Here is a 1,153,433-nt window from a genome sequence, read left to right as displayed (position 1 = left end):
AGGCAGCAAATGTGTAAATTCCAATGCTTGATTTAATCATAAAAATCACTTCCATTTGTCTAGCATTTTGCAGGCTTCAAATTACATTGCCCTCTCTTCTCTCACACAAGCTTGTGGGGTAGGTGGAGATTTACCCCATGTCACAGATGAGAAAACTGAATCAGAGACGTCAAAGCCTCTGCCCAAGTTCACTCAGCTTGTAGGAGGCCAACCAGGGATTCCAACAGCGGTCTCCTGACTTCTAGTGCAGTGTGCTTTTCCCAAAGAGAGTGGGTGAAATCGCTAATTAGGAAGGCAAAACTGAACACTAATCATTAAAGGTAATGGAGATTTTGTTATGGAACTTTCTGTCAAGTGGAAGCGAGCTGCTGCCTTCTGCTCTTTGCCCGTACCTGTACCTTTCTGCCTTACTGTCAGCAGGATTTCTTTGGGGACATTTCTCACTGCGCACTGGAGCATTGTGAGACATTTCCCAATATTTGCCAAAAATGATCTGCATGTGATTTCTGACAGCAGTTGCTCTTATTTGCTTGTGGTGACTTTTAGTTCTTGGCTCTTGCCATAAAATTTTTTGACATGCATTCTTACAAAATTAAGACTGGAATGTAGAGAAACTGGGGGAGCAAGAGAGAACAATCATGGCTTTGGTCACCAGGCTATTAAGAGCAGTTCAATATCTGGTAGCCCCATATGATTGGTCATTTTCTTTTCAGCACTGGGAGTCCACTAACCTGTTCTAGACTCTGCAGTGGCACTTGGGGTAAATAACGGTGAAAGAACCATTACTACCTTGGTTATAGAGACAGGCACAGCTGGGTTGGTTATCAAGGGACAGATTTGTCTCTCTTTGTTGTAATTGAGCCTTATAACCTGGGGAAACTTCCTCATATTTTTCTCATTCCTTGTGAAATCCTCCTCAAACTTTCTGCCCCCACTTCACATTATCTAGGAGACCTGCTCAGATTACTCAGTCCTTGCTTGAGCCAACTGGGACATTACATTACCTAGATTCAGCACTTCATGATAGATGGAGCCCTTTTTTCAGGCCACAGAATCTCACCTGGGTCTGATCATAGCCCTGTGAGGTAAGCGGAGCTATTCCTTTCACATGCATTGTACAGTCAAGGATCCTGAGAGCCAGAGAGGTTATATGCTTTCTTTAAGGTCACACAGACAGTATAACTGGTAGAATTGAAATATCTAGTCTCTGTAGCCCATTCCCTGCTTTGATCACAACCCATGTTCTGCTTATCATATAAGAGGACCTGTGAGTGTTCATTGCTGTGTCCTTGAATGTTGGATGAGTAATTGTCTCTCTCAGGGCCTCTCTCTTCAAGTGTTCTCTTGTTATTCAGTAGTTTAGGCTAAGCTTCCTTACACAATGGTGAGTGTTTCAAAAGTGAAAACAGAAGCTTCCAAGGCTTCTATTTTAAATTTATTTTTATTATTTTTTTTCATTTTTTAATTATACTTTCAGTTCTAGGGTACATGTGCACAACGTGCAGGTTTGTTACATATGTATACACGTGCCATGTTAGTGTGCTGCACCCATTAACTCGTCATTTACATTAGGTATATCTCCTAATGCTGTCCCTCCCCTGTCCCCCTACCCCAAGGCAGGTCCTGGTGTGTGATGTTCCCCACCCTGTGTCCAAGTGTTCTCATTGTTCAATTCCCACCTATGAATGAGAACCTGTGGTGTTTGGTTTTCTGTCCTTGCAATAGTTTGCTCAGAATGATGGTTTCCAGCTTCATCCATGTCTTACAAAGCTTCCAAGACTTCTCAAGGTTTAAGCTTAGAAGTCACAGTGTCACTTCTGTCACATTCTATTGGTCAAAGGAAGTCACAGGGCTATGTATTCCAGAGTCAAGGGGAGAGAAAATAAACTCGACTTGATGGGAGGAGCATTGTGTGTATATAGGAAGGGAAGAGATTGCTGGTGACCACTTTTGTAGGTAATCTACCACAGAAGGTATTTAAGTAATGCCAGTGGTCCCTTTTTCTAGATACAAGGGTTGGGAGAAGCAGAGGAAGAGAAATAATGAATTAGTTGATGAATGAGCCAGAGGGTGGTATTACTTGGCACATGACAGAAGAGAAGAGTTGAGTTAAAGAGGTGGGTTGGGTCAAATCAGGTGGGCCTAGTGGGCCCCCCTTAAGAGCTTGAGATTTATTCTGAAGAGAGTAGACAGTTTATAAAGGATTTCAAGGACATAATAAGGTGTGCATTTTATTTTTGAGAGAGTTAGGTTTTAGCAAGATCTCCCTAATGGTAGAGTTGGAAGGAGAGTGACAGAGGGCAGACAGACCAGGTAAGAGGCTGGTATAGTGACAAGGAGAGAAGTTGTGAGGGTTTGAATCATGGGAGTAGCATAGTAAATGGAGAGATCACCCATTTGGAGGATATTATGAAGGTAGTAGTACTTTTAAAACATTTTTGTAAACTTAGACTTGCTACAAAACCAGACTGGCTAGCCCAAAATCAAACTGGATAATCCATGAGGGAGGACTGAGTAGGAGTTGGGAGATAAATAGAAATTTGGTCTCTTTACCTGACTCCCTTTTCATACTACTGTAAAGAACTGCCTGAGACTGGGTAATTTATAAAGGAAAGAAATTTAATTGACTCACAGTTCTGCATGGCTGGGGAGGTCCCAGGAAAGTTTGGAAGGCAAAGGGGAAGCAAGACATCTTTTTCACAAAGCAGCAGGAAGAAGTGCTGAGTGAAGGGGGAAAAGCCCCTTATAAAACCATCAGATCTCGTGAGAACTCACTATCACGAGAACAGTATAGGGGAAACCTTTCCCATGATTCAGTCACCTCCACCTATCTCTCCCTTGACATGTGGGGATTATGGAGATTACAATTCAAGATGAGATTTGGGTGGGGACCCAAAGCCTAACCATATTATCTTATGTGCTGTTACTACCTGCCACAGTTCACTCAATTATTTAAAATCTCATCAGAGAGGAAGGTATTTTTATGGCCATTGAAGACAGTATAATCCAGTTACCACCTTGCCTATATTTTTAGTGTGCTCTCTGCACTAACATTCAGAGCACAAAACCTTGTTTATAAGTCTCATAAGTCTGTAAAATATTTCACTTCTTGTTTAACGTATTTCTTCATTGGTTCATTTTAAATGGAAAAACAAGTGAGTTTTACAAGAGCAGTGGGCAACAGTGACTCAGTGTTTGCCCCTCCTTGAGCCTGTAGCCCTGAGAGCAATTATTCACAGTTCTGCTGGCCAGAAGTGTATCCAGCAGTGGGGCTGAGACAAATTACCCACTTCCCCACTGTCAGCACAAAAGGGCTTATTGGAAGCCATTTTATCCAATCCACTTATTTTAAGGTGAGTATGGTGTGTGTGTGTGTGTGTGTGTGTGTGTGTGTGTGTGTTGAGGGGTGTCAGATGGGAAACCAGGAGAGAAGAGCTGCATGAGCAATTCATGGAGGCCCCAGAGTCACAATTGAGTTGTCTTCTATGCCTTGGAACATGGCAACCAATAAACAAGAACAAGTATGAAAAACAATTGAAAGTACTCAGGACCAAGGTTTTCCTTGCTAGGAGGCAGGTAGAAGAAACTGCATCCTCCTAAGCAATGAAAAGTTGTACATCCCCCGTCTATATAACTCTAAGACTTGCACCAGGCCAGTGTATTCAGACATTGATAGAATTGCAAAGCAAGTCAAGTATGGTAGAAAATCCCTGTCCAGATGGATGATGGTCTCTCAGGTGACCTGGCCTTATGTAGACTCTCACTCTAGAGAATGACACCTTCACAGAAATTCTGTGGAACAAGCTCTGATGACTCGTGGAAGGAAAGCAGAAAAGTAGGCAAGAAAAATATTTGCATCTGCTCCATTTGTCACACAAATTATGGGCCCATTATGTCTAAAGGGAGATCAGAACCATGTTTATAGAATGACTGTCAAGGAATGGAATGATTTAAGCACGTAGGCATCTGGTTTATTTTATGTTTGGTATTTTTCTGTAAGATTTGTAGTCATTGGGAATGATGAGTGTGCAAAAGCCTGGGAAAAGAAAAGAAAGCCCCTGGATTGCGAGTGAGTATGTAAAGGTAGCTGTCAGAGGGTGGACAGCTGGGAGGACCCTACTCCTTGCCACTGGCCAGGCTCCATCTGGAGTGGTTAGTGGGAGTGATGATGATGCTCATTGTCATTGCCATTATAAGCACCTACTGTGTGCCAGGCTCTGTGGTAAGCACTTTACATGCATAATCTCCCTTAATTAACTTCACAGCCCAGTGAGGCGTTGTTGTTAGCTTCCCCTTATTACAGATAAAGAAATTGAGGTAGAGACAGTTGAAATAATTTCCCTCAGGATGCGCAAGTAGTAAGAAGTGCAGCTGGAATTCAAAACTGTGAGTCTGGGCCAAGTGTGGTGGCTCACGCCTGTAATCCCAGCACTTTGGGATGCCGAGGTGGGTGGATCACGAGGTCAGGAGATCGAGATCATCCTGGCTAACACGGTGAAACCCCGTCTCTACTAAAAATACAAAAAAGTTAGCCGGGCGTGATGGCGGGCGCCCATAGTCCTAGCCACTCTGGAGGCTGAGGCAGGAGAATGGCGTGAACCCGAAGGTGGAGCTTGCAGTGAGCCAAGATCGCGCCACTGCACTCCAGCCTGGGCCACAGAGCGAGACTCCATCTCAAATTAATAATAATAATAATAATAATAATAATTGTGAGTCTGAAAGGGATTTGATGCATCTGTATACCTAGGCAATGTTTCACTAACATGACTCCATTGACCGTGTGAAAGAATGGGAATATGAGATCTAGTTCTATTAAATAGAAGCTGTGTGATGTTGAACAGGTGGCTTAACCTTTCTGAGTCTCAGGCTCTTCACCTATAAACTGGAGTTAAAAATCCCTGCCCTTCCCCTTCGCAAGATGAGTGTAAGGCTATAATGAAGCAAATTAAAAGCTTTGGGACTGGCCAAGTGCCATATTCATGGCAAGTAGGAGACTCAGTTACAGACCCAGGATTCATAAAACCCTCAGAAGGAGAGTCCAGGCAGGAGCCTATGACCCTTACCTGGCAAGGTTGGTGCAGATCAGGGTCTGCCAGATGTAGGAGGGGTCCTTAGAGATCATGTGGTCTCAACTCTCATTGTACAGATGAGGCCACAGAGGCCCAGAGAGGAAGGGCGTTGCTTAAGGTCACACAGCAGGCAATTTCTCATTTACCTTTCTGAACATGAAGCATTTCATTTCATTTCAGTGCAGCATTGCACAGTTCCCATCTCAATGAACTGCATACTTGCATGATAATCAGTTCAGAAAATTATTACAATACAAACTGAAAGATAAATGATCATGGCATTTGTTAATACTGTAAACACCATTTGTTGACAAATGATAAGCTTTATTGATACCCCTAATGTATGTATTAGCAAGAACAATGCACCACAAAATGTTAACATCTGCCAATGCAGTGCAAACAATTCAATTATAAGTAAATTTTTTAATGCAGAAATTATGCAATAACAAAGGGTATGGCTGCAAATTAATGTGACACAGAGCAAGGTTTATATATTTAGAGGCACAAACAATAAATTTATACAGAAAGCAAGCAAAAGTTCTTTTAATCATCACTTTGTCAAAATGACTCTCTGACACCAAATACAGGAGAAAGTCAGGGAATTGAGATGGTTATTAAATCTGACCTTGATCAGATTTTTATTATGTCAGAAAAAAATGGTTCTTAAGAGAGAGAGAGTTGTCATGGGATTAGAGTCCATCTACAGCGAGATGTTTCCATGGCAACAAATCAAACACCATTTCCTCTGACTCCAGTCTCCTGCTTCAGAAGTATGAACTTAGCATTGAATAATTAGAGTGAGACACAGTAATGTTGTGTAAAGACAAAAAACAGAAGAATCAATCTGGAGGCAGTGAATTATTTTAAAATGGCAATTAACCCCATCAACGTGACTGTCTGCAGCTCATGCTGGCCATGACAGGTCTCACGTAGGTATTTGCTTTTACAAATTGAAAGCATGATTTTTTTGTCACACACAACCTTAATAAAAAGCCAAAGCCAAATCATAATTCTACCGAAATTAATGAAGTCTGAAAGTTATAAATAAGGCCATAATAGAAATTCAGAGCTGTGTCCGAGTCTGCAGTAGGTGGTAACGTGCAATACTCTACCTGAATTCTCCTCATGTTTGAGGGATCTAAAAACATACTTGATACTGGCATGTGGTTAGTGTCCCACAACCAATGAGCTATCTAAATTCATAGGCTCCAATGTCACACTCCTAAAATCTTGGTGGAAAGTTAAACTGGTGCACACAAAAACCACTTAGAACTTAGGGAGATACCTAAACCTTTTAGCTTCTTGGTTGGCTTGCAGTATTGTCATCTAATTGCATTAAGGGTGTATTCTTCTTCCTCAGGAAATGTATCTCAGGAGCTAATCTGGTGGATGGCATCTGATGTTCACTGCTGTGTTGTATTTTTCCCCAGATGTTTCCCATTTCTTTCAGAAATGTTTTCTACCCACAGGGAGAGAAGAGAATCCAAGATTGGCATTTGTGCCAGGAGAACATGTTGTCTCACCCATGTCGCCCAAGTTATAATGGGTGAACTCATCAACACAGCAAATCTGTTCCAAACAAGTTTGTTTCTATAAAGGGTCTCGGGGCTGGAGAAACACACTGCTCCCGAAAACACCCTGTTTCATTCCTAAAACTCTTTCATCTCATTTGGGTCTCACCCAGCTCACTGTCAGAGACCCCCTTTTTGCAGCACCCCCTTCATAATAATGAATAATAATCTCATTTATTTATTCAGTAAATACAAATGGTATTCTCCCAGATACAAGTCATCTCAAGGTGCTAATCCAGAGAAGAGGATAACTTATGGAGTTAGGCTGCCCAAGTAGGGCATGTGAGCCCCTAATTGGAAGGTGATGTAGACTCGTGCTCATAAATAAATATTCCTACTTTCTATGTCTCATTGGAAGAAAATGTTTGATTGGCTTGTCAATCTTCTCCCTCATCTTCTACAAAGGGGGAACAAACCTTGGCCAAGTGATTCCCCACCATAGTCTATGCAGAGCCACATGGCTACTATTGGTTGATTATTGAACAGATATTAGCAAAAAAGAAGAAATACCTCAGTTCAAATTCTGGCTCTACCTCTTATTAGTTGTGTGACTTGGAGAAAGTTATTTCAATTCTCTGGACCTCAGTTTCCCCAGCTATAAAATGGTGTTAATATCTGCCACACTGGGTTGTTGCCAAGAGCACAGGAGATAAAATATATGGTACACAGTATAGGACCTGCCATATAGCCTGACACACATTAATAAGAATGCTGATGACTTGGATGTCAACTATATTTTCTGGTTAGACTTTAAAATAAGAATGATTCTGAGGGATTTTTGATGATGAATCTAAAAAGCATTATTTAACAGACAGTACAAAATGGGTAGCTTATAAAATTCATTGGGCTGGTATGACATTTCAGTTCTGTACTACATTTTGTGACTTAGAAAGGTAAGATAAATATTATTCCCACCTTCATTTTTCAATTCATTTCATTGTATGAAATCTCTTACATGCAAATTATTAGATATTTAAAAAATAAAACAGTCACTCACTTGGGTTCTTGACCTCTTACATTTGAACAGTCTCACAATTTCTTTTATTCCAGGACAACTTAAAAGCCATCTTTATGTTAATGGTGAAATAGTTACTCTAGGTCTATTCTAATGCCTTTAATAATAGCTGGCAGTTAGAAAGGTGACAAATGCAAGTGTCCCCAGACAAATTTTGTGTCGTGGGTCTTGCTGAGGAAACATTTAGAAGAACTGCCTTTTAGTCAAATGGCTAATTGACAAGCATCTTGGCACAGGGTCAATGACTTCACCAAAGAAGAGGCCATGTTTCTGGAGAACATGTCATCCTTTGAGACCGTTAGTGAGATCCAAATGTCTGAGTACCCCTTCTGTTGAGTAACAAGCAGCTGCCAGTACTCTGCTGTACTCCAGGCTTTCAGCACCCTAGAACCTGAGCTTGGACATTTTGTTTTCTATATCCTTCCTTACTCACCATCTAAGATCTCAAACCTGGCTACCCTTTCATCTGTTTGATATTCAATCAAGAATGAGAAAAAGTCAAACCCCTCCTACCACCTCAGCAGCCGGTGTAGTTGCAATAAAGTCCATGTGCACGTGGACTTCATTCAGAAATCTTTCTCACAGCCTTCACATAGTAAGTCATTACTTGCCATTGATTCCTAGGCCTACCAGCAGAGCAGAAGCAGCACTGAGATTTGAGGCAATATGTTTCCAAGGGTGGGCTGCCAAAGAGTAGGAAGTTACAACTGACAGGGAAGGTGGAGACACACAACTAGTACAAAGTTCATATTTCGATGCTGGAAATGCACGCCACCCCCGCCCCCATACACACACACACACACCACCACAAACTGTCCCTTCTTTGGAGCAAGACGATATTTCTAAGAGGTCCCTGTTGACTATCTTTAGGGTCCATATATGGTGGGAAAACCTGTTACTAACTTTCCACTGCGGTAAGCAACGTGGCATACTAGAAGGAGGGTAGCACAGAAAAAACAACATTGAGCTTGGGCATTCCCATGATCTTATAGTTCTTACAAGAAGGTGGAAACTGGGGACTGAGTTCCAAGTTTGTCTCTAACTCACTGTGTGACCTTGGGTAAGTCCCTTCTCTCTGGGCCATTTGCTCTCCAAATAGGATTGCATAAAACCAGCAATTGAGTTTAAAACACATTCAACTGCTATTATTCGGTGTATATCTCTGAAGCTATAGAAGCTGAGAGCTACAAGTCCTGCCAGTCCATTGAAGGACAATTGGCTTATTCTATTGTAAAAGGAAAGCACTTTGTGAAGTTTAGTACCTTTGAAGTGGTTTCTAGTTTGAAGTTCCTGGCCATGCCATTATGCCTGTTGGTGAGTACATGCACAGGGAAGATGGAGAAGGAGGGGGACAATAGGAGCATTGTTATCACTGGTGTTTCAGTAACTCTAGCCACATGTGCTTGCCTATGAGGGAAAAGCATTTCTTCTTATCTCCTCCCCAATGACCCAGAGAGGCAGAGACTGAGAAAATAAGGGGCAGAGCTGCCTTGCCTATCCCCTTTCCAGCACCCTTCTCACTCAGAAAGCCCTTTGGGCTTTTGCGACCTGGCTATTTATTTCTGACCTCTGGCCTCTAATTATACTTACCATTAGGCATTGAATTTTTTCCATAGCCCTGCTATGGTTTGAAATTTTGTCTCCTCCAAACCTCATGTTGGAACAACCCCAATTTGGCAGTATTGAGAGATGGGGCCTTTGAGAGGTGATTGGGTCATGAAGACTCTGCCGTCATGAATGGAATAATTCTTTTGTGTCTTTTTTTGAGACGGAGTCTCACTCTGTTGCCCAGGCTGGAGTACAGTGGCACAATCTTGGCTCACTGCAACTGCCGCCTCCTGGGTTCAAGCAATTCTCTTACCTCAGCCTCCCAAGTAACTGGAATTACAGGTGCCAACGACCACACCTGGCTAATTTTTGTATTTTTAGTAGAGACAGGGCTTCACCATGTTGGCCAGGTGGTCTTGCACTCCTGACTTCAAACGATCTGCCTGCCTCAGCCTCCAAAAGTGCTGGGATTACAGGCATGAGTTACCGTTACTGGCCAATTAATTCATTTATAGATTGATAAGGTTAATGGATTAATGGGTTACATGGAATTGGGACTGGTGGCTTTATAGAAAGAGAAAGAGAGAGTTTAGCCTCCACAACTGTAAGCAATAAATTTATTTTCTTTATAAATTACCCGGTTTCAGATATTCTGTTGTAAGCAACAGAAAACAGACTAAGACAACCCCTAAATTCATATGTTAAAGTCCTAAACTCCAGTATCTCAGAATGTAATCTTATTTAGATGAAAATCATCTTTTAAGATGTCATCAAGTTAAGATGAGGTAATTGGGATGGGCCCTAGCCTAATGACCTGTGTCCTTATTAAAAGGGTACATTTGGACATAGAGATGGATATGCACACAAGAACACCATGTGAGAATGAAGGCAGAGATCGGGGTGATGCTTCTATAAGTCAAGGAACCAGCCCTGCAAACACCTTGATCTTAGATTTCCGGCCTCCAAACCTGTGAAAAAATACATTCCTGTTGTTTAAGCCACCCAGTTGGTGGCATTTTGTTACAGTAGCCTCAACAAGCTAAGACATTTGCTTTCTTACTTCTGCCACTCAACAGGTCACATGAGCTCATAACCTCTAGCAGAGCTCTCAGGGGATGAAATAGGTTTGTGTCAATGTGCTTGAATAGTATGGTGTCTTAGTCAGTTTAGGCAGCCATAGCAGAATAACCATAGACTGGACTGGATAGCTTAAACAATAAACATTTATTTCTCATATTTCTGGAGGTTGGAAAGTCCAAGATCAAAGTGCTGATAGATTGTCTAGTGAGGGCTCTTGTCCTGGTTTGCAGATGATCATCTTTTAGCTGTATCCTCATGTGGTCAAGAAAGAGATCATCTCTCTTGTGTCTCTTCTTATAAAAGCACTAATCCCATTCATGAGGGCTTTACCTTTATAACTTAATTACCTCCCAAAGGCCTCACCTCCTAATTACATCCTATTGGGGATTGGGCTTCAACATATAAATTTGAGAGGTAGGTACACATTCAGTCCATACCATATGGTTCAGGAAGAATACATTCTAGTCTGTGCTTTGCCATAAAGAATCTGACTATGAGACTACGGGAAAGGCCCTTTCTTTTCTGGACCTGTTCCCTTTCTGTAAATGAGTTGTTACTTTTAATTGATAAAATGTTTACTCTTGTTTTCAGGGACTGATATTTTCCTTTTTCAAAATCTTTTTTTTTTTTTTGTGGAATCCAAATAGATTAAAAAAAAAGTGGAGGCAGAGATTCCAATGTTCCTGCCATGTCTAAAAGTCAGAGATGTTCTTGAGGGCAGGCCTGGGTATACACTGCTGCTGCCTTCTATCCTACAGGACTCAGGTCATGTTCATTGGTCTAAGGTGTTGAATTCAGTGGCATTCTGGTCACTTCCCAGGGGTTTTCAAGTTTGGCAGGTGTATCTGGTATGACAATGTGCATTGATGTCACATATCCTGGGAACAGAGGTGAGTTCAGAGCCTTACTCTCATGGAGTTGCCAGGGTCTAGGTCAGGAATGAGGTGCTCATGTCATTGTTGCCACTTGGCTATCTTTGGTGGAGCCTGAAGAAGACCCCAGTCTGCTTTTCCCAGCAGTTGGAGCTTGTAGGATATCTCTGGAAGTTCCTGCTTGTCCCTGGAGGATTCAGCTCTTCTTAGCTGAGACTGCCTCTCTGGCTCCATTAGAGCCATGGGCCTTGCTGTAGGGAAGCTGGGCCAGAATTGTTCACTAGGTATAGGGGAAGTAAAGCTGGAGTAAACCTCAGTGCCTCATGTATTTGGAGCAAATCCTCCAAGGGCTAGTAAAAGAACAGATGAAAATGAAATCTGTCTGCAGACCCTGTCTCCGTGGAATGATACTCCCTGTGGAAGCCATGCTGTTCCTCAAAGGAAGAAGGCCTGGACTTTGGAGTCAGCCACTCCCTAAGTTTGTCTCTGTTGACTCAAAGGGTGTTTTTCTGAGAGACCGCACTAGGCTGGGCCTCTGAGGGGGTGGTGGGTATCATGCACTAACGATGCAGCAGGATACAAAGGAAGGAGTGAGCCGAGTGTGGTGGTGCACACCAGTAGTCCCACCTACTCAGAAGGCTGAGGTAGGATGATTACTTGAGCCCAGGAATTCAAGACTACAGTGAGCAATAATCATACCACTGCACTCTAGTCTGGGTGACATAGTGAGATCCTGACCTCCCCCACTAAAAAGAAGGGAATAGTCACAGCTCCTGGCACACAACAGATGTTGAGTTTATGATGGCTCTTACTAATTCCTTCCTCCCACAACCTACAACTTGAGCCAACGCTTTCTAAAATCTTATGTCTTGAAAGCTTCATCAGGAACAGGAAAGGCATATTTACATAGGGTCCAGATGCTACCTCAGACTCCTTCCCAACACAGCACTCCAGACAGCCACTCCCATTCATTGAAAATTAGAAGGTGAGATCAATCGTTTTTGCTATACCTGATCCAGTTTGCAGGCAGGCTAGCCTAAAGGAGTTATGGCTCCTGGCTGGTGATGTTCCAGGATGTCAGGCCAAATAGCCTCTGGCCCTTTCTCAGATACCTGAGATCATCTGTGGGCCCCTTTTCCAACCTACGGAGGTGGGATTTGTGGGGCATGTGCCTAAGGAGCAGGCCTAGGAAAGAGTGAGATGAAGCAAGCTGGTCCCCATTGCCCACCCCTCCCACCTCAAGAGCCAACCAGAAAGATTAATTCATCAAATAAAAGAGAAAAATGATTCCTACATTACTCTTAAATGGGTGTTTATATGATTTTGGGTAATGAAAGCAATAATGATTATATTGCTCAAATAATAAAAATGGAGAAGTGTTGTGCATCTGAGCTGACCATGTGGGAAGCATCAGGCCTAGCAGCAGGGGCACTGAGCAAAGAGCTGCTGGTGACCTCTGGCCACTGCTGCATGGGGAGAACAGCCATGGTGGAGAAACCTCATTTTCCTTGGGGACCAACCCAATTCTGCCCTCTCTTCAGAGACCTGGTTATTTCACTTATGTCTTCTTAAAACAAACAGAACAAGATAAGGGCTCCTGATGACAATAGCCTGATGTACATTTGTTTTGACACAACACTCTGGGACTGGCTTTGGAGTCTCTGACTACACTAGGGGGAGGGAAAGCTAAAGGTAAAGGAAGTCCTGGTCAACAGTTGGCCCTGTTGTGGGCACAAGCCTCAAACAAGACCTGTTTTGATCTGTTGCTTGTCCAGCCACAGTGGACTCCTGCCAAGAAGGAGTCTACTGATGGCCTGGGAAGATCCTTCTGTGAATCCTATGCTTTGGTCAAACCACATTCTTCATTGCTATGCAAGCACACCCATGCTTTCTTGCCTCTAGACCTTTGCGCATAGTTTTTTTTTTTTTTTTTTTTTTTTTTTTTTTTTTTTTTCTGACAGCTACCCTATCCTGTGCCCTTTTGATTGCTTTCTATCAATGTCCAACTCACCTAAAAGACCTATCACAAGTGACATTTCCTTAGGAAGCCATTGCTGGCACCATCTCTCCCTACTTCCCTTCTTTATCTAAATTAATTTTTTTTCTCTCTCTCTTTCTCTCTCTCTCTCTCTCTCTCTCTGTGTGTGTGTGTGCGCGCACGCACACACACACACACACTTGAACTCTCTTTAAGAACCCAGGAATTTGTGCTCTTATTTTTGACATTTGTAACCCTGTTATGGGCCCATCTCCTCCACTAGACTGGGAGTTCCTTGGGGACAAACTCCAGACTTGCCTTGTCCCTGGAGTTCTCCAGGGGCTGGCCTGACTTGAAGTGGGCAGGAAAGTGTGCTGAATTGTATTTTGAGCTCAGTAACTCAATCCCAGGCTAGTTTAAGTAGGCTAAGGTATGGTCCTTAATGGCATTGCACTTCCCACCCTGCTGCCTGGCATGAAGGCATGTGTTTTCTAGTAGCATATGGCAGTGCCAAACCCTTGTTGGCTAGGCCAGACGTCTGCTAACCCTCCATGGAGATTGATTGCTGGAACTGTACCCTGGTTCCTGGGTTGACAACAGACTTTCACTTAGCTTGTACCATCCTCTCTCCTATATAAATAGATGACAGTGTAGACCCATTAAGGCCTTAGCTTGGAGTGGTCGGTCTAGGAAGAGGATGTCCTTGAGGGTTTTCTTACCCCTAGTGATCCCTGAAAAGTCCAAGACTCTGTGTGATCTTATGAACTCATAGATCTCCAGTGTTAGAAGGACCTCAGAAAGTATGTACTATAACCCCTTCAGCTTAAAAGTACGGTAACAGAGGGGGCGTATGAATTGTCTAGGGTCGCAGAGCAAATCTGTGGAAGGGATGGGAAGAAAATCTAGGTCTTCTGACTTCTGGCCAGTTATTCATTAAGTACATCCTCCTTTCTCTATTTCCTGGTCACTCAGTTAACAAGCCACGGTAAAGGATGTATGTAAACTGGTGAGGGGCTTGAACATTTCTGGGTTTCAAGTATATAATTTTTAGAAAGCAATTTATCATGATTTGTAATTGATTAATATAGAATGCCCTTTCAATATGCAGAGTAAAATTGTCATTAATAATTCACTGGATTCTACATTTGAGTGACTATATAAATTGTTAAAGCAGTTGGAACTCCAAAATCCCAGAGCAGAGTGTCAAAAGTCTCGTGGTGAAAATTCTGTAAATGATTATTGTCAATGTTGATGAGATTGCGATAAGATTGGCACCCTGGGATGTTTTAGGGACTGTGCAAATTGGAGCAGGCCCTTGGGGTTGCATTGCGTGTCATCCACTAACAACAGACTCGCTCATTCACTCTCATTTGTCTAGTCATCCACTACAAATGTGCCACGCCACTCTGTCCTTTGGAACCTCACTTCCCCTAAGCTATGTTATGGAGTGGCATTTGGTCCCCAGTTTCCTGTAAGTAATGCCTGGGAAAGACAAAGTTCTATACTTAAGGGTGGCCACTGCAGCATTCTTTATAAAAAGGATATATACAAGTTACTTAGAGGAGACTGCTGAATTTACTCAGGATCCATCACTGACAGATGATGTAGAACTTGAGACAGCTGGCTATGAAGACAATGTAGAAGCACATAAGATGCTTATGGTCAGTGAAACAAATGCCTTCTGAAAAGCAGGACTGCCTGAAACACTATTATGTCCATGTAAAAATGTGAATGATGTAAACAGGAGCTGGAAAGAGTTGATTCAAAATGAAAGTGTTAGCTTTGTTGTGGAGGTATGGTTGTAAGTCCTTCTTCTGTTTTCCTAATTCTAGTTTGCTTGATTGTTTTTACCTATTCACTTAAAAGGAAACAAAGCCTGATGTCTACGGTCAATGCAATATGGTGTAGTTTTGGTCTTCTGCCAGCAGGTGGAGATGCCCCGCTTTTTGTTTCCTGACCGTCAAGCTACCAGAAAAAAAAAGCCTTGGTCTCAGTTGGAAAGTCCTGTAAATTCTCTGCATTTTTATTTAAATATCTAACCATGAATTATCCAGCACCCAATGAGCCCTGAAAGTTATTTCTGATCAGACTATGTGGCTTCAAGGGAACAGATCCAAGTTTTATAGGGCCTGAAGCTTACATAATTTGGGAGGCCTTTTTGAGAAAAATAATTCAAAATTACAAAATCAAGTGCAGAGCCTTGTAAGGGGTCCCTGCAAATATGACCCATTTAGCTGAGTCTTCGTGAGCTTCCCAATAAATCTACTTGAGACTGCTGTTTTTCACAGTCCATCTGGCCTAGGGAGGAAGGGCATTGCCACAGGAAGACCACAAGCTCTTTGAGGCATGGGTCATGTCTTTATCCCCATCAGGCATTGGTAAAAGGTTATTGACTTCCCTGTTCTTTTCAGTTTAATGCCGAGTGTTTAGTAGGTACTCAATGACTGGGTATTAAATCAGAGGAAGCAGAAACGGGGGCTAGGAAGAAGTCTGGAACCCAAACTCACCTTGTATGGCAGAGGAAGCTTGAAAGTCATGCCTCTTCATCTCATTCTTCTGAGAGCACCAGCTAGCTGGATGGCAATGACCAGAGGTGCTGCTTTGTGGGCTTCCCATCCATCAGCTATCTCACGCAATTCATCTCTGGATTCCGGAGGGTCTGGACTGTGCAGTCTTATTTATATAGAGAGAGTTTGACAACTTGAAAGACCTCTTCAGCATGAAATAGGTAAGGGAAGATTTTCCTTTAAATTATCCTTAAATTAAGTTTAAATTTAAATTCAAATTAATATGCACAAATAGTTGTGTCTGCAATTCATCTTAATTGCCCTGCCCCGTTTTCTTCCTGTACTTTATATACAGGTAGTCACAATCCTCCTTAATATAAGCATTCTGGTGACTGGCTACTTTCTTTGACCCTTCTGTTTATAGGAACGGTTAATCTCTCTCTCTCACAACCATGGCATCTCCTTCTGGAATCATACCACTTGCTTATTCTGGTCTATAATGGATCAACCAGCAGTGGTGGCTGATCCTTATAATTTTTATAACTTGTTCCTAAGAATAACTCCATACTGAATAGGTTTCTTCCTTGTCCTGCCTCCCTCACTATATCATTTGGGTTGGACTAGGCTGTAACAGCAAACAAACCCATACATCTAATGGCTTAACAGAAAAGAACTTTACTCTTTGTGCATGTAACAATCCAGAATGGCCCAAGAGTGCCAAGGGCCTCTGTTCCACACAGTCATTCAGGAGCCCAAGCAGAAGGAGGCTTTGCCTTCTTCAGCACATGACTTTCAGCATCACTGTGATTATCTCCAACCCAATTAAGCAGAAAGAGAAAAACACACAGGTGCCCATGTTAGGGTTTTTAATGGGCTAGCCCTAGAATTTACACACCTTGCTTCTTCTTAAACTTCACCCACTAAATCTTAATCACATGGTCACATGTAATTGCAAGGGAGACTAGGAAATGTAGTCTTATTGTGCATCCAAGGAAAATAAACAGATTCTGGTGGACTGGTAGCAGTCTCTGCCATATCACATACAGCATGGCATATACTAATGAGCAGTTTAGGTTCCTCCCACTCATTAATTTTAAGATGTTAGAGTTAGAGTGTTTTTACTTTTCCCTTGGAAACAAAATTGGGGAAAAATCAATGAGAAACAAAAACAAAGACATTATTTTTGTTGAAACTAGGAAACTCCTATAGTTAGGAACCACACAAATAAGATGGGATGTTACCTGCAGTGAACTTTGGACTGGAGTGATGGGGCTCCAATAGAAAATAACTGCTTTTCCAAATCTTGAGGAGAGCTGGCAGAGCACAAAATTCTACAAAATAGGTGACCTACTCACAGGGCAAATCTAATAATCTTTTGTTTGGAACAATAAGATCTGAGTGCCTGTTTAGCTGCGGGAATCTCCCCAACTTCCTTGGATACTTTAAAATGGCAGGTGATGTAGGAATGAGTGAGAAAACTCACAGATACTCCATCTTTGTAAATGTGCAGCATGTAGAAGAAAAACTGTGGGTGTTAAGCAGCTCTGTAGCAGCCATTCTTTGTGAGCTAAGAAGAAAGGTTAAACCACCTCTCAGTCACTCTCTATTGCACACGAAGCACATTCACAAAACCCACTTCACAACCTTCTCCCACAAGACCATGAATCATAAAGGATTTTACTAAGAATTAGGGGATTTTCTACTAATGCAGAACACAGCCCCGGCCCCTCTTCCACACTACTTCTTTCAAATACCTGCTCTAGGAAGATTTCTGCTCACTCAAGGATGACTAATAATAAAAAAGGAACAAGGAGATCCATACAAAAATATCACAAAATGGTGGAAAATGGCAGGACAAAAAAGGCAAACAGTCTACACAGTATGAACATTTTGATGTGGAGTAGATGAAAATCATGACCAAATATTTGTTTAAGAACTCAGTAACTTAACAATTGAAGCAATTTGTGAATTAAGAGCTTAATGTGAAGGTATAAGGAATCAAGAAAAGCAACAAAAATTAAAATTGAACTGCCTGTATCTAGGACACGAAGTAGAAGAGAAAACTAAAATCATCAGAGAGATTATGGTTAGCTTGTAAATAGTGGTAATTGGTGACACAATATTATCATACTAGCTGATGTAAGAGTACAGATTGTTGACAACAGAAAAATAGATAGCAGCTTTGAGGCAACTGAGCAAAATGAAATGGAAATTATAAAAAGTGATTAGAAGAAAATTGTAGATATGGAAGACAGGCAAAGGAGTGACAACACTAGAATTAATGTTTTCTTCTTTAAGAAGAAAAAACGAGAAAAATATAAAATATCCAAAGATGTAATTTTAAAAACTTTACTGATATTAAAAAAGATTTGAATCTAAAGATCTAAAGGGCATGGTGTTTGTTAAGGAAAAAAATGTCTAGTCAGCACTGAACCATAGTCTAGTAAGGTTTCCTGAGATAAAGACAAAGAAAAATAATCCTATGGGGTATCCAGGCAAAAATGATCAAACTGCTATAACAGCAAAATTAAAAAAAAAAAAAAAACCACACACAAGTTGGCTTTAGGCTAACCTATATACAACATTACATGACAGTAGAGAAGTGCTTAAAAAATTACCAAAAAAGATGATGTGAGCCAGTAAATTTGACCTAGCTAAATTGTCATTCAGATGTAATGCTGACAGATAAATATTTTCAAATATGCAATAATGTTTCATGGGCTATAGTGTCCAAGAACACTTTTTTGAAGACTCTACTAGAAGATAAAGTTGAACCAAAAGGTGAATGGGAAAACCTGTGGCAAAAATAAATACAGAACTATGGTTAAAGGTTATAACAATTATGGGAACTACCGCTGCAATATACATGTAAACGTAATTAACCATGATGATGAAGAAATATTAAAATACCCAGTGAAAATTAGGGAATATAAGGGGAGAGAAAGTGAGATTGTGCATGTAACATAGCATACTTATTTTTTATAATGGGTGGGGTCAAAATATTTTGAAAGGTGGCCATTGAAGTTTAAAAAGTATAAACCTATTTAAATGTATAAAATTAACGACTAGAAAAACTAAGGCCAGTAGTATACCCCACAAAATTAAAAGGTGGAGGACAAGGGGAGTTAGAAGTAGGGGCATTTACTACTGTTATTGAAGAGTCAATAGATACTAGCTAAATAAATAGAAGATTAAGTACAGCCTATAAAATTATTTTTACAAAGGCAAACATTAAAAACAAAATGACACTATACACCTTCAAAATAATCGGAGACCCCAAATAAAACAAAGCAGAGAAATCAAAGCGTTTTAAAAAATTGTAACACTCATACTACACATATCTACCCTATCAATACACAGGAAAAGAGACACTCATATTCAGTGACAAAGAAAAACCCAATTAAGTACTGACTGTAATATACTCATCTAGAATGAAATGACTCAGAAAAAATTGAAAGCAAATGAGTAGGCAAAAGCATATTAGAAAAATGGAAATAAGAAGAAAGCAGACAGATGAAAATTAATATCAGACAAGGCTGAATTCAAGGAAAAGTGAAACAAAGAAGGGCAGGGTACAACACATAATGAAGGTCTAACAGCAGTGAGTATCTATGAGCCAAGTAAAATATCAAAATTTATAAAGCAAATCCAGGCATGGTGCCTTTCACCTATAATCCCAGCTACTCAGGAGGCTGAGGTGGGAGGATTGCTTGAGGCCAGGAGCTCAAGACCACTCTGAGCATCATAGCATGACTCCATCACTAAAAATAAAAGTAAGAAAAAAATTAGCAGAGTATGATGGTGCACACTTGTAGTCCCATCTACTTGAGAAGCTGAGGCAGAAGGATTGCTTGAGTCCAGGAGTTCGAGGCTACAGTGAGCTATGATCATGCCACTGCACTCTGGCCTGGGCAACACAGCAAGATCCTGTATCTAAGAAAGAAAACAATTATAAAGCAAAATGTAGAGAATACAGAGAGAACTAGAAATACGTATACAGTAGTTCTTTATTTAGCTACATCTTTCCACGACAAATAGTCAAAAAGTAAGTAGTTGTGGAGGACTTAACCAAATTAATAAGGTAATTTAAACATCTATTTTATTAATATCTAATCAATAAGTTAAATCAATTACATATTCTTAAATCAGAGAATACATATTCTTTTTAAGCACCCATGGAATAATCATAAGAAATATTTAGAGCACCAAGAAATTACTTAAGCCTTAAAAAGGGTGCTAAATTTTCTGTTGTCAACTTGGTATTATCCCCACCCCTTCGGAGAAAATACGGACTACATTTCCCAGAATTACCTGCCATGTAAGTCTTCTGGGTTAGACTTAAACAAATAAGAGGAAATCTTAAGAGATTTAGGAGACAGAAGAAAAGCAGAGGCCATTTGTCTTTGGACATAGTGCAATGAGACATATGAGCCATCTTGGTGATGGCTTGAGTACCACCACTTTATTGCCACAGAATGGGAGATTTCTCAGAGGTTCTTGAGAATTCCAGATGTTTCCCAGTAAGTATTGAAGGATCCTGACTTCTATGCTTCATGCTTAAGTCTTTAGTGTCTGCTTCACTAACCTTCCAGATGTAACTTTCCTGGTCTCCTGCAGTGACTCTGCTGGCCTGTTTCATCAGCTTTCCCAAAATTCAAATAAGCCCTCATTTCTATATTAAACCTTCCACTCCTGGTATACTTAAGTGGTTTCGTTTTCCTGAGTGAACACAGGTTGATAAACACAAAAGAAAATTAAAGACAACTTCTCATGTGAGTATAGATATAAAAATGCTAAAGGAAATATTAGCAAATAGATTTATTAATATTTACAGATGTTATACCTGGAAAAACTAAAAGAAATACTGTAAACTATTAAGTAACAAAAACAGTAAGGTAGCTGGGTAAAAAATTAATGTACAAGCATCAATAGCTTTCTTTGTCTTTGAATAACAACTAGATCAAAAATATGAAGCAGAGGTTGGCAAACTTTTTTTGTAAATGGCCAGATAGTAAATATATTTGGCTTTCCAGGCCATATGGTCTCTGTTATGACCACTTCATTCTGCCATTTCAGTCTGAAAGCAGCCATACTCAACATGTAAACAAATGGGTGTGACTCATTTAAACTTTATTACAAAACTTTATTTACAAAAACAGGCCATAGTTTGCCAATCTTTGATAAAGAGCAAAGGGAGAAAAGATATATTTAAGACATCCAAAATGGAGATTAGAAAAATAAACTTAATAAGAAATATGCAATATTTATATGAAGGAAACTGTTGAGGGAGATAAAAGAAGATTTGAATATATGGAAAGACATAGCCTAATTTGGGATAAAATGACTTAAATTACAATGATGTCAATTTGCCCCACAATAGCATAGAAATTCAATGCAACTCTTGATGCACAAAATAAACTTAAATATATAATAAATTTAATATGTAATATTGTTTTGGGAAAAAGTAGACACAAGCAAAAAGTAATCTGAAAAACACAGGCTTCTGCCAAAAAACAAAACCAAAAATATAAAAGCAGAAAAAAAAAGACAAGTTGGCTAAACACCAGCTGCCACGAGCAAGATAAAATGGAGTGGCAGCATCTAGCTCTTCATAAGATCATAGAAATACCATCAAAGAAAGACTGCTCAGGCACATAAAGGATCATCTAATATGTTAAGCCATACCCCAAATTAAAATGACATAATAGAAGGAGCTGGAGCCATTTGCTTACTGTGGTCCCAGAAGAGGTGACACTGTGAATCCAGTCCAAGGGAGATAATAATACCCATAACTCAATAGCACTTATTCAGATCTTGTGGCCAGCCTTCAGCAGTTTACATAATTTCCTCATTTAACTCCTCATAAGAACTCTATGAAGTGACTAATATTATTACACATTGGGTGGAAAGTGGTGGGAGTAAGAAAAAGGGTTAAAGGAAAGAGGTAAATATATTTTGTATATATAGGTAAAGTTCACCTTGAGGACTTGAGAACTTCTTGGGTACTGTTGATTTGTTGCTTCTCCCTCTGACTTGAGTCTAGGTGATGTAAATAATAAATTGTGAAGTTGCCCATTTGTATTTCCATATGAAGGAAGTATGGGGTGGAGAAAGGCAGAGACTTAGTCCTCTGAACATTCCTGTGACAGGTAGGCATAGGGTAATTTTGGAAGCCTTCAATATGGCTGCATGTCCTGTTTAGAAGAGAAGATGTTATTGATAGCCAACAGCTGGGCTCTTGGAGTGGCTGAGGTCTCATTCCTGCCCAAATCTGTCACTATGGTGGGGAGAGCAGGTGCTACGTGTTGTAATGTTTGGCTGGAGTTATAAAAAGTGATTAGAAGAAAACTGTAGATATGGAAGACAGGCAATGTTTGGCTGGAGTTATTTCCAGCAAGCTTTAGTCTCCCAGGCCCTGCACAGTGTGAGGGGAGAGGGCTGGATCCCAAATGAAAATTCAGGCCTATTACTAGATAAAGCAAAAATTAATTATAGGTAGGCCAACAATAGCTAGCTATTAATTATGCAAAGAATTTATCAATTTAACCAAGTACATATTAAGGTTTACATAGAAAAAATTATAAGCAAAGTGTAGAAATAGAAATGACAAATGGGGAACAACAAATTCCAAAATATATGACTGATGAAGAAGTAATTTCCTAAATATAGAAAGAGCTCCTACAAATAAACCAAATTGTTCCTTATCTGCTGAAGCTCCTTCAAATCCCTCCTTATCTCACTGAGAGTCAAAGCCAAAGTCTTTCCAGTAGCCCACAAGGCCCTACTGAGCTGTAGTCTCCCTCACTCATTCCCTACCACTCCCTTCCACTTGCTCACTCTGTTCCAGCCACACTGGCCTCCTTGAAATTCCTCCAACAGCTCTTGCTTTGGGGGCCTTGCTTTTCCTCACTGTGTAATGCTTGTCTCCCAGATGTCTGTGTGACTCACATTTTCACCTCCTTTAAGTCTTTACTCAAATGTCACCTTCTTGGTAAAACTGTCCATGTCCACCCTATTAAAATTGTAACCCTTCAATCCCACACTCCACATCTTTCTTACCCTGTTTTATTTCTCCCCATGGCACTTATCACGATCAAATTTTGTGTGTAGCTACTTGTGTTCATCAGAGGTCTCCAGAGAGACAGAACCAATAAGAGATATATAGCTATATAGAAAGAGATTTAGTATGAGGGATTATCTCACACTATCATGTAGTCTGAGAAGCATCATGATCTGCCGTCTACAAGTTGGAGACCCAGGAGAGCCAGTGGTGTGGTTCCAGTCCAAACCAGAAGCCCTGAGAACCAGGTGAGCCAATGGTGTAAGTCCTAATCTGAGTTCAAAGGTCTGAGAACCAGGAACACCGAAGTCCCAGGACAGGAGAAGACAGATCTCCCAGATCAAGAAAAAAGAGAGAATTTTGCCTTCTTTGACCTTTTTGTTCCATTTGAGCCCTCAATGGATTAGATGATGGCCACTCACATTGGTCAGGGTGGATATTCTTTACTCAGTCTACTGACTCAAATGCTAATTTCTTCTGGAAACGCCCTCACAGACACATCCGGAAATAGTATTTTAGCAGCTATCTGAGCATCCCTTAGCTCAGCCAAGTTGACACATACAATTAACCATCACACTAATTACTTGTTTATTGTCTGCTTTCTCCCACTAGATATCACTGCTGTATCCTCAGTGCCTAGAAGAGTGCCTGCACACAAGCACATCTAAATGAATATTTATTGGATGAAAAGATGTGAACATTTGGTTAACAGGAAAATATATAAAAATTAATTTTATTTCAATTTAAAATGTTATGTCTACTTAACAGGGCATAAAGATTGTTCAAAATAAGTATGTATAGAGCTATTACATTCTTTTTAATGGTGCCGTGGATTTCCACTGGATAAATATACTGGAATTTATTTAACTGGTCCCCATTGATGAACATTTACATTGTTTACAATAGTGTGCTATTGCAAATACCACTGCATTTGTGGAGAAAGAATCAACTCAAATGCCCATCAGTGACAGATTTGATGAAGAAAATGTGGCACATGCACACCATGGAATACTATGCAGCTGTAACAAGGAATGAGAACATTTCCTTTGCAGGGACATGGATGGAGCTGGAAGAATAATCTTTTCAATAAATGATGCTGGAACAATTGAGTATTCAAATGCAAAAAAAAAAGAACCTTGACCACTACCTCACCATAATCAGAAATTAATTTGAAATAGATCACAGACCTAAATGTAAAACCTAAAACTGTAAAACTTTCAGAAGAAAATCTGTGACTTTGGGTTAGGCAAAGATTTCTTAGCTATGACTCCAAAAGCACAATCCATAAAAGAGCCAAATGATAAACTGGACAAAATAAAAAAATTCATCTCCTTTACAGGACACTGATAAAATAATAAAAAGACAAGGCACAGAAAATATTTGCAAAGCAAATACCTGACAAAGACTTATATTTAGATTTATACAGAGGACTTTCAAAAGTGAATCATAAGAAAAAAAACAGCCCTCTCTAGGCAGCCCAGTACCTTAAGGGGCTGCAGCTTGTGCTCTCCCAAAGATGTGTTGCAGTTATGTCATTCATTCATGCAACAAATATTTGTTGAGTATCTACTCTGAGCCAGACATTATTTAGGCACTAATGCTGCAACTGTGCATAAAATTATCATGAAGCATCCATTCTTTTTCTTTCTTTCTTTCTTTCTTTCTTTCTTTCTTTCTTTCTTTCTTTCTTTCTTTCTTTCTTTCTTTCTTTCTTTCTTTCTTTCTCTTTCTTTCTTTCCTTTTTTTTGAGAAGCCAGGATCCCAAGGCACCAAGTGAAAGACTGGTTGGCAAAAATCCATTTGAACTGTGATGTGAGTGAAAAACATATGCTTGTTGAATTAAGTAATGATCTGTCCTATGCTCTGTTTTTACTCATAGCAGCTTCTGTTGTGCCTTTTATTAATACTTCTGGGTTGTTTCTTTTTGATCTCAGGGCTAAAATATCCCATTTGAAAAGCTACCCATTTTTTTCCCAGACTTCTGCTTTGTCAAGTTATAGCATAGCAAGTTTTATTCTTTTTTTTTATTATTATTATGCTTTAAGTTCTGGGGTACATGTGCAGAACGTGCAGTTTTCTTACATAGGAATGTGCCATGGTGGTTTGCTGCACCCATCAACCCAGGAGGAGATGGACCAAAACAAATGCACAGATTGATATATAATAGTAATCTACATAGGCTAAGTCTTCTAGATAATTCCATCTTAAATTACCATTTTCTCTGGTCACTAAGAAGGGACAGGAACCTCAATAGCATGATATATCCTTTCAAGTTGGTAGACATCCACGGGCATATGAAGGCAATCTTTCCTCTGTCCTCCTTTATGGGAACTATTTGATAATGCCCACATCTTGAGTCTAGTCCTTAGAACCAGTGGCTGCCAAACAAAGCAAAGTTCAAGCTTCTTGAACTTGGTGTATAACACATTAGTGTACTTTAGTGTATTTAAAAATTTGTGTAAAATGGCCCATGCACATCCATATTCTTCTACATACTACAATCAAGGATGCATAGGGGACCAGAGGACTTGGGGTTTAAATTCTTAATTTGGAATTCTTCAATGTAACCTCAGTTATCCCTGATGTTAGACAATGCCATCTTCTGGACCACTCTCAAACCATTCAGTTCTAGCCTCTTATTCACCTTGAGCCCAACCCATGTCTCATTCATGGAAGCAGAAACATAACTTTTGACTTGCATTTCCTTTTTATGTGTCCTGCCACTCATCAGAAGTCAGGGAATCCCCAAATTAAAGCTCTTGAGCTTTCCTTTGGGGAGTCAAGTTGGTGCTAGCCCAAGGGAAAAAGTAGGTGGTAATGGCCTCTGTCTTTTTTGTAGGCATGAGCACATGGTACTTGACTAGGAAAGCTATTTGGATGTATAAAATATGTAGTTCCAGTAGCACCAAGGTAGCACTTTAAAAATGCAACATTTATTTCAACTGCTACTAACACTGCATGCATGCCTCATGAGTCTGGGTATCCAAGAGTAGGAATATTCTCCTTCCTGCTGACTTCTACTATGTCTATGCTGCACATGGAACTACCTGAAGTTAAAATACCATTTCCTCTCATCACTTCTGTTCCTGTATTCTCATTTATGTTTTATAATACTTCTCACCAGCTGACATATTGTTTGGTTTGTTCATTTGTTTACTTATGGTTCTCTCCCCTCACTAGAATCCTAGCTGCTTAGGAGAAGGAACTTTTATTTGTTCACTATTGTTCCTCCACTACTTAGCATAGTATCTGGCACATAGTAGATGCTCAAAAAATATTCTGGAAGAGAGAAAGGATGGGATAAAAGGAATGAGAAAGGGAAGGAGGAAGGGAGAGAGAGGAATATAAAGGAAGGAAGAAAGAAGACATTCTGTTAACTGAGAGGGCTCTCTTACCTTTTCACTTGTGACTGATCAGATTTGGTAGACCAAAGGCCAGAATTTGGTCCACAGAGTTGCCAAATTCCTGCTTGAACCAACTGCATTCCATTTGTCTTTCCCCAGGGGCACTGAAGCCTACTCTCTCTGAAGCTCCTCCTCTTGATGCCAGACTGTTGCAAGGTATTTCTGCTTCATTGTGCAGATGAGAAAAACAGATGTTATATCATAAAAGAAGACCTCACTCCTTCTTGAAGTTTCTGTGAGTGACTCCCCAGTGACTGTGAAGGCAAGAATGCCCATCTTTCTGGAAAACTCTTTCTATTCCTGCATTTTCTTTTCCCTTATTCACTCTCCAATGCTCTGAGTTAGGGCTACCCCCACTGAGAGCTCTCAGAAGATGTTGACTGACTAACTAAATTATGCTATTGATGAGGCTTAATTAATACTAATGACTTATCATGAGAATTACAGATATGTACCCATGTCTAGGAAATGTCAGTGACAAGAGAATTAAGGTGTCAGTTCTCATAAAACATGAGCAAAAATCTCCTCAGGGTAGTTGGAGACAGTTACCTCCTCTCCCGGTAAAAATGCCCTTGAATTATATCAGAACCTGCTTGTGAATAATGTATCTGTAGTCTTCTTAGGTTTGGAATGAGTGTGGTAATATTTAAATTACACATTCCACATCAACCATGCAGTTCTCAGTAAGATGATAACAAGAAGAATGGGGATGCAGGTGATAAGAGTACATTGAACAGTGTTGTGCAACGGCTGGCAGCACAACCGGGCATCCATGGGTAACATATCCAGGCAGATGAATATATAGATTAGTATCCTGGGGATAATTTCACTTTGCAGATAATTAACATGTCCTTATTTTGGAAATAAATGCCTCTGCAGTTAAAATAAATGTATTAATTAGTAGAGGCATTTAGTTCTGAGGTGGAAAGTAAATGTGCTAATGGAATAAATGGTTGTACACACCTTTTATATTTCAAACCTAAGTTAAATGCATCTTCTTCAAGCCATACATATAGGGGTGGATTTTAGATTGTGAGAACCTGTTGCTGGGAGGCAGCATGGCATGTGCCTTGTGCCAAGTTGCAGGCCAAGATTGTCGAATTTGTCTGAGCCTGTGTTCTGGATCAGTGACATAGTACTGGCCTGGCTTGTGGGTTGAGTCATCTCATGCTGTCAAATTCAGGTTGCTTTTTCCAGTGCTGACCTCTCTTCCCAACTGCCTGCTGGGCATTTACACTAGGCTCACTGCTGAGACCTCCAGTTTAACTGGTCAAGACGGGCCTCTGCACTCCTGTTGTCCCCAAAGCCCTCCAACCACAGCAACACTCCGCTGAGGACCTTTTGTTTATCTTTTCTGTTCCTGGCTCTTTGTAAAGCTTGAGTCACCTCTGACTCAACTCTTGCCTCCTTCCTTTAAACTTTCCTTCAACTCCAGTCCATCTTCCACGATTTCCCATCATCTCTTTGAAATCTAGTCCTGCTCTACATTCCCTTGCCACTGTCCTGGTTCTGTTAAGTCTATCCTTTAAGCAACTCTTGATGATCCACTTTTCCCATGTCCCCTCCATATATATGGTGCCAGTGAAACCTCCGCAGTCTCTTCTTTGTTCCTCTGTACCTAAATCTTGCTTCCATCCAGTCTGTTCTCCACATTGCCACCAGAGTGACTGCAGATCGAAAGCTGATTATGTCACTTCCCTGCCTAAACTCTTTCATGGATTACACCCCCTACTCCTCAAACTGCCTTCAGGATAAAGCCCAAACCTTTTAAAAAGACATTCAAGGAACACCACGGTCTGGGACCTACCATCCAGTTCAGCCTGTTCTTTTTTTCTATTTTTATTTTTTATTATACTTTAAGTTCTAGGGTACATGTGCACAACATGCAGGTTTGTTACATATGCATACATGTGCCATGTTGGTGTGCTGCACCCATTAACTCGTCATTTACATTAGGTGTATCTCCTAATGCTATTCCTCCCCCCTTCCCCCACCCCACAACAGGCCGCACTATCGCAAGAACAGAAAACCAAACACCGCATGTTCTCACTCACAGGTGGGAATTGAACAATGAGAACACTTGGACACAGGAAGGGGAACAGCCTGTTCTTTATGTACCCTCGAGACACATATCAGAGCTCCTCACTAGCCTGTGGAAATTTCTGTACTTGTCATCATCAGTGCGTTTGCTTAGGCTATTGCTTTGTTGTAGTGTGATGAATTCCTTGGGCCTCTAACTTTGATTTATGGCAGAAACTACAGGGGAGTGTGGCCATTGTCCCAAGAAGGAATCACTCTTCGCTACTCTATTCCTTGCTACCCCCAAGGGGACCCCTCTTGTAGATGGGGCTAGAAGCATGGGGGGAGATCCTCTTCTGATAAAGCCTTCTTAGGGATTTGGCTTGAGGATTGGGCTTCTCTTCCTCTATATACCTGTACCTGGACTCCAGGGTTCCTAAAGGCAACTCAGGGTAAATATCTCACAGTTAGATCTATCTCCTGAGTTTTCTTGGAGCTAAAGGTTCCTCTCCATACCCTGGATTCTGACCTGGTGCCAATAGGAGAGTGAGGCAACTCTGCCAACCCTCACCTCAGTACAAGAATATCAGTTTTCTCTGTTGCTGCTAAGAATAACCCCTGAGCTCTGCTCCTTCTTTCTGTGATAGAAATATTCTTGAGCCTCCCCACTGGGAATCTTACTTCACACTCACTCATGCCATTTGCATGCACACAGCTGCACATAGACACGTGGGCACATGCACACACACACAAACGCATAGTCATTCATCACCACAGGTTTGGGCTGGAAATAAGTGACACTAGCTGAGGTGAGGACTTCAGAAAGATTCCAAGGGAGAAGGATCTTGCATCATGATTTGGATAGTACAGGAGAACAAGCAGAAAGCAGAAGTCTTTGAGACCCAGCAAGGTGAGAGGTTTGGGTTGCTTAAGGGTCTAGTCCTCTGGGTCAGGGACAAGGCCTAGGCTGGAGATCCCTGAATCCAGTGCAATTAATTTATTTTATAAATATTTATTCAGCACCAACTATGCACTAGGCACTATTCAATCTAGGCAATTGGGAGAAAACCACGAACAAGACAAACATGACCTTTCACAGTGCTTATTATGTTCTTGTGGAAATAAGAAACACTCCCTCAAGTTAATTGCCACATCTTGGCAGTTCTACCTCATAAATAGCTCTGAAGTTTACCAAGTCACTCCTCTTCCACTGCTGATCCTCCTGTCCAGGCTTTCATTATCTTCATTCATTTATTCATTCATCCATCCATCATGTCTAATTTTTTTTTGAGACAGAGTCTCATTCTGTTGCCCAGACTGGAGTGCAGTAGTACAATCGTGGCTCACTGTAGCCTTGACCTCCCTGGCTCAAAGGATCCTCCTGCCTCAGTCCCCCAGGTAGCTGGGCTATAGGTGCACACCACCACACCTGGCTATTTATTTATTTTTTTTGTATTGTCTTTTTTTATTTTTTATTTTTTTTATTTTTTTTAATTTTTTAATTTTTTATTTTTTTAATTCTTTTTTTTTAAAATTTATTTATTATTATTATACTTTAAGTTGTAGGGTACATGTGCATAACGTGCAGGTTTGTTACATATGTATACTTGTGCCATGTTGGTGTGCTGCACCCATCAACTCGTCATTTACATCAGGTATAACTCCCAATGCAATCCCTCCCCCCTCCCCCCTCCCCATGATAGGCCCCTGTGTGTGATGCTCCCCTTCCTGAGTCCAAGTGATCTCATTGATCAGTTCCCACCTATGAGTGAGAACATGCGGTGTTTGGTTTTCTGTTCTTGTGATAGTTTGCTAAGAATGATGGTTTGCAGATGAAATTTTTTTTTTTTTAAATGGAGTCTCGCTGTGTTGCCCAGGTTGGAGTGCAGTGGCACCATCTTGGCTCACTGCAACCTCCGTCTCCTGGATTCAAGTGATTCTCCTGCCTCAGCCTCCTGAGTAGTTGAGACTAGAGGCACGTGCCACCACACCCAGCTAGTTTTTGAATTTTTAGTAGAGATCAGGTGGCACTATGTTGTGCAGGCTTTTCTCAAACTCCTGACCTCAGGTGATCTGTGGCCTCAGCCTCCCAAAGTGCTGGGATTACAGGCGTGAGCCACCGCACCTGGCCATTTTTTTTTTTTTTTTTTTTTTTTTTTGTATTTTCTATAGAGATGGAGTTTCGCCATGTTGCCCAGGCTGGCCTCAAACTGCTGATCTCAAGGGATCCTCCCACCTCTGCCTCCCAAAGTGCTAAGATTGCAGGCATGAACCACCACACCTGGTATCAGAATATTTATTGGGTTCCTGCAGTATTCCAGCAGTGAGCAAAACAGACAAGTCTTATTTTCCTGAACTTAGAGTCTTGTTTGGGGAGACAGATATCAATATATCACTTAACATTTTAGACACTCTCAGATAGAAGTCTGTTCAGGGCACCTTGAGGACACAAAGGAGAGCAGGGTCACTTCTGCCACGTCATTTGTTGGCAGGAAAGATTTGCTATGAGCTGAGTCTTTACAGATGAGGAAGTATCCTTCAGGTCAATAGGGAAATGTACTTGCCAGGTCCAGGGAGCAGGATGGGCAAAGGCACAGAGACAGGATACAGTCTGAGGTATTCAGGGAACTGCCAACCCTTACATATGGCTGAAAGTTAAGTTGGATGATGAATTTGACTGCATCCACGAAAAAAAAAAAAAAAAAAAAAAAAAGCTAGAGCTTTACCAGTTTACCTAGAAAGATTTCTGGGAGAGATTTCTGAGTGAGGAAAGTAATGTGCAAAAATTGTACACATTGTGATCTCAGATTTCTAAAGTGACCATCTGCCCCAAATGTATTTGAGCATATAGAAAAATATTGAAAGATATCATCGAGGTTGTTGACATATGCTATGGAGAATGAGACAGAAGTGAAAGGAGATGAAATAATGGGGGAGGGTAGTGATGCAAAAAGGAAAAGAAGTGTCAAGTGAATAAATAATGCATTTATTTATGAATGAATGCATGCATAAATGAGTGGAGATTGTAATGTCAGGAATTAATATGTGTCTGGCTTCCTGAGTCCAGAAGGTAAGCTTGAGTCCAGCCTGCAGTGGGAGTGTCATGGTAACAATAGTCTAGTCATAAACCTGAAGCCCTTGCCAGAGCCTAGGGTCCTGGGGTTAGAGATGAGCTCAGGCTCCTCCCACAAGATTGAGGAAAGCCCAGGTTTATGAGCACTTCTGCTATGGTTTGGCCATGTCCCCACCAAAATCTCATCTTTAATTGTAGCTCCAACATGTGTTGTGGGAGGGAGCCAGAGGGAGATAATTGAATAATGGGGGGCAGTTTCTCCTATACTTTTCTCATGGTAGTCAATAAGTCTCACAAGAAAATACATTAACATCATTAAAGACAGTGCCTGGCATATAGTAAGCACTCCATAAATGTTAGCTAACAACAGCAATAGCAATAATAACTATTTCAGAGTTGAGATTCTGCCAACTCTGAGGAATAATTAGAACTTTACTTTGGATTTAGATTTAGAAGAAAGGAAAGGACAACAGCATTTAACCAATGCCTACCATGTGCCAGGTTGTAGTAATACTTTTCCTCAGTTGATACGTCTACTACATATCAACTCAGTGAAGCTCAGTGAGGCTCAGGGAGGCTCAGTGAAGTAACTCGGCCAGGATTATACAGCCGGCAAATGGCAGAGCTGCAATTGAATTCCAGTTTATCTGATTCCAAGACCTCTCTTGATTGACTTAGTCTACATACAAATGGTGCCTCAAATTTTTAAGTACAGCTTTTAAAAATCATGTTAGCCTTTTACAGTGATTTATTGAGCTTGGAATAAATGCCCAATGGATGCTGGGTGCCCTCTTGAAGGATTTACCTTTAATAGTCTCTTTTGGGTGTTGGCCGTGAGTTGAAGCTATGACCACCTTCTCCAGAAAAATCCACCCAGGCACATACACACAATGTTGTTTGAGAGGAGTCTGCAGCTCTCTTGAACCCTCTCCACTGCCCCCAGTCTAAGAACTGCTGCTTGAAGAGGAAAGGAAAGCCTCATGGCTGTAGAGGTGGCTTTCACCCTGTCTCCTTGTTGCTTTCTTTTTTCCACAGTATTCAGAGAAACATACTGTGGAAAGTCAATCCCCTTAGTTGATGGATGCAGAAACCGAGGCCCAGAGATGGGAAATTCCTTATGCTGGTGCTACAACTGAACTGCCGCCTGAGAGGAGGGTGAGAAGAGCTCCTGTTTAGCATCGTTTGGAGGTCTGTGGTTTTACCTGTACCAGCTCATTTAATCCTCATGATAATCTGAGTTACAATCCAGCTCTGCCAATTTACTAGCTATATTGGAAAATTGCCAAATATTTCTAGGCCTCAATTTCTTCAACTGGAATTGGAGGATAAATCACAGGGTCTTTGCGAGGATTGAGATCTTATACCTGGGCCTGGAACATGTGGGGGTCTAGAGGGGTGATTTCCTGCTCTCTTTACCGCATTTCCCATGTCACAGGGCAGTATGTGGCCACCAACAGAGGTAACACATCCTAGCCTACAGTGGAGGGAGGCTCTGAGCATCCAATATTTTCCCAGCAACAGAGATACACACATTTCCAAACATCCATAATTTGAAGGGTCTTGGGCAAGGTGCATGCATGACACAGAAGCCCTGCCTTCTAGAGCTATATCCTGACTGAGAAGTGTACAGCATTAGTGATATAGAGGCACAGAGGTGTAGGTCTTTGAAAAGCTCAGGGAAAAGACTGTGAGACTCCACAGGAAGGACCTAAGCAGTGAAACCTGACAGCCCAGGAAATCAGGTTTCAGCTAATCCCTACATGAAACACAGTGAATAATGGGAAAATCCCAGGCAGAATCAACAGCTCTATGCTTCAGATGGCAAGCTTGGGCTTCCCTGAAGATGCTTTCCACCACTGGCTCAACCTTTATTGAGCCACAAAGGAGACTTCAAGAACCACAAAGGAGACTTTAAGTGTCCTAATCATCTCTGTTTGACTCAGCCCTGTATTGCTTGGCTGTTTATTAGCCTCCTGCCTCATGACCAGGATGGAAAGAGCACAGAACAATGGATTGTGAGATTGTGGCCTAGCCAATCTCTTTGTTGAGTTATTGTCTGTGGTGGCTGCTGGCATGTCAGTGGCCCCCGTGTGTCTACAGCACAATGGTAAATGAAGTGGTTGGGATAGGGGTGAAGTGGCTCCATCCTTCCCTTGGCTAAGCTGTTGCAGAGATGAAGACACCTGGAGTTAAGGAGTTGACATCAGCTCATGAAAAAGGCAGCGCCTCCCCTCACATCTACCACTAACTCTTTGGGCCCCACACACAGTTCTCTGCCAGTGCTCACTGTTGCCTCAGCAGGGCTGCCGAATCAACCTTCCTGGTCCTCCCCCTCTCATATCCAGCACTGAAGTGAAAGCTCTCTGGGAAACTAAGCTCCAAGCTAGAGGAGGTCATTTTAAAATAACCTACGGAAGTTCTTTGAAGACACTGCTGTCATGGCAGATAAAGGAAACTCAGGGGCTACAGTGTGCTTAGATTTTTAAAAGCATTTGACAATGTTCAGCATCTGAGATGAATGGGTGAGGTAGAGGGTAATGAGAGAGGTTGTTAGATGGCATGGTGGTTGAATTAAAAATAGCACTTGGCTCTTTTGTAAGTATGTCTTTGAAGGGTCTCTCCTATGAAATGCCATTGGCTACGCCCAGTTTCTCTGAAACCAGAATCATCCATGAGCCCAATTATTGCCAAGAGGGTATCTGCCTCCTCATCCCAGCTGCTCGCTGGGTAGAATATTTTGGACTTCCAGCTAGGATGTCCCCCTACACAGGGCTCACTTTACAGGGGTGTCCTTTGCCTTTGCTGTTTAATACAGTAGTCCTAGCAGGGTTGTGATATGGCATCAAGTCCTGGTTTCTTCCCCAACACCCTCCTGGCACATAATTAACACAAACAAATGTTCACTATGACAAGGATTCTCAAGGGCCACTATATGGGATGGGGGGCATTGAATAAAGCCCTCAGGTGACTCTCTCCCCAAGTCTCTTCCCATTGGAGAAATATTGATGTACTTGAATGAATACTGAGCTGGTAGACAGGAAGCCAGGGTTTGAGTCGTGGCTTTCATTTGTTAGTTGTGTGGCCTGCAACAAGCCACTTTCCTCCTCCAGACCCAGTTTACTCATCTGTGGAATGATTACTTTTATAGTTCCTTTTCACTCTGGGTCTCTGGGTTTAGTGTTTCTCTCTGGACATACCTGCCTGAGAACCGTCAGGATAAAAACCTACAGATTTCTGGGCCCCTACCCAGATTACTGAATTAGAATCTCAGGAGGTAGGGATTGAGGACCTACCTTCCTAACAAGATACCCAGGGGATTCTTAAGCATTACAGAATCAGAGAACCACTTTTCTCACATGTCAGTAATGCACATTCATACGTATCCACCACTCACCCATACTTTCACACCCACACATACATAGATAAACCCTAGCTCATACATAGGTAACTCTAGTATTTATATACTTACACAAATACCCTCACACAGAGACACATAGGCTCATAGACGCTTCCTCACTCATGCTGTCTCTCGTACATGTGGGTACCTAAACACACACATGTTTATATATATATGCTTCTCACCTATTTTATCTCACACACATGGATCCCTATACACAACATACCTACACAGAGGTGCATATACACTCCCTCACCCACTCTCTGTCTCAGCCACACAGATACCTAAACACCTCCCTCACCCATACATACATACACACACACACACACACACACACACACACTGTTTTACACATTTGAGTTCTTACTATGTGTCAGCAATTTCCAGACCCTTTAAAACTCAGTCATGTCCTACTAAGTATTTGTGAGACCCAAGTTAAGATGCTCTGTGTTAAGCAGGCATTGAGAAATAGGAATGCCCTCCCTCTCTTCCTCCTCCCCGGAAAGCATGGGGAAATATTTCTTCTGGCATTCTGAGCTGCTGGGGGATGACTGTGCACCCTTTACCAGTTTGGGCAGGCTTGTGCTCTCACCCTGCTCCCCCATGCCCATCCTTTTACCTCCACTTAGAGATTGCAGAGAATCACAGTTTCCCCTTCCATTGCCCAGCATGCCAGAAGGGAGTCAGTGACTTTTCCTGTTCTTCCATTTCTATTTTTAATTACAACTAACTGGGGATCAGAGTGAAACATTTTCGCAATTTAATCTTAGTGTAAAATGGTGTATTTTCACTTCATTAGCTAAAAGGGAAATCAAATGGCTTATCAAAGGTTGAGCTTCACATTTGCATGTGGGTCTGGGATTCATGAAGCAGAATTTGTAGCAGCTATAAAAGCCCTACAAGTGTCTCTGGAGACCACTGGCTTTATCATTTCAACTGCAGCATTATAAAATGACATTTGAACATGAAGTAGGATGGGTGTGCTTGAGTCACAGTGAGGCATGTGGAAATTTCAGCTGTGTATTAGCTGTCTATTGCTGCATAACAAACAAAATCACGCCAAAACTTAGTGGCTTAAAACAACCAACAATTATTATCTCAGAGTTTGTATGGGTCAGAAATCTGGGTGCAGCTTAGCTAGAGGCCAATAGCTCAAAGTATGTCATGCAGTCATGATGACAGTTGGAGCTGCAGTCACCTCAAGGGTCAACTGTGGGGGAATGGGTCCAAGCTCATGCACATGGATCCCTCCAAATGATGGCATAGCAGCTGGATTCACCTAGGAGGAGCAATCTAAGAGAGAGCAAGAGAGTACAAGCAAGAGAAAGACACTAAGATGGAAACTGGAGTTTTTTTAATAACCTAATTTCAGATGTCATATCCCATCATTTCTGCCATATTTGGTTTTAAGTAAGTCATTAGGTCCAGCCCAAACCTAAGAGGAGAGAGTGACACAGGGCATTGATACCGAGAGATGGGGCCATTGGGTGTCATCTTAGAGGCCACTTGAGAGACAGCATACTACAAGTTGCAAGGAGGACTTGGAAGAGAAAATGTCATCAAAGATGAAGGAGCAGTACGGGCTTCCGGCCCCCTCGTCAGGTCTTCCTTCCCATTCTTAGGTTTTCTTCTTTCTGGGCCTTTTTTTCTTTCTATACCTTTAGAAGGCCCTCACAGAGTGTCTCGTCAATTTATGGTGGGAAAAAAATTATTATTTTTTTCCTTGGCCTCTCTAGGTACTCTGTTGTGCAGATAGTGCCTGGGAATGTAGCCATGGAAACCAAGAGAAGGGTTCAATGGCTCAATATGAGAAAGTGTGCAGCAATACTTCAAATCCAAACAAAATCCCAGGAGAGGGCCAGATTGAGGATGGAGCACCATCAAGGCCAAATGAGAGCTGCTTTTTGACATTAGGGGAGAAGGGAGAGAAAGAGATGGAATAAGTAGGTGCCACAAAGAGTGGGTTTGGGATAGAGAATTGGAAGAGAACGTAGAGAATATTTTGCTCCATGTTGTAGGATGTACTTTTGTCCTCACCTCTCCATACACTCTCCAACCTTCTCAAGGGTTATTGAGTGAAGTCCTCCCTTATTCTTCAAATCATTCTGGAGTTGGGTGTGTGGTTCTCTTGCAGAAACACTGATCTTAGATTGGTTTCAGGGCGGTCTAGTTTCATTCCAGTTAAGATTGCTTTGCTTTTATGGTATGCCTTTAAGAAAAGACCCAGATCCTAGTGATCACTCTAATTCCATGGTTTGGCCCAGTGTTGGCATAGAGTAAGTGTCGTTGAATGGAGAATGATTCTGGGATCAGGCCATTCACTTATATCCAAACATTTCTTTGTTTTTTTTTTTTTTTTTTTTTTTTCTGAGACGGAGTCTCGCTGTGTCTCCCAGACTGGAGTGCAGTGGCACGATCTCGGCTCACTGCAAGCTCCACCTCCCAGGTTCACGCCATCGTCCTGCCTCAGCCTCCCGAGTAGCTGGGACTACAGGCGCCCGCCACCACGCCCGGCTAATTTTTTGTATTTTTAGTAGAGACAGAGTTTCACCGTGTTAGCCAGGATGGTCTCGATCTCCTGACCTCGTGATCCACCCGCCTCGGCCTCCCAAAGTGCTGGGATTACATGCGTGAGCCACCACGCCCAGCCATATCCAAACATTTCTATGAAACATCTGTCATGTGACAGAAACTGTGCTAAGCCCTTTAGAGAAGAAACAAAACACAAAAATAGCTCTTGTCCTCTAGGAATGCAAGACAGTGGAGAGAAGAGCTAAGACATAGGCCAAAACAAGAAAAGAACGATATTATGGCATGTACCAAAAAGGGTTAGGAGGCACGGTGAGAGTTGAGCCAGAGGCAAAATCACTTAGGGCTATGTGAGTGGAAAGCAAAAAATATTTCCTGGAGGCAGTGGTTGTCAAACTGGACTTAAGGATGCCAAGAGAGGTGAGATTCAAGGTCAATGGAGTGACAGAAGCAAATGAAAGTGGGAAACTGGGGTCCTCAGTGTGACTGAGGCTTATAATCCACACTCAACTGTGGTAGGAGTGGGGAGAGGAGGTGGCATTGTCAAGTTGGACCCCAATCAAAAAGCTCTGAAGGCCACACTAAGAAGCTTAGGGAGCCTTTAGCAAGTTTTGAATAGATGAATGTCCTGTGCTTTGGTCAGAAAATGTCTGCCAATCATCTGTTGAATGCAGCAACTAGAAGAACTTTGGTCATGATCTGGATGACAGGTAATAGGCTTCTGGATCAGAGTAGTGCTTAGGGAAGTGGGAAGGAAGGGCCAGATGAGAGAACCAAAGCTAATGCTGACTGTCTGGGGCTTGGGGACAGATTAAGCAGGTGAAGTAAGGAGGATGGAGAAGGCATGGCTGGTAAGCTTCAAGCCAGGGTCAGTAAAAGAAAGTGGCATTAGGCAGGCATGGCTATGAGTGGAGTAGAGATGGTCAGGCCAGGTGGTTGGCCAGCCTTGTTAAGATAGTGCTGAGTATGGCATTGGCTGATTTAGCAAATACAAAACAGAATATCCAATTAAATTTACATTTCAGATAAACATCAAATAAATGTTTAGTACATATAAGTATTTTCCATGCAATATTTGAGATAAGCATAACTATGGGACATACTTATACAAAAAACTTATTGTTTATCTGAAATTCAAATTTGACTGAACCTCCATATTTTTTTCTGCATCCCTAAATAACTCTGTCATGAAACAGCCATGCATCTTTCTGGAGAGGCAGTGTAGAACAGCAGTGGTTAACTGCATGGAACCTGGTAACAGATCAGCTGAGTTCAAATCCAGTTTCTACTGCTTATTAGTTATGTGACCTTGAAAAGGTGACTCAACATCCCTGAAAGCTCATCTAGGAATGGAAAGAATGACTTCTGTCTTGACCACCTACCAAGGTGATTGTGGATCCCAGATGAAGCAGTGGTGTGCAGTAGTGCTTTGAAACCCACAGGACATCGTGAGACACTGTAATGATCCCTGAAGAAGATGAATACATTGGCCTCATTAAGAAGCCTGCTGGCAGGTGTGGGATTTGGGGCTCTAATTAATTCAAAATATCAAATACTAAGCTGCAGTTTTTTCTTTCTTCTTTCTAGAAGCTTGGGGGAGGAGGGGGAAGTAACAGGCAGGCGCTGTCCACGCATCCCCACCTCTGGGATTTCATGATGTCCTAAGGAGAACTATTCACCAAACAGCTTGCACTTAATTTCCCTGAAGCCATCATGCAGCTGAGACCAGAGCTTTTGGTTCTCCTAGGTACCTGTGTAATTGTCACACTGGCATTCCCAAAACTCATTTCTGCTCAGCAGCTGCTGAGTGCTGGCTGGGGGAGGAGTGGGGAGACTGAGTTCTGAGCACATTTCTCTGAAGGGGCAGGGCTTTTTATGCAGGAAGGGCAGTCATATAACACAGGGACAAGACAGGCACCGGAATCAATCACAGACTGGCATTTGAGTAGAATTCCAGGGAAAGGGCATATTTATCAGAAAACAAATAGAGGGGTGGCAGGTATCAGCACAGAAAGTGTGTGTATAACTGTGATTTTTCTCAAAAGCTTGACAACCAAGTCAGGGCACTGTGAGTGACAGAGAGAAGGCGAATTATTGCAATTCAAATCCCTTTTATTGCTTTAGATGTGCAGCAGCCATGGAAAAACCACAAAACAGTGCCACAAAGCACAAAACTCCTCTACAGCCACTAGACAGATGCAAAAAATTCCCTAAATCAAAGTGCTCTGAATCTAAAGCTGCCAAAACATGGGTAGACATGTATGTATGTTGAGGGAAGGGGCATTTATTTCTTGCAATGAATTCATAGGGGAATTTTTCTTTTCTTGCAGTACTCTTTAGATTACCTTGGGAGTTTGTAAGGGGCTGAATCGTGTGCCCCTCAAATTCATATATTGAAGTCCTAACCTCCTATGCTTCAGATTGTAACTGTATTTAGAGATAGGCCTTTAAAGAGATAAAATAAGGTCATATGGGTAAGCCCTAATCCAATCCAAGTGATGTCCTGAAAATAAGAACAGATTAGGACACAGACACACACACAGGAAAGGCTATGTGAGGACATAGGGAGAAGGTGGCCATCTGCAAGCCAAGGAGAGAAGCCTTAAGAGGAACCAACCTTGCTGACATCTTGATCTCAGATTTCCAGTCTCCAGGACTATGAGGAAATAAATGTCTATTGATTAAGCCACCAGCCTGTGGTACTTTGTCAGGGCAGCCCAAGCAAACTAAGACAGGATCCAAGGCAGTTAGGAGCATATCTGCTGGGCTCTTTCTAGTAGAGTCAGTTTAACACTACTTTTCTAAGGGCTTCAAGGTCTGTGCTGCTTAAACCTTTGTTCTCATGCCAGACAGCATTCTAAAACCTGAATAATGGCAGGGCATCTTCCTTGAACAATCACTGTGTTTAGAAATTTCTAGGGAGACAGTTTAAATTTAAATACCCATAAGTGTATTTTGGAGCAGAACGAAAAATTTCATGTGAATATTTGTTTGTTTGTTTATTTATTTATGAGACAGTTTCACTCTGTTGTCCAGGCTGGAGTGCAATAGAGCAATCTTGGCTCACTGCAACTTCTGCCTCCTGATTTCAAGGGAGTCTCCTGCCTCAGCCTCCCAAGTAGCTGGGATTACTGTCATGTGCCAACACGCTCGGCTATGGTTTTTTTTTTTTTTTTTTTTTGTATTTAGTAGAGATGGGGTTTCACCATGCTGGTCAAGTTCATCTTGAACTCCTGATGTCAGGTGATCCACTTGCCTCGGCCTCCCAAAGTCCTGGGATTACAGGTGTGAGCCACCACACCCAGTCACATTAATATTTAAGATAAAACAAGTAACCTTAAACAAATCTTCTGCTTGCTTCTGGAAAGGTATTAAGAACCAAAGCATGGAAAACCTTGTATGTCTGTGACACGTGATGAGAAGCTATTAGAGGGTTTTGGTGAGGGAGCTGACCTGTGTTGGTTATGTTTTTCAGATTTTTAGGTATCTACTTGCTTCTTAAACAATATTTAACCAACACACCATTGATTTAAAGCCCTCAACTCTAATTGGGATTGAGGATGGCTAAGGTAAGGTATAAGAGTAGGGAGAGAAAGTGAGCACAATATTTTGGGGTTTGTTGATTTCTTATTGGTATTCATTATTGTAAAAAGTGGAAAGCTATGGAAGAGCATGTGGCAAAGATGGACTGGATATTCACCAATCCTGTTTTCTCTTCCTGGGTACACAGAAAGACTACATTTTTTAGCCCTGCTTATGGTCGGGTTGGATGGAGTGTGAGCACAAGTGAGAGTGTGCCATTTCTAAGCCTGGCTATAGAATCCCTTACACCACTGTCCATGCTCTCTTGTTCCCTTCTTTAGAGATTGTGCACACTATATAGCTATCCCTCAGTATTCACAGGGATGGATTCCAGGACCTCTGCAGATACCAAAATTCATGGATGCTCAAGTCTGTGACATAGAATGGTATAGTATTTGCATATAACCTACACACATCCTCCCCAATACTTCAAATCATATTGAGATTGCTTTTAATACTTAATACAATGTGAATGCTGTGTAAATAGTTGTTATACTGTGTTGTTTTCTTCTATTTGTATTTTTACTGTTGTATTGTTATTTCTCATTTGTTTTTCTTCTGAATATTTTCTGTCTGTGGTTGGTTGAATCTGTGAATGCAGAACCTACCTTTACAGAGGGCTCACTCTATGTTGAAGACTGTAGCATCACTAGATGGAAGAAATCTGGATCCCTAGATAATCGCGTGGAAATTAGCCTCCACTGAGAGCTGTCCAATCTATGTTATATTTTGATGTGAATGAGAAATAAATCTTTACTGTGTTAATCCACTGAGATTCTGGGACTGTATGCCAGAGCAGCTAGAGCTACCTGTTCAGATACAAGAACAGAGCTAGCTTGATGACTCATCAAATACTTATTGAATGATTACTATATTCCAAGTATTGTGCCAGGTGCTAGGGATATAATGATGAGTGAATTAGACATGGTCCCACTACTCAGATCTTCTAGTTTGGTGGGAGATGTATACATTTCAGTGAATGATCTCACAAATTTAAACAAAATTGCAACTGTGGTAAGTGCGCCAGCAGAAAGGTAGATGGCATGGCAAGAATTTAGAGTAAGGGGATTTGACTTATTCTGCTGGGAGAGGGGATTTAAAATGACAGTGACAATTGAGCTGAGATCTAAAGAATGTGTAGGCATTAGCTAATGGAAGGGGTGGGGAAGAGGCTTCCAGGCAGAAGAAGCAAACAGCATGTGCACCAAACTGAAAGGAGGCCAGGGAGTTAATTCTTCAGTAATTCTTAGCTATAGTAACCTGCTCATTAGTCAAAAACTTGCTCATTTGCTTCTTTTAATAACATCCCTTCCTCATCATTAGGACCAAGCTGCAAAAGTGACTTCACCCAGATTTCTTATTTAATGGAGATCCTAAGACAGGAAGAAACACAAATGTGGTGGAAAGGAACTTTCTGAAAGGTATTCCTTGGCATAATCAGAGTTCCATTTTAATAATAAACAGGAATTGATCATTTAGAGTTACTGTGGTTAATCATATCAGAGCCTACTCAAGGATTATTGACACTAAAAGCCTCAACAATGTGCCACAGTCTGTTTGGGGACTCTTTAATCTATGGTCGATTGACGCCATCAACCATAACGACTTCTTCTGAGGGGAAATAAAATAACTGCATGATATTGCTGCAGCACAATAAAAATGGAAGTTGTAAACTTGACAATGTGAATTAGTTTATTTTCTTCTTTTTATATAACAGATTTTGTTTGACCTAGAAGAAGAAATAATACTATAGAAATTGTGATCAGTCTGAAGGAAAAATTAAAGATGTCTAAAGATAAAATACAAATAGCAGCTGCTTGAATTGTCTTTCTAATATATCGGAACTGATAGATTTTTCTTTTTCAATTGAGTTGGGATTTTCAAGGAGGCATTTGGATAGGAAGGTAGTTTCAGGAGGGTACTCATGTTGTGTGGTACATGACTTTTTCCAGCGCCAGGAGGCCTCACTGTCTCACAACATCTCTGTGAGTCTGACACTAAATCCTGGGACCAAAAGCAATGGCAGATCTGTGGATCAGGGGCTCTCAGCAGCCCAAATCTTTTGCCATGGCATGACCTGCATGCTTTTGCTTCTCTTCCCTCCTGTCCACTGATTCTGAGGACATGCTGACACACAGATTTTAATTTTTGCACATGGACTCCATTCTCTACAACAACCTTATTTCTTCTTCTCAGCAAAAAAATAAAAATAAATAAAAAATTAAAAAACAACTGTAGATGCAGAAGATGTAATTATCAAACTGCCCGAGGGATTGAGAGCAGAATATGGCACTGGATTGGATCATATTAACTAGTGAAGAGCCACAATAGCTTGAGCACTATGCAAAGACCTTCCAGTTCATGATTTTCTTCACCTGAACCTTGCCATTAGCTACAAAAAAAATGCTATTCCTGTATCGTGTGCTTACTACGTATCAGATGCTATGCTAAGCACCTTACCTACCTTATGTCTTTTCAGGTCTCATGGTGAATAAAAGACAGATGCAAAGTTGTTGGCATTCCTTCCATCAAGAGGAATCTATGTCTACACGATCTTTGACTGCTTTGACCATTAGAATACAATGGCAGTGATGCGTACCAATTTTCTGAATCTTGGGACACCTCTCTGGGAGCTCTGGGATGATGTGGATGAACTTTAACTACCCTGAAGCCATGTGTGAGCATTCTGGTCAATAATCCCCCGAGTGGAAAACTTCCAACCATCCCCAGAAGTTGGGGCACCAGACATGTGGCTGAAGCCATCCTAAATCTTGCAAATTAGCCCACCTGTCAGCTGACACCACCAAGTGACCCCAGCTGATGCCATGTGGAGCAGGATCTGCCAACTGAGCCCATCCAGAATCCCTACCCCATACAATGATGACTGAAGCTACTGATGCATATAAACTTTGGGCCCTGGCTTGCTTCTGTTTTTGAGATTTTCTTGAATGGAATAGACAGCATGAGAGCAGCATGGTGAGATTTTATGTTAGATCCTATTTCTTAGCTATCAGGAGCTAACTATTCCTTGAGGACCCAGTTCTTGACCGTCTCAATCTCCCATCAGTTAGATCCTGCTCCTCAATGGTTACCCAGACAATAGCTTCCCTGGCAGAAAGATGGCCTGTTCTTTGGGGTCCTACTCCTGGCTTTTGCCTCCTTGGACCTCTTGGTAGCAGCAATTCTTTGACTCATATCTAAACTTGCTTTCCCTTCTAGACACTGTCTCCAGTCTCTCACTTAAGCCTTGGGGAATGGAAACACCAGCCCTGTTTCTTTTCCTACATGTGCCATTGAATATAACTCTGAAAATACCTCTTGAATCTGTCTACTCTTCATCATCCCTACTGTCTCCACCTAAGTTCAGGCAACCATCGTCTTCTGGACTATTTAAACCATCTTTCATATGGATAGTCTATCCTCCTTCAACTTTTCACTCTACAGCCAGAGAGGGATTTCCAGAATTGAAAACTAACCAGCTACTTTATCAATTGCAACCTTTCAATAGCTCCATTACTGCAATAGTAATGCAAACGTCTTAATATAGTTTCATTACCAGGCGCCTGCCTATTTCTCCAGTCTCATATCTTGCTTCTTTGCCATTAGCCAGACAGACAAAACTGGGTTCTTTAACCAGCTTAAGTTTCTTTAGGTCCCCATAATGTATCCTGTTTTATTATTATTATTATTATTATTATACTTTAAGTTCTAGGGTACATGTGCGTAACGTGCAGGTTTGTTACATATGTATACTTGTGCCATGTTGGGGTGCTGCACCCATCAACTCCTCAGCACCCATCAACTCGTCATTTACAAAGGTATAACTCCCAATGCAATCCCTCCCCCCTCCCCGCTCCCCGTGATAGGCCCCGGTGTGTGATGTTCCCCTTCCCGAGTCCAAGTGATCTCATTGTTCAGTTCCCACCTATGAGTGAGAACATGCAGTGTTTGGTTTTCTGTTCTGGTGATAGTTTGCTGAGAATGATAGTTTCCAGCTGCATCCAAGTCCCTACAAAGGACACAAACTCATCCTTTTTTATGGCTGCATAGTATTCCATGGTGTATATGTGCCACATTTTCTTAATCCAGTCTGTCACTGATGGACATTTGGGTTGATTCCAAGTCTTTGCTATTGTGAACAGTGCCACAATAAACATACGAGTGCATGTGTCTTTGTAGCAGCGTGATTTATAATCCTTTGGGTATATCCCCAGTAATGGGATGGCTGGGTCATATGGTACTTCTAGTTCTAGATCCTTGAGGAATCACCATACTGTTTTCCATAATGGTTGAACTAGTTTACAATCCCACCAACAGTGTAAAAGTGTTCCTGTTTCTCCACATCCTCTCCAGCACCTGTTGTTTCCTGACTTTTTAATGATTGCCATTCTAACTGGTGTGAGATGGTATCTCATTGTGGTTTTGATTTGCATTTCTCTGATGGCCAGTGATGATGAGCATTTTTTCATGTGTCTGTTGGCTGTATGAATGTCTTCTTTTGAGAAATGTCTGTTCATATCCTTTGCCCACTTTTTGATGGGGTTGTTTGTTTTTTTCTTGTAAATTTGTTTGAGTTCTTTGTAGGTTCTGGATATTAGCCCTTTGTCAGATGAGTAGATTGCAAAAATTTTCTCCCATTCTGTAGGTTGCCTGTTCACTCTGGTGGTAGTTTCTTTTGCTGTGCAGAAGCTCTTTAGTTTAATGAGATCCCATTTGTCAATTTTGGCTTTTGTTGCTGTTGCTTTTGGTGTTTTAGACATGAAGTCCTTGCCCATGCCTATGTCCTGAATGGTATTACATAGGTTTTCTTCTAGGGATTTTATGGTTTTAGGTCTAACATTTAAGTCTCTAATCCATCTTGAATTAATTTTCATATAAGGAATAAGGAAAGGATTCAGTTTCAGCTTTCTACTTATGGCTAGCCAATTTTCCCAGCACCATTTATTAAATAGGGAATCCTTTCCCCATTTCTTGTTTTTGTCAGGTTTGTCCAAGATCAGATGGCTGTAGATGTGTGGTATTATTTCTGAGGGCTCTGTTCTGTTCCATTGTTCTCTATCTCTGTTTTGGTACCAGTACCATGCTGTTTTGGTTACTGTAGGCTTGTAGTATAGTTTGAAGTCAGGTAGCTTGATGCCTCCAGCTTTGTTCTTTTGGCTTAGGATTGTCTTGGCAATGTGGGGTCTTTTTTGGTTCCATATGAACTTTAAAGCAGTTTTTTCCAATTCTGTGAAGAAAGTCCTTGGTAGCTTAATGGTGATGGCATTGAATCTGTAAATTACCTTGGGCAGTATGGCCACTTTCACAATATTGATTCTCTTCCTATCCATGAGCATGGTGTGTTCTTCCATTTGTTTGTGTCCTCTTTCATTTCACTGAGCAGTGGTTTGTGGTTCTCCTTGAAGAGGTCCTTTACATCCCTTGTAAGTTGGATTCCTAGGTATTTCATTCTCTTTGAAGCAATTGTGAATGGAAGTTCTTTCATGATTTGGCTCTCTGTTTGTCTGTTACTGGTGTATAAGAATGCTTGTGATTTTTGCACATTAATTTTGTATCCTGAGACTTTGCTGAAGTTGCTTATCAGCTTAAGGAGATTTTGGGCTGAGACAATGGGGTTTTCTAAATATACAATCATGTCATCTGCAAACAGGGACAATTTGACTTCTTCTTTTCCTAAGTGAATACCCTATATTTCTTTCTCTTGCCTGATTGCCCTAGCCAGAACTTCCCAACACTGTGTTGAAGAGGAGTGGTGAGAGAGGGCATCCCTGTCTTGTGCCAGTTTTCAAAGGGATTTTTTCCAGTTTTTGCCCATTCAGTATGATATTGGCTGTGGGTTTGTCATAAATAGCTCTTATTATTTTGAGATACGTTCCATCAATACTGAATTTATTGAGCGTTTTTAGCATGAAGAGCTGTTGAATTTTGTCAAAGGCCTTTTCTGCATCTATTGAGATAATCATGTGGTTTTTGTCTTTGGTTCTGTTTATATGCTGGATTACATTTATTGATTTGCGTATGTTGAACCAGCCTTGCATCCCAGGGATGAAACCCACTTGGTCATGGTGGATAAGCTTTTTGATGTGCTGCTGGATCCGGTTTGCCAGTATTTTATTGAGGATTTTTGCATCAATGTTCATCAGGGATATTGGTCTAAAATTCTCTTTTTTGTGTGTGTCTCTGCCAGGCTTTGGTATCAGGATGATGTTGGCCTCATAAAATGAGTTAGGGAGGATTCCCTCTTTTTCTATTGATTGGAATAGTTTCAGAAGGAATGCTACCAGCTCCTCCTTGTACCTCTGGTAGAATTCAGCTGTGAATCCATCTGGTCCTGGACTTTTTTTGGTTGGTAGGCTATTAATTATTGCCTCAATTTCAGAGCCTGCTATTGGTCTATTCAGGGATTCAACTTCTTCCTGGTTTAGTCTTGGAAGAGTGTTAGTGTCCAGAAAATTATCCATTTCTTCTAGATTTTCTAGTTTATTTGCGTAGAGGTGTTTATAGTATTCTCTGATGGTAGTTTGTATTTCTGTGGGGTCGGTGGTGATATCCCCTTTATCATTTTTTATTGCGTCTATTTGATTCTTCTCTCTTTTCTTCTTTATTAGTCTTGCTAGCGGTCTATCAATTTTGTTGATCTTTTCAAAAAACCAACTCCTGGTTTCATTGATTTTTTCGAGGGTTTTTTGTGTCTCTATCTCCTTCAGTTCTGCTCTGATCTTAGTTATTTCTTGCCTTCTGCTAGCTTTTGAATGTGTTTGCTCTTGCTTCTCTAGTTCTTTTAATTGTGATATTAGAGTGTCAATTTTAGATCTTTCCAGCTTTTTTTGTGGGCATTTAGTGCTATCAATTTCCCTCTATACACTACTTTAAATGTGTCCCAGAGATTCTGGTATGTTGTATCTTTGTTCTCATTGGTTTCAAAGAACATCTTTATTTCTGCCTTCATTTCATTATGTACCCAGTAGTCATTCAGGAGCAGGTTATTCAGTTTCCATATAGTTGAGCAGTTTTGATTGAGTTTCTTAGTCCTGCGTTCTAGTTTGATTGCACTGTGGTCTGAGAGACAGTTTGTTATAATTTCTGTTCTTGTACATTTGCTGAGGAGTGGTTTACTTCCAATTATGTGGTCAATATTGGAATAAGTGTGATGTGGTGCTGAGAAGAATGTATATTCTGTTGATTTGGGGTGGAGAGTTCTGTAGATGTTTATTAGGTCTGCTTGCTGCAGAGATGAGTTCAATTCCTGGATGTCCTTGTTAACTTTCTGTCTCAGTAATCTGTCTAATGTTGACAGTGGGGTGTTGAAGTCTCCCATTATTATTGTATGGGAGTCTAAGTCTCTTTGTAAGTCTTTAAGCACTTGCTTTATGAATCAGGGTGCTCCTGTATTGGGTGCATATATATTTAGGATAGTTAGCTCTTCCTGTTGGATTGATCCCTTTACCATTATGTAATGGCCTTCTTTGTCTCTTTTGATCTTTGATGGTTTAAAGTCTGTTTTATCAGAGACTAGTATTGCAACCCCTGCTTTTTTTGTTCTCCATTTACTTGGTAGATCTTCCTCCATCCCTTTATTTTGAGCCTATGTATGTCTCTGCATGTGAGATGGGTCTCCTGAATACATCAGACTGATGGGTCTTGACTCTTTATCCAGTTTGCCAGTCTGTGTCTTTTAATTGGAGCATTTAGTCCAGTTACATTTAAGGTTAATATTGTTATGTGTGAACTTGATCCTGCCATTATGATATTAACTGGTTATTTTGCTCGTTAGTTGATGCAGTTTCTTCCTAGCATCAATGGACTTTACATTTTGGCATGTTTTTGCAATGGCTGGTACCAGTTGTTCCTTTCCATGTTTAGTGCTTCCTTCAGGGTGTCTTGTAAGGCAGGCCTGGTGGTGACAAAATCTCTAAGCATTTGCTTATCTGTAAAGGATTTTATTTCTCCTTCACTTATGAAACTTAGTTTGGCTGGATATGAAATTCTGGGTTGAAAATTCTTTTCTTTAAGAATGTTGAATATTGGCCCCCACTCTCTTCTGGCTTGTGGAGTTTCTGCTGAGAGATCTTCTGTTAGTCTGATGGGCTTCCCTTTGTGGGTAACCCGACCTTTCTCTCTGGTTGCCCTTAGGATTTTTTCCTTCATTTCACCTTTGGTGAATCTGGCAATTATGTGTCTTGGAGTTGCTCTTCTCGAGGAGTATCTTTGTGGCATTCTCTGTATTTCCTGAATTTGAATGTTGGCCTGCCCTACTAGGTTGGGGAAATTCTCCTGGATGATATCCTGAAGAGTGTTTTCCAACTTGGTTCCATTTTCCCCCTCACTTTCAGGCACCCCAATCAGACGTAGATTTGGTCTTTTTACATAATCCCATACTTCTTGCAGGCTTTGTTCATTTCGTTTTCTTCTTTTTTCTTTAGATTTCTCTTCTCACTTCATTTCATTCATTTGATCCTCAATCGCTGATACTCTTTCTTCCAGTTGATCGAGTTGGTTACTGAAGCTTGTGCATTTGTCCCGTATTTCTTGTGTCATGGTTCTCATCTCTGTCAGTTCGTTTATGGCCTTCTCTGCATTAATTATTCTAGGTATCAATTCTTCTACTCTTTTTTCAAGATTTTTGGTTTCTTTGCACTGGGTACATAATTCCTCCTTTAGCTCTGAGAAGTTTGATGGACTGAAGCCTTCTTCTCTCATCTTGTCAAAGTCATTCTCCGTCCAGCTTTGATCCGTTGCTGGCAATGAGCTGCGCTCCTTTGCAGGGGGAGAATCGCTCTTATTTTTTGAATTTCCAGCTTTTCTGCCCTGCTTTTTCCCCGTCTTTGTGGTTTTATCTGCCTCTGGTCTTTCACGACCAGAGGCAGATAGTAGGCTTTGTTTACCTACTTAAGCCTCAGCAATGGCGGGTGCCACTCCCTCAGCCTCACTGCTGCCTTGCCATTAGATCATAGACTGCTGTGCTAGCAATGAGGGAGGCTCTGTGGGCGTGGGACCCTCCCGGCCAGGTGTGGGATATAATCTCCTGGTGTGCCCATTTGCTAAGACCGTTGGTAAAGCGCAGTATTGGGGTGGGATTTACCCGATTTTCCAGGTGTTGTGTGTCTCAGTTCCCCTGGCTAGGAAAAGGGATTCCCTTCCCCCTTGTGCTTCCCAGGTGAGGCGATGCCTCGCCCTGCTTCAGCTCTCGCTGGTCAGGCTGCAGCAGCTGACCAGCACCGATTGTTTGGCACTCCCTAGTGAGATGAGCCCAGTACCTCCGTTGAAAATGCAGAAATCACCTGTCTTCTGTGTTGCTCGCGCTGGGAGCTGGAGACTGGAGCTGTTCCTATTTGGCCAATTTGCTCCGTCCCTCTATCCTGTTCTTATTTATCTCCAAGCCTTTGGCCTTGTACTTCCCTTTGTCTGTGTAGGGTACTGTAGTACTCCCTGCTGTGTTCCTGATCAAGGAACACAGATTGTCTTGACCTCTCTGCTACCTGGCCGGCTACATGATTTTCCCTGCAGGCTTGAACACAAGCCAGGGTCTTGAATATTCCCAAACACTGATAAACTTGTTTAGGCTATTGTCCAAAACACTAAGAAATCAAACATATTACTACAAACAAAAAATAGCCCCTCCCCCTGAGCTAGATACTTAAAGTCTCACATAAACTCCATAGCCCAACCCCCTTGTTGCTGACTACCTAGGTGGAAATTCTCCTTCTGCTCACTGTCCATTCTGAGGACTGCTACAGAACTCTGTATGTAAATTCTCTTAATAAATGCTTTGGATGGATCACCATGGCATTTAGTCCTTCTTTCTTTGGAATCCCAACTGGCCCTGTCTGGGGCAATCTCTTGCAGAAACACCGCTGCTACCACTTTTGGGGCCACTCTAACCACAGGTTAAGCCTGATGGAATAGCCTGCAACACCCTTCTGCCTTTATCAGGCTTAGTGCTGTTCAATTCTATGATATCTTAGATGTCACTTCATTCAGGAAACCTTGCACCATTTCTGGAGACTAGGGGTTTTCTCTATGTAATAGCATAGCACCTGTGCCTAACTTTATCACCATACTGGTCATAATTCATTTTAATTGGGTTAGTTATCTGTCTCCTTGCTATCTTGTTATCTCCTTGAGGGCCAGGGCCACATCTCTTTCCATCCTGAATTCATGATCATTTACAGCAACAAAAAACCAAGACATGGTCTCTTACTGAGAGATCACAGGGTCACCTGTCACTGTGGGTATAGCAAATATTTGTTACATAAATGGAGAAATGACAAATGGGGAGCAAGTTCAAGGCTTGGCAATTGGATGCTCCACTCCTGCTAGTGGCCATTGCCCTTGTTCTTCTTTTCCCTTTCTGAGCATGATAAAGCTGGTCTACAGGTGGGCCCTGAATTGCAGAAATTAGGAGATCTGGTTGCTTTGCCGTTAGTGAAAGGTGCAGGAATTCTTTTGAAAGTGTATCCTCTTAGGCTTATATTCCCACTAAAAAGTCCTGACAAGCAGCCCAAGCTGTAAGGTATTTGACAGTGAAGAAGATGGGCAAGGCATTTTTAGATATCAGAGAGGCTGAAATTCAGATTGTTGCAGAACAGAACCCATCCATTTTTATTTTATACAAATGTGCTGAACTCCATTCCTTTCTCCAAGCTGCCCTGTCACGGAGGGATTCATGATGTGCACTAGCCATTTATTTGTCCCTGGCCTCACTGTTCGCAGAGGGAGGCATGTCCATTGGATTGATGGCATGATCTCTGCAAAAGGACACTATTTTGAAGTAATATCAGAAGGCCTGTGTATTCTGTGGCTCAGTTAATCCAGAGAGAAGGAGCTTTGGTCTAAGAAGGAAGGAAGCATTGGTGATTGTCAAGCAGACACTGAGTAACTCTGCAACTTCCTACTAGGCTGGAGAGCTGAGATTGAAACAAGGCTGGAAGGTGACTCTTTGTCAGACTGTCCACTTTGATGCCACGTATATTAGCTGAGTACATACTCTGTGCCAGTATAGTTAGAGGTGATGTCTCTGGTGCACTCCCTGTTCTCAAGGAGCCTGCTAGTCTTTACAATATTCCTTTTCTCCTCATCTCTCTCTCTCTCCAAAAGGAAGGCCTATATCCTCTTCTCTGTGCCTCTAGGGAGCAGGAAACCAGCAGACTCTCCTAAGCAATCTACAACATGGGTTAATCATAGTAGGCTACCTAGGGTACTTGGAACCCAGAGATATTGATGAGAAGGTGGCACTGCCAGCTGCCTGGAAACTTGTTAGGGGGAGAGCAGCACACCCTTTCTATGGCTGCTGGAAATCAAATGCTCCCTCTATGCTAGGCAAGTCCACAGCCAGGGGTCTTGACTCCAGGTGGGGCTCATCTGAGGACTCTGCATGAGCTTCCTGACAGAATCTTACAGCTGCTTTGGCCCAGATAATAAGGGACCTTAATAATTTGTGCCCGTGTCTGTGACTTGGTGGGGTTCTAGCAATTATGTATTTTGGCAGAAATTCTTGTTCTTAATGGGGGTTCCTCAAATTCTATGAGGTTTAGACACAAGACCTGGATCTCCTCCTAGAAGAATGGTTTGATTATTTATTCTGTGTCTCTTTTTACTATATTTTATCTTATTTATTTTTACCAATGCTCTATATTTTTAATCTTTTACCCCTTAAAAGAGATTAATTTCAAGGTCAGACTATATAAAGGAAGGAAGCTAAGTTTCCTGTTAATTCATTCACAAATATTTGCTGAGCACCTTCTATGTGCCAGACACTGGCACAGAGGTGAAAAGAGGGTCAGGGTCCCTACTCTCAAGGAGCTTGAAGTCTTATGGGGGAAACAATCAGTTCAGTTGTCATACTAATACATGTAAAATTATAATAACAAGTGCTCCAAAGGGAAGGTTAAGGGACCCTCAACAGCCTATAAAGAAAGGGTTTGTCCTGGCCTGAAAGTCAGGAAGGGCTTTCTGAGAAAGTACGTTCTTCTCTAAATCTTCTAGGCTTTCAAGATCTTTCTCTGTGAAGTCAGGGATCTTAAACTTGGCCTTAAAGGAAATTCCATAGAAACAGAGATCAATTTTATAAAAAGTACACTTGTCCCTGGAAAGCCAGGGGAATAGCTACATGGAAAGAATACAGAGCAACTTAGTGAAGTTGCACCTTACTTATGCATTCCCTATTGTACATTTCATCTGATAATAACTTGAACAAAACCTATGGAAGTGCTTATTCCCTGTGGGAATGTGGGCCCATCTGTGGTGATCACTTCCAGCCTCAACTGGTAGCAACTTTCCTATATCTTCTTTATTCTGATTTAGCAAGCTTTCAGCTTGACCCCACCATAGGAGGCCACCTGATGTAGAAAAACTTTTTTTAAACTTAGACAGACCTGGATTTAGATTATGGTTCATGACATGGTTTGGCTATGTCCTCACCCAAATCTCATCTTGAATTATAGCTCCCATAATTCCCACATGTTGTGGGAGGAAACCAGTGGATGATAACTGAATCATGGGGGTGGTTTCCCCCATACTGTTCTCATGGTAGTGAGTAAGTCTCATGAGATCTGATGGTTTTATAAGGGGTTTCCCCTTTTGCTTGGCTCTCATTCTCTCTTGCCTATTGCCGTGTAAGATGTGCCTTTCACCTTCTGCCATGGTTGTGAGGCCTCCCCAGCCATGTGGAACTGTAAGTTCATTAAACCTCTTTTTCTTTATAAATTGCCCAGTCTCAGGTATATCTTTGCTGGCAGTGTGAAAATGGATTAATACAGTTCTGCTACTTCCAAGTGTAATCTCATGCCTCTGATCCTCAGTTTTCTTATGTATTTTTAAGTGTACAATTCAATGATTTCTCTTAAGTTTACTGAGTTTTACAACTATCAGTATAATTCAATTTTAAAGCATTTTTATCATAAATTTCTATCTATTAAAGCAGAATGATACCCACATTAAAGGGCTATTGTAAGGATGAAATGAGGTCATTATAAAGACAGATATTTCTGTGTCTGTAACACAGAAAATGCTCAAAAATGATATAAAATGTGAACTCAGTGAAATGCTAGAATAAGGAACTCCAAAAATCTGCCCCACAAAAAAATCAATTTAAAAGACTTGCAAAAATTATCAGAGTCAACTTTTTTGTAACTCTGAAAGTTAACCAAGGCTTGCAGCAACCCATGGGGGCACTTATTCAAAAAATGCACCGCTGAATCTCAATAAGAACAGCAAGCTTTACAGTGTTTTCATTTACTGTAGTATTATTCCTCACTAACCAGCTCAGAGTTAGCCTTAAATATAACAGCCCATATTACTGCTTCTGGAGGGAGTAGAGAAGATTTCATTTGCAAAGAATTGTCATTATTTTATCTAGTGGTTTCCTGGAAGATCCAACCAGAAGCCCTCTCTTTATTTCATATGACTCAGAACTCTCCTACTGCTCATTTTGCTACCCTGGGGGCATTTGTCAAAAACACTTATAGACAAAAGTTTTAGTCTTTGCTGCTTGAGGCAATGCATAATAATCAGGGCAAACAATAGATTAACCAAAAAGCCTTGGAAGAAAAGCTGGGGAATGCATGTCCACAAGTGCTTTGTAAAGTTTCAACAAGTGAAATTACCCTGTTTTAGAAATAGAAAAATGAGTGAAGGAAAAAGAGCAGGCCATCTGAGACCTGTGAGACACCATCAAGTGTACTAACATAAGTATAATGGAAGTTCCAGAATGAGAGAGACAAAAGTGGCAAAAGAAATATTGGAGAAAATAATGGCTGAAAATTACCAAATTTTATTTAAAAAAATGATTAATCTGTAATCCAATAAGTTTAATGAACTATAAGAAGGATAAACTCAAAGAGATCCACACCTAGACGCATCATAACCATACAAGTGGGAAAAAAGAACACCAGTAGAGGTAACTACATAAGTAAATATAAAAGACAGCATAAATTTTTAATTTGTAACTCCTCTTTTTCTAGTTATTTGAAAAGACAACCGCACACAGCAATAATTGTAAATTTATGTTTATGAGAACTCAATGTATACAGAGTAACTTGTGACAATAACAGCAGGAAGTAGGAGTTTGAAACTGCAGGTACAAAGCTTTTACATACTATGGAAGTTAAATTAGTATTAATTTAAATAAGATTATTCTAAATTAAGGTGTTATTTTTAACCCCCAGGGCAAACACCAAGAAAATAACTGAAAAACATATAGTAAACAAAGTGTCAAGGGAATTAAAATGGTACACTAAAAAATATCTATTTACCACAAATTTCCTCTAGTAATAGAGGAAACTAAGAACAAATGGTATGACATATATAAAAGATGTAGCAAAATGGCACAAATGTGTTCTTCGCTATCTGTAGTTACATTAAATGTAAATAAAGCTCTACAATTAAGAGATTGACATAATGGATAAAAATGTGATCCAACTATATCATGTCTACAGAAGACTCATGTTGAATTCAAAAATACAAATAGGATGAAAAATAAAAGGATGAAAAGAGATATACCATGGAAATGATAAAAAGAGAGAGTTGGAATGGCTATAATAATATCAGAGACAACAGACTTTAACAAAAATAAATTATTACTAAAGATAAAGAGAACATTTTATAATGATAAAGGTAAATCCATGAAGAAGATATTGGCAATGTATGTTCACAATTAGATAGCCTAGTGAAATTGACAATAAAAATAAGACCTAAAGAAATAGAAAGACAGCCTGTGTTCATGGATTGGAATGCTTAATATGGTTTAGATGACAATACTCTCCATATCAGTATACTAGTTTGATGCAATTCCTATCAAGCTGCCGTCTTTTGCAGAAATGGACAAGCTCATTCCAAAATTTTTATAGAAATGTAAGGGAACCTTAATAGCCAAAACAATCTTGAGAAAGAAAAACAAAATTGAAGGACTCACACGTTCTAATTTCAAAACTTACTACAACTTTCCAGAAACCAAGACAATGTGATACTGTGTTTTGAGAGCCTCCAGCTAAATTACGGTTCCAGTACCAGAGCAAATAGTAATGCTGCCCTAATGAAAAATGAAGAGAAGCCAGGCATTAGAGTTTAGATTGTGCCTTTTATGAGATAATATTTTTTTACCTAGTGAATGACCTAATACATACTTGTTCAACATGCAAGCAATGGGTTCCTCAAATGAGAAACTTGTTTATACTGGCAGATGCCCTTGCAGCTCTTGTCTGACTCGTGTCCAGTTTATGCCTGTATGACCATCACTCTGGAGCTGGGAGCCTGACCTTTTGTTCTCTCTGGCATTCTGGGGAAAATTTGACCTGGGGCAGCCGCTGATTCATCAGAGATGGAAGGCACAAATTCAATATACCACCACAAAAGGAAGTAAGTTCAAAGATTTTTTTTTTTTCTTACAGCTTCTGGACAGGGAGAGTACAATGAGTCAGGAGGACAATGCTTCATTCCCACATCACAGGAGACAGGATGAAGAATCAGGCAGAGAGAGAGAGAGCGAGCATGGCAACTAGAAGCATATAAATGTGACTCTTGAACAACATGGATTCGAACTTCAAGATTCCACTTATACACAGATTTTCTTCCACTTATGCCACCCCTGAGACAGCAAGATCAAGTCCCTCTTCCTCCTCCTCAGCCTACTCAACATGAAGCTAGGATGAAGACCTTTATGATAATCCACTTCCACTTAAAGACTAGTAAATGTTTTTCTCCTTATAATTTTCTTAATAATGCTTTCTTTAGCTTACTTTCAAAGAATAAAGTATATGATATATATAATATACAAAATATGTGTTAATTTACTGTTAATATTTGTTATCTGTAAGGCTTCTGGTCAACAGTAGGCTATTAGCTTTAAGTTTTGGGGGATTCTAACTTCAACAAATGGTTCTAGGACAACTAAATATCTCAGGCAAACAAATGAATGTGTACCTTTACTTCATACCATATGCAAATATTAACTCAAAATTGACCAAACATCTAAATGCAAGAGCTAAAGCTATAGAATTTTTAGAAGAAAATACAAGGAGAAGTGTTTGTGACCTTGCACTAGGCAATGATTTCTTAGCTATGACACCAAAAGCATATGCATCCAAATAAAAAATGGATAAATTGGGCTTCATCAAAAGCAAAACTTTCACAATTCAAAGTATACTGTCAAGAAAGTGAAGAGCAAAGCTCAGAGGAGATCAAGCAAGATGGGCAAATAGAAGCCTCCAGTGACTGTCCCTTCACATAGGAACACCAAGTTGAATGACTATCTACACAGAAAAAGCACCTTCATAAGGACTAAAAGTCAAGTGAGTGATCACAATACCTGGTTTTAGCTGCATGTCACTGAAAGAGGCACGGAAGAAGATAGGAACGATAGTCTTGAATTGCCTATACCACTCCTCCTGCATCCCCTGGCAGGGTCCACATGGTGCAGAGAATCTGTGTGCCTGGGGGAGGGAAAGTGTGGCACCTGTGGGACATTGCATTGGAACTCGGTGCTGCTCTGTCACAGTGGAAAACAATAAAGGCACAACTCGGCCAGCACCCATGGAGAGAGCTTTTAGACCAGCCCTACCCAGAGGCAAATCATCCATCCCAGTGATTGGGACCTGGATTCCAGCAAGCTCCTCCAACATAGGCTAAAGTTCTCCGGAGTCTTAAATAAACTTGAAAGGCAGTCTAGGCCACAAGGACTGCAATTTCTGGGCAAGTCTTGGTGCTATGCTGGGCTTAGAGCGAGTGGACTTGGGGTGCACATGACTTCATGGGACACCAGCTAGCGAGGCCAAGGGAGTACTTGTGTCACTCCTCCCCTAACCCCAGGCAGTGCAGTTCACAGGTCTAGGAGAGACTACTTCCCTCTGCTTGAGGAGAGGAGAGGTGAGAATAAAGAGGGCTTTGACTTGCAACTTGGATACCGGCTCAGCCAGAATAGAATATGATGCCAGGGCGAGTACTGAGGCTGCCATTCCAGGGCCTAGCTCTGGGATTACATTTCTAAACAAATTCTGGGCCAGAAGGGAACCTGCTGCCTTGAAGGGAAGGACCCAGTCCTAGCAGAATCCATCATCTGCTAACTAAAGAGCCCCTGGGCCCTGAATAATCAACAGTAATACCAGGCAGTATTCACCATGGACATCGGATGAGACTCAGAGCTGTGCTGGATTCAGGTGTGACCCAGCACATTTCCAGCTGTGGTGGGGGTGATATACCTTCTGCCTGAGAAAAAGAGGAGGGAAGAGTAAAGGAGACTGTGTTTTGCAGCTTGGGTACCAGCTCGGCCACAGTGGGGTAGAGTGCCAAGTGGACTCCTGGGGTCACCAATTCCAGGACTTGGCTCCTTGATGGCATTTCTGGACCTTCCCTGGGCCAGAGGGGAGCCCACTGCCCTGAATGGGGACAGTCAGGTCTGGCAGCATTCACTGCAAGCTAGCTAAAGTGCTCTTGGGCTTTAAGTGAACATCAGTGGTAACCAGGCAGTACTCGCATTGGGCCTGAGGCAGTGGTGGCCCGGGAACAGACTCCTCTGCTTGAAGAAAATGGAGGGGAGAGTGCAAAAGACTTTGTCTTCTGGCTTGGGTGCCAGCTTAGCTGCAGTAGAATACAGCATCAGGTAGATTCCAAAGGCGCCCGACTCCAAGTTCTGGCTCCAGGACAGCATATCTGGACCCAACCGGGGCTGGGGGAACTCGCTGCCCTGAAGGGAAGGACACAAGCCTGGATGGATTTGCCACCTTCTGATTGTAGAGTCCTTAGGCCTTGAGTGAACATAGCCAGTAGCCAGGCAGTGGTCACGGCGGGCTTTAGGTGAGATCCTGGGCTATTCTGGTTCAGGTCTGACCCAGCATACTACCAGAGGTGGTAGCCATGGGGATGATTGTGTCATCCCTCTCCCAGCTCCAGGAAGCTCAGCAGAAACAGACTCCATTTGTTTGGGGAAAAGTAAGGGAAGAGAACAAGTGTCTTTTCATGGTAATCCAAGAAATGATCCCAGATCTTATCCAAGACCACCAAGGCAGTACCTCTATAAGTCTGCAAGAGCCACAGGATTACTGGGCTTGCGGTGTTCCCTAAAGCAGACATGACTGCAATTAACATAGACTTAGATCACCACACCCAAGTCACTACAAATACCTGGAAAGCTTTCTCAAAAAATACTGGTACAAACAAGCCCAGACAGAAAAAGGTACAATAAATACCTAACTCTTCAACGCCCAGACACTGACAAATATCTACAAGCATCAAGACCATCCAGAAAGACATGACCTCACCAAAAAAACTAAATAAGGCACCAGTGATCAGTCTCAGAGAGACGGAGATATGTGACCTTTTGGATATGTAATTCAAAATAGTTATTTGAGGAAGCTCAACAAAACCCAAGATAACACAGAGAAGAAACTCAGAATCCTATAATAAATCTACCAAATTGATTAAATAATTAAAAAGAATTGAGCAGAAATTCTGGAGCTGAGAAATGGGATTGACGTACTGAAGAATGTACCAGAATCTCTTAACAGCAGAATTGAAAAAGAAGAAAGAATTAGTGAACTTGGAGAAAGACTATTTGAAAATACAAAGTCAGAGGAAACAAAAGAAAGAAGAATATGAACCTATGAAGTATGCCTACAAGATCTGCAAAATAGCCTCAAAAGGGCAAGTCTAAGAGTTATTGGTTTTAAAGAGGAAGTGGAGCGAGAAAGATTAGGGTATGAAGTTTATCCAGAGGAATAATAACAGCTTTGCAAACCTATAGTAGATATCAATATTCAGGTAGAAGAAGGTTATGGAACATCAAGCAGATTTAACCCAAAGAAAACTACCTGAGAGTGATTAAATAATCGAACTCCCAAAGATCAAGAATAGTAATAAAAAAAGCCTTTCCTCGTAGATCTGGAACATGACAAGGAGGTCCATTTTCACCACTGTTATTCAATATATTGCTGGAAGTTCTAGTTAAAGTAATCAGGCAAGAGAAAGCAATAAAGCACATACAAATTGAAAAGGAAGAAGTCAAATTACCCTTCTTTGCAGATGTTATTATCTTTATTTGGAAAACCTAAAGACTCCACCAAAAAACTATTAGGATTGATAAACAAATTCAGTAACGTTGCAGCATACAAAAAAAACTTACAAAATTGGTAGCATATCTATATGCCAACAGCAAACAATCTGAAAAAGAAATCAGGAAAGTAATGGTATTTATAATAGCCACATATAAAATACAATACCTAGGAATAAACTTAACCACAAGATGCAAAAACTTCTCTACAATGGGCCAGGCATGGTGGCTCGCGCCTGTAGTCCCAGCACTTTGGGAGGCTGAAGTGGGTGGATCACAAGGTCAGGAGATTGAGAATATCTTGGCCAAAATGGTGAAACCCCGTCTCTACTAAAAATACAGTAATTAACCAGGCATGGTGGAGGGCACCTGTAGTCCCAGCTACTCTGGAGGATGAGGCAGGAGAATTGCTTGAACCCGGGAGGTGGAGGTTGCAGTGAGCCGAGATCACACCACTGCAGTCCAGCCTGGGTGACAAGAGTGAAATTCCATCTAAAAAAAAAATCTCTACAGAGAAAACTATAAAACATGGATGCAAGAAATTGAAGAGGACACCAAAAAATGGAATGATATTTCACGTTCATAGATTGGAAGAGTTAATATTGTCAAAATGTTCATACATCCAAAACAGTCTACAGATTCAATGCAATCTCTATCAGAATACCAATGACATTCTTCCAAGAAAGAGAAAAATAATCCTAAAATTTATATCAAACCACAAAATCCCTGAACAGCCAAAGTCGTACTGAGCAAAAATAACAAAACTAAAAGCATCACATTACCTGAATTCAAATAATGCTACAGAAGTATAGTAACCAAAACAGCATGGTACTGTCATAAAAACAGACGCATAGACCAACGAAATGTAATAGAGAACCCAGAAATAAATATGTACGTCTATAGTGACCTCTTTTTGACAAAGGTGCAAACACACATTGGGGAAAAGACAGTCTCTTCATTAAATGATGCTGAGGAAACTGGATAGCCATATGCAAAAGAATGGGATTAAACTCCCATCTCTCACCATATTCCACAATGAAATCAAGATGGACTACATGCTTAAATCTAAAACTTTAAACTATGAAACTGCTACAAGAAAACATAGAGGACACTCTCCAGGACATGTGGAATGATCAAAGACTTCTTGACTAATACCCCAAAAGCACAGGGAACCAAAGCAAAAAATGGACAAATGGGATGATATCAAGCTAAAAACTTTCTGCACAGCAAAAGAAATAATTAGCGAAGTGAAAAGACAGCACACAGAATGAGAGAAAATATTTACAAGCTACCCCCACCTGACAAGGGATTAATAACTAGAATATATTAACTAAATCAGAAAAAAAAACTAATAATCTGGTTTAAAAATGAACAAAAGATCTAAATAGACATTACTCAAAAGAAGACATACAAATGTCCTATGCCTGTTTCCTATGCAAAGAGGCACAGGAAAAGGTACTCAACATCATTGATCATCAGAGAAATGCAAATCAAAACTACATCGAGCTATCATCTTGCCCCAGTTAGAACAGTTTTATCCAAAATACACGCAATAATGAACGCTGGCAAGAATATGGAGGAAAGCCGGGCGCGGTGGCTCACGCCTGTAATCCCAGCACTTTGGGAGGCCGAGGCGGGCGGATCACAAGGTCAGGAGATCGAGACCACGGTGAAACCCCGTCTCTACTAAAAATACAAAAAATTAGCTGGGCGCGGTTGTGGGCGCCTGTAGTCCCAGCTACTCGGGAGGCTGAGGCAGGAGAATGGCGTGAACCCGGGAGGCGGAGCTTGCAGTGAGCTGAGATCGCGCCACTGCACTCCAGCCTGGGCGACAGAGCGAGACTCCGTCTCAAAAAAAAAAAAAAGAATATGGAGGAAAGTGAGCCCTCCTACACTGTTGGTGGGTATGTAAATTAATGCAACTGCTATGGAGAACAGTTTGGAGGTTCCTCAAAAAACTATAAAACTACCATATGATCTGGCAATTCCACTGCTAGGTATATACCCAAAAGAAAGGAAATCAGTATATTGAAGAGATATCTGCACTCCCATGTTTATTGCTGCACTATTCACAATAACCAAGATTTAGAAGCAACCTAAGTGTCCATCAACAGGCAAATGGACGAAGAAAATGTGGTACATATACACAATGGAGTACTATTCAGCCATGGAAAAGAATGAGATCTTGTAATTTGCAGCAATATGGACACAGCTGAAGGTGATTATGTTAAATGAAATAAGCCAGGCACAGAAATACAAACTTTGCATGTTCTCACTTATTCATCATTGTTAAAAATATTAAGACAATGTAACTCATGGAGACAGAGAGTAAATGATGGTTACCAGAGGACGGGAAGGGTAGTATTAGGGGGAGGGGGAATGGGGATGATTAATAGGTACAAAATTATTGTTAGATAGAATGAATAAGATCTATTACTTAATAGCACAACATGGTGACTACAGCCAACAGTAATTCATTGTACCTTTTAAAATAACTAAAATTGGATTGTTTGTAACACAAAGAAAGGGTAAATTTTTGATGTGATACTTATACCATTTACCCTGATGTAATTATTACACACTGTATTCCTGTATTAAAATATCTCATGTACCCCATTAATATATACCTACTATGTACCACCAAAAATTAAAAATAAAAAGTGAATCTCCAGTCTTTAAAAATAAAAGGCAACTTTCCAATCTTAAAAAAATAAGAAAGTGAAAAGACAACCCACAAAATGGAGGAAATAAGGTGTTATAAATGTTAAATAAATTAATAGAAGTATTTAATACCTGGTAATATATGTTAGCTATTATTATAAATTTATTACCAGGCTTACTCATGTTGTCCCAAATGACAGGATTTTCTTCTTTTAAAAGGCATAATAGTATTCTATTTTATATTTGTGCTGTGTATTACATTTTCTGTATTCATTCATTCATTCATTCATTCATTGATGGATACTTAGGTTGACTCCATATCTTGACTATTGTGAATCATGCTACAATGAACATGAGAATACAAGCTATCTCTTCAACATACTGATTTAATTTCCTTTGGGTATATACTCAGAAGAAGGATTGCTGGATCATGGTAGTTCTAGTTTTGGTTTTCTGATGAAGCTCTGTACTATATTACATAATGTCTTTACATTCCCACCAACGGTGTACCAGGATTCCATTTCCTCCACATCCTCACCAACAATTCTTATCTTTTGTATTTCAATAGTAGTCATTTTAATAGGTATGTGGTGATATCTCCTTGTTGCTAAATTAGTATTTCCCTCATGATTAATGATGTTGAGCATTTTTGCATATATCTGTTGGTCATTTGTATGTATTCTTTTGAGAAATGTTTATTTGGGTCCTTTGCCCATTTTTTAATCTGGTTATTTACTTTCTTACTATTGAGTTGTTTGAGTTCCTTATATATTTTGGATGTTAATTCTGTATCAGATGCATGGTTTGCTAATATTTTCTCCCATTCTGTAGGTTGTCTCTTCAGTCTGTTGATTATTTCCTTTGTTGTGTAGAAACTTTTTATTTTAACTTGATGTAAATTCATTAGCCAGTTTTTGTTTTGGTTGTCTGTGCTTTTCAAGTCTTAGCCATAAAATCATTGCCCAGAACAATGTCATGAAGCTTTTCCCTATGTTTTCTTCTAGTAGTTTTACAGTTTCATATCTTATGTTTAAGTCTTTAATACATTTTGAGTTTAATTTTGTATATGGTATAGGATGAGAATCTAATTTTGTTCTTCAGCATGTGAATATCCAGTTTTTCCAGCACTCTTTATTGAAGAGCCTGTCCTTTCTCTATTGTGTGTTCTTGGCATCCTCATGAAAATCAATTGACCATAAATGGGTTGATTTATTTCTGGGTTCTCTAGTCTGTTCCCTTGGTCTATGTTTCTATTCTTATACCAGTAGCATGCTGTTTTGGTTCTTATAGCTTGGTAGCAGATTTTGAAATCAGGCAGTCTGATGGCTTTGTTCTTTCTTCTCAAGAATGCTTTGGTTATTTGGGATCTTTTGTGCTACCATATAAATTTTAGGACGTTTTTTATTTCTGTGAAAAATGTAACTAGAATTTTGATAGGGATTGCACTGAATCTGTAGATTATTTTTGACAGTATGGACATTTGAACAATAGTAATTATTCCCATTTGTGAACATGGGATATATCTTTATGTTTTATTATAGTGTATTTTACATGCTTCTAAGGTACGTTCATGTTAGTAAATTAAGGTCATTTAAAGAGACTGGGACAAAATATCAGTTGACTTTTCAGCCTTGGTGTGGTACAGTACTTGTTCTGTAAGGCTCCTTAAGGACACCATTTTGATAATACAGCTTAGAGGAAGACTTTCATGCCCTTGCCACTCTTATCAGTAGGCATAGCGAACTTATGTCATAGCTCAGAGCTACCCAAACATCTGTAGTGAAGGAAGTAAAACTATCCCTAAGAAGATGTACAACTTGGGGGACTGACTGTAAAGAGAGCCCGGGAGCTGACATTTGACTGCAAATTTTTCTTCCTCAATAGTTCTACCAATAGAGATTCCTTTGGAAGGACAAAATACTCCCAGGTGAAAATTCATTTTTTACCAAATCGTTTTGGTATATGAATATTACAAATGAAATTAGAGTTGTGGCAAGGTCCACGATGACTGTATGGGAGTGTGTCTGTAACTTTGGTTGATCCAAAGAAGCACTTCTCAACTATGGCAGCACATTGGAAACACCTGGAAAGTTTTTACTACATCAATGCCCAGTCTCACCTCCAGAGATTCAAAGCTAACTGTTCTGGTGTAAATTCTGGCCATGGATGTGTTTAAAAAGCTCCTCAAGTAATTCTAATGTGCAGCTCCCACTGAGAACTACCAAACTAAGGATACCTGCAAAGCAACAGCAGTTGACCTACACGAAGCTGACAAACAACCTGAGAGTTTCTGTAGTTTCTGTTTATTTAAATTCACTAATTTTATCATTTGGCATGCAGAATATTGTCCCTGAGTGGTGACCCAGCCAGCTTGGATGCATGTACAGACAGACACTACAAAGCTTCAGACACACATGAGCCTCTGACCATAGACTGGATGTGAAAGTGTGGGATTTCCATGTGAAATACATGCAGCAGAGAGTATGAGCTTTGATAGGTGCTTCCATGGAGACAGTGGTTTGCAGGATTAGCTATCTGCATGGGTAAATAATAAATGTGTATTGTTAATTTGCAAAAGGATTTGTTTTTGCTGAATTCATTTATTTCGTGTGATTTGCCTTAAGAATATTTGAATGTGTTTATAACAGACAAGACTAGAATCAGGGCCTATTTTAATTTATTAGGCATATAATTTGTTTGGATGGTTGAATGAAATTTGATTGGCCAATATGGAATAATATGACTATATCTGATTACCACAGTCTCCACAAATGTTGATGGGATATACGGGTGTAACCATCAGCTACCAACCTTATAAACATGAGCAAATGGACAACTGCTGTATTCTGGCCTTGAAACTACAAAAGCATAAAACATACCAACTTCTAAGCCAATTAAAAAAAAAACATGACTTGCCAAGACTCACAAAATTGACACTCTGTGACTTCTATAAAATTATGCTAAGGATTTGGCCTGAAATTGTCAGAATCTGAGATGATGAAAGACCCATCTGAAAATTTTCATTGGCAGCTCTTAAAAAAAAAATACCTGCAGCATAATTGAAGATACCTTGCCAATTTACCATAAATTTCCCAGCTAAGGAGACTGATGAACAAGTGAAAGTCCCCCTCACCATCTGAGCAAGAACTTAGCTCATCAAGATTTGGAATTACTTAGACCAAGGCTAATTATGTGATGGCCTATCCTTTAGCTTGGCTGTTGGGCCCAGCAGTTATAATGAGGGAGAACTGAGAGTGATTATTCTTATGGAAGATATGTTGGAATAGTTGCTATTTCTGAGTATTGGTAGATGGAGGAGTACAGATATGAAAGGCCATGACTTGGATTCTATTTCTGAATTTGCCCACCTGTATCTCCATATGTGAAATTTCAAAGTCAGCATTCTTCCATCCAGCAACCTTTAGAGACAGTCTACTATGTGCAAGGTATTGGGGGTTCAAAGGTGAATGTGATATGGCTGTTTCCTTTGAGACACTCATAGTTCAACACTAAGTACAGACACGTAGATCAATGTAACAGAATAGGAGTCTAGAATTTTGCACACATATATCGTTCTTCACCATTACAGTTTTACCTTTTGGAGATTGTTATATAAACGGATAATATAGAATACCACTTGAGACTAGCCTATGGACTCAGCATAATGCCTGTTAGATTCATCCAAGTTGATACCTATGACAATTTTTTTTTTAATTGCAGAGTAGTATTCCACTGTATACATGAATCATAGTTTGTTGATCTATTCTATTGAGGGACATTTGAGTTGTTTCCAATACGGGGCTATTGTAAATAAAGCTGCTCTGAACAGAGATACATATGTTTTTGTGTGGACATAAGTTTTAATATCTCTGGGGAAAATGCCCAAGAGTGCTATAGGTGGAATATATGGTTAGTGCATGTTTAACTTTATAGCAAAATAACCTGTTTTCCGGAGTGGCTGTACCGTTTTGAATTCCTACCAACAATGTATATGATTTCCACTTGCTCACTGATGCTTTGTCAGTATTTTTTATTTTAGCCATTCTCATAGGTGTGTAGTGATATATCCTTGTGGTTTTAATTTGCATTTCCCTGATAGCTAGCGATGCTGAACATGTTTTCATATGCAATTTCATCTTTCATATATCCTCTTTAGTAAAGTGTCTCTTCAGGTCTGTAACCCATTTTCTTTTTTTTTTTTTTTTTAAATTTATTTATTATTATTATACTTTAAGTTGTAGGGTACATGTGCATAACGTGCAGGTTTGTTACATATATAAACTTGTGCCATGTTGGTGTGCTGCACCCATCAACTCGTCATTTACATCAGGTATAACTCCCAATGCAATCCCTCCCCCCTCCCCCCTCCCCATGACAGGTCCCTGTGTGTGATGTTCCCCTTCCTGAGTCCAAGTGATCTCATTGTTCAGTTCCCACCTATGAGTGAGAACATGCGGTGTTTGGTTTTCTGTTCTTGTGATAGATTGCTAAGAATGATGGTTTCCAGCTGCATCCATGTGCCTACAAAGGACACAAACTCATCCTTTTTGATGGCTGCATAGTATTCCATGGTGTATATGTGCCACATTTTCTTAATCCAATCTGTCACTGATGGACATTTGGGTTGATTCCAAGTCTTTGCTATTGTGAATAGTGCTGCAATAAACATACGAGTGCATGTGTCTTTATAGCAGCATAATTTATAATCATTTGGGTATATACCCAGTAATGGGATGGCTGGGTCATATGGTACATCTAGTTCTAGATCCTTGAGGAATCGCCATACTGTTTTCCATAATGGTTGAACTAGTTTACAATCCCACCAACAGTGTAAAAGTGTTCCTATTTCTCCACATCCTCTCCAGCACCTGTTGTTTCCTGACTTTTTAATGATCGCCATTCTAACTGGTGTGAGATGGTATCTCATTGTGGTTTTGATTTGCATTTCTCTGATGGCCAGTGATGATGAGCATTTTTTCATGTGTCTGTTGGCTGTATGAATGTCTTCTTTTGAGAAATGTCTGTTCATATCCTTTGCCCACTTTTTGATGGGGTTGTTTGTTTTTTTCTTGTCAATTTGTTTGAGTTCCTTGTAGGTTCTGGATATTAGCCCTTTGTCAGATGAGTAGATTGCAAAAATTTTCTCCCATTCTGTAGGTTGCCTGTTCACTCTGATGGTAGTTTCTTTTGCTGTGCAGAAGCTCTTTAGTTTAATGAGATCCCATTTGTCAATTTTGGCTTTTGCTGCCGTTGCTTTTGGTGTTTTAGACATGAAGTCTTTGCCCATGCCTATGTCCTGAATGGTACTACCTAGGTTTTCCTCTAGGATTTTTATGGTATTAGGTCTAACATTTAAGTCTCTAATCCATCTTGAATTAATTTGTGTATAAGGAGTAAGGAAAGGATCCAGTTTCAGCTTTCTACTTATGGCTAGCCAATTTTCCCAGCACCATTTATTAAATAGGGAATCCTTTCCCCATTTCTTGTTTCTCTCAGGTTTGTCAAAGATCAGATGGCTGTACATGTGTGGTATTATTTCTGAGGACTCTGTTCCGTTCCATTGGTCTATATCTCTGTTTTGGTACCAGTACCATGCTGTTTTGGTTACTGTAGCCTTGTAGTATAGTTTGAAGTCAGGTAGCGTGATGCCTCCAGCTTTGTTCTTTTGACTTAGGATTGTCTTGGAGATGCGGGCTCTTTTTTGGTTTCATATGAACTTTAAAGCAGTTTTTTCCAATTCTGTGAAGAAACTCATTGGTAGCTTGATGGGGATGGCATTGAATCTATAAATTACCTTGGGCAGTATTGCCATTTTCACGATATTGATTCTTCCTATCCATGAGCATGGTATGTTCTTCCATTTGTTTGTGTCCTCTTTTATTTCACTGAGCAGTGGTTTGTAGTTCTCCTTGAAGAGGTCCTTTACATCCCTTGTAAGTTGGATTCCTAGGTATTTGATTCTCTTTGAAGCAATTGTGAATGGAAGTTCATTCCTGATTTGGCTCTCTGTTTGTCTGTTACTGGTGTATAAGAATGCTTGTGATTTTTGCACATTAATTTTGTATCCTGAGACTTTGCTGAAGTTGCTTATCAGCTTAAGGAGATTTTGGGCTGAGACAATGGGGTTTTCTAAATATACAATCATGTCATCTGCAAACAGGGACAGTTTGACTTCTTCTTTTCCTAACTGAATACCCTTGATTTCTTTCTCTTGCCTAATTGCCCTAGCCAGAACTTCCAACAAGGCTAGAAATAACTAAGATCAGAGCAGAACTGAAGGAGATAGAGACACAAAAAACTCTCCAAAAAATCCATGAATCCAGGAGTTGGTTTTTTGAAAAGATCAACAAAATTGACAGACCACTAGCAAGACTAATAAAGAAGAAAAGAGAGAAGAATCAAATCGACGCAATTAAAAATGATAAAGGGGATATCACCACCGACCCCATAGAAATACAAACTACCATCAGAGAATACTATAAACACCTCTATGCAAATAAACTGGAAAATCTAGAAGAAATGGATAATTTCCTGGACACTTTCACTCTTCCTAGACTAAACCAGGAAGAAGTTGAATCCCTGAATAGACCAATAGCAGGCTCTGAAATTGAGGCAATAATTAATAGCCTACCAACCAAAAAAAGTCCAGGACCAGATGGATTCACAGCTGAATTCTACCAGAGGTACAAGGAGGAGTTGGTACAATTCCTTCTGAAACTATTCCAATCAATAGAAAAAGAGGGAATCCTCCCTAACTCATTTTATGAGGCCAACATCATCCTGATACCAAAGCCTGGCAGAGACACAACAAAAAAAGAGAATTTTAGACCAATATCCCTGATGAACATCGATGCAAAAATCCTCAATAAAATACTGGCAAACCGGATTCAGCAACACATCAAAAAGCTTATCCACCATGATCAAGTGGGCTTCATCCCTGGGATGCAAGGCTGGTTCAACATTCGCAAATCAATAAACATAATCCAGCATATAAACAGAACCAAAGACAAGAACCACATGATTATCTCAATAGATGCAGAAAAGGCTTTTGACAAAATTCAACAGCCCTTCATGCTAAAAATGCTCAATAAATTCGGTATTGATGGAACGTACCTCAAAATAATAAGAGCTATTTATGACAAACCCACAGCCAATATCATACTGAATGGGCAAAAACTGGAAAAATTCCCTTTGAAAACTGGCACAAGACAGGGATGCCCTCTCTCACCACTCCTATGTAACCCATTTTCTAATTGCATTGTTTTCTTATTGTTGAACTATTGTTGAGTCTCTTTATGTTCAGTACAAGTCCTTTATCAGATATATAACTTGAAACATATTTTCACAAGTCTTTAGATTGTACTGGTTCCTTTTCATTTTCTTATAGTGTATTGCACAGCAAAATTTTTCATTTTGCTGAAGTCCAATTTATCAATTTTTCTTATATGCATCAGTCCATTGGTCATGTCTAAGAACTCATTGCATAACTTAAGCTTACAGAATTTTTCTCCTGTGCTTTCTTGTGACTCTTTCACAATATCATGTTTTACATTTAGATTGATGATCCATTTAATTTTTATAAGGTGTGAAGTTAGGTAAAATAAGATGTTTGTTTTTCCCATACATGTTCAAATTTTGTAAAACCACTTTTTGAAGACTATCTTTCCTCTGTCAAAAATCAATTGAACTTATTTGTGTGGATCATTTTCTGGACATAATTCGGCTCCATTGATCTATATGTCTACCAATATCACACTGTATTTATTACTGTAACTATATACAGATAATAGGTTGTAAAACTGCACTGTATGCGTCTTTCAACATTATTCTTTCAAATTGTTTTCACTATTCTGGTTCCTTTGCTTTTCCACATAAATTTTAGTGCTACCTTGTCTATATCTATTAATCCCGCTGGGATTTTAGTTAGAATTTTATTAAATATATAAAACAATTTTGGGAAATATTGTTAATATGTTGAGTCTTTCAATCTGCAAACATAGTTTGTCTCTCCATTTCTTTCGGTTGTCTTGTTTTCCATCAATGTTTTGTAATTTTAAGCATACACATTCTATACATGTTTTGCTACATTTATACCTGCATATTTTTTACCTATTGTAAATGGCATTTAAAAAAATTGTGGTCTCCAAGTCTTCATTGCTAGTATTTAGAAATATGTTGGATTTTTGTGTATTGATATTCTATCCTGTGACTTTGATTAACTCACTTATTAGTTCTAGGAGATTTTTGTAGATACCTTAGGATGTTCTACATAAGCAATCATGCCAAATAAAATAGGAACGATATTATTTCTTCCTTCCCAATCTGTATGGCTCTTAGTTTTTTTTTCCTTCTTTATTGCACTAAGACTTTCAGTAAGATACTGAATGGGAGTGGTGAAAGTAGACATTCTAGCCTTGTTTTAAATCTTAAGGGGAAATCATATAGTCTTTCACCATTAAACATTATGCTAGCTGTAGGCTTTTTGATAGATGCCCTTATCAATTGAGGAAGTATTTCTTGTAAATGTATATTACATTATGTCAAATGTTTCTTTTGCTTCTGTTGTTAAGATTACGTTTTCTTCTTTATACTGCTAATATGATGGATTACATTCATTGATTGAATATGGAACCAATGTTATAATTTATTATTATTCCTTTCACATATAATTCTTTTTGCATATTGCTGAATTTTATTTGCTAATATTTTGTTGAAGAACTTTGCATTCACGAGGAGTATTGATCTGCACTTTTCTTATAATTATTTTGTCTGACTTTGGTATCGCAAACGGCCTCATAAAGTAAATCAGGAAGTGTTTCCTCCTCTTCTAATTTTGGAAAGAGATTACGTAAAATGGGTGTTATATCTTCTAGGAGTGCTTAATAGAATTTGCTAATAAATTGTTCATTTGTTTTTTGAAAGTTTTAAAACTCAAATTCAATTTCTTTATTAACTATAGTACTATATAGATTTATGCATTTCTCATTTAATAAGTTTTGTTAGCTTGTGGTTTTCAAGGAACTGGTCCATTTAATCTAAATTGCCAAATGTATATAAATAGAGTTGTTCATAGGATTTCCTTACTTCCCTTTTATAGTTTGTAGGGTTTCTAGGGATATTCCCTCTTTTATTTCTGATATTAATTTGTATCTTCTCTCTTTTTTTATAAGTCTTGCTGTGGGTGATATCAATTTTATTGATCTTTGTTAAGTTTTTTATTTCGTTGTTTTTTTCTATTGTTAGTTTTAAATTTCATTGATTTCTGCTGTTATTTTTACTATCCTCTTTCTTCTGCTTGCTTTTTCTTTTTTCATATCTTTTTAAAATTTTATTTTATTTTAATTTCTAGGATACATGTGCAGGGCATGCAGGATTGTTATATAGATAAACGTATGCCATGGTGGTTTGCTGCACCTATCAACCCATCACCTAAGTATTAAGCCCTGCATGCATTAGGTATTTATCCTGGTGCTCAGTCCTCCCACTGCACTCCCACCCCAACAGGTCCCAGTGTGTGTTGTTCCTTTCTCTGTATCCATGTGTTCTTATTGCTAGGCTCCCACTTGTAAATGAGAACATGCAGTGTTTGGTTTTCTGTTCCTGCGTTAGTTTGTTGAGGATAATGGCTTCTAGCACCATCTATGTCCTTGCAAAGGGCATGATCTCATTCTTCTTTATGGCTGCATAGTATTCCATGGTATATATGTATAATATTTTCTTCCTCCAGTCTATCATTGATGGACATTTGGGTTGATTCCATGTCTTAGTTATTGCGAATAGTGCTGTGAGGTACGTATCTTTAGAGTAGAATACTTTATATTCCTTTGGGTGTATACCCAGTAATGGGATTGCATGGTCAAATGGTATTTCTGGTTCTAGATCTTTGAGGAATCACCACACTGTCTTCCACAATGGTTGAACTAATTTACATTCCCACCAACAGTGTAAAAGTGTTCCTATTTCTCCAGAGCCTCGCCAGCATCTGTTGTTTCTTGACTTTTTAATAATACTGTCTGGCGTGAGATGGTATCTCATTGTGGTTTTGATTTGCATTTCTCTGATAATCAGTGATGTTGAGCTTTTTTTCATATGTTTGTTGGCCACATTTGTATCTTGAAGTGCAACTTATTTAAGATCTTTCTTATTTTCTAAAATAAACAGCGCTGTATACTTTATGTGCACCTTTGGCTGCATCTCACAGATTTTTATATGTTGTATTTGTATTTTTATTCAGTTAAATATATTTTTAACACTTTACTGAGACTTCTTTGGCTTATGGAATATTTTAAATTGTATTTTTTTCGAAATTTGTATATTTTCCTGATGTCTTTGTATTACTGATTTCTTGTTTAATTCCCCACCCTCTTGGGACCAAAGCTGCTCCAAATGGGGAAGATTTACCTCCCTCAGAGTTCTAGGTGCTTTTGGGTCTCTGCTGCAGTGACTATAATTTGCCACTTGGATTCAAGCACAGCAGCTGGATTTGGAACCAGTTCTTTCCAATTCCAACATTTCAAAGCATCCTTGACTTCTGTTTTTTGTGTGTGTGTGTGTGTGTTTATATATTTTTATTTTATTATTATTATTTTTTTCTTAAGATTTTTTTTTATTATACTTTAAGTTCTAGGGTACATGTGGATAATATGCAGGTTTGTTACATATGTATACTTGTGCCATGTTGGCATGCTGCACCCATCAACTCATCAGCACCCATCAACTCGTCATTTACATCAGGTATAACTCCCAATGCAATCCCCCCCCTCTCCCTTCCCTGTGATAGGCCCTGGTGTGTGATGTTCCCCTTCCCGAGTCCAAGTGATCTTATTGTTCAGTTCCCATCTATGAGTGAGAACATGCAGTGTTTGGTTTTCTGTTCTTGCGATAGTTTGCTGAGAATGATGGTTTCCAGCTGCATCCATGTCCCTACAAAGGACACAAACTCATCCCTTTTTATGGCTGCATAGTATTCCATGGTGTATATGTGCCACATTTTCTTAATCCAGTCTGTCACTGATGGACATTTGGATTGATTCCCTATTTAATAAATGGTGCTAGGAAAATTGGCTAGCCATAAGTAGAAAGCTGAAACTGAATCCTTTCCTTACTCCTTATATGAAAATTAATTCAAGATGGATTAGAGACTTAAATGTTAGACCTAATACCATAAAAACCCTAGAAGAAAACCTATGTAATACCATTCAGGACATAGGCATGGGCAAGGACTTCATGTCTAAAACACCAAAAGCAACGGCAACAAAAGCCAGAATTGACAAATGGGATCTCATTAAACTAAAGAGCTTCTGCACAGCAAAAGAAACTACCATCAGAGTGAACAGGCAACCTACAGAATGGGAGAAAATTTTTGCAATCTACTCATCTGACAAAGGGCTAATATCCAGAACCTACAAAGAACTCAAACAAATTTACAAGAGAAAACAAACAACCCCATCAAAAAGTGGGCAAAGGATATGAACAGACATTTCTCAAAAGAAGACATTCATACAGCCAACAGACACATGAAAAAATGCTCATCATCACTGGCCATCAGAGAAATGCAAATCAAAACCACAATGAGATACCATCTCACACCAGTTAGAATGGCAATCATTAAAAAGTCAGGAAACAACAGGTGCTGGAGAGGATGTGGAGAAATAGGAACACTTTTACACTGTTGTTGGGATTGTAAACTAGTTCAACCATTATGGAAAACAGTATGGCGATTCCTCAAGGATCTAGAACTAGATGTACCATATGACCCAGCCATCCCATTACTGGGTCTATACCCAAAGGATTATAAATCATGCTGCTATAAAGACACATGCACTCGTATGTTTATTGCAGCACTATTCACAATAGCAAAGACTTTTTTTTTTTTTTTTTAAGTTTTTTTACTATAAATTCTGGGATACATGTGCAGAATGTGCATGTTAGGTTTGTTACATAGGTATACGTGAGCCATGGTAGTTTGCTGCACCTATCAATCTGTCACCTAGGTTTTAATCCCTGAATACATTAGCTCTTTGTCCTGCTTTCCCTCCCCTAACCACCCCCTACAGGTCCTGGTATGTGTTGTTCCCCTCCCTGTCCTTCTGTTTTCATTGTTCAACTCCCACTTATGAGTGAGCACATGCAGTGTTTAGTTTTCTGTTCCTGTGTTAGTTTGCTGAGGATCATGGATTCCAGTTTCATCCATGTCCCTGCAAAAGATACGATCTCGTTCCTTTTTGTGGCTGCATAGTAGTCCATGGTCTATATGTACCACATTTTCTTTATTCAGTCAATTATTGATGGGCATTTTGGTTGGTTCCATGTCTTTGCTATTATGAATAGTGCTGCAATAAACATACATGTGCAGGTATCTTTATAATAGAATGATTTATATTTCTCTGGATATACATCCAGCAATGAGATTGCTGGGTCAAATGATATTTCTGGTTCTAGATCCTTGAAGAATCACTACACTGTCTTCCAAAATAGTTGAATTAATTTACATTCCCACCAAAAATGTAAAAGTGTTCCCTAATTCTCCACAGTCTTGCTAGCATCTGTTGTTCTTTGACTTTTTAATAATAGCCATTCTGACTGGCACGAGATGGTATCTCACTGTGGTTTTGATTTGCATTCCTCTAATGATCAGTGATGTTGAGCTTTTTTCCATGTTTATTGGCTGCATAAATGCCTTCTTTTGAGAAGTGTCTGTCCATATCCTTTGCCCACTTTGTGATTTTTTTTTCTTGTAAATTTGTTTAAGTTCCTTGTAAATTCTAGTTATTAGACCTTTGTGAGATGGATAGATTGCAGAAGTCTTCTCCCATCTGTAGGTTGCCTGTTCATTCTGATGATAGTTTCTTTTGCTGTGCAGAAGCTCTTTAATAAGATCCCGTTAATTTTAGCTTTTGTTGCAACTGCTTTTGGTGATTTCATCATAAAATTTTTGCCCATGCCTATGTATTGAGATGGTATTGCCTAGGTTTTCTTCTAGGGTTTTTATGGTTTTGGGTTTTACATTTAAGCCTTTAATCCATCTTGAGTTAATTTTTGTATAAGGTGTAAGCAAGGGGTCCAGTTTCAGTTTTCTGCACATGGCTAGCCAGTTTTCCAGCACCAGTTATTAAATAGGGAATCCTTTCCCCATTGCTTGTTTTTGTCAGGTTTGTCAAAAATCAGATGGTTGTAGATGTGTGGTCTTATTTCTGAGTTATCTGTTATGTTCCATTTGTCTATATGTCTGTTTTGGTACCAGTGCCATGCTGTTTTCATTACTGTAGCCTTGTAGTATCATTTAAAGTCAGGTAGCGTGATGCCTCCAGCTTTGTCTTTTTTGCTTAGGATTGTCTTGGCTGTGTGGGATTTTTTTTGATTCCATATGAAGTTTAAAGCAGTTTTTTCTAATTATGTGAAGAACGTCAATGGTAGTTTGATGGGAATAGCATAGCTCATAGACTACAATCCTGTACAGTATGTTACTGTACTCAATACTGTAGGCAACTATAACACTATGGTACGTATTTGTATGTCTAAATGTATCCAAATATAGAAAAGGTACAGTAAAAGTATGCTATTATAACCTTATAAAACCACTGTATTATATGTGGTCCAATGTTAACCAAAATATTATGTGACACATGACTGCAGTTTTTTTAAACACAAAGTTAGCTGAACACAATTCATCAGTAGGCATCGTTTGCACCCCAGATTATGACTCCTGGTGCAGAAAAAGAGAAACTGTTAAAGATAAGCAACGATTTAACCCTGAAGTTCCTAAAAGACAAGGCAAAGATGGACAAATCATGGCCTAGAGGATCTTCAGCAGCTTACAAAAGCAAGTAGACTAGCCTAAAAAGAGAGACAACTTGTTTTTTAAATTTCAGAACTCTAAGAAACATTTGCTGCCTAAGTCTTTGCTTAAGGGAACTTGTATGACACAATGGACAGTATACCTAATGAGAGTTTTACCTAAGAAATGTACTTATGTTTCACATATGGTATCTATTATGTGGGCCCTCAGGAAAATCCAAATGCATAATGTTAAGCTACAGTTTTGTAAAGGCAATTCCACTGGGAGCAGAGTGATAGAGACCAGGTCTGTAGCTTCCTGGTGCGCTGGTATGAAAGGAAGATAAAGCTTTGAAAATTTGGAGGAATTCCATAAAACTGGCACTCTCAAATATCAACAGCTTCCTCTGGGTTTTTTGACAGAACTGTAAGGCAGATAATTAAAACTCATGGTCCCAAGAGAGGGCTAGAAAGAATGAGAGGTGCTCTTCAATGTTGACAGAAAGAGGATCTATATCCAACTCAGCATGGAGTAACCAGAATGTCACCTGTAGGCTGGGACTATGCTCATCTCAAAGGAAAGCTTCATTTATACATTTGGGATGTATTATTTCTTTCCCCAGTCAACCTTTGCTGCAATACATCTGTGCATACCACAGACACACGAGGAGCCATGATTACATCCATTCTCATGGCTTTAAATACCAACTTTATGCTCATGACTTCCAAACTGGTATTTCTAGTCTACACTTTTCTCCCTGAGCTGCAGACTGGCACAGTCAGTTGTTTTCTTTACATTTCCCCTTTTATGTCTCATAAGCATCCTAAATCCTGCATGGCCAAAATGTAACTCTTCATTAAATTTTTTTTTTTTTTATTTTCAACTTTTATTTTAAGTTCAGGGGTACATGTGTAGGTTTGTTACATACGTAAATGTGGGCCTGAGCCTTGAAGTCCGGTGCTTGGGTGTGACTCCTAGGGCAATTTTTAACCAGTTGTGTGACATTGACTAAGTCATTCAAAACCTCTATGACTCAGTTTTCTCATTTGCAAAATTGGAATAATAATAACACTTTAGGAGTATTAAATGAGAGACAGTATAATAAACTCTTAGAATGAGAGCCAGCACTTAGTAGTGCATGTTCAATAAATGTTCGCTGTTATTATCCTCCCTCCTACCTTGTATTCTGTCTATTAGCAGTTTTATTCCTCTGTGAAATATACATAATACAGTTTATATTGCAGGAATATTTGGATGATTAAATGAGATAAAGTACATATAGCACCTGAGTGTCAGACCCTCAATAAATAGCAACATTTACTGATAATTATTATTTTTGCTGAGGCATCAAGGAACAGTAAAAAGAATTTATTCATCCATTATGATTCAACAAATATTTTTTAAGCATCTACTAAATGTCAGGCATTATGATAGACACTAGGAATGAAGTGATGATATAAGCCAAGATTCCTATATCTTTGCCCTTGTAAGAGTTTATTTTCCAATGCCCAATGTAGGATTGGATTGTCCTCCATGTAGGCAGATAATCAATCAATAATTGAAGTAAATAAGCCACTTATATAGTATGTTAGCTGGTAAAATGTGCTACTGGGAATAATAATGCCAGGAAGGAAAATTAGGAGTTTAAGAGAGGGGAGGATGATACTTTTAAACAGGATGGCCAGGGAAGGACTCCCTGAGAAAATAATATTTGAGTAAAAACATAACAGAAGGGAGGAGAAAACCCCATGAATATCAGAGGAAAGATAATTGTAGGCAGAGTGAAAATCACTTGCTGAGGCCCTAAGTAAGTCACACGGCCAGCTTGTTTGAGGAACAGCAGAGGGGAGTGAGGAGAGTGGTAGCAAATGAAGTCAGATAGGCAACAAGGGACGAGAGCATGGAGGGCATTCTAGACCCTTGTAAAGACTGACTTTTAGTCTGAATGAGATGAAGAGCCTGTGGAAAGTGTCAATGATGGAAAAAACATGATACATTTTGAAAGATGCATTCTGCCTGCTATACTGAGACTATACTGAAGTGGGTCGGGGGAAGAATGGAAATAGTCTAGTTAGGAGGCTATTGCAAAAAGTGAACCAGAGAAGATGGCAGCTTGGGCCTGAGTGGTTTCAACAGAGGGAAAGGGAATGGTTCAGTTTCTGAATATATTTTGAAGGTAGAGCTCACATGGTTTTGCTGACTGGCTATAAGTATTAAGAAAAACAGGAGTTGGGGGAGTGGGGCCAAGATAGCCAACCAGAAGCAACAGTGATCAGAGGCTCCAATCGAACAAATCCAAAACAGGATCTGAATCCTGCACTGGCAACCAAGGTATCCAGGTTCTGTCATTAGGACTGACTAGGCAGCTGATGTGACCCACAGAGTGGAAGAAAGAGCAGTGTCCTGCAGCCGCCCACTTGAGAACCACAGAGGGCAGCAGAGGCCCCACCCCCAACCAAGGGAGGTGGTGAGTGAGCATGCTACCCATACTGGAAAATCGTGCTTTTTCCGTGGAACTGTGCAACCCACAGATCGGAAGATTCCACTCAGGATCCCAGGCTACTGGGGCCTTGTATCTTAACCATGGAGCTGCACAGATTCTCAACAGCCACTGGCCTAGAATTGGCCTGAGCCTTCCAAGTTCCCCAAGGAAGGGGTGACCATCAACACTGCTGTGGCTGCCTGCGATCTAAGCTGTCCGAGCTCCTTGGGGGAGGGGCAGCAGCCAACACCAGGGCTGCAGGGCCTCCTTGCAGGAACTACAACTCCACCCAGGGGCTCAGGGACAAATTCTGATCTCCCTGGGCCTGGTTCCCTAGAGGGAGGGGTGGCCGTAGTCTCCAAGGATCAGCAGACTTAGTCTTTCCTTCTGCTAGCTCTGAGGAATCCAGGCACACAGATGCGTGGGTTTCCCCCCAGTGCACCATACCCCCTCCACCAAAGGAGAGCCAAATTGCCACATTAAATGGGTCCTGCTTCCTGAGCCACCCAACTGTGTGAGAAACCCCAACAGAGGCTGTCAGACATCTTATACAGGAGCGTTCCTACTGGCATCAATTTGGTGCCCAGCGAGGTCAGAGATTCCAGAGGAAGGAACAGACACCCATCTTTGCTGTTTGTTCTCCAGCCTCCTCAAGTGACATCTCCAGGCATGGGAGCAAACCAGATGAATAGGGCCTGAAGTGGACCCCAGCAAACTACAGCAGCCCTACAGAAAAGGGACCTGAATTGGAAGAAAAACAAATAAACAAAGCAACAACAACAGCATCAACAAAAAGTAGTCCCCACAAAAACCTCATCCAAGGGTCAGCAGCCTCAAAGATCGAAAGCAGACAACCTCATGAAGATGAGAATCAACAACAACAACAACAACAAACACTGAAAACACAAAAGGCCAGAGTGCCTCTTCTCCTCCAAATGATTGCAACACCTCTCCAGCAAGGGTGCAGAGCTGGATGGAGGATGAGATGGATGAATTGATAGAAGTACGCTTCAGAAGGTGGGTAATAACAAACTTCACTGAGGTAAAGGAGCATTTTCTAACCCAATGCAAAGAAGCCAAGAACCTTGATAAAAGGTTAGAGGAACTACTAACTAGAATAACCAGTATAGAGAGAAACAAATAACTTGATGGAGCTGAAAAACATAGCACAAGAACTTGGTGAAGCATACACAAGTATCAATAGACAAATTGATCAAGCAGAAGAAACAATATCAGAGATGGAAGACTATCTTGCTGAAATAAGGCAGGCAGGCAAGATTAGAGAAAAAAAGAAATAAAAGGCATAAACAAAACCTCCAAGAAATATGGGACTATGTAAAAAGACTCAACATATGACTGATTGGAATACTTAAAAGAGATGGACAGAATGGAACCAAGTTGAAAAACACACTTCAGGATATTATCCAGGATAACTTCCCCAACCTAGCAAGACAGGGCAACATTCAAATTCAGGAAACACAGAGAACCCCACTAATATACTCCACAAGAAGATCAATCCCAACACACACAATCATCAGGTTCTCCAAGAATGAAATGAAGGAAAAAATGTTAAGGGCAGCCAGAGAGAAAAGCCAAGCCACCTACAAAGGGAAGCCCATTAGACTAACAGCAGATCTCTCAGCAGAAACCCTACAAACCAGAAGAGAGTGCAGGCCAATATTCAACATTCTTAAAGAAAAGAATTTTCAAACCCAAATTTCATATCTGGCCAAACTAAGCTTCATAAGGGAAGGAGAAATGAAATCCTTTTTAGACAAGCAAATGCTGAGGGAATTCGTCACCACCAGCCCTGCCTTGCAAGAGTTCCAGAAGTAAGTACTAAATATAAAAAGGAAACACGGGTATCAGCCACTGAAAAACAGAAGAAAATATAAAGACTAATGACACTGTGAAGAGACAGCATCAACTAGTGTGCCAGATTACCAGCTAACATCATGATGACAGGATCAAATTCACACATAACAATATTAGCCTTAATGTAAATAGGATAAATGACCCAATTAATAGACACAGGCTTGCAAATTGGAAGAAGAGTCAAGACCCATTAGTGTGCTTTATTCAAGAGACCTATCTCACATGCAAAGATACACATAGCTTCAAAATAAAGGGATGGAGGAAAATTAACCAAGCAAATATAAAGCAGAAAAAAGCAGGGGTTGCAATCTTAGTCTGTGACAAAACAGATTTTAAACCAAAAAATAACAAAAAAGACAAAGACACAATGGTAAAGGGATCAATTCAACAAGAACAGCTAACTACCCTAAATATATATGCATGCAATACAGGAGCACCCAGATTCATAAAACAAGTTCTTAGAGATCTACAAAGAGACTTAGACTCCCACACAATAACAGTGGGAGACTTTAATACCCCATTGTCAATATTAGACAGATGAACGAGACAGAACATTAACAAGGATATTTAGGACTTGAACTCAGCTCTGGATCAAGTGGATCTAATAGATGTCTACAGAACCCACCACCCCAGATCAACAGAATATACATTCTTCTCAGTGCCACATGGCACTTACTCTAAAATTGACCACATAATTGGAAGTAAAACACTCCTCTGCAAATGCAAAAGAACTGAAATCATAACAAACAGTCTGTCGGACCGCAGTGCAATCAAATTAGAACTCAGGATTAAGAAACTCACTCAAAATCACACTATATAGAAATTGAACAACCTGCTCCTGAATGACTCCTGGATAAATAATGAAATTAATGCATAAATCAAGAAGTTCTTTGAAACAAACCAATGAGAACAAAGAGACAATGTACCAGAATCTCTGGGATGCAGCTAAAGCAGTGTTAAGAGGGAAATTTATAGCACTAAATACCCACATCAGAAAGCTAGAAAGATCTCAAATTGACACCCTAACATCACAATTAAAAGAACTGGAGAAGCAAGAGCAAACATATCCAAAAGCTAGCAGAAGACAAGAGATAACTAAGATCAGAGCAGAACTGAAGGACATAGAGACACAAAAAACCATTCGAAACATCAATGAATCCAGGAGGCATGTTTTTTTTTTAATTAATAAAATAGATAGACCTCTAGCTAGACTACTAAAGAAGAAGGGAGAGAAAAATCAAATAGACACAAGTAAAAATGATAAATGGGATATCACCACTGACCCCACAGAAATAAAAACTATGATCAGAGAATACTATAAACACCGCTATGTAAATAAACTAGAAAATCTAGAAGAAATGGATAAATTCCTGGACCCATACACCCTCCCAAGACTAAACGAGGGAGAAGTCGAATCCCTGAATAGATCAATAGCAAGTTCTGAAATCGAGGCAGTAATAAACAGCCTACCAACCAACAAAAGCCCAGGACCAGATGGATTCACAGACAAATTCCACCAGAGGTACAGAGATGGTATCATTTCCTCAGAAACTATTCTAAACAATTGAAAAGGAGGGGCTCCTCCCTAACTCATTTTATGAGACCAACATCATCCTGATACCAAAACTTGGGATAGACACAACAAATAAAGAAAACTTCAGGGCAATATCCCTGATGAACATTGATGCAAAAATCCTCAATAAAATACTGGCAAACCAAATCCAGCAGCACATCAAAAAGCTTATCCATCACAATAAAGTCAGCTTCATTCTCGGGATGCAAGACTGGTTCAACATATGCAAATCAATAAACATAATCCATCACATAAACAGAACCGATGACAAAAAACACATAATTATCTCAATAGATGCAGAAAAGGCCTTTGATAAAATTCAACATCGCCTCATGTTAAAAACGATCAATAAACTTGTTATTGATGGAACATATCTCAAAATAATAAGAGCTATTTATAACAAGCCTGTAGCCAATATCATACTACGTTGGCAAAAGCTGGAAGAATTCCCTTTGAAAACTGGCACAAGACAAGGATGTCCTCTCTCACCAATCCTATTCAACATAGTATTGGAAGTTCTGGTCAAGTCAATCAGGCAAGAAAAAGAAATAAAGCATATTCAAATAGAAAGAGAGGAAGTCAAATGGTCTCTGTTTGCAGACGACATGATCCTATACTTAGAAAACCCCATCATCTCAGCCCCCAAACTCCTTAAGCTGATAAGCAACTTCAGCAAAGCCTCAGGATACAAAATCAATGTGCAAAAATCACGAGCAGTCCTATTACACCAACAATAGACAAGCAGAGAGCCAAATCATGAATGAACTCCCACTCACAATTGCTACAAAGAGAATAAAATACCTAGGAATACAGCTAACCAGGGACAGGAAAAACCTCTTCAAGGAGACCTACAAACTACTGCTCAGGGAAATAAGAGAGGACACAAATGAATGGAAACACATTCCATCCTCATGAATAGGAAAAATAAATATCATGAAAATGGCCTTACTGCCCAAAGTAATTTATAGATTCAATGCTATTCCCTAGTCTAGGAGCAATAGGCTATATAATATAGCCTAGATATGTAGTAGGCTATACCATCTACTTACACCTAAGTTTGTGTAAGTAGACTCTATGATGTTTGCACAATGATAAAAATTTCTTGATGAAATGTTTCTCAGAACATATCTCCATCGTTAAGTGATTCCAGTACATATCCTTGTTGTTAAGTGACTCATGAACACACATAGCTTTCGAGCATATATATATTCATCAATTCCACAGGTCCTACTTCTCCCAATTGTCTCAAACCTGGCCCCATGCATTTGTTTTACTTGCCTGGCCCCTTTAGGCATCTGCATTTGGAGTCTCTGACCCAGATCTTCCCATATAATCCTTTTTTTCTCCCCTTAACTCCTTAATACTTGGCCCTTCTATTTTTTTATTCTTGTTTAATAATTTTGTTTTATTGTATTGGTGCTAAGGTATCATACTTAGGCTGCCTAAAATCCTTCTGGAGAAATAGATGGGGTATAAAGATATTACACACTGATTGTCTCTCCACATATACTTGTATTCCCAAAGTTAATTATTTAAGAGTGTCTGCTTTGATCATATTACCAAATGACATTGTGTTAAAATGCACATCAAGGCTCAGCCAGTAAGCATGTTCAGAGTTCACAGAGTCAAGGTTTGCCAGAGATTGGATGGAAATGTTGAAGCCTAATTCCTTGGGAGGATGACCAGATGGTGGGGTGGGTGTAGTTTAGAGTTAAAGGTACTCTTCTTAAGGATCGTATTATGTAGCTTGAGAACAAAGATTAAAATTTATGAGCTTGAGTAAGATACCGTGCCTTCTGGAAAATGGTCAATTGATGAATATATTGACAGCTACTGTGTCATGGTGGGCCACCTTATTTTTTCCCCTGGACCTTTCTGCAAACTGTTCTCCATGTTAAGCTGCACATGCCATCTGTTCCCCTTTTCTTCTATGGATATTTTTCTACATTATTTTAAAGCGTAAGAAAACAGGAGCCTGCTGTCAAATTAGGGAACTTTGTGAAGTGGATAGTGAATAGCCTCTGGATTAAGAGGCTAAAAGAAGGATTTAGAATGATTTGTGAGTCATCGATCTCCCTTTTTTCTAGTTACTGGGGATCAATGAGGGATTTATTTACAACATGTACCCCACCCACATCACACATGCTTTAGAGGTGGCTAAGTCCAACGGCTCAGTGTTGGTAGGCATGTTAGAGGTCATATGCTCCAACCTGTACATAATATCTGAATATCTGTCAATTGTTATCCAGCTTCTGTTTGAACGTCTCAAATGATAGTGAATTCATTACCTCATGAAGCATGAGTCCTATTCTGGCATATCTCTAAATGTTCAGTGTTTCTTATGTCAAATTAAGATCTGTGTGAAGTAGTGGATATGGTGCAGGACAGAACTAATGCCATGATTCAGTCTTCCTTCATTTGACTCTGGGGAAGCCACTTTGTTTCTCTGAGTCTGTTTACCAACTGTAAAAGAAGAATAATGCCTTGTTTTGCAGATCAGACCCTACTTCATGGGCGGTCTGAGGATTACATGAGACCATGTATGAAAACCATAGGTCCCTTGTATGGCACCTGAAAGGAGCTCAGCAATGTTTGGTTAAAAATGCTTTAAATGTAGCTTTAGCTATTCCTTTGGTAGTCTAGAGACTATGCACAATCTCCTCTCCTCATGATGTCTTCACTAAAATAACTGAAAATACCAACTGTATTCATCTGGAGCCATTGCCTCACCAACAAAAAGCCTGGCCATCTCTAGAGGTTTTCCCATGCTGTGAGTTCAGACCCTTCCCTCTGATTGCCATTCTCTGTACATGCTTTACTTTGTTAGAGCAACTCTGAAAGTGTGGGGCCCAACCAGGGTCCTCATGCTTCATGCAGAAAAGCCTACTCATTAACCAGCATCCCTCTGCCCCAGCCTCAGCCCTAGCTTATGAGGCAACCCCTCTACAGAGCCCCCATTGCTTTGTTGAAAAGCTCTTCAGTCGTATTATGGCCTGTAGCAAGGAAGACGGCCTGTATTCTCAAAGGACAAACCACTTGCCAGAATATCTTTAATTTTAATATTTCAATTATACTCTAGTGTCTCTTTATGGTCACCATCACTTTGTGCTAATTTCTTGATTATTCTACCCAGGCAATAGTAGAAACTGATCTTCTCCTGTGTTCTCAGTTTTCATATTTCTTAAATGTAATTAGCCTTTATCAGACTCTGGATGATTCTCATCATAATCCAGTTTTTAAATTGCAGACCTATTGGAAAATGGAGGGGCCATGGTCCTAAGCAGCCCAGGATATGGAGGTCCTATGGAAATGAGCTATTTACCAGTAGAAAGCTGGCTAAATTTGCATGAGTCAGTTCATAAAAAGGGCATGAAACTGGTGAAAAACCTGAGATCAGAGGATAGGCCACTTTCCTCTGTGCTTGGCTGACTGGGTCACCTTAGGTGAGATTTTCTCTTTCTATGCAGGTGAAGATTAACAACCACCTTACTTGCCTAAAATGTTTTCGTGTGAAGGCAAACATGAATTTATTGATGAAGATATGCTTTGAAAAGCACAAGTTCTGTATTTATGCCAGGCTTGTATGACACTAATAATCACCATTCTAGCACCGGATGGGCTGGTTGTAAGTGGGACTACAATCTTTGTGCATAAAAATTGACCATTGGTCATGAGACTGGGGCTTCAAGTGATTTGGGTTAGCCCCAAAATGTTGTTATGGGTCTGCAGTCCCAGACGTGGACTCTTTGACAGCAGTTTGCTCTTTTTAGTCTTCTCTTTGCCAGGCCTGCCTCACTAGCATGTTTGCGGTAATAACCTGTGCTCTAATCCTTACTGTAACACAAAATCATTAACCTGCCACTGGCCCCAGCCAAGGCAAAGCCACACTTACTGTATCTAGAACCTGAGCCCAGATGTTCCCCTCCCACTGCCAAGGCCCATTCCTCTGGCTGCTTCATCAGTGTGGAGCACCTTCTCTCTGCTTTCCTCTGTCCTGGTTCATGCTGCACCCAACACACCTCTCCAGTTTCATGATGTGGCCCAACTGGAATAAACTGTACAATTTCAGAACTTCCATGTGACATCTCTATATCATGTGGTACTTTATACTCTACCTAGTGTTTTTATTTATGATATTTCAAGTGTGAAACAATATCTAGCAGTCTTCAGAACTAGGCATACATAATGCTAACTTCTAGAAAAAGCTTTTAGTAATGCAAGTGTCAAATTCCCTTTGCCTTTTGATATGCTAAGCAGACCCCACTAGCAGGTTTCCATAAGACCAACAAATATTGTGCTGAAGATTTTGGTAGGCAGAAGCAGGATTGCTCCCAGAGATGTTTGTTACACTCACCTCAAATCAGACTGAAGACAAATTAACTGGAATTTTATGACCAACTCAGGGCCTCTGGGTTTCAGGAGAGCTTTTCTAGCTGTTCCCAATGAGCAGAGAGTATTACACTAGTAAACGGACTACAACACTCAGGTCTGTGTTGCACTTTTCCTCTCTAAGTCTTTGTTTCAATACCATATGCAACTGGTTTTGCTGGAGCCATGTTTATTTTCTTTGTCCCAAATCTAGCTATTGTAAAATTCTCTGAGGTTAAAAAAATGCAACACAGTAAAACCTTAGGGGGAAAATATGGGCCACTGGCTCAGAGAATGTATGTGTGGGAGGCATTCTAGGGCCTCAGCTACTCTGAGTCACACAACTTGACCTTTGGCACAGTGTCCCTGGGTGGAGAGGTATTATCTTCCACATAGGTCCCTACCGAGACTGTGGATTATTTCTTAATCCAGAGTCTGGGTTGGGGCAAGTTATGGGCCTATGATGCCCATACCTCAGTTGAGAAGGTTGAGGTGTGTGTCAAGTTTCCATGGCAGCACTTTGAGCTTGGAGAGCTTGTAAGCCATATTTATAGTGGCAAGGCCTTTGCCTGAACCCAGGGATTCATAAGCCCCAGAGGAGTTTTCAGACTTCCAGGTAATTTTGAGCATTCTTTGATGCTGAAAAGTAATGCATGTTACACATTCTACCCCAGGACCTATTATTTATGCAAAATGCAATTCTTGGTACAGCAGAGTGAGTGTTATCATACAATGAGATTTTTCTGTGGCCCTTTCATGTCTGGTAACATAAAATTTTTCCTTAAATTCAGATTCAAGCTCTAACTTCATTTACACATTATTGAAAGCATTACAAAGCATAAATCAGTTCAATTTTTAAAGTTCCTGTATGATATTTTGAGAGCAGTCAAATTCCCCTGCTTGTCTGGACTCTTTCCCACTGCCTGCCACAGCTCGTGGCAGGCGAAATAACTGTGGAGAAAAAGCAGGTTTTCAGCGGCAGCTCAGATTACTCTGTCACCCTTCCTATGTGGCAGACAGGCCCCTGCTGACATGGAGAATGAAGACAAGAAAATTACTTCATTACAGTGTGTCCTGATCAATTACAAACGTCTAGAAGTCAGGTCTGTCCATCTGCTGCTCTGGCCTGGCCCTGGACATAACTCTGGGTTATGAAAACAACGATTTTGTTGTCTTAGGCCCCAGGAATTAGCAAGTGAGAGGTTTTCAAATCCCCAACCAGAGTTGTTCTTCTGCTGTATGTTCCTATTGGAGTCAATGTGTTCCAGCTGGACGGCCTTTGGAAATCATCTAATTTACTCGTTCATGATCCAAAGGTCCAGAGAGGGTGAGTCACTTACTCAAGCTCACAATGTAAGTTGATAGCAGAGTCAAGCCTAGATTTGAAAGAACATGTCAGGTGTCAAACATTGGGACCCTAAGTGATGGCAGTGAGATTTAGCTTTATCAGCAAATGTTTCCCTTCACTCTCTTCCAGCAACCAGTGTCACCAGATTCTCTAGAGCTCACCTCTTTGATGATGGCTGATATATCCTAAGGTGTAGGAGCCAGGTTTATGTCAGTTGTCCCCAGATTATTATTCTTAACATCAAGCACTTTCTAAGTACTTTATGTTTATTCCCTCACTCAATTTTTATAGCCCTATGAACTAGGTTCCACTATTTTTATCAGGGCTTAGAGAGGTAAAGTAACTAACCAGAGGCCACACAGCTCTTAGATGGTGAAGCTGAGACAAGAGGCAGGAGGTCTGGCTTCTGAGCCCACCTTTTAAATCACTATACTCTACATGTCCACTATCCCTTGCCTGAAACTCTTGGAGCCAGGTGTGGTTCAGAGTTTTACAAATTTCAAATTTTAAAAAGGCAATAAAGTGCATATATTGTGTACTACATACTACTAAGGCAGCAACTCCTAATCAAACAAATTATGTTTCTGCAGTAATAGGTAGGATTATTCATATTATGAAGAATAAACAAAGACTATAAATACCACCCCTCCCCTAGTTCTAGTCAGGTTTTGCCACAAAATGAGTTAAGAGGAAATGTTCCATGCTCAAAACCATTTGAATTTTGACAATGTGGGCAGTGGACTGAGGACCTGTATTGCGATTCTCATAGTAGTTCTCATATTGCTTCTCTCCTGTTCATTCCTATAGCTGGCTGCCTGAATTGGGGGCCACCATTACCTCTCACCTGAGTATTGTAATATCCTATACTTGGAAACAAAGCTGACAATAAGGGGACATTCTTGAAGGTAGGAGACAGGCTGACATTGCAAAAGGCTTTCTGGCCTTTGGCTACATTGAATTGGTCACCTATATCTAGGTTTCCCAGGTCCTGCAATTTTCCTTTAGAGAATCATTTTTTCTGTATCCCAGAGTATCACTTGCTAAGCATGTGTTTCATCATTGGATAAAAGGTAATACCATCTGATTCAGTTTGCTTTTGAGCCATTGCATCACCATTCACCTGCTTCAAGTGAGATGGGTCTCAAAATTGGCTAGAAGGCAAAGGAGGCTGGGTCACATGCGTCTGGTTTGATCAGTCATCAAATGTATTAAAAGCCCCAGGCTCTGACCAAATAAAACCCCTGCAGAATCTGGCACCTGCCTTCTGAGAGGGGTGTACATCACTCTGGGTTTAGCAGCATGGTGATGTATTTCTTGATACCGCCATCTTTGGTCTTCCAAAATTGAAAGTTTGATTTATCTTGCCAAAAGTATGAGTGGCATGGATAAAAATGATTACTCACATGTGGATAGAGGACAAAGACCGTCCCTTCATGGCTGCATGTAATTCTCACAACAGCCTTGAGATGGACATAGGCCCCCAGCAACCTCAGTGCACCTTGGCTGGAGAACTTTTGGCTTTGGGGGATACTCTGAAATATTATGTTATTCGTAGAACCAAGAACAAGTAAATTTAAACAGCTAAATTCCTACATTTTGGGGATGCATGCTTAGTGGTTTATTACTTAAATTATTTCCTAAAGAATATCTACTAAACTCAGGAAATTCAGTGTGTAGTTGAATTTTTCCATTTTTAAATCAGAGAATAAACTATGTGGATATTAAAAGATTACAAATAGATCTGAAAAATATTGTTACAGAGATGACAAAATAAAAACAGCAGTAAACAGATGAAGAAAAAAAGATTGCAAAATATACTTCTATTTTACTCAAACTGGAGTAAAAAGCTAATGAAAAACTAAATACGATGTAGACAACTGCAAATAACAAAGTATTCCTGAGCAGACTACAAATGAAGAATCATGTCTTTAGTGAAGAAATTCATATAGAAAGGTGACGTACGTGAAGCAGATATAAAAGTAATGCAACCCTTAAAGCATTTCTGTCTACTCAAAACTAAAGGTATAGTTTTAAAAATCCAGTTTGTGATACATCATTACAGTCTAATTATAACACATGAAAAGAAAATGCTAGATATGCTCATCCAAAGAGGCTGTCTCTATGGGCTTTTTGGTAAGAGGGGCCATATGAGTAGGAGCAGTGAACGTGACACTCTAGCCTTCAACATATCCCAAGAGATCCTCAAACATGAGACACCTACCACTTATACATGACATCATCTGCAATCCATGGCAATTTAGCTCTCAGAAAATTTTTTCTGAGGACATAGGAGTGCAAGGTTGAAATCACTATTTTTACAAAGTTAACAACCAATGCCTTGCACATATTTGAGACTGAATAGTAGTCAAACTAGGCTCTTCTGTTCTCCTACCCAGAAAGTCCTTAAAGCAATGGAATAATTTTCCAAGATCATGAGGCCAGCCCATGCAGAATTGAGACATACCTTTAATGTCTTCTCCAGTCCAAGCCTCATTACTACAGGACCAGGCATCTATGTTATGGTTTTACTTTTGTCAACATTCTCACCTGTTATTTCTACTTTTAACACAGTATTGGCCCTGTGAGATATAAGACAAGCGTTATTATTCCCATGCTGCAGATTAGGAAATCAAGATCTAGAGAAGTTAAAGCACTTACCTAAAATCCAAGCAGTAAATCTCTAATGTAAATCTTAGCCTGAAGCTCTTTGCACTCTACTATATTCTTTTGATTTGCACTTTAGACATCTGTGTCTGATCTCCTAAGGGTAGAGCAAGACTAGGACTCTGGTGAATAGATCCATGGAAATGGCATCTCGCCACAGACTTTTAGGGCCATAGGTCTACTGCAGTGCCTTCCTTGCATATTGTCTGTGCTCAACAACTACTTTTCATTTTCCCTTTTCTTTGAAGGAGAGTTCAAATGTTTCAATGCTTGCTCATTAAAACCATTCATCTTTTACCTTATAAAATAACAAACTATTCTAACAGGGTTATATCTTTCTTGCCTTTAGGCTTAACCATGTAACTGGAAAAATTTTAATTTTTTTTTCCTGATCACTTCATAATAGTGTTGGTCCTTCAAAATGTCTTCATTGTCTGTTCAAGCTGACACCTCCAAATTTACCACTTATACAGTCCAGCTGTCATTTGCTTTTGATAAAATGACTTAACTACAAAAATTAAAAAAGATTGTTGGCCGGGCGCGGTGGCTCAAGCCTGTAATCCCAGCACTTTGGGAGGCCGAGACGGGTGGATCACGAGGTCAGGAGATCGAGACCATCCTGGCTAACACGGTGAAACCCCGTCTCTACTAAAAAATACAAAAAACTAGCCGGGCGAGGTGGCGGGCGCCTGTAGTCCCAGCTACTCGGGAGGCTAAGGCAGGAGAATGGCGTCAACCCGGGAGGTGGAGCTTCCAGTGAGCTGAGATCCGGCCACTGCACTCCAGCCTGGGCAACAGAGCGAGACTCCGCCTCAAAAAAAAAAAAAAAAAAAAAAAAAAAAAAGATTGTTACATATTTTGATTGAAATCTGAAGAAATGGATTCCTTTTGTACTAGTTGGGACTTTCCAGAGAAATAGAATCAATGGGATGTATTTAGAAATATAGAAAGAGATTTATTATGCAGAATTTGCTAGTGTAATTATGGGGTCCGAGAAGTCCCACTATCAGCTGTCTGCAAGCTGGAGACTATAGAAAGCCATGGTATAGTTACAATTGAAGCCCAAAGGCCTGAGAACCAGGGAGCCAATGGTGTGAGTCCTATTCCAATTCCAAAGACCTAAGAATGGGGAGTGGGTGCAAATCCTACTCCAAATCCAAAGGCCTAAGAACTGAGGAACAATAGTGTAAGACCTGGTACAAGTCCAAAGGCTGGAAAATAAAAAGCATCCATGTCCAAGGGCAGGAGAATATGGATGTCTTTGCATAAGCGCAGAGACTCAATTTGCTCTTCCTCTGCCTTTTTGCTCTATCTAGGCTGTCTATAGATTGGATGATGCTCACCTACAATGCTGAAGAAAATATTTTTACTAGGTCTAGCAATTCAAATGCTAATCTTTTCTAAAAACACCCTCACACTGTATTAGCTCCTTTTCACATCACTAATAAGGACATACTCAGTACTGGGTAATTTATAAAGAAAAGAAGGTTTAATGGACTCATAGTTCTACATGGCTGGGGAGGCCTCACAATCATGGCAGAAGGGAATGGAGGAGCAAAGGCATGTCTTACATGGCAGCAGGCAAGAGTGTGTGTGCAGGGAAACTGCCCTTTATAAAACAATCAGATATTGTGAGACTTATTCACTATCACAAGAAGAGCATGGGAAAAACCTGCCCCCATATTTCAATTACCTCCTACTGGATTCCTCCCAGGACACGTAGGGATTATGGGAACTACAGGTCAAGATGATATTTGAGTGGGGACACAGCCAAACCATATCAGTTTACCCCTGGATGCTCCCAAATCTCATATCCTCACATTTCAAAACCAACCATGCCTTCCTAACAGTACCCCAAAGTTTTAATTCATTTCAGCATTAACTCAAAAGTCCAAGTCCAAAGCCTCATCTAAGACAAGGCAAGTCCCTTCCAGCTATGAACCTGCAAAATAGAAAGCAAATTAGTTACCTCCTAGATACAATGGGGGTACAGGCATTGGGTAAATGTTCCCAGTCCAAACAGGATAAATTGACCAAAACAAAGGGGCTACAAGGCCCCATGCAAGTCTGAAATCCAGGAGGGGCAGTCAAACCTTAAAGCTCCAAAATGATCTCTTTTGACTCCATGACTCACATCCAGGTCATGCTGATTCAAGAGGTGGGCTCCCATGGCCTTGGATAGCTCTGCCCCTGTGGTTTTGCAGGATACAACTCTCCTCCCAGCCGCTTTCATGGGCTGGTGTCAAGTGTCTGTGGCTTTTCCAGGTGCATGGTACAAGCTGTTGGTGGCTCTAACATTCTGGGGTCTGGAGGACAGTGGCCCTCTTCTCACAACTCCACTAGGCAGTGCCCCAGTGGGGACTCTGTGTGGGGGCTCCTACCCTACGTTTCCCTTCTGCACTGCCCTAGCAGAGGTTCTCCATGAGGACTCCACCCCTGCAGCAAACTTCTGCCTGGACATCCAGGCATTTCCATACATCTTCTGAAATCTAGGTGGAGGTTGCCAAACCTCAATTCATGACTTCTGTATACCCACAGGCTCAACACTATGTGGAAGCTGCCAAGGCTTGGGGATTCAACCCTCTGAAGCCACAGCCTAAGCTGTACCCTGGCTTCTTTTAGCCATGACTGCAGTGGCTGGGATGCAGGGCACTAAGTCCCTAAACTGCACACAGCAGGGGAGTCCTGGGCCTGGCCCATGAAACCATTTTTCCCTCCTAGGTTTCTGGGCCTGTGACGGGAGGGGCTGCCATAAAGCTCTCTGACATGCCCTGGAGACATTTTCCCATTGTCTTGGTGATTAACATTTGTCTCCTTGTTACTTATGCAAATTTCTGCAGCCACTTGAATTTCTCCCTAGAAAATGGGTTTTTCTTTTCTACTGCATAGCCAGGCTGCCACTTTTCCAAACTTTTATGCTCTGTCACCTCTTGAACGCTTTGCTGCTTAGCAATTTCTTCCACTAGATACCCTAAATCATCTCTCTGAAGTTCAAATTTCCACAGATATCTAGGGCAGGGGCAAAATGTCACGTCTCTTTGCATAGCAAGAGTGACCTTTACTCCTGTTCTCAACAAGTTCCTCATCTCCATCTGAGACCACCTCAGTCTGAATTTCATTGTCCATATCACTATTAGCATTTTTGTCAAAGTCATTCAACAAGTCTCTAGGAATTTCTAAAATTTCCCACATCTTCCTGTATTCTGAGCCCTCCAAGTCTCTAGGGAGTTCCAAAGTTTCCCACATTTTCTTATCTTCTTCTGAGCCCTCCTAACTGTTCCAGCCTCTGCCCGTTACCCAGTTCCAAAGTCACTTCCACATTTTCAGGTATCTTTACGGCAGCACCCCACTCTACTGGTACCAATTTACTGTATTAGTCTGTTCTCATGCTGCTAATAAATACATACACAAGACTGGGTAATTTATAAAGAAAAAGAGGTTTAATGGACTCGCAGCTCCACATGGCTGGGAAGGCCTCACAATCATGGTGGAATGCAAAAGAGGAGGAAAAGCGTGTCTTACATGGGGTCAGAAAAGAGAGTGTGTGCAGGTGAGCTGCCCTTAATAAAACCACCAGATTTCATGAGACTTATTCACTGTCACAAGAGCAGCACAGGAAAAATCTGTCCCCATGATTCAATTACCTCCTACTGGGTCCTTTCCATGACATGTGCGGAATATCGGAACTATAATTTAAGATGAAATTTGGGTGGGGACACAGCCAAACAATATCACATATGCACACCTAGAAATAATGTTTAAACAGTTATCTGGGCATCTGTTAGTCCAGTCAGCTTGACACATATAATTAGCTATCTTAGTTGCTTGTGCTTTTGTTGTCATATCTTAGAAAATGTTGGGTCAAATGGTAGGTGAGTTTTACATTGCCATGGATAGTGCCAAATCAATCTCCAGAAAGATGGTCTCTATTTATAGTCTCACTAACAGGGTAAAAGAGGTCCATTCCTTACTCCCTCTCTTATCCACTCCAAGTATAATACAGCATAGTGTGTTGCCAATGTGATAAGCAGAAAAATGGTATTGCATTGCTTTGATGTACATTTCTGTATTTTGGGGTAAGACTGAGCATATATTCTTATGCCCACTTTAAGAGAACCATCCATTTTGGTACTGTGGTTGTTAGGTGGGGTTAGTTTGGATTTGGATAAGTGTGGGTGATTCCAGGCAAAGATGGCCCTTGGATCATTGCATTAGCTGTGCATAGGAACTCCAAGGGCCTGAGATAACTGTTTGTCACCTCAGTTGGCCTAAGCATGTTGATGTCCTGTCACAACACCACAGCATGTGCCCATTCTCCTGCCTCTGGTCGCAAGTGTCAGTATTCAGCTAAGAGATGAAATAAATGACCTGAATTTCCAACTTTGCCATTTACTTACCATGAGACTGTGGGCCAGTCACCCACACTTTTCTAACCAACTCACAAATTTATTTTTTGGTGGGGACAAGAAGGGATTAGGACTTCTCATTTTGGCATCCCATTACAATTAGAGTAACCAGATAAAATACAGAATACACAGTTGAATTTGAATTTCAAATAAATAATGAATAATATTTTAGTACAGCTATGCACCTTGTAATATGCTAAATTATTTTTTACTAAGTTTGGCAACACTGGCTACAGTGCCAATTCTAGACATATGATATACTTTTTCATTATCATTTCAGTCTCTCTAAGCCTCAGTATTTTCCTCCAGAATATGGGACTAATAACATCAGCCTTGAAATCCTCATAAGGCTGTTGTAGGGATCAAACAGGATAAAGCATATGACATCATTAAGCAAATTATAAAATGCTTTTCAAATGTTAGATGGCAGCATGAGTGCTTATAGTATACATAAAACTGGCATTATGGAGAGGCTTCCCAAATGAGAAGCCCTCTTTTGGGAAGCCTCTTTCTCTCGTTGTCCCTACCAAAATATGTTGAGAGGTTGTTTTGGAAAATGTGGATTGCATCTCAGAGACTGTGGTGTCATAGAATGAGTCACCATTATCTTCTCCAATGCAAACATAACAATGTTTCATATTTTGTACTAAGTAAGCACTTGGGTTTAAATATAACTCTTTCTGTTAAATAGATATTTTAAAAAATGTCTGCATGGGGTAATTATTTTTCCTAAAGAGTGCCAGGAATACATTGCAGCCTCCTTCCTGCTTAACAGTGTGTAGTAATAAAAGGTCTATCACCCTCAGAATGCTTATTACGGTGGCAAATCACTTGGAGAAGGGGGAAATGATTTAGTACCTGCTCAATTCCATTTATTCAGATTCTGCACATTCCAAATCTGAGGCATGCAGCCCTGTGTGGAGGGCAAGCAGGAAGCAATGGTTTAGGGGAAAGGTACTGGGTCAGTTTTCCACCTGGATATTGTTTCCAAATTGTAGCCAAGCAATTAAATTTTTTATTACTGAAGTTTGATCGTCTCCCTCTTGCCACCATCTCTCCCCAAATAGCAATTCTCTTGTCTTTCCATCGAAGTGAGCCCTGCTATAACTTTAAGAGGATGAAAGAAAACATTGGGAGGAGGTCAGTGTGCAGGGCACCCAGCAGGTTTGATGTGTCAGTGGATAAATTATGGGATCACATCTGGAACAGTTTGGTGAATAAATAAAATGTGAAACCTCATATATCACTGCCCACCTTCCAATCTGTAAGGGAAAGAGCAAATAAATTCTCTAATGACCTTGTAAAGCACATAAAAGATATTGAATAAACTCTAGAAATTTTGTGGCAAAAAGTATCCATATTAAATAACAAATTTTAGAGTGAGAAAATACTTGAAATACAGGATGAGTCCTCCTCATAAAGTGCCATTTTATTTTATGTGTTATTGGTCCACACTTACATAGCTCCAAATGACATAATTTAGATTATAACTCAGTTTTACAGAAATACTTTTCCTTCAGATAAATTCCTAGAGGAGTTTTATATTTATACCTAGAAAATAGTTGTTCTCTGTTTTTATGGCTTTGCCTGCCACAAGATTCTGCCATCTCCAGCCATCATTAATTTATGCATTTTTTTCTGTGCCATTCACTTTAGGCAATTTTGGGGACAACACAGGTACAGGGAATTCTATCTGCCAGATGTTAATCAGAATTGGGGTGCAACTCAGTGCTCCCTGGGACAGGTTTAGGAGGAAGAGGAGACCAGAAGTGACTTGTCTTGGCTCCGTCAAGGTTCTATCACACATATTATTTACTTTCAGGCGTCATCTATGTGCATTTCATATTAAGGAGCAATTGACAAGAAGGTGGTATCCTGGCCACTGACCCTGGAGGACTGGATTCTTGTCTCAGTTCTCTCCCTAACTTTCTGTGTGACCTCAAACAAGCCTCTTCTCTCCCTCTACTTCCTCATCTGAAAAAACATGAGGAGTGGGCCTTCATGCGCTCGAAAGGCCCTCCCACCTCTGGCATTTCTCGAGTCTCTGATTTGTCAGGTTGAACAGGAAGCAGCTGTCTGACCAACAGGTGAGTTTCATCATGGTACTGAGAGACACAGTCAAGTGAAACCCTTCTCCAGTTCCTTTGATGATTATAAAAGAGAAGAGAAGCTTTTTATAGCCAAATCTTGAGCTTTGCAGTTGTTTTTTTAAAAAGTCACATCTTCAGTCAGCTCTGTGGGCAGATGTAGCAATTCAGAGCAATGGCCACAGTTTGATCCATCTGATGCATCATTAATGAAGGCAGGGTTGCTTTGGGGGCTCTGACCAAACTTTACAAGTGTTCAACCAGTATTGTATCATGCCAGGTCTGAAAATAGGGGAGCCAGCTGCCATCCCTGTCTCATCCCTCATGTGAGGCCTTGGGGCCAATTCTCTTGCAGTTAAATTAGCCTGATTGAGGCTGACCATTCCAGAAGCCTGGTTCAGGCCCTTGGAGAATAACATAGTTTGTTCACTTTTCCTATCTTATTTCATTCCTCTCTGTCCAACCAGGATGACTGATCCACAGGAAAGCTGCTGGTTTCTGGGTCTCCTCACTGTTGCTGTAGAAGGATTTCATATTGCGATAATGAGGCTCACAGTCATAGCTCTTAGTGACCTTCTCTTTTGTATGTATTGACAATATCTGCAAATACTTAGTTAAGGATGCAATTAGGCAGTTGTTTCCCCAAATGAGAGATGGTCAGCTAGCTCTCATAATTGCACCAACAATTGAGTATTTACAGGTATATTTTGGCCATCTCTAGCATCAGCCTGCCTTGGGAATCACAGTTAACTCCAGAGAGAAAGTTTAACAGGGACCTTTTAATGATATGTCCCTTAATTTCTTTGTTGCTCATTTTATGGGCTCCTAAGTGAGAAATTCTTAGAATTACTTCAGCCTATTTTTCCCTTCTGTGAAATTGAAAAATTTCAGTGATCCCAGCAATTGTGTGTTCCAGAACTTTTGGAGTGAGGACATACACTCTGTTGCTAGTTGGTGAGGTTGTGATCTGAGTATGAAAAGCCAGCTCTATGCCTTCCAAAAGTATTTGTAGCTGGGGCAAGATCTTTCTTTGTCCCTCAGCTGTTCTTGGCTCATTACAATCTTTCTACTGTGTTTAGTTAGGCAAGGGGGTAAAGTTGAAATCCAATCATGGGAAGAACTGATTTCAGGTCCATTTTGGGGCATGTCATTAGACACGCATTTAGAAATTTAGAAGAGAATGTCATTTATTGGTGAGACAGGATTTTGCTGTTGTCCTCCCACCTAGAGGTTAACCTTGTCTGAATGAGAGCACTGTTTACTATGTGGCAGGTAGTCTTAACCTATATTGGTACCCTGGCCCCCTTGGTGGTCTGGTGAATCCTATAGGCCCATAATCAGAAAATGGTATTTAAATGAATATAATAAAATAAATAAGGTTACAAAAGACACAAATAATATTGAAATATAGTTATAAAATGTTTTTACAAACACATTTGTAGTACAGTCACATACGTACTCCTTGTTATGAACAAGTAGTGTAACTTTAGAGTAGTGAGTATAAACGACAGTTTGAGATATGTTCAACAACTCTAATCTAGGTATAGATTTGCAAATATCTATAATTTCTCTTGATAACATGTCAAAAGTACTGCTAATACTGCTGTGGTTTATTTCCTATATTCATTAATTAGGGGAAATTCCAAATCTACTTAGAAGTTGGTGAAATTAACAACATAACTTTTTTCCAATCCAAGTTCACAGTTTGCAGGTCAAGAACCCTTGCTAGAAGAGGGCAGGCCCTGAGCCAGGTGGCAGGAGCCTAGGCTGCTAGTTCCCTCTTTTTTTTCTTCTGAGCAGTGCGGTCTTATGGAGGAGAGTTGCTCCCCCAGGGAACATTCCTCCTGTACCTGCAAACTTTCATTCTTGTTCCAGCTCTGCCAATCATTTTCTATGTGACTGAGGTCAAATCACTTATTCAATCTAAACTTCAATTGTCTCAATTGTGGAAAGAGATGGGTGGGTTAGGTAATTTCTTGAGATCCCTTCCAGTTGTAATATTTCTGATTCTATGACACCATTGAAAAATTTCAGTCATACCAATTCTGGGAAAAGCAGATAATCTGGCATACCATGGTTTCGGGTTAAAAGCACAGCTTTTCTAGTTACTAACTTGTGATCTTGGGCCAATTACTTGAACTGCCTCAGCCTTAGTTTCCTTATCCATAAATTGGGTAAAATAATAATATCTACTTCATGGAGTTAATGTGAAGAAGCATCAACCAGAGAAGATTTTAATTGGTTTATGTGTTTCTCATCTGGTCCATAAAGGACTTGAGAGGGCTTGATCATGCATACCCAGTCCAGTATGTGACTCATAGTAGGTCCTCAAAAAATGACTGGGGTGATCGTTAGACAGTGATGCCCCATTTTTTGTTTTAATTAGTTCCTTCAGAGCTGGTGTCATGAATCAGGCCGCCACTGAGAAGAGGTACCATACATTGGTTATAATCACCACCATCCACCTGTGTTAACAGCCTTGTTCTTACAAGTGAAAAACTGAGGTTCCAAAGTTCAAAGATTCACCTCTCTCTCCTTCTCTCTCTCTTCATCTCTCCTTCTCACCAGAATAGGCACTCGCATTTTCCTATAGTATCTTAACTTCGTGATAAAATGTCAAAGTTAATTTTATTCTCTTCATTTCTGTCAAAGGCATCACAAAGAGTTAATGTTTTGGAAAAGCAAAAAATGTAGGGTAGCAGACAGCAAAATTTTGAGCGTCCTCATGGCTTCCTTTTTCAGGTAAAATGTGGAAATAGCTATCAAATGAGATAAGTGGTGGCTTGATTCATGAAATTATTATTGAAGACATCACTAAAATTTAGCAATTTTTTTTTAATTAAAAAATGATCTCTAAGATCATGATAGTTGTTAATGTGCTTCCTCATTTCCAGATCCTGGTGTCAGGAGTGCCAATTTGTTTTGTTTTGCTTTGTTTTGTACAGCATAAAAATTTGAAGAAAATACAAATACCCAATGAGGAAATTTGGATTCAGCTAATGCAATGCCTACCTAGGAAGACCAAAAACCTAAATGGGGTGTGTGATTTTCATATCTTGTTGGTTTTTAAAATCCTCAGGAGTACCCCTTCCATTGCAGAATGGGCTGATTACTAGAGACCCATGGCTAGCCTAGCATTGGGACCCCTGGGCCAGATTGCACATTGCCTATCTTCCTAAGTAGATTGCTAAAGTTCACACATTATAAGTCCTCCTTCACACCCCCTCAGCCCAGGAGAAAGACCCCTCTGACATTAGACCTTAGGATGACTGTCACCATCACCATTATTGACCATTGCTGGACCATTAGCTGGACCATCCCCATCCTGTCTAAGTCCTTCTTTCTCCTAGAAGCATGTAAGTTTACTATTTGGCAGAAAAAAATGGCATCTTCTGGGGCTTCTGGGAGAACACAAGAGGAATGTGTTTCACACATACGGCAGCAGGAGAGATTGATAGAAATATGACCTATCACATAAAGTCTGTTTCACTCTTTTAAAAAAATATGGCTAGGGCAGGAGAAGGATTCTGCTCACGAGAACCTTCCCTGTTATGTTCTATTACAGTGGAAACATTGTCTTGGTCAGAGGCCTGTTTCTAAAACATTCCCAGGATTTTACGTTTTGAAACCAAAAAAAAGGAAAGAAAGTTTTCTGTTATAGTCTGCCAAGGCAAATACACGACCAGTCCCTCAGAAACTAGAAAACACAAGATCATGCAGACGGTCTCAAGGGGGTCATCACAGGCCCTGAATGGAAAATGATTGTTCATGCAGAATGTGAGAATATGAAAAGCAAATGTGGTACCTTCCCCCAATGCCTGCCGACCTTGATTGGGATGATTTATTAAAGCATCAGGCAGAGAAAGACAAAATTGTCTTTAAGGACTGGCTAATTTCATGTTTTAGTTGCTGGTAAATAAGTCAGTCCTAGATAAATGTACTCATCGCGTGCTACAAAGTTTTCTTCTGTGGAGGAAGAAACACCAATCCTTCAAAGTATTCAGTAGACTTACATGCCAAGTCCACTGTTGCTCTCTGTATCTGGGTGTCTGAAGTATCTGAGAAAGTCCCCACAGTGTAGGGCTCCTTTTGAAATGATTTTGAGAAAATCTTGCTTGAGAGGACATGCTCATGTAGCTGTCATTATCTACATAGGGGCCAGCCAGAAAGGCATGCCTTTTCTGCCACCCAAAGCAATTGGGCTATTCAACTAATCCTCATGACCCCAGCCCCACATCCGCTTGTAAGTCTCTGGCTAAAGTCATTTTCAGAAAGTTTTGCATGGTGGATGGAGAAGGGATGACTGCAGGACTGCCACCATCGCCCTGTTGATGGGTGTCATTGTTATTCTTGCTTATCACAGGCTTTTTATAATCTACTTTGCCCACCTCAAAAGGCACATTCTTTCTTAACTGTTCTGAAACAGCAATATATGTCTCACTGGGCCAGCCCAATTACTTTGTCAGCCTCTCTTTTTGGACACAAGTACTGTATGAGTCTAGGGTTGCCAGACAATTATGTAGGTTGTGCACTGTATATCCCTAGGGGATACCCCTCACTTAGTAGATGCAAAAGATTGGTATATTTCTTAGAGAAGTTGTCTAATTAAAGTAAGTAAAGTGTCTAGAGGGAGGGGCACTTCTTCTTTTATTTTCACAAAGGCTAACAGCAGCCTTGGGATGGGACATCTTCCGAAATTAAACTGTGTACTCTGAGATTCCCATCTGACTATACAACATTAGAATGAAAAGGGTTTAACAGAGAAAACAGAGGCCCAAGGGGAATAAGGAACTTGCTTAAGGTTGCACAGCAAGCCAGAGGCAGAGCTGGAGTTAGAACACTAACCTGTCTTCCTGTCCTTCATCCATTTTTTTTACCTCTCACCTGTGCTATATTGCAGCCCTTCTGTTTGGTTGGTATATGCCAGGTAAATGCATATCATTAGGTTTGGCCCCAAATGAGCCCATTTCATTTGAATATTCCAGGATTCAGCCAACATTCTTTCTACATCCTCTGTAATTTGATAAACATTTATACAGTTTTATACTATAAACTATGAAATGCAGATTTTTCTTAGAAAATTTTATCCCAGGCTTGGTGCTTACAAAATGAGGATTCCCCATTTTAGAAGGCTGTTGTCCTCTGGCAGTTCTCCCGTCAACCACAGAACAGCTCTTCTCCTGTGACTTCCGTGCTCAAACATGATATATATATCTCCCCATTGACTATGGGCTAAAGTTCATTTTCTTCAGCTTGGCAAATACGACCCTCTGTGATCTGGTCACTGTCTACCTTCCATTCTCATCTCACAGCCCAAGTACGTGTCTCTGACAGTGGCCGCTCAGCCTGCCCGCTGTCCACCGAACATCTTCCATTCTTTCCTGGTTCCACGGCTTTGCGGTAGCTACTCTATTTGCCAGAAACACACTTCCTCATCCTTCTTTGTCTGCTAAAGCATTACTGGACCTCCAAGGCCAAACTCGAATCCTTTCCTCTCCATGGAGTCTTCCTCTTTCTTCCTCTTTGGCATGACCACTTGCCCCATTCACTAAGAGCACTCTGCATCTCTCTTGGATTATTAATTATGTCTGGATTGTTTGTGTGCCTGTCTATGCTCCCAGTAGACTAGACAGTGGGCTCAAACAGGGACGGGGACTATGCTGTCTTGTTAACTACTTTTAGAACAAAGCTTTCCACAGACTACACACTCAGTAAATGGTGAATGAACTAAAAGTAATTGGCTCACTTGCTTGCTTCTATTTATTATTTTATTCAAAATACTTATCAAGTACCTACTCTGTGCCAGACACTAGGGAGTTAGTGATGACCAAGAAAGGTGTAGCACCTGGTTCATTTGAGCTTACAGATTATGCAAAGACAGGAAAGTAAGCAGTTACTGAAGAGTGTGGCTAGTGTCACTACAGAATATACACAGAACGCCAAGGAGTGCATAAACATATACTTTCAGGAAACAGTGACATTTAAATTGAGACCCTAATGATGAATAGGAATTAGCTAGGTGAGGAAAGTGGGAAGGGAGAGTGTTGCAAGCAGAAGGAACAGTATGTAAGAAGGTTTGAAAGTGAAAGAAAGCAAAACTCATTCAAAGAACTGAGAGGGCAAGCTTTGAACCAGAACAACAGGCAGTGAGAAGACATGAAGCTGACAAGGTCGGGAGGGGTCAGAAGATTCAGGGCCTTGTAAGCCATATCATGGAATCAGATTTTGTCCTAAAAGCAAAGGGGAACCTTTGAAGGGTCTTAAGCAAGGAAATGACACTGTCAAATTAGTCTGTGATTGCATCCACTCCCCATCACCTCTTCCATGTGTCACCATGGGGGGAGTCTGGCTTTTCCCTGGGTTTATATGATGGTTAGCATCTGTGTCCTCTGGGGCCACTTCATGTTCCTGAAGCCAGTCACCTTCTTTTTTTTTTTTTTTTTCCATTAAAAGGAGAGGCCATTTCTCTCCACTCCACCTGGTCTTTCCTAATGAGGTAGCTTTGAAGAAGCTTCTTCCCCAGGGTTAGATTCTGATTTCTCTTGCTTTACCTAACTGCCTCTGCTCTCCTAGTCTTTCCTTCCACCTAAGTGGTGTTTGGCTTTGGCCTCTTTTCCTTCTGATCATTTTTCCAACTCTGACCTGCCCCAGACCTGCCTCCTAGCAAGACCTCTGATGGCATTAATTTCATGTCCAGACTTTTTGTGACTGGAAACCTGGATGGCTTTGCTCTTTGTTCCCACATCAAATTAGACTATTTTAAATAATAACCTCTTTGGGCAAGAACTTTTGCTTGTGGTGCTTGAAAGTTGTGTTTACATCTATTCCGATTCCTAAATAATTGCTCCCAGCAAAATGCATAGTAACTCGCACAGTCACACTGAAAAATCATTGCCTAGGCCCTGCTCTGTCTTTGTTTCCTGTCTTTGCAGGGGCACAAGCACAATTTATGAGCCCTTCAGTACTGTCTTTGTGACAGAACAGCTCTGGCTCATGAAGGCCTTACTGGGAGCAAGCCTGATGTTGACCATTTACGCACTCAGAAGAAAAACTTCTTAAGCCCTTAGAGACTTTGAGTTTAAATGTCCTGTTGATGTTCAAAAACTTACAAACCATTAAAAGATGCTCATTTTTTGTTATCTATATAGTAAAGTTTCACCAACAGATACACTACTCAACAGTGGGGGAAATGATTTAATGCATTTTGGTGCATCCATTTAACATAGCCTACAACCTTAAAAATGATGATAGTGGTGATATAGCAAAAAGCAAGCAAGTCCATGATAAGAGCAAAGGGCAAGTTACGAATTTCTGTGTAAAACAATTGCAGCTGGGAAAGGTCTATATGCTTATGGACAAGAGTGGGAAGCGAATATAAAAGACAAAAGTAATTATAACCAAAGTACCCAGTAAATTACAGTTATGAGGTACTTTTATGTACATTATTTCATTTAATGCTTACAAAAACCCTGGGTGGTTGGCATTATTGTCATGCTCATTCTGCAGAATGAGCGTGAAGCTTAGTGAAGCTGAGCAGCTTCAGACCACATTGCTAGGGAGTGGCAAAATCAGGACTCAAAAACTGGTTGTCTCTGATTATGAGATCCTGTCTGATTCATATATCTAGTGGGACTGCAGGTACATTAGTCTGTTTTTGATTTCTATTAATGTTATAATGTTATTATAAAAAGTAATGAATGATAAATGTATAAAAATAACTGGAATAATGGAGATTCAAGATACCCTTTAGCAAGGAAGTTAATGACTGTAATTCAGCAAGAGTGGTTGTGAGAACATCTCGTAATCTTTGTTTTCCCCATATTTTTTTCCTGATATTTTTCTGTAGTGATTAGAAGGATAGGAGAAAGAAAGTAAGAAGGAAAGAAAGAAAGAAAGAAAGAAAGAAAAAGAAAGAAAGAAAGGGAAAGAAAGAAAAAAAGAAAGAAAGAAAAAAGAAAGAAAGAAAAAGAAAAAGAAAGAGAGAAAGAAACAAGACACAGAGGAAAAAAAGAAATATGCAAGAACTTGTAGTGATTCCTGTCCTTATTCACATGTCCCCTTTCCAGATTCACCAGTTTAGCAAGTAGGGATAGCTCTCCCACCAGTCCTCTGGTCCTGTCTTTCAGGTATTCGGCCCATTCTGCATTTTTCCTTTTTCCTAAGACTTATTCTACCCCAATAGCTGTGAGGACTCCACCATCCTCTGTAATCTTAACACCGCTACAGCCATGAAAACACTTTAAGAGTTGGGCCATGTAAGTTCTGCAGGTGACTATTTCCAACTTTGGAGTATCTACATTTTTTGATACAGGGCTTTTAAGTGCCAGGCCACATGCTATAGTATGACATTAAGTGTTGCAAAGCTTAATTTCACATGGCTCCTGTCCTGTAGAGGAGCATTAGGGCTGAGAAGCCATAGGCTCAAATCCGAGGTCAACACTTCCTGGCAATGTGACTTGCTTCAGCTTATAAGGTGAGACAGTGATAGAGCTAGGCTTAAAAGCACCTCTCATATAAGTGATTTTTTAAAAACTAAAGCTTATCCTTTTTAAAATTTTAACAGTATATATTTACATATAAAATATGTATTTTAATGTAAACCATTCTAAAATTATCTATATGTTAATTTTCTTGAGTAAATACAATACCAAGTAGAAAAGAAGACTTTTTCCCATTTGACTCAGTGACATAGTCCTTTTCGCTCCTGCACTGAATGGCCTCAGATTGTATGGTTCTTCATCATCTCCTTGACTTCCAGCTGAGTATGGGGTACAGATACTAACTAAGCAGAGTCTATGATTCAGATCGTCTTTCATTCAGAACTTAGTTCTGCAACATTATCACTGTGTATCTTTGGGAATTTGATCTAATCTCTGTTAGCCTCAAACTGCTCATCCCTTAAAAAGTGCAAGTGCAAAATAGAAGAGAAAGAGAAAGGGGAGGAGAGCATCTTTGAAGAAATGAGAGCTGAAAACTTTCTAAATCTGAAGAAGCAAATGGACATCCAAATCCGAGGTCCAAGGACTGCAACTATGATGAACCCAAAGAGATCCACACTGAGACACAATATAATCAAACCGTCAAAAGACAATGACAAAGAAAGAATCTCTAGAGCAGCAAAAGAAAAGCAACTTGTCATGTGCAAAGAAGCACCCATAAGATTGTCAGCAGATTTCTCAGCAGAAATGTTACAGGCCAGAAGGGATTGGGATAATATATTTAAGCTACAGAAAAAAAAAAAAAAAACCTTGCCAACCAAAAATACTAAATCTGACAAAAGTATTCCTCAAAAATGAGGGAGAAAAAAATCCTTTTCAGCTAAACAAAAGCTGAGGGAGGTTCACCATCAGACCTGCCTTATAAGAAATGTTAAAGGGAGCTGTACAAATTGAAATAAGAGGACACTAAACATCAACAAAAAAGCATGCAAAAATATAAAATTCTGTGAAGATAAATAAATAGATCAGTACAGAATTTTATAATATTGTAATGATGGTACATAAATCACTGTTAGTCCAGGTATATAATTTTAAAATATAAGAACATAAACAATAAGTATAATTATGAAACTATGTTAATGAATACAAAATATAAAAAGATATAATTTATAACATTGATAATATAAAATGGAGGGGTAAGGGTAAAAGAATAGAGTTTTATATGTAGTTGAAGTTAAATTGTTATCAGTTTAGAATAGATTATTATAATTGTAATATATTTTATGTAATCCCCATGTTAACCAAAAATAAAATATCTACAGGAGCTCGGTTGTCTATACTTATATCAGACAAAATAGACTAAGTAAAAAATTGTAATAAGAAACAAAGAAAGACATTACTATAATGATAAAAGTGTAAATTCACCAGGAAGATATAAGAATCACAAATTTGTACACACCTAACAGCAGAGTAGCCAAATATAAGAAACAAAGATTGGCAGAACTGATGAGAGAAATAGTAGTAATATAATAGTACTAGGAGATTTCAATAGCCCATTTTCAATAACAGGTAGAACAAACACACAGAAGATCAATTAGTAAATAGAGGACTTGAACAACACTATAGACCAATTGGACCTAACAGACATATACAAGATGTTCTACTAAACAACAGCAGAATGCACATGATTTTCAAGCAAACATAGAGCATCATTTAGAAGAGATCACATGTTAGGCCACAAAACAAGTTTTAACAAATGTAACAAAATTAAAATTATACCAAGGATGTTTTCTGACCACAATGGAATAAAAGTAGTAATCAACAGAAAAAGGAAAAAAAATTGGAAAATTCAAAAATATGTGGAAACTAAACAATACACTATTGAACAACCAATGGGTCAAAGAAGATATCACAAGGAAAATTTAACCTTATCTAGTGCTGAAATGGATTTAGGGAGCTGAACGATATATCAAAGATGAAGAGGGTAATTATATAATGACAAAAGGATTAGTCTAACAGGAAAATATCACAATCCTAAATATATATGCATCTAACACTGGAGTTCCAAAATTTATAAAACCATTACTACTACACCTAAGAAATGAGATAGATGACAACACAATTATAGTGGGGGACTTCAGTAATCCACTGACAGCACCAGACAGGTCATCAAAACAGAAAGTCAACAAATAAACTATGGACTTAAACTATACCCTAGAACAAATGGACTTAACAGATATTTACAGAACATTCAACCCAACAACTGCAGAATATACATTATTTTCATCAGTACATGGAACATTCTCTAAGCGAGACCATATGATAGACCACAAATCAAGTTTCAGTAAATTTAAGAAAAACGAAATTAAATCAAATACTCTCTCAGACCACAGTGGAGTACAACTGGAAATTAACTCTAAAAGGGACCCTCAAAACTATACAAATACATGGAAATTAAATAACCTGCTCCTGAATAATCTTAGGGTAAACAATGAAATCAAGATGGAAATTTAAAAATTCCTTGAGCTGAATGATAATAGTGACACAACCTATCAAAACCTTTGTGATACAGCAAAAGCAATACTAAAAGGAAAGTTCACAGCATTAAATGCCTGAAAGAAGTCTGAAAGAATACAAATAGACAATCTAAGGCCGCACCTCAAGGAAGTAGAGATAAAAGAACAAACCAATCCCAAACCCAACAGAGGAAAATAAATAACAAAGATGAGACCAGGCAGATTCACAGCTGAATTCTGTCAGACATTCAAAACAGAATTGGTTCCAACACTACTGAAACTATTACAGAAGATAGAGAGAGACTCCTCCCTAAATCATTCTATGAAACTAGTATTAGCCTAATACCCAAACCAGGAAAAGACATAACAACAACAAAAGAAAACTATAGACCAATATCCCTGATTAACATAGACGCAAAAATCCTCAAAAAAAAAAATACTAACTGAATCCAACAGCATATCAAAAAGATTATCCACCATCACCAAGTGGGTTTCATACCAGGGATGCAGGGATGGTTTAACGCATGCATGTCAACAAATGTGACACACCACGTAAACAGAATTAAAAACAAAAATCAAGGGGTCAAGATGACCTCCTAGAAACAGCTGTCATCGGAGGCTCCCATAAAGAGAAGAACAAAATGGCAAGCGAATCCTGCATCATCAACAGAGGTATCCAGGTTCCCTCATTTGGACTGACTAGGTGGTTGGTGTGACTCATGAAGAATGAGGAAAAGTAGAGTGGTGTGATGGCCCACCTGGGAGCCACATGCGGCAAGCGGAACTCCCACCCCCAGCCAAGGGAGGCAGTGATTGATCATGCTACACTGACTGGGAAACCACACTTTTTCCACAGATCTGTGCAACCTATGGATCAGTAGATCCCCCTTGTGAGCCCATGCCACCACCCTCTGATCTCCCTGGGACTGAGCCCCTGAGAGGAGGAGCAGCCACATTCTCTGTGTGTCAGCAGACTTAATCTTTCCACCTGCTGGCTCTGAGGAATCCAGGCAGTCCAGATGAGTGAGATTCCCCCCAGTACAGTGGTCCCCCTCTGCCAAGGAGTAACCAGAGTGCTTTGTTAAGCAGGTCCTAGATCCTGTGCCTCCTGACTGGGTGAGATCTCCCAACAGGGGTCACCAGACACCTTATATGTAGCAGCGTTCCTGCTGGCATCAGGTTGGTGCCCCTCAGTGACAGAGATTCCGGAGGAAGGAGCAGGCAGCCATTGTTGCTGTTCTGCAGCCTCCACTGGTGACACCTCCAGGTGCAGGAGGGACCCGGGAAAATAGGGTCTGGAGTGGAATCCCAGCAAACGGCAACAGATCTATGGAAGAGTGGCCTGACTGTTAAAAGGAAAACAAACAAACAGAAAGCAACAACAACAACAGCATGAACAAAAAAGTTCCCACGAAAACCCCATCCAAAGGTCAGCAGCCTCAAAGATCAAAGCTAGATAAACTCACAAAGATGATAAAGAATCAATGAAAAAACCCTGAAAACTTAAAAAGCCAGAGTGCCTCAACTCCTCCAAAAGATCACAACACCTCTCCAGCAAGGGCACAGAACTGGGCAGAGGCTGACGTGGATGAGTTGATAGATGTAGGCTTCAGAAGGTGAGTAATAATGAACTTTGCTGAACTAAAGGAGCATGTTCTAACCCAATGCAAAGAAGCTAAGAACCATGATAAAACATTGCAGGAACAAGAATAACCAGTTAAGAAAGGAAGATAATGGCCTGATGGAGCTGAAAAATGCAAGACAAGAACTTCACAATGCAACCACAAGTATCAATAACTGAATAGACGAAGCAGAGGAAAGAATTTGAGAGCTTGAAGACTATCTTGCTGAAATAAGACAGGTAGACAAGATTAGAGAAAAAAGAATTAAAAGGAGTGAACAAAACCTCCAAGAACTATGGGATTATGTAAAGAAAACTGAACCTGCAACTGACTGAGTACCTGAAAGAGATGGGGAGAATGGAACCAAGTTGGAAAATATACTTCAGGATATCATCCAGGACAAATTCCCCAACCTAACAAGACAGGTCAACATTCAAATTCAGGAAATTCAGAGAACTACAGTTCTCTGAAAGATACTCCATGAGAAGATGAACCCTGAGGCACATAATCATCAAATTCTCCAAAGTCGAAATGAAGGAAAAAATTGTGAAGGGCAGCCAGAAAGGCCAGGTCACCTACAACAGGAAGCCCATCAGACTAACAGTGGACCTCTCAGCAGAAACCCTGCAAGCAAGAATAGATTGGATGCCAGTATTCAACATTCTTAAACAAAAGGATTTCCAACCCAGAATTTCATATCTGACCAAACTAAGCTTCATAAGTGAAGAAGTAAAATCCTTTTCAGACAAGCAAATGCTGAGGGAATTTGTAACCACCAGGCCTGCCATGCAAGAACTCCTGAAGGAGGCACTAAATATGGAAAGGAAAAACCATTAGCAGCCACTAAAAAAACACACTGAAGTACAAAGACCAATGACACTATGAAGCAACTACATTGACAAGTCTGAAAAATAACCAGCTAGCATCATGATGACAGCATCAAATTCACACTTAACAATATTAAACTTAAATGTAAATGTAAGTGTGCTAAATGCCCCAATTAAAAGACACAGAATGGCAACCTGGATAAAGAAGCACAATCCAATGGTATGCTTTCTTCAAGAGACCCATCTCACGTGCAAAGACGCACGTAGGCTCAAAATAAAGAGATAGAGGAAAATTTACCAAGCAAATGGAAAGAAAAAAGCAGGGGTCGCAATCCTAGTTTCTGACAAAACAGACTTTAAACCAACAAAGATAAAAAAAGACAAAGAAGGGCATTACATAATGGGAAAAGGTTCAATTCCACAAGAAGACCTAACTATCCCAAATATATATGCACTATCCCAAATATATATTGATGGAACATACCTCAAAATAATATGAGCCATTTATGACAAATGCACAGTCAATGTCACACTGAATGGGTAAAAGCCAGAAGCATTGCCCTTGAAAACCAGCATAAGATAAGGATGCCCTCTCTCACCACTCCTATTCAACATAGTATTGGAAGTTCTGGCCAGGGCAATCATGCAAGTGAAAGAAATAAAGAATATTCAAATAGGAAGAGAGAAAGTCAAACAACCTCTATTTGCAGATGACATAATCCTTTTTTTTGTTATGTGTTTTATTATTATTATTATTATTACACTTTAAGTTCTAGGGTACATGTGCACAATGTGCAGGTTTGTTACATATGTATACATGTGCCATGTTGGTGTGCTGCACCCATTAACTCATCATTTACATTAAGTATTTCTCTTAATGCTATCCCTCCCTGCTTCCCACACCCCATGATAGGCCCTGGTGTGTGATGTTCCTCGCCCTGTGTCCAAGAGTTTTTATTGTTCAATTCCCACCTATGAGTGAGAACACACGGTGTTTGGTTTCCTGACCTTGCGATAGTTTGCTCAGAATGATGGTTTCTGGCTTCATCCATGTCCCTGCAAAGGACATGAACTCATCCTTTTTTATGGCTGCATAGTATTCTATGGTATATATGTGCCACATTTTCTTAATCCAGTCTATCATTGATGGACATTTGGGTTGGTTCCAAGTCTTTGCTATTGTGAATAGTGCCGCAATAAACATGTGTGCACGTGTCTTTATAGTAGCATGACTTATAACCCTTTGGGTATATACCCAGTAATGGGATGGCTGGGTCAAATGGTATTTCTACTTCTAGATCCTTGAGGAATCGCCACACTGTCTTCAACAATGGTTGAACTAGTTTACACTCCCACCAGCAGTGTAAAAGCATTCCTATTTCTCCACATCCTCTCCAGCACCTGTTGTTTCCTGACTTTTTAATGATCACCATTCTAACTGGTATCTCATTGTGGTTTTGATTTGCATTTCTCTGATGGCCAGTGATGATGAGCATTTTTTCATGTGTCTGTTGGCTGCATAAATGTCTTCTTTTGAGAAGTGTCTGTTCATATCCTTTGCCCACTTTTTGATGGAGTTCTTTGATTTTTTTCTTGTAAACATGCTTCAGTACTTTGTAGATTCTGGATATTAGCCCTTTGTCAGATGGGTAGATTGCAAAAATTCTCTCCCATTCTGTAGGTTGCTGGTTCACTCTGATGGTAGTTTCTTTTGCTGTGCAGAAGCTCTTTGGTTTAATTAAATCCCATTTGTCTGTTCTGGCTTTTGTTGCCATTGCTTTTGGTGTTTTAGTTATGAAGTCCTTGCCCATGCTTATGTCCTGAATGGTAGTGCCTAAGTTTTCTTCTAGGGTTTTTATGGTTTTATATCTAACATTTAAGTCTTTAATCCACCTGGAATTATTTTTTGTATAAGGTGTAAGGAAGGGATCCAGTTTGAGCTTTCTACATATGGCTATCCAGTTTTCCCAGCGCCATTTATTAAATAGGGAATCCTTTCCCCATTTCTTGCTTTTGTCAAGTTTGTCAAAGATCAGATGGTTGTAGATGTGTGGTGTTTCTTCTGAGGCCTCTGTTCTGTTCCATTGGTCTATATCTCTCTTTTGGTACCAATACCATGCTGTTTTGGTTACTGTAGCCTTGTAGTATAGTTTGAAGTCAGGCAGAGTGATGCCTCCAGCTTTGTTCTTTTTGCTTAGGATTGTCTTGGAAATGCAGGCTCTTTTTTTGGTTCCATATGAGCTTTAAAGTAGATTTTTTCAATTCTGTGAAGAAAGTCATTGGTAGCTTAATGGGGATGGCATTGAATCTATAAATTACCTTGAGCAATATGGCCTTTTTCACGATATTGATTCTTCCTATCCGTGAGCATGGAATGTTCTTCCATTTGTTTGTGTCCTCTTTTATTTCGTTGAGCAGTGGTTTGTAGTTCTCCTTGAAGAGGTCCTTCACATTCCTATTAAGTTGGATTCCTAGGTATTTTATTCTCTTTGAAGCAATTGTGAATGGAAGTTCATTCATGATTTGGCTCTCTGTTTGTCTTTTATTGGTGTATAGGAATGCTTGTGATTTTTGCACATTAATTTTGTATCCTGAGACTTTGCTGAAGTTGCTTATCAGCTTAAGGAGATTTAGGGCTGAGATGATGGGGTTTTCTAAATATACAATCATGTCATCTGCAAACAAGGACAGTTTGACTTCCTCTTTTCCTAATTGAATATCCTTTATTTCTTTCTCTTGCCTGATTGCCCTGGCCAGAACTTCCAGCACTATGTTGAATAGGAGTGGTGAGAGAGGGCATCACTGTCTTGTGCCAGTTTTCAAAGGGAATTTTTCCAGTTTTTGCCCATTCAGTATGATATTGGCTGTGAGTTTGTCATAAATAGCTCTTATTATTTTGAGATACGTTCCATCAATACCTAGTTTATTGAGGGTTTTTAGCGTGCAAAGCTGTTGAATTTTGTCAAAGGCCTTTTCTGCATGCATTAAGATAATCATGTGGTTTTGTCTTTGGTTCTGTTTATGTGCTGGATTACATTTATTGATTTGTGTATGTTGAACCAGCTTGCATCCCAGGGATGAAGCAAACTTGATCGTGGTGGATAAACTTTTTGATGTGCTGCTGGATTTGGTTTGCCAGTATTTTATTGAGGATTTTTGCATTGATGTTCATCAGGGATATTGGTCTAAAATTCTCTTTTTTTTGTTGTGTCTCTGCCAGGCTTTGGTATCAAGATGATGCTGGCCTCATAAAATGAGTTAGGGAGGATTCCCTCTTTTTATATTGATTGGAATAGTTTCAGGATTGGTACCAGCTCCTCTTTATACCTCTGGTAGGATTTGGCTGTGAATCTGTCTAGTCCTGGACTTCTTTTGGTTGGTAGGCTATTAATTATTGCCTCAATTTCAGAGTCTGTTATTGGTCTATTCAGGGATTCAACTTCTTCCTGGTTTAGTCTTGGGAGAGTGTATGTGTCCAGGAATTTATCCGTTTCTTCTAGATTGTCTAGTTTATTTGCGTAGAGGTGTTTATAGTATTTTCTGATGGTAGTTTGTATTTCTGTGGGATTGGTGGTGATATCCCCTTTATCATTTTTTTATTGCATCTATTTGATTCTTCTCTTTTATTCTTTGTTAGTCTTGCTAGTCGTCTATCAATTTTGTTGATCTTTTCAAAAAACCAGCTCCTAGATTCATTAATTTTTTGAAGGATTTTTTGTATATCTATCTCCTTCAGTTCTGCTCTGATCTTAGTTATTTCTTGCCTTCTGCTATCTTTTGAATGTGTTTGCTCTTGCTTCTCTAGTTCTTTTAATTGTGATGTTAGGGTGTTGATTTTAGATCTTTCCAGCTTTCTCTTGTGGGCATTTAGTGCTATAAATTTCCCTCTACACACTACTTTAAATGTGTCCCAGATATTCTGATATGTTGTGTCTTTGTTCTCATTGGTTTCAAAGAACATCATTATACCTGCCTTCATTTCGTTATGTACCCAGTAGTCATTCAGGAGCAGGTTGTTCAGTTTCCATGTAGTTGAGCGGTTTTGATTGAGTTTCTTAGTCCTGAGTTCTAGTTTGATTGCACTGTGGTCTGAGAGACAGTTTGTTGTGATTTCTGTTCTTTTACATTTGCTGAGGAGTGCTTTACTTCCAACTATGTGGTCAATTTTGGAATAAATGAGATGTGGTGCTGAGAAGAATGTATATTCTATTGATTTGAGGTGGAGAGTTGTGTAGATGCCTATTAGGTCCACTTCATCCAGAGCTGAGTTCAAGTCCTGGATATCCATGTTAACCTTCCGTCTCACTGATCTGTCTAATATTGACAGTGGGGTGTTAAAGTCTCCCATTATTATTGTGTGGGAGTCTAAGTCTCTTTGTAGGTCTCTAAGGACTTGCCTTATGAATCAGGGTGCTCCTGTATTGGGTGCATATATATTTAGGATAGTTAGCTCTTATTGTTGAATTGATCCCTTTACCATTATGTAATGGCCTTCCTTGTCTCTTTTTATCTTTGTTGGTTTAAAGTCTGTTTTATCAGAGACTGGGATTGCAACCCTTGCTTTTTTTGTTTTCCATTTGCTTGGTAGATCTTCCTCCATCCCTTTATTTGAGCCCATGTGTGTCTCTGCACATGAAATGGGTCTCCTGAATACAGCACACTGATGGGTCTTGACTCTTTATCCAATTTGCCAGTCTGTGTCTTCTAATTGGAGCATTTAGCCTATTTACATTTAAGGTTTATATTGTTATGTGTGAATTTGATCCTGTCATTATGATGTTAGCTGGTATTTTGCTCATTGGTTGATGCACTTTCTTCCTAGCATTGATGGTCTTTACAATTTGGGATGTTTTTGCAGTGGCTGGTACCGGTTGTATCTTTCCATGTTTAGCGCTTCATTCAGGAGCTATTGTGAGGCAGACTGGATGCACAAATTTCAGTAGCTGATTTGATCAAGTGGAAGAAAGGATATCAGTGATTGAAGATCAAATGAATGAAATGAAACAAGAAGAGAAGTTTAGAGAAAAAAGAGTAAAAAGAAATGAACAAAGCCTCAAGAAATATGGTACTATGTGAAAAGATCAAATCTACATCTGATTGGTGTTTGTGAAAGTGACGGGGAGAATGGAACCAAGTTGGAAAATACTCTGCAGGATATTATCCAGGAGAACCTCTCCAACCTAGCAAGGCATGCCAACATTCAAATCCAGGAAATGCAGAGAACACCACAAAGATACTCCTTGAGAAGAGCAACCCCAAGACACATAATTGTCAGATTCACCGAGGTTGAAATGAAGGAAAAAATAGTAAGGGCAATCAGAGAGAAAGGTAGGGTTACCCACAAAGGGAAGCTCATCAGACTAACAGCGGATCTTCCAGCAGAAACTCTGCAAGACATAATCCTGTATCTAGAAAACCCTGTTGTCTCAGCCCAAAAGCTTCCTAAGCTGATAAGCAACTTGAGCTGTCTCCGGATACAAAAATCAATGTGCAAAATTCAAAAGCATTCCTATATACCAACAACAGACAAGCAGAGAGCCAAATCATGAATGAACTCCTATTCACAATTGCTGCAAAGAGAATAAAATACCTAGGAATATAGCTAACAAGGGATGCGAAGGACCTCTTCACGAACGACAAACAACTGCTCAAGGAAATAAGAGAGGACACAAACAAAAGGAAAAACATTCCATGCTCATGGAGAAGAAGAGTCAATATCATGAAAATGGCCATACTGCCCAAAGTAAATTATAGATTCGATGCTGTACTCATTAAACTACCATTAACATACTTCACATAACTAGAGAAAAGTACTTTAAAATTCTATGGAACCTAAGAAGAGCCTGCATAGCCAAGACAATCCTAAGCAAAAAGAACAAAGCTGGAATTATCATGCTATCTGACTTCAAACTATACTACAAGGCTACAGTAATCAAAACAACATAATACTGGTACAAAAACAGACACATAGAACAATGGAACGGGATAGAGATCTCAGAAATAACACCACACATATACAGCTATCTGATTTTTTACAAACCTGACAAAAACAAGCAATGGGGAAAGAATTCCCAGTTTATTAAATGGTGCTGGAAAAACTGGCTAGCCATATGCAAAAAATTTAAACTGGACTCCTTCCTTATACCTTATACAAAAATTAACTGAACATGAATTAAAGACTTAAATGTAAAAGCCAAAACTATAAAAACCCCAGAAGAAAATCTAGGCAATACCATTCAGGACACAGGGACAAGTCAAGATTTCATAACAAAAATGTCAAAAGCAATTGCAACGAAAGCGAAAATTGACAAATGAAATCTAATTAAACTAAAGAACTAAAGAAACTATCATCAGAGTGGACATACAACCTATAGAATGGGAGGAATTTTTTGTTATCTATCTATCTATCTATCTATCTATCTATCTATCTATCTATCTATCTATCTGTCTGTCTGTCTGTCTGTCTGTCTATCTATCTATCTATCTATCTATCTATCTATCTATCTATCTATCTGACAGAGGTCTGATATCCAGAATCTACACAAGGAACTTAAACAAATTTACAAGAACGAAACAAACAACCCCATTAAAAAGTGGGCCAATGATATGAACAGACACTTACTTCTCAAAAGAAAACATACAGGCACCCAATAAACATATGATAAAAAGCTCAACATCACTGATCATCAGAGGAATGCAAATCAAAACCACAATGAGACACCATCTTACACCAGTTAGAAAGGCAATTATTAAAAAGTCGAGAAACAACAGATGCTGGTGAGGCTGTGGAGAAATAGGAATGCTTTTTCATGGTTGGTGGGTATGTAAATTAGTTCAGCCATTGTAGAAGATGGTGTGGTGATTCCTCAAAGATCTAGAACCAGAAATACCATTTGACCCAAAATCACATTACTGGGTATATACTCAAAGGAACATAAATCATTCTATGACAAAAATACATGCACACATATGTTTATTGCAGCACTATTCACAATAGCAAAGACATGGAATTAACCCAAATGCCCATCAATGATAGACTGGATAAAGAAAATGTGGTACATATACACCATGGAATACTATGCAGCCATAAAAAGGAATGAGATCATGTCCTTTGCACGGACATGGATGGAACTGGAAGCCATGATCCTCAGAAAACTAACACAGGAATAGAAAACCAAACACTGCATATTCTCACTTGTAAGTGGGAGCTGAACAGTGAGAACACATGGACACAGGGAGGGGAGAACACATGTTGGGGCCCATCAGGGGGGCCAGGGGAGGGAGAGCATCAGGATAAAGAGCTAATGCATGCAAGGCTTAATACCTATGTGATGGGTTAATAGGTGCAGCAAACCACTATGGCACTCATTTACTTATGTAACAAACCTGCACGTCCTGCACACGTGTCCAGGAATCTAAAATTAAAATAATTTTTTTTAAAAAGAAAGGAAAATATTTGCAAGCATATATCTGATATGAGGTTAATATCCAGAATATATCAAGTATTCCTCAACTCAACAACAAAAACCAAATAATTCAATCAATAATGGGAAAAGGACTTGAATAGACATTTCTCCAAAGATGATATATAAATGGCCAACAAGTATATGCAAAAATGCTCAGCATCACTAATCATCAGGGAAATGCAAGTGAAAACTACCATGTGATATCACTTCATGTCCATTAGTATGGCCACTATTCAAAAATGGAAAGTAAGTGTTGAGAAAAATGTGCAAGAATTGGAATCCTTTTGCATTGTTGGTGAGAAAGTAAAATGATGCAGTCACTATGGAAAACAGTGCAAAAGTTCTTCAAAACATTAAAGATAGAATTACCATATGATCCAGCAATTCCACTGTTGGATTTATATCTGAAAGAATTGAAAAGAGGATATCAAAGAGATATATGCACAGCCATGATCATTGCAGTATTATTCACAGTAGCCAAGAAGTGGAAGCAACCTAAATGTCCACTGATTGATAAATGGATAAAGAAAATGTGGTACATACATACAATCAAATATTACTCAGCCTTGAAGAAGAAGAAAATTCTGTCATATGGTACAACTTCCAAGTTCACCCAAGTTGTACCACATGAAGTATTGTGCTAAGGATATATTATTGAGGACATTATGCTAAGTGAAATAAGCCAACCACAGAAAGGCAAATACTGCATTAATCCACTTTTATGAGGTATCCAAAGTAGTCAAATTCATAGAAGAAGAAAGCAGAATACTGGTTTAAGGGGCTAAAGAGAGAGGTAAATAGGAGTTGTTCAATGGGTACAGAGTTTGAGTTTCAGTTTTGCAAGATTCAAACGTTATAGAGATCTGTTGTACAACAATGTTCATATAGTTAAAACTATTGTACCGTGCACTTAAAAAATGGTTTAGATGGAGGTTTTTGTGTTGTATGTTTTTACACAATAGTAAAACGTATGGAGATAATAATATTTAACACTACTTTACTTGATTGCATAGAATTAAATAAGTCGTCGTGTACAGAGTACTTATCATGGTACCTGGCATTCAGTAAGTGATAGTTATCATCCTTGTGTGTATTATCTCATTAAATGTATCTATTTGGCTTTAACTAGCTGAAACCCATGAACCAAGGACTAAGAACAGAAGTTAAGTGTTAAAAGAGAAAAGCAGTCTCTGACATCTGAAAGCTGGTTGCACATTCACAACTAGACCTTGACGTTCTCTGGTTAAGCATAAACAATTACACAGAGCATCAACATCAGATAACGCCATTCTGTGACTTTGATGGATCAAGACTACTTGTAAACAAGTCTGAGCACAGGCATAAACAAAAACATTGTCCAAAGCACAAAACCTACCAAATATTCCACTATCCTGGCTAATATGGTTACTGCTACTTTTTAACCAGTTATAGACTTATTTTCATTTTGTTTCTCCCATCTTCAAGATAAAAATTAAGATACTCAAATCATAGAATTACCCCCACTCCTCACAGCATCCAATCCATAACAGAGTCCTACTTCGTTGAAACTTCCCCTAAACCACTTAATGCAATCCCAGATCCTGTGATAATCTTATAAGTGCTTTCTATCCTCCTCTTCTTGTGGCACCATACAATTCCCCATGATGTGAGGTCACTCTCATTGCAACAAATCAATAATTCTGATTTGTTGAACTACAGTATGCTCCTGATGGTTTCTGGCTGGAGGAAATTGACAGTGCTGACCCTGCCAAGTGTAGCCTGGTATCTACTGATACAGTGCAGTAGTACAGATGCTCCCCTGTAATGACAATATATTTCAATGAAGCCTACCTCCTCCTCAAAGTCTTCACAGATTTACTCAGTTCGAAACAGTCTTTCCCTTTCCTTCCCTCCCATAACACTTGCAGTGTACCCCATTACCACCCTAGTCTCTCCCTGGAGCAGTCTGGGAAACAGCAAAACCTAATGGGTGAAGGCACCAGCTTCAGAGTCACAGCCTTGTGTTTGAATCCCCAAACTTCCCCATTACAACTGTGTGCCTTAGGCAATGCACTACATCTGTAAAACCTGTATTACTTCTATTGTGAAGTGAAGAAAATGATATTTTCTTTCTTAACCCAACTTGTTTGTGTTGTGAGGATTAATGGAATAATCTACAGAAAGCATTTAGTCCAGTGTCTGGCACACAGCAAATATTAAATGTGTTTTACTGCTATTATTATATTTATTACACAAAATTCTTCATCCCTAAAGAAATTTAGACCTTATGAAAAAAAAGGATTAAGGGGACTGAGGTTATGAATCATGTTCAAGGCCCCTCTAGGTTGATCTAAGGCTGTGGAGACTTCTAAGGCTCTGGATCCTTTCTCTGTTGAACAACATTTATTTGCCTTAAACTCTACAGTGGTAGAGGGGTTACCCATGCTTCCACCTTAATATACTGTCCTAATGTCTGGACTACTGCACTATATCAGTAGATACCAGGCTACACTTGACAGGTTCAGCCACTGTCTTTGTTGGCCTTGGTTCTGCATGGGGAAAACAGCAAGACCAAGTGTATTGATCTTGGCCTTGTTTAACCTTTCCTTACCTTCTTTTTTTTTTCCTCCTCAGGTTTCACTGCAAGACTCTCAACTCCTTCTTTGCATTTCCCTTTACTTCCCTTTTCATTTCTCTACCTCTTATTCCCTCTTTTTTTCCTTCAAATTATTACCAGTAGGAATGACTCCTAATTCCTGTGCACTGAGACTAAAACTAACACTGATGCTAAAAAGGCCAAAAGTGAATTTGCATTGCCTAGAATGTTATTATAAGTATTATAATTGGGAGATATAGTTGTGCCATATACAATGCTGCATGAACTCACTACTTAAAGGTGGTTGAAGCAAAATGCCATAGGAACTCGGGAAAGGAGAATAGGGTGTGGGGATACATGGAGGCTACATAGAGAAGGCAGTCAATGGACAATGTAATGGATGAACAAAGGAGGCCAGAGACAGGGAGCGGAGAGACCCTTCAAAAGGCTCTTCAAATAATCAAGTAGAAAAGTACTGAGAGACTGAGAGAAGTGAGTGTAGGTGGGAATCGAAAAGAGGGATGGATAAGAGAGACTTGGGTCTCACAGTCCGCAGAACATGGAAAGTGACATGCTGCAGGGGACAGAGACTGTGAATGAGCTCTGTGATCCAATGCTAGGAGACCTATACCACTCATAAGCTGAGTGCCCTTGGGCATGTAACTTCTCTTCTTGTGCCTCAGTTTTCTCACCTGTAAAATGGGGATGATAAGTATCTGCTTCATGAGGTTGTTGTCAAAATTACATATGTTGAAACATCATTATGTTTTCTTATCTTTTGATGAGATAATTCTGCAAATACCTTCTTGGTATTATTACAGGGAAAATGGAGTTAACAGGAGATCCTGTGACTACAGCAGCTGGGGCCATTGGACTGCTTGAAACTATGTATTCCATATCTTCAGGATTACTCTGGACCATTCTCATTCAATGGTGGGGCATTCCTGTCCCTGACGGAGACCTTCCTGGAGCATCTTCACCCCAGAGCAGTGGGAATGTTAAAGGGCTTGTTTTGAAGCTCCTACATCTGGCCATAGCCAGAGTGAGGCCCAATGGTTGGTTAAGAAGCACTTCCACCTACACACACTGTGTCTGTGAAAATGAAGGAAGAAGGAAGAGGTTGTTTCTGCTGGCCTTGTCTTGTGAAGGAGCTCCCTCACAAACTCACCTCCTCAAATTCTCTGACTCTGAAAGGGAAGCATTCACACATGATATTTCTATAAAATTACCTTTATAGCCACTTAAACACAGGCCTGCTTTATTTTGTGTTTCTTTTGCTGCATGACTAATTGGGACTTGAGGGAAGCATCCAGCAGCACACCTGTTTTATCTGTTGTTACTATCTCTGCTCTCCAGAGAACATGTTCACTGTGTAAAGAGGAGAAATATGAACACCGTCATTAGCAACGGCTTATTGTTTCCTTTCCCCAAATCAAGTTTAGCACATCGACCTAGTAAGGCATATGCTGAAAGTTATTGGAGTTGCTTTTAAGAAGAGATAAGCCAAAAGGTTGCTTTAAATTGTTACGGCATGGAGGTGCCAACCCCTTCAAAATATTGTGAAGTATATCATGCACACAAAATAATACTGCTAATAACAGTTAATACAAAATCACCCACCACCCACCTTAAAAAATATTACCAGTAATTTAGAAGCCCCCTCTATGCCCTGTCCCTCCTTCCTTGCCCAAGTTGTAACCTTTCTCCAGCATTTGTATTGATGGCTCCTTTGCTCTTTGTTTTTCCCATTTTCTGGATAAAAATTAAGATACCCAAGTCATAGAATTACCCCTACTCCTCCCTGAGTTTTTGTGCTTATACATACATTCCTGAGCAGTGTATTGTCTAGTTTTGTCTGGTTTCGGGTTTTGAGTGAAATCATACTCTAGGGAATTTTCTGTTGTTTGCTTCTTTTATTCACTTTGTCCTTTTTGAGGTTTTCCAGGTCGATGCATCTATCTAGTGGGTTCTTAACCTGTGTGAATGCCCCCTTCCCTGGAGTTCTGCCATAAACAGAGTAGCCCAGGCTGTAAAGTAATCATTGTGTGAGTAAACCACAATTCACTTACATATTCTGCCAGTGATCAATAATTGAACTTACTTCCAGGTTTTGGCTATTTGGTGCAATGCTGCTACGAAGATTCTTGTACATTTCTCATGGTATAAATTTTTCTAGGCCATACTTAAGAGTAACGTCGCTGGATTATAAAACACACCAGGTTCAACCTTACCAGGTAATGTAAAGATATTTTCCAAAGAGCTTGAGTCACTTTGTGTATTAAGAAGCATCTGCCAGAATGGAATTTGATATTCAAGAGATTTATTGGGGAAATGTGTGAAGGATAATGGGGAGAGAGAGGTGTAGCAAAGAGAAGCTTCAAACTTCAATACAGATCTGGACCTGTGAAAAGAGAGGCGGATGAGCAGTACATGTCTATGATGCCACAGTAGCTACATCAATTCACACGCCCACCAGCAGCACCCAATTCCTGTTTCTCTGCATCCTTGCTGACACTTAGTTTTGTCAGACCGCTTAATAGTTGCCAGTGTTTTGTGTGTAAAATGATATGTCATTGTGATTTCAACTTGCATTCCCCTGGTTACTAATGAGAATGGGCATCTATCCATAGTGTATGGGTCATTTGTATTTCATCTTCTGGGAAATGCCTATTCAGTTTTTGTGCTATATATATTTTTTTCCGTTGGGCTATGTGTATTTTTGTAAATGATTTATAAGAGTCATTTATATATTTTGTATGCTAATTATTTATAGGTGATACATGTTACAAATATTTTTAGCCAGCTTGTAGCTTGTTTTTCTATTCCCTTCATTGTGTTTTTGATGAACCAAAGTTCTTAATTTTGATGTATTTGAATTTATTAGTCATTCCCTTTATAATTCGTGCCTTTTGTGACCTGTTTTAAAATTTTCCCACTCTAAGGTTATATAGTAAATGTATTATTTTTGTAAAAGTTTGAATACTTTCACAGTTCACATTCAAGTCTTTACTCCACTTAGAATTGAATTTTTAATATGCTATGAGATAGGGATTCAATTTTGTATTTTTCTTTATGTGACTAGCCAATTGTCTCAGTACTATATTTTGAATGGTGTTTCTACCCATGGTCTGCAATGTTATTCTGTCATATAGCATTTCCATATATGTGTGGGTTGTTTTCTGGGCTCTTTAAGCTGTTACACTAATCTGTTTATCCCAGGGAAAATATTGCACTGTCTTATTTACTGTAGCTTAAAATTATGTCTTGATATAAAGTAGGGTAATTCTCCCTACTTTGTTATTTTTTAGGAGTGTATTGACTGTTTCAAGACATTTACTCTTTCCATGTAAAATGTAGAATAAGTGTAACTTCTCCTGGGAAAAAAATTGCAATTTTTATTGAAATTGCTTTGAATCTATAAATCAATTTAGAGAGAATTACATCTTTACAATACTAAGTCTTCTTACCTGAGAACATCACCCATTTCTCCATTTATTTAGTTTCCTTTAATGTCTTTAAAGTTTTATAAGTTTCTACAGAAAGTGCTTAAACATCCATTGCCAAAGCAGTGTTTTCAAATGATGTAGGTTTAGGAACTTTTTGCACCCTTAAAAATTATTTAAAAACTCAAAGATTTTTTGTTTATATGGTTTATAACTCTCAATATGTACCATATTCAAAATTAAAATTGATTTAATTTTTACATATTTATTAATTTTAGAACAATAAGAAAGTATTTGCTATAATTAAAACATTATTTTATGAAATATATTTTCTGAAACAAAACAGTTTAGTCAGGAGAGTTCCACTGTTTTAATATTTTTTAAATCTCTGTAATGCTTCCTTTAATAAAAGGTAGTTGGATTCTCATATTTGCTTTTGTATTCAATCTGTTGCATTATATAATTTTGGTTAAAGGAAATATGACCTCACACAGATACATAGTAAGATAAGTGAGGTTTCTATTCACCTTTTTATATAATTGTGGATATTCTTCTTTGATATTACATCAAACCCCCAAAAGTTAGCTTTCTAAAAGTTAAAATCTGAATTCTGAAATAATATCAATGAATCTTTTATACTCAGTTGTATCAAAATCCATTGGTCTTGCTTACACTTTGAATTAATCTTTTACTCAAGCATAACTTTTAGTGTTCTACATTAGGATTTTTTTGGTAAAATACTGTTTCACTTAGTTTTGCAGATCTTCCAAATGTTCACATATTTCAATATGAAACATCAGGAATTCACATTCATTAATGTTCCCCCCAACTCATAAAAATCCTTAAGTACTAGAAAGCTGTCAAATTCTAGGTGGCAGATTCAAATTTTCCTAAATTCTAATTTTCACTTTAATGACGGAATTTATCATAGGCAACAAATACCGTCCGTTGTTTTTCTCCTTTTTCTTTTTGCTTTCCTTTTCTTTTCTTTTCTTTTTTTTTTGAGACAGAATCTTGCTGTGTCTGCCAGGCTAGAGTGCACTATCTCAGCTCACTGTAACCTTTGCCTCCTGGGTTCAAGCAATTCTCCTGCCTCAGCCTCCCGAGTAGCTGGGATTACAGGGGCACACCACCACGCCCAGCTAATTTTTGTGTTTTTAGTAGAGACGGGGTTTCACCATGTTGACCAGGCTGGTCTCGAACTCCTGACCTCACGTGATCTTCCCACCTCGGCCTCCCAAAGTGCTGCGATTACAGGCATGAGCTGCCGCACCCGGCCTGTCAGTTGTTTTTCTTGAAGTTGTAGTCTGATTTTGTTCATTTTCAAGGAAATGTCTGCTAAATACCCAAATTTGAATAGTTGTAGTTTGTCTCTGAGTTGTTCTTTAAAGTAAGTGTAATGCCATGAGAAAAGCAGATAATTCAGCTTGCAGCTCCAATCTGAGACAATCACTGGACTTTGGTACATGGCAGAAGTGTTCTCATATGAACTTCCCATTTTGTCACATGGAATATTAAAAAGACATGCTCAAGGGTCAAGATTTAACATAATTAATAATTTTTAATGATTCATAAAGGGCATTCTTATGTGAAATTGACTTTTTTTTATTACAAGCATGAGACAGTGAATAAAATAATGGCAACTAACATGTTTATTTGTTAGGTATTTATTTTTGTTAGTAGGTATTGTTTTTTGTTAGTAGGTATTGTTACGCTAGGTAGTGTAAATTCTAACCTTAGTTATCTAGATTTCTGGAAAGCTTTATATTTGGCCTCATTTGTTTAGCTTGCTGTAGAGACGCCCTAATTGAGTTGTGCTTTATTGTTATGCCCTTGGCCACAAAGAAAATGACAAAATATTTTCTAAATCAATGGATGGATAAATTAACTGCTGCATTTACTACAAAACTATCATGTAAGATATTGTCCATTATGTTTTTCACAGTCTCTGGTATAAAAACCACACCACCAAGAGAAAGTTTAATTTTCTTGAAGAATTGTTAGACTTCCTTCTGTCAGAAAATGCTTCTATAGCCCTTTTTCTATAGTTGCTTGGAAAATCTGAGTGAAGTTTAATGCTCAATCACTATAACTCTCAGGGCTTAATGTTAGCTTATTTTCCCTTTGCATTTGCATATAGTTAATCTTCCAGTTTTATCCTACTGATTTCAATGTATGTCTGTATAATGACAATAACAGCAAACATTTATTGAGTTCTTACTACTTTCCAGATAATGATCTAGGAGCTTTGATTAAATTATGTCATTGTACGCTGCTGCAAAACTTTTTGAAAAAGTATAGGGATATAAATCAATAAAGGCGTACATACATGTCAGTGTGAACTGATCATTATTTGAGAATGAGATTTTATGGTGATAATAAGATTACATTCAACATGGGGCCACTCTTACATTAATGTGTCAGTTGATTACTTTTATTTAAAGAGGAGTTAGGGAACTTCAGTTTCCAATAGTATTATGTCTTAGATATCCTGAACAACACTCTTGATGAATATAACTAAAATACGAGATAGCACATATCTATCCCTAATTTAATGGCTTTAATTTGCTCCTGAAAACCCTGCTGCTGAGTGAAAAGCTGCTAAATGAAAAAAAAAAATCCCATTAATTTTAACAGGCAAAATTAATATGCATCCATCTCAATTCAAGATACATAAGCAATTATCACTGATACTGAACAATAAAATTGAATAATTAAACAATGAAAACAAGTATATGCATGTAATAAACAACAATGTGAAAATAAATATCGTCTGAACATAAGGTTTAAAGTAATCAAGATTTATTATGCTTTATTTTTCTGTATATATCATAATCTTGATCTATTTTTCTTTGTTGGAGTGGGGGGACTCATGATTATCTTGTATTGATGCTGCATCTAAAAATAAAATTATAGAACAGAAAATCAACTTTAGAGGAAAACAAAGAAAAATCACTAGACTGTGTTGAAATATGTGAAATAGCTCATGTGCACAACAGAATGAAGCTACCTCTTCATTCCTCTTACTTGGTATGTATGCCAGGCAAAATGTTTGGATTCATTTAGACTTAATGCACAATTCAACTTTGTTCCACTATACATATATATATGTGTGTGTGTGTGTGTGTGTGTGTGTGTATATGTGTGTGTATATATATATATAAATATATATAAAATATATATATATATATAAACTAAAAACTGTTGTGCTGATTAAATTCAGGAGGATGTTTCTGTCTGAAATTTTAATTTTGAAATATCACTTTTTATAGCATATTTATTTACCATGATTTTAGTGAATCAATACAGTGGCAAAAAAACATGTTAGTAGCCATTGCTTTATTCACTGTCACATGCTTGTAGTAAAAAAAAAAAAAAAAGCCAATTTCACATAAGAATGTCCTTGATGAATCATTAAAAATTATTAATTATATTAAATCTTGACCCTTGAGCACATGTCGTTTTAATATTCCATGTGACAAAATAGGAAGTTCATATAAAAGCACTTCTGCCATGTACCAAAGTCCAATGATTGTCTCAATTTGGAGTTATGAGCTAAATTATCTGCTTTTCTCATGGAATAATACTTTCACTTTAAAGAACAACTCAGACACAAGCTATAGCATCTATAAATAGCATGTTTGATATCAACTTCTTTAATTTTTATACCTCTCTGCTAGAGTTTTGCTAGTTTTATGACATCCACTTCAAAATTTTGGTACTCTGTTTAACATATCTGGTAACCTGGTTAGTCAGTTAAGCTAAGATTAATATAATTTAGCAAATAGACAAGTTGGTGATGCTATTAAAGTTAACTACAGTGACCAATATGTTCACCCAGATAAAAGTTTATCTTGTAGACAGAATTTCTCTCAAAATGCAGTTCTTCACCAATTTAAATATTACTTTTTATTTAACAGACACCAAATATTTCCCATGTACCTGACACTGCTCCAAGTGCTTTACAAAGATTAATTCATTTAATCATCATCCTATGGGGTAAGTACTATAACTTCTCCCCCTTCCTGTTTTACAGATAAGGAAAATATAGCACAGATATCTTTTAAAAATACTTACATAAGGGAACACAGCCAGTAAGCAGCAGTCAGGAGTTGAACTCAGGCAATGTGGCTTCAAGATTCATGCTTTTACTACAATGATATGCTACCTCTTGTACAGGTACTTCACTGACATCCTGGAGTTCCACAACTTATGAGAAGTAACCTTGGAACTGGGTAACAGGAAGATGTTGGAACAGTTTGGAGGGCTCAGAAGAAGATAGGAAGATGTGGGAAAGTTTGGAACTTCCTAGAGACTTGTTGAATGGTTTTAACCAAAATGCAGATAATAATGTGGATAATGAAGTCCAGGCTGAGGTGGTCTCAGAGGGAGATGAGGAACTTATTGGGAACTGGAGCAAAGGTGACTCTTGCTATGCCATGGCAAAGAGAATGGAGGATCCCAAAAGAAGACATTTATGCAGCCAACAGACACATGAAAAAATGCTCATCATCACTGGCCATCAGAGAAATGCAAATCAAAACCACAATGAGATACCATCTCACACCAGTTAGAATGCTGATCTTTAAAAAGTCAGGAAACAAGAGGTACTGGAGAGGATGTGGAGAAATAGGAACACTTTTACACTGTTGGTGGGACTATAAACTAGTTCAATCATTGTGGAAGACAGTGTGGCAATTCCTCAAGAATCTAGAACTAGAAATGCCATTTGACCCAGCCATCCCATTACTGGGTATATACCCAAAGGATTATAAATCATGCTGCTATAAAGACACATGCACATGTATGTTTATTGTGGCACTATTCACAATAGCAAAGACCTGGAACCAACCCAAATGTCCATCAATGGTAGACTGGATTAAGAAAATGTGGCACATATACACCATGGAATAATATGCAGCCATAAAAAAGGATGAGTTCATGTCCTTTGCAGGGACATGGATGAAACTGGAAACCATCATTTTGAGCAAATTATCGCAAGGTCAGAAAACCAAACACCGCATGTTCTCACTCATAGGTAAGAATTGAACAATGAGAACACGTGGACACAGGGTGGGGAACATCACACACTAGGGCCTGTCGTGAGATCGCGGGGAGGGGGGAAGCATTAGGAGATATGCCTAATGTAAATGACGAGTTAATGGGTACAGCACACCAACATGGCACATGTATACATATGTAACAAACCTGCATGTTGTGCACATGTACCCTAGAACTTAAAGTATAATAAAAAAAAAGAGAGAGAGAGAGAATGGAGGTATTTCATCCCTGCCTTAGAGATCTGTGGAAATTTGATCTTGAGAGAGATAATTAGGGAATCTGGCAAAAGACATTTCTAAGCAGCACAGCATTCAGGAGGTCACCTGGTTGATTCTGAAAGTGTTCAGTTGTGTATGCTCACAGAGAGATGGTTTGAAATTGTAACTTATATTTAAAGGGGAAGCAACGTGTAACAGTTTGGAAAATTTGTAGCATAACCAAGTGGTAGAAAAGAAAAACCTATTTTCTGGGGAGGAATTCAAGCTGGCTGCAGAAATTTGCATAAGTAATTAAGAGCTGATTGTTAATAGACAAGGCAATGAGGAAAATGTCTCCAGTGCATGTCAGAGACCTTCACAACAGCCACTCCCATTACAGACCCAGAAGTCTAGGAGGGAAAAATGGTTTTCTGGGTCAGGCCCAAAGCACCTCTGCTCCATGCAAAAGCAGACCACGGTCTTGGTGCCCTGTGTCCCAACCACTCCAGCTCCAGCTGTGGCTAAAAGGGATCAAGGTACAGATAGCTCCAGCCATTGTTTCAGGGTGTCCAAGCCCCAAGTCTTGGCAGCTTCCATGTGTTGTTAGGCCTGCAGGTGCACATAAGTAAAGAACTGATGTTTGGAAACGTTCACTTAGATTTCAGAGGATGTATGGAAACGCCTGGATGCCCAGGCAGAGGTTTGCTTCAGGAGTGGAGCCTTCATGAAGAACCTCTGCTAGAGTAGTGTGGAAGGGAAATGTGGGGTTGGAGTCTTCACACACAGTCCCCACTGGGGCACTGCCTAATGGAGCTGTGAGAAGACAGTCACTGACCTCCAGACCCCAGAATGACAGATTCACTGACAGCTTGCACCATGTGCCTGGAAAAGCCACAGGCACTGAACACCAGCTAGTGAAGGAACTGCCCAAGGTTCTGGGAGCCCACCCTTTGCATTAGCATGCCCTGGATGTGAGACATGGTGTCAAAGGAGATCATTTCAGAATTTTAAGATGTAATGACTGCCCCACTGGGTTTCGGATTTGCATGGAGCCTGTGACCCTTTGTTTTGCCCAATTTCTCCTATTTGGAATGGGATCATTTACCCAATGTCTGTACACCACTGTATCTTGGAAGTAACTAACTTGCTTTTGATTTTACATGCTCATAGGCTGAAGGGATTTGCCTTGTCTCTCAAATGAAACTTGGGACTTGAACTTTTGAGTTAATGCTAGAATGAGTTAAGATTTTGGGGGACTGTTGGGAAGGCATGATTGGTTTTTAAATGTGAGGACATGATATTTGGGAAGAGCCAGGAGTGGAATGATATGGTTTGGTTCTGTGTTCCCACTCAAATCTCATCTTGAATTGTAATCCCCATGTGGCAAGTGAGGAACCTGATGGGAAATGATTATATATTGGATCATGGGGGCGGTCTCATGATAGTGAGGGAGATCTCGTGAGATCCGATGGTTTTATAAGCGTCTGGCATTTCCCTTGTTGGCACTCTTCTCTCACCTGCTTCCATGTAAGACATGCCTGACTCCCCTTCTGCCTTGATTGTAAGTTTCCTGAGACCTCCTAGCCATTCTTCCTGTTAAGCCTGCAGAACTGTGAGTCAATTAAACTTCCTTCCTTTGTAATTACTGAGCTTCAGATAGTATGCTTTATAGCAGTGTGAGAATGTGCTAATACACTTGATCTAGAAGAATTTCAAAATGGGTGTTACTCCCTTCAACCATAGAAAACACTCATTCACACTCCTCTGAAGGTCTGATTCTATATGAGGCTGCCAAGATGAGTTGTCTGCCAAATGTGCCCTGGAATAACTGACCAAGTTTGCCTGCTGAGTGTTATTATTTATAGTGTAGTGAGTGTTTACAAGGTCTACAAAGACAACTTTAGTTTTGACCAGGGCCAATTACTTCTGAAAGCCTCTCAAATTTAAAAAGGTACTAAAATATAGCCCTCTATTTTATCTCTGGAAATTATTTTCTTTTATATCAGGGGAACATTTATGCCTACACTGATTCTTGTAGTGATACAATACACACATTTTGCAAAGACATTTATAATCAGTATTATATGGCAATCTCATGTATTTTGCTTTATTGATAGATTCTATCTGCATAATTGTGGGCAGTAAAAAATAATAAAGCCAATATTTTCATCTGTGCTACGTATCCCATCCCTGCCCAATTTTACAAAATCATACAGCAATGATAATTTCTTTCTTTCTTATGTGTATTCACCATTTTCCTTTTTACACTGTATCTTCTCCAATAATGTTTAAACATGCTCCAATCATTTATCTCTTTTAAAGATGCTCTTTGGTCTCTATTTCCTCTTCCTACCCTTGTCCTGACCAGTTGCCACCTCATCTCATCTGCTACCACTCAGTGAATTGGTGTCTTTGTCTGTTTCTATGCTGCTATAAAGGAATACTTGAGGGTGGGTAATTTATAAAGAAAAGAGGTTTATTTGGCTCATGGTTCTGCAGACTGTACAAGAAATATGAATCTGGCATTTGCATCTGGCGAGGGCTTCAAGCTTCTTCTACTTATGTTGGAAGGTGAAGGGAAGCCAGTGTGTGCAGAGATCACATGCAGAGAGAGGAGGCAAGACAGAGGGGAGGAGGTGTGAGGCTCTTTAACAACCAGCTCCTGTGGAAACTCATAGAGCAAGAACTAGCTCACTACCATGAAGATGGCACCAAGTCATTTATGAGAAATCCACCCCCATGACCCAAATACCTTCCACTAGGTCCCACCTTCAGCTTTCAAATTTCAGCAAGAGATTTGGAGGGCTCAAATATCCAAACCATATCAGTTGGCTTTTGTCAAGATTATTAATGATCTTGAATACTGAGGACCAAATGTAGCCATTGGAATCAGTGTGATCTATTATGTGAAGCTGAAGTTGGGTGGTCTCGGTGGTCACTAGCTTCTCCTAAATTCGGGTTGTCCAAAACTAAACACATCTCTGTTCTAAGTTTGCCTTCCTCTTAAATGCTGGCCATTTCAACAAATGTGATTTGTCATTCATCCTGTTAACCATGTCAGAGAGTCAGTTTAAAATTATGTTTTCAGTTGTGAATATGTTGAATTTGAGCTATTCATGGTCAAGAGGAGATATTAGGCTAGATTTGTTCCAGTATGTATTTATGATCACCATCCTTAAATGGATCATTAGTAAGGCTTGACCTTCCTTGTATGTTTTTCTGGTCAAACAATTTTCCTCTTTCTACAACTTTTCATAAAACTACATGTGTCTCTTAAAATGTCTCTAACCTTTACCACCTTCATTCTCAGCAGATGTATTTTCCTTCTATTTAATAGAAAAATAAAGCCCATTAAATAGAAAATCCTGCCACACATACACCCATCCTATTCTCCATCCCTCCCATTATAACACAGGATTTGCTCTTCCTCACATATAAAGTCAGTTTTCCACCTGCATTCTAGATTCCATCCACATCCGACTTCTCAACAACTGAGCACCACTGATTGCCTCCTTTTTAAATATTAAACCACCCCTTCTTAATGATAACCTTCCTCTGCCTTAAAACATGCTCAAGCCTCTTCCATTAAAATAAACTATTGAAGACTTTGCTTCTAAGTAAATTGAAATCACAGGGACTAGTTTTTCCCCCCCAGATGAAATAACATACAAAGGCAAACTCTATGAAACAATTCTCAAAACATTGAAGATTAGACAATGAAGAACTGTGATCCTAGAGGGACAGGAAACAAATATAGCCTACAGTTGGTTTGGCTTACTATTTAGAGAAATTCTCCAAGCTAGGTAGTAGGTAGGGCTATTTCTCTAATTTGAGAAGAAGGAATTAGGAGTCCATGTAGGCTGTGGCAGCTGGAGATCCCAGGGTAAAATACCAGAGAAGATAAGCTATGTAGAGAAAGAACTCTAGAGATCTGCACAGAGTCCCCCATGAGTATTCAACCAAGTACTGATAAATGCATACATGTGAGGAAAGCACCCACGGTCATGAAAAGAATCACCTAAAAAGAATAGATGGAACTATCCGTGGGGTCCATACATTTCCTGGAATAGTGCTTGTTCTCAAGAGCCATAGTGGAAAATCTCATAACTCGTTGGACATTAAGTTGAATATATAGATGAGGTTTACCTCAGTCATAGTGTAAAATTAACCCTAAAGTAAATGCTGCTCTGGTCCCCCTTAAGAAAGCTAGAAAGTAAGACCTAAAAGGAAAACACTATTTCCAAGTAATTTAGGTGAATTTACAAATAAACCTTGAGACTATAGGAATACAGAAATCTACAACATACATCAATTTAAAAGATAGAATGTCTACACCCAATAAAAAGTATCAGTCATGCAGAGAAACAGAAAAAAATAAAATTTATCAATAAAAACAGATTCAGAAATGATACAGATGATAGAATTAATAGGCAATAATATTAAATGATTATTATAGCTATATTCTGTATGTTCAAGAAGCCAAGGGAAATATTAAAAATATTAGGTAGAGATACAAAATGTATGGAAAAAACCCAAGCCTATCATCTAGAAATAAAATCATAATGTCTGACAATAACAATCCAATGGATGCTATTCTATTAACAACAGATTAGACATTGCAGAATAAAAGATTAGTGAACTTATGGAGACATAGTAGGTGTATATATTTATTAGGGGTACATGAGATTTTTTAAAATAACTTTTATTTTAAGTTCAGAGGTACATGTTCAAGTTTGCTATATAGGTAAACTCATGTTACAGACCTTTGTTTTACAGATTATTTCATCACCCAAGTACTAAGCCTACTACCCAAATAGTTATTTTTTCTGATCCGATCCCTCCTCCCAACCTCCACACTCAGAGAGGTCCCAGTGTCTGTTAGTCCCTTCTTTGTTTCCATGCCTTCTCACCATTAAGCTGCTCACTTATAACTGATAACATATGGTATTTGGTTTTGTGTCCTGTGTTACTTTGCCAAGGATAATGGCCTTCAGCTCCACCCATGTTTTTGTAAAGAACATGATCTCATTATTTTTTATGGCTGCATAGTATTCCATTGTGTATATGTACCACATTTGTCTTTATCCAGTTTGATTTCATGTCTTTTCTATTGTGAATAGTGCTGCAATGAACATATACATGCACATGTCTTTATGATAGAACAATTATATTCCTTTGGTATATACTCAGTAATGGGATTGATGGGTTGAATGGTAGTTCTGGTTTTAGCTCTTTGAGGAATCACCACAGTGCTTTTCACAATGGTTGAACTGATTTACACACCCACTAGCAGTTCTGTAAGTGTTCTCTTTTCTCTACAACCTTACCAGCATATGTTATTTTTGTGACTTTTTAGTAATGGCCATTTTGTCTGGTGTCAGATGATATCTCATTGTAGTTTTGATTTGCATTTCTCTAATAATCAGTGATACTGAGCTTTTTTTCATATGCTTATTGGTTCCATGGTATGTCTTCTTTTGAAAAGTGTTCATGTCCTTTGCCCCCTTTTTAATGGGTTTTTTTCTTGTAAATTTAAGTTCCTTATAGATGAAAAATATTAGACCTTTGTCAGATGCATAGTTTGTAAACAGTTTCTCCCAATATTTAGGTTGTCTGTTTAGTCTGTTGATAGTATCTTTTGCTGTACAGAAACTCTAGAGTTTAATTAGATCCCAGTTGTCAATATTTGCTTTGGTTGCAATCGCTTTTGGTGTCTTCATCATGAAACTTTTGCCTGTGCCTATGTCCTGAATGGTATTGCCTAGATTTTCTTCTAGGGTTTTTATAGCTTTTGAGTTTTAAGTCTTTAATTCATCTTAAGTTGATTTTTTAGTATAGTTTAAAGAAGGGGTTCAGTTTCAATCTCCTGCTTAAGGTTAGCCAGTTATCCCAGCGCCATTTCTTAAAAATGGAGTCCTTTCCCCATTGCTTGCTTTTGCTAGCATTGTTGAAGATCAGATAGATAGTTGTAGGTGTGCAGTCTTATTTCTAGGCTCTCTACTCTGTTCCATTGGTCTGTGTGTCTAGCTTTGCACCAGTGCCATGGTGTTTTGATTACTGTAACCCTGTAGTATTATTTGAAGTCTGGTAATGTAATGTGATGCCTCTAGCTTGTTCTTTTGCGTAGGATTCCTTTAAGCAGTGTTTTGTAATTATCTTTGTAGATATCTTTCATCTCCTTGAATAGCTGGATTTCTAGGTATTTTATTCTTTTTGTAGCAATTGTGAATGTGATTTCATTGTTGATTTCACTCTTGGCTTGGCTGTTGTTGGTGTATAGTAATGCTAGTGATTTTTGTATGTTGATTTTGTATCCTGAAACTTTGCTGAAGTTGTTTAGCAGCTTAGGGAGTTTTCGGGCTCATACTATGTGGTTTTCTAGATATAGAATCATGTTGTCTGCAACCAGGAATAGTTATACTTCCTCTCTTCATATTTGGATGCATTTTATTTCTTTCTCTTGCCCAATTCCTCTGGCCAGGACTTCCAATGCTATATTGAATAGGAGTGGTGAGAAGGCATCCTTTCTTATACCATTTTCAAGGGGAATGCTTACAGCTTTTGCCCATTTAGGATTATGTTGGCTTTGAGTTTGCCATGGATGGCTCTTATTACTCTGAGTTATGTTCCATTCATACCTGGTTTACTGAGAGTTTTTAATATAAAGCAATATTGAATCTTATTGAAAGCCTTTTTGCATCTATTGAGATAATCATGTAGTTTTTGTCTTTAGTTCTGTCTATGTGATGAATTACATTTATTGATTTGTGTGTGTTGAACCTACCCCGCATCCCAGGAATAAAGCCTACTTGATCGTAGTAGGCTAGCTTTCTGATGTGCTGCTGGATTCAGTTTGCTAGTATTTTGTTGACAATTTTTGCTTCTATTTTCATCAAGGATATTGGCCTGAAGTTTTCTTTTCTGGTTGTATGTTTGCCAGGTTTTGATATCAGGTGACGCTGGCCTCATAGAATGAGTTGGGAATGAGTCCCTCCTCCTCAATTTTTTGGAATTGTTTCAGTAGGAAAAGTACCAGTTCTTCTTTATACATCTGGTACAATTTGGCTGTAAATCCATGTGGTCCTGTGCTTTTTTTGGTTGGTAGGCTATTTATTACTGATTCAGTTTTGGAGCTTGTTATTGGTCTGTTCAGTAATTCAATCTCTTCCTGCTTCAGTCTTGGGAGGGTGTATGTGTCTAGGAATTTATCCCCTTCTTCCAGATTTTCTGGTTTGTGTGCATAGAGGTGTTCATTGTAGTCTCTGAGGGTTATTTGTATTTCTGTGGTGTCAGTGGTAACATCCCCTTTGTTGTTTCTAAGTGTGTTTATTTGGATTTTCTCTTTTTTCTTCTTTATTAATCTAGCCAGTGGTTTATGCATCTTATTAACTTTTTTTTAAAAGACCCAGCTCCTGGATTGTTGATTTTTTGAATGTTTGTTCAGGTTTCTTTCACAGAGTTCAGTTCTGATTTTGATTATTTCTTGTCTTCTGCTAGCTTTAGGATTGGTTTGCACTTGCTTTTCTAGTTGTTTTAGTTGTGATGTTAGATTGTTAATTTGAGATCTTTCTAACTTTTTGATGTGAGTGTTTAGTGCGATAAATTTCCCTCTTAACACTTCCTTAGGTATGTCCCAGAGATCCTGGTATGTTGTAGTTTTGTTCCCATTAGTTTTAAAGAACTTTTTATTTCTGCCTTAATTTCATTATCTACCCAAAAGTCATTTAGGAGCAAATTTTTTAATTTCCATGTAATTGTATGGTTTTGAATGACTTTCTCAGTCTTGATTTCTGTTTTTATTGCACCGTGTACTGAGTGAGTGGTTGTTATTATTTAAGTTCTTTTTGCATTTGCTGAGGATTATTTTATGTCAAATTGTGTGGTTGATTTTAGAATATGTGTCATGTGGCCATGAGAAGAATGTATATTCTGTTGTTTTGGGGTGGAGAGTTCTATAGATGTCTATCAGGTCAATTTGGTCCAGTGTGGAGTTCAGGTCCTGAATATCTTTGCTAATTTTCTGCCTTGATGATCTGTCTAATATCGTCAATGGGGTGAAGTCTCCCACCATTATTGTGTGGGAGTCTAAATCTCTTTGAAGGTCTCTAAGAACTTGCTTTATGAACCTGGGTTGGGTGCATATATATTTGGGATAGTTAGGTCTTCTTGTTGAATTGAACCCTTTACCATTATGTAATGCCCTTCTTTGTCTTTTGTGATCATTGTTGGTTTAAAGTCTGTTTTGCCTTAAATTAGGCTCACAATCCCCATTTTTTCTGTTTTCCATTTGCTTGATAGGTTTTCCTCCATGCCTTTATTTCGAGCATGTGAGTGTCACTGCATGTGAGATTGGTCTCTTGAAGAGAGCATACCATTGGGTCTTGCTTCTTTATCCAACTTTCCACTCTGTATCTTTTAATTGGGGCATTTAGTTCATTTACATTCAATATTAGTGTTGGTATCTGTGGATTTGATCCTGTCATCAAAGTATTATTATTACACAGACTTCTTTGTATGGTTGCTTTATAGTGTGACTGTTTCTTGTACGTAAGTGTGTTTTTGTAGTGACTGGTAATGATCTTTCCTTTCCATATTTAGTGCTTCTTTCAGGAACTCTTGTAAGGCAGATCTGGTAGTTATAAATTCCCTCAACATTTGCTTATCTGAAAAGAATTTTATTTGATTGGGAAGTGTAGTTTGGCTGGATATGAAATTCTTGATTGGAATTTCTTTCCTTTAAGAATGTTGAGTATTGGTCCCCAATCTCTTCTGGCTTGTAGGGTTTTTGCTGAGAGGTCTATTGTTAGCCCAATGGGCTTCCCTTGGTAGGTGACTTGTCCTTTGTCTCTAGCTGCCTTTAACATTTTTTCTTTCATTTCAACCTTGGAGAATCTGATGATTATGTGCTTGGTGATGATCTTCTTGTGAAGTATCTTGTGGAGATTCTCTGCATTTCTTGAGTTTGAACATTGGCCTCTCTAGCTACGTTGGGGAAGTTCTCATGGGTATTCTGAAATATGTTTTCCAAGTTGCTTTCTTTCTCCCCATATCTTTCAGGGACTGACTGTCTTATTTCAGAAAGCAAATCTTCAAGCTCTGAGATTCTTTCCTCAGCTTGGTCTATTCTGCTGTTAACAATTGCTATTGCATCATGAAATTCTTCTAGTGTGTTTTTCAGTTCTATCAGGTCACTTACATTATTTTTCTATACTGGCTATTTTGTCGGTCAGCTCTTGTATCATTTTATTGTGATTTTAGCTTCCTTAGCTTGAGTTTCAACATTCTCCTAAATCTTGATGATCTTCGTTACTATTCATAGTCGGAATTCTATTTCTGTCATTTCAGCCATTTCAGCCTGGTTAAAAACCCTCGCTGGAGAATTAGTGCAGTTGTTGGAAGAAAGAAGACATTCTGACTTTTTGAGTTGTCAGAGTTCTTGCGCTGGTTCAATCTCAACTCTATAGGCTGATGTTCCATCAATCATTGAAATTGCTGTCCTTAGGAAATTTTTTATTTCCTTTGCCCTATTTGATGACCTTGAAGGTTTGATTATGATATAAGGTGGGTTCAGTCAACTGGTTTTGTTTCTGGAACATTTTAGGGAGCCAGGGTTCAACACAAGAATCTTGGCAGTATGATGGAGGAGGGGCAGGGGTGGACTCATGTTGGCAGCAGTGGCACCACAGGGTGCACACACACATGTGCACTGGTAGGGAAGGAGAGGCAAAGTTCCCCTGTGCAAACATGCACTGGCAAAGTGATATTGAAGGTGACTGTGGGTGAGTGTATTCAGGCAAAGTGACATGGGGGAGGCCGCAGTAGGGGGAGGGCATGGGCAGGCTGGTGCATGTCCACAGGGGCCACTCTGGAGAAGCTCTCTGCTGGTCAGGCATAATCTGCCAGTTCAGGAGCTATGATGCAGGCCCCCAGAGGGTATGCCCCTGGGCACCAGAGGCTGCTGTGCAAGCAAGCATGGCCAGGCTGAGTCCCAGGAGAGGCCAGCAGAATGACAGGTGCTCAGGTTGGACTGGACCTCTCTTATGGGCAGGACTACCCTGCCGAGTTCAGGTACCATAGTTCCCCTACAGCTAAAGTCTTCTATAGGAGCAAGTCGAGCCTAGACAGATGGGCTTCCCTGACTGTGCTCCACTACAGATTCTCCCACACTAAACTCTCTGGGCTCTGCGCCAGCTAGAGTTCCACCCCTAACACTTCTCTAAGCAACTTTCCCTGCCAATTCAAGTGTCCATTGTGACCACAGAGTCTCCTCCTGCTGGGATTCCAGAGGCCTGTGGTGAGAGTGGGTTGTTCTTCACCTGTTTAACTTACCCATTCCCCAGGAGTCATTGGGGGCCAGGAATGAGTCCCAGTGTCTTTTATCACTATTCAGGGTTCCTAGCTGCCTCCTCATTCATTCCAGCATCTGTATCTTTCCTCCATCCACTCTCAATGCCTTCTCTCTGATGATCTGCTAGTAGTGTGCCAATCTTCCTGATGTCCCAGTCTCTTGGTGGCAGATGTTCTTCCTGGCTGTCTTCAGTAGACCATCTTGCCCCTCAATTGACATGAGATGTTTTAATACAGGCATACAAAGCATGATAATCATATCATGGAGAATAGGACAGCCATCCCTTCAAGCATTTATCCTTGTGGTACAAATAATCCAATTGCACTCTTTTTTAAAAACGTGCAATTGTGAAATGTATAAATAAGTTATTGTTGACTATAATCACCTTGTTGTGCTATCAAATAATAGGTCTTATTTTTTTTCTGTTTTTTTTGGTACACATTAATAATCTCTACACCTCCACCCCCCACTATTGGGTGCCCACAAAAATTAAAAATCGAAAATGGTTAGTGAACTTGATGACCAGCAATAGCAACTATCCAAAATAAAAATGTAGACTAAAGATAAAGAAAAATGGACAAAACATCAGTGAGCTCCGTGACAATTTTGAGCACTCTACTATATATGTAATTAGATTCCTGGAAGAAGAGAGGGTGGGGTAGAGAAGAAAGCAGAAAATATATTTGAAGTAATAATGAATGAAACTTTTTGCAAATTTGATATAAGCTATAAACCAACTGATATGGTTTGGCTGTGTCCCCACGCAAACTTCATTCTGAATTATAGCTCCCATAATCCCCATATGCTGTGGAAGAGACCCAGTGGGAGGTAATTGAGTCATGGGGGTGGTTACCTCCATGCTGGTGTTCTCTGGATAGCGAGTGACCTGATGGTTTTATAAGGGGCTTTTTCCACTTTTGCTGGTGACTTCTCCCTGCTACAACCACTGGAAGAAGGAAATGTTTGCTTCTCCCTCTGCCATGATTGCAAGTTTCCTGAGGCCTCCCCAGCCATCCAGAACTGTGAGTCACTTAAATCTCTTTCCTTTATACATTACCCAGTATTGGGTATGTCATTATCAGCAGCATCAGAATGGACTAATACAGTAAATTGGTACCGGGTAGTGGAATGCTGCTATCAAGATACCTGAAAATGTGGAAGTGACTTTGGAATTTGGTAACAGGCAGAGGTTGGAACAGTTTGGAGGGCTCAGAAGAAGATAAAAAAATGAGGGAAAGTTTGGAACTTCGTAGAGACTTGGAGGGCTCAGAAGACAAGATGTGGGAAACTTTGGAACTTCTTAGAGACTTATTGAATGTCTTTGACCAGAATGCTGATAGTGATATGGACAATAAAGTCCAGGCTGAGGTGGTCTCAGATGGAAATGAGGAACTTGTTGGGAACTGGAGTAAAGATCACTCTTGTTATACAGGGAGACTGGCAGCATTTTGCCTCTGCGCTAGAGATTTGTGGAACTTTAAACTTGAGAGAGTTGATTTAGGGTATCTGGCAGAAGAAATTTCTAAGTGGAAAAGTGTTGAAGAGGAAGCAGAACATAAAAATGTGGAAAATTTGCAGCCTGACTTTGTGATAAAGAAGAAAACCCCATTTTCTGGGGAGAAATTCAAGCTTGCTGCAGAAATTTGCATGAGTGACTAGATGCAAAATGTTAATCACCAAGACAATGGGGAAAATGTCTCCAGGGCAGGTCAGAGTCCTTCACGGCAGCCCCATCTCAGGCCTGGAAGCCTAGGAGGGAAAAATGGTTTCATGGGCCAGGCCCAGGGCACCCCCTGCTCTATGCAGCCTTGGGACATTGTGCCCATCATCCCAGCTGCTTCAGCTCCAGCTGTAGCTAAAAGGGGCCAACTCAAACTGTTGCTTCAGAGGGTGCCAGCTCCAAGCCTTGGTGGCTTACACATGATGTTGGGCCTGCTGGTGCACAGAAGTCAAGAATTGAAGTTTGAGAACTTCCACCTAGATTTCAGAGGATGTATGGAAACGCCTGGATGTATAACCTCTGCTAGGGCAGTGTGAAAGGGAAATGTGGGGTGAGAGCCCCCACACAGAGACCCCACTGGGGCACTGCCTAGTGGAGCTGTGAGAAGAGGGCCACCGTCCTCCAAACCCCAGAATGGTAGATCCACAGCTTGCACTGTGCACCTGGAAAAGCCATAGACACTTAATGCTATCTCATGAAATCAGCCGGTAGGGAGGCTGTACCTTACAAAGCCACAGGGGTGGAGGTGCCCAAGACCATGGGAACCTACCTTGTGCGTCAGTGTGACCTGGATGTGAGACGTGGAGTCAAAGGAGATCATTTTGGAACTTTAAAGTTTAATGACAACCCTATTGGATTTCAGGCTTGCATGGCGCCTGTAGCCCCTTTGTTTTGGCCAATTTCTCCCATTTGGAATGGTTGTATTTAACCAATTCCTGTACTCCACTGTATCTAGGAAGTAACCAACTTGCTTTTGATTTTACAGGCTCATAGGTGGAAGGAACTTGTCTTGTCTCTGATGAGACTTTTCAGTTTGACTTTGAGTTAATGCTGGAATGAATTTAGACTGTAGGGGACTGTTGAGAAGGCATGATTGGTTTTGAAATGTGAGGACGTAAGATTTGGAAGGGGCCGGGACAGAATGGTATGGTTTGGCTGTGTCCCCACCCAAATCTCATCTTGAATTCTAGCTTCCATGTATTGTTTGAGGGACCCAGTACGAGGTAATTGAATCATGGGGTCAGTTACCTCATGCTGCTGTTCTTGCTATAGTGAGTGATTTGATGGTTTTATAAGGGGCTTTTCCCCCTTTTACTAAGCAATTCTCCTTGCTGCTGTCATGTGAAGAAAGACGTGTTTGCTTCCCTTTCTGCCACGATTTTAAGTTTCCTAGGCCTCCCAGTCATGCAAAACTGTGAGTCAATAAAATGTCTTTCCTTTATAAATTGCTCAGTGTCAGTATGTCTTTATTAGCAGCGTGAGAATGAACTAACACACCTACAAATTCATGAAACTCAAACATATCCAAGAATAAGAAACATGAAGTAAATACCAAGATACATGATAATCAAATTACTTAAAACTAGTAATAAACAAAAAAAAAAAAATCTTAAAAGCAGACAAAAAAGAATATACGTAGAAGAGTAAAAATAAGGAGGTCAGCACATTTCTCATCAGAAAAAATGCAAATGAGAAAAGAGTGGAGTAACTTCTTTAAAATGCTGAAAGAAAAAAATCCTGTGACCTAGAATTTTTATCCAGTGTACCAATCAGCGTTCTTAGGAAAACTGGGCCAGTAGGAGAGAGGGGTAGTGGGGGAGTTGCTAGTTATTTTAAGGAATTGGCTTATGCAGTTTTGGTGAATGGCAGTCCTCAAATCCATAGAACAGAGTTGTAGGCTGGGAATTCTCAGGTAGGAGCTGATGCTGCATTCTTGAAGCAGAATATTTTCCTCCTCAAGGAAACCTGTTTTGTTCTTAAGACCATTGAAGTAATCGGATAAGGCCCATCCAGATTATTGAAGATAATCTCCTTTACTTAAATTTCAACCAATTGTGGATGTTATCTACATCTAAAAAATATTTTAACAGCAGAAAATAGATTCGTCTTTAATTGAATAATGTGGTAGTATATAGCCTAGCCAAGTTAACATATAAACTGGCCATCAAATCCAGCTAAAATATCTTTCAACAATGAAGATGAAATAAAAATGTTTTCAGACATACAAAAGCTGAAATTATGCATTACCCACAGAATTGCATGACAGTAAATTTTTAATGAATTTCTTTTAGCAGAAGGAATATCATATCAGATGTAAATCTGGATCTATAAAGAATGAACAATATGGGAAATTTATTGGCATGAGTAAGTATGATTGACATTTTTTTCTTAACCTTTGTAAAAGATACTTGACCATTTAAAGCAAAAGTAATAACAATGTATTGTGGGGTTTATAATATATGTAAAAGTAGTATAGAATGTAATGTGGACAAAGAGGTTCTTATACGATACATGAAGTGGTAATAACATCACTTGAAAGCATGTCATGACAAGTTAAAGACGTATACTATAAATCTATCCTAAAGCAACCACTAAAGAAACATAACAAATAGTTATAATGAATAAGAAAACAAAGGATATAAAATGAAAGTATAAAAATTACTCGATTAGCCAAGTTAGGAAAAGAGGGGGAAAAGGAACGAAGAACTAATGGGAAAAATAGAAAACAAATATCAAAAGAATAAATTTAAACACAATCATATCAATAATAAGATTAAATGTAAATGGTTTCAAAATACCAATTAAAGAACAGATTGTCAGATTCAATAAAAAAAAAAGCATGAGCCAATTATATGCTCCCTAGGAGGAAACAACTTTAAACATAAAGGCACAAATAGTCTAAAAGCAAACAGAGAGAAAATGAAATATCTTGCAAATACTAATGAAAGAAAAGCTGAAGTGGCCTTATTAATATTAGACAAAGTAGATTTCAGAACAAAAATATTACCGGGGTAAAGAGTAATTTTATAATGATAAAGGGGTCAATTCATCAAGAGGACATAAGAATCTTAAATGTTCATAAACCTTAAAACGGAGCTTCAAAACTCAAAAAACAAAAACTAATAGAATTTCAAAGAGAAATAGACAAATTCACAATTACAGATTTCAACACCCCTCTATCAATAATGGACAGAGCAAGTAGACAGAAAATCAATTAGATTATTGGAGATTTGAACAACAGTCTCAGCCAAGCTAATCTAATTGACATTTATAAAAATTCCACTCAACAACAGTAAAATACAAATTATTTTTAGTGTACACAGAACATTTAACAAAACAAATCATATTCTAGAACATGAATTTAAGAATACAACTTATGTTCTTTGACAACATGGAGTTACATTAGAAATCAATGCTAGAAATATAACCGGAAAAATCCTCAACTATTTGCAAGTAAACAACACACTTTCAAATAACCAAAGGGTTGATAAAATCAACCAAAAGAGAAATTATAAGGTATCTAAAAATAACTAGAAATAAAAATACAACATGTGAAAATTTGTAGAATGCAGCTTAACTAGTCATTAGAGGGAAATTTATAAGTATCAAAAAGTTTATATTAGAAATATTGGGTGCACATGGACATAAAGGTGGCAACAATAGACACTGGGGACTACAAGAGAGGAGTTAGAGCTAGGGGAGTAAGGGTCATAAAACTACCTATTGGGTACTATGCTCACTACCTGGGTTGTGGGATCATCCATACCCAAAACTTTAGCATCACACAATATATCCATGTAACAAACCTGCACATGTACCCCCTGAATCTAAAATAAAAGTTGAAATTATTTTTAAAAATTTAAATATGTTTTGAATTTAGATGCAAGATATTCTAATTGGTGAATTTGATTGTAGTTTTTGCAGGATATCACATTTTAAATAATATTTTGTCTTATGCTCTGTGGAAGGTTGTAACTCGTACAAAATGTAAAACTGGGGTAACAAGAATAACTGCTTACACAAACAATTTAAATGCTTATACCTTAGTAGTAATGAAACTTACTGAAAAAGAATAAATAGCTATATTTTTGTCTGTTAAAAAATGCTTATATTGGAAATGAAGAAAGGTTTCAAATCAATTACATCAGCACTAATATTTAAAAATTAAATTAAGAAAGGAAAATTAAACATAAATTAAGCAGGAAAAAGAAAATAATAAAAATCAGAGAAGAAATCAATGAAATAAACTACAGCAGAATATTTTTTTAAATCAATGAATGGATAGTTCTTTAAGAAGATCAGTAAAATTGATAAGCTTCTAGCCAGACTAGTAAGAAAACATAGAGATGATACAAAGTACTAACATCAGTAGTGACAGAGGTGGCATCTATTCAGATATATTAGATGGTAAAAAAAACAATGAGGGACTATTACCAATAATGTTTTGTCAATAATATTACTAAGTTAGATATAGTGGTAAAATTCTGTGAAAGACGGAAAGTATCAAATCTCACTGGAAAAGCTATAGATAATCTGAATAAGCTATATCTATTACAGAAATTGAATTTGTAGTTAATCACCTTCCTACAAAGACAACTCTGGAGCCATGTAGATTCACTGGTGAATCCTACTAAACATTAGAAAAAGAAATAATAGCAACTTGCAAACCCTTCCAGAAAACTGAATAGGAGATACTTCCCCACTCATTCTATGAGGCCAATATTATCTTGACAACAAAATCCAACACATATTACAAAAAAAATTTAAAAGAGCAGTAAACCACAGAATAGCTACCTTGAGCAGAGATGCAAAAAAAATTGGCCAAAATTCACCAAATTGGATTGCACAATATATAAAATAATAATATATCATGACAGAGTGAGGTTTAGTCTAGCAATGCAAGGTTAGCTTAGCATTTGAAAATCAATGTAATTTACCATATTAATGGACTACAAAAGAAAAAGTATATAATCAACTCAATAGATGCATAGAAAACTTTTGACAAAATCCAACATGCATTCCTGATAAAAACGCTTAGTAAACTAAGAATAGAAGGATTCTTTAGTCTGCTAAAGACCACTGCTTCAACATTGTAGTGAAGGTTTTCACCAGTGTAAATAAGAAGAGTGAAGGAAATAAAAAGCATCTAGATTTAAAACAAAAATTAAATTATCTTTATTTGCAGATGACATGATTAGGTAGAAAATCTGATTGAATCTGCAAGAAAATTATTTGAACTAATAATTGAATTTAGCAGATACAAGATCAATGTACAACAGATAATTGTTGAACTGGTATATTAATTATTCATAGTAGGATAGGCATAGAGCAAGTAAGCCTTTAAGTAGACCATACTTTATGGCTGCTAAAATAACCCCCACCTTAAATCACTCGAATATGATACCCAAGATACTTTCAAGGAACAGGAACACAGTTGAACTACACAATAGCCTCAGGTTATATATAACAGCTGTCACAAGCTGTAGCCTTAGAATTTACTTGTCTAACTTGTGGGGGCTTTTAGAGTTTTCTGTCACATTTTGAGTAAAATCTTGAGTCCTGAGTAGAGAAAAATCACTTCTATCACATACATTTTTTGTCAAATGTGAGCTTTTGATTACATTTTACTTTGCCATCTTAAAAAATAAGAAGCATTCCACAACAGTTTCTGAGCTCATGATACACCACACATCACAGTGTATCCTTCTGTTAGAGCACTCAGGTTCCATTGGGGAAATATGAAATCTGCCCAAACAGTAGTTGAGTGGAATGCAAAAGGCACTGTCTTTAGAACACACAGACCTGGGTTCAAGTTCTAGCTCCTCCCCTCATTAAATGGAGGGAGAACCAGGACAAGGTTTTTAAAATGTTCTGAGCCTCAAATTCTTTATTTATAAGAGGGATAAAATAGTGTCCACTTTTAGTTGGGAGGATTAAAATAGGTAAATACATACAGTTATCAGGAGCAGGTACATACTTGGTCCTTAGAAAATTTTAGCCATTATTGTTATTGTTATGTTGTTATCATTATAGTTTGAGCACGAAGATGAAAAAGATTGCTTCCAACTGGAAGGAAGATCTGGAAAGACTTCTTGAAGAATTGGAAAATGGCTTTTGAAGATAGGTAGGATTAGAATATGTAATGACTAGGGGGAAGCAAGAGGGAGCTGGCCTTCAAAACAGAGGAATATATGTTCACATAAGCCTAGAGAAAGGCTTGAATGGAGAGGCACCAGACTTTTTACATTGATTACCTCAAAAACGGGAAAACGGGGAGATTATAAGCATTTTTAGTGTATCATCATTGGATGGTTTTGTCACAGGATTCTTAGGGTGTCGATTCACCAGCCAGAGACTGTGGCTGGTGGCATCTCTGAGTTTTGCTCACATCCACTGGGTTTGTTCCACCCGCTAGGCCTGGCAGGCTGTGCTCAGCTTGTGCTACTGGCTTGGATTCCATGCCTGCCAAGGGCAAGTCAGGCGTGGAGCAGAAAGGGGTGTGTGAGAGAGCAAGCATGGGGTCTGGCCACTGCTCACAGCCAGGCACACTAGCCCAGCTCCATGTGAGACTGCAGCTGGAACAGACGTACTGCAAGCTGCTTTCATTGCCAACACCAACATCCAAATAGGACAACATGGTGACACCTGAAAGCTCAGAGATGTCAGGAATCATAGAGCCCCAAAGAGGGTGTTAGAGCATGTCACAACCCTGGCTCAGGCATACCTGAGGTCTGAGCTTCCAGAAGGGCCACAGCTCTTCTCTTCTTCTTGTGGTCCTCAGCATGGTGAGTGGAGCGGGAGGGAGGTTTGTTTTGGAAGGGTGTATTTCAGCCCATTTTCTTACAGCTGTTTCAGTCCTACCACCTCACTCCAGCTGGTGGCTGCTGGGCTGGCCTGGCTCTGCTGCTGCTTCCTGTCGTGTGGGGTGGCTGCCCGGCACTGACAGAGGACAGGAGGGCTATAGTGTTACAGCAGCTCTGGCTTGAGGAATCCCAAGGTTTGGGCCCCCAGAAGGGTTGCCAGTCTTCAATCCCACAGTCCAGGAGCTTGTTACCACCCAAATCTCAGAGAGCCAGTCAGGAATATGTTATAGCTCCCTTTATTCCTGCCATTTGGTAGGTCCCTGTGTTCTTGTCCCATGTCCAGGAAGAATGAAGTTATGTGAACAACTGGAAGGTGAGCAAGGTGGAAAGGAGCTTTATTGAGTGACAGAACAGCTCTCAAGAGACTCGAAGTGCGCAGCTCCTTTCCACAGGCAGGTTGTCTAGATGAGTGTCTATATCTAGCTGAGTCTGGGGGTTTTTATGTGCTCAGAATGGAGGGAGTGCATGCTGATTAGTCCATGAGTGGCCATGGGTGGGCCTTAAAAAGCACCATTCAATTGTCTGAAGGGCATCAATGAAATTCTGACTCCATGTGGTGGACTCCACCTGAACTGGCAGCCTGGCCCTGGGCCCCAGGCTTCAGGCCTGGCTTGAAGGTGAGGTTTCACTGGGGACCCACCCCTTCCCCCAGGAATCTGTCTGCCTCTGCTGCCATCAGCATGCCACCCATGGTACCCAGGCTTTCCCTGCTAAGAAGTGCCTGCAGACCCATGCCAAGCCACCCTCAGCCCCCCAGCATCTCTCCTGTGCTTGTCGGTGCCCAAAGTCCAGAGGGGGCTGAGGCAGCAGATGGTTTGCCTGTCAACGCCACCCAAAGCATGTGCACACCCAACCGTGTTCACAACTCTGTTCCACACTAGAGCAGACACCAGGAGCAGGGAGAGGCCAGGGAACAGGAGCAGGCACTCCCTGGGCTCCTAAGAGTGCAGGGATGCCTGGGTCTAGAGCCATGGCAGGGTGGCTATAGCTGCACCCCGGAGCAGGGGCTCCTGCCATGCCAACTTGGTGGGGTTCCCACTCAGATCACCTGTCTACAACAATCAATGGCTCCACAGAGCACATAGCCCTTGCCATGCCTTCCCCACTGCTGCTGGCGTCTTCAAAGCAGCCACTCTAGATAGTCTGCTGCCACCACCAGTTTTATTTATTTTCACTAGCTTGTATAATTTTTATAATAAAAATTATTTAAAAATTATTTTTAAAACCCCACAAGACAGGGGAAACAGTATAGCAGTGAGAAAACATAGGGGCGGAACGAAACCTTGGCCAGAGGAGATAAGGTTATAAGGTAGAATGGAGCCAACTTTTGTAAAGTGACAATTGAAGTTTGAATTGTTTTGTTTAAGTTGCTGGGGATCTGTGGAAAGGTTTTTTTGTTTTTTGTTTTTGTTTTTGTTTTTAAATAGGGCAATGGCATAAGAAGACCTGGCCTTCTTTTTTTTGGATTGAAGACATTTTCATCCAGGGATTTTTAGTTGAACAGCATCCCAGGTGCTTTCTGGTGATTTTCCAGGTCTCTCTTGGCTTTGCCTTTGGCTTTTGAATGACCTGTTTGCATGTCTGCTACCACCATGAGACTGCAAGCTCTGAGAAGGCATGGATTATGACATCTTCAACCCTGCTGCCTCTCCAACTTCCCACTCCCACCCTAGGGCCTAACCCCAAGGGAGCTGTCAATGAATGTTTGCTGCATGGAATGAATGGGGACTGACTTTTGCTGTGGCAGTTTCTTTGGCACATCTGACATAAGACACCTCCCTTCCTTAGGCACATAAATTTAGGAAGAAGGCAGAGTTTTCATAGCTATGAATTACTTCCTAACTAGTAAAACTGCAGGAAAACCCACAAAATTGCCTGTAAAGCAACAGCCTCATTAGTTGTAACTATAATAAAGAGTAATGACTCAGCAGACCACAACTCACACCCACAGGCACACAGGCCTTCTAGCAGGGCTCCTCAGGAGGCAGATCTGGCTCTTGGACACACAGGGAAGATCCATGTCTGTCTTAGTGTATTCTTTTGCTAGACCTCAGCTTTAACCAACTGCATGTGACCCTCCCGACCTGTTCTATTTTATACAACAAAGTCAGGGGGGTACAGAAGATAGAGTAGGCAAGCCTTAATTTTCAAAGTGTGCCTGTTTCAGAACTTCATGCCAGTCAGTATAAGAAAATGCTTATCTGTTGCCATCTCAATTCTCAAAGTGTGCATGTAATTTACTGTGGACAATACTCTTACTGGAGTCCATCCTATTTCTGGTCAACATGTTTGAAAGCTCCATTAAGTCACTGACATGAATCTGGATCTCTCCAAACACTCTCTGGGAGGAATTAAACACTGATGGTCTCTAAGCTGTGGACTTTTTGTTCCATTGTACCGGTTGTGATATTTCACAGATTGTAGGGTCAAAAAAATCTGTTTATCAGTTAATATGTAATGATCTTGCAGGCACTTGCACTGCTAAGTATAAGAAAACTGTGTGTGATGATGTTGATAATTATTGTTTTGAAGATATTGTAGGAGCACTACACTACAAAACTTGCCCTTTGATAAGTTAGCAAAGATCAGAAGGCTGAGATAGCCACATGGTGGTAGCATCCTCCCAAGTGCCTGGGTGCTCCTCTGGAGATTTAGAGCTTTTCTGGGAGCAGATTGGAGATCACGGCTTAAGTATCAGTAGTTTACACCTTTGTTGGACAGATTAAAAAGAAGAAAATGGTAAGTTACTGTACTCCAATTACATGCCATTTGCAAGGCTAGGCCTTTTACATGCGTTAGTCAGTTTAGGCCTTAAAATGACAATGCAAGGTAGATATTATTCTTTCTGCTTATTTACTGCTCTTAAAATAATAAATGATAATCCATTACATCAACACACTAAAAATGAAAAATCACAGAATCATATGAACAGGTACAGAAAAAGAATTTGACAAAATTTAACACCCATTTGTTATACAACCTATCAGCAAACTAGAAATATAACAGCTTTATTTATAATTGCAAAAACTTGGAAGCAACCAAGATGTTCTTCAGTCAGTGAATGGATAAACACACGGATATATCAAGACAATGGAATATTATTCAGCACTAAAAATAAATAAACTACTGTCAAGCCATGAAAAGACATGGAGGAAACCTAAATGCATGTTACTAAGTGAAAGAACCCAGTATGAAAACTTTACTAACTATATGGTTTCAGCTATATGACATTTTTCAAAAGGTAAAACTATGAAGACATTAAAAAATCCTGATTTTTTAAATGGAATGAATAGGTAGTGGATTTTTAGGGCAGTGAGACTACTCTGTATAATATTATAATGGGGATGGATGTCATCATACATTTGTTGAAACTCAAAGAATGTACAACACCAAGTATGAACCATCACATAAGCTATGGACTTTGGGTAAGAATGAAGTGTCAATGTAGGTTCATCAGTTGCAAGAAATGTACCATTATGGTGGGGGATATCAATAATAAGGAAGGTTGTGCATGTGTGAGGTAATGGGATGTATAGAAGCTCTATACTTTGCATTATTTTCCCATTAGCCTAAAACTGCTCTAAAACTAAAGTCTATTTTTAAAAAGATTATAATAAAACAATAAATGAGAAAGCAGGGTAGTAGGTAAGGAATTTCAGAAGCCTGTCCATGATTACATAGTAAGTGTTGTTTGGAAGTTGATCTACTGGTAAAGAGAATACAACAGTCTTAATCTGAAGGTTCTTAGCCTGCTAGTACATGATCGGTGGGCGGGGGAAGGTCTGTAAATTCCTCATGACTGTATGAAAAATTGTGTAAAGAAAGTCTCTTCTGGAGAGACTTTCCCTAGCTTTCATGGAAACTCCAACAAGATTAAGAACCACATTGGACACATGGTATTGGAAATAGCTCCATGATAAAAGCAGATAGTCAATGTTGGAATTATGTACATTCTATTTGAAAGTAATGGTCACAACATGTTCCAATATACCTAGGTTAGGATTGGTCAGAAGTACCCCATTTCTATTTGTGACACAGTCAGCACACCCTATATCATGTGGGCTTCCTGAGGCTGATTTTCTGAGGTGAATTATATTCTGTGAGTACTTAAGAGACTCTTATTAATGCTACTCTGAGAAGTCTAAGTTACATTTGATGTCTTTTTTCTTTCAGAAGTTCTTAGATGGTAAATTTGATTTTTTGAATTATCTTCATTGAATGGTAAACTTATTTAAGACCACCAGGATTTCAACTATATTATGTTTCTGTGACAGAACAAGAAATACGTAAGCATCTGATAATAAACACCGTTACACGCTGTTAGAGCAAAAATGAACCCTAAAATTCCATCTCTCTCAGTGTATGTCAGGATTATTGATTCTGAGAGAGGAGGAGGGCTTGCCCATGGTCACTCAGCAAGTTAGGGGTTAAGTAATGAGCGATCCCATCTATAGTCTCCCAGGCCAGTACTCTTTTCGGAGGGATGACTCCTCAAACTTTTCAACTTGTGATATTCACATGCTTACTGGACAGCTCTACTTGTTATATTTACATGCTTACTGGACAGCTCTACTTGTTTACCTCTCTCAGGCAGCTCAAACACCACATATTTAAAACCAAACTCATTATTTTTCTTCTGCTTTTCTCTAAACTCCTCTTTTACCCACCACCTCCACTCTCTATTGTCCCCACAACCCCTCAAGCCAATGACCGATTTCTCTGCCTTGCAAGGGGTAAATGGTGAGTTGACAGTCATTTTGATCTCTATTTTTCATGAGAACTTTGGTCTTAGAATGTTAGTGTATTAGTACTGTTGCTAGAAATTTTAAAAATGCAAGGATCACTGGAATCTAGGTGGAATGTATATCTAAATTATCTCTCCAAATCTTTCTGAAGTTAGAGAATAGCAACCACTGGATAGCAAAGGTGACTTAGTAATCCACTATACCACTGACTGACACTGATTTTTCAGAGATATTAAAATCCCTGTTAATAAGATTATTTTGTTAAGTAGTATTGATTTTCTGCCTTTCTTGCTCCCAAACTCTTAATATATGCCCCACCATAAAATAACAGGAACAACCACTCTTCTGCCTTAATTTTTTTTGCTGGCTACAATACCAGGCTGAAACAGATTGGTTGATCCAAGCAAATGAGTACACAAACCACACCAGGGCCAATTTAAGTAAGGAAATAGTATTTCTCAAAGTGCAGGCTTCAGTCTTCAGAACACCAATATAGATCTCTGATGGGATATTAAGTGATTCCAAAAGCGTTTCATTGTTTCAGTGGAAAAGGCAATGAAATTAATTTATCCACATATGTTCCCTAGATTTGAAATGTAAGATTAATTATGATTGTCACAGAAATGTCTTAATGTTCTTAATAATCATTATAGTCTTAAAATCGCACATCCACTATAAGGACTTAGTTGATTAACTTCTCTTGCCTAATATTAATTATAAGATAGTTCTTCATTTTCATATTTTTATGTCATTTGTATATTATTGCTTTTGGGTGTTGTACAGTATTTTTTGTTGTTCCTTTTTTTTATTGTGTTTGATTTTAAGCTCAATTCAAAGATAGATTAGTGACTTAAAATTGTTTAATGAAGTATATAAAAAACTTATGAAAATGGTAACCAAAACACTGTAACTCAGAGTAAAGTGGTAAATTTAAATGGTGAGCAGGACTCAAGTACAAATATAGACCATGTATCTGTATGTTCTAGGACAAGTGAATGTGTGATTGCAATGATTTCATATAAGCAGGCAAAAAAGAAGGAAGAAAGGAAGGCGGAAAAGAAGGAAGGAAGGGAGAAAGAGAAAAGGAAAAGTGTGATGAGAAAATATGCTTAAGACTGTTCAAAATATTAAGAATTGTTAAATGGTTGCATAAAGGCATCACAGCTTTCATGTCCTTTTCTAACAAAACACATGGCATTAAATATTTGTTATGCAAGTGAACAATTAAGTTTTCCAGTAATTAATTGAACACAAGGAACAGGTTCAAATTACAAGAGCATTATTTAAGGATTTGCTGCTTGTAGAAATATCAAGAAGTGACAGGTTTCTAGAGGTCACCCATATCTGTGCTCCACTTTTTTGCAGAAAGAAAAGCTCTGACATTTTAGTTGGGCATGTGGACACTCAGAACAAATGTGTAATTGCTCAGCTTCTTTGCAGCTATGTGTGGCCAAGTGATGAATTCTGGCCAATGAATATAAAGGTAAGTGACACATGAGACTTGAGTATGTCCTTAAAGGAAAGAGACATTGTGCCTTCTCCCCTTTCTCTCCCATCTGCTGCCTGCATTGTGGATGTGGTAGTGAGCTATCTTGAACCACATCGGTGAGGGCAGCACTTAAAAGAAGGAGAAGCAACAAGCTAGAAGGAACCTAGATCTCCGGATGATTTCCTGGAGCAGAGCCTACGTGCCATTCCTGAATCTTCTAACTCCAGGCTGTTATAAACGATAGAAGCCTCTGCTAATTTTGGTCTGTTTCATGCAAGCAAACACATACTCAGACTTCATTACAGGTATGAAGCCACTTGATTGCCAAGAAGTTGGTGATAGCATTGCAAATTTAGTAATAAATATACTACTCAGAGAGAAAGAATAAAAAGGTGTTAGATGACACTGTTGAATGTTACAGAACATCAATAACAAACAAAAGAAAGAGCAATTACTATCATGTGTGCATGGTGCATGAAAGCAGATACTTTGCAAAACAAAATCACTCATGTATAGAGTATAAATCAGCTCTTGGCATATGTGTGGGACATATATGATTGTTGAATTCAATTACTTTTATTATTGTTATATTTATCACTGACAACTAATAGTACAGAAGGGGAGGGGGCTTTCTTAATTTACTTAATAATTATTTCATGAGTGATTGCTTAAACTGGGGAAAACAGTGCATCTGGATTAGTACTGATGGAGAATCTGCAATGTGTATATCAAGGAAGGGTGTTGCCAAACGAAACATTAGAGGTTATGCCTGAATGTCCAAGCATACATAGATTTATTTATAGAAAATAACCAGTGTTCAACAACTGGTCTCCTGATCTTGTCTCAGTTTTGAAAGGAATAATGACAATTACTAATATGATCAAAATATGTGCTCAATTCCATTTCTTTTCAGATTGCCATGAGAAGAATCAAGCAATGAATCTAAGACTCTGCTTTTCTACAATGAGGTATGCTGACCGTCAAGGGGAAAGATGCTGCATGTGATTTTGAAAAGAAGGATAAGATTTCCTCACTGCATTGAAACAATGCCAGTAAAGACCATTCTGATTTTGGAGACTTGCTCAAATGGGGCATTTCAGTGAAGGATCTGAATTGACCCCTTCAGGGTTAAGCTGGCATGATGTTTTATGTGGAGGATTAGATGTAGAAATTTATTAAAAACAAAATGGGTCAGGTGGTTTGATCTTCAAGAGTTGGACTCCTTCCCACCACTTGCTAATTATCTTCACCTGAAGAAGAAGTCAACTGATGACATGTTATTGCATGTGGTGGGATGATACACATCTTAGTTCTGGATGCTATAACCAATGACCACACACTGAGTAGTTTAAACAACAAACATCTATTTCTCATAGTTCTGGAGGCTTAAAGTTTAAGATTGGTGTGCCATTATGGTCAAGTTCTGATGAGGCCACCCTTCTGGGTTGCAGACTATCGTCTTCTTGCTGTGTCTTCATATGACAGAAAGAGGGTGTGTGAGCTCTCTAAAGTCTCTTTTATAAGAACACTAATCTTATTCATGAGGTTCCAACCTCATCACCTAATCACCTTCCAAATGCCTCAACTGATAATAACATTGCATTAGGAGGGTAGGATTCCAACATATAAATTTTGAGGGAACATAAGCATGCATTCCACTGAAATACATGAAATAATAACATGTCACATCTTTTCTATCCCTACTATCCATTTATTTACCACATCACCGTTATACACTCAAACTAGACTTTGGCCAACACAGTCTCCAGGAAATAATGTGATAGCTGAATTGGAAACACAAAAGAATTTAACTCCAGGTAACACATCTATGTTCCACACAAGAGACTGAATGAATATATAAGTCAGGGTCCTGGCAAGAAACAGATGAGTTAACTGATCAAATTTAATGGATGGACTTTTTACAATTATATGGGCAGAGGGAAATAAAAAAAAAGGATGGTAAGAAACCCAGGAGTTAGCAACAATAGGGAGCCATTACCACTCCTTGGCTTGAAGGGGAAAGGGATAGGAACGGTTATAGTAATGCAAAAAGAGCTGCAGCTATGGTTGTCAGAGAGGGTTGCCTGATCAGAGCTGTGGCCTTTGGTAGAGATAAGAAGCCACTGTCAACTTGTGACTCAACCGGGAGAGAGCCCAGGGAATAAAGATCTTGATTTCTCTGCCCATCCAGCATCACTCTCCTACCAGTGCCTCTCATTGGCCAAAGCCAAACAAGAAGCCAGAGGACAAGGACATTGATGAGATCCATACAGGTTGGCCTGGGGCCGCACAGCAGAGTGGAAAAGGGTAGAGCAATTCTGGAGGAAGAAATGCACAGTATTCATTACAGGGGAGAGAGAAGGTAAAAGAGATTAGGCTACCTGCATGTACCTATTTTAAGGACTTTCATGGAATTCCCACCCAGTAATTCTACTTACATCTCATTTTCCAGCACTGAGTTAGCTACAAGATCACATATATCTACAGGCAGGATTGGAAATTTTGTTCTTTTCTTTTTTTTTTTTTCTTTTTCTTTTCATCTGGCCACATTTTCCTACTAAATAAAATGAAGATTCTACTGGAAAGAAAGAACAGGAAAGTGGATAATGGATAGGCAACTGGCAGTCTTTGCCACAGCCTACTTGATCAACTGCTGCAATTGATTGCCAATATTTGACTTAGGATTTTAGATCTATTTTCAGAGAAGAGATTGGTTATAGGTTTTCCTTTGGTGCTAAACTTATCTTTTTTAAATATAAAGGTAGTGTAGCCTTGTATAACTTGAAAGCAAACTGTCAATGTCCTTAAACGCTGTGAAACAATTTACATCATGTGGAAGCTTTCTTGACTGTCAAAATTATCAGAATAAGCTTATAAGTCCTCTAATCCTCTTGTAATTTACAAAATCTTAATAGCTATATGTAGTTATATTCCTTTTCTCATTTCTACTTGGTTTAGATGTGTCTTCTTTCTTCTTCTTCTCTTGAAGAAGAGTCCAGCAATACCTCTATTCCAAAGCAAGAAAAGAAAGTTAGAAGGAAAGTTCAGTATCCCTGAAGAACATAGATGCAAAAGTCATCAACAAAATACTAACAAACTGAATCCCACAGCACATGCCAAGGACCTTACACCATGATTACCTGGGATTTATCTCTGAAATCCAAGGATGACTGAACATACAGAAATAAATAAGTATGATACACTATGTTAACAGAATGAAGGATTATAATCATGTGATCTTCTCAATAGATGCAGAAAAAATATTTGACACCATTTACCATTGTTTCATGACAAAATCTCCCAACAAATACACTATGGAAGGGAGGTATCTCAACATAATAGAGGCTATGTATGGCAAGCCCATAACTAAACTCATACTCAAAGGTGACAAGCTGAAAGCTTTTCCCCTAAGATCAGGAACACAAGTATGCCCACCCACTCTCATCACACTTCTGTTTAATATAGTACTAGAAATAAACCTACACATATGCAGTCAACAAATCTTTGACAAAGGCATCAAGAATACACCATAGGAAAAGGATAGTCTCTTCAGTAAATAGTTTTGGGGAAATCGAATATCCACTTGCAGAATGATAAATTGGACCTTTATCTGATACCATACAAAAAAATCATCTTAAAAAGGATTAAGGATTTAAATGTAAAACTTGAAACTATAAAAGTCCTAGAATAAAACATAGGGAGAAAACTCCTTGACGGTCACCTTGCCAATCATTTTTTTGGATATAATACCAAAGCACAGGCAACAAATGTAAGTAAAAATAAACAAATGAAACTATATCAATCTAAAAGGTTTCTGCACAGCAAGGAAACAATCAACAAAATGAAAAGGCCACCTATAGAATGGGAGAAAATATTTGCAAACCATTTGTGTGGTAAGGATTCAAATAACTCAATAGCGAGAAAAGAAAAACAACACACACACACACGCACAATTTTAAAATGGGCAAAGGAATTCAATAGGCATTTTTTTCCAAAAAAAAATTACACAAATGGCCAACAGGTATATGAAAAGGTGCTCAACATTACTAATCATCAGAGACACGTAAATTAAAACCACAATGAGATATCACCTCATACACATTAGTATGGCTATTATAAAAAAAGTCAGATTGTAAATGTTGGTAAAGATGTAGAGAAAAGAGAACCCTTATACACTGTTGATGGGATAGTTCATTGGTACCGCCGTTATGGAAAAATAGTATGAAAAATTCTCAAAAAAAGAAAAGTAGAACTACTATATGATCCAGCAATTCCACTCCTGGGCACATATCCAAAGGAAATGAAATCAGTATGTCAAAGAGGTATGTGTACTCCCATGTTCATTGTAGCACTATTCACAATAGCCAAGATACGAAAACAACCTAAGCATTCACTGATAAACATATATCTCACATTTTCTATATATATATGGAATAGATATCTACACACACACATATATATGGAATATATATACATATATACACATATTCCATTGTGTATGTATATGTATACATATATTCCGTCATTAAAAAAGAAGGAAATCCTGCCATTTGTGGCAAGTAGGATGAACCTGGAGGATATTATGTTAAGTGAAATAAGCCAGACACAGAAAGACAAATATTGCATGATCTCAATTATAGGTGGAATCTAAAAAACATTGAACTCTTAGAAACAAAAAATAAAATGATGGTTGCCAGGGTCTGGGGCGTGGTTGTTTGTCAAAGTATACAAACTTAAGATGAGCAAGTTCTGGAAAGCTAACATATAGCATGGTGACTATAATTAATAATGCATTGTATACTTGAACTTTTCTAAGAGTAGATATTAATTATTCTTACCATTTTCCCCTCCATTCTCTCTTTTGTTTGTCTAGAATTCTTCTTGGAAGCAGTTCCTAAATTAATTACCTTAACTGTTAACCCTGGAGCCCCTCTGGCTACTTGATTCTATTGATTGTGAGCTTGAAGAGATCTTCTATGTGTACATTGGTCTCAGTTTCAGTCCAATCTGTTTTCTATCTTCCAGGGATTCCTTAACATTTCTGGTCTCCCAATGACAGTCTTTCTTGTTTATCAGCACTTCTTTACATTTATTACTTCCCTATAAAACATATTTTTCTGTATTTTCTAATAATATGAGGAAGGACGGGCTTAATCTGCTATGTTGATGGGAGCCTCCACACTTATTTTTGTCTTATTGTGGAGAATATCATTTATGTTGTGTCACAACCTTTGTGGAACTAGGCAGATTAAAAATATCAAACACAAAAACATAAATAAAAATCATGGAAGTTATCAAACCTGTTCATTTTCACACAAATATTTACTGCAAATCTTGAAATTCTGAAAGCAGTCGGTCATGTGTTATTTTGGAGACAGTTTGATAACCTGTGTCTCAGCCACGGGGACTCCAGAGGAAGAAATATGGGAGTCTCCACATGGTGACGAAAAGCCATTCCAGATCCCTCAGGGCCACAAATGTGAGCACAGGGTAGACTGTAAGCTCTACTCATTCAAGGACCACAGTGATTTATATAACTGTTCTATTCTTTGTGCCTGAGCCATACTTGTTGCTCAATATATAAATAAAATAGGAAGAACTTGCTGTGCAGAAAGAAGATGCCAATTATAAAGTTATGTCCTCATTCTTGTCTTTTTCTATTCTTATGTGGAGACTAGGTTACATTTTGACCAGTGGTAACTTGTGGGTACAATCTCAAAGGCAGTCATATGTGTGAAATCTTCCACCAATGGTCTAGAATACTTTATGTATCAGCAAAAGCAAGAGCTAACATTCAGTTAGTGCTTACACTGTATCGTTCTTCTAAGTGCTTAACATGTGTAATCTCCTTTTATTTTTACAACACAACCCTCTCAAGTAGGCACTATGCTGATGCCCAGTTTACAGATGTGGAAAGTGAAGCTCAGAGACATTAACATAACCATATTCACATAGCTAGTGGTAGTAGAGTCAGGATTTGAATCCAGACAGTTGGATACACTGCCTCCACGTCTTGCCTTTTTTGGTGGCCTGACTCTACCTTATCTTTAAAAAATGCCTTGAAGCCTTTGTCTGGAGCACTGCAGCTTGATTCCAGAGTCTTTTGGGACATGGTGTATGAATGCTCATTCTGGTCTTTTAACAACCAATCCCATGAAGGCAAGATGCTGAGTCAGATCTGGGCCAATCCAATGTTCCCTCCAACAAAATTGCCTTGCATAATATATTATATGGATCTGGTTGTAAATCCTCTTCATAAAAATCAGATAGAAACAATTTTTGAAGTTGATATCATTAGTAAAGAAACAGTCATTTAACCAATGCTATACTGTCATTTAGAAATGATATGACTGTAGTTGTTCATTTGTGGACCATATATTTGAGCATAAACTATTTCCTAACTCTGTAACATACCTCATAAAATCAACAGGATCAATTCACAAATAATGTAACAGCTCTCTCTCCTCTCAGAGAGGCCTTCTCCTTCCTACCTGACAGACACAGTGCTGTAAACCTTTCAGTCAATCACTTATGCATTCATTTTTGGCTGTAGTCATTTTTGCCTATGATCATTTTTTTCCAGGTTGTATTCACAGCTTTTAGCCATGTTTATAAGGAGCAAAGTATTATATTAACCTCTGGATTCATGCAGTGTTTAGAATAAAAGCATTCCATTTTTGACTCAATTTTACCATGTTTTGGCAAAGTATACGCATGTTTGTGGAAAGTAATTTAGATTTTCCTTTGCTGCCTGACGATTGTCCACTAATTTGTTTTTCCTTTGGGTTTTGTATGGTTCACTTCTGTCTGGACATTTTTAACTCTTGCGAATTGGAATAATATATACTCTAAGGAACAGTGAATCATTGCACAGATGAGTCAGGTTGTCTTATTTAAGGACAAAAATCCATTAAGAGTTAGTAGTGTATGTAGTGGGAGTGGTGGAGGAGTACTGAATCTTATAAATAAGCGTACTATCTTGGTCAGTATTTAATAGAAGAATAACTAACTTTATATTTTAATGATCTGGAAAGGGCCGTTCCTGTTCACCTCTCATATTTATGCATTGGAAACTGGAGAGGGAAATGTGACTTGCCTGGAAAAGGTTACAATAGATTTGTAACCAAAGGGTTATGTCTGAGGGGGCTTTTTTCCCATTTGAGACTTAAATAAACTAAAAGACCTGCCCTTCACTTAGATGGATTGAGTCCAGGTTTTCTCTTGAAAAAAAGAAATTGGAGACCTTCACCTAAAAAACCAAAGGTCTCTTACAGTGAGCCCTATGTAGGTAGGATCAGGTTTCTCTACTTGCAAACAGGATTGCACTGGAAACCAGCCTAAACAGATCTCCCATCCCCATCTCAGCCCCAACCCCAACCTGGAATTCAACCCAGGAAATAATTTCAAAGTCTCAAATCCTAAGTGCAACCAAGATACAATAACTTTCCTCCTACTAAAAAAAAGTGGGATATTTCTAATACTCTTTAAAATTTGAGGTAGCTAAAACTGGCTTGGATCTATATTTGCTAAATCTAAAAATATGGAGAATAACGTCAGCTACAACTCAAAGGAAACTTTTCCATGTGAGCTCCTTTGGGTGTTTGACTTTTATCTATATTGAGCTGATTAAAAACAGTTGCTATTTTGAAACAAGTAGCAAATTTTATTCAGCGGGATTCGGGAAGGGCAGGCCTATTCTAAAGAGAATCTATACATCTGTGTGTGTGTGTGTGTGTGTGTGTGTGTGTGTGTGTGTGTGTTTTAAGGGTAATGCTATATGCAGGAATAGGAAAGTATGATTTATGTTAAATCTCTTGCAATGGTGTTCAAGTTGACAACAAGATAGCATGTCACTTAGCCTTTAATTTTAGCAGAAGCTAATTATACAGTGGATTGTCTAAGGGCTACTCTGTCTTACCATCTTTATTCCGCAAACTCTGCATTTTAAAACCTTTCCAACCGACACAAAGACTGCACCTATCCAGTCATCATTGCCATGGCAAAAATGACTGCCATGAGAAATTTCCTGAGGGTCACCCTTTGCCCTCACGGTAGACATCATAGATACTGTTTCATGTTGTCAGCATCTGGAAACCTTGCAAATTTTCCAAGATGAAACAAACCTTGGAATTGGGGTGCAATAAGTGAATTGCTAAGTGGATTCCTTTGTTCAACCCAAGTGACTAAGATGTAGATGCAATAAATACATTTGTCTGTCAAGTGGGACTCTGGCCTCCAATATCCATTGCTCTTGGTGACATCAGGGTGGTTATGTGTGTTCTTGAGAACATAAATCTGTTGTTGTTTCTGATTTTTATTAATCTGCCTTCAAAATACTTGATTTTTTAAACAGGGGCTAGGAGTCTTAATAAGAGAAGTACAAAAGGCAGTGGAAATAGAAATGCATGCTTCCACTGTACAGAACAAAAGGATTCAGGTTGAAAATGAGCAAAAATTGAATCCCATTTGAAAGCAGAATTTGCAATACTAGGCAGCAGCTGTCTGCAAATGTCTGTGGGGAATTTTTTTTTTTTCAAGTTACAAATTAAAAGGGGTTCCTTGGGTAAAGAACGGTTTGAGAGAAAACAAACTCAAACTGCCATAAATCTGAGACAAAAATATTCTGAGTGGTAATGAGAGACATTTGGAAGTAATAGCATTGTATGCCTCCTGAGTGATTGCTTGATTTTAAGGAAGTAATCTTTGTTTTTTTTTTTTTTTTCTCCTCAAGGAAAACCTTTTGAACTTTCAGAACTCCATTCATTTGTGTTGATTCAGTTTTTCAAGGCTAAAAAGGCTGTCTGGGTGAAATTGACACTCGTTTCTAGGCATACATTACATGTCATAACCAGATTACTGTTTTCCTGATCCCTTTCCACCTTTCTTCTTCACTGATGAGTCATTACATTGTGAGTTGACACCTCAGGTCACCCGAGAAGGTCTCCATACATCATCACGGCTAGAATCTGTCACTTTTGACTGGCCCTTGTTTTGAAGCTTGCGATCTGGCGTTAGGATAGTCAGCACCCTTTGACCTTTCTGATGTAACTCCTCACATAGACTGCTTGTTTAGCTTTTAGAGCCTTTAGGTTGATTAGACAGAGTGATTAAATCTCCCGGATATGTTCACTTACATTTAATGTTCTTGGACATTAATTTTAATGCTCAATAAATGACTTAGTTTGATAAGGTGTTAAGTGACCTAAATGGATAGAAAACAGCTCAGAGACCTCAACCAGGCTTTCCTTCCAACTTGGATGGGAAGGACAAGTCATCAGTACATTCTCTGTTTTTTCTTATTATCAAGAGACTCCTGACTGCTTGGTTTATGAGAAGCTTGTGAATGAGCAGTGGCACAATGGAAAAGGGCCAACTGATTGCCAAATGTGCAAGCATCATTCACAGGGTATCCCTCAGAAAATATTGAGAGAAAGAGTTCATTTTGGAAAATAAATCTGGTTTAACTACTAAAATACAAAAGCAATTCCCCCAAAGCAAAGCAATTCCATACATGGTGATTTCTTTTCGTAGCCAACCCCACAGAAAGCAATAGATCATTTTTAATCTCCAAAAATTGCATGGTTTCTGTGACTTGCCTTTCAGAATCAAGTATTTCACATTCAGCTCATGACTCTGAGCCAGTTGTACCTGAAAATCACATCTCAGGATGAAAATGGCAATTGACCCTCAATAACTGGCATTAGGGAAAAATGATTTCTGATCTGTGGTAACTCTGCTGCCTGTAGTCCTCATTAGAGTTCCATCAATACATATTAAAATGCATGTTCAAATAAAGATTATCGGGAAATATTTTAATTCCTATTTAATGACAGTTGAATCATTGTCACATATGATCAAGTAATGAGGGCTGTGTGATCCAACTAAGACATCTTTACTAATTTGAGAAATCTTACAAAAGGATTCCTAGTTAATTATGATGAAGTTGCTTTCTTCTGATAAGTAAAACTGTTTCCAGGAAAAGTTAATAGAGAAATCCTGTTTTCAAATTATAATTTGTTTGATTTTATCTAAGCACATTTTAAGGTTTTTAAATTCTATGTTAAATAAAATGACATTTGAGGGACAGATTATGAATCCTTTGGGCACTCACTTGGGGCAGGTATGATAGATACCAACATGGAGAATGCACAGGATTATGAAGACTAGGCAGGAACCAGACAGGCTCACAAGTAATAATATTGTAAGATACAAAGGATAAAGGATAATTGTGACCAGACAAGTGCATACAAAGAATTATGGAAGCATAGAGAAGGAGGCAACTTATTTTATAGTGGAGATGACATTAGAGTTGAATGTGAACCTCAGTAAGATGGCAGTAGGCCAGAAGGGGAGGGAAGGACATTGTAGGAGTGACCAGTTTGAATGAAAGTGTTGTATTAAGCCATTCTTGCATTACCATAAATAAACACCTGAGACTGGGTAATTTATAAAGAAAGGAGATTGAATTGGCTCATGGTTCTGCAAGCATCATCTTGGCTTCTAGGAAGGGCTCAGGAAGCTTAAAATCATGGCAGAAGGCAAAGGGGGAGCAGGTGTCTCACATGGTGAAAGCAGGAGCAAGACGGAGGGGTGGTGCCACATACTTTTAAATGAGCAGATTTTGTGTAAACTCAGAGTAAGCACTCACTTATCATCAGCCCAAGCCATTCATGAAGGATCCGCCCCCAGTGTTCCAAACACCTCCTACAAGGCTCCACCTCCAACAATGGAGATTACATTCCAACAAAACCAACCTTCAGGTGTGAAGGCATGAAAGGTGATTGTATATGTAACAAAAACAGGAGTAGTCTAGTGTGACCCAAACTCCAAAGGGATGCTGTGATGTAAGACTTAAAAAGCAGTTTGGGGGCCAATTGTAGGAAAAATTTTAAATACTTGGCTACAGAGGGAGTTGAATGTTACTCTTCAAGCCCCCAAAATTTATATTCAAATATTGAAACCTAAGGTTGAGGGATGTGATGGGCCTAGAAGACCTGAATATCCACTGGGGAATCTGAAAAGAAAGGCGAAAGTAAACTTGCCAAGAGACAAGGCAGCCTGGGCAAAATAACTTGGTTTGTTATTATTTAATACAAGGAGATATGTCACTAAAACAAATTTCTACTTTAGATTGAATGTAAGAAAGATTGAAGTTATTATTACTTTATTATCACTCTATAGGAAAAATGTAGATAAAAAGAGCAGGTAATTTATAGATTCAATGCCATACCCATTAAGCTACCAATGACTTTCTTCACAGAATTGGAAAAAGCTGCTTTAAAGTTCATATGGAACCAAAAAAGACTCCGCATTGCCAAGACAATCCTAAGCCAAAAGAACAAAGCTGGAGGCATCCCCCTACCTGACTTCAAACTATACTACAAGGCTACAGTAACCAAATCATCATGGTACTGGTACCAAAACAGAGATAGAGACCAATGGAACAGAACAGAGCCCTCAGAAATAATACCACACATCTATAGCCATCTGATCTTTGACAAATCTGACAAAAACAAGAAAAGGATTCCTTATTTAATAAATGGTACTGGGAAAATTGGCTAGCCATAAGTAGAAAGCTGAAACTGGATCCCTTCCTTACTCCTTATACGAAAATTAATTCAAGATGCATTAGAGACTTAAATGTTAGACCTAATACCATAAAAACCCTAGAAGAAAACCTAGGTAATACCATTCAGGACATAGGCATGGGCAAGGATTTCATGTCTAAAACACCAAAAGCAATGGCAACAAAAGCCAAAATTGACAAATGGGGTCTAATTAAACTAAAGAGCTTCTGCACAGCAAAAGAAACTACCACCAGAGTGAACAGGCAACCTACAGAATGGGAGAAAATTTTTGCAATCTACTCACCAGACAAAGGGCTAATATCCAGAACCTACAAAGAACTCAATCAAATTTACAAGAAGAAAAAAACCAACCCCATCAAAAAGTGGGCAAAGGATATGAACAGACACTTATCAAAAGAAGACATTCATACAGCCAACAGACACATGAAAAAATGCTCATCATCACTGGCCGTCAGAGAAATGCAAATCAAAACCACAATGAGATACCATCTCACACCAGTTAGAATAGCAATCATTAAAAAATCAGGAAACAACAGGTGCTGGAGAGAATGTGGAGAAATAGGAACACTTTTACACTGTTGGTGGGGCTGTAAACTAGTTCAACCATTGTGGAAAACAGTGTCGTGATTCCTCAAGGATCTAGAACTAGAAATACCATTTGACCTAGCCATCCCATTACTGGGTATATACCCAAAGGATTATAAGTCATGCTGCTATAAAGACACATGTACACGTATGTTTATTGTGGCACTATTCACAATAGCAAAGACTTGGAATCAACCCAAATGTCCATCAGTGACAGACTGGATTAAGAAAATGTGGCACATATACACCATGGAATACTATGCAGTCATAAAAAAGGATGAGTTCGTGTCCTTTGTGGAGACATGGATGCAGCTGGAAACCATCATTCTCAGGAAACTATCGCAGAACAGAAAACCAAATACCGCATGTTCTCACTCATAGGTGGGAATTGAACAATGAGATCACTTGGACACAGGAAGGGGAGCATCACACACCGGTCCTATTGTGGGGAGGAGGTGAGGGGGAGGGATAGCATTAGGAGATATACCTAATGTAAATGGCGAGTTAATGGGTGCAGCACACCAACATGGCACATGTATACATATGTAACAAACCTGCACGTTGTGCACATGTACCCTAGAACTTAAAGTATATATATTAAAAAAAGAGCTGGCAATTGACTTTTTCATAGTGTATGATCAGCACAAACATTTATTCATCAATCTGGGAGATTACTGCTTACCCTTATGTGCCAGGAACTGAGCTAAAAGCTGAAGATATAGGGAAGAATAAGGAAATTGCTCTTAGCACTCAGGGAGATCAGAATGTGAGACAAATAAATGAACAATACATTCAATGCAGATAAATCTATGCTGAGCTCCAGATACCTACAAGAGTGGCAACAAGGAGGGGAGAAACCAAGTCTGCTTGGGTGCATTCAGGAAAGCTTCCCAAGATGGGAGAAGCATAAGCTGGACCTAGTCTCTTTAAAGAGCAGTGGTTTTCTCAGGATACCAGAGTTTCTAAAGAGAAGTCTTCGAGCAATCATGGCTGAAAAGCCCAAGCTGAGTGTCCATCCCTACAGAGTAAGAATCCTAGACAGTAGGAAGAAGACAGGGGCTGATGCCTGCAGGCATCAGATGGGTCCCAAAATAAGATGAAATTCAATGGGAGGATGATCAGGCATTGTAAAAAGGAAGCCCAAAAAGCAAAGACCATAGCTTTACTTTCTCCTGAGGGCAAGAAACATCCTACCAGATATTACCAAGTGCTTTTTTTCCTTTGAGTGTTTTGAGGCAAAGGATCATGGAAGCCATGATTATTGACATAATTTTTAGAAGTAGGCTTAACCAATCGCCATCCCCACCTACTGCTAATTGTTCTTTAGAAGAACAGAAAAGGTAACCCATTTCTCAACTCATCAGAATACACACAACTAAAAAGAGATGACTGTAACAAGATCATAGCAACTCACAAAAAATGGTTTGAGGACATTCTGAACACATCGCCCTATTTTTTCTCAGGTTACCCATTACAGCCACAGCCCTCAGACTCTCTACGTTCTATTCTCCAATTCTGCTCCTGCAGTCCTTCCCTTGGGGAACTGCTGCTGGGCTCTGTTCAGCATTTGCCAGTAGTTCAAACTAGTTACAGGTGGCAGGGCTGAGATTGGGCCTGACTGCCCAGAAACACATCAGTTATTTGATGAAGCAGGTAGAATGAACTCTTGGGCATCCACAGCCTGGTCCTCAGCAAGGTTTGTAGAAACAGGTCTTGTATCTGTTGGTGAGAGCAGCCACAGGCTACATCTCTTGCAACAGCTGCTATTGAGATACAATAAAGTGTAGATGGCACCGTGCACATGCCTTGAGTTTGGGTTTACTCTGCATCATCCATCATCCAAATTCATCAATGATACTGATGGCAAAATAACAGCACCTATTCATTGAGCACCTATTAAGTTTATACAGATGCTCCTTGCTCCTTGACTTACAGTGAGGTTATGTCCTGATAAATCATAAATTCAAAATACCAAAATACCATCATAATTTCAAAATACCATAAGTGGAAAAAGGACTTAATACACCTAACCTATGTAACATCATACCTTGGCCCAACTTACCTTAAACATGTTCAGAACAATTACGTTAGCCCACAGTTGGGCAAAATCATCTGGAAATATAGTACACTGTAGAGTATGGGTCCTTTACCTTTGTGATGTCATGGCTAACTGGGAGCTGCAGCTCATTGCTGCTGCCCAGTATCACAAGAGACTACCACACCTCATATCAGTAGCATAGGAAAAGATCAAAGTTCAAAATACCATTTCCACTAAATGCATATCACTTTTGAACCATCGTTGTAAAGTTGAAAAATTGTAAGTCAAAACATCATATGTCAGGAGCTGTTTGTACAGCTATGCATGACTTCATTTAATTACCACAACGGCCTTCCAAGGTAAGCATTATCTTTTTGATACTACAATGGGGAAAAATCAGAAAGTCAAAGTGAAGTAACTTGTCTTCCATACTGGTTGCCTTCCAGAAGTTTCACCTCCTCTGGATCTGGTTTTCTGACAAAATTCATACCCTTTGGAGAAGAGAATAGTGCTTGGAAGTGATCATGAGGAAGACTTCTGGGATCCAGGTAATGTTCTATTTCTTGACCTCGGTGGAGTTGTATGAGTGCATTCACTTTGAAAAATGATTGATTTTTTATATATTTCTTTATGTTTACTTAGTTTTTTTTTTAGTTCCTACCATTTACCTCTGTTTTCATTTCTGTCTCTATTATTTAATTCCACTTTGAATCAATCACTCAGTTTCCCAATAATTGTCAAAGAGGAAAGGCCTATGACAAATTGCCTGGAGGAATGAATGGGACAGCATGCTACCGGGTCAAGCAGTCCACATGTGGATCAATCTAGAACCCTTGGCCTGTGAGCACTATGCTCTAGCCAATTGAGTTAAATTAGTCCAGTCACCACAAAGTGGCCTTATCACAAATTAGTCTTTTGCATCAAATAGTGGTTATTTTGACCTCCAAATGATTGATTCCCAACCTTGGGTGTGCTCTGGGTAGAGCTATGAGCAGACCAGTATCCAGGGGATAAATGCCTTACCATTTGTCTGAAGTTATTTTTGAAAAAGAAAACTGACTTTTCAGGATACTGCTGAGCACATCTCACTTAGAAAAGATCAGAAAACAATCTGTTGCATTGATTTATCCTAGGACAGGAGTCAGGTAAAAGTTGCTGGCAGGGGTAGGAGTATTTATCTCCGTGCTCCCTATTTCCCAAAGTGGGTGGGGAACTGTGTTAAGTAGCCCAGGGAGCACCCAGAGCACATAAGTAAAGGGGTGGTGATGACCAATCCTCTGGCAAATACATTATCCTCTTAATTCTGACTAGGTAATGCTAAAGTTAATGGGAGGCCATTGCTTTGGACTACTCTCCTATATTAGGCCCCAACAAACCAGACCAAACAAAAATGGAGTCACTTATGCCAAGTTCCAAACAATCAGACTGAAACTTTATGGAAGCAGGTAGATCCCCAAATAGACTACTTTTTTTCCTGAAAACAGGAAATTCACAGCAACCAATCAGAAAGAGCCCAACCTCCCTGAATCAGTGTAATAAGGAAATCCCCTTTTCTTTAACCCTTACAAGAAGAGTGACTGGTAATAACCTGATGTAAAGCAATCTGCTTTTTTTATTGTTCTGTTTGCTTTTTCCCACCCTACAGAAATGAATTGTTCTGTCATGCCCAGAGACAGTCATTCTATTTTATGAAATGAAGTGTTGACAAATTCCCAGATTGCAAATAAAAACCAATTAGATCTTAAACTAAATGTGTTGTAATTTTGTTTTTTGACGGTAAGCACAATTATGTCCATGTCACAGATCAGGAAAGTGAAGACCAAATTAGGAAAGTGATTTGCCAAAAACATATAAGCCAAAGGTGGCAAATCACAGTTTCAAACTTATCCTTCCCACTGTCCTATGGCATCCACATATCCAAATCAGAGGAGGATGATAAGTGGATGAATTGAATCAAATAACTAATTATTATTCTAATTAAAATCTGATTCCTCCAAAAAAAAGACCAAAAAAACAAAAAACTTCAACCACATTTTTTCCTCATATTGACAAGCAGAAGTTATAAACTCAGAATTGGAGGAACAAACTTGGGTTCAACTCCTGAATCTGCCACAAACTGTAGGTCCTTGGATAACTCATTTCATCGTTCTCAGTCTCAGTTTCTTCATCTGTAAAATTAGGATAATAATGCCTACCTATGTGATAGAGTTGTGAATAAGATTATAAAGAGTCTTAGTTCAGGATGCCATAACAAAATACCATAGAATGGATGGCTTGTAAGCAAGAGAGATTTATTTCTCACAGTTCTGGAGGCTGGGAAGATCAAATCAAGGCACTGGCAGAACTGGTATCTGATAAGAGCCCATTTCCTGGTTCATAGGTAGCATTTTCTCTTTGTGTCCTCACAGAGAGACACAGAAGTAGAAGAGGTGACCTAGGTCCATTGGGCCTCTTTTATGAGGGCGTTAATTCCATTTCTGAGGGCTCCACCTTTATGACCTAATCACCTCCCAAAGGCCTTGCCTCCTAATGCCATCATCCTGAGAGGTAGGATTTTAACATATGAATTTTGGGCTGACACAAACATTCAGCCCATAGTACTAAGATATATAGCAATTTTATAAAATAAAAACTGCTATTACATGTATCAGGAGGAATTATTCAAATATAGGCTAGAGAGTGACAAAGCACAACAGAGGCAGAAATCAAGTACTCTGAGTGGGGGTCCGAAGAGGAAACAATCACTTACGGCTGTGGGAAACAGAAGACTTTATGGGGGAATTGACCTTTGAACTGTATCTTGAAGGATGGAGAAGAGTTGGATATGTAGGCATGGGATGGGAACAAAGGGTAAAATATGGAAGAAATGTTTATTAGGTGTATGCAGAACAAGTATTTTAGTTGTCTGGAGGAGGGGATTACATGAAGGGTTGTAGTAGCAAAATATTGGCATGGAAATATGGTATGAATAGGGTTTCTGGATTCTCATGGAACATGTCTTTATTTATTTTTTATTTTCAATTTTTTTATTATTATACTTTAAGTTCTAGGGTACATGTGCACAACGTGCAGGTTTGTTACATATGTATACATGTGCCATGTTGGTGTGCTGCACCCGTTAACTTGTCATTTACATTAGGTATATCTCCTAATGCTATCCCTCCCCCCTCCCCCAACCTCACGACAGGCCTTGGTGTGTGATATTCCCAACCCTGTGTCCAAGTGTTCTCATTGGAACGTGTCTTTAAATGCCAGTACAAGGCAACAGGACTTTCTTATGCAAGCAAATTGAAGTATTTTAAGGTTTTGTGTTGGGAGTGATGAGCAAGGAGGCAAGTGATCAGAGCCGAATTTCAGGATAGAAACTGCCATGGTGCCTTGGGTGGAACAACACAGGTATGCAGACCCTTGGAGATATTATTACAATATCCCAACAAGAGATGATGAGGTGCTAAGCAAGAGCAGCCCCAGAGAGGCTGAAGCAGGTAGAAGACTCTATAAGACAGAGAAACAATGGGGCATAATAGCATCTGATGAGAGGCAGAGAACGGGTCCAAATATGGTTCAAAGCCTGGAACTAGAGGAAATGGCAGGATGATGATGGGGTGGAATGGGTTGGCCTTTCATAAACAAGAGACTAGACCCACTGCTAGTGTCTGGCACATTGAACCTCTCAAGTTTGGGCACCTGGGTAAATCTGCTTCCACTACTACACAGAAGCAAGCAGGCAAAAGCCATTCAAGCTTGGTTTCAATAAAACCACTGGTGAGAGATAGCTTTTCCATTTTGTTGTTACTAATAATATAGTCTCAACTACATCTCTGTACAAACTTCCAGTAATATATTTGCCACTTTACAAAGCCCAAGTTGCTTCAGCACCAGTAATATTGTACATAGCATGAACAACAGCCCACTGCTCTCTGGGGTTTAATATGCTGTGAACACATTTCTGCATCTTTAAATGAACATAAAGTATTTACCCAGACCTTTGGCATTGTCTTGGTCCCATTGTTAATATGATAGACCCAGCCAAATGCTATCAGAGAAGAATGATTTATACATGAAAGATATTGTCAGAAATGGTTGAGAGAAAACGTATGAAGGAGAGGGGCATTTCATTTGTCTTCATGTAACTCTTTAAAACCAGTGAGAGTAGCAAGATGACTGCATTCTTCAATAAACCTTTGATAAGGCATTAAGGAAGCTGACATGGTATCTCTTGATGGGCCATTACTACCTGCTTTGGATGCCAAGTACTTTCATCCACTCCAGAAGTATATTAATGAGGCAGGAAAGGCGTATCTGGGAAATAAAATCATCATCTAAGCATGGCTTTTCTTCTTTGTTAATCATCTCCTCTTTCTTTTGTTCTCTTTTACATTTCAAAAGTTGGTCTGGGTAAAGTGAAGCCTGCTGGGGTTTTAAGAATAAGAAACACATGCTATTGGCTCCCACTGGTTTTCACTGATTTTTTTTTTTTTTCTAACACATGCAGGGTGTAGGCATTTTGATGTTTGCTCTTGGGCGGCTTTTCCCAGGTGCTTTCCTCCCTCCAATTTCCCCCTTTTTGCTGGGCTTCAAAGGGGTAAATGAGGAGTCAGTGGCCACATTTAGCAGTTGAAATGGAAACAATGGCTTTTCAAAGGGGTGCCACAGAGGCTGAGGTTTGGAAGATGGCTCAAGTGGCATTTCTGGGAGCAAAGAGAGTTCAGCAGTGCGTGGCAACTTGCTTCGTTCAACAGAGCTTTGCTAGCATTCAGGAAACCTTCAACTCCAAGCCTCTGTATTTATTTTATTTTAAAGGGGGCGAGAAAAGAAATCAGGAGCATTCTTCAGATGCGAGTCACTAGGAGCCCTGCCTGTCTTCTGCATGGAAGCCTGTGTTAATCCGTAAAAAATTGATTTATGTCACTGCCAGTTATGTGCTCATGTGGAGACGAGAGCAGCCCCATGGAGATGAAGGGCTGCTCTTCACGCTGTCTTCATAGGAAGAACTTAGCAACGGAATTGCCCTGGTCTTCTCCCTGCTTTCTTTCTGGGAAAGACGGGTTGCAGGTGTGTTAAAGAACAGTGTTTGCTTAATGATGCACTTAATGAAAGTCTTTGATCAATGATAATTTGTGAGCTTCAAGTAGGGGAGGCTTGAAAAGCACAATCATTTAGCGAGTAACTATTTTCTCAGGCAGAAAGGGGGAAAATTGATGCATCAGGTCTAGTAATCTGCAAAAATATGACAGAAAGATATGAATGGCTAAATGCTAGATAGGCAAAAGCTATGGATGAGGCTGAGAGAGGGGGTGTACACCAAAGTGCTAATTGGCAAAGTGGAAATAAAAAACAGTGAGAAGGAGTGACCCAGGTAGAGACAGGTTAGGTGAAATGAGAGATGAAATCAAGGGAGGAATGGGCAGCAAGGGCATGCTTGCTGAAATCAGGAGGTTAGGAGACCAAAAGGGAAGAAGCACAACATGGAGATCAAAACCAAGATTAAATTATCTACAAAGGAAGACAGTGAAACAAGGTAAATGACTGTTAAATAACACACTTGGCTTGTAGCAGGCAGTAATTCAATCAGTAGCTCCATCAGAAAGGGGAGCTGCTGTGGCCATGAGAGAGTGCTGCAGCAAAAGCCTCCTCCCCACAAGACAGACAGTAACCTGGAGGAAGGAAGAGGGAGTGACATCCAGCAGGCAACCCACCAGAAACTCTTAAGGGTGGCCACAGGGTCTGTGATGCCAGCCCCCTGCAAGCTAAGCAGCGCATTTTCTAATTCTTAAAACCTATGGACACTTTAAGTCAAAGGATATTATGCTATTCCTCCCACCCCAAATTAACTATAAAAATTGCACTTATGTTCTCTGTTCTCATGAGTCTAGAGGGCTACCGTAAGTTTGCATTTGACAGTTTCAATAAAAAAAGATGGCTTTTTCTCACTTTTTAAAATGCACAATTATAATATTAAAAGCATTTTTAAAAATTCCACACACTCTGAGATTCTGACACCCCCAACTTGGGGAATGTAGTCCTCACTCACCACTAGGAGTCACTGGTCTTTGAATAGATAGTAAAAGCCAATTACTATGAGTCTTTAAAGGCAGATTCTTAGAGCTGTACATACCCCTAGTCTAATGCCTCTCTTTACAGATGGAAAAACAGGCTCAGAGAGAAAAATGAAGTTGTCTAAGGTCATACTTGGAGTGAAAGAGTGAGTAAGGTTTGTTACCTAATGTCTCTTGAGTTCCAATTTAGTGTTGTTTCTGTCTCCTTTCATTAATTCCTAATTCAACTTGGGTTGAGCTGAAATACACCTGGGTTTAATCTAGAAATAAAAAAGACAGCTAAGCAAAAGAATTTTATTATCCAAATTCTAAAGGAAGGTGTCTTATCTGTATACTTCAGAAGTCTGAAAGTAATATAGGATCAAGGCCTAGCACCTAACACAGAAATTCACACAGCCTAAGAGTGCAGAAGATATTTCTTGAGTAAATAAATGAATGAGTAAATTTTTTAAAAAACATGGAAAAGCTGCCTAGTTTAGCACGTGGCCCATGGTGTCCTTTTTTTGGGTGAGTCTCAGTTTCCCAATCTGTTCAAGAAGGGTAATTTTGCTCCCTGTCTTAAGACGTTCTCGCAAGCATCAAATGTATATCAAAGTGATTTGTAAACAGGAAATGCAAATATTATACAGAAGAGCCCTGTGAATTGGTTTGATAAGAAGCCAAGAGAACAGAGATAAAGTCCCCAAATTAAAAATGGAATTATACAAATCCTTTCCCCACTGTGAGTTCCCCTCAAGCAAAATTCTAGTGTATAAAGCTTTATCTCTGTATACTTTACCAGAAACAAATCTTTGTTTAAGTATATGTGAGTCGATTCCCAGTTCCAAGATGGCCGAATAGGAATAGCTCCAGCCTCCAGCTCCCAGCGTGAGTGATGCAGAAGATGGGTGATTTCTGCATTTCCAACTTAGGTACCAGGTTCATCTCACTGAGACATGTCGGACAGTGGGTGCAGGACAGTGGGTGCAGCCCAACAAGTGAGAGCTGAAGCAGGGTGAGGCATCGCCTCACCCAGGAAGCACCAGGGGGAAGGGAATTCCTTTTCTTAGCCAAGGGAAACTGTGACACAAAACACCTGGAAAATCGGGTCACTCCCACCCTAATACTGCACTTTACCAAGGGTCTTAGTAAACGGCAGACCAGGAGATTATATCCTGTGCCTGGCTTGGAGGTCCCATGCCCACGGAGCCTCCCTTGTTGCTAGCACAGCAGTCTGAGATCTAACTGCAAGGTGGCAGCGAGGCTGGGGGAGAGGCACCCACCATTGCTGAGGCTTAAGTAGGTAAAGAAAGTACCAGGAAGCTCGAACTTGGTGGAGCCCACCGCAGCTCAAGGAGGCCTGCCTGCTTCTGTAGACTCCACCTCCGGGGACAGGGCATAGCCAAACAAAAGGCAGCAGAAACCTCTGCAGATTTAAATGTCCCTGTCTGACAGTTTTGAGAGAGCAGTGGTTCTCCCAGCACAGAGTTTGAGATATGAGAATGGACAGACTGCCTGCTCAAGTGGGTCTCTGATCCCCAAGTAGCCTAACTGGGAGACGTCCCCCACTAGGGGCAGACTGACACCTCACACCTCGCATGGCAGGGTACCCCTCTGAGACGAAGCTTCCAGAGGAACCATCAGGCAGCAACATTTGCTGTTTAGTAATATTCACTCTTCTGCAGCCCCTGCTGCTGATACCCAGGCAAACAGGGTATGGAGTGGACCTCCAGCAAACTCCAACAGACCTGCAGCAGAAGGTCCTGACTTTTAGAAGGAAAACTAACAAACAGAAAGGACATCCACACCAAAACCCCACCTGTACGTCACCATCATCAAAGACCAAAGGTAGATAAAAACCACAAAGATGGGGGAAAAAACAGTGCAGAAAAGCTGAAAATTCTAAAAATCAGAGCACCTCTCCCCCTCCAAAGGAGCGCAGGTCCTCACCAGCAATGGAACAAAGCTGGATGGAGAATGACTTTGACGAGTTGAGAGAAGAAGGCTTCAGATGATCAAATTTCTCCGAACTAAAGGAGGAAGTTTGAACCCATCGCAAAGAAGCTGAAAACCTTGAAAAATTATTTGACGAATGGCTAACTAGAATAACCAAATAGAGAAGTCCTTAAATGACCTGGTAGAGAGGAGAAGCATGACACGAGAACCACGTGACAAATGCACAAGCTTCAGTAACTGACTTGATCAACTGGAAGAAAGGGTATCAGCGATTGAAGATCAAATGAATGGAATGAAGCAAGAAGAGAAGTTTAGAGAAAAAAGAGTAAAAAGAAATGAACAAAGCCTCAAAGAAATATGGTACTGTGTGAAAAGACCATATCTACATCTGATTGGTGTACCTGAAAGTGATGGTGAGAATGGAACCAAGTTGGAAAACATTCTGCAGGATATTATCCAGGAGAACTTCCCCAACCTAGCAAGGTAGGCCAACATTCATACACAGGAAATACAGAGAACGCTACAAAGATTCTCCTCGATAAGAGCAACTGCAAGACACATAATTGTCAGATTCACCAAAGTTGAAATGAAGGAAAAAATGTTAAGGGCAGCCAGAGAGAAAGGTCGGGTTACCCTCAAAGGGAAGCCCATCAGACTAACATCGGATCTCTCAGCAGAAACTCGACAAGCCAGAAGAGAGTGGGGGCCAATATTCAACATTCTTAAAGAAAAAAATTTTCAAACCAGAATTTCATATCCAGCCAAACTAAGCTTCATAAGTGAAGGAGAAATAAAATCCTTTATAGACAAACAAATGTTGAGAGATTTTGTCACCACCAGGACTGCCCAAGAAGAGCTCCTGAAGGAAGCACTAAACATGGAAAGGAACAACGGGTACTAGCCACTGCAAAAACATGCCAAAATGTAAAGACCACCGACGCTAGGAAGAAACTGCATCAACTAATGAGCAAAATAACCAGCTAACATCATAATGACAAGATCAAGTTCACACATAACAATATTACCCTTAAATGTAAATGGGCTAAATGCTCCAATTAAATGACACAGACTGGCTAATTGGATAAAGAGTCAAGACCCATCAGTGTGCTGTATTCAGGAGACCCATCTCACATGCAGAGACACACATAGGCTCAAAATAAAGGGATGCAGGAAGATCTACCAAGCAAATAGAAAACCAAAAAAAAGGCAGGGGTTGCAATCCTAGTCTCTGAAAAAACAGACTTTAAACCATCAAAGATCAAAAGAGAAAAAGAAGGCCATTACATAATGGTAAAGGGATCAATTCAACAAGAAGAGCTAAGTATCCTAAATATATACGGACCCAATAAAGGAGCACCTAGATTCATAAAGCAAGTCCTTAGAGACTTACAAAGAGACTTAGACTCCCACACAATAATAATGGGAGACTTTAACATCCCACTGTCAACATTAGACAGATCAACGTGAGAGAAAGTTAACAAGGATATCCAGGAATTGAACTCAGCTCTGCACCAAGCGGACATAATAAACATCTACAGAACTCTCCACCCCAAATCAACAGAATGTATATTCTTCTTAGCACCACATCGCACTTATTCCAAAATTGACCACATATTTGGAAGTAAAGCACTCCTCAGCAAATGTACAAGAACAGAAATTATAACAAACTGTCTCTCAGACCACAGTGCAATCAAACTAGAACTCAGGATTAAGAAACTCAATCAAAACCACTCAACTACATGGAAACTGAACAACCTGCTCCTGAATGACTATGGGGTACATAACAAAATAAAGACAGAAAAAAAGATGTTTGTTGAAACCAATGAGAACAAAGACACAACATACCAGAATTTCTGGGACACATTTAGAGCAATGTGTAGAGGGAAACTTATAGCACTAAATGCCCACAAGAGAAAGCAGGAAAGATCTAAAATTGACACCCAAACATCACAATTAAAAAAACTAGAGAAGTAAGAGCAAATACATTCAAAAGTTAGCAGAAGGCAAGAAATAACTAAGATCAGAGCAGAACTGAAGGAGACAGAGACACGATAAAAACCCTTCAAAAATCAATGAATCCAGGATCTGGTCTTTTGAAAAGATCAACAAAATTGATAGACTGCTACTAAGACTAATAAAGAAGAAAAGAGAGTAGAATCAAATAGACACAATAAAAAATGATAAAGGGGATATCACCACCGACCCCACAGAAATACAAACTACCATCAGAGAATACTATAAACACCTCTATGCAAATAAACTAGAAAACCTAGAAGAAGTGGATAAATTCCTGGACACATACACTCTCCCAAGACTAAACCAGGAAGAAGTTGAATCCCTGAATAGACCAATAGCAGGCTCTGAAATTGAGGCAATAATTAATAGCCTACCAACCCAAAAAAAAGTCCAGGACCAGACGGATTCACAGTCAAATTCTACCAGAGGTACAAGGAGGAGCTGATACCAATCTTTCTGAAACTATTCCAATCAATGGAAAAAGAGAGAATCCTCCCTAACTCATTTTATGAGGCCAACATCATCCTGATACCAAAGCCTGGCAGAGACACAACAAAAAAAGAGAATTTTAGACCAATATCCCTGATGAACATCGATGCAAAAATCCTCAATAAAATACTGACAAACCGAATCCAGCAGCACGTCAAAAAGCTTATTCATCAAGATCACATGGGCTTCATCCCTGGGATGCAAGGCTTGTTCAATATACACAAATCAATAAACATAATACAGTATATAAACAGAACCAAAGACAAAAACCACATGATTATCTCAATAGATGCAGAAAAGACCTTTGACAAAATTCAACAGCCCATCATGCTAAAAACTCTCAAAAATTTGGTATTGATGAAACGTATCTCAAAATAATAACTATTTATGAAAAACCCACAATGAATATCACACTGAATGGGCAAAAACTGGAAACATTCCCCTTGAAAACTGGCACAAGACAGGGATGCCCTCTCTCAACACTCGTATTCATCATAGTGTTGGAAGTTCTGGCCAGGGCTATCAGGCAAGATAAAGAAATAAAAGGTATTCAGTTAGGAAAAGAGGAAGTCAAATTGTTCCTGTTTGCAGATGACATGATTGTATATTTAGGAAATTCCATTGTCTTAGCCCCAAATCTCCTTAAACTCATAAGCAACTTCAGCAAAGTCTCAGGATACAAAATCAATGTGCAAAAATCACAAGCATTCTTATACACCAATAACAGACAATCAGAGAGCCAAATCATGAATGAACTCCCATTCACAATTGCTTCAAAGAGAATAAAATATCTAGGAATCCAACCTACAAGGGATGTGAAGGACCTCTTCAAGGAGAACTACAAACTACAGCTCAACTAAATAAAAGAGGACACAAACAAATTGAAGAACATTCCACGCTCATGGTTAGGAAGGATCAATATCGTGTAAAAGGCCATACTGCCCAAGGTAATTTATACATTCAATGCCATCCCCATTAAGCTACCAATGACTTTCTTCACAGAATTGGAAAAAATTACTTTAAAGTTCATATGGAACCAAAAAAGACACATATTGCCAAGAAAATCCTAAGCAAAAGAACAAAGCTGGAGGCATCACGCTACCTGTCCTCAAACTATACTACAAGGCTACAGTAACCAAAACAGCATGGTACTGGTACCAAAACAGAGATATAGACTAATGGAACAGAACAGAGCCCTCAGAAATAATACCACACATCTACAATCATCTGATCTTTGACAAACTTGACAAAAACAAGAAATGGGGAGAGGATTCCCTATTTAATAAATGGTGCTGGGAAAACTGGCTAGCCATAAGTAGAAAGCTGAAACTGGATCCTTTCCTTACACTTTATACAAAAATTAATTCAATATGGATTAGAGACTTAAATGTTAGATGTAAAACCATAAAACCCTAGAAGAAAACCTAGGCAATACCATTCAGGACATAGGCATGCGCAAGGACTTCATGTCTAAAACACCAAAAGCAACGGCAACAAAAGCCAAAATTGATAAATGGGATTTAATTAAACTAAAGAGCTTCTGCACAGCAAAAGAAACTACCATCAGAGTGAACAGGCAACCTACAGAATGGGAGAAAATTTTTGCAATCTACTCATCTGACAAAGGACTAATATCCAGAAACTACAAAGAACTCTAACAAATTTACAAGAAAAAAACAAACAACCCCATCAAAGAGTGGGCAAAGGATATGAACAGACAATTCTCAAAAGAGGACATTTATGCAGCCAACAGACACATGAAAAAATGCTCATTATCACTAGCCATCAGAGAAATGCAAATCAAAATCACAATGAGATACCATCTCACACCAATTAGAATGGTGATCATTAAAAAATCAGAAAACAACAGGTCCTGGAGAGCATGTGGAGAAATACGAATGCTTTTACACTGTTGGTGGGACTGTAAACTACTTCAACCATTGTGGAATACAGTGTGGTGATTCCTGAAGGATCTAGAACTAGAAATACCATTTGACCCAGCCATCCCATTACTGGGTATATACCCAAAGGATTATAAATCGTGCTGCTATAAAGACACATGCACATGTATGTTTATTGTGGCACTATTCACAATAGCAAAGACTTGGAACCAACCCAAATGTCCACCAGTGACAGACTGGATTAAGATAATGTGGCACATATACACCATGGAATACTATGCAGCCATAAAAAATGATGAGTTCATGTCCTTTGCAGGGACATGGATGCAGTTGGAAACCATCATTGTCAGCAAACTACCGCAAGAACAGAAAGCCAAACACCACGTGTTCTCACTCATAGGTGGGAATTGAACAATGAGAACACTTGGACACAGGAAGTGGAACATCACACACCAGGGCCTGTTGTGGGGTGGGGAGAGGGGGGAGGGATAGCATTAGGAGATATACCTAATGTAAATGACAAGTTAATGGGTGCAGCACACCAACATGGCACATGTTTACGTATGTAGCAAACCTATACGTCGTGCACATGTACCCGAGAACATAAAGTATAATAAAAAATAAATAAATAAATAAATAAATAAATAAATAAGTATATGTGAGTCAAACCTGATAGAGGTAATTAGAGAAAGGGGTATTTGAGATAGGAAATGGAAAGAAGAGTGGAGTAGATGGTCAAGCAGAAGTGGAGACTTTTGGGTAGTGAAAAGAAGCTGGAGAAACAAAGGAAACTGCAATATGACAAACTACATCAAATATTTCTAAAACACAATGTAAAATTTTAAAGACACAGATTCTAAAATCACAATGCCTTACATTTTGATTATACCATGCATAACATATTCACATGATACTTTTAAAGACATTAATGTCAGTCTTGTTGAAAATATAAAGCAAAAATGGGAGAAGACCCTTTGAGATATTAGGCAAAATTCTTTAAAAAGCAGACAAGTCATACAGCCTGTAAATAAATTGGATTAAAGGCACATGGGTTATTTTTCTTCCTTTAGCTCAGACATATTTATTTGACCACACACATACCTATATTAACACACTAGTGTGTGGCATTTACAAGTTCAAGCATCCAATAATTATGGTTTGGTTCTCTACAGAACAGGTGATACTTTTGTACTTATGAAAACAAGGAACATTGGTTTAAAGAAAAAGCGTACAGAAGATAAGTGTTTTGAGATGGGTATTTGGGAGCTTGAGAGAGACTCAGAAGATGGGAGCTAACCACATGACTCTAATGTAGGAAAGTTCTTGAACATAGAAGTGGATATAGAAAAATAAAATTGTCTTCTGTGTATCATGTGTAACAAAGCAAAACAAATTGAAAACTTCTCATTGACAATGCTAGGATGGTGAGATCCAGGGAACTTTCTAGTCCATAAAGGTTGGCAGGTGTAAATAAATTGGGTAATTTTCATGTCTCTCATTTGTAATATATAAACTCTTGTTAAGATCTTTAATGATTTGTCTAAACTATTTTTGTGAAAGTAGAGGAACTGATAAGGGTTTTCAATTGCTAAATTGGTCCCACAAGAATATTTTTGGATAGGTCTGTCAATTGCTGACTTCCACAAACACACCCACACACACAAACACACACACACACACACACACACACACACGCACACACACCTATGATGGTTAATTGCATGTGTCAAACTGGGTAGGCTAAGGGATGCCCAGATAGCTGGCAAAACATTATTTCTGGGTGTGTCTGTGAGGGTGTTTCAGGAAGAGATTAGCATTTGAATTGGTAGACTGAATTGGTCTATCAATTGGTAAAGAAGATCCACCCTCACCAATGTGGGTGGGCATCATCCAATCCATCGAATAGAGGAAAAAGGTAGATGAAGGGAGAATTTCCTATCTGCTTGAGTGGAGACATCTGTCTTCTCCTACCCTCAGACATCAGAGCCAGTTCTTAGGCCTTTGGACTCAGGCCAGGACTTACACCATTAGTCTTCCAGTTCTTAAGCCTTCAAGTTTGGACTGAGATTACACCATCAACTTCCCTTGGTCTCCAAATTTTAGACAGCAGATTATGGCACTTAGCCTCCATAATCAGGCAAGTCAATTCCTTGTTTCACACACACACACACACACACGTATATAACTGGTACACACAAATATATATATGTACACACACATATATACATACACATACATATATATACACACACACACATACACATATGTATATATAATGGTGTGTGTACCAGTTAGGGTTCTCCAGAAAAAGAGAATATACACACACACACACACATACATATACACACACACATATTATACATATTATGATACACACACCATAATAATGTTTTGATTGATCAATCTAAGTCCATTTATCTCATTCTGCAGTAAGAGATATCAGTATTTGCCTGTCTTAGTAATGTCTAGGAAGGGGTAGTCAATAGTAAGATATGCATAAGATTTTGGGGGTCTGATTTAGAATAGATTATTTAACGCTGGAGCATGATTAGGATTGGAAAAATTTGTGATATTTCAATCATTTGGAACTGACGAACACAGTGAGGTAAGGGTTTTGAAGCAAGCCTTGAAGAGTAACAGTAACAAAAAAAGTGCACTGAATGACTTGCCAATTTGAGAAGGGACCCATCGCTCTGATGAGAATTAGATGAGTGTTCTTTCGTTCAAATATTTGAATTTTTAGGAAGTCCCTGAAGCAACCAAAAATTATATACAATTTCATCTTCCCAGATAAGAATTTCCTGGGTTAGTAAGATCATGTTCTTAATGCAATTATGCTGTGTAACCACTGATAGTTTCCATTCTCAGGTGACAAAATTGAGGCTGAGAAAGTCCTGGATTCAAGAGTTGGGATGGAGTAACCATACTCTCCCTTGTTTTTCTTAGTGCATACAGTTATAAAATTTAAACAGATTACATGGAGCAGCTAAGTGAGAGCTTTGAAAAGTAAATGGTAGTGGGAAGATTGAAGAGGAAGGTGAGAATTTGAAGTACCAACCAATTGTTGGTGAGTTTCCCATTTTTTCCCTCCAGTATCTCCAGTCCTGAGTCCAAGGTAGGAACCTAGACAGAACTGCAGGAAAAACATACTTCTGGTTTAAGAAGCGGGAAAGTGCATAGCTAATATTCAGAGGCAGTAGGATTCATTTTACTTTTTTTTTTCTTCTTTTCCTTCTCAGCCCCCAGACAGTTCCACAGTGGTAGTGGTGATAATAACAGTGATGGCAGCAAGGCTCCAGGTGCTGAAAGCTGTGAGAAAGTGTATTACCCGATGGGTTCTTCCTTCCCACTGCATGGACAAAACCAATTCACTGAGACTGGTTTTGCAGTAGAGAAATAACCTATGTATTTATTTTTTAAATTCAATTTTTATTTTTTATACAGTGGGTGCATGTGCAGTTGTGTTACATGGGTATATCACATCTAGGTAGTGAGCATAGTACCAATAGGTAGTTTTTGTTTTGTTTTGTTTTGTTGACAAGGAGTCTCGCTCTGTCGCCTAGGCTGGAGTGCAGTGGCCTGATCTCGGCTCACTGCAAGCTCCACCTTCACGCCATTCTCCTGCCTCAGCCTCCCGAGTAGCTGGGACTACAGGTGCCTGCCACCACTCCCAGCTAATTTTTTGTATTTTTAGTAGAGACAGAGTTTCACCGTGTTAGCCAGGATGGTCTCTATCTCCTGACCTCGTGATCCACCCGCCTCGGCCTCCCAAAGTGCTGGGATTACAGGCATGAGCCACCGCGCCTGGTCCCACCAATAGGTAGATTTTTAGCCCTTGCCCTCCTCCATTCCTCCCCCATCTAGTAATCCGTAGTGTCTGTTGTTCCCATGTTTATGTCCGTGGTGCTCAATGTTTAGCTCCCACTTAGAAGTGAGACATGTGCGATTTGGTTTTTTGTTCCTGTGTTAATTTACCTAGGATTATGGACTCTAGCTCCATCTATGTTGCTGCAAAGGACAGTATTTCATTCTTTTCTATGGCTGCATGGTATTCCATGGTGTACATGTATTACATTTTCTGTATAGGATCCACCATTGATGGGCACATTAGGTTAATTCCATGTCTTTGCTATCATGAATAGCACAGCAATGAACATACAAGTGTATATGTTTTTGGTATAATTATCTATTTTCCTTTGGGTATATACCCCGTAATGGGATTGTTGAATCGAATGGTAGCTCTGTTTTGAGTTCTTTGAGATATTTCCAAATTGCTTTCCACAGTGACTGAGCTAATTTACATTCCCACCAACAGTATGTAAGTATTCCCTTTTCTCCACAGCCTTGTCAGCATCTGTTTGTTGGTTGTTGTTGTTTTTTGACTTTTTAATAATAGGCATTCTGACTGGTGTGAGATGGTATCTCCTCGTGGTTTTGATTTGCATTTCTCTGATGATTAGTGATATTGAGCATTTTTTCATGTTTCTTGGCTGCTTGCATGTCTTCTTTTGAGAAGTGTCTGTTTGTGTCCTTCACCCATTTTTTCATGGGGTTATTTGTTTTTTGCTTGTTGGTTTAAGTTCCTTGTAGATTCTGGATACTAGATCATTTTTGGGTACTTAATTTGCAAATATTTTCTCCCATTCTGTAGATTATCTGTGTACTCTGTTGATAGTTTCTTTTGCCATGCAAAAGTTATTTAGTTTAATTAGGTCCCACATGTCAATTTCTGATTTTGTTGCTATTGGATTTGGGGACTTAGCCAAAGATTCTTTGCCAAAGCTGATGTTGAGAAGGTTTTCTTCTAGGATTTTTATAGTTTGAGGTCTTACATTTAAATCTTTAATTCACGTTGAGTTAATTTTTGTATATGGTTAAAGGTAACAGTCCAGTTTCTTTCTTCTGTGTATGGCTAGCCAATTATTCCAACACCATTTATTGAGTAGGGAGTCCTTTCCCCATTGCTTGTTTTGTCAGCCTTGTCAAAGATAAGATGGTTGTGGGTGTGTGTCTTTATTTTTGACGTTTCTATTCTGTTCTTTTAGTCTTTGTGTCTGTTTTTGTACCAATACCTTGCCATTTTGGTTACTGTAATCTTACAGTACAGTTTGAAATTGGGTAGTGTGATGCCTCCAGCTTTGTTCTTCTTGCTTAGGATTGTTTTGGCTATTCAGGCTCTTTTTTGGCTCCATATGAATTTTAGAATAGTTTTTCTAAATCTGTGAAGAATGACCTCAGTATTTTGATGGGAACAGCAGTGAATCTCTAAATTGCTTTGAGCAGTATAGCCATTTTAACAATATTGATTTTTCCAATCCATGCACCTAGAATGTCTTTCTGTTTATTTGTGTTATATCTGAGTTCTTTCAGCAGTGTTTTGTAGTTATTGTAGAGATCTTCCACCTCCTCGGTTAGCTATATTCCTAGATATTTTTGTGTGTGTGTGACTATTGTAAATGGGGTCGTGCTCCTGATTGGACTCTCAGCCTGGATGCTATTGGTGTATAAAAATGCTACTGATTTTTGTACATTGATTTTGTGTCCTAAAACATTGCTAAAATTATTTTTCAATTCTAGTAGCTTTTAGTCAGAGTCTTAGCAGGTTTCTAGGCATGAAATCATGTCTTCAGCAAAGACAAATAGTTTGACTTCATTTCTTATTTGTATGTTTTTTATTTCATTCTCTTCCCTGATTGTTCTGGCTAGGACTTTTGGTACTACGTTGAATAGGGGTGGTGAAAGTGGGCATCCTTTTCTAGTTCCAGTTCTCAAGTGGAATGGTTCTAACTTTTGCCCATTCAGTATGATGTTGGCTATGGGTTTGTCATAGATAGCTCATTATTTTGAAGTATGTTCCTTTGATGCCTAGTTTTTAAAGGGTTTTTATCATGAAATGATGCTGGATTTTATCTAAAGCTTCTTCTGCATTTATTGAGATGATAATATGTTTTTTGTTTTAATTCTGTTTATGTGGTAAATCACATCTCTTGATGAGCATATGTCAAACCGGCCTTGCGTCTCAGGAACAAGGCGTACTTGATCATCGTGTATTAACTTTTGGTTGTGCTGCCGGATTCGATTTGCTAATATTTTGTTGAGGATTTTTACATCTATGTTCATCAGAGATATTGGCCTGAAGTTTCCTTTTTTGTTGTGTCACTGCCAGATTTTTGCAGTATTAAGCTGATGTTGGCCTCATAGAATGAGTTAGGTAGTTCTTTCTCCTCAATTTTTTGGAATAGTTGCAGTAGGATAGGTACTAGTTCTTCTTTATGCATCTGGTAGAACTTGGGCGTGAATCTATCTGATCCAGGCATTTTGTGATTGGTAGGTTTGTTTTTTCTGATTCAATTTCATAGATCAATATTGGTCTGCTCAGGGTTTTAACGTCTTCCTGATTCCATCTTGGGAGATTATGTGTTTCCAGGAATTTATCCATTTCCTCTGGGGGTTCTAGTTTGTGTGCACAGAATTGTTCATGGTATTCTCTGAGGATCTTTTGTATTTCTGTGGGATCAGTTGCAATGTCATTTTTGTCATTTCTGATTGTATTTATTTAGATCTTCTCTCTTTTTTTAACTTTGTTAGTCTTTTTTTTTCCCCTTCATTTCTTCTAAAAAAATGGGATACATGTGCAGAATGTGCAGGTTTGTTACATAGGTAACATACATAGTGTGCCATGGTGGTTTGCTGTACCTATTGACTCGCCCTCTAAGTTCTCTCCCCTCACCCACTACCTGCTAACAGGCCCTGGTGTGTGTCATTCCCCTCTCTGCATCCATGTGTTCTCAATGTTTAACTCTGAATTACGAGTGAGAGCATGTGACATTTGGTTTTTTGTTCCCGTATTAGTTTGCGGGGATCATGGCTTCCAGCTTCATCCATGTCCCTGCAAAGGATATGATCTTTGCATAGTATTCCATGGGGTATATGTAACACATTTTCTTTATCCAGTCTATCATTGATGGGCATTTGGGTTGGTTCCATGTCTTTGCTATTGTAAATAGTGCTGCAATAAACATACTGTGCATATGTCTTTATAGTAGAATGATTTATATTTCTTTAGGTATATACCCAGTAATGGGATTGCTGAGTCATATGATATTTCTGGTTCTAGATCCTTAAGGAATTGCCATACTGTCTTCCACAATGGTTGAACTAATTTACATTCCCACCAACAGTGTAAAAGCGTTCCTACTTCTCTGTAGCCTTACCAGCATCTATTGTTTCCTAACTTAATAATCGCCATTCTGACTGCTGTGAGATGGTATCTCATTGTGGTTTTGATTTGCATTTCTATGATCATCAGTGACGTTGAGCTTTTTTTCATATCTTTGTTGGCCATGTAAATGCCTTCTTTTGAGGAGTGACTCTTCATATCATTTGCCCACTTTTTGATGGGGTTGTTTGTTTTTTTCTGGTAAACATATTTAAGTTCCTTGTAAATTCTGGATATCAGACCTTTATCAGATGGGTAGATTGCAAAAATTTTCTCCCATTCTGTAGGTTGCCTGTTCACTCTGATGATAGTTTCTTTTGCTGTGCCCAGAAGCTCTAGTTTAATTAGATCTCATTTGTCAATTTTGGCTTTTGTTGCAATTGCTTTTGGTGATTTCATCATAAAATTTTTGTCCATGCCTATGTCTTGAATAGTATTGCCTGAAATTTTCTTTCTTTGTCGTGTCTCTGCCAGATTTTAGTATCAGGATGGTGTTGGCCTCATAAAATGAGTTAGGGAAGAGTTCCTCTTTTTCTATTGTTTGGAATAGTTTCAGAAGTAATGGTACCAGCTCCTCTTTGTATTTCTGGTAGAATTCAGCTCTGAATCCATCTGGTTCTGGGCCTTTTTTGGTTAGTAGGCTATTAATTACTGCCTCAATTTCAGAGCATGTTATTGGTCTATTCAAGGATTTGACTTCTTCCTGGTTTAGTCTTGGGAGGCTGTATGTGTCCAGGGATTTATCCATTTCTTTTAGATTTCCTAGTTTATTTGTGTACAGGTGTTTATAGTATTCTCTGATGGTAGTTTGTATTTCTGTGGGTTCAATGGTTATATCCCCTTTATCATTTTTTATTGGGTCTATTTGATTCTTCTTCTCTTCTTCTTTAGTAGTCTAGCTAGTGGTCTATGTATTTTGTTATTTTTTCAAAAAGCCAACTCCTGGATTTGTTGATTTTTTTGCAGGGTTTTTCATGTATCTGTGTCCTTCAATACTTCCCTGACCTTAGGTATTTCTTGTCTTCTTCTAGCTTTTGGATTAGTTTGGTCTTGCCTCTCTAGCTATTTTGACTGTGATGTTGAGCTCTTTCTAACTTTCTGATGTGGGCATTTAGTGCTATCAATTTCCTTCTTAACGCTGCTTTAGCTGCATCCCAGAAATTCTGGTATGTTGTCTCTTCGTACTCATTGGCTTTAAAGAACTTATTGATTTCTGCCTTAACTTCGGTATTTACCCAGGAGTCATTCAGGAGCAGGTTGTTCAATTTCCATGAAATTGTATGGTTTTGAGTGAGTTTCTTGATCCTGAATTCTAATTTGATTGCATTACAGTCTGAGAGAATGTTTGTTATGATTTCAGTTCTTTTGCATTTGCTAAGGTGTGTTTTGATTCCAATTATGTGGTCGATTTTAGAGTAAGTGCCATGTGGCACTGAGAAGAATGTATATTGTGTTGATTTGGGGTAGAGAGTTCTGTAGTTGTCTACCGGGTCCACTTGATCCAGGGCTGAGTTCAAGTCCGAATATCCTTGTTAATTTTCTGTCTCATTGATTTGTCTAATACTGACAATGGGGTGTTAAAGTCTCCCACTATTATTGTGTGGGAGTCTAAGTCTCTGTGTAGGTCTCTAAGAACTTGTTTTATGAATCTGGGTGCTCCTGTATTGGGTGCATATATTTTCAGAATAGTTAGCTATTCTTGTTGAATTGTTTCCTTTACCATTATGTAATGCACTTCTTTGTATTTTTTGATCTTTGTTGGTTTAAAGTCTGTTTTGTCAGAGACTAGGATTGCAATGCCTGCTTTTTTCTTTCAAACTCTAATATCCTTTTTCTCCATTTGCACTGTGTTCTGAGAGTGTGTTTGGTACAATGCCAATGTTTTTGAATTTATTGAGACTTGCTTCATGACTGGGCATGTGGTTGATCTAGCATATGTTCCATGTGCAGATCAGAAGTATATGCTGTGGTTTTTGGGTGGAGTGTTCTGTAGCTGTCTATTAGGTCCAATTGGTCAAGTGTCGAGTTTAAGTCTGAAGCTTCTTTATTAGTTTTCTGCCTTGATGATCTGTCTAAAGCTTTCAGTGGAGATGTTGAAGGCTCTCACTATTATTGCATGGTTGTCTATGTCTTTTCATAGGCCAAGAAGAACTTGCTTTATGAATCTGGGTGCTCTAATGCTAGGTGCATATATAATTAAGATACTTATGTCTTCTTGTTTATCTTTATCCTTGTTTACCCTTTATCATTATGTGATGCCCTTCATTGTCTTTAATTTTTATTGTTTTAAAGACTTTTATCTGATATAAGAGTAGAAACTCCTGCTCAAGAAAGAGTTTAATTAACACAAGGCCACCAAGAGGCAATCCTGGCGTTGTCACCCAAATAAATCTCTATGAAAGTTCAGAGGTTAGGGTTTTTCAAGGATAGTTTGGTAGGCAAGGGGCTAGGGAATGGGTGCTGTTGCTTGGTTGGAGATGCAGTCATGGGGTGTGGAAAATGGTCTTCATGCAATGAGTCCACCTCTGGGTAGAGGCCATAGGACTAGTTGAGTCTTGTGTCTGGGTGGGGTAAGTCAGTTGCCAGAATGCAAAAGTCTAAAAAAAAAAAAAATCTCAAAAGACCAATCTGAGGTTCTACAATAGTGATGTTATATATAGAAGCAATTGAGGAAGGAAGTCAAAAATCTTATAATGTCTGACCATATTGACTCTTGAGCAGTAAGAGCCTGTAGAAAAATGCCTATATTTTAGCAGAATTTAGGTCCTTCCCATAATCTAATCTTTTGTTCTTTCATTAGTTTTATGAAGATTGTTTCAGCCCCCAAACATAGAGGGGATTAGTTTTAGGAAGGGACTATTATAATCCTTTCTTCCAAGTTAAACCATAAACTAAATTCCTTGCATAGTTAGCTTGGCCAATGCCCAGGAATGAGTGAAGACTGCCAGCCTGTGAGGCTAGAACCAAGAAGGAGCTAGCCATGTTGGATTTCTCTCACTGTCATAGACTTTTCAAAGGTGGTTTCAAAAGGGAAATCTACTTTTCTGATAAGAGGGGTTGAAGTTATAGGAGTCCCACAAATAGAGCATAACGAATGTGATGCAGGTAAAATTTGAAGAAATAATGGCTGAAAAATGCCCACGTTTGATAAAAGACACAAACCTACAGATCCAGGAAGCTTAGTGAAATCTAAACAAGTTAAGTCTAAAAAAATCGAGGCCCAAGCATATCATATTAAAACTTCTGAAAACTAAAAATAAAGAAATAATTATCAACTGCAGCCAAATATAATACATGAGTTATAAGGAAGCAATGACTTGCCTGTCTGTGGATTTCTTATCACAGTGGAACAGCTCTACCATGGTACTCTGGCCATCTTGCACATTTCCACATAGGTTCCACAGGCAAGGCTAAACCATACCTTCACCTAATCCTGTGATCTTTCTGAAACATGGTTTGATAGGCAGCATATTAGGAGCGATTGCAAGTTTCTCACTTGCCTCCCTAGTTTTTGAGAGGCTGCCATGAGCAAAGTCCTCATTCTACCTCCCTGGTTCTGGTGAAGTGTAGGGCTATTCACCTTGCCTCCTCCCCTTTAACTAAAGTCTAGAGTTGGCTGTTCCATGACAGAGCAACCCTCTGCTTATACTGTTAATCATCTGGTCCACTCAGTTCAGTGTCATCCTGTGGGAACAGGGATGCAGATAGTTGACACCATGCTGATCTTGCTTATGCTATCAGTGTGAGTACAACTGTCTAACTGCATTTGGACTTGCTGTCTCCTTACTAGCTGAATCTATGGAACTGTAAGAAGCCAACATAACAGTTGCTACAATGTTGCTGCTCAGGAAATGCTTGACACTCATCAGAAACCATTTAGGCTAGAATGAAAGTACAAAACATTTTTTTTAATTCTAAAAGAAAAAAGCTGCCATTCCAGAATTCTAGGTGGAAATATACTTCAGGAAAAACAAAGAAAAAATAGATATTCTCAAATGAAGGAAAAGTAAGAGAATTAATTGCCAGTATAACTGCTCTAAAGATTTGCTCAAAGTTCTTTACTCTGAGAGGGATATGATACCAGAAGGAAATATGAAACACCTGGAATAATGAAAGAAGTGCAACATAAATGATAATTAGGCTATGCTTATCTTGATTCTTAAAATATATTCAAGAGTTGAAATCAAGAGTTGCTGAGAACAGTGGCTCACACCCATAATCCCAGCACTTTGGGTGGCTGATTCGGGAGGATCACTTGAGCCTAAGAGTTCAAGTCGAGCCTGGGCAACATAGTGAGATGCTGTCTCTACAAAATTAAAAATTTTCCTGGGCATGATGGCGTGTTCCTGCAGTCCCAACTATTCGGAAGGGTGAGGTGGGAGGATCACTTGAGCTCAGGAGTTCGAGGTGGCAGTCACTTGTGATCATGCCACTGCACTCCAGCCTGGGCAACAGAGTGAGACTAAATCTAAAAAAAAAAAAAAAAATCAAAACTTATAACACCAATTGGGGTTTAATGTGCAAAGGCGTAATACAGAACTCAACTGTTAATATAATATAAGATGGGGTAGGGTAAAAGGACCAATATGATGATGAGAGCCCTATATTCCTTTGAAGTGGCAATTGATTAGTTCTAAGTAGACTATAAAAAGTTAAACATGTATATTGTAATTACGAGAGCAACAAATTGAAAGAGTCACAGATGTGTAATCAAAAACACAGTAGATAAATTGACATGCATATCTTATGTTCAAATAAACCTAAAGAAGACAGAAGAGTGAAAACAAATGGATGAAAAATAAAGAAAACAAATAACAAATGATGAATTCAAATCCAAACCTATCAGCCATTACATTTAATACAAATGGTTTAAACATACATATTAAAAGATAGAGATTGTCAGAATAAACTTGAAAAGCTATAAGACCCAACTATATACAGGAATTTAAATTTATAATATAATTATTTTTTCATAAATTTACCGAGTTGTGTAGTTTTAGAACATTTTCATTACCTCTGTAAAATTCTTTATGCCAGTTTACATTTAATTACCATTCCTTCCTTCAGCCCTAGGCAATCACTAATCTACTTTATTTAGTTTTAGATTTGTCTTTTCTGGACGTTCCATATAAGCAGAATCATACAATATGTGGTCTTTGAGGCTTAGCTTTTTCTATGTTATACTTAAAATAGTATGTTAAACTACTATTGAACACCCACCTTATTACAGGCATTATAAACTAGGCTTCTTGTGACCAAAAAGAGACATGAATCTTATAGTCTAGTGAGGAAAACAGACTCTAACCATGTACTCATACAAATAAGTGTAAACTCATACAAATGACAGGCAAGTAATTGTTTCCTAGATTTCCTGATGCTCTGGGAATGTGACTAGGAGTTGAGAAAAGCCCTCACTGAGGAAGTAACATTTGATTCATACTGAAGAATAGGAGAGGCAAAGGATAAAGCATTCCAGCTAGATGGAAGAGGATGTGCCTACCAGCAGGAGGGAGCATGTTTATTATAAGTGACTGAGAAAATATTGTTTGGCTAGAGATCAGAGAGGAAAGAAGAGTGTAAGATAAGGCTGGAGAGAAGGGTAGAGGCCAGATCATGCTGTCATATTAAGCTATGTGTATGATTTTGCTCTATTTTAAGACCAATGGGAAGCCATTGAAATGTCTTAAATTGGGTTGGTGGGGGAAAGTAGGTAACTCGACAGATTTGTTTAAAAAGACCCACACTAGCTGCAGTGTGAATAAGAAATTGAAAGAGAATCAATGTGGGTGCAGGGAGGTGAATTAGGTGACTGTTGTGGTAGGTGGTTCTCTCTGGTGCCTCAACTGGCATGCAAGATGCATCTCATCAGGGTGATCCGCTGTCATACATAGCCCTTCAGGGTAAACTTCAGTCACAAAATGTAGGTTAAGGGATAGGCTTTATTGAGAAAAATTTGTGACATTTTTGAAAAGACAAAATTATAGTGATAGAGAACAGATCACTGGTTGCTAAGGAGGGGTGGGAGAGAGTGCCCCTATAAAGGGGTGGGAGAGTTGTCGTTATAAAGGAATAGCAGCGGGAAGTTTTATGGGGTGATGGATTTATTCTATATCTTTATTGTGTTGGTAGTTACACAAATTTACACGTGTGATAGTTCATAGGACTATACACCCCCAAAAGTCAATTTTACTTTATGTTAACTTTAAAAATAAAATCAAAAATCAAGTTTGTGAATAAGCAGTGATAGCTGGAGTTCTCACAATTCAACTAATAAAACAATTTAATATTTATATGATAATTATTACCAGAATAAATGATTATGTTCATTGCTTTATTTTTTTAACAAGCAGTTTCCAAATTCATAGTTTTAAAAATAACAATCAAGACCTTTGGGATATTTTTAATAAAGCCTGGAAAGATTTTGCAGAAAAAAAAAAGTAATTGAATCTGACTGGCTCAGGGTTACATGATAAAAAATAATTGCCCGTTTAGAACTTGAATAGCGATTTGTGACTCTAACTTCCACTTTCCTTTCTAGCATCTTTAAACGGGCATTTGTTGCTGCCCCCTGTGGCATCAATATCTGCCCAGTAGCTATGAGAATCACGCACCAGTTTTAAGGCAGAAACTCAGCTGATTGGGATATATGGACCAAGCTTTCCTGCACAGGCAGCACCCTACCCCATCATTCCCCCTGAGAAACTCACTACCTTCCTCCTATTTACAGCCCTGACTGAATGCATCTCTCTCAACCATCCAGTAAACACAGTTTTATGATAGGGATTACTTGCTGCTCAAAGAAGAAAAAAGAATCACTTACAGTTAATTTTAGAGCAAATTAATAATATCAACAATAACAATTACTAATATGCATTGCTATCCTTTTAAGTCAAATTATATGTTGCTATAAACCAGACCAAAAATATGACTTTCTCTACTAGTGAAAGTCTTAATTAAAATGATACATTTTAATATACTTTTGCTACATAATATAAATTATCTCTCCCTACATCTATTTTTGTATTCTTCCCTTTAATAATGTTTACTGTGTAGTGTTAAAGAGGAAGAAAATTGGTGATTAATAAAGGAAAGAACAGGTGGCTACATTGCTTCTAAAAGATCAGTAGTGTCATAATTTCTTAATTATTATTATGCTCTGTAAGGATTTTTAAATACACGATGATATATTTCCTTCTTCTACGTCTGGCATACTATAGCTAGTGGCATTACATTTCATTTCGAATAATAATTAATGAGAAATGAGGTATCTCTGTACATTTTAGTCCTCCTGTTTTAGTCTCTTAAGTAACCATTCTGTCACATTTGTTATGCAAATGCTGCAGCACTGCGTGTAATTTCAGCAATATGGGAGACCACATCTCAGAATGCCTTGAAGTACTTTTGTGGAATTAATAACTTTTTCCTGAAAGCAGAATTTTCCATATGCCTTTCAAAGAAGCAGATGAAAGCTGCGTAATTGCTCTGTTTTCATCAAGGTGAACGAACCAATGAAACATTGAAAGTATCAGACAATAGAGGGAAAAAATAAGCTTGTCTTTCCTCTGGCGCATTGGTGTATGTGAAAGAGTGCTAAATGTACAATTAGATACAGAGTACCTGCCATCTCCTTAATAACCACCCACTTAGTCGGATAAGTGTCCTGCCTGTCCAGATAAGGCATGTGTTTGATTAAGGGAAATCATTCAGTGTAAATGCTCGTCTATGTCGCCAATCAAAGACAGAGTCAGCTTGTCTATTATGGATCTGTCAATCTCGTCTGTTTGCTTATTAAAGTTTCTTTAGCAAACCCAGTGGCCTCCCTTTGGTATGCTAAGCAGGCCCAAACTTTGCTAACATCTTGGAGTGAAGTCACCAGCCTTTGAATGACTCTGGGAGAGTCTACAGGCCTTCTCCAATTTAGCAAAGCGTTTTGTTCCAAAAGTTTGTTTGTAAGTCAGTTGTTTGGAACTTGAGAAGCATTTTTCCCATGGAAACAATGTTACAAATGGTGAGAAGGTTCCCAGGCCATTCCACAAAGGCCTATTTAACCAAGAATATGGCTGGACTATAGGGCCCATAGCACTAGAAAGCCAGCCGCCATTAAGATTATTGTTTCTATGGGAAAATGTGCTCCCGGGGCTAATTGTGGATGCCAGCAGCAATTCCATAGCCCTGTCTAGCCTCTGGCAGCTGGAGCCTGGAGTACCCCAGTCTCCTCTTTCCTTCAGGCTTGCGAGGTGGAAAGGTGAAAAGTCCCAGGGGAATCAAAGAGAAAGAGCGTGGGAGGTCCAGGGGCTTCAGCAGGAGAGATCTAGAGGGACAGGGTGGCCAGATTAGAAACTAAAAATATTGGATGCTTAAAGTTGACATTCAGAAAAACAATGAATACTTTAAAATATATATCTCATGCAATATTTGGGACATGTCCTTTAAAAAATATTTATCTGGAATTCCAATTTAACCAGAGTCCATATTTTATGTGGTAACCCTAGGTAGGATTCATAGGCTTGGTGGATTGCCATGGTTGCAAGCACTCTGGAGCAAAAATGCAGGGGTTTAATAAGGAAGGACAGAATCTTCACAGGTCAGGGAAGACTTCTTCAGGAAAGCAGCAGAATGCTGCTCTTCTGTATAAAGAAATATTTGAGAAAACTGAAGTTTATAGTTTATAGTCTTCAGCTCAATAACACTTTTGATTTGAGCTCTTTCAGTTGGAAATCTTTCTAAGCCATTGTACTTGCTTCGTTTACTTCTTAAGAGTAAACATAAGTTCATCTTGATGATATGAGAGTGACATTTTTGGCTACAGAAGACTGTAACTTCTGTCTTGCTAGCATTATTTTGTCCTCTTGCTGACTCACTCTGAAGGGAGCCAGTTGCCATGTTGCAAACTGTCCTGTAGAGAAGCCTGTGTGACAAAGAACCAAGAAAGCCCTGGCCAACATTCTGCAAGGTATTGAACCCTGTCAACAACCTCTTGAACTTAGAAATGGATCTGCCAAAGTCAGGCTTTAAAATGACTGCAGCAGCAGTGACACCTTGATTGCAGCCTTATGAGAGACAGAGCCACAAGATACAGCTAAACTATACTCAGATTTCTGACCCACAGAAATTTTGAGGTGATGAAGGTTTTCTGTTTGAAAGCACTAACTTTTGGAATTATTTGTTACACAGCTATAGATATAATATACCTCCATATGCCCATATTCTACAATTAACCTTTTACTACACTTACTTTATCACCATGCTTGCTATATCTACCTATCTATTCATTCTTCTATATATCCACCAATCTATTTTATTTGTTGATTTTGTTGTTGTTTATGGCTACATATTTTTTACTTCTATACTGATTACTATGTTAGAGATGCCTGAGGATGTGAGAACACTTACCTTTAAATAATTAAATTAATAGTGTTTGATCCTTCCTAAATTATGGATCAAATATGAACAATCCTATAACCCAGGGACATTGTCTAATAATTTATCCTTGAAAGATGAGACTATTTCCTCCAAACTATCATTCCCACCCTGCTTTGTAATCGTTTTACAATGCATTTATTTATTTATTTATCTTTTAAAATTCTGTATTTAAGATGTTGCCACTTTTCAGTGCTTCAGCCAAAATTTTCATTTCATCATCTTTTTTCAATTATTATTGCTGCACAACAAACTACTCTGAACTTAGTGTCAAAACCAACAACCATTGATTTATTATGCTCAAGGATTCTTGAGTCAAGAATTTGGACAGAACACTGTGGGGGTTGTTCCATGTGTTGTGGAGCCTCAGCTGAGAACACATATGACCGGGATAATTTGAATAGCTGAAGGCTGGAATTACTTGGAGGGTCCTTCCCTCATTTATCTAATGCCTAGGCTACAATGTCTTGAAGGCTGGACTCAGCTGAAATTGTTGATGAGAGTACCTACATGTAGCCTACCATATGACTGGGGTCTCTTATAATATGACAGCTGTCTTCTGAAAGAGAGTATCCTGAGATGACGCTTTCAAAGAGAGTAAATGTTCCAAGAGAACTAGGAAGGATTGGCCTAAGCTTTCATAAACTGGTCTTGGAAGTCACACAATATCACTTCTGACGTATTCTAATTATCAAAGAAGTCACAGCCCACTCAGATTCAAACGGAGGGGGCATGGACGCCATCACTCAATGAGAAGAGTGTCAAATAACTTGCAGCCATGTTTTACAACCACCAGACATTTTAATTTCTCTTAATTGTTTCCTATGTCTACTAAAGAGGTAGAATATATTGGAAGATGCTGCCAAAATTATTCACACTTTCAGACAACCGCAAGATATAATAGTTAACTCAGTAAACAATGTAATTTCCAAAATACAGCTGTTATATGATACTTGAAAAAACTTGACAGAAATAACTGATGACTCATTTGCAAATTTTGGAATAAAAAGTAGTTGACATTACAGAGCATGTTACTATCTCAGTATTACAACTGCAAAGAAAGTCACAACTGAAATATAGAAAACTTCTCCCTCAAATCGTATTTCTGTGGGTCCTTAAAGTGTATTTGTATGTAAGAATCTCACCATACCCTTGTGTTTCTCTTTTCATTCATAAGTGTGATCACTCAATGGCTTAACCCACCATCTACTTACCCAAATAGTCTCTTCAAAAATACTTGTTGAATATATGATTGAATCAATGAGCGGATAGAAAAATGACTAATCCTTTGCCTACCAGAAAGGATATTTGGTGAAATAAAATTATTGGATTTGGAGTCTGGAAATGGAGACTTTTTGCCAAATGTAAAAAGCAAATTCTGAATTGTTCAGTCATTCGTCCCTCTATCCATTCATGTTCAACACATTTTTGGAACCTAGGTCTAATAGGGCATAAATTCAGTGGACAAATAAAATATCAGATTTATATAATGAAAATACATTATAAGTGCCATGAAAAAAAAAGCAAGGGTGTTCTAAGGCATAATAATGTAGAATTGGACTTCATAATAGTTGGTCAAAGACAGTTTTTTTTAAGGAGGAGACATTTAGGCTGATACCTGAAGAATTTGAAGGAAAGAAGGATTTGAGGAGTAGAAGAAAGACAGTATGTGTGAATTTCCAGAGATAGGAAAGGAATTTGGAGTGTAGCTGAATTATAATGGACAAGGGAGAGTAATACTAGACCAAGTGTTGGCTAGGGTAAAAAGTTTGGAAAGCTGTAAGTGAGGAGTAATGGGATCTGATTTATATTTTTAATAAACACTGTATCTACTATATGCATAGTGAAGTATAAAAAGCAAAGAAGAAAGCATTCCTTGCCTTTTCTCTCTTTAATGAAGTCTTTGGATAAAAATTAGTTATTTAATGTACTCCAACTTACTAATATTTTCGTTTATTGCTTATTGATTTTAGTGTCCTATTTACTATTTCGTTTCTATCCTCAGGTTATAAATATACTCTCCTATATTAATTTTTAAAAGGTTTAGTGTTTTGTCATTCATGTTTAGCTCTACAAGATACAATTAATTTATTTTCATGTATAGAATGAGGAACAGGCCCAATTTCATCTTTTTTGCAAATATACATCCTATTGAGTCAACGTCATGTATTGGAAAGGCTATTCTTTCTCCAGTGCTGTATAATGTCACCTTTACATAAAAAAGAGTCCATATGTGTGTTGGTCTATTTCTAGGCTTTCTATTCTGATCACTTTGTCTATTTATTTCTCTGTGTATTCATGCTATGCTGTCTCAATTACTGTAGTTTTATAACAAGTGTTGATATCCAATATACCAAATCCTCTCATAATCTATAGATTGGCTTTGAGAAAATTAATATATTACAATGTAGAGTCTTCTATTTCGTCAACATAGTACATCTCCTCATTTATTTCAGTATTCTTCCCTCCTTTCTTTTCTTCCTCATTCCTTCTCTCCTTCTTGCCTTCCTTTCTTTCTTTTTCTTCCAACCCTCTTCCACTTATTCCAGTAGTCTCTGTATTTTTTACAGTCCTTTTTGCATTTTCCATATTTTGTCTATTTTTAGAAGGCCTATTTATCTTTTAAAACATCTGCTTTTCTATGGTTTCCTATTTCCTGTATGTATTTTCAAACTTGCACTTTTAGGCACATAAAATATAGCTGATTTATAGCCTCGTTCTATAATTCTAATATCTAATGTCTTTCAGGTCTGTTTCTACTGTTTGCTTTTACTATTTAATCATTCTCATTGTTCCTTATTTCTTTAGTTTTTAAAGTTGTGTTCTAAATTCTTGTCCTTTAAAAATTGTTTATAGAAATTGTTTAATGTCTATGGCAGTGAAGCTTTTCTCAAGAGTAGAATTGCATTTGCTTCTGCCAGGCACCAGGGTCACTAGCAGCCTGGAACCACTTTAATTTAAATTCATGACTTTTGGTGTTTGGGATCATGCAGGCCTTGGCCAGTTGGGCTTTGAATCTTTATGAATATTAGTTTATGATTACTACTTCTGAGAGTGAATTCCCCCTCAGTACTAAGGTAACTTTCTTTACAGTGATCTGGGAGTTAAGTGGTAGGTTTACACATGGTTCACCTTTACACTGAGGAGGCAGCCCTTTGAAACCCAAGTTTAAAGTAAAAAGATTATTCTGTCTGATGTCTCCCACTTTGGGTGGAGCCTATGTTTTGACCTTTGGCCTCCTCAGAAAACCCAAGTTAAAAATAGAGAAGATTGGCATATGGCTTTAGCAAAAGTGATCTCAGTTTAACTCTTTATAAACTTGTGTACTTCTTTTTCCCTTTAGATTTTGACCTTGTAATTCTTTACTCTGTTATCACATCTTCAAAAAACTAAAAAATATTTGTTATTAGTCTTTTGTTGTTTAGTGTGGGAAGGTTGTTTGAATAATCTAGTATGTCATAAAGGGAAATTGAAGTGTCTGGGCCATTCTTCATCTATTGAACTTTCCTTCATACTTTTAGTGTTGAATTTACTGAAAATGTATGTTCAGGTGTAAAAAGGTGTGAGTGTGTGTTGGTATGCATGACAATGGCACTGTGAGGTCACTGTATTTTCTGAAGTCCAATATAGATGGAATATTTTCTTCCAATGTGCTACCTCTGCTGCTTTTGGCAGAGCTAAAGGCATTGGAGTCTCTGCTCTGGATCAGCCTGTGGTCTCTGGTTAGCAAGTGCCTTGCTCTTTTCCTGAGAGTGGAATTGACTACTTGGGTCTTTTTTTCATTGCTTGAAAGGGTCTTGAAGTAGTTTTCTTACTCTCTCTGCATTTACATGCTTCATTTCAATAATACATGAAGAAAATATTCTTTTTTATTTATGCTTTCACAGTTGAGAACTGTGAAAATGCTGGAGCTAGCTCATCCAATTTTTATAACATTTCCCAGGTCACAGAGAGTGACATACCAAATTTAACTTTTTGAGAAAAAGTGACAATTATGTGTATCTGTTTTAGTCATTTAGTTTTTATTAAACATTTCATAGAAATTAATCTTTGATGAGTAGAACTTTTAGGTAGAATGTTCAAATATATTTATTTATAAATTGATAGATAATATACTGCTGAAATAAACTTCGCAGTGCAGATATTTTTCTTGAATAATATGATGTTTTGAAATATATATATTGTGGAATGGTTAAATCTAGTTAATTAACATACTGTCTCACATAGTTATTTTGTGATAAGAATACTTATCCACTCTTTTAGCATTTTTTTTTTTTTTTTTGAGACAGAGTTTCTCTCTTGTCACCCAGGTTGAAGTGCAACGGCGTGATCTTGGTTCACTGCAACCTCTGCCTCCCAGGTTCAAGCAATTCTCCTGCCTCACCCTCCTGAGTAGCTGGGATTACAGGCATGCACCAACACGCTTGGCAAATTTTGTATTTTTAGTAGAGACAGGGTTTCACCATGTTGGTCAAGCTGGTCTCGAACTGCCGACCTCAAGAGATCCACCCACCTTGGCCTTCCAAAGTGCTGGGATTACAGGCATGATCCACAGCACCCGGCATCTTTTAGCATTTTTCAAGAATAGAACTACTCAACTTCAAAATACACTATAAGGCTACAGTAACCACAACAGCATAGTACTAGTACAATAACAGACACATAGACAAATGGAACAGAATAGAAAGCTCAGAAATAAAGACACACACCTACAACCATCAGATCTTCCACAAGGCCAACAAAACCAAGCAATAGGGAAAGGACTTGCTATTGAAAAAATGGTGCTGGGATAACTAACTAGCCATGTGCATAAGAATGAAACTGGACCTTTACCTTTCATCATATGCAAAATTAACTCAAGATGGATTAAAGATTTAAAGGTAATGCCTCAAACTATAAAAACCACAGAAGACAACCTAGGACATATTCTTCCCAACAGCAGCCCTGGCAAAGAATTTTTGGCTAAGTCCCAAAAAGCAATCACAACAGTAGCAAAAATTGATAAGTGGGACCTAATTAAACTAAGGAGCTTCTGCTTAGCAAAAGAAAGTATCAACAGAGTTAACAGATGACCTACAGAATGGGAGAAAATACTCACAAACCATGCATCTGACAATGGGCTGGTATTCAGAATCTATAAGAAACTTAAACAAATCAACAATCAAAATCAAATAACCTCATGAAAAAAAAATGGGCAAAGACCAAAGACAGACACTTCTTAAAAGAAGACATAGAAGTGGCCAACAAATATATGAAAAAGTACTCAATATCAATAATCATCAGAGAAATGCAAATCAAAACCACAAGGAGATACCATCTCACTCCAGTCAGAATTGCTAGTTAAAAAGTCAGCAGAATAGATGCTGGTGTAGCTGTGGAGAAAGTGGGACACTTACACAATGTTGGCAGGAATGTAAATTAGTTCAGTACCTGTGGAAAGCAATTTGGAGATTTCTCAAAGAACTTAAAAGAGAGCTACTATTTGACTCAACAATCCCATTACTGGGTATAAACCCAAAGGAAAATAGATCATTATACTGAAAAGACACATGACATATGTGTTCATTGTTATTCATGGGAGCAAAAACATGGAATCAACCCAGGTGCCCATCAATGGTGTATTGTACAAAGAAAATGTGGTACATATACATGATGAAATACTACCCAGCCATATAAAAGAATGAAATCATGTCCTTTGTAGCAATATGGATGCAGCTGGAGGACATAATCTTAAGCAAATTAATGCACAAACAGAAAACCGAATACTGCATGTTCTAATGTACACGTGGGGGCTAGACATTGAGCACCCATGGACATAAGCATGGGAACAATAGACACTACAGACTACTGGAGTTGGGAGGAAATTAGGGAGGGGGAGCATGAGTTGAAAAAATTACCTACTGGGTGATATGCTCACTGCCATGTAAGAAACCTGCACATCTGCCCCCATATCTAAAACAAAAGTAAAAAAAAAAAAAAAAGAATACATCATCTTTAAATATAGTCACCATGCTGAAAGTAGATCTGTTGAATCTATTTCTCCTATCTAACTGTAATTTTGTATCCTTTGGCCAACCTCTCCCCATCCCTTCCAATCAGCACAGCCTCTGGTGACCATCATTCTACTCTCTATTTCTATGAGATCAGCTTATTTAGATTCCACATATGTGTGAGATCATGCAGTATATGTCTTTCTGTGCCTAATTTCACTTAACATGATGTCCTCCAGGTTCTTCCATATTATTGCAAATGATAGAATTTTCTTCTTATGACAAAATATTATTTCATTGTATATATATACCACATTGTTTTTATCCATTAATCTGTTGATGGACACTCAGGATGATTCCATATCTTAGCTATTGTGAATAATGCTGCAATGAACACAAGAGTACAGACATCTCTGATATACTGATTTCTTTTCCTTTGGATATATACCCAGTAGTGAGATTGCTGGATCATATGGTAGTTCCATTTTTATTTTTAGGAACCTCTGTAAATTTTTCCACAGTGATTGTACTAATTTACATTCCCACCAACAGTGTACGAGGATTGCCTCTTCTCCACATCCTCACCAGCATCTATTATTGCCGGCCTTTTTTATAAAAGCCTTTATAACAGGAGAGAGATAAAGAGATAATATTTCATTGTGATTTTGATTTGCACTTCTCTGATGGTTAGTGATGTTGAGCATTTTTTCATATACCCTGCATTAGTCTGTTTAGTGTTGCTATAACAGAACACCTGAGATTGAGTAGTTTATACAAAAAAGTGTCTATTTAGCTCATGGTTATATCAACCGAGAAGTTCAAGAAGCGAGGTGCTGGCATCTGCTTGGCTTCTAGTTAGGGCTTTTTGTGCTGCATCATAACATGTCAGAGAAAGTCAAAGAGGAAGTGGACACACGGGAGGAGGCAAAACCTGAAGGGCATTTTAGTTTTAAAACAACGTACTTTCAAGGAAATGAATCCATTGCCACAAGAACGAATTCTGTCCTGTCAGAGTGAAAACTTAATCGCTACTGTGAGAATGGCACTAAGCCATTCATGAGAGATCTGCCCCCATGATGCAAACACCTCCCACTAGGCCCCACCTCCCAACACTGCCATACTGAAGATCAAATTTCAACATAAGTTTTGGTAGGGACAAACAAACCTTAACCAAACCATAGTTCAGTGAAGAATGAGGGTCATATGGTATGGAACACAGCCACATCTATTAAATGAAGGGGAGCAAGGTGTTCAGGGACACCTTTTGGAGTCAGACAAAACTGAATTCAAATACCACCTCCACCATTTACTATATCTATGTGTCCTTGGGTGAATCATTTAAACTAAGTCTTATCTGCAAAATATGAGAATCAGAATTTACTACACAGACTGCTTATGTGGATTAAATGAAATAATGTGTAAACTACACCTAGCATAATGAATGACACTGAACACATAATAAGTCATCAGTAAATTTTAATCATAATAATCATCCCTGAGTGGAAAGATGTGTGTGTGCATGAAATGGGCACCTGTATACATATATAGGTGTATATACCTGTATTTTTATATATATATGGTATATACATATGTGATATGTGTATATCAGATCTTCTGGAATTCTTTGAATGATATGAATTTATGTTGGAGGAGGTATATTATAGATCCAGTTATCTGGGAATAATGTGATAAGCTTAGAGTATGTAGTTAAGCCTTTTCAATGTAAAAGTGAGACCAAGAGTCCCAGTGAGGAAGAATATGGCCAAGAATCCGGCTATTGCTTGAAAACAATCCATCCAGAAGAATTTTAAAATGGGTTCACATTTGGATATCTTGTTCATTTCTTGAGAGGTATGTGCATAATTTGCTCTGCACAGTGCCAGGCATATAACATGTACTCGATAAATTTATTTACTGAATATTTCATATAACAACTGACTGACTATACAGTAGGTGGTAGCTGATACCCTCTAAGAAGGAGTCTAAGGGTGCATTTGCCATATTCACTTTTGGCCTATCTAGGATTCATATTCATTAGCCTATAATAACTGCAAGAGGTATACAAGTCCAATATGAAGCTCATATACATTAGAAAATGTTCCCAAAGTGTAAAATTAGTTTATTGGGAAGTGGGTGTCAGGACTAAGCATTGTTTCTTTTCTACCACAAAAACTGAAATTTGTACCCAGTGAGAGAGTTATAATGGTTATAATGTAAGGAGTACTTGGAGTTTCACCTTTGAAATTTACTGATTTAACTTCCTTAGATAATTTCTTGTAACTGGAATAGCAATGACATCAGTAAAATAATTTACATTGATTTTCAGCAGATAATCAAAGAAAGGCAAACAAGGATGAGGCCACGAAAGATATTGGAGGCTAGAATAAAGAAAGAGAGTATTACAGTCTCCCTCTGATGGGTTTGGTGACTCCAACTTTCTCACCCATGAACAAGAAAGGGGCTTGTAAGCCTAGGGTCCTAGGACTCTCCAGCCACTATTCCCAGACTAGCCTATGGCTGTCCAGAAAAAAAGCTAAGTAGTGACATTATTTTTGAACTTTAGAAAAGAAACATTGTGGGGGATTTTAGCCATTATTCTCTGGACATCTGTTCCTCTCCAACTTTACTTTCCTCAACATAGAATTTCCCATAAACCTATCTCTCCATAAAATCTCACATCGCAGAAATCCTCATCTTCATGTGTATTCACTAGAATTCTAGAGCAAAGAGAGAGTATATGCAAAAGGCTTTAACTGGAAATAATTTAATGAAGGAACTATGTATAAAAGTATGGAGAGGGCTAAGGGAACTCACACTCTTCAGTGCCTGAGTAGTGGGGCACTCAGAGGCTAGCAACAGTGAGAAGCTGTTACATCTCTAAGGCCTAAAGAGGAAAGAGTAAGAACATCATTACTGCAGCTCAGTGACAGTTAAAGTCATAGAACAGGGGCTACCCTATTGGGCCATGGGTACAGGAAAGCAGCCCCTGAAAATCCATGGCACTGTGGGGACTAGGTGAGGAGACAGCCAGTATCCCAACGTCTTTCCTCTCACCCTCTTGTCTCTCACTGTTGCTCAAATTGTCCAAACCCAACCAGAAGCTAGGGAGTCCATGTGAGGCAGTCTCATGGGGGTACAGAGAAGAACAGAGAAGGGTGGATGATGGATTTTGGTGTGGGAAAATTGGAAATAAGCCCTACAGGCCCACTTTGCGTTGAAGCACCTAGTCTCATCTTTTGCCTAGATGAAGAGACTCCTATCCTCAAAACAAAGTCCCATTAGCCAATGTATCACAAGTTCATATCTGTTTATTCATACTCCCGCCTAAAACACACTTTGCGAAGTTAGAAATATTAAGAGGACCTGATACTCTTCCTGTAATGAACCAGGATGAAGGGAGGAAAATAATTCATACAAAACACATGGCGACCACAGTTCCCTTTTGTGTAGCTGATCATTAGGCCTCTATCGATAAATCGTATCTGTCTTATTTACATACATTCCATCTTCTTTCTACTCTCTGATATCTGCAAAGATTTTTACATGGCATGATGACCCAAAACTTCATTCCCACAGGATCTAAGTTCTTATTGGTCCATTCTTATTGAATTGCCTCAGTCTTATGTTAACTTTTGTTAATGACAATGGGAATGCTAGAAGGACCTCAGTGAATCACCTGGGTCCATTTGCAGTCCTCCTGGCTGCTGGTGTGTAATGGTAACTCAATTTTATCTTGTCAATCAGGATCAATCACCCCACCCTTATGATCACCTATTCTCCACCTCTTGGTTCAGCATATTGGGGAATCTGAAATGACCAGTACGCAGTGTCAACTTCTAATTCATCAGCTCCTGCTTAAAAACCTACATGTGATATATCAGGCCTGACCATAGGCGATTACAAAGACTTTACTCGGCAGATAAAAATCTTCCCTGTTCACACTAGACTTGGTGCACAGAAACAGAATTGGAGTCAAGGCCTTAGATCCTTCTAGCCAGTCATGATCTTTATGTATTTATTTTCCTAGCCTGAACATCTTAACACCTGGTCTGTTTATCTGAGGCCTTGGGCAGAGGCCTGTCTCAGGTGTCTCTGCTGAGACCTTCTTATGGGAGGAGGAGGGGAAAACCTTGAAGACACTTCACACTCTGACTGAGGACCTAGTGTTTTTGCACCCTGAGCTCTCTTCTTTCTCCCATTCCCCATTCCAGGGCCCATAAAACTACTGGAGCCTTTTATTTAGGGCTCCTTCAATAGTGAGATGACTCCCACATCCACACTGATCCACTGGGCCCTCAACTTGTGTGCCATTCCATAGGAGGAAATAAAACAAGGACTTGGCACTCTGGTTTAGATGCTTGCTAATACCATCTTAGTAAGTGAGTACAGGCTTAACTCATTTGTAACTTGTTACTTTAATTGGCTACAATGACACCTGGCAGCTCTGCTGGCTCCCCCGGCTCAGCTAAGCTCCTTACAATGAGAACAATTACCACTATTCTCTGGTGGAAATATTCTTCCCTTGGGTACCAGCACTTCCAAAACCATCAACCTGAAGGCTTGAGAGACAGGAAGCACACTTATGTAATGTGTAATAGTGATTGAGGTAATTTTTATTTCTTCCCTTTGGTTCCCAGACCTGTGTATTCTGGCTATGGAAAATCACCATATCTTGGCTACTGTTTTGAAACCTATACTGCATCCTATAGATCAGCACCTCAATTTTGCAGAGTGTTATCACCCTGCTGGCATTATCACTGAGTCTCCACTAGGCCATCCCGTCTTCTATTAGGCCTCCGAGTGAGGGGACACATGTTAACACTAGTGAATTCCACAGGAAAAATACAATGATTCCACTTTTGCTGCAAAATTAGTTCTCTGGTCAAAAGAGGCAATGCTGTGAGTGATAACAAGATGAAGCATAAAATAGTTCTTAAATCCATAAAAGGTGAGGGTGGAAGAAGTGCTGTGGATTTGAAAGGCAAATCAGTGCTCAGAAAAATATTTGTTCCCACAAATTTCTGCTTCCTTTATGATGGTACAGAACAAACCTGACATTAGGTGGTTAGCTCGGTGAGAGGTGAAGCCAGCTAGCAGGACATCTGGGTCATGTGGAGACCTGGAGAACTTTCTGTATTACAAGAGGATTGTAAAATGCACCAATTAGCACTCTGTGGCTAGCTAGAGGTTTGTAAAATGGGCCAATCAGTGTTCTGTAAAAACGCACCAATCAGTGCTCAGTGGCTAGCTAGAGGTTTGTAAAATGGACCAATCAGTGCTCTGTAAAATGGACCAATCAGCACTTTGTTGAATGGACCAATCAGCACTCTGTAAAATGGGCCAATCAGCAGGACGTGGGCAGGGACAAATAAGGGAATAAAAGCTGACAACCTGCTCAGGTCCCCTTCCAGGCTGTGGAAGCTTTGTTCTTTTGCTCTTCACAATAAATCTTGCTGCTGCTCACTCTTTGGGTCTGTGCCACCTTTAAGAGCTATAACACTCATCACAAAGGCCTGTGACTTCATTCTTGAAGTCAGCAAGACCAAGAACCCACCAGAAGGAACCAACTCCAGACACATCGGCATTCCAAGGGAGAGGTACCATGTTGGAGATAAGCATTGGCCTCCTCTGTTGACAGGCTTGTCACCCTGTAGTGACAGTATCCAAGTCAAGCCCAGTGGGCAGAAGGCCATGTTATGGAGCCCATTCATAGCCTTCATCCATGCCACTGTGGCCACTTTGTACACAGACCTCTTGAGCAAGTATTGATATAGCTGGGGAAAGTCTCATCTTGCCTACCAGGTTATCAGGGGCCTCCTCTGGAGGGGCAAGTCTTTTTGGCAAGAACACATATAAGACATATATATATATATAATTTCAATAGGTTTTTGGGGAACAAGTGATGTTTGGTTACATGTATAAGTTCTTTAGTGCTGATTTGTGAGATTTTGGTGCACCCATCACCCGAGCAGTGTGCACTGCACCCAAAGTGTGGTCTTTTATCTCTCACCTCCTTCCCACCCTTCCCTTGGAGTGCCCAAGGTCCATTGTATCATTCTTTTGCCTTTGCATCATTATAGCTTAGCTCCCACTTACAAGTGAGAACATACAATGTTTAGTTTTCCATTCCTGAGTTACTTCACTTAGAATAATGGTCTCCAACTCCATCCAGGTTGCTGTGAATACCATAATTTCATTCCTTTTTAAGTCTGAGTAGTATTCCACGATATATATATATACCAACAGTTCTTCATCCACTCGTTGATTGGTGGGCATTTGGGCTGCTTCTATATTTTTGCAATTGCGAATTGTGCTGCTATAAACATCCATGTTCATGTATCCTTTTTGTATAATGACTTATTTTTCTCTGGGTAGATACCCAGGAGTGGGATTGCTGGATCAAATGGTAGATCTACTTTTAGTTCTTTAAGGAATCTCCACACTGTTTTCCATAGTGATTGTACCAGTTTACATTTCCACCAGCAGTGTAAAAGTGTTCCCTTTTCATGACATCTCCACCAACATCTTATTTTTTTATTTGTTTTTTATTATAGCCTTTCTTGTAGGAAAAAGGTGTCATCATATTGTGGTTTTGATTTGCATTTCCCTGATCATTAGTGATGTTGAGCATTTTTTCATATGTTTTTCCATATGTTTGTTGGCCATTTGTATATCTTTTGGGAAGTGTCTATTCTTCCTTATCCCAATTTTGATAGGATTGTTTGGTTTTGTTTCTTGCTGATTTGTTTGAGTTCCTTGTAGATTCTGAGTATTATTAGCGCTTTGTCAGATGCATAGTTTGCAAAGATTTACTCCTACTCTGCTAGTTGTCTGTTAACTCTGCTGATTATTTCTTTTGCTGTGCAAAGGCTTTTGAGTTTAATTAAGTCCCATCTACTTATCTTTGTTTCTGTTGCATTTGGTTTTGGGTTCTTGGTCATGAAGTCTTTGCCTAAGCCAATGGCTAGAAGAGCTTTTTCTGATGTTATCTTCTAGAATCTTTAGGGTTTCAGGTCTTAGATTTAAGTATTTGATCCATCTTGAGTTGATTTTTGTATAAGGTGGAGATGAGGATCCAGTTTCATTCTTCTCCATGTGGTTTGCTAATTATTCCAGCACCATTTGTTAAATTGGGTGTCCTTTCCCTATATCACATTTTTGTTTGCTTTGTCAAAGATGAGTTGGCTGTAAGTATTTGACTTTATTTCAGGGTTTTCTATTCTGTTCCATTGGTCTATGTGCCTATTTTTATGCTGTTTTTGTGACTATGGCCTTGTGGTATGGTTTAAAGTCAGGTAATGTGATGCCTCCAGATTTGTTCTTTTTACTTACTCTTGCTTTGGCTATGTAGGCATTTTTTTATATGAATTTCAGGGTTGCTTTTTTCTAGTTCTGAGAATGGTAATGGTATTTTGATGGGAACTGGGTTGAATTTGTAGAGTGCTTTTGGCAGTATGGTCATTTTCACAATATTGATTCTACCCATCCATTAAAATTGGAAGTGTTTCCATTTGTTTGTGTCATCTATTGTCTCTTTCAGCAGTGTTTTGTAGTTTTCCTTGTAAAGGTCTTTCACCTCTTTGGTTAGGTATATTCCCAAGTATTTTATAGTTTTTGCAGCTATTGTAAAAGAGATTGAGTTCTTAATTTGATTCTCAGCTGGGTCACTGTAGGTGTGTATAGCAGTGCTTCTGATTTGTGTATATCGATTTTGTATCCGGAAATGTTACTGAATTCATTGATCAGTTCTAGGAGCTTTTTTAGATGAGTCTTTAGCATATTCTAGGTATTTGATCATATCATCGGTGAACAGCAATTGTTTGGTTTCTTCTTTACTAATTTGGATGCCCTTTGTTTCTTTTTCTTGTCTGATTGTACTGGCTATGACTTCCAGAAGTATGTTGAATAGAAGTGGTGAAAGTGGGCAGCCTTGTCCTGTTCCAGTTCTCAGGGGCAATGCTTTCAACTTTTCCCCATTCAGTATAATTTTGGCTGTGAGTTTTCCATAGATGACTTTTATTACCATAAGGTATGTCCCTTCTATGCCGATTTTGCTGAGGGTTTTAATCATAAAGGGATGCTGGATTTTGTCAAATGCTTTTTCTGCATCTGTTGAGATGATCATGTGATTTTTGTTTTTAATTCTGTTTATGTGGTGTATCACATTTATTGACTTGTGTATGTTAAACCATCACTGTATCCCTGGTATAAAATCCACTTGGTCATGGTATATTATCTTTTTGGTATGCTGTTGGATTCAGTTAACTAGTATTTTGTTGAGGATTTTTGCATCAATGTTCATCAGGGACACTGGTCTGTAGTTTTCTTTTTTTGTTATGTCCTTTCCTGGTTTGGGTATTAGGGTAATACTGGCTTCGTAGAATAATTAAGGGAGGATTCCCTCTTTCTCTATCTTTTGGAATAGTGTCAACAGGATTGGTAACAATTCTTCTTTGAATGTCTGATAGAATTCAGGTGTGAATCCATCTGATTATGAACTTTTTTTGTTGGCAATTTTTCAATTTCCATTTTAATCTTGCTGCTTGTTATTTGTCTGTTCAGAGTTTCTATGGCTTCCTGTTTTAATCTAGAAGAGCTGTATATTTCCAGGAATTTACCCATTTCCTCTAACTTTTCTAGTTTGTGTGCATAAACTTGTTCATAGTAGCCTTGAATTATCTTTTTTATTTCTGTGGTAGCAGTTGTAATATCTCCCATTTTGTTTCTAATTGAGTTTATTTGGATTTTCTCTCTTATTGATTAATCTTGCTAATGGTCTATCAATTTTGTTTATCTATTCAAATAACTAACTTTTGTTTCATTTATCTTTTGGTATTTTTTTGTTTCAATTTCATTCACTTCTGCTCTGGTCTGTGGTCTGACAGAGTACTTGATATAATTTCATTTTTTTAATGTGTTGAGACTTCTTTTGTGGCCTATCATATGGTCTATTTTGAAGAATGTTCTATGTACTGATGAAAAGAATGTATATACTGCAGTTGTTGGGTAGAATGATCTGTACATATATGTTAAGTCCATTTGTTCTAGGATACAGTTTATATTCTTTTTTTGTTGACTTTCTGTCTTGATGACCTGTCTAGGCTGTCAGTGGAGTATTAAAGTTCCCCACTATTACCATGTTGCTGTTTATCTTATTTATTAGGTCTAGTAGTAATTGTTTATACATTTGGGAGCTCCAGTGTTAGGTGCATAGATATGTAGGATTGTGATATTTTCCTGATGGACTAATCCTTTTATCATTATATAATGTACCTCTTTGTATTTTTAACTGTTGTTGCTTTAAAGTCTGTTTTGTTCAATACATGTATAGCTACTCTTACTAGCTTGTGGTGCCCATTTGCATGGAATATCTTTTTCCACCTCTTTATTTTATGTGAGTGCTTATGTATTAGGTGAGTCTCTTGAAGACAGCAGACACTTGGTTGGTGAATTCTTATCCATTCTGCCATTCTGTATCTTTTAAGTGGCGCATTTAGGTCATTTGCATTCAGCATTAGTATTGAGATGTGAGGCACTATTCAACTCATCATGCTAATTGTTGCCTGAATACTTTTTTTTTTTTTAATTGTGTTATTGTTTTATAGTTTGTGTAACATTTATGCTCTAAGAATGTTCTGTATTTGTGAATTTCAAGGTTTTGTTTCAAGAATTAGAGCTCCTTTTAGCAGTTCTTATAGTTCTGGCTTGGTAGTGGCAAATTCTCCTAGCATTTGCTTGCCTGGAAAAGACTCTATTTTTCTTTCATTTATGAAGCTTAGTTTTGCTGGATACAGAATTCTTGGCTGATGATTGTTTTGTTTAAGGAGGCTAAAAATAGGACCCCAATCCCTTCTAGCTTGTAGGGCTTCTGCTGTTAAGTCTGCTGTTAATCTGATAGATTTTCCTTTATAGCTTACCTGATGCTTTTGCGTCACAGCTCTTAAGATTCTTTCCTTTGTCTTGACTTTAGATAACCTGGGTACTCTTTGAGCTTCTTGTATTTGGATGTCTAGATCCTAGCAAGGCCACGGAAGTTCTCCTAAATTATTCCCTAAAGTAAGTTTTCCAAACTTTTAGATTTCTCTTCTTCCTCGAGAACAACAATTAATCTTAGGTTTGGTCACTTAACATAATCCCAAACTTCTTGGAGGCTTTGTTCATTTTTTTTAATTCTTTTTTTTTTTTTGTCATTTTCATATTGGGTTAATTTGAAAGCCTTGTCTTTGAGCTCTGAAGTATTTTTTTCCTACTTGTTCAATTCTATTGTCAAGACTTTTCAGTGTATATTGCATTTATCTAAGTGTGTTCTTTATTTCTGGAAGTTGTGTTTTTTTAAAAAATTTATTTATGCTCTCTATTTCTCTGGAGATTTCTCCAACCATATCATGTAATATTTTTTAAATGTGTTTAAGTTGGTATTCACCTTTCTCCAGTGCCTCTGTGAGTAGCTTAATAATCGACCTTCTGAATTCTTTTTCTGGCAATTCAGATATTTCTTCTTGGTTTGTATCCATTGCTGGTGAGCTAGTGTGATCTTTGGGGAGTGTTAAATAACCCTGTTTTGTCATAATATGGAATTATTTTTCTGGTTTCTTCTCATTTGGGTACACTATGTCAGAGGAAAGATCTGAGGTTCAAGTGCTGCTGTTCAGATTCTTTTATCCCAAGGGTGCTCACTTCACATAGTGCTCTCCCCACTTCCCCTAGGGATGGGGCTTCCAGAGAGCCAGACGGCAGTGACTGTTATTTGTCTTCTGGGTCTAGCCACCCAGTGGAGCTACTGCGCCCCAGGTTGGTACTGGGGAGTGTCTGCAAAGACTCCTGTGATGTGATCCACCTTCAGTCTCTCAGCTGTGGATACCAGCACCTGCTCCAGTGGAGGTGGCAGGGGAGTGAAGTGGACTCTGTGTGGGACATTAGTTGTAGTTTTGTTTAGTGTGCTGGTTTTCTCAAATGCTGGTTGTGCTGGCAGTAAAGTTGTCATGTGGACAGACTCAGGACCTCTGGCTAGCCAGGGTGTTACAGGTGGTGAGGTTAGCTGGTTTTTTTTCCTTTCTTGGGGCTGGGTTGTTGTTTTATGAGCTGCTGAAATGGTTAGTGTTGGTTGGCCTCCAGCCAGGAGGTGGCAATTTCAAGAGAGTATCAGCTATGATAGTATAGGGAAGATACAAGCTTGCCCTAGGGTCTCCTGGATAAATACTGGGTTTCTCAGGCAGTAGGTGGGGCCAGAGAGCTTATGTCTTTGAGATTATGTCTTTTGTCTTTGGCTACCAGGGTTGGTAGAGAAAGATCATCAGGTAGTGGCAGGGTGTGACCTGTCTGAGCTCAGAGTCTCCTTAGGCAGGGCTTTCTGTGGGTGCTGTGGGGGATGGGATGTGTTTCTCAGGCTAATAAAATTACATTCCCAGGGGGATTATGACTGCCTCTGCTGCCTCATACAGGCCACCAAGTAAGGTGAGGGAAAGCTAGCAGTGACAGGCCTCATCCAGCTTCCATACAGCCAGAAAGGCCAGTGTCACTTCTGTGGTGCTACTCCAACAGCACTGAGTTTCTATCCAGGTAGCTGGTGAGCAGGGCTGGGAATTTGCCCCAGGCTATAAGCCTCCCCACAGGACTTTCAGGCTTCACCTGCTCCATGCCATGGCTTACGTGCTCATACCTGCACTTCCCATTTGCCCTACACCCCCGGATTCTGCTCTGGAAAATTCACACCCAGTCAAAATTATTATAAAGTTCAACTGGAAGTTTCCTTCTCCCTGTGGTCTTTCCCCAATTCCACTGGCAACCTCCCAAAGGATCCCTGTGAGATAAAGTCAGAAATGGGTTTCATTGGCTTCCTTGGGGTCTGGGAGTGCCTACAGGGCTCTTCCTGCTGCTTCTTCTACTTTTATATTTCTCTCAGCTCTCTAAATTTGTTTCAGCTCTAGTTAAGGTTAAATCCTTCTCCCGTGATCTGGATTTTCAGGCTCCTCAGGGAGGACGTGTGTTCAGAGGTGGGCTTTCCCTGTTTCACACTTTGGACACTCAGTTTTTTGGCTCTCTCTTGGATTTTGCCTAAGACACATTCATTTTAACACCCTGTGCCCATTCTGAAATGTCCTTTTACATACCTCTTCAAACCTTGTCATAAAAATGCCAATATTGTTCTCTCCAATTACATAACTAGCCACCCATCCATTAGCCGTAATCAAGGAACCTGGGTCTGAAGCTCAGAGGTCAGTTTTCTGGAGTGGAGTATAGATGGAGATGTGGCTAATGGCTAGTAACCAGCACACAGGCTGTTCCAGGTTTCCTGCTCTTCAAGGGACTTGGATACCTTCCTCCATTCCTGAGGCCTAATTTTAAGTCATAAACTCTGACTTTGTTCTGCTCACAGTGCTGGTAGAAGTGGGTGGAGGAAGCTATCAGTTTCTATTAAGCCTGGCTGGTACTCCCCTTTTTCCATCACACATCTGTCATTTCCTTAGCCAAATCAATGCTAAGGAGCCCCTAGAAACAAGCAAGAGACATACCTCAGACCTCTAAAATAGTGTTGTCTTTCATCATTCATATGTTCATTTATTCTTTTAAAAAGTATTGAGGAGCTATATTGACAGGTTTGAGCCCCAGCTGAGGTCCAAAGGGAGTGGGTGGAGGGGGAACAGGGAGCTAGAAGAACACTCAAGAGACAGCAGGTAGATGGGACATGGCTTTATTCAGCAGCTCTTTCACAGTGTCACTCCAGCATTTATACACCTCACAGACAATATTTATACACTTCACAGAAAAATAGTGGCTCAGAGCCAGGTGATGAGCCTTCCCATGTTACAGCTACATAGCTGTGGTTATACAATGCATGGAACTGTGCACCTGCACTCCAATCCCACTGAGTCATGCAGGATGTTTACCTTAGCCTATGCCTGCCTGGCTGCAGTGCAGCCATGTTCCTTACACTCCATCCCCTAGGCTGAGGGAGTCCTCTTAGTGGGGACCTGTGCACATATGACAGCACCCTGAACCCATAGGCCACAGCAACAATACAGGGAGCAACAACCTATCACTAATATTTCTGCTATAACTACCCATTATTATTAGGCCCCAATGTAGGTTAGAGCCCAGAGACACCCACCATCTCTGTAGGAGGTCATCAATAAGGTGCTCAATCACCTTAATCTCCTGTAACCCCCCTTGTAAAGATGCTGTTATGTTCTGGTGGTTGTCAGGGATATATATACAACATTGTGACCCTATAAGGGCACAGGTGCCACCTTGGTCAGCTGTTCTGATGTCTAAGGCCATCCAGTTTTGCAGCACTACCTTCCTGGTTTGATCAGCCTCATCAATTAACGAAGGAGGACAACTCAGGTGTAATTCAGGGCCTTAACTGTGTGTTCTGCAAGGGCTATAATCTGCATTTCTACAGTGATGAAACCTGCTCCAAGGAGAGTTATTGCTAAGGGGTAGAGCCACCAGGGGACCCACCACACTCGCAAAAACCAGGAATGTAGCAACTCTTAGTTGTGCAGGCACTGAGGCAATGAGGGAAGTATGGTGGCAAGCACATAAGGGCATCGCCAAGTAAAACATCCAGTCCAATTGGCTGGCACATATGGTCATCCCGTGCCCCCTCAGACTTGTAAACTCCCAGGGACACAAAGTCCATCAGGGCTCAGCCTCGGTAAGGCTGCTTGTTCCACCACAGCCTTGGTGTAGTGACATGTGTTATGTTTTTACAGACCACAGTGGGCAACCATCCCACAGTGACTTTATCCCAGTGTTGATCTATATATTATGGTACTTGCAATAGGGGCACCACGTGTTCTCCCATTAGCCAGCCCCATTCATCATGAATGCTATGGGTCAGCCAGGGGGCAGGCATTTTTTGCAATGCAGGTTTTACAATGCTCCCTATCCAAAGTTCGCCATGTTGCATCCCAACCATTGTCCATGGGACCCTAAGTCTCTAGCCACATCCAGTTTTTCACAGAAGCTGAATGTACATGCCAGGGCAAGCCATCTACAGCTACTGCTGGAAGGACAGTGCAGATCCAACATTTGGAGACGTTGGTCACTTTGCCATAGGTGTGGGTCCTGTCCAAAATGCTGTTGGAGCATGCCAACCTATGACTGAAACGACAAACCAGGCACAGGTAATAAAAGGGGTAAATCACATCCCTCAGGCAAAATACAGGCCAACTTTTTATCTCTGGATAACAATGCTGCCACCAAGGGCTGCTGCCCTGGGCAATGGTACCACACCTTCTCAGCTCCCCGTGGTTCTTTTGGGTTCTGTACCCATGCCAGTGTCGCAGGGGAGCTCATGATAGGCCACACAGACAGCACATATGTCCCCCAGAGGAGCGTCCCTTCCCTGGCCATTCCCCTAAGAATAACATGTAAGTCATACTGCAGGCCCTCCCCACAGTGGGCTGCGATAGCCTACCAACTGCAATTAGGGGCTTGGAGGGTACGTGGCCAACATCAGGTTTTCTCTCCCTCTGCCTTCAGGGGCATTGGGGCAGGCAACAACAGATTACCATTTGTCCCCATACCTGATTGAAACTGGCCATCTTTGGTGTGTATCTGTAGCTGGATAGGGGCACCAGCCTGATGTAACAGTGCCTCCACTGGAGCTGGGCCACCTTTCCGTGGCTGCCCATTCAAGATTTGGAGCACCAGGTCCAGCCTGGAACTTCAGGACTGCAAAGACAGGGGAGGAACATGCAAATGTAACCTGTTCTTCAGGAGTCTGTTATATCACTCAATCATGCCAGCGGTTTATGACTTATAAGGAACAGGAAACCCCAAGTGTATGTCCATCTGCTGTGCCCACTGTTTGTGCCTGCTGTCCAGTGAAATGTGTTCCCCTATCACTTTCAATGGCCAGGGAATGGCTGTATAAGGCACATAAGTGTTGCAGGGCTTGAATGGTGTGTTGCTGGTTGGCCACCCTGCAAGGGAAGGTGAACAACAGGCTGGTGGCCATGTCTACAGCAGTCGGTGAATGTGTGTAACCCTGTGATGTTGGCAGTGGCCCAGTGTAATCTATTTGCCATCTGGTCAAGGGCATCCACCCTACTGTCCGCTTGTTGTGTTACACTAGGCAGTTGTCTCTGTCTAAGGTATGCCTGATCACACACTGGGCACTTCTGGCAGGCCTTGCAAATGTCCCGCAGGGGCAAAGACAGATCCCAGCACCAACTGACCTGTTGCATCAGCTTATCCCCAACATGTCCCAGTTTCCTTTGTAGCCACAAGTCCACATCTCATGCCGACTTTAACCATCGGACCTTGGCCAAGGCATTTGCCTCATCATTTCTGGGGGTGGCCAAAGGTATATGGCCTGACACATGATAGATAGTTACATCTTTCTGGTGACCTGTTTCCCAAAGGTCTTGCCACATGGTTTGGCGCCAAATGGGCTGATGGCCTACAAGCCAGTTCTGTAACTTCCAGGTAGTCAACCATAACTTAAGCCTCAATAGACTGCTCACCTATTGGTGCAGATTACCATAGAGGTCTCCTCTTTGGTGATCACCATCCACACTGCTCTGAGTTCAGCCCATTGACTGCTTTGTCCAGACCCAGTATGAAACTATATAGTGTCAGGACTAGGCTGGACTGTAATAGCAGTCCAGGCAGCAGTATCACCCTGGCTGGACTCATCTGTGTACCTTGCACCATCAGGAATAGGGGGAGTGTGCCCTTCCATAAACAGTGATGGCTCAGGGTCTAGGGTGCCTCAGGCCCCATGGCCTTATCTTGCATTAGGATTATAGGCCCCAAAACCTCTTATAACTGCTACTAAGGGACTTGTACTCAGTGTAATTCACTGTTCTGAGTAGGCACCTCACTTTGCTAAAGTGGATGTTTGTGGCATCCCAGTGTGGAGGGTCGTTACTTAGGAGCATACTCACCCTGCTATTGAGTAAGCCATCCATATGACAACTGTAGCCTGTCCCATCATGCTCTCACAGGCCTGAAGGGCAGCATATGCAGCAGCTAATTGCCTCTCTATCAATGAATACTGGAGCTCTGCTCCCTTCCAAAGTTGGGACCAAAAGCCTATTGGCATACTAAAATGCTTCGTGTGCTGCCATAAGCCCTGGTCAAAACCATCTGTAGTCACATGTATTTCAAGTTCAAATGGGCACCCCTGATCTATCACTTGTAAGCCCTGTGCTTGCTGAATAGCCCACTTGGAGGCCAGAAAGACTGTCTCAGCCTCATCATCCCAATCCCAGGTAGCCCCTCTTTTTGTTAACCAGTACAATGGTTTTATCATTTGAGCCAAATGGGGCACAAATGCCTGCCAATACCCCCAAGAAGCCCACAAAAGTCTGCAGCTGCCTCACCGTGGTGGGTTGGGGGTATGCCTGGATTTTATCAATGACAGCTTCTGGTATGGCCTTTGTCTTACCTGACCAAATAACTCCCAAGAATTTGGTAGACAATCCAGGCCTTTGGACCTTGGATTCAATGACAGCCCAACCACATGCTGCCAAATGTTGCCACAAGAAGGGTGCCACTACTTCTAAATCTCCAAGAGAATCAGAGGTTAACATAATATCATCAATATAATGGAACAAGTGGACCCCTTTTGGCTATTTCTAGGCAGCTAAATCCGGCAACAATACCATGACAAATGGTGGGGCTATGCACATAGCCCTGTGGCAGGATGGTGAAAGTCCATTGTTCTTTCCATGGGAAGGCAAATTGCTCCTGGCTCTCTGGAGCAATGTCAATGGAGAAGAATGCATTAGCCAAGTCTACAACATAGTGGTACTGTCCCAGTTCCATTGTCAAGCAGTCCATCAAATCCATGATGGAAGGCACAGCTGCATGCAGAGGGGGTGTTACTTTATTCAGTTTCCAATAATCCACTGTCATCTGTCAAGTCCCATCAGGCTTTCTGACTGGCCATACCAGGGAACTGTAGGGACTATGGGTGCCATGCACTATTTGTACCTCCTTTAACTTCTTAATAGTCTCAGTTATCTCCATATACCCCCCTGGCAAATGGTATTGATGAGTGGAAGTAACCTGTCAGAGTTGTGGCAGAACTTGGGGCCGGTGATGTATATGTCCACACAGTACCGGCTTTACTACACAGACTTGGACTCTGAATTCTCCAGCTGTGGGTATAAATTCAGACCATGCAAAATGTCCATCCCCAAAATATATTCAGGTATGGGAGAGACATACGTAATGTATAGGTGGGGAGCCAAGCGACCAATGTCAAGATGCAGAGACACAGGTTTCAGCTTCACTGACTGGCCCCCATAACTGTTAATAAATGCAGCTCTGCCTGGAAACTTATCCAGGTTCCCATAAACAAGACTGCAGTCTGCACCGGTATCTACCTATGCTAGGACCCACTGTACATTTGTGGGAGACCAGTGGATTGCCAGCTCTACATATGGCCTTCGGTCATCTGGTGTCCCCCCAAGCCGGGCACCTTGGTCAGTTCCAAATCAAACAGCAAAGTCTCTATATCTTCACCCGCCTGCAAATAGTCCTTGAGTTGAAGTGTCCTGGTGGGATTAGGTTGAGCAACACTGTTTTGCCCCCTCTTGAGTATTTTCTGGAATTGTTTCTCTGGGGACAATTGCCTCCACAGAGCAAACAGCATTCTATTGGGTTGCCTGCTAATTTTCTCTTGAGCAACCACAGCTGAAATTAAATCAATCCACATCTGCATGCAAGTTACCCGCTGAGGCCCCTTTTTATCTTGTGGGGTGGTTACCTGTGGAGGGAGCATCTTCCCCTTTTTTATGGCACAACTCCCCAGTTCTAGCAATGGCCTTCTGCCTCCCCGAGGGCTGCCATAGTCACTTCATGTAAGCGACACCCCACATACAGGGTGAGGACAGTGGCCAGAGAGCCAAAAGCACTCGGGGGTGCTGAGCCCAGCACAAGATCCCTTATTTGGGAGATAAAGCATTCATCATCTGGCCCTCAGGTACTCAGATCAACCATGGCCTGCCACATACCCATCTCCTGGAGTATATGCACCATATCTGTATGTGATTGCCATTTACTCAGTTTCTGGTATTTCTCCAGCATTGTTTCACACAGTTTGTATGGCTGCCATCAGCCACTCAATCAGAGTGTGGTCACTTTGCCTTTTGCTAACTGTTGGCTCCGCTGCAGCCACTGACAAAGGGAGGGGTTAGTTGTAATAGAAGCCAGCTTCTCCATCTCAGAGGCAGAGCAGGAAATGTTGTCAGCACCTTCGTCCCAAAGGCAGAGTAACCAAGCAGGGAGGGGCTCCCCCGGACGCTGCCGACATTGCTTGCCTAACTCCTGCAGCTCAGTGGAGGTATAGGCACTATAGGAAGTCTGTTCCACCACGGTAGGGGGTCCCTGAGCCCGACCCTGAGGCCCTATCAGCTGCTCATGTTCTACCTTCTGATGGATCACGAAGTGAGCCTGCAGCGAAGGAGTCTCCTCCTCCTCAGCATCAGACTAAACAGGAGTTTCTGGCCAGGAGGACGGGCTCAAGGTTGCACTGACAGCAGTCTCTAACTCCTGTTCCAGGCCATTTATCTGGGCCTCTAAGTGCCCTGTTTGTGCCTGGATGTCCCTTACCCCCAGGTTTTTCTCCAGGCTATGTATTTGGGCCCCCAGGCATGTGGCTTGTGCTTGAAGGTCTCTTACCTGTGCAGCATCCCACAGGGACTGAACATGTACTTGCCACAATTCAGTCAGAAACACCCATCTGACTCTGCCAGTGAAGGTGCATTCCTTCTCAGTGCTATGTGCTTCTGGCTCCTTCAGCGCTTTCTTCACACTCATGAAAGACTCCTCCACTACCTCCTATGTTTCCTTTGGGGCCCATCCTAGCAGCACCGTTGCCACTGGGTACCACAGCCCATTCTGCAGCCACATAGCTGACCCGGGAGCCTCAGGGGCTTAAGGTCCACTCACCTTATCCTGCCGACTATGTCAAATGTCAGGTTCAAGCCCCAGCTGAGATCTGAGAGGAGAGGGTGGACGGAGGGCAGGAAGCTGGAAGAGCACTCGAGAGACAGCAGATAGATGGGACATGGCTTTATTCAGCAACTCTTTCACAGTGTCAGTGCTGCATTTATACACCTCACAGACAATAGTGGCTCAGAGCCAGGTGATGAGCCTTGCCATGTTATGGCTACATGGCTGTGGTTGTATAATGCACAGAATTGTGTGCCTGCACTCCAATATCACTGAGTCATGCAGGATGTTTACCTCGGCCTATGCCTGCCTGTCTGCAGCGCAACTATGTTCCTTACATGTATGTACAAAAGAGGGACTAAGGATACAGCCAGTCATGGTGAATAAACAATGCACGGTCCTTGCTCTTGTGGCATTAAAGTTTAGGAGAAGAAACAGATAATAAGCAACCAAAAAATGCATAGGAAAAGTTTACGTATTGTAACTCTAGTGGAGCAATTAAATGGTCATATAATACAGAATTACTACAACGGTGTGTGTGTGTGTGTTTTGCACGTTGGATTTTCCACAAAGCTGACTGTGAGACAAAGATTAGTATACAGGAAATGTACTAGAGAGCTACCTCAGGATCAACAACTGTGGAAGGGTGGAGAAGAAAGGGAAGAAAGATTGGCAGAGGGAAAAGTTGAACTGTAACACTGTTCAACAAATACCTGACTCCAACGGGGGTGCAAGCTGAGACAATCCTTCAGAGTTGTACCACATTGTGGCAAAAAGATGAAGCATTTTTACACTCACATTTATCAGTCATTGGGTGCAAATTCCCTTAGGAAGGGTGATATAAACTTGGGAGAGGTTCAGCTAAAGGCAATTGCCAAAGAGAGCTGACAGCTGAAAACAATAAACCCAGTAGCTCCTGTGGAAGCTAGGGAAATAAATCCTTCAGTCCTGAAGGCAGATTTGGGTTGTACATTTTTTAACAACCACTAGAGTCCATCTCTTCTGCCACTTGGACCCTCTTCTTTGTAGAAATTCTGGGAGCATCAACTCCAGAACTCTGGTGAGTTTCTTTTCCTGGGGAAAAAATTGTAAGAGGATTTATGAGACAAATTATAGCCCTTGTTGCAACTAGTTTTGAAGCCACACCTGACACTCAATATCCCTATCTAGTCTCCTTTCCAAATTCTTCTTTTCCTCAGTTAGTACTTTGACTGGTCTTGATGGCTTACATGGTGGCATGACTGAGATCTTATCTCTAAAGTGCCTGAATCCCTGTTTACCTTTTCAGTCCATGTTTGCTAATCTTGTCTATTCACCATCAGGATTAGGCAACTGACTGGGTCACCTATGTTCCACACATATTCTTTCCTAGTTCTATTCTACAATAGCATCTCTCCCTCCTGTGCCCCTAGTAGAAGTGTTTTCCCTTTAGGAACTATAAGCTCTAAACGCAGAGCCCAGAGTTGCAAAGACAGGAAACACAAATTCTCTGAAAGATCACTGAGTGAAAACAGTAAACACCAATCCTATAAGAGGGGCCATTCCTGCCTTTACTCTTTGAATTGAGATTCAACGTATTTTTTTACCCACTGGGGACACAAAACCATATAAAGGTCTTGATTTATAGTGTACACTGTATCCTGGAGGGTAACTCCCTTTGAACTGTCACTTCTGCTGTGCCTTCATCAGGCTGTACTTTGTCTTGATTGCAGCTTCTAAGTAGTATAGGTGTGCTATAACCAGTAGATCCCATGGTCATGTACTCTTTTCAGCACCTCTTTGTCTGTAAATTACATTCCTTGGTTTGATGTTATGTTATATGTAATCCTATGCCAGTAGGTAAATCGAATATTCTTGTGCTGTCTGAGGTGATTTCTAGAACATAGTTTTATTCTTGTCAAAATGAAGCACTTGTCAAATGAATCACTCTTCTCAGGTGGAAGAGTTCCCATGTTGTCAGCTTGCCACAAAGTGTCTGGTCATTTCCTCAAACCAGGAATATATCCTATATTGAGGATTAGGACTAAGTGTTGGTCTCTGTTGCTGGCAAGTTGGACATTCTGCTATGACAGTAACTAGAACAGCCGTGGTGAGTGGGAACTCATGCAAGTGGGCCCATGCATAGCTGCTATCTCTGCCATATGGTTGCTCTTTTCATGTGTCCATTGTGCAAGCACTGGGGTAACACTGACATCATTTGGTCTAGTCATTTTGTCTACCTTGTGATTTTGGTGCCTCTTATATAGCAGATATTCTCTCATGGATTTTTATCATGAAATATACAAAGATCTTTACATTTCATATTCAATTCTGCAAGTTCATACATATCTCAGACTACCTTGTCCTCAATCTTATATTTCTATCTGCAGGCCTCTGACCGACCAATCTATTGGTGATTCCCTGTGATTCCTTACATATTATAACCTCAGGATATCTCTTTCAAATAAAGTGAATGAACAACTGCACCACCCAAAGCTCTGCCCATTGGGAGGATTTACCTTCACTGCTTCTTTTAAGGTCACCCCTCAGTGGGCTATAATGCAGCTATGGCCTGTCTTCAGCTTGCTTCCTGTTTCTTCAGCCAGTCTGAGAAAGAAACTCTGTGTTTTCCCTCCTCCATCAACTGGTCTTACAAGGAATTGCTGCTGAGTACACTTAACCTTATGAGTTAGTGGGTCTAGAATCACCCAGCTCACATAGAGCAGCTCTGGCTCCATGGTCATTTAATGACTCATGATCAGATGCTTTATCTCTATCAGGGCCTGGTAGCATGCCAGAGATTGTTTTATTAAAGTTATATAATTCTCCACCATAGATGGCATGACCTTGCTGTTCTTCAACCCTAGAAGTCTTTGTTGTGATTCTCCTATTTTGGATTGCCATAAACCCAAGTGACACAAGGGGCTTCATTTGGCCTGCTCCACTATTATACTTCATATCTCTCAGGCCAAGAAACTAATTCAGGTCATGTGTCACCTGCCAAGTATGTCAATTCCAATTGTACGTTTGAAAACTAGAAGAACCAGTGATTATCATTTGGGTCTGTGGATCCTGAGGACACATTGTTGAGCCAGATCTGGGCCAGGACTACATTGGTTACCTGGTCCTCACATGCCCCTACTGTAATTGAGAGTCATTATGATGTTTCAAGTCCTTGGTTATCAGTAGAAACTTGGATGTTATGAAATGTTTGGATAGTCTCTTTTCACAACTATACAGTTATCCAAGTAAATGACCATTTGCCCCTTTTGAGAACATGTAAAGGAATCATTGCCATATATACTTGCCTGGTGTAGTAGGATCCTTCCTCCCAGGGACCCAGCCTCCATTCAGTGGATTCCAGATCTGAAAATTTGCTCAGGTTTAGAAACTAAACAAGGAATTTTGACTTTTTGTCAGTGTGACTGCCCACAACCTCTTGCTCACCCGTCCTTGATTTCCTCTGACTGTATAGATTGAATGCTACACTTGCTGGCTGCCCATCTAGCTTGTCCCTAGGGATACTGTGTTTTTTTTTTAACTATCTCCATAGCTCTCTATGGGTCAGGTCCTCATGGCAATTCTGATTTTGCTGCTCATTACAGTAATTATACTCATTGCTTCTGATGGTAAAATATTATCATCTGTCCTCTATTGCTATTTTTATTGCTATCAGTAAATTCATCTCTATGATCTCATCTACTACCATCTGCCCTGTCCTACAGGGAAGATCTACCACTGACCTTAGTGATGCTGGTGTTCCTCTCTCCTGTGTTTTCCCAATGGCCTTGGGAAATGATATATCCTCCATGCCCTCCTGTACAACATATTCATCCAGTAGGAATTCCAGACATCCATGGGATAGCTACTGTAGCATGCCCACTTCCCAGGGCCTTTAATTCCTTTTACTACTGCCTGTATCAACAATTCTGGCATTTCTACCTTAATTGGTTCATACTACTGTTTTTTCCATATTTCTAAGCATCATCTTAGGCACCTTTTTCATATCATCTTCCAGGGTCCTTGTCAGAGTGTTAAATCTTGTGTCTGTTGGTGCTCCCGTATAAACACTTTTTATCCAGTTTAATGTTCTGACTTCCTTTTGGTCCAGTGCTGTCTGAATTCAGTCCCATGCACATTCTCCTGACTCCCGCTGGTTGGTTCAGGTTGACTAGGTCCAGCAGCTTCTTTGAGGTCAAGTTTCTTTCTTGCCTTAGCAGGCCCATCATTTCCCCCAGCCAGGTTATGTTGTGACATAACCTCCCCATTGGACTATCTGCCAGAAGTAGAGGCAGAGGCAGACCCTGAGAATGCATGTGTCATTTTCAAGGGAGAGGCCTCTGCATCATCGTCAGGAAATGAAACAGCATTTCTAGGAAAGAGTAGGCCACTTCTGCATATGCAGAAGGTTTGGGGGAAATCCTGAGGATTCCAGATTGCTGGTATATCAACCCAGGTGTCCCCACACTATGATTTGGGGTCCATTCTTTCCCAATCAGGGCCCTGGCTTTGGTCTAACAGGCCTGTGGTTGGGAGTTTAAACTTCTTTGGAGCTTTGTTACTTTGATGATTCATTTTTAAACCTGGGTCTTAGCTTTCTCTGCTCTCTGGATGCAAGACATGAGACCTTCTTTACCTTCTACAATAATCACTTGTAGCCTTTTATTACCTTTCTCCAAAGCATTAATTATGCTTAACACAGGCCAACCAATTCTACTCTTGCTAGTGAATTTCTTTCCACAAGCATCACATCCCAGTTCCCACAGGTAAAATTGTTAACAATTAAATTGTTGCCTTGTGCTAGAGCTATTTCTGTGTCACCTATCTCCAGTGAAGGGGTCCACGGTGCCAACTGTCTGGCAGGTGGTCCAGCTCCAGAATGCCATCTTAGTGTTTCGTTTCTCAGATTACTCCTGGCAGCAACCTTTGCAGTTTTAGTTACCTTGGACTCTGAGATGGAAATCAGTGTACAATAATATCCTTGAGAAATGCTCTTGGGATCAACAGCTATGGAAGGGGAAGAAGCAGAATTGGACAAGGGAGAATTTGGGCTGTGATGTATTCTCAGCCAAGGCTTCTGTCACCTGTTGTGGAGTGCTGAGGCTGGGATGGACCTTCACAGTTGTCCCATATTACAGCAAGGTGTCTGTGTCCACTAACTTTACCAGTGGCAAGTCACCTGATGCAGGCTGCACCTGAAAAGATGCAGTCTTTGCAGCCAAAGTCAAGTGCTGACAACTTTCTCAGCAGCTGTGGCAAGTTCTTCAGTACCTGAAGGGGAATCTTGGTGGCACATCACAGCATTTACATAAAAGTTGTCTGTGTACAAAATTATCTAGAGGAATCAGGGAAAGAATCTTAGGGGAGGTGATATTTGGGATGAGGTCTAAATAACAAGAAGGGTTAGGGTTAGGAATAGTATTCCAATGCTGAGATACTAGGGCTCTGAGGCAGGACAAGCTCAGCATCTTTGAGGAACAAAAAGAGATCAGTTAAAGCACAGTAAGTGGAGGAGGAATGCACTCAGATAACAACGGGGAGATGGCCTTATAGGTCACATGAAAAAGGTGGACTTTAAGTGCAATAGGTAATCACTGGAGGGTTTTAAGCGGGGGAGAAATGTATGATTAGACTTTGTTTTTAAAGAAACTCTAGGAGGAGCACTGTTGAAAATAAGGCAGAGATTCCTAAATTTTGTTGCACAATGGAATCACATGGGGATTGTTACAAAATGCTGATGCCTAACTCCTACCCACGGGTCTTCTGATTTCATTTAAGTGTATGACGTGGGAATGGGAAATTTTAACAGCTCCCCAATGAGGCATGAGTGAGAACGTTTTTGGGTGGGCCCTAAAATCCTGGGATCTGATGTCAGTGAAGTTGTCTTAAAGGGCCCACGAGTCACAGTCTTGCTTGCCCATGAACTTCCCACCCAGAGCCTATAACCTCTTCACCACCCCTATCTGTACATTAAGGATGGGGTTCTGAATTCCAGCAGGAGAGATGCCCAGTCATGCTTTGCTCTGTCATTGCCTTATTATCTCAGTGGACACTAGCCCATAATGCCCATGACACCTTGATCTCAAAGAAGGGGGATTTGCGTAGTAGACGTAGCCCCTACACCTGTAGGAGCCCCTACCCCTGGAGGGGGAGGAAGGAGCTAAATAGAGCAAGCTGAAACCATGACAGTGGTTAGCCATACTCCCTGCACATGCATGTAAAAATCTAACCATAGTATCTGCACATTACATGCTGGCAGTAAGTATTAGTTAGTCAGTTATAATAGCTAAGCCACTTGTCCACCTATGTGGTTTCTTCAGCTGATTGACTGTCCTAAACTACATGATTATTGAAGGCACACTCTAGCACAGTGTTTCTCAGTCTCTTTTTTCATTATTGCCCATACACCCTCCACTCAAGGAGCCTTTCAAACTTTGAAAAATTCCAATTTGCCTTCCCCATGAGATGTTAATACCACAGATATGCTGTACATCTATTTGTGATGGTTAGTTTTATGTGTTAAAGTGGTTGGGCCATAAGGTTTCCAGATATTTTGGTCAAACATTATTTTGGGTGCCTCTGTGAGGTGTTTTTGGATAGGTTTAACATTTAAAATCGGTGAACTTTGAGTAAATCAGATTACCCTTTATGATGTGGGTAGATTTCATCAAATCAGTTCAAAGGATGAATAAAACAAAAGGACCAGCCTACCCCAAGCAAGAGAGAATTCCCCAGCAAATTGCCTTTAGACTTGATTTGCAACATCAGTGCTTTCTGGGTCTATAGCAGACAGCTTTCAGATTTGAATTGGAACATTGACTCTCCCAGATTTCCAGCCTGCCAGCCCACCCTGACGATTTTGGACTTGCCAGTCTCCATAATCACATGAGCCAATTCCTTATAATAACTATATCTTTGTATAAATATATACACATATATATGTGTATATATTAGTTCTGTTTCTCTGGAGAAACTTGACTAATATACTATTAGGTACTGTATGTATATTAAGGTACTGTATGTATATTTGGGTCTTATCTATAAGAGTAATAATTTTTCATCCTGCAAAAAATAAATTAGTGTCCCCTTGGTAGTGATATGAACTCTCTTGAAAATGAATGCTCTAGAGCCAGATTACATGGGTTCAAATACCAAACTCACCACCTACTAGCTGTGCGAACATAGGTAAACAGTGTAACATCTCTGAGCCTCAGTTTCCTCATCCTTATCACAGGTTAAAAGTAAAACTGACCTCATAGGATTGCCACGAAGATTGAACAAGTTAATATCTGTAAGATAGTGAGCTAACAACACGTAGTAGGTGCTATGTAATTGTGATCTATTTAACATCTTTACTTTGCAGGTAGGCAGTAAACTATAATAGCTATGGTGGAGGAGGCTCAGGAATTAACTGAATAGTTTCAAATTCTGATTTTTCCACTACTAGCCTTTGGAATGCTTTGCCACTTGTGAACAGGCATTATTCAAAAACATGAATTAGCAATAAATAAATAAAACTCCCCCGGTGATTCCAATGCACAGCAAAATTTGGGAACTGGTACATTAGACTGAAGGAGATCACGAGCAGAACCTGGGAAATCAGTTAAGTAGGCTATATTGGAATCCAGGCAAGATATGGTGGTGACTTAGACCATGGTGGTAGTGACAGAGGTGGCTAGAAGTGGTCATATCTTGACTACCATTGTGACCTCTTCTCCTGCACTTTTTCTTACTCACAAACTCCGTGCTGCTCTTCATGCTACTCCTGGGCTCACCAAGCTCATTCATGCCTCAAAGCCTTTGCACTTGCTTTGCCATCTGACTGAGACACTTTCCCCAGATCCTCACAAGGCTTCCTCCCTTACCACATACTCCCCTCTGTTCAAAGCTACCTCCCCAGAGACAGTTTCCTTCACCCCTCTATCTTAAAAGAGCACCTTTACCCCCAGCCTCAAATATGTCAGTCATGGACCTCTTGCCCTGATTCAGTTTACTTCATAGTGCTTAGTACCACCTGATGTTATATATTCGTATGTTTGTTATCTGTCCCTCTACTAGACTATAAGCTCCATGAGGGAAGGGTCATTATCCAACTTGTTCATTTCTGTATCCTCTATGCCAGGTTGGGGGATATGTAACCTTTTTCCAGGAAGCTCATAGCACATGTCATCCTGATCCCTGATGTGGTAGGGATTTATCATCATTACTGCAGTGTTCTTCATGCATAGACTCTAATGCCATGTAAACCACAGGGATGAAATTACAAATGAGTGTTACATGATTGGGGTTAATTGATGTTCCTGGTCTGCCTCCATCCATCCTCCTATCCTTCATCCTAGAATTCAGAGCCATGCTCCTTCTCTCTTTGCCCTTTCAGGCTGGATGTTTATCTAAAGGATATTGATATAGAGTAGAAATCCTAAGGAGCCATATTCATAACTAAATGTTGATACCCAACCGATTAAGTTCTGAGCCACTGAGCATTTCTATGTTAGAGTCTCTCCTAACCAGTGTTTGTGTGCTGGATTCTTTTCCATAAAGGGCGGCAGCAGCCTACAGCCAGGATATGCTTTATGGGATCTCATTTTTATATGATCCCCAACCCGTGCTTGAATAGAGCTGGGTACATTTCACCTCTGTGACTATCATGAAACCAAATATAATTTCTCATATTTAAAGGATTAGGCAGGTTATGCAGCCATTTCTCAACTGTCGTATCATGAGTTAGAAAGAAAATATACATTTCTTGGGCATAGTTTCTGTGCCAGGCACTGTGCTAGATGATTTTACATGTATTACTTCTCTAATTTTCAAAATGAACTGGAAGTTACATGTTGACTTTACAGGTTAAAAATGATATTTAGGCAGATGAAATAATTTGTTGCAGGGTTTGCAGGTAAAAGGTAGTATTTCTTTTTTTTATTATTATTATACTTTAAGTTCTAGGGTACATGTGCATAACGTGCAGGTTTGTTACATATGTATACTTGTGCCATGTTGCTGTGCTGCACCCATCAACTCGTCAGCACCCAACTACTCATCATTTACATCAGGTATAACTCCCAATGCAATCCCTCCCCCCTCCCCCCTCCCCATAATAGGCCCCGGTGTGTGATGTCCCCCTTCCCGAGTCCAAGTGATCTCATTGTTCAGTTCCCACCTATGAGTGAGAACATGCGGTGTTTGGTTTTCTGTTCTTGTGATAGTTTGCTAAGAATGATGGTTTCCAGCTGCATCCATGTCCCTACAAAGGACACAAACTCATCCTTTTTTATGGCTGCATAGTATTCCATGGTGTATATGTGCCACATTTTCTTAATCCAGTCTGTCACTGATGGACATTTGAGTTGATTCCAAGTCTTTGCTATTGTGAATAGTGCCGCAATGAACATACGTGTGCATGTGTCTTTATAGCAGCATGATTTATAATCCTTTGGGTATATCCCCAGTAATGGGATGGCTGGGTCATATGGTACTTCTAGTTCTAGATCCTTGAGGAATCGCCATACTGTTTTCCATAATGGTTGAACTAGTTTACAATCCCACCAACAGTGTAAAAGTGTTCCTATTTCTCCACATCCTCTCCAGCACCTGTTGTTTCCTGACTTTTTAATGATTGCCATTCTCACTGGTGTGAGATGGTATCTCATTGTGGTTTTGATTTGCATTTCTCTGATGGCCAGTGATGATGAGCATTTTTTCATGTGTCTGTTGGCTGTATGAATGTCTTCTTTTGAGAAATGTCTGTTCATATCCTTTGCCCACTTTTTGATGGGGTTGTTTGTTTTTTTCTTGTCAATTTGTTTGAGTTCTTTGTAGGTTCTGGATATTAGCCCTTTGTCAGATGAGTAGATTGCAAAAATTTTCTCCCATTCTGTAGGTTGCCTGTTCACTCTGATGGTAGTTTCTTTTGCTGTGCAGAAGCTTTTTAGTTTAATGAGATCCCATTTGTCAATTTTGGCTTTTGCTGCCGTTGCTTTTGGTGTTTTAGACATGAAGTCTTTGCCCATGCCTATGTCCTGAATGGTACTACCTAGGTTTTCCTCTAGGGTTTTTATGGTATTAGGTCTAATATTTAAGTCTCTAATCCATCTTGAATTAATTTTCGTATAAGGAGTAAGGAAAGGATACAGTTTCAGCTTTCTCCTTATGGCTAGCCAATTTTCCCAGCACCATTTATTAAATAGGGAATCCTTTCCCCATTTCTTGTTTCTCTCAGGTTTGTCAAAGATCAGATGGCTGTAGATGTGTGGTATTATTTCTGAGGACTCTGTTCTGTTCCATTGGTCTATATCTCTGTTTTGGTACCAGTACCATGCTGTTTTGGTTACTGTAGCCTTGTAGTATAGTTTGAAGTCAGGTAGTGTGATGCCTCCAGCTTTGTTCTTTTGACTTAGGATTGTCTTGGAGATGCAGGCTCTTTTTTGGTTCCATATGAACTTTAAAGCAGTTTTTTCCAATTCTGTGAAGAAACTCATTGGTAGCTTGATGGGGATGGCATTGAATCTATAAATTACCTTGGGCAGTATGGCCATTTTCACGATATTGATTCTTCCTATCCATGAGCATGGTATGTTCTTCCATTTGTTTGTGTCCTCTTTGATTTCACTGAGCAGTGGTTTGTAGTTCTCCTTGAAGAGGTCCTTTACATCCCTTGTAAGTTGGATTCCTAGGTATTTGATTCTCTTTGAAGCAATTGTGAATGGAAGTTCATTCATGATTTGGCTCTCTGTTTGTCTGTTACTGGTGTATAAGAATGCTTGTGATTTTTGCACATTAATTTTGTATCCTGAGACTTTGCTGAAGTTGCTTATCAGCTTAAGGAGATTTTGGGCTGAGATAATGGGGTTTTCTAAATATACAATCATGTCATCTGCAAACAGGGACAATTTGACTTCTTCTTTTCCTAACTGAATACCCTTGATTTCTTTCTCTTGCCTGATTGCCCTAGCCAGAACTTCCAACGCTATGTTGAATAGGAGTGGTGAGAGAGGGCATCCCTGTCTTGTGCCAGTTTTCAAAGGGAATTTTTCCAGTTTTTGCCCATTCAGTATGATATTGGCTGTGGGTTTGTCATAAATAGCTCTTATTATTTTGAGGTACGTTCCATCAATACCGAATTTATTGAGCGTTTTTAGCATGAAGGGCTGTTGAATTTTGTCAAAAGCCTTTTCTGCATCTATTGAGATAATCATGTGGTTCTTGTCTTTGGTTCTGTTTATATGCTGGATTATGTTTATTGATTTGTGAATGTTGAACCAGCCTTGCATCCCAGGGATGAAGCCCACTTGATCATGGTGGATAAGCTTTTTGATGTGCTGCTGAATCCGGTTTGCCAGTATTGTATTGAGGATTTTTGCATCGATGTTCATCAGGGATATTGGTCTAAAATTCTCTTTTTTTGTTGTGACTCTGCCAGGTTTTGGTATCAGGATGATGTTGGCCTCATAAAATGAGTTAGGGAGGATTCCCTCTTTTTCTATTGATTGGAATAGTTTCAGAAGGAATGGTACCAGCTCCTCCTTGTACCTCTGGTAGAATTCAGCTGTGAATCCATCTGGTCCTGGACTTTTTTTGGTTGGTAGGCTATTAATTATTGCCTCAATTTCAGAGCCTGCTATTGGTCTATTCAGGGATTCAACTTCTTCCTGGTTTAGTCTTGGAAGAGTGTAAGTGTCCAGGAAATTATCCATTTCTTCTAGATTTTCTAGTTTATTTGCGTAGAGGTGTTTATAGTATTCTCTGATGGTAGTTTGTATTTCTGTGGGGTCGGTGGTGATATCCTCTTTATCATTTTTAATTGCGTCTATTTGATTCTTCTCTCTTTTCTTCTTTATTAGTCTTGCTAGTGGTCTGTCAATTTTGTTGATCTTTCAAAAACCAACTCCTGGATTCATTGATTTTTTGGAGGGTTTTTTGTGTCTCTATCTCCTTCAGTTCTGCTCTGATCTTAGTTACTTCTTGCCTTCTGCTAGCTTTCAAATGTGTTTGCTCTTGCTTCTCTAGTTCTTTTAATTGTGATGTTAGAGTGTCAATTTTAGATCTTTCCTGCTTTCTCTTGTGGGCATTTAGTGCTATAAATTTCCCTCTACACACTGCTTTAAATGTGTCCCAGAGATTCTGGTATGTAGTATCTTTGTTCTCATTGGTTTCAAAGAACATCTTTATTTCTGCCTTCATTTCGTTATGTACCCAGTAGTCATTCAGGAGCAGGTTGTTCAGTTTCCATGTAGTTGAGCGGTTTTGATTGAGTTTCTTAGTCCTGAGTTCTAGTTTGATTGCACTGTGGTCTGAGAGACAGTTTGTTATAATTTCTGTTCTTGTACATTTGCTGAGGAGTGCTTTACTTCCAATTATGTGGTCAATTTTGGAATAAGTGCAATGTGGTGCTGAGAAGAATGTATATTCTGTTGATTTGGGGTGGAGAGTTCTATAGATGTCTATTAGGTCTGCTTGCTGCAGAGATGAGTTCAATTCCTGGATATCCTTGTTAACTTTCTGTCTCGTTGATCTGTCTAATGTTGACAGTGGAGTGTTGAAGTCTCCCATTATTATTGTATGGGAGTCTAAGTCTCTTTGTAAGTCTCTAAGGACTTGCTTTATGAATCTGGGTGCTCCTGTATTGGGTGCATATATATTTAGGATAGTTAGTTCTTCCTGTTGAATTGATCCCTTTAGCATTATGTAATGGCCTTCTTTGTCTCTTTTGATCTTTGATGGTTTAAAGTCTGTTTTATCAGAGACTAGTATTGCAACCCCTGCTTTCTTTTGGTCTTCATTTGCTTGGTAAATCTTCCTCCATCCCTTTATTTTGAGCCTATGTATGTCTCTGCATATGAGATGGGTCTCCTGAATACAGCAGACTGATGGGTCTTGACTCTTTATCCAGTTTGCCAGTCTGTGTCTTTTAATTGGAGCATTTAGTCCATTTACATTTAAGGTTAAGATTGTTATGTGTGAACTTGATCCTGTCATTATGATATTAACTGGTTATTTTGCTCGTTAGTTGATGCAGTTTCTTCCTAGCCTCGATGGTCTTTACATTTTGGCATGTTTTTGCAATGGCTGGTACCGGTTGTTCCTTTCCATGTTTAGTGCTTCCTTCAGGGTCTCTTGTAAGGCAGGCCTAGTGGTGACAAAATCTCTAAGCATTTGCTTATCTGTAAAGGATTTTATTTCTCCTTCACTGATGAAACTTAGTTTGGCTGGATATGAAATTCTGGGTTTAAAATTCTTTTCTTTAAGAATGTTGAATATTGGCCCCCACTCTCTTCTGGCTTGGAGAGTTTCTGCCGAGAGATCTGCTGTTAGTCTGATGGGCTTCCCTTTGTGGGTAACCCGACCTTTCTCTCTGGCTGCCCTTAAGATTTTTTCCTTCATTTCAACTTTGGTGAATCTGGCAATTATGTGTCTTGGAGTTGCTCTTCTCGAGGAGTATCTTTGTGGCGTTCTCTGTATTTCCTGGATTTGAATGTTGGCCTGCCCTACTAGGTTGGGGAAGTTCTCCTGGATGATATCCTGAAGAGTGTTTTCCAACTTGGTTCCATTTTCCCCCTCACTTTCAGGCACCCCAATCAGACGTACATTTGGTCTTTTTACATAATCCCATACTTCTTGCAGGCTTTGTTCATTTCTTTTTCTTCTTATTTCTTTAGATTTCTCTTCTCACTTCATTTCATTCATTTGATCCTCAATCGCTGATACTCTTTCTTCCAGTTGATTGAGTCGGTTACTGAAGCTTGTGCATTTGTCACGTATTTCTCGTGTCATGGTTTTCATCTCTTTCATTTCGTTTATGACCTTCTCTGCATTAATTACTCTAGCCATCAATTCTTCCACTTTTTTTTCAAGATTTTTAGTTTCTTTGCACTGGGTATGTAATTCCTCCTTTAGCTCTGAGAAGTTTGATGGACTGAAGCCTTCTTCTCTCATCTCATCAAAGTCATTCTCCGTCAAGCTTTGATCCGTTGCTGGCGATGAGCTGCGCTCCTTTGCCGGGGGAGATGCACTCTTATTTTTTGAATTTCCAGCTTTTCTGCCCTGCTTTTTCCCCATCTTTGTGGTTTTATCTGCCTCTGGTCTTTGATGATGGTGACGTACTGATGGGGTTTTGGTGTAGGTGTCCTTCCTGTTTGATAGTTTTCCTTCTAACAGTCAGGACCCTCAGCTGTAGGTCTGTTGGAGATTGCTTGAGGTCCACTCCAGACCCTGTTTGCCTGGGTGTCAGCAGCAGAGGCTGCAGAAGATAGAATATTGCTGAACAGCGAGTGTACCTGTCTGATTCTTGCTTTGGAGGCTTACTCTCAGGGGTGTACTCCACCCTGTGAGGTGTGGGGTGTCACACTGCCCCTAGTGGGGGATGTCTCCCAGTTAGGCTACTCAGGGGTCAGGGACCCACTTGAGCAGGCAGTCTGTCCCTTCTCAGATCTCAGCCTCCGTGTTGGGAGATCCACTGCTCTCTTCATAGCTGTCAGACAGAGTCCTTTGCGTCTGCAGAGGTTTCTGCTGCTTTTGTTGTTATCTGTGCCCTGTCCCCAGAGGTGGAGTCTACAGAGACAGGCAGGTTTCCTTGAGCTGCTGTGAGCTCCACCCAGTTCGAGCTTCCCAGCGGCTTTGTTTACCTACTGAAGCCTCAGCAATGGTGGGCGCCCCTCCCCCAGCCTCGCTGCTGCCTTGCCGCGATATCGCAGACTGCTGTGCTAACAATGAGGGAGGCTCCGTGGGCGTGGGACCCTCCCCGCCAGGTGTGGGATATTATCTCCAGGTGTGCCTGTTTGCTTAAAGCGCAGTATTGGGGTGGGAGTTACCCGATTTTCCAGGTGTTGTGTGTCTCAGTTCCCCTGGCTAGAAAAAGGGATTCCCTTTCCCCTTGCGCTTCCCAGGTGAGGGGATGCCTCGCCCTGCTTCAGCTCTGGCTGGTCAGGCTGCAGCAGCGGACCAGCACCGATTGTCAGGCACTCCCTAGTGAGATGAACCCAGTACCTCAGTTGAAAATGCAGAAATCACCGGTCTTCTGTGTCGCTCGCGCTGGGAGTTGAAGACTGGAGCTGTTCCTATTCGGCCATCTTCTGAAGTAAAAGGTAGTATTTCACCCTGGGCCTTGTATAATTAGTTTCTTAATAAATGTTTTTGAATGCTTGACAGAGCAGAGCTGGAATGAGAAACTGGACCTAGCCAGTCCCTAATCTTAGACTCTGTGTATGTAAGGAAATGGCTGGAAAGCACCAGAATCACGGGGCAATGGCATCAAGGAGGTTTGTGCCATCTTTTGTTTCATACATACAAATAAATCATAATATCCTCTCTTGAAAATATTTATGCTTCTTGGCATCAGTTGACTGAGAAAATGCAGAATAACCATAAGCTACATTAGGTTATATTACAAAACAAATTTATATTTAATTTATTATAATGGCATCTAGAGACATTTGAAAAAATGTGGCACACATGTAATAATAATCAAATATTTATATGCTTCACATATGCTAACACTTGGGTAAATGTTATTATTTATTTCAATTATATAGATGAGGAAACAGGGGCATGACAAAATGAAGAAACTACCCACATATCAGAACTGGGATTTGAACCCAAGCAGTTTGGCTCTGGGGCCCCAGCTGTTGACTACTATGCTATAGTACCTCTATGAATCAGCTATACTATTTATTCAGTCCAGAGTTGCCGCTTGCTTTCCATGCTGAACCTTCTTCATTAACTCCAAAGCCCCTCAAAAATCTGTGTTTTTATGGGTAGAGAAGTATTGGTCTAGAGCCCAGGTCAAAAGATTTTCTCTTGTACTCCTCTGGCCACCTTTCTCTACTATTCCCTCTGGGCCTGACACAGTGTCAGACACACAGAAGGCATGAAAATGTGTGTGTTATGAATGACTGAGCAAGTGCATGAGGGGACAGTATCATTGATAGGGTTTGGCTCTGTGTCCCCACCCAAATCTCATGTTGAATTGTAATCCCTACGTATTGAAGGAGGAGCCTGAAAGGAGGTGATTGAATCATGAGAGTGTACTTTCCCCTTGCTCTTCTTGTGATAGAGTTCTCACGAGATCTGGTTGTTTTGAAAGTGTGTAGCAGTTCCGCCTTAGCACTCTCTCTCCTGCTCCGCCATGGTAAGATGTGCTTGCTTCTCATTCACCTTCTGCCATGATTGTAACTTTCCTGAGGCCTTCCCAGCCATGCTTTCTGTATAGCCTGTGTAACTGCGAGTCAATTAAACCTCTTTTCTTTATAAATTACCCAGTCTCAGGTAGTTGTTTATGGTAGTGTGAGAATGGACTAATACAATCATGAATGGCACATAAATAAAATCAGTCAAGTGTGCTGTCCTGGCTCTGAAATGCTGGGACTCTCCTTATTAAACATTATCAATTGCAGCTAGAAGCCATCCTGAGAATCACTGGCCCCAGACTCAGCGGAATCGATGACCTATGAGGCTCACTGGTGAAGCTCAAAGCCCCGTGCTGCTGACTGAATGTTTGTGCCCCCACAAAATTTATATGGTGCTATCTCTACCCTCAATTTGATAGTATTTAAAGATGGAGCCTGTGGGAGTCATGTGATTATGTCATAAGGGTAAAGCCCTCCTGAATCGGATTAGTGCCCTTATAAAAGAGGCCACAGAGAGCTTGCTTGCTATCTTTCTGCCATGTGAGGAAACAAGAAGACAGCATTCCATGACCAAGAAGAGGGTCCTCACCAGAATTCAACCATGCTGGCACCCTGATCTCAGACTGCCAGACTCTGGAACTATGAGAAATCAATTTCTATTGCTTATGGTATTATGTTATAACTACTTCAATAGACTAAGACATCTGGCTTCCTGCTTCATCCCCAGTCTTTATCTTGCCAGTTCCACTCTTCATGGCCTGTCAGAGCCCATGTTATACTTGAGCTGTGTTTAAAGACATAGGTGATTTAAGTGGCCTTTCAAGATGTTGCTAGACATATAGTCTTATTTTTCTCATTTAAGAAGAGGAGTGATATAGCCTAACAGATAATGAAAAAATGGGTGAAGTTGGAAGGGTAGTAAGATTGGTGCCTAGAGTGGCCCTGGGTCCCCTATGTCCCTTGGGTTTGATTCAGAGTTGGAAAGCATCATTTGGGCCCACCACAAGCCCACTGCAGCCAACCACTTGCAGCTACTGTTGATGCTTCTGCAAATAAATTACTTTTTTATACTTTGGTTAAAAAGAATACACATAACATCAAATATATTCTCCTAATAAATTTGAAATGTACAGTACAGTATAGATAACTATATGCACATTGTTACATGGCAGATTTATAGAATTTATTTTCATCTTGCACAACCAAAACTGTTTACCCATTGATCAGCAACCTCCCTTTTCTCCCTAACCCCAGCCCCTGGCAACCACCATTTTACTTTGTGTTTCTATGGGTTGACTACTTTAAATACTTCATATATGTATATTCATGCAATATTTGCCGTTCTGTGATTGTCTTATTTCACTTAATCTAATGTGCTCAGGTTTCATTCATATTGTAGCATGATAGGACTTCTGTTTTTTAAAAAAAGGGTGAATGTTGCATTGTATGAATATAACACATTTCCTTTATTCATTCATTTGTTGAACATTTACATTATTTTCCCCTCTTGGCTATTGTAAATAATACCGAAATGAATGTGGGAGTGTTAATATCTCTCCAGTATACTGATTTTATATTCTTTGGATAAATATCCAGTAGTAGGATTGCTGAATCATGGGTAGTTCTATTTTTAGCTTTTGAGGAACCTCCATATTGTTGTTCATAGTGACTGTATCAATTTATCTTCCCACCAGCAGTGCACGGGTTTTCCCTTTGCTCTTCATCCTTGCCAACACTTGTTATTTTCTCTTTTGTTTTGTTTTGCTTTAATGGGTTTGATTTGGATTATAATTTAAAATTTTTTTTGCATATTGCATTTTTTATATACAGCAATTTTGCACATTACAGAAGTAGTGTAAGATCTTTAAAGACACCAGTGTGGAACCACACAATTTGGAGGCTTTGTTTGTCTTTGGAAGGGAATTGTGTTTACCTTTCTGCCTTCTCAGTTTGAAGCATTTTTATTTGTTAAGAGGAAATATGTTTACTTATTTCTGATTAGAATCTGTTTCACTTCAGGGAGTTGTATACTTCTGGATACTGATCTCTCCAATGAGAGAAAGCTGGGATGAGGATTGGGAACTGCTACTGGTGCAGCCTGTGTCAGAGATCATTGCATGATAATCGGTGTTTAGCAGTCTTTTCAAAATAAGGGGTCTACTTCTATTGGTGAAAAATCAGGACATTAGTGGCTCACGAATCAGGTAACCACCAAATTATATCATAGGGGCCTAAAGAGTTAAAGCACCCCAAAAGTGATTGCTTCCATTGTTTCACATGGCAGACCAGCCAGTACTCCATTCACCAAGCATACTTAGATCTTTGTGACCTGTGAATGAGCCTCTATCACTACATGTCACAAATAAAGGCCTGGGAGATTGATTCAGCTAGCTGTCCCAAGAACACTGTCACAGGTCAGAATTGAAGTGTCTTGGCAGGGGTAGGTACCTATCCCACAACTGCCAAGCCCATTTGTCCTAATGCTTCATCTCTAAACACACAGAATGAGTACAATCAATCTCCCTCCAAATTTCAGCAATTCCTGGTCATCCCATTTAAAAAAATTGCCTAAATGTAAGGGGACATGGGAAGGCTGGTATGGTTTGGAGCTGTCATGCCACAAGACACATGAGAAGTGGGACCCTCATGCTCATCTTCAGCCCTGGAAGAAGCTGAGCAGAAGAGGCAATACAGAAAGGAACACCTTTAGGCAATTCCTAAAAGGTACAAAAGTGCCCTTTCGCTGTACTTGGGTCACTATCAACTTGAAACATCTATGAAAGACATAGATGACATGGCTTTTATGGCAGGCAAGAACTCTTTTAGCTAACAGGTTAGAAAACAAAGGTATGAAAAAAGCTGCCCTGAATGTATCATTCTCCAGAGTATGTGGTCACTAGTGTTTGAAAGCTGCTTTCTCAGATTTCCATGACTGTTGGACCAGATGGTAAAAATCCAGGTTTCCAAACAGATAAAGCACTTCCATTTGGCTTGATCCATACCTGGGAAAGAAAAGTGAGGTTTCATCTGGAGTCATCTATACTCTGCTGCTTTTGACATCTGACCAACATATTTTGCTCATCACCTTTTCCTCATGGTAGAATTTGTGAGTGCTTGAGACAAAATCTCATCCAAATCTTGCTGAATCCTTTACAATTATAAAAAGGTCATAAGGGCCTTTTGATGTCCTAACAACCTACAAAGTCTTTGCCAGTTCCTTTCTTCTGACTCAGAGGCAAAGGATACCACAATACTCCAGCAGATCATGGCCTCATTTCAGAACTTAGAAGTGAAGAGTATTCAAGGATTTCAACTCCAGGAGTCAGTCCATATTGCCTACTTGCCGGGCTGCCTGTGGTTTCAAGGTATAAGTTTAACTGGAAAGTGAAAGAACAAGTTCCATATGAGTTTTCCTGATGCAGACAGGAGACTCCAACAGCTGGTGTCTTGGTTTTGCATGCATGCCAGATTGGAAGTCACAGCAGGCCAGCATGAGGACCTGCCGGCGAGAGTATCCTGAGGAACATATTTATTTTCTGTCTATATCTTTATGTGTTTCCCACGTGAAATAGGAGGAGAGAGTCACAGAATTGTTTGCAGCTGGGAAGTAGTAGAGCAATGAGACTGAAGCCTTTTTACTTCTAGGTCTAGCACTCACCACAGAAATCCTGATTCTAGAAGGCTGAGGGTGGGGAAGAAACCAATTGCATAATTTTCAAGGCAAGTGTAAAATGAAAATATGACTCCTGTTCAAAAACTGTTACAAAATTCAGGACTCCTCAGTAATTAAACCAAGTACACAGAGCCCTTGTAAGCTTCAGGCCCTGTGTGAGTGTGTAAGTTGCATGCTTACGAAGTTGGCTGTGGTTATAACAAGCTTCCAGCTTCCTGAAGGAGACACTGTGTGATCAAGTCCTGTCCATGTAGCCCCCCAAGTAGAGGATCTCTTATTCGGGTTTATGGACCTGGAGGAAAGGCATGGTGGGGTTTACCCCAGGCCTTAGGTTCCTAATTGACTAGCAAATTGAGCCAGTTTGTGGTCCTCACCTGAGTACACACCTATTTGGCATAGTGGGGCTTCCCAGGGTGTCCTGTGACGCACTTACTTCCTGGTGTCCACTGATTGCCTACTCATTCAAAATGCATTACATTTCTCAAAATTTTAGAAGGAAAAACAAAACACAACATGAAATAAATCAGAAGACAACTGACAAATTGGGGAAACATTATAATGTAGAGGGCTACAAATATGTGTAGCTTACAGGGCTAATATCCCTAATATGTAAAAACTGACAAATTTTTGGACAGTGGACCCAAATCTAATAGAAAAATATGAAAAAGACATGAGCAGGCAATTCATAAGTAGGTGTAGAAATAGTCCTTAACCATATTTAAAGCTGGTTAACCTCACTAAGTTAAGTGCACTGAATATGTGTGTCCCCCTAAAATTCATAAGTTGAAATCTTAACACCTAAGGTGATGATATTAGGAAGTGGAGCATTTGGGAGGTGTTAGGTCCTGAGAGTGGAGCCATTATGAATGGGATTAGTGTTTTTATAAAAGAGGTCCGAGAGAGAGACCCTCCTTGCTCTTTCTACCATTTGAAATCACATCAAGAAGATAGTTGACTATGAATCAGGGAGCAGGCCCTCAACAGACACCAAATCTGCTGTTGCCTTGAAATTTGATTTCTCAGCCTCTAGACCTGTGAGAAATAACTATCCATCTTTATAAGCCATCTAATTTATGGCATTTTCTTATAGTAGCCTTAGAAGACTAATACTAATTTAAAATGAAAAGAAAAATTGAATTTAAATTTTAAAAAACTATCCTGAGAAATGGAAACTATCTCCAAACTGACAGATTTTGGACTTAGACAAAGACATTAAAATGGTTATTAAAACTGAATTCTATATGTTCAAGCAGTATAGTAGAATTACGGGAGACATAAATATCACTTAGCTTGTACTTATAGAAATAAAAATTAACATTTGTGATGAGAAATACATTTGATAATATTAACAGTAAATTAGACATAGCAGAAGGAAAGGTTTGTGTACCTTGAAGACATAGCAGTAGAGGCCACCTAGAATGAAACAGAGTTCATCCATACATAAAATGGATAATACACCATGATCAAGTGAAGCTTTTCCCAGGAATGCAGGGTTGCTTAAGCATTTGAAAACCAGTCAATATAATTTACCTTATTAACAGACTAAAAAAGAAAACAATACATGCAGAATGAACATTTAACAAAATCCAACAATCGTTCCTTATAGAAACTCTTAGTAAAGTAGGAATTGAAGGGAAAGGTCTCAGCAAAAATACAAAATAAAGCCTGGACACTACAGGTGAATTAAAAAAGGTTTTGGCAAAAAAAGTCTCCCACAAGTGGCATACATAATATATTCCATACCAGAAACTATTTTTTAAAAAACTCCCTCCTTAATTGAACAAATTTTCAGTAATATAAGGAAAATAACAATAATGCTTCAAATATATACATTTTTAAAAACTTATTTTATTGACTTTTATTTATAATTATGGCAGTAAAAATATTTTAAGGCAACCAAAACATCTGCAAAGGGTACAATGTAAGTAACCACAACTAATATAATGCTGTATTTTCTTGCTTTGTTCTACAGTCTTAAAATAAGTAACTGACAATTAAAGAATAATAAATTCCACTTTATTTTTATTTTTTTATTTTTGAAAAATGAATACATTTTTCAAAATAAGTATCAAATATTTTATGCTCGAATACAGGAAAATTTTGGACTTCTCAAGCAAAACTTTGCACCTCAGAGTTCATACTGTTTTGCTGATTTAAACATAAATAAAAACAAGTTAATGCAGTAGTGTAAACCTTTACAACCTTTGTGCTATCATTGTTTGTTTATAACCAACATAAGATATATGTATTCCACACATCAACACAGGAATTGAAGACTGGGATTGCACTGAAAGTGACCTAAAGCAATTTCAAACTATTAGAAATTTGCTACAAAAAGGAGCAATGGTAACTGTCAGCCAGGGTTAGGGGCCAACCTGTATAACAGGGAGCTCTCCAAATTAACTCCCTTGAAGAATACACCAGTTTTTAAGGGATAAGTGCTAAGAATGTGGTAACATGAAATAATTTCATTCATATATATACACAAACAAACACACATACACATACGCATATACATACAACATAAATCACATCAAACTTCTAGAACTTAGACCAACAAAAGACTTTGTGGGGAGTGGAGAGTATTTCATCACTGACATCTGACATTATTCAAAAATTTTGGAGTATGAAGGTGATAATTAAAAACAGGAATAACTTTTTGGGGGTTTATGTTTATAGAAACAAAACAAAACAAAAACCTCTGCAGATAATGCTTTACTTTTTTGCCTGCGTGGAATGCAGACCACTACCCCCAACTGCTACTCCCTTGTTCATCCACTACTCTGCCCCGTTTCTTAGGAAGAAAGTTGCATAATCAGTGTTGTGTATGAGATCTCCAGAAACAACACTATTTTAATTCTTTGGACTAACTTTTAGAAGAGTAAGATGTTTGGGGTTTTTTGAAGGCTTTTAGGTGCTTACATCATAGGGTAGAGTGCAACAAGCACCATTATCAGGTAGGTGGCCTGCAGTTGATTTTGTTGTCTGCCTTTTTTCAGGGAGTGTCATTGTCACCCCACACATCACATCTCATCTGGGTCTGCCCCCCAACCCCACAGGCAAAGATACCAAGTTCTTTTCTACCTTACCCATTGGTGAAAGTGTTCAGTACGCAATTTGTCTTCAGTGTTCAGGACTTACCTAATCATTATCCTCCATGTCTGGTTAACTGCGGACCTGTCGGTCTGACCCCAACCCCACAGAATCCACTTCCCTCCCTTCCCACACACCACCTCTTCCCTCCTTCTGCCCTCTCCACCATCCTAGAACATGTAGACACACAAATCATTTTACAAACGGTTTATTTTATTTTCATACACCTTGGGGTGTAGAATGTACTCTAGACCCTGTTGGCTATTTCTCTGGGGTCAGACCTCTGGAGACTTTTCAGATAGATCTGAGGTCTCTGGCCTTGTCCTGAAATTACTAACTGTCCAGGGAGATGCTGCAGATGGTGGAGGTCTCCTCACATTTTTGGTCCTGCTGTGGCTCATTTTAACTGAGCTCCTCATTCAGCTGGTCACAGTGGTCAGATAGTGTTGACCTGCTCTCTTTCTCACATTTTCTTAAAAAGGTGGTCTTTTAGGGAGTGGCCTTTTTCTTGGAACTCCCTCAAAGTGTTCCGTTTTCCTTCAGGTAGTCTTGGGAACCTGGAAGGACAACAGGGAGATCACAGAAGGGCATCTGTGTCAAGGAAGTGGATGGAGGAGGGGTAGAAATAGGGGCTTCATGAGAAGTGGTAGAGTCTGGGGTGGGGGTTGTGTCAGGCAAGAACAGGGTAGGAGTGTTGAGAGGGAGGAGTCAAGGGGAAGACGAGGAGGAGCTTGGGTGGGTTTCTTACCTTGATAGGACTTTTGGGCTTTGGTTGAGAAGGGGCCACCCTCTTCCTTGGCTCTTTGGTGTCAGCAGGTGGTTGTTCCACAACTGGGCTGGAAGCTCATGGTGTCATAGTCATCTTTACCATGTCAGTGACTCTCAATGGTCTACCTCAGCCCACCTGCTCTTCCTATATATACCCCTCCCAGGACAGTGATGAGTCTCACCCCTGAGCTTTGATTGGTCAGTAAGCCACCACCCAGCCAAGCCAATGGTAGTCCTGGGTTTTCAGGGGAGAGAGGTTTAGAGATCAAATGCACTATCCTGACAGCTTATTACAGGAAGGGGTAGTGTGGAAGGGGTAGTGTGAAGGAAGTCATAATGTTCTAGTTGGAGAAAGGGAGCACTTCTTTCGCACCCCCAAAAGAGCTTCCAGACTTACGTGTCACCGTCCTTATCTTCCAATGTTATTTCTGGTGGACCACATAGCAAGGAGAGGATGTCTCTTCCAAGCCTTTCTCCACAGTCACCCCATTCAGTGTTACATTCTGTTTTCTACCATTCTTCACCATTACCTAGTTTTTGTACGTCTTACTTACAATCCACCCATGGTGATGTGGCCATATTTGTTTGTGGAGACATAAATCATCCACTTTCTTACTAAAAATTTATCTTATGCATATGGAAGACTTCTCACTTCGTGGCTACTACCAGAAAACTTTTCCATCCCATCTCCTTTTCCCAGCATCCATGCAACTCTCCTCAGTTTTTCATAATCCATTCTAAAATCACTGCCCTTAGTCTGTGTTCAGTAAACAGACTTGCTTCACTGGGTATCCTTATCTCATCACAAACCTTGGGGTCATGGTCATCTCAGCAGATGTAGTACTGGACTTGGGTTTCAACAGTATAGGAGAGATGAGGCAGATATTAATATGCTAGAAGTTATGTTGGGAGACTGCATGCAGAAAACTCCCACCTAAGACTGATGAGTATTCCCATGGAGGAGTTTGCCTTAGCATAGGTGTGTGACCTTTAGGTGCAAAGGTCTTCTCAAAATGTGTCCTCACAAGCCGGATGCTTTTCTTGCCTTGTTTTATTGCTGTCACTGTTAGCATCCTACCTTCCTGGGATCTTGCCTCACAGTTGATACACTGGTGGAATTCATTTTTATGAATAGCTCTAACAAGCTTCCAGTTTCTTGGATGGGGCACTGTGTGATTAATTTATATCCATGTAGCTCCCTGGTTAGAGGGTATCCAACTCAAATTTTTGGCCCTAAAGGAAAGGGAAAAGAGATTGTGAAGTTCTCCATAGGTCTTATATTTCTGGTCAACTAGTGGATTCAGCCTGCCTGAAGTCCCCTGAGCACACAACCTTGGGGTTAGTGGGGCTTCCCATGATTTCCTATGCAGCACTTCCTTTCTGGTGTCTACTGGTTGTATACTCACCCAAGATGCATCACACTGCTTAAAATTTTAAAAAGCAGAACAAAACCACCATAAAAAATTCAAAAGGCAACTGAAAAACTGGAGAAAATTTATAACCTAGATAATTAATATCACTAACATGTAAAAACTTTAAAAATTGTTGAAACAAAATACTGTAAACCGACAGAAAAATGTGAACAAAGACATGAGCAGACAATTTGCAAAAGAGATATAGAACCAGTCTTAACCATATTAAAAGATGGTTAACCTCACTAAGTTAAGAAAAATCAAATGAAAATTACCTTGAGAAATCAAATCTGACCCAGAACTAGCACAGATTTCAGAATTATCAGACGGGGCATTAAAATACTTGTAATAACTGTATTTCATATATCCAAAAATTAGGTAGAGACATAGAAATCATAGACTCCAAATGATCTTATGGAGATGAAAACTATAGTGTCTGAGGTGACAAACACAGTGGTTGGAATTAACAGCAGATTAGGCATGGCAGAAGGAGAAATTTGTGTTCTTGATGACATATAGAAAATACCTAGAATGAAGTACAGAGTCCATCAATACATAAAAAATCAATGCACCATGAGCAAGTGAGACCAGAAGGGTTGGTTAAACATTTAAAAATCAATGTAATTCATATTATTAAAAAACTAAAAATGAAAATCTATGTGTACATCTCAATAAATGCAGAGGAATAATTTGATTAGCTGCAATACGTATTCTTTACTTTAAAAATACTCTCATCAAATTAGAGATAGAAGGAAAATTTCCTCAAACTGATGAAGAGCATCTATAAAAACCCAGCAGATAACATCATACTTTATGGTAGAAGACTGAATGTTTTACTTCTAATGTAAGATCAAGAAAAAGATGTTGACTTCCATTTTACTGAAGTTCAGACCATGAAATCAGACTGTAAAAGGATATCAGAAGCATCAAGTTTGGAAAAGAACTAAAACTGTTTTTATTTGCAGATGGCTTAATCATTTATGTAGAATATCCAATGATATCTACAAAAAACTACTAAAACTATTAAATGATTTTAGCAAGGTTGCAAAATAAAAGTCAATATATAAATTCATTTTTAATATACTAGGACAAATAATCAAAATATTTTTAAAAAGTAAAGTCATTCCCACTAGCATTAAAGTATGAAATACTTAGGGATAAATCTCACAAAATACGTGGGAGACAACAACATAAAAAATAGACAACAGATTTGTACAGTAAATTCATTGAAAAAGATATAGGAATGTAAGTAAGCACTACACACCTGCATAGATGGCTATGATGAAGAAACAGAAAGCATCAAGTGTGACAAGGACATTGAGAAATTGAAACTTTCATACATTGCTGGTGGGAAAGTAAAATGGTGCAATCTCTGTGGAAAATATTTTGGAGTTTCCTTAGGAAGTTAACATAGGGATATTGTATGATCCAGAAATTCCACTCCTAGGCGTCTACCAAAGAAAATTGAAAACATATGTGTACACGAAGAGTTGAACACAAATGTTCATAGCAGCATTATTTCTAATAACCAAAAAGTAAAAGCAACCCAAAGGCCCATCAACTGAATAAACAAAACTTGGTATATCCATACAATAAAATATTATCTGGCCATAAAAGGACTGGAGTTTTGATGCATGCTACAACATGCTACAGTTCTGAAATAATTATGTTGATTTAAAGAGACGGACACAAAAAGCTATATATTGCATGAATACACTCAAATGAAATATCCATACTAGGCAATTCTATAGAGACAGAAAATACATTCGTGGATGCCAGGGCCTGGGACAGGGGGAGGTGGAAGGAAGGTGACTGTTAACCAGTAGTCTTACTGTGTTTCTTTATAAGGTAATGAAAGTATTCTAGAATTAGGCAGTGATGATGGTTTCAAAAGCTATGCATATACTAAAAACCACTAAATTGTACACTTTAAATGATGAATTTTCTTCCAATTCACCAACATAGAATTCTATGTTCAGGTACCAGTACCATGCTGTTTTGGTTACTGTAGCCTTGTAGTATAGTTTGAAGTCAGGTAGCGTGATGCCTCCAGCTTTGTTCTTTTGACTTAGCAGAGTCATCAGAAATAATACCACACATCTACAGCCATCTGATCTTTGACAAACCTGAGAGAAACAAGAAATGGGGAAAGGATTCCCTATTTAATAAATGGTGCTGGGAAAATTGGCTAGCCATAAGTAGAAAGCTGAAACTGGATCCCTTCCTTACTCCTTATATGAAAATTAATTCAAGATGGATTAGAGACTTAAATGTTAGACCTAATACCATAATAACCCTAGAGGAAAACCTAGGTAGTACCATTAAGGACATAGGCATGGGCAAGGACTTCATGTCTAAAACACCAAAAGCAACGGCAGCAAAAGCCAAAATTGACAAATGGGATCTCATTAAACTAAAAAGCTTCTGCACAGCAAAAGAAACTACCATCAGAGTGAACAGGCAACCTACAGAATGGGAGAAAATTTTTGCAATCTACTCATCTGAAAAATGGCTAATATCCAGAACCTACAAAGAACTCAAACAAATTGACAAGAAAAAAACAAACAACCCCATCAAAAAGTGGGCAAAGGATATGAACAGACATTTCTCAAAAGAAGACATTCATACAGCCAACAGACACATGAAAAAATGCTCATCATCACTGGCCATCAGAGAAATGCAAATCAAAACCACAATGAGATACCATCTCACACCAGTGAGAATGGCAATCATTAAAAAGTCAGGAAACAACAGGTGCTGGAGAGGATGTGGAGAAATAGGAACACTTTTACACTGTTGTTGGGATTGTAAACTAGTTCAACCATTATGGAAAACAGTATGGCGATTCCTCAAGGATCTAGAACTAGAAGTACCATATGACCCAGCCATCCCATTACTGGGGATATACCCAAAGGATTATAAATCATGCTGCTATAAAGACACATGCACACGTATGTTCATTGCGGCACTATTCACAATAGCAAAGACTTGGAATCAACTCAAATGTCCATCAGTGACAGACTGGATTAAGAAAATGTGGCACATATACACCATGGAATACTATGCAGCCATAAAAAAGGATGAGTTTGTGTCCTTTGTAGGGACATGGATGCAGCTGGAAACCATCATTCTTAGCAAACTATCACAAGAACAGAAAACCAAACACTGCATGTTCTCACTCATAGGTGGGAACTGAACAATGAGATCACTTGGACTCGGGAAGGGGAACATCACACACCGGGGCCTATCATGGGGAAGGGGGAGGGGGGAGGGATTGCATTGGGAGTTATACCTGATGTAAATGACGAGTTGATGGGTGCTGACAAGTTGATGGGTGCAGCACAGCAACATGGCACAAGTATACATATGTAACAAACCTGCATGTTATGCACATGTACCCTAGAACTTAAAGTATAATAATAATAAAAAGAAAAAAAAAGAATTCCATGTTCAGCAAAATTATCCTTAAACAATGAAAAAGAAATAGACATTCTTATATAAACAAAAATTCAGGGAATTCACTCTTGGCAGACCTGTTATGCAAGAAATATTAAAAGTTATTCATACAGAAGCCAAATGATATTGGATAGAATCTAGATTTTACATAAAGGAAGGAAGAGTGTCATAAAATGAATACATGAAGGTAAAATAAAATATTTTATTTTCCTTATTTTTTGTTATGAATTGATAATTTGTAATTGTATGTATTTATGGGATACAAAGTGATATTATAATTTATTTTTAAAATGTGGCATAATTAAATCAAGCTAATTAACCTATCAGTCACCTCAAGTACTTATTTTTTATAGTGAGAATATTTTAGATTTACTTTTAGCAATTTCGAAATGTAAAATACACTATTATTAACTATATTCACCACGCTGTGCAGTAGATCTCAAAAAATACCTTATTCTTCTCTGAGATTTTGTACTCTTGGCTATCATCTCCCAATTCTCCCTACCAGTCTCTGCAACCACTATTTTACTCTCTAATTCTGTAAGCTTGTTTTAGATTCCACATATAAGTGAGAACATGTGTATTTTGTTTTTCTGTGCCTGGCTTATTTCACTTAGTATAATGTTCTCCAGTTTTATCCATGTTGTCACAAATGACAGAATTTCCTTCTTTTTAAGGCTGAATAGTATTCCATTGCATATATGTACCTCATTTTCTTTATCCTTTCATCTGTTGGTGGGCACTTTGGTCGATTCTGTAATTTAGTATTGTGAATAGTGCTGCAATAAACAAGGGAATGCAGATATTTCTTTGATATACCATTTGAATATATACCCAGCAGTGGAGTTGCTGGATCATATAGAAGTTTTATTTTCAGTTTATTGAGGAACCTCCATACAGTCTTCCATAATGGGTATACTAATTTACATTCCCATCAACAATGTACAGAGTTCCCTTTTTTACATCCTTGCCAACACTTGTTATCTTTTGTCTTTTTGATAATTGCCGTCTGACAGGTGTAAGATAATATTTCATTGTGCTTTTAATTTGCATATTCCTAATATTAGTGATGTTGAGCATTTAAAAAAATATCTGTTGGTCATTGTATGTCGTCTTCTTTTCTATTTTAAGTTCCAGGGTAAATGTGCAGGATATGCAGGTTTTTTATGTAGGTAAACATGTGCCATGGTGGTTTGCTGCACAGATCAACCCCTCACCTGGTGTTAAGCCCTGCATCCATTAGCCATTCTTTCTGATGCTCTCCTTTCCCCCACCTTCTGGACAGGCCCCACTGTGTGTTGTACCCCACCATGTGTCCATGTATTTTCATTGTTCAGCTCTCACTTATAAGTGAGAACATGGTGTTTGGTTTTCTGTTCCTACATTAGTTTGCTGAGGAGCATGGCTTCCAGTTCCATCCATGTCCCAGCAAAGGACATGATCTCATTCCTTTTTATGGATGCATACTATTCCTTGGTGTAAATGTACCACATTTTCTTTATCCAGTCTATCACTGATGGACATTTGAGTTGATTCCATGTCTTCACTATTTTGATAGTGCTGCAATAAAAATACATGTGCACATATCTTTACACTAGAATGATTTGTATTCTTTTGGGTATATACCCAGTAATGGGCTTGCTGGGTCAAATGGTATTTCTGCTTCTAGATCTTTGGGGAATCACCACATTCACACTGTCTTCCACATTGGTTGAACTAATTCACAATTCTACCAACAGTGTAAAAGCGTTCCTTTTTCTCCACAACCTCTTTGGCATCTGTTGTTTCTTTGTATGTCTTCTTTTGAGAAATGTCTATTCAAGTCTCTTGCTCATTTTTTAATTGGATTTTTTGTATTCTTGCTATTCAGTTGTTGGAGTTTCTCATACAACTTCTTATCAGATGTATGGCTTGCAAATATGTTCTCCCAATTCATAGGCTGTCTCTTCTCATTGCTAATTGTTTCCTTTGCAGAAGCTTTTAGCATATATATATATATATATATATATATATATATATATATATATATATATATTTGAGACAGGGTCTCACTCTGTTGCCCAGGTTGGAGTGCAGTAGTGTGATTATGGCTCACTGCAGCCTTGACTTCTTGGGCTCAAGCAATCATTTTGCCTCAGCCTCTCAAGTAGCTGGGACTACAGTCATGCACAACCATGACCGGCTAATTTTTAAATTTTTTGCAGAGACAGGGTCTCACTATGTTGCCTAGACTGATCTCAAAGTTCTGGCCTTAAGCAATCCTCCCACCTTGGCTTCCCAAAGTGCTGGGATAATGTGCATGAGACACCGTGTCCAGCAATTTGATGTGATTCTGTTTGTCTATTTTTGCTTTTATTGCTTCAACTTGGGGGATCAAATATAAAAAATAGCTTCCCAGACCAATGTCATGTAGTTTTTTTAATGTTTTCTTCTAGTAGATTTACTGTTTCTTGTCTTATGCTTAAGTATTTAATCAATTTTCAGTTGATTTTTGTATAGCGTGAGATGAGTGTCTAATTTCATTCTTTTGCATGTGGTTATCCAGTTTTCCCAACACCATTTATTGAAGAGACTATCCTTTTCTCATTGCAATATCTTTCTTATTCTTAATTGGTAAAAGATGAATGCTTGCTTAAAGCAATAATAACAATTTATTGGATGTTTATAGCAAATGGATAAGTTAAATGAATTACTGCAATGTCATAAGAGACAGAACAAAGAACATGAGACTTCTCTGCTATAAAATACCTGTATTTTATGTGAACTGGTATAGTGTTGTTTGAGGGCATATATTATTTATTTAATAATGTATATTGTAAACCATAGAACAAAACTAAAGTTTTTTACAAATCATGTATAAATTATATGCAAATAAAATGAATAAATTGGAATCTTATAAAATACTCACCTAAAACCAGAGAAAACAGAAAGAGAGGGAGAAAAAGAAACAAAGAAACAAAAAGAAAATAGTTGCAAAAATGGTAGATCAATAACCATTCCCAATATGAATTCTCTGGATATGCCAGTTAAGGGCAGACGTTTTCAGAATAAATTTTAAATAGAAGGGTAAAGTGCATATTGTTTATAAAAACCCTTTAATTATGAAGATTCAAATAGGTTAAAAGTAAAGATGAAGAAAGTTACCTTATGCCAACACTAATCAAAAGAAAGCTGGAGTAGCTCTCTTAATTTTAGACAAGCAAACTTCAGAACAATGAAGATTAACAGGGATTAAGAGGAACATTACATAATGTTGAAAGGTAAATTTTCCAAAGACACATAACAATTCCTAACACATATGCACCTAGTAACAGAGTATCAAAGTACGTGAGGCAAAATCTGATGGACCTAAAAGGAGAACTAGATAATCAGTCTACCATCACAATTAGAGACTTCAACACCTCTCTGTCATTAATTGCAAGATCTAGGAAGCAGAAAATCAATAATAATATATATGACCCGAACAGTACTATCAATCAATCAACTTGATCTAAATAACATTTATAGCAGAATCCATCAGATAAAAGAATACACATTCTTCTGAAGTATACATGAAACATTCATCAAGATAGATAACATTATTGGTCATAAAGCACACATTAACAAATCTAAATAAATAGAAATTATATAAAATATGTCCTCTGACAAAAATGTAACTAAATTAGAAAGTAACAACAAAAAGACAGCTGGAAAAGTCTGAAGTGTTTGGTAAACTACACATTTCTAAATAAATCATCAGTCAAAAAAGAAGTGTCAGGAGAAAGTTAAAGATTTATTAAACTGAATGGAAATGAAAATATATCTTATCAAATTTGCATGATACAGCTAAAACAGTGCTTACAGAGATATTTATAGAATTACTTGCAAATATTAGAAAATAAAAATGATCTAAAATTAATAATCCCAAGATCCTACTATAGAAAATAGAGAATGAATTAAAAAATAAACTAAAGTAAGCAGAAGAAAGAAAATAATAAATATCAAGCCAGAAACCAATGAAATAAAAAACAGACAAACAACAGAGAAAATCAGTAAAACCAAAAGGTGATTCTTTGAAAAGATCAGTAAAATTGACAAGCCTCTAACTAGGCCAATGAAGACAAAAGAGAGAAGACACAAATTACCAATATCAAGAAGGAAAGAAGTTTCATCACTAATGATATTATGAATATTAAATAAGATAATATGAGAACACTATGAACAACTCTATGTCCACATAAAGCTGATAACTTAGATAAAATGAACCAATCTTTTGGAACACACAAACCAAGAATATCACTCAGTGAGAAGTGGATAACCTGGAAGTGTTGAAAATAAATTGAATTAGTAGTTTAAAACATTCCAAAGCAAACAAGTAAACCATCTAGCCCAGATGTCTTTTTTCATGAATGCAACGAAAAACTTAAGGAAGACTTAATATCAATTTGACAGAATCTCTTCCAGAAAATAGCAGAAGGAACACTTCCCAACTCATCTTCTGAGGCCAGAATTACTCTAATATGAAAATTATGCAGAGCCATTTTAGGAAAAGAAAATTACATACTATTTCTCCTGAACACAGATGCAAAAAATTCTAAACAAAATACTAGCAAATAAAATCCAGCAATATATAAAAAGGATAATGCATTATAAACAAGTGGGGTTCATTCCAGAAATACATGCTAGTTCAACATTAATAAATCAGTCAATGCAATTCAACATATTAACAGCATTAATAGGAAAAACAATGAAGATGTAACTATAGATGCAGACAAAGCATCTGACAAAGTTCTATACATATTCATAATAAAAACTCTCAAAAGCTAGGAAAAGAAGGGAACTTCCTTATGCTAATAAGGAGTATATATGAAAAACCTGCAGCTAACATCATAATAGAGAGAGACTGAATACTTTCTTCTTAAGATAAGAAACAAGGCAACGGTATCCTTTTTCACCACTCCAATTCAACATAGGAATAGGAAATCCTAAGACAACTGGAAGTCCTAGCTAGTGCAATAAGATAAGTAAAAGGAATAAAATGTGTACAGATTGGAAAGGAAAGTGTCTTTCTTTGAAGATACATGATTTTTTATGTAAAAAACCCAAACAAATTAAAAAATATTCCTGGAACTATGTGAGTATATCAAGATTGCAGGGTACAAGTCTATATACAAAAGTCAAATGCTTTCCTATATATCAGCAATGGACAACTGGAATTTGAATTTTAAAATATATTACTTATAATAACAGCAAAAATGAAATACTAAGGTATTAATTTAACAAAATGTGCTTGATATCTAAGCTCAGGAAACTACAAAACACTGATGAAATAAGTCAAATATACAAAGAAATTGAGAGATAATGAATAGAAGACTCACTATTGTAAAGTTATCAGTTCTTCCCTATTAGATTTGCAAATTCAACACAATCCCATTTAAACTTTTAGAAGGGCTTCTTTTTCTAAAACAAAACAAAACAAAAAACTGTATTGGCAAACTGATTATAAAACCTATACGTACAGCAAATGACCTATAATAACCATCACAATTTTGAAAAAGAAAAACATAAATGGATGACTCATATTACCCAATTTCAAAACTTTCTACGGAACAACTTTAATCAAGGCAGTGCAGTGTGGTATTGGTGTAAAATAGGCATATGGATCCATAAAGCCAAATATAGAGATCAGAAATAGAACCACACAATTATAGTCAACTGATTTTTTTCCAAAGCACAAAGGTAGTTTGATAGAGAAAGAATACAAATGGAGAAAGAATACAGATCATGGATGAATTTTAAATATATCTTTCTAAGTAAAAGAAGCCGGTTTAAAAGAATACAAGTGGAGCTGGGACAACTTGGGATTAATAAGCAAAAAGGAAAAAAGAACTTGGACACAGATCTTACACCCTAAATTTAAAAAAATTAAATTAAAATGGATCAAGGACATAAATGTGAAATGCAAAATATTTTAAAAATGAGAAGGTAAGTTCATAATGCAAAACCTTTAAGCTTCTAGAAGAATATAGGAGAAAATCAGCATGGCCTTGGGTTTGGTGACAATTTTTTCATATAACACCAAAAACATGGTCTATGAAATAAAACATGCATTAGTTAGACTTTACTGAAATTTTAAAAATTTACTCCATAAAAGACACTGTTAGGGGAATCAAAAGACAAGTCACTGACTGATAAAGGACTTGTATACAAAATACATGAAGAACACTTAAAATTCAACAATAAGAAATCAAACCACCCAACTTAAAAATGTAGGAAGCATCTGAACAAATATCTCACCAAAGACGATGTACGCATAACAAGCATGTGAAAGGAGGTTCAACATCTTTTGTCATTAGGGAATTGCCAATTACAACAACAATGAAATACCACTACATGCATATTAGAAGGCCCAAATCCAAAAAACAGATATTACCAATTTCTGGTGAGGATGTGGAGCGACATATACTCTCATTCATTGATGGTAGGAAAGCAAACTGGTACAGCCACGTTGATAGGCTGCTTCGCAGTTTCTTACAGAGCTGAATATAGTCTTACCATAAAATCTAATTATGCTTCTAGGTATTTACCCAACTGACTTGAAAAGTTATGTTTATGTAGAAAACCTGCACATGAATATTTATAGCAATTTTAACCATAATCACCAAAAACTGGGAGCAGCCAATATATCTTCAATTAGCAAATGAATTAACAAACTGTGGTACATCCGTATAATAGAATACTATACAGTCATGAAAAGGAATGAGCTATCAGGCCACACAAAATCATAGATGAATCTTAAATACATCTTGCTCAGTAAAAGAAGCCAGTTTAAAGTGAATATGCAGAATATGGTTCCATTTATATGACATTCTGGAAAAGACAAAATAAAGTAAGAAAACAGGTCAGTAGTTGCCAGAGGTTTGGGATGGGGGTAAGATTGAATAGGTGAAGCCTATGGGATTTCTTAGGGTGGTGCAACTACTCTGTATTATATTGTAGTGGTGGGTACATGACACTGTATTTGTCAATAACCACACAAGCACAAAGTATGAATCTTAATGTATGTATATTTAGAAAATCATCTGGGAGATTATGAACCCAAATTGGCAGACTGTGACAAAATAATCTAGCTGTGTTAGAAATGTGTGACATAACCACACTAAAAGGGGTAGGGGAAAATTTGCTGACTTAAGTAACTTTGGAAATAAGCAGAGATGTTAGGTCTAAAGACAAAAAGAACTGTACTGGCGAAGTTGTTTTTTACTGTATGGATGAAAAATTCTGAAACCACTGTACATGTAGAATGGGATTGAAAAAAATAAGTAAATGGATGGCAGATGGTGATATCATGTTCCTTTGAGATGATGTAATGAAAATGGCACTTTACGTCTATGGCTTTCCTCCCCAAAACCCATAATACCAATCTAATTATGACAAAAATCAGACAATTCCTAGTTTATGGTCATTCGACAAAATACCTGACCAATACAGATGCTCCTCAATTTATGATGGGGTTATATTCCAATAAACCCATCATAAGTTGAAAATATTAAGTTGAAAATGTATTTAATACACGTAACCTATGGAACATCATAGCTTATCCTAGCCAACAGTTAGGTAAAATCATATAATGCAAGGCCTGTTTTATAACAAAGTGTCAAATAACTCACATAATTTATTGAATACTGTACTAAAGTACAGTTTCTATTGACTCTATATCATTTTTGCACCATCATAAATTCAAAAAATCTTAAGTCAAACCATTGTAATGGGGACAATCTGTATTCCATAAAACCATCAAGGTCATCAAAAATAAGTCAGGCCTGAGACACTGCCACAGCCAAGAGGAAACTAAGGAGACATGACAATGAAATGTAACCCTGGATGGGATCCTGGTACAGAAAAATAACATTAGGTAAAAACTAAGACTTGGGAGGCTGAGACAGGAGAATTGCTTGAACCCGGGGGGTGGAGGTTACGGTGAGCCAAGATTGCGCCACTGTACTCCAGCCTGGGTGTCAGAGTGAGACTCCATCTCAAAAACAAAACAAAACAAACAAACAGAAAAAACTAAGACAATTAATATGGACCTTAGTAATAATAATGTATTGATATTAGCTCAATAGTTGTACAAATATATCATACTAGTGTAAGATGTTAACAATAGGGAAAAATTGATGTGGAGTACATGATTACTCTTTTTACTATCTTTTTTAAATTTAACTTTTATTATTTATTTATTTATTATTATTATACTTCAAGTTATAGGGTACATGTGCACAATGTGCAGGTTTGGTATATATGTATACATGTGCCATGTTGGTGTGCTGCACCCATTAACTCATCACTTACATTAGGTATATCTCCCAATGCTATCCCTCCTCCCTCCCCCCACCCTACAACAGTCCCCAGTGTGTGACATTCCCCACCCTGTGTCCAAGTGTTCTCATTGTTCACTTCCCACCTATGAGTGAGAATATGCAGTGTTTGGTTTTCTGTCCTTGCAATAGTTTGCTCAGAATGATGGTTTCTAGCTTCATCCATGTCCCCACAAAGGACATGAACTCATTCGTTTTTATGGCTGCGTAGTATTCCATGGTGTATATGTGCCACATTTTCTTAATCCAGTCTATCATTGATGGACATTAGGGTGGATTCCAAGCCTTTCCTATTGTGAATAGTGCCGCAATAAACATAACATGTGCATGTGTCTTTTTTTTTATTATTATACTTTAAGTTCTAGGGTACATGTGCATAACGTGCAGGTTTGTTACATATGTATACTTGTGCCATGTTGGTGTGCTGCACCCATCAACTCGTCAGCACCCATCAACTCGTCATTTACATCAGGTATAACTCCCAATGCAATCCCTCCCCCCTCCCCCCTCCCCCCTCCCCATGATAGGCCCCGGTGTGTGATGTTCCCCTTTATAGCAGCATGATTTATAATCCTTTGGGTATATGCTCAGTAATGGGATGGATGGGTCAAATGGTATTTCTAGTTCTAGATTCTTGAGGAATCACCACACTGTCTTCCACAATGGTTGAACTAGTTTACAGTCCCACCAACAGTGTAAAAGCGTTCCTATTTCTTCACATCCTCTCCTGCACCTGTTTCCTGATTTTTTTGGTGATCACCATTCTAACTGGTGTGAGATGGCATCCCATTGTGGTTTTGATTTGAATTTCTCTGATGGCCAGTGATGATGAGCATGTTTTCTTGTGTCTGTTGGCTGCATAAATGTCTTCTTTTGAGAAGTGTCTGTTCGTATCCTTTGCCCATTTTTTGATGGGATTGTTTGATTTTTTTCTTGTAAATTTGTTTAAGTTCTTTGTAGATCCTGGATATTAGCCCTTTGTCAGATGGGTAGATTGTAAAAATTTTCTCCCATTCTGTAGGTTACCTGCTCACTCTAATGGTAGTTTCTTTTGCTGTGCAGAAGCTCTTTAGTTTAATTAGATCCCATTTATCAATTTTGGCTTTTGTTGCCATTGCTTTTTGCGTTTTAGACATGAAGTCCTTGCCCATGCCTATGTCCTGAATGGTATTGCCTAGGTTTTCTTCTAGGGTTTTATGGTTTTAGGTCTAATATTTAAGTCTTTAATCTAACTTGAATTAATTTTGGTATAAGGTGTAAGAAAGAGATCCAGTTTCAGCTTTCTACATATGGCTAGCCAGTTTTCCAAGCACCATTTATTAAATAGGGAATCCTTTCCCCATTTCTTGTTTTTGTCAGGTTTGTCAAAGATCGGATGGTTGTAGATGTGTGGTATTATTTCTGAGGGCTCTGTTCTGTTCCATTGGTCTATATCTCTGTTTTGGTACCAGTACCATGCTGTTTTGGTTACTGTAGCCTTGTAGTATAGTTTGAAGTCAGGTAGCGTGATGCCTCCAGCTTTGTTCTTTTGGCTTAGGATTGTCTTGGCAATGCGGGCTCTTTTTTGGTGCCACATGACCTTTAAAGTAGTTTTTTCCAATTCTGTGAAGAAAGTCATTAGTAGCTTAATGGGTATGGCGTTGAATCTATAAATTACCTTGTGCAGTATGGCCATGTTCATGATATTGATTCTTCCTATCCATGAGCATGGAATGTTCTCCCATTTGTTTATGTCCTCTTTTATTTTGTTGGGCAGTGGTTTGTAGTTCTCCTTGAAGAGGTCCTTCACATCCCTTGTAAGTTGGATTCCTAGGTATTTTATTCTCTTTGAAGCAATTGTGAATGGGAGTTCACTCATGATTTGGCTCTCTGTTTGTCTATTACTGGTGTATAAGAATGCTTGTGATTTTTGCACCTTGATTTTGTATCCTGAGAGTTTGATGAAGTTGCTTATGAGCTTAAGGAGATTTTGGGATGAGACAATGGGGTTTTCTAAATAGACAATCATGTCATATGGAAACTGGGGCAATTTGACTTCCTCTTTTCCTAATTGAATACCCTTTGTTTCTTTCTCTTGCCTGATTGCCTGGTCAAAACTTCCAACACTATCTTGAAAGGGCATCCCTGTCTTGTGCCAGTTTTCAAAGGGAATGCTTCCAGTTTTTGCCCATTCCGTATGATATTGGCTGTGGATTTGTCATAAATAGTACTTATTATTTTGAGATACATCCCATCAATACCTAATTTATTGAGAGTTTTTAGCATGAAGCGCTGTTGAATTTTGTCAAAAGCCTTTTCTGCATCTGTTGAGATAGTCATGTGTTTTTTGTCTTTGGTTCTGTTTATATGCTGGATTACATTTATTGATTTGCATATGTTGAACCAGCCTTGCATCCCGGGGATGAAGCCAACTTGATCATGGTGGATAAGCTTTTTGATGTACTGCTGGATTCGATGATTTGCCAGTATTTTATTGAGGATTTTTGCATTGATGTTCATCAGGGATATTGGTCTAAAATTTTTTTTTTTTTTTTTTTTTTTTTTTTTTTTTTTTTTTTGCATCTCTGCCAGGCTTTGGTATCAGGATGATGTTTGCCTCACAAAATGAATTAGGGAGGATTCCCTCTTTTTCTATTGATCGGAATAGTTTCAGAAGGAATGGTACCAGCTCCTCTTTGTACCCCTGGTAGAATTTGGTTGTGAATCCATCTGGTCCTGGAATTTTTTTTTGGTTGATAAGCTATTAATTATTGCCTCAATTTCAGTACCTGTTATTGGTCTATTCAGGGATTCAACTTCTTCCTGGTTTTAGTCTTAGGAGGGTGTATGTATTCAGGAATTTATCCATTTCTTCTAGATTTTCTAGGTTATTTGTGTAGAGGTGTTTATAGCATTCTCTGATGGTAATTGGTGTTTCTGTGGGATGGGTGGTGATATCCCCTTTATATTTTTTTATTGCATCTATTTGATTTTTCTCCCTTTTCTTTATTGGTCTTGCTAGCAGTATATCAATTTTGTTGATCTTTTCAAAAAAACAGCTCCTGGATTCATTGATTTTTTGAGGGTTTTTTTTGTGTCTCTATCTCCTTCAGTTCTGCTCTGATCTTAGTTATTTCTTGCCTTCTGCTAGCTTTTGAACGTGTTTGCTCTTGCTTCTCTAGTTCTTTTAATTGTGATATTAGGGTGTCAGTTTTAGATCTTTCCTGATTTCTCTTGTGGGTATTTAGTGCTATAAATTTCCCTCTACACACTGCTTTAAATGTGTCCCAGAGGTTCTGGTATGTTGTGTCTTTGTTCTCATTGGTTTCAAAGAACATCTTTATATCTACCTTCATTTTGTTATGTACCCAGTAGTCATTCAGGAACAGGTTATTCAGTTTCCATGTAGTTGAGTGGTTTTGAGTGATTTTCTTAATCCTGAGTTCTAGTTTGATTGCACTGTGGTCTGAGAGACAGTTTGTTATAATTTCTGTTCTTTTACATTTGCTGAGGAGGGCTTTACTTCCAACTATGTGGTCAATTTTGGAATAAGTGCAATGTGGTGCTGAGAAGAATGTATATTCTGTTGATTTGGGGTGGAGAGTTCTGTAGATGTCTATTAGGTCCACTTGGTGCAGAGCTGAGTTCAATTCCTGGATATCCTTGTTAACTTTCTGTCTCGTTGATCTGTCTAATGTTGACAGTGGGGTGTTAAAGTCTCCTATTATTATTGTGTGGGAGTCTAAGTCTCTTTGTAGTTCTCTAAGGACTTGCTCTGTGAATCTGAGTGCTCCTGTATTGGGTGCATATATATTTAGGTTAGTTAGCTCTTCTTGTTGAAGTGATCCCTTTACCATTATGTAATGACCTTCTTTGTCTCTTTTGGTCTTTGTTGGTTTAAAGTCTGTTTTATCAGAGACTAGGATTGCAACCCCTGCCTTTTTTTGTTTTCCATTTGCTTGGTGGATCTTCCTCCATCCCTTTATTTTGAGTTTATGTGTGTCTCTGCATATGAGATGGGTCTCCTGAATACAGTACACTGGTGAGTCTTGATTCTTTATCCCATTTGCCAGTCTCTGTTTTTTAATTGGAGCATTTAGCCCATTTACATTTAAGGTTAATATTGTTACGTGTGAATCTGACCTTGTCATTATGATGTTAGCTGGTTATTTTGCTTGTTATTTGATGCAGTTTCTTCCTAGCATCAATGGTCTTTACAATTTGGTATGTTTTTGCAGTGGCTGGTACCAGTTGTTCCTTTCCATGTTTAGTGTTTCCTTCAGGAGCTTTTGTAAAGCAGGCCTGGTGGTGACAAAATCTCTCAGCATTTGTTTGTCTGTAAAGGATTTTATTTCTCCTTCACTTATGAAGCTTAGTTTGGCTAGATATGAAATTCTGGCTTGAAAATTCTTTTCTTTAAGAATGTTGAATATTGTCTCCCACTCTCTTCTGGCTTGAAGAGTTTCTGCTGAGAGATCCGATGTTAGTCTGATGGGCTTCCCTTTGTGGGTAACCCGACCTTTCTCTCTGGCTGCCCTTAGCATTTTTTCCTTCATTTCAACTTTGGTAAATCTGACAATTACGTGTCTTGGAGTTGCTCTTCTCAAGGAGAATCTCTGTGGAGTTCTCTGTATTTCCTGAATTTGAATGTTGGTCTGCCTTGCTAGGTTGTGGAAGTTCTCCTGGATGATATCCTGAAGAGTGTTTTCCAACTCGGTTCTATTCTCCCCATCACTTTCAGGTACACCAATCAGACGTAGATTTGGTCTTTTCACATAGTCCTATATTTCTTAGAGGCTTTGTTCATTTCTTTTTACTCTTTTTTCTCTACACTTCTCTTCTCACTTCATTTCGTTCATTTGATCTTCAATCACTGATACTCTTTGTTCCAGTTGATCGAATCAGCTACTGAAGCTTGTGCATGCATCATGTAGTTCTCATGCCATGGTTTTCAGCTCCATCTGGTCATTTAAGGACTTATCTACACTGTTTATTCTAGTTAGCCATTTGTCTAATCTTTTTTCAAGGTTTTTAGCTTCTTTGCGATGGATTCCAACATCCTCCTTTAGCTTGGAGAAGTTCGTTCTTACAGATCATCTGAAGCGTTCTTCCCTCAACTCGTCAAAGTCATTCTCCCTCCAGCTTTGTTCTGTTGCTGGCAAGGAGCTGTGTTCCTTTGGAGGGGGAGATGCACTCTGATACTCTGATTTTTAGAATTTTCAGCCTTTCTGCTCTGGTTTCTCCCCATCTTTGTGGTTTTATTTGATGATGGTGATGTACAGATGGTGTTTTGGTGTGGATGTCCTTTCTGTTTGTTAGTTTTCCTTCTAACAGTCAGGACCCTCAGCTGCAGGTCTGTTGGAGTTTGCTGGAGGTACACTGCAGTCCCTGTTTGCCTGGTTATCACCTGTGGAGGCTGCAGAACAGCAAATATTGTGGAATGGCAGATGCTGCTTCCTGATCCTTACTCTGGAAGCTTCGTCTCAGAGGGGCACCCAGCTGTATGAGGTGTCAGTTGGCCCCTACTTGGAGGTGTCTCCCAGTTAGGCTACTTGGGGGTGAGGGACCCACTTGAGGAGGCAGTCTGCCCATTCTCAGATCTCAAACTCCATGCTGGGAGAACCATCACTCTCTTCAAACTGTCAGACAGGGACATTTAAGTCTGCAGAAGTTTCTGCTGCCTTTTGTTCAGCTATGCCCTGCCCACAGAGGTGGAGTCTACAGAGGCAGGCAGGTCTCCTTGAGCTGTGGTGGACTCCACCCAGTTTCAGCTTCCTGGCTGCTTTGTTTACCTACTCAAGCCTCAGCAATGGTGGCGCCCCTCCCCCAGCCTCGCTGCCACCTTGCAGTTGGATCTCAGACTGCTGTGCTAGCAGTGAGTGAGGCTCTGTGGGCATGGGACCCTCTAAGCCAGGCGTGGGATATAATCTTCTGGTGTGCCATTTGCTAAAGCCATTGGAAAAGCACAGTATTAGGATGGGAGTGTCCCGATTTTCCAGGTACTATCTGTCACAGCTTCCCTTTGCTAGGAAAGGGATTTCCCTGACCCCTTGTGCTTCCCTGGTGAGGCAATGCCCACCTCCGTGGGCTGTACCCACTGTCTGACAAGCCCCAGTGAGATGAACCTGATACCTCAGTTGGAAATGCAGAAATCACCCGTCTTCTGCGTCGCTCACTCCGGGAGCTGCAGACTGGAGCTGTTCTTATTTGGCCATTTTGGGTCTGCCTCTTTTTACTATCTTTATAATTTTTCTCTAAATCTAAAGCTATTCTAAGAATGCTTATTTTAAAAACACAAAAATAGCTGTTATAACAGTTTCATATGTTTAAAAGTGACTAAGACCCCTGTAATCCTCATTCCCATTGTAAAAGTAAGTCGACCAAGACTTTGAAAGGTAAAGTGAGTAGCCCGTATTATAAAGGCTTGTACATGAAGAACTAGAACTTCAAACCACATCTCACTGATTCCATAGCCTATGATTTTCCTGCCTCTATTTGAACACCTAACCCACTAATCTAAAAGGAATCCAGGTAGTAGAGAAATGCTTCTGGATTACAAACCATGTTTTGTTTGCATGTTTAAATTAGAAAAATTATGGTTGTGCTTCTGGTTCCACTGATCCCTTGATACAGGTTCCTTCTCCCAGAAGAGAGGACGAAGCACAAAAGGCAACTTGACCTCTCTCGGAACTGTTCACCATTGTGTGTTCTAGAGATGTATTATATCCTCCCCCTCCCTCTTCTCTCATCTAAGCCCTCAACTGAGTGAGTTGAGATGAGATAGAGAAGTGAGGGGTGGAGAAACGCACAAGCAGAGATTCTTTGAGGCAGGCAACTCCCCAGTCTCACCCCATTTTCCTCCTTCTTCCCTCAGGAGACACAGCAGAGTCACCATCATCACATTCCCATCATCATCTTCAGTCATGCTCCCTAGAGCACTTATTATAGTGTGCCTTCAAATCTTCCCTATTTACAGATGAGCAAACTGAGGCTTACAGAGGTAAAATGGCTTGTTCAAGTTCATACAACTAATAGGAGGGAGACAAGTAAGAATGGTCCTAGACAATACTTTAGCAGATGGGAAGAGGTCATTAAATTGAGATGAATTCATGCCCCTTGGCTTCAATTTCCTTGATGAAGTAGGATCACAGGAGGGAATCGGTGTTGTCTCTGGTTTTAAGGCTGGGAGTCACTGGGTGAATAGGAGAGTTCACTGTATAAAATAGCAGACATTCAGGAATGTCCTTGTCAGCATCTTCCATAGCTCAAGTGTGTATGCAATGAACCCCTCAGGCATGTTAACATTTTCTCTTCAATTCAAAATGGAGAGGAGTAAGGAAATCATTTAAACCAGGTATTTGACAAAGCCAACAGTTGATTGCCTGATATTTTTCACTTTTCAGATGGTATTACTGGCAGTTCTGTAAACTGCCTGAGGCCAGGCCTACAGCCCTGTAATTATCCAGGCGACTAAGTCAGTATTTTCCTTAATTACACAGGAAGTGAAGGGGAGAAAGGGATTGTTTATTTTTTCAAGCTGAATTGTACATTCTGAACTGCCCAAATTTATAAGACATTGCTAATGCTCTAGACTTGGCAACCTGGATTTGTCTGTGTGAGTTGTAGCGCCTGAATCAACTCCCACACCAAACCTCACCGGAAATTACTGCCTCCCCTACCTCACCAGTCAATTTGCATTGTGAAATATTTTATTACTTAAACACCTTTTGAGGGGGGCAAATACATTACTTCCCTGTGCTGAAAAATGCAATTGATCTTCTCAGCATCAGCCGCCTACATTTGTTTTAACTGCCATGGAATCATGATTCAATGAAAGCCTAGCAATTTGACTTAAAAGGTGATTATGGCATCTCAGCTAAGTTTTCCATTACCTTCAGTGTACAATTATATTGCTGTATAGTAGGCATTTAAATAAAAATATATATCAAGTGAAAGCAAAAGCATGGTATGTGCTAATTTGGCAAAAGAAAATGTGGTTTTTATGTTAAAAGTATACATACTTTATATATCTGTGAACAGACAACTGTAAAAGTACAATTTTATGGATGTCGAAAATTTCCACCTCTGCAGAAACAATTTCTTATTTCAGGAAGAAAGAGCTATTAAGTAGCCAGGTTGTATCATGGACTCCAAACACCAGAGGGCCTGAGTGTGCAGGTTCATCTGAGCCAACTAGATGAGTTTCTCATTTTGCTGATAGGCTGTAGACAGTGAGCATCTCAATGACCACCATGATGGCTGAAACACTGGAGGCTCTTTCTTTAGTTTCTTAGATTGAATAAAGTCTTGTTTTCTTCAGATCCAATGGAAGTAGGTAGGTTCTCCTACTATTACCACTACCACAAGGAAAAATAAATGATGGAGCTCTGCAGAAGGCAGAGTAATGGCCCCCACAGATATCTATGTTGTAAATCCAGAACCTATTACCTTACATGGTTAAGTTAACTTTGCAAATGGGATTAAAGTGAATGACCTTGAAATGGGAAGATTGTACTGGATTATCCAGGTGGACCCTCATTTTAATCACATGAGTCTTTAAAAGTGGATTAACTTTCCTGACCATAATCAGAAAACAATGTCACAATGGAAGAAAGGTAAGAGAAAGGTGACACTATTGACTTTGAAGATGGAAAAAAGGACCATGAGTCAAGGAATGTCTCTAGAAGCCAGAAATGGTAAGGAAGCAGATTCTTCCTCCAGAAAGGAAACAGCGCTGCTAACACATTGACTTTAGACTTATTATACCCATGTCTCACTTTTGATCCCCACAACTGTAAGACAATAAATTTCTGTTGTTTTAAGCCTCTAAGTTTGTAGTAGTTTGTTATGCAACAATATAAAACATATACAAGCTCAGATATTGATCAACAAGTGCCTGGTCAGGAAGGTTATTTTCTCTATTAGAGGACAACAATGACAGCCTGAAGGGCTATATTGTGTGCCACTATAACCAGTGGGAATAAATTCTAGAATGAGTAAAGTGGAGGTAAGTGTAGCAACCAGGATTTTGTAGTTGGAGTAATGCCAAAATTGTGCTCTGGATAAACTGGCCCACATTCAGTGGTCTGTTTTTGGCGACCAACATAACTTTCCAAGGTTCACTGGCCCCTTGCCCATGCAGCTTTTAAGGCAGTTGCACTTACATAAAAAAGAAAGGAAAATTCAGGGAGAGCTGGAGAGGGAGAGGAAGCAGGAGTAACAGCATGCTGCCAGATGTTTTTGGCTAAACTCAAGAACATTTGAACTTGAATCCCCCTTTAAACATCAACCTTAGACTTTTAATGGCTAGTCTTAAAGAATAGTCTCATACATCATTTATTCTCCTTTAGAATGTTATCTAATGCCTAAGTTTCAAATTGCTGTTCAAAGTGGTGGGTACATATACACAAACATGCACGCGTGCACACACACACACACATTCACGTGCACCTACAAGCCAAATTGGGTAAATGTGATCTTTGGCTTCCTTCTGAAAAGAACAGAATAGAAATGTGAGAAGTCACCTAGAACATGGGTTTAATGGCTTCTGTCATTTTCTCAAATTTTGCCCAAATGAGGTTTCCTTTAAAAAAGTTAGAAGTTCTTTCATAAGATGTTTATATGTATGGGTGGACTATTCATTCTTTATTCACAGAACCATTCTAATATAATATGTAACAAGAGTCTAAAAGCTAATCAATAATGGAACATAGATCTGCCTATGGAAGTATCTGTGCCTCCTCAGAGAGGAAGCTGCACAAGAGAGTGAGCCTCCAAGGGCAGTTCCAACTTTATATTTATTTTATAATGATTCAACTCTATGTGTAATTCTTTGTATTGTCACTTTCAATTATTTTCGGAACAAAAACGCCAGGGAAATGAGTTACTCATTTCAAAAAGCGCATTCATATTTGATAAATAGCTTACAGATTAGAGAGAAGATGTTTACTGAAACCAGGATTCAAAGCTCTTTCCTGGGAATCAGACTAAACCACTAGATTAAGGATGATAAATCTGCATTGCCCAGATCATCTGAAGCTAATAGTGCAGGGTTGGGCTGAGTTGCCTGTAAAGGTACTTCCCTGGGGAATAGCACTAAGACAAGGCTTTCAGTGGGTTTCTGGCCAGATGCAAGACCCTGGGAGGGCTGCAGTCATTTCATAACTTCATGTTCAATGACCCAGTGGGGAAGAAAGAGTCTGCAAGGTCCTCTTCTGGTTTGACAGACAAAAGCCAATTTCCACCTTTATTGCATTGAGTACACACTACCCAATGGCCCAAAGCATCATGCTTCCCTGTTCCTGAGTTCTCTGTTCTTCTCCCACTTCCATTTCAGGGCATAGCAGAGGTTCGGAAAACAAGATAATTATTTCTCTGTTTCCTGAGCTCTGGGTCCCACAAAATGGAAGTGAAAAGTCTCTTCTTACCTATGTGCTTTTTTGTTTGTTTGTTTACGTATTGGTCATTTAACATAAATCTTTGCTGAAAAATCATTAATATGATTTATTCATTTATTAATCTACTCCACACATATTTTCTCAGTATTATAGTGCCAGTGCTGAAACTCCAAATCATTTCCATTACTCACTTCAAAAGTAACACTTCTGGCCGAGCGCGGTGGCTCACACCTGTAATCCCAGCACTTTGGGAGGCTGAGGCAGGCAGATCACGAGGTCAGGAGATCGAGACCATCCTGGCTAACATGGTTAAACCCCGCCTCTACTAAAAATACAAAGAGTTAGCCGGACGTGGTGGCACGCTCCTGTAGTCCCAGTTACTAGGGAGGCTGAGGCAGGAGAATTGCGTGAACCTGGGAGGTGGAGGTTGCAGTAAGCCAAGATAGCACCACTGCACTCCAGCCTGGGCAACAGAGCGAGACTCCATCTCAAAAACAAAACAAAACAAAACAAAACAAACAAAAAAAAAACACTTCTGATTCCTTTTTTGTACCTTAACCTTATTTGCCCTCAGTTCACAGGTAGACAGCAGTTTGTTTGGATAGGGAATATGGCTTTACACCAGAATCTCCTATATAGTATAATTTGAGTCTTTGAGGGACTGCTATGGTTTGAATGCTTGTCCTAAGACTCATGTTGAGATTTAATTGCCATTGTAACAGTATTAAGAAGTGAAATCTTTAAGAGGTGGATTAGGCCATGAGGACTCCACCCTTATGAATGGATTAATGCCATTATTGCAGGAGTGGGTTTGTTATAAAAGGACAAGTTTGGCCCTTTTTTCTCTCTTTCTCTTGCCCTTCTGCCTTCTGCCATGGGGTGATACAGCAGCAAGGTTCTCACCAGATGCTGGTGCCTTGATCTTGGACATGCCAGCCTCTAGAGCTGTGAGGAAATAAATTTCTGTTCCTTATAAATTACCCAATCTCAGGTATTTGGTTGTTGCAGCACGAAATGAACTGAGATGGACACTAAGCAGCTGCAGGAGCCTCATTCCAGCTGAGGTCTATGGAAAGTAGCCAGAAGACTTGACCTCTTTGAGCATCTACTTCATAAGGTTCTTGTGAGCATTAAATAAGTGAATACATGTAAAGTGTTTAGAACCATGTCTAAGCATGTGATAAATACTCTCAGAATGAGATATTCTATTTAAAATTATTAGAAATAATTAACACTTGGTCTACACCAGGTGCAGCCTGGAGCCTATGTTAGCTAGTGGGTGTGCTGATTGGCAACGTCCTTCATTTACAGGCCCTTAAACAACCACCTAACTGGTATGGGGAAACTCTAGTAATTCTTTGAGGAGAGACTAATCTCTATGAGGTAAGGGAGGCATCTCTGGTGGTCAGGCCATTCAAGGCTGATCAAGAAATACCTGCACTAGCTCTAGGAGGAAGATTTGGGGTTTCAGGTTTTTCTACTACTGGCTCTGAGCCAAGCTACTTGGCAAATGCTGTGTTGGTGATAGGGAAGTGTAGTGGTTGAGGGCTCTGCTGACACAGCAGAAATCTCTGAAGTGAGCCATGGCAGTGCATGCTCTGACATCTCCTTGCAGCCACATTTATTGAAGCTACTAAATGCACAGCCATATAGATAATGAGAAGACCAAGGTAAAGATTCAGCAGTGTTCCAGGACAATACTATGCTATAGCCCCTTGAGTCCTCTGGGGTTACTTGTTAACTGACTGAACCGTGTTCCAATGTAGCAGTTACTGAAGATATTCACCTTTCTGTTTTCCAGGAACTCTAAGTCACAGAAATACTTCAGGAAGGTCATTAGACACTCCGTTTTTTGAGCAAAATATTAAAATAACAATGGTAACAATAGCAATAATGTATTATGGAATTATTAATAATAATTCCAAGTACTGTTGTGCTTTACATGTGTTATCCCACTAATCCTCACAACAACTCTATGAGCCCAATACTGTTATTATTCTTATTTTACAGAAGAAACTGAAACTCAGAGGAAAACAAGTTTTTTAATCACACTACTGCTAAGTGGAAGAGCTACAATTTGAATCCAGGATTTTTGGACTCAAAAACTGCATGTTATATCTTCCCCAGTGGGACTAAACAGTTCTTAAAAATGAGCTCAATCAGAGATTCTCTCAGGGACCCACCCAAGTGAGTACATGGTGACTGAAAAACTTGTCAAATGGAAGGATTAGATAAAGCCTGCCTTTGCTGAGTGAGTGCTGCAGAAGCCTCCTGGGCTCTATTTATCCCAAAGACCCCTTGACCAGACATTGGTGGAGAACAAGACTTGCTGTAGCCAGGCACTGAGGTATCCCAGTCTTTACTGCACTGAGCCATTAATTGCCTTTCATGGGCTTTTATTGTTTAATACGCAGCACAGATTGTGGATTCCTCTTTTCAGTTTAAATGGGAATACAATAGCTTCCATGTTAGGGCCCTGTTACAAGACTCTGATGGTCTTTATCCCTTGCAGAATAAATACTGTTATGGTTGTTGAACACATTGATCATTACGCCGTGGCTATGTCTTCTCAATTAGGCAGTTGGCATGTTATGTTGCTAATAGAAAAAAAGGGCAAAGTGGATTTCATTTGTGGATTCCAGGTGCATCTGGCTGCCATTTCATGTTATGCTTAGAAATCGAGGTTGCATCAGAGTGAACAAAGATCCGTACGAGTCAGCAATAGTTTGGGCATCACCACAAAATTATGCCTTTATATTTGATCAGGATTATAGCACAACTGCTATGATTTGTGTTTATGCTTTTTTAAAATCTGTGGTAAAATACACATACCATGAAATTTATCATCTTAACCACTTATACGTGTATAGTTCAGTAGTGTTAACTCTGTTCACATTGTTTGCAACCAATCTCCAGAACATTTTCATCTTGTAAAGCTGAAACTCTATACCCATTAAACAATAATCCCCATTTCTCCCTCCCCACAATGCCTGGAAACCATCATTCTACTATCTGTCTCTATGACTTTGACTATGCTAGGGACTTTATATAAGTGGAATCATGCAATATTGGTCTTTTGTGACTGGCTTATTTCACTAAGCATGATATCCTCAAAGTTGATTCATGCTGTGGCATATGACATAATTTCCTTCTTTTTGAAGGCTAAATAATATTACACTGTATGTATGAACCATGTTTTGTTTATCAATTCTTCCGTTGATAGACATTTGGGTTGCTTCCACCTCTTAGCTATTGTGAATAATGCTGCTATGAACATGGATATGCGAATATCTCTTTGAGATCTTGCTTTCAATTCTTTTGGATATATTCCCAGAATTGAAACTGCTGGATCATATGGTAGTTCTATTTTTAATTTTTTGAGGAACTGCCATACTGTCATCTACAGCAGCTGTGCCATTTTACATTCTCACCAACAGTGCCGAGAGATTCCAATTTCTCCACACCTAACACTTACTATTTTCTGTTATATTGATAGTAGCCATCCTAATGGATGAGAAGACATTTATATATTCTAAAATTCTGCTTTGCTCTGTAATAATTTCTTACAACTTTACATATCAAGTGTGGCCTACCAAAACAATGAGGAGCAACAAACTCTCTGTATTCATAGAAGCAGTACACTCTGAGAGACTTGGCAAGCTTGCCCTGGAAGAAGGACCTAGTAGTTGCTTCTTTCATACTTTATACCGAACTCAAGAGAAGAGAAGACAGTAACTGTCCTCTTTGTGTGCATGGCATTATATCATTATTTGTCTGTGTGCCTGTCTCTCTCCTCTAGCTTGTCAACAGTTTGAGGCAATTCCTTACGTACTTATTCAAAAGATGGTCATTTATCTAACACCTACTAGACCTGAGCACATTGCTTAATGTTGAGAACTGTTCTCTCCAATTCATTTCAGGGCTCGCTTAGTCCTAGGCTGTTTCTGGATGTATCTCACACATAATGCATCAGTTAAACATGGGGACTCTGGAGTCAGACTGCCTGGGCTGGATTCCCAACTCTGCTGGAATTTGCTTTGTGGCCTTGAGCAGGTTATTTCTCCTCTATGGCCCTCAGTTTCCTCATCTGTTAATGAGGATAATAGTATCAACCTCATAACCTTGTTGTAAGAAGTAAATTAGCCCATATAAAGTGCTTAGAACGGTGCCTGAATAGACACTCAAACATGTTAGTTCTTGGTGCAGCTGTAAGAATTGCTATTACTATGTTATATTTCAATCAAGTTCAAGTTGTCTGGGTAGTCCATGGTAGTGCTCTCTTCTGACTCCAAGAGTCTATAATTAAAGAAGGTGGATTCTTAGACAACTACAACTAGGTAGGTGGCCTTGAGGAAGCCAGGAGAGAGGAAGGGGACCTGAATTCTCTTTAAACTGATATTTTGCAGTCTACTATTTAGGGAGTACAGATCTCTGAGCTAGTACCTCTGGGTGCTTGCCAAGATTGCCTTTGCTGAGCTTCTAGGTAGATTGTGAACTAGAATGGAAAAAGAACTAGGGCCTCCCTAGAGAGTAAAACTAAGCTTGCAAGACAGATTATGTAGATTCTTAGCTCACTTGGTTAATTTTCTAGTCGTTTTTCTCAAGCCTTTAGTAAAGTCTTACTTAAATGCTCCAGCCATGTCTCCGTTAAGCTGTGAAGCAGTAAAGTGCAAAGTCCTACGTCCACACTCTAGCCAGAATGATGAGTAACCAGGTGGGGCTACCTCCACCACCATACCCTCTCTCTACTTCCAATAATGTCAGTGCATGAGCCACATCTGGAATCAGAGAGGTCATACAACGAACGAGGTTGGTTTTAGGTAAGGGTGCAAGATACAGCTTACAAAGTTGACCTTCTCACTTCAAGAATCTCCATCTGGCATGAGATCGCTAGCCTTGAAGTATGTAAACTTTATCTTACTTAGGAAGGTAGTAATTTTCTTCCAGTAGACAGAGCCATCAATATAAATTGTGAATAAAATTTCATTTAGCACTATTTAATACTAGAGTGGTAGAACTGGCCTGTAAGACCATCTGGCTGGTCTACCCCTCATTTTCTAGCCAGGGAAAACAATGTCCAGAGAAGATTAGCCTCATTCTCAGGCCTAGAACTAGAGACTAGCAGACCTGGGATGAAGACAAAGGACACTTTTGTGTTTTCTTCGCTACCCAGTCCTGGCCCAGGCCCCTCAAAGAAGCTAGAGTGGGAAGTTAATTGACATGATCTTGGTATGCTGTTCCTGTTGTGGGAGACATGGACTTCAGTGGTTCTGGATTCCTAGAATTATTGTGAGGACTCCATCAGTTCACAAGGACATTTATATTTGAGTATAGACTAAATAAAAAAGACATTTAAGACATTTAGTTAAAATCATAATTTTTTACATGGAACTAATCTACCCCTTTTCTCACTAATTCTGTTACTTCTATCACTCTTCAGGTAACCTATAACCCCACCTCCAGATGAGCTAATTTGAGTAGTGATTTTAGCATTGAAGTAGGTGAACAGACCACCTAATTTGTACAAAGCAACTAACATAATGCCCAACAGATAGTAATAATGTTACAGATAACATTTTTTGAGGCCTTCCAATGTGCCAAGCATATAGAATTTTATGTAGATTAATTAACTCATTTCATTTTCACAAGAATCCTATGTGGGAGGTGAGTCTTATTATCATCTTCATTTTGCAAATGAGGAAACAGAGGCACAAAGAGTTTAAGTAACTTGCCCTAAGTTCACTTAGCTACTAAGTGGCATTGCACATAATAGATTCTTAATAATAGGTACTATTATTATGTAATTGCCATTAATATTATCATCACTAAGTTTTTTAAGTAGGGTGTTGAAACTGAAGACTTCTTTAGAGATTGCATCCAAACCTTTATTTTCCTGGTGATGAAACCAAAAGCCAAAAGCAAGAATGGCTGAGGCAAGTATCCCTGGGGGTGAGTGACAAAGCCAGGTCATGAACTGAGGGCTCCTAACTCTCAGATGGTGCTGCGAGCTTTACAACCTCTGGGACTATCTCCTGTGGAAGGACAGGATTGAATGTGAAGCATTTCCAGGTCACTTTACCTACCTTCTCCTCTCACTGGTCAGGAGCAGTGTTGTCTTAAGCCTGGGCTGGGGTTAAAAAACGCTTCTCAAAATTCCTCAGAAAGACTGCTGGAATGACTTTGTCAGGAAATTCTTGGACATGAGTGTGGAAGAGACGTTTTTGTTCACTCTTCAGTGAGTAAGAGAAATGGGAACCATTACTAAGGTCTTACTTCCCAGGAAGATTTAGTAACACATTCATTTTCAAAGGACCTTTCATTTTTTAAACATTATTAATTTCAGGACTTTTTCCCCACTGGCCCCTGACTATTGGCTTTCTGATTTAAATAGAATCCACTTTGTTAGGCCTGGGATCCTTAGGGAAGAACTGCCTCTGTGCCTTCCCAGGCAATGCTGACCTTGTGTGGGCTCTGAAGAAAGCACCGTGGGACTCTAACGGAGAGCAGTGGTGCTTCTGGGACCAGCAAGCAATTGGAAGTGACAGAGATGAAGAAGCCAAGAGCAGTTTACCCTTCACAAATATGGATAATTACACAGAACGTAAAGCTGTGGAGAGATTAAGAAAGTTCAGCAGGAGTCTTGGGAGCTTTCCGAACTTTTGAGGATTTATCCAAAATGAACCTTTACCCTTTTACAGTTCATCTTCAGCTAATAAAAATAAATCAATTGCAGTTATAATCCTGATGAGTCCTCCAAGAAAGAAGACATCAGAAAGGACAAATCTTGAGACGTGTCTGTCCTTGGAAAACTGGATTTAAATACAAGAAAGCACTCATGCTCTTTAGACAATACCTTGCTGGCAAGCTGCCCTCTTACTGTCAACGCACATATATGCACTGCGTTTTCAGGTTGAGGAAATTTCTCTCATTTTAGAGATGGAGAAAAAGCAATGCTACTAAGGACTTTGACAGTGTTAAGGGTGGATTCACAGAGACCTGTCAGGGCTGCCGCTCAGGGCACACTTCCTTGGGCCAAGATTGTACCAAGATGGGAGGAGCCTAGTGCTTTCTCCAAATACTCATGGAAGCAGGGCAATTCGGCTCAAGCAGTGAAGGCCTGAGTTCCCATCTCAGACTTATCTGTTTCTGGCGGTGTCACCCAACTTTTAGGAGCCCCTGTTTCCTTATGTATCAAAAGAAGAATCATGTACTACTAAAAATATCATTACTGTTAATAAAAGTCGACTACAGTTACCATTAGTTGATAATTATGGGCTGGGCACTTTTCTCAATACTTTTATGTTATGTCATTATATCTTCCCTGCACTCCTAGGAGGAATTGAATCATACACAATTGCCAATATTTAACCATTTCTAATGTACGAAATGACAATATCATGTAGTTTAACCTATTATGGCCCATTTTACAGATGAGAAAATTGAGGCACATAAAAGATGATTAACATGCCTATGAACACAATCTCTTAAGTGATGGAAGTAGTAAGAAACTGACTTGCCTCATAAGGCTGTCATAGGGATTAGATGAAATGATGCATGCAAACCTAGCATAGTGCCTAGTCAGAACAATTGCCCAATATAAAATACTTATTATTAATAATGAGTCTTTATTGAAGACTAGTTGGCTACACAATTTTCAGGACTCAGTACAAAATTAAAATATGGCTCCCTTGTTCAAAATTCAGGGGAAATGCTGTTAAAGTTACAAAAATATAAAACTTTCTTTTCTTTCTTCTACCTTCTCTCTCTGGACCTGTCCTGGTGATTTTTGTTTGCTATTTAATGTTACATTCAGTTGGGCACAGAGATACTTGCAAGGAGAGTACAAACCTCAGAGATACCCAGGGGACCCCACGAGGTCCACCAGCAGCCAGATTCTCCCTCCTGCCTGCTCCTAGATATATACACACACAGCCCTGGCTGAGTGCTTGAGAGCAGAGAAGCCAAGCCAAGCATTTCTCCTTCCCATTGGATGGCCACCTCAACCCACAGCATACAGGAGACTGCTGGAGATTGCAACCTCTCCTCCAGGACATCTACAGTACCCGAGTCAGGGGTAGATGCAGGGCTCATCCCTGCCTAATTATTGAATGTGCTGTGAAGCCATGACTCACCCTGACACTCCACAGTGCCTGTGTGCCTGATTTCCATGCTCAGGCCCTTGCCAGGGGCAGAGGGCAACTATAGTCTCTGGGAGGTGATGTGGAAGGAGAAGACTGGTGGTCCCTAGAATACTGGGGTCAGGGGAGCAGGTAGCCAAGAACCTATTTCAGAGAGGTAGGGGGTTGGTGGGAGGTGAACGGAGGCCTTATTGTCTCACCAGATTTCATTTATAAAACACAAATTCAAATAAAATTATTAAGAATTTCAAGACAGTGACCACTGAGCATTAAGCGAAGCACAAAACCCTTATGAGCTCTGAGCTTGGAACCCTGGGGAGCTACCCTGACTGCATGCCCATGAAGCTGACCCTGATCGGGCACCTCTTCTGTGCCAGATTTTGTACTCATTGCTGAGAGAGCACAGAGAGGAATCAGGCCTAACTCTGCCCCAGAGGAGCAAACAGTCAAGCAATGGAGGGAGCATAGTTCCAGGCTATGGTAAGTGCCATGTGGCATCAGAGGCCTGGGGAATTGATTTGCCACAGAAAAGGACGCTGAGAGACAGAAGCATGAGAGAGGAGAACTGCACATCCATCCCCCTCCCTGGTATGTCTCAGGCCATTAGGCTGTCAGGCCAAATTTACCCACTCCCTTTCTCCACCCCCTCCCCATTTCTCCCTACCTGGCTACTCCAGGCTTCTCACATTTCCTCAGACACTTTTCCTCAGGCACATACCAAAAGTCATCTGTGAATTCTGATTTGATGTAAATTCTTCTTTCTTATGTCATTCCTAAGACAGATAATAAAACTCTGTACCCTGGATTTCCAAACCATAGCAAAGAGAAATGCCCTTCAACAGACCTCCCTTGTGGTTATAGTGGTTCCCCATCTGAAAGGTGGGAGAGACAGATGCTCACAGAGAGAATGTTGTGGAATTTAGCTAGTTAATATAGTTAAAACACTTTGAGGATAAAATGTGCTACATTAATTCCACATTCCATTATTACTAATAAAGGCTCAACCTTCGTGCATTGGAATATCCAGAAAGGGATATTTGATTCATGATGAGTCAAGAGTGATTTAAAATATTGACCCTAGCTTTAAGCATAGCCAGAGTTTTATGTGCATCATATAATGCAATAATTGCTATAGTAACCACTCATTTATATTAATTAGAGGAGTAAATAGAGTTCTGTAATATATATTCCAGACTAATGCTGAGAGCATAAGTAACATCTTTCCATTGAAAGCTTTAATTGATGCACTTGCCTTGCAGGAAAATTTGCTTTTTCGCTTCATAGGTATATTTAGCCCATTTAAAGCAATTTTCTTTTATTCTCCCTCTCCCCTCTGCCTTGCACTGCCTCTGGGATTCCAAGGCAGTTAGCCATTTGTGTGAAGAAAAGAAGGCCATAATGGACAGGAATCCTGAGATTTTTTTCTGAGTGAGTACTAGAGACGTTTCATGAGTAAATAATAGGAATAGATCCTTCTGAAGTCCTGGCTATTGGAGCAAATCTTCTAAGCATAAAGTGTTAAAGGTGAAGTCATCAGGTGACTTCAAGCTTATCATTTGGAAGACATTGTGGGAGGCCTGTACTGGGTCCATTGTGTTCTAAAATCGGTCAGTAGAAAAAATGAGAAGCCCTAACAATACAATATCACATAGACAGATATTTCGAGACTAACCAGGGCTCAATCATAGACTAGAGATGTACCAGTCAAATGAGAACCACACATGCCTTTCCTCTTTCTTCTATAATGTTTTAAAAACTTGAATTTTACTCCTTTAGGCAGGGCATGTGCTCACATAAGTTCCTACCACTGCCTACTGCAGTAGGCTCAGTTGAAGCACATAACCTATTTGTGTTATCTGCCTAGTTCCAGAAGGCACTTGAGTGTTATAGCCCAGAGGCCACCCAATACATTCATCTTACAAATGGGGAGATAGAGAAGCCAAGGGACTTGCCCAAGGTTACACTGTGACTCAGTGGCAAATCTGAGACTATAGCCTTGGTCTCCTAGTTGCTGAGTCAATACTCTTTGTGTTATTCCAAGAAGCTTCCATTGTCAACACTGGGAAGATCCATGTCACTTTTCTCTGGTGCAGGCACTGGCCCTGTACCTCCATGAAGAAATGGCTGCTTGATTTATGCTCCCTCATCTCTGTCCCCCTCACCTCATGTAGGTTGTTATTGCCACATGCCATTTTCTACATTTTATCTTCTATAGGTCATTTTGATGGATTTCAGCCACTTTAGTTCCCAAGTTAATTTGTTTAGGAGAATGCTGGTTTCAACTGACATCTGGCCTATGATATGATATGGTTTGGCCTTGTGTCTCCACCCAAATCTCATGTTGAATTATAATTCCCAGTGTTGGAGGTGGGGCCTGGTTGGGGGTGACTGGATCATGGGGGTGGTTTATAATGGTTTAGCAACATCCCCCTAGTGCTGTCTCATAATAGATTTCTCATGAGATCTGGTTGTTTAAAAGTGTGTAGCACCCACGTCTCATTGCTCTCTTCCTCCTGCTCTGGCTATGTGAAGGCCTTCACCTCTTGTCATGATTGTAAGTTTTTTGAGGCCTCCTGAACCATGTTTCCTGTAGAGCTTGTAGAACCATGAGTCAATTAAACCTCTTTTCCTTATAAATTACCCAGTTTCAGGTAGTTCTTTTTTTTGAGACGGGGTCTCACTCTGTTGCCCAGGCTGGAGTGCAGTGGCGTGATCACAGCTCACTGCAACCTGCACCTCTTGGGTTTAAGCAATTCTGCTGTCTCAGCCTCCTGAGTAGCTGGTACTACAGGCGTGCGCCACCACACCTGGCTGACTTTTGTATTTTTAGTAGAGATGGGGTTTCCCCATGTTGGCCAATGTTGGCCAGGCTGGTCTTGAATTCCTGGCCTCAAGTGAGCCACCCACCTCGGCCTCCCAAAGTGCTGGGATTACAGGCATGAACCACTGTGCCTGGCCCTAAGTAGTTATTTATAGCTCTGCAAGAACAGATTAATACAGATAGAAGGCTAAATCCTGAGCCACAGATTGTGGGGAAGGGGGTTAATATCTTTCTCCTTTGTTGATTGCACGATGGCTATCCTATGAGAAATACCTAAGAATAATTGTTAAGGTTTAGGTTTCATAGACTGTTCTAAGATAAGCATGATTAATTTTGCAGAAGGTGCTCAGTAATAGAGCTGTGAGAGGTACACGCCTGACTTTTAATATGATTCTCTCAGACCCCAAAGGAAAATATATCAGCAAGGATAGACTAGAAGGTGCTGCAGTAACAAACAACTCTCAAATCTGAGTGGAGTAACAACAAAGGTCTGTTTCTCACTCGTGCTACATATCCAATATGAGTCAGTGGAGGGGCTCTGCTCATTGCAGCCATTCAGAAACCCAAACTTCTGGAGGCTCCCCCTCAGTATGTGAGCTCATGATTACCTCAGAAAGTGGAATACTATGCAGCAAATTACATCCAGAAGTGACAGTGTAACTTGTACTCATATTTTATGGGCAAATCAAGTCACATGTCCCAACCTAACTTCAAAGAAGAGTGAGGAGGTATAATCCTACCATGTGCCTAGAAGACAGAGAGCCAGAAATATTGGGTAATTAGCACTAATGACTCTCACAAGAAGTTATATGCAATTTGGTGCAATACTTAACTGACGCTGGTGGAGGGCTGGGATGAGACACGTTTACAATATTTCCCTGTACCATGTTCAACTCCTCCATCTCTAACATGCTGTGAAAAACCCTCAGGACACAGAAAATATAAAAATATTTTTATGAAACTTATTTTTCATTCATTTTTGAAGAGGCACTATTATTATTATTATAAATACATGTTATAGTAGTAAGTTACAAAAATGCATAAAAAAGAAAGAAAATTAAAAGCACCAATACAGTAGTCCCCATATCCAGTGGGTAACTGAAACCAGCCTCTCCTCATCCATGGTTTCAGTTACCCATAGTAAACCACAGTTCAAAAATATTAAATAGAAAACTCCAGAAATACACGATTCATACATTTTAAATTGTGCACCTTTCTGAATAGTGTTACGAAATCTCGCATTGTCTGGCTCCATTCTGTCTGGAAGGCGAATCCTCTTTGTCCAGTGTCTCCACACTATAGACACTACCTGTAGCCCATCAGTCATTTAGCAGCCATCTTGGTGATCAGATTCACTATTTTGGAATTGCAGTCCTTGCGTTTAACTAACCCTTATTTTACTTCATAATGACCACAAAGTGCAAGAGTACTGTGCCTAATTTATAAATTAAACTTTACCATATGTACATGTGTGTAAGAAAAAACCATAGTATATGTTGGGTTCAGTACGATATGCGGTTTCAGGCATCTGTTGGCAGTCTTGGAACATATCCCTCCATAAGAGGGGACTACTATACTTCCATATATGTATTTCCCAGACATGATCATTGTAAACATTTGAAAGTATAGCTTTACAATCTTATCTTATTTTGTTTTGCCCTATTTTTTATAAGTTTTCCTAAGTCTAAAAATATATTATCTTGAATGGGAATCTGAGAGTCCCTTCTTTCTGGCCGCCTTCTTTACTTGCACCCCTCAGATTTTTCCTTCTGGTAGCTCCATAGGCCTCTCACACTCAGAAAATGTTGATTCCTTTCTGTTTTCATTTTGGAGCAAGAAGGGAAGCTCATAGTAAAATATTTATAGGTCAAGAAAAAGGGTCTCTGGCTGAAATTCCATCTTTTATGGAAAAATTTCAGTAATATTTTATATAAATGGTCTCCAACTGTTTCCTAGGACTTACCCAAAGGTCTTTTTGGGAGGGGCCTGTGGAAGGGTGAAGCTCTATCTTGCATCATGTACTGGTCATGTAACCTACCAAGGGCTTTGATTTCCTTCCTTGGTAAGTTGACATGGAAATTGCTGCCCAAGGTGCTGGATCAAATTTATGATTCTCCTCGGTCTCAAAAAAGTCATCTCTTTGTAACTACATTTAGACTTTCTTTTCACCCTGATGTAACAGGTTTTAGTTCCTATCATTTCTGCTGATTCTTGGATCCCACTATTTCCTTCTTCCATCATTTTTCTTCATTCTGCTGAAACATATCCCTTGTAGCTGTGGGAAATTCTCTTATGTTTTGTATGAAAAAATAATCTTTTCTTTTACATTTATTATTGAATTCTATACCAAATTAATCTTGACATAGAATCCTGGGTATGTTGAATGATTGTGCTTACTCCAGAGTTATTCTCTTTTTTAAAAATACTTTTATTTTTAAAAAATCGACTCTTGAAGAAACATCTCTTTTATTATACCTAATTTAGCTTGGAATAAAATTTTAGGTTGGTTGCTATTTTCCTTCAGCACTTTGAAGATATTCTCTCATTATCTTAGAATCGTTAGAATCCATTATTGCTGTTGAAAAATCTGCTGTGAGTCTAATTTTTACTTCTTCATCTGCCAGTAGTAGGCAACATCTAAAATGAATGATGCCTAAGAATCTCAACTTGCTGGTATGTGTGTCCTTGTGTATTCCCCCTGCCCATGAGTATGGGCTGAGCCTAGTGACTTTCTTCTAATGAATAGAATATGACAACAATGATGAGATGTCACTTCCAAGATTAAATTAGAGAAAATCTTAGATGCCCTCTGCTCCTCCCCGACTTTGTTGTTCCGAGGACGTCAGCTGCCTTGTTGTGAACTTTTTCTGGAGAGTTACATGTAGCAAGAAACTGAAGGGGACCTTTAGCCAACAGCTAGAAAAAAGCTGAGACCCTCAATCCAATAACCAGTGAGAAACTGAATATTGCTAAGCTCACATAAATAAATATGGAAACAAAGTCTCTCATAGTTCAGCCTTCAGATGCCACTGCTGCCCCATTTAACATCTTGATTGCAGTCTTATATGAGATCTTAAGGCTGAGTCAACTAGGTAAGCTTCACCCAGATTTCTGGCCCACCAAAACTGTGAGATAATAAATGTTTGTTATTTTAAGCCCCTAAGCTTTGGGATAATCTATTATGCAGCAATAACTAACTAATACACTGCCTTTACAATAGTGTTTAAGATTTTTTCTTTTTCCTTCATATCAGAACATGAAGTTTATTATGATGTGTCTAGATGTAGATGGTGAGGGTTTCATTTTATTTATACTGCTTGGAATTTTAAACACACTTTAAAAAACTTTTATTACAGAATATTTCACAACTGAAATGATGATTAATTCCTTAATATTATCAAATATTCAGTAATAGTACAAATTTATTTTCAAGTTTTCTTAATATTTTACACTTAGTTAATTCAAATCAGAGTTCAAGTACATATTTAATTTATAATAATACTTTTTTTTATTAAAGTTCTAGGGTACTAAATCAAAATCAGGTTCATAAACTTTATAGTCAGTTTCTTTGATTTTATGTTTCTATTTCTTTTTTTGTGGAGAGGAAAACCTCATTGTTAAAGACATGATTAACCTAATTCCTTAATTAGGTTAATTATATATTTATAATCATATATAAAAATTATACATATGTAATTGTTTCAAAGAACAATAATAATTTTTATTACCAATGTTACTGAAAACTGTTTATTTTTTCCAGTTCTCTTTTCCTTGTTTGTTTCATTTTGTTGTTGTGGGGTTTTGAGTTTGCTTTGGTTGATTTTTTGTCATTGTTCGATAGGCATTTTTTTTTGTCCTAAGATATATCCTGCTAGGGATGAATGGTCCAATTAGTGACAATTGAAATAATCTCTTTGTGTGTGGCTCTGCCACAAACTCAATACGCAATTTCATTCATTTAATTTTGTTTCCAGTTTATACGAGTGGATTTGTTCTCATTTTCATTCAATTATCCTTGAAAATTATGTAAAACATTCATATCATTCTAAAGTATAATATACAATACAAGTATCCCCAGGAGACATGGCTTTCATCTCTATACTCCCATCTTGTGACTTACTTTTTCCTGTAAGCTGACATTTTAAAAATATTATGGCTATCCTTCCATGCTTTTTGCAGGGAGGGAGCAGGGGTATAGCAAAGACACACAGATGTGTGTGTGTGTATGTATGTTTGTGCACATTCGCTTCCTCCCCTTTTTAGATAAATGAGAATATATAAATATTTTTTTTCTATTCTGACTTTTTCACTTAGCAATTTTAGATGTCTTTTGTCCATTATAAATTTTCTACACACGTAAAAGTCCATACATTATAAGGGTATGGTTTGAAAAATTTTCACCAAGTGAATACATCTATGTCAGTACCATTTAGATCAAGAAATACATTACTAACATCCAGAAGCCCTTCTCTTGTACCCTCCCAATCATTTTCCACACCCACCTCTTCAAAACTAACCATGATTTTTAACTTCTATTGCCTTAGATTAATGTGCCTGTTTTTCAAAGTTTAAACACATAGATTCATACATTTTCTACCAATTTGCATCTGGATGCCTCTATTCACCTGTTTGTGAAATTCATCCGTGTTGTTTCACGTAGAAGTAGACCATTCATTCTTATTGCTGCATAGTAGTCTATCATACAATTACAGCATAATTTATTTATCTGTATTGTTAATACACATTTGGGTTTTTTTCCAGTTTAGGGATTTCAAAAACAGTGCTGCTTCTTTGGAATAGTTTGAGTAGGGCTGATATTAGTTCTTTAAATATTTACTAGAATTCAGTGGTGAAGCCATCAGGTCCTGGGCTTTTCTTTGATTGGAGACCTTTTATTATGGCTTCTATCTTGGTACTTGTTATTGGTGTATTCAGGTTTTGGATTTTTTCATGGTTCAGTCTTGGTAGGTTGTACATGTCTAGGAATATATCCATTTCTTCTAGGTTTTCCAGTTTATTGGCAAAAGACCCAGAGTAGCCAAAGCAATCCTGAGCAAAAAGAACAAAGCTGGAGGAATCACATTACCTGACTTCAAAGTATACTACAGAGCTATAGTAATCAAAACAGCATGGTCCTGGCATAAAAACAGACATATAGATCAATGGAACAGGAAAGAGGACACAGAAATAAATCCACACATTTATAGTCAACTCATTTTTGACAAAGGCACCAAAAATATGCTGCAGGGAAAGGACAGTTTCTTCAAAAAATGGTGCTGGGAACACTGAACAATTATATACAGATTAATGTACCTAGACCCTCATCTCTAACCATACAAAAAAATCAAATCAAAATGGATTAAACACTTAAATTTAAGGCCTGAAATGATGAAACTTCTAGAAGAAAACATTGAGGAAAATCTCCAGAACATTGATCTGGGCAAAAATTTCTTGAGTATGACCTCAAAAGCACAGATGACCAAAGCAAAAATGGACAAATGGGATTGCATCAAGCTAAAAAGTTTCTGCACAGCAAATGAAACAATCTTGGCTGCTTGTATATCTTCTTTTGAGAAGTGTCTCTTCATGTCCCTTACCCTTTTCTCATAGGGTTATTTGTTGTTTGCTTGTTGATTTAAGTTATTTGTAGGTACTGGATACTAGACCATTTTTTGATACATAGCTTGCAAATACTTTCTACCATTTGTACATTGTCTATTTACTCTTCTGACAGCTTATTTGGCTGTGCAGAAGCTGTTTAATTAGGTCCTATTTGTTGATTTTTGGTTTTGCTGCAATTGCTTTTGGCATCTGTGTTATGAAATCCTTGCCACGTCCTATGTCCAGAATAATATTTCCTAGGTTATTTTCCACGGTTTTTATAGTTTTTGAGCTTACATTTAAGTCTTTGATGCATCTTGAGCTTATTTTAGTATATGGTGTAAAGAAGGCATCCAGTTTCAATCTTCTGCATATGCCTAGCCAGTTATTTCATAACCTTTCTATTATAACCATAACCATTCTATTATAACCATAACCATAACTATTTCATGTCCATTTATTGAATAAGGAGTCTTTTCTCCATGGCTTGTTTTTGTCAATTTTGTTAAAGATCAAATGGTTTTACATGTGCAACATTATTTCTGGACTATCTATTCTGTTCCATTGGTCTATCTGTCTGTTTCTAAACCAGTACCATGCTGTTTCGATTACTGTAGCTCTGTAGTATAGTTTAAAGTCGGGTTATGTGATGCCCCCAGTCTTGTTCTTTTAGTTTAGGATCGCCTTGGCAATTTGGGCTCTCTTATTTGTTCCATGTGTATTTTAAGATAGTTTTTTCTAATTCCATAAAGAATGTCAGCAGTATTTTGAGAGGAATAGCATTGAATCTATAAGTAACTTTGGGCAGTATGTCCATTTTAACAACATTGATTCTTCCTATACATGTTCATGGAGTGTTTTTCCATTTGCTTGTGTCATCTCTGATTTATTTGAGCAGTGTTTTGTAGTTCTTCTTATAGATATCTTTCACTTCTTTATCCTTAGCGATCCATATTTCTATGTATTTTTATTCTTTTTGTGGCTACTGTGAATGGGATTGCATTCTTGATTTGGCTCTCAGCTTAAATGTCTTGAGTGGAGCACCATCCCAAGTCCTTATTTCAAGCAACAAGCCTTGCATCCTTTTCCATGTTGTGTAGTGTATTTCTGTGCCTCATTAAACATCAGAAACTTCTGTACACTTCTGGTTGTTTTTAAAACCGTGCCCTGTACACCATCCTGGACACTTCATCCTATGTGCTACTTTGTTTTTCTGTATTAAGGGTTATCATTCTGTCTTGGAGTGTGGCTGTTTTCTTTTAAAATTTTCTCTGTACCTTTTATCTAACAGTGATGTATGTCTAAAGAATGGGAAGGGAAGAGGTAGGGAGAAAGAGTGATATGGTAGGACATGGTTCAGAATATGAACTGAGAATACCATCTTAATTAGAAATCTCCAATTTTTTCTTTGCAAAAATATGCTTACATTATTATTATAACACTGTTTCAGTGTTATACAAAAATAATGATGATTATCTATTATTATTTAGATAAGATTATTATATAAATTATTATTTAAATAAGATACTGTTATCTCTCTTTTTGTAGTCGACTATATTTTGAACACTCTTCACACCATTAAATATTCTACAACAGTACATTTCTGTTTGTGCTGATCAAATTAGATTGTGGTAATCTACTAGATGTGGTTTGTCTCTGCTGTTGTATATGAAACTGAAGGCCTAAGGTTAAGCCTTGTTTATCTCTTTCTGCATCCCGATGACTCAGCACAGAGTAGGCTTCAAGAAATATACATATAATGAGTAAATAAGTCAATAGATAAGTGACCTTTGATTCCTACTATGTGCACATTGTTGAATTGGACTTACTGTGTGATTGCTTGGAATAATTTACAAAGATGGGTAGCTGACAATGTTTCAATCCTCAAGGGACTAGTGATGTATTTAGAAGCTGACAACCAGTTGATGATGGAGATGTTGCTTTTCACGCTGTTTTTATCTCTCTGTCTCGCTCATATAACTCTATCACTTAGCTATGCAGCGTTTCTTGGGCTTTGATAGCAGGGTAACCACAAAAGACGAGATCATACTTGCTAAAAACTCTCAGGTTTGGAGTAAACCCAAGACATTTCCTATCGGGATGAGTTCTTGTATTAAAACAGTTAAAAATGAACTATGATTTCTATTGTTTTCTAAGGCATGATTGCTGTGACTGGAAATCCCAGAGTGAATACTTAAGACCCTCTTGACAGGTACTTTCTGACTAAAACTTTACAGTTCTTAAAGATTTCCAATTTAATTTAGGATTCCTAATGATCTTCATTGTCGTTTTTTTCTATTATAAAGCTGTAGCCTGTAAATCTGGAAGCTGTTCAGCATGCACTAAAAATGTCAATATGCTTCAAATAAGTACTGTTGCATCTCATAAAAATCTCTTCCTCATGAAAATCCCCCATTAAATCAATATCATCTATTATTAGTGTTCTATATGCTATATTTCAAAGTAAAATGAAGACTATGAAGGGCCATGAAATCAGGTAGTCAATCAAAGCTCTGCCTAATAAATTCAGGGAGCACAAATCAACCTCGTTACCTTTCTATACATTTTTTTTTTTTTTTTTTTTTTTTTGAGGTGGAGTTTCACTCTTGTTGCTCAGGCCAGAGTGCAATGGCATGATCTCGGCTCACCGTAACCTCCGCCTCCTGGGTTCAAGTGATTCTCCTGCCTCAGCCTCCTGAGTGGCTGGGATCACAGGCATGCACCACCACGCCCAGCTAATCTTGTATTTTTAGTAGAGACGGGGTTTCTCCATATTGGTCAGGCTGGTCTCGAACTCCCGACCTCCAGTGATCCGCCCACCTGGGCCTCCCAAAGTGCTGGAATTACAGGTGTGAGCCCCAGTGCCCAGCCCGTTTCTATACTTTTTTAGCTCCAGGGTTAGCCACCATTGTCCTAGATCCCTTATGTCTACAAGGGCTCCTGGACATTGGAGAATATTTGTGGAGAGCTCAGACACAGTTGTCTGAACCTGCAAGAGTCAGTTTTGCAGAGTGCAGCTAGAAATGCAAAACACAAAAAAGACAGACCCATCCCTTTTGCTAATCCTTGTCTCCTGAGCTGTGACCTCCAGGCATTTTGTATCTTCAGCTGCTACAGTCCCATCGAATCTCAAGCTATGTCAGACTTAATGAGGTTGCTGGCAATCAGAAGGCTAGAAGACACATTTGGAGAGCTTTAAGACTGTATCATGCCCACTCTTAATGTAAACCCCATGTAAACTTGAACTTTACATTTTGAATAACACTTGGTTCTCTAACAAATAAACCTCCCAAATGTCAGTAGCTTAACACAATAGAAGTTTATTTCTCATTCAGGTGGCAGTGCATTATGGAAATTGCTGGTTGGCAGCCTTTCCTCCACATAAGATCTAGGGACGTTGGGTCCTTCCACCTTGTGGGTGTGCCACAACTAGGGCCTCAGAGAACTCTGCTACCAGCTGGCAGAAGTGAAAATGAGGCCGGGCGCGGTGGCTCAAGCCTGTAATCCCAGCACTTTGGGAGGCCGAGACGGGCGGATCACGAGGTCAGGAAATCGAGACCATCCTGGCTAACACAATGAAACCCCGTCTCCACTAAAAATACAAAAAAATTAGCCGGGCGTGGTGGCGGCGCCTGTAGTCCCAGCTACTCGGGAGGCTGAGGCAGGAGAATGGCGGGAACCCGGGAGGCGGAGCTTGCAGTGAGCCGAGATCGCGCCACTGCACTCCAGCCTGGGCGACAGAACGAGACTCCGCCTCAAAAAAAAAGAAGTGAAAATGAAAGGTGGATAAATCATTTCTTGTTTTATTATTAGTTTGGCCTGGAAGGAGTACACATTAATTCCACTCACATTCCATTGTGAAAACTAGTCTTATAACTCTACCTAGATTCAAGGAGAGCTCAGAAATACAGTCTGTAGCTGCAATACCACCCTCAGACCTGAGCAAACATATCCTCTCGTCCAGTCGCTATTCCTCAGGAGGTCCGCTGCTTTGGAATGCTTTCCAAAATTTTCTAAGACCCCATCTGGTACCTGTGACTAGACAGGGCCAGTAGTATCATCCAGGCAGGGTGTTGCCAGTCTGGATTGGGTCCTTTGTAGGTCCTGATCACCGGAAAATCCTTCCTTGAAAGTTTCTAAGTCCCCTTCCAGTGAGAGGGACCAGTCAGACTGGCAGTACCAGTTGAACAGGGCACCCTGAGCCCAAACAGGGACCCACATAAGTTCCAGTCTCCATTTCTTCTCTCTGTGTACTCTCCACCTATTCCCCTGTGGTGCCCTCACAGGGAACAGGTGATCATGGGACCAACTAGATCCCCTTTGGAGCTCCTAGACTCATATCTACAAGTTGTTCCAGTGTGTTGTATGGCATTTCTTTTGGGAAATTGTGCAAGATTGGGCTGCTAGAATAATGCTGGCATGCTGACTTGACTGACATAGGATAGGTTCAGAGCTCCAGGATCTTGTTAGTACACCAGCACCAGTTGGGCTTGAATTGCATGTGTGGGCCCATGCATGAGTCTTTGCCCATCTGTGTGCCCACCTCTAGTCTATAGCACCAGAGGTGGAGGTTGTGGCAGGCGTTTTTTACCTGATATGACCCCTTCCACTGACATCCAGGACACCAGTCTCTCTATGGGCTCTGTGGCACTTGTCAAACAGTCATATAGAGTTAACTATTTCTATCTCCTCTGTGAGCTTCTGACATTGTTGTCTCATTTTTCCAATGGGCCTTTCTGATAAATTTCCTCTTTTGCTTTCAATCATGTGATGGTATCATGATCATCCCTTACGTGAATGTGATCACTTTTCATGCTCTGTCAATGGGCCTCCCGCCCCCCTACTCATCCTCCCTGCTTGTGGTGGCATGTGTATAATGCAAGGGTGCAGTTAACATGGACAGACATCTGGTCCTAGGAATGTGATGATTATGACCTCCAGGGTTCAAGAGAGGCTATGGTTGGAAGACGTGTCATTCTACATGTATGCTATAAAGTGCCAAATGGTACATTGAACATGACCATAAAGTGACATATTGTTCACATTTTCCTGCACACTCTGGAGAAGTTGTACCTTTGTGCTCATCATAAACAAAGCACAGTAACAATGTCTGAGAGTCCACAGGGAGCTGATCTTCACGGGCAGCCTGGTGGATAATGGTAGCGTCATGGGTCTTGGTGTAGCCAGCATGAACTTAAGGGTATCAGGGGCCTGTAGAGGTAAGAAGATCTAGACTGTTTCAGTACAAGTAGGTGCTCAAGAGCCATGGCATTCTGAGCAACAAGAGCGATGCTCCCTTTTCCTCTCAGTGGGAGATATCACCTTAGTCATGTGTGGTTCATTAGACAATTAGGAACATAAAGACATGCTTGCTGAGCGCGAGCAAGAAGATGTGGAACCTGAACCCTATGGGGAAACTTCACAAGCACTAATAGCACAGTAAACAAACAGCTAAGTACCTCCTCTCCCCCTAAAATGCTCAATCTTCATCAACAAATCACTATACCTCATGTGAGCCCATGAATTTTGCAATACATGTTTTCATTAAATTGTTTGTATAGAGAAGAACCCACAAAAATATTTGCCTAGGACCCTGCACATCCCAGGGGCAGCCCTGCCTTTCTGGACAGCATCTTCTCCAGCATTATTCTAAACTATAGAATGGGGAGAAAAAAATCTTGTGTGTGCTCCTAGCTAAGGTCAACTCTTCCATGGCAAGTGGAGTCAGGGCCTGAGAAAGACAGTGTCTTCATAGGGGGTTGGCCTGGTACGGAGACTCACAGGTTGAATAGGGTGAGGTTAATGTCGACAAAGAATAGCATTTCAGCCTGTGGAAACCAGAACCAAAGCAGGTGAGGTGGATGTCTGTAAAGAGGAGTAGCCTGTTGTAGTAAAATGTGCTCTTTGAATTATACAGTTCTCAGCATTCATTCATTAATTCATTCATTGATTAATTCAATCGAGCTCCTACTATTGGCCAGGCGATGTCCTAGGCCACAGTGAACAAGACAGAAGGGTTTCCCACAGTCATGACTGCTGCACTCATTCACACACAACTCAAAACGGGAGAAAACTTCCCTGAGGGTTGCTGTCTCTCTTGCACATAGCTCCCGCTTCTTCTGTGGTATCTGTGAGCTACCTTTTAAATGTGGGATTTGTTTTCAAATGTGGCTCTCATGTCTAAGGCTCTCTGTAGAGTGGCTCAGAAGACCAATTTTATGTGCCTCATTGTGGTTTACTCCAATCTGCCCTTTAGGTGCAGCCTTCTCTTGCTGAGGGCCCTCCTGATTCCATCTCCTCTGTCAATAGACCCCATTAGGCCAGCATCATCAGTATCTTAAAATGGAAAATGAAATAGCCTTTGCGAGAAAAGGAGTGGAATTTCCATTTTTCTCACTAAGCTCCCTTTGAGTGAGCAATTTTAGGACTTCTGCAAACACTCCCTGCAGAGAAGGCTCTGTAAATGTAGCTTTTCCTCATCTCTGAAAGCACTACTCTTCCATGAGAGGTATAGTCCATTCTTACATACACAGAAATCAGAAAGGTGGAGAAATAAATTAGAGAGCAGAGTAGTCACCTCCTGGTGAACCTTTCACAGTACCCTATATTCAGCTTCAATCTCAAGCAATTAATTCGTTCATTCATTCATTTTTTCATTCAACAAATATTAAAGGAGGGCCTGCCACATATCAGACCCTGTGCCTGATGACATGAATACAGCAATGAGCAGAACCCCATCCTCAAAATGTTTGCAGACTGGATGGGGTTTATGCATAGAGGCAGACTCAATGGCACAGGTCCCAGAGTCTGGTAAATCTAGGCACCTATTTTAAAGGGAGTGGCATGAAAATTAAACAGAACAATGATTCTTGAAGTGTGATCCATAGACTCGTGGGCACCCAGAGACTCTTTTGGAGATTCTGTGAAGTAAAAACTATTTTCATTATTTGCCTTTTTCTCTGGCTTGACATCTGCACTGTTGGTGCTACTACTGTACTAGTAGTTTTTGGCTTCTTCACTGCCACACTTGCAGTTAAAAAAAGTTTCACTTAAGAATGTCCTTGAAGAAGTAGAAAAAGTTATTAATTTTATGAAAGATCAAGCCTTGAGTGCAGGTCTTTTTAATATTCTGTGTGACAAAATGGGAACCACATATAAAGCATTTGTTATACGCTATAATACAATTATTGACTCAAAGAAAACCACTTATGCAATTGAGTTGTGAGATGAACTGGCTGGTTTTTTTTTTTTTTCATAGAACCCCATTTTGACTTGAAAATATGTGGGACAATCTATGGTGACTTAGCAAGTATTTAATAAACATCTTCTCAAAAGTGAACACAGTGAGCCTGCCACTTCAAAAACAAAAAAACTAATTTCTTTCCAATGACAAAATTTGAGCTTTCAAGCAAAAATTAGAATTTTGGGAAACATAGATTCACCACTGTGAGCTTGACAGCTTCCCAATAGCCAAAGACATTTTCCATCAGATCAGTGGTGATATAAACAAATGTGGCTTTGGGGTATTACATAATGAAAGGTATCATCATTTAAAAGATAGACACAACTCAGGGCACCAGTGTTTTCCGGATGACCAATGCACAGTGTTACAAAAGCATGACTGCTTAAAAACCCATTCAAAGTGATAGAGAGATCAATGGATTTTAATACAGCAGAGTACAAACATTCATTGATATGGTTTTAGATCTTTATTGTTACTAAACATTTTTTTTAAAAGTCCCTTTTGTTGAGATTTTTCATGTTGCGTCAATGAAGAATATTCAAAATTATCTGGTCTATTAAAATAGTTTTATTTTCTCTAAATGCATATCTATGTGCATTTTCTTCATATACTTCAAACAGAGCAACATACTGCAAACAGATTCAACGCAGAAGTGGAAGAATCCATCTATCTTTCATTAAGGCGAAGATTAGGCATTTGAAATACTGTGAAACAATGCATCTCTTCTAACTAAATAATTTTTGTTTTGAAAAAATATACTTTTCATAAACATGTGCTGTTTATAACACCATGTACTGGATTGATTTTTTATTTTATAGTTATTTAACAAATTAATATTTTTAATATCTTAGTCTTAACTTCTAATATGGTAGGTAGTGATAGACATAATCTATGTAAATACAAGTTGTTTCGGGTCCTTGATAGTTATTAAGAATATAAAGCTTGACATCTGCTGACGCAGAGAAAGGGGCATGTGGCTATGTACTCATCACTACCCACAGGTCCCTCAGCACAGGTTTTGTGGGGGCCTCTTGTCTCCCCTTGAGGGGGGGAGCCTGTCGCATTCATTTTTGTATTCTTAAGGACCAGCAAAAGTGCTTGGCACATAGTGAGTGTCCAGTGACTGTTGAGCTCATGAGCATATGAGTAAATAAAACATTGGATAGCTTCACAGAAGATGGGGGCTGGAACGTAGGTGGAGCAGCTCAAATCAATATGAAGCCAGACCCAGGTGGAGATAATGAGATGATCTCTGAAGACCCAGTTTAGTTTCTTCCAATGTTCTATTTTGCTGTTGAATCAGAGGTTGGGGCTTATGCCACTGGCTTCTCTCATCCTGATCCAGTTGGCCACGCTAAGACACAGGTACCCTGGGGAAGGACTACTATAAGTAGACAAAACCTCAAGTGATGTGTTTTGCTTGGCTCCATAGCAATGACCAGATTCAGTGGAAAATGTACTTTATCCTGGCTGCTGCCAGCACACCAGCCAGGCTCGTGAAGGTGATAGCAAATCAGCAAAGTGTTCACGGACACATGCCTGTGAGTTGAACCCATTCAGCAACAGAAACGGCTTTATATTCTACCCACTGTAGTTTATCTAAACCCTTCTGGCCTGAATTTACATGTGTCATGCTTAGATTTTAATGGTCACTGTAGTGCACGCCAGGCCAAATTCATTGGTAAATCCCCTGCATAGACAAGCCAAGAAAACTGGCCATTCCTTCTATACAGGTGCAGATAGACCATTACATTGGAAAGGTTCTTAGTGGTTCTGTCAGGCTGGAAGCCTCGAACCCCTGACAATGGGAATTTTCTAATTAGAGAGACTTGAATGTCCCAGTGGACTTTAAAATGTTAATGCGGAGTCATAAAGGCTTTGGTGCATTTGAACTTCTGGCAGGTGTTTGATGGGGTAGGAATAGAAGTATGCCTGATGTCCATAGAAATGTGATCAATTGAGAAATATGCCCCCAGCTTTCTACACCAGAGAGCACTGCCAGATCTGCTCCATTCCTGTACATTCTTCCAAATGACTGTTTCCAAATTAGCACAAATGTGTGCTTTTTAATATCCTCCCTACCATGAACTTCCTGCTTTATAATCTTAACGTCTTCCATATGAGGGAGACCTTCATTTTTCCACCCATTACCTTGGACTAACTGGGTCCTAACAAGCTCATAGAAATCTTCACAAGGGATCAACTTTCTGCCTTGCCCTTCTTTGGTCCCCAAACCACTCTCTTGGCAAGAACTAGCCCTTTATTGGCCATTGTCTTCTTTGCTTGGGGAAGGACCTTGATTGCTTTCACATGCCCCCTTGTAGTAACTTGGGAACAAGTGGAAAGAGTCAAAGACTCAAACCAGAAGTGCTGGTTTGAGCTGAGTCTTCACTCTCAGGATTTGTAGAGGGGAGGGGGCAGAGCAACTCTGAGCTTCCCATTCTTCACATAGGGCTTCCTCTTAGGGATATCTGGGGCACTGGGGACCAGAGGCCTTAAGATATCCTTTTGTGTCCAAATGGGACATGACAGCCTCTTGGCCTGGAAAGTCTTGTGGTGAGGCTTTAGTTTTCTCCTTTGAAAAGTAATAACAATGGTGTCGCTGTGGGAAGGTGAAGGGTTAAGTAAGCAAAGAGTAAGCTAGAACAATTCAAGTTACCATTTTCGGAGCATCAACTCCAGGCAAGACCTTGTGCTAATTGCTAAAGAGATAAGGGATACAAAAACAAGTCTGATTTTGCCAGACAAAGAAGAGGGGAATCTGCACTTCAAGTAAAGAGGGCAGTGTGGGTAAATTCACTAGGTATTTTGGGGGAAATGGAAAGTAGCTGGGTGCTGCTGGAGTGGAGAGGTATATGAGTATGTTGGAGGGGTGGATGAAGGGGTTAGTGCTGGCAAGAGCTAAGATATAGTGAAAAACTCAGCTGGAGCAAGAAGTTTCTTGAGTTAGGCAATTATCCTCTAGGTAGAATTTCCTGCACAGTTTCCTGGAACACTGGAACATTTCATTCTCAGATGTGTGTGCCAATGTCCACTGCATGCCCTTCTGTCACAATGGATGAACTGTCTGTACTCCTATGGAGAGCCAACCCTCTGCGTTTTCATTTGAATCCCTCCCAGTCATCCTCTCGTCCCAGTTGAGCAGCACTTATTACCTGGTGTTCTAGAGTTTATTTTGTGTATTGCCTTTCTTCCTCACTAGACTGTAAGCTCTGTAAGAGCAGAGAATTAGTCTTTCTTTTTTCAATGATATATTCTCAACACCTAGACAATTTATAGCATAAAGCCCTCAAAAAATAGTTGCTGAGTGAATGTTAACAGTTGTTCAAAAAAGGTCATTGTCAAATATGTTTGGAAACTTGAGGGTTAACTATAGTTCAAGAGCTTTCCTTTTCCAGGAGACTTTTAAGACTCTTTAATATGCTACTGAACAAATGACAGATAATGGTGGCTTGAACCAGCGTGGAGGCAGTGGAGATGGAGGAAAGAGATGGTTTATGAATTTGTTTTAGAAGTTGAGTTGCCAGGACGTCTTGATGGATTGGTTATAAGTGATTATGGAAAGGAGAAAATCAAGGAGAACTCTGTGTGTTTGTGTGTGTGTGTGTGTGCATGCTTATGTGTGCACACATACAGGTACGCATGCACATACGCATGCACGTGCTTCATTTGAGCACCGGGGTTCATCGCTGGCCCATTCAATGAAGCTCTAGAGGAATTGGTAATTGGTTGGAAGAGGACAGCTGGAGAGCAAGGCAGGAGCCAGGACATCCAGGTCTTGTCACATTGCACCAAGGCTTCTGAACTTTATCCTGGGAGTGATGAGGAGTCTTTTAAGGATTGTAAATGGAGAATTGGCATCATCAGACTTGCATATTTAAAAGGTGCCTCTGGCCACAGTTAGAGTATATTAGAGGGGGCAAGAATGGAAGCAGAAAGAAGCAGAAAGGACAGATATGAGGCTGTTGTTACAGTGCAAAGATGGAACACCCCAAACCTTAGTTTGCTGGGCAGAGGCCAGTCAGGACACCTGAGCCAGGTTTGGTATGATCCCCTCAATGCTCACATAGCCTCTTGTTCTTCACACTCCCTCCTGTGTAGGACCCTAGTTAGAATGGCCTCTTTCCACATCTGGGTGGGTTATGTGAATATGCACACACACAGACCCAGTGCCTAGCAACCAGTCCTGGCACTGACCCTCAGAAACATTGCCACAGACACTCCCACAACAGATTAGTTTCCACCCAGCCATTGGCTACAGCAGGGAAGCATGTCTACACAGTCAGCTGTGCTCACCACTTCATTTTAGTTCAAATTTCCATTGCTTCCTCTTTAGTCAAAGTCTAATTTCACTTTGTTGTAGTTCTGCAAATCACAAGCTATGAACTATGCAAAGCCTACTCCATTGGAAGAGAATATGTAGCCATGAAACAGTGAGTCTGGGCCATTGGCACACGTGCATATAGAGTTCATGAAGTCTAGTGGTTCATGGGGAGAATGGTTCAGTTGTGTTAATGGCCAGGTGGTGGGAGTAAGACTGCTAGATATGCACATGTCCTTATAATCACAGCCTGTCAGAGGTGGGTGAGCACGTAGTGAGCATCTATTCCAACCCCCTTTATCTATAAACAGAAACTGAAGTAAAGAGAGGGATGAGTCTTCCAAGCTAATGTGCACTTGGACTATACTGCAGTGAGTAATGTGAACAGGGCAGTATAGGTAGTACAAAAACGAGATGATTTGCCCTGAGCATCGGAAGACCTACTTTTAGGAGCTCTACTCCTAACTCTCTGGGCTTCAGTTTCACCATCTGAGCATTGAGGAGGCTGGGGCTTGATTTAAATATAGCACATATTAATAGCTCTTGGCTCCTTGTTCAGATTCATTTGAAAAGCTTGAAGCTCCCCTTCCCATCCCAGGTTGTCATCCTTCTCCACTATGGGCAAGGATTAAGTTTCAAGGGCAACAATTTCAAACTGGTTCCTGCATAGTCCTGCATCACACAAAGAACATCTGAGAAAATCAGCCAGACCCTGGTCGCTGGAATTCAATAAGGTGGAAAAAAAAATCTATATCTATTCCAAAAGTTTACACCTGAGCAAAAATAAAATTTTATCCAAATAGCAGACCTGCTAGGCTGCAAGTTTAATAAGCTATTAAACGGCACCATCTGAAACCTGCAATCAAAGCAAAAACACTGTAAAATAAATCGAGAGAGATAAGAAAAGATTTCACATTGTTAAAAGTTTATGCTATTTCTGACTTCCTGAAATGTTACCATTAACCTGGGAGTTAATCAGAGTTTTTCATGTACCCGTGGTTCGAAGCCATATGAGCACTTTAACAGGGTAAATAAAAAGATCTAAAGAAGCAATAAACACGAATGTCACAAGTGGCAATCATCTACCTTGTGAGGCTCATACCATACAAAGCGTCGCACAGCTGGAAACGAATGATTCCACAGAACACTGTAAATAACCTCCAAGCCCATTCCTAATTAAACTGAAGCCCCACTTTCTCATGGGCATTGAATATATGAACCAATTAAGGAAATATCATTTCTTTCCTGAAAGGGCTGTGCTCTCTTGTTCATTCTCTTTCTCTCTCCCTTCCCTGTCCCTCCCTCTTCCCCTCTCTCTCTCTCTCTTTCTCTTTGTGTGTCTCACTCTCTCCTCTATAGAATTTCCACCAAAGAGCTGGCCCCCAATGTTCCTGAGCTGCAATAATGAGACATTCCAGCTTTAAGCAAATTTTGCACCTGTAACCTGCAGAAATATAGCCGTAGCATTTGAAAAATTACCTCCATGCTGCACAGTGCCATGAAAATTTATCTTTGAGATGATTTTATTGCATGGTTACCCTAGGCAATTAAATCAATAAATCTTAACTGTCAGGAAGGTTGGCCCTGTGCCAGAAATAAATGAAATGCGCGAAATCAGTAAATAAAAGGTTCCTGACAAGTCATTCCAGCAATTATTTAGCAGTTGGGGTTGTGGGGGGTTTTGTGTTTCACTCCCCAGCCTTTATTGACATTCTTTCTGCGAAATGATTATGCTAACAAACACAATGACTCCACTACAAAGAAGTCATAGTTTGCCAAGCCATAAATTACAGTCCCTGAAAATCAGGAAGGAAATATAGCTAAATGGCCAGAAGTGGTAGGCCAGGACCAGTTGGGGTTGGAGACAGGTCTAGGGAGCAGCTCCCTTGGCCCTGCCTCCTCTCCTTGACTACTACGTCTCCATCCCACTGGCCTTTGGCCTGATTGGAGGTGACCTCTCCTCATGGGGCCCAACCTGCTTGACTTGCTTTCTCATACCCTACCACCTGTATTCTGCTAAGGTGTCTAGGGAAGGTTAATCTTATGGGTATGGTGTGTCTACCACTCCCCATTTCCAGAAACAATCCCAATGCCATGTGTGAATGTAGAGGAGTAGAGTATGGGTAGAATTGCTAAGTTAATAGTAGTGGTTATTGAGTATTTCTCCTGTGCTATATATACCCTTTATATGGGGTTAAAATTGGGAGGCACTTTATTGTCTCCATTTTACAGATGAGAAAAATGAAACTCAGAAAGGTTAAATGATAAGTTGACCAGAAAGTGGCAGAGTGACTATACCAGCCAAGGCCAGCCTTCTCATGACTCCATCATGTGACACCTGTGCTGCCTTTGGTGCATATGTCATGGACTGGGGCAGAAAACTGAAGCCAGTGTTTGGGCAAGTCTGTTCTTGCATTAGTTCCCAGGCCGCCTTCTCATCGGAATTCTTCCTCCCTTAGTGATGGGTATCCTCCATTGAGGGTCCTTTGGGGATGCCCTCACAGAGCTGACAATGGCTAATGGCACTCACGCATGGGCTATAAGGGTGACAGCATGCTTGAAAGCCATCTGAGAGTCTGAGTGGGGGCCTGCAGCAGGTCCTAGCATAGGGCCTTTGTACCTAGTATGCCCTAGGCCTGAACTGCTCTTCCCTCTCTTCCTTGTCTACTTGAGGCTTACATAGCTTTCAGGTTTCAGATCAAGTGACACCTCCTCAGTGAAGCCTTCCTTGACTTGCCACCCACCTCCCATTATGCACTAGGCTTTAACAGTAGCAGGCAATTTTTCTTCACAGTATTCATCTTAGTTGCAATTTCCCATTTATTCGTGTAAATACCTGCTGGATGGCTCTTTCTCCCTTTGGACCATATGATCCATGAGGGTGGGGGAGCATCTGGTTTTGCCCCCCCATGAGGTCCCAGAACCTCATACTATGCACATAATGACTACTTATCAAATAAAGGGATGAGTGCTATATTAATTTGCTAGGACTGCCATAACAAAGTACCACACACTTGGTTGCTTAAACAATGTAAAGTAAGGCCAGGCATGGTGGCTCATGCCTGTAATCCCAGCACTTTGAGAGGCTGAGGTGGGCGGATCACCTGAGGTCAAGGAGTTCAAGACCAGCCTGGCCTACATGGTGAAACCCCATCTCTACTAAAGATACAAAAAATTAGCTGGGCATGGTGGCAGGTGCCTGTAATCCCAGCTACTCAGGAGGCTAAGGCAGGAGAATCGCTTGAACCCAGGAGGCAGAGGTTGCAGTGAGCTGATATTGTGCCATTGTACTCCAGCCTGGGTGGCAGAGCAAGACTCCATCTCAAATATATACATATAAAGTATATGTGTCACAGATTTTAGAGGCTGGAAGTCTAAAATCAAAGCATCAGCGGGTTGGTTCCTTCTGAGAGCTGTAAAAGAAGGATGTGTTCTGGACCTCTCTCCTTAGCTTATAGATGGCCATCTTCACATTTACATGGCCTTCTTCCTCTATGTGAGTCTGTCTCCAAATATCCCCTTTGTCTAAGAACATCAGCCATGTTGGATTAGCACTGAACTTAACAACTGTATTTTAACTTGATTACTTCTGAAAGACTCTTTCTCCAAATAAGGTCATATTCTGAAATACTACGAGTTAGGACTCTGACATGAATTCAACCCATAACTAGGCACAACTGACCCAAGGGCAGAAATTCTTCAGACTTCTTCATGGCAAACAGTTAGAACTTTTTTCCAGCTCAGAGCTAAGGAGAATGGCAGATCTATTCCCAGCTGGCTCTACAACTCTGCACATTCAAATCTTGTCAGCCTGTCCCTGGCAGGGTTACAGCTGAGCTGTACAGCTCTGACACCAATGGCTACATGGAAGTCTCCTGGAGCTAGTGGAGGGCGGATGACCTCAAGAGTGTGGAGCAGCTGGGTTCCAGCCTTTTGTCAGTACAGCGAGTGAGAGGTACTGCACCAGCTAGGGATGAGCACAAACGAAAGGCCTCAGACTTGGGTATTTCTAGGTCAAGTCCTGCTTTCCTCTCCCTTCCCACCCACTCAATCCTCTCTCTACCCATCAGCTCCTACAGCAGGACAGAGAGGCAGAGGCTGGGCTAAGCCTTGGGAAGTGCTCCTAAGGAGGATGGATTTAAGAGAACCCTCTAGGGCTGGAGACAGGCTATCTTTTCCTGAAAAGATAAAGGATCTGCCTGTAGATCAGAGATTCCCCCATGACCAACAAGGGCAGGGTCGCTTGCAAGGAAACAGCTCAGGAGAATATGCACACCTCAAGGGGAAGTGATGGAATTAGGCAGGGACTATAGATGAAGGCCGAGAGAAATAAAGCTTGGCCCCATCAAGAGTCTGATGCTATGTGGGGAGCAGGGCTTAGGTCTTCCAGGAGTGCTTGGAAAGCAGGGTCCAGAAAAGGAAGTTGTCCTTGGCAAGCCCCCTGAGCAGGAAACCTTACATCATCTTAGGGCAGCTGCAGCTATAGTCAAAAGGAAAGAGGAGTCAGTCTGCACCTTGCCAATCAGGACATTGGGGCTCCTTGGGATGTGAGAGATGTCAGAAGCCATTCTGCAATCCCTAGAGGGTAAGAGAAGCAATCAGTGGGAATATATTCTTCCTTCTTCCTCATTGGCTCTCCTCTTTGAGCTTCAGCTAATGCAATCTTTTTTTTTTTTTTTTTAAATAGTTCTTGCTGGCAAGTTCCCGGGGCAGATAATTCCTCATCAGCACATCATGAGCACCAAGGTGGTTATTTCCAAATTAATGGTTTGAAGCAAAATATGAACATTGTTAGTGAACTGGGGGCTGATAGATGGCAAAGACACAGTGTCTAATAGCTAAGTGCAAATTTTGTGATGACAGCCACAAGATTTCAAAATAACAATAATTTGCATTTCTATAGCACCTTTCATCTGACTAATGAGCTTAACACAATTAATTCATTAATTTATAACACTTCCTTAAGCAGCACAGAAGTAAGGGTTGTTTGAATAATGTTCTGCTTGGAGAAACTAAGGGACAGAGAAAAGGATAGTATTGGTGGCAAGGCCATAGTTGAAGTAGCTCCAGGTCCATTGCTCCGGGGATAATAGGAAAGCAGAAGAGTCTTCTGTGCAGGATGTGAAGTCTTCTTGCACCTAAGGGGAATGGTGTAGACATAAATCTACGATGGCCCAAAAGATTCAGGCCCCCTGGTATACACACTCTGCATAAGCCCCCTTGAGTGTGGGCAGGACCTGTGAAGATGATGAATGTCACTTGTGTGACTAGGTTGCATTATATGGCAAAGGTGAAGGGATTTTGCAGAAGTACTTAAGGCCCCTCATCAGTTTAATTTGAGTTCATTAACACAGAGATTATTCTGGGTGGGTCTGAATTAGGGAAGATTTTGAAAGAGGGTCTAGAGGACAGGCCCCATCTTCTGTTGGTCTTGAGGAAGCAAGATAACCTGAGTTTCATGGCTGCAAAAAGATGAACTCTGCCAACAACCCGAGGAAGTGTAAAAGGAGACCCAGAGCTGCAGCTGATCACAGCTCTGACAAATACCTTGATTGCACCCTTGTGCGAACCTGAGTAGAGGACCCAGTTAAGCTGTGCCCAGACTCCTGACCTACCGAAACTGAGAGGTCATAAACAGGTACATTGTTTTAAGCCTCTGAGTTTGTGATACTTTGTTACCCAACAACAGAAGCTAACATAAGACATCACCTGTACCTTGCAGATGATGTGTTTTGTGTTCTGAGCTGATTAAAAGACTGTGGATTCAACTGGATAGTCAAATATAAATCTGAAATCCCAAATGGAAGAAACTTTTTTCTCGGTCATCTTGTATCCAGATGTGCCCTAAACAATGCTGTCTCTCTTAAAGAGCCTTTATTTCACTCAAAGACGTGATGGAATCATGGGACACGAGTGCATGTCTCCCTAGAGCTTAGATGCAAATCTAGGCCTCCTGTCTGCCCCAAACTAAGGGTTATAATCTGAGAAGGCACTGGCATGGCTTAGTTCATAAGGGACTACAATTCACACTTGACAGTTTAGTTAGCAAAGATTATGATTATTTTGTGGGTGGCTATTTCTATTAGTAACCAATTCCACAGGGATTTTAAGGATATTCTGGGATCCTAAGTGTACACCATGAGTTTTGAATATGAGTTCCCAAGCCCAAATGTCCAATGGCTTTTGAATGACCTTTGATTATCTACCAAAGATAAGCTATGGGCCCAGAAATTCAGCCATATTCAAAGATCCCGTCCACCACTGCCAGACATTGGTGGGGGTGGGGGGTAAGGTGTACAGCCCTGGATGAAGGAGCTTTGGCTAGAAAGTGGATTCTTAGTTCTGACTGCTGATGAGAATCACTTGGAAAACCTTACAAACTACCCATTTATGGAAGTTGAGGGTTAGAGGTAGACAGTAGTATCCAAATCAACTAGATCAGAATTTCTGGGATGGGCTCCCAGAATTAGTAAGATTTGAAGCTCAGCCAAGGTGAAGGTGCTCTGTGCCAGAGTGTGAGAGATGAGCTGGGCCTAAAGTCCAGAGCAAGGCACACCAACAGGGCACTGGAGGTGTTTGGGCCACACTTTGAAGGAGATGGCTCTTTCTCAGTGAGGGCAATGCTTCCGGATGTGTTTGGTGTCTATCATGGAACTTATTCAGTGATTCTTGGCCAAGACTTAGTCAGTTTAGGGGGGTGGCCAAGATGCTTTGGAGCTTCCAAGAGGAGACCCCAAATAAAGCTTGCCTCTTCCCCCTGTCAGTTGACCTTTCGAGGTCCTTTTTTGATTCCTGATGTGGTAAGTTTGAGGAAATTTGGGGACTGATCAAAGAAAAGGATGTCACCGTGAGGTGGCAGTAACATACAACAAGCTTTATTTGGATGACACTGACAGGTTTGTATGTGGAGGGGTGAGAGAAAGTCCTTCACAGAATCAGATCTTCTAGATGCCAGGGTCCAGAGGCCATCACTAGGAAGGGGAGGAGAGCTAGGGACATGGTAGTGGGAAGAGAGAAGGGAAAGAGTGGGCTTCTACATCTAGCTGATATAACTCAACAACTCAGTGGGGAGTCTCTGGGTCAGACAGCTCTGAAGGGCAGCCATGGTCTTTATATCCCCCTGGGTTATCTGATCTATGCCTAAGAGATGTTGGGCACAGTTTCATGAGGTATGCAAAACAAGCAGGCTCTAAACTGCTAAAAATCTGCTTATTTGGGCTATATTTAAAACAGATTTGATGTGTAAAATTTTGATTTTGTCCCCAGGGCTTTTGAGCTAAACAGTCCTGGCCTGCTATGAAAATGTAAACAACATAGGAACCCATACAAAGAGACCATTGATAACACTAGGGTAAACTCAGGAAGCTTTGCTCCCACTGATTCGTTTGTAGTGTTTGTTTGTTTGTTTGTTTTGTCCTACAAATGCTTTTTCCCAGCAAGGTTGTAAGGAGGGGCTTTTAAAATGAACCTCTATGAGAGAAGGTTCCTTCTGGATCCTTTCTGGTCATTCACTGCTGTGTCTTCAGAGTTGAGAATTGTGGGAGAAACTCAGATCCACAATATAATCCTCTGCCCAGGTCCAGCCATGCTGAAGAGAATTGTTTCCAGAAAGGTACATTCTTCCTCATGAGTTTCCTCTTACATCTCTAGCCTGCTGCAGGGCTTATTGTATTTTGGAAATGAGAATATGTTCAAGTGCATTGTGGTTTGAGCTAACTGGAAAATTCCTGGAAAGTTATAAAAGCGTTAAAGGAAATTCCTTCCTTGGAGAAGAATACTCAGAGCTTGGATTCCTGTGGGATGTTTTTTCCTAGAGCACTAGAAGCACCATTATCTCCTGTTCCTGCAGGAAGGTGGGTGGGATAAATGGGTAACTGGGCCTTTTCTCTGATAAGCCTAGAACTGTGGTTCTTCATCCTGGTTTCACATAAGAATCAACAAGGAAGCCTTAAAAGATAAAGATATCAGAGACCTTTGACACACACATATGGAATCAGTCTCTGAGGTGGAAGCCTGACATTTGCATTTTCAAAAGTCCCCCAGTATTTCTTTAAGGTGGAGAGTCCCAGAGCTAGAAAGACAGAGATTGAAAGTCATTTCCTGCCTGTCACTGAACTCCTGAACTCACACACTAGTTTGTGTAACTGTCAATCCCAGGAGACCTCCAGCTCATGACCTGCATAATTGCAAAGGGCTTTGATAACATGAGTCAATTTCAAATGCCTATACGTGAAATGTATTGGCCTAATCTCCCTTAACAAATTGTGTAGATTCCCTCTCATATCACAGCTAACGTTTTTACTATTTTATTCCCTTTTCTTAAAAGGGGGATGAAACAAAATCTCCCACCTAAGCTGCAGTGTGTTTCCTGGAGAAACACACAAAACTAAACATATTCTTTCCCCAAAGCATGAGCCTCAGTGCATTCCTAGCCCTTTGTGTGATACACTCTGCCACAGCCTACCCACTTGTGGCATATCCCCTGCTAGACATGCAACCTAGAAGTTGCCTCACTACTCTTACACCCTCAAAATATTAAGTCTCTTGGCCTTGGTAATGACAGTGTGTCAGAAGAAATTATTTGGAAAACCTCAGGGTTTCCAAGAGAGAATGTAGGATGAGAAACACCAGTCTAGATGACATCTTGCTTATCTCTGGGTAGCAGGGAGAAGGTGGATATGACCAACTTCATTTTGCAGAGGAAGAAAGTGGGGCTTTCTTCCTCTTACATGTCTCACTTAATTCAGGCAGTGAGAACCTCATTTAAAATCCTGCCAAAAGCCCAGGGGACTCACTCGCCTGGGATGTTCTACTTCCCTTCTGAACAAGTGTCTGCATCTCAGAGGCAAGGAGTAGGAGTTAGAGTGGGGCTGGACCTGTCTTAAAGTGAACTGATTTTAAAACTCTACCGATTGGCTGGGCACAGTGGTCATGCCTGTAATCCCAGCACTTCGGGAGGCCGAGATGAATGGATCGCTTGAGCGCAGGAGTTAGAGACCAGCTTGGGCAACATAGTGAAATCCTATCTTTACTAAAAATACAAAAGTAAGCTGAACATGATGCCTTGCACCTATAGTCCCAGCTACTTTGGAAGCTGAGGTGGGAGTGTTAGTGGAAAGGTGTCCTGATCCAGACTCCAAGAGAGGGTTCTTGGATATCATGCAAGAAAGAATTCAGGCAAATCCATAGAATAAAGTGAAAGCAAATTTATTAAGAGAGTAAAGGAATAAAAGAATGGCTACTCCATAGGCAGAGCAGTAGCACGAGCTGCTGGATGGCCACTTTTATGGTTATTTCTTGATTATATGCTAAACAAGGGGTAGATTATTCATGAGTTTTCTGGGAAAGGGGTGGGCACTTCCTGGAACTGAGGGTTCTTCCCCTTTTAAGACCATATAGGGTAACTTCCAGATGTTGCCATTGCATTTGTAAACTATCATGGTGCTGGTGGGAATGTCTTTTAGCATGCTAGTGCATTATAATTAGCATATAATGAGAAGTCAGGACCACCAGAGGTCACTTTGGTTGCCATCTTGGCTTTGCAGGATTTGGCCGGCTTCTTTACTGCAAACTCTTTTATCAGCAAGGTCTTTGTGATCTGTATCTTTTGCTGACCTGCTGTCTCATCCTGTGAATAAGAAAGCCCTATCCTCCTGGGAATGCAACCCAGTAGGTCTCAGCCTTATTTCACCTAGGCCCTATTCAAGATGGAGCCGCTCTAGTTCAAACACCTCTGACAGGAAGATCACTTGATCCCAGGAGGTGGAGGTTGTAGTGAGCTGTTATTATGCCACTGCACTCCAGCTTGGGCAACAGAATGAGACCCTGTCTTAAATAAATAAACAAACAGCTCTGCCAATCCAAGGCCTGATCTTTATCTCAGCTAGAGTGACAGCCAGGAAGGTGGTGCCATCTCTTCTTCTATTTGTTACTTCCAAGACTAAGAGGCTCCACGTCAGCAAACTTTTTCTGAGTTGCTGACTCCTCCTGTGCCCTGGTCTGTCTTTATAGGAAAAGGTGTTTCTGGAAGATTGGCCCAATGCCTTTCCTTTAGTGACCTCTGGAAAGACTGAGAGGAAATCACTTCGTGAGGGCCTGTGGTCCTTCTTTACTTTTGTTTCTAAAATGAAAATAATATATGTTATAGAATCAATAGCATTATTAATAATAACAAGTAGTAGAGGGTAGTAGTTAAGATTAAAGCCTTTGGGGCCACATTGGGGTCACACACCTGGCTGTGTGACTTCAGGAAAGTTGTTTTCCTGAAGACCTCTTTGTGTCTCCATGTCGTCATCTATACAACAGAGATATGCTAGTACCCATCTCACAGGGCTTTTAAAAGAATTACATGCATTAATATATAAGAAAGTGCTAAAACAGTGCCTGGCCAATAGTGCCTTACTGGTTGTAAATGTCACAAAAACTAATCAATTAGCATAATCCCAGCACTCCTAATTTTTAAAAATGTCATTCTGCATATTTCCTCTAAGTTCTTCTCTGCATGTGTGCATACTTTTACCTAGGCATGGTCATCATTTATGGTATCTGTTTGTTTTGAGAGAAGCAGAAAACAACTTGGTTGCTTGAGAACACATTTATAATCCATTTAGTTCTATTTACTCAGCTCAAATATTTCCCCATCATCTCACAATAAAAATGTTCATATTTACAGATATTGTGGCCTTTCCATTTTGTAAAGGATTTGGAATTCTTAGTGGTGGTATTTTAACTATCAGTTTTAATCACATTTAGCTATATTCGTGCTCACACTTGGACTATGATAATGATTATGATTATGATTATGCAGAGTCAAAATATCTGGTCAAGCCAAGTGTAGTTCATTTTTTTCACAGGAAATACAGCCAAGTTGTTAATGTTGCGTTTACTGACAGGTGTTTTGTGCCGTGTAGTCTTAGCATTGCAATTCCTCACTTTACATGGCCAGAGAATACATTTCATGTAAATGAAATTTCTAGATACCTGAAACCTACCCTTTAACTGTCCAGAAAATCTTTAACATCTTGAAGGAAACAGTTCCTAAATATATGACATGAGTTTCTGTGTTAGTTAAGGTATATTTAACCTTTTCCTGATGACTTTCAGACATTACTGTGACCCAAAATTATTGCTTGTGCTGTCCTCCCAGGGCTACTGGCAGCATACCCCTGCAGTAAATGGCCATTGCCAGCTGTGTTTTTAAGTTTTCAGTCTAGTTTTGTAATTCTCTCTCTTTTGTCAGCATCTACTAGTTATAACTTTATACTTTGCAAGCTTTTTGTGCTGTGTACTGGGAATCCAGATAACTAAATATTTTATAATTTTCTCTTAAATGGGCTTTGAATGATGGTCCAAGGGTCTCTCTTATAAAATGAATTGGCTTTGTGAGAGTTATTTTCTTTATGGCTGTCAGTTTTATGGCTGTTGATGTAAGCGGGAGCACCGGCTATGTACTGTAATGTGGAAGAGTTGATAACAAGGTACTATGGCTTCGAAAGTCTCTAAGCAGAATGATCTACATGTCTAAAATGAGATTTTCATAAAAATTTTATTTTGCATTTTTAAATAATTCAATGCATTGGCAGTATAGTTAATGCCTCTATGAGAGAAACCAACGCACCAGCTCAGCCAATATCATTTTTACAGAGACATCTTGTTGGAAAACAACAAAACCACATTGAAATGTTTGTACACAGAGTTACTGTACTGAGAACAAAGCACCAACAAAATGCTTGTGCGCCACACATTTGAAATGCAAAGCCACACAGGCAGATATAGTTTTATACACATAAAGCACATGAAACCAGCTTTTAAAAACCAGATAACATTTCATTAATTGATTGATGTTAGAAGAGTTTACCCTGGTCTGTACAGGAAATTGGAACTTACTGAAATTCTGACAAGACGAGCATGCTTGTTAAGAAAATGTGGCACATATACACCATGGAATACTATGCAGCCATCAAAAAGGATGAGTTTGTGTCCTTTGTAGGGACATGGATGCAGCTGGAAACCATCATTCTTAGCAAACTATCACAAGAACAGAAAACCAAACACCGCATGTTCTCACTCATAGGTGGGAACTGAACAATGAGATCACTCGGACTCAGGAAGGGGAACATCACACACCGGGGCCTATCATGGGGAGGGGGGAGGGGGGAGGGGGGAGGGATTGCATTGGGAGTTATACCTGATGTAAATGACGAGTTGATGGGTGCAGCACACCAACAAGGCACAAGTATACATATGTAACAAACCTGCACGTTATGCACATGTACCCTACAACTTAAAGTATAATAATAATAAATAAATTAAAAAAAAAAAAAAAAGAACAGTGACAGTTGGTGGATCTGCAATGAGCATGAATATTGGAAATCTGCACCCAAGAAAAGGTGGTTCAGAAGACTAATTGGATTCTCATAAAGCCAAGGGGGCACTTTCTGAATGGTCATCACAATTTACTGGCCACCTGGGGTGCCCCTGGGGAAAGGGTCTTCCTTTGGGGACAGGACGTCAGGAAGTTTTCTTCTTAGGAGCCAGGCAGGCTGTTCCTGATGGTTCTGCTCCTCTACTTACTTGGGAAGGAGCATAGGCCAGGCATGGGCCCAAGGGTTTTGGACTGCAGCTTGGAGCAAGTCAACTTCAACACTGAGGGCTCAACTCAGCTCATGTTGCTGCAGCTGAGGTGGCCTTCATCTTCCCTCTCATGCATCTTGACCTACAATTTCCTCTTGGAAACTCAACTGGATTTGAACAGCGCTTTTTCCATCACAAAGGCCGGTGGAATCCGTTTAATTGAACCATGATATTATGACCAAAGCTTCCAAGAGGAAAGGAATTTTCATTTCAAATCACTGCCTTCATATAGTAACGTAACCAGGGCTTCCTGGAACTGTAAAGTAATGTTTTTCAAGAAGGGAAAGCTAAAATCCCATGAAGGACAGCAAGCTAGACATGTTGCACATGCAGGGACACACACACACACACACACACTGATGATGTGTACTCTTTGTGCAGTTAGGCTTGCCACAATGGTCCAGCGGCATGGTGTTGGTGAGCATCCCCACACACAAAGCATATGATGACAATTAAATTCCCATTTGTATCCCAGTTACTCAATAAATATTTTCCATGACACTTAAATATACAAAATTTCTGTTTAAAATACGCATGAAAATGTCTTTTTTTTTTTTCCAGGAAGAAGAGAAAGGTTATAGAGTCACATCTTCATTTACAACATGTTGGGATTATCTTTCTGATTCTTATATACAGGCTAATGGGAATGTTAGGAAATACTTCATATGAGCACATGAGACGTGAATGTGTCTGTTAGATACAAAGCAAACACACACACTATAGACCAGGCAGAAGACACCCCTGACAACTCGCAGGGGTATTTTGCAAGTCTCGGTCAAATTACTTACTGGAAAAACAGGTGGAGTCATTTGTTAAACTGCATTAGGTCTCAGAGGATATTATCAAAGTGCCCTTTTGCAAAAACTCTCTATCCTTTTCATTTATCACTGTGGGGTGTGAAAGGGCCCAATGAACGTGGAGCATTCTTTGAAAACCCATCGACGTTTGCCCAGATTTCATTCCTAGCATATAGCCTGGTCTAATGCAGATTTATCAAAGACTCCAGATTTCAATATTTTAATGAGGGGTGATGGATAGAGGGAAGGAGGAAAGAAAAGAGAGAAAGAGAGAGAGAGAGAGAGAGAGAGGGAGAGACCATTGCAATCAAAATATTTCTTCAGTCCAATGATAACAAACCCCCATCCAAAAATAATGGAAAAAGAAAAGGAGAAATGAAAAAAAAAGATGAACCTAAAAAGTCTTGACTGAAGTACTCTGGGAAATTTTTTGAAGAGGGATTTTTCATATTTATAATGGTTACAGAAACATCTGCAGATGTTTGCCATTGCCAGGCCTCCAACTAAAGTTCATTGAAAAATCCTGATATAACACTGTCTCGTCTGCCTGCAACCACTCCAGTTGCTCCAAAATTATGTAGCAAAGGTCAAAACACTGCTCCACAAAGTTATACAATTGGACAAATGAATTAAACAGACTAATATTTATACTGCCATGTAATAATGCAGTTATATTATCACGATTTCATAATACAGCATGCCTTTCCAGGGGGCATGTTTTAAATCAGGACACATCTATTTTTATTAATCTGTTATGTTTTAAAAGCATGAACAAGTACAATTCAGAAGCTCACATTTAATTTCACTATTTGTTTGGAAAGAGAAAGAACACTAGCAGGAAAGCAAAAGCCAGAGCCAGAGAGAGAAAGACAAGTAACAACAACCATCACAGCCACAGATACAACCACTACCACCACCAGAAAAGAAAAGAAACCAGTCTCTTCTTTGCAGGATCCAAAGAATAGGTCACTCATCTAACAAAGTGGGCAAAGGGGGAGAATTTTAGGTATCTCCTGATCCCAAAGAGGATTTCTGAGCATGGTATCTCTAAAAGGCTCACCACTGACATTCATTTTATCAAAGACAACACTACAGCAAACAATCTTCAGAAACACTACTCAGAGTAGGAATAGAAACAGCAATTTGTAATATTGAGTAAATGTGAGGGATTTTATCTCAGACATTTTTCTTTCTAAAATATCCAGTAAGTAGAATCATCCAGGAAGAAAATTAAGTATTTGACAAATTGTCTTGAGACGGAATCAATCTCATTTGTAAAATTTATGGGTGAATATGATAGATTAGTGAGGGTGGTGTTAAAGTAGGGGATGCACTGGATGATGTTAAACACATTTCTAGCTCTTTGTAGCTGTGAAAACTAGTCCACTGTCTGGTGTGGTGAAGGGGGTGCTCAGAGTCCCTGTGTAAGTGTAATGCCAATTAAACCAGACCCAGATGTTACCATTTCCCAGTAAGGACAAATGTTGTAGCAATACCATGAAAGAATAGACCTCCAGTCCCTGTTATTGTGCCAGCTACAAAAAGAATTGCAGAGGCAAAAGACGAAGGGCCAGAAAGCGCGAGTAAGACATGAATCTCCTCCAGGGCTAACATTCAACCATGGATACAGGCCCAGACAGAAAATGGAAATGTTTAAAAAAAAGATTTTAGAACAAGTTCTTCAGTCTTTCCAGATACAAACCTCTTATTAACTGCAGAAGATGCACAGGACCAGGAGAATTAATTCTTTGAGATTTTCTAAACTACTTTCAAGATGATTTATGTGTGGAGACCTAATTTAAAAAGTGTATGTGTGAGTGTGTGTGTGTGTGTGTGTGTGTGTGTGTATTTAATGAAAGTCTCATTATATACTTTAGTTTATGCCTTCTTGTTACTGAGCTTAGTTTTCTTCGTACTGGGTGGAAAAGAGAATTATTTTGGTTTGGATGATTGTTTCTGACTATTAGTCATGTAATTGATACAGAGATATTCTGGTTTGAATTCAGAGCTAAAACGGTAAGTAGATACTTTTAACTAAAAGAAAATGTTAACAAAAAACTTAGATTCCCTAATAACTAAAGTAAAAAATCTTATGAACAACAATGTGAAGATAGGAGAATTACTGAGTTTCCATGTCACATAAAAGAAAAACACAGTAAATTCTGGATTGGGCTATTCTCCATAGAGTTCCCGTAAATACTTTATCCTAGTTACATGTGAAAGTTACAAATAGCACTTGTAAATCAAAATAATGATGATAATAATAAAAAAATAAAAAAAGCACTCACTTATCTTTTTAAAAAATCAATCATGAGGGTTTTCTAAGTGCCCGTTTTAACTATGAGATATGGAAGGAGATGATGAAACCATCTCCGTTGATCCATCTCTCCTTTCAGCTCAGGAGGGCTTCATTCTTCTCAGCTATTCTCCTGCTTAAAACCTAGGCTTCCAGGGCAGCCCATACCTCTAGGGCCTTATCATGAGCTTTCTACATTCACACATTGACTCATATCTTAAAACTATGTAATTGTTTTAGTCATTGAAGTGTGTGTGTAAGGGTGAGTTTGTGTGTGTGTCTGTGTGTGTCCACATGAACACATATATGAAATATGAACCCTCTTTGACTGGCTGCATCCAGTAGTGTGTTGAGGCATTTTTGCCCAGGCTTGCAAGAGTCAACTGTGTGCATCTCTTTCCAACCATGTGTTCGGTGACATCACAGTTGGTAGCTTAAAATCATCTAAAGTGGTAGTATTTATGCCACAGAAATTGGCAAATGGTGCAAACCAGGTGCTTTCTATTCTCAGTGAGCTGGTTGTTAAATATTTTACCACCACACTACTGGTTGCATGCTAGGCTGACCAAATGAGAAGCTAGCTCTTGGTCTGGGCAACACAGCATTAACTTAGCCTTGTTGGAGTGTCTCCAATTTTGCTTACTGTCTAGGGTCTCCTTTCCCCAAAATTTCATAAACACTGCAGAACCACAAGAGGGCATGAGTATCTGGGGTGCATTTGACTACCCATTGTCACTACATTGGGCTCTATTCTCAGAGACACATCTATTTCATAGCCACATGAGTGATGCAGGGCAAAACCAAAAAGGTAAAGCATCTGAAATTCCCTCCGGATATGACAGCTGGCTTCCTGCTGCAGAGACTGGAGAACAATGAGTTCCCCAATAGGAACAAGCTATTCCCAGCTGAAAGCATCAGCTGGGGCATTCTTCAGGAGGCTTCCCACAGCTGGTCTGCATGCTGCTGCTCACCAGCCAACTGCTGGCAGGCAGGCGAGCTTGACCTTGCCACTGCAGCATCCTGTCAGGGGCCTGGAAGCGGGCTTCCTTCACTTCCCCCTTCCCTCCTCAAAGTCTGATACAAATCAAAGAGCCAACAAAATTGAGGTCACTGGCAAAAGAGTTTGAAATTTTGAATGATTTTTATTAAACACCATTAGTCTACACTGCACAGTTAATGAAACAGCAAAGCTCCAATCTCTTAGAAGAATGATGACTGATTATGGATCTAAAAAGCAGTTCAGTGTCCCCTAACGCAATGTGAGCACTATGAATAATTCTTTAACATCTCATGTCAGAAGCAAAAAGGGGCAAGAACTGCAATCTGGCTTTGTGGGGCTTCCCCACCCTCCACCCCCACCCCCACCCCCTTTCCGCCCTCCCCACAATGCAATTTTCTTTTAGCTGGTAGATTACAGAGTAAAATGTGATGATTGGTAAAGAGGGCTTCTATATTTCTGAGGAGGAGGATGGAAAGAGAATTAATACTTTTTCCTTCACCAAAAATATCAGACGGTAGGATTAATGTCTGACACTGGCCTATCTGATTAGTCTCCTGCCAGGGTAAATGCTGATTATCAATACACAGATGCCACTTCTGTTGTTGGAGTCTACTAACACTAAAGAGAAAATGAATCAGATTTTAATTATGAGAATAAGGCTGTGCGAGTGAAAATGATAAACAACAACAATAACAACAATGATGAAGAATTTAGTCTGCCAGTCGTGTAACAGAACACTGACAACTGGCTCAATATTTTTTCCCCACAGAATTAAATTTGGGGGCCCTGAATTGACCCATTCATTTGATACTGTGTAGCTGTATCATCTTGCCACACATTTTTCTCAATGGGGATAGTGATGCTTCTCTAAGCAAGCAGTTCATTGCTTTACTGAGTAGTCTTACCCAGTGATCCAGTTTGGTTTTCCCACCTGCCAACTCATGCAGGTGAATTTTATCATGTCTGTTGAGAAGTATGTGAGGGCCTCACCCTCACAACTCAATTGATTCTGCCTTCAAAAATACTTTCCAACCTCAAACTCCAACTTCAACCTCCGGGATGCAAATTTGCATAAAACAGAATCTAAATTAGATATCTTTGGGAAAGATATGCTAGAAGTATCTTTCCAATGCAGACAAAATCTAATGCATTTAGTGATGTAATGTCCAAATTAAAATTCATCCATTTGGAAACTCAACAAAACATATTTTAGGCAATGGTTTCTAATTTTGCAACTTGCTTATTGCCTGAAGATTTTGATCTTTTCATTTCCTTACATGGAAAAAAAAAGGCATCCCGACCTTAAGTCTTTTAAAAGTAGTAGCAGCTAATCTGCTTTTCCAATTATGTCATCCAAATATAAAACTACTAGTATTTTCCCAATGAGATTATTAAGTAATTAACAGTCTACAGGCTGGCTAACAACATGCTTACAGCTAAATTCTACCCGGAGGACCACACTAGTAAACCCTTTTCAAAGTAATCCTACCTACCAAACTCAGACAGTTATATGACAAAACCACTAAAAATCCAAAGTTAATTAAAAATACAAAGCCAAGTCAACATCATAACACAAGCTTGTCAAACTCTCTGTGGTTGGAGCTTGGGTGACAAGTGAAGGCGTAGTGGTGGCCCTACCTGGGTCAAGTTGCAGGGCTGAGATCTTTTGGTGTCCTTGCTCAGATGGAGCTTCCTTTTACTCTGCCCTCTACTCTAACCTCCATGTGCTTATTTAAGTGTGTCTCACTAAGCCTCCATCAAGATCTAGAGGCACAATCTCTCACTACCATCCACATGTCTCATATCCCTCCCACAAACTGGTATGCTGAAGAGATTCATTTGACGGAATATCTCCATCCCTTAGTCCCTCAAATAGCTGCGCACCTACGACACGCATCACCATTTACACTGTGATGAATAGAGCAACTATAAAACAGCAACAATCCTTAATCATGAAACCGAAAGATGTCTTATCTCAAGGGATAGGAAGGTAATTCATCCTCCATGTTTAATTAGTTCCTAAACTGCTTTATAAATGAGTCTACTACATAATCAAGTGGTGATCCAGAGCTCGATTGTCAGATTTGGTCACTGTGCTGTCAAGTTGGCACATATTTTACACTCAGTCACCAGAGATGACAGAGAATCCTCTTGCCTCCCTGTTGTATGTAAGTAGATATAACAAGTCACTGAAACTAGAACTACAAGTCTTTCATCCATGAGGCAATATGCTTGTTTCTCTGGGAAACTGCCCCAACATTCTAACGTCTAGTTTCTGGATGTGGGATTTCAAGAATCTACTCCTGAATCCATAATGGTCTAGGATTGTGGTTTAGGTTGAACTTACAAGTCAAGCCAGTGGGCTTCCTTATATAGTAATAGCCAAGCACTCTACCTGGTAAACCATGATAAAGAGAGAACTTGAGTCACTGCAAAGTCATCAGCTTAATTTTTATATGTGACACCAACCTTGGATGTTCAGAGTCTTTAATGTTATCATTTTCCTCTTTTAAGAGGCTCAGAAAAGATTCTTTCAGGTTTCATTTTTTTTGTGTGTGCATGCATAGGTGTTGTTGCTGAGACTGTAAACATAAAACTCGACCACAGTGGGAGCATAAAAAGTGCTGGGTTCAGCTGCTGGGATGCTCCCATCAGCCATATTAACAATATGGCTTCAGCCGTTGGAGTACAACTTCCACAGCCTTATACAACAAAGGGCCTTAAACTCAAAGATGACCAGAGCACAGCTCAAGTATGGCTGTTTTGCAACTGGGGATATATCTAATCTTGACAATGAGAGTGCAGAGTCATCACCTGCTGTTTCTATCATGGACCTGCATGGCTTACTTTAATAATCATACAAGTTTGCATCTTTCATGTGCATATCTATTATTTATCTGGTCATAACTCAGTGAACAGAATTTGATAACCCAGCATATTAAAGGCTACATGGAATTATATACCAGCAGGTAATTACCAGTAAGTAATGCATTGGATAGTGTTTACCACAAGTGTAAGAATCTTCTGGTGAGCTGGAATGTCAAAAATGATATTTACATTGTGATGTTTAGGGACATAAAATGAATGTAAAGTATCATGAGGGTGTAGTCACAACCAGTGAGAAATATCTCCAAATTAGGTGAATGGTTCCCAATGTTTAGGGCTCTTTCAAAGCATCTCAGGGTGAAGCTGATTTTGAAACTACCCCAAGACTCATTTAAAAAAAATAAAAGCTAACCACTATTTAGAGAGTTTGGAGTTTTCTTAGGAATTTTCATGGAAATTATTCATGATAATATGGACTTTAATAAAATCAGTAATTGTAATTCAGTCAAAAGTTAATGAGCCAAACAAAGGAAAAGGAAACACAGATAAGAGAAAAAAGAAAGTAGAAAACGGAAACCCTATAAGAGAGAAAATGCAAATAATAATTGAGGAAGTCCAGATTTTCAAGCCACTAGGAAGAAAACTGTATATTATTACTTCTAGGTAGTGATAACTTGATTTTGATTTTTGTTTCCATAGATTTGAGCAAAATACAATTTAAAAATCCTGCCAGTTATGGACCCACTTACCAACTGTGTAAATGTTGTTGTTGTAAAGGAGGCAGAGGTGTGAATTCCTTATTGGACACTTTCCAGACCTCTCTTAACTCCCAACTCTAAGTCTAGAGTGTAGCATTTTGGCTACTAAAGCATGCATCAACCAAACTGTTCCTCAAAAGGAGAGCTTTGCACACAGAGAATCCCAGGTGAGGATTTACACTTCAAATAATAGAGTTGAAAAATACTGATGCCAGCTGATGCCTAAAACTTGTCAAAATAAATGTCACCCTTTCTTCTTATCATTAAAATTAACAACATAGGGAATAAGGAAAGGGATGCTAGCAAGAAAGTCCTCTGGTTGTGTGGCATAGCATCTTTTTAAGAGTAGCATTGCTATGCTCATTTATTTTCTCGATACTCTTGATTTCATGATGTTGCTACATCTAACCAGTGGGTTTTGACAACGAAAATTCTCACCTGAAGATTGAATCTGTGGGATACACAAAAGTTTAATGATAGATTCTGAAATATGTTTTTTTCTGGGTACAAGAGTATAGTTTGGGGGATGGTCCCTTGTGTCTAAGTTCTCATGTATATGTAAGACCACTTGTTGCATTTCTCAGGAGCCTGTCTTTATCACAAGTGCTTCCCATTCTTTGTTTTGGGTAGTGTGGGCTTAAAACAATATTGTAGGGACTGTCATTCCATGAAGCACAAAAAGATGGTGGAATCTGAGGATTGCATATCAAATGCTAAAAAAAATGACTAATAAAACATACACTGCCCTTAAGTTGTAGTGTCAACTTACAATGACTTCTGTTTTTCACAGATAACAAAAGAAGCATAAAAACAAACATAACCAAAGAGAACTTTCCCCAATGAGTGGAGTTCCACCAGTGACCATCAGTGCGCTGGTAGAGGTAGAGTGATGGGTCGTGATGCTAGAGATAGGAGAACACCCACTACAACAAGTGGGCATCAATGCGCAGCCAACACAGTCCTTGGCGAACGTAGCGGACAAGATTGGTCATGCTGCTGTGCTGGGTCAGAGGCCCCATCAGGGTGTCCAGATCACCAAAGAATTCTGAAAGGCAGAGCAGTCCTCAGTTAGGCCTTCATAGGATATCATGAAAATATGCACCACATTGAGAAGCTGCTTTCACACAACACCACAACCACATGGACAATGGAAATGTGATTCATTTGTCCCTTCATTCATTCGACAAACATTTATAGAGTGTCTACTAGGAGACCAAAACTCCACAAGTTTATCAAGCCCCATTATTTTAATCTTTAGTGAGCTCCAAAAACTCTGCAGCATGTAATAAATTTATGTTTTCATTGATTATACATTTATATTTAGAAAAGGGTATTTCTACACAAAATTGTAGGGAGCCATGGTCTATCTAATGTCAAGCTGTTTGTCATTCATTGTGTTACTGAATTGAAAATATCCTCTTTTCCTTTTGTCTAAATGAACCGAGTTTACTGAGTTTTCTTGGCATGGTCTAGACAAGGCCCATGAATCTGGGCATTAATAGCAGCCATCAGCCTCCACAGATAAATAAACATCAAGGAGGAATTTGATTTTGTAAGTCTTCTTACCAATTTCATTGGGGATGGAAAATGGCCTGCAAGTATCTTGTCACTTAACAACTTTTCCTGCCCCTGACCTAGGACATGAGTGGTAAGAATGCCCAGCTGATTTTCCCTTGGTTCTCTTAGGGAAGGGGGCAGCCCTGAGGCTACACTACTAACTAGCGTGACTGGAGTTTTGGAATGTCTGCCTTACGGGATAGAAGTACTATGTGGGAAAAACTATATGATCTCTAAAAACTTGCTAGGTGTTCCCTTTTCATGTATGAATTCATTTGCCTGGCACTTGGTTATGAGAGAGCTCTCTGGCAAAGGAAGCAGCCTCATCTATGTGCTGGCTGGCAGCAAGGAATCTGTGTCAGGGGGTGGGGTGTGGGGATGGGACTGGAGACTGCCCTAACATGGGATGCTCTCCTGTCTTCTTGGAAAGTGATTTCCATGCATGGGTTACATGTGCTTGATTACTCAGGAGATGGAATTTCATCAAACAATGCATTTATTCTTTATGTTATATATAACATATGGGATCCTTCTCTAGGTGTCAACCTCATTTGATTATATGATACTTTTTAACCTGTACTATGCAATAAAAATAATTTCTTCTGATAAAAGAGTAAATTATTTCTGGCATCTAAAATATTTTCCTATGTAATACAGTATTAAGGAAAATATTTAAGGACCTAGTCATTGTTGAATGAATGTGAGCCTCATATGAGCCAGGATGTTCCCTCGGTATTCTGTACAAAGCTCTCTGGCTTTCTTAATTAGACACCATTTTAATAACTGCTCCAAATGAACAGTATAAGCAGCTGGGCAGGTAAGCTTCTAGACCAAAGGCCAGGGGGCAGCATAAGTGCCATTGGCTCATTTCAGCACCAGAACCTTCTACAATAAGTCATCTGCAGCTGCATGGTGGGCAGTATGAGGCAGGAGTGGAGACCTTTCACTGGGAGAACCAACTTCACCCATCTCCACTGGGTAAAACACGTGCAAATACATGGTTGTCTCCAGTGCGATGCAGAGCTGCAACCAAAAGGGAAGCTCCGCAGTTATCTCACTTCTATACAGACAAGGTAGATGTGAATAGAATTCCCAGAGCTAAGTAGATCAGAAATGACAAGGTATGAAACTCAAGGCTTTGAGCAGAAGATTTCACACTAGTCCTCTCCCCCGTCCACTGAAAACCCCAATGACAACATTAACAGGACATATTTTCTCTCTGCTCTCTCATAACCAAATGCAAGAATGACGGGGTTGTTTTCATTCAAAACGACACAGAGAATTTAGAAACTCTTTGACACACTGTGCTAATGACAAGATTAACACCAGTTCACTCTAACCTCAGCACAGCCACCACATTGCTCCTGGAAAGTTCTGAAGTTAATTTAGAGGGAAATAACCAGATTTTGAAAATGGATGCAATGATAAAGGAAATCCATAAATATTGAACTGCCCTCCAGTTACTGAAACAAAATAAGAGAGAAATAGTGGAGGCAGACATGCTAGACAAATCTTAAGATGTGTCCATCTTCACTTGTAATTCTAGAACCCCTGGATGACTCTGGTTGTATAGGCCAGTTGTCTCTGAATTTCCAGAGGTGTAGAAAAGTAGACAATTTAATAATTATCCATTGCTCAGATAACTGGTTTGGGATTTCACCAAAGGTCTCTGAGGACCTGTCATTAATTTTGTTCTCTAGATGTGCAGTGTAGCCTATTAAGAGATGAGAATCTGGAATCAGATACTTCTAGATTCCTGCTTCTAACGAGCAAGAGCTGTGATAACATGGGTGAGTTTCTTAATCTCATAGAGCTTCAGTTTCCTCATGTATGAAATAAGGACAAATGAGACAACAAATGATAAAGCAATAGTGCAGTTCCTGGCATATAGAAATTGCTGCACAAACCTGTGGAACCAATACATGCAGATACTCCCAGGAGTCAGTGTAAGCTTATAGATGCATTGAGGGGTGAGGTCTCAAACTACGGAATGTGCTTTGTGAGCCACAAAATCTTTGAGTTATATAGATACATAATATTACGTAGTAAGGAAAGATAATAAATCTTTGTAGAATTTCTACCTTGGACTCAGAATTTTATACTAGGTACTTTACACCTATTATTTAATGCAACCCATCTCTATCATCCCTCTGGAAAGTTTCACCATCATCATCACTGTTATGTCCATTATAGAGATGGAAGCTAGGAAGTAGCTCACAGATTTAATTAACTTGCCTAGGTTGCCCAGGTAATGCATGACCCAGGTAGGATTCAAACTTAAATGATTGGGTTGCAAAATCTGCATCCTTCCTATTCCAATGAGATAGTTTCCCCATGCTCAGCGATACAATAATAATGGGTAGCCCACATTTGTCCCCACCTTGACTGGTGCGGAGCAGTCTGTGATTGCGGGGCCAGAATCAGCCAAGTCAAATGAACAGCTGGGACAAATGTGCAGTTTGATTTTACTTCCCACCTTCATTAGGATAGTGAGGCTTTGTTGTGATCCTCAATGACAGCTAAGGTCACAGATGTCAGCATGAGTCACCAAAGACCACGGATTCACTCTGGTAAAGCAGGGTCCTCTTTGCATTTGTTTTGTAACAAAGTTCAAGTGTCATCATGAACAGCACCCTGATTCTTCATCCCAGTCATCAGTGTGTGAAAAGTACTAGCTGAACTTTGGCCCTTGCTTCCAAATGCAAGCTGCGTTATTGTGTACTCAACTGGAGCTAGTAATTATAATGAAGGTTGAAGGCCTTAGTTCAACCTCACCTCTCAAAATAATAATAGTAATAATAATAATAATAATAACAGGAGCCAACAGGATCATAATTAATTTGTAAATCATTATTTTTGTCTTTGCCTCTGTTTCTCTGTGTTGATCCTTGTCAGTGAGTGAAATTCAAAACACATCACAGTTCAAATTAGTTTAAGATTTAAAGGAGGACAAAATTTCAGGGCTTTTTCACTCTTTCAGGAATAACAGGTCACTGTGTCAGCCCTGAGCAAACTCTGTCTTCCCTTATCTAAGTCCTGGAAATCAGAGATACAGAAAGATATAAGGCCACCAAGTGCAACTCAAGTCCTTTAAAGTGAAGTTAACTCCATCGTGGTCTGTGAGCTATACAGGTAGAACAGATGAGCATACCTTTGTTTTCTCTTGTCAGTTTGTCGGCCATATCCCAGTGTTCATAGCCCCGTAACACATTGCTAGTGATGTTGACGTGGCTGGCAGCCATGTGGTGAATGCGCTGGGGAATGGTGACTGGGCCGTTGTTACAGTTCCCCATTGCGTTGATGGGGGAGACGTTGTTGAGAGACACTGGGGATGGAGTGTTCCTGGGGAATGGAAAGAGACAGGCCTTGTTAGGCTGGTAGGAAAGAGTGACAGTGGGGTTCTAGGCCTCCCCCATCACGCTGGGATCTCATCAGAATGTCATTTGCCGGAGTGAAGTTTAGCATAGTGTACATATGTGAAGCCCCATCAGAGTGGAGCTTGTTCTTACATCCCACTGACTCTTCTCACAGTACATCTATAGCTTTTGTCAATGCAATAGCTTTTGTCAACACAATAGCTTTTTCCAGAGGCTCTAGTGGATACAGAGATTATTACCACCCCATACCTGCCTCATCTGACCAAGCCACCCAGAGCTACAGTGCCAGGCTATAGAATGAGGCCCACTCTTCTTCCTTTCTAACATTAAACACCAAAGTCTCCACTGCCTTTGACAACCACCGAGGACTCCATGCACACCACTGCTTTTGTCTTCAAATACCAGAGAGGACTGAGTGGATATTTCTCCAGCATTAATTCTACCCATAAATATAGCTCTTCCTTTGAATACATATAACAAGTGTTGTGATGTTTCAGAGAAAGAAACAGCTCAGAGCTATGATGATTTCTCTACCTGCTGCTGGAATGGCTATCAGCAGTTAGAAAACACTTGATGTCCAATATTGGTCTATTATCAAAGTGTTTCGTGGAAACCACAATGTCAGTTTGCTCCAAATACAGGTACCACAATAAGCAAAGTGCAATTCTTACAGCCCCCCAAGGAGCAGTATTTGGGAAGCTGGGAAAAAGTAGTATTCTCTCTCTTTAGGATTCTTTAAGACATGCTACAGAGATGGGCTGTTAATTGCTGACTATTTACCTGCATGCTGATTTATAAAAAGAAGTCTTCAGAGTTTCCACTTCAGAGAGTACTAGTGTTTAGACACACATTTTCATTACATTCTTTAATACTTGCAACAAGGAGTCACCTGCTGGCTGCATACAGCATAGGGGTCGTTTTTCCTCCAGGGCCCAGGGTTAGATCTGGCTACCTAAGGAACCTGAAAGCTTGCCCAGGAACAGTCACTAAAGCATGGGTGGCTTCCTGTGTGCAGGAGCAAGGTCTGTGTGCCCCTCTGCTTCTCTATCCCCCTCCAGTCACACTTTGAACATCTGCCCAGGCAAACGCATCAATTTATCAGGACAGAACATAATGAGTGAGTAAAAGAAATGGAGGGAAGATGTCTTCAGGACTCCATGAATCTGCATGTTTGAAAGAATCTCTTCCTTATTCCTCTGAACACACCTTATCACACAATCAAGTAACTCTGTCTCCTGCCCCACCCCCACCCCCTTACCAGTTGGTATTGTTGGCAACTCTAGTTTTCCAGGGTGGCTCCCAGAACAGGTGTGCACCCTGATGGGCAGCACATACAGATGATTTGGGGAAACAGCAATCACAGCGTACCAAAATGCTGAAATGCTGCTGACTAGATCTGGGAACAATTACAACTGCAATGCTCTTGAGACTCACAGGCTGTGCCTACAGCTATAGGAGAGAGTTGGACCATTTCTGCAAACAGAGTCTATTTTCTGGTATGTTCTGGTCTGGTCTGAGGGAGCAAATTCGTCCTCACACTTGCTCTGTGCTTGTCTGGTGTGAGTGGGTTCAAGAGTGTTCCTGCTATGTTTATAATTTCTGAGCTACTTCATTACTTCTTGACAGAAAGATTTATTCTTAAGGTAGAAGTGGGATGAGGAGATGTCCAAGCTAAGGGGTCTAGGCACAGAAGACAGTGAAATGACAAAAAGGCAGTGAAAGCTGGGTTTCTTTGTTGTGGTAGGTTGCAAAAGCTATTTCCTAGTGTTTTTCCCCAGTGGTAGTCATTAACTCTTAAATGTCAATTCATGGCAAGAAAGAAATACTTTCTCATTTGTAATTCTTAAAGAAAATGACAAAGCTGTCATGTGCCACAAATGTTGAAGGAAGTTAGAAAGACATGTGGCGTGTGCCTCTAGTTGCAGCTACTCGGGAGGCTGAAGCAAGAGGATCGCTTGAGCCCAGGAGATTGAGGCTACAGTGAGCCAAGATCGCACAACTGTGATCCAGCCTGGGAGTCAGAGCAAGGCTGTGTCAAAAAAAAAAAAAAAAAAAAAAAAAGCCAGGCACAGTGGCTCATGCCTGTAATCCCAGTACTTTGGGAGGCCAAGTGGGGCGGATCACCTGAGGTCAGGAGTTCGAAAACCAGCCTAGCCAACATGGTGAAACCCTGTCTCTACTAAAAATACAAAAATTAGCTGGGTTTGGTGGCACACGCCTGTAGTCTGAGCTACTTGGGAGGCTGAAGCAGGGGAATCGCTTGATCTGAGGAGGCAGAGGTTGCAGCCGAGACACTGCACTGCAGCCTGGGTGACAGAGTGACACTCCATCTCCAAAAAAAAAAAAAAAAAAAAAAAAAAGGGAAAGAGACCACATGGTTCAGGGAAAGAGGTACTGGAATCCAAGGAGATCTGGAGTCTAGCCCTGGCCCTGCCATAAAATTGCTGTGTGCCCCTGAGCATATCCCTTCTCCTTGCTCGGCCTTACTTTTCTTGACTGCAAGAAAAGGCAATGATCTCCAATCATGTCCAAGAGTCACAAGAGAAACCAAATCATCTCTCTTTATCACATACATCTTGAAAAGCCCTTTTTACTTTATCACACTGAAAGGTTATTGGGGACTTTTCCCCCTACTATTCTCTAATTTATTTATTTTAAATACTCAGTGGTGGAGGCAAGAAGAGCTAGGATAAGTGTCTGTTTTCAATTGTTACTGTTCTTACACTAGGCTCTAAGGTCTGACATATTCTGATGAGCATGTCTGCACACTACATTGTGCTCATTAAATGAAAAGCTGCCTAAGAAGTTGTGGCTGTGGCTACAAGAGGGCTGATGCAGGGCCCACTCACTTCAGTATGCTCTCCAACTCTGACTTAGTTTTTATCACTGCGTAGGGTTTCCCTTCCTGTTCTTTGTGTCTATCTACTCGCAGATCTCACCCTTTTCTACATATTTCCATGACACATGCAAGTGAGCATGTGCACAGAAGCACATGCTTCCCACCACTTCTGCCACTACCACCCTGGTCCAACCCACCATCCTCTCACCTATAAGCCATACCCAGCCCTGCTGTTCCTTGAACTTGTCAGGCATGCTCCCTCCTGCTTCAGAGGCAGCTGCCATCCCTCTGCTTGGAAGAAATTCCTCCAGTATTGTTACGGCTTGCTCTACCATCATCCTTCTCTAACGTCCCTACTCAAGATTCAGCATGGTACCACTGCTCCCTCCCCTATCCTCAGCAGCCCTTTTTGCCTGCCTTCCTTGTTTCAGTTTTCTCCATGACACTTCCCATCACCTAGTATGCCACATGTTTGTTGTTATCTTTTTCCTTTAACAGAATGTGACCTTGGTGAGGGCAGTTTTGTTTTGTTTTGTTTTGTTTTGTTTTGTGTATCTCACTCTGTGCCATACTTCAGTATCTAGAACAGTGTCTGGCATATATGTTCTCAATGAACACCAGTTGAATAAATGAATGACTTGCTTCTATTCTTTATTTAGTATCTACTACATATAAAGTGCTCCGGAAGGTAGAAGGAGAAAAGCATATATAGCATGAGGATAGGGAGTATATCTACAAGAGGCTTGGCAGAGTGTCTCACACAAGGTAGGAACTCAATAAATACTTGGGGAATGATAGGGTGGATGGCTACTTATTGCAAAAGAGCAAAGAGTCTAATAGAGGAGCAAAATACATTCTTTTCTGGAAATCTAGGGTAAGTGCCAAAACTGTGGTGCTAACCAAGTGCTGTGGGAATTCTAGAGGCGGGATCATTATCCCTTCTAACTTAAATAGGTAACAATTACAACAATAATCATGGCAACAGTAGCTGCAGCAGCCATCATTTGTTGCACAGTCTCTGTGTGCCAAGCATAGTTCAGGGCTTCACCAATATTCTGTCTAAGCCTCACCATAACTCTGCAGGGAAAGTTCTGCTGCCGCTGTTTCTGGCCTCAGAGAAGTTCAGCTCCGTCCTGAGGGCCACAGAGCCTAAAGAGCTGAAAAGCCAGGATCTAATAGCAGGTCCATTTTCCTCCAAAGCCCATTCTTTTCATTCTCTTTCCATTCCACCAGGTCACTTCAAAGTACTGCCATCCATGTTTGCCCGGCTTCTTTCTTTTTAATATCTCTCTGTGACATTCGAAATTGTTGCTTAGCCTTTTTAGACTCTGCACAATGTGGATTCCAGAACCCTGTATCAAGAGTCAGCAAATCTGGCCCATCTTGTGTTTCTGTACAGCCTGTGAGATCCGAATAGTTTGCAAAAGATGAACATTTGCAATCAATTTGTTGAGAGGGGACACTAACTTTGAACACCAATTAAGCAAAATGTTATGAAAAAATTTTATATTCTTCGTTCTTCTTACCAATAGACTTGTATTTCAAAAATTATACATAATTGGTATTATATTTTGAATCTTATCAGTAACAATTTTGTGAAAATTTGTGTTCTCTCATATTTTTCTTCACAGTAGCCTTGGTTTCACCTCTTGACACAAAGCCCAAAATATATAGTGTCTGATGCTTTAAATAAAAAGTTTCCTGGCCCCTGCTGTAAACTCAGCAGATTTTTCTGCTTCTTCTTCCAATTGCTTCTTTGCACTTCTTTTCCCCAGCTTCCATGGAAGCAGTTCCTGAATGTCTGTTCTCAACCCTCTGCTCATCTCTCCATATAATTTCCTGCAGAGCCCTTAACCACTTCTGGGCAACTGACTTCCCCAATTGCTAGCCAGCCTAGGAGGGTTTGAAGTCAGAGGGTGCTGCTCCTGGAAGGTGCTGTGAGAGTCCTCCATGGGGGACACCACCCTCATTCACAGGGAAACAAGCCATAATCTTGCTTGCAGACAAGAAGCCCTTCCTGGTTATGCAGGGAGCCCTAAGCTCCTTCTCCTAGGCTTCCATAGCACCTTGTTCATACCTGTCACCTCCTTCCACTGGACTGTGTGCTTCTGGAGTGCAGGGACCATATCAAATTCAGCTTTCTATCCCCAGCCCATCGTGCTGCAGATGCATGCAAAGCATTTGCTGAATGAATGAGACATAACCCCTGAGTGACTGTTTTGAGTTGCCTCACTCAAAAGCTCTGTGACCTACCAAAGGGAATGTGCTTTCTTCATGAAAAATCTGCTTAAAAATCATTTCAGGAGGCTTTTCATGCAACTTCACAAGCTTAGGTTGTGTTTGAGTTCTTTCATTTCAGAATTAAAACAACAACAAGAACAACAACAACAAAAAAAAACAAACAAAAAAAATGCATTTTTTTCCCAGTGATCCTTTAATAGCTGCTTACCTGCCCTTGCCCTTACTTTACTCTGTGCTCAGAGAAAACAGTTTTCTCTGGGCCTTTCTCTGGTTATTTTTATTTTCTGAACTTATTTTTTCTCTTAAGAGACAAGCACTCTTTCCCTTTTGTTCGTCAATATAAGAGTAAGACCCAATTCAACATTTTAAACAGTGCTTCCTTTCAATGCAGTAATTGAGTTAATGTGTAGTTTTCAATGGATCTGTTCCCTCGCACTGAATGTTTTTATGATTTCAAAATAGAGTTCATTGTCACATTGCTTTTGGAGTGTGTTTTCTAGATATTTATAAAGTGGCAGTAGAGACTGTTTTATTCTTGAAGAAATTATTTTGATCAGAGATGCAGGAATTTTGAAATGATGAAAAACTGAAAAAGCAGCTTGGAGTTATAAAATGGTCTATGTCCACAGTCATCTAGTTTCTCTTCCCATCACTGAGGGGTGTGGGCTTGGGCTGGTGAGGGGTGTTTGGGAATCAGAGGAGAAACTGATGCTCAGGCAAGTTTAGCTAACTTCACGTCTGACACAGAACTGGGATTCAAACTCACTCTCTATAAGAGACATCTCTTCAGTGGGCCTTCGAGGACATTGGGTCCAACCTCTTCATTTTAGCGATAAAGAACAAGCCCAGAGAGAGGAAGGGGCCCTCTTAGCTTACCCTGTAAGCCAAGGGCAGCTTCAGCACCAGGTCAACGGTTTTTGGGCCCCTACTCCACTGCTGCTAAGACTGAGCTGTCCCAAGCAGATAGAACTCTAAATAAGGCCGCAGGCACAGGTGAGTTCCCTGAGTCTCTGATCAGCATTATAGTGGATGCTTTTCTATCTTAGATTAGGGCATTTTAGTATTAATATAAAAATTATCATGAAGGCTTGGATAATTGGCTGACCAAGTGGCTTCACATTTTCAGCACTATTATGCCTTTGGTTTTATTAAACAGCACTTACCATATATCAATGAATATTTCATTGGTCTTTCATTATTGAATGAATCATTGAAAAATCACTACAGTGGAGTTAACTTTATCCTGCCTCCCTAAAATGGCATGGTGCTTGCCATCTTATTAGCAGATACTTTTATGGCTATAATTTGGCTTAAAGATCAAATAGTTAAATAACTCTGAACCACATCTTTTTAAACTTTTCTGTCTTGCCATTAGCCAAAGCCTGGCTAGAATTTTGTATGCACAAAAATGACTGTAGTTCTAGAATTGACCTTCACTCCTGACTTGTCACTGCAAAATATTTGGGGTCTGTTGAATCACTCATCTTCATGAAAAAGCAATTTTCACAAAATACTTACTTTCCATTGCCAACCCATGGAGATGGGATCTGTGCGACTTTTGAAGCATTTTGCTAAAAGAGAGAGAGAGAGAAAGGGAAATAAGGACATCTATTTTGTGTTTTATTAATTCAGAAACAGATGGAAGTGTGATTTAGAGTACATTAATATTGATTGCAGCATTTCGGGATGCAGAGCTGGGATGTATGTGCACGTCAGCACACCACGACGCACACTCGATGAAAATAGCTGGTTAGGATAATTAGTGGGCTCCAATCAGGACCATGAAAGTCACTTGATGAAAGATCTTATACACTAAAAGGCCCAGTGAAATCAGACTCGGTTCTCCAAGAAGTGGTTTAATTATCCTCATCTGAAATTTATTCTGCAAAACAAGCTCTTCAGAGTACAAGTAAGCTTTTCACCTTTAGCTCCAGTTGGAAACTTTTTCCCTGGGATGCAGAGTGAGCTGTCATTTCTAATAATCCACGAATGTGTCAAAGCCAAGCAGTATTTTCATTTGTTTGTTTGTTTTCAGGAATCACCTTGATTTGCTATATTTACATGGAAACCCTCATGGCTAAAGAGCTTCCCTATTTAACAAAGTGACTGGTCCAGGGCTGCATTGCAATCGAATACTAAACATGCCTTTGTTCCTCTGATGGAACTGGGCTGGTTTAAAGGATGGGCTTCCTTGTATTTTCAAGACCACACACTTGTGGATCAGAGGGAAAACTGACATTCAGCATTACCACTACAGGACAAGTATCAGGCTCATTGTAATGGCCTAGCCAGGTGGAAGGTCAAGCAGCACAGATGGCCACAACTCTTGTGGCACTGTGCCTGACTCAGACCTGCTCTCGGAAGTTATATCCCCAGTGATGCTCATCTTCTGCCTCTTTGCTGCCAGCCCAGCCCCCTTTACAAAAGGAGGGTCAGGGAAAGAGTCAGCATTTTTGGGAGTCCAATGAGAGTGGAACACTTCTCTGGAACTTTGTAGACCCACACCTAAGGTGCATTCCGCAGACTCCAGTTTTTAATCTCAAGAAAGCTCAACACACTCCTAGATGAATGAATTATTTAATATTTGTTTGGAGTTTTGCAATACCCTGTAAACTATATAGGGCAGGCCAAAGAGGGCAAATATTACATCAGTGGGTCTCAAAGTGTGATCACAAGAACAGCAGCAGCAGCATCACCAGGGAACTGATTAGCAATACAAATTCTTGGGCCATGCCTCAGACCTACAGAATCAGACACCTGGGGACTGGGGCAGAACACTCTTGTTTCAAAAGTCCTCTGGGGGATTCTGATGCCCACTGAAGTTCAAGAAAGAACTTTCTAAAGCAGAAGTTAAGAGTGTAGACATATGAAGAGAAGAGGGCCTGTTGTACGTGACTCCCTTTTACCCACATGAATACTAGCCTTATGGCATTATGGCCACACCACATAATAGCTGGGGAACTTGCTCCTTTTCCCAACTGTGCCACAGCGTCTTCATAAAGCTGTGCACTTCCACTCACTGTATGTTTCATGTAAGGCCATAATTTTGCTCATTTCAAACAACTACTTTGGTATGATTTAGCCAAGAAGTCTCAGGCACTTGACAAAAAAAGAAAAAAATCATGTCCTTTTCTTTTTAGACCTGCCCAACAGAAGGAGCATTGAGTCTCCCCAACTCTAAATCATGACTGGTGTTGGAGAGTATAGTGATCAGGCCTAGTATGAAGCTGCTGTTTGCAATTTTTACCTGGGCTCATTCTCAAATTTTGGCTTTGCATTTTGAGATTGCCTTTTTTGTGCTTGCAAGTTAAAAGCCCCAGTTCCCAACAATATGGCCTTGTTTGTTTGTTTTGATAGCCAAAGCAATCAGTTGTTTTTAATTACAGCTACTGAACTCCAAGACTCCCCATGGCCAAAGGTTTTCCAGGGGTGTGGATGTGCACATAGAGCCAGGGTGGCCACAGTGACTTCTCTCACTTCTGAGAGATTCCTGGGCTGACCTATCATTTAACAAAAGACTGGCCATACCTATAGCCACAAGTTGTGCCCACCTCACAGAGCAGCAAAAAGGTGACATACTCCTCACTGCAACCAGGAGGTTGTCAAGGGTCATTTGTGAGTCTGGAAAAAAGTCAGGGGATTGCACTATCGTGCCTTCTCTCCCTGGAATCAAATCAGACATAAACTCCTTGCTGAGCCCTTAAGGAGGGATAGGACGGCCATGGCCAGCAGGGAGGAGAGAGGTTAAGCCTTTGGCAGCATTTGACATTCAATAACATGCATGTCATGTCTTATTAGTGATTTTATCATCATGTACCTATAAATTATACAAAATAAGGATTACCTTAAAATATTCCATCAGTGATCTGGAGTACTTCATAGCATGGTCCTTCTTCAGCTTAAACATTCTCAAATAGAGGAGTGATAAACATCGGTAGCTGTGGTGATAAGGAAAGGCTTCTGTTAATGTCAGTGCTTAGTGAAACTTATAAACTGTTAAGAAGAATGCTGATTCACAATTTGCAGTTACTCTCCTATGGTTAGATTGAGAAACATAAGTAAATAAAGAAATTCTAAAGAGGGAAGGGGCAAGCGTTAAAATTCCATTTTGATAAGGGTATAAATTAGGAGAGTAAATGTTTAGTCAGCGACTGAAGAAATCCATTAGTTATCCTTTAATAGTTTAATGGAAAACAAGAGTAATGATCTGGGGTAAGCAGCTTGAGTTGATCTAGAGTTTTCAAATCCTTCTATGACATTTCAGCAATTTTCTTGTGGCCTCCATGGGACTCACCATAGTACTGCTAGCTTTTTGTCCCCATCCGAAGCCAAGGGACTTGCAAAGTTCTTCAGCCTCATTGCATACCTTTGAAGAGAAAGAAAAAGCTAAAGTGGAATCTGTATTACCCTTCAGAAATGCCCAAAATCATTGGTAGTCTGATTGCCTGTATGAGTTATTCCCACATTTGCTCTGGGCAGGAGGACTGACTGGTGCATGTGGGCAAAAGCATGCTTCCCCGAAAACACACACAAAATCGGGATCAAAGCGTCATAAGAGGACTCATGTGAAATACAGAGTTCAACTCTGAAGAAGGCAGTGAAATCATGAGCCTTAGGACAATGCTATGGAATTACTGTGAGTGTGTGTGTGTGTGTGTGTGTGTGTGTGTGTGTGTGTGTGTGCATGTGTGTGTCTAAATGCTGGTAAAATACTGTTTCTAGGCACACTGTAGCTAAACGACATGATTGGTTTTCAATGAGAGGTGGACAAGAATGTCAGTTTCAGTTCAGTTTATGACAGATTAGGTAAATAACATACAACTATGTCTGACATGAGCAATCAATCACACAGTTAAAAGGTCTTTTCTAATGGCTCAGGTTTTGAATATATTCCTATTGAAAGTGTTTTTTTTTTGTTTTTGTTTTTAAATGAAGGTCGATTTCACAGCATTTTAAGGTCTAAGCACCCTTAATTTATGATGCTTGTATATTTTGTCTTTCTATTCTCCTTAATTGTTACTGTTCTGCACTGGGGTGATAAAAGGTTGAGTAGTTCCCTTTTTTTTTTCTTCTAGTCAAGTACATTCCATTCAGGGCATTTAGACTCTTGAAAATCGATTCATTGCATAAAATCATTGTCTGAGCTTTAATGCAATTTCACAGGTATTTGTGGTAGAATAAGTAATGGAGTTCTGTGTGGCAGAAGGAAGTTGAAAATTCTCATTTATAAGAAGGCTATGGAAAGCCTGCAGGACCACTGAGCTGGCATGCCTGACTCCTCACTTTCAGCAGCCTTCGCCCACAGAACACTGGGGAGCCTAGGCTCACCCCCTGAGACTTGGCCTCCGCAGCATTCTAGCCGCCTTGCTCTCCTGGTTATTGCTCTAGTTGTGTTGAGTGAACATTTTCCAGGAAAGGCACTTGTACATTTAATGTGGGCCCCTTCTTTTGTTGCAATATTAAGCAAAGGAATTTTTTATTATGTAATAAATCTAGCTTTCTTTGACAGTTGGATCACTGAAATGTCAAGTCATTGTGATGCCCCACTTGTTTTCACAAATACATTTCTATTGCAGATTCCCAGAGCTCAGAGCAACTATAATTACTTGAATGAAGAAAATGGGGCTCTCTCTCTGTAGCCAGCATACTGTCGGGGAGAGAGTAATAAAAATTTCTTCAACATAATATTGCAGTACTAAAAACTATGTTCATATTACACTCACCCTCTAATTGCAACCAGATTTGAAGTGACTTGATAGTGGAGTTTCAATTGCTTAAATGGACCAGAAGACCTAGTTGCTTTAACTCATTTTATTCCCAACTGAAATTCCTCTCATTAAAAAATATTATACACACATGTAATTTACAGAAACTATAAAAAAAAAGTAAAAAATAGAGAAGACATAAACGGGTACATGCAAAAATGGTGAAGTTGGAAACAAAACAAAACAAAACTAGTTGAATCTGAATGAAGTCTTTGGAGCGTATCAATGTCAACATTCAGGCTGTGATACTGTAATATAGTTAAGCAAGATGTTCCCATTGGGGCAGACTAGGTGAAGGGTACACAGGAACTCTCTGTATTAGTTCTTACAACTGCATGTGCATCTACAATTACCTCAAAATAAAGTTTAAAAGCATTGACTTTAAAGTGAATGCTTGTAAATTCTCCACTGACTTTCAGGTTTCATTGAAATAAACTTCTATGGGAAGTAAAATAGCATATAATAAAACATAAATCATGCTTTTTCCCTAAATAACTTTTTTCAAATAATTAAAAGAAAATTACTTAATGATTCACATCGCACTTTTACCACAAAATGAAATTTGTATTTTACTTTCATATTTTTAAGACAGCATGTGTTTTCTTAAAAGAAAATAAGAAAGAAGAATATGCAGAGAGGGAAAACACCCATAACCTCACTCACTTATTACAGCTATGATTTCATTTCCTTTCCAGTTTGGTTCAGATGCATATACAAACTTTTCATGATCATAATTGTAGTGTGCATGTTATTCTGCAGCTTGATTTTATTTTAACATCATATTATAAATATATTTTGTGTGGCTTCATAGTCTCTGTCATTGTTGTATTTCAATCGCTGCAAAGTATTATGTTGAGTGTCTACTATGTAATTACTTTTCTATTATTATTTGGTGTGCTTCCAATTGTGTGCTATTATATATAATGTCAAATTGAACATCATACCGATTACTTGTTCTAGTCTTTACAATTGTTTTCTTCAGGAGAGAAAACTCAGATTTCCACAGTTAAAGTACTGGATCAAAAGATATGAATACTCATTTGTATGGCTTTTCCTACACAATGCCAAATTGCCCTCAATTTACAATAATCAGTTTCCATTCCCATCAGCTGCATAGGACAGGTCTCGTTCACTGCTAGGCCTTCTTTTGCTGTAGTTTTAAATGCTAGATATTAACATTGTTACGTTTTCTTGTTAATTTAAAAAGTGACTTTTTAAATTTGCATTTTTGAATGAATAGAGAGCATGAATTGTCCCTGTGTTTGTTCACTAATGTTTCCCTTCAGTTTTGAATCCTTATAATTTTTGCCAGTATGTTCATCTTGTGTATCTTTGAAAATCACAGGTAGTTTTGACTAGACACTGAGCAATCAATTTCTTCTTGAAAGCTACAGAATGGTGGTGGTGCCTTTCACAGTATATAAAGTAAGTCAAGGAGAAGTACTTGACACTTTTCTCGGTGCCTACATTTCAGAGCAGTGCAAAGAGAAAGAAGGCTGATTGGCTCAGCAGGCAAGGCTAGAGCTGCCCTTATAATCACTCTACTTTTGTGGCTCTAACTAAACTTCTGATTCTATGTCAGCAGAGTTGCTTTTATTTAAAAAAAAAAAAAAAAGTTCTTTTTATCTTTTGGAATGTGTCACTGGGAAAATATTCACACTAAATCTGTCCAATGTTTGTGTGAAGATTTAGGTACAAATATCCTCAGATTTGTAACAGTTAATGCAGATACAAGCAAGATACTATAAACCAGTCCTGGCATGATTGATTAATCAAGCCAGATGGAACTGGACATAAGGACTTTTCAGGTAAAAAACTGCTTACTTAATCAATCAAAAGTGATTATTTAGTCCATCTAGTGAACGATGGTGCTTATTCACTATTCAGGGGTGGATTAAATTATTGTACAAATATCTGCAAATCACTGGATAACACCAGAATGGATTATTTCTTCTTCTACCTCTTCTTCCTCTTCTTCTATGAATTTTTTGATAACCCAGAATTTCTACACCACCAAGACCAACAGCCAGAAAATTTCATTTAAAATATAAATGGGCCGGGCGCAGTGGCTCAAGCCTGTAACCCCAGCACTTTGGGAGGCCGAGACGGGCGGATCACGAGGTCAGGAGATCAAGACCATCCTGGCTAACACGGTGAAACCCCATCTCTACTAAAAAATACAAAAAAACTAGCCGGGCGAGGTGGCGGGTGCCTGTAGTCCCAGCTACTCGGGAGGCTGAGGCAGGAGAATGGCGTAAACCCGGGAGGCGGAGCTTGCAGTGAGCTGAGATCCGGCCACTGCACTCCAGCCTGGGCGACAGAGCCAGACTCCCTCTCAAAAAAAAAAAAAAATAAAATAAAATAAAATAAAATAAAATATAAATGAAACCAATAATGTGTGCAGTTAATATCCCCTCTCCTATTCTCATCCTCTCATCTGTACTGCCAGCCCCTACTACCACCTCATCTATTTCCCTAATTCCAGACGCATAGAAAGTCTACTCCACACCTGCAGCCTTAAACAACAACTCCAAGTTGGAACAGGGCCCCTCCCTTTTTAATAACCAAGATAAAAATTCTTAGAAAACATGGTTTGTAATAGAAATCCTGAGAGCACCATTTTTTTGAATTATAAAACTGCACCTTTGAAAAGACAAGTCAATGCTAAATGGTAAAATGATTATACTTATTTCTACCCACTACATTTCCATTTTAATGTTACGAATATTGAAAATTATAACACTCACATTATAACTTCTGGAGGAGATAATTTATAAAATCAGTGTCCATCAATTATAAATTTTCCATGATATTAATAAAATAGCAAGAACTAATTATGATGACTTCTAAGAGGATGGCTTGGCCAAATTATTAATAAGTGGAAATGATAAATTTTTAAAAACATAGCTTCTAATTCTAGCTGAAATGAGTGTAGGAAGATGATTGCAGAAAGGCCATTCACCTGAGGAGCTCCACAGTCTCAGAGTACATGGTGTACGGGGACTTTGCTTCCAGAGGGTCGCGTTCCATGGCATTGCCACATTCAGTGAAGGACAGGGCGGCATCAGCATAATTCACAGCTTTGCCAAATTTCTCGAACTGAAACAGGAAGATGACTCGTCAAGATGATACTCTCTGTTTTCTCCTTCATATAAAAGAGTGGTTTGAAACGGGGGTAGTTTTGCCCCCTTCCCACAAGGAACATTTGGCAATGTCTGGAGACACTTTCAGTTGTCACCCCTGGGGAGAGGGGGCATCTGGCGAATAGGGACCAGGAATGCTTATAAACTTCTGCAATGCCCAAAACAGCTCCCACAATAGAGAATGAGCTGGCCCAAAATGTCAGCAGTGCCCAGGCTAAGAAACCCTGATACAGAAGACAATGTATGAATTGGTCTTAACAATGAAGTTACCGGCTTAAGGTTCTATCGTCATGACACCAAAGCTAGCTGAGAAGAGAAAAATGCAGGCAGGGTGTCATATGTAGTTTCTGGCATTGTTGTTGCTGTTATTGTTATCTTTTTGCTGGACCTGATCCAAATCATTGCCTCAACTAGTTTCTATTCATGAAATTTACTAAACTATCCAGTCATTGTAGTGTCCTATAGACAGTACTTGCAACTAAGGGCTGCTTTTTATAAGTCTCATGGACAATGAACACATACATTTTTGCTTTAGAACTCTTTGTGAGCACATCAACTTCACTCTCAGGAGAAGAATAACAAATTGATGCTATTGTCATGAAAAATGGGAAGCTGTAGTATGACTGTTGACAATAATCACATCACTTTCATTGTAAATGATAGTTTGAAATAGTGTGTCAAAAAGCCAAAAAATATAGTACTACTAAATATTTTAGTTTAGTAAAATTTTATTGCAAAGGTTTTAGCCCTGATAATGGTCATGATTAAACTGACTTAGACATACTGATTTCTTTTTTATGTGTAATGAATATTATATATGACACTTTTATAGTGAGTATTTTATAACAGGATTTAACATTTTCAATTTTTGATAGCAGGATGTAAGAATTCCACTAATATGGTATTTTATGTAAAAGAAGGAATATAATGCAGATTTAGCTATTTTAATTTTCTTGTATACCTTTTATCAAAATATTTTCTCTGCAACTGTGAAAGTTTCAATTTTCAAAATGGCAGAGTAGCTGTCTCTAGTAAAGGATTAAGTACAACCATAAAATGATTAGCTACAAGTCCTGCAGAATCTCTTATTGTAAATGACTTTTTACAATAAATGTTCTTCAGCTTTTATGAGCTGCAGGAATTCTGTGGTTTTCTTTCTGTAAGTTACTGTGGAGAAATACCGGTTTCAATAAAATTCAAGCTGATTTCGTGAAAACTTGTATACATATATGCAAACCAGGTCCTTTCTCTTTTGCCTTACAAGATAATTTCCTTAGGTCATCTGGCTCCACTGGCTCTTCCATTTGGAAATTGTTCTTAGATCCTGATTTCTGAAAGTGACTTTTCATTCATAACCCAATAGCTGGAGAGATCTGTGAAGATCACCTAGCCTAAAGCCCTTCCTCCCTAGGAGTAGCTGATGTCCAGACAGAAAATTACATGACCATAGTGCCAATTAATAGCCAAGTTATGCCCCACCCCTGGGACTGTTTCCCCATCCATAAAATGAGTGGCTTAAACTATAAGGGTGCTTCCCAGGCTAATATACACATAAGGCTAGCAAAAATATCATTCCTCTAAGTGTTCCTCAACCTTTTTTTTCAATATCACCCCCCTACCACCAAGAAATTTTTAAGATACCATCAGCCCTCTTTATCTGTGGGTTCTGCATCCATGGATTTAACCAATCTTAAATCAAAAATATTCCGAAAAAAATGAATGGCTCCATTTGCACTGAACATATACAGACTTTTTCTTGTCATCATTCCCTAAATAACTCATTATAACAACTCTTAACATAGCATTGCATTGTATTAGATACTATAAATAATCTAGAGATGATTTACTGTATATTAGAGGACGTGAACGGATTATATGCAAATTGCCATTTTATATCAGAGACTTGAGCATCTGAAGATTTTGGTGTCCGAGGGGGTCCTGGAACCAATCCTCTATAGATACAGAGGGATCACTGTATTTTTTCACGTACCCCCAATGAAATTTTAATACAAAAAATATACTTATTCTCTCTTTATGCCCTGTGGCCCCTTGGAGGGTCACACCCCATTGCAATAACTAAAACTTTTTCACCCCATCTCCAAAACCAATTTTTGCCCCCATAGGGGCAGTGTCTCCCCAATTGGGAATGCACATTCTAAATGGATTACGCCAAATGTGATCCCTTGAAAGACATATATATAAACACAACCTTGGAATGTAGAGTGTTATTAGTTCATAATTATATGTGTATATGTCTGCAGCACTGATTTTTCTCAGTTCCTCAAACATTTCATTTACATGGTCTCCTGTGTACATCCCAGTCTTCATCAGCTCATGTAACAGCTTGTCAAAGGAACATGTGTATGCTCCCTAACCCCAATTTCGACAGATGGCAAACCCTAGGAGCACTTGAGTGCTCTGTAGTGCCATAGAGTTGAGGACATTTAGAGAAAACCTCTGGTCTTTGAGGCAGCAGCATTGCCATCCAGTGCCTTTCAAATCTCTCATCACCTATACAATGGTCACAGGTACAGTTTGTCCTGGCATCTCCAATGGAGTTAGCACCCAGCCTGCCTTGTCATTTTTGTCTGCAGGAGCAGGGAAAATTGTTTCTAAGGAACAATTTACACCACAGAAAGGTTACCTGCAGACACTAAGCAATTTGTACCACAGCAGGGAAATGACAGAAAGTAGGGAAAAGGCAGATGTAAGGACCATGGACAGTTGATGTTGGCCACATACTAGTCATGGTATTTCATCACAGCATTCCCAATATAAAACACTACTGGGACAACTAAGTCCTAGCGGGACACAATGCAATGTTTGAGGATGCTATTTTTTAACCCAATGGGGTTTAGTCAAAGTGAGAAGCCTGAATTTAGGGCCTTCCCTAGGACAGTGGTTCTCAAATATCTGCACTTGGGAATCTCCTGGGGAGCTTTAATACTTATTCCTGGGTCCCAGTCCCAGAAATTCTTATTTCATTGGTCCGGGATATGGGGTAGGCATCAGAGTTATTCTAAAGCTTCCCATGTGATGTGTGGTTGAGACCCACTGTTAGGAGCCTCAACCAAATCAAACAACTCAAAATGTTGAGCTTATCACTGATCTAGGTGGCTAAAACATTTGGAGGCAGCTGGGTAAAATATCTTGAGAAATCCAGATGACAGCATTTCTTTTCTCTGCTTGGGACCCCAGCCTAATTGAGGGGCTCACTCTGAAAACATGTCATCAAATGCAGCAAGGAGCTGAGTTTTTCCTCAGGCCTAGTTTTCCCAAAGCCAATTTTTGAGGCCATTTAGACAGCTCTAAACAACTCTCACATTCTCACATGACTTCTGGCTTACTGGACCCAAAAAGCGCATCATTTCCAGGGAAGTTTCATAAGTCATTTCAAATTCACTTGAAAGATAATGACTATGGTATATGCCATTGAGCTTCTGAAGTTGGGGCAAAGGGAAGAATAGTGGGAAAACAAATGACATGATAACCAAGCCCTGAGAACTTTGGGAATTACAGAGCTAAGTAATTTACCAGCTCAAATTTCCCCGTGTCAGGGCAGCAATGTGTTGACAGGCAGGTGTGGGCTGTGCTACTGAAAATTTGTTTGGAAACGTGCTTTCTTTATTTGCTTTTGAAACATAAATCCTTAATGGGAACAAAGCAATGAGAAAAAGGGAACCTACCAGTGCATCAGCTTTGTGCTTCAGCTTCTTAGCTTCTTGCATGTAATAATCAGCATTGTGAACCCTAAATAAACAAAACAAGCTCTTTCAGAAACCAATGCTTCATCTTTTCATTAAAAGACTGAATCATCAAACCTTTTCTGCTATAAATTTATTCCCATATAATGCCTTGAAAAAGGCAGACTAATGCTGTCATTCATATCATAACCAACCTTGAAATAATACTGTAAATGAAATCTGAAGTACATAATGGCCCATTAGGATAAATAACCACATCCTCCAACCCCAACCATTACAGTTGTCCAAACAGATCAAACAAAACCTGGCTATAAATCTGTGTGTTGGTTATATGTGAGGACATGGATAGGAAAGGACAAAACAACCTGCCTTTGCACCTGCCTTTGGAACAGTAACAATGCTGCATAATTAAAATGGGACAAAAACATTTCTTGGTGGGGACAGAGTGGTGAGTGTGTATGCAGCGGGTGGGGTGTACTTTTAAGGGTATAGGATTTGATGCTGAGGTCTTATTTGGGGTGACACATGCATAGCACTAGAAAAGCCATGCTACCCCCATCCCCCATTCACTACTCCAAACTGTCCATGATAATCAGGAACAACATACGAGTCATCAAAAGTGAGCTTGGGTCTCCGGACATTAGTGCTGCTGCTGGATAGAAGGGGCAGAGCTGCCCAGGATGTCATCTCCAGGTGACTGCTATCCATGAGGCCAGTAGTGATGGTAGAGGTGATGGTGGAAATGGTAGTGGTAGTAGTTGTGGTGGTGGCCGTGGCGGTGGCAGTAGCTGTGACAGTGGTGGTGACAATGGCAGTAGCAGTGACAGTAGCAGTGGCAATAGCAGTATTGGTGACAGTGACGGTGGCAGAGGATGCCTTTTTTGGAGTGTCTCCCTCCTGGGAAAAAGGAGTACAAATAGTTTCCATTAGGTCCAGCTTTTTAAAACATCTTGTCATAAATGCTTTGAATGTCAAGCACGTTAAGAAAGAAGGTAAAAAAAAAAAAAAAAGAAAAAAAGAAAAAGAAAAAGACAAAGACAAAGAAACCAATGCACACAGCTCGGATAAATAGGTGACCCTGGATATTTTATGAACACCATGAATCACCAGCTTTTATTCTATGATGACACCAAACATCAAGATAATCGGGTGCTGCGATTACATAGCTCCACCATCCCATTAAGACAGCCACGGCAAAGGTCTAAATCCAGTGGTAAATGTGAGGGAGAAGGGAAGGAAGAATATAGAGAGGAGAGAGGAGGAGGGAGGGAGAAAGGAAGAGATGCATGGACAAAGAGAGGGAGAGATAGAGATATTAAATAAATCCCTTGACCCCGATGTGGGTATTTTTGATAAGGGAACCAACCCAGAAGCTTTCTCTAGGGTAAGTAACGTCCTCAGGTCACTCTGCAAAATACCAGATACAGTCCAGCAAAATACCAGGAAATTGTACTCTAATCATCCCTGCCCTGGCTAAACTGAGGTTGAATCAGCCCTTTTGTTCATGTGAGGCGCTTGATTGGTTTCTAGCTAAGTGAAATGTGAGTGTGTCTCTATTTTGTTTTGAAATCTTGGGATGGTGAAGCCTCATTTCTACCAGGTCCAAAATCAAATGGGTAAAATACTTACAAGGGCTTTGCTTTGAACTGTCATTGCTATAGAGAGGATGGAGAAAGGAGGTGGTAAGATTTGTAATTATGTGACAGTGTAGTATCACAAGACCACCTGCTGTGTTCAAGTGGCCTCCCGCCCCCAGCAACTGTAGGACTCTCCTGACTGTTCTCTCTCTGACCATACTTCCCACGGTGCCTCCTCTTCCTTCTGCTCTTCTGAATTGGTATCTCTCTAAGGTTGGTGTTCCCCAAAGTTCACTCTGCAGATCTCTTCTTTCTTGATATGATCTGTCAATCTTGTGTGTTATTGGCACAGATTCAACAATAAGTAGGTAACACCCAAATGGAAACCTCAATCTTACCCAATCTCCAAAGCTCCAGCCTACAGTGATCATCTTAGGACAATTCCACCAACATGGCCATTAGCACCTCAAATTTTTGGCAAACCAAATCACTAATCAAACCAGTTTTCTGTTTCTGTTAATGGCAGGATGGTCTTCCCTGTCATCAAAGCTGAATTTCTCGATGTCAATAGAGTTTCCAAACTGAGTTTGGCACAATTACACAGGGAACTGCAGTAGTATCTGGGCTAGGGACACTGAAACTGGCAAGGTAGAGACTCCCCACCTTTCCTTGCATCTGAGCTGCTCTGCTTTAATCAGCTTTATATATTGAAGTTCCATAAATTATTCCATTTTGAACAATGATAATGCTCCTAAAACTTTTTGAAAACCACTGCTCTATTTCATCTTTAATTAACAGTTAATTGTAGTTAATTACTCCTATTAATTGTATCTCCCCAATATCTCTCGAATTTGTCCCTTTCTCCCTCAAAGCCTCAAAATGCAGGCCCTCACGGCTTCTCACTGAGACTAACAAAGAGTCTCCTGGCTGGACTCCCAGCCCTTGAGTTAGCTTCTGCCTCCACCCTCATTCTGCTGTCTGCTAGCTTGAGCTTCCTGAACAAATTTTCTAGCATCTCCCTGCCCTGCACTCAAATACAAACTCAAGGCTGAAGCTCCTTTGCTGGCACTCAAGGCCCTACCTGATTTGGCTGCAGCTTTCTGTCCAATCTGCGACTGTTCCCTTCCATGAACCTTAGTTTCAACCGAACTGAACATGCCCTTGCTTTTTTCACTTTCCTGATTTGATACATGTGAAGTTTTGGATTTCAAAAAGCCTTCCATTCATTTCTCTCTCTCTTTTTTTTTTTTTTTTTACCACCTTGTGATAATTTATTCAACTTACTATTTTCATTGCATTTTGAAAATTTTAAAATTGTGGTAAAATACACATATAATAAAATTTATCATCTTAACCATTCTTAAGTGTACAGTTCAGTCATGTTAAGTATATTCACACTGTTGTGCAACCAATCTCCAGAACTCTTTCCATCTTGCAAAACTGAAACTCTGTACCCATTAAACAGTATCTCCTCATTTACCCTTTGCCTTAGACCCTTGCAACCCCCATTCTACTTTCTGTCTCTATGAATTTAACTACTCTGCAGAACTCGTGTCAATGGAATCATATGGTCTTGGCCTTTGGTGTCTGGCTTATTTCACTTAGCATAATGTCTTCAAGGTTCATCCATGTTGTAGCATATGACAGGATTTCCTTCCTTTTCCATTTTTGTGGATAGACCACATTTTCTTCATCCACTTCCCTTCATTTTTAAACCCTACTCATCTATTAAGGACCAACTCAGGAAATGCCTCCTCCACCAGGAAAACTGCCTTATGCCTACAGCCAGAAGTGCTTTAATCGTCCTTGGACCATTCAGAGACCTGTCTCTATCCCTGCCCTAAGACACCAATCACCAGCTATTTTACATTCTAGTCCTTTGAGCCCATGTCTCATTGCTCACTTTAGACTGAGAGCTCTTTGAACACTGGAGCCATCTCTGATTTATGATACTGTCCCTCCACCCCACAGCCCAGTGCCCTCAGCGTTTGCTGGGTGCATGCATGCACGTATGCACAGATGTTTCCCATAGTCAACAGGGTCACTTTAAAGACAAAAGCCAAATGTGAAATGTATTTCTTATATTTATGTGGATCTTTTACAGTTGATCCTGGACCTTCTGAATATGAAATAATTATTACCACCTAGATCTCACTGATATAAATGTGCTGAGAACCTATGCATCTGCAAATTGCTATGATGGATACGAAGAAAACAAATATTTTTTACAAACTAAACATTTTAAAGGAAACAGAGCCATAAAAAACTTGTAAGCCAGCTCCATGTCTCCACTGCCACAGTCAGATTGGCCTAGACCAAACAGTTAGGCCAGCCCAAGACAGTGTCATTTGTCTCTATGGCCAAGATGTGTGGCAAGAACCCTGAAACATTATATCCACCACACGTGGCATTTATGTGAGTCCTGGCACATCTGACTGGAAATGGCTGAATTCAGCCATGATCATGTAAGTTATATAGAAATGTCATCTCTCCGTACTTACTCACCCGTTGAGTCAATAAACAGGACTTCATGCCTAAATGGAATAGAGAAGACTCTGCGAGCACAAAATTGCAAACGTTTTTGGAGCTAGAAGAAGCTTTATAGATCATCTAGTCAAATCCACTCATGTTATTATCTCAGAGATGTTTCCTGATTGGCCCAGAGTCATAGAGCAAATTTGTTGCAGTGCTAGCACTATGCAAGTTGAGAGTTAAGTGTCTTAACTCACAGGGTAAGGCAAAAATTATACCACAAAGTCTTCCAGATTTCAAATCATTAATAGAAAGAAAGAATGGCCCAAGAAGAGGCACTGGTTGCTCACTGCTATCAGAGAAGCCTAATGATTTCCCTAAGAAGGATGATATATTTCTAGGAGCAAATATTAATATATTTATCATGTTTACCCAGTAGATTTTAGCCCTTGTGGAAATGACTTTGCAGATTCTTTTAAGCATTATCAGTGTCATAATAACATCTGTAGCATTTATAATACCTAATTATTTGTGACAATATACTAGGCACTATACAAAGAGAAATAATGGAGAGTTTGTGTGTTTGTATACACAGGCCTCTCATACTTTTTCTCTGCATCTTCCTCCCTTCCTCCTGCAACATCCCCAAATGATCAAGTTAGATGAGCTGAGTTAACTTGTTTCTATCCGACAATTACAGTATTTCTTCCAAGATGCTTACATTTACCGATATCCCTTTGAAAGTAGCACAGAATTTGCCTTCAGTTCTCTTAGGTTTGGTAGATGTGATTTGTCCAGTCACAGAGATGCTTTTGTCTTGACTAAAGGGACCATTATTGCCACTGACATTTCTGCGGCGTGGAGGGTCCTCTGGCAGTGGGGAAAGTGGAGGAGGAAATAGTTTCTCTTCCTTTCTTCTATTTGCTCTCCTGGATGAATTATTTCTGTGGAAAACAAAAAGTATAGGGTGTCATAAAGTCTTCTTTTTCTTTATTCTGATTTTCCCCATGATGCTAGTACTGTCAGCTGAAGTCATATTTTAATTGCTATCCCTCTAACTACAGTGAAGAGTATATATAAAAATGCATATAGACATGGATATAGATATCTATATAAATACAGATATCTCTCTATATAAATATAGATATATGTATACATATGTATCCAAGAATAAATTCATGTCTTTGCAGCAGAACTCCATGACAAATGTAAATGTCTAATGGAGTGTGCTACAGTAGGATATTTTCAACTTTTCAAGATTACTGTTAATTAGATTTTTATGGAAAATACAATGAAGACTTTAATCCCATCATTTTCCAGGATGGTTCCTACTTATTTTGCCCTAGGACTTAACTGCACAATCATGCAATAAATGGCACAATAAACAATCAGTGGAAGAATATTTTCTTAAGAAACATTATGCTTATGCATTACTTAGAAATAAATAATGCACTAAATAGTTTTGTGACATGCAATGCAAATTGTATATACAGAATGTTCTACTCCAACACCAAGCATAATGAGCCTCTGACCTTAAATTGTTATACTGAAGTACTGATGTACTCCACTTTACAAAACTCCATTTAAAAATATTATTCCGTCATATTCACATTAGACATCTGCAATTTTAAAAGTACTCCCGTGCTTTCAAACTGATTTATCTGCCCATTAAATGGGCACCATCAAATAGTCTGAGACTTCAAATAAAACAGAACAAGTGAAACCTTATGCTAGCTGCTTAACATGGTAATTGGGTCATGGATTTTCATTTTAGTTACTGTCTTAGACTAATCAATGAAGATTACTTGAATTTTAATCTTTTCTTAGACAACTAATATTGTACTGTGCAGCTATTTACTTTTCATGATTATTGACTACATTTTCAATAGCAAATTAAGTCAACAAGAATTTATGTTTTCCTCTTGGTCAATTTCAGTCAGTGTCTAGAAATATAGATTTACAATATCTCAAAACAACAAATCAAAGATGAACAAGCATTCAAGTGGTCTGATTCCCTGAAATAGAAGTCAATGCAGACCCCTTGGCCCACTTCCACTGTGTTGCACAAATTTGCCAGTTGTAATATGTGTCATCTTCTCCATCTTTTGTTTCATAAATGTGGCCCTATGTTAATTTTTATTGTGTAGTGAAACTGAAAAAACACAACTGTTTCTGTCATTACCTCAATTGATTAAAATTAATTAAAAATAATTTCCAATGGATTTTAAAAATTGCTTTGACATGTATAACCATTTTAAAATACTAGTGATGCCTGATTAAAATGATGGTGAATATATGGATCAAGATTCTTGTCCATGAGGAAGCTCCACAAATAGCAGATCACATTAAGTGTAATAATTACAAAGGCACCAGGCCTTTGGGAATTTATATGTGTGGATGTCAAGCATGGCTGTGGCATCTACAGGAGGTGAATGGTGGCTCATTAGCTGTAACTACTCCCCCACTACTTGAGCTGCCTGAGAAGAAACTGGGGGCTGCAAGGGAAAGAGCTACTTCTGAGAGGCAGTTACTTTGCCATTGGCAACTACAGTCATGTAATGCCTGCCTGTCTGCCACTAAACCAACCAGTGGGAATTCATTGCATTCTGTACAGTGAGCACCCGTGACCTGGCCCTTTTACATCTGCCTGGTCATGATCTGGAACCATGGGGTCTTTAAAGACTTCTTTGGTGAAAGACACCCAGAGAGCATTTTCTAGAGACCACTCAGTCATTGTTACGACTTCCAATTACAAAAACAGCTTTTACGTCTTTGGGTACCTCTTCCAATAGGCCAGAGGAGAACAGTAGAGAAAAGAAGAGCATCACCACCTGCACTCAATTCTTAGAGGGTCTGCTGAAGGTACCAGCTCTAAAAAAGAAGGGGAGGTCCAGGAGAGTCCTTCTGTTGAAGTATGGAGAACTATAGCTGTCATAGTCTGGTGTGGAATCTTTGTTAGGTTTAGAATAGTCATTTAGAAAAGTGAATGTTGTCTCCCATTTTGTTTGAAAGGTTAATAAGGCACAAAGGAGCAAAGCTTGAGGAGAGGATTCCCAGGAGGAGACCGCTAAGAGGTCAGTCATTGCTTTATTCTTCCTCAACTCCAGAAAGTTTTCCAGAGAAAACTCATCTGTTTGATGGGCATAAGAAACTGATTGAGGCTCTTTCTGAACAATAAATGCTACAAGGGAAACACTGCTTTCCTACCTACTAGAAAAGCAGAGACATTGTAAAGATAGTGGATTAAAGACACCATTTGGTGTAAGGAACATGGCTGTGCTACAGTCAAGCAGGCATAGGGCAGCAGGCATAGGCTGAAGTAAACAGCCTAGATGACTCAGTGGATTGGGGCACAAGCACACAGTCCCACGTCTTATATAATCATAGCCATGAAGACGTAACATAGAGAAGCTCACCACCTGGCTCTCAGCCACTATTGTTTGTGTAATGTATAAATGTAACACTCACCCTGTGGAGGAGCTGCTGAATAAAGCTATGTCTCATTTACCTGCTGTCTCTTTGAGTGTTCTTCCAGCTCCCTGCCCCACATCCACACACTCGCCTCAGACCTCAGCTGGGGCTGGACCCCAACCCTGAGCATGACATTCGGTAAGAACCAACTCAAATGACTAGATCTTTATGTAATACTTGGTCATCTCTCTTTTATAAGATGGGGAAAGTGACAGGCCACTGGGTCACCTAGAGAATGTAGCAGTGGGGACTGAAGGTTGTGGCAAGGCTGGATGGCCCAAATTGGTCCAAGCCTGGAAACTGAGGAAGCAGTGCCACCACAGCTATGCCATTTTAGTACTTCTTCCTTGCAAACAGTGGAGGAGGGCTCTGGAATGACCATGCCTGACCATCAGGGGAGCATGTCTCCTCACATGCCTGGTCTACCCTGAGGTGAAGGGGTCAGGTTGCTCCACTGGAAGGGTCTCTAGTTCTGAGAACTTCAAGTATGTATGTGAAGGGATGTTTCAGAGCAAAGTTATATCAGAGAATACAGACGCACCTCACCAATAACTACTGATCCTCAGGGAGAGAGCAGCCCAGGACCCAAATCTCCTTATTAGTTAAACCAGATCTAGTGGTAATTGATCTTTTCTTTCCTTTCATCTCAAAACAACAAAGATCCAGACAAATGTAAGCTGATAACTTATTTCCGACATCTTATCTGTAGCAGATTGATGCCATATCACTGATGTTAAACTGTAATCTGTGAAATCAATTGTTAGCAGCAGTTAGCCAGATTGCCTCTCTGCTCTGGGCTGCTAATAAGCTCCAAAACTGGGCTTTGATGGAAGTAATCTCTAACGTTGAATGAATTTATGGCAATAATTACTCAGACAGAATGGTTCAAGTAGCTGACATGATTGTTAGTTAAGTGATATTTATAAGACAGAAATAACTTGGTCACAATGCTTGGCAGAAACAGAAGGCAGGACTTCTCTGAAGAAGACTCAAGCTGTTTGAGTGAGGAGGTGCCAGGAGGCCTCCTGATGGACTCTGGAATCTTCCACACAGAGAGAGAAGGAAAAAGGGGTGCCAGATCCTTGGAATGACATGTTTGGGGAGGCCAGAGAGATGAGCTCTCTGGGAGTGGCCCTCGTCCTGGGACGGCTCTGTGTCAGGAAAAGCCGGCATTTTATGTTTTCATTCCCTTGGCTTCTGTGGAATTCCGGACATAGCTACTGGTCCTCAAGATTCATATCAATGTTAAGTAATGACATCAAAGAGGAAGCAGCTGCCTCATTCTGTCAAGATCAAAGAGTTGCTTTTCCAGGGAAATTGGCTAATCACCATCAGAACTGAACGTTGGGTAGAAGCAAGTGATCTGGTGAAAGTGATAGGGCTTCTCTTGACGCTTCTTGTTAATTTATTTACTTCCTTTTACCCTTCACTGAGTGCTAAAAGTTCATTTTGACTAATTTTAGTGATAAATCTGAATTACAGTAAAGAAATGTTGCTAAAAGCTCATGGAGTCACCCCAATTCTGGCAGCCTATGTTCTACTCCTCATCACACCCTTGTTAGACCAGTGGCCAGGGACAGCTGTCAGGCCTTGACTGAGAGACTCCTGTTTTTTACCTTAAAGTATTCTGGGGTAGGATCCCCCAAACAGGTTCAATCAGGATTTCTTAGGAGTCTGAACAATCATACCAAGCCATCATATAGAGACAGGGCAAACTCACTCTCTAGTGTTGGGAGGCTTGTGGGGTGGGGCTGGTGAGATGCAAGGGGGGAGCAAGCAGATAGTTGTGGCCTCCTCCAGGCGCTGCTTCTTCTCAGGGATCTTCTCTGCAACTTCTGTTGGCTTTGACAAGGAAAAAATACACAGAGCTTGAAATGCATGGCACCATTCAGACAACCATATTTTATACACTAAAAACATGAGCAAGATACATAGTTCGCTTTTATTTTAACTTCTAGATTAGGTAGGAGAGTTAAATGTGCACCTTTGATCAGACAGAAAAGCAATCAACTTACCTAGCCTAGTCCTACCAAGAAGTTGGCATTTGGGAGAGTGGAACTGTGTGATCTGAACCTCTGTGTAAAGACTGACTGGCATGAGAATCTCACGACAAAAGTAAAGAGAATCTATTAAATTTTGGACACTTCTCCCATCAACAATGCCCCCACAAATGAGTAGTTTGGAAACTAATATTGTAACTTGAATGTAACATAAATCCTGTCCAAGCAGCATGGGGATCATGGCTGACATGTAAAGACTGCTTACACAATGAGCACCATGCAAGGAAATGAACCACATTCAAAGCACACCTTTGGACTTTTGCATGTGCTGTTTTGAAGGTACATTGTCAGCTGTCAATCATCACTAAGTGTGGAGAATCAGTGGTAGGGCAAAGATCTTTGACTTCTTGGTCCCTATTTTGGAATATAGGTTGAGTAGCCATTATCCAGAATAGTTGGGACCAGAAGTGTTTCAGATTTTGAATATTTTTGAATTTTGGAATATTTGCATTAAACTTACCAGTTGAGCATCTCAAATTCAAAAATCCAAAATCTGAAAATGCTCCAATGAACATTTATTTTTCCTGAGTGTCATGTCAGTGCTCAAAATGTTTCAGATTTGGAGCATTTTGGATTTTGGATTTTCAGATTTGGGATGCTCAAACTGTACTCTCATTAGGTATGTTGGTATGCAACTCAGAGAGAATACCCTCTGTTTTGGAACTTGTAAAGTCAATCTGAATGATGACTGCAATCATTCTTGCAGCATCCTAGTCAGTAGGATGGCCTGGCCACAGTGGGGGCTGCAGCTCAATGAGGAATCTTAAGTCTTTCCTGGAAAGGGACAGAATAAATGAAGAAAGGACTGAGAACCAACCTCCTTTCTAGCCACTGTGACAGCACTGGGACAGAAATAAGATTACCTGAATATCATCATGAGATAACATCACTCTTAAAAAATCCTACCCTGAGATGTGGAGATACAACAGAATGAGCGTATTGGATACCAAACCATTTCTCTAGACGTAGTTCAAATGAAAAGGGCCACTCTGGATTTCACCTTATGAGTATACTTTATAGCCTTGGAATTCAGCTCTAAACTCCTGCAGGTAAGATTTTCCCAAGTCAAGCCTACCACATAGGTCAGTGATCCCAGCAGGCTGGGCAGAACATGTGGTTGGTAGGACCCAGGAGGCTCAGAGTATAACTAGGCTGTGGAGATGCTAATGTTTGTCCAGAGAAATGAAGAAGCCCCAGAAGATGCATTTGGACATTGAGGGCACTTGCGTATTTTTCTTTCCTATGCATCCTAAGTCCTCATATGCCATAATGGACACTCTTGCCACTGGCTACAGATCATTCCTAGTTTTTCCTCTCTAGTCATGTCAAATACTGCATTTCCCACAGAAAGCATCATCACCTTTACCAAAATCTGCAATGCATTGCCATTGGCTTCCTTGAAAATGAGGCTCAAGATCAAGTTAGACAACAAACAGACACTGCTCACAAGCACTTGGCAGGCCACTTTGGACCGCTTACCTTGTGCTTACGCTTGCCCTTAGGGGCTGGTTTCTCCACAGCTGTGACAGCTGTCTGACGCTTGGGTTTTGTGGCAGTCTCCTTGTGGTCTGGCTTGGCAGGTGCTGCATGGAGTGAGTTGTGGCCAGGTACTCTAGAGAGTAAGTCAAGGTCAATCTTCACCCAGAGGTTTTTCAGGTTCTCATGATCTCGCAGAGGGGACAGCATTTCAGTTTGCATGACAGGAATGGGTGAAAATGTTGGCTCTTCATTACTGATGGATAAGTTGTTGTTGCTGCCACTGCTACTCATTAAGGTGCTGAGGGTCAGACTGGCACCACAAATTTCCTTGGATTTGGCAGTATTACCTCCAGAAATAATGCACGGAGGCAGGACTTTGATTTGCAGGGTCTCTTCCTGATCTGTGTTGGAGTCAGATGTAGATGAATCTGTTTCAATGAATTCCCGAGACTTTGGCACAATCTTGCCAGGCCCTCGGTACTTCTTCTTCTCGGTAGCCAAGGGCATGTTAGGTCTTGGTTCTTTCCTAGGGGCTGGTTTGTGGGCAGTGGCTTTGCTGCGGCCTCTTGGTGGGTCAGGAAGCTCCACGCTTTCTTTTTCTTTGGGAGTGCTGCTGGTAATGTTTGGTTTGGGCCAGGTAAACTCGTCAATGCTGGTGTTCTTCTCAACCTTTTTGGGCTGTTTTTTCCCAATTGTCCTTTGAGCCACTGTCTCACTAGTTGTTGACAACTTATGCTTCAAAGCCTTTGTTTCTGGAATTTTCTGAGTGGGCCGTGGACGGACTTTCTCCCTAATGAGGCTGAGGAGAGGCCTTTCTTTGGGTTCAGCTGGGACCTGACTGGCATTCGTCTTCACTTTCATCTGGACTTCCATTGGTTGGATGATTGGAGGAGGCAGAGAAATAGTCTCCATGGGTGTTTCATTTTGGCTACAAATAAAAGACTTGTTCTGGGATGTCACTTTGTTAAGCCATTTATCCAGTTGCCACTTGTTGGTTGAGGGTGGTTCAGGCTGCAGATTGAGAAACAGCAGCAAGAATGATTTTTACACTTGGGAAGGATTCAAGAGAACCCTCAGTACAGAGACTACTACTAAAAGCCTTGGATGTCAAGTGACTGTTCACACATATACAAATACACACACTCATACACACACACCTGCACACACCCACTATCCATAATATTCAAATGACCTAAATAGCCAGATACAAACCAGCTGCAGTCTAGTTATTTAAACTCATTTCTACTCCTTCTCTGAAAATATTCTCTACTTTGGCCAGAAAGAAAAGAATTATTCACAGAGAGATGTTCTAGTCGGTTGGCAGGGATGCCAATGAGGGAAACCTATTTCCAAAATCCTTTATGGGAATCATCAGTCAACCTCTCACCAGGAGGCAGAGGTAATAGTCTCCGATCCTGAAAGGAACATAAGCGCACCTCAGGTATAATTCAAAAGGAAACGCTTTCCAGCTGCCAAAGTGCCAGTGCCTTCTACGTGATGCTGTCATTCCCTGCAAACAGATTAGGCCTTTTGTATTTTTACTGAAGGACAAAAAGAGTTTACTTCCAAAAAATAGAAACCACTGAGCTTTCTTTGGTGTATGGGCAATAACCAATTTATAGGGACATGCATGCAGACATTAGCATCCACTAAACCATGGCAACGATGTGTACTATTCGGGTCCTTGATTCCTAACTCTGAGTTCTGCCAGCTGAAAAAAGAGTCATCATTTTTATTACAAGAGCTCTTCTTTTGAAAGCCATCAGCTGAGGCTTATGGTACCAGCCAATAGAGGGTGACAGAATTAAAAACACTTGAGTAGTTGTGATAGCAACCTGCACAAGACAATGGCAGGCAAGGGTTGTGGAAGTTGTATCGGCTGCCATTGTGGGCAGCAGAGTTCTCGGGTTGAGAACATCAGCTCTGGATACACATAGACTGGGGTTTTCAGTCCTGGCTCTACCACTGTCTATCTGTGAGATCTTGGGAAAGTTCTTTTTAACCTCCTAGAACTTTATTCTCTCATCTATAAAACAAAGATAATAATAAGTACTCTGTAAGGTTGTCATGAGGATGATATGAGACAATGCAAGTCAAGAGCTCAGCACAGTACCTGACACACGCATGGTCCATGTTCAACAGGTATTTCTATTATTAATAGCAATAATTCATTATTGTCTCCTATTTTTCTTTTCTGATTATTGAAAAACAAGTGTATGGAGATCCGGGGGTTGAGGGTGGAATTTACTTGCTGTAACCAAATGCAGGCTCAGGGAAATTGAGTAGCTATCCTGGACTCAGAGTGGATGTGAAGCAAATTCTTTTATTTCAAAATTATTATTTTCGTATTTCATGGAGCTGTGTTAAATGTCTTGGTGAATTATTATCAAACACACTTGAAGGATACATATTAAAATAAAGAACATATAACATTTAAATAATCATTTTACCTTTAAGGAAAGCCATACTTCTTGAGTCTTACTTGCCAAGTGGCAATTCACACTTTAATCACTTTAATCTAGAGTAAGGGTTAGTGTCCCCAAGGCCAGAATTGGATCTTGACTGGCTTCATTGGTTCTCTCAGAAGACAAGCTGCTAGTCTATTCATTACTATGCTAGTTTTACTATGCTAAGAGTAGCTAAGTGAGTCACACAGCAAATCAGTCACACAGCAAAACATGTATGCATGTTAGGACTATGTGAATATATGGTTTTTAAGAATGCTGTTAAACATCTGGATACTTTTCTGAAGTGGTTATTGTGCTGAATTAATTATTGTGCTGAAAGTGTGAGAGTGTGTGTGTGTGTGTGTGTGTGTGTGTGTGTGTGTGTGTTGAGGGTGCTGCCTCCAGGACAGGCAGATCATGGTTAGGGCTCTGGCACCTTTACTCACCTCTGGAGTGGCCACACGAGGTGCCTCATTAGATTCGCTGTCAGTGGTGCTACTTTCAGTGTCTGAATCTGACTCAGAGCTGCTCTCCGATTCACTGGAGCTGCCAGAACCCCCACTGGTTTGCACTGCAGGTGGGGGCTGGGGAGTGGCCAAGGGTGGGCTGAAAGAAAAACAACATAATTCATTGCCTCATTTACTCTCAAATCAGATGGAAAACAGCCCAGTTCAGCAGAAGGGCCTATGATCCATGAATTACCGGCAGAGTGGGGTTTACCATCCCCATTTTACAGATAGGAAATGTGAGGCTTAGGAGGTCCAGTGACTGGCCCAAGTTGAAAAGTTTGAAGAGAACCAGGCCTATGTGTATCCAAGTTCCTTGGCTTTCCATCACACTGCCTTGTCTTCCAGAAAACCTTGCCACCCTCACTCAACATAAAAACCTTAAGCCAAGTTTGCATGCCTTCTGGATGCGGATATAGATGTAGTGCCTTAGATGTTGAACTGTCCCTTTTTTTTCAGGTAAGATAATTTTTCATTTTTTGTTGCCCCCTTGTTCAATACCCCACAGGTTCATCAAGAGGCTCTGATCTTAGTGAAACATATGGTATATAGTTCTATTACCAAGAAGGAGTGAGTTCAATTTTAATTAGAGGAAACTGAGGTTCAGAAAGAGGGTGGAGCTGGTCTCTGCCTCCCAGCTAGTTGGAGAGCCAAGACTAGCACCTAGCACCCTGGCCCCCCAGCTGCCTCAAAGGACACTAGTTGTGCTGAGCGTATTCATTGCTGAGGGCCTGGTGCTCAGCCTCAAAGTGACTAGAGTTGGTCCTCAATTTCTGTCTGTTGGGTGTATGAATAAGGGAATGTGACAACACACTCCTAGGCCTCCTCCACCATAAGTTTTATAACCTCCTTGTAACTCTTACAAGGAGGTGTGATCATAAGAGACCAATCAGCTGTAATGATTAATTTTAAGTTTGTAAAGCTGACCAAGCAAAGCGTTTGGAAAGTGACACCATTTGCTACTCTGCCTTTATTGATAATCAATACTCCTCCTTACCAATCGTTTGCTCTCTGTGTCCTATAACAAACCAGCCTCAGCTTCATCTGGGCACACTGGGGTATGCCATCACCTTTCTTTTTCTCATTGTTGCTTTGGACTGAATTTTCCTTTCTCTCAGAAATGGGTCTCTAAATTTGGGGGAAGGTTCTAATCTCCCTCTGTCTCTTCAGCCTAACCCCTCTTTGGAGATCAGTTTAGCTCATGGGGAGGGGGGTGCTCAGGGCCTGTTTGTCTGTTTGCCATCTACTGGGCCTTCACAGCCCCTTGCATGCAGCAGCAACTTGACTTGCTCTCTCCCTCGCATTCCCCAAATCTGAAGGAGCAGCTTAGTCAAGAGAGCCCAGTCTGGTCCTGGAGATCACCTGGTCCTGTGGCCCCATGTTTAAATGTGACAAAGAGGATCCGCAAGGATTCCCCAGCCCCCAACTCAAGGAGCACAGACATTTATTCATTGCCTGAACCCAAACGAGTTCATGCCCCCACCCCATGCCCTTACTACAGCCTCTTCTCCAACATTACAACTCTCTCGCTGAGCTGGAGCCATACTGAGTTGCTGCTTGGGAAGGAACAGGATCCCTTCAAAGCCAGCATGGGCTCCTCATCAGTCACTACTCAGTGCAGAGAGCCTTTCCACTTCCTGTGCCATGTGTCCTTAAAGACTGGCCCTTTAATCTCCCAGGTAGACATTTTCTTTCATATAGTGAAAGCTCATTTTAAACTGCTATCTGCTAAGTAAATGCGAACTACAAGTACATTCCTCTGTCAAGTACATCAAGAGATTAGGGAAAGTACAAGAAATAAGGAGACTACTGTATCTCCTGAGAACTGTGTGTCTTCCCCCAGCAGTAGGGGGAAAGGGAGGAGACCTATATAACAGGGCTCTTATTTCTCTGTATTCTTTTGTAGATCTCTCTTTAGTGTCAGTAATGATACCCTATTTAGGCAAAGTTATCTTTAAATCTAATCAATTGTTTTTGACCTTGGTTACTAAATAAAGATTGAGAGAACAGAAATCTAAGTGAGACTTATCCAGAGATTAGGCTAACTTGGCCTCAATTCCTCCCAAGTGAAGTTTTAAATATAACACAGAGCATTTGCAACACTGAGAATACTGGGTGGTGGATCGAGGGATAAAATCTAATTTGTATCCACATTTGTGATTCTCAAGTGAAAAGGCTGTTTTCTAGTATCATTTCACATTTATGCACTCATTTATTTTAATAAGAAGCTGGTCATCCTGCTATTACTAAGCTAAAATAGACTCTAGGTTGATTTTGGAATATTTCTGGATAGAGTTCCACTTACTAGATATTTTTTTTAGCAACTTCTGTAGGAAACAAAAAATCCCTGGGATTACTTCCTCAAAACCAAACACATTAAGGTGATACACATGAAGTACAGATGATTTATCGACCAAAATCAACTTATTCCTCAGCTAAATCAAAGTTTCATGGATTTAGTAGAAAAATGTGTGTGTGTGTGTGTGCGCGCATGTGTGTGTGTTTTGTATGTATCTTTCTTATCTAAAGCCCTTCTGAGAACAGATGTATTTTAGCATTCAGATGTTTCTAATTTTAAAAAGTAATATGCTGAATATACCATATATAATATTCTCAATGGGATCTGGATAAGCACCCCTTAATAAAACTTGTTACTATTGCTGCAGTAACATTCACAGTAAGAGGAATACATAAATGTTTTAAATAAATATCTTTACAGCAGTTTAGGTCAGGTTTTATCATCAAATGAGTTTGTCTCGAGGTTAGAAAAAAATATTGGTTCTCAGAACTTGTTGAATTTCAGAATTGTAAGAAATTATGGATGTGAATAGAAACCATATATGAAAATCTGACAATACTTGTAAGTAGATATAAATAAATACATGAAATTAAAATTGTTTTAAACATAAGGGCAACCTTGACTGAGACCCAATGAAATGATACCTGAAATTATGTATCCTAAGAATTTTTGTAGCTAAATCTGTTTCTGCGTTCTCAGGTGGGACCCCACGCACAGTCAATTTTGCCAATGAACACTTAGAGAAAATTAGTATAGGAAGAACAAGAAGAAGTACATCAGCTTTTTATACTTAGACATACAGATGTGGGGATAAGAAGGAGGGTGGACTTTAATTCAGGGGGGACACCATGAGAACTCAAACTAGGGGTGAAGGACTTCAGTGTGTTAGTGAAAAGAAATTGCTTTCTCTGGGAAGTTGCACAGTTGGAAATGGAGAACCAGCATTTGTGGAAAGGAATAACGGTTGCTTAAATGGAGGCAAGACTGCTCTCACCAGCACCTTTCCAGTGCCTCTACTCTCCATCTTCTGCTCATGGGCTTGCTGGAGACTGTAGATGCAGCCAGTCTGCTAAAGAATGTAAGCTCTACATCTGAGTCTGGGCCTCATTTCCTGTGGGCCTACCTTGCGCCCAGTTGGGACTGCTCCCAGGGACAAAAAGTGAGTACAAAACTGAAACATTGTCTTTAAAAGCAGGACAAACATCAATATATGAATAGTTGGCCTAAGGCCACATTCTTGTCTGGAATATACCATGGAACTTTCAAGTTGGCAAAGCATCATAATATGTCACTTTCAGTTCTTCACTGAAATCTGTTAGCTGTTCAGCTAGTTAAATTTCCACTTCTGCTACATTTATTTTCATACATTACTAATTTATTTTCCAGATGTATATTAAAGTGGCTATGAGTAAAGCTAGCCCATGTAATACTTGATTCTGCCTAGGAGATGAAAAACTAATGCACAGTTTATATATTCTTCATTCACTAAGACTGTATTAATGTTATTTTTCACACATCATTTACTTTCATATTTCAATAAACTGCTTTTAAAAAGAATGCTAGTGGTTACAACAAACATAATGTCTGATACGAAAAATAATTAACATTTGCTATATTAAACCATCCACTCTATAGTCTGTAAATATTAAAAGTATACTCAGTAACTTCACTACAATGTAATAAAACTTCTCAAAGGACCCACATTTGTAATGACTTCAAAGTCAACTGCTCAACCTTTTCAAAGATCAGATTTTGCTATCTTATTCATCAGAGTGAGCCATCTTTACCAAGTAGAACTAAGCTTCATTTTAATCCCAAACCCATTTGTTAGGTCTTCATGGTCGTAGGCCAGACTGGGGGCAGAGAAGATGGCTTAGCAAGTCAGTGACCCTAGCAGGGGAATCCAAAGCTGGGGAAGGTGATCAAAGAGTAGGCCAGTAGGAGAGACGCTGGGGAGGCGTTTAAGATGCCTTCTCCAGACAGGGTTGGCCCTGGTGGAAAGCTTGAGAGTGCCAGGGGGAAAAGATGGGCTTTAAGAGATAGTCCGGGCATGCTAGACTCTATATGTGATAGTCTTTCTATGCTTACACCACCCAGACTCTTCTGCAATAAAGGGATTAATGTGTAGCACCATAATTAATGAATAGATGCAGAAAAGATGATGAGGCCAAAGGCCACGTTGAAGAAACCGACTATTCTGCCTGAATAAGACTCTGGGTTGGGGATGGGGGGAGGGGCACATATACTGAAAATTTTCAAACAATGTACAGGTCTGCCCTGGCAGCAGGGAAAGAGTGGGCTTGTTCTGAACTTCCATGGTAAATACAAAACCAATGAGTTGGAGATCTAGTCAGGAAGATTTTACCTCGACATCAGGAAATACTTTTAAAAACTTACAGCTGACCACAGAAAGAATGCACTACCTTGCATGCCAGTGAACCCTGCACTTTAGGTGAGCAGATAGCCAGCGGCTATAAAGAATGTGGAAGAAGAATCCTTATTGTGGGTCTGAAGTGGGGTTGGGTGATCTTTAATATGGAGTCCTGATAAGTAAGCAACAATGAGGAAGGGGCCCCAGGTGTGGGAGGGCCCAGGTGGGGAAGAACAATGAACAGTTGTTCTGAGAGATGGCTAATCCCAAACAATGACCTCATTCCACGGGTACAATGACCCTGCTTCTTGGGCAAAATGACCTCTTCTGTACATAGCCCCCTCCAGCACAACCCTATAAAACTTCCCTCCAGCCCCTGCCTCTTTGCAGACAGCCCCTTCTCTGATGTTGCAACCTTGCAACACATTTTCATACTTTAATAAATCTTCCTTTCTTTTCCTATAACTGTATTGGTAAATTCCTTTACCGCTTGCACCACTGGCCCCACTACCCACAAAATTTAAGGTGTCTTCCAACTCAAAGATTATAATCCTTATGAACCTAATGTGTATTGGGGATTTTAAGTGAGGCTGTGTATGGACTTCATGAGAAAACATGTGAAGAGACATTGTGCAATCCAATCTGCTCCTTAAGGCAAGTCTAGGAATGTCCTGCTCTCTACAATACTTTATCAGTCACAGGGTTATTTTATAAACCTTACAGGATTAAAACTGCACTTCTGTAAGGCTATTTTATAAGTCAGACTTTTTACTAATTCAGATTAACAGCCTCCAGAAAGCCAAACACCAGAACCAGTGCTGTTTGAGTCTAATTCTAATTTAACTATAAATCCCTTTCTCTGCAGATAAACAGAGATGATGAATTGGTCATTCTGCTCCATCAAGCTGTGTGGGCATCCAGACTATGTATAGGAAATGTACATGGGAGGATTCTGTAAGCAAGTCCACAGGGTATTGATCTTGGCAACACATTTCACAAGGCCCAGAACTTGCCAAAGACATGGAGCATGAGATGTTTAATGGGAGAGTCCTATATGAAACTCTCCTCTTCAGTTAAGACTTGAATGAATTTCATCAACTTGACTGTGTTCTGGTTTTACTGGGATCAAATGTCTGTCTACTAGATAATTTAGAACGGTTTCATATTTGATTTCATCATAAGCTGTAATGAGATGAACTTCGGGCAAAGGAATCAACATCCGCAGCTGATCTTATCTCCCTTCCTCCCTCATTTTTGTCTCTGAATTCTGGGTTCCAGAACTGGAGCACTATGCCTGCCTCATCACATTAGGCCACCAGAGGCAGATGCTCTGAACCCTGAACCTGTTCTAGCCAGAGAGTGGGAAGAATCCATTTTGTCTGTGTCAGCAGTTTTGAAATCTTTCCCCCATCTCCCCTGCCCCCTGAAAATCCACTTAGCCCATTTCTGCAACAAATAGTATACGCAGAAATAGAAAGCAATGGAAAGTGTACACAGAAGAATAATATATAAAACTGATAAAAGCAGAATTGCTGTAGTGGAAACAAGAAACAAGGGATGTGGAGAGTGGAGGGAGCCTATGTCCCCAGCAGCTTCCCCACCTCCTTGGGATGCCCCCCAAGCACAATTTGAAAATAAAATAATTCATATCCCAATATCATCACAAGCAAGTAATAATCAAATATATTTTCTGCTAATTCTCTGATGCTATTGATGAGCAGACAGTCGATTATGGTCCAGTTGTGATCTGGGCCAAATCCTGATGTAACTTCAGAAAAAGATTATCTTTGCCTAACTTGTATACACTAAGATGTTTGTCCTGTTATCTCATCTGATGTTTGAAATAGAGCCTCCTCAATTTATCTGCAAAGAGTAATAAGGAGGTCAACACCTATTCATTCCTATTCATTTTCTCAGACAAGTTACTATACATGACATTGCTAAAGCCCTGAATGACTGAAGTGATCTGTGGTTGATGGAGTAATGACTGACCCAAAGATGTCCGTATCCTGATCCATAGAACTTGTGAATATGTTACCTTATATAGCCAAGGAGATTTCACACATGTGAATATTAAGGATCTTGAGATGGGGAGATTATCGTGGATTATCCAAGTGGGCCCAATGTAATCACAGGGATCCTTGCGAGTGAAAGAGGGAGGCAGAAGAGGAGGCCAGAGTGATGCCATGTGAGAAAAACTTGACCTGCTATGCTGGCTTTTGAAGATGGACAAAGGAGGCCAAAAGTCAAGGAATGTGGCAGCCTCTAGAAGCTGGAACTGGCCCTCAGTTAACAGCCAGCAAGACAATGGAGAGTTCTGTCCTGTAACCATAAGGAATTGAATTCTGCCAATAACTCACATGAGTAGGAAACAGTTTGTTCCTTAGAGCCTTCATAAAGGAATGCAGCCATTACTGACACCTTGATTTTAACCATGTGAGACCCACATCTGACTTCTGACCTCCAGAACTCTAGGATGACAAATGTGTATTGCTTTAAATCACTAAGTTTGAGGTAATTTGTTACAGCAGCAATAGGAAACTAATACAAGAGCCAAATAATTAAAATTCTGAGTGCACCCTCTTACACCTGAACAGATTTTCTTCTGTTTGTAAAATTTAGTTTCCCTTCAGAGAAGTCCAAACATATAAGCCCACCCTGGGAAGGGAAGCTAGAGGGCTAAATGACGTGCTGTGAAGCAGATCTCTGAGTAAAAAGATGCTAGTAGATTAATGCCACATCAATGGTGCAATGAGAGGTTACATCTTCCAGAGAGGCTGCAAACAGACTGTTTTGAACTTTTATGATAACTATAAGTGACTGGCTTTTTACATTTTTCGATCACCAGCTTTTAGTTCCTATTTTTTCTAACTTACTCAACGCCTACTTCCTTTCTGAGAAGATAATTATGAGTGATTTTGGCAATGGCTTTTCAGCACCATGTTTGACTCACAACTAATCAGGGCTTGGTTGTCCTTTCTGTAGACTGACCAGACTCAGGCACTTGGCCTCTTCTTTTCCTACCTGTGCCCTGTCTCCCATTTTCAATCCACTGCCACATATCTAGATAGCTGCATTTTCTTTACTGGTTTTAAAGAGTCAGTTTTAGTACACTGGGAAGAGCATAGGGTTGGCAGTTAGATGATCTGCTTTTGAGTGTCACCTTGGATACTTCATCATTGCATGACCTTAGGCTAGGCACTTAACATAAGGGTCTCAGTTTCCTTACTTGTAAAATGGGGATAATATATCACATAGGTTTTTAAGAGGGCTGGATGAGGTAATTTAGGTGAGAAAACTCACAAACCCATGCTTCTCCAAATTTAATGTGCATAGGAATCACCTGGAGATCTTATTAACCTGCAGATTCTAATTAGGTAGGCTTGGGGCAAGGTCTGAGTTCTGCAATTCCAATATAATCACAGGTGATGCAGATAACTCCCAGGGGACCATACGGAGCGTGGCAAGGCTAATATCTACATGGGGCTATTCAGATGGGAGCCACTGGGAGAAAAGGAAGTGGTTTGAAACTAAAGGCTAAAACCCAATTTTGAGGTAAACTGTGAATTTCACTTTTTCATAATTATTCTGTCCTCCTTTAGCAACAGAGAAAGTTGACTACCTTGTATCATTTTTAATCTGACTTGGTGAAATTTAAGCTTTCTTTAGGCAATTGTTCCTGAACAATTTCTATCAGATTCCTTCTGATAAGCTGGGATATCAGTTTACCACTTTCCTGAGCCTACTTGCCCACACCAGCAGTTCACTTAATGTATGTTTCTTTCCTGTGAACATGTCCTATGGATGACTAATGACGTTCAAAGGTGGCTTGCCACTGCCCAAGCACAGGGTCATAGCAGGCTATATCCATGGCCATAGTGGGGATCCAGGGCATAATTCATCCTGGTAGTGCTAGTGTTCATTATATGCCAGGAACTGGGCTGCTGAGCACTTTCCCTGCAGTTTCTCTTAATCTGCACCACAATACTATAAATTAGATACTCTTACTACTTCCAGTTTACAGCTGAGAATGCTGAGATGCATCACCAAACCATATCAAGTTGAAAAATAGTTTTAAGGATACTATGAGATTAACTTCAATATGCAATTTCAAAGGAGTGAAAAAAAGGCACTTGGATTCAACCTCACCATGGAGGATGTCAGCATGTTCCCAGTAAGACTGGCCGATGTTGGCTAATGGACCATTATGTCTTGAAAGCATTGCAATTTGTATGTGGGAGAATAAACTGATATTTCGGTTTCTATGGAAATAATTTTAAAAATCATACTGACTTTTCTGGCATGAGACAGAGCTGTTTCAATCAAACAGCCAAACAGGCAGGAAAAAGAATAATATAAAGCCAAGTATTTTTGTACCTTTTGCCTTTAAAGCCCATTTTTTAAAAATGGGAGCAAAGGAGAGAAGAAAGGCAAGCAAGTGGATGTGAACACTGACTCCCGTGAGCTCTGGCCTCTGCAAAGCTGAGAATGAATGATTGAGTGGCAGCTTGCATTCACAAGAAACCCAGAAAGGGCCAGGAGTCTATAACAAGGTCAAGACCTTCCCATAAAGAATCACATCCGTCACAAATCGTAGGTGGAGCAGGCTATGTACTTCCACTGGGAAGTACATAGTGTCTTAAACCCAGAAACTGCTTCCATGGAGGAATCTCCTCTACTGTGTTCCAAAAACTGGCCCAGAGATGGGGCCCAACTGCTTGTCAGGAGAACCCAGGCAGTTGGTGGGCTGAATTCCCTAGGAAAGTACAAAGCATGCTTAGACAGGCACAGGTCTTCCTGAAGATAGTCTCACAGTGGCTTAGCATAAGCCTCTGCCTTTTTGCCTGCTTTATGTCTTCTTTCCTATTACTCAGTATACTTAGACCTGCTGCTCAATTTGGGAAGTGGGCATTGCTCTTCCAATCTCTCCTTAGACTACATCTCTTTTGTGATGTTGGTCAATGCTATTCTCCTTATCAGTATTGTCTGCTTCCCTTGATGTCTGATCTGTTACCTGATATATCACAGACACTTGATTTGGAAGGTAAGTTTCTGAGACCAGAGTCTTTATCAACCACATATTCTGTAAAGTGCTTAATGTGCTTAATACACCCTAGAGTAAAGCCATAAAGAATTCTTCTCTATAAATCTCAGGGAGTATTGTCCACAGACACATCCTCTGCCTTTGGGTAGGCACTTAACATCCCTATTGCTCTGTGACTCTATGGCTTCAAGAGGATATCATCATCATCAGATCAGTAAGATCAGAATACTTTTAAGTGCAGAGCACTTGATAGTTTTCAAGCAAGTTAACTCCCATGATTTGATTGCCACAAGAACACTAGAAGGTAGAAAGAACAGGTATCAAAGGATTACCTATTCACTAGGCTACTGTGACCATTGACTAAACACTGTCAAGTTTGAGGCTATGAGAACAATCAAAACCCACTACAAAACTCATCTTTCTAATCATATCAGAAAGCAATAAGACTCAGAATTAATCCAAAAAGTTTTCTTCAAGTGACCTAATGAAGCCGGTTGTAAGAATTTTGTGTTGAAAACACTGAAGGAGACCAACACTGTGTGCTAGGAAAACCTTGTTGCAGTCGGCCCATTCAAAGTCACATACGCAATTTCTAAAATAAAAGTCATATAGTTTCCTTACAGAATGAATCGTACTTCATAACTGTATTGTAAACATGATCATTAGAAATCTAAGTGAATGGCAAAAACCATAACTCGCAAAATTGCTGTGTCTAACCCTCACAAGGCAGCAACACAACATATTGCCAAGAGAAGTGGATGCTGTACAGACAGTCCTTCTGGGTGGTCACCCAGACTAGCCCATACATTCTTAATCAGGAAAAAGTCACTGACTGTCTTCCGTCATGAAAACGTCTTAAAGATGTGGTCAAAGTCAACACTTACTGATTCCACTTCCTCACCACTAGTAATTAGGCTTTGAAACTCTTTTGGCTACTAAAACTACCTCTTAACTACCAGCAACAACACTTCTCTTCCCGACTCATCATTGCAAATCCAATGTTCTTTCCTTCTCTTTTTTTTTTTTTTTTTCTGAGATGGAGTCTCACACTCTTGCCTGGGCTGGAGTGCAGTGGCACAATCACGGCTCACTGCAACCTCCGCCTCCTGGGTTCAAGCGATTCTCCTGCCTCAGCCTCCCGAGTAGCTGGGACCACAGGTGTGTGCCACCATGCCCGGCTAATTTTTTGTATTTTTAGTAGAGATGGGGTTTCACCATGTTGGCGAGGCTGGTCTCAAACTCCTGACCTCGTGATTCACCCACCTTGGCCTCCCAAAGTGCTGGGACTATAGGCGTGAGCTACTGCGCCTGGCCACAAATCCAATGTTCTTTTCTTAGTCGCCTTGACCTCATTCCCTGGTGAACTAAAAGATTTGCTCTTTTGTACTCACCCTCTGTGACAATATGTTGTATCATGAGATCTCTTGATTTCAGAATTCACAGTGACTTTTTGGCAGATATGTACACCCTTTGCTATAAGGTTTTTGGAGCTAGATCTCCATCAGCACCTACCTTAGTGTTAGTTTTATTTCTGATTGTTATTCACAACACAAATGCAACTTTTGTCTCCTCTCTGCTCCCACATTGCCTCCATGCCTTTGCTTATCCTGTTTGCTCTATCTACAGTGACACTTTTCCCCTCTTTTCTGCTTGGTTAAATCTTTATCTTTCAAGCTCAAATTCAAATAATATGAGGTCATCGCTAATGACTTTTTAATTCTTATAGATACCTCCCTGTTTCGCATCATAGTTTATCACTTCATTATTCTCAGATGATTTTATTTCATTGTGCTAACCTGCACCACTAAATTGTACATTCCCTGATGGCAGGGACCAGACTGTAAAGTCATTGTGCATATCCCAGGGTGACTGGCATGATGAATTGTATATAATTTTCTTGTTATAAGAAAATACTTCAAATGGCCTTATAATATATAGTAATAAAGTGCAAATTAAGTCACCCAGTAAAGAACAATACTTAACTGTGAAATGTCCATGTGTTACTGGTTATCAACAGAAGCCAATACTTAGGCCAGCCTATGGAACACAAAAACATCCTGAAGCATAAGTTAATTTGATGAAAATAATCAGGCAAATAGGTTGCATGATGATGGATTTGTAACCTTTCAACTGCTTCTATGAATGCTGGCCTTATGACACAGTGCCCAACTCCTTCTTCAGCTTCAGTTCCATTGACAAAATGCAAAGTATCTGGATGGATATTTTTAACGTAATTGGTATTTGGAGCAACAGCCTTTGATGGGTCGCAGAGTGTACAAACATGCATGAACATGAAAAACAAATGGTGTGGCTCTTACTGAAAATGAATGCTACATACAAACAGACCTTCCTGTTTTTAATTAGAATGATGACTCCATTATTCCAATTTGTCTAAGATGTGAGTTACTCTAATCATGTCATTTTGATACATTAGCTAACCCAGCCTACATTGTGCCTGTTATCAACTCCCTCTCTAGTTGATGATTTTTCCAGTGGCATAATTAATTTCCTCAAAGAAGAAAAAATATTCAATCAGTTTGGGATTAAATACGAGGTTGAAGGACTTTCAGAAAAGACAGAACTAAATCTCCTGGCCCACATGCATTGCTAATTATGACACACTCACATTAAGAACAAGAAGGTGCTCCCTTCTCATGATAAATGGGCCTGGAAATCCTCCCCAGCATTTACTATAAATCACAAAGACTGTTAATAAACAGTCAGAAAAAAAGGCAGTTTCTACAAAAATTCACTCCCATTCTTCGCCAAAGACTATCAATGTCATATTTAAAGCTGACATCTTAAATCTTCTACACAAAAGCCCTCTAGTCAAAAAGCCCAGCTATTTTAAACAGAAGTTCATAAGCCTGTTATTTTGAATGACAGAATAGGAAATACTAGATCTTTAGTCTGCCTGAAAATCTTACCTTCTAGCTAGTAGTCTTCCTTCTCATCAATGCTAAATTGAAGGAAGCCAAGTGCAAATGGGAGAAGAAAAGAGGACCACAATTTCCTCATGCTAGGGGAACTCATTTGATATTGTATCCAATTTACCTTTGACATCAAGAGGAAGTCTGTACACGGCCACCAGTGATAAGATAGCTAAGTACAGGCAGCCTTACTCAACACTGACTCCTGTATGTGGAATGGTATGGCTTACAACTAGATCAATAGCAAGAGGAATGACAATCCTGTGTCACAAATGAACACAGAGTCTATTAAATGCTGACATAGAAAGAAATGGAAACAAACTTAAGCATTTCACCAAGAACTGGCAGGACCTGTGATGGTGACAGGCTGGTAGTAATAAGGTCAGGGTGTTTGGTTTTGTTATTAAAAGGAATTTAGGAAATTTAGCAATTTCAAAGAAGGCAGAATTTAGAATAAAATGGATTTAAAACAGGGAATTAAAATACCTTCTGGGGTTAAGCAAATTACATTTGTGGTCAACCACTTCATTAGAAAAATCTAGAAATCTGAATATTCTGAAGGTTACATCATATGCCCTTCTAGTCTGTCAACAGCAAATCACAATGCTACAGAGTCCCTACCAACTAAATTCAAACAAATACACATCTTAGGGATTATGGTGTAGACAAGGCTTTGACAACTTGGGGGGTGGGGTTTAAATGTCCAAAACAAACAAACAAACAAAATATTCTCACTTGCAAAGCATGGGAGACATGTACTTTTAGTGAGATAAGAGTAATTTCTAGTCTGATGGTATCAACATCTCAAAATCCAGTGCAGTTTCTGTGAGTCCCATACTACTATGCCAGTTAGAAACTTGGGCGAAACACTGACAGAGAGATATTTTCCAGAAAGATTATATGCCAAAATGTTCCCTTTCACTAAAATTATATTTCAATACGCATTTCAGATAACTATGCCTAAATTCAAGGTGTTTAAATAAGAGATAATATGTGTGTACATGTGTATGTGTACCTGTGCCTTGTGAATGGATGAATGTGTGTGTATGTATGTATGAGTGCATGTGTGCAAGTCTGCATTTCAGTGAGTGTATATGTAAGTGTGTGTACACCTGTTTGTTAAAATCCAAGATGGCTAATACCAAGAAAGTAAAATCATTTCAGCATTAATCGAGATGGCTGGCTAAGAAGTAAAAACATTGGGAGAAGTGTCATCCTTCAAATGGTGTGCATAACATTAATTTAAAAATAATGTTGCTATTAGCTGGCTAAGGACAGAAATGATGACTTCTGCAGCACATGTTGGCCATTAGTCATTTATTAAAAATGATACTGCTGCCAGTCAATGTTTACAACAACCCACATTTGGGTTCTAGCCATGATTACTAGCATACACATATGTACATTCATATGTATGAGAATCAAATGTAACGTTTTCATCATATACACAAAGATTAGTGTTAAAATAAGAATATATAAAGGCAAAAAGTCTGAAATAATTGAAATGGTAGTTATTTTTCTCTTTTGGGCATGACCCGTTTAATATCCAAAGAAAATGTCAACACTTTCAGTTAGCCATGGAACTCATGAAAACTGATAGGCTTCCAGTGGCTTGGTACAACAATGAGGAAGTGATTTACTCTTCAAGTAGTATAGATAATTTATACAGATCTAGTATAAATGATATCTTTGATATATTCAGTATATTTCAATCTTGTCAAGGGAAAAAAAAAGCACAGAATTACTTTTCTTTCCTCCTTCCTCTTTCTTGTCTTCCTCCTCCTTCTGCTCCTCCTCTTCCTTCTTTCTCATCTTCTTTGTGGTATCCTACTTGTAAATATCTCGTTATTCAACATAATTCTGTACATTTTTAATGGTACTTTATAATATGTCTGAATTATAAAATGACTGGGAAGTCCATTTTTAGAGATGTTTCCAGTATATGCTCTTTTTGAATTATTTGAGTCATAAAAGGAGAAGATTTTTTTTCTCCAAATCCCCTCTAAATATCTTGCATGCCTATAACAGGATAAAGCTACAAAAATAACATGGTAAGTCAAATATTTAAAAGTTTTTAATATTTGTATTTGAAATAGTTCTTATTTAACTCCATTCTAGAATGAACAAGGAGAAAGAACCTAACCTCCTCTGATTTGCATGTTACTAATGTTGTTACAGAAGGGCAAGAAAGGGCATGACATCAACTGAAACATAAAGATATTTTAATCAATGCTTTTCTTGCTGTGCTCTTTCTTTAGTGATTGCATCTTTGGGAGGCCATCCTGTGTTAATTGTGTTTCCAAATTGTACATGGATCTGCAAGAGGAGACCAAATCAACTTTTGCAGTGTGGTTTTACTTTCCTTTAATATGATGGTTTATACACTGTGGCTTATTCATTTATTGGTCTGATGGTTTTTATTGTGATTCAACATAGATTCTTTTTTAGTATCGTACTTTATAAAGATATGGAGAATGTAATATAAGTCTGATACAATTATGGTTATGTGCCACACAAGACAATACTGTAAATATAAGGAGAGTCTGAAAAGCTGCTTAGCAAAATGATCTTAATATACAAGGCAGTGTGAAAATGTAAGAGGAATCTATAATGACAACGAAGATTAGCCATTTGCTCTCTAACCTTATTTACAGAAGCAATCAGAGGTATTCAGGTCGAGTTAATGACCATGTCTCCAATTAATTCAATTGTCTACAAACAACACTGGTGCAGTGGCTGTCTCAAAGTCTGCCACACAGTCTCAGAGGGAATACATAAGACTCCATTAAAAGTGACAATCATAATGCATTTATTACTGAAACACTATTGTATTATAAATACATTCCTCATGTTAAATTATGCTCCATGCTTTAACAGAAATTCAATTACTGAAATAATGAAAAGACGGTGTATTTGCCAAGTGCTTGGACTATAATTTGGCTGCTTAGTTACCAGCGGTTGGCTGTTTTGCAATTTTTTCTTCATAGACTATTTCTTTTGAATAAATGCCAGACTTTTTCCATACAAATTTTATGAACAAGTTGCAAAATGAAATTTTGAGCTTTTGAATCCAATTATAAAAGACATAACTAAATCTATTATTGAAAAACAATTCTAGTGAGCCCTTTCTGCTGCTGTTGAGAACTGTCTGGTAATTGAGGTAAGCACAGGTGCTGCTCATTATGGACCATTGTGTACCATCTGAATCCTGGGAACTGTGGAATTCACATGGTTTACACTCTGTTTGTGTGAATAACAAACAGGCCTGATTCTGCGCTTGTTTGTACAAGCTTGTACACAGCTCATTTGGGACTTTGAAGACACCTGCTTACCCTTTTGAAGCCAAAACAGTATCATTTATGTTCTGGCTATCCTTTCGATGACAATTTTGCAAAGGCAATATATTTTGCGCTCTCCCTTCATTCCCACTATCTCCTCCACCATGCAAAAATTCCAACACATCTTTGTCTTTGGCAACAGAAAAATTAGTTGTGTAAAGCTACTACAATTATCTAATGACCAGAGATGACCCAAAGCTGTAAGACATATGTGGGGGGAAAAGGAATCAACTCTTCTCATGCAAAGTTTTTTTAAACAAACCAGAGGTCTAAGGTGGACTGGGGATATGATTTAGTTGTGTTTAGGGCTAAAAGATTTTCTTTATTTCCTTTTCTTTTCTCCTTTCTTCTGGGTTCTCATATTTGTCTTTCTGATGTCTAGTCTCATAGTTTTTAAATTGATCATTTGGAAGCAGAGAACCTTATAATCACAGACTTTTTTCCTGCCTTTATAATGCAAAGGAAAAACTATTCTTAACTATGGTCTCCTCTCCTATCCCATAGGACTACCAGCCTAGCCGGGAGCCATCAATTGAGCTGGTTTGTAGGAGAAGACTGGAGCCTGCACTGCATTTCTGAGCCTCTGAGTAGTGTCACATATTAACCTGAGTATTTCAGCCCTGCTGTAGCTTCTCATTGCTCCTACTCACTTTATTCAATGACTTTGCGTTTTCCCTTAATATACTGAAGGTCTTACCTGCTGAAAAGATCACACCTACAAGATATGTAGTAATGAAGTGGTAGTTCTGCTGCAGAGCATAACCCAAATCTGGATTACTCCTATCCTCAACTCCAACTTTGGATCCCCTCAACTGTAGCCCCTTTCCCACAGGGACTAACCATAAAATGTGACATTCCAAAAACCTACATTTGTGAATCCTATGGTGGGAGTTTGATTTCATATGAATGCAGAAAAAATAGTTGGAAGCATAGGGAATGATAAATAAAAGCAACAGAAGAAATTACGGATGCAAGAGTATATGCTTGAAAGTCTATGAGGAGACATTCCAGTTCACCACAGTTGGAATGTAATCTTCCAATTTAGCAAACATGTTCACTCCAAAGTCCTAGAGAAGTGTCATGGTGAAGCAGAGTAGTGAAGCTATGTCCCTTTGCAAACGCATAATGGAATATTACCGAGTGCACTGCTAACTTGACACTTGATTACACTTCTATGTACCTTGTCCATCAGGCAAAGTTGCAGCCTTGACAATGTCTAATAAAGCCAATCAAAGTGGGTATCAGCCAAAGTAAATTCCTGCATGTCAGATATTAAATAGGACTAATACGGTTTGACAGTGCTCCACAGAAGGCATATTGGAATCTTACCTTTTCCCTTATCATCATCACAGAGAATTCAAGGTACATTTCTGCAGGAATATAAATAATTTGGAAACCCTCATAAACAATATTCTACTGTGTGTCTCATTTGCACTTAAAAAAAAAAGCTGCTCTACAGACCTTATGTACTTTTAAGATTTATCTGAAAGATCCACGAAGACTTCCAGCCAAAAAAAAAAAAAAAAAGTACATATTTAATGGAATTAGATCTCTAGGCAAGAAAATGTCAAAAGAAAAGGCAAAATATTAAAGTGAATGCGAGGTGCTCTTTTCCACAGCTTTCCTGCTTTGATAAATATCTTCTAGGATGTCATTTGCTAGAAAGTCACGATTTTACAAAAAAAAAAAAAAAAAAAAAAAAAAAACTAGAGTATAAAATATACTCCCTCTATTGCTGAACTAAGTCACTATTTTCACATTTCTCTCCAAATTCTGCTTTTGTCAGCCAGAAGTCTTCTTGATATTTGCCTTTATATCTGACTTTTTATCATTCTTATCAAAAACACAGCAATTCTTGTGAAACACCGAAATTGCCAAGGCAGGAGCAGAGCTGGAGAACCGTGCTTATTCCAAGTCCTGATTTCCCGTCTGGCCTTAGGAGGAGGCAATTTCACATGAAACCAAGTATCACGAAGTTGAGTGTCTGCTGAGAGCTTCAGGAAGGTCTGGTATGTGTTGATTTGGACTTAATTTGTCCATGAGAGTGAAGAGCACCAATAACATTACCTCTGAAAATGAGCTACTGATATAGAAAAGGATGATAGGAATATGAAATTTGGGCATAGAATTGTATAAGAATGCACAGACTTATATATATATAAGTATGTGTGTGTGTGTGTGTGTGTGTGTAGTTTCAAATGACACAAGTTTAAGCTTATTGTTAGCCTATCAACAATCTGTAGCTTATAAAGAGAAAGTCTTATATAAACCTAATTTCAAAATATGTTATGTTCCTCTCTCTCCTGAGTCTGATGCTTGAGTGAGTGTAAGACCTAACAAAGTTATTAGGACATCATGCATATAAATATTTTTTGTCCAACATGGTTCTTTCACCACCATTATGTGTGTGTGTGTGCCTCTGTGTGTGTGTGTGTGTGTGTGTGTGTGTATATATATATGTAAAATAACGATAATACCAATAAAACTCTGTTTGTTGAGTTCTTAATATGTGCCATGACTTTGTCCAAGGTCTCACTGCCAGTAAATGGCTAGAAAAAAAAAGTATGCTTTTTGGTTGTTTTTGTTTTGTCTAAACACACTTTGAAAAATTATGCTCTATTTCAACCAATAACCCATCCATATGTGTATATTCAGACAAACCTATTGGAGAGCTAGTCCTAAAATCTTTAAACATATGCTTTCATAAAATTATTTGCAGCCTTCTCTACACCTTTCAATGACAATTGAAAATGCATGTTTATCAATTATTCTTCAGTTAATAGAAATGATGATGATGATGATGATGGTGATAGTAATAGAGACATACTGTGTGTCAGGTAATGTGCTAACTACTTTTCATGAAACCTCACTTCATCCTTATTATAGGAGTATGGTGCACATGCTGTTATTACCTTCACTTTACAGGTGAGCAACTGAAGTGTAGAGGCGTTAAGCAACTTGAATCAAGGTTTGAACGACAGTCTTTCCAATCACAAAGGCTGTATGATCTTTTACTACTATGCTATGTTGAATTGACTTGGAATTAATTCTTACATGAAATTTAAATAAGATATCTGTCATCATCATTTAGGTTTCTAGTTTTTTGAATACCCAAGTTTAAGGGGTAAATGGTCTTCTAATAACAATTTCATAGCAACATAGCAGAATTGCAGTATCATAGAATCATATGGGTGTAGACGACCTTGGAGATTTACTAATCCAGCTCTTGAAACTGTTAAAAGAGGAATGGAGGCCAAACAAAACTGTGTTCAGGGAACTAAAGGTCACGTGAGTGAGTCCATCAACTGCCTAAACCCCCATCTGGATAAGATCGGTTATGGCCATTTCACTTTGGTGGTGGACAGAAGCTGATGAGTACAGACAACCTGGACAGAAAAAATGTTTTCTTTAAAACACCGAGCTATTTTATTTTGAAAGCTGACTAGTGATCAACCACAAACCAGGTATTTGATTGATTCAGTCGTGTAAAAATTGTGACAACTTGATGTGTGTGAATGCTGTGTGTTTATGCTTCAGCAGTCAGATTCCATGGATGTGAGAGGGTGATCTCATACCTGGATTTCTTAATAAGCTCCATAATTGATTTCCAAGTTTGAGAACCACTGATTTGGGGCAAGTAATTGCAACCTGGACTTAGGAAACTCAATCAAAGGAATGACCAGGGGAGAAGGAAATGGAGAAGCACTGGTCAGTGTAAGCAGAAACGATCTCACATATTTTGGACACTTCCCCTCAATATTGTTAATAGATAACAAGCAGCTAACATTCTCCCAATCTGTTTATTGAAAAATAATTATTCAAATATGTCCATATGGTTTTATTGTTATCATGCTACCTGTAAATAATAATTATGGTAAATGACTCAGCTAACAGCAAATAGCACCTTTCCAAGTGCTCAGGCTGAAACTCATGGAATTGTTTTTGACTTTTCTTTTTTGTCTGTATCCCTATTCAATTACTCCATTAGCAAATCTTATCTGTTCTCCTTTCAAAATACATCACTAATCCATCCACTCTTCACTGCTCCTCACCACTACCCTGATACAAGCCACCATCCTTCTCATTTGGCTTATGGTAATAGCTTCCTTACTGTTCTGTTTTTACCCCTGCTCCCTTCCCATAGTCCTTTGTTAATAGGTATAGTGTGATCCCTTATAACATAATTCAGATCATATCTCTCTTCTGCTTGAAATTCTCTCGCAGCTCCCAATTCACTCAATCTAGGCCAAGTCTTTCCAGTGGCCTACCAACTCTTGTCCAGTCTAATTCCCAGTGCAAGTTCTGATCTCCTTCCCCAACATTCTTACCCTTGTTTACTCTGCTTCGGCTAAACTATCTTCTTTACTGTTTCTAAGACACACCAGGTATACTCTTGCCTTAAGGCCTTTGCATGTGCTATTCCTTTTCCTGAAACGTTCTTCCCTGCAATCTCTGCAAGGCTCACTCCCTTACTTCCTTTTGGTCTTTGCTCGATGCAGCTCTCAGAAAAGCCTTCCCTGATAACCCCATTTAAAACTACAGCTCTACCTCATCCATCTCTAGCACAATCCCCTGATTTATTTCTGTCTATACTATTTATCACCTTCCGATATATTTTATCATTATACTTTCATATTGTTTATTGTCTGTCTCCACCCAAGAGAATATAAACTCCACTAGGGCAGAGCTTTGGACTGTTTTGTTTTTTGCTGTATCTCTAGTTCCTAGAACAGTCCCTGACAACTAGTAGGCATTTAATGAATATTTAATACACAAATGAATGAATGCAAATGATGTAAAAGTGTGTGTTTTCAAAATTATGGTAAGCTTGATGGTTTCAATGACTGACAAAGTGAACCCCTAATAACAGATAATAGGAACAAAAGTGCTCATTTATTGAGCAACTACTCGGTGGTAGGGGTTGAACACTTCACACAAGTCTCAATCTTCACAGACATTCTTTGAAGAGATAGGAATAATGCTGGAACCCAGTTAACCCAACAGGAGAGAGACTGTGTTCATGAGTTTGATGTTGGAAGGTAGGCAAGAAAGGCTTCTTAATGTGTAGCTGGTTCGCAGACACTGAGGCTGAGGTAGCTTAAGTAAGTTTGCCAATGATCACAAGCTATAATTGGAAGAGCTAGCAGTCTTATCTAGGTCTACCTCACTCCAAAGCTTTTCCTATTATGCAAAAGGGAACAACAAATAGAGTGGTAGATGACCAAGAAAATCATCCTTTTCAAACCCACAGAGGAGCAGTAGCCTCTCAGCAGGCCTATAGCTTCTTGTGAATCCCCAGGAAATCCAGAATAACTCTCGCTTGTTTCCAATCTGAGAAATTCTCAGAAGATTAAGTTGCACAGGCTATACCTGATCTCAACCTAAGCGATACCTTCAGTTCCATGATTCATCATGGCAAGCAGATCCAAATTTATAAAATTTCCCATCCAACTTTTTAGAGCTGAACTTGGAGAATGTCTCTTCTATTCCTCCACTCAATAGGAGCATAAATTGATGCCCGGAGAGGAAAGGGAATTGACAACAGTGAAATCCTGAGTTGGAGGCAGATTTGGTGGGAGAGTACTAGTCTCTTGGCTCCCAGTGGAGTCTACTACATATCTGCCATAGTGAGGATGACGTTAGCCTAAGACATGTTTCCTGATATCAGCAGTAGCAGCAAAGGCAACAAAGAAAATATAAAATCCCAATTGCAAGTAAGTAGCAAATGAACAGTCCAAATTGTTAGATTTAAGGCCGAACAGACTGTAATCATCACTCTTTTCTTTCTGGAGTGGATTCTTCCCATAATGGTGTTCTGAACTAGTTCTCTAGCACTCACCCAGTCAAAACCAGAATTTCCCAATGCATTTTCTGAAAGAGAACCCCACTCCTTTCCAAATATGACATAATACTTACGGCAGAATAAAAGCATACATTTCAGCCTTCATCTTATTAACAGTTACAAGATAAAACAAGATAATTTGCTTTCATCTTTCTGAGTAACATTAACAAATCTATTTCAACAATGTAAGTCATTATAGATGATAAAATTGTGTAAAACATGCAAATAAGAAGATGCTAGTTGGTGTGATTTGTGTTTATATAATGACTACAGTTACAAATTAATTGGAGCCATATAATTTATAACTGTACCACTCTAATAAATGGGTATTAATGGCTATAATAATCATCACATTTTAAAATTTTTACTCTAAGAAGCAGATATATTACTTAAAATATCAATGCACTGCACTGGGCAGGTACTGTGAAATAACTCAGTGTTGACAATGCAAATCACAAACAAGGCTTGTATATGTTTTTCATTTTTTTTTTTTTTTTTTGAGACAGAGTCTCACTCTGTCACCCAGGCTGGAGTGCAGTGGTGTGATCTTGGCTCAGTGCAACCTTCGTCTCCCAGGTTCAAGTGATTCTCCTGCCTCAGCCTCCTGAGTAGCTGGAACTACAGGTGTGTGCCACCACGCCTGGATAATTTTTTGCATTTTTAATAGAGACGGGGTTTCACCGTGTTACCCAGGATGGTCTTGATCTCCTGACCTCAGTGATCCGCCCACCTCGGCCTCCCAAAGTGCTGGGATTACAGGCGTGAGCCACCATGCCCGGCTGCGTATGAATTCTTAAATGTCTACTTAGCACAACCAGTTGTAAAATGTGGTATTTGATGAAATGAATGAAACCATTACTCAGAGGCATTTGCAGTTCGCAAAAATATCACTCATCCCAAGACTCTATCTGAAGTCAGCCAGCAGAAGCTGCTGAAATAGCACTGCCTTAGTGGCCATGGGATCAGGAGCACTGTGTTATTTAAACCCTCATCAGCTTCAGGTCAGTGATTAGCAAGGTGATAGACATCTTTCCAGGTTGAGTAGCCAGAGGCCTCAAAGAGTCCTTGCTTTATTTGTGATACACATACATGGTTTGGGACCAATGCAATTGAAATTCGACATTTAGAATGCCAGTAGTGAATGGGGATGGAGAACAGAGCGTTTGGAGATGTAGTGGCTTGCAGGCAAGGTTCTGCTGCTAATTGGCCCTGGCTATTTGAGGTGATCACTAGTTTCTATGCCAGGGAGGTAATGTTGGGACAGTGGTCATTTCACAATGGCCTAGGCTGGCTCAGAAACATAGAGGGCTTCTGCTATCCCCTGAGTAATTCCATTCCAGAGTAGAAATGGCAAGTGTCCTGCACAACTTCATCCCCCACCAGGGCTTCCCCTTTGGCCTTTGCTTCCCCTTTAATGAAGGAAGCTGGTATAGTTCAGTGTGAAACATTTTCCAGATTCATAGGATATTTTCTAATGTTTACTGTAGGCCAGGGCATGTTGAGACCTGATGTTTTACCTACCTCTTTGGATACTGTATGATGAGAATAATCTCACGTTCATTTATAGCCTCTTATCATTTATACGTAATTTGGACAAAGAACATCCTCTCTTTGTTCCTTGAAGTGACCTTGTGAGGGAGCCAGTGCAGAGGTTGTAACCTCCATTTACTTATTCCCATTTGCCAATAAAAATCATGATGCTCTTGAAGGAAACTAGACTAGTTTGAGGCCACAGAGCTAGAACACAGCAGTGTCAGAATGGCTCCGGTCTGTCTCATCTCCAGCTTCTTGTGTCACAGTTCTGCCTCAGGCTATGATGCTGCAGGATACACTCAGGCAAAGTGTTTTGACTTTCTGTCCATAAATTTAGCAAGTAGTAGATGCCCACTGACTTCCATGTACTAGAGTGTAACTCATTTTGTAGGATCTTTCAGAGCTGGCTTTGAGCCCTGGGGACTTCCAGAACTCTTCTGGACAACTTGAATCTGGGTTTCCTCTCATCTTTGGATTTTATAAGCCAAGAAAGGGGATAATACCTACTGGATTCCAGACTCTTAGCTAAGCTAACACTAGTGAGTAATCTGCTGAGAGTGCTCTACAGGCATGAATTCTTGGGGTGAGTGAAGATTCTGCAAAATACAGAAATAGATATTTTTGTCTGGTCTCAGAAAGATTACGTAGACAGATGACAAGAACACCAGTGTAATCTGTTTTGCCATTTGAGGAAAGAACTTCAGTGATGCACAAGTGGCACAAAAATACTAGGACTCTTGCCTCAGTTATACTACAACCTAAAGATAATTATGAGATGTCAGGCCTCCTAATGATATTAAAAGAGGCAGTATTACTTTTCATTTGTTTGCAGAAATCAGATTGAGTAGAGCAGCAACAAAATTTCATTTCATATGTCTTCATTAATGGAATGCTGCTCTTTAAAGAGAAATGTTAACTGAAGGGAACCCAGAAACTACTTTTATTGCTCAGATGGAAATAAAGATCTGGATAGACTGGCTGTGCATCAGCTCATAATCAACAGTGAATCATAAAGATTCATGCTAAAAGACTTGCAATTGTAATCTAATTAGTTTTCTTACTGTTTGGGAGAGATTAATTTAAAGCTAGAGCAAGAAATACAGAATTACATATAGCCAGGAGATCTGTCAGCTCCTGCCTCCAGTCTAAAAGGACATGAAGATTAAGTCTCAATTTGGTAATGTCAATGTGACTCAAGTAGAAAAATGTGTGTGGTGTGGCTCTGGCCATCAACTGACTCATCAAGTGAAGGAGGAACCTGGCAAGATCACAGGTGAGGTAACCAAGCAACCTTGGGTTCCATTCTCAACTACTATTAATTAACTTTTCTCAGCCTCAGTTTCCTCATCTATAAGAAGAGAATAAGGCCTTGCAGAGCTGACGAACTGATTAGAGATGATGCATACAGAAACTGTGGTGCCCAGCAGGCCCTCAGTATAGACAGCAATTATTACTGCAATTGCTTTGAGAAAGCTAGCTGGGTCTGCAGAGCCTGAAATGATGGACATGGTAGGTTGTCTGACAGCATTAAATACCAAACAGGGCCTGCTTCTGAGTGCCATCTTGGAGCCCTCTATAGGCTCCCCAAAGCAGGGCCACTCTTTCTTCTACTCAACTTCAAACTATTCATCCTTCAATTGCAAAACCATTTTGAAAGATGTAAATGAAGTATCCTGGGATGACTCCCAAATTTGTTGCTGACAAATGGTCTTGGGTGGCATCTTCTCATTCTGTGGCTTAATAAACCCAAGAAGCACTAATTGCTTTGAAGTTAATAAAGATTTTATTGGCTTCAAATAATTGGTGTTTGTTTGGCTACTGTGATTATGGTTATCACAGTCTCTCTACATAATGTGAGCTGGCAGAAGTTTCTACCTTTTACAAGTTTTAAATCCCAGTAGAATTGACAGAAAAAGCTATAACCACAAATTGGTTTGCAATTTTCCTCTTTCTTTCCAGTCCTTTATGGTTATATTATGAACCTTGCTTCACACAAACTGCTTGTGACTTTTATGGCCCTTTTGTGATCTAAATGGCTATCTCATAAGATATTCCATTGCAGCTTCTTTTTCAATTGCTTTTACTGTGAAATGCCCTTGTAGAGTTCTGGGGAACATTTCACACTCTTATGGTATTGATTTGCTAAACCTGATGATAGGTTTATATTTAAGATACACTACTTCATATGAACAGAGTGGGAACCTTATGAAAAACAGAGCCAAAGCCTTCATTGAGGAGATGTTGGATACCATCTGTATCTTCAGGAATACAGTGAAAATCCCTGATCATCTTTGCATTCATTTCAGAAACTCAGCACACGGAAATACCGCCTGAAAGATGACACTTTGATATACTTAATAATTCCTTCCCCAATGTTGTTCCATTTAAATAAAGTACAATTCAATGTGAACGTGTAAAAATATTGTAACATCGTTTATTCCATCTCCAAATATAGGGAGTTTGGCAGGGCTTTGGTAATAAACATTGTTCATGACACTCCATGAAAGAAATCACCATCTCAGTAGAATGCAGGATGCCACATCCCTCTTGCCTGTGAGTGAACTGCTGTTTAGTATTCAAAATAATAACCGAGCACAAGAGAATAGCTGGAGGACCCTTCCCTTTAATCTAACCTCCAGGTATCTTTACTTTCCTTCTATAAACTACAGTCCAATAAGACTATAGTGAAGTTTGAGCCCTGGTGGGTAGAGTGTGAGAATGTACGACAGAAAAAAAGGAAAGGAAAAAAAAAGAGAAGACTGTGAGGAAATAGGAAAGAGAAGAAGAGACAGACATGCAGCAAGAAAAGAAAAACAAGATAAAACAGAGAAAGGGAGAGAAGAAAACAGGGAGGAATGATGTACAGTAAAAGTGTTATTTGTTTAAATAAGAAAAGAAGATTATTAAGCTTATGTAGTCTGGCTGCTACAAGGTTTCTGTCAACACATTATCTGCCTTGAACCCTGCCTCAGCCATACTCCCTCCCTCTCTCTAATTCAATAGTCATAGCATTAGTAGTTATTGATAAATGTCCATGCTCAAGGTCCCAATTTCTCTTTTTTCCAAAATGTATTAGCTCTCTGGATAAATTGTAAAGTTTAAGTCTCAGAAAAAATATCATAAGAAAAAATCCTATCATTACTCAGAGTGGCACCAAAAGGTAAACCGATGATGAGAATTCATAAAAAACCTCAAATACAATCACTAGAGAATGTGACACCTTAGGTCTCAGGTTTGGAGAATCTGAAAATATCTGGGAAAAAGTAGAACTGTGAGGTGGGCACCTGCTAAATACTTTGTATATCTCTCAATTAGAGCATCAGAGCAGAATTCATAAGCTGTTCTTTCCATGTGACACTGAGGCTTTTATTTTAAGAGGTCACCCAGATAGATCCACAAATAAGCTTTCATTTGATTGACGAAAATCAATAAATATGGACTGAAGTGGTGTGCAAGGTTCAATCACTGGGAAAATGGCCAGGAGCTTATTGCAATTTGGCAATGCTTTAATGTGGGCAGGAGTGGATTGCTGTGAACACCAGCAAGACGGACTTGACCGACAACATATCCTCTGTAATTATGAGCTATAAATTCCACTCTGTGTTCTCCATATGCTGTGTCTTCATTTAGAAACTATGGAATTCATGGCTACTTCCATTCCTGCTCTGCAATAAAATTGATTTCCCACAGATCCCCAACAAGAGTAATGACTGGGGTGGAGAGAGAATCTCCCTCCTAAACTATACCATCAGTCGGCCACTGTCAGTGGTGGAGAGGGAGCTCATGCAACCAGTGTGATGTGGAGTGCGAGAATTTCCATTCACCCCTTTTCATCTCAGAAGAGACCAAATAAACAGAACTGTCAGGCTTTGATGTGTTTAGGTTGCTCTTGGCAAAAGATACCAACCAACACATACTTTGTTATTTTCTTTTATGACATAGCAAGCCTCGGCCTAAAATGGAACTTCCAGTACAGCCTTGATGCTTCCCCACCTCTGGACTTACCCTCTACGTAATGCACAGTATATGGGAAGCAGTAGAGCTGCAAGATAAGGCAAGAAAAATACCAGGAATATCAGATCAGCTTAAGCGTGGCTGGGTGTGAGGGCCATTGCTCTAAGGACCCTCATCCAGCAGACTCAGAAGATACTTATCCAGCACTTAACATATTCCAGGGATTTTTGTACACATGGAATCTCATTTAATTCTCTTTTTTAATCCTCACATCAATTACAGGAAGCATTATTTCATTTTAGAAACAAGGAAACTAAGGCTAAGAGAAGTTAAAGAAATTGCCCAAAGCCACAAAGCTAACCAGATTTCAAATCCAGGTCTTCTTACACCAGGTATGGAACTCTTGCCATTGAACCCAGCTGGTAGGCTATCCAATATGGGAATGAACATCATACCAAAGGCTTGCATAACTATACTATTCCAGGTGCCTTACACATATCAACTAATTTAATCTCCATCACAACGCTATAAGGCACATTCTATCATTATCCCCATTACACAGATGAGGGAAAGGAAACAAAGAAAGCTAAAGCAACTTGCCCAAAACTACCCAGTGAGGAAGTGACAGAGGTGGAATTTGAACCCAAACACTGTGCCCCTCACTACTCCAGCCTATGCCTCTTGTAACCTAGGTTCTTTGAAAGCCTTACAGGAGGCCTGGACTTCCAAGGCCAGAGCCATCGGCCAGCATTCTGTTATGGAGGTAACTGTTTGGAACACCAAAGTGCTGACTTCTTAGCATCCCTTTGGACAAGTGTGCCTGTAACACACTGTGGAAATGTTGTCCTATAGGCTGAGGTTTTCTTTAATATTTCTTGCATTCAATCATTTAAACAAATATTAAATACCTACTGTGTTCTAGGCATTAACTCTATAAGCTGGTTAAAAAGTTCAAATTATTTTCTAGTCTTTAAAATTTTCTCTAAAAATAAAGATGATAGCATCTCATTGGTATGATGGTATAACACCGCTGAATATTCTTAAGTTTATCCCTATGGCTATCTACTGACAGGAAGCTACGTATTAGCAGATAAGGATTCACAGATTAGACAGGATTAGAACTGTGTGGAGCCATAGTGCTCATGCATTCCCCACTTCTTTTGATTCAAGAGGGGATGTATGCAAACTGGACAGCTGCTCTTAAAAGGAAATCATTAAAATAATCTGATCTAATATCATGCAGATTTACTTTTTATGACTGTTTTGATGGAATGATTAGATTTAGATGTGTGTGCAAGTGTCTTGTTATATGCATTCACTTATTGAGTACATCTGGCTGGGCTGTCTGCTGATATTCAGCCTACAAAGAACCTTCTGGCAGAATGTGAGATAAAGTGTGTAGATATTAGAACTCAACAGAAGCAGTGTAAGCCTATATTACCCAAAGATTGTTGAAACCAGAAGGATTTGTGGGGAATTTTGGCCTGACTCTAACATTTTAAAAATTATTCTGTGTCATACTTGGGTTGGCATCTATCTGGAAGTAGAAGGAGCCGTGTGTCTGAATTCCTCCTTTCCCTGCTCCCACCCCACTTAACCTCTAATGCATCTACAGGCAGGTGTTGGCTTCCTCATTTTGGCATTCCCTACTGTGTCTAGCAGAGTAGAGGCTCAACACATTTCCATTCACATGCGTCAAATTAAGGAGAATGTTTTCCTTGGAAGAGGTACTAATTGTCCAAGTTATCTCCATTTTTCATAATCTCATAACATCTATCATTGTTCATCTACATGGAAGGCATAGGCTTCAGGTAAGAACCCTGAATTTAGGCAGATTTGCCTCCAATGAAAGAAAACTGATGTTTGCTAAAAGTGTATACAAACACCCACACACACATGCACACCCATGCATATATATGATGGGCTTTCTACAAATTTCACTATCTCATTGTTGTCTTTTCATTAGCTGGTAGGTTTAAGCATTATCTTTGGTGGTTAACTCTTTCCCTAAAGAAAATCAAAGTCCACATAGTAAAAAGGTTTTACATTTTGATTTCCTATAGTTGCTCTTCCACTCTAAGAAGAGTTGAGGCTCATCCAAAGTATATGAAGCTGACATTCAATTCTTTTTTTTTTTTTTTTTGAGATGGAGTCTCACCCTGTCGCCCAGGCTGGAGTGCAGTGGCACGATCTGGGCTCACTGCAAGCTCTGCCTCCTGGGTTCATGCCATTCTCCTGCCTCAGCCTCCTGAGTAGCTGGGACTTCAGGTGCCTGCCACCACGCCTGGTTAATTTTTTGTATTTTTAGTAGAGGCGGGGCTTCACTGTGTTAGTCAGGATGGTCTCGATCTCCTGACCTCGTGATTCACCCGCACTGGCCTCCCAAAGTGCTGGAATTACAGGTGTGAACCACCGCGCCCAGCCTCAATTCACTTTTTATAGAAAAATTAAAAATCTGGTGGTCATTTCCACTGTTATTATTGATGTAACTAGAGCTAAAGTCCTAAATATAATTAGGCCTCATTTATTTGCTGGGAACTGCCAGAGTTTAAGCTGTGGCTCTATTTTGACATATTCTACTTTTTCACAAAAGATAAACAGCTCCAGAGAAACCTCCAAAACTTCCTTCTTCTGTAACAAATATACTGAAACAGTCTTCCTTCTTCAAGGGCCTGGACACTCACCAGCCTCATAAACACATGCAATCAGAGAAGCTTTTGGTTGGATTTAGAAAGTGATTTGTGATCCTGCAAGAGGGAATATTTGGTACACTGTGGATTCCCTCACAGAGAATAAAACTCTTCTAGGCAAAGACTATATACATCCTACAAAGCAAACAATTGAGTGTTTTCTTAGAAGTTGAAGTATTTTTCTATTCTCTGTGCTGTATCTGTGGGACCCAGTTCAACTCTGCTAATATACATCATGTTTTTTTTTTTTTTAAACACATTCCCATATTTTATCTATCAAACACACTTTGGTTTTTACTTACTAGTGAGCTAAATATGGTTTGGTATCTTTCTGTTTCAAAATTTTTGCAAACAGTATTAGAGTTTAATGTTTATACTCTAGACCTCACATCATAAAGCTGACCTTAGAAGCAATATTAAGGAAGCTACCTTTTGACAAGACTTTTTTGGCTTTCAGAGACAAAACCTCTTGTCCCAAGCATATGAGGTTCAAAAGCAAATCATTTTAATCTCCAAATCTACAAAGTCTGATAAATGCAATCTAACTGTATCAAAATATAATTTAATCAGTTACATATGCATCATTCATATGTATACATACTATACATACACATCATAGTATAGATTGCTCCCATCTCAAATTTGTCATGGAGGCATAAGCTCCCTGTAGTTTTTAGTATGTGAATGACATTATTGGTTTTATGATCTTAGAAATGTACATGTACTTTATAAGGAGCACCTGTGTAACAATGAGCACAGCAGGAACCAAAGGACATTCATGCCTGAAGAGTGTCAGCCAACTGCTTGCTCCAGCTTCAAAATCTGTCAGTTAAATCTGGCAGAGTCATGTGCTTCCTCTAATGAACGTGTTCCTCCACCCATGGCTGTTGAACTCCCAGAAGCCAATAAGCTGTTCTGAATTTGAAGTAAGAGAATATATCTTGGCAAAGTGGAAACATTGCAATGAATAATGAATAGTTATCTCCTCTTTGCTGCCTGGGAGGGAGAGGAATGGGAGTCACCTTCTTCATAGGTGATTGACTTCGAATATCAGGCAGAGGGTTGGAGAAAAGGGACGGTAAGTGAAAAACAGAATCAAGTGTTGGTGTTTTGCTGAGAACATCCCGATAACTAGGAAGAGATCAGGGATGTATGAGTGACCATTAATAAATAAATAGCACTGAGGTATCTAAATCCCCTTGGCAAAGTTATTCCAAATTTCCAAAGGGACAAATGTAGGGAAAATAAAGTCCTTAGATTAGAACTACTTTCCAGTTTTTCTTCTTTTAACAGAGAATATAAGAGAGAAAGATGAAACAGTCATTGAATTTCCCAAAATCAAAACCATATTCCATGAAGACCAAATGGTGCTGCATTTGAATTATTCTTTAGCCACAAATTAGCACCTCTCAAGAGCTTCATGTTTTTGAGTCATTGATTTTTGATAAATCCTGATTGGCAAATGTGAGAACAGATGTAGGTGTGCCAGACGGTTTTTCCAGACTTACTCAGGTCTAACTGCCAGACTTTGGACCACCTAAAGCTGAGAAAATTAAAGAAATAATTTATTCTCCTTCCCCTGACTCTAGGGATGGTACTCTCTGTGTTCACTAGTTCATGCATTGTGTGTGACATCATCCATTTGGAAGAGAATCACTTCTAGGCCAAAAGAAATATACCAGGAGAGGAAAAACACAAAATAGTTACAAAAAACTAAAATATGCTGAAAAACAGGGAAAACAACAATTATCAGTTTTCCAAGATTTTATGAGAAAATGCTCAAATCCTTTGTGCCAATGGTGTTTATGGTTGCGGCAATGAAAATTCTAATTTTGTGCTCTAATGAACACAAAACGATCCATACTCAACCTTGGCAAAACTTAACAATGACTGTGTAATTGAAATGAGTTTGCTGTATTAAAATATTTCATAAAATTATAGGAAATGGCCAGATGTAAGAATATGAATTGGGAAGCCATAGATATGTGATACAATAGCCACACCACCTCCTTGTTTTGCAAGTAGGATGAATAGTTTACAGAATTGAAGAACACCATTCATACTTAACACCAGCTTACTAAAAACTAATCCACAAGATGTTCAATGCTTTTGAGAAGGATCCACATAATAGAGTCATTTCATCTTAAGCATCAGAATGCATCAAGTTATAATTTACTTTTGTTTCAATATCTCTCAATGTTCTTAAAATGCCATCAAATTCCTTCTCCCTATACATTTGGAATGTAGAAAAGGGAAGACCATTCTTTTTTTCCTAGTAACATTCCCTAGTTAGAGTCAGCTAGTGGTTCTAACCCATGCTAAAACATGGATGAACTTTGAGAACATACTAAGTGAAAGAAACAAACACAAAAGGTCACAAACTGTATAATTCCATTTTTATGAAATATCCAGAATAAGTGAATCCATAGAGACAGAAAGTAGTTTACTGGTCAAGGCTTACTGGAGGGAGAAATGAGAAGTGACTGCGTAATGGGTCCAGGGCTTCCTTGGGGGGTGAGAGAAATGTTCTAAAATTGATTGTGGTGATTGTTACAAAAATCTGTGAATATACAAGCCAATGAATTTTATAAATCAGTGAACTGTATGGTATGTGAATTATATCTCAATAAAGCTGTTAAAAATTGTGTTATGATCTCAAAATCCCCACTTTATATGTCTACCATGGAGAAAGTTTTAAGAGAGGAATAGACATTACTAAGGATGCTGACCTAGCCAATATGAATATTCATAATCATCTAATTAGTTGAACCATAAATCTCCAATTTTTTAGTTCAATTTACCTGCTTGCAATAAGGCTGTGGCTTAAAGACTGCTTAGGACCATTGTCCAGCTTAGTGATCCCATTGGTAGGCTGGTGAACCTTCTAGAATTTGCTGCAGTGGCTCCATATGCCAGAAACACCTTGTCTAAAGACATTTTTGCTTCTGGCTCAGTTAGGGGTAGCCTCACATGACAATGACTTTCCTTAACCCACTGATGGGTTGAAATCACCAACACAACTCAACTTTACTCATTCCAGCATGTCTCAAAGTTGATTCTGATATTCCATAGGCAAAAAGCTTCTAGGGTCAAATAAGCTATGGAAGCACAACAAGAAACTATGTCCCCCATCTTAGAGGTGCACAATGTAATATTAGGGGCTCAAAATTCAACTTAGAAGAAAAATTTTAAAACTCAGCATTTCCCATACTTATTTAACCACTCTCCACCAAATACACACACACACACACACACACACACACACACACACACACACACACACACTCTCTTACACTCACACACACCCCAAAGACACACACATTTGTTTTGTGTCCTTCACAATACCTATTAACATCCCTCAAAACACCATTCATGGACAATACTTTAAGAAATGCTGATTTAGCCCATCAAATTGGCTGAAGGAAGAGAGAACCACGACTTTAAAGCTTTTACCTCTGAGTGCTTTACCTTGCTTTATAGAATTTTAATTCTGAAAAAACGAACACGGATATGCAACACCTAAATCCCTAGGATAGTAATTCCTAATCTTTTACAAATCTTGGTCCACAAAGGAAAGAATTGGAATAGTATACCAGGATAAACTAACATGATGGTTTGCAGTCAAGAGGCTTCAGGGCTCCTACCCCTTGTCATTCCAGGGGTTACAAGGAATATGTCTGGATTTCAGTCATCTATACTACTAAAAAGCCTTGGGGGAGTTCTACTCTCAATAATCTATAGAAAAACTACCCCAATTCAACTATCTTCATGTTGGGAAAGTAGGAGACAAAATGTCTAGTCAATACTTGACTTAACCTGGACACTAGAATTTGTGCAGACACTACCACATTTTTTTTTACATCACTGTGTGACTGACTATAGTTTTGTTGAGGTGGTAGAAAGCCACATAGAGCAAAGGCATGATTTAACACCAAACTACCAAATCCAAGAACATAATTTGATATTCTGGAAAATGAGACTGAGAATGATTGTGTCCAAGCACCTAGAACTTTTGAGTAACCAGAATTTCTGTGCAAATGGCACAATGAGAATTATTCACAGTGATAGTCTTATATGGTCTTTCTGAATTAGAAAAGATTATATTATGGATCACATCGTTTCTTATTAAGGGTATATAGCCTTCTAATTCCTTGAAAATCATTCTCTCTATATGTGGTAGCTCTATTAACCAAATTATTTGGATTAACCAGAGCACTTCTTCCCCCAGACTTGTCAAATATGAAAAGTGAACCTATAACTTTTTTAAAATGTCATAATTTTGTTTTTATTATTCATTTTCTATATTATTCTTGCTTGGGGAATTTGAAATAAATAAATTATATATATATATGTAAAAATTTTGTAGCAGTAAAAATTATTTCAAGGATCAGCTTTCAAGAAGGCTTCCCGATATGCTTTCACTTGAGAGACAAATCCAATTCGACATGAGGTTTCATTATGAAGAAACTGTTACAAGTGATGACACTGGTTATTGAAAATTGAAATGAAGTGAGAGGAAGCTAACACAAATGTGTATGAGATTCTTTATTCTTTGAATGACACAAAGAACTCAATATATCTAGTCATCTCTTATGCCCACTGGGAACTGAGCTACGGTGATATTGCACAGGGTTGCTTTTTGATTGCTGAAAACCCAAGTATTAAGCCATATACCACTTATATCAGTAGTTAAAAAGCTTTGTGTCAGTGCTGAATCTTGGGAATTGTTTTACTTTCCCTCTCTCAGTTCGAGTAAAGAAGAGTAATCTGGACACAAAATTCATAAAGGGAAGGTACCAACCAGTCAGCATAGACAGTCATTTTGGCTTTTTACATTAATGTCTGAATTATTACAAATCTAGAAGTAGACATTAGGTACATTGTCTCTGAACAAGTTTTCTTGTGCTTTGGTGAGTGGCCCAGGCAGAGAGATTTTTAAAAGGAATACAACAGGGGGTTCGTTTCTCTCCTTCTTATTGTAAGTTTTGCCTAAGAAGCTCAAGGATCAGATGCAGTCTGTACTTTGATAAAATATATGCTGTTTCCCTCTCTTGTTCATAAAACTATCCTTTCTGGATTTTTCTCCAACTATCCCACCTTGAATCAAATCAGCTTTTGAGTATCTGCCCTCTAGCCTCTAGAATTAATGTCATCCCAAGGTGACCAGCGTCCTCTGATGTGTGGCTTCTCTATCAATTTCCTCCTCCCTTTCCTTCCTCCTGGAGGCTTAATGTGTTCCATTTATAATATTCTCCATTTCCACTTGGTGAAGTTTGGAAGCTGGGGTGTATTTCCGAATTTGTGTCTCCCGGTGAATTGTGTTACACTGTGCTGTCAAGATAACTATGGATTCTTTTTATAATTAAAAAAACCAACTAACAGGAAATGCCTGTTCGATAAGCCATGCCTGCAGAGGTAACATGAGATCTTCATTGCTCAGTATTATCATACCCTCTCCTATCATCCTACCCTCCATAATTCTTCCCAGTTAGTCAGGATCCTTGAGTGTCCTATATTATGTAAAAGAGCTATCTGTTAAGCATTTGAAATAAAAACTATCGCGAGTCTCACCACTACTAGTAAAACATTCAATGAGCATGTTAAGAGCTACAATTTGAATACTGGCCTGCTAGCCAATAAGTCTTGAAAACAATTTAAAGTAAATTCCCTGATATGTCTACTTATTCTACCATGTTTTAAGGGTTAATGAATGCTAATGAATGTGCTGCCTGAATGAATAGAAAGATTGGGAACTCAAACAGTGCCAACCTGGATAACATGCCACTGTCACCAGAAACCAGTTTGTCCCATGCAAAATCTCCTCTGGAGTATGTTCTTCATCTAGAGGTGATTTTCCAATAAAAATCAGCCTTGGTTATTGCAAGCACTGGAGCAACCCCCGAGGGAGGAGATCAGGCAATTCAATTCTAGGAAATGCTGTATGAGGCAAAATTAACCTTGTAGCAATGTTATTTCCTGTAACACGGTCTTGGATTTTGTTTGTTTGTTTGTTTCTTTTGTACACTTCAGTATTAAGTGAGGGATATTTTTACCCCATCACTGAGATGTGACCAAAGAATTTAATGACTTACATATTCATGAGAAGAATATAAAATTAAAGAAAGCTTGTTTAGTTTAACCACTTTGCAGAGATATTGCCTAGACCTTGTGGCTATAAATGTCTGTGACAGTAAGTCAAGCCTTGCTTAAGGGCAGCTCCCTTAGAGCTTTGGAACCATCCAACTTCTGCAACTATTGGCCAATGGGAAAAGCTGCTGAGTGTTTTTTAGTGCTGTGATAGTGGAGTATTGCAGGAAGGACAAAAGGGAAGTATCAGATGCATCTCACACTCCATAACTCCAAAGAAGAGGACAAGTATGTGAGTTCTGAAATTGGCTGCGTTGTGCCTAATCCTGCTGATTTCTGAGGATCAAGATGCCTTTCAAAAATAGAAAATTGCACGTGTTTTCAACTGTTGACTTAATGATGTTTTTGTTTCCTCGTCCCATATTATGAAAATTTGACTTCTGTCATTCTTGAAAATGCCTAATGACATACATCAACTATAACTACCCATGCATTAACCCCCATTCATAGGGAGGCTGATATCTTCACTCCTGTGCCTCCTCTTTTCAATTCGTAGAGGGAATGCATCAAAAGTATGAAGGTGGATATACACCAGAAGAATCACTTGGAGGGTCAAATTCTAGCTCTATTAATAACAGTAAAACTAGCTTTATGACGGCTCAGAGTAAAGCTAATATGGAATATAGATTATTATAAAATAAAACTCTATTCCTTTCCAAAAAAAGCAAATAATTTACCCTATGGTTAATAATTAATTCAGTATGATTTCCAAAGGGCAGCACAAAATCATACTTATTCTAAGACTAAACGCATACTCAAACTAAACTAGGATGGTTTAACTTTAAAGTCATATCCTTAGATGCTTGCACTTACTCATTCAAGATACTGAGCTGTTGTTACATGACAGCTACTATTTGAGATGCTAGGGTTACAGCAGTGACTAAAACAACATTCTCACTTGTATGAACCTTATATTCTTGTGGGAGGTGACACTTCAAAACATGGAGAGAGAGAGAAAGGGACAGAGTGACAGAGAGAGAGAATGATGATTACTTAAGAGAAAAAATAAAGTCGGGTAAAGAGAGTGAGAGTGTATATGTCATATGCTATTTTGTATACAGCGGTGGTCCAATATTGTTATTCCTGCTCAAAGCCTTGCAAAATTCCTCTTCAAGGCATTCACTGTGTGTAAGAGGAAATCATTCTTATTTTGAACCACATTAACTGCTTTGATTTACAACTGCTTTTCAACATCCATGGCTCCGAATCACCATCTTAGATTAGTTTTTAAAAGTGAAAACCACATTCAAAAGTCTATCACCTATCACTAAGACCAGGAGAAGAACCTCATGCATGGTTTGACTGCACTCTCCAAGGGGATCTCCCAACGGGCTGTGCACCACAACAGCATCATTGCAGGAAGGGCACAGCTGTGCTCTGCTCTGTCATTGTAGGGCGGCCCTCATTTGGGTGTTGATTTTAAAAACACATAGCTTTTTCTAGTTCCATCACATATGTAAACAGATGTTTCTGTAGTGTTTGGAAATAGGTTCTTCTGGGTTTTTTTTAAACATTCTCCTCTACAATCTTGTTTCAATTATGTTACATCCCTGTTTGGAAATAGGTGAAGCTTGAATTATATGTGAGTGTACAATGTGTATGTAGAAAGTGTATATACACATCCACATATATATTTAAAACAAGTTTTCTAACATGTCTAATTTGCTATTCAACCCTTGCAACATGGTTTGAGTCAAGTTAAACTTTCACCTAGCCAGTGTTGGAAGTTACACACATCTCCAGTTTGTGAGAGAGATGAATAAGTTGTAATTTTAGATGTAGATGCTATTCTTAGCAGATCCCCAGCAACCACACTGCAGCCTTTGATAACGCAAACATGAATGAGTACGAATGAGCTCTCTGGCTGCCCTGAGCTCCCTTTGCCAGGCTTCCACGGAGGAATATAAGCCACAACAGTTTTCTGAAACACTTTCCCTAAGTACTTGGGACCCACTTGTTGTGACAGTATGGTGCTGAGAGGTGCAGAAGGCAGTAAACAAATTGGAAAAGGAATGAGAATTGAGAGAAAGATTCGAGACCTTCTTTTATTTATGGCTGCCTCTGCCTGCCCCAACAAGGGGAACAATTCTGTCTTGGATTTAAATTACCATGGTGCATGAAGGTATGCTGATATAGAGTATATAAACACATGTGCATATAAAAACTGGATTATAATGACATATAACATACCCCTATGCTGTAAATTCTACAAATAAAAACACTTTCCTGTGGAAGAATGATATACTTTTTTTTCCCCCCCAATGATGGCTCTCTAGTTAATTCCTGTTGATTTAGGCAAAAGCTTTCAGAAAGCAGATACTATTTGTTTCCTATTTGAGTCCCTGGCCAAAATGAGTCATTTCTATAGTTCTCAGTCCCCCCAAACTAGTAGTCAACTGAATAATAACTTATTACCTCGGGCTCTTGACTCTGAACACATTCTGTGGTCGACAGAGGACTGATTTACTGTTTGGAGCCCTGTATATAGTCACCATGGGGGCATGCATCATTTCCCTACAAATAAAAATAGCCCTACTGTGCTTATGTTTTGGGCTGACAAAAACACATTCAGAAAGAAATTTTATGTCTGTGAAGTGAATTCAGAAACTGAAGCTAAAATAATAGTGTTTTGTGTCATGCCTAAAATACTATATCTTAGTGTAGCCTAGACATTTGAGTAATGTGAAAGGAACTGTATGAAACAAACATTTTGAAAAATGCAAGAAATAATCAAGGGTTCATGAAGCTACAAGGGAACAGCTGAATGCTTATAGGAACTCTATATGAGCTGAGATTTACATAAAAGTCCACAGAGAAAGATTAGCTAGATATAATCAGAATTTGATATGTCTGTTTCTTTGCAAACAGTTTAAAAAGAGCACCTTATAATCTCTCCCTAACTCTAACCTTTAACTTTCTAGAATAAAAGAATCCTTTCCAGCACTTTGTTACTTTCACCCACACTGCATTGCTCTCCTCCTAATACCAAAAATAGGGCCCAAGTATTAATATTTGGCAGTGTGATGTTTTAGGTATACTGGCACATGCAACAACCCTTTCCTTTCTTTTCTATTCTGCAACTCACACACTTGGTATTTTCTGCTACTGTGAAAAATACCCCCCTGCCCCAAGCTGCCTCTAAGTACCAGACATTGCTCACAACACAGCATCTGCTTTCTTCTCTTAGTGCCTTTTGAAAGTGTTGTTCTGCTCTCTTGAATGGCCTCTCCCCACTGTTCACTGGGGGACTCCTGCTGAGACAGGGAGAGCTCACTCTCAGCAGTTGCTCCCTCCTTCATCTCTGCCCTACACAATGCTGCACATGCTTCAATCATACAAAAATGACCTATTCTGTAGTGTAATGGCTTTGTCTTTCCCTACCAGTGTGTGGGGACTCTCACAGTAGAGATCTTACTTAACTAATCTCTCTATCACTGTGTCTGGCACATAGTAGGGACATCATTATTGTTAGTTAAAAGAGCAAATGTGTGGCTTGCTTGAATTCTAGCAGGTTAGCTATGTGACTCTAAATTTTTGACTACTGAAAGATCACTACATGGCAATATTGAAGTAAAATTCTAGGTGTAACTCTTATGTACCCAAAACTGAGCTGATTTGTGTGGGCAGATTAAACAGCGTTGTCCCTTCTTGTCTAAACAGCAAACACTAAGAAGGACAGAATTAGAAACTAACACATGGACCAGGCAGTATTTTATGAATGTTGATACTAAAAGTAACATGGTTTAGTTCCCTTTTAAATGGTTTAATTCCACATTTGCCAGCTTAGTCGAGGTCCATCAGATTCACCAATAAATGAGTGCTTTCTATTTTATCCCTGTGGTTATTAGGGTATTAATTTAACACCTAAAGAGAAAAGGTTCTCATAAAACTTTTGGAATGACGAGTGATGGTAATTTGGCAACTAATGTGTTTGAAGTTTTGAAGAAACTTATCCTTACAGATATAAATTTTATATAATTGAAGTTGGCATAATTGTTAAAGAGCCCGCAAATATGATGATTCATTAATTTTTGACACATTTGGTGTCATGTTCTAAGAAAATAAATTGTTAAATAAAGTTATATAATACAACTGAAAAAACCAATAACACATTTCTAGGCATTGAAAGTGGACATGTGTGTCCTGAGAGGGAGTTGGTAAAAACTGAAGAGTTCCTGGAAACTTGAGGTTCTGGGCAGTTTGCTCTTTGGGTCTCAGTTTTCTCTTCTGAGATTGCCTAGATGGTACAAATGCAAATACCAATGAAAAGAAAGGTGTCCAGAAATTTGTGCAAATTTCATTAGCTGTGAGAATGATTGCTGGAACCTGTTGCATCCAATTGTGTCTATCTGAACAACAGAAAGAGCCCAATTTATTTTATGCAGCTGTTTAGAGAGAGATGTTATTGGTATCTTTCCATTAATTGTCCTTAAATTGCCTAGAGCCAGTTAGAGATTGACTAGAGGTCTGGGGAGGACGTAGGAAGCACATTGTTGAGGGTGCTTCATTATCCTGAAATGAGTGGACTGGGCATTTTGCCCACTGATCTGAGGAAGTTCACTGGGGACTACTTAGCTCCATGTATCTCACTCAGTGGAACCCACCCCAAAATTTCCTATACCCTCATCGAGGACTGTGTCTCAGGGCATTTACAATTCATAAAAATAACTTACAGTAACACACTGTGAAAGAGACATAGGAGCCACACAGAAGAATGACAGAATAGAGAACCCAGAAATAAATCTAAGCATTTACAGTCAATTCATTTTCTTTTTTTAGAAAACTTTTATTTTAGGTTCAGGGGTACATGTGCAGGTTTGTTATATAGGTAAACTGCATGTAATGGGGGTTGGATTTACAGATTATTTCATCACTCAGGTAATAAGCATAGTATCTGGTAGGTATTTTTTTCTAATCCTCTCCCTCCTCCCACCCTCCAACCTGAAATAGGCCCAGGTGTCTGTTGTTCCTTTCGTATTGTCCATTGTTCTCGTTGTTTAGCTCCCACTAAAAATATGCAGTATTCATGTTCTCACTCATAAGTGGGAGTTGAACAATGAGAACACATGGACACAGGGAGGGGAACACATACACCAGGGCCTGATGGGGGTGGAGGGCTAGGGGAGGGAACCTAGAGGATGAGTCAATATGTGCAGCAAATGACCATGGCATACGTACACCTATGTAACAAACCTGCACGTTCTGCACATGTATCCCAGAACTTGAAGTAAAATTTTAAAAAATTATGCAGTATTTGGTTTTCTGTTCCTGCATTACTTTGCTTAGGATAATGGCCTCCAGCTCCATCCATGTTGTTGGAAACTACATAATTTCATTCATTTTTATGGCTGCATAGTATTCCATGGTGTATATACACCATATTTTCTTTACCCAGTCTTCCATGGATGGGGATTTAGGTTGATTCCATGTATTTGCTATTGTCAATAGTGCTGCGATGAACATACATGCGCATATGTCTCTATGGTAGAATGATTTATATTCCTTTGGTTATATACCCAAAAATGGGATTGTTGGGTCGAATAGTAATTCTGTTTTAAGTTCTTTGAGGATTTGCCACATTACTTTCCACAATAGCTGAACTAATTTACACTCCCACCAGCAGTGTATGTGTTCCCTTTTCTCTGTGATCTTGCCAACAAATGTAGAATCGAACATTTTTAAATGGAATGAAGCCACTTTACTGTTAGCAACAACACTCAATTCTGTGTTTCATGAAACATTTGCCCTGCCAGACAAAGATATCCTCTGGTCAAACACATTTGGGAATCCTTAGGTAAGACAAAGCTAAACAGAACTCCTTCTCTGAGCCTACATTATGTGAATGTGCACAGTGATGCTCCAGGAAAGGGATATGATAGAAGATGCCAAAACTTCTTGGTGCTGGAGCCTTTTGTCTAAAGGAGACAATCCCACAAAATTTGTTTGGCAGAACACAAATCAGATTCCACTGCCTTATCATTCAGAATGGTGACTTAATTGACTGACATTCTGCATGTCTGTGATGTGCATATATACAAGAACAACATAAGAGATATGGACTCCAAATGCAAAATTACCTTTGATCCGAGGGGGCCATTTCAAAGGCTTTGCCCAGTGTCTTTGGAGCCACACTTATTTTCTACCTAAGATAAACTCTAATGATGTGGCTTCTTGTCCTTTATTCCACAAATGTAAAAGGTGAAAATGGTGGGGAAAGGCATTATGTGTTTGTGCACGTGTGTGTTTGTGGAGTTAAATATAGATGCATTATACACACACACACACACACACACAAATATATATATAATTTATGTGCATGCATGAATCTACATCAAACTAACAGGGCTAATATTGTTCTAAAATGAGTATAATCATAAAACAGACTTCCAGGCTTTGGCTTTTTTAAAGAAGTGGAATGTCCATATAAATAATCTAGCTGAGGCCTATAACAAGGAGGTGACACATGCAATTTCATACTACAAACTAATATCAGATTTAAGACTAGAACCCCGGTCTATCAACTCTTTGTGTTTAATAATTAGGGGACTGGTTGATAATTCACATTCAGTACCAAGTGAAGAGCTCTTTAATGCCATTTGACTCTACCATGTGAATCTCTTTCATTTCGATGAGCTCTGAGGGGCCCTAAGCTACCATTTCTACTCAGCCTTGGTTTCCAACCTGGTCTTTCACTGCCTGCACCCCATCAGGCATCCTGGGCTCCTTGCTTTCCCTTGCCAGCACCAGTGTTGCAAACCAGCAGTCCTTAAAATCCTGGTGCAAATGCTTTCTCCTTCCCCATTGTCTCTTCCATCTTTGATGGTGTTAACTAGAAACATTTTTTGTTCTTAGAGCCTCCCTGTAATTTATCTGTTCCCCATTTAACAAACATTTCTCTCCCTATATATCTTGTGCTTAATTTTTTACAAACCGATTTTATCTTTTCTGCTGGACTCTAAACTCCTCAAGGGTAGGACCTATCTCAGATTTACTTTTAATTCCCTCAGCATATATCACAGTTCCCAGAATGTTGTAGAACCTAAATAAATATTCATCAGGTGAATAAGTGAATAATGTGCAAATATCATAGTCAGGAAAATTTTTGTGGCTATTTGTCATTTTCACTAATGAAAGCAACATATCTATAATGAACCAGGTCCTAAAAAAACTGTAATTTCCTACACAGAGTGGATTCTGATCCTGAATTGTGAAAGACAACCATCACATTGTTTAATGTTGTTAAAGTGTAAAAGCAGGGAAGAATTTTATGGTTGACAACAGTGTGTGCATGCTCTCTCTGTTTCTTTCTCTCTCTCTTTTGGTAACAGATGTCAACATTGGTTAGATTCAACTCAACTTATTAGTGCATGGATTTTAGCCAAAAGCAATTCACATTTTCAGAAATGTACTATCACATATGTCTTAATAACAGAAATGTGTTTTTGAAAAAATATATATGTGATAAGTCACATATGGTGGAAGAAATCTGTAGATCTCTCAGGCCTTACTGTCACAATGAAATCTTGGAGATGACTGCTGCAGAGCATTAAAATACAAGTGAAAGTCTTTCTGACACATTAAGGAGCTATAATTTGAACATACTAATCAAACTCTGATACCAGTAAGGTTCCACTATAGTGAGAAATACACCAGATTTCTCTTGTCCTGATCACTGATCTTAAGAACACTCATGTTTGAGTCTTACCTTCAGAGGTAGTATTTAATGTTTCAAGGAAATGGCATTAGTGTATCCAGGTACATTATGTGCTTACATTGACTAGGCATATATTTAATTTCCTTTTTAAATGGAGCATAATTACTGTATATCAGAGTCTCCCTATAGCAATGAAAGAAGCAGCTTACAACCATGAAAATATTAAAAATAAATTGAATAAGTGGTTAAGAAATAGGGGGAGGGAGGCGAAACTTTTAGAAACTTATTAGCCATGTACTAATGAGTTTATTTACCATCACCATAACTGAAAGCTAATTTGACCTTAGTTAGATGTGGAAGTGACAGAATTTTAGAAAATTCATATGATCTTTTCTATAAATCCATCTACACACAGTTTGGAAGACTAGCAGTATGCTCTAGATATGTGTTCTATATGTTCATTGGTTTCTGAGGCATCAATGCCCTGTCAATGGATCTCATGTCCATATGATTTTCAAAGGTAGTGAGTGAAGAGCGAGTCTGTTTGCTCTGAATGAGAATTAAGTGGCATATCAACCCTGGAAAGTCCTAAACACACAATAAGGGCTCAGTAAATATCTACTTATTGTTTTAAAGGCCAAAGGAGAAAGGATTGATAGTTTAACCTTCAGCATCACAAAAAAGCTTAATGCTTTTTTCTACCTCACCAACTAGAACAGGAGTCCACAAACTTTCTATAAGGGACCAGATGGTAAAAGTGTACAGCTTTGTAGGCTACATACATTTTATGTCACAACTACTCAACTCTGCCATTGTAACACAAAAGCAGTCACAGACAATATGGAAATGAATGAGTGTGGCTGTGTTCCAATAAAACTTTATTTATACTACTGAAATTTGAATTTCATATAATTTGCACATGTCAAGAAATGTTCTTCTTTTGATTTTTTTTCAACCATTTGCCAAACTCCACACCAAAGGGCTATATGAAACCACACCCAATTTGTGTTCATACTTGAATTGTAAATGATGCCGTTGGGCCTCTGTTTTCCAGTAAAACTGTACACAATTTTCATTGTATTCTCAAAAAGACAATCAAATGTTACTTCTTGATATGAGATGAAACAAGGAACTGGTCAGAAACAAAACAGCTAGAAATAACCAGAGCAATGGAGGAACATTTTTCCATGTGCCATGAGTCAAGAATAACAGGGACTGGACCACTTGGTTAGGTACCATACATATTATGTACTGTATTTTGACATGATGGTGACACTCTACTAGAAGAGCGCCACCAGCCTTATCAAGCCTGCAGGCTAGGTTCCTGAAATAAACCTATTTTCCTGGAAGAATCCCTGTTTTCTGGGATATGTCCAATTTGTTTACTTATTCATTCAGAAAACATGTATTGAACATTTACTCTATTTGGGGTTCCAGTGCATTGTGTGTAACTGAAATTCTCTAGTGTTACCGGGGGGGCTTTGTTCCTCGAGCTCCCAAGATAGTGGTGGCCACTCCCAAGATAGGGCAGGCCTTTTGTTCTCTGACCTGGGGTTCTTGGCCTCATGGATTCCAAGGAATGGAATCTTGGGCCATGTGGTGAGTGCAATAGCTCTATTAGAAGCTGTGGGTCATGGAAGAGAACCATGGAACCCAGCAACTGGTGTTCAACTTGATTAGGACGAACCCAGGCACTTAACTGTGCAGGAACAATGGCAAGCCTTTAGCCCAATCAGGAGTGGCAATGGGCGCCTCGCTGAATCAGGAGCGCAGTAGACACCCTGCCAGATCCGGAGGGGTGGAAGTCAAGGGCGGGTCTGCATTGGCAGCATTCAGCAGTGGTGGATGGTGAGCAAAAGCTCAGCTCAAGCCGGAACAAACACGGACCAGAAGAGTGTGCAGTTGCAAGATTTTATGGAGTGAAAATAGAGCTCCCATACAATGGGAGGGGACCCAAAGGGGGGTTGCCTGATCCGGCTCGAATGCCTGGGTTTATATCCTGATCATTGTGCCTCCCCCTGTGCTCTCAGGCGATAGATGATTTGATTATTTCTTTACCTCCTGTTTTTAGCCTAATTGGTATTTTAGTGAGCTCTCTTTACTACCTGATTGGTCAGGTGTGAGCTGAGTTAGAAGCCCCATGTTTAAAGGAGGGTGTGGTCACCTTCCCCAACTAGGTTTAGGAATTCTTAATTGGCCTAGGAAATCCAGCTAGTCCTGTCTCTCAGTCCCCCCTCTCAACAGGAAAACCCAAGTGCTGTTGGGGAGGTTGGCCGACGACTGCTCTAACTGCTTCCTGCTGAATTGGGGCATAGTAGGGTTGTGCAGTTGAGATTTCCTCGGGAGGGGTGCCTTTGATGTCATCAGAAATGGCAAAAGGACTATTATATATAAAACTTTTTAAAAACTTTGACTGCGTTTTCCTGTCAGGCAGAGCAACTGAACCTTGCTGTGGAGTTTTTGTTTCTGAGCTGAGGTCTTGAGGAAGTCTCCTTCTTCAAGTGCTGAGTTTGGTATCATGAACCCAAACTCATCCTGAGAACAGTATCTTATTTAATTAGAAGACAATTCTAAACACCTACCAGTTGGTTGTGACTTAGGTTTATTACTAAGCGGATTTTCAAATATATTTAAAGCACAAAACTCAATAATCCTGTGACTTCTAGTTTCCCTTCCTTCTTTTTATAACATTCCTCAGAAAGCTAGACATTAGATAGAGTCTGCACTGTGAATTAATACGAACTCATAAAAATACAATTACTGTAGGGTCAAATTCTCACAAGTAGCAAAGAGAAAACAGGTTCCCGCTTCTAGGCCATTAGAATAGAATTAAATGCAACCCCAAACACTGCCGATGGGCTATTCTATGCATGCAAAAATGCAGCTTGGGAATCACTTCCTATTGGGAGGGCTGGAGCTTGGACACATTTGCCATTGAGGGCCTCGATTTACATTCCTCCAGCCCTAGCCCCATGCCTTGTGACCTGGGGCACATATCTGCATGCAGGTGGACTGGAGGGAGGAGTGCAGTTGAACTGCAGGAAAGAAGATCACTAATCGCCCACCCAGGGACACAAGCCCTGACCCTGGCCTCATTAGCACCACCTCTAATTCTCCGAGCTTGCCAGCCACAGGCTCACAGTGGAGGAGCCTTTAGGGCATTCAGATGGAAAAGAAATCAGTCTGCAGAGAAGATTTCAACCCCAACTGCACAATTTGACAAAACCTGAGCTACTACAAATACTTCCACAGGACTACAACATAATATATCTCCAGACTACGGATATCCCTCTAGACGTTACAGAGCCTGATAGGAAATATTCTTTGGCCTAAGAAAAATGAAACTTAAAAGCAAAGTACACAACACCTTTTGGAAAAACGTACTAGGGCTTGGATTTAATGGTATGCTAAATGCTACCCTGGTGCCCTGGAAAAGTTAGTTATTTTATTATACAAAACATAAGCAGGCTTCTTGTCATTGGCATTAGCTGATCCATTCTCCCAGAAACTTAAAAATCAATGTACTCTCCATTTCTGTATTTGGTATCAATATAATGGAAGTCAGCCGAAATAAATTAACACATAGTTCCTCGAGATGTGATACTACCAGACCTATAATAACCCAGCAAATAGAGAAAGTCCTCCCTCAGCCACAGAGCTGGCAGGGCTAGCATGCATTGTAACACTGCAATCAGATGTTACAAACCCAAATGACACGACAGTCATCCTTCTTAATTTGAAAGTCTCCCTTCTGGAAGAGACAGGGATGTCTAAGACGTACTATATTTAAAGGAGGTCTGTGTAGCTTGTTTATGATTTAAGAGTATCTCATAAAATGCCTTGGGAGTTGCTTTCTGTTAGCTAAAACAAAAAAAGAAAAGCCTTCGGTTACGTATATTTTATGAGCTTTTCATTAACTGAGTATTGAGGCCTTGATGCCAAGGTGCCAAACTTCCCCACGTGGCTGGAAATCACTTGGCACACTTTCAGTCATTTATGTCTCTGTCATAGGTCCAAGGTTTGCAATTAAAAATGTAATCTTTTTAGCATGTGCAAAACCCAAAGGCTTGAAGTACTATGTATTGAATATGATTATAATAGAATTTGGCAGCTATTCATGGATTGCACATATTAATTTATGTAAACTGGGTACAACTTGGAGCATTTCTTCATCAGGAACACAGGAAAAAATATAAGCTGGTCCCTGCTCATTGGAGGATTTTTTTTGGCTTGTTTTGTTTTTGTCTTTAAATTGTCATGAATAGAGATTAACTCAAAATCCAAGGTCTCTTTTATGACCTTATTTTTTCACATGCATCGAGTCCATTAAAATTAACATTTGCAACTAATAAAAATAATAACTTACTTCACAGGATTATTCCTAGGTTTTGCCTTTTCAACAGCCTGTAAAGAGAAGAAAAAATGCAATTAGACAATATTAGCAGGCATAATCATTGCAACTAGCTACCAAAACAATAAGCAATATAAAATGCTCTTCAGAAACATAAGGAGCTAATCGAAACAGGGTGCTGTAGATAAGCAGACTGGAGACTCAGAAAGCAATTTTCTTCTCCTGGGAAACACAGTTACCTGTCCAAGTGCAGCTTTCCAATACAGGCAGGCCTTGTGAAGGCTGCCTAGAAAGTTCATCAGGGACCATAAAAGTGGACTTCTGGGTGCACAACTAGGGTCCTTCTCTTCCCACCTTTCACTCTAATCTTACCCTGTTTGGACCTGATTGTGTTGTAATGACAGGTTGGGGAAACAGATGCAGACGGAATGGTCGTGGGCATATCTTGGATTTTTAGATTTGTGGTAGGGAACTGCTCACCCTAGCACTGCTGCTGACACCTGGCCACACTTCCACCATGATAGAAAGTCAAGTGTCCATTTCCAAAATCATTTTTATTAGCCTACACCACAAAAGGACAAGGAATGACTGAATACTGAGATCAATCTCCTCCCGTGGATCATTAAGAAAATACACACCAAATCATAGAAATGAGGAAATCCCCGGGCCTCTCGGCCTGCATTGCCTTAGACATGGAGCCTGGTTCCAGTTTAGCACTGAACCCATTGATCTGTGTACAGTCCATTTATCATTCATGAAAAGAGCTAGTGATCTTCACAGTATATTAGAAGAAACAACTCAGATCATCTGTCAACAGCCCTCTTATTTCTGTTTCCTTCTCCACAGGGATTTCATCTCCTTCGATTCTTTTGGAATTAAAATGTTGCTAAGCAACACAGCTGGGGGTGCTGATGGCAGAGTGGCTACAGTCTATCAAACTGTTTAAGCACCTGGAGGGTATCAGTGATGGTTTTTTTTCATATTTCTGTAGCATAATTATGTAATCAGAACCAAACTTGTACTCTCGTAGACTTTTTCAGGCTACAGACGCTACGTTTGATAAAAAGAGCATTGAAGCAGCCATTTGACAACCTCAGGGTTGTTCAGATCCTTTACAAAAGTATCTGTTTGGGGACCTTTATATTTGTGAATCTTGGAGGTGGGTAAGGGCTACAGAGAAGAGAGAAGAGAATACTGCTGTAAATTAGAATACAGAGGCAACCACTTTTAGCAGAGACAACATGTAATCTAACTCTGGACTTGACATTCTGGGTGACAAGTGATATTCGACACACTGAAACCCTCTATGCATAACAACTGAATAAAACACTTCCAAAGTTTAGATGTTAGTGCTGGAAATCCATGCTTCCATTTATTAAGTCTCAGGTTCTGTTTCTAGATAAATAACCATTAATATTTGGGCACTTTCTTTGGCTTGGTAGGCAAAAATCATTTTCTCACCGTCTGTGCCTGAGGTTGAATTTTGGCAAGTGCTAGAATAGGAAAAAAGCTAAGGAATGAGGTAAGAGGTGAAAATGAGAAAACAAGAAATATGTGTCTGGCTGGCCCAACTCATCTGTCACATGTATCTTGGATATGAAAACCTGTTCATTTGCAGTCCATGTACAGAGGATGCGAACCTCACTCATCCTGCAGATTCTCCCATGTCAGAAGAACAAAGAGAGAGAAGGTGCTGGCAAGAAGTGGGGACTGGCACACACCTTTCCTACAGCAGCAGGACCCAGTCTGCACACACATGCACACTCACATCTGCCTTTTTTTAAAAACACCCTTTTGTCTCCCAAGTCTGGCTGGTTTGTAATAAGATATAGCAGTAGGCTGAAGACATGTCACTGTGGAAATCACATGAATCCACTTTTTTCAATCCCTTAGACTCCAGATAAGTCTGTTCTAGAAGACTTAGGTTATCACAAAGTATTGGGTGCTGTGTTCAAGTGGTTTCCTTTTAAAGCATGCTGGATGTGATAGGATGAGCCTGCCACTGGCAGGAGACAGGAAGAGGGAAAAATCAAAGTGACATTGCTTAACCTCCCTTTGATTCGGAGGCATGTTTTGTGAAAATATCCTTTCTGCTCTATGCTTTGGAATTGCCAATTAGACCCAGTTATTTTTCTCTGATCAGGAGGAAGATGATCATGTTTGAGGCCAGTTTCTTTGAAACATTCATATTTTTATAGAGCCAACATAGGAAAATAACTTCCTTTAAATTATTTTTTCTGGGTTGCCTGGCTATTGATCGAAAATGTCTATGTTGAAAGATTCTCCTTTCTTTGGAAATTAACTTGCTATTATTCTGATGTCCCAACAGCTCTAGTCAGATATCCTCATGTCATCCTCTTGTGTGCTCATCACCTTGAATCTCTCAAGTAAATGATGGCAAGTAAATGACGGTGGAGTAAATGATGGCAGAGAACCTCGCCATATGAGAAAAAGCTCGCAATTTGTTACTTTGCTTTCACTGTAATTTGATGTTGTTTTAGGCATGCTATGAGGAATTATTATATTAAGAGACTTTGAGGAAAAAAATTTAAGTGAATTATTTATGTGCAAATGATATGTGAATTATTCTACAAGATACACAAAGAGATAATTTCTCTTTTGAAATGATGGGACATAAGAAGACAATCGCAAGTTCTGGATACACATGCCAGAATGTGAGACACACTGCAAAAGGAGGAAAATTAAAAGGAAATGACATAGCACAATTCACCAAACATCAAGACAGTTACATATTGGGATTGCAGCTAATTTTAAGTTTAAAAACATACATTAAAGTAATTTAAACTGATTGGAAAATGGAGGCTGGAGAGTTAACAGTTATGTTGCTTTAATTTATAACGTCTATATGCTTTTAAAAACCTATATTCTCCTTATTTTTTTTTGCCATGGTTCCCTATCATGATACTTATCTCACAATTGAGGAAGCTCTAGTATAAGAAAAAACCATAAAAGAAATTAAAATGTTAGAGAATGTACTCCAGTATGGTGTGATGTGAGGTAATAGGCTAGCGTGGAGAGAGTGCTGTGCCAGAAATGTTAAAAACCTGGATTCTAGTCCCAGCTTTGCCACTTACCCTATTGGCAAGTACTAAACACCTTTGAGCATCAGTTTCTTCATTTTAAAAATGAAGATAATAATTTCTGCCTTTTCTACAGCAAGGGTGGTTGTGAGTAGCCAACGTCGACAACAGTGCTCTGGAAGTTGCAATATGATATGTAAATGCAGTGCATCTTGATTGTGACTTCTTTCTACACAGGTGTTCATGCGTAGATTTTTACAGCCAGACAGTTTATGGGCTTACTGAGTAGAGGCCATGTTGCGGTATGAAACCTATGTAGTTATTCCAATGAGGATTATAGGAACCACTATCTTCTACTCTCCACATCAGTAGTGGTTCTGGAGTGAATAGAATGCTTCTGTCTGGAAAGTGCTATTCACAGAAGACTTTGATATGTTTAGATTCTACAGACCTCTCTTTTTCTCTATTTGTCTTTCTCTCTTTTCTCTCTCTCTGTGTTTCCAAGGAAGCCTAGGATGATTCCGTATTTTCCAGTTGATCTCTCCTTCAGTAGCCCCTCCTTCCACACTTCACTCCATCAAAGAGGCTCTTTACTTCTTTATTAACGTTGGACCCTGAGGATGGGGAAGCCCTGAAGCTCCTATTCTACATGGGCCACCTCTGTCATGGGGTATCTTGAGAAATTAAATGCAAGGAAGAAGGAACTTCTCTGATTCCAAGGAGGATTTCTGAGATGACTCCTTTCTCATTATCAGCAAATTTATTTCCTTTGGAGGGATGATGTGGCTACAGATAGGCTCAGAGTTGCTCACTCACTGAACCTATGTTCCTGAAAATAAGAACCCCGTCTTTCTTTTATATAGATAATCCTTGTGCGGCACTAAAGCTCAGGTAACCCAGGAACCATATTGAATTACATAAACCATATAACATAGCGCTATTACAAAAAAATAGGTAGAAAGAATGAAGGAAGGAAAGACTGTTGCTATCTCTTGAGTCCCATCCACATGGCATACACGATATCATATTTCCTTAGGGATAAAATGTGACATAAAAGATGCTTAGAAAACTTGCCAGCTGTTTGCTATATAATGATAACACTTCTTCAAAATTCTTTAGCAAGGTAATTCTGTCCCAGAGATTATACTCCATTAATTGTTATTCTAGTCCAATAGACATGTATACTATATTTATAGAAAATGTAGAGAATATTTTGGGGGTTATAAGAAGCATGCTTTGAACAGTTACAGTCAAACTTATGACATTATCCCCCTCCTTTTACAGAAAACAAATCTAATGCAATATGTTTCCTGTATGTTGAGACTGTCAAAGCGAACATTTGGATGGCCTAGAGATATTGTGGCAGTGGACTCAGGTATTGGTTTTTTCCATAATCAATAATAATACTGTCAGTCAAGCATAAAGTGTGATTTTATTAGTATTGTTCTATATTCCTTTTGCATTTATATTTCATATGCATTTTCCTTACTTTCTACTAGCAGATACATCCAAACTGGGTTTTTACATTTCTTAATCAAAAGGGAAAAGCCAATTGTTCAGATAATTTCAAATAACTGGGTATTCAACAATATGGAAAAAGACAGAAAAACAATTAATTGCATTGATTTTGTGTTTCTTTGTTTTGTTTTGGATTTAATTTTTTTTCACATGATTGTTCTGTGAGACACAGCCATACTCTAACTTAGCAGCATGTATTGGTAAATTGCATCGATTGCCTAAGTTCAGTAGAGAAACTCTTCTATTAACAAATGAACTCATCATTAGGGTATTCAGATGGTCTAAAGTCAATACCAACAGAACTGGCTAAAACAATTGAAGAGACATATACTGACAGCACTTGCTTAAATATAAAAATGAATTGCTTAATTACAGCATTTAAATAGATTTCACTGGAATGAGTAAAATAGCAAAAGACAATGTATCCTGTAGGCTGGGGTTTCAGCTGGCATTAAGCACACACAGCCAAGGGTGGCAGATTAAGAGGACAAAATGTCACTCAAGATTTTACAACACCTGGGTGCCTGAATTTCTGACTTGTCATACAGGGATTGTAATCTTTAGGAAAACACTAACCATTATTATGCATGCCTGAAAACGTGCATGAAAATATCCTGTATTTGAACTTTGAACCACTAGGAAGCAAAAACATGTTACCTATCTTTAGATCACTAGGCTTTCCACATTTTAACTTCATTCATTCTTTTCTGATAATCAACGAAATAGGTCTTTGCTATACATAACAAGGGCAGGAATATACTTTTGACAGACAGAGGTTGGGGAAAATTTGTTCTAAGTGGATAGAACTATGTCTTGCACTTAATAGTCACTTGAACATTGATGAGATAAATGAATGAGGAATGACTAGGCAAACTCATAGGCCTGGACATTATGCTCTGGGCATGAAAATGTGCCAGATGACACTAAGCTCTGTATGGAGGGAAAAAATAAGCCTCTGGAGGAAGAGCTGAGCTCCAGGCTGATGTGCATCTAAATTCATCCAGCAACTGAATGTAAGGCTCTTGTTTACACTCCAAAGAGGAGGGAGTATGGAGCAGCATTCACAGGGTGAATTTCCCATCCCACTTTCTGGAAGAAAGCTTGTAGCTACCTGTGCCTTCCTCACTCTTCCTGCAACTACTGCTAACTTGATTTGTATTGCCTCTCACCAGGACTGTGGCCACTGCCACCTCACTTCTCTACTGGTCTCCCTATTCTAAATCCATTTTATGTTCTACTGCAAGATGAATCTTCCTAAGGCTCCACTTTGATCACATTGCTCTCATTGTCATAATCCTTCATGGCTTCCCATTGCTTATTGAGTAAGTATCAATTTCACTCACATTGCCATTCAAGACCCTGCCACAGCCAGTTAAACAGCCACTGAATAGCAGGTACTACTTGTACCTGCATGCACATTTCACTAACTTGGCAGCCAGAGTTTTGTGAGCATCCAGCCCAAAGATGATGTGATAACAGCATTCAGCAGTGCCTGCATTCCATAAAGAATTGCTCCCTTCACTCTGGCTATGTTGCTGGATAGAAAATCCTTTAGCAAGATCCATTTGTCAGTTGGAAATTTCCTTTATAACTAAGGTTTGGTTTATTGTAACTTAATGAAAAATGTACTGTCTTTGGTGAAGAAGCATGTTTCACCCACAAAAGTCATCTGTTGACACTAATCATTCTCTAAGTGGAGTAAAAATGGAGATGCCAGGCAAGCACTTCAGTATTGCTTTGAGGTGTTTATTTTTCCCCAGTCAGGAGGCCCAATGTAAGTGGCACTTGGTCACTCTGTTCCCCTGGGGTTTGTGGGTTTGAAAATTCAATTTTCTTTCCCCTAACCAATCTGAGCCCTCTTGCCTCTGATGCTAAGGGGGCACACCTCGCAAAATGACATGTGTCTTTTAGTGAGAGACAATCAATGCCTAATAGAGGTTTTCTCCCTACCATGCATAACCAGAAGAAATGGGAAGTGTATTATTAGTATATAGTAGGTGCTCAATTATGTATTCAAAAACCTAATTGGCAGGAAATACTGATAATACACCTTTATCTTTAACCTACTAGTGTGATCAGGCTTCTTGTCCCTTTGGAACACATTATACTCTGGGTGATGAGACTGCATTCATTTTTATTTATATACTAAATACTAACTGACTGTTAGTATCTCAGTTTTCTTATTGAGAAAATGAGAAGGCTGGAGTAAAAACTCTCTATGGTCATTTTAAGGTCTGGTATTCTATATTTTAATACACACACAGGAGTATTTCACATATATCTAAAAGGATTACCTCCATATGTATATATAAATATATATATTTATATATGGATATATAATATATAAAATAATATATATAATATATATGGATATGTATTTTTTTCTCATTTTTTCTCTCATATATATATATATATATATATAAATACATGAAGTGGACTAAGGCTTCATATTTAGCCCTGAATCATATATATATATGTGTGATTGAATATTGAGTGAAGGACTTTGGCAACAATGTTCTTGGCAACAATGGTGTTTGCCCTTTATTACATAAAGTCTGTAGTATACAATGGAGAATGTAGGGTTCAAGGGAAGGAATTTTAAACAGAAATTGGATAGAGTCTGACTTGATTTGGGAAGATAAATGTGGATACAATAAGGAAGATGGACACAATGAGGGAGAACCAGGAAGTTAGGGAGTTACTTTCTTGTTAATCAAAAGAGAAATAATGAACACAAGAACATGGCAGATCAAACCAGTATGTCTCTTCGACCACAGACAGCATTGCTATTTCTGTGCTAACAACTCAAAATAGTCTGGACTAGGAGGCAAAAAATAGCAACTAATTGTCTAATGTACTCAATTTTCCCTCAGTCTATTTCTAACTATAGTCAGGAAAACCAGGTTCTGTAGCATGTCCTGGTAGTATTATCAGGTCTATCCTATCATCATTCAGGAAGGGAGCCTCTCAGGAAACACTACTTCTGCTCTGGCTGGAAGGGACAATATGTTTTATCAGAAAAAATGTGGAATTTTCTTCACTTTCTGCCAAAAAAGCTGAAACACATGGAAGCCTCTCTCCAAATACTGTATCTGTTCACCATTAGTTATAGACTGAGAAGGAGAATCTTGCTGGGTTGGAAGATAGCTGCTGCCATTATCTGCAGGCATGCACACTGCCAATAAAGAGTTGTGCCACAGAGTCTAATTTGTCTACTTGAGATGTCTTCTCCTTCATCTTTTGAAGCCTCAATTGTAACAGTTGTGAAACTACATCAGGATTTACACAAATATATTAAAACAGAAAAGTTGCTGAGGACAGTTTCATGGTCACACTGTGAAGACTTAATGGTACAAAATCAGTGTTTTCACGGCTCCTGAGGGAAGCTGAATTAACATCATCTCCCAAACAGATTGTTCTCTTTTCAGGATAGTTTCCTTCCCCCTCATTTCATAACACATCTGCTCCTCTGAGCTAAGGAGTTATACCTAGCATGGTGTTTCTCGGCAGATGCAGTAAAGAGGAATAGAGACTTACTAAGACTTAATGACCCTCGAGTCCATGCTTATGCCCAGAGGATTCTGAAGGCTAGACTCGGGGATTCTGGGACATGCCTGGTCATAGGGATGCTCTCACCCACTATAAAGTTTTCTCCACGTTACCAGGCAGGCTCGTGGCTCAGAGGCTCGAAGGGGAACCTAATCGCTGTCTTTAAGAACCTGGGCTCATGCTGTGATTCTGCTCCAAGTGAGAGCTGGGAGAAGAAATATTAGGTAAGAATGGTTGGGCAGGAGAGGTGAGAAGATACAGAGGGGAGAAGAAGAGGGCAAATGAGGATATAAGAGGCCAGGTTCTTCCACTTTTCTGAGGAATTATCACAAGCACCATTGCACTACTTTCTTCACAGAGGAACATAACAGAGCATATGGAATTGGAACAGACATCCATAGGTGAGGGCAGTGGTGTGCCAATTAGTAATGCACAGAATTTCCATTCGTCTTGGTATCTCTGTATCTCTCTCTCTCCCCCCTCCCCCTCCCTGTCTTACACACACACACACACACACACACACACACACACTCACAGAGTACACTGTTCACAGCCAGAACACCACAAATACAGTCATATAGTAGCATGGCCATACTTGTCAATAAGACAAAAGGATGTTATTGCAGACTTCATTTATATGTGTGTGTTTAAGGTGGTGGGTGGGTGTCACTTATGTCAATATTCAAATAAAATTACATGGGTATTAACACATTTGGTCTGTACACTATCTCTTGCCCTCATTGTCTGCGTGAATTTAATGTTGCCAATTGTAAGTTGGTTCCCTGTATCCCTACTACTTTATGGAACCATACCCAAGCCATTTTTATTGTAAGCACAGTACCCCTGCTAGCAAAATACAGGGGTAGAGGAAGGGTAGAGGAAGCAGTGGGAAAAGCCCTGTGAGCTTGCTGGGCCCCCCAGTAAGCAATTTCCACCTTGCCTCACAGGGGTCCTTTAGGAGGGCTGCCAGAGGCACTCGGAAAAGGCTACAGCGAGAAGGAAACCTCCAGCTGAACTTTGTAACAATTTGAACCCATTGAGAAATCTGGCCAGAACTCAGGGAAGGGCATGAATCCAGAGTGCAGACTCCACAGGAGGGGGACGAACTAAAGCCCTACTTGCTTTTGCAGCAATGTTGCCAGAAATGACAGGATTTTATGCTCTTTTATGGCTAAATAATAATCAATTTTGTGTATATGTGTGTGTGTGTGTGTGTGTATATATATATGCATATATATACATATATATCACATTTTACACAATGTGTGTATATACATATATATCACAGTTTACACAATGTGTATATATATCACATTTTAACCATTTATCTGTTGATGAACATTTAGATTGATTCCATATCTTAGCTATTGTGACTTATGCAGCAATAAACATGGTGGTGCAAGTATTCCTTTAATATACTGATTTTCTTTACTTTGGAAAACTACCCAGTAGTGAGACTGTTGGATCATATAGTAGTTTTATTTTTAGTTTTTTTGAGAAAGACACACACATATATATATGATTCAGGGCTAAATATGAAGCCTTAGTCGGCCTCCATTAACAAGAAATCAGCTTTAGCAAGTTTATACATTTTTAGTAAAATGTTCTAAAGACTCCTATGAAATTTTTGCTGTGTGAAATATAAGTTATGTGGCCCCATACATTTTGGAAAGTTTTGTTTCTTTTTTCTGCCCACCCACCTGTATTTTGAATGGTTAATGTTGGATTGGTTTATCTCAAATTTAACAATGCTTACGCTCTTTGCTCTTGATAAATAAACATAAAAGTAAATATAGCTGCTTAAGAAAATATCAATTCAGTTTTCCATGCAGAGCAAGGTCCTTGGTGTTTGCAGCCTGCCTGGTGACTTTTTTAGCAGATGGCAGATATCTGGCGGGGATGGGGCAGAGTTAAGCATTCTTGAGCCCTAAACCGAAGCCCCAGTAAATTTTTCAAGTAAGAATATAAATTTCAAAATCTTACTTTTTCAAAGTGGCCAAGTGTTTCATTATATAACTTTTGCTTGAGATGTGCATGCTGTTCTAGGTATATTCCAGAACCCTGGTTAAACTCAAGGCTTGGAAACTACCAATGAAGTTAGGCACACATGTTGCATTTTCTGGGACTTACTTACGAATGACTCCAGAGTGAAACTTCCAGGTTGCAAGAATGGATTAGGACCCTAATTAGGGTGATGAAGAGACTTAAGAAAAAGAACGTGCTGGGACCAAACAGGGGGTGGGGTTTGAGTGAAGAAAGGACCAATGATGTCTAGCCACTTCCTCCAGCCCAGAAAGGGCAACATGATGACGACTGTTTCTCCAGGCACTTCAACTGAAATCTGTGCTTAGTGGTCCCCAGCTTTCCAGAGGTGGCTGATACTCTCACTGCCACACTCTTTACAGAACCATATATGTGCTGTGTGCTCTTTGTGGGTGAAAAGGCTGTGGTCATCCCTGTCATACATGAACATTATATATTTTGAAATGACAGATCATATCCATTTTAGTTTCTGTTTGGATATTGGGGCAAGCAACATATCCTCACCAGTGTTTGACTTAAGGTCATTGTGGAAAAGTGCTAAGCTAAGCAAAACAGCTATTGGCTTTGCAACTGAAATGCTCATAGTTGGATAATTCATAAAGTGTATTAGACATTAACCAGCATTTGGTCATTACTGACCATGTGATAAGCACAATACGTAAAAACATTACACTTCTGTGCATCTCTGTATGCTCAAAGCATTCTATTATATATAGATTTACAAGTCAAAAAAATTGGTACTAAAGGAGAAGACGTAATTGTAATAAAAAAAATTCAGCACACAGGTTTCTAAACAGTCACAGACTTGTCTCAAGCATTTTAAAAACCACATCATATAAGCCCTAAGCAGTTTCTTATTAATCTAGTCTCTGTGCTAACATAGCCAAATGGGAAATACAATCTTGGGAATATGAAGGCCAATGTTATTCTATTAACCTTATATGTAACCCTGTTTACTTTCCTGTCTTTAATGAATAAATTAAAATGTCCTCTCATTCTCTAATTGGTGGACAGTTTGAGTATGACAATGTATAGATTTTATTCAGCTACATTCTGTAACCTTAACGGGCCAAATGCTATCATTCTGTGATGGATTTCAATGAAAGGCAATGACAGATAAACTGTTTACATTAAAAGACTCTATCAAAGTTATTTTGCACCCAGTTTCATCCTAATCCATCTGCTCTTTCTAGAGCTCTGACAGGCTGACCTCTCTTGCTGTGTGTGTCGTATCGATGTCATTACCAAAGAGGCTTTCCCCAGCCTTTCTGCTGATAACAAAGTAAATGGAAATGCAGAGAAACCTCGGGGAGGTAACAACTTGTTCAGTATGATGAGGGAGAACTGTGGCTACAAAATAGGACTGATTACAGCAGGGAAGAGTATCTGTTGTCACAACTAATATATTCTCTACAGCACACCAACTTCAAAAGAGCCAGATGATAGCAGGGGTAAAATTTATTGCATCTTTTTCATTAGCAAACTTAAAACATAAATGCAGATTTTCAATTTAATGTGGCTACTAGGTTCTGAAAGTTCAGTGGTGTGCATCACAGGTATCAGGAACACATCCCAAAGCTGCCAGAATGTTCAGGTCTTCAGTGGCTATGTAATAATTTCATTTGAAATTCTCAAATAGCAACCAGGCCAGTAAGCTCGCTCAACAAGAACAACCACCATAACCATAACCACCACCAAACAACAAACAAATCAAAATGGACCAAATATAAGACCAAAATCAAGAAACTAGATTAAAAGTAACTTTTTTTGTGTTAGGTAATTAGTAATCTGAAGATTAAAAAACAAAAAACAAAAAACAAACAAACAAAAACTATGAAGTGGAGAGGAAGATCTAAGAAGATCATTGTTTTCTGTAAATGCTCATATGCTTAAGGTGCAACTCTACGACTAGTGTCTAGTTGGAAAGTCCATACATCTCCAGTAATTAATATGCTTTCAATTAAGTGAATATTTCACAGAATACCAGGATACTTCTTTGGCAGAAAAAAAAATAAGATGAGGTTAAATAAAATTGGGTACACGGGAGCTACTCATGATCATGTGCCCAGACACAACACATTAGAATGTTTTGTGTTCAAATAAAATTTTAATGGTTCAGTTCTGTTTTTAAAGCACTAGCATACTACTCCAAGCTTTATGTAGAGTCTTTCAGTGAACCTGGTCACTAATTGAACATTTTCAGTCATATCAAACGTTTTCTGAACTTACTAACTGTGCTAAATGAAGTCATCTAATATTTCAATCTAATTCATATTAATAAGATGTTATTAATGTTATAATGCCCTAAAGGAAATTTCTAACAAGACCCATCTCTTTTATGGCTTTTAGATTTCTAAAGTCTGCTGTTTCTAATGCCAATGTGAGATAACTGCAGCATGAGACAGCCAGGCCCAGATCTAACTAGGTTTCAGAACCCAGGCATCACAAGCCATCCTGCTACCTGTGGACACCAGACTACATGTTTAGGGCTGTGGAAATCAGACATCATAATATCGCTCAATTAAATATTAAGCAGATGTTTACCTGGCTCTAAGAGCATGTGCTGGAGGGAGCTTTGGAGTTTGCCTGCCACACATTCTAGAAGCCTTTGGAATAAGTCAAATTGCCGATAGTTTAAAACTTTAAAGACAGCGATTTTAATAAACCTGTCGATACAATTTCTTTGTTAAAAAAAATTTGAGACTGATTAGGCTACTTATATTGAAAGAGAAGCACAAGGTCTATATCTTTAGATCTTTTATTGAACTGCAAGCAGAGCATCAATAACTGCTTCTCAGCTGTAAATGAAAATTGATTCCAGGTTTAACTCCTAATTTTCAGGGGTTCCTTTAACCCCGAGAAAAATGAAAAGAAAAACTGACAAAAAAGAAAAACCAGAGGTTTAGTGGTATGAGGCAGGGGCATACAGAGATACAGAGAACATAACATATTCCCACTCCCAAAACGTCTGTCCTCCTGGGTCAGGCCACTCCCTAGCCAAACCCCAGTGGCCATCTCTGCCTGCCCTGGAGGACTGACTTGAAAATGGCAATTCAATAAGTGTTTCATGGGGAAGGCCAGGGCTGGATTTTATATCTATGATGCCACTATGATGGCAGCTGAGAAGTAAAAAATGCAGTCAGTCGGGTAATGGACACCATGTGGCCCCCAAATTTCAACCATGCCATTGATATCAAATTTAAAAAATACATTGCACCACATATGTTTATTCAGACACTAAGTACATAGCACTACGTCTAATTCCAACACTGTTCTGGATGTTTGCAAAGTTCAATGTCAACTTCAAATAGTTATTTATCTCCCATTCAGGGATAGCTCCTGAGAGAGAGCCAAGATGAGTACAGCATCCTAGAAGAGCCTTCAAGCCTTTCTCTAGGGCATAACATGAGCTCAGAAAGAGACGGTAAGAACTGCAATAGAAGGGTATGAATCAACTCTCCACCCATGCCAATCATTGGAAGAAAAACTCTTTTAGAGACACATAATTTCCTGGAGGACTTGGTGCAGATCATTGGCAACCTAACCTTTCGTCCTGGGATCTCTATCAGGGCTTAGAGGAAAGTTAAGGTCATTCATATCCAATGGCTGCCTTTGGGGGCCAGTTAAGACATGCAACGCAGTTCCTAGCAGATCCCTATGGATACCTAGGCCAAAATGAAGGGCTGTGTCTATTTCCTTATGGATCCTAAAGAGAGGGCTGCCAGTTAATGTTTAAAAGGACCACAAGGAAGAGTAACCACCTATTGTGTAATTCAAAGCATTTTCTTATACACTGTCTTCACTTGATCCTTACAATACTCCTATGAGTCAGACAAGGCTGGTTTATTCCAGTTTACTGGTAAGAGATATGAGACTTAGAGATGTTAAACAACTTTCCCAATGCAATATAGCTAGTATTTGAGGCCTGGGATTAAACCCCAGGCTTCTTTATTCCAAAAGCTATGTTCTTAATATCTACAGTTAAAATTACTCATGGCCAGGCACACAGCTAATCAACTTTAGGATGACAGAACATTTTCATTCAAGTTTGCCATATACAGGATAGATAACCCAACAGCTGTCTTTAACATCCCATTCCTTACAAGAAAAGGGAAAGTAAATATATGTAGCATCTCAAAGAATATGAAGCTTTATAGATCATTAGTAGCACTCATAATTATGATAATTATTATCACTTAAAGTGGTGAGTAATTACCATGTGCTAAGCATAGTGTCAGGTGCTTTTGCCTGTATTGATTCACCTAATCGTTGAATCCCCAGTATGACCCAATGAAGAACGTCCTATTTTTACCTCTATTTTGTAGGTACTTAGATCTTTGCCCAAGGTCAACCAGTTTGAGAGTGGCAGAGCTAGAATTCAAAGCCATGTCTGTGTGACTATATAGCTATAATCTCACATATTCTCCTACACTGTCCCAGCATTGTCCCACCACCTTAGAACACAGCATGGATATGTCTGCTGTCCAAATAGTCCCAACCAAGAAAGTCAAATGCAGTAGAGGACTGGAGAGAAAATACAAAGTTTTAACAGGTATTTTCAGGCTGCAATCACTATTGCTTCTTCATTGAAGCCATGCACATGTATGATTATATATCTCTTACTTTAAAGAGTCATTCGAAGGTAAAATCTTCTGTTAAAAATGTTTTCTTATGATCATGAGTCTCTATGGCTGACCATTTGGCATCTTTAATTTATATATTATAATTCCCCCATTCTGGACTCATGTTCCATTTTCCCATTTGAGGGAATAATATTTAGCATTTGAACATACTCTACTTGCTCTGCTTGTGTTTATGCACACAACCTGTCACCTGGCTCAGCATGGCTAATACTGCTGTGGAAGGTGGAAGTGGCAAAAAAGGGGAGGCTGTTCTGATTGTAAGATACTCGGTACCCAAATGCCAGTTTAGAAGCCGACACAACTTGATCCTGTATTTCATTTTCATACATGTATTTGAAACGTATTCTCTTGGGGATGTTTATGCTCTAAGCCCACAGTATAAGCTCTTAGACACTGTTTGAAAAAGATTGCTGTATACTCACTACACCTGGATAATCTGAGTTTCGTCAAATGAGTCAAGGTGTGATGATTATGGATGAGATGATTTGGGGACGTCTCCAGAAAGTAAATGGCTTTTTTATTGGACTATGTCTGCATGAATGCAGCCACTGGGTTCTGAGCCATTTCTATTATGTCAGCTGAAACCAGCAGTGTTGTCTGGGCCCTTGAGCACAGTTTTATAGACCAGTGCATTAGTCTGTATGCTTTCTCCCCAATCATTCTGCCACAAATGGAGTGACTCTGCAATTCTTTTGCTCAGCTAAGAGGCCCGACCCTACTGCTAAGGTTTGCTGTAAGGTTCAAGTGAGACACCACACCTAGTTTGTGCCTGGCACAGAGCAAGAGTGGTTCTAAAAATGGTAATCTCAATACTCCTCCTTATGATGGTGCTGGAGGTATGACTGTCCCAATTCAAAGACGAGTGAACCGTACTATGTTATCTACATGGCACTATATTATCTAAAAATTATTTTGATGATTCCTCTATAAGTTAACTGTAGAATTACCGTGTGACTCATCAATTCCACTTCTAGGTACACACCAGAAAGAAAACATGTCTATATGAAACTTGCACACAAATCTTCACAATAGCACTACTCACAGTAGCCAAAAGTTGGAAACAATAAAAATGTCCATCTAATGATGAGTAGATAAAGAAAATGTGGTTTATTCATACAATGGAATGCTACTTAGCCATAAAATAAAATGAAGTACTGATACATGACATTGAAGAATCAAGAAAACATTATGGTGAGTGAAAGAAGCCAGACAAAAAAGGTCACATGTTATAGGATTCCAGTTACATGAAACAGACAAATTCATAGAGTCAAAAAGTAGATTAGCAGTTGTAAGGGGTTAGGGGGAGGGGGAAATGGGGAGTAACTGTTTAACGGGTATGGAGTTTCCACTTGGAGTGATGAAAAATTCTGGAACTGGGATGGATGCACAACCTTGTGAATGTATTGTCACAGAATTGAACACTTTAAAATGGTTAATTTTACATTAAGTGAATTTTGCCACAAAAAAGAGAAAATTATGTCAACCCATTTACTTTTGCAAAAGGACATTATGCATCCTAAAGGCAGAGCTCTGCAAACATTGCTAGTATTACTGCTGCCACTACTGCACAAGCATTCTCTTTTGGTCTATAGCCTTCCAGGTCTTGTAACTAATCTTCAGACTCTAGAAGGAGGGTTCATTTGCAAATGTTTATAACCTTGTGCCTACATCTTGCTCCTAGGACTCAGTTAGAGGGAATAAGTTGTCATTTTGCCTCACCTTAGAGCCCCCAGTTCAATCTCCCCATCCAATTTTCACTGAGAATCTAAGCCTTTTTGAGGAAGACATCATGACTAGGGGCAGCATGTCATAAAAAGGTTCCAACCCACCAATCCTGATCATCTGAGAGTCTCAGCACTTACAAAAAGTCAGTGAATATACCCTAAAACCCAGATGATTCAGGTCAACAGACCCTTTGTCAATTTTAAGATAAATACAGAAAATAACTTTATAAGTTAAAAAGCAGATTACATTCATATAATTACATGAAGAGGAAGTCAATGTGCAAAATCTACTTTCAATTATTATTGAATTCTACTTCAAACATTTCGATTAAAAAGCAACTTTTTATCTGTCAAAATCAATGATCTGGAATGTTTTCGTTTTTGCTTCTGTTTTACTTACAAATATGATGCTCCTGTCACTGGCGTATTAAATGTGTGAGGCAGAAATGACAATTTTTGGAAATTAAGTGTGCATTTTACATTTGCTATGAAGCCCAACTCAAGTAGGAGGGAGACAGCTTGCATTCAGCAAATGTACAGCAAGCCCCTGGGAAAGAGTTGTGAAATTGGCTTAGGCCAGCACTGTGTAGTCTACACTTACCCTGTGGTTGTTCTTGGTAAAGCACTAAACTTGCAAAGATGCAATTATTTTTTACATATTATTAAAATTCAAGCACAAGAAAGTGGAGAAAGTAACGTAGATGAAAGTTTTGGCCACATAACTTTGAAGATGGATTTGATTTTTAAAGTATACCAGAATGGTAGGAGTTCTAGTGTGGTAAACAACTGTAGATGAGAATAGAGTAGCTGAACCTTGATAATTTTTCCTAAGCTTTTCTTTGCAGGCTCTTCCTCATGAAATGTTTAATCAACATGGAATTCCATATTTGTTAACTCTCTTGAAATATCAGTGCATAAGCATTCCTTTAAACAGTCTGTTTTATAATGTAGCAGACTTCACTGTAGGAAGATCTTCATCAGGTACTGGATTTAAAGAAAGGCAATCCTTCTGCATTCCTCATTTGAGGTGATAAGCACACCCAGAAGGACCTCACATTCGAGACAGTTCTCCCTCAAAGAGAAAATGTGCAAGCATCATTGACACCACACACTAGGTTGCCATTCTCATGAGTCATAAATGATACTTGGCCTTTTCAAATCATAAAGTCCAGTCTCATTGAAATGCTGAAAACACGCATTTCTGCCATCTCATTTGGTGGTAAAGTACTGTAAATGCTTAAAGTGTGGAATAGAAGGAGACAAGGGCAGCAGCAAGTTTTTGCCAAATGTCTTTTGCCTAAAGGTTCATTTAAGTGGCAAGATGTTGCATATTGATTCTCAGCCGCATTCTGAAATGGTGCATCTGGGAAAGGTGAATGAAGCATCACATTTATATCTAAATTAATGAGTATGGGCTCCAAGCCTCACACCAGAGTCACCAAACGAAAGTTATACCTCACCCAGGACAATAAATAGTCCAAGAGAGAGTAAGACAATCTCTATTGCTTACTACTGACCAGCATTTGTGTATGGAACAGAGAGAGAGATTGGAGGCGGTTGAAAGCAGTTTTAAAGAGCTCTACATCTCCTTACTATAGCTTTAATGAAAATTTGAGCTGATTTGACTTGTTCCAGAACACTATGCTCATCTTTGCTTCTTTCCCTCTCTCCAAAGCCCAGAGATAAAGCATGGGGAAGTTTGTGCATGTCAAAGCATGTCAAAGCCATTCCAGTTCCTCCTGCTCCCCACTTAGTCCCAAAACAAAGCCCTAAGCTCTTCTTACCTGGTAGAGCTCAGTGGCAGTGCACTGAGTGGTCAAGGTCTTCACAGGCTCAAGGTCATCTTCATCACTGCTCAACTTCAGGTCATCCTCAAGCATCCTACAAAGAGATCAGGGTGGTGTTTGAGTTAGAAAACATATTTTCTAAATCATCCTCAGATACATCTTGCAATGAGAATAAAGTATTGGAGCTACAATCTGACAGCTGCAAATCCTTCAAATGTGTAGAGGGAACTAAGATTGTTTCACCTAATTAGATATTTGAGCTCTTATATTTATGCCATACTTTGCACACATCTTTCCTCTCTACCTTCCCCTAAATCAAGGGGAAAATACTATTTCAGGATCTCCAGAGATGACTGGATTCTATACATTTTTACTACTAAAAGTGCAATAAATGTACTGATCAATCACTGTGTATGTGGGATGTGGCATTGGATCTCTACAGGACAAAGTGCTCGAAGTCTCCCATGAAAGAAGAGGGGCATGATAACAGTCCCTAGCTCTAGAGGCTGTTGTCAAAGCCTGCTGGGTCTCTCTGGATGACGGAGGTAAAAGGCACAGTGAACCTGGACTCTCTTTCAGTGCCCTCTGCTGCTGGGTAGCTAGGTGGCCACAAAAGAGCTGGGAGAGAAATGGCTAGTCATTAACCTTCTGATATATGACCGATCTCTTCCTGTAAAATTTGATCTGAGAGATGTAAGCCCATGATGTGGATAAGAAATCTTTCTCTCCTAAGGCAAGGCACCTGAAAAATGAGTGGCCTGGATTTTGGTGATGAACTAGCACTTTCAAAATTGTTTATGGAGTCACAGAGCCTTTTGTTTCCATAGGGATATTAATTCCAGTGGCATCCTCTCTATCTCCAAGTGTGAGCTACAGCAGGAAGAATAGCTTATTATCTTAAAATTCCAGCTACACTGTCTTTAAAGACCTATTGGTGTTCATATTTTTATTTACGAAATACAACTTTATACCTCATCCTTAGGCTTCAAGAGGGGACAGTCTCAGCCTCTCTGGACCAATGACCATTTCCTATGCATATATTGCTTTTTCTTGCATCTAGGCTCTGCATCAGGCTCAGTTCCAGGGCTAGAAATCTCTTTCTCAACTCTGGAAATCCCATTTATCCTTTGTAGCCCAGTGATCCCACTTCCTCTACAAAAGCTTTCTAGAAAGAACTCCCATCTCAGGAAGAATATTTTTTCCTCTGCCCAACCCTCAGCTCCATCTGGATCACAGCACAGCTTTCCACTGAATCTCTCCCCACTAGTCCGTAATTCTCCTGAGGGCAGGGGGTGCAGCATTTTCACCTCACTGTGCTTCACAGCATCTTCCCACAAATGATAGAGTCTACTGGGATCATTTTGCAGACAAGGAAGGAAAGATTCAGAGAGGTTAATTGCTTTGCTCAAGCTCACACAGCTATTAATAGTTAGTGCTAGAGCCACTCTAAAATTTCCATCTCTGTAATCCCACTTGGGTGTTTTCCCGGGAAGAGAAGCCAGAAGGGAAAAGGAAGCTTCTAATTTGATAAATAGGGGGAAAGTTACTTCAGAGGTTATGTTCAAATATTGAAAAGAGAGTCAGGGCAGAGTGGATATCCAATAACTCTCCAAGAAAAGCACAGCTCCTCCACTTTCATGCTCAGTCACATAACACTAGAATGTTTACACTGAGGTCTGCAAACCAAAGACTGATATAAAGGATGACTGGTGGGAAAGACAACTGTTAGAGTAGCTTTCGGATAAACTAAATTTGCAGGATTTATGACTGTCCTTCAAGAGACTAATGGATGTTTTGAAGATCTTAGAGAAGGAGAAAAAGTGTATCTTGGTATTTCTTTTGCAGTTGCAGGCTTATAACTCTGAACAAATAATTCTTTACAACACATTGTGGGAGATGAAGACTGTATCATTCTCATAAGCTATAGAACTTAAATATTTAAAAACTACCTATGCTTGTTATTATAAATGGCTTTACTTCCCGTGTGTGTGTGTGTGTGTGTGTGTGTGTGTGTGTATCTCGATACAGCTAGGGAATGTCTATGTGTTAATTTATATTCAAGTAGTCAGCAAAAGAAATGGTAAATAATTCCTGCATTTAGAGGGTCAATTTTCAGAGACAGAGGAAGTCCTAAGTATTTGACCAGCAGCATGGAACTTGGTCCTCACAATACTTCAATGAAGGAGATGGTGTTACAGCTGCATTTTTCAGATGGAGACTCTGAGGTTTAGAGAGATTAATGGGCTTGCTTGTGAACAGACAGCTAGAAATCAAGGAGGCAAACATGGAACCTAGATCATCTCCAGCCAGAATTGGGAGTATACAAGGTTTTCCTAGAGGGTACAACTTATAAAAGATGGTATATTCAATAAAATTGACAGCAACAACAAAAACCTCACAAAACATATTAGCATGGAGTCAAAACATTGGGATTCAATTGCTGGCTAATCATAAACCCCAATATCTGGGGTAATTTACCAGCTCTGAGGTTCATCTGTGTCCCTCATCTCTTCAATGGGATAATACTTTGGTTCCATCACAGGAGGGTGGTGGTGAGCATAACAGGAGCTAATGCATGTGAAAGTGCTTTATGAAAGCACAAAACTAATAATGCGGGGCACCATTAGTTTGGAAAGATATCTCAGTTGGAAATAATGAACTTCATTAATACTATTAACAAGTAATCAGAAGCAGAAGTTTCTGTATGCCTTTGCTCCTCTCCTTTTAATTTTCTGAACAGTCCGAAGGTAATCCATGATGACTTGGGAAATGTCTAAGGGCATCTCAAGACCAGATGTAGAAATATGCTTGTGGTCTTCAGGTTTCTCTCCTTCAGGTAGAAGTAGCACATCCAGAGTCATAGCACAGAGTTCTGAACTCAGCAGTTATTTTACTCTCCAATCAACATTATATTACTTTTAACATGGAGATGAAATGCACTCCAACGTACAATTCTGGAAATAGGCAGCCAATCTACACAGTGATTGACATTAAACAACCTCCCTCTACCCCACCCCCACCATGCAACAAGCTTGGTATGGATTTGGTTGTTAATAAGGGAAAATCTGATGCATATATTTAAGTCCCAGTAAACATAAGTCAAAGAAGTAACTAGGAAGGCAAATTGCTATTAGTTATCTCTGGAGGCACTAGGCATTCATTTCATTCCACTTCTTCCCTGACCTATTAAGCTTTATTATTGAATATACATGTACTTGTTTGCATTTTCATCCTTGGCTAATGCTGAACATTACTCTAGGGAAAGTGTAGGATTAAGAAAGATTTTAGATTTAATTATTATAGCAGCACCATTCACACCCAATGCAGTTAAAGTCGTCTCAGCAGAAAAATGGTGATCTCTTTTCATGAGGTTATAATTCCATAGACAATTCATCACACATTGGCTATCACAAAAATGTGAAAAAAAATTGCTCATATAAATGTACGCCTGTGTGTGTGATCTTAAAAACAAAACAAAACAAAAAAACGGACATTGTTCTTCAACTTTTCAATTAGGTGAAAACAGAACCAATTAGACTTCCTTAGTGAAGTCTGTTGTTTGTTCAGGGTCTAGTCAACCACAGTGTTCATCTTGGTGTAAAAATGCTGTTTTTATTTTTACTATGATCTATAATTTGTAGTATTAAGACATAGAATAATCTATAAAACTGAACAAAAACCCAAGTTCTTGCCCTGAGGAGATGATCCTATAAAAGTTCAAATAGTGAAATTTGGATGAGATGGAATGGACCAAAAGAGGATCTTTGTCCTTGGTTTTCTGAGCTTCAAGCTGAGCTTAGTGGCCTCCAAGGGCTCTTTGCACTGAAACATTCTAGTGCACTATGACATGACAAGTCCCATGTGAATCATAACCATAAAATCATAAGATCACACTCCAAAAACTTTGACAATTTACATAGTGGAATGCTTAGGTGATTTTGAAGAGGTTAAAATAGAGGGCTTGAAACATTATTATAGAAGGTTGTAGGAAGAAGCCCTTGGTTGAGTCAGCATGAACTTATGAGCAAGGTCTTGAGAAACAAACAGACCTAAGTTCAAATACAGGAATTCCTATTGGATTTTTTTTTTATCCAGTAATTAAGACCCTTTAAATCTCAATTTTCTATATGTTAAAATGGGTAATAATAATACCCACTCTGGACAATTTTTAGAATTTGAAAATAAAGATTATACAAATTGCCAGGAGCCAATATAGCTACCAGTTATCATTTTCATCTTAGTTACTATTGATATTGTTATTATTATTGTCAGAGGAATTTTGTTGTACAATAATTTTTAAAAGCTGTGGTGGCAACCCAAAGGCTGGCAGAGGTATCAGGCCCCATACATCATTGGAAACTCTTGACCAAATAAGGAGAGATTCAAAGACTATTAAGGAGTTTGGAAAGTTTCGGAGCTTTGGTTTACTCATCTAGAAATGGCCTAAACTCATCAGGTCTGTCTTGGGTTTTCTTAGATCCCCTTGGAGTGCTTAAGATATCCCAGAAATTTGAAAGTCAGTCGCAAGAGGAAACATCCAGACAGTACCAAGTGAGAGTTCCGAAAAAAATGAGTGGCCCCAATGTTCTGACCCTCATACCTGGGAATCTACCTGCTGATCCAGAGAAATGAACCAAGGGTGACCCCCCCACTGGAAGTTGTGCTCACCTTGAGCACAGTGTCTTTAGGCCTGTCACTCTCAGGAGGCTGTTCTGACACACATCTGGCTCTGAAGTTTGTGTGTAAGACTGCGCATAATAGGCTCGTAGTTGATCCAGAATCCTTGCTCAGAAACAACCGTTAGCACATTGAGTTGTTCTTAGAACTTGCAAGCCTACACGGTGCCTTTTTGTGAACTACAAAATGATGTTCCTCTTGGCAGACAGCAGCACTCAATACTGGGTAGATTCCAGCTTCAAGGTATCTATAGTGCTAGCTGCAATGCTGGTGACTGATTCTCAGATGTACTCTTCCAATTGGAAGTACTTGAGAGTGCTATCTCTTTCACCATGTCACTGTGTCACCTAGTGGAGAAAACGGCAACATCCCTAACATATGGTCATACATGTTTTCTCTGATAGGTAGCTAACAAAACCTTTCTATTGTTCAGTACCTTTAACCGTGAGAATGATCTGCCAGTTAGGAGTTGCTGTGAGCTTTCCTGTACCTTCTACCTTGCAGCTGGAGTCTTGTTCTCCATAGTCCACACTCAGAGACTAGACTTGTAATGGTGTTGGAGACAGAACCAGTGTTGCTACCTCTGTCATACAGGAGAGGGAGGAGGCTATTATGCTCAGATTTTAAGCTATTAACTAAAACATAGAGCTATAACTTCTGGCCCAATGAGTTTGGGGTCCTCTGGTTACTGGTTTAAATTATTATTGTCTTTCTAAATACCCCAGAGTTCATGGCAATCAGAGTAAGTTTCTGATGGCCCAAATGAATGACACAGTTGACTTTGAGGATAATAACACAGTCTAGAGAGGGCTTGCATGTCCTCATTAGGCAGAATCTTACTGTGGTCCCTCTTCTGGAATAGTAACTTAGCCCTCTTGACTCCTTAAAGGGCATTTCCTCTTCATAAAGTAAGCTAAAAGAAATAAAACATGACTGGTTTAGAATTACTCAGGGAATTATATATTTTCCTATCTAGTGCTTTGTAGTCTCTTCAGCATTAAATCATTTGTTGGTAGGAAGGCAGGTGATAAGGAAGAGGAGGTGACATTTTTCAGGGAATTCATTCTGTTTCCGTGCAGTAAAGGTGCTCAGGCTATTTTTTCCCCTTTAGGAAGAGATACATTTAATTTTCCCAAGGTTTTAACTTAAAATTTTCTGATTCAATGGCCACCACCTCACTGGGAATCCTACAGAATCCCGGCCTGAGGGCTGTGGCAGTGACAAGCCATTTGAAAATCTGTATTATACTGTATAGGAACAAATCTCCAAGATCTATCAGGTGGGGACCCATAGCCCAGTGCCAACCACTGTGCCCACAGGCAGGGTCTAAACATGAACTCTGCCATAGGCATGTGGGCCTGATAAAGATTGTCTTCTGTAGCTGATGGCCTTCCAGGGGGTTGAGAAAATAGGTATTTCATGAGATTAATTGGGCTCCTTAGTGTGAGAACTAGGAGTTCCCTTAGGGGACATCTAGTCCAGGGACTGGCCAACTGAAGGCCTCAGCCCAAAGCAGCCTTCCTTCTGTTTCTATACTGCTTCTGATTTTAGAATAGTTTTTTTTTTTTCTTTTTTTCTTGTTTTCTTTTTTTAAAAAAATACTTTAAGTTCTAGGGTACATGCGCACAATGTGCAGGTTTGTTACATACGTATACATGTGCCATGTTGGTGTACTGCACCCATTAACTAGTCATTTACATTAGGTATATCTCCTAATGCTATCCCTCCCCCATCTTCCACCCACAACAGTCCCTGGTGTGTGATGTTCCCCTTCCTGTGTCCAAGTGTTCTCATTGTTCAATTCCCACCTATGAATGAGAACATGTGGTGTTTGGTTTTTTGTCCTTGCGACAGTTTACTGAGAATGATGGTTTCTAGCTTCACCCATGTCCCTACAAAGGACATGACTCATACTTTTTTATGGCTGCATAGTATTCCATGGTGCCTATGTGTCACATTTTCTTAATCTAGTGAATCATTGATAGACATTTGGGTTGGTTCCAAGTCTTTGCTATTGTGAATAGTGCCTCAATCAATATACATGTGCACGTGTCTTTATAGCAGCATGATTTATAATCCTTTGGGTATATACCCAGCATTGGGATGGCTAGGTCAAAGGGTATTTCTAGTTCTAGATTCTTGAGGAATCACCACACTGTCTTCCACAATGGTTGAACTAGTTTACAGTCCCACCAACAGTGTAAAAGTTTTCCTATTTCTCCACAACCTCTCCAGCACCTATTGTTTCCTGACTTTTTAATGATCGCCATTCTAACTGGTGTGAGATGGTATCTCATTGTGGTTTTGATTTGCATTTCTCTGATGGCCAGTGATGATGAGCATTTTTTCATGTGTTTGTTGGCTGCATAAATGTCTTATTTTGAGATGTGTCTGTTCATATCCTTCACCCACTTTTTGATGGGGTTGTTTGGTTTTTTTCTTGTAAATTTGTTTGAGTTCTTTGTAGATTCTGGATATTAGCCCATTGTCAGATGATTAGATTGCAAAAACTTTTTCCCATTCTGTAGGTTGCCTGTTCACTCTGATGGTAGTTTATTTTGCTGTGCAGAAGCTCTTTAGTTTAATTAGATCCCATTTGTCAATTTTGGCTTTTGTTACTATTGATTTGGTGTTCTAGACATGAAGTCGGTCCCCATGCCTATGTCCTGAATGGTATTGCCTAGGTTTTCTTCTAGGGTTTTTATGGTTTTAGGTCTAATATTTAAGTCTTTCATCCATTTTGAATTAATTTTTGTATAAGGTGTAAGAAAGGGATCAAGTTTCAGCTTTCTACATATGGCTAGCCAGTTTTCCCAGCACCATTTATTAAATAGGGAATCCTTTCCCCATTTCTTGTTTTCATCAGGTTTGTCAAATATCAGATGGTTGCAGATGTGTGGTATTATTTCTGAGGGCTCTGTTCTGTTCTATTAGGCTATATCTCTGTTTTGGTACCAGTACCATGCTGTTTTGGTTACTGTAGCCTTGTAGTATAGTTTGAAGTCAGGTAGCGTGATGCCTCCAGCTTTGTTCTTTTGGCTTAGGATTGACTTGGCAATGTGGGCTCTTTTTTGGTTCCATATGAACTTTAAAGTAGTTTTTTCCAATTCTGTGAAGAAAGTCATTGGTAGCTTGATGGGGATGGCATTGAATCTATAAATTACCTTGTGCAATATGGCCATGTTCACGATATTGATTCTTCCTATCCATGAGCATGGAATGTTCTTCCATTTGTTTGTGTCCTCTTTCATTTAGTTGAGCTGTGGTTTGTAGTTTTCCTTGAAGAAGTCCTTTACATCCCTTGTAAGTTGGATTCCTAGGTATTTTATTCTCTTTGAAGCAATTGTGAATGGGAGTTCACTCATGATTTGGCTCTCTGTTTCTCTGTTATTGGTGTATAAGAATGCTTGTGATTTTTGCACGTTGATTTTGTATCCTGAGACTTTGCTGAAGTTGCTTATCAGCTTAAGGAGATTTTGGGCGGAGATGATGGGGTTTTCTAAATATACAATCATGTCATCTGCAAACAGGGACAATTTGACTTCTTCTTTTCCTAAGTGAATACCCTTTATTTCTTTCTCTTGCCTGATGGCCCTGGCCAGAACTTCCAACACTATGTTGAATAGGAGTGGTGAGAGAGGGCATCCCTGTCTTGTGCCAGTTTTCAAAGGGAATTTTTCCAGTTTTTGCCCATTCAGTATGATATTGGCTGTGGGTTTGTCATAAATAGCTCTTATTATTTTGAGATACGTCCCATTAATACCTAATTTATTGAGAGTTTTTAGCATGAAGGGCTGTTGAATTTTGTCAAAGGCATTTTCTGCATCTGTTGAGATAATCATGTAGTTTTTGTCTTTGGTTCTGTTTATATGCTGCATTAGGTTTATTGATTTGCGAATGTTGAACCAGCCTTGCATCCCAGGGATGAATCCCACTTGATCATGGTGGATAAGCTTTTTGATGTGCTGCTGGATATGGTTTGCCAGTATTTTATTGAGGATTTTTGCATTGATGTTCATCAGGGATATTGGTCTAAAATTCTCTTTTTTGTTGTGTGTCTGTCAGGCTTTGGTATCAGGATGATGTTGGCCTCATAAAATGAGTTAGGGAGGATTCTGTCTTTTCCTATTGACTGGAATAGTTTCAGAAGGAATGGTACCAGCTCCTCCTTGTACCTCTGGTAGAATTCAGCTGTGAATCCATCTGGTCCTGGACATCTTTTGGTTGGTAAGCTATTAATTATTGCCTCGATTTCAGAGCCTGTTATTGGCCTATTCAGATATTCAACTTCTTCCTGGTTTAGTCTTGGGAAGGTGTATGTGTCCAGGAATTTATCCATTTCTTCTAGATTTCATAGTTTACTTGTGTAGAGGTGTTTATAGTATTCTCTGATGGTAGTTTGTATTTCTGTGGGATCAGTGGTGATATCCCCTTTATCATTTTTCTTTCATCTCTTTGATTCTTCTCTCTTTTCTTCTTTATTAGTCTTGCTAGCGGTCTATCAATTTTGTTGATCTTTTCAAAAAACCAGCTCCTGGATTCATTGATTTTTGAAGGGTTTTTTGTGTCTCTGTCTCCTTCAGTTCTGCTCTAATCTTAGTTATTTCTTGCCTTCTGCTAGCCTTTGCGTATGTTTGCTCTTGCTTCTCTAGTTCTTTTAATTGTGATGTTAGGGTGTCAATTTCAGATGTTTCCTGCTTTCTCTTGTGGGCATTTAGTGCTATAAATTTCCCTCTACACACTGCTTTAAATGCGTCCCAGAGATTCTGGTATGTTGTGTCTTTGTCATCACTGGTTTCAAAGAACATCTTTATTTCTGCCTTCATTTCATTATGTACCCAGTAGTCATTCAGAAGCAGGTTGTTCAGTTTCCATGTAGGTGAGTGGTTTTGAGTGAGTTTCTTAATCCCAAGTTCCAGTTTGATTGCACTGTGGTCTGAGAGACAGTTTGTTTTATTTTTCTATTCTCTTACATTTGCTGAGGAGTGCTTTACTTCCAACTATGTGGTCAATTTTGGAATAAGTACAATGTGGTGCTGAGAACAATGTATATTCTGTTGATTGGGGGTGGGCAGTTCTGTAGATGTCTATTAGGTCTGCTTGGTGCAGAGATGAGTTCAATTCCTGGATGTCCTTGTTAACTTTCTGTCTCATTGATCTGTCTAATATTGACAGTGGGGTGTTAAAGTCTCCCATTATTATTGTGTGGGAGTCTAAGTCTCTTTGTAGGTCTCTATGGACTTGCTTTATGAATCTGGGTGCTCCTGTATTGGGTGCATATATATTTAGGAGAGTTAGCTCTTCCTGTTGAATTGATCCCTTTACCATTATGTAATGGTCTTCTTTGTCTCTTTTGATCTTTGTTGGATTAAAGTCTGTTTTATCAGAGACTAGGATGGAAACCCTGCCTTTTTTTGTTTTCCATTTGGTTGGTAGATTTTCCTCCATCCCTTTATTTTGAGCCTATGTGTGTCTCTGCACGTGAGATGGGTCTCCTGAATACAGCACACTGATGGGTCTTGATTCTTTATCCAATTTGCCAGTCTGTGTCTTTTAATTGGAACATTTAGCCCATTTACATTTAAGGTTAATATTGTTATGTGTGAACTTGATCCTGTCATTATGATGTTAGCTGGTTATTTTGTTCATTAGTTGATGCATTTTCTTCCTAGCATCGATGGTCTTTACAATTTGGCATGTTTTGCAGTGGCTGGTAGCACATTTCCATGTTTAGTGCTTCCTTCAGGAGCTCTGGTAGGGCAGGTCTGGTGGTGACAAAATCTCTCAGCATTTGCTTGTCTGTAAAGGATTTTATTTCTCCTTCACTTACGAAGCTTTGTTTGGCTGGATATGAAATTCTGGCTTGAAAATTCTTTTCTTTAAGAATGTTGAATATTGGCCCCCACTCTCTTCTGGCTTGTAGAGTTTCTGCCAAGAGATCCGCTGTTAGTCTGATGGGTTTCCCTTTGTGGTTAACACAACCTTTCTCTCTGGCTGCCCTTAACATTTTTTCCTTCATTTCAACTTTGGTGAATCTGACAATTATGTGTATTGGAGTTGCTCTTCTTGAGGAATATCTTTGTGGCATTCTCTGTATTTCCTGAATTTGAATGTTGTTGTGTCTTGCTAGGTTGGGGAAGTTCTCCTGGATAGTATCCTGAAGAGTGTTTTCCAACTTGGTTCCATTCTCCCCATCACTTTCAGGTACACCAATCAGACGCAGATTTGGTCTTTTCATATAGTCCTATGTTTCTTGGAGGCTTTGTTTGTCTTTTTTTACTCTTTTTTCTCTAAAATTCTCTTCTCGCTTCATTTCATTCATTTGATTTTCAATCACTGATACCCTTTGTTCCAGTTGATATAGTCAGCTACTGAAGCTTGTGCATTCATCACGTAGTTCTCGTGCCATGGTTTTCAGCTCCATCAGGTCATTTAAGGACTTCTCGACACTGGTTATTCTAGTTAGCCATTTGTCTAATCTTTTTTCCAAGGCTTTTAGCTTCTTTGCAATGGGTTTGAACTTCCTCCTTTAGCTCGGAGAAGTTTGATCATCTGAAGCCTTCTACTCTCAACTTGTCAAAGTCATTCTCCATCCAGCTTTGTTCCATTGCTGGTGAGGAGCTGCGTTCCTTTGGAGGGAGAGAGGTTCTCTGATTTTTAGAATTATCAGCTTTTCTGCTCTGTTTTTTCCCCCATCTTTGTGGTTTTATCTACCTTTGTTCTTTGATGATGGTGACGTACAGATGGGGCTCTGGTGTGGATGTCCTTTCTGTTTGTTAGTTTTCCTTCTAACAATCAGGACCCTCAGCTGCAGGTCTGTTGTAGTTTGCTGGAGGTCCACTCCAGACCCTGTTTGCCTGGGTATCAGCAGCGGAGGCTGCAGAATAGTGGATATTGCTGAACAGAAAATGTTGCTGCCTGATCGTTCCCCTGGAAGTTTCGTTTCAGAGGGGTACCCAGCCGTATGAGGAGTCAGTCTGCCCCTACTGGGGGGTGCCTCCTAGTTAGGCTACTTGGGGTCAGGGATCCACTTGAGGAGGCATTCTGTCTGTTCTCAGATCTCAAACTCCATGCTGGAAGAACCACTACTCTCTTCAAATCTGTCAGACAGGGACATTTAAGTCTGCAGAGGTTTCTGATGCCCTTTGTTTGGCTATGCCCTATCCCCAGAGGTGGAGTCTACAGAGGCTGGCAGGCCTCCTTGAGCTGCAGTGGACTCCACCCAGTTGGAGCTTCATGGCTGCTTTGTTTACCTACTCAAGCCTCAGCAATGGTGGGTGCCCCTCCCCCAGCCTCGCTGCTGACTTGCAGTTCGATCTTAGACTGCTGTGCTAGCAATGAGCGAGGCTCCGTGGGTGTGGGACCCTCTGAGTCAGGCGTGGGATATAATCTCCTTTTGTGCCATTTGCTAAAACCATTGGAAAAGTGCAGTATTAGGGTGGGAATGACCCAATTTTCCAGGTGCCATCTGTTACATCTTCGCTTGGCTAGGAAAGGGAATTCCCTGACCCCTTGCACTTCCCGGGTGAGGCGATGCTTCTCCCTGCTTTGGCTCATGCTCAGTGCGCTGCACCCACTGTCCTGCACCCACTGTCCGACAAGCCCCAGTAAGATGAAACCAGTACCTCAGTTGGAAATGCAGAAATCACCTGTCTTCTGCCTCACTCACGCTGGGAGCTGTAGACTGGAGCTTTCCTATTTGGCCATCTTGGAACCGCCCCCAAACAGTTTTTTTTTTTTTTTCATTTTTAAATGTGTAAAAAAATCAAAAGAAGAATAATATTTCACAACACATAAAAATTTATATGGAACTTAGATTTCATTATCCATAAATAAAGTGTTATTGGACTACAGCCACTCCCATTGATTATATATCATCCATGGCTGCTTTTGAGCTACAATGGCCAGGTTGAGTAGGTGCTACCAAATGAAGGCTTAAAATATTTACTATCTAGGTCTTTATCAAAATAAAATTTGCTGACCCTTGCTTTAAGCCAATGATTTTCAAACTCTTAAACTCAAAACATTTTTTCTTGTGTAGCCAAATGAAACCTTACGAGAAACCTCAAATAAGATTAAAGTAGTTAAGTTTTGTTAACTCCCAGGGATTTGCAGGAACAAAGCCTAAAAACAACTCATCTAGTTAAGATTCCTCATTTTATGGAGATGGTTGTGGCTCCATGGATATTGCATAAGATTTCATAAGAGAACCTGAGCTTAATTTTCTTACCCTCTCTGATCCTCAGTTTTCTCTTCCATGCAATGGGAATAAAAATAATATGTATCTCAGAGATTCAGAAAGTGCCACATAGTCTGACAGCCTAGAGAGCTGAGTTCTCAAACAACAGTAGGAGAAGAGTAGAGTAACTATCATTTTGTCTGGGCACATATGTGGTACATATGAATTTATATCTATATTGTATACATAAGCCAAAGCTAATAGTGTGAACACTGATGTATATGACTATTGACTTGAATCAAACCATCACCTCTTCAACCTTGGAATTCCTTAGAATTGGTCACATAAATTCAGCACAATACCAATTTTCTGCTCTACTGTCATTATTTTAGATTTGATTTTCATTTTCTTAGTATATTTCTCTGGGTTATATAATGTCCTCCCAATGTGGGAACTCAAGTTATCATGCAAATGACAAAGTGCCTAACAGAATTCGGATGGCTTTCAAGAAAATGTTACACACAACAAAACAGTCTTGTGTTATTTTTTAGAAGTGTGTGTGTTAAAACATCTAAGAGTGAATTTCCCCAGAGAAGACCATAACTCAGTAGATCAACCTGGGCCTGAAAACAAATGTGGGAATAATTCCAAAGGAGAACACAGAATCTTTTATCTTTAAAAAAATTTCAAGCATGGACCCCGATAGCTGATATTCTGCTCTTTGTAGGGTGGTACAAGTCATCTTGAAAGAATTTCCTTTGAGTCATACTAGGTGATATGGAAAGTCATCCAAGCAGAGCAATAGGAATTCATTCAAGACCATATAGTAGGCTTGGTATTTGTGGATGAGATTTCAGGAAGGAAAGAATATAGATTAACTGAAAGAAGGAGGCAGCAAGGAAACCAGTTAGACTGCCATCGTAGTACTCCAGGTAACACAGGTTGGTGGCATGGGTCAGGGCACAGACAGTAAAAATAGTGAAGACTAGATTCTAGAGACATTTCAGAATTGGAGTCAACTGAATTTGGACACTGATGATCCTAACATTCAAGGTTGTCTGAGAACACTGAATTTAAATCAGGAATTCCACCAGACATCAAAGCCTTCCCTCACACTAGGCTGCCTTTCTATCGAATGTCTCTATATTTTGATAAGGCTCAGATGCCGAGTGAAGACCTATGCTAGGACCTTTGTCTATCAGGCAGAAGAGTGTCTCTAGTACTCAGCATTTCTCTTTGGAGACAAACCCAGTCACTGGTTAGCTTCCATTCTCAAGTGATGAGGAAAGGCAGAATTCCTTTTGGAGTTGTCCCTCTCAGTCTCCCTTCAGCTTCTTGGAACAACTACAGCAGATTAGATATAAAAAACTCCTGTGGTTACCTCCAAAGTATAATCACAAAGGGTACTTCATTACTCATCTCTTCACATCAGCTCCTAACTGTCAAGTGATTAAGGAAATAACTCCTTTATGGAGTTCGTCCATTAATATCTATCTAAGGAAACTGTCCAAAACAACCAAAATATTAAGTTGCTGTTAAGTGCACTACAACTCATACCTGCAGACAGTCATTGCGTCTTACATTAAACTCAATGGGGGAAAGGACCAATTCTTAGTTCTATGTGATGCATGGCAAATTTTCAGCTGCTGATAACAGAACACTTTAGCTTGGAGTGCTTTAAATCATTTCTCAAACCCATTTCCAGAGAAAGGTTGTCAACAAGGCCTGTTTACCTGAATTGACACAGCAGATAAGATTTCCCTTATGTTGATGCATAAAGAATTCACAGTTTATTTCAAATTATTTAAGCAAAATATTCAGGCCTGACAATGTAGGCCCAACTACAATGTTGACAGCATTTTTGCTCAGTTATTTATAAAAATCCCACCTGATTTGTATGCTCAGCTCTTTTGGCTGCATCAAAATCACTCTCCACACTCCATTTTAGGGGAAGAGGTAGATTGCTTTCTAATCCGTATTGACAGTATTTTAACTCTGCAGAGCTGGATATACCTTCTTGGGCACATGTAGCCCAGGACCCCTGTGAGCATTCTAGCAGATGAGTATGAGTACCACCTGTTACATACACATACAGACAGGGCAAGGTCAAGGCCAAGGCCTGGCTAATTCAACCAATAAAGATACAGGTCCACTTTTAGATACAGATAGTTTAGTACTTACTAAACTAGGCTTGAAATAAAATAAAAGAAGAATTACTGAAGGTGCCAGCTGACCCCCGACTCTTGTCCCACACACCAAAAAGGAGGATACCAAACAAAGGAGGCCAGATGATTGAAAACCAAGTTATAGGACACACTGTAGCTGAGGAGTCAATTTTAGACTTCAGCTTAGCAGTTGTATAGGCTAGAGTTCTATTATGTGGAGGGCAGGACAGAAAACCCCTCAACAGAACCTGGTAGGTGATGGGAAACTGTCTCATAACAGCATTCCAAAGGAGATAGGGAGGTGAATGGGAGATGGGCTTGAAGTACATCTCACAATCTTCTTGTCCTCTCTTCTTCTGGGAGGATCACTGGGTGTTCCACCAAGGCTCACATTAGCTGTGGTTCAAACCTCTGCTTATGTGGCCTATTTGGATACCTGTAGGTTCTCCAGGGTGCCATGGTAAAACTGCTCCCCTACACCACCAGACATCCTTGTAAGTTGATAACTACTCCTTAGAAGATCTGAGTTTCAGATCCTGATGACCTGATGAACATAGTAACTCTCATTTACTAATGTCTCATTGTGAATGTGCTGTCCACATTTAAATTCTAACAAAGGCTGGTAGTATCATTACCATAAACAGAACAATAGCTAATGGACTTGTTTCTCTGCTAAGGGTGATGCATGTAAGCTAAGCTAGCCAGAGCTCATCATGTAACATGTTGGGTCCAAGGGCACACACATCCATAAGAACTAGCCAATATTCAGAGTCCTCAGAGACCAGTAACTTTCCACTTTGCAAAGCTAATTGACTTGTGTGTGGCTACTGAGTACACTGAAGAGCTCAGTGTAGCAATAGAGCCTGCACTGCAGTCAGATAGACCCAAGTTCAAACTCTCACTACCTGTGTCACCTCAGATCAAATCCCTTAAACTTCTGAGTGTCTTACAGAATTGCTGTAACTATTAAATGCAATATCTCACTTCAAACCCCTAGCACATAGGAATCACCCAATCTTTATCATCTGTGATTATTGGCTCAAGATAGTTCAGCTTGAATTTTCCTGACATATCAGATGTCATTTTATTTGGAAACAAGGCAAACTAGAGAAATGTGTTCTCATGTTAAAGTAAAAATTGAAAGAAGGAAAATAACTATATTTGCCACAAATAGCTTTTGCATGCCAGAAACAGAAGTAGATCATGTTTTTAATAATGAGAACCTTTTTAATATTACTATATCAACTTTTTCAAATCTTGAAAATTCAAATCTACCTAAAATGCAACTGAACTATACATCATGAAATATTAATCTAGTATCATTCCAGGAGTGCTAAAACATTTTGATAATGAAATGTCTGTTCATGGAACATAGCACATCATCAACAAATAAAATGATGAAAACCAGATGGTCACCTCAACAGAGGCCAAAAGTATACTTGATAAAATTTTATATCCATTCCTTATCCAAACTGTTCAACAGCTAAGTAGAGAAAGATACTCCCTTTTCGCATAAGGAATATGTAACTGCAAGCTCTCAATCTAAGGAATGTTTTAGTATGTATGGAAGGTTAGATCTATTTTTAAACATATACTTTAAAACAAAAAAGAAATAACAGATGACCATGTTTCAAATGTTTTTAAAAATATGTATTAATGTTGATTCATTGGGTAGACAGAAGGAACACAAACAGACTAATATCATCCAATGACACCATTTGTTCTGATAATTACTCCAATTTAAACAGTTTTAAAGCATCACATATGGCTTCCACAAGGCATTCTTTCCACGTAGGTAGACAAAATTAGAAAATGATATAAAAAGCCTCAGTTTCCATTTCCATGGTTCATAAATTATTAATCCTTTAAAAACACATCACCTTTTTATTGGTATTCACAATTGTCTGCAAGCTTTAGAAATGCAGAGATGCTTTATAACCTGATTGAAAATTTGATCTTATTGTTTTAACAAAATGAGAATTGTTTTAGAAGGGGCTCCACAATGTCTGGGCATATATTTTCCCTAAGTAACAGTATGAGGCATGCATTTCCTTCTGAGAATTCAACATTTATGTTGATGCACTTGGCTGTAGAGCCAAAACTGCACTGGCTCTAATGTAGAGGAATTTTCTGAACATTTTGAGTAATGGGACTGAAATAATTTAATGGCTCCTTCTGTGCATATTAAATGAGTTGCACGATATATTTAGCTTTTGCAGGAAACTTGTTTACACTATAAATTATAGCACACGGCACAATTACATTGAGGTGGAAAGCCAACCATGTTGAGTCATTTTGGCCATCTCTCTCCAAATTTCAGCTTACGGCAAATGAATTCTCTGTAGCTCACCAATATACCATGAGTGTTTCTTAATCCCGTGACCCTGCTGAACACATGTAAGGCCATGATTTTAGCACTGCCATTGACTTATAAAGAAAAACTGAACCAGAGAGGAAGATTCTCAGGAAAAAGGAGGGCCACTGTCAACAAATGACATACTTATCTAAACTGTTCTGTATTACCCTATATTAATGAATTAGAAAGGATTGGCTTTCTAATTCTGAAATACAGAAATAACTCAGTTGTCTAACAATCAAGGGCTCTGTAATTCAATTTCCTTAGGGGTAACAATATGTAAAGAAAATAGCAAAGAGTTGGGAGCTGAACAGACTACAGGTCCAGTCTGTGTTCTTGCCTTTACTAACAGTACAAATCTGGGCAAACTAATTGACCTCTCTGAGTTGCCATTTTTTTTTCTCTCTAAAACAAGACTACTTATAACAACTTTGGACAGCTGTTGCAAAGATTAGTTGAAATAATATGTGAAAAGAGTTCATCCTGAGTTCTTGATAAATGCCACTGCTTCCACTATTACTGATATTAAGGCAAACTGGAGCCTGGTTCTTATATCAATGTATTTAAAAGCAGCCTTAAAAGAATCACTGTAGAGGAAATCACCAGGTCTCTGGTTGAAGAAAGTAGTTTAAGCAACAACAGAGAGACAAGGGGGTAGGTTTTACATATAGTGGATGAACATCTTATGAAATTGGAGCTCTATTCTTTCCTGATTTGGCTTCAGGTAAGAGGGTGCCAATTCTGAATACTTGCCCCAGAACTTGGCTATTTCTATCTTGTTATTCATAGACTCACATTCTTGATAAATAGGTAACTAACTGTCTGGATAGAATCAGAAAGAACTATAAATATAGATACGTGGAGAATAGCAGACCCAATACTGGCCAAGACTTAGCATTTAATATCTAGAACTAGGAAATCTATTCAGAATAAAAGTGTAGTCCCTCAAATAAAATTGCTCTAATCATTCTAGGAAAAACATGTTAGTTTAATCAAAGCACTTTGAACCTTTCACATCACACCTGTCAGATGTACAATTATGACTTGAGAGCTTACACCTTGCCTCTGTCTCACAATAAATCCAAGTAAACCAATACTAGCTAATAATAACTAAGACTTATTGAGGTAAGCTTAATGTGTGCCAGATATTCACTTCTCTAAGTGCTCTAATGGATCACTTCATTGACTCTTTCCACGAAATTTGGGAAGTTGTACTTGTATTTTCTCTGTTCAAGTGAGGAAGTTCAGGCTTTAAAAAGTTAAGAAGAAAACACACAGAATGGGGGAAAATATTTGTGGGCCATATATCTGATAAGGATCTAGTATCCAGAATTTATAAGGAACCCTGGAAACTCAGCAATAAAATAAGTAACCCAATTAAAGAGTGAGCAAAGGATCTGAATAGACATTTTTCCACAGAAGATACCACTATGGACTGAATGTTTCTGTGTCCCCCTCCCTCAAAGTCATATAGAGTTGAAACTAATCCCCAATGTGATGGTATTAGGAGGTGGAGTGTTTGGGAGGTGACTGGGTCATAACGGTTGAATACTCATGATGGGATTAGTGACCTTCTAAGAAGGGACCCAAGAGAGCTTGCTTCCTTTCATTCTCTTTCTACCATGTGAGGATATCAGGATGAGGGTTTTTACCAGAACCCAACCATACTGGCACCCTGATCATGGACTTCCCAACTGCCACTTATGTGAGAAACAAATGTTTGTTGTTTAAGCCACCCAGCCTATGGGATTCTTGTTATAGCAGCCCAGACTGACAGACACAGAAAAACAAATGGCCAATAAGCAGATTAAAAGATGCTCAACATCATTAACTATAAGGGAATAGACATAAAGTAGAAACAGCACAAATGTCAATGAACTGATGGAATGGATAAACATGATGTGATAGATCCATGAAATGAATGATTATTCAGCTATAAAAAGGAAGAAAATACTGACACATGGTACAACATGAATAAGCCTTGAAAATATTATGCCAAGTGCAATAAACCAGTCACCAAAGGCCACATATCACATGATTCCTTTCATATGAAATGTCTAAAACAGGCAAATCTGTAGAGACAGAAAGAGACTGGTTGCCAGGGCTTGGGAGGATGGTGCAAGGGGAGTGACTGCTAATGTTGTGGAGATTCTTTCAGGGTGATGAAAATATTCTAGAATTAGGTAGTGGTGATGGTTTCACAACTCTGTGAATATACTAGAAAACACTGAATTGTATACTTTACAATGGTAAATTTTATGTCATATGTATCTAAATAGAGCTGTCATTTTTTTTTTTTTAAGTCTCACAGCTGGACAAGAGAAGAAGGGAGAGCTGGTCTGGCAATCCACAGTGGCCTGATTCCAAAACCCATGTCCCTAACCACTCTGCTTACTGTCCTGCATAACAAAGTATGGCAGAAGGTCTCCACTGCATTCCTAGACATATCTGCCAAGAAAAACACAGAGAAGAAGAGCTATTTTTTCCTGCCTAATCTCTTTCTCATTGTATTTTTCCCTACATTAAAATTGCAATTGATACGACCAGCAGAAGCCTCACCAAGGGAAAAGGGTTTTGTCTTTTTCAGGAGAGACAAAGCATTATATTAAAGAGACAGCTGTCTGGATGGGGTGGAGACCAAGCCAAGGTCCTGTGGGCAAAGACTCTTCTCCTCCTCCCTGACTTTGGAATTTCTAAACCTGAGGGTAGTAAAGAAGGAATCTGTCTATACAACGTCCCTCTCAACAGTACAAATCACCTGCCCCCATTCCCAATAAAACTCACAGGCAGGCATGTGGTTAATGTGGGCTGCAAATTTGGATGAGTTGCTCTAATACAATGTGAGGGCTGATGGAAGGAGGCTCACATTTTAGTGATTACAGAAGAAGCTGGGGTAAGGATCATGTTATATATGAATTCATTAAGCACAGGTAAAATGGGACTGAATCCATTTCAACGTAAAAAAAAAGTCGTCCATTCTTGCTGGTCAGAGGTGCAGACTGCCTGGGTTGCAGCAGTTTCTCCTCTGCTGAGTTTACGCAAGGCCCAGTCCTTCACTGGCTAATTGATTTTCCAAACCATGACATGAGGGGTTAGGTAGCCGGGCTCCTATCAGGGCCCTGTACTGGTGTGTAACTCCTACAGTAAGGCAAATGTTAACTCATTAATCCAATTTAATTTGGGGCTCCCTTAAGCTGAGAGATAATTTCCCTTTAATTCTCTTCTGGTTGTCTGTCGTCTAACCTTCACAGTCTTGGATATAACAGTGTAAAACTGTCCACACTGCTCTTTCTCATGCAGAGGGCATCATCACTGCCTCCACCCTCCCGCCCCCCACAGGCACACACACAGCACACACACTGTCCTCACCAGTGACACTGTTTCCAATCATGATCAGCATTCAGAACTCTTTGGCCACCTTGAACTTGATAGAGACCTTGTTGCTGTCTCCCCAATGCCATCTTCCATTCCCAGACCTGGCTAAAGGAAAACACCCAGGGAGGGAGGATGGCCTGTCCCTGTGAGATTATGGAGGCCACACTAACTGCAGGCTAGGTCCAAGTGTGAAATATTCAGTTGCCCCCTTAGTTTTGAGACCAGGAAGTAAAAAGGGTGTTCCTATCTCATTCTTCTTGGCTTTTGTTATTTTTAATAGCCCACCTATCAGGGCCAAATTGCCTTGTAACTGTCTGCAGAGCTTGAATCTGACAGAGATAGCTGCTATTGTTAATAGAAGCCTTCACTTCAGCCCATTTAACAGCTAGTTTGACAGCTTCACAATAGCCACCTTCCCTTGAAAGAAAACTGTGATTTAGTGGAAAGAAAATGTGGAACAACAGCCTGATCTGTCTCTTGGTCTTGAGCGAGTTTTCTTGGCATAATGTCCCACCACAAAACCAGAGAATGAACTACCATAGGAAAACAAGATGGTCACAAGCCAGGCTTGGTCAAAGATGCTGAGAAAATCCACAGAGCAGAGCTGCTTACAAAGAATGTGAGAGCTGCTTCCTAGAAACATTTTGTCTTCACATAAAAAAGTAAATCTGTTTGTTTTTTTCATTACCTTATTAATTGCCCAAGTAGTGGTTGAGTAGGCTTTTCTCAACTTGGTAATTGCAATAACAATGTTATTTGAAAATGACTGCATGCAGATGACTCTTGAGTCAGTTCCCTAAGTCCATGTTATTCTGAGAGAGTGCAGAAGAATGGATGGAAGCTCTGGAGTGGTTTTTGGGGAAAGTACTCCCAAATTCCCACTACCTAGGATGGGACAGAACTGTGTAGCTGATTACTACTGCAACTGGAGGATCGTTACAATTGCTGCCATTCAGAAAAGGGAAATTCAGGAAATGGATTGTTAGGGAGTGAATTGCATTCCTACCTAAAACTCATATGTTGAAGCCCTAACCCCCAATATTTCAGAATGTGGTCTTATTTGGAGATAAAGTCTTGAGGTCCTTAGGGTGATCCCTAATCCGATATGACTGGTGTCCTTATAAAAAGGGGAAATTTGGATACAGTCACCCATAGAAGGATGAGTATGTGAAGAGACTCAGGGAGAGAGAAGACAGATGTCTACAAGCCAAGGAGGGAGGCCTGAAACAGATCCTTCTCTTACAACCCTAAGAAGGAACCAACTCCTTGTTATTGGACTTCTAACATCTGGAAGTTAGGAAGACAGGACATTCCTTTTGCTTAAAGCCTTCCAACTTATGGTACTCTGTTACAGCAGCCCCAGGAAACTAATATAGGGCTTTGCCCCAGTTCCTACTTTCCCAGCTCCCCAAAATGGGTGGGCTGAGGCAATGTATTTATAGCCCTGACAGCTATAACACTCTTTTGAGCTCCTGGCACCTAAATCCAGTTCTGCCACAATGTTCCACAAATGCCTCAAGCCTAAGAAAGTTAAAACTGAGCTCACCATCTCTTGCATGTCCCTCCTACTGGTTTAAGTATGTATGTATGCATTCCTTCGTTTATTTTGTTTTATTTTTAATCTATCTACTTATTTTGTAATAAAATACATATAAAATTTATCATTTTAAAATGGACTATTCTATGCTTTTTAGTATCTTTGCAGTGTTGTGCAGCCATCACCATTATCTAGTTCAGGAACATTTTCACCACTTCAGAATGAAACCCTGTAACTTTTAACTATCATTCTCCCAATCCCTCTATCCCCTCCACCCTCCATCCCTGGACAACCTCTAATCTGCTTTCTGTCTCTATTGATTTGCCTATTCTAGATATTTCATATGAAGGGACTCATATAATATGTGGCTTTAGCATATTATATTTCACTTAGCATAATGTTTTTGAGTTTAATCCATGTTGTAGCATGTGTCAGAAGTTAATTCTTCTGCTTTACTTTTGCATCTGCCATGGTTTGCATGTTTGTGTCTCCCCCAAAATTCATGTTGAAACCTAATCCCCAGTGTAACAGCATTAAAAGGTGGACCCTTTAGGAGGTGACTAGGCCATGAGGGCTCTGCCCTCATATATGGGATTAGTGCCTTATAAAAGGCTGGAGGGAACTTGTTAAGCCGTTTTTGCCATTTTGTTCTAACTACCATGCGAGGACACAGCATTCATCCCTCCTAGGGAAGCAGCAACAAGGCATTATCTTGGAAGCAGATAATGGGTGCTCACTAGACAACTGAACCTGCTGGTGTCTTAGTCTTAGACTTCTAGCCTCCAGAACTGTGAAGAAATAAATTTCTCTTCTTTATAAACTACCCGGTCTTAGGTATTTTGTTATAGCAGTACAAATTGACTAAGATATCTCTATTGTATTACCACCTACCCAAATTTTCAAGCAAGCAAGCTTGATCCTTTTAAAACTTCTATCCTCTTTCTCACTTCACACATCTTGTCAGTTACTCAAATCCGTTGTTGGGAACACAGATATCATACCCTTCTCCAGTCTGTCCTCTCTTCTCTATCACTACCTTATTTTAAGCCTTCAGGATCTCTCACTATGGCCTCAGTAATCATTCTAAAGCATAACTTCGGCCAGGCAATTCCCCTAATTAGAATCCTTCAAGGGCAACAGAAGCCACAGTCTCTGAAAATCACTACTGGGATGCATGGAGTCTGCAGATTTCTGTGGCCTTGAGGGAAGAAGAGCTGGGGGCATATGGAGGGGGTTGTTCTAAGAGTATGTAAAAGGGGTGGTTGGCATTGTGATGTACCAGCACAGTGTATGGCTCTTGGATGGGATCCAGTGTCAGAATCAGAGAATGCTGATGAGGAAGGGATACCAGGCATCCATGGTGAGGAGGTAAGAGAAACCTGGTAGGGCTGCTTGGGACTGACTGTACCTTCTTCAATTGTAGTAGGTGCTTGGTGACAAGGAAAATGCCTTCGGGGGCAAAGAATGTGAGTGAACTGAGAGGAGCCTAGGCTTTAGGTTCCAGGGTATGGACAGGAAATCTAAGCTATGAGAGATGGCCTTGAGGAAGTACTGGAAATCCCTTTGTCTTTGGAACTTGGAGTATTTACATAGCCTCTATAGTGACTTCTTCATTTGGGTGGACCTGTGTTCTAGGAAATCTTCCCCTAGGAATTTATGCTGGTGTGCAATCTTGAGAAATGACTAGAAGACAAGGATTCCAGAGTACCACAGGCAGAGGCATGACACAGGAGGCATATGCAAGTATGGACAGGTATGAATGAGAATGTTTTGCTTGAGGAACTGGGAATTCTACTTCCACAGTATCTGAACACATAAGAAGCCAAATTAACATCTGTGTTGTCTTCTTATACTTCAAGAAGGACTGTTCACATCAAAGAAAATATTGCTTAGCTCATCTATGTGCATACTGTTGCTAATTATCAAAGGATACTTTTTAAAAATTTCACTATCTAAGGATGGGCTTTATTCTGCTCAGTCAACACCGTGCTCTTCTGAAAGTTGCTCAGGAAACAAAAGGCCTTGCTTAGATAGGAAGCTACCTGGCTCTACCAACCTTAGCCTTGTAGTGAAGGCTGGTAGCATGGCCCTTCCCTCATCTCTTTTACCAGACTGGTGCACAGATGCTCTAGCTATTGTGGGTCCTTCTCCAGGGACCTCCAGGTGGGCCCTTCTCCAGATACTTGCCCTTGGCAGAAGGAAAGTCACTTTGCTCTTGGATGGGAAACCCCTATCCAAGTGACAGGAATGTGTTCAGCCAGTATCCAGCCAAATGACTGACCCCATCTTGCCTCAATGTGGGACAACTCTGTGATTTGGTTCATGCTCTAGGATTCCTCATGGGATCAAGCTGCAGCCAAGCCCATCATCTCACTTGTTCTCTTCACTTCCTACAGTTTTCTTTTTCTTTAAAGTTCATTCATAGGAATGCCTATGTCAGGCTCCGCTTCTCAGGAACCTGCCATCCAGCTGCCCCACCCCCACACATGATTTCTACCACATGTGGGTCTTCTTGATGAGCATTCTTTGAATCTAGTTCTGGATATCTAATCTCTCGGTCTTCCTAGAAAAATAAATGGGCTTAGTCTAGATTTAAGAGCCTCTCCAGCTCTTCAGCAATGTACACCATCATGCTACAATATACAAAAATCTGTCAAGTTACTAAAAATGACTTTAATCCATTCTTTGAATTCCTTATTAGCACTAAATTGAATAAATGCAAAATAACTACTTTTGCATAATTCTCAAGTTTGCAATTATAGAGAGAGAAGCATTTGCAGAAACTTAAAGCATACTACCATATAGCTCTGCTTAATGTATATTAGAATGCAGCCACAGCTTCTTCATCATGCTACTCATTTTAGAGATAGCTCATAAGACATCTTTATGCCCCAGGACATGCAGGTTCTTTACAGACTTTAGCCCTCTCAGGAGGCTGGTGGCATTTTCCCATTTTACAGATGAAGGTGATTATAAACAAAGCATTGAAAAGATGTGTTGCACAGCAGGTTGCAGGAATTTGTGCCAGTATAAAATACCTTCTATGTTCTCTACTAGTGTTAACATCTATAATGTGCTTAGATTGTTTTTCTCATCCTTAATACAGCTTCTTTCTTTTTTTCTTTTTGCTTCTGCTTCTTTAAGCAGGGACAAACAAACCAACATAAAACTGCTTGTCACTCTACCGTATTGATTGTTTCCTACTAATTACACTTTATTTAATTAAAAATAAAAGCCAATGTATATCCTAGGCAAAGAATCTTACTAAGTTGACAGCTTAGAAATGCGAAGACTGTCTTTGTTTGGGGGCACAAATAATCCTTGAAGGCTAAGAGCATAAGTTTACCTACATTGGTCTCCCCTTATACTGGAAAGAACAGCTATGGGAGTCAGCGGGGGAAGTGCCATAGAAATAACCTTGTCAATCTCTCCCTGCCAACAAGGGTGTTAATTAGTGCCAATTAAGAGCCTCCTTTTTTGTCTGTGGAACATCTGTCCATAGGCATTGAACTCAAATCCCCAACTCATTTTATCGAGGCCAGAATTATCAGACAGCAATTCATTTTGGTCCCTGCTAATGGAACTTCATTTTAAACTCAAGTGAAGTTCTGAATCATGCTCTTCCTAGTCAGGGTCAGCTACAAGATTCCTGCCTACTCTAACCGTCATTCATATTTACCTTATTTTGACAAAGATATGCTTTCATGATGCCTACAGTGCACTGGCTAAGAAAAGAAGTGGCAAAGATAAAACCATGGCAGACCCATGCCTCTTGCCTACCCTATGTTCTACACTCTGCCTCATTTTTTAAAGTAATGTATTGTTACCCAGATAAATGGTCTTTGTTTTGTCTTTAGAAAAAAAAATCCTGGTGGGGTAAAGGCCAATGTAAAACGGCTTCTTTTTAATTGAACCTATTCTGTGTACACAGTGTGTCCATAAAAGCGCCTCCATCATTAGGGTTTGGTGATGCAAATGAGGGTGCCCCCGCTGTTTCTTTCTCCCTTTATAAAGTGCCCTTTCAATCAATGTTTGGGACAGGACAAGAACCTTGTGACTTGCAGCTTGTTTTATTCTGTGTGGCCACAAGAGGACTTTCATTCATTCCAGGGCAGCTTTATAAGACATATTATCACAGACAGTACCTAGGCTATTCTTTCTACTGCAAAATACATGGTAGGTTTTCTGAATTCACCACAGACTAGGAAAGCCATTTTATCTGGCAATGATGCCTTTAATTCAGGCATTTTTCTGAATTCCATTATGAAGCCTTTGTCCTTTCACTTCAAAGTAAACAAACATACTCATTAATCTTTAGAGGGCTATCAAATTTTACTGTAAAGCACATTATTGCCATATCATTTTCTTCAGTTCTCTTATACAGTTATTTCACATTATTCAATTTGTGACCTGCCTTGTACAGTGAAATGTCATGAGTCTTCTTAGAGTGACTTAGAGTCTCACAAGAAGTAGAAAAATAAATTTATTTAAAACATGATGGAGTTCTGGCTGCTAACACATTATAAATTGCTCGATTTTAAATGTCTGAACTGGGCATGCTTAAAATACAAGGGCATATTTCATCAACGTTTATACAATTTTTCAGTCGACTTTTCCCAGCATTTCACTCACCATCAGGTGAGAGAGAGCTTGTCAGGAAAAATTACAGTTAATGGTAGTTAATGGCAGCTAAATTCAATGTTCTTGTTTTTATTTTGTTTTACATTTGCTGGAAATAATGAAAGTATTACATGAACAACCCTTATGCTGCTTGCAAAAACACGTCCAGTTCCAATGGTAGGTAACATAAAGCTTTATCTGACTTATAAAACAATCTACGTAAATGTATTTTTATGTTTTATTTCATTCCAGCCATTAGCTAGCCTGAGCTAGGAGGTAATTCTATGATATATCTCACAGCAGCAATTTGCTGTACTATGCCAAATTAATCTGCATACATCTACCTGTTTCTAGGACACTAGAATGGAGTTTGTGGGAAAAAGAAAAAAATCTGTTTATATTGTTGTGTTTGTGGAATTTGGGGGAAAGTCAAGCCATTGGGCTTCACCTCAAATAGTAAGGCTCTCCTCCCCAAAAGAAATGCCTGTGATCTATATTAACCATACCACCAACAAAACTCCTAGTTATCTATTGCTAAAACAGAAGTTAGAGAGGCAGAGAAGCCTTTCCACCTTTCAGCTAATCTCAAGTCACTAAGTTGGATCTCCAACCAGTTGGAGGAGAATATTCTGTTGAAAATTGTGTCAGTTAACCATTTGAAGCCAATACACTCTGGGCTTTCAGGGTAAGTCAGCTGGCAGAGTCAAATTCAATGATTATGCCACTTCTCTTTGAGTTAAATATCTCTCATCAGCCATGCACTAAATGATGACGACTTGCTCACAGTACACTGGGGCTTACCAATGAACACACAGTGCCGCATCAGGGCATCTTTGAGCCCTGGTTTGACACTGGTTAATTGATTTTTCTTTTGGCTTTCATCAGAATTTGGGGAGAAAAGCAAATTAAGGACCTTCCTCCCCAAAGCCAGGTCCCCCTGAGGTGGATTTGTCAGCAGAATTTTATTTTACAGCAAACATAAGAATCTTCTGACTTCTAATAATTTAATTTATCTTCTCTTTGTACATGAAAATATACATTTCTTCACACACTGCTACCTGGATTCTTAGCATTGTTCCCACCCTACCTGTTTTCTCCCTGTGGACAAATAAAATTGCAACAGCAAGAGAAGGCTCAACTAACAGTGAAAAGCATCCCTGCGAAATGATTACCTCAACTTTACAAGATAAGCTAGGTAGTTCTATTTACTCTTGGTATTTCCTCAAAGAATAACCATAAATCTAAACTTAGAATACCCACCGGAAGTTTACTAGTATTCCTTTAAATGTCCTTAAAAAAGTACATGTTGCTACTGCCTAGATAATGTTTAAATCCGAGGTTCCCCAAACCTCAGTGAGTAGGCAATCAATCAGCCAGATTTTGCAAACATTAAATAAAGTTGAAAGGCCACTTCATAGTGCAGGTAACCAAGATAACAGAAAGAGAGTTTAGCTAGATGAGGTGTGAGACCATCAGTCACTTTTCTCCAGCAACTTCCAACCTCAAGGAGAGTACAGTCTTGTAAATTGTACTTTTGTACCAGCCTCTCAGCATTTTGCATTTTCATCTTTGGTATTTTCTGTAGATAGTTCTTCTATTGTCAAGTTTCTAAATTTAACCCTACCCAGTTTGCTGAGAAAAAATATTTTCAAAAACATGTCTCTAACACCATACATAAAATAAACAAAAGTAATGATTAATGAGAAACTCTAAAGTAAAATGTTAATTCTAGATATAAAAATTCAATATTTGTCTTCATAGATATTATAAGGTAGCTGTTACAATATAGTTCAAATACAATCACTGAACCATCTCCCTCTGTATAAATTCCAAATATGCATATTATAAATATTGAGTATATACCAGAAACAAATATAAAAAAATAATATGTAATTGGTGAGGGAAGAAAGAGTCAACTAATTGGAGCTCATCTCTGCTACCCAATAATATTTTGGGTGTTTTCATATTCAATCAACTAATTATCTGCTATCAAGCTTCAGATAATGTGAATGAGATAAGAAATAATGAAAATAATAAATTGCTTATATATTCATTATTGTAAAATGTGTTCAATACTAATGTTTAAGTCAATAAAGTAATTAAAATGATAATTAAATGAAGTACTGTGTTCACAGAAACATCTTTGCTCTAAGTGTGTAGCTCAGAAAACCAGAAATTCTAGTTCTTGCCAGTTTAACTATGTAGTAAATACTTCTCATAATAGATCAGTTATCAAGAAAGTGCTTAAATAAAGGACACATTCTTGGCCTTGTTGAAAATATAATTTGGCTGTTTAGGAGGGACTACATCAGCTCTGGACTACTGGTGTTAATAGAGCCAAGCAGTGCACAGAAAATGAGGGCAAAACGGGAAGTCCTTTCCTTTAGATTCTGGATTGTGTATAATGCATCACCTCCTCCCGTCATTTTTTAAAAAAATATCTTCTTAATTGCATTTTTTCTCAGTCTAATGTTATGCGTGTTTGCATTCTCAAAACACATTCCCACAGAGGGTAGGGGAAGGCGGCCCAGAGCTGGGCTGAGTGGCCTCAGCAAGCCAGCTAGGGAAGACACAGTCTGAAGTGGACGATCCACATGCTTAGATCTGAGAGTTGACTTCATTACTGCATTTTCAATAACACCAGCATTCAGAATGGTCTCAAAAGTCACTCAGATAATAGGACTATTATCTCTCTTGGCAATATTTATTAAAAAGCTCTTAAGCACATCCAGTCTCCAGTTTTATAAAACATGGTAGCAAATTATCTCTCAAGAATGTTCAGTGAGTATGCAGTGTTTTTGTCTCTATTCAGCCAGCTTTTCTCTTCACAGTGAAGGAAGATGATCCCAGTCAGCCACCCCGGAGACAACTTACAGTTGCAGGTGGTCTGAGGGTGGGGGGGTGGGGTGGGGAACAGACAAAAGGCTCCTCACAAAAGAAATCTGGGTGAAAGTTGGTGGAATTTCAGAACACTCTCCATGTTATCAGTACAAAAATAAAGCCCCCATAATTTTGAAACACAAATTATCTGTAATTTCACTAAGCTGCCTATAAGGGATATTTTTGCTTTAAAATGTATTTTCAGATGTAGCGGGGCAACTGGAGTAAAGGTGGAGTGAAGATGGCAAGATAAAAGATAATGAGCATCCACACTCCAGGTAGATATTGAAGCTGAGTCTACATATGCACAAAGAACTCTATAATGGAGTAGTTATCTAGACTGGAGTGTCCCAAATTATTCCACATCATGTTGGTAGAGATTCTGGGAAAAAAAAAAATTCTATGGCCAAGTTAGTTTGAAAAACACTTCATATTCTACACCCCTCTTGTAGAAACACAGTGAGCATTTGCATATTAAAGGCTCAAAGAATTCCTACAATGAAAAGACTTGTTAGTTTTTTTTAACCCACTGTTTCCCAAATATGTTGGATCATATAATTCCCTTTTTTGCTGAATACCAATTAATATTTCATAGTAACTATTTCATGATAAAGGATTTATAAAAAGAGAATCTAAATATTTCATACTTAAAATAATTTTGCCTCACACATACACATAATTGATAGAAAAGTGGTTATTTTCTTTTCCTCTGATTTTATTTGCCTCAAGTATTCACATCATTTGCATGGCATAAATAAAACCGTATAGCCCAAAGCTTCCAAGGAAAGTTGTCCGATATTAATAAAACTTTTTAAAAAGCACAGCAGCAACCCAATTTTCAATTAGAAGATGAGAGTCAGTATACTCAATTTCTCAAAATAATCACTCAGTGACACATACAGGATTCTCCCACTGACCTGCTTGGTGGCCACAAATAAACAGAATTAGATCCTTTCTTTTTAAATCTTAGAAGCTCAATTTGTTCTCAGAAATTATTTGAGACAATCACATTTTTTAAAAAGTCTGAGATTAATGCTTTATAAATAAAAGACCCAGGATTAACTCTATAGAACCATTTCAGAATTACCTTATGTAAAACCTTCAAAGTTGAATTCCACAGAAAAGTTAAAAAAATGTGTTTACTCAAACTATTGGGGGTGAAGCCTTAACTGCTTAGATATATTTTAAGGGGCTGCTATTTTTATGCAGAAAAAAAGTGACTTTCCCTAATAAAGTTTCTTAGGAGAGCAGAAAATCCATATAATGTCAATTTACATATTGCTGTAAATGTTCCTGTGTGGTTTCACCCTCTCCCTGACAAACATTAAACGCATTTATTTTAAAAAGCTAAGCCAGCCAGAACACTATTTAAAATATTACAGTGAAAGCAGGGAGGTGCGTCTTCTATATTCAAGATGTGCTTATAGTTTCTGGATGCACAGATCTCAAATGATGCTGCACAGCTCAGCCCTAGCCTCTTTTCCAACGGCATTTTGCTCTATTCAAAATGATGATTCCAGGTAACATTTTCACATGGGTTGCCAGGGTTCTTTAGAGAATTCATGTTCTGTGAGGTACTACACTACACTTCCAGTTACTGATCTGTCCATTCCACCTTGACTGTGAAAATTGTGCAAACAAAGGTTACATTCCTTTTCAAATGTTATGCAAACTGATCTAATTTTCTCATTAATTTATTGTTAGATTTTCAGCTTATGGAATGTGTCTGTGAACCAGACAAATTTAAGGAGAAAGAAGGGACTCAAGGATTAGATTCCCATGAGAACAAGAACAAGGTCGTGTTTGATCGACTGCTGCTGAAATACGGCATTTTGATAATCAAGAATGAGCATTGCAGAACTAGCTTTCAGGCAGCTCAACTTGTGTTAGCAAAATCTGCTGGACTATAAATAGTTAATATTAAAGACAAGCAACTATAAACCATCGACTCACATTTTTAGAAATATACTTCTGCTTTTTTATCCTGTACAAGTAAGCATCACTTGGCACAATAGATTTGTTACTGGAAAGTGCATGGGATAGCATTAGGAGAAATACCTAACGTAAATGATGAGTTGATGGGTGCAGCAAACCAACATGGCACATGTATACCTATGTATGAAACCTGCATGTTGTGCACATGTACCCTAGAATTTAAAATATAGTAAAAAAAATCAATTAATTTAAAAAAAATAAACGATGTAATACAGATAAAGAGCTTAGAATACTGCTTGGGATGTCAGATGTACTATATAGTGTTGTTAATCTTTAAATATTTAAATTTTTAATTATACATTTTAATATTTTTTAAACAAATATTTTTCTACATTTGTTTTTCTGCTTTTATTTTATTCTTCATACAAGCTTAATTTTTATTCATACAAACTTTCATTTCATTGTGTGTAGGAAAATCCCATTTGTATATAGAAACGTGGCATCTTTTTCAATAAAAATGTTATATTTCAGTTGTTTATAGTTATTCATCTTTTAGAACTTCTGGATTTCTGACTGAATTAAGAAGGGTCCTCTCCCCTAGATTGTAGAAATAGAGTTCCAAGAATTTTTACTAAAGGTATTTTCGTTATTGTTGTTTTATATTTTATATTTGTATCTTTTTTAACTTTTGTTTTAATTTCAAGAGTACAAGTGCAGGTTTGTTACATAGGTAAATTCCTGTCATGGGGGTTTACTGCAGAGATTATTTAATCATCCAGATAGTAAGCCCAGTAACCATTAGTTATTTTTTTCTCATCCTCTTCCTACATTAATATATTTAAATGTGATAGGAAACTACCTTTATTTTCTTCTAAATGGAAATCTAGTAGTGCCAGTATCATCATTACATATCAATTTTTTTCTCTTTGAATCAATGTAATGCTATTGTTATATATTACATACATATATAGGGACACAAATTGAATTGTCTTTTCTGTTGATCTAGTATCTATTTTCATGCTAATAATGTATTGATTTTATTAAAGTGGATTATAGTTTTTTCATATATCTAGTAATGAAAATCTTTTCTACTGTTCTTTCTTTTCATTTACTATGGTTGAGCATTTACCCTTTTAGTGTATGAACTATAAAATAATTTGTCTCATGCCAAAAAGAATCATTTTGAGGAATTCTAATTGGAATTGCATTATAAATTAATTTTGGGAGAAATAACACAATAACACTTCTGCTATGAGAACATATATATCTTTCTAGTTCTTTCAAACCTTGTTTATATACTTCAGTGTTATTTTATAATTTTTTAACGTAAATCCCTGTAACTGTTGTCAATGAAATGGGATCTTCTTGCATCTCCATTTCCAAGTACTTATTAGTTTGAACAAAATGTACTGATACTTGTATATTGTACACTATAATATTGTGTATTAATCAGAAAAAAACACTTTTGCTTTTTTATCCTATACGAGTAAGCATCACATGGCACAATAGATTTGTTACTGGAAAGTGCATGTAAACTGATGTTTTGAAAATCAAACCATATTGTAAATGTATGAGATGAGCTTACTATTTAAAGGGAACCTGCGGTGAATCATTTTCAAAGTGAAGGATTCTTTTTAAGGGTGAAAAACTACCTTTTCATCTGTTTGGAAATATATTCTAGAATTTTTGTGACAGGTTTACTTCAAGTGGGAAAACATCTATATATGATTTTCTTTTTGTCTCCCATGTAAAATTGTGTATTATAATCATTCAGTAATAACCATCATGCAGCCAAACTACACCATAATAGAGTGGGCATGTGAATGAGCATTTTCTCTGTTTTCTCATTATGGGGGACTGTCATGATTCATCCACTTTACCCCTTGCTTTCCTTTTAAAAGGCAAAGCTATTGAAATTCTATTTATAAGAAACGTTACTTTGAAATCTTTCCACATGTATCTCATTTACATTGTTGGAATTAGACTAAAAAAAGTGTTTTATACCACAGGTTCAAATTTGGGAAATTATTTAATGGCTTTAAACCAGAAATGTTTTGAAATGCTTTGATGTGCATAATGAACTGCCTTATCATCTCCCCCCCTTCTCATAATAATCTCATCAAACTTTTTAATATGGAATTAAAAGATGGAGACAGGAAGGGGAACATCATATATCAGGGACTGTTGTGGGGTTGGGGGAGGGGGGAGGGATAGCATTAGGAGATATACCTAAAGTAAATGACGAGTTAATGGGTGCAGCACATCAACATGGCACATGTATATATATGTAACAAACCTGCACGTTGTGCACATGTACCTTAGAACTTAAAGTATAATAAAAAAGAAAAATAAATAAAAATTAAAAAAAAAGACAACAAACCTGAATTGAAACATAATTTGAAAAGTCAAGTTACTTTAGTTGAGGTCTAAAATTTAAGCAAGAGCATTGGAAGGTTGAAAGCTTAGGAACGCCTCCTATTATTCTATAATTTTCATACAGGTTTCTAGGAGTTTTGAGTAAAACCTTATGTAAAGAATGGTCTTCAAGAGAGTTGCTCTTCCACAGAGGTAGTCTCTTAATTTGGATAAATCATGTTGTTCAGAGAAAGATCTCTCTCTGAAAAACAAATCAGATTACTTATATCCACATAAGCACTCATTTGACCTGCAGTTTCAGGCTTTTATAATAAAAGTGCCAGTAGCGAATACAATGAGTATGAAATGCTAAATTATATGAAAAATTGGAAAGCTGTAACTGAACTTCTTTTAATTCTATTTTATAAAGTTGATTTATGTCACATTCAGAATCAAATTGCTAAAGATATTTCTTTGCTCAGAATTGTTATCTTCTACAAATATTTTAGACCCTCACTTAATATACCACTTAGTTAAATTCCTTATAGTGTACTTTTTTAGCAAGGGAAGAAAAAATGATTAGTCTATTGGGCCTGAAGAAAGTATTCTTTAAAAAACACACAAATATTTTTAAACAGTGCATATGTACTTTATGGCATTACTCTCTTAACTCAGTGCTTAGGAGTATGGGAAATAGTACCTTGGTGAATTATTTTTCATAGTTCACTCAGCAATATGTTTACTAAGCCACTGTTACAACTATGCACTTATATATTTTGATATATAGTGTATTCTACATTAGTGTGTCTTCTGAGATTCCATTCCTATTTTTAAAACCAATTTAAATGTTATTTTACCTTCCCTCCCAGCAAAAATAAGCTTTATTCTCAAGAGTTAATAGTAAAGCCTTATCATAATTAAAGGCAGAATCTGAAGTGTCTTTTTAGACCAAGAAAACAGAAGTAGATATGCAGCAACAGGAACAATTTGCCCAGGCAAGGGAATGGAATGTTTATTTCACAGAATGGCAGAGGCTATTCCGTGAAATTTTATTGACATGTTTTCTTATTCAGACGAATTCCTTTATGCATGCAAAAACTGGGAATAAAGAAAATAATTTGTTTCACCTGATTAGAAAATTGACAACATGCTTGTTATATATTTCAAAAGTAGTTTTTCATATATATGTGAACCACAGAATTAAAAAGTATGACTCAGCAAATTATTCCAGTGGTGATTTTACAAAATGTGAGAGGCTGTTTTGGGACTCAGGAGCAGAGAATATCTCTGGTCAAATTCCTGTCCTCCATTGTTTCCTCTCTCTTGTATTCTTGTATTTGCTCCGCTACCTCTGAGGAGGTGCTGTCATTTCCCAAGACAATCAAGTCCAGGTGGACTCTGAGACTGGAGAGTCCATGGGTAGGCAGGAGGGCCAGGGTTAAGGGGTCTCTTACTGGAGTCAACCAGACATAAGTTCAAGTAATGAATCCATCGTTACTGGCTATAAAAATTTAGCTTCAAGTCATGAAATTCAGTTCTTCATTTATAAAATGTGGGTAATGGCAGTGCCTACATCTCACTGGGTTGTAAATAGTCAATTAGCTAGTGGATATAAAACACTCAGCATAGTGTTTGGCACTTAAGTCCTAGCTTTTATTTTTAGAAATAACTACAAATTCAGAGTACAATTGTGACTGTGATAAGATGCTGTGATGAGCTCCAAGAACAAGAAGACTCTGCCTAGTACCAAATATGTATACATTTAAGACATTCTAGCCATTCTTTGTTTTTATCCTCTGGGACTGGGGTAGGCAGGTGAGCCAAGGAAATGTTCAATGTAGTCCAGGTTTGCTCATTCTGGAGAGGTCTTTCTCCAACTGGAGGCCTCTGGGACAAGTCAGGGAATAGAGTGAAAGGCTTCCCAAGTGACTGAAGATTGGAATGTAGTACAAACAGCACTCACTCAAAAGACTCAGTGATGATGACCGCAATAATCATGAGCATGACTAATAAAAGTATTTATCAAAAAATTCCTATGGACCAGGCACTGTGATAAGCACTTCAATCATTTAATCATATCATGTAGGTGCTATTACTACCCACCATTTTACAGATGAGGAAACTGAGTGATAGAGAGGTTAAGTAACTTGACCAAGATCACATGGCTAAAAGATGGTGGAGCTGGGACTTGAACCCAGCCATTCCAGCTACAGAGCCTGTCCACTTCAAGTTCTGCATTGTATTTGCTTTCCAGCCACATACATATGCACACATGCATGCATTTATATTTCTCCTTACGATACTACTTTTAAAATATGGATTAACAAATATAAGAGTAAAATATATCAAAAAATAGTATTACTTCAGAGCAAGTGACATCTTCTGGATCTTTCTTTCACTTTACACTCAATAATATTTTCTGGTTATCTGTTGTGTAGTAGGTTCTTCCTGTACCGACTGCTGAAGAAATAGGGGAGTGGATACCACCACTTCCACTCAGGTAAATAGATTTGTGAAACTATTATGCCAGGAGAGTCAGACATCCTGCTACCTGTGGTTCCACAGTCCTCAAAGGTAGAAGACTGGTGATATTTGTTTGTAGGGCTTTCATGGGCATTCCTTGGGTTTAGAGGTATATCAGTATATCACAATTCAATCATCACTATCACAGTCCCCTTAGTACCCATGCTGACCAAACCAAAATGAAAAGACTCTTAAATGAAGTGAGAGGCAATTCTACCTGAAGTCTTCAGATAGAACTACCCCTCAAGGTACTCTCCCACCACTAGGTGGTGAGAATTCCTATGGCTCCACATCCCTCAGTCCCAACTACTTGATATTGTCCAACAGGTTTAATATTTGATATCTGTTGTGTGCAAAATAGTATACCAATATTCTCAGAGTGAGAACATCACTTCTTGTCTGAAATTTTGCCCTTCAGAGAGTTAAAGAGTCATTTTCTATGTGTGGTGTTAGAAGTACAAATCAAAATCCTTTTATGAGATTGTTGAAAAAAAAAATAAAGAAAATAAAAAGGCCCAATAACAACAACAACAACAATCCTGTTATAGAACCACAGATACAGCCACTACTAATTATAAAGTCAGACACCCCGTGATGTGCTTGCCTTGGGAAAGACATGCACAAAGGAATTCCTGAAATTGCAAGTGCCATTCACCCTCATGTTCCTGAAAGCCAAGAGACCCTATGTTGCTTGCTTCATTTCCCTGGCTCTGGGAGCATCAATATGATTTCAGCTTTTATGCCACTAAGCAAATCAGTGACTGCTGGCCCTCTTGATCTGAAAGTCTGTCATGCGGCTGCTCTGCATTCCCCAACTTCCCAGAGGCCTGGGCACAGAAATCTGTGGTTTAAAAGAGGTTGTTATTTGGACCCTGGGGCCACTGGGGTTTTTCTGGGATAGATCCCCAGCAGTATCTTCTCTCAGTATCGTTATATCTTTACTGTGCATCTTGGCTTCTTGCCACTGTGAATACTGAGTATCACAGTTCTTTCTGAATAGCATAAATTGAGCTGAAGTTGATTTAAATTTCATGCAGAAAACAGCTTTGCTTCGAACTACAGCCATTTTTGTGTTAAAAATCCATCAAGATATAATCTTTTTGTCCCTCCTCCCCAAGACACACAAACTCTTTCTAGCAGACGGGAAAGGCAGATTATTTCAATTAAGAGGCTGTCGCTGACAATTGTATGCAACCTTTCTTCAAAGTTCATGGCAGCAGTGCACTTTTACATTTCTTAGTGACTCTGTCAGGATCTAATTTTCAAGGTACGGTTACCATAGTAGCAACCTGAAATTTTAATCCAGTAGTAAAGGGCAACACAGGTCACCAGTTTCAGGCCCTCTTCAATATCAAAATTTTAAAGAGCTGCATAAAAGCATGAAGATAAAGGGTAGACCTAGTCCCAAATCCCAATCTCTAAGACAGTGAGATTATAAAACGTATGAGATTTTTCTAAAGTTTTCAAATTCTTCTATAAGCACTAAAACTATTACTAAATTGAACAATGTTTCCTTGGGTATAATTGAGTGGAAAAATGCAGTCACTCTTCTAAGCAGTGTGAAACATCCAGAAACATGCTGGGGATATCTAATTAGGAGAGGAGTGGCATACATAGTTATTGATTTTAAGTCTATTGCTGTCTGACAGCACTGGCAGTTGATCTTTTGATTCAAACTGCATTGACAAAACACTTTTGAAAAATAACGGCCCAGATTAGCAAAAATAGCACTCAACTAGGAGTCAAGAAACAGGACTGAGCTTTGGCAACACTATTACCTGTGTGAGCTGGGACGCCTCACTTAGGTCACCTGGGCATGACTTTCCTCACTTCTAACATGGAAAGAGAACCAATGAGAGTAGGTGAGTGCAAAGCTCATTCATGAGCTCATCTGTTGACGACACAGTTCACTACAGAGTCTGAGTAATATATCATCTCTGTTTTATTATATGAAGAAACAAAGGCTCAGAAAAGCACCAAATAAATTCATCAAGTCACATGACAGGGGAGTGAGAGCTCTGGAATTTAAGCCACTCGGAAATAGATGCCCCACATCTGTGACCTCTCTAGGACAACACTGGCTCCCTCACCTGTCTCCTTGCTCCAGAAATTGAGTAAAGACCAAATCTAAAAGATTTAACAATATAACAATATACATTATGTGTTATATAACAGTATGTGTAGAAAACACTAATGCCAAAGAACTAGAAAGTAGTAGCATTATTAAGATTATTTTGTTATTTTTCCTTTGTATTTAACAATTAATAACAGTTCAATTGAAACCTTATGTGGGTGAGGCAAATAGGGTATTAAAAAAGGTAAAAAAGATTTGAATTTTGTAATCCAAGAATCCTGGAGTGAAACTTCACCTCCCTCAACAACTAGCTGTGTGATCTTGAGCAAGTCATTTAACTGTTCTGGGATGAAATTTCCTTCTCCATAAAATCAGTTTAATCTTATCAATTTCTCAGAGACATTATGAGGCTAGAAGGTGATTAAACAGGTGAACCAGTGAAATTGCACAGTGGAAAGAGCACCAGGCAGTCCTGACTTCTAATGTGACTACTGGCATTGGCTGTGCAGCCACAGGTGTTTGGCATTGTCTTTGAGCCCTTGAAAGGACAATCCTGGAAGTGATGATAGTGGTGACGATGGCAATGGAGATAGCGATATCCATCTCACAAGGTTGCTGTGAGCATGAAATAGCTGATGCTTATAAAATATTTGCCATGGTGCCAGGTATATAGTAGGTGCCAAAAGTGGTGGTTGCAATTACCCGAGAATACTGCTCACATCTAGATTGTTTTCTTCCTTTCTTTCTATACCATATGGTATACGAAAATTATTCTGGAGAAACCTAGAATGACCCTTTCAATTTTTAGATGGCCTAGACAATTTCCAGATATTATGAGCAATAGGTACTTTAAAAGATTTTTCTTTTGAAAAATATAAAAATGTACTCACACCAGTTAGAATGGCTATTATTAAAAAGTCAAAAAAAAAAAAAACAGCTGCTGGTGAGGTTATGGAGAAAAGGGAACACTTATACACTGCTGGTGGGAGTGTAAGTTAGTTCAACCATTGTGGAAAGCAGTATGGCGATTCCTCAAAGAGCTGAAAGCGGAACTACCATTCGACCCAGCAATCTCATTACCGGTTATATACCCAGAGGAATATAAATCATTGTACCATAAAGACACATGCACACATATGTTCATTGCAGCACTATTCACAATACCAAAGTCATGGAATCAACCTAAATGCCCATCAAAGACAGATTGTATAAAGAAAATGTGGCACATATATCCCATGGAATGCTATGCAGCCATATAAAAGAATGAGATCATGTCTTCTGCAGAAACATGGATGGAGCTGGAGGCTATTATCCTTAGCAAACTAGCGCAGGAACAGAAAACCAAATACTGCATGTTCTCACTTACAATTGGAAGCTAAATGTTAAGAACTTACGAACACACAGAATGAAGCAGCAGATACTGGGGTCTACTTGAGCGGAAAGGGTGTGAGGAGGGAGGGGAGCAGAAAATATAACTATTGAGTACTGGGCTTTATAACTTATTGATGAAACAATATGTATAACAAATCCCCGCGTCACATGTACCCCCAAACCTAAAAGTTAAAAGAAAAAAAGAAAAAAAAAGAGAAATATTCTATGTAGTTACAAAATTGAGATCTCCATCTGGAATTTTTATGAAGTGGGCTTCTTATGCCAAAACAAGTAACTCCAGAAATTAGGCAATGGAGCTGTCAGAGTTATAGGTTGCTAAATCGTTAGCTTCTACTTTTCTCTGGATACTTTTCTCTCACTTATTGCTCTCTCAGGGACCCTAGAACCTTTGACAAGGACAAGGCAGTGTACTATGGGGTCGTACTGTAGATCTTCAGTGTCAAAAACCCACAGGGTAGCAAAGAAAATAAATTTTATTCTTTTGGTTTTCAGAAGACCTACCCCGACCCCATCTACTCCATCCCACCTACCCTGTCCCAGTCTTGGCAGCATATTTGTAGATGTCAATCAAATAGCTTTGAGACTTTTTCCTTTTTTGGTCTTCATTGTTAAAGGGGGTGGATGAACCACAAATAAAGGCATTTGTCAGATTCTTCAACTGATTTTACAGCTGTAACTGTGCGTGCATCTGTGGTATTCTGCCAACACTGCTCCCTACTCATCAGTGTAAAATGGAAGGCTTTTAGCAACTCTGAGAAGGTGTCAAGAGCAGACCATTTAAACCTAACATTCCCAATAATGCAATTGTGATAAAGGATCTGGCTGTTTGTGAGATGCTTGATAGGATGGAAAAACAAAATGAATAGTTCAGAAGCAGATATTTCTTCTCCTCTACTGCAGTCTCAGTTGGATTTTGTTTGTTTGTTTATAAATTCTAAGAATGATCCATGGAGCTTGTCTACACTGTTGTTGTATGTTCTTCATCTGGGCCTGGAAGACTTGTCAGGGCTCTGATGAGTTCTGGCCCTGCAGCCGTCTGGGGAATCTGGGGACAAGGCAGCATATTCTGAGAATGCAGAATCCTGGCTTCTAGTCCCAGCCCTACCACTACCTCTCCCTAGGTGGAGGATTTTAGGAAAATCTCTTCCCCTCCCTATGCCTGGTTTCTTTTCAATTGGCTGTCTAACAGGAATGCTGTGCCACTCACATGGGCTAATGTATTGTGTCAAAGTGTGTTAAAATTATCATTCACTGTGCACATGAAAAATATCTCTGGCCGAGCGTGGTGGCTCACGCCTGTAATCCCAGCCCTTTGGGAGGCTGAGGCGGGTGGATCACGAGGTCAGGAGATCGAGACCTCCTGGCTAACATGGTGAAACCCTGTCTCTACTAAAAAATACAAAAAATTAGCTGGGTGAGGTGGCGGATGCCTGCAGTCCCAGCTACTTGAGAGGCTGAGGCAGGAGAATGGCATAAACCCAGGAGGCGGAGCTTGCAGTGAGCCGAGATGGCGCCAGCCATTGTACTCCAGCCTGGGTGACTGAGGGAAACTCCATCTCAAAAAAAAAAAGAAAAATATCTGTGATCATAGCACTTTACAATGTAAAAACTGAAAAAAGAGTGTGCATGTGTGTATGTGTGCATCTCATTAGATCAAACAACATTAGAGTGACCTACTGTTCTGGGATACAGAGCATATGTATGCATGTGTGTGTGCATGGGTGTGTTATCACAACATTACATTCAATTATATAACTGAATTTTTTTTAACTTTGGTCCCTTGCTTATTAATTTCAGTGCCTTCCACCAGCATTATTTGCTTCACTCCCAGTTACTGTTTAAAAATGCTGAGAAGAATTTGGAAATATGCCACTGTGGTTGATAACAGATGGGGATATTTTTGAAAATTATTTCACCATGAGGATAGAAAGCCACTTTCTAATTATCAAACAAGTTGGTAAGCATGAAAGGCGATGGATGAGTCTCTTATAAAAATAGACCCAAATATCAGTTTTCTCTTCTCTTTAATGTGGCATGATGGACATTTCTGAAGGGATATGCCACCAACATCAATCTTACATGAATTTCATTTTTGTGATGGTCTAAGTTCCTTGCAGGAATAGATCCTTCAGCCTCGCTGAAGGGAACATTCTAGAGTCCTGGTGACACAATCTGGATGCAGGCCCTGAGTTGAGGACAGATCTGTCTTCAGTGCCCATGTCAGCATGTGTAGTATATGCAAAACCTAACTCAGTTATAATATTTAGATCTAATACTTACCCTGTTTTAAAGCAAGACGGCATTGCCATTTTGGCTTGCATTGTGGTTAGTCGATTTTGTCCTAATGCCTGGGCAAGATCACACCTGACTGAAAATCAGTAAGGCCACCTCCAAATGACTCATAGGATGGCTTTAATGTTAAGTTAAGAGCATATGTTCTGGAGTCAGTCCTGTTCTGTCTCCCTCTTTGTTACTGTGCCACTTTGAGCAACTCACTCAATGTCTCTGAGCTGCGTTTCTACTTCTGTACAGTATAATGATGATGAACCCCATGGGATTGCTTGTAAGGAGAAAAATTGCAAGGGAAGTGCCTGGCACATAGTAGGCACTCAATTAGTACGAGTTCGTTGGGTTGCTGGCATTGTCGGTGCAAGTCTTATCTTCACTAGACCATGAGTTCCTTGAGACAATGATGTGCAGTGTTTCACCTTGAGTTACCAGTGTATAGCCCAGAGCCTTACATATAGTAGGTACTGAATGCATATTTGTTGAAAAAAAAATGAAATCTAGTAGAAAGGAAGAGATGTTTGCCTTTACCTAGAGAGAAAGAGAGAGAGGGGCAGAGGGTGGGGGAGAGGGAGAGAGAGAGACATTTGCTTTCAATTACAGAGGTGTCTCAAAAGCTGAGATATACAAATCCTATGATAGACTTAGGTCCATGAACACCACCACAAAAATCAGATCTAATCTTTCAACTATGACGGCTGAGCCAATCCATCTTTGTTTCCAGATTTTGTGATAGAAATGTAAATCTACAGCTCTCTTTGAAGGGAGCCCCCATTTTAGATCTTGGTACCCATTAAGCCTCGGCAGCTTCAGTGCTTCTTGATGCAAACATTCCAAATGCCAATATTGCTTGTTGTCACATTAGCCAATATACAGTCCTCAACATAAAATCCTCTTGATGTCTGATTACTCTTCTCAAGGACCTCACACTGATTCATTTCAAACTGTGAATTACCTTTAATTCACAGCTTGAACAGGCTGCCAAATTTTGTTTTCTCTGCTCCCAGGTGGTTGCCCCTGATGCAGTGGAGAACTTCCAAAAATATATTAAGTCCTTAGGAAAAGTTGGCAAGCTCAGAGATGCAGGCCGTACAAGACAAGTTAAAAGCAAGAGTTGCTATACTTCTGGATTTAAAAACCAGAATGTCTGCAACTAGTAAAGTTACCAAGATTACCAGATTATCAGGAGAGTTAGTTTGGCTACTATGAGTCTCAAACTGATTAGCAGTACTTTTTTTGTTTTTTTTTTTTTGAGACGGAGTCTCCTTCTGTCGCCCAGGCTGGAGTGCAGTGGTGTGATGTCGGCTCACTGCAATCTCCGCTTCCCGGGTTCATGCCATTCTCCTGCCTCAGCCTCCTGAGTAGCAGGGAGTACAGGCTCCCGCCACCATGCCCAGCTAATTTTTTGTATTTTTTATAGAGACGGTTTCACCGTGTTAACCAGGATGATCTCGATCTCCTGACCTCGTGATCTGCCGACCTTGGCCTCTCAAGGTGCTGGGATTACAGGCGTGAGCCACCATGCCCAGCTGCAGTATTTTTAAATTCTAAGTACCAAATCATGTATTCTGATTAAGAATTAATCTGGTTAATAAAATAACAGTCATTTCTTCCTTGCCCCATTACACAGTCACTTTGCTACCAAAATTGCATACAAGTAGCAGATCAAACATCTACATGGGGAAGAATATATGAAATTGCTAGAAAGTGGGTTATTGCTCTGCAATAATGCATTGCAGTTCTTAAATTTCAAATTAAAATCTCGAAGGAAACATTTTCAATGATGAAAGCTTTGGTAAAAGGATGGCCAGGGTTGTAATGAATATCAATTAATTTTTAGTAAAAATATTTTCAAAATTGATCTAAAAATAATGTAATTCCTGTATTGGTTATAGCAATCTGGAAAACATTTTCACAGTCTTCCTATTCTCTTTGGTAATGAAATTTTCATAGCACTTACAGAAAACTTTAGAAATAATGACATTTTAGTTACATAAAACAGTTTTGACCCAGTTTTGTGTCATCAAAAACAGAGCAGTATAATTTCTTGTGGGACTACATCCCACCAGGTTGTAGGAATGTTGTGTCCAGGTACAAAAGGAAAACTTTGGCATACTAAATCCCTGAACTTATCAAATCCTGTGAGGAAGGGCAACTTAGCAGGATGAGAGGGAGCTTTGAACTCACTGGGCCCTTGGCTTGCATTCAAACTTTCTTACTTAGGAGCATTGTGACTCAGAGGGCTCTTCTATATGTTTGTAGCCAAAATATCCATTCAGAATAAGTGGGCATGACCAGTCTGTCTTCCTACTGGACTGTGTACACCTCAGGAGGAAGGACTATTATTCTAGCTTTGCTTTGCTCATCTGTAAGATGGGAATAATTTGGAGCACCTCCACGATGCCTGGCAAGTTTAATAAGGCAATGTACATAAAAGCACCTGACACTTGTTCTCAACAGCACAATAATTATTGTTTGTGTCTGTCATTCCTGTGATAGTGTAGTGCCCTTTCTTCCTAACTAGTGCTACAATCAAGGATGTCTTCATGTGACATGCATAACAACCACCCACATGTAAACTCAAGCTGGCCTCAACCAATCTGTCTCCATAAGACCTTCCATCAACTCTCTGACTCCAGAGTTGGGATGTTTTAAAACATATAGTTAATACCATAAGTTGGCAAACTGGTTTTATAAAAAAAAACAACCCAGCATTATGGCTATATTAAGATTTTATGGAAACTATCCAGGCATTCTCGACAGCATGGTTTAAAACACAGGAGCTGCTCAGTTAAATGGGGGTCTGGATGGTTTTCACCTGGACATAGTCCAAATGCTAACAACCAAGTTTTACAAAGGAGCTTGATATTTGGAGCTGCCATCTCCTCAACAGTACTCACAAACAAGTTAAGAACTAACTGGATGTACACCCTTGAGTTCATAGAACCTGCCTGAAAATCCTTTTCGGGGCAACTTAATGCATCTTATCTGTTCCTATCTATGATGGCCCATAAAAGACCAACAGGGTCATGCATTTGGGAAGGCCATTGAACTGACAGGTAAATGGCAAGATGTTATAATCCACTGGATGAATCAATCCAACTGAACAAAGAAAATCCAAGTTCTTCGGTTTGGTTATGTTTTCTTCCTCATTGCTCTTTAATAACTTCATTAAGAAACTACAGGTGGTAGGCACCTGTAGTCCCAGCTACTCAGGAGGCTGAGGCAGGAGAATGGCATGAACCCGGGAGGCGGAGCTTGCAGTGAGCTGAGATTGTGCCACTGCACTCCAGCCTGGGGGACAGAGCGAGACTCTATCTCGGGGAGCAACGGGGGAGGGGAGGGGGCGGGGGAGCGGGGGGTGGGGGAAGAAAAAGAAAAACTACAAAGTAACACAATGTCTGGTGAGTCCATTCAGAGCCTGAATCCTGTCATTGAAATAAACAGATCTCTTTGAGACAAAATAGACAGACATGCTATTACTGTGTAAACATACAATTCCACAGCCGTGAAAATCACAATTTCACCTTCTTATGCCCATGCTTCACCCTGTTTTTTGGGACAGAGACATTTTTGAGGGAGATTAGAAACACCGTTTGATTTAGAAGACCTAGGTGGGCCCTGTTCCAAGACTGTAACATAGCTCAGAATCATAGAGGCTGAGGGGTGGGAGACCAACTTTTCTCCTCCAGAAAGTATTGATGATTAAAGTTAAATGTATTTTTATGTTGCTAGATTTAATTACTAAAAAGTATAACTGCTTAAATTTGAACACTGACAAGTGTTTGTTGGTGTAGCTGCATGTGTAGACACATATACTCATTAATTTGTTTAATTCCCTTTAACAGACTCTGTCTGTATAGTTTAAAATAAAAATAAATTCTCCTGTGATTTAACCTCATATCTTCTGTATACTAGGTCAGTGCTTTTCCCCACAATACCACAACTGACAGAAAGGAGGGGATTAAACCTAGGTCTCCAAATTTCCCCAATTCAGTACTCTTGCCTCGTAAGCATTCAGAGTTCCAGCTGAAGCAGGTAGGATGTCATGGCATGAATGGACACTGATAAAAAGCACTGTATGCCAATGGAGTACACTGAGAAGAAAAATACCCAGTTTTCCAAAAAGCCAGTCATATTGTTGGGGTCAGGGTCAGAGACAGCAGTAATTGTCAAAAAGAAAGAGGGAGACTGGCTAGTTCCAAGTTTATACTCAGGCACACTGTGGCCAATGTTTTCAGACCTGGTGCCCATGTGTATAATCCTTATAAACAATGCATACTCCAATGGAAGATCTGCGTTTTGTCAACCAGGGAAAACAGGCCAAGATGAGGAAAAGTAATGAAGTGTCCCAGTAATTAAGGGATTCTGTTTTACAAGACTCTAATCTCTCTTTACTGCACTGTCAGGAGTGTGCTTAGGACACTTTCTGGCCTTGGGTCTTTCCTGCATCACGGCTGACTTACAGGCTGCTTCTCACCAAGGTGCAGACATTAGCAGTCTGTTTACACTCAGAACAATCTTAATCACCTGGAGGATTACCCTGCCAAATGGAAAATCCTAGGAGGTGGCTTAAAAAGCACACCGTAGCTCAATGTGGGAGAATGATAGTAATGGCTAAGCCAATAATTTGGAAGCTAAAAATAAAAATAACTTTATTACAATTCTGATCTGTCCTATGTTAAACCCATACCCTACCGTAAGAAGGAAACTTATTCTAGCTAAAATCTGATGGACAGTGCTTGGACTTCAGATTAAACAGACAAAAAGAGAGGAGCTCATTCATAAAATGAACTCAGTGTCTTCTAGTTTTACTGATGCTTCCTATAGAGTATTTTAGTTGTATTGACTACACTATATATTACTGTGCTGCGAAGTGCTGTTCTCTGGAAATGCAGCCTCTAACTATAAACCACAATTGACAAGTTTATTTCTGTTAGTTACAAACTACTGAAACATTGCATTCTACGGTATATATAGCAAGCAGCATATTTCACAGTGGGAGCCTAATACTCTTCCTTTAGGAGTAAGTAATTTTACACAGGAAAATATATTTTTATATATTTTCCAAGTTTAGAAACTTGTGTTGATTTTCTAAGCGCATGTGAGTGTGTGTGTGTGTGTGTGTGTGTGTGAATCTTACTGACTTTAATGGGGATGAAGTGAGACAAGTGTGAAGGCAGGGAGGATTAGATCTATTATTTCCTAGAATAACAAGGGGGAGGGCAGTTCAAAACGTGATTAATGGAAAAGCTAAAATATACAGCATCAAAGATGACTTTGATTTTTGTGTTTTCATATAATTTGGTCCTTAAATCGGGATTATGGTTTTATTATCCCCTTCTCTTGTTTCTTCTTGCTTCTTAAAATTGAGAATTCTTGGTTGTTGAAATTGAACTTTGAATTAGAAGGCCCAGATCAGTCTAGAAAAGCAAATAAATGAACCAGTGATGGGGTCAGGCCTTTGGGGCTTTGCTACTGCCCTGCACCAAGAATGTAGAAATGCTACTTACTTTCTCAAATCCTCAGTCTATTTGGGAGTCATTCCCAGTTGTTTTATGCAATTATTCATGATCTTCCAAAAGGTGAGCAATTCACTTCAAGGGTGCCATTAGGCCACTTGAATGTCATAAATTATTTCATTTTGAAATAGTCTAAGTGTGTGCCTATTACACAAAAAATTGACTTCCATTTTCTATTATTAGGTACAAAAGAAGTTGTGAGAGAAATAATACTCCCTTGATACTCTCTTGGACAAATGGATATTAGAAAATCTACAATAGTTAATCTGAGGAAATTGGTTTCTCCAAACTCCTCCTTCAGTTAGCATTAATAAAAAATGAAGACAGTGCTGAGTGAATTGCAGGGCCCTGGCTTCTGAACTTCAACCTACCGTCATGTAATATCTTATTCCAGCTCTTCCTGGATGCCCTTGTTTGTCTTTAATATACAGGCGCCTGATGACCTGCAAATAGTGAGGTTTTGGGCTGACTGGCCATAGCAATCCACTCAACATTTCAAGTCCAATCATGGCTGCTTAGATTCCCTCGTCCATCCCAGTCAGTGGTGACTGAATATTGTGTACAATAATGTCTTTAGCTGATATTATGCAGCGTTTGAACAACTAGTTAAAATGTGAGAAACAAGCCATCTAGAGTTTTCCTTTTTCACTGAAATCACAGTTGTTTTCATATCCCAGGTATTGACCTGGTCTGTATTTACAAACTTAGAGAGCCTAATGGTGATCTCATTAACTTTTACTGTTACTTACTTATTATGGGTCCTATAATCTGTTTGTATCACTCCAAAATTAATATGCTAAAATCCTCACCCCCAAAGTGATAGTATTAGGACATGGGTATTTGGGGAGGGGATCATGACATGAGAATTGAGCCCTCATGAATGGGATTAGTGCCCTTATAAGAAGAGGTCTGAGAGAGACCCCTCACCCCTTCTACCATGTGGGATTAGAGTAAGAAAACAGCTTTCTATGAGGAAATGGTCCCTCACAAGATGCCCTTTATGCTGTGTATTGATCTCGAACTTCTGAGGCTCCCAAACTATGGGAAACAAATTTCTGTTGTTTACAAGCCATGTTGGTTATAGTATTTGTTATAGCAGCCCAAGCAGACTAAGACAATGGGAAATCTGATTCTCCCCCCACCCCAACCAAACTACATATTATTATGAGTCAAGGTTCATAATTTCAAGGAGCAGAGGAGAGAACATGATTAGAACAGCATTGAGGCACTGTTTCCTTGCCAGATATCCCCAAAAAGGCCTAATTTGGAAATCCAACTACTCACGATTTGAAAGATACTGACTTTGTAGAAGCTCTGGTGGTTGGGTCATTCCACTCTGAAAAGAAAATATATAAACAATTACTGTTCATGTTTCTACTGTCAAATGATTATTCTGAATTAAATTGATCTCCAAACATGCAGTCCCCCAAGTTACCTTCTTGGGATAAGTAACAGATTTAAAAAAAAAAAAAAAAAAAAAAAAAAGAAGGAACCAATTAGATATATCATGGGACTGGAAGTCATTATGTTAAGTGAGAAAGGCCAGGTACAGAAAGACAAACTTTGCATCTTCTCACTTATTTCTGAGAGCTAAAACTTAACAATTAAAAAAACTTTTTGTTATTGTTCTTCTTTCACGTTTTAATGATTTTAAGTAGGAAAAAGGAAAAAATGAGGGAACAGAGAACATGGATGTTTGGACTAAGAAGGATTTTTCAAAACCACTTACTTTGTAAGGTGAATCCTGGGGTCAGATGCTGCGATTCCTACAAGGAAGAATGTATATGACACAAACATTAGTTAGATGACACAAGGAGAATAAGAGGCATGTTAATTATTGCTGAAGATGTAGTAGACTAATGTTTGCAAATAGGAAACTGCTGTTAACAATTCCATTAATTAGGCTTTTGTCTATAGCTCTATTTGAAGGATAAACATTTGCCAGCCAAACCTGCTGCAACATGATTATAACTGCCATTTAATCAAAATTATAAGTAAGACTGGTATCTATTTGGAAATGTGTGTAACATGAGAACAAATGACCCATATGTGTGAAATTGAAGTGTATAATTTCTCACTTAGCTGGAAAATGATGCCTCTAAAAGAATAAAGAGGAGTTGGTTCAAACAGATGATCATGTTTTTTTGTAAAACTGTAAACAAGATCATCATTAATAGATCTGCTTGGTTTTTCCCTTTTATAGAAACAGATCCAACTTTCTATGACACATGTGCACAGATGTACCTCATTTTGTATATAAGAAGTGTTCTTAAAACTGCATTGCAAGTCTGTCGAAGTATAGGAAGCAATGTGAAATGTTAGTGGACTGTGTTATTTAAAGGAATTTAAATTTGACTTGAAAGTCACTTTATACACAATTCATTCACTGTTTTGAGAAATTCAGATTTGCACATGCTGCCTTGCTGGGAGTGTGGCACACCTGTGTGGATACTGACAAAACATGAAGGCAAAATCAGGGCACACATGGCACTGTGTGGATGGAAGATAAATGGTACAAACCGCAATACAGGCATTCCAAAAGTGGAGACAATGAATTCAAGTAAATACAAGAATTAGTTATATCAATTATTGTTTCAAGTAATCTATTTATTAAGCCTAATATTGACCCTCTGTAGATGAAAACTAGGCTCACAGCATTCTTTATCTTGTATAAAAAGTAAGCAAAAATTTTAACACTTTGCTTTAATCAAAAGTGAAATTTCCAATGTATTTAGTATGATTCTGTTGCTCCAGAGATTTATCTTCTGGCAAGATCACCACTCCAGAAGACTACCACAAACTCAACAAGAGGCAGAAAAGGCCTCTTAGAGAAAGAACTGTCTGTTGCAAAGCCCATATCGTTTGCTGCTCAGAGGCTTCTGTGCTCTCCCTGATAGAGAACTGTCTTTTGACAAAGGACTCAAATGATTCCCACTCATTTTCAAATCACAGATGGCAAGGAAGGGGAAATATTTCTAGAGGCATAGGCACTGAGAAAATTGACAGGTGAAAACCAATAGCAAAGGAGCCCACAAAAATGACACAGAAAAGTCTGAACTTAAAAAGCACAAGAATCTACAGTCATTTAATATAGAGGCAAGCATTCCCATCTGTCTTAATAGACTCCGAGAACATAATTGCAGCATAGTATAATATTACACATACTACAATAATTTACGCTCACAATAATATATAAGTTATCAAGAAAGACTAAAGCATGCTTGACATAATCTTTAAAAGAAGTCAGGAAAATATTAATTACACTTCAAAATAATTTATATTGCATGATTCCTATAGAATAATAACTTTCAGTTATCCAATAATTTTAATTATCCAGAACATCTCATTTTCCAGAGTGTCAAATAAATGACTTGTTAACCATTTATATCTCTGTAACTATATACAAGTATTTTTATCTGTTACTATTTAAGGGATTTCATTACAAAGGTACAGGATGAGTTTGGGCTTGTATACCTCCAGGAAATTAAATGTCAAGTTCCAAAGTCAATTAAGCCAAATATCTGATCAGAGAGTAAAACATGTAGTCAGTCTTTGTACTGGTCTTATGCCTGAATTTTTAACCTTCATCCAAATATTTTGGACTTTACACCTAAACAATCAGTTCTTCCAGAGCATCAGTGCAACAATGTATACAGCAAACTGGAACATTATGTTATTCACCGAATTGGAGTAACTGATATATATTCTGGATGCATTTTTTAACGTTAAACTGAATTTCACATTTCTTTTTACTTTATTTTTTAATTTTTACTTTTTTTGGTACACAGTAGATGTATATGTTTATGAGGTACATATGATGTTTTGATTATTATGCATTGGATTTCACATTTCTTAAACTAGAAATCAAATCAAAACAAATGAAACACCTTTGTATATCACCAAAGTTACTTTACATACATATCCAACCCCAATTGGAAATAGCTTGGTTGTAGAAATAATCTGCAGAGTTCTCACAGTAATTGTTAATGCACAACAAACAATACAAATTTATTTTAAATGCCTGATTTTGCTTTATGAATTTCTTTCATAGACATGTCATATACGTAATTTTTGCAGTAGAATATACTGATGCCAAATTGTTTTCACAAACTTATGAGGTTCTTTTAAGCAATAGCCTTGACAATAATCCTAAAATCAGAAGTTCCTAAAGGATCTAGATTCTAGAGCAACGGTCAGCTAACTTTTCCTGCAAAGGGCCAGAGAGTAGATGCTTGAGGCATTGGGAGACATACCATCTCTGTCATAATTACTAGACTCTGCCATTGTAGTGTGAAAGCAGTCATGGACAATGCGTAAATAAGTGGGTGTGACTGGATTCCAAGAAAGCTTGATTTATAGACACTGACATTTGAATTCCACACTCATGCGAATATTATTCATAATAATATATTAATTTTCTTTTGAAAATGTTAACCCTTTAAAGACGTAAAAACCTATGGGCCATAGTTTGCCCACCACTGTTCTAGAGGATGTTTACCTCCAGGAAAACTTTATTAAACTTCTCCTGAGGATATTATTACTCTCTCAAATCTACTTGGCATGCACTTAACTCCCTTCCTTGTGAAGTTTTTCATCGTCTATGAGAAAACATGGTATTTTCAATTTGAAATTGATAAATAAGTTAAGTTGAAAATTTTCAACTGTATTTGTTTTAGTAAGCTTACAGAATCATCAACTATTTGAACTAAAAAAATCCATTGGAATTATATAGTGTACACACACACACACACACACACACACACACCCCACGCCCCAATACAGATGGGGAAACAGAGACTTAGAGGAACTTGAACAGGACCACACAGCAAGCAAATGGCAGTGCCAGGATTAAAAACAGCTGGGAATGCAGCTCTTAAGACAGCACTCTTTCCTCTGGGCAAGCTCTGTCATGGATGTAAGAAACTGATGCTTTCTGAAAGGATGCTGCCACCTAGTTCTAGTGGAAGCACTGAGGAAAGGGAAATCACCTTTGTTGCATATAGGGATGGCCATGTTTTGGAAGACACAATTTGAACTGGGGCATCAGTAAGCCTGTGTGATAAAAGACATACAGAGAGACAGTATGACCGCTGGTGCCAGAAACACCTGGATCTAAATACTGGTTCCCTCATTCATTAACTGGATAATCCTGAGCACATTACTTAACTACCAGGTTTCTTCCTCTGTAAATTGGGGTAGTAAAATTAACAATCTCTTTGGGTTGTAGTGGGGATTAAATTCTTTACTATATATTAAGTGCTTAGAATGACGTGAGGCACATGGTGCCATTGTACGTGTTGGTTGTTATTTAAAATGTACTTTTCTTTCAAACCAACATTTTGGCAGGAATCAAATGAAACAGGAGTGGGTGTGTAGACTTCTTGCTTTCACCATTTTAGCCCACTCACTTCTACCTTTGTCATGGGGTTGATGGTAGCACAGATAATGGGCAGAAAATGCAAACTGTGCCTGATTCCAAATTGTGCACTTACTACAAAAGCCCATTTAAACAACAGTTCTATTGTATACACTTGCAAATGTCAAAATTGCTACTTGCACAAATTATCTCCAAAATTGGAGAACTCAGCTGAAAACACTGCAATTGCTGTACAAGTGTTCGACCTGAACTGGATGGATAACTCCCTTTGCTGGAGATGCCAGGGGGAAGGATAACAGGAGCCTAAAGAGGGTAGGTGAGAATGCAAAAATGAATAGCACACACCCATACTGGGACAGTGAGGTTAGCTGTTCATTTAGTTCTGACCTCTTTCATAAGTTAAGGAAGATCATTAAGCAAAGTTTAGACCAGTATTACTGTCAAAATCATGACCCTAAAATCTAGGGGTTTCTCCTTTGGGTCTTTCTCCTTCTACAAATAAAATCCAAACTCTTTGAGGTGGTATCTGAGGCATTTTCCAAAGATGCACCTATTTGCCCAGGTTTCCTCTCTTTCCACTCCCCATCACACAAACTTTAATCCTGCCACTTAAGACCTTATATCACCCACCATGCATTACAGCATGATCCCTCATCTCTCATGACCTTGCTCACGCTAGTCTTCTACATGCGGTATTCTTCTCTTGGCCCCTTCTTCACCCGTCAGAGTTTTAATCATCCTCTAAATGTTGCCACCTCAGTGGTGAGCACTTCTTCAACTCCCCACGGGAGTGTCTTGTCTTCTCTATGAAGACATTTACTACATTGTTTTGTGATCTACGTGATAGCATGTAGACGGTTTTTCTTCACCCCTAACTTTAAGCCCACTGTACCTTCTCAGTAAACAATTTCTGAATAAATGGATGGAAGGAAGAAAGGAATGGAGGAAGAAAGGAAGACATTATATATTTTTTTAAAGCATGTTAGAATATCCATGTCTAGGCATTTTAAAAACTGATGGCAATAAAGCAAATCTTACTGGGAGAAGGTAAATAAAAATAATATTAAACATTTGACAATAGAACTGCAGAAGGAAAAGCTCTGTCATTGTGATGTGGTGTTTTGTAAAGATCTGTCTTCTTGTGAGCAAGAACTGAGGTGATAAAAATGAAAATCAGTTCATTAAAGAGTATAGGTTTTGTAACTTAAAAATCTTGAACGTTGCTGTTCCATCATCTATTTGATATTTCTTAAGGGATTGAATATTTCTTATTCAATCTCTGTCTCATCTGTTCTAGACACAGTGACTTGGACAGTGGCAACACCCTATGGAGTAAGATATGCATGCCAATATCTGTGTGTATTTTGTCTTAAAGACTCACTTTCAATAAAAATTATTTTTATATTGCTATTCTGAGGGGCAAGAGAGAGAGAGTTGAGATTTTATGGCACTAGACGACCAAGGCCATTTTTGTCACTGAGAATCCAACTGGAAGATTGGTATAATTAAAATAAGACAAAGAAAAATGCAGGAAGGAAGAGAACTGACCTGTCCTGGGATGGAAAATGTGTTCTGCTCAGAGTGTCCAGCAGTATGCATGGAAGTGAGAGGAGTAGGCCAGGAATGGGTCATCTCCTAATGAGGAAAAATAAAGCAACTTTATTTCAGGGCACATAAAAAATCAAGCCCTTTTTTGGCACTAAACAGGGTAGGTCCTTTATAAATACTAACTTAATTGACCTAATATTTAAGGTGAATTTAAAATCATTTGGATCATCCAGCAGATGCTTGCACACTGCCAGTGACAGGGAGCTTGCTAAAAGCAGTCTGCTCCATGTTGAGACAGCCTGATCAGGTTATTTTTCCTTCTTTTGTGAGTTAAAAACTTGTTCCTCAGGAAGTTCTACCTATATATTGTATTTTGGAGCTGCACAGAATGCATCTCCTTCTTCTTTTGAATGACAAGCCTTCAGCTGTTGGAAGATAGTAATCCTATCCCCCAGCATTGTCTCTTCTCCAGGTTGAGACATTCTCAGCTTGTTCATTCATTTATTGGGAACCTTCAACTTTTCTTCTAATGCTCAATTTCTGTACTCTATCACTATCTTTGGTGCTTCCAGGAGGAACTCCAGATTGCCTGGGGCTCTTCTAACTCATGGTATCCTGTTCCAGGTGTGATCTGTCAGCTCAAGGGAGGACAGTACTGTCACCGCCTTCTGATGCTCATCTTCTCTTGATACAGCCCAACAGGTAGTGACCCGTGATGCACATACTGTGGGTTTTTCCATGCAAAGATGAAGCCGCTGAGGGGAATTCTTCCTCATTCATAGAGGTTACTATGTGATTGGTAGCCCAGTTCCACACAGCCATACACATAGACAGTGTATTTGTGAGTTCAAGTCTCAAAACAGGAAAAGCCCCTTAGGCTCCCATCCTCTGCTATCAGCAGGAGCACCCTCTCAGCTCTTTCAAATACTCAGTTTGAAAGAAGTGCTGCTCAAATCTTACTTGAGTCTTAGGGCATGTGGCCAACATGCTTTACGCTAAGAGCAAGGATAATTGAATCACATGCTCAAAACCCCAGCAACAGAAAGATGATAAGTTTTGTGAAGCAGGAGGGAGTCACTATGTGTTGGAGTCGTCATTTTCTTATGTAAACATTAAGCATTAAAAAAGTCATGATAGAAATAAAGTAGGGATTTGGGGAGGGATGGAGGAGATCGAAATTTATGAAAGTCTTTTTTAATAAGTTACATAATACCTGTTTTTTTTTTCCAGTTTTTATAAGTAACATAATTAGTCATTTCAAAGGTAATATTAATAAGAACTCTCAGGTAGCACTAAAACAAGGTTTTTTTCCTTCTATAATTACTCAGTTCAAAAAGAGTCTTTGATGTATGAAGAGCTGTAATGCAAAGAGATACTTCAAAGATTCATTCGCAGTGGCACTGCTGAAGCAGAATTTGTAAGTATTATTCAGACAAGGATTGAATTTTACCTAGCACTATTTAAAAAGGAGGAGGTAAGTACATTAAAAATGCATACACAATTTAGAGGAGATACTTAACCTACTTAAGAGATAGACTACTTCCAAGTGTTTTTGAGTTGTGCATTTGTATCCAGTTGATAAAATTCATGACAAATCCTACTCATGTATTCATCAAAACTGGCCGCAAAGTAAATATATGTGACAACAGTTTAAAGTTGAATTCTAATTACTCTGAGTTTTAAAAATACTCAATGATCTCTTTTACAATTTAGATGGTTTTTCCTGATTAAGGCTGGTCTCCAAAACAGTCAGATCATTTAAAATATATAGCTTGGGATGGGGGAGATGTTGGTATAAGGTTACAAAGTTTCAGTTTGAAGGAGCAACTTCTGAAGATCAGTTGCATAACATGGTGACTACAGTTATTTATAGTAATAATGTACTGTATACTTGAAAATTGCTAAGCCAGAGTTTAAATTGTTCTCACCATAAAAAAAGTATCTGAGGTGGACTGGGTGCAGAGGCTCACGCCTGTAATTCCAACACTTTGGGAGGCTGAGGTGGGCAGATCACGAGGTCAAGAGATCAAGACCATCCTGGCCAACATGGTGAAACCCCGTGTCTACTAAAAATACAAAAATTAGTTGGGCGTGGTGGCATGTGCCTATAGTCTCAGCTACTTGGGAGGCTGAGGCAGGAGAATTGCTTGAACCTGGGAGGCGGAGGTTGCTGTGTACCGAGATTGTGCCACTGCACTCCATCCTGGTGACAGAGCGAGACTCTGTCTCAAAAAAAAAAAAAAAAAAAAGTATGTGAGGTGATGGATATGTAAATTAACTTGATGTAATCATTCCACGATGTATATACATATCAAAACATCATGTTTTACCCCATAAGTATATACAATTTTTGTCAATTACAATAATTTTTTTCAAAATAAATAAAATATAGTTCATATTTAGCCAGAGTCAATAAAACAGCAGTAAGTCTCTTCCAGGAAAAGGAGTGTTGTCTGTTTTCAGCAACTACTGGGTATAACTAAATTGATTAGAGGCTTGGTTTTATCCCCTTTCACCACTGATTTTAGAGGTGTGTCTCTGGGTTTATTGAAAAGTGTTTCAGACGCTGGGAAGAATCAAGTCACTTCTCAAAGGTGTACCATTTCCCCCAGGTTTTCTGTGTTTACTCGGAGGCAGAATCTGATTATCTTGAACTACCAGTGGAGTGCACCACCCTGTTAGCAATCCACATGAAACTGCACAAACTTCTGCATTTACAATTACAACTGATTTCAAACTGTATTTGAAAATGTGAAATTTCATGAAACAGCACACTGAGTCCATGTTACCGCTGATGCATTTGATTACAGTAGGCAGGATGTAGTTGAAAGGAATATAATTTCCTGAAAGAATATCTTCTGCAAAGGACTCTGGAGCAAGCAAGCTCTTTCACTTCTCAAAATGAGTTAGACTTGTAAAGTGTGGCATGCTCATGGCAGATATTCCATTGTTATCCTTTTTATTAACACTTGAAGGATATTAATCTATTTTATGTTCTTGCTATTCCTAAGATAAGACACCTATGCATTCTTACCCAACTTTACTAATTCTTCACCCAGTCATGAAGTAGGGATGAACCCCTGCTCCCAAAATGTTGCCACAGCTTTTATAACAAGATCCAATGATGAGTACCTGTATACAACACCAAGAATCACTTCTGTTTTAAGAAAAATAAGTCACACACACACACACACAAACACACACACACACACATCTGAGACTGGTCTGAACTTCCACAAAGAAGCACGGATTTATGTTTGGGATCCTTTGATAATTTGAGAGAGAGAGAGACAGAGAGAGAGAGAGAAAGCAAGTAGGGATTCATATTCTCAATGGGCAACTGAGGTAATGGGGGTTCCAAGAGGTGAGGTCACTTATACACAGCCTTACATTTAGTAGCAAGTGAAGGTTGATTACTGGTACAAGAGTGCACACTTTCCACTATAACAAATATGTGTCCCTTTGTAAGATTGACTAACATGGATAATGAAGAAAAGACTAAGGAATACTGTTTTATCTTTTAGTATTTAGCAAAGAATAGATTTCATAAGTGATAGAGCATTCTACATAACTTCTAATAATAGGAAGACACTTATATTAATGTGATATGAAGACTCCAAAGTCAAACCCCACAAAATCACAAAAGGCTCAATTTTCCACCATATTATCCATACAATAGGTCATGGCTAGGAGTCAAAACAAATCCAAAACCACTTGCAGGTATCCTTGCTTTGCCCAATTTAGACAAAAAAGCTGGGTATGCCACAGGCTGAAGGGCAAAAGACAGTCTATGTTCCAGGCTTTGCTAATCTCAAATGGATCCTGTACTCATCTAACACACAGCTTACCTGAATAGCTGTTATCTCAAGTAACTAGTATGTTGTCACAAGCTTTACCTTATTCACCTTTGTATCTCTCCTGCCTAGTGTGTAATAAGTAATTGGTTGGTCTTTTTGTACCAGAAATGAAACAGGCAGGGATTAGCCTCACACTCTTTTCACAGACAAGAAATCGAAGCACAAAGAGGTAAAGTGACTTGTCCAAGGTCGCACAGCAAATGGCAGATCTGTTTGGTGGATTCTTTGCATTTGTTCTACTAATTTTTTTTTTTTTTTTTTTTTTTTGAGATGGAGTCTCGCTTTGTCGCCCAGGTTGGAGGGCAGTGGCGCCATCTTGGCTCACTGCAACCTGCGCCTCCCATGTTCCAGCGATTCTCCTGCCTCAGCCTCCCAAGTAGCTGGGACTACAGGTACGTGCCACCCTGCTTGGCTGATTTTTGTATTTTTTAGTAGACACAGGGTTTCACCATGTTGGCCAGGCTAGTCTCAAACTCCTGACTTTGTGATCTGTCTGCCTCGGCCTCCCAAAGTGCTGGGATTACAGGCGTGTGTAGCCATTATAAGCCAGTCACTGGGACATGGAAAGGATAAAGTCAAGGACCTCTTTTTGAAGTGTTCACTGCCTGACATGTGAATCACCTTAAGAGGGGAATGAGCAAAGGTGCAGAGAACAAGGTGGTGGGGAAAGTCACTGTTCTAGGCATTTGGAAAAGGCTTCAATAATTGAAGTGAGAGGAGCAGTGTTTGTGAGCACACATGTGTGTTATGTGTGTGTGAGTGTGTGTGTATTCCTTTTACAGGCTATCATTATACCTGGCACATAGTAGCTGTTCAAATGGTGTGTTTAGGTTAAGCATAAATATTAAGATACTTACTGCAAAAGAGCTCAAACTGAAGAGATGATTAGGGTGATTTTTCAAATGACCACCTTAATGAATGCTAATGATGATGATAGTTCACATATTTCATTGTTGTTGTGATACTCAGAGAGAGCCCCAAAAGCAACTTGGACTAAGTATTAAGATAGGGAGAACTTAACTCAAGCCTAGCTCTGCCAAAAGCTATGTGGGTGGCCCTGGTCAAGTTGCTTGTCCATTCTGGGCCTCAGCTTTCCTGCTTATAACATGTGGGCTTTGACTCGGATGGCCTCTAGTTCTCTCAGTTAGCAATACTGTTCATCTCTGATTCTACCTATTCTGCCTACCTCACAGGCTTGACATAAGGGAAAGCAAATGAATAAGTGTGTAAGGGCTTTGGAAACCATATAGTGTTGTACACATTCAAACTTCATTGCTACCAGCCCCACAGGTGTGGCTATGGCATTGTCAGTATGAGCCTACATGCCTTGGCTTAGCAACCAGGCAGCTTGGGATCTGCCCAAGACTCAAGATGGAGCTTGCATACACCTTTCTCCCTTCCCTCTACTAAAATACCAAGAAAGTAATAAATTCAATTTTGGAAGTATTCACAAATTCTCATGATTAAGAATAAGCGTGAACAGCTGAGTGGCTCAAATAAAAATATGGTTGAATAGAAGAATACATCTGCAAAATCGGGTTCAAGTGTATCAATATTTTCACAGGAAATCAGAAGTAAAGGACAAACGAGTCATGGTAACTAACCTTGGTGTCTGACTTACATTGGAGGGGCCCTCCCTTCCTTGCTTCCTTCCTTCTTCCCTCCTTCCTTCAGTTTTTCTTTTCTTTCCTTCTTTTATTTTTTAGTTTTGCTTTACAGATTGCGTACTCCCAAAAGGTACCCTGCTGAGTAGCTTTACAAGCCACGACAGACTAAGGATGAAGAAACATCAGCATCTTTCCTTCTCCAAAACTAAATTAAACCTGAAAACATTTATGTGAGTGAGGTCTTCTTATTACACTGCTGAATCTGTTTATTTATCTAAAGGTCCTTATGCATTTACAAAAACATATATGTGTGTGCGTGTGTGGAGGAGGTATTAATGACTTACCAGAAAGACCTAATTTGTTTGAATGAATGATTTAGACCCTTTGCATCCATGATTCTTGACAGTTCTGTGAGGAGCCAGAAATGAGGGAATGAAGCAGCTAAGCACCAGGTTGCAAGGGAATAAGGCACAAGGGCCCTTAGGATGCCTAGAAAGGGCTTCCCTGGGGCTAGGGTTCAGGAGAGCAGCAAACAAATCATTCCTTGGCCCTCAATCTGCTATCAATTGCTAACTGGCCTGTAGGATGCTCTGCTCCTCCCTGATAGGAGAGCAGAGCCAGGCAGGGGCATTAGCACCCTTATCTGCAGCAGCAGTGGGGCTGTTAATAGGAAATGGACAACAATAGCAGGAGTAGGGTTAAGATGGGTCCATGGAGGGAGCCACACAGCCATTTGTAAAAGGATCCAGGGAGCTGGATGTGATCTGCACAGGCTGCTGCTCCCAGTGTGGTGCGCCAGAATGTAGCCAGGCTGCTGTGCAGCCTCTACAGACACAGGAACTTGCCTGCTTCTCCTACTAGAGCCCCTCAGGCAGGCTTCAGAAGGACAGGGGCCCTTTGCTGAGGATCAGGGAGCTTGGCTATTCCAAATGAAATTCCCCCTGGAGGGAAGTAGGGCATGTGGGAAGAGTTACTGATCTTTTTCCTCTCAGGGTCCTCTCAGAGAGCTCTCCTGGATGTTCCATCTCAGTGGGGGCATGGGAATACTGCAGTATCTCTAAGGGACAGCTACCAGAAGGGTAAGAGCTTGGAAAGCTCATCTCATGTATACATACACATTAAAGAAACAGGGAAAGTTTAGTCCACAGAAAAGGGAGAGTGAGGAGTGTCTTTAAATCCATGAAAGTCTTTCATATGAAAGACATTTGAGACCTGCTTTGTGAAACAAGAGGTTAGGACTGGCTGTATGGGTAAAGTTATCAGAGGACCAATTTTTGCTCAAACTAAGAAAATTTCCAATCATGTGAGCTTTCCGATCATGGAGCCTACTGCCTTAGAAGGCAGTGAGCAGTTCATCTCTGAAGGGGAAATGTCCTCTGCCTAGAGAAGTGAAAAGGGATTCCTAAAAGGTGGCAGAGTGGGTGTTTGGTGGAGTGGGTGTTGTGAACCAACTGTACTGCTTTACCTAACCAGATAATCATACATTTCACTTCTGCAAAGTCAAAGATATATATGAGAAGATGCAAAACTGAATCTGGAGCAGTTGTTTTACATGACATGTAAACACGGCTGACTAAACTGGCTAAGGAAATTTATCATTCTCTCAGGGATGGGGTGGGGGGAACACGCTGAGGGGGAGCCTATTGTCTCACAGTGAGACAGCTAACAGCCCAATTTGTCTGATTGTTTGCTGAGCTCTTAGAAAATCTAACAACAGTGGAACCATAGAGTTTCCTGGGCTTGATCACTAACCATTCCTGCCAAGCTTCTCTAGTGGTCAAAACTCTGTTCCATTCAATTGAATGAATATTCTTCTGTTTGGAATGCTGTTAAGACAGTCTCCTGAGATTGCTCCTCTGATTTCCATGCAAGTGCTCATAGAGATGAGGTGTAAAATCAACTGTTACATTAAACATAACTTCTCGGCCATGGCATAACAATGGGTCAACGCAAAATGCAATTCTTTTAAAAGTTTCTAACATTAACTTATGATTTCAATGGCATGGTATAAAAACCCTAGCGATGTTTCTTCAAATAAATAATTGAATTCTTTATTCAAACTCTTTAGTGCTGGCATTTGTTTAAGGGAATCTGTAAATATTCTCCTTCGGACCCAGGACTGTACATGCAAAAAGTTCAGCTCACATTGGCTGCCTTCATCCTGGCAGACCCAACCAAGGGTTCCATTGAAAAAGAGCCCTAATTATAATGTACAATTGGGAAGTATAGTGATCAGTATTCTGAATCTCCACTGTGTACTCAATCAGGAAATCAATCAAGCCCTCTTCTTGCCTTTGCCAGATGCAATCAATTCCATTTCACCCACTGAATATGACAGGAACATATATGACCATGTGCAGGGCCTATTCATGCAACTTTTTTTGGCCCCATTACTCCTCGGGCATTCTACATTCAGGCACTGCAAAGAAAGGTCTCCAAAGGTAAATACGAGGGAACAGAGCACTATAGTGATATACTGGGCAGAATTCAACCAGACCTTTTTAGTTCAGTAAAAGGTTTCAGCAGCAGCAACCTGAGGCCACAACTATCTAACTAATAGTATTTGACTCCCTAAACACGATTGCCTTGTAAATTTTAATCTTTATTAAGACCTTCGTCTTTGTCTAAATTAGGTTGAACCAGTCAGAATAGAAGACTGAACACCCCACTAGGAAATGTTATCAGATTGAACAACATTGAATTGTTTGCCTTGTTTGGTATAGGCAGAATTAACACAATTTCAAAGGTTAGAAATGTAAGAACTGGCCACTGAGAAACTGTTCTGCAAAGAGCAGTAGCAAAAAGGGAATCAAGGTAGAGGGCTTTTGTTAAGTGGTCCAGTTCAAGTATCTGAGGATTCTGGGGTTTCTTGAGGGTCAGTTCTTAACATTTCTAGCCCTTGAAATTGTTTCTTACATTCTTAAGCTAATTTTGACATCAGATCATTGTAACTCTTTTCAAAGGTGATTTTTAACTGCATTGTTGAATTTCCAGCTCTTCTGTTTCAAATTATTTTCCCATCAATTACATCCAATGACTATCACTTAAAATATACTGATTTGAGATAATTCGCCTGGCTTTCATAACACTACAGCCATGTGTTTTTTTTTTTCTTTCAGAGTCACTTCACAAGATGGAATGAGATGCTATATCCTCACAGCATGAGATGTTTCTTAATGGTTACCTTCCAATTTGCTCCTTTAGCACAAACTCAGGCAAACCAACTTGATAAAACTCATACACTTTCATTGGCTTCTTCTCCAGCACCATTTCTAATAATCTATATCTAATTTCATTCATTCAGAAAACATTTATTGAGCATCTACTCCTTGCAAGGTATCTAACAGCCACGAAGCTAGACTAGGTCCCGGTACAGGGTCTGGTGTTACTCTGGGTAGGTAGAGTATTGATAACTGGAATGAGAGTAAGGTAATAACAATTACCAGTTACCATTCGAAGTAGAAATAAAATAAGCCCATCAAAGTTAATTTTTTTAAGAGAATAATGCACAATTTGTTATATGTTTCAGAAATTGCCAAAGGGATTTGTTGATTTCACATTGTTGGAGAGATACAGTGTCAATGCAGCAACACAGCAGTCCTTTAGAAAACCAGCTTATGCTATAAGTGAAAGGTACTAGAGAATGACAACTCTAGGCAAAGGGGGACAGAAGGATACATTTCACACAATCCTCAGTCTAAGCCTTTTCAAAGAATTACACAAGGCATGTTAGTATTCCATTTCTAAGGGCTGCTGTAGCTTTTCAAACATGATAGCTTTCTTGTAGTTTATACTTATCACATTAAGAAAAATGGTAATGAGGAGTTCATGACAACTGCTTTTAGAAGGGACAAAGGCTCAATTGCTGGGGAATAAAGAAGTAATATCTATTTTCATGGAAAGAAGCCTCCAGTGAAGAACTTGGCTATAGCTTTGGTCTCTCATTATTCCTGAGCTCAGTAAAAATAAGGTACCAGGCCGCTAATATAGCTGAAACTCCATCCAATATGATTTGCATGGAATTGTCTTTCCTCTGAAACAACTATTTCAATCTTAGAATCACAGTGCCAGGGGGATGAAAGAGAACTGGTTTGTCCCATTCACATGAAATTAACTAACAAATCTATCACAAGATGACAGTCTAACTACTGAACACCAGGCCCTCTCTCCCGTCCCCCACCCACAGACACCCCTCAATAAAAATAAAAATAAACCAACAGAGGTATCAAATTCCTTGCAGTAGCCTGAATTTAACAACATCAAAACCACTACTAAGTCACAGTGAAACTGATTCAGAAAGCCCCCTCCAAGTATTCCAAGCCCCTAATAGGTTGAGTATTTCTGAATGCCTGGACAGTCACTCCTCTCCCCAGATTCGTTTTTCTCTACAATTCCCCCAAATAACGGAAAATAAATAGCATCTGTATTCCATATTAACAGTGGCAAAAACACAGCACAAGTGAGAGGCATATTTTTTTTCTAAAAGGATATTTGACTGATGAAAAAGGAGAACTTTCTAAACTCTGTATGAACACTGGGGGCCAGTGGTATGTACAAAAATGTGGCCCCAAAGGCATGCTATAAAGCTTCAATCCTGTGTTAAACCCAGGAAAGCAGGTCCCTCTCTGCCTTGGTATAAACAGCAACTTGCCAGTGTAAGCTACAAGTAGCTAGTGATTCATACCTGATATTTTATACTAAGCATTTGTTAAAAATCAATCAAATCTGATTATTGGATTTCACCACCAAGTCTTTTTCTTTAATTAAAAGGTAACAATCACACAGGGAGACTATTATAAAAGTTTATTTTATTAATAGTTTCCCATTGACATTTTTTAGGGATCCACATTTGTACTTCAAAACATTTACTCACCATAAGGAAGGGGTGCATTCCAACTACCCCCACCCCCTGCCCCTTGCAAGCTTTCTAATAACCATCTGAGAATCCACTGCCCATGGATGTCTCTAAATCCTCTTTAAACCTCTATCGTTTTTTGGCCTAAAACATCTTTTGGGGTAACCAGATCAATACTTTTACTCCTGGCTATAAATTTATCAAAGCACCAAATAGAAGATTCAAAGGGAACAATGTCAAACCCTTATACCCAGGAAGGTTTTGGTGCAAATGAAACGTTGGTCTTGAAGTAAATAAATACCTCAAGGAGAACTCTACCCCACCTGCAACACACACATAAACCTGGATGTCTCAGGCCTGGGATTCCAACTGTTACTTGTAATCAATTTGTAACTCTTGTCCAAAAGCCAGTTGCCAACCAGTGCCGCAACACATTGCCCTCCTACTCCCACCCCCACCACTGCCTCCTGCTCATCTAGTCTCTCCTTCATTCATATTAAAGAAGGAAAGAAATGTGCAAAATGATTTAAAAAACCCCCAAAACCCTGGTCAGAGATTTGCAAGCCACCCACAGAGACTGCTATACAGCTGACAAAAATCAACCTGGCAGGGTCTCTGGGCTAATTAAACAAATTTGACAATTTGAAAAGCTGCAACGTGCCTTATGAACTATGGAGTGGTCAAAAATGAAAAAAAAAAAAAGCCACTCTATTAAAGACATGAAAGGAGCTTACTTATTTAATATTCAAGAAAATCACAGGGGCAATCGAAGCCTCTTGGCCAAATCAGATAGAGAGTCTGTGAAGGGTTGAAATATGAAATTCAAAGTTACACTTTGAAAATATTTGGAATTTCTGAATAACAAGAAGAGTCATAATAACAATCCAATAGGAGCTTGTATGTATTTGGGGGTTAGAATTCACTGTTTCATTTATGTTACCAAATTTAATCCACTCAATAATACAGAGAAGTAGTTTTTCTTGTTCTCATTTCATAGGTCAGATAACTGAGTTTTGGAGACAATGTCATGCAGCTCAAGAACCTCTGCCCAAGTGTCTGGCTTTGAGCTCTAGGCTTTGGCCACCATGCTCCATAGGACAGGTTTTCTAAAAGGGAACACTCCAATCGTGTAGCAGGAACAAGGCTCCCTCACCTTTCTGGATGTCCATTATAATTTGGTCGTTATAAGAAGTACATTATCATCATTTTGTGTGTGTGTGTGTGTGTGTGTGTGTGTGTGTGTAAGTGGGTATGTGTGTGGTTTTAGAGATGAGGTCTCACTCTGTCACCTCAGAGTGAGTGCTGTGCAATGGTGTGATCATGGCTCACTGCAGCCTCCAACTCCTGGGCTCAAGCAATCCTCCTACCTCAGCCTCCCCATGTAGCTGAGACTACAGGTGTGCACCAACACACCTAGCTAATTAATTTATTTTTATAGACATATGGGTCTCGTTTTGTTGCCCCAGGATGGTCTTGAACTCCTGTTCTCAAGCAATCCTCTCACCTCAGCCTCCCAAAGTGCTGGGATTACATGCATGACCCACAGAACCCAATTTATAATTGTTTTCAAACCACTGCCCTTACTCATGCCACATACAAACAAATGGCAAGTATGACGGTCACAAAACCCAAATGGCAAGTCAGTAAAAATAAGCCGATCTCTAAGGAGAGGCACAAATTTATTAAATTTCCCTTGTCACCAGAATGCATTCTAATTAATAGCTTTTTATTCTCCAGCTTTATGGAGGTATAACTGACAAAAGAAATTATTAATATATATTTATGGTATACAACATGAGGTTTTGTTGTATACATACATTGTAACATGATTGCCACAATGAAGCTAATTAATATATCCACAAACTCACATAGCTACCTTTATTTGTTGCTTAAATGTTATGAGAACATTTAAGATCTACTCTTTCAGTAAATTTTGAGTATATAAGACAGTACATCTTCAGAACTTATTTACCCTACATAACTGAAAGTTTGTACAATGAATGGCTTTTCTCAGGACTCAGTCCATTTTAACATTAATAATCCAGATCTCAAGCCCCTGCACTACAGCAAGGTATAGGTAAGCAACTTCCCTTTATGAGGAAATGGGACAATTAAAGTCACTGGAGTTGTCCAAGTGCTGCTGTGGTACTTTCTTTAATGATGCACCTTAGGTGGATGTCTAAAGAGATGGAAACGTTGAAGAGTGCAGGAAAGAGAGAGTGAGAGAGGAAGAGAGAGAGACAGAGAGAGGAAGCAAATATGAATCAAGTCCTGGGTTTTTATAGTACCATTTCTCTCCTAAAAGGGCCATTCAAGGGCCTGTGGTACCCTCTTATTTCCAGAGCCTAGGGATGAAAGCATTATTAATCTTATCAAACACAGGGAAAGACACTTTGCCTGAGGCCTGAATTAGGAGTACATGGGTCCCTGCATTGCCCAACAAACCAGGTGTATGCCTGAAACTTCTCTCGTTTTCTCTCTTTTGTGGGAATACTTGCTTTATCTCTTTCTATCTACTCAGCCTTATTTTTTGTTCTGTCTTATATAGTAGGGGCACTGCTCAGAACTAGAGTCGAATTTGATTAATGTATTGTATATAAGACTCAGGAGGAAATAAATTAGTCAGACATACTCTAAACACAGTCTAGAATACACAGTCCAGAAGGTAAAACAATATTTGGTTTTATTTGACAGTAAAACTCAGAATAAAAACCTAGAGCAAATCTGAAGAGATATCTGGGGCAGTTCTGTTCACTGTATCTTTCTACAGTGATGGAAATGTTGAGTTTTGTGTTGTCTAATATGGCAAACGCTGGCCACATGTCGCTAACGAGAACTTGAAATGGATGACGAACTGAACTTTTATTTTATTAAAATTTAATTAATTTAAATTCAAATAACCAGCCACATGTGGTTGGTGTTTCTGTACTGGAGAGTGGAAAAAATTCAACACTTTACAGATGGAGAACCTGAAGCACACAATGGTTAAGAGACTAGCCAAGGGTCACAGAATAAGGTAGTGGCAGGGTCAGAACTAGCTCTGAGGTCCTTTGATGTCCAGTCCAATGTCACTGGCACATTGTTTTCATCTTAATCCCAGTTCTTTCAAAGGCCAATGCTGCATGGTCTCCACTCTGTAACACAGGACAGAAGCAGACCAGGCTCTAACAATATCGGGGTGGATTCTCCAGGTGTCAGACCTGCCATTCACTTTTGCATCAAAAGCACTAGGGGTGTGAGGATGTGCTGGGGGCTCCAGGATTAAAGAGCAGCGAGGAGGCTGCAAAGTTGGAGTATGGACTAGTTTTTCAGGTGTCCTCTAAACCCAACAGGTCCTGAGAAGTAGTAAGGGAGTTGAATAGAAAATAATCAGAGGCCCAGACAGCCAGGATGCTGTTTTTACACCTTAGCTTTAGATTGGCCTTAGTTATTTATTTTATGATTCTGCAATTTCCAGTTAACATGTTGCCGAGAAAAGAGCAGGATGAGTCTGTTCGTGTTAGTGTGTTCATTCCAATAATGAAGGGGCTTTGGGGAAAGGAGTGTTTAATGGAAGCAACATACAGGTTATCAGCCACACATACACACACACACACACACACACACACACACACACACACACACACCCTGGAGGAATCACTCTAGAGAAGAAAACACATCTTGTGGAAGCTCTTTTCTTGTGATCACAGTGATAATAAGCACAGTGAATGGTGCCAAAACATTATTTGACCGATTTGAAAATCTCTCCCATTGTAGTAGCATATGGGGCCCTGCCTTTATTCAGTACCTTGTTTAAATTGATAATGCCAGCATTATTGTATTTTGAGGAACAATATTAAAAATAGACTCTCTCTCTATATATATTAAATAATAATTGTCAATTGAGGATGTGATGACTATCTGGATGCGACATCTGTTACCCCACTGAACGTCAGGATTGATTCAATTGATCTGGCTGGTTAGATGGGTGTCATTTCTTCCTCCTACCACTGCTTCTCTATAGAGAAGAACCCTTCTTAGGTCAAAGGTATAGGAGCAGCTGGGCTTCCCTGCTACAACCTCCAAGGAAGCTCTCAAGGTCCATTTGTAGGAGAACACAGGGTAGTCAAGTTTCCAAGAATCCAGATACATCTAAATGATTGGAGTTGCATTTGGCAGTTTGCCCTTCTTAAAAAGAAATTGGCAATGGAAAAAGCACACAATGGTGATAATATATCATTTGGAGAAATAAGAAATGGAGTCATTAAAATGCCTAATATTTGTATAATTATTCTACTCAGTAAGCACTATTATCTGCTTATTAACTTGTAATATTTTCATGGAAAATCAAATCATTATTATACCTTGGGTGGAAATAACACTATGAGGTCATTTTCTCTAACCACTCCTCTACAAATTTAAGTCATTTAATAAACACACTGCATTTAATCTATGCACTTTTTATGTACCTACACTTGTCACCTTTGTGTGCATGTATGTGGGGGTGTTTTCTGTAATTGGCCAAAGAGACAGAGTAAGGATTTTCACACAGACTATGCCCTAATGGACCTCACATTCTGCCACAAGAGGCAACTCCCCAACATACACACATACAAAGGCAAGTGTAGGTATATAAAAATTGCTATGGGGACCTCGAAGACAGATAGAGAAATTAATTCATTAATATCTATGGTCTCTGTGGTGGATCTTACATGGTGTAAATAGGAGGTCACCAGACAAAGACAGGAGTGGATGAGATCGCAGGCAGAGGGAGGAGGCAACACACAGAGGCAGAGGAGGAGATGGCACATTTGATAAAGGGGGAGAAGTCTGCAATGGATGTGGAAAAGGGCACACAGTTGGAAGAACTGGCAATTCGTGAGGTAGGCATGGGTGGTGACATAAAGGAAGGACTCTGACTGCCAAGATCTGGGTTTGGAAGTTTATCCTCTAGGTACTGGGGGAGCACAGTGCCTCTATTTGAACACTTTCAGTGACAAAGACCTCACCTCCTTCTATCCTTGGACAGATCTACCAATTAGAACAGGGGAGAAAGGAAGGATCTAATTGAGTGCTCCAAGCACTATTCTAGAGGTTTCATATGCATCATGTAATTTAATTGTCCCTATAATTCTGAGAATTAGGACATATTATCACACTTTTGTAAATGAGGTACAAAAATGTTAATTTACCCAAAAACATTCAGCAAGTGAGAAGAGTCGAGCTCTACTCTCTTAACCATGATGCCCTAAACCCCAGAACATTCTTGCTTTTATTGCCCTGATACTTATCCCTCTATAAGTGCCCCTCAAAAGTTGGATTCCACCATTTGAGGCCTTCTATCCCAAATGCACCCTCTGAGCCTCTTTCTTCCACAGGATAGTCTCTCAGGCAGCCACAGCTTGCTCCCTCTTCTAGTTCAATTTTCTACTGCTTATCTCTTTAGACATTCTAGTTTGGAAACTACCCACTATCCTGGATACTCTTTGCTAAGTGCATTTTAGTTCAGCAATATACCTCTTAAATTGTTTTTTCATTTTTATTTAAGTTCAGGGAGTAAACATGCATGTTTGTTACATGAGTAAATTGCTTCTTAAATATTTTTATGAAAGTAATATAAATTATAAAAATTGAGAAAATATAAAAAAGAAGAAACTCACCCATAATTCTAACTCTAACAAAATAAGAACTATCATTTCAAAATATTTTCCTTCAGTTTCTTTTTAGTCATATTTTTATAGAGATATAATACTTAAGAACATAAAATATTATATTCTGGTTATTTCACTTAACATTATCTCATAGTTTTTCCTCATGTTGTACATCATCAGCAAAGCCATCTTTTTAATGGTTGATTATGATTTTGAATGTATAAATTTGAGTTTGCTTAACTATTCTCCTATTGTTAGATATATAGTAGCATTTTTTGCTATTACAAAGAATCATGTAATGAATAATTTTGTTCACATAGTTTTTCTAGGAGCTTGGATTTTTCTCATAGCATGAATTCTCTAAAGTGGAATTACAGATTACCAGTGTCCCCCTAAAAATAGAGTAGCCAACCTAAATAAATGGAGAGGCACATTGACCAATCCATGAGATGAAAGATGCAACACAGTAAAGATGTTAATTCCCTCAAAATTGATTTATAGATGTAAGGCAATACTAACCAACATTCAAGCAGAATTCTTTATAAACATAAATGATATATCCAAAATTCATATGGAAAGGAAAAGGAACTAGAATAGCTAAACTGTTTTAGGAAAAGAACAAAGTTGGAAGACTCACATTATGTTATTTTCAGACTTACAGTATCTACAGAAATTAAGACATTATCGTATTGGTGAAAGGTCAAGGACATAGACAAGTAGAAGAGACTGGAGAGTCCAGAAATAGACCCACACAAATATGGTCAATTGACTTTTTACAAAAATGCAAAAGCAATTCAATGGAGAAAGATTAAATACAATCTTTTCAATAAATGGTGCTGGAACACAATGAACAATGTAAATCTCAACCTATACCTCACATCACATATCAAAATTAATCCAAAATGAAGACTTAAATAAAACTCTTAGAATAAAACATGGGATATAATGTTTTTGACCTTGAATTAACCCAAAAGTTCTTAGACTTGACAACAAAATAATAATCCATAACATGAAACAAAGATAAATTGGATTTCATCAAAATTAAGAAATTTTGTTCCTAGAAGGATATCACCAAGAGAATGAAAAGACAAGCCACAGCCCGAGAGAAAATATTTGCAAATCACATATCTGACAAATGACTTATGTCCAGAAATAATAAAAACTCTCGAGATTCACTTATGAGGTAACAGACAACTTGATTTAGTAAATGAGTAAATGATTTGAACAGACACTTCATCAAAAAAGATATACAAATGGGAAGTAAGTACATGCTGAGTAAGTGGTCTTTCATACTTGGCTGGTGTCAATGCAAAATGGTACAGCCACTCTAAAAGCAATTTAATATGGTTTTTATAAATTTAAACATACTCTAAGAGTATGACTCCACAATCCTTCTCCTAGGTATATTCCAAAGATAAATGAAAACATGTGTTCATGCAAAAATCTGTACACAATTACACAATTATTAATACCCACATTATTCATAATCACCAAAAACTGCCTGGTTTGAAATTTTGGCTCTGCCACTGGTTAGCTGTCGAACTTAGAAAGTCACTTAAGCTCAGAGTACTTCCACGTCATTATCTAACAAGGGGATGATAATAGTACGTCCTTCTTGGCATTGATACAGTGATTATATGAGTTGCTATATGTGAAATTCTTCTAACAGTACCAGGTACAAAAAAATGCTAGGTAAGTGGTAACACTATTAGTGTGTACTTTGGATTCAGGCCAACATGAGTTCCAATTCTGTGTCAACTGCTTCATAACCATATGAATATATGATTTGGGGCAATTTTCAACTTCTCTAAGGCCTCCAGGCTGTCATCGACCCATTAGCCAGTGGTCTCTGGGTAATGAAATAAGCACTGCTGGAGGAAATTATACAATCTACAGATTGGAACCTGTATAAATATAATATCTTCAATATTACCTGGAGCCTTGATGTTGCCTCATAATCTTAACTATACTCCATTAGAGTGAGAGACTTCTCTCTCTTTCAATTACTCTTTCATTCTCCAATCTCCTCTAACCTCTGAACTTTCCCCCGACTGCTTCTTATCCCCGCCATCTAATTCTGAGACTTGACCCGATAATGAAAAGTGAATTAAAATCTCCCATATACATCTCTAACATTTTATGTTTTTGTTTTTAATCTTTAATACATCTAGAAATAATGTTTTTGTATGGCTTGAGGTAAGGATCCAAGATTAACTTAGGGATAACATAAACGTCTGTGATATTGTCTTCCTATTCAGGAATTGTGTGCCTTTCTATTTAAGTATTCTTTGGCATCTCTCATAGTGACTCAGTTTGTTTATATAGCTCTGACACATTTCTTGTTACATCAATTCATAAGGTGTAAATGGATTTTTTTTTGCCCATTACATCTTATAGTTGGTTGCTTTATATGTAAAGACTATTTATTGCCATACATTTATTTTGCACACAGCAGCTTTGCTGAATTTGTGTATTATTCATAATAGTGTTTTTAGTTAATTTGCTTCTGGTTTCCAGGAAAACAATATATGTATAATGTACAAATAATAACCATTTTAAGCATTATCTCTCACTTTAATGCCTCTTATTCTTTACATATTTAATTGTCTTGGCTAACCTCCAGAAAAATATAAAATGATAGTGGTATAAAGAACATCTAGCCTTTTTCTTGACTATAATAAGAATGCTTTGAGAGTTTCTCCATGAAATGTGATACTAGCCTTTGGGTTAAGGTGGATATATGTTATCACATTAAAGATGTTTCCACTTATTTCTATTTTATCAAGAATGTGTGTTCAGTTTTGTCAAGTGTCTTTTATCATCTATATGAAGATGACTGTGTAATTTTTCTTTTTTTATTCTATTAGCAAAAGGCATTATACAAATGGATTTTGTAATACTGAACCAGTTTCATACTCCTGGAATAAAACCCACTTGGTGATGTTGTATATCCTTTAAAGTGCTGTCTGATTCTGTTTGTTGGTATTTCATTAAGGGGCTTTGCAACAATAATCATAAATGATATTATTATGTAATTTTCTTTTTTGTGTTCTATTTTTGTCAGATTTTAGTATCAAAACAAGAGCTAGGTTGGCTTTTCTAAAAAGTACTTTGCAATTTTTTCTTTTTGTTCTATGTTGTGTAAAAGTTATACTGTGATATTTTGTGAAAGTTTAGTTTAATTTCCTCATGAAATCCCATCTGGGAGTGACGCTTTTGTTAAGGGGTGGGGAGAGTCTTCATTTTATTGATGGCGATAAGCCTGTTTAGATTTTCTGTCTTTTCTGGAGTTAATCTCTGCCAATTACATTTCACTAGAAAAACCATCCATTTCATCCACCTGTTTATATTTATTTGTACAGAGCTGAGAAAATTGCTACTCATTATTCTCTTAGTTTCCTCTGTATCTGAGATTATTTCTGTTTAATAGTTCTTGTTTTATGTATTGGTGTTTTCCTTTTCTTCTTGATGATGTTAAGTAATCAAGTATCTATTTTATTGTAGTATTGTTTTATTTGGGAAAAGGATCTTGAATTAATTAATTATAATGATTTTCTGTTCATAATTCATTAATTCACACCTCTTGATTTATCTACTTTTTAATAGCATCTTTAAGTTAAACAGCATCTTTAATAGTATCACTGATTTTGTTCTTATCTTTTGAGATAAAATTGCTTCATGGTTTTTACAAATTCATGCCACTATGTTGGTCACAGCTTTGATTTTTCCATAACAATGTGTTTTTCTGGTACACTTTTCTCACATGCTTTTTGTGTATTTCTTTTTTACATAGATCTTGTGGTGATTCTTTTTTTATTACTTTTTTTTTTTTTTTTTCATGTCAAGAGTTCTTCCAGGACCAGTCAGGGCTGTGGCTGAATTCCAGACCAGCAGGAATTCTCTTTGGAATATAAGGCTGTGTGCCCAAATGTGTTCAGCCTTTACTTCTCTGTTATCAACAGACATCAGCCCTGCAGGCTACTAGAAAAGCAGCATCTCATTTATCCACCTTGCCTCACTAACAAAGTGCCTTCTACAAATATGGATCATTTATGTAATTTCTCATTCAGTCCTGCCTTCCCTACTTCTCAAGACTGTGTCCCAAACTTGGTCCATGGAAGCTCTAATCTCCAACTTTAATATCCATTCTTATTATTCTAATATTGTTTTTGCTTTTCACCATGTTCCACTTATTCTGAAAATCAGTGTTTCTTTCATCAGCCATGCCAAAAATCCAAGACCATGGGAATCACTTATTGGCTTCTTCCCTGTTTGACCTTCACAAAATAAATTGTGAGTCAGGCTTATGGATACCCTTTGTTTACATCAATTATGGAGTTTAAATTTATTTTTCTCATTCTCCTGAATGCTTCTGGTGACAAATCAGAGAAGGGACCAGCCTTGTTTTATTCTTTCCTTCTTTCTTTCATTTCAAAACTGGGAGATGCCTACCAAATTGATTCCAAGAGGCTACTTCCCCAAGGTGTTTTGCAGAGACATGAGTTTCACCTTTACACAGATGCAGGTGGAATGGTTAACTTCCTTGCATTACTTCTCCTTCCCCCAGCCCAATCCCACTAGCAAAGCTAGGACAAAAATTCTCGTTCTCAGACAACAGTTGGAAGCTATTACTTCTTTCAGAGAAGCTTAGAATGCTTTTTGGCAAACCAATGCGTTGTTTCATTACTCTCTCCATACACCCAAGATACAGAAAGCAGGTGTAAATTCTACATATGGCCTAAATTCTCACCTGCTTTCATCCAATTCAATAGAAAATCATAAATCACCATATTCCCAAAAAGAAACAGGTTGACAGAGAACAGACTTATTTTTATAGCATACCTAAGATATATAGGAACTGATATATTTACTCAGCTATTTTAAAGGGGCTACTCTTGCTCATTCTCTGGACAGCTAAATGCTGGTTGCTAAGTTACTGCTATTTGACATCATCTCTTCCCTGACATCTCCCCATGTTTGACAGGTTCCCATGATTCACTGGCCCAGTCACCTCATTACTCATATTACTCACTTTCCCAATGACGTCTGTAAAATCATTTAAAATTCACCTCATATGCTAGCTGCAAACCCCTAGATTCCACATAAAAATATTTAAACTGCTTGACAGGTTCTAAGTGCATTTGGAAGCACACTGGATGGCTTACCTGCATTGTTCACATAACAGATGTTATAATTAAAGTAAGCATCTTTCTTCTGGGTTGGTTTGTGTTTGACAAAAGAGGAAATGATTATTAGGAGGCATATAATGGATAATATCTCTTATGAGCTAATTTGGTTCCATGAATAGCTCACCTCACATATGCATGCTACATATTAAGTCCATTAGTGCTTTGAATTAGCTTCAGAAAAGGTAATACTGCACATTATTTACCCAGTCAAGGGCATTTTCACCTGCTGACAAATTTACATATTTCCCAGTGCCATTAGGTAAGAACTAGTCATCAGACTAGCAAAGGGCACAATCATTAGTTCATTTATTTGACTCCATCAATGTTAACATTAATTATAGTCTAAATTATATTTAGGAATTATCTTTCCTGGGTGGAACACTATATTACTATTTCAAGAAATTGTAATTTTAAAAGTCCACATCCAAATAAGATACATGTTTTCTGAAATATTCCAGAATGATTCTTATTTAAGACAGCTATATAGAAAATCGTTTGCATGAATCCTAGTTGAACATTATTTATACATTAATGTATTGACAGGATATAAAATCAATTGCCTAATTATTGGTTAAATTTATAAAAGAAATTCTACTGAAAAGTGCTTGATTATGCTGCATAGCCATGACAATATAATCAAATTTCCTTTCAGACATAATTGTCTGTCCAGTTTTGTTCCCTGATCCATTTTTTTCTTACTTGCAAGATGGGTTTTTTCATTTATTTCCCTGTTAAAAAATAAAAATAAAATAACAAGCACTGCCCTGTAAATATTTGGTAAATTTTTCCATGCTAAAACTTTTAACTAAAACACAAGCCTAATAAGTAGAATTGCCATAATTTAGAATGCTGTAAACACAGATCATACTGTACTCAAAAAGAGGTGGCCAAGTAGGTGTCTACCAACCTGATCCCTATGGCAGGAAGAAATCTGTAAGAAGATACAGTTTATCAAATCAAGTTCCCTAAATCCTAGCTAGCAAATTCAGCATCCCTCATAAACACTGAATTACCCTTACAGATGTTTGCCTATGAAATTATCAACTACAGAAGGTACTTTGCTAGGAGAGACAATCTGTTCAGCATCAAATCTAAAAGAAATGCTCTATCTGCATTTTTGATTCCAGAAAGGATTTGATAGTTTGTTGATTTTTTAAAGTAAATTCTTTCTATGAACAAATAAATCATACTACTGCAGAACAAATAATCATTGAGCATCCATCCTTAGCTAGTAGTATTTAGAGCATGCTGCTCTCCTTGGCTTAACTCTTCCAGAAATGATTACTCTAGGATCCATAAAACCCCACAGAGCTCAGAAAAGAAGCTGCTGCTGGTGCCCATATTACTACAGATGAGCTGCCTAGGAATCCCTCACATGATCGATGAATGTTACTGCAAAATGCCATCACTGTGGCCAGAGTTGTTATTATTTTTTATTTCCATTTACACATGAGAGTAGCTTGACTCTAAAGAGTAAATAGCATGCTGATGGAAGCAAGTGTAAAAGCTGGGATGCATTGCACAGATTGCTGCTTTTAAGTTTCTGATTTGTAAAATTCATAATAAGCAATAATATGCTTGAAAAGGAGCAAAGACATCTGAATTTGTACAGCTCATTTCGTGGGAGAAGATCAGTTTGGTGTAAAGGTGTTGTAGGCCAATGAATTCTAGTTTGTTCAAGAAACTACTTAAATTATTCTGGCATAACTGAATTTGTACAAATTGAGGAAACAACAGAAGCTGAAATGAATTGCTGGTTGAATCCACTATAATGTTAATCATAAAGCAGACTGGAGGCTGCTAAGTAAGAATGGATTCAGATAAGCCAACAGGACCCGAAGAACATATAGCATGACTCTTGTCAGAGATTTGGAGAACTGTGACCTGAGGCAAATTACTTCACCTCTCTGACTTTCACTCTTTACCATTCTGTAAAGCATGACTAATAACAGTTTTTGAGGGTTGTTGTGAAGGTTCAAAGACATAATGTGCTTACGAACTGTGCCTGGCATGCAATAGACCACACATTACTATTATCAGTTCTTTTATTATTAGAAGCAAATTTGCTATTGTTTTATTATTATTTGAAATTAGATTAAAAAATATTAAAGAATGACAAAAAGGCAGAATTAATTTCTAAGATCTGTTCAAATTATATTGGTTTGCTGGTATTCTTAAAGTTGCTGGAAATGTCAGCTACTGTCTAAAGCAATTTTGTTTAATATTCAGAGATTCTCACTCTAGATTTGTGACAGGGTGATTGAGAGTTGGGTGTAGTGCAAAGATCACTAGATTTAGAAAACAAAGGCCAGATACTATTTTACTTCCGCCACATACCAGCCCCACCCTGGATTGCAGGTCATTTAACCTCTCTGGACCTCAATTTCATGAAATAATAAGAAACTACCTTATTCCTTATGACCAAATAAGACAATGAGATTCAAGTGCTTTGAAAAGCCATCACCTGCTATAGGAAAATAAGGTTGACACATCAGGTCAAGTTAGCCTGTTGTAATCTGATTGCATCTGCAAGGGCATGAGGGCAAGAAGAAAATTGCTGGAAGACGAGACAAGGTGGGCTCCGGCATATTATAGCACTTTGCCCAGGGGGGCAAAGAAAGAAAAGTGGACCCGCTGGTCTGAAGGGGTGCTGAGAACATTGTCAGACGAATGGTGAGAGGGGCTTTCAAGAGAAACCAACTGGCTTGAATTTGGACAGCATTTTGACAAAGGGGGCCATAACAAAACACATAAGGTGAAAGCATTTCCATAGCCTGGAGGACTGAGGGGCTGAGAGTGGGGAAAGGCTGGTTGTGTTGCATTTGGTTAATAAAAGAAGTCTGTCTCCATGTGAGATGAAGTGGGTTTGCATATGTTTGCTTGCCAGGTGGTGGAGGGAAAAAAGGGGGATCAGGGAAGTGGGAAAGATGGGAGAGCAAATGGACTCAGATTTTCATGGTGCAGATGCAAACAATGTGCATAATTTAAATTTTCCTTCATTGGAGGTGAGTAGAGAGATGGAGGGGGTAATAACTAGCTCATGCTTCTAGATGAAGACACTGAAAAGCAACACAGCTAGGAAATAAGGGAATCTCATGAGCAACCGGAAGCCAGCTCCTCCACTCTGGGGCTGGTGCTCCTTCCTCTGCATAGCTCCCCTCAGTGAGGAGAGATGACCTTGTTTGGGCCTCTGCTTAGTTTGAAAAGCAGTGAACATGGCCAGGAGAGGTAGGGAGAAAGAGAAAATGTACTTTTCCCTAAGAAGGGGGTTTATGGGGAATGAGGTGACAAATTTACTGTGGAACCCGCCACAGGCCTCTAAGGCCCTCAAACCAAAAGGAACACGAATGTGTAATTAAGACAAAAAGCCCAACAAGCATGCTCTATTGTGACAAGCAAGGTGGTCTATAAAAATTTAACAATTAGTCATAAAATTGGGGACGCAAATTTCAGAAACCTTATTTTTATTTGAAGCATGGGGAATGAAACATTCATTCTTTAATAAAAGAAAGCCCACTCATTAACAGCGTTGTTGGAAAAAAAAAAAAGAATTCTATACAATCTATAGCCCTTCAAAAAAAGAGACATTTCTCTAGATTCTCTTTCAAGAATAACAGAAGGACTTTTGTAACTTTCTCAAAGCATGTTATCTTTTGTGAGCCTATTAAGGAAACCTGCTTCTTTTCTTTCCATGTGTAAGTGAAATTCTGTTGTTTCTCTAAGTGGCTCCTTTAGGAGACTGGTGTTGCCAGCCTCTGCCAGGTGTTCACCCTCCTTCCTGCATTTAGTCACATAACCAACCACCTAGGCACCAGGGCCGGGTTGCTTTCAAGTAGGTAATTTCAATTGTGACAAATTAGGTAGAGATTTTGAGGTATGTCTGGCATTCCTTTGGGAGTTAAGAAAAAGGCCACTGAGTTTATTTATGCTTGTGACTCAGAGAAGAAAGGAATAACAAGGTTACTATGTAGAGCAGAGTAAGACATTTCTTTCAATGTTACTACCTTCTGTTAAGGAAGGCTGTTGACGTGAGCAAGGATTGAATGTATTTTCCCAATGGGAAAGGAGCAAGCAGCTGAATTCCCAGTGTGCATTCCTTTTGTGGCACTCATAACAGCTGCCTCGTCTCCACCCAAAACGTCGGGCCCCTGAGATAGATGACTGAGACAGATGACTGAGGGGTTGCTGGGTTCTTATCTTACCAAAGTAGTCAGCATAGCCCTAATCCAGCAGTCCCTAGCATTTTTAGCACCAGGCACTGGTTTCATGGAAGACAATTTTTCCACAGATGAGGGGGTAGGGAGTGGGAGTAGGGGTGGGGAGATGGTTTTGGATGAAACTGTTCCACCTGAGATCATCAAGGCATTACATTCTCATGAGGAACACATGGTACCAGTCCATTGCCTTGGGATTGGGAACCCCTGCCCTAATCCATATAGTCTTATCACTGATCAAAGTGATATGACTGACTCATCTCTTTAATAGTCAAGAACAATGTTCTTGGGCTGAAACAGGTGCACGAATGTGCACATCAGGTATACTCTGGGTGGCAAGCCAATTCAATGGTAAACAGCTTTTGGCTCTTGACTATTCCTTTGGCTGCATTTTCTCAGGGCTTGCTTCAAACACTGGGCTGCTGAGAAGGCATTTACTGGGAGAGGGGGATGAAGAGGGAGTTGGAGTGACTTTGGTAACTGAGGAAAGGGAATGCAGAATTTTCACTGGCACACAGATTATTTTCTTTCCCAGATAGAAAGCCTTCATGGTTTTTATATGACTACACTGGTCATCATTTATTACAATAACAAGGATTTATATACCACTTGGTAGCCTATAAGGGAGTTAGGGCAGGTATTATTGTCCTCTTTTACAGACAAGGAAAGGAAATTCAGAGAGATAAAGTAATCTGTCCAAGGTCATAGAAGTGACAAATGGTAGAGCCGGTACAGCAGCTCATTACCATGATTCCATACTGCCTTCTGATGCCAATGGCCAGAGACAGTAGACAGATATGTTTTTCTCACTTAAATTTGGTTTCTTCTTTTGGTTTAATTGTTTACTTCAGGAGAGATTATAGCCACTCTTTCAACTTTGTTCTGCCCCCAAGGCATTCACACACATACACTCACTTCCATAAGTAACACTTCCCACAACATGCCATCATTTTCAAGTCTCTCATCTTCTCCTCCTCTCCCACTCCCACATCTCTTCCCCTCATTATAGGCCACAATCAATGTTGATAACCATGTTCCACGTAGTGGGCGGCAGCAGTGAGATTGAGTTGAGGTCCCAGAAAGGTAAAAGGCAAAGGTTTAGGGTATGGTGCTTGAACAGGGAAAGTTTCCTAAAGAAGGTGGTGAGTGTCTGAGAAGGATGTAGGAATGGATAGGGCAGAAGCTTAGTGATATTAGAAAACTAGCTTGATTACAAAATGGAAAGAAGACAGGTAAGAAATGAGGCCACTGGAATAAGCAGAAGGGTCTTGAAGTAGAATGTCAGGATTCCCCATTATGAAACTCCTTGAAACAGAACAGTAATTACTTTAAACAGCTTAAGCAGATAGATTGCTTCATTATTAAAAGGCACAAAAATAAAGGTTTAAACTCACCCGCAAGATTTCTTCAACACAGCTTGGATCACTGGGAAGACTTACCTGAAATAAAATAAATAGAAAACATTAGGCACAATCTATTTATTCTTCTTGTACAATAGTTTACTCTGTAGGACAAACTGTAAAGCAAGAAAATCTAGCTATCAATTTTTTCCTATTAAATACAAAAGAATATCTCTGCAAATGACTAATTTTGTTTTACTTTAATGAAGTGGTAAGATCGCAGTGCATGGTGCAGAAAGAAAGTGACTCCTTGTTCTGTCACTGATTTCCTTTTAGGCACTGACCCCTCCCCCACCCCCTCGGGCTTCTCTTTGCTCATCTATCCAAAGAGAGCTTGATCTCATGATCTTTAAGGCATCTTTGACCCTCTGACATACTTTTGTATATTATTCATTAAAAATATGAGGCCTATATAAAACACTTTGTGATTAAATTGAGTTCTTTTTGAACTTGGGAGTCCAACTAGGTGCTTACAAAACACTAAGGATAACGGCCTGCGTAAATTGCATGCTTGCCTTGGCAGTTACAAGAAGTCTAAGAAGTATACTCAGTGAATCCCATGATCCATTTTTCCCAGTGTGACACCTTCCTAATGAATCAAGATTCAAGTCACTAGCAGAAAGGTACTGAGGGTTTATTCCATGTCAGGCCCATAGCCCTTTCCTGCAGGTGCTTCATAATCAGTGAAAGCAAGAAGTGAGATAATAAAATAAGATACCAGTTGCAAGACAGTGCACCATCAGGAACTTGAGAGTCGGGCAACCATCTAGAAAAATGTCTGCTGATCACCACGTCATCTGTGCAGGTTTTAGGCATCCCCCAAACATTCCTATTTCCCCTTCACACCTTAACCCTCTCCAGGATTGCAGTCTGATCACATTTGCTTCCTGCCTGCTCTGGTAAGAACAGTGGGTCTCTCATTCACTGCCTTGAAAGATGAACGCCCAGTCCTGCTAAGAGAGCACTGCCATTACATCTACATTGCCCAGGCCTCTTGCAAGGACAATTATTAACTCCCCAACAGACTGAAATATGGACTCAACTATACTTGGGGAAATGAAGAATAGAATATGGCACTAGATTTCCTCACCTGACAAAACTACAAGTTAAACAATACAGCAAATCTTCAAACAGAATTATAGTCACTTCTGTACATGCATTCATTACAACCAGTATTTATTGAAGACCTTCTACATGTAAAAGTCCCCACTCCAAGAGGCCTAAAATCCCAAACAGGAGAGACAGCCTGAGACAGTCACCAATAATGAAGGGCTATCAATTCTAGATGGCCCAGTACAACCCCAGGTTACACTTGTTATCTGTGTAATTATTGATAGTATTCCCTTTCTCTCTCAAAAATGTCCTCCAGTTTGGATGACAAATTTATACAGCCATCCTCCCAATAACAATAATACTCTAATACTAGGTAGAAGAAATAGGAGAAGAAAAGACTTAAGTTGGCTGGGCATACCTTGTAAAGAATCTAAAATACAGGTTTCAGATAGAGAACCACTGGTGATTTGGTGTAGCACAATTCATTCATTCATTCAACAAACAATTTTGGAGAGTTAAGGACTGTGCCACTTGGTGCCAGGCAGAGTTACAATGGAAAGCAAAAGGAGACACAATTTCCTCACTCATGGAGTTTACAGGCTCAATAGGAAGGTGAATATGAAGAATCACATAGTTAATGCACAACTATAAGCTGTGGGGAAGTACTAAAAAGATGACCATCCCATGGACAGTAGTTAGGCAAAATAAAAGGTTTTGTGTCCAAAGAAGTATGGGAAATGTTGCAACCCATATTGTATCCCTCTTTGGAGATCCATGATGCAAATAAAAAGGTGTGAGACACCTGTCTAAAATTTTTAATAAAGTACATTCCCAACTTCCCTGGCCCTTAAGTCTTGGGTTTTTAGTTTTAGTTGTTTTTTTTTTGTTTGTTTGCTTTATTTTTCAATTAATAACTACTGCTATTTCACAAAATGAATGTTTGCAGAATATACACTGGAAGATGCTAGTCTAACATGTTTATATGATTATACAGCTAAACTGGCAGTTCTCAACTGCAAATACAACCTCATTCCATTGCTCAGTGCTCCAGCAACTGTATTTTCCAAGAGAGTTCTTGAACTTCTAACAAACACATTCCCCAAATACAAAGGTCAAAGGATTATAAGAAAGGCTTAAATCTTCAATATCATTGTTGCATTGTATTAGAGTGTGCAGCCTAGGCTAAAAATGTATGGCCCAGTCTCATGAAAAGGTCTTTGTTCCCCTTTTCCCACACAAACACATCAGCGTTAATTTTTAAATCAAAGTGAAAATATATGAGTGATATGCAGACACAGCAAGAGCACCTGCTGATGAGTCAAAAGGGTTGGGAGGGAGTCCTGGCCCTACCACTTGGGAACAGGACTTAATAACTGTACCTTTCTGAGTTCCAGTTTTTCCAAATGTAAAAGAAAAGGAAAGAATAATAGTAATACCAATTCTTTTTAAATCTCACAGGGCTCCTGTGAGCCTCCTGTGAAATAAGTGATGTGACTGTGCTTTGTAATCCGCAAAGCCCAATACAATGAATTAAGTTATTACCCCTTGTCCTGTTGTTCTCCTTACTTTTCTTAAGTCCTGTCTTCTCATCTTTTCAAACTAAGATTTGACTCACTCTTGCCAACTGAAAATATCATCTCCCCTCTTCGAAATATAAATATCCACTTCTTTATGGGAGGAAATGCTGTCAAAAGAGAAAAAGTTGTGGACTCTGAAGCTTTGCAGCACATTTAATAATGACTGACTATTGGAGTCGGCAGCACTCAGGACAGACAGAGAAGAACTCTAAAGGCAAGAGCAGTCAAATAAATATGCATTCACACTCAGTGTTTAGATATTTTTCTTTAGAAAACACTAAAATCCAACATTCTCATAAAGTCACTAGTTCTACAAATTCATCTAGCCCAGGCCCACAGCTGTTTTCTCCATAAGACAACCACGTTTGAACCGCAAGTGCTTTTCCTTCCTGCAAGTGTTTTTTAATTAACCAGCAAATATTTCTTACGTGCCTAGTACAGTGCAAAACATGGAGAGTTGGTAATACAAATCACTCTGAGTCTCGGGTTCTTTCTCTCAGAGTTAAATGTCTAGATGGGATAGGAAAACAAACAATTAGAAACCCACTGGGACATACATTGTAAGGTAGTCATGACAAGGGTAATAGGATCGCATTCATTCGCCTGTCCGCCTATTCATCAGCTCTCCCATTTATTTCTTTAGACAACAAATCCTGATTGAGCTCACACTGTGCTCAGGATGGTGCCAAGAGGGAGGATTTAAAGACACTGAAGACAACACCATTTCTGCCTTCAAGACTCCACGCAAATTGAGGAAACAACATTTACAGGGAAACAGACAAGACCAAACAGTAGGTCTGATTTAAGTGCCAGGGAAAGGGTACCTACCGGGTTCACCGACACTGCCATGTCAGACAGAAGCTCCCAGCCGTTGAGGTCCCCACTGTAGTCCTCGCTCCATATGGGAGTGAGAGGCCAAGGATTCGACATGGCTGAGAAGTGATGGGGCCACCTGAGGCCACTTCAGTCACTGAGTCCCCTGCGGAGATGCACCAGGGTCACTCTGCACACTGGAAGAAAGCTGAGCTAAGGCTGGCGCTCAGCCCCAAATTCTATTCTCTTGCACTCTCTTTCTCTTTCTCACAGACACCCACACGTCTTTGCAGTAATTCTGGAGGAGTTACTCGGACAGGTGTGAAAGACAGAGACTGAGGAAGAGAACTAGTGGTGGCACTGGGATTAGAACTGCTGCCCGTTGAGTTGCCAAGCTGCTGCTTAATTCCGGAGGCACCTTCTCCTCTCTTTAAATCCACTCTTGAGTATTCAGATAGTCCACAAAGCGCCAAGTTAGCCACTCAGAGCTGCAGCGTCCTTTCTCATTCCCCCTCTCCGCCCCCTCCTCCTGGAGCAGAAAGCAAGCTGCACGACACACAGGGGAGGCTGTGCTCTCACTCCTGGCCCCAGACGACCCTCTTGTGCTGGGCACGGATGTGGTCCTCTGAGGGCCAGGGAAGGGAGGTGCACATCGGGCAGGTGGTGAGTTCACCGAGAACCCTCACAAGTGCCTACCCTCTCTGCATCTAACAGTGCAGGCTGCCACTCCATGTAGCCACAGAGATCACGCACAAATTATCTGCCTGGTGATAAATACATATCTTATGAAATAATCAGAGTTCCTTTAAATCATCAAATATTCAATTAACTGCAGCAACAATAAATGAATTGCATAGGATGGTTTAATCGGAGCATACTTCTTAGCGGTTAGGGTAATACAAGATATCAAAAACATGCTGATTGTGGCATTGAGAGACATAAGCAGCAGCCATCACTAATAGAAAACATGGAGATTAATGTAAAACATTAATAGAATAATGATCATCACATGGTTAATCCAGAGGAGCTCAATGCATACCTCTGAGTATATTATTACTAAGGGATTGTGAGAGAAGAGAAGTCATTTTTTTCCCATAAAATCATCCTGAGGGTGGTCCCATAATACCTGGCAATCATAATCCACTAGTCTAGGTATATTCCACCTAGACAAACACTTTCTCAAAGTAAAACTTAAAAACCGAAAATTTAATTGCAAATTAAATAACTGGGCCCAGTTAACCAATATCCACAACAGACACTGATGGCGACTTCCAAACTAATTCCATTTGTACTTTCATTAACAAACTTCCCCATTTATCCCCATGATTGATTTGTGGTACACAGAAGTCCCCTGACACAGAATTACTAATAAAATAAAAACCCAGGTTATGATATTGTACTACCAAATGAGTTTTTGAGCTTTTTAAAATTTGTAATTCCCATCATTGGTAATTTGTAAAAACACAGGACAGCAGCCTCTGAAGTTCCTATTTGCATGCATTATGAAATCCCCTATGTCTCTATCCAGGGAGTCCCAGTTTTCCAAAATGAATTTGGAAAACTACAAACTCAGTTCACATTAGGATCTGTCTGTCCCTTGCTTCCTGCCTCACCTTAACCGTCCCTATTCTAGTTTGTATTCATGAGTCTATGATTAAACGGGAACAGTTAATATTGCATAAGCTGTAGATAGAAGTCCTCGGGTAATATAACTTTAATCAAAACAAAAACGATTTCACAACAGTTACATGGTCCAGCTAACCAGCTCATCTTCCAATTTCATTTTAATACAGCAAAAATCCTGGGCATCCAAAGAGCTGGTGTTTGCTTTAAAATACTGCTTCTGGCCAATTTTTAAGTAAGTCTCCTGGTCAAAATACTTCATGTAAAACAAGCTAATATGCACCAACAAAGTACAAAAAGAACAAAAAATAGAGCATGAAGATCAAAATAATTTAACATATGTCTTTTTAAGCCAAATACAGGAAATGACCCATTGTTTGGAATCATACATGAACATAAAACCAAAAGATAACCATGAACTGTTATTTCTTTGAGAATGAGATAATTTACTGTATTTTCTAGGGGCTCCAAGGGGGCAGTGGAAAGAGCCTGGTCTTTGAGGCTCCATAGAACTGGATTTCAATCCTAGCTCTGAAGTTCAGCTTGCTTTACGACCTTGGGCAAGCCACTTGAACTTCTTTGAGCCTCTGTATCCCTATCTATGTAAGAGAAAGTTTTAAAAATCCACTTCTAGGATTTTTGTGAGGTTAAGATGAAGTGAGGTATATAAAAGTACCTTAGCCTAGTAGGGGGTGCATGTTAAGTCTCCATCAGCACTTTGTATGCTAAGTTCTCTCAAAAGTCTTTAGAAAGGTGTCAGCACTCTGAGCCTTGGAACCACTGAGGAGATAGTTTGGTCGTCTTGTAAACCGGCTCCCACGACATCTTATGAATGTTGCTAATTACTAAATCCTATTCAGGGTCCCAGTGCGTAAAGAGTCTCAGGCTGCTTCTCCATCTGCTGGCTCTCATTAAAGGTGAAAAAGGAGACTGGAGATGGGACTTGAGTGGATATGACAAGAGAGATAAGGGAGAGTGGGGATGAGAAGGGTGGAGGAGGGTTGGGTGACATGCTTCATTATGAGGACACCTCTTCAGTGATTACATTAGGTATGGGCAATGGTGGAATGCATATGCAGAAAGGCCCATCATCAGCTGAGAGTACCTAATGGCAGATGGAATTTCAAGTGAAGAGTACTTAATTCAGTTGGCTCTGAATAGCCATTAGCTCACTGTTCATTTATTTGCTCTAATAACTAGTTTCTATAGAAGAGTGAGCTATAAAAGGAGATGGGGGAATGAGGGTATATTACAGTCTTAGAGAAAAACAAGGTAAACATCTAGAAATATTACTGTTAGAAATCAAGAACCTATCTGGAAGCACCTTGCTGCCTGCCTCACATTCCCTCAAGGATGCTCTGTCTCAAGTCCCCTGGGCTAGTCAGTGAGGCCATTCTGGTTACTACTGCTGCAGCTACCCAGACTCATACCCTGGCTGAGTAGGGTCTTCCAGCCCAGTTCCACAGGGACAGATCTCCAACTTAGAGTCTCAAGGATTCTTGCTATGATTCCATCATTCTGGGATCAGACTCGAGCTATCTCCTACTTCTCTTTGCCAGTCTCCATGATTCTGACCCCACTTGCTTGCCCTCTCTTGCCTATGCTCTTCCTGACCTTCTTTCTTCTTTTGGTGCTTGCCCTACAATCCACGGATCTTCCAGCCCTAGTCCTTTCCTTTTGAAATTCCTAGGTAAGCAGCCAACTCCTCAGGGCCTGCAGGATACTCACTTCTGTCCCAAAGTCCTAGTACTGCAACCAAAGACCATTTAGGATCAAAATCTAGATTCCACTTAATCCCTACTTAGTGTGCTCCCATTAATGGTAATGACTGTCTGTGTGCAGGCCCATAATAATCTCTCATAATAAAAGAGAAGACTGTAAAACTAGAGATGTACAAAATGGAGTGAACTAATACATTATCTAAATATATTAAAAAGATATATCAGGAGGCAAGTTCACCTTTGAATTCTGTCAATTAAAGAGTAAATGTTAGCGTTTTAAAAGTTGTAGTATGCTCTTAATACTATAAGCTCATAATATAGAGAAAGTAAACAATTGCAAAGCGGCGATCTCACTTTCATATAACAAATCTTATAAAGTAGTGAAAAAACCTGACAGGAAGCAGTAGTTATGTGTCCAAGCTCTACCACTAATTAGCTGTGTAATTTGGGACAATCCGCTTCTTCACTCACCAGCCTGCAGCCTAAGCAGCCTATACAGTAAAGGCATGGGAATATATTACAAGTACCCAGTGTTTTGTATTTCACATAACAGTACACAAATAATGAGGAATACATATAAGATTACTAACTTTTTATTTTATCAATAAGAGCATTATAAAACAAAATTAACCACTGGCACTATTATTTTGTAAAAGAACATTACAACTTTCAAAAGGTTAATAAGGCATAATCTCTGAATACAGGCCAGTTTGTTCAAAATACAGAACAGTTAAATTTATGCTAATATCAAACATGCTGGCACACACACACACACACACATTATTATCTTACATTTCCTATGTTGCCACAGAATAACAAACAACACCTTCACTTTGGGCTGGTCACCAGGTTACGGGATCTTTCACACATCTTTTAGATTCTACGATTTTATTAACACTCTGCTTTATTCTTTCCTATTTTATGTATTTTGCTATATGCAGTAGTCCCTTTGCCAGGAGGCCACACTGCACATAGCATGGTATATTATCTATCACATGTCATGTATTCCAAAGCCAAAAATGAATTCTTAAAGTGTGTATGGAAGCAAGCATGGGGTCCCAATAGCCTAGAAGAAAAAGTGCTTCCAGGAAAAAGTGGTCATTAATAAGTTTGAGGCTGCAGAACAGGCTTTAGCAATATCTAGGTCATTTGTATCCTTGGTCATAGCTGTTTCAGCATCTTGGTGGGGATGTAAACCTGATTGTGTATTGAGGAGAGAGTGGAAGGGGCAGAAGTGGAGAGAGTGAATAAACAATTCCTACTGTGAAAGGGGGTAGAGAAATGGAATAATAGGAAGTGGTGATGTGGAGTCAAGGTTTTCGTTTGGTTTTGTATTTATAAGAGGGATGATATTAAGACATATTTATATACTTGATGCATAGAACTCAGTGAAGAGGGAAAAAGTGTGGCAAAGCGAAAGTGGATGATTGTAAAAGCAAAATCCTTGAGAAGGAGTGAGTGGATCAAGACACAACTGAAGAGGTTGGCTTGAAATAGGAACATGGACACTTCTGTACACTTCTTCCATTGTAACAGGTTGGAAGGCAGAGTGCCCAGGTACATAAGCAGCTGGGTTGGAGAAATTAAAGATAAGAAGATGAGATGGTACTTGTCTGGTTGTATCTTATTTTTCTTTATGAAGTATGCGGCAAGATCATCAGCTAAGAGTGGGGTGTGTTTATTGGAAATTGGAAGAAAAAGGAAAGGTTGGAATAGTTGTCTTGGAAAACAGAAACATGGATCATAGACTTGCTAGGGAAGAATAATAGAAGGGATAGGGAGGCGGGGAGAAAGAAGGGAGTTGGAAGCCAAGTAGCTCTGACGATTTGGATGAAGGTGACACTGCTCCTCATCGTTAGCTTCTGCTTTTTCCAACACTGATTAATTAACCACAGTTCACAGTTCTCCAACTGTTCTAATCTAGAAGAGGTTTCATTCTGACTGCAATAAGTAGAAAGCACAGGAGTAGGACTAATGACCAGGACTCCACAGTAGTGACTCCTGTAACAGTATCCAGAAGGCTAGATGAAATTAAACCCAGGGCTGAATATAAGCCCCAAGGCTTGAGGATCTCCTCTGGGCCTAACTGAATGCTACTCTGTCTCTTTGGGAGCACAAAGAACTCTATTAACTCATATCCTCCTGAGAGAAATCATTCCTTTAGAACATTAGAAGGAGTTTCTGAATTGTTTAAAGAAGATCTATTTTTAATCATTGAAACATTTTGTATTCAAGCAAGCATTTTACACATTTAATATATGATTGCTATCATGCAGTATTTTAAAATACGATTATCTTTTATATGTCTTGGATTGACAAGTTCTTCAACTCATTTACAGTGTCTAAGATACAAGGACTTCCTCATGGGAAAAAAAAAAGTGGGAGTTCAGGTTTTTATGGTAATTTCTGAAGGCATTGCCACAGGTATATTATGGGGTCTTAAATTAAGTTCCATAACCCCATTTACAAAAAAATCTTTTAAATATGTACCTTTGGCTCTATTTTTTGAAAATCTTTTAGAAAAAAAAAGTCTTACCTTGACATTCACAATCCCTCACCTTAAAGAGACTACAATGGTCTTCTTACAAATAAATAGCTAATGATTTAACCGTCTGTTTCAAAACAAAAAACTCAGTTATCAGTTTTTCCTTTAACTAAATTCCCCTTAAAGCAATGTAAATGGAATAGACTTTATAAATTGTACCCACAGATGCCCTCAATAAAAGTGACAACAGAATACACTTGATAGAAAGTGGCTCCACTTTCATACTAACCTCTAACAAACCTTATTGACTCTCTATACTCCGCACTTAGGATTGTCTTAATTGCCAGTGGATGACACTGAAATTCCACAGAAACAGAGTTACAATTGCTCTTCTTTGACAGTGATGATCCTAAAGAACAAGCCATGTGCATGGGAACTGAATCCTCGCCAGCTCCCCTATTATTTATGACTCTAATTAAAACACTTTTATCTATTAATGCCAAGTGACACAGCTAAATATATTCAGGGAAGTTCACATTTTTTCTGTACTTCTGAAATCTCTTAGATCTGCGCCTACTTACATGTGGTTTAACTGCTCACTAAAATGAAACGATAGCTAAGAATAACTCACTTTCATTAGATTTATAAATCTCATTAATTAAATCTATATCTCCAATGGTATAGAGAGCAAACTCAAATGCAAGATCTAATTAAAGAGAAATAAAAAAAAGTTAAGAAACAACACTGAGATTGAAACACAGAAGTAACTGTTTAGCCTCAAATTAATGAGGCGCTGTGCTAAGCAAGCATGTCCATTAATCCCTAATGAGGATTTTAAACACATTAAAACTTTCTAATACAAAATGTTTGCCTTCCTTTTATCCAATAACAAATAAGCCAATAATTTTCTGGCTCTAAATGACACTATTAACTGTCACGGCATGTTTTATTTGACAAACCCTCCATTCAAATACTGTAAAACCAATTAATTTGCCTGCTGTGAAATGTGTTTCTTGATAGCTTTTATGTGATTTTCTTTTCTTCTCAAAGAAATGTAAATAGGAGGTCAATGTAGGTGCTGATTTTGCTTTAAAAATATGCCACAGTAGGTATAGGTTGTCTACTCGGTTTGCATTTCAAATGAATTGAAAGACAACCTCCATTTTCAGGTCATCAATCTCAGATTGGTCTCCTGGTAAGTAAACTGTGTCAGAGTAATAGTTTGATTACCATGATGATGGTCTTATGTTTGAGAAGGGAGTGTTGGCAAAATTACCATTTCGTTTGATTATAAATAATGATTTGCAACCGTGGCCCTTATCTTTCCTGCTTTGTTAAGTGACCTGGCTTTGTTACCTGTCTCTGGCTATATCCAGCCTCTTCCAAAATGCACCTGCATGTGTGTCCAGGAAACCACTCAATAAAATGGGAGCTTATTCCTGATGCTTTTTATTTGGAAACATCACAATTTGTTACACTTCTTGTTGGTAGGAAAATCAATAGAACAAACACAGGAAGTTTGTTTCTTAAACTTCCCCTGGACCTTACTTAGTATCTTCTGTTAGTTGGAGAGAGGCCCCAAAGTCCAGTCTGTCCACCATTTATGAGACATTCTGAAATTCTTGGCTCATGGAAGGGCATGGCACTTTTCCAGAAAATCACTCTGCAAAAACCCCTGAAATAGACATAGTGTGTGTCATAAAGGGTCTGTGACATTAAGTGTGGGCCAGCTCTGTGGAGCGTCTCAAGCCCATTGAATTTTATGCTGAAGAACAAAGAAGGAGTGATACATGGTGTACCATGGTTTATGAAGCCTAAAGGTCTATGCCAATTAACGTGGACAGCATATACCCAGCACCAGTGATCCTAACTTGTCTCGCATCCACAAGAAAACAAAGTATTGATTATTTCTGAGTTGTGGAAGTATGCAGGATACAGATACCTGGCAGGCATTTATAATTTCAGGTACAAGCACACCACATTACTGATAAAATAAACTCTTAATGAACTAACCAGACCTACTCTTGACCAGAATCAATGTGTTGCAGTACTTCTAAATTTGGGGTTTGGAAAATCTGTTCATGTAAAAGAAATAATCCCAAATGACAAATATGCATTGCACCCTCAGTATGCACAGTGCACTAAGCTAAGCATTATGTGAAATGCAGTACATGATAAACAATGGCTGTCCACAGGGAGTGCTATGGCTTGAATGTTTGTCCTTTCAAAACCTCATGTTGAAATTTAATTGCCATTGTAACAGTATTCAGAGGTGGGGCCCTTACGGTTGATTAGGCTATGGGGGCTCTTCCCTCATGAATAAATTAATGTCATTATCATGGGAGTAGGCTCCTGATAAAATGACAAGTTTGGCACTCTTTTGTTTCTGCTTCTCTCTCTCGCTCCGTCTCTCCCCAACCTCCAACTTCTTCCATGTGATGCCTTCCACCATGTTATAATGCAGACAGAAGGCCTGTGGCAGATACTGACATCTTGACATTGGACTTCTCAATTTTTAAAACTGTGAGCCAATAAATTTCTGTTCATTATAAATTACCCAGTCTCAGATATTCTGTTATAGAAGCACAAGACACACTAAGACAGGGAGCGTATACTATAGATGAGTAGACAAGACCTGCATATCTAAAGTAAGGAATTACAGTGCATGTTAGCAGATATCTTTTATTGATCCCTAAATGAGGCACATTGGCAGAAAAAAATTTTCTTTCAGTGGGTACCAAAGGCAGCTTGCATTACGTGATTTACATGACCAAATATGGAAATTTCTAGAATATCAATTTATGGGGAGAATGAATTGAAATCAGGGCTATCCTGGAAATCCCAGTTTATGTGGTGATCCTATTTTAAAAAGCCAGATGCATGACTCTGACAATAACTTCAACAGAAAGTCATGAAAGCAAAAACTGTCCATGGATCTGGGTCGTCAAGCAAGGGAGCAAGACAGGACCTTAGCTTTGAATAAGAGAAAACAATCAGATAGAGAGTGACTTTAGCATTTGAAAAAGACAGAAAGTAGTTTCCTGAAAGTACCTTATTTTTGGCATAGTCAAATGTAATTGGCTGAGAACAGAAAATGTGGTAGATGAATCTGAATAGAGTTTCTCTGAGTATGGTGGACATCTATATGTAACACTTTGTCCCCGCCCTCAGGACTCTTTTAGTACTTCATGAGATACTGCTTAATATACTTGAACTGACTGTATTGAAGAAACTCTATTGGTTCAGTGACAAACTGTATGACTTTGGGCAAGTCACAGTTTTCCCAGATGTAAAACAAGTGGGTTGGCTTAGAATCCAGTCTTTAAGGTGACTCGTGTCTGTTAAGTCTATCAATCTGTGGTCCAAAAGCAGATTAATTAGAAAGATCCAACTTGTGTTAATCTCTAGTTAGTAGATGTCTCTAATCTAAAATTAAAACCTACACATTTCACAGGTACATGATCTACAGAAGTAAAAATGCTAAGCCATTCCTGCAAGTATTTTCATAATGAAAACAGATGACAGGCAATGTGCTCTAGAGTTAAAGTGGAAGCATTAAAATGTAGATAGTTCAGTTTTTAATATTAAAGATATTACAATGACAATTAGATGTCATTTTCAAAAATAACGTGTTGGCCCCAAGGCCAAAGTATCTCAACTATGTGAGAGCTTCATGTTAAGTATGATGTTATTGCTAAATGGTAGTGAAAATACAATCTATACTTGGCTAAGTCAATAAACTTAAAGCCAAAACATGTAGAAATGGCTCTGTTTGAAAAGATTATTTTGAAAAAAAAAATAAAACATAATTATTCCAAAGTCTTCCATTTTAATCAAGATTTGGCAATACACTGAGACCATCAGACATCAAGTGTTCTTGCAACCTTTTCAACTGTCAGGCCAGACAGATTTTTATCTTATGTGAACGAACCCACAGCCTCAAAGGTGCAGTGCCAGAGCATGAATCCATTTCGCTAGACAGTCATTGAAATTATAATTCAAAGTTCAACTTACTTTCGCATTTTCTACTGCAATACTTTGGGCAGCCCAGGGCAGAAAGTCGAAGCCTGGTTTCCAATGGAGATTACTTCTAGTGGTTTCTAAATGTTGGCAGCCCGAATTCCTTCTTGTCAAATAGATCAGCAGATGCAGGGTTTCATTAATTTAATTTCAGTGACTGCTGCTCCCTCTTAGGAAGATTTTCTTTACCTAAGGATGTTGACGTGCTGTAGGACCCCATCAGAAACAGATAGGAAGAGACACTGATATATTAGGAGACTGGGAAATCTCCCTCCAGTGGCCTTCACAGACTCCACAACTTCCATTTATTCTCACTCATGCCATGAGCACAAAAAAACAAGATTTGTGGTGAAGACATATAGCTGGAATCTGTAAAAGCTCCCAACTCAAGATAAATAAACTCACCAACATATACTACACTATGACGTGTTATTTGAAGATCCTTAGAATCAGTTTTAAGATCTTTCTTCATGAAAATGCATTATCATGAAGAAGAGGGACCTTCTAAACCTAAAATAATATGCCTATTTAAATAATGCAATTATTAATACTTAGTGTGCTTTTAATTGGTTATCTGAGAAGCTCTAGGCTGAGAGTATTTGGTAAACAAAAATTTATTATGATCACACTAATCTTGAAATTATCTAGTCTGACACTTAGGTGTATATATGTGTGTGTGTGTGTATGCACATATATATATATATATTTGTTTGTTTGTTTTTGAGACAGAGTCTCACTCTGTCGCCCAGGTTGGAGTGCAATGGTGCAATCTTGGCTCACTGCAACCTCCACCTCCCGGGTTCAAGCGGTTCTCCTGCCTCAGCTTCCCGAGTGCTGGGACTACAGGTGGGTGCCACCACACCTGGCTAATTTTTTTATATCATTAATAGAGTCAGGATTTCAACATGTTAGCCAGGATGGTCTTGATCTCCTGACCTCTTGATCAGCTAGCCTCAGCCTCCCAAAGTGCTGGGATTACCTGGCTCATGGCCAGGTATAATTTTTATAAATATGCTTTATTAATTTCTAAATGTTTTACCCTTCATTTTGCAATCTATGCTGAAAAGGAAAGCATGACACCTTATCAGGATGCTACAAAGTTTCAGGGCAGCATCTGACATCTACTCTGTAATGATAAGCTTTACAATTAGCGTTTTCAAGATCCTCAGTTTCAGTTCTTTATAAATGATAATCTAACCCCATGAGAGAGATCTCCTAAATCCTGAAAGTAAAGATATTTACCCCTTAATTCAAAACTTTAAGAACAGCATCCTGGTGGCATATGAAAACAAAGGGGAATGAGGGAATTTATATATGAGGATGACATTAAGAATATCTTCTACTATTACTGCTACTAAGACCATTGCTAATAGAAATAATTCATTGGAAATTTAGAGTCCTTGCCAGGTTACAAAATCCTTTCACATCCTCTACATCTATTATCCCCCTCCTGGTATCATTTGTTGCTTACAACAATCTTCTGAAGTAGGCAAATAAGATAAAATTACTTTCATTTTTTAAGATGAAAAAGAAGCGAGACTTTAAAAGGTTGCATGATTTGTCTGAAATTTTATGGCTAGTCAGAGGTGGTGGAGACTAGCCCCTGGGTTTTTGGCTAAACAATCCAGTGTGTCTTCCACTATTTTATGCTGCTGTTGTTTAACATAGATTTGTCCATGTAGTTCCCACTAGAGCCATAGCAATCCAGGAGACAATTTGATAAATTGCCATGAACCCCCCGCCCCCACCTCTGCAAGATGAAAGATTATTTATCCCTGTTATACGGTTATTAATGTTATTACAAATTCCAAGCTGACCATCAACATCAAAAGCAAAATACTGATAGTCTAAAAAGGAACCTACAAAATGGCACGTTGAAAACTTGAAAGTGAAAAAGATCATCTTGAGAGAATGTTACCTGTACAATAATGACTCAGACAGTCTGTACCTTGGAAAGCACCTGCTGTTACCACAAACAGACCAAGTCTTTCCTCCATCCAGGACTTCAAAGTTGCTAAGCACTAAGGACTCAGGTTTAACACTGAGTTCAGCACCTTGATGCTGTAGTCCTTGACTCCTCCTTTAGCTTTTGTTTCTTGATCATTTTTCACCTAACTGAAGGGAATTCCTATGGGTTCATTGGTACTTCAGATGTGCCCTCAAAATTGTCCTCCCCCCAACATTCACAGTCAATATTGATTTTAGGAGTCATAAATTTGTGATGAAATGAGCTTACTGGAGCCATGACAAGGCTGGAATGAAGGCAGACACTTACTTATTCAACATGGGATACCCTCTCCCTTTCATTGCTCCTTTCAAGAAAGAGAGAAACAGTGAAATAGAGTTGGCAGGGGCAACCTTTCCATCTTTAGAAATTCTGGTTACTTACAGTAAGATAGGGACTTTGAAAAAGGGCTGCCTCTGGCAGACAGTTACTACAGGTGCAGCAGAGGCTGAAAGCATTAAAACTGACTGAGATCTACTATATCTGTTGGAAGACAGGGAGGGGAAGGACAAGTAATACATGAAATAAATCTGATAATAAATGTGCCATCATTCACATGCAAAGCTAATGCTGCTTGTTCATTCTCAATGGAATACTTGTGAGTTGCCTGTCCAGTAATGAGTGGATACACTCATCGCCTATACAGGCTCCTGACAGAGAAAAGGCCCCAGGGATTATACACTCCAGCCTGCTACCTTCTGCCCAATTTTAAAGATGAGGACAAATGCAGTGCACAGAGGTGAAATGACTTGCCCAAGGTCACATAACCATGTGAATGGAAGGTATGGGGTTAACCTTAAACCATCTGATCAAGCCAAGTCCTGTCATCATACCATACAAGTACCGCTGACATGATTCTCATGACAGGGGATTCATTACTTCATGATTCCATTTGGTTCTATTGAATTGATTGCAATTTAATTCAGCAACTCAAGGAGCTCTAATCGAGCTTCTTCTATTGGAAGTCCTACAAAGTCTCTTCTGTATTCTGTTGGGAAGCAGCAGGGGTGGAGGAGAGGAGAAGAGTTGTGCCCCACCTTACTTCTGAAAACAGTATTCAAACACAGTATCTCATCAAAAAATTCTAAATACTGTGATGATGAGGTAATTGTTAAAGCTGTGACAAAAAGATATCTGAAAAAGCAGTGTGAAAGCAGGAATAGAAGTTACATAAAAGGGAGGCAAAGTCTGTGGGCACCTTTTTGATGCACTTGCTCTCCAGTTACCCAGCAGTGTAGGCCCTGCCCTCCCCCACCCACGCTGCTAAAGACTGGACCATCAGGAAGTCAGAATACAGCTTTGCCTAGTGCCTGGTAAGTTATGTTAGGCAAAGGGCTGCAGCTCCTCCTTAGAATCTTTGGCTGTAAAAGTGAGGTTAGCTAGTGTGTAGGAGGTCACAGTCATGTTCAAAACAAGGAGATGAGAAAATATAATGCTAGCAATTTGGAAGTATTGATAAGAGAAAGTTGAATGAATAAACCTATTTTGTAAGTTATTATTTAAGTGCAGAAAATAACAGTACTTGTTAATTTCTGGGGAGATATACATTAGAGCAGCTGCAAATGCCCCACTCTTGTAAAGGATTCAGCCTCCGTTTCTAAGGGTGTCTATGAGCTGTGTTTCAGAAAGTGTAGGAAATTTCCTGTCTTCTTTATTTTTTTGTCTAGTTTCATTAATGTAACCATAACATTCAACCCTTAAATGGAAGGGCCACACCAAAGAGAAAACGATCACTTTCAATGGGGCTCCCTAATTAGGCATTGGGGTATATGACATCAGCCAAATCATAGCCTAACAGTAACCTTCAGGCTTAGTCCATCCTAGACATTATCACAAATGCCTCCAGGGCACACAGAATTCTATATAAAGACCCTCTTAGCACTGCCATTTTACATAATTATTTTCCCAACAGAATGATTAATAGTATGCTGAGTTAAAGGTAAGGTATAAAAATGAAAATAACTGTGTCAGCAAGGTCCTTTGTTATCACTTTTGTGTTAAAACAGTCATAAGAATGGTTATATCTAATTTTTATTTTTTGGAGATGAAGTCTTGTTCTTATCGCCCAGGCTGGAGTGCAGTGGCAGCTCTCGGCTCACTGCAATCTCCGCCTCCTGAGTTCAAGCAATTCTCCTGCCTCAGCCTCCCGAATAGCTGGGATTACAGGCACGTGCCACCATGCCTGGCTAATTTTTGGATATAAATGGTTATTTTTATAGGACATGCTTTTTGAGCATTTAGGTGTACCAGGCCTATCCTTTATCTTGCTTATTCTACATGACAACTCTAAGCTAAAGGCATTATTATCTCCATGGTGTAAATGATGAAAGTGAGGTTCATAGAGGCTCAGTAATTTTCCCAAGGTTCCACAGTTAATACGTGATAAAGCCAAGAAACAAAATCACGTCCGTAAGACTTCAAACCCATGTTCTCAATCACTGTACAAAAAAACTGGTTCCTAACTATATTATCAAATAGGAGTTTATATTTATCTGTATATATAAATCTAGTAGCCACTACTAAAATATAAGTTGTTTCAATATTTTTATTTTGCAAAATTCCTTTGATGTACCAATATAATACAATGGAATGAACATGAAAATGTAAGTTGCAGTTCAATGAGTCCAATTTGTCCATTGCTCTGATAAGCATAAAGTTATATATATCCAGCTCAGTAACATAAATTAGATAAGATTATTATTTCCTTGCATTCATAACTACTATGGCCAATACAATCATTTCAAATTAATCATACAAAAAATACAATGTGGAGCTCAATTGGCTATTTTATAAAATTTCAACAAGCAACTGATTAAAACAGCCATAAGAGGACTTGGTGCCATATTTTGCATAACAAATTAAATCAAATGAGGAGCTAAGATTATCTTGAGGCTGTTGAATAAAGACAAGTAATTCAAGAGAGAAAGTTTTAAAACAATTAATTGACCTGCTATGGATTTCTGAATTTGCAACTGATACGGTTTGGTTGTGTGCTCACCCACATCTCTTCTTGAATTGTAGCTCCCATAATTCCCACATGTCATGGGAGGGACCTGGTAGGAGGTAATTGAATCATTGGGGGGCAGGTCTTTTCTGTGCTGTTCCCATGACAGTGAATAAGTCTCATGAGATCTGATGGTTTTATAAAGGGGAGTTCCCCTGTACATGCTCTTGCCTGCTGCCATGTCAGATGTGACTTTGTTCCTCATTCACCTTCCACCATGATTGTGAGGCCTCTCCAGCCATGTGGAGCTGTCAGTCAATTAAACCTCTTTCCTTTATAAACTACCCAGTTTTGGATATGTCTTTATTAGCAGCATGAGAACAGACTAATATAGCAACTTTAGTGTTTCTCTTTGCATATGTGAAAGTCTATGTGAGAGTGTACATAGAATAAGTATATATTGACCTGCAATTGACAATTTAATGGTAAAATGGGTCCTCCTTATGGGAATTTTAAAGCTTAATTTTTCAAAAGCTGCATTTCTCACAAGTTCTGTCTAATGGACTCGCTACTGGTTGGTTGGTTCCATTTAGCTCTAATGAGAGAAAACCTGCTCTTTCCAGTATTATCATCCAAAGTTTTCAAAGTGCACTTGCAATTTGGTCTCGTTTGAAATGTTCCTTCAATCTTTTTTTTAATTTTAACTTTTATTTTAAGTTTTGGGGTACATGTTCAGGATGTGCAGGTTTGTTACATAGGTAAATATGCGCCATGGTGATTTTTTGCATCTATCAACCCATCACCTAAGTATTAAGCTCAGCATGCATTAACTATTTTTCCTAATGGTGGTCTCCCTCCCCCCACCCCACTCCCAACAGGCCCCAGTGAGTGTTGTTCCCCTCCCTGTGTCCATATGTGCTCATTGTTCAGCTCCCATTTATAAGTAATAACATGCGGTGTTTGGTTTTCTGTTCCTGTGTTACTTTGCAGAGGACAATGGCTTCCAGCTCCATCCATGTCCCTGCGAAGGACATTATCTCGTTTCTTTTTATGGCTACATAGTGTTCCATGGTGTATATGTACCACATTTTCTTTATCCAGTCTATCATTGATGAGCATTTGGGTTGGTTCTATGTCTTTGCTATTGTGAATAGTGCTGCAATGAACATACGTGTGCATGTATCTTTGTAATAGAATAATTTATATTCATTTGGGTATATACCCAGTAATGGAATTGCTGGATCAAATGGTATTTCTTGTTCTAGATCTTTGAGGAATCACCACACTGTCTGTCTTCTACAATGGTTGAAAAAATACACATTCCCAACAACAGTATTAAACAGTATTAAAGCGTTCCAATTTCTCCACAACCTGACCAGCATCTGTTGTTTCTTGACTTTTTAATAATTGCCATTCTGACCAGCATAGCCAAGGTAACCGTTTGAAAACCAGTACCACTGTTTGGGCAATTCAAAATATCAATGGACTTATTCTTACAGCTCTCTGTTTTCAGAGTGCTAAGATGGACAATAAATAAATCTCATAATGGGCCAGTTTTTAAATGGGCGGTTCACTGTGAAAGAAGAGGGATGAACCATAATAAAGAGCTCAGCAGCTGAGGTCAGAATATCCTGGTTATACCACCCCCTCTTTAGATCTCCGTCAAGTTCTTCACCTATGAATTGAAGAGGCTGGAAAAGCAGGTATTCCAGGTTTTGCACACCTCCCAGAAGTGTAAGACTGTAAATTGAGATTAAATATATTGATTATACCAATTAACAATGCCAAGAGAAAGCCATTTTATAATACTCTACATTTGATGATTCCTTTCAGGGGAACATGGTATTCCTACATTAAGAACACTTGGTAAATGTTGGCCTGTCAGACGTTCTCCATTTTGTCAAGGCGACCTGTGACAGCTTCAAAATATATCACAGGGACCATCCCTCTCTATTTATTCTGGCAGTTAGGGTCCATTTTTTAAATCAAGTTTCATTTACCTAGCTGTGTGTCTTTGGTGAATCACCCATGCTCTCTGAGCTAAAGTCTCCTCACTATGAAATGAAGGGGCCTGATTCCCTTTCTAGTCTATTTGGTCTATTCTGGCTTCTATGTTATATGAGTTTACAAGTGTGATTCATAAGATCTCACAGAGATTTTCAGCGAAATCATTACCTTTGGTAATAGCCAGTATTTCTGTCCACATTCAGGAGACATAGATTTTGTTGGAATCGTGGTATAATCAGCTAGTGGGAAAACAAACTCGATACTGTCATCCTTTTACTGTATTAAATTCTCATAATTTCCTAGGGTCTAGATAAGAATTGCAGGACTAGATGCTTAATTAGCTGAGATAAGGCAAGGGCACATATTTTATAAAACTGACAGACTATATCTCTGTGGAGGAAACATGTTCTTTGGATGCAATTTAAAGCAATTTAAAACCAAATAATAATGATTTTGAGAGAAGACAGAAAATAATATTCTTCAGCAGTTCTGGTGAGAAATACACTATCACAGTTAATACATTCGTAAATAAATTAATGTCATCTAGGAGTGTCATTTCTTTCTTTAGAACATGCTCAAGTGAGTGTCGGTAACTTGGTTCAGCCTCTTTTGAAAATATGCAGTAAGTTGTATACATGGGCACAGTTATCTGGACAAACATAACCACCCAAGGCTTGCAGCTGATGCTCATAAATTGTTTTCATGCATTAAAAATCCAGAGTAAACATAACAGCTTAAAACCTGAAACTGATTTAAATCTGTTTTTGAAAACCCAACCAAGTAATAAGCAAGTTGTTTTCCCTGAGAGACCCTCCACACACTAACATCACAGCACTAGCCCTCAGACTGCAGGAACTGATGGGAGTTACTGAGAACAGTGCAGCAGCTGAAACAAAGAGGGCCTCATTACCATGCGAAGCACAACATCCTTCAGATGTGATGAGAAACGTGACTGCATGATAAACTGGTCCTGGGGAAATTTCAAAATATGACCACCCAAGCGTAAAGAAGAGAGTGGTGAGAACAGAGGCAGGATAGTGCGAAGGTGCACAGACTTGGCACACAGAATATTGGCTTAGGCCCCAATATAAATAGCGATGGCCCCTCTGACCTGCAATAATGCAGTTTTTTATTAATGGAGGCCCACACGGACACATGTTCTTGATACATGGCTCTGTGTAACTGCTGAAAAGAGAAAACTTAAAGTACAGTGTTCTTGCTTCATTTTTATTGCATTAAGTTGTTTAGTATGCATTTTTACTCACAATTCTATACTGCTTTATAGAATTAGTATGAAACCAATTGCAGCCAGTGGATAATTCTGAATGAAAATAAACAGTCTCTATAGCTCCCTCTCTCCTCCAAATGATTTTTCCAGGATGCCTAACCCAGTTAGGATATGCGGTCAAATGCACCGAAGCTGAGCTTAGTAGGGAGATATAAACTTTTAGATAACATGAATGACAATGTAGCCATCCACTGAGAAGGTCCACATTAGGATCTGGAAGCTGAAAATAAAAAAAGTGCTCTGAACTAAAATATGAACCTTCTTCCACAAAATGCGCTACTATATCTTTTACAGTTCTGGAAGGGCAAGATACTGAGAAAGAGAGTTTGCAAATTCCTATGCTCAGATCAGTATAACTCCCTTGCTCTAGAGTTTCTTTATTGATGACAATCTATTTCATTGTAGTGATTACAGATTCAAAATCTTTTAATCACCTTCAACATGACAAATACACGTATCTATATCTCTGTGATTTGCTGCAATTGACACGGTGTGAAAAAATCAGTGATTATGAGGTTGACTTTTTGATGTTACTGATAGTCCCATCTATGTCAACCAAGTAGCAAATAATGCACATTAAGCCACTGCTGCAATGTTGAGATGAGCAGGCAAAAGGAAATTGGATTTGATTTTGACACTCTTGTGTTACTGAACTGAAACTACAATGAAGAACAATATCAATGTGAACTTTGAATTTTCCTCCTTTCTGGACAAGTGCCTATTTTCTGCTTCCTAATTACTGGATATGATGGCCTTAGATATAGTGCTGTCATTGGGAATATTTTCTTACAAAGTTACATACATTTCTGAAATTTAACAGACAAATTTTAATTTGAAGTGATAAACTGGCTTTTCCTATTCACAAATTAAATATCACACCTAAAAAGGCAACTTGGACTGCCCAAATAAACTTATGTATACACACACACACACAGCCACAATGTTGATTGTTCTTCACAAAATTGGTTCAGAAAGTTGGCTGGCTGCTCACATCATTCCAAACCAGTGTATTAATTTCTTTCCATTATACATGGACTAGGTAAAAAACCATGAAAGGAAATGAAAAAGAGCCCAACTTAAGAAAGATGTTAAAAACTTAATTCTGGCCAACAGTTGTGACTAGATATGTAGGTTTCGATCACCCCTACAGACACTATTTGTTAGTTTACTCAGCAAAAATTTGAGTAATAACTAACTTTATTGAGCATCTAATATGTGCAGGTACTTTGTATGTATATAATCGTTAGTGCTTATTACTCCCATTAAGGTAGGAATGAGGAGCCTCGCATTTAGACAGAGAATTAGACTCAGACTGGCTAACTGGTCCATGGGTGGGGAGAAAAGAGATTAGAACCCAGGCCTGTTGACTTCAACCACATCAGGCCCATTGCTTCTTCAAATATAGTCCAGGCACTGAACTGGACATCATTGTAGGAGTTTCAAACACAAATAAAATGCACACTATATTGTTAATGGTGACTGTTATGCGTTCAGTTGAGTTCCCCCAAAATTCATGTTGAAGTCGTAACCCCCAGTACCTCACAGCGTGACCTTCTTTAGTTACAGGGCCTTTACTGAGGTAATAAAATTAAAATGATTTCACTAGGCTGGGACCTAATCCAATAAAACTGGTGGCCTTATAAAATGTAGAAATTCATACAAACATATGCATAGAAGGAAGAGGGTATGCAGACACAAGAATGGATAAGATGGCGATCTATAAGCCAACGAGAGATCTGGATCTGATTTTCTCTCACAGTCCTCTGAAGATATTAACACTGCCAAAAGCTTGACCTTGGAATTCTAGCCTTCAGGCTGTGAGGCAATGAAATTCTGTTGTTTAAGCCACCCAAGTTGTGGTACTTTGTTATGGCAGCCCTAGCAAATTAATTCAGTCATATAGCCTAGTTAGTGGGTGAAGACAAATACATGAATGCCTGTACTACAAGGCAGTCTATAGAAAATGACAAGAGGAAGGCATGAACAATACTCAATGGCAGGAGGGCAGAGTTAATGACTGGCCAGGGTGGGGTGGGGAGGCAACAGCAGTGCAGGGTTAATTTCCCATATTTATAGAGTAAAAGGACAACAGTTGAAATAATTACAGCAATAACAATAATGATAGTAATGATACAGTCACATTTACTAAATACTTAATGTGGGCTAGGCATGGTGCTAAGTGCCCGACAAAGATCATCTCATTTAACATTCACAAAGATCCTGTGATGTGAGTTCTACATTATCCCTATGTTTCACTGGGCACCTTGCTGGGACAGAGACCTGGGTATGAAGTGAGTCAGTTCCGTTCCCTGTGCAACAGTGATGCAGAGTGAATTGCTTCTACCAGTACGAGGCCAATTTGCATGGATTCCCTTACCCCTAACTTTAGTGCTCCCTCAAAAGATTCTCCTTTTTTAGTCACAGACTGATTTGTCTTAAGTGTGGCTTATTTTCGTTTTGGCATTGAGCTTCCAAGCCAGTGCTAATTAATTTTTTTACAGCTGACCTGCCTTCCTTATAGCAGTGAGGGTATTCTTATGAGACAGCCAGTTCCTCAGAGCTAGGTTTACAGAGGACAAAGTCAAAACAATAAGTACGTGTGGATGGCTGCTAGAAGGGCCCGAGGTGCAATGTGCATGTGCAGCCTGGGAGCCCCACGTCCTGTGTAGAACAGGGTCTATGGTTACAGAAGTCTGTATACTTCTACCCTGCACCCCTCCCCCAATTTTTCCTCTCTTTCCTTCCTTCCCTCTCTCCCTCCTAATTACACACTTTACAGATCATCAAATGCATACTTGGCTACAAATACTAATTACGTTTACCAACTGTGTTGTGAAACTAATAGTTGTGACAATAATAAAAACCTATAGCTGTATTGACCATATCTTTCCTAACAAAATGTAGGATTTATCATCTCAAAGTTCTTTGTGCATGTGTGTGTGACTTGTGTATATTTGCATTGTAATTTTTACCAACTTCATTCAGTTATCACATACCTCAAATGAGAATGCCTTCATATAATTTATTTCATTCCATCAAACCACTTCTATGAACCATGCACTTTGTTAAGTGCTGAAATATTGAGGGTTTCTGGAAGGGGATGATAAACTGAGATCCAGGAATCAGCTTCAGGGAGTCTGAAATAATACGGAAAACATGTGTGCCTATGTGCATTTTATGGATCAAAATATCAAAATACCTCATGATCCATCAAAAGGTAAAACTTCTGGTTTGTGAGACAACTGGGCAGAATATGTGATATGAAGTCAGTCTTAAAACTTTGGGAACATACCTATAGCATACCTTCCACAGCATGAGATATGCAACCAGCCCCTGACCCACAGACACAGAAGAGCTATTTCACCACTTATCAGACATGTCTTGTAGCCAGGAAGGCTATTACTAAAGCTGTGCACCAAGCCACAAAATGAGGTGAAGAGATGAGGAAATAGGTAAAGTATGAATGTGGCAGCAGTCCCTATTCTGGTCCCATTGACATAAGCCATAAGAATGTCCCAGAAATCACCTAAATTTCACCTCCCAGGCTGCATCTCTTACCCTGAAAATGGCATAAATATCCTGATACCCGGTACAGATAAATTTGATTCCTGAAACCATATGGATGATAGAGAAAGATAGTAATAAAATCCCAGACTAAAAGCTAATCTCATCAGCCAAGGGAACTATCAGCAAAAAGGTGACTAGAGAGAGCCCTACAAACTAGTTTCTGTGTGACCCTGTGTACACGCGCATGCACATGCGTGCACACATACTCACACGAGCTCAGGAGCTGGGTGCCCCAAGCCTCTCACAGCCTTGGGGGCAGGGGGAACAAGAGAAGCAAAAGCAAAAACAGCTGAATTCAGTCAAAGACCTGATTGTTCCCCAAATGTATATGCGGCTCCCAAGTGAAAGCCTTGCCAGATGGACCCCCACTGATGGCCTATGGCTTTGTTTGTGTCACCCACTTATGTCTGTCTCCGAGAGGGGCAGCCCGTGCATGGAGACAGTGGGTCGTTTGGGAGCTGCTCCTGCATGTGTAATTAGTCACGGTGCACCTGTACCTAACTGCATTAACAATTAACACAATTACACACACAATTGTGGAATTGCCCCCACTATTTGAATAATTAGTGAGCTAACAACATGATTTGCAGGTGCAATTGAGCAATTATGTACAGTTCCAAAGTGGAATATGCATATTTAGAGCTTGGATGAGGCCCATTACTAAATTTTGTTCCAAATGGTCAAATTAATTTTATTATTATAAGGAACAGTACTCAGTGAGAACTATCCCATCCTTAATGCACCGTAGCATTAGGTACTGGGGAACGGTTCACCTCATCAAGGTATTCAGCTCCGGGGTTTTACCAACACAGGCACCCCTGCCATAATGTTGCCAGCCTGTACACTCTCCTTTGGCCTTTCTGACTCTAGAGTATCCCCAACTTCCTCTTGTCTCTCCTTCAAAATGCTGCTGACACGTTGATGGCTCCCTGCAGCTTTTCCTAATTAAGTCCCATTTTTCTTGAGTCTTGGGTTCAGAAACCCAAGAGCTCAGTAATAGGGGCTGAACAAAGACATTACCTCAGCTGCCTCCTGCAAGGAAGAGACCCAAAAAGGCAGTGGTAGTAACCAGGTGGTACAGCCTGTCTGCTTAGGGTGGCAGCATTGTTGGACACAGCAATGGCTGGCACACCTTTCAAGCTCTCTGGCATTAGGGAAGTTTTCTTAATCTACTCTGAACTCCTGTCACCCCCTAGCCATGTTGGTATCTCCTCAGCCACTGGAGAGGAAATTCACTGAAGGCTTGAGTTTCTAACTTGCAAAATGGCAAAACCAACTGGGCTGTGGGACATTTGCTCCCAGAACTATAGAAAGCTAGGGAGGAGAGGCAGCAGCTCAATTGTGCTGCAAACACATGGAGAGACCCAGGGCTACTGCTAATACTGTGTGATGCCCCCTTAGTTCAAAAGGCCTGTGGAATCTGATGCTTGGTTCACCTGTACTCTCACAGGTCCCCTTAAGAGAAGCATTCTATCTCTGTCAAATCTGTCTATACTTCTGCAAATCTGCCCTCATTTGTTAGCTATCTGAAAGCAAACTGCAGAAAAAGCCACCTATGGGTCTAATTAGGATTATTGCAGATCCACCTCCCCTCAAGACCCAGGCAATGCTTCCTTCTAGAGACAAGCTAAAAAAAATCATATATTGGGATGGTTATTAAGTCCTAGAATGAGCTCCAGTAGTGTTACAGCAACCATTTAGTTGTCTATGGGAGATGTGTGGAACTGACAGAGTTAACATAAATGAGAGGAACAAGTGGGCAAGGAAGGATCCCCTGAAAGACAGTCTCCGCTTATTTTCCCAATCTGTAAAAACTAACTAAAATACAAATCAGGAAAAAGGAGATTGACACTTTTAAGTGTACCAGAATCTTTACAAATAAACCTTGTCCCAACCTTCATTTCTGATTTGCTATGTTACGTAACAAATAACATTAAATTTTTTTTTTAAAAAATGGTTGTTTCCCATCTTTGATCTTTATGTCTTCATAAAACCTCACCTAAACCTCTTGGTGGTTCATGGTGGTTAAAACAGAGTCTGAGAAAATGGCTCAGGCTGCACATTGGCAATGTGTTTTGTTTTTGTGTATGTGTTTTCTGAACATGAATTGGCTTTTTTCTTTATACCACCGAGGGGGAAATATCAATAGCATCATACTTCCATCACCTAACCAACAAAATCCAAAAAGGAAGACATAAAGATCAAGGATAGAAAACAGCCTCTTTTTCTTTTTCAATGTTATTTGCTCCCTAACACAGTGAATCAGAAATGAAGGCCGGAACAAGAATCGTCTATAAAGATTCCAGTATCCTTATAAGCATCAGTCCCCTTTTCCTGATTTATACTTTGGCTAATTTTTACAGATTTGGAAAATGAGTAGAGATTGAAGACAAGCTCTGTGTGCCTTTCTAACAAGACTTCAGGAAAACTATTATTTTGGAGTATTGCATTTTTCAGCCACCTAAATGCCATTTTTACTGTTCAGTTGCATGAAAAATTACCTAAGTTGCTGAAATAAATTTCTTGACCCACGTATAGCTACATTAAATGGTGTAATTTAATGCAATCTAACTAAATTAGCACCGATTAGGCTAAATTAAAGGGCATGTCACTAATAAATTTTATGCTAAACATATTACTGATAATAAGCTCACTAAAATGCATAATAAAGTATTCTCTTTAGCTTCGTTTAATCCAAATAATATTCAGAAGTCTTTAAAATAAAATATACCAAGAAAAATCCTTAATTCCTTATAGAGAAATGGGAAAAACCATCCTGCTCTATTAACTGTGAATCTGATTTGTTTTTATGTTTGTTATATTATTTCTTAACCAAATATCAAAACATCTCCCCTCTTGGGGACTCAGTTCCTAACTTCTGAAAAGTAGACATAACATTGACTGGTCTCCAAATTTATTCTAGAGCAGAGATGGGGTAGTTTGCTACAGGATTAGAAGAACACAGGCTTGGCTATCAAGATACCTAAAGTTCAGTCAGTCTTAGCTCTGTCACTTATTGGTTGGATATTCTTTGTAGAAAACCAGAAAATGGTTCCCAAAAGATATGTCCATGTCAAATCCCTGGAATCTGTGAACATTAACTTATATTACTTTATATGGAAAAACTGTGATTAAGGATCTTAAAGATTCCTGGGCAAGATGGCCAAATAGGAACAGCTCTGGTCTGTAGCTCCTAGAGAGACCAATGCAGAAGGCAGGTGATTTCTGCATTTCCAACTGAGGTACCCAGTTCATCTCATTGGGACTGGTTAGACAGTGGGTGCAACCCAAGGAGGGCAAGCAGAAGCAGGATGGGGCATTCCCTCACCCTGGAAGTGCAAGGGGTCAGGGAACTCCCTCCCCTAATGAAAAGAAGCTGTGAGGGGCCCTGCTATTCAACCCAGATATTACACTTTTCCCACGGTCTTCACAACCCACAGACCAGGAGATTCCCTTGGGTGCCTACACCACAAGGGACCTGGGTTTTAAGCACAAAACTGGGTGGCCGTCTGGGTAGACACCAAGCTAGCTGCAGGAGCTTTTTCTTCATATCCCAGTGGCACCTGGAATGCCAGCGAGACAGAACCTTTCACTCCCCTGGAAAGAAGGCTGAAGCCAGGGAGCCAAGTGGTCTTGCTCAGTGGATCCACCCCCATGGAGTTCAGCAAGCTAAGATCCACTGGCTTGAAATTCTCACTGCCCCAACACAGCAGTCTGAAGTCGACCTGGGATGCTGGAGCTTGATGGGGGAAGGGGCATCTGCCATTACTGAGGATTGAGTAGGCAGTTTTCCTTTCACAGTGTAAACAAAGCCACCACAAAGATTGGACTGGGCGGAGCCCAACATGGCGCCACAAAGCCGTTATAGTCAGACTGCCTATCTACATTCCTCCTCTCTGGGCAGGGGATCTCTAAAAGAAAGGCAACAGTCCCAGTAAGGGGTTTATATATAAAACTCCCATCTCCCTGGGACAGAGCAACTGGGGGAAGGGGCAGCTGTGGGCGCAGCTTCAGCAGACTTAAATGTTTCTGCCTGCAGGTTCTGAAGAGAGCAGTGGATCTCCCAGCACAGCGTTCAAACTCTGCTAAGGGACAGACTGTCTCCTCAAGTGGGTCCCTGACCCCCATGCCTCCTGACTGGGAGACACCTCCCAGCAGGAGTTGACAGACAGCTCATACAGGAGAGCTCCAGCTGGAATCTGGTGGGTGCCCTGCTGGGACGAAGCTTCCAGAGAAAGGAACAGGCAGCAATCTTTGCTGTTCTGAAGCCCTCGCTGGTGATACCCAAGCAAACAGGGTCTGGGGGAAACCCCCAGCAAATGCCAGCTGACCTGCAGAAGAGACTGTTAGAAGAAAACTAACAAACAGAAAACAATAGCATCAACATCAACAAAAAGGATGACCATGCAAAAACTCCATCCGAAGGTCACCAACAGCAAAGACTAAAGATAGATAAATCCACGAAGATGAGGAAAAACCAGTGCAAAAAGGCTGAAAATTCCAAAAACCAGAATGCCTCTTCTCCTCCAATGGATCACAACTCCTCACCAGCAAGGGAACAAAACTGGACAAAGAATGAGTTTGACGAATTGACAGAAGTAGGCTTCAGAAGCTAGTAATAACAAACTCCTCCAAGTTCTAACCTAATGCAAGGAAGCTAAGAACCTTGAAAAAAGGTTAGAGGAATTGCTGACTGGAATAACTAGTTTAGAGAAGAACATATATGACCTTATGGAGCTGAAAAACACAGCAAGAGAACTTCGTGAAGCATTCACAAGTATCAACAGCCAAATTGATCAAGAGACTGAAGATCAACTTAATGAAATAAAGCATGAAGACGAGATTACAGAAAAAATAATGAAAAGTAATGAACAAAGCCTCCAAGAAATATGGAACTATGTGAAAAGACCAAACCTATGTTTGATTGATGTACCTGAAAGTGAAGGAGAGAATGGAACCAAGTTGGAAAACACACTTGGATATTAATATCCCCAAGGATATTATCCAGGAGAACCTCCCCAACCTAGAAAGACAGGCCCACATTCAAATTCAGGAAATACAGAGAACACCACTAAGATACTCCTTGAGAGAGCAACCCCAAGATACATAATAATCAGATTCACCAAGTTTGAAATGAAGGAAAAAATGTTAAGGGCAGCCAGAGATAAAGGTTGGGTTACCCATAAAGGAAAGCTTATTAGATTAACACCACATCTCTCTGCAGAAACCCTAAAAGCCAGAAGACAGTGGGGGCCAATATTCAACATTCCTAAAGAAAAGGATTTTCAACCCAGAATTCCATATCCAGCCAAACTAAGCTTCATAAGTGAAGGAGAAATAACATCCTTTACAGACAAGCAAATGCTGAGGGATTTTGTGACCACCAGGCCTGCCTTACAAGAGCTCCTGAAGGAAGCACTAAATATGGAAAGGAAAAACCAGCCACTGCAAAAACAACCAAAATATAAGGACCATAAACATTATGAAGAAACTGCACCAACCAATGGGCAAAATAACCAGCTGGCATCATAATGACAGGATCAAATTCACATATAACAATATTAACCTTAAATGTAAATAGGCTAAATGCCCCAATTAAAAGACAAAGACTGACAAACTGGATAAAGAGTCAAGACGCATTGGTGTGCTGTATTCAGGAGGCCCATCTCACATGCAAAGACACATAGGCTCAAAATAAAGGGATGAAGGAATATTTACCAAGCAAATGGAAAGCAAAAAAAAAAAAAAAATATGCAACAAGAAGAGCTATCTATCCTAAATATATATGCGCCCAATATAGGAGCACCCAGATTCATACAGCAAGTTCTTAGAGACCTACAAAGAGACTGAGACTCCCACACAGTAACAGTGGGACACTTTAACACCCCACTGTCAATATTAGACAGATCAATGAGAGACAATTAACAAGGATATTCAGGACTTAAACTCAACTCTGGACCCAGTGGACCTAATAGACATCTACAGAACTTTCTACCTCAAATCAACAGAATATACATTTTTGTCAGCACCACACAGCACTTATTCTAAAATCGACCACATAACTAGAAGTAAAACACTCCTCAGCAAATGCAAAAGAATGAAAATCATAACAGACTCTCAGAGCACAGTGCAATCAAATTAGAACTCAGGATTAAGAAACTCACTCAAAACCGCACAACTACATGGAAACTGAACAATGTGCTCCTGGATGATGACTGGGTAAATAACAAAATTAAAGCAGAAATAAGTAAGTTTTTCAAAACCAATGAGAACAAAGACACAATGTACCAGAATCTCTGGGACACAGCTAAAGCAGCGTTTAGAGGGAAATTTATAGCATTAAATGCCCACAGGAGAAAGTGGGGAAGATCTAAAATTGACATCACAATTAAAAAAACTAGAGAAGCAAGAACAAACAAATTCAAAAGCTAGCAGAAGAGAAGAAATGACTATGATCAGAGCAGAACTGAAAAAGATAGAGACAGAAAAAACCCTTCGAAAAAATAAATGAATCCAGGAGCTGTTTTTTTGAAAAGATTAACAAAATAGATATATCACTAGCCAGACTAATAAAGAAAAAAAGAGAGAAGAATCAAATAGACACAATATAAAATGATAAAGGGGAGATCACCACTGATCCCACTGAAACACAGACTATCATCAGAGAATACTATAAAACCCTCTATGCAAATAAACTAGAAAATCTAGAAGAAACGGATAAATTCCTGGATACATAAACCAGGAAGAAATTGAATCCCTGAACAGACCAATAACAAGTTCTGAAATTGAGGCAGTAACTAATAAAAACCAACAACAACAACAAAAAAACTACAAACCAAGAAAAAAAAAAAAAAAAAAAAAGCCCAGGACCTGACAGATTCACAGCCCAATTCTACCAGAGGTACAAAGAGGAGCTGGTATGATTCCTTCTGAAATCATTCCAAACAACAGAAAAAAAAAAGACTCCTCCCTAACTCATTCTATGTCACCGTCATCATCCTGATACAAAAACCTGGCAGAGACACAACAAAAAAAGAAAATTTCAGGCCAATATCCCTGATGAACATCTATGCAAAAATCCTCAATAAAATACTGGCAACCCAAATCCAGCAGCGTATCAAAAAGCTTATCCACCATGATCAAGTCGTCTTCATCCCTGGGATGCAAGGCTAGTTCAACACACTCAAATCAATAAACGTGATCCATCACATAAACAGAACCAATGACAAAAACCACATGATTATCTCCATAGATGCAGAAAAGGCCTTCGATAAAATCAACACCGCTTCATGCTAAAAACACTCAATAAACTAGGTATTAATGGAACATATCTCAAGATAATAAGAGCTGTTTATGGCAAAACCACAGCCAATATCATACTGAATGGGAAAAAGCATTCCTTTTGAAAATGGAAGCACTCCTTTTGAAAATCAGCACAAGATAAGGATGCCCTCTCTCACCACTCCTATTCAACATAGTATTGGAAGTTCTGGCCAGGGCAATCAGGCAAGAGAAAGAAATAAAGTCTATCCAAATAGGAAAAGAGGAAGTCAAATTATCTCTGTTCGCAAATGACACGATTTCATATTTAGAAAACCCTATCATCTCAGCCCAAAATCTTCTTAAGCTGATAAGCAACTTCAGCAAAGTCTCAGTATACAAAATCAATATGCAAAAATCACAAGCATTTCTATACATCAATAATAGACAGAGAGCCAAATCATGAGTGACCTGTTCACAATTGCTACAAAGAGAATAAAATACCTAGGAATACAACTTACAAGGGATGTGAAGGACATCCTCAAGGAGAACTATAAACCACTGCTCAAGGAAATAAGAGAGGACACAAACAAATGGAAAAATATTCCATGCTCATGGATAGGAAGAATCAATATCCTGAAAATGGCCATACTGCTCAAAGCAATTTATAGACTCAATGCTATTCCCATCAAGCTACCATTGACTTTCTTCACGTAATTAGAAAAAACTACTTTAAATTTCATAAATTTCATATGGAACCAAAAAAGAGCCCGTATAGCCAAGAAAATCCTAACCAAAAGGAACAAAACTGGAGGCATCACACTACCTGACTTCAAACTATACTACAAGGTTACAGTAACTAAAACAGCCTGGTACTGGTACCAAAACAGATATATAGACCAATGGAATGGAAAGGTCTCAGAAATACCACCACACATCTACAACCATCTGATCTTTGACAAACCTAAGAAAAACAAGCAATGGGGAAAGGATTCCCTATTTAATAAATGGTGTTGGGAAAACTGGCTAGCCATATGCAGAAAGCTGAAATTGGACCCCCTTCCTTATACTGTACACAAAAATCAACTCAAGATGGGTTAAAGATTTAAATGTAAGACCTAAAACCATAAAAACCCTAGAAGAAAACCTAGGCAATACCATTCAGGACATACGCATGGGCAAAAACCTCATGACTAAAACACCAAAAGCAATGGCAACAGAAGCCACGATTGACAAATTTGATCTAATTCAACTAAAAAGCTTCTGCACAGCACAAGAAACTATCATCAGAGTGAACAGGCAACCTACAGAATGGGAAAAATATTTTACAATCTATCCATCTGGCAAAGGGCTAATATCCAGAATCTACAAGGAACTTAAACAAGTTTCGAGAAAAAAACAACCCCATCAAAAAGTGGGTAAAGTATATGAACAGACACTTTTCAAAAGAAGACATTTATGCAGCCAACAAACATGAAAAAAAGCTAATCATCACTGGTCATTAGAGAAATACAAATCAAAACCACAATGAGATACCATCTCACGCCAGTTAGAATGGCAATCATTAAAAAGTCAGGAAACAACAGATGCTGGAGAGAGTGTGGAGAAATAGGAATGCTTTTACACTGTTGGTGGGAGTGTAAATTAGTTCAACCATTGTGGAAGACAGTGTGGCGATTCCTCAAGGATCTAGAACCGGAAATACCATTTGACTCAGCAATCCCATTACTGGTTATATACCCAAAGGATTATAAATCATGCTGCTATAAAGACACATGCACACATATGTCTATTGCAGCACTATTCACAATTGCAAATACTTGGAACCAGCGCAAATGCCCATCAATGTTAGATTGGATAAAGAAAATGTGGTACATATACACCATGCAATACTATGCAGCCATAAAAATGAATGAGTTCATATCCTTTGTAGGGAAATGGATGAAGCTGGAAACCATCATTCTCAGCAAACTGATAAAGGAAGAGAAAACCGAACACTGCATTTTCTCAATCATAAGTGGGAGTTGAACAATGAGAACATATGGACACAGAGAGGGGGCCATCACACACTGGGGTCTGTTGGGGTATGGGGGGCAAGGGGAGGGAGAGCATCAGGAGAAATACCTAACGCAGATGACAGGTTGATGGGTGCAGTAAACCACCATGGCACATGTACACCTATGCGACAAACCTGCACATTCTGCACATGTATCCCAGAACTTAAAGTATATTTAAAAAAAACAGTTAAGGATCTTGAGAGGATGCATTTATCCTGAATTATCTGGTGGACCCTAAATATAATCACCCATATCCTTAAAAGAGAGAGGCAGAGGGAGTTTGGGGAAAGACACAAGAAGAATAGAAGACACACAAAACATACAGAGAATAAATCAATGTGAAGACAGAGGCACAGATTGGAGCAATGAGGCCACAAGCCAAAGACTGCCAGCAGCTACCAAAAGCTAAAAGAGGCAAGGAAAGAGTCTCCCTAAAAGCTTCCAGAAAGTTCTACAGACACCTTGATTTTGGACTTCTAACCTTCAAAGCTAGGAGATAATAAATTTCTGTCATTTTAAGTCATCCAGTTTTTGGTAATTTGTTACATCTGCCATAGAGAAACTACACAACCTTGGTCCTCACTTTGTTTCACTGGCAAATGGGGCTAACCATGCCTACCTCACAGATTCAATGTGAAAAGTTTAAGTAAAAACAATAAAGGCTAACATTTATATAGCACTTACCAAGTGCTTTCAAAGAAGGCAAAGTGCATGCCAGCACAGGGTGACTTATTATTCCAGCTTGTCTATTTCGATAGTTTTAATTTTATAAGCTACTTTCAGATATCAGAGTAGAACATGCATATTATACAGAACTTATAGGTAAAATATGCATATTACACAGAACTTATAGGTAAGAAGTTAGAAACCAAAATAAATGTAAGACTCTTCCCTGGCCACCTAATCAATTTTTGTAACAAATGTATCCCCTGATTATCAAATGTATCTAAATGAAAAAAGAGGGCTATACTACTCTGTAGAGCTTTTCACTAAAGGTGTATCCATTTGCATGAATAAACATTCAAAATAAGGATGTGTTGATTAGCATAATTACAAATAATCAAGCAAAAGAGCTGAATTACACAATCAATAAAAATCACTCTGCAGGTTCAAGTCCAGTACAGTCCACCTCACTCATTTTAATCACTCAAAAGATCCCATAAGTTCATGACATGATGAAACAATCTTTTTTTTTTTTTTTTTTTTTTTTATCTTTTCTGCCATTTGGCCAAAGAACAAGCACAGCATTGGGCTACCGTTTTACAGAGAAGAGTCTGTCCAGTTAGCTATAAACTGCAGTCCCTACCTACTGATCTGAGTACAAAGAAACAAAATTTTCCCCAAGCAAAACCAACATATTCACAAAAATATGAGTAAGATGGAGGGAGGGAGTATTCTGGAAGAATTGCACAGGTTGCTGTTAGGAATTTTTTTAGAGCAGCGGCCATGTGTGTGAGAATAGCAGGAGCAAAATTATGTATATCTCTGGGGAAACACACAGAAAGGCTGATGAATAAGAGAGGAATGTAGGATATGAATTCTGCAGAGTGGAAAGGAAGAGGGAAAAGGAGAGGAAGAAATAAAATTATTAAAGTGCTCATCAAGCACAGGAAACCAGCGTGAATAGGGTGTTAGACAAAACTTTCCAGACTCTTGTTTTCTTCTATGTCAGTCTGTGCTCATATAAGGAGGATATGACATCTATCTCATGCTAAAAAGAAGATTATCAGTGCTAAATTAAGTACTCAATTTTGGATGGTGATTGTATGTGAGGTTCCTGGTATGTCTCTTCCCTCTTGCGCTAATTTTTATAAATCTTTAATCATTTGCTTGAATTGTTTTTGCTGACATTCATTTTAACTTTTTGGCTGACCTGATTCATTTTTGGGAAAAGTTGGGATGTAAACTAATAATGGCAAGTGAGTTAAAGAAAAAATTACAGGATATGGGCAGTCACCCTGACTTGGCATTTCTGACAAGTATATGCTGCTAGTTATATTTGTAATAACTCAAGATGAGCCCTAATTCTTCATTCAGAGGAAATTCTTGGAAATCACGGTGTTCTCCCAAAAGCTTAAGAATGTCTATGAAATAACTTATTGGAGCATGGTCGCGCTTCTCCTAGATTCTGACAGTTTGCAAAATGAACAACTTCTAGCTCAGATTTTCTATAAGAGACCCAGTTTCCTGCGCATTTGGAGTCCTCTTCTTCCCAACTTTAAGGGCTCCTGAAATGAGAGCTAATTCTACCACCAAACCTTTGACAATGTTTTCTCTCTCCCTTTCCTTCTTTCCTTCTCTTTCCTTCTTTCCTTCTCTTTCCTTCTTTCTCTTTCTTTCTTTCTTTCCTTCCTTCCTTCCTTCCTTCCTTTTTTTCTTTCTTTCTTTTTCTTTCTTTCTTTCTTTCTTTTTCTTTCTTTCTTTCTTTTTCTTTCTTTCTTTCTTTCTTTTCTTTTTCTCTCTTTCTATCTTTCCTTCTTCCCTGTTCTTTCTTTCTTTCTCTTTAAACAGCAGCTTTACATCTCTATAGCATACTCATCATTTGCATTTGTCACTCTGATTAATTCTCTCCCAAATTTTGCATATTTCCAAGATGAATCTCATTTACTACTCAAGAGGCTAGCCTCTTCACAAATGCTTGTGAAATTGTCCTGGCCCTCAATTGGTTATAAGAGGCTAGTTAATAAGAGCTGGAAACAGAATTCTTTGGAGGATTACTTTCTTCTCATGAAGATTTGGGGAAAAAATGTAACCACAACCAAATATATAGTCACTATTATTTTCAGACCTCCCCACAATAATTATTACTTTTTAAAAGAGATACATATATTTTCTTTCATCTTATAACAATAACAGCATGATATCTATAAAAAATTCAGGAAATATATTTTAAAAGAAGAATCCATGGCTTCTTCACATAGAAATTACTAGATTTAACATCTTGGTGTATGGTCTTCTGGTATTTTTTATATATTCAAGTGTTTTTTTCTATTAATCAAATGCAATTTACTTTTTATTTATTTTTTTACTTTCTTTTTTATCTTTATTTTTATTTTTTCCTTATTTCTAATAAAACATGGGAGACATGTGCAGCACGTGCAGATTTGTTACATAGGTATACGTGTGCCATGGTGGTTTGCTGCACCTGACCTCTAAGTTCCCTCTCCCAATAGGCCCTAGTGTGTGTTGTTCCCCTCACTGTGTCTATGTTATTCAAGCATTTTTTAAAGAAAAATGATTATGCTATATACATAATGAGTTGCTTCTTTATCAATGGTTGAATTATTAGTTATTATTTGCTGCTCATTTTTTGTTAGTGATTCCAGAAGACTAACTCCATGACAATGTAAAATAAATGATAAGCATTTGTTTTCTCAATCTCAATTCTAAGTTTCAATATCTTTTGTATCTTTACTGCCTCCACTTAGAAATTATTAGTAAAGAAATCTTTGTGCAGCTTCATCAGAGGACAAACAAATTGCATCTGAAACAGACTTTTGGAAAGAATTTTAACTGAAAATTTAAAGTAACCACATATTATACCTGAAAATCATAGGGGGCTCTGGTGAAAAAAAAAAAAAAAAACTTTGAAAATATAAGCCACTCTTCTATAATAATCACATGGTGTTCTATACAGCCAACGTTAAACTCATCAAAAACATCATTTTGCCATTCTTTCCTCTTGGATTCTAAATTTCAAACATCCAAGCTGCTTTCAGATGCCTCTATAATCCTTTCTTCATGGCTACACACTGTGATGCATAAAGGATGAGAAATCAAAGTTGTCAGCCATCTGAGAATTTTTAATGTATCAAACATCGCCTTCTAAATACATTTCTATTTCATTTCAAAAACAAAACATGAGTGATTTGGTCTAAAAAAGTCAGTCTGGTTCATTAACCTATAACTGTACAAAAGCAAGAGTCAATTACATTGCCACATCAGATGTGTGTTGAGATAATTACACTGAAAAGAAGATGTAAGGATGCCCATAAAGGCAGTGAAATGTGACCTATTAAATCAGGCTGTAACCTATTATGGGTCAAAAAACACATTTGTAGGGCCAATAGTCTCCTGCCTACATCCAGTCTTGCATGAATTTTGCAGGTGTCTTTTTCAGGTAAACTTTCGATCTGTCTTCACATTTCAAACTAGGGTCTCGTCTTCCTACTTTCACTACTCTTGGCTATCTGGGATGCATATATACACGTCACAGAACTAATCTCCTACTTAAAATTACACTCTTTAAAATCTGTTGGCAAAATCTGACATAACAGGCCAAGATCAGGCTGTATTAAATCAGCAAAGAATCATTTAGGTTCACTTTCTTGTAAGTTCTCCCCTTGTTAATACTTTGTAACATTGATTTCCATCTCCAAAAGCAACATCTGTTACAGTGACAGAGCAAATGAGTCAACAATCAGATTCACTGAGGATCACCTGGTGTGAGAGGAGAAAACATATTTACTATTGTCTTTACTTGGATTACTGCCAATCACAACACAGACAAGATGGTCACAAGCCTGAAAGGGCTTCTTTTCGGAGAATTCAGTGTATTGGAGGAATGCTCATTACTAGGCAGTCCAATATAAAAATCAGGGGCCATTCTCTTGCAATTACACACGGAAAAGAGAAGGAGAAAATGAATATAAGGAGGAAATGCAGGTCTTGGTTCTGTTTGTGAAAAATCAGCTGCACATTCTATAATTGGACATCCTGAATTTGAAAACTGGTATTTTCTTCTCTCAAATAACACAAAGAAGATAGTTACTCCTAGATACACTTTAATTATGTTTGGCAGGGTCCATAAGACCACCCACACATTTAGAGAATCACTAGAAACACCCATGGAATTCAACATATAGTTCACTCATAACTAAGGCTTACGATAGGAAAATAAGGAAAAAAGAAATCGGCAGTCTGGAGGAATCCATATGCGGGCTTCCTTGTGTTCTCTCCATCTCTTGAGAAGTTCTGCTCAGGGAAGCCCATTATAGAATTAGCACTGAATCTTTTCATTTGGGACTAGCTACATAGGCACCTTCTGCCTAGCACATACCAAAATTCCAGATCCTGTGAAAGAAAGCAGGTATTCAGATGAATCACGTTTGTACAAACAGTTGAGGCACGGTGAGCCACATTTTTCCGTTAGGGAACGTTTTTTTTTTTTTTTTTTTTTTGAGACAGAGTCTCGCTCTGTCGCCCAGGCTGGAGTGCAGTGGTGCAATCTCGGCTCACTGCAAGCTCCGCCTCCCGGGTTCACGCCATTCTCCTGCCTCAGCCTCCTGAGTAGCTGGGACTACAGGCGCCCGCCACCACGCCCGGCTAATTTTTTGTATTTTTAGTAGAAACGGGGTTTCACCGTGGTCTCGATCTCCTGACCTTGTGATCCGCCTGCCTCGGCCTCCCAAAGTGCTGGGATTACAGGCGTGAGCCACCGCGCCCGGCCCGTTAGGGAACGTTTTCAAAGCCATGTTCCCAGAGGCCAGCCACAGACCAACCTTGTAAGCAGGCGCTTCAGGAAACTGCAGTTTCAGTACTGCAATGTTAACTCTTTTCTGCACCAATACTCCTACAGTGAAATACATTTACACCATATTAAGCAGCAAATAATTTCAGCAACAGAAACGTCATCATAAGAAGATCAAGGAAGTATTTGCATTAAAACATGTTTTACCATCCTCACGAAGGAATGAGAGGCTTTCTCCTAGCTCTTCATATGTTCTATTGAAGACTTGTGTGAGGTCCTTCCAGACTACAGGACCCAGGACAATTCCTCCCATAATCGATAGATTATGGACTACTGTAAATATCACTTATTAGTGATTTAAATTTGCACGAGTTTCTACCCCTTTGTCCATGTTTTTATTAACATTTCCTCCATTTGTAGTACCTCCTGCTCTTGGAAAGATACCCCCAACTTTACAATTAAAAATCCCACTGATATTTCAAATGTGTGGGACCCCACCAAACAGGATTAAAGTGTATCTAAAGAAACAATTTCCTTTGTGTCATTTGAGATAAGAAAATATCAGTTTTCAAATTCAGCATGTCCACGTATAAAAAGGACTGCTGTTTTTCTCGGATATAACCTTCTGCTTCTGAAGCCATCCCCAGTAACAATGGCTGGAGTTAATCTATACCTCTCCTAGTAGTTTCTACCTTGAGCTATAGATGTTTGTGTCAATATCATGCCACACTCATGATTTTCCCTCCTAATCTGCAAGCCACACCAAGGCAGTGTCTAATCCAATCACGATAAACATTTGTCCTTTCCAGTTTTTCCCCATCACACATCACTAATGTTTAGCACAGTACTCGCTTATAGTAGGCACTCAGCAAATGTATGTCGGATGGAAGCCTGAATAATCTGGAAAGGCTTTGAATTGGCCCCTGTGAAATTGCTGATAACTTGACTTCTGAAGAAGGCATATCTTTCCATGGAAAGCTCTGCCTGCAGCAGGAGAGATCACAATGCTATGGAACCATTTTTAATTGGTTTGCAAAATGCACTTCTTTGGATGTAACTGCCCATTTGAACAGCTGGAAATCTGGGGATTCTTCCTGAGAATCAGTCTAAAATATAATATCAAGTTAATGAGAAGGGGTCTGGGTTTGGAATCTGTTCTATTAATTTAGAGTCCTGAGTCTGAGAAGCATCATTTTCCATACTTCTCCAGCGGCTCTGGCTCTCTCCCAAAACATTCAGAACGTCTGTTCTGGATTCTCATTGAAGCTAAAGACCCCAGAGCGAAATAGGAGCCAAGCCCAAGATGGAGGGGCAAGACTGAGGCCTTAGTCTATTACGTACTAAGAAATGGCTCTACATTTCTAACTGAGCTTCCCAGTGACACATTCTGAGGAACATAAAGAACAGTGTATTGCAAAAATGTTTAACAGTTTATCGATAGGGAAAAAAATACATCATTGTCCCTGCTGCCTGTAACCCTGTTACCTTAGTTTCTTCTGTTACAGGTTTGTATTCTTGCTATTCATGAAAACCACTCACACTCCATGCCTGTTGGCAGCCTTCATGACACTATAGCTGCCTTTTACCCAATATATTCAATGGAACTTCTTCAGAAGGAAGGCACATCTTGCCTTCCACAAAGCAAGTCCAAATTGTAAAGACTTCTATAGTAAGCCTTTTAAAAATAAAAATTCTAATGTACTTGTCTTGTAATATGATTTTTCATCTATCAAGTTTTCTTCAAGCAGGGTCCCTGCTCCATTCTGTGGAAAGAAATGAGAGGTTGCACAGTGTCAAGGCTCAGTCCAATAGGCATAAAACTCTACCTGTACACATGTCAAGCCCCTTGTCCCTTCAAAGTCTCAATTTTGTCACCTTTAAATGAGAAAGAATAACGTCTACTTCAAAGGGCTGTAGACAGGAATTAAATGAGAAAAGTTGAATTAAAAAAGAAGTGACATTTTGGCAAGATCTGATTCTTGATCTGGATCTTGAACTTGATCTTGAACCATCACAAACTTGCCACCATCCAGGACACAGATGGTACTGTTGGCTGGGAGGAACACCTGCAATTTAATGGCCAGTTGTACAACAAATGAGAAAAACAATGAACAAAAACATGTCCTCATAACTTTCTGCTACAGCAAAGACCTTTTGGTCAATGATCCCCAAATGCTGTGTTTTCCCTCCCTAACCTGTGCCTTAGAAGGCAACTTTAATTTATTCTCTGTGTGATAGCTATGGGAATAGCTTCTCTATAGCCAAAGCCATTATTCTTCTCAAACTGAAAGGTCTTGCAGATCACATTAACTTGCAAATATGTGTGTGTATGGGTGTGTGTGTGTGTGTAAGCATATGCACACATTTTTGGCCCAGTGTGAAAGCCCTTAAAGATCCTCTATAAAATTGTCAGCAAGAACAGCAGGAGTAGTTAAAAGCAGGCTTCACCTCTGAAGGCCTGGAAGTGAAGTCAAGGAGGTATGAACTGCATTTAATTAAGGACTCTTAGTTTTGGATCCCATTTCTTCAGGATAGGAGACAGTTGTAGGTAACCTGGACACATGTCCCAGGCCAGCCAAGTGCAGACAGCATATGTGATGAAATCACTGTATTACAGCGTGATAGATGCTATAGTAGCCATAACAACAGAACAGAGGGAGTTTGAACTAGGAAAGAGAAGGACTAACTGCCGGGGATGGGGGTGAGGGTGATCGTGGGGGTGGGAAAAGGGCTGAAAAGTGGCAGAGCAAACTTCAGAAGAGAGACAAGTTTGATCAGGCTCTCATAGGATGAATAAAAGTTCACCAGGCAGAGGAAGTAAGTGGAAACTGTCAAGTATTCCAAGCAGAAGTGACAGCATGGAGGAGGCATGAGGCAGCAGTAGGCACCAGTCAGCCTCTCAGGGCGGATGGCCATTAGTATGTAAGAGTTTAGATTACATACACAAGGCTCATCAGACAGAGCACATGTTACAATTATGCCTTCCATACAATGGGCCTGGTTATCCTGACCTACTTCCCAGAAGCCTTTGAAGGAAAATGAAATAGAGTTGACATCAATGATATGTGCAAATGTAAAGTGCTATGTAACTACGTAATACTGCTAATTTAAAAAGCATTAAATATCCTTCATCTACATTTCAAGGCAAGTTGTGAAAACAAAGCTATCTTATTTCATTAAGAATACCCAACTGAGTCGGTAATGCCAATGATCACCCCCTATCAAGATGGCTATAATTTGTTTGTCAACCTTTTAAGTTCTTAGCAAATTAGTTTTTCAGCATGTGGTTGCAAGGGTATTATGAAATCACAGGGTTTAGGATGCCTTTCTGTCTTAAGAGTGAGCTTTAGGTTGCTAGTGGCTTTCAGGGGCAAATTCCCTGAGAAACTTTGCATTCAGATTGAAGCAAATCAGCCTATATGACTAACTATCTCAATTGAAAATGCTCTTTTGAGTCTATCATTTGAAATGCTTTGATTGCGTTTTAGAAACAAAAATCTTCCTGAGATGGTCACATTGATGCCACTTGTTGCATCACAATCACACTCTCTTCCATGTTATCATCTTCTCAAATAAAATCCTGTTATTTCAGAAGTTATTAATGTTTAGCTTTTACAACTACCTTTTAATCAACAGTTACTTAACATACATCATCCAACCACATTAACAATAAAAAATTGGAGCTTCATTTGATAAATTATTATTTTTGTTCTTATGTTTAAAATCCTTTCCCTCTTCCATGTTACTTTTATTTAAGTCAATTATATAATTCATCCTGGCAACAACTGTTTTACCTGTACAAAACAGTTATCTGAGAAGTTATATTAAAATGGCATTTCAAGTATCATTCTACTGTGGTCCCTAAAATAAAATACTGATGACTTTCTCTTTTGCCCTTTACCCTTAGCCCTTAGACCAAAATGAACCAAACAAATAAAAACACAATTCAAAGAAAAATGTGAAAGCTAAGGAAAGATACTACAACCAAGATCTAAAAGAGAAACCACACTTTGATGTTTCTTTTGGCACTTCTGGGTACTGGGAAATTTTGAGAGAACGCTAAACCAAGAAGAAATCTGACAATGATCAGGATCATAGAATCGGAGAAACCTCAGGCAGCATCACTCTTAAATAATCCTTGATGGATCAGAATCCTCCTTGCTCATAAAGACTTTCTTAGGAAGGAAATCTACAACCTTCACAAGGTTTTAATCTAATCCTTCACAGGGTTTTAAAGAGCCCTAGGTGGAAAGGCATTCAATGTTACCTTAACCAGAAACCCTGTACGCTATATGACTAAGATCCATTTTGTTTATGCAGAGGAAAAACTCTTTATCCAAAATCAAGAAATAAAGAGCTTTGAAATGCATTTTCATTGGTTGGTCTGGGTCCACTTCTCCTCACAGAAACTCATGCAGTTCCAAGAAAAATGAAATTAGGAGTTTCACAATCTACAAAATAATATGCATCACTATATGACAGAATGAATTTAATGGAAAAGAATGAAATTGCTCCCAAGAGCCCCTGGAGATTTAAACAGCCAAACCCACTACTACTACTGAAGAAAGTGGAAGCTTCACCTTGGAGAAGGAAAAGGGAAGAAGGAAAAAGAAAATAAGAAAAGAGTAACAGAACAAGAGGTCAAGAAAAGCTAAGATTGGTTGGATGTGGTGCCTCATGCCTGTAATCCCAGCACTTTGGGAGGTCGAGGCATGAGGATCGCTTGGGCCCAGGAGTTGTCGACCAGCCTGGGCAACATAGCAAAAGCCCGTCTCTATAAATAAATGCTTTTAAAAACAACAACAATGAAAGAAAAGCAAAGACTACAGAGCTGTGAGGCACCTGCCATGAATTAATGGAGCCCCAAGATTATGGCCAACACCTGCCCCTGATTTTCTCAACTGCCAGGTTGCTGGAAAAGCCCCCCCAGTCAAGGGAATATTCTAGTAAATAATTCAGGAAGAAATATTTCAAAAAGAATTTGTCATTGGGATGCGCATTTTCCCTTTGAGTACAACTATTCAGAAATAGCACATTTGAACTCCAAGGTGAAAAAAGCAAGATTGTATTACAGAGTCTTTACACATCTGCATTTCTGAAACTGTCATACACACTCTTTTCATACATGCCAAGTGAACAATTAGACTCTGTATTTTTATAAGGCATATGTATATGTAAGTACACGTATGAAAAGAGACTTTGCCGAAAGAAATGAATAACAGAGTTTTAAGAATAAAATCAGATTCTCAAGAAAAATAGAAATAAAACAAAGCCAACAAAATTACAATATGCCATTGACAAAAGAAATTAACAGCATTCATATCACTGATACTATTAAAGTTGTATCTTGAACACACAGGGAAACAAATTTGTATGTCCATAGTTTAATTATTTAGACAACTTATTTTATGGCAAAACCCAGAATTCATCAAAACTGGCATCTTTTAATGCTAATTCTAATTAGAAACAGCATTGCATTTTGTATGCTTTCCAATTATGCATGAGAAAAGTCAGCATAAGTGTCCTCTCTTATCATAATTATCTGTTTCTAATTTCAGTTTTGGCTATGACTTTGCACTCAATGATGTAAATGTAACTGTTCCTGTCAGATGAAGATTAATTTGATTTAAGCCCTCTTTGTTCTAATTATATATTCTATTTCTGCTCACCATGCAAGTTTCTTTCTATGCCACATCTGTATTTTATCACAACAATGGAGAATTTCTTTGGTATTTAAAAGGCGGCCATAAGATTTCTTTTTGGCACCATTATGACAATTTTCATTAAGCTTGTGCCAAAAAATTTAATATTTCAGCTGACTAATCTACAGATTAATGTAATTATTTGAATATTAAAGCATGAACTTTTCTGAAATGAAGTCTCTAAAAGTCATTGCTCTAATTACTCCCTTAGCTTCCAAGAAAACGTTATCGTTGTTAGTTTATTCCCTGGGCAAATTCATTTATTGGGTGACACCTTGCATGCTATGTTTCCAACTGGCACCAATATAGAAACAGTGGTAGAAATAAAAATCAGTTGAGAATCAAAGCTGTCTTTATGGCGGTCCAGAACAGGAGCATCCTTGCACTCATCTCAATTTCTCTTGCTAATTTTCTACCTTGCCACTTGATAAAAATAATCAGGTGGATTTCTGTGTTCCTCAATGTTGGCTGTTGTTCTTTTATGTTCCACCTACCTTTCTATTCTTGTTTCCTTTATTTTTTTGTATTATCTCACATATTTATTAGTTATTTGTGGTGAGAACACTTATAATGTCTCTTAGCAATTTTCAAGTATACAACACATTGTTAATAACTAGAGTCACCATGCCATATCACCTACTTCTCTCTAAAAAAACAAAAATCAGGTGGAAGATAACAAATTACCCCTGTAGCAATCTCTCCCCATTCCTTCAAAGTAGAAAGTGTTTGGAACATAGCATCCTAAAACTAATACCAGTTCTAGGATGCAGAGATGAAAGCCAACCTGAAGTTTAACACTCGATTAATATGTTCTACACATATCTCAGAGACTAAGATTTTGATTTTGGTTTGTACTCCCCTGGAAAAACCCAGGAAGTAAAATATGGAGTATAATTAAATCCACTAAATACTTTATCAGTGCCCAACACAATGTCAAGTACTACTGGATAAATTTTAGCAGAAAAGTATGGTCAAGTCTAGATACCTTTAACCTATAAAATGCTTTGAGATTCTCAAAACTAAAAAAGATTTTTGAAATCAATATTTGTTGTTTTGAGAAGGGACACAGTATATTTATTTTAAAATACAAAGTAATTCAGCAAAGCAAGCACAGAGTTCAAGAAGTTAGCTATTCAGAAAAAGTGTCGTCAGCCTGGGCTGTAAGGTCAGTGACCTCATGCCACATGCACTTTTGTATTTTACATGTTCAATCCTGTTCTGTCACAAAATAGATGTTGGGAAGTTTGTGGGTATAAACGCAATACAATAATGTTTAAAACTGTAAGAAATATGGATGGCAGGATCAGGCCAAGATTAAGTAGCACAAGTACTTTCTTAGAAACCCTGGATATTTAGTCCAATTGGGTCACAAAGGACAGTCAGTTCCCTAGCAGCCAGAGCAAAGAGGGGCTCCTGAGAAGTTATAAGATGCATAGAATATATGAAATGAGAATCAGTCAACTATCCTCAGAGATCTGAGGGAGCTTGCAGAGATCTGAGGGAACATACAATGAGATGTTATATGCATGGCAGATCTAGCTTAAGCATCACCATTTGGAATTGCAAAAATATGGAACCAGCTCAAATGACCATCAACCAACGAATGCATAAATAAAATGTTTTATATATGTATACACATTATATATATCTTTAAGCATATATATGTACACACACACGCATATGTATGTGTGCATAGGTGTGTGTGTGTGTATGTATATATATATATATATACACACACACCATAGAATGCTACTCAGCCATAAAAACGAACAAATAATGGCATTTGCAGCTATCTGGATGGAAGTGGAGACCATCATTCTAAGTGAAGTAACTCAGGAATGAAAAACCAAACATCGTATGTTCTCTCTCATAAGTGGGAGCTAAGCTACGAGGATGCAAAGGCATAAGAATGATACAGTGAACTTTGGGGACTCAGAGGAAAGGGTGGGAGAGGATGAAGGATAAAAGACTACACATTGGGTACAGTGTACACTGCTCGGGTGATAGGTGCGCCAAAATTACAGAAATCACCACTAAAAAATTTATTCATGTAACCAGACACCACCTGTTCCCCAAAAACCTATTGAAATTTAAAAATATAAAAGAAAATCAACATTTCTCCTAAAAACACACACACACACACACACACACACATACACGCACATATATATAGTGAGGTTCATTATTGGCAGAGAATAGTGTTTGGAGTTTACAAAGTCTACACTTGCAGAGAACTGTTGTAGCTCACATTTTTAATCATATACTGATTCACTCTATCATCTGTCACCCATCAGCAAATCTCACTAAGATCTACTATGCAACAGACACTATGCTAGGCATTTGGGCAGCCACAACAGAGAAGACACACAGCTTACATTCCATGAGGGTACAGAAGGTGTCTGCTGTGTTCACTGCTGTAGTACCAGCACCTGATATCATGCCTAACATAGAGTCAGGACTCTGTAAACACTCATTAAATAAACAAATGAATGAGTTTGCAGTCTAAAGAGCTAATCAGCCATGGGGAGTTGACCCAGAAAACCAAGGTAGAGTGGATTGCAAATGTTTTCAATTGGCAAAATAATGGACCGAGTTTTTATTAAAACAACAACAACAACAATAAAAACTGGAGGACAGTTGAGTGATATGCCATCAAAATCATCTACCTCTTTAGTAATTGTTTGTATATGACCTCCCCATATACATCCACAGGACTAAGCAATAAGTACAGTGACTTTACCCCCAACTATTCTATCTGTAAAATGTTACATAATAGTTCTAAATAATAGTTTAAAACAATAAAAAAAAGAAAAAACTCTCAATGTTTCCAAATAGCTAAATATTTCCACTCTGGTCAAAGCTATACCTACCCATACTTTTGTCTAGCCATATTTTTGTACATTGTGGAAGTGACGTGAAACATAGGATCAATGTTACCCTTGATTATAACCCTTGATTGTCACAACAAATTCATTAAATATTAGAGAGATATAAAGTTCATTTTACATATAAGGAAACTGAGATCAGAATACACAGGAATAATGTTCTTAAATGTAAGACTGCTTTCTTCACACATTCTTTCTAAGGTCACATAAATAGATGAGGTAACATAGAAAGAGTTCAATGCAGAAGAGTTGCACTTAAATCTATTGGCAAATAGAGGTGTTTATGTTCAATAATTTTAGACTTGGCACTGAATGTCAGCTTAACACAGGAATATGTTAAAATCTTACATAGTTATATTATAAGGACATGACTTCATATTTTAATAAAAGCTGTATATACTATTTATTATATTGACAAACTATCCAACAATGCCTCACTTAAGGTACTTGGAAAATGCTGTAAGTGTTCAAATAGATGAATGATACAAACTCTGCACATCCACTTCTATACCTCAGCATACTTCACTCTTTTACACAAGGGAAATTTCCAATTTATTTTCACTGATTTTGCTTCTCCTCAATAACACTAACAACTTGCCCTTCCATTGTCTCATAACCCATTGAGTCGGTCCAGCTGTGAGCATGCAATTGGCACTACAATTCTTAAAAACCTCTTTCCCTGTGAATATTTGATGATGGCTGAAGGCCATCCTTCTTCCTGAGGAGCCACTGACAGAGACACTGTTGAAAGCTTGAGGAAATTTTTGTGAATTTTGTCAGAAAAGAAGAAAGAAAGGTAGTATTTCTTATTTGTCTTGTACACTGCTTTCTGTAACCAGGCAGGGATTGCAGTTCTTTTTAAGAAGGCCCATAGAAAACTCCAGTCTGGCTTTTTAAGCAGCTCCATTCAACGCTGCTTAGAGAGTTCAGGAGGTATGTCACTGTTTCCATTCTAAATCCTGATTTGGGTGGGTTTGAAGCTTGGTTATTAAACCTAGCATAGTAACTGTTACTTTGGGAGTGAATTATTTTTCCAATCTGATGAAAATTCCAACTATGCTAAATTGGAACAAAGAAAATCACAAATGGCTTAGTTTCAATGTTTTATTTTTAATTTTAAAACATTATTATTATGAAAAGAGTCAAAATGGCTTTTGGGCAGATACATTTGTTAGAAAAGTGAAAAAGCTCTTTCAGGTGAATTTTCTACTCTCCACTCTGTCTACTGTGGCTCAAAGCAAAAGTATTAATTCACAATTGCTTTCACAGCATGCCTAAAAAGTTGATGGCATTACTGGATTTACTTGGTGGGACACTAATTTCTTGTTCCAGGCTGAATGTAACTTACAATTCTCAGACACAGTTCAGGCATTGTCATAATCATAGTACATCGTGCAAGTGAAGTGAAGCACAGGATAAATGCCACTGAAGCTATTTGAATCTATTTATAATAGATCTAGGGAGAATCAGAGGCATTTCCATTAACAAAACTATTCCTAGGATAACATAATGATCCTTCTATCCTCAAAATATAGTGAAAAATATTTCCAGCCCCTATTTCTCTGACTGTGATTTAAAATCAATACCATGCTTGCACTGTGCATTCAGTACTTACAATAATGTCAGCAGAGAGGACTATGTGAGAAAATGTCACTTTCAGAACCATTTTGCTTCTCTGAATTCACTGGGCCTTCATTGTCACACTGCATTCATTCTTTCTTATCTCAGTAATAATCCTTGAACTCATTCTACAATATTTCTTGGGAAATAAAACTCTTCATTCTTTCTAGTTTGGGTATAAAAGTGTTTATTTCATAATTCAAAAGAAATAAGGACCTTTAATGTTATGCAAACAGTTAAGTCTAGTACAAAAACCTAAGAGAAAGTAGAATGGTTTATAATTGTGTACATATTTTCAAGGATCATGTGAACTAAAGGAATGACTTTCCCACAGAAATGCAGCTTTCTGTAAAGATTCTCTCAAATTCCAAACCCAAAGTCTTGACATTTCCAGGATTTAAGTCCTATGTCCATGTGACACAAAGCAAAATAGAATGACCAACTGTTCTCATCTGCCCAGGACTGCCGAGTTTAGCATAGAAAATTCAGGACTGTTGTTGGTACTCCTTAAAACATATTGTCGGCTGGGTGCAGTGGCTCATGCCTGTAATCCCAGCAGTTTGGGAGGTTGAGGCAGGTGGATCACTTGAGGTCAGGAGTTCGAGACCAGCCTGGCCAACATGGTGAAACCCGGTCTCTACCAAAAATACAAAAATTAGTCGAGCGTCCTGGCGGGTGCCTGTAATACCAGCTCAGTAGGGAATCTCAGGACAGTTGGGAAATATGTATCAATAGACTTAAAAATGTTCATACTCTCTGATCCAATCATTCCACTTCTAGGATTTTATTCTAAGGGAGAAAAACCAAACATGCATGAAATGATTCATGCAAAATGCTGTTTATTGCAGCTCTATTTACAATACCAAAGAATGGAAATGTCTAAATGTTCAACAAAAGGGGAAAGGTTAAATAAAAAATGTAATCATGTTCCATAATCTTATATAGAAGGTCTTCCTTCAAGTTTTAAAAATTAATGATAAGTGAAAATGCTCAAAAAGGCATGACAGAAAACCATATACACACGATTATTCTGTTTGGGGGAGATAAATAACCAGATGGAGACATAGATATCACTGAGCTATCTACAGTGGTTATTGCTTATTGATGAGATTATGGGTGATTTTCATTCTAGTTTTTATTTATTTCCGCAGTTTCCCAATGTTCCACAATCAACTTCTATCATTTTTATTAAAAAAAACGTTACAGAAAATGTCTGCCAAAGGGCCAACCTTAAAACTAAACAAATAAAATCACAAAAAACAGCTATCCAATATTTGAGAAATGTGTTTCTGTGTCTTAAGAATCATGTTGTTTCAAATAACCTGACATTTAGATTGACAGTTCTTCCCTCAAATTTTCCAAGCTAACATTTGGCCTCAGAAAATTGTTCTATACATTACTCTCAAGAGCTTCATACTCTGCTCCTTGCATTCTGCTCCTACCTACATGGTTTTTTGCTTTAATACAATACACTGGAATCAACCAGATTGCTCAGTGTGAGGCTTTGCCCTACATAGGATCATGCTAAATAATGCAAATATGTAGTTTTTAATAATAGCAGGCAAAATGTAAAATGGATTACTCAGATAGTTATCAATGTCACCTGACCTCATCTAAATATATGAATTTACTTCAAATGAGCTCCATGGTAGCATTTGGGACATTGCATGTTTTGACAAAATTGCAGTTATTCTGAGAACAGACTTTTGTTTTTTGATATTGCTGGTTCTCTTCCCAGCTTATAAAGCACGGAGATGCATGAGAGGTTAAATTTTTGAATAATTATAAAGCATAACAACAAAAACAAGAGTGAAAGATAGATTTTTAAAATGGTTTGAGGACTTTTAAGTCTTATTAAGTCAATGGTTGTGTTCAATTCTGGCAAAGAAGAGTAAAGACTGGGGTTAGTTCTCATTTTACCAAAAATGAACAAGTCTTCCTGCTCCTCAGTTTCTTTATAAAATAGTCCTTGCTGATCCAAAACACTTTTTAAAGATCGAATCTAGGTTACTTTTTATGCAGACTATTTTTAATACTAATAACTCTCATTCATTGGGCACCAACTGAGAGCCAACTACCATGCTAGTAGCATGATATAGTACTCTTTATAATTTTCTAATTAATATGTATATATGGTACTTTAAACTGTATTTTTGAATATATGGGTATACACACACATATAGTACACACGTATATATAGACACACATATAGGCATACATGTGTATGATAACTTTTTTCTTGTTCCTCTAAAATCGCAGCCAGCAAACTTTCCTGTGAAAGACCAAATACTACATTTTCAGCTTTGTGGGCTATATGGTCTCTGTCACAACTATTCAACTCTACCCTTGCAGTGCTAAAGCAAGTATGGACAATACGTAAATGAATGGGTATATTTGTGTGCTGACAATACTTTATTTGTAAAAACAAGCATTTGTAATTTGCAAACTCCTGATCTATACCAAATAGAACTTTAATATAGTCCTGGCCACGGTGGCCAATGCTATATTATAGCTTGGGGTAAGATTGTTACAGAACTGAACATTTTCTAAATATATCAGAATGAATTTAAATTGAATATGATTTTAATATTCACCCTCCTCATATTATGTTCCCCTCCTGACCCTTTTGTTGGATTCCATGTGCTCATGTTATGTTGTTGTTCTCTGACATTTATGAACTCCCACCCTGACCAGGGGTCAACAGGTCAAATGTAATGACTTGAGAAATCAAAAGTTCCACCTTTCATTCACTTACTACATTTATGTGTCTCAACTTCTTATATTCTAGTTGCTAACTTGCAAGCATGCACTTTGTGCTTAAGCTGCCAGATGAGCCCTCAAAATATTCAGTCAGCACCACCTATATCTAATCATCGAGAAAGTGAGGAAGCTTGCTGCAAACATCTGTTTCATATATTTTATTTTTAAAATTCAAAACTATACCTTCATTCATCATGCCTGGGTAGGTTTTTATATGATTTAGACATGGTGAATGAATGAAGATTTAAATGTACTACTACTGAGATGTCAGAGGGAAATAAATCAATTCTTGAATTGCCTTCTTTTTTATTTCAAATAAATAGGTTGATTATTTGCAGATTATAAAGGACACAAATCACCACTATCAAAAGAAATGTTCACATTCCAAAATCATAAAGTTCAGAATTCTCATAATTCACCAGCAAAGTAGAAAGCACAGTTAACTCTTTCATATGAGATCATTCCCAGTTCAAGTTACACAGCGCAAGGAGAGAAGCTCACTGTATTAATTTGCTAACTGTTCTTACCTCCCACCAGTCTTAGCCAGTGCCATTCTTTCACCAAGCCAGCTCTATATAAATGTTAGCACATATACAGCACAGCCAATTTTTGTGCTAAGCACTTCACATGGTTTATTTCATGTGATCCTAAAGAACCCTCTAAGGTAGGCACTATTATTGTTCCCAATTTGCAGATAATGGAAGTGAGACTCAGGGCAGTTAAATATCTTCCCTACAACTAGAAAGAGACAGTTCCTGAATGTGAATGCAGGCTGTTATATTCTAAAGCCTATTTTATATGAATCCCCTATCCTACATTGCTCCATAATGATATGGGCCCAGCCTCTTTTAATAGTTTCCTGGCTCAAGTCCAGTCCATCAAGCTTGTAAACAATCTCTAATTATAAACATCAAAACTAGCCAGTGTTTCAACTTCAGTTGTTCTGCTCCACTAATTTTCCTTGAAGGAGCAAAGGGCTCAGATGACCAATAGCATATTTGTTTCAGGGAAGATATTTGGGTGTTCGAAGCAAAATTTATGAAATATCCCAGACGATGGCTCAGTAAACAGAAGCAGAAAGATGGATAGCTGGATAGACAGATAGATGACAGATAGACAGACAGATGACAGATAATCACTGGATATTTTACCATATGATAATTTAAATAATGTTTGAGTGCTTTTGATTTTCTAATTAGAAATCCTGTATACTTCCTTTGCCTGAAGAATAAGATGTTGTCACTCTAATGCTGTCATCTCACTTCAGAGTATCTGGACATATGCAGTGACCTCCTCTTTTTCTTACTTTTCTGTTAGAATTTGGTCCATACAGGCAAAAATCTAACAGCATGTGATTCTAACTTGCTGCAGAACCTGTCACCCCCCATCACTTTGTGATTTAGTGTAACCTGAATAGGGACTGCTTTCCTATTTCGTAGAGGAGCAAATACAACAGAACTCAGAGCCAGGAGGTCAGAATTAAGGCCCTGATTAAGGCAGATTGGAAAAAAACGGAAACGTTTTTCTGTAACTGAATATCATAATTAAGCACAGACAAAGCATTGAACTGTCTCAGTGTCACGATGATTTGAAAACAAAAGTGATGGCCGGGCGCGGTGGCTCAAGCCTGTAATCCCAGCACTTTGGGAGGCCGAGACGGGCGGATCACAAGGTCAGGAGATCGAGACCATCCTGGCTAACACAGTGAAACCCCGTCTCTACTTAAAAATACAAAAAAAACTAGCCGGGCGCGGTGGCGGGCGCCTGTAGTCCCAGCTACTCGGGAGGCTGAGGCAGGAGAATGGCGGGAACCCGGGAGGCGGAGCTTGCAGTGAGCTGAGATCCGGCCATTGCACTCCAGCCTGGGCGGCAGAGCGAGACTCCGTCTCAAAAAAAAAAAAAAAAAAAAAAAAAAAAAAAAAAAAAAGAAAACAAAAGTGACGAACGCAGTTTCAGTCTTAATCAAGATAAGGCTAAATGTATAACATGGAAGGAAGTGTTTGAACATGGGAGTTTCTGGTATAAGTGCAACTAAAATGATAACCTGATGCCAAGATGGAAAGCAATCAGGGAGTTTCAAATATTAATCTATCTCTTTGACTCCTACACTCGCTATGACAGTTACAAAATGTAATCACCACTACAATCAACATGAAAAGCCCATCTCTGAGAGCATGAACTCAATCAGCATGTTGATGCCTTCATCCAACTTATTCAGAATCCTTAAAGATGTTATAAGGAAGAGTTCTGTTATTTACTTCATTGTAATCCTTTGTATATTTCTCTTAGTCTTCATAATAGATTATGAGCTTCCGGAGGGCAGGGGTTATGTGTGTTATTTCTCTTGTATTCTTTAATTATACAGTTGAATTGAACAGTCTCTCAACAAGAAAGAAGGGGAACACCTTTAATCACAAGTCACCACTTTTCAGCACTTTATACATCCCCTTTTAACAATGGTTAACTATTCCTTCAACAATGTATAATCAACATCCAAACACTGAATGGATCCTGTAATAAGACTCTATCCTCCTGGTGTAGGGAAAGGGAATAGTGGGAGGGGCCACACAGGAAGAAGAGGTGAAAGGTGACTCTTTCCATTAGTTGAGATTAAGAAAGGTCAGATGTTTGGATCCCAAGAAGGAGCCCATAGATAGTCTCTAGATCCTCAAAGCAAATAAATTTCCTGCCCTCTTCATGCCTTCCTGATGGTCTTTGCTACACGGACATGTATTGACAGGAAGAAAACAGTTATCAGCTCATGTTTCCCAGAGGAAAAAAAAAAAGACTTTAAAAATACGTGGAAAACCAAATCAATCCTCCAAAGTTTCTTAGGATTCTAAGAAGCCTAACACAATTACTGGTACTTACTATTGAATTAATGCTTGTTAGAGCTTGCTTATTAGATTAATAGAGATAAAAAGTGTTACATAGCATGGTTACTTGTGTTTATTGCATATTGTATGTGGCATAATGGCATCTATTGTATAATCAATGTGTATTGTATCTTAATGCTCTTTTAATAGGATTTGGAAAATAGTTTTACTAGGTTCAGTGATTTGGAAGCTTATAGTTATGCCTTCTTCTTTTGTGGTCTACTCTTGATCATAGCCATGATTGATTGGATGGGAAGCTCTTGATCAAACCCCCACTTATCGCCTTGCTCCCTCAAGCACAAAAGAATTTGACTAAATATTGGGAGGTTCTGGAGTTCGTATTCTGCACACCTTAATTAGACACGTGTACTAAGATCGAGAGCCAATTGTGTATTCAGAAGGAATGGGAGAGATGTCTGAAAGGCTAAGCAATAGGCCAGGTAGCAATGGCTTCCATGGAATGTAGAACTAAACTGAAGGAACACAGACTCCATGGCCTATTTTTGTCAGTGGTCTATGGAAAACTTTTCAGTTCAGGACATTGGATAGAGTCTCAGCATCAACAACATATCCCAGTCACAATTAATGGTGACAAGCTGTGCCTTCTGCCACTCGGTAAAGTGCAGGATACACATCGTACCTACAGAGACATCATTGTCTTCCCCCAAAAGATACAATATTAATGTTTTACAAACCAAAGTTATCAGAAAAGCTATTACATGAAAAATACGTCAGAATGGGTTTAATGAGATAAATGAAAATGTGCAAAAGCATATATGACCAGATGCATATATTATAGAATCAGCTGTCCCATATTATCAGGAGGTTGCCCCATAAGTCCATTTATGATACTGCCTCAAAAGTTTCCTCCAAGGGTATATAATTGCACTTAAAATTTACTCCACAGCTTATATTTTTCTCAACAAAAACACAAATTTATAAATAGCTGCAGAACTATCAGAGCAGTTACAATTCATGGATTCTTTTGAAGAATTTAAACTAGTATTATCAATCCCAGAGGCGGCTATTTTTGCAAAACAAGAAATAAAACACATCTTTCATGACTTCCAGAAAAAAAGTAGATTATGCATACTATAAAAATGTGGACTTGAGTGATTCCGGTATGGTTTCATTTCATTTAATCCTATTTCCTCCCACACAGACAAACAGCTATATCATCACAACATCCCCAAGGTCTTAAAGCTTAAAAAGAAGTGAGCCTTACAAATGGCTGCTCAAGCTCTCCCTACCTCACCCTCCACATTTATGCAGAGGGGCATGATGTGTCCTGGGAAAGGAGGAATATAAACTGCAACGTGACCCTGGGAGAAAAGATTGAGTTTTAATGTTGCAAAAGTGTACGGTTTTAACAAATGTAGTTGATGTCTAAAAACCCTTTGCTCAATGAAGAAATCATTGAGAAGTTTCTGGCAGCGTGTCAAATATTGCATTTAAGAAGACAATTAAAATAGTATAATGAAAAAGCTATAATTAGAAACATATCTATGTAAGTAACATATTATTTTTCTTCCATGAAGTTAAAATAAAAACACAAATTTCTGCCAGCTTTCATTAGGGGTCTTCAATGAGGAGATGGTTTCTGCTGCCACAAAGGTTAAATCAAAAAACAGCAAATGTCCCCAAAGTGATATGTTCTTACGTCACTACTTAAATTTTCACATAACATAATTAAATCAGGGACATGCTGTGGCTCATTCAATACTAATGTGAACATGACATTCTCTCACTTGAAATCCATTTTTTAAAAAATTGGGATGCTATTCAGGACTAGAACTAGATGGATAAACTCCATAGTTTATCCATCCATAATCTAGTTTATAGATTATTAACAAGTTGTTTGATTCCCCGGTGGTTTGACTAAATTGCCCACTTCTCCTCCCTTCTCTTCCTTCCTTCTACAGACATTAAGAGAGCTCATCCTGGGTTCAAGATATCCTGGTGAGTACTGGATACAAAGGTAGTGGAAAGCCTAGCAGCAAATAAAAGACAATGACTCATAAAGTTCATATTATAACTTGTTTGCTCTGTTGTCAAAGGTAGAGTCGATTATTAGCAGGGAAAACAGGATGGTATTCCTGGCAGTGGGAATAGTACATGTACTATAGTCTGAAAGTTTACATTCCCCCAAATTCATATATTGAAATCCTCACCCTCAATACTATGGTATTAGAAGATGTTGCCCTTGGGAGGTCATTAGGTCATGAGGGCTCCTCCTTCATGAATGGGATTGGTATCTTGATAAAAGAGGCTTCAGAGAGCTGCCTTGCTTTTCTGCATTTTCTGTCATACAAGGATTGCCACAAGAAGATACTAAAAATGTAAGAGGACATCACTAGACATCAAATCTGCTGGTGCTGTGATCTCAGACTTCTCAGCCTCCAGAACTGTGAGAAATAAATTTCTAATGTTTATAAGCCTTCTAGTTTATGGTACTTTGTTACAGCAGCCCCAATTGAAATAAGACAACATGCACGGAGAGTGAACAAATAAATCATGTCAGGGAAAGCAGGCAAATTAAGTAGGCAGAATCCATGAGGCCTCGTTAAGAAATGGTGATGGGTGTCAATACCACCATTTTTAAAGCACCTGCTATTTGGCTACCCAAACAACATAGGCTTTCTAATCAGAAACTCCTCATGTCCACTGACATGCCCACACAATCACAATAGGCATTTTTATCCAGAGAACAAGCCCTGTCTACTAGAGGTTGCTTAGCACATTCTTATCCTGTAATGTGCTTTCTCCTACAGAAAGGCCAGTCTGGCCATGTGTTCTCTGTCATGGTGATTAGGGCATCATAATATTGTGCATAACTGTTTACAAATCTGGAAATCCTGAATGCTCTAGAAGTATCACAGGTACCTCATTCCCAAAGCTACTCCCTCATTCAGAAAACACAACTATTGCATAGAGGGAATAATCTAGCTCTCACGTACATCATAATGAAGCTAATGAACTAGCTAGAGAACTTTGTTGTTGGTTTTCATCCTGTCCACAGCAGTCCACATCTAGCATTTCAAACTGGCTACAAAAGTAAACAAAGACAAAAACCTCACCAAAAATGTTGGTGATACTAGCAATTCTCTGGAGAAACTAGCTATTTCCTTGAAATATTCAAAAATGTTGTTAGCACAGAATTATTACTTATGGGATTTAAACAGAGCATCTTTATGTGGTTTCAATTATAGTCAGCAAACACTGGAGGATTTGGAAATAAGTATAAATTGTTATACTCAGCTCACAGAATGAAAATAAACCACTCTAAATGCTTGTTATCAAAAGACAAGTCAAGAATACGCCTTTTGATTGAGGCAGAATGATATATGGATATCTATAGCTTCAAGTTGCTCATGGTCTCTCATGGAGACAAGATATGGCCATTAAGAATGACAATGCAAGGCAACTTGTGCCATGTGACCCAAAAGTGGATGCTAGTAACAGGAAAAAGAGCTACCATTTGCTGACTGCTTATTTTGTGCACGCCACTGTGCTCAGTTCTCCGGTTTCACCATCTCATTTTTTAATCCTTGCAAGAACGATTTAACCCTATAAATATCACACTTCATTTAACACTATGAAGAACTATTATCATTCCCAGTTTACAAATGAGAAAACAGAGGCGTAGAAATGTTCATTGAGTTTTCCAGGGTTACACAGGATCCAGATTTAAATCCAAATCTGACACAAGTAGAGCATGGCTAGAAGTATGAGACAGCAGTCTGGGAGAGATGGCACAGTAAAAAATGACTGGGTAAGAGAATGACTACATCTGATGACTGATAAGGCTCAAAGTTAAAGTACTGAAATGATACCTCATGCTGAGGGATGGAAGGGAAAAACAGCAAATGACAGACAGACAGGCGGGATGAGAGCCAAGAAAATACAATGTCAAGAGTCTTCAAAAGAAGGATGGGAAAATGTCAAACGCTATTCCCCCCCAAAAATAAAACCAACAAAGATGAGGTCCCAGAAAAGACGACTGCATAGGAGTCTCTGAATAAATATTAAGGGTACAGGCAGCTGGGCACGGTGGCCCCGCCTGTAATCCCAGCACTTTGGGAGGCAGAGAGGGGCAAATCACCTGAGTTCAAGGAGTTCGAACTGAGTTCGAGGAGTTCGAGACCAGACTGGCCAACATGGAGAAACCCTGTCTCTACTAAAAATACAAAAAATTAGTCAGACGTGATGGCAGGCGCCTGCAGTCCCAGCTACTCGGGAGGCTGAGGCAGGAGAATCGCTTGAACCCGGGGAACGGAGGTTGCAGTGAGCCGACATTGCACCATTGCACTCCAGCCTGGGCAATGAGAGCGAAATTCCGTCTAAATAAATAAATAAATAAATAAATAAATAAATAGTGCAGGCCCTCAACATCATGATGGAGAAAGTGCTCACAGTGTAAGGTGAGGAGGAGGCAGTGGGTGAAGGGTGGAAATGGAAATACTTTTTGCTCAAATTTCTCACCAATGTCTTAATTGTGTTCTGGTTTACTTACCATTCCTGAGCCTCAGTTTCATCATCTGTAAAAGATGCTTAATGCCAACTACCTTGCAAGTGCTGTGAAGATTTGATGCTACATTATGGTGCAGCACGTAGGGTCTGGGGTCAATCCAAGTGGGGCTGCAATGCCTGCTGGGCCACTTCTGACCATATGGCCTTGGAATATTCCTCAGGCACTACAGCACTTACCACAAGCTACTGTTAACCATTAATATCAAGTAACTAGCCTGACCCAAATGAGGCACTCAATATATAGCAGATGTAGGTATTATTATTATTAATGTAATTTAGAATTTGTGAATTAAAATAACTTAACTCTAAAAGTGGTAATGAAAATATGCAATGGAACAGACTAGCTGGGAACGGTGGCATGCACCTGAAGTCCCAGCTACTTGGAAGGCTGAAGTGGGAGGATCTGTTGAGCCCAGGAGTCTGATGCTATAGTGAGCTATGATCACATCACTGCACTCCAGCCTGGGTGATGGAGCTAGACTCTGTTTCTAAAATTAAAAGTAAAAAAGACTATTTAGGAAGGCAACATAAATTTCACTACTTTAAATAATAATTCTCAATCAGCAAAATGATGATATTATGAGTATTCAAACATGGAAAGCCAACACAGAAGCTATTCTGTTTAGGGCAACAGAGAAACTAATATGTATTTATAACTAAGCTATGTACTGGGGTTTCCACTTTTTAAATTCTATGAAGCACAGCTTTTACAGTTCCTCCAAAAATTAGAATAAAAATGGGAGAAAATTTTCCTAAACCTAAAGGATATTATTCATGGCAATGAATCATGAAATTAATGAGCTGTCTACTAAAGATCTACCATTAAAAATGTACTTGAGAAAACCATTCTATGCCAACTCCATTCCCTCAATCTGTAGATGCTATCCTGGGACTTACTTCAGTACTTACAAAAGTTCCATTAACTCTTGCAAACCACCCTCATCTCAGTCAGCTGTGAAGGATGAATTTGTTCCGCCCCCATCCCCACTATGGCCTGCAAAAGGTTAAGCACTTTTTCAGGAATGCCAACCATTTTTCCCAAATAGGTTCTCAAGTGCTTACATTTGCTGGCCAGGGTGCTCTCTGAGTCCCCCAGTCAAGGTAGCCCATCTTCCTTCCACAGGGCACAGTACCCATCCTCTGCAAAGGAGGGATAAGGACCCATTATTAGTACCACACTGACTGCTTATATTGGCAAATGAGAAAATGCTAATGAAATTGCTTTTATGGGCTGACATTCATGGATGGCAGAAAGGGACATTAGAGAATGAGTCCGATATTTGCTCTTCAGGAGTATTTAAGCTCCCAGCCCAAGTTCAGTGGAAAAATGCACACGTGGGTACACACACTAACACACTCATGGCTGCACGCTGTCTGTAAAGGTCACTGAGTACTTGTTAACCTTGAAGGGGAAAGAGAAACCTCAGTATTTTCCCCAACAATACTCCAAGCCTCTTGTAAATCATATTCATATTCATACACTTAAGCACTAATTTACATACTTAATTTCTGACAGGCTGACAAACACAGTCCTTCTACCCTCTCAGTGTAAACTGAGAAGTCAATTGTTATTCAGTGTATCCGTTACAGTGGTAGTGCCGCTAACTGTATTTTATATAATGTGCTATCTGCAGAAAGGCAGATAAGAATTTGATTTAACATCCAATTAAAAGCCGTCATTGAAAAATTACTTCAAATAAGCCTTTTATTTTCTTTAATCAGTCTTCAATTCAAGCCTTCCTCGGACCTACTGAACCAAGCATCAGGACTCATGAATTTTGATTAAAAAATTTGAGCCCATTTCTAACTTAAGCAGATTTTTTTTGTTGCACTGTTTGATAGAAATTTAATAAATCTATGATTCCCAGCCAGCATCATTTATCATCTTTTTTTCCGCAAGACTGGCCTATTATACCTAGGCAGTAAATTATGAGAGAACCAGCAAACCAAAACTTTTCAGCCCGTTACTGAAGAAGAGATATAATCACTTGCATTGAACCATATAATTATAGTAGAATATGAAGCTCTGAAACATTAGGTCCTGTTTTGAATATGTAATGCCCAGCTTTGGAGAGTCTAAAAGATTTCAAGTTGATCTAATGTAGCTCAGTTTAGTATGATATTAAAGTATTTGTTGTTAATGAAAATAACAGTAGAAAAAAAATAAATAAAGAGATGTGTAAACAACAAAATAGTCCCAGGCAGATTATTTGGAAAGTGACTCTAGGCTTTGAAAGATGAATCAAAAACCAAAAACTTTCAACTTGGTGCTTTTAAGTTAAATGTCGTATAATAAAGATTCAAATTGTGTTACTTCCATTTACTCTTTTAGCTACAGTATTTTTTTGCATGAGTGCTCAAGGTTGTACCTGTATCCTTCATAGAGTTTTAACGGGCATAATGTATATTCTTTTGTTCATTCAAAAATTATTTGTCAAACTCTTTCTAGGGGCCAGGCACCCTGCTGAACTTTGAGATACGGTGGTGAGCAATACAGGCAAGTCAGCCTAGAGCAAAAGATGATGTTTGAGCAGTGCTCTGAGAGGGGACATAAAGTCAGGATCAAGGGAAGTTTCCTTACAAAAGTGCTATTTAAGTTAGGTCTTGAAGGGTGAGTAGGAGTTCATGAGGAGTCTTGGTTACTGCCAACAATAACTTTTATTGATATAAATGTCTCAGGGTGTGTGAGTCAGGAGAGCTTCGTGTAGAATTCATAGGGTCATTGAAAATTATTTTTATTTTTCTTAGAGAAATAATCAAATATCTAATGCTTCTCTGTATCTAGAAACCCCATCCCCAGTTCATCTACCTCTCCGCCACCATGTCAATGACTACACAGCCTGAATTTCTTTCCAAAGTGGGCCAGATCCTTTTGCATTTCCATGCTTTGGTACAATCTGTTTCTACCTCGTTGGGATGTCAATTCCAACTAGTCTCTACCAGTGATTGGCCCTCAGTCTGCCAGAAGGGAATTGAATATGAGAAGCCTTGCCTGATGGCAGTAAGCGCCTCCTTGCATCATCCTTCTATTAGAAAGCTTGGCATCGTCACTGCTTATTAACTTATCTATCTCCTACCCAGGATAGAAAGTTGCAGGAAATGCAGAATGAGTGAATGAATGAATGAATGAATGAATGAAAGAATTGATAAAATGTTCTTAGCTTCTTACTACGCTGACTTGTATGGTTGTGGTAATTCCTTTCTGGAAGAGAAAACAGTAGCGTGAATCCTTTAGGCAGGGGTTTAATGTGCTCCAACAGATAAATGGCATTGATCCTTCTAGAAAAAAACAACATTCTGATTGATACAATAGAAGTAAGAGGAGGGATTCTGCCTGGCTTTGCAACTTGTTTTCTTATTCGTAGCCTTCCAAAACACTCTAGTTACAAAGGAAGGCAAATGATGCTATGAAATATTCATTTTTAAAAGTCTTGAGAGAAAAGGTTAGGCCGTAGCTAGGAGAAAACTAAATAGCATCTTACAAACAGGGTCTGATATCCAAATGAGCAAAATGGAATTTTCAGTGAAAAGCCTGTTAGGGATTCAAGATTAATTAAGAATAGATGTAAGTAGAAGACTATTGCTACTTGTCTGCGTATAGCACTATCACGCATTACTAATAAAGTAGCTGCTTCAACTGATATTTCTTCTTTTTGCTTTAGCTACTATTTTTTAATTGATAAGCTACACTGTGCTTGCTTTTGCAGGCATTTTTCCCTTTCAATAATGCACTATGGGCTGGGTGCAGTGGCTTACAACTATAATCCCAACCCTGTCTCTACTAAAAATACATAAATTAGCCGGGCATGGTGGCAGGCACCTGTAGTCCCAGCTACTTGGGAGGCTGAGGTGGGAGAATTGCTTGAACACAGGAGGTAGAGGTTGCAGCGAACTGAGATCGCACTACTACACCTCAGCATGGGCAACAAAGTGAGACTCTGTCTAAAAATAATAACGATAATAATAATAACAACAATGTAGTATGATTATCAGCTGATGCCTACTTGTTCTTTAGTGGACATGCAATTGTAATAGGCACTGCAGGCTTCAGTATTTAAAGAGACAAGAACAGTAATCACATTCTTATAAAGGGACAGGCACAGAAAACCCGGGTTAAGTTTCAAGATACTTTTAAAAACATTTGCCAAAATCTTCGTTTAATTGCTTTTTTGTTTTGTTTTGTTTTTGTTTTTTTTTGTTTTGTTTTTTTTGAGATGGAGTCTCGCTCAGTCGCCCAGGCTGGAGTGCAGTGACGCAATCTCATTTCATTTTTAAACCACTGGACATTTCAAGTAAAATAGAGTCCATATGTTGCTGACCTATTTTAAATTAACTCATCAAAATACTGTCTTGCAAAAAGTCAAGAAGCACTTGGCTTCTAAAAAAATAATTCCGGAGATAGAGTAGATGGGGGAAGGGGTTAATGGAAATTAGAAAATGTTTTCTACTTCCCCATCACTGCCTGTGGAGCTGCATTACAGGGCTCATGTCTGGTCCTCCATTTACTGAACAGCATACAATAGATGTATAACAATTTTAGAACTTGTAGGAATAAGGAGATCATCTAATCCAACATTTTCATTTTAGAGATGAAACCACATTGAGGAAATGACTGACTCTGAGTTATATGGCAATGAGAATCAAAGCAACATGGAAACCTAGGAGTGCTGACCACCTGTTAATTTACCAAAGGATATATACAGAAGGATATTTACAAGAGCAATAATCCATCAACACATCCACCTAAGTGGGAAGCCAGGCATAAGACTCATTATTACCTGTGCCATGGTAGAGACAACTTGGAAAATCCTAGCCTATCCTTTATTTCCTCAGCCAAAGTCCTACATATTAAGGGATCCTGAATCTTCATTGAATCCTTCCCTCACCAGTGAGGGGCACTCCTACTTTATAGGTAAATCACAGAGAGAAGATCGTGACAAGTCTATAATTAAAAATGGTAGCAGGGTCTGCTTTAAAACCTGACAGCTTAAAGGTCTTTCTCTCCATGCCTCTGTGAAAAACATGAAACAGAACAAAAAATAAAAACAAAACAAAACTCAGTAAAGTGACACCTCCCCATGACAATATGATCATGAGTATTAGAAGGCTCTTAAAATGCTGACAAATGTCATCTTTCCATTTTGGACTGTCACCAATGATGGATGAATTCCTTTAAAAAGTGGTGGCATGAACCAGGAGAAAGGCATTGAGAGTTTAAAATTATAATTCTGAAGACTAATGACATGATAAAAAGTTCATATTGTATTACAAAGAGGAAAACAAGGCACAAAACTCTGATTGCAATGATAACCTCAATTCTTGTCTTCTGTCTACCCATGCAAGCATCTGAAAGGAAATAAACCAAAACATTAGTAGTTGATATTTCTGGGTGATGACATCATGCTGTAACTTGTTTTCTTCTTCATATGCTTACGTACATGCAAGATTCTTAACTAAATTATAATACAATAATAAAATTTTATTACAAAAAATAGACAGGACACTTGGTTATGAGCCATGTTTTATCCTTAGCCCTTCCACTCATTGGCTGTGTAATCCAAGGAAGATTGCTACTTAACCATGCTGAGACTCAGGATCTCTATCTTCACAGGAGCCTCTACCTCACAGGCCTGTTGTGAGCATTAAATGAGATGAGGTAGAAGGCATCAATTTGAAAAAATATAAGGGTAATCTGCTTGGATTCTTAGCACCATTAATTACACCTTTCCTTGGGCACATAACATGTAAAAAATTAGAGATATGATTCCTTGGGCTGTTTCTGTACAGAAATCCTACCATAGTAGAAAATAGTAGCATATGCACACAGTTACCCATTTCCTTCTATATATTTCATATACACATATTTACTTATGTTTCTGCCCCCTCTTTTAAAAGCCTTTCAGACAAATCCAGTCTGTATTTGGCAGTTTTCTCCATTCTTTGCAAGCATTCCACACTCACATAATCAATTCAGAATGTATTAGTGATAGAAGCCATTAGGGACTTCATTTTAAATCAAATAACTATTGTACCCTACTCTGACTACCCAACGGAGTCCTTTTTAAAGACCTCATTAGAGCTCTTGCCTTTTCTATCCATGTAGTTCCTCAATGTTTTTTGTCATTGGGGGAGTAGACATGGTTGAGAAAATAAAGCATTCATGGTCCTCCAGCAAAATGCAAGGAGCAGAAAGAAGAAGAAAATAGGAAATAAATCAAGTGCATGTACCCACCCCTTATCATGATACACACACTCACAAACATATCCACCCATCAAACAAAATTTAAATATCATTACTGAATGTTCATTTTCATTGTTTAACAAGCCATGAAGAATAAAATATCTGTACACAATAAGAAAAATTATTTGTGTATGTGTTTCTCCAGAAGCTCCTATGCTATATTTAAACACTTGCAGGCATTGTGATTTTCAGTACTCATTTTTTTTAATTAAAACTTTGATCTGTAAAATCTTCACTTTCATCAATTGAAGGATACAAAATTCTTTCCATTAGTCAAAATGGAATTATACCTGCTTGACAAATAGTGTTATTCATTGAAGGACACTTCATTCATGCAACAGTTGATTGTATTAGAGCATTATAATGTAATACCATTTGTTTATCTCTGGTCCATGAGACAATAGTATAACAAAAACTTTACAGACATACTGAACTGTAAGCTGAAAAGCAAATATTAGTTTTAAGGTCAGTTTTAGATAGAGAAAATGAGTCTGAATGTTTAGGCAGAAGAGCTGGCTAGAAATAGAGCTATAAACAGGCGAACAGTACATGACTTACCTCTGTCAAGAAACACAAAATAGTAGCAGCAAATCACAAAAAGAAGTGAAAAGGAAGAGGAGTAGTGACAAGTTTTACATAAACAAATAAAATATAGGCTGGAACAAAACCCAAATAAAATTTCTGAAGCCAAGAGAAGAAATCTGGAAAGCACATACAGACCTCTTGAGTGATTGCAGAAAGATGGACCGATAAGAGTTCATGAAGGAAATGGAAAGTCTAGGAATAGAGAACATAACCCACTGATATTTAGCAACTGGTCATCTTATTCCTGTGGGAAAATAATACTCATCTCACATTTTTTTTACAGCAAATATCGTTCTTAAATCCCTTACCTGCAAAGCACATGCAAGTTTTCCAATGACATGATAGAATTTTAAGGATTCTATTAGTCCCATTTTTATTTTATAGACAGAAAAACAGAAGTCCAATGGATTCTAACTCTGATGCAGTAATTACTCCACTATAGCATGCTATAGTCCTCAGCAAACTAAAACTGAAATGCTTACATACTTTTAGAGCTTTTTTTATTGTACTTGAAACAGATAATGTCTAATACCTCCTACAAACTCATACAAAATAGAATGATTAAACCAAAATCTTACTTTCTCCTTTCCCATTTTAACAAACATGAGTAGGTCCAAATTTTGGGGGGATACAATCAAGTATAATTTTAATCCAGAAACTAGTAAGAGATTTCTTTGCAGAAATATGTCCAGTAAATATTGCTAAATGATTATTTGTATTTTAACATATAAAAAATTAATAGAAGTCTTGGCTTGAAGTGTATGGAGTTATCATCTTGATTATAACTCACAGACACTAATTGACACTTACTTGCGGGGATCATGGTGGATGGGAGGCAGGACTAGATTGCAGCTCCAGACAGAGCAGCATGCAGAGGCTAGCATCGTGAATTTTAGCTCCAGATTTAATGTGAGAACAAACCAGCAATCCTGAGAGGACCAACAGACCCTCTGAAGGAAGGGGACTGCTCCTGCAGGACCCGGGAGACACCCCAAATACTGTGAGTACCTCAACTGTGGAAGTGGGAAAGGGAGACCCTCCTCTCCTGAACACACACCCCCACAGGAGAAGCTGAAGGTTTGTTTCCGGGAGAAGTTTCCAACTTTACCTGCAGCTGAGTCAAGTTAGAGAGCCAAGCCAAGTGAAATACAGGGGTAGAGGAAGCAGCAGAAAGGTCCTGAGAGCTCCCTGGGTCCCCCAAGCAACCCATTTTTGCCTGACACCACAGTGATCCATCGGGAGATTGGCCAGAGGAGCAGGAACGCCATAGGGAGAAGGAATTCTTTAGCTGGACTTTGTAACAATTTGAATGGGGTGAGAAGCCTCCTGGCCAGAACCCAGGGGAGGGCCCGAATCCGGCAAGCCAACTTCACAGGCAGGGTGAAGAACTAAAGCCCTTTTCTTTAGCAGCTGAGAGGAGGAAAGCCTTGGGCAAGTTTTCAAGTCTGTCTGGCCCTTCGTCTGGAAACAGACTTGGGGCTGTTGGGGCAGGCACAGTGGGGGTGAGACCCACCATTCAGTTTGTGTGGGAGCTGGGTAAGGCCTGTGACTGCCGGCTTTCCCCCACTTCCCTGACTATCTGCAAGACTCAGCAGAGGTAGCCATAATCCTCCTAGGTACATAACTACAGTGATTTGGGAGTCTCACCCCCATCCCCCACAGCAACCACAGCAAGACCCACCCAAGGAGTCTGAGCTCAGACACACTTAGTCCCAACCCCACCTGATGGTCCTTCTCTATCCACCCTGGTAGTGGAAGACAAAGGGCATTTAATCTTGGGAGTTCTAGGGCCCAGCCCACCACCGGTCCCTCTCCACACTACTACAGCTGATGCTTTCTGGAAAGCACCACCTCCTGGCAGGAGGTCAACCAGCACGAAAATAGAGCATTAAACCACCAAATCTAAGGGCCCTCACAGAGTCCACTGCGCCCTCCACTACCTGCACTGGAACAGGCACTGGTATCCATGAGTGAGAGACCCATAGACAGTTCACATCACAGGACTCTGTGCAGACAATCCCCAGTACCAGCCTGGAGCTGGGGAGACTCACTGGGTGGCTAGAACCAGAAGAGAGACAACAATCACAGCAGTTCAGCTCACAGGAAGCCACATCCCCAGGAAAAAGGGGAGAGTACTACATCAAGGGAACACCTGTGGGACAAAAGAATCTGAGCAACAGCCTTCAGCCCTAGACCTTCCCTCTGACAGAGCCTACCCAAATGAGAAGGAATCAGAAAACCAATCCTGGTAATATGACAAAACAAGGCTCTTCAACACCGCCAAATAATCAAACTAGTTCACCAGCAATAGATCTAAGCCAAGAATACATACCTGATTTACCTGAAAAAGATTTCAGGAGGTTAGTTATTAAGCCAATCAGGGAAGGACCAAAGGCAAAGCCCAATGAAAAAAAATCCAAAAAATGACACAAGAAGTGAAGGGAGAAGTATTCAAGGAAATACATAGCTTAAATTAAAAACAATAAAAAATTCAGGAAACTTTGGACACACTTTGAGAAATGTTAAATACTCCAGAAAGTCTCAGCAATAAAATTAAACAAGTAGAAGAAAGAAATTCAGAGCTCAAAAACAAGGTCTTAGAATTAACTCAATCCAACAAAGACAAAGAAAAAAAGAATAAGAAAATATGAACAAAGACTCCAAGAAGTCTGAGATTATGATAAACGACCAAACCTAAGAATAATCAGTGTTCCCGAGGAAGAAGACAATTCTAAAAGCTTGGAAAACATACTTGGGGGAATAATCGAGGAAAACTTCCCTGGCCTTGCTAGAAATCTAGATATGCATATACAAGAAGCACAAAGAACACCTGGGAAATTCATCACAAAAACATCTTCACCTAGGCACAATGTCATTGGGTTATCCAAAGTTAAGATGAAGGAAAAAATCTTAAGAGCGGTGAGACAGAAGCACCAGATAACCTATAAAGGAAAATCAATCCAATTAACAGCAGATTTCTCAGCAGAAACCCTACAAGCTAGAAGGGATTGGGGCCCTATCTTCAGCCTCCTCAAACAAAGCAATTATCAGCCAAGAATTTTGTATCCAGTGAAAGTACACATTATATATGAAGGAAAGATACAGTCTTTTCCAGACAAACAAATACTGAGAGAATTCGCCATTACCAAGCCACCACTACAAAAACTGATAAAAGTAGATCTAAATCTTGAAACAAATTCTGGAAACATATCAAAACAGCACCTCTTTAAAGCATAAATCACACAGGACTTACAAGTTAAAAACCGAAAAGAAAAAACTAAAACAAAGTACACAGGCAACAAGGAGCATGATGAATGCAATGGTACCTCACATTTAAATACTAACATTGAATGTAAATGGCCTAAATGCTCCTCTTAAAAGATACAGAAATGCAGAATGGATAAGAACTCACCAACCATCTGCTGCCTTCAGGAGACTCACCTAAGACATAAGGACTAACATAAACTTCAAGTAAAGGGGTTGAAAAAGGCATTTCATGCAAATGGACACCAAAAGCAAGCAAGGGGTAGCTATTCCTATATCAGACAAAAGATACTTTAAAGCAATGGCAGTTAAAAGAGACAAAGAGGGACATTATATAATGGTAAAAGGCCTTGTCCAACAAGAAAATAACACAATTCTAAACATATATGCACCTAACACTGGAAGTCCCAAATTTATAAAACAATTTCTAATAGACCTAAGAAATGAGACAGACAGCAACACAATAATAGTGGGGAACTTCAATATTCCACTGACAGCACTAGACAGGTCATCAAGACAGAAAGTCAACAAAGAAAAAATGGACTTAAGCTATACCTTGGAACAAATGGACTTAACAGACACATATAGAACACTTCATCCAACAACTGCAGAATACGCATTCTATTCAACAGTGCATGGAAGTTTCTCCAAGATTGACCATGTGATAGGTGATAAAACGAGCCTCAATACATTTAAGAAAATTGAAATTATATCAAGCACTCTCTCAGACCAGTGGAATGAAACTGGAAATCAACTCCAAAAAGAACCTTCAAATACATGCAAATACATGGAAATTAAATAACCTGCTCCTGAATGAGCATGGGGTCAAAAATGAAATCAAAATGGAAATTAACAAATTCTTTGAACTGAATGACAATAATGACACAACCTATCAAAACTTCTGGGATACAGCAAAGGCAGTGCCCAGAGGAAAGTTCATAGCCCTAAACACCTACATCAAAAAGTCTGAAAGATCACAAACAGACAATCTAAGGTCACACCTCGAGGAACTGGAGAAACAAGAACAAAACAAACCGAAACCCAGCAGAAGAAAGAAAATAGCCAAGATCAGAGCAGAACGAAATGAAATTGAAACAAACAAACAAAAAATACAAAAGATAAATGAAACAAACAGTTGGTTCTTTGAAAAGATAAATAAACTTGATAGACCATTAGCAAGATTAACCAAGAAAAGAAGAAAGAAAATTCAAATAACCTCACTAAGAAGTGAAACAGAAGATATTACAACTGATACCACTGAATTACAGGAGATCATTCAAGGCTACTATGAACACTTTCACACACATAAACTAGAAAACCTAGAAGAGATGGATAAATTCCTGGAACAATACAACCCTCCTAGCTTAAATCAGGAAGTGTTAGATACTCTGAGCAGACCAATAACAAGCAGTGAGATTGAAATGGTAATTTTAAAATTACCAACAACAAAAAAAGTCCAGGACAAGATGGATGCACAGCAGAATTCTACCAGACATTCAAAGAAGAATTGGTACCAATCCTTTTGACACTATTCCACAAGATAGAGAAAGAAAGAACCCTCCCTAATTCATTCTATGAAGCCAGCAGTACCCTAATACTAAAACCAGGAAAGGACACAACCAAAAAGAAAACTACAGACCGATATCCTTGATGAATATAGATGCCAAAATACTTAACAAAGTCCTAGCTAACCGAATCCAACAGCATATCAAAAAGATAATCCATCATGATCAAGTGGGTTGCATACCACGGATGCAGGGATGGTTTAACATATGCAAATCAATTAATGTGACAAACCACATAAACAGAATTAAAAACAAAAATTACATGATCATCTCAATAGATGCAGAAAAAGCATTCAGCAAAATTCAGCATCCCTTTATGATTAAAACTCTCAGCAAAATCGGCATACAAGGAACATATCTTAATGTAATAAAAGCCATCTATGACAAACCCACAGCCAGCATAATACTGAATGGGGAAAAGTTGAAAGCATTCACTCTGAGAACTGGAACAAGACAAGGATGCCCACTCTCACCACTCCTCTTCAGCATAGTACTGGAAGCCCTAGCAAGAGCAATCAGACGAGAGAAAGAAACATAGTGCATCCAAATCAGTAAAGGGAAAGTCAAACTGTCAACTGTTTGCTGATGATATGATCATTTACTTTGAAAACCCTAAGGACTCCTCCAGAAAGCTCCTCGAGCTGATAAAAGAATTCAGCAAAGTTTCCAGATGCAAGTTTAATGTACACAAATCAGTAGCTCTTCTTATACACCACAGCGACCAAGCAAAGAATCAAATAAAAAACTCAACCCTTTTACAATAGCTGCAAAAATAAAATAAAATACTGAGGAATATACCTAACAAAGGAGAAAAAACATCCACAAGGAAAACTACAAAACACTGCTGAAAGAAATCATAGATGACACAAACAAATGAAAACACATCCCATGCTTATGGATGGGTAGAATCAATATTGTGAAAATGAGCATACTGCTAAAAGCAATCTACAAATTCAATACAATCTCCATTAAAATGCCACCATCATTTTTTGCAGAATTAGAAAAAAAAAAATACTAAAATTCATATGGAACCAAAAAAGAGCCTGCACAGCCAAAGCAAGACTAAGCAAAAAGAACAAATCTGGAGGCATCACACTACCTGATTTCAAGCTATATTATAAGGCCACAGTCACCAAAACAGTGTGGTACTGGTATAAAAATAGGCACAGAGACCAATGGAACAAAATAGAGAACCTAGAAATTAACCCAAATACTTACACCAGACTGATCTTCTACAGAGCAAACAAAATCATAAAGTGGGGAAAGGACACCCTTTTCAACAAATGGTGCTGGGATAATTAGCTAGCCATATGTAGGATAATGAAACTGGAGCCTCATCTGTCACGTTATATAAAAATCAACTCAAGATGGATTAAGAACTTAAATCTAAGACTTGAAACTATAAAAATTCTAGAAGGTAACATTGGAAAAACCCTTCTAGACATTGGCTTAGGCAAAGATTTCGTGACCAAGAACCCAAAGCAAATGCAACAAAAACAAAGATAAATAGCTGGGACCTAATTAAACTAGAGAGCTTTTGCATGGCAAAAGGGACAGTCAGCAGAGTAAACAGACAATCTACAGAGTGGGAGAAAATCTTCACAATCTATACATCTAACAAAGGACTAATATCCAGAATCTACAACAAACTCAAACAAATCAGCAAGAAAAAAAAAAAATCCCATCAAAAAGTGGGCTAAGGACATGAATAGACAATTCTCAAAAGAAGATACACAAATGATCAACAAACATATGAAAAAATGCTCAACATCACTAGTGATCAGTGAAATGCAAATCAAAAGCACAATGCTTTTCACGCCTGCAAGAATGGCCATGATCAAAAAATCAAACAACAGTAGATGCTGGTATGGTTGTGGTAACCAGGGAACACTTCTACACTGCTGGTGGGAATGTAAACTAGTACAACCACTATGGAAAACAGTGTAGAGATTCCTTAAAGAACTAAAAGTAGAACTACCATTTGATCCAGCAATCCCACTACTGGGTATCTACCCAGAGGAAAACAGGTCATTATTGGAAAAAGATACTCACACACCTATGTTTACAGCAGCACAATTTACAACTGCAAAATCATGAAACCAACTCAAATGCCCACAATCAATGAGTAGATAAATAAACTGTGGTGTATATATATACAATTGAATACTATGCAGCCATAAAAAGGAATGAATTAACAGTATTTGCGGTGACCTGGATGAGACCGGAGACTATTATTCTAAGTGAAGTAACTCAGGAATGGAAAACCAAATATTGTATGCCCTCACTGATATGTGGGAGATAAACTATGAAGACGCAAAGGCATAAGAATGATACAATGGACTTTGGGGACTTAGGGGGAAGAGTGGGAGAGGGGCGAGGGATAAAAGACTACAAATAGGGTGCAGTGTATACAGCTTGGGTAATGGGTGCACCAAAATATCACAAATCACCACTAAAGAACTTACTCATGCAACCAAATACCATCTGTACCCCAATAACTTAAATAAAAATAAAATAAAATGAATATTTATGTACTCCAAAAAGACAAAAATTTATTTGTACTATTCACTTACATTTACTATAAGGAAATCTCAATGAATTACATTCATTTGTTTACATAAGCAAGATTGTATATTTAGAAAACCCCATCGTCTCAGCCCAAAAGCTCCTTAAGCTGATAAGCAACTTCAGCAAAGTCTCAGGATACAAAATTCATGTGCAAAAATCACAAGCATTCTTATACACCAGTAACAGACAAACAGAGAGCCAAATCATGAATGAACTCCCATTCACAATAGCTTCAAAGAAAATACAATACCTGGGAATCCAACTTACAAGGGACGTAAAGGACCTCTTCAAGGAGAACTACAAACCACTGCTCAGTGAAATAAAAGAGGACACAAACAAATGGAAGAACATACCATGCTCATGGATAGGAAGAATCAATATTGTGAAAATGGCCATACTGCCTAAGATAATTTATAGATTCAATGTCATCCCCATGAAGCTACCAATGAGTTTCTTCACAGAATTGGAAAAAACTGCTTTAAAGTTCATATGGAACCCAAAAAGACCCTGCATTGCCGAGACAATCCTAAGCCAAAAGAACAAAGCTGGAGGCATCACGCTACCTGACTTCAAACTATACTACAAGGCTACAGTAACCAAAACAGCATGGTACTGGTATTAAAACAGCGATAGAGACCAATGGAACAGAACAGAGTCCTCAGAAATAATACCACACATCTACAGCCATCTGATCTTTGACAAACCTGAGAGAAACAAGAAATGGGGAAAGGATTCCCTATTTAATAAATGGTGCTGGGAAAATTGGCTAGCCATAAGTAGAAAGCTGAAACTGGATCCTTTCCTTACTCCTTATACGAAAATTAATTCAAGATGGATTAGAGACTTAAATGTTAGACCTAAAACCATAAAAACCCTAGAAGAAAACCTAGGTAATACCATTCAGGACATAGACATGGGCAAGGACTTCATGTCTAAAACACCAAAAGCAATGGCAACAAAAGCCAAAATTGACAAATGGGATCTCATTAAACTAAAGAGCTTCTGCACAGCAAAAGAAACTACCACCAGAATGAACGGGCCACCTACAGAATGGAGAGAAAATTTTTGCAATCTACTCATCTGACAAAGGGCTAATATCCACAACCTATAAAGAACTCAGTCAAATTTACAAGAAAAAAACAAACAACCCCATCAAAAAGTGGGCAAAGGATATGAACAGACACTTCTCAAAAGAAGACATTCATACAGCCAACAGACACATGAAAAAATGCTCATCATCACTGGCCATCAGAGAAAATCAGGAAACAACAGGTGCTGGAGAAGATGTGGAGAAATAGGAACACTTTTACACTGTTGGTGGGACTGTAAACTAGTTCAACCATTGTGGAAAACAGTGTGGCGATTCCTCAAGGATCTAGAACTAGAAATACCATTTGACCCAGCCATCCCACTACTGGGAATATACCCAAAGGATTATAAGTCATGCTGCTATAAAGACACATGCACACATATATTTATTGCGGCACTATTCACAATAGCAAAGACTTGGAATCAACCCAAATGTCCATCAGTGACAGACTGGATTAAGAAAATGTGGCACATATACACCATGGAATACTATGCAGCCATAAAAAAGGATGAGTTTGTGTCCTTTGTAGGGACATGGATGCAGCTGGAAACCATCATTCTTAGCAAACTATCGCAAGAACAGAAAACCAGACACCACATGTTTTCACTCATAGGTGGGAACTGGACAATGAGATCACTTGGACACAGGAAGGGGAGCATCACACACCGGGTCCTATTGTGGGGAGGGGGGAGGGGGGAGGGATAGCATTAGGAGATATACCTAATGTAAATGGCGAGTTAATGGGTGCAGCACACCAACATGGCACATGTATACATATGTAACAAACCTGCACATTGTGCAAATGTTTGAATTTAAAGTATTAAAAAAAAAAAAAAAAAGAGCAACCAGTAGCCTTTGAGGCTGCTTTGTCTATGGAGTAGCCACTCTTTTGTTCCTCTACTTTCTTAAGAAACTCATTTTCACTTAAAAAAAAAAAAAAAGATGGAGGTACTAGAACAACAAATTTTAATATTCTCACATATTTGACCTGTTTAAAATTGATAAACTATATGGTAGAACCACATTCTAGCCCAAGTGTTCCAACATAGTCTTCATGTGCCTTAATGAAATGCAAAACAAAACAAAACAAAATTTGCACATTGTTTAAATTCCTAAAAGCTAAACATGGGATTGAAAGAAAGAGGTAACTAAAGGTGGATATATGCATAAATATACACAGACGCTCAAAGAGAACTGTGCATCAGAGAATCTGAGATAATATTTGTTTGCCCATTCTTGGATGAAAGATTATTTTCCTGGGTCTTTGGTCTTTCCAGCATCAAAGGTAACATGCCATCTCTTGCTTTAATGCCTGAGATACACGTAATTCCCAAGCAAGCCACTTGTGCATATCTGTCAAACCTCTGCAAAACTAGAGGTCTATTCTTATATGAATCGATGCCTAATAAGTCTGGGTGACCTAATTTATAGCTATAGGCACACAATGACATTTTCTTCAAGGTGAGGTTCTAGTGTTTTCACTTGCTTGCTGGGTGACTTTGGAGAGAATAACAGTCTCCTTCTCTGGATCTAAATTTATGCATCTGTCAAACATGCTAGATGATCTTTCAGTGTTCTTCCAGTTCTCACACCTGTGTCTCCATACCTACTCAAACCAGTTGAAGGTACACAAAAAAATACAAATGCACAAAACTTATGAAAAAACATGTTTATAAAGAACCATGTGGTAGACACTGGGTTTCACTGCCTCTATTATTTGGTAGAAGTGGTGAGGAAGGGGATTCTTATTCATAAATATTGAGGTAGACTTTTCAAGATTCCTAGAATATTTTTAGTCAACATCTTCAAAATTGTGACACTGGTTAGCCTAAGACAAACAAGAGAATGATCCATCTTCAGTAGACACCATATATGTCATTTCCTGATTCAACAAAGAAAGATAATGTAGTAGTCAGTGTGGCGAATTGAATAAAGCATATAGTGGAATACTTGGGATAGTATCCTGGCTCCATGCTTTACTGTGTGGCTTTGGGAAAGTGGCTGTTCTCTCTGCAACAGAGTAGGGATACAACACTAGCTTTATAGTATTGTTCATAGTATTGTTGGGAGGTACACATGAGATAATGTGCATAAAGGTCTAACAGAGTGCCAAGCACATAATATATGCCTAGTAACTATTCCTTTCCTCTTCCATTTTCAATGGCTGGTCTCTCACTACTACATTCATAGTCCTCGCCTGCTATTGAGTCCAAACTCCTGAGCTGAAATCATACAAGAGCTCAAGTACAGTAGCCAAACAAGTGCCTATTATAAGAAAGGAATCCATAGACAACAACTAGAAGCAAATAAAGTGCAGAGCAAGCACTTCGCCACCCTCCCTGTGTGAGTATAATGTGGCCTGGAAGGTCACCACTGGGCAGACAGAGGACTGCAGCACATGTTCTGTCCCCAGGCTTCTGGTCCCTCACAACTATGTTTATATAAGGTGATGCCATGCAAGGATATTTAATAGTCTTGCTGTGAATGGCACTATTGTTGGAACCAAGGCCACTGGATGGAAATAGATAGGTAGGCTTTGGTCTCCTTCTGTCAGATTATAGACCATACACCGCATAACTGCCTAGTTTTGTCTTTCCAAACAAACTAGCATTTGCTCAGGCCCATGGTCAAATTAAGACATTTTCCTGTGCTTGTTGGGACTTTCTGAAAGCCACAATTTCCAAGCATTAATTATATCCACTGGTGGGTTGTGCATCTATTGATACGTTAACTCAGTGGCAGCACTATGAAGGAAAAAAAGTAAAACGTACAAACACAAAAACACAAATCGTGGAGTTTCAGAAAGTATGGCTTTTGCTTTGATAAAATATGTATTTTTTTGCTCATCAGTAATACTTTAATTTTTTATTTTTCATAAAAATTACTTTATTGTCTCCTTTGTGTCAGGTGTCTTATCATAGACCAGCCTATAGAGTTCCAAATTCCAGAGCACTGACACGGTTTCTTAGATAGAAAAAGGGTTCATTCCAATAAGGAGATGAATGAATGAAAGGATGAATGAATGAAGGAATGCACAAAAGAAGGAAAAGTATACTAAATTTAAAGGGACACAATGTTTGGGGGCAGAAAACTCCTACAGTTCTTAGTACCTAAGATGACAGTACTGGAGATGTGGGTGTTGTGTCACAAATATTTTAATAACAAATGAATGACAATTTCACCCATCCATAATTAAATGTTCTTAACACATAACGTCATAACGTCAAGCAGGCAGACAATGTTGCATGAGTAGTCAAAATAAATAATTTTTATTACTTCATTCTCAGCAGTTCACTTACAAGGGTAAAACAGTGAACCCTACCTCCAGACAAAAATCTTGCAGGTAAAATAATATTTATTATAATTATTTTAGGTTGAACACAGTTATTGATGGGAAGTTAATTGTATCTCTAAATCAGAGTCAGTAATAACCTCTTGACCAAAGATCACATCATTTTGAAGCTGGTGCTATTTATATACAAGGAAAAGGAAGCCACAAACATGTCATTCAGTGTTGTTTGAATAAGAGAGTGGGCTGCTGAGTTATTGAATTATTTCTGCCTCTAGTGACAGGTAGTTAACCTGGACAATTATGGGCCTTTTGCTCATAAAGCATGCCACATCCCATATAGAAACTTCCAAATAAGCAATCCTTTATATTTTTCAAAGAATTAGTACATGGATCACCTCCTTTCGCCCTCTAAGCAATGATGAGAGGCTGGTGAAGCAGGTACTAGGTACTCCCATTCTATATATAAGAAGCTAAACAAGATCAGAATACTGAAGTGACTTACCCCATAATCGCAGTAGTTTTTAAAATGGCAGAATTTTCCCTTGAACCATGAGCCTTTTGACTCTGTGTCCAGTGATTTTTAAACTCTTCCTTCTAAAATTGAAGAGTTTTCTACCTTGTTCAAAAGTAAGTGCTTTGTCCCAAATGCTTCCTTTCTTCTGTTATTTCTGAAAAGGTAGGGGTTGCACTCTGAAGGAAAATGCAATTTCCCAGATGCTTGGGGATGGAGTATAAAAAGTGAACCTGTAGTCAGATATCAAGTCAGGGCCAGCCCCACACACTCACAGAGAAAATTTTCCCATTCCTATGAGAGCAACTTATTTAGATAAATCAAACGTTGCCACTTCAGTTTAGGTCCTTTGGGACTGGTCCTTTGCCAAGACCAGCTGGGAAAAGATACATACAACCTGGCTTGCTACTGCTGAGCCCTGAGGTGTGCACACGTGCAGCAGAACTCGTCTCTATAAATTGGTCTAAGACACTTGGCTAGGCATAGATAGAAATGAATTCTTTGGGATCCTTTTGGGGGTAGAGCAGCATCAGGGAGATTTAGGTCACTCGAGGAACTGGATGCCATACCTTGAAATGGTCTCACTGAAATGACTTGTCAGAAAGAGCTGTTCTGAGAGAGACGCCTTTAGAGTCTTGCCCAGATTTATGTACACAATCTTCCTGGCTGCCAAACACCTCATCCTGGAATAAAATGCTTCAACATCTAGGCTGTTAGTAGCTGAAATGGAGCTTCTGTCTTCCACAGTTTGGCTTCCTGAGACAACACCACTATCAGAAAACTGCACTGGCAATGGGAGCTCAATTCTCACTTGCCTGAATTTCCTGGTGAACTAGTTTTAAGCCCCAGGAATGGTTTCACTTGTTTGCTTGTTAGTAGTAGAACTGACATGCAACATTGGCTTTGGGTGTTTTGCTTTTTAAGTACTGCTAATACTGGCCAACCAACCCCAGATGTTCTGGAAAACATAGTTCAGATCATGTCAACACATGTGCATCTCATGAATGTGCAGTTTTGTCTTGTTTTGTGGAGTAGAGGTTGGGGGAGGAGTAGGCTGACTTCCTGAAAGAAAATGTCATTTAAATCTTCCCCTAATTTTCTTAACACTCTACAATAGCCTGAGGTCAGTCAACAAAGGCATTTTTTTTCTTAAAGTTTTCACCATGATTTAGAAAAATAACAAAACTTATTTCTGTCACTGGGTCCTTAGGTCATCAAAAAAGGACACTGCTAAACTCTGAAACACCTCTGGACTTCAACTATTACCTGCAGACAGACAGGCAAATTCATTGTCTAGGAAATCTTTGGTGTTTGGAACAGCTTTGGAGCTGGTGGAAAGCAGCCTCCAATCTGCTGCAAAAATCCTAGAAAGGTTCTTAAGACAACTTTGGATATTACATTTATGTTATAAAATAAAATCTTTGAATTAAATCAGAGAGGATTTGCAAATGAAAGAGAGGTCATCAGGGATTATTGCTTGACCAAATGGAGTCACCCTTTTATCACTTCAAATGTTTTAGTATTTGGGCTTGTTGACTTTTCAGAAGATCTTGAAGCACATTAGTATTAGTATTAGAAATCTTGTTAATGATTATTGCATGCCACGGATATGCTACCACTCACACAAATGCGTAGAACATTCCTATGAGGCAATTACCATTGGTAGCAAGAATTAGTATCACTATTTTACAGCTGGTGGAAATGAAACCTAGAGATACTAAGCAATTTGTCCAAACTATACAATGGCTGTGACATAGGCATAGCAAAGTGGAAAGTTGAGACAATTATCTGGCCAAGTCAAGCCAATAAAAACAAGTAATTGAGAGTAAAGTGCCTCCTTCCAAACCCCCTGAATTAGCCAGATCACTCTCTGCATTGATTAAATTCACTGGCTAATTGTTTTAATGCCCCTGCAAGCCCTTGTCGTCCTTTCCCTGAACTATTGTTACAGCTCCTAACTAGTCTGTTTCCCTGTCTCTAGTCTTATGACTATCCAATTAATTTTCTACTGTCCACCAGAATGAAAGCCTGAGTACGCCAGTTTCCTTCTCACAAGCCTAGACTCAACAGAGAGCAAATCCATTCTCCCTCTCACAAATGTACACAGAAAAGAAAATAACCTTTGTAGTGTCACATTGAGACTTTCTATCATCTGCTACATCCAGCCTCATCTCCTTTGATATTCTCCCTTCTAGACCATGCCCTTTTATTCTTTGGTGTCTTTGTTATTATTCTTTCAATGAATGAAAAATGTCCTTTCTCTACATTCCACTAATCGTTGCCATTTTCATCCTTGAAGATCTAGCTCAAATGCGACCTCTATTACCACGCTCTTCTTTGGTCCCTTGAGTCAGAGTGTACACCAGGCTTTGTGTAAGTCCAAGATATCCCTTAAGCCTCTATTTCACATGTGCATAACTCTGTCTTGTTTACATTTATGTTCTTGTCTCTCTTCTGATTCACCCCATGAAGCTGTAAATTCCTGGCAGGCAAAGACAATGTTTAATTCATCTTAGTGTTTCATACATATATCAGTGGTTAGTGTGGAGCCCAGAACACAGGAAATACACAACTACGTGTGTAGACACAGGCAAAGATGCAGAGTGACACACAAGCCCAAGTATACCCAGAATAACTGCAACCTTCCCAAGTCATTCAATCCTACTCCCTTCTAAAAGCTTAAAATTTCTCAATGAATAATGGTATGCATTTCTTTTGTCAGTCTTCATTCCCAAGCAAGGGGAACCTGTTAGTTATATAGTGAACTTTATAATATGTGCGCATTTTCAAATAACTGATTTACTCACCTAGTGGATATTTTTTGGCATTTATCAGATTTCCAGACCTGCATGTAACTAGGCCTAGAGGTACATTGGAATAAGGTGCTCGCAAGTTACTGTCAAAAAGCATTTCACGACCGGATCTGCATTTGCAAGTACACTACTGAAATATGCTTTAACATGACTGCAGCATTTTTAAACAGCTGGCATATTCATCTGAAAAAATAATTAGTTTTCAATAAAAGTTTCTTTTTATTACTCAGGAAAAGTCCTCTGGTGACTTTTAAGGATCTGCCAAGTGAAATTTCAAAATGAAAATAGAGTATCCTTGCTGGCCAGTAGCCAAGTAGAATGAAAGACAAACACACTAATTTGTGCCAAGTCCAAAACATGCTGCACCAAGGCAAAGTGGGTAAGTAGCCACCTGGGTTTAATGTTACATAAACCCACCCATCGTCTGCTTCAGCTCTACAGAAAACTGTCCACTTGGGGCCTATGGCCTGTGGATTGTACCAGTTTTATCCCCTCTCTTCTTGCTGGCAGGAAATGAAAATGAGTTCAGTAGGCAGCAGAGATTTCTTTAACAAGAAGCCAGTCCCAGGGAAGGCTAAGGCTAAAGATTTGCTGTTAAATAGCTTAGAACAACGGAAAATGGACAGTAAACCCGATGAGGCTGTGGCAGCAGCTCTGTTTGGAGTAAGAATTGCATGTCACGCCCAAGCTCAGCTAGTTATGTACAGTCAAATGATTAACTAGTTAGTGTCTCGGAATAGTGTTTGTCAAGTTGAGATTTGTGTCTTGCAACTTTTTCCCTGTTCCAATGGCTCTTCAAAAGCATTCATGTATTAGTACCAAAGACATCAACATCATCAATTACCGAAAACATGCAAAATACAATATCTTTTTATAGGAACTCTGTTGATCTTGAATCAAAGAAGTGAGGAACATCTGCAACAAAAACACCAGCCTATAAGGCTATAAAGAACACTAGCAAATTGTCAGCTAGGCTTCCTCTAGTGCTGTATGCTATTTCCATGCTGAAGCAAGGTGAGAGGCTGAAGGCTTAAAAGTTAGTCTTGTGGTATTAATAGTAGCGCAAAAAGTAGAGTTGGGAGTCAGAATATCTATGTTTAATTCCATACATTACTACTTGTTTATTTAGAGTGATTTTCAATGTGTTCCAAACTCATTTTTTTTTTTTTTTTACTTTTGAAGTGGCAATAAGAATGCCAACCTCAGAGGACAATTGTGAGAATCTATGGGACAGTGTTTTGCAAACTGTAAAGCGCTGTATCATCATTGACTTCCTTTCACCCTCTCCATTTATCTTTATTTCCAAAAGTTCTAATGTATAAGCCAATTTCCCATTTAAGAGACTGCAATTTACTATTCATAGTCATTTGGAGCAGAAACTATTAATTCTGCAAAGTGATATGGTGGAAATACAACATGCACAACTGTGACATGCTTCCCAGATGCTGAGGGTCGTTTTGTAAGGCTATTTGTCTGCTGGTATAATTCTATTGTTAAATGAATCCTAAAATTTGCTAAATATTCGTGTTTGAAGTTGAGATCAAAATAGTTCAATTCCTATAGGACATATTTAATAAAATGAAAAAAAACATTTTTGATCATCTTAATTTAGAAGCTATTAGCAGTTAGGCTATTCCAGTCAGGTAATTCCAAAATGGAAAAAGCAGATTTCCATTTTATTATGCTTAAATAAAATGATTATAGGTCATATTAATTTGAAATAAATAAATAAACATTTAAATCTAACTATAAAGCATTACTTCTGCCTTTCAGAAAGCACAAGAAAAAGGATGCCTGCCACATCTTTTTTGGGTGGGAGGCCACACTGGGGGCTCTGTTAATCTGTACTGCCTAAGATGCCCTAACAATTGTAAGTTGTGTGTCTGCATGGGGACCATGTGTGACCTGGGGGATTGTGTTTCTTGTGTGTGCCCTGGCTATCTGGATACCACTTCAGGCTTGCAAGGTTTTTGGGTCAACTGCCAACACACTGTCAGAGCTGTGCTACACCTAAATCAATACCCCAGGCTAGATCAAAATGGTTCACACAAAAACTTAAGAAGGAAGCCACCTGGCTTTTTAACACAGACCTTTATGATTGGTGGGATTTGTTTTAACTGGCTAAATCCATGACCCCTAAAAGACATGATTGAGATCAATACTGCAGGTCAGTCTCACTCTGCCAAATGGGGTCATACTGTTAGTGATTTTGCTATGAAGATGCTTTGGCCAAGGGACAAAAGGATGGTATGTGCAGAACAGAGTTTAACGTAGCAGGCCTGCGACTGCTCTCCTTAGAAAGGCTTGTGTATAAGGTTGGTTTTTGGCTGAAGTCTGGGCACTTGACTGGTAAACAGTTCTCTATACTGATAAGAAATTTCCCCTCAGTGATAAGACTGTTTTGCCCACTTGGGGCCCTAAATTGGTTTTCCCTCTGGGAATATGAAATTTTGGTGGTTGCTAGGCAGAGTGGGCCTGTGTGACCAGACCCCAGTAAAAACTTTGGACGCTAAGTCTCAAATGGGTTTTCCTAGGAAGAAACATTGCATGTATGCTGCTGCATTTTTGTTGCTATGGTGAGAGCTTGCTGTGTGGCCCCTCATGGCAGGGATGGAGCATAGGAAGCCTGCATATGGACTCCTCAAGACTCTTCTTGATGTGTCTTTTCCTTTATTGATCTTGCTGTAATATTTATTCTTGTTGTGTCTCTCAGTCTTGAGTTTGACTGCATGTTAAGTTCCACGAGTCCTTCTAGCAAGTCAATGAATACTGGGTGGTCTTGGAAAACCCCTAAACAATCGCCACATGGAAATTACTGAGTAAAACTGGCCTATAGCCCTTCAACACTCTATTTTTTAAAAAATATAAAGTTCTTTTAAAACTAAAAAATCATTCTCATTTATTGCTAGTTCTTCAAGAAACTCTTGGCCACCTTGAAAAGCCAGGAATGCAAACTAACGTGGCCAAGACATACTATCCACAATAATTTAAAGTATTACAAGTAAAATAATTTTGAGTCACTTAAGTTTTTATAATCAATTGTCTTTTGGAGAAGAAATCAATTAGAGATCACAGATGTCTCAACAAAGATAGAAATGTCAAAGTGCAGTCAATGATGATTTGTGTTGAGTAAGAAAATAGGAAAAGGGAGAAATGCACTGAAAGTTTATCAAAGATGGACATTATGTCAGAAAAGTGAAAGTGTTCTAGAGGCACTAGCCATATCTTAGTGAGCTAAGTTCTCTTAGGACCCAAACTCTAATCTCTGTTTGCCCACAAAGTTGGAGGAAGTGCCTTTTAAGACACTGTGTTAAGTCTTTGAGGTTTTCTCAGAGGGCACTGAAGCCTGTTTGTGCTACATGTTTTATTAAAGGAGGAAATGGTCCTTTATTAGAGTACCCGATCTTCCAGACCAAATCCTGATAAGAGAATCCCAGAACCCACTCCACCTCCTAGGAAACCACACTGGATGGGGGACAACATCCAGGTTAACAGAGCTCAGTTGATGTGGAGCAGAAGATCAGTCTATGCAGGATTGACTGCTCACAGGGACCCTGTGGGGGTAGGGCTTTTGGGACTGACTTTTCCATTCCTCAAACTGCCTCCGAAGGGTTCTCCGGGGACTGATGGAATTATTGATGATATGGCTAGAGTGGCTTCCTTTAGGTGTGCTGTAAGAGTCAAATGCAACCCTAAGGCTTGACAACTAGACTAGGCTGATGTCTCTTCTTGACTCAAACTGGGTACCAGCTGACCCTATGTCCTTGCCTGCTTCACAAAAAACTACCTGTGTGCCTAGTATTATCTATCCATTATCTAGGACCAGAATCATAACATTCAGTGGTGACCTACTGGAAGCAAACCATAACATTTAGTGGTGACCTACTGGAAGCAAAACTTGGCTAACAGTAATAATAGTAAAAATCTGAATGATGTGTTAATTACTAACTCTGCTGTTGCTGCTGTCCTTCCTATTGTTATTCCACTACTACTAAAGAGCTTAGTGTTAGCACCTTTATGGTCATTCCAACATAAATTGAACACCTCACTCTAACTATATGGCATGAAAGTAATAATATTCTTTTTGCTTCTTGGTTGCACTCCCTTGTAAGATTTGGAGAATTGTGTTCAAATCTAGGTGGTATCACTCAGTAATTCTGTGGCCTTCAGCAAGCCATTCAACCCCTCTGTTACTCAGTGCCTTCATTTGTAAAAGGGATAGTAATAGCTCTCAGGCAATTTTGTTAAAAAGATTAAGGGTAGGGTGGAGCAAGATGGCCGAATAGGAACAGCTCCAGTCTCCAACTCCCAGCGCGAGAGACACAGAAGACAGGTGATTTCTGCATTTTCAACTGAGGTACTGGGTTTATCTCACTAGGGAGTGCCTGACAATCAGTGCTGGTCAGCTGCTGCAGCCAACCAGCCAGAGCTGAAGCAGGGCGAGGCATCGCCTCACCTGGGAAGCTCAAGGGGGAAGGGAATCCCTTTTCCTAGCCAGGGGAACTGAGACACACAACACCTGGAAAATCGGCTAACTCCCACCCCAATACTGCGCTTTAAGCAAACAGGCACACCAGGAGATTATATCCCACACCTGGCCGGGAGGGTCCCACACCCACGGAGCCTCCCTCATTGCTAGCACAGCAGTCTGTGATCTACCGGCAAGGCAGCAGCCAGGCTGGGGGAGGGGCGCCCACCATTGCTGAGGCTTAAGTAGATAAACAAAGCTGCTGGGAAGCTTGAACTGGGTGGAGCTCACAGCAGCTCAAGGAGTCCTGCCTGTCTCTGTACACTCCACCTCTAGGGACAGGGCACAGCTAAACAACAACAACAACAACAACAACAACAAAAAGCAGCTGAAACCTCTGCAAACGCAAATGACTCTGTCTGACAGCTTTGAAGAGAGCAGTGGATCTCCCAACACGGAGGTTGAGATCTGAGAATGGACAGACTGCCTGCTCAAGTGGGTCCCTGACCCCTGAGTAGCCTAACTGGGAGACATCCTCCACTAGGGGCAGACCCACACCCCACACCTCACACGGTGGAGTACACCCCTGAGAGGAAGCTTCCAAAGCAAGAATCAGACAGGTAAACTTGCTGTTCAGCAATATTCTATCTTCTGCAGCCTCTGCTGCTGATACCCAGGCAAACAGGGTCTGGAGTGGACCTCAATCAATCTCCAACAGACCTACAGCTGAGGGTCCTGACTATTAGAAGGAAAACTAACAAACAGGAAGGACACCCACACCAAAACCCCATCAGTACGTCACCATCATCAAAGACCAGAGGCAGATAAAACCACAAAGACGGGGAAAAAGCAGGGCAGAAAAGCTGGAAATTCAAAAAATAAGAGCGCATCGCCCCCTGCAAAGGAACGCAGCTCATCTCCAGCAACAGATCAAAGCTGGACAGAGAATGACTTTGACGAGATGAGAGAAGAAGGCTCTGGTCCATCAAACTTCTCAGAGCTACAGGAGGAATTACGTACCCAGCGCAAAGAAACTAAAAATCTTGAAAAAAGAGTGGAAGAATTGATAACTAGAATAATTAATGCAGAGAAGGCCATAAACAAATGGACAGAGATGAAAACCGTGACACAAGAAATACGTGACAAATGCACAAGCTTCAGTAACCGACTCGATCAACTGGAAGAAAGAGTATCAGCGATTGAGGATCAAATGAATGAAATGAAGCGAGAAGAGAAACCTAAAGAAAAAAGAAGAAAAATAAATGAACAAAGCCTGCAAGAAGTATGGGATTATGTAAAAAGACCAAATGTACGTCTGATTGGGGTGCCTGAAAGTGAGGGGGAAAATGGAACCAAGTTGGAAAACACTCTTCAGGATATCATCCAGGAGAATTTCCCCAACCTAGCAGGGCAGGCCAACATTCAAATTCAGGAAATACAGAGAATGCCACAAAGATACTCCTCGAGAAGAGCAACTCCAAGACACGTAATTGCCAGATTCACCAAAGTTGAAATGAAGGAAAAAATCTTAAGGGCAGCCAGAGAGAAAGGTCGGGTTACCCACAAAGGGAAGCCCATCAGACTAACAGCAGATCTCTCGGCAGAAACTCTACAAGCCAGAAGAGAGTGGGGACCAATATTCAACATTCTTAAAGAAAAGAGTTTTAAACCCAGAATTTCATATCCAGCCAAACTAAGTTTCATAAGTGAAGGAGAAATAAAATCCTTTACAGATAAGCAAATGCTTAGAGATTTTGTCACCACCAGGCCTGCCTTACAAGAGACCCTGAAGGAAGCACTAAACATGGAAAGGAAAAACCGGTACCAGCCATTGCAAAAACATGCCAAAATGTAAAGACCATCGAGGCTAGGAAGAAACTGCATCAACTAAAGAGCAAAATAACCAGTTAATATCATAATGGCAGGATCAAGTTCACACATAACAATATTAACCTTAAAAGCAAATGGACTAAATGGTCCAATTAAAAGACACAGACTGGCAAACTGGATAAAGAGTCAAGACCCATCGGTCTGCTGTATTCAGGAGACCCATCTCACATGCAGAGACATACATAGACTCAAAATAAAGGGATGGAGGAAGATCTACCAAGCAAATGGAGAACAAAAAGAAGCAGGGGTTGCAATACTAGTCTCTGATAAAACAGACTTTAAACCATCAAAGATCAAAAGAGACAAAGAAGTCCATTACATAATGGTAAAGGGATCAATTCAACAGGAAGAGCTAACTATCCTAAATATATATGCACCCAATACAGGAGCACCCAGATTCATAAAGCAAGTGCTTAAAGACTTACAAAGAGACTTAGACTCCCATACAATAATAATGGGAGACTTCAACACCCCACTGTCAACATTAGACAGATCAACGAGACAGAAAGTTAACAAGGATATCCAGGAATTGAACTCATCTCTGCAGCAAGCAGACCTAATAGACATCTACAGAACTCTCCACTCCAAATCAACAGAATATACATTCTACTCAGCACCACATCACACTTATTCCAAAATTGACCACATAATTGGAAGTAAAGCACTCCTCAGCAAATGTACAAGAACAGAAATTATAACAAACTGTCTCTCAGATCATAGTGCAATCAAACTAGAACTCAGGACTAAGAAACTCAATCAAAACCACTTAACTACATGGAAACTGAATAACCTGCTCCTGAATGACTACTGGGTACATAATGAAATGAAGGCAGAAATAAAGATGTTCTTTGAAACCAATTAGAACAAAGATACAACATACCAGAATCTCTGGGACACATTTAAAGCAGTGTGTAGAGGGAAATTTATAGCACTAAATGCCCACAAGAGAAAGCTGGAAAGATCCAAAATTGACACTCTAACATCACAATTAAAAGAACTAGAGAAGCAAGAGCAAACACATTCAAAAGCTAGCAGAAGGCAAGAAATAACTAAGATCAGAGCAGAACTGAAGGAGATAGAGACACAAAAAACCCTCCAAAAAATCAATGAATCCAGGAGTTGGTTTTATGAAAAGATCAACAAAATTGATAGACCACTAGCAAGACTAATAAAGAAGAAAAGAGAGAAGAATCAAATAGACGCAATAAAAAATGATAAAGGGGATATCACCACCGACCCCACAGAAATACAAACTACCATCAGAGAATACTATAAACACCTCTACGCAAATAAACTAGAAAATCTAGAAGAAATGGATAATTTCCTGGACACTTACACTCTCCCAAGACTAAACCAGGAAGAAGCTGAATCCCTGAATAGACCAATAGCAGGCTCTGAAATTGAGGCAATAATTAATAGGCTGCCAACCAAAAAAAGTCCAGGACCAGATGGATTCACAGCTGAATTCTACCAGAGGTACAAGAAGGAGCTGGTACCATTCCTTCTGAAACTATTCCAATCAATAGAAAAAGAGGGAATCCTCCCTAACTCATTTTATGAGGCCAACATCACCCTGATACCAAAGCCTGGCAGAGACACAACCAAAAAAGAGAATTTTAGACCAATATCCCTGATGAACATCGATGCAAAAATCCTCAATAAAATACTGGCAAACCGGATCCAGCAGCACATCAAAAGGCTTATCCACCATGATCAAGTGGGCTTCATCCCTGGGATGCAAGGCTGGTTCAATATACGCAAATCAATAAACGTAATCCAGCATATAAACAGAACCAAAGACAAAAACCACATGATTATCTCAATAGATGCAGAAAAGGCTTTTGACAAAATTCAACAGCCCTTCATGCTAAAAACTCTCAATAAATTCAGTATTGATGGAACGTATCTCAAAATAATAAGAGCTATTTATGACAAACCCACAGCCAATATCATACTGAATGGGCAAAAACTGGAAAAATTCCCTTTGAAAACTGGCACAAGACAGGGATGCCCTCTCTCACCACTCCTATTCAACATAGTGTTGGAAGTTCTGGCTAGGGCAATCAGGCAAGAGAAAGAAATAAAGGGTATTCACTTAGGAAAAGAAGAAGTCAAATTGTCCCTGTTTGCAGATGACATGATTGTATATTTAGAAAACCCCATTGTCTCAGCCCAGAAGCTCCTTAAGCTGATAAGCAACTTCAGCAAAGTCTCAGGATACAAAATTCATGTGCAAAAATCACAAGCATTCTTATACACCAGTAACAGACGAACAGAGAGCTAAATCATGAATGCACTTCCATTCACAATTGCTTCAAAGAGAATGAAATACCTAGGAATCCAACTTACTAGGGATGTAAAGGACCTCTTCAAGGAGAACTACAAACCACTGCTCAGTGAAATAAAAGAGGACACAAACAAATGGAAGAACATACCATGCTCATGGATAGGAAGAATCAATATAGTGAAAATGGCCATACTGCCTAAGGTAATTTATAGATTCAATGCCATCCCCATCAAGCTACCAATGAGTTTCTTCACAGAATTGGAAAAAACTGCTTTAAAGTTCATATGGAACCAAAAAAGAGCCCACATTGCCAAGACAATCCTAAGTCAAAAGAACAAAGCTGGAGGCATCACGCTACCTGACTTCAAACTATACTACAAGGCTACAGTAACCAAAACAGCATGGTACTGGTATTAAAACAGCGATAGAGACCAATGGAACAGAACAGAGTCCTCAGAAATAATACCACACATCTACAGCCATCTGATCTTTGACAAACCTGAGAGAAACAAGAAATGGGGAAAGGATTCCCTATTTAATAAATGGTGCTGGGAATATTGGCTAGCCATAAGTAGAAAGCTGAAACTGGATCCTTTCCTTGCTCCTTATAAGAGAATTGATTCAAGATGGATTAGAGACTTAAATGTTATACCTAATACTATAAAAACCCTAGAAGAAAACCTAGGTAATACCATTCAGGACATAGGCATGGGCAAGGACTTCATGTCTAAAACACCAAAAGCAACGGCAGCAAAAGCCAAAATTGACAAATGGGATCTCATTAAACTAAAGAGCTTCTGCACAGCAAAAGAAACTACCACCAGAATGAACAGGCAACCTACAGAATGGGAGAAAATTTTTGCAATCTACTCATCTGACAAAGGGCTAATATCCAGAACCTACAAAGAACCCAAACAAATTTACAAGAAAAAACAAACAACCCCATCAAAAAGTGGGCAAAGGATATGAACAGACACTTCTCAAAAGAAGACATTCATACAGCCAACAGACACATGAAAAAATGCTCATCATCACTGGCCATCAGAGAAATGCAAATCAAAACCACAATGAGATACCATCTCACACCAGTTAGAATGGCAATCATTAAAAAGTCAGGAAACAACAGGTGCTGGAGAGGATGTGGAGAAATAGGAACAGTTTTACACTGTTGTTGGGATTGTAAACTAGTTCAACCATTATGGAAAACAGTATGGCGATTTCTCAAAGATCTAGAACTAGAAGTATCATATGATGCAGCCATCCCATTACTGGGTATATACCCAAAGGATTATAAATCATGCTGCTATAAAGACACATGCACATGTATGTTTATTGCAGCACTATTCACAATAGCAAAGACTTGGAATCAACCCAAATGTCCATCAGTGACAGACTGGATTAAGAAAATGTGGCACATATACACCATGGAATACTATGCAGTCATAAAAAAGGATGAGTTTGTGTCCTTTGTAGGGACATGGATGCAGCTGGAAACCATCATTCTTAGCAAACTATCACAAGAACAGAAAACCAAACACCCCATGTTCTTACTCATAGGTGGGAACTGAACAATGAGATCACTTGGACTCGGGAAGGGGAACATCACACACCGGGGCCTATCTCGGGGAGGGGGCAGGGGGGAGGGATTGCATTGGGAGTTATACCTGATGTAAATGACGAGTTGATGGGTGCTGACGGGTTGATGGGTGCAGCACACCAACATGGCACAAGTATACATATGTAACAAACCTGCATGTTATCCATATGTACCCTAGAACTTAAAGTATAATTAAAAAAAAAAAAAAAAGATTAAGGGTAAAGTAGGTAAAAGACCGGGCCTAATATTTTATTCATCAAAAGTTCTCAATAAATAAATGTGATTGCAGATATTATTTTTGTTGATGCTATTATTTTTTATATTGTTACTTTTATAATGAGGATGCAATTTATGCTAAGGTATCATTCTTGGGGCCTCTAAAGTTTGAGTGCAGCCTCCTCTCTCAAAGGAGGAGCATAGTAGAGGGCCATTGGGTGTTAGACTCCAAACATGCTACTGAATTCATTTGTTACCATGGCCTAAACACAAGGAGAACCCAGTCCTGAGGTCTGCCATAGGAGAGAGGCACAGCAATCTTCCTAGCAAAACCATCCTCCTCAAACGATACAACAGATCATACTTATGTGTACAAAATCCCATGGCAATCATGAGCCTTGGAGCTATTTTCATTTGCCTTTTTCCATGTTTCAGGTTAATCGACAGTCTTTTGTTTGCTAGCAATGATATGGGAAGAAGTGGCCAACCTTGGTAGTGACTTGCTTCACCTCCTCAGGCATATGCTTGGCAATGAGCATGGCTGTATGATTGACATGAGTAACATTGTTCCCGTTTCCTCCCCATGTCCAATGCCCCCATCACCATCACCAAAAAAAAAAAAAAAAGGTTTTCACACCTGAATACAATTTTGGTTACAGAACAATAAAGGACAGGTGACAGGCCCAGCTGGAAGGCCTCTTTTTCATTTTCCTGTGGCCACAAATCAGACATCTTGGGCTCACAGCAGGACAGGCTCCACTGGCAGTAATTGGCACCATCTGTAGCTGTCAGAACACTGGCTGGCATTCCAGCATTTCATCTTTCCAGTCAAGGCATTCATCACTAGTCCAAAACTCAGCCAGCTGACACTGGAAGATTAACTTGCATTGATTTGCTTGGCTAAACTCGCCTGAGCTTCAGTTGGTACCGAACGTTCCTGTTTAATAGCCAGCCTCATCACAAGATGTTTACAAGGTGATTGTCTACTGAAGTTATTTTTTATAATTCTCACTCCTCATCTTCTGCCCAATGTGCCCTCAATAATTAAACTTTGGGAAATGGTGAGTTAAAATGGAGAAAAGTGAGTGCTTCACATGATCCCTGCCAAATGCTAGGCCCATGAGCTGTATAATTAGAAAGTTTGTCTCCTTATCTCTCAGTCGCACTAAATTTCTCCCTTGTCAAAGTGTTTGTATATGGTAGAAGAGGTATTTTGATCTTCATTTTTTGCCAGAGGACGTTAGGGAATCAATCATCTCAGAGGTAACTCCCAGGCCATGAGGTTGGCTAGCCTGCTGCCTTTCTACTCTCCAGCCCATGAACATTTACATTGGCTTTCTGCCCTGGGCTAGGCCCAGCATTCAGCATGGGGGCTACAGAGAGACATGAGCCACAGGCCTTCACAAGCCACACTTCTCATTGGGTGCTGGAGTAGAAAACCACGGTAATTAAGGATTGTGATACACTGTGCTATATGACAAGGTAGAGGATTGACTGCAGCCCTATATTCATGAAGCATGAGAAAAACGAGAACTTATCTCAGACTGGACACTAGACCAAGGAGGGCTTCCTGGAGAAGGTGATACTTGAGTGGTGAAGACTTGAGAAGGCGCTAGCAAGATGGTAAAGGGAGAGAAAGGAAGAGAACATTGCCCCAAGGGATGGAGTATACAAAGGTAGTGAGGCATGCCACACGTTGGGGCAGTTGAGATGCTACAGTGGTAGTTCATTGTAATGGCACTGCAGGATGCCTCAGAATTGAGGGAGTAGGAATTTTAGGCATTTATGCTAAACTAAGGAGTTTGAATTTCATCATGTTAGTGTTGGACAATCATTGTTGGAATTTTCAGCAAAGTGTTGACATGTTCAGATATGCAATAGTATGGAGGACCACCTAGGGAGAAGGGACTGGAAACAGAAAAACAAGTTAGAAAGAAGTCATTGCCATGTTCCAAGCAGTAATGATGCAGGCACAAGCCAGCTTGACAGCCTAAAGTGATTGATGAAAGAGGACATCTCACATGAAGGTGAGAAGAGGTAGGAAATCTACAAGGTCTCGCTGGTTGAGTTCTTGGGAGCCTGAGTGGAGGGAAGGGCCATTCTTTAAGAGGGGGAATAAGGCCAAAAAACAAACAAACAAACAAACAAAAGAGCCAGTGCAACCCCAAATATCAGAAGGCGTGGATACGTGTCACTTAGTCTGTCTTCTCAGCAACTCTACCCACCATGCTCAATGGGAAATCCGTACTCTGACAATCAACACAGTGTTACTTGCTGAACAAAATCTTGTAGGTTTTTGTTGTTGTTGTTGTTGTTGTTGTTCCTAAACCAGAACTCACACAATTTCCCTCATTTAAAGCCCTCTTTCCTCTGCCCTTCTGACCAGTCCTTCCACATCAAGATCAGCACCTAGTATACTATAAGACCTTAACAGATACTTGTTGTTATGAGTTGAACTGCATTCCCGCCCCTCAAAAGATGTGTTGAAATCCTAACCTCTGGTACCTGTATATATGACCTTATTTTTGAATGGGGCCACTGCAGATTAATTTGTGAGGTTAAGAAGAGCTGTTACTGGAGTAGGGTGTGCTCTTAATCCAACATGACTGATGTCCTTATGAGAAGAGGGAAATTTGGGCATTGACACACACATGCAGAGAAGAATATCATGTGACAATGGTGACAGACATTGAAGTGCTACGGCAACACCCAGGGCTACCAAAATCTGGAAAAGATAAGGAAGTATCTTCCCCTAGGGGCTTCAAATGGACCATGGCCCTGCCATCACTGCAGTCTTCTAGTCTCCAGAACTATGAGACAATAAATGTTTGTTATTTAAGCTACCTGGTTTCTGGTACTATGTTACAGCAGCCCTAGCAACCTGATACACTTATTAATTGAAATAGTCAAATAAAATCATGCCTCCTCCATGAAGCTTACTCTGTCTCTTCAAGCCTGAGATTCTGAGATTATTCATCCTTAAAGGTCAGAAAATAATCATTACCCCATAATCCTTCACTGCCCTCCACTGTTGGTCCTAGGCAGATGATGCCATCCTAACGAGGGGCTGACACAGACAACCTGTCTGATAGGATAATAGTGATAACCACTCCTATTTATCCAGTGTTCTATCTGCTAAACACTAGATAAATATTATTTCATGTTATCCTCACAATGATTTTCAATGCGTTTGTTTCATTTGTGACTCACAATGACACCATGAGGTAGAAACTATTATTATCCCCATTTCACACGTGAGGACCAGAGAAGGACTTTCCTCAGTGTTCCAAAGCAAATAAATGGTAGAGCCAGTGTTGTCCCACTCCAAATCATGTGCTCTTCACTGCCAGGTTCAGGTTTTCATTTATCCACACTTATTTTTTGTCAGGCTTGCCCAATTTTGTTCAGTGTTATGCTTCTTCCTGTGCATACATTTTCTTTTGCATTTTGGAATATCTCACTTTGATTGTAAAATATATACCCAAAAGAAAGTTGCCCCCTACCAAGTGGATTCTTTACATATAGACTTTAAGCCTATAATGTCAAGAGGCAGTTAGACAGACATGTTATAAACCCTGGTGGCTTTGAATCAACTAAACTACCTGAGACAAGGAAAATATCCCAGGGTGCAAATGGAGGTAATATCTATATCTCATATCTCTATGGAGGACAAATATCTCTATGAGCCCTCCATAGAAATATGAGATATGGATATAGGTATCCATTTTATCCTTGTGAGTATATTTGAAAACATTTAGAAAAGAGTGATTCTAGATCCATTTCAAAAATGCAACTCCCAGGACTTGCCTTGGAAAGCAAAGCAAGTGATAAATTGCAAGTCTCACTTAAATTGCCACCCTCTTACTTGACAATGTAAATAAAATGTTCTTCTGTGAATGAAGATGTAGGAGTCAGAATAGCATGACAAATATCTGTTTATATAGTTATTATCAAAATATCACTAACAAATATGCTTCCACCATCTTTTTGGGAGTAACTGATGGCAACATTAGTGTTTAATTTTGTACATGAGATAAAAAGCACTGAGGAATAGCACATGTGTTGCTCTTTCTATCACTATTATCATTGTTACTCATAATAAACATTTATGGAGCACCGACTATAGCTACTCATAAGCCCAAAGGGGAAAAATGAAGATAGAATTGACAAGTGTTATAGGCAAAAGATTAAAGATATATCTATATATGAATATGGATATGTGATTGATTGAAGGAAGAAAGGAAGAAAGGGGGAGGATGGGAACGATAAAAGAAGAAAGGAAGAAAGGAAGGGAAGGAAGGAGAGAGGGAGGAAGACAATGTATATTGGTGCATGGTTTCTTTAAACATTCCCAGAAAACTAGACCTACATTTCTATAAGCTGTCCAGCCACAACTTCCCTTCACCAAAATTAAATAAATAAATTTCCTTCAAAGTAGAACTCAGCAGCCACTTCAGCAAGGTGAATTACTGTAGTTGGAGTATATTATGCTCATAGATATCACTGAGGAACCAAGGCAAAAGTAGGGTAGGAAAAAAAGTGAGAGTTGAAAAAAAATTAGAGAAAGGCACAAGAGAATACAGAAGGAAATAGAGAGTAGAGTTGGGGGAATGGAAGAGGCTGGGAGTGCAAATGGCGGCAATGGTCTAACTGATGGGCAAAGTAAGTGGTTATCTTTAGCATTCTACATACCCATTGCCAAGCATCCCTCATTATAGGTCTGTATTTCTTAACATTCAGTGAGCACCTACTACATGCCAGGAGCTCTGCTGGGCCCTTCCATATGGTAAGTTTTGTTGTCATTGTTGCTGGTTAGAAAGCAACAAATCTAGCTGATAATAAAGAAGCTAATTCTGACTTCAAACTCAACCCCATGTTGTTGGCCCGCACCATCCATTCTGGAGCATGTGAGCACTTAAATAGCAGACAGATAGGCTGTTTTGTTATTGTTGTTTGTTTTGATCTCCACGACCACTTAGTAAGGTAGAGATAATTATCCCTATTTGGCAGATGAGAAAATGGACATTATCCTACACTGAAGTCTCAGAATGACATTCAGTTCACTTCTGCTCACTTTCTGACATGAGAATATCAGATCCAATCCATGATGCTCTGGTTGTCCTTAGTTCCAAAAGGGACAGTCAGTGAAGCATTCTGACTACCCTGAGGCCTTTAACTGGTGTTTGTCTCAGTTTCCTTACTTAGTGGGAAGGAAATCCATACAATTTTACCTCTAAGGAACGGTATTTAAATCAGTGCTTTGGATATCCTTAAGTCAAAGGAAATACCTCACTGTGATCAAGGACTCATTTGTAAAGAGGGAGAAAAGCTACTTGTTAAGCCATTGACTGATTGTGGACCTTCAACAGCCAACTTATATTGCCTACCTTCATCCTGAAGAAGGACTGAAATGCTTGGTGCCTCCTTTTGAACTTCATGGATCAAGAAAGAGGGGTGCAGCATGTCTTTCATCTGGGATAGATAGATGGGCCACTGCAACCTTCCTCTGGGTTGCCACAACCAAAACTCACCTTAATATCCCAGACTGCCTAGCTTTACTGGCCCCAAAACTGTTGTGGAATCACCATGTGCTTTATTCTAGGTCACAATACATAAGCTAATTATGACATCATCTCAATTTAAACTCTGTTTTGTTAGCTTCCTCCATCTATTCTTAGACACCAGAGTACTCAAACTATCAAACAGTGTACATGGTAAATTGTGGGACACTGTAAACCATTACCTCATGAGAATAATTCAAAATACAGTTGGTTTTTATTTATCCATTCACTCAACCTAGCCTAACTAACTATGCTTCTACTGTGTGTATAGAGCGCTGCTCAGTGCCAGGGATACAGAGATGAATAAAACAGGTTTCCCTTTTCTCAAGGGGCTCAGAGACTGACTTCACATGTGTACTATCATAAAATAAAAAAAAATAAATATGCAAGCACACATAGAAGGAGAGAGGTTTTAGGTTTTCTTAATAACCGCTTTTATATTTGATGACTAATAGTAATACTTTCTATTTATGAAATTGTACTTTTGAAAGCAGTTATATACCTTTGATTCATGTGAACCTCACAGTGACCCAGTTAGATAGGCAGGGACGATATCATTTCTAGCTTGAAGATAAAGAACCTGCAGCTGTGAGGTTAAGTGTCTTGCCCGAGGTTGTACAAATTATAAATACAAGTGCTGGGCCCCAAATCCTAGGCTTCTAGTCCTAGGTCCATTGCCCTTCCCAGTTCACATCATTGCCTCGCTCAATTATTTACAAGTATTTCTAAAAAGGAAATGATGACCCTATGCCCATTTTGTGGGGTCAGAGGAGACCTGGGAATGCAGTAGTGGATGATTATCTATGATTATGTTTTCTCCAAAAGCATCTGAGAACAGAGGGACATGATCTCTCTCTAAATAAATTCACTTTTTCTTTTGCATGTCTGTCTTATTTAATTTATTCTTACATAGATATTCACTGAAATAATATCCCTTTAAATTGCTGGGAACCTTAACCTTTCTTCACTGATGTTACAAAAGGTAAGTTTTGTCCTTTACATGAGATAAGGTGTTACTGAAAAATACATTCTACTCATAATATGTTTAAAAAAAAAAAACAAAAAACAACAACAACAACTAAGGGGAAGTATCATGTAAAGGAAACTTGTAGTCAAAGGAAATAACGTATGATTAAATTCTGGGCCTTGGGAAGTATCTGGAGTGATTTTTCTGCCTTTTCCCTTCTTCTTTTCCTCACCACTGCCAATACCATCATCACTGCAACTTTGGGCGGGTAACTAACTGTGGACAATTATAGCCAGTGGTGTCTGAAACAGCAGGTGAATGAGGAAGATCAAGGCTGCCTCTGTTCCTATTGCCCTTCCTTTACTCACATCCAGGCACATTGTCTCCTTCCTGTTCTCTGAACGCACGAGGCAATGCCCCTTCTTATGACCCTTTGAATGACTGCCCCTGCTACCTGGTATGTTTGTAGCTCAGATGGCACCTGTTCAGTGATACCCTACAAAATTGCACCCCAATTCTGCAATCCAGGTCCTCCTTGATCTGCTCTAATTTTTAAAATGTAGGTAACACTACAAGACATAAAATTAAACGTCAACCATTTTTAAGTGTGTAATTTAGTGGCATTAAGTACACTAACAACGTTAAGTGAACATCGCCACTGTCTGATTCTCAAACATTTTCATCACCCAAAAAGGGAAGCCTCTACATATTAAGCAGTTACTCAGTGTTCCCCATCCCCTAACCTCTGCTAACTGATAATCTGCTTTCTGTATCTAGGGACTTGCCTATTTCTGAATGTTTTGTATTAATAAAATATGTGACATTTTGTTTTGAACCTCTTTCAGTTAGCCTAATGTTGTTATGGTTCATCTATGTTGTGATATGTATTTGTACTTCATTCATTTGCATAGCTGAATAATATTCCACTGTATGGATAGACCATATTTTGTGTATTCATTTATCCATTGATGGAGATTTGAGACGTTTCCACTTTAGGGCTATTATGAATAATGCTATTATGAACATCTGCGTGCCATTTTTCTGTGTGGACATATGTTTTCAGTTCTCTTAAATGTATACCTAGGAGTGTAACTGTTGGGTCATATAATATCTTTATGTTTAACTTTTTGCAGAATTGTCAGACTGTTTTCCTTTTTTTCCTCTAGCACTTAGCATGCTTGAACATACTATACTTTCTTTATTGTGCTTATCATTTATTATCTGTCTCCTCCCTCCAAAATATAACCTCCACATGGGCAAGAATTTAGCATGCTGTGTTCCTTGATGGATCCCCGGTGTCTACAATAGTGTGTGGCACATAAGGGTGTCCAAGAACTATTTGTGAGAGAAAGAAGGAAGAGAGAGGCCACAAGAGGCATCTGTGGTGAGTGGGGAGAGCAAGTAGTAAGTCAGTATTCCTATGTAAGAGTATATATAGATAAGGTATCTGAGAGAGGGGCTCCCTGCATTTAGAAATCCCCCCTGATATGCAGTCTCAACACCTTGAGGTGTAATTCCTTGAGTAATTAAAACAAGACACTGTAGCAGAGCCATCCATAGTAAACTCAGAGAGAAAATGGCCTGCTACCCTGTATGCCGTGGGAAAATACATGTAAGACCAATAGTGACAAATCTAGCAACACTCCCCCAACCAAAGTAGTTCATATCACCTGAAATAAGAAGTTAAGGAAATAAGGAAGTTCATCTTACACTGGCATAGATTCTTCTATGAGAAGACATTTGTTTAAAATTAAGTTGTAGGGTCCAACGTTCTCTCTTTTGATGCTTCCATGGGGGTACTAGGAGTAGTATAGAAATGTGTTAAGTATAGCACTGTTTCCAACAGCTAAAAAACTGGAAACAACTTCAGTGTCCTCAAACAAGGGGATGGCACAATAAACAGTGCATTATTATATTTAATAGCATAGAATTTGGGACAGCTGGTCAAAGGATTGAGTTAAAGCCAGTAGATTACTATGACATATAGTTAGGTGAAAATAGCAACACTTACTACATATGTACACACAGACACACAAAGACACACACACACACACATATGTATATATAACCATTTATGTAAAATGCACCTATGCAAAATATATATATGGTGTGGTTGTGAATACACACACATACACACACACAGAGAGAGAGAGAGAGAGAGAGACAGAGACAGAGAAATGATGCCTTGAAGGCACCAAATTCATAGCAGTTTTTACCTACAAAAGCAGGAGAAGGGACAAGAATTTCAGACAGAAGCAAAAGGGCACTTGAGGCTTGTCTGTAGTGCTTGTGTTTAATCATGTATTCCTGTATTCCTTGAGTAATTAAAACATTTTAAATGTATGGGATCATCATTTCCTGTGGGAAACCAGAGAAGATGAGTGTATTAAAACTTTGGGACCCCTAGAAAATTAGACTGCCACGTAAGTGTATCTGAACTTGACTTGATTCTTAAGAAGTTGATTAAACAAATTCATAGCTATGCTGCTGACCAGTGAATTCATCCATTTGGATTCAACTCTATAAGTAGAATGCATTTGACCACAATTAAAACCTCATGGTTTCTCTTTGGACATATGTGTTCACATGGCCCCTGTCATCCTCATATTGGGATATGTGCAAGAGACTTCTCTGTGGTCTGCTCCCCATCATTAGAAGAGGTCAAGTCTGGCAGCGACAGGAGAGAGCTATGCTTGGGATCATCCAGGGCATGCACACGTGTGTGTGTGTGCATGTTTGTGTGTGCCAGTGAGCACACACTAGTGGGAGTGGAATGGAGTACATACATGTGCTGATCTGGGGCTTTCTTGATGGATTACTTGCTGAACTTCTTACCCTTTGCTTGTACACCTAACCGGAAACTAAATCTACTGACATTAAAGGTGCTAGAAGAACATGCTTACTAATTGCTTGATAAGGAACATGCCTACATTTTTACAAATTGCTCGATAAGAAACTCAGATCACTTGCTGCTCTGCAAATATACTGTGTCCTTTCCCTTGTTAGCGCTTCTATCGACGTCATTTTCCCAGCCAGACTACCCTTCACCCTGGTGTTCAAGGTCTGCTGTTCAAGGTCCTGGGATACTTCCTTGAACCCCACCTCTGCAGTGACAGCATTCCGGGTTTTTCCTGGCAGACACCGTCAACTCATTTATGCACTTTCACTCTCCTCTTCCCTTTATTTTTGTTTCTCTGATTTCTGTCTTCAGCCTCATTTCCCACATCATCCAGACTTTAAACTACTTGATGGGAGGGACTGTGACCTACTTGGATCAGATCCTTGTACACAGTAGGTATATAGCAAATGTTTGTTCTCATATTTAGTCATTCTTTCAACAAATATGCAGTAAGCACTTACTCTGTCCAGCACTGTGATGGTTAACTTGATGTGTCAATCTGGCTAGGGATACAGAAGTGAATGAGACAAAGGAAGCTCCCGACATTCTGGAGATGACATCTTAGGAGGAAGGAGACTATCAACAGGCCATTGGCATAAAATTTTGGTTCTCAGTAGATTTTTTGTGTTGTAGCCATGGTATATACTTGTTCATTTTGAAGACACTGCACTACTTCCACAAAACACAGTACTGCACAGAGTGGGTACTCCAGGGGTACTGAATCTGACTGAAATAAACTAGCATTATTATTATCATACTCAACTATGCCAAAGCAGTAAGTATAAACATGATGAACATATTGCAGTTCAGCCTTGAGTTTCAGAGTTTTCTATCTTAAAAAATAAGCATCATAAACTAAATCCACAACATAGGAATGCAAATATTAGTCTGAGATGGAAAACAAAGTCTAAAGGAGCACATTTTAATTAATTAGGGGGTAATCAATTATACATAAAAACACATACCCTAAATCTTACTTTAAAGAAATCGTTGGTATATTTTACATTCCTAGTACCACAAGCAATTTATCAAAAGTTTACATATTTCTTCAATCAAGATACAACATGTCAACAACTGCAGTTAAATGCATCATAGAAATGGAATGCTCTTGCAAAAGGTTTCATTAAGTTTAACATGATTTACAGAACTTAAGATACATTGCTGGGAGATTTTTGTAATGCTGCAGGAAGTACTCCAGGGATATCTTGACCCACTTGAAATTGTTTTAGCTGCACTGTTACCTGGGTCACAACTGATGGCAGCACATATCAGTTACATTGCAGTCATTTAAAACATGCTTGCATGCATCTGGTCATCGAAATATTCACTCTTTGCATTTTCATACCCTGAAAGAACCATTATAATGGAACTTCTTAAACAGACTAAAATTAAGTCATTTACCTCAGTAGGGCCCCTACAAGACATGCTACTAGGAAATATGCCCCTTAAGACTGCAAATGTCCCCTTCGTGCATTTCTGAGGAGGCCAATTTTTCAATCCTCTTTCTGCTTTCTTCCCAGTCTCTTTTATTTGAGAACTGACTACCTCACATTGATTTTTGGACTCAAGAGTCAATAACTAGGCAGCCTTTTCAAGTTTATTCCTGCCAACGGATAGAAGACATAGAGATGCCTATAATTAGGGTGACTGCAAGCAGTTTTGGAACATAATTTATTTTCAGAAATTTTGTATGTTTGGTGAAATAGAAAGTACTGGAAATCCTATACTGACGGCATTTTCTGTAAAATCTATTGCTAATTATTTAATCAGGGCACATTATGCATTCTTCACCGCAAGACCAACCTCCCCCACCACTGAAGGTGCTAGCCCTGAGACACGAGTTTTATAAAATTCCGTTATCGAAGTGTACCATATCATATCAAGAGAAATGATGAAATTTGATGCATTTCTATAACCACCAAAGTGCCATGCAAGGGTGCCTCATTCGTGCTGCTCAAAACCCTCCAATGACTCTCCATCTCACTTAGAGTAAAATTCAGGGCCCTTATAAATGGTCTGCAAAATGCTGCTCCAAGACCTGTTCTCTACCTACCCAAAACAGAAACAATCTTTCCCTCCCTGTCTCATCTGCTGCCATTCTACACTTTGAGTACTCTGCTCCAGCCTCTATGGCCTCTTTGTACTTTTCAGACATCCTTTGCACTTGCTGTTTCCCTTGCTTGGAAGGCTCTTCCCACACATAGTCCATGGCTTGCTTCCTCACCTCCTTCAAGTCTTTGTTCAAATGTCACATCAGTTAGGCCTCTCCTAACCACTCTTAGAAATTGAGCCCCTGAGCCATTTTCTAACATCCTCTCTGGTTTCATGATTTTAATAGCACTTGTCATCATCCTACATATTTTATATTTTACATACTTATTTTCATTATTCTCTGATACCCATCCGCCACCACTCCAAGGATGCAAGTTAGAAGACGGCAGAGTCCTGACTTGTTTTATTCATTATTATGTCCCTACAACCTAGAAAAGTGACCAGCACATAGTAGGTACACAATAAATGTTGCTGAATGCATGCATGGATGAATGAGTGTAAATGTACAACAGCCCCTCTCTTCAAATGAAACATTTCATTATATATTGTATTTCTGACATTTCATTGTATATTGAATTCATTGCATATTGAGTTTTATACTCATTAAAAACTATACTTAATAGCCTGTTTTTTATTTATTTTTGATTGAGGGAGGGGTTGCCAATCTTTCAGGGAAGGATTCCAAACCAAAGAGGCTATCTAGACAAAGAAACATATACTATGTCATCTTTTAAGATTTGTGTTGTTCTTGTCCCTAGGAAAAGTGACCTTCTTCACTGTCTTGAGGGGAGTGAATACAGATTTTTTTATATATGAAATTCTACTTTATAACATTTGAAATGCAGTATAATGTTATTCTTTGAAAATCAGGGTTTTTCAGGAACTTAATCTTTAAATACAACACCTTGGGTTTGGCATACGGCAACATTCCCAAGGCACAAGAATTCTTAGTATTGAGGATAAACACAGACTCTATACTTCCAAATCCTATGTTTATCTCTTACATTGGAAAATTGAACAAACAGAATTAAATCCTGCCAAAATAACCTAAGACCACCCTTCCATGTGAAGATGGAGGCAGATGTGACTGCATGCTTTAAACCATTACTTGTATTAATGTCTGTTTATTGTGTGTGGATTACACCAGAGAGATGCTTCCCACCAATGCCCACAGACTACAGCACAGTATCGAGCTGAGCAACTACCACCACCACTATGAAAATCCAAAGGAGGAGATGAAGTAGGGAGTGAGTGAGGGAAGAAAGGCAGATACAAGACCATATGGCAGAGGGCTCTTAAACCACACAAAATATTCAGAAGAAAATATGGAACATATTTCTCTATCACAAGGCATGTGTTGAATGACACAGGACGGGCCTAGCACATACTACTTTTTAAGCAGTACTAGTGCCTCAATATAACTGATGAAGTGCTTCCATTTAAAGTTATTAATTAGGACAATGACTTGAACTCAATAAAAGAAATATATTGGATAAAAAGAAAAGCGAGCCATATTGCCTTCATTAGCATAAAATCTTCCAGGTTCCCCAATACACTTTCCAAGGGGATTGAGGAGATGCCTCAATTTTAACCAAATTTTTATAGTTTTAGAGCAGGCATGGTTATGCATGAATTTCAGAATACATTTACTTGAAAATTCATTATATGAAACATTTATCCCATGAATAAATTAGAGACTCTGAAATACAGTGCAATAAAACTTTTGCTGCTAGAAGAATTTTTATAGGTGAAATAATGTGAAAATTAGTAACATCAAATACGATTCCTCTTAACCTAGACTAGTCCCACACACAATTATTTTGACATGGTCTGTCATACATAATAATGTAGATTTTCTAATAATGCTACAGAAAAGACTTGTAACAATTCTTATCAGAATTTAGAAATACATGATGAATCATTGGGTAAGAAAAATGGCAGTTTATCCATTTTACAAAATGATTTTTTTTCCAGAGCTGAATTGGATTCAAGCCTTTGTTCTCTGTTAGAAAAATGTTTAACTGTCATATATTCAAGCAAAGGAAAAACTATTCCACATTGAGAAAATTTCTTCATTCTTTATTTACTGAGTTGCTCTTGACTCTATACTTGGCAAATTAAGCATTTTAATGATAATATTTGACTATGGTTGGCACATTTAAACACATGGTAATGCAAGTAATTTAATCAGGTGTAATTTATTACAGAGAAAGGTTTCTAAGTAACTAAACAACATATGAAAATGGTGACCAGTAAGAGTATTAAAATGAGCTTAGTCCAGTCGCTATTTTTAAGACAGATAATTCTTACATTTCATCCAGTCAACTGACCTTGGCCCAACCTATGAAACTGGTAATATTTCACAGATTCAAAAAAATGTGAAATTTGCCTCCAAGGGCTATGACATATACATAGGGCAAATAAATCATGGTTTAAACTGAATTTAACAGAAAAAGAAACATAAACCCATTGTGCAAATTATCTACATGTGGTTAATGCTCTACTCTAACAAATTTTCCAAAAATCAACATATATTTTATTTCTCAATGTGTTTTATATTACAGACTTTTTGTTTCAGGTGACAAAAAAATAAAATTTTGGAAATAGATAATGATGATGGTTATACAATATTGCAAATATACTTAATGCCACTGAATTGTACACTAAAAATGGTTAAAATGGTAAACTTGATGTTATATATGTTTTCCCACAAGAATAAATATGTAATGCTATGTTATTTATAAAATCATAAGAATTTAAATGTTTCCATTTGTCTAAGCAGAAAGATGGAGAAGAAGCCTAGAAAAATTGTAAGTATTGCTCTCAAATCTATATTGCCTATATGATGGATGGAAAGTGCTATCTAGGGAGGCAGAGAGGATGGGTGCAGAGAATCATCCATTTTGAAAGAGATCCATTTTATCACTGCATATGTTTTAAGAGCCTTATTTGTCTTCAGTTCTGTTGTGCCATTTTTTAATCCAAGTCAGTGATGCAATGAGAATAACTTGATCAATTTCATCACTAGTTGAATGCATAATTTCTAATTGGAATCTTCCTCTTAGAAATTGTGTCTGGCCTTGGGCAATTTATTTATTTAACAGGGACTCCATTTCCGAATCTGTTGAGTAAGGGATCTTTCCAGTTTAAATAGCCGATGACTATTCTAGGTTCTATGATCATCATCATTAAGTGATGATTTTTAGATTAAGTATTTATAGGTCACAAACCTATTCTTATACTGGGGCTTTCTCAATTTATACTAGGTTTATCATTGACTCAGGGCCATTAAGTACCTTTGAAAACCCCTCTAAAGAGAGTTTATCTTAAAACCCTACCTTCAAGCAGTTCAAGTATTACAATTCCCATTTTACAGGCCAGACAATTGAAGTGAGATAGGTAATAATGCCTTCCTGACTTCAGAGAACATGCGAACTTTGGAATAAGTATTCAATCCAGTTCTCCTGACCACTAGTATGCTACCCTTTCTACCATGCCACACTGTCTATGTTTGTGCACTTGCCTGCGAGTGTGTGTATATGTGTATTTCACAGTTCAAACAGCAAAGTCACTGTAAAAAGCAAATCCTCAACTATATACTTTATATTGTAATATTTATTGAATGATTACAATATATCATACACTACTCAAAGGATTTAACATGATTATATAATTTTATTCTTATACTGTAACTCCATGAGATAGGTATGATTATAATTTTGCAGAGGTGACAAATAACATATTGTGTTTTTCCCTTGGTGAGCACTCACATTAAACACACTAATTTATACATTCAATAAATTGACATTTCTTGTGTGCCAATGACTGTTCTAGGTGCCAAGAATGTATAAGAGACATCCTTAAAAATAATCATTCTAATCCTATCTTTTCCCATTCAAGTTAAAAGTGGTCAGGGAGGCAGTTAAATGACTGGCACATTTGGCAAGGCAGTCAATCCAAAATTTGACTAGTCCAGAAATTTTTTTTAGTATTTTATTGAATAAGTTTTATTCACAGAAAAATAAGCTTTAATCTACAATGAATGCCAGATTGTACAGCAGAAAGCAATTTTCTTAGTTTTCCATAATGATAGAAAGGTTCTTACTAAGTGAAAAAAGCCATAAAATTATATTCACAAATATAGTACTCTGTCTCAAAACATTTCACATGATTATTAGCAATACTAATACAAAGAGATCAGTCATTCCGTCAGGTTAAAGTATAATGGTAATGAAAAAAATGCAAAATCTAACATAAATTACATTAAAACCTTTGTTACATCAAATCAAAAATGCAAATTTCTTACTAAATACAGAAAAAAGGTAAAATATACAGTAATTTAAAATATCACATTAATGATGAAGAATAAGAAAGTGGTAAACTCCAAAAGTATATAGGCATATCTGCAAACTTAAGTCTTCAAAAATAGAATCTTACCACCCAAACATTAATGTAGCATTTGTCTAATTTTGTTTTGTTTTGTTTTGTTTTTGAGATGGAGTCTCACTCTATCACCCAGGCTGGAGTGCGGTGGCATGATCTTGGCTCACTGCAACCTCCGTCTCCCAGGTTCAAGTGATTCTCCTGCCTCAGTCGCTCGAGTATCTGGGACTACATTTAAACAAACAAGTTGACCCGTGAAATCTTGACCTGAAGTGATCCATTTTGCATCATATTACCATATTTCTAGTGACTGTAATATTTTCATTTCGATTAGAAGAAAGGCAAAGATTTAACCTCCTGGGGATTTTTTTGTTGTTTATATAGTTCCAACTGAGTTCAGCTGATCAAAGAATATGAGAATAAAGCTATTACTTGTAAGATTTACCTTTCACTTAGACCACAATGGTACATGTGAGTAGTTGTCTCTAATGGAGTGACAGGAGGCAGCTTAAATCTTTGATTTAGCTCTTTTTTATTCCATGACATAACTTTCTAGCATGTTTTAAATATCTCTAGGATAGTTAAAGTGCACAGTTCAGACTCTAATATGTGCATATTTGCAAACAAACTCATATGTAATATTCTGAAGATTTTTTAAAGATCCAATTACTAGAACATTTTGCAACAATGAGTGAGCAAGCATTAAAAAACAACAATTGAAATACTGGAGTACTAACAAGAACAATCCAACAATTGTGGCTGCAAGTTAATAGGGTTTAAAAGATTTAGGGGACTGCAGGGTAATTACAACAGTATGCTTTGTTCTTTTTATTTTATGTGCTTATTTTATATTTGTGATGAATCATTTGCAATTCTGTCCTCTAACATTACCACCATTGAAATTTGAGTGGCCACTCTTTCTGCATTTCTTTAAATATTAGCTATTCTTAGAATAAATGAGAGGCATTGCAAAATTCTAATGACGACATTGGATCAAAAGTAAAAGACTAATAGCATGATGCCACAGACAAGCCCAATTGCATGGATATATTGTAGTTCAAAGAAACATTGTTTTGGAAACTGGACAGATTTTTTAGTTTAAATCCTTTATTCTATGACCTCAAGCCAGATACTTTAATCCTTTGGAGACTCAGTTTGAACATTAATAAAATTGGGATGATGATAACACCTGCTTCAAAGAATCACAAAAATCAAATGAAATGATGTATACAAAAAACTTAACACACTTTTTGGCAAATAAGAGATACTCAGTGTAAACCACCTTCCTTCCCCCAAATGACAAAAAAAAGAAAAATAAATATATATCCATATATATGTATATATATGGATATATATTTTATTTTCAGTTCTGTAGTGACATATTATTTTTCTATAAAGTGATAATATGCCTAATTACAAGATATAATTTCCAAACATGAAAGTTCCAAAAAGATTCTATTTTGGATAACTTAAAAAGATTACTACGTTAATGCCTACAATACACAGATTTTAGTCTCTACAATGAATAGATAAAACTGAATAAAAGATATCTCTGTACAAATACAGCAAGCAGAATGATTTCAACTCCTCAAAGATATGTATTTAGGGCAACATTAGAGCTTACCATGTTCCCATCCCTACAAATGATAATTAGATGGTGTCTCTGTATATTCACATTCTATTTTGACAGTCTTCTAACAGTCTAGATTCTTCCAATTTGCAAATCAGAGCGATTGTTATGAAACTAAAACTGAAGTAAAAACTAGAACAGATCACAACTTTCCAAAATAAATTCAAACCATTCAACCTAGTAAATGGGTCCAAAGCCATTACTATGAGTACAAGTGACTCTGATAAGCTATGTCTACACAGTGAAAGACAAGACATAATCTATGCCCTCAAAAGAAATGATAGACTACTGAAAGAAGCAGCTTGGCTCTAACAACGGACAGGATGAAAGAATGGTATCTATCCTAAAAAGATAATCTTCTGTTTAGGCATAACTCAGACAAAATATTTGCAGACGATGACTTTTTTAATTGGCCAATGATTTTTCCCTACTACACTCAAATATGAGTTGCATTTATGAACTATGGAACACCCTTGCAAATGGTCAGTAGAGCTGAAATAGGGGCCTAGGAAGCCATACGCATTTCAAGTGATTGCTCTCTCATTTTATTCCAAGCCTCAAAGAAAGAGCATCTTCATATTCCAGTGTGGGCTATCACATCAACATACCCTCTTGATCCTAATCTGAACATTTTTGGTCTGGAAAAGGAATCACACAGGTACTTAAATGTATCTGGGACAACTCTAATAAAGTGAAGGCATTACAGGAGTGGAAGTGTGTGTCATGAATGTCGTATGACAGGTGAGCTTTCTCAAAGTTTTAAATAGCTGGGTTTACCATGGCAGATAGCTTTTTGGCAATAGTGATACTGGTGGATTCAATGGCAGGAGAACCCTTGACAGAAGCTATAAAGAGTTCCTCTGGCCTACAGTTCTATCGCTCCATATGCAAAGGTGAATCACTTGTTTTCTTGCTGAATGGACAGGTTCCCAAATGGCAGACATCATGTCCATATAGTTTCCTAGGAAGAACTATAGCTAGAATGGCTACCAGAAGCACCCACCTCTGAAAGTGCAATTTTAATGCAAAGCTCTGAGAAACAAGATTTTGGAGTTAATTACTGGAGAGCACAAATGTTTCTTGCACTGGAGTGAAGGGAGTGACATCAGAAGCTAGAATAAATAAGTTAAGGGGTTGATTGACAGAGGACCAAAATGTACAACTAAAACTTAAGTTCACAAATATTTTATGAGACGATAAGGTGGTGGGCCCCTCTCAAATGTATAGAGCCCCAGGATTGCATAGTTAGAAGGATCTCCTAATTTTGCAAATGTATAGAGTCCCAGGATTGCATAGTTAGAAGGATCTCTTAATTGTAGACCTCTAGTTGATGAGGATCCTCACCTCATACTTGACTCCTTTATGAATCATCCCTTCTCAAGGGCTTCTCTAACTTCTATTTACACACTTTCTATGACAGAAAACTCATACTTCTTCTAACTCAAGATAAGGCATACATTATTGACCACTCAGCCAAAACTGGCCTTCCTGAAGTTTTCATCAGTTGATGGGGACTTCATTCCTTACAGCCACATAGAACAAGCCATATTCTTCTTCCTTTCCATTCAACAGACTGTCAGATATATGATGAAAACTCTGTTGTTCCCTAAGTTATCTGACTTGGCTTCACATGAAAAAGCTCAAAGTCCTCTCCTCTTATTCCTCTTAACTCATTCCAGTTTATGATGCCTTTAACTGTGGCACCCAGTCCTCAGTGAAACTCCTGTGGCACAGTCTTAACAGAATAGAGTCAACTGCAATGTGATCACTGCCCTTTTGGAAAATAATACACTTTCTCCTGGCTAAGAGTCTGTTTGCTGTTTGATCACTACATCCCATGTTAATCACTAAGAAGTGTACTGCTTCTGCTATGAGGTCTTGACTGTGGCACCTTGATCTTGTGCAATTATATACTTGGATTCCATTTGATTCCAGTTGACTTGATTCACAAACATTTATGACGTACTCACTGTGTAAATGATACTGTGTTGGGGAGTGGGGATACCATGAAGAATATAATAAACGATCTATTCAGGGAATACACATTATAGAAGAAAAGGTAGAAGTATCATAATAAAAATTGAAGTGGGATATATGTTATGATTAAAATATTTAAAAGATCCAAAGACGAATGCATCATAAATTGGTAAACTGTCAGGCAGTCCTGGATTGGCTGTTGAAGGTAGGGTTTTGAACTTGGGTGCCTGTGTGAAACAAATTATGTTATAAAAGAAGATGGGGGCTGGGCACAGTAGCTTGTGCTTCTAATCTCAGTACTTTGGGAGGCCAAGGTGGGAGGATTGCTTGAGGTCAGGAGTTGGAGCCCAGCTTGGGCAACATAGTGAGATCCTCATCTCTACAAATAATAGTAATAATTATATATATATATACACACACACACATACACACACACACGTGTATATATATATGTATATATATAGGCCGGGTGTGGTGGCTCACACCTGTAATCCCAGCACTTTGGGAGGCCAAGGTGGGTGGATTGCCTGAGGTCAAGAGTTCAAGACCAGCCTGGCTAACATGATGAAACCCCATCTCTACTAAAAATACAAAAATTAGCCGGGTGTGGTGGCTCACACCTGTAGTCCCAGCTACTCGGGAGGCTGAGGTAGGAGAATTGTTCAACCTGGGAAGTGGAGGTTGCAGTGAGCTGAGATCATGCCACTGCACTCCAGTCTGCACATCAGGGCAAGACTCTGTCTCAAAAAAAAAAAAAAAAAAAAAAAATATATATATATATATATATATGATTTCCAGTACTTCCTATTTCACACAACATATAAAATTTCTGAAAATAAATTATGTTCCAAAACCACTTGCAGTCAGCCTAATTATAGGCATAAATAAATATATATATATATAAAATTTATAATATATTATACATATATATTAGCCGGGTGTGGTGGCATGCACCTGTAGTCCCAGTTATTTGGGAGGCTGAGGTGCAAGGATAATTTGAACCCAGGAAGTCGAGGTCCAGGCTGCACTGAGCCATGATTGTGCCATTGCACTCCAGCCTGGGCAACAGAGCAAGATCCTGTCTCAATAAAAAAGAAGATGGAGTTCTATCTTTCTGGCCTATTTAAGGTTCCATTAATAACTATAACTAATAAGTGAAACTCTTAAGAATAAAACAAGTGGGTTTTTTAGTATGTGTGGGGTATCCAGGTGAAAATATAAAATAAAGTTAGAAATCTGAGTGTGGACGGGAGATATGATTTGGGAAGGACTAGCAAGAAGAGGTTAGAGGAAAAGGCTGTGAACCATACAGTGAGCTCTATTAAATTCTATTACCTTAGAATCAACCATTGATATTTTGTCTGTTCCACTGCATCAGTAATTCTAAAGCAAGAAATTTACTCTCAAAAACTCTGAACAAAAACTAAATTTCTAAATCCATGACTCACCCAGAATAAACCTACTGTTTTAATATTCAAGTTTAATGTACCTTGGGGGATCCATATAAATCAGACAATCATTTTTCCTGGGATATACACACACCTGCAACGTGGGAAACAGATATTATTTTTAAAAGAATCATTTGCCATGACACCTGTTAGCAGTTCATGAATGGGAGAAATGGTTCATGTTTAATGAGGATTTCGAAAAAGAAAACAAATTATAATTTGAGTATCTTGGTCCAGGCTTGGCAGTCCTTTGTCTTTATGGCCCTGTGATATGAAAATAACTTTTGTATGTAATTTATTCCTGAAATTAGAAGATTGCAGTTGATATTAGAGTGGAGAATCACCACATTGTTAAAGGTAACAGGAAATGCTGATGGTAGGATAGAGAGTTCTAAATGCCTTGACACTATGCCTTTATTAAACATACTTTTATATGTACTTTTGTCTGTTCTGGTCCCTCTAATTCTTTGTCTCTTCTGGCTGGCTTTACTATAAGATAAAACAACTGAATCAAATACTCTATTATAAATATTGCCAGATTTCAACCTCGATTTTCTTCCTGAGCTTAATAGGCAAAGAGTTTCAATGAGCTTGTTCACTTTTCGAAGTGAGTCTAAAGGGGCTTGTTTACCCAAAATCTAATCTCGAGCAAACAGTTCACTGTAGCTGTACAAACAAGCTAAAATCATAATCGTATGCTATTGTTTCTCAACAATCTGAAGCTTTGATGCAGACTGTCTGACCTTTCCAGTATAATTGGATATGAAGCCACTTTTGTTTAAAATGCCCTAGGAAGATTCATCACTAATCATATGGGCTTGAACTGCAATGTTAGGTAATTCTACTGGTTAGGTTTCACTTAAGTGTAGAAGTGACTCATAGGAATCCCCTGTTCAGAAATGACAGATCAGCCTAGTTCGGAGATATCAAGAGGGGTTTTTTCATGGGACACTCCTGACAGCACTAAATATTCATTCACTTGGTGAAGGGAACCACCTGTGCCTGATTGCAGCACTGAAGGAACAGATAAAGCACTAAGAAAAGACAAGAACAAATGAGGGCTCGGTATGGTGGCATTTACCAAAAAAGATAAACAGTGCATAAAAACTTACCTGGAAATGGCATTTCTTTTCTTTTCCTCCTCACCAATGTCTCTTTAACGCCATTTGCACCACATTGTTCCCAGTTATCAACAATGGACGCCATTCAAATGGAGCTGCCATTACTCAATATTTCTGACAAGGACCAAGTAAAGTTTCCTATTTCCAAGCCATGTAGTTAAACAATTTTAAGTATGAGAAATTTTAGTTAGGAGTTTTAGATTTTTAGAAATGAACTATAGTTATGGGAGAATCCATCAACCAATTCTAGAGCAGAATTGAAGTAAAATTATAGTAGAAAATACATAAAAAATGTGACATCCACATGGATACCAAATGAATCCATTATATTAAGTACTTTTCCAGTAATAGCTAATGAATTCACAATAATGGCACACTTAAGATCAAATGAAACCTAAAAATATAAATGTCAAAACATCTATACATGGTTCACACTTGTAATTTACCTTTTCAGTGCACAGCAAATACAATGTCAAAATGCTTCAATGTTCAGAATTTTAGTTTAATACTGTTCACTTGTAAATTGGGTTTGATGATTATAAATGGAGTTTTATGTAAATCAGAGAGACAGATGATAAATTTCATGGGTTGGTCATGGCAGATATGGCAAATTTCACAGTAAGTTACAGACTAATTCACAGACATACAACCACAAATAAAATCAATTTAACTAAGTAAATTACACTTTAGAGTTAAAACTGAGTGTGTGAGTGTACCACAATGTGTTCCCAATAAAGATGCACTGAAAACTACATTCTAAAGCAATGAGTCTAGAAAAATTGTTCTTCAGGAGACTAATGCTATTCTGTAGAGTATTAAAATAATTTCAAAATTTTGTTCCTATTTTTGAACATCCAAAATCGTGGGTAATGGTTGCAAATAATGGTTATATTTTCAATGCAGATTCTTCTGGGATTAGCTTTCCTCATTTGGACATTATATAAATTCCCTGAAAGTTTTGTCATTTATCATGGCAATGAATTCTAGAACAATCAACATATTTTTCTTATCTATGAAGGAATGAATATCAGAACAGATGGAGGACCCTATATGATTCTTTAAAGTGCCATTTTTAAAAAGCATTTTAAATGTTAAAACTAGTGAGTGTTCCACCAGGTGTTGAGAGATGGGTCAAATATTTTCCACACATAAACTTGTGCTCATCAAAATACTTACTAGCACATCACTTAGAACACAATTTTGTCTGCGAAAAACCACTTTTCTCTAAACCTAGGAGGTCTATTTCAATATTATGGACACGATATAATTGTTCCTGCTAGCATTACAGATTTTTACACAGCTGAGTGGAATCCACCAAGGCAATTTACCATAATGGTGTAAACACAGACACACACACACACACACACACACACACTCTCTCTCTCCTCATACCTACCAAAAAGTTCTCACAGAATACAAAGGGCAAGGGCCCCAAATTATAAACTGAAATTTTATTAGGGGGATTCTAGTTAATTTTAAGCCTTATAATCTCTAAGAGCTAGAAAGATTTCCAGCCACAGAAGACATTTTGACAGGATATTAGTTTGCCAATTAAATTCTCAGGAGTATAGCAATAGAGTAGGGCTAAATACAGATAATATAATTTGGCCTGTTGTTTGCAAAGCAGTAAATTAGAATCTTGAAAAATAATTGAGTCTACAGATGTTCTTTCTAAACAACAACAGCAACAACAATTTTTAATGCTTTTCTATAGTTATATTCCAAAACACCCGTTATTAACTTCTTCCCGGAAGCATCTGCAAAAAGCCAAGGACAGAAGAGTTTATTGGAAAGAACCTATCAGGGGAGGGGGGCTTGTGGAGGATGAAGTGCTTCAGTGTCAGGACTGAGGCTCTTTTAGAAACATGGTGGGCACTACAGAATAGAACCCCGCTGCCCATCGCCCCCCCCCCCCGCCCCAACACACACACACTTCAACAGTTCTCCCTTCCTTTGGATCAATACGGGGCTCAAATACTCCCTTGGGTAACTCCACCACTTCAGGTGCCTGGCACATTTAATTAAGCTAAGTGGAACAAGAGCCTGCCCCGGGAGTCAGCCAGATTGCCTGGTCCTGTTGCAGGGAAGGCTGGTTTGAACAGAGCATCAGGAAGTTGAGATTTGGCAACTTTTCAGTTCATCTGCTGAATGAAAGTGGCCAAGGTAGATTATTTTTTGTCTGAATTATCAAGTTTGGCTGTCTCCGTTGTTGAAATGACCCTGGTAATTGCCACATCTCCATTTCACCAGTCTCCACAACCCAAATATGTCACTGATATTTTGAGAATCACATCACATACCCTGACAGTTTCCCCATTTCTTAAATAGGATGAACAGTGCCTGAAATCACATCCCATTTGTAAAGCGATATGTAACCTTTAGGTGAAATGCATAAGTTACTGTGTGCTTAAGCTTTTTAAAAGAAAATACAATGGCCCAAAACAATATAAATAAAATTTAACATTAAAACTTTGACATTTTATCAGATATACTTATACTTGCTCTTTATTTTGGCCTTCCTTAGAATTACTGCCTGGTTTTTAAGCACTCTTATTGAGTATGCTGCTATCCAAAGGAAACATATGGCAAGTAAAAATTCAAAGACAGGGGCCTATCAGTTTTCTAGCTGTGGTGTCTATTCTGGCAGCTTATCTAAGGACCAACTGTGGCTTTAACTGAGGTAAATTTCTAGAAACTGATTTTCCTCCTTCAAAGACCTAAATACAGAGCCTGAGTGAAAGTTCATCATTATCTACCAAGAGTCCTGACTTTCCCTACCATATAGACCTTCATCTGACTTTGCTATGACAGCACTTGCTCTCTAGATAGGTGTATTCCATGCTCTCCAAAGTATCAGCACCACCCAGATGGCATTATAGATGCTATTTTCAAATCTCACCCCTACATTTTCCTTGACTGCTCTAAACACTATTTGTCATTATCGTAGCAGCTTACTCTAAACCAGAGGATATAAATGTGTCTGGAATCTGACTGGCAGGGGCGTCATAAACAGTACAGACTGAGTGTATGTGTGTATGCATGCATGTGCATGTATACATATGCACACTTACATATGCATGTAAGCACACACATTGCACATACAAAATGTGTATTTCTTTTGTTTCTTCTTTCTTTCTTTCTTCTTCTCTCTGTGGAGAAGCACAAATACATTTTTCCCATGATAAAAAGCCAGGACTGACTCCCGTCAATCAAGCCCTGTCTTCCCTGTTAATCTTTTCCCACACTGTAGTCAGCTACTATACAAACTCCTTAAATGTTTACTAGAATTATGGCATAACCACTCCAACAGAAACAGTGTATCATATAGATTTAAATAGTGGAATATCAGAAGTTCAGATCCAAATAATTTTACACATTCTACAGCAACCTGGGTTATTAGGATTTTCTCACTTTAATCAATTGCTGTCAATTGATCTTTCTTACTGCAAAATAAAGCACAAGACTTCATAAAACGCATGTCTGCTTACCCTGGTATTAAAGAAGTTCAGCCCTATATCAAGTATAAAATCTAGGCTAACATAAAATACAGAAAGAAAAAAAGAAACACTAGAACTCAGAGTGGATCCCACTGCTTCAGCTGCACATTTTGTTTTATTTATATCTTAAGAGGGGAAACACATCTGTAAACATTTTCAAAGTTTAAAACACAATGCAGAGGGACTGGCTATATTATTATCTATTCAGAGCACGCAGTTTAACATTTGTTTATGCAAACCATATAATTGGAAACTGTGTCCATTTTCTGCTTGTGCTAAGTATTCTGTGTATAAATACTTTTTCATAGTAGATAAATAGGGTTTTTATTTAGGTCTTATCACCTTCATATTACATATTCATTGATTTCTAAACTGCCTTAAACAGCTCTGTAGCTGGGAAACATTATGAATTCAGCTTTGGCACCTTGGTATTAAATTTGCATAGCAGGTCACGCGTCGCTTGACATACATGCAAAATTGCACTGCGGCTATTTTATTACAAGCCACAAAAGATATTCAGAAACTGCATACAGCATCAAAAATAAATTAAAATGGATCAAAGACCCAATAGGAAGCCACTTTTTATAGTTTTGTGATGCCTAAAGCCATTTAGATGTTCTAGTCAATAAACAAAAGTTAGACTAACAATTTTGAGTCTTCCTGGTTTTATATTCTAATTACCAAAGGTTAACACGATTTTTAAAATGAAATCAGGACTGACTTTAGTCATAGTTAAGAGTTCAATACAAATCCACTGTACTATGACGCCTGTAATGACATGTGTACTCTAGACACACACGTATATGTTTATTGCTACAATACAATTATACATGGTTGCAATACATTCAGCATTTGCACTTCTGAGGAGATCTGAAATTTGTGAAAAGTGTATCGATATCCCATTATAAATTACCTGTCCTGGTATTTTACATTCAAATACATTAACAAAACTTTTTTGCTAGGCTAAAACTATGACATATATTTCAAACCAGCTATAGTCATATCATTTATAAATGCAGTAAAATCATTTTCTGTGTAGAAAAGGCTCAGAGGCCTGGGCTGGACTCTGTTGCATCCTATATACAACAACCCCACCAGGTCCTTGCAGACGCATGACGTAAGCTACTCAAGTATGAAGATGATACATCAAATAACCTCAAATAACCAAAGTTCAGAATGATAAATTTACCTAAATTGCCTCTTTTGTTTCTGATGGGAACTAGGAATTAGATAAATGTCTCCTGTTGAAGAGGAAGTGGAAAGATTGAAAAACGTGGGGACAGAAGGAACATTGTATATAACGAGAAATGGTATGAACAATGGCCTAGGGAAAGAAATGTGCCTGAGGAGATCGGATTGGTAAATGGACTGACCCATCTGCTCTAAATGTAGTAGCAGGACATAAAGGCAAGATCTATAGCGCTCAATAGTGATTATTCATTTGAGACAGTAAATCTCAGCTTACAATGATGATACTCTCTAGTAAGAGGAGAAGCTCTTTCAACTGGAATTGATTATAACCCTCAGTTGGCCATCAAATCAAAGGATTGTATTTAAATGGGGTATCACAACATTTGGTATATTAAAAATTATATTATAACTTCATCCATAAAATTATAAATCTTTTAACTCAGGGCCAAGGCCTTTGAGTACAGATCACTGACTGGATTTCCACAACATACACACCTACAATACATGCTCTAAGGTTGCTCATTTGAGATTCTTGAAAGTAAAGTAGGAACCTAAAGACATTTGAGAAGAAATAGGAAACCGATATCACTAAACTTTTCCAAAACATTCATTTTATAGGAGAAACAATTTTTTTCACTCATTTTTCTTTGGTTTATGCAATACTAAATTTAATTACATGACTACAATGATATGTACGACTGGCATTAACAGGGTTGGGAGCAAACACAACTAACCCCCACTAGCTATCAAATTCAACTGTTGGGAGCAGAAGTGGCAGTCTACCCAAAAATTGCCTCTGGCCAACAATCTATATGTCATGGGCAGCAGCCAGCATACTTCCCAAAGGGTTGAAAGAGTGTTGGTTAATCTTGCAAATTTTGAATTGGGTGATGAATTAAGGGAGTTTCTACTGTATTTGGTGTTAGAGCACAGATTCTCTCCATACCTTATCTTGTTCTTAAAAACACAACACTGACATGTGACACAAATATCCTTTGAATAGGAAAGTAAAGTTAAAACTATATGCCATTTTCTTCCATTACCCTTTGGATAACTGGAAATGCCTAGTCATGTTACCAAAGAATAAGAAAATTTGATGGATTTTCTATCCAGGGTCTTCTAGAATGGTGCACATTTTGGAGTTAACCAGAGCTATGCATATGAAGATAAAGATATGAGTCAGAAGCTAAGTTGAGAATATTTGTAAGCCCTAGGCCCTTGAACTGAAACAGAAGTCAGCATCATTTCATCATTCCAAAATAATGTGGATGTTCTCTGGAGTTTGTTCTAATGGCATGTGGTAGAAGATTCAACATTATACAACACTGATAAACCAAAACTGAGGCACCTGAACAATAAAGCATTACTTCTTGAAAGATTTGTTTCTTTATCTTGTGGAATGAGTGCTTTTCTAAATCTCATTAATTAAGGTTTATACTTTAGAAACTTACCTACTAAGTGATCAAATAACTCCATGATGTTAGACTTTGTTATTGTCATACTTACATTCTAGTGCTCTACTTTTAGTTAAAATCTACTGGCTGATAAGATGACTTACCTTTGGCTTTGCCCTGGCTTCTCTGAGAGATCATCCAAGATAATAATTTCTAAACAGAATCACTTTCTCTAAACTACATGTTTAAAAAAGGAACAAATTAGTTCAAAGCATTATTACAGACCACCATGTGAAATTCCCACATTCTTAGCAGTTTGAAAAATGTTTAATTTATGTTTATGTATTCTTATTCAAAATGTTAGTTAACAGCCTGTAGGGACCCAGTAATAGGACCTTTTTTCTTTTTTATGTTTATTAGTTACATTAATGACTGTTTCTGCAATTCCACTGCAAAGACTTTCGTTAATGAATGCCAATTAATTCTGAAATGATTTTAAACAAAGGGTGATGAGAATAACCAATCAACCATGACAGTGTAAAGAGCAAGCAAGCTGTTGTGGCCTAAATTTCCTGCATTGATTATTTGCTATCAGATGGTATTGTTATTCATCAGGCCTGTCTTTGGATTCTATATACATGCATTACGCTAGAATGTCATTATCTCAGACATACTTGGGTCTCTGTTTCCAATGGCACGGATTCCATCATGACCAGGTGTCAGTAACATCCAAATGCATAGTCTCCTTACCTGTCACCAGATGGGGCCTGACCAAACAAATACAATTTGTACTTAATAGGCTCTCAAAAGATTATTGGTGAAGTTGAAATGAAGCTAAAAGCAAAACCTAGCCCACACAAATGGTAACTGGAATGGCTGAGTGGTAGTTTAAAAAATGTGCTTTATGAAGGCCAGGTGTGGTGGCTCACATTTGTAATCCCAGGACTTTGGGAGGCAGAGGCAGGTGGATCATCTGAGTTCAGGAGTTCGAGACCAGCCTTGCCAACAAGGTGAAATGCCCTCTCTACTAAAGATAAAAAATTTAGCCACAGGTGGGAGCCTGTAATCCCAGCTACTCGGGAGGCTGAGGCAGGAGAATTGCTTGAACTTGGGAGGCAGAGATTGCAGTGAGCAGAGATCGCACCACTGCACTCCAGCCTGGTGACAGAACGAGACTCCGTGTCAAAAAAAAAAAAAAAAAAAGTGCTTTATGATACCTTGTTCATGGTTGAAGACAGATTATTTTATTTTCAAATTTAAAATGTAAACATAAATTCTCAAAACCCTTACTATAAAAGGTTAATCAAGTAATTTTTCTAAACTCATTAAATTAAATGACATTAGCAGGATGAACACATAGTGCTTATGTGCATTTATCTCTTGGAGTTAAAGCAGCAAAACATGCAAACAAACTATAGGCGATTTGGGCACAACAAAGCCAATATTTTCTTTTAAGACTGAAAACACTAAAAAAGTTTGCTTATGGTAGATACCGAACTTTATGAACTCCACTTGCCCCTCCTCCACCCCCATCTAGCAAAGTTGATGGACATTAAATTGTATGCAATAGTCCCACACCCTTGAGTTGACAGTCCTCTCCATCTAATAAAGCCTTCTTCATAAGGCATCATCCATAAGTTGGTCTTAGCCAATTGGACAGCTTCTTGTCTGCCAGTGTTTCATTCTTAAATGGGACTCAGCTTTTTACTTTCACTTTGAAGTATGGCAAGAAGAAAGGAAGTTGAATTCATTGTAAATTCATGCCAAATAATAATGTATTGCCAGGTGAGGCCAGGAACATGCATTCCATTGAAACAACTGATTGTTTCTGGGCAATCTAACTTCCTTTTGTTGGGCGGACAAGATCTGATGTGTACAGAAGGGAGAATTATATCAGTACATAGCAAATGATGGCCTTTTCATATGTGGCTTAGTACAGGAGGCCAAAGCCAGAAACAGACATCAAGTTGACTCAACCGAAGATGATATAAGCAAAAGAAGCATATATCAGACCACTCTGGAGAGAAATGGTAGAAGAACTAAAATTAGATGTTGAAAATCGTTAAGCTAAACATCTATTAAATATACCACCATTAATGTAAAGACAGGTTTCTGTAAGATGCAAAGGATATGCATATTTGTCCAGATGAACATATCCATAGTGTGTTCCAAGTGTCCCAGATCCCTGCCTCTTTCTGAGCAGAAACACTAATTCTTTCATCTTCTGGGAGAGTGGGCTGCTGGCTGCCCTCCATTGAGTCACCTTTCCAAGAATTTCCCTCACCATAAGAGAGCTCCTGACTCAAGGTTGTGCCTACTTCCTGGGGCAGCCCACATCCAATTACTAGTTGAAGCAGGGGCCTAAAAACCTGGTACCTTGCCTCAATTCAGGACAACTCTAAAGGGTCATTTCATTTTCTTTACTCCTTCACAAGTGTTGACCATAAATGCACTCCCAAGAACCTTCCCACATGCAAAAATCTTCATCTCAGAATCAGCTTCCTCAAGAAACTGACCTGAGATGGCTTCATTGATACCATCCTTTGTCTCTGCACACATATAAGAGAAAACCTAAGAAAGCAAATAGAACATGCAACTACATATTAAGTTTTATATGCTTATATATAATTATATATATGACACAAAAATAAATATGACTTTATCTTGCCAGAAATGAATAGTACATGCTTTATAAAAATTGTATACAACTCACCAAAACTGAGAACAATCATTTTAATCTAGTTTATCTCCTTAACAGGAACCTTTTCTTTTCTCAACAAAAACATAAGTATTAAGATGGCACACAGAAAAGCAGGTCAAGTTTTCTGGAATACTGTGGGTCTTGTGACACAAATCAGTAATGCTGAGCCAGTCCTAAATGCTTACCTTATTACAATAAAAGGTAATACTAAAGATTTTCCTTTGTTTGCATTCTTGAGGAAAATCCTGTATCCCTTAGTAGAAGCAAAAACGCTAAGATGTATCATTCCTTGAAACTTTCCAATGCTGAGTTTTAGACCAAGATTCTAATGGTCATGATATGATCATGTATTTGAACATTTCATTGAACTTCAAGAGCCTGATAAATTCAGATCAAAATGTGAGACAGTTTTATCTTTTTTCCTTTTTTTAGAAAATCATTGTAAACCCAATTTACTATATGTTATCTACCTACAGTTCTTCCAAGGAATGTTACTATCACATCTACAAATCAGGCAAAAAAAAAAAAAAAGAACATTTTTGTAACCTAAGAAAATATGCAGTTTTAAACTAATAGTCTCAAGTCTAGTCGTTTTGCAGGTTGAGTGGTGATGGTTGATGCAGGTTGAGTGGTGATGGTTGCCTAAAGAGTTGTGTTGAAATGGATTTTAAGGTCTCGATCAGGATTAGTGAGAATGAGTGATGCAATCATTTAGTAATGTCAGCCATCACTATTAGCCAGTTTCAACGTACAGAATATGAGTCTAACCTACTGAGCATGGCAAAATGTCCAGTCTCATCACATACCACTTTCCCCAACACAGCCGATACTCCAGCTGTACCAAACAACAGTGGGTCCCCTCACCACCACATTCCCTAGACTTTATTCATGCTGTGCCCTAGATCTAAATTTTTTCCTGCATTTGGCTTGCTGACCAATTCCTACTTACACTTCATGATTTGGCTCCTCACTCACATCCTCCAGGAAGCCTTTTAGATTCTTGTAGGTCAAATTAATTCTTAGTGACTCCATGCTCATATTTCATTGCACTTTGTACACATTGTAATCATGTGTCTCTGCTCTAGAATATGAGTTTCTTCGGACCAGAATGGCAACTACCACAATATAAGATACACAGATATAAAATAAACAACTGTTGAATAAGTAAATGAAAGTAGGAAAAATGTTTTGACATTTTAAACACTTAGATTTCATACTTGTGAATGAAATGAAAATCCTAGATTCTGTTGTTGTCAGTTTATGAATTAACAACCCACACTACCACTGTTCTAAGCACTCTATGTTGGACCAATTCATTTAATCTTCACACCCTTTTTGAGTAGAATCTATTATCATCTCTGTTTTGCTGATAAGATAACTGAGGCCTAGTCACATGGTTATGGGCTGAATTGTACCCCCTTCCAATTCATATATGAATGTCCTAACCTCTACTAACTCAGATTGTGACTATGTTTGGAGATAGGGTCTTTAAATAGGTAATTAAGATTAAATGAGGGAATATGGGTGGGCCCTAATACAAAATGACTAATGCCCTTCTAAGAACAAGAGACTAAGATACACACAGGGGAAGACCACATGAAGACATAGGGAGAATGTGGCCATCTACAAGCCAAGGAGAGAGACCCTCAGAGGATAACAACCCTGCTGACACCTTGATTTTAGACTACTAGCCTCCAAAATTGTGAGGAAATACATTTCTGTTGTTTAAGCCACCAAGTCTGTGGTACTTTGTTCTGGTAATGCTAACAAACTCATACAGACAGGAAGTGCCTTGCTGAATATCATATAGCTAGTATGGGATACAAATCTGGGCAGTTTGGTCCCTGAGCACATGCTCTTAACTGCTAAACACTCTTGCCTCTCAACTGAGATGGGAAGCCATAGTGCCTCAAAATGGTGAGATGGCTGGCAGAGGCCTAAACACTCTGATATAATGAAGAAAGGAGACTGGACTGAGGGTCAGGAGACCTAAATGCAGGTGCCAGCTCAGTCTCTGGCCCAACACATAGTCCTGAGTAAGTTCATTCTCTTCTTTGGGCCTCAATTTCCCTAAATGTCGAAATTAGGTTTAGACTAGATGGTCCCTATGGGTCCTTACTGCTACATTCTCTGTAGTTCTATGATTCTATGGTCCACACTGCCAGAGAACAGGTTGTAACTAATTAGTTAACTGGAAAACAAAAAGTTTTTTGCTCAGTTACTGAGTTATCCTTGACTTGGCATAAAACGATTACACATTCTGACAATTTGAGGCATCCTCTTTCCTGATTATTTGATCACAAGAGTCCCTCACTACAAACTGCTGTGCAGGCAAGTAGCCTCTTCTCTCTGTAAGATCTATGATTCTAGACACTTTCTTTCCTCTGACCTGAAAAGTCTGGGTCTGCTACATCAAGGGCCCATCAGTTCAAACAGGTCTTCCATGAGATGGGCTGTTGGGCCAGGCTGAAAATACCTGAGTCTTTTGGTAACATTTTAATTTTATATTTAAACCGCACGGGAGTCTGGGATTTTATATACACAAAGAATACTTGAGAGATGGCAAACAATGTCAGTCAATCAAACACACTAAGAGAGAGAATCGGCTATAGATGATTTACATGTTTCTGAATAAGCAAGTAACTAATAGATTCCATTCATTGAGAAGGTGAAAATGCAACAAAGCCAGCCAAATACTTTCTGAGTATCCAAGTTTGCCTTAACAGTAGTAAGTCAATTCAGAGAAGCTAAGTGTAAAGTTTTTCAAATATGGTTGCATTCTGATAATAGTCACATTCTAAACAGTTACAATATCATTCACTGGGCACTGAAAGTAAAGGAAAAGCCCTCAGATCTGGCAATATAGCCAATATTACCAAAGGACATCTGTTCGACTCTGATTTCCCGAACACAGCCTATCATCACTGCTCCTCAAGCAATCAAACCAGTTGAATCCATGAACTAGAAAAAGAGAAACTCATTGCACAGGAGTGGTCCTGGGGACCACACACACTTAAAACCTGGCACCTTCCCAACCACAGACACTCCAGGAGGCCATTGTGAAAATCCCACTCCAAACATTTCTATTCATATCTCGTAAGATAGGCCTTCAGGACAATCAAGCACTAGTCTGCAAACATCTAAAGGGCAAGTGCAATGGGCTGAGTTTTGTCACCTCCTTCTAAATTTGTATATTGAAGTCCTAACCCCCACTACCTCAGAATGTGACTGTTTTGGGAGACAGGGCCTTAAGAAAGGTGATAAAGGTAAAACAAGGTCATCAGATTGGGCCCTAACACAATCTAATTGGTGTCCTTACAAGAAGAGGAGATTAGGACACAGACTTGCACAGGAAGATCATGTGAAGACACAGAAAGAAGATGGCAACCTACAAGCCAAGGAGAGGGGGCTCAGAAGAAACCAACACTGTCCACACCTTTGTCTCAGTGTTCTAGCTTCCAGAGCTGGGAGAAAATGTGTTTCTCTTGCTTAAACCACACAGGCTGTAGTACATACTTTGTTATAGCCAACCTAGCAAACGAATACAACAAGGACCACTACAGCAAGTATAGTCATTTCAGTCAACAATCAACCACATATGTCATGGTGGCCTCATAAGATTATAATAATGTATTTTTACTATACCTTTTCAATGTTTAGATATGTTTAGATACATGAATACTTACCACTGTGTTACAGTTGCCTATAGTATTTAGTATAGTCGCATGCCATACAGGTTTGTAGCCTAGGAGCAATAGGATATTCCATACAACCTAGGTGTGTGGTATGCTATGCCATCTAGGTTTGTGTAAGTGTATTCCATCATATTCACAAAATGATAAATTGCCTAATGATGCACTTCTCAGAATGCATCCCTGTTGTTAAGTGATGCATGACTATATTTAATAAGCCCCTACTTAAGTGCTAAGTTCTGTGCTAGGTACAAGGGATACAATGATAGATTAATTTCACTATACTCCCTGCCCTCGAGGAGTTTCCAAGCTATTGGGACAGAAATATATGTAAATAAGCAATCAAAATAGAATGTGAGACGAGTTTCACAGGCGTAAAGACTACAAAAACTGCAGGAACAGAAAAGAGGAATACCTGCTTTGAGAAGTCTTCCCAAAGGATATCAAGAGTAAACTGAGATTAGCTGGTAAAAGTATGATGGCACAGTTCATATAGCTGGAAGGCAGTATGTTAGAAGAAGCTGGCAAGGGCAGCAAGGGCCAGGTCACAAGGGGATCTCCAGAGTTTTGATTTCTATCTTTAGGCAAAGGGGGGCACTGAAAGATCAGTCTGGCTGCAACATGGAGAAGGCAGGGGTTCAGTAGTGTGGGACCAGAGGTAAGAAAACCAGCAGCAGAAATCAGCTGAGTCATGATGCTTACCTGTTGTAAGGTGATGGTCAAAGTGTTGGAACTACAGTTTCAAAGTAAATAAAGAAGGTAGGATATGGTGATTGATAGGCTATAGAACATGAGGGAGTAGGAGGGATTGTAGGTGATTCCAGGCTTCTGGCATAGACAGTAGCGCCATCAACTGTTCAGTGTTAATTATTATGAATATGAGGTCCCAATGGGAACATCCAAATAGAGATGTGTACAAGGCAGCTGCATATACATATCTCATGCCTAGTGCATAGTAGGTATCGAATACAGGAAGAAGAGAAAGAGATGCGGATAAGGGGAGAAAGAGGAAAAAGGAATGACTTACCATATATAAGTCTAAATTATTTGCCAGCTGGTTTTCTTTAGCAATATTTAAATGTTTAAACATCAATGTGTATTAAACAAAGTGGCACATCTCCTGACATCCTTGGTTGTGCTACACACACACACACACACACACACACACACACACACACACACTGCATAAAAACAGACTAGGAAGCTAGAGACACGAGATTCTGGTTTCACAAAAGGATCAAACCGAAGGGAAATCAAAGGCTTTAAAATAATGAGCTCTTACCTAAGTACCAATATCATCTTAAGAAGTAAATATGTAGAAAACTCTAAATCTCATCAGCTAAATGACATTTGAAAATATGCCTTTCAACATTTTTTCTAGTATGAAAGGTATTACGTATTATATTTTCTGCTACCAAATCAACACATTGATATGTACCTAATTGATTTTAATTAAAAATAAAAAACAAGGATACCTTCATGTGAAAACTAGATTTTGTAATCTGCATGAATTATTTTTTGGACATCTAAAAACATTGAAATAAACCTCAAAATTGACAAGATTACAGGTTTAAAAATAAGTTCTTGGGAAGATTGTTTTAATAGTTGAAACTGAAACCTGATAATTTGTTGTTTTTAAAAAAGGAAACCCTATGATATAGAGATGGTTATTTGTATTTATTATCTTCTTGTTCCAATGAAAATGCCAACATATATGACAATAAAACTGATGCTTTGCACATCTGAATATAGTCAGGAAAATTCCCCTAGAGTCACAAGTCACTGCTTAAGCGTTAAAGTATCTATAGAGACAATATCAATCCTTTAAGATCCATAGGTTCTTATTTTTTCATTTGACACAGGTTTGTTTTACTTGCCTATCTTTCTGTACTCATCTCACATATATATATATATATATATATATATATATATATATATATATATATAATTTGCTAAATGAGAGTATTCAATAAATAGCTATTGGATTAATTAATTAACTAGCAGCATCAGAGTAAATGCAAAGATAAAAAGACATGGACCCAGCTCTCCAAGAAATTCTGGTCTAAACAGCACTAACAGAATACAGGCTTACCCAAAGGACCCCAATAGGAGGCAGCATTCAGTAAATGCCATTAAGTATTGGACAAAAACACCCAGGATTCCAGAAGTGGGGATGCTTCCAGGAAAGAGGAAGAAATCAAAACCTTCTGGAGGGCCTACTGTGTGAAGCAGGTACTAGTAGGCACTATACACATGCCACTTGATACATATATTATCATCATCCCCTGTTGAGGAAACTGACTGGGAGAGGCTAAGTCACTTGTCAAAGGTCCCTCAGCTAGAGTTGGGCATCTGTTTCACTGGTTTATGCCCCTTTTCACTTTAAAAACTGTCCTGCTCAGAACAATAACTCATACAGTCACTCTATCACTATCTAGCACAGAGTAGGTTCTCAATCAATGTGTGCTGATGGATTAACTCAGTCTAAATGAAGGAAGAACAAAAGACAAGGGCATTGCTGCTGTATACATTTATGTGGGAGTCAGAAGAACTGTTGTCAATTATGGCATCTCTCTCTTCCTGGGTCTTTCATTCAGCATATGTAAAATAAGATCAATGGTTTCACCCCATTCCTTGATTTCCAGATTGCTTCAAATATATATGAAATCATCAGGAATTTGTCAGAATATAAACAATTAAAGAAATGCAATATTTTGTTATCATGTTTATTAGTTCTCACAGATTCATTTAGGCTTTGCTAAAAAGAAAATCCACAGACTTCAAAATTTCCACTGCTAATGTACTACTGAATTCCATGTTGGTATTTCTTAAATAGAAAAATCCAAAGCCATCTTTGCTTAAAATCTCCTGAGAAGAAAAGAAAGAAGAAAAATGGTTACAGATAGGAGTGTGTGTATATGTATGTATGTATGTATGTATGTGTGTGTATGAGAGAGAGAGAGAGAGAGACAGGGAGAGAGAGAGAGAGAGAAAGAGAGAGAGAGAGAAAGAGAGAGAGAGAGAGAGAGAGATTGAGAGATTGAGACAGAGAGAAAGAGACAGACGATGTAATATATTTTCACCTGGACACATTGTATGTCAAAATCCTGAAAATTTACAAAAGAGATAAATAGACCAGTATTTTTTTTTAAAAAAATGAAGATTAAGTGATATTTTGGTATGCGGCTGGGAGGTAGCTATGCAGAAAACGGGAGATATTTGGAAATTCTAAACATTAGATTCTGAAACTATTACATACATATGAACATTGGCTCTTAAATGGTTCCTATCTACAATAGTATTTCACCAGAATCGTTGTTGTTTATTATATATAAGAATAGCTCTTTCTCCACTGAGAATTTACTCTCCCATTCTAGAGTTTGGGAATGTCATTTAGTTATTGATAATACTGAATGCTTAATGGAATATTTTTAAAAAGAGAAATGCAAATTCATATAAAAATAAAGTCACCATTTGTGCTGTCATGGTTCAAGCTTTAAAGGCTCTAAGCAGATGGTTTCAATAGCCCTGTATATTCCTGTGGCATCCTCCAATAATTCCTGCTATGGGCAGGGATAATTCACTAGGTTAAAAATGTTTCTGGTTTTGCTTAAATAATGCACAAATTAACCAATGTGGAAAGCTAATTATTAAATTACTTTAAGCCGCTGGTCATTGTTCTTCCTACCATCTCCCCTTTTCCTCCCCTCCCAGTGAAGGCAGCACCAAGATCTGAGCTAAGCAACAACCTACCTAGCAGATCACTTCTCACTCCAGGACGGTGATTCAGAGTGAATTGGCTCACATCAGATTTGACTCTAATTTGGGTCTTAACATGCTTAATTTGCACTTAAGTGCCTACAGAAATGTCTATAGTCAGGGATGTCTACTGCGGAATCCAGTCTGAGTTATGCTACTTAAATCAAAAAAGCATTGCTTTCTCCTTAAACACTAAAAATACTTTTCAACAATTACACACATTTATTTTTACTTAGCTGTTGGAAGCTAAGAACCGCTTTGATTCCTAAACATACATAATACAGATAATACCTGTGGAAAAACAAGTTATAACAATCCCAAAGTTAAAATATGGCAATGTTAGTCAAAATGAAGACATTTTCCTTTTGGGCTTTCCTATGACAATTTGCAGCTGGAATGACCTGATTTCTATTTCACCAAATAATTACAATTGCATTTCTCAATTTAGCTACTGGGGTGCTTATTCTTTAAATTGATACTTGCTTATTGAGTTTCATTTTCAATCTTAGGAGTTTAGCTCCAACATTTAGAAAATCAAATAGGTGTGTAGGTGGGCCAGGTATATATTTGTTCTAAGTGCCTAAGGGCTATTTTGAGCAGTTACAGAAATTTGTGCTTATAAGAAAGGGCCGAGGTTAGAAATTGGGACTGCCTCATTAACTTATGGATACTTCCTTTACCAATCAAACTTGAAATAATGCCTTTTAAAACTTTTTTGAAGAAATGTATTACATTTTCAGTAAAATCTACTGAGCCTCCCATATAATATTGCATGAACATGCTGAATTTGAAGCTGAAGGTACAAACTTAAAAGCCAACCAATAGCTTCCTTCAAAATTATCACTGCTGGACATTGCTAAATTCAAAAATGTCAGAAATATAAGAGCTAACTATTTCTAGTTTGAAAGCCTCTGATTAGTAAGGGTCAATAATAGGCATTAATTAGTTTATAACAATATTTAATCTATTCTTAATTTTGCTTCTGTGCTTTTAACATGTTGGTCTTAAGTGAGAGACATGTCTTTTGTCATACTCTTATTAAAAGTAGCCTCCACAGCTTCTTCTCCAATGACGACACTTTAAAAACTTGTAATGCCTTTCAGACCTAGATTGTACATAGGCCTATTTCATTTAAAATGTTTGTACAGGCTCTCTCACAGGGTAACTTCTAAGATATTAGGTATGGGTGAAATTAATGTATACCAGGCACATATTCATCTTAATGATGGAAAGTCCACAGAAAGCAACTTTCTGTTGGGCAATGTTGCCTCATAAAAAGAAATGCTCTAAATAGTTCTCCAAGCCTCCAAAGCCAAAAAAAAAGTCAGTGATCCAATAAAAGTAGTCTTCTGAAAGGCAACAAGCCAAATAAAAGTCTCTTGCCACTAAGGAAGAGTGCAATTCTAAGCCTTGACCAGGAATGGGCAAAGCATTTGAGACTGGTGTTTTGTCAAGAGAAAGGTTGAATCAGATGAAAAATCGCCAGGTTTGGAAAGCTTACAAACAAAAACTGCAGTCACAGCTTATCAATGGAGAAGAGAGAAAAATGCCAGAAATATGTCCTTCATACTTAAAAAAGACATGTCTCCCCTGTAAGACCAACATGTTAAATGCACAATAAGCAAAACTGACATAGAAGTATTCCAGAAGCATTTCAGACCTCTTCATTCACAAGAAAGCAGGGTAGCATAGGACACATCCACATGGACAACTCTAGAAGTTCATAAACATGCAAAGCTAGAGCTCAAAACATGGCATTTTAAAAGTAAAATCATTCTGTCATTGAGTACTATGTAGACTGATACATTCATTTTTGCAACCATAGAAATTAAAAAGAACACATATGTAATTTTAATTGCACAAATAAAAGCATCTGGAGAGCTCTACTGAAGATGTATGAAGCCCTCATCTTGCAAGCACAAAACACTTCACAGTTTACACAGCACTCACACATCCACAACCTCAGGACATATTCACACAGCCTTTTAAAGAAAGTAAAAAGCAAAGATTACTTCTCCCTCTGATACATCTGAGAAAGTCAGCTCAGAGGGTAAACCTGCTAAGTGTATGTGTAATCAACACAAGAAAATCCAAGACCACACAACTCATCAGCTAGATGATGGCAAAGTTCTCTGTTGATCTCTCTACTCAGGTTACCTCAGACAAGAGTGTGGTAAAGCAAAACCTATATCCACTCTCATTTCCTGATACTCTAGAACTATTTGTCCTTCTAACAATAATAATAATAAGAATAATATCTGTGATTTCCTGAGCACCACAATTCCCTGATATACTCTACCGAAGACCTGAGGTTTAGGTATTTATCTATCCAAATCAACTTTTTGGAATTTCTCAGTACAAGAAAATAAAAACCCCAAATAATACAAATTAGGAACATTTTTAATAAGTTTTTTGCTAAAAATATAGAATGTTAACTATTGGTAAACCAAATCACAAGTATAATGTTTTGAAAAGATTCCTTTCTTTATGTAAGTAAATTAGCATGGCCTGATGAGCCATTATGTAGATTCTAAACTTACTATGTCCTTAGGCTTGCTTGAAATGTCCATCAATTCATCCATCCATCCATCCACCTGTCCACCCATCCTTACACATAAGATATACCTACTTGGTGCCTAGTCTCCAAAAACACCTCATCGCTGTTCTCTAGTTCCTGCATTTTGCATCTTTCCCAGAAGCAGGCTGGTCTGGCTGTCCTGTATTTCCCATGTAACCTGTGAGACTCAGGTTCACATGATAGTTGGCTATGGCCCATGGTGGCAGGAGGCCTTTGGCACTTCCATTCAAAGGACTGTAGATGTCGGGAACAAGCTTAGCCCATATGGTGGATGTGCTGAAAGTACTTCCAAATAATTACTCATTTTATTTTGGAGAAAATAACTGCACAGTAATGAAAAGCTGAATGGAAGGGCTTTTGTGTGCATAATGAGTATTTATTCCGTTAGTTTTCTTAAAATTAGGATTACATATTTTTAAGCTCTGCAATCAAAACGTTCATAGTATACAAAGTCAAACTGAGTCACCTGTACAATGACCAGCTGTGTAACTTTTGATTCTAAACCTAACCACCCATCACTACCCTCCTTTTATTTCTTCACTAAAAAACATGTTTGTAAAGCTACATTATACGTTTGTACAACAGCTAAAGTATGTATTTATCACCTGCTGCTTTTGTTCTGTAATTATGCATGCTCTTTTGTGCATGTGTATGTGTGTGTTTGTGTGTTTCTTTGTGAGTATGCATGCTTCTACCAAAATCTTGAGCCATCCATCAGTAAATCAAAACAAACCATGGGGAAATAATGACAATGAAAATAACTGAGGCCTATGAAAGCCCAAAGCCCTCTGGTGGGGAACACAAAAACAGAGATACCACTGAAGTCCCATTTTAACATTCCATTCCTCTTTCCTTTCCTTATTTCTTTTCTTTTCTTTTCTTTTCTTTCTTTCTTTCTTTCTTTCTTTCTTTCTTTCTTTCTTTCTTTCTTTCTTTCTGTCTTTCTTTCTTTCTCTTTCTTTCTTTCTTTCTTTCTTTTCTTTCTTTCTCTTCCTTCCTTCCTTCCTTCCTTCCTTCCTTCCTTCCTTCCTTCCTTCCTTCCTTCCTTCCTTTCTTTCTTTCTTTCCTTTCTTTCTCTGTCTTCACTCTCTCTCTCTCACACACACACACTAACAAACACACCACACACACACACACACACCTTTTAGCGCACTGTGATCATCAACATTACAACTGAACATTTAGGCTCATTTTCTGGTGTTCTTATCCAAAGAATTCAGTGTGGGATATTTCTCAGTTAATTTTGCCCTGTGTACTCATAAAGTTTTGCATGTTGAGGATTATTTTAAAATACAAATCATCTGTTAATGGGTAGGAAAGGACAGAAAAAAGATAGCACTTGATAATAACCCAGCTATGCAGCCACCTCCCCAGCTCTCAATAAAGCATAAGCAGCCCCAAGGTATTGTGAAAAGTAGAATGTGTTTGGTGCCTGGTGTGATCAGGTGATTTCTGTTAACTTGTTCTATGCCAAAATAATCTCAGGTAAGTATTATTATCCCTGTTTTACAGATGAGGAAATTGAGACTTTGAAGGCTTGAGAAACTTGTCCAAATCACAAAGCTAAAGGTAGCAGTTGCAATTAAATATGACTCTACTCCCTTCCAAAGCAAGTTTTCTCTCACTACACCAAAGGTCTCAACTCTGGGTACATGGATTGCCTTGGAGGCCCACAGTTTGACTTCAGGAAGCCTAAGCAATTGTATAAAACACAGTTTGAGTATTTCCAAGTCACATTTTTCTAAGACATGGGGGTAGAGATTTTACCGGCTTCTCACAAAGGGTGAAGGCCCCAAAAGTTTATGAATGCCCATGATTTCATCCCAGTGTCTTGTAGGGCTTAGTGCAGATGCCAATACCATACTTCCCTAGAGCCATCCTAAATCTACCTGCCAGCATGCCCCTCTCTCTGCTCTGGGCTCCCATGACACTCTGAACTCTCCTGCAACCCTGATTTTTTACTTCATTTTGTTGCTTTGTTGTTAATGTGAATATATCAAAATTGTCCTGCAAGACATAAGTTTCTTGAAGGCAGAACACAATCTTTTCCAGTTTTGTCTCTCTCAAAGCCCTAGCACCATACTCTGCATATGATAAGTGCTTGATAAAGGTCAAAGTTGATTTTTTAAAAAAAATTTAGTGACCAGTTGTTACCTACCGAAACCATGCTTACTCCTACTCTTGATCTTTGATTATCTAATTCCTGTCACCTGGAAGGCTAACTTCCTCAAATGTCAGGCTTGTTTCTGGTCAATCACTGGGCCGTCATCTTCAAGAAAGGCTTGCACATGCAATACCCTTATTTTATAACTTGTTATCACACAACTGCATACACATTTCCTTATTATTATTGTCTAATTGCTTCAGATATGTATGAACTCCTCAGCTTTCCAGGGGATGCATTCACTTATTCAGCATATATTTAATGAGCACCTACTCTGTGCCAGGTATTATGACTGGAATTGGCAAAAATCCAGTCATCTCTTCTAAAGTTTTTGGATCCCCCCGTAAAGATTAAAACTATATTATGCATGTAGATGTGCTCAATACATAATAAATGAATGAATAATCTCAACCTTACCTTGGCATTGCTTGTGTACTTTTTAATGGCTGAGGACAGGCTAGATTTATCCCTTCCATCTTTCAAAACATTGATTTTCTTGGAGACTAGTATGCTTATTCAGAGTTACAGCATTTATTAAGATTATAAACTAGTTTCAAATTAATTTATGTATTTAGGAAAATAATCACCTGCATATGTATATTTGAAATCAGAAGTCATGTGAATGGCTTATTTTCAGAATAATGACTTATTTTAAATAAAGACTTATTTTCAGAAGAAAGAGAAGAAGAAAAAGTGGCCTGTGCTGTTCTAAGTGAAATGTATTTAGATTGGCAATGTTGAATGGGTAGCAGAGTTTCCATTTGGCATCACTAATGCCTCAGCAGTCCAGAATGTCACCCAACCAACTGAAAAACCAAGTCTGCTCATCTGGGAAGTAATTCTGTCAGTGGTCTTCCATTTCTCAAGATTTTCTTTCAAATACTACACAAATTAATAATTAAAGAGACAAGTGAAAATAAATATTAAGAGTTTTCCTAAACCATGTTCTCAAGGCATTTTTATCCCATTTAAATTTTAAAGGTAATTATATCGCCTACTGCCAAGAAAGTTAACACTAATTATTGGAATAAATAATACTGTACAAATTAAATAGGGATGTAAAGACAAAAATGAGTAATGGCTTATTCTAAACAGGAAGCATGACACTGTTATTTCTAGCTCTAGGTAATATATCCTCTAGATTTATGAAGACATAATTTTTAAATGTCTATTAGTAAAACCTTTTCTCTTGTATCATGTTAACTTTACTATCAGATTGCTATTTAAAAAATTAACAGTCATCTTTTCTCAGCAGTCATCTAGTATGGTTTTACTTTTTTTATTTTATAGCTTTTATATGTATATTGCTATATAGTTTGGAAAGAAATGTACTTATGTCTACCTATGTAAATCACATAATGAATTATGTTGCAGTTAAAGCCTACAAACTAAATCTGGTATTTCTTCAGTAATTTATCTCCAATCCAGTATGTCTTTCAATGTATTATATAGTGGTGTTATATAATGTATGAAAAACTTTACCATGGGTTTTGGCTAGCTGTATTTCAGCATTGAACCAGTGTTGATGCAAACATAGAATACTTTTTTTGTTTTTTTGTGTGTGGAAGGCATTGGTAGTCAATCTTTCAATCTTCCCAAACTCTAAAACTCTAAAGGCTAATTTCAGGAAGATTCAATAACACACTGTAGCTACAATTTCCTTTCTTTTCCCCACAGGAGGTGAAATGAACATATTTATGTGACAGGGAGGCCTTTTCCTTCATAAGTCAAAATACAGAAGTTAGATGTTGCTTTTTCATATGGCTAATATGTTTGCTGGAGCCTACCAACTAAGGAACTTTTATATGTATCTTTGGGTTATGGAAAATGGCCAAGTTCCACACTGCACTTGATTATTTTTGATGCAAACTCTCTCAGATGAAGGTTTCACCTGTGACCTTTCAGGACTTCCTCATTCCTGAGTGAGGAATATGCAGTCTAAAAGCAGACTAATGTGTTTCTATGAAGCCAATTGGACTGGCAGGCTTTGCAGAGCCCTCTCAGAATCAAGAATCTGTAATTTTATAAATACTGCCACTATCACCTCCACAGTCTTACTGCCACTCCTTGGCTCCCACTCAAAGAAAATAATGATTCAGTTTTCTCAGAGTACTGCTCTTTCAATTCATGTGCATTAACAGAATATAAGCTGTTCTTCAAAATGCTGATATTTTTTCTTTTCACTTAATACCCAGATTTATGGGTGGAGAGTTCAAGGATCAGTTCTGTAATTAGCCAAGGTGACGCATTTGGTGAGGCCTCCTCTTGCCAAGCTGCTATGTTCATTGCAAGAAGTGAAGCTTTCAGGTCTCAAAATCTCTGTGTTTACAGTAATTTCAAAATACAAAAATATATGGGAGTTACAGAGAGAATTTCAAATAGTTGAGAACTGAGATGGACTGGATAAGTAAAGTCAACTAAATACATTATGATTAATTTATCTATATTTGAAAAAAACAATTAAAATCCTAGGAACTATGGAGTGCAAAAATATTGCACACTCAATTCCACTCCCCTCCTGCTTTTACCACCAGAAATTCACTGATCTTAACTAAAAGGCAATGTCCATGGTCACCAAATAAAGGCAGGGGAGCTGAGTCAAACAGTTTTTGAGGTAACAATTTATATACAGATAGTCAGAATAACCCTACACCAACTCCACCAAAATCAAAGGATGTGATTTCTCCATCAATATTATATCATAGGGACTGAGGGAGAGAATAGTACAGAGTGCAAAGTCATTCCCACTCTCCATCGTAAACATGTTCCCTGTGTAGCCAACTTCAGTCTAAAAGAAACAAAGTCAGGAAGTATCATAGAAAAGTCCACAGCTATCAGTACAAGATAAATTCAACTGGTAATGTGTTCATTTGATTTCAAAAACTACAAAAGACAAAACATAATTTAATATTTAATGTACTGTATAACTAATAGAAACTTATCACTTCTATGATTTCTAAGAAAATATTCAGCATATTTTCTCATGCTCTCTAAAGTACTATCAAACCTCTCTGAGGTAAGACATTAATTTTTAAGTGATGAACAAAAAAGGCCATTTGTAAGAAATAAATCTTTCAATGAGGCATAAGAAAATGATCATGATTTTTTGTACATAGCTTTACAACAAGAAGCACTGTGCAAGCATTAATCAAATATCATGACATTCAAAGCCTTTATCATGACAGCATGACAATAAAAGAGATAAAGGGAAAAACTTACCTGTTTTGTGAAGCTCTCCATGTCAAAGAAAGGAATCTTGGGTAATGGTATCACCATCCCATCCATTGCTTGCCCAAGCTAGAAACCTCAGCATCATTTTAAATTCCTCTCTGTTGGTTTACTTTCAATGGCCCATCTAATTAATCACTGCATTCCACTGAATCAGACTTAAAAATCTATCTCAAAAATGACCCTAATTCAAATTGCTAGCATTTCTGGCCTGGAATATTTCAACAGCCTGTTCAATCTTTCTGCTTCGAATCTCACCAGTCCTAACATGTTACTCCCTTCCCCCAACTCCCCCGCCAATCATCCTGTAAAGATGGTTTTTCTAAAACATTATTTACCATGCTTATACCTTATACATTTTACCTTTTAATGATTTAAAAGACTCTCCATCATGTAGAGGTGATGCCAAGCCCCCCAGTCTTCCCAACCAAACTTTTCTTCTCTCTCCAAACACAGCTGACTCTTGTGTCTCATGAATCCCAGAAGCCATCAAGCCAATTTACAACTTGATGTGGGTTTACATTGAAGGAAATGCCTGTATTTCCACTTCTTCACCAAGAAAACTTCCAATCATACTCCAAGAGCTAGCCACAAGTTACTACCTCCTTGAAAAAGCTTTTCTAAACACCTCAGATAGCTATTCTTTCTCTGCTTAAAGAGAATGCCAAACACTGTTCTATTATACTTCATTGTGACTTTTCTGTTTTTGTGTCTATATCCCAGACTTTAGCTACCTAAGATAAGGCAATATGTAATCATCTCAGTTTTCCAGCTTCTGGCATAGTACCTGGTACACAATGGGCAGTCAATGCAAATTTGGTAAATGAATGAATAAAAGAAAATACTGGATTTTACAGGTATCTAGTGAATCTTTCCAACAGTCCATAAGATAACATTTTCAGAGTTTAAAAAAATCGTAATTCATAGTATCAAACTCAGTGTGAACTACTCAAAATGTTACACTAGGTTTTTTAAAATGTTTGTCCTTGAGCTAAATGCTTCCCTCCAGTATTGAATAAGACCACTCCTTCTAGAAGTATTATAATATATGTGGATTGTGGGTTCAGGCTTATGTCTCTGGTGTGGGCCCTTTTTATCCATCAATCTTGACTGGGAAGGGAAGTTAGAGCTTCTCTTCTTCCCAAGAATCTGAAGGCCACATTTATTCAAGTTAAATAGAGTAGAACTGCAAAAAGGCAGTTTTGGGGTCTCAACACACAGGAGAGAACATTTGGTCAGACACCACTCAGGATGAACATCCTGGTCTCCATATCCAGCAGATGCCCAAGGAAGGCATTTCTGGATGTCCCTGAGGAAATCAGCTTCCCCAGTAAGTTCACATCAAGGTCTGGATGAAAAAGACAACCTGCCAAGCAGAGGAAGACCAAAGAACAAGTTCAGTCTAGAACTGGGGCCATCTCCTTCACTGACTCCAGAAGTCATAATTCACCCTGTTTTCTATAAGAACAGTGACAGAAGTCACAATTCACCCTGTTTTCTATGAGAACAGTGACCTTGAAACTATACAGCATAGCAGCTACTTCTCCCAACACCAAACTTCTTCATGAAACTGCAACATCATTGGAGCATTCTTCTATGATACCTACTTTAAGACATGAGTGGCATGATCCCATTCATAGGAAGCACGGACCTTAGAGCCCCATTAACTCTCAAGGCTTTACGCAGTTCATTACATCTAAGATGCAGCCTCTTCTTTTTTCTCCATCAACCCATGTGTTTCCCAAAGTCCTTGCTGAACCTCACCTCATCTTTAAAGCCTTAACTAAACAGATCCTGTCTGTTATTTCTCCTTCATTCTACATCACTTAGGAACCTAGATATCTCCCTGCGTGCTGGGCAAAAATTTCAGAAAGTACCAAGAATGCCATAATTTCTAGCCTCCTCCAGAAGTCCACTGGATTTCTCAGCACCCCCTCCCCAAAGAGATACATGAACACCTAACACATGCATATGTGCACACACATACAAAAACACCCCTATATATCAGCTATGCAAAGCCTGTAGGGGCTGCCACAGAACATCAACCCTTTCACCTAATTTGACTCAAAGTCATAGGCTATACAAGAGGACGTGTTTTTCCAAGAATCTTAGAAATCTCTACCTCCCCATGCCCAAGTCAAATACATGCTTTAGTCCTTCTGATCTATAAGGGATTCCAGAATGTCAATTGGGTTTGGCCTAGGCCATCCACTCCTTAGATAAAATAATAGGGCTGGCTTCCTTTTAGCACTTATATCAGTGGTCACCTCTTTTACGTCTTGTGATTCTGAGTCCAAGACTGGGTACGCAAATGGTTTCCTGCCCTGGGAGTCCAGACACTCTAATTCTGAGGAAGCAAAAGGTAAAATGACCTTTACCCCACGAGTTATTAAGAAAAAAGATTCTCTTGAATGGAGGGTGAGATTTGTGGTGTTGAAGAGTATTTCAAATCCTGGGTACACAACATTTACATTCACCTGTCTGTAGGCCTAGACCTGGGAGAGCCTCTACTCCCTTGGCCAGTTCTCCCTTGACTATAGATACCTCTCCTGACTCTAGGATTCTGCTCTGTACAAGAACAAAACTGACTTTCCTCACTTTCTAAAAGCCATCTTCCTGTTGATAACAGGCACAAGAAGCAAAATGTGTTCTGCTCTCTGAAACTTTGTCTAGATCTAGCCCAGGGGTCAGCAAACTAAGTTTTGCCAGCCAAATCCAGCCCACTGCCTGTTGTGGTTTGGCTCCCAAGTTAAGAGTATTTTTTACACTGTAAGATGTTTGTAAAAGAGGAAAAGAATATTTCATGACACATGGAAATATGTGATATTCAAGCTTCAGTATCCATATATCAAATTTTATTGGCACACACCCATATCCATTCATTTATGTACTGTCTTTGGCTGTTTTCATGCTACAATAGCAGAGATAAGAATTTGTGACAGACAGACCATATAGCCCCTATAGTGGAAAATAATTATTTTTCAGAAAAGGTTTGCCCACTTAGCTCTAGCTCACAAAAAATGTCAATTGTACTAATAAATTATTTTTATCTATTATCTGAGTGAAAAGAAACTTTATATTTCCCTAAAAGATTTTTAAATCTCATTTATGCACAATTATATTTTAACAGTTTATCCAGAGCCATTGTCTTTCTCATAGTCGCAGTCAAATTGAATGGCTTAAAGATCTGGCTCAGAAGTATTGTGGACTAAACCTGAAGTCAGTTCTGAGGTGGAGAAGCCCACCTACCTCCAAAAGACTGGCTTAGGCTTTTCACACTGAGCAGAGCATAGACTCCCTCTATTCTTAGTCTGAAAAGTGGGAAGAATGACCTTTCTTATGCAGGGTTGAATACTATTCCCTAAAAATTCCTCAGTACCTCAAAATGTAACCTTTTTTGGATATATGTATAGTATTTTCAGATGGAGTTAGTTAAGGATCTAGACATGAATCATCTGGGATATAAGGTAGGCCCTCAATCCAATAACTGATGTCCTTAGAAGAAGAGGACACAGAGAGACACACCTAGAAGAAGACCATGTGAAGATGCAGGCAGAGATTGGCATGATGCTGCCACAAGCCAAGAAATGCCTGGGGCCACCAGAAGCTACTTAAAAGCAAATAAATATTCTCCTCTAGAGTACTGGGAATGAGTGTGGCATCTTTTTGGACTCCTGGTCTCCAGAAGTGTGAGAAAATAAATCTCTTGTTTTAAGCCACTCAGTTGTGATATTCTGTTGCAGCTACAGGAAACAAATACGCCTCTCATTTGCAGAGTCTTGTACACTTTTCTGAGAACTTTCACAGCTACTTAGTTCATTTATTGTTACAGTAATTTTCTGAAGTAGATTATATATGGACCATCTGCATTCTTTTGCTGAGGTAGAGTGACACTCATCCATTTAGTGTCTATGAATAAATGTCACAAATTCTGTCTGTTCCTTGCTAACTACTTTTGCAATTTGATGATCCTAGACAGTTTTTATAATTAATCTATTTTTCAGGGGCTCAAACAATTGAGAGAAGTCTTACTGCTTCTATAGCAATTAGTTTCATACCCACTTTTTACTGACCTCTCATTTACATTTAAGGTTTCTCTTGAGGGTGGCTGTGTTTCAACCACAGAAATTTAGATTTTAGCTGTGTTGTCTGAGGATTTCTGATAAAGTCATCCCACTAAAGACACAAAAACTCAGAAACTTTATGAACCAAGAAAAGGTCCTCTAACAAGTTGTGTCATATGTTACTCATTTAGGAATATTGCAAAAACACTACTTCTCACCATATTTGTAAATGAAAACCACATGACTATAACCTGTAATACCACAAGAAAAATTGCTCTTTTGGTGTGTTTGGTCCCAGACTTTTGAAATATGAACCTAACAAGGGAATTTTAACTTAAGCTGGATTTAGCTCATTATTCTCTTGCCATTTATGTGCCAGTAGAGGAGCTACTTTTAGAAAATTAACCCATATATATACAGTAGCACACCATACACCAAATGCCATGTGGAAGTGTCACTAAAAGCCTGGGTCCTGGTCCTGCCATAGCCATTTGCTGGCTGTGTCCCTTTAGGCAAGTGACCCTTAGCCTCTCCGAGACTAAGTTTCTGCATCAGAAAAGGAAATGATAATTCCAGACCCCATTAGAACTGGATCAAAATAAGATAAGATGTATGAAGGCATTTGTAAATTATAAAGTATAAAGGTAACAGTTTTTGTTATTGGCACCTATATTATAAACCCAAATCAAAGCACAGTTCACTTTAAAATGATGGTTAATTAGAGATTATTTTCTTTCATGTCAAATAGAAAATACCAAACACACTTACAACTCCCATAAAGAGATTTAATACTTATGTCTAAAGTCCCTTGCATTTACTATTTGGGTTGAATCAATATGGTTATCTACCTGTCAATTTCTCTTATTCTTTAATGCAGAATGAGAGAAGTCTTTTTTTAGGACTGGCTCAGAAAGTACTGAACTAATCGATATAGCCAGTGATAACAAGATGATTTGGAATATACATAACAAAAGCTTACCATTTTACTGCATACTGAATCTGTCAAAATATTTTCCTAGAAGTAATGTGAAAATAGGAGTGCTCTATCTTTCATTATTTTAGTGGGTGGTGACAAAAGGATTAGGAGGCTATTTGCTGAGTCTACAGTTTGGTACTTTCTGGTAAAATGCAGCATATAGCTGTTACTTAAAAAAAAAAATAAAAAAAATAAAAAAAAGGTGAAATATAAGAATACCCCAACTGAATTGGTAGTCAATCCCTAAAAAGATCCAATTCGAGTCTGCCCATATTTACGTAGTCTTACAAAGTTCCAAACTATTCTGAACGTGTGCAGGCAGGGCTCAGATCCCTTCATGCTGTTCTACTACGATTATGGGTTGGGGAGATAATGGCTGAAATTACTATACAAACAAGATAGGTTTGGGCTTAACCACAAAGAGAAGATTTAGAGCTGTAAGCAACCCCACAAATGAGTCAGTCTAATCTCCCCATGTGACAAAAGCCCTAGAAAGGCAAAATAACTCTCTTAATTTTACAAACAAAGTCCAGGCCAGAAGACAAACCCACATCTCAGTATACCTTATTAAAACTATGCTTTGTAATATTTCACACTTTCCAAAGTAGAGATTTATTTTCAGCTGTCTCATGAAGAATCACTAAAATTATCAAATAGTGCTGTTTTAAATTGCATCATCATCAATAATGATGATAGAAATGTGTATAACATAAGAATTAATTGTTTTTTAAACAGAGTAAGAATAAATCAATCTTTTGATTTCTTTCCAACCAAAAAAAGTGTTAAAAAAAAAAAAAGACAAGGACTTTAAAAGTGAAGTGTGCCAAGAAAGATGCACTGAAACCAAATACTCTGATCTACCTATACAATGGCATGTTGAAATCACTGACATTGTTTTAGGATGTTGATGGCTAGAACCACTTGCATACAGCCTTAGAAAAGAAAAAAAAATACATATGAGAAAGAAGAGGACTTGAGGAAACAGGAAGAAAAAAAATCCCAAGTATCTGCATACTCTTTAAGACGCCATCTTTGAGACCTATCTCTGAGTTTGACTAATGCCAATGAAAAAAAAAAATGGAAGAGAAAGGGGATGAATGGAGGACAAGGACTCCAAGGGAAGGAAAGTATGGTATAAAATAGCTAGTTCAGCATTACTTTAGAAAGATCCTTGGGAAAGCACACTGAAAAAGAAAGGATGGTTACAAGAGAAGAATTGAGATGTCCTTTCTTGTAGGGAGGTAGAGAACAAACCTGGGAAAGCTCAGAAATTACTGCTTGAATTGATGATCGCAATTGTCTTGAGAGAATTCCTAGGTCTCCTACGATGACAGGGAAAGTAACGTGTCAAGTTCAGCGTCACACTCTGGTTGCCACATTGCCTACAAATTCAAGAGAACTGGCAATCTGGTTTTTGAGCTCTCTCACTTTGGTCCCACATATCCGCAGCTGCAGATAAACTGGCCTATCCTTAGAACATACTCCACATTTTACTCACTTCCCCTTTCTGTATATGCTATTATCTCTATTCATCACTAATATGCACACATATGAACTGCTTTCCAGATTCCTCTTGAACTACTCTAATACTACCCAATATTAAAGGCCAAGTTCAAAACAAACTTCTCATTCATTCTCTGTGAAACCCTCCCTGGTTTCCTCTGTGTCTCTGCCTGACAAATCAGTCCTGCTATTGTGAGAATGGTCTCAGTCTCCACTCCTCAGGACGTTTTTCCTAATCACTTCTCTCCTAGCATCTCCAACCTTTCCATCACGAAGAATGTAAAGCCAGGTATTCTATCTGTATCACTATCAACTACACATGTTCAACTGGAGACCACTTCATTTAGCTTAGGGAGACACTAAAGTTAGAGGAAATATGAAGAGAAAGTTAGGAGGAATATCATAAGAAAATGAATTTGAATACCAATGAGACCAGTGAGTTGGAAGAGTTAGTAAAAAAAGCATAAACAAAATGCAACTACCAGGGGATGGACTAGCAGAGAAGAAGGTACAAAGCTTTCTAGATTCCACACAGCTACAAGACAAATACTAAGTTCAAGAGTCTTTTCTGGTACCCTAAAAGTATAAAGTTATCCCTTCATTTTGATGGGTTTAGAAATAGCCCAGATATAGCCTTGGACTCAATACTATTTTATTTTCATAAGAATGCACAAAAAATAAACTGGTGATATACATCAAGTGACATGGTTTGGCTGTGTTCCCACCCAAATCTCATCTTGAATTGTAACTCCCACAATTCCCACGCTTCATGAGAGGAACCTGGTGGGACGTAATTGAATCACAAGGGCAAGTCTTTCCTGTGCTGTTCTCATGATAGTCAGTAAGTCTCATGATATCTGATGGTTATTATAAGGAAGAGTTTCCCTGCACAAGCTCTCTTCTCTTGTCTGTCGCCATGAAAGATGTGTCTTTAACTTACTGCTACAATTGTGAGGCCTCCCCAGCCACATGGAACTGTAAGTCCATTAAATCTTTCTTTTGTAAATTGCCCAGTCTCAGATATGTCTTCATTGGCAGCATGAAAATGGACTAATACAGGAAATTCGTACCAGGAGTGGGGTGCTGCTGAAAAGATACATGAAAATGTGGAAGTAACTTTGGAACTGGGTAACAGGCAGAGATTGGAACAGTTGGGAGGGCTCAGAATAAGACAGGAAAATGTGGGAAAGTTTGGAACTTCCTAGAGACTTGTTGACTGTCTTTGACCAAAATGCTGATCATGATATGGACAATGAAATCCAGGGTGAGGTGGGCTCAGATGGAGATGAGTTACTTGTTGGGAACTGGAACAAAGGTGACTCTTGTTATGTTTTAGCAAAGAGACTGGTGGCATTTTGCCCCAGCCCTAGAGATTTGTGGAACTTTGAACTTAAGAGAGATGATTTAGGATATCTGGCAGAAGAAATTTCTATGCAGCAAAGCATTCAAGAGGGGACTTGGGTGTTGCTAAAGGCATTCCATTTCAAAAGGGAAACAGAGCATAAAAGTTTGGAAAATTTGCAGCTTGACAATGCAATAGGAAAGAAAATCCCATTTTCTGAGGTGAAATTCAAGCCAGCTGTAGAATTTTGCATAAGTAACATGGAGCCGAATGTTAATAGGGAAAATGTCTCCAGGGCATGTCAGAGTTCTTCACAGCAGCACCTCCCATCACAAGCCAGGAGGCCTAGGAGGAAATGATGGTTTCATAGGCCAGGTCCAGGGCCCTCTGCTCTGTGCAGCCTAGGGACTTAGTACCCTGCATTCTAGTTGCCCCAGCCATGGCTAAAAGGGGCCAAGGTAAAACTTAGGCTGTTGTTTCAGAGAATGGAAGGCCCATACCTTGGCAGCTTCCACATGGTGTTGAGCCTGCAGGTGCAGAGAAGTCAAGAACTAAGGTTTGGGAACCTCCACCTAGATTTCAGAGGATGTATGGAAATGCCTGGATATCCAGGCAGAAGTTTGCGGCAGAGGCAGGGCCCTCATGGAGAACCTCTGCTAGGACAATGTGAAAGGGAAATGTGGGGTCGGAGCCCCCACAGGGTCCCTACTGGGGCACTACCTAGTGGAGCTGAGAGAAGAAGGCCACCAACCTCCAGACCCCAGAATGGTAGATCCATCAACAGCTTGCACCATGCACCTGGAAAAGCCACAGACACTCAATGCCAGCCCATGAAAGCAGCCAGGAAAGGGGCTATGCCCTGCAAAGCCACAGAGACAGAGCTGCCCAAGACCATGGGAACCCACCTCTTGCATCAGCATGATCTGAATATGAGTCATGGAGTCAAAGGAGATCATTTTGGAGCTTTAAGGTTTGATGGCCCTGCTGGATTTGGACTTGCATGGGGCCTGTAGCCCCTTTGTTTTGACCAATTTCTCCCATTTGGAATGGCTGTATTTACCCAATGCCTGTACCTCCATTGTATCCAGAAAGTAACTAACTTGCTTTTGAATTTATGGACTCATAAGTGGAAGGGACTTGCATTGACTCAGATTAGACTTTAGACTGTGGACTTTTGAGTTAATGCTGAAATGAGTTAAGACATTGGGGTACTGTTGGGAAGGCATGATTGGATTCGAAATGTGAGGACATGAGATTTGGGAGGGGCTGGGGGTGGATTAATATGGTTTGGCTCTGTCCCCACCCACATCTTATCTTGAATTGTAACTCCCACAATTCCCATGCTTTGTGGGAGGAGCCCAATGGGAGGTAATTGAATCATGGGAGCAGGTCTTTGCTGTGATGTTCTCATGACAGTAAGTATCACAAGGTCTGATGTTTATTATAAGGGGGAGTTTCCCTGCACAAGCTCTCCTCTCTTGTCTGCCACAATGGGAGATATGCCTTTCACCTTCCACCATGATTGTGAGGCCTCCCCAGCCACGTGGAAGTGTAAGTCCATTAAATCCCTTTCTTTTGTAAATGCCCAGTCTCAGGTATGTCTTTATCAGCAGCATTAAAACAGATTAATACGTCAAGTGAAAAATTCTTAGCCTGAGTTGCAAACAGCAACTGGATAGCCTTCCATTCAGTGAAGCAGCTGTCTCATTTCTGTGTAGCTGCATGAACATATCTAGAACACCAATGGTAATATTCTAGCATTCTGTGCAGTTCTCACACAAGGGACCTGAGTTTACTATCTACCTCACAATAAATAAAGGTAATTATACTCACAGTGATCACTACATAGGGTGTGAAACAAGACAGTCACAGTCACAAATGTTAGCAATAATTTCTCTGCTGGTTGACAAAGTTACCCACTAAAATAAGCTACAGACAAATCCCACATCATTTCTATCAAACTTTTCTAAGGCCACTAGTTTTGTGGCAATTGGAGCCTCAGAGAGCCTTAGATCACAGCCAAGAGCAGCATGTAAAGCAAATAACCCTTTAGGGATATGACACTCTACACGTTAGTTTTGTACTTTCAAAAGCTTATTGACTTAGGATAGAGACACTTAATATGTGATATCAATCCTTTCATGTGCATGTGATTATTTACTTGGCAAGCTATACTAATAACAAATTGCACCAAAATGCAAAGCTGTCTACACCAGCAGATTTTTATCCTAAGGTAAAAATAAACAAAAACATATGTAAAGAAATCATGTATAAAGCTACATTTATTAACAAATTCATTTCCTAATAAAACACCATCTGCAAGCAACCCTCAGTTTCCACTTGATATAAATAGGCCTTTTACTGTTTTCAGATGAAGTTCCCAGAAAATTCTTCTAAACCCAACTGCGGAACACATCAGCAATTTGTTGTTGTTATTGCCAGGAATGTTAATAAACTCTATGACATGAAGTTTTGTTTGTTTGTTTATTTATTTATTTATTTATTTTTGAGACAGAGTCTAGCTTTGTCACCAGGCTGGAGTGCAGTGGCACAACCTTGGCTCACTGCAACCTCTGCCTCCCGAGTTCAAGCTATTCTCCTGCTTCAGCCTCCCGAGTAGCTGTGACTACAGGTGTGTGCCACCGTGGCCAGCTAATTTTTGTATTTTTAGTAGAGGCGGGGTTTCACCAAGTTGGCCAGGATGGTCTAGATCTCTTGACCTCATGATCCACCCATCTCAACCTCCCAAAGTGCTGGGATTACAGGTGTGAGCCACTGCGCCCAACCAACATAAAGTTTTTAAACAAATTATTTGTTAAAATGACATGCCTCAATTGAAAAGTTGACCTTCTGCAATGAAGTTGGTTATACTTCTAATATCCTTATTGTTGATACAGAAATTCTAAGACGCATTGAAATGTTTCAAGGATAAAAAAAAATCTCCCCACTATATACTCAATATGTGGACACATAAACAAACATGGGCACACACACTTGCACATCACATTTCAGTAATAGTTTGTGATCTCTCAATTCATAAATATAATGTTATCTGCTTATTTGTATATCTTAGAATGCTGTCTGTTTTCTGGCCATTCAACCCATCCCGCTTCACCCTCCCCACAAATGCACTTCACTAACACTCATCGACCTCCTGTCACCAGAGCCAGGGAAAAAGTTGAGAATGCTCAAAGAAATACTGTGATTGCTCCACGGATAAGTCTTTTTGGTAATAACTTAGAGTAATGTTACCACTCATCAAAGACAGCTACACTGACTAGGGACCCGGAACCCAATGCCTGAAACTTCTTGGCGCCAGGAACTGGGGCTGAATTCTAATGGTAAGTGTTTTTGAAAAGTGCATCAAGATTTAATAGGGTGAATTTTCAGACTTGGTCAGAGTTTTAGCCACATAAATTCCATTAGGTTCAAAGCTCTGTAATGCTCCACCCTGTCTGTATTTATGCCCGCATTTTAATCTGCACCCTTCTAAGCTCTCTTGGTGGGCTGTGTAACCTCTCTTTTCTTTTCCTCCTATTTTTGATTCTCACATTACCCTTGGGTTCTGTATATGCCTCTGAGTTTAGGGCTTTAAGCTTCTCTCTACTCTTCTGTCAAATCGTTCCTTGAAACCCATATTTTAAAATAAGTACTTTCTTCACTGATCTCCTATCATGACTTTATTGCACCTGGCCCGTTTTTCATACAGAGCTCTACCAAGGTCTGTTTGTACCATCACAAAGGCTGCATGCACATAGGCTGCTCCTGGGATAATCGTCTCCAGAGCTGATGACAGCTCAGACTGTCTTTGAAAATGTACCTCTCGTTGGTGCGCCAGAGCACTGAGTGAAAGCATGAAGTCATTTCTGAATCTGGGTCAGCCATTTTGTGAATGTATAAGAGAGAGAATTACAACAGAGTGGATTTCGCTGGGTCTGTGATTTGTCACTCTACTAATGAGGTATGGAAACAGGCTGACAGACTGCTTTATGGGGCAGTGCTATTTCCAGATCAGTTCTGGCTGTGTAAGGAGGGAACAGCAGCAGATACCAGGGCAAAAGAAGAAACAAGAATGATATACCCATCTCCCATTATACTTCTACTTTTTCAAAGCAGATCTCTTTTTTGGTTTTTAAGTATTAAAGCCTGTATTAAGTCATTCCATAGAAATTATGGCGAGGATTTCTCAATGACAGAACAGGAGCAGAGCAGAGTAAGAAACATGCAGACAGAATACAACTGAAAAAGATATAACTCATGATGGACTTCCTAGCAATTGTTTACATTTGTGCATGTTATTTGATTAACATTGTGGCTTAGAAAATGTAATCAAGTAACCATTTTTGAAATTCATTCATTCAACAAACATTTATTGAATATCTACTATGTGCTAGGCGCTTGGGATATCTACTATTTGCTAGGCGCTTGGGATACAGAGAGAATGAGGTATTCCTTGCTCTTAGTGAGCTCACAGTCTAGTAGAGGAGATAGAAACATAACCAAATCACTACAATACAATGCAGTCGGTGCCAATCAGGGCATATAGAAGGTGCTAGAGGAGCCGAGACAAAGGGGTTTTTAATTAAGCTGAGGGGATCAGGGAAGCTTTCACAGAGAAGGTGACAACTGACCAGACCTGAAGAAGAAACAGGACTTCACCAGGAAGACAAAGGAAGGTGGGGAAAGACATTCTAGGCTGAGGGGACAGCAGGCCAAAAAGCAAGGAAGCGTGATAAAGCATGACATGACAGGGAACCACAGGTAGTCCCATATGGCTGGGATTTCAACTGCACATGAAGAAGTAGTGAAATATGTAGCCAAAAAAGGAGTATGAAAATAAAGGGTGAAGAGCCTTGTATGTGTGACTAAGAAATTTGGACTTTTCCCTGGAAGTGATGAGAAGGCACTGAAGAATCAAAAGCAGGGAGTGACATGGTCAGATCTGCCTGTTAGATGAGCCTGCATGGATGGTATGGAAGAGAGGTGAGACTAGAGGGAAGGAGACCAGTCAAGAGGGGCTCTCACAGCAGTCCACTGAAGGCTCACAGGTGGTTCAAAGGCAGTGGGGGTAGAGGTGACAGACTAGAGAGATACTTAAGAGGAAGCTTGACAAGACTTGATGAATGATGATACAAAAAGCAAAACTGCCTCAGAAATGAAACAATATTAAAAACATACATTCAGAAAATATAGTCAACAGCCTCAGGCCTCCCTCCCTTTATGTTCCCATTGTCCTCTGAAATCACCGCATCTGCTGAGGATAAATAAAGGAAGGAGAGCCAGAGGGCTTATAGGGTCACACTTCTCTAACTCAGATAACACTGACTTGGAGTCTGTAACCATTCAGACAGACTGCCTGTCACTCCTATTGATTAAGAATTTAACCCTACTTTCTTCCTCTGTGTTATTTCAAGCCTTTAGTCACCAGTGACAGGAATCCAATCTAAAGGCAGTGGCTTCTTCCAATCAAGACCTTGAGGTGCAGTAGACAGCCGCTTACATAGTGGTGTCTGAGAGGCAGCACCATATATGCTCCCCACCCAGGGACCACAAGGCCTGGAATCCAATCATTAGCGATTCATTCCTCAGAAGAGGCTTTGGTGCCTCTGGACTTCTCTTTTACAAGGCAATGATTCCTGAGATGGGTAGGATATTTAGTCATTCTAAACCAGTGGGCTTTAGTTACTTGTAATGCCTTTTGCTTTGACGGAAAGGATGAAGGTAGAATAAAAGGGCTATGTAGATACCTGTGGAGGAAGGAGATGCAGAAGGGAAGATTGATGGATATGGAAGATAACATTAAGATCTTGCCAAGGAATAGCTCTGTAATCACTCAAGAAACTAAAATTCTTAAAGAATTCCTTCTATTTCAGGTTCCAGCAAACCACACTTCTACATTCTTCTACTTTAAGGAACTTCTGTATTTTAGGTTTAGAATATGCTATTGAGTAGTGAAGGCCTATAGTGACTCGCAATCTTCTCATGAACCTTATACTACTTATCACCAATTATAATCTCAAATGTCATTAATTTGTACATAATATTACTATAATTGTATTTTATGAAACTCTTTTATAACTCCAACTTGTCAATCATTCAGTCAGACCAACCTTGTCTTTTGTCATTCCAAATTATGGAGATTTAACTGTGTTTGCAGCGTGTTAATCAGTTATGTCACAAGGGACAGAAGATCAAAATTCAGACTCTGAACTTGAAGAGTATCCTATACAGCTCAATAAGGTAAATGAGAGCTGCTTGTGAATACTGGATTATAGAGGTTAGAGCAGAGAAATTTAAAAAAATGAAACCAAACAAAACTTTAAAAATTACTTACTTCACTTGTTTGGAGGATGGTGAACTTTGGCAGTTTAGTCTTTGAACTGGCTGCACTGGGTTTTCCATCCAAGAGTGTTCCAAATGACAGATTCCCAAAGCTGTTCTCAAATTCAATTGAAGGTTTCAGTGTTGGCGAGATGTCTGGTGCTTGGTCCTGGCCATCCATGGGTCTGACATATGCAGTTGGCTTTTGCTGCCCCATGCTTGTTTTGCAGTAAAGCCCTGGTGGGAAGTTTTGAACTGAAAGGCCACTGCTAGGAGCTAATAAAGAGGAAGCCACTAGGGGAGACCCAGGTGCTTGCACGGCGAATTCAGATTTTTCTGGTGAATTGGATTGAAAGATTTCTTTGAAAGCATCTTCTCCACTAGACTTAGGGTTACTGTCTTCCTTTGCAGATGGGTTTGACTCTTCAACTTCTCCAATCTGGGGCTGTTCAGCTGGGTAGACAAAGAAGTCTTCCAGTTTGGCTTGAGACTGGTCCTGTGTCAAAGTCTGCATCTTGTTTGGCTGACCACTGGCCTGGCTTGCCAGTACAGTGCTAGGGTTATGACTATCACGTGACCACTCAGGTTTTGATTTTCTGTTGCTATGTATTAGAGTTGAATTCAGTATCACAACAGAAGGTGGAGGCATTGGTGCTGAAGGATGGGTATTATCCTGGTGAGGTGGAATTATTCTGTTTTTTTGTTCTGGAAAAAAGCTTGGTTCATTTTTGTTGATGGGATTCTGGGGCACAGAATTCTTTGGAATTCCCACTAGATGATTCTGATTAGAATGATTAGTTAGCAAATCCTTCATTTCATCATAGTTTCCAAGCGTGTTCTGGACTCGGTTGGCAAGTGCATCACCTTTGTTTGTCTAAAATAACAAAAAGATGGGGGTGGGAGGAGAGAGAATGAATAGGTTTGTGTTTCCTAATGTTAATGTTTCAAACAGATGCCCTAAGTAGACTACCATACGGGGTTCTTTGAAATTGTCCTGTTGCCATATAATTTCATGCTTTTCATGTGCTATGTAAGAAAAAAAAAATCAATAACACTATTGAAAAAGCCTCTTGGAATGAGTGGGTATGACTACCATTTGTATACTCCCTAGCCAGTTCTTAAACATGTTCATTGATAAAAAGTTTTAAATTATATCATTTATTAATTTTATTAGAAAAAATAATTTATTCTGTGACAGATGAGCTGAATTGCTACATTCTACATTGTGATTAACAACTTTTGCTTACCAATCATTGGAGTTATAATGGAATGTTCTACCTATATAAATGTTTGACATATCAGCCTTTGTACCACATTATACCATGAAAAAGGCTTAGGCTATTGGATAAGAAAATCAGTTAATTTGTACTACCATGACTATGATAAGTTTAGAAAAGGAATGGAATTAAACAGCATCTAATTGAGCTAACTTATGACTAAAGTGAATCTGATTCCTTCTAATCAAAGAACTGTATGAATTACTAGTGTTTGCCTGTATATTCTGGAAAGACTGTGTTTACATATTGATGATTCACACTCATTTACTTTGAAATGGTGCAATTGTTTTCAACAGTGACTCAAACCCTTCTGTGTCTTTTCAATTATTAAGGAAAATTTATTCAAGTATTTAAACTGTTGTTTAAGTAAACCAAAACAAAGTTATCTTTTCAAGTGATGTTAGCCTAATGTAGAGCTGTTAGAGAGGCAACTAAATCATTTTATGGACAATCAGTATACCAGCTACACCACCTCCTGTGGGATGTATTTGTTCTATTAAAATGGCTGTGATTGTTTTTAAAATAATTATGCTCCTGCATGGGTTTTTGTAATACAGAAAGCAAAGTTATCATACTAAAAAATGATGGGTAGCTGTATACTTGGAAATGACTTTGATGCAAGCTCAGTTGTTCACCCCCAAAAGTGGCTTTCTTTATTCTCTTTATATGCCAAAGAGGTTATCAAAACAAGCTGCTGAATTCAGAAAGCCAAAGGACTGTTTTGTACCTAGGCTGTACTATCCTGGCCCAAGATGTTGCAATGATAGAAGGCTACCAGTATTCAAGGAGCCATCTGGGATGTGGGCCACAAAAGATATCACCCTATGTGGCCTTCAAGTCCCAGAATCCATGGGTACATTTTCAATGCACAGGAGGGAGTGACCATCTAACCATTGGTACACTCTCTGCTGAAGACAGTTGTTTAACATCTAAAATTTTTCACATGCCGTTAACACAGCCCAGTCTCCTGGTGTACACAGGGAGTATACCTATCCAGGGCTAGCATCTCAGTCTAAACTTAGGTTGTATGGCTGTGTGTTTTCCTCTTTATGTGAAGATGGGAGGATATGCAGATGGATAGAGGGCGAAGTGCCAGAAATGGGTGAAATCGTCTGGGGAAAGCAAACATAGAAAGAGAAGATAGGGATTCGCAGAGAACCCTGGGAAGCATCAACCTTTAAGAGACTGAGATAAGATGAGGAGCCAGCAAATGATACCAAGAAGGAACAATCAGAGAGAGAATCAAACTAGTAATCTTGGCCTCATTATCAGCACCATCTCCATATACCATATAAAGTATTTTATTCATACCGTGTATGTGAAACCATATGATACACTTCCAAAGAAATGAGGGCAATAGGAGAAATATAAATTTCAAAGATTAAGGAAAAGTATGCTAAACATATGCTAAGGGAGCTCTGTCAGGGACAGATATTTTTAGAAATCAAGTAACTACATGTCAGTTTTAGTTTGCTTATCCTCCAATCATATATTGCATCATATGCAACCTTAGTATTGAAGTAGTGATTAAACAATTAACATTCTCTATAATCCTCAGCTGAATAATCACTCTGTTTTCAAAAGTACATCTGAAAGATATATTAAAAGTTATAGATGGATAGAAGTCACTTTTACTTCCTAAAAGTCTCTAGGTTTGTCATTTTTAAAGGCAGGAATTACTTTTCAGCCCAGACAAGAATAAACCCTTTGTATATAGTGGTCTCCTTCAACTGAGTTGCACAATGAACCACATGGACAGCAGCCAAAACCAGGCTCCCTGTTCAATCTCTAAATTTAAAACAAAAAAAAATCATTGTGCTGAGGGTCCAACAAGAATCTGATGCAAGCTTTAAACATTTGTAGGTTATTTTGGCCTGTCAAACAGATTACCTCGTGGGTCAGATGTTTGCCTCATGAACAGTGATACCCGGCCATTTCAATGATCTGACCCAACAAGGGAAAACAATACCATTTCACTTCCCATTAGAATGCCTTCATTCTATTATCTGGCTTTCACAGAAACAGAGCTCTGCAAAATCAGAACCTTGTCCCTAGGTGTCATAGAGACCACTGTAATACCTCCATGCCCTGAGAAGTCATTGTAGTCTCCTTAAGGAAACATAATCAGGACTTAAGAACATGAAAGCTCATTTGCTTACAAGCAAGCTAGTCAAATTCCTGTTCTTGTTTCAGGAGTAAATAAAAGAGGTTCATATTTTCCTCAGTAGGGAGAACCTTGCCTACCTTTGTAATATCTCTTCATTGACAATTACTTATAATGATCTGGGTTTCTGAAGCAAGCTTAGATATATTTTTCCATAGCTAGGTTACAAAAATATACTTGAAATTAAGAGAATTTCTAAACTGGCCAATGTCTAAAACTGTGTCTATGTGAACAAAATTAGAGGAAAATTGAAATTTCTCTCAACGAGTCTAGAAAATCAACCTTCTACTACACAGTGTATACTACACTTATGATAACTTTTCTTGAATAAAACTATGAGTTCTTAAAGGTCAGAGACTACATTTCACTTATTTTTATATACCCAAGATGTAGCACCATGTCTTGTGCTTATCAAATACTCAATAAATTTTTATAGAATTGAATAGGATAAATTAAAATTCATACCCTGTCTATATCAAAATAAAGAATTTGCAATGGCTGGAGTCAAAGGTACATAATAGAAAGCAAAAATCAGGCTAACTTGGTTACTACAATTTAACATTAAATTAACTTTGAGTTTCCTGGTAGCTAAGGCAAAAAGGAAAAGCTCGTAGGTTACAGAATTATCTTTGATCGAAAGAAGCATATCCTAATTCATTAAACGAGACAAATGGTTGTCTGATAATAAAATGTGAAAAGGAATTCCTCTTATTGATATGTTTAGAAGAACAGTTGAGCAATGAAACAATTTTTGGGGCCTCATTTTCCAAGATGATGCAAATATGTCTTCATGTGGCTTTTTCTTATGATGACTAACTCAGTGAAAGCATGTCTGTATGTGGACTTAGAGGTCTAGGCTAATACAATCCAGGCGTGCAGCTTTCTTGCACACTAGTGACACAGGAGTGAAGCTGTGATAACCTGGAGAAATGAGGGATGTCATCTCCCTTAGACTAGTTTCCTCATAGAGCAATTGTCTCAGAAGGACGTGTGACAGGAAATGTATAGCACACAGTTCAAGGTTGAGTTCACTGGTGATGCTTTCTGAGTTGCTGATTGAAGGAAGATCCATATGGTTTGCATAACAGATGTTCTGTGGCTACACGTAGGAATTATTATAGTAGTTCTTAAGACAGACACTGGTAAATTTGGGACCCTCCTGAGGCAGGGTTATGCACAGAGGACACATGGACACAGAGCCTCAAGAAGTTCACCATTCAACAATTGGCATATAATTAGCAGTCCAGTCCAGGTTGTCAGAGTAAGCACTCCACCTTCCCACCACTGGAGGTGGGTAATTGTCAATCAGTTTTTAAATTTCTCAAGATGGAGATACGAGAACCACTGGATAGAAAACCTAATGGGACCCGAAATACATTTATACACACCTACACAATGTACTCTCATTATACACCATAGCAACTTCGGATTCATACTAAATGTTCTTTTTCACCCTCCTGAGTCTTAGTAATCCTATTAAGGAGGAAAATATTCTTGATAATCTTGATTGAACATTATAAACGTGACAAAAATGAAACTCAGCCATTTTAATCAATTATATGCTTCTTTCAATTATTCAATTCTTTACTTACCGGTCTAGATAATTGGTTGATTCTTTAAAGATAACCTCTGCAGCCCCTATTTTCTAAGTAATCACAATTTCTCTATCATCAGGAAATGCATTTTCCAAGTATTTTCAGGCATAAATTACATGTCTGGTTTGTGGCTCATGACTAACAGCATTCCTTCATTTAAGCTTTTTCGCCTCTCATTACTTCAGGAAATGCAAACTTCCCTCAGTTTGTTTCTAATGCTATCTACAAATCAGTAGTATAATTTCATTGCATGCAAGACTAATGTGCTAGGAAGCTATTGTACCATATTATTTCTTTTTAATACAAGTAGCAAAATAATTTAAGTTTTGAAGCTCATTTTTTTCTTTTATTTTATTGTGGCCAACATGTGATTTAGTAATTCATTTTTTTCTAATTCTAGTATTTTTGCAGTTAATCTCTCTAAGCTCTAAGTTTCTATTTCCTTCTTTACTCTAATTATAATAACGATAATACCTGAATTTGTATAGCACCTTACAGATTTCAAAGCAAGGTTTCCCACATTATTTCATTTGATCCTTAAAACAACCATGTGAGTCAGCAGAGTAGGTCTGGCCTCCATCTGGCCTCTACCTCTATGTGCCCCAACACAAATGACCTTGGGTAGGCCACTTAATAATCCTCTCTGCACCTCAGTTTCCTCATTCCTATTGGGCTATAAAGAGTCATAGAATGTTACTATTCTTATTAATTACTATGATTTAATCCAGAAAGGAAAAAGAAAACCTATGGATCAGAGAAAGGGAGTTTCTTCTCCACTGTCATCCAGCAGGTAAGCTGATCAAGTCTTCTGACTTCCCGTCAGAGGATAAATAACTTCCTGTTACAGATACGGAATCATACAGAACTGGATGCAAAGTCTAAATTCGCCATGTATAAGGATATGAAAATGCAAAGAAGACATCTCGATTCTCTGAGTTAAAATTCCTCATGGAAAACATGGGAAAATTGCATACCCCAGTTGTTATAAGGTCTAAATGAGCACACACATGAAACTCTAGCACAGTGCCTAGCACACAGTAAGCTGGCATGCACTTGTTACATGCCAGTTCCTTACCAGACTTAGTGCACTAACCTAGACAAGTCAAATGGCTTCATGTTTTTCAGGAACATTTGAAGACATCCTTCTCAATAGCATAACACAAACTCCAATTTGAAAATCATATGCTACAAAAGCAGCCCAAGAGAGAAGTTCCCTATCACTAACCAAATCTAGGGACGGTCAACATTCTCTCCATTCTAGCAGTGGTAGAGGCAAAGAAAAGAAGGGAAAGAAATTAGCCAGGAACATGAGAGATCACCATTTATCTTTCTGCCAAGAAAGGATAATAGGTCCTAGAGATCAGTGTTCATATTGGCTAGTTTATGAACCACTGGCGCTATTGGACAGGTAACTGGACCTTGTTTTAGGCTTCAGGGTAGCAAGAACTTTCCTGAAAGTCTTGACCCACCATCAGGAATGTTTATTCTAAATTTGATAAGTCCTCCCACTGCCACCTTAGGGAAGAGCTGTGGTATGTTCTCGTTTCTACCAGTGGACCATGGGCCAGCTCTAGGACCCCCATGACCACTGCCATGTCAGCATGTCCAGATACTCCAAGGGTATCCAGCCCAGTCTTGGTCTGGAGAGCCTTATGGAGGTGCAACATCAGTTCTAGTATTCTGTTACTCCTCAGTGCTGTCCCAGGGAACCCTGAATATGGACACAGCTCAAGATGACAACCAATCATCAAAGCAAGGGTGAAAGAAAAATAATTATTAGGTCAACAATCACTAGCATTATTCTTTTTCTTCACAGTTTTGACTTAAGAACAAAGGTTTTGGCTAGGCGTGGTGGCTCACGCCTGTAATCCCAGCACTTTGGGAGGTCAAGGTGGGCAATCACCTGAGGCCAAGAGTTTGAGACCAGCCTTGCCAACATAGTGAAACCCCATCTCTAGTAAGAATACAAAAATTAGCTGGGCATGGTGGTACGCACCTGTAATCCCAGCTACTTGGGAGGCTGAGGCAGGAGAATCACTTGAACCTGGGATGTGGAGGCTGCAGTGGGTCGAGATCGTACCACTGCACTCCAGACTGGGTGACAGAGTGAGACTCCGTCTCAGGAAAAAAAAAAAAAAAAAAAAAAGAACAAATGTTTTTCCTCATCAGGAAGCACAAAGGTAACAAGCTACTAATCACGCAATATGCCCTGCCCCACACTATACTAAATGTTCCCATCTATGTCTCTACTTGATGTACCCTTGTAATATCAAGACAGATGGCTTTTGAAACTTCTGAAAATGTTGATAACAGATTTTTTCAACTGCCTACTCAAAAATACACTGCTAACATTTAAAAAATGGATCTATATAACAGGCCTTGTGAAAAGATGGCATTTACCTTAAAGGTACAAGACCATCAATTTATCATGACTTAAAATTATGAAGGGAGAATAAATCAAGAGTGCTTCACCTCATTATAGTGTTGAGGATAGTGTGGATGTTGGATTTTAAGAATAAACTTTTGAGTAAAGCTCATTTTTCTAACCCATCCAAAGATAACATGTAAAACTTATCTCCTTGTTCCTTCTTCACCTTGAGAAAAGATAAGACACTTACCATGCTTTGACCTCTCCTCTATTTTCTGCAGAAAATGGAAGCCCTGATTTCTTGCACTTCCCCAATCTTCCTTCCCCTCTCCTGCTTTGTTCTCATTCTAATGTTCTGTTCCCACCTTCCACCCCATAGCTCATGATTCCTCAACTGCTCTCCATCTTGTATTATTTTTAATCTCCTCTGGGACCTTTCAGCTTCACCCTTCTCTCCTGTATCTTCCACCTTCTCTTTCTCCATTGAAGTTATTTGCTTCCCATCAATCTCTAAACATGTTCACGTTTATCTCATTTTTTAAAAAAGCTTCCCTTTATATAATTCCTCCCTTTACTTTCTAACTTATCTTTCTTTCTTTTTTCCTCCATGTAAAACATTTCTGCAAGATCATATCTACATTGACATCTCACTTTCTTTACTTAACCACTTCCCATTTATTCTCCAACCCCTGGCAGTTTGGCATCCCACAGTGACCATTGTCATCAACAAATAAAACAACTCTCCCTAAGGTCACCATTACTCCTTAACTGCTAAATCCAAACAGCCACTTTAAAGTTCTTACCTTTCCTGACCTCTCTGAGGCACAGCAAATCCTTCCTCTACAAAATCCTTAGCTCCCTAGGTTTCTATTAAGCGTTTCTTTCCTAGTTCTCTTCCTACCACTCTGATCATTCCTTTGGAGTTTCCTTTCCTGGCCTCTGCTTTCACCACCTCTTTTACCCCTTAAATGGTGCTACTCCCAAGAATTGTTTGTCCTCTTTTTTATTCCATAATCTCTTCAGTGATGGTAGGCATTCTCACAGCTTCCACTAACACCTATAAGACAATAACAGCTAAACGTCTCTCTTGACCACTCCCATGAGTTTCAGACCCATATATCCAAGCCTTCTGGATAGCTCTCTCCTGATATCTCTCTAGCATCTCAAAGCCAACATGCTCAAAACTAAATTAGTTATTTCTTCTCTACAAGCACCAACCGTGTTCTCTTCCTGAACAACTTGTTCATGATACCACCACTCTCTCAAATAAAAAACTTGGGAACCATTAATTCTTATTCCATATTCCCCACATGCAATTAGACACCCAATTCCATAATTTCAACTTCCTTACTCTACCTTAAATCATTCTTGATATAAGCTCCCCTCATCAATTACAATAGCTTCTTTATCTTTCCTTAGTATCTCCTACCTGCAACCCATGGTCCACACTGCCCAACATCATTCTAAACTGTTCATTTGTCCTGGCCATACCATGATTTAAATATTTGTAATGATTTTTATCATGTAAAAAATTATGTTCAAACTCTTTATAATGAGTTTGAGTACAAAGTCTTTGCTGATCTTTCCCTTGCTATCTCTCTGTCACCATGCAGGCATGCCATCACTGGTTCAAATGATCTCTGCCACTCGACTAGGAACTCCTTGAAAACAGACTATGCTATTCCTCTTTGTACACTGGTGTAAGGCAGTGACTAGCACATAGTAGGCCTTCATAAATTTTTGTTAAACCAATTATATATCTAAATATATACCTTCAAAGTAGTATAAAAATTAACCTGTTGATATGGGAACACTGCTATTTTATGGATCATACTATTACTGACAGATTGAAAACCAGTAGCTTAGGTGACCTAAGTTTCTTCATCAGGCTTACCAAACTTGAAAGTTCCTGCAATGTCTCAATCAAGAGTTGCTTAGTTGCTTTGAACAAGGCAACAAGACCCTAGTCTCACCAGTCACCAATCCAAATAGCTTACTCTCTACCCCAAAGTAGTATTTGGGCCTATGCTGTCTTCCTTAAGAACTTTCCTTTTCCAGAAGTCACTGTCCCTTAAAGGGTACTCTTCTAAAATCACAGGTCTTGAAAATTTTCTCTATTGTTGTATTTCTTACATCATTTTTGTTTTATTACAGAAAATTACACTGATACTACATTTCAATAAAAACCAACCAGCTGCCAGCAATTCAATAAGATTCTTCCATCATAATCTCTTCCCAGTCGCCTCTCATCTCTACCCCAAATAGAAAGTTTAGAAGCAGTCACTATAAAATCAATACTTGTAGACACAGCAGTTTGACGATTATTGGAGCTACACACTAGCCGGACTACCACTAGAAATTCAACCTAGCTATAGTACCCCCCTCTGGTTGAGACAATCTTCTAACCCATGATTATTAACCATCAGAAAAAATGATTGGCTTTTTTCCTTTATTCTGGAACAATGATTTTCAAAGAGCACTCAAACCACTGAAGAGCTGCTAACAACCTAAAATGGAAAAGAAAAACAGTGGCCTCGCAATGGATGACACTGATTGGGAAAAGAAACAGATATCTCCATTGACATTCTGATGAAGTCTTCAGGAGCTGCCTACTGACAATCACAGCAGTAGAAAGTGTCAAGGGGGCATTCCTTGCTGTAGGAAGTGTTGGGCAGAGAGGGGCTCATTGGAAACAGGAAGTCTCACAAGTATCTCTTCAATCCTACTGTGCTCCCGAAAGAAGATGAAATTTGTTTCTGAAGACTTCATCAGAAACTTGCAGTTGCCTCAAATACAGTGTATGTACAAATTTCACTTGTAAAATATATTCCCCTGGAAATGAGTTGGGTGCTTTAAACATAAATCAAATGTTGATTAGTGAGTTCGAAAATGTAACAAGCAACCATTTTCCAGAAAGAAAAAATACATACATATTCAGCTACCTTGTATGGCTCCCCAAAAAGATCAAAGCCTGAAGAAAAGAGATCGTCTTCTTGCTGGACTTCTTGATTCCTCCGTTCCCATTCCCTTTTTTTAAGTGCACTACGGTCTTGTTCATAGTGACTGATATGAAAAGGAAAAGACAAAAAGAGAAAAAGATAAATTAATCATGCGAATCATTTAAATTTTTGTTGTTGTCAATAATAAAAAAAATTCAAGTCAACTTGCTGCCCAAGCTGACACTACATAGAGAGCAGATAATCCTTTTCATTACACCTATTGAGTTTAAGATCCTGACCAGCTCTTCAGAACAAAGACAAAAACAAAAACTTGCTTATCTGAAATTACATTCATGACAAGCAAGTAAAGCAAAATTCTCTTCCCTTGTCCTTGTTTGATTATTATAAGTAATTACATACTCCCCAAAACTCAGTCCACAGTGCAGAAAGGTACTAAATTAAAGTTACATTGTGTTGCCAACTACCTAGTGCTCAGAATCCACAGATGTCACAAAGTCCTAAGAGAAAAGAATTATCAAAGTATGGAGCTGCAGATAAACTGGAATTCTGTCCTGAGCCCATAGCCAAAGTGAGCCTGTTTTAATGAACTCACAGGAGAATTTAAGGACATTTTCGGAAGTCCACAGAAAAATAAATAACCAAATCACCTACACTTCTTTTTGTTTGGTTGTTGTGGTATTGGTCTTCTTATAGTTTTCTTCAAAGGTGAATGGAAGCCTTTTTGAGAAACTCTTCACAAAAAAAAAAGGGGGGTCTGACTTGAATAACAAATGACTAGCTGTAGATGAAAAAAAAGGAGGTGTCGAAAGCCTTTAATGACCTCGATGAACAAATGCTTTACAAAGACTAACTGTGACTCTCATCACATTTCAGGCTTTCCCATTGGAGGATCAAAAGCTCCTAAACAACATTTAAGATATATTCCAGGCCTTTTGGTATTATGGAATGGAATGCTTCCTTACTAAGAAAACAATTATTTTCTTCATCATGCAAGACTGCAAATTAAACCATAATTGTAAGTCTTGTAGCGGTGTATTTTATTTTATTCATTGGGTTTTTTTCATGCTTTTGATGTTAACCTTACCCAACGTGAGTACATACACACTGGGCAAATTTAAGTTACATAAATGTACATAAAATGCCTAGCAGGTGTTGGATAAATATTGGTTTCCTTCCCCATGTTAATATTCCCATGTTAAGACTTAATTAGATAATTGACATGCAAATGAACATAATAGCTAAAGGAATTACAAGAGATCTACTGATATAAGAGTACAGTTGACAGGCTTTGACTATATCCGAAACCTTAATATCTATCATTGGTAGGCTAGTTTGCTCAAAGCATCATAAATTTAATTTACAAAGTAAGAACCTAGAACATAAACTATCTGTGCAGCTTAACTGGATGTTGATAAACATGGAGTGTACAATGCTACTACACTTAATCATCCACTTTTCTTCACAAGAATCCTTGAGGTCAAATTCAAAGTGACTTTGATAACTTCATCTCCTGGATAAAGAACACTCATTTCTCCATTAAAAAACAGCGACAACATTTATAGGATGTTTAAATGCACATTACACTTTCATAATACAAACAACGTCAGATACATTAAAGCTCACTGGACCATTCATGAGTATATTCAACAAATGTTATCACTGTCTGAGCAAAGCAAACAAAACCTTCAGAGTCCTACCCAAAGCCAGGGCCCCACATCTAGGCCTCACCTGGTCAAGGAAGATGTCAAGTCCAGATACTGGAAGGCAGCCTATCATTTGTAGTCTCAGATGCCCTCCATAGGTATTAGATTTTCTAGCATCATCTTTCATTTCCATTCACAAGTTGAACTCAGTATCCCAAACAATTGCTGTGTGTCTCAATGTCTCCATGTTTGAGACTGACATGGAACTAATCAGGCACAATAACATCTTCAGTCCGTTAAGTGTGGCGTCTGTGACTGTACCTCAGCACCATACATTGGCTGTGTGTAATCCAATCCCATAAATTTGTCCAAATGTAAGAAAGATTGGGTGTTAGGGTGAGGGTAGAGTAACAAGTTAAAGCAATATTTAGTGAGGGCGGAGTTGTTGCAAAGGAGAAGGACACTTAATTTCTCTGCTTTCCATAGCAGATTAGTATCTATACACAAACAAGAACCAAAGTCTTTTCCTTCTGAGTAATGCAAGCAGGATGTCAGTTTTCTAGCTATCTGTTCATTTTGTGCACCTGACAGCTCAGAATGACAGGCCCATAGATCACATTTAATTCTCCCATGAAGAGAACTGAAGTGCTTTGGTCTCTTGGCTTTGCAAACTACTTTCCTTCTCCTCTGAGGGAAAGATATAATTAAAACCCTGAAGGAAAAAGAAAGGAGAAGAAGAAAAGGAAACGTGCTTCAACTTGCATGACAACCTTTCAAACGACCAGCAGTAAGGGCACTTTCGGTGCTTTGGCCCTGGCTTTGATTTGTTAGGAGGCTCTTGGCTGCATTTTGCATCAGTTCATTAGCTACCAAATTCCAGACACAAATTTGAATAGCAGATTGAGTGTGCACGCGGGTGTTATCCGTTGCAAGCAAAACTGCCTGCTGCATTTTTTAACACATCCAACAAAGAACAGTTAATTCTCATATCTCTGGCGAGAATGAATTTAATCTCCACAGAGCTCCACTGCTCTTGGAAGGCAACCAAATATCTCCAACTTTTTCCTTTCTTGCTCAGCATGGCGTTGTATTGAAGGCTTCACACAGAGAGGTCTAATGAGTAATGAACTACATGGTGATGAGGCTTTCAGTTTATAATGTCACTGATTTCTGACTGAAACCAACATTACTAATTTGAAGCACCAGCTAATTAAAACCACAGCTATGTATTTAGCCTCTTGTTATACCTACTGCAGTTTATAATTATGAGGACCTCTTTATCTACTCAATTAAATTTCTTATGATTCGGGCAGGTTGTGTTTGAACCTGTGAGCCCTGCAGAGGCTACAGGAAAGTATATGTCTGTCCCCTGATAATTCGATATATCTTTACACACCCAGGCCTGCTTTCCAAAGGAAAAAGAGCTCCATAGCCCACAGAAAAATGCTCAAGCCGAAAACCTGAATTAATCATCATACCATTGGCATGAACAATTCAAGTTTCTTCTCAGTGATGAAGACAGGACGAATTGATCCTATCAATCAGCATGAAAACCCATGTTTATACTGAGAAGTTAAGCCAAAAAGCTCAACTCAAGGATTCACCACTCTTAGCAAGTTAGGATATTTTTCCAACATTTTTCTCCTGGATATAATAAAATTGGTCACATTATGATAACACAAAAACTGACCACTCAAAACCAAATTTACTATGAATTAACCAAAGGTTTTAGGTTTCTCTCTCTCCAGGTTACCTTTTTGGAATCCCTATTTCACTGATATCCATACTAGTTGATTGGAAAAGGTCAGAAAGAAGAATAAGTTCCATTTAACTACTTTGTTAATCACCCTGGTGTAAGGCATGATGGTGAGAAGCTTCTCTCTATCATAGGATTTTTTTCTTTTCTTTCTTTCTCTTTTTTTTTTTAGACGGAGTTTTCCCTCTTCTTGACCAGGCTGGAGTACAATGGCGCAATCTCGGCTCACTGCAACATCCGCCTCCCAGGTTCAAGCGATCCTCCTGCCTCAGCCTCCAAAGTAGCTGGGATTACAGGCACCAGCCACCATGCCCAGCTAATTTTTTGTATTTTGAGTAGAGGCAGGGTTTTGCCATGTTGGCCAGGCTGGCCTTGAACTTCTGACCTCAGGTGATCCACCCGTCTCAGCCTCCCAGAGTGCTGGGATTACAGGCATGAGCCACTGCACCCGGCCCATGTTTTTTATATTAGCTGTGATTTCACCCACCTGTGTGCTTCCCTGGCCACCACAAACAGAGGAACTGCCCTCATTTACAAAAGAGGAAACTAAGGCCCTCCTAAAATGAACAGAGGCAGCTGTCTCAAGCCGTCATCAAGCTAGTGGCAAAGGAAAATCTGAATCTGTTTCTTCCATCTTCAAGTTCAAGTAATATCTTCTCCTAGCCTTCTCCTTCTCTCAGACACTTGAACCTTATCTTGTATGTAGATAACTCTCATTTTGCTCATTAAAAGCCTCAGGTACATTGGTGGGACAATAAAATGCAGGGCACATGTAGATTCCCTGAGATCCAGAAAGTTCAATTACGCCGTCTTCATTAGCGCACAGTGGTAGCCCATGCAGGCTGACAATACAGGCTAGTCTTTTACAACAGAGACTGTTTAAAACAGGAAGAGAGTTTAGCAATCATCTAGTTGCAGTGCCCTCATTTTACAGATGAGGAAATAGAACTAAGGTAAGGTAATGGGCCTCACAGCGGGTTTGTCAGAGAACTAGGAGGCTGGAACTCAGGCTTTCACATTCCCAAGCTACGTGGTTTGTCCCTTCTGCCTCCTGTGTTTCCATCACACTTCAGAATGAAGATGAGTCTCACATGCACTCCGTCGGTCACCTTTCCTTGGGACTGCTTTTTATTAGAAATTGCCAGTAGGGAAAATCTTTAGGGATTTAATTTGGATTCAAGTATAGAAAAACCATTAGTTTCCTTATATCAAAATGTACAGACCCTAAAGGGATTGTAAAAATTAACTGCATCGGTGGGGAAGAGGCTGGGCGAGGGAGAGTAAAAACCAGTTTCAGTCCATTTGGTTCATATATTTCATGAAGCCTAATACTCATTGTTTACCTAATTTGGTTATTTTACAAAGCCACTTGGGGAAACTTTAAAAAATTGATATTTTAAAATGATAAATTTGTTTTAAAATACTGCTAATATATGATTTGCTGTAGTAGTGGTGTACATAAAGGTAAATAATTCAGCCTCACGTGTTTTCCAGTTCAACTACACTAAACGCCTTTATTTGGCTAATATCTTTGCAAAAGCATAAAAATACATATTTAGTCCACCCAAAGAACAAACATAAGCTATCACTCACTGCTTGTGGTTCTTCTGAATGAATCCCTGCCTTCTATAACATGTGTAGATATTTATCCATATTATATGTTCCAGAGAGTCAGGTGACACTTTTTCTATACCGAATCCTATTTTGAATTTGACACTCATCTAATCTCTACATAACTTCTTTTTCTCAAGAAAAGAAAATCTCTGCTATCCAATACCTTCAAACTTAACCCACATTATGTAAAATGCTAAATTCAAAACTATAAAAACAGCTCAAAACAAGCCATCATTATTTTACATGTAGAGAGTAAAAACACAAGAACCTTGGATCTGGAGGTGTGAAAAAGAATAGGAGGTAAGCGGCCTTGGAAAGGAATTTTCAAAACCAGTAGAACCTCCTCAGCCATATTTAATGGCAGGACTCATGAGGAACTCTGCATACCACCACTCTCTTCAGCAAATGTACTATCTCCCTGCAAACACTGTCTCTCATGAAAAATAATCAAGAAGAGAATGAAAAGGTGAGAAACACACAAGTTTTTAGCTCTAGACACCTGCCCTCTGATCATTCCAATTTGTTTTTTATTTTCCTTTAAATCTGTGGTTTTAAAAATTATGTAGACATCAATAGTCTAGAAGTCCTGGAAGAAACAGGCTTAATATTTCAATGTAGGAGCATCTTGGGATTACCTCATCGCCTCCGTTTCTGAAAATGGAAGCAAAGATTCAGCCCATCTGCAAAGCCTGTCTAATCATCCTCCAATTAAGTCAGGCAGACTCCCCAAGAGCCATCCCTCCTACCTTGTTTCTGTATCCCCTGCTTTGCTTCTTTTCTAGTCCTCTCTTTTCATTAATAACAGCTCGATTGAGATATAACTAATATAGCATACAATTTCACCCATTTAAAGTGTACAATTCAGTGGTTTTTAGCATATTCACAGAATCTTGAAACCATCGCCATGATATAATGTTAGAATATTTTCAACTCAAAAAGAGGATCTGTACACTTTTAGGTATCATCCACTCGTGCAATCCTACCATCCAGCCCAGCCCTAAGCAACCACTAGTCTACTTTCTCTGTGAATGAATTTGCCACTTCTGGATATTTCATATACGTGGAAGCTTCTTTCACTGAGTATACTGTTTTCAACGTACATCCACACTGTAGCATGGGTCAGTACTTCATTTCTTTTTATAGTTAAATAATATTCCACTGTATGGATATTCCTGGTCCTATGATATACTGTGCTCATTAAGAGGACTCAATCTTGTTTTTTTCTAATGATTCAACCAGGATTCTCTAAGTCTCCCATTAGACTTTTCCCTCCTTAAGGTCAGAGGTTTTTAAGTCACTGCATCCTCCAACTGAACACAAATAACCTTTCTGTACACAAATAAGCAATGGCCAATGCAAATGCCATAAGGAAAACATATTTGCTTTTTTGAATAAAAGTGTGTGGCTTAGGCTTTGGACAAAATTATTTTGACTGGCCTACGAAACACTCAAGAAGACATTGTCATCTCTCTAACAAACACAAAATACTCAAGCTGCAAAGATAATTTAATACACTCAGGAATGGCAAAAACCTAGTAAAAACCTAACCTGATGCCAATCAAAGAAACAGATTCTGTCGCTCCCAGGTAGAAAGCTTTAAGGAATTTTACAGTGTGTCAAAAAAAGATGGCATCCAGATTTAGATGATCTGGGACAGGCTCTGTCTCTTTCACTTACAAGTTTCTTGTTCATTAATAAATTGCTTTACATTTAAAGCCTCAGTTTCCTCCTTTGTACATGAAAATAAACCTTATGTCTTCTCTGCATGCAGTTAGTGTAAAGGTTAAATATGACAGTTATCAAGAAAGGCTTCTGTAAACTACTAATCACTGCTCACATTTAACAGATGAGATGACTGACACCCTGACAAAGCAAATGTAAATCTCTTTATAGCTTTTGAGTTCTCTTTACTGTGTAAAAACATAGCAAAATTTCATGGTTGCTGAAGTCTAAAGTCTTTCTAGTAACAGATTCAGTTAATTTCATTAGATATCCTTTACAAATTTTTCTGTATAGACTCAGATATGACCTTTGAGACAGAGACACTAAGTTGATCAATTTAAAAATGTAATTCACAAATATTGACCTGAAATTTAAAATAATAACTTTTAATTTTAAATGTTTCTAAATATTTCTTCTATCACTTGGTTCACAATTTTGGCTGCCCATCAGAATCATCCAGAGAATATTTTATAAATCTCCAGGCTCAGGGTATACATTAGACCAACTGCATCAGGATCTCACAGTGTGAATCCCAGGCATCACGTGGAAAATAACTCCTGGTCTTTATATTAATAGATAAATTTCTTTATTTGACCCATTTGGGCATATCAAAATCTGAAAAACTTAACCTGAAGAGATCATTTATCTCTTCATTTCATGAAGGAAAATCAAGGACCAGACACCTTCAGGGAACTAATGTATTCTATTATGTAGAAATATACATTGCTGGCATATGTTGAGAAAAGTGTCTTGAAGGTGAAAGCAGTTATTACAAAAATAGACTTGTGCAGAAGAACAACAATAACACTAATAGTTACTGTCTGTTGATTCCTTGTTTATGCCAGCCACTGTTCCAGGACTTTTATGAGCATTATCTTATTTAATCATCACAAAAACCCTGAAGTGGTATACCATCGTCATTTTACGGATGAGGAAACTGAGATACATGAGACACAGGGAGGTTAACATGCTCAACACCATACAATTAGTCAGTGGTACAAACAGAGTAACCGCTGGGGCTGTCAGAATCCAGAGGCCACTCTCTTGGTCATAAAGAAGATTCTAGTCTTACTCACAGAAGAGAAGGACACTCTATTCACAGAGAGGCACATCCACATGTTTAAGCTCTGCTCACACAACATGCACGGTGCAATTAATCTAGAAGGTATGTCTAAAATCTTAACTATCTTCAGAATATCCCGGCTTCTCAGGTGCTATTGGAGCATGGTTTACACTATTCTCAGAAAAGCAAGCACAGGTAGACACACAGATGGATATTGATTATCAAAAATGTTGTAAGAGTGCACTAAAACTCTATTTTCAGGGGATTCCATTTTAATGGAAATACCACTTTTATATAGAATGACCATGACTCTAGCAACCCAAAGATTCCCATCTGCCTGCAGCAGTATTCAGCATATCAACCACTTTGTATGCCAATTAAATGTCCTCTAAAAGCAACCTCTCCAGTGAAATTAAATTCTTTTGTCCTCATACACTGTAACTGTTGGCTAAGAGATGTGGTCCAATATCCCTGACTGCTTGAGAGGGGTGCCTATCTCCTCAACAAGTGTTACTTCCCTTCTCTCCCAAACAGCTCAGAATGTGTCAGTTATCCCTTTACAACTATGGAATGTCTGACTTTATCTCCTTGAATCTCATGTCAAGCACTTCCTTGTCCTCTTCCATATGCACGTACCGTACTACAGCTCTATTGCACAATAGATATCTAAGGATCCCTGAGTTTCTTTTCTGCTCTTATAACATGCTCTTATATTACATGTCTGATTTCCATTTTTATAGAAAATCATTTTAAAATAATTTTAGTTCTGACCTATTCATTAAAAATGAGGCTTCACTATCACTTCACATGGCTCATTGACCCATTTGTAACAGAAACCAATGCCTTACAAGTGCCTCACACTCAACATGGCCAAACCAAGAGAGCTGCAAACAACTGCATGACTTGGAAGCTTATAAAAATACTTCCTGAAGACTAGTAGAGGCCTTGAATGGATGTCAAAAACCAAGCAAGTATGTAATCAGATAGTGAATATAGTAAATGTTTTCATTTATATTTTATGACTTTTGAATAGGATCAAAAATTTAAACTACTGTACATAAAAATCAAATTGATATAAAACATTCCCACTTCCACTCTTGTCAGCATCCACCCTGTTCCCCATTGCCAATCAGAAGTAATAATTTTTTATAAATTTCCTGTTTCTTCATGTTTCCTCCAATATTTCTTCATTCACTCTTTACTGTCAACTTGAACCAATCTCATTTATAATTCCCTGTCTAAATTAATCAAAGTTGATACTAATGCTGAGCTTTAAAGAGCTACCAGATCTAATTCTTTACTTCAGGAGGATGCTTTCCACAACCAGAAATGGTCCCATGGATTTACGAGAAAGGAAGCAGAGAGGCAGTGACAAGCTTAGAATACTTGTGATGGCTCTAAAGTACTTCATGGTTTATTTGAATTCTGGCTTGAGGCAAGGTTCAATTTATGGAATCTGTGGTGCTGCTCAGGAGTACACCACAGGAGTTGATGTCATCAATGAAGTCTTCCTTCTCCTCTCCCTTCACCTCCTCCTCTTCCTCTTTCCTCAGGCCTGCCTGCCCTAGTGAGGCAGGCATAGTGCCCTGCTCAGTGGCCCAAGGCTTAGCTTGGCCCTCTGCTCTTGATGAGCCTTTGTCCTCTCCCAATGTGTCCTGGCTTCATCCCATGTACCACGTCCCAAACTCCATACCAGTTGCTTCTGCAGCCAACTTACACAGAACAGCTCTATCTTTCAAATTAGGAAAAAGCTACCTGAAGTATTTCCTCTTTATGCCCATTAAATATCAGGAATTCTTTTCCAAGTCAAAGTCTTAATATAACCTTCTGGCTTCTTATAAGTGACACTTTTAAAAGGTGTTTTATTTTCATTTAGCTATAAGCAAGGCAATTTCAATAACTACTTAATTTAAAACAATATTTTCTCAGAAATAGTATTCTTAATTACTTTTAAACTAAGGAAATTAATGCCCTTAAGGAGCAGTTTATAATTGACAATTTTAAGCTGACTCTGTTTTCACATCTCAACAAACCCTTTGATCCACCTGCACTCACTAATTTTTGCCCAGGCAAATTCTACCCCCTATAGGCTTAACCTTTTGGCCCTGCCTCCTTCTACCATGCACTCCTGCAGAGCCCTGGCCTGAGTATGAGTGTAGGGCAGCAGCAAACTCTTATGACCGTAGGCTTGCTTTCTCATGTGGACCTATAGGTGTGACTCTTCCCTAAGTTACACTTCTCCCTCTTGCCCTAACAAGGTGCCTGACTAGAATCAGGGTAACCCTGTTGTGAGTCAAAATGTATCAACCCACAATTCCTATGTTGAGATTCTCATGCACAGTACCTCAGAATATGACATTATTTGGAAACAGGGTCATTTCAGATGTAATTAGTTAAAAATAAAGTCATACTGGATTAGGGCGGGCCCCTAATCCTATAAGACCGGCATCCTTATAAGAGGAGAAAATGTGAAAACAGAAACACAGCGAGAACTCTGTGTGAAGGTAAAGGCAGAGATCACAGTGATGATTCTGCAAGCCAAAGAATGCCAAATATTGTCAACAAACTACCAGAAACATCACACTTCATTCAAACTTCAGGGATATTAGGAAGAATTAGCAGATCCTTCCTAAAACCCGTCACAAGGAACCAACCCTGCTAACACCTTGATTTCAAACTACCAAATGCATGCACCTACAGACTGCATTCCTGAGCCAGTTCACAATGAAAACTCCAGGCCTCCTCACAGTGCGTGCAGATCATCTAGACCTTGTCTTTTTCACTCTACATTGCACTTGATCCATTCTAATCCTGTCCCTTTTACTCTAGCACAACTCTCCTTTGGCTTTCCAACTCATTCTTCTTTTCCCCCTTTCCTGCTATGTCTGAAAGAACTTGTGGGTGTTAAATGAAACTGTCACTAGAGAGGAATAATGCATTTCTGCTTCCCATTTATCTGGAAATATGCCAAGCTCAGTGTTCAGCTCAAAATAAATATTTTTCAACGGAATGAATGAACAAATGACAGGCAAACATATTTTTCTACCTAAGTTCAGTGACAAATGTTGACAAAATATTAGTTAATACATTGTCTATTTAATCAACAAACACTTACTGGATATCTACGTCATGCCAGGTACCATGTTTAGTGCTCAGAAAAAAAAAAAGACCTAATAAAAGCTTTTGGGAAATTCACAACCCAGAAGAAGAGGCAAATCCATTCCAAAACAATTGTAGTACAGAGTAACACATGTTACAAGTTTATGAGGAAAGTGCCATAGGAACACTCTCAGGTTGGCTTGGGATAGGAAACAAAATCAGCCAGCTGTGGTCCAGCTGGGACTTGAACACTTCAGCTAATTCAAGTACACATGAATGAAGTGGTATTAAAGATGATACCATGGGACAAACATGGAAGAGTGAACAAGAGATTAAAGATACAGACAAGTTCAGTCCAGTGGATTGTCCATGAGCTATTTGGCAAATTGGTCTACAACACTGGAAGGAAAACAATAAGATTTTCTGCTCCTTGGGGAAGCTGGAAAATGATAATTTGGCCTTTGCAAATGCTTGTATTCTAGGGTAGAACCCTAACTTCATTTGAGATAGCTAGTGACAGGAAGATCCTTCAAGAAATGGACAACTGAGGTAAGCATGTGAATGGTTAACTCATAAAGAATAGATGAGATTTTTAAAGGGAAATATTTATTGTTTTGTGTATTATAGCACACTGTCTCTCGATATGATTAGTTATCAGTCTCAGTTATCCAAAACTGGTATGAAATAGAGCATTTACGCAGTTATGTTTCATTGATGTCAGCTAGGGGAGCATGAAAATCTCCATGAAGGTGGGTAATTGATGTGTAAATCAGAGCTCAATCACTCGGTAATAGAAATGGTCCCACTGAAAATATGCTTGTTGAACACAATCACATAGAAGCCAGAGGGAGGGAGGGAGAGAGGGAGGCAGAAGGTAGAAGGCTTATTTATTAAAAATGGTAATAACTGGCAATTTGTGCAATTTTCTCTTCAGCAGAGGGCTGCTGTCAGAAATGCTTTAAGCAAGTTGTGACCAGTATATTCAGATAGTTTTCTTCTGTTCTAATGAATTGTTCTGTTTTATTTAAATTTTTGGAGACGTTGTTGTGGTGTTTAAAAAGCAAATTAAAACAACGCACTCTTCTTTTGAAACATGACACATGTAAATGATATCAGTGATAGTAATTTGGTTAACAATGCTTCTTCTAAGTATGCATGCTATTTTTAATAAAATTCTTCTGTAACTTTGCATTTGCTCTCTGAAGAACAGTGAATAAAAATGGACAATGCCTTGCAGTTTAATATTTTAATATTTCATATTTTAAACAAAACTTACTATCATTGATGAAATAGCAGCTCCTTTTTCTATCTTCATTAGAATCATTATCTTTAGTACTACTTAAGGTGGTACGATAGTGTTTGGTGGAGATTTTTCTTCTCCTCTACTATCCTCATTGAATAAAGAAAACATTCTCTGCAACAAATACTGCCACAGAGGATTTTACAGCCCACATTCCTACCAATTAATATAAAACAGAAAATGCTTGCTTTTCTTGTTTCTTTTTGACTCAATTTGAGCCATGTTTACCCTTTGCACCTTGTGTGGGTCCAATGGATTTACCCACTAAATGCGTAATTCATTCTTGAGCCTTGGCACTGCACACACACATGCATACACCCTTACACACACAATAAACATGTTATACGTGGCAGCACAGGAGCAATTCCACTGGCACAAATGTTTTCTGTTGTGGAGGTGAGAGGTCTCTGCTTACCTGGGGTCACCAGCTCAGCCTTCCATTCAAAACTATGTGTGTGCCAATTGCTTGTCTCCTATCTAGCACTGGGCCTTCATACAAATGTTCTTACTTTGACCAAAAGGTTGTATCAAGCAAACTAGCAGTAGGTAGTTAAGCAAGTGACGGGTGGAGCTGGGGGTATATTGAGACAATATTAGCCTTATCTGTCATGGTTGAATTTTTATGAAGGTGAGTAAATTCGCAGATTATTGATGTCATTACCAAATAAGTAAATGAATAAATATGGAGTATACTGGGATTTTAAAATGTTTCTCTCTTGAAAAGCAGCAGACTCTTCCATTTGCATGGTACTTTTCACTTCACTGAGCAATTCCTTACACAAATAAGATCTTATACAAAACTTGCAGCAATCTTGAGAAATAGGCCAGACGGGCACTCTGACTTCCCATCTCACAGATGAAGGCACTGAGACCCAGAAGGGCTGACTGCTTAGCATTCACTGTCACTCAGGTAATGAGGGGCAAAACCAGAATATGAATGCAGATTGTCTGAGTCCAGGTGCAGTTAATTTTTCTTCAATACCACCCCCTGCTCTCATTGTAAAATGCTTTCAAATTCTGTTCATCTAGAAGGTATAAAGAGGTCCTAAGTGTTAGAGCAAAGGGATATTATTTTAAGGTTTTTATTTGACAAAAAGCACCAAATCTCATGAGGTGCTTAAGTCACAGGGGCAGATCCCTCATGGCTTCGGGCTGTACTTGCCATAGTGAATGAGTTCTCATCAGATCTGGTTGTTTCAAGTGTGTGGCACCTTCCCTCTCTCCCTTGCTCCTGTTTTTGCCATGTGAGATGCCTGCTCTTGCTTTGCCTTCTGCCATGAGTAAAAGCTCCCTGAGGCCTCCCCCAGAAGCCAAGCCATGTATGAACAGCCTGCAGAACAGAGAGCCAATTAAACCTCTTTTCTTTATAAATTACCAAGTGATATGGTTTGGCTCTGTGTCCCCATTCAAATCTCATCTTGAATTGTAATCTCCAAGTGTCAAGGGAGGGACCTGGTGTGGGGGTGATTGGATCATGGGGGTGGTTTCCCCCATGCTGTTCTTGTGATTGTGAGGGAGTTCTTACAAGATCTGATTGTTTTAAAGTGTGGCAGTTCCCCTGCTTTCTATCCCTCCTGCCACCATGTAAGACATGCCTTGCTTCCCGTTCTCCTTCCACCATGATTGTAACTTTCAGGGGCCTCCCCTGTCATGGGAAACTGTGAGTCAATTAAACCTCTTTCCTTTATAAATTACCCAGTCTCAGGTAACGTCTTTACAGAAGTATGACTAAAATACCCAGTCTCAGCTATTTCTTTATAGCAATACAATAATGGACTAATACAATGGGTTATCATGATTAATTGACTAGCTAATAGATCATAATTGTGCTTTTATGGCAAACAAGGATATGGAAGGACATACAAAGAATGGACTTTTAGAAGGAGGAGGTCATGTGGTGGAAAGACCTCAGAGAGTGATTCTGCCACTTAGAGATTGTGTGACCTGGGGCAAGTTCCTGGACTATTCTGAGGCTCTGTCTCTGCAATTAACACATTCAACCCCACCCTTCCAGCCTTCTAAAAAAAAAACCAGTTATCCAAAGGAGCATAAAATAAACTGGAGGATAAGATACAATTGTAATGAAATAATCCACAACTCGACTAATCAATCTGAGCCACTAACCAGTCGGAGACTGGAAATGTGGTTAGTCTGTATTAAGATGTACTATAAGCGTAAAATATATAACAGATTTCAAAGGCTTAGTATGTAAACAATATTAAATATAGCATTAATAATTTTATACAGACAGTACTATGAAATATTTTGCATATATTGAGTTAAAATAAAATGTATTAATTTCATCTGTTTCTTTATACTCCTTTTTAATGTGGCTGCAATTCAAACTTACATATGTGGCTCGTATCTGTGGCCCACATTATATTTCTATTGGTCAGCACTACCCTAAAAGTAGAAATTTTCTAGGTCTACTTAATAAGCCACTTAGAGCTTAAACAATATTGGTTTCATTGCTGTGCCTCAGGGCAATAAAAAACTGTGCCTTTGAGTTTGCTGTAACAGTCTAACCTATGCGATCTTATGCCATCCTGTTTAATTATCTCGCCTTTTCTATTTTCATTTCTCCCTGTCAATCCAGTTTCATCTGGACCTGGGGCACATATGTCAATGTTGATTTTCATGACTGTTGTATTGTCTAATTGGTGCATTGTTGATCAATAATATGTGAGGTGTTGAGCTCTGTTTGTGTAATATGTTTAATATGCTTCTACCCGATGCACCATATGGAAGCAGTGCACTGTATGAGTGTATTAATGCTAAGACCCAATTGAGCATCACTGGTGCATAGTTAACTAGTAAAACAAAATTATGCTAAGTAGTTTCTGAACATCGTGGTCCCTAATATTTTTAATGAACATCACAAACACTGTGTTGGTATGTGGGAACCAGTGCATGCCCTTCTCTGAAATATTTAAAGATCCTAAGCAGTATTCCGGGATTAATGTAAATTGCCTTTTATAAGATGAAGTCATTTTTCAGGCACAGAAGCTAAAAAGGCTAAATAATTGAGTAGGACAATCTACCAATAACTGTGTCTTTAAATCTAAACTGTGCAGTTTTGAAGGCTTTTATGTCTGTTTCCCCCCCCCCCCCCAAGGTACTCACAATAGCTGGAAAAAATTTTGATTCACATAAGCCACCAGGAGTTTTTTCTACCTGTTTCACATACATTTCACACATAACTTTTAGAACTCCCTCAGTTTACTGATATTTTCTTGGAAAATTGCTAGCCAATCTATCAAAATTAAACTCTGCCTTTTAATATAAAACAATCTTTTATTAACACATACTATTCAGCCACATAAATCAGCATCCTGCAAGTATGAATCATTTTATCACAGCAACTCACCATTTGGATGCTTTGATAGATGCATTCATTTGCTGTTGGGCACCTTGAAATAGAAGAGTGCAGGCCCATGCTCTGCAACACTTCACACTATTGTTCCTCAGCACACAGTGTGCTCAACAACAAAAATGTGGCCAAATGAACAATTTACTATGATTATTTTAGTTTCATTTGTTAATTACAGATTCAACAAGAACTGAATGCTGAAGCTTTTCAAGTATCAGACACCCATTGATCCATAGCCCTCGACATGCTCAAGTAATATTGGAAGTTTGACATAATTTATTGTTACTTAGAGTACTGATTGGCTAGAGGAATTATACTCCAATAAATGGCAGCACTGTCATTGAATCTGCCTATAATTGCCTGTATTCATCGTAATGTATGATCCAACGCAGACTAGAAAGAAAGGATATGATCTACTTCAAGCTTCAGCTGTTTCAAATTCCACTGTGTGTCCCTAAGTTAATGGATATTGAATATTATACTGATATATATGCTGGGATCACTAGATGAAAAAAAATATATATATATATATATCCACACTCATATATATTACATGTACGTAGTTTTCACACAGATATATAATCGATGCCCACGCTGTGGGCTTGCTTATTCCGTGGAAGCAGATAGGATAACTCTATCAATGCTGGGCCAGGATACAGAATCCTATGAGTGGTGGGCCCCCTACTTCTCTGCCCCCCGCTCCTCAATGTAAATAGAATCCTCAGGCTATTATTCATTTCCCTCTGGAGTGGCCCTACCCTGGGCACAGTGACACATAAAAAAACTGTGCCCCAGTCACTAGTTTCTGAAATGCCCAAACATCTGTGATTCATCTTCCTTGTTGCCTCCTTGAGGAAGCCTCGCACCTTTCATCCAGGCTGCATTCAGTCTCCAGTCCCCAACATGGTGCAGCTTCTCTTCAGCGTCACTTATTACTCTCTGATGGAACTGTTTATTTGCCATTCTCCCAAATATGTGATGAGTTTCTAGAGACAGGTATTACATCAGTTTCATAGTAACAAATTACTACAACCACAATGCCTTCAAACAACAAAAAATTATTCTCTTTCAGTTCTGGAGGTAGGAAGTCTGAAATAGATCTCACTGAGCTAAAATCAAGGTGTTGGCAGAGCTGCGTTCCTTCTGAAGGCTCCAGAATCCATATCCTTGCCTATTCCAGCTTGTAGAGCCCACCTTCATTGCCTGGCTGGCGACCTTCCCCTGTCTTCAAGACCAGCAGCATAGCATCTTGAGATCTCTCTTTCTCTCACCCCTACTTGTTTCATCACATCTCTTTCTCTGCCTCTGATCCTTCTGCCTTCCTTTTATTAGAGCCCTTATGATTACTTTAGGCCCACTGTGATAATCCAGGATAATCTCCCCAACTAAAGATCCTTAACTTAATCACATCTGCAAAGTCCCTTTTGTCTTGTAGTGTATTCACATGATATATATAGACATGGACATTTTGGGGGAGGCAGGGCATTATTTTGCCTAACATAGGTATAATGGTTTGTTCACTGTGGTCATCCTAGTGCCTCAAACCGTTACATGACATACAGTAGGGCTTCAAAATTCTTCCTGAGGCAAATGAATGCATAAGAATGATTTATGAAAGCTTTCAAATGTCTCTTCTCACAACCACCTCACACATGAAGAGTGCCCACTGGGTGAGGCAGGGAAGAGCCTGAAGGTCTGTGTCATCCACACCTGCTCTGCCATTTAATGCCCATGAGAGCTGAGTTGAGCCACTTCAGCTCTGCAAGGCTGACTCTTCTCAACAGTAAGTATCTCCAGGGATTGCTGTGACCCTCTAATACGATAAGGTATGTGAAAACGTCTGTTGAAGACAAATTGCTTTATACATGTTATTTATCTTTATGCTTGTTATTTCTAAGAGAAGAGACACTAGATCTTTGAGAGAGGGAGAGAAGAGGGAACAGGTCCCACTTACATAGAGATGTAAGATATTATTATTCAGTAAAACTCAGCAAAAGTAACCATCCAAAAGTGACCATGGAAATGTTTTCTATTCATATGCAAGTAGCTTAAGAGTCTGACACAAGATGCTTAAATTACCTTGAATAACTAGATACTCAATTTCTCTAGATAAGTGGGGCCACAGTTGTCCTCTTACATTTTACTTGAGCATAACAATCAAAGATGGATTTGTCAAGTTTACATATTACTGTCATATGAAATCTATGGTTACTCGTTTATAAAATCTAACATATTAACCCATCAATTTTATTGATAATAAGGAGTTTCAGTGACATTGCAATAGAGATGACAATACATCTTCCAATAGAAGGAAAATTACCCTAAAAGACATCACACACCTGCAAAACACTTTATTGTAGTTCAAATTTGGAACATGAAAACAGGAGAAAATTGAGCGTGAAAACAACCTTCAATCAAAGGGTTATTAGAGGGTATTAAGATCAAAGCCATCATTTTCCATTATAGGGAAGATCAAGTACACGAAAGGGAAATTGACTGTCCAATGTCATTCACCTGATCAGTGGCATGACTTGGACCACAGCCCAAATCTCCAGACTCTTCATTTAGTGCTCTTTTCTTTCTACCACCCTTTGGGTTATTCTGACCCTTGATCTTAGTTCACTTTTTCATGGAAGAAAGGAAAGGTGAAAGAGGAAGTGAAAAGAGCATTCCTGTAGTCCTGTGGTTTGTAAATAGGAGGCTGAACAGATAAAATGAGTTTTGGAAGTTTCACTTAAAATGCTCATGAATCACTACAAACTTAACAGGACATAGTGTCTGCAAGCAACCCAGTCTATCTGAAAAGGCTGTCATATTCCAGACTGTGTGGGATTAGTTTAGGAAAAAAGTAACTTGGAAGCCCTCCAAAGAAAGCCCATGGTTTGGCACAAGGTAGAAAGAGTTATTAAATAAAGAAGGATGTGGAGACTAAATGGCCAAGTGACTGACAGAATGCTTTCTTTGTAAGTGGTTGTCTCAATTTTATCTTCTAGGGACAACATGACGCTATTAAGCCAATGATATGACTGAATATAAGGGTACAGTGAATGTTGATTAGGCTTGTGTATGCATCTGTGTGTGTGCACATGCATATGCACATCCACAATTTAGGGATGAGGCAGGCAAATTTACATTACAGTACCACAGAGTAGAAGAGGCTACATGTAGTCATGCAGTTAAACTGTCCCACGCTCCACTCAATGTGCCGAATCCTCTTTCAGACAAGTGGTACGATTAGTTTCAGGGTGCCCATGACCTAACAAGTTGACCTGGTAATCCCTTTGTGTATGACTGTGACTGGGTGAGAAAGGGCACTGTGTTGAGTACCTTGCCCTCTAGGCCCTAGACCTGAGAGTTTAATACTACACCAACTTGTATTTGCTGCTGTTCTTTCACAGTACTCCTGGAACCCTGACTTTTGAAAGGAACTGCAGTATCATCCAGTTGCACTCTACACTATAAATGACTCTTGAATGCCCTTTACATCATTGCCAAAAAAATCTAGGTATGTTTGATCCAGGTGTTTCTCTATTATTTATTTCTATATCTTCAAATAGGTCAATCTCAGAAAACTACATGTGAGTTTCTATTCAGGGGTAGTTATTCTATCTGGATTAGAGGTGGAGACCTGAGTTTTCATCTTTCTATCACTAACTAGCTCAGTGACCTTGAGCAGATCATTTAACCCTATTCGGCCTCAGCTTCCTCACATGTAAAACAGGGAGCATGTACTGGAAAGTTTCCAGTGTGCTAAGCAATTCTTATATTCTGGGATTCTATGATTACATTCATCTTTACATAACTTCTCCTGCTTTCCAGTAGTGAGCCAGACTGGCTCCTGGCAGGCTGAGGGGAGGTCACTGGCAGTCTCGCTGGCTACATTATCATCCAACCTAGTAGATGGTGTCAAGCCAGCTTTCCCCTAAGTATCTCAACAACAGTAAAATCAATGATCGGCAAGAGTACAAAGCATACATTGTCACGAAAACCAACACATAAGTACAAGCTGGAACTGCACACATAGCAGTGTTTGTATTTGAAACTCCTTTGCTTGGGCTGCCTCAGTCTCAGCATTTGATCACCCCCAATTCTCCGGGTGTAATGACTACCACACTGCAATTCCAAGTCAAAGTGTATCCTATTTTGAATTCTACACACCCAATCTGTTGCCTAGTATAAATATTATACTATGTAATGTGTAAATATTAAAATTTAACTTTAACAAGTTGAGTCACAGTCATTGGAATTCGGCCAAGACTCTAACACTTTTTCATTATTTCCAAAGAAAGACCAATTTAAGAAATGCAAACCAGTTCCAATTCACTTCAAAATTTGGCTTAACGTCAAAGAAATTTTAATGAAATTCTCTTTAAGCATTAAACATGAAGGTATTTATTTGATTATTAAGTTAACATTCAAGTTCCATACAAATTTGTTTTTAGTCTCTCACTACCAGGTTCATAGACCAGGGAAATCCAAAATGATGGCTGCATTTCAATGGAATCCCTCTTCTCACAAAGGTAGGCTTTTAAATAGACAATAAGACACATGTTATTCATCTGTGCCTGTAACCTGGTCTCTTACTGTTCTTGAGGCATGGCTCTGGCATGGCACCCTGGCAACCTTGCACATATCCACACAAACAGAAGTTTGAACCATAGCTGATCTGAGCCTTTGTGGAATGCCTTGTGATCTCCCAAAACACAAGAGTATGTTAGGCCGTTATTAAAAGAGTTGTTCTGAGGTTTTCACCCACTTACCTCCCTAACTCCTCTGGAAGACTGTTATGAGCCAGTTTCTCATCAACTCCAGGGTTCTGGTCCATGCCCTCCTCCCCCTGCCTTTCAATGGAGCTCTGAGTAAAAATGTCACTTAGCTGCAGACTAGAATGAAGTCCTCAGCAATGAGATATTCTACAACTCACTTTACAGCCATCTAGCCCCTTTTATTTCTCTGTTGTCCTTCTTGTTGTGTGGGGAAAGGATAATAGGGAGCTAGCCTCTTTGGCTTTTTCTTCTCTTCACTGTCTGTGTAGGTACCAAACTGTCTGAATTTGAAAATTTCTTGCTATGTCTTTCCCAGTTCAATCAGTCAGGCTTGCGCCTTTCCCTTTTACTTCTACATGTGTGCCTGACAGTCATATATATTTATACATATATGACAGTCATATATATTTATATTATATATGACAGTCATATATATTTATATATACACATATATATGTATATATTTCCTCTCTCTAAAAACTTTCTTAAAGCAATCCTATGCAAAATTGAGAGCTTTTTTCTTCTTTTATAGATTTAATCAGAAATCGTTTATCAATATAATTTCACTACATTCTTAGACTGAGTAGGGATACATTTCATTTGGGCTATATCTTCTCTGTTATTGAGTCTTTAGACAAACATAATCTTCTGGAGCCCTGCACCTAATCTAAAAAGGAAAAAACCATCCCATTGTTCATGTGTGCTCAAATGCACTGGCAGAATGGAGAATGAGAGAACAATTTGGGATGGCATCAGGATACTTCTTACTCTGTAGGGGAAAGTAAGAAGGGGCTGAAGATTGACAAATACTTGGAAGCAGTGAGAATCACTATGACAGGTGGAGAGGAAGAAAGATTATGAAACTCATGCCAAATGGCAAAATGACCTTGATGTCCTTAGAGAAACAGAAGATGGATTCATCTGCCCAGGTTGGGGTAAGTAAGGAACTCAGCTCGCAGAAAGAGGAAAACTATGGAATGGCAACTGTGAAGAACAGGTCAGGCTGAACCAGAGACTTGATGAACAGTCATGATAGGGGAACCTGTAAAGGTTAGCAGGGATGAATGTATTCTCTGGACTCCACCAGCAGCTTTCCTTGTCTTTCTGCCCAGAGAAGTTATAAAACATAGAAAGGAGGGCAGGCTGGCTGGGGACAGGAATGGACACAGGAGTGGCAAGAGAGGCCATTTGTATGCAAGATCCATTCCTCCAGTGGAGGGAAGTGCCCAAAAGAAACATTCTAAACCTTCTACTGTTAGGTGGTAGTGAGGACAGTGGGCAGAGGCAAACTGTCTCCCACCTTGGAAACATCATTAGAACCTGCACCCAGGGGACCTTCAGTGTTTCCCACCTGCAAGAATCAGGGAAGACTTTGAGGAAAACAAGGAATAAAAATATTACCCCAAATGGTCAATAATTACACTACAAAGGCAAAGGCAAATGTTTATCTGTGTATCTGCTCCCTAAATTTATCCAGAAAACCAAAACCAAATCACCAAGATGTGGGCCCCTGCACATTTTTAAGCCCAGTGAGGGACTTTAATGCTCCTTTGGAAATGGCTACCTTCAGGCCCTTTGTGTGAGAAACCTCCTCCCTCATCAAGATGCTTCACTAACCTGCACACAGGTCTCTACGGAAAATACATTTAATTGGTAACTCTGACAAGAGAGGCTCTGGTAAGACCCCTCACAGAGGGCATTTCTGTGGGATCTAGTACTCTCTAGGGAACTAGGCAAAATGGAATGTATCAGCTTCAAGGAAAACACAGTGAGCTCACAATGCTGTCCTGTGGACACTTGTTAAAAAACCTGGGTATATTTTGCCTTTAAAAAGACAAGACTCAGGGCACATAGGGGCTCTGTCTTTCAATCTCTGAAGCACAGCTTGGGGAAGATAAAGCAGACTTTCTGGGATTCACAGAGAAGAAGGTGTATGAGGGTGAGTTTGGTTCCATCCACAGGGAAGCAAGCTTTGCTTGGCCCACTGAATAGGCTCAAGAGTTGTGGGTTCAAATACCTGACAGAGAGCCGGACTAGAGTCTGATAATCTTGAGAAACCTTCTCACTTCTAAAGCTCTAATTTTCAGACTTACTGAGGAAGCATGTCAGTGTTCAAGGGAACTCACATTCTATAAAAAGCTTCCCCGTGATTTTAAGTGGGCCCAGTAGCTTGGCCCCAGGCCCAGCTCTCCCTCTGCACAGAGCCTGGTAACAAATTATCTTTCTTGCAGCTGAGCTGATTCTATAGCATTGTCTGTGTCTCACTCATCAAACTCTGTATCAATGTGCCTTTTGTCTTAAAAAATACATAATGAGATTTTAATTAAATTATAAATTTACATATTACCAACTGGAAATTAATAAACAATTTGTTTCAATCAGCTAATAGAAACAGATTAATGATGCAATTAATCAAATATTTGACTTCATAAAGTTTGGATTCATTAAAGTAAACTAACAATTTGCCACTTGAAAGCATATAAAGCTTTATCTCAAACTTTTAGGCATGTCTGTTGCTGTTTTATTCTCAATATTAGAAGCACATAATATTTACAGTTGAAAGTATGCTTTCAGAGGCTAATTGGTCGTGTCACCTCACTTTACAGATGAGAAAATTGAGACATAGAGAGATTATCATCTTCTTCTCCCTATTCCTTCAACCTCGCTGACCATTCAGAACACACACACACACACACACACAAACTCTTGTCATATAATTGTAATTCACCTGAGGCCAATTAATATTCATTATGAGGTTTCTATTTTCCTTGGATAATTACTTTAAAATGAGATACACTTTGGGAAATACATATTTTATTTCAGTATATCTAATAGTACTATGATAAAAGTCACATTTACTTATGGTGCAAATGCTCATTCCTATGGGTAATGCCAACCAACACATAAAAAAAAGTTAGAGTCAAACTGATAACTTAGCAAACCATGAGAGATGCCTGCTAGAGACTGCCACCATTCATCTGCCAAAGGAGAATGTAGCTTTCCAATACAGTGCAGCTGTTATACCAATCTGGAGAAGGTGTCAAAGTCTTGAAGAAACTGCCACTATGTCTTTACAGCAATTAGGATATCATTAACTACCAAAATTGGGATTTTACTTCTAGAAACAAATCTCATAGCTAGCTTTCTTTGCTCCAATGTTTATGACCACTTTGGCTCTAAGAAGGCCATGCATTCATAGCCCAATAAATCTTTTTTTTTTTTTTTTTTTGGTTACCTACCTGTCCCAGACCAATAATTTTTTATAATGCCAAGTGTTCAACACAAGAAGTAACCCAATATGCTAACATGTTTTTCAAAGTGCCAACTAAATCAGGATGATTGGGGATAACTAAATGATATTTCCAATCATGGTTGGTTCTCTCTGGCAAATAATTTTAAAGTAGTTTGCTTTCTCTTCCCAGTTATCTCCGTAGACTCATCCACAGTATTCGACATTGTTGATCATTTCCACTTTTTTGGTATATTACATTAATATTTTATTCAAATTAAAATATATTAATATATAATAGAAAATATATATAGTAGAAAATTTGCCATTTTAACCATTTTTAAGTGTCCAATTCAGTGGCATTAGGTACATTCACAGTGTTGTCCCCCCATTACCAGTCTCTCACTTCAAAGCAGTTCCACTTTCCCAACACCTTCCTGCCTGGCTTCAGGAAAATGGGGCTCACCAGTTCTGAATTCTGCTGCCCTGGCTTCTTCTTTACAATCTCCTTTCCCACCTTTGGCTTCTCCTCCTTCAAATGAGGAAGTCCCCAAGGCTCTCTTTGTGCTTGCTCTTTCTTGAACACCATAAGCTTTCCCTTGGCCAGCTTGGCCAATCTCAGAGCTTTGAAGGGTGCTCTACACAAAGACATCCAAATCTACATAAAACACACCTGTGATACCCCCTTGAACTCCAGCCCTGAAATCTCACCTAGTAGAGGGTCATTTCTGCCTGACTCTCCAATGTCTCAAAGTTCATATGATACAACTTTTTTCTCAAACTTGCTCCTTGTCCTGTGTTTCTCATTTCTTTAATCAATTTTACCAAATCCCCAGTCACACAGGCATGACATATGGGCATCATCTTTGCCTCCTTCCCTTTACTGCTCTTTGTTTACACTACTTCATCCATCTATGAAATCTACAAGCTTCCAGACCATTCATTTTACCTTCAGAATCCAGTCCTTCCTATCAATTGCTATTGCTACTGCCCTGTTTTCATTACTTTTCTCTTATAAGCACTTCCAAAGCCTCCTGTCTTATTTTACAGTGTTCAGTGTTTCCCAGGCCAAGGGTTACGATATGGCCCATACCCATCTCCTAAATTTGCCCCTCACTCCTCTGTCCTCTACATTCTGTGCCTGGGCAAGCTGACCCCCATTCAATCCTTCTGCAACTCCATCCTTGCCACAATTGTTCCTTTGTCTTGTGTCTTTGCCCTCATGATATTCTCTCCGCCTGGAAAAACCTTTCTTCTACATGTCTAAATGTAAAGGTTACTTCTTCCATTAAGCATTCTCTAATGATCCTGCCTGGAATTTGCTTCCTGTAGCATTTGGCTTTTTGTTTTTGTTTTTAGAAATGGAAACTTGCTCTGTCACCCAGGTTGGAGTGCAATGGCAGGATCATAGTGTAGCTCACTGGAGCCTCAAATTCCTGGACTCAAGCAATTTCCCAACATCAGCCTCTGGAGTAGCTAGGACTACAGGTGCATACCACCATGTCTAGCTACTTTTTTATTTTTTATTTTTGTGGAGATGGAGTGCTATATTGCTCAGGTTGGTCTCAAACTCCAGCCTCAAGCAATCCTCCTGCCTTAGTCTCCCAAAGCACTGAGATTACAGGCATGAACCACTATGCCCAGTCTTATAGTACTTTGAATAGTGATCTCCAAAATATATGTTCACCCGGAACCTATGAATGTGAACTTATTTGAAAATAGGATATTTAGTACCGCAGTAAATTAAGAATTTCAAGATGAAATCATCCTGAATTTAGGGTGGGTCGTAAATCCATTGACTTGTGCCCTTACAAGAGAAAGGAGAGGGATACTGGAGACACAGAGAAGGCCATGTGAAGATGGAGACAAAGATTGGAGTAATGCAGCCAAAAATCAAGGAATGCCTGGGACCATGACAAGCTGGAAGAGGCAAGGAACAATTCTTTCCGAAAACTTTCAGAGCTAGTGTGGCCCTGGACACCTTGATTTTAGACTTTTGGCCTCAAGAACTGTAAGACAAAAAAATAACCATTGTTAAACATACCAAGTTTGTGACAATTTGTTACAGCAGTCCTAGGAAATTAATGCACCCCCTTCCATCTCAGAAATCCTATCATCTAACCTCTTTGTCTTTAATATCAAATATACATCCATGTCACCTACCCCAATAGAATACAGCACCTTAGACATAGTACATTCTTGCTTAATATGGTAATGTGGGAGTAGAGGAGGGAGAGAAGAGAAGAAGAGACCTGAACTCGCACCAGGAGAGTAAAATGACTTGGGTGCAAGCAGAAGGCCGGTCTGGCTAAATATTAACAGAAATAACCACAAAGAGTAAATGGTAGAGAGATGATGCTCTAAGACAATACCACCCAACATCCGTGTCTCTTTAGTCCAGCATGTCTGAGATTAAGAATTGAAGAGAGAATAGGGGGAGAGTCCACCAAACTGCTGGGCCTCTCTTGGCACCACTAATTTTTCCAATGGTGCATTTCCTTAGAAATTAAAAAGTGAAACTCAAATTTTTAAAACCATTTACTTTTTTCATGGACTAACATTATAAAATAAAATGATCAGGGTTCATTAATATAACTCATGCACCTCTTTTTTGTCCAGTTTATAACAGCAATAATTACCACCAAATGGGTTTTCCCCAGGAATTAAATAACTGATGGGGCTTAATGGCCTTTTGGTTTTGCCGTGGGTCATCAGCTCCCTTGAGTCTGTCATTAATCCCCATGATACTCCCTGCTTAAACAGGTCATTGGTGATAACAGTCTTTGGTGCTTAAATTGAACTAATGCATTTTACCTTTCCCTTCTAAGTTAGAATGGCTGAAGGATCCTCTATCTTTAGGAACAAAGACATTTTTCTGATGGAGGAAAGAAAGTGTGACTTTTTTAAAGTAACACATTAATAAGAGTAGAGAAATGAAAGAAAGGCAACTGGCATCTGAAGTTTTTGATGTCCATCCAGTCCAGAGGAGGAAGAGACAGGCAGCACTAGATCACTAAACGAAGTGTCTTGTAATTGGTGGGAGGCCAGATGTGACTGATAATGAGGTTGACTGAGCTACATATTCCTTCTGACTGGAAAGAGTGACCACCCTCCTGTCCTTTGAAGATTTATTTTGCCACACTGACCTTTTCTTTGGCGGGGGGAGTAAGGGGCCAAAAGTCAGCACCACTAAGCAAATCTGTCAGTGACAAGGTAACAGTTCTACAAGTCACGTTAGTCTCAGGACAGGCCAGCATGCTAAGCCAGCAGGGGACACATCAACCTTGCACCCCTGGAAGCTCATGTGCAGCTGAATGTCCAGAAGTCAGTGATTCACAGCTATTGACAGGGCCTGGCTGCTCAGCTTAGAGCCTCAAGTTAAGTATCCCTTCTTTGGAGTAGCTAATCCCTGTGGACAAGCAAAGCCCACAGGGAAAGCAAATTATTAAGATGAAGTCAGTGAAGAGTGACAGGTCCCTCATAGACACAAGGAAATGGTACAGAAGCCTGCAGAGATATATTCACAAGAGACAAACTCATCTGATTGGCACGCAAATAAAAAAGAACAATGGAGAAAATGGAACTCATAACTAAGGACTCAAAATGTTGGAAGTGGTTTTCTTATGTTCACTTGCATTTTGCTACGGGCTAAGTACAAACTAAATTCCAGACATCCTCGGACAATTGTTATAACTCCATTCTTAGACGCATCAATGTTTCTGAATACATGTTTAGGATGTAGATGATGTCCAAGTATAAAAAGGACTGTTACCATATGGGGGAAAATTGGATATGTGACAGAAATTTTAGTTTCCATCTGGATTTTGGGTGCCCTACAGTCTGGTTTCGGGCAGTAGTAATTTCTCTTTTATTGAAAGTAACTGTGAATATTATTTTGGCTTCATAAATACTAATGATGTAAGCAAAAAGAAATGTAAAGAGAAATAAATAGTAATTATGTTCATTTTCAACAATCTAGTCTTATTTTCCTTCTGGTGATCATTGTTCAATAAGAAGTGTATCTATACATAAAGAAAAAAATATACATAAATCAGTTGAAACTCATTTTGCTATGATCAGCAAGTTAAATATCTGCACAGGCAATATAAGACATATATTGAAGCAGGTATACAAAGTAAAATAACGCTGGTAATATGGCTGCATAGCTTTAAAAGGTGGGAGCAACTTCAATGCTGATACATGCCAAGAAAGCTTTTTTTAAGTTATATTGGAATCAAATACATTTTAACCTAGATCATTATAGCTTTGTGTATACAGAATGACAAAGTTAGGTGCTAAAGGAGAAGAGTTCAAAATAAAAAGTGGCTGGTGACGAGGTTAGACGTTGTGATGGGGAAGGGACTGTGGACTGCAAAACTCTGCTGATTCAAAGCAGCTTAACTGTGAGAAGATGCATTATTTGACACTTCAAAATTGCCCACTAAGTCAGAAATTTTAAAGACTTGGCCCATACAAAATAAGCCTATGTTATTTGACATTAGCTTACTATGTCTAGAGCTACTGGTTTAGAGACATCTTAACAATTAAATTAGATGTGTAGTTTTTGTCAAATTGCATTGACAAAATCACTATCTGAATAACAAAACTGCCAGTTTATCACAGACCTTCTACCAACCCTGTAGGCTTTAAAGGCACATGTGTTGGCCAAATTATGAAACCTCATGTTAAAAGAGGCAGGAATTTTCAAAAGAACTGGGATAGGAGAGGCTCACATTTGGGACTATGAATCTGGAGCTGCTTTTCTAGCTTGATGCAGTTTGAAACTCTGTGGTTATTTTATGTTAATACATAATACCTACACAGGTCTTCTATGCAAACAGATTAACTGTTTATTTTTATTTCAATTACCTATATATTTATTAATGTAACTCTTCTTGTTCCTCATATGATTTGAGGTGGTTTAAATTCTAGACCAAGTTAAAACATATATATATATATATATATATATATATATATATATATATATATATTTTCAAATGTTTGAGTGGGACATATATATGAACTATATAATGGAAGTGATAACATATTCATATAAAATATTAGGACTAAAATAAACCCTCCAATACTTAAGTTATTCTTTTAGTCAGTTTCTGCAAACATTAATATGCACCTCCTTGGTGTCAGGCACTAAGCTAGGCACAGTGAAATGGGAGATACAAACACACCATTTCACTTTTTAAAGGCACACCACTTCACACAGATCTTAAGAAGAACAATTTCCTTCCAGTTCTAAGCCTTTCAAAGGTTTAGAAAAAACAAGTGTTTGCCATTCTTTCAATACTAAATAACACTCATGGTCTTCTGCATGAAAGTCAATTAGAATCACTGGCTTTTAGAGCAAAGAGAACACTTCATCTGTCCCTTTCATTTACATATGAGAAAACAAAGGGTCAGCAAAGAGCAATGATTTGCCCAGAAAAATACAGCGTGTGGATCTCTTTATGTTATATGATACCATCTTTATAACCTTTAGAACTAATCTGATGACTTTTTATTTTTATTTCTTAATCTCTGGGCAATTCCTACTAGAATCAATGGCAACACACTGCACCTGAATTGTTTCTACCAAGCCCCTGCTTCATCTTCATCAGCCTCCTTGCCGGGATGTCAACACAGAATGTCCCTGAAGAGCTTACAGTGTACTTGGAGTAAAAGGTTAGTGACAACTTAGTTAAAACACTATACAACCATGGCTACCAAATAATATGCTGAGCTCAAGGAGTAAGTGAATGAGAACACGGCATGTGAAGGAGAGTGGCAGGAATAGGCAAACAGCCTATGCCAGAAATCTGGCACAGGTTGACCTGGGACTACATCACAAGAGACATTAGCATTTGACTCCCTACTACATTGTAGGGTTCTGATACTCAAGGCAGACAGTCTTGACTTACAAGACTCAGAGCTCTTGAGCGTAGAAACTGAGCCTGTCAGCTCCCAACACTGAGCATTGCACCTATAGAGTAGGTACTTGTGATGGTAAACTGCAGATATCAACTATGGTCCCCAGTCGGCTGGTCAAAACCAGTTTAGGTGTTGCTGGGAAGGGATTTTGTAGATGTGATTAATGTTTACAACAAGTTGACTTTAAGTAAAGTCAACCTTCCATAATGTGAATGGATCTCCTCCAATCAGTTGAAGGTCTCACAAGCAAGGGCTAAGGTTTCCCAGAAAAGAAGTTCTGCCTCCAGACTGCAACATCAACTCTTACCTGAATTTCTAGCCTCTTGGCTTCCCTACAGACTTCAGCTGTGCCAGCTCCCACAATTGTGTGTGTCAATCCCTTAAACTAAAATTCTCTCTCCCTCTATTTATCTACACTATCTCCTACTGGTTCTCTTTCTCTGAAGGACCTTGACTACTACAGTCTCAACCCATGTGCACTGAATGAATAGAAATCATTGTCAGAGCTCTCGGAAAGGGCTGCCTCAACTGGTGTTTGCATCTATTTTATAAGCATCAGGAGGTATCACATGACAAAAATGCCCCAGTTCACTTTGACTCTTTCAGGCTTGAGAATATGAAACTTTTCAATCACTCAGGAGTTGGATTTCAAGTAAACAATTGACAATGTTAAAGTAACAAGGGTAAATTAGCAGTATAGTCCTAATGCTCTTGACATGTTAACATCATAATTTAGTAATTGCAAATCATGCATAATAGACTAAAGTAAATAGGATAAACCTCTATAGCTGTATTTACTTGTTTACTTTCTGACTAACCCACTAGAATGTAAGCTCCTGGTCAGTGGTATTTTATTGCATCACCAATATGTTCCCAGCACCTAGCAGAGTACCTGGCACATAGTAGGTAGCTCAGTAAATAGAACAAATAAATGAATGGATGATCCTAACACATTTTACTCAACAAAAGCTAAATATCCACAGCTAATGGGCTCTTCAATAGAGTGCCTCAACACAGCATTCTTGTTAGTTGAGTTGCGTTCTTACCACAGGAGAGTTTATGCCAATTGTAGTTGTTATTATGATTACATAATTAAAACAAATATAAGATAAACTGACTAAATATGAGTGAAAAACAGACTTACTGTTTCTATAAAAACTAAGCTGAATATGTGGAGAAACTTGATTAAAATGTATCACTAAAAAACTGCTGAGATCATTTCCCAAGTGCCTGTAAGTCCTGTTCCACTTTAAATAAATTTAAACTGGAAATGGATAAAGGGTGTGGTTTATATATTTTAAAAAAAAAAGTCAACATGGAACTTCAACAAGCCATCCAATACTCCAAAAAAGACCACCAAAAATTAGAAAATGAATATATATATAAAATACACATTAAAACAAAACACTTTATATGTTAAAATTTCTAAATAATTCCTTGCTTGAAATGACTTCTTGATTAGCCAACCAATAACTTGTCCCAAGCTCATCCAATAAAAGGGCTCCTGCTCTAATCACAGATCCCATGATTCAGGAAAGGATAAAAATTGGTATGTCCTTAGCTCCTGCCATCACTTCTGCTATGGCAGCTAGACCAGGACAGCTCCCTGGAATTGTCTCTTTCAAACTCAGGTGCTTGCTTGGCTCATAGGCATTCACTGCCTTGCACAGCTCTCCCTTGAGAGTGTTTTCTATCATTATTTTTCTATCTGAGAGTTATGTTATTTGTGCAAGGATTCTATTTTGATACTCATTGAAATCACCAACAAAGGGCAGACCAGAAAATAGAAGAGTTGAAAAATGTGAATCCATCCTTTATGGTATGAGTTGGCAGTTCTGATAAAAGGTTTTCATGAAATGGGTGGTTACTACAGTTGCTAAAAATTGGAGGTTAAAGAGGCACTGCTTTTCCTTTGGAGGCAACAAGCTCCAGATATGTCCTAGAGGAAAAATAAAAGTCCCAGTAGGGAGGAGTAGGTAAGATAAGGTAGAGATATGTAAAAAGAGTTGCTCAAAATCATAAAGCATGCTCAAAATTAATATTAGAGAGCCTGGAATCCAGGTCTTCTGATGAGAATGTCTTTTCCAGAGTAAAGTCCATCTATATTACAACCCAAAAATCACTATAAGAAGGATATAGATTTTTTATTATTGAACCCAGGGTATAATGAGTGATTCAGAAATTAACCAGCAGAGATAAAATGCACTAATTTGTACATTTCAGTTTCTCTAAAATGAATGAATTAAGATATATTTGTAAAGGTCCTTACCTTACATTTTGGGAGTTCGAAGGCACATATTATGAATAACAATGGTATGAAGGTAAAGAGTTATTGGAAAAATGAAAACAATCTTTATTACAAACACAACTCCCCTGCCACCTAACTCATTCCCTTCACATTTGCTAGCCACAAACCACAAAGTATGGATTTCCTAAGAAAATCACTTACTAGACTACTGAGTAGCAATGAGAGACAAGCCTTACTTTATGCAACCAATGACCCAAGACACTCTTCCCTAAGAAAAACTGACACCTGTGACTCCAGTCCTGGTGACAGTTCTGTTAAGACTGAACTCCAGAGTTTGACAATGCTGACTACATCTGCACACTCATGTTATCGACATTCTAAGGACTTAGTCCCTCTGAGCTAAACACAAAAGTGCATACATTGGGGTGGCAATTACTGTCACTCTTCAAAATTACGTATTTCTAATCACACTGATGAAAATGCTTTGTCAGGACAATAATCCCAATTACGTATTACTTGGCAAAATTGCTAAAGCAAATAAAAATATGCTGGTAGATCACAGAGAACTCATAAAATCACATAGCCAAAGTGTGAAATAGCAGTCATCAAGACTGTGGTTTGGGAAAGTCCTCTAGGGAGGCAAGATGGAGAAAAACTGTTGTTAAATATTTGGGTACATATCATCCGCTTGATTTCTATGTGTAGCTTATGCAACGGTGAGTTCAGATACATGGACTATGATAACTCTTTCCCACACAGTTGTTTACAGAAGGCATATGTGGAATATTCTATCAACACAGAGAAGTCTTAAATTAATGCAGCATTCCATCTTCCAACAATCTCTCATCTTCTGGAGATCTTACCAACTTTTGGAAGATTAATAACAGGAATAAAAGATGAAACCCACTTTTTCTCAATCTATTGGTTAACAGTTCTGGTAAAGAATATGTTCATAAATGACATTGGAGCCATCCAGCAAAATGAGGTGAAGTGTGTGAGGGAAGGAAGTTGGGGGATTTCATTTTTATAATGCAACCTCGGGGCTCAGCTATGTATTTGGTCCAAAGTCCTTGTTCTAGTGCTGTTTCAATAGTCAGACTGCACTCCCACACACAGTACCAATCATTATCAGTTTTGTTTTGCTGACATTAGCACCTGAGCTATCTTGGAGAAAGTCTGTAGCCCCAGGATAAGAGAGGTCAGGAGGGACTCATGCAGGACAAATGACAGGGTCTTTATGAAAGCCATGAGGGATTGTATACAAGGCTATTTGTGGAATCCTTCAAAACCGCCACTTCGAGGGATTTTGATGATGAATAATAGGTCATAGTGAAGGAAAATAGAATAGAAGAAGTTGAGGAAAAAACAGGAAGAAAAGAATGTTTATCTCAATTTTTCTGGTGTCCTTGGGTGTTCTCATTTAATATTCTTTGGCCTCTGGACAGGTTGCATCATAACTTCACTCAGTGGCATAGGGAGTTCTTTCCTTCTGGTGGTTAGCAGGCAGTGGGGTCTAGGGCCATGAGCAAGACAAAAGGTGCAGCATACTCTTCTAGTTCCAAAAATCTTGTTCAATAGGCATCCATTTTGACTAGAAATTTCTCCCTGTTCAGTACTTGCTCACTTCTACGAATAGCAGAATCCCTTTGGTCAATCTGTTTCCTTCCTTCATAAGAAAATGATAACCATGCCTACATAAACTGTCCCAGCTAACATGAAGCCCTCATGAAAATCCACCTTGTACCAATTTCTGCTGATGTCATCATAAAGGAAAATATTTGTAAAGGAATGAAAGGGTATTTTTTTTTAATTAGATCCATTCAATCTCAAGGCTATGATATGGCTTGGTTCTGTGTCCCACCCAAATCTCACCTTGAATTATGATAATCCCCATGTGTCTAGGTCAGGACCAGGTGGAGATAATTGAATCATGGGGCAGTTACCCCCATGCTGTTCTTGTGATAGTGAGTGAGTTCTCACAAGATCTGATGGTTTTATAAGGAGCTTTTTCCCCTTTGGTCGGCACTTCTCCTTCCTGCCACCATGTGAAGGACATGTTTGTTACCCTTTCCACTATTATTGTATGTTTCCTGAGGCCTCCTCAGCCCTGTGAATCTGTGAGTCAATTAAACCTCTTTCCTTTATAAATTACCCAATCTTGGGCAGTTTGTTATAGCAGCATGACAACAGACTAACACAAGCTATAAACCTCAAGTGTCCCTTAGGTAAGAAAATAAGATATTTTTAATGACTCAAACAGATGTTTAGAATTTTTAAAGAGTTAGTCACAGAAAGAACATAATTCAGGTTATAAATAACTTTCATCTTCTAATAATATAAACTATAGATATTCATATATAAATATATACACACATAAATATAAATGTACAGATACACTCAGAGAGAGAGAAAGAGAAAATAAGTAAGGTTCATCGTATATATACCCTAAATGCTCTCCCTGGATGTCACTCTTGTGTAAAGATCTATCATCATGTTATCCCTTGTGGAAAGATACCTTTCAATGGAAAGCAACATTTTTCAATTCAAAGTTTTACTTCATAATTCAGAGGAACTTTGTTGTATCTCTTCTGGCAGTGAATCTTTTTAGTAACCAAATATTACACGATCTTGAGGATACATATTTTGTATGAGCTTCTTACATGCTGATTTTATCGAAGAGGTATATACAAGAAAGGTTTTTTACAAGGAGTAAACATAAGGCGAGTGTGAATTGCATCAACACGCAACACTCAACATTCAAGGGGTCTTTGAAAATGTTGTCCTTTTGTTTCAAAATTTTGAAAACTATGTTTTTGGTTATTGTATACCAACTTTTACACAAGATGTCAACATCACCTCAAAGTATGCTAAATTATAACACAAAGGACACTGGCACAATAATATTCATCAACTGTTAATTTTCAGACAAGGTAGAGGTAAAGAAATTCACAGAACTTTGGGTTGCAATGGAGTCTTTGCAATTACAAGATCTCAACTCTTCCCTGGGTTCTTTTCATTTTTGAGTTAAAGAAGCCAGCTCCAAAGAGAAGCTCAATGATTTCTCCAAGATCATATGGCTAGTAAATGGAAGATTAAAGTCCAGAGTGGCTTGTCTAATGAATTTCCATGACCAGTGGAAGACACATAATGAAATTTCAGTTAGACACTTCAGAATATGATGATCTCACCCCTTCACTGGTTGAGGAGGGGCAGGGGTTGCAGACAAGAACAAGGTAAGCATGTCTCTTTCTGTTTGTATGCTTGAGTAACCATGAATGAGTTAACATATAAAGAGTAGATTCTTAGACTGATTTTCTATGATGTCAGACATCTGAATAAAAATGAAAATTTTTAGTAAAAACACCAGATATTTACAAATATATGGCCTCATCTAAATATTGAATTATGCATACACAGAGCCTTAATGTAGGTAAGTGGAAAACATAAAATCACAAATCTCCATGATTGGGTGAATTATTGCCTTTGGGTTGGGGAGGGGGGCAAGAGTGGTATGCTCAGTATGCATGAAACATTTTGAGACATTTGCTGTGATGGATATTTTTAAATTCTTTCTAGCCATACATAGAATGCAGAAATTAACACAAGAATGTCTTAATTGGACCTATTTTATATACAAAGGAATAATGGGCTAAATGGGTTGGAATGAATGCCATATTTATCCTTCAAGGGAGGAAAGACAAGATGATTCACAGGCGGCGAAGCCAAGAGCATTGGGCCTTCTCATGAGTAGAATAAATATATCTACCTCCTTTCATAATATTCTGTCCTCTAGTCCTTAAAGGCCCCCTAAAGGCATGAATAGAAAAGAGATGGGAAAATCAGAAACGATTCATTTTAATTTCACATACAGTAATTTTCTTTTAGAGATTAGGATGCAGAGCCATGATAATGGTTTGACAACTCCATCTAAACTTTAAACCACCAAATGACACTATCAATGCAAAATTCCATTCTAACTCTTCCAAAGTTATCACATACCTTCTATGTGCAAGAAGGCCAGTGACAGAGACTTGAAATGGTGCATCAGCTGAGGAGAGTAAGCCCTTGGCTTCTCAGTGCATTGTTGCATTTCTTGATTCTGCATGCTGCATATTTTACCCTCTTAACTTTGTTTTGCTTAGGCTAAAATGGGCTTTAATCCTCGCTAGTATGGAAGTCACAGGAGGAAAAAGCAGGCATGAATTGTGCTGGGTGACAAAAGACATATAAACTTGCTGCAAACCTTCAAGAACTGATGACAACATTTTGGAGTCGGGCAAAGAATTATACCAGCCAACAGAAATATATGTTCACTTTGGGGCTAAAGAAATAAGGGAGGTGTGGGGAAATAATATAAAGTTATTAAATGATCATTTCCCCTTTCTCTTGCATAGAATCATTTATTCATTAAGGAAAACTGATTAGTCCTTTATCCCTGCCTGTAAAGAAACATAAGGGTGAAAAAGAAAGAAGGAAAGGGAGGAAGAAAGGCAGAAAAGAAAGAAGGAAAGAAAGAGAAAGGAAGAGAGAGAAAGAGAAAGAAAGAAAAGAAAGGAGGAAAGAAAGAAAGAAAGAAAGAGAAAGAAAGAGAGAAAGAAAGAGAGAGAAAGAAAGAAGAAAGAAAGAAAGAGAAAGAAAGAGAGAAAGAAAGAGAAAGAAAAGAAAGAAAGAAAGAAAGAAAGAAAGAAAGAAAGAAAGAAAGAAAGAAAGAGAAAGAAAGAAAGAAAAAGAAAGAAAGAAAGAAGAAAGGAAGGAAGGAAGGAAGGAAGGAAGGAAGGAAGGAAGGAAGGAAGGAAGGAAGGAAGGAAGGAAGGGGAGGGAGGGAAAGAGGGAGGGAAGGAGGGAGGAAAGGATATGGAGAAGGTGGCCTGCTATAGTAGTTTTGAATCTGCTGACTCTGATGGTTGTTCTTTCCAAATCCTGCTGGCTAGGATGAGGCAAAAGTGCATCTCATCTATGTTCACCTTGCCAAGCAGGGATCACTCCTCCAGGTGATTGAAAATAGAATACTGTATCTCATTTCTTCAATCTGGTCTCTAGCATTAGATTCATAAATGGCACTAACAGACATTGCTCTTATTCAAAGGGCCAATTCAGCTTTCCACCTACTTCTACAATAATGCAAGAAATTTCAGAAAGGTATAGCAGACTAAAAAATAAAAATAAAGCAAAGCTTGTAGGTATGCAAAATTGTATGTAAATTAAGCTATCATCAGTCAATTCCCACTTTCTCTCTGATTATAGTTTTAAAAATGGTTTGTCTCTATTTCTAATTGCATCAATTGATAGTTTATCCCAATCAGCTCTCCGTCTCTGATGGTCCCCCCAGCCTCTCTATTAAGTTGTTAATGAGTTGCCAATTCTTACATATCTTATTTAGAAGAATGTGCTCAGATTTTCTTATGTCAAGTTTTTCCTAAACTGAATATACAGTTGTTATTAATTTAATGAACCGGTGCCAAAGCACCAAGCTAGGTTTTACAGGAGTACACAAATCAATGAGACATAAATCACTCTAATTCAAGGCTAAGTACAAAACAGAGATACAGAGTGCAGCAGGAATGTGGTGGATAGAGATTTTATCTTTGGCTAGAATGACCTGGAAACATTTCTCAGAAGTGATGAGGACCTGATGTGCATCTTTACAGATCACTTAAAGTATATAAAGCAGGGAAAGGAATTTCAGAGAGAGAGAGAGAGAGAGAGCTATGGCTCGGGTGACAACAGGAGACTACAGCACAGGGCTCACGAGGGCATGTGATGGGAGAAAAAGCTGGGGGCTAAATTGTGCTGGGGCTCACATTCCAAGCCCGAACATTTTGCCTTGGTATTGAATAGGGATGGAAAGGCATGGAAGGCCACCCCATTATTGAACTCTTTAGGCAGATGTCAAGGATGGAGTATACCTCTAAATGTCTCCATTCCCACTGTACCCTGGGTATTTCTATTGTAAAGGGCTTAGGGTGAAGGGTCTTTTTTGCCTAATCAAAGAAGGTCAATCTGCAGACAAGCAATTTCACATTCATTTTCACTTGCAATTCTTTCCTGGGATGTCATCTGTTATGCATTTAATATTCTTTACACTCATCCCCTCACAAATTCTGCATCCAAGTTCATAAAGAGGGATCCATTTCTTCAGACAATTCCCACCAAGGCCTCCCTATGGATGCCATCAAGATTTTGCACCTGCAATTGGCTAATTGCCAGCACAATAGGCCACTTGAGCCTTCAAAATTAAGGATTTAACGATAAGTGGGGAGGTACAATGATAAATGAAAGGCTGAATTCACACTACTGATTTCTATGGCCTAATATATTAGGGGATGTAAAATGGAAGCAGGCCATAGTGGAGCCTAACAACAATCCTTATGGTCACTATTGAGTCTCCTGGAAACAGCCTCTCCAATTTAGAAACTGTGAGTGAAAGACTGCCTTAAAATCTATGATGTGATCATTATTATAGTCTCAAAGGGCAGCTTTGACACAACTACAGTGATTATTTTGTAACTTCTCTAAAAGATTGGCCACCTCCCTTTTCCCTCCCCCACCTTTTCAAGAGCCAAGTTTCAAAAAGGGGGAAAGAGAACCAAAGAATGACTTCATGAAGGCCACATTCTCCAAGGTCTCAAAAGCACTTGGGAAATGTCACCAATTTGATCACAAATATTTGCACATTGGTTACCTTTTCTTACTAATCAGAAAATTCTCTTGTACAAAATGTCTGGCCTTAGCTAGCATGTTGTTTCTTCCAGTTACTGGGCTGCCACAAGGACAATAAACAGCTTACCAATCCAGGTCTTATATAAGCCACAAACCTAGGACTGGTCTGGTGATCATGTCTCCTTTTTACCTTGTAAGTCTCTAGAAATGTTTTTCCACATATGCTGTGTCTATTTTTAGAAGCATGTTCATTTGCTAACATGGTTGCATATACTTCTTAGTTTGGCAGCAGCAATAGCAGCATCAGGTGGAAAATACCCTATTAGAAAAACAATGTCTATTCAATAGCTTTGGTAAAACAGTTTCGTCTTTTATATTGAGGAAATCCTTGGAGGAAATTACAAAGATTATGCCTTACAAATATAATGCACAAGAAGAGAGGGCTTTGTTAATAGAGGTTTCAGACATCTTAAGCAGGGAGGAAAAATATCCATAGATAAGAACTCTTTTTAAATAGGCCTAGTCTGATACATGGACTGAGGCTTAGGAAAAGTCGCTATTGTCAGAACTATAAAAGGTGTCTAGCTTACCACAAAACTTACACGAACTTTCATATAGTTTCACAGTCATGAGAATGAGTCAGTACATAATTCTCTATGGTAGACTGAGGGGGTTTCCTAAGAAATTAAATGTCAATAAATTTAAATGGCATAAAGTGCCTGATTAATAGCATAGGAAAATAAATCCCAGAACAAAAGCCCTGCAAAGTTAATCCCTATTCACACATGCTGTTATCAAGAAATATGTATCTAAGACTTACTAGGCACTAAATGCTGAGTGGAAAGCATGCAAATGTGCTAGGAATGGCCCCAGATCTCAATATTATAATTATTTGGAAAAATAAGACCGATTGACATATAAAGACAATTAACTGATTTAAACATTCCCTAACAACTGCCAAATGAGTGGGTGGGCCCAGTACAGGTGGGTTCAGGGAAAGGAGAAATCCTTGAAGGCTGGAGTGGGCAAGCAAGGCTTCATGGAGGAGTTGAAACTGGAGTCTCCCAAGATGGAGAATGGAGACTATGTAAGGCTCAGCCAGCCCACTCAGGGCATAGTGAGTGTCCCAGTCTGTCTGAAGAAAGAGCCATTTTAAGGAAGCAAAGGAAGATGAGTTTGGGAAAGTACTGGGGAGGGGGTGCTGTCATGGATTTTCCCCTAGAGCCTCCAGAAGGAATGTAACCCTGCTAACCCATTTTAGATTTCTGAACTCCAAGACTGTGGGAAAATAAATTTGTGTTGTGTTAAGCCACTAAGTGTGTGATGATTTGTTACAGCAGCCATGGGAAACTAATATATCTTATGTGTATACAAATACATTTCTCATCTTCACAAATATTACTGTAACCATTAGACCATACTACCTGAATGTAGTGTTTAATTTCAACAAATTGGAGACAAGACAGCAAAGCCAACTTCTCCAAAGAAAACCTACCTTCCAAATATCTCACTGCATAAAACAACCACCATTCACCCAGGGCTTCCCCTACCTGCCAGACCACTTGACTATGAATGTCCAACTTCCAGGGTGCAAATTCACACAAGTGAAAATCTAGCCCAACTTTCCATTTAACCGTCACATCATATAGCTGATAAATGGGCCTGTTTTCCATGTCTCTGCTAGGAATACTGGGAAGACAGAATAATATTTGAAAAACATTGGGCTAAGTAAAATAATTATAAAGCATTATTTTAATAAGTTACTGCTTTCAATGTCAGCTAATATAATTCATTCAGCGTTGTTTCCTCCTTAGCTTTATTTCCCATTTAACAAGCTCCCTCAATACCTTTTAAAGGGATTGTAATGCCTATATAGAGATAACCTGATGCCATTTCCCAAATGCCAGATTTTGGCAGCGGCCTGACCACCAACCCCCACACCTCTCCAGGCACATTACCCACTGGAAATGCAGTTGGAATGGCAGAAGTTCACTTGTATAAGTAAATCCCAAGCTGATTCCATAAATCATAAACCACTCATCTTATCGAAGAAAAAAGATGCAGCTACACAACTTTTACATGTAATACTGTGGCTCACTCAGAATGAAAGGGGGAAAAACAGAAAAGGGAAGTACAATTTCCTCTGCCCTCGCTAAATGTTATTTGCAAGAATATTTGTTCTCTGTTTTGCTTCACTTTGGTTTTTATTGTTTTGAAAGGAAATGCACAAAAACATAGATATCATTAAATATGGAATACTAACTGGAGTCTCTGAGCCTTACATAGTCTCCCTTCTCCATCTTGGGAGGACAAAGAGCATCATGATCAGGTAGAATAAATCCCAAAGTAGGAATCAGGAATCCCACACTGTGTTACTGGATTGGCCATTAACTGCCAAATGAGCAACAAACAGGCTGTTTCACCACCTGTGACTCAATACCAAGTCATTTACAGTTAGAATTATTAATAGCAGGGGAAAGAACTACAGTGACAATAACAATGCACCCATACTATGTACTAAGTATGCATGAGTGCTCTCACTCTTCTACCCCCCTCTCTCTCTTCACATGTGCGATCTCTAATTCTTAAAACAATCCTATGAGATAGGCATTATTATTACCCATCATTGACAGATAAGGGAAGTGAGGCTCATGAGGTTCAGGTTACTCGGTAGTGGAGACCAGGAAGTGCTCAGGGAAAGCCAAAAGCTTTCACAGGCTCTGCTTTGCACTCACTCTTTCCCTTCCTAAGAACAAGATGGATGTGGGAGGGGCAAAGCTTAGACCACTGAGCTCAGAGGCTGCCCCTTTCACCTGCCTTCCCAAGGAAGCAGGAAGGGATCAGATTTAAAGACAATCCGTATTCTTATAGTTCCCTGGGCAGGTTGGCTGAGCCATACCATGACAGGACGAATGTCACGAGGACCATATCCAATGTGTGTGTCTCAGGGTACAGGCTTTAACAGGGACCGTGTTATTTATTTCCTGGTTATAATGCACATACTGAGTTGGGAAGGGTGTGTGGAGTAAGAAGGAGAGGAGTTAGCACACGAAGTACTTTGGCATTTCTGCTTCTACAAGGAATCACAAAGTACAGAAAAGGAATGCTGCTATAAAACTCCCAAAATTAGACTTGGTTTCAGAGCAAAAGCTAAGAAAATAGTGAGAACCCCTTTTAATTCAGCCAGTCACTACACACACAGACAGACCACAGATCAAATCATATCCCAGAAACATATCCATGTACATTCAGAACTTAATATAACCCAACTAGAATAGAAGGCAGGTGTTAATACTATTCCTCAAACCACATTTCCATAGCATTTCAAATATTTATAGCTTGTTATAAATTACACCAAGGCCACATATCAAAGAATGAAAATCACCCATATTAAATTAATCAGAGATTTTAGAAAATTATACATTGCACATGACTGAGTATAATACATTTAATGTTTCAATGTCATGGAACATTTGCTTTATAAATAAAATGTGAAAGTGATTAAGCTCTCACAAACCCTCAGGAATATGGCAAAACTATATGCAAGCCCCCTAAGCCCTGGATTTGTATCTCTGGATTTTGGTTACTGAAGAAAAACAAAAAATCATGCAACTGAACTAGATCCCGCTAGTTGGTGATGCTCCAGAGGAAAGTCAATGTCAGCATGGGGAAAAGTGAAATTCAATATCCTAGTCCCTAGTACCCTGATTTCTTATAGAATAATTCAAATGTTACCCTCAGCTCTATAAGCTCAGTTGCCACTCTCCTTTAATGGAAACTTAAGTGCACATTGAAGGTAGGATTTGGCTCAAGGACTTTCTACGCCACACTAAACATTCGTGTTGTTAAAAGCACCTTTACACATATATGCCATTACAAACTAAGATTGGATTTCAGGACGAGAATGTAAAATGTAGACTTTGGAGATGTCTAAAGAAGTGTTTAAAATGTTTCACCCAGCCCAGGTAACACAGTGAGACCCCGTCTCTACCAATTTTTTTTTTTTTTTTTTTTTTAGCTGGCATGGGGACATGAGCAGTGCATGCCTGTAGTTCTAACTACCTGGGAGGCTGGAGTGGGAAGATGGCTAAGTCTGAGGTTACAGTGACCTACAGTCATGCCACTGCACTCCAGCCAGGGTGACAGAGTGAGGCCCTGTCCCCCAAAAATTAATTAATTAAAATAAAGTATTCCACTGACTCCCCTACCAATAAATAATACAAGCCTTAGCTTCCTTCAGAGCCAAGCAACTACACAAAAGTCACCAGATAGCCAGAGTTTTCCATGGATTCCGAAGATGCAATTCCATATCTGTGCTTCTTAGATTTCATGACATCTTTCCCATTTCTTTATAGAAGTACTGCATTGTTATGTGACTGTGTGTATACTAATTAAACTTAATTTTGCTTTGAGTACCTTATGATAGCTTCATAAAGCCATTTGGTATGTCAAAACCAGTGCTGTAAGTCCTGGAATACATCTTCCCAGACTATATAATCCAATACCTGACCATGGCATTTTTTGTCCCTTTTTACAGAAAACTCTACTTTCAAGGGTCATATTCTATCCTGGACTTCAGTAAGTGCAACAAAACTAGATTATAGTTCTACACTGACTTCTAGTTTCCAAAACACAATCGCCTCTTTACATGGTATATTAAATATTCCCTTTTAGCAGCAGTTCTGAAGATGGCAAGGTATCATCAACTTCTCAAAATACTCATCTTATTATTCTGTTGAATATTTGAGGAGAAACAGGGTGTTAGCATAGTCTGAAAATATCTCCCCCGAATTTAGACCAGTTAAAAAGGGAAAAAGAGTAACTTTAACAACTAAGATTATTGGCATCTTGAACTCCCTGATGTGATGCACTGAGAAAAGTACAATAACTACAATATTACTTCTGTGGTATTTGCCCAAGGGCATAACTTCGTATATAATCATGACAAAATCTAGGATACACACAAATTGAGGAAACTTTTACAAAGTAACTACCAGGATTCATAAAAAGTCTCATGATCATGAAAGATGAAGAAAGATGAGGAATTAATTGTCGCAGATTGGAGGAAACCAAGGAGACACAACTAAATGCAATGTAGAATCCTAAGAAATTGGCTTCGTGTGCCATGTACCATGTTTAGGGTCATAGATGACAAGATGTAAAGCAAGAATATTGAGACCTTACTATGGTCTCAAGATGAGGAAACAGAATCTCATAAAGGTAAAGTAACTGGCTCCCATGCTCACTAAGCTAGTAAAAGCTCTTGCCAAATCTTCCAGATTCCAAAACTCAGATTCCTTGAATTATTCATTGTTAGATCTTGCCTGTGATAATTACAGCATGGTCTTTCACTAATAGTGACTTTGTACTCCATTCATTCACTCACTCATTGATTCATAGCAGTATGAACTCATGGATATTTATTTTATTCTATGGACCATAACCCATTACTATCACTGCTTGTTTTGTTATTTAAATTGTCCATGATTTGACCATTAGGTGCTCTTTGGTGTTGGCTCCTTTGTCCTTTGTCCTTTTGACACCTTGATTGCTTGTTAACACTTCCTTATTTCTAGCATCACAAGATATTATAGGTTTAGTTTACAGTTTTCTGGCCCCAGTGCCAGACTCAACTACTTCACCAAGAGACCCTGATTTCACTTCTCAGAGTATGGTATTTAGAAATTAAGATCTGGGTGCAAGGTGTGCTTATTGCTATGAGGATATCATTACTTCTAGGCTCTCTCAGCAAACCAAGCTAGGAAATAATGGGAATGTACACGTTTATATCTATTTATCTATCTATCACCTATCAAACATGAGTTCCAACACAAGTTTCAATCTGGTCTTCCCCCTTTGCTAATTTGTAACTCCTTTTTCCAACAGTGAGAAACCTAAGCTCATTATCATATATTCACATATATTAATATGTCATTCAAATAACATATATTCACAGTTTGATCAACCCTAATATTCACAGAGTAGTTTTGGAACTGTGAAATCATCAGGGCCTGGTGTTTTTTGTGAAGTGGTTCATTCGTAACTTTCTCCATTCCTTTCATGGGTATTGATCTGTTTAAGCTTTTCAAATCAAGTGAGCTCGGTCTTGGTAATATGTATTTCTCTAGGAAATTATTGATTTTATCTAGGTTTTCAACTTCATGTGGATATCTGAAAAGTAAATACTTGTGATTTTTGAAAACTTACTTTTCTCTAATGGATAGTTCCTTCTTGTCATCTCTTATTTTGTATAGTTTTCCGTTCTACTTCTTTTTCTTCATTAAATTAGCTGTTTATTTGCATAATTTAAAAAACGCAGAATTTTGATTTATTAAACACATTTGTTCTATTATTCTGCTCTCTACCTCATTATTTTCTATTTTGTCTTTATAAATTCCTTCTTTTTGCTTTCTTTTGGTGTACTTTGTTATTCTTTTTCTAATATTTTGATCTGGGCATTTTCCCATTTATATGCACTCTCATTTTTATTGGTAAAAGTGCTCAATGAAATGAATTTCTCTCTAATCTTTGCTTTAAATGCATCTCATAGATTGTTATATGTAGTGCTTTATTTTCCATTTTTTAAAATCTGTAATTTCAATTTGCATGTCCTCTTTCATTCAGGAGCTTTTGCAGTGGCATATGCCTTTAATTCAGCACTTTGAGAGGCCAAGGTAGGAGGATTGCTTAAGCCCAGGAGTTCAAAGCTGCAGTGAGCTATGAGCGTGCCACTGCACTCTAGCCTGGGTGAGACAGCGAGACCATGTCTCTTAAAAATAAAAAATAAACTAAAATTTCTAGATGAAAGTGACAATCTAGTTTTTATTTTGTTAGCAATTTCTCAATTTATTGCATTGCAATTGGAGTGTGTTATTTGTATTATACTATTTGTACTTTACAAAAATTATTCATGTTTTCAATGAAACCTAATATATAATTAATTTTTGTGAATGTGTCATGGCATAGGAAGTGAAATTTTATAAATTTCAGTTGAGTAAACCCACCTTCCAAGAAACAATTGCAAAGTACAAGAAAACTATAATCCAACACTGTAAAAAGATTTAAAATACTCAAAAAGAATATTCTCAAAAAAGCATTTGAAGATATGAAAATCCGCCTTGACTTAGAAATCTAAAACCTAAAATTAGAGATGTGTAAAAAAAACCCAGGAATAAACTAAAAGTAAGTAATGAAACTCAATAAATAAACGAAAAAGACAAAATTATCTAAAAAATAAAGAATAAATTACAAGGTGCACGAGGGAGAATAGATTCAAATGAAATTTAATAAGAGACATTGAAGAAATACAGAAAAATAACTGAGATAATTACATAAATAAGAAAATCAAAAAGAACCAGAAATAATGTATTATAAATGGAAGAAAGGCAAAAAAACAAATCACATTTATATTATTGGGGTCCCTGGAAAAGAAAAAACAAAAATGCTACAGAGCTAATAATTAAAATTACAATACAAGAAAATGTTCCTGAAATAGAAAAAGATCTGAATCAGCCCACTGAAATGGCTCACTGCATATCTGAAGTTATGCAGAACGATCAGCTCCATGCATTTGGTGGCAAAACTAGATTTCAAAGATAATGATAAACATCTCAAAGCCTCCCGCTAAAATACAAATAAGCTACAGAACACAAAAGAATTAGACTGGCATCAGAGTTTTCAAAACCAAGGCAATGATGGGGAATTTAAAAAAAAAAAAAAAAAAAAAAAAAAAACACCTAATGAAAGAAAGTGGCTAGATTTTATATCTAGCCAGTCTGTTATTCAGATGCCAATATAGGAGAAAATAAAAGTTTTCAGCATAGAAGAACTTAGGGAATTCTGCACATACCGACCCTTTTCGAAGTTTTTCTCGTCTCCCCTTGCTGACTGCAAAGTCTTTTATCAGAGCAGAGTCAGGGAAGAATCATAAAATCACACACTGAGATTTGGTGACTTTTTTTTTTCCTCTTTACACATAGTGATTTCACATTTGGCACTGTCTGTCTTCAAATTATCCTGAAAGAATTTGGTTTTGTGTAGAATTTACTTTTCCTATATTGTTGTTTCTTATGGTTTGTGGAGGTAAATCTTTCAAGGTAGCCAGATGTGCTGCTGACATTACCCTTGACTCACTAGACACATTCTTGACTTTTTAATGTGTCAAATCAGAAACTTCATATTGGAAGAGGGGGAAGTCCCATCAGTTATTTAATTAAATAAACTTATATGAATTTCCAAAGTTGTTTCTCTCCTAAGACTCCTTTGTAATTATCTACTAAGCATTTATTATTTATGATGCAGTGTGCTAAGTATTTTACCTGCATTAGTCCTTACAGATTCCATTAAAAAAAAAAAAAGGAAAAAAAAAAAAACCCTTTGTAGTGGCTACTACTATTCACCTTTTACAGATTAAGAAAATGAAGCTTAGAGAATATGTCCAAGGATCAAAATCAAGGCTGCTCCATGGCAAAACTGGAGCTCTTAACTGTTACTCTACATTGCCTGTTCTCCTTCGGCCTTTTCTCATTATATGGCCCCAACGATCACTTTCAAGTCATTTATTGGTTCATTTTGTTCACTCAACCCCATGAGCAAATTTCATCTACCTACCTCCAAAATGTATTCCCTTTCTCTCCATTTATATTTCTATGACCTTGACCCAAGTCAGAATCAACTCTCACCTAGAAAACTGCCATAACAAACATTCAACTCTTCTCTCATCCTCCACTATCACCCCCTCCAATCCCACACCCTCCAATCCATTCTCCATATGGAAGAGGACTACATTTTTATTAATAAAACATAAATCAAATCTTGTCACTGCCTGACTTAAATTCTCCAAAAACTTCCCACTGCTCTCAGAATGAAATCTAACTCTTTCCCATGGCCTGCCAGGCCGTACAATATCTGTCTCCGCCTACTTCTTTTATTTCATTTCATGCCACTCTCCAACTTAATTACTCTTTTCTTGCCAATACTGGCCTCCTTTCTCTTTCTCCAACTTGCCAAGCTCATTCATACCTCAGATCCTTTGCATTTTCTGTACACTTAGCTTGGGGCACTTTTTAAATATTTCCAAATATTTTTTGATGTTGCAGTCACTGTCTGCTTGACGGAGGCTCAGCCTACTAACTGTCTTGGGAGTGGGTACAGGGAGTTTGGGGGTGGCAGGCATCTGGAGATGGAAGGAGGTGAACTTCTAAGAACAGTAGTTGAATAAGTGAGAGTAGGTTCTGCCACATTGCGAGAAAATGTGAATTATCAACAAACACTTCCTACACCTGATATCTTTTGTATGGTGAGCTGCACATTAATAAAGAAGCAGCTGCCACTACTGAACGATTAATCAATACTAGTAAGCTGACATCCTAAGAACTGCTGAACTGAAGGTTTTCTTTCCCTCTTGCATTTACAAATAAAGTGCTCAGTATTTGAATAACGCCTGTTGACTTGACCAGAAAATATCAGAGTCCTATTTAAATGACATTTGTAGAGAATGAGATTTTCTTCTGGCCACTGCTCCTTATTGCTAATAATAACATCAGATTAGTGGATTTAGGCCGGCAGAGGAGCAATGCCTTTTCTGATCCCTTCTTAAAGCAGCCCTTTCCATCTGTCTCGCCAAGCTGTCCTCCCACTTGTTTGGGCCAATGAGCAGTTCCTAAATGGCACTTCATTAATACCATGGGGACTATCCATCTAAAGACCTATTGTGTTGCTAAATTCCATACAAGACTACCAAGTCTCTTTAGCTTGGAAAGATCAAAACACCTGTAATGTTTACAAGTGCAAAGATCTCTCCAGATGATATCCACTAAATGTGGAAGAGTCACACATACACAAAAACCAAAAATCAATCTCAATTGAAAGAGGTTTACAAATGTCCTTCACTTGTCAATTTTTTCACCTGTCATCATTTCAACTCACCAGACAGAAGAAAGTGTTATGTTTTATTGAAGGAGAAAGTTCTGATGGTTGATTGCTTTGGGGGATGGGGGAGCAGAAATCATGGCCAAACACACATATGCACTTAGATGATTATAGGGGAAGATGCCTTTTTTCTTATTTTTACATGAATTGTTCAAGTTCGAGGACTGAACATGATTTAAAATCTAAATGCCAGGTCTTCCAAGAACAAATCTAAGTATTTCTAAATCTCTATCATAAATAACTACATTTAATTTCCTTTTTCCAGCATTTGGCACTTTAAAAGCCCTTTTGCAATTTGTACCTATGCTACTTAAGTTAATAACTGACATTTCCTCTTCGTAATACATAATGTAAGTTTGAGTGCTGCTGTGAACCCAAGATAAGCTGAGAGACCAGTAGACTCATTATGAAGCCAATGTTTCAAGATCATACTGATTGCCTATATCTTCTGCCTATTTTGTTTTTCAACAGTCTTGGTCATTCATAACCCTGACCACAAAAAGTGTTTCTCTATGGTAGAGAACCCCATGCCAAGCAGAGCCACATCAAGTCAAATGTTTGAACTGATCAAGCCAAATGGCTTTAATTGAAGGTTTAGTAAGGTTAAAGTGAGACTCTTGTTTTCAAAGATAGAACTTACCAACACGTTAAGGAAAATTCCTGAATCTGGTGTCCAATTGTTTTACATACATATTTTTCAATTCATCATATTGTTAACCAACTTACTTTAAAAACATAAGAAATTGAAGGATGCTTTTATATATAGGATGTACTCAATTTTCAAAGTATACATGTCATAAAGTCAGTAATGCATCCTGCATATGACACAATTTATATTCATTTCATAGGGTCACAATAAGTACATGATTGTGTTTCCTTCAGGAAGTCCACAGATGCCAAACCAGGCATTCTAATTTTGAGACAAACTTGGGCAAATTTGGATAAACCTCTTCAAGAGCCAACAACTATTTACCTACTCTGTTACCGTTCTAGACTTAAAATAGAGAAAGATGGTTTTAAAGAAACCACTTTTGGGAAAGCCATAATTATTTAGCCCAACAGAAGGGAAATATGAAAGGAAATAAATCTGATTGTTTTAGGCATAACTCAGATACATAGTTATTTTTCATGATAAAAGAGAAGTTTAGTTGATTAATATCATTAAAGTTTACAAAGGATCTCTTTACAGTTAAAAAGAACGAAATCGTTCAAGACATTAAACAGCCAGGGTAGCCAAAGGTATGTTTGTCAATCATTAGATTCTATCTATACTCTGTATTGTTTAGAAGTTGCTGGAAAGGGTAGTAGGTTTTTGTCTGTTTATTTTGCTTTTCTTTTGTGTGACCCCTGCTCTAACACCGTTATTGTTCCTAGATGAAGAAGTAACTAAGTCTAGTGGTTGGAATGAATTCAGGTTTCCCACGGCATGAAGTATGCAGGCAAGGATAGGAGAACACTAGTGCCTTGGGATGGTGGCACTCTAGGAAGCAGGGCCTTCTCACCCTGCCACCTGGCCATGGCACAGGAAGGATACTGGTCATTTTACTTTGTTTTTGTTTGTTTGAGTTTTATTTTGTTTATTCATTTATGGGGAGAGGGAAGGGGACGAGCCATGTCTCAGAGCCAGAACTATCTCCTTCACCTAAATGGCCTTGTGTTCCAATTGTCACATCTTGTTGCTGGCTGGAAGATGGCGTGAAAATTTTAATGCTGGCAGCAATTTGAGGAATTATGGCCAAAATTTAGCAAATCTATTTTTTTTTCTCTTTTTTAGACTTTGGAAATGAGTTTCCTTACTATTCTTTTATAATTTCATTCAAAAATGTCTAGTACCTTAAAAGCAAGACCTTTCCAATTAAATCAAACATTAATTATTAGATGTATGAGCATTTGTAGACTACATTTCACACACCCAAACCACCAGATGTATGTACTCTTCAAAGTGTAAACAATCAATTTAAAATCCCCCCAACTCCTATTGATGATGTGAGAACAGCATGGTTGATTATTTAACCTTTCAAAGTATGCATTGATGTTGTCACTATTAATAGATGAAACCTTTATACTGCAGTGAGCCATTTCCTATGATCAAAGTCATTTTTCCTCAATTTATTTCTGTGTAAAATGAAAAGAGTTTCCGATTAGCAATAAGGTGCCGGCGGGATACATGGTTATGCGAAGGTAATCACAGCCCTGTGGGAGCAGAGGTACTAACTGTACCTTTTGCTCTGTGACTCCTCAGGGAGGTGATTATCTCATGATAATCATATACCCCCACCCCATTGTGTCTTATTGCTTAATTAGCTACTGCATGAAACGTAGTTCTGTTTGCATCAACTTTATGTCGACTATAATTGCCCTGAGTTTCAGTTCTAAGATTAAAAAAGGATCAAATAACTACATATATTTTGTTTGATTAATCATGAAAAAATCATTAAGGGATTAAAGTGAAACCATTTTACTCCTGCTGATCATGTTCAGCAATTTGAAATTATTTTATGATCCTGATCAATGTAATTAATGAGAATGGCTGTTAATTAGTTACACTAGCAGGTGGGCCATGAAAAATGTATTCACTTAATACCTTAGAACAACAAGCGATTAAGTGCTCCTGTGCTGATTTTACCTGGCACAGAGAAAGGAAATCGCTGTCCAGCTTACCAGGCTCTTTGAGATTACCACACTCCCCTCTTTGCCCACCTCAGCTCCTCCACCTCCTCGTGGGGCCTTTCATAGGGTAACACACAAAAACAGCCTGGCTTGATATTTTTAAAGATATTAAGCATTTTTTCGGCTTAAACATTCTCCTCTTTGTTGCAAGGCCCTACAAGCAGAGGTTTTTGGTAAACTCCACTAAGGCATTATTCATCTCAAATTAACTAACTGTAGCTTCACCATAGAAAATAGGGTAAGCCAGACCCCTTCATCTGCCACTCAGCAGATGTCATAACCCTTTCTGTAGAGAGTCTAGCTATAGTAACCCCTGGTGGCTGTCTGGTGACAGACAGACAGGAAGTGTTAATATGGTCCATTGAGTTGTTCCTTAGTAGTGCTGAGAGTTTATTGGGAATTTTCACTGTCAAAAGATATATCACATTCCCTGAGGAGTTAATCAATACATTCAGTTATCTCCACAGTTTTTATCCTAGAGCAATACAAAAGGAGGCTAAAAGTGTAACAAATATTTCCAATATTCTCCTGATTAAACTATTTAGTCACATCAATTATGCAAATGGATACAAATATCTGTTAATATGACTCTCCTGTGCACAGAACCCTTTGCTTTCAATAAACCTCGCTAACTGACATTTAGGATCTGCCCTAGCATTCAGCACATCACTACTTGGCCTAATTGGGAGAGCCGAAATACTAAAAAGTGAAGCTAATGGGAAATTCCAGGGAAATCCTGATTCCTACAGTCAGAGGAGATGGGAACATAGTCGTTCCACTTTATGCTCTTTTCAGAGGCTACATCTCAAGTACCCATTGTATTTGGGTTAGCTCTACTGGATTTGAAAGCAATTAAGGAGAGAGACCTGGCTAGATGAAAGGGTCTTTGTGCAGCTTCCCTGGCCCCTTGGCTAGGCAGTCACATTAGGGCACAAGTGGCCATGAAGTGGTTGGGCGTGGGTGGCGCTCTTGTTCCTTCAGATGCACTACAGTGCATTTCATTGGTGTTTGATTATTTTTCCTTCAAAATAAAAGTTTGATGGAGACTTTGCTTCTTTACTGTTGGACTTCTTTCTTTCTTTTGTAACTATCACCTGCTTAGTAGGAGTTTATATATATATTTCTTATCTCCTACACCAAGGAAAGGAGTTTCTATTACTACTTTGTGCATTTCATTTTCTATCTCAAGGCAGTTTTCATTGTTGTATTTGCAAAAGAGCACAGTAGATGTTAGGGCTTTTTATCAAATTGATGTATACATATGATTATTTCAAGAGTCAACTACCTATCAAAGCTTCTTAAAGACCCAAAGCAGTTCCCAGACCTGCACTGGACCCCTAAGTTATTCCCTCTTCTCAACAAGCAATTGCTTGTAACTTTATTTTATTCTTGGAGCATTTGCCTCCATTTCTCTAAAAAACACATTGAATTGCTATCTTTTTTATTTTTAGGTATTATCTGTTGACTTCCTTCTGTGGAAAATGAGCATTTAGTTGGCCTTCTTTCTTTCTCCTTCCCTACTACATACTCGAATACTTGTCATCCCTCCATCTTCCCAACATATTTACACCAAAAGTTTAGTTAGATAAATTTTTATTTTTACAATTTTTAGATGGTATATGTTATTCAGAGCTAAGCCATGTACTAAACTAGGATTTTTCTTTCCTGAGCTACTTTTTGGAGTCAATCATCATGACTGGCTTTTTATTAATGTTTGGCTCATTTTTCTATGCACATATTACTAATGCAACATCAAACTCTCTACTAGCTGCATAAATCCTGTCAATACATTTACTCACATTAGCTATCTATTTCATCTTCTTCATAAATTTCATTCAGAGCTTTCTGACCTGCTTCAACCTCAACTGGTTGCCCTCTGCATCCGGGATTCTCTTCACCATTGTCTGGTAGACTCCTTTGGCCTCTCTCCTGTGTTACAGCTTCTGTTTCCTACAGACATGCTATCCTCTCCTTTGATTTATTCCTTCTTTTTGGTGAACAAATACATCCTCTCCAGCTTACTGAGAAAAAAATTGGTTAGAGGTCATTTTTTTCTAAGATCTTGAGTGTCTGAAAATGTCTTCATTCTATCTTCCCACTTGATCGATAATTTGGCTAAGTAGAAATATTAAGGTGGAAGTTATTTTCCTTCAGAATTGTCTTTGAGTTTCGAGTGTTGCTGTGAAATCCAAAGCCATTCTGTCCCATTGCATGATATCTATTCTCTCCCCATCTCCTACCTTCCTTCCTTCCTCCTTCTTTCTGGAAGCTTGTGGAATTTTCTCTTTATCTCCTTTTTTTCTGGAATGTCACAGTGAATCCTCGCTGCCAGCATTCTACTGGAAGCAAACTGGCACTCCCTGTGTGTAGCTGGTGGTGTATGCATTTATTCACTAAAAGTCTCTGTTTCCAGGAAAGTACTCCAGGACAATAAACCTCTGTTTTATCCTCTCCAAAAAATAAAATTCCATTTTCTGCAAGGCTGAGGAAAGGAAGAGCAGTAAGAGTGAGGGAGAGGAATTAGGGATCTAACTTCTTACACAGCTTTCAATCAGTCCTCTATATTTTATACCCTCTTCACTCCCGCTTCAAGGGATATCCGCTATCACCAATTCCTGGGCTTTTTGAAGGTTCTGCAGTGTGAATTGTATTGATTCTAAGCTTTCCCACTGTTAGGATATGGATTTCCAGATCTGCTAAATCAGTTAATATTTGCTCAAATGCTTTCCAGCTTCTGAAATTTGGTTATTTCCTCTCCCACATCTCCAGTCCTTTTGAGTTTATTTCTTAAAAAAAAAAAAATCCCTTATTGTAGTTTTGGTATGGTTTTTAAAAGGTAGTTAAATTACAGGTATGTGATCAATCCACTATTGAAAAAAGTCAAAGCAGCTAATTCACATATGACAACCAGTCTCTTTCTCTCTTCTTTTAAAACATGAATTATGTGCCTGGTGTTACTTCTGTAAACTGAGAAAGAACCTGAAATTTAGTAGACATAAACAAAAGGCAAAGGGGTCCTCAGGAGGGTGTCCCAGATGTATTTCTGAATTGATTGCAGACCCAAGTAAGTCCTGACTAGCTCAGGCTAAGCAGTTCTAAAGTGCTGTCTTGTAATTCTAACCAAGCCACAAGAGTCCACAAATGCTTAGCCACATCCCACTCACTTCTGCTTGCATGTCTATAGCTTTTCAGCTGACAACAATTTTTCATGAACCGAAATTCCCAGCCTATTCTTTTTACTCCTACCACTACTAATATGCAACTTCCACGTGTATATCTATGCACAGTTTACAGAGTATTTAAACATATATTAACTCACTTGATTCATATCCCTGTGAAGAAATTGTTTTGGTGGTGGTCATTGTTTTTAGAATCATAGTTATGAGCTTGGCCTCTGGAGTAAACATCAGCTGGTAAGGGTTCTGGTTCTAGGCTGATTGTTCATACAACCTGGACAAATTATTCACACTCTCTGCGCTTGAGTTTCTAAATCTGTCAAATGGAGATAACTACAGTACTCTCAAATCGTTTGAGATTTTGTGAAGATTAAACAAGAATGCATGTAATGTGCTCAGCACAATAGCTGGTACAAAGAAAGCACTCATAAATAGCAGCTATTACTCTGATTCCCATTTTACAGATGAAGATCCTGAGGTACAGAGAGATTAGATGATTTTTTCCAAGTCCACAGCACCAATAAGGCACAGAGATAAGACAAGACTCAAATTACCATCTTTGACTTAGAAGTTCATGCCTCTTTTACCACACGAGTGGTTCTTATCTCTGGCTGCATGCACACTCAAATCACATGGGAAGCTTTGAAAACATTCCCATGCAGGGTCCATCCAGGTGATTCTGACTTAACTGTTCAGGTGTGGATTCCGGACATGGGTTTGTTCTCAACCCTTTCTTGGTGATTCTAACACTAGGCAAGGGTTACAAAACTTATGATCTTTACCAAACTTCCTCTTTCACTCCCAGGTGGCCTTGAACTGTATTTTATCTCCCACCCCTGTTCTAGACTCCTTGTCAGTAGCTAGAAACGCAATCATGATACACTAATTATAAAAGGTGTTAAGCAAATATAAAAATTGTTACCCCCATTCACTTATTTGAGCACCACAAGAACTTGCTGGTTTAGAGAATACACAGCTTTTCAGAAATGACTAGAAATTAGCATATCAAGATCCAGCTACAGTCTCACCAAGTTTTCCTGGATACATGAGGATGTCCTTTGGTGTGGTCAGCCTGGGCTCCCCTGCAGGGTCAGCAGAGCAATCTATTTCAAACACTTTAGAACAACCTGAGGTTCTGAACTAAATTATAATACAGGTTTCTGGTTTTCCAAGTAAAAGATGATACAAAGGGAGACTAGGCAAGAAAGAAAAGAGAAAAAAGCCACAGGGCTACTTTTGGGTAAGGAAAAAAGCCTAGAGGAGAACAAACAATAGACTGTTTCAACCTCATTCTGCCTGGGCTCAGCTGGGAGGTTATAGAGCTGACTCCCTGCTGATAAGGCACTTAGCTGAGCTCCACCCAAAGGGCGCATGCCTCAGGGTCTAACCCCATCAAGCTAGCTCACAGGAGTAGGCCAGTGCCCTAATGAAGCCCAAGCCCTATCATCTGCAGACCACTCTACCAGGCCAGTAACAGTCTCAGGATCAGAGAAGGTCACAGATCACTTTTAATTTCAGCAGCAAATAAAAGCTGTCATCACATATTCAGGGAAACTTCATGAAGGTACAGCTGGAATTTGATGTGCCCCATAAAAAAATATTTATCTTCATTAAAAAGTGCACTTAGGAAAAATACACTCTTTTTTTTTTTTTTTTTTTTTTTTGCAGGCCTTGGGCTTAAAAAGCTTTCTTCCCACGGTCATGAGAATAATAAACTTGTCTAGGACATGAAACCAAAATGAAAAGGCCAAAATAATCTTCTAAGGGATGAATGGGAAAATGACTAAAACGGCCAAAACCAGTCCTTCTAGGAGCTTCTTCTATAATAAACCAATGTTAGTTTTCACGGCCCTCACCTAGCTGCTATGGACTCAGCTCCAGTGATTCTCACCTGCTAATCCTGGGACAAAATCTGCTGTTCACATAACTATAAGATCTAGCCAGCATCTACTGGCCTCTTCAGATAAAAGACAACTGGAGTCATCAGGCTCCTGAGCACATTTTCATCATCAGCCTGATCATGGGTGCACGGCAGCTGCTCGATTGATGGTGTTAGACAGGGAATAAAGAGAGATGCCAGGAGTGCCCTCGGATCTGACACAACGAGGCAAACATCAGTCATTTGGCTAAAAAGCTCATAAAGGCTCCATCAGCCATGACACAGGAGTTTGTCTTAGGCAAAGCTAATGAGGAAATGTGGCAGTGCAAGCCTGTGGGAACAAGTTGTGAATGGGCTGCATTTTCGATGAAAACAAGAAATACAGTTAAAAACAGCATATATCCTTACCCTGACGAGAAATTATATATCAGTGTTTTGCAACAATTATCCAAAAGAAAAGATGTTTTTTTTAAAAAGTGTTTCACTTCATTTGCCAAGTGGTCAAGTGCATGTAAAATTAGTACTTGAAAGTGGTCACTTCTATGGAAGGCAAGATTACACAAAATGTAATCTTGGCCCTCTCAGAAAAGGAAATTTCTTTGCTAATGGTGGAATAAATCCCGTCCATGCCTTGAAAGAGCTGATTGTGGCTGGAAGCCATTAAATAATGGACTTAGATAATAATATACAAGCTACAAGAATAACCAGAATATGCATGGCACTTTTTGGTATCTAAAGCACTTGTACAGCATTTCATTTGATCCTTAGTAACAAAAGCAGAGCAGAAATGATTATTAGCTCCATTCCTGAAGGAGAGAAAGAAACTGAGGCTCTTGTTGGTTAATTAACTTAAAGGCTGAGAACAAATCAGTAGCAGGGCTGGGCCTGGAACCCAGGTCTCCTGCCTCCAGAGCTTTGGAACTCTTTACCCTAGAGTTACGCCAGGGAACCGACTTGTAGACAAGCTTCCACACATAGTCAAGTGTTCCTTCCATGTAAACAGTGCCCAAGAAATTTCACATAATTATGATGACCTATGTCCCCCTCCTATTCCCTATTCCCTGTGGCTCATGTCTGCTGATGGCGTTTAGGTCCAATATTGTATTTGGATGACACTACCAATGACAGCAGCACAGCAAGAGCAATGAGCTCAAGAGAAAGAAAAATTATACCAAACATTTTGGATGAAGATTGTTTATGTTCCAATGAACATAGAAGTTCATCGTTTGTATAATACCCAGAGGGCCACAAGGGTAATTCAAAGAGAAACAGAAACAACCATCTTGTGCATCTAAGAAAAACTGCAGACCAGGATTATATAATAAAACACAACCTCCCTCCTCCAATGAGTTGCTGTGTACAAGTATTTTCTGAATGGAAAAACCACAAGAGTAGTTATGATCCAGTTATTTTGCACATATGATTCTTTCCCTATCTATGTTTACCCCTCTATGAAGTCATAATGAAAAATATTCATTTTACTGGGTCTTGGGAGTAGGAAACATTTCCTAAGGAAAACAAATACAACAAATGAGGCAATTCCTTGTCTTGGAAATTAGCAACCCCTGGGTTCCTTTCTATCTTATCCTCATGATTCTTGGGTTCTTCTAGAAGGGTATGGGGGTATTTCTTAAAGCCACTAGGATGCCACCAAGAACACTTCCATGTGGTATGACGCCCTGAGGTACTGAATGAGGCAACATTGGGGTTTGACACCACTTGCTAGCTAAGAATATAAAGAGGCGAGGATGCTTCTCATAGAGAACCACTGATGTCTCAGGGGCTTGAGAAATTAAAAAGGAAGAAAGGGAGGGAGGCCTAAAAGCATGTACAGACTATGGCTATGCAAATAGATCCTAGTGGACGATCAGAAGCAAGGCCTAGGTAGGTGCCCCCTCAGTAGGAAGGAAAAGGCATGAAACAGAATGCAGAGGCAGAACAAAAGTGTTGTGCCTTATTATATCCCTTTGAGCAATATGATCTTCAGACAAAAGAGAAGAGATAATTACATATTGATGGATTTTCATATTTTGTTTTTTCTAACAGCCAATGGCTGTCAGCTCCTTAGAGAGCCAGCAAATCCAAGAATAGCTCTGTGTTCACACTGCCAGCTCTGCAGTATAAAATAGGTGTATATTTTAATGTCTTTCCAACTGCGTTTTTGGTGGTAATGATTAGCAGATGCCCTTACTAAGGGGGAACTACACTTGTGTTCTGGAACAGAGCTTTAACATGAAGAGCTGCTCTGTGACCGCTCTCAGTTCCCAATCCATTGAACAATAGGGCTTTATCTTTGCTGAAAGGTAACACTGCTACGGCATTTTACTGTTTTACCTACTTCCATTTCTAGGTGAGTTTCCTTCAAAACATGGCCTTTCAGGTTACAATAATATAAATTAAGCGTATTGTATAGGAAGGCTTTCATTTTTTCCCCAGCATCTGCCTTACAACTGCACTATTTATACTGGTATTTGTTCACAGTTTACTTTCTGCAATGTGTTTGGTGTAACAAGATTGCTATTTAGTATAATATATTAGGCTGGTGGAAGAGTGCCTAGTGTAAGGAGCTGGTAAAATTTTCCTGAGAAAGAAATGCATGCCCTAGAGCCACTTGGGTGACATACTAAATGGTAAACAATTATAAGGCTTCTACAAGCCTACCTGTTGGTGTTTGCATGAATTACACAGAAACACTGAGAACCCCGATGCAGTGAGGTCTACCTGAAATGAAGTTAAAATCATATTTCAAAACTCATAACATACCAACAAGTAAATAAATAAATTCTCCTTTCCAAATGTCACCAGCCAGGTGATTTCCAGGCCAGCACTGCAGTGTTTTCCTGAAAATGTTAAAGAAGCATAGTCATCCTTCTCTGAACCCTATCTCCCTGGTGTCCTGCATTGTCTCTGGAAGTTCAAGATTCATATTCCAAACGCTGCATGTAGTAGCCTTTTGGAGATGGATATTAATGAAGAGATGCTCTCATGTCAGAGCCTGCTCTATCAGAGTGAGAAGGGTACAGTCTGTTCAGAGCAGCTTTTAAATTTCTCATAATTAACCCTGCCAGAATTAACGTCCGTGGCATCAGTGACAACAAATTTAAAAAGTCCCGTCAGCACAGTTAAATGCCTCTCATTGCCTCTCTGCCCCCTTCCCTCCTTATGTTGAAAGAGGAAAGTTCTCAAAGCCTGTCAATTTGATTGTCTTGTCACTGCACCAAGAGACCTGCTGGGCTAGGTATGACCAGGCCACTTTTCCAACTCCCCTGCTGCAAATGCTAACCTAGTTCAGCTCTTAACTGTCCACATGCCATGTGGATCCATGGCATGGATTCAGTTTCTTTTACTCAATAACATGTAGTGTCTCATGTGATCTCTAAAGTGAACATGGAGAACTGAAATTTGAGTATGTCCTTGCGGTTCTACAAGCTCTGATGCCGACTCACAATAGAAAGACCAGGGAGTGCTGTGACTCACTTTAGTTTAGCCTGGTTCAAGCTCTCTCAAACAATCCGGAGCAGATGATCAGAAAGAAGAAGAAGACAGTGGCATGCGGGTGACCATACAAACATGACTACATTGGTAAGCTAGTAGAAATTGCATAACGTTTTGATGTTGCTGCCTTTACTTAAAGCACAACTTTCACAGTAGAAGGAAAGTATACTAATCAGGTAAGATTCAGATTTTGATTTAAAAAAAAAATGTGAACACGAATGATTGCTTTGGAGAAATAAAATTTACATGATAATTTCTGCAAGTTGAATCACTGAACGACTCCACCAGCTCAATATGATCTTTATTGGAATCCAGGATTCATGAGTCAGTCCCATTTCTGCCCTCCATAAACAGTTTCCCTCTGGTTTGTTGGAGGGACTAACAAAGTAGAGGCCTGATGAGGTGAGAGAGTGAAACCTTCACTGTCTGCTGCATATCTATGGCCTCTGCCAGTTTTGTAAGTGCCACCCTTAAAGCAATGGCACTACTCACACACGTCATTTCAAGAAGTAACTTTGACAGACTCACATAATTGTATTAGAAATGTCTACATTTTACATATATGAACAAATATCACCTATTCTGGATTAACATTGACATTTCATTCACTTGAAAAGCTGTGATATGTATAAAACCCATGTGAATACATGTACTGCATAAGAACCCATGCTGCAGAGAGTAATGGAGCAGGCTAGTTTCCTTCTGTTAAAAATCCACTAATGGCATTGAAGGGACCAAGACTAATGAAGCCACCACAGTTAAAAGCACACCGATGCTCCCTAAAGAGGAGCTCGAAGGACTGCCTTTTGGGGGAAGCTGAAACCCACGCAAAATCAATGCTACCAGCAAACCTACATGTGACACCTACTATGGGCAAAGAGCATGCAGAGTGTCTGGGAAATTATGGTACTTGAAGATACATAGAATGAATAATACCTAAGGAAAACAAAGAGTAGATCTCTAAGCATGCCTGAAAAACAAATATATCTCGAAGTCAATAAATATGCTTTCTCAGTTGGAGGGCATATAACTCTGGATTTTCTGTCTCATTTGCAAGGGTACTTTAGGGCCAGGCAGACCATGCAATCAACTTCAGCCACTTTTCAACAACCAACCGCTTTCCTTTGGCAAAGAGATAAAGGTAACTTTAGTGTGAAGTTTCCTTTTAAGGGCTCAACTCAAACTTTCACTACAGGCCTTTTTCAAGATATAGTACTCTAATGCTCAAGCAGTTATGCATTGGTGTGCTCTTTCTAGGAGTTATTAGCCCCTTAAGCCATGTTTTTGTAATCACCTTTCTTTTTTCAATTATGCAATTTGTTACATATTTCATGCTAAGTATTACAAAATTCTGGAGCTAGTCACAGGCACTTTGCTTAATAAAATATTCATATACTAAAACACATGCTTTTTCATCATGAGTAATATATTTAAAAGCAATTTCCCATTGGTCATTCAATTTTGGAGTGGTTGGCTCCTTCTGTCTTTGGAACCCCTGTTAGAATCAATGTAAAAATAATAGCTCTTCTTGTACATATTCCCTAAAATATGCAAAATGCTGGCTGTATGTTACAACTGTTTTTGTTTAATGCATAAAGTATCTCCTCTTCTAGATTATCTGAGCCAGTGAATCCTCATCAGAGTAATGCAGTAGTATATAAGCTCTAGTCTAGAAATAGTTATTAACAGTATTGAGCTAGAGTTATGAGAGCAAGGAACACTTCTACCTCGTAAATTGTTGGGTCTCCAGTGCTCAGAATTGGGTCTAGCACCTAGAATGTGCCCAATTTCAAATGTTTGTTGGAAGAAAATATGGAATGGGGAAGGAGAATGGAGGGAGAAAAGAAGAGAAGGAGGAAGCCAAAGAGGAAGGAGATAGGGAGGGAGGGAAGGAGGGAAGAGAGGCTGTATTAAGTGTGTGACCTTGGGCAAGTAATTGACGCTGTCTAAGCCTACCTCATTGGATCAAATGAAGAGAGTGGGCTGGAAATTTTCTAAAGGCCTGCTCTATGAGTCTGTGATCCTATGGTTTAAACTATCTATTGGTATCAATTATAATATAGATAATAAAAAAGCACTTTGGTCACCAATGAAATATGTAAAAGTATTCAGAGGAGCATCCCTTATTAGTCCAATGTCTGTCCTATTCTCTAAATATTGAAGAATTCTTTTTCTCATATATTTAAACTACACAGAAAAGATGAACTGGGTATATATTTGCTTAATTTGCAGACTGACAGAGCTCCGATTGAGAAGTGTTTCCATAGGTTTACTAAAACATTTATCACCACTCTAATTCAACAATCTGAGTATTATCCTCTTGTAATAATGTATACTTATGAGAGGAAAAAAGCTAATGTTACCTAAAATGGACACTTGTGGAATATTAATCTCTTCAAATTCTAAAAGCCTAATACGTATTTCCATCACGGCATGGCTGAGATTATCTTCTCGTAATATAAACGTTGCCACTGTTGCCACTAATTCCTCCACTTCCATATTCACATCTTCTGGAAGTGAGGTGAAGTTTTTCCAAGTATCTATAAAGCTCTATAATTCAAGGCTAGTTAATACACCTTGATCTGGCACCCAGGATTCTCCACTTAGAAGCTGTGTGGTCTTGGACAAGTTACTTAACATCTCTGTGCCTCAATTTTCCCTGAACAGTAAATTGAGGACAATAATAATAATACCTTTCTCATTGGGTTGGCAAGAGGCAGAAATGGACTGACATACATGTAAAAAAAAAACACATTGATGAGTGCCAAGCATACAGTAAGTCACATATAAATATTAACTACTATACTGATCCTTCCACAATGTAGTATGTTCCCAACATATATTTCGGGCTTTAACTCCCACTGCTCCCGTCTTAAACATTCTAATCCAATCAGACTGGTTTACTCAGTCTTCTTAAATTACATCTTATGCTTCCTTGCCCTCATGCTTTTGCATGATAAATAGCAAATATTTATTGAGAGCATACTCTGTGCCAAGCACTGTCCTACAAGTTGCATGGATTATCTTATTTTGGTCTCACAAGATCTCTAGGTGGCAGGTACTATTATCACTCCATTTTATAGATGAGGGTAACTGATGCTTATCCCAATGAGTGACTTGATCACAATTGTAGGACTAATAAATGGCAGGGCCACCATAGTGAAATCCAGGAAGTTTGGCTCTAGCTCTTTCATTAAAACCACTGGACAGTCCTACCTATGTTTGTACCCAGTAGCTGTCTTACCTTCTGCAATAGATCCCTGATTCCTTTCACCTACCCATGTGCCCTCCCCAAAATTATCTCAGCCCCAACTCATCCTCAGACATGCCCCGACCAATCCAGTTCTCAGAGTACTTCACTTTTGAACTACTTTCAGAGCAGTCAGGGCTTCCTTGGAAGCTGGGACAATCCATTTAGTCAAGTAATTATCTAGTATCCTGGAACAGCACCTCTATTTTCCTGAATCTGGAAAGATTTAATTTTCTTTTTGTACATGTTTGATTGGCTTCTCCAATTAGATCTGATGTTCTGTAAAGTCAGCAGCCAAATCTCATGTTTCTTTTATGTCCTAAATAGCACTTGCCACTAAGTAGGCATTCAGTTTAAAAGTGATCATTTCGGCCTGGCATGGTGGCTCACGTCTGTAATCCCAGCATTTTGGGAGGCCGACGCAGGCGGATCACGAGGTCAGGAGATCGAGACCACCCTGTCTAACATGGTGAAATTCCGTCTCTACTAAAAATATAAAAAATGCGCTCGTAGTCCCAGCTACTCAGGAGAGTAAGGCAGAAGAATCGCTTGAACCCGGGAAGTGGAGGTTGCAGTGAGCTGAGATCGGGCCACTGCACTCCAGCCTAAGCAACAGAACGAGACTCCGTCTCAAAAAAAAAAAAAAAATCATTTCATTTAACTCTAGGGGCAAATAACTATGTCAAGCTGACCTGGGCTCCTCATTTTAACAGCTGGTAAGCAGACACAATAAAATTCAGTTTTTCAATACCTTTCTTATGTAATTACTACATCAGTCATTTTCCTAGTTTTCTCTCTTGAATGCTAATGTTTCCTTGGACATACTCTTCCACCATTTTAACAGTTTCCCAGATCCAGGAATTTGAAAATAAAATTCAAAACAGAAAATAAAATGACTTTTTTTTCTTGTAAAGAAACCAACACATTGTTGAATATTCCTCTACTAGAGATTTGTTTAATTAAAATAAGCTTTAAACTGAGGAAGATCTCTATAAACTGATGTTGAGTAAGATCCCGGATACCTTTTTAAATGAAAAAGTTCTGACATTTAAAAGCACGTTAATGTTTCACAGTGATTTTTTTAATAAAAAGAAAAGAAAAGAAATAAACAAAGGTGAAAAACCAAAACTTTTAAAGGAATTCAAACAGAAAAAAGCAAACTTAAGTATATTTCAAATGAATAACACAACCACAGTGGGGGTGGGGTCATAAGGGGACTAAGAGCTAATGTAAGTGATTTTTGCACATAGTCTTCAAACTATATGTCCTTAGGCTAAAGACAAAAATAACTCTAAGCAAATGTTGTACACTAGCTAGTAGGCTTCTTTCCATAGTGTCATGGGTTAGCAATTCTGAAAATACTTTTCCGTTTATTCTAGAATTTAGTTAATTAGTTAATATATAGTGAATAATTGGACTCAGGTTTCTCAATGTCAGAAAAAGGAGTTATAAATATGGAAAAGGAAAAAGGAAAAATTAACCCTGTTATGTCAGATGGAAATTAGAGTACGAGTACAAACTTGTAGCTTTTAATGTGTGCCTTTGTCTATACTGAAATCTATGAAAGGAAGATAAAAATATATAATAGATGTGTGTATATATGTATGCATATATGAACGTATGTATACACATGGATTTTCTAGCTCTGTCTGCTGAGAGGACTTAGCATTCGCAGGGGCTTTTAGGACACTGAAACTACTATGCATGATACTATTATGGTGGGTGGTTATGCATGTATGGGGACAGGGTGTATATGGAAAATCTCTGTACCCTCTGCTCAATTTTGTTATGAAACTAAAAATGCTCTTAAAAATAAAGTCTATTATTTTTTAAGAAAATCACCATTTGGCATCCACCATAATAATAATTGATTCAGCAGAATTGTCAACGAATGCTAAATCTAATGAGGGAAACTTCATTTTTGTAATGGCTTCACTGAGATACAATTCACATACCATACAATTTACTATTTTAAAGTGTATAATTTAGAGGTTTTTAGTATACTCACAAGGTGATGGAACCATAACCATTATTAATTCCAGAACACATTTTATTAACCCCAAGGAAACCCTGTACTCATTAAGCAATTGCGCTCCATCCTTCCATCACTAAACAGTTACAACCACTAATTTACTTTCTGTCACTGTGTCTTCGCCTATTCTGCACATTTTGCATAAATGGAATCATACAGTATGTGGCCTTTTGTGTCTGCCTTCTTTCATTTAGCATAATGTTTTCAAGGTTGTCCAAGTTGAGGTACAAGTTGTAACACGCATCGGTACATCATTCTTTTTTGTGGCTGAATAATATTCCATTATATGGATATATCACATTTTGTTTGTGAACTCACCAATTGATAGATATTTGGGATGTTTTTACCTTTTGGTTATTATGATTAGTTGTGCTATAAAAATTTGTGTACAAGTTCTGGTGTGAGCAAATGTTTTCAATTCTCTTTGGTATATACTTAGGAGTGAAATTGCTGGGTCATATGGTAACTCTATGTTTAACATCTTTAAAGAACTACCAAACTGTTTCCCACAGTGGCTATACCATTGTATGTTCTCAGCAGCAATGAATGAAGGTTCCAATTTGTCACTTTTTCAACATTTGTTATTATGTGTCTTCTTAAGAATAGTTACTTTAGCAGATGTGATGTGTTATCTCATTGTAGGTTTGATTTTGAGGTTTTGATTTGCATTTCCCTGATGACTAATGATGTGGAGCATCTTTAGATATGCTTATTGGACATTTGTATATGCTCTTTGAAGAAATGAGCATATTCATATGTTCTTCTTATTTTTTAATTAGTTTGAGGGTAAAATTTTGATGAGCAGCAAGATCATTTACATAGTCTCAAAGTACTTCCCTACACGATATTTACTATTTACAAAGAAAAAAATACTAACTTTATAGGGGAGAAACCTGGCATTATCGTGACAAGCTCTCTACCACCTTACCACCTTAAAGCAAATGATCAAAGTTAACATCACCAGTAATGGGACAAATCAACAGTGTCCCTCCTAAAATGATGCACTGAGAAGAACACAATGTCACTTTTGTGGTATTCCTGCCAGTAGTACATAATACGACTCTAATCACTAGAAAACTAACAAAGACAAAACTAATAAGACAAACCCAAAATGAAGGACACTTCGCAAAATAACTGCCCTGTAGTTTCAAAAATATCAAGGACATGAAATTACAAAGACAGAGTGAGGAACGTCCCAGATTAAAGGCTACTTAAGAAACATAATAATCCAATGCACCATATGACCCCGGATTTTCTTTTGCTCTAAAGGACATTATTGGAACAATTGGTAAAATCTGAATAAAGCCTTTAGATTAAAGTATTTAGATAGATTAGTACCAATGTTAACTTCCTGATTTTGATCAATATGCTGTGCTTATGTAAAAGAATCTTTGCTTTTAGTAAATATATATTGAACTTTATGTTCAATATGTCTGTGACTTATTCTCAAACAATTCAGGAAAGAAGTGTGTTTGTGTATACATATACATATATGTATACATGTGTGTATATATACACATAAATGTATGTGTGTGAGAGGTGTATATATGTGTATATTTGTGAGAGAGAGGGAAGGAGGAAGCAATGTGATACAAATGTCAACATAGGAGGAATCTGGGTGATGGAAATATGAGAATTATTTCCATGATTCTTATAACTTTCTGTATGTCAAAATAAAATGTTTTTAAAAAGCTATAATAATAGTATAAAGTTGATTTGTTATCTACATAAGTAAAATTATTCTATTTCAACCCACTTATCTGAGCTTATTTTTTAAAAATCCCCCCCACACACATATATATACACACATATATAAATAACTGTTATGAACTTGTTTCTTCAAAAATGTGCCTAACTTCAAATAATTTTCTTTAAAAATTTGTTTTGGTCTTTTCTACAACTTCGTCTGAATGAAAAAATGGTGCTTCATTATCACAACACACATTTTCTTTAAGCTTACAAAAGCCCTGATGTCTGATGCTTCAGAACACCTTAGCTACTGTGCTAACAGATATGGCTAAAAGAATAGGAAGATAATATTTTTCATTTTATTTTACCTATTTTCCCCTTAAAGAAATATCCAATGACAGATATTTTATTTGGGGGTTCTTTTACAAAAGGTGGATGGGCTGGTTCAGAGGATAAGAGCCTCCTAGAAGCTGAGTTCAATTTGATAACCACAGGCTTCACTGACTCATAACCAGTAGCAGCCATCTGGCACATAGGAGGTACTGGGCAAAAAGCCCCTGGATATGAATGGGCAAGTGTATCCAGGCAAATGCAGCACTGCTTTGACAAGTATTAAAGTACTAGTTCCACAGAGGCACCTTGGTTTATAAACAGCATAGAATGTTCAGCTCAGTTTGCAGTTTCTGAGTTCTTACCAACTAGGCAGCAGAGGGGGTTGCAAAGTTACACGTTCTCTCTAAAAATCATGCACTATCTGCATGATAGTGATGCAGGACCCAAAGGAAATTAGTTTAATGGGACTGCAAAAGAGATGCTGACCTACCTCCCTTTTTCACTCTTAGTACACACAAGAACTCCAGGCTGAATTCTGCCACTCCTCCATGTCATTCATAGCACCTCAAATTATTTACTCTAAAGAAATCCTCATATTTTATCACATTTATTTGGCCACCTTGCACATTAAATGCTTTAATAAAGCTCAGCTGTCAGTATCATGATGAGTTTTCCAGTCACAGTCACAAAACATCAAACTTTTTACTTGGTTTCCACACGCTGCATGCAGTGATAGCTCCTTAATTTTATTTAGTCCAGTTTTCATGTAGGTCTTTGAGCAACAAAATATTCTTGCAATACTACTATATTTAATAAAACAAACATGAAACAGCATTTATGTTGGGGCATAAATGACTAACAGCATCATTTAAATATATTACTACAGACAACTCTCTTTTACTATGGCAAATGACAACAATCACTTTATTTTTCAAAACATGTGTAGCTGTGATATACATGCTGCTGATAAAAGCCTGCTATTCACCAAACTAAATTGTGTTTGGCCTTGCATTGAACTCAGAGAAAATTGTGCATGCGCATCTCAGGTAAAAGTTCGCTCCCTATAGATGTGTGTACTACTCCAATGTTATTTACAGACCAAACATATTGGAGCCAATCTGCTAACAAATACGGAGGCTATATTCAGCCATTTCAGCCATCTATTACAGACATACGTGGGTTTTCAGTTCAGCGTATGGAATCTAACAATGGTGCTTAACTATCACAACAAAAATGCTTTTATTCCAAATTACTATTTGATTCTCTCTGCTGCTGGATCACTCAAAGAGTGCTTACCTTCTTGATCATAGACACATTTTCTGTAAGTTTACAAGATCCCTAATGTCTGATGCTTCAAAACAACTTAGCTGCCATGCTAACAGGCATGGCTTATGTGTAGCCTAGAAACAAAATCTGCAACTGAGCTCAGCCTCTGGGAAAAGACATCCTTTCTAGTAGAACCCACCTCAAAGTAAGACCTTTTTATTTGTAATTAATAAAGGTGACAATGGTGATTTTTTTTCACTGGGGAGGGTGCCTTTCTAAAACATTTGCCTAAAAGGCTAGAGTCTAACATTTATGTCCCTGGATGCCCTCCATACAATAAAAAAAAAATTTAATTCGTTCAACCAATGTTTCACAGTCCATATTCAAATACTTTTGCCCTGCAAAGTGCTAGTTAGGTGACAAATACGTCTCCAAGTATCCCATGATGTGTTTTGTTTTTCCCCAAACAGAATGCATCTATAGATAACAAAAATAATCCAAAGTAAGAAAATGAAGCAGCCTAACAACCTTTTACATGGAATCAACATTGCCAGGAACATGTATTGGGCACCTACCTATGTGATGAACAATGTATAAAGGTCTGAGGATAGAAAAATGAATAACATACGGTCTTTGTTTTCAAGAACCTCAAAGTTTTCAGGCAGCAGGGGAAACATAAAAGCAAATCCCTTCAACACATCTATTAGTGTCATGCGGTGGTCTACACATGGGGCACTTGGTTCAGATTGGGAGGGGCTGGTACCATGAAAGAGGAAAAGATGACTCTTAAGTGGAGTCCTCAAAGAAATAATCTAGAAAAATGATGAGGGAGGAGAAGGATGCTGGAAAGTTATCAAAATGACAGTTTGACCTTCAAGAAATAACCAAGGGAACTGTCAGGGAAAGAGCCTAAGGGATAAAGTGGAGATATACGGCAATAAGTCAGCAAGCCCTTGCAAACAGGTAAACTTCATAAGCACAGGACTGCAAATTTCCAAAACCTAAAAGCACAAGCAAAATGATATAAGAAAAGACATCTCCAATTGGAATTTTCTGACTAAATCAGTTCACAGAAAAGTAAAAGGACAAGAGTGAAAGTAAGCATAACACATGACCAAATAAAAATAAAGAAAGAATTTGGGGATTTGCTGAAGCATCAGTCCAGTATTTGCCTGGTAATTCCAAAAAGAGTCGCAGAGGAGCTGCAACTTATCAACAGATGGATGGAAGCCCGGCCAGTGATGCAGTTGGAATCCTAATGAAAGCACAGGCACAGCCTCAGAGGTGAAAAGTACGTGGGCCCTAATGCAAGTGAGACAGAGTAATGCCTTCTTGTAAAGGCATTCGGGGGGAAAAAGATGATACCGCTGAGCATATTCACCACAGAGAAAGGATCAATGTAAGATGAGAGAAAAATCTGGAGCTTTGAGGAAGATCCCCACTATTTAAGCACATTTAACAAATGAAAGTGCAAAACAAAATAGTTAAAACGTGTGGGCTTCCATGAGGTGGCACATTTTTGTGAGAAAGACAATTTTAAATAGTAGGCAGAAAACTAGAAGTAGTAACAAAAAGAAATCTTTGCTTCCCTTTATTCTTTTTACTCTTCTGTTATTTGTTCATGGTATTACTAATCACTTCCTTCATCAGTCTAGGAAAGCAGAGGTTTGGGAGCCTTAGACACTGCAGTTGTTTGTGGAATAAAACTGAGCAAATAGCAGCATACACGGCTTATGAAACCAGAGGGTTTATATTCTATAAATAACTTCCAGTTATTCTTATTCTTTTCACGTACACCATTACTGAAGACTGGATGATAGCTTTTTGCTATTGCCTGGTTGACTTGTGCGCACGTGTGTGCGCACACACACACGCACACACACACATTCAAGGTAATGATGATATTGATTCTGAAGAGACACTTTTTGAGACAAATAAAAGAACCATACATACAACTGGTCTAATAGAGCAGGTCTAGAAACTTCGCAGTAACACTTTAGGCTTTTTCATGAATAGCAATTGTCTAACACACTTGAAAATCTTACAACCTAATAACATCAGAGGTTTGGGGCAGCATTAGAAAGGATGTGATACCTTAGAGATAACTCAAGACAGTGAGTGGTCTATGCTATTTTATTGTAAATTAAGTTCTGCATTTTCTCTTTAATAAAAAAGTAATAACCTGTGACTGAGCAGCCCTAGATAAAGTATGAAAACAGAAGCTTGCATGTGAAAACATTTCAATTAAACAGAGAATTCAAAAATAGAGCAAAGAGAACCAATTAAGCAATTCAAACACAAAAATATAAAAATAATTGTATTATGAAGCAAGGATTAGTTATCTCTCTCTCTCTCTCACACACACACACACACACACACCCCAAACCACATTCATGTTGCTAAACTAGGGGAATTGGGAAAAAGGTTTTCGTCTTTGGTGGGTAGCCACCTTTTTGGTTAAATGTTATATTCAAAATGTGCCTAATTCTTATACTCCAAATATGTGACACTGCTTGGGTTTCCATGACTACTGCTCAAAAAACCATATTAATTATTCAAGAGGTCCATGCCATTCTCCTTGCATGCCCTAAGGAATGCTGGGAAATGCAACATGCCATTATAAAGGAAATAGCTGTTAAACAGACTGCATGACCAAGTCTAAATAGGAAAGTTATTCCCTTGAAGTACTGACATCGTCCTGATAGCATTAAGCAGTATTATTTAAACTCCTCAGAACAAAATGAAATAAGGAAATTGAAGAGTTTTGCTTCACATTTAATATCTTCACAATCTTTGTATGACCTATAATTGTAGACTCTGCTCATTCCTCTGATATGATCTGATTTTAAACCAAGTTGGCTGCCTTGCCTAAAACAGTGCTCATTCTATGAAACTTTCCCCGAAAGGTTGCCACTTTGTCATTGCAGAACTTGTAGGAAATCAGATAATCCAGTTATTAAGACAAACTGCGACAAAGCATCTGGGTGCCACATCTGCCAATGCCTGAATATAACAATAATTGTAATAGGTGCTGCGCCTATGATCTTTCCTTCATTGTAAACATTATCAAAGTAGAAGCAGGGAGGTCTGTCTGTGTTCAAGCAACCTGTACACTGCTACTGAATTCTTGTCATAGCTAAACTTGCAGTGTCAATCCCATAGCAGGCAACAAGGGGCATGATTAGCTCAATTCCTCAAAGACACAGGAGAGGAAAAGTGGTAACGACATACCACATGCTATTTAGCTCCTTGAGGAGTCAGAGATGCTATTATTTGTATTTAGTGTGTATATATATATATATATAATATAATATCAGATAATAATTATATATTACATTCTATTTCATTGTATAACTTATTATTTGCACTTGCACATTATTTGCATTTATTAGCAAAAAAGACTGGTTTTAAAAGAGATGGCTATTGCAATGGGACACAAGTTGAAGTTTCTGAGTTCAAGTTCAAAGATCTCTAAATATGAGCAATTTAGAGAGATTTACACCAATACTGGGCTTCATTAATTTTGAATTCTTGCTTATCATACATATTCAGGGAAGAAGAAAGAAGGGCAAATTTTCCAGAAGCAAAGAATGTGAGAGATTCAGGGTGATCTGAATACACTGAATTCTGTACTGCATAATCTTGCAATCAAATTTCAAAATAATGTGATTAAAAATTATACCCTGTGGAAACGTAATCACCTGCCACAAATGATAAAGAAATAAAATTAAGTGATATGTAACAATTATCTAAAACATAATGAACAGTCTACTTGCTAATTAAAAGGAAAACATATTATGTATTGTAATTGCTATTCAATATTTAGTAATATAATTTCTCTGTAGTTAACTTATTCTCCTTTTTGTGAATTAAATGCTGATGGAAAAGAGGGAAAACGAGAACAGTGATAAATGCTCACCCCACAAATAAACAACCTTTATTATTAATTATTCTTTCCATCAACCAATTACCACTCAAATTGTAAGAAAGCTAATTACAGAAGGAAAGCCAACTTGAAAAATCTATTTAGTGAGATTTTAATTCAATTCAACCATTACCTATTGAATCTGCTAGGTAGGCAATGGCAAAATAGTCAGTGCTATGTCGGACAAAAAAAGTGTGACTCTCATTTACTTAGTGCTTCTCTTGTCCCAGGCACAGCACCCAGTGCTCAGTCACACACACACACACACACACACACACACACACACACACACACACACCAGCACTATGTATGTATTTATAAATCTGCACAATATTCCAATGAAAGCAGTTACTGATACTATACATACAGACTTCTCAGACTCTCAGTTTCACCATCCCTGAATTGGAAACAATAATGTGTACTTCTTAGCTTTTTCTTGAGAGTTAAACGACAAGGTAAGTAAAAGTCACAGTCTAGTACCCAGTAAATGGTAGTTACTATTATTAGATATTAGCAGTTGGGTAAACACTAAGGCCACAGCTGTTGTGCAATCATCTTCATGAAGCACAAGGGCAGGGCAGGATAAAGCACCATAAATTCAGCCCACCATCCCTTGCCTCCAGAAGTAAGATCCTCAGTTACAACCCCTTTCCTAAACAATTTGACCCAAACAAGAATAAACAAGTTGCTGTGCTACAGAATGAATCTGTGTGCTCCTATTATTAAGAAAGATTTCCATGTCATTGACTAAGATCAAAACAACCAAACCCAGAGCTGTGGTTATGGCTCAGTTTGCTTGGTGTTTCTGCCTACAGGAGGCCATGAATCATAATGACGAATCCACTAACTTTGGCCTTGTCTACACCAACCCTTATAGAGCTACTCAATCACATCCATTCACAAAGGCCCGACTCTTCCCTTTGTCACTATGGCAGAAGGGCCAGAAATAATCTACATGTTAGATAATCTGCTTTTAGGATTGGTGGGAATTGACTATATATTGTTGAGAATTAATGTTTTCATGAGCCATCAGTACACTATAGACAAGGACTGCTGATTTCCATGACTCAGACAATAATAAAATGTAGTTGTTATTAAATCCTTACTGAGCAATATTTATTCTTTCTTTGGATGATTCAGGTCATCAAAACCCCTGATGTTGCTGTGAGAAATATAAATTGGGTTAAATCTCAACTATCTCTCTATATTTATTATCTTAAAAGATTGTTGGCTTATCCTTTGTCTCCTCCTTATCAAGGCAGAGTACATGATGCTAAGGGTGAAAAAATCCAGCTCCAAGATTTTTAGTTTGGAGTCTCAGAAATAGAAATTTGCCCCACATTTCTAGTTTGGATTGTCACATCAGAACATGACCGCTAATACTAACTTTACTGTGGAATCATGATTTTTCTCCCTCTCCAAATACAAGAAATATTCCATTTGTTCTATCTTTTAGCTTCACTTCAAAGAGCAAAGCTTCAAATCTCTATATGGTTTAACCCAAACTTGTTTCCATGACTGCAAAAAACACTAAAGTTGCCTATCTTGTGGGAATAAGACATATGTTAACCTTAAATATCTGCGGTTGGTTTTCAAGTGTTGTTCACATCAAAGTTAACCTTCCTCCATGTTTTTTTCTTAAAACGTAATTTTAAAAGATCCCTGATGTCCAATTCAAACAGAATCTAATTTTAAGGTGCTTTCCATGTGATTCTTGAGGACAAAAAAAAAAATGTCTTTATCACCATTTTAAATAGCAAGAGGTTAGTATCGATTATTGCATTCCACAGACACTCACAATATCAAGAAACTATATGCTGGTCTAGAAGTTCAAATTCCTATCCACGCCATATAGCATTTCCCCCAGGCCATTAGCCACCCCAAGACCACTCATTGCATGTTTATTCTATCTCCCTTGCTCCCCTTCTAGTGGATGTGCTGGGGATCAGGGTCCCAGAGGCTTCAAGGAGTACATGACTGACCTTACAACTGAAAAGCTGGCAAACTAGAAAGTTTTGACTGTCATTGCTGACTGATCCAACACTGAAACCAGCCTGTGTATCTTTTTCTGGAAGCTGGGTGAATTCTTACAAAACTAGAGTGATTAATGTTTTCTAACATAATTTCCCTAACAATTTTTAAAGTCTGTCTGCTATTTATCATCACCACGCAGCAGCAATTCTAAATGCCAGTGATAAAATACTCTTTTCTGAAATAAAAATTGTTGTTTAAGTTGTAAACAATATATCTAGTTGCTGTTTCAAAGAATCATCAGTGAATGTTAAAGCTAGTTAGTGAAACTGTTTTTCTAAAAACTTTCCTGAGATATAATTAATAGATAATACAGTTTACCGTTTCAAAGTCGATAATTCTGTAGTCCTTTTATATTCAGAGATGTGCAACAAACACCACGATCTAATTCCAGAACATTTTTATTACTCCAAAAAGAAACCCTGTACCTATTAGCAGTCACTCTCCATTCTCCCTTCCCAGCAGCTCCTGACAACCACTCTATGAATATAAGTCGAACCATATGATATGTAACCTTTTATGTCTGTTTTTTGTTTCACTTAGCATAACGTTTTCCATGTTCACCCAAATTGTAGTGCAAGTTGTGACACACATCAGTACTTCATTCCTTTTTTGGCTGAGTAATATTCTTTGTATAGATAGACCACATTTAGTTTGTCCATTCATCAGTTGATGGATATTTGAGTAGTTCCCACTTTTGGCTGTGATAAATAATGTTGCCATGAACACTCCAGTACAAGTTTTTATGTGGACACATGTCTTAAATATTCTTCCATGTATACTTAGAAGCGTAATTGTTGGGTCACATGAAAATTCGATATTTAGCTTTTTGAGGAATTCCCAAATTGTTTTCCACTGTGTCTGCATAATTTTATTTAATACATTTCCACAAGCAAAGGGTGCTAATTTCTCCACATCCTTGCCAACACTTGTTGTTGTGTATCTTCTTGGGCATAGTGATCCTAGTGGGTGTGAAGTGGTGTCTCATGGTTTTTAATAATATTTGCATTTCCCTGATGACTAAGATATTCAGTGTCTTTTCATGTATTTATTAGCATTTTTGTATCTACTTTGAATAAATATCTATTCAGATGCTTTGCCACTTTTTAATTGAATTATTTTGTAACAGGTTTTTTTTTTTTTTTTGGCTTTTCTGGATGCTAGTACCTTATCAGATCTATGGTTTGCAAATATTTTTCTCATTCTGTGATGTGTCTTTTCACTTACTTGATGATGACCTTTGAAGCTCCCTACCAATATTTTTAATCAAAATAGTTACTAATGCCTCAGGCTGAATAATCTTTTTTCTCATAACTTTTAGAAACTGCTTCCTATATGTAGGTGGATCTAGAGATATTAGTCCTATTATCATTGACCCTATGACCCTGTGCTGATCCTTAGTTAGATTGGGCCATAAATACTTTATCAGGTGTCCATCTGTCCTTAGGACAATAAACCTGCTCAAGCTTCCAAGAAAGCTTTTAGAAGCTTTTAAATGATAATACTATCTTGAGAATGCCTGCTTTTAAGCTAGTGAACTCAGTGCCTTTTTTAATTGGCATTATTTTTCTAGGAGGATTTGGATTAGCAGCTTTTCCCACAGGAATAAGTTTAGCTACAAGACTTTTAGAATTCCTCTCTTTAATCAATACAATCTTTTACTTTACACTCCAATACAGCTTTTCCATCTGTTTTCCCCCCAAAGTTTAAATTTTCTTGATATCTTTCAGACCCAGTTAAACTTATGAACCTAGATGAGCTGCAGTTAGGGGTATGGGGTGGCGCAGAGTAGAGACCAGTCCAAGCTAAATTACTGGAAATTCCAAGTTCTGGAATATTTGGAAAGTAATGCTGCAGCTAATCAGGCACAGTAATCACAGGCAGGAGGGCAGAAGTGTCATCTTTAAGAATCCACAGAAGCATGGCTTCAAGTCAAGTGGCCTGATGGTAGAACTTTGGTGACAATTAAGTAGTCCACAGGCTTGCCCAGAAAAGCAGCTCCAAAGAAGGCAGTTGGGTTTTTTGAGCTAATGCTTCATCTATATCACAAGTGCCAGAGGTGCAATTGCAAACAACAAACTTTAGTATGAAAATTTATTGTGAATTGAATTGTTTCCACCCTCCCCCCCCGCCCCAAAAAAAAATGTGTTTAAGTCTTAACCTTCAGCACATCAGAATGTAACCTAATTTGGAAATAGGGCTCTTACAGAGGTGATCAAGTTAAGATGAGGGTCTTAGGATCAGCCCTAATCCAATATGACTAGTATCCTTATAAAAAGGGGACATTTGGACAGAGAGATAGGCACCCATAGAGGCAAGAGGATGGGAAGACACAGGGAGAAGATGGTCATGTAAAGGTGGAGGATTGAAGCGATGGATCAACAATCCAAGGAATGTCTGTGGTTACCAGAAGCTAGGAAAGAGGCATGGAACACATCTTTCCTGGCACCTTTGGAGGAAGCATAGCCCTCCCAACATCTTGATTTTGAAGTTGTAGCCTCTAGAACTGGGAAACAAAACATTTCTGTTGTTCTAAGCCACACCAATTTGTGGTGTTTTGTTTCAGCAGCTCAAGGAAACCAATACAAAGCACCAGGCCCTATCCAAAGGGAGAACTTCCTGTGTCTCAGGTAGAAGGATTGTCATTACACTGATCCTTTCAGTCACATCTGCATCCCCAGATCATCAGTGTTGTAAGCAGCACTATCTTTGAAATGAAAAGGAATAATACAAATACACATTCCACATTTGTTCTACGAAGATGCATATTTCTACTTTACTAAATGTTATGAGACTTCAATTCTTGATCCACCTATGTGTGTGATGTATATTAAAAGAAGAGTAATGATTGCTTGGTTCAAATTGAAGAGATTTTCAGCGAAATAAGCCAGGAAGTCGCAACTGCTTTCTCATCCTGACTCATTCTTAATAAATAATGAAGATTTCTTATTGGGTGATATGAAATTTCATCTTAAGCATATTGAGGGTCTATAACCATGTAGATGTGACACTATATAGCTTGTATGGTTCAAAGTAGGCTTGATGGTGATGACAATGAGTGTTCGGAGATTACAGACCAAAACAAACATACACTGTACACTTTGGATTGGTAGAAATTGTAAATCGTCTGCATCTTGATCCATCAAAATTATGTGAAAGAATAATCAAATTAATTATGGTAGCCTGCCTATAGGAAATACTGGATATGAGTATATATCAATCAAGCCAGTGAGATGGAGACAAGGATTCTTTCCATTTTACTGACAGCTATCCTTTTTATATATATTACATGTGGTCTGATATCACATATGATTGTATGAAAAAAATCACTGAAACAAATGTACTGAGATTAGTTTGGTAAATATTACATTTTTAATTTTATTTCATAATAATTTCATTTATTCATTAAACAAATATTTAATGAGCCCCTATTATGTTTCACAACTTGTGCTAGGCAACTAAGATTTATCCATGCATAGAAAGAACTTCTGAACACTAATGTCACATGGGGCTAACACCATGACTTCAGCCCTAGAGGTCAAACACATACACAGTTCTCCTCAGAGAATCGGGAAAGCTTTAGTTCTAGCAAAGCAAATCTCCACATTTCTTAATTTAAAATTAATAGAATAACTTGATAGATTTTGCACCCTAACTTTACACCCAGGGGGAAAAAAACTGAAATAAAATGTGTCTAGAAAATATGGCATATTTCTTATTCCTCGTATTTTTTGTTTTTTTGTTTTGTTTTGCTTTATTTTGCTTTTTAGAGATGTTTGGTTACTTTTCTCCCAAAGCATATTTCAGCAAAACTTCAGTTCTCGTTGAAGAGCAAAGAAATGACCGTTAAAAGCTTGGTAAAAGCAAAATGTTAAGTACTAATATGGTTTGTTCTTAGGGAAAGTAGAAAGGAACATGACTCACATTGTACATCTTCTATATGCAGAGTTTTCTAGATTTTCTTATCTAAATTTTACAACAACCCTAGAGAGAGAAATCCTCTTCCTCCTATTCCTACCTGTGTTCCTCCTCTTCCTCCTCCTCCTCCTCCTCATCATCATCATCACCATCACTATCATTTTTACTACTACCATTTTGCAGATGAGGAACCCGAAGTCAGAGAGGGAAAGTAACTTACCCAAGTTCACATAGCCAGTAAGGGGCCACTTCTTACCCTTCTACAATGCAGTGTTGCCTCCAAAGAACAGTTTCAAGGAAATAATGAGCTTTTCATACCTGCTCACCAAATGTAGTCTTACACATTTGGCCCAGCATCTTACTAATGGCAATCTTTAATGGTTATAACCTATAGACTATGAAGTATGCTCCTTTTATTTCATAATCCACTCCCCTTATATCTTGTGTTTTCTTGTGATATATTTTAGATCTGAGGAAGTTTATATTTCAAAATGATTCATTCTGCTCTGCCAACTGCAAGGCAAGATTGCAATAAATGTTCTCTTGTTGATCAAGAGTGTATATTTGTGAGCAGAAAGAAATACTATCTAAATTCTCATCATGTTCTGGACCACCACCAACTAATATATTGACATGCCAATATACTGGATTGTTTACATACAAAGTAAATGTCAAGCAAACAGAAAACTCTTCTATCAGTTACCAGATATTTCTCTTACCTTCTGGGGCATGTCAGGTTGAAGTAAAATGCATCTGCTTCATCCTGTCATTACATTTGACCTAAACTTCATTTAAAAGACTAGATAAATCATTGAAAGCTGTAGCATTGATTAGGCTTTAGAAAAAAGTATTTGCTTTGGAATTTGATTGTAAGTCTTGTCCAACATTCACTTGTCAGGAACCTAACAGCTCTAGAAATTTAACTTAAAAAGATACATTTAATTCAAATTTCATTTTTAAAAGATTTTATGGAAGTAGACAAACCAAAAGGGCAACAAATTGTCATACAATCCAATGATTCAAATGCATGCTTTGGACAGTTTATAAGTGATCTGGTCAGGATACAACTAGAGTATTCACTGCTCACTGGTAAAGAGCCTGTTGACATCTGATATTAAAGCTTTCCTATGTTTATCTTTTTCCTCCCCTTTTGACAGGAGATTCCTTTAAAAACCTTTCTGGCTCAGTGATGCTGAGTGACTGTGGATGCAACCCTACTCAGCCTATGAGGAACCGGGTGTTTCCAGCAAGATGTCCCCAACTCCCAGTGATATCAAAAGGACTCAGACAGAGGCACTCCCCCAGCTAGCGGGTCTCTGACTCCAGCTCTCCAGTATGCTGGAGACTGCTGAGCTGGCCTTACTAATGTGTACGCTTAAAAGAACACCTCGCTCCTCCTGATCACTACTGGTTTCTATAGAAACAAGAAAGAATCTGTTCTTTTGCTAAAATTTTCCCCTAAAGCTTTTTCTAGCAATGTATAAAACATTTATTTTTTGCTATCAAAGTCCTTCATTTATAGCGTCATTTGACCAATTAAAGAACAATGGGCTGAGTAAAGATGAGAGTGAACTTCATTTTAAGAAACAAAATCCTATGTACAGGAGGAAGCCATGGTCAGTTTATCTCTCTTGGCTCATTTTAGGACTCAAGACTCAAGTATTTTAGTGTAAATCCTTGAAACAATGGCATATCAGAGAGTTAAAAGAGTCAACAAGGTATTTACTCCACCGTGATCTGAGTTTTTCATTCTGGGATACTTCAGCAGTTACAGTATTTAAATGAATTGTCTCATCAGTGTCACCATAAATAACCCTTGAAAACTCCAGAGCTCCAGACCACAGGAATGTGAGCCTCAGCCTTGATGCCTGTGTGGCTTTGCCTTGAGATAACGGCTAGGTTTTCCTGCTTTATTATTATGTGCCCTTCTCCAGGGACCACATTTGCTCAGGAATTGCTAAGGCTAGTAAATATTGTATCTGCCTCTTGTAATCACCAAGCAAACAGAATTGCCCTCCATCACATAAAACCCCTAGAGCTGTTAGGTCATGAAAGAGGTATTGAACTAGGGGTGTGCTTAAAAATTAAGAATGGGAATTACTGTAGCATAAATCAACACTAAATCAGCTGCATGGTTGTATGTGTCTAGTCTTCTATTAAATTTCATTCATTAATTCTTCCATCAATAAATATTTATTGACTTCCTACTATTTGCCAGTCACAAGGTTAAGCACTGCAGGTAAGGTGGAGTACTGAGCACTACAAATACACTCTCTGTCCAACTGGAGTTCATAGTCTAGCATGGCAGACAGGCATTACACAAATAATCACTGAACTGTAAGAATAAGAAATACTATGAAGCAAAAAGTACCACAAGTGCCTAATAGAGAGTCTAATCCAGTCTACAGGTTGTCAGAAACACCTGGTTGATTTGTTGGCACTTTGGTTATAAAGAGCTACGAAGCAGATTTTGGCTTAAGGTGAAATTAACTTGATAAGTGTGCATGTCGTGCAAAAATCACAGAATTGTCAAAGATCCCAAGAGGTGAACGGTTCAGCTATCTAGGATGAACGGTTTTCTCAACATGGACATTCTTAAGGATGGAGACCTTGCACACGCCTTGATGGCTCATCTGGTGTTTCAACATCTTATTAATCTGAAAACACTTTCTTAGCTACTGAGGTACCAAAAAGACCACACCATAAAGTAATTCAGCCAGAAGGTGGTCTTCAGTTGGGAAGCCTAAGGGAGATGCAACTGAATTGTTGCATCTCATTGCTCTGATTCAAATAGAGAACTATTGTCTGAGGACTGACTCTACTCCAATTCGGGATTGCCAAAGCATATATATATATAATAAAACAAATAGATCCTTGGTATTCATGACCATCCAGTTTTGATATTCAAGCAACCATTTTAATACTTTCATTCTTTTGTTTCTTTAATTCTGAATCTAGACTTCTGGGAAGAAATCAGCATCTGATTCAACCAGAGACACCTACAAACATAGGGAAAGAGAATGAGCTTGGAAGTCAGACATACCTGGGTTTCAACCCTGACTGTGACAACTATTAGCTGACAGACTTGGGCAAAATGGATAATAATAATATTTCTGAGTCTTGGTTTTCTTATTTGCACCATGTGATAATGATATCTCACAGAGTTGTTGCAAGTGTTAAATGAGATGATGCACATAAACTATTTGGCACAGTGCCTGTCAGAGAGTAAACAATCAGGAAATTAAAATTACTAAGGATATGAAAGGAAGGAATAATAGAAATAGATATATTCAAAGGCATGTTAACTGAATAGACAAGGGTTTCTACTTGTACTTTTCCAGTAACTTAGGACCCAATTCTTCAGTTGATTGTGTGGAATTTCAATGAAACACAAATAATTGTAATCAAATTATGCTCTTAGGGCCATAAGCTTATGAGCAAGCATATGGATTGCTACACATTATATTTGTACCCCTAAGGTTTGTTAAACACCTTAGGATGAAAAAAAAGCCAGTAAGTACGAAATTTATTTTTATCATTATTAACTTAAAATGGGAAAAGCTAAAGATATCAGAGAACGTAGAAGCTAAAACTAACATATTCAAATGACAATGTATTTAAAACTCTTATGGCTAATGACCTTAAAATTTTTCTAGCTCTGTGTTTCAGGAATAAAATCCAAATCATCTCTAATAAAAATATTCATAAACTTTTGCTGCTGATGCTTTTGGGGGAATATTGAGTAAAGTGCTTGAAAGATATCATTAGTTTTATTTAACAACCTAAGAAAAATAAAATACAGGGGAAACAGAGTTCTTATCATAAATATATTAAAAAACTAGAGATTAATTACATACTATTCCTCCAAGAACAGATATATATTCAACCATTTAACTAATATAATATGGTATAATCTTTGGCTGCAGTCATAAAGCCAACTACTGCCAGTATCCTAGGTTGAGACTAGCAGTCCTGTCACTACTGTAATTTTCTCCTACCATGCCCATGATTCCACTGATAACAAGCATCATACTCTTTCTTCTTAATTTCAATTCCATGTAATGTGTCAGAGCTTGCATTTATTTTGACCTGCTGTAAAAAGCAAAGAGCAGCCAATTCTACATGTCCTCCTTCTGATGCAGAGGAAGACAATAAGAAACAGGACCGTGACATTACTGCAATTCCACTTAGGCATTCAATAAATCTCTATTGAGTATTACTGTGTGGAATGCGCTATCTAGGAACTGTGGAAGATAAATACTATGTAGTTGTAGGAGGCATCCATAAAAACTGCACATAATACAAAGCAGAGGAAACATGGAGGAAGGTATGAATTCAGCCTGGGGGAAGTCCAGGAAGGCTGCTTAGGGGAGATGGCATCTGAGCTGAGCACTGAAGGATAATTAGGCTACCTGAAGTAGACAAAGTGAGGGATATATCTTCCTGGCCACTGGAAGAGCGAGACTAAAAGCACAGAATAGTAAACAATTAAGAATGGAAAATGGTGTAAAATGGCAGAGCAGAGGCTGGGCTGAAAAAAGGCAGGTTTGGAGCACGTTAAAACACCTCCAAAATGGCATGCAGAGTAATGTTGATTTTTTTTTTTTTTTTTTTTTTTTCCGAATCAAGAGGGAACTACCAAATGCTTTGGCAGAAAATAGTTTTTCTTCCAGACAGCTCACTGACTCTATTGCATCAAATGAATGAGGAAGCTTCTCTATAATTACACAGGCATTTTGGACTTCCCTTTCTTAATAATTTATTTATTAGTTACTGAATATAGCCTAATGATAATATATGTGTCATCCTAAGTGTCTCAGATATGAACAACATATATATTTAAAACTTATCTGGGATTGAATTCAAAGGATCAACTGAGTTGAAATTTAGTCCTAAATACTAACATACTGCCAGGCAGTTAGGTAAGTGCTGCTATAGATTTATTGAATATTTCAACAGTGAGGGAAGAAGTGATCTACAGCATGTCTGTTGTTTTGTTCTATCATATTTTTCCCTTCAGGATATATTGAAGTTTTCTTCCTAATCTGCAGAGATGCCCTTATTTTATTTTCCTTTTTGTGTCCTCTTCATTGTCATGATAAGCATTAGAAATAAAAGATAGTCAAGTTCTGGAGAAGGTCAGTTGTCTTTCCTTTCTTCCTTTCAACAAGCATTTATAAAACACCTGGCATGTGCTGGTCACTGACACTGACACTAGAAGTACCAGGAGAAATAAGATATGGTGTCTTATCTACCCTCAAGTAGCTCACAGTCTGGAAGATAACCCGGGCTAAAAATCAGTCCCCAGATGTTAGAAATCCTACATATGAATGTGTGAATCTGCTAGTAAAAGACAACCATTTGAGTACTGCAAATAGTTTTATTTTACTGTTGTGTCACCAAAGATAAAACTTACTTGGCAAAGATTAGTCCTTTGTGAAAAACCATCTCAATGGACTGTCCTGGTTATATAAGCATAAAGCATAGCAAATGGCACTACTATCCTCTTGGTCGCTCAACACAAAAATTGAGAAGGTACACTGGATTCCTGCCTTTCATTCACCTCCGTCGCCCCCAGCATGCGCACACACACACACACACACACACACACACACACACACACACAGGATCCATCAGTGACTTCTGTGGACTCCACCTCCAACCTCTCTCTCCTTCCACGGCCACTACCTTGGTGCACACCACTGCAATGACAGCCTCCCAGCTGGCCTCCACTGCCTTCTCTGCCTTCCTACATTTTGATCCCCACATAGCAGCCAATGTGCCCCTTTAAAATGTAAATCAGATCCCCCTGCCCATGCTTAAACTCCTCCAAAGGCTTCCCATTGCAGGCAGAATGAAATTCCAATTGCCTATCTGGGCCTTTGAAGTACCCACAGATCTGATCCTTGCCTACCTCCCTGACCTCATCCTCTATAAAGTCACCCTCCTTAACAAGGCTCATTTTATTCTGTGAACAAGCCAGGCATGTCCCTGCCTCAGGGTCTTTTGTAATTGCGCTGCTATCTCCTTGAAATGCTTCCCCAAGATCCACACTTGACCAGCTTCTTCTCATCCTGCAGGCCTCGGCTCAAACAGGGCCTTCTCAGATGACCAAGGCTAAAGTCGGCCTCTTCCTCTTCTGTAACTGCATTACAGGAACCTGTTTTCTTTCTTCTGATGACTTATTGCAATCTGAAACTGGATTGTGCCTTTCTTTGTGGCTTTTTTCATGTCTGCACACCCTGACTGAAATGTAAACTCCATGCAACCAGGCATCAAGTTCCCCACTGAGCCATTAGTACCTAGTTCAAGGCCTCCAGTTTGGCAGGCCCCTTGCAGGAGGTCAAGAAAGGAAAAGAAATAGGGGAAGGAAAAAAGGGAGGAAGAGAGAGGAAGGGAGATGACTATTATTCTTGGGAATAACAGTGAAATCACCTTCAACCTGAACTCAGTTGTCTTCAGGTTTGTTTGGGTCTTTTTTGGAATAGTTAAGCTGACCTATGTCTCTAGCCTTGGTTTCCAAAGGGTTTGGGGAAGGAAAGGAAGAAAGCATGGTTAGACAGATTGTTTTAATGACTGCTTACATGAGAGGATAAAACTGAGGCCCTTTGGTGGCTTGTTACCCGTAGTTATGAGTGAGGTTTAGAATCTTTTGGAGAGTTGCTTGCAGAAAACAGGAGGCCCAGGGGAGACACTAGAGGTTGTACTTTTCTGAACAACTTGGGAAAGCTGAGCAGCAGTGTCTGTGATTATGAGTCTCCATTCTTTCCATAGTTTATATTCTGATGTTGCATGACTTTTACTCACCATTCAGCCATGGCTTCTTAACACTAAATCAAAACACAGCTCCCAGCACAGCACAGGCTGTGTCTGTATGATGCCAAAGCGACTTGACAATTGATTAAACGTGGTTTAAAAAGAAATCAGTCAGACCAGTCATTTGACATCAGGTAGACTGAACAAAGCTGTCATTTGCTGGCATAACTCTGTTGTCTTAAACTCTAAAACAAGGAGCAATGTTAGGGGGTGGGAACTCACCGCTTTCATTAACATTTTCCCATATGTAAGTTCAATAATTTCACAGTGTCCTGCAACTAGGATTAGATCTCACAGACCCTGAATCTTAATCATAATAGCTCCACATGCAAGCGGCCACTTCAACACTGACTTTTACTTCTCTAATTTGAAGTGATCATGAATATTGTATAACTTGCCCCACTCTAGTTCTGTTTTTTTGTTTTGTTTTTTTTTCTTTTAGTAAAAAAGATTATTTCCCCTACGTTGAACCATTTCAGGAAAAGAAACTCACCACTGAATCACTGTCATAAAAATGGGTAAGAAAACGTAGCCCTCAAAAAATAAAAGTAGGCTTCCAAACAGCTTGGCCACACAGACCATTTAGGTTAGATTACTAAGGGCTGCAGTGTATTCCACTGCATTCCTTCTAGGACCAAAGAAGTCAACCCCTAGAGATCCTGGCTCAGTAGGAGTGAGGCGAGGTACAGGTATGGATTGGCATCTGCAAAGAGAAGCCCATCCTACTCCTGATTCTGAGGCAGGGACCCGGATAAGGACCACACCCTAGAATAAAGCCAGATACACTTAATGAAGCATCAACTGAAAGATGACACTCAGCAAGCTATCATCTCTGTCCTAAGACTTTACTAAATTGATGCTGAATTGCTCTTGAGTTTTCTATGTAATGAAAATGAGTTCAATGCTTGGATAGGTTCATGAAGATGACTTTATCATTACCCATTTAGCAAACAAGACTCCCTGCCTGATGGTTATAAGAGGAAATGCCCTAGAGCCAGTTCTTTCCAGGTGACTTTGATTTCCCAAATTAAGGGTCAAAATTGATCCAAGGTTATATTTAGGAATAATTGTTGAAATGTAAATCCACTAATAAAATACTAAAAGAAATCTCAAATGTTATGTTCATTTATTCATTTAACTCATTCATTCACTCATTTTTTGGTTTTTAACAATCAACAGATATGTTTTTTATTATCTACAAAATGTCTGGCTGGCATTATGGATACAAAAAGCAAAAGACATAGACTTCATCCTCAAGGAAGCCATTGTCTTACGAAAAATGCAAATACTTCAAATATATAAAAAGTATGGTCTACCATGGCAGGAACTGTAAGGAGATCTGCAGAAAGTATTAATGGGTGACCAGAGGTGAAATACATTCACACTGAAGTGGTGAGGGGTACAGAGAAAAATCAGGCAAAACCCCAGAGAGAAAGCATTAGAGCTGGACTTTGAGGAGAACAGGAGGTACCCCCCCCCCAGAAAAAAAATGTCATCAAGATAAATGAAATTTTAAAATACTGTTAAAAATAAAAATGTCTTATTTTTTCCTTTTGCCTCAGGCTTCACTATGGCTCAGAATGGCACTGTTACAGATCCTGTCTTTGTTTAAAAATCAGATATTTTCTTACAAATTTGTTTAAGGTCCTAGTAGATTCTGGATATTAGCTCTTTGTTAGATGGATAGATTGCAAAAATTTTCTCCCCTTCTGTAGGTTGCCTGTTCACGCTGATGATAGTTTCTTTTGCTGTGCAGAAGCTCTTTAGTTTAATTAGACCCCATTTGTCAATTTTGGCTTCTGCTGCCGTTGCTTTTGGTGTTTTAGTCACAAAGTCTTTGCCCATGTCTATGTCCTGAATAGTACTGCCTAGGTTTTCTTCTACGGTTTTTATGATTTTAGGTCTTATGTTTAAGTCTTTAATCCATATTGAGTTAATTTTTGTATAAGATGTAAGGAAGGGGTCCAGTTTCAGTTTTCTGCATATGGAAAGCCAGTTTTTCCAACAGGGAATCTTTTCCCCATTTCTTGTTTTTGTCAGGTTTGTCAAAGATCAGATGGTTATAGATGTGTGGCATTATTTCTGAGGCCTTAGTTCTATTCCGTTGGTCTATATATCTGTTTTGGTACCAGTACCATGCTGTTTTGGTTACTGTAGCCTTATAGTATAGTGTGAAGAAAAAAACAACCCCATCAAAAAGTGGGTGAAGCATATGAACAGACACTTCTCAAAAAAAGACATTTATGCAGCCAACAAACATATGAAAAAAAGCTCACCATCACTAGTCATTAGATAAATGAAAATCAAAACCACAATGAGATACCATCTCACACCAGTTAGAATGGCAATCATTAAAAAGTCAGGAAACAACAGATGCTGGAGAGGATGTAGAGAAATAGGAATGCTTTTACACTGTTGCTGGGAGTATAAATTAGTTCAACCATTTTGGAAGACAGTGTGGCAATTCCTCAAAGATCTAGAACTAGAAATACCATTTGATCCAGCAATTCCATTATTGCGTATATACCCAAAGGATTATAAATCACTCTACTATAAAGACACATGCACACGTATGTTTACTGCAGCACTATTCACAATAGCAAAGACTTGGAATCAACCCAAATGCCCATCAATGATAGACTAGACAAAGAAAATGTGGCACATATACACCATGGAATATTATGCAGCCATAAAAAGGATGAGTTCATGTCCTTTGCAGGGACATGGATGAAGCTGGAAACCATCATTTTCGGCAAACTAACACAGGAACAGAAAACCAAACACTGCATGTTCTCACTCATAAGTGGGTGTTGAGCAATAAGAACACATGGACACAGGGAGGGGAACATCACACACGGGGCCCTGTCACGGGGTGAGGGACTAGAGGAGGGATAGCATTAGGATAAATACATAATGGAGATGATGGGTTGATGGGTGCAGCAACCGTGTCCAGCACCGTGGTACATGTATACTTTTGTAATAATCCTGTAACATTCTGCACATGTATCCCAGAACTTAAAGTTTAAAAAAAAAATAGATTTTTTATTCATTGTGGATTTTTCTGCATGAGTTTTGATTTTTCACAAATACCACATTAAAATAATATTCATCTTGATTAGTGATATTTTTAAAATGCTGTGACCCTAGTAATGGCCCTTCCCCAAGCCAAGAAATCTGTGTGATGAGGGAGTAGAAAATAAGTCCATTTTCCCACCTCATCAACTAAAATAGGCCAGCTCCAACTGGCAAACTAGCTTCTCTTATAGGATTGAACCTGTCTTTTTGGAGTAGAAATCTCAGTGGTCACTCCTATTACCCTTCCACTATCTCACACACGAAGGGCACCAACAGCTGAGAATGAAGACACAGTATTTGAGAGTCATGTTTCTCACTCACAGCCACTACCTAAGATGCCTGGTGCCTGTTAATGAGTTTCCTCTAAGTGAAGTCAGTACTTCAGGAAATGGCCATAACCAGTCATCAGAAAACTGAATGGCCTCCATTGCTATTGTTCTCTTTCTTACTAAATTAATGCATTTGGCACTGGTAAATCAGTTCCCTTTAGCTGAGTAAAGCTAAAGAGCTGGTACCAGTCTCTCCAAGAGAGGGAGATGAAGCCATTTGCAAGAATTCCAGGCAATAATTTTTACATTACAGTGTTATTACCAAAAGGTGGTTTTGTTTGGCATTTCCTTTTCTGTCTCTTTTCTTAAATGTTTGGAGACAGGCATGAGAGCATATGTACTCTCTATTATTTCTTCTCGACATTCTTCTTGTTTAAAATGGGAAGATGGGTATTGGGAACCCAGCTCAGTGACAGAGCAGCTATATATATGTCTGTAAATGAGAGAACTAACTGCATATAGAACAACAACACCCAAGCCTCTGGTTTCTGGCTTCCAAGGTGCAGCATGTTAAGAAGGGAAAACACTTGGGCCCACGAACTGCATCTCACTCTTAGAGCTCATAACCTCATTGATTTTAGCCCGGATTTATGGCATCATTTGTTCCTGATGAGAGCCACTCGCCTGAACAACTCCACCACGAAAAGGTAAAATACAACCTAGCAGGGCAAAATAGAAAGGGAAAAGAAAAATAAAACCAAGTGAGGGCTGGAGAAATTCACTGCTTTTGTCTTGATTCTTTTGTTCATTCGATATAACTTGCTCTGTAATAAATGGCTGAACAGTCCTTCCTTTTGCCTCGATCAACCAAGAGAATAGCTAGAATGCTGGGAAGCAATAATCTGTGGCTCTACTCAGGATGCATGTGTTTATCAAATGTACTGAAGCATCCGGTGGGGCAAAATGGGCAGACCCTGAGTTAGACTGGCCTGACTTCTCATCCCAGCTCAGCATTTTACAAGCTGTGTACTTTGGACAAGTTATTTAACCTCTCTATGAACATAATTGGCAATATTTGAAAGGATGGGTCTCTAAGATTCTCAAAAAGTCATAGGTAAACCAGTTAAAGCATGGCAAACACACTGCCTGACTAATGGTAAGTGCTCAATAAAATGCCAACTATTAGCTAGCATTAACAAATATTTTTGAGAATGTTTCCATTCATTTGTATAAAGATAATAGATTTTAGGAAATGCCTTTATTATATATGACAGGTTGTTATAGTTTGAATGTGTCCCCCAAAGTTAGAAACTTAATCCCTAACGCAAGAGTGTTGAGAGGTGAGATCTTTAAGAGTTCAGCACTCTCCTTGCTCCTACCTTGCTCTCTCTCTTTCTCTCTCTTTTTCATGCATTCTTTCTCTGAGGGATTTATCTTCAGCTACAGTTAGGAACCATGTTCTTCCACCTTCTGCCATGGCAGGACACAGCAAGAAGGCTCTTGCCAGATGCAGCTCCTTGATCTTGGACATCCCAGTCTCCAGAACTGTAACAAATAAATCTCTGTTCTTTATAGATTACCCAGTCTCTGGTATTCTATTATAGCAACAGCAAAATAGGCCATAAGTCATAACAATTTTTAGTTTCATTACAGTCCAATACTTAGAATTTAAAGAAATCTCCCTTTACTTACATGGTTTATAACTATAAGACAATGAGACTCTTCATAAGAGGAACTACCAGACATTTAACATTTAAATAAATGCTGACTCTTAGAAGCAACACTATGAGGAAACTATACACCATCTTCAAGGAGACATGCATTCTTCAACCACATTTAGAACTGCTCTGAGGGAATTACCTTCAGCTACAGTTATGAACCATGCATGAAAATTAGGCTCATTATCTTAGAGCCACAGCTCATTTTTTAGTAAAACCTGTATTCGACCTTATCAGCCTCCTTACTCACCAAATCTTGTTCCAAATTACTTTCTGGTTGTTTCAAAAAAAATCACAATCACCACTACCATCAATAAATGAAAATCTGGGGTTTACAATAAAGGATATTTAAAAAGAACCAGACACAGATTCCAAAGGCCATTCACAAAGGTGCAATTTCAAACTGTTACCTGCCTAGTCAGGTAGAACTGTTAGAATAAGGTGGTGCCTCCCTAAGGGCCCAATTTGAATGGAGCCACACACTCAGGTCAGATAGGTAAGTTCTGGACAGACATGGCAGTTAAATGTCAACCAGGTTTTACTTTATGGCCAATGCTATAAAGCCTTTCAAAGGGAAACACAAGCCACTTATAGCAAGTCAACTTCCTATCTAAGCATTGTGACCATTTTCATTTTTTTCAAAATTAATGTCTACCTATTTCGAGATTCTATACACAAACAACAATCTTAAAGAGAATAGCCTCTCTGAAATTATATCTTTTTAAAGTTAGCCTAAAAGTAGAAAAGGCCATTCAATTTTGATCTCGTGTTATGTGGAACTCAAATATTTTCTGGAGTAAAAAAATATGCAGCCAGAGGATAAACTTATTCCACATAGGGTTAAAAACAAAAATGCTGATACGACCTTAAGTATGGTGGCGCCCAGAACCAGGGTTATAATTAATCTAAATGTACTGTAATTACACTAAATGTTACTTCTGTAAAATACTTTCAAATCATGTGGCTTTTCTATGCTTAGATAACATGTAGTTTTTTTCTAATCATGGATGTAGGCATGATTTGCTAAAGGAACATTAGGTCTGGAAGCAATATCTTAATCAAATCAGAATTTCTTCTGTAAAACAAATCTTTGGCTTTTGAAGAATTAGTAGCATCTAATGCCTTGGGGTAGAGATGTGAAACTGAGCTAAAATCCCCACCGCTGGCTTTCTCCCTCTGCTCTCTGGCTTCCAGTCATTCGTAAGTACCATGTAGCCTCCTACCCGCACACCTACAGTTTCTGTGGCCATAAACCATCACAGCTACATCTAAATTACACCCTGAAGACTCCACACTTGAAATCAGTTGTAGGAAAAATCACCTCGTGTGGTTTACGTGTCTCTTTAGAACAGAAGGCTGGTTCCTTTTGGAAGGAACTCATTTAAACAAAACCTAATAGCAAGCATCCATAAATTAGAGGGTTATTGGTATGTGCATAATCAGATGCATAAAAACTGAATGAATATTCCAAGGCTGAAAATACAGACTCTTACATATGCAGAAAGATTTCTTATGGTGATTTTAGTTTTGTGAGAGATGACTAAAATGGGATGGGAAACCTATAGTCATTGGCTGTCATCTTTCTAGCTGTTCGGCTCTTTCTCCCCAGTGCTGTGAACTTAGTCAGTAACTGTCCCAAAAAAGAAATGCTGATATTGCTGAGGGACATGTCTTGACAAATCCAAGTCCTCTGATGCTCAAACCAGGAAGCAGAACATGTTACAGATCAAAAAGGTGGCAGAAACCGGCCTTATCAGGGCAGAACTTAGAATCACTCTATGTCGAAACTAAAATGTATCATTTAAATAGAGGTCAGATGAGGATTAATTCTTCCTCTTCTTCATGCACAGCAATGGTCAAGTACTCAGTGGGTATATGATGAAAATACAGAGAAAGGAACGAATAGTTAAATACAGGTTTCAACAGAGACCATAATCCTCTCGCAGCCCCTTCACTAACCCTTTGCAACAACAATGGGATCAGACATCTTCACTGAAACTCTTGTTAATGTACTCTGTTTTTAATTGGCTTGAGTTCAGTTCCACAAAATATAGGCTAGTGAGTAGCTTACACAACATGTGAGTGTCAGGAGCCAGGAGACTGGAGAAAATGAACCTTGGGAGCCAGATGATCATGAAATGTGAAACACAAAAGAGATCCCAGAGGTCAAAGCCCATTAGTTTTGCAGGTTGGGCAACAGGCCCAGAGGAGTTAAGTGACTTGACCAAGATCACAAAGCAAATGAATGGCAGAGACAGGGCGAGGACCCAGATATCTTAACCTCTAGGCCATGTCCCCTTCTATTGGGTGGAAAGTTGCCTCTTCTCTGCAGGAGTTGACTTGTGGGAGGAGCCTGGAATAGCCAGACTGACTCTGCCAGCGTCTTGGGCATCCATCCAATCTCCCATCCAGCCATTCAACACACATCTATTGAACATTCATTCTGTGCCAGACCCAATTCTGGCCAACATATGTAGAGAGTCAAGAAGAATCTAAGTCTAAGCTACACTGCAAAAGCAGTTTGGGTGGAAGATTCAGGGATAGCATGCTCCCTAATCTTAGAGAGTCTGAAATCTGGACAGTAAGACATGGCAAATGCAAATTAAACTGGAGTGTCTTCCATTATCCCCATAAGAAACAGAATTGTCTATTCTAGTTTTATTAAAATACTTGAATAATCCCAAATATTGAAAAGCTTATTGAAGATTTCCAAAATTTTTTCATCAGGATTGAGACTGTGATGGGGGCCCAATCTAACTCCAGTTTTATCACCTTCTGCTAACCTCCAGTCCTGTCTCCCTCCAGGCACAGGTAAACTTGATTTAAACCTCTCACTTTTCTTCAGTTGCACCATGCACCATGGCCTTTCTCATGTCTGCCTCTCACCATGATGATAAATACTGTTAATTAAACTCCTCAACTGGATGTCAAACTTTAAGAGAATACAGACCACGCCTACCTCACTTTATTGCTGTATCCCCAGCAAACAGCCCAGCACCTGGCATATGGTTAATGTTTTAAAATATCTGTTGAATGAATGAGTGAGCAAATGAGCCAGTCATTGCAACAAATGTTTAATATTCATTTTTGTTTGATGTTTGACACCTCTGGTAAATATGTGTATTATCCCTGTTTTGCAGATAATGGCAAAGAAGCCCAGAGAGATGAAGCAATTGGCTCAAGGTGACACAGCCTATAAATAGTAAAGTTGGCCATCTGACAGTTAATCCACACTCTATTCATTCTTAGACCCTGCTCTTTGCCTCCTCAACTCCTAGCCATACTTCCATGTTGTACCTTCCTCTAACCTGAGGAAGCTCCCTCCAACCATAGGCTTCCTCTAGTCTGAGGGCTATGTCATAGTTTTTAATGGTGTCTGGAAGTGTCTTCTTCTACTGAGTTATAAGTTCTTCCAGGGATTACAATGTCTTTCCCTTGGGAGCACTCTGTAGATTGTCCTGCATTGGCAAACTCTCAGTAATATTAGTGGAAGGAAGTTAGGGTCTGGGGACATGGAAGAAAGCAAAGAATGAGTTGAGGACACAGATAGAGGCTCAGGTACAGTTTCAGTCTTCAGATCAAGTTCTAGGAGTCTGCCTTCTGACCACAGGAATTCAGGATTCAAAGTCACTGGGAAGTAAAACCCAAGGACAGCACTCTGTTCCAGAAGCCTATACTCGTTCACAGCCTGAGCACTTTATACCCCTTTCAGAGAAGGCCACAGTACATTTGTTATGTGTTTTCTACCACAATTTTTTAATGTTGGCATCTGAATGAAATGTGTTGTAAGTATAAAATATGCTTGTAACAAAGACTTGTTACAAAGAAAATGTGAAGTTTAATTATAATTTCTACATTAATTATGTGTTGAAATGATGATGACTCAAATACACTGGATTGAAAATATAGTGTTAAAATTTATCTCACTTGTATCTTTTTACCTTTTCTAATGTGGCTGCAAAAAAAAAAAACCTTAAAATTATAGATGTGGCTTGTATTATATTGCTATTGGACAGAGTTGGTCTGTATCTTGTTTTGGGTAGCAGTTACCTGGGTGTAAGCAACATTTTACTGTGTGTTAGTTACAGTTCAATTTAAGAATTCCTTAAAGAAGAGTCTCCTCTCCTTTTAGCCTCAAATAATGTGTTCTGACACAGAAGGGAGAACCATCCCGAGCATTTTTTAAATCCCCACCATTTGTCAGATCTTTGGTGCAATTCCCTGTCTTGCAGGATCAAGCTACTAGGGGTAAAACCACTCATTTCTTACTGTTTTGATTTTCTTCCCACCAAGCAACGAACACCTAGAATGGAGTTGGGGCCCTGACTTACTTAGGGGCAGTTGTCTCTGCAGAGGCTATAAGTAAATGATGTCCCCAGTTTCCATATCCAGAGGTAAACAGGCTTTGAATGAAACATGCTAGAGAAAAATCTAAACCTATAAGGCCTTCCATTCTCCATTCTCCCAGATTTGACTTTTTCATTCATACAAAGGTATCTATCTGTGCCATGAAGCCAAGACTTGTTTTGTAATATTAAACTTATACCCTCTGCTCAAAAAACAAAACAGCAAAGTGAGCAGACCAACATAGTGGTTCAGGTACACTGCTCAGAATACTTTGAGAACCAAAGGCAATTAAAGGCCACACCTCTGCTATGCTTGCCTGGCAAGCGAAACCCTGGCAAATGTACACATGTGTCTGATTCTCAGGGAAGAGGATACTGACCAATATTCTCCCCAGGTGGATAGAATCCCAGGTATGAAGTGCAGCTTGCCCCCCAGTCAGGTACTTGGGTTCCAACATTCACCTGGCCTGTGAAGACCCTGCCTACTAGAGGACCAAATAGCCAATTCAAGCTGTACATCAAGTCAGAGTTGACACACACTGGGCAAGGCCATAGATTTGGGGTTTTCACACCATGCTTCGACCCTGACTTTCCCCATCACTCTCTGTGAGTTAAAGGACATGTGGCTGTGTCAGGGGTTCCCAAGACCACCCTCAAGTATGTTTTGCTAGAAGGACTCAAGTCACAGAAAGTGCTATACTCATGGTTATGGTTTACTCCAGTAAACGAATACAGATTAAAATCAGCAAAGGAAAAAGGTACACATGGTAGAGTCCACGAGAGACCGGGTACAAGCTTCTAGTTTTCCTCTCCCAGGAGAGTAGTAAAGACAGTGCTTAATTTCCCAAGCAATGATGGGTGACAATATGTACAAAATATTTCCAACCAGGAAAGCTCTCCTGAGTATTGGTGTCCAGATTTTTATTGAAGACTAGTCAGTAGTCATGGAGCACCCACGTGCCTGATTTTATTTATTCAGTCTCCAGTCCCTCCAGAGGTCAAACTGATACACAGTGGCCCAAGGATCCTACCATAACCCACATTGTTAGCATAAACTATCTGGTGTGGCTTAACTCCCCAGGTATACAAAGACTCTCTCATCAGGCAGAATATTCCAAGGACCTAGAGGTTATCTCCCAGAAGCCCTTGACTGGCCCTGTTTTTGGAATATGCAGGGTTGGAACACCCCAAGCTTGCTAGGTTAACCCTTTACTGCACAGGTGCTCTCCAAAAGAGAGGAAGTCCTCTTTTTGAATGGGACCTTTGCAATACACAGGGTCTCCAGAACAAAAATTTTAAAGTTGTAATTCCAAGGACCACAGGCAGAAAGCAACTCAACTTTTGCTCAATCTCGTTTTCTTTCTTTTTCTTTTCTTCTTTTTTTTTTTTTCACTTCCCAGCATCTGGAGGAGAGTTTAGAGCAGAAAAGGACCATAAGTTCTACTAATTTGGTAAGAGGTTCATTGCTTATTATTAAACACACATTAAGTGCTAATTGTGTGCCTAAACATATAAGAAATCTCTATGCCCATATTGCTTTATGTAGTCTATTTATTTTATGGGGAGGGAATTGGTGGCTTATCAAAACCATTCATCGCCTGACAACTCTGTAAACTTCAACCAGGCCATTATCCCACACTTGCATTCTACTGAGAATGGAAAGAGAAGAGAGTAGTGTAGGGGAGCTATGTTGTTGCTTACCTTATTTATAGTTATTTAAGCCTTAGTTTTGTTTCTATATGGCTGGAAAGTTTCCTACTAAAGAAGCACTAATTTAATTTATATCAGTGGTTGTCAAACAGGGCTGATTTTGCCCCCTCCCAAGTGACATTAGGCAATGTCTAAAGACATTTTTGGTTGTCACACCTATGGAGGAATAGGTGTTTCTGTTATCTAGTGTGTAGAGGTCAGGGAAACTCAGGACGATAATCAGGATGGCCCCTCACAACAAAGAGTTACTTGGCTGCAAATGTCAGTAGTGCCAAGATTAAGAAACCCTGATTCACATATACATGTTCTTTAAACTGTAACAATATAGAGAAGAATGAAAAATACATAAAAGCAGCCTATAATCTTTTTTTTTTTTTTTTTTTTACACTTTAAGTTCTAGGTACATGTGCACAACATGCAGGTTTGTTACATATGTATACATGTGCCATGTTGGTGTGCTGCACCCATTAACTCATCATTTACATTAGGTATATCTCCTAATGCTATCCCTTCCCCCTACCCCCTCCCCACAATAGGACCTGGTGTGTGATGTTCCTCTTCCTGTGTCCAAGTCATCTCATTGTCCAATTCCCACCTATAAGTGAGAATATGTGGTATTTGGTTTTCTGTTCTTGCAGTAGTTTACTGAGAACGATGGTTTCCAGCTGTGTCCATGTCCCTACAAAGGACATGAACTCATCCTTTTTTATGGCTGCATAGTATTCCATGGTGTACATGTGCCACATTTTCTTAATCCAGTCTGTCACTGATGGACATTTGGGTTGGTTCCAAGTCTTTGCTATTGTGAATAGTGCCGCAAAAAACATATGTGTGCATGTGTCTTTACAGCAGCATGATGTATAATCCTTTGGGTATATCCCCAGTAATGGGGGATGGCTGGGTCAAATGGTATTTCTAGTTCTAGATCCTTGAGGAATCACCACACTGTTTTCCACAATGTTTGAACTAGTTTACAGTCCCACCAACAGGGTAAAAGTGTTCCTGTTTCTCCACATCCTCTCCAGCACCTGTTGTTTCCTGATTTTTTAATGATTGCCATTCTAACTGGTGTGAGATGGTATCTCATTGTGGTTTTGATTTGCATTTCTCTGATGGCCAGTGATGACAAGCATTTTTTCATGTGTCTGTTGGCTGTATGAATGTCTTCTTTTAAGAAGTGTCTGTTCATGTCCTTTGCCCACTTTTTGATGGGATTGTTTGTTTTTTTCTTGTCAATTTGTTTGAGTTCTTTGTAGGTTCTGGATATGAGCCCTTTGTCAGATGAGTAGATTGCAAATTTTTTCTCCCATTCTGTAGGTTGCCTGTTCACTCTGATGGTAGTTTCTTTTGCTGTGCAGAAGCTCTTTGGTTTAATTAGAACCCATTTGTCAATTTTGGCTTTTGTTGCCATTGCTTTTGGTGTTTTGGACATGAAGTCCTTGCCCATGCCTATGTCCTGAATGGTATTACCTAGGTTTTCTTCTAGGGTTTTTATGGTTTTAGGTCTAACATTTAAGTCTCTAATCCATCTTGAATTAATTTTCGTATAAGGAGTAAGGAAAGGATCCAGTTTCAGCTTTCTACTTATGGCTAGCCAGTTTTCTCAGCACCATTTATTAAATAGGGAATCCTTTCCTCATATCTTGTTCTTGTCAGGTTTGTCAAAGATCAGATGAGCAGCCTATAATCTTATCAATCATTGGTAATAACCATTAACACAATACATTTTGGTATATTTCCTTCTAGTTTTTTTCCTGCACATATGTATTTGCAGATGCTCCTCGATAAACCCATCATAAGTTGAAAATACTGTAAGCTGAACACGCATTTCAATTACTAATTTGAAGTATGGTTTCTACTGAATGCTTATCACTTTCAAACCACTGTAAGGTAAAAAAAATCATAGATTGATGGGGGAGCATTTGTATATGATTTTTTTATTTGACAAAATAGGGTTCATATTTGAAGTATGTTTGTGTCTTTCTTTACTTGTTATACAAGCATGTATAAAAGTAATGCAGGGTCATTATAAAACAAAATTAGAAATTTCAAAAAAATACAAAGAAGAAAAATTAATTATCATCCAGTATACGAATGTACCAAACCTGATGCAATTCTCTGTTAAAAATTTGGACTGACTTTTCATTTCAGGTTTGCTTTATGACTGAATCTGTATAAACAAATCTGTGGAAATCAATTCTCCTCCCCCAAAAGGAGATTCAGGCATTTAAATAATTATCTTCGGCAATTAAATAATTATTCTCTGCAAATATACACCACAAAGGTCCTGATTCCTGAAATCACTTCTTTTGACAAAATTCACACAGAATTTCCTGGGTTAACATCCAATTTGTTCTCAAACTTTAACATTTTACCAACTCTGACACACCTCACTTGACTAAATCTGAATTCTGTCAACTCTCATTCTAACAAAAATCCAGTCTCAGAGATAAGAAGCAATCCATTGGTGGCTAAACAACAGAAAATCAATATTTCTAGCTAAAAGACAATCTTTGAGCCACAGAATTGCATGGGGGTGGGGGGAATCTTTCTCCAGTTTTCAGAGGAAGCTATTTGAAAATGTGTAATAAACTATTAAACATATTGTTTTTAATAACCAAGAGTGAAAGGTAGCAGCCTCCTTTTCTGATGTTATCTAATCACAACTGTGAGTTCCAGAAACAGCAACTTGGGGAAAGAAGAGCAAAGAGTGGTCAAACATAATTTTGAAAAAAACTCACCACAAATCTCACAAAACCCCTATTGTCTTATGGTTTTCTTTATCCACTAATGAAGTCTGTGATTGTCATCATCCAGGTTTAGATACAAAATGCCCACTAATCCCTCTGTAAATCTCACATTGGCATATCTAGGCCTAGGCTCTAAAACAGAGAGAGGATTATGATGCATTTGGGGATCAGAGAGCCACAGAGACTCTCAAAGGCTTGGAAAGATGAACCTATGAGGAAAGGTAAATGAGACTATGATTACTCAGCCAGAAGAGACGGGACTGAGGGAAGAATTAATAACTTCCTTCAAATAGAGAGGGTATGATGACTAGTTGAGGAAACTCACTTACACTGTGTGAACTAAATAAGAAGAAACTGATTTCATCTGTAACATGAGAAAATCAGGTTAGCTACATCAGAAGATTTCCTAGTGGCTTGTCTGCCCATTCCTTCTTCCATGCATCCACTCTACAAATATGTGTTCAGAATTTGCTTTCTAGCCAATTAAATGCATTTCCTTTAAAGGCTCATTCACTTTTTCAGTGAATATTTGTTGAGTCTCTACTATTTCCAAGCAAGGAATGGGATACAGAAATAGTCGACATAGCCCCACCTCAAGGTTGAAAAATTATTTTTCAGGACACTGTTACAAGCAAACTACATTTTCACTTGCCTAGAATGGCCGATTGCTAGATTATGAGAACAAACCTGATGACCTTTAAAAGTTCCTTTTAGCTCTATGAATCTTTTTAACCAAAACAAAAACATCATAAAAAGCAAATATTTTATACCAATGCAGAGTTATTTTCATGTAGATGATATTTCAATACTTTAAAAATAATTAAAGATGTAACTAGCCAGTATATATTATGGCACACATACCAAAAAGATTGTATTTTTATATTCTCTGAATTTCATGAGCCAATTGTTCAGAATCCATTTTAACTATTAAAGGTGTTCCCACCTTATGATCATGCCTACACTGGAAGACTAGAACAGATGTTTTAAAGTAAATGGGAGGCAGACCAGGTGCAGTGGCTCACGCCTGTAATCCCAGCACTTTGGGAGGCCGAGGTGGGTAGATCACTTGAGGTCAGGAGTTCAAGACCAGCCTGGCCAACATGGCGAAACCCCATCTCAGGTAAAAATACAAAAATTAGCCTGGTGTGGTGGCACGTGCCTGTAATCCCAGCTACTCGGGTGGCTGAGGCAGGAGAATTGCTTGAACTCGGGAGGCGGAGGCTGCAGTGAGCTAAGATTGCACCACTGCACTCCAGCCTGGGCAACAGAGTAAGACTCTGTCTCAAAAAAATAAAATAAAATAAAATAAAAGGGAAGCAGCTTCTTTATTTGGCTGCTTCCTTAGACATGGATGGACATTGCAGTTACAGAAAACCCCAGTGTGCAAATAAGGAGAGCTTTGTGCATGGCAAAACCTTGGGAAGTAGTGGTTGGGAGTCAAACATTTTTGCCAACATGCCCACCACAAAGTGTCTGTTGGTGAAACCCACTGGGTAGAGGGTATTGTCCAAGGGCCATGGGTAGGTAGAGCAGGAATTGATCTTACTCCTACTACCAAGGAGCACTTACATTAACAAACTGGCCAAAAGCATGACACAGATACAGCACAAAATTTGCTGAAATAATTTCAGGCAAAAACAATTGACTTGCAGTGGGAAGACAGCTGAGTCAAACTGGCCAGCCAATACTGCAGTGTCCTGCTTAGCACATGGCCTCTGTTAAATTACAAGTCAATGTCGGATGATGAAAGAGCTTAGCGGTCAGAGCAGTGGAGAGTGATGGAGAGTGATAGGTGCAGGATGAAGGGGAAAATGTGACCCTCTTCTTGGTACACACATAGATAGACAGGTAGAACTAATAGAAAGGAAATACCTCCAGGTAAAATGGAGGTCTCCTAGGAAGGTCTTTTTCTTTGTTCAAATGTTATTAAACCTGGACACTTGGGAAGCTGACATTTCTCTCTTGAGAGCTTCTGAATTGTAGAGGGGCCTTTGGACAGACCTAGGTCATGGCAACTAAATTTGTTGTGCCATTGCTTAACCATCCCACATATTTATTGGAAGCATTTTGGAAGCTCTTCTCCTGAAATATATTCATAGTCCTTAATACAAGGAAAGAATAAGAAAAGCACTCCCTTCCTCAGAGAAATTTTGAGGATGAAATGAGAGAAGGTATATAAGATTCCTAGCATAGTAACTGGCCCACAGTGATGGAATAAAGGTTAGTATGCCCTTACATTTTTGTACTGCCTGTCTGCAGCCAGCCAAATTCTTCTTACTTTCAGCTGGTTCATGGCTTTCTGCTATATTCTGTCTGGTTGCATGCATGTGTCATGCAACCAGACAAAGGGATCTACAAACAGTTCCCTTGATATTCTTTTGTTTATATCTGTGTTTCTCCTGTATCTTCCACTTAGATTATCTTTCTCATCTCTTCATGTACAAAATCAACCTCAGAGCCACTCTAGACCCCTCACTGCAAGAAAGGAGCAGTACTTTCTTTGAATTCCCATCATGTTCTCTGTGTAGCTCTCATACTTCTTAATTCTGTCTATTTTTTATGGTGTTTGTGGGTATGGATTATCTGAAAAGACTGTAAATTCCTTGAGGGCAAGGTCAATATCTTGGCCTCATGTTCATTTCTCACAGCTCCTTGCATGTAGTAGCTGCTCAATTAAATAGATGCATGATAACACACAAATAACTGAGACCCAATCAGTGCTAAAGTGGTAATATCTTTTTGCATATGGCCACAGTAAATACAAAGCAGTATCATACATCTAAACCCAATACTACAAAAACACTAAATATACTGGCCTTGAGTAGGTCTTGAGTAGGACTACTCAAGACAAACCAGTATGCATGGTCACCCTACCTATGCTGCCTTATTATCGGATAACAACCCAAAGGCATCCAGCTTATTTTAAATTCCACTCTACAGTAGATCAAGCTAGTGAAGTTATTTGTCTGTGACAAAAAGGCTTTCCAACAGAGGAGGCTGACACCCAAAATTTCCTCCTGTACCCAACTCCAAAGGACAATCAAAATTGTGTTAATCAAAAGAGTAAAGAAACACAGCAAAGTGAGAGAGTATACCTAGATACTTTTCAGTGTTTCATAAAGTGGCACAGTATAATGGAGACAGGCCTGAACTGTGAGTTCAAAAAGAGATAGATCTGCGTTCCAACCCTGGCGCTCTCTCCAAAGGCATGACCTTGGGCAAGGCATTCCCCTCTCCAGCCTGTTCCTCAACCGGAAACGAAGGGGATGGAAAACCCCTAGCTACAGCTAGAACAATTTGAGCAAGAAAATAAATAACAACAGTATTTGATTATAACTCATAGAATAAAATAAATATCCATGATTCCCAACTTATTAAAACAAATTGGGTAATGTATAAATAGAAGAAGGGATTCTTCACAGAAGAAATAAATAAAGGTTGATGGAAGGAGAGAAATAGAAAATCATTAGAACACCATAGTAATAATTTCTGCAGGCAACTTTCATCAACAGATGCTAAAATTAGTGAGTGAAGCTCTAAGAAACAATGGGATATTTGCATAGCCTCACAGCATCTCCTCTCAAATTTACTCATGACTGTGGTGATTGTAACACAGTACCACAGATTCTGCCAGTGACTGGACTGGCTGTTCATGTGGACTGAGCTCAGTGGACTCATAAGAGGCCCATATCTTTCTCATGAAAGGCTCATGAGCCTGATGGCATGACAGTTGAGAAAGCCCCACAGTAAGAAAGAAAAAGACGACAGCTTGTTAATACAGAATTGCCCTACATAACAAGGGAGAAAATATTAATCTCATTAACAATCAACATGTAGGAAAACCTGCCCAATATAAGGCTGCTTTACAGCAGCCCCAATCCCTAAGACAGAGGCAAACTGAGACACATGTGTGCACACTCACACTTACACAGGTGTGTACACACTCACACATTGGGAGGATTCTCAGCTGGCCCTAGTGGAAAAGTGGAAGAAATCAGAGCGAGAGAGAGAGAGAGAGAAAGAAGCGGGGTGGGGATGGGGATATGTAAACCTGCTTGTTTTCTTGGGGCAGCAAATCATTTCCCAACTGGGATACTTTTAAGAAACAGTCGTGAGTATACAGGAAAGAAGTCTTGTGAGTAATTCAAATGGCAAATCCCAAAATTCTTGGAAAGAACTGGATTATATTTAAGCGGTGAGTATTTTGTTTGGGGAAAAATGTAACCATACAATGAATTCGAGCAGGCTATGAAATAAAACACAAGGCCTGAGGCAAATGGGCGGCCCTGGGAGGTTCCTTTTCTTGCTGCCTGGCAAGTTCCCCTCTTAGTGACCATTCGCTCCAAGTTCGAAAGTGACCACCTCACCTCACATTGTGGCAAACCACCAGCTTAAACTGAGTTGACCTTTTCGATGTTTCCTGTCTTCCCAGCATTCTCCCAAGGGAGGTAATTAGCTATTGAGACTTAAAAGACTTCTGCCTTCACAGAACATGGAGAGACAAAAATAAATAAGTGATATGGATGGTAGGAGCAGAAGAGTTGTTCACTTACTTTAACCCTATTAATAAAAAGTTGAAAGTAGGACATGCAGATAATTGAGCATTCAACAAAAGTATCTAAACTTACAACACTGTTACAGCCTAATGTTATTTCTCATAATACTGCCAAATATCAATTCTTGCATGTTTATCAAGATATGCTGTAAGCCACTACAAAAAAATATACTCAAATAATTAGGGTTATTAAACAACAATAATAAAATCAATCCTCTAGAGATGTTCCCCGAGGAACTAGGCAATTTCGTCTCCTCCAGATTTTCTCTCTGTGCTTTCTACTACAGCATGCTGTCATGCGGAAGGCTTTGAAAACACACAAACTAGGGTTCAAACCCCAGCCTTGACAATTACCCTGTGGCCTTGGGCAAGTCACTTTGTTTTTCAGCTTAGAATTCCTTGCCTATAAGATTAGGAAGACAATGCTTATCTCCCAGGGTAGTTGTGAAGGTTGAGCAAGCAGAAACCAAGCAGAAACATAGCATGCCAGGCACATTCAGTTACTGGCACAGGGTAGGGGGTCCAATCAAGATCAGTTCCCTTCTTCTTTTGTAAAAGTAAGGCAAAAGAACACAATCTTTAGTCATTGCACATAAGATTCACATTTCAATGAACCAAGCCTATCAGCAGTGTGAGCTCAACAGCAGGGCTCTTTGGTCTTTATTGTGCATATGCATTTCCTGGGGATCTTTTGGCAGTGCAGGAAGTTTGGCTGGCACCTGACATTGGGCATTTCCAACAAGTTATACCAAGAGAGGTCGATGCTGCTGTTCCATGGACCCCCTTTTGAATACCAGGGTCTACAATTTAGGAGGCCCGGATCCAGTCCTAGCTCTGCCCTCTAGAGGAAGATAAGTCATCAGGAAGATTTCATGCAACCATTCGCTAACACCAACTCACACAGAAACAGTAAGGCCACCTGGTTTCAGAAACAGAGATTTCATTACAGTTCTCTCCCTGGTGATCCACTCTGTGGTTTGGAAGGAAAAGTTCCATTTCCAGGTGTGGACTTACTTGTGATGAAGACAGGGATGGTCCAAAAGATCATAGACTGCTCAATGAATTCTTAAGTCACAGTCCCTTTCCTTTTATCCATTCTGTTTAACAATACATACTGAGTTTCTCCTCGCTCTAGGCTCTAGCCCACCTAGAGAAACTCATACATATATGAGGAGAAATAATCTTTGTTTCAGTTCCTATCCCACTTCCTTCCTTCCTGTGACTGCCTTCCCCTGACAGCCCATCAGCCTGTGGGCACCTGTCTGCATGGATGGTTGTTAAGCAAAGTGGTCTGCCCAGCAGCCAGCCAAGCCTCAGTTCTTCATGCTCCCTTTTAGGAGGTCTCAAAAATACCCTAGTGTAGAAGATCAAAATGTGTGTCATTTACCCATTTGGATCTTGCAATAGGTAGCAACAATTAAATGTGCAACATATATACACAAATAGGTCTGAAGATGCATCAATTTGGGGATGATCTAAGGCACTGGTTCTGGGTCCCAAATTTTATTAGCATGGCAAAGATTGAGCATAGAATTGACCTCACTATCCCTTTAAAGAAAAAACTGTCCTAACTTCTGCTTGGGAAATGTTGGTTTCCTAAGGGCTATGGAGCCAAAACTTGTGTCTTTAAGAACACTCTGCTTTGCCAAGTACCAGACATCACTCAACTTGACTGAGCTAAACGTTTTATAAGTAAACTGAAACCACCCACAGGGTAGTATATAACATATATGACTCGCACAGAGCACACCGCCATTGTTTTAAAAAGATGCAAAGCCCTGAATAGCTAAATAAATATTTTTAAACATTTAATACAGAATACAACACGAGTTATTCATTTTCAAAAGATCTGTGCTCACCAGAGGTTTCATTTTTTCCAGCAAAGACTATACATGTGAAAAGCATGATTCATAATACAAAGGTTCAGTGAGAATTTAAGGGTGAAACCCACTTCTGCCCATCTAGTGGCTGGTTGATCTTCATTCCTCAGGTTATTTTAGCCTCACTAAGCCTCAGTTCACTCATCTGTATAACAGGGGTAGATAGTGCCTGCCCTGGGTATCAACCAAACATAAAAGAGCTTGGTGAAATCTAAAGTACTCTACAAATGGAAGCTCTTCTGTTATGTATAGAACAGAAAGACATCTGCTGTAATGTGGTTTGTTTAAAATTAACCTGATGTGATCCAGCAATGAGCACAGACACTGTCATAATGTTAATAATATGATATGCTGAACTGATTAAAATTTCAACTATGCTATCCACCCCCATCTCCTTGGAAAGTTAATGAATTAATGAATCTTTAAAGGACAGTCAGGGAGGCCTTAAAAGGAGATGCCTTGAGTAAGGAGAGAAAGTGGTGGATTACAACTTAATGGCTTCAGAATAGTGATAATTTCCCTATTTTCTTCACTTGCCTTAGCTCAGCTAATGGCTTCATTAACGGCCACACTCCCCAGCGAATAATAGAGGCCCTTGTCACATCCATCATAGTCACATCACAATAAAACCAGTTTAATACAATCCAGCTCCCTGTCTCATGCCAGTCAGCACGAGGAATCAGAATTAGGCGAACAACCCATACAAAAACTTGTATGTTAAATTCCTTTTAACAATAAGCACGCAACAGGCTACTGGTAATGAAACGTTAACTGTATTGTGCATCCCATGTTGAATAGATAACTATAGCAACAATCACAAAGCTGTGAGGATGAGCTGCTCTTTATTACAAGTTGAGCCACAGTGTCTTTTTATTTCCTTCATTCTAGTTTGATCAAAGTAGCATATTTTCTCACAATTAGCACAATCATGTCAAATCTGCAATGTCATATCATAATCTAAAATGTCACCTCATAAAATCAGGCTGTTTGAATGACTGAGTTGTTTCTTTTCAAAGGCATCTGGTATAGCTGAAAGATCTTTAATTTTCAGACGTTTATTTTTTCTCGCGTCTTGGCTATGGAGAAGGAAACTAGCAGTGAGAGGGTAGTTTTGCTTTCCTGAAGGATGTCCATGATTTTTACTAACGAAAGACACCAAGTATGGCAGCTTCACAGTTTTATACTGGATTTAACAGGATTTTGGAAGCTCAGAATTATCTCATTTCATGAGATTTGCACATTCTCCTCATGCACAAGCTACTTTGGAAGTCAGAATGTTTTAGGAGCTGCAATCATTTATTCGGGACCACTAGGGAACCAGTAAGTGTCCTGAAGTAATAACTAACTGAATGGGACCCTAGTGGCCCGAGACCAACTGGGAGATTAGCTCCCAAAAATGCTTCCTTTACTCCCAGGAAGTGGTGTCTGCTTAGGGGGAAGCTGGGTGGATGGGTTGATGGGAATGACACTAAGGCACAACCCTGTTGTGGGAAGTGTACACTTAGCATCTACGACTATACTGGCTTTTTTATGTTATATTTGTTTCCTAGTTTTAATGCATTTTAATGGGATTCCATTTTTAGATTCTGAGAAAATGAAAAAAAAAAAAAGGTCACTTTTTAGCTGGTCAGCCACAACCTTTGTGCCTGCTGATATTGTTATCTTTCCCCCTCCCTGGCCTGCAGCTCATTTCAGATAACAATTTGTCCCTTTAATTTTAAGAATACAGAAGGTGTTGTGCATTTGCAGTGCTTCTCTAATCCCTCCTTCTGGCAATGTAAATATGAACCAGCTGGAGCTGGTAAGGTTTTAGGTATTTCATTTTAGTCCTCATCTTGAAATACTGTTTATAATCTTTATTAGCAAATGTAATATAGAAACCGCTTTGCCATTCTCTTGAGTAACCCTAGATTAATGAAAGTGCACATATTTTCAGCAGATGCCTTACAGTTATTTCTAATTAAAGCAAGCTGATGTTTAGGGCTAACAGAAAAGACAAGAAATGACATCTTATATCTAGCAACTTAGATCATGTCTTTCTAAACCAGAAATACAGACACACTTTAACACCAAAACTTTCAAAGTGATGGGTAGCATTTGCCCTTAATTAATGGGAATCTAATGTTACTCCTCTTTGTAATTGTGAGGGTCAAGGTGAACACTACGGACCTGAAAATCCCTGTGTCCGAACTGTAGCCTAAGTAGGGCTTATTAGGGCTTACTAAATCTAGATTTAAATGATGTACTTTTGGTGATGACGATGAACTGATTAAAAACCCCCATTAAAGAATGTTAGCAACACCTGAACAAATAAGACAGGACGGAGCTAGTTCAATGTTTTTATTTTTTAATACAAAAAGATAGTTCAATCTTACAGAATGTTGGATGGGGAGAGGGAAGAGGGGAAAGGACAAGAGAAAGAGAAGAGAATAGCAGGAGAAAGAGAAATGAGAGTGTAGAATGTTGTGGGTCTATGTTGCTTCCAGTTCTTGTTGATTCTCATAAAAATAATAAATAACTACCATGTACTGAACACCTAATCTATGCCAGATGTTATTATTTGCCTGTATAATGAGTATCATTCTCCTCATTTTACAGATGAGGAAACTGAGAGGCACTATGATCTAAAGAAAATAGCATGGCTTAGAAATCTAACACAGCCAGCTTCCTATCACAATTCAAGTCTCTGTTTAGCTGTGTGATGCTAAACAAGTTAGTAAACTTCTCTAATATAATCCATAAAATGGGGAGGGTAGTTCCTATCTTCAGGATGGTTAAGAGAGTTACAAGATAAAAAAGATATTAAGGCACAAGGTACATAATAAGTGCTTAATGAATTAGATTACTTTGTCTTCCTGTAACTCTCATAGGGCATACTACCTTTAAAGGTTGCCAAAATGTAAGAAAAATTACAACTCTATAACCCATCACATGCTTAATGAAAAATTCTTTTTTAAATTTCTGGTTTGCAGAACCTGTCTGCTTATTTGGGTCTAGCCATAAATACTCAGCTCAGCAGAGGACAAGTCAAAGAAGGATCAGCAAGGAACATAACTGACAGTAGGGTAGACAGCTTAAATATCAAATTAATGTCTTCAGAGTGGAAACTATCTTGGGTAGCTATTAAGAGAAACAGTGTAGTATAAAAGAAAGTCACAGGGCTTCAAAGTCAGCCACACCTAGGTTCAGATCTGGAATCTGTAATTTACTTAGCTGTATGACTTGAGTAATCTCTCTGAGCCCTCAGTTTTCTCATCTGTAAAACAGGGATTGTCTTCACTTTAATAAGGTTAGTGTAATGATTAAATAAGATAAGACATGCAAAGCACTTAGCACAAGACCTTGCACACAGTAAGGATCTAAGAAATAGTAGCTATTTGTAATCCTTTGGGTATATACCCAGTAATGGGATGGCTGGGTCATATGGTACTTCTAGTTCTAGATCCTTGAGGAATCGCCATACTGTTTTCCATAATGGTTGAACTAGTTTACAATCCCACCAACAGTGTAAAAGTGTTCCTATTTCTCCATATCCTCTCCAGCACCTGTTGTTTCCTGACTTTTTAATGATTGCCATTCTAACTGGTGTGAGATGGTATCTCATTGTAGTTTTGACTTGCATTTCTCTGATGGCCAGTGATGAGCATTTTTTCATGTGTCTGCTATAAAGACACATGCACACGTATGTTTATTGCGGCACTATTCACAATAGCAAAGACTTGGAATCAACCCAAATGTCCATCAGTGACAGACTGGATTAAGAAAATGTGGCACATATACACCATGGAATACTATGCAGCCATCAAAAAGGATGAGTTTGTGTCCTTTGTAGGGACATGGATGCAGCTGGAAAGCATCATTCTCAGCAAACTATCGCAAGAACAGAAAACCAAACACCGCATGTTCTCACTCATAGGTGGGAACTGAACAATGAGATCACTTGGACTCAGGAAGGGGAACATCACACACTGGGGCCTATCATGGGGAAGGGGGAGGGGGGAGGGATTGCATTGGGAGTTATACCTGATGTAAATGACGAATTGATGGGTGCTGACGAGTTGATGGGTGCAGCACACCAACATGGCACAAGTATACATATGTAACAAACCTGCACGTTATGCACATGTACCCTAGAACTTAAAGTATAATAATAATAATAATAAAAGAAACAAATAAAAGAGAATGGGAATTAAAAAAAAAAAAAAAAAAAAGAAGATGATACACCATGACCAAGTGGGATTTATGTAACAAATGCAAGGATGGTTCAATAAATTCACAGAAACATGGATGAAACAAAGTAAAAAAAAAAAGAGAGAGAAATAGTAGCTATTTGTGATCAAAGGCTTATTTTCTTTTTAAATATTGTTTTTGATAAATCAAAATTTTCAGGCAAATAAATCAATAGACTTTGCTTAAACTTTCACGTAAATTTAGTCTGTGCTTCGCCAGATATTCTGAGGCATAATCCGTATTTTCACAAAATTCCTGAATGATTTCTGTGTACATTAAAGTTTTGAAAGCACGGACCTCGTAAGTTGCCCTTCAACCTCATATTTCAAGTGCGGTCCAGGGACCAGCAGCATGGCCTTCACCTAGAAGCTTGTCAGAAAGGGAGCTTCTCAAGTCCCACCCCAGACACACTGAAGCAGAGACTCTGGGGTGAGGCCCAGCAATCTGCATGCTTCTAGCAGTCCAGTGACTCTAATGCTCACCTATACCTGAGAACAATTGTATTAGGCATAATGCCTTACACACAGGGAAACATCTAATACATGTCCTCATAGTTTTGCTTGATTTAATACCTTGATAAACAGTTACAAGATTGGAAACAGTAGATTTTCTTGAATTCAGTCAAATACCTGTCAGTGTTTCTGAATAAGAGGTTTTGATACTACGTAGGAGTTGGTCTAATGACACTGAAGTCTGACCTTGAGGGGAGGGGAAGGATGGCCCATGTCTGAGTCTATTTCTTAACTTGCTTCATTACAAAGTACTTACACCCCCGCATGTCCTGTGCGGCACCACAAGGACAGAGCTATCAGGGTTTGGCTCACAGAAAATGCCTCATTTCCTACCATTAGATGGGAGAATTGTTTAATCTTGATGCGACTGATGGGGCCATTTCGGCTTCTCCCTAAGCCACTGCCTTTTACCTTCTGCAATCAGTGCTTCATTTCAGGAGGACCGAACAAAGGGCAGCATCATTATCCTGACCTCCCAAAATGAAGCAGCTCTATCTGAAGCCCTGAGTTAAGCAGCAGGGAGGAAAAGCAACACAAGGAGCCAGGGGATTGACAGTGAATGGATCTCAGTAAAAGGTCCTGGAAATAAACAAAAACATACACTGCAAACTATATGCCCTAGAGCATAACGGCAGATCCAAGAAGCTCCAATTATATAAGCATTAGCTAGAAAGAAAAAAAAAAACTTAAAAAATCAAAATTTAGAAACAAGTTTCTCCTTTCCTTCCCATTCCCACAGCTCCCATCACAGAGCAGGCTCTCATCAGCTTACACCTGGACCACATAAATCATCTTGGCAAAACTCATCTTTGAATTCAGGGTAACTTGGTGCCCAGCACATAGAAGGTGTTCAGAAAATGTTTGTACCCATTCATGTGTACCTCTCTCCTAAGCAACATCTTTCACCAACCCTTTCCTGACCTCCATGACAATCAGATCTGTTGTATCCATCTCTGTCTGTCTAAAACATCTCAATATCTAACCAGTCTGTAGCTTTTCCAAACCCCTTGTCTGCTCCTGGGGAGGGTCCCCAAAGGCAGCTGGGAAATATTTTTAAGCAGGAAAGACACACATTCCTTTGCTATTTAAATGGCATCAAACACAGAATTCCTGAAATTTAAGTCATCTCTGAATAGGCAACTTACCTTACCATGCATTAGCTGCCCAAACTTGCCTTTTCTGAGCAAAGTTTAGAATTTAATTAAAATTTTATTTAATTAAAATGCAAATATTCTAAGACTGTAATAATAAATTGTTTACACCAGACTGAGTAACAGCCCTCGATGGCTTTGGGGAAAAATAGTTTCATTTGCAAGCTATAGATTCAGATTTCACTGCTCACTGAGATGGGAAAAGATCTTCTAAAAAATCTATTGGCTTATTAACCTGTTTTAAACAAAAATGCAGATATCACAATGGTGTCTAGGAGTCACATACAGAGACCAAAATTCCAAAAGTTCACTATTGCTAATTAAATAATTAAGCCACTTCAATGTCTCCTCTATAGGTTTTGAAATAACCTTACCCAACTTATGATAGCAACGTAAAACTAAAAACCAAAGCTTGATAATAGTTAATGTTTTCTATGAAGATATTTATTATTCTCTTTATTAAAGTTTCAACACAAGTAGTTAACAGTTATCTCAATTTGGGATAAAATGATTACTAGATATCTGCATAGGTTTCTTCATAAACAAGTACTTAGAAAAGTTATAATGAGTTTCTGTCTCTATTAGCTTCATAGAAAGTTTGGGCCACTATATCACAGTCACTTCAATTGGGCAGCTATCAATGGCTTGTCAGCGATGCTGAGGGGACTGTGCTGGGAACTGGGGCAAGGGACGCTGAATCCAACCAGGCACCCCCAGCCCTTCAGGCTTCCCAGTCTTGCAGAACCAACAACCAGGCACAAGAAGATTTCCTGCTGATGATGGAAGGCAGATAGTGTTGAGTCTGGGGAAGATGAATAAAGTGATATGGTTTAGGATGTAAATGGAGGGTTGAATTCTTTTTTTTTTCTTTTTTTTTTTTGAGACAGAGTCTCGCTCTTGTCGCCAGGCTGGAGTGCAGTAGCACAATCTTTGGCTCACTGCAACCTCCACCTCCTGGGTTCAAGCGATTCTCTTGCCTCAGTCTCCCAAGTAGCTGGGACTACAAGGGCGCACCACCACACCTGGCTAATTTTTGTATTTTTAGTAGATACGGGGTTTCACCATGTTGGCCTGATGGTCTCAATCTCTTGTCCTGGTGATCCACCTGCCTTGGTCTTCCAAAGTGCGAATTCTTGAAGGAAAAAACGTGGGAATGGGAATGAAGGGGCACTCTAGGCAGAAGGAACAGCCTGAAGCAGAAGCCTAGCAATTATTCAGCACCCTGGCTGCACATCGGCATTGCCTAGGGGAGCTTTTTATAACATGCCAATGCTGAGTCACACCATCATAAAATCTGATGCCACCAGCTACGATGAAGCCAGGGCAGAGAACCACAGTGACAGTTAGGGGGCTGCAGAGCAGGGTAGTGATTGGGGTAACTAAGGCTACAGCCATGGGGAAAGTGAGTAGGCCCACCAATCTTCTATACACTACACATTTGGGAAGTAAGAATTAACAAATGTTAATAAAAATAAATAAAGGAAAATAATTTAAAAATTTCTTGTTACAATGCCCGGCACAGGGCCTGAATGCCTCCTTGAGTAGAGACTTCAGAAATGGGTACATTTAGGAAACTCTGCCATTCTGGAAGTCTTTCTGTCCCTGGCAGGAGGTAAGGTGGCGGTACTGGTGGGAGGTATAGATGTGTGAGTAGGGTGGACAGATTTAGCAAATGAAAACACAGGATGCCCAGTTAAATTTGAATTTCAGATACATAGTGAATGATTAGCTAATATAAGTATGCCTCATGCAATATTTGGGCCATGCTAATGCTAAAAAAAAAAAAAAAAACTGTTTCGTAAGGAATGAAAAGAATAAAGGTAGATCACATTATAGGGGGCTTCTTAATGCCAGCCTCAAGAGTTTGAATTTAATTCATAATAATCATATCATAACCACATTGATGGTGGCAGCAGCTATCATATTGAGTGACTATTATGGGTCAAGTCCTTGTGTAAATTACCTCACAATCAAGTACCCTATGACTTAGGTGCTATGATTATCTCCATTTTCCGAATGATGAAATTGAGGCCTGGAGAATTTAAGTAACTTTACCCAGGCCAGATGATGAGTAAGGGGAAGAGTTAGCATTCAAATCCATGTCTCTCTGACCACAAAGCCACACCTTTTATCATTTCCTTATAGGACAGCTCAGGGTGTCATTTGAGGAGCCATTGTATTCTACTGAGCAAGCAGGTAACAAGATTTGATATGTGATTTAGAAATGAAACAAAACTACATGGACAAATGTGGGATACTGGAGACAATTCAATAAAGTTTTGAGGATCAAAATTTCTGGTAGGAAGATAATTAATACAAAAAGAAATAAAGCTTAGTCAGACATCTTCTATTACTTGCAAAATAAGAACAGTGGTTTTTCTGTCATCATTAATACAATGTATCCCAGTAGTAATATCTAACCTTTACTAAGTGTCTTTTTTTGTGCCAGACATTACTTTGTTTAACCACTAAAACAACCTTATGAGGTGGAAACTCTTATTTTCATGATTTCACAGTTGTGGAAATTAGGGCCTACAAAACTATGTGACGTGTCCATGGTTGCACAGGTCAACATGGATAGTTCTGAATTCAAATGCAGACTATGCAGTGCCACAGTTTGAGCCAAAATCAACATGTGATGCCAGCTTTTAAATGCATTGCTCTATTAAATAAGTCCAAATTCTTGTCATTTATACATCCTTTTCATATTCCAAAGAACTTTCATATATGCATATCATTTTATCTTCATGATAGTCACAGATGAGAACACTCAGTCACAGAGTTTGACAACTTGCCTACAGCCATGAAGCTGGTCCTAGGCAGGGGTCTTCAGACTTGTGGCTAAGTACTCGGCCACTGTTGCACCCAGTCATCCTATCTGAGAAAAGCAGCAAGGCTTTCACTCACATCCCTACATACAGCTTCCATTCTTTTGCTGTAGGTAGAATTCTATTTGAATCATTTGGTTCTAAGTGACCTAGTGAGTTAGAGTGAATTAGATTTTCCAAGCACAGACCTTGCCTTAAAATTTCATTTTTCCTCAATAGATTTGCCAGGGAAATAAGATGTCCGGCAAAAGTGGCAATGGGAATTACAATGAAGCATGGTTTTTAAAAGAAAACCAGAGGACTTAGTGAACTGTATTTGAAATACAGTCCATTAAGAGATTTAACATTTATTATTAAGATATTAAGTAATAAATATTGAATTTAATGATTCACTCTTCAAAATTTTCAGAATGCTGATATATTTTAAGTCAAAGCAAATGAAAATTGGGTTGGAAACTATGAAAGACAAATTTATGAAGCCAGTAAAACCAATTTCTAGATTTGCCTTATTAAAGTTCTTATTAGAATAATGGCATAAATATGACCCTAGCAGAAATTTCATAACATATTCTCTTTATTTTGGTTCAATTTTCAGGAAGATCACTTGTCATGAATCTAGAGTCTCCAAATCCACCGCCGATTAGAGAAACTAACAAAAAATAAATTATCAGGCCAAGCACAGTGGCTCATGCCTGTAATCCCAGCAGTTTGGGAGGCCGAGGCGGTTGGATAACGAGGTCAGGAGATCGAGACCATCCTGGCTAACATGGTGAAACTCCGGCTCTACTAAAAATATAAAAAATTAGCCGGGTGTGGTGGCAGGCACATGTAGTCCCAGCTACTCAGGAGGCTGAGGCAGGAGAATGTTGTGAACCCAGGAGGTGGAGCTTGCAGTGAACCGAGATCGCACCACTGCACTCCTGCCTGGGCCACAGAGCAAGACTCCATCTCAAAAAAAAAAAAAAAAAAAAATTATGAAAGGCTGACACAATCTACTAATCACCTGGATACCATGTTTCAACCTTAAAGCCATTACTGTGTTTGTGAATCATAATTTATGCACTATCTAACACAACACTTTCTGGTGAAAGGTAAGATTTGTTTTCCTTTCATAATTATGGCATCAGTGTGCTTAACCTTTACATTTGCAAAAGCCACTCTGAATCCCAGGAACAGAAGATAATTGGCCTTGAGTTCTGTTTGGTGGTGATAGAGCATGACTGCAGATTCCTGGTTTCCATAGAAATAGGTTGAGATGATCTCTTCCAGAATTAGCCTTCTATGAAACATCACTAAAAATTGGCTAAGCTGCTCCCAAGATGCCAACACTTCATAACTTTGCTAATTAATGTTTGATAAAGTATGAAGATGCTGTTTGACTGACTGTTAAATACACACACACACACACACACACATATCCAGGCTCAGTATTTGGTTACAATATTTGCTTATGTCTAAGTAATTTGGATAGAACCATTGTGCACCATGGCAAAAGTATACACAATTAGTTTGAACAAATCAGGGCTGAATTTCTCATCCGTATACCATGGAGGCAGCTAAAATTATAATTACTTCCCAATATCCTGCTTAAAACACTGAATGTGATGCCTTGACTTCTTGCTAAATTCCACTTCTTTCAATTGTTCTTTAACTACATATCTCCAAGTGATTTACTTTATCTTATTTGTCTGTTTTCATCTTTCTAAAATTTCTTAAAGAATGCCTATTTTCATGGACAGAAACTCCGGTTTCTGAATGAACTGTCATAAAGTCATTCCTTGACCATTCTTCCTGTGTTTGTGTTTTGGTTGTGGTGCATGTGGTTAAATAAATCTTACTGAAATGCACAATAGTGTCATCTACAACCAATTACCATCAGCAATTGCTTTGTAAACACTCAACAATAAAACAATTTGTTTTAGTGAATGGAGTCTGTGTCAATCCAACATTAAGTTAAAAAATGGCATGGAATCCACCTCAACTACAGTAATACTTAATTGCTACTCAATTTGCATAATTTATACAAATTAATGTAGACTCAATAATTAGCATTTTCATATGGTTTATTGGAATCTAAAAGGCATAACAGTATGGTCTGTTAGCAATCTGAACATGTTTAAACAATATGTTTTGTGAGTCACTGGCATCTTAAGTTAGCTTTGCACAAAATGGGAATCAAAAAAACATACAAATGTCAATTTGTATGTTCTGTCTTTGCTGTGTTACTAAATCTAGATTTCAGTGATGTACTTTTGGTGATGATGATGAACTGATTAAAACCCGCCATTAAAGAATGTTAACAACACTTGAACAAATAAGACAGGAAAGAGCTAGTTCAATGTTTTGCCTTTTTTTGGGAAAAAAAAAAGATAATTAATGATCTCCTATCAATACTTATTCTTCTCACATGTATACACAAACCTTCTAAAATAAACAAATACGTAAAAATAAAAGCTGAGGAAATCCAGCTGACTTGTGTAGCTGTTAAAACAGTCAAATATCTGATTCCTGGTAACAAAAATACAAATACTTCCAACTTCACATATAGACAGATACTGTATATATTTACAAACATAAATTCAATATTTGGAAAAACGTGAACCCTTTAACCATCTTCCACATTTGTATACTGCTTAATAGTCTACAAATGTTTTCACCTACACTATGCCCTAGGGCCTCACAACAACCCCATTACACAGATGAAGACACTGAGGCTCAGAGAGGTCCCATACTCCTCCTTCTACTTCATGCATTACCTATAATAAATAGTCATGCACAAATGAATACATATTTGCATTCTTCTTGCCTCAGTAGAACTCAGGGCAACTTTCCTGAAGATGAAATCACATGTTCCATAATGCTGAATGTTTTCCTACTGTATCTTCTATGAAATGATGATAAACAAGCCACATTTTTCCAACCTGCCCTTTACCTTGAACCTAAAATAAATATTCAGAATTTTGGAACATGAGATTTTCATTTTATTTGGATGAGTACTAAATTTCATTGCCTTCTTTTGTGAAGTTGAATATTCAGTCCTCCTGGCAAATACAGTGCTTTGTGAAGACTATGTCAGATAGGGGATGGGGAAGAATTGTGTTTGCCTCTGCCTCATCACCGCAAGATGCATTTGAATGTTATGTTCATACTTTTACTATATGTTTTTGCTTTAATCTTTCTGATATATTTTTAATAAAAAAAGTCTATTTTAATAAACAGAAGTTATATGTTTCTTAATGAACAATTCACTGGCCATTTTTCCTGTCTATATGCCTTAAAAAGAGAAATAGCCAGAGCAAAGTTAATGTCTGTTTTCCATTTTTTCCTCATCATTGGTCCCACAGCACTCAGCTGGGCACCTGCCAGAGCCACCTAAACATGTGCTAAATATAAATGATTAAACAGACAAAAACAGGATGGTCTTAAGCTTTCAATTCTCTCTCAAGAATAGTCAGGCTACCATACCTATAGGATATACTTGTTGTAGTCCAACTTATTCTATATAGTTTCCAGTATTCTCATTTCCCAAGTATAACACTATTTTTTCCCTAAATTCCAAGCTTCCCAATCTTAAAAAATTCGAGAATGAAACATATTATGTGTTAGTCGTCAGCACCTGCTGGTGATGTGGGGAACTGCAGCTTAACTATATAAGACATTGCAAACAGTAAAAAAAAAAAAAAAAAAAAAAAAAAAAAAGGAGCAAATTTACAAGAATTGCCACCAGACTTAGGAAATCTCAATGCATAGAATTAATTCATATGAAAAGAGGAAGGCATGGGATGGGAATGAAAGACTGGAGTTACGAACAGTCTGCAAAAATCACTCCAAGGCAACACTTGCCAAGTCACCTAACTTGGAAAACGTTTTAATTCGACCAAATGGAAGATTCCTGGACATTTTCATGATGTAATAACAATTTTAAGTAGTAGTGATACTGATGTTTTTTAGCACTTATGTGCCAGGCATAATATTATATAATATTAACAATAGCTACCATATACTGAGTATCTGCTCTTCAATGGAAAAGGCTGGCAAATCTGCCCACAGATGACATGAAAATGACAATAATGATAACAGTAGCTAACATTTCTTGGGTGCTCAATATGAGTCTGACACCATCCTGGATAATTGACACACATGAAGTCATCTAATGCTCCTGACTTCCCCACAAAGTAGGCACAGGTATTACCACATGCCAGGCACTCTTCTCAGCCCCTTCACATATTAACCTATCTGATAAACACAACCACTCCTTTTTACAGATAAGGAAACCAGGGCACCAAGAGGGGAAGGGACTTGCCCAAAGTCGCAGGATTACATGGTTAAGTTACCATGCAAATGGGCAACAGTGTGCCTCCAGAAACTGTTGACTACCCACTTGCTGCTTCCCTATCATTTTAGCCATTCCAAGAGAGCCACCTATGTCACTTCATTCCCAACAACAGAGGAAAAACATTTCCAATTTTGTTTTAATAATCGTTACAACCATCTGGTGATACTTAGTAAAATATGGGTGGGTTTTCAAGAAGCCTCATTCTTTGGTTTGGAAAGCTGGTCAGGAGGGTGCTAGAAACCTCAAAGCAAGTTTCCATGTGGTGGGAGTACTCCTACCCTCAGAATAATTTATTTACTCCTTGAACCTCATCAGAGAATCTGTGCACATCAAAAGGTTTTTGCTAAAATATCATCTTGCATCAGAGACAATTGGACAAACATGCATCCATTTTATCACTTTCTCAAGCTTAGTTTTGATATGTTAACAACCATCAGTTAGACAAACAAATGATTAGGTTGACAACAGAAATGTCAACACAAGCACAATCTACTCATTTGCTGATTAGCCAGTTGCTGTAGCTGTGTTTACCTACACTTTGTTTTTGTACATAAAGGCCCCATTTCATAGGAACAAAAAAGGTGCCTGATAGATGCTCTCAGTGTTCCTTTAATGATAACACACTGGCTCATGTCATCATGGGTGAAAAAAAGCTTCAGTGGAATGGGAAGGGTCATGGGGTCATGCACGGGAGTCCATTCCCTCAACCTACCAAAGCCAGCACTGGGCTACCACAGATTTTCTCACTAATTAAGGAGGCAGACAAAATGTCCTGGACATCACACTGGTGTGCACCTCCATTAGCACCCTTGGAGTAGAAAATAGATGGACTTATTTTTACTGATTTGTTTATAAATCTTTATGATTAATGATATTTCAGATCTGGAATCTGTGACAAAACTTGTATCAATATAATTTAAAGTTATGATTATCAACTTTATGAGCACAGTGGGAAAACGGAAGATGTTTCTAAAGGAAAGTCTTTACAATAACTTATCAGCATTAAATCAAATTTTTTACTTTAATGATCTGAAAGATATTTGTGTGAATGTGCTCAGATAACTACAGAAAAGCCCTTTATTAAAAAAAATAGGGACCACTTATACTCAACATGCTGAAGTTGAAGCAAATTCCATAACCAGATGTGTAATTTTCTGAATGAAAATAACACTCATATGGCTTTTTGAATACATTGGTTTGAGTTAAGAATGGATTGTTTCTTTTAGAAATATTTATTGTTTTAAAGCATTATAGTGCTTAGGAAAAAAATTAATGAACTGAAATGAATCCAAAATATGAACTGGAGTGAATCCAAAATGTAAATGGGAAGGCACTTCCCTCCCTAGTTCCAGAAGCTTTCCTGAGCCAGTTGATAGCCATAACATCATGCCAAGCCCCAATTTCCACTCTGCCTTTCAAGAGACCATGTGACCAGGAGTTTGTCAAAGGTCTAAGGCTGAACACCAGGAACATCATGAGAATTTCTATAACATATATGTGCACTTCACACCCAAAGACATATCAACACAGAAAAAATTTCCTTTAACAAGAGTAGGAAGTGATGACTGATTTAACAAAATAATTGATCTCAGTTTCCCTTTAAATGAGAAGCTCACCTTGATAAGTTAAAATAGTATATAATTGACTAGTGTGCTAAAGTTTTCCCAAAGTAGAAAAATATCTAAAAGGTGAGGTACAACTGTAAGGGCAAATCAAATACCAAGTTAACAAATTAACAAATCCCTCAAATTTTTATTGGCTCTCTTTTTCTTTCTAGGTAAATTTAAAAAGTAAAGTGAATTGCAGTAGTCTTTGCTCTTCTCCTAGCACAGATTGTTACTTGCCTTAGGCTACTTTGAGCATATCAAAAAAGTTGAAATCTGCAATTACAGGACAGTACCTATGGTTAGCAGCAGCATCACTTTCTTGGGTCAGGTAAAGGCAAATGGTCATTGGAGAGCTGGTAAAAAGAGTCAAGAGAAAGGATAATGTGTATACTGTCCTTCAAATGGTTTTCTGATGTCAGGAGAAGAAAGAAATCAACAGGAGAAATGGGATACAGAGATACAGAGGTAGGTTCATCTGAGCCAGTACTAGAGTTAGGGCAAGCAAACGAGATGGCTTCAGGTGACTTAGAAGGGACCCAATTACTGGTCCAGGAAATTACAAACGTCAATGCATAGAATGAGGATGAGGTGGTGGGGGAACACTTCTCATTTGTTTTTTTGAAACATTTTTATTTTGAAAAAAATTCAGATTTCCAGAAAAGCTGCAAGAATATTAAAACAGCCTATATATCTTTCACATAGTCTTAATTGGCAGTCATGATAGCCCCCTACCTGTAAAACCAACATTGTGTATTGCCTAAAAAAAGAACATTCCCCTACATAACTACAATATGATTATCAAAATCAGGAAATTGATGTTGATATTCTACTGTTATCTAATCTATAAACTTTATTTAGATTTCACCAACAGTCTCAATAATATACTTTATAGAAAAAAAAAGAAAGGGTCCAAGATCCAATCTAGATTCACGCCTTGAATTTAGTTTTCATGTTTCTTTAGCCTCCTTTACCCTGGAGCAGTTCTCCAGTTCTATTTTTCACTATCTTGACTTTTTTTTTTTTTTAAGAAAAAGGGCACTTATTTTGCAGAATGTTCCTCAATGTGGGTTTATTGTTTGATGTTTCCTCATAGTTAAATCCAGATTATGTACTATTGGCAGAAATACCACAAAAGTGATCTTGTGTTCCCTTCAGTGTATTTCATTAGGAGGCAAAGGAGGTCTCCATGTCTCATTCCTGATGATGCTCACTTTGGTCACTTGCTTAAGGTGGTGTCTGCCAGGTTTCTCCACTGCCAATTTGCTACTTCTTCCCCTTGCAATTAATAAATATTTTGTAGGGAAATATTAGAAATTATGTAAATATATCATTACTCCTGAAACTTTCACCCACTGCTTTTACAATCCATTGATGACTCTTACCTGAATTGATTTTTCACAGTGGTAGGGGTTAGCACATTTGGATTGAGCAAATAACTAAGTGTATTGTGGATCACGTGAGCTAAATTTCTTAATTTTAGAGAAGGGAGTTTCCGGTAAGAAAAGGGGAAAGACTGGAATGTGGTGTTTTATTGGAATTGGTGAGATCATTATAACCTCATGATATTTTCATATTCTGTATATACAGATGAACAGACATAGAAATAGAGATAGATGTGTGTTCATGTAGGTGTATGTGCACATACATGTATATATTTCCTAGCTCTATTTGCTGAGATGGCCTAGAAATAATGGCATTCTGGTAGTAAAGGTATACCTATCCCCTTTTCTATAAGTACCATTTTTTTCTATATCTTATTCTATAAGTACCATTTTCCAATAAAGGAAATTAGGCTCCTAAGAGAAATGATTCTGGGGCTGAAGCAGAAAAAGTACCAGAAGAACCTGAAGTATTTTTTTCCAGAAATTAAGGAAGAGATTAAAAATCAAAAGGACATAGGAGCCAGCTAGAAACAGCTCCCACTGGTCAAGTCTGGGAAAATCTGTGCATCAAAAAAATAACAAGGTTGTATTGTACTATAGTTTTGCAAGATATTACCACTGTGGAAAACTGGATAAAAGTACACAGGACTTCTGTATATTCTTTCCTGCAACTATGCATGAATCTAAAATTATCTCAAATTTTAGCAATAAATAAATAAATGATAGTAATGGATTATAACTCATTAAATACATAAGAATCCACCGATTAAATGAATTAACAAAGGTAAAGTTATTTCTTATAGTGGAGTGCCAAGTTTTTTGTGCCACATTTCCTATTGCATTTCTGCCAACTGATCTTCTTGCTCACCGAAGATCACTTTATTGAGTCAAAACTATTACACTATGATTGCTCTCAGAAACAGGTGTTTTCAGCAAACCTAAAGATATGTCTCTCTGAGCTGTGACTGGTGTGCCTTGGCTACTCAGACTAGTGGAAGTCCTGAAGTTGGTAAAGCCTGGTACCCTGTGGAGGTCCTGAGCACACAGAGCAGTCAGAACTTCCAGATTTCTTGTATGTTATCTCAGTCTACTGACACTGGGTCCCTACTATGGGATACATTATATATACATGAAATCAAATGTTGTTTTCCATCTCCAAAATAGATGATGTTTAAAATGTTCTTCCTGTCTTTTTCTGTGAACTTCACAATTGTTTTTTCTAACATTTCAAATCCTTACAATTAATGGCTCAACTGTCATTCCTTTTAATGATACTATAAAATTACTTAAGTGTTAAATTACTATATTCAATATTCATCTATTTATAGCTTTATCTATAGATAGTGTTGAAATCTATAGCCCAAACTCTAATGTGTATTTATGAAGTCTTCTATTCTGGTTATTTAAATATAAACTATGTATAAGTAATATAGATAAGCTAAATGATAACATCTGACTAATGGGACCATTATCTATTGAGAATCAGCTCATTAACTGGGCTGAGATTATCATCTACATATTTCTATAGTGGTAATTTAGTGATAAGTGTTACAATTTTGTTAGTTCTTATAAGCTTTAACATCAGTCAGACCTTTTTGATTAAAGTCAATATTTTCTATATAATATTGACATTGGCTGGATTTTAGACTTTAAATGTGATGTCAAAGCTCTCTTAATATATTATGCTTGGTTATAGAAAAGAAGAAAAGGAAAGTTATTACTTCAGCAAACCGGTAGCTCTAACACCTGTCTCTCTCTCCTGCACATGCACACACACACACATACACATAAGTTAAATTTTGAATGTACTTACTTTTATACAATTAGCAGGGTCAATATAGCAGGAAAATATTACTAGAATTATTTTTTCCTAATAGAATTCTGACATCTCTGTTTTTCATTTTTAACAAGCTACAATTACAACTGCAGTTGAAGCTTTTTGTACAGTTAATTTGCATTCCAAAACTATTAGAAAATTCAACTGACCTAATTTCTCAAAACTTGTTCCTTAAGAACACTTAGAAGGGAGAGGTGCCCACAACAGTTGTCAACAAAGAAGACTGAGTACTTTATAAGTCATGACTCCAAATGGTGATGTGGCAGTTACAGTCCTTAGTAAAGGAAGGCAAGCTCAGTGTCCCCGGACACACATGCCGCCTACAGCCTGTTCTCTGGAAAATGAGGCATTGGTAACTCAGATATAAAATGTACGGAAAAGTGCTCTGTACACCTGGCTTCTAAAACACACATAATGCCATCCATTCAAATGTTGTCTCTACATTCTCTTTACGATGGGAATATTCTGAGAAATTCTACATGACTGAATGTTAATGGATCCAGAGATTCTTGTTAGTTCCTCTGTTTCTGACTTTACGAAAATGTTTTAAATTGGGGAAGGGGGTTGTGAGAGGAAGAGAACTCAGCTCTACAGCCAAATTAATGAGTGAGACTGGACTAAATATTTCCTTTGGGAATTCCATATGGTATATTTGAAAAGGCAAATTTTAATGCTAAGTTCCTGTGGAAGTACTTTTCTGAAAGGCAATGAAGAAATGAGAAGTAAACTGAACCATTAGCCTACAAAAATAGAATTTTTCTGGAAAGTATTAAGTCATACAGATCCTTCTGGAACATTATTTAGAATGGGCAAATTAAAAATGGGAAAGCAATAAATAAATCACCTCCTTTTCTCTATAGGGGCATATATTTACTTTTACTCTCTTCATGCACATTAAAAGACTAGGTTACAGTCTAAAGGGGGATAAAATTTTCAAACCACACACACACACACACACACACAGAGAGAGAGAGAGAGAGAGAGAGAGAGAGAGAGAGAGAAAGGCTTCAACCAAAGCTGTACATCAGTACTGAAGTGCTAACAGTAAGTTTAAGTGGCAAGATGCAGTTTCTTCTGTGGTGTCCCAGGCTTTGAATGAGAATCATACTGCCTGACATCTAAGAGCCACTTTGAAAATACTAGGGTGGAGTGGGTGCCTTTACAAGTCAAAACACAGAATTCTCTCTTTGACCATTCTCCTCATCCCTGCCTACATGATTACCCTAAGGAGTATGTCATTCCTTTCTCAATCTGGAGGAACTGGATCCAAGGATTTTCTGGAGCAGCGACAGTGTTGAAATATCTGCTATGAACTACATGAAAGAGAAAAGAAAAGCAGTTATAATTTCCTTTTACACTTGCACAATTTTAAAACTGTCAAGAACTAAAGACTAATATTTGGAAATTATTTTATGAACAGGCATTCTAAATTTTTTTGCATGAAATCAAACAAAGCAGGCTTTGTCTTTCATCCTAATTTCCAAACACTTCTTATAAATGGTTGCTAACATCTCTATCTGTGCTGCAAGAGAGCTATTTTCATTTGAACAACACGGTATATAATTGAAGTCAGAGTTGTAAATTACTCGGCCATCTGTCCTTAAGCTGTCACAAATCGTACATGGAAGAGCATATGTATAATGAAAATAGATTAACAAACTTTTTAGAGTTTATATGCTTCTGAGTTAATTAATCCTCTGTCCCATACATTTCCAAGATTTTTCAACAATATGTTTGATGAATCTGTTTAATTACATGAATGGGGTATATGTGCATGTATATGCTTTATAATGTCATTATTACAAATTCAAAGGAAATCATGCAATTGATTTAACATTTTCACTTCAAAATGAAAATAAATAAATTTAATCATATACAGGACCTGGATCTATTGGCCTCATTCTGCTCATTTTGTTATTAATGTTGAAAATTGATATTAACATTAGCAGCTACCATAAATATCTCACTTTCCTCTTAATGAAGATGATATATATGCATATATATCACCCCTACATTTCACAAAGATGCTACAGAGAGCAAGTGTTTTAGTCACTGAAGTTGAATTCCAGTTTCAAGGATGTATTCTCAATACTATCACAATACAAAATTTGACCTCAGGAAATTTGCATGATTTCCTTGCCTCGGTTTCTCCTTTTATTAGTGTTTGCATGCCCACGTGTGTGATCACGTAGAACAGATCTTTATACTAAGTTATTGGAATAGTTTATCAATGAATATGCCAGAAGGTTTTAGTTGCAAGAAATGAATGTATAAATATGACAATATCAACAAGATAAGAATATATTAATAAAGTAGTTTTTTTCAAAACTGGAACAGGGTTTTGGGGTACCACTCTTGCCTAGCCAAAGTCAATCTAAATACACATCAATCATAAGTAATTGTTGTGCAACTGTACAATTGTATAAGCAACAGTACCAGCAATTGTATATTAAAAGTCTTTGCAAAGACCTGATGTGCATTTAAAATTTAACTCCCACTCAGTGCAGACCTAGAACAGTAAAATAGTGAATAGAAAACGTAAAAGGTTCCCACGGCATGTTCCCCAAGCAGGAAGGGACTGAAGTTTTCCCTCAAAGCCTTTTCCCTATTGCTTTGTAGACACAATGTATGCCTCTTTCCATAAACAAACAATTGCACGCCCAGAAAGTCCACTCTCACCTCTTAATACAAAATGTTCCCGAAAATACACATATAATGTGAAACTGTCCCTATCACCAGGTGGACTGGAGGCAAGAGCTGATCATTCTGCCCCATGCAAATGCATGCACAAGCCCCCTCTGGGACAGCCCACATAGTTAAATATAGTGAACTGTGCACCTGCAATCCTTGGAGAAGAAGTGAAGACTTTAGGTCCAGTAGGTGCAACCCATGTTTCCTCTTGTCGTCAGGACAGATGGCAAGCAAGTAACAGTCATGATTTGACTATTTTGCATCAGAACTTTTTCAGGGCACACTTAGAAAAAGAACAACAGGGGAGATTGTGAGAGTATTCTTGTTTAGCCATCAGCACAAAGAGGAAAGGTTTTGGCTCACTGGCAATGTGGTGACAAATGCTTGAACTGTGGCAGAAGTTTCATTTGAAGTTCTCTGCCCCTGTTGAGTGCCCTAATCTGGCAATGGTATGAGCTCCACAGAAAGTTGATGCAACTGAGAAGAAAGGAGCAGTGCTTTTGGATGGCACAAGGGCTGTTTCATGGATGCAATGCCTTTTCAACCTCAGTGCAAGAGAGTCTCAGATGTAACACATTTGACTTATGTCTTCCTTTTTACACATTATCCACACACTTGCATGCTACAAAAATAAGAGTTTATGATCAGATCTGATCTTATCTGAAATATTCATACGTAATTCCATGTAGTCTCAACTGAGAAGTTAGGTGGTCATTTTGTCCCTGACTTTCACATCAGTTCAAATCTGATGATTGGCATTTTATTGACATATAGAAAGCCTTGGAGATATGGATATGTAAACTATGCAATGTAATTTGTTTCTAATACCTTCTTAAGGTTTATGAGATAGAGGGGAAGTATATCTTGATAACCAAAACTACCTCCCACGAAATATGCTTCAGTGTTAGTTACCACCAAAGGTAGACATATTATTTTTTAGGGTAAGTTTTTTGCAAGATCAAGGCAAAAGCGTCTGGTTTGTTGTTGTTGTTGTTGTTTTTGTTGTTGTTTCAGGTAGCTGTGGAACCTGAATGTGGTACATTCAGTTTGTAAATTATACCTGAATGTACCATGAATTTGAATAATTACTAGAGGCTTTCTTGGGTTTGTAATTGGCCAGTCCTCTGTGTTGTCACAGGGTGCAAGAATGGTGACAGTGACATTATCAGAGGCTCCATGCAAATGGTACCTGGTGACCCACTGACGCACTGATATGACTGCAACCCTGAAGGCCTGCTTCCATCAAGCCAAACCCCTGTGAGAAGGAAGCAGACTTAAGATAGCTTCTATCCAAGTTCATTTTCAGTGCATAGTAGGCCATGCACTGATGGCTTTCCTGGCCTTGGCAATGTCTGCCGTCTTTATGCTCCACTAAACTGTTTGACTTCCACACAAAGACTTCTTCTCAGAGGCCCTGTCTGGGTCATTATAGAATAAGGCTATTAGAGTGCTTTGTAATTATAAGCATAAACAAATTACTTTACAAAAAAGGCTAGAGCCACAAGCCACAATGAAAGAGATTGATCAAAACTGTTTCTGATTACTGTATATCAGATTCCTTAATTTAAAAAAAAAATGAACTGTAGATATGCGATTAAAATTATAAACACAGCTCTAATGTCTGAAGTAAAAGGCACTGTGAGATATGAAAGTTATTCCCACTTAAGACATTTTATTTCACATAACAAATAAGGATCAAGGCCTTTCTTCTACAAAGAGTTCAATGAAAGTTCTGGTTACAGGAGTCAATTCTCTGTTCGGTTTAAATCTATTTGGAAATTCTTTCTATTGCATCCAAAAGAAAGAACGGCTGGGCTAGTGTTAAGAAGAACCAGAAGAGTATTGCGACCTGCTGAGCCCAGTTACACCAGCACAAAAACGTGGGAGCCCGGTGCCTGCCACCTGGAGCCCCCAAAACACTCTGCCTAAGCTACAAAGAATTGAACTCAACCCTGTTGGGCATTTCAATTTGTTTACCCTCAGCTAAATATGACTTTCTTATGGAAAGTGGCAGTGAGAGTGATGAGGAAGGTTTGCAAAAGTTTATTTTCAAAAATTCACAAAAGCTTCTGGAACATCAAATGCTCTCACAAAACATTTTGATGAGTGTAAATGAATCAGAAACATATGTATTTCATTTCCCTCCAAATACACAGGGGTCTCAAAGTTAAAGAGGGAAAAAGTACTTGAGGCAATGTGCATTTGGGGTTTCACTGAATCCAAAAGCATTTGAAAATAGTTCTAGACAAGCAGCAGGCCCCGAATACAGCTGGGTGTGTCCATCTTGGATATTAAGGGATTTTGTACGTTTTTGAATTGTTAGATAAAGTCCCTCTTTGAAACATCTCAGATGTAAACTAGATTTATATACTTTTATTTTACTTTTAAATGCACAAATGTTCAGGGCAGCTAGCATTAATTATTTTATTCTAAAAAATGTTTAAAACAAAATGTCATAATATGTTTAGACAAAACAGCCTTCAACCAGACCAAAAGGCTAATGGAGTAAGAAAGGTTATTTGTATATATGGAGTGGGGAGAGGTGGGATGGGGTATTAGAACCATATATCTTAAGAGTTTAAGTTTCACAAAAGCCTAGACTCTACAACTAGCTTACATTTGTGTTTTTATATGTGTGTATATATGTGTGTATATACAGTGTGTAAGTACATATGTATGCATATATACATACTGTATATATGCACAGATAAACATTCTTATTAATTTATTTCCTCGGGTCTCTGAATGGCACATTCAAATGTCATTAAATGATGACACATGCATAGTATGTTCCCTTAATGCATAAGCACAAGAATACTTTAGATTCTTCCCTGAATTTGTAAACACTCTTTTTGGTTTTCTTTTTTCATTTGTAGTTTCTTCCGCTTCGTATTATTTTCATGTCTACATGAGTGGGAGATATCTAGTACAAACCAAACACTAGAAATTGCTGCAAGTGATTTCACTAAGAATGTGTTCAAAGACTGTAATATTTATTCCATTATGCTATGAACAAAGAAGAATAAGATGCTTAGGTTTTATTTTAAAAACACACAGAAAGTGAGTAGATAAGAGAGAGAAAACCATACATTCTTCATTGTGAGAATGCTAACATCTCACTTCTGACCTGAAGAATACTTAACTGACTTCTGTGACAAGCATGCCAACAACCAAATGGAGAAGGGTCCCTGCACTAAGTCAGAAATGCAAAAAATGGGGAGTATTGGGAGAGCAGCAACTAGCTTCACTGCCTCTATTTATATAAGGTGCCATTAAAATGCCAATAGGAGGCAACAGTAATTAATAGGCTCAAATTGTTGAGCTCACAAATGAGCCAAAAAGAAAAATAAAGCAATATATAGGTCAGTGATTCCCAATCCTTTTAATTTTTTGAGAAAAAAAATTTAATTTTGAAGTATGATGTTGTTTTCATGGTTTGTTGTATTTTATGTTGTAATAATCTTCCTCCTATTCTCCCCCTTACCCCAATGAACAGTCAAAATATTGTAAGTTATATATTTCTAAAATTTAAAGTGAATTTAATGTGATTTGATTCGAGCAAAATTTTCCAACAATTTCAAGCTTAGGATTCACAGCCTATGACCTACACTGCAGCTTTTCTCCTAAAGGATTTTAAAGCATCATAAAAACTCAGCAGCTGAAACAACCTCAAAGGTAATCTAGTTTAACCTTCATCTAATGCTGGAATTCCTTCTGCAACATTCCTAATAAGGGTCATCCAGTCTTTGCTTAAACACAAGACATGCATACTCCTCCACCTTAAATTTTACCAGGTAACTGCCACTCAAGTGGAAAGTGACCAAACACAACACACCACTTTTTCCTTTCTCCATCAAAGCTCAATCATATGTGGGGTCATTGCTCAGGGCAGAGCACAAAGGACATTGGTTTATAAATGTCTCGCCTGACAGACAGTAAATGACCCACGGTGGTGGATAACTTCTCTTGCAGAAGTGAGACACTATGCCAATGAAGCACTGCAAATACTACAGACCACCGCCCAAGTAAATACAATAAACTTCTCACCACAAAGGCTGTCATCTGACACCCACACTGATAGTCAAGGTGGCTCTCTGGAAGAAAACAGCTGGCTCTGTTTGATCTTATTAGCAAAATCCACACTCCTGTGCCAAGACCAGACCAAAGCAAAATGGAATAAAAAGTCCTTTTAATAGACTTTTCCCCCCAAATCAAGATGAATCTCAAGTCTCAATTTTAAACGCAATATTTATAAAAGATATTTGGTAGCAAGAAACTATTCATCTTGGGATGCCCCATTAATAGCTGTGACAATAGTATTTGAAAAAATTATTTTCTAATTTAGAGTTCCTTTGGCAAAAAGAACCAATAATGTACAGTTGAATTCAGGGTTTTATAATAACTAATCAATAGTGCAGTACAAGAAATGATTTGTTGAATAATGACTGAAAGGTTGCAGTAATCAACAATGTGGTACAATGTATTAAGGGCTCGATTTTGACTTAAGATGCCTCTTGTACAACAAGTGAAAAAAATGAGTACTAGACACAAAAAATCATTCAAGGGAGTGTTGGGTCCGCTTGGCATCCTGGCAGCCACAAAGAAAGCCAGATGCTCTGTGTCATGCATTTCCTTATATGACAGATGACTCAAGCCCTTTCATTGGAAGTGGGTTTGCTATGGCTTTGACAAATTCCATCTCCTATGCTGATCTCATTCATATAAATCTCCAGCATGAAGCAACCAGGGCCGTGGTACTGAAGAGAAGGCTGGGTAGGACTGGGCAATGGGTATCTGTTTTTGTCATCTTAAAGTGCCACAATCTCTGCCACCAGAAGGATTTTCAGATATGATCTGTGGCATCTTAGAAAAACATTGGACTTTTGCCCACTGCTTGTTCTACTTTTAGTATTTAATGGTCTGACTCCAGGGGCCATTTACACAAATATCACTATGATATCCCCAGTGCCTGGCTAATGGTAGACACCCAGAATATATTTGTTAAATGAAGGAATAAATGAATGACCATTCCTCTCTTCAGGAGGCACTATACTTAAAATTTTACTCATCACAAAGCTGGTGCTCGGCTACCAAATAGACTGCAAAGAGAATGTAGCTATTCAATGATGTAGTATCAGAGTGGAATAAATAATACTAGGACCCAATCTCCCCCTTACAGGATGAAACGATCGTCACAGCCAGAAGAGTGGCTTTTCATAACATCCAAGTAGTAGCTTGTTCAGAGGGGGCCAACGTTGAGCAACATCTCAAGACTTATCTCTGAGAAGCTGTATCACAGTTCAGTGTTACAGTGCCAGGGTTCAAATCCCAGCTCTACTACTTACTTATGTGATCTTAAGCAAGTGACTCAACCTCTCTGGGCCTCAATTTCCCCATCATAAAAATGGCAATAAGCTTGCCTACTACTTCGCAAGGTTACTGGAAGTATTAATAGTGTGTGTGTGGAAAGCGTTCAGATGAGTGTCTGATGTGCAGTAGTTGCTCAACTCTGAGGGCCATTGTCATCTGCCAAGTGTATGCCAATATGGTGACAGTGAGAGATGTATGGTTTCACAGGAAGCATCAGGCTTTAACATTAGTTATTTGATTCCTCCTGGAAACATTCCTGTTAACCTTTTGATCTTTTGGGGTTCTTATTGTGGCAATTGGAGGGGATATCCGGAGCGGTGTTTCCTGGGAAAAGACTGTTGAATATCTGCTTCTCAGCCCAAGTTCCCTTGAAAAAGTTTATACGCAGGAGATAAAGACGCCTCTCCCTGCTCTATCTAACCTAAAATTAGAGTTAGAGCCTTTAGGGCCCAGCCACCTCCCACCTGCATATCTAGACAGAGTTTCTTGAAGTCTCTCCAAGCTTGGCTTGGGACGTTTTGCCCTAAGAAATGAGAACACAGTGAACACAGATAGGCAAGCTGTCCTTTGACCTTGGGAGGGCTGACGTGAACTGAAGAGCTTAGACTATTTTGTGTGGTCTCCAGGGCAGAACTGCTACCAAAGGCTGGAAGTTCAAAGAAGGCTTCTTTGCCCACACACAATGGAATTTGTTTTGACCTATCCAAAAAAGAAGAAATTTGCTACCATAGGAGGTAGTTTCATTCTCATCATGTTTTTGTTTTTGGTTTCTGGCTAGCAGAAGCTGGATAACTACTTGTGGGGAGACTGAACAAGGGGCTGGCCTCACTCTCATCCCCCTTAAGGACCTTTGCAGATCTGAAGTTATAAGATTCTATACCACTGCTGGGACATGAATCAGGAGCAACCGTTGCAAAGAACCAATGGTAGATTCTCCTTTCTTCTTTACACATCATACATTGCATGAGAACTGAGCCATAGCTGCATTTACCATTTTGCCTGCACACCACTGAAATTAGTTCACACTGATTCATAAAAATTGATCACATTTCTTTTTATATTGTTATAGTTTTTATGATTTTTACAATTCTATTTTTAAATGGGAGACTATCATTATGAAAAACATGTAGCTCACAGAGGGCCTTATGAGTCCAGTTAATAAATAATGGAGGGATACAAAGTATCAGTACTAAAGCTAAGAAGGCTTGTTTATCCATTGTCTATTTATGAAAATTCAGTCTTACTGGAAATAAGACACTGGAAATAGAAACAAGTATGGCTTTATTAGCTAAAGCAAAACACCCAGAATTTCTAGTGTCTTTTTATTTCATTGAAAATTAAGGTCTAATAATTCGACAATTTAAATGCAAGATGGCTCCTCGGAGTTTTTTAAATGATGGTTCATAAATCTACATTAGCCACGACAGTTTTGGACCTGAAATTCAGAATACAATAAAACTGCCTGCAAGATATTAAAGGCTTCTGTCTCCCGAATATGTTATTTCCTCCCTTTTTTCCAGTGAGGAAACAATTTGTTTATTACCCTTTCAAAGTAAACTTATGGAAGGTAAAAATGGCTTATTTTTCCTTTAAAATAAGGTTTCATTTTGTCCAATCTCCTCATTCATTCAGTGTAGGCTGTCTCATTCATAACAACCTTTTAAACATTTCTCTCATAAAATGCACCATAGTCTTTAGAAAAAATTCAGAAAGCAGTGTTGTGTTTCTCACCTTTCAAAACACTGCCATAAGTATCCTAGATCACTAATAAAGGGTAGAAAAAATCTGAAAATTTATCAGATGTAAGTAATACAATTAAAAGGACAACAGTGAAATAAGACCATGATGCCCATATCATAAACTGTCTTTTTCCAAATGCTGTCAGACCTATTCAAGGAATCAAATAAAACAGTAACTACTAAACTGTTTATATGAATAAATATCAGGAATTTAAAAGATAGTGAAAGAGGAGGGTAGGTGATAGAGAACTGAGGGTTGTGTATTTAGAAGTAACATCAGGCTTATCTTCTATGGCTGTTAAAGTTGGCTAAGTTCCAGGTTCCCAGGGAAGGCAGTAAACATTCATAGTTAAAGGATCAACATCAAGTAGACCAATTCAACTTGGACATTTCCTTGCCTCCAACTGTCACCACAAAAATGTAGCATCACTGCTAGAAGTCCTTTGAGAATAAAGCTATATGAGAACTATGTTCAGGAAATCCGGGTGGTAAGACTTTTTTGAACAAACACATATTTACAAATACACATTTCGTGACTGACCACCCTACACATCCTACGATGGAAGGCCCAAATTCACAAATGAGATTGTGGACAACTCCAAACTTTCACAGCACGTGGGAATAAAAGGAAAGAAAAGGGAAGACAAAACATAAGAAAACACCAGAAGAAACAGTCCTAACTTTGGCATTGCACTTTTTCTTCTTCTTTTTCCCTCTTTGCATTGAACTTTTCATTACTGGTATTTATACTTCTGTGGTTTTCTGGTTATTGCCATTGTGAAACAAATGCATGACTATCAAATAATAAAAGTCACATTAACCCCAAGAACCTGGACCATTTCTATAAAGTCAGATAGGCATGGTCATTCAATATGTCTTTCCCTTTCAAATTCCTATAAACAATGGCAAATAATTAATTAATTAAAGTTCAATAAAGATTTATAAGTGGGCCCTCTTCTCAACTTCTGCCACTGTACCTGGGTGGGACAGCTTAACTAAAATATCCCTGAGAAATGCCATGAGCCATGAAGTTCCTGACTTGCGTATCATTTATGATACCCTCGGGGAGTAGGCCCTGCCTAAGAAAACCGAGGCCCAGCACCCCATAAGGTTCTCATTACCAACAGGAATGTGCCAGGTCAGATGCACTGGAGGTTGTCAAGCTTTGCAAACTCTCCCCCACCCTCAAATCTCATAAATTTTGCAGAATATGTTGCTTTGCCTTGAATTTTTATGATTATGTTCAATTTAAGGAAACTTATCCCATATTTTATCATTTACCTTACTTTCTAAGAGTTACATGATGTCCATGAAGTTCTGAGAACTTTCTCCTAATCATATTTTTTACATCTTAAAAATATAAACCCACATATTTCCAGCCAGCCACAAATTTAAAACCTCCCCCTTCTTCTAATTTTGGTGTGCAAGTGTAGGCCGAACAGATTTCAAAGTTTTTCAGTTGGGCAAACTCACCTTTCCATCCTCCGTTAAGGCAATGAAGCTACTAAAAGACAGAAATAATGGTGATCAGAGTGTAAAAGTCAGCCAGATCTTGACATTGAAATCACATTTGGGTTGACACTGTAAGGCTCAGAGATGTACATCCCTGGAGCAGCTACTGCAGCATTCACAACACAAAGAAAAGACTCTCCCAACCCCAGGGTCAATAGTGAGGGAGATGATGATTTGGAGTATAGGCACTTAGGCAAAGTTTGGTGATCCCCACATTTTCACCTCCTTTAGTGCATTTGAATGATTTAAGTGTTATTTTACTGAATTAGCTTTATAATAATATGTACTCCAGATTTAAGAATGTAACCAAATCTCAAAAATGAAATAAAATAGTTCAGCAATATATAAATAGATAGATAGTGATATATTCTTAATGATATATTTAGAGTAGCAATGTCTTTAAACCCTTCTATTTGATGTGGTAGGTCTTAGTACTACCCCTAAATCAGTGAATCTTCCTTACACACTCCAGAAACCCAGAGGCAGGGAAAGGGCTGGATGGTCCGATGTCATCTAACGAGATATGAAACAAGAGAAAAGATCCCACTCTACCTACAAATGTTTAGGATAGGAATAAACTACGAAGACAGATGTAATCCTTTGCTAAATCTGATTATGAGAAGCAGACAAAATCACAACTGTATTCAGCATGTCATTTATCCCGGGTGACTAATGCATTATTTGTATGAAGTTAAAATTGAGCTCTGAGAAACTATGAAATAAATCAAATGCCCTACTTTATGTAATTTTAACAGACAGATCCCATTAGGATTCTACTATGCATAGCTGTTGGGTAAAATCATTGACCAGTATCCTTATAAATTAATCAACTGAGGTAATGCTGGCTCAGCTGTCATTATTTGCTACTAATCTACATTTAGAATTCGCTTTAACTTTCAAGCCTTTTGAAATAGGTTGATCAAATTTCTGTTTTTTGTTCAAGGTATATGAGTCACTGCAATTGTTTACCAAAGTATGTATGGCAGACGTGTGTCATGGATGTCCTTTTTCAATGGCATTAGAGTGCTCATTGGCATTTCATTGTAATTTCTAAGTATGATGCTAATCAGAATACAATGAACACAGCCTTCATCATTCTTGACAGGAAGTTTTACCACTTACAGTCTGAATACATTTGCACTGTTGAAGTTTAAACTGTTACAGAACTTCAAAACTAAATGGCCGAAATGCCTAATTGTAGCAAAAGAGATATAGTTAACTTTTAACTGTTATTTTTTTTATAAGGTCCATCATGGCTCTTGAATTTCTTCTGGATCTGTAACTAATATTCAGATAAGTTTCATTTCTGATTATGAGACCCAATTTATTAAAGACCCATTAATTATCTACAGTCTGTCCTCCTAGTATGTACCTTAAAGTCTGGTTCACTTAACTGGCTGGGTGTTTCACTCTCACTAAAATTTCCTAAATTTCCTTGTCATCTCATGTTTTTGTCGATCTTCTGGACCTGCATGCTGCTACCTTTAATTTTGCAATTTGAAGATAATAAAATAATATTCAGGGGTGTTTTTCCAGATTACTTTTAGTACTTTGAAGGTACCCAACGAACTCTATTATCAGCTCATCTTCAACTCTGTGAAGGCAGGTTATAGCAGAAGGGATGTGATCTCTGGGTCCAAGAAACTTGGGGCTCTGCTGTTGGCTAATCATGTGACTTTGAGAAAGTTAGGGGTGCACCCCTCTGATCCTCATCTTTCTTATCTGTAAAATGGGGGTGAAAACCCTTATCTTTTAGGGTCCTTGTTCAATGAGGTGATGTTTGTAAAGTATATGCCATAATGCTCTGTAAATGCGAATCCTCTTTCCCTACCAAATTATCTTACAGATTTCTTAAAAATCAGCACGTGTGGAAACTTTTCTGCATATCCTTGGTATGAAATTGTAATTTGAATTCTCCAGAGACATAAATAGAAAATGTGTTCAATGTAAAAATGTATGTTAGGGAAATTCAAATCCCAGGTTAGCCTCCAAAGCAGGAACTATTAAGCAAACAAGGCATCTAGCTAAGAGGAGACAATGTTACAAAAGTGTGGAGAAAAATACACAGCAAATGTTGAAGGTCTGTTCTCCCCCTCTTTGTACTAGATGAAAGCTACAATTCAGGGATGGTAACAAGTTGCTACACTTTTTTTTTTTAAGGCTGCACAATTACCCTTAAAGCACTGTTGCAGATACTAAATGTAGGTATACGTCATGACAAGAAAATGCTGTACACAAAAATCTAAAATCTAAAAATGCTGTATACAAATCTGATAAGTTTAGGGCTGTTTGGGAGAGATTTTGCTCATCAACAAAGACTTCCCTAGAGTATTCCTGGCAAGTAAGATGCACATAAAGAACATTTAATTTATAACATTTCTATAAGCGTCCTATTTCAGAAAAGTATGTACGGAAGGCAAGGCAACACACCTACCTGTACCCACCTGTCTGCTCATTGTGATTTTAGCACTTCTCTTGGTCCTCATTCTTACACCTCTTGAGCTATCTCTTCAAAAATTTGATCACACAAAGTATTAAGCAGGTTTTTGTCTATCATTCCATTTACCTATTCAGTAAAGAAATAACTGAGCACCTACTGTGCACCACACACTATTCTAAGCATTGCAGTGGCAGCAGTGAATAAAACTAACAAAACTCTCCACCCTTAATGAGCTCACATTCTTGTCAAGTTTGAATTAAGTTCAGGCTTATGGATGAGTATACCTTCCTCCCAAGCACAGAATCTGCCACTTACACCAAAGAGGAACAGACTTGTGTGTCTCTTGTTGGAGTAGGTATCTGGAAAGTCATGCCTCATATTTGGTAATGAACTTAAACCCAATTTGTAAATACTAAGGATGGGTGGTAAAGTCCTCATTAGCCCAGTCTACTACAGAGCCTCAGCGCAAGCAGCGGTTGCCGCTATTATAGCATCTATCCTAGGTATCCTTATAGATTAGCAGAGAAGCTAAGGATTCACATGGCCTGTGGATTAATTCCAGCTCAGCAACATACTACCAGTATGGCCTTGGGCAAGTTGCTGAACCCTTCTGTCCCAGTTTCCTGCTCTGTTAAATAAAGAAATAGGATAACACAAATCAGAGCCTGTCACACAGGAAATGTTACCTCTAATTATTAGCTTAAATTATTACTATTATTAATACTGCTTTTAGGTCTTCTCGCCTAGATTTAATATTTTGAAGAGCTAGCATAGTGCCTGAACGAATTGAATAAATGAATGATGCTGCACTCGGGACTGGCAGCATTAGGTCATTATTCTGGGCCAGGCACTGGGAACACAAAAATAAAAGACACATTCTCATCACTCACAACAACAAAGGTGCATGGGAAGAGTTGGGAAAGGGAGAAAGCAGGATCCAGCCCAGGTGGAAGTCAGCTCAGGAAGATATGAAAGCACAGAGGAGAGGCATCTGAACACATTGGGTAGGAGTATGGGAGTTTGAGGGGCAGAGGAGGCAGGAGGTTTGCTGCTCCCTAGCAGCTTCCCAGAGATAAAGCTGAGATTTGCACAATGACATAGCCAGGCAAAGAATTACTTGGTGGCCAAACAGCTAATCGTAAACACAGATGTCAACACCAATCACACAGTACCAAGGCACCAACTCACTTTTTAGGAAAAAAGAAATACTGATGGTAAAATGTTGGTACACACCTAACAAACAAAACAGTTAATTATATTTTTAGAAAAGGAGAAAAAGCAAAAGAAGCAATGTATTTGTGAACATCTCAAGAGCTACACTATACACTTCTTTTGAAAAATGGCCATTTTGCCAGCAACTGTACCAATTTACAAACACTTGTTTCAATTATTTCAGAAAAAAACCACATTTTCATTTGGTATTTCTTTGAAGAATGTTTGCATGAATGTTTCCAAAACTCTTCTTGGGAGAGTTTTGTGGTTGTCCCTCAGCAAATGTTGGTCTGTGTTAATGAGAATACTCCATTCACACAGCAAAAGAGGACTCAGGCAATTATGTGATGAATGTGAGCTATTGTCAAACCAGATAATTCAGGGTCCAAAGTCAATTGTCTTACGTTTAGTATTCAATGCTCCTGGTCCCCTAAACAATAAAAATTTCTGGATTTCCATTTCACTCTGAACTGTACTAATACTGATAAAAGAGTTTCATGGGCCTTGACCAGGATTGTTTTGCCTACTTAGCTTGCATTCTCTCTCTCTCCCAGAATTCCTATTTTACTTACAGTTCATGTCATACTATTTCTCTAATGCTAACTATACATTTCAATGTAAATTCTGCGAGGCCAGAGGTCATCTTCTACGGGCCTTTTATCTCTCCCTAAAAATGACTGACTAGCAAAGTGTTGGGCACAGAGTAGGTAGGCAATACAAACAGTTCTTGAAAGATGACAAACACTGAAGTAGGGTACAAGGGCTCCTGACCTGGTTTTGCCAATTACTGACTGGATGTCCTTGGGCAAGTCATTTTCCCATCCTGGGCCTCAGTCTCCTTACCTGTACAATGAGGAGTTTGGATCACATGATTCAAAGGGGCCCTCCAGCCTTAAAACTCCAGCTTCTAGGAATTGATTAACATCTACACACCAAAGCCAAGCACTTTGGCAGCAAATAAATAATAGCAACTTGATGAAACCTCTCCATGGCACTTCATCAGAAACATCCATCACACTGAGTCTAATTTAGTCACTGTGGCTGTGCCGACCTGGCATGAAAACAATCAGTCCTTTGAAAAATAATTTATTAAAACATTAGTTGACTGACATCCTGATTGGGGAAATAAAGTCTATGTAATTGTATTTTTCATTGTTCAACAGATAGTCAGGGTGTCATGTACATGTTGCCATAGTTTAAAGGTTAAAATGACCTTATAACAATACATTCCATCTGCTTGGTTGGTTTGATCAAACCATACTAGAAACCCAAACACCAAGAAGACATCACACTTTTAGCAAACAACTCCTTCCAGTGATTGTTAAAGCTGAGATTTCAATTGCAGCACCACTACAAGACAAGTAGCATATGATTTTTTACTTATACAAAAAAGAAACCATTTCAAAGCTATTTATTTCCAGGAGATACATTGCCTACAAAACACAAAAACTGACTCCAGGAAAATGGTTTAATAAAGGTCACCAAGTGAACCAGTATCTGCTACTGAGATCTGGTTTTCATTGAAGATGGTAGATGATGCAGAGAACTCTTATTTGGAAATCTAACAAAACAAACTGTTCTTCATAGGATGGAAGTAATGTCTTTTATTTCTCCAACAAAAGAAACATTGGAAAAATAAACAGATGAGTGATTTTGATTTTGTAATGAAAATAAAGCTTGTTTCCTTAGCTTATTCCTCAAAGTGTGACTTTTACACCTTCATATAAGGGAAAGTACCTACTGAAGAACCAAATCAAAGATTACTTTGAAACATTAGCTGATTTTATTTTTCAAATGAAGCAAAATACACAGGTATATTTGGAAAACAGCATCCCATAAACTAAGCAATCCATAATCAAAATCAGGTTCTAGCTATAGTGCTATTGTCAGTTTTGCTTAAATCGTGCCATTTTTTTCAGTTCTCAGACAACTTTTTTTGAGCTCGGTAAGTAGGTAGATGTTAGGAGCTAAGGTCATCTAAAAGATTTACTTTAAAATAAATTCAACAATTCAGAACATCACCCTCTCTACGGTGTAAAGTGTGCCTTGCTTTGAACATGCATATAAAATTTCATTAAAGTGTAACATAAAAGTTTTACATTAGAAGAACCTAGGGCTGGACCTTTGTTTAACAGTCATGATAATTTATGGTGTGGATCTGCTGTAGTTAAGTAGAAAAACAGCCTTCTCATGAAATACAAGTCATAAAGACTGAAACTCAAGGAAAGCTGGAGGAATCCCAACCCTCCGGCCACTCATTTTTCCCTCAGATTTTTGTTACACATTCTTTATTAATGTTCTCAATGCAGATTGAGACACAATACCAGTCCGTTAATTCCTATAATGCTGTACCTTAAAAGATATTCTTTCCTCTTGTTTTTCTTCTGGGCTAAACACACCTTGGAATTCATAGAAATTCTATTTTTTAAAATCATGCCAATTATATGAATACTATTTTTGCCTTTTCCTATTAATCTTCTTCTGTAACCATTGGTTATTCTCTTTATTTTCTGCAAAAGAGATCAGACTGGCTAAAAGACATGAAAAGAATTACAAATAACTAATATACAATCACACAGGCAGAGGTACAGTATTATCACCAGGATTTACTAAGCAACTATCCTTGAAAGAGACCTGCATTTGCATGGAACAGTCTTTGAGTTGAATGTGACAGTAACATCAATCAACAGATGTTTATTGAGTACCTGTGATGGAAAAACACCGTGCTAAATGATGCCAGAGAGTGACACACCATTCTCTAGGAAGCAACGTGGATATTTAAATATTAACAACTTAATGCAACAGTGATGATACAGCGAAAAGAGCAACAAACACATATCCTAAGACTATTCACCTGCTGTGTAAATTCAGGCAAGTAAGTTAACCTCTCTGAGCTTCCGTTTTCTTATCTACAAAATGAAGCTAAAATACCAATACTAACAAACCTTTAAGGTTATTGTGAGGGTCCAATCAATTAGCACAAGTGGTAAATTAGAAAGCTTTGGAATGAAATGTTACCAACTTCCCACCTCCAGTTTTGAGGCTCCAAATGAACCAAAAAGTATACCATGGTCTTCTTTATATTCAAGTATCAAATCTTCAAAATTTGAGCATTCAGATTTAAATGGACCTGAGATTTGTCATACACACACACACACACACACACACACACACACACACACACATGATTTTCCATTCTCACATTTTCATGAAACGGGCTTCCATAAATGACATACTAAGAGATTGTATCAGTATATAGACTGCTCTCTTTCTAATTAAAAGGAAAAAACAGAGTTCCAGGGCTGGTCAAATTACATGGTAATTCCACAGATTTTTTCCACAAGTACAACATACACAATCCAATCCATTTGTTTCAGTGACAGCTAAATAAATATTCGGACTCACACAATAAATAATAGGCAATGAGCTTTTGTGAAAAGGCACCTGACTTGGAAATAGGCAGATGTGGATTTCTGAGCAAGCTCTACTACCAACAGGCTGTGTGAACTTACATGTGTCACACAACCTCTCTAAGATTGAATTTGCCATTCAATAAAATGCCAAGAACACCTGAACATTCTAACTCACAATGATCAAATGAGATAGCATGTGGAACAGCATTCCACATGTTGGAAAGGTTCAGACAAAATGTCAGTTGTTGATGCTGTAGGCTCTGGGGTCAGCTCCATCTATGCTGAAACCTGGATTGCATCACTGAGTGAGTGCCTGTGTGATTTCATTGCTTCATCTGTAAAACAGGGATCATAACAGGTCCTATCTCAGAAAGTTGTTGGAAGGATTAAATGAAATTGAGTCCTTCCAGAATTTAGTCCAAGCTTGTGGCACAGAGTAAACATTCAAATTACAGCAGCAATGATAATGTTGAGTTCCACCACAGGTGAAACACACACATGCACAACACACACACACACTCAAAAAGGTTTCTTCAAGTTTGGTCTTGAGTTCTTTAATCAGTAACATTTCTTTCCATTTATCAGTAAGCAAGTTTTTAAAATCTCTCTTTATCCCACAGCAATCAGAAAAAGAAAAACAAAATTACAAGTAAAAAATGTAGTCACTGCAGCAAAAATTGTTTTGTCTACATGACAGGCTAATCAAGTATATGGCAGTTTTCCTCTTTGAGGTATGACCTACAGTTACAAGCTCTTAAGGCCACAGCTCTAAATTGTTCCAGAGAAGGCCATTTCATTGGACTTCTACAGTTTTGAAATTGTGTTAAATAAGTGCAAATTTTGCATGCAAAAATAATCTTAGCTAAGAATAATGGGCATTTATTTCATGTTAAAGGTTAGTACATTAAAACCATTTCTATTCAGTAATAATTAGCCTGTTTAAATACAATATAATTTGTATCCATCTACAGGATGCTTAAATGTATGGAATCTCATTTATGTCTATAATGATGGATTCATTTTCGAGGCAGTCATTTTCTATCTTGATTTGTATATTTTAAAGTTGTTAAACGCTTGACTGAATCATTAGCAAAACAATTCATTTATCATTAAGCTGATTTCTACCATGAGATAATTTTCTCCGGTGTCCAATAGATGTGCCTCTTAAGATTTACTGAGAGCTTTCATTCTTTGGAGGGTTTGGGGAGTTGCGGAGGAGACCTTACTAGTGAATTTCACCAACTTATATTTCTCCTACCCACACATTCCCTTAAGAAACACAACCCCAAATGGTTTGTTGAATGAATGCTCAAACACACGGGAGAATGCATACTGTACTAGCAAAGAAAACAGACCATAGGCAGTCTGCCTTTTAAGAGACCACAGAGGGAAAAGGGGAAAGATAAATGGATGGAGGTAGAGACCAAGAAATGCTGGGAATCTCTAGGCCTTATTCAAAACAGGACTTCCCCTTCCCTTACCCCACCACAGCCCTAGCATCTCCAAGTTGGCAAAGATTGTGTCCCCCCATCTCCACACCTTCCCATCCATAAACAGTCCTGTTCCGCTCTTCTGGAGGATTGTAGCTAACGAGGCCTCAGAAGACCTGTGCTCACAGAACAGGAGGAGGCAGCCGGGTTGCTGCAGTGCATGGGCCATGCCCGGCTGGAGCTGAAACAGTTCACTTTTGTCTAGAAAGCAGCCCCCCGCCCCTTCTCCAGTACTGCCCCGCCCTCGTAAGGTCGAGGAAAACTGGGGAAAGTGCAGTTCGGACTGCTGGGGCAGGCCCTGGGGCTGCCTTTACCCTAGGAGGAGAAGCCTGGCCGACACATGGCCTCTTCTCAGCCTTGACAGCCCCACACAGACCTTTGAACTTTCTATTTATATAACAGTTTAGTGAGTTGAAGTCTCTTCCTGTATAACTGCCCGTTTGCAAGCTTGCCTCTAATTAGGCTATTTGTGAGACATCACATAAAAACTACAAACAATTGATGCTGTCCCTTGCAGTGAGAAGCCAGCCACTGTCACAATCACTTTACAATTATAACTAGGCTTTTGAACGTTCTGATTTTGCTATCATGGTGGTTTTCTTTTCATTTTTTTTTTTAATTTTTAAGAATGTGTCCCTTTCTGTATTTTCTGTATTTTCTTTCCTTTCCTTCCTTCCAATGAAGGAAAGGTAAGCATCCCCACAAAGAACCTTGGCATGTCACAAAGCAATAACTAATCAATACTGGGTGGGAGGTACTTACAGAACTGAAAGGCCCTCTGAATTTGCTTTTTTTCCCCCTCTTAACTGGGGATTAATGACATCATTACATGATCTTCGGTCACCTCAATAATTCATTTACTTGGTTACCAAAAACAAGTCTATGGAATGATTTAAATGAAGAAATTTGATTTTTTTTTAAATTTATCTTTTTCTTGAAGAGCAAGTGATGTCTTTCATGCACACAGACAGACATCTGTGCCATCTTTTTTCTTTCACAGAATGGTTTATATTAAATTCAAACTCAGGTGAACATTGCTCATTCATTCAGGAATCTTAAAGAACTTGAGCTTTGGCCCTTTAATCGAGTCCAGAGCATGACCCATTTAGTCATTCTTGCAGTTTGTGAAATCCAGTGGTATGTTCCATTAGGCATGTGAGCATTCCCAAACACTGCCCATAACATGCACACTGCAGCATCATTAGTACTCCATCCTTTCCATTTACATTTGTCCTAACAAATGTGTGTGTTTATAAATGGGCACACACTTTTTGTTTGCTACAGTCAAATGTTTGCAAATAACACATATGCCTTTGTATGTTATGTCTAGGAAAATGAGTTCGTTTTTAAGCTGTCCTGATCCATTTATTGTCAGACATCTAGGGTTGCAGTAGAGATAGCTCAGAGCTTACTGCTCCACAAGTGAATGTTAAGAATAAATTAAAGGTAAATAAGATCATTAACTTTGCTGGTCTTTCTTCCTTTCTTGGCCTTCCTGGGGGGTTGGGGGTGTGGGGAGTGGAGGCCATCACTTTAAGTAGCTATTTACTCCCAAAGAAGGCACGTAAACATATAATGAATATGTAACTGGCATGCTCTGGACTTCCAAAGAGAAGTGGGAAAAGACAATGTCAAGCTTTTTAGTTCATCCACTATTGTCACATTTATTTTCCTTTTCTCTGTGGAGCTGTATAAAACCCAGAAGCACAACCACATTACAAATGTTTATAAACAGAGATGCATAACGAAGTGTGCCACTCATGAGCAGTAAGAAGGAGAAATTTTCCTGGATCATGTACGGAGGGAAAGGACAGACTTATTTATGCAGATGCGTTACACTAATTAATCAGTATTTCACATAATATTCTCGAAGTGTCCAAGTCTGTGCTCCTTAACTGATGTGGCTCAGTTAGGGATCTGGAGGAAAAAAAGGTTTTGCATTTTCCTTAAGATAAGAAAAAGAAAGCCTCCCACAGGGGTGAGGGAGCCTATCATTTTTTTTTAAAGAAATCAAACATAAAAGAGTCCATCCCCTTTAAATATGCAATTGCATATGCATAAGATTAAACCAGAATTAATATAAAAAATGTTTCTAAAAACCTAATACCTTGTATATGTTTAACATTTGAACTATACCCATGAAATTAATTATAACAATGTCTGTTAAATTAACGATGTAACCCACACCATATATTAGGCAAATTGTATGCAAATAGTAGTGCTATGGTTATCAGTTGTCTGCAAAATAAATTAGTGAAGCAGAGTAAAGGCTGTGTGCAGGAGCATATCTAATTGAGCAATAATTTTATTGTAATTTTTACTTTCAAATAACAGCATTTTTTTAATGTAACAATGTATTTCTACAGAGCTGATAAAACCGTGGTATCAAAAACGCCTTATAGATTAATACTAACACAGCATAATTTGTGCTTCAAGGATTTATCCGGAATTGCTGTAAAATAAAATGTATTTAAGTTCTGATTATCTTGGATTTGCAACTAAAGGAGGCATGATTGGCATAATGAAGCTGTTGGCTAAGCATATGACCCTTTTTTAAAGAAGGAAATTGCCTAAAATATCACATCAACAGGGGAAATCCTTGTAAAAATACACAGCATTCATAACCAACGGCCGCTAGTAGTTTAACATTGCAAAAGATTTTGCACTATTGGTAGGTACTACAGATCATTCTAAATACATTTTAAAAGGCAATAACCAAGAATGCAATTTTAAGCGGTTACCACTGCGCCCCCTCCCTATCTAATTCCTTAGACTGCGGAGGGAATCTGATATGTTTAAATACTATGACAAATAAACTGTGATAATGTTTGTAGTAAGTGAAGTTTTTGAAAAGTTAATAGATATGTATATCAGTATTTATGCACACGCGCACGCACATCTCTAAGACAGTAACAACTTTCCAGCTCCCCAGTCACCTTTCTACCATCTTTCAAAATGTCTCAGCGACAAGTTTAGGGTATTTTGTGAAGAGCTGACTCAACCTTTGAATCCGAGCTGGATGCCCATTACAAAAAACTACGGCTGCCTCCCAGTGGGAGGCCGACGGGGGTCCAGCCGGTAATTAAATGTGCATTGACATCAGAGCTGCGGACTTTGGGGGCCAACTCCGAAAACCCTCAGTCTTGAAAGCCAAGCGCCGAAGTCGGCCCCGAACCAAGGTCCCCTGAGTGGTGGCCCCCAAAGCCGCTGCTCCACCCAGGAGTACAGGGAACTTGGGCTGAGTCGGCAGAAGGAAAGGTGTGCGCGCCGCGCAGCGCAGGGATGGAGGTGGCGGCAGCGGGGGCGGTGGCCACCAAGGAAGCAGAGGGCAGCCGGCGGCACCTGGCCGTTGCCTTTCCCCCATGGCCGGCCGCGAGCGTCGGGCACCTGGAAAGTTGAGGCATTTCGGGCGGGCGGCATCCGGGGCTCAAGGAGGCCAGACCCGCGAGCCGCTCCGAGAGAAAAGCTCCTGGGAGGTCGTGCGGTTCAGCTCTCGGGCGGCACCGAATTCGATGTGAGCCAAATGCAACTCTTTAGACTTGGAGCGCAAAGCGACGCTTTAGGGTCCGCATCCCTCCCTCTTCCCGCACCTCCCCCCACCCTGGCATCCGACCTAGGAGTCAGCGCGGCCGGGGCCAGAGGTGGCTGAGAGCAAGTGGGAGGGAGTCCGGGGCGCCCCCCACGACAGCTCCAGCTCCTCTTAACAAAGGCGAAAACCTCAGACTTCGCCAGGAGACTCGCTCATCAAAGGAGAAGGCAAAAATCAACACCTACCACTGCTGCTCCAAGTCCCAGTCTCTGAAAAAGTCGAATAGATCCATAGCGGTCGGGCGGCGGCGGCGGGTGGGCGCCTGTCCCTGATCGCAGCGGGTCGGCGCGACTCTCGGCACAGCTCGCTGGCGGTTCTCGGCGGCCCGGCTCTCCAGCCCTCCCGCCCAGCTAAAAGTGTGCGGGCCGCATCGGCAGCAGGGGCGGGCGCTGGAGATGCCTGGTCTTGCGCTCCGGAGAGGCAGCGGCGGCAGTGGCACTGGGCGGGCAAGAGCCTGGTCGCCCACTCAGGTCCGCTCGGTCTGCGGTAGCCCGCGCACCCAGCGTCCAGACGCTGCGGCGGCAGCCGCTGCGGGCTCAGGCGGGCTGGGCGGCCCGCCTGGCGGGCTGCGGGCCGGCGGCGGCGGCGGGGGCGGCCGGGGCAGAGGCAGCGGGGCGGCGCGGCAGCCGGGGCGGCAGCGGCGGCGGCGGCGGCGGCAGCGGCTGCACAGGCGGCGGCGGCGGCCGCGGCAGCATCACACACTTACACACTCACAGGGGGCGGAGCCTGGACAGCTCGAAGCCGCGACATGGAGCAGGCACGTTATCATCCCCGGATCTGGCAGGGGCTTGCGGTGCCCGCCCCCGCCGTTCAGGAACCCCCTCCCACCCCCCACTGTCAAAATCAGCTAGTGGGAGCGGCCACAGAGCTGAGGACCCGGACCCGGACCCGGACGCGGACCCGACCCGGGACGCAGGGGCCGCCGTGGCAGGGATACAGGAGGTGGGCTGGCGGGACCCGGACGCTGGCTTGGGGAATGCGACCCCTCTCTGAAACCCAGCCCACCCCCCGCCCCACTGGGAATTAGTTTCGATCTAGAAAAGACAGCACAAACAGCCCTGGGGTTGAAGGTCGCCCCCTGTCACCTCAAGCACAGCTCCTTGAGCCCCCGAGTAGTGGAACAAACTTTTGCCGGCCTGAGCATCCCTCAGGTCTGTAGTGCGTAGCATGCGGGTCCAGGAAGGAGAAGGCGGTCACCTTCACCGTCCCCGTGGCTCCACGTGCCCGCACCCAGGCCCTCCAGGCATGCCTTTAGGCGCGCACCTAGTAGGTCGGCGAGCTGTAGGCCCTGGATTCAGTGGGCTGCAAGGATAGGAACAAATGACTGCCCTTGTGTGGTCCTTGAGTTCGGGGTTGGGACACTGTTAAACTGGGTTCCACTGTCACTTTCCTCGCACAGTCACCAGGTGCCTTGAGCAAAAGACTTCTGCACGCTCTTCCTCTGATAAATGGGAAAACCACTGGGTGTGTGCCCAGTATCCCACGCACCGGCTGCCCGTCTCCCTTCTGGCCTGAAATTCTCTTTCTGCACGTGGAGGGTTTAACAGAGCCTCCTACTCCCTTCAACCTCCACCTCTGGTCCAGGAAGGGACCCCAGGAAGGGGTGGATCCCTTTAGCCAATTCCCTGGAGGGAAAGGTTCCCTGGCCTCCTTGCAGAGAAAGGCCTGTGGGAAGGGGCGGGACCGGTTTCTGGCATTTCAGGACATGAGCATTCTGGAGTCCCGGGCATCTAATTTGCCTTCTTCGTATCGTTATACAGAGGGAATAGTATTGGCATATTATTCAAATCCTAAGGCTAGAACTCTCTTGGGAAGGACAGTAGACTGAACCCTGACAGAGCAGGGTGCCAGTAGCTCTCTGTGTGACTCCAAGCAAGTCACTTATCTGGGCCTCAGTTTCCCCATGAAACACCCAGCAGCCCTCTGGCTCATACTTCTCTGACATTCTCCCTTCTATTTGAATATGCTTCTACAGTATTATCTCATATTACCAAAATCATCCAAATAGCTTTTAACTTCTTTTTTTTTTTTTTTTCCTGAAGAAACAGAGGCCCCAAGACATTAAAATACTCAAGATCTGATATTTCCCCTAGAGGGGGATCCCAGATTAGAACCTAGAACCTGGGAAGCTCTTCCAGGGCTGAAGCCAGTAGAAGGTGCCTCAGCTCCAACCATGAATGACTTCAGCATTTGAGCTACAAGGGACCCAGGGTCTGGTCTCTTTCACATTGTTTTATGCGGGGGAAAAAAGCACATCATTAACATAGAGAAACAAGGCTCTGCAACTCAAGCATCCAGTGGGACTTTGCTTAGATTTCTATTTACTTTGCATGGGACCAAGTCCTCAACAGATACTGGTTGATTGATGGAAAATCAACCAGTGGGCAGCCAAGGGGAGACTACATCTCAAAGTGACTTGTAGATTTGGCTACCTATAAACTCGGATGGTCAAAAAGACTCTATGGAGAAACAGTTATTGGCAAAAATGGTGCTGGGGATTTTCAAATTATCTCTGTGCCTTGTTTATTCATAGAATTCTAGTATTCGGCCCTATTCTGAGAGCCCTTAAAGCAACAAGGACGGCCTCGCTCAGATCTGTGGCCCACAACCTTTATGCCTTCAGTAAAAAATCCTCAAATTGGATTTGATTGCTAATGATTGTTGCCAGCATTAGTACTTGATCTGCTTGAAAATCCTTACAGGAAAGCCAGAACATCTACAATTAACATTTAAATGGTGATTATGGTCACTTTATTTCTGGTTTACTTTTCTCACAAAATTGTATTTAATGGGGAAAGATAGAAAAACAAATAGTATGCTAAGCAAACAAATTTTCAACAGAAATAAAGCTTCCCCTTTAAGAGTTCCAGCCCCCCATCACTCCACTGGTGCACTTTCTTCCCAATCAGCAGGAGGACCAAGCAGAAGCAGAAGGAGCCAGCAAGAGGCAGCACTATGAACAGAAGTGCCTGCGGGAAGGAGAGAAGAGACAAGCGGTGCCAGCTGCTGCTTCAAAAGAGGGGCAGGGGCTTTCCCTTCCTGAGATCAAAACCAAGCAGGAAGGTTGAGTTGGGTAGAAGGAACTCCCACTTCCTAGCCACGCTCCTCAAACAGAGATGAGGCTAAGACAAGCAACACTGAAGGGGCCAGGCTGTCCCTGAGGTCTCTTGGCCCGGGCCTGGCACCTGCTCACTGAGCATCAGCTACTGGGCAAGATAGAAGCTTTGTCTTCTCTGATCCAAGGTGTGTTTTTTCCCTTCCTCCTCACTCTGTGCATCTCTGGCTGTGATGGGGCCAGGGGCCCAAGAACTCAGCTCTTCAATGAATCCTCAAATATTCGGGCAGGATGCTGGATCCAAGCCATGCTTCCTCCACCAAAAGCTAGCAGGAGGGAGGAGAAAGCACTTTGCATGGAGGACAGTAGCAAGAGGAAATAAAAAGGCTATCTGGAGGGAGGGCCCACTGCTGCTGTCATACTGGGATCATCTAGCTGTCATCTAGCCTGTGGTGGGGATTCAGTTGCTTCCCTCTCATTCCACTCACTACGGCATCTTAGCTAAGATGGAATATTCCTCCTCACCAGCCTAATGCCCTTGTTTTGGCTGGAAAAGCTCCTTTCTTACCTAGCAAAACCCACCTCAGGCCCCAGTTTCAGAACTCTCAGTTCAACCGAATATTTTAGAAACTGCAGGCACAACCTTCTCTCCCTCTGATTCTTCTCCCTCTGTTGACTTCTCCCATTCTGACTGCCTCCCCTGTCCCTGCCAGTGCCTCACCAATTTCCCCTAGTCACAAAACCCCAACCAAAAGGAACCTACTGGGAGAACCCATGGGCCAACAGAAAGCCATCTTTTCTGACAGGAAAGGATCAAAACTGAGACTCCATGACTCAATCCATTGAGATAAAACCAGAAATTGTTTTTAAGAAGGATTGGTTTTATAGAAATGCTGATTTTCAGATTTTCTAAAGTGAGATTTTTGACTTGAATTACTTTTAAAGGAGTTTAATTTGTAGTCTCCAGGTACTAATCTTTGTTTCAAAGAACTTGAAATCCTCCATTTGTACAATTGTACTAAAGGCAATGTCATGTAGATTCGGGTAGATAGTGTCTAAAAATTAGGATTAATTTAAGAAAGTTGCACTGTGCATGTCAGTTACAGGAAATGAACAAATTGACAGCGTGTGATACATGTGTCATTGTGTCACACCACAGATTTCCACTTAAAATATGAAGCATTTGTTTCTGACCTGGTATGCTGTCAGGCTGACTTACTTTCTAGGAAGAACTTATGATCCAGGTTACAGTTCATTTTGGGAAGCTTGCTGTAAAGAATTCCATGGACACCATGGGGACTACCACCTTTCATAACTGTGGCTCCTCTTCTGACAGAACCACTTGGTGCTGCCATGAGTTTAGAATGGAGTGACATGACTCTGAATTTGGGGCAGTTTCCACACATGGGCTGCAATATCCAGAATGATCCTTCTAAAGATATACTTCAATTTTATTATTTTTTATTTTTTTTATTTTTTGAGATGGAGTCCCACTCTGCCACCTAGGCTGTAGCGCATGGGCAGTGGTATGATCTCAGTTCACTGCAACCTCCGCTTTCCAGGTTCTCCTGCCTCAGCCTCCTCAGTAGCTGGGATTACAGGGACACGCCACTACGCCCAGCTAATTTTTTGTATTTTTTAGTAGAGATGGGGTTTCACAATATTGGCCAAGCTGGTCCCGAACTCCTCACTTCAAGTGATCCACACACCTCGGCCTCCCAAACTGTTGGGATTACAGGCATGAGCCACAGTGCCCAGCCTATTTCAATATCAGTTCTCCCTAGAAACTGTAAGCCTCATGAGGGCAGGGCCTGAGTCTATGTCGTCAAAGCCCAGGATGGTATCTGACACATACTAGGCCCTTCCAGGATCTATCTAACCAGCCTCTGTATAGGTAGCAATCTCAGGAGTTGATTTCAAATTGGGTCAGGACAATTCTCTGAACTTCCTGAATATGCATATGTATTTTTTTTTCACAACTCCTGTTTCTACCATTTATATTTTGGATCTCAATCAGGTATCATGATTGAAAGAACCTACCCTTGAGTTTTCTGGTTATCATAGGTAATGATCCCATTTCAGAGCTCTTCTAAAGTCCCTGGCTCTGGATTCCTACTAGGTCCTAAATATGAAACACCATGTGACCTTATGTCAATCATCTGCTTAATTAGGTTTATGGTACTTGAAAGGTCACGTTATTCTGATTTTAGATGATATGTTGCTGTAATTCCTTTTACATATTTAGCATAACAATATAACAGATAATATTGATTGAGCCACTATGTACCAGGCACGGTACTAAGCATTGTATATACATTATTTCATTTACTCATCAGCATGATTCTCTGAGGTGGATACTAGTATTGTACTCACTTATTTTGTAGGAGGAAACCACGGCTCACAGAATCTGAGTATTTACTCAAAGTCACAGAGCTAATAAGTGCCATAGCCAGGTTTTGTCCCAAAGTTGGTTTGCTGGCAAAGCCCATGTACTAATCCACACTGCCATACTATCCCCATTCTACATTCACAAAGTATTTCATCTCACTTTAGCTCTGAGAGGTAAGCAGAGAATTAACCATACGCTCCATTTAACAGTAGAGGAAACAAGTTAAAGTGATTTCACCAAGGGTACATGGTGGGACAACTGAGCAGCTGGGGCTGGGCATGAAATCCAGTGCTTGTTCTACTTACCACATTGTTGTTTATAGTCTCAGGGCCACCCTGATGAACTATAATACCCTGGGAGTTTGGGACTGAAGTGGCATCAGTTAACTGTTGGATTAGAAAAAAAATTCTCATGGTGCAATTTCCCTGATCTCAACTGTGGCTGAATTGGAGGAAGGCAGTTGACTGAGCCATGCCCTTGTATTAATGAAAGTCAATCTAATAGGCAACAGGAAGCAAGAATACGGTGGAGCAATTCTTGCTTCATCATTTAAGAAGACTCAGATGGGCTTTTTTCCTGGAGATTATAAATCTAGGGCTAAGAAACCTCTTTGGCCAACTTTTGGGGAACACATGTTGGTGGGCTGTAAGGCATCCACAGGGAGTTATCTTCTGCATATGACTATGCTGCTATGCAATGACGAATCCCTGGCTCATTCTTCTAACTTCTTGAGGGCTCCATTTTCTTGTATACAAATTAAGGAAGTTGGAAACAGTCCAACTCTGGCATTCTATGGTTCCTTGATTTGAAGTCCCTTTGTATAACCTCCAGTCCATGGCCAAATGCAGATTGGTAGTTTATAATGATGAGGAAGGCAAAGTGAAGAGTCACCTGAATTGCCCAGATCAATAATCTCCATGTCTGATATGGTGATTGAGAAATTTACTTCCTGGAGCTCCGACTGCTGTCCCTGGGCTGCTCTCAACCCATTCAGCAGTGTGGTTGCCAACAGTTTCTTCCTGGAGCCAGCCCTGCAGGGCTGAAGGACTGGATTCCAGAGGGAAGTCAAGCATTTTTCCCAGTGGCCAGAGAGGAAACCTAATGTATATGAAAGTGCTTTGTAAATGGTAAGAAGCCCCAGATAAATGTGTGCTCTCATCATTCCGAGAGTTGATGTCTTAGAGGCTTCCCCATCAGGTGACATCAGCAGTGCTAAGAGTACTAGCTGTAGTTGGATGTTTTGTTCTAGTTTTTTGTTGTTGTTGTTAGTTTGTTTACAAAAGGGTATATATTAACCAGGCATGGGTTCCAGTTGCAAGTTTTCATGCTTTTAAAGAAATATTTATTAAGATGTATAAACGTATTTCTACTTGATAATCATTTTTTGGAGGGAATTCAGATCATTGATTTTCATACTGAAATATTTAAAGGGTTTTAAATCAGTGCCTTTGTTTAAAGCATCCTGGTTATTAGCATTGTGAGAAACTTTTATTTTTCTAATAAGTTGCTAACAATAAAATCCTTGGCGGTGTCATTAATAGAAATGAAATGACTGCCTAAAGTCAACTTTTAGCTGCTTCTGCCTCTTTTATTTTCAGGAAATGGAATGCAGTAAGCTCCTCAAGTTCTGAATTATTCTTGAAAGCTTTGATGCTTGGGCTCAGTAATGGCCATCAGAGATACAATTAAGCTGTGTTGTTCTGTGGGTGAAAGGAGAGCAGAGGCCTCAGCCTCTAGAACCTTTGCCTAATCACTTCACCTCCTGGGAATTGCTGCTCCAAAGAGGCCATGCTTCCCTGCCACTAGGTGGTTCATCCTTCCTCCTTTCACAGCAATCAAACCACATCTGTATGATCAGGATGACCCAGAGTTGGCCTGGATTGTAACAGTTAAATGACTGAGGAGACCTTCCACCACTATTCCCATGGCCCCCACTTAGACTCTTTCTTCCATAAACCTGCAACCTCCTCAATGAATGAGATGCCTCTGGACCCACCACCAGTGATAATGGGATCTACTGTGAACAGGCAAACAAGTGCCTGCCCATTTCCACCCCATAGTGTACTTTGCATTGCTGTGAGGGATCCAACTTAAAGGTATACTCCAGGCCAAAATACTTTCACAATCTTCTGAAAGACCACAGCTTGGAAGAGGGCCATATCCCTCACCCAGCTGCACTTCCAGGTGTCACACTTGTGACTCACTCAATAGCTTCTCCTTAGGTCAACTGGCCATACTTTGAGACTTTACTTATCAGATCATGGCATTTTAGTCACTTACATTTCTCAGTAGGATGATGGCCCCAAGATAGCCTTTTACTTTTCTGCCAGCATTTAGGGTTTTTTAAAATATCATAGAATATCAGCACTACCAGGAACCTTATTGATTATCTGTAGTCCATTGGAGGCTCAGGTTACTCACCAAGAGATCCCCCAAGTCTCAATTGAAACTCAAATTATGCAGTCTTGAAATCCTAAACCACTGCATCTTATACCATTTTATGTTTTAAAATACTTGTCATTTGAACTATAAATTAAGGAAAAACTTATGCTTTGGAGAAAAATGAAAATTCCATCCGATAGTCTGTAAGAGAATGATTTACTTTTTTTTTAGGATTGATTATCTCTGTAATCAACTATCTTCAAGAAGTGTTCATTAAGCTCTCAGTTTAAGGTTCCAGGTTAAGTAGACACTTTGCCATACCACTGCTTGAAAGAGAAAATGGTCACCTCTACTTGGAAAGCACATAAAATTCACTTTATTTAAAACATGCCTTCCTGGAATGAATTATACTGACTCTATTGAGTGTAAGGTGCCAAGTAATTCTCAGTTAAAGAACAAAACCCAAAAGAAAGCCACAGTCTCTAGGATGGGAAATGTTCTGGCTGTACTTTCATTTTCTACTATCCTCATTAGTAATGTGTGTTTTCTTCAACATGTTATCATTTACATAGCACATGTAAAGTCCTACATGCAGCCCCCATTCTGCCTCCCCAAATCTTCTATCATGATAGAATCCTCCCTTCCCCATTCTGATCTGCTGGATTCTGTATGGGAAAATGCTTCACCTAGGTCAAATGGCAACCATATTTTATCTCTGAAGCAGACAAAACTTTTGCTTACTTTTCTCATTCACCTCGAATGCATCAGAGGCAAATGTGAGTGTGAAGAAAATCTTTTGATCTCATATTCAAGAGCTAGTGAAGAATGGAAATGTTCTCTAGTATTTTCTTTCCATTTTCACATGCCCCAGTTTTGGTCAAAGTGTCTGCTTTTAACCAAAAGCATATTTTAAATGAGTAGGTTTTTCAATGCATTAACCTTTATTACAGGTCTCCAAGCAGCCAGTTAGAACCATTACATAGCGCTCACCAAAGTGTAGTTTCTAGAAGTTCACTGATAAAAAGATGATAGAAACTTTCTGCAGTAATTTTGTTTATAGTTAACATTTTTAAAGGTTAAACAGGCATCAGGACCATTTATAGGAACAAGAAGTTTATAATCTCTGTGAGATTTATTTTTTAAAAAAAACATAAAATAAGGAAGAAACTTCTAACAATAAGTCCATTAGGAAAGGGCCTAGTGTTCCTGTCGGACATCCAACAGTACCTTAGTCATCAATTAATTTGGTTCAGATGAGTATGTAGGCCATTGTGACGTGTAAACAGAGGCTTTCTATACAAACTGGGGATAATACAGAAAAATTGTAAAGAGTTCATTTACAGGTCCCAGATGCCAAAGAGTATGCCTACTGACAAAAAATGTAGGTAGCATTTCCTGACATTTTGAACTATATAACCATGTCCTCTATAAATGTTGAAGCATTAACATGTAAACATCAATATCAATAATGGTTCATTGACATATAAAACTTTTTAAATTGCTAAAAACGGAATAAAAAATTTTGACTAAAAACATTTAAAAATTTTTTGGTATATAACACTAGTATATATTTTGAGGGTATATTTGATATTTTGATACCTGTATACAATATGTAATGATTAAATCAGGGTATTGGGTTACCCATCACCTTAAATATTTATCTTTTCTTTGTGTTGGAAACATTCCAGTTTTTCTATCTTAAAACACACAATAAATTATCATTAACTATAGTCGCCTAACTCTACTGTTGAATACTGGAACTTATTCCTTCTTTCTAATTGTGTTTTGGTACTCATTAACCAACTTCTCTTTATAGTCCACCTCCCCTTACCTCTAAACCGCTGCTAACCACCATTCTATTCTGTATCTCCGTGAGATCCACTTTTTTAGTTACCACATGAGTGAAAACATGCAATATTTGTTTTTCTGTGCCTGGTTTATTTCACTTAACATATGACCTTCAGTTCCATCCATGTTGCTGTAAATGACAAGATTTCATTTTTTATGCCTGCATAATATTCCATTGTGTATATATATCACATTTTCTTTATATTTGTTCACTGATAGATATTTAGGTTGATCCCATATCTTGGCTATTGTGAATAGTGCTACACTAAATGTGGGAGTGCAGATCTCTTCAGTATACTGATTTCCTTTATTTTGGGTATATACTCAGCAGTGGGATTGCTGGATCATGTGGTAGTTCTGTTGTTTTGTAAGGAACTTCCATACTGCTTTCCACAGTGGCTGTAGTAATTTACATTCCCAGCAATGGTGTATGAGCACTTCCCTTTCTCTGCATCCTCACCAGCATTTGCTATTTGTTGTCTTTCTTACAATAGCCATTCTAACTGTCTCTTAAATAAATGCCATTTTAACTGGGATGATAGGATATCTCATTGTAGTTTTGATGTGCATTTTCTTAATGATTACTGTTGTTGAGCATCTTTTCACATACCTGTTGGCTATTTGTATGTCTTCTTTTGAGAAATGTCTACGCAGGTCTTTTGCCCATTTTTAATCAGATTAATTGGTTTTGTTTTTTACTATTGAGTTGTTGCCAACTCATTTTTTAAAAAGTTGCCAGAACATACTTTGGGCAAAGGACAGTTTCTTTGATAAATGCTGCTGGGAAAACTGGAAATCTATATGCAGAGGAGTGAGACTAGATTCCCATCTTTCATCATATAAAAATGTCAACTCAAAATGGATTAAAGACTTAAATCTAAGACCTGAAACTATGGAACCACTAAAAGAAAACATCAGGGAAACACTACAGGATATTGGTCTGGGTAAAGATTTTTTTTTTGGATAGAAGTTTTTTTGTTTGTTTTTTTTTTAAATAAGACTTCAAAAGCACAGGCAACAAAAGCAAAAAATAGACAAATGGGATTATATCAAGCTAAAAACCTTCTGCATAACAAAGGAAACAAAGAAAGTGAAGAGAACCTACAGAATGGGAGAAAATATTTATAAACTATCCATCCAACAAGGATTTAATAACCAGAATATATAAGGAACTCAAACAAGTCTATAGGAAAACACATAATCTTATCATAGAATGTTACAACTCAAGGGAAACTTGAAGATTATGCATCAGTTATGGCATTTTGCAACTGAGGAAATGGATGAGAAAAGAACAATGAGCAAATGAAGTTTAAAAGCTTTATTAAAAACTCAAAATTTGAACCCATGTCTTCTGCTACAAGCCTAGAGCTCATTCCTCTCCATCACAATGCCTTTTCTGAAAACACACCAGTAGTCAGCATCCTCTAGAAGAGTAGCACAACTCCTAAAGCTCACATAAACTAACAAGGCATTCCTTCAAATGAAATATCAAAAAATGGGGAGAAGGGATTGAGACAATAGCCACATGAAGCAATATTATTCAGCCATTACAGTTATATTTACAAAAGGTTTGTAATAACCTGAAAAATGTTTTATTATGAAAGGAAAATGTATGAAATCGTATAAACATAAGTCTGAACTACATGAAACAGATGCATAAGAAGAAGACTGGAAGGAAGCAAATGTACCAAAAAGTATATATAGTCTTCAGAGGGAGGCGAGGGAGTGAGATGTGGGTGATTTGTTTTTCTATTTTTCTGTGTTTTCCAAAAATTTTTATAATGCTCCTGTATTACCTTTTAAGTGAATATATATATATATATATATAAAATTTTGTATAAAAAGAGGTTAACTCTGCTTTCAGATTGGGGTAGGTTCTCCACAGAAGTTCCCCAAGGCCAATCCCCACTGGGTCTCAAAAATCTGCCTTGTATTATCTAAGAGATGTGAATTAGTAGAAATCTTCTCAGTGAGGTATATTCCTTTGAAGAAGTGGAAAAGACAATCTATTTTAGAGACAAAGCCATTGAAGGAAATTGAAAGGGGTGGGGAAATCTGAGATGATGTCCTTGTTACACCTGATTCAAACTACGTAGGGCTCCATATATTCATACTAATATTGAAAAGACAGCAAGGAATCATAAAAGAACCATTGCAGCAACTCAAGTCAGCAAACAGAACCTATGAAAGTGCAAGAATCTATGTTTGTGTGTTTACGCCCTTGAAGGCTTAAGGCTGTGCTTTACCCCAGGTTTTCACTATATTTCCTGGGGGATAGGTCCAGGGCTTTTGTTTTTTTTAATTTATATGATTATGCTTTTTCTTTTTTTTTTCCTTTTTTTTTCTCAGAATGATAGCTTCAGAAGGGCCGGTATTTTTGTGTCTTTCTAATTTGTACTTTTTTTTTAAAGAAATAACTTTAGGCATACAGAGCAGTTGCAAAAATAATACAGAAAGGTGCCATTTACTCTTCACCCAGCTTCCCCTAGTGTAAATATCTTATATAATCATATAAATTATTTGTATTTTGATACAAATTACAATTGGTACAGTACTAGTAACTAAATTGCAGAAACTATCCAAATGTCACCACTTTCTGCTCTCATGACATTTTTGTTTTCTGTCTGAGGATCCAATTCTGGATCCCACACTGCATTTAGTTGTCCTGTCACCCTAGTCTTCTCCAGTCTGAAATAGTTACTCAGTCTGTCCCTGACTTTCATGATATTGGTCAGTTATTTTTAGAATGTCTTTCAATTTGAGTATATCTGATGTTTTCTCATGATTAGATTGAGGCTATGCATTTTTGGCAAGAATATCACAGAAGTAATACTGTAACTTTCTCAGTATGTCTCATCATGGATTTGGTGATGTTATCTTTGGTGGCATTAACCTTAATAATGTATCTGCTGACTTTCTCCACTGTAATTTTCTTCTTGTAATTAATAAATACCTTGTGGAAGATATTTTGAGACTATGAAAATAATCGGTTTATCCTCACATCTTTGCCTATATGGCTTAGTCAAGTTGACATGTAAAATTAACCATCACAGCAGGTGAGGAAACCAAGGCTTCAAGAACTTAACTAACTTGTTCAACATTACACTGCTGATAGGTTGAAGAGCCAACACTCAAATTGAGGTCTGTTCTTCTGTAATGTTCCACTCCTTTCCAGGACATCCCTCATTTAGAAAGTGAGAAGACAAAAAAGAAAAAAGCCTTGCTGAAGTCACAAAGTGGGCCAGGATGACACAAGATCCAGGATTTACTGACAGCTCATTTTCCACCACATTACTTTGGAAGACTTCAGCTTAATATCTCCTTATAGCTAGTCCTTTACCCACAGTCTCCCCAAGTGTGTTTTCCAATGGAGAGTCAAGGGTCAGTACCTAATGAAGCATTAGAAGGGGAGGAATTTGAACAACCAAATGAATTTACTACTCGCTGATTACCAAAAATGACTAGGATTTTGTAGTTCTTCACAGGACCTAAAAAAGTTCTTATGGTGAGGTATACTGGGATCACTATTAGCTCCTCTGTACTCAAATTTAACATTTTAATCAGTGGGTTTAAGACCTAAAGATCATGTTTGTCAAGTCTGAGGAGGCCTTACATTATTTGGGGCTGTTATGATAGAGGACTAATCTGGTTCAAAGTACATGTGACCGACCCTTGAACAACACATGGGTTGGAGCACCAACCCCTAGAACAGTTAAATATCTGCATATAAACTTTGACTCCCCCAACACTAAACTACTAATAGCCTACTGTTGACCAGAAGCCTTACTGACAATTGAAATAATAAATTAACATACTTTGTATATTATATGTATTATATATTGTATTATTATAAGGTAAGCTAGAGAAAATAAAGTTTTATTAAAACTATCATAAGGAAGACAAAATATATTTAAAATATATTTACTATTCCATTAAGCAGAAGTGGATCTACATAAAGGTCTTTATCCTCATCATCTTCACATTGAGTAGGCTGAGGATGAAGAGAAAGAGGAGGGGATGGTCTTGCTGTCTCATGGGTAGCAGAGACAGAAGAGGTGAAGGAAGTAGAAGGGAAGGCAGGAGAGGTAGGCACACTAGATGTAACATACTGAAAAAAATCCACGTATAAGTAGACCCTCACAGTTAAAATCCATGTTGTTCACATCCCCAATCCCTTCCTTTTCTACGTCTAGGCAGTAGTGCTCTACCTGCTCACTGGCTGCCAAAAAGTATAGCTCGAGCACCAAGTTTTCTATAAGTCTATTGATTTAATGTAGTACTCTAGGAATATTTAAACAATTGCTTTAAAAGACCTAAACAAATTCAAATAATTTAATATTTCTTTGATGTTTGAAAAATTCGCCAACAAAATATATGTCAAATCTAGGAAAATGTAGAAAATAAAAATAAACATAAAAATAAGTATTACCAGAAATCTTCCAATTTAAGAGCTGTGTGACCTTGAGCAAGTCACAACACATTTTTGAACATCTTTTATGTCCACTTACAAAATATCAACTCAGGTTCTTGGGATGTTGAAATGGAAAATGACTGTTAAATTTGTAACAGTGCCTAGCTTAAAAGTGACTGGGCTTTCTGTCATCAAAAGTAATGGCAAAAACTGCAATTATTTTTGCACCAACCTAATAGTTGTGAATTTGAAGTCTCTTCTCTGCTTATTCCGTGCTTGCTCTCACCATCCCCAGTTTTAGGGATAAGCAAGTATTTCTTTCTTTTTAAACTATATATGCCCAAAGCTATTTATTTATTTTTAAACAAAGCTTATTTTTTTTAGAACACTTTTAGTTTCACAGCAAAACTGAGCAGAGAGTACAGAGATTTTCCATATACCTTCTGTCTCCACACATACACAGCCTTCCCCATTATCAACATCCTCCACAGAGTGGTGCATTTGTTAAAACTGATGAACCTACACTGACACATCATTATCACCAAGGATCCATAGTTTACATTAGGATTCACTCTTGGCATTGTACATTCTATGGGTTTGGACAAATGTATAATGACATATATCCACCATTACAGTATCATAAAAAGTAGTTTCACTGCCCTAAAAGTCCCCTGTTTTCTGCCTATTCATTCCTCCCTCCTTTCTTAACCCTGGACAACCACTGGTTTTTTTTTTACTGTCTCCATAGGTTTGCCTTTTCCAGAATGTCATATAGTTGGAATCATGCAATATGTAGCCTTTTCATATTGGCTTCTTTCACATGGTAATGTGCATTTAAGTTTCCTCCATATATTTTCATGGCTTGATAGCTTATTTCTTTTTATCACTGAATAATATTCCATTATCTGGATATACTACAGTTTATTTAGCCATTCAATTACTGAAGGACATCTTAGTTGCTTCTAAGTTTTGGCAATTATGAATAAACTTTTTCTGTGTGTAGGTTTTTGTGTGGACATGAGTTTTCAACTCCTTTGGGTAAATACCAAGAAGCACAATTGCTGGATCTTATGGTAAGAGTATGTTTAGTTAAGTAAGAACTTGCCAAATGTCATCTAAAGTGTCTGTACCATTTTGTATTCCCACCAGCAATGAATGAGAGTTACTGTTGTTCCACGTCCTCACCAGCATTTGATGTTGTCGTGTTCTGGATTTTGGCTATTTGAATTGATGTGTAGTGGTATCTCATTGTTTTAATTTGTATTTCTCTGATAATATGATGTGGAGCATCTTACCATATGTTTATTCATTATCTGTATATCTTCTTTAGTGAGATGTCTGTTAAGGTCTTTGGCTCATATTTTAGTCTGGTTTTGTGTTCTCTTTTGAATAACAGTCTTTTATCAGATTTCTTTTTATAAATGTTATCTTTCAATCAGTGGCTTGCCTTGTCATTCTCTTGACAGTGTCTTTCAGAGAGCAGAATTTTTTTATTTTAATGATTCCCAGCTCATCAATTTTTTCTTTCATGGATTGTGCCTTTGGTGTTATATCTAAAAAATCATCAGCAAACTTGAGGTCATCTAGATTTCTTCTTTACTGTGTTGGTTCTTTGTTTGTTTTAACAGATGGGGTCTTGCTGTGTTTCCCAGGCTGGCCTTGAACTCCTTGACTCAAGCAATCTTTAGGCCTCAGTCTCCCAAGTAATTGGGACTACAGGCATGCACCACAATGCCTAGATTACTGTGATGTTTTAATGGTTATTTTCTATTTCTCTCTTTCCTTCTACATTTATCAATTGGCATTATTCTGTTAGAATGAATTACCCAACCCCTCTCCCCATTTTTTCAATTATTTATATCAATATGGATTCATGGATGTTAATTTTATTCTACAAATTATAATCCAATATCATCATTGTGTATTTTATTTCCATATTGTTCCGTCTTTGGCCGTTGGGAGTGCTGTCATTTTGGAATCTGATTTTCTTTCTTTTTAAAAAAATTTTTTAATTTCCGTAGGTTACTGGGGACAGGTGGTGTTTGGTTACTTGAGTAAGTTCTTTAGTGGTGATTTGTGAGGTTTTGGTGCACCCATCACCTGAGCAGTATACACTGCACCCAATTGGTAGTCTTTTATCCCTTACCCCCTTCCTAATCTTTCCCTGAGTCCCCAAAGTCCATTGTGTCATTTAAGCCTTTGCATTCTCATAGCTTAGCTCCTATATATGAGTGAGAACATAAGATGTTTGATTTTCCATTCCTGAGTTACTTCACTTAGGATAATAGTCTCCAATCTCATCCAGATCACTGCAAATGCCATTAATTCATTCCTTTTCATGGCTGAGTAGTATTCCATCATATATGTATATATCATATATATGTGATATACTCTCTCTATATATATATAGATGTGTGTGTGTGTGTGTGTGTGTGTGTGTATGTGTGTTTGTGTATATCACAGTTTATCCACTTGTTGATTAATGGGGATTTGGGTTGGTTCCACATCTTTATAATTGTGAATTGTGCTACTATAAACATGCACGTGCAAGTATCTTTTTCGTATAATGACTTATTTTCCTCTGGGTACACACCCAGTAGTGGGATTGCTGGATCAAATGGTAGTTTTACTTTTAGTTCCTTAAGTAATCTCCACACTTATTTCCATAGTGGCTATACTAGTTTACATTACCACCAGCAGTGTAGAAGTGTTTCCTAGTCACCGCGTCCATGCCAACATCTACTTTTCTTTATTTTTTGATCATGGCCATTCTTGCTGGAGTGAGGAGGTAACACGTTGTGGTTTTGATTGGCATTTCCCTGATCATTAGTGATGTTGAGCATTTTTTCATATGTGTGTTGGCCATTTGTATATCTTATTTTGAGAATTGTCTATCCATGTCCTTGGCCCACTTTTTTTAATTTTTTTATTTTATTTAATTTTATTTATTTATTTTTTACTAATTTGTTGGAGTTTATTGTAGAGTCTGGATATTAGTCCTTTGTCAGATGTATAGATTGTGAAGACTTTCTCCCACTCTGTGGGTTGTCTGTTTACTCTGCTGACTGTTCCTTTTGCCATGCAAAAGCTCTTTAGTTTAATTAAGGAATGTGGTTTTCTTTTGATATGCATTCATCCTTTTTGAGCACTTCCTTATTTGTTATTACCACAAGATATTCCAGGATCACCTTGTGTTTTCTTTGCCCCAGCTCCAGAATCAACCACTTCTTTGAGAGCTCCTGGTTCCCTTTATGGAAGCAAGGAGTTTAGAGATCAAGATCTGGGCACTGGATGTGCTCATTGCTACTGGGGTATTCTTGCTCTCAGGTGTCCTGGCAGACAGAAGTAGGAAGTGGGTGTGTGTATCTGTGTGTATCTGTATGGAAGTGTGTGTTTGTGTGTGTGTATTTGTGCATTGCCCGTTCTTGTCTTATTTCCCAATCCCTACCAAAGTCTTGGTCATTTATTCCTTAATTTTTTTATTTCAACTTTTATTTTAAATACAAAGAGTATATGTGCAGGCTTGTTACATAGGAATATTACACAATGCTGAGGTTTGGAGTGTGGATCCTGTCACCCAGGTAGTGATCATAGTACCTGATAGGTGGTTTTTAAACCCAACCCCCTCCCTCCAAACACCCACTAGTTGTCCACAGTGTCTATTATTCCCATATTTATGACCATGTGTGCTCAATGGCTAGTTCCCATTTATAAGTGAGAACATGCAGTATTTGGTTTTCTGTTCCTACATTAGTTTGCTAAGGATAATAGCCTCCAGTTTATCCATGTTCCTGCAAAAGACATAATCTTTTTCTTTTTTATGGTTGCATAATATTCCATGGTGTACATGTGCCATGTTTTCTTTATCCAATCAAACATTAATTGGCACCTGGGTTGATTTCATGTCTTTGCTATTGTGAATAGTGTGGCAATGAACTTATGAATTCATATGATTTTTTTGGTGGAATGATTTATTTTCTTTTGGGTATATACCCAGTAATGGGATTGCTGGGTTGAATAGGAGCTCTAGTTTAAGCTCTCTGAGAAATCTCCAGACTGCTTTGCACAGTGGCTGGACTAAGTTGCATTCCTGCCAACAGTGTATAAGCATTCCCTTTTCTCCATAGCCTTGCCAGCATCTGTTGGTTTTTTTTACATTTTAATAATCGCCATTCTGACTGGTGTTAGATGGTATCTCATTGTGGTTTTGATTTGCATTTCTCTGATGATTAATGATATTGAGTATTTGGTATATGTTTCTTGGTCATTTGTATGTCTTCTTTTGAGAAGTGTCTTTTCATGTCCAGTGTCCATTTTTTCATGGGATTGTTTTTGCTTATTGATTTAAGTTCCCTTAGATTCTGGATATTAGGCCTTTGTTGGATGCATAGTTTGCAAATATCTTCTCCCATTCTGTAGGTTGTTTGCTACGTTGATAGTTTCTTTTGTTGTGTAGAAGCTTTGTTCCTCAATTTCTAAGAGTTTTTATATCATAAGGATATGTCTTTTGTCTGTAGTATATGTTGCAAATATTTTTCTCCCTGTTTATCAGATGTCCTTGACTTTTTATATAATATTTTTCATGTATCTTTTAATTGTATGTAGTCAAATTCATCAATCTTTTCTTTTTTGGCTCTGGATTTGGGGTCTTAAAGTTTGTTTACCTTAAGGTTAAAGAAGAATTCTCTCAGTATTCTTTTAGTACTTGTAAGGTTGTATTTTTGACCTTTGGATCCCAATCCATTTGGAGTCTATTGATGTGAAATGAGGATGTAATCAATCTTTTCTTTTTCATCAATTGGCTTCCCAGTTTTTCCAGAACAACCTGTGAGAAAGTCCCTTATTCCATCTTACCTTGGTGACTTAACACTTTTGTCATATATTAAATTATTGTTTTCTTCAATGTTTTGTTTTATTTTTATAAATTAATCAAATTTGCTGAAGGTTTTTTTTAGCATCTATGAACATAATTGTGCATTTTTTTTTAGATTTATTAATATAGCATATTAATGAATATTCTATTGTTGAACCAACCTTACATGCCTGGAATAAGTCTCACATGATTATGGTATGTTATTTTCATAATATGATATTATAACCTATTTAATAATATTTTGTTTAGTATTTTTGCATTATAATCATAGGTGATACTATTCTCTGGTTTAGTTTCTTAATATTATATTCATCTGATTTAGTTATTTATGTTATACTTGCTTCATAAAAGTAATTAGAAAGTTTTCCTTCCTTTTCAATGCTTAGAAAGAATTTATAGCACATTGAGATAAACTAATATTTGAAAGCTTGATAGAGTTCCCCTATAAAACCATTTGAGTGTGACTTTTTTAAAATGTAAGGTAAATCCTTAAAACTTTCTCTATTCCTATGAAAGTTGGTCTGCTTAAATTTTCTATATTGAACGAGCTTATTTTTAGTAAGTGGATTTTCATTAAAAATTATCCATTTTTCTAGGTTTTCAACGTATTTACAAAGAGGTCTGAAAAGTAGTATCTTTAGATTTTATTTAAATTTCCTCCCTCTTATCAGTTATTTTTTTGTATGATTTTACTTCCTTTTTTGTTTCTTTCTTTAGTTAGTTACTGATTTTGATGTTTTGGTAACATTAAGAAAAAAATCTCCAATAATTTTTTTTTTATAAACATGTTTTATTTGTTTTGCTTATACCATCAGAACTGAAACTACCGTCTGTGACTTCCCTGAAACAGGGAAATCAATCTAAAACACATATTGGTGCCTTTCAAAAGATAGCAATTGAAAAGGGTGGTAGCAGCAGGCATTTGGTATCTTTTCCTTTTAAAAAAAAGCTTTCAAGCTGAAGGAAAAACATGTGACCAAGAGTGTTATGATTATCCACTAGAGATTTCATCAGTACCTGTACCAATTTAGGTGACAATACAGCAAAATCCAAGGATTAGTGACAGACAATGTACATGTCATAAGGAATGATAGTACCAATCCTTACAAAAGTCATTGTCTCAAAAAAACTGTTAAGTGTTCAAAAAGGTATCTAAATATTTCACATTAAGTACAGAAGCGGCCATCCAGATTACATCCCATATTTGTTGCATATTTTTCAAAAAGTGCCAATCAAAGCCTAATTTTGCATCTTGGCTTTGTCTTATACAGTATCAGCTGTTAAAAAGCATTTTACATGTGTTTTTAACCACAGTTGTTTGGCCAGATGAACAGTGCTGTGTCAAAGCTGGTAGCCAGCCTTATAGGTGTGATTAGGACCCATGCATAATTTGGTATGCATCTGAACGTTCAGTGCTCCAATTTAACTGGAAAAGCTGTGAACCAGAAACTTTAAAACAGCAAAATCAGTACCAGGCCAGTTATAACCAGAGCTTTTCTAGTCAGCCTCACCAAGTAGAACAAACAGAGCTTCAGCAAGAATAGCTTCAAACAGTGGTTGGCACTTACCATGGTTCCCCGGACCAGTCCCATCAAGTGACTGGTAACCACCAGCAGCCTCCTCAGCAGAACACTGGATTTCCACGTAGCAATCAGCCCTATTACAATAGTCGTGGTGTGTCTCGTGGAGGCTCCCGTGGTGCTAGAGGCTTGATGAATGGATACCGGGGCCCTGCCAATGGATTCAGAGGAGGATATGATGGTTACCGCCCTTCATTCTCTAACACTCCAAACAGTGGTTATACACAGTCTCAGTTCAGTGCTCCCCGGGATTACTCTGGCTATCAACGGGATGGATATCAGCAGAATTTCAAGCGAGGCTCTGGGCAGAGTGGACCACGGGGAGCCCCACGAGGTCGTGGAGGGCCCCCAAGACCCAACAGAGGGATGCCACAAATGAACACTCAGCAAGTGAATTAATCTGATTCACAGGATTATGTTTAATCGCCAAAAACACACTGGCCAGTGTACCATAATATGTTACCAGAAGAGTTATTATCTATTTGTTCTCCCGTTCAGGAAACTTATTGTAAAGGGACTGTTTTCATCCCATAAAGACAGGACTACAATTGTCAGCTTTCTATTACCTGGATATGGAAGGAAACTATTTTTACTCTGCATGTTCTGTCCTAAGCGTCATCTTGAGCCTTGCACATGATACTCAGATTCCTCACCCTTGCTTAGGAGTAAAACAATATACTTTACAGGGTGATAATAATCTCCATAGTTATTTGAAGTGGCTTGATAAAGGCAAGATAGACTTTTTCGACATTGGATAAAATCTACAAATCAGCCCTTGAGTTATTCAATGGTAACTGACAAACTAAAATATTTCCCTAGAAAGGAAGATGAAAGGAGTGGAGTGTGGTTTGGCAGAACAACTGCATTTCACAGCTTTTCCAATAATTTTTAATGATTAATTAGACCTACTTTTTTCTATTCTCTGCTTCATTAATTTCTATTTTTAACTTTACATTCTTCCTTGTTAATTTTTTTGTTTACCTTGTTGTTTATTTTTTGGTTTTTCTCCTTTTAGTTTTTTAGAGCTGGGCATTTCATTTATTTTCAAAAGTCCACTTTTATCAGTAAGTGTATAATGTAGTGAATTATCCCCTGATTCACTGTTTTGAGTGCATTCCATAGATTCTGATAAGAAATGTTTTTAATGTCATTATTTTATTTTTTAATTCTATTACCTCAATTTACATTTTCTCTTACATTCAAGAGTTGTTGGCTAGGCGCAGTGGCTCATGCCTATAATCCCAGCACTTTGGGAGGCCGAGGTGGGTGGATTGACTGAGGTCAGGAGTTTTAGACAAGCCTGGACAACATGATGAAACCTCATCACTACTAAAAAGACAAAAATTAGCCAGCCATAGTGGTGCACGCCTGTAGTCCTAGTTCCTTGGGAGGCTGAGGCAGGAGAATCACTTCAACCTCGGAGGCAGAGGTTGCAGTAAGCCAAGATCGTGCTACTGCACTCCAGCCTGGGCAACAGAGTAAGACTCCGTCTCAAAAAAAAAAAAAAAAAAAAAAAAAAAAAAAGATTTTTTTGAATTCAAGTTGAAGGTCCTTTTCTATTTTCTGGCTTTTTAAATAACAATGTCTTCTTTCATTACATTGTGATTAGAGTATTCCATGCAATATTTTTACTTGATTTTTACTTTTTACTATTGTTATAGCTTTTTCTGAATGTAACCAAAACAGTATAGCTATTCTTTAGATTCCAATATTGATCAGTATTGTGACTGTGCCACAATTGATGCAGAAAATGTGTATTTGCTATTATAAGGACATTCAATATATATCCATAAAATACACTTTATTGATTGTGTTGTTTAGATTTTCTCTCTCCTTGCTTACGTTTTGTCAATGTGATCTGCTTTGTACTAGAATTGGTTTATTAATCTCTCCCATTATTAATGCCATCTCCTGCAGTTTTTGCTTCATAAAGGTGGTTGCTATCTTATTTGGTGCATAAATATTTATAAGTCATATATTTGTATTCTAAATTATGACTTTAAGCCTTAATATGTATCCTTGTGTTTATAAGAAACCCACCTTAAATACAAATGAATGGTTAAGTGAAAATTAAAAGATGAAAAAAGATATATCATGCAAACACTAAAAGGAAACTGTATTAATTACATACAAAGTAGACCTCAGAATATCATTAGAGAGAAACAGGGAAATTACATAATGATGAAGGTCAATTATTCAAGAAGACATAACAATTAGAAAATGTATACGCATCTAATAACAGAGCTTCAAAATACATGAGGCAAAAATACTGATCAATTTGAAAGGAGAAATAGACAAATTCATACTTAGAGTGGGAGACTCTAATACTCCTCTTTGCGTTATTGATAAAACAAGATGGCAGAAAATCGGAAAGTATACAGATGACCTGAACAACACTATCAGCCAACTTTACCTCATTGATATTAATAGAATGTTCTACCCAGCTGCAGCAGAATACACATTCTTTCCAAGTGCACATGGTAGGCCATATTCTGAACCATAAAATAACAGCTCAACGCATTTGAAAGAATAGAAATAATCAAGTTTATTTTTGGACTGTAATGGTCTTAATATAGAAATCATTAACAAAAAGATATCTGTAAAATACCCAAATGTTTGGAAAATAAACAACACATTCTAAATAACACATAGATCAAAGAGGCAATTTGAAGAAAAATTAAAATGTTTTGAACTGAACATATTTTGATACTGAATATCAAAATCTGTGGGATGCAGTTAATGTAACACCCAGAGGTAAATTTATATCATTAAATGTATACATCGGAAAAGAAGAAAGATCTAAAGTTAGTAACCTGATTCTGCCTTAAATAACTAGAAAATAAAGAGCAAACTAGATGCAAAGTTAAGAGAAGAAAGTAAGTAATAAAGATTAGAAGAAAGATCTATTCAATTGAAAAAAATAAACACAATAGAGAAAATAAATTTGTATTCTTCAATACACATCTATTGCCTACATAGCAGTGACCTTTACATTTTTTCTTTCACTCTTCCTCCTCTCAATTTTAGTTACATTATTTCCACTTTATCACAATAGATTATTTTTGTGTGTATATATGTCACCCTCATTCATACTTTTTGTCTTAGCTGTACTTTTATAGTTTTAATATGTCACCATATGTTCTTTTGCAGAAGTTTCACAGTCGTAACTTGATTGGATGAAACTTACCCCTAGTGAATTCCACAGAACAAGGTGATGAATATCAAATTATTTAAATTACTGAATGTTGAAAACTGGTTTTCTAGTCTTGAAACTTGAAGAACAGCCTGATTGTATTAATATATACAATTATTGGTTTATACTTTATTTCATTTAGTGTTTTATTTTTCAAAATGCTGCTTCATTGCTGTTCTGCTTGTATGCTGATTATGAAAATTCTGTGCCAGTCTAATTGTTTTGTAAGTTAATCGATCTTTTTGCCTAGAGGCCTAGAAGATTTTACTTTTATTTTTTAAATCTAATCATGTTACCAGGTCATGTTTTAGAGTTGAAAATTCTCTGTTAATTTCCCTAAGTACTCATAGGTCAACTCAGGCATTTTTCTATTTCTGGGAAGATATTTGTTTCGTAGTTTTAAATATTAGCCCTCTTTCAGTGTTTCTACATTTTTTTCTCCAGGGACTCCAATAACACAAATATTATTCCTTCTTTGCCTCTCTTCCATTTCCACTACTTTCTTTTTGACCCTTTTTACTTATATTTTGTGGTCTTTTAATATTTATGTTTTTTTCTCTCTCTGCCTTTTTCAATGCCCCTTACTACATTTTCATTTCAACCCATTCCTTCTCCCTTGGATCCCTTGTCATTTATTCTTCTTTCATAAGATAATTTTGTATTTTTCTTCCATTTATTTGCAGAGTTTACTCATCTTTCTTCTTATTTCTTCCTGTGTTTAGTTCATTTCTACTTTTAGTTTTCAACTTTGACTGAAGGTAGTTTTTTATATCCTCACAAGCTTGTTTAAATATATTTAATTATATTTGGTGTGTTGACTTACTTCTTTATATGGTTCATACTTTTTTGGGGGGGGATTCCTCGGTTCATATATATGATATTTTGTTTCCTAATTTTCTGTCATAGCTTTGTTACCTTCAGTTTTCTTTTGTTCATTTTTATGGTACTGAGTTATTTTTATAAGACTGCAAATTAAATGCCATCTTCTTTTGTCAGTATAGCAAGGAGCAGGTACTTTGGTTGTGATGTGGGAGTTGTAAGTGCTTAGATGATGTGGTTCTCTTTTGTCTTACAGGGCCCTAAATTTTCCCCCTTTGCTTTTGTATTCCTTTTGACTACCCAATTGCCAAATGTTTCTTTTCCCTTCCTTCTTACTTTTCTTCTCCCTGCCAAAGCTATGTGTTTTGAAGCCCATTCCTTCATATCATGCCTGCTCTTTTACATCATGCCTGCCTGCTTAAACAGTGTTTGACTCCTTTAAACCATATGTGTCCCTTCTAATTATGTATACTTTTAAGTTCTCTCCTTATAGTTCATGTTCTCATCTTCCTAGAAACTTTTTATTTTGTATTTTCAAGATTAAAGTGGACTTAGTCTTTCTGGAAGTAGATTTAAAATAAACTTAGCACATTTTTCTAGGTTCCCTCGTTTGTCTTCCCTGAGGTTGGTTTTTTGTTTGTTTCTTTGTTTGTTTTTGAAAAGTCTGCCTTTGCTGGCCACAGAACCTTACAGTAGGACAGACATGGGCCAGGACCAGGAGAGATGAAACTCTGGGAATTGGTGAATTTTATCTTTTCACTCACAGTTACTTTGAAGTTTGGGCATTCGCTGTCCTTAAGCTATGATAAGGGCATGGTTTTTATATTGATTCATTTTTTCATTTTTTTGTCATTTTTGTAGGCTACATTAGCAGGCAGGTTGCTGTACTACAATTACTACTTGATGTCTGTTTATGTTTATTTTTTTAAGAGATTTAAAGATGCCTTTTATTCCAACATTGTAGACGCTAACTTTACTCCCTTTTATGGAGGGTAGAAAATAACAAAAATATTGCTATAATGCAATAGAGATTAAAAGATAAGAATTTAAATTTGAGGTGAGAGGACTGCCCATTAGCAATGGACAATTCAAAATTTTAGATATAAAAATGATGTGTAATAAAAAAATTCTACTGTCAGGCTCTTTCTTCATATATACTTTATTAATCTTTTGCTTTTGCGATCTAAGTGATGGATGACATGGGCATTTCTAAGGAAAAATGTTATTCTCCTGTATAAAACTGTCAATATTCCCTATGAATATTTTTATATTCATTAGAAAAGCTTTAGGTTGAAAGTAACTAATACCTGATGATGAGTATAGTTCGAATCTATGAGGATATTCACTGTTAAGTATGAAGTAAGGCAGTCTCATCGTTGAGCAAACAGCTTAACAGTGTCCTCAAGAATTTAGGCTATTTCCATCTCTTTATTCTGCTACACTCAAAGTTTTGGCCTTTGTGTTTGTGTGTGTGTGTGATGAGGTTTTATCACCTTATGGTCACATGAAGGCTGCTATAGCTTCAGATATTATGGCTTCAATTTAGCAGGAAGAATGAAAAGGAGAAGATACATGTGCTTTGTTATCAGGAAACCACAATAATTTCCCCAAGTCTCAAACAAGTTCTAGCCAAACCTAGCTATAAGTACCTAGCCTTCCAACATCTGTAGGAAGCAGGGAGAAGAGAGTTGGAAATGGCTGTTGAATTTTCCAGCCAACAATGTGCATGCCAATGTTTCCAAAATAGGTGGTGCCACTAGCAGTTCTAGGAAAGACATCCAAGAATACTTATAGTTCAAATGCTTTCTAAATGACAATAATTGTCATTGACACTTTAAGACTACTTACTATAACTGAAATATGGAGTTCAAAATTTTTCTCATTCTGACCATTCTGTTGTACTTACGCCCTCTGGCTTAAGGAAGGGGTACAAAGCCCTACTTGCGTGAGTATTTGGAAAGATGGTGTGGGGTACTCTGCAGAAGCATAGGGAATATGCAAGCAAGGCACAGCCTACATAACTATAGTGCTCTGTTGCTTGCTCAGTGCTTAGAGATGGTGACATTGTCTGACCTGAGTGATTAAGAGACTGATAATGTCACTGAAAAAAAAAATGAGAAAATGACCTGGTTCCTTTTTGAGTGCCACCACTTGAGAATACCCAGCGTGCACTCTGCATATTCTAGGCAATGAATTTTAAAGACTGTTGATGGCTTATAGGCTTTCAAAATTAGGGAATTACGATTAGGGAACAATAAGCCATCCAAATAGAATTTAGAAGCTCAAAGACATCAAACCAATTTTCATAAATTCCTAATGGAAATCTTGGGTATGGAAACTGATTTGGGCATAACCATTAACATATAACAACTATGAATGCTTCCACTATTCCTTCTGATATGATTCATCTCCTTATTTATCTGTTTTTACTTCAGTGTAAACTATACCAGCTGGCATCCTAGTGGAATAAGAACATTATATAGTTATTAAACAACAACAAAGTATATATTACACATGACATAAAGATAAACAACCAATAGTTCCTTCATTCTTATAGGAGAATAGCGAAAGTTTTTCTCAATACTGAGAATCCAGTACAAAGCTCTGGCATTTTATTGTTTGCAAAACTTTCATTTGATCCTCCCAAGAAAACAGAAGACATATTATTGTTCTTACTTTGTAGATGAGAATTATAGGCTCAGAGAGGGGAAATGACTTGTCCAAAGTCTCCCTGTTTCTTAGTGAAAGCAGTAGGGCTTGACCTTAGGTTTCCTGAGTCCTCATCCATTGCTCTTTCCACCTTTTCAGGCTGTTTCCTGGACCACTTTGTTGTTCAGGTTTCTGAAATAATATATTTCTGACTAGTTTATATCCCTGTTGTGCTAAATAGAACTGAAGTCTCAAATCTGGGTCCACCTGAGACCACTATTTCAGATGAATTAACTGATTTCAAATGTCTTGGTCCACTGTTTCTGTCAATAAATAAGGCATTTGCCATTCTTATGCTAGCTTCCATTTTTTTTTTCTAGTTGGACATAAACTAGAGAGTTAACTTGTATCATGATCAAAAGCAAGAGGTGATTTGCCAACAGCAAAATCCTAACGCTATTTACCTATAAGAAAGATAAACAGATAATGCAAAAAATAACCCAACCTTGATATTTCAGCCACGTAGCCATGTAAAGTCAAATAAAACCATGGTAGAAAAAAAAAACAAACAGATTTCACTGTTCGATTTTCTTCTTTCTTCTCCTCAATAATACAATAAATACTGTACTTTACTTAGAATGATTGTTAAATGAACTACTAAAATGACTCAGTCAAAAAGCAAGAATAAATTTGACCAAAGTTTAACACCAATGTCAGTTTTCAAATTTCTCTAGGATAAACATGACCTTATTGCATTTTAAGTCTGTATAATTTTACAAAATATGACGCTTAGTCTCCAAGAAAAATTATTTTAAGACTTAATAAGTCACTTGGACAATACATAGCATCTTCTTATCTGTATTTTTCTCAAATACACAGATTCACTATTCTATTTTTAAAAAGTGTCTGAAAAGGGCAGTTGAAGTTTTCACAGATAACTGAATAATGGTTTGCAATGTTCACCATGGTAAAAACATAGTTTGCTTGGTTCACTATGACTAATTATTCTGAGAGATACAAATATGTGCACTTATGCTGAAAAGCTCTGTTGTTCTGCCTTCTAGAATGCAACTTTTCATGAATTTTATGCAAATCTCTGTATTCAACAGCAATTTCTCTTTGAAAAATAGAACAATGAGTAGCATAGGAAAAACAAAAGAAATTTAAGGTCAACTTTTCTATACTCTGGTCTTTTATCTTCACAATCTTCACATTTATTTTCACTGTTCCAGCAAGATTGGCTTCTTATTTTCACTGTTTCAGCATCAGCAGGGTATTTTCTGTAACAGCTCCATATGGATGATGTACATGCTTCTTGGCTTATATCTACTCATATGTTCATGATTTAACACCAAATGGAAACTACAGCCAACTCTCAATAACCCATAAAACAGAGGGGCATTGTAGTACAGATAACTCAAGAAGTCCAAAAAATCCAAAGTCATTTCTGTTTGCCTTTGGAAGTGTTCTCTATCTTAGCTTAGAATACATTGTCTTTTAATTAAGCCTACTTTCCTAATTGTGTTTTATAAGTCAGTATTTTCAGCAAATGAGAATGTAAATAATTCCAGTCAATGGGGGAAGTTGATTTGGAAGAATGTTGCACGGAGTTGTGGGAAGCTGATAGAGGCATTAAAATTCATGCCAACAATTCACAAAAAAAGAATACAGTACATATTGATAATCAGGCATTGACTCTATTATACTATATTCAAAAGGTGAAAAATTATGCCTGCTTAGTCCTGTGCATGCATACCTGGGATAGTCTTGTAATCTATAGAAAATGCAAAATAACATTTCTCTGTGTATATTTACCCCTTGTTGCATTATTTTGACTATGATCATCTATTTCTAAAAATGACATACCTGACTAAGAAGCAAGGCAAAACCAAAAGCATCAAGAAAAATGTAATATTAGCATTAGGTAATGGAAGCATTCACTGCTTAAAGGTAAGTCAGTAAAGATTTAAGTAAGCTTAGCCAGAATTCCAAACATAGAAAGGAAATAAGATTCAATATTCTTTGCATAAGTAGGAGAGATTTTTACAAATAAAAGCACCTCATGTGTGCTTCTATAAAGTGTTTAAGTTCTGTGGCTTAGATAGTTGTGTAAAGATTCATGAAAATAAGGTAAATTTGACTCCAATATTGGTTCTCTACCAGGTGCCTTTTTATTATCAAAAAAAAGTAAAATAAAAACCAATGTAGTCATGCCCTCCAATACTTGCACTGTACCTCCTATGGTTTATTTTAGCATGGTCTCTTATTATCAGGGTTGACACTGGAACTAGATTTCTTTTGATTCTAAATCTGTGTATTAGCTTAGTATTTCTTCTGTTCAATCCTAGATCCTTTACATTAATTGGAGAGCTATCATTTTTATGTGGTTTGATATGGAAAATTATCAGTAGAAGATAGATTCAAGAAGGCACAAGTTAAAGGTGAGACAGAGGTATGGCAAGGCTGAGGTGTTTACCCTGGCTGGGAGTTTCATTTTGGCATATGGAATAGACCTGCTCAAGTTGTGGGCAAAGAAGAAGGTTCAGGAGAAGATATAAAGTATGCTTTATGTCGTTTGATAGAGACCATCTTAGTCCTGCTTTATTGAGATCTAGACTTGCATAGTCCCTCCAAGCTCTTGAGAAGCAGAGTGCCAGAGTGGGAAGATCAGGCATGGCTTTTAGATCCAGAGACCTGGTTGGAATTCTAGCTCTGTCACTTGCTAGACTTGTGACCTTAGATAAATTGCTTAGCCTTCCTCAGCTTCACACTCCTCATCTATAAAGTGAGGATAATATTAACTAGTGCATAGTATACTTGTGACTATTAGAAAAAAACTAAACATGAGTCCTTGGCATGAATCTCAGGCCTTAAATACAAGTATGTAAAATTTGTGACTTCTTTTTTGATAAATCAATTTAATTCCTTTTTTACTGGTCTCCACTTTGCTAGATGGAAGACATATCATCTCAGTCAGGTCAGGGGCTTTCTCTTTCCACTTACCTCTGGAGTTCCAGGGTCAAGTGTACTGATCGTCAGCAGGCTCCATCTTCTCATGTTGGCACCCTGCCTTATGTTTTATTTTGTTACAACAGAATATCTGAGGGAGAGTAATTTATAAAGAATAGAAATGTATTCTCTCACAGTTATGGAGGCTTGGAAGTCAAAGGTGAAGGTGCTGACATCTGATCTGGTGAGGGCCTTCTTGCTGCATCCTCACATGGTAGAAGGCAGAAGAAGAGACAAAAAAGGAACGGAACTTGCCCTTGTGTAACAGCATTAATCCCATACATAAGGGTGGAGCCATCATAGACTAATAACCTCTTAATGGTCCTACCTCATAATACTGTTTCAATGACAATTACTTTTCAACATGAGTTTTGGAGGTGAAAAACATACAAATCATAGCACACCCACACAAGTTGTCACTGTTCTGACCCTCACTCTCCACTATTGGCCCTCTCCCCATTCTGGTTTTCTCAGTCCAGGACTCCATCTCTGGTGTATGGGAAACCATCCAGCTCCTCTTTCTTGCTGCTCTGGGACTGACAGAGGCTGAGAGGCTACCTGGGTATCTTCAACCTAGGGACATCCTCATCCATTTCAAATCTATTGCTCCTCAGCCACGTTGGGTTCAAGAGAGATGTCTTTGAGGCTCACTACTGCCTAGTCCACTACCTGCAAAGTGTGACACAAGTCACATCTGTTCTTGAAACCCTAAAACCTGCCTACAGTTCCTGTAATCCAACCCTTCCCCTGTTAGTCCATTTGTGTCGCTATAAAGGAATACCTGAGGCTGCCTAATTTATGAAGAAAAGAGGTTTATTTGGCTCATAGTTATACAGGCTATACAGGAAGCATAGTCCCAGTGAGGTAGGTACTACTTTTGGCACTATTCTTGCAGGTGGAATAACTGAGGCACCAAGAAGTTAAGGGCCTTTCCCAAGGTCACATAGCTAGTGTGTGGTGGAGTTAGGATTTTCACTCATACAGCCTGTCTGTGATGGTCATACTTTGATGAAGATACTACATTGCCCCTCAGAGAGTATATACCAAGGAAGTGGGTGAAGAGGCTGATTCAGGCTGGTTACATGCTTAGAGATACTAGACCTCAGCATTTGAAATTCACAAGCCATGAATTTGGCTCTCATTTCCTTTTCATTTCTGTTGTAGTATCCTTTCCCCATGTCAATGAAAAGAACAGAATGGGAATGCAGTACAATATGTGTCCCTTTTGTTGAAGGAGGATAGCAGCTAATTCTTCATAATTGGTATTCTGCTGCACTTTTCAAGCACAGATAAGTTAGTTCCCAACTTCCTCTTCAAATTCTGTATCATGGAGTTTGCACTCAAAACAAAAATTTGCTCCACACAAAAGTTAGTTCTAGACAAAATGTTTTAATATTAATATTCAATTTTTAATGACAAGATTCTGCTTCCCTTATATGTTTGTATTTCAATTAAAGAAAACACTAAGCTTGCCCCCATAACTATACTTGAATATTCAGAAACCTTGGAAATCCTGGTGAAAGGAGGAGAAGTTATAGCAAAGACCTCTGTGGTGTCCTTTCTGAATCCAGCCAGTTTGGTAGATCACCACAGATACAAGCATAAGTCCCTGCACATAGTAGGCCCTCAAAAATAGTGGTTGATTGATTGTGAGGTGCCCAAAAGGAGGGAATATGTCAAATGGGAAAATTGCTCTTGCCATATGCTTGACTGGATAGTCATGCATGGCTGAGCATGTTTCTCCTGCTCTCCATAGGTTTGCTCCACTGTCACTGTGTGACATTTGTGACTTCTGAGGGTTCAGAGTTCATGTCCTCCTCTTCAAAGGCTTGGGTTCTATGCCCTTCTCTTCTTAGAATAACCCCAGAAGGGCAATTAGGTTTTTAGAAAATGTTTTTCAATGGAGATGATGTTGCCTGTACATTATACATAACAACTGAGTGGCTAGTAGGCTGTGACCCTATATTTTACAGCTCTCTAATTTGGTTATTTTGTAAGAATGCCATAGGTGACTGATTAGTGTGTTCTTAGCTTCTGGATGAATTGACAATGGTAAAATATTGACATCTCAGAGAGTCTAGCCATTATCTTGCAGCTTATGAAAAGTGATGACTTTTTAGAGCTTCAAAGAGAAGAAAAATGCTACAACCAGCTACAAATGCAGATACACACCTCTGCCAACTCCCCATTACAATTCTCTGTCTTTCAAATGGAGATTAAATGCAGTGCCAAAATGTGTCATCTGGTGTTGCGTTTTTGTAATGTGGACAAATGTCGACAAAATTCATGTGGAGGCACAAAAATCTAACTATTTATGAATTAAAATTAAATGTAAGTTTTGCCATGGGTAGAAGCCTTAATTGCTAAGGCTAGATTCAGTGCCATTATCAAAACAGCAACACTTCCTTCCTGCAATCACCAATTCAAAAGGAGAAAGGGGAAACTGCCCTCTCTGAGAAGCTACTGTTCATACCAGGCCCTGTCTTAGGTACTTCACGCCTGTAATCTCAATGGGTGCCATATATCAGACCTGATAAAAGTGAATCAGATGACTTTGGTACTGCCTACTTTGTAGATAGTTGGTACATTTCAATCCATGTAACAAACCCATTCACAATGTTGGCAGGCACAAGCAACATATTTTGCCTTCAAAATGTGCTTGTGCCTCGCCATGCTCCCCTGGATCAGTCTTTATTCTTCTTCATCCACATAACTTCCCTCTCAAGACCTTTAGACCCTTGCCAGGAAGCAGAGGAAACTACAATTTTCCTGTATTCAAATGTTCCGAATTGGACTATCACTACTCTGGGGAGTATGATAATAACTGTTATATGTTTCAAATTCTTACTGATTGGCTATCTGATATTCATGATTTACCTTCATATTTTAATATGAAATTATTCCCCATATGCATGTGTGTACAGTAATTTCAATGAAATTTTTAATTTATTTCACTGTCAATGGCTGCCTGTCCAGTGGATCTATACAGGTAACACTGCCTCTTCACGGGAGAAATTTCATTTGATGGGTGAAGTAACAACTCTTGGAAAGTTGTTTACAGAAAACAGCTTTTCAGTAACATGAGAAGATTATGACTTGACGCATATATGCCCAGCATTTTGCCTCAAGAATTTAGCCCTGCAGTTGACCATGGCAGATATAAATGGCCAATCCTTGGGGAACGATGGCAGAGAGAAACATTGTAAGCTCAAAAGCTTCATATATTTCATCATTAGTAATATATCAAATACGGATTGCAGATCTTGATTTCATCCCTTCTGGACTCTCTATGTTTATGACAGCCAATTCAAACATTTCATCAAGCTTCCAACTCTACAAACCCTCCTAAGATGACAACATCACACCTTAATTTACTGACACAAGTTTCTTCAATTTTTTCTCATTCATGCTAAAATTCCTCTCTGCCTTATTTATTTTTTCTACCATCTCTCTTTTTATAATCCTCTTTCTTTCCAACTCCACTTCCTCATTGTCTATTTACTCCTGAACTTAGGGTTTATACTCTCAGCATGCTACTCACCATTCTCTTTTGCAATCAACCATGATCCAACATGGTTGGATCCAACATGCTCTTCCTCATTGAACTATGACCTATCGTAATGTTGACATTTCCTTCTAGAAACTCTTTTTCCTTGGCTCAGGCAATCTTATACAGAAATTTATGGTTTCTCCTCTTACCTAAGGGCTCCTTGTTTTTCTTCACTGCTTCCTCTTCCAAGGCTTTGTCCTTCACCTTTTTTTTTCCTCTTTAGAAGCAAGGTTTCTAATCTTAGGAAGAAATGGAAAAGCTTCTGAGGGTTCCAGGAAACCTTGGTAAGTTTATGCCAAACTGTATTTGTGTGTGCATCTGTTTATGCATTTGGGTAAAAGGGGCCATAATTTAATTGAATTTCAAAGGAGTCCAGGACCCTGCAGAAAATGTTAAGAACGTTTGCTCTAGACTTCCTCCCTGGGCAATTTTACCATCCTCCAATGCTGAAATGATTGCCTTCCAAATCCCAGTTTTCCACCTGACCATCCCCTTAATCTTTAGCTTTTTAAGTACCTCTCACTCTTTATGTTTCCTCCTGGTATACAGTAGTACTACACATTAGTAAATATACTCTCTAGGGAAGCTACAACTGGTGAAACACTCATTTTACCAGCACTCCTTGCCAGATACCCATATGGCAGCTGTGCACAAAAATTTTAAAATGTACCTTTCAGGGAGGTCCAGTGCTATGGGTACATGGCTTAGTAACAGGATGGTACTTTTGCGGGTATTTTTGTTGTTGTTGACTTTTCAGTATTTTATCTCCATCATGCCAAGCCTGCATTCAAGCTGATTTTGAAGCATCTTAGTCTGACTCTCAAAGACCTCCATGATCTGGTCTAAACTTTATACTTCTAGCATTATAACCCACTAATCCTCTCCAAAAAGCTTCCACTGTAGCCAGACTGGTCTGCTTATTATTGCCTGGACAGATTATATGCATTCCTCTGCATATTCGCTCACCATATTTTACCTGCCTAGAATCTCTGCCTCTCCAACATGTTAGAGTGAGTCGTCTATACTTTCACATCTTAGTTCTAGCTCTACTTCTTCTAAGAAACATTTTATAACCACTCCAGTGCTTACTGACCTCACCTTCCTATAAGATCCCATTGGTCTTATTGTCTGTATCACACTGTTGACTGTGAGCACTCTTCAGTCTTTGACTTCTAGTACAGTGCCCTAGGACCTTGGCACTCAAAATGTGGTCCATGGACCAACAGAATGGGCAGTACTTGGGAGCTAGCTAAAAATGAAGAATCTCACAACCCACTGCAGACCTACTGAAAAATACTCTGCATTTTAACAAGATCTTCAAGTGATTCTTACAAATGATAGAGTTTGAGAGGCAGTGCCCTATGTCATGCATTTGCAGTTGTTAAAATAACTTAGTTTCAGTCCCTGAATATACCTTATCTTTCATTACATTTTACTTTCTGATCATGCCTTCTCTGTTACTTTTCAGAATTCTTTGTACTATGATGCTTTTCCTATATTCCCCCGTTGAAAGTATGTCTCTTCTTGAATTACTTTGATGCTTCTTTGATCATTTTCTACATGTATCTTGTATTAAAGGGCATTTCATGTACAGAGGTATTAACTCCTTTGTTAGATTATAAGCTCTTTGAGGGTAGGAATGGAATTTTCTTCATCTCTGATCCTTGACAGTTTTTGGCAGAGTTCCAGACACCCAGTAGTTAAAAATAATAAATGTTTGTTGAATGAATGAATGAATGAATGGCTAATTTCATAATAAATTCATTTGGATTTTAGAATTTACTTGGGAAAAATGTGATAGATAATTGACCATGGGTCGTGCTGTTCATAATTGCAATGTTTTTATTTTTCAAGCCAAATATTAATTATCTAAGCTAGTCATGCTGTTTCTTAATGACTTTTAAACCTGTACCATTATGAATACAAGACTGCATGAATTTTTAACAGTCTCCAAGTAGTTCATAATTAAAGACCAAGTGATTCAACTCATTGACGCAATCAATGCCTTTGTTTATAGCTTAGTTTTCATCTCTGTATAGATAACCAAGAAAAAAAAGCTAACAAACCACAGAAAATAAAGTCTGATGATAAAGAAGTATGAAAAAGTATCTCACCACCCATTCTGTGTCTGAATGACTAGTAATGAAAGGGAAAAGTGTCAGTAGCCACTAAAGTTAATCAATATACTGACTCATCTACTCAACAAATTCTAGATGAATCAGAGGTCTTTGTGTTTCATAGTTTATGACTCATATCTTTTAAACTCTGTGGACCTAATCACAGAAACTAAACAGGGGAGAAAATGAAATGATCCAAATCCAATATTTGAGCAGTGCAAGAAAAAAATAAACTTTCTGAATTAGAAGTCATCTTCTTTTAGAAGCTTAACAGTTTCAGATGGATTTCTCCAGTTATCTATATAAGAGAGATCAGTCTGTATCCAGTTTCTCCTTCTGTCACAAAACCCAACAGTTTCTTTTTGAGATCAAAATGATGTTGCCTTATATTAGAAAGTGATTATAGTTATTAAGGTGTTTTGAAAGTCTTTTGTTTACTGACTATGATAATTTTGGAAGATGATTTATCTATTAGATTGACTTTTGAGAAAAGAGCTAGAATACCTGGTTATACAAACATGGAAGTCCCCTAAAATTATATCCCACAGGTCTCCTGCTCTAGTTTCTTCATTGCGAATACACTCAAATGTCACTAATTAGGCTAGTAAAGAGAAAAGTCAAGATAGCAGAAAGTATTTTTCTTTCTTTCTTTCTTTCTTTCTTTCTTTCTTTCTTTCTTTCTTTCTTTCTTCCTTCCTTCCTTCCTTCCTTCCTTCCTTCCTTTCTTCTTTCTTTTTTTTCAGAGACAAGTGGATATTTGTTTTTGTGCCTTTCTTCCTATGTGTATTTCAAGTCTTTTTCAAAACAAGGCCCCAGGAATCTCCAGATTCAGTTATGTCCCTGGGCTTGGTCGATTGCTGCAGGAGTCTTAGGAAGCCTTATACAAATGCTTGAGCTACTCATTTACCAACATTAAACCCTAGGATAGAAGATGCAACAAAGCAGGACTCCTTCCTCCATGGAATGTGCTGATTTCAGACGAGGTGGCAGCCACAATGCAGAAAACGCTGGGAATTTTTCCTTGGAACTGGGCCGTGATGAGAGGTGCTTGCTATGAACATAAGCTACTGTCTTTTCTTTGACCCCTCCTTTCCAGTTTTTGAAGATAAAGCAGGAAATAATCTTCTCTGAAGATACTTGATAAAAATTCCCAAAAAACAAAAACACATGCTTCCACCTCATTGATAAAAATTTACTGCAGTTTGGCACCTGGGTCTAGTTCAGCTGGTGGATGAGCTGATTGATGCATTCACCCCGATAGCCAGGTGTGCTCATCTCCTTGAGAAAGCCCACTCTATTTTTGGTAGCATGACAGGCCACTGAGAGGTGGAAAGGGCACAAGAACCATAAGATCTCCTGGAAATGCTTCCCTGGGAAGGCAAATTCATAAATGAGGTCTTCCAAGCAAATGACACCAACCTTCCCCAGGTGCTCCTCAATCACTGTGTTGTCTGTCAGAGGGATGATCTTATTCTTGACCATGGATTGTCCATGTTTCAAAATGAGTTCCCGGACAGACTTCAGATTTGGAAATCCCCAGGTCACATAAGTTTCCACTATATGCATCATTTTTAGGTTCTGGGGGTTGATTTTTACAAACACACCATTAAAAATTTTCTTTAGGCGAAGTCTTGCAAGGATCTGCAGCAGTAATCTCATGTCATCAATCCTTTCGATGCATACAACAAAGGCCAAGGAATATTTATCTGGCAATTCCAAGTCATGAGGTTTCACTTCTAGTTGTCTGAGATGCACCTTGTCACATTTCTGCCACCAGGAATCATGTAGGAATTATTCCAGTGGCTTAAACCTAAGCCCTTTTCCTTTCCTCTGCTCCTACTTTGCCAAAAGTGCCTGCTTTGCCTGGGTGGCTTTGAGGGCTTGATAAGTCTTCCTCTTTTTCAGGAGATTTTCTGGAACCAAAGGGATTTTTCTTTGCTCTTGCTCTGCCATCTTTCTAGTGTTGCAGCTACATGCAAAAAGTATTTCTTAAGAGCTGGGCTTCATGAGCTATAAAGAGGCAGTAGAGAATAGTGGCTACAAACATGGTGTTTGAAATTGAGCTGATATGGATGCAAATCCCAACTTGCTTTCTTAATGTTTGTGTAACACTGTGTAAGTCCCACACCTATGAAGTGGGGATACTAATAATGCCTGCAGGATTGAGAAAAATGTAAACAGTGCTAACCAAAGTACCTAGCACTTAGTGAGTTCTCTGTAAGATTTAATAATTGTTATAGTAGCTGTTAGTAAGGCTGTATCTCTACCTTTCCCATGCTCACTTCCTGGTCAGCAGTCTGTCTCATATACGGATTCTTCCACCATCCATGTCCTTTGGAGGCTCATTTGACTGTCCCTTTCCCTAGGCAACTGCCCTTTTTTTCATCTTCACTATTCACACTGGGCTTGGACCCACAGCTCGCCTTGGACTTGCTTCTTTAGATACTCTCAATGGCCACCACCCTCTGCCTAGCTCATGCTGATCTTGCTGGTAAGTGATCTTCGATCTAATTCTAATTTCCCTCTAGAGCTCCACCAAACTTCCCTAACCACATCTCTAACCAAGGCCTTTAACCTGAGGAAGATGAAGGAACATGCATGAACAGAAGCAGAAGGAGGGTCTAGTACAAGTCTTCCCAAAGTGTATTCTGCAGAATGCTAATGCTGCAAGTTCTTATACAAGAAAAGATAGCATTTTTTTCTAGTAAAATAATTTTGGAAAATTTTGCATACTATTTGTTCCTGCAGATTCACAGTGCACCTTAATATTTAGCGACTTGGACAAACAGTGGTACAGAAAATTAACTCTTTTAGCTCAAAGACATTTTTGGAAATACCAGCATAGTTCATGTTCCATTTCCATTGTAATCACTTAGCAGCTACTACAGCAAACATTGGCAGTCCCTACGGCAAACAGAAAAGAGAGCTCTGGAGGGTATGATATTGACAATTAATTGCTCTGCCCAGAAGTGGTACATGTTACTGCCACTAACCACTCATTGTTATCAGTCATCTGGCTCCACAAAACCAAAAAGAAGCCAGGAAATGCCATCTTAGCATCTGTATAGGAGGGGGAGAAATAGAAACATGTGGTGAACAGTATTAATGACTGCTACATTGAACCTCAATATTTATATCTGTAAAATGGGGTATGAAAAATAGCCTTTTATGAAGATTAAGTGAAATACAAAAATAAAATTTTTTATAAAGTGCGAAGTGCTATGCACAGGTAAAGGATAATTACCCAGTTAATTCATGGGATTTCTGCTTTGTGAGATCAGGATCAGAACATGAGCCACAGATGAACTGCAGGGAAGTGTGGGTAGCTGGGATGGTGACAAGCATAACAGGACAAAGAAGGATGAGGACCTAATAAGACAAAGTTATGGATAATGGCCAAACGAATTGCAGTGATAAGAATTATCTTTAAGAAAAATAAGAAGAAATTTTCTAGACAAAAGTAACCTTCTGTCCACTGTGTCCAAAAGATCACATATTGAAAATGAGTATATCTGAGTTAATCATGTTTTACCATAATTGCTCATTGAATTAAACCACAAAGGAAATCCTGTTTTTATTCAGAAATATGATCTTCATAGACAATTTCTCCTCAGGCAGACTCTAGATGCTGTTTTCATTTACAAAAATATATTAGCTGTCATCTATCCTTCTTTTTTTCCCCCACATAGAAATTATACAACAAAAGCTTTTCAAGAGGGAATACATTTGTACCACCTAATTCTTAACACTTTAGAGCAGATTTCAATAGTCTGGATTCAGGAAATGCTATGGTCCAATTCCATTTGTCATCATTTATTCCTCCCCTAACAAACATGATCTGCATCTACTTGAAAATGACATGTATTTAAGTTGTAATTCATACTAAAAATACTGATCATGCTATATTATAGATGCATTGGAAGCAAGCAAAATAGATTCACTAGAAATTTGGAAAATCCTGCTTGTAATCATGTTCTTTGTATTAACATGTCCACATCAAGTTTTTTGTTTGTTTAATGATGCCTTAAATTTTCTAATTGAAAAGGATACTCCTGACGTTATTGGGCCATTAGGGGGCTATCAGATGCCTACATGTACAGTATCACTGAGTGTAAATCTAGAAGGCCCTTAGCAACACTTATTACCAATCACAGGCCAGGGCCCCAAACAATTGTAAGGACAGTGGGCCGGGGTGGGAATGGGTATAACAAGGTGGGGGAAAAGCAAAGATGGAAACAAGATAAGTAAAGTGTAGCAAGTTCTCACTTAACATTTTCAATAGGTTCTTGGAAACTGACTTCAAGTGAAATGATGTATAACAAAACAAATTTTTAAAAGCAACATTGCAAGAAAACGATGTTGAAGGAAATTATGTTACTTGAAAATCTGCTTTATGTCATTTCACTTAAAGTTAGTTTCCAAGAACTGATCAATGACATTAAGTGAGGACTTACTGTTGTGAGTCTTAGGGAAGACTTAGTGTCGACAGCAGTATAAAACTTCCCAACTCAAGATGTGAAAAGTGACAAACGAGCATTATATATGAAAATCAAAGGAGATCTCATGGGGCAGTTTGTAGATAGTTGTTTCTAAGTACCAAACTCCACAGTAATGCAAGTTGTCTAGTAGCAAGGTTATGGGTACCATGAAGGTTAGTGACCACAAATTTAGCCCCCCAAAAAGTTGGAATGCAATTATGTCTCAGTATAAAGCTCACTAATATCCATAGGAAAATAAAAATGTACAATATCCTATAAGCTAAAAAAAAAAAAGTCACAAAGTCTGGCATCCCATCCAAAATTATCAGACATCCAAGGAAGGAGAAAAATACCCCCTATAATAAAGAAAAACTTCAATCAATTGAAACTGACCCAGAATTAACACAGATGATAGAACTAGTAGGTAAAAATATTAAAAATATATTCCATATGCTCAAGAAGCTAGAGGAAAGACTGAACATAGTAAAGATGGAAAATACAAAAAGATTCAAATTGAAATTCTATAGATGAAAATGATGATGACTAAAATAAAATGTAACCTGGATTTCGGATTAACAGCAGATTAGGCATCGCATGAAAAAAAATAATAAATTTGTTAGATATATAAATAGGAAGTATCCAAAATGAAACCCAGAGACAAAGGAATTAAAAATAAGTAAATAAAATAAGCAGTGTCAGTGAACTGTGGGACAACTTCAAGTGCCCTAATACATGCGTAATTGAAGTCCACAAAAGAGAAAAGAGAGAGGGAAGAAAAACTATTTGATAAATTAATAGCCAATTAATTTTCAATTTTGATAAAATGTATAAACCCATAGATCAAAGAGGCTATTTATCATCCAGGTGAGAGTAAATTGTGGTTTAAATTGGGGTAGTTAGGACTGGAGTCAGTTAGAAATGGTCAGATTCTACACATAATTTGGAGGGTAAAGTCCATAAGATTTCCTAATGGTTTGGATGTGGAGTGTGAAAGGCTTCACGGATCACTCCAAGACATTTGGCTAGAGAAAATGGAAGACTGAAAAATGACAAATGATTTTCACTGGAAAGGGACCCAGTCAGAATAGGAACCATCGGCTCAGACCTGAGCCAACAATTTCTCAACTTTATTATTTAGAAATCTGTTGTGTTAGTTTTTACTAACAGCCTTTGGTATCCAGAGCAACAATAAATAGTTAAGATTAAAATTACTCATGTTGTCATTCCAGGGTTCTTGAATGGGAATCTCTAGGACCTTTTCATTTAATCAGTTCCTAGCCTACTTTTAGACAGCATAGATTCTCATCAGAGATACAGTTATCTAAGCATCCAAATGTTTTAGTTTGCCCTTTCATATTTATAACTCCTTTCTTAGAAACAGAGAGAACAGAATGTTATGTACATTTCAACTGCCAGCAGCTTACCAGAATGGCAGTGTCCAGGGTTTCTGTTACTTGTCCCCATGGGCTGGGGCAGAATGATTTCCTAGCATTATTTACAGTCCTGGAACATCCTATACTTTCAGGTCTTGCCTGGATGTATCCAGGAACTCATGTGTCCTGTGAGAAAAGCAGGAACTGAGAAATGGCAGGGGTGATTTCTTTTTCAGATGAATTAAGTTCATAAATAGGATCCAGGTATGACAAAGAGTAGAAAAACTAAGAATCAGCATATGTAATCAGCAATATACTTATAAAAGGATAACATGATGGCTATATTTTTATCATTAAAAGAAAGTAAGAAAAACAGTAACACTGATTTTTTTTCACTAATTAAATGAAAAGCAACTTCTAGCAGAAAAAGGCATAAATTTGCTATTTATAAACCTCCCTACTCTATTGGATTCAGAGCCTGTGCTTTGGGAAGTCTTCTGGAAATTCAGTATTAAGCCCCCAGAAGGGTGAGGTTCCAGAGAACTGTTTAGGGCATTCTACTCTATACCTAACATGGATTGAACTGTGGTGAGAGGCCAGCATAGCTGAGTCTCACAAATATGAGCATAAGATATTTTTTGATTGAAGAAATTTCCTGAAGTCCTGTAAGGCATTGTGCCAGAAGCTATACTTGTGTTCAGGAGAGAGATGGGGGAGGGAATAAAGGGAGTTTGAAAGACAGAGAAAAGATTGATCAGAACTCTCACCTTACAGAGACACACACACTTGTGGAGAAGATAGGCATACAACTATATTATAGGACAAACTGATTTGTGCCTGAGGATCCTCATAGGATAAAGTCATGGTCTCCCAGGGTGTTTCAGCTCACTGAACATTTGCTCAGAAGTCTATAAGTCAGCCTTCACATTTTGACTTTTTTGAATGGGCAATGGGCACCAGAGGTCTATCTATGCCTGGACATTTCCACTGCCTGACCTTGTCAGAATTGCCCAAGTTGGCTCTGTGGAGGCCAGTTAACCATGTAACCAAGAAGAGGTTAGTTAGAAAACAGACATGGATCTACCACTTTAAGTGAAGGAAATCATGTGGACTCCCACCAAAACCAAAATGTGGACTGAAGTAAAACTTTTGTTGGGTCTGAAAAAGTTTCATAACCATCCTTGGTGTGTTTCATTTTCATGCTCTGTTTGCATGCTTCACGGCTTTCTAGTTCTACTAAAAGCAGAAGTGCCACAATATTTTAATGACGTTTCTTCTAATGACACTGAAAGACCAGGTGTTAACAGTCAACAACATGTCAGGAAGAGGATGCAGACTTTCCTAAGAGACTGTAGCCTTCCCTTGAGGAGCAGCCATGTGAGTGGACTATGGCCTTCAGTTTGTCTTTCTTTACACTATGCTTTGGATCTATGGGGCAGACCCATCCAGTGTCTATGTGTTCATAAGGACACATTGATTTTAAATTTGTAAATCAGGAAAACTAAAATGTGCAGATGTGGTCTGTTCCTAGCAGAGCCACAGGCAACAACACTGTTAGTCCCTCATTGATTAACAAAATAGGGGAGCTTGCTTTTAAGGGCAGGCCACTATTACTTTACCTGATCTCCTATGGAAGCTGTTGTGTTCGCTCATTAAACAATCACATATTTATCCAAAATTAATTTGAGAATAAGGTTGTTAGGTCAGGAACTACAATTGTTCTGTAAAATCATTGGAATTCTATCCCAATTGTTAATCATCATTAATCATTAACTTCATCCTCCCACCCTCAGATAGAAAGCTGAGGATATAAGAAAGGATGTAAGAAAGTTATTAGCAGGTTATCTCAAAATTGGGAAATTTAACTTTTAGCTTATATTTATCAGCAGTGGGCAGTGGGAACAGAAGTGAGGGATGAAGTTTCCAGAGGAGAAAGAGTTTGGCACATTCAAGGAACCACAAGCATCACACTCTTGCTGGACCACATTGTGGAGGGTGGTGGTGGGGGGGCAGTACTGCTGGACAGAAGCTGAGGCAGAAGATGGACAGCAGCTTAGGCAGAAGATATACACCAGACCCAGATCACAAAGGGCCTCACAGCCCACAAGAGACATAATGGACTTTTCTCAAAAGCAGAGGGAACACTGGCAGGCTTTAAATAGGAGATAGAAGAGTTGTGAGTTGCCCGGTGGTGGGTTTTGTTGTTGTTGTTTTTGCTGTGGTAAGGGGAATGGCTTGAAGGTGGCATGGCTGAAGCCAGGAAGGTCAGGTTGTAACAGTATAGGGCAATTATGATGGAAGCCTAAACAGGCACATTGAGTGTGGGGATGTGTTCATTCACCTAACAGATATCACTTGTCCATCATACACCAGGCACTGTTCTTGATCCTGGGCAACACTGGTACACAAGGGAGAAAGTGTCACTATCTGCATTCTGGCGGGGGAGGAGAGAACTAGATGATTATGCCTTTTTCTATACTTTTTCCCCATGCCTTGGGTTTGAGACTTGTGTGCAATATAACCTTTCCCACTGGGGTGTTAGCAATTTGAGAGTAGGAGCCATACTTCATTTATTTTGACAGCCCCTGATATTAGCTAGAACACTTGCATGAAGTTAGTATGTGCTCAATATGTGTTAGCTGTGAGATTGCACATCATGCTATTATGAGAATTAATGAAATTATCTCCATAATGTGCCAGAAAATAAGTTCATTATAAAAAGCACTATGCAAACCCAAGTCATTTTTGTATTGTTCCTCCATTCTAACCTTACAGAGTTCAACAATTCATATAGAAAAAGGGGAATTTTAATCCTCTATAAATCTTTTTCTGTTAAAAGTGCTCAAAGCAGCCTGTTCTTCCCTCTTTTATTTGCTTGTCGGTATTGTAATTTTACTTTCATTTGTATTTATTTGAGGAACAATTCTTTTCCCCTCAAAGACTTTGAGTTCCTTTGAAACACGGATAATATCTGGTTTTGTTCAACATTTCATTCCCAGCAGCCAACACAGAGCCTAGCACATACTCAATAAATATTTACAAAAAGAATAAATAAACAAATAGATGGATGAAGTGTTGTAGGAATGAGCAATTAATTTCAACTGAAGAAGATGTACAGAAACTTCCTGGGCATTTGAGCTGGGCCTTGAAGAGGAGGAAATTCTTCCAAAGTGTGGTGGTGGTATAGGTGGGAGGAGGGGCGGGGACCTTCTTGGAAGAAAGACAAGCACAGGCATAGGTCCCCAAGGGCAAAACTATACCGGAGGTTCAGGGAACAGTGAGTGGTTTGCTGTGGTTGGCACACAGGATGTGTGCAGGCTGGTGATGGGCAATGAAACCGGAGAATTAGAGACCAAGTGGTTGGAGGGACATGAAAGAAACAATAGCAACTTTCATTTACAGACAGCATAGTAGGGAGGCTCTCGACATGCATAATCTCTTGTCCTCGCAATACCTTGTAATAATGGTTCTGTAAGTGTAGTCAAGTGCCCAGTAACATCAGCATCACCTGGGAACTTGTTAGAAATGCAGATTCTTAAGTCCATCCCAGACCTAAAGAATCAGAAGCTCTGGGGGTGGGTCTCAGCACTCTATTTTAACAAGCTCTCCAGGTGATTCTAATACATACTAAATCGTGAGAACCACTGCCCTGTAAGGTGAGAATTATTGTCCATATTTTACAGGTACAGAAACTAAACTCAGAGGTGCAGTAACTAGCTTAAGGTCATATAGATAATTTTCAAGTTGTTCGTCTAACCCCAAAACCCCTGAGTTTCTTCCAACATCATACTGCCTTGCTCCTGGCAGGGGATATTTTTCTGAAGACATTGGTGAGTCATGCAACACTTTTAATGAGGGAAACAACTTGATCCCATTTTATTTTTATAAATATCATTGTGGCAATGTAAAGGGAGGACGGGAGGAGAACTTTCAGGAGAAGAAATCAGTTAGGAGGCTGACAATATAGACCAGGCACAAGTTGATGAAAACCAAATGATCACCATTTCATATCTGAGAAAACTGAGGCACAGTATATTTTTTGTCGCCCCCTTTATTCTTAAATAGTTGAAGGAAAGTATCTTCTGAAACAAATAAGAAATGGTTATTCTGAATTATGTGTCGTATATCTCCAGGGTTAAAACTTACAAAACCTTTGCTGAGGTGGGGGAGTATTGAAGTTCTTGACAAGAAGAAGAGAGAAACCTGAGTATTCCTGACAACAAGAAGAGAGAATCCTCTGAGGTCAGGCAGGAAACAAATATGTGAATACATCTTGCATCTAGTCTGAGGGTATGGTGCACACAAAGCCTACCTGGTGGACTCAGGTTTTTACCTCACCCAACCTCTAAATGCTGGTGCTCTTCAGTCTGGTACCTGCTTTTCTCATCTCTCTCCTTTTGATTTGAACCTCAAGTGTATTGGGTTTTATTAGTTCTCAAATCATGGCCCTTATAATTGGACTGTACAAGGCCCTTCTCTTGTTTTATTTATGTATCTGTTCCCGCTCATCACCAACTCCCAATTCCATTTCCCTTTGGCCTCATGGATAACCATTCTCATATAATCAGTGTATGTCCTTTTGTTTGTAGCTGTTCTTATGAAACAGAGAGTCATTTCGTATGCGTGTTTTTCTCTAGTTTCACTGAGGTATAATTGCCAAATAAAAAATTATATTTATTTACAGTGTATAACATATTTGGTATATGTATACATTGTGAAATGATTACCACAATCAAGTTGATTAGCATACCCATCATTTCACATAGTTACCTGTACGCATATATTTTAACTTACATAAATGGCATTGCATAATATGTGGCAGGCTTTTTTTTACTGAGCAGTAGTTAGATCCCTTTGGTCCATTACTGAGCATTGCATAGTACTCACGCCAAAGCCTGTCCATTCTCTCCTTCAGTTGGAGAGGCACAAATTATCTCCAACTCACCACCACCTTTCGATTGTCAACATTTCCATGAACATCCTTGCTTATGTTCCCCATTTGGCCCATGTGAATATTCCTTTGAGCTACAATCCTTTGTGAATATTCCTTTGAGCTACAATCCCAGGAACTGGATTGTTATGTCATGGAGTGGGTGTTTAATTTGAGTGATTACTACCAGGTTGCCCACTAGAATGGCTGCTCCAGTCTCCACTTGCCAACAACAGTACATGAGGGCTCCTTGATGCTACATCCCTACCGAAACTTGGCATTTTTCACTTTTGTGAGTCTTGTTGTCCACTGGATGATCTCATTCTTGTTTTAATTTATATTTCCTAGATAACTAGTGAGTTTGAGTGTCTCTTCAAAAAAAAAAAATTAAGCTTTTGGTTTCTGTTTCTTCTCTATCCATATTCTCTTCCCAGGAATTTTAAATTAGCCTACATCTAGGCTGATGACTACCAATGTTATATGTCCAGCCCTGGCCCTTCCCTGAATTTTATGCTTACATGTCAAAATATACTCTTGCATTTCTCATAGAACATGTCAATTAAAACGTATCTAATTTAGAGCTTTTAGGTCTTCAGCACATATACCATCAATATTATACGCCTTGTCTTTCTCATACCAATAAATAGCACCATCATCCACTCAGTTGCATAAGTCAGAAATCTAGGAGTTATCATTGATTACTTTTGGTCTTTTATGCCACCACATCCAAACTATCAGCAAACTTAGATAGCTCTACTTCAAAAGTATATCTTGAATCCATCTACTTTTCTTTATCTTTGCTTTACCCCACCCCACCCTAGAATATATTATGACATTTCACTGAGTTTATGCATTTCACAATATGACTTTCATCTGTTCATTTAATTATTTATTGCCTGTATCTGCCACTAGATTGTCAGTTCCAAGACAGCAATAACCATGCCTGTTTTCGTTTCCATTGTGTCCCCAGGACCCTGAACAGTGCCTGGTGTTCATTAAATATTGGCTTAATAAGTGGTTTCTTTCATTTTCACCCTTCTCCGTTGGAAGCTGAGCAGCCAAACACCAATAAAAAGCTAGAGGTTCCCCTGACCACTTTCTCTAGAATGGGAAGATACAGACCACACGTAAGAATTGCTCAATTGAAAGTCTTAACACCTAGGTCATTGTTAAACTCTATTGAGATGAAAATTATTTCTTAATAATTTTTAGCCTTTGCCTAGCATAGCATCTAGCACATAAAAAGAACAATAAATACCACTGGAATTAATACACATGTTTAATATTTTGAGTATGTGGGAAACAGCTTCTGTGTGTGTACATCACTTTGAATATACACATAACTTCCTTTTTCATTGGTGGAATTGTTGCCTATATCACTACTAATGTTCATTTAAAGTATTATGATATAGCTCAAATTATGAAAGTTTATGGAAGACCATGCCCCTGAAGATATCTAGGTTCTGGAATTAGTGGAGAATTGCCAAAAGTTGGACAATAGAAATGGTTATACAAATGATTGACTGGGTTGGCCACTAAGCTCAGTTTTTGTTAGGCAGATCTGCTTTGCATCTAAGCAAGAACTGATTCTTCAAACTAGAGAGAGCCATTCAAAAAGAGGAGACAGTCTTCTCTATGTGATTAAGGAAGATGGGCTGAAGTGAAGACACTGAGAACCAAGATGGAATTCACCACAGTGGCCGCAGAGGTACTGGAGATACGGCTCTCGGGTACTGCTGTGCTTCAGAATCACTTGGGGTGGATAAGTTATGATACAGATTTTCAGGCCCATCACAAATATTATTTTGAATGTCTATTACTTGGCCCAGGAATCTGCATTCTATCAAGCACCCTAGAGGACTGGGCCACATTTTGAGAAAATCTATACTAGAGAGGCTGACCCAAACAATACACTAGAGTAACGAGTGAAGATACATTTCTTAATGGATAGGGCTGTCTTTAACAATGTACAGAGAATTGGTTTCAGACAAATAGAAAAAGATAGAGAATGGTGCAGGGATAAGTGTAGTTTTCCTAAAGCTGAGAACCATAGAATCTTTCATAACCAAGTGCAAAGGGAGTGACTGCAAGGTCAGTGAAGGTTATGCAGCTTCAGTGCTTATGTCTTCGAGTTTCTCCTCTTCTAAATCTGGTCCGAACCTTCTCCTTCCAAAATTAATCTGTTCATTAATTTAAAAATCCCTGATACATTGTTTGGCACAGAATTTGGCACTCTGCAAATGCTTTGATTCATTGAATTGAGCATGGTTGTTTTGTTTGTTTGTTTTTTTGAGATGGAGTCTTGCTCTGTCACCCAGGCTGGAGTGCAGTGGCACGATCTCGGTTCACTGCTAGCTCTGCCTCCTGGGTTCACGCCATTCTTCTGCCTCAGCCTCCCAAGTAGCTGGGACTACAGGTGCCTGCCACCACGCCCAGCTAATTTTTTGTATTTTTAGTAGAGATGGGGTTGCACCATCTTAGCCAGGATGAACTCGATCTCCTGAACTTGTGATCCGCCTGCCTCGGCCCCCCAAAGTGCTGGGATTACAGGTGTGAGCCACCGTGCCCAGCCTGAATTAAGCATGAGTTTTATCAAAGAAATAAAGGCCCTTATATAACCCTTTCCCCTGAGAAATGTAATCTACTCAGATAAAATTTACATAAATGAAACTCTGGAATAGTTTTAAATGATCAATAATGAGTCCTGGTTATAGGAAACAAACTAATATCTGAAGTTCTAATAAGACAGAGTTAAGTCATTAGACAGAAATAAGGATGGGAAAGACCTCTTTCAAAATAGAAATCTTGAACTGGATCTTGACTGAAGCAATTGAAATTTCAGAATCTTATTTAACAAGAATGTACTCTCATATTATCTATGTAATTTAAAAGATGTAATGGGATACAACTGTTAAGAAGGAAGAAAAGAGCAGAAGCAAGGCATTTGACAAAGATGAGGCCTTCATTCTCATTTATGTTCTGGGCTGGACACAAGTTTGGGTTGAAGTCAAAGAAATATCATATATATTTTATATATATATATAAAATACATATATATGTCATATATATTATATATAATATATACCCCCCACACACACACACACATACACATCCTGTTTAAACCATATTAACTGTACTTCTGAGGTCCTATACTTTTGGAATGGTAGGCTATCTAAACTTAGTCATTGGTGGGGACTCTACCACACCTGTGATTATACAAAAACCCCAGGGACTTAGACAACACCAAAGCATTGAGGAGAACTCCAGGTCATGAAGCTGGTTCTTCTCAGTCCTCATGGGCCCTTCAGGGCTATAGCTCTGTTACTGGAGGCCCTGACTCTTCAGTAAGGCATCTCTTCCACATGACCCTTGTAGCCATTCCCCTGAGTTCTTCCATCTTTATAGTCCTTCCAGTAAGGTGGTCCAGGGCATATATTTGACTTCAAACCTGAAAAAATCCTTGAGGCAAGGAATGGCCAAGCTAGACAGCTTACTTAAAAATAGGATAGTGACAGACTGGATTAAGAAAATGTGGCACATATACACCATGGAATACTATGCAGCCATGAAAAAGGATGAGTTCGTGTCCTTTGTAGGGACGTGGATGCAGCTGGAAACCATCATTCTCAGCAAACTATTGCAAGAACAGAAAACCAAATAACGCACGTTCTCACTCATAGGTGGGAACTGAACAATGAGATCACTTGGACACAGGAAGGGGAGCATCACACACTGGGGCCTATTGTGGGGAGGGGACAGGGGGGAGGGATAGCATTAGGAGATATACCTAATGTAAATGATGAGTTAATGGGTACAGCACACCAACGTGGCACATATATACATACGTCACAAACCTGCACGTTGTGCACATGTACCCTAGAACTTAAAGTATAATTTTTAAAAAATAGGATAGTATGGAGAAATATGGAAAACAATACAAAATTACACACACACACACACACACACACACAGGTGCATGCACGTGCACACACACACACATGCACACACACACCCACATACATTCATATTATTGCCTCCTTCATAATTAGAAAAATAAAATTCCTGTCCAGGCGTGGTGGCTCACGCCTGTAATCCCAGTCCTTTGGGGGGCCAAGGCGGGTGGATCACCTGAGGTTGGGCGTTCAAGACCAGCCTGACCAACATGGAGAAACCCCGTCTCTACTAAAAATACAAAAATTAGCCAGGCATGGTGGCACATGCCTGTAATCCCAGCTACTCGAGAGGCTGAGGCAGGAGAATCGCTTGAACCCAGGAGGCGGAGGTTGCAGTGAGCTGAGATGGCACCATTGCACTCCAGCCTGGGCAAAAAGAGTGAAACTTCATCTCAAAAAAAAAAAAAAAAAAAAAAAAAAAAAAGAAAGGAAAAGAAAAAGAAAATTCCTGGTTATCGAATTCAGCTGGACTCTCCACGTATTGGTCCAAAGCTCTTCAAAGGCTTCAGGAGGCAAATTGCATTTATAAAATAAAACGTTGACCACATTCATTCACTCCTATTTTATATTTATGTGCTGACTTTTGTACTTGATATTGAAATGTGCTTCATTATGCTTTATGACTGTAATTTGCATACTGAAATAATATTTGAATTAAGGCACTTGGGAGTGATTTATAGTGTTTTCAACAGTTCCAGTGCTTTAGAAGGAAGGCGATATAGATCTATACAATCAGAGAACTTTAACTGCAGGATTTTGTCTCATTCAAACAGCCTAAACCTCTCATTTAAAATGATGAGTTGCCAATAATACAAAGGCAGCAGCAGCATGGTCATTATTTTGATTGGGATGAAGTTGAGCCTCCAACTACACCTGGTATAGTTGTGATGGCCACCTAAAACTTAAACTCTCTTGGTTTAAGGCCTGGCCTGGTTCCCTGCTGCCAAAGCTTCCAGGCTTTCTGCTGGAGCCCATGAATGCTGAACTAGACATTCTGGCTTTCTCTTTGAGCTGAGGTCAAGTCTGTTGCTAGACATGGGGAATGTAGAGAGTGTTCTAGCTCCTTTATAGATTCAAAAGTGTTTCATGTAAAGTGAGGTGCTGAAATTTGGTCAGGAGACCTCGGGGGTCTGTGGTTCCCCAGTGAGTGCTTGGAGTCAACCCAGCCTTCCACCTCAGCTCCCAACAGTGAACCCTTGTTTCCATGCTTGCTATAATAGGCTTCCATAGAAGATGGAAGATTTCTTTTGAGAAAGGAGTTTAGACACACACACACACACACACACACACACACGAGTTTGAAAACCAATGGAGTACATGGCACATGAGTTTCTCTCTTCCCTGGCATGTCTGGTCTTTGGCAGCAACTCTGATTTTGGTATCCTGATTCTCTAGGAACTGAACTTCAGCCTGTTATGGACTGAATTATACCTCTCCCCGAATTCATAGGTTGAAACCTTAATGCCAAATGTGAGTATAATTAAAGATAGGGATTTTAAAGAGGTGATTAAGGTTAAATGAAGCCTTAAGGGTGGGACCCTATTCCAAAAGGACTGGTGTCTTGATAAAACGACAAGATTAGGACACAGACACACACAGAGGGAAGGCCATGTGAAGATGCAGACAGAAGGTGGCCATCTGTAAATTTAAGAAGAGAGGCCTCAAGAGAGACCAAACCTACAAACGCTTTGATCTTGAATTTCTGGTCTCCAGAACTGTGAGAAAATAAATTTCTGATGTATAAGACACCCAGTCTGATGTATTTAAAAAATCAAAACAAAACAGTATTTTGTTATAGCAGCCCTAAAAGACTAATACAAGCGATAGTGATTCAACACTTAACTATTATTGAACACTCACTATGTGCCTAGCACTGTTTTAAGCCCTGGAGATACAATGTTAAAGAAAATAGACAAACCTCTTTATCTAAAAAGAGGCAAATTCAGGAGCCAGATTCACAAACTGTACTACTTACTGCTGGTATGACCTTGGGCTAGTTACTTAATCTCCATGTGCCTCAGTTTTCTATGTCTACAAAATGGATATGGTAAAATTTCAACATTGGAGTTGTTGTAAAGATTAAAACAATTATTATATGCAAATTACTTTTAATAGTATCTAGCAGGTGTCAAGTGTTAGCTATCATTACTTTCACATAGTAATCCAGACAGACAAAAACAAAACAAACAAACAAAAACGTATTATCTAATTCCAGGTAGCGCTAAGTACTATGAAAAAAGGTAGAGGATTGAGAATCATGGGAGCAGGAAAGACCTCTTGGAGGGTGTTTCAAGCACAGCCCTGAATATTTATCAGTCCTGAATAAACCAAATTAAACCATACAAACTAAATATTGTCCTTAATAAGCTGATAGAGAAAGTCATACAAAGAATATTCCAGGCAGGGAGAATAGCAAGTGCAAAGGTCCTGGGGTCAGAAGATATTTGGCACGTTATAAGAATCATGAAAAGACCAGTGTGGTAAAACAACATGGGCAGTACAGAGAGTAGCTAAAATTAGGTCAAGCAGATTAGGAGGGGGCAGACAATGAAAAGTTTCATTAGGCCAGAACTCTCTCACCCAACTTCTCCAATATAAGCCAATCGCCTTGGACCCATGCCAAATACACAAATTGCCAGGGCTTTTCCTTGGAAATTCTGATTTAATAGTCTCATCACCTACTACATGGAAAGTACCATTTTAGACACTAGGAATACAACATAAAAAAAAAAAAAAACCCACACACAAACAAAAGAGCTTATGTTCTCGATAGAGCTTATGTTCTAATAGGGGAAGACAGAAAATAAACTGTCCCAGTGAAGCTTATGTTCTAATAGGGGAAGACAGAAAATAAACATCTTTAAAAATTATATAGCCGGGTGTGATGGTACACACCTGTAGTCCCAGCTACTCTGGAGGCTTAGGCAGGAGGATTACTTAAGCTCAGGAGTTTGAGGTTCCAGTGAGCTGTAATTGCACTACTGAACTCCATCCTGGATGACAGAGCAAGATTATGGCTTTTAAACAATGACATCGTACACTAGATATAGCTACATGCTAAAGAACAAACAAAACATAACCCAATAAGTGGAATTGCCAGTGCTGTGGCTGCAGATAAACTGCATTGTTTTTATATAGGATGGTCAAGTCTGGATTACAGATATAAATTTGAGAGTTGTCAGCAAATAGATGATATTTAAATCTATGAAACTGGATGAGATCACCAAGGAAATAAGTATAGACAGAAAAGTCTAGGGACTGACTTTGCAACTCCAGTGTTTAGAGAATGGAGAGGTGAGGAGGAGCCAGCAAAGGAGTTTAAGATTGGTGGGGAGCAGCCAGTGAAGTAGAAGGTAATCCAAGAGCTTGGGGGTGTCCCAGAGATAGGAATGGTCAACTGTGTCAATAAGCTGTTACTAGGTCCAATAAGATAAGGACAATGAACTGACCATTAGATTGAGCACTAACTGCTCATTCAGTTAGCAGGAAGGAAGGCAGGTTGGTAGATACAGTGGAAAGAATGTGAGTAAACCGTTCTGATTGCTTCAATTTTCTCAGTGAATAATAGGAAGCATGTTTATCAGCTGAAAATGAATATGGAAAGGCGGAGGTGGAAGCTTGATTAGTAGAAAAAGATATGTAATAGTCGTCTTGGAGAATGGGAGAGTAGAAGAACCTGGCAAACCTTGCACAATTGCTGAGCAGCGTTAAGGGTCCACTTGAGGTTCCTGGTCATGAATTCAGAGTGATACCAGCCAGCATAGTTGTGGGTTTTTTCCCAGTCATGACTGACTGCACAAGTACAGTGCAAAGTAGGCAGAGAGACAGATTTAACTGAGATTGTGGTTTTGCTAAACAAAGTGAAAGGGGTGCAGGGGAGTTGAGGCTATGTATAGGAAGCAATTAAAATGCTTGTCCATGCAATTAAGGAGAGAAGAGGGGACATCAGAGTGAAACGTTTGTAGGATCAATCGATTGTACAGTCCGCCATGGTTGAAGGGATGACTGGAGATAGAGCATTAGATGGAATGAGCCAGAAAGATGGGAAGTGGTGGAAAGAGAACAGGATATGTGACATTGAGGTTGTGGGGGTTGTAGTTATTGGTAATGAGAAGAGCTAAAGTATGCCACGGGAGTGACTGGCTGAGAGGGTAGAGAACAAGGTCACAAGAGAAGAGGAGGAAGTCAAGGAACTGAGAGGCCAAGGTGTTTGAATTTTGTCCAAGTCGATATTGAAATAACCAATAATTAATACAACACTAGTATTTGAGAGAGTGACAGTGATCCAGGAGCTAAAATCATCAAAGGAGAAGAAAAGAAACTAGAGGAAGTGACCAAGGGACTGGAAGAAGAGGACTACAACGTGGCATAAAGGAGATGTCTTTTGGCACAAAATTGAAGTTTTAACAAAAACTCTGGGTGATTCTTCTCTTCAGGATAGTTTGCAAACCCTGCCTAGGGTCATGGTAAAGGCCTGGGATATTATTCTGAGTGTGATTGGAAGACAGTACAGGGGTTTGAGCATGGGAGTGATTATTCCCATTTTACAGATGACAAAACCACGGGTTGGAAAAGTTAAACATGTTATTCAAGTTCACTTACCTAATAAGTGAAAAATGGCAGCTGCTCTGTATTTGTTACCTGTAGGGCAAGACTGTGATTCTTATGCAACTTCTGCTGCCTCCAAAGCCCATGTCCTATTCAGCACTACATCTCTGTGCATGAGCAAGCAGGAGTTAACTATGGCCTAAAAATACTTTTTATTTCAGCTCTATGCTCCACGCCTAGAGATACTCAACAAACCGTATTGCAGAATTAGGACATGTGCAGTGCTAAACTGTGGCACAAAATCGCAAGGAAACAACTAGAGAAGGGAAGGGCATTCAGTAACATGAGAAAAAAGTGAGAAATAAGCAATATGTCTCTGTTTTTCTCATCACCAGATTACTTACAATATCTCATGGCTGATTTCTTTAGATTTTATACGCTAAAGAGGAAAATAATAATGTATATATAAGTGATGATGTGTGGTAAACTTAAACTAGACATAAAAGACCTATTGGACAGCCTCATTCCATAAAGAAACATTACAGGGCTTGTCCTTCTCTGATTTTCCCCATTCTACAAAATGAAGGATTCCATTAGATAATATCTGAACAAATATTAATCAATCTAAACTCTAAGCCACCCTTGGGGTAAGCTCTCAAATGTAGGTTACTACCATGCATGATCTTCTTGTCACAAGACTGGTGCATGAATAACCAAGCTCCCCAGCACTGTTATGTACCAAAGCACAAAAGAAAGAAGGAAAGAGCGTCTCCCATCCTGAAATTCTAGTATGTCACGTCCACCACACCACAGCCCAAGTATTTAGTAGGCAGAGAGATGCCTTCTTGGTCTGTGATTTTTAGCAGGCACATTCTATCCTGAAAATAACATTTATTTCATAAGCATCCAAGAACCTGGGAGCCCTTAGAAATCTGGAAGGGGTCTTACCTTTTAAAAAGTATCTCTTCCGAGGAAGGAAACAGGTGCCCTTATTTTATTTCATGGGGTTCTGATAATCAGGGTAGCCTTTTCCTTAAAAAAAAAAAAAAAAAAAAAAAAAAGATTCTCCCCTGCCCTTAACCAAAGTAAGTGTTCTGTAATCCTCCACTAACCACATTTAGTTTGAAATATTTAATAAATTTCCCACAAGAATACCCACAGCATGTTTGCTGTGACTAAATAGCAAAATTGCAGGGCCAGATGTGGAAAAGACAAACAAGGCATCCCCAGTGGAAATCAGGAAGTCAGCAGCCTTTGTACCCCACCATCCTGAAAAGGCACATCCAAACACCTAAAGGTCCAGGCTTCATGTGGCTTCCTCCTACTTTCCCACAAACATGTAGACTGGTCAAAGCCCTTTGCATTGAAAATGTACCTCTCTTCTGCAGGAAATCATAGCATCTGTTCTCCTCTCCCCAGGGAAACCTTGCTGGCCCCTGCCCATCTACTCTGCCATATCACTACCGAGCAAAGCTACCAGTACTTGCTCCCTCCTATGCACACCTCTGAAAACGGGATTTTTTTTGGCCTGGTATTCATATGTCTGCTGTCTGTGTCCCCCTACTAGCTGTGAGCTCCCTTAGGACAAGAACAAGGCTAACTTATCTCTGGTTTCATAGAATCTAGAACAAAGTCTGAGGCAGGGTAGACAAAGGGTGACAGACAGAAAGGGAAGAGGATAGATGAGGGGAGAAAAAAGAGCGAAGGAGAGAAGTAAGTGGGAGTATCTACTGCAGCCAGCCAGATAGGCAGAAGTCCCCACATAGGGCTTTCTGTTCCAGGTGTGCCCCACCTAGTTGTACTAAGAGGCCTGGAGGCTTGAACAAAAGAGTCTCATGAAGCTCCCAGCATTCTAGTTTTAAAAAATGGATGCTGTTCTCTATCTCTATCCAAAGTAGAAATATTTTTGCAGGAAAGTGAATTATTTGGTTGCCTCATTCTTCCCTCCTCCTCAAATCTCATTCCTCTTCATATGAAGAGACCACTTTGAAGACACTGGAGCTCCCTGAACACAGAAAAGATAGGCAGTGGCAGGATTTGCCACAATTCTAAAAGTGTGTATGGGAGAATCTTGCTCTGCTACCTCTTTTTATGAACACTCCTATTTGTTTTCAATTAAAAAAAAAATCTTTTCAAGAGCCTACTCTTGATTGAGAATATACATTTTTCTATTGCATTCAAAAACATCAGCATCATTTCAAGCAATTTGTCTCCAAATCATAAGTACTAATTAGTGTGGCACCCTTTTTGAAATTTCAATCACACCATTGTATAGTGGTTTCATTTCTTTTTCAAGGCCAATCACAGAATTTTCAAGGCTTTATGACAGCAAGTGACAGTGTGAGAAGCAGCCTTTTTTCCTAGTGCCAAGAGAGGCATCTGCTGTGAGGCCCCCTCCTATTCATGAGTTAGAAAGGCTTTCCCCTAAACCTTGAATGTGTTCAGCCTTCTGTGTTGCCATGGACTAGAGCTGCCACAGAAATGATGTCTCAGTGTGGAGTCTTCCATGTTATTGTGCTCCAAAAGACCATCGAGTGTCTTGGTTATTAATTTAACCAAAGGGATTCTGGAAGTTACTCATAGACCCTGCAGGACTAGCTCTAAAAAGGGTAATTTGGTGAGAAGCTACTCCTCAACATCATGATTCTCCTTTTCCATCTAAAAAATGTTTTATTAAGTAGATGTGCTGAGCTCTCTATGGTAGTTTGTTTGGTTGTTTGATAGAATGTGAATTAAAATTTAAAAGGCATTTAGAAACATTTCGTGTAACCAAAGCACTAGATGTATGTTTCACTAGGGTGAGACCTATCTATTCCACATATCTTAACCATGAGCTGTCTGATACATTTATTCAAGTGCACAGTGAATGGTGCATGGATGAACAAAAGAATAATCTGAACAGCAAGAAGTCAGATAATAGAGACTGGATAGGGCCCTTAGGAAAAAGTCATTATAAACTTGTCTGACCGTTAGAGTTACCTGGCCACTTGTTAAAAATATAGATGATCTGGTCTCCACTCTTGATTGGAATCCATAATTCAAACAAACTATTATGGTGATTCTTTTATTTCAAAGTGCATGATTCAGTGGTTTTCAGTATATTCACAAGGTTGTATAACTCTCACCACTAACAAATTCAAGAACATCTTCATCACCCCCAAAAGGAAACCCCATACTCATTAAGAAGACATTCTCCATTCCCCCTCCCCCAGCCTCTGACAACCATTGATCTCCTTTCAGTGTCTATATATTTGTCTATTCTGGACATTTGATATAAATGGAATCATACAGTTTGTGGCCTTCTGTTTCTGGCTTCTTTCAATGAGCATAATTAACATAATGTATTCAAGGTTAATTTTTACCAAAGCATGTATCAGTACTTCATTCCTGTTTATTGGCTGAATAAGTTTTTATTATATGGACATGCTGCATTTTGATTATTCATTCACCAGTTGATGGACATTTGGGTTTTTTCTATTTTTGGACTATTATGAATAATTCTGCTATGGACATTTGTTGAGTAGATACCTGTTTTCAATTCTCCTGCAACGTGTAGTGATAGCAGGCAACAATCAAAGATCTGGAGTGGGGGAAACAGATGCAGGATTTGGGGAAAAGACATGTGAAAGCTCACACAAGGAATCAATGGCAGAGTTGAGTCCAGAGCCCAGACCTCCTGACTCCAAAAGGGACTCCTGACTCCTCCGAAGGGACAGGACTCTGTCCATTTGCTGAAGTGTTCATCCCAGTCAGAAATCTGTGCAAACCTTTCAGAGATGTTTCTTCCAGGGATTTGGAGGAGGGTACAGGGTGAGCTGCCATATCTAAACCATCTGTAATCGGTGAGGTCCTGACAGCAACTGGGTTGAGTAACTGCTTCTACGCAACAGTAACAACCCGTTGGAAGAGAATGTATAGCTTCTTGGGGACCCTCATTTATTTAACATGGGTTGAAGAGTGAATAATGTAACTATTGACTCATCTACTTGGAGGAAGTTAAAGTCACTTCCATTTCTTTGTCAGATACCCCAGAGCAGCATTGAGCACTCGTTTTCTCAGAAACACTCTCTACTTAGCTGACTGCTATCATTGCTGAACTTGAACATTTGAAAGAGAAACAGTCTGTGAACAGGCACCAATTTTTCAGTGCAACATGACTTGCAGGGGAAAATGTCCACTGGGGACTTATTTTCTAGGCACCAAATACTGATTGAAGATGTAGTTAACTATGTATGAAATTTTAGCTCCCTCAATTAATTGGGGGCACTAAATTATGGCTGCTCCAAAAAACCAGAAAAGACTTTATGAAAATTGAACCTCTTAAAGGGAATTCTCCCAGGTTAAGAGCAATAAACTACAGCAGCCTGTAATGATGATGACCTTTAGCAAGAACAGCTAACTTCCTTGTCAGTTGAAAAGGTATCAGAAGGCTAAATTTGAGGCTGTGCAAAAAGAGCTGGAAAAAGCCAATTCAGTTAGGCTAGACCAACTATCAGTCCTAAAATAAAATTGCACTGTGTCAGCATCAAGAATATTAAACATTGCCCTCTTTCATTCTTTTTAAAAAGATATCTGACTGCTCTGGTCTGAATGTTTGTGTCGCCCCATAATTCATATGTTGAGACCCTAACCCCCAAGGTGATGGTATTAGGAGGTGGAGCCTTTGGAGACATGATTAGGTCATGAAGGCAGGGCCCTCATGATTGGGATTAGTGTCCTTATTAAAGAAACCTCAGAGAACTAGCCAGCCCCTCCTGCCATATGAGGAAATAGCTAGAAGGTGCCAGAAAGTGGGCTCTCACTGGATGCTGAATCTGTGGGTCCATTGTTCTTGGACTTCTTAGCTCCCAGAACTATGATAAATAAATTTCTGTTGTTCAGTAGCTACCTAGTTTATGGTATTTTGTTATAGCAGCCTGGACAGACTAAGATGCTATTAATAAATATGTTTTCTGTGCTTCTCTTTCTGAAAGCAATAAATCTATAGATTAAACAAACACCTAGAACAGATCAGGCACTCAACAGATGCTTTGAATGAATGAATGGATGATAAGGTTTAACAAGGAAATAGACCTTGTCCTTAAAAGCTTGCAATGGGCATAAATGAATTCTAGAAAGATTAGAAAGTGTCGGTAATTGAGGTCATGGCAATGGGGAAAAAAAAAGGAAAGGAATTATAAGTTCCAAAGATAAACACTAAAACCATGAGAATGGTGTCAGGATCAGAAAGACATCTCAGAACATACCGATCTTGGGTCTTGAGCTGGGCTTCAGATAAATAATGGTAATGTGAGAATCTTGTATGACAAAAAGGTATTCAGTTATTATCTGCTTAATATGAATAAGAATAGGAATAAGGAGAAGAATAAGGAGAAGGAGAAGAACAAGAGGAGGAGGAAAAGTAGGAGGAAAAATAATAGAATGGAATCGACAGAAAGAATGGAAGAAAGAGCAAAAGCAAAGGAACATGAAGAGGAATGAAGGGATTGTGTCCAGGAGGTCAAAATAATGCAGGCACTCTTTTTAATTTCATCATCCTCTGCTGTCAGGAACTGCTTGGCATCCAGACCTTAGTTTGTAAACTTTCCCTGAGCCAAGTTCATTTCCTGAGCCCACTTGAGGGTTCTATCCCATCAACCCTTGAAAGCCTTGTTCTGGCGTTAGGCAGAATGCAGAGCCTCTATCTTAAAAAAAAATATTTACTCAAATGTTACTCCCAGTTACTTGCATGCTGCTCAGCCCTCATACTTTTGTATTTCAGATCCATAATCTGGGAATGTGAAGAGGTGACTTCTTTTGTTGAGTTCATTGAGGTTTGTTGGTTTGCTTCCTTCTGCCCATCTGCTCAGAGTGGAGGAAGTTCCGATTGCCAGTATCTCACTTCCATGTTCCTCAGGACTTTGTCCCTACCAGGGTGCTTATTTAGGCCTCTAGAACTCACCTATTTCCCCCATGTGATTCCTGGGAAAGTTGCCACTTCACAATACTGAGTTTTTGTCTGGGTTTCAGCCCTCTGCCTCAAGATGTGGACTTCCCACCTGGACCAATGGTAACTGGCAAGACAAATTCTATACAAATTCATCTCCTAGTTAGGGTCCTTAACTGTGTGGTCCTTAACGTAAGGTGAACTCGGTTGGTCTCCTTTCTGCTCACATTGTAGTCTGCCACGTAAGCTCTCTGAATTATCTCATAACTTATCTAAGGATGTGAGCAGTTAATCACACTTCTGAAAGTTTCATTCCTTGACTAAATATTCATCAAGCACTTACTATGTGCCAGGAACTAGGATATGAGACAAACAGAGCTTCCAGTCTGAGGCATTTTATCAGTAAACTCAAGAGCATCCCTGTGCTGTTCCATCAGCAGCTCTACCCCTGGCAGTTTCTTGGAGGATACTGAGTCCTCACTTTGGACTCCCTTCATCAGACTGAGATTATAGCTGAGGAACCTGCCTAACAAACTGACCACATTCAAAAGAGGCAAGACAAAGGAAACCCTTTCCATTCAAAGCTTCTGCCAGGTGTTTGTGTAGCTAAGTGGTGGCTATTAAAAGTCCAACAACCCAGTAATGGCTCCCATTTCTTATGCACCTACAGGCCCCCTGGGCACAGCCTTGAAAGCATTAAAATGAACAAAGGGGAACTGACAAAGCACTGCATAGCAGAGTAAATTGCTACCTCCAGTACGTCCTGGGTCAGCTGGACCCATCGCTGTGGAGTCAGGAAGTGTTTCTTTCCTTTAAAAAGGACTCAAACAACTCTGGAGAATTTATATTTGTCTTTTGGGGCTGCACAGATGTTCGTATGGAGGCCTTGTCTCTTCCTAATAATTTCCCATTGGATCACCTGGAAAGAGAAGTCTTGTAAAGGAGCCCTTCCCAGCAGGAAGATAGGGAAGGGACTTAGGAATGTCAAAGCCTTATTCGAGGTTCTTGGGGAAGGAATGGATTCTTCTAAGGACCCTCCCTAAAGCTGAGTGGGAATCTGCACAGAGAAGGTGTGAAGGTGAGGATGTTCTCTGTGAAGACTGGGGCTATGCAGGGCTCTAGGCCTTGGACAATAAAAATTATTAAGCACTGGAGTGAACCCATAAGTGGATTTCCTGTGAGAGTATGTGTGTTCACCCCCTGGACTATGGAAATGGTCCTTAGGAATTGCAGGCTGCAAAATGAAATGGAAATGGGAGAAGCAAGAAGGCATAAGCAAGACAGAGTAGCGGTGGCCTCTGAAATAGACTGACTCTTACCTTTCCAAATATGCCCCATAAAAGATACTCTGTTTACAGAGCTTGAGGCATGTGTTACTGAGTATAGTGACATATCTGTGAAATGCTGTATTTAGCAGTGTGGGCGCATGTATTGCTTTCTTTAGTGGCATATTTGAAACTATGCTTCACACAGCTAGGTGCATGAATGACTCACTACAGTGATATCTGCATGAAACACTGTTTAGCAACACATACTACATGTAGACTTCTTTAGGGATACATGCTGAAAGTATTTTAACAGAGTAAGGTGTGTGAATAACTCACTATAGTAACATCTGTGTGACACACTATGTTGAACAGTAGAAAAATACTTCTCTACATGTACTACATTAAATGATGAATGTTAGAACTCAGTTAACAGAGCTTGGTGTGTGTGTGTTACTGAGTATGATGATATCTTTGAATCCTCATGTTTAGCAGTGTGTGGCATATGTATTACTTTGTTTAGTGATATATGTTGAAACACTGTGTTTAACTGTTAGAGAAAGATAGAACAAGACAGTCCAGGATTGGAAGAGCTGTAATTTCAGGGTTACACAAAATTACTATAATCGTGATATGGGAGATAGAGATATGTACAGTGGACCGTGGGCACATCCACCAGGCAGACCTAACCATGTCTAGGGCAGCTGGCATCATAAAAGGACCTCTTTGAGGAAAGAACATTGAAACTGCACCTGAAAGAATGAATAAGAGCACCTGTTTACTGGGCAATTGCTCCATGCCAGGTGTTATTTGAAGGGCTTTACATGACTGAACCCACTTAATCCTCACAAAAGCCATTTATCGCCATTGCAGAAATGGAGAAACTGAGGCATACAGCAAATTTAGGTAATTCTCCAAGATTGTGCAGCTGCAAAGCCTGTCCTTGTCACCACTATGGTATAACATCTATTAAAGAAAAAAAAAGAAATTAACTTACACAGAGGTGGAGAAAGAGTGTTTCAGGAACAATAAATGAGGTCTGAAGGAGAGAGTTTATGGTATGGTCAAGGAACCGGAAAAAGGCTGGTGTGACAGGAGTGGAGGGCACCAGGAAGAACCCTGTAAGATATAAAATAAAGCTTGAGAGGACCACAGTGGTTCACTCATTCAAAGCTTTGTGAGTTGTGGATTTATCTTCAAGCAATGAGAAGCCCTCAAATAGTTTTGAGCAGGGAAAAGTCATAATTGTTTTAGTGAGAAATTGTAGGATTCAAGAGAAATTTTACCTTTGAAATCAATTACAACTTGGTGATAAATTGGGTGTTTGGGTATGAAGAGGAAAAAGTAACAATGCCGTGCAGGTTTTTTCACAGGAACAATCTTGTACGTGGTGATGCATTCTACTAACTAGGGATTACTGGAGGAGATACAGGTTGGAGAAAGGGTGTGGGAAGCTTATGAGCTTGGTTTCAAGCGTTCATCTTTTGGTGTGCTCATGACACATTGAGTCCCTTGGATTTATATTATCTATACGCCAATGGCTCCCACCTTATTGATATCTGTCTGTTAAAATTTAATGCATCCAAAGAAGCATAACTTAATCTTGTTCATTCCCACAGAAATGAACAGCTTCTCCTCATCTTCCCCATTACAGTAAATGGTACCACCATCTATCTGGGTGCTCCAGCTGAAAACCTATGACTCTCCTCTGTCTCTCTTGCTCCTCACATCCAATCTATCAGTAGTTCTGGCAGCTCTTTCTTCAAAATGCATCCACGGTCCAAACACTTCTGTTCACCACCTCTACTGTAATCCCTCTAGCTCTAGTCACTGTCCTCTCTCACTTGAACAACTGCCCCAGCCCCCTACTTGGGCTTCCTGCTTCTACTCTCACTCCACTAGAGGTTTTTATCATCAGTGCAGCCAGAATGATCTTTCAAAAATGTAAATAAAATCGTATCTTTCTGTTTCTCAGAACTCTTCAAAGACTTCCCTCTGCACTCAGATTTAAATCCAAAGACCTTAACAGACCCAACTAGGCATAACATGACCCTGCCTGTTTCTCCAAGCTCAGCTCCCACCACTCTGACCCTCACTTACTCTTCTTGTTTTCCCTAGAACTCCTCCAGCTCATTTATCCCTTAGGGCCATTATATTTTCTCTTCCCTTGGCCTGGAACACTCTCCCTTCCAGATATTCTTGTGCATTGCTATCATATTTCATTCATGGCTTTGTTCAAATGCCACCTTTTCAAAAGTCATGTCTTTCATCATCCTATCTCAAGTAGCACTACCTATCACTCATTATTCCATTTACTTCATTTTATTTTCCTTCCTAGTATTTCTTATCACCTCAAATTATGTTATTTATTTCTTTGTTATTATTCTCCATGAGAATATACCTCCTTGAGGGCAGGGGCTCTATCTCATTCAGTAATGTATGCCCAGTGCCCAGAACAGGATTGGGTATATAATAGACTTTCATGAACTCTTGGCTAAACATATTACTAAATGTTTTACTTGACGTCTGTTGGTTTGTTTATCCCCAAATTGTCCTTAATTTCTGTGAATTGCCCTTCTGCTGCCCACTTCCCATCACTAAATTAGCTGCAGAGACCCTACACACAGTGATATAGTCAGGGAGCTGGGACCTATCCTAGGCTGAAACAATCGACATTCTTTCCTAGCATTTGAGACACAGGGCTGATAAAGAGGAGTCACACTCTCTTCTGTCAGATAAAACAGAGGACTTGGAAATTCAAAAGATGGCAGTGACTTGTTCTGAAATGTTGACTAGGAGCAGAAACATTCAGGTACAAGCAAAGGGAAATCACGAAGTAGATACACACAGAGAGGAAAACAGCACTTGATGGACAGAGTCCTTCTTGGGTTCTAGTTTTCTTGGTTCCAGTTCAATTCTGGCAGATATCCCAGACTCTAGCTTTCTCAAGACAACTTAATAATCTGGAAAACAAATTATGTTATATCCATAAATCATTTGAGTTAGATTTGTATTATTTGCAACCAGGAATCCCAACTTAAATAGATTTGGAAGTCAAAAGAGAGGTCTGAGCTAGACGTATCATTTGGCGAGTTAATTGGCATATAGATGGTTTGGTGCAAACAGTCAGAACTCACCATAATCAGCTCTCTCCTCCTTCCTTGGCACATAATATGACTTCTCAGCCTCCTTTAAAGTGAATTCAAACAATATATCTAGTTTTGGCTGTGAAAGTGACACATGTCACTGTAAAGTTGGAAGCAGTTAAGGGGGGAGTGGGAGTTTTCCATGTTTGAAATTCCCTGATGTAGTGGACACTGAGGCCATATCATGGACTGGGACATGATAAAATGTTATCCAGTGTCCCTGCATTGGCCACGAGTGTGAAATAAATTGTTTTTCTTTTTTTCAATCTCTGATATTTCAGGACTAATTTCTGACCATAGTATAACAGCTCATCCTGACTAAAGCAGGTGGTAATTGAAGTTATGGGAGGGTCTAGAACAGGGCCATAAGAACATTGGTAACTAAAGTTCAGGTAGAGGTGGATTGGGCAATGAAGATTATGCAAGATCTGATAAAGTGGTAGGAAGAAAACCAAGATCACAGAAAGTCCTAAAATCAATGGCAGTGAGGGGTTATGGACGAGGGCATGCCCAAGAAGCCATGGAAATTCTGCTGAATGGTTAAATAATATGAAGACAGAAAAGTGTGTGTTGGATCCTGCAACATTTTAATTATTGGTGACTTTGACAAGTATGGAAGAATCTGAAGAATAAATGGGGAGGAAAGGAAATGGCTGTAATGTGTACAGATTATTTGTTCAGTTGTTATGTTGCAGCAAATACATAAGGCAATAGTTGGAAGAGTATGTGGGAGTTTTGTGTTTTTAAGATGAAAAGCACTTTAGAATTCTGATAGAAAGACTCAAGGAGCAATAGATAATATCATTAGCTAACATATACTGGACACTGGCTAAGTACTTTTCATGTATAATCTAATTTAAGCTTCATAGCAACCCTATAAGATGATACATTTATTGTCCCCACTTTACAATTGAGGACATGGTGGTGCCAAGAGGTTAAGAGGCTTACCCACTGTTCCACAGTTGGTAAGTGACAAAACCAGTGTGCAAACCCAGGCAGTAAGAGCCCTTGCTTTCACCTTCTCTGATCCAGAGATGAGGTGGTTAAAGAGACAGGTGTGGGGGTTAGAAGTGGTGCTCTCTTGGGTACTGGTCTTTGATACAGCACACCTCTTCACGGTAACAGCAGGTGAGGAGTGGATGGGAAAGAGACACACATATGGACCGGGGTGGTGAACTGTTGAGGGAGGATCAACAGATGTTCTGATGGCATCTGTTTTCTCTGTAATGTGACAGGCTAGGTGATGCTTAGACAGAAAGTGTGAAGCAGGGCAAGCTGCTTGAGGAGGGTAAAAAGATTAAAAACAGTGGGTACAGCGGGTGAAGGAGTAAGCTGAGTTAAGGACCCATTTGAGGTTGGTAACCAGGAATTTAAAGAGGAACCAACCTGCCTGGTTGCATAAATTTCTCTAGCAATGAGCAGTTGTAGATAGAATAATAGCAGCTAACTTAATTGAATACTTAGCATGTGTGAGGCATTGTGCTAACCACTTTACATGTGTTACCTCATTAAATGCACTCAATAACTATGAAATAGGTTCAAGTGCTGGTTTGAAGAAGTCTGCTAACTCATATTATTTCAGCTGGAGCTAGGCTTTTATTTTTTTATCCCTCATATCTATACATCATCAGCCATCAAATCTTGCTGGTTCTTTCCTGACACTTTCTTGGTCTTGTATCTTCTCCTTTTCATTCTCATTGGCGCTCCTTTGGCCAGGCCTTTCTGACATCAAGCCTAAATGACTACAGCTGGCCTCCTCACTGGCCCTTCCCTTGTCAGACTTGGTGATATAGTTTGGCTGTGTCCCCACCCAAATCTCATCTTGAATTCCCATGTGTTGTGGAAGGGACCAAGTGGGAGGTAATTGAATCCTGGGGACAGGTCTTTCTTGTGCTGTTCTCCTGGTAGTCTCACAAGACCTGATGGTTATTATAAGCAGGAGTTTTCCTGCACAAGCTCTCTTTGCTTGCTGCCATCCATGTAAGAAGTGACTTTCTCCTCCCTGTCTTCTGCCATGATTGTGAAGCTTCCCAGGCCACGTGGAATTGTAAATCCAATTAAACCTCTTCCTTTTGTAAATTGCCCAGTCTCAGGTATGTCTTTATCAGCAACATGAAAAAGGACTAATACACTTGGTATGCTCCTGTTTATCTTTCCCATGGCTACAAGAATTATCTATTTTAAAAGCAGGTTGATTTTCTTTCTCCCAAGCTCAAGAACCCACAAGGCTTCCCACTACACCTCAAGTCAAGATCCAATTCTCCAGGTTAAGATTTAAGACCCCGCATCAACTGATCTAGTTTTTTAACAATGTTATTCATTATTCCATGCTGTATTTTTGCATAAGGGTTTCTAAAAGCAAAGATCACTCATTATTCTGAATCTTATGGACTGCATGCTTTTATCCTATTTTACGGCCTTCATATAAACTTTTGTATGGAAAACAGCCTCTAATTGAAGAATCAAGTCTAGATCTCTCTCCCAAGTTTTGGTTTGGTATATTTCAATGTGTTTATGTACTTACAACTCAAAATGTCCAAATTTGACATCATCTTCTCTCTAAAACCCCTATGCCTGTCCCAATGTACTATAATCATGTTCAAACAATGAGCAAACCATCTAAATGTAAAGTTCAATGAATATTTGCATGTGTGTACACCCATGTTACCACTCCCCCTCTCAAGATGTGGAATATTTTTTAGTGCCCCAAAGGCTCCCTAGTGCTCCTTCTCAGTCAGTACCAACATCTAAAGACAACCACTCTTTTGACATCTATAACCTTTTACTAGTTGTGCCTGCTTAGATAAATGGGATCATATTGTAGGTGCTCATTTGTCGTTCATAAACATTATATCTGTGAGATGTATCTATGTTAATTTATCTATCAGTTATTTGTTACTTTGTATTTATCTGTAGTATTTTATTTTATGAATATACCACAACTTGTTTATCCATTCTACTGTTGATGGAGATTTGCATTTTTCCAGTTGGGGCTCATAAGAATGACATCAATATTTTTATACACGTCTTTTGGTAAACATAGTCCTCTATTTATCCCAGAAGTTGAACTTTTGAGTCACAGGGTAGGTATATGTTTAACTTTACTAGATGTTGCTGATCAGTTTTCCAAACTGGTAATACCAATTTATACTCCTACCAGCAGTGTACGAGGCATCTAATTGTTCTACATCTTTGCCAAAGCTTGATATTGTTAGCCTTCTTAATATTAGCCATTCTGCTGGGAGTGTAGTGATATCTCATTGTGGTTTTAATGTAAATTTCCCTCATTACCAGTAATGTTGAGCATCTTTTCATATGCTTATTGGCCATTTAGAAATCCTTTTGTGAAGTGATTGTTCAACTCTTTTACCCAAATTTTAAATTGGGTTGGTTTTTTCTTTTTGATGTATATAATTTCTTTATGTATTCTAGATATGAGTTCCAATCATCTTCTCCTAGTCCTTGCTTTGCCTTTTCACTCTATGATGGTATCATTTGACAAATAGAAGTTCCTAATTTTAATAAAGTCAATGTATGTATTTTTATTAAAATTTCATTTTCTAGTGCTTTTTGTTTTCCGTTTAAGAAATTCTTGACTATCCCCATCCCTACTTTAACTTCTCCCCCTGCTTCAACTCCCAGACAACTAAATTAGTCATCAATTCCTGTAAACTATGTCTCCAAAAGATATTTCAAATATGCTCACGTTTTCCATATTCACCTTTAAAATCATAGATCAGGTCACCATTATCTCTCACCTAAGCTGCTGCACCAGTCTCCTAACTGTGCTCCCTATCACAAGAATACTCTCTACTCTATTTTCCTCATTGAAGCCATAGTGATGTTTCTAAAATGCAAATTTGACCATGCCACTTCCTTGTTGAAAACCCATCAATACTTATCCACTTCTCTTGAGGCAAAGTCTAAATTCATACAGACACATTTAATATGTTAACAGTTCTTCATGCTCCGGTTCTTTCTTGCCTCTCCTGCTTCATCTATCTTCTAACCCTATTCTCACAACTCTTTCACCAACCATACTGATTTTCTTCATTCTTTGAATGTGCTACATACATTCTGTCTTTCAGGGCTTTATGCATGCTGTTCCATTTTCTGGAATACCTTACTTCAATACTCTATCAAAAAGGGGCTAATTTGTACTCATCCTTGCTAGATTACCATAGGATTTTCCTCCTTACATCACCATGAGGGGTCTAGATGACCCTTCAAAGGGCTCTTCTAACACTGAATCTACCCTCATTACACTCCTTTGTATCTACCCTCATTACACTCCTTTGTAAACATCAGTTTATGTGTCTGTTTTCTCCACCAGACAGTGAACGCCTTCAGGGCAAGGACTGTGCCTGATTCTGTATCTCCAGCTTCATCCATAGTGTTTGGTACACAGTAAGTGCCCAGTAAATAATAAATAAATAAATAAATAAATAAATAAATAAATAAATAAACAAACAGTAAATGGATGAGTCAGTACCTAGGCAGTTTTCTCTAGTTTACGGAGTCTTGTGTCTTGCTAATCCTCTAATAGGAATTGGCTGCTGTCACTAGCACCAAGACTATAGTTGCCAATTGTATCCAGGGAATCTAATATCTTTTTCTTAAAGCTGAGAGGAAACTAATACAGCCTTAACCTGCAGGACCCCCAGGAAGCCACTAAAGGCTCCTTGGTAGAAAGAGATCATTAATGTGAGAAATTAAAGATGAAACTGGCCAGAGATGGAGAGTGGGTTGTTGAAGAACATTTGTGAAAGTGCTGAGGACACTAGATAACTCCAGGAAGGAGCCTACTCAGGAAATAAAGAGATGAGGGCAAATACACATGATGTTCTGTTCAGGGAAATGTCAGAACATGGTGACAGATGGGTTGTGAAGAACAAAGCATACTTAGGAGCCAAAAGTTACTCTCCAAAGAAAATATTTTATTTCTTTTCCCTACCAAGAGGTCTAGCTCCTTTAACTGTTAGATAGCCCATAATTTAATACTACATATGGAAACAAGACAATATGGAAACCTTTGGGCTTACACATTCAGTCCCCAGAGCATCCTAGCCTTTGTTGGCAAGAGGAAATCAGTGGGCCATTGGTCCTGAGTAGAATGAAGAAATGTCTGCAACAGTAATGCTTCAACATAGCAATCACAATAACCAGGTGAATATTTTCATTGCAATGGACTCTTTCCTGTAGTGTACATATTTGAGAGTGTAAAACATAATAAAAGTGAGGATTCATTGCCAGCCTCATTCACTGTTAACACCACACTTTGTTTATTCTTTAATTCAACAAATACTTATTGAACATTTACTATGAGCTGGGCACTGTTTTTGGTATTATAGATACTATAGTAGACAAGATAAAGTCTTGTAAAACCTACATTTAGATAGACAAAAAAGCCCCAAGCAAGTAAACTCAAAAGATAATTTTGGAAATTGATAAGTACTTAGAGGAAAGGAGAGTAGACAAAGGAAATTAGGATGCTTTCAGCTATATGTAGTAGAAACTCCAACTCAAAATCATTTAAGGAATAAAGTCCAGAGGTAAAGTAGGCTCCAGAATTGGTTCAATAATGATTCAACAATATCAAGGATCCAAGCAGTCTCCACCACTGCTCTGTCATCTTTGAAACTGACTTCATCCTCAGCCTGGGAGGAAGATGCTGCAGCATTTTAGATATCACCTGAAGATACAACAAACTCATTTTTCTTCTGGACCTTTCACAAAACAGGCGAAACTTTATTGTGATGCTAACGAAGATTAATCAAGCTTTAGGGTCCCTCACTTGAACAGGCTCCTTTCAAAGCTCTAGGTAGGGCCTAGCAATGTATTCACAAGGTCATAGGTTTTCATAAAATTTGAAAAGATAAGATTTTAACCACTTTCAGTTAAAGCCACTCTCTCTACTCCAAACTCTGTTCTGTTACATTTTCCCTTGGGTCAGGTTGCACTGGGAATTTTAGGGAAATGAAGGTGCTGGACAGAGATCATAGCACAGTATTATCTTACCATGCCGGATACCAGAAATATGTGGAATTGGAAAACAAACAAGGTTTGGAACGATCAAAGCCAGAAGCTTTGGGGAAATTTTGGTTTTCATTCAAACTTACCAAAAGCGAAATTTTCTCCTATATCAGCATCATAATTATAAACATCCAATAGAAAGACTTGGGTTTTTTGATATTCCACTTAATAAAGAGGAGTGAATCACATAAACATATTGACTTAAATTTCTTTGTAATTTGCTATGAAATAATGACACAGACAATGAATATAAAACTGAGTTTGCCATTTGTAGGAGGTCATTCCACAAACTGGTTTATAAGTGTCTTAATTCAAAGAGTAATCTTTGCACAAGAAGACCTGAAAAACCTTTTTTCAACATTTATGAAAGAAATTTGATAAAGGTTTTCCCCAAATTTGACAATTCTAAAAATCTATCTGATAGTAATAACATCAAGTTCTGATGCTCAAAGAAATGCGTCTAAATTACCAATGTTAAAAAAATAAAATTTTAATCAACCATGTTAGAGGAAACACTAATTTATCATTCTGTGGAAAATATTACAAAATCATTGTCATTAAAAGAGGTGATCAAAGAATATCAGCCAAAAATGTCTAGGGGAAAAAAATATATAACAGTCTGCAAGGCAGCTGATAAAAACAATGTGTTGCTTTGTTTAACCTGTGATGTCAGATTTTTAAAAGTTATAACTTATGATTTATGTTCTCATTTTGAGTATGAAATCCCATAAACAATTTTATATTTGCAATTTTGAATTGCTTTTATCAAAGAGTACTCCCCTTAAACTGTGAAAGCGTTCGTTCCCACATGATCTAGATCTACTCCTACTCAAATAAATGAGAGGAAAGCCTTACCAGAAATTCTGCAACAGGCTTCTCCTAATGTCTCATTATATCCATCTTTTACTCATGTCTCTACCCATTCAGCTGAATGTGCCAAGAGAAAACCTTACCATGGTAAGGACTGGTCTCACTTGAAATTAATGGCCATTGCCTTAGGTGAACTCTTAATGCTGCCTTGCAATCATATTTCCTGACTCCATTCTTTCTTCTATTCTTCTGCAAAAGTCTTTTATACCTCCTGTGATGATTAATTGTATGTGACAACTTGACGGTCTAAGGTATGTCCAGAAACATTATTTCTGGGTGTGTCTGTGAGAGTGTTTCTGGAAGATATTAGCCTTTGAATCATTAGACTGAGTAAAGACCTGCCCTCCCCAGTGTGGGTGGTCATCACGCAGTCTGTTGAGTGCCTGAATAGAACACAAAGGTCATGGAAGGAGGAATTTGTTCTTTCTCTTTTTGAGCTGAAATGTTCATCTTCTCCTATTCTTAGACATTGGAGCTTTTGGTTTTCAGGCCTCCAGACTCTAGAACTTAATCCAGCAGGTCCCCTGGTTCTCAGGCCTTTGGACACAGACTAAATTACACCACTGACTTTCTTGGTTCTCCAGCCTGCAGATGGCAGATCATGGGACTTCCAGACTCCATAATTACATGAGCCAATTCCCATAATAAATCTCTACATCTCCTCCCCCCACCACACACATATACTATATAATACATAATATATATACAACTTATATATATATACACACTACATATATACACACATATATTATTTATATATAGATATTATTTGATATACACATATATAAAAATAAATTATTGGTACTATTTCTCTGGAGAACCTTGACTAATATACCTTTTTTTCTTTCCTCATACTTTGAACTCTTCCTCCTCCACCTTACTATCAGTTGATGATCTTGCTTCCTATTTCAGTAAGAAAATAGAAGAAACCTTCCATGAGCTCACACCTACTTGCATTTGCACACAGCCTGCCTTCCCTCCACTTTCTATGAAGGTACTGTGCAGTACACTTCATCACCTCTCAGTTAACCAAGGACTTCGTTCTAATAAATCTCTTTCTTCTCCATCATCAAGTTTTTCTTCTGTCATGGGTTGTTCTCATGAGTGTATAAATGTGCTGTTATTTCTTTTATCATGTCAGAATTAAATGAAATAAAACTCTTGACTCATATTTCCCCTTTAGCTACTACCCAAGTTCTCTCCTTCTGTTTATAGCAAAACACTTGAAAGATTAACCTATGTTCACAGTCTTCAAGTTCTTTTTCTCTAGTTTTCTTTTCCACCCATTCTGATCAGGCTCACACTGCCTGCAATCCCAAATGATCATGACTTCCATGTGACTAAATCCGGTGCTCATTACTCCATTTTGGTTGGCCCTTCTGTAGCCGTTGACACAAATGATCATTCTATCCTCCCTAACACACTTTCTTCATTTGACTTTCATGAAGTCATATTTTTAGGGTTTTCTTCCTACTTTTCTGACTATTCCTTGCATGTCACCTTTGCTGGTTCTCCTCTTCTTTTGCAGATTTCAGCTTAACATCTTATTTCTTATTTCACTTTTCTTTTTTTTTTTTTTTTTCTCTACAGTAAGTCTCATGATTATATCATCCAGTCTCAAGACTTAGATCATCTATATGCTTTTGACTCTCAAATTTATAATTCCAATCTGGACCTCTCCCTTAAACCTTTATAATCAACTGCCTATTTGATATCTCCATCTGTATGTCTAACAGGCATCTCAAACTTAAAAGTTCCAAATTCAACTCCTGACCACCCCCCAACCAGCTTATCCTGCCATCTGTCTAATCCAGTTAACAGCAACTCCATTCTTTCAGTTTCTCAGGGAAAAGAATATTTGTATCTTCCAGGATTTCTCTCTTTTTGTTTATACTTCATATTCAATTTACCAAGAAATTCTATCAATCGTACCTTAAAAATATATTCAGAATCATACAACTTCTCACCACTTCACTGTCACCATCTCTCACCCTGATTGTGCCTTAAAAATATATACAGAAACATACAACTTCTCACCAATTCACTGTGACCATCTCTCACCTGGATTATTGCAATAATTAAGCTGCTCTCCCTATTTCTGCCTTAGCTCCTTGCCTGTTCCCCCTACTACAATGTAAACTATATGAGGGCAGATTTTTAAAATTTGCTTTGTTTATTGCTGTATCCCCAGGACATAGAAGTGTATGGTTTATAGAAGGTGCTAGGATTTGAATGTGTCCCTGCAAAATTCATGTGCTGCCAATGTGATGGCATTAAGAGATGTGGCATTTAAGGGGTGAATAGGCCACGAGGGCTCCTCCCTTGTGAGTGGGATTAGGTGCTCTTTATAAAAGGGCTTGATGGAGGGAGTTTACCCCCTTTACCTTTCTACTTTTTGCCGTATGAATACATAGCGCTCCTCCCCTCCAGAGGATGCAGCATTCAGGGCACCATCTTGGAAACAGAGACCAGACCATCACCAGACAACTAAACCTGTTGGTACCTTGATCTTGAACTTCCTGGCATCTAGAACTGTGAGAAATAAATGTCGACTGTTTATAAATCACCCGGTCTGTAGTATTTTATTATAGCAGCACAAACAAAGGCAGAAGGTATGCAGAACACATCTGTTGCGTGAGTGAATGCATTGTCTAGAGTTGGGTCTCAGGTCTATTCCTCAACCAACAGTTAGCAAGTAAAATACAGTTACCTGTATACTAAGCATGCCCATTCTTGCAACTATGGCAGCATCAGATTCCTTTCAGACACAGAGTTGAATGGGAGACAGTTAAACACATGAACACAAGCAGTGTCCCATTTAGGCAGGAAGAGGGAATTCATGCTATGTAGTCAATTAACAGTGTCTACCATGTAGGATGAGGAGATAGGGTAATAGAAAGGATGCTTTAAATAAAGTGATAAAGTAAAGTCCTCTCTGAGTGGAAGACATTTTATCTGAGATCTGAAAGATTAGGATGATAATAAGACCTGGGGAAAAGTTTTCCAAGCAGAAGGAAAAAGTCCATGCAAAGGTCTTAAAGCAGATAAGAGATTTTTGTGTTTCAAGTGCTGAAAAGAAAGCGGTTTGACTAGATCCCAGAAAATAAAAGGGAAGAGTGGGATGGGGTGAACTTGAAGAGGAAGGCTATGCCATCTTCAAGCCTTGAATACCAAGATCAGTGATGTGAGGAGACAATAAGAAACCACTGGCAGGGTACATGCAGGGGAATGACATGATTTGTCTTATGCTCTAAAACACTGACTTTATCTGCCGGGTTGAAAATAGGTTGTAGCAGGACTAGATAAGGAGTGCAAAGACCAAGCTACTGACCTGGTCAGAAATGACACCATCCTCCTTCCTGAAGCTTTATAATAGCCTCTAACTGACTTCACTGCTTCCACACTCTTCCCCTTCCATTGCTCTTTGTATTGATACCTTGGCAACCTTTCTAATTACTTTAATACTTTCTAACTACTTTAATACTCTGCCCAGTACAGTCAAGGCAATTCCTCACACCCCACTGGCAGAATCAGGTCCAAACTTCTTATATTCCATTTGAAAGGCTGCACACACCTAGAGAAAGGCGTACTTTGTCTAATTTGCAGAACAGTATGAACTGGGGGTGGATCTGTTCTCCATATTTTATTTGCTGACTCTAATTCACCGTTTAATCAGCTAAGGCAGCAGCACCCTCCCCCAGAAACAGGACCCTCGTATTGCAAGTTATGTGACTAATGTTCCTCAGAATCATGCAATGTGGTGGTCCTGCCTGAAGTCCCAGGCTGTGCTAGCTGCACCTTGTCTGTCTTCCTACAGGCCTGAATAGGCTGAATTATATGAGCCTTCCTACTTGCCTTCCCCCTTTCACTAGAAATTGAATGCCCCTGTGATGTTTTCTCCTCCTCCACCTCCTCCTTCTCCTTCCCCTCTCCATCACCTTTATAACACCAGTATCTTTACCGTGCCTTGCACAAAGTAGGTTGCGAGTATTATTTTTACTTGAACAACTAGGCTAGATTCCCTGGAGTGTAATGATTGACTCCTTTCTGTGTCCAACATAATAAAGGACCTTGCAAAGAGTAACTGCTCACTAAATGCTCCTTACATTGAACCCATTATTTACTCAAAGGCCTCCTGCAAGCCCTGTTGTTATGAATGTAATGGGGATTTGTGTTACAAAGCACTGAACAAGGTCATACCCCAAAGCTAAACTTACACTCTTGCCCCAGTTGAAAGGAGATGCCTTCTGATTATTCCTCTCTAATCACGAAATCTCTCTAAGTACCCTCCAAAAGCAACTGCTCCTGAGAATCACATTCAAACATGGATCCAATTCCAGCTTTGTGGTATCCAGATCCACATTACAAAATACACAAATATATGCCTGAAGATATTTTCCAAAAATTTCCACCCTTAGTAACCTCTCCTCCCCTTAGGAGCTAAGAGGTTTTGGTATCCCTCAAAAATGAGAGATTATTTATGGGAGAACACATGCCTACTTAGAAGAAAATGCTTCAAAAGTATACACAAAACCTCAACCCACCTGCCATTTGTGGTATGGATAGAAATCATCAAATACTATAACATTGATTAAGATATTTTTGTGTGTTTTTGTCAATATTTACATATGTCTTTTGATGCTTGGTGTGATAACATGTTATTATTATTTTTTTAAGTGTAATTTATCAAATTACACCCAAGAAAAGAAAGCTATGGCTCGTACTTGTTATGGGTTGAATTGTGCCAAAAATAATTTGTTAAAACCCTAATCCCAAGTACCTCAGGAATGTCATCTTATTTGGAAATAGGGTCATTGTAGATGTAATTAGTTAAGATGAGGTCATACTGGAGTAGAGTGGGCCCTAATCTAATATGGCTGGTAGATGAGAAGACAGAAATTTGGACAAAAACACAGAGACACACAGTGAGAAGGCCATGTAACAATGAAGATAGAGATTGGCGTAATGCAACTACATGCCAAGAAACACCAAGGATTGATGGGCTAGGAGGCAAAGGATTCTCCTCTAGCACCTTCAGAGGAAGAATGGCTCCACTGATCCTTTTATTTCAGATTCTGGCTTCCAGAATTATGTGAGAATAAACTGCTATTGCTTTAAGACACCAAGTTTGTGGTACTTTGTTACAGTAGCTGCAGGAAACTAATAGAGTTCTTCATGCCATTTTAAAGGGACGAAAAGGAAACAAAAAATGACTGAGTAGTAGGGCAGTGCATTTGGAAGAACACTGGGTTAAGTAATCAGATGACCTGAGTTTAACTCTGGCTCTGATGCTAATGTATGATCCTGAACTAGTATAAGGCTCAGTTTCTTCATCTATACGGTGGGAGTGTGGACTGGCCAGCTTACCTTATAAGGCTGTTATCTGTTGTAAAGATCAAGTAAAATAATGTGTGGAAGTCATTTGAAATCTGTAAAATCAATCCAAATGTGAAATATCATTACTACCATTAAAACTAGTAATTTATTTGATTTAAATAAATCCTCAAATAATATCAGTAAATTTTTTAAAATAGCATTTAGAAAAGAAAACCTTCAAAATTGAGGAATGTAGGTCTACTATGAAAGAGAGGAGCCCCAGAGTTCTGATTAAGATGAAGGAAAAATACTTAATTGGTTCCAGGTGTGTGCACGTCTGCCTGCTAAAATATTTTTTTGTTTTTGTTCTTTTGTTAACAATCCAGGATGTAAAAAATTAAGCCCAACAATTTTTAAAAAATATCTGAGATAATTCTTTCAACCCCTTGGCATTGTTAGATGAGAGTAAATTGCTACTACATATAAAAGGTTTCTTTTTCCATTTTGGTGACATTTTCACAAAGATCTTTGATTTTATAGTGAGTTTTGGTCACTTTTACTATTAAGAAAACATATATCAAAATTGCATTTGTTTAAGGTTTCAAGTCTAAATCTATAACACAAAAATAGAAAAGTGAGTCATAATTGGCCAAAGGTACCCCTTAGTTACGGAAAGGGCTAAAATGGAAAGGTGAATCATTTTCTTAAATGACAAAGAAAGAAGACAATCTAGCCCATTTTCATTCTCAAGATCTCTTACTTCCACAACCCCACTCAACACACATGTGCATACAAAAGAGAGGGAGAAAAACACTTTAATGTAGGAACTAAAAATACATCGTAACTGCTTCAGGAACTTCAAGCACTCTGCCTTCCCCTGTGACTCTGGGAATACTCCTATGTCTGAGGACAAAGAACTTTTAGGGGCTTTCTAAATTTAGTATGTTGTGTATACTGATAAATGATGACTAGATGTTACCACCAAAACCATAGCTTTGGTTTCCACTATTCAAGGCTATTCAACATTTAAGTAACAACTGGGGTAACAAACAGAGGATATCTGTTTGGATAGAATAAGCATCAAATAAACGTTTGTTGCTGCTGTTGATGCCAAAACTAGAAAAGCAAACATGTCTGCTGATGATGATGATAATGATGATGATGATAACAATGGCTAAAAATTACTGAGGCCCTATGTGATGGTTAATTCTATGTGTCAATTTGACTGGGTCATGGGGTGCCCAGATTGAACTTTATTTCTCATATGTCTTCGAGGGCGTTTCTGGATAAGATTAGCAGTTAAATACAGGGATTCAGTAATAAAGAGAATTGCTCTCCTCAATGTGGGTGGGTATAATTCAATCCACTGAGGGTCTGAATAGAACAAAAGGTGGAGGAAGGAGGAATTTGCCAGCCCCCTCTTGCATTTTGTTTTCTGTATCACAGCATGAGCTGGGACATCTCATCTCATCTTCTGCTCTTGGACTAAGAATTACACTATTAGCTCCCATGGTTCTCAAGCCCTTAGACTCAGACTGGAATTATACTACTAGCTTTCTTGGGTTTTTAACTTGCAGACAGCAGATTGGAGGGCTTCTCATCCTACATAATTATGTGAACCAATTCTTCATAAGAAATATATATATACACACACACACACATATATATACACACACACGTATATATACACACACACACACATATATATTTAAATATGCTATTAGTTCTGTTGCTTTGAAGAGCTCTGACTAAAACAGGCTATTATGTTTCAGAAACTGCACTAGGCACTTCATGTGCACTTTACATTGACTTTAATTCAATTTGAGAAGTTTAACACAACTGAGGTTTAGAAATGCAAGGTGACTTCCTCAGTGTCACACAAGCCAGGACTCCAGTCCAGGTCTGGGTGGGTCCTAAATCCACTGTGCTCTCAATCAGACAACTTCTGGGTCTGGTTTTGCTTTTTAAAAAATTTCTTTATAAGAAGATAAAAAAAAATCCATAGTTTTTTATATGTTTATTTGCTCATGAACACGAAATGGTATTGGCTTCATTTTACAGATGAACTAAAGCTCAGAAAGATTAACCAGCTCCACACTACAGCGCTAAAAGTGATGAAGGCAAGGCTTTACCTAGATTTGTCTATCTCCAAAATCTACATTTTTATTGGCTGATCTCTTTTTAAAAAGGCACAGTAAATTGTTCCCTCCTCTCCCCTCCCCTCTTCTACCCTCCCTTCCCTTCATCACTTCCCTTGCCAGAGCAGGGACTCTCTCCACATAAACAAAAGGAAAACCATCGGCCAGTGTATGGTCAATACCTCAATATATTCAGACATCACAGCACCAGAACACCAGTATGTATATTCCACAAGAAATTAACATACCAGCCAAAGCCTCAGAAAGACCTTCCCAAGAAGATACATGGAGGCAATAGGTACATCATTGAGGGCCTTAGATGATAACAGAAGATAGAGGAGGTCTTTTCCCATCTTCATTGCAAAGCAACTGCTCAATGATGAGAGTCGTATAGAGTCTTCCAGGAAGTGGTCCAAAGTAATTAGGAGAGCATCAGATACCAATGTTGGAAACAAAGTCATCAGAAAGAGCATCTGGGAGAAATCATATTATGAGTCATTTGGGATCCATTGTTTTGATACTTGACTCAAAAGGAGCCTTTAGGTAGTTTCAAGGTTTTGGATTTTCAAAGCACCCTGAACAGCTGGTCATGTTGAACCTTGACTGGCATCTGTGGTGATTCCACACTTGGCATCCCTCCTATGACTCACCACCATTGACTACATTTTTACGTCAGCCTGTTAGGACAACTTCTTCTCCAGAGTAGGAGAGTTGAGGGTTTCCAGGTACAATATCACATGTAACTTCCAGTGAAAATCTTAAATATTTCCTCTGCAGCTATCATTGCCTTAACCAAAACACAATATTCCTTTAAAATGTCATTGTTTAGCAATACTCTTCAGTGAAGTCTGCTCACTTTTCCACAGTACTCACTCCTCAGGATAACATATAAGCTATCTCTCTCCATGCTCCCCATAATAACTTCCATAAATCTTCTTTAGCAACCCCTCTGTCCCTGAAGCCTATGCCATCTGGTTAGTCTTACCTCTTCTCATCTTCTGCATTGTTAAATAAAAAAAATACTGAGTATCTATTGCATGCCTTGCACTAGGCTATGTACTTTGCACACATTGTCCTAAATAATCCTCACAATTTCCCTGTGAGGTGTCTATCTATTATTATCCAAAAGGGATCATATACCCTTCCCAAGGTCACACAAATAGCAATTGGTTGCATGAGCTATGGGCTTGGATCTGTCTGATTCTAAAGGCCATCTTAACTACTAATCTGTGTAGAGAAACAATGACAATCCTGCATGGTAAGGGCAATACTGGGGACATATAAATGGTACAGTGTGGAAACACAGTGAATGGCATGGGGAAGTTGCCTGGATAACTCAAAAGTCTTCAGAGAAGAGCTGAGGAGCTGATATATGAAGGGTCATTCTCCAGGAAGAAGGGGAATAAGTCAGAAATGCATTCTATTCATAGGATGCAATATGTGTTAAGGCATGAATGTTCACACTGCATTATAATAAATATGAGTAACTAGTACGGCTAGGATGTTGTATCCATGTGGGTGAATAGCAAGACACACAGTTTAAAAGGTAGGTAAATCAGTCTGGGTCACAAGGAGACCTGGAAACCTTGTAAGGGGGCATAAATGTTTCCAAAAGGCAATGGGCATAAATCCCCTTAAGGGTTTAAAGCAAGCATGAGACTTGTACTTTGGAATGCTCACTGTCGTAACAGTGTGAGAAAAATTTTAGCAGGGAAGCTAGGAGACAAAAAAGGCCAGTTAGGAGACTGGTCATCCAGGTAAGAGAGGATGGTTGTCTTGTGATGGAAAGAGGGAAACAGATTCAAGAGATAGAAATAATTTAGTATAATGAATAAGTACAAAATTAATGTACTCAAATCAATACTTTTCTATATACAAATAGTAGCTATTTTAGATTATATAATGGAAAACAATTCCATCACATCAGCAACACAAAGATAAAAACCCAAAGGATAAACGTTATTAAATCCTTGGAATTATCATTTTGAATAATCCTGTAAATAAATATATAAGACTCTATAAAGGGGCTAAAAGAATAATTAATGGAGGAACATACCTTGATTTTAGATAGGGAGACTCAATCGTGTAAAGATATTGATTCCCCATGTATTAATCTATAAATTTAATGTAATCCAAATTAAAATTCCACCAGGATTTTTTTTGGAGAAACTTGTGTCTAAAAAGTTATCTGGAATACAAACATGCAAAACAATATAGCGCAGTGGTTAAAATCATATCCCTTTGAGTCCGAAAGACCATAGGCAAATCCTGATACCCCTCCCCCGATACATGCCTACCACTAGCTTCACGAACTTCAGCAAGTTTTGTAACCTCTCAGTTTCCTCATCTATAAAATGGAGATGATAGCATGTACACTGTAGAGTAGTTGTCAAAATTAAGTGAGGAGATATATGTAAATAAAACACAGTGCTTTGCCTGTGTTAAATAAATATCACTTATCATATGACTAATGAATACATTACATTGAACCATATGAAACTGACATTTTTATAGATCCAAAATGGTCAAATATTGGCAATTTTATGTGATTCAACCTAATATATGACAAAGATGCAGGGCTCCTCATATATAAATAGTTCTACAATGTTGAAAAAACATCCTAATAAGGAAATGAGCAAATAAACTAGCAGAACAAATTTTAAATGGCCAATAAATATACAAAAGTGGTTCTATAACAAAAATACATAAATTAAAATAATTATGAGGTATTATTTTGGACTTATATTGGCAACAATTTATGATAAAACGTTAAGTATTTACAAGGCTATATGGTTACAGGCACACTCAAATCCTACTGGCTTTTGAGGGTGGTGGTTAAAAAACATGGATTTCAAAAGCCAAAGTGCCTGGATTTCAACCCCATCTTTAACACAGAGCTAGCTGTGTGAATTTGGGAAGAAAAATCCTATTTCTCTTTCTCTGAGTTTCTTTTTTTTTTTTTTTTAATTTATTTATTATTATTATACTTTAAGTTCTAGGGTACATGTGCATAACGTGCAGGTTTGTTACATATGCATACTTGTGCCATGTTGGTGTGCTGCACCCATCAACTCGTCAGCCCCCATCAACTCGTCAGCCCCCATCAACTCGTCATTTACATCAGGTATAACTCCCAATGCAATCCCTCCCCCCTACCCCCTCCCCATGATAGGCCCCGGTGTGTGATGTTCCCCTTCCTGAGTCCAAGTGATCTCATTGTTCAGTTCCCACCTATGAGTGAGAACATGCGGTGTTTGGTTTTCTGTTCTTGTGATAGTTTGCTAAGAATGATGGTTTCCAGCAGCATCCATGTCCCTACAAAGGACACAAACTCATCCTTTCTGATGGCTGCATAGTATTCCATGGTGTATATGTGCCACATTTTCTTAATCCAATCTGTCACTGATGGACATTTGGGTTGATTCCAAGTCTTTGCTATTGTGAATAGTGCCGCAATAAACATACGTGTGCATGTGTCTTTATAGCAGCATGATTTATAATCCTTTGGGTATATACCCAGTAATGGGATGGCTGGGTCATATGGTACATCTAGTTCTAGATCCTTGAGGAATCGCCATTCTGTTTTCCATAATGGTTGAACTAGTTTACAATCCCACCAACAGTGTAAAAGTGTTCCTATTTCTCCACATCCTCTCCAGCACCTGTTGTTTCCTGACTTTTTAATGATCGCCATTCTAACTGGTGTGAGATGGTATCTCATTGTGGTTTTGATTTGCATTTCTCTGATGGCCAGTGATGATGAGCATTTTTTCATGTGTCTGTTGGCTGTATGAATGTCTTCTTTTGAGAAATGTCTGTTCATATCCTTTGCCCACTTTTTGATGGGGTTGTTTATTTTTTTCTTGTCAATTTGTTTGAGTTCTTTGTAGGTTCTGGATATTAGCCCTTTGTCAGATGAGTAGATTGCAAAAATTTTCTCCCATTCTGTAGGTTGCCTGTTCACTCTGATGGTAGTTTCTTTTGCTGTGCAGAAGCTCTTTAGTTTAATGAGATCCCATTTGTCAATTTTGGCTTTTGCTGCCGTTGCTTTTGGTGTTTTAGACATGAAGTCTTTGCCCATGCCTATGTCCTGAATGGTACTACCTAGGTTTTCCTCTAGGATTTTTATGGTATTAGGTCTAACATTTAAGTCTCTAATCCATCTTGAATTAATTTTCGTATAAGGAGTAAGGAAAGGATCCAGTTTCAGCTTTCTACTTATGGCTAGCCAATTTTCCCAGCACCATTTATTAAATAGGGAATCCTTTCCCCATTTCTTATTTCTCTCAGGTTTGTCAAAGATCAGATGGCTGTAGATGTGTGGTATTATTTCTGAGGACTCTGTTCTGTTCCATTGGTCTATATCTCTGTTTTGGTACCAGTACCATGCTGTTTTGGTTACTGTAGCCTTCTAGTATAGTTTGAAGTCAGGTAGCGTGATGCCTCCAGCTTTGTTCTTTTGACTTAGGATTGTCTTGGAGATGCGGGCTCTTTTTTGGTTCCATATGAACTTTAAAGCAGTTTTTTCCAATTCTGTGAAGAAACTCATTGGTAGCTTGATGGGGATGGCATTGAATCTATAAATTACCTTGGGCAGTATGGCCATTTTCACGATATTGATTCTTCCTATCCATGAGCATGGTATGTTCTTCCATTTGTTTGTGTCCTCTTTTATTTCACTGAGCAGTGGTTTGTAGTTCTCCTTGAAGAGGTCCTTTACATCCCTTGTAAGTTGGATTCCTAGGTATTTTATTCTCTTTGAAGCAATTGTGAATGGAAGTTCATTCATGATTTGGCTCTGTGTTTGTCTGTTACTGGTGTATAAGAATGCTTGTGATTTTTGCACATTAATTTTGTATCCTGAGACTTTGCCGAAGTTGCTTATCAGCTTAAGGAGATTTTGGGCTGAGACAATGGGGTTTTCTAAATATACAATCATGTCATCTGCAAACAGGGACAGTTTGACTTCTTCTTTTCCTAACTGAATACCCTTGATTTCTTTCTCTTGCCTAATTGCCCTAGCCAGAACTTCCAACACTATGTTGAATAGGAGTGGTGAGAGAGGGCATCCCTGTCTTGTGCCAGTTTTCAAAGGGAATTTTTCCAGTTTTTGCCCATTCAGTATGATATTGGCTGTGGGTTTGTCATAAATAGCTCTTATTATTTTGAGGTATGTTCCATCAATACCAAATTTATTGAGCGTTTTTAGCATGAAGGGCTGTTGAATTTTGTCAAAAGCCTTTTCTGCATCTATTGAGATAATCATGTGGTTCTTGTCTTTGGTTCTGTTTATATGCTGGATTATGTTTATTGATTTGCGAATGTTGAACCAGCCTTGCATCCCAGGGATGAAGCCCACTTGATCATGGTGGATAAGCTTTTTGATGTGTTGCTGAATCCGGTTTGCCAGTATTTTATTGAGGATTTTTGCATCGATGTTCATCAGGGATATTGGTCTAAAATTCTCTTTTTTTGTTGTGTCTCTGCCAGGCTTTGGTATCAGGATGATGTTGGCCTCATAAAATGAGTTAGGGAGGATTCCCTCTTTTTCTATTGATTGGAATAGTTTCAGAAGGAATGGTACCAACTCCTCCTTGTACCTCTGGTAGAATTCAGCTGTGAATCCATCTGGTCCTGGACTTTTTTTGGTTGGTAGGCTATTAATTATTGCCTCAATTTCAGAGCCTGCTATTGGTCTATTCAGGGATTCAACTTCTTCCTGGTTTAGTCTTGGAAGAGTGTAAGTGTCCAGGAAATCATCCATTTCTTCTAGATTTTCCAGTTTATTTGCGTAGAGGTGTTTATAGTATTCTCTGATGGTAGTTTGTATTTCTGTGGGGTCGGTGGTGATATCCCCTTTATCATTTTTAATTGCGTCTATTTGATTCTTCTCTCTTTTCCTCTTTATTAGTCTTGCTAGCTGTCTGTCAATTTTGTTGATCTTTTCAAAAAACCAGCTCCTGGATTCGTTGATTTTTTGGAGGGTTTTTTGTGTCTCTATCTCCTTCAGGTCTGCTCTGATCTTAGTTATTTCTTGCCTTCTGCTAGCTTTTGAATGTGTTTGCGCTTGCTTCTCTAGTTCTTTTAATTGTGATGTTAGAGTGTCAATTTTAGATCTTTCCTGCTTTCTCTTGTGGGCATTTAGTGCTATCAATTTCCCTCTACACACTGCTTTAAATGTGTCCCAGAGATTCTGGTATGTTGTATCTTTGTTCTCATTGGTTTCAAAGAACATCTTTATTTCTGCCTTCATTTCGTTATGTACCCAGTAGTCATTCAGGAGCAGGTTGTTCAGTTTCCATGTAGTTGAGCGGTTTTGATTGAGTTTCTTAGTCCTGAGTTCTAGCTTGATTGCACTGTGGTCTGAAAGACAGTTTGTCATAATTTCTGTTCTTGTACATTTGCTGAGGAGTGCTTTACTTCCAATTACGTGGTCGATTTTGGAGTAAGAACGATGTGGTGCTGAGAAGAATGTATATTCTGTTGATTTGGGGTGGAGAGTTCTATAGATGTCTATTAGGTCTGCTTGCTGCAGAGATGAGTTCAATTCCTGGATATCCTTGTTAACTTTCTGTCTCGTTGATCTGTCTAATGTTGACAGTGGAGTGTTGAAGTCTCCCATTATTATTGTATGGGAGTCTAAGTCTCTTTGTAAGTCTCTAAGGACTTGCTTTATGAATCTGGGTGCTCCTGTATTGGGTGCATATATATTTAGGATAGTTAGCTCTTCCTGTTGAATTGATCCCTTTACCATTATGTAATGGCCTTCTTTGTCTCTTTTGATCTTTGATGGTTTAAAGTCTGTTTTATCAGAGACTAGTATTGCAACCCCTGCTTTTTTTTGTTCTCCATTTGCTTGGTAAATCTTCCTCCATCCCTTTATTTTGAGCCTATGTATGTCTCTGCGTGTGAGATGGGTCTCCTGAATACAGCAGACTGATGGGTCTTGACTCTTTATCCAGTTTGCCAGTCTGTGTCTTTTAATTGGAGCATTTAGTCCATTTATATTTAAGGTTAAGATTGTTATGTGTGAACTTGATCCTGCCATTAATGATATTAACTGGTTATTTTGCTCGTTAGCTGATGCAGTTTCTTCCTAGCCTCGATGGTCTTTACATTTTGGCATGTTTTTGCAATGGCTGGTACCGGTTGTTCCTTTCCATGTTTAGCGCTTCCTTCAGGGTCTCTTGTAAGGCAGGCCTGGTGGTGACAAAATCTCTAAGCATTTGCTTATCTGTAAAGGATTTTATTTCTCCTTCACTTATGAAACTTAGTTTGGCTGGATATGAAATTCTGGGTTGAAAATTCTTTTCTTTAAGAATGTTGAATATTGGCCCCCACTCTCTTCTGGCTTGGAGAGTTTCTGCCGAGAGATCTGCTGTTAGTCTGATGGGCTTCCCTTTGTGGGTAACCCGACCTTTCTCTCTGGCTGCCCTTAAGATTTTTTCCTTCATTTCAACTTTGGTGAATCTGGCAATTATGTGTCTTGGAGTTGCTCTTCTCGAGGAGTATCTTTGTGGCGTTCTCTGTATTTCCTGGATTTGAATGTTGGCCTGCCCTACTAGGTTGGGGAAGTTCTCCTGGATGATATCCTGAAGAGTGTTTTCCAACTTAGTTCCATCTTCCCCCTCACTTTCAGGCACCCCAATCAGACGTAGATTTGGTCTTTTTACATAATCCCATACTTCTTGCAGGCTTTGTTCATTTCTTTTTCTTCTTTTTTCTTTTGGTTTCTCTTCTCGCTTCATTTCATTCATTTGATCCTCAATCGCTGATACTCTTTCTTCCAGTTGATCGAGTCGGTTACTGAAGCTTGTGCATTTGTCACGTATTTCTCGTGTCATGGTTTTCATCTCTTTCATTTCGTTTATGACCTTCTCTGCATTAATTACTCTAGCCATCAATTCTTCCACTTTTTTGTCAAGATTTTTAGTTTCTTTGCGCTGGGTACGTAATTCCTCCTTTAGCTCTGAGAAGTTTGATGGACTGAAGCCTTCTTCTCTCATCTCGTCAAAGTCATTCTCCGTCCAGCTTTGATCCGTTGCTGACGATGAGCCGCGCTCCTTTGCCAGGGGAGATGCACTCTTATTTTTTGAATTTCCAGCTTTTCCGCCCTGCTTTTTCCCCATCTTTGTGGTTTTATCTGCCTCTGGTCTTTGATGATGGTGATGTACTGATGGGGTTTTGGTGTAGGTGTCCTTCCTGTTTGATAGTTTTCCTTCTAACAGTCAGGACCCTCAGCTGTAGGTCTGTTGGAGATTGCTTGAGGTCCACTCCAGACCCTGTTTGCCTGGGTATCAGCAGCAGAGGCTCAGTTGAAAATGCAGAAATCACCGGTCTTCTGTGTCGCTCGCGCTGGGAGTTGGAGACTGGAGCTGTTCCTATTCGGCCATCTTGCTCCGCCCCTTCTCTGAGTTTCTTAATGTTTAAAGTTGACAGTCTTTATCTCAAAAGTTTTTGTGAGGATTAAATAAGTTAATTTATGTAAAACCCTTAGAACAGAGTGAGTGTTAAGTGTTACGTAACAGTTGAGTGTTATGTAAGTTATTAATTTTTTTGTTTATTTTCAGCTTTTTAAAAACATTTATTTTAGGTTCAGGGGTACATGTGAAGGTTTGTTGTATAGGTAAATTCATGTCATGGGGGTTGTTGTACAGATTACTTCATCACCCAGGTATTAAGCCAAGTACCCAGGAGTTATTTTTTCTTCTCCTTTCCCTCCTTCCACCCTCCACTCTTTGATAGGCCTCAGTGCGTGTGTTGTTCCCCTTTATGTGTCTATGTGTTCTCATCATTTAGTTCCCTCTTATAAGTGAGAACATGTGTATTTGGTTTTCTGTTCTTGAGTTAGTTTGCTAAGGATGATGGCCTCTAGCTCCATCCATGTCCCTGCAAAGGACATCATCTCATTCTTTTTTATGGCTACATAGTATTCCACAATGTATATGTACCACATTTTCTTTATGCAGTCTATGGGTATTTAGGTTGATTCCATGTCTTTGCTATTGTGAATAGTGCTGCAATGAACATTTGCATGCATGTGTTTTTGAGGGAGAATGATTTATATTCCTCTGGGTATATACCCAGTAATGAGATTGCAGGGTTGAATGGTAGTTCTGCTTTTAGCTCTCTGAGCAATTGCCGCACTGCTTTCCACAATGGTTGAACTGATTTACACACCCCATCAGCAATGTATAAGTATTCCTTTTCTCCAAAACCTTGCCAGCATCTGTTTTTTTCAACTTTTTAATAATATCCATTTTGACTGGTGTAGGATGTTATCTCATTGTGGTTTTGATTTGCATTTCTCTGATGATTAGTGATGCTGAGTATTTTTTCACATGTTTGTTGACTCCTTGTATGTCTTCTTTTGAGCAGTGTCTGTTCATGTCTTTTGCCCATTTTTAATGGGGTTATTTGCATTTTGTTTATTGAATTAAGTTCTTTATGATTCTGGATATTAGATGTCAGATACACAGTTTGCAGATATTTTCTCCTATTGGGTAGGTTGCTTACTCTCTTGATAGTTTTGTTTGCTCTGCAGAGGCTCTTTAGTTTAGTTAGATTCCATTTGTCAATTGTTGTGGTTGCTTTTGGTGTCTTTGTCATGAAATCTTTGCCCATTCCTATGTGCAGGATGGTATTTCCTAGGTTGTCTTCCAGGGATTTTATAATTTTGGGTTTTATATTTAAGTATTTAATCTATCTTGAGTTGACTTTTTGGTGTAAGGAAGGGGTCCAGCTTCAATCTTCTGCATATGGTTAGCCAGTTATACCAGCACCATTTGTTGAATAGGGAGTCTTTTTCCCATTGCTTGCTTTTGTCAGCTTTATTGAAGATCAGATGGTCATGTCTTTCTTCATCATCTCCATATCCAACTGATCAGGTTCTCCCTTTTCAGTGTGGAAACACTAAAAAAACTTGGATTCATGTCTTCATTTCCATCATCACCACCATTCAGGCTCTCAATATCTTATCATCATTTCATAACCTCATGATTACCTCCAATTTATCCTGTATCTCCTCTGTCTCCCTGCTGCCCCATCCATCCTTCCATACCACCACCTACGTTTTCTTACTTAACCTCTAGACAGAGCACATCTATCTTCTGCCCCAAAACATGCAATACCTCCTTAATGCCTACAGAATAAAGCATGGAATTCAAGACAATCTAAATGTCAGTATAAAAAATCATGCCTTTGTGACTTTCCACATGCTGCTTTCTCAGCCTGGGATGCTGTTTCTTCAGTTCTCCATCTCTTGCAATCATATCCTTTCTTAAGTCACAGCTCAAGTGCCACTTCCTCTGTGAAGTCTTCCTCGATCATTTGATCATGAATTCCATTTCCTGTCAAGTCAGATTTATTTTATTCTATGCTCTGAGCTTCCATAGCCCATCCATTGTTCCTATTTATATACTGCATCCTGTGTGGATCAGTAATTATGATTTGCTTGTCTCCCCCACTTGCATGGAAGCTCCTTATGAATAGGAACCATCCATCTTTATTCATTCTTCTTATTTCCCACATGGCACAGAGCTTGCCTTCTAGGAGATCAGTTCATGTTTATTGGGTCAGAAACTAAACAGGATCATTTAAAGCCATAGACCACATCAAGTGATAAAAAGGATGACTTATCAGTTTTCTGCTTCTGAGAAGATGGAATGCCCCTACTGAAATCCAGTCAAAACTCCAACTGGGTGTTTTTCTAGTTAGGTCTTCTTCCCCCAGGGCTCAGCCACAAGGTGTGGCTGATTGGCCACATATCACCCAAAGTCTCTGTCTCAGACTTGTGTGTGGAAAGAGATGTTGTAGAGGGTTAAGAAGCAGGTCTTGGATGACCTTTCAGAAGGATAAATTATTTTGGGGATTTATTGCTTTCTGAGTAAATTTAAGCCCTAAATATAATGGCATGTTAATAAATTTTATTTATTCGAGAAACTATTTACTTTCTCCATTACCCCTATCATAAAAGATTATTCTTCCTTACAATTTATCACATGTTTCTTTAGTTGGAAGTCAGCAAATTAATGTAATGTGTGGCCATTTAGGAAAATAATCTATACACACAACTAAATCAACTGTTGAGACTGTCATGTCAATCAATAAGACACAGGCAAATGTTTAACACATAGAGTAAGCAAATGTAGATGTGGGGTAGTGAAAAGAAGATGAAGTTCAGGATCAGAGATATATGAGTTTGAATCATGGCTCCACCACTTCTAGCTGTATGACCTTGGATCAGTCACTTAGGCTCTTGAGTCCTGGTCTTTCTCTCATCTGTAAAATGAAGAAGGACAAATGGTTCCCTTGCAAGCATGTAATGATGAGCAAATGCAATAAGGTTCATAGAAGTGGTTCATGAAGCTCTCTGCAAAACTTAGCTATCATTATTTTTCAAGTAAAAAGGCATTTATAGATGAGTTAGTGTGACAGTGTGACCTCCTTTTGCAATGAGGAGATTTAGGCTTAGAGAAGGGAAGTGGTCCCACAGCTAGTTAGTGGTAGAGATCAGTTTAGAACCCAATTTTCTGGCCTCCTACGCTCTTGCCATTATATAATACTTCCTTATAGACAAGGGAAGCAAAGTAGCTAACTGCTTCCCAGAACTTAGGACAAAATGGACTAGTTACAATGAGGTGTTGACACCGTGACTCATCTTGGGGGCAAACGTAATTTTCTTAGTACATGCTCTTTTCTTGCCTAAGATCACTTCTCTAGACTTCCATGAGAACACATTTATTCTACTGAGTCACTCCTGCCTTGCAGCTCAGTGAGTTAGAATCTTATCTGTCCACATCAGAAGTTCAATTTGTTGTCAGGAATAAGATGAAATGAAAAAGAGACACAGATGTACAGAGAGGCTATCACTTTTCTATCCTTGGGGCATAAAGCAATTTGAATAGAAGAGCACTAAAGAGGGACACAATCATTAATTTTACTGCAGTATTAGTGCCTGCTGTGGAAATAAATTGGTAAAACAAACGTAAATAGTATCATCTGGAGGTATATAGTAGTTAATCACTAGTATTTGTAAGGTGTAGTAGAGAGTAAGGGAATCCGATGGGTGGAGAGATAACCTAGGTTCTGGTATTCATCCTACTAGCAGTGTGACCTTAGAAATGTCTCTTAGCCTCAAAGAACCATAGATATGGATGCTAGTTCTGCCAGCCTCCCAGGACTGAGTAAGTTTTAAATGCAACACATGATACATGTGTTGGGATTCAAGGAGATAAGGAATCAAAAGCCCCTAGTCAGTGCCAGACACAGTCAGTTTAGCTCAGTAAATATTAGCAACTACTGTTATTATTGTTACTGTTATTATTGCCATTGTTTAGCAGCTCTATCTTATGTAACGACTTCCCCATAGTAACTACCAATAAAGGTTTTAAACAATATGGGACCACACATAAGAGGTGGAAGTGAAACAAGAAGAAAGGGAAGGCAAAGTTCAGAAGCCACAAGGGATGATGGCAAAGAGCATGGGCTCCAGGTAACTTGGATCTGAGGTATAACCCAGGCTCCATATTCTAATTTGAAGGTGCATCAGCAGGCACAAGGTACTTATTCAATCCAAGCCTCAGTCTGCTCATCCACAAGCTGAGATCACAGGCCCTTCTGTATGGAGCTGTTGTGAAGGCTAAATGAGATAGATTGTAGAATGTGTCAAATGCCTAGCACAGAGAAACTGTTGAGTAACTTGTTAAAGTGAAAGGATATACATCAAAGAACACTACAAACTCTAAAGTGATATAAACATGTAAGAAATTATTGTAACAAGGACAAAATTCTATGCAAAACACTAACGCTTAGCTAATTGCTTAAGTATTATGGGAAAATTCATTATACTGTCCAAATGTAAAACATGCTCATTTACAGCAGTTTCCCCTACAGCTGTGCCAGTGGTGAGGTGGAGAATATTTGAAGATTTATTTTAAACACAGCTGCTTTATGTATTATTGTCAATTTTCTCCATTTTCTTCAGTTTGAACCTTTGAACTCCATCTTTTATGTTTCTAAAATGGTCAGAACAGTAGACATTTGATGAAGGTAACTCACAAATGTGCAAGTGAACACTCCAAAGTGAGATATAATCCATATGAGCTCCTTTTCTCTAAAAGCCCATGGTTTGTTCCAGATAATTGCTCTAAAATCATTAGCTTTAATTTATGGAATATTGCAGAAAAGAAAGGTAATTTGCCTTCAGAACTTCTTTGGGGGTATCTTTTTACAAATGGCCACTGCTGTAACTAAGTTTCCTGATAATATTTGGGGAGAAATACAGTGTTATAGATAACTATTTTAATAGTTGTAATATTGTAAAACTGAGATCTCAGTGAAATGTACATATATATACATATGCAAACACACACGTACATATTCAGTACAAACATACACATACATACATAAACAGTATATATACATACATATATACAGAATATACAGACATATATACAGAATATAGATATATACAGAATATACATATACATGTATGTATATGTATGTATGTATACATACATATATACAGAATATACATATACAGTATATAGGTATATACCTATATGCTGCATATGTACATACATATACTGTATATATACACATACATATATATGCTGCATATGCACATACATATACTGTACATATATACATACATATACTTCATATACTGTATATATGTATGTGCATATGTGCATATGTATATATGTACATTTATGTTTTAACTATATGCTGGCATACATATATAGTTAAAACCTGAATGAGTTAAAGGTATCTTTGGTAGCTCTTTGGGGTTCAACCTCATTGCAAAGCATGGAATTTAAGAATTTATAATTAAATGCACCTAGAAGATCATGTTAGTCTGAACTTCTATTAAAACTAGAAACTCCCTCTACAGTCACTCGAGCAGATTCCCCTACAGTACTTTCCAGTCACAAATTAGCCTGTCCCAGCTTCATTTTGAGAAATGACTATCTTATGCAGAGTTCCAGCATTTCTATAGAGCAGAGGCTTGAGGATTGCAAACTGGTTGGAAGAAGGGGTTAGAAAACTTGTCTTGAAGTTGTATTTGGCAAGCAAATAAACATTTTTTTTTGTTTGTTTTTTGTTTTTTCTTTTTGGTTTGTTTGTTTGTTTTTTCCTGAGAAATGGTCTCCCTCTTTTACCCAGGCTGGAATGCAGTGGCACAATCATGGTTCACTACAGCCTCAACCTCCTGGGCTCAAGCAATCTTCCTACCTCAACCTCCCAAGTAGCTGGAACTACAGACATGCACCATTACACTTGGCTAATTTTTACATTTTTTGTAGAGATGGGGTCTTGCTATGTTGACTAGGTTGGTCTCAAACTCCTGGGCTCAAGCGATTCTCCCACCTCAGCCTGCCAAGGTGTTGGGATTACAGGCATGAGCCACTGCACTTGACCAAGCCCATAGTTTTTACCTAGAGTACATGTTTACTTGAAGTAGCTTCAGAGTGGGAAAAAGCTATGGAGATTAAGGAGGGTGGGGGTGCTAAAAATCCTGTCCAAACTACTCATTGGTACCTCTACTGCTCCCAGAAACCTTCATCCTTTCAGTTTGGCCCTTGGCAGCATGCCACACATATGTGTGAATGTGCTGGCTTACACAGAGTGTCAGTAAAATGCCAAATGCCAGGGTATTTTGAACGTTAAAATTAAATTATACAAATGATCATTTGCTAAATCATTATGATTTCAATAGATCAATTGTGCTAAGGACATTCCGATGAAAGAGTAAATTCAAGAGGCAAGATATTGTCAATCAAAATTAATTAAGAAATTATGTATCAATCAATAATGCTCTAAAAAGTATTGTAATGACCTCTGTTATTCTGTTTAAGCATAAACAAGATAATCAACCATGTTACCTATCTGGAGATTGGATCCTTTCCAATTAACTTGACTTAATTAACTCTCTAAGGCACTGAACTTTAGATGCCTCAGATACTGTACTTTAAGATTATTAGAATTGGAGGGCTCACTGGGTTTACTGTTATTTTAATGATATAAATATATTTACTCATTAGACAAACGGAATTCAAAATTTAAATTCATGTGTGTGGTGGGGAGTGAGGAGTTATAGAATTTTAAAAAATGAGCCCGATATAGACAACTGAAATAAATAAAAATGAAAGACTCTTGAGAACAGTCTTTGTTCCCTCATTAAGGGTTATAGGAAAGGAAAAGTCAATCAATTTCTGGTAATCACACATGGGCTATTTCAACTAGCCGGTTTTAATCATGCTTCTATATATTGCCCTTGCTTCCGATCTCATAGAAAGAATGTGAATAGTTCCTCTACATACTCTCATCTGCCTTAGCATCACTTTTCCCTCCCTCCCATAGGAGGCATAGTTCCATCTTTTATTTAAAGTGAACCTCTTTACCTCTGGCTCCCATCCCAATTGCCTGTGTAGAAACCTCACTCTATTTGCCAGCCAGTGTCTCTCTTGTATTCTCAGCCCCTCTCTCTCCACTAGTTGCCTCTCCTTAGTAAATACAATGGCCTACATTGTTGAGTGAATAAACAATATCCTCCTTTAATCCTCCAACTCTAACTTTATCTTTCTACTTCTGGAAAGATTTCTGTATACTCTTTGCATCCCCTTTCTCAATATCCAGTCATTACTCAAGTGACTAGAGTCTGACTTCTTCCTTATCGCACCACTGATACTGCTCTTATGGAAAACTTAATGACCTCTTAATCCAAGGGCCATGCTCAGTCCTTGTCTTTTTTTATCGAGGTAAAATTCAAATTAACATAAAATTAACATTTTAAAGTATATAATTCAATGACATTTAGTACAGTCTTTTGTTGTGCAATGATCACCTCTAGTCCTAAAATATTGCCATCACCCCAAAAGGAGACCCTGTTCTCATTAATCAGTGTCTCTCCCCATTTCCCCTCAATCCCCTCAGCCCCTAGCAATTAGTAATCTGCTTTTAGTCTCTATGGATTTGTTTTTTCTAGACATCTCATCAAAAGTGGGATTATACAATGTGTGGTCTTTTGTAACTGGCTTCCTTTATTTAGCATCCTTTTTTTCAAGGTTTATCCCTGTTGTAGCATGTATCAGTACTTTATTCCTTTTGAAGGTTGAATAATATTGCATTATATGGATTTACCACACTTTGCTTATCCATTCATCAGTTGATGGACATTTAGGTTGCTTCCACCTTGTGGTTAGTTCTCATCTGATTTGACCTCTCAGAGGCATGTGACATTGCTGACCTCTATCATAAATCCTTTCTTTCCTTCACTACTGAAATGGACCACTATTCCAACTTCTCTGACCACCACCCTCTCATTCTCTCTTTCATGGGCTCCTTCAAAGTAGGGATTCCAAAGAGCCCAGCCTTGATCTGGTTTTCTCGTTCTCTGCACTCCGCTTAGTTGAGTGAGCATACCTACTCCATAGTACCAATTACTAATGGTCCCTATGATGACTTTGTCTGCTTCTAGTACAGATCAAAATGTACCATTCCCTGGATGTGAAGAAAAATGAAACAGGAGTATTTGGAACCACAGTATGCAAACTATGTTTAGGATAGCTATGGAACAGTTTATGCTGACTCTCAATCATTCACCACATAGGAAAAGTCAGATTATGAGAAAGAGAATGATGTGGAACCAAATGCTTCTCAAAATGCCCTCCCCTCCACTGCCCCATTTTCTACCCTTCAAACCACTCATACACAGTATCACTTCAGTGGGTAAAGAAGTCAAAGCATTTGTGTCATGTGGACAGAACAATTGGTTGACTCACTTTTTCATTTTCCAATCTATTGCTTTGTTGTCAGACACAGTGTCAGTGCAAAGTTTTAGCAGCAGGGGGAAAGTTTCATTTCAGCAATTCATGCTTTTGTTATTTTATTTTTACTCCTCAAACTGACTCACCTTTGGCTAAAGAAAATATACAATCGGCAAATATTGACTCAAAGGACTATGCAATTTACATCTTAATGCAGAGTAATAAGTCTCATTGGAATTCTCTAGGGTACTACCTATCCTGGCACATTTTTGCTGTTTGCTTTCAGTTTAACTATATTTTTACTTTGTGATTTTAACAAGTAACAAAGATTAGTGCTTTACATTTCCAATGGTAAAGCCAGACACTGTAATATCAACAGTTTCTCTTTAGTTTCCAGTCCTTCCTTGGGGATTGTAAAGGATAAGAGTCATTAGGAGACTGTCAGTGTCTCAAGAGAAGTGTTTCTCTTGTTAGTAAAACTAACGGAAATCATTCATTAAAACTGTGGTAAGCATTTATTGTCTACCATGTGTTCCCATAGTCTTCTTGACATTCATACCTAGGACTGCAATCAACATACTGAACAGAAATTCTGTTAACTTTTATATTTCTCTTCTTTCCACCATGGACTTTTTGGGGCAAGGACCATGTCTTGCTGTTTAGTGTGTCTCCTATACCTGTATAAGAATAAATTTTCATTTATTCAGTCATTCAAGTAATCAACAATATTACTGAGCGCCTACCATGTGTCCAAGATTGGTCTATATACTAGGTATTCAGCAATGAATAAAACAGACAACAATCCCTGACTCTCTTTAGTGTTTATATTCTCTGGGTGAGCAGCAGAGGGGTAGACAATAAACAAGAAATAAAATACACAATATGTTAAACGATGACAAAGTGCTATGGATAAAAACAAAATAGGTGAGAGGTAGGGTATGGAGAATAGGAGGTTGTACCCTTAAATAGGGCAGTTGGGGAAGGTCTTACTGAGAAGGTGATATTTGAGCAAGGAGCCGAAGGAGGGGCAGGAGCGAGCCATGTGGATATCTGTGAGAAGACTATTTCAGGCAAAACGAATAAGTTTAGGGGGTCTTATAGGTGGCTGTAGGAATTTAACTTTTACACTAAATGGCTTGTAAGGGAAGAGGAAGCTCAGGATAATGTGCTGTCCCAGATGTTTTTCAAAGAGAAGAAATTGATCAACTGAGATAAATGCTTCTGACAGGTTAGGCAACATAAGTACTAGGAGTCGATCACTAAGTTTAACAAAGTAGAGATCATAAGCCATTCTGGTGGAAGGGAATGTTTGATATGAATAGGTTCCAGAGAGAATGAAAGGAGATAAAATGACCATTTAGGGGGAGAGAAAGTAGAGAAAATCAATACAGGCAACTTTTTAAAGGAGTTTTTACACTATAAAGGGGCGAAGAAGTAGAGTGGTAACTAGAGAGAAATGTGGGGTCAAGAGCACTTTTTCTTAACTGGGATACATTATAATATGTGTATACATTTGTGAAAAATGGTCTAGTATAGAAAATAACATTGATGACGCAGGAGACAGATAGGAGAATGATTAGGACAAGGTCCTTGACTAGTCGATGAGATGTAAGGAGTGTAGTGCAATAAGCTCCTCAGTGGATAGCTCCCAGTGAAAACTTCCTATACTAGTTGTTTGCATCTCTAATATGGGACTAGTGGAATTCTCTAAAATGTAAACTCCATGATGGCAGGAGTGTTTATGTGGTTTATTCTTCAATGTATTCCCAGTGCCTGAAAGATAGTTTGGCACGTATTAAAAGATCATAATGGGCATTTATTGAATGGGTGACTAACTTGCCTCTAATTACTTAATGATGAATGACCCCAGTGCTTCAAGATGGGCTGAATAGTGAGTGCTACGGAGTTTGTTTTTTTTTTTTTTTACGCATACTTTTTTTGTTTATTTTAATTGACAAATAAAAATTGTGTATATTTATTGTGCACAACATGTTGTTTTGAAATATGCATACACTGTGGAATACCCAAAATGAGCTAGTTAACACATGTATTACTTCACATATTTATTTTTTGTGGTAAGAATACTTAAAATCTACTCTCTTAGCAATTTTTAAAGTGTTAAAAATGAATTTTTGGGGTGGAGGGGTTAGTTGGGTTTAAAGAAGTAGAAATTCACAGCAGGATACTCATCTAGGAATCTTTTGTAGCTCAAGTAACATAAATTTAACTGAGTCATCTACTGTTGCCAGATAGTAGCATATACTAATTGCAATAAATGAAAAACATCTAAAAGTTAAAAAAAAATGTATCCCGAGTGCTGAACTTGCAAATCTATAGCAGCAAAGCAATAGTGAGCATTACATACACAAGTACCCCCTTATTTCCCTTCTTGAGAAATTCCAGTATTTACTGATGAAGCTATCCTAAGGTAAGAAAAGGTTAATTATTATATTTTTATGAGAACTGAATTTTGTATTTAATTAACAGATAAAGTTATTCCATGTTGTAAACAGGCTGTGTTCTCAATGAAACCAAATATTATGACAATTGCCAAGTTTATTAGATAGTTTATTGTGTGAATGCTAAAAGTCTATTTTATTGAACTCTCACCCCTCTTTATTAGATTCTGCCTCAAGCTGATTTTAGATATTACAATTTCCCTGCCATTTTAGTTTGGTAGTTCTGTAATTCTCATGGTATGCATTTAGTTTCAGGTTTCTCCTTTACAAAGTGATACCCCAAAACCTGAATATCTACAACTGTTGGTTGTGTTTCTCCTGCCTCACTTCAATTATTACAGCATCAGAGTCACAAGAAAGAAGGCACATCATGGTCAGCCTGCTTCATAACCCCACCATGCCTCCACAGGACATGCTGGTTGAGGATATGGGCTCTATCCCCAGACAGACATGGGTTCTTTTTCTAGTCCCACCACTGACAGGCTGTGGAACTGGGGAAAAGAAAATGTGAACATGGTATAGTGGTTAAGTACCTATGCTTTCATCCAGGCTACCTTGGTTTGATACTCAGCTTAGCTCCTTGCTTAACTGTATATGTTCTGGCAATTTGCATAACATCTCCATGCCTCAATTTCCTCAGCTGCAGAATAGGGATGTTAATAATAGCATCTACCCCATGGAGTCATGGTGAGGAGGGACTGAGCACTTGGCAAATAGACATTAGCTTATATTAATTTCCCAATGTCCCAGATCAGAGGCAAGGGAATATTTTGTGATTGTTGAGGACCTAAAGGACTGCAGATACCTTCTGTGCAAATTATAAAACAAATAAGAATGTGATTTACTCCACATGTACATGAGAGATGGAGCATTGCAAGTTGTTCAAATAGTGGCCACACAAGGCTAGAAGGGCCACCCTGTGGAGAGGTCCCCTGTGACTGTTTGAGTGGGTCCTGGTCAAGTTAAGTAACTCTCTTCAAGTTAGAGCATCTTGATTTCCAGGGCCACATACAATCAGCTTGTCTGTCTAGCCCTGGGAAACTCCTTGGGGTAGGGGGAACAATGAGGTTTGGGGAACTGCTGAATGCAGACAAGATGTCAGCAGCCTGGTGAAAGAGTCCCTGAGTGCTGGATGGAAACAGCATTACTGCAGGATCTTTAGAATGCCTCATCATAACCTGTGGGTATTAAGAGCTTCTTGCATGTATTTTGAAATTTGATTTAAAATAAAAAAGCCTGGTTTGTCAAGAGAATGGAGGTTAGTAGCTTTGTTAACATCTAAGTGCTACTTGAACATTAAAAAGACCCCAAAGGGAATTTACTTAGTCCTAATGTAGGATGAGAGAAAAGGGAAGAAATGGGGTTAGAGAAACAAAGAGAAAAAGAAAAATGATGAGTAAGGAGCAGAGGAAGGGAGTAAATAGAAATGTATAGTGCAGAAGTATGGAAAGAGCCTGGACACAGAAATGGATCCCAAAAGCCACACTGGGACACAGCTGCATAGTATGTAGGGAAACACCTCAACTTTAGCGCAGGAAAGCTCCTTAGATTTCGCTTAGTCAAACCTGTTCATATTAGAGATGGGAAAATTGCAGGCTGCCTGCTCATGGTCATATAGAGTTTGCGGGACTCTCTGGGTCAGGAGACCTGGCCACTTCCCTCCTTATCTGGGGATCTGAAAATTTGTCCCTTCCTGGGTGTATGTTTTGGTTGTAAATAAGAACCATTTTCCTCCTAGAATACTTGCATCAAACTGCAGGTATATCATGCCACTTCCTACCCTAGAAGTTAAGCCTTCATTGCATGTTGTGCTTTATAAGTGATATATGATTGCCTGGGTATAGTTTGGGTTTTTTGAGAGTCCAAGAGATGAAGGGCTCCACCAAAGCCCTAGAAATAATAGTTAAGGAGCCTTACTTACCTGAGAGAAATGAAAGTCCTGAATCTTGTAAAACTTTATCAAGACAGATTAAAAATGAAAATTGCAATTTCTCCTGAGAAAATACTGGTGTTTTCTAGCTTTATTAAAGAGTGACTTTCTCTTTCTTGATATACATGCTGATGCCATGGAGTGATTATTTGTCCCATTGATACCCAGTGACCTGGGAGAAGAAAGAGAGAAAGCTTGTAGTCTGGCAGAATTCCCTTGAGAAGCAGATGGAAGCAAGTGATTTTCAAAATTGTTCAGAATAATTTTACAATATAGACAAAAGCAAACATATACTACTTCTGAGTATAAATTCTTACACCCTCATTCCATCCATAAGTACATTTCTCCTGTGAGTTTACTGACCAGCCATCTTGTCTTTGAATTTTCATCTTGCACTAATGAACAACCCAGACCTGCACAGAATAGCCCTTTCATCTGGTCCAGGCTTTAGCTTCTTCAGCTTTAGTTCATCCTTATGAATTTCAGTACTATCTTGCAGGAAAAACAAGATCACTATCAATTTGTTTGATGTCCTTTGCGAGTAGCAATAGGACATTATTAATTCTCTCCCAAGACCTTTCCCCTCTCACCAAAGGATATAAACAGAGTTATTCTAAACCGTTTGCTATGTTTGGACATTCTTTTCAGAAAAACCACCCTAACCCATCCATAAGAGCAAAGGAAGACATGAAAGATAAAACTGCCAGGGTTTAAGTCAAAGATCAGTTAAAACATCCAGCACTTGTCAAAAATAATGTTTAGAAAAAAGAATTCCCAGAACATATTTTATGCTGATTTCCACAAGATCATAAAGGTTAAAGGAGCAAATCCCACGATGAGCATTAGGTTCAAAATGAAGAGCTAGATATCTAGTTATATATGAATAAAATAATGTAATGCATTGAGAAGGATATTTTTCTTTTAATGAAAACATTTAAAAAAGATTTTCAAAGTTAATAGGGTTGTGGTGGGGAGTTTAACATCAAATGATGTAATTCACTAAGCAACTTCACTGTAAGAAACTCAGCTAAAGAAATGGTGACAGCTCCTTCAATTTGTGTGTTAGTTGGTACTGAGGGATGGAGCCAGTTGGCAAGTTACGGTGTTTGGGTGGGGGGGGTGAGGGTAGCTGAAATTTGAATGTAAATAATAAGATTCTAGAGCCTGTGCTCTTAATCATGAATGATGTGAGAAATGGGGTTCAGATGAAGCTCAGGGATGGGATGTATGGTCACTTTGAAGATATCACCCACCCTCCCCACTTACTCTAGGGATATATTGGGAAGCAGAGGTGGTAGATAGGAAAACGGCTTCCCAGAATGATATGGTCTGGATATTGTATTAGTCTGTTCTCATGTTGCTAATAAATACACACTCAAGACTGGGTAATTTATATAGGAAAGAGGTTTAATAGACTCACAGGTCTACATGGCTGGGGAGACCTCACAGTCATGGTGGAAGATGATGGAAGAGCAAAGAGATATCTTGCATGGCAGCAGGCAAGAGAGCTTGTGCAGGGGAACTCCCATTTACAAAACCATCAGATCTCATGAGACTTATTCACTGCCATGAGAACAGTGTGGGGGAAACTGCCCCCATGATTCAATTATCTTCACCTGGCCCCACCCTTGCCACATGAAGATTATTACAATTCAAGGTGAGATTTGGGTGGGGACACAGCCAAACCATATCAGCTGTGTCCTCACCTAAATCCTATATTGAATTGTAAGTTCCCATAATCCCCACATGTCATGGGAGGGACCTGGTGGGAGGTAATTGAATCATGGGTGTGGTTACCCCCATGCTTCTGTTCTCATGATAGTGAGTGAGTTCTCATGAGATCTGATGGCTTTATAAGGGGCTTTTCCTTCTTTGCTCAGCACTTATCCTTCCTGCCACCATGTGAAAAAGGAGGTGTTTGCTTCCCCTTTTGCCATGATTGTAAGTTTCCTGAGGCCTACCCAGCCATGCTGAACTGTGAGTCAATTAAACCTCTTTCCTTTATAAATTTCCCAGTCTTGGGTATGTTTTTATTAGCAGTGTTAGAATGGACTAATACCCAGAATTAAAAAGAGTATTTGAGTTCTTTGTTTTGTCCATTGTTAGTTTCTCATTCATCTTTCTACAGTCAGTACTAAAGATATAGCATCACTGAAGTGTAGTTGGTTGGAATCTCTTCCTTTAATCAAGAGATTTTTAAAAATTTAGTGCTTTTTATAGGACACTCTTATGAATTGAACTGTGTCCTCCATAAAGGTATGTTAAAGCCTTAGTAAAGATACATGTGAATGTAACCTTATTCGCAAGCAGGATCATTGCAGGTGTAATCAAGTTAAGATAATGTCATACTGGATTAGGCTGGTGATACCATTTGGCTCTGTGTCCGCACTCAAATCTTATCTTGTAGCTCCCATAATTCCCATGTGTTGTGGGAGGGACCTGGTGTGAGATGACTGAATCATGGGGGTGGGTCGTACCTGTGCTGTTCTCATGATAGTGAATGAGTCTCAAGAAATCTGATGGCTTTAAAAATGGGAGTTTCCCTGCAGAAGCTCCTCTCTTTGCCTGTTGCCATCCATGTAAGATGTGACTTGCCCCTCCTTGCCTTCCACCATGATTGTGAGGCCTCCCCAGCCATGTGGGACTATAAGTCCAATAAACCTCTTTCTTTAGTAAATTGCAGTCTTGGGTATGTCTTTAACAGCAGTATGTAAACAGACTAATATAGTTGGATTAGTGATTGGAATGATGCTTCTACAAGCCAAGGAATGCCAGGGATTACTGGCAACCACCAGAAGCTGGAAGAAATAATGAAGGATAGACCACCAGAGCTTTTAGAGAGAGCATGGTCCTGCCAACATTTTGAGTCCATACTTCTAGCCTCTGGAACAATGTAACAATGCATTCCTGTTGTTGTAAGCCACCAAATTTGTGGTCATTCGTTATGATAGTCCCAGGAAACTAATAAAGACAGTGTTACTTTGGGTTGCCTTATGTAATAAAGTTAGTCCTCCAAGGAATAAACTTTTTGGCTCCTCTGTCTCAGAATTGAGTACTAATAATAATCCATTCTGGATGGATACTCCCAAATGAGTAACCACACCATTTTTCAAAAACACTATGGTGAAACTTGCATTATGGTATATTGTTTATTCATAATAAGCTATCTATAGATATCCACTGTACAAAATGGACACTCAAGCTAACATATTTGCTATTTGCTAAATTAATTCCACCTGCCCCACTGATTTATCATTTTCACATTGCTTGGTTTCTTTGATCCCTGGCTTCTACATTTCCCTCTATGCTCACTTTGGAACAATATAAGAACAATTCCTGGAAGACAGTTCTCTACATGGGATCAATTGCAAAAATAACCTTTAACCTTCTGAAGCAGATCCTTGATATCAAAGAGTTCCAAACTCCAAATTATTTCCTTTAAAAAGTTATCTCTTAATTAACATTAAGTAGTTCTTATTATTCCAATAGATTTGCATTTTTCATTGCTGTTGATAAAAGTATGTGCTTATCTCTTTCATGCATTACAATGGAAAATTAGAAAGCAATATTTAGTATGTCACTTTACAGCCAAGAGACTCTAGAATTTTGTAACAGTAATCTGATTATCTTATCTGAAATACATTTAAACACACACACACACACACACACACACACACACACACACACACCAGCTTATCTTTGACATTGCTACCAATAATCTAGTATTACTATTCAGTAAAACTTTTTGTGTTAGGAAAGTAAAGCACCTGATTAACCTAATTAAGTGACTTAATCAGGGGCTTCACTGCAGATGAAAACATTGCTCCCACTCTGCCTATGAAGTGTATGTTCTTATGCAAAGCAAATGTAATATTTGAATTCTTAACTGATGGCCTTCATAATGCATCTATAGAATTAACTCTACAGAGAGCTGCAATCAATGAAGTTCGCCAAGGTTATACCTTATCCAACAGGTGTCTTCCACCTGCTTGTCTAGGAGTTTCTCTGAAACCCCCATTATTTCAGTGATTCTTCAAGGTTTGACAGCTAATGCAGAAGAATGCATACAGAAGTCTTCCATTAAATGAGAACATGTTATAATACTAGAGAGATAAAGGAATAGTCTGGGGCATAGGTGCTATAGTCTTGTTTTATTCACATATTGAGATGAATTTGTTTATCCTATCAGATATTTGACACCTTGGAATCCAGAGATAACTTTTTGTTGTGAAGGATGAGGTTCAGGAATCGGGGGAGGGATTGGAAATGAGGCCTTGGCCACTCCTGGATAATGATATTGAGCATAAATATGGAGGGATAAATAATAATAGATGAACAGCATCTCTGCTGAAATGGCCTACTTACCTACCAGAATTCTTCACTTCTAACCTCACCACATGGAGCATATCTTCATTCTCCAGACTTGCAAGATGAGCACTAAGCCTGATGTTACAACTACAGAGCTATATTCCATAGACCACTACAGAATAATATTATTACCAAGAGCTTGGGATTTTGCAGTGAGACAGATTTGTATTTGAATCACATCTCCACTATTTACTGGCTGTGTAACCCAGGTCAAGTCACTTGAGCTCTATTGGATGCTCAGTTTTTCATCTGTAAAATGTGGATAATGAAACTTCCCTAATGAAGTTATTATGAGGATTAAATTACATAATGCTTAACACACTGTCTTTATAAGCAATAAATAAGTATCAGGTATTATTATTACTATTATTATTATTTTTGAGATAGTGTCTCTCTCTCTGTTGCCCAGGCTGCAGTGCAGTGGTGCAATCTTGGCTCACTGCAACCTCTGGCTCCTGGGCTCAAACAATTCTCCTGTCTCAGCCTCCCAAGTAGCTGGGACTACAGGCACCTGCCACCATACCCGGCTAATTTTTATATTTTTAGTAGAGATGGGATTTCACCGTGTTGATCAGGCTGGTCTCGAACTCCTGACCTCAGGTGATCCACCTGCCTCAGCCTCCCAAAGTGCTGGGAATACAGGCGTGAGCCACCATGCCCAGCCAATATTAGGTATTATTAATGAACCCAATCCAGGCAAATTAGCATTTGCTTCTGGTGGTCAGCCAATGAACAGTAGACCAAATAGTTGATTAATTGACCTAGTTAGGTCCCTGAGAAATCCAAAGTAACCTTACTCTATTTGTGGGCCAGTTATATCACCTTACTAATTAAATGGGGACATTTAGTGGTCTAATTCACTACTATCCAATGTACCTGCCAGCAACTAATCAGTTAAATTATCAGGAGACAGAATGAAGAGTGAGGTTTCAGTAGACCCCAACAAATACTTTTGGCTGATTATACTTAGGGAGCAGGACTGTGTAGCACGACCTCCAAATTTTATGATGTTTGCATTCTTTGGCCTCCTTACCACACTTGAAGAGTGTCTCATATGACTCTGAGAGAGTCTAGCGTCCAGATGGTTGGGCTCTCTCCCCTTCTAGCACTCCTTTTCAGACCCAGAAACAACCTGTTTCATATCAATTAGGACATAATTACTCATTCCAGTCTAAATTACTTTTTAAAACAAGTGAACAGTCTATTACTAGTACTGGGATTATACTAAGGGCATATGCTATTTGTAGATATGTGCAGTAGGTGGAACAAAATATGCCCTAATAAAATAACAGTTCATAAGCTTCAACATTAAAAATCCTGAGTTAATTTCTAATCCCTCCTTATGAAGCCACTGAAGATTTGTAAGCTTTTGCCTAATGAAGATCTACAGTATAATGGCCATAGTACTCTGAGGATGGAGGGCAATGTACCTCGAAAAACACTTGAAAATCCATTTAATTATATCAGGCCCCATGACAAACACTTATGAAGGCACACATCAAAAACTAGAAGTGTGATTTGGGATCACATATTATTGGCTGAGCAGAAGAAACAACACTAAGTAAAAATCTACTTCTCTTTCCCAATCAACAAGTCTGACAGTTTAATTCAAGTTTTGGTTTTCTTAAGGAATAAACCTACCATGTAGTATTATTTCAGCTGTATCAAATTCCCCAATTCCTAATACTGAGTTCTTATAACTTTTGCAAAGCTGTTAGATATGCCATACATAGTTCTGTGGAGACTTATTGTAGACAATAGAGAGTGTTCATCCATGCAAAGAGGATAGGTCCAACAGCATCCTAGGCTTCCCACACACTGCTGTTTGCACCTTAGGTGTTATAAACTGAATACTAATTAGATTTTAACACTTGTAATTAGATGGCTTATTCATGCTGTTGTAATGTATTTTTCTTTTACAAATTTGGTTTCACAGTTGTCACTTTCCAGATAACTGCCTGAGATTTTGGTGGCATCATTGATAACTTCCCACAACCTCCACCATTGCTCAATGCTTACTTGTTGAATGAACAAATTCTTTAGAATATAACTACTTCTGGTTTACTCCATAGTCACCTAAGCTGGACTGGCTTCTTCTATCTTTGATCACTCATAGTCTGTTCTCAACATAGCTGCCAGAGGGGTTCTCTTAAAATCAAAACAAGATGGTGACCCTTCTCTGTACACTTTCCTCTAGTAGCTCACCATTTCACTCAGGATAAAAGCCAAAGTCTTGTGTAAGGCCTGATCTACAAGATCCTATAAAGCCTTATCTATCTATTCTGTCTTTCTTACTCCCCACGCACTGTTCCCAGCCTCTGGTATCTACTTTTCTACTCTCTACTTCCACAAAAATCAACATTTTAAGATCCCACATACAAGTAAGAACATGAGAACATTGTCTTTCTGTGTTTGGCTTATTTCATTAGACATAATGACATCCAGTTCCATCCATATCGCTGCAAATAACATGATTTTATTCGTTTTACAGCTGAATAATATTGCCTTGTGTGTGTGTATATATATGTATATATACACATTTGTATATACATATATGTGTGTGTGTATACACACACACACACACACATTTTCTTTATTCATTTGACTATTGTTGGACATTTATATAGGTTGATTCTATATCTTTGCTATTGTGATTGCTGCTGCAATAAACATGCAAGTACAGGTATCCCTTTGATATACTGGTTTCCTGTCTTTGGATAGATACCTAGTAGGGGGATTACTGGACCATATGGTAGTTCTATTTGTACTATTTTTGAGAAATTTCCTACTGTTTTTCATAGTGGCTGTACTAATTTAAAATCCTACTAACAATGCACAAGAATTTCCTTTACTCTACATCTTCACCAGCAACTATTGTTGTTTTTTAATAATAGCCATTCTAACTCAAATAAAATGTTATTTCATGTGGTTTTGATTTCCATTTCCCTGGTTAGTACTGCTGAATATTTTTTTCACATACCTTATGTCCATTTGTATGCCTTCTTCTGAGAAATGTCCATTCATGTCCTTTGCCCACTTTTTAATAGGATTATTTGTTGTTGTTGTTGTTGTTGTTTTCTACTGTTGAATAGTTTGAGTTCCTTATGTATTCTGGATACTAGTCCTTTGTCAGATGAATAATTTGCAGTTATTTTTCCCATTCTACAGGTTGAATCTGCACTCTGTTGATTGTTTCCTTGGGTGTGTAGAAGCGTTTTAGTTTAATATAGTCCCATTTGTCCATTTTTGTTTTGGCTGTTTGTGCTTTTGGAGTTTGAGACATAAAATTTTTGCCTAGACCAATGTTCTGAAGTGTTTTCCCTGTTTTCTTTTAGTAGTTTTACAATTTCAGGTCTTACATTCAAGTCTTTAGTCTATCTCGGGTGTATTTTTGTATATGATGGGAGATAGGGGTCCAGTTTCATTTTTCTGCATATGGGCACCCAATTTTATCAGAAATATTTATTGAAGAGAGTATTCTTTCTCCAATGTATGCTCTCTATGCCTTTGTTGAAAATCAATTGGCTGTAAATAAATGGATTTATTTCTGGGTTCTCTATTCTGTTCCATTGGTCTATGCATCTGTTTTTCTACCAATACCATGCTGTTTTGGTTAGTGTAGCCTTGTGATACATTTTGAAGTCAGATGGTACAATGCCTCCAGCTTTGATATTTTTGTTCAGGATTGCTTTGGATATTTTGGCTCTCTTTTTGTTTGTTGGTTTTCTGTACAAATTTTCGGAGTGTTTTTTCTATTTGTGTGAAAAATGACATTAGTATTTTGGATAGGAATTACATTGAATCTTTAGATTGCCTTGGGCATTTTGGTCATTTTAATCTTATTAATTCTTCTGATTCATGAGTTTGGGATGTCTTTCCATTTGCTTGTGTCCTCTTCAATTTCTTTTATCAGTGTTTTGTCGTTTTCCTTGTGGAGACCTTTCATCTCCTTGGTTAGGTTTATTAAGTATTTTACTTTTTTGTAGCTATTTTAAATGGAGTTGCCTTCTTGATTTCTTTCTCAGCTATTTCATTGTTGCTATATAGAAGTGCTGCTGATTTTCATATGTTGATTTGTATCCTGCAACTTACTTAATTTATTTAACAGATCTAAGTGTTGTTTTGGTGGAGTCTCTAGGTTTTTCTAGATAGAAGATCATATCATCAACAAAGAGGAACAATTTGATTTCTTTTCCAATTTGGATGTCTTTTTTTTTTTTTTTTTTCTGCTGCCAATTCCTCTGCCTAGGACCTCCAGTACTATACTGAATAAGAGTGGTCAAAATGGGCATTCTTGTCTTGTTTCAGTTCTTAGGGAAAAGGTTTCCAGCTTTTCCTTATTCAGTATGATGTTAGCTGTAGGTTTGTCATATTTGGTCATTAATATGTTGAGGTATATTCCTTCTACGCCTAGTGGGTTGAGAGTTTTTATTATGAAGAGATGTTGAATTTTATCAAATGCTTTTTCTGTTTCTGTTGAGATGATCTTATAGCTTATGTCCTTCATTCTTTTGGTGTGACATATAATGTTTATTGATTTGTGTATGTTGAACCCTCCTTGCTTCCCTGGGTTAAATCTCACTTGATTATGGTATATTATTTTTTGATATGCTGTTGGGGTTAATTTGCTAGTTTTTTGCTGAGGATTTTTACATCTATGTTTATCAGAAATATTGACTTGTAGTTTTCTTTTTTGTGTTCTTGCCTGTTTTGTCAATTCAGAGTATTGCTGGCTTTGTAAAATTAGTCAGAGAGAATTTCATCCTCCTCAGTTTTTTGGAATAGTTTGAGGAGATTGCTGTAAGTTCTTCTGTAGAATTTGGCAGTGAAGACATCAGGTTCTGAACTTATCTTTGTTGGGAGGCCTCTTACTACTGATTCGATCTCATTACTCATTAGTGGTCTGTTCAATTTTCATATCTTTTTCTGATTCGATCTTGGTAGATTGTGTGTACCTTGGAATTTGTCTATTTTCTCCAGGTTTTCTAGTTTGTTAGTGTATACTTGCTGATTATAAACTCTGATGATTTTTTTTTTTTGTATTTCCGTGGTATTAGTTGTAATTTCTTCTTTTCCATTTCAGATTTCGGTTTTTTGATCTCTTTTTTTAATCTTGGTTAGCCTAACAAATGGTTTATCAATGTTTTTTATTTATTTATTTTTTTAAACAACTTTTTATTTAATGAAACCTATGCATTGTTCTTTTAATCTATATTTTTGTCTCATTCTTCTCTGATCTTTATTATTTTTTTCCTTCTAACTTGGGGTTTTGTTTTCCCTTGCTTTTCTAGTCCCTTGGGTTGTATTGATAGATTATTTATTAGAAATCATTCTACTTTTTTGATGTAGGCATTTATTGTTATAAAATTCCTTTTTACCATTGCTTTTGCTGTATCCTATAGATTTGGGTATGTTGTGTTTTGATTTTCATTTTTTTCCAAAAAATTTTTTTTTATTTCCTCCTTAATTTCTTGCTTTACCCAATGATTGTTAAGGAGCATATTGTTTCTCTGATGAGAAAAATGCTTATTCTGTAGCTATTGAATAAAATGTTCTATAAAAGTCTGTTGAGTTAGTTTTATGAAATATGCTGTTTAAATCCAACCTTTCTTTGTCTATTTTTCTGTCTGGATAATCTGCCTAATGCTGAGAGTGGGGTAATGAAGTCCCCAAGTATAATTGTATTGAAGTCTATCTCTCCTTTAGATCTAATAATATTTGCTTCATATTTCTGGGTGTTCCAGTGTAGGGTGCATATATGTTTAGAGTTGTTTTATCATCTTGATGAATTGTCATTATATAATAACCTTTTTGTTTCTTGTTACTGTTTTTAACTTATTATTTATTTTTATCATTCAATATAAGTTTAGTTACTGCTGCTTGCTTTTGGTTTCCATTTGCATGAAATATATTTTTCCATTGCTTTATTTTTAGACTATATGTGTCTTTACAGGTAAGATGAGTTTTTGTAGGCAACATATAGTTGGGTCATATTTTTTATCCATTTAGCCAATCTATATCTTTTAAGATAAAAGTTTTATCCGTTTACATTCAAGGTTATTATTGCTATTTGAGGGCTTACTCCTTTGATTTTACTAATTAATTTCTGGTTGTTTTGTATTTCCATCTTTCCTTCCTTTCTCTCTTTTGTTTATCATTGTGGTTTGGTGGTATTCTGTGATAGGAACATTTGAGTTGTTTCTCTTCCTTCTTTTAGTGCTTGCTGTACCTGTGTTTTTATATTTTCATGATTGTTCTTTCATTTCTTGCCATAAGATTCTCTTAAACAATTTTTGTAGAATCAGTCTAGTTGTGATGAGCTTTTGCTCGTCTGGGAAACACTTTCTTTTTCCTTCACTTATGAAAGATAGTATTGGTGGGTATAGGATCCTTGACTGGTGGGTATTTTTTGTTTGTTTGTTTGTTTGTTTGTTTTTCCAGTACTTTGAATATATCACTATTCTCTTTTGGCTTATAAGGTTTCTGCTGAGAAATCTTCTGCTAGTTTGAGGCAGATTCTTTTATAGGTGACTAGATGCTTCTCTCTCTCTTTTTTGTTTTTTTAGACATAGTCTAACTCTGTCACCCAGGCTGGAGTGCAGTGGTGCAATTATGGCTCGCTGCAACCTCCACCTCCCGGGTTCAAGCGATTCTCCTGCCTCAGCCTCCTGAGTAGCTGGGATTACAGGTGCATACCACCACACCCAGCTAATTTTTGTATTTTTAGTAGAGACAGCATTTCACTATGTTGGTCAGTCTGGTCTCGAACTCCTGACCTTGTGATCCACCCTCCTTGGCCTCCCAAAGTGCTAGGATTACAGGCGTGAGCCACCGTGCCCAGCTGCTTTTCTCTTAATGTTATACATTTTTTTTCTCTTTGACTTTTGACTGTTTGACTAATATGCTGTGGAGAAGATCTTTTTGACATGTATCTACTTCTGTATGTGAATGTCTGAATCCCTTGCTAGGCTTGGCAATTTTTTAAATCTATTATTGCATTAAATAGCTTTTCTAACCCTTTTGCTTTCTCTTTGCCTTCAAAATTTGAATACTTGGTCTCTTCATGGTAATTTATATGTTATGAGGGCTTTGGTCACTTTGTATTTTTTTAAATTTCTTTCTTACAGGGTTATTTAAAATGAAGTGTCTTCAAATTCTGAGATTATCTTTTTCTACTTGAGCTAGTCTACTGTTGAAGAAAATGTATTTTGTATTTCATCCAATAATTCTTCACTTCTGGTATTTCTGGTTCATTTTTGATGTGTATATATATTTGGTAAATTTCTCATTTATATCATGAATTGTTTTTCTAGTTTATTTGTGTTGTTTTCCAGAATTGTCTTATATCTCACTGAGCTTATTTACTATGAATATTTTGATTTTTTTCTAAAGTTCTGTAAATTTCTTTTTGATTGGAATCTGTTACTGAAGAATTATTATTTTCCTTTGGAGATGTTGTATTTCTTTGCTGTTTCATGTTTCCTGTGTCCTTACATTAATATATTCACATCTGGTATAACAGTCACTTCTTCCTATTTTTAAAAATTTATTTTTATATGGGAGGACTTTTTCCTGAAGATGTATCTATGGTATTGATTTGGGAGGGCACTTTGGCTTTGATTCTACATGCATACAGTAGTGTGTTCTTTGTATGATTTCTTCAGCTGTAAACAGTACCAATAGTGTCTGTGATTTACTTCATGGCTTAGGGCATGGTTGTTAATGAAGGGGGTGGTAAAGTTTTCCTGTGGACTGGGACACCAGCTGGGCTCGTCTTTGGGCCCCAGTGGTGGCACTAGTGGATTATGTATTCCTGTTCTTGGGTCCCAGGATGTCATATGCTGCCACCTGTGTTAGCAAGTCTGGGTGGGCTGATTTGGGGGCCTCTGGATGGCTTGATCATGTGCCAGGAGTGACTGTAGGGGGTTAAGTAGGTGAGAGAGTTTTCCAGCTCCTGGGCAGCAGGTGCAGCCTGAGCAATGGCAGTGGCAGTAGTAAGACACCTTCTGGGACCCAAGCGGTCCATGTTGGGGTTGGTGGTTGCCTGTGTTGGTGTTGGGTGGGCCAGTCCCCAGCCCTCCACATGGCCTGTGCAGTTGAGTTTCAGCTGTGATGGTAGCAGCAGGTTGGATGGACCTGACGTCAGACCCCAGGAGGAGTGCTCAGGTGCCACCAGTGGTGAACTGGGCTTGGCCATCTCCAAGCCCCCAGATGGTGTGTTTGGATACTGGGAGTGGGTAAAGCTGGTCCAAACAGACCTGCCCTCAGAGTCCCTGTTGGTGTGTACAGGCACTGGTTATGGTTGGCAAAGGTGGGTGAGCCACAGGCCCCCAGCATAATGCTCAGGTAGAGGCAGCAGCAGCTGTATAGCAGCCCTGCTACCGGGGAGGGCAGTGTTACTTTAAGTGAAAACAGAGGTAGGCAGGTAGCTGGGGCTATGAGTGTTGCCACCAGTGCAGACCCAAGGCATGAACAAAGCCCAGTCAAATTTATCCTTTGCGTGTGTGAAAATGTTTGGCCACCCCTTTGCTGGGGTGTTTGGAGTCTCAATCCTGGTGGTGGTGGCTATGAGTACGGAATGTCAGTGGGGCTCCAGGGGTGTGGAAATGCAGGGGTTGTTGAGCCCCAGGGAAGGACACTGTCTGGCGAGGGCTTATATCTCAAAATGGTGCCATACTGGAGCTTCTTGGGACTCAGGGGTTTGTGGGACCCAGCATAAGCCCTCTCTCTGGAGCAATGCCTTCACAAGGTCTCCAGGCAAATGCCTGTGTGTGTCTCAGGGCCTGTGAGGGTCAAGGTGTTTTCCTGTGTCTAGGATTATCTGCAAAGAAACGTGGACGACTGGGGGTCTCTCACTTACCTTTTCCCCACACTGAGGAACTTCTCCAGACTCTCTGCTAATTCCAGCCAAACAGGCTGCCTGGCTTTCTTCTTCCTTGCTTTCAGTGCTTCCCATCACTTCTCTGCTGAACAACAATGTTCTCTCTTAAATAATATATTCAAAGTGTGATTATCTACTGGCTATTTTGATTCTTCTCCACAGGAAAGGCAAGTACCAGATGCATCTAGTCAGCTATCCTGAGGCCCCTTCCTTATCCAGAGTTTTGAATTGTCATCAGAGCGTTTATTCTGACTTAAGTGAAAGTCCTCACCGCATACTTTGTTATAGCTCTAACGTAATTAACCTCTGCTGCAATTTCCCCTATCTCCCTCTCCTTTCCCTCTGGATCACATATTCCTCTGTGTCCCTAGCACCTAGCTCAGCACGTGACATACTGTAAATAAATACCTAATATATTCTAGAACAATGAATTGCCAGAATAATTTGAAACCAGGAATGTGAGTTCAGACTTCCTTACTGGAAGCCCAATGTCCTTTTCACTGTACCATGCTTTTTCTTCCAGCTCAACACTAACTATCTCAGAACTTGTTCATGCATCTACAGAAAGAATATAGAAAACCACTTGCAAAAGCAGAAATCACTGTCTGAATCAGGTTCACATCTTGGCATTTGATCATTGATACATTTACTTTAGCTTAGATTTATTATCAGCCTGTATTATGGCCCTTCTGTCTGCTATGGCTCCTGACACTTTGCTGTCTCTTTAACCTGTGTTTTGCATCCTTAGGTTTCTGAACCCCTGACTGTACTCTGGTGTCCCACGCCTGACTTCTGTTTGAAAATTCCAGCTCTTCTGTTACCTGAGAGGCAGGCCTTTAGACAGGGCCTTCTGGGTGTTTTGACAACATTGCTCCTCTCTCATTGAGTCAATGAGGTGGAAGGATACACATATATGAACTTACTATGATTCCCTGCCTCAGCTGAGGGGATCAAGTCATCAATGACTGGGCTTATATATTTGTTTGTTCAGGCTGCCATAACAGAGCACCACAGATTGATTGGCATAAACAATGGAAATTCATTTCCTAACAGTTATGGAGACTAGAAGTCTAAGACCAAAGTATCAGCAGTGTTGGTTTCTTCTGAAGCCTCTCTCCTTGGCTTGTAGATGGCTGCCTTTTCCCTGCTTCTTTAAATGGTCTTCCCTGTGTGTCTGTGTTCAAATCTCCTCTTCTTATCAGGACACCAGTCACATTGGATTAGGAACCCACCCTTATGACTTCATTTAACCTTAGTTATCTCTTTAAAGAGCCTACCTTCAAATACAGTCACATCCTGAGGTAGTTGGGGTTAGGACTTCAAATAGAAATTTTAGGGTTATACATTTCTGCCCATAATTGCTTATGCCAAAACCAAAAATTTCTGTGACCTGCCCATGCTACCACACAAATCTCACCGACACAAATGAGTTTGCCTCTGTGTTACCTAGGTTTTGGCAACAAGCAACATTACCTTCCACAAATATGCTATACCATCTGCTTCCTAAGACAAATCTTGTCTGTTATGAGAGAATTGGCAAGCATGAGTGTGAAAGTTTGAGTTCCAGATATTAAATATTTAAATATTAATTTGTTCTTTGAAATGGTTAATAAAGTTATTAGTATGTTCATTATAAGCCTCATAATTATATTTAATATTCACTAATAAAATCAACAGGATAGGATTCTATCCCTACTTCTTTGGTAAAAGTAGCATGTCTTATTTTGTTCCCCATGTCATTATTTCTCTTTCCCTCAATTAGTTCAGTGAACCATACAAGATTGTAAATATTAAATTCTATGACATGCTTAATTGACAAAATATGGAAGAAATGTGTGTACCAGTGGCTATAAATGACATCACATGCTCTGGAGGAAAAATGGTTCAGTGGGAAATAATGTAGCATTAATAAAACATACCAGTTACATTCAAAATGGGAAAGCATTTGGGTGACAGAAAACATTTTCTCACAGCATGGAATTTTTGATGGAGAAATTGAGTTTAAGTTGGTTTAACATACAAGGTGCGGGTATGTCAGCACTAACAATTGGCATTTCTGCATTTTTATCTAACATTATTCATGGCTTCAAAATAAATATTTCACATTTTTATCCTGTATCGTAGAATGTAAGTGGTATAAACTTCCCAGAATCCCCAAGGAAATAATGACTAACACTTATTGAGCACACTTTTGCCAAGCATACTTGCATTAGCTCATTTCACCTGGAACTCAATCCTAGGAGGCAGGTACCATTATTTTCCCTATTTATTGATGAGAAAACTGAGGATGGAGAGTTTGGGTAATTATCCCATTCTCATACAACTAGAATATAAAGGAGCTATGGCTTGAATTTCACTGACTCCAAATCCCATGTTTTTACTGTTATATGTAAACTCTCCTTGCCTCAATGTTTCCTCATGTGTACAATGCATAAGATAAAATTAAATGTCTTGGCAATGTTGAGGAAATACCTTACCTGAAAACATTATAAAAATACAAAACTCACAGCAAATAGGTACAGATATCTAAAAACTAATTAGGGAAAAAAAAATAACTCTTACATCCAGGGACCCAGAGGTTTTTTTGTTTGAGGTTTTCCTAGACTGGCAAAGTTAAAATATTTTATTTTTTAGTAACTTTAAGGGTAAAATTTAAAAAATATTTGTTAAGAGATAGTACACAGTGGTTGGGTCTAGATATTATTAGTAAAGGAAAGCTTTAAAAAGGTTGTATTGGCCGGGTGTGGTGGCTCATGCCTGTATCCCAGCACTCTGGGAGGCCAAGGTGGGTGGATCACCTTAGGTTAGGAGTTCAAGACCAGCCTGGCCAACATGGTGAAACCCCATCTGCACCCAAAATACAAAAATCAGTCAGGTGTGGTGACACACGCCTTTAATCCCAGCTACTCAGGAGGCTGAGGCAGGAGAATTGCTTGAACCTGGGAGGCAGAGGTTTCAGTGAGCCGAGATCACACCACTGCACTCCAGCCTGGGTGACAGAGTGAGACTCCATCTCAAGGAAAAAAAAAAAAAAAAAAAGAAAAGGAAGAAAGAAAGAAAGAAAGAAAGAAAGAAAGAAAGAAAGTTGTCTTACAATAGATACCACTTGTTCTCTTAAAACATACTGAAAATCAGTATTAACTATTTACAATGTGACTCTAAGTAATAATGACTAGAACTAAGAGAAAAGAGCAAGCTACTGATTACCACTTAATTTTTTAAACTGTTACATGGGAAAACAGAGGTGTAGAGGGCCTTGTTCCTTATTGCTTTGGAATGAAGGAGGCCAAATAATTGGCTTTGAACTGAAGATCTGCAAAAATAATCATCAAGGAAATTCTTGCCTTGGGCTCATTTGCCAATATCAGGGTATTTCAATGAAAGTAACGGTAATACATAGCATTGTATTGAAGCAGACATTTCAAATTCCAAATATAGGATGACTCATTGGGCAAAAGAGTCAGGTCTTGTGCAGGTTCTGGTGCAGGTCTTGCTATTTACATCTAAGAACCTTCAGCTGGCCACCTCTTGGGTCTGTTTCCCTACTGGAAGCATGAAGAGCTGGACCAAATACACTGTACAGGCCATTTCAGCTTGAGTGACTTGTGCTCCTTGCAGCCTCTTTCTATGGGTGGAAGTTTCCGGGATCAGTTGGAAAGCTCCTTCTCAGTGCCCAGATGTGAGAGCACTGAAAAGCCCCTTGTCAAGAAGGAGTATATTATTTAACTGTTTCATGGTGTCACAAACACATGCTTCAACAAGGCAAGAGCTCTCTCTCACGCAATGTAAACAATCCCTATCACTGACAGAGATAGTACATTATCAACATCAGCAGTTTATTTGGGTATCAGCATTAGCCACTCAAGCTGAGCTTAACCAACAATTCTTGCAATTCCATATCTTGTCTGATTTTCCCTTTCTAGTTTGCTGTCTTCCCATTGTTCTTTTACACAGCACGGGAGCTGCTTCTAATTCTGTTTGTTGCCATAGGAATCTAGTTTCACAGGGGTATGCAAGTGCCCCTGACTCACCTGCTTCTGCAGAAAAGCTATGGGTTATCTGCTCCTTCCAAAGACACCAGGGCTCCAGGTAACCACTCCCTGGTATAAGGAAAAGTAAGCAGGTAAGATTTACATGGCAATTACATTTTTCAAGGTGCAGGCCATCCATGTTTTCCCTATCTTCCTGAAAACACATATTCCAGTGAGGTACACAGAAGAGTAAGTCTCATTTTTATTTGTAAATAGAGAAACTAAGGCACAAAGGCATTTCATAACTTGCCCAAGTTCCCACAAAAAGTGACATTATTGAGGCTTGAGCCCAAACCCTTAAGCTCAGTTCCCTTTCCTTCCAATAGACTACTGTCTCTGATTACATGGCGCTTAAGTGTAAGACCAGAGCAAATTGTTGCTTCAGACAACTAGGGAACTATTATAGCCTAGTTCAGAGATCAGCAAACTATGGTGAAACGTGGCCCACTGCCTGTGTTTTAAAATAAAGATTTATTGGAACACAGTCATGCACATTTATTTATGTATTGTCCTTTGCTGCTTTTGCACTATGACAGCAGAGTAGTCATTGTGAGAGAGACCATGTAGTCTGTAAGCCCGAAAATATTTATATGGCCCTTTACAGAAAAAGTTTGCTATTCCCTGGTCTAGTCGGTAAACACATGGACTTAGAATTTACACATACTGAGATTAGAATTCTAGCCCTGCTACTTTGAAATTGTGTCACCTTGGAAAGTTCCTTAATCTTCCCGAGCCTCAGTTTCCCTCTACGCAAAATGGGGTTGCTGTGTATCCCTTCGCAAAATCAAATGAGATAACATACACTTAGAATAGTATCTGGTGTGTAGTTAGTTATCACTCAATGACCATTATTGTTATTTCTGAGGAAAATCAGGTCACATTTTCTGCCACTAAACTTTCAGCCAGCGGTTTTCTTCTAGCTGGCTGAGATGCATTTTGTTGGACTGAGATTTCCATAGATCTGGTGCAAAATTCTAAAAGACGGGGCCTGCCTGTCGTTCCTTGCCAGTTCTACCCCACATCATTTCTGCTACAGTGGAACCCACTTTGACTTGGCTTCTGAGCTGATTATTGGTACACAGGCCTTTCCTCTGCTAGTTAAAAACATTTGTCTGCTGCTTCTGCTTGGACACTGTTGCTATGCTTGGGATTTTTACCCCCAATGGATCTGACCATTCTAGCAAAGTGCAGCCAGTGACAATAAGTAGAACAGAAGGCAAGAGTGATGTATTTTAGTGTAGAAATGGGGCCCAAGCCACAGATTTATCATACACATGTGTCCCTTTTTGCATGTTTTTGAGTTTTTGAGTTGTCTTAGTGTTACAAGATGACTGATTTCTTGTGTTCAAAGACTTTACATATGAAATGGGTCATTCCGATGACCAAGCCCAGAGACTCTAGTGATGAATTTGAGCAAGAATGGTCACTGATCTTCCTGAGATGGGCCCCCAAAGGTTAGGGTTTACATTAGACTTCCTGGAATTCTCTGATAGCCCAGTAAGATTATCACTCATTATATGATCTAAGCCAATAGACAGCCCAAAGCTTCTCATCATCAAGGCCACCTTTATAAAGAACTGTCCTCACAGGGAACTACACATTTTGAAATATTTTGCTATATCAAACAGCATTTATTTATTTGAATAGCCTTCTTTACCACCTGCATTTATGAGGTAATAATTAAATAAATTTTCCCTTTTAAAGAATAAATTGAAAGGATCAGGTAACTCCCAATCAGTTTCTTGTCAGCATGAGATGCCTTCAAGTTTTTCATCTGTAAAATAGAGGTGATACTAGTCATAACCTCAGGGTTATTATGAAGAGTAAAGGAAGTGGAACAGTGGCTGGCACAAAGAAAGTGTTCAGTCAGGGTTAGCTATCATGGCTGTGAAGGTGAGGTTAATGGATTGATGGACTTGACAGAATCCTAACCCAAAGTCAAAGCACTTGTGACTTTGTCTGCCTGCCCAGTCTGAAAGGGAGCATATGTAAATTCTCTGTCTAGTTGGGAGGATTAGTGTTTGCTTCACATTGAGAAAAACCTGTGGACCTCTATTATGCCCTCTAGACCTCTAGTTGTCCAGGGAATGATCTAGGCTCAAGCCAATCTTTTCAGGCTCTACAATTTGAGGTCAAAAATACAATTAGTATTTTTGTTCCCTAAGACACAGAAGACAACTGCCTTTAATTTGTTCTAAAGTGCTTTCTTTCAGTTTCAGGATGTGTACAAGGCATACTGGGAAGGAAGTTGTACTTTCACTTTAGCATCCCAGGACTTAATGAGTAAAGCCAGCATGACCTATTTATAACTTGCAAAGGCAGCGGGGTAGTATGTAGGGTAATTAGAGACATAAGCTTTGAGTCATGCAGACATGGCTTCTCTCCCTGACCCTGTTACTCACTGGCTCTGTGACTTTGGTCAACTCCCTTTCACTCTCTGAGCCTGTTTCCTCACCTACAAAGTGTAGGTTATATTAATACCTACCTCATATGAATGTACAACAGGTAGAGGACACACATAGAAGGGGGGGAGAGAGGTATCCATGCCATACTTGTTTTCTTTCTTCTCATTAGCATACCCAGGATCATTTCCCCTCTCAGCCTTTCCCATCCCAAGTTAAAAAATCCAAACCTCTACAATGTATCTAGTCAAAAGACAAAAGGTAGGATGGCACTTTGGTTAACCTGAGTCTCGCTTCATCTAGGAAAAGGAAGGTAAGCTGGGAACAGATTAAAGCAAACTCGCTATAAGATAGGCAGGCTGGTTGGTTCCCTGTTTTAATATGGTCTGGAGGAAAAGAATGAAAGTTCCCTACTCAAGCTGTGGCTTACCGAACTCTCAACCAATCAGTAATAAAAGACCCAAGAGGCTGTTAACCACAAACTCCTGCTTCAGAGGGCTAGGGACTTCCCCAGGGCCTGCATGTGCAGTTAGAGTTAAACTTCAAACTATAGTTAACCCTTCCTTATTTTAATGTTAAAAATCATGCCCAGAGGTGGAGATGTAAAATGCTAATTCCACATATGATATATGAAGAAGCATGTTGAGCCAATGTATAAGCACTAGAAAAATCCCTCCTACTCCTATATATGCCCTGATATAATACTTTCCTGTAGAAAACTCCTATAAAACGAACTCACAGACTACCCTCAAGAACCAACCCATTTCTTTTCCCTTCTTGGTGTTGATTCCCCTGTGCACAAGCGGAATAAACTTTCCTTTGCTGCTATGTTTGGTTATCTCTTTTGGTTTCTATCCTGGGCAATCACAAAAATGCATGATGCTGGTAACATTTTGTGGCACCCAGGTGAGGCTCTCCTTTTAGGTTCCAGGAGAGTGAGTGAGACTGCCCAGAGGATGGAGGTGTCTGACCAGACATGAACAAAAGCTAGCATCCTGGACCAGTGTTTCAGTGCTGGCGCCTTGGTGAGTCAGATCCAGACTCTGAATGTATCCCTGTTCCCTTTCGTTCATCTGCCTTGCCTTGCCTTGCCTTGCATTGCCTTGCCTTGCCCTGCCTTGCCCTGCCTTGCCCTGCCCTGCCCTGCCCTGCCTTGCCTTGCCTTGCCTTGCCTTTTGCCTTGCCTTTTGCCTTGCCTTTTGCCTTCCTTTTTCCCTTCCCTTTTCCCTTCACCTTCTTCCTTTTCAGTCTGTTTTGACTCTTCAGGAGTCCTGGTGTTTAATTAATCAGCCTTGGAACCCTGGTTTCAGTTTCTTTTTGTCCAATGGGAGTGATTCCTATTTACCCATCTGGTATTTTGTTTGGGTAGCTGGAGCGAATCTGGCTCAGCTTTCTGATATTGAACTGGGAAATTGTCTCCTGTTCTTGGGCTGGCTAAAAAGCAGTCAGCAATCTGGAGTTCTCTTTTGTCTCAGACTTTGAAATTTCTCAGTACTTTCCTCAATTTTTGTCTTCTCTATGGGGTCTGGAAACTGGAAATTTGCTTTGTCATTTGTCTAAGTGAAAATGTACTTCCTTTGATGGTCCTTGTTGCATGTGAGCTTGACCCTTCACAATTCCTGGGAAAGGCCTTACTCACCAGATCAGATCACCACTTTGTCTAGTTCATCACCTTATCATTTGATACAGTCAGTGTCAATGAATGTAAATATACAGTAGGTTCTACTTAGAGCTGGTGCAAAAGCTACAACCTATTAAATTTTGAGGGCTGTGGCCAGAAAATTTGGAAGCTAGAGTCTCTCAAGTTCCCTCAGTCAGCTCCCTTCTCTCTGTCCTCCTTCTCTTGCCTGGTTCTCACCAGGTTTCTGAGGGTCTGGGTTGGGTGGGAAGAGGAGTGGTTCATTAGAGCCAAGGGTTCCATCCCTCATCAGGCTACTTAATCATAGGACACCAGGTCTACCATGGAAAACACTGCAGGCATACCAAAAGATTTCTCCCTAGGATGCATCCTCAGTAATTGAGATGAATTTGAATTGGATAATTTAAAGAAAAAGAAGCTGATGTATCTCTGTAATGTTGTTTGGCTTTGGAATCCCCAGGGAGACAAAGAGACATAGCCTAGGAATGGGGTCTTTGAGTTATAACACTATTTACAATTGAATTTGTGTTGCAGAAATTCTAATAAATATGTTTAGATCCCATATGTGCTGGCCTTTATAAAATTAAACCAGGATCCAAAACTGTGGGACTCCTGCAGAGTCTATGTGGCATCTCTTAAACAATTGAAAACGGAGCCAATTTCTGCTTTAGACTTTGACCCTGTAGATGCTGTCTTCTCAACACCTTTCCAGGGGCAGGCAGGAGCAATGAGTCCTTCTGCCCTGGTGGGTCCTCCTTCCTCTCACTCTGAGCCTCCCCCATATTGGGCTGTGTCAGGGAGGACTTCCCCTTCTACCTCCCAACAACCCCCAGTGCTATTCCCAATGGGGCTCTGGTCAGGCTCAAAGCTTGCACCTTCCTTTACTTCTCCACCAGCTCTGGGAGGTAACAGATGGCACTGGAAGGACAGTTTTGATACATGTACACTTTCCTTTTTTTTAAAAAAATAGATTTTAATTTTTATTATTATTGAGTTGAATGAGTATTTTATACATTCTAAATACAATTCTTAGCAAGTTTATAATACACAAATATTTTCTACTGGTCTGTAGTGTGTCTTTTAATATCTTTTTTTTTTTTTTTTTTTTTTTTTTGGGACGGAGTCTCACTCTGACCCCCAGGCTGGAGTGCAGTGGCACAATCTCGGCTCACTGCAAGCTCCGCCTCCCAGGTTCACACCATTCACCTGTAGGTGGGACTACAGGTGCCCACCACCACACCTGGTAATATTTTTTGTATTTTTAGTAGAAACAGGGTTTCACCATGTTAGCCAGAATGGTCTCAATCTCCTGACCTCGTGATCTGCCCGCCTCAGCCTCCCAAAGTGCTGGGATTACAGGTGTGAGCCACCGCGCCCGGCCTTTTTTTAACTTTTATTTTAGGTTTGGGGGTACATATGAAAGTTTGTTACATAGGCAAACACATGTCACGGGGGTTTGATGCACATATTATTTCATCACTCAGGTATTAAGCCTAGTACACAATAGTTAATTGTTCTTTTCCTTTCCCTCCTCCCACCCTCCACTCTTTGATATGCCCCAGTGCATGTTGTTCACATCTATGTGTCCATGTGTTTTCATCATTAAGCTCCCACTTATAAGTGAAAACATGTGGTATTTGGTTTTCTGTTCCTGTGTTTTTTTGCTAAGGATAATGGCCTCCACCTCCATCTATGTCCCTGCAAAGGATATGATCTCATTCCTTTTTCATGGCTGCATAGTATTCCAAGGTGTATATGTACCACATTTTGTTTATCCAATCTGGTCATTGATGGGCATTTAAGTTGTTTCCATGTCTTTGCTACTGTGAATAGCACTGCAATGAACATACACATGCATGTATCTTTATAATAGAATGATTTATATTCCTTTGGGTATACACTCAGTAAGGCGATTGCTGGGTCAAATGGTATTTCTGCTTCTAGGTCTTTGTGGAATCACCACATTGTCTTCCATAATGGTTGAAATAATTTACACTCCCACTAACAGTGTAAAAGTGTTCCTTATTCTTGGCAACCTTGCCAGTATCTATTGTGTTTTGACTTTTTAATAATCATCATTCTGACTGGCATGAAATGGTATTTCATTGTGGATTTGATTTGCATTTCTTTAATGATCAATAATGTTGAGCTTTCTTTCATATGTTTTTTGGCCACATGAATGTCTTCTTTTGAGAAGTGTCTGTTCATGTCTTTTGCCCACTTTTTAATGGGGTTGTTTTTGTCTTGTAAATTTAAGTCCCTTATAGATGCTGCATATTAGACTTTTGTCACATGCATAGTTTGCAAATATTTTCTCCCACCCTCTAGGTTGTCTGTTCACTCTGTTGATAGTTTCTTTTGCTATACAGAAGTTCTTAAGTTTAATTAGATCCCACTTTTCAATTTTTGCTTTTGTTATGATTGCTTTTGGTGTCTTTGTCATGAAATCTTTGCCCATGCCTGTGTCAAGGATGGTATTGCCTGGGTTGTCTTCCAGGGTTTTAGAGTTTTTGGTTTTACATTTAAGTCTTTAATTCATCTTGAGTTGATTATTGTGTACGGTGTAAGGAAGGCGTCCAGCTTCAATCTTCTGCACATGGCTAGCCAGTTATCCCAGCACCATTTATTGAATAGGGACTCTTTTCTCCATTGCTAGTTTTTGTCAGCTTTGTTGAAAGGCAGATAGTCATAGATGTGTGGCCTTATTTCTAGTCTATTCTGTTCCACTGGTCTACATGACTGTTTTTGTACCAATACCATGCTGTTTTGGTTACTATAGCCTTGTAGTATAATTGAAGTCAGGTAACATTATGCCTTCAGCTTTGTTCTTTTTCCTTAGCAGTGCCTTGGCTATTCAGGCTCTTTTTTTGTTCCACATGAATTTTAAAATAGTTTTTTTCTAGTTCTATGAAGAATGGCCTTGGTAGTTTAATAGGAATAGCACTAAATCTGTAAATTGCTTTGGGCAGTATAGACATTTTAATATTTATTCTACCTAACCATGATCATGAGATGATTTGCCATTTGTTTGTGTCTTCTCTGATTTCTTTCAGCAGTGTTTCATAATTCTCATTATAGAGACATTTCACCTCCCTGGTTAGCTGCATTCCTAGGTATTTTATTCTTTTTGTGGCAATTGTGAGTGGGATTGCTTTTCTGATTTGGCTCTTGGTTTGGCTGTTGTTGGTGTATAGGAATGCTAGTAATTTTTGTACATTGATATTGTACTCTGCAACTTTGCTGAAATTATTTATCAGCTGGTGGAGCTTTGCAATTGAGACTATGTGATTTTCTAGATATAAAATTATATCATCTGCAAACAGAGATAGTTTGACTTCCTCTCATCCTATTTTGATGCCCTTTATCTCTTTCTCTTGCCTGATTGCTGTGGCTAGGACTTCCAATACTATGTTGAATAGAAGTGGTGAGAGAGGGCATCCTTGTCTTGTGCCAGTTTTCAAGGGGAATGTTTTTAGCTTTTGCCCATTTAGTATGAATATTGACTGTGGGTTTTTCATAGATGGCCCTTATTATTTTGAGGTATGTTCCTTCAATACCTAATTTTTTGAGAGTTTTAACATGAAGGGGTGTTGAATTTTATTTAAAGCTTTTTCTGCATACTTATGTGGTTTTTGTCTTTAGTTCTGTTTATGTGGTGAATAGTGTTTATTTAATTTGAGTATGTTGAACCAACCTTGCATCCTGGGGATGAGGCCTACTTGATCATCGTGGATTAGCTTTTTAACGTGCTGATGAATTTGTTTTGCAAGTATTTTGTTGGGGATTTTTGCATCAATGTTCATCAAGGATATTGGCCTGAAGTTTTCTTTTTTTGTTGTGTCTCTGCCATGTTTTGGTATCAAGATGATTCTGGCCTCATAGAATGAGTTGGGGAGGAGTCCATCCTCCTCAATTTTCTTGGAATAGTTTCTGTAGGAATTGTACCAGCTTTTCTTTGTAAATCTGGTAGAATTTGGCTGTGAATCCATCAGATCCCAGATATTTACTATTATTATTTTTTGGTTGGTAGGCTATTCATTATTGATTCAATTTCAGAGTTCATTATTGGTCTGTTTAGGGAATCAATTTCTTCCTGGTTCAGTCTTGAAAGGGTGTATGTGTCCAGGAATTTATCCATCTTGTCTAGGGTTTCTAGTTTGAGTGCATAGAGGGATTAGTAGTAGTTTCTGGTGATTGTTTTTATTTCTTTGGGGTCAGTAGTCACATTTTCTTTGTCATTTCTAATTGTGTTTATTTGGATCTTTTCTCCTTCTTCTTAATTAGTCTAGCCTGTGGCCCCAGGCAGAACACAGGCAGAGGTGGCCAGAGGCCCTGGCTGGGAGGACCCGGCTGGGAGGGCCTGCCCTGCTAGGAGGAGTGGATTGGGGTCCCGCTTAAGCAAGCAGTTTTGGCTGGGCGCAGCGGCTCACACCTGTAATCCTAGCACTTTGGGAGGCCGAGGTGGGCGGATCATCTGAAGTCGGGAGTTCTAGAACAGCCTGACCAACATGGAGAAACCCCATCTCTACTAAAAATACAAAATTAGCTGGGCATGGTGGTGCATGCCTATAATCCCAGCCACTTGGGAGGCTGAGGCAGTAGAATCGCTTGAACCTGGGAGGCGGAGGTTGCAGTGAGCCAAGATAACGCCATTGCACTCCAGCCTGTGCAACAAGAGTGAAACTCCGTCACAAAAAAAAAAAAAAAAAAAAAAAAAAAAAAGGTTTTGCCATGCCTCGACACAAAACAGCTGTATCTTGGTGGGGAACCACCTCTGCCCCTGTCGTTTTGGACTCTCCAAAGCCCATGGGAGATGCATAGTTTCCTGGGGTTGCACATTCACTCACCACTTCCCTCAGTGAGGGAGGATTCCCTGGCTTCATGTTGCTCCTGAGTAGGTCGTTGTCATTTCTTGCTTTTCTTTCTTCTCTGTGGGTCAGGTTGTTTCCTTGATTAGTACCAATGCGAGTTCCTGGATGCTTCAGTTGAGGGTGATGTCTTTACTCACCCCTTCCATTCCTCTCTGTGAAAGCCACTCAAACTAGCTGCTCTGGTTGTCCATCTTGGCCATTCCCCTGCACCCTTTTCAATGTCAGATATAAGTCAATACAAGGAGTGGTTCGTCTGGTTCTTGGAAAGTTCAGAATTTACTAAATTGGATCTAATGTGTGTGTGTGTGTGTGTGTTTTAACTTGGCAAGATGTTATGATAGTTCTGACCCACCTTTATATGCCTGATGAAAAAGTTCAGATCTTGAAAAAGTCCAGGGAATATACAGAAAGGATAGCAGAATCTAATTCTGGTCATGTTGTCTACCAAGCATCTAGTGAGGTGATCCCAGAACAAAACTCCCAGGGGGTTTATGAAGATAGAAGATAACAGTCAAAGGTAGGTCATTTTCTCAACTGCAAAATGGAGGGAGCAAGAAAGTTCCAGAAAATCCAGCAAATTATGACAAAGCAAAATAAATTACTTGGGAAAAGGATGAAAGTCCAGCTATGTGCCTTAATAGGCTCTCTGAAATATTCAGAAAACATACTATTAATAGTATAGAATCAAAGACCAATGAGAGTCAAACCCTTCTGGCCATGAGTTTCATAACCCAAACTGTGTCAGATATTCAGAGAAAGCTTCAGAAGCTGAAATGTGGCCCTCACATCCCTTAGGCCTTTAAAGGCCTTTAACAATCAAGACTGGACAGAGAAGGAAACGAAGGATGAGAGAATGAAAACAAGGCACATATTTTGGGTGCCATAATTATAGGTCTGCCGTGAGGTGACCCTAGGCAATAGAAAAACCTTGGATGAGGTGTGAATAGACCTTGACCAGCAGCAATAGAAATGGGATGCAACCAGTACACTTACTGTAAGAAAAAGGGGCACTGGAAAAGGCACTGCCTATTCTGTCATAGGAAGCCAGGATAGAATGAATCTCCCCAACCTGTTACTCTTGTTGCTAGCCTCTCAGATGGGTAGGCTACTCTGTCTGCTTGAGGGGGCCTGCTCATCTGCCTCAAGTCATTATCACCATTCTGGAGCCTCAGATCACCCTCGACATGCTTATCCAACCTATCAGACTTCTCTCCAATGCTGACTGTAGGTTGACAGGAAAAGGTGGTCAGCCAAAAGTTAGACAATTTACTTTTCCTTTGACTTTGACTTGTGAAATCGGATATAAGGCTATTACTCATTCCTTTCTATATGTCTCTGAGGATCCTCTTCCTTTAGTAGGTCATGATTTATTATACAAGCTCAGAGCCTCAGTTTCTCTCTGAGGGAATACCATAAAAGTTCTGACAACCCCTAGAAAGGAAATTCATTAACTGGCCCTTTTGGCTCCCCAAGGTCAGAAACCGCCTTGTGTCTCAGAAGAGATATTGACTTGAGTGGCAAAGTCCATATGGGATACCAGTACACTGGCATGAGTCATCACTGCAGAGCCTATTAAAATACAACTGAAGCCAAGCATACCCTACCTATGCAAGCCCTAAAACCCTTTGACACCTGGAGCCCTACAGGGGATATGGCCCCTCCTGGAAAAGTTCCTACAGCATGGGCTAATTTAGCCCTGCCAGCCCCCTTGTAATACTCCAATCCTGCCTGTGAAAGAAACAAATGGAAAGTACCACTTTGTTCAAGGTCTTAGGGCAGTGAATAACTCAGTTGTCCCCATTTATCCTATAGTTCCTTAAACATACACACTGCTCTCTCAAATCCCTGGCTGCACTCATTTCTATACTGTGCTGGATCTAGAGTATGCTTTATTTTGTATACTGCTGCATCTTGACTCCATCTACATGTTTGCCTTTACATGGAAGGATCCATAGACCCAGGAAACTTTCCAATATACCTGGACAGTCCTACCCCACGGGTTTCAGGATAGCTCCTACCTTTTTGGGTGAGCTCTGGCAAAAGACCTCAGAGACCATAAACTTACAAGTGGCGCCTTATTGCAAGATGGGGACAGTTTGCTTATTTTTAGTGAGGACTTCCATGATTCTCAACAAAATACTATTAAAACCTTAAGTTTCTTGACTGACTAGGGATATAAGAGCCACTATTCAAAGACTCAGATCTCTAAGATACAGGTTCACTATCTAGCATTCATACTTACTGCAGGAGCCAGAATGCTCACCCCAGACTGAAAAAAGGTAATTGCTTCCTGCTGGTCCCTGGTAATAGAAGAGAGCTGTGGGGATTTCTGGGGATGGCCAGCTTCTGCCAGATTTGGGTCCCAAACTTTGACCTCATAGTTAAACCCCTTTATGAGGTACTCAAGGGTGGAGAAAAAGAACTGTTCCACTGGGAAAAAGGTCTGCCAGCAAGCATATGAAACCCTAAAATCTGAGTATTGTCAGGTTCCTGCCTTGGGATGTGTGGAACCTTCCCAGATTTGTGGAAGCCTTTCTTTCTTTCTGTACATGAGAGGTATGGATAAGCCCTGGGAGTCCTAATTCAGAAGCTAGGGCCTGTTCAAAGGCCAGTGGCTTGCTTTTCAGAGAAATTACACCCAGTAGCCCAGGGGTGGCCCAGCTGCCTTAGGGCAGTGACCGCCACTAGCCTACTGGTCAGAGAGGTCTCCAAACTCATACAAGCCAACTCCTTGATGTTTACACTCCCCACCAGGTCCAGGATGTGTTAGAAATAAAAGAGCACCACTGGTTGACTCGGGGGAGGTTAACTCAACACCAGACCCTACTACTGGACATCCCAGACCTTAAAGGTATGTCAGACTTTGAATCCTGCTGCCCTGATTCCCTCGCTCGCTTTGGGGACACCAGAACACACCTATGTGGAGACTTTGGAGAGGACCTATTCTAGCTGAATCGACCTGCAGGATACCCTCTTAGAAAATCCAGATGAAGAATGGTTTACATGGGAGTAGCTTTGTAGAGAATAGAGTCTGGAAGGCAGGACATGCTGTCAGCCTAAACTAAGCCATAGAAACAAAAGCACTTCCCCTAAGCACTTCAGCTCAGGAAAAGAGTTCAGAGCCCTACTCAGGGCTCTTCAGCTTGGGGAAGGAAGAAGACTTAATGTATCTACTGACTCTAAGTATAGATTCCTAGTGCTCCATGCTCTGCAGCTGTCTGGAAAGAGAGGTTAATATTGACTGCTAGGAGCTACCTGATAAAAGATAAGGAAGTGATTCTATCCTTTTTTGAGTCAGTTCAACTCCCTCACCAAATAGCTGTTACACACTGTAAAGGGCACAAAAAGGACAGTTCTTTAATCAACCAAGGAAACAACCAGGCTGATAAAGTGCCAAACAGGCAGCATGGATAGGGTAACTTGACACTTTGGCCCTTGTAATCAGACCCTCCACTTTGCCTTCAAATCCCCAATAGAGCCAATCAAAAGAGAAATTGCCAGAGAAGGAGGGATACAATTTAAATGGTCAGGGATGTCTAGAAGATTAGCAAGGATGCCTCTTCCTACCAGAAGCTGACCAGTGGAAAATCATAAAGGGCCTTCATGAGGCAACTTACTATAGGAGAGGCTTACTATGAAATTTAATTCAAAATTTCCTACTGGGCAAGACTTTAAAAATCACAGTGGATCAGGTAATTCAGGCATATGAAATTTGTCTTAGAAATAATCCCCAAGCCCATCTACTGGCTCCACCTCTGATTGCTGTAGTGCAACATTGCGGGACCTGTCTTGGAGGAGATTGCAAACTGATTTTTCACAGATGCTCCCAAAGAGTGATTCAAATATCTTTTATTTTTGGCAGACACTTTCACAGGCTGGGAGAAAGCTTTTCCCATGTGAACAAAGAAAGCAACCAAAGTTTATAAATCACTGCTTAAAAAAAATAATTCCTAGGTTAAGGTTCTCAGCCTTTCTACAAAGTGACAACAGGCCATCTTTTATCACCTGGGTCACCCAAGGACTGTCTAGCAGTCTTGGCATCCAGTACAAACTTCACTCCACCTGACCTTCTCAGTATTCCAGGAAGGTTGAAAGAATAAACCAAACTCTTTAATAAATAAACAAACAAACAAAACTGTGGCTAAACTATGCCAAAACACCGAGGAATCACAGATTAAGTTTCTTCCTATTGCCTTACTAAAATTAAAAGCTGTCCCGAAGGGAAACATAAAGCTCAGCCCCTTTGAAATGATCTATGGGTGGCCTTTTCTCAAAACAAGCTTTCTACTAGATGAAGATTTAAATCAGGCTCTAAAATACATCATTAGCTTGGGACAAGTTCAGCAGGCAATCATTCAATATAGTATTAAGATTACCTCAGCTAGGAAAGGGGATTTCAGATCATTTCCATGTTAGCCGAGGTTCACAGGTCCTACTCAAGACATGGTGAGAAGGAAACCCAGAGGATCAGTTAACTGAAAAACAGAAGGGTCCTTACCAGGTTATCTTGTCCACTCCAACGGTCATAACATTGGAAGGACTTCCGACTTGAGTCCATGTCTCTAGAATAAAACCTTTTGCTTCTTCTGACGAACAGGCCTTCTCGGAGGAAACAGTCTACTCCTGGAAGCTTACAGAGGACCTCAAATATTTCTTCAGGAAGCTGCCTCTGGAAGGCAGCAATAAAACTAAGGAATACTCTTAAATACATAACTGATACGAGTGTGCTTACTCTTCCTGTTAATTGTTAGTGTTTTCTTAATAATCTACTGGTTGGCATCACTCTGTCTGCCCTCTATTGGCTAGAATCAAGTCACTTACAAGTGCATAATTATTAACCAAACAAGTATCTTGCCTTCAATATTAATCATGCTCTCATTATACCCTCTTTCTTTTAATCTGGGTGCAAGGCCCCTGGAATCGCAATAGCCTAGTCAGTTTCTCCAAAATCATCAGTAGAGGAGAATCCCTTTCTAAATGCTGGATCTGCCACAGGCACCCCCAATTCTCTTTGTGTGTTCCTTTTGCAGATCCTTTAAACCTGTCTACCCTAAACCTGATCATATATTACTTAAATAGAGGTCAGCTATCTAAACCCTATCCTTTAACTGTCAGACTGCTTCCTACCCATCAAGTTCCTTGTTATACCCTTCCCCCAGCTAAAAACTATTCTCTCGCTATAGGAAATGAGGAATTAAACCACATCTGAGCAGGATGTATTCGTTGCAATTTTTCTTCTCATTACAATGTTACTTGGTACCCCACCTCTAACTTAAAATTCTGCATATGTAAGTTAACTCATTGGTGCCCTATAGAATTACTAAAAATGTATGGGCCCAAACCTGCTAGCAAAATGCTTTCTGATTACTCAGAGCAGTGTGAATACTGGCAGGGTAACATCCCACCACTTTAGAAATACGGCTTTACACTGCCCAAGGTTTCACAGCAATTTACAAGCTCAGTTATGGGGGCAGATCTACCACACTTCAAGGTACCTCAAAGGTCATCCCTGACCACCTAGTACATAACATCATGGAGCAACACACAGACAATGATCAAGGCCACAGTTGCACAATTAATAACCTGAACCTCACAATTCTCAATAACACCCAGGAGGACATTTGCATTTGCACTCCTCCCAGAATTGTTTTTCTTTATGGCCACCCTAATAACCACCTCCCATGGGTCACGTCCTACTTCTCTTATACATTTTCTCCACTGGCTCAGGCCTATTTTTGCATAGACAATATACAATTCATGGGTAAATGTGCCTTGGAAATGATAAATGAAGTAATCTTCTGTAACTCTACCTGCCAACATCAGGCCCCTAGTTGAGCAAGGTGAGGCCTCGGCATGGTCACGGTGGGAATAGGCCTAAATATTGGACTAGTTGCACCTTTTGCAGAGTCTTCACTTCCTGTGAGGTAATCTTATATGATCTGACATGACAGATTGGTCATATAGTAGACAAGACAGGAAAGGATCTGAAAGTTCTGAAGACCTCCATCAATTTTCTTGCTAATGTGGTGTTGGACAACCACTTAGACCTAGACTATCTATTGGCAGAACAAGGAGGCATATGCACAGTCGCCAACACCTCCTGCTGTACTTGGATAAATACTACAGGGCAAGTAGAAGTTAACATCCAAACAATCTGTAATCAGGCAAAGTGGCTATACCTTTTAGGTAAAGGGAATCCAACAGCTGACTCGATATTGAATGCTGTAAAATCAGCCTTACCCTGTATAACTTGGTTTCTTCCCTTCTTGGGGCCCTTATTGGCCATGCTTCTTCTATTAATTTCTGGGCTGTTGTTTGTTTAATGTTTCTTTAACCTACTAGTAAAATTTTTGTGTTCCAGATAACAACTTTATGTCAAGTTAATTGTCATACAAGGCTTCCAGCCAATTCTGGAGACCGCCAGTGCAGACCATATTGGCCCCTATACCAAGTTATGAGAGATGACTGTTCCTCCCAGGGATAAAGATAGGGAGTATGCCCATGCTCAGCAGAAAGTAGTTACAGAAAAAAAGACCTTCACCCAGAACCCCTTAAGAATAAGGAGGATACAATCTCTCAGGGAGGAATGAGATAGGCAGGCTGGTTGCTTCGCTGATTTGTTTTATTTTTTAATTTTAATTTAGAAAGCTTTTGAGGAACAGGTAATTTTTGGTTACATGGATAAGTTCTTTAGTGGTGATTTCCGAGATTTTGGTGCACCCATTACCTGAACAGGGTACACTATACCCAATATGTAGTCTTTTATCCCTCACCCACCCCCCAACCCTTTCCCCAGAGTTCCCAAAGACCATTATATCATTCTTGTGCTTTCGTGTCCTCATAGCTTAGCTTCCACTTACAAGTGATAACATATGATATTTGGTTTTCCATTCCTAAGTTACTTCACTTAGATTACTGACCTCAAGCTCCATCCAAGTTTCTATAAAGGCTATCATTTTGTTCCATTTTGTGACTAAATAGTATTCCATGGTGTATATATACCACACTTTCTTTATCCACTTGTTGGTTGATGGTTATTTAGGTTGACTCCATATTTTTGCAATTGCAAATTACACTGCTATAAAGATGTGTGTACGTGTGTCTTTTTCATATAATGACTTCATTCCTTTGGGTAGATGCCAAGTAATGGGATTGCTGGATTGAATGGTAGTTCTACTTTTAGTTCCTTAAGGAATCTCCATTCTGTTTTCCATAGTGGTTGTACTAGTTTACATATCCACCAGCAGTGTAGAAGTGTTCCATTTTCATCACATCCATGCCAACATTTACTATTTTTTGATTTTTTAGTTATAACAATTCTTGAATAAATAAGGTGCTATCTCATTATGGTTTTAATTTGCATTTTTAGTGATGTTGAGAATTTTATTCATATGTTTGTTGGCCATTTATATATCTTCTCTTGAGAATTGTCTATTTGTGTCATTTGCCCACTTTTTGATGGGATTATTTGTTTTCTCTTGCTGATTTGTTAGAGTTCCTTGTAGATTCTGGATATAAGACTTTTGTCAGATGCGTAATTTGTGAAGATTTTCTCTCACTCTGTGGGTTGTCCCTTTACTCTGCTGATTATTTCTTTTGCTGTGCAGAAGCTCTTTAATTAGTTCCCATTTATTTATTTATTTTTGTTTTTGTTGCATTTGCTTTTGGGGTCTTGGTCATGAATTCTTTGCCTAAGGGTTCCCTGTTTTAATATGGTTTGGAGGAAAATAACAATAATCTACTACTCAAGCTGTAGCTTACCTAACTTTCAGCCAATCAGTAACAAAAGACCCAAGAAGCTATTAATAGAAAGTTTCTACTTCAGGAGGCTAGCGATTTCCCTGGGGCCCCTCATGTGCACTTAGTCTTAAACTCCAAGCTATAGTTAACCCCTCCTCATTTTAATGCCAAAAGTTATGCCTAGGGTGGAGATTTAAAATGCTAATGCTACATTTGATGTATGAAGGAGCATGCTGAGCTAATGCACAAGCACTAGGAAAACCCCTCCTACATGCCCTGATGTAATAGTTTCCTCTAGAAAATCCCTATTGCCCTAACCCACAGACTACCTTCAAGAAGCAGCCCATTCCTTTTCCCCTTCTTGGTGCTGAATCCCTCTGCACAAGCTGAATAAACTTTCCTTTGCTGCTATGTTTGGTGATCTCTCTTGATTTCTATCCTGGGAGATCGCAATAACCCAGGGCACTGTTAACAACTACAATCAAATACTGTCCTTGTGCATGATCAAATTCAAATAGCTATTGAGGTATCAGTTGAAGATGATGCCATCTCATGACATTGTAACTCTCTTTGGGGGTACTAGAGGGTAACATCCATCAGTACTATCATGAGGAATCTTTTTGATGGTACCAGCCTTCTCAGAGTCTTTGCAAGCTAATTTCATACAAGTCCTGGTAAAGCCTCACACTGGTTATACGTGATGCTCAAATCACTCTGGAAAGGCTGGAAACAGGTGTAGAAAACTCATGGACGATAGGTCTCAGAGTGTGATACATTTTCTAAATTCCTTTTTGGGGCTTTCTCCAAGAACCAGAGAAATAAAACGCCAAGGGCAAGAAATTTCCAGAGGACATATTCCCTTCCAGGTCCACATGGCTCCCTTCCTGTTGGAGGCCCTGATGTGCAACAACATTATGTTGGTGTGCTGGTTTGGCAGGCTGCTGTAATAAACTACAGTTGTACCTTGGTATCCATGGGGATTGGTTGCACGATACCGAAATCCTTGGAGACTCAAGTCCCTTACTTAGAATGGTATATAGTATTTGCATATAACCTACACACATCTCATATACTTTAAATCATCTCCAGATTACTTATCCCTAATGTAATGTAAATGCTATGTAAATAGTTGTCATACTGTATTTTTTACAATTTTGTGTTATTGTTACTGTTGTATTGCTATTTTTAGAAATTTTGAATCCATGATTGATTGAATTTGCACATGCTGAACCCATGGAAAAGAGGACTGACTGTACCACAGACTGGGCTGCTTAGACAACAGAAATTTACTGTCTCACAGTTTTGGAGGTTAGAAATCTGCAGGTTTGTGTCTTGTCTCCTTGGCTTGTAGACAGCCATCTTCTCCATGTGTCTTCACATGGTCTTCCTTGAGTGTATGCCTGTGTCCTAATTTTCTCTTCTTATAAGGACACCAGTCCGATTGGATTATGTCACACCCAATTAAACTCATTTAACATAACTACCTCTTTAAACATCCTGTTTCTAAATACAGTCACATTCTGATGTACTTGGAGTTAGGATGTTTACATATAAGTTTTGGGGTATATGATTCAGCCCATCACAGCTTATATGCTCACACACAGTGAGCCCAGGGTCCAAGTCCCCAGCCTAAGAGAGAATCCTCCCAGGGTACTGCCTGTCCTTCAAAATGCTAGTTTCTTTTTCTCTTTTACTCCAATGCCAAATGGAGACCTTGGGTTTTTTTGTTTGTTTGTTTTTTGTTTTTTCTCTTAGAGCTTCTGCTTTTAACCTTCCTCACTCTTCCCAGCTGCAAAAGAGATATGACCAAATGGCTCCAAGGTCACCCAGCCATGACCTTCTTCTGACCTTTTTCCTCTGAACAACAGGCCTATTCTGCCTTGCTTTATTAAAAGGTGCCTGCATATTCGACACAGATATTGCCAAGGGATATTTGAGCTTTTTCAGGACAGCCCAGACTTCAAAAAATCCAATCTCCCTGTTAAAGCATGCTGATTATGCTTCTTGGTTTGGGATTTGGGAACTGTGGTCACTGTAGGTAGAAACCATACCTCTTTACAGGGATATGCATAATCATGTATAATAATGTACCTCTGAAGATGGATAATGAATGATAATAAAGATATTTACATTATGTACTTGTGCTTTCAGCCCCAGGACTCCAATTCAAAAATGCCAATTGTCCCTTAACATAAAATGAGATTCATAACAAACCTTCATAGAATTTTGTCTCAAATGTTTTCCTTCAGTTCTATGGAGTACAAAGAAAGAGACCAGAATCAGACTGTTGGATATATCACACATTCTGAATTTTCTAGGCAGTCCCAGTTTCAAAGTGTATGTCCCAGTTTGGGGTTTGGAAAATACAATCCTCATAATTGCAACAGTAATTGAACAATGATATTTGGTTACTTCACTTTTTAAATAGTTAATCCACATTTTTTTTTTTAAAGAACCTACAGGGTACACCACATAATGAAGACTACTGATTTTTTCTTTCTTTTCTTTTACTGTGAACTGTTTCCCTGTGTACCTCTCGGTCTGTCACCTCTAAAGAGGAAAACCTCAGATCACCTCTGGCTACTTGGGTATTAATAATGTGTGTATGGGTCTGTTATTATCACCTTTTCTATGTCCTGTGTGATTCAATGTATTTAAAGACCTCTTACTATAGTTTGGCTCTGATAATATTATTGTCGTCTCCTTAGGTGATGAGAGAGGAATGCCTAAATTTCACTTTAGAATGGCAAAGAACATTCTAGAATATATAATTTACAAAGTAATTAGATAGATTTTCTGAGCTCTGATTCTGTGTGCTTGATGTCTGAAGTAGGGAGGGGTGGTAGTGGAATAGGAGTAAAGAGACATTTCTAATTTTTTCTCTGACATTTTATTGTAGAAAATTCAAATCCACATCAAAGTTAAAAGAATTTTACAGTGGAGAGTATTCAAGTGTTTTTGAACTATAAAAATGGTATTTTTTTTTTTTCTTTTCCCTAGCACACCCTGAGCAAGTGAGCTTGGGCAGAAACATTTTGTTCTCTGTCCTTCTGAACAGTATGTTCCTAAGTGGGACATTCCTTTGTAATCTGAACAAATTGTATCTACATTCTCAGTAAATGAATGAAAATACAGTATACTTCTAAAAAGTTCCACAGGGTTTTGTTGTTTGATGAATACTGGTCACTCCTTTGCCCTGCCCCATGAGTTCTTCGAACTGTCTGCCCCCCATCTCAGCCCATTTACTCATATATCCCTTTTCCCCTTCTAACTCTAATGCCAATCATTTAGGAATGTGAAAAACTAGACTACAGTGAATATTTGGTTAATATCTATCAAAGATAGTTTAATGAAACCAGAAGAATGTTTTTAAAGCAAATGTCACAGAGAACGTCCAGCCATCTGAAGTAACGTTGCTAAATGTAGAAATATATCTCCTCTCTCTTATTTGGCTCCTGATTTCTGTGAAGTTCGAATAAATAACACAGGATTATTTAAGTTTTTCCTGCCATGAATGCAAGGCAGATTCCTAAAATTATAAAATACAGGTGGCAGGGCCGGGTGCGGTGGCTCACGCCTGTAATCCCAGCACTTTTGGAGGCCGAGGCTGGTGGATCATCTGAGGTCAGGAATTCGAGACCAGCCTGACCAACATGGTAAAACTCCCTCTCTACTAAAAATACAAAAATTAGCCAGGCATGGTGGCGTGTGCCTGTAATCCCAGCTACTTCAGAGGCTGAGCAGGACCCGGGAGGCAGAGGTTGCAGTGAGCCGAGATCACGCCATTGCACTCCAGCCTGGGAAACAAAAGCGAAACTCCATCTCAAAAAAAAAAAAAAAAAAAAATATATATATATATATATATATGTATATACACACACACACACACACACACACATACATACACACACACACACACACACATACAAGTGGCAGAATGTACTTGGGTGACACTAGAATCTGTACAAGTTTGTGCCCACCCAAATGAGTTAGACTCTAGAGGGAATAGAGACTACCTACTCAAATATTAATTTTAAAGGGTTTGTTCCATTGAAACAAGTCCTAACTGTGAATCTGAATTGGAAAATGTGTGTGTGTATTAATTATAACTTTCATAATAAGGAAGGTAATCATACCTCATACATTTTAGACTCTTTAATTCAAAGACTTCAAGAAAGTTTATAAGCATCAATTGCTTCTTTCAGTTCCCCTATGATACAGATAAGTTCAGCATATTCATTTGTATTTATTAACTGATACTCCAGAAACTGTATTCATTTTGGTTTTAAAATGTATCTTGGCTGAAAAGTATCTGTTTTGTATATGATAATACTTTTCATATATATACCTTTCTTCTAAGAGCTCAGCATCCTGAAGAGCTATCATTACAAAAACCTTTGGGGTAGATAGGAGGAGGCACCATTGCTTTGAACATTTAGATGGGAAAACAGTAAAAAAAATTTTCAGTTACACTGGGACACAGGAACTTAGTAAAAGGCCAAAGTCCACTTTCTCATTCCATAGAGCAAGTTGGGCAAGAAGAAATTTCCTGCCAGGAATAAAGTATAAGAGCCACATTCTCTGTGAGCAAAACTCTGAACCCAAGGATCAGCCATGACTTTTCTGATTATGGCCAGGCATTACTGGGAAAAGTCTAATTTTCTCATTCTAAGACACAATGCTTAAAAAGAAAATCTTATTCAACTACTACATATTTTGTTCCTACTATGTGTTCTAGAAGCTGTAAAAAATATCTAGATGGGTTGTATATAGTTTTCTGCTCTCAAGAAGCTTCTAAAATATCCCTTAAAAGAAGATAATCTTGTTGATAGGATATGCTTCATGTCGTTAGGTGAAGGTGACATGACCCAGTTTCCCTACAAGCTTCCTCCAGAGCCTTTTCATTTCAAGTAAAGAAAATCAGCCAAATGTGACCCTTCTCATGTCCTGGCTTTAAAAAACAGGATTGCAAGATTCCTTCAAAGTTCTAGACAAGTCACAATTTCCTTGCCTCGGTTTCCATACCACTTAAAAGGGAAACAGTCTCCCAGGGTACTTTGTGAAGACAGATTTATGACTGCCAAATAGTTTAAAGATTATGAGTGTTATATATTATTGCACACCCTTAGTCAGAAATCGTAACAGATCTAAATCTTTACAGAATTTCTTATCTTTTCTAATGCATCAATTACCTTTAGGGTGACTTAAAATAAAATGCATATTTGAATTGTACCCAATTCTTGACATAGTATTTCTCATTACGATTCTATATATAATGTAAATATTTGTTTTTATTTATATGCTACATTTAAATTTTTTGGTATTGACTCAGAACCATCAAACTGGATGATACCTTGAGATAAATTCCCACCCCTCTCATTTTATAAATAAGGAAATTGAAGATGGCCTTGCTTCCTTTTTCACAAGGGAAAGAGGGACAAACAGTGGGAGTGCCTTCAAGCTCCCCTCCACCCACAACATCTACAGAAACAAACATTTTTACCTTTCACACCCCCATCTCTTCCTGTTCAAGGGTAGCAATTCCTCTGGATACATCCCCATTAAAACTTCCTTTCCCCAGCCTATTAAAATGCATAAGTCTCATTCATCTAATTTTGAAAAACCCTCCCTTAGTACAAATTTCCCCCTTTAAATTCAACCTTCAATATTCAACTACCTGCTGGTCTACACCTAAATGTCCCCATCAGCACCACAAATTTAACTCATCCAAGACTTAACTCAGCATCTCCATCTTCAAACGTTCTTGGTCCCCAGTCTCCTCATCCCAGTGAGTGGCATTACCTGGTTGCTCAAGTTAGAAACTTGGAATTATCCTTGATTCCTTCTTCCCCCACCCATGCCTCTTATCTAACCACTCAGCATGGCTTCCTATTCAAAATGTGATCTGAAGACATACCACTTAAGCATCCCTGATAGCTTGCTTAAAATGCAGCATCACAGGCCCCATCCCAGACTTATTGAATCAGAATCTGCATTTTAACAGGTGTTTTCATTTTAACACATAATAAAGTTTTGGAAGCACTGGTTTATGCAATATTTGTGAGGTACACAACTGCCTCCACCATTAATCAGTCTTATTTGGTATGTTGAACCCATTCTACAGGCATGCTAGCTTTCCATTAGGTCCTCTGATTCCCCATGTTCCCTTCCCTCTCAAGGCTTGTACAGTGCTGTTCTAGTGCCTTGAAATGCTCTTGTCTCTCCTTTGCCTGGATGACTCCTATTCATATTTCTGATCTCAATTCAAATATCATGTGTTCCTTGATCTCCCAGCCAGGGGTCAACAAACTTCTGGGCCAAACAGTAAATATTTTCAGGTTTGCTGGCTGTATAATCTTTGTCACAAAGATTCAACTCTGCCATTGTAGTATAAAAAGCAGCCTTATAGTACACAAATGGGTGTAACTCTGTTCCAATAAGACTTTATTGACAAAAACAGATTGCAAGCTGAATACTGGCCTGCAGGCCAAAGTTTGTAAACACCTGTTTTAGACTCGGACAAGAACCCCTGGTATATGATCTCATAGCACAGTGTATCTTTCTTTCACTGGATTGATTCTATCGTGCAGTTACACATTTATTAGACTCACTTTGAGGTCATTAGTATATCCAAAGTATTTAAAGCCATGGGGCCACATTAGATCACCTAGCAGGTGAACATAAATAGAAAAGATGAGACAGCCAAGGACTAAGCCCAAGGGTACTCTGATATTTAGAAATCAGGAGGATGAGGAGAAACCAGAAAAGAAGACTGATACATTAGTGGCCAATGAGGTAGAGCAAAACCCAGAGTGTGGTGTACTGAGGGACAACTGAAGAACATATTTGAAGAAAAATGAAGAAACCGAGTGTGCCAAATGCTGCTGCTTAATGAGGACTGAGCAACATCCATTGGATCTGACACCAACGGAGTGACTGGTAGCCTTGACAAGTGTAGTTTTGGGTATGAAAGCCTGACTGCTTTCACTTAAGGCATTCAACTGAACTCACTGCAGGGAGTTCAATGGAGAATTGGAGGAGTAGGAATTGAGAGAGCAGTTATAGACAACTCACTGGAGAAGATTTGCTATAAAGGGGAGCACAGCCACTGGGAATTAGCTAGAGGAGAATATGGGGGTCAAAGGAAAATTTATAATGATGAGAGATATTATAGCTGATGAGAAAGATCAAGTAGAAAAAAATGATCAGGAAGGAAAACAAGGACAGATGGCAGGAAAGAAGTTCATGAATATGTGACAGACATGGGATCTAGGTAGGGCACCATTGCAAGGACTGGCCCAGGAAAGAACATGACCAATTAACCCAGTGTGATGGTTAATTTTATGTGTCAACTTGGCTGGGCTGCATTACCCAGATATTTGGTTAAATATTATCCTGGATATTTCTGTGAGGGTGTTTTGGATGTGATTAACATTTAAATCCATAGAGTTTGAGTAAAGCAGATTCCCTTCTATAATATGAGTGGGCCTCAGGCAATCAGTTGAAGGCTTTAAGGAAAACTGAGGTACCCCAAAGAAGAGGGAATTCTGCTTCCAGAGTGCCTTTGGACTTGAACTGCAACATCAACTCTTTCCTGGGTCTCCAGCCTGCCAACCTGCCCTGCAGGTTTTAGACTTGCTAGCCCTAACAATTGTGTGAGCCAATTCCTTAAAGTCTGTCTGTCTGTCTGTCTGTCTGTCTGTCTGTCTTTCTGTCTATCTATCAATCATCTATCATCTATGCATATACGTACATACACATACTGTTGGTTCTATTTCTCTGGAGAACTCGAATTAATCCAGTGTAATGGAATAGAAGACCAAATACCTGGCTCAGGTGAAGGTGGTTGGAGAGATGTGGAAGCTTGTGAAAATTCTCCTTGGATTGTTTTGCTGTTTTGGGTGAAGTAAAATGCAACGTCATCCCCTAAGTGAGAATGGAGCAAGATGTGTTGGGTGATTGTGGAGAGGGAGTGTGGGAAATTGTCATATTGGAGAATAGGAGGTGAATGAAACTGAAAAGGTAGTTGTAGTAGGAGTTGTACCTCTTGTATGCACATAGCATTGTCAACTTAGATTCTCATCCAGTGTGCACATTTCTGGACTGTAATCTTCTCTGCTGCAGTTCCCATGACTGATATGTCTCCAATGAATCCATGAATGCAAGTGAGACCCTGGGGAGAGGGATACTGAGGAGAGCTGATAGCTCTTGAAACCCACCCACCCCTGTACCCAGTTCTCTCTCCATGTCATGAGGTAAAAATGACAACTTATTGGGCTTCTTCTCTTGATTAGCAATTTGTTCCTGAGGTTCCTGCAGTGGCACTTCTATGGCTTGAAGGTCCCCTCCAAAATTCATATTGAATGTTAATAGCCATTGTGATTATATTAAGAGGTAGGACTGTTAAGATGTGATTAGGCCATGTGGGCTCCACTCTCATGAATGGGTTAATGTCCTTATCTCAGAAGTGGGTTAGTTATTGTGAGAATTGGTTTTTATAAAAGCAAGTTCAGCCTTCTCTTGCTTTTTTACTCTTGCCTTCTCTTGCCCCTCCTCCCACCACCATGGAATGGTGCAGCATAAAGGCCCTCACTGGATGCTGACTCAGCCTCCAGAACCATGAGCCAAGTAAATGTCTACTGTTTATCAATTATCCAGTCTCAGGTATTCTGTTGTAGTAGCAGAAAACAGACTAAGATGTGCACCCTTTCTCTAAGCCAGTGATTCTCAAAGAGTGTCCCCCAAAGGAATAGCATCACATCAGAACTTGTTAGAAATACAAATTATTGAGCCCAATCCTAGGCCTGCTGAATGAGAAGCACTGGGAATGGGTCTTAGTCATCTGTGCTTTAACAAGCTTTCCAGGGGATTCTGACTCATGCTCAAGTTGAGAAACAAGTGGTCCACAATAAGTATGACTTGCCTGGTTTGGTCTTACAGGTTTGAGTCTGACACAATATATCTCTGTCAAACAGAAATTCCTTGAAAGCTGGGCTATTGGCATGACTAGCTGAAGGAGGGAAAGCCCTGAGTCCTTCTGAGTTATGACTCAAGGGGCTCTCAAAAAGATCTGGTCACTTTTCTTCAACACTCTCTTCAATATCCTCTGTACCTAGAGTCACACTAATTATAGCCATTTACAGAAACCACTTAATATTTTGGCCCAATTACCACGCAAATCATTAGACATGTCTCATTTTAACTTTGTAACAAGTTTTGTTTGATTCGAATACTATTTTTTCTTCTATGTTCAATTTTCACAATTTATCATTCATGTAAAAGGGCCATCTGCTCCCAACTTAAAAGAATTAGAGAGACCCTGTAAAAATATTGACCCAATCAGCCTAAACACATGAAGACTGCAATTACTAGTTCCCTGGGCTTACATATGAATAGGTTTCACTTCTAAAGAAGCTGAATATACCAGAAACCATGCTTATAAAACCAGTGATGATATTCACATTACACAAAGATATTTCACTTTGCAAAAACTTGTTCTTCAATAGTGACCACATACTGTTAATTTAAAGCTTCATTATTTATGTATGTGGATGTTTTTACACAGTGATTTTCAGAAGCACACCTATTACATAAATGGGGGCATACCTGCAAAAGCCTCAGCCTTTTGCTGGGAATAAATAAATGTCAAACATTTCTAGGGAGCTCAAGAGCACCATTTGTATTCTAGAATATTCTGAGGATATCCTATCACAGATCCAGTCTGTTCCTGGAGATTTCCCACTGATGCTAAAGACAGCTTCCTTTATAAAATCTAAAAACCCTGGCAAAATATGAATTATAGCACAGTAACTCATGCCTCATGGATGATTCTTAAGAAGGCTAAAGTCTAAGTGTCATCCACACAACTAGGTGAGAATCGATTGCTAGCGGCTTGGGGAGGAAAGAAACTTATTACCATACTGTGTTCAATTCCAAAATGCTATTTTAAAGAAATATTTATATTGTTAATGAAGACAGGGGCTATATAAATCTGACGCACTGAATTATAATTTAATGAAGCATTTGCTCAAAATTCAGATTAAGCCACCAGGTCAGTCAATTTCTTCTGCCCACTTTATAATGATAAATAGTCTATGAAGTTTTCTGTCTGGCAATGATCTTCCTCATTTATAGAGTCTTACACAATCAAAAAGGAAATACCTTGTCTTGCATGTTAACTCAATACTCAATTATGTGGTCATCCAAAGCCCTCTTATCCATGCCTTTCTGCCCAAGCAGCCTTGTTCCTCCATGCCAGCTCAAGAATCAAGTGCTAAACAGACCTACTAGATCTCACTTTAAGAGAGACCTCTTCTGGGGGAGTCTTCTTGGAGTAATCCCTTCAGATACACTCCTTTCAGCTCTCCCCCTTCAGCTCTTATGTATTCAGATTGGACTGCATTATTCTGCACTTAATGCACTACTCTGTCAAATAAACAAAAAAGAGAGAGATGGAAAGGAATGTAAATCTGAGAGTCTGACATAGGAAGGAGGCTGAATCACTGTTATTATCAGAGTTCAAAGCTTCACAAATGTTTTTTCTTTTTAAAAAATTTTACTTTCAATATTTGTGAGTACATAGATGCATATATTTCTGGGGTACATGAGATATCTTGGTACAGGAACGCAATGTGTAAAAATCATATTATAAAAAATTGGGTATCCATCCCTCAAGCATGCATCCTTTGTGTTACAAATAATCCAGTTATATTCTTAGTTATTTTTAAATAACTAAGGGAAATTATTATTGACTGTACTCTTCCTGTTGTACTATCAAATACTATATTTATAAATTCTTGTTAACTATTTTTTGTACCCAATAACCATTACTCCCTGATCTCCACTACCATTCCCGGCCTCTGGTAACCATCCTTCTACACTCTGTGTTCATGAATTCAATTGTTTTGGTTTTTAGATCTGACAAATAAGTCAGAATATCCAGTTTGTCTTTCTGTGCCTGGCTTATTTCACTTAACATAATGACCTCCAGTTCCATCCATGTTGTTGAAAACGATAGAATCTCATCCATTTTTATGACTGAATAGTATTCCATTGTGTATAAGCACCTCATTTTCTTTCTTTCTTTTTTTTTTATAACTGTTAAGTTCAGGGGTACATGTAGAGGATGTACATGTTTGTTACATAATTAAATTTGTCTCATGGGGGTATATTATACAGATTATTTCATCACCCAGGTATTAAGCCTATTATTCATTATTGTTTCTGATCCTCTCCTTCCTCTCACCCTCCGCCCTTCAGTAGGCCTCAGTATCCATTGTTTCCCTCTATGTGTCCATCTGTCCTCATGATTTATCTCCCTCTTACAAGTGAGAAGATGCAGTATTTGTTTTTCTGTTCCTGCATTATTTGCTAATAATGGACTCCAGCTTCATCCATGTCCCTGCAAAGGACGTGATCTCATTCTTTTATACAGCTGCATAGTATTCTATGGTGTATATCTACCACATTTTCACTTGTCCTTTACTTCCCTTGTTAGCTGTATTCCTACGTATTTTATTCTTTTTGTAGGAATTGTGAGTTCATTCACGATTTAGCTATTGGCTTGACTGTTTTTGGTGTATAGGAATACTGTGACTTCTGCACACAGATTTTGTATCCTGAAACTTTGCTGAAGTTGCTTATCAGCTTAAGAAGCTTTTGGGCTGAGAAGATGAGGTTTTCTAGATATAGGACTATGTCATCTGCAAACAGGCATACTTTGACCTCCTGTCCTCCTATTTGAATACTATTTATTTCTTCCTCTTGCCTGATTTCTCTGGCCAGAACCTCTTTTATATATATATATAAAATAAAACACATATTATATATGATACTATTTTTAATATTATATATAAATATATTTATTTATTTATATATTATATAAATATATAAATATAGTTATATTAAAAATGAAACAATGTATCTCAGTTACCATTTTGGACCATTCACAAAAAATTAATTCAATATGGTCTATATACATGAATATAAAAGGTATAGGAAAACTTTAAGAAAAGTTGTAAGAGAATATCTTTCAACCTTGGAGGTAGACAATGATTTCTTAGAGAGAACAAATATAAAATATTATTAATCATTTAAAAAATTGGTAAATTTGACTTCATCAGAATTCAAACTTTCTCCTCCTCAAAGACATTCTTAAGAAAATAAAAAGTCAAGCTATAGACTGGAGTAAAGAATCACACTATATTTATCTATCAATCAAAGGACTTGTATCTAGAATATACAATGAACTCCAACAAATAAATATAAAATGGCAAAAACTCAATTTAAAACAAAATAGACAAAAGATTTGTAAATAGATTTCACAAAGGAAGATTAACAAATGATAATTAAACACAATGAAAAGTTTTCAACATTATTACTAATCATGAAATAATAATTAAAAACCCAATAGGAGGGCCGGGCGTGGTGGCTCACACCTGTAATCCCAGCACTTTGGGAGGCCGAGGCAGGTGGATCACGAGGTCAGGAGATCGAGACCATCCTGGCTAACACGTGAAACCCTGTCTCTGTTAAAAATATAAAAAATTAGCTGGGCATGGTGGCGGGTGCCTGTAGTCCTAGCTACTTGGGAGGCTGAGGCAGGAGAACGGCTGGCGTGAAGCCGGGAGGCAGAGGTTGCAGTGAGCCGAAATTGCACCACTGCACTCCAGCCTGGGTGACAGAGTCAGACTCCATCTCAAAAAAACAAACAAAAAACAAAAAAACAAAACAACAACAACAAAAACCAATGGGATACCATGAATAACTGCCAGTAGCTAAAATTTTAAAAAGTTATGATGAGGATATGGAGAAACCAGAGCACTCTTACTTTGCTAGTGAGAGTATGAAGAGGTAAAACTACTTTTGATAATATGATAATAATTTGGTAATTTTCTATACAGATTAATATACACATATTATATGATCCAGCTGTTCTACTCATTTTTTTAATTTTTTTTTTTTGAGATGGAGTTTCACTCTTATTGCCCAGGCTGGAGTGCAATGGCTCAATCTCGGCTCACCACAACCTCTGCCTACCAGGTTCAAGTGACTCGCCTGCCTCAGCCTCCTGAGTAGCTGAGATTACAGGCATGCACCACCAGGCCCAGCTAATTTTTGTATTTTTAGTAGAGATGGGGTTTCTTCATGTTGGTCAGGCTGACCTCAAACTCCCAACCTCAAGTGATCCACCCACCTCGGCCTCCCAAAGAGCTGGGATTACAGGTGTGAGCCACCACACCTGGCCTGTCAGCAGTTCTACTCCTAATACTTACCCACGAGAAGTGAAAATAACGATTTTGATTGTTTCTGTGTAAAAAATTATCTCAAAACTTAGTGGGTTAAAACAATAACTATTTATTGTCTCAGGATTATCTGGGCTGACAGAGGACTGGACTCATCTCTGTGAACCTTTTGCTCCATGTGCCAGGAGTTGCAGATATCTGAAATTTGACTGGGCAGGAAAGTACAAGATGATCGCTTACACAGCTCCAGGTTGGTGCTGGCTGTCAGCTGGGAGCTCAGCGAGGCCCATCAGGTGGAGTGCCTTGCAGAACCTCTAATATTATGTTGAATAGAAGTGGTGAAAGAGGGCATCCTTGTCTTGTGCAAGTTTTCAAGGGGGATGCTTCCAGCTGTTTCCCATTCAGTATGATATTGGATGTGGGTTTGTTACACATGGCTCTTACTATTCTGAGGTATGTTCCTTCAGTACCTGGTTTATTGAGAGTTTTTAACACGAAGGGATGTTGAATTTTTCAGAAAGCCTTTTCTGCATCTATTGAGATAATCATGTGGTTTTTGTCTTTAGTTTTGTTTATGTGATGAATCACATCTTTTGATTTATGCATGTTGAACCAACCTTGCATCCCAGGGAAAAACCCTTTCTGCTTGTGGTGGATAAGCTTCCTGATGTGCTGCTGGATTCAGTTTGCTAGTATTTTCTTGAGGATTTTTTACACCGATGTTCATCAAGGATATTAGCCTGAAGTTTTCTTTTTTTGTTGTATCTCTGCAAGGTTTTGGTTTCATGATGATTCTGGTCTCACAGAATGAGTTAGGGAGGAGGCCCTCTTTTTCAATATTTTGGAATCGTTTCAGTAGGAATGGCAGCAGTTCATTTTTTGTACATCTGGTAGAATTCAGCTGTGAAGCCATCTGGTCCGTGGCCTTTTGTTGTTGTTGGTGGTGGTAAGCTATGTATTACTGCCTCAATTTCAGAACTCATTATTGGTATATTCAGGGATTCAACTTCTTCCTCGTTCAGTCTTATGAGAGTATATGTGTTCAGGTGAGTATTCATTTCTTCTAGATTTTCCAGTTTATGTGCATAGTGGAGTTTATAATATTCTCTGGTCGTTGGTTGAATTTCTGTGGGCTCAGTGGTAATATCCCCCTTATCATTTATGATGGTGTTTATTTGAATCTTCTCTTTTCTTTATTAGTCTAGCTAGCAGTCTATTTTATTAATTTTCTCGAAAAACCAGCTCTTGGATTAATTGGTCTTTTGAATGTTTTATTGTATCTCTATCTCCTTCAGTTCAGCTCTGATTTTAGTTATTTTTTGTCTTCTGCTAGCTTAGGAGTACCTCATTTTCTATGTTAATGAACACTTAGGTTATTTCCAAATCTTGGATATTACTGCTGTAATAATAATGGGAGTGCAAACACCTCTTTGATATACTGATCTTCTTTCTATTGAGTATATACCCAGTAATGGGAATGCTTCATATAGTACCTCTATTTTTAGTTTTTTGAGGAACCTCCAAAATGTTCTCCATATTGGTTGTACTAATTTATATTTTCATCAACGATGTACAAAGGTTCTCTTTTCTTTACATCCTCGCTAGCATTTGTTATTGACTTTCTTTTGGATATAAGCCATTTCAACTTGACTGAGATGATATCTCATTGTGGTTTCAATTTGCATTTCTCTAATCAGTGATGTTGAGCACCTTTTCATATGCCTGTTTACCAATTGTATGTGTGTGTGTGTGTTTTTTTAAGGAATGTGCATTCAAATCTTTTGCTCATCTTTTGATCAGAATATTAGTTTGTTGTTTTTTTTCCTATAGAGTTGTTTGTGTTTCTTATATATTCTGGTTATTAATCCCTTGTCAGATGGGTAGCTGGCAAATATTTTCTCCTATTCTCTGGGTTGTCTCTTCATTTTGTTGATTGTTTCCTTTGTTATGCAAAAGCTTTGTAACTTGATGTGATCCCATTTATGCATTTTTGCCCTGGTTGCCTGTGCTTGTGGGGTATCGCTCAAGAAATTTTTGGCTAGATCAATAACCTGGAGATGTTCCCCAATGTTTTCTTGTAGTAGTTACATAATTTTAGATTTTAGAGTGAAACCTTTAACACGTCTTGATTTGACTTTTGTATGTGGTGAAAGATAGGGTTCTAGTTTCATTCTTCTGCATATGGATATCCAGTTTTCAGAGCACCATTTATTGAAGAGACCCTAATGTATTTTCCCTACTGTATGTTCTTCACACATTTCTCAAAAATGAGTTAACTGCAGGCAGTGGATTTCTTTCTGGGATCTGCCTTCTACTCCATTGGTCTATGTGTCTGTTTTTATACCTGTACCACATTGTTTTGGTTACTGTAGTTCTCTAGTATAATTTGAAGTCAGGTAATGTGATTCCTCTAGTTTTGTTATTTATGCTCAGGATAGCTTTGGCTTTTCTGGGTCTTTTGTGATTCCATGTAAGTTTTAGGATGGTTTCTTTTAAATCTGTGAAGAATGTCATTTGTATTTTGATAGGGACAGCATTGAATTGAATCTGTAGACTGCTTTGGGTGGTATGGTCTTTTTAACAATACTGAGTCTTCCAATACATGAACATGGTATATCTTTTCATGTTTTGTGTTTGTCCTCTTCAATTTCTTTTACCAGCTCTGTGTAGTTATCCTTGTAGGGATTATTTACTTCTTTGGTTAAGTTAATTAACAGTTATTTAGTTTTATTTTTTGCTATTGCAAATAGGCTTACTTTCAATTATTTTTTTCAGATTGTTCACTGTTGGTATACAGAAATACTACTGATTTTTGTATGTTGATTTTGTATCCTGCAACTTTACTGAATTCGTTTATCAGTTCTAACAGTTTTTTTGTGTGTGGAGTCTTTAGGTTTTTCCAAATATGAGATAATATCATCTGCAAACAAGGATAATTTGACTTCTTCCTTTCCAATTTGGGTGTTCTTTATATCTTTCTCTTGTCTTATTGCTCTAGCCAGGCCTTCCAGTACTATGTTAAATAATAGGGGTGATAGTTGGCACCCTTGTCATGTGTCAGGTCTTAGAGGAATAGCTTTCGGTTTTTCCCATTCAGCATGATACTAGCTGTGGGTCTGTCATATACAGCTTTTATTATGTTGAGGTATGTTCCTTCTATACCCATTTTTTGAGGGTTTTTATCATGAAGGAATGTTGAAGTTTATCAAATGCTTTTTCAGCATCAATTGAAATGATCATATGATTTTTGTCTTCCACTCTGTTGATATGATGTATCATATTGATTAATTTGTGTATGTTGAACTATCCTTGCCTCCCTATGATACATATCACTTGGTCATGATGAATGATCTTTTTAATGTATTGCTGAATTTTGTTTGCTGGTATTTTGTTAAGGACTTTTGCATCAATATTTATCAGACATACTGGCCTGTAGTTTTCTTTCCTTCCTTCTTTTCTCTTTTCTTTTCTTTTCTTTTTCCTTCCTTCCTTCCTTCCTTCCTTCCTTCCTTCCTTCCTTCCTTCCTTCCTTCCTTCCTTCCTTTTATGATGTGCCTTTGTTCTGATTTTGGTATCAGGGTGATACTGGCCTCATATAATGAATTTGGAAGTACTCCCTCCTCCTCTATTTCACAACAGTTATAGTAGGATTGGTATCAGTATCAGTTCTTTAAATGTTAGGTAGAATTCAGTGGTGAAGCCATTGGGTCTCAGGCTTTTCTTTATTGGGAGACTTTATTACAGCTTAGATTTCATTTCTTGTTATTGGTTTGCTCAGATTTTGGGTTTCCTTATGGTTCAATCTTAGTAGGTTGTATGTGTCTAGAAATTTATTCATTTTTTCTTGATTTTCCAATTTATCGGCACATAATTTTTCATAGGGGCTACTAATGATCCTTTGAGTTTCAGTTGTAGTATCTCCTTTTTTTAAAATCTCCGATTTTATCTATTTGGGTCTCCTTTTTTTTTTTTTTTTTTTTCTGTAGTCTGGCTAAAGATTTGCCAATTTTATCTTTTCGTAAAACCAACTTTTTTTTCATTGATCTTTTGTATTGTTTTCTTCATTTCAAATTCATTTTTTTTCTGCTCTGATCCTTATTATTTATTTTCTTCTCCCAATTTAGGATTTGGCTTGCTTTTGCTTTTCTAATTCTTTAAGATTCATTATTAGATTATTTATTCGAATTTTTTTTCTATTTTGATGTAGGCATTTATAGCAATAAAATTCTCTCTTAGAACTGCTTTTCCTGTATCCCATAGGTTTTGGTATGTTGTATTTCCTTTTTCATTTGTTTTAAGAAACTTTTCAATTTTCTTCTTATTTTTTTCATTGACCCACTGACCACGCAAGAGCATATTCTTTAATTTCTGTGTGTTCATATAGCTTCCAAAATTTCTCTTGTTATTGATTTCTACTTCTATTCCATTGTGGTCAGAGAATGAGAATGATCCATGTGCTGAGGAGAACAGTGTGTATTCTGCCATTGGATTAAATGATCTATAAATATCTATTAGGTCCATTTGTTCTTGGTGCACATTAAATTTGATATTTCTTTATTGATCTTCTGACTGGACTTCTGTCTAATGCTGAAAGTATATGTTGACGTCTCCAGTTACTGTTGCATTGGTGTCTACCTCTCCCTTTAGCTCTACTAATATTTGCTTTATATATCTGGGTGCTCCAGGGTTGGGTGCACATATAATCATTATATCCTACTGCTAAATTAACCCTTTTATCATCGTATAATAACCTTCTTGGTCTCTTCTTTGCAGTTTTTGTCTTGAAACCTGTTTTGTCTGATATTAGTATACGTACTCCTGCTCCGTTTTGCTTTCCATTGGCATGGAATGTCTTTTTCCCTTCCTTTATTTTGAGTTTATATGTATATTTTAGGTGAAGTGTGTTTCTTGTAGGCAAAAGATTATTAGGTCTTGTTTTTACATCTATTTAGCCTCTCTGTGTCTTTTCATTGGAAAATTTAGTCTACTTACATTCAATGTTATTGTTGATAAGTAGGGACTTAATCCTGCCTTTTTTTTTTTTTTTTTTGGTGGTTTTGAAGGTTTCTCTTCCTTCCTGTCTTCCTTTTAGCAAAGGTTATTTTCTTTGGTGATATGCTTTAATTTCTTGCTCTCTCTCTCTCTCTCTCTCTCTCTCTCTCTCTCTCTCTGTGTGTGTGTGTGTGTGTGTGTGTCTGTGTCTGTGTCTGTGTATCTGTTGTACATTTTTAAAATTTGAGGTTACCATAACATTTGCAAATACCATTATAATCAATTGTTTTAAACTGATGGCAACTTAACACTGATTGCATATACAAATAAAGACACAAATACATAAAAAGAAAACTAATAAAATATCTACATTTTAACTTCATCCTTCTGCTTTTTAATATGTGTCTCTTTATGTCTTATTTTACTGTCTATGTCTTGAAAAGTTGTTGCAGTTATTATTTTTTGTTGGTTCATCATTTAGTCTTTCTACTTAAGACAAAAGTAGTTTATATACCACCATTACAGTGTTATACTATTCTGTGCTTTTCTGTGTGCTTACTATTACCATTGATCTTTGTACCTTCAGATGGTTTCTTCTTGCTCACTAACATCCTTTTCTTTTTGATTGAAGAAGTCCCTTTAGCATTTCTTGTAGGAAAGGTCTGATATTGATGAAGTCTCACAGCTTTTGTTTGTTTGGTATATTAATCTGTTCTCACACTGTATAAAAATATACCTGAGACTGGGTAATTTATGGAGAAAAGAGGATTAATTTGGTCACAGTTCTGCATGCTGTACAGGAGGCATGGCTTGGCAGGCCCCAGGAAACTTACAATCATGGTAGAAGGGGAAACAGATGCAATCTTCACATGGTAGAGCAGGAGAGAGAGAGTAAAGGGGGTAGTGTTATATACTTTTAAACAACCAGATCTCATGAGAATTTAATCATGAGATAGCACTAAGGAGATGGTGCTAAATAATTAGAAACCACTCCCATGATCCAATTACCTCCCACCAGGCCCCATATCGAACACTAGGAATTACAATCCAATGTGAGATTTGAGTGGGGACACAGAGCCAATCCATATCATCTGGAAAAGTCTTTATTTCTCCTTCATGTTTGAAGGATATTTTTCCAGGACATACTATTCTAGGGTAAAACTTTTTTCCTTCAACACTTTAAATATGTCAAGCCACTGTCTCCTGGCCTGTAAGGCTTCCACTTAAAAGTATGCTGCCAGACATATTGGGACTCCGTCGTACGTTATTCGCTTCTTTTCTCTCGCTGCTTTTACGATATGTTATTTTTGACCTTTTGGAGTTTGATTATTAAATGTCTTGATGTCATCTTCTTTGGGCTAAATCTACTTGGTGTTCTATAACCTTCTTGTACTTGAATGTTGATATCTTTGTCTAGGTTTGGGAAGTTCTCTGATATTATCCCTTTGAATAAACTTTCTATATCTATCTATCTCCTCTTTAAGGCCAATAACATTTAGATTTGCCCTCTTGCATTTATTTTCTACTTCCTGTAGGCATGCTTCATTGTTTTTTATTATTTTTTGTTTTCCTTGTGTTTTTTTTTCAAATAGCCTGTCTTCAATCTCAGTAATTCTTTCTACTGCTTGATCACTTCTGCTATTAAGACACTGATACACTGATGCATTCTTTCACATGTCAATTGCATTTTTCAACTCTAGAATTTCTGCTTTATTTTGTTGTTATTGTTATTTCAGTCTCTCTGTTAAATTTATCTGACAGGATTCTGAATTCCTTCTCTGTTTTACCTTGAAATTATTTGAGTTTCCTCTAGACAGCTATTTTGAATTTTTCGTCTGAAAGGTCACATATCTGTTTCTCCAGGATTGTTCTCTGGTGCCTTAATTAGTTCATTTGGTGAGGTCATGTTTTCCTGGATGATGCTGATGCTTGTAGATGTTTGTCGGTGTCTGGGCATTCAAGAGTTAGATATTTATTGTATTCTTCACAGGGATTGTTTGTGCCTGTCCTTCTGGGAAAGGCTTCCCAGGTATTTGAAGGAAATTGGGCCCCAAGCCCACTAAAACTGTGGTTTTTGCAGACTTTTAGAGGTACTGCCTTGGTGGTCTGGTATAGGATCTGGAAGAATTCTCTGGATTTCCGGGAAGAGACTCTTGTTCTTTTCCCTTACTTTTTCCCAAACAAATAGAGTCCCTCTCTCTCTGTGCTGATCCACCTGGAGCTGAGGGTATGGTGATACTAGTACCCCTGTGGCTTCAGGGTGAGACCTGAAGCCAGCACAGCACTGGATCTTGCCCAAGGCCCTGTTCTTCAGGGTGGTATATTCCCTCAGGCCCTGGGCATGTCCAGGGATGCTGCCTGGGAGCCAGGTATTGGAGTTTACCTAGTGTTTACCTCAGCAGTTTACCTAGTGTTCTATTCTGAGATTAAGCTGGTACTTATACCAGAATGCAAAGTCCTTCCCACTTTGCCCTCCCCTTTCCACAGGTAGAGGAGCCTCTCTCTGTGGCCACCACCACTGGTCAATGGAGGTCTGCCAGGCTACTGCCAATGTTTACCTAAAGCCCAAGAGTTCTTCCATCAGCTTGTGGTGAATGCTACCAGGCCTGGGACTCATTGTTCATAGCAGTGGGCTCCCCTCTGGCCAAAGGTAGGTCTAGAAATGCCGTCCAAGGGCCTAGGTCTGGACTCGGGGATCTAAGAGCCTGCTTGTTTCTCTACCCTATTGTGGCTGAGCTGGTACCCAAGGTGCATGACAAAGTCCCCTTTACTTTTCCCTCTGCTCTTCTCAAACAGAAGGAGTCTTTCACCACAGTCGCCACAGCTGAAAATGTGCTGGGTCAGACCTGTAGTCAGCAGGTCTTAAAGCCCAAGGCCTACGGTGTACTCCCTGGGCATCACTGCTGGTTATTCAGGACCCAAGGGCTCTTTAGTCAGTGAGTGATAAATCCTGCCAGGACTGGGTCCTTCCCTTCAAAGCAGTAGATTCCCTTTTGGCCCTGGGTGTGTCTAGAAATTTCATCTATGAACTTGGTCCTGAAATGAGGGCCTCAGAACTCTGCCTAGTGCCCTATCCTACTGTGGTTGAGCTGGTATCCAAGGCGGAAACCAAAGTCCTCTTTACTCTTTGCTCTCCTCTCTTTAAGCAGAAGGAAGGAGTCACTTTTGTTGCTGTGAGTTGCACTGCCTGAGGCCTAGGGAAGGGATGGTGCAAGCCCTCCCTTAGCCAAACCAGCTGGTGTCTCCCTAGATCATGTGCCACCCTAGTTCACTGGCTCTAAGCCCAGTCTAGCACTAGCAGTTGTCTAGAAATTGCAGTCGTTGTGTCCTAGACTGCCTTTAAGTTTACCTAGGACCCCAGAGCACTTCAGTTCATGGTGGTGAGGCTTGCTGAGAAACTCATGTTCGAATCCCTGGGATGGGTGATGCCCCTCTGGCCAGGTCTTTTCCAAATGATCCCTCTATGCACAGGTGCTAGTTGAACCCAGCATGGCTTTATTCTCCTCTGTGACAGAGCAACACTGATTTCCATGTAAAGTCCCCCAGTCTCTGTGCTGTCCTTCCCCACAGTGCAGATTCTCTCCCCATGCTGCATGGTCACTGCTGCAGGATAGGGAAGAGGTGGTATTGGCAATTCAAGATTGTTTCTCCTGCTCTCCTCAATGTCTCTTATATTAATGTGAAGTGAAATCTAGGTACTGTGATTACTCACCTAATTTTCAGTTATTGTGACAATGGTTTTCTGTGTGCAGATAATTGCTAAAATTTGTTGTTCCAGTGGGGAGGACTAATGATGGAGGCTTCTATTCTGCCATCTTGCTCCATCCCCACAGTGATTCCTAACCTTCAAAGGGGTCAAGTACCCTCTCTAAGACTTTGAGAAAATCTAGAGCTCCTCTCCCTAGACATGCTCATATGCACATATACATACGGTTTTGCATCCAATTTGAAGGGGTTTATGCATCACATATGATGCATCCATAGGCCCAAAATCAAAAGTCACCAGTAATCACCACTACCTTTATCATTGTGATGTCTAATCACACTATCTGTAATTCATGTGATACTAATTTGAGAATAATTTTATTAAAATGTCTGATATGTATTATAGTTGGTCGATTTTCTTTTTTTTTTTTTTTAAATTTATTTATTATTATTATACTGTAAGTTGTAGGGTACATGTGCATAACATGCAGGTTTGTTACATATGTATACTTGTGCCATGTTGGTGTGCTGCACCCATCAACTCGTCATTTACATCAGGTATAACTCCCAATGCAATCCCTCCCCCCTACCCCCTCCCCATGATAGGCCTCGATGTGTGATGTTCCCCTCCCTGAGTCCAAGTGATCTCATTGTTCAGTTCCCACCTATGAGTGAGAACATGCGGTGTTTGGTTTTCTGTTCTTGTGACAGTTTGCTAAGAATGATGGTTTCCAGCTGCATCCATGTCCCTACAAAGGACACAAACTCATCCTTTCTGATGGCTGCATAGTATTCCATGGTGTATATGTGCCACATTTTCTTAATCCAATCTGTCACTGATGGACATTTGGGTTGATTCCAAGTCTTTGCTATTGTGAATAGTGCCGCAATAAACATACGTGTGCATGTGTCTTTATAGCAGCATAATTTATAATCCTTTGGGTATATACCCAGTAATGGGATGGCTGGGTCATATGGTACATCTAGTTCTAGATCCTTGAGGAATCGCCATTCTGTTTTCCATAATGGTTGAACTAGTTTACAATCCCACCAACAGTGTAAAAGTGTTCCTATTTCTCCACATCCTCTCCAGCACCTGTTGTTTCCTGACTTTTTAATGATCGCCATTCTAACTGGTGTGAGATGGTATCTCATTGTGGTTTTGATTTGCATTTCTCTGATGGCCAGTGATGATGAGCATTTTTTCATGTGTCTGTTGGCTGTATGAATGTCTTCTTTTGAGAAATGTCTGTTCATATCCTTTGCCCACTTTTTGATGGGGTTGTTTGTTTTTTTCTTGTCAATTTGTTTGAGTTCTTTGTAGGTTCTGGATATTAGCCCTTTGTCAGATGAGTAGATTGCAAAAATTTTCTCCCATTCTGTAGGTTGCCTGTTCACTCTGATGGTAGTTTCTTTTGCTGTGCAGAAGCTCTTTAGTTTAATGAGATCCCATTTGTCAATTTTGGCTTTTGCTGCCATTGCTTTTGGTGTTTTACACATGAAGTCTTTGCCCATGCCTATGTCCTGAATGGTACTACCTAGGTTTTCCTCTAGGGTTTTTATGGTATTAGGTCTAACATTTAAGTCTCTAATCCATCTTGAATTAATTTTCGTATAAGGAGTAAGGAAAGGATCCAGTTTCAGCTTTCTACTTATGGCTAGCCAATTTTCCCAGCACCATTTATTAAATAGGGAATCCTTTCCCCATTTCTTGTTTCTCTCAGGTTTGTCAAAGATCAGATGGCTGTAGATGTGTGGTATTATTTCTGAGGGCTCTGTTCTGTTCCATTGGTCTATATGTCTGTTTTGGTACCAGTACCATGCTGTTTTGGTTACTGTAGCCTTGTAGTATAGTTTGAAGTCAGGTAGCGTGATGCCTCCAGCTTTGTTCTTTTGACTTAGGATTGCCTTGGAGATGCGGGCTCTTTTTTGGTTCCATATGAACTTTAAAGCAGTTTTTTCCAATTCTGTGAAGAAACTCATTGGTAGCTTGATGGGGATGGCATTGAATCTATAAATTACCTTGGGCAGTATGGCCATTTTCACGATATTGATTCTTCCTATCCATGAGCATGGTATGTTCTTCCATTTGTTTGTGTCCTCTTTTATTTCACTGAGCAGTGGTTTGTAGTTCTCCTTGAAGAGGTCCTTTACATCCCTTGTAAGTTGGATTCCTAGGTATTTTATTCTCTTTGAAGCAATTGTGAATGGAAGTTCATTCCTGATTTGGCTCTCTGTTTGTCTGTTACTGGTGTATAAGAATGCTTGTGATTTTTGCACATTAATTTTGTATCCTGAGACTTTGCTGAAGTTGCTTATCAGCTTAAGGAGATTTTGGGCTGAGACAATGGGGTTTTCTAAATATACAATCATGTCATCTGCAAAGAGGGACAGTTTGACTTCTTCTTTTCCTAACTGAATACCCTTGATTTCTTTCTCTTGCCTAATTGCCCTAGCCAGAACTTCCAACACTATGTTGAATAGGAGTGGTGAGAGAGGGCATCCCTGTCTTGTGCCAGTTTTCAAAGGGAATTTTTCCAGTTTTTGCCCATTCAGTATGATATTGGCTGTGGGTTTGTCATAAATAGCTCTTATTATTTTGAGGTACGTTCCATCAATACCGAATTTATTGAGCGTTTTTAGCATGAAGGGCTGTTGAATTTTGTCAAAAGCCTTTTCTGCATCTATTGAGATAATCATGTGGTTCTTGTCTTTGGTTCTGTTTATATGCTGGATTATGTTTATTGATTTGCGAATGTTGAACCAGCCTTGCATCCCAGGGATGAAGCCCACTTGATCATGGTGGATAAGCTTTTTGATGTGTTGCTGAATCCGGTTTGCCAGTATTTTATTGAGGATTTTTGCATCGATGTTCATCAGGGATATTGGTCTAAAATTCTCTTTTTTTGTTGTGTCTCTGCCAGGCTTTGGTATCAGGATGATGTTGGCCTCATAAAATGAGTTAGGGAGGATTCCCTCTTTTTCTACTGATTGGAATAGTTTCAGAAGGAATGGTACCAACTCCTCCTTGTACCTCTGGTAGAATTCAGCTGTGAATCCATCTGGTCCTGTACTTTTTTTGGTTGGTAGGCTATTAATTATTGCCTCAATTTCAGAGCCTGCTATTGGTCTATTCAGGGATTCAACTTCTTCCTGGTTTAGTCTTGGAAGAGTGTAAGTGTCCAGGAAATTATCCATTTCTTCTAGATTTTCCAGTTTATTTGCGTAGAGGTGTTTATAGTATTCTCTGATGGTAGTTTGTATTTCTGTGGGGTCGGTGGTGATATCCCCTTTATCATTTTTAATTGCGTCGATTTGATTCTTCTCTCTTTTCTTCTTTATTAGTCTTGCTAGTGGTCTGTCAATTTTGTTGATCTTTTCAAAAAACCAACTCCTGGATTCATTGATTTTTTGGAGAGTTTTTTGTGTCTCTATCTCCTTCAGTTCTGCTCTGATCTTAGTTATTTCTAGCCTTCTGCTAGCTTTTGAATGTGTTTGCTCTTGCTTCTCTAGTTCTTTTAATTGCGATGTTAGAGTGTCAATTTTAGATCTTTCCTGCTTTCTCTTGTGGGCATTTAGTGCTATCAATTTCCCTCTACACACTGCTTTAAATGTGTCCCAGAGATTCTGGTATGTTGCATCTTTGTTCTCATTGGTTTCAAAGAACATCTTTATTTCTGCCTTCATTTCGTTATGTACCCAGTAGTCATTCAGGAGCAGGTTGTTCAGTTTCCATGTAGTTGAGCGGTTTTGATTGAGTTTCTTAGTCCTGAGTTCTAGTTTGATTGCACTGTGGTCTGAGAGACAGTTTGTTATAATTTCTGTTCTTGTACATTTGCTGAGGAGTGCTTTACTTCCAATTACGTGGTCGATTTTGGAGTAAGTACGATGTGGTGCTGAGAAGAATGTATATTCTGTTGATTTGGGGTGGAGAGTTCTATAGATGTCTATTAGGTCTGCTTGCTGCAGAGATGAGTTCAATTCCTGGATATCTTTGTTAACTTTCTGTCTCGTTGATCTGTCTAATGTTGACAGTGGAGTGTTGAAGTCTCCCATTATTATTGTATGGGAGTCTAAGTCTCTTTGTAAGTCTCTAAGGACTTGCTTTATGAATCTGGGTGCTCCTGTATTGGGTGCATATATATTTAGGATAGTTAGCTCTTCCTGTTGAATTGATCCCTTTACCATTATGTAATGGCCTTCTTTGTCTCTTTTGATCTTTGATGGTTTAAAGTCTGTTTTATCAGAGACTAGTATTGCAACCCCTGCTTTTTTTTGTTCTCCATTTGCTTGGTAAATCTTCCTCCATCCCTTTATTTTGAGCCTATGTATGTCTCTGCGTGTGAGATGGGTCTCCTGAATACAGCAGACTGATGGGTCTTGACTCTTTATCCAGTTTGCCAGTCTGTGTCTTTTAATTGGACCATTTAGTCCATTTACATTTAAGGTTAAGATTGTTATGTGTGAACTTGATCCTGCCATTATGATATTAATTGGTTATTTTGCTCGTTAGTTGATGCAGTTTCTTCCCAGCATCGATGGTCTTTACATTTTGGCATGTTTTTGCAATGGCTGGTACCGGTTGTTCCTTTCCATGTTTAGTGCTTCCTTCAGGGTCTCTTGTAAGGCAGGCCTAGTGGTGACAAAATCTCTAAGCATTTGCTTATCTGTAAAGGATTTTATTTCTCCTTCACTTATGAAACTTAGTTTGGCTGGATATGAAATTCTGGGTTGAAAATTCTTTTCTTTAAGAATGTTGAATATTGGCCCCCACTCTCTTCTGGCTTGGAGAGTTTCTGCCGAGAGATCTGCTGTTAGTCTGATGGGCTTCCATTTGTGGGTAACCCGACCTTTCTCTCTGGCTACCCTTAAGATTTTTTCCTTCATTTCAACTTTGGTGAATCTGGCAATTATGTATCTTGGAGTTGCTCTTCTCGAGGAGTATCTTTGTGGCGATCTCTGTATTTCCTGGATTTGAATGTTGGCCTGCCCTACTAGGTTGGGGAAGTTCTCCTGGATGATATCCTGAAGAGTGTTTTCCAACTTGGTTCCATTTTCCCCCTCACTTTCAGGCACCCCAATCAGACGTAGATTTGGTCTTTTTACATAATCCCATACTTCTTGCAGGCTTTGTTCATTTCTTTTTCTTCTTTTTTCTTTTGGTTTCTCTTCTCGCTTCATTTCATTCATTTGATCCTCAATCGCAGATACTCTTTCTTCCAGTTGATCGAGTCGGTTACTGAAGCTTGTGCATTTGTCACGTATTTCTCGTGTCATGGTTTTCATCTCTTTCATTTCGTTTATGACCTTCTCTGTATTAATTACTCTAGCCATCAATTCTTCCACTTTTTTTTCAAGATTTTTAGTTTCTTTGCGCTGGGTACGTAATTCCTCCTTTAGCTCTGAGAAATTTGATGGACTGAAGCCTTCTTCTCTCATCTCGTCAAAGTCATTCTCCGTCCAGCTTTGATCCGTTGCTGGCGATGAGCTGCGCTCCTTTGCCGGGGGAGATGCGCTCTTATTTTTTGAATTTCCAGCTTTTCTGCCCTGCTTTTTCCCCATCTTTGTGGTTTTATCTGCCTCTGGTCTTTGATGATGGTGATGTACTGATGGGGTTTTGGTGTAGGTGTCCTTCCTGTTTGATAGTTTTCCTTCTAACAGTCAGGACCCTCAGCTGTAGGCCTGTTGGAGATTGCTTGAGGTCCACTCCAGACCCTGTTTGCCTGGGTATCAGCAGCAGAGGCTGCAGAAGATAGAATATTTCTGAACAGCGAGTGTACCTGTCTGATTCTTGCTTTGGAAGCTTCCTCTCAGGGGTGTACCCCACCCTGTGAGGTGTGGGGTGTCAGACTGCCCCTAGTGGGGGATGTCTCCCAGTTAGGCTACTCAGGGGTCAGGGACCCACTTGAGCAGGGAGTCTGTCCCTTCTCAGATCTCAACCTTCGTGTTGGGAGATCCACTGCTCTCTTCAAAGCTGTCAGACAGAGTCGTTTGCATCTGCAGAGGTTTCGGCTGTGTTTGTTATTGCCCTGTCCCCAGAGGTGGAGTCTACAGAGACAGGCAGGTTTCCTTGAGCTGCTGTGAGCTCCACCCAGTTCGAGCTTCCCAGCAGCTTTGTTTACCTACTTAAGCCTCAGCAATGGCGGGCGCCCCTCCCCCAGCCTCGCTGCTGCCTTGCTGGTAGATCACAGACTGCTGTGCTAGCAATGAGGGAGGCTCCGTGGGTGTGGGACCCTCCCGGCCAGGTGTGGGATATAATCTCCTGGTGTGCCTGTTTGCTTAAAGCGCAGTATTGGGGTGGGAGTTACCCGATTTTCCAGGTGTTGTGTGTCTCAGTTCCCCTGGCTAGGAAAAGGGATTCCCTTCCCCCTTGCGCTTCCCAGGTGAGGCGATGCCTCGCCCTGCTTCAGCTCTGGCTGGTCCGGCTGCAGCAGCGATCGTCCGGCACTCCCCAGTGAGATCGACCAGCACCGATCGTCCGGCACTCCCCAGTGAGATGAACCCAGTACCTCAGTTGAAAATGCAGAGATCACCGGTCTTCTTTGTCGCTCGTGCTGGGAGTTGGAGACTGGAGCTGTTCCTATTCGGCCATCTTAGTTGGTCGATTTTCTAGGTTCTGCCTGGGATCTTCCTCTATCCTCACTCCCTCCAGGTGGGCTTACTCATTCCCAAGGCATCAACTGCCCTCTTTATCAGTGGTTAACCAATCCCTGCCCTCTTTGTGAAACTCATGGAAGTTACAAAACCTCTATCCAGAAACATGTACATAAGCATCTATCCCCTCATTGTGTCACCTGACCTTCTGGGCATGTACATGCCATCTGGTCCATCTGCAAACTCAAGACTGAAAAGGAACCTCATCTCCCTGTACAAAATGAATTCAGGCATGTAACCTTTCAGTTTGGGGATTAAATCTATTCTTATAATTCATAGAAACAGTTTGAGTTTTCAATGAGCTGTATAATCTAGTCTCAGATCTTCCTGTCTTCTAACTTCATTATGGAAATTCTGATCAAGCTTCCAATGCTGAAAATGCAGATGCTTTACATGCAGCTTTGCAAAGCCCGGTCTGTTTTCCCCATACCGTGTCACAGACTTTTAGTGCACTGTTGAGTGAGCAGTCAGGCCCACTGTACTCAATTGGGGACTAAATCAACATATTTAATTACCCTAATAAGCCCAACTCCTTTATTTTGGTGCTATTTACAAAATAATAGGATCTAGCAAAGCTTAGTCTTGAAAAAGATCTATTGCCTGTAATGAATTTTAATTCTGCAAGTGGCATCATCTCATATCAATAGCTAAACATAATATTACTGATTTGCCTTTACATTGTTTGTCTGTAAATTTGATGCATTCCTACTCTTGACAATAAATGTTCATAAACTAAGCTAAATGGGTTTTAGAAGCACAGCCCCTTCATGTGTGAAGTACAATGCTCAAACTGAAAGAGCATGAGCTTTGAAATCAAGAAGAAAAGTTTCCAACTCAAGGTTCTGTCATTTCCTAGCTAAGTGTATCACATTAAATTATTGAAGTTTTCTGAGCCTCAGTTTCATTATCTGTAAAATAGGGTTAACAATGCATTCTTTGCAAGATTGTTTTGAGGATGCAAATGAAACAATGGGTTATAAAATGACTTTGTAAATTTGAAGTGCTATAAAATTGTAGTTACTGTTTCCTGTTTATGTACATAAATAATTTTTGAAGCAACAAATGACAAATATGGAGATAAAACACTAATGATTTTGAACACTGCTCTATAGAAGTATTAGACTAATATGAATCCTTTCTTCATTATGGGTAACAACCTTTAATGATAAAAACACAACATATCTTAGATTTTGTAGAGATTGGTAATGTTCACTGACACTCTGTTTGAAGTCAATATGGTTTTGACAAAGTGAAAAATCCACAGGCTTAGAGGCAGGACCTTCATGTCTAATCTCGATTCCAGCAGTACTGTGCCATTCTATAACTTGAGCAATGGTGGTAATGTGCCACCCTGACTTTCCTCATCTGTCAATGTAGCTAATACCACATGCTCAATTTATCTATCAGGATTAAATTCAGTTTGATAATCAGAGGGAAAAGAAAAGAGTCTGAAGAATGGCAGCAGGGTGGAGGAAAGAGGAATAAAACAACTGGGAGCAAGGAGGAGGTGCAGAAGAGAAGCTGACAAAGAAAAGATAAGAAACTTTTTCCATATTGAAGGGGAGGAGAGCAGGGAGAGTCCTCTAAGGGAAGATTTGGCATGTGGATCTGCTTCAAAAGCTGCACAGAGATTATGTGCAGGGGATCCTGATTACTAATCCAATTGGCATGTACCCTAGGGACCAATTTGTCATGATTAAATTCCCATAAAGTTTGATATAAGCTTCAAATCAGCAGGAAAATAACGAGTTTACTTTGGAGGGTACACTAGGAGAACAGTCAGTAAGAATAGTTTGGGAAGGATTCTGTGTAGTAGGTTAATGTAGCATCTTTGCTTTCTTGAGGAATCAAATTATAGACATAGGAGAAGTTTCAACCTGAAGAAGAAAAGACTGTGACTTATGAAGAAAGTAAGGTTTGACTTTGAGGTCTGGACCATCAAATCTAATGTCGAAAAGACAGTTTGATTCGGTTCAGTTGAAGAACATTTTTACTTTGAGCATTCACTATGTGCCAGGTCTTGGGATGCATATCATGCAAAATTTTAACCATGTGACAAATATTCACTGCATATCCACTAGATATCAGGGCATACAGTCTAGAATCTACTAAACATTGTACACTGCAAACTCATTGAATCCTTCAGTGACCCTATGGATTAGCTACTTTTATTACCCACATTTTACACAGCTGAGAAATGTATAAGTTCCAAGATCTATGTCCCTGTCTGAATGACTGACTCCCGGCACTGTGTGCATCCTCTCCGCTAGGCTCTCCACCCCGCTGCTGTTCTTCATGTGACAAAGGGAAGATATGTCACAAATGTGGGAAAGGATGAGATGAGGAACATAAGGACAAGGCTGAATTTCACCTTGCAGTGGACAAGAAACAAAGAATAAAAACAGAGACAGAAGCTATGGAGGGAAAAGAGGGGCCAGGGAAAGGAATATGGGGTGGGGAATGGAAGGTTAAGCCTTTCCTCATTCAGTAGCAATGGCTCATCAGACTATACAGAGGAGGTCAGCAGGGTGGAGGTGGAGCAGGTGGGGGATGGGCACCTCCCAGAATCCACTGGAAAATAAACCAAGAGATAAAGGGCTGAATAGAGCCAAGAGAGATGGACCCAACTCAAAAAAGAAGAAATAAAGAGGAGAGCAGAGGTAAGAGTAGCCGCTATGGGAGGCAATGTAGGAGGAGGAAAAATGCAGGAGGGCAAAGGAAACCTGGAAGGATGAATTAAAATCACACGAGTGGCAGAGAGCACATCTCAGAACAGGTAATACAATCATATCAGAACACAGGAAGCTCGAGACACAGCCTGTGGGGCTCGGAGAGCAAAGAAACAGGATGTAATTTTAGTATAAGAAACAAAGCTGAATACAAAGAAGGGCATGTATTATGCAGGAAAGGGCATGGCTTTCAGGCTCTTTGCATTGTTCAACAGGAGGAAGAAGTCACACAGGAGAGGAAGTTTGCTTGTCTCACATCATGTAGAATATTTGAGGCCTGAGCTAGAACATGTAGGTAGAAAGAGGGGTGGAAAAGTGAACCCTCTGTCCTCAGATGTGTATAGAATGCATAAAACGAAATATTTCTTGGCTGGGGGCAATTTTATTCTTGAGGGGAGAGGATTTTGTGACTTCTGGAATGGAGGGGAGAGTAACTACTGGCATCTAATGGGTAGAGGGCTTAGATGCTGCTAAACATCTTTCAATGCCCAGGACAATCCTGCATAACAAAGGATTATCTTACCCAGAATGTCAATGATTGGTCAAGAAACTCTGATAAGTGTTCTTATCTCTATCTGAAGTCCCTATTCCAATAAATAATGGTGATGAGGAGTATCTTAAAATCTTCTAATTAGTGGGTATGAAATCTCCATCAATCAAAAATAGTCTCTTCTGGGTTAACTTAGTCCCTTTAGGTAAATGTTCAGTGTTCCAGAGTTTCACCACCCATCCCTATATCCTTTTTTCCCAAGATAGCAACAGAGGTTGGCAAGGAGATCCTTGTGTGAATGCTTATGGCCTCTATAGTAATGTCGTCAGATACTCCACCTTCCTGGCATCCAACAATGAGGTACAGGGCTAATGAAATACTGCTTGTCCTGTCGTCTCAATCCAGGCATGATGTTGCTCTCCATCCTGTCTAGTAGGCCCTGTCTTAGCCTATGACTGCCCTTGAGGCCCTCTGTGTCTCAGCCACACGATTCTACCAGCCCCTGGATTAGGCTGCCACCTGTAGCCTCTGCCATGGAGTCACCTTGGCTCTCAACATTCAGCTACTTTCCATGTCCCTCACTGGGAGTATGTAGAGACTTCTGGATCTCTCTATGCCAGGTAGGAGCTATGGAAGAAGTGCCCTTCTTTTTGTATCCATTTCTCCTCTGTTATGATCACTCCTTATTGGTGAGGGACACTCTTAAAGGTGATCTTCCAGAGTCTCAGACAGTGAAGATGGCATACATCTGCTCTGTTGGCAACTTCCCCAAAAATCTGGTTGGAATATTTTTGTCAAACCTCCATTTCCTCCACAAAGTTCACCTTTATTGATATGGGGTGGGTGGGGGAGATGAAACACTTACTCATCCTCTCTCTTTCACTCACTCTCCCACCTCTCAGTGTGCTTCATGTTTTTTTTCCTAAAGAGCGGGCCTGTCACATGTATCATATACTAAGTTTTCACAATCTATTACTTGAAGTAAATCTCTAGAGGCCCTGTTGGCCAGACTTTCCTCTTTGTTTTATAACTTTATTGAGATGTAATTCACATAACATAAAATTCATCCCTATAAAGTACAAAATTCAGTGGTATTTAGTACATTATCATAGAGTTGTGCAACCATTACCACTATCTAATTTTTAAAAATTTTCCTTCATTTTTAAATTTTAAGTTTTAGGATACATGTGCAGGATATGCAGGTTTGTTACATAGGTAAATTTATGCCATGGTGGTTTGCTGCACCTATCAACCCATCACCTAGGTATTAAACCCCACATACATTAGCTATTTATCCTGATGCTCTCCCTCCTACCACACCCCCACCCTAACAGGCTCCAGTGTGTGTGGTTCCCCTCACTGCGTCCATGTGTTCTTATTGTTCCGCTCCTACTTATAAGTGAGAACATGCAGTGTTTGGTTTTCTGTACCTTTGTTAGTTTGCTGAGGAAATGGCTTCAAGCTCCATCCATGTCCCTGCAAAGAGCATGATCTCCTTACTTTTTATGGCTGCATTGTGTTCCATGATGTATACATACCACATTTTCTTTATCCAGTCTATCATTGATGGGCATTTGGGTTGGTTCTATGTCTTTGCTATTGTAAATAGTGCTGCAATAAACAAACGTGTGCATGTATCTTTACAATAGAATGATTTATATCCCTTTGGGTATATACCCAGTAATGGGATTGCTGGGTCAAATGGTATTTCTCGTTCTAGGTCTTTGAGGAATTGTCACACTGTCTTCCACAGTGGTTGAACTAATTTACATTCTCACCAACAGTGTAAAAACATTCCTATTTATCTGCAGCCTCACCAGCATCTGTTGTTTCTTGACCTGTTAATAATTGCCTTTCTGACTGGCATGAGATAGTATCTCATTGTGGTTTGGATTTGCATTTCCCTAATGATCTGTGATGTTAAGCTTTTTTTCATATGCTTGTTGGTCACATGTATGTCTTCTTTTGAGAAGTGTCTGTTCATATCCTTTGCCAACTTTTTAATGCAGTTGTTTATTGTTTTCTTGTAAATTTGTTCAAGTTTCTGTTTCAAGTGGCCGTTAGCACTGCTTATCCCCATTCCCTGCTTGGTACCTCTTACGATCTATTATTCTGCCTAATGTCAGCATCACCAAGGCAGAGTTTCTATCTCTATTGTTCACTGTTGTATATTCAGTGCTCAGAACAACACCTGGCACATAGTAGGAGCTTAAAGAAATTCTTTAAAGAATGATTTTATTCAATGTCAATGCAATCACACGGTCAGGATCAATAACCAGAAAAGTTAGAAAAAGCAAGTTGGGGAATAGAAATGAATATAAAGCAAAGAATGAGGCAAAGCCTCTCCCAGAGCCTCTTCCTCTATGTGTTGCCTGTGGACCTGCTGATAAGGTCTACAGAGCAGTGGAGATAAAAAAGTAACAGTTGATTACAGTTGCACGAGACTAAACTATGAAGTTTGATCCAGGTTTGAGGTCACTTTTACTTTGGTTTATTATCAAAGCGGTAGATCAGCAGTACCAAAGATCAAGTGAAATAAGGATGCAGGGATGGGCTTAGCTGCCTAGGCTTCCCTTGCATCTTTCAAAGGCATGCCCTGAATTCTGTAGTGTTGGCAGCTCACATGGAGATGTCCACCATGCCAGAGATATTGGAAATGGGTTTGCTGTCTTTCACACCCTTTGTGTTATGGACTGAATGTTTGTGTACCCTTCTCCAAAATTTGTATGTGGAAGCACTAATGTAATGGTCTTTGGAGATGGTACATTTAAGAGGTAATTAGGGTTAGATGAGGTCATGAAGTTGGGACCCTCATGATGGAATTTTTCCTTATAATAAGAGACAAGAGAAAGCTTGCATTCATATTCTATTTTTTGCTCTTCCTCCCTGTCATTCAAATACACACAAGAAAATAGCCATCTACAAGCCAGGCAGCGAGGTCTCAATGAAATGGAACCATGTTTGCACACTGATCTTGGACTTCCAGCCTCCAGAACTGTGAGAAATACATTCGTATTGTTTAAGTCACCCAGCCTGTTGTATTTGTTATGGCAGTGTGAACTGACTAAGATACTTAGTATTTGGCACCCAGGAACAGCTTATATGAGAGGTAATATAATATTCAGACAGCCATACCATCTGGGCCCAATGTTTGTGATTTTTTTTTTTACACTTGAAACTCTTGCTTTTCTGAATTTGATGGGACAGTCTCCACCTTTCTGCATCTGTATTACCTGGACTAAAAGTGTTCAGTTTGGTCCACTTTGGGGCTTTCCTTTGTCAGGCCTAATATGGCCAACCACACCAGTCACAGCTAATACAGCTGATGTATTATATCACATTGGCAAAAGCAACAGATGAAAGCCTGCATGGATTAAAAATCTCTAAAGATTAAGCTTAAAAAGCAGGAGCCAAAATTGGTGAAACAAAGCATAAAGCTACAAACATGTGGGCTCAAGTGAAAAATAAAATGCCAGGGTTCAAAATACAAAGGTCGAAGAAGGGCTCCTCAGGGTTCTTGACAATTGTTTGAAGGGGAAGATGTTAAAATAAATTGGTCCATGGGAATAAAAACATCAATCAAAGAAGGGACCATCTGAAGGATTTGGGAATTTTTCATTAGGAAATTTTATGTATGATCAAGAATGTTTTGGCACTAGTTTCCTGTTCATTTCATGGCTCCCTTCAAAATGTACAGTCCTGCCAGGAGGTAACAGTTGGCATAGCCCTCTTGATTTATAGTCAGAAGGCAGCTTGTCACCAGAGGAGGGAGGGCTGAACATGATCAATACAGAATTATGCAGTAGTTTCATGTTTTAGCTCTTCAAGTTTATGAAGACAGAAGAAAATGATCAGAACCTAGCTCCAACCCACCAGTTCATGTAGCAACATAGGTTCACAGTGTGCCACACAAGAGCCTTTCAGCCAAGATTATGTAAGGAAGAATGAAGAAACAAGTTAATGGCCACAAAGAGAGCTTATATACTCTTATTCAACAAAGTGAAGGGATGAGGATCAAGAACAAAAAATTACAATTTTGAGGATGAAACAAAAAGTGAGCACCTGAATGGGTGACTCACATCTTAGAAAGTGGTAGATGAAGTAGGACAAAATGAGTATGGGAGAATACTGACTTAATGAGGAATTGTTGAATGCTGCTTATGGGCTTATTGTGTTTACAAATACACAACAGCATAGCTATGTGTAAGAAGAAATACATTTTAAAATAATAAAGGATAGTAATAAGGATAAAATAATATGTACAAAACTGAGAATGTTTTCAAAGGGTTACAAATGCAAAGCTGTGTCCCAGTAATATCTCAATTATGCAGCATATTTATTGAATAAATGAATAAATATTTCATTAGATGATTGTATATTAGTGAAGGCTCAAACTAAAGAAAGGAAGCACTTGAAGTGTCCTAAACTTTGACATGTTAAAATTAAAAAAAAAACTTTCAACAATATATTCTATTATCTTCTATCCTTTAATAGTACCCTGCATTAAAGACCATTTTCTTAATGAGGCAGGCTTGCCCTTACACTGAATGTCTCTATATTACTGAATTATTTTAGTGCATGTTTCTTCATTTAGTAAAAGGATTGGTCATCTAAGAGTAGAAAAAGTTGGATTTCAGATCATTTAACTTCCTAGAACTTTAGTGTACTCATTTTTAAAATGAGGAAAAATGATATCTACCCAATCTATCTTCTAAGATCATATGAGAAGCAAAAAGAAAAATGCAGTTAAAATGCTCTATATTTACAAAACATGGTTTTTGTTACTAGTACTAGTCATGTCATCTCTCTTGCGGAGTTTCTCAAAGTGTGGGCTGGGAACCATTTGCATCTGGGTAAGACCATGTAAAAATTCAGATTCTAGGACCTCACCCTATATCTGCTGAACTCAATTCTAGTGGTGGGACTAGAGATCTGTGTTTTTAATAAGGACTAAGGTCATGTTGGTAAGCACAAAGGTTTGGAAGTGGTGATCTACTGCCTTGTAAGTCTGTGAGCTGCCACTTCTAATCTCATTTTGGTAGCTCTGCCATCCCTACCTGCCACACCTTCTCTGTGTCCCTTTTTCTCTTACTCTTTCTTGTCATCTTTCCTGACCGTTTTGCTCCTGTGGAGTTTCTATAGTCATCACGAGCCAATAAGAAAGCTCTTGTCTACTATAATCATGTTCTAAATGCTGAAGTAACAGGAGGCAGAGAAGCACTGGAACATTAATCAACATCTGAAATAAGAATTTGTAGTCAGTAATTGGATAATTCAGCCTTGTCATCTAAATTTCAGGTTGTGAAACATGAAGTGGGGTGGTGAGTCTAACTCATATCAAATTTCCTAATTCTCCCCTTGAGCAAATTGCCATTTTCTGTTGCAAAAATAATCAAAATTAAAGGACATTTGACTAGTTTTGTTGTAGTATTTTAAGATAACTTTGAGAATAGCACAAATGGAGGCTAACATGTAAGAAATTTCCTTTGTAAACTATACTGATTCTGTATATCTACCGTCCTACCAGCTATGAGGTAGAAAATTACCAAAGTTTAGAAAGCTCTCTGATCAAAGAGTGAATCATTTGTAATCCCAAGCTATTCAAAATTTGTTGTGTTCACTGGCTTTATCAACTCCCTTGTGAAATTCCAAAAACTTTACTACATCAGGGTCAGAATGCATATTTAAGCAGAATATATATGACTGCTTAGATATGGAAAAATAAAATTCCATATTCTACATTTGAAGGTAAGAAATCTCACCTGCTTGACCACCTAGAAGCCATATTGACAATGCTGCAGAAATATAGTAGTCCTCCCTTATCTTTGGTAGATACGTTTCTAGACCCCTAATGGACGCCTGAAACCATGGATGGTACTGAAACCTACACATACTATGTTTTTTCCCTCTAAAGTACATATATATCTATTATAAAGTTTAATTTATAAACTCAACACAGCCAGTGATTAACAATATGCCAGCATCACTACTCTTGTGCTTTGGAGCTATTATTAATTAAAATAAGGGTTACTTGAACACAAGCATTACTATACTACAACAGTCAATCTGATCACTGAGTCAGCTACTAAGTGGCTAACAGGAGAGTAGCATCCCTAGCGTGGCTATGCTGGACAAAGGGATGATTCATGTCCCAAGCAGGATGGAGCAGGATGGCTCAAGATTTGTTCACACAACTCAGAATGGTGTGCAATTTAAAACATAGGAATTGCTTATTTCTGGAATTTTACATTTAATATTGTTTTACCATGGTTGACTGCAGGTAACTGAAACCTTGAAAAGTGACACTGCATATAAAAGGTACTACGTTAAATCAGTGCTTAGATATTGACAAAATCTTGGCAAATTAGCAATAATAGACTATTTCTACGTTGAATCAAGTCTTAGTCATACCTATGAAAGTCAAATGACTTGTTTATCTTTTAATTCCATCTTCTGCCACTGGAAAACTTTCTAATTCTGAGCAGGGTTGATCCCTACCTTCTCTTACCTACCACTGTAGTCAGACCAGTGGTCCTCAACCTAGGTCTCCGGAGATGCCTCTGAAAACCTCAATGCCCACAGTATACCCCAGACCGATTAAATCAGAATCTTTAGAAGTGAAAGTCAGGCACCAGTATTTAAAAAAAATTGTATTGATATATAATTCACATAACATATAATGCACTCATATAGTATAAAATTGAATTTGTTAGTATATTTTCAAGGACCACTATCCAATTCTAGAACATTTTCATCATTCCAAAAAAAAAAAAACCTCATATTCATTAACAGTCACTCCCCATTTCTTCTCTTCCTCCACCCCTCAGCCCTCAGTATCTACTAATCTCCTTTCTCTCTCTATGCATTTGCTTATTTTAAATTTTTTACATAACTGGAATCAAATAATATGTGGCCTTTTGTCTCCGACTCCTTTCAGGCATCAGTATTTTTAAAATATCCCTTTATGACTACAGTGAAGCCAGGGTGGAGAGGGAAGAGATGATTTATATAGTAGTATTTTTGTACCCAATATTTCTATTTTTGTTTACATGTCTGTTTTTGTTTTTGTTTTTGACTATACGTTCTTTGAAGGCAGGAGTCATGGCTCATTTTTACTGTACTCTAAACACCTAGCCCACTGCACAGCCCTGTAAATAGTAATTTGGCAAATATTTGATCAAAAAAAGAATGAATAAACACATACCACCTTATTGCAGATACTCCATTTAATGAGTTTATTATTTACCTGTTTATTTATTACAAATTCCGTTCTTGAGGAAAGGACAAATATGAACTTCTTACAAACTTCTAGAATGACCTTATCCAAGGGCTTCTATGTGACAAGCACTGTTTAGAACTTGGGGTATGGTTCTAGCACCAGAACAATGAAATTTTATATCTTCAAGGAGCTCAAAGTCCAGGTGGGGAGTTAATTAGATCATAAACAATTAAACAACCTAAAGAGATATTTTCAAATGGTAATAAGTAGTATAACACTGTAGAACTTAGTGATGAGAAGGATATGAGCAGTGGAGTGGGAGAGGAGGGCTGCGTTAGACATCTGGGCAAGGAGAACCCACTCTCTCAGATTTACTTCATATGCAGAAACCAGCTCTAAATAAAACCAGTAGACAAAATGTACGAAGTACAGAGAAAATCATTAACCAGCAACTAAAAATAATGAAGATATAACTTTTTAAAGCAGTATGTTCAACAACAAAAGCATAATGTAGGGAAAGAGCATTGGCCTGGGAATCCAAGCCAGTTCTATTCCTAAGTGTGTTGCCATGGACGGTAGAGAACCAATATATGATGCCTTCTCTTAAACCTAAATGGTCATGACAGGATCAACTTGGGGGGAGATATGCATTCCTACAGAATCCAGGAGGAAGAGACCTTCCAAGTGACAAAGACTGCAGGATTCCTGCACCAGTATTCTAGAACCCTGCTTGTGGCCTAATAATATTATGGATAGAGTGTCCCTCTTCCTGCTTTATCAGGAATTTTACACTATTGACCATCCCTTACTTTTAAAATTTTCAACTTTTCCTAATTTGGTGCCTCTTATGTACCAACATTTAAGTCAACTCCAGTCTCTTCCATTCTATAAACTCTGCCAGGACTCCATCTGCCTCTTTCCAAATCACTGAAATTTTCAGCATGAGAAAAAAAAAAAAAAGATGCATGTGTAAAATTAATTAAAAATCTTGTAATCATGAATCTGAATGTGAGAATATGACGTTTCCCATCTCCAAATTCAAGAAAGAAAAAAATTCCCTGTTCCTTAGTTCAAGAAATGAACAATAAATGGTTCTAAACTACTGATCCCAAGGAGAACCGTGTCCAATTTGGGAGGTGGAGCTGTTTAGATTAGCATTGTTCTTGGTTTCCTCTGTACTTCCCATGAGTCAGTGGTGCTGAAAGAGCAAGTTCCCCTAATGTAAAAGAGATCTTGATATAATGCTGAACTCCCACATAGAACATGAACATAAATAATCAAATAATTATCACAAAGCTCTTTGTATTCAAAGAGTTTGTGAAAACAAAGTCACATATAAATGTCAAGTGATTTGGGGTATTGGACAGCATTCCATATTAAAAAGATGACAGGTGTCATAATTCATTTGTATTTTCTATTTTTTTTAATTATACTCAAGTCTAGTCATTGCTTTTCTATTCATTTCTTCTTTGGCCTAGTTCTTGGGATTTGTAATAACAGTTTCTTTATTGGCCCCCATCACATGTCATTTTTCTACCTTGGGCACCAGTTTGGGATGGGAAAAAAAATGTACTGAAAGAAGGGAACTACGTTTCAAATGAGAGAGAGAGAGAAAGAGAGAGAGAAAGAGAGAGGGAGAGAGAGAGATGAGGGGTGTGGGGGATTGGCAACCAGAGGACACAACAGAATCGTGCTTCTAGGTAAAAATATAGGGTACTGGAGTTCACAGTAGGAGAAGCGAGAAAAAGTTGGAGCTTACTGTGTCTTGGATAAAAGCAGGAGTATTAGAGATGAAGAATCAGCCTGTGCCAAAAGAGTCAATTGTTCATTAATTTCTTTAAGGACATTTTGGAAAAACCTCAAAATATGTGGTATCCAAAATGGTTACAATACTAAACAAGAATAAAAATATTGCAATAGAATGAGGCTAAATATTAAATTGTGATCATTTTACTCAAATAGAAGGCCTTTTAATAACTATAATTTTCTTGCTAGTGTTTATATTGAACTCAACATTCTCTCTTAAAATTTTAAGTCTCCTGAGGTTTGGTTCCAAGATGGCCGAATAGGAACAGCTCCAGCCTCCAGCTGCCAGTGTGAGTGACACAGAAGATGGGTGATTTCTGCATTTCCAACTGAGGTACTGGGTTCATCTCACTGGGGCATGTCAGACAGTGGGTGCAGGAAAGTGGGTGCAGCACATCAAGTGAGAGCCAAAGCAGGGTAAGGCATTACCTCACCCAGGAAGCAAAAGGGGGAAGGGAATCCCCTTTCCTAGACAAGGGAAACTGTGACACAAAACACCTGGAAAATCAGGTCACTCCCACCCTAATACTGCACTTTACCAAGGGTCTTAGCAAATGGCACACTAGATTATATCCCGCCCCTGGCTCGGAGGGTCCCATGCCCACAGAGCCTCCCTCATTGCTAGCACAGCAGTCTGAGATCAAACTGCAAGGTGGCAGTGAGGCTGGGGGAGGGGCGACCACCATTGCAGAGGCTTGAGGAGGTAAAAAAGTGGCCGGGAAGCTTGAACTGGGTGGAGCCCACCGCAGCTCAAGGAGGCCTGCCTGCCTCTGTAGACTCCACCTCTGGGAACAGGGCATTGCCAAACAAAAGGCAACAGAAACCTCTGCAGATTTAAATGTCCCTGTCTGACAGGTTTGAAGAGAGTAGTGGTTCTCCCAGCGTGGAGTTTGAGATCTGAGAATGGACAGACTACCTGCTCAAGTGGGTCCCTGACACCAGAGTAGCCTAACTGGGAGACACCCTATACTTGGGGCAGACTGACACCTCACACCTCACACGGCCAGGTATACCTTTGAGATGAAGCTTCCAGAGGAACAATCAGGCAGCAACATTTACTATTCAGCAATATTCACTCTTCTGCAACCTCTGCTGCCGATACCCAGGCAAACAGGGTCTGGAGTGCACCTCGAGCAAACTCCAACAGACCTGTAGCTGAGGGTCCTGACTGTTAAAAGGAAAACTAACAAACAGAAAGGACATCCACACCAAAACCCCATGTGTATGTCACTGTCATCAAAGACTAAAGGTAGATAAAACCATAAAAATGGGGAAAAAGCAGTGCAGAAAAGCTGAAAATTCTAAAAATCAGAGCACCTCTCCTGCTCCAAAGGAACGCAGCTCCTCACCAGCAACAGAACAAAGTTGGATGGAGAATGATTTTGACGATTTGAGAGAAGAAGGCTTCAGATGATCAAATTTCTCTGAGATAAAGGAGGAAGTTTGAACCCATCACAAAGAAGTTAAAGTCCTTGAAAAAAGATTTGACAAATGGCTAACTAGAATCACCAATGCAGAGAAGTCCTCAAATGACCTGATAGAGTTGAAAACCATGACACAAGAACTACATGACAAATGAAAAAGCTTCAGTAACTGAATCGATCAACTGGAAGAAAGGGTATCAGTGACTGAAGATCAAATGAATGAAATGAAGCGAGAAGAGAAGTTTAGAGAAAAAAGAGTAAAAAGAAATGAACAAAGCCTCCAAGAAATATGGGGCTATGTGAAAAGACCAAATCTACGTCTGATTGGGGTGCCTGAAAGTGATGGGAAAATGGAACCAAATTGGAAAACACTCTGCAGGATATTATCCAGGAGAACTTCCCCAACCTAGCAAGACCGGCCAACATTCAAATTCAGGAAATACAGAGAATGCCACAAAGATACTCCTCGAGAAGAACAACTCCAAGACACATAATTGTCAGATTCACCAAAGTTGAAATGAAGGAAAAAATGTTAAGGGCAGCCAGAGAGAATGGTCGGATTATCCACAAAGGGAAGCCCATCAGACTAACAGCAGATCTCTCGGCAGAAACTCTCCAAGCCAGAAGAGAGTGGGGGCCAATATTCAACATTGTTAAAGATAAGAAGTTTCAACCCAGAATTTCATATCCAGCCAAACTAAGTTTCATAAGTGAAGGAGAAATAAAATCCTTTACAGACAAGCAAATGCTGAGAGATTTTGTCACCACCAGGCCTGCCCTACAAGAGCTCCTGAAGGAAGCATTAAGCATGGAAAGGAACAACCGGTACCAGCCATTGCAAAAACATGCCAAAATGTAAAGTCCATCGATGCTGGGAAGAAACTGCATCAACTAACGAGCAAAATAACCAGCTAACATCATAATGACAGGATCAAGTTCACACATAATAGTATTAACCTTAAATATAAATGGGCTAAATGGTCTAATTAAAAGACAGATTGCAAATTGGATAAAGAGTCAAGACCCATCAGTTTGCTGTATTCAGGAGACCCATCTCACATGCAGAGACACACATAGGCTCAAAATAAAGGGATGGAGGAAGATCTACCAAGCAAATGGAAAACAAAAAAAGGCAGGGGTTGTAATCCTAGTCTCTGATAAAACAGACTTTAAACCAACAAAGATCAAAATAGACAAACAAGGCCATTACATTTTTTTTTTTTTTTTTTTTTTTTGAGGCGGAGTCTGGCACTCTTGCCCATACTGGAGTGCAGTGGCCCGATCTCGGCTCACTGCAAGCTCCGCCTCCTGGGTTCACGCCATTCTCCTGCCTCAGCCTCCCGAGTAGCTGGGACTACAGGCGCCCGCCACCTCGCCCGGCTAGTTTTTTTTTTTTTGTATTTTTTAGTAGAGACGGGGTTTCACCGTGTTAGCCAGGATGGTCTCGATCTCCTGACCTTGTGATCCGACAAGGCCATTACATAATGGTAAAGGGATCAATTCAAAAAAAAGAGCTAACTATCCTAAATATATATGCACCCAATACAGGAGCACCCAGATTCATAGAGTAAGTCCTTAGAGACTTACAAAGAGACTTAGACTTCCACACAATAATAATGGTAGACTTTAACACCCCACTGACAACATTAGACAGATCAACGAGACAGAAAGTTAACAAGGATATCCAGCAATTGAACTCAACTCTGCACTAAGCAAACCTAATAGACATCTACAGAACTCTCCACCCCAAATCAACAGAATATACATTCTTCTCAGCACCACATCACACTTATTCTAAAATTGACCACACAGTTGGAAGTAAAGCACTCCTCAGTAAATGTAAAAGAACAGAAATTATAACAAACTGTCTCTCAGACCACAGTGCAATCAAATTAGAACTCAGGAATAAGAAACTCAATCAAAACCGCTCAACTACATGGAAACAGAACACCCTGTTCCTGAATGACTACTGGGTACATAACAAAATGAAGACAGAAATAAAGATGTTCTTTGAAACCAATGAGAACAAAGACACAACATACCAGAATCTCTGGGACACATTTAAAGCAGTGTGTAGAGGGAAATTGATAGCACTAAATGCCCACAAGAGAAAGCAGGAAAGATCTAAAATTGACACTCTAACATCGCAATTAAAAGAACTAGAGAAGCAAGAGCAAACACATGCAAAAACTAGCAGAAGGCTAGAAATAACTAAGACCAGAGCAGAACTGAAGGAGATAGAGACACACACAAAAAAAAACCTTCAAAAAATCAATGAATCCAGGAGCCAGGTGTTTGAAAAGATCACCAATATTGATAGACTGCTAGCAAGACTAATAAAGAAGAAAAGAGAGAAGAATCAAATAGATGCAATAAAAAATGATAAAGAGGATATCACCACCAACCCCACAGAAACACAAACTACCATCAGAGAATACTATAAACACCTCTACGCAAATAAACTAGAAAACCTAGAAGAAATGGATAAATTCCTGGACACATACAACATCCCAAGACTAAACCAGGAAGAAGTTGAATCCCTGAATAGAACAGTAACAGGCTCTGAAATTGAGGCAATAATTAATAGCCTACCAACCAAAAAATATCCAGGACCAGATGGATTCACAGCCAAATTCTACCAGAGGTACAAGGAGGAGTTGGTACCATTCCTTCTGAAACTATTCCAATCAATAGAAAAAGAGGGAATCCTCCCAAACTCATTTTATGAGGCCAACATCATCCTGATACCAAAGCCTGGCAGAGACACAACAAAAAAAGAGAATTTTAGACCAATATCCCTGATGAACATCGATGCAAAAATCCTCAATAAAATACTGGCAAACCGAATCCAGCAGCACATCAAAAAGCTTATCCACCATGATCAAGTGGGTTTCATCCCTGGGATGGAAGGCTGGTTCAATATACGCAAATCAATAAACATAATCCAGCATATAAACACAATCAAAGACAAAAACCACATGATTATCTGAATAGATGCAGAAAAGGCCTTTGACAAAATTCAACAGCCCTTCATGCTAAAAACTCTCAATAAATTCAGTATTGATGGAATGTATTTCAAAATAATAAGAGCTATTTATGACAAACCCACAGCCAATATCATACTGAATGGGCAAAAACTGGAAGCATTCCCCTTGAAAACTGGCACAAGACAGGGATGCCCTCTCTCACCACTTCTATTCCACATAGTGTTGGAAGTTCTGGCCCGGGCAATCAGGCAAGAGAAAGAAATAAAGGGTATTCAATTAGGAAAAGAGGATATCAAATTGTCCCTGTTTGCAGATGACATGATTGTATATTTAGAAAACCCCATTTTCTCAGCCCAAAATCTCCTTAAGCTGATAAGCAACTTCAGCAAAGTCTCAGGATACAAAATCAATGTGCAAAAATCACAAGCATTCTTATACACCAATAACAAACAAACAGAGATCCAAATCATGAGTGAACTCCCATTCACAATTGCTTCAAAGAGAATAAAATATCTAGGAATCCAACTCACAAGGGATGTAAAGGACCTGTTCAATGAGAACTACAAATCACTGCTCAGTGAAATAAAAGAGGACAGGAACAAATGGAAGAACATTCCATGCTCATGGATAGGAAGAATCAATATGGTGAAAATGGCCATACTGCCCTAGGTAATTTATAGATTCAATGCCATTCCCATTAAGCTACCAATGACTTTCTTCACAGAATTGGAGAAAACTACTTTAAAGTTCATATGGAACCCAAAAAAGAGCCTGCATTGCCAAGACAATCCTAAGCCAAAAGAACAAAGTTGGAGGTATCACGCTACCTGACTTCAAACTATACTACAAGGGTATGGTAACCAAAACAGCATGGTACTGGTACCAAAACAGAGATATAGACCAATGGAACAGAACAGAGCCCTCAGAAATAATACCACACATCTACAAACATCTGATCTTTGACAAACCTGACAAAAACAGGAAATGGGGAAAAGATTCCCTATTTAATAAATGGTGCTGGGAAAACTGGCTAGCCATAAGTAGAAAGCTGAAACTGGATCCCTTCCTTACACCTTGTGCAAAAATTAATTCAAGATGGATTAGAGACGTAAATGGTAGACCTAAAATGATAAAAACGCTAGAAGAAAATGTAGGCAATACTATTCAGGACATAGGCATGGGCAAAGACTTCATGACTAAAACAGCAAAAGCAATGGTAACAAAAGCCAAAATTGACAAATGGGATCTAATTAAACTAAAGAGCTTCTGCACAGCAAAAGAAACTAATAGCAGAGTGAACAGGCAACCTACAGAATGGGAGAAAATTTTTGCAATCTACTCTCTGACAAAGGGCTAATATCCAGAACCTACAAAGAACTCAAACAAATTGACAAGAAAAAAAACAAACAATCCCATCAAAAAGTGCACAAAGGATATGAACAGACACTTCTCAAAAGAAGACATTTATGCAGCCAACAGACACATGAAAAAATGCTCATCATCACTAGCCATCAGAGAAATGCAAATCAAAACCACAATGAGATACCATCTCACACCAGTTAGAATGGCGATCATTAAAAAGTCAGGAAACAACAGGTGCTGGAGAGGACGTGGAGAAATAGGAACACTTTTATACTGTTGGTGGGACTGTAAACTGGTTCAACCATTATGGAAAACAGTATGGCGATTCCTCAAGGATCTAGAAGTAGAAGTACCATATGACCCAGCCATCCCATTACTGGGTATTTATAATACCCAAAGGATTATAAATCATGCCACTATAAAGACACATGCACACATATATTTATTGCGGCACTATTCACAATAGCAAAGACTTGGAACCAACCCAAATGTCCATCAATGACAGACTGGATTAAGAAAATGTGGCTCATGTACACCATGGAATACTATGCAGCCATAAAAAAGGATGAGTTCATGTCCTTTGTAGGGACATGGATGCAGCTGGAAACTATCATTCTCAGCAAACTATTGCAAGAGCAAAAAACCAAAAACCATGTGTTCTCACTCATAGGTGTGAATTGAACAATGAGAACACTTGGACAGAGGAAGGGGAACATCACACACCAGGGCCTGTTGTGGGGTGGGAGGATGGAGAAGGGATAGCATTTAGGAGATATACCTAATGTTAATGACGAATTAATGAGTGCAGCACACCAACATGGCATGTATATACATATGTAACAAACCTGCATGTTGTGTACATGCACCCTAGAACAAAGTATAATAAAAAAATAAAAAATAAAAAATATTTTAAATCTCCTTTGTTTTTCTTTTTAAAAAGCAAATAATTTTGATATTCTCAGGAGGATAACCCTCCTGTAAGGAACATAATCTACTATTTTATGTATATACACATTTTCCCTCTGTGGGACCCAAACCTTAATTTATTAATATATCAAGTCGTTAAAAACATGACAGATTGGCTTAAGCAATTAAGAAAATACAGGAGGGAAAAATTTTGCGTTGATAGAGAATGGACTAGAAAATTCAGTAAGTCATTTTCGTTTCCAAGTCAATGATATATTTATAAGTGATACTACTAACATTTGTAGTAATACATAAACTATGACTCAATTAATTATGAATAGTTAAACTTTTCTTTATAGCTGTTGGCAGCTTCACATTTTTAAGGAAAAATCCTTAATCACCCAAATTACAAACTGCCAACCCATGTGATTTCTGCACAGAAATCCATTGTTCCCTGGTGAAAAGTAAAAAGGAAAATGTCAAGCAATTGAATCAGCACAACCTAATGAAGCCTTCCTCCTCAAAGCGAACAAAAGCTTTACCTTCCAATGCCACAATAAGGTTCCCATTGAATGGTAAAGCTATTAGATACTATTTCAAAGCCAAAGGTAATTCTATAAATTGGGGCAGGACTATGACTTCTTCATCTTTGTGTCCCCAGGGCCTACCTCAGGGCCTGGCACAGAGCATGTACTATGTGAATGGCTATTGAATGGTGCTGAATGATGTCACTGTCCCTCCCCAACATCCCTATGATGACTACTTCTGCATCAGGGACTGCATGTTACAGAAATGCATTCTGCCAAGCTAATGGGATATATTCATAAGTCTAGTGGCTTCTCTTAAACAGCAAGACTATAGCAAGTTTTGGCAACTACTAGCCAAGAAGATTATTCAACCCTTGTTGTTTTTGTCTATCAGATTGATGCATAAAACACCCCACGTCAGAATCAACTGATCCAATAACTTAATTATATTGGGACACAGATGGCCACAAAGACAGACTGTATCACAAAACTTAGGTAGCAATCTACTGGATGTATAGTTCACTGTTGTTTTCATATATTTAACAAAAAGTATTAAACAGTCTAAGAATGTACTTATTCCAGTGAGCTACCAAGAAAGATTTATATAAAACCACAATGTTTTCATTGTACTTTTGTCAATAGAGACATGCAGCTGAGTATATCTTATGTGATCTTATTGACTCAATTTTCACTGAGATTTTAATGTTTTTACTAGCTGAAAGGAACAGTGTAATAGGAATATAGCTTTTAAATCCCATATGTTAAATCATGTAATCTAAAGATAACAATATCAAACAGTTCTAAGTCTCTTCATCATTCCAATAATAGTGATATGTGTTTAAAAGGCCTTGAATATATATATGAATATATGTATGAATATATATACATATATGAATATACATATTCATATATATAGAAGGCCTTTTATACATACATATATATGAATATCTATATCTATATCTATATCTATATCTATATATCTATGTATACACATACACAAACATAAACTTGTTAGCCTATCTCCCCAGGAAGTTCAAAGAACAATAATCAAAATGAAAACAACACTAATTTCTGCTTGCTTGGCATAAATATGTACCCATCTTGGCAGAGTTCTTTACTGTAGAACAAGTCTATAGAAATTTATTATTTGATTCTCAAAGTAGTTTTCAAGGTCACATAACTTCTGTTCTTTTCCTTTGACAGATGGCATTCTAGCCTAGGTCAAAGTCAGTCCAATCCATGCCCCAGCCATGATATTTTTAGTAGTGCACATGAGCAAAACTTTTATTTTTATATTATTTGAACAATATCTTTTCTGGGCCAAAAGCTTGTTTCAAAAATGAAGCATATGAGGTTCTGGTCTTGAGGGGCAACCCCTAACTCATTTGTAATCATTATCCTAAAGCTGACTCATGTAGGTATGGAAACTCATAAATCACATTGAGCTTTTAAAAAGCAAGTAGAATAATACACTAAAATATGACTTGTTAAACATTAGTCAATAAGGTAGTCTAAAACTTTGGTCTAATAAAGGTTCAAAAACAGTGGAAAAGAGTGAATTCTTGTAGTGTTATTCTTTCCTTAATCACCTCTCCAGGGCTCAGTATATTAAAATAGACATTTATAATAGTCTTAAATTCTAGATTTGGTATAATGTGGGAGGTAAAAACATGGATTTGGGATCAGATTGCCTGAGTTCAAATCCCAGCTTTAAATTTAAGTAGCTGTGTGGTCATGGTCAAGCTACTTCAAAGTATTTCCATTTCCTCATTGGAAAAATGGGGAAATATATACCTCAGAATGTTACGTGAAAAGTAAATGAGTTAATATGTATAAAATATTTAGAATAGTGTCAGGCATGGAGTAAATGCTGCACACTGTTTGCTATTATCATCATTAAGGATGTTTATTCTCTCTCTCACCAGCGTTTTTATCTTTAGTTAATAATTCCCCTTTGTGTTCATGGGATTACCCATCATTTCTTCATGTACTCTATAAACATTTTCTTCAGCATTCACTATACCTTAATAGCTATGCTAGTAGCTAGAGTTTGAAAAATGAAGCATACAGGTCCCTGCACTTGAGAGGCAACTGTTGATCCTGTCTCTAATTATTACTGTAAGCATGATTTATTCAGGTATGCAAACCTATAAATTACAATGCATTGGGGGCAGGGACTAAGGTCTCTGCATGAATTAGATGACTTGGTGTCCTTAGTTCTTCATCTCTGACATTCACTGGCTTTCTATCTCCACCTTTCTATGTTCAATAGATATCCATTCAACAAAATGTCTTAAGCCACCACTTTCTGGGAGCTGTGGAGGGAAGCCCTGATGATATCCGGGTGAAGAGGGTACATGGTCCAGGCAGAGAAACCAGCTAAGACAAAGGCCTTGAGGTAGGAACAGTCTGGTTTGCTCCCGGAACAGCTAGATGGGAAGTAAAGTTTGAGTGAAGAGAATAGCCAAGGGTTGAGCTTCAAGTCAGTGACAGATTAAGAAAGAAAAAAAAAAAAAAAAAAAAACAAAGAAAGAAAAAGAAGAAGAAGAAAAAGAGAGAAGCCAAAGGAGAGTAATAACAGAGAAGGTCTAAGAAGTTACAGGGTGTCTGGATCATGCAAGGCTTCAGAAGCCACTGTGGAGACTTTTACTCTGAGTGAGTTGAGGGGCCATGGGAAGATTTTGAGAAGAGGAGGGCTATGCTGTGACTCACATGTGATCAGGCTGCCTCTGGGAGGAATAAAGTATAGAGGGGAAAAGTAAAGAACCAGTAGGAACAAAGAGGTGATTGTAGTGATGCAGGGGAGAGATGAGATCCACTCGGACCCGGCTGGTAGGAGTGGGAGGGGACGAAATGGTTAGATTGGAGAATATATTTTGCTGATAGCTCAGACATGAGGTATAAGAGGAGAGATTCCAAAGGTGACTCCAGGGCTTTTGACCAGAGCAGTTGAAAGAATGACCTGTCTGAGCAGGGGGTAGGGAAATATCAGGATTTCAGTTTGGAACCTCCTAAGTTCAAAATATCTCCTAGCAATCCCAGAGGAGACTTCAAGTAGTCAGTTGGATAGGTGAGGCTAGAGTTCAAGAGTCCATGCTAGAGATGCAAATGCATCTGTACATATTTAAAGCCAAAAGATCATCAGGGACTAAGTGTAGACAAAGAGAATTTCAGCTCCATTTCCTCACAGGTGTCATGAAAGAAAAACAGCTGCATTCTTATTTCAAATCTAGGGACAGATCTGGCAGTAAGGTGGGGAGATAATGAAAAAGCACTGAGTTTATGATTAGTAAAGCTGGTCCTGTGAATTGGACTCTTGCATCCAAGAGCAAGTCCCTTCAACTCTCTGAGTCTCAGTTTTTTAATCTGTAAAAATGGACACAGAGTAACAACTGTCCTGCCCACCTCACATATGAGTGGAAAGCTTGAATGTGACTGTGGATGGTAAAATGTTTTATAAACTGAAAAGCACCATCCAGAAGTACAGAATATCACATTACCCAAGATGCCCAGGCTACAGAATGAGCACCCACATTTGCCTGTGGGACAATTTACTTGGGCCACTTGAGGCAGCACCCTTCTCCCAATGGCTGGTCCTTCAGTCCCTGCAAGGTCTTAGGTGGCCTATATTCTGGCCAAAGGATTTGAAATGTGCCTAAGGATTCCCATGGGGTTAATCAGGGAGAATGTGGCCAATCAGCTCTCTGTTCTCACCTGCGGCTTTCTGCTTTCCCGTTATCTGGAAACAGCACTTAAGAGCATCTATGATGGGAAAACAACTCACCACCAAACCAGAGGACCTGCACTGGGGCAAATGAGGGCCAATGCAAGTGGAAAGGAAGGAAATGCCATTTACCTCATTTATAAATGAGAACCCTGTGGCTCAGAGAGCTGAAGTTACTTGCTTGTGGTCATGAGGCAGTTAAGTGGCAAAGCCTTAAGATTTGCTTGACAGTTTCTAGATAAAGTTCTTGCAACTTTTGCTCACAGGGGACACTTTATGCCCTTTAATTTGGGTAACAGTTGGCCATGTATCTCTGAACATTTGCCTGAAAATACATGTGAATCACCAGGATGCTTATTTGCTAGCAATAAATAGTAGAGATTTACAGTCTTTGAAAAAATATTGTTAAGTCTACATACTAGTTTCATCTTCTTTCCTGGATGTTGGGTGGGGAGTAGGTTGGGGTGAGGGTGAGGGGCAGCATGGCTACCCAACCCACAGAATGAAGCTTTGGAGATGGGACACTGCCTATCTCTCAACCAGAGACCAACAGAAATAACTGCCTTCAGTGCTGAGATGTTGTACTGAGATTTCAGATGAAAGACCAGGCCAGGAAGTGGCTTCTGAAGCAATAGAAAGTCTATAAAGACAGCTTGCAGACTTTCCTGTATGTGTGTGTGTGTATAAAAGCATGAGTGTGCACACATGTTTAGGAGAGCAGGGAAGGGATGAAAGGGTAGTATCACTGAATTAAATGGATCTATTAGATTTGTTTTACCTGGAACTAACATATATTTTCTCTGTTTAAGTTACTCCAGCATTTCCAAGGTTATATGATCCTAACAATTACAACAACGACTTTGTCTTTTGGTTACTAAATTGAATTTCCCAGATGCAGTGGGTTCACTATAAAGTTCTTAAAATATTGCAGTTAATTCCATGAGCATATGATCCATAGCAGAAGCTTTCCTAACACCAGGGTTGAAAAGCAATATAAACCTTGTTTTGCCTTTAAAACCTTGCTTTGCCTTAAGTGCCACTTCACAGAGGCAAGGCGTCCTAAACAACCAAGCACGTAAGATGGTCTCCAGCATAAACTAATCAGCAGTGTCTAGAGGGGAGAGTGACCTGTTCCCTTTAATACAAGTAGCTAATGAAATTATCAGAATTAGAGGAAAAGAGGCTCAAAAATGAGTTTGTCTCAAAAAGCTTTGAAAAGCTGATAGGTCAGCTAAGAACAGACTTCTTTTCTCCTTTGCCAAGAGAGGCATCTGATAAAATTGGACCCAATTTCTCAACCTAGTACCTTATACTCATTATGTTATTTTGCATCGCTCCAAATTAAAAGTTGGTCATAAAACCATGGAATAGCAGAATTTTGTTACCATATTGATAAAGATAGAATAAAGATAAATTACAACTGACAGAAGTTTTGATCTGTCTTTAATTGTGATCCTTATGATTATGGGATAGTATTCTGAAATTAGAGACAAGCTTGATTCCTGATTTTCCCCTTTTTTCGCTGTGTGATTGTGAGCAAGTGGCTTAACCTCTCTGCACCTTGGTTTCCTTCTCTGAAAATGGCCTACTTGATAGGGTTGTCGTGAGGATTCAATGAGATCACACCAAGTGAAACCATTATCTGAGTGCCTGAAACAGAGTAAATCCTCAGTCAATGGTAGTTTTTGCCATCCTTATTGCTGATTCTTTGGACAGAGATCAGCCCTATAAACTTGTTAGTGGTTAAATGCTTACTTACATCATAACATACTGTAAAGCAAATATTTCCAACCTCCTAACTGGTGTACGTTCCATTTCTACCTGACCCTAATTATTGTTTATGCAGAAGACAGAGTCATCTTCTAAAAACTCCTCTGCTCAAAATTCTGCCATTGATCCCATCTCATGAAAGTAAAAGCCCAAGTTCCTCCACAGCTCTCTAAGGTACTCCCTAGCCAGTGCCACCCCATGACTTCTCCAACCTTAACTCTTACTACCTCCTATTCTCTGACTCCCACAATCTCCTCCTGGCTTTTCTCCAAATATTTGCTGAGAATATTCTTTCCCCACATAGACACATAGTGTGTTCTCATTTCCCTGAGGGTTGTGCTTTAAGGACACATTATTTGTGTAGCCTTCCCTAGATATTCTACAGAAAAAACAATCTTCCATTCTCACCCCCCGACACCTTCAACCTTCTCCCTGCCCAACTGCCTGGATTTACTTGTCTCTATTGTAATTTATCAATAACTTGCTAGCTGATATTCTTACTTATTTTTCCTTTTATCCTCCCTCTAACAGGTTGTCAACTCCCTGAGGATAAGCTGCCTGTTTTTGTTCATTTTTCTATGCTGAGTGTCCACAACAGTGCCTGGCCCATGGTAGGGAGGTAATATATATTTATTGAATAGATGGTTAGGAAAAGAACCAAAGAAAATATATTACTTTTCATAAAAGCAGAAAGGTAATAATTAACAATATGAAACTGACATTTCAGAAATTGATTTGATAAGCACTAAAAGTGATTTAACTGGCAAAGCTAGGATAACTTTGTGAGTGTTTGTGTATTGCTGATTCAAATGACATGTCTGAAAATGATGACAAGTTATAGGATAAACTCAATTGAATTCTGTGAGACTCATATCTAAGGTGGAAAAAAAGCCCTGAAAACCAGTGTTCTAAACTCAATGAGAAGAGTGTTGAGAAATTCAGACAGACATTCTTAAGAAGAATCTCCTCAGTGTGAGGACCTCAGTCTCTAATAGAAAGGTAACAGAACCTTCCTCCTGAAAATGTGGCCAAGGACCAGCAACGCAGCATCCCTGGTGGTTCCTTAGAAGTGTAGAATCTCAGGCCCCTTTCCAGATCTGCAGACTTAAAGGTCTGTACTTTAATAGGATGCTCCGGTGATCCATCTGCAAGTGGAAGATGAAGAAGCCCTGGAGTAGAGTGTTTAAGAACTCTCACTTGGGATCCAAAACCTGCTCCTCTAACGTACTCTCTGCGACACTTTAGACAAGTCATGCAAACTCCCTGAGCCTCTGTTTCATCATCTGTAAAATGGTGATCATAATAGCACCCAAGTCATAGGCAAAGAAATTATGATAACAAAGATAACGATAGCTAACACTTATTATGTCAGTGCTGAGCAATGCTCTAAGCACTTTATAAGTATTTAACCCTCACCAGAAACCTGTGAGGGCTATGCCATTAATATTCCCAGTCTACAGATGAGGAAAGGGAGACTCAGATAGGTTTAGTGGCTGAGCTGAAGCTGCTCAGCTAAGAAGGGGAAGGACCGGTATTGATTTAACTAAGGTAAGCAGGTAAGGATTTAACCTAGTGCCCAGCTCATAGGAAGTATTCAACAACTGGTGGCTTTTCTTTTTGCTCTTGTTCAGATTAATGACACAACCTTTTCCATATGCTTGGTCTTCCCATTCAACCTTGCCTATAGCACTGCCAATGGCTTCTTATTCCCTTTTTGCCCCAGAACAAACCACTGATTTAAGGGATTGGGTCTCTCCACTAGGCTAGCCTTCTCTAGAGAGGCTCCGGTCTCCTGTTTCCTCCACATCTGAGCGTCCCACTTCCAACTTGGTTTCCTTTCCTGCTGTTCACTCCACTGAATGTTCTTCCTACCTTCAAGCTCATAGACCTGTCAAAGCCATCACATCTCACCTTTTTATTTTTTTGGAGGTATGCTCTCTCTCTGTCCTCTAGGCTGGAGTACAGTGGCATCATCTCAGCTCACTACATCCTCAAACTCCTGGGCTCAAGCAATCCTCCTGCCTCAGCCTCCTGAGTAGCCTGGACTACAGGCACACACCACCACAACCAGCTCCTTTTTTCATATTTTTGTTTTTGTAGAAATGAGGTCTTACTATGTTGCCCAGGCTGGTCTCAAACTTCTTGCTCAAGCAATCTTTACACCTCAGCCTCTCAAAATGCAGGAATTACAGGTAAGATCCACTGTGCAAGGCCACACTTCTTAAACCTTTCTTTCCTTCAGTGGACCCGAGAACTGGGGCACCTCCTAGGATAAAGTGAATGAGAAAGCCAAAATAAGAACTAGCCTGCTAATGCTGATGGCATGATATTACTCATTCAACATTGTATTGTGTGCAGGTGTGTGTGTGTGTGTGTGTGTGTGTGTATGAGTGAATATGAATGTGAATGTACATATCAATGTATTTATGAGTGTGTAAGTATGTGTGCTGGCATATGTGGGTTTTAGATGAACAGGGGTACATTACAGCAAGTCAAAATACTGAACAAAACAGTATGGTATTAGGTGTTGCGTTTTCACTTTTGAGAAGATCTCTTCATTAGAACAAATCACTTGGTGTAATAGTTCTTTAATTAGCAAACTGAGGTCATTGAAAATATGATTCAATTGACATGTGATCTTTCAGGAATGAGACTATCATATAGGATGAAATTTGTAGGACATATACATATGTATATGAACACACGGAAACATTCACCACTGCCCACCCCCACCCCGACACACACAATTACCCAAATAAGGCAATCGTGTCTTGCTTAATTTGGGTGGTTGTTATAAGACAAGGTTAGAAAACTTTTTTTTGCAGAGTCAGATAGTAGATAGTAAATACGTTCAGTTTTGAAGGCCAGATGGTCTCTGTGGCAACTACTCATCTCTGCAATTATGACACAAAAGCAGCCATATATAATAATATGTAAGCAAACAAGCATGGTTGTCTTTTAGTAAAACTTTATTTATAAAAATAGTAGGTGGGCTGGATTTGGCTGGTGGGCTATAACTTGCTGATCTCTGTTACAAGGATTAAAGAGTATCTCTTCAATGGAATACAGCTGACCCTTGAACAACTTAGGAGTTAGGGGCACCAATTCCAGCACAGTTGAAAATCCATGTATAAGTTTGACTTTCCTGAAATTTAACTACTAATAGTCTATTGTTGACTGGAAGCATTACTGATAACATAAACAATTGATTACCACTATACTGTATTCTTACAATAAAGTAAGCTAGGAAAAAGAAAATATTATTAAGAAAATCATAAGGAGGAGAAATTACATTTACAATCCATTAAATGCAAGTAAATCATCATAAAGGTCTTCATCCTCTTCATCCTCATCATGTTGAGTAGGCAAAGGAGAAGGAGGAAGAGAAAAAGTTGATCTTGCCATCTCAGGGCTGGCAGAAGTAGCAGAAACTCCATGTATAAGTGGACCTACACAGTTCAAACCCACGTTGTTCTAGGGTCAATTGTAGTACATATCCATTAAAAATAATAAGATACATAGATCAGGATGGAAAGCTATCCAGGACACACTGAGAGTTGAAAAAAAAATCAAGTGCAAAATTCTTTATATTAGGTGCTCCCTTTTGTAATAGCAATAAACTATATATCTACATATGTAAAGAACAAGGTCTACAGGAAACAGAGACTAAATGGTTAACAGCTATAACTATCTCCAGTGGTATAAGATTATGGAACATACTGTCTATATTGTATGTTTCTATAGTTTAGATTTTTTTTAAAGAGCAAGAACATGTGTATAATCAGAAACATAATATAGCTTTTTAAAATAGTATGTGTGCATTTTGAAAGCTGTAAAGGGTTCTGTAAGTGTTATTATCATTGTTATTACATACTTTAAAGAAAACTAGTATTCTGTAGATGTAAGCTATTTTCCCATGGGGTGCCTAGAAGGGAAGCAGAATTGGCATAGCCTATCTTGAACACCTTGCCCAGACACGCCAGCCTTTGAGGCTATGAAGTGAAAATGTTTAAATTTTTAAAAATCTTTTCAGAAATACCTCTAGAGGGAAAAAGATAAAAATACAATTTAGCTTCTGGAAAATATTCTTTCCTTCTCCATATGTGGTCTGTATTATGTTCCCATCACCCTAGTCCCCCACAGAAAGAAAATCACATTGGTGAGTTTTTATAAAACATTTCCTACATGCACTAGAAGGTCCCAGAGCAAAGGATGAGTATACGCCAAGAGACAGATGTCCTAGGGAGTTTCCAAAAATAGGCAGAACCTGTGTTATGGTGGAAAGCAAGGCACTGTGAATCAGGAGATCTCAGTGTCAGTTGTAGCTCTGCCAACCAGCTCATAACACAACTGTACATGAGTCATTTCCCTCCTATGGGCCTTAGTGATGCTATCTGTCAAATGAAGCCCTTCGATTAGTTGGGCTTGAAGGGCTTTTACAGCACTAATGTTAGAGTATGCCATGATACTACAGAATACCTAGAATATCTTATATTTAATAATGGACCTTGTGTCTAAAAATATCTGTATTTGTCTGTTTTCACACTGCTGCTAAAGACATACCTGACACTGAGTAATTTATAAAGAAAAAGAGATTTAATGGCCCCACAGTTCCACATGGCTGGGGAGGCCTCATAATTATGGTGGACGGTGAAAGGCACATCTTACCTGGCACCAGACAAGAGAAAATGAGAGCCAAGCAAAAGGGGTTTCCCCTTATAAAACCGTCAGCTCTCATGAGACGTATTCACTACCATGAGAACAGTATGGGGGAACTGCCCCCATGATTCAATTATTTCCTACTGGGTCTCTCCCACAACACATGGAAATTATGAGAGCTACAATTCAAGATGATATTTGGGTAGGGACACAGCCAAGCCCTATCATTCTGTCCCTGGACGCTCCCAAATCTCATGTCCTCACATTTCAAAACCAATCACGCCTTCCCAACAGTCCCCCACGTTCTTTACTCATTTCAGCATTAACCCAAAAGTCCACAGTCCAAAGTCTCATCTGAGACAAGGCAAGTCCCTTCTGCCTATGAGCCTGTACAGGCATTGGCTAAATACACCCATTTGAAAAGGGAGAAATTGGCCAAAATGAAGGGGATACAGGCCCCATGCAAGTCTAAAATCCAGCAGGGCAATCAAATCTTAAAGCTCTAAAATGATCTCCTTTGACTCCATGTCTTACATTTAGCTCACATTGATGCAAGAGGTGGGTTCCCATGGTCTTGGAAAGCTCTGCCCCTGTGGCTTTGCAGGTTATAGCCCACCTCTTGGTTGCTTTCATGGGCTGGCATTGAGTGTCTGTAGCTTTTCCAGGCACACAGTGCCAGCTGTTGGTGGATCTACCATTCTGGGGTCTGGAGGATGGTGACCTTCTTCTCATAACTCAACTAGGCAGTGCCTCAGTGGGGACTCTGTGTGGGGGCTTCAATCCCACAATTCCCTTCTGCACTGCCCTAGCAGAGGTTCTCCATGAGGGCCCTCCCCCTGCAGCAAACTTCTGCCTGGACATCCATGCATTTCTATACATCCTCTGAAATCTAGATGGAGATTTATAAGCCTCAATTCTTGACTTCTGTGCACCTGCAGGCTCAACAGTGGAAACTGCCAGGTCTTGAGGCTTGCACCCTCTGAAGCAACATCTCAAGCTGTACCATGGCCCCTTTTAGCCATGGCTAGAGTGACTGGGATGCAGGGTACCAAGTCTTTAGGCTGCATGTAGCAGTGGGGCCCTGGGCCCAGCCCATGAAACCATTTTTTCGTCCTAAGCCTCTGGGGAGCAGCCTGTGATGGGAGGGGCTGCCACAAAGGTCTCTGGCATGCCCTGGAGACATTTTCTCCATTGTCTTGGGGATTAACATTTGGCTCCTCATTACTTATGCAAATTTCTGCAGCTGACTTGAATTTCTCCTCAGAAAATGGGTTTTTCTTTTCTGTTGCATCAACAGGCTGAAAATTTTCTGAACTGTAATGCTGTGTTTCCCTTTTAAAACTGAATGCTTTTAACAGCACCCAAGTCACCTCTTGAATGTTTAGCTGCTTAGAAATTTCTTCCACCAGAAACCCTAAATCATCTCCCTCAGAAAAGTTCCACAAATCTCTAGGGCAGGGGCAAAATGCTGCCAGTCTCTTTGCTAAAACATAGCAAGGGTCACTTTTACTGTATTTGCCACTAACTCCAATTCCCAAGAAGTTCCTCATCTCCACCTGAGACCACCTCAGCCTGGATTTCATTGTTCATATCATTATTAGCATTTTGGTAAAAGTCATTCAACAAATCTCTGGGAAGTTCCAAACTTTCCCATATTTTCCTGTTTTCTTCTGAGCCCTCCAAATTGTTCCAAGTTCTGCTTGTTACCCAGTTCCAAAGTCGTTTTCACATTTTTGGGTATCTTTACAGAATCATCCCACTTTACTGGTACCAATTTACTGTATTAGTCTGTTTTCATGCTGCTGATAAAGACATACCCGAGACTGGGTAATTTATAAAGAAAAGGGAGTTTAATGAACTCATAGTTCTACGTGGTCGGGGAGGCCTCACAATTCTGGTGGAAGGTGAAAGACATGTCTTACATGGTGACAGACAAGAAAGAATGAGAGCCAAGTGAAAGGAGTTTCCCCTTATGAAATGATCAGATCTTGTGAGACTTAATCATTACCACGAGAACAGTATAGGGGAACCACCCTCATGATTTAATTATCTCCCACCAGGTCCCTCCTACAACACGTGGGAATATGGGAGCTACAATTCAAGATAAAATTTGGGTGGGGACACAGTCAAACCATATCAATATCGTTGCTGAGTTGCATCTTGGGGATATTAATGGGAATAGAAAAGATTTGGAACAGGAACCATTAGGCAACATGACACTTTCCCATATTCTCTTTACAGAGCTCCTCAGCCTTCAGCTTCCTGTTTGTACTTCAGATTAAATTAAGGATGCTAATTTGATTTTTCCCCAAACAAGGTTATGCACAATAAATCAAGTTTCCTCCTTGCAGTTGACCATGCCAAAACACCAAACACATCTAGATTAAAATTCAAACTCTGCTGTTCATATGGCATAATTAAGTATACATTTGTGTAAGCATTCACATATAAGAAACAACCCTCTCTTCTCTTTCATTTCCCTGCCTCCCTCCCTTCCATCCTCCCCATTCTGTACTCCATGCTTGTACACATTTAAAAAGTGATCTGTTCTTCTAGTTGAATGCTACTGACATTCTCATACAAAATATGCTGTGATTAATAAAATGATGAATCAAATCTATGGCATATCATTGCTTCCCCTTCCCTCCCCTTGGCTTCTGGTAGTTTCCCTAGCATAGTTCTTATTGCTACTTCCAATAATGATACAGCCTTTCTCCATATTCTTCAAACCAGAAAAGAGCATCTTATAACTCCCTAACACAAGTACCTATTCTTTTCCCACTCTCGTCTCCCTGTTTATCTTCACTTTCCTTTGAGTATTTTTCCTTTTCACTTTCCTGTGATTTTTGGCTATCAGAATTTTCAAGATAGTTCTATTTCTAATTCTTCTCTGTTGTCACCATTAATCAGCACTGCCATCATGGCTCACATTTATTGAGCACTTATTATGTCTGAAGCACCATGTTAAGCTTTCACTTTAATTATCCTGCATGTTCCTTAGCAAACCCCTATGAGGAGAGGTACCGTTAGTATCCCTGTTCTGTAGATGAAACAGCTGAGACAGAGTTTACATAACTTGCCCAAAGTCACATAGGTAATAAATTACAACCAGGATTCAGAATCACATCTATCTAGAAACCAAAGCCTATGAACATAACCACTACACTATATGGCCTCAATTGCCATCAGACCACGTGGCCTAAAAAATATCAGCCCCAATATTTTGGTTTAGATTTATCAGTGGGTTGCATGGTCATTTTTGGTCATACCAGAGAAGTTTTCTGAATGCAATTCAAAATGCCTAGGAGTAATCTTAATTGGAACTATATGAGACCTACAATAGAGAACTCTAAAACTTTACTGAGGAATACATATATTTAAAAAAAAGACTTGAATAAGTAGGGGATAACACCATGTTTCTGAGTTGGAAGACTAAATGTGGCAAAGGAAGATTAATTCTCTTTTAAATTACTTACAATTTCAGCTGAATTCCAAACAAAATAATAACAGTATTCCTTTGGGAACTCAATAAAATAATCCTAAGATTTACTTGAGAAAAAAAATGGAAGAACATTGCATAGAAAACTTTGAAAAACAAGAGTAATGAATGGAAATTCATCATATCAGATATTAACAAATTCATTTATACCTTACTGCCTTTGAAATACAGGTTATAGATCTATAATTATTAGGGTACTGGAACAAATGTAGACATACAAATGAATGAAGTCATGTATATTGCCCATGCTGATCTTACTATGTGTATGAAACAAATATATGATAAAGAAGGTGTCTCAAATCAACGGGGAAAAAGTTTTATTAATAAATGATATTGAGACAAGTAGTTAATTAACTAGGGAAAAATAAATGAAATACTTATTATACACCTTTAAGTAAATTCCAGATGGATTATTGAGTTGAATTTTTTTTTTTTTTTTTTTAGATGGAGACTTACTCTGTCACCCAGGCTGGAGTGCAGTGGTGCAATCTCAGCTCATAGCAAGCTCCACCTCCCGGGTTCATGCCATTCTCCTGCCTCAGCCTCCCGAGTAGCTGGGACTACAGGTACCTGCCACCATGCCCAGCTAATTTTTTTTGTATTTTTTTAGTAGAGACAGGGTTTCACCATGTTAGCCAGGATGGTCTCGATCTCCTGACCTCGTGATCCACCCGCCTCGGCCTCCCAAAGTGCTGGGATTACAGATGTGAGCCACTGTGCTCAGCTGAGTTAAACGTTTAAAAAATGCAAACAATAAAACAAGAAGAAAACAGAGATAAATATTTATCAAATCTCTAATGGGAATAGGAATTTCTAAAGTTAGACATAATGAAAAAAATAATTTAGAGCATGAATAAATTTGACTTTTTACAGATTTAACACTCCTATAAAGCAACCAACTTATTCAAACATATTATAATCAAACTTAAAAACCAATTTGTAAACTGATGAAAATATTCATTATAAGTAAAACAAAGAATTATTATGTTTAACATATACATCACTCATATAAATCTATAAGGAAATACTAATACTCAAATAATGGCAAATACCTTCAATACATATTCATTGGATATAGACTATGTATTTCAAGAAATGTGCTAGGCACTAGGGAAGGTAAAGTTTATAAGAAATTGTCTCTTAAAGTAGTTAAAATCTACTAGGAATTGAACATGAAAAAAGGAGCACAGCTAAGTGTTACAGTTGCTATGATACAAATCTGAATGAAGTATAAGTGGAACATAAGGAAGGTAGTGGTCAGTTTTAACAAGACTGGGAGACTCAGTCTTCATAGAAGAACTGACCCTTGATCTAATCTTGAAAGATAAGCAGATGTTTCCCAGCTGGATGAAAGATGAGGTGTAAGGGTATTCCAGAAAGAGAGAGTAATTAACTAGACATGAACATGACGTGTGTGTGGCAGGGGGTTGGGTATGAGTATGTGATGTTGGATGGGGGTAAGATTTTTAGCTGGATCCGTTGAAGCTATATAGCTCTGTTGAAGCTATAATATGACAGACCTTAGTCTTTATCTTCTAGGCAATGGGATCAAGAGTTCTAAGCAATACTGTAAATACTATAAACAAATATTCATTTTAGAAAAAAAAAAAAAGAAACAACACTCTGGCTTTAGGAGAAAGGATACATTCTCCTGAAAGGAAGGCAGTGAGGATAGAGATCACAAGACTAGTAGGTAGTAGGAAGGCTGTTAAACAATCTAGGCCAGAAATGATAAGACCTGGATTTAAGACATTAGCATTGGAGTAAGAGAAGGATATAATTTAAAAGATGTTTAGGACAATCCATAAAAAAGAAATCCAAGTGGTTCATACAGAAAGCATATAATACTGTATCAGTAACCAAAGAAATAAAAATTAAAAATTTTAAAAGTATCACTTTTCAAACTATAACATAAATAAAAAAAATTAAACATGACTATATGCAATACTGACAATGTTGAGGTTAAGCATATTTTCATACATTTTTGATAACCACCTAAGTGTCAACACGAAAATGGCTGCATTAACTATTGTGTACCCACTGGATGGAATATTACACAATTATTACAAAGATGTTTTTAAAAAATTACAGTGATGTGGCTTAAATGCTTATGACACGCATCTGCATTTACACATGCAGTTAACATTTACTGATTACCTACTATGTATCAGGCAGAGAGGGTAGAAGCTGGTTACACAAGAGTGAAAAAGATATACATGGTTCCCACCCTCATGAAGTTTGGTTTCTAGTGAAAGATAACAGATGGTGACCAACCAAATAAATTATTTATTTAAACAAAATAATGAAAAATGGTGGCATGTGCTAGGAAGGAAGAAACTAAGGTACCGTGATTGAGATAAATAAAAGGTAGGATGCAATGAACCTACCAAGTCACCTCAGGGACAAGATCTCTGATGTGACCTCTTTTTTTGGTCGGGGGGGATAGAGTCTCACTCTATCACACAGGCTGGAGTACAGTGGTATGATTATGGTTCACTGAAGCCTCAAATTCCTGGGATCAAGAGATCCTCTTGCCTCATCCTCCCCAACAGCTGGTACTACAGGCATCCACCACCACACCTGACCAATTTTTTATTTTTTATTTTTTAGAGATGGGGTGTCGCTATATTTACCAGCGTGGTTTTAAAGTCCTAGGTTCTAGTGATCCTTGTGCCTCAGCCTCCCAAAGTACTTAGATTACAGGCATGAACTACTGTGCCTGGCCTGAAGTAATGTTTTAACAGAGATTTCATGGAGTTAGCCATGTGAAGACCAGGAGAAATGGCAGTCAAGGCAAAGAAAAAAGGAAGCACAAAGGTACTGAGATGGAAAAATGCATGGAGTATAGGATTAACTAAGGAAGATCATTTGAACTGATAAGTAGTGAGAAAGTGATAGGAATGGTAGGGAAGTGGGGGTGGGTGGGCAGAGGCCTTGTACACCACGACAGGGAAAATTAGTTTTATTCTATGTGCAGTGGGAAGCTACTTCTAGTTTTATTTTTTGAATAGGAAATACATCCACATGGTTCAAAAATCCAAACAATATAAAAAAGGTTTACTGGCCGGGCGCGGTGGCTCAAGCCTGTAATCCCAGCACTTTGGGAGGCCGAGACGGGCGGATCACAAGGTCAGGAGATCGAGACCATCCTGGCTAACACAGTGAAACCCCATCTCTACTAAAAAAATACAAAAAACTAGCCGGGCGAGGTGGCGGGCGCCTGTAGTCCCAGCTACTTGGGAAGCTGAGGCAGGAGAATGGCGTAAACCCGGGAGGCGGAGCTTGCAGTGAGCTGAGATCCGGCCACTGCTCTCCAGCCTGGGTGACAGAGCAAGACTCCGTCTCAAAAAAAAAAAAAAAAAAAAGGTTTACTGTGACATGTCTTGCCCCCACCCCTTTACCTGTCTACCATATATTTCCCTTACCCATCCACAAATAACCATTTTATTAGTTTATTATGAAGGCTTTTACAGTTATGATGGAGATACAAATGGATATTGTTTTATCTATATTTCTTATGCCAAAAGTTACTACTTTTGCTATTATATGCTACTCTCTATATTGATTTTATTTCATTTAATAATATGTCTTGGAGATCTTTCCATTTCAGTACATGACTGCCTGCCTCATTCATTTTTATAAGAGTATAGTATTCCATCATATGTTTATATCATAATTCATTTATCAGGTCAATAGCTAGATATTTAAGAATTTTTGTCACATAATTTATTTTATAAAAGATGATTATGGATATTATATAGAGAATGAATTACAAGAGGCAAAAGTTAGAGACTGCTGTCATAGTCAAGTAAAAGAAGGTATTTGCTAAGCCCAAGGGATAGCAATGGAGATAGAAAGAAATGGGTCAATTCAAAGCCTAATATGGGATAGGCTAAGCAGAACTTGGTGATGGATTGGATGTGAGAGGCAAGGGAAATGGAGATGACTCCTTCATTTTGTGATTGAGCCACAGGTGGAACAGGGTAACATTTGCTGAAACAGGCAAGATTGGAGAGGCAGTTGTGAGAAGGGGAAGTCAAGAGCTCCGTGTAGACCTGTTAAGTGTGAGAAGTCTGTGAAGCATTCTAGTAGAGATGTCAAGTAAGGCAGCTGGGTGTGTAAACCTGGATTTTAAAGAAGAGGTTTGTACTAGAGATCAAAATGTGAGAGGCATCTGCATCCAAATAGTGTTTAAAATCATGACAATGGGAGAAACCACCTGGAGCAGAAATACAAAGCCAGAAGAAAAGAGGAGCAGGTTTTAACTCTGAAGAATTCCAACATTCAGTAGTCAGATAAAGGAAGCCATGATGACAAAGGACTCAGAACAAATGGGAAGTGAATCAGAGGAAAATTAGGAGAGTTTGGTGATAGAAAAGCCAAGGGAAGTAAGTGTTTTGAGAAGGAAGTGGTTGACTGTGTGGGCTGATGCTGATCATCAGGTCAAAATAGATGAGAACAAAGAACGGTAAGAAATAATCAGAGTACAAAGTTGTAAAAACTCTTAATCATATATGTATATGTGTGTGTGTGTATATATATGTATATGATGTGTGTGTATCCTGTGTATATATATGTGTATATATACATATATACTATTTCTACATATATACATATATATATATATATATTCCCACATGCATGTATATAACTAAGCATGGAAAAGTCACTATGCATTGAAAACAACTGAAAGAAAATATACTTCAATAATCTGTTTTTCAGGGGTCTGATTATATGATTTCGCCCCTTATCTCATTTTTCTATACTTTCCCAGCTTCTTTAGAATGAATATTTATTACACTTGTAATAAAAAAAACTATATTAGAAACAAGATGTATTTCTTAGCTGACCACGATGTAACCCTGACTTGGAAATAGAAGACCTACTAGAAGACTATGAAAATTGCTTCTGTTTGAGAAATGAAACATGTACCCTCTGGGAGGATTCTGTAACAGGTAGATGCTATGTGGATGAAATGTGTGAGCAGAAGAAGAGAGATATAATGTGGGCTAGTAAACCTGGCCCTTCTTGTACTTTCTGATCCTAAGTATTCTATTTCTTTTTCTGCATTAACTTAATCAAGATTCACACTGCTCTGGCTCTTATCTTGAAATTGAAGCAGGCTAGGACAAATTCTCTCCAATGCAAGCAAGATATGCTTAGAGATTTCAATTTGATCTGATGCCTATTAGGAGCTGCCTCTAACATTTGCATCACACTAACTCTTTTGTCCATTGTGACCCTCAGTAAGTAGGTGAAACATTCCAGGAAGGTCTTCCTGAAGGCATCAGCTCTCATCGACTCACACATTTCAAGCTTTCTAGCTTCAGACCCCACAGCAGTCAATGCATTGACCAATCCAAAAAGTTGAATAATGCCCCTTCCCCAAAGATATTCATGACTCAGTTCTTGAAACCTGTAAATATGTTACCTTACATGGCAAAAGAAGGCACTTTTGTTCATCATGGATTTTTTCCCATTAATTTTTTTCAAAGTATTGCAGTAAAATATTAATCACCTTGATTACTGAGATTTTGGAGACTCCTTAAATTTTGTGCCCTAGGTGTGTACCTCACTCGCCTCACCCTGACCCCAGGATTGCATAGTCTAATAGCAACAATCACTCTATTCTTTAATTACTCATATATAAATCTGTCTACTGCACAAACTGTGATCCCTGTAAGAGTGCAGACCACAGGAGATTCACCTCTGTATCCCTAACCCCAAGCAAGGCGGCCTGGCATGGAGGAGGTGCTCAGTAAATGAATGCATGAGAACCACTAAGTGGTATTATTTGAGTTGTCATGTGAATTAGAATATATAAATAAAGTATTTTGATGAAAAGTATAGGATATATGCATATACTTATAGACCTATCCTATACTTTTCATCAAAATACTTCATCCTATGTATGTATATATGACTATATTATATATACACACATATACACATGTGCATATATACATGTATGCTCTGTGTGTGTGTGTGTGTGTGTGTGTATTTCAATAAGCATCAGTAAAATTATACAGGGGCCTATAGAGCAGCCAGCACTGGCCATGGAGGGGTAGCCTTCTCCAGAACTTCCTCAAAGCACCATTATCTTAGAGAAGGTGCTCAGGGTTGTAGGCCCTGAAATCCTTGACTCACATCCCAGGCAATCTGAGTGCATCAGAACCTTCCACCACTATCCCCTTCTCTAACTGTAGAATGTAGATCAACCCTTGTTGAATGAGATGGAATTAACCTGACTTTTGGGGGGCATTCCCTGGGAGTATAGGTCATATGTTGGGGAGAGGCATGAAAAACCAGTAAGGGTCAGACCCAAGCAGAAAGGCAATTGTGGATCCTGAGGATGAAGCTGGAATCAGACTTCTGAAGTTCTAGGCTCATGCAAACACAGGCTAGGGGACCAGATTGCCTGGCAGGGCTCCAGATGTCTAAGCCGCCAGGAGAATAGAGATGGATTTGCATTTCAATAAACTGGCATGGGGTAGAAACCCAGCTAGGTACAGGTTGCCCAGACAAATTTTTCCATACTAGCTGTGGTACACTCAATAACTGGCTCTCAAAAGCTATCCATGTCTTAATCCCGGTAATGTGTCTCTGTTACCTTATATGGTCAAAAAGGACTTTGCAGATGTGATAAAGTTAAAGATCTCAAGATGGTGAATTTACATTAGATTATCCAGGTGGGCCCTAAATGTAATCTCATGTAGCCTTATAAAAGTGAAGCAGTGGAGATTTGACACCCACAGAAAAGGATAAGGCAATGTGTCCACAGAGATAGAGATTTGAGTGACGCAGCCACAAGCAAAGGAAGGTAAGCAGCCACCAGAGGCTGAAGAGGCAAGGAATGGATTTTCCCGTAGAGCTTCTGGAAGAATTGGGTCTTGCTGACACCTTGATTTCAGCCCAGTGGAACTGATTTTGTGTTTCTGGCCTCAAGAACTGTAAGAGAATAAATTTATATTGTTTTAAGCTACCAAGTTTGTGGTAATTGGTTACAGAAGTCATGGGAAACAAATACACTAGTTAACCAGTTGTGGTATGAGGACTGGAGTATACTCTAAACTTGAATAAGAAGACTTGAGTTCAAATCCTTTTTTTCTGCTAATTTGGCCAGTCATTTCACCTCCATAAGCCTTGGATTTATGAGCTGTAGTTTAGAAATAATCATGTCTAATTTACAGGGTCTTTGGTATATTAATAACAATGAGAGCTCATGTTTGCTAGGGCTTTCTTCTGTGCCAGGACAGCACCAGGCACTTGGCATGCATTTGTTTATTTCTCACAATCCCTCTCACAAGTAGGTACTGTGATCCCCTTAGGACAAGTGAAGACATGGGGGCTCAGCCAGGCACTGTATTTTTCCAGGGGCACACAGCTACTAGGCAGATACCCAGAGCCCAAACTCTCTACTGTGCTACCTTCCTGCCTCTCAGATATTAAATTAAATGATGGGAGATCAAAGTGCTTTGTAAACTGTAAAGCAGTGTGAAAAATGGGATTACTTTAATGGATATTTGTAGTATTTATTTTATTCCTAAATTTGGACATAGAAACAGAAAAGAACACCTTTAAGAAATGGTTTCCTTAAAACAGCAATTGATATAAAGCTAAATGGCTGACTTTCATCCTCACCTTCTGAATGTTCCTAGGCAATCCCATATGAAAGAGGACAGAAAAGCATCATGCTTCTGCAGACAAAAACTTGAGCTACCCCAATTAAGGTGCAAGTTTTATTTTGTACGTTTCGGCCAACCACACACACTCCATTGAATACCTTCTCCAATTAAAAAAAAAAAAAAAAAAAACAAACAAAAAAAACACTGAGTTTAATTTCTTACATTGGATTTTGATTTTTTTTTTCTATTTTACTATGATCTAATCTGTAATTTTCTAGGCTTGTCTCAAATTCCAGCTTTGGTTTGTTAATTCACAGGAATTGAATATCTCCAGGAGCCAGTAACACCTGTACTACACTGTATTTATAAAAACATAGTTTCTCTATTCCTCTTTTCCTAGACTACCTGCAATGCACTCCAAGTCAGGATATGTGTAGCTTATTGAATTAGTTATGTGCCTTTAATTGAATTAGACGATAACTTCAGGGTAGTTCAAAGGCCAGAGTTGAACACTAAGTCTTAACTTGTAAATTCTAAATCTTTGCCGCTTCGACATCATCTTCTAATAACTGTAAGATAGGCTGAAACTGAACAGCATCTATGGTTGGCTTAATGAGGTTTAGGGAAATAGGCTCATTAATGCAGCTTTGGAAGAAACTTCCATTTTCTACATCACAAGACATGATTTTTACCATCTTTCAGGACTAACACTAAAATCTTTTAGATTCTATCATGATGCCAAGTCACAGAGTGTGTAGAAATCCAGAAATTCCTCTAATTGCTTGTAAAATTGCCATATTATCCTTTCTCAGTTTGGGATTGTAAAAGGCATCTCCCTAAATGTGATGGGGAGCTAAGTACTGTGTTTCTCTTTGTTTTGTGTTCTAAGTAAATGGTAGTTAAGAAAAGAAAGGAAGGCTGGAAAGTTAAACCAAATACTCCCCAATAGCAGGTCACATTCTTTCTGCTTAGAATGACACTTGCAGCATATATTTGCTACCTTATTGTTTTCTATATGACTTAGGGGAAAAAGGGTCAAATTCGTGTAAATCTTTAGTAAGTCAAAGAATTAGCCAGACTTAGTTACATAGTCATATTTTGCATTTATATCACTCTTCAGACCTTTTGAACACATTTTTATACTTCTCATTTGAAGTGATAAAAAGCAAAACAGCAATTATGAGATTTTTTCTTGCCCTTGTTTCAAATGTTAAGAAAACACTTTGGTGAGAGCTGATCCAACACTTGCAAGGCTCATCTCTCTTACCTCTCCCAAATTCCAGCCCTGTTGGATTCTATCTTCATAAACATTTTAGTATTATTTTCATAACGGAAAGGTTTTTTTTTGTTTTTTTGTTTTTGTTTGTTTTTTTTTTTTTTTTGCATTTAGTAATAACCAAATAAACATTTGTTTGGGGGAAAGTCCAATCAGCCTTGAAGGAATCAGACCTGAGATGCTCTGGTCTAAGGATGGGTATCAGGACATCACACAAGGGATGAGCAATTGAATGTTTTTATAATAAGGTGACCCAGCACATAGACAAGAACATCACACTTGAGCTCTGCAGTCCCCAGGAACAAGGGTAAACTCATTGAAGGACAGAAAAGCTGGGGTGGAAAAGTGAGTTGCAGAGGTTAAGAGGGTCAGATGCACTATCCTCAGGACCCAAGTGCACTTTTTTAGTAGCTAGGAGTGGATGCTATTGTAACTATAATGTGCTTTCCTGTGTTCTGTGTGTTCCTGTGTTCTGCATGTTGAACTGTGGATGATATGGTAGCAGTCTGCTACGGTTTGAGTTTGTCCCCATCAAAACTCATATTGACATTTGATCCCCAATGTGGTAGTGTTTGGGTCATGGGGGCATATCCCTCATGAAGGACTTGCTGCTATTCTTACAGTAGTGAGTGAGTTCTCACTCTCATAGGACTCTCCTGGGAATGGATTAGTTCCCTTGAGAGTGGGTTGTTATAAAGCCAAGATGACCCTCAGGTTTTCTCTCTTTGCATGTATGCACTTCCCCTTTGACCTCATCTACCATGTTTTGACCTAGCACCTGGCCCTACCAGAAACCAAGTAAATGCCAGTGCCATGCTTCTCAGACTTCCCAGCCTGCAGAACTGTGAGTGAAATAAAACTGTTTTCTTTATAAATTACCCAGTCAGGTATTCCTTTAGAGCAGCACAAAATGGAATAAGACAGTCAGTGGAGAAGAGGCTGCAAAATGAAGAGAGTGACAAACTTCTCACTATGCCCCTGGTTTGAGGGGTCTATCCTGCTACAGCCAGTCTGCTCCTTGAGTTCTCCAATATACTTCCCTCAATCTGTTCAGATCATTGCTTATTGGCTGCATTCACAGCTCTACAACTGAGTAAGTACCTGTGGGATTTAGCTGTTACAGCTGGACAGTAACAGTCAACTGCATTCAGGATAGCTGCTCTTCTATTCTATTAAAGCTGCCAGATTGAAAAAAATGAGCAACTGCCTGCAATGCAAACTCAGACCATGAACAACAAAAATTACTCACACAACCACTACCTCCAGCAGAATTTTACTGGTTATTCATTAAACTTATGACAGAAATAAAAGGTACTATCAGCCTTCCCATTGAGAAAGAATTCTTAACATTTGAAAAGCAATGTGTTTCACAAAGAAAAAAGATTATAAATCACTAAACAACTTCATCACCAATTAAATCCTGTAACTACAATACTTCTCATATATACCATGTTGAAATTTTAATTTTTAATTTTTAATGCCTACAAATATTATTCATTAAGTTGGGCAGAGTCCTTTTCTATGATAGAGAACAATGTCAGACAGGTGGGGAGGGAGCTTGTTGTAACACAAGTATAGGTTTATAGTAAAATAGACTTGGATTCCAATACCAGGTCTACTACTGACGATACAAATGGCATTGGGCTAGTTCCTGTATTCGCTAAGCCTCTGCTTCATCATTTGTAAGATGGGGATATTATCTACCTCATAAAGCTGTAAAGGGTATTAAATGAAATACCTTAGGTCTTCTTCCCTTCCCTAGCCACCATTTCCATCCACCAGGTAAAAGAAGAAAATGTAAGCATGTGGTAGGCTATCTGGAGGCTAAGAACAATTTGTCGAAAGGAGCATATCATGCATAGCTGTTTAATACTGTAAACGTTTTATTAAATGAACCAAAAAATGAGGAAAGTACTGTAGTTAGTGTTTAAAGTTGGAAAATAGCCGCGGGATTTCTGGTTCCAAATGACTGAGCACTTTTGTTGATGTCCCCATTCTTCATGGACCTAACCAAATCAAAGTAAAGATATATTGTGAAATATCATAGTGTACTGATTAGAACCACACTGCCTGGTGTCATCCAAAATACATATGGAAGAAGGCTCAGGGAGGTGATATACTTTGTCAGAGCCCCTGAAAGCCACCAAGCTCATAGTCAGTAGGTGCTAAGTGCAGAAATGGGCTGTGGGAGATAAATCAGGGTAGTCACATTGGAAACTGTCAATGGGTAATAAGGCCAGCTGTCCCCTCCCCCTATTCTATGCATACAAAGTAGCTAGCTATAATATTTATTGCTGTCTGGAGTTCTAAGTACAGTTTTCTAAACAGTGTAGAATATTTTCCTAGAGAAGGCCAATACTATGAATATTGTAGCTAAGTAAAGAGGCAGAGTACAGAGTATTGTGACACTACACCTCATATGAAGTGAAAAAACAAAACAAAACAAAACAAGGAAATCCTGGCACAGGGGCTCACTCCTGTAATCCCAGCACTTTAGGAGACCAAGGTGGGCAGATCACCTGAGGTTAGGGGTTCCAGACCAACCTGGACAACATGGTGAAACACTGTCTCTACTAAAAATACAGAAATTAGCTGGGCACGGTGCCGTGCACCTGTAGCCCCAGCTACTTGGGAAGCTGAGGCACCAGAATCACTTGAACCTGGGAGGCAGAGGTTGCAGTGAGCCTAGATCATGCCATTGAACTCATGAGAGTAAGACTCTGTCTCAAAAACAAAACAAAACAAACAAAAAACACAACAAGGAAAGGTAACTTCATCAATGAATGAAATACATGAAAGTCTTCTACTTCTAAAATGAACTCTGAATTACTCTACTCCCAAAGTAAAGACTTCCTTACTTTAGCACTTACATGGAGGAGTCTTGAGGCGGCCTACCTACTTCCCACTAAGAAATCCTAAAAAGAAGCCTGTCAACCCATTTCCACAGAGTCTGTATTCAATATTCAGCATTTTCAATCTAGAGAGTAGCCTTTTGGAGTTATGTACAGGTATAACTGTAAAAGAAATCAGTGTCAGCAACTGTTCTAGTCAATATAGTTCTTCATCCATAAATATAAATGACTAATAATAGATAATCAGATGTTTGAGGAAAAACAACAACATGAAAGAGAAGGACCAGTCTGAATTGGGGAAAAAAATGGCACTAGAGGAAATAGATAATCCTGGGATCATTAATAAGTGGTAGCTACACACTGAGTGCATATGGACACAAAGAAGAGAACAACAGACACCACGACCTACTTAAGCGTGAAGGGTGGGAGGAGGGTGAGGATAAAAAAACTCTTTATCAAGTACTATGCTGATTACCTGGGTGATAAAATAAAAAGGGCCCTTTGAGTGCCAAACAGGATTTAAAAAATGGCCTATACCTACTCATGTTGAAATTTCAGTTCATGAAAGATAAAGAGAAAAATCACTTAGCTTCCAGGAAACATCATTCACTGTAGATTTCCCTTCTTGATAACAAATCATTCCTTTCTAGTCTCTTTGCTGGTTTCTCATTTCCACAGACAGGAACATTGAAGTAAACATTGAAGTAACTCAGGACTTGGTTCTTGGTCCTCTTTTCTATCTCTTCTTACTTCCTAAGTGGAATTATTCAGTGTCATGAATTTAAATACCAGTTATAGGCTGATGAGTCTTAACTTTATATCTTTATCCTGGATTTTTCTCCTGAATCCAGAGTGGTATATCCAACTGCCTACTTGACATCTCAAAATTCATACATGAAACTGAGCTTCTGATATCCCACCCACCCCACCCAAAGGAAACATCTCCCTATAATTTCCCTCACATACTTTAATTATGGCATATTTTCAGTTGCCTAGGAAAAAATACTTTGACTTATCCTTGACTCTTGTTTCTCCTATATTTCACATGCAGAAAACCTTGTTGTCTCTGGTTCAAAATATATCTAGAATCTAGACACTCTTCACCACTTCAACTGCCACCACCCTGATCCAAACCATCATCATTCTTACCTGGATTATTGCAGTAGCCTCCTCACTAGTCTCCTTGCTTCTGCCTTTGCCCACATTTACTCTACTTCAATTCAGAAGACTTTCTTTGAAACCTGATAGTGGTTTCATATCTCACTCAGAGTAAATACTAAATTCTTTATTCTAACTTATCATATCTTCCATGACTTGCCCATGACTTCATCTCACACTATTCGTTCATTTATTCCACTGGTCTATCTGCCCTCCCCACTATTTCTGAAATGAACTTGCCTGGCTTTAAAATCAGGGCTTTTATGACTATTCATTTTCCTTGGAAATATTTCTCATCAGATAGTGGCATGATATATCCTTATGGTTCCTTCAAATCGTTACTCAAAAGTCATTTTCTTAGTGAACACTTCCGAGACCACCTTATCTAAATTTAATACCCCCTCCCACACAGTACTTCTTATCCCTCCATGCTTTATTTTGTCTACCAAGGATTTATCACCATCTTATGTACCACAGATTTTATATACTTATACTTTTTATTCTCTTTACCCACTAAAAAATAAGTTTCATCAGGCAGAGATTTTAGCCTACAAAACAATGAACAATGTTTTATTCATTTCTATACATCTAGTTACTCAAATACTACCTGACATATAGTAGATACACCATAAACATTTGTGGAATGAGTGAACAAATGAAAAGATTCCTGATAGAAAAGAAAACCAATTAAATCAGTCGTCTCTAAAGGAGTGGGATCAGATTGATGTTACTTTCATTATTAAAACTGTAAAGGACAATGTCTTTAAAGTTCTAATGGGAAATAAATTTAAACCTGCAATTTTATTTCTAGAAAAAACAATCAACTGAGAGGGCAAAGTAAAGCCATTTTCTGCATAAAAAGACTTGAAAATTTTAATTTTCATTCTTTTTTTGGGGAAAAACATTCAAGGATGTACTTTTAAAGTGGGAAATAAAAATGTATCCCAGAATGACAGAAGGTAATTGATTCAATCTGGACATGAAGTTAGAGGAATGCTTGAAAAATATCTTTAAGAAGAAAATAAATCTATCCCACAAACTGTGTGTGTAAGAACTTTGAGGTTCTTAGTGATGAAATAGTAGCAAGTGCCTCTTCTGTCAGAGACAGGAAGGAAGAAAGGAAGGAAGGAAGGGAGGGGGAGACGGAGGGAAGAAAAGGCAATTAGAAACTCTGGCAAAAAAAAAAAAGCTGCACAAAAGAGCTATGTTTCAAATGATGAAGCAAACTAAATGTGGCATCTTTCTTTAGAAAGCATATTGTTTAATAAATATTTTTTGAGTGCATATTACATGCTAGACATTGGTCCTAGGTGCTCAGGGAATACATGACTGAACAAAATAGAAAAAATACTCTGTCATAATAAAGCGAACATCAGAAAGTGGAAGATAAATAATGAACAAATAAATAAATAAACAAGCAAATTTCAGCTTCTAAGTATTATGATGAAAATAAAACTGGGTAGGTGGCAGAGCAGGTTATGAGTGACCAATGATGGGGCAGTATGTTCTATTTAAGATTGCGTGATCAGGTAATGAGGTGATATTTGCACTGAGACCAGAATGACAGCAAAGAGCCAGCCATGGAAAGATCTGAAAACAGAGTATTGCAGGCAGAGGAAACAGCACATTTTAAGGCCTTAATGTAGGAAGCATCATGGTATGGGGCAGAAACAGCAAGGCCACTGTAGCTGAAAGACCACAGATGAGAGACGAGTGATGGAACACATGATCAGAGAAGTTTGTTTGCGGCTGAATTGTGCAGAGCCTTGCAGGCCATGCAAAAGGTTTTATTCTTTCATTCTAAATACTGCAGAACCATTGAAGGGTTTTAAGCAGGGGAGGGAAATGATCGGATTTTGCTTTAAAATCATTCTGCTTACCCTGTGGAGAATAGACTGTAGGTATGAGATCAAGAATAGAAACAGGGAGACCAGTTAGGTGACTATTTGCTAGAGTATGATTCAAGAGACGATAATGGCTTGAATGAGGTTGGTAATATTAGATGGGTTGAGAATTGATCAATTTAGGATATGTTTTGGAGGAAGAGACAATAGGAGATGTTAAAGGTAGAATAGGGATTTAAAGACAGATCGGAATCTGAGATGACTCCCAGGTTTGGGGTTTGAGCAACTGATGTGTAGTGGTGTCTTTTACTAGAAACAGGCAGAGAGATGGTTTTTCAAACTAGAAATTAGTAAGATCTACTACCTGATAGCACAACAGGGTGACTATTGTCAATAATAATTTAATTATAAATTTTAAAATAAAAGTATAGGCTGTAATACAAAGGATAAATGCTTGAGGAGATGGATACCCAATTTCACATATACATACATTTAAATATATATTTAAGTTCAGGGGTACATGCGCAAGTTTGTTACATAGGTAAACATGTGTCATGGGGGTTTGTCGCACAGATTATTTCATCACCGAGGTATTAGGCCTAGTACATATTAGTTTTTCTGATCCACTCCCTCCCACACTCCAACTTCCAATAGGTCCCAGTGTATGTTGTTCTTCTCTCTGTGTCCATGTGTTCTCATCATTTAGCTCCCACTTATAAGTGAGAATATGTAATATTTGGTTTTCTGTTCCTGTGTTAGTTTACTAAGCATTATGGCCTCCAGCTTCATCCATGTCCCTGCAAAGGACATGATCCTGTTGTTTTTTATGGCTGCATATGGGTTCCACATTTTCTTTATTCAGTCTATCATTGATAGGCATTTAGGTTGACTCCAGGTGTTTGCTATTGTGAATAGTGCTGCAGTGAACATACCTGTGTGTGTGTCTTTATAATAGAATTATTTATATTCCTTTGGGTATATACCAAATAATAGGATTGCTGAGTCAAATGGTAGTTCTGCTTTTAGCTCTTTGAGCAATCGCCATACTGCTTTCCACAATGGTTGAACTAATTTACACTCCCAAAAACAGCGTGTAAGTGTTTCCTTTTCTCCACAACCTCACCAGCAGCTGTAATTTTTTGACTTTTTAACACTAGCCATTCTGACGGGTGTGAAGTGATATCTCATTGTGGTTTGGATTTGCATTTCTCTAATGATAAGTGATGTTAAACTTTTTTTTTAATATGACCGTTAGCCACATGTATGTCTTCTTTAGAAAAGTGTTCATGTCCTTTGCCCACTTTTTAATTAGGTTGTTGGTTTTTCTCTTGCAAATTTAAGTTCCTTATAGATGCTGGATATTAGACCTTTGCCAGATGCATAGTTCGCAAAAACTTTCTCCCATTCTGTAGGTTGTCTGTTTACTCTGTTGATAGTTTATTTTTGCAGTGCAGGGGTTAATTTAATTAGATCGCATTTGTCAATTTGTTCTATTGTTGCAATTGCTTTTGCCATCTTCATCATGAAATCTTTGCCAGTGCTTATGTTCTGAATGGTATTTCCTAGGTTGTATTCCGGGGTTTTTATGGTTTTGGGTTTTGTATTTAAGTCCTTATTCCATCTTCAGTTGATTTTTGTATATGTTGTAAGGAAGGGGTCCAGTTTCAGTCTTCTGCATATGGCTAGCCAGTTATCACAGTACTATTTATTGAATAGGGAATCCTTTGACAAACCTGCTTTTTTCAGGTTTGTCAAAGATGAGATAGGTGTAGGTGTGCAGTCTTATTTCTGGGTTCTCTATTCTGTTCCATTCGTCTATGTGTCTCTTCTATGCTCTTTTGGTTACTGTAGCCCTGTAGTATAGTCTGAAGTCAGGTAGCGGGATACCTCCAGCTTTGTTCTTATTGCCTTGGCTATTTGGGCTTTTTTTTTTTTTTTTTTTGGTTCCATGTGAAATCTAAAATAATTTTTTCTAGTTCTGTGAAGAATGCCAATGTAGTTTAATGGGAATAGCACTGAATCTATAAATTGATTAGGGCAGTAGGGCCATTTTCACAATATTGATTCTTCCTATCCATGAGCGTGGCCAGTTTTTACATTTGTCTGTGCCATCTCTGATTTCTTTGAACAGTGGTTTGTAGTTTTCCTTCTAGAGATCTTTCATCTCCCTAGTTAGCTGTATTTTATTCTTTTTGTGACAACTGTGAATGGGAGTTCATTTCTGATTTGGCTCTCAGTTTGGTTGTTGGTGGTGTATAGGGATGCTAGTGATTTTTGCACATAGATTTTGTATCCTGAGACTTTGCTGAAGTTGCTTATTAGTTTAAGAATCTTTTGGGCTGAGACAGGGTTTTCTAGATATAGGATCATGTCATCTGCAAACAGGCATAGTTTGACTTCCTGTCTTCCTATTTGAATGCCCTTTATTTCTTTCTCTTGCCTGATTGCCCTGGCCAGAACTTCCAATACTATGTTAAACAGGAGTGAGGAGGGCATCCTTGTCTTGTGCCAGTTTTCAGGGGAAATGCTTCCAGCTTTTCCCATTCACTATGATATTGGCTGTGGGTTTGACACTTATGGTTCTTATTGTTCTGGAGTATGTTTCTTCAATACCATATTTATTGAGAGTTTTAACATAAAGGAATTTTGAATTTCATTGAAGGCCTTTCTGTGTCTATTGATATAATCATGTGGTTTTTGTCTTTAGTTCTATTTATGTGATGAATCACATTTTTTGATATGCATATGTTGAACCAACCTTGCATCCTGGGGATAATGTCTGTTTGATCGTGGTGGATAAGTTTTTGATGTTCTGTTGGGTTCGGTTTTCCAGTATTTTATTGAAAACTTTTGCATCAATGTTCATCAAGGATATTTGTCTAAAGTTTTCTTTCTTTATTTATTTTTTTGTTTTATCTCTGCCAAGTTTTGGTATCAGGATGATTCTGACCTCATAGAATGAGTTAGAAAGAGTCCCTCCTTTTCAATTTTTTGGAATAGTTTCAGTAGGACTGGTACCAGCTTTTCTTTGTACATCTGGTAGAATTCGGCTGTGAGTCCATCAGGTCCTGGAATTTTTTTTTGGTTGGTAGGCTATTTATTACTGACTCAACTATAGAGCACATTATTGATCTGCTCAGGGAATCAATTTCTTCCTTGTTCAGTCTTGGGAGGGTGTATGTGTTCAGGAACTTATCTGTGTCTTCTAGGTTTCTAGTTTGTGTGCACAGAGGTATTTATAGTATTCTCTGATGGTTGGTTGTATTTCTGTGGGGTCAGTGGTAAGATCCCCTTTTTTGTTTCCGATTATGTTTATTTGAATTGTCTCTCTTTTCTTCTTTATTATTCTAGCTTGAAGTCTATCTATTTTACTATTTTTTTAAAAAAACCATCTCCAGGATCCACTGCTCTTTTCAATGGCTTTTCATGTCTCTATCCCCTTCAGTTGTGCTCTGATTTTGGTTATTTATTGTCTTCTGCTAGCTTTGGGATTTGTTTGCTCTTGGTTCTTTAATTCTTTAACTTGTGATGTTAGGTTGTTATCTTGAGGTCTTTTTGAAGTGGGCATTTAGTGCTATAAATTTCCCTCTTAACACTGCCTTCACTGTGTCCCAGAGATTCTGGTATGTTGTATATTTCATCTCATTAGTTTCAAAAACTTCTTGATTTCTGCCTTAATTTCCTTATTTACCCCAAAGTCATTCAAGACAGGTTATTCAATTTCCATGTAATTGTGTGGTTTTGAGTGAATTCCTTAGTCTTGAGTTCTAATTTGGTTATGCTGTAGTCCAAGAAGCTGTTATGATTTCAGTTCTTTTGCATTTGCTGAGGTGGTTTTACTTCCAATTATGTGATCAATTTTAAAGTAGGTGCCATGTGACAATGAGAAGAATATATATTCTGTTGTTTTTGGGCAGATAGTTCTGAAGATACCCATCAGGTCCATTTGATCCCGAGGTGAGTTCAGGTCCTGACTATCTTTGTTAATTTTGTCTTGATGATGATATTGTCAGTGGGTGTTACAGTCTCCCACTATTATTCTGTGGGAGTCCAAGTCTCTTTGAATGTCTCTAAGAACTTGCTTTATGAATCTGGGTGTTCTTGTATTGGGTGCATATATACTTAGGGTAGTTAGCTCTTTTTGTTGAATTGAACCCTTTACTATTATGTACTGCCATTCTTTGTCGTTTTTGATCTAGTTGGTTTAAAGTTTGTTTCATCAGAAACTAGGATTGCGATCCCAGCTTTTTTCTGTTTTCCATTTGCTTGGTAGATTTTCCTCCATTTCTTTATTTAGAGCCTATGTGTGTCATTGCATGTGAGATGGTTCTCTTGAAGACAGCGTACTAATGGGTCTTGGTTCTTGATTCAGCTTGCCACTCTGTGTCTTTTAAATGGGGCCATTTAGTCTGTTTACATTTAAGGTTATTATTGATATGTGTGGATTTGATCCTGTCATCATGCTGTTAGCTGGTTATTTTTCAGACTTGTTTATGTGATTGCTTTATAGTGTCACTGGTCTATGTAGTTCAGTGTGCTTTTGTAGTGGCTGGTAGTGGTCTTTCCTTTCTAGGTTTAGTGCTCCTTTCAAGATCTCTTTTAAAGCAGGTCTGATGGTAATTAATTCCCTCAGCATTTGCTTGTCTGAAAAAGATCTTATCTGTCCTTTGCTTATGAAGTTTAGTTTGTCTGGATAAGAAATTCAGGGTTGGAATATCTTTCCTTTAAGAATTTTGAATATTGGCCCCCAATCTCTTCTGACTTGAAAGGTTTTTCCTGAGAGGTCTGCTGTTAGTCTAATGGGTTTTCCTTTGTAGGTGACCTGACCTTTCTCTCTAGATGCCCTTAATGTTTTTCTTTCATTTCAACCTTAAAGAATCTGATGATTATGTGTCTTGTGAATGATCTTCTCACGGAGTATCTTACTTGGGTTCTCTGCATTTCCTGAATTTGAGTGTTGACCTGACTAGCTAGGTTGGGGACATTCTCCTGGATGATATTCTGAAACATGTTCTCCAAATTGGTTCCATTCTCCCCATCTTTTTCAGGCACACCAGTTAGTTGTAGATCCAGTCTCTTTAAATAATCCCATATTTCTTGAAGGTTTTGTTCATTCCTTTTCATTCTTTTTTCTCTATTCTTGTCTGTCTGTCTTATTTCAGAAACACAGTCCTCAAACTCTGAAATTCTTTCCTCCACTTGGTCTTTTCTGCTATTAATATTTGTGATTGCATTATGAAATTCTTGTATTGTGTTTTTCAGCTCCGTCAGGTTTGTTACATTCTTCTCTATATTGGCTATTTTGTCTGTCACCTCTTGTAATATTTTATGATTTTTAGCTTTCCTGCATTGGGTTACAATGTGCTCTTTAAGCTCAGTGAATATTTGTGTTTATCCACATTCTGAATTCTACTTCTGTCATTTCAGCCATCTCAGCCTCAGCCCAGTTCTGAACCCTTACTGAAGAGGTGATCCGGTCATTGGAGAAAAGAGGGCACTGTGGCTTTTTGAGTTTTCAGCATTCTTGCACTGAGTCCTTCTCATCTTTGTGGGCTGACCTACCTTTAATCTTTGAGGTTGCTGACCTTTGGATGGCTTTTTTTTTTTTTTTCAATAGTCTGGCCACTTTTCCATAGTGCTGCTGCCATTTGCTGGGGTTCCACTACAGTCCCTAGTTGCTTTGCATTTTCTAGTACCTGGAGGTATCACTAGTGAAGCCTGCAAAACAAGAAAGATGGAAGCTCACCCCTTCCTCTGAGAGCTCCATTCCAGGGAGGTATGAACCTGTTGCTGGCTTGAATGCACCTGTCGGAGTGACTGGAGACACCCTATGGGAAGTCTTGCCCAGTCAGGAGGAAGGGGATCAGGGATCTGCTTAAAGCAGCAGTCTGGCTGCGCCTTCACAGAGCAGCTGCACTATGCTGGGGTACTGCCTCTGCCTCCAGTTGGCTTTGACTCTCCAAGGTGTGGAGGCTGGAATGGCTGAGTTCCCCAAACAGCAAAGATAGTGGCCTGCCCCTCTCTCTGGGAGCACTGTCCAAGAAGTTTTCAAATCTCTGTCAGTCAGAGAACACCAGTGGGGGTGGCTGGAGGCCCCAGTTGGGAGGTCCCACACTGTGAGCAGGAATGGACTGGGGACAGATTTAAAGAAGTAGTCTGACCATGTTTTGGTAGAGCAGCTGTGCTGTGCTGTGCTGGGGGATCCCTTCCACCCCTGGTCAGTTTGGACTCTCCAAAGCCTGCAGACTGGAATATCTGGGTTGCCCAAACAGCAAAGGTGGCGGCCCACCCCTCCCCGAGAAGCTCCATCCCATAGAAAACACTGGTGGGGGTGGCTGGAGGCCCTGGTTAGGAGATCCTCTCAGTGAGGAGAAACGGGATTGGGGACCCTTTTAAGAAAGCAGTTTGGCCACACTTTCTTAGAGCAGCTGTGCTATGCTGGGGTATTGCTTCTACCCTGGTTGGCTTGGGTTCTCCAAAGCCCACAGGCCGGAATGTCTAAGTTGCCCAAATAGCAAAGATGGCAGCCTACCACCACCTCTGGGAACTCCATCTCAGGGAGAATTCAAATCTCTGTCAGCCAGAGAACACCAATGGGGGTGACTGGAGGCCCCAGTTGGGAGGTCCTGCCCAGTGAGGAGGAACAGGTCAGGTACCCACTTAAAGAAGCAGTCTGGCCATGTTGTGGTAGAGCAGCTGTGCTGTGCTGTGAGATACCTTTGGTCCACAGTTGTTTTGTACTCTCTAAAGCCCACAGGGTAGAATGGCTGAGTTGCCCAAACAATAAAGATGGCAGCCCGACCCTTCCCTTCCACCCTGCCTTGGAACTCCCTCCCAGGTAGGCGCAGTACTGTTGCTGATGGTGCTGGAATTCTAAAGCAGTGGGACACAATGGGAGTGGAGCCTGCAGACCATCGCTGCTCTGCCCCCTGGATTCAGTCACCTCTGTAGGGGTATGTATGGAGGTCCCACCTCCCACCTTACCAGAGTGGCAGTCTTTTTTACCGGGAAGCTCAGTGCCACAGTAGGTAAAGCTCCTGGGTCTCCATGCATGCTTGAGTGGCTGTTCTGCCAAGACTCCATGCAGCTCTGTGTGTCAGACTGAAGGCCCTAGAGGAGTGGGTTCATGAGGGGATCTCCTGTCCCAAGGGTTGCAAGGATCCATGGGAGAAGCATGGCTTCCTTGGGTTGCACATTCAGTCACTGCTTCTCTGGGCAGGGGAAATTCCTTTGGTTCCATGTCACTCCCAGGTGGGCTGTCGCCCTGCCTTGCTTTTCTCCATTCCCTGTGGGTTGAGCTGTTTCCCTGATCAGTCCTAATGTGAGTCCCTGGGTGTTTCAGTTGAAGGTGCCATATTTACTCTCCCTTTTCATTCTTCTCCATAAGAGTCATGCACCATAGCTGCTTGTAGTCAGCCATCTTGGCACCAGATGGTGATTATTATATTTTATATGCCTATATCAAAACATTTCATGTATCCCATAAATATATATATACCTATGTACCCACAAAAATTATAAATAAAAAATGAAAAAGAAAAAAGAGATGTTTTGGACAAGTTAAGTTTGAAATAGCATGTTAGAATACACAGGTAACAAGTAGGTAATTAGATATCAGTCTGTAATACAGGGAACAGGTTGAGACTGGGAATTTATTTATGAGTCATTAAATGCTATTTAAAACCATGGATCCTACGAAACTTTGTTGTCATGAGAAACATACATATATCTAATATTATGACTGTCTATTGGCTTTCAACTTTTAGAATCAAGCTACAGGCAAGCACAGAAAACATAATTGTATTAGTATAATGCAACTTTACTGAATTTGTTTATCAGTTCTAATAGTTTTTTGGTGGACTCTGGGTTTTTCCAAATATAAGATTATATAATCTGCAAACATGGAATGAACCACATAAAATTGCTGATATTTGACTATTTTTGACCAACATAAATGACAATTTCATATGGTTCAAAGCAGTAGTTACAGAATACGTTGTAAATGCTACAAACCTTGACAACATGAGAGTAATGATGTAGGAGACAACAGGAGGCAGAAGGAGAGAAGGAGAGGTGGGATATGTGTGTATGTATTAGTTTATTTTGTTTACAAAGTATAGAGTAAATAAATAGTGTCAAAATTTGATGAAACAAGAAATAGACCTGGAAGAAATAGAGCTGGATATACGTTGTTCAAATTTGAAAATGAAATCACTGGTGGTTTAAAAAATAGTATAACTAATAAAATCAAGAAGTTGAGATGAAATGTGGAAAACAGGGAGTGTAGTTTCCTAAATTCCTCATATATAACAGCAACAGAAAATACTGTCAATATGTACTATCTAACAATGAAAAAGGAAGAAAGAACACTATATTTTTAGTATTATGATATTCTAGAATCATTAAAAAAACTAAAAGTAGCTTCTCTAGGAAATGGGACTGGGGTTGAGGGGACAGAGAAGAAAACTTTACTTTTAATTTTATACTATTTATTAGATTTTTATGTGAATTATTTTAAAACAATGACAATGATAATAATAAGGACAATAACAGCTTCCACTGGCTATTTTCACCCTTTCCAAAATTCAACAGTAGGTTGCTGGCTATGCTCTCTTTGACTTGCTGTACTAACAGTCAACCAATCCATGTAGCCTCTAGTCTATTCAGATGCACCAAATCACCAAATGTGCATTTTAATATGGATGCTATTATTTAAAGAACTAGACCACAAAATTCCCGAGACTGAGATGTCTCTTGCATCAGTAAGAATAGATAAGAATCTGAAGTTTCCTGTGGGACTTGTCAGTCCCCACCTCAAAACAGATGGCCACAGAGTTGGAAGAGCTGTGGTAAAAGGTGAAATTGGTAAAAACCCAAAGGAAGTTTGTCCTCATGATTTCTAAACATACTTATTACACATTTGAAAATTGCCAACTCTTTAAACCAAATTTAACGGAAGAGTTAGTTTAGTTTCCCAATATTGGTTTTGTGACACCTCAGAATGCCTTCAGTGATCTTAAGGAGCACTGTAAAATTATACCACCCCTCATTAAAAGTAATTTTATCCTTGCTTTAATCTGAAATATAACAAACAAATGTCATTCACTACCTTTATTCAGAGGAATGGGGCTGGGACAGAAGATTGTTAAGTAAGAGAGCACTGCCACTAAAGGAGAGTTGGGAATCCCTAGCTCATATTCTGGATTGGATTTAATATGAACACATAAGTGTCTTGACAATCTAGAAAACTGTTTATTTGTGCTACCAATTCCTCTTTTCTGTTAAGATTCACATCGCACTTCCTCACATTTATTTCATTCAGGAGCTGCTTTGTTAAATTATATGAGTTACTAAAGATATATCTTTACTCTTCACATTGAGACTTAACTTTTTCTTGGCTGTAGACTAAACAGAAGCCTCCATAGATTCTTTGATGGTTCTCATATATGTTATGTACTCCATCTCACAGAAGGAAATGAAAACTAGACTTACTTCTTTCTCTTGATAGTGAATGGGGATTACCCAGTTCTCTTGACAACAATGGTGTCTATCTTGATGTTTCCTGTCTATCCTTCAACAAGAACATAACAACCATAGTCAAGTGGAAAGTCTGATTATAATCAATGTCTCACCCCAAGAGTAACAGTTTCTAAGGGGACTCAACCTATGAAGGATAAAAGAGGAAACACCAACATCCAACTCTCCCTTCAGGGTTATCAAGGTCAGCTTCTCAGTTGTAATATTAGCATCTCACTTGTACTGATGAGTCAATTTTTCTAACACTTCTATGCTCAGATGTTTCAAGGTGAAACAAAACCAAAGTGAATGCAAGTATTGATAAAGTTGCCTGGTTCCAAGCAAATTTTCCTTCTAACTCCTCATTTTTAATCCCATAATACTCTGAAACTCATTTTAATAGATTCCCAAGGCTGTAAATTCTAGGTCCCAGAATGCTACGAAAGATTGGAAAGAAACCAGAGGAGGGAGGCCTTATGCTCATCAGGTTTGGCACCAGATTTGCTTCTCATGCCCTCTCTGGATTTCATGCACATGTTTAGTCAGTATATAATGCTTCCAGTTTTATAGGGAACAGTTCTGATATCTCATCTCTGTGACTTTCAATAACAAACCTTAAATCTGCACACTGTGATAACCAAATCCATCCATAGCATTCAAGTCAAGGGTAATCCATCTGAAGTCTTAATCACTAAAATAAGGCTCCTTTGGGTCAGTCAGGTTTTAGACTTGATGGGCCTGAGGTGGAGCAGGCTTTTAACCGGTGCCTCCTGTTAAAAAGGGAACTAAGCCAGTGCATTAGTGAGCTGCAAGTGCCAGGCCCCTGGAGAGACACACTGAGCTCTTAAAACTCAGTGTCACTGTGTAAATGGCTTTAAAAATACATGTTTGGGAAAGCACTACAATGGTTTAGTCACCTGATTATGGCAAAACTAAGTCATTTTATAGCCCTAATAGAGGAAGGAAGCAGCAAGACACAAGCAAGGATCCACTCGCGACGTAGAAGCAAGCAGAAAGCAAACACCACTGTTAGGTGCCGGGAATGGGCTCTCATGCAATGCTAACCATCAGCCCTTACTCTTTCACAACGAGGAGCATTCCATCTATTGTTTAGAGCCCTAGACTGTTTCTACCATGATTACTCCCTGAATTAAATGCTTATGCCATTTACCATTTTGCCCATTAACAAGCGTTCTTCAGTATCCACGCGAGGAATGGCCAACAAAACCTCAAGAGCTTTAGAGAGATATATAGGCACAAATATACATTTTAGGGCAAAAGTTGCAGCATATACACAGGGGTGGGGGTTGGGAAAGGGATAGAAGAAAATAGCATGCTTCTATTTTATTCCTTCTCAAGATAGAATTTTAGTACACTCTGTGTTCTCTAACTACAACTTTCAACAAGGACAAACTATTTTTGCAGTAAAATGACATTCTGACTGTTTGCTAGTCCAGGGTTTAGTAACATACAATTGCAGCAGTCAATAGCAAGAAAAATCAATCTCCTGAAATTTAAGCAGGCATACCCACATGCCCCCCTCCCCACACACACTGCAATAGAACCTTATCCATCATACGAGCTCAAACATTTTAATCTAAATTAAATCCAATTAGAGGTAATCATAGTGGATCATATTAAACTAATTCTGAGACAGGAAAGATTATAATTTTAAATGGCTCCATAAAGCACTAATGAAAAAAAATCATTTATTTCAATTAAGAAGGCCAATAACCAATACCTAAAGGTTAGTGAAAAACTGCCAGGGTGGCTATTTCTCTCTTGTGCCTGAACCTCAGCTGAGCCATAAGAGCCCAGGGTTCTGAAGCAAGATCTGTCTGTGATGGGATTGGGTGCAAAGCCATCTATCATGCCTGACTGAATGATTGCAGAGCTTAGTAATGACAGGAGTGATTACCTCTCAGGATGGATGTAATACTACATTTCAGGACTTAGGTGCATAACTACTTTTCTATTATTACATATCACTTTTGTACTTGATGTATTCTAGTCAATGGTTCTGTAATTTCCCAAGCAACTTCAGCTTCTGTAAGAAGTCCTCCTAATGACTGTGCCTAGTCTCTTCCTTTCCTCCATGGAACAGAGATCTACCAAGCACTAGACAAAAGTTGTTTTGCCTTTTACTCTTAAGCCATCTATTTAATGGGAAGAAAATTAATGTAACTTTCTCTTTTGTGTTAATTATTTCTAAAAATTGCCAAAAAGTGATAGTTTGAGAGGCCTGATGAGGTAAGCCACCTTTTACCATCCAGTGGGTGGCTATAAACATCTTGACTTTAGCCCAGCTTAGAAGACTTAAATACTACCTTTGCTTTCTTGGTTGTGTGACCTTGGCTAAGTCATTTTATTACCTCTGAGCCTTAGTTTTATCATTTGTGAAATTTATGTGTTTTCTAATCACACCTACTATTCTTGGGATCCTCTAATGTGCCTTAGGAGTGGCTGCTGCAGAGATGGCAGGGACAGCTGGTGGGGCCAGCTCCTTTCCCCACTTTTACCCAAGCAGCTCTATTTCCATCCATAGATATTATGGGCTTTCACATACGATTTCATTTTTTAAATAATTGCACAGCTAAAAGTTTTAAGCTACTGGATTTCTAAGGTCTAATAACCTATGATTCAATGAATCTATAACCTCTGCTCCAATAGAAGAATCAAACCAGGTAAATCTTCTGAAGAAAAAATATCAATAAACATAGATGTACACGTGTTTCTATAGTAGAATGGTTTATAATCCTTTGGGCATATACCCAGTAATGGGACTGCTGGGTCAAATGGTTCTGGTTCTAGATCCTTGAGGAATTGCCACACTCTCTTCCACAAGGGTTGAACTAATTTACACTCCCACCAACAGTGTAAAAGCATTCCTATTTCTTCACAGCCTCGCCAGCGTCTATTGTTTCCTGACGTTTTAATAATTGCCATTTTAACTGGCGTGAGATGGTATCTCATTGTGGTTTTTATTTGCATTTCTCTAATGATCAGTGATGATGAGCTTTTTTTTCACATATTCGTTGCCCACATAAATGTCTTCTGAGAAGTGTCTGTACATGTCCTCTGCCCACTTTTTGGTGGGATTTTTTTTTTTATTCTTTTAAATTTGCAGTATTTACAAAGACTAGGAACCAACTCAAATGCCCATCAATGACAGACTGGATAAAGAAAATGTGGCATATATACATCATGGAATACTATGCAGCCACAAAAAAGAATGAGATCATGTCCTTTGCAGGGACATGGATGAAGCTAGAAGCTGTCATTCTCAGCAAACTAACACAGGAACAGAAAACCAAATGCTACATGTTCTCACTCATAAGTGGGAGTTGAACAAGGAGAACACATGGACATGGAGGGGAACAACACACACCAAGGCTTGTCAGGGGTTGGAGGCCAAGGGGAGGGAGAGTATTAAGACACATACCTAATGCACATAAGGCTGAAAACCTAGGTGACGGGTTGATAGGTGCAGCAAACCACCATGGCACACGTATACCTATGTAACAAACCTGCACATTCTGCACATGTATCCAGGAACTTAAAGTAAAAAAAAAAAAAAAAAAAAAAAAAAAATCAACTTCCAAATTAAAAAAGCATCCCATATTCTATGGAAAAAATTAATATTTTAAACAATGACAGTCTGTTTTTTCTCCACATACTATTATTAGGTGACTTTTAGTCAGTTTGTATACCCAATATGGATATTTTTCACTGAATCAGCTGAAGCCGTGGTGATACTTCCTCAGCAATATCTTTAGCTCTTCATCAATTGGGCTCATATCTTCACCTCTTGCTTTACTCTTTTCTAAAGAGGCCACATGTACATGCTATTTTGATTTTTTAAAATTTTATTTTTATTTATTCTTTTTTATTTTTATTTTTTTATTTTTATTTATTTATTTTTTATTATTATTATACTTTAAGTTCTAGGGTACATGTGCATAACGTGCAGGTTTGTTACATATGTATACTTGTGCCATGTTGCTGTGCTGCACCCATCAACTCGTCAGTACCCATCATCTCGTCATTTATATCAGGTATAACTCCCAATGCAATCCCTCTGCCCTCCCCCCTCCCCATGATAGGCCCCGGTGTGTGATGTTCCCCTTCCCGAGTCCAAGTGATCTCATTGTTCAGTTCCCACCTGTGAGTGAGAACATGCGGTGTTTGGTTTTCTGTTCTTGTGATAGTTTGCTAAGAATGATGGTTTCCAGCTGCATCCATGTCCCTACAAAGGACACAAACTCATCCTTTTTGATGGCTGCATAGTATTCCATGGTGTATATGTGCCACATTTTCTTAATCCAGTCTGTCACTGATGGACATTTGGGTTGATTCCAAGTCTTTGCTATTGTGAATAGTGCCGCAATGAACATACGTGTGCATGTGTCTTTATAGCAGCATAATTTATAATCCTTTGGGTATATACCCAGTAATGGGATGGCTGGGTCATATGGTACATCTAGTTCTAGATCCTTGAGGAATCGCCATACTGTTTTCCGTAATGGTTGAACTAGTTTACAATCCCACCAACAGTGTAAAAGTGTTCCTATTTCTCCACATCCTCTCCAGCACCTGTTGTTTCCTGACTTTTGAATGATCGCCATTCTAACTGGTGTGAGATGGTATCTCATTGTGGTTTTGATTTGCATTTCTCTGATGGCCAGTGATGATGAGCATTTTTTCATGTGTCTGTTGGCTGTATGAATGTCTTCTTTTGAGAAATGTCTGTTCATATCCTTTGCCCACTTTTTGATGGGGTTGTTTGTTTTTTTCTTGTCAATTTGTTTGAGTTCTTTGTAGGTTCTGGATATTAGCCCTTTGTCAGATGAGTAGATTGCAAAAATTTTCTCCCATTCTGTAGGTTGCCTGTTCACTCTGATGGTAGTTTCTTTTGCTGTGCAGAAGCTCTTTAGTTTAATGAGATCCCATTTGTCAATTTTGGCTTTTGCTGCCGTTGCTTTTGGTGTTTTAGACATGAAGTCTTTGCCCATGCCTATGTCCTGAATGGTACTACCTAGGTTTTCCTCTAGGGTTTTTATGGTATTAGGTCTAACATTTAAGTCTCTAATCCATCTTGAATTAATTTTTGCATAAGGAGTAAGGAAAGATCCAGTTTCAGCTTTCTACTTATGGCTAGCCAATTTTCCCAGCACCATTTAGTAAATAGGGAATCCTTTCCCCATTTCTTGTTTCTCTCAGGTTTGTCAAAGATCAGATGGCTGTAGATGTGTGGTATTATTTATTTATTCTTGAGATGGTGTCTTGCTTTATCACCTAGGCTGAAGAGCAGTGGTATAATCTCGGCTCACTGCAATCTCCACTTCCCAAGTTCAAGTGATTCTCCTGCCTCAGCCTCCCGAGTACCTGGGACTACAGGTGCCCACCACCATGCCCAGCAAATTTTTGTATTTTTAGTACAGATGGGGTTTCACCATATTGGCCAGGCTGGTCTCGAACTCCTGACCTCAAGTAATCCACCAGCCTCAGCCTCCCAAAGTGCTGGGATTACAGGCGTGAGCCACTGCACCTGGCCTGTACGTGCTATTTTGTAATGGACCAGTCTCTTTTCTCTGGTTTATGAGCCAGAAAAGGTAGATATGAACAGTGATGATTGTCATTGGGTAGTATCCATACTGGTGCTGAGAAAAAGCTTGAAGGAGAAAGTTTCTATTTGACTAAGACATTACAGGTGAGCCATTTAATTGCTTGGAGAGCCTCCATTAAATCTCAGGGAAAACTGAAGTACATTCTCCTTTAAAAAGTCTACTTCACTAGTATCTTACGCTCTGAATGAATCAGGGATATTCACAAAGTCATTGTATTTTATTAATCTCTGAATTCAAACACAAATATTTAAAGATGTACTTAAATTTCCCACTTCGGCATGTGATTTCTTTAAATAAATTAACACATAATAACTCTTGTACAGAAATGACTGATTAAAGGGTTTCCTTTTCAGTGTAACTATTAAATCAGCAGCTTATCCAATGCTCTGAGGTAGAATGTATTAAGTTCCTGATAGAGTTGTGTTTCCTTCAAGAACAAGTGTTTTTTCATCACCCCCTTAGTCACCTAATTTGACTGAAATCTAAGATCTTAATGCATCAGTCTTGTTAATTCTCTTGCCAGTATGTAGGAAATTGAAGCAATAAACCACAACTTGTTTGTAGTGGTGTTAACATTATTAAGTAGTCAGCTAGCTGACAAGAGCCCCATTTTTCCATTAAACTTCAATAGCAGCTTCATGCATATTTAGCTCTTTGCCACTTTTCTTATTTTCCCCCTGATGACTTGTTTGAAAAGTTGACCTCAAATTCACTACACTCCACTTCACTTTTTGCATAATCAGAGTTACGACATATTGGCTTAGTAAATTGCTATTGTATTTGATTAATTTATTATTTATTTATTTATTTTTTTAAACACCATTCAACTCCTGTTCTCTGCAAGGACATACATATCATTAATTTTCAGTATACTAGTTAATGAAACTGAACCTTGAAATTGCAGTACTGAATTTAAAAAGATAGTATTTCAATAGTTAGGTATTTCAAAATTCTGTATGATTTATTATCATTACTATTATTATTATTATTGAGTTGCCGTTGAAGTCACTTACACTTTCATTTGATTGATTCATTTGCTCCATGCTGTGGTTTGAATATGTTCCTTAGAATTCATATGTTAGAAACTTAATTCTCAATGCAACAATGTTGGGAGGTGAGGCTTAATGGGAGGTGTTTAGGTCATTAGGGCTCCGACTTCATGAATGGATTAATACTGACATAAAAAGTACTCGTAGGAATGGGTTCATTTCTTGTGCCTTTGACCTTCTGCCTTCAGCCATGTGATAATGCAGCAAGAAGGCTCTTGCCAAGGTCCTTTAAGAAGGATCTTGACCTTGGAATTCCCAACCTCCAGAACTGTGTGCCAGTAAATTTCTGTTCATTATAAATTACCTAGTCTCAGGTATTCTGTTGTAACAGCACAAAACAGACTAAGACACTCCACATTCAAAAAGCTTCCATCTTAAAAGGCTTGGTGGACTTCCTGCCTATTGATGTGTGTGGAAAATATTATAGCCTTGGCGTCAGACCATTACTATAACTGATGGCTTGAACATAACCATTATGTAGTATAACAATAAACAAAACTAGTTGTCTACAATCTCTTAGACACTTAGCCTATTGGAAATTAGTTGACAATTTTTAGACTAGTGTATTTGTATTTTTAAAGCCCATACTCATAATTTTTCTCCCCAAATTAGTTTCTCTGCTAGACTCCCCTATTTCTGCCAATAGCTCTTTGCTATTATCCTCTTAAAACCTTAGAATAACCCTTGTTTCCAACATTTGCCTTGCTCATTAACCTACCCAGTCAATAAGTGCTACCCACTTCTTCCGTGCAAGCATCTCCTCATTCTATTTCCAATATTCTCTCTATAGCCCAGACCTTCATTACTTTACTCAAGAACAGACAGACTTTTTTTTTCCATTTGACTCTAGTCTGCCACCCAATACGTGGTATTAACCAGAGCCAGTTATCTTTTTTATTTGTTTTTTTTTTGTTTGTTTGTTTGTTTTTGATGGAGTCTCGCTTTGTTGCCCAGGCTGGAGTGCAGTGGTACGATCTCGGCTCACTGTAAGCTCTGCCTCCCAGGTTCATGCCATTCTCCTGCCTCAGCCTCCCAAGTAGCTGGGACTATAGTCATCCGCCACCACACCCAGCTAATTTTTTTTTGTATTTTTAGTAGAGACGGGGTTTCACTGTGTTAGCTAGGATGGTCCTGACCTCCTGACCTCATGATCTGCCCACCTCGGCCTCCCAAAGTGCTGGGATTACAGATGTGAGCCACCGCGCCCGGCCAGCCAGAGTTATCTTTCTAAGGCAACACTTTGTATATAGGCTGTTGGTCAATATACATTTATTGAGTACATGCTGTAGGATAAAAACTGAGCTAGGCTCTGGATTGACAGTGCCAAACACGGGAGACACAGTTCCTGGATTCTTTGAGCTTATATTATAGCAGAGAAGTTACACATTTTCATTCACCCCTTCTTAAAAACCTTCAATGCCCCTTTTTACTCGTTAGTACACTGAATAAATTGTAAAACTTCTTACTGTAGCATTCAGGGATCTTTACAACATGGCTCTAAACTACCTCTTCAACTTTATTTCCTACTCCTGTCCTATAAGAATTCTGTCTTCTTGTTATTCCCTAAATATGTAAATATTCCTTCTCACCAATTTGATGTTAAGCCCATTGAGGTCACATACCTCTTGAATACTCAGAATTCAGCATGAAACCCTCCTTGTGATAGAAACTGAGCCAATGTATATCATTGATAAAAATGCCTTTAACATTCTAGTCCATCACTCTAAGTAAGATGTCTCTACTATGTGCTCTACTGGCACCATGTAGCCATTTCTGTTCTTGTACTTATTGCATAATTTTATAATTACCTGTAGACTCCACTAGAGCATTACTAGCTCATAGAAAACAAAGCCTCTTCTACTCTTTTTGTTATTATTTATCCAGAAGCTAGTACAATACTTGATACACAACAGATTATCAATAAAATAGTGAATGAGTGAAAGAATCAATGAGTATTGAAACAACTTTCTTACAGTAAAGTTTATGTTTTTGGAAATGATGGACAATCAGCCAAGTAACTAAAGATATCCATTTACATGAAAATAAGAATGGTTTCATTGGGTACTTGCTCAGTACTAAGATATCATTTGACTAGCAAATGGTAAGTTTGAGAAGGGACAGAGCAAGATGATGGAGTAGTACTCTCTAGTAATTGCTCCCCTGCAAAAACATCAATTTAAGCAACTATTCAAACAACAACAAAAAAATACCTTCACAAGAGTTAAGGAAAACAGGTGAGATATCAGAATACCTGGTTTTAGCACAATAATAAGAAAAGACACATTGAAGAGGATAGAAAGGGCAGTTTTACCTTAGCCAGGTCACCCTCCACCAACACCAGGCAGTACAATATAAAGAAAGATACCCTTTACTTGGGGGAAAGAGATGTCAGTGAGTGCAGGACTTTTTCTGGGACCCCAACACTGGGACTGCTGCAGTAGAACGCAGCCCTGGGCAGATCCTCATGACCCTATACACCAGGCCAGTACCCACAAACTGAGCCTCTAGACCTGCCCTGGTGCCAGACAGTGCCACACAGCTCCTCTAGACATCAGCCTTGCATGGCAAGCCCAATCTCTAGCCTGTACCACTGCCAGGCCATCATCAACAGCCCTCAGCTTCAGGCAGCCCTCGCAGTAGGCAGGCCTCACTGGCCCCTGGCTTCATTTGTGTCCCAGTCTAATGCTGGCTGCATCTTCCTTGGGCTTATGGTACAACTCAGTGCTGTGCCTTCCACAGGGTACCCCAAGTTTCTGGCAGTGCCATGTTGGTTGCAGCTGCCCCAGGCTTCTGATGCACCTAAGTGACATATTTGCAACTGGACTTTCCCAAACAAAGCCAGCCTGTGAAGACTGGAATAAGTACCTTCTTCTTCCAATGCACAGACATCAATGCACAACCACAAGGATCAAGGAAACATGACATCACAATGGGATCAGATAAGTGCCAGTGACTGACTCTAATGAAATTGAGATGTACGAAGTGCTGGAAAAGTGTTGAAAACTACAGTTTTAAGGAAGCTCAACAAACTTCAAGAAAATAAAGAGAAACAATTCAACAAAAAAGGAAAGCAATAAGTGACCAGAACGAAAGATTTAATATACTGAAACAATGAAAAACATCAAACAGAAATCCTGGTAATGAAAAATACAATGAACAAAATGAAAAACGCTATTGAGAGCATCAACTGCAAAATTGACCAAGTAGAAGAATGAATTTGTGAACTCAGAGACAGGTTATTTGAAAATATATAGTCAGAGAAAAAAGAGGAAAGGAATAAAGAAAGGGTACAAGACTTATGGGAGAACATCAAAAGAACAAATATTTGAGTCATAGGTGTCATAAAAAGACAAGAGAAAAATCAAGGGGTAGAAAGCTTGTTTGAAGTAATAATAGAAAAGTACTTTCCAAATATGAATAAAACTATAAATATTGAGGTAAACAAAAGTCAAAAGTCTCCAATAAGATTCAATCTAAATAAGACTAACTCATGATATTATAACTAAAATGTCAAAGATCAAAGACAAAGGAAGGATCCTAAAAGCAGCAAGAGAAAAGAAGCCAATGACATAAGGGATATCCAATATATCTAACAGTAGACCTCACAGCAGAAACCTTACAGACCATTAAAGAGTGGGATGATATACTGAAAGTGCTGAAGTGGAGAAAAACTTGCCAATCAAGAATACTATACCCAGCAAAGCTGTTCTTAAGAAATGAAAGAGAGATAAATGTTTTCCTAGATGAGAGAAAGCTAAAGGAGTTCACTACCACCAGACCTCTCTTACAAAAAAATGCTAAAGGGAGTTCTTCAAGCTACAAGAAAACTAACACTAATGAATAAGAAAACATCTAAAAGTATAAAACTCACTGGCAAAAGTAAGCACATGCTCAATTCAGAATACTCTAATACTATAATAATGGTGTTTAAATCGTTGATATTTTTAGTATGAAGATTAAAAGATTAAGCTATTAAACACAACAATAATAGCTTCAATAATTTGTTATGATATATGAAATATAAAAAGATATAAATTGTGACATCAAAAATCCAAAATGTGGAGAGGGAGTGCACTAAAAGTATAAAGGTTTGGTTTTCTTTTTGCAGTCAGTGTTAAACTGTCACAAGCTTAAAATAATCAGTTATAACAATAAGATGTTTTCTATAAGCCTCATGGTAATGACAAAGCAAAAAACTATACTAGATACACAAGGAATCAAAACACACTACTAGAGAATATCATTTAGCCACAAAGGAATACAGCAAGAGAGGAAGAAAGAAACAAAGAATCTATAAAACAACTAGAAAACAAATAACAAAATAGTAGTTGTAATTACTTACCTGTCAATAATTGCTTTGAATATAAATGGATGAAATTCTCCAATCAAAAGCCACAGAGTGGTTAAATACATTTAAAAAAATATGACCCAACTATATGTTGCCTACAAGAAACTAATTTCACCCATACAGACACACATACACAAAATAATATAATATAATATAATATAAATAGACATAGAAAAAGGATAAGAAAAGATATTACAACATTGGATGCATAGATATTTACAATTACAAGAGTAGTTCTACTTAAACAGGCTGAGGATTCCTTATCCAAAATGCTTGGGATCAGTTTTGGAGTATTCACATTATACTTATTAGTTGTGCATCTTAAATCTGAAAAATTCAGCTCCCAGCGGGATCAATGCAGAAGGTGGGTGATTTCTGCATTTCCAAATGAGGTACCCAGCTCATCTCACTGGGACTGGTTAGACAGTGGGTACAGCCCACAGAGGACTAGCCAAAGCAGGGTGGGGTGTTGCCTCACCCAGGAAGCACAAGGGGTTAGGGAACTCCTTCCCCTAGCCAAGAGAAGCCGTGAGGGACTATGCCATGAGGAACTGTGCATTCCAGCCCAGATACTACACGCTTCCCATGGTCTTCGCAACCTGCAGACCAGAAGAAACATTTGGGTGCATACACTACCAGGGTCCAGGGTTTCAAGCAGAAAACTGGGCGGCCCTTTGGGCAGACACCAAGCTAGCTGCAAGTTTTTTTTGTTTTTGTTTTCCCCATACCCCAGTGGCACCTGGAATGCCAGTGAGATAGAACCATTCACTGCACTGGAAAGGGGGCTGAAGCCACGGAGCCAGGCGCGCTAGTTCAGTGGACCCCATCCCCGTGGAGCCCAAAAACGTAAGACCCACTAGCCTGAAATTCTCGCTGCCAGCACAGCAGTCTGAAGTGGACCTCAGATGCTCAAGCTTGGTGGGGGGGAGGGTCGTCCACCATTACTGAGGCTTGATTAGGCGGTTTTCCCCTCACAGTGTAAACAAAGCCACTAGGAAGTTCAAACTGGGCGGAGCCCACTGTAGCTTTGCCACTGTAGCCAGATTGCCTCTCTAGATTCCTCCTCTCTGGGCAGGGCATCTCTGAAAGAAAGACAGTAGCTCCAGTCAGGGTCTTATAGATAGAACTCCCATCTCCCTGGGTCAGAGCACCTGGGAGAAGGGGTGGCTGTGGGCACAGCTTCAGCAGACTTAAACGTTCCCACCTGCCGTCACTGAAGAGAGCAGCAGATCTCCAAGCACAGTGCTCGAGCTCTGCTAAGGAAAAGACTGCCTCCTCAAATGGTTCACTGACCCTTGTGCCTCCTGACTAGGAGACACCTTGCAAAAGGGGTCATCAGATACCTTATACAGGAGAGCTCTGGCTGGCTTCTGGCAGGTGCTCCTCTGGGACAAAGCTTCCAGAAGAAGGAACAGACAGCAATCATTGTTGTTCTGCAGCCTCTGCTGGTGATAACTGGGCAAACAAGGTCTGGAGTGGACCTCCAGCAAACTCCAGCAGACCTGCAGCAGAGGGGCCTGACTATTAGAAGGGAAACTATCAAACAGAGAGAAATAGTATCAACATCAACAAAAAGGATGTCCACACAACAACACCATCTGAAGGTCGCCAACATCAAAGACCAAAGGTAGATAAATTGACGAAAATGAGGAAAAACCAGTGCAAAAAGGCTGAAAATCCTTCAAAAAAATCAATGAATCCAGGAGCTGGTTTTTTGAAAAGATTAACAAAATAGGCCACTAGCCAGACTAATAAAGAAGAAAAGAGAGAAGAATCAAATAGATACAATAAAAAATGATAAAGTTTATATCACCACTGATCCCACAGAAATACAAACTACCATCAGAGAATACTATAAACACCTCTGCACAAATAAAGTAGAAAATCCAGAGGAAATGGATAAATTCCTGGACACATACACTCTCCCAAGACTGAACCAATTAGAAGTAGAATCCCTGAATAGACCAATAACAAGTTCTGAAATTGAGGCAGTAATTAATAGCCTACCAACCATAAAAAGCCCAGGACCAGAGAGATTCACAGCCAAATTCTACCAGAGGTACAAAGAGGAGTTAATATCATTCCTTATGAAACTATTCAAAACAACAGAAAAAGAGGGACTCCTCCCTAACTCATTTTATGAGGCCAGCATCATCCTGATACCAAAACCTTGATGAGACACACCAAAAAAGAAAGTTTCAGGCCACTATCCTGATGAACATCAATGCAAAAATCCTCAATAAAATACTGGCAAACATAATCCAGCAGCACATCAAAAAGCTTATTCACCATGATCAAGTCAACTTCATCCCTGGGATGCAATGCTGATTCAACATACACAAATCAATAAATGTACTCCCTATTTAATAAATGGTGTTGGGAAATCTGGCTAGCCATATGGAGAAAACTGAAACTGGACCCCTTCCTTACACCTTATACAAAAATTAACTCAAGATGGATTAACTACTTAAATCTAAGACCTAAAACAATAAAAACTCTAGAAGAAAACCTAGGCAATACCATTCAGGACATAGGCATGGGCAAAGACTTCATGACTAAAACACCAAAAGCAATGGCAACAAAAGCCAAAATTGACAAATGGGATTTAAATAATCTAAAGAGTTTCTGCACAGCAAAAGAAACTGTCTTCAGAGTGAACAGGCAACCTACAGAATGGGAGAAAGTTTTTGAAATCAATCCATCTGACAAAGGGCTAACATCCAGAATCTACAAGAAACTTAAACAAATTTATAAGAAAAAAAAAACAACCCCATCAAAAAGTGGCTGAAGGATATGAACAGACACTTCTCAAAAGAAGACATTTTTGTGGCCAGCAAACATATGAAAAAAAGCTAAGCATCACCTCATTAGAGAAATGCAAATCAAAACCACAATGAGTTACCATTTCATGCCTGTTAGAATGGCGATCATTAAAAAGTCAGGAAACAGATGCTGGAGAGGATGTAGAGAAACAAGAGATGCTTTTACACTGTTTGTGGGAGTGTACATTAGTTCAACCACTGTGGAAGACTGTGGCAATTCCTCAAGGATCTAGAACCAGAAATACCATTTGAGCCAGCAATCCCATTACTGGGTATATACCCAACGCATTATAAATCATTATACTGTAATGACACATGCACACGTATGTTAATTGCAGCACTATTCACAATAGCAAAGACTTGGAATCAACACAAATGCCCACCAATAATAAACTGGATAAAGTAAATGTGGCACATACATACCATGGAATACTATGCAGCCATGAAAAGGATGAGTTCAGGTCCTTTACAGGGACATGGATGAAGCTAGAAACCATCATTCTCAGCAAGCTAACAAAAGAAGAGAAAAACTAAATACCACATGTTCTCACTCATAAGTAGGAGTTGAACAATGAGAACACATGGACACAGGGAGGGGAATATCACACACTGGGGCCTGTTGGGGGGTGGAGGCTTAGGGGAGGGACAGCATTAGGAGAAATACCTAATGTAGATAATGAGTTGATGGGTGCAGCAAACCACCATGGCACATGCATACTTCTGTAATAAACCTGTATGTTCTGCACATGTATCCCAGAACTTAAAGTGTAATTAAAAAAAAAAAAAAAGAGAGAGAGAGAAAAAAAAGAAAAAGGAGACATTACCTCTGCTACCATGAAAATGCAAAGAATCATAAGAGAGTATTTTGAAGAATTATACACCAATGAATGGGATAACCCAGAAGAAATGGATAAATTCCTTGATGCATACAACCTATGAAGACTTAATTGTGAAGAAATAAAAAATCTTAACATACCAATGAGTAAAGCGATTGAATCAATACTACAAAGTCTCCCATTCAAAGTGAAGCCTAGGAAATGATGGCTTCACTGCTGAATCCTTCCAAATATTTTTTTTTAAATACCAATTTTTCCCAAATCATCTAAAACCATCAAATAGGAGGGAATGCTTCCAAAATCATTTTACAAGACCAGCATCACCCTGATATCAAAGTCAAATGAAGATATTGAAAAAAAGAAAACAAAACTACAGACCAATATCCTTAAGAAACATAGATGAAAAAAATATTCTGCAAAATTCTATTATAGCAAACTCAATTCAGTAGCACATTTAAAAGCTCATTCACTGTAATTAAGTGGGATTCATACGAGGGATGCAAAATGGTTCAACATATGCAAATAAATAAATGTGATACATCACACTAACTGAATGAAGGAAAAAAACATTTCAGTAGATGCAGAAAAAGTACTTGAAAAAATTCAACATCCTTTTATAGTAAAAACTCTTAACAAATTAGATATAAAAGTAGTATACCTCAATATCATAAAGGTCATATATTATATGCTAATATCACACTCATACAGGAAAATTTGAAAGCTTTTCCCCAGAGATTCAAAATAAGAAAATGTATTAGTCCATTGTCATGCTGCTATGAATGCCCAAGATTGGGTAATTTATAAAGAAAAGAGGTTTAATTGATTCACAGATTCACATGGCTGAGAAGCCTCAAGAAACTTACAATCATGGCAGAAGGGGAAGAACACATCCTTCTTCATATAGTGGCAGGAGAGAGACGTGCTAGCAGTGGAAATGCCAGACACTAATAAAAGTAGTAGATTTCATGAGAACTCACTCACTATCATGAGAACATCATGGGGGAAACCAGCTCTATGATTCAATTACCTCCTGCCTGATTCAATTACCTCCTGCCAGGTTCTACACGTGGGGATTGTGGGAATTACAATTCAGATGAGATTTGGGTGGGGACACAGCCAAACCATATCATTGTGCCCCTGGCCCCTACCAAATCTCATGTCCTCACATTTTAAAACACAATCATGCCTTTCCAAAAGTCCCCTAAAGTCTTAACTCATTCTGGCATTAACTCAAAAGTCCAAGCCCAGAGTCTCATCTCAGACAAGGAAAGCCCCTTACACCTATGAGCCTGAAAATAAAAAGCAGGTTAGTTACTTCCTAGATACAATGGGGGTACAGGCATTCAGTAAATACACCCATTACAAATGGGAGAAACTGGTGAAAACAAAGGGGTTACAGGCCCTGTGCAAGTCCAAAATCTAATAGGGCATTCATTAAACTTTAAAGTTCCAAAATGATCTCCTTTGACTCCATGTCTCACATCCAGATAACCCAGATGCAGGAGGTGGGCTTCCATGGCCTTGGGCAGCTCTGCCCCTGTGGCTATGAAGGGTACAGCCCCCGCTCCCAGCTGCTTTCATGGTCTTACATTGAGTATCTCCTGCCTTTCCAGGTGCATGGTGTAAACTGTCAGAGGATCTACCATTCTGGGGTCTGGAGGACAGTGGCCCTCTTCTCACAGTTCCACTAGGCAGTGCTTCAGTGGGGACTCTGTTTGGGAGCTTCAATCCCACATTTCCCTTCTGTACTGCCCTACCAGAGGTTCTCCATGAGGGCTCTACCCCTGCAGCAATCTTCTGCCTGGACATCCAGGCATTTACATACATCCTTTGAAATCTAGGTGGAGGTTACCAAACCTCAATTCTTTACCTCTGTGCACCCACAAGCTCAACATCATGTGGAAGCCACCATGGCTTAGGGCTTGTACCCTTTGAAGCAATAGCTAAAGCTGTGCCATGCCCCCTTTTATCGACCACTGGAGCTGAAGCAGCTGGGATGCAAGGCACCATGTCCTGAGGCTGCACAGAGCAGGGTAGCCCTGGGCCTGCCCTATGAAACCATTTTTCTCTCCTAGGCCTCTGGGCTTTTGATGAGAGGGACTGCTGTGAAGGTCTCTGATGTGCCCTGGGGATATTTTTCCCATTGTCTTGGTGATTAACATTCAGCTCCGCATTACGTACGCAAATTTCTACAGCCAGCTTGAATTTCTCCTCAGAAAATGGGTTTTTCTTTTCCATCGCATTGTTGGGCTGCAAATTTTCCAAATTTTTATGCTCTGCTTCGTTTTGAACACTTCACTGCTTAGAAACTTCTTCTACCAGATACCCTAAATCATCTCCCTCAAGTTTAAAGTTCCACAGATCTCTAGGACAGGAGCAAAATGCCTCCAGTCTCTTAGAGCATAGAAAGAGTGACCTTTACTCCAGTTCCCAACAAGTTCCTGATCTTCATCTGAGACCGCCTCAGCCTGGATTTCATTGTCCATATCACTATCAGCATTTTGGTCAAAGCCATTCAACAAGTCTCTAGGAAGTTCCAAACTTTCCTACATTTTCCAGTCTTCTTTTGACCCCTGGAAAGTGTTCCAACCTCTGCCTGTTACCCACTTCCAAAGTCACTTCCACATTTTTTGATATCCTTATAGCAGCACCCCACTACCTTGATACCAATTTACTGTATTAGTTTCTTTGCATGCTGGGATGAAGAAATACCTGAAATTGGGTATTTTATAAAGAAAAGAGGTTTAATTGACTCACAGTTCCACATGTCTGGGGAGGCTTCAGGAAACTTACAATTATGGCAGAAGGGGAATAAAACATGTCCTTATTCACATGGTGGCAAGAAAGAGAAGTGCCAGCAGGGGAAATGCCAGACATGTATCAAACCATCAGATCTCAAGAGAACGCACTCACTATCATGAGAACAGTATGGGGGAAACCACCCCCATGATTCAATTACCTCCCACCAGGTTCCTTCCAGGACACTTGAAGATTATAATTCAAGATGAGATTTGGGTGGGGACACAGCCAAACCATATCAGAAAAGGAAGTCCACTCTTGCCATTTTTATTCAATATAGTAACAGAGGTCTGAGGCCAGAGCAATAAAACAAGAAAAAGAAATATAAGGCATTCAAATTAGGAAGAATTTAAATTATCCCTGTGTGCAGATGACATGACCTTATATATAGAAAACCCTAAGGACTACCAAAATACTGTTATAACTGATAAACAAATTCTGTAAAGTTACAGGATACAAAATTACATACAAAAATCAGTAGCATTTATATACACTATCAGCAAACAATATGAAAAAGAAATCAAGAAAACAATCTCATTTCCAAAACTCCAAAAATACTTGGGAATAAATTCAACCAAGGAGGTAAGACATCTGTACACTGAAAGCAATAACATATTGATGAAAGAAAAAGAGACAAATAAATGCAGAGATATCACCTGTACACAAATTGGAAGAAATAATATTTTAAAAACATTTGTACTACCCCAAGTTATCTACAGATTCAACACTACTTCTATCAACATAACAATGATATTCTTCACAGAAATACAAAGAACTATCCTTAAATTTGCAGCAAGTCACAAAAGACCTGATTAGCCATAGAAATCTTCACTGTAAAGAGCAAAACTTAAGGCATCACACTACCTGATTTCAAAATATATGACAAACCTATTGTAACCTAAACAGCAAAGGAGTGGCATAAAAAGGAGTGACATAAAAACAGACACATGGAACAGAATCGACAACTCAGAAATAAATTCACACATTAGCCAATTAATTTTCCACAAAGGTATCAAGAACATGAAACAAGGAAAGGGCAGTCTCTTTCATAAATGGTGTTGGGAAAACTGGATATTCACATGCAGAAGAATGAAATTAGGCTCTATCTCACACTATATATAAATACCAACTTAGCCTGCATGAAAGACTTAAATGAAAGACCTAAAACTATGAAACTACTAGAAGAAACCATAGGAAAAAAGCTCCATGACATTGTTCTGGCCAATAAGTCTTGGATGTAACCTTGAAAGCACAGGCAACAAAGCCAAAAATAGACAAATGGCATTGCGTTGAATTAAAAAGCTTTGCACAGCAAAGGAAAAAATGAGCAGAGTAAAGAGACAATCTATAGAATGGGAAAAATATTTGTAAATTATGCATATGATGAGAGATTAATATACAAAATATATGAGGAACTCAACTCAATAGCAAAAAAAAAGTAATCTAATTTAGAAATGGGCAAAAGACCTGCATAGATATTTCTTAAAGGGAGACACAGAACTGGCCAACAGTTATTTGAAAAAGTGCTCAGCATCGTTAATGATGAGGAAAATGAAAATTAAAACCACAATGAGATATCCCCTCACTCTGGTTAGAATGGCTATAAACAAAAAGACAAAAGATAACAAGTGTTGGAAAGGATGTGGAGAAAAGGACACGCATGCATACTCTTGGGGGAAATGTAAATTAGTAAAGCTGTTATGGAAAATGCTACGGAGATTACCCAAAAAATTAAAAATAAAACTATCATATGATCTAGCAATCCTACTATTGGGTATATATCCAAAGGAAATGAAATTGGTATGTCAAAGGGATACCTACACTCCCATATTTATTGTAGCATTATTCATAATAGCCAAGATATAGAATCAACCTAAGTGTCTGCCAATTAATGACTGTATAAAGAAAATGTGGTATATACACAAATAGTATTCAGCCACAGAAAAGAAGGAATTGTGTAACTTGCAACAACACGGATTAACCTAGAGGACATTACCTAAGTGAAATAAGCCAGACACAGAAAAACAAATACCACATGATCCCCCTCATATGTGGAAGCTAAAAAAGTTGATCTCATAGAAATATAGTAGAATGGTAATTACCAGGGGCTGGGGTGGCTACAGTGTGGCTGGGGAAATGTTGGTCAAAGGATATAAAACTTCAGTTAGATAGGAGGAATAAGTTCAAGAGATCTATTGTACAACATGGTGAATATATTTAATAATATATTATTGAAAAATATGGAGAGTGGATGCAAAATGTTTTCAGCACAAAAATGATAACTATGTGAGGTAATGCATATGTTAATTCACTAGATTTAGTCATTCTTCAACGTAGGTATACTCCAAAGCATCATGTTGCACATGTCAAATATGTACAGTTGTATCTATTAATTAAAAAAAAAGAAAAGTTTGCATTTTTCTTGAAAATATGCATTATTTATATATGCATTTCACATTTACAGTCACATCTGTAACTGCATACATACACATTTATATTTGAAAGGACTTATTAATAGTTCAACTAATTGCTGCTACAACTAATAGTCCTTCAGAATAGAACATGGGATCTATTCTTTTAAAAGAAAGGAATATGAACAAAAACCATAAGCTTTACAGAGTTCCAAAGGGAGTTCCATGATTGGAGCTAGATGCTATTACCAGCCACTATATATCATTCAAATACAGCTTTTAAGGAGGAAACCATAACCCATAGGGATAAAGTAGAAGGAATTTGCAATTCATCATCTGTATTTTGGAGTTTGGAAATCTAGTCTGTCTAACCCCATTAAATGCTCCCTCTATCATAAACATGCAGGCATTTCAGATAGTTAGAAACATGTACAACATCTGATTTTCAAATGGATAGTTGAACTACATATTCTTTGAGCCTTGTATAACTGTATTTCCTAAGTATTTAGCAGTTTCTGAGAGTTATCAGGCAAAAGATTTCTTTCCTTTCTAAGAGCCTGGACATTATCTTAAGAATTTTTTAAAAACTGAATAAAACAGCACCTACGTGTCTAACTACTTCTTTCCTAGGCGGCATAATTTAGTTCCATCAATTTCTCCCTAGAAGTTGAACCATTATCCCCTATATCATTTTTCCCTTCTATGAACTTCTTTTCAAAACATGTGACCTGCTTCTATATTGCCCGAGTGTTTATAGCGTATGTATTACTTTTGTGATCAGAAAAAATGTTATCTTCATTTTGAAGAAAATAAAATTAAATAAATCACCAAAATTTAATGTAGCGTTTTAATTGAGCTATTAGCAGACATATATAAGGTGCTACATTTACTAAGAGACATGGTAAAGAGACATAGAAAGAACAAGAAAACATCAAGAACATGGAGAGGAAAAATGAGTTTAAGTTATGCATTTTTTAATTTAAAAATAAGAATCAACATAAAGTACTACAATTTATAGAAAAGAACTGTGAACATAGTTGCAAAATATGGGAGACCTATCCAGGTTATGGTTAATGCAGTAAATGCATGTTGGTGCTTTTAAAGATATGTTATCAAAATTCACAGAATTCAGCATTTATATTGTGTTTAAATGCATACATTTGTCCCCCAGGAAGACAGTGGGATAAGTGAGGTTACCAGAAAACCTCCCAAATTGCCTTTAATACAGGTATGAGACAATCTGAAAAAAAAATGAGGTTTATCTGCAATAAAAGTGAAAATTAAGGAGCAAACACATTCCATAATCATTTAGGAATGTATACAATCTTCCATCCCAGATTCCCGTGATGGAACCAAACAGAAAAAGGCAATAATCAAGATGAAAGAATAAATCCAAAGGAATAAGTAGACTTGACACAACAGAAAGCTGAATCATTGAAAGAGAGAAATACATTGAAAAACATCTCTAAAATGCTTGGTAGGGATTAGAGAACAAAATAACCATTATGGAAGATAGGTGACATATTCTACCTACCAGTACCAGTTGTTTCTGAGGAAAGAAATGGAGCAAATGGATTAGAAACAGCAATCAAAGTTATAATCGAAGAAAATTTTCAGTTCAGAAAAATTATCTGAAATTGAATTTGGAGAGAATTGCCATTTTCCGTATTTCAGACAAAATTGAACTAAGATCAATATATAATCCAGATATATCCTGATAAATTATTATTAAAAAGATTCCTGCTAGCACTCAAGCAGCAAACAAAGACTCAAATCAAGTTATCTATGATTTTTTCATTTCAACAAAAAAACACCAAAAGACAAAGGAGCAATGTCTACAAGGTTTTGAGGGACAATTACAGTGGCCTAAGGATTTAGACCCAGCAAAGCTGTCTTTCACATGTAAAAGCAAGAGAAGACTAGCCTGAGATCTGCAAGGTCTCAGATAATGCCCATCACAGAGGTAGCCTAGATTACTAAACATGAAAAGAAGGAGATGAGGTGAGAGATGAAATCAGAAGGGTTGTGTTGACCCTCTCTTAAGGACAATGAAGAAATAAAAACTTTAAAAGGTTTTAAATGGTCGTGGATTAAGATAGTGAGCAGGGAGACCAGTAGGGATAACCCAAAGGTGGGAGACTATTGGATAGAAGTAAGGCTACTAAAGTGGTAGTTTGCTTTTTTGGTTTTATTTGATTTGTAAAAACTCATTCAGATACATGTGTATTGGTTCTGTAATCAGGCTGAAAGGATTTAGCGAGAGAAAGAAACTATTAAATGAGTGGTTTTCTTATGAGAACCACAACTTTCTTGAGGGCAGCACCACGAGACTAGACTGAAAATTCTGGAACGTCAGAGGCCAGGCCTTGCTCTCCACTCTGTCTCCAGGACGTACCATAGTGTCTGGCACAAACACTTATGGAATAAATGAATGAAGAGAGGAGCAACAAAAACGATTTGAACAATTGGGACATCATTGGAATGAGTATTTTCAGCGAGGAGACTAGTCTGAAGGATAACACTCATTTAGAAAGAAAATAATTCTGGTACATTTGTTTAAAATTAAAAAGAGGAAGAAAGAAAAATAAAACAGCCATTTCAGTTTGCAGTAAAAATTGGATTGATAACTTTACAATGAATGTACCAAATGTCAAATGTTAGTCACAGCAGGAAAAAATGCTCAAATTATTTCATCTTTTTAATTAATTCATGGTGTTTGTGAGTATATTCTTAGTCCAAAAGCCAATCACTGTTTAATTATATCCTCCTGCCTTATGAAACATCTTAAATCAAAGAAAAATGGGATGATATTGGCTTTATTATGAATGCCTGATTTGTGATTATCAAACTTACTTAAGAAATAAAACAGCTATCATTGTTAAGAGGCCGTCCTCAGCACAGGCTGTCATTTGCACAGGATAGAAATTTATCACTTTGCCTAACATAGGAAGAGAAAACCAAACACTGCATGTTCTCACTTATATGTGGGAGCTGAACAATGAGGGGTGAACAACACACACTGGGGTTCACACAAGGTCTGTAGGAAGGGGCATGTCAGGGAAGGGAGAACATTGGGAAGAATAACTAATGTATGCTGGGCTTAATACCTACGTGATGGGTTGATATGTGCAGCAAACCACCATGGCACATTACACCTATGTAATGAACCTGCACATCCTGTACATGTACCCTGGGACTTAAAATAAAAATTGGGGGTGCGCCCAAGATGGCTGAATAGGAAGAGCTCCACTCTCTAGCTCCCAGCATGAGCAACACAGAAGACGGGTGATTTCTGCATTTTCAACTGGGGTACCGAGTTCATCCCACTGGGGCATGTCAGACAGTTGGTGCTGGTCTGCAGATGCAGCCCGAACAGTGAGAGCTGAAGCAGGGCGAGGCATCTCCTCACCTGGGAAGCACAAGGGGGAAGGGAATTTCTTTTCCTGGCCAAAGGAAATAGAGACACACAACACCTGGAAAATCGGGTAACTCCCACCCTAATACTGCGCTTTACCAAGGGTCTTAGCAAATTGGAACACCAGGAGATTATATCCCACACCTGGATGGGAGGGTTCCATGCCCACGGAGCCTCCCTCATTGCTAGCACAGCAGTCTGAGATCTAACTGCAGGGTGGCAGCAAGGCTGGGGGAGGGGAGCCTGCCATTGCTGAGGCTTAAGTAGGTAAACAAAGCCTCTGGGAAGCTCGAATTGGGTGGAGTCCACAACAGCTCAAGGAGGCCTGCCTGCCTCTGTAGACTCCACCTCTGGGGACAGGGCATAGCTAAACAAAAAGCAGCAGAAACCTCGGTAGAGGTAAATGTCCCTGTCTGACAGCTTTGAAGACAGCAGTAGATCTCCCAGCATGGAGGTTGAGATCTGAGAACAGACAGACTGCCTGCTCAAGTGGGTCTCTGACCCCTGAGTAGCCTAACTGGGAGACATACTCCACTAGGTGCAGACCGACACCTCACACCTCACACGGCAGGATACACCCCTCAGATGAAGGTTCCAGAGCAAGAATCAGATAGTAACAATTGCTGTTCAGGAATATTCTATCTTCTGCAGCCTCTGCTGCTGATACCCAGGCAAACAGGGTCTGGAGTGGACCTCAAGCAAACTCCAACAGACCTAAATCTGAGGGTCCTGACTGATAGAAGGAAAACTAACAAACAGAAAGGACACCCACACCAAAACCCCATCAGTAGGTCACCATCATCAAAGACCAAAGACAGATAAAACCACAAAGATGGGGAAAAAGCAGTGCAGAAAAGCTGGAAATTCAAAAAATCAGAGCACATCTTCCCCTCCAAAGGAACGCAGCTCATTGCCAGCAATGGAACAAAGCTGGATGGAGAATAACTTTGATGAGTTGAGAGAAGAAGGCTTCAGTCGATCAAACTTCTCAGAGCTAAAGGAGGAACTATGTAACCAGTGCAAAGAAACTAAAAACCTTGAAAAAAGATTTGATGAATGGCTAACTAGAATAACCAATGTAGAAAAGTCCTTAAAAGAACTGATAGAGATGAAAACCATGACACAAGAACTATGTGACAAATGAACAAGCTTCAGTAACCGACTCAATCAACTGGAAGAAAGAGTATCAGCGATTGAAGATCAAATGAATGAAATGAAGAGAGACAAGAAGTGTAGACAAAAAAGAGTAAAAAGAAATGAACAAAGCCTCCAAGAAATATGGGATTATGTGAAAAGATCAAATCTACATCTGATTGGTGTGCCTGAAAGTGACAAGGAAAATGGAACCAAGTTGGAAAACACTCTGCAGGATATCATGCAGGAGAACTTCCCCAACCTAGTAAGGCAGGCCAACATTCAAATTCAGGAAATACAGAGAACACCGCAAAGATACTCCTCGAGAATAGCAACTCCAAGACACATAATTGTCAGATTCACCAAAGTTGAAATGAAGGAAAAATATTAAGGGTAGCCAGAGAGAAAGGTCGGGTTACCCAAAAAGGGAAGCCCATCAGACTAACAGTAGATCTCTCGGCAGAAACTCTACAAGCCAGAAGAGAGTGGGGGCCAATATTCAACATTCTTAAAGAAAAGAATTTTCAACCCAGAATTTGATATCCAGACAAACTAAGTTTCATAAGTGAAGGAGAAATAAAATCCTTTACAGACAAGCGAATGCTGAGAGATTTTGTCACCACCAGGCCTGTCCTACAAGAGATCCTGAAGGAAGCACTAAACATGGAAAGGAACAACTAGTACCAGCCATTGCGAAAACATGTCAAAATGTGAAGTCCATCGATGCTAGGAAGAAACTGCATCAACCAATGAGCAAAATAACCAGCTAATATCATAATCACACGATCAAATTCACACATAACAATATTAACCTTAAATGTAAATGGACTAAATGGTCCAATTAAAAGATACAGACGAGAAAATTGGATAAAGAGTCAAGACCCATCAGTTTGCTGTATTCAGGAGACTCATCTCACATGCAGAGACACACATAGGCTCAAAATAAAGGGATGGAGGAAGATCTACCAAGCAAATGGAGAACAAAAAAAGCAGGGGTTGCAATCCTAGTCTCTGATAAAACAGACTTTAAACCATCAAAGATCAAAGGAGACAAAGAAGGCCATTACATAATGGTAAAGGGATCAATTCATCAGCAAGAGCTAACTATCCTAAATATATATGCACCCAATACAGGAGCACCCAGATTCATAAAGCATGTCCTTAGAGACTTACAAAGAGACTTAGACTCCCATACAATAATAATGGGAGACTTTAACACCCCACTGTCAACATTAGACAGATCAACGAGACAGAAAGTTAACAAGGATATCCAGGAATTGAACTCAACTCTGCACCAAGTGGACCTAATAGACATCTACAGAATTCTCCACCCCAAAGCAGCAGAATATACATTCTTCTCAGCACATCGCAATTATTCCAAAATTGGCTACATAGTTGGAAGTAAAGCACTCCTCAGCAAATGTAAAAGAACAGAAATTATAACAAACTGTCTCTCAGACCACAGTGCAATCAAACTAGAACTCAGGACTAAGAAACTCAATCAAAACCGCTCAACTACATGGAAACTGAACAACCTGCTCTTGAATGACTGCTGGGTACATAACGAAATGAAGGCAGAAATAAAGATGTTCATTGAAACCAATGAGAACAAAGATACAACATACCAGAATCTCTGGGACACATTTAAAGCAGTGTGTAGAGGGAAATTGATAGCACTAAATGCCCACAAGAGAAAGCAGGACAGATCTAAAATTGACACCCTAACATCACAATTAAAAGAACTAGAGAAGCAAGGGCAAACACATTCAAAAGCTAGCAGAAGGCAAGAAATAACTAAGATGAGAGCAGAACTGAAGGAGATAGAGACATAAAAAAAACCTCCAAAAAAAATCAATGAATCCAGGAGCTGGTTTTTTGAAAAGATCAACAAAATTGATAGACTGCTAGCAAGACTAATAAAGAAGAAAAGAGAGAAAAATCAAATAGATGCAACAAAAAATGATGAAGGGGATATCACCACCGACCCACAGAAATACAAACTACCATCAGAGACTACTATAAACACCTCTACACAAATAAACTAGAAAACCTAGAAGAAATGGATAATTTCCTGGACACTTACACTCTCCCAAGACTAAACCAGGGAGAAGCTGAACCCCTGAATAGACCAATAGCAGGCTCTGAAATTGAGGCAATAATTAATAGCCTACCAACCAAAAAAAGTCCAGGAACAGACGGATTCACATCTGAATTCTACCAGAGGTACAAGGAGGAGTTGGTACCATTCCTTCTGAAACTATTCCAATCAAGAGAAAAAGAAGGAATCCTCCCGAACTTATTTTACAAGGCCAACATCATCCTGATAGCAAAGCCTGACAGAGATACAACAAAAAAAGAGAATTTTAGACCAATATCCCTGATGAACATCGATGCAAAAATCCTCAATAAAATACTAGCAAACCGAATCCAGCAGCACATCAAAAGGCTTATCCACCATGATCAAGTGGGCTTCATCCCTGGGATGCAAGGCTGGTTCAACATACGCAAATCAATAAACGTAATCCAGCATATAAACAGAACCAAAGACAAAAACCACATGATTATCTCAATAGATGCAGAAAAGACCTTTGACAAAATTTAACAGCCCTTCATGCTAAAAACTCTCAATAAACTCAGTATTGATGGAACATATCTCAAAATACTAACAGCTATTTATGACAAACCCACAGCCAATATCATACTGAATGGGCAAAAACTGGAAGCATTCCCTTTGAAAACTGGCACAAGATAGGGATGCCCTCTCTCACCACTCCTATTCAATATAGTGTTGGAAGTTCTGGCTAGGGCAATCAGGCAAGAGAAAGAAATAAAGGGTATTCAGTTAGGAAAAGAAGAAGTCAAATTGTCCCTGTTTGCAGATGACATGATCATGTACTTAGAAAACCCCATCGATTCAGCACAGAATCACCTTAGCTGATAAGCAACTTCAGCAAAGTCTCAGGATACAAAATCAATGTGCAAAAATCACAAGCATTCTTATACACCAGGAACAGACAAACAGAGAGCCAAATCATGAATGAACTCCTATTCACAATAGCTTCAAAGAGAATAAAATACCTAGGAATCCAACTCACAAGGGATGTAAAGGACCTCTTCAAGGAGAACTACAAACCACTGCACAGTGAAATAAAAGAGGACACAAACAAATGGAAGAACATACCATGCTCATGGATAGGAAGAATCAATATCGTGAAAATGGCCATACTGCCCAAGGTAATTTATAGATTCAACGTCATCCCCATTAAGCTACCAATGACTTTCTTCACAGAATTGGAAAAAACTGCTTTAAAGTCCATATGAAACCAAAAGAGCCCGCATTGCCAAGACAATCCTAAGTCAAAAGAACAAAGCTGGAGGCATCACGCTACCTGACTTCAAACTATACTACAAGGCTACGGTAACCAAAACAGCATGGTACTGGTACCAAAACAGACATATAGACCAATGGAACAGAACAGAGCCCTCAGAAATAATGCCACACATCTACAGCCATCTGATCTTTGACAAACTTGACAAAAACAAGAAATGGGGAAAGGATTCCTTATTTAATAAATGGTGCTGGGAAAATTGGCTAGCCATAAGTAGAAAGCTGAAACTGGATCCTTTCCTTACTCCTTATACGAAAATTAATTCAAGATGGATTAGAGACTTAAATGTTAGACCTAAAACCATAAAAATCCTAGAAGAAAACCTAGGTAATACCATTCAGGACATAGGCATGGCCAAGGACTTCATGTCTAAAACACCAAAAGCAACAAAAGCCAAAATTGACAAATGGGATCTCATTAAACTAAGGAGTTTCTGCACAGCAAAAGAAACTACCACCAGAGTGAATAGGCAACCTACAGAATGGGAGAAAATTTTTGCAAACTACTTATCTGACAAAGGGCTAATATCCAGAACCTATAAAGAACTCAATCAAATTTAGAAGAATAAAGCAAACAACCCCATCAAAAAGTGGGCAAAGGATATGAACTGACACTTCTCAAAAGAAGACATTCTTAGAGCCAACAGACACATGAAAAAATGCTCATCATCACTGGCCATCAGAGAAATGCAAATCAAAACCACAATAAGATACCATTTCACACCAGTTACAATGGCAATCATTAAAAAAATCAGGAAACAACAGGTGCTGGAGAGGATGTGGAGAAATAGGAACACTTTTATACTGTTGGTGGGACTGTAAACTAGTTCAACCATTGTGGAAAACAGTGTGGCGACTCCTCAAGGATCTAGAACTAGAAATACCATTTGATCCGGCCATCCCATTACTGCATATATATCCAAAGGATTATAAGTCATACTGCTATAAAGACAGATGCCCACGTATGTTTATTGCAGCACTATTCACAATAGTAAAGACTTGGAATCAACCCAAACTTCCATCAGTGACAGACTGGATTAGGAAAACGTGGCACATATACACCATGGAATACTATGCAGCCATAAAAAAGGATGAGTTCATTTCCTTTGTGGGGACAAGGATGCAGCTGGAAACCATCATTCTCAGAAACTATTGCAAGAACAGAAAACCCAATACTGCATGTTTTCACTCATAGGTGGGAATTGAACAATGAGATCACTTGGACACAGGAAGGGGAACATCACACACCAGGTCCTATTGTGGGGATGGGGTAGTGGGGAGGGATAGCATTAGGAGATATACCTAATGTAAATGATGAGTTGATGGGTGCAGCACACCAACATGGCACATGTATACATATGTAACAAACTTGCACATTGTGCACATATACCCTAGAACTTAAAGTACAATAAAAAATAAATAAACAGAAAATAAAAGTTGAAGAAAAAAATAAAAGAAATTTATTACTCTGCTACTTATTCTTTCTTTATTCTGTCTTTAGCTAGGATGCAAATTCATTTAAAACTTTTAAAATATTCAAATTTCTGTAACATATGTAATAAACACCACATTTCTATGATAACTTCATTTGTTCTTCAAAGATTGAATGCCCCCATACGTACTAGGTGCTTTTTTAAAAAACTAAGACACCAGCCCTGCCAAGAAACCCACATTATAGTGGTCTATTTCACAAATGGGAAGCCCCTGCATAGTCAGACAAGTCATCCATCCAGTATGGTATTTGGGGTTTCCCCCTAGTAATTTCCTCAAGTATATGATATTTCATTGGAAACACACTACATTGAGCCTTTGATTTCAGCTGTTGGTTGCATCAAAAATATTCTTTCAAAAAAAAGTACCAGGCAGCACTAAGAGTATATAATTAAGTCTAAATTATGAAGACCCACTGAAGAAGGTCTTGAGATTCTTCATAGCTCAGCTCTGCCAACAATGAACAGCATCTGCTGTGCAGTAATGAGAGAATGGGGCATTTGCTTGTTTGTTTGTTTTGTTTTTTTGTTTTTTGCTCCTAGGCAACTTGAATCCCCTAAGAGCTAAGAATACCAGCTGATATGGTTTAGCTGTGTCCTCATCCAAATATCCTCTTGAATTCCCATGTGTCATGGGAAGGACCCAGTGGGAGATAATTGAATCATGGGGGCGGGTCTTTCTTATGCTATTCTCATGATAGTACGTCTCACGAGATCTGATAGTTGTATAAAGGAGAGTTTCCCTGTACAAATTCTCTTCTATTGTCTGCTGTCATGTGAGACGTGCCTTTCATCTTCTGCCATGATTGTGAGGCCTCCCCAGCTACATGGAATTGTGAGTTCATTAAACCTCTTTCTTTTGTAAATTGCCCAGTCTCGAGTATGTCTTTATCAGCAGCATGAAAATGGACTAATACACCAGCATATTTTCCAGAGTAGCTATTGTCCTACAGGGAGAGTCCATATAGATATATAGCACTGAACTTGTACAACTGACTTCTCCCTATTTTGTATCTTCTCTTAGCCATGCCCCATGCCATAAATTTTATAGAAAAGTGTAGAGCCTGCACATCATTTCCAAGTACAGACTCTGAGTTTTTCTATAATTCCCTTCTCCCATTACTAGTTAGCTTTGGATTTTGTGATGTAGTATTTAGTGCCTGTTACGTAGTAGTTGTGCATGTATCACATCGTTGTCACAGTGTGAATTCAAAAGAGCAATATGTCACAGTTCTTTTCTTAGAAGAGGTAAGAACCCATATTCAAAGGTCTCAGAAACATCTAATTGAGAGGTATTGATCTTGATCTTAAAACCAAAGCATTTTAGGTCTTCTTTAGGTTCTTCCCCTGAGTGTTGAAAACAAAAGAAAGAAGGAAAAGAATAAAAACCACTAGAAGCCTGTGTTAAGGAGAGTGAGAATAAACATGAGGTCAAATATTTCCCATGGATAATTAGCAAATTGGAAAATCAAGTGTGGCACGCATATGAGATTGCAGAAGTAAGAGAGTAAGTGGGAAGGAGAAATGAAAGCACACATTTTCATTGTATAGTTGTGGAAGAGGAATTGCTACTGGCATTTAAAATGTTAAAGCAATTCTGAGCAAATTAATGAAGCAAAAACTAAATTAGTAAATGAAGTAAGCACCACAAAATTAATGAAGTAGGGACTACTAGAGCTCATTTTCAAAGAGTAACTCTGTACATGCAAATTTGTAGCCTGGCCTCCATGTACTTTGAGAACCTGTCTACTATTTTCCAAGATGGGACTGGATAATATAATATCAATGACACTTCCTTTCAAATAATATCAATAGGCAACATATCTTCAGATCTCTAAGCCATGGCTTATTTTCATCCTGTTAGAAAAGTTGGCACAAGATTGAATCAGACCAAAAGATTGAACTAATCAAAGAGGGGAGTGGGTGAGAGAAATACCAATTAAGATAATGACAGTACCACTTTAAGGGGTTTGCCTCACATGGCTTACACCACCTGAGAGATTTTAACACAGGTGGCCTTCCCATGTTCAAAAATATGGATAGAAACTTAAAATGAGGCTTGGGCAACAACAGCTCACCCTCATGTTGAGAGCCCCTTTGACTTATGCTCCTTGTTCTCATCTGAACTGTGCTCCCATTCTGGCTCCACACTCTGGCTCCTGGTAGATGCTCCTGGCTGGCTTTCTTTCCTGCTTCAGCTCTCTTCTAAAGTTTACTGATCTCTTCTGCCATACTCCAGGAACCCTGCAAACTGCTGCCTCCCCACCAGGTAGCAAAAGCAGACATGACTTTTAACCATACCTTCCATTCATTGAGTGCTTCCTAACTAATAGCCATATGCATTATATATGCTACCACACTTGCCTCATGACATTTCTCACAACAACCTTATCAGGTAGACTTTCATATTCCATTTTATGCAGGAGGAAACAGAGGCTCAGTGAGATGTGGTACCTTGCCCAAGTTCATAGAGCTAGTAAGTGGCAGAAGGAGGATCTAAACCTAGGTAAATCTGACTCCAGAAGCCTTATGTGGGCTTTATTGTTGTTTGTTTTAAACAAACTTTTCTACTTCAGAATGTTTTCAGATTTACAGAAAAGTTGCAAGGATAGCATGAAGAGTTCCTGTGTATACCCGCCCTCAACACCCAGTTTGCCAATTACATTAGTATAATCCAGTTGTCACAACTAATGAACTAGTACAAACACATCATTATTATTAAGTCAGATTTCCTTAGATTTTTCCTAAAAGTTCTTTTCAGTCCCAGGATCCCATCCAAGAAGCCACATAACATTTAGTGTTCATGTCTCTTGAGGATCTTCTTGGCTGTGACAGTTTCTCAAGCTTTCCTTTTTATTTTAAAAATTATCTTGACATTTTTGGAGAGTACTGATCAGGTATTTTGCAGGATGTCTCTCAACTGGGATTTTTCTGATGCTCTTCTCATGAGTAGACTGGGGTTATGGGTTTTTGGGAGGAAGACCACAGAGGTTCTTGTCACATCATATCAATGGAACATATTATGAACATGATTTATCACTGTTGATGTTAACCTTGATGACCTGGCTGATGTAGCATATATCAAGTTTTTCCACTGTAAAGCCACTCCTTACCCACTGCAGGAGTGGGTAGTCATGCTTCACTTCTTGGAGAGCAGAGTATCTAGATAATTCTTCCGAATGGGAGAATTGTCTCTCTCCTTAATTTATTTATTTATACAACTTTTAATTTTTATCAGTATGGACTCATAGATATTTACTTTACCTTTTGAGTTATAATCCAATATTACTTAATTTTGTTGGCTATATTGTTCTGGCTTTCACTATTGGGGTGCTTTCATTTGGCCCCTGTGCCCCTTTGAAATATACCTATCAAATTTGTTTAAGTATTTCCTTACTTTCTGTTACTATGAAATGCCCCAGGGTCACCTTAGATATTTCCAGACCCAGTTCTAAAATCAGCTATCTCTCAAAGGAGTTCTGGGTTCCTTTTATTGGAGGGTGGTATTAGAAACTGAAATATGACCACTAAGTACGCTCGTTGCTACTGGCATTCTCAGCCAACAGAGCAAGGAGGTATATATCTCTACTAATGCCTGTATATATACATATCTACATATAGTTCTATATGTAACCATTTGTATCTAAATTAAGCTAAACATGAATTCATACCATGTCTCCAACTCCATTTCATTATCAGATGGATCATTCTAGCTTCTTCCCCTTGCTTATCTGTAAGCTCTCATTTCAACAGTGAAAACCCTGGTTCCCATCGTCTACCATAAATTTACTTAGTTGTGCAAGTATACATGTATAGCAGTGTCATAATTGTTAATGTATACTTCTATGAGGGATAACTTTATTAACTAGAAGTTAGTGCTTAGGGGCAGTTTATTTTGCCTTTAGTCTTAAAGACTCCATTTCCATCGCTACTTAGGGCAGCACCTTTTCCCCCATTCCCTTCAGTGAGGTTATTTCATACATTTATAATATAGTTGAGTTCTTCTGCCATGTTCTGTTTTCCATTCTGGGATTCTCTGATCTCCAAAGTGATTTCTTAAAATTTGTATACATTAACATTTACTATTCATGCCATAAAGTTCTGTGGGGTTTGACAAATGCATAGTGTGAAATGCACCAATACAATTCACACACGTTAATTTTACCACCCTAATAAAATCTCTTGTGCTTCACCTACTCAACCCTCCCTACTTCCACAACCACTGGAAACCAAGAATCTGTTTTCTTTTTCTAAAATTTTGCCTTTTCCAGAGTATAATATAAGTGGAAGCATGCCTGTTCAGACCGATTTAATAGTATGACATTGTATGGGTGGACCATATTTGTTTATTCATTCACCTACTGAAAGACACCTGCGTTGCTTCCAGTTTTTAGTGATTATGAATGAAACTGTTATGAACATTCACGAGTTTTTCTGTGGATATGTGTTTTCAATTCATTTGGATTATACCTAGGAGTGTGATTGCTGAAGTAACATTAAAGTGACTAAAGTTTAGCTTTGTAAGACGCTGCCAAACTGCTTTCCAACATGGCTATACCATTTTGCATTCCCACCAGCAATGAATGAAAGTTCCTGTTGCTCTGCATCCTTATCCAAATTTGGTGTTGTCAGTGCTGGGGATTTTAGCCAATCTGATAGGTATGTATGGTATTTAATAGTGATTTTGATTTATATTTCTATAATGATAAATGATGGTGAGCATAATTTTATGTGCTTATTTGCCATCTACATATGTTAATTGGTGACGTGTCTGTTTAAATATTTTGCCCTCTTAAATTTTTTGTTAATTGGTGAGGTGTCTGTTTAAATATTTTGCCTTCTTAAAATTTTTCTTACATTGTTGAGTTTATTTGTGTGTTTCTTTACAAGCTCTTTGTCAAATATGTGACTTGCAAATATATTCTCCTAGTCTTGGCTTGTCTTTTCATCCTCTTAACAGTGTCTTTTTCAGAGCAACTTAAAAAATTACAAAGCCTTTGGTTTTTACCCCAATTTTCTATATATGTTCCCTTTAACTGTCACCCGTGATCTCTAGAGTCCTCCATCTCTCACCCACTGAGGACCTCAGAGGGTGCCACTGACAGTAATGAAAAGTAGTTTAGCCAAAGGTTTTTCCTACTTGGCAGCACTCTCATCTACCTGAATAATGCCTGGGGGACATAACACACTGACTTCTTTACTGTTCCTCAAACATGCTAGTCTAGCTTCTATCTCAGGACCTTTGTACCTACTGGTCTCTCTGTCTCAGATATTCATCTACAGATAACCCCTTTGTTCACTTCCTTACTTGCTGTAAGTCTTTTCTCAAATGTCACCTGCTCTGTGAGTCTAATTTTCAGAGCTCTGGAAACCACTGGATGTCCCAGCATCTGGTGAGGAACCGTTTTAGAGTATATTCATCACTCCTTCTAGTATACCCAAGACTGATGAGCAACTCAGGACTGGTAGGCCAGTGGTGGGCTTCTGTTCTTACTATGACATGTTCTCTCATCTCAGGAGAAAATATTAGAAGATTGCCTCCCAGTGTGCTATTTCTCAAATATGTCCAGATGTTTTTTTCTTAAATCATCAACATTTAATATTCTGATAACCAAGGAAAGAATAGATAAGGTCCCATGAATTTATGATTTGAGTTTTTCTTTTAGAAATCCCCAGATATGTGTGTATATAAAAGGGAGTTTACTTTTAAAAATAAAAACACAAAATAGAAATTGCTATATATTTTCTCCTGGGGGATATGGAAGAAATATGTGTTAAATAAAATAATTCTCAAGATTTTTTATATATAGACTGACTTTTAACTTGATAATTAATATAAAGCCATAAATTTCCATTGAAAACTACTTCAGCGGTAAAAGTGCTGAAAAGAAATTAATTGTCAATCAATCACATTTGTTTTTGAAACTCTCCTTCCTGTCAAGGTTGGTCAAGACTTCTTGCTACAGAGGATGTTAATTAGGGTGAACATAGATTCCATTTTCTGAAATGGTCCTAGTTAATTTAAGCCTCTTGGCCCTGTGCATCTATTAATTGCACTCCTTTTTACTTTTAGCAGTTTGAAACTTCTAATTTTAATAGTTCAACCACTCCTTTTCACATGTTTCTCTTCATTATGTCTCATGATGTACACTTCTCTGAGAAATCAAGAATAAATGAAGAATTGAAGAACACAAAAGCACTCTCCTTATCTACCTTGGTTGTTCACCCAGGGAGGGCACCTGCTAAGGCTCACTCAGGGCTACTATACTGCCCAAATTTCAGGGATGCCATACCCATCAGAATCTGTATGGGCGGTGCTCTCCATTCCTTTTATTGTACTTACGCTGTTGTATATTAACCTGTGGTCAAGTTTTTGATACATTGCCCTGTAGTGAAGGAAACACTTGAATGTTTAAACCTAACCCCACTGAAATTAGGTTAAAATTTTAGACCTAACCCCACTGAAATTAGGTTCTCGTGTGTGTGTGTGTGTGTGTGTGTATGTATTTATACTTTAAAAAGACTTTGTAAAGGTTTTTTTTTTACATGAGTAGTTAATATTTTTTAAATTATACTTGAAGTTCTAGGGTACATGTACACAACGTGTAGATTTGTTACATATATATACATGTGCCGTGTTAGTTTGGTGCACCCATCAGCTCGTCATTTACATTAGGTATTTCTCCTAATGCTATCCCTCCCCCATCCCCCCACCTCACAACAGGCCCCAGTGTGTGATGTTCCCCACCCTGTGTCCAAGTGTTCTCATTGTTCAATTCCCACCTATGACTGAGAACATACAGTGTTTGGTTTTCTGTCCTTGCGATAGTTTGCTGAGAATGATGGTTTCCAGCTTCATCCATGTCACTACAAAGGACATGAACTCATCCTTTTTTATGGCTGCATAGTGTTCCATGATGTATATGCACCACATTTTCTTAATCCAGTCTGTCATTGATGGACATTTGGGTTGGTTCCAAGTCTTTGCTATTGTGAATAGTGCTGCAATAAGCATACGTGGGCATGTGTCTTTATAGTAGCATGATTTATCTCCTTTGGGTATATACCCAGTAATGGGATAACTGGATCAAATGGTATTTCTAGTTCTAGATCCTTGAGGAATTGCCACACTGTCTTCCACAATGGTTGAACTAGTTTACAGTCCCACCAACAGTGTAAAAGCATTCCTATTTCTCCACATCCTCTCCAGCACCTGTTGTTTCCTGACTTTTTAATGATCGCCATTATAACTGGTGTGAAATGGTATCTCATTGTGGTTTTGATTTGCATTTCTCTGATGGCCAGTGAGGATGAGCATTTCTTCATGTGTCTGTTGGCTACATAAATGTCTTCTTTTGGAAGTATCTGTTCATATCCTTTGCCCACTTGTTCATGGGGTTGTTTGATTTTTTCTTGTAAATTTGTTTAAGTTCTTTGTAAGTTCTTGATATTAGCCCTTTGTCAGATGGGTAGATTGCAAAATTTTTCTCCCATTCTGTAGGTTGCCTGTTCACTCTGATGGTAGTTTTTTTTTTTGCTGTGCAGAAGCTCTTTAGTTTAATTAGATCCCATTTGTCTATGTTGGCTTTTGTTGCCATTGCTTTTGGTGTTTTCGTCATGAAGTCCTTTCCCATGCCTATGTCCTGAGTGGTATTGCCTATGTTTTCTTCTAGGGTTTTTATGGTTTTAGGTCTAACACTTAAGTCTTTAATATATCTTGAATTAATTTTTGTATAAGGTGGAAGGAAGGGATTCAGTTTCAGTTTTCTGCATATGGTCATCCAGTTTTCCCAGCAGCATTTATTAAATAGGGAATCCTTTCCCCATTTCTTGTTTTTGTTAGGTTTGTCAAAGATCAGATGGCTGTAGATGTGTGGCATTATTTCTGAGGGCTCTGTTCTGCTCCATTGGTCTGTATCTCTGTTTTGGTACCAGTACTATGCTGTTTTGGTTGCTGTAGCCTTGTAGTATAGTTTGAAGTCAGGTAGCATGATGCGTCCAGCTTTGTTGTTTTTGCTTAAGATTATCTTGTCAATGTAAGCTTTTTTGGTTCCATATGAACTTTAAAGTCGTTTTTTCTAATTTTGCGAAGAAAGTCATTGGTAGCTTAATGGGAATGGCATTGAATCTATAAATTACCTTAGGCAGTATGGCCATTTTCACGATATTGATTCTTCCTATCCATGAGCATGGAATGTTCTTCCATTTGTTTGTGTCCTCTTTTATTTTGTTCAGCAGTGGTTTGTAGTTCTCTTTGAAGAGGTCCTTCACATCCCTTGTAAGTTGGATTCCTATGTATTTTATTCTCTTTGTAGCAATTGTGAATGGAAGTTCACTCATGATTTGGCTCTCTGTCTGTTATTAGTGTATAGGAATGCTTGTGATTTTTGCACATTGATTTTGTATCCTGAGACTTTGCTGAAGTTGCTTATCAGCTTAAGGAGATTTTGGGCTGAGATGATGGGGTTTTCTAAGTATACGATCATGTCATCTGCAAACAGGGACAATTTGACTTCCTCTTTTCCTAATTGAATACTCTTTATTTCTTTCTCTTGCCCGAATACCGTGGCCAGAACTTCCAACACTATGTTGAATAAGAGTGGTGAGAGAGGGCATCCCTGTCTTGTGCCAGTTTTCAAAGGGAATGCTTATGTCCAGATGTTAATTTCAGTGACTAAAAGTAATGCCAATTTTCTCATTGAAGCTCTTCAATAAAGTTGATAATCTAAGTTGTAAGTATTTGCATTTTTACCATGACATTATATAGCAATTTTCATTTTTAATGGGGAAATGATGTTGATGAATATCTTTATTTTCCAAATAATTCTTCCCTATGCACAAAACTTTGCTCATCATTAGAGGAAGGCATGTTCTTGCCATGTCCAGGATATAGTTGATCAGGTTCTCCCATGCAAATAACAAGGAATTCAAATAAAAAGCCATATGCAAGTCATAGCCCAGTACCTCTGCCACCAAGAATGTTCCCAGGCCCACCCATTCAGTTAGCTTTCAACCCATGGCCTCTAATCCTCTTCTCCACAGCTCTATTCTTCTCTATCTCCACAGTAGTATCTCAAACTTTCTCCCCTTTTGGTAACCTGTTTACTCCCCTTTGGTGTGCTGACCTCAGCTACCCTTCCTTGACTTCCCTAGTCCCAGATACTCTGGGCATGAAACATTCCTCCCACTAACCTTAGCCCTGCAGAGAACCCTGCAGCTACAGCCAGGCCAGGCTCTCTCCTGACTGCAAGGATATATGCACATTATAAAAGAGGATTTCTTATTCATAGCAATAAGGCATTTGACTTAGGGATATACAACAAGATTGGGGTTAAGAGGAAACAGTGAGGAGAGATTTTGTGGCAAATAGATCAGAACAGCTTGCTTTAGCAAAGATTCAGACTTTTGTTTCCCTGACCCTCAGAATCTTTATAGCTAGGCAGCAGTTTCCAGTTTAGTGCACACTTTCTCTTTCATGAGGGACATTTATTTCTCTAGTGAAGACTGGCAGAATGCTAACTATGGTAATCCCTAAAATTAATTGTGAAAAGGCAAGAGATGATTGTGAATATGTTGACTGAGAAGTCCAAACTCAATCGGTTCTCAGAATAAATGATGTCATTTGTCAGTCTCTTCAGATAGAGAATAGGATTTTTAAATGTTTCAGTTCCTAGGAGTCTTAATTGATTTGACAACACCATCTGAAAAGTGAAAAACAATGAAAAATGCAAAAGATCATAATTAAGGTTATAAGAAATTTGTAGCTGTAAGCTCACATCATGGGCTGCCTAAGTTTTATGGTATTCTCTGCTTTTATTTCATTGAAAAAGAACACAATCCTGCAACTGATATCATGTCTCTCTGTAAGGATTACCATGGGTAACAACAACAAACACCAAAGGAATCAGGCAAAAGAAAATCCAATTCCTGAGAGATACATCTAAATTCAAACAAATGAGACAAATATATCTACAGAGGTATAAACAGAAATTCAAGGCCAACAAGAAGAATAACCTTGTTCCCTGAGCAGCAAACACCTGAGTGCTGAAAATTAGGATTTCTAGATTTTTCTCACAGTCAAAGGTTAGAGTCTTTAGGAAATATGCAGTTAGTTTACCTTATTGATACACTATGCAGGCAGAAAATAGCCCAGCTATCCTATTCTGGAGGCAGCTTCTTCAAACTGTCCTTGAGGAAATCCAGTTTATCGGAAAGCTTTGGAAAGCACATGAGATTCTTGGTGATACTGATGACATGGCACTGTCACTGTTGCCACTGTGATGATATTGAGTCTATCAGGCGGCTCAGCCTCCCTCATTACCTTTCAAGACAGCAGCGGCCATTGTCTCAACAAGCACCTTTAGGTATGGGGTTAGGAACTGGCTTGGCTGAAAAAGCTAAGGTAAGAATTACTATTTGGAGAGGCCCATGGCAGGTGACTCACCAACAAATTGGAAGTACTTGTTTCCATGCTTTGGGGAAGGATACGATTGGGAGGCATAAGCAACACCCATGGGAGAAGAGCCCTAGGATTTTTAATATTTATTCAAACAAAGATGATATCAGTTTGTCTTAAGCTGCTCTCTGAAAGACCTCTCTAACAGAGAGAATCAACTGGTCACTTTATCTACCATCGAAGAATAAAGGGCTCTGGTTGACACAGTTCATCTTAAAATTTTTTAGTTTATGGGCCTTGGGCATCTCTAAACCAGCTTATCTAGAAAAGGGACAGAAAATCACTGTGAATGAATAAACAAACTATCCCCTAAAGTAAATTCTAATTCTTTCCCCTAATAATTCAGGCTTTACAGTGTTCAGAAATATAAAATGGGCTGAGGGATCATTAAGCCAAAATAAATGCTGGATATGCTGAGGCCTGGAATAAACAACTACTGAAAATTCACCAAACAAATTAACAACATGTGTGGACAATGCATAAGGCCGTGAGCAGTAGCAAAGAATTGACCATTCTCCATCTTCCGTGGAGAGGAGTTCTTGAGGATAAGTAGTGCAAGGATTTTAATGGGACAAAGAAAAACAACTGCAAAATATGGAACTCTGCAGTTTACAGGTGATTTCATCCTCTATTATTTCACTTGATCCTCATGAAATTTTATTCATCTTACTCATTTGTATTCATTCATTCAATTCATTTCTAACCAATATGTATACAGTACCTCCTATGTGTCAGGCACCATTCTAGATGCTGGAAAAACCATGGGAATAAGACAGTTAAGGTCCCTGTTCTATACAGCATATGGTCTGAGGAGAAGCCAACAATAAACATGAAAATCACACAAATAAAAATATGTACAAAGGATAAGTCCTACATATATAACTGACCTAGGGTGATGCCATAGATTGTGTCAAGGGACAGGTGCTCCTTTCAATAGAGTGTATACGGATGAGGGTTATATTTGAGTTGAGGCCTGAAAGAGCCAGTCATGCAAAGAAGGGAGGTGGGTTGGTGTAGGGACAAGAGTGTTTTAGGTGGAGGGAACAGCCAGGCAAATGCTTTGATGTAGGGAAGAGTCCCCTGTGTTCTTGCAACTGGAAGAATGTTACCAGGGTCGTTGGAACTTAGCGAGCCAGATGGAAATGTGCATGAGATGAAACCAGAGAGACAGGCAGGAACTGATTGGTGAGGGCCTTGAAACCAGGGGAAAGGAGTGTAGAGTATGGATTGTACTCTAAGTGCAATGGCAAGTCACTGGAGGATTGTAAATCAAATTGAATTCTTAGAAGGTTACTCTGGGAAATAGATTGGAGAGGGATAAGAGTGGGTGAATGCAGAACGGTTAGGGTGGAGACCTAGTGAGGTATGTCCAGGAACTGGATAGTGTATGGCTAGAGGAGATGAACAACAGTAGGTAAACTTTTGCCTACACAATAATTTTTTTAAATTTTTATTGTTGTGAATACATAGTAGGCATATATATTTATGGGGTACATGAGATATTTTGATACACACATGCAATTCATAATAATCACATTATGTAGAATGGAGTATCCATCTTCTCAAGCACTTATCCTCTGTGTTAAAAACAATCCGGTTATATTCTTTTACTTATTTTAAAATACACAATTAAATTATTATTGACCATAGTCACCCTGTTGTGCTATCAAATATTAGGTTTTTTTCACTCTAACTACTTTTTTTGTACCCATTCATTATCCCCACATCCACCCCCAAACACTACTACCCTTCCCAGCCTCTAGTAACCATCCTTCTACTCTTTATCTTCATGAGTTCAATGTATTAATGTTTAGCTCCCAAAAATAAGTAAGAACATGTGAAGTTTGTCTTTCTGTGCCTGGCTTATTTGATGCAATATAATGTCCTCCAGTTTCATCTGAGTTGTTCCAAATGACTAGATTCTGTTCCTTTATAGGGCTGAATAGTACTCCATTGTGTATAAGTAGCATTTTCTTTCCCCATTCATCTGTTGATGGGCACTTAGGTTGCTTCCAAATCTTAGCTATTGTGAACAGTGCTGCAACAGACATGGGAGTGCAGATATCTCTTTGATATGCTGATTTCCTTTCTTTTGGGTGTATACCCAGCAGTGGGATGGCTGGATCATTTGGTAGTTCTATTTTCAGGTTTTGAGGAACTTCCAAACTGTTCTCCATAGTGGTTGTACTAATTTACATTCCTACCAACATTGTAAAAGGGCTACCTTTTCTCCACATCCTCGCCAGCATTTGCTATTGCCTTTCTTTTGGGTAGAAGTCATTTAACTGGGGTGAGATGATATCTCATTGTAGTTTTGATTTGCATTTCTCTGATGATCAATGATATTGAGCACCTTTTCACTTGCCTGTTTGCCATTTGTATGTCTTCTTTTGAGAAATGTCTATTCAAATATTTTGCCAGTTTTTAAATCAGATTATTAGTGTTCCTCTAAAGTTGTTTGAGCTCCTTATATATTCTCACTATTAATTCCTTGCCAGATGGGTAGTTGACAAATATTTTCTCCCATTCTGTAGTTTATCTTTTCACTTTGTTGATTGTTTCCTTTGATGTGCAGAAGCTTATTAACTTGAAATGAGCCCATTTGTCCATTTTTGCTTCGGTTGCCTGTGTCTGTGAGTATTACTCAAGAAATTTTTGCCTAGCCAATATCCTGGAGTTTCCCCGATGTTTTCTTGTAGTAGTTTCATAATCTTAGATGTATGTATTTAATCCATTTTGATTTGATTTTTGTATATCGCAGGAGATAGGGGTCTAATTTCATTCTTCTGCAGATCGATATCCAGTTTTCCCAGGACCATTGATAGAAGAGGCTGTCTTTTTCCCAGTGTATGTTCTTAGCACCTCTGTCAGAAATGAATTCACCATAGGTGTAAGGATTTGTTTCTGGGTTTTCTACTCTGTTCCATTAGTCTATGTGTCTGTTTTTATGCCAGTACCATGCTGTTTTGGTTACTATAGCTCTGTAGTATTATTTGAAGTCAGGTAATGTGATTCCTTCAGTTTTGTTCTTTTTGCTTAGGATAGTTGTGGCTATTCTGGGTCTTTTGTGTATGGTTCCATATAAAATTTAGGATTTTTTTTTCCATTTCTGTGAAGAATGTCATTAGTAATTTTATAGGGAGTGCACTGAATCTGTAGATTGCTTTGAGCAGTATAGACATTTTTTAAGATACTGATTCTTCCAATCCATGAACATGAAAGATCTTTCCATTTTTTGGTGTCCTCTTCAATTTCTTTCATCAGTGTTTTATAGTTTTCATTATATAGATCTTTCATGAGAAGTAGGTAAACTTGGGCTATGCTTTGGAGGTGGGATTTGCAGCACTTCCTGATGAATTTGACGTGGGTGGAGGGACAAGAAAGAAGTAAATGGTTTTGGGATTGAGCAACTGATTGGACAGTAGTACCATTTTCTGAGATGGGAAGCAATGATGCATTGAGGGAAGAATAAGTTTGTGATGGAATGGGGGTATCTAAGAACACTGTGAGAAAATGTTATATCCTTGTTTTATTGATAAGAAAACTGATTATCTGGTCACACCATCAGAATTCCAATACTGGTTTGCCTGGCTCCCAGTCTTTGAAATGTCCAGGATCAAGAAACAAACATCCATATAGAGGTCCCCTTTTTGCTTCCAACTCCTGCTGAAGAGAAAATTTCCACTAATAGTGCTTGCTGCCAAGCTCCTCCTTTCTTCTCATTGCTCCCTGGTTATTATCCTTGGACTAACACAAGCCAGTCTAAGGCTTGGCTTTAGGACATACTAAAGATTTCTTGGTGACTATCTCCATTGTTTAACACGATATTGGAATAGGTAAAGTTTCATACAGTAGTTATCATTCAAGGACAGAATTTGAGGGATATCCCCTCTAACTCCCCCATTAGAACCATGGTCTGAAACAGTGGGGAATTAAAGCTGGCTTGGCATTGGTTCATTTTATATCCAATTTCATTATTATGAAGTCCTAGACATAGTCCAAGTGTTTTTATTGTCCCGAGAGTAATCACATCAACTGCTACTTGGAATAAGTGTGCCATTGATTAGGCTTGGGAATCCTGTCATATAAAGATTTCCACTGCAATGGTAGCTTTACTATGAGAATCAGAGGTGTTAAGCTTGCACTTTGAATTATAAACAGTGACAATAGGCACAAATCTTCCTTCAGGGAAAGAGAACATTGTCACTGGGTTACCTGTGAAAACAACTGACAAAAAGGTTTTCTTGAATTGTCCATGGAAGTTAGCATGTAGCTCCCAAAGCCAGCGAGAAACAAATGGAAGACAAGGCGTTTTGTGTTGGAGGTTCCTCTAATCAAAGACTCCTCTTTACCCAGTCGAGGCTTTCTGGGCCTCTCCAGGATATAGCCCAAAGGAAATGATGTCAGGAGTTTAGAAAACTATGTGAAGCGAGGTCTTGGGGTAAGTTTTGGTAAAAAACAAAACACAGAGGGGAAAAGGTTGTTGTCCACTACAGAAGAGACTGACGTTTGGAAACGCATCTGCTCCTGAAGAGTTCAGGGGAAAATAATATTCAAAGATTGCCCCGTTGCCTGTGAGCTCTGACAGTCACAGACCACAACTGAGAAAGAGTAATTACCCCAAATCACTCCATTCTGGTGCCATGGTTCCCAGCTTTTTGTCGGAAGCTGACCCTTTTTGGCATCAAATAAATGTATCAGAGGCCTTCTTTCTAAAATTTCATTCTTAAATTTCTTTTCCTCTCATGTCCCGCAGCATCTGTCTTCACAATTGCCTTTCACCTTTGAGGTTCTCCATTTCCATCATCAATACACCAGCCCCAGGTCCCCATCATCTCTCACCAAAACTGTCACCAATAGTTCCCCAATTGTTCTACCTGCACTCATTGTTATCTTTCCTCCAATTTATTTCTCAGAGTCTATAAATGACTCATTCTCCAAGAAAAACTATGTCCAGGGCCAGATCATTCTCGTAGTCTTTTCCCAGTGTCACCTCCAAAAGGTTGCCAGCAAGAAATAAAGAAATTATTTAACTCCCTCCTGAACAGTATCCATGCCAACCCAATGCCTCCCACCACACCACAGGCCCTCATCATCTACAGCACACTATATCCAATCCATTCTTCTCCAGTTCTTATCCACTCTACCTCTAGAACATCCACTCCAATCTTTCCCATTGCCTCTTCTGAATATCTTCAGGTATCCCTGTTCCAACTCACCCAGCATTTTCAAAGCTCCCCCGCAACTGAAAAGAAGCATTGCCACACACTCTTCTCACCCCCAAGATGAATGTAAATTCCACATACAAATATCAGCAAGTTTAATCACAGCCATTTTTAATCGGTGTCAGTAGCAGCCTTATCTCCATTATATTTCAAGATGGAAGACTATAGGGAGTTGCCTTTTCTAAGAAATCTCAGAAGTGAGGTGTTGAACTTGGTGTTTTTAAGGGTTGGGTGTCTAAAGTGCCAACTTCAAGTCTGCTGAAGTCCAACCATGAGTTTTCTAAACCACTACTTTGCAAAGCTTTTTGAAACTTTCAGGCAATTTTGAAACAACTGAGAATCCCGGGTTTCCAATAAAGAACAGGGGATGGGGAGAAGGGAAAGACAAAAAAAATGGGGCTGGGTGTGTCTTACACCTATGATCCCAGTGCTTTGGGAGTCCAAGGCAGGACTTGCTTCGGGCCAGGAGTTCGAGACTAACCTGGGCAAAATAGTAAGACCTCATCTCTACGAAAAATTTAAAAATTACCTGCCTAGATTGAAGTATTTCATACTTGATGCAGGTCTCCCTCTCAGATTATGGTGAGGAAACCAAACTTCTCTCCTGGAATTCCATGTTTTCACAGCAAAATTTCATGAGTATTGCTAATGAAAAAAATATTAATTTTTGGAGATAAGGAGAGAGGGAGAGAGAAAGGGAGAGGAGGAGAGAGAGAGGAAGAGAGAGGGAAGAGGGAGAGGGAGAGGGAGGGGGAAAGAGAGGGAGAGAGGAAGAGAGAGGCAGAAAGAGAGAAGAAGAGAGAGGGATGAGGGAGAGGAAGGGAGAGAGGGGAGAAAGGGGGGGAGAGGGAGGAGGAGGGAGAGAGGAGGAGGAGGAAGAGGAGGAGGAGAAGGAGGAGGAGGAGGAGGAGGAGAGAGAGAGAGAGAGAGAGAGAGAGAGAGAGAGAGAGAGAGAGAGATTTTTCCTGGCCTCAATTTAATCTTCTTCTATACTAATTTTCTAGAGGTCAAGCTATGAAACCATTGTCATAGAAGCTGCCTACTACATTGCTACATTGACTATTGGCTCCTATAATTAGATTAACCATATGGAACATTTAAAATACTGTTATTTGTCCTCCTAAATACACATTGAAGATATCAGGCACATCCTTAGGGATGTTGAATCAGAAAATAACCAGTGAAACACTTGCCAATTGTTGCCATTAAAGGCATGAATTTTATATCTACCTATATATTTTTTCTTTTATCACATGGCTAAGAGACCACTCAGATAACAGTAGAAACTTATACAAAAGCTAGCATTGGAAACATTCAAGGATAGAATCAGCACTTTAGCCAAGATGTGTGAAATACACATTCAAAATGTCTCTTGCATCAGAAGCTTCCTTTCTCCTTCCTGAGTCAGAATCCCACTTTAGATCCTCGTTAGCTCCACAGTATTGAGGCAGTGACTTCCTAATCAGCCTCCTGCTTCTGACCCGATTGCATGTTCCTGGTATAGTAATATTCCGAAACACAGCTCTCAAGATGCTTTGCTTCCACTCTAAAATCTCCCCTGGCCCCCTATTTTACTCTGAATTTTATTCAAGCTCCTAACTATAGCTTTTAAACCCTCTACACTTAGTCTTTGACTGGCTTTCTCACCCTCATTTTCATTACTGCCTTACACTGGTCATGTATGTCAGCCAGATACATTCCTGGCTATTGCTCAAGTATGTCCAATGCTTTATCCCTGCCATGACCTTGCTCATTATTCTGTGTTTCAAGGATACCATACCTATCAATCTGTGGTGGATAAAATGTGATTCATCCTTCAAGGTCTTTCTCAAATATCATCACCATTTTGAGGCATTTTCTCAACACAAACAGAGAACTTGCTTGAACTTCTATTACTGCACTCAGTCATTACTAAGGCATTCCCTCCTTGCCCAACCAGGGGTGACACTGTGAATGTTGAATAATTGACTTTCTGGAAAAAAGTCCTGATTTATAGCGTTTGCTGATTCAATAGTATAAATACTCCTACCATGACTCCATGGTCAATTTCAAGCTACCAATATGTCACTGAATGTATGGTTGTGAAGATTGCACAGTAGTTAATGATCGTATACTGTTTCTACCATACCAATAGATGTAAATAATCTCAATTGCACAAATAATATCATAAAATAACTAGAAATTAATGAATTAAATTTGTTTTTAATAAAATGCATTTCATTATATGTTTATATGATTTAATTTTTAATAATGATTGCATTTAACAACCAGCTCTCAGAATTCTTAAAAATATAATGATTAGCTCTTGTAGTCTCTTTTAAGGCAGTTCCAGCCTGCTATTGTCTCCACTATCCACATGACTATGTAAACTCCCTGAAGGATGCTGTGTCCTCAATTATCTCTGTGCACCTAGCTCAGAACTTTGCACAGGGTAAGTCCTAACCTCAACACAGTCACTCAAATCCATATCCTGGAGAGAAGCTCTAAAAGGAGCTTTCATGAAACCCCGGAATGCTGAAGTCCTGTTCTTGGCAGGATGAGTGGAAGGGGGAGGGTGAATTAAATGCCAGGGGAACAACCTTCCAAGTTGGTCTCAGATGCCTGATGTTATTGCCTCAGGGATTCTTTGGGTTAATTTTGTCCCATTTGTTGGAATGTCCCCATGTGTGAGTCAAGGAATGGGGATAGCAAGGGATGAGGCAAGATTATACAATGAAAATGCCACGGGCTGCTTCAAAATGCCACTTACAGTAGTAAAGGTGGGACAAAGGGACAGAGGATGGCATTGTAGACCTTCATTGCTCTCATGGCATTGAAAACTGTTTGGACTCCAACACTCCCACTTCTCTTTCTATCAGTACAATGAGGTTGCAAAATGAAGAAACTATCTTTCTTTGGAAGTTTTTCAAACACGACCTGGAAAAACCTACTGATGGAGTTAAAGTTATTTTCAAACAGAACTGCCATTTTCTAACCATGTTTATTTTTCTCCTCTCATAAAAAGGACAGACTAAGCATCCCAATTTAGATTCAAAGTATTTGAATCCTTACCCAAGTTCTGCTGGTATTCAAATATCACACAGTTCAGCTTCATTGTTTTGTATTTCAATGGGATAAACTTGCTACTTTCCTCTATAGGATAATGGGAATGTAAATGCTCCTTATAAAATGTAAATACTCCTTATAAAAAGTATATTAGGAAAGATTAAAACTACTAAGAATGTCTAAAGCCTAGAGACAGTGTAGGCTAAGGTATGCGTGGGGTCAAAGTTTCTGATGTATAAAATCTCCAGATAGTTCAGATTCCCACAGTTGGAGTTCTGTGCCACAAAATAAAAAATGCAATACATGGTTGGCAACAGGTAAATGGATTATTGGAGTGCTAGGCCGCTTCTGAACAGGGAAGGCAGTGAAGTCAGAGAGGGCTAACTGGACCAGAGATCAAATTGAGATCATAAAAGCAGGAAAAGGAAAGTAAGGACATGAGAAACCAGAAGAGTTTGGTAGTTGTTGCAAGAGAATGAGATACTGAAGTTTCAAGTTTCAAAGGAGAAATTAACCATGAAGATGGAAGCCTCTGGAGTACAGAGGTCATGAGAACAAAAGGGGTCTGGGAGCTGTGAGACCAGGGTGATGGGTAGGCTTTCTGCAAGAACACTGAAGCCACCCAGGAAGGATGCTGGCAGACCTTATAATGGAGAGGAAGACCCCAAACAATGAGCTGTGAGGGCATGAGCAGGGCACCACAGATAACTGCAGCCAGCTGGTGGTCCAGTACTAAGGTGAGGACATCTTCCACAAAGGAGGAGAGGAGGGTTGGAAGGATTGTGGGAAGCTGAGAATGTGACCCAAAGACATGGCCATATCTGAATCCACAGAATTTGTGACTGTGACTTTATTTGGCAAAAGGGATTTTGCAGATGTAATTAAATTGAGGATTTTGAGGTGAGGGGATGATCTTGGATTATCCAGATGGGCCCCAAATGTCACCGCAAATGTCTTTATAAGAGAGGCAGAGGGAGAGACACAGAAGATGAGCAGGTAATGCACCCAACAGGCAGAGGTTGGGATGATGTGGCCACAAGCCAAGGAATGCCAGCAGCCACCAGAAGCTGGAAGGGGCAAGGAAGGATTCTCCCTGAATGCTTCCAGAGGGAGTCCAGCCCTACTGACACCTTGATTTTGGCCCAGTAAAACCTCTTTCAAACTTCTCACCTCCAGAACTGTGGAAAAGTAAATTTCTTTTGTTTTAAGCCTAAAATTTGTACAACTTTGTTACAGCTGCCATAGAAAACAAGTGTCAATGAGGGTCTGAGGAAAGAGCTCCCATCCTCATGGAAAACCAGCAGCCTGCACTGGCAACAGATTTGAAGCAAGGCAGGAGTTGGGCAGGCAGACATTCTGTGAAAGATGTTAGTTAAGGATGTTAGATAAGGAAAATAGTTAAGCTCAGGACCAGGCTTCTAAAGGTCCTAAGGAAGAACATTGGAAGGAAAGTTACCATGGAAGAATAAGCAGAGAAGGGAACACAGAGCAGGATTGCTGAGAACAGAGGGCAGACAACCTCTGGCCAGAGAGGCCTGCAAGTTGGGCCCTGGCAGGGATACTGAGGTAACAGGGAAAGCACCTGGCTTCAGGTCACCACATGGCACTCTGGCCTCTTTCACCCTCACTGGGATGAATTTGTTACAGGCCTCTCTTGTAGCATCTGACAGTTGCTGGCAATACTTGGAATTCCTTGGTTTATAGATGTATTACCTGAATCTCTGACTCTGTCTTCACATGGCCTTCATCTCTGTGTGCCTGTGTCTTCTCTTCTTCTTATAAGAACACCAACCGTTGAATGCAAGCCCTATCCTAAATCCAGGATGATTTGATCTCGAGGTTCTTAACTAGCTACATCAGCAAAAAACCCTGTTTCCAAATAAGATCACATTCTGAGGTTCTAGGTGGACTTGATTTTTCTGATGGATACTATGCATTACAAACAGAACTTACATAGCACTTATCATGTGCCAGGCATGTTTCTAAACATTTTACTTGTATTAAATCACTTCATCCTTACAACTTTTCTATGAGATAGATACTATTATTATTGTCCCCAGTTTACAGATGAGGAAAGTAAGGTACAGTGAGGTTTAAGTAACTTGTCTGAGGTCACATATCACTTGATTCAAACCAAGACAGCTTGGCTCCAAAAACTGTACTCCAGACCACTGTACTAATGTACTATGAATAACTTTAAAAGGTAAACTTCATTTCAATTTCTCATGCAGAATATCTAACTCAGCCAATGCCACTTACACTCATACTTCTGATCAGGCAGAATCTAATCCTAAAACTATCAGCTTGTTTGCTAGAGTATAAATGGGAGGATGAATCATGAATTTGCTCATTGCTCTTCCCTGTTGCAGAAATCAGTTGTGTGATTATGGGCAAGTCAATAGTTTCTCTGGATCAGCCTGTCAATTTATCTTTATTGAGAACTTACTGTGTCCCAGGAAATACACTAGGTACAAGAGTGTGGTGAAGCACAAGGCAAACAAAACCCCCTGCCTTATTACAGTTATAATGCTAATGTGGGAAACAAACTAACAACTAAAGAGTCACTCAGATACTTTAATACTTACGTGTCTGCAAACAACTGGGAATGAATATGGAGCATGAGCTTTCTGGAAGCAGGTAGAAGATAGGCCTAACTCCATCCGAGGAACCAGAGAAGGACTTTGACAACAGTCATTTTAAATAGAAACTTAAAGGATCTCTGCAAGATAGGAACAGCCTTCCAGGCAGAGGAAACCACAGGTCTGAAGCTGAGAACTGAAAGTAAACAGAGTGCACTGAAGAACTGAGAATTCTGAAGCAGTTCAAAAGGGGGAAAGGGTAGAATGAGAGTGATAGAGATAAATTTGGTCAGGGCACAAACCACAGTATCCCTCCCTCCAAAAGGTGCTCTGAGTCTCAGTTGCCTCGTCTATAAAACCAGAGTTAAGGATACTGATCACCAACAGTTTGTTAGGAAGATTAATTAAGCAAACATGAGGTAAAAATGCCTAGCATGGTGCTGGGGACAGGAAAGGTACTAAATAAATATAATCTGATTCTGAATCTACTGAGAATTTCTCTTGAACCATAACCTAAGAAAATACAATAACCTTAAACTCTCAGCTCTCTTCTTCTTGAGGGCTTGGTAAAGCTCACATTCATAACTGAAAGCACTAAGAGAGTGGAACAGATGATATGAATTGTCATTTTTTCCATGTTATCCGACAAGGGCATCTTAATGAAACAAAGAAAGCTGCCTATATCTGAATTTCAATAGTTCTTGGCCTTGTTTCATTCACAAGCATAATATTTTCCAATGACTGTGCTACATACGACATCAGTCACGTTAAAATCATTGATCCCTTTAAATAATGATTGCATAGTACTGTAATTATTGTAATAAGGGCAGACTCAATCTGAATATAGAGAAAGTGGGCCTACTCCACATTTGATTTTTTTATAGCACCCTTAAATTTAAATTACAACATAGGCAATTTTCAGCATAATGTGTACTGTATATTTTTGCATTTCAATAAATCCATTTTCCCCCTACACATAACACTTGGTAATTCAGAGAAATGTCTTCATGGTTCCCAACTGCTGCTTCCTCAAGTTGGCTCTTGGTTAGTACTTTTTCTGTTTTTCTTCTTGAGTTAAGTGAAAACTATGAGTTCTCTGGGAGTAAGAATAAACCTGATTGTCTTTGAGAAAAAGGAATTTCTTTTATTTCCTTTCCCTTCTCCCAGAATCATATCACATGCTGTGGAGACATCAGCTGTATTTACTTGTAATAAAGTGACCACAGGAGGAAACCAAATGAATAATTTCAGTGAAAATTGCCATATGCAGTTAGCTTTGTACCATACTGATGAGAATCTTTCTATATATCCTATTTTTTCCCCAGAACAAGGAGAAAGACTCATTTGAAATACAAACTCTGCTGACAAACAGACCTGGGTTCAAATCCTGGCTTAATTACTTACAAGCTCTGTGGCAGAAGTGACTCTGCAAGACGTCCAGTACTGTCATAGAATGCCATGCGGCTTCTGCCCATCCACTGGGGCATTTGCATTAGGAGCCCTGAATTTTCATGGAAGGAGGCTGACTACCCTGAGTCTGCCATGGGGTAAGGAAGCCCAAGCCACAAGGACAGGCCAGGTGAAAGTCCTCTGTTGGTAGTACTGATCTTTGAGTCATCCCCAGGAGCCACCAGATATGGGAATAAAGGTATCCTGAATTCTTCATACTAACCCATATACGAGTTGCATATTACTGAATGACATTAATTGATGCCACAGGGAGCAAATGAGTCTAATGAAATGGTTGTTATTTTAAGTCACTATGTTTTGGTGTCACTTGTTATGCAACAGTAATAGAAATAAGAAGCAACCCACATAAGCAACATTTCTCTGGGCCAACAGGCCCTTGGTAAGAGCCTCAGCTACAAGACAAGAGGACAATAATAGTAACAGCAACATTGAACTTGTAGATAGGACTCACACTGTGCCAGGTATTGTTCCTACTATCTTACGTATATGGACTCATTTAATTCTCTTAACAGCCCTGTGAGGTAGGGGCTATTATTAGTTACTTCACAGATGAGGAAATTGAGGCACAGATAAAGTCACTTTCCCAACCTCCCATAGCAAGTAAGTGGTAAAGCAGGGTTAAATGCAGGCGGTCCAGTGTGAGTGTTCCTACCATTAGTCACTGCACTATACAACCTCACTGCTATCAAATATGTAAGAGAAACCTCACCAATGTGTCTGGACCTCCTGAAACACTGGTTTGCTGGGAGGAAGACTTTGTGATGGCTATAGAGTTGGCTTCCTGGCCCTGTTCATGCCCACAAAATTCATCTGGAGTGGTGCTTCCAGACAGTTTAGTCATGGGCTGTTCTACCCCTGGGTCAGCCTGACTCTGAGTCATGCATGTCTTTCCAAATGTCAGTCTCTAAGCTTAGAAGATGCTTACTTTAGTTTATGCAATTATTTTTGAAGACTCTCACCCTTTTCTGGACTCAATGACAACTCATACACCGCAGAGATCATTGTTAATGTCACTTTGAACTAGGCTTTATCAGTAATGTTCTAGGTGCTTCAGGAGAGGCAAATAATAATAGCAGCTAAAACCTTCTCAGCACTATGTGCTAGGCAAGTCTTATGCTCAGCACATCACATGTAATATTTCCTTTAATCTTCACAACAACAGTGACTCATGATATAGCTACTATTGTTTTCACTGCCATTCCACAGAAAAGAAAACCAAGCTTCATGGAGATTAACTGACTTACCAAAGGTCACACAGTGATTAAGTGGCAAACCAGAATTTGAACCCACATCAGTGTGACTTTAAAGCCACTATGCTCAACTAGATCAGCTGACTGAATGCCTTGCCTTTCTGATGAAAGAGAGACATATGATCTTAGTGGTTATGTTCCCTCTTCTGTAAAATGAGGACAATAAATACACTGTCTCTTCTACTCCTAGGTCTATGCCAAAAAGAAATAAAGACATATGTTTACACAAAAACTTGTATACGAATGTTTATGGCAGTATTATTGATAATAGCTCTAAACTGGAAAGAATCCAAATGTACTTCAACGGATGGGTAAACAATATGAAATTTACCCACTCAATGAAATATTATTGAGCCTTAAAAACACTGAAGTACTGACCCATGCAACAATATGGATAACCTCCAAAACATGATGCTAAGTAAAAGAAGCCACTCAGAAATAGCCATATATTTTATGATTCCATTTATACGAAATGCCCAGAATAGGCAAATCCATAAATATAGAAAATAGACCACAGGTTTCCAGGGGCAGAGGGGAGAAGGAATAGGGAATGCCTGCTAATGGGTATGGGGTTTCTTTCTGGAGTGATAGATTACTTTAAAATTCATTGCAGTGATCATTGCACATATCTGTAAATACAATAAAAACATTGAATTGTAGACTTTAAATGGGTGGATCCTATGGTGTGTGAATTATACCTCAATAAATCTGTTTTATAAAATACTGTCTCAGCCATAAAAAAGAACTAGATCATGTCTTTTGCAGGAACGTGGATGGATCTGGAGGCTATTATCCTTAGCAAACTAACGCAGGAACAGAAAACCAAATACCACATGTTCTCACTTATATGTGAGAACTAAATGATGAGAACTGAGGGACACAAAGAGTGGAACGATACACACTGGGGTCTACTTGAGGGTGAAGGGTGGGAGGAGGGAGAGGAGTGGAAAACTGTTGAGTACTGGGTGATGAAATAATATGTACAAACCCACATGACATGAATTTACCTATGTAACAAACCTTCACATGTACTCCCGAACCTAAAATAAAACTTTTTTAAAAATAAAAATTACTGCCTCACCACATGAGGTGGTTGTGTGGCATAAATTAATAAAATGCCAAGTACTGTGCCTGGCACATGGTCAGCATAAATACAAGTTAGTTATTTTTATGCTTTAAAAAGTTAGAAAAAAGAAATGTACCAGAATGGACTAAGGATATTGGTTCTTGGTTGAGCACCACAGGAAATCACATTCAATTTTTCAATTTTCATTCTGATTTTATTGTATTTTCCCAAAAGTCATTAAGTTATCTGCATCCTATCATCTGAAACACAAAGTGAGACATGCCAAATTGCATCAGAAAAATAAGAGGAAAAAGCAAAATAAAACCAATATTTTGGTGGGGAATACCACCTGTGGTGGGAAAATACAGAATTCCATCTGCATTTGGGGGATTGATCAATCATCAGGAAGATATTTCTGCTCATATATTTTCTGTGCTGCCCCTCCTCTATGTTCTGCCTTCCCTTTTCCTTAAAAAGTCTATCTACTTCAAACAAACACTTACCTTTAAAGTTGCACAACAGAAGCATAAATATAGGATAGCTGTGGTCAGGTTGTGGTAACTTCAGCAAATCTTCTTAGTGCCTAGTCCAAGTGGAGGCACTGAAAAATCCCCAAGACCCAGCTGTTTATGAGCTGAGGAATGGCTGTAGCCCTGGGATAAAGGAGGACAGCTCTGAGGCCTTTTTCCACACACTACTGAGCTTCTACAGCAACCATGGCTGCAAAAGAGAAAGAGAAATGTAAAAGTACTTCAAGGAGCTGGGGAATGGAACTATGCTTCTCACCTTTCCCAAATGTCTCATTTAACGCTAATTATGGAAATTAGATTGTGTTGTTTGCAGCTGCTCTCAAGTTAAGTTTCCTTGTCCTTAGCCTTGTTTCCTTCTAGGCACTTCCCCCAAATAGCACCAGCATATCACAGAGGGCAGGGCTTTGACAATTTCTCTTCCTTGGGTTTTATAGGCAGAAGCTTAGAGAAGGGCTTCTTAGAGAAGGGCTGTGTTGAGAAGTCCATTAGTAAGTCAGTCCCTTCCATGATGAGCCTACCAGTGGAACTCACGAATGCTTAATTAACACACATGTGACTTAAATATGGATATTTTCAACGACAGGGTCGTGATTCCTCACCCAAAACACTTGGTGCCTAATGTTTCAAAAATCAGAATTGTTTAGGTCTTAGAAATGCAATCCAATGTATGTAACTGTATGTGATGTAACACCACTAGTGGAGTCAGGAGTAGCACCCTGGAATCAACACAGTAATTTTTCTGACGTGAAGCAGATGAATAATCAGATTAAGTAGAATAAATAGGCTGCAAATAGCTATACAGTCTGTTCAGAAGGAGTTAGGACACCAAAGAAGTTTGCTAGAAACATGCAAAAAAATTCAGTTTCTAACCCATAATGGATTTCAGAATTGCAGACAAGGGATTGTGAACCCATAATTTCATGTACATAACAGTTGTGCAGTCCCGGGCAACTTCCCAATCTCATTGAGCCTCATTTTCTTCATCTGTAAAACGTAGTCAACAATAGTTACTTCATATTAAAGAGCCAATGCATGGGAAGCTTTGAGCAGCACCTGACATGTGGTAAGAGCTCAAGAAATGTTATTTCCATAGCTGCTGCCGCGCAGGTCATCATTAGTATCATTTTTACCGTCTGCAACAGTAGGAGCTAGAAGGGGCTGAGTGGTGGCAGAGAATCCCAGATATCTGGATTCATTAATTCTCCACATTTTTCCAAAAAAATGTCTGGAAAATTGTCTGTAGGTAAATCACCTTTCAGGCATTCTGGATCAGCAAACACAAAACAGCTGCCATTTTGGGGAATGTCAATTGCCCATTCACTATTACATACTACTCATTTATATGTATGAAGTGCCTGGGAGTCAGGGGCTTATAAATCATACTGGCAGTATATCAATAATAGTTGTCCTTTGTTGAGCCCCTAAATGTGCCCAGCACTGCACTAGGCACTTAAAAGGTGTTATCTTAGCGATCATGGCCACAGCTCTATACGGAAGGCATTATTATCATGACTTAGAGCACTTTGCCCAAGATCGTGGGGCAGCTAGGGAATGGCAGCTCCAGGATTGACCCCTGTTCTGACTCCCAAGCCCATTTGCTTTCCCCACACTGCCTCTGTTGAGAGGTCTGAGATTTGACCACTTGGTCAACACAAAATGAGGGTAAATCTAACAGGGATAAACAACATCATCCAAAGACTACACACATACATGCGCACACACACACACACACACACACAGAGCAAGCACTATGCTGAAACACATGGAAGAACAAACAACCCACACTAATTCTCCTGGTTTTGAGAAATATTAAATATTTTGTGTGTGTGTGTGTGTGTGTGTGTGTGTGTGTGTGTGTGGTGTGTGTGTTTCTGGTCTCTGGGAATGGGGGTAGGGAGGCTGATTATTCTTATGAAATTTCATTATGGTTTAATTATTTTTTTCATGAGATAAGCCCAGAAGGCCTTTGTTTCAAATATTATTTCTAATTATTCATGGCTTATGAATGCAATCACAAATAAGGGTGAGAAGGTAGGTTTATTATTTAATCAACTGCATAAAAATGATGTACTATTCAAATTTAAAAGGAAAAAAGTCATCTTATAATTAAAGCCCTAGTCATATAATGAGGTCTCTTTGGCTATATCTATTCTCCAGTTGCTCAAACTTTTAAAGAATAAAGTAACTTCCAGAGTCACAACCCGACATGGTTAGGGCAGACATTGGGGTCCAATCAGGGGGCTTCTGAGAGCTGTGCCCCTCAAGAGGAAAATTTGAGGTCAGATAGCTCAAACTCCCAACCTTTGCAGTGAGCCTGATATGGTTTGGCTCTGTGTCCCCACCCAAATCTCATCTCGAATTGTAATCCCCACGTGTGGGAGGAAGAGCCTGGCGGGAGGTGATTGAATCACGGGAGTGGACCTCCCCCTTGCTGTTCTCTTGATAGTGAATGAGTTCTCAGGAGATCTGATGGTATTAAAGTGTAGCATACCCCACTCACCTCAAACCACCCCCAACCCCTCACCCCCCACCCCTGTCCTGCTCTGACATGTGAAGATGTGCTTGCTTTCTCTTCGCCCTCCATCACAATTGGAAGTTTCCTGAGGCCTGCCTCCCTAGCCATTTAGAACTGAGTCAATTAAACCCCTTTTCTTTATAAATTTCTCAGTCTCAGGTAGTTCTTTCTAGCAGTGTGAGAACGGACTAATACAGAGCCTTTTGAAACCCAGCCAGCAGACCAGCACTTCGCTTCTGCATGTACACTTTGACAGGTGGGGAACTCACTACTCTGTCAGAGAGATTGTTCCTTTACTGGACAGCCCAATAGGTCAGAAAGCACAAACTTATGCTAAACTGAAAAGCTGAAATCAGGTTAATCTGTAGCTTTCATCCTTCAGCCCTAGCTGTATCTTCTGCAATAATCAGACTCAGTCTACTTATCTGCCATCAAATATAAAAACACAGAGATCTTATATACACACATGCACACACATACTTCTCTTAATCTGGGCTGAATAACCTGGTTTGTTTTCAGCTGTCTCTTATGTGGAATGATTTCTAGACGTCTTGCCACCCCTCTATTCACCTACTTCTGGGTGCTTTGTTTAAAGTAGTGCTTCTCATACTTGGCTGCATAATAAAAATCACCCTGAGAGCTTTTACAAACCATGACTCCATAGCAAGTAGATCAGAATCTCAGAAGGTGGGCCCAAGTCATAAGTATTTTTAAAAATATTTCCAGGGGATTCAAATATGTAGCCAAATTTGAGAACCAGAACTCTAATCCCTTCCTACTCAAAGAGTGGTTTGCAGACCAATAGCATGGCATAATCTGGAAGCTTAGAAATGCACGATCTTAGGCCATCCTGGTCTTACAGAATGGCAATTTGCATTTTACACGACACACCGGGATTATCATGCATATTACAGTGTGAGTAGACAGGCTGTAAGGCACATTCTCTCTCAGTCCTGTTTAGATATACTGTTTTCTTAGATCTTATGTTCAGTTACTTCATCCTCAAATAAGGCAAGGTCTAAACTGACATAAGGTTTACTACAGAAGGTTGGGACTTCCCTTAACCCACTTTCCTAAGCTAAGGTCCACCGCTATATTCTCGAGGTTCTATAGTTACACAACAACATTTTAAAGTGTGGATTTTAACTTTGACAGAATATCTAAAATATTAATATCAGTGTAAGAATTTTAGAAACCATCTGGGTGACTCCCTCTAACTGGGCACTGTTTTGTGATTTTAGTGCCCATGTTGGCTTTTGTGTTTACGGCCACACTGCTGCCAATTACAAATATTTTAAGTATCTCAGGCTAATGAGAAAATAACAGAAATCAGCATAGGACATGGAGCCAGGATTGAAATCCAGATCTGTGACTCTCCAGTCTGTGTTTTTTTTTTGGCAGCCTATGCTCTTAAGCACAGCGCCACAACAGACACCAAACTGAAGGACCTGTAGTCCACTAGCCACCTTACTAGCTTATTTACACTCTTCCCTGGGATCAAGCCTGGCCACCAGAATGGTGCCTGCTTGAACCACATTGCCTTTGCTCCATCAAAGTCACTTTTGGTGTGCTCATATTGTTATGAGAAAGAACTACATAAGATCAGCCTTGTTTTTGCTGTTTTCACCCTGGAAAGCCACAGGAAAAACTTAACATTTCCCACCATAAAATACTTTATTTCCTTTGAATAAATAGTAGCATCTTTCATTAGAAATGTATCAATTGTGTAACTCAATGTTTCTCAAACTGGAACCAAATGACAAATTTTCAGGGATCTTGAAGTTTTATAAAAGTTATTTAGTTTTATATTTTCATGTATCATTATAAAAGTATCATTTTCACCTAGTGGTCACCTTGTAACTAAATGCTAATATAACTTTCAGAACTTGCATTTTTATACAAGAGCTTTGGCACCAAGTAAAGGGCAAATACTATCATGAAAGACCAAGAGAAAAGAGAGTCATTCAAAGAGGGGAAGAGAGGTAAGAGGACTGAGATGACATGTGGCCTTTGTTCTATAGGCATGGCAAGTTCTCAAGAGCCTGTGGCATAGCAGACAGACCAACTCATATTGCAAAAAGATGTACTTACCAAGTCATTAAATTATGATAGTTTAAATATGTAAAGATGAATTTCTCTCTCTCTCTTTTTTTTTTTTTTTTTTTTTTTGAGATGGACTCTCACTCTGTTGCCAGGCTGGAGCGCTGTGGTGCAATCTCAGCTCATTGCAACCTCCCACTCCCTGGTTCAAGCAATTCTCCTTCCTCAGCCTCCCGAGTAGCTGGGAATACAGGCACATGCTACCATTCTCAGTTAATTTTTGTATTTTTAGTAGAGACGGGTTTTCACCATGTTGACCAGAATGGTCTCGATCTCCTGACCTCATGATCCACTTGCCTCAGCCTCGCAAAGTGCTGGGATTATAGGCATGAGCCACAGCACCTGGTCTAACTGGTATTTTTATATTTCAATGTTGTGTTTAGGGATATGAAATTTACTGTTTCATCAAAATAAATCAATGATCACCTAAGATCTAATTCCCTGTCAAAAATGAAAAATAGTGACAATAAATGACCAGGACCCAAATGATAGTGTGTTATGCTCAAAAGGAAAAAAAAAAAGACATGAAGGAAGGGGATTATAAAACATAAAATTTATCTTTCCTACTATCCAATAATAAGATTTGAATTTTAGCAAAAACGATCTACCACATCATGGTTATGATTATCAGCTCTTGATGCAGTTTTTCTCTTAAAATACATATAAAGACACTCAAGAAAAAATGAAACTCTCAGAACAATAGGGCTGATGACAAACCTATTTCCAAAATAATGGGGGAATTTCTATCAAGTGCAACCACAAAGTCATTGACACATCAGCGGACAATGTATTCCATGCTCTAGTCTATGCTATACAACTGCACATAGAACTTGCCTTCTGGCTGCACCCATCAACTCATCATTTACATCAGGTATAACTCCCAATGCAATCCCTCCCCCCTCCCCCCTCCCCATGATAGGCCCCTGTGTGTGATGTTCCCCTTCCTGAGTCCAAGTGATCTTACTGTTCAGTTCCCACCTATGAGTGAGAACATGCGGTGTTTGGTTTTCTGTTCTTGTGATAGTTTGCTAAGAATGATGGTTTCCAGCTGCATCCATGTCCCTACAAAGGACACAAACTCATCCTTTTTGATGGCTGCATAGTATTCCATGGTGTATATGTGCCACATTTTCTTAATCCAATCTGTCACTGATGGACATTTGGGTTGATTCCAAGTCTTTGCTATTGTGAATAGTGCTGCAATAAACATACGTGTGCATGTGTCTTTATAGCAGCATAATTTATAATCCTTTGGGTATATACCCAGTAATGGGATGGCTGGGTCATATGGTACATCTAGTTCTAGATCCTTGAGGAATCGCCATACTGTTTTCCATAATGGTTGAACTAGTTTACAATCCCACCAACAGTGTAAAAGTGTTCCTATTTCTCCACATCCTCTCCAGCACCTGTTGTTTCCTGACTTTTTAATGATCGCCATTCTAACTGGTGTGAGATGGTATCTCATTGTGGTTTTGATTTGCATTTCTCTGATGGCCAGTGATGATGAGCATTTTTTCATGTGTCTGTTGGCTGTCTGAATGTCTTCTTTTGAGAAATGTCTGTTCATATTCTTTGCCCACTTTTTGATGGGGTTCTTTTTTTTTTTCTTGTAAATTTGTTTGAGTTCTTTGTAGGTTCTGGATATTAGCCCTTTGTCAGATGAGTAGATTGCAAAAATTTTCTCCCATTCTGTAGGTTGCCTGTTCACTCTGATGGTAGTTTCTTTTGCTGTGCAGAAGCTCTTTAATTTAACATGGCACAAGTATACATATGTAACAAACCTGCACGTTATGCACATGTATCCTACAACTTAAAGTATAATAATAATAAATAAATTAAAAAAAAAAAGAAAGAAGAAAGAAAATGCAACATGAAAAAAAAAAAAAAAAAAAAAAGAACTTGCCTTCTGGCTATCTGCCCATCAGTTCAGCTACGTGAGATTTCCCTAATAAAAAAAACTGGGTGCTTGTCCCTCTACTCTATGGGTCAACTTTTTGATATAGCCAGAGTACCATTTTCTCCACAGCCCATTCATAAGGCTCTTCTTTATTGAGTTAGAGAGTACATCTACCAGAGAATATCTGGACAAGGGGTATACATATGTGTATAGGTGGGTTGGGTGATAAATGCAAGTGATACCTTGCATTCTGGGAGGACTAGGTTTCACTAACACATTGTTCTAGGTAACTGTTTTTCAAACTGTGCACTGGGACCTGTTATTGAGATGTAAAATTTGTTTGGTTGTCATGCCTTATTAAAAAAAATTAAAATTAGAAAAAGAAAAGATAGAGTACAACTCACATAGTAAAAGTGAATACTGCTATATAAGTCTTGTCTATGTGTGTATGTGTGTGTGTTTGTGTGTGTGTGTGCATTCACGTTCTAGATCACCACGGAAAAATGTGTCTCCTATGAACCCCGCTTCTGTCAGTGAACATATTATCATTTATAGCAGCTTTGTTTTATCTGAAAATTTGGTGACCATGTATGTGTTCCATTTTGAGAGTATGGTATAATGATTATGACGACACACTCTGGAACCAGGTCACCATCATGCTGGCCTTGTGACCCAGGCAGGGCACTTTATTTTGCATCTTAGTGTTTCTGTAGCTTTATCAGTGATGATTATAATAGCACTTAATCATAAAGCTGCTGTGTGAATTACATGAAGGAATACATGTAAAACAATTGGAACTGTGCTTGGCCTGCAGTAAGTGCTAGGTAAGTATTAGCTATTTTTAATATAATCATGATTACTTACCCAAGTCAAAGGAATTGCATATGATGGTACAGCCAAGTGGAGAACTCCATGATAGGCCACTTGGAGACCTTGCTCCATTGTTACGTTGATCCATTAATGATCACTTCAGATGTAGTGGCTTCATCAGCTGGGAATTCACTTACCTGTACTATTCAGTTTTCATTTCACCATCTTCAAAATGCCAGAGGAGAACATGACATCCCATTCTGCTCCCAGTAAATCCCAAGGTCTTCACTATGACTGAGCAACATTATGTGTCCCTTCCTCTCATCTCCTGCCATTGTTCTTTCCTCCTCTCTCCTTTCACTCTCTTCCTGGCATGATCAGCTGTAGTCATGCTGGCCTCCTTGCCACATTTCAAGCACTAACCTTTGTACTCTGGGACCTTTTCATTTGCTGTTCCTTCCACCTGGGATACTCTACCCAGACAGTCACATGACTTTCTCCCTTCCTTCAAGTCTCCATTCATAGTCACTTTATTAGAGAGGCCTGCCCTGATTATCTTATATTAAATAATACCCCCCATCCCATCTCAGGCCTCACTGGCCAAGTATTCTCTAATCCCCAGCACTGACCTCAGCAGATACACTTTATTATTTACTTGATTATTTTCTCTCTTTCCCACTAGAATGTCAGCTCCAAGAAACATGGGTTTTTAACTGTTTTGTCCACTGCTGTTTCCCCAGTTCCTAGAGAAGTGCCTGGCATGGAGTAGAAGATAGCAGCTATTTGACAAATATTTGTTGAATGAGTAAATATCAAACACTGCAGAAAACCAGATGTATTACATCTATAACAATCTCCTGATCAAATGAGTCTAATAACAGACTTTGAAAACTCTTTTTAAATAGATGGTTAAGGCATTAAGTTTATTTTAGCATGACTTGCTTTCATGCACAAAGAATATTTTACACATAATAAAACCTGTTTATTATTTTGTACAACAAAGTATATGAAGCCCTAATAAACACTACTCTGCTGTATTTGTAGATTTTGCTGCGCCTCTGGCTCTGTCACAAGCAATCGGCTCTGGACAGATAGCTTTGCATCATCGTTGATAGACATCTCTTTGTTCTGCTTCAACAGGTTCTCACCGGCACCCTAGATGAAATAAAGGTAGGAATTGCCAGTTCTTTGACCATGAGTGAAGCAAGGGCATACCTTAGTCCTGCTTCTATTCAACCTTTATCTTAATGACACACTTAATCTGGAAATCATATTATAGGGTATTTCATTATCTCTGCACAAATTCTAAATTGATGCTGTGTGCAAGTAATAAACTAAGTTTTTGGCCTGCTATTATTATTCTGTTTATTTACTGTGTTGGCTCTCCCTAGTGACTTTTCTGCTTGTATACTTGTGTTCTCCTCCCATTCTCTGTCATTTTTAAAAAGTAAGGCAATCCTGGGCTCTGGTCTGTCCTGCCGAGGTATTATTGGATAATGTTCCAGTTTGTTACTTGATAACAGAGTCCTAGAAATATTTGTAATAAATACTACTGATAATCTTTGTTTAAATTTTTAACATAAAATCAATAAAGTACAGAATAGGCAGTCATGAAACTTTTTCTTTTATAGTAAATATTTTATAAAATACATGCCTTATTTTTGTTCTATAAAATCCAAGATAACAATCTAATATCAAAATTTCAAAAGCTATCTTGGGCAGTATTTTTCCTCCCTCAAGTGACCCTAGAAACCTCTATCCCTGTGGTTGCCAATATTGTATTAAAACTTATAACCGTTATAACCCTGGAATTTTTTCTTAATTTTTAGGAAATTTTTTGTCCTTTTACAAGTTGACTTAATTCCTTTGTGAAATGAGGTATAATCTAAATACATACAAAAATACTCACCTAGGAGCCCAATTATATATCTGCATAGAATAATTCACTTAAGGAATTATCATGAAATATTAATTATAAAAAAATGATGATTGGGAGAGGGACAAATGGCAATTTGATGGGCTCCATATTGTCAGTCAATTGATTGATACTGGGTATTTAAATAGCTAGGTATTTATTTTAACTAAGCACTTTCCTGGAAACTACATGCTAAGATAGTAAAGGCCAAAGTTACTAAAGCCGTAGGAGCCAGACTGAAGTTCTCTTGCACCAAAAGGGGCCACTTAATCGATCTTCCTCTAAAATTCTTCCATACTGTAATTCAGTGACCCAAATTCTATCTGAATAAAGGAATGGGACTGGGATAATGAACAGAGTGCAAACCTGGAAACATTACAAAAGGGTTTTCTAAAAGCACTCTTATATTTACCCCTCACTCTCACCTCTCCAGTACCTTGCAAACATTAATGTGGTCATTTTGGACTCCCATCAGAATCTGTATTTGTGAGATCATAATAAAAGACCTAAAGAAACTGTCATTTTTTCCCCCTGAGAACTAGATATCAAATTTATGTTGGGCTTAGCCTCATAATAGGAAGAACAAATTTCATAAATAATTTGTATTGTGTCAATTTTATTCCTTTTGATATACAGGGTTGAAGTAGGCACTGGCCTATTGGTTTAATCACTTTATTGAATGTTTACAATGCATAGTGACCCACGCAGTAGGGATACAAGATGAATATGACATGGTCCCTGTCCTCAAAGAGATAAAAATCCATTTGAAGTAGAGTGAGGTAGAGAAACAAACACTTAAGCAATTTTGACTAGTCTACAACGTGATCAGTGCCAGAACAAAGATTAAACAATGTACTTTGGGGATCCCAGAAGACAAGGATCCAGATGAATTATTGCTGGGCAGAGAAGGAGGAAAAGGCACTCAGGGGAGGGAGCAGTGTGAACAAACTCAAGGGATGTGAGCTGATGGAGTAACATGCGAAAGGGACATGGTAAGGGATGGAGCATAAAAATCAGCTGGGATCAGATCTCCAAGGACGACCAGTGCCTTGCAAAGGACTCTAGGCTTTACCGTAGAGGTTATAGGGAACAACTGAAGGGTTTAAACAGGAATTTCATAAGATTATGTCAGCAGGTAGCAGATAACATATGTTTGGAGGCAGGAAGTTATTAAGAGAAGTTTATAAGATACAGAGATCCTTACCTTCAGCCGCATATTATAAAGCAGGGAGTTTACTTTTTAATAGTCTATATGCTGACCCATCCCAGAACATTTGAAACCAGTATCTGAAGGTGATCTCAGACATCAGGGTGTTTTCAAAGTTCCCCCAGATGATTCTATTTAGCAGCCAGCATTGAAATGTCCTGGGCCTCTGGAAGGCAATAAGGGATGAGAGGTCCTTATATTAAAGTAGTGATGATGGTGATGGAGAAAAAAGGAGAAAAGGAGGGAGGAGGCATATTAAAAAGAAATTTCAAATGTAGAATTTAAAAGGCTATACCCGGATGTGGGGAAGAGACAGGGGAAGGGAGATAATTTAGGTGTCTGGTTAGATGGTTGTCTTTCACTGCCAATATGAAGAACCGAGGAAGAGAAACAAGTTTTGTGAAAGACAAGCACGGGTCCAGGCCTAGGTGCATGGGAAGTGAGGTCCTCATGGGACATGTAAGGGATGTCCATTGGAAAACTGGATGTATAAACCTGGAGTTCAGGTGAGAAGTGGAGACAAAAAAAATATGGAAAACTATATTTGATCAGACACTCCATTTGATGGCCTGGCTATGTTAAAGGCATATTTCTTCCAGATTCAGATTCATATTGAACACATACTGACTGAATACTTATTGCATGCTCCAAACTATTATCATTCCCACATATAATTTCCCAGATAGTTGTGGGATAGTAAAAAGGAATCATTTGGAAAAACTTACCTTCCAGAAAAACCTTTACAGGGTAGTTCTTAACTTCGCCAGCTCATTCGGCTGCAGGACTTTTAAAAACCCCAAATTCCCAAGCCACATGCCAGGTCAATTGAGTAAGAATCCTGGGTAGTGGGACCTTTGCAACAGTAACTTCTAAAGCTCTCCCAGATGTTTCAAATGTGCAGTCAAGGTGGAGAACCAGTCCTTTACAGCACTCTATTTCCAAGGCATGCTGACTTTCATGATTGAAGGCAGAACCAGCCAGAATCTCCTAGTTTGGTAAAAAACGTATATATGGGCTAAGTCTATGGTTGTGCACAAAGTCATCTGTTTCTGAATATAGCTCAAAAGTTTGGGGGCTAATTTTAACTACTTATGGCATTTTGAAGACATATATTTCTAGTGTCTATTTGCATTGAATTATTCAAATACTGAAGCATAAGCTATTGTAGACCCTAGTTCAAACAGCGAAGAATGATTATTCCTTTTAGGAAAAAATGCTATAATGTTGAAAATTCTTACACTTAGAGACTTATTCTAACTTAGTTCTGTTCTGATCTTTACAATTTCTTCTAAAAATTACATTGAATCTACCCTTTGCTCTATAAGTCTTGCAATGGCCTTTGGCCAAAAGCAATACAATTCTGACCTGAAGATATATAATAAGGAATGCTTTGCTGTTCTTTCCCCAGAAATCTAATAAAAGCCATAGCACTGTGAGCAAAAGTCTTTATACTCTTTTCATGATGCCAAATCAGTGGCATTTCCCCAGGTTGGTGACAGTGGTTTTTAAAATGTAGAAAAACAAGCAGTGACAAGGAATTTTCCTTTCTCTCTATTCTCCCTCAGACATAGTCTGTGCCTCGGTCTTCCTAAGTCTGCAGGAGGAAGGTATTTCTGAGATGCTTTCAATAAGCCTTCTTCAAGCCATTTACCAAATTCATAGCCATTAAGACAGCAATGCTGAGTCCCAAGGGCACCTAATACAAGTTACGGTTAATATTGGCTAAGCCCTCTTATAAGATGTTGGAGTTAAAATGGCCTTTTAAGATAATAAAGTCTAACCTTCTCCTTGCACACAAGTCCAAACGAGGTACAGAGAAGGGCAAGAATTTGTCCAACGTTACACAAGATTGGAACCCAATCTTCCTGGTACTTCACTCCTTTTCTTTCTATTTGACTGTAGTTGAAACCCAGACATCCAGAAAGATAATGAGGCCTAGCTTTACAAAAGAGAAAATCTTCAAAACCTGAAACCTCTTCCATTACTGTGATTATAATGATGATAATGGTCACTGCTGAGTGTGAAGCAAAGGATTCTGGGGTAGGTCCTCAGGCTTCCAGCCATAATTCTAGTGCTGCTTCCTTTAAAGCTTGGACAGAAACTCAAGTGTCAACATGTGAAATAACCTACTTCCTAGATGGCCCCAAACTGATGGTCAGGCCCACTGTATTAATCTTTTTTCACACTGCTGATAAAGATATACCTAGACTAGACAATTTCCAAAAGAAAGGTTGCACCTGCAGTCTCAACACCATGTGGAAGCTGCCAAGGCTTAGGGCTTCCACCCTCTGAAGCAACAGCCCGAACTGTACCTCAGCCCCTATTAGTCACAGCTGGAGCAGCTGGGATGCAGGGCATACAGCAGAGGGACACCCGGCCCAGCCCAGGAAACCGTTTTTTTCTTCCTAAACCTCCAGACCTGTGATGGGAGGGTCTGCAGCAAAGGTCTCTGACATGCCCTGGAGACATTTTCCCCGTTGTCTTGGGGATTAACATTTGGCTCCTTGTTACTTATGCAAATTTCTGTAGCTGGCTTGAATTTCTTCTCAGAAAATGGATTTTCTTTTCTATTGCATTGTCAGGCTGCAAATTCTCTGAACTTTTATGCTCCACTTCCCTTATAAAACTGAATGCCTTTAACAGCACCCAGGTCACCTCTTGAATGCTTTTCTGCTTAGAAATTTCTTCTGCCAGATACCCTAAATCATCTTTCTCAAGTTCAAAGTTCCACAAAACTCCAGGACAGGTGCAAAATGCCACCAGTCTCTTTGCTAAAATGTAACAAGAGTCACCTTTGCTCCAGTTCCCAAAAAGTTCCTAATTTCCATCTGAGACCACCTCAACCTGGACTTTATCATCCATAATCCCTATCAGTATTTTGGTCAAAGCCATTCAACAAGTCTTTTGGGAATTCCAAACTTTCCCACATTTTCCTGTTTTCTTCTGAGCCCTCCAAACTGTTCCAACCTCTGCCCGTTACCCAGTTCTAAAGTCACTTCCACATTTTCAGGTATCTTTTCAGCAACACCCCACTCTACTGGTACCAATTTACTGTATTAGTCTGTCTTCATGCTGCTGTTAAATATACCCGAGCCTGGACAATTTACAAAGGAAAGATTTAATTGGACTTACAGTTCCACATGGCTGGGGAAGTCTCACAATCATGGCAGAAGGCAACAGGCATGTCTCTCTTGGTGGCAGAGAAGAGAAGAGAGTTTGTGCAGGGAAATTCCTGTTTTAAAAACTATCAGATCTCGTGAGACCCTTTCACTATCACAAGAACAGCATGGGAAAGACCCACCACCATAATTCAATTATCTGTCACTGGGTCCCTCCCACAATATGTGGGAAATTATGGGAGCTACAAGATGAGATTTGGGTGGTGACACAGAGCCAAACCATATCACCCACTCTGCTGTTCTCATCACCTAATAGGCTGGAGACAGCACAGAATAGAAGAAGCTGGGAGCTCTGACACACATTACTCATATGAACCTGGGTGAGCCACTACCTCTTAGTGACTCAGGTTCCCCCATCTGTTAAATGGGAATAATGATAGCACCTCATACATAGGATTTGAGGATAACACTAAAGCAGTGGATCTCAACTGGTGGCAAATATGTTCCTCACTAGGGGACATTGAGCAATATCTACAGACGTTTTTGGTTGTTATTACTGGGGGGAGGGTGGTGCTACTGTCATCCAGTGAGTGAAGGCCAGGGATGATGCTAAACATCCTAAAAGGCACACTACAGCCCCTCACAATAGAATTTTCCAGTCCCAAATGTCAATAATTCTGAGGTTGGGAAACCTTGCCCTAGTCAGGTATGTATGTGGCATTGATCTCAAAGCCTAGAGCATGACAAAAATTCAATAAAGGATCGTTCCTTTTCTTTGGTAACTACAGACAAGCTCTTGGTGTTTTGGGGACTTGCTTACAGAAACAAAACTCTGGTTTGCTATACAGAAATTTTGCTTCTCAGTCTCAGCTTTGCTTCTCCACACAGGTGAAGATTAAAGTAGTTTTCCAAAACAAGGGTTGTAAAATACACCAATCAGATGTGTGTCCTAAAAAGCCATATTGCCCCATGCAGAACCTAATTTCTGTCCAAAGAAATGCCTATACTAGTTTGCAATCAGGTAATTATTCTGCTTTGCCACCCAGTTTCTCAGTCCAAACATGGCTTTTCCTCCAGATTCAGATGCAAGCCTCTGAAAATCTGGCTGCAAAAGAAAAGAGGACCTAGAAACCGGGGAGAGTGGCAGAGGAAATCTTTTTCTACCTAAAACATACTTGAAGGCCAACTCCATAGTATTTCTCTATATAAAGTTCTTACCCAGTTATTTAATCTCGGATTAAATACTGCAGTTGAAGCTAGAAACTTCTGTTCGACTTGTCGTGAGCCACTGGCATCAATTTTGTGTTTCTGTCTATGAGGGGTGTATGTGTGTGTGCATCTGCACACATGTGTGGGAGCGCATGACAAAAGCAACAGGTCTTAGTAATTCTAGTGTGAAGCCTATTATTTAGAACTGGCAAGCAGTGCTCATCTTCACTTTCCACTACAGTAGGGAATTTTTCCAGGTATGTGGAAGGCAGGCTGCTTGGTGTCATTATAATACTTGTTCCTGGCATGATCTCCTTCATTAAATAATCTTTTAATGCAACATTAATAGCAATTACAAGATTATAAGTTCAAAATCTTTGATAACAGCCCACTATGGAGCTGAAATGTTACTGTTCTTTTCTCTAAAGAAGTCAGCGGGAAGCAGGCCTCCTGCTCAGTGCCCCCAATATAGTACCCAGATGTAGAGGAATGCAAACTGTTTGCTATTCCTCTTGAGAAAGTAGACTGCCTGAACTCTACGAAGTATAATATATGGATGGGGCAGTAGCCAAACCACCATGTCTGTTTCAAGAAAACACGAACTCATAGACATAAGTAATTCTCTCCCTTTTCCCTATCTCCATGCCCACTCTACTCAACTTAAACCTTTATATTTAAAAATAGATTTAAATTTATTAAAGCAAGTTATTCCATACTGTCCTAAGAATGATTATTTTCTCTTTCAAAAGGCACAATTTTTTGAGGAAATAAGCATAACTCAGTGAACTCAGTGCATATCTATTGTGTTCCATGATTTCTTTGTTAGTGGTTTATGCATTTGTGAGAAAAATCAAACGAGCAGTTGATCATTTAATTTTGCTGAAAATGAACTAGAAGAGGAAGAACTTCACAACACTACCAGTAGTTTGATTTCTCCTCTCTCCTTGCGCTGAAGGCATTGTTGTACTTAAAGCCCTGGACTTGCACCTGTAGCTTGCCAACCCCTTGGAGTGGCCAGCTGCTTGTGTGACCACTGCCAAGACCCCACTCCTAAAGACAGATTAACTCTACACCCATCCTTATGTCCATTTCTGGAAGGAAAACAATATATCCTTTTATTTCCTTCTGGCCTATTCTTGCTCAGAGGCATTTCTTAGCCCAGGACTCACAGGAGTCCTGGGTCCTCACTTGAGGAGTGTAGAGATGAATCTTTCCTCAGGTCTCAAATGGATGGAAATTCAACAAGTCCCGCCTACACTGAATAAGGGATCAGGGAAGCAAAGTATCTGGTACCCAACAACGGAACTTCTCTAGTATAAAGTGATGAGGAAGCAGCTACTTAGGAATGATTGGCTCTGGCACAGCTGGGTAGGAAAGACAAATACTGTGCCAACCATCATTTTGCCTGTAACAAAATGTTAGAGGCAAGATTGTTAGATTGAATCTAACAATCTCCATTAGTGCATCTCTTTTTGGAGAGATTCGAGTCCACTCAGGGAACTTCAAGTGAACAACATCGTGGATGCTGGCTGTGATCTATGCCAGTTTCCCTGTCAGAATGCAAACCTTTCCTTTCACACTGTCAACACAAGTCATGTGGCTGCCAAAGGATACCTGAACTCTGCCAGTGGCTACTGTTTCCCAGATGCATTGCCATAAACAATTCTGAACTCCATCCAAGTATAATTAATAAACTGTGCCATTTTAATGCTTCTTCCATATGTTAAAGTTTCTTACAGATGAAGATACAGTTTTCCAAATGAGGGCTCATTATATTGAGCAGTCAAACCCCACAAACAGAAGTCATAGATACTAGGCTTTATTCATTTTATTAAACTGTGTTCAAAGAAACAGGATTGGGCTGGGTGCGGTGGCTCACGCCTATAATCCCAGCACTTAGGGAGGCCGAGGATGTGCATCATTTGAGGTCAGGAGTTCAAGACCAGCCTGACCCACATGGTGAAACCCCGTCTCTACTAAATACAAAAAAAAAAAAATTAGCCAGGTGTAGTGTCGCATACCTGTAATCCCAGCTACTTGGGAGGCTGAGGCAGGAGAATTGCTTGAACCCCAGAGATGGAGGTTGCAGTGAGCCGAGATTGCATGCCGCTACACTCCAGCATGGGTAACAGGGGGAAATTCCACATCAGAAAAAAAAAAAAAGAAAGAAAGAAAGAAAAGAAACAGGATCTTTATTGGGCTCATTAATATATTTTGTTCTCCTCGATGTTCACAAGTTGATCTCAATTTAACATCAGGTTAAAGTAAAGAGGTATCACAGACATGAATGCTCTGGATCCAAGGAGAATTGAAACTCCCAAAAATGACTCTAAACATAAATTTCAAGATAATCACAATAGTGTGTCTGAAGCGTTTGTGTATGCAGGTGTGTGTGTATCACTAATCTACTCTTACTAGACTCAGACATACAAAAAGTACCTTATTTCTCTATAGTTTATCAAAATATCCACATGAGCTTGGCAATGCCCACACTCTTGGATATTAGGAAAAATGTCTTGCAGTTCAGTAAACCCGGTCCAATTCAATGTCTTCTGCTTTTAATGGTCTTTTTTCAATTCAGTCTCTGTTAGATAAATGTTTTCTTCTTCAGAGTTTTTCCTCCTCTCCTTCTCTTCTTCACAGTGGTCTGCAGGTATTGGCTGGGCGCGGTGGCTCATGCCTGTAATCCCAGCGTTTTGGGAGGCCGAGGTGGGCAGGTCACGAGGTCAGGAGATGAAGACCATCCTGGCTAACGTGGTGAAACCCCATCTCTACCAAAAATACAAAAAAAAAAAAAAAAAATTAGCTGGGCCTGGTGGCAGGTGCCTGTAGTCCCAGCTACTGGGGAGGCTGAGGCAGGAGAATGGAGTGAACCCAGGAGGCGGAGCTTGCAATGAGCAGAGATCCAGCCACTGCACTCCAGCCTGGGTGACAGGGCGAGACTCTGTCTCACACAAAAATAATAATAAATAAATAAATACATAAATAAAATAAAATAAATAAAAAATAAAAATAAATAAAAATTCAAAAGGTGGTCTGCAGGTATATAAGGGGGCCAAGGCTTATATGACCTTAGGTATATTTGTTTTGTATGCTGCATAACAAATGATCACAATCTTCGTGGCTTAAAACAACACATATGTATCACAGTTTCTGTGGATCAGAGATCTGGGCACAGCTTAACTGGGCCTTCTGCTCAGGGTCTCACAAGGCTGTAATTGAGGGTACTGAGTAAGACTGGGTTCTAATCTGTAGGTTCCACTGGGGAAAGATCCACTTAAGGTCACTCAGGTTGTTGACATAATTCAATTTTCTGTGGCAGTAGAGTTTATGACAGCTTGTTTCTTCAAAGCCAGCAACAGAAAATAAGAGACTCTTGAGACAGTTTGCCAGCAAGACAGAGTGTTGTATAATATAGCATCATCACAGGAGTGAAATCCCTTCATATTTAACATATGACATAATGTAATCATTGGAGTAACCACCCCATCCCCTTTGGCACATTCTATTGGTTGGAAGCAAGTCACAGGTATGGCCCATAATCAACTAGAAGAGATGACACAAGGTTGTGACCACCAGCAGCTGGGGATCATAGAAGGCCACCTTAGAATCTTTCTGCTCTAAGGTGGCAGAGGAGATAGTGTCTCTGAGTCCACACGATGTTTCCTAGATCCTAGCTGGTGTCTGTAACAGAACAGCTATGATAGTTCCTGTTTATCTGCTGGGGATATGTTCCATGACCCCCAGTTGATGCCTGAAACTGCCGGTAGTACAAAATCCAATATATAATACATTTTATGCATATATACCTATGATAACATTTCATTTATAAATTAGGCCCACTAAGAGATTAACAACAATAACTAATAATAAAGTAGAGCAATTACAATAATATACCATAATAAAAGTTACATGAATGTGGTTTCTGTCTCTCAAAATATTGTAATATTTTTAGACTGTGGTAGATTGTGGATAAGTTAAACCATAGAAAGTGAAACCATGGCTAAGGGAAGACTTCCATGCTGTATTCTACCCCCTGGAGTAGTGGCATTTAAGGTACAATGAGTTCCATCTGACCTGTCAAGGCAACAAGCTGACACTCAGCACTAGGGTCCATAGTCTTAATCACTTTTCTTCAGATTGGAAGTCCTCATTCATAGAGACAATTTTGTTCCAACTACAGGCATTTTCAGCCCCTCCTCACTCCCTCACCAGGATATGTTGAATCTTCCAGTTTATCCAGTCCATGGGGATCCTTGATCACTGCCTTCAGCACACAAGGCCAGCTTCCTTACTTAGATCATCCCGTATTATTATTACTTTTGAAGCATGCTGGATGCGGCCCTGTGCGGGCCTTTGCAAGAGTCCCAAGGCCAATCCAAAGTATGTCAAGAGTAGGGACAAGAAACATCCAAGTATGTGAACTCTTCCTTCTCCTTCCCTCTTCTCTCTTTTTTCCCTTACTAACTAGGAACAGAAAAAACTGTTTCAACTTTTTTTTCTCACTTCCTGTGTTTTCTCTATTTTAAGAATATAGTAAACCTCCATGATCTAGGCAGCTATGCCCAGTCTGTCATATGTTAAATAAGAACTAGAAAAAAATTAGCAAATAATTTTATCTGTCAACAGAGTTGGTTTTTCAAGACAATGGTCTTTCTATGATCTCAAAATAGTCAATTTTTAAGACTTACAGCTGATCAATAACCTCTTTGTTTGGGGCAGGTTTTGTCTTCTCCTCCCTTGGGGCAATAAGCCTTATGACTCAGTCTTGGACGTATAAAGTTGAAAGAGAAATTATTTAACAACAAAAAAATAGAAATGCTTTCACAGAAATACATACACACACACACACACACACACACACATGTGCATACATATCCAAGAGTTTAAATCGATAAATGTGCTCATTACAGTAATTCCATCAAAGTTGATTTTAAAATGAAGTGGTAGAATCCCATTTTGCTGAAAATTTCTAGAAAAGAGATCATCTAACTAGTGGGATACAGTGGTGGCCCTATATTCATTCCTTCAATTCTCATATTGGTTGGGTGAGATCTGGGACAGCTGGAGCCCCCGGATCTGTAACTTCTAATCATGAACAGACTCATGTGGTTACTCAAGGAGTTTGGACAGGCATTCTTGTTGCTGCACGGTATGAAAAAGTTTAAGACTCACTGCTCTGGCATGCTGTTGCTACAGAGCTCTAAATTAGCAGAATATTAAGCTTGGTAAAATCCACCTGTTCTTTTATAATTGATTTTGTAAGGATAGGCTGTAATTATATATAACCTGCTGCAGCATTTGATTTGTGGTTATTGGTAGAAATCTGTACTCTGCCATTTACTCTCTGTCTTGGTTTTCTTTGTTGGTAATTAGCAGCAGTAAGAGGGTGTGGAAACTATTTTTCCTCTATACAAAGCCAAGTGGACCGTATGATAACATCACCCAAGACACTGGCCTCATTACTAGTGGGTTCTTACCAAAACACATTAATTTGTCCCAAAAAGCAGACTTGTGGATCCAGATTGTCTACAGTGGGATGGGAATGGTGCCACTGGGGGTAATGTGCTGGCAGTACTGATGTCTTATTGCCTTCCATGGGAACTTCTTCTCCTCCCTTCTACCTCCACCACCCACCCTTTTGTTCTAGTTTTTTTTTTGTCTTCTTTGCCTCCGTGACTATTTCCTAACCTTACTATGGGGCTGCTGAGTCCCAGTCTATCCAAGCAGGCCCATGGGGAAGTAGTACCATTATCTCAGCAGCAGCAGTGAACACTTCAGCAGTGCCAGGATGACAACTCTTAGTTGTGATGAGACAGCCTTGTGAGACTAGTCTTCAAGGAATGTAGTGCACACTGCAAACACTCCTACATATGCATTTTTTAATCTGGAAACTGGATGTTTGGGAAAAGGCAGTATTTAAGGGGAAATTAAATTACTGAATTTGTGTGCACAACCATGCATGAAAAATAAAAACTAGCAATTCCTCCCACCAAAACACACATGTGAACACACACACACAATAAAATTTGTGGCAGAAACATAAAGTAGTTTTGCTCATTTATAAACAGATTATACCAAGGAATATAAATTGACTGGAGCATGGGGAGTCCTAACCCAATAACTTGACTCAGTTCATTATGGCATGGCACTTGGTGCTGTCTAGAAAACTCTTCATAATCTCACACACCGTAAATATAATAAAAAAAAAAAACCAAGATAAGGCTTTGATGAAAAGGAAAAAAATCCATATCAAAGAAACCCAGCTGCCCAGATCCCAGGGAGCTCATAATCATAGTCTTTCATACAAGAAGCAATAGTTGGAGATTCAAGAAATAAAAGATAATTTATTTGGTATATACATACCACCGAGGATGAGGAATTCTTTCTGCGTGAAAACCCAGCAGTGGCACCTCATTAAACAGGACCTAGACTTAATCTAAGTTGGAATAGATAAAAAAGAAAGGATTCATATGAAGCTCTCCAGCCTGGAGACTTAATCTCAGAGCCTCTGAGTATAATGAATGAATTAAGTAAGGCAAGTGATTAACAACAAAGAAGCGATCACTTATGCTTTTTTTAAAACTGAAATATTATTGAATTTAGAGTGACATGTTCATTGTGTATGGACAGAGTTGGGCTGGAATTTTTTTTAAAACCCTAGGAGAGACGGAGAAGGTGGGAGGGAGGGAAGAAGGGATGGAGGGGGAGAGAGAGAGAAAGAGAGAGAGAGACTAGAAAAAGCATAGATGAAAGCTGATTCTTAAAAGATAACATGAGTAATTTCCAATCTTTTTGGAGTACAGAACTTTCTCTTGTTGTTATTTTACTTGATGCCCTACTTATCTCCTCTCTTAAAATATGTAGTGTGTGTGTATTTTTTAAGAAACACAGCCAATGAAAATTAGTTATGTAGTATGAAAGTGGTAAAAACCATCACAATGTGACACAATCTAATTGGAGACACTTGGGGATATCAGGCAAGGAAAGCTGGAAATATCTCTGCTAATACAGAGATAAGGAGCCATGACATTGGGAAAATAATTATGAAGGTCATCTTAAAAGTGAAAATGAAAACAGTAACCCAATAAACATTATTTTGATGACTGTATGAGGGCAATTATCTTAGGAAAAAATATCAGTTATTTGCATATCCATTTCTACATCAAATAACTAGTTAACTTATATTTTCTCTATATTAACTGGTTATATTTATAACAAAAACATATATTTAATACTCAAAGCTTATCTGATCTCATTATTCATCTTTGGAGCCCCAGTAATTGAGTTCTAAATACACTTTTGTTGACCACATGGATGAGTAGATAAATAAAGGAATGAGTAAATGAATGAATGAAGAAATATGACTTCTGCAGGCATGATCTCCAAGCATTTGTCTTGTTGAGGTGAGTCACAACTATTTCAGTATGTCTTAACTTTTTCCACTAAGGTACCCCTGGCTATAGAAAAGCCTGACTCTGTGTTCCTATGGCTATACTGCCAACAAGCATGAATTGTTTTAGAAGTATCATATTTTGGCTTAAGTTTCCACACAAATTTTGCTTTCATCTATTTAATAAATATTTACTGGGAGCCTTGTATATGGCAGGCACTGCGCCACTACCAAGGGTGCATCAGTAAACAAAATGAATACAATGTCTGCCTTCTTGGAGTTAGCATTCTAGGAGCAAGAGAAGCAAAGTTTCACACAACTCAGTAAAATAACAGCTGCATTAAGAGCTACTTAGAGGAAAAGCAGAGTTCCACAAGACCTCCAATAGAAGGATTTGAACTAATGAGGGAAATTAGGGAAGGCATCATAAGGAAATAACTTTGAGCTGAGATCTTGAGACTGAGTACTTGACTAAAGTAGGTGGGGAAAGAAGATTCTGAGCAAAGGTAATATAGCATATTGATATGGTTTGGCTCTGTGTCCCCACCCAGATCTCATCTTGAATTGTAATCCCCACATATGGAGGGAGGGAAGTGATTGGATTATGGGGACAGCTTCCCCTGTGCTGTTCTCACGATAGTGAATGAATTCTCACAAGATCTGACAGTTTTATAGATGGTAGTTTTTCCTGCATTCACACATGCTTTCTCTTGCCGGCCGCCATGGAAGATGTACCTTTTCCCCTTCTGCCATGATTGTAAGTTTCCTGAGGCCTCCTCAGCCATGCAGAACTGTGAGTCAATTAAACCTCTTTTCTTTATAAATTACCCAGTCTCGGTATTCTTCATAGTAGCATGAGAACAGACTAATACAAGCAATATAAGTGGATCAGAGTGAGAAAGCAGAAAAATGACACAAATGACAGAGGAGAAACAGTTTGGGGAAGGATACTGGGAGCTTAAAGGATTGATGGAAAAGCTTTCAAATGAACAGGATTTAGAAAACTTTGAAGGGCTAGGGAGTAGGAAGTCCAGGAAGTGTATTAGCATACAAATGGTCATGTCTAGGTGCTACCCACTTGGATGAATCAACATTAACCAATTTCTGCCTCTTTGTCCCTCTGCTCCAGTTCCTGGAGCATACTAACGGTCTTGTTTTCAATATGAGCTTGCCCCCACCTAAGTGAGGACAGAGTGCCTGTCTGATGGCATCCCCAGACTATATCCAGTGGGAAAGAAGTTATTTCCTAAAAGAAAAGTGGAATGTAGTTAGGAAGAAAGAATGAATACTGAGCTGCTCCAAACCAACAATGTTCACTATAGGTTGGTGGAGACCAGCCCATGAAGGGTCTTGTGTGTCATAAAGGACATTAGCCCTTATCCTAAGTGCAGTAAGGAATCTGCAGAGGCTGTTGAGCAGGAAGGGGGGAATAACATGATCAGGCTTACATTTCTAGAGGATCCTCTGGCTGATTTGTAAATAATGGGTTAGAATGAGGCTACAGTGGAGGGCAGAGAGCAGCTAGGTCAGAGGCAATGGGGATTTGGCTTACAGTGGTAGCAGCAGGGCTGAGAAATTGTTGGATTCAGAATATATTGTAGGTGGAGTCTACAAGAGTTGGGAATAGGTTTTAAATAAGGGATAGGGGAGAGGAGGTTTCAGGTTTGGTGTGCATGGTTAATCTGCAAAATATTGGTTTCATTTTAATAGGAAATTGTGCTCTAGTTTGGGAAGAGCCTCATGAGATACAGCTTCCATGACTTGATCCTAAAAACTTACTCACTTGAAGTACTTCCTAAGGGAAACTTCCTAACTACTTCCTAAGGGAAAAATTTGTCTCTGCTTGTATATACTATACAAGGAGGTAAAATATCTACAATTTTGAAGGCAGGCCCCCAATTTCACATAAGAAAACAAGCTTTTCATTAGATCCCTAAAGCATATGAGTCTGCCCTCAACTAGCAACATAGAAATCCTTGGTTCCAGGCTTCCTCTGAGTGGACAATCTCAAGCTATCTGCTATTCTGTGCTTATTGGAAGCCCAACTGCAAGAAGTGACGGTTAGAGAACAGTAATATGGGCTGACGCCTTGCTCAATTTCCCACAGGGCTGCGCAGGTTTCCCCCTTCTGCGAATGAACCACTTGAGGGGTTCAAAGATTCGAGTCCTAATACGGGAATGAGCCTCTTTGATCTCTTCCGGGGCTTTTTCGGCTTTCCTGGATCTCGGAGTCACAGAGATCCCTTTTTTGGAGGGATGACTCAAGATGAAGATGATGATGAGGAAGAAGAGGAAGAAGGGGGCTCATGGGGCCCTGGGAACCCAAGGTTCCATAGTCCTCAGCACCCCTCCCCCCGCCCTTCCACCTCAAGGAATTTGGTTTTGGCTTCAGTTCAGCCCAGGAGGAGGGATACGTTTCCACGATAACTTCGGCTTTGATTCCCTAGTAGGAGATTTCAATAGCATCTTCAGCAATACGGAGGCCTGGACCTTGCCTTCCCATCCTCCTGAACTTCCAGGTCCTGAGTCAGAGACACCTGGTGACAGACTGCAGGAGGGACAGACACTTCGAGACTCGATTCTTAAGTATTTAGATAGTCACCAGCCCAGGACCTTTGAGGGGGTCTTGGAGAGTGATGCAAGAAGTGAATCCCTCAAAACAGCACCAGACTGGGCCTCCCAGAGACCATTTCATAGGTTTGATGATGTATGGCCTGTGGACCCCCATCCTAGAACCAGAGAGGACAATGATCTTGATTCCCAGGTTTCCCAGGAGGGTCTTGGCCCGGTTCTACAGCCCCAGCCCAGATCCTATTTCAAGAGCATCTCTGTGACCAAGATCACTAAGCCAGATGGGATAGTGGAGGAGCGCTGGACTGTGGTGGACAGTGAGGGCCAGACAGAGACCACAGTAACCCAGTACGAAGCAGACAGCAGTCCTAGGGATGATCCAGAATCACCAAGACCTCCAAGCCCTGGATGATGCCTTCTCCATCCTGGACTTATTCCTAGGACGTTGGTTCCGGTCCTGGTAGCCTTGTTAACCCCCAGAGGCCTTCAAGTCCTTTCCACCTCTCACCCATTGCCCACCATCAATAAGCTTAGCTTCTCCTCTCGCCCGCTCAGGGGCTTGGATATGTGGAATAGTGAATTGGGGGCATGTCAGTTTGTCACTCACCCAAACTGACCAATAAAATCTTTATTTATGCTAAAAAAAAGACAATAATAATATGAATATTTATGGCTAACATTTATTGAGTACTTACTATACATTTAAAGATCTAATGCATTATTTCATTCAATCCTTACAAAACTATTAGTAGGTATTATATTTTTTCTCATGCTATAGATGAGAAGGCAGATGACCAGAGAGGTTAAGAAGAAAACAAATGGGAAAGTGGAATTTCTACCATTGTTGAATTATTATACATTCCAGGCATTTATCTAATCTCATGTAACACTTACCTCACAGGGTAGCTGTCAGGAGTACTATCTCACATTTATTTACAGATGAGGAAACAAGGGCATTGAGAGGAAATGTCATTTGCCCAAATGTATGCAGCTAGTAAATTGCTATAATAGGATTTGAATTCGGGTCTCTCCAACTCCGAATCTCATGTTTTACCCCAGGCTACTTCTCATGACACTTATATGTCTTACCCATGGTCATGTACCATTCCAACAGTCTCGCTGTCTACCATCTACTGAATAGTCACTATAAGTCATTCTCCATGTTGGGCACTGTGATAGTTTTGTGTGTTGACTTGGCTAGGTTACAGTCCCCAATTATCAGTCAAGCACGAACGCATGCATTCCATGAAGATGTATTGCAGATGTGACTGAAGTCCATAATCAGTTAACTTTAAGTAAAGGAGATTATCTTAGATAATATAGGTGGACCTGATTCAATTAGGTGAAAGGCCTTAGGAGCAGAGCTGAGGCTTTCCTGAAGAAGAAATTCTGCTGCCTATGGGCCACAGCTTCAGCCTATGCCCAAGGGTTCCAGGCCCTTCCTAACAGCCTGCCCTAGTCATTCAGAATTGTCTAGCCAACTCCCACAGTTATGCAAACCAATTCCTTGCAGTGACTCTCTTAGTATATATCTCCTGCTGGTTCTGGTCTCTGGTTAAATCTTGACTGATACAGGCATGTTACATGCATTATCTCATTCATTATTTTCAACAGTCTTAATAATAGGGTATTATCATTACCTCCATTTTACGGATGATGAAACAGAGGACCAGAAAAGTTAAGTAATTTCCCCAAAGCTACACTGCTCATATATATTAGAGGCAGGATTCAACCCTGCTTCTGAAACTTCAAACCCTGGCTTTTCAGCATTATGCCATAGTGTAGCATATTTGGAGATTATGCCATAGTGTAGCATATTTGGAGAATACGTACTCCATCCACTCTCTAAATTCATTCACTGTAAGTGTTGTAAAAAATATGCAATGAATAACTTTAATTTAAGTTCCATTTTTGGTAAATCATTTGTAGATGTTTGAATGCACTGTTAAATTTCCTTGCCTAACACAAAATGGCTGGTTGGTTAAAAAAGGAATTCCTTGTTAAAGAAGAAAAATAACGACCATGATAACAATGATTACCCAAATGATGGTCCATCATGCAGAAAACCAAAAGATCAAGTCCACAAACAAGCAGAAAATAAAGGATGATAATACATCTTTTCTCTACTTGGCCCAACGTTCAAAATTTAGTTTCAGCACATCATCATCTGTCCATTAAATTTATGTAATTATTTTGGATGTCATTGGTTTTGTAGTTTTGCTATATATGTGTGTGTGCGTGTGTATATATATACACACACATATATTCAGCCTCCAGCTGAAAAGGCTTGAGAATATACACACACACACACACACACACACACACACATATATACACACACATACATATATATATATTCAGTTTTATAGTTGTTTAAGACCATAGACATAAGAAGTTTGTGTTCACTTTTTTTCCATAGCATAATAACAGTATAGTAAAAGTAGGTTAACAGATAAGTTTTGTAGTTATTTATTTTTCCCTTTAAAACGCACTTTTCATTATTTGAATTTGCAAAAACAACTAGTAGAACTGATGCCTCCCTTTTTCACTTTAGCTTCCAGGGAACTCAGAAGCAAATTTGAAATTCAACTATGACAATTCTGTTGATCTTTTTTTGTCTAGACACAAGTATTGTTCTTTGTATAATCCTAATATTTTAAAATTTTGACTTACATTTCCCCCATATCTGATTCACGTATGTATAAATGTTGTAAATGGCCTTGAAGCCTCTGCAGAATGAAGTGTGATATATTTTTTAAATTATGATTGATAAATGATCATTTAATTCCTGTCAGTGAAAGTGGGAATGGACTATATACACAAAATATACCATCAAGTATGGGATAGTAAAATGTCTGCCAGATAATCATGATTCACTGACCTGTGCACTAATTCAAGATGGTCGCTTACATTGAAGTGACTAACAGCACTAGGCAATACTCCTCCTGACCAATCTTTCCCTCCTAGGATTTAAACTAAAAAGTCAAAAATTTTCAAGAGTAAAGGAACCCAAAACTCCATAAGGAGAGAGAGAAATTATTGGGAACTGAGCAGTCCTCACTATGCTGCTGCCCCACAGGTGCTGGGGACTTTGCATTTCAGCAGAAATGTTCTGCAACAAGGTTGTTATCTAGTCACTCCAAACTGAGATTATCTTCTCAGTGAGTCTGTCTAGTCTGCTGAGTTAGGTTACAAATTCTTCCACAGAAGTGTTCCTACCTTCTGATATCATCTCTGTGTACCTACTCTTGTTTTTTGATTCAATCTTGACTCAGTGAATCCTATTGTTTCCTGCAAAATGATACAGGATGCAATTTGATGAGCTGTATCCCTGAGGAAGGTCAGAAAAAAACATAGATCTATTCTGCTGTATTTCCTATTCTAAATGATTCAGGTCAACATATATTCGTCACGTATGATCATGTATCACTTGATGGGCCACGTTCTGAAAAATGTATCTTTAAGTGATTTCACTATTGTGCAAACATCCTAGAGTGCATTTATGCAAACCTAGATGGTGTAGCCTACGATACACCTAGGTTATATGGTATAGCCTATTCTTCCCAGGCTACAAAGCTGTATAGCAGGTACCGTCCTGAATACTGTAGGCAACTGTAACAGTATAATAACTATTTAATCATATTCAAACATAGAAAAGATACAGTAAAATACCGTATTATAATTTTATGGGGCCACTGTCATATATATTGTCCATTATTGTCCAAAATGTCATTCTGTGGCACATAAGTATACTTACTATTTGCCAAGCATTGTTCTACGTACTACAGACTGCTTCTCAAGATTTAATGTTCATACAAATCACCTGCACATCCTTTAAATGTAGATTCTAATTCAAAAGTTCTCAGGTGGGACCTGAGATTTTTATATCATTATTGAGCACCCAGGTGATATCAATGCTGTTTGGCCTTGGATCACACTTTGAATAGCAAGGACATAAGGTAGTAATAATACAATACATTCCTTCTATTCAAGACATTTAAAATTTAGTTGGATAAATTGTGGAAGTGGTTAAGCATGAAGGCTTTCACATATATGAGGCATATCGTTTTGGGCAGCCTGTGATAGTAGATTTTGGGGAGACCCTGTTGGCAGATGAGAAAATTGTGAAGCTGAATAAATGAGTGAGTGAGTTAATAAGTGAGTGAGTGATTGAGTGTGAGTATGTATTGGCAGTTGGGGACTGAGAAAAAGGAAATATCATTGAGGGAGGTATATGAGATAAACCTTGAAGGATAGATAGAATTTTGACAGGGGAACACATGAGCACCAGCCAGGATAACAATATGAGTAAATAGTACTTAACATCACTAATTATCAGGAAAATGCAAACCAAAATCACTATGAGATACCACTCCCCACCTGTTAGTATAGCTATTATCAAAAAGATAAGAGATAACAAGGGTTGCTGAGGGTGTGGAGTAAAAGAAACCCTTGTACCCTGGTGGTGGGAATGTAGATTGGTTCAGCCATTATAAAAATATTATAGAGGTTCCTGAAGAAATTAAAAACAGAATTACCATACGATTATGGTAATTACCATAATCAATTACCAGTATCAATCACCAGCAATCCCTCTTCTGGGCATATACTCAAAGGAGAGGAAATCACCACTTAATATATCTGCACTCCCATGTTCATTGCAACATTATTCACAATAGGCAAGATAATGGAAACAATTTAGACGTCCATCAATGGATGAATGGGTAAAGGAACTGTGTGTGTGTATGTGTGTGTGTGTAATGAAATATTATTTGGCCTTAAAAAAGGAAGAGATCCTGCCATTTGCCACAACATGGCTGAATCTGGAGTACATTATGCTAAATGAAATAAGCCAGACGCAGAAAGAAAAATCATATTGCATGATATCTCTTATATGTGGAATCTTTTTTTAAATAAAATGTCAAATATACAGAGACAGAATAAAAGTCTTTCTAGAGGGTCGTGGCAGGGTGGGGGGAAGAAATGGGGAGATGTCAGTTAAAGGGTACAAAATAAAAAACATGTAGGATGGCCGGGCGCGGTGGCTCAAGCCTGTAATCCCAGCACTTTGGGAGGCCGAGACGGGTGGATCACGAGGTCAGGAGATCGAGACCATCCTGGCTAACACGGTGAAACCCCATCTCTACTAAAAAATACAAAAAACTAGCCGGGCGAGGTGGCGGGCGCCTGTAGTCCCAGCTACTCAGGAGGCTGAGGCAGGAGAATGGCGTAAACCCGGGAGGTGGAGCTTGCAGTGAGCTGAGATCCGGCCACTGCACCCCAGCCTGGGTGACAGAGCAAGACTCTGTCTCAAAAAAAAAAAAAAAAAAAAAAAAAAAAAAAAAAAAAAAACATGTAGGATGAACAAGTTGAAAGATCGAATGCACAATATGAGGATTACAGTTAATAATAATGTATTGTATTTGGGATTTTTCCTGAGTAGATTATAGCTGCTCTTGCCAGAGAGGAAAGAATGGGATGACAGATATGATAATTTGTTCTCCTATGTTAACCATTATACTATATATATAAAACATCATGCCATATACCTCAAATATACACAATAAAGTTTATTTTTCAATAACAAACAAAACAATATGAGCAAATATATGAAGGCAAGAGATAATATTGGTTGTATTTTGAAAAGAGCCAGTAGTCTCATTTGATTGGTACATAGAGAAAGTAACAGAAAATATAGCAGGAATTAGGAATCTAGGAAGAGATGGTAAAGGGCTTTGAAGGCCATATAAAGAGTGACTTGTACTTATTTTGATAGTTAATAGGGAACCCTTAAAGGATTTAGAGCAGAAGAGTGATATTATGAGACCTGTTGTTTAGTTATGGCTATAGAATTAGAGCTGTGGTCCCTGGTCCAGCATCATCATTTTCACCTGAGTGTTTGTGAGACATTCAGGCCTGCTGCAGACTTACTGAATTAGAAATTCTGGGGGTGGTACCCAGCACTCACTTTGAATAAACCCTCCAGAGGTTTCAGATGCACTCTGAAGTGTGAGAACCACTGGGTTAGAAAAACAGATCACAAGTTTGACTGCATATTAGAATCACCTGGGAGCTTAAAAAAAAAATAGGCTGATGTGCAAAGCTGCCTACCATATTCATCAAATCAGAAATCTTGGGGATGAGATTTGGGTATTAACAGTTTTTAAAGCACCTCAGGTGATTTTAATGGAAAACCCAGGCAGAGCATTACTGAAAAGAAGATGCAGCTTTGGTGAGGATTGAGCTGGAGAGACTGGTTAGAGAGGGTTGCAATAATTAACTGGGGCTGTGTCCTGGGACAGGAAAAAAATGACTATGAAATATGTTCCAGAGCAAGCCCTATCATATAGGATTGGGCAACTGCCTGCATATGAAGTGAGAGAGGAGTCCAAGGGTTTCAAGTTTCAGAGAAGAAAGAGGGTTGGTGTCAAAGAATGCTGCCAGCTACAGAGATTATTAGATAATATTATTTTGTTGCTTTGTTTTGTTTTTTGAGAAGGAGTCTTGCTCTGTCACAGAGGCTGGAGTGCAGTGGCATGATCTCGGCTCACTGCAACCTCCGTCTCCTGCGTTCAAGCAATTCTCCTGTCTCAGCCTCCAGAGTAGCTGGGATTACAGGCATGCGCCACCACACCTGGCTAATTTTTATATTTTTAGTAGAGACGGGGTTTCACCATGTCAGCCACGCTCATCTCGAACTCCTGACCTCAAGTGATCCACCCACCTTGGCCTCCGTAAGTGCTTGGATTACAGGTGTGAGCCATAGAAAGATAATATTTGATTGATTAGTTATAGTCATCAGAAAGATAAAATAGTAGGTTGAGAGCTACTAGGATTGTGGGAAGATTTTCTTGGGAGGGAGGGTACCCAGAGGTATTTGGATTCAGAAGGGAAAAATGTTGAAGATGAAACAGACAAACAGGACAAATAATAGAACCAGGTTTGAGAGGAGTTGGGCAGAGATAAGATCAAGGACACACAAAAAGGTGTTATTTGCAAGAAAAAAAGACACTATAGTTTGAAAACTAGATATTAAGAGAAGGAAAACTCCTGTTTTGGTAACATTGTGAACAAGATATTCTAAATAGCCCTACTACTTCGAAAATTCTAAATGCTGTGGATGACTTTTAACAATATATTTTAAAATGCATGCTGAGCTCAGAAGAAAGTAAGAATCGAAGGTAGTGGGGGAAGGAAACACAGAAGTGGGGGTAGGAGGTAGATAAAGAAGGAGGAACAAGCTGAAACCAGAATAGGGTAGTAAACAATGTAAAAGTAAAGAAACCCAGTGTGAAGATATACATGCCAGTAATGTAGAGTTTTGGAAGTTGGAAATGAAATCCTAATCGTTGGGCCTAGGCAAATAAAGAAGCTGTACCTGAGATAATCAGGTACATCTGGCTCTTTTGAAGGTGCTACATTGTCAGTGAAAAATAGGCCAGAAACAAAATCTGTCAGCCATCAGAACAAGCCCGCAAGGAAACTTTTCTTCACCACAGCTGCAGATGGACATGAATTAATAACAATAGTAGGAATCTCGACTATACCCTAAACCCAAAAATTTGTTTCCAGAGATCTCCTTTAGAAGAAACTGGGATTTAAATTTATTCAACCAGCATGGTTGAAAAACACCAAGCCTAGAAGTTATTCCAGTATACTAGCATCCCTTTTGGCCAGCAAAAGCACATAAAATTATCTGTGAATAAACCGTCCTCAACCCAGACCTATAAGAGCCCCACAGATTGTTTAGCCAAATAGAAGCACACATCAGGAAACAAGTGTTTAATCACTAAACACATAAGGAAACAAGTTACCATGAATAAGACTCAGAAGAAACAAGAAAGAACAGATTTAAACATTTAAGAATTTTAAGTATTTGTTGTTGTTGTTTTGAGACAGGGCCTCGCTCTATCACCCAGGCTGGAGTACAGTGACAGGATCTCAGCTCACTGCAGCTTGGACCTCCTGGGTTCAAGCGATCCTCTGGCCTCAGCAACAGTCCCCTCCTCCCCATAGCTGGGACTATGCCACCACCCCCGCCCCTGGCCAGTGTTTTTTTGGTTTTTGTTTGTTTGTTTGTTTGTTTGTTTTTTGTTTTTTTTTTTTGGTAGAGACAGGGATTTGCCATGTTGCACGGGCCTGTCTTGAACTCCTGGGCTCAAGTGATCCTCCAGCCTAGGCCTCTGCATGTGCTGGGATTACAAGCGTGAGCCACTGCACCCAACCAATAATTTTAACTGTTACTGATAAAAGATAGAATGCACAATAATCTGAATCTTCAAAGAAATAAAAGAAACAAAAATGAGCAGAAAATAAGAGATCAACAATGAACATAAATATTTGAGAATTAAAAATAGAAACAACTTAAATATAACCACTGATATTAAATCCTAATGGATGGCTTAACCAACAAATTGAATACATATAGCTGAAGCCAGAAATGGTAAACTAAAGTGTGTATCTAAGGGAATTACCTAGATTGGAGCACAGATAAAAACATGAAAGAGAAGCTAAAAGATATGGATTACAGTATGTGAAGGTTTAGCATAAGTCTAATCAGACTCCCAGAAGGGAAAACTGGAAAGAATAGAGGCAATATTTGAAGAAATAATGTTTGATAATTTTCCAGAACTAAGAAATTCTAATTCACAGATTCCAAAAACACAACAATTCCTAAATAGGAAAAACAACAAAAGCAAAGAGAAATCTATACCCAGAGACATCATAGGACAACAAGAAAACCTTTAAGTAAGCCAGAGAAATACCAACTATGGAAGCCAGAGGAGAGTAGAATAAAAATTTCAATGTGCTAAAAAAAAAAAAAAAAAATCCTATACTCAGAAAAAAGTGTATTATAAGAACAAAGGGGAAATAAAGACATTTAAAAATAAACAAAAAATTTGTCACCAACAGAGCTTCACTGAAGGAAATTTTAAAAGATATACTTCAAACAGAAGGACAGTAATCACAGATAGAAGGTCTGACATGCAAGAAGTATTTTTAAAAAGTAGTAGTAAATGTGTAGGCAAATATAATGAACACTGATTGTGTAAAACCATAGTAATCCCAATTACCCTGACTTAATAATTACACGTTGTATGCATGTATCAAAATATCACATGTACCCCATAAATATGTACAAGTATTATGTATCAATTTTTTAAAACCATAGTAATGACATCTGGTGGGCTTAAACAGAAATAAAATTATTTAATAGTAATATAAGTTGGAAGGATGTTAGAGTAAAACTGTCTTAAGCTCTTTGTACTTCCCAGGAGAAGGGTAAAGTTATTCCTTGCCATTAGTCTTTAATAAGTGTGCATAATATAACTGAAAATAATAGAAGTAAAGTATATATGTTTATAATTGAAATAATAAATAAAGCATATATGACTTCTAAACCAGTACAGGAAGGGGGATGGAATAAAAACACATGTGATCACTCTAGAAGGCCACAATTAATGAAAGGAAAATTAAACAGAACAGCCAAGACTAATTGAAAATATAAGAACAGTAGATTTAAATATGCCATTAATTACATTAAGTATAAGTGAACTAAATGTTCCAGTTAAAAGACAAGATTGTTTATCTGAATTTTTAAAAATCCGTTTATCTGCTAGTTATTAGAGACTCACCTAAAACACAGGATAACAGGATAAAGGTTGAAGGTAACAGAAAGTGATAAACTTTACTATGCTGATACCACCTCAAAGAAAGCTGAAATCGTTTACTGATATTAGATAAAGTCAACTTCAAGGCAAAAAATGTTACTAAGATAAAGTGGGTCACTTCTAACAAGTCATGAGGAAAACAGACAAAACACATTAACAGGCATTTCACAGAATAATAAACATGAATGGCCAATAAACCTGGAAAGATGCCCACCCTCATTAGTAATAAGGGAAACACAAATTAGAAGCAATGGGTTATAGTTTTATACCACTGGATTGGCAAAAATTTTGAAGTCTGATGATACTAAGATCTAGTCAGGATGTAGAGCAAAGAGAATTTTGTTCACTGCTGTTAAAGTATTAATTAACATAAATTTTTAAAAAAGTTTCACATTGTCTTGAAAAGCTGAAGTTAAACAGACCCTAAATGTCAGCAGTTTCTCTCCCAGGTATATACCTAAATAATCTTTTGCACATGTACATGAAGAGACAAGCTTAAGAATGTTCATTAGTAGCAAAAAGTGGGAAGCAATCCAGATGGACATCAAAAGAAGAATGAATAAATTATGTTTCATTCGTTCTATGAAATACTATTTATATGAGAATGAATGAACTGCAAAAATGCATCAACATGGATGAATTGCACAAACATAATGTTGAGTGAAAAAAGCAACTTGCAGGGGGAAAAACAGGCAGTATGACACCATTCATATAATGCTCAAAAGCACTGACAATGTATTATTTAAGTATTGACACATATGTGATAAAAGTATAACAGAAAGCAATGAAAAAGAAGAAAAGATAAAATCAGAATAGTGTTTGCCCTCATGGGGATGAAGGGGGCATAATGAGGGTAGGGGTGGCACACAGGAAACTTCAGTGATGTTTGTAATCTTGGATCCTTAAGCTTCAGGGTGGGTATAGGCATGTTCATCACACTTTTCTTTATACCAAATATAAAAATTATATACAATGATAGACTGGATAAAGAAAATGTGGCACATATACACCATAGAATACTATGCAGCCATAAAAAAGAATGAGTTCATGTCCTTTGCAGGGGCATGGTCGAAGCTGGAAACCATCATTCTCAACAAACTAACACAGGAACAGAAAACCAAACACCACATGTTCTCACTCATAAGTGGAAGTTGAACAATTAGAACACATGGTCACAGGGAGGAGAACATCACACACTAGGGCCTGTCAGGGGATGGGGGCAAGGGGAGGGATAACATTAGGAGAAATACCTAATACAGATGACGGGTTGATGGTTGCAGCAAACCACCATGGCACATGTATACCTATGTAACAAATCTGCATGTTCTGCACATGTATCCCAGAACTTAAGTATAATAATAATAAAAAAAAGAAAACCACATGCCACAGAGCACTGGTTCCCCCCTCAAAAAAAATTATATATATGTATGTATATTTGTTTGTATGTGTTAAATATAATCCTAAAAGAGATAAAGGTTAATTATGCAGAGAGGAAGGATGATCAGATGTGCATGGTGAAGACATTATGATGGGATTAGAGGCTAGGAGAGAATAATGGCACTTAAGGCAGCCACTGTGGGGCATATGCTGGGAAATCATAATACATTTAGCTTTCCAAAATAATTCTGAAGAAGCACCTGGTGGGCCCTCTGAGTCATTACGCTGACAAAATAAGATTGTTCTTCTGCCACCCCTTCCTTTCCTTGACTCTACACCATAATAATAGTAATCATATTCTTAATAACAACCATTTGCTGAGAGCCCACTATGGGCCAGTAGCTATATGTGTGTGTGTGTGTGTGTGTGTGTGTGTGTGTGTGTGTGTGTGTGTGTTTGCGTGTATGTGTATGTGTGTGTATAATTGTCTTTATTTTACAGGTGAGAAAAATTAGGATGAGAGAGGTTTAATGTTTTGCCCAAGGTTACACATCTGCTAGTAGTATTAATAGGAGCTAGGAGTAGAGCTGGAATTTCAACCCAGGTCTCTGTGACCTCAATGCTTGTGCACTCACCACTCTACTCTTTTCCTCTTCCCCACCATCACCCACGTCCCTTTATGCGGTTTCCATGCTATAATTTCTGGGCCTTTGTGGGCTATATCCTGCTTTGGTTACTTCTAATCTGCCTGATAATTAGGATTGATAGATTGAACGCTCAGTACCATGAGGAAGTAATACACTGGGATGGAACAGAATGCCCAATTTCGATTTCTGTTTATGTTAGTGTTGTCAAGGGAAAAGAGTGAGAGAGGGAAAATACACATGTTAAGCTAGCAATCACAAAAGTCAAGCATATATTCCAAAGTCCTCTAGGTTCTTTTACATGACAAGCTATGGTATTCATGAATGTATCTGTAATCTAGGTACATAAACATTTGGGGGAAAAGAAAATGACTGACGTGAACTTTTAAACACCATCCCATATTTAAGACCCTACCATGGTCTCTATTATACAATAAGAAAACTCTCAAACCTCAGCCCTGCCTCTGCTCCTAAATCTCCAAAAACTCTTTCTGTGTTTCCATGTGGCATAGGTAGCTGTATTTCCCTTATGTCTCATGTACCTAACCTGTAGTGTAGTTTGAAACACACAAAGGTGTAATAACACTATTCTGGAGTCAAGCCATGCACTGCAACACAGACATGAAAGAGAACACTGGATAATAAATGACTCGTTGTGGTCCATCTTGTCTTTGGTTGAAAATAATCCTTCAATAAAGAAATAACAGATGATACATGAGACACATACTTAACTAGGATTAAAATCTCTGTTTCCAGCAGATAAATTCTTAAAATGTTGTTGATAATCAGAGATAGAGTTAGTTCGTTGTTTCCTAGATATCATCTTTAATAATAGAGCATCATAAGCTAGCATCATAAGCTAGCATCATAAGCTAGCATCATGTGTCTTTCGGTTTTCACATAATTTAGAATAAAGTTTGGAACTGCAGAAAACATCAGGGGATGACATGGGAAATATTGATTATTTTTCTGGCCAAGGAGTAATTTTGGTCCTGATTTTCTGTATTCCCATTCCAAAGTTGGAATGAATAAAGAAACAGAAAGAAAAGCCTTAATTGACAATATAATGCCCACAAGCATCAACAGATGTGATCCCTTGTAATGAAGCATGTGGGTCTAATTTGGCATCACTAACCACTTGGAGGATCTCCTTGCTGAGTTCTTGCAGGCTATCCTTCTAAACCTATGTTTGGCTGGCACCTGTGCCCTGTTGAAACTGGCATACTACCCTATGAGTGGGCACAGTGCCACCCTAACAGATGGCCATAAGAGTCATCATGCCAGAGAATTACTATTGTTTATAGCAAGTTTAGCTTAACAGCAATTGGCATCTGTTAAAGAATGACAAAATGGTGGCCTACCTTTGTGAAAGCTAAACTATGACCTAAAATGGGCATGTCTGAAATTGGTATTTCGGAGTCATTTCACATACTCAATGAAGATCTCTAAGAGAGGAAGTGGCACTGCAACAATGTTGTATCTGTACTAAGGTGCTAGTAAAAGGAGGTAACAACACTTTTCAAGGTTCTACAATAAATTCAACATCCTAGTCTCCTAGAGCCAATAAAGAATTCAAATTCAACATCATTAGAAGTAAAAATTTAAAACATCAGCCCTTGAATGGACTTTCTGCTTGGTCACCTACCTAAAGCTACTCTCATTGATAAGACTCACTTGTTTCATTATCAATGCCTAAGTCATTTGTGAACATTTTTTGAGGGAGAACACTTAATTTTAAAACTCACATATTTATAAATAATGGTTGAAAATGTCAGATATAACTAGAGCCCCAAATTGGGAGGGAAACCATGATTATAGGATGGAGTATAGAGAGGTTAGTAGTAGCTGAAGGACACAATGACTAACCCCAATTAACACAAAATTTGTGTAGGCGTGTTTAGATTCATCTAAAGGGAAAATAAAAGGAGGCTTAACTTTTATGAGCACCTACCTTGTGTCAAGGACTGTGGGATGTACTTTGCATCCAGTTCTTAACTTTTCACAATTCTGATATACATATATTTCAGATTCCACAGTTTATTTAAAGAACACTAGCTCCTTGACACTACAGTTCAGATTTCAGTTCCCACGGTATATTGTGAATAATTGCATTAAGTACAAACCTCACTGCTGGCTCTTCAGTCTACAAATCTACTATGTAATAACAATGTGCATCATGACTAGTGATTTATTTCATCACTTCTTTCAATGTCTGCCAGTGACTGGTCACTAATCATCTGTTTTTCAGTTCATACACATACAGCAAGATGTGTAGCTGTGTTGTCCCCTTGCCTCTCAGTGACACATCCATGACATTTTATGAAAATAGATATACGTCTATAAAAGTTATATTTTTTCTATATGTAACACAGCCTCCTAAATTAAATATGAGTATTTCATTAAATAAAATCAATAATTACAGCCTAATATATGTGGTAATTTAGTATATGGTAAAAATCACTTGGGAAAAGATGAAATAGTGTTTAATATATGATATTTGATCAACAAGATGGCAACTTGGAGAAAAATCAAGATTAGAAATATTTAACCCCAACTAACACTAGTTTGTCTATGGAATGAAATTAAATGAATGATAACTAAAACATGGAACAAGAAAGACAAAGAGAAGCAATGAAACAGTAAATAATAACATAGGAAGTGAAATTAGAATCAAACATAAATGGACTTATAGAAGAAATATCTGACAGTGGAAAGTATGACACTGCCATCATTCAAGAGACTCTAGATATGAAGCCAGAGGTAACTTCGTGAAGGTGAGCTAATCAACATAAATCAGGAAAGTCATTGTAAGAAAAGGATGGGGTGGTCCCTGAAGAAATGACACTAGTGAAAATTTTCACATTAAGGAAACTCTTGGAGGTATTTCACAATATTGACAGTGTAAATGATAAGATATTGAAGCTGATTCAAACTTGGAAAAGAGTATGACAACTCACCAAGGTATAGAAAAAATTTTTGATCCGTATTGAAAGTTACTGTAAGACAAGGTGAACATTATTCACACTATTCCTGATACAACAATTTTTAACAAAGATATAAAACACTCTAATTTTCAATATTTCTAATGCTTTAAATTATAGTGTATGACTAAATATTAGTTTCATAATTTTATTACATTCCCTTATACATTTATAACAAACAGTAAGAATTTGTGATGACATTTTGAGAAATTTTTAAAAGACACAAAACAATAATTACTCTCAATAATCAATGGGACCACCTTACATGTTTTCAGCTTACATGGTCATTTTTATGGAATTGCACTATTGTGCAAAGCATGAGTTGCCTTACAGTTTTTCATTTGAAACCCAGAAAAACCCTAGGGAATAGGTATACAGTTCAAATCACACAGGTGAAGAAGAAAGGAGACGTTAAGTACTTAACTAAAGGTCAGACAGCTTGGAAATAATAGAGTTATATATAAGATACTTAGCAAATAGTGGACACTCAAGAAAGATATGTTCTCTTCAAAATGATTTCATACACCTATGTGAATCTGGCCTCAAAGCTGTACTTTTTCTATATGTGATATAGTCTCCTAAATTAAGTATGAGTATTTTACTAAATATAATCTAGCAGTAGAACTTAATATATGTGGCAATTCAGTATATGATAAAAATCACTTGGGAAAAGATGAAATAGTATTTAATATATGATATTAGGTCAATAAGATATCAACTTTGGGGAAAGATTAAGATTAGAAATATTTAACCCCAACTAACACTAATTTGTGTATAAAATGAAATCAAAGGATACATTCCTAGTTGAAATTCTACCTTTTTATGTCAAAGTTGAAGTCAGATATATAAAAAATGTAATTTAAAGAAGCAATACCCAAAAGGCTATAAAATATACTTTAGTTGAGTTTTTCGGAAAATTTTAGGGTAAGAACTTCCTAACATGTCATAAGAATCAGGAACCATAAACTTGAGGTCTGGAAAATTTGAATATAAGAAAACTAAAAATTAAAAATTATGTTTAGTCAAACAACACCTCAAACTAATTTTGTCACTTTTAAAAAGTGACAAACTGTGGAAAATATTTTCAGCTACATATGATGAGAGAAAAGAATATATTATTTAATATACAATAAGCTCTTATAAACTAAAAATTTTTAAAAAGAACAAAAAATAGGTTATAATAGAAAAAATGGCAAAGGGTACCTTCTGAAATGAGAAAATAAAAGCAAACGACACTAAGCATATAAAAGGGTACTCAACTTCAGTAACATTTGAACAGCATAAATAAAAATTACAATGAGATATCTTTCACCCTTATCAGATTAGCAAAGTTGAACAAGGCCAACTCTAAGATAATCAAAACATGCCTTGGCCTAAAAACTCCTTCAGCTGATAAACAACTTCAGCAAAGTTTCAGGATACAAACTCAATGTACAAAAATCACTAGCATTCCTATACACCAACAACAGTCAAATAAGAAAGTCAATCCCATTCACAGTTGCCACAAAAAGAATAAAATACCTGTGCTGGCAAGATGGCTGAATAGGAATAGCTCCATTCTGCAGCTACCAGCAAGATCACACAGAAGGTGTGTGATTTCTGCATTTTCGACTGAGGTACACAGCTCATCTCATTGGGACTGGTTAGACAGTGGGTGCAGCCCGTGGAGGTTGAGCCAAAGCAGGGTGGGGTGTCACCTCGCCTGGAAAGCACAAGGGGTCTGGGAACTCCCTCCCCTAGCCAAGAGAAGACGTGAGGCACTGTGCATTCTGGCCCAGATACTACACTTTTCCCATGGTCTTCACAACCCACAGACCAGGAGATTCCCTCAGGTGCCTACACCACCAGGGCCCTGGGTTTCAAGGGCAAAACTGGGTGACCATTTGGCCAGACACCAAGCTAGCTGCAGGTGGTGTTTTGTTTTGTTTTTTCATACCCCAGTGGCACCTGGAGTATGAAATGCCACAGAGACAGAACCATTCACTCCTCTGGAAAGAGGGATGAAGCCAGGGAGCAAACTGGTCTAGCTCAGAGGATCCCACCCACACAGAGCCCAGCAAGCTAAGATCCACTGGCTTGAAATTCTCGCTGCCAGCACAACAGTCTGAAGGCAACCTGAGATGCACGGGCGAGCGTAGTGGAGGGAGGGGTGCCTGCCATTACTGAGGCTTGATTAGGCAGTTTTCTCCTCACTGTGTAAACAAAGCTGCCAGGAAATTCAAAATGGGCAGAGCCCACCACAGCTCAGCAAAGCCACTGTGGCCAGACTGCCTCTCTAGATTCCTCCTCTCTGGGCAGGGCATCTCTGAAAGAAAGGCAGCAGCCCCAGTCAGGTGCTTATAGATAAAACTCCCATCTCTCAGGGACAGAGGACCTGGGGGAAGGAACGGCTGTGGGCCCAGCTTCAGCAGACTTAAGCATTCCTGCCTGCCAGCTCTGAAGAGAGCAGCAGATCTCCCAGCACAGTGCTCGAGATCTGCTAAGGGACAGACTGCCCCATCAAGTGGGTCCCTGAACCCCATGGCTCCTGACTGGGAGATACCTCCCAGCAGGGGTCGACAGACACCTCATACAGGAGAGCTGTGGCTGGCACCTGGCGGGTGTCCCTCTGGGATGAAGCTTCCAGAGGAAGGAACAGGCAACAATCTTTGCTGTACTGCAGCCTCCACTGGCAATACCCAGGCAAACAAGGTCTGGAGTGGACCTCCAGCAAACTCCAGCAGACCTGCAGCAGAGGGTCCTGACTGAGAAGGAAAACTAACAAACAGAAAGGAATAACATCATCATCAACAAAAAGGAGGTCCACATAAAAACCCCATCCAAAGGTCACCAACAACAAAGACGAAAGGTACATAAATCCATGAAGATCAAGAAAACACTGTGCAAAAAGGCTGAAAATTCCAAAAACCAGAATGCCTCTTCTCCTCCAAAGGATCATAACTCCTTGCCAGCAAGGGAATAAAACTGGATGGAGAATGAGTTTGACAGATTAACAGAAGTAGGCTTCAGAAGGTGGGTAATAATAAACTCCTCTGAGCTAAAGGAACATGTTTTAACCCAATGCAAGGAAGCTAAGAATCTTGAAAAAAGGTTACAGGAATTGCTCACTAGAATAACCAGTTTAGAGAAGAACATAAATGACCTGATAGAGCTGAAAAACACAGCACAAGAACTTTGTGAAGCATACACAAGTATCAATAGCCAAGTCAATCAAGCAGAAGAAAGGGTATCAGAGATTGAAGATCAACTTAATGAAATAAAGCATGAAGACAAGATCAGAGAAAAAAGAATGAAAAGAAACAAATAAAGCCCCCAAGAAATATGGTACTATGTGAAAAGACCAAATGTATATTTGATTGTTGTAACTGAAAGTGATGGGGAGTATGGAACCAAGTTGGAAAACACTCTTCAGGATATTATCCAGGAGAACTTCCCCAACCTAGCAAGACAGGCCAACATTCAAATTTAGGAAATACAGAGAACACCACTAAGATACTCCTCAAGAAGACAAACCCCAAGACACCTAATCATCAGATTCACCAAGGTTGAAATGAAGGAAAAAATGTTAAGGGCAGCCAGAGAGAAAGGTCAGGTTACCCATAAAAGGAAGCCCATCAGACTAACAGTGGATATCTCTTCAGAAACCCAACAAGCCAGAAGAGAGTGGGGGCCAATATTCAACATTCTCAAAGAAAAGAATTTTCAACCCAGAATTTCATAACCAGCCAAACTAAGCTTCATAAGTGAAGGAGAAATAAAATCCTTTACAGACAAGCAAATGCTGAGAGATTTTGTCACCACCAGGCCTGCATTACAAAGCTCCTGAAGGAAGCAGTAAATATGGAAAGTAAAAACCGGTACCAGCCACTGCAATAACATACCAAATTGTTAAGACCATCGACACTATGAAGAAACTGCATCAACTAATGGGCAAAATAACCAGCTGGCATCATAGTGACAGGATCAAGTTCACTCATTAACCTTAAATGTAAACAGGCTAAGTGCCCCAATTAAAAGACAAAGACTGGCAAATTGGATAAAGAGTCAAGACCCATCAGTGTGCTGTATTCAGGAGACCTATCTCGTGTGCAAAGACACACACACAGGTTGCAATCCTAGTCTTTGATAAAGCAGACTTTAAACCAACAAAGATCAAAAAATACGAAGTAGGGCATTACATAATTGTAAAGGAATTGATGCAACAAGAAGAGTTAACTATCCTAAATATATATGCACCCAATACAGTAGCACCCAGATTCATAAAGCAAGTTCTTAGAGACCTACAAAGAGACATACACTCCAATGCAATAATAGTGGGAGATTTTAACACCCCACTGTCAATAGTGGAAAGATCAATGGGACAGAAAATTAACAAGGATATTAGATATCTACAGAACTCTCCACCCCAAATCCAAAGAATATACGTTCTTCTCAGCACCACATGGCACTTATTCTAAAATTGACCACATAATTGGAAATAACACACTCCTCGGCAAATGCAAAAGAAAGAAATCGTAACAGTTTCTCAAACAACAGTGCAATCAAATTAGAACTCAGGATTAAGAAACTCACTCAAAACAGCACAACTACATGGAAACTGAACAACCTGCTCCTGAATGACTACTGGGTAAATAACGAAATTAAGGCAGAAATAAAGAAGTTCTTTGAAACCAATGAGAACAAAGACACAATGAACCAGAATCTCTGGGACACAGCTAAAGCAGTGTTTAGAGGAAAATATATAGCACTAAATGCCCACAGGAGAAAGTGTTAAAGATATAAAATTGACACCCTAACATTACAATTAAAAGAACTAGAGAAGCAAGAGCAAACAAATTCAAAATCTAGCAGAAGACAAGAAATAACTAAGATCAGATCAGAACTAAAGAGGATAGAGACATGAAAAACCCTTCAAAAATCAATGAATTCAGGAGCTGGTTTTTTGAAAAGATTAGCAAAATAGATAGACCACTAGCCAGAATAATAAAGAGGAAAAGAGCAAAATCAAACAGACACAATAAAAAAATGATAAAGGGGATATCAGCACTTATCCCACACAAATAAAAACTACCATCAGAGAAAATTATAAACACCTCTATGCAAATAAACTAGGAAATCTAGAAGAAATAGATAAATTCCTGGACACATACACCCTCCCAAGACTAAACCAGGAAGAAGTTGAATCCCTGGATAGACCAATAACAAGTTCTGAAATTGAGGCAGTAATTAATAACCTACCAAGCAAAAAAAGCCCAGGATCAGACGGATTCACAGCCAAATTGTACCAGAGGTACAAGCAGGAGCTGGTACTGTGCCTTCTGAAACTCTTCCAAACAATAGGAAAAGAGGTTTACTTTTCTAACTCATTTTATGAGACCAGCCTTATCCTGATACCCAAACCTGGCAGAGACACAAGAAAAAAAGAAAATTTCAGGCCAATATCCCTGATGAACATCGATGTGAAAATCCTCAATAAAATACTGGCAAACTGAATCCAGTAGCATGACAAAAAGCTTATCCACCATGCTCAAGTCAGCTTCATCCCTGGGATGAAAGGCTGGTTCAATGTATGCAAATCAATAAACATAATACATCAATAAACAGAACCAATGACAAAAACCACATGATTATCTCAACAGATGCAGAAAAGGCCTTTGATAAAATTCAACACCCTTTCATGCTAAAAACTCTCAATAAACTAGCTACTGATGGAACGTATCTCAAAATAATAAGAGCTATTTATGACAAACCCAAAATCAATATCATACTGAATATGCAAAAGCTGGAAGCATTCCCTTTGAAAACCAGCACAAGACAAGGATGCCCTCTCTTGCCACTCCTATTCAACACAGTAATGGAAGTTCTGGCCAGGGCAATTAGGCAAGAGAAAGAAATAAAGGGTATTCAAATAGGAAGACAGAAAGTTAAATTGTATCTGCAGATGACATGATTGTATATGTAGAAAGCCCCAACGTCTCAGCCCAAAATCTCATTAAACCAATAAGCAACTTCAGCAAAATCTCAGAGTACAAAATTAATGTGCAAAAATCACAAAGCATTCCTATACACCAATAATAGGCAAACAGAAAGCCAAATCATGAGTGAACTGTCATTCACAATTGCTACAAAGAGAATAAAATACCTAGGAATACAACTTACAAGGGATGTGAAGGAACTCTTCAAGGAGAACTACAAACTGCTGCTCAAGGAAATAAGAGAGGACACAAACAAATGGAAGAACATTCCATGCTCATGGATAGGAAGAATCTATATCGTGATAATGGCCATACTGCCCGAAGTAATTTATAGATTCAATGCTATTCCCATCAAGCTACCATTGACTTTCTTCACAGAATTAGAAAAAACTACTTTAAATTTCATATGAAACCAAAAAAGAGCCTATATAGCCAAGACAATCCTAAGCAAAAAGAACAAAGCTGGAGGCATCACACTACCTGACTTCAAACTATACTACAAGGCTACAGCAACCAAAGGAGCATGGTACTGGTACCAAAACAGATATATAGACAAATGGAACACAACAGAGGCCTCAGAAATAATGCCACACATCTACAACCATCTGAACTTTGACAAACCTGACAAAAATAAGCAATGAGGAAAGGATTCCCTATTTAATAAATGGTGTTGGGAAAACTGGCTAGCCATATGCAGAAAACTGAAACTGGACCCCTTCCTTACACCTTATACAAAAGTTAACTCAAGATGGATTAAAGACTTAAACCTAAAACCTAAAACCATCAAAACCCTAGAAGAAAACCTAGGTAATACCATTCAGGACATAGGCATGGGCAAAAACTTCATGACTAAAACGCCAAAAGCAATGACAACAAAAGCCAAAATTGACAAATAGGATCTAATTAAACTAAAGGGCTTCTACCCAGCAAAAGAAGCTATCATCTGAGTGAACAGGCAACTTACAGAATGGGAGAAAATTTTTGTAATCTATCCATCTGACAAAGGACTAATATCCAGAATCTACAAGGAACTTAAACAAATTTACAAAAAAGAAAAAAAAAAGAAAGAAACAAACAAACAAAAAAAACCATCAAAAAGTGGGCAAAGGGTATGAACAGACACTTCTCAAAAGAAGACATTCATGCAGCCAACAAACATATGAAAAAAAGCTCATCATCACTGGTCATTAGAGAAATGCAAATCAAAACCTCAAGGAGATACCATCTCATGCCAGTTAGAATAGTAATTTTTAAAAAGTCAGGAAACAACAGATCCTGGAGAGGATGTGGAGAAATAGGAATGCTTTTACACTGTTGCTTGGAGTGTAAATTAGTTCAACTATTGTAGAAGACAGTGTGGTGATTCCTCAAGGATCTAGAACCAGAAATACCATTTGACCCAGCAATCCCATTACTGGGTATATACCCAAAGGATTATAAATCATTCTACTATAAAGACACAAGCACATGTATGTTTATTGCAGCACTATTCACAATAGCAAAGACTTGGAACCAACCCAAATGCCCATCAATAATAGACTGGATAAAGAAAATAGAGCACATATACAGCATGGAATACTATGCAGCCCTAAAAAAGGATGAGTTCCTGTCCTTTGCCAGGACATGGATGAAGATGGAAGCCATCATTCTCAGCAAACTAACACCGAAACAGAAAACCAAACACCACATGTTCTCACTCATAAGTGAGAGTTGAACAATGAGAACACATGGACACAGGGAGGGGAACATCACACACTGGGGCCTGTCAGGGGTTGAGGGGCTAAGAGAGAGATAGCATTAGGATAAATACCTAATATAGATGATGGGTTGATGGGTGCAGCAAACCACCATGGCACGTGTATACCTATGTAATAAACCTGCACATTCTGCACATGTATTCCAGAACTTATAGTAAAAAAAAAAAAAAAAGAATAAAATATTTAGGAATATAGCTAACCAGGGAGGTGAAAGATGTTTACAATGAGAATTACAAAACACTGCTGAAAGAAATCAGAGAAGACACAAACAAATGGGAAAACATCCCATGCTCATGGATAGGAAGGATCAGTATTATTAAAATGGACATACTGCCCAAAGCAATTTACAGATTCAATGCTATTTGTGTCAAGCTACCAATAACATTCTTCACAGAACTAGAAAAAAACTGTTTTAAAATTCGTATGGAACAAAAACTGCCCAAATGGCCAAGGCAATCCTAAGTGAAAAGAAGAAAGCTGGAGGCATCATGTTACCTGAGTTCAAACGGTATTACAAAGCCACAGTAAGCAAAACAGCATAGTACTGCTACAAAAACAGGCACATAGACCAATTGACCTGAATAGAGAGCCCAGAAATAAGGCCACACATCTATGACCACCTGATCTTTGACAAAGCTGACAAAGATGAGCAATGGAGAAAGGATTCCCTATTCAATAAATGGTGCTGGGATAACCGGCTAGCCATACATGGAAGATGGAAGCTGAACCACTTCCTTACACCATATACAAAAATCAACTCTAGACTCAAAAATCAAGACTTAAGTGTAAACCCCAAAACTATCAAAACCCTGAAAGACAGCCTAGGCAATACTATCCTGGACATAGCAACGGGCAAAGATTTCATAACAAAGATGCCAAAAACAATTGCAACAAAAGTAAAAATTGACAAGTTAGATCTAATTAAACTTAAAAGTGACAAATGAAATCTAATTAACTAAAGAACTTCTGCACAGCAGAAGAAACAATCAACAGAGCAAACAGACAACCTACAGAATGGGCAAAAATTTTTGCAAACTATGAATCTGACAAAAGTCTAATATCCAGCATCTATAAGGAACATAACCAATTTACAAGAGAAAAACAAACAACCTCATTAAAAAGGGGGCAAAGGATATGAACAGACACTTCTCAAAAGAAGACATTGGTACAGTCAACAAGCATATAAAAAAGGCTCAATACCACTGCTCATTAGAGAAATGCAAATGAAAAACACAGTGAGATACTATTTCACACCTGTTTGAATGGCTATTATTAATAGATTCTGGCAAAGTTGCCTAGAGAAGAGAACATTTACACACTGTTTGTGGGAGTGTAAATTAGTTCAACCATTACGGAAAGCAGTACAACAATTTTCTCAAAGTGCTAAAGGCAGAATTATCATTTGACCCAGCAATTCCATTACTGGGTAAGAAATATAAATGATTTTATATGCATGCAAATGTTCATTGCAGCACTATTCACAACAGCAAGGACACGGAATCAACCTAAGGACCCATCAATGACAGATTGAATAAAGAAAGTATAGTACCTATACACCATGGAATACTATCCAGCCATAAAAGAACAAGATCATGCCCTTTGTGAGAACATGGATGGAGCTGGAGGCTATTATTCTTAGCAAACTAACAAAGGAACAGAAAGCCAAAACTCACATTTTCTCTTATAAGTGGGAGCTAAATGATAAGAACTTATGAACACAAAGAAGGAAACTACAAACACTGGGGCCTATTTGAGGGTAGAGGTTGAGAGGAAGAAGAGGAGAAAAGATTGGGTACTGGGCTTAATACCTGGGTGATGAAATAATATGTACAACAAACCACTGTAACATGAGTTTACCTATGTAACAAACCTTCACATATACCCTCAAATCTAAAATTAAAGTTCTTTAAAAATGCACACACAAAAAACCAGTATTTATATGAATGTTTATTGTAGCACTATTTGTAATACTGAAAAACTGGAAGAAATCCAAATGTACCTCAATAGGGACAGGTTAAATAAATTAACATACAGCTGCTACATCTCGTAGTGCAAAGCAGCCAATAAAAAAGATGCTGATGTTTTTTGACATGAAAATATGCCTGTAACCATTTTTTTCTTCTTTCAGTTTTTGGATGATTAGATTACAGAAGTAATCATGAAGTATGTAACAATTTACATAAAATATATGTACATCCTATCATTCTCCATTGATTTGCACAGATTGTACAGATTTTCATGATTTGATATTCTTAAGTGCAAATATAAAGATGTGTGTGATACATATTTGTTGTTGGAAACACTGTTAAAGCCTTTGTTCCAGACCTAATAGACTAATTTGTTTCAATGGACACTAATAAAAATAATCATTAAAGATAGGATTTAGCATAGAGAAAATGTAGAAAAGTCACACTTGGTGCAAGGAAAATATTCAATCTATCTGAAGTCAGCAGTATGCAAATGAGTCATCTGAATATTTGTCTAAAATGTTGATCTATATAAGGAAATTTCTTCTACTACTGCCTACTAGTCACTATTAAGGCACAGGGATTTTGAAGGATAATAACATAGAGCAAAGGTAGCTATGATCTCTCACTTGTAGCACCATCTTTGTACACATTTCAGGGTTACCTCAACCATTTACCCCAGAAAAAAAGACTCATCATAACTTAGTATATTACTCTGAGTTCTAATACCCATTTTTATGTTAAATTCTCCATATCTTATAGTGTGTCTAGGAGCATCCTAGGCTTGCACAAGTTACTTTGAGGGAAGAAGTGATAAGATTCTTCCCAGCTACTGATTTATAAACTTTCTTATACTCATTGAGCTTAATTTTTATGTGAATATGCCCATTTTGACCAAGAAGGGATTCAAATAACTTCTTTTAATCTTTAATTTAATTTCCTCTTTCATTGTTCATTTGTCAAACCAGTCCTGATTTTGCATAAGCATTATTGTAGAGTCTGAGTTCAGCATTATGTACAGGATTAAATTATCAGAATATGAAATGAGGCTGCACTTGTTTTCCTGGGTCATCTTCATTTCTAAGTAATTTGTTTATCTTGTAAGCAACAGTGACTGTTGACCTTGATAGAATATACATTCAGTACAATCTTCTCTCTTCCCTCCTCAGATGTTCTTCCACAAATTGTCATCTGATTTCTTATTTTAAATCAGTATATTTTATTACTTAATAAGTAGCACAATGACAAAAATAATTCTAATGATGAGTTCCAGCGTAAAGTAATTGTCAATATGGACATAGAAAAGTCACCATAGTTTCTAGTTGCACACTCACATGTTGGTGGATACACTGGAAAAACTATTTTCCTATCATGTGCTAAGGTGGTCAGTTAAAGTAAAAATGAGAACAAAGAAAAATGATGCTTATTTGATATTAACATGAAAAGTCATACAGGAGAAAGAATTTTGGTTTAAAAGGGATCTAAACTCTTCCCTCCCTGCCTTTGGCCTGGTCCCAGTGTTCAGGGTTGGATCTCAAGGGGGTGGCCTAACGGTGTGTCCCTTTCAGGTAGCTCAAAGAAGGGAAAGCCCATTGTATAGGCCCAAGCCTTGAAAGAATGGTCAGCCAGGAGACAAACAGCCAGAACAAATGAGATCCAAAATGCAGAAGCAAAAGAAATCTCAAGGAAAGGCAGAGTCAAAAACAGGCTCTGGTCCAAAATCTATGACTTAGCTTGCTTTGTCATTTTAAGCCCATTGCTTAACTTGTCTAAACCTCAATTTTTTCATCCATAACAAGCAGCAACCCTATCTCCTCTATTGATATTATATGGAAGTATTTTGAAAGTGGTATAGAAATGTAAGGTCTTGATTATTGTTAAGATACAAATATTTTGTCACTTGAATTCTTCCTTTTTGAAATTTGAAGGTAGAGGGTAACCCATGGAAATCAAATGTGTCTTTTTCTTTCTTCCAGTGTCAGAGGTGATTGAATCTATTGGGGGTTCTCTGAAAAATATATATATATATGAAAGTGTGAGAGGTGCAAGAAAAATCATGTTGAAGCCTTCAAATATTGTCAGTTTTCCAAAGCATCCCTGTATGGCAATAGCGAGAGAGAACTGAGATTCCAATTTCTCCTTTATTTAGGTGGAGAAGCCCTGAAGCCCATCCTCTCTGAACTGTGGGAAGACTTAGAGTTCCTCGAAATGTCATAGGGGTAGGAGAAGACTGTCAAGAGAGAGATACTGTATTTCCTGCCAATGAGCAGGTAAGAACTTGAGGAATTAATGGGAAAGAGTGAGAGCCATAGGCATATATGCACCATGAGCTTCTAGAATGGCTCGCAAGAGTTATTATTACAGCATATCCATTTGGCAATTTCAAGAATTTTAGTGTCAGAATATGAATATCATGCCTGATATGGACAATTAAAAGACGAAACAGAAGGTTGGCAGTAAAAAGGGGATTTTACTCAGAAGCTACAGCATGTGGCAAGGCACAGTGGCACAAGGAAGCCTTGGTGTGACTTGGGTTTTGAGGGATAGAGCTCAGTGCGTTATGTGTGAGAAAGGGGTAGGGAGAGCAATGGGAGACAGGACTGAATCTCAAGTCATGAAAGACCTTGAGTGCCATACAAAGATGTTTCTCTTCTAGAACTTTGAAAGTTTGTAAGCAAGGAAGTGATCTGATCAGATTCAGGGGGAATGCATGAGAAAATTCTCTGCAGCATGTTAATTAAAATTTTCTGCAATACGATGTACGTATTTCTTAAAACACTTTAATCAACTTAAAATCTCACAAGCCTAATATCTGAGATATGCCATTCAGAACATTAGATTATCTGATAATAATTTATAATAGATTTAAGTTTTAAAAATATGAAATTCAATTCCCTTTAAAAATAAGAAAACTGTTTTTAAAAAGAGCATTGAGAAAACAAGCAATATAAGGACAGCAGACAAGCAAGATTGCCTTTAAGTAGATGAGAGTGAATTGAATAGGTTCTTTTTCTTCTTTCAGCTAGGCATGTTTATTTAATTACACACATATCTATTTTAACACACTAGTGTGTTACTATATCAACATTTTAAATTCAAACTGAGACTCGCCAGGAGTGTGGTTTAGCACTCTACAAAACAACTGCAGGTATCAACCCATGCAGGCAAACCCAAAACCATGCTAATGGTTCCCATGTAACCCAAAGGCTCCAACACCACAAACTGCTAGGAAATGGAATAATCTGAGTTAAAACCTTGAAGGGAAGCAAAAAGAGGAGTGCCAGAAGTAAAACCATATGTTTCCCAAGAGCCATTGAGTTGCAGGGAGACAGGAGCACTTGTCCTTAACTATGATTTGCTTACAAGATATGGCAGAGAAATCATCCTAACAGCTTCTGTAATAGGATGTATTTTTGTATGTAATTGGACTGTCTTTCTGTGTGTAAACTCAATGCTATAACATTTTGACATTTACATGTAACCTTTTATTAACATACATCAACCTTTGAAAATAATTGCCTTCTCCCAATAAGGGTATGTTTTAAGGCAATCAGGTTATATAGCTATGTTCCAATTCGCTAAAACCCAGAGAAGTTGCCCTTCATAGAAGGCACATGTGGTGGGATTTGGGTTCTGAGCCCATGACTTTCTTTAATTGAGTCACATTAACACTGCTTTACATAGCACTGAGGCCAAAACAAGCATCAGGCACACTTAGAAGCACATTCTTCACAATATGTAAAGAACTTAAACCATCTAAGTATAAAGCAATTACTTTCTTGAGGAAATAATAACTACTAATCTAACTATTGAAGAATGATGTTAGCAGGCAAACCATGGTTCTCCTGTTTCTTTTCTTTCTTTCTGTTTTAAAAAATTAACTAATTTTTAAATTGACAAATAAACGTTGTATATATTTATCATGTATTACATGATGTTTTGAAACACTTATATTTCCTGTTTCTCTCCTAATCAAGATTCCTAAAGGACTTTTTAAAAATTAGCCTCAAATAAGAAAACAAAATAAGAGAAAATAGATGAAAAGGAGGATCCCAGATAGGTTAAGACGTATCTTCCTATGGTCCATACTGAAAACATAATATTAGATAATGGACATTCATTTGGGTTTTCATTCTCTGCCTCAAATTAACATGGTATTCTTTCATTACGCTAGAACATGCCAATGTAAATCAAACAAGAATGCAACCTTTTCCCAAATAATAAGTAAAGAAACATGATAGAGTAGGAAAGTACCAAATTAGCTACAAATTTTCCATCTCATTGTCTTCTGTAAAATAAAATTTTATAATGAACATGTTCCATACAAGCTGTGCTGGTAGGTCTCGCTTCCAAAAACACTCACAGAGCAGTAATAAAAACCAAGCATGAACTCTAGGACATCTGCTATGCCATTGTTATCAAATGCAATCATTTTGGTCACAAATCTATACTTGCTTCAACTTTTTGTTGAAATATTAGTTCGTCTGCAGCATCTCCAATCTGGCACGCGAGGACTGACAGATGCTCCGGTTTTACCTCATCTTCAACTTACACGGCTTCTCATTATACTAGCTATAGCTAGGCAAACTATTCCTCTGTTCTGGAAGGCGGACAAAATGCCATCTGTCTCTGCACGGTTATCAAAACGAATACTGCAGTGTAAAGAAACTCAGCTCCAAAACGGGAGAGTGAGGAGTTGCACTCCATCCACATCTTATTACAAATTATATATGTGTGTGTGTATATATATGTGTGTATACACACACACACACACACACACATACTATATATGTAATATACAAGGGCTCAATACTCAAGTTTTCCAACAATTCTATGATGTGAATATTTTCATCCAATAGGCACGTCTCACCTTTCCTAGCTGTATTTGCAACCCATGCAGTTTACATCATCTGACACTAATTACTAGCTAGAAGGCAAGAGAGCGGTTCTCCCTTAGCAAAAGATTCCAAGGTCATTCTGCAACCAAAAGCAGGTGGGAGCCTTGCTGTGAAAATCAGGCTAGATTCAGAGACAATGGAGAGAAGGAAAGGAGAAAAATTCTTTATAAAAATGGAATAACAAGTGTATTACAACAACAGGCTATACCCTTGCAAGTCAGTGGGTGGGCAAAGGAGGAGGGGGGTGATGAGGGATAGACGCTAACACCACAGAAAACCTAAAAATGGTGCTGACACTTTTGTTAGCACTAATACTAACAGTGTGACTAGGAAAGAGCCAGAGGTAACTGCAAAGCAGCATTGTCAGATGTTCGACTCGTTATCTGCAGCAAAATGCGGAACCTGAACTTTACGCACGACTTTATGTCTAACTTTGATTCTTATACTTCCATAGATTTGAGCACAGAAATGTAAAAGAACTTTCAACATGGAAAAAATTTTATACATCAAGAAATTCAAGGAGTTCTTTAAAGTTAGTATTTTTCTTCAGTGGAGGCGGTAGAGATCAAGATCATATTGAGGGTCTTGAGATTTGGAGACTGATTTAGGGGCTATTCAGCCCTTTACTCCTGAAACTCTTAACATTTACAGTTGCTTGCTCAGAGCCAATAGTACATTCTCACCAGCAATTTATAGGTACCAAAGTTCTCCTGTTGTCCATATGAGTGCCTTGTCATTTTAAAATCAAGTCTTCATTCAAACTCCTAACCCCAGACATCTGTCTAAAAAATGGATGAGTATTACAAGTCAGAACGAATGCCGTTTTTTTACTCCAAAGTCAATTGGTTTTGATCTGTTTATATAACCTTTTGTTTAATGCTATAGTTTATAAGAAATGAGATTCTGGAAGCCTTATGTGAAAGCTATCAGTCCAGTTCCCACGTTGGTCAGTTAACTTGGCCATGTCACCGTCCCATGCTCTCCTCTCACCCATTGACTCATCTGGCAAATGGTGCTGTTGGTCACAAGAAGAGTCAAGGAGAAAATGTGGTTATACCAGTGCAAATCCATCCTTGTGGCTACGAAGGAATGACCAGGAGTCAGGAGGGCCATCTTGGTATAAACAGGAGAGCCCATTTTCATTTTTGCTGTCTTCTCCACTTCCCACACTAAATTTCATCCACAAGCATCATTTCTGCCAAAGTTCTTTGAAGTTCCTGCACTTACCTGACTACCTGTTACACCAAGCTTAATTGATTTACAATGATGCTAGCGTATGTTATCACAATCAAGAAAATAGACACCCTTTAAGAGAAAAGATTTGCCTTCATGCAGAGAAACAGATCAGGGAAAAGAAAGAGCCTCGCTGGAACAGAAGCCCAGCGTTGCATTGAAGATGCCCCAGGACAAAAACTGCCACACAGACAGGAATCCCACTCAAGTCAGCCACGCCATCTATAAGAATGCTTGGCTGCACCTTGCTATGCTACTTCAGTGGGCTCCAGATACCTGCCTGCTCCCAGCTGCTCTGAACTCTGTTTCTCTCCTGAACTTTGGATTTTGGACTCTCCTTTGGCTCTTGGTGCCTCCTTTAAAAAAAAAATCACTCTCCTCTTTAAGCACACAGCACTGCCTTTTAAAGAGGCATTCCTGCTACTCACTCAGCATGTCCCTGGCCAGGCCCATTGCACTAGACACAATAGTAGAATAAAGCTGGAAGAGCTTTGAGTATAGACTCAAAAGATCTGAGCTCCAGTCCACCTGAACTCCTAACAAGCAACATGACATGAAGCAAATACTCTAACATCTATGTACATGTGCTTTTTCCTTTTTCAGATGGAGATACTTACACTGATCCTGTTTCTTTCATCGGGATAAAACAGTGCCTAGCACAGAACAAGCTCTCAATCAATATTTATTAATACGTTAAAAGATTAGAAAGTTAATGTGTCATCCAAGTATAAGGTGATACCGTAGCAAATTATTTTAAATGTCTCAGGCTTCTCAATATTTGCATACAATTTAAGATGGTAGCAACTGCCAACTGATAAGGTTTTGAACATATATTACAATATGTAATATTGTAAATAATATTTACATAGCTTATATTTACTGAGTGCATACTGGGTATCAGGAAATATTCTAAGCATCTTATACAGATTAACTCATTGAATCCTCACAACAACCCTGCAGTATAAAGACTATTATTACCATCCTTTTACTTAGGAGGAAACTGAGGTTCAGAGAGGTCAAGTGGCATGCCTCATGCCTCTAGTCACTTACATAGATAATAAGTGACAGAATTGGGATTTAACCCAGCTCTATCTCTGGCTCCAGATCCTTTGTATTTCCATGATGCTATTCTACAAGTAAAGATTAAAGTAAAATATGCAGGAGAAAATATAAATCAGCTAATCATAAACCAGACTTTTGTTGTGTCATAGAACCCAATAACTATACAGAAAAAAACAACTGGCTACACATTGACTTTCCCAACACAAGACCTACAAAACTAAGGCTGTCATCCACAATAATATTCATGACAAAAATACGTTTATAAAGCAGTCCTTCTTTTTTGCTATCTGTCCACTCTCAGTTAAATTTAGGAGACAAGTTGCTTTATGTAATATGCAGTCTGCAGGTACATTTGCCTTATTGCTCCTTCATTCTGTAAGCAGCAGTGGGAAGGTATAAGGAGCATTCAACTTGGAGTCCAAAAAGCAGGGCTCTGCTCCTGGATGGCAATAACCGGCCTTTGCTTTCACTGGTCAGTTAAGAAGGTTGGAACAGATTCTGGATTAAGCTTCTGCAAGAGCTACAATTAAATGGTCTTACAATGTTGAAGTTAATGTTTATCTCCCAAGCTAAAATGGGCTGAAGGCAGGGTTGGGGAGGTGGGGACTCAATGTGCTGCAACACCAGAAAAGGCATTAGAAAATCCACAGAACTTGCTTAAATCCAGAAGAGTCTATAGTTTCAGCTCCAAGTATCTTTCAGTCAACCAACTACTTTAAACTTCTTTTGGCAATAATGAGATTCTGATGATGATGATGACGATGATGATCTATTGCCTTGTTTTACTGTGCAACTACCATAAGCTTAATATTTTACATACATTGTTTCATTGAACCTCACAAGAATACTGCAAGGCAGGTATTATTATTCCCACTTTACACATGTGCAAGCCAAAGATCAGAGAGAAGAAATGGCTCTTACCAAGCTTACACAGCTAGTAAGTGGCAGAGATGGTGCTCTAATCACCAGGGTCAAGCTCTAAGACAGATCAAGTAACCTTATTCATCATTGTGCATCTAGAACCTAACCCAATAACTAGCACTTACTGAATGCCTAACTCAATCAGTGCTTATTGAATGAAGGAATAACTCCAAAATGTGTGCTCCCACCACTCTACATGCTGTCTTTTCCATGACCCAATCTCTATCTCTTGCTTCTGATGTTACACATTTTATATTTGTTCCCTCACATAATTTATTTAGTAAAACTTCAAGATAATTTAATTACTGTGTTCCTATTTTAGAAATAAGGAAAGTGAAATTTTGTAGAAGGTGAGCCACTCACTCAAGTCTACAAATAAACATAGCTAGGAAGTGGTGAATCTGGCTTTGAATCCAGATCTGGCTAGCTCCAAATCCTGACCTTATCAGATTTTAAAGTTATCTGTAAATTATTAATTATTATTTAAGAAATAAAAATAAAAGTAATCCTTGTGGAATATTACTTATAAATGATGAAGCTATGTATTTTGAGTTTACTTTCAACTTTTCTGCTATCCTCTCCCTCCCCTGCAAATGTACACACATACACCAAGGCAATTGGCCTCTTGGGTTTTGTTCTAGCATCATTGGAAACCCACATTCTAAACACGAGACGGACACTTCACTTACAGCACTACCATCAGAACCACCTTGTGAGAACCGAAAGGCATACAAGAGACTTGCTTGTTCTTACAGTTCTTTGCACCGATTTCATATACTTCACATTAATATAAAAATAGTCATGCTGAAAGACATTTAATATTACAAGTTTTAAAAGATACATTTTTTGGTCTTCATTGGGTAAAAAGAAAAATAAGAAAAACAAAATGGATTTTTAATTTCCCATACACTCCAATGTTATAAAATTCAATGTTGGTTATTTAGGATTAAGCAAATGCATAATTTCCATTAAAGTAATATGAAAAACAAAAGCAGCAGTAGGAGTTTCTCAGGTTTTCACTGACTAACAATATAGGGGAAAGTTCTAGACATCATATACCCTTTATAGGGGGCCCTTTGGTAGGGTCTGCACTATGCTACCGACATTAGTAAATATTGCTTATAGAGGCATATGATGGCAGACCACATCATATCGTCCAGTCTGATTGGGGTGCCTTCCCCTGAGTGAGGCCACCTATAACACAATGACAGTGCTACTCACACATTGTAACTAGCTTTCTCACCTCAGTTCTCCTGTCCCCCACACTCACTCTCTGCTCTCCCCTCTGAATCTTACACAGTACCCCAAATGCTATGCCCTTTCAGGTCTTTACTCCTTTGCACATGCTGTTCCCCCTTATTAGAATGTCTCTTAAGCTCCTGCCCTTTTAAACTATAAAGTGAGCACCTGTGCATCTTTCATGACCTGGCTTGTCCTCTGGAAACTCTTTCTCAGCATGGCAGAAGTGGTTGCTCTCTACCTCCACTCCAATGCCTAAGCCTACACTCATCTATATACTACTCAGCTTGTTGGTCTATATGTTCCACTAAACTGTAAGCTCCTTGAGGTAGGAACCCTCTTCTGTGCATCTTTGGACCTCTGTGCCTAGGCTCCATGGAGTTTAGCACCCAGTAGATGCTCTGTAGAAGTTCAGTGAATGAACACATGCAGACTCTTGAGACATGGCTCATCCATTTTTCCTAGTTTCCAAAGCAGAAAATTCAAAAAGGCAATTCAAAGGCATGTCTTTAATGCAGCTGCCTGGTTAAATCTGTTCACTTTCCATAGAAAGCCATCTTTTTGCTTCAGTAAGGCACATATCTGACAACATGAATTCACCTTTCAAGTGGAGTGTCTCCATTCTGAATGACAAAATGAGATGGCCAAGAGGAGCAGAGAATTGCAAAGCAAACTGTGATCCAACATGAGAGATGCGGGTCAATCTCAGATTTGATCACATACAATGCTCTGTTGATTTCTTGTGATTTGCATTGCATTTTCAAGTGCAATGGTTTGGGTAATCTCTTCTTAACTATTTATTCACTTGGGAGTTATTCCTTCTTCTATGTATTTATGCAATTATAGTATCTTAAAACTCTAAAGGATCTTGCACCCAATCTTCTACCCAAAGTAGGTTAAAGTAGAAATAGAAAGATCTTTTGTACCACATGACAGGCAAAATTTTAAGATGACTCCTAATGTCTCACATCCCTGTATAATCTCCTTCTCTTGAGTTTGGGTAGGACCTGTTTTGCAGATATAATTAAGGTCACGAATCCATTGCATTTTAGTTAATCAAAAATGGATGTTATATTGGGTGGGTTGGATCTAATCTGGTGAATCCTTTAAAAGAGGATCTAGACCTTCCTGGAAGTCAGAGACTAAAGGAGCAGACCTTTATAATGGACCCTTTATCCATCTTATTTTCTCATACCAGGAATCCAGTCTCTCCACTGTTAGATATGAAGAAGCATGCTGCCGCAAATTCTATGGTCACAAGAAATTCTTCCAACAATCAGAGAGAGCTTGGAAGTGGCTCCTTCCATAGGCAAGCCTCCAGACAAGAATACAATTCAACTGGTACCTTGATTGCAGCTTTGTGTCACCCTGAGCAGAGAACTCAGGAAAGCCATGCCTGGATATTTAGAAATTGTGAGATAATAAATAAGTGTTGTTTTAAGTTATGAAGCTTGTGGTAAGTCGTTGTGCAGCAACAGAAAGCTGATACAGCATCATATAGACTTGGGGTCCAATACTAGCATCACCTCTTCCTATATATGTGTGTCACTTTACACTTTGGACCTTAGTTTTTTTCATCTATATAATGCAGATTATGTCATTTATCTGACAAGGCCATCGCGAGAAGTAATGAATAAATATATGTTAACTGTGTTAATATACTTGCTTAATATATGTTAAGTATATATATACTCTAGCTTTCACTCAAAGGCCAAAATATTAATAAAAATATATTTATGTAGTTCCACTGAATGCCAGGCATTATTCTATTTGCTGGATTTTCAGAAATGAACAAACCAGACAAGATCCCTGCTCTTATGGAATTCACATGCTAACGGTGGGAAGACAGATAGTAAACAGCTAAATATATGAATGAGCAAGAACATATAATGAAAATAAAACAGTATCATATAGTAGAGAGTGCTGGGAGACACATTCAATTGCGAGGCCAGCAAACTCTCCAAAGAGGTGATATCTGACTTGAAATCTGAATGACAAGAAAAATCAGTTTGTGTGATCAAGGATCAGGGTATTACAGAAAGAGGAAAGAGCCAGTGCAAAGCCTTCAAGTGTGAAAGAGTGTAGTGTTTTTGTGAAGCAGCAAGAAGGCCAATGAGGCTGAAGCAGAGGAAGCAGAGGGAGCAGAGAGGAGGGATGTTGGGAGATGAGGCAGAGAGGTAGGCAGGGGAAATATAATACAGAGCCTCATAGACCATGGTCAAGAATTTGCTTTTATCCAATTTCTCTGGAGAGAGTTTTGACCCAGATGAATGGCATTATCTGATTTATATGTTACAAGTTCATTCCATTGCATGGATTCCATGGTGCATGGATTGTAGGGAACAAGGTTTGAAGCTCAGAGGACAGCAGATTGCAGTAGTTCAGACAAAAGAGGATTGTGACTTGGGAGAAGGAGAGCACTGCATATGGTCATTCAGCTCAATATTTTCTCAATGATTAAATACAAATTTCACACAAAGTAAAATGCCATATTTTTCACCCTTTATTTCTCTTATTTTCTCACACCAGGATCTGGTTCAACGAGAAATGCTAGAGTAGGGAGTTTCTTTTATAAGGCAACAAAAACACCAAAATCAAGAGAGGCACAGAGACTAGAGCATTTTGTGAAAGTCACAATATGCAAAAATGCAGAAGTGAGAGTAACATCTAGAAGGAAGAATGGCAAAACCAAAGGTGGACAGAGAAATGTATGGGGCAGGATACAGAATGAGGGAGAGAAGAGCCATGATCAAGATCAAATGTGGAGCAGGCAAGTAGAAGGCCTAGGCAATAACTGGAATATCAAGAATCCTCTAAGCTTTTCTACAATTTCAGAATATGGGGCATGTAGGTGGGTTGGCTGAGTTTGAAGGGCCAGGGCCAAAACAAAAGAGGTGCATGTATATGTACACATATGCATATGCATATGAAGACTTGTACATTTATGTGTGGGTTAAAATGCATAAGAAAACACATATTTATTCACCATTCATTCACTTTAGACTTCATAAATTAAAACAAATCATATTAAAAACCAAATGCAAATTGATAAAATGAAACCTAAAAAGGAATCAGTTTCCCTGGGAAAATCTTTCTAACAGAGTTTCAGTAAACTGAAGAGTATCACAAAATACAGCTTCCTTTCTGTTTGAAGTGTTTGTTTGCCAAGGTGCTCCATTAATTAGAGATATTGTTGTGATCCTATACCCAGACCGTGTTTGTAATTCCATCTTTAACACTAATCATGATACAAAAATGGAAAGAAACCAATGAATTGTGACTAAAATCATCTCAGTAATACATCTGACATATCCAGCAGGTGAACGAAGAAAGGGCTTTGACAGCATGGAGTGCTAAACAAATGCATGCTAATAGAGACAACCATCTCCTTCAGAGGGCCAGGAGCTTTACTCTTTTTAAAGAAAAATGACAGCTTTGCTCTTTCTAAAGAAAAATCAAGGTAACACCCAAGAACACTATCTATTGTCATTTTCAATAACAATGGTCCCCAAACGCTCCATGCTTCTTGTTATTTTAGGTTACAATAAACTTCATCACTTAGAATACACTTATATTCCTCGACTGGCAAACATTTTATCTTAAGTATATGGCCTATGGGGCTAAGAAAGGCTTTGTTAAACTTTGTTATAAATACTACAGAAAACCAAGTGAATGCAGGAATAATTTCAATTTCATTCTAAGGCTTTATCAGCCTGTATTTTCTGTTTGTAATTCTTTATCATAAAGTAATTGTGTTCATGTATGATGTTTTGATGTTTTCTTATTCTCTAATCCACCCCCTCCCATGCAAAACCAATCCAATACCATATTGATTTTTTTTCATAGTTACAGATGAGTATAATCATAGGTGACAAAGAAAACCCCACTAAATAAGTGAACATAAAACCTACAGCCTTCTCTTGACATAAGAAACATTCACTAAATCACCGTCATATGTTTATTTTTCATTGCAAAATGTTTATTGACCATTGAAGAGGATTTAGCGGGTCCCATCCAAGTTCAGACACATGAGTTAAAATATCTCAGGCCAGTTATGTGAACTTCCATTTATATTTGGTTTTAGCTCAGAAGTTATGTGATTGCTGGCTAGTAGTTTTTGATCTGATTGAAATATGTCATTAATTATCAAAGAAATTACATTGGTGACGACTCTGTTGAATTTAAAAGATAGGTACAGAGTGGCAATTCTTAGGGTGAACACGAGGAGTTATACTTGTATGACATATAAAGTTGTTTACCTCTCTGTCTCCTCTTTTATGCTGTGAGCCCCCATGAGGGCGGGAATTCTTTTTTATCTCAGTGATCCTTGTGCCTAGAAGAGTGGGTGACACACAGTAGGTCCATAAGTAATGTTAAACTAAGGACTACAAGTTTATGGTCTGTCTTAAAGTCCTTATAATCTCATAGGCAAAAATTGGCCACAAATGCAAATTGCAGTAATACAAGGCAGTTGAAAATTTTGTCTTATGCATAAAACAAATTAAATGCATTAAAAATACATAAGATGAGAAGTCACTTTATGGTGGGATCATATGCAGAAAAAATCATGCAGAAAATAGAAAGAATTGGGCCAAATTTCTAAAGATGGGTAAATATGGTTGGAAAAGGCATTCTAAACACTGGAAATGACAGCAGCAAAAACAGGAAGGTAGAAAAGTTCAATACATATACTCAAAAGTGACACTCTATCCAATTGGATGTAATATCAGGCATGTAGAGGAGAAAAGGCTAGAAAGGTAGCTTGACAGCAGATTATAGAGGTCTCATATACAAAGTTAAGGAACTTGGACATTACTCAGTAGACAATTTGGTACTCAGGAGCCACTAAAGATTTGTGAGCAGAAGATCAATATTAATTAATTCAATAAACTATTTGTGAGACATATCAACAAAATTCAAAGTTGTATCTTGAAATTAGAGGAAATAAATACAGAAAACCTCAGATGTATCAACATTGGGAATTTTACAAGATACATACATCGGGTGACTAAAGATATAGAGCATTGATCCAAATAGAAGAAAACCCTGGTTTGGTTCAATTGAATAATACCTGGGCATCAGAGTGAGTGACAAATCAGACAGCACTAAACAAGAATGAGCACCTGCTAAAAATGCTAATATGAATAACCACAAAAGATCAGATAAATACTGTTTTGAGACATTTAATACTTTGTCAGACACGTGAAGGCAGATTAAGTCTAACTTTCACGTCCATGGATAAGAAACAAGTTGAAATACACAATGAAACAAAATGGGTGTGATGCCAGGTGGACCCAGATTTGAACTCTGGCTCCACCACTTATTGGCTGTATGATCCAAAGCAATTTGCTTAGCTTTTCTGAGTCTTAATTTCCTTACTGGCGAAATAGTGATTATAGTAATACCCACCTACAGAGTTGGTATGTGTTAAATGAGAAGATGTGGGCGAATAGAGCTCTGTGAATTGTAGGGGTCAAGTTCAGCTCTTCTCAGACTTTAGTGTGTGCCTGAGAATCCCCAGGGAACTTGCTAAAATGCACATTCCCAGTCCCTTTACCCAAGAGATTTGACCTAGCACACTTGCAGTAGTGTTCTGAAACTTGCATTAAAAAAAACTGTGGCAAAAAACCCATAATGTAAAATTGGCCATCTTAATCTTTTAAATTTTTAGTTGATACATTATAATTGTACATATTTATGGGATACATGTGATATTTTGACACATACATACAATGTGTAATGATCAAATCAGGATATTTAAGATATCCATCACCTCAAACATTTATCTTTTCTCTGTGTTTGAGAATAATATCTTGTCTTCCAGCTATTTTAAAATACACAATAAATTGCTGTTACCCATAGTCACCCTGTTGTGCTATCAAACACTAGAACTTATTCCTTCTATTTAATTGTATGTCTGTACTCATTAACCTCCTTACTATTGTTTCAATACTAAAGAATGGTGTTTCATCATTGAAGAACCATGCTTTACCTAGTAGGAGGATATCTATCTGCCAGTCTAGATGTCGCCAGATCAAACTTATTTAGGTTAGCCCAAATAGTAGAGATTGAATTTTCACTCTCTTACTATTGGCCCACCTATATTCATCTCTTTGTTTTGTAGTGCTCGTACAGACCTCCCCATTTGCCTTTAGTGGCAATAGTTCGATGGTTACACCCTGGCCTTCAGTTAGTAATTGTATTTATTCTATGGGATTGAAGCCCATTCCATTAAAAATAGCTCATGATAATAAGGCAGTGTACCTCATCTAAGTTAAGAGAGTGTAAGGAGTCTGCCTGACTTCAGGAATAAAAATATAATATCAGCACCAACTACTTCATGAAGTCTTCTAGATTGACATGAAAGTCAAAGGAAGTTAATATGGAGAAAGGTTTTAAATAAAGGCCATTCATATAGGGGCCCAGACACAGCCTTCCTCTTCCTCAATAAAAGACAGTTCTAAATGTTAAATCAGTTAAAAAAAAAAAGATATATTTAGAAAGATCTGGCTGTTACTCAAATGGATATTTTTCCAGATAGGTGAGATTAAATTGCATTATTTAGCTTTAAAATGTTCTGCCAGCACAAAATGAAATATGCGTTTCCTTTTGGAGAGTAAGAGGATGGTCCTCTGGGGTCAAAGTTCCTAGAAATAGGGTAGGGAAAAG

The 1,153,433-nt window shown here is 38.9% G+C and overlaps 1 protein-coding gene, 1 long non-coding RNA gene and 2 pseudogenes across 5 annotated transcripts; 1 reads left to right on the top strand and 3 right to left on the bottom strand.

Moving 5' to 3' along the window:
* Positions 1 to 317,822: 317,822 nt before the first annotated feature.
* On the bottom strand, positions 317,823 to 813,149 carry AFF2 (ALF transcription elongation factor 2). 4 transcript variants are annotated; one of them, XM_045384048.3, is made up of 21 exons: positions 812,637 to 813,149; positions 665,978 to 666,110; positions 655,657 to 656,517; positions 502,540 to 502,584; positions 475,794 to 475,880; positions 470,598 to 470,634; positions 470,171 to 470,204; positions 420,990 to 421,086; positions 402,703 to 402,740; positions 354,475 to 354,634; positions 351,582 to 352,592; positions 349,763 to 349,884; positions 345,293 to 345,515; positions 341,130 to 341,419; positions 340,505 to 340,568; positions 336,638 to 336,774; positions 332,205 to 332,276; positions 331,755 to 331,848; positions 329,429 to 329,481; positions 322,605 to 322,795; positions 317,823 to 318,941 (listed from the first exon to the last, which is right to left on the bottom strand). In XM_045384048.3, the coding sequence occupies exons 1-21, from the start codon at positions 812,681 to 812,683 to the stop codon at positions 318,820 to 318,822; spliced, it is 3,918 nt and encodes a 1,305-aa protein (XP_045239983.2). In that variant the 5' UTR covers positions 812,684 to 813,149; the 3' UTR covers positions 317,823 to 318,819. The 4 variants fall into 4 exon arrangements, with proteins under 4 accessions (XP_045239983.2, XP_015299405.3, XP_005594827.3 ...); XM_015443919.4 differs by having other exon boundaries at positions 665,990 to 666,110; XM_005594770.5 differs by lacking the exon at positions 475,794 to 475,880.
* A 36,392-nt stretch (positions 813,150 to 849,541) lies between these two features.
* On the bottom strand, positions 849,542 to 850,288 carry LOC102135183 (ribosomal protein uL30-like; annotated as a pseudogene).
* Positions 850,289 to 1,096,519: 246,231 nt separating this feature from the next.
* LOC135969330 (uncharacterized) lies at positions 1,096,520 to 1,123,052 on the bottom strand. The gene is made up of 2 exons (XR_010584512.1): positions 1,122,675 to 1,123,052; positions 1,096,520 to 1,096,780 (listed from the first exon to the last, which is right to left on the bottom strand). It is a non-coding gene; the product is annotated as an uncharacterized lncRNA (long non-coding RNA).
* LOC102134826 (HCLS1-associated protein X-1 pseudogene) lies at positions 1,112,638 to 1,113,691 on the top strand (annotated as a pseudogene).
* Positions 1,123,053 to 1,153,433: the final 30,381 nt, after the last annotated feature.

This window comes from Macaca fascicularis, chromosome X, assembly GCF_037993035.2.
Source record: "Macaca fascicularis isolate 582-1 chromosome X, T2T-MFA8v1.1".
Taxonomy (NCBI): domain Eukaryota; kingdom Metazoa; phylum Chordata; class Mammalia; order Primates; family Cercopithecidae; genus Macaca; species Macaca fascicularis.
Note: the sequence above shows the minus strand (reverse complement) of the source record. Positions and strands in the feature narration are given on the sequence as shown.

Excerpts from the sequence above, each read along its gene's own strand:
- AFF2 (XM_045384048.3), bottom strand. The coding sequence starts at position 812,683 with ATGGATCTATTCGACTTTTTCAGAGACTGGGACTTGGAGCAGCAGTG. Across the intron at positions 402,741-420,989 it reads CTGCCACTGAGCTCTACCAG|GCTGTTGAAAAGGCAAAACC; the intron begins GTAAGAAGAGCT and ends TTCTCTTTACAG. Across the intron at positions 352,593-354,474 it reads CTCGTGTGGCCACTCCAGAG|CCTGAACCACCCTCAACCAA; the intron begins GTGAGTAAAGGT and ends CTCAATCTGCAG.